Here is a 979168-nt window from a genome sequence, read left to right as displayed (position 1 = left end):
GAGTTTACATTCTAGTGGGAGGACCAGACAATGAATATTTTTTAATTGACATACAGATGATTTACAATGTTTCAGTTGTATAGTAAAGTGATTCCATTTTATAAATATTTAAATATTTATATTTATAAAACGGAATCATATATTTATAATCATATCTATATCTATACATATATATATTTACATTCTTTTTCAGATTCTTTTCCATTGTAGGTTATTACAAGCTGACAATCAATATTTTTAAGAGTCAAAATATGTAGTGTAGAAGATGGTAAATGATGGGGCTGGAAATAAAATGGGGAGGAGGTATAGGGAGGGCCAGAGAGTATGGAGTGGGGTTGGAGAGCTGGGGAAGGCCTCACTAAGAAGAGGCGAGGGAGCCTGTGGCTGTCTGGGGAAAAGCACTCCAGGCAGAATAAACAGCATGTGCAATGGCCCTGGGTGGGGGGGCTTATCTGTACTGTTCCCAGAGCAGCTGGGAGGCCAGGATGGCTGAAGCAAGGGGAGCGTGTGGAAAGCAGATGAGAGAGGTGGTGGGCAGGTCACCACCTGGGAGGCTGGTGTAGATGTGAGATAAGGAGCCACGGGAGGGTTTTGAGCAGAAGGGGGACAACACCTAATTTCTGCTTTGCTAGGACCATCTGGCTGCCGTGGGGGGCTTGGGTGGAAGCAGGGAAACAAGTGAGGAGGCTGTTGTCATCCAGGCAAGAGATGATGGGGGCTGGATTGGAGAGGGAAGAGCAGATGCTGTCAGACTGTGGTCATATTTTGCAAATAGGATTTCCTGGGGGGTTGGCAGTAGGTGTGAGGGGAGTCAAGGATGCCTGGGGTATGGGGCCAGCTGGTCAAGTGAGAAACCTCCTCACTCCCCACATTCCACCCATCAGCCAGTCTCCTCGGTTCTTCTCTCTTGAAACCTCTCAAATCCGCTCACTCCTCCACTCCAGCCACTGCCGGACTCTCCGCCATCACCTGGGCCGCTGCTGTGGGCTCCTGCCTGGCCTGCACCCCCCACTCCCCCACCCCACCAGTGCATTCTCCCCTGTGATCAGGCCCTTCACACCTGTAAGTGCCCCTGACTGACCGGAGCACTCCCCGCCTCACTCAGCACCAGCCATCAGGGAACTTTCCTTCTGCCTGAGAGTTACCAGGCCAAAGAGAATTCAGGGGGTGCCATCACCAACAGAGGGAGAATGATGCTGGGTCACTGAACGCCCCACAAGTGCATCACGCAGCCATACCCAACCACCAGGCCAGTTCCGTCACCAAGCGCCATTCAGAGGGTAGAGAATGGCAGCCCGGGAGTTGTCAGGGGAGGCTTTTTCGAGGTGGCGGCAGGGGCTGGGCCCTTGAAGGAGTCCAGAGCTTAGTGATTTCAAGTGGGGGCTCTGGCATCTCACAGATGTGGTTTGAATGCTTGCTCCACCACTTACACCATCTGGGTGACCTCAAGCAAGTCTCTTTACCTCTCTGAGCCTCAGTTTGCCTCATCTGCAAATTGGAACCAATAATTCCCAGGCTTTGCGATTTATGTAAGACCTGAGAGTTCCTTTAGGGTGTTAACTTAGGATAAGGTCTCCTAGGGTCTGATGGTCCCCTATAAAAGGAATAGGATCAAGCTCTGGAGTCAGACAAACTGGATTCCCCTCCCAGCTTAGCCACTTACCAGCCCGGGACCCACAGTGAAGCCCCCACCTCTCTGAGCCTCCACCCCTCTCTCCTGCAAAATGGAGCCCACCTCTCAACAAAAAAGCGGCTGTCCGTGCACCCAGCACATAGTAGGTGCCCAGCCAAAGTCCTGGAGCGTTTGGACTTCACCCTGGAGGCAGCTGGACCCACTGCCTGAACGCCCCCCCTTCCTGGGCGGGGGCAGCTGCAGCCCCCGCTGGAGTGTTTTTATCTCCAAGCCGCAGTGGGCCCCGCAGAGCTCGGCAGAGTCCCTGCGCGCAGACAAAGAGCTGTTGTTCCCGCAGATCTAAAATTGCCTCCCTCTGATTGCCGCTATACAAACCCAGGCGGCTGCTCGCTTCCCCCATCCAGTTGGGTCTATTTCAAGAACACGCTGATTAGCGCTGATTGCGCCTTGATTATGGCGAGCGCATCGCCCAGCCCCCTCCCCACGCTCCTCGGGGAGTCCATGCTCCTACTCCGACCGCGGCCTCGCCAGCACCTAGGGGCCCTGGACCCGTGAGGGGTGCGGCACAGCCAGCCTTGGGGAGGTCACGTCCCTCCTCTCCAGCCTCTGTTCCCTCCACTGCAAAATCCTGTGCTCAAGAAGGCAAGGAACAAAGTAGTGCCTAGGGAAGTGTGGCTTAAACAGTGGGCTCCCAGACTTTGTGATGGTGATTGGTCATGAGCAGAAGGATCATAGGCCAGGGGAAGACTTCATAACACCCTGTCTCTCTCTCTCTCTCTCTCTCCCTCCCCCCTCTCTCTCTATCCCTCTCTCTCTCTCTCTCCCTGTCTCTCCCTCTCTCTCTCTCTCTCTCTCTACACACACACACACTCAGGCACACATACAAACTCACAGAGATTGTTCTGCTCCTGCCTATACTTGAGGCTGCCCTTGGTGCGGTGGGATGAACTTTAATAAACAGAGCTGCTTTTTACTGAGCACATGCCAGGCGCCTGGGGCACATTACCTCGTGTGCAGATGCCTCGGTCATCTTTCGAGGCACCTATTTCATGCCCCATTCAGGTGAGGATCTTGAGGCTCCTAGAGGGGAGGTGACTTGCCCAGCACTGCCCGTCGAGGGAATGGTGAAGTCTGGATTTGAACCAAGGTCATTGTGAAGACGAAGCCTGTTGTTCCCAACACCCCAGAGCCTGCTCAGGGCTCTTGGCCGGGGTTAAGGGAAACCATGAATGAGAATAATGAATCAGACACCTAATGCTAGTTGTTTCTACTATACTAGCCCTGTGTGATCCTGGAAAAGTTTTTTTTTTTTTTTTTTCCCTCCAGGGGCCTGTTTCTTCTGCCTTAAAAATGGGAAGTCGACTCAGGGTATCCCAGATTCTACCCATTGCCCATGATGGATGGACTGATTCTTGGAATAATCTGAAAGTAGCTTTTTAAAATGTAGATTCTGGACCTCATCCTTAGAGATCTGAAATCAGTAGGCCTAGGTGGGCCCAGGAAGCAGTGTTTTAAGACACTCCAGGTACAAGTCAGTGGTTCTGTGTGACAGCAGTCAGTTCTGCCCCCCGACTCCTCATGCCCCTACCCCAGCCCCAGCCCCATCCATCCACAGGACCTATCTGTTCTACTCCCAAATGGGCCTCCAACCCACCTGGTTTTCTTCACCCCCATTACGCTCCCCTCCCCCCAGGCCAAGCCTCCATCATCACCTACCTAAAGCCCTGCAGCAGCCTCCTCCCTGGACTCCCTGCTGCCACTCTGACCCCTCTCATCCATCTTCTGCGCTGCAGATTGAAGGATCTTCTTAAAATGCAAATCCAAACATCAGCACTGCCTCCCAGCCTAAACTGTCAATGGCTCTGCATTGCTCCAGGGATAAAGACTTAATGAAGCCCCCACTTTGGTATACAGGACTCTACAGGGACAGGTGCCTGCCCAATCTCCAGCTTCATTTTACACCACCAACCCCTCCCTGCAGTGCCCTGGTCTTCTTTCAGATTTCAGACTTCGACCCACTATGTGACTGTCCACCAGAGGGCCTTTGCATCACTGTTTCTTCTTCTTAGAGCACCTCCTCTTCCTTCTTTTTCCAGTTAACTCCTGCCTGTTCATTAGGTGGAGCTAAGCCTTACTTCCCGGGACTATCCTGAGAGAGATTGGGCTGCCCTGGGGAGAGTAAGCTCCCCGTGCAGGGAGGAATGCAAGAAGATTCCGCGTATCCACTTGGAAGGAGGTCATAGAGGGGGTGTCTGCTTTGGGTCTGGGCCCTAGATCCATCTTCCCACCTAGGAGAGCCTGTGGACCTCTAGGACAAGGGAGCCCTGCCCTCGTGGGGTGTGGGGAGCAAGGGGGTGATGGAGACCTGGCCCTGATCCCCAGAATCCCAGGCAACCTAAGCAAAGGCCTGTTGGCAGCAGTGGGGGCTCCAGAGCTCTGGCAAAGAGACTGGAATTCTCATTCAATTTCCCGCTTGGCCCCTGGGTCCCAGGCAGCTCTGGGGAGGGGAACACTCTGCCGACTCCTGCCCTTCCAGCCCCGAGAGGTTTCTGGGGAGTGTGCAGCTCAGCTCTCCCCTCTCCTCTCTGCTCCCCCAAGGCCTTTCTCTCTCTTCTGCCACCCTCCCAACCTTTCCTCTACCTCCTTCCTCTTCTCTTCAGCATCTCTGCTCCTTCCCCCACTCCCATAGGCTTCTGCCTCTACTCTTCTCCCTCCTCTCCCCCACCCCATCTTTTCACACCCCTCCCTGTCTGAAGACCTTGTCCCTGGCTATCTGCCTCTGCAGATTCCTCCCACCCCCACCGACTGTGCTCCCATCTGTTTATGAAAAAAGGGACCTCTGTCCATCCTGCCCAGGGTCCTAAGGAGGGCTGCAAGTGCCAGGCCAGGCCAGGATGGACCCCAATGTCACCATCCTGAGGAGGGAGACGCAAGCCCTAAGTCCTCCCCAATGTCCTAAGCACCCGACTGACACACAGGGGTGCTCGGGAACTGTAATAGGTGGCTGGAGACTGACCTTGGTCCCAGGCTTGACCTCTGGGTAGGGGAATGAACATCTGAGCTGCTCTCTGAGTTTCTAGACGAGCCCTCATAGGAAGGAGGGTCTGGAGCGTTAAGATTCATAAAGCACCTTCACATCCATCATCTCTGTAACCCTCCCCGCGCCTCAGCCCGGGTGGGATGAGTCACCCCAGTGTCAGACATGAAGAAACCCATCTCAGGAAGGTGAGGCCACAAGCCCTAGGTCTACTGCAGGTCCAGCAAGACCAGGGCTTGAGCTCAGCTGCATGGCCCCTGGATACCTGTCTCCCTCCATTACCTGGTCCTGGGCCCCAGCTCTGGGGACCCTCACAGGGCTGGTTTGGGGTCTCCAAGGCCCATACTTGGGATGTGGGAGATAGGCAGACTGTTTGCCCAGATTCCAGGATTCTGCAAACCCCTCCAAGCCTCCCACCCCCTGTTGCTAGGCAACAGCTGCTCAAGACTGAGGGTACAAGCAGAGGTTGAGTAGAGGGAGGCTGAGCAGCTGGCTCTGTCCTTCACAAAGGGGCTGGTGGAAGCCGTTCCCAGGCCAGGTTCAGTGAGAACATGTGCCTCAGAGATGCGCAGGGACTTAAGCAAGGCCACTAGAGATGAGGGTTAACTCATCCTAGCACCAAAACGTCAGAGCTGGCAGGATCTTTAGAAAGTTGGCTCATAAAGAGCATGTGTGTTATGACCTTCAGTTCCTGAGCCAGGGCAGACATTGCTAGTGGATAACTGTACTCCTTCCCACCTAGTCCAGCCTTAGCTCAGAATTCTCAACACAGTGGTCAGGCAGTTGTAACAGCGGAGCAGAGTTGACATGAAAGATAAATCTATTTATTATCGCTTATCTGCTCCAATCCTCTCATTTACAGGTGTATAAACTGAGGCCCAGAGAAATGTGGCAGAATAAAACATGCATGGGGCTTGAAAGTCAGATAAGCTCAGATCTTAGCTGTGTGCCATCTTGCTGTGTGACCATGGGCAAGCCCCTTTACCTCTCTGAACCTCAGGCTCTCAGCTGTAGAATGGGTTTGGTGACAGCAAGCCCCCGCCTGTGGAAATTAAACCAGAGAGTGGGTGCAAGCACTCCTCAGTCACCAGGCACAGAGGTGGTGTTTGAGGAATTTTGCCTCAAACACCACCTTTCTTATTTGCCTCCTCCAGGGCTTGGTAGGAGCCAGGCTGAAACCCAGGCATCCCCCGTCCCCAGAACACACCTCCCTCAATTCCAGCTTTGCCAGCTGCTCCGTTCCTGGGGCAGATGTTTGCCCAGCAAATGGGCAAAGTGTGAAGGGTGTTAAGTGTGAAGGGTGAGGGAGGGGCCAGAACTGAGTGCATGGGTCTTGTTGTAGCTGGAGGAGGAAGGGAAAGATGGGGCTGGGGGACAGGGTTAGGATTAGGATTGCCTGGTGCTGGGATCCGCTTGAGTGTCTGGCTGGCTGCGCAGCTTCGAAGTCAGCAACTTACCTCCCTAAACTTCTTTTCTCTCCCATCCCCCAGACTCAGACCTCACCCCTGCTCTGCCTCATCACGGCTGCTGTGGGAAAAGCCAGCGCCACCTCCCCATCCACACCCCCCCCCCCCCACACACACATGCATACACACATATCACATTCACACAGCACGCGCACACACACACCTCCCATATACACACACCATACATACACACCACACCATACACACACACCACACCACACACCACATCCTCCACATACCACATACACACACACCACAAACCACACACACACATACCCTCCCCACACACATACATCTGAAATGAGGTTATTCATGACACAGGAAGAGTCACTGGCCCCAGAACCAGGCACTTTCCACTGGACCGCCTCATCTTGGCTCCTCTAATCCACGCAGGACACACTGGGCACCAACACACCACCAGTTCCAACCCCTGTGAGCCCGTCCCCCATCTGCCCTCAGCGTGGAAGGTAAGGGTGCCCATGAAACCCACCATCAGTCCCATCTCCACAGCCAGGCAGGGCTCCCTGAAGGCAGCTCTTGACGTAGACAGCGCGATGCACCCAGAGCACACAGCTGGTGCTTTTGCTGAGTGCACACAGTGGTGCTCAGCCAGCATGTGCTGAGTGTACACACGCGTGCACAAATGAATGAAGGGATGCATGAGTGAATGAACAGAAAGAGCTGTGTGCCTGCTGGACCGTAACCTTCCTGAAAGCAGGGCTGTGTGTTGGCTCAAGCACTAAACTGAGAGTCAGGGCACTAGGTTCTACCCCTGGGTGTGCCCCTCACTGTACGACCTTGGGCAAGTGCCTCCACTCCCTGACCCCAGTTTCTCGTCTGTCAAGTAAGGATCCAGAATAGATGCTTGGGTTCTGCAGTTCAGAGCATTCGTGAATGTGGTTTATAACTCCCAAGACCTGCCCTCTGTGTGCAGCTGGATTTGGAAGCAGCTGCTGTGGGGGAGGGGAGGGAGAGTTGCCCTACCCCAGTGCTGCGGTGTGTGGGTCCACCTGGGCCATCCTTTGCTAGGGACAGGCGTTCTCCCTGGATCAGGAGGGACATCGTGGCATTGTCTGCCCCGTGGACCAGGAGGTGAGATTTGAGAGAGGTGGTCAGAGGAGAGTCATGCTGGAGGGAGCTTCTTGTAAAGATTTTCTAACCAGGAGGGAGGACTTGAAATGAGAAGGTCTGGGGGAAGTGTGCCTGCATATGTGCATGTACCCACCACACACACACACACACACACACACACACACACTCCACACACCGCATCACACACCACATCATGAACACACACACATGCTGACTTTTCCTGCAGAGCTGCTTGGGTTTTTTCTCCTCCCAAGATGTTTCCATTCTCTTCTTGATCTTCTCAGCTCGCATGTGATCATTCTGACCCAGCCAGGGGACACTGGGGCCCCCACATTGGGCAGCAACCACCAGGGCCTCCACAGTGGGCTGAGGCTGGCAGCGCAGGTCCTGTGGATGTGGGGTGGCTGAGAGCAGGTGAGCGACCACAGGGAACAGGGCCTGGGGCCCCCGGTGGTCAGCTCTGCTCAGACCCAGGGCTTGGTGGGCTTGGCCCATCTGCAGGGAGGGACCCAAGGCCCTACTGGGTGATGGAGGGGCTCCCCAACCCTGGCCTGGTGGGTGTCTCTGCCCAGCCTCTCGCTCCGACTGCACTGGTTCTCATCGCTCCTAATTTGGGTGGAGGACTTTGTCACAGCCTTGGTGTGTCTGCTTTGATGGGCTTGGGGACTCTCACCAGCACCACGCTTGCCCAGATTTCTCTTTACGTTTTGTTAAAGTCATCTTTTCACTATGATTTTGTCAGTGCCGTTTATCTTCCGTTTTCAAAAGGTCCAGAAGTGGCAGTGAGCCAGGAGCAGGAGTGAAGACATTCAGCTAGAAGCAGAGGTTGGAGATCATCCATTAATTGTTCGTTAACTCACTAAATGAAACCTTGTTGAGCACCTACCACGAGCTAACCACCGCACTGGATGCGTGTTCTTGCTGCGTGGAGTATATACCTTAATAGAGCCACCTGTAAGTAAACAAAACAATGACAGTGATGTGAGCTAGGAAGGGGTCAGTGGCCTGAGACAGTGAGTCTTAAGGTTGGGCTTGGGTTGCTCCTGACAGTGGTCAGGAAAGACCTCTCTGAAGAAGACAGCAGTGGGAGGAGGAGCTAGCCAGGTGGGGTGGAGAGAACAGCATGATCAGGAAAGGAAAGAGCAAATGCAGATCCCCAGGCATGTGTGAATTACAGAGAGGCCGGAGTGACTGGACGGTGGTGAGGGAGGTGAGGTGGCACGACGAATGCTGGACAGGTGGGCAGGCCCTGCAGAGGGGACAGGTGTGGCAGCCGGGAGGCAGGGATGTCAGGGAGAAAACGGAATCAGGGACCAGTCGATTTCTGCCTTGGGCAAGTGATTTGTTGAGGGCCTACTGTGCCCCAGACCCAAATCCTTCATCAAGCTGGTGTAGCGGGGTCCATGGCTGCCCCCGAGCTAGGAGACTAAGTCCATGGGCTAGATGGAGCCCCAGGGGGCTATTCAGGTAGCAGCTGCGAAAACATCCCCTCCTTGCTGCCTTCACCTGACCCTCAGCTGCTCCAGACATGTAGGCCCCAGGTAGAGACGCTCATCTGAGGCCCGCCTGCTGGGGTTGAAACCTGAGCTTTCAAAAGGTCTGGCCCTCAGACAACAAATTCGCTCACGTTCCCTGGACTCCCGATCCAGCTGAATCAAACCAGGCGAAGGAAACCCTGTCCCCAGTTACTAGGGCCACCCCCTAGAACTCACCTTCCACATTCAGACAAATGCCTCCTTGAAGTGGGGCTTCCAGCCCTACCCGAAACTTCTAAAAACTCCAGCTTCCCAGAGCGCATCCCTGACCTGCCAGTTCAGAATTTTCTAGGGAATCCTGTATTTTTAACAAGTTTCTTTGTGACTGGGAACCACTGCTCTGGAGTGGGAAGTCTCAGGACAGAGGGGAAAGCTGGGGGCCCTGGAGGCAGAATTCCTGGAGATATGTCCCAGCAGACCTACTGTGTGACCCTGGACAAGTTGCTGAGCCTCTCTGAATCTCATTTTCCTCCTCTCTAATGGGAAAATTGAATTCAACTCAGGTCCCTCCATCCATTGCAGATTCTCTATGGGGTATGTCAAGTTCCTGGCACATAGTGGTGCTTCATCAAGGGCAGGAGTCTTCACCATTGCCTTTGAGGTGTGTCCTTCTTGTGGATGTTTAGAGAGAAACCGCTGGCTTGTAACGGCTGCCTGAATGATTCCCGGGGCCCGCTGAGCCAGCCCCTTGTTCCTGCTCAGATGGGCGTGCGGAAATCTCTCAGGCAGGTCTCCTTGGCACTGAGGGTACCAGGCACGTGCTTTCCCCAACAGAGTCAAAGAGGGAGGGGTCATCCCAATGTCCTGGCTCCCCTGGGGGTGGGGGCAAGCCCACTCACCCAGTCCCGATGGGCAGGGGAGGAGGGGCCTGAGCAAGGCTTGGAGAGAGGAAACAAGCCCCAAATTGGGTCAGCACTGCCCTGGACACTAACCCGTTTCCACTGCCTCCTGCCCGCAGGCCCGCCGGCCACAGGACTGTCATCTTGCATTCGTTCCTCTTCTGCCAGAGACTTTGACCCCATTTCCTACCCCTTGCCGGTGGAGGGAGAGGCCAGTTTGGACAACTGGAGCACAGCCCATGGGGGTTGCAGGGAGGGCCTTATGTTTTATGCTGGGTGTTATGCAAGGGCTTGTCACCCATGTGTCCCAGGTTTATTTGGAGCGGGGGTTACAGGGGGCAGTATGGTTGTCAAAATAATACAGGATTTAGGGCACCCAGATGTGGGCTCTAAACCCAGCTCTCCCACTTCTGGGCCCTCTGTGCTCTTGTAAGATTGGCTTTATTTCTTCTGAGCCTCTGTTTCCTCATCCATACAAAGGGCTATTGCAAAGGTTAAATGAGATGGTATCTATACACATCCTTACTCGGGGGCTTGTTGAGAAGCCCGTCCCTCAGACAGCAGCTGTGAGTCTTACTCTAGCGTAACAGAGGCTGGGGACCAGGCTTGGGAGCTGGCCAGACCTAGGCTGGAATCATGGCTCTGGCCCTCAGAGCAGTGTGACTCGAGACAAGTGACTTAACTTCTCTCAGCCTCCATTGTTTTATCTGTAAAATGGAGACCTGAGCCTCCCAGGCCTGTGAGGATCACGTGCAGTGATGTTGTAACAGAGCCTCGTGCAGAGTAAATTCTCAGCCAGTGATAGCTATTAATACTGATGATCGGGAACTGCATGTGAATCTATTCACTGCATGTTCATGGAGCATTTAACTGCATGCACGGCACTGGGATCTGGGCAGGAGGAAGACATCTGGCTCTGGGCCCCAGGGACAGAGCTTGCTGACAAATGGATGAACGATCCCAGTGCAAGTTATTACCCTGCTCCAACCTCTGTGACCCCAAGTGGGGAGACTTGGAGCGGCCCAATCTCTTTGCTCTCCAGAGAGGTCCAAGGGAGGATGATGGACCCCAAGTCAGCCAGCCAGAGTGGGAGACCAGGCGCTCCAGGACACCACACTGTCTCCCCGACCACCCCTGCTCTCCTTGATAAGCCGTGGCCCCTCCCTGGGTGGGAGAGCGGAGCTGGCCTTGAGCTGTGCATTCAGAAGCAATCACTAGGCACTTGTGGCTTGGAGAGCTTCCCAGCTGTCAACGACCCAGCAACTCTCCTGCCACGGCTGCTGGGAATCAAGCTGTGGAGGCCACTGGGTCTGGGTGGCTGTTTACTGACAGCTCTGTGCCCACACCTGCAGGATGTGAGATGAGGTTCTGTTGAGGCCCCGGTTGATGGCCAGAGACAGAGGAAAGACCCGGGTGAGGTCTGCAAAAGCAGTCCCAAGGGAAGCCTGTGCAGGGGTTAAAAAGATACTCCGAGGCTGAGCCCCATTCTCCCCAGAACCCCAGTGCTGGGGAGTTGCTCTGCCCAAAAGCCCTCCTCAGGAAGTAACCTGAGCCAGTGGATGGTCACGTGCTGCTGAGGTGGACATATTCCAAATATCCTTCTAGTGGGTCAGGCAACTTGGAATTTGAGGTATCATGGGCGAGTGATTAGAGACGCAGACTTCGGGGCCAAATTTATATCCAACTTTCACCACTTACTAGCTGGACCTCGGTTTCTCATCTGTAAAATGGAAAAAACAACAATAATAGTACTGAGCTTACAGGATGGTCCAGAAGTTTAAAAGAGTTCACAGATGCAAAGCGATGAGAACAGGACTTGGCACATAGCAAAGCTTAGTGAGTGTTATCTGGTATAAGGTCAGAGTGAACAGTCCTGCCAGGGCAAGGAGCACAGGCTGAGAAGTATCAAGAACACACCTAAAGGAAGCTGATGGAAATGGCAGATACATTTTGGTGCCTGGGATGATTCTGACTCACATGCTCTCCATCCCTCACCACCCGCACCCCCGAACCCCAGCCCTGATCTCAGCCATGGCTGTCTGTACAGGCTCCTTTTCACTTTGCTCAAGGACATGCCAGAGTCTTTACTTAAATGAGTGGGGTGCCCATGGAGCTCACGGGGACCTCACACACATGCAGCTCAGAGATTCTGGGGAATCAGCATCCCATCCCAGGCAACCCTTCACACATGAGGGAGGGGAGTCAATAGACAGTTCTGGGAGGACACAGTTCTTTTATTTTTTTTCTGGCTGTGCCATGCAGCTTGCGGGATCTCAGTTCCCTGAGCAGGGATTGAACCCAGGCCACAGCAGTGAAAGCCCAGAATCCTAACCACTAGGCCACCAGGGAACTCCCGTGGGAGGACAGAGTTCTGATGGACAACACCTCAGAAGATGCTGGCAGACTTGACTCCCATTTTCTGCTGAAGTCCCCTTTCTCCCTCATTCTTGTCCCTTTGGTGGCACTGGTCAGACTTTTGCGCTCTGCTCCCTGTGGGGGAAGTCAGTATTCCTGGAGGCCCCATCCTCGCCCTCCTCCGGATGCACCCACCCTCAGGGAAGGCAGCTAAGGTCATGCCAGCTCGCCTCCCAGCCTCTCAGAGGCAAAAATAAAGTGTGTAACTGTCAGAAGCATTATGGAACTGTCAAAGGTGTATGAAATCACTCCCGTGAATTATTAATAAGTCACGGGCCTAACTAATCGGTGACAGTATAAGATGACAAAAATATTTATCAAGAGATACAAAGAGTTTAAAAAAGAAAAGATATGAGCTGTGGGAATAGTTGTCCATGAGTTTCCAAAATCAGGAGTGAAGGCTTAGCAGAAACCATGAGCTCCAGCGCAGAGTGTTTCAGGACCATGGAAAGCGACGTGGATGAGGGGAAAGGGGACCTCCTGTCACCAAGGCTCCTCTGACCCTAGAGCAGCCGCCACAGCTGTGTGGACCTCCACTCTAGTGTCTGCTCCAACTGCATTGCCTTTGCCTAAACCACGGTCAGAGCTGGTGACCCTGCCGATTGTGGCCTCAACTTCCTAGACTGTTGAAATCATTGAGCCTGGTGCCCCCATAATGCAGGAGAGGCTGGGGGTGCAGCCTGATGGTAACTGTCTTTCTCCAAGCAATTCGAGTTAACTAATCAGCACCATGATGTTGGCAGCTGTGACTGCTAATGGAGTTAGAAGCTGTCAAAATGAAGGTAATAACTGTCTCCTTTATTTAAAAAAAAAACAGTTAATTAGCATAATCAGGGCATAAATGGGCCAATATTCCTAACCCAACATGGGAGGTGAATATGAATTATGGTGCCTTCAGGGTCTCTGGTAGAGTTATCAACACCAGCCAGGGGTCGGGGTCACCAGTTCAGAAGGTAGAGGAGAAGAGGGCAAGTGTGTGGTTAGCAGAGATGCTGTGTGACTGTCCCCAGGAGATGTTGTTTTATGTAAAAAAAACACCTCTGTTTTCAAGGCAGTGATGTTCATCTTGGCATTTTTCCAATTCATCCTTTCGTGTGTATTTACTGAGCACCTGCTGGGAAGGCAGCCAGGATACCTTCTTGGCAAAAAAAAAAAAAAAAAAAATTGAAGTTCACAAAGTTTGCTCCCCATCCCCCAAGCCCCTCATCTCCCTTCCCACTCCCAAAGAGCTTTGCTCTCTGCGTTGTCAGGGTAAGGTGACAGCTCATTCCAAGTTATACATGTCTGGTAAGGGTCCCCAAGGGGCTCTGGGAATTGAAAGAAATCAGCTCTCATATCTCTCAAAGTCATCTCACAAATCAATTGCTGCCTGAGTTGTGTGCCCTTCAGATGGAAGAGTGGGGACAGGCATGAAATGATCCTAGTAACACAAACCCTTATACAACAGTTCCTAAGTGCTGGGCATTGACCAAGACTATATACACACTTATTTAGGTGTGTACTGTTATCTCAGTGAGGTAGGTACCATTATCACCCCCATTTTACAGAGGGAGAAACTGAGGCTCAAGATGATTAAATAACTTGCCCAAAGTTACCCTGCTAGTGAGCTCCAGAGCCAGAATTTGAACACAGACAGCCTAAATCCCAGGTTAAGATACTTAGATCTCAAGATAAACAGGAGAGTGATGCTCTGAAGTCAAACTTCCATAATAAAGGGCAGGGCAGGAAGCAGAGGGAAGTAACATATACTGAGCACCTAGTATGTGGAAGGCACTGAGCTGGGTATGGAGTCCACCAAGGGAACCAAGACCCGGTCCCTATAACCAAGGTGCCTGCAGGCTGCAGCCGAGAGTGACCAACACATACAGTGCTAAACTCTTGAGCAGTCACTTCATGTACTGCGGGTTTGAATCCTGACTCCTCCACTTACCAGGCAGATGCCCTTGGGTAAAGGTCTACCCAAGGGCATCTGGGTAAAGGGTTCCTTTTGAAGCTGAGCCTGAAATGAGGATTCAAGTTTAAATAGTTCATTTGAGAGGTAAACACAGGAAACCTTGGTAGTGGAGTAAGGAAGTGTATTAGTTAACTATCGCCATAACCAATTACCCCAAAACTTAGCTGCATAAAACAAGTTTCCATTATCTAATGGTTTCTGAGGGTCAGGAGTCTGGAAGTTGCTCAGCTGAGTGGTTCAGGCTCAGCGTCTCTCATGAGGTTTCAGTCAGCTGTCAGCGAGGGCTGATGATTTGAAGGGTCGATTGAGGCTGAAGGATTCACTCCGGCTGCCTGTCATGGTTGTTGGCAGCCCTGATTCCTCACTGACTGCTGGCTGGGGACCTCAGCATCTCACAGTGTGGGCCTCTCCGTAGTGCTTCCCATGACATGGAAGCAGACTCTCCCCAGAGTGAGTAATGGTGGGCGGAGGATTGGGGGGTGGGGGGGGAGAAACAGAGATCACCAGACAGGAGCCACAGTGTCTTTTATAACCTAATACCAGAAGTGACATATCATTGCTTTTGTCATATTTTATTGGTCACACAGATCAACTGTGGTACAGTGTGGAAGGGACTACAATGGTGTGAATACCAGGAGGTGGGGATCATATGGGTCATCTTAGAGGTTGGTTGTGACAGAAGGTGAAACAGAGGAGGCAAAGGAAGCCAATAGAGGGTGTGTTATCAAACCAGATCTTGATAAGTGAGTTTCAGGGCTCAGTGCAAAATGAAAATGCCAATCCCCATGTTAAAAAAATATATATTAAGAATTTCAAGACAGTGACAGGAGAAAATTAAACCACATTACATGCCCATGAAGCCAACCTTGGTCCCTTGTTACAGATGAGGAAACTGAGGCACAGAGAGATAAGCACCTTATCTAAGGCAGTGGAGCTTACTTAACCCCACAGGAGACTCTGGAAGAGAGTGTAGAACATGCCTCAACATCATCCCAACCTCAAGGTGAGGACACAAGGGTATTTTTCCATCAAACTTTTGCCCATCACTGGTTGAGAGATGTTTCCATGGGCATCAGCTCCAGCATTTTCGGCTTGCCCTGTGCACAGGGCAAGCATAATGAGTGATGCCCTAATGGAATCTACTGCATTAATGACAATCTCTTGCCCTAAGATTCCTGGTGTGTAAATGAGTATGATAGAGTAACTGTGCAGTGGTTGTGCCTGGCAAATAGTAAGTGTTCAGTAAAGCCAGTGATGTGGCTACAGTGGTCATTCTGAGGGATGGTCGTGAGGATGAAATGAGATGGTTTCAACACTGCCCTTGTTAAATCCCTATTTCCTGACTCCGATTCCTATGCTCTTTCCAGCTCACCACATCGCAAACTCCAGACAGTAATATTTCAGATCTCTGTGCTCTGACACTTAGAGGAGCCCAAAGACAGACTGGGAGTGGAAATGGGTTATTTTAAAAGTTGTTGCCGACTTAAGCATCCAAGAGACGTGCGGGGACCAGGGAGCCCAGCGCCACATCAGCACCTCGGACAGCTCCCAAAGGCTGGGCCAGGCACAGGCTGCCTCACCGGGTTTCATCCGCCTTCCTGCTAGCAACACCTCTACAGTAGTTAGATATCTTGAGACTCTCCTGTAGGTCAGTAAAGTGGTTTGTCTGAAGGGCAGAGCCAGACTCAAAGCCCAGGTATAACTGCCTTAGGTAAGGTGCTTGTCTCTCTGTGCCTCCGTTTCCTCATCTGTGAAAAGGGACCAAGGTTGGCTTCATGGGCATGTAATGTGGTTTAATTTTCTTCTGTCACTGTCTTGAAATTCTTAATAATTTTTTTAACACGGGGATTGGCATTTTCATTTTGCACTGAGCCCTGAAACTCAGCCAGCCCTGGATGGAAATGGTAATCATAGCACCTCCCTCTACTGGAGTTCTGTTTTCCACTCTGGGCCTACTCTCCAGCCTTCTTCCCTGCCCTATGGCCCAGAAGGCTGGCCTATAAGGACTAACCCTCAGGTTCCCTTGTCCTCTGATGAGCAGTTGGGTTCAGACAATGGGACGCCCTGGCAGCAGATGGGTGGGCAGGAGGAGAGTGGGTGCTCAGGTCCAAGGGTGTGCTACCCATCCCCTAGTGGGGTGTTTTTCCTAGCTCCCTCTCTGCCAGGTCACTGTAGTTTGGCTACATTCCTCTATCAAAGCCACAGCCCCTGGCAGGCGGCCTCTCCTGAAGCTATGGCCACACTCTCTGTGTTCCAGTAACATCTCCTTCCCTTGGTCCCCTTAGGCCCGTAGTTGCTGACTTTAGGTGTGTCATCACCCTTTTTTGGTTTCCCTGCACCTTCTGTTAAACTCTCCTGATTTTCTCCATATCGTGTGCACCTTCCGTTTCCTGCCAGGCCCCTCATGGAGCACTCTCCCACGAAACTGCTGGGAAAGCTAAGAAAAGTCCCACATGTACACAATCAACAATGGTCCAGATGCACAGTACACACTGAATGAAAATTCACTATTACTATTGATTGTCTAGCTCCAAAGGCCTAAAGCTCTTAGCCATGACCCTACCCAGCCACGACCCTCCCAACACACACACACACACACACACACACACACACACCCCTACCTCTCTACTGAAAACAGTTCATTTGGTGGAGTGTAGACAATCAGAGAGAGCTGTGTCCAGAGGTTTCTGGCTTTGGGAGTGAAGCTTAGAATGTAAATTGCTCCCAAGGACCTCTTGTTTCCAGCTCATGGGCTCTAGGCTGCTCCCTGATCTCATCTTGGGAATCTCTCTCTCTCTCTCTCTCTCTCTCCCCCTTTCTCTTCCCTTCTCCCTCTAAGAAGATCCAGCCAGCTAGTTGTCCTGTGGAGACCTCACTACCCTCTAAGACTTGGGTCTCTGCAACCTTGATCCTCCTCTGGGACACATAGGCTCTGCATGAAAAGACAGAAGCCAGGGCTTGGTTTCTCTCTCTAGGTGTGTGAGCAAACCACCTCACAGCTGTACTGACTCTTCCCAGGAGTAATCAGGAGATCATAGAAGACCAAGGAGTGTAAAAAGACCAGTGTGGCCAAGATGGAGCCAGCACCATCGGCAAGGATGCAAATTGATCACTGCCACTGCCCAGAACCCTCAGAGGGACCCTCAGAGGGAAGGTTCAGCACCCTTCACTGGGGCCCAAATCCATTTGTCTCTCAAATTCATAGACATCCAAGCCATGGAGCGACCACAGATTTGGGGTGGCCTTGTTGGGTTAGGGTTTGAGTTAGGGTTAGAGCCACATCTCTCTTTTTTTTCTTTTTTTAAAATTTATTTATTTATTATTTTATTGGCTGTGTTGGGCCTTTTTTGTTGTGCACAGGCTTTCTTTTTAGTTGTGGTGAGTGGGGGCTACTCTTCGTTGTGGTGCACGGCCTCCTCACTGCCGTGGCTTCTCTTGTTGCGGAGCACGGGCTCTAGGCGCGTGGGCTTCAGTAGTTGTAGCACATGGGCTCAATAGTTGTGGCTCACGGGCTCTAAAGCGCAGGCTCAGTAGTCGTGGCATATGGGCTTACTTGCTCCACGGCATGTGGGATCTTCCTGGAGCAGGGATGGAACCCGTGTCCCCTTCATTGGCAGGCGGATTCTCAACCACTGCGCCACCTAGGAAGCCCTAGAGCCATATCACTCTTGTTCTCCACTGCATCCTTGGATCCTGACACATGGAGTGTGTAAATGTGTGTTGAGTGAATAAATGGGTGAACAGATGAATGAGCACTGAGTCCATAAGCTAGTACAAGAGCCAGCTGAGCTCTTCCTGTATTTTAGACCCAATTTATTTCAGACAAAGTCTCCCCTCCACGTTTGGCCTGAGACTGCTGTGGCATCTTCCTCCCAGTCACCTTCTAACTCAGCTGAATACACACTCGCCTGACCTGTGACAATCCTAGTTGGAGGGAAGATTTCTTCTTCCACCACTTTGATTAGTTCTTCCTCGCCCATGCAGCCCAGGTCCTGACTAGGAGCCCCATTGCAGGGACAGATGGAATTTCAAAGGAAAACTCCAATGGCACTTTAAAGAAAACCACAGAGACAACTGTTGGGGTGGAAAGGCCTGGCTGGGCTGGTAAAGGAGGGTTGCAAAGCACCCCATGAAGACCTCCCCATGGTCCCTCTCCCCAGAAACAGACCTGGAGACAAGGATTCGAATGGAAGCAGCTTATGAGGTGGTGACCCCAGGAAGCCCTAGTTGGGGAAGGTGGGAAGGGAAGGGAGTCATGAAACAGCTCACCGCTGGGTAGTTTCCCACCGTGGTCACTCACTTCAAGCCACCCCTGGAGGGGCAGGAAGCTGGGGTCCATTCTCCCATTCCTGTCCATCTTTGGCTAGGGCTGCTTCCGGGAGCACATCCAGCCTGCCCTGCAGGGCCAAGAGAAAGCAGTCCAGTAGAGGGGGCAGGGCCCACAGTGGGAACTACCTGCACCCCCTCCACCTGAAATGCACCCTCAGTCACCCTATGAGAGGGCAGAGCCTCCTGGGATGTGGGTCCTGGTCACGACTGTGTCCATGGGTTTGCAGGGCCACCATCTGTGCAGAGGTCTGCCCTTACATATCCTCAACCGGAGTCCTCACACAGCCCTGTGAGGTGGTGAGATTTTGGGAACACTCATCTGCACTTGACAGATGAGGAAACGGAGGCACAGAGATTACATAATTTTTGTAAGTTCAGACAGCTAGAAAGTGAACAAAATAAATGAAAATTCCTGCCCTGATGTCCCTTAAATTCTCAGAGAAGTAGATAGACACGCAAATGTGTAGGGCTTTAAAAGACAACAGGTAATGTGGAGAAAACTTAAGGAAATATATGTATATATACATGTGTATACATACACACACACACATATATGTAAAATAAAGGAGATTGGGAGTGCTGGGGGAGGGCTACAAAACAAAATGAAGTGATCAGAGAAAGATTCCAGAGACGGCAGCATTTAAGGACTTACAGGAGGTGGGGGCAGGAAGGATCCATGTGAGAGATCCAGGCCGAGGGAACAGTAAATGCAAACTGCTGAGGCCACAGCCTGCCATTGTGTGAACAGAAGCAGTCAGGAAGCCAGTGTGGCTGAGAGGAGGGGTGGGCTTCCCAGGGGAGGGGGCCACGGGGCCAGATCATGCCTCAAAGGCCATTGCAGGACTTTGATTTCTACTCTGAGGAAGGTGGCTATTTAACAGAATCCCTCTGCTACCCGGTTGAGAAGAGAAAAAGTAATGAATGAATGAGTGAGTGAGTGGGAATCCTTGTACCTCTTCACAGTTTAACCACTTACTTGATGGAGAGACAGGAGGCAGGAGAGGATGAGGAGCTGGTGGAAACCACACCGCACACTGAGTCTGGAATTCGGGCCCAGCAGACAGGCAGCTGGGCCTGGCAGGGGGCGGGTAGTCGTTGCTGTGATCTGGCTGCCCCGCCATGCCTGCGTTCTGCCGCCAGCACAGCCTCAGGGGGCTGGTGTGATCAGAGACATGAAAGCGAGCCCCATGCAGGGAGGGTGATCAGAAGCCTTGTGACAACTGTTTTCCCTCAGAACATGGCTTTCAAGAGGGCCCAGGCCATCTGGGTGGTCCTTCTCATCCTCTTCCAGCCCCTGGGCTGCCTGCCAGTCCCTTAAGCAGCAGGCTGAGGCTGTGACACTCCTACCCACCAGAAGAAACAGCCCACAGTTGCTGAAATACTAACACTCTGATGAAGGCAGCCCTGCTCTGATGCGAGGAGGCCCAGAGCTGCAGGTGAGGCTGATCAGAGTATGGCTGCAGATACCTGGCCCCCAGCAGAGCATCTGTCCTTTGAACTATCACTGTGTCCTCTCTCTCTCTCTCTCTCTCTCTGCGTTTGGGCTGTAAATTAGGAAAGTTGAGAGACAGGAGGGAAGAGATGGAGCTGAAAGGGGAGGAACATGAAGGAAGGCAGAGAGAGGAAGAACAGGAAAGAAGAAAAGGATTGGAAGACCCTGTGTGAACATCAACTCTCAGCTTTCTAGTCACTATTTATTTCACTTAGTCAACATGACAGCCCTATGAAGCAGGTCCTATCAATATGCCCATTTTGCAGAGGTGCAAATGTGGCTCAGAGAGGTTAAGTCACCTGTTCAAGGACACAAAGTGGGGAAGTGGCAGAGCTGGGGTTCTGTATCTTAATGCTGATACTGCCTGCATACAGCAGTCTAATGTGCAGCACATTCTGTGCCTGGTCCTTGGGCAGGGTCAGGACGGGCAGCCTGACATCCCTAGAGCCTGGGCTCCAGGCCAGGTGAGTCATGGAGCCAGAACAGGGAAGGATGCGGGGTGAAGTAGGGTCCAGCCACCAGGCCTCACTCAGCTCCAAGCACCCTTGCTTCTCCACTCAGCCAGCACCCATGGATCGGGCCGTGCTGGGGACTCAGAGAGGACTCGAACATCAGCCCTGCCCTCACTGGGCTACCAACCCAGGGGGCACACACGACCAAAACCCGGGGTAGAAGTTTTCAACTCCTCCCAAAGGACCTTCTTCAATCTTCAGTAGGGGTTTGACTAATTCTTTCCGTTCCCCACCATGCCCTGAGCTCCACTCTGTGACAGATGCGTGCCTGCCCCTGGAGCTACTGCGGTGAATGAGACAAGGTCCCTGCCCTCAAGGGGATCTTAGCCAGGCCACCATGGGAGGCAGATGGGTACACAAATAGATCCCGAGCAGGATTATAAATGCCTGTGAGGCAATCTTTCTTAAAAAGAACTTGTGCTCTCTCTCTCTTTTTAAACATTTTATTAGAGTATAGTTGCTTTACAATGTTGCGTGATTTTCTGGAGTACAGCAAAGTGACTCAGTTATACATATACATATATTCATTCTTTTTCAGATTCTTTACCATGTAGATTATTACAGAATATTGACTAGAGTTCCCTGTGCTGTACAGTAGGTCCTTTTTGGTGTCAATTTTATATATAGTGGTGTATGTATATTAATTCCAAGCTCCTAATGTATCCTGCCCCTCAACGTTTCCCCTTCGGTAACTGTAAGTTTGTTTTTGAAATCTGTGAGTCAGTTTCTGTTTTGCAAATAAGTTCATTTGTATCATTTTTTACATTAGATTCCACATATGAGTGACATCATATGATATTTGTCTTTGTCTGACTGACTTCACTTAGTATGATCATCTCTAGGCCCATGTATGTTGCTGCAAATGGCATCATTTTGTTCTTTTTATGGCTGAGTAATATTCCATTGTATATGTGTACCACATCTTCTTTATCTATTCCTCTGTTGATGGACATTTAGGTTGCTTCCATGTCTTGGCTATTGTAAATAGTGCTGCAGTGAACATTGCAGTGCGTGTGTATTTTTGGATTTGGTTTTCTCCATAGGTATACCCAGGAGTGGGATTGCTCCATCATACAGTAGTTCTGTTTGTAGTTTTATAAGGAACCTCCATGCTGTTCTCCATAGTGGTTGTACCAATTTACATTCCCACCAGCAGTGTAGGAAGTTTTCCTTTTCTCCACACCCTCGCCAGCATTTATTATTTGTAGACTTTTTGATGATGGCCATTCTGACCAGTATGAGGTGATACCTCATTGTAGGTTTAATTTGCATTTCTCTGATAATTAGTCATTTTGAGTATATTTTCAAGCGCTTTTTGGCCATCTGTATGTCTTCATTAGAGACGTCTATTTAGATCTGCCCATTTTTTGATTTTTTTGTTTTTATTTATTTATTTATTTATTTATTTATTGGCTGTGTTGGGTCTTCATTGCTGCACACGGGCTTGCTCTAGTTGTGGTGAGTGGGGGCTACTCTTCAATGTGGTGCGTGGGCTCCTCATTGCCGTGGCTTCTCTTGTTGTGGAGCATGGGCTCTAGGTGCGTGGGCTTCAGTAGTTGCAGTACACGGGCTCAATAGTTGTGGCTCACGGGATCTAAAGCTCAGGCTCAATAGCTGTGGTGCATGGGCTTAGTTGCTCTGCGGCATGTGGGATCTTCCTGACCAGGGCTCAAACCCGTGTCCCCTGCATTGGCAGGTGGATTCTTATCCACTGCGCCACCTAGGAAGTCCTGTTTGTTTGTTTTTGACATAGAGCTGTATGAGCTGTTTGTATATTTTGGAGATTAATCCCTTGCCAGTCGCTTTGTTTGCAAATATTTTCTTCCATTCTGTGGGTTGTCTTTTCATTTTCTTTATGGTTTCCTTTGCTGTGAAAAAGCTTTTAAGTTTAATTAGGTCCCATTTGTTTACTTTTGTTTTTATTTTCATTACTCTAGCAGGTGGATCACAAAAGATATTGCTGCAATTTATGTCAAAGAGTGTTCTGCCTGTGTTTTCCTCTAAGAGTTTTGTAGTGTCTGGCCTTACATTTAGGTCTTTAATCTATTTTGAGTTTATTTTTTGTGTGTGGTGTTAGGGAGTGTTCTAACTTCATTCTTTTACATGTAGCTGTCCAGTTTTCCCAGCACCACTACTGAAGAGACTGTCTTTTCTCCACTGTATATTCTTGCCTCCTTTGTCATAGATTAATTGACCATAGGTGCGTGGGTTTATTTCTGGGCTTTCTATCCTGTTCCATTGATCTATATTTCTGTTTTTGCACAAGCACCATACTATTTTGATGACTGTACCTTTGTAGTATAGTCTGAAGTCTGGGAACCTGATTCCTCCAGCTCCATTCTTCTTTCTCAAGATTGCTTTGGCTATTTTGGGGTCTTTAGTGTTCCCATACAAATTTAAAAATTTTTTCATTCTAGTTCTGTGAAAAATGCCATTGGTAATTTGATAGGGATTGCATTAAATCTGTAGATTGCCTTGGGTAGTATAGTCATCTTGACAATATTGATTATTCATCCAAAAACATGATATATCTTTCTGTTTGTGTCACCTTTGATTTCTTTCATCAGTGTTTTATAGTTTTCAGAGTGTAGGCATTTTGCCTCCTTAGTTAGATTTATTCCTAGGTATTTTATTCTTTTTGATGCAATGGTAAATGGGATTGTTTCCTTAATTTCACCTCTGAGGCAATCTTTTCAGAGTTGAGTGGAAACCCAAAAAGGGTTGATTGGAGAAGGTAGAGAGGGCTTTGAAGCATGATTAGGAGTTGTCTCGAACCAAGAAGAGAGGCCTGGGCATTCCAAGAGGAGGGAACAGCTCAAGCAAAGGCCCAGGGGTACAAAAGGTCACAGAGTGGCCAGGTATTGCCAAAAGGTCAAGACAGAATGAGAAACCAGAGTATGTCTCCATCTCCTCCTTCCTCTTCTCCCCACATAGTCTCTAAAAATCACCTTTACTGCTGGAACAATTCTTCTCTGCCCTCGATTTTCATCCCCAATCCCCCCAAAAGTACACAAGTATTCATGCAAATAAAACATCTCTCTTCCCAGGGAGGAAATGAGCTTCTGAGAGTATATGATTTTCAGCACACTGTTACCCAAGAGATGAGAGAGTGTATTTTCATTCAGCAGGAGGACAGGAGTGGAAGATGCCACCTACTATTCTAGCTGGGGAAGGTGAATGATTTGGCCTGGATGGGACTAGATTAGGAATCAGGGAAAAGTGATGGATGGAAAGGAAAGAGGCTGGATTCAGACTGAAGAGGCCAAGAACCCAGGCTGAGCTACTGAAATGCTGCAGGGGCAGAGAGTGCCATGGGCAGCTCAACTGACCTGGGCCCTGGGTGGCTCAGCCAGCGGCCACCCCAGGCTTGCTGGGGGTAAGCACAGAATTGGCCTTTGGAGCTGTCAGAAGTGATTAATTCATCAACAACAGCACACTGGAAAACTGGCTCTGACTCCATGGCTCGTTAATATGCGGACTCTGATCAGCTCGCAGATGCTAATTCAAGCCGCTCCAAAGAAAGGGCGGCCTCCTGAGAGCTCAACATTAACCCTCCCTCACTTCCCCTGCAGGATACACTTGGGGCCTGGTGGAGGTGAGCCTGGGGTGGGCTCTGGGCCACCCAATGTCCTCCCACGTGAGGACAGGCTCATGTTCAGCAACTCTGCAGGGCCAATGCCCAGGGGCTCTTAGAGACCATCAGGCCCAACCCCTGCCATCTCGCAGGTGGAAACGCTACGGTTCAGGGAGCCGCAGGGGCTTGCCCAAAGTCACAGAGCAAGAAAGAAACAGAGCTTGGACTTGACTCCAGGCCTGAGCCCTTCCCACCCCTCTCTTCTGTCTCTTAGCCCCTGATGCAGAGCCGTGTGCCAGCACTGAACCCCACAAGCAGTGGGAAAGAATGGAGCACGGCCATGGCCCTCAGCCTAACTACAGGCACATGGGTGGGGCATTTGGGAAGGGCAGGGATCTCTTATTCAACTCCACATCCTAGCCCCCAGCCCTGGGCCTGATACAGAGATGGTACTCGAAAAAATGTAGAACAAATTCATGACTGAGCGAACCCTAATTCATGCCCAATAGGAACAGGTGTTTTAATTAGGTACAAACTGCTCTGTGAGTTGGAGGGAAAAGAAATCAAGAAAGGCTTCCTGGAGGAAGGAGCATCAGAAATGGATCTTTAAGCAAAGAGGCACAGACTAGTCCTGCCTGGGCCTGCTCTGAGCATCTTCTCATTTCACCCTCACAACTACAACCCAACAATTATAGAATGATAATATCTACTACACAGATGAGGAAACTGAGGCACGATCAGGCTAAGTCCTTTACCCAAGTTTCCAGCCATGAAGCAAAGGAGTTTAATCCAGGTCTTTCTGTTGCAAAAACTCATATTCTCACCAGCATCTGAAGGCCCGGCTCAGATAGCCCTGCCAAGGGAAACCAAACTTCCGCAATATGTGGCCACTTGCTCTTTAGGACCCCCCAGATCCCTCCATCCCAAGATAATGCCGTGGGTTCTGTCAGCTGTGTCTATGGGCAGGGGGTCATCATGGCATCAGCCACACCCACACCCAGCACCGGCTTTGCAGGCTCGGAGCCACCCGTAGATATCTGCCGAGGGGACTTTAACCCATGTAACCTGAGACCTCAGAGGACTGCTGTGAGGATTCCACAAGCGGACTTGTAGGAAGAGGCTGCCTCAGTGCTGGGGGAGGCTGCTGTTGGGCTGTTTATTATTCTTCGTGTATATTCGACCAGCCTCCCATCCTGGATTCAAAGCAATTCCTGTCCCCAGGGAGGTGCAGACCAGAAAAGGTCACGTGGCCACATAAGGCCCAAAGCCAAGTTTCCTCATTCCCGCCTCCCCAAGAAGTGCTCCTTGACCCTCAGAAACTTACCCACTCAGCCTCACTTGAGTTCTGCATCCTTTGACAACAGAAAATCCCCTAATAAGGAAATAATTGAACCACAGCTCCATTACCAAACCACACATCTGTTCCCACCTTATCCTGCTTATCCCGTCCCCACTGCTCTCCCTGTCCCTGACCAGAGGTTGGAGGCACTGCTTGTCAGACTAGTCTGGAACGTGCTGGGGAGAGCATGTGAACCCAGGGAGTGGTGTGTGTGTGTGTGTGTGTGTGAGCCCTGCAGGAATGTGAGCATGTGTGTGTATAAGAAAAGACGCTCCCACGTGTGTTTCTCCTTTGCTCTCACACTATGACCACACTCACAACACTTTTGACTCCAGACACGTGGGTTTTCCACACATCAAGCAAGTTTGTGACCCCAGCTGGGTGTCTATAATTGAACTCAGTTCTGATGTTGTTTACCTGGATTTAGTGTCAGATCCCACACGTTAAGAGCTCAATCCCACAAGACTTCCCCTACTTCAGACACCAATCACATGTCCCAAGTTATCACCTGCACTTCTGACCAACCAGATATGTCAGTGACCCACTCCTTGGGTTTGATAATTTGCTGGAATGGCTCATAGAACCAGGGAAACACTTACTTAGGTTACCAGTTTATTATGTAACAAAGGATACGGATGAACAGCCAGGTGAAGAGGTACATACAGAATGGTCCCGAAGGGTCCTAAGTACAGGAGCTTCTATTCCTGTGGAGTTGGGGTGCACCACCAGCATGTGGATATGTTCCCCAACCCAGAAGCTCTCAGAGCCCCATACTTCAAGGTTTTCATGAAGCCTTCAACATACAGGCACAGCCAATCATTAACTCAAGGTCCAGCATCCTCTTCTCTTCCTGGAAGATAAGGGGTGGGACTGAAAGTTCCAAGCTTCTAATCATGGCTTGGTCTTTCTGGGGACCAGTCCCCCCCCCCCGAAGCCATCCAGGAGCCCACCAAGTGTCACGTCATTAGAAGGAAAAAAACACTCCTATTGTTCAGGAAATTCCAAGGGTTTCAGGAGCTCTGTGCCAGGAATCGGGGGCAGAGATCAATATATATATATTTTGTATTCTCTCACCATGTGTGTGTGAGCCCAGCGTGTGCATGTGTGTGTATGTGTGTGTGTATATTGTCTCTCTCAGCCAAGGCTGCACCCTGCTGCAGTAACAAGTGGTCCCCAGAGCACAGCAGCTCACAGCACTGGAGACTCACTTCTCAGCATCTACATTACGTTGAGAGTCACCTATGGCTCTGCTCCCTGTCAGTGGCACCCTGGGACCAGAGTAAATGGACAGCCTCTACCTGGAGTGCTGCTGGTCACCGCAGGAGAGGGAAAAGAGAGCCTGGAGGAACTGGGAGCTGGCTCTGGAGGCTCCCACCCAGAGCGACCCACAGCTCTTCCCCTCTGATTTCAAGGGATGGAGCTGGTCACGTGACTGAGTCTATCCTCACGGGAAGTGGCCCCTCCCTCAGGGAGAGCAAGACAGCGCTCCTGACCAGAGCCAGCCTACCCAACTCTGATTCAGGGGTGTGAGAAGCTGTGTGTCTCAGTGGGTCTTGGTTCGTGTGAGAAAGTTCAGCCACACAAATCTACCTGCTGGGGTACTTTGTGCTCTGGGTGTGGACAGGTGTAGTGCAGTGTTTATGGTTGTAAAAATAAGTGTAGGTGGTATGCACAAGAGCCTGTGGAAGAATGGACAAATGGGAATATGCGTGTGATGGGAAGAATGTGAGTCGGGGGTGTGAGCATGTGTGTGCAAGTACATGTGTGTGCATATGTGTATGTGAGTGTGTGCATGTGTGTGCAAGCGTGTGTAGACATGTGTGCCACATGCCCTAGCCATGGCACTGAGTCGGTCTGTACATACAGCAAACAACCCCCACACTTACACCCAAACATAGGCTCCCTTCCAAGGGAAGAAGCTTTCACAGATGGGAGGTGAGATGCTCAACTTCCCAGCTGGTGATTTAGCAGGTTCTTTCACCCCTCATTTGTGGCCATCTGTCACCTTCCACACAGCAGCTGGGCTGTCTCCACCTGGCCTGTGCACTGTGGCCACAGAGGAACTGTGGCAGGACAGCAGGTAGGGAGTCTGTCCTCAGCTCCCAGCTCCAGGGATGGAGGTCCCCTTCCAGTTCCAGGACCGACTCTCTCAGCGCTGCCCTGGGGGATGAGAGCCCAGGCGGGACAGACCCAGCCCTGAGCCATCCCCAAAGATAAGGCTCTACCAGAAGGGAATGAGGGGTCTCCAGCGTGCTTTAGATCTTCCCCAGACCTCCAGCAATGCTTCCCTACTCTCAGCTCGCCTCTCCTCCCCCTACAGGAACGTCCAGCCAGAACAAGCCAGCCTCTGATAGTCACCTCCTCCAGGTGCTGCTCCTGTGCCAGGCTCTGTGCTAAGTGCTTGACGGGCACTATCTCACATAGACCCAAGATGCAGGTGCTACCCTCTCCCTGTTCAACAGATAAGGAGACGGAGGCCCTGAGAGGTGCACACGTTCACACAGCCCACTGGGAGCAAAACCAAGTCTGTGCTAAGGTCTCCCTGTTCAAATGGGTCCAGGGCTGCTCCAGGTCACCTCTTCCAGGAAGCTGCCCAGCTAGCAGCCTGGAGGGGCCAGGCCTGGGCTGTGGCAGGACAGCAGCCCTGGAGGTCGATGCTGGGGGAGGCGGTGGAGCAGAGGATCCAGGTCACCCCATCTTCTTCTCTGGTGACCACCCTACCCCTTTCCAGTGGAGACACCTCCCCCCTTGGTCCTCCCTTCTGATTCCAACACATCCTTGAAAGGAGCCTTCTGAGCCCAGGGCTGCTTTTGTCATGACCCTGCTCAAGCTCCGTCCAGGCTTGGGATGAAGTCCAGCCTCCCTAATGGGCTGTAGCTGGCCCTGGCCTTGGCCTTGCCCCGCTGTCCAGCCTCACAGCCCCACCTCCCCTCCCCTCTTGCACTGTGTGCCTTACCCGCACTCCTTCACCTCTGATGCTTTCCACGTGCTGTTCCCTCCACCATTCTCCTTCACACTTTCCCAGCTCACTCCTGCCCACCCTGCCCTCCTCACGGCAGTCTTCCCTGCCCGCCAAGGTCACTGCAGACCCATCTGCGAGCTGCCCTCCCCTCCCCTTCCCTTCCCTTCGTGGGGCCTTTCACACCACACGAGGCTTGTGTCTCCCCCAACAAACTGTAAGTTCCCAGGGGCACATGCTTGGCAAATATTAGTGCCCTCCCACTGCCCCAGGCCAGGGACAGTTCTAGAGGCCAGAGATACAAGAAAACAGAAAGGAGGATGAGAGGGAGACTGACTAGGCTTGGGCAGCAGCTTTAAGATAGGTGGTGAGGGAAAGCTTCTTAGAGGCGATGACAAGCATGGCTGAGACCCCAGTGATGAGAAGAAACCAACAACACAAAGGTCTGAGAATCATGAACTCCTGGCTGAGAGAATGGCACATGCAAAGGCCTAGAGGCAGGAGGGGGTTTGGCATATTTGGGTTATGCCTGTGTGGCTGGAGTGTAGACAGCTGGAGGACAGGCGGGGTTCAGAGAGGTAGCAAAGCGTTTCCTGAACATTTGTGATTTTGTCTGAATGCTCCAGACTGCCTCCTCCAGAGAACCTTCTCTGACTGCACGTTCCTTATGCCTCTGAGCCCTCCCAGCTCTACCCCGGGTGACCTAAATCACCTCTCACCCCCCTTAAGAGGGATGAGTCTCAAACTCCTGCCTTGTCTTATTTGGACGATGTAAAAAGCATTTTACAAGTGGGCCTTCCTCTGGTCCTGGGTCCCGTGGCCAGGAGAGCATCTGTGGGATTTGGGCAGGGTCCTCATCAGGACAAGTGCCTCCATATCCACTCCAGCTCCAGTTAGCAGGTCGCTAGGGGAGACAGGCTGGACTGGCTGGGCTGTCAGGCTCGGTTATTTATGGAATTCAATTTCCCCGGCTCCCTGCAACTCCCAGGAGCGTCACAGGGAGCTGCAGAGAAGGATTTTGTCTGGGCCTACAAGGGGGATTCAACTGTCAAGTGAATCAAACACCCTCCGGAAGGGCACATGGACACTTCAGGGCAGTGTCTGGGGACAAAGACTCTAGGCTAGGTGTCAGAAAACCTGGGTTCTAGGCCTGGCTCTACCCCAATGTTAGACAAGCCGTTCTCTGGGCCCCAGTTTCCACTTTAATAAGAGGGGAGAGAGATTGATCTAGGTCAGGCATTGACATACGATTTTGTGAAAGTCTATATAAAAAACATGTTAGGCTTTGTGGGCTGTAGGGTCTCTGTCACAACTACTCAACTCTGCCTTGCAGTGCAGGAACAGCCATAGACAATATGTAAGCAAATGGGCACGGCTGTGTTCCAAAAAAACCTTATTTATGAAAAACAGGTGGTAGGCTGACCTTGGCCCATGGGCTGTAGATTGCTGACCCCTGATCTAGGTGACTGGTGTGTCAGTCAGAACACTTTAGGTCATAAGCAAAAGAATCCCAATGCATACTGGCTTACACTAAACATTGTTTAGGGGAGGAGGGCTTATTGGGTCACATAAAAAAAAAGTCACAGGGGGGCTTCAGGCACTGCTGGATCCAGGGGCTCAGAGGATATCATTAGGACTCATTATGACTGAGCATCACTCTCACTGCTCCTTGACTACATTTGCCTCTATTTTGGCCTTGATTTTAGGCAGGCACTCTTCATCAGCAGAAGTCTGGGATTCATTCTGATTGGGCCAGCTTTGGTCATGTGCTCCTGCTTGAACCAATCATTCCAGTGAGGGTGATGAAATTACTCAGATTGGCCAGTCTTGGGTCATGTGCCCATCTCTAGAGCCAAAGGTGAGTCCAGCTCCATGATATGACAAGCACCATCAGAGTGGCCCTGGGAGTGGACATTAGAAGATGTTCATGTGGCCCTCCCAGTGGACAGTTGGGGGTTCTTTGTGCAGGGATTGTCCTTAGGGTTTCTCCTTATAGTGTGTCATCATTCTTTCCTGGATAATTGCAGCCACCACCTGGATGCCTCTCAGTGCCCCCCTACACTCCCTCCACCCAGCCCACATACACACCATCACCAGATTAATCTTCCCAAGGCTTCCCAGTCACTCCCCTGCTCAAGAACCTTCCTTGGCTCCCCATTGCCATTAGGGCAGGATTCTCGTGCCTCAGTCTGGTACTCAAGGCCCCCGATAATCTCACCTTAGTTATTTCTCTCAGCCTTGTCTCTTCTACTCTTCTGTGCTGGACTAAAAGTCCAAAACTTGAGTTGGCACCACTGTTTACCAGCTGTGTGACCTTGAACACAATACAATATTGAAGAAGGACAAAGTTGGAGGATGACATTACTTGATTTCAAGACTTCCTATAAAGTTACAGTAATCAAGACAGTGTGCTCTTAGTGAAAGAACAGGCATATAGATCGGTGGAACAGAATGGAGAGCCCAGAAATAGATCCCGATAAATATAATCAACTGATCCTTCATAAAGGAGCAAACGCAATGAAATGCAGCAATGATAGTCTCTTCAACAAATGGTGCTGGAACAACCATAAGTCCACATGCAAAAAAATGAATCCAGGGGCTTCCCTGGTGGTGCAGTGGTTAAGAATCAGCCTGCCAATGCAGGGGACACGGGTTTGAGCCTTGGTCCAGGAAGATCCCACATGCCGCGGAGCAACTAAGCCCACGCACCACAACTACTGAGCCTGCACTCTAGGGTCCGCAAGCCACAACTACTGAGCCCATGTGCCATAACTATGGAAGCCTGTGCACTTAGAGCCTGTGCTCTGCAACAAGAGAAGCCACCACAGTGAGAAGCCCGCGCACTGCAACGAAGAGTAGCCCCTGCTCACCGCAACTAGAGAAAGCCCTCATGCAGCAAAAAAGATCCAGCACAGCCAAAAAATTAAAAATTAATTAATTAAGTAAAAAAAATGAATCCAGACACAGACCTTACACCCTTCACAAAAAGTAACTCACAATAGATGATAGATCTTAAATATAAAATGCAGAATGAGAAAACTATTAGAAGATAACATAGGAGAAAATCTATATAACTTTGGGTATGGTGATGACTTTTTAAATAACATCAAAGGAACAATCCATGAAAGAAGTAATTGATAGACTGGACTTCATTAAAATTAAAAATTTCTGCTCTGCAGAAGATGATGTGAAAAGAATGAGAAAGTAAGCCACAGACTGGGAGAAAATATTTGCAAAAGACATACCCAAAATGCACAAAGAACTCTTAAAACTCAACAACAAGAAAACAAACAACCCAATCTAAAAATCAAAAGATCTTAACAGACGCCTCATTGAAGAAGATATGCAGATAAAAAATTAGCATATGAAAAGACGTCCCACATCATATGTCATCAGGGAAATGCAAATTAAAACAACAATGAGATACCACTACACACCTATTAGAATGGCTAAAACCTGGACATCAAATGCTGGTAAGGGCTTAGAGCAACAGGAACTCTCATTCCTTGCTGGTGGGAGTGCAAAATGGTATGGCCACTTTGGAAGACATTTTGTTAGTTTCTTACAAAACTAAACATACTCTTAGAATGCTGTGCAGCGGTACCACTCATTGTTATTTATCCAAAGGGATTGAAAACTTATGTCCACAAAAAACCACACATAGACATTTATAGCAGCTTTATTCATACCTGCAAAAACTTGGAAGCAACCAAGATGTCCATTCAGCAGGTGAATGGAAACATAAATTGTGGTACATCCAGACAATGGAACATTATTCAGCACTGAAAAGAAATGAGCTATCAGGCCATAAAAAGACATATTAAATGCATATTACTAAGTGAAAGAAGACAGTCTGAGAAGGCTACATATTGTATGATTCCGACTTTATGACATCGTGGAAAACGCAAAACTATGGAGACAGTAAAAGATTAGTAGTTGTCCGAGGGTGGGGGTAGGGGAGGGATGAATAGGTGGAACACTGAGGATTTTTAGAGCCGTGGATACCATAATAATGGTTCATGTCATTATACATCTGTCCAGCCCCACAGAACGTGTAAAATAACACCAAGTGTGAACCCTCAACTGTGGACTTAGGGTGATAATGATGTGTCAATGTAAGCTCATCAATTGTAAAAAATGTACCACTTTGGGAGAGATGCTGATCATGGGGGAGGCTACACATGTGTGGGGACAGGAGGTATATGGGAAAAGTCTGTACCTTCCTCTTAATTTTGTGTGAATTAAAAACTTCTCTTTTATAAAAAGGTTTTGTTGTTTTTTGTTCTTGTTGTTGTTGTTTGTTTGTCTTTAAAGCAAGTAGCAGAATGACCACTAGAGTACAGTGCTATTTTTATAAAGTAAACACACAAACATACAAAAACCTGTTTACTAGATATATATAGATGTACGCAAATGGGAAGAAAAAAAGTCTGGAAGGACATGCTGTTCCTATTATATCTGCCAAGGGGAGGAGAAGTAAATGAGGGTTAAGTGGGAAGATGAAAAGGAACTTCTTTCTTAAATATTGTGATCATTTATAAGGTATAAATACCAGAAGTATTTGGGGAATTAGCAATATTTTTTAAAGACGAAAAATGAAGGAAAACAGAACAAGGAAAGAAAGAAGAGAGGGAGGGAGAGAAATGGAAGGTAAAAAGGGAAGTAAGCCAGAGGGTCAGAGAGAAAGGGAGGGAGAGGCAGGGCAGGGGGGAAGCAGAAGGGAGCAGAACCCCCTATGCCCCCTCTGCCCCCACCTGCCAAGATGTCTTCAGCCCACGTCCACCTGGGCAGGCAAGCTGCGACGCCAGGCCTCTGCCATGTTCTCTCCCATTAAGATGTCAACTCTCTCCTGGCTCCTGCCCGCCCCTAGCCCTGGCCTCCGGTGGAGTGCTTTATTCCCCTTACCAGTGAGAACCAGCAAGGACCATATCTCTGGACCCATGCCTGGCCCACTGATTGCAAATTGTTTCTGAAGGAGCATTTTGCAATGGGCTTTCCCTCTCCCGGGACTATTCTAGGAATGTCAATAGCTCCTGTTTGGAATAAAAATGCTGAATCCATTTCTCTCATAAATAACGATATTGTGATTAGCTGCCATTCTGATGGCAGATAATGAAAGTGGAGCCGGCATTTGCTGCTTCTGGATTTCCTAAGATAGAGATAGATGTATGGGTGCCAACGCCCTGATGGGGCATCCACTCCATGCCAGGGTTTGAGTGCCATGAACTCCTTCTTCCTCTCAACAGCTCTCCTGGGTAGTCTCACGGCTGCGCCTACGCAACAGAAGAAGAAATTGTGGCCCGGAGATGTCGCTCAGCTGCGGGGTCCTAGAATGAGCTAGGGACTCCTGAGTCTGAGATCAGGATTCGCTGCCCCTCACTCTTGGAAGGCAGAAATCCCAGTAAATGAATAAGGTTGAATAGACTCTGGATAATGCTCATTGCCTCAGCCCCATCAGGCATCCACTACCTTTGTAGTGCCCACCCTTCCCCACTGTAGGATACATAGGATGTCACCCATAACCCTGGACGTGACCTTTCACAGGCGCTCTGGCCAACTTCCCACTCTCTTACCTGCCATGCTGTGCCTGGTGGCATCCCTGCAACCCCAGAAGCCTGCTCTGCCAAGTGCCTTCTAGTGCAGAAATGCCAGGAAATTAGCATCCTTGGAGCAGTCTTCAGTCAAAGGCTGGCAAGGGTGGTGTATCGATACTCCAACTGCCTTTCGCCTCAGGTCGGGTAACTCTGAGGTGCATGTGCTACCCTATTTCCTAGAGTTCTGGGAATTAAGTGTCAGCTGCCCACCTGGTAGCGTGCTAGATCATGCACCCTACGCCGGCTGCCTGCCCTTCTCACACCCCACTTCCCTACTGTGATCCCTGTGCCTCCCAAATAATCCACTTGCACTCAAGTCTTTGTCCTCAGGTCAGCCTCTGGGGGAACCCAAAAAAGACCCCCTCGGAAACCAAGATCCAGACACCCTCTGAGTCTTAGTTTAATCTGTAAAATGGGTATAACACCACCCATCTTGTGGGGTCTTTGGGAGGGTGATCGTGATGATTCACACAGAGGGCTCTGGCACTAAATAGGAGCTCAACGAATACTCACGTAGTTACAGTACTTAGAATTTTAAAGGCATGAACTTGCCTGTGGTCACGCAGCTCCTGGCACGGGACTCAGTCTCCAAGCCTCAGGCCCATGTTCTTTCTGCAGCACCAACTGCCTTTTCGTGCCTTTCTTCCAGGCCTCTGGTTTCCCTCCAGCGTAGTCACCATGCTCCCCCCATCTCCTCCTGGGGGTCCTCAGTGCCCTGTGCACGGGAACCAGCCCGAGCTGGTTGTCAGATGCCCCCAGGTGACAGTGACATTCAGATCCGTCCTAAGAATGACTGTGAGGCTCGCCAGCAGGCAGGGTTTTCACTTCCAGGAGCCTGGCAGTGCTCAGGGGAGAAAAGGCCAGGATTTTGAGAACTCCGAGCCCTTCCCGCACCCTGTCTATCCAAGGGGCCAATGGGCAGGTACTCAAGAGCTTGCCACTTGAGTAAGACAGAAGCCCATGGTTTTCACGTGTGTGTTTCTCTCTTTAACAGATATTTGGGGAGCACTTCCTGTATGCCAAGCACTGGGCTGTGTATGCATTCCTGACCTCGCAGAGCTTAGAGTCAAGCAGAAGAGAGAGAGGATGAAACCAGTGTGTGCATTTCTATGATGGGGAAATATGCAGAGTGAATCCAACCAGGAAAATGGGCCAAGCCACGAGGGCAGGAGTTGTCCTACTGGCATCCAAGCTGAAACCTGCAGAGTAAAGGCAAGTCCATGAGAGAAGAGGATAAGGGAACAGTGTTCCTGGCAGAGGGAACAGCATATGCAAAGGCCCAGAGCGGGGAACATTTTGAGGAGCGCTGAAAGTAGTCTCAAACGGCTGCATGTCGGCAATGGGTATGGAAGGAACCCAAGAGCCCCGGGCTCTCTGCCCTGGGAGCAAATACAAAGTGTCAACAAGTATCGTGTGCAGTGTTCTGTTGCCCCTGCTGTGTGCAGGGCTCCAAGGAATAGCAGTCCCCATCCGCACTGAAGGGAGCGTGGTGAGTCCCTTTAAAGGGAAGCAGGTGAGAGAAAAACAAATATCGTATATTAACGCATGTATGTGGAATCCAGAAAAATGGTACAGTTGAACCGGTTTGCAAGGCAGAAATAAAGACACAGACATAGAGGACAAACATGGACACCAAGGGGGGAAAGGGGAGGCGTGGGATGCATTGGGAGATTGGGATTGACATATATACACTAATGTGCATAAAATAGATAACTGATGAGAACCTACTGTACAGCAGGGAACTCCACTTCACTGTACAGCAGAAACTAACACACACAACATTGTAAAACAACGATACCCCAATTAAAAATAAATAAATAAAGGGGAGCAGGAACGAGATCTATGTGGGAATTGGAGAGAAGAAGAAATCATGTGCAGTCGTGCAAAAGTCGGGCAAGGTCCTTGGAGGCGGTGACAGTTGAGATTGCCTTCAGCCCTCCGTTAGAATCTTGTTGAATCTGGGGGAAAGCAGCTTGCAGATGGCATCTGAATGATAAGCGTGTTTGAGCATTTACCGCGCACCAGAACCTGAGCTGGCTCTCTCCCAGCAACGTGGTCAGGGAGAAGTTACAATTCTTCTTCTTCTTCCCATCCTATAGATGAGGAAACTCTATAGGCCCAGGCAGGTAAGGTCACCTGTCCCACGTCTGCCTAGCTCCAAACCTGCACTTTACCCGCAAACTGTATGCTGCGGAGAAATGTTTACTGGGCCATCTCCTCGGGACAGGCTCCGTCTGCCCTGACACAGCCTGCTCCCCACCTTGTCGGGGGTCGCCTCTTTGGAAGCGGCAGTCGGTCAAGGTGTTGAAGTATTGAGCCCAGCATGGTATGACATGCAAAAAGATGTGAATATTCAGCAACGAGGCCACTGCCAGGGATCTGCCCCAGCGTGATTCGTGGACAGGATGACAAAATGATCTTATGTCCTATTATCCCCCGCCGGGTTTATTGTGGTTTTTCAAGTGGTTACGCACATTAATGTGGCAGGTCTTTTGCTAATGGGGGAATTTCTGGCATGGAGGGGGGTGTGGTTAAGGTAATAGCATCCCTTCTGAAAACAAAACACGAAGCCCTGTTTCCCTACAGGGGATGATTTCTTAGGACAAAGAGAAGCTTGTCAGTCTTACAAGAATTTGGGAGAAGCTGGATGATGGAATTGTGTTGTCTGTGGAGAAGAGTCTGCTGTGAGCAGCTGAAGGGTTCGGGGCTGGTGGCCTGGGCAAGGCATGGAGAGCAGACTCAGGCGTGGCCTTCCCCTTGACCCCCTCACCCAGCAGCCTGAGGACTTGGGATGGCAGAAGGAAAGTGCAATCTCTTTCATTTAAAGGTGAGGAAAATGGGGCTCAGAGAGGGAGAGGGACGTGCCAAAGCACACACAGAGGGCTGGTGACAGATCTGGGCACCCTGCCCCCAATCAAGTCGCTTCCCACAGCATCACCTGTGGCCTGATGAGAGGTTGCCTGGGGTGGCAGGAAAGCCCCAGGGGTGAGATTAATGAACTTAATGGCCCAGGGTGCCAGCTTTGGAGATAGCCAGGCCACAGTTGTGATCCCAGCCCTGTTTCTCTTCTACTGTGTGACTTCGGGCCAGTGACTCTCTTGGCCTCTGTTTCCCTACGCGTCAGAGATTAGCACGCACCAGGGCTCCAAAATACAGGTAGTGGTCACCACCTTCCTGGCTCTGCTACTAGGTAGCCATGTGCTCGCAGGCAAGTCACTGTGTCTCTCCAGGCCTCAATTTACCCATTTTAAAAAAGTATTTGACTAGGCAGTACCTCAGGGCCATCTCCAGTCTGATGCCCTGTAAGTCTATAACTCAGTGAACTACCCCAAGTCAAGGGGGAGGGACCACAAAAGTAATATTGACAGTAATAATTTCAGCCGTTTATTGAGTTCCCACTGTTAGATGCCACGTCACGCCTACACTATTACAGCAGCCCCCTACTTGTCTCCTGGCTTCCAGTCTTCTTCCCTTCAACCCACCTTGCATACCTGGCCAGTCTCAGCAATCTTAAACCCTATCTTACTGTTTCTGCTCCAGTACATTCAGTGGCTCCCCAGCGCCCCCAAGGTCAAGTCTGATTCTTCCATGTGGTGGTTAAGCCTTCCATGCTCAGGCCCTACCCTCTCTAATGGAATCTCCTACCAGCTGTGTTGTCTCTTTGTCAAGTCCTCCCCCGTGTCTCGTCTCAGAGGTGCTCAATGAACATTTGTTGAGTGAACGAACACATGGGTGAAATGTTTCTCTAAATTAGGCTACGCAAACTTTAGTCATTTGCAAACCAGCCGCAAGAGTTTTGCAAAAATCTGTGCATTGTGTCTATTTTTATTTACTTAAGTATTTTCCTCTTTTAGATTAAATAAATGTATCTGAAAAAGAAACTGTACATCATACTGTAACTAGAGGATCAGTATCACTTGCCAGAAATAGGTCTCCACTAAAATAGATCCAGGGACAGATGAGCAATGCATTCAATTCTAACCAGATACTGGTGTCTACCAGGGCTGCAGTCCTAGCGCTTATCTCTCTTAGCTAAGGAGGGATGGCTTAGTACTGTGAGAGGTGTTAAAGACAAATTAGCTCGACCTGAGACTTGCCCATGGACAGAAATCACCAGGATGATACAGCGAGATGAATATGGAAGAGCTTTTTCCGCGCCAAGTTATTCCACCCCACTGAAAATTATCCTAGATACCACCAGTGGTTGCCAGCCCACATTTTGGGAACTCTGCTAACAGAACCCATCCCTCTAGCCCATGAGGGATGCATGTGAGTTCTCTGGAGGACTTTATCTGGGCTTTTAGGAAGGACAACGGAGACTGTGCATCAGCTACCTCAACTTTATAGGATAGGGTGCCTTATCTGAAGCCTCCTCCTGCACAGAAGACAGTCCTCAGGACTCCACTGAGATAAGAGTTTGTTGTTTGAAACCATCTGCCTGGTGGAGTAATGAGTTCCCCATCACTGGAGATAGGCAGACAGATGCTAGACAGTCATGGGTGGGCGGGGAGGGGAGCGGGGAGCAGGGAATGTGTTGGAGATAATTCAAGATTAGATGGTCAGTCTATGAAACTGACCTGACAGCCAGACTTTGCTTTCGTATATAGGCAAAACAAATTTGGAGCAATGAAAACAGAGGGGAATTAACTTCTGATGAGGGATATGGAAAAAAGAGAGATGATTATCTTGAGCGAGGTTATCCAGGAGACTTGAAGGAAGAAAGGGGAGTGGAAATGATTATTATAATTTGTTTATATCAGTAATGCTTCCTACTTCTCAATCCAGCACTGGATTAATCAAGACTATTTTGGTTTTCATCAACATAAACTGAACTCAAACTTGCATGTGACAAAAAAGGGAACTTAATGAGACAAATAATAAAACTGTCTTCAGGCATGGCTGAGTCCAGGGACTCAAACAATACTCCTCAGCACTCTGTCCACTTTCCATCTCGCAATTCTGCCTTCCTCTATGTTGGCTTCATTTTCAGATATGATCTGCTCAAGGAATGACAAAGCCGGCTGCCAGCAGCTCCAGGCTTAGGAACCGTGGTAGAGATCAAACTTCTGTCTGACAATAGTTTTAGCAAAAGTCCCAGGAAGAGTTCTCATCAACCCGATATATGTCACATGTTCCTCCCTGAGATCAGGGTGATGTGCTCTGGCTGTGCCTGGGTCACACGTCCACCTCTGAAAGGAGGGAGCCCCTCCCAACCATATGAATGTGAGTGGAGGAGCGGAAATTCCCCCAAATCAAAATTGCAGTGCTATCACCTGAACAAGCTGAAATGAATGTCAGGCAAGAAAAGATAGCTTCCATTTTTGCTACTCTCATATCCTTGCTGAAGTCTGTGCCCCACATCTCCATCCAGACAGCATCTATTCATCCTTTAGCCATGAGCTCAAATGGCACTTCCCTGAGCAAATCCTTCCCAAACATCCCAACCTGACCGGATCGCCTGAAATGTGTGCTCCCGGCAGAGCTTGTCACCCTGGGCTTGTGTGACAGAAGCCTGTCTCCCACCCTGGACCAGGACCACCTTGGGGTCTGTGGCCTGTCTTGTTCACCATGGTGTCTCTGGAGCTCAGGACAGTGCCTGGCAAGTAGAAGGAGCTCCACAGATATTGAAGTACAGGTGGAGCTGGCGACAAGTGAGGGGGGAGGAATGGATAGGTTAAGGAAGATATCACGATTCCATGCTTGTGGGTGAGAGTGTGGGAAAGAGACAGGAGCAGTCAGGGTCACCTTGGGGAGCACTGTGTGCTGTGGGAAAGGGGGATGGCAAGTCTATCAGCAAATGCCAGCCCTGGGGACAGAGAGAGGGGGCAAAGAGTAGGTCAAGGCTATTGAGAAGGAAGTCTTTAAGTCTTTGGGGAACCCAGAAGGAAGGGCAGTCGTAGCCCTATTACCAGGAGTCTTTGTGAAAGGGGTCAGGGCTCAGGGCTTGGCAAGGGGCAGGGAGGGAGTCCTCTGGCACTGGGTGACCATTGGCTGGGAGAGAGGAGTCTCTGGGGCAATCCCTCAAACCTCAAGAACTGGAAGGAGGAGGGTATCTGGGTCAGGGGTGGGTTCTGCTGCCATCTCCGGGTGTTCCAGGCTGTGTTGCCCTTTTTAATCATCTGTTTATTCATCTGTCCATCCACACACACAGCCGCTCGTGTCTCCACCACCCACCCCAACCCATCCCTCCCCACCACAGGGACACATCCAGCCTGGGACCAAGAGGCTGGTCGCTCCAGCTCAGAAACTGTTCCCGGTGTAACAGGCAGGGGAAGGATGCCCCAAGGAGGGGAGCAGAGAGGGGGCAGGAGCCCACCCCCCACCCACACTGAGGGGGACCTCGTGACCCACACAGAGAGAAGAGGGTGACAGGGAAAGAGAAGCCAAAAAGACCCACACAAGGAGATCGGCAAGGCTGGAGAGAGAAAAGCCAAGAGAGAAATCCAGAGAAGGACTGGGATACAGAGACTCGGACAGACGGGCCAAGGCAGGGAAGGGGCCGCCAGAGGAAAGGTGAAGGAAGGAGAGAGTGAGAGGACGAGGGAGAGAGGGGAGCGGGCGAGGCGGATGGAGCGCGGGAGAGAAGAGCGAGGGGAGAAAAGGGGGGAGGCAGGGCAGAGGGACAGCTAGGAACTGGAAGCGGGAAACGGGAGCGAGAAGGAGGGAAGACGAGGAGTGGAAAGAAGGGAGCGGCGAAGGGACACCGCAGCAGCCGTGGGACCCGGGGCGCGCCGCGGGCAGGGGGCGCGCGGCGGCGGGCGGTGCGGCGGCACCCCTCCCCGGGCTGGGCGGGCTCCCGCGCTCCGGCCCCGCCCCCCGCCCGCGCGCCCTGCGCCCCGCCCTCCGCGCGCCCCGCCCCCCTCTTCCCCGCCTCCCTCCGCCCGCCCTCGAAAGGCCGAGCGGGCGGCGAGGGTGCGGGCGAGGAGCGCGGAGCTGAGGAGCCGAGGAGCCGGGGAGCGCGGCGCGGCCCGAGCCGGGAGCGGCCCCGCGGCCGGAGCGCACCGGAGCGGCCGAGCTGCCCGCGCAGCGCCCGCCGCGGGCAGCGCAGCCCCGGCCGCAGGTAGGAAGGGGCTGCCGGCGTCGGGGCGCGGGGCGCAGAGTCCGGGACGGCGGGACAGCGCGGCCCGGGTGGGATGGGGTCGGGCACGCTGAGTTTCCAGCCCCCGCGCCCCGCCGGGCCTCGGGCCACAGGAAGGAGCCTGAGGCGCCGCTCCGACAGCCGACGCGCACCTGGCCGTCCCCCCGGGGACGCGCAGGGGGCCGGGGGGCTTCCCGCGAGGGTCGTGAGAATCTCCTCCCCGTTCCGGGTCGCGGGCCCCTCGGCCCCTCAGGTGGCGCTGGATTCCGCTGGAGCCGTCGAAGCGCCGCGTGCATGCCCGGGGGATGGCGGGGGACCGGGAAGGAAGGATAACGTTTGGGGTGCCCTGCGCCACTTCTCCGTCTGGGGTCAGCTGCGCCGAGGTCGAGCTGTGCCCCTCTTCCAGTCCCTTCAGCTCTGGGGAGCAGGCGAGTGGGAATGGGAGTTTCTGTCCTGGGGCAGCTTAAGCTCTCAAGAAATGTTGGCTAGAAAGCACCACCGTTTGGGCTTGAGCTGAGCTCACAGAAGCTCCCGCCGCGCTCTCCCTATTCCTTTCTCTGAGGAATGTGGGGTGAGGGGGGGGTCCCCCAGAGGGTTTGAGGCCTGTGTCTCCTTGCTACCACGCGGGGACCATCCTCACCTTGCCTCACACGCTGGGATTTACTTTTCGGGGGTTGGAAAAAGGCGCGATTCTGCTCCCCGCGGTGAGCAGCGGGTCTCCATGCGTGGTCCCTTTGTACCCACAGATGCTGGATTCTAGCTTAGCTTGCTTTTCGGACAAGAAACTCAGACCCCAGCAGCCCCGCACTGAGGCTCTGAGCTAATCTCCTCCCCACGTAGACGGGAACCCCAAGGAGAAAATTGGGTTTTTAAAAGCCCAGTGATAATGCTCAGTGTCTTCCTGATGTGGGGCTTGAGCTCTCTCTCCCTTTCCTAGGAAGCTCAGCCTCATCTTCATGAAGAACTGGGGAGGGGGGGTCACTGCATAAAATGGCTCCCGAGCTTCGGTGACACCCCCGAATCAGAGATTGTGTCAGGCTAAGTGAGTGGACTTTGGGTTCAACCTTTATCTGTGACAGGCAAGGAAGGTGGGTGTTTGGTGAGAGAGAGGCTGTTGGGTGCTGGGTATTGTCTAGATTCTGTCTTTGGGAACTTTGGGGGAAATGGATTCATAAGCGAGTGTGAAAAGGGTACCCCAACTCCCAAATTCCAGAACAAAGGAGGTCAGTGGGAGCTACAGGCATCTGTACTCTGTCTCTTTCTCCTTGGAGTGCTCTCTCTGGAAAGGGTTGATCCAGCCCCTGCTATGGTCCTGGTTAGAGCAGCCTCAGACCCCCCACCCCCACCCCCACCCCAGGCAGAGGAGGGGGCAAGTCCATGGAGGAGTGAGAGGGATCTTTTCCCAGAGCAACGGGGCAAAATGGCTGAGCCTCTTGAGCCTCAGAGAGAAATTGTCAGGCAGGCGGCAAACAAAGAAAGCGCTCTCTTTCCAGCCAAGCGCTGGCTCCGTGGCCAGTCCTTAGAGGACAAACAGTGAGTCCCAGGCAGCGGGACGCAGCCCGGCTAGTCTGGCAGAGCATCTGGAGAGTGGGGCGGTCCCTAAGAATTACAGGAGAGGCGGCTGCTGTGGGAGAGACGCAGGGACCATCTCTGCTGATGTTCTACCCTTTCGTCCAGGGCTGGAGGCTGGATGAGAACTAGGTCCCCCAGGAACTCAGGATGGGGCTGGGAGGGGCGTCTAGAGGCCAAGGAGGAGGCAACTCAGAGGGTAAAGACAAGGAAAGAGTAGGCCCCTCAAAGCTGAAAGAAGCACAATAGCTCTGTCTTTCCCCGGATTTCACGTGCATGGCAACCAGGAGCGCCAAGTGCTATGACTGTGTTTACGTGTGGCCCAGCACCCAGCAGACACTCAGTAAATGTCTCAGAATAAAGCCTGCATGGATGGAAGGTGAGGACAGAGCTAGCATGGACCTCCCTGTGTCATTGAGCAGGAAGGCTACAAAATATGGCCTCTGAGACCACGGCCAGAAATGAGCCCTGGATGAATTGGCTTCGAGCTGGGCTGCTGCCGTTTTCTGCAGGTGACCTTGGGCAAGTTCTCATCCCCATGAGAAGGTAGGAATGGAGTACCCAAAGCTGCCAATATGCCCAGCTTATAATTCCTATAGTAATCTTGTGCCGCAGGTGCTATTCTAATCTGCTCCCCACCCCCGCTTCAGAGGTGAGGAAACTGCAGTGCAGAGAGGGAAAGTGACTTGCCCAAGGTCACACAGCCAGGAGGGGGCAGGGCAGAGATTTGAACCCTGCTCTTCTGATTTCCAGGCCAATGCTTTGCTCCTTGGTGGGTCTCTGGGCCTTGGTTTTCACCTCCATAAAGTGAGGTGGTGGGGCGATGGTCAGGCTTTGATGACTGCCGCCCAAGCAGTGGTTGCTCCCCTGCCCTCTCAGCAGATGCTAAGAGAAGCCTTAAATCAAGCACAGCGTCAGGCAGCTGCTTGCCTTCACATAGAGATACTGTTCCTACACTCGGCTGTGAGCTCAGTAGCTGAGATAGACGCCCCAAGCCACTTAGAATTTGGAGATGCTTTTTGCCCCTCTCTTGTGGCGTGTGGATCACAAGCTGAGCGTCAGCCCCAGTTGACTAAACCTTGCCTGCTGCCTCCAGCCCCCGACATCCCAAAGTCCCTCCCCTTTGTCCTTGGGAGCAGGTGGGGTGCCTGAGCCGCTCCCTGTCACCTGGCCTGAGACGTGCCTAGCACTTCCTTCCCTTTGATCACCTAAGCCCTCTCTCTCAGCCGCAGCTCCAACGCCAAACCCAGTTAGAAGTTCTTAATCACCCTGCTCCCCAAATGGAAGCAGAGATGCGTCGGCTGGCCTGACTTTGCCTGTGTCAGAACTGCCCCTTCCACTCAGACGGGCCAGGTTGCCCGAATGGTGGGCAGAACACACCTGCCATGATAAAAACAACCTTGAATCGACAACAACTGCAAAGAATGGCAGCCACCCCCCCACCCCCGCCCCCACCCCCAGTGAGGAGGTCATCGGGTGTTCGTCCACTGCTCTGTGGCTTTCCTTGGTGCCAGCTCCTCAGATGGGCCCAGCACTGGGGGGCCTTTCTGCTACTCCATTCTCTGCAGGTTGATGGAAGGTGGTGGGAAAGAGCGTGGTACTTGAGAGGGGGAAAGGCTGGGAGGCCCGATGGGGACCCCAAAATAGGGCTTTCCAGGAAATGTGCCTCTGTGAGCTTTACAAACATCCAGCATCTTCACTCCGAGCTCACCCGAGGGCCTCTGGAGCAGGGGAAGGGGATAGGAGCCAGCGGGAAGCCAGCTAATAGCAGAGATAGGGTTGCCTGGCGTAGACCGTAGGTGTGAACGCAAGCTGTGATATTTCAGCACAGACTTGGATTCAGTCATAAACAGGGAAACCCCCCCCCCACTAAATGTTGTTCTAAGGATAATATCATCAATAACAGTCATAACTAAGAGTTATTGCAAATTGGTGATCTGCCAGGGAGTGTGCTGTGTGCCTTCCTGATAGTACTGCATTTAATTTTCACAAAACCCCGTGAGCTACGTAGTGGAATTGTCCCTGTACAGATGAAGAAACTAAGAAGGAGAGAGGTTAAGGCACCTGCTGCAGGATCGCTGGGCTAGGAAATGGCCCTGGAGCCCAGACGCAGCCACGCTGTGCTGACAGCCCTGCCACGGAAAAGGCCCTGGCCTTATTCACTTGGCCAGGACCACGACGCCCTGTTTAAGGAACTGCGTATTAGAAAGCACTTCAAGTTCGTTCCATCAGTTGAGCTTTGCTACAGCTCAGAAGGCCGGTGGCGTGATAGCTGCTGTTTGCTAGGCTGGGGAGATTGAGGCAAAGAGATGAATTTGTACCCAAGGTCGCTCAGCTGCTAAGTTGCAGAACTGGGATTTGCACTCAGGTGGCCCCCTGTGCAGCGTATTTGTGACCTATGCTTTAGATTCATTTAAAGCTGGTGTCAACGTGGTGCACCCAGCCACCTTGCCCTGACTCTCCATGTCCCCCAATTTGTCAGCACCGTCTTGCTGCTCTGGAAGCCACCGAGAGCAGCTGAGGAAGCCATCAGCTCTGTGTACCGTGATCTGACATGACACGAAAGTGGCATCCAATTTGATGCGAGCTGCCTGCAGCGAATGACCTTCTATTTTTACATTTCTCACAAGTTGGAAATTACAAGCAGGCCATGTCTTGAGGAGCGATTGGCTGGAGCTCTGTGCATACAGGGGATGTACAGCTTGGTGGAACGGGCCACATTAGGGTGCCGGGGCCCTCGTGGCCACAAAAGGGGCCCCCAGCTTCTGGGGTCAGATGGGATCCTGGCGCACAGGCCAGGCTGGAGCATGCAGGAGTTAGTGGCTGCTTCAGACAGTGACCTGCCGCTCTGCCCACCTGTCAGCTGCACGGTGTCTGTAAGGTCAGTGTCACGTGCCAGCTCTGGAGATAACTGAGTTCTGGCCAGAGGGACATTCAAGGTCAAAGATGCCCCAAAAGACATTGACAGCAGGTTGCTTTCATGGCCTTATTGTTTGGTAAGGAGGTTCTGTGCAGGGAGAAGGCAGCAGCCACAAGGAGGTGAGGAATGACATTTGGTACCAGTATTGTGGTTTGCTGGAACTTAGTGCTGACAACAATTCTCCCAGTCATCAGAACAACACTTCACAGTTTACAAAAAAAAAAAAGCTCTTGAGGCTCTTCTTTCTCTTGCTCCTGAATGAGGTATTCCAGGGAGAGAAAATATGGTCCCTGATATTCTGGAGAAGAATGCTCTGTGAAACAAAAAGAGACATTTTCTGTAAATGACTTTTCTCAAAAAGCGGATATCAGAATGACCTTGACTCAAATGAGGCCTCCTTGCACACACGTGAAATATGCACACACCTAACGCTTTAGAATTTCACAAGGTGCTTTCCATTGAAGTGTGCAAGAGCCCTGGGAGCTCCAGGTGAAAGCAGTGTTATTATTATTAGTTATTATCTCTACCTTTTGGATGGCTGAACAGGGGCTCTGCAAGCCCTGAACACCCTCACCCCTGACCTCTGGTTTCCCAGCTGAGGGGAGTCACCTTTCTTAAGCCGAAATCCGAATTCACTAGTTAGCCCCTTGGAAGGAACCCAGAGGAGCCCCTTTCTGTAGGAGGCAGAACGCAGTACCAGGGTCGAGACTGCCAGACAGCGTGGAAAGGCACGGCGTGAGGTTTAGAGGAAAAAGTCCCAGATCTTGTTCTAGCCTCCCCTGAGCTCTGGCCGGCAGCTGACATGCCCTCCGTCGCGTCTAGTTTGGGGTCTGAGATGTGCTCATTTGGCCAGGGTGCACCAGTGGTGGCAGTGCCCGGGGAAAGGAAGGATGGTTGCTCTCAGATGCAGGAGCACACACACGTGTGTGTATCTAGATAGATTTGGATGAAAGTGAACACCAGGGGCCCCGTGAGATCATCTAGGAGATGTTAAGGGCCTTGGTAACCAGGAAAGGTGTGGAGAAGTGTCCTATGTGAGCCTTGGGTGGTTTGGGACCCACCGTGTGGCTCAGAGTCATGCCCACCCAAGAGGAAAGGGAAGGGCCGGGGGTATGGGATGGAAACCACGCACCCTGGCATCACCCCCTTCCCCTCTGCCCCTGGACTGCTTGCTGCCCATGCTAAAGACTGGAATATCACGAGGTCTGGGGGCTTCCTTCTGGGGGAGGCAGGGACACTTGAGGGTCTGACACATCCCCTGGCTGCGGGGCCAGCCTGGCCCTGACCACCGGGGCAGGAGCACCTCCTGGGCATCAGTTGTGGGCTGCCTGAGGCTGGTGAGAACAGCGCTGGGGGATCGGTGCCTCTGTCCCCATCGGCCGGAGGAGGACCCCGAGGCTGAGGGAGATAGAGTCGCTCCTCCTCCCCGGGTTACACAGCTGAGTTCAAACCCAGGTTTTGCTGATGCCAGGCCCCGTGCTTTCCCACCCAACCCGCTGCCTCTGCAGAGCACTGGAGTGAGAGTGTAGTCGGGGGAGATGGGCTTCAACTCAGTGAGGCAGAGAATAAACAACCCAAGACAAAAGTGGCCGCAGCCAGAGGCCACCGCTTCCCGTGCGCCGTGTGTGCTCCGTCCTGCGTCCAGCCCTTGCAGCGGCCCGAGCCTCTTGGTGCTCAGGTTGGCTATTTCCAGAGCCTGCAGTCAAGGACCCACCTACAATTTTTTATTTTTAAGTGGGCTTGGGGATGGGGAAGTAGTCTTACTGAAGGAATGCGAATGCACTCGTATTGCATGTACGCGCTTAACAGGTTGGTTCAGCGAGGTGACACCAAGTCATCAGACGTGTACAAGCCCCAGTTTTGAGCTCTGACTTTGACACAGGCACTGAGCCCAGCACTTTACAAGCCGTGTCCCAGGATCCTCAGTAGGAAACTGAGCCCAGGGCACTCTGGTCGTCGCCCAGGGTCACCCTGCTGACTGATGTGCGCTGGGAGACCTGAGGCCTGGGCTTGCAGACCCCAGGAAGTAGTGGGAGAGCTGTCTCCTGTGTGGGCTGCCCGTGAGCCGGGGGGACAGTGGGCCTGGTCCTTCCCTAATCTGGGCATCGCTTTCTTAATCCATAAAGCCAAGGGGTTTGGACTGGATGCCTCGATCGGCTGCTCCCTGTGCCCGGTGCCAGCTCTCCAAGCCGGGAGAGGGAGGCTGCACGCCCCACTTCCTCCTCCATTTCCCCCATAATAGCCTCCCCGAGACTAATGACTGGGAAACTAAGAGCCCTTTCTCCAAATGGCAGTGAATGCCACTAATGACAGAGCAGATGCAGCACTGTTAATTATGCCGCGGGTATTAAATGAAAACGCCAGCCCCGGAGGAGTTAAATAGCGCCACTGGGCTGGCAATGGCTGTGCCTAAAAGTGGTGCCGTCAGCCAGCACCAAGGCAGAACCGCCCCCTCCCCAACCTGGGAGCCAGCCAGGAGTCACAAAGCCTCGTTCGTACCGGCCCCCTCCCCGGCACGCGGTCCGCAGTGGCTGCTCTGGGAGATTTTCTTAGAGGCCTCTGGGGAGTCCAAGGCAAATGTGGGCCAACAACGGGACCAAATAAAACTCTGAGCACCTACTGTGTGCCAGGCCCCCCTGTGGGTCACAGAGATCCACCAGGAGCAGGAACGCCATGTCTTCTGGTGTGTCCGGTGCCTGGCATAGCCGGGGACGCACAGCAAGTACTTACCTCTTGCTTGTGATTGTCTGTGTGGCTCCTTAGGTGGGAGCCAGAGGCCACACAGGTGGGGGCCAGAGCAAGACCAGCTGTGGGCTGAATGGAGCAGAGGGACAGGCAGGGGGACTGGCTCACTTCCCTAGGCACCACCAGCCTGGCCTTTCTGGGAGCTGGATTTTTCACTTGCTGGTGCCCATGGGCCCCTTTGCCCTCCCTGAGCCTCAGTTTGCACATCTGCAAATTGGGTGCAGTGAGGGCTGTGACGGCTGCAGGCAAAACTGTGTCTCTGAACCAACCCTAGCTCTGATCGTGGCAGGTCACAGAGATTGCAGGAATGTCTGAAAAGTCACATTTTGGAGGCAGTTCAGCAGGAGAGAGCATGGTCACCAAAGGCAGCTTCTGATTCTTCTTGTGGATTTAAAATGTCACTCAAACCTTCAGTCTCTCCAATAGCTCTGGTTCCCTGCCTCCTGCTTCCTGGACCTCGAAATCTGTTTCTTAGGCTTTTCTAGGTCAGAGAATGTCACAAAGGCCACCCATTTTAGACACCTCTGTTACAGATGGGTAAACTGAGGCCTAGAGAGGAGGGGTCGGAGCCCGCAGGTGCTAGGACCCAGAGCTCCTAGCCCCTAACCCAGTGCTCTTTCCCCTGCCCCAAGCCAGCCCAGCTCCACTGTTGAGAAATTATTAAATAGAGTTAGTGGAAGGACTCTGGTTGCCATGACGACGGAGCCTGTGTCCTCGGGAGATAATGGCGTCGCACAAGGCAGAGTGATGTGTGTTGAATGCTGATTCGGGAGCTGCTAGAGCAAGCGAGTGAGTGGAGGGGACTGTGTGTCTAGGGCTTGAGCTTCCCCAAGAAAGAGGCTGGGGGTGGGGGCAGCTGTGGAGAAACTTGCTTTGTCTGGAAGCATCCTTGCTACAACCTCGCAGAAAGGGATAATTTCCTTCACTTCGCGGAGGCGCAGAGTGAGATGCAGAGGGGTGAACTGACTTCACCCAGGTCGCACACCGGGCAAGAGATGGAGCTGGGGTTCAAACCTCTAGGGGCTGTAGGGAGCCTAGGCTACGAAGGACCTGGAAGGCGGCACACCGAGGGGTAGGGTGGTTGATGAGTTGGGGATACAACGTACTCGGAACAAGTAGGTCTCTCTCAAGACTGTTGAGGAGAGTCTCAAACATGGAGATTCTGTTGGGCCAGGAGCAACCATTCCAGCCCAAGAAGAATGGGAAACAGTAAGTCCCAAGTCAAAGCCCACCCTCCCACTTCCTAGCTGTGTGACCCTGGGCAAGTCACTTCACCTCTCTGAGCCTCAGTGTCCTCATGTGCAAAATGGGGATAATAACAGACCTACCTCTAAGGATTGTTATGAGACAAATAAGGCAGGTAGGGCATCAAGCCCCACTGCTAAGCATCAGCAGTCACTGTTAGTACCCAGAGAGAAGAGGCTAGGAGAAGTGTCTGCTCCCAACCATGTGTACGCGTGTAAGGTGTGGTGCTGGAAGAGTGAAATTGGCTAAAACAAGTACAGGAGCAGTAAATAACAGGGATCTTCATTCCAGGCTAGTGAATATCAGCAGAACAAATGAACAGCCCCTATCACCAAAAATATGCATAAATGTTTTGTCTTTGGAAGCCGTAATGGGTGTACCTCACTGTAAATATACTGTCCTTAAAAGCCTGTTTGCAAACCACATCAGGGGAAACCGTGTTTGCTCTGTGCTGGCTATCCAGAGGACCCCGTGCTGCAGCCCTGTGGAAAATAAATACTCTCACCCCCCACTCTTCATCTCTCTATCCCTAACAGCAGGTGCAAGGTATTCACTTCCCTACTTGGGGATTGGGGAGCATGGAGTTAACACCCCGAGAAACCCCCAAGTACATCATTTGCATGCTGGCAAAGATGGGGTGCAAGCTGGCAGACAACCCCCCTCCATTCTGGAAGCAGAAAGAGGGTGCTGGACGCAGGCGTTTGGCTGTTTCAGAAGCAGTGGTGAGAGCTGGCATCCTGATCACGTAGAGGCCAGCAACCATTTTGTTCGTTACCACAAACCTGTCTGAGCACATCCACCCCCAGAGTGGCAGCCTGTTCCTGGATTCCTGGAGAGGGCGGGTCGTTCGTGTGCTGCTGCTCTTGGGGCCGGATGGCAGGGTGCCTGGGAAGCAGTGAGCCCAAGCCCCCCAGATTCTGACCCCTCCAACCTCGGCAGGCGGGAGAGAATTGGGGAGATTCATTCCGTGGACAGATGAAGACAGTTGACATTTAACGAGATTTGAGCAAATGTGCTAATTGCAGGGATAGGTACCCATGTCCACGTCAGGGACCATGTTTAATGAGCAGTTTGCTCGGAGCATTTGCTGTGATTGGCATGTGCCAGTGGCTCCCCCCGTTCCCTTTTGCTGATTGCCTGTGGGTTGAGATAGCTGTGGCATTCTGCCCGGGACTTTTTCCCCATAGCTATCTTTAAAAACAAACAAATAATACTAACCCTCATCAGGTGATTTATTATAATTGCTGCCAGGTAACAAGCATTTCCTATGTACCAGGCTCTGTATGTACCACTTTACATAGTCTCCTGTGTTATCCTCATAGTGGCCGTGAAAGTACACACTATCACCTTTGTCTTAGAGAGGTTTTGCCATCACGCAGCATCCGAACTGAGACCCCAAACCAGATTTTCTTGCCCTCAGGGCCAGTGCCCTTAACCACTGCCCTATTCTGTTCAGGCTCAGCATAAATAAACCTCTGAGTCCCCTTGACTTCCCAAGTGGAAGTTAACTCATGAATTTGTTCATTGTTCATGAGACTTAAGAACATTTACTCAATAAAAATCTCACTTTCGCAAACGGATAGGTTCTTCTCGCTGTATGGGATTTTTCACTTGACAAAGAAGGGGGGAATTCATGCTATAAAGATTCCTTTAGAAAGCTTGGTGAGTGAATCAAGAACAGATGCATTGGCTAAAGTGAGCATTCGGTTGAGTCTTTTAAAAACAAAAATTAGCTTTCTCTTGTAGGAAATATTTGAGACCCAGGAATCTGACCCTTAATCGACTCTGAAAATACACACCCTCCTCATTCTTGCAATGTATTCTAAAGCAGTGTCTCTCAACATTTTTTTAAATCCAACTGAGCTGTATTAAAAGAACAATAGGATTTGTTGTTTCCCAAATATAAACTCATTATGCTGAGTTTTAAGCACCTCCCCCAAATTTTGCATGTTTCCTAGGGAAGGGGCAACAGTAACCCCTTCCTTCTACCACTTTGAGAAAGAGCTCTCTGGAGTGACTCGAGTGTGCCCTATGTGTTAGGATTGCAAACTCAAAGGCCGTGGATGGCCAGGCAGGTCAAAGAAATGAGTAAAAAGTCAGGAACAATGTGACAGTCATGGTGGGACTTCCAGTAAACTGGAAAACACATACCCACTCCCCCTCCCCAAAGCACACATCCAAACACATATGTGGGACCTATTCGGCCCACGGGCCATCAGTTTGAGATCCCTGGTGGTTCTTATTGTGACTTTGTGTGATATTAGTCCAGACAGTTTGTCTCTGGGGCTTCCGTGTGTGCATCTCCAGGACGGGGAGAGAAAGCCTGATAAACTGTGAGAAAGCCCGCCATTGTCGAGAGGAGGAAATGGAGGCCCAGGTGTGGATGCTTGGTAAGAACCATGGAGCTGCCCAGGGCCACCGTCACCAAAGGACCGCTCTGTGTCACGGAGTCAGTTCTCCATTTGGGCTGCACGTCTGCCTGTGACTTGTTACAGATCACCATTTAGTTCAGCCAGTCCCTGCAGTATTATGTTTTTCCTTTTCCCAAATCTGGGTTCTTAAAGGGCCTTAATCCTAATGCCCTTCAGAGTCCTTCAAGCACATCTTAAACAGGAGAGAACGGTTATTTAACCCCCTGGTTTTCTAACAAGTGTGTATTAAAAGGCAAAGAGCGATGTGAAAGAATGCCGGGTGGGCATCATGTCACTCTTATTTCCGGATCTAAATTAATCCCTTCTGGCCAGTGGAGCGGGGTCTTTTCAGAGGCGTCCCCTGGAGCAGAGTCTCCAGAACTCCCCACACCAGGCAGAAGAAGGGAGGAAAAGAGACGTGAGCTGGAACAGGACTGCCAGGGTGCAGAGGCCGGCAGCCTTGGCTGTTCCACTGCGGATCCCCTTGTGCCGGCCCGGGTGCTCCTCAGGGGTACTGGAGCCCGCCCTGGCACAGCCAGTTAGGACAGCTGGAGGAAGCTGTGGGGGAGGGGGGGCCTGCGGCCTGGCTCTAATCACAGCTCTTCAGCCACTTGTGACCTTGGGCTCCGCTGGGGTTTCTGAACTGTAGGCTCCCTCGCTCCTTGGGGTGGTGGGCAGGTTCTGTGAGATCACAGAGCAGAGCCTCGTGCAGCACAGAGGACATCAGCAGCACACCTGCGTCTCCCTCCCTTCCTTCCTCTCCTTCCTCCCCTCGACCTGCTGCCCTTTCTCCCCATCACTCTGCTGCTGTCCTCCAGTCTGCCTCTCTCTTTCTGTCTCTCATCTTTAATGTCTAGGGCTTTCCTTACAGGAAACAAGCAAGAGTGTGCTCCTCTCTTCCCAATCCTGTGACCTCATGGTGGACCCTGACCCAGCTGTGGTGGGAACACGGATGTCACAAAAGTCAGCAGACGCCCCCATTTGGGCCTGTCACTTGTTTTCCAGAGAGCCCCTTGTTAAAGTTTACCAGCACACTGCTGCTTTGGAGACAGGTGCCACCTTGTCCAAAGCAGACATTTCTCAAGGACTTGTAATAACAACGTCCCCCGCCGCTGGGGTGGGCCTCAGGAGCGCACGTGTGCGTCTGGCACTTCCATGGGGGACGCAGAGCAAGTTGAAGACCCAGGTCCCATTGGTGCAGAGGGGACATTGGTGCTGGGGAGATAGGACAGAAGAATTAGTGACTCGTCAGGATAGAAGCCAAGTTGTGTAGAGTGACTGGGCCTTCCCCATAACCCGCCCACCACCATCCTAGTTCAGGCACTGTCCTTCCGTCCCCTTTCCCACCCCACACACAGCTGACAGGTTCTTACCAAGTCACCATCGGATCAAATCTCCCCTTCCCAGTGCTCGCCGAGGGGAGGGACAGCTAAAAGCATGGGCTTTGGCGTTGAGCAGCTGCCTCCAGATCTGCGACTGTGGGCAAGTTGCTGTCCTCCTTTGAGCCTCAGTCTCCATATCTGTGAGAATTAAACACGAGCACCCGTGAAACGCGCTGGACAGAGTAAGCACTGAATTAACCTTCGGCATGATCACTGTTCTTATTACAGGACACAGTGCACCCCCTTTTCCTGCATTCAGAGCCCTTCACTGCTACAGCCACCTCCCCAGCCGTGCTCCCTAAATGACGCCAGATTCTAGCCAACCAGAATCTGGCCAGGCATTTCCTCCTGTCCTCTCTGCCTGGGATGGACCAGAAGCCTGTTAGGCTCGAGGTTAGGAGCAAAGATTCCAGTCCTGCTTCTCTAGCTGTGATTATTAAAACAACGTCCCCACCTTCTGTCCCCTTTCCACCAGCCCAAATGCCATCATCTCTCAGTTTCTCGCCTGAACCTAGGCCCCCTGAGCAGGGCGCCATCCATCCTTCTCTGCGCTGTTAAAAAATTTACGGCGTGGATGTTGCTTATCCACACGGCCCACCAGCCAGCTGTGCCCAGCGCTCAGTGACAGCAGGACGCAGACTCTGACGGGCATCTTGATCCCTCTGCACGCAGCGTGGGACCTGGCTCCCTGGAGGTGTGAGGTCGATGGGGGTCAGATTGGATTGAAAATTGCCTCGACAAAGCGAGGTGCTCAGTCGGGCATTGCAGACAATTAGGGGACAGGACAGATGTCAGCAAGCTGCTGATTGTGTGACTGAGGCGGGCAGGCTGAGATGAGAGAGAGGATGGGAGTCGGGAGGGTGCCGCTGGCTAGAGTCGACTCCTCTCCTTGCACACGGAAGGAAACCGAGGCGCAGAGAGGGAAGGGGCCTGCTCAAGATCACACAGCCGGTCGTGTGTGGAGTGAGGATTCAGACCGGGGTCTGCAGGCTCCAGAGCCTCAAGCTAACTGCGCTTCCTCCTCTCCGGGCCCCTGCACAGGCCCTCTCCCTGCTGCAAGCACAGGCCATGTCTACAGGTGGAGGAGAGCTGGGGACTCCCAGAGGGGATTGCCACCCCTGGCTGCCTCCTTGGGGGGCTCTCAGTAGAGCCCCAGCCCCAGGGGCCTGGTGAGAGCTGCTCAGCCTGGATCCCATGTGCCCTCTTGTTGGCTCCTGGGACACCTGCAGGGTTTGCCCAGTATGACCACGGGGCAGGTTAGCCTTTCACAGAGCCAGACCTCAGAGGACATAGTGTCAGCACTCTCTCTTGGGTTTCTTATAAAGAGCAGCAGGCCTCGTCCTTGGCGTTTGCCCTGGAGGGAACTACCATTCTCCTACATCCTAAAGATGGGGCTCGGGGGTTCCCCAGGCACCCCACTGGAGACAGTGGCTGAGAGTGTGGACACAGGAGCCCAGCTGCCTGGGTTCCAGTCCTGGCCCCCCTAGTTTCTAGCTGGGTGACCTTTGGCAAGTTCCTTTCCCTCCCTCTGCCTTGGTTTACCCATCAGTAAAGTGTGGGGGAGGGGTGAGAGTGGCAAGTGCCATCCCCGAAGTGTTTAGGGCAGGCCCTGGCATGTTAATGAGTGCCCAGCTCACTTCCTTCTTCTACTCCAAGCTCTTCCTTCTCTCTCCTTCTTTGTTAATGGAAAGTTGGGGACGTTTTCCTGTGCGCAGCCACAGAGGAAAGGGCAGCAGGACTTCTTTCCCCTTTGAATGAGTCTAGGAAGCCTCCAGCAGTTATAAAGCTGATGTGTTTTCTCACTCTGGTCGTTGGGGTGGGGTGTTCTCTAACCTTTGCATACATTCTGGTTTGGGAGGCCCCCTAGAAAACCAGATTTTCAGGCTCTCTGAGGCTGCAGGGAGAAGGGAAGGGCTTGCACCTTGGTATCCTTGTCTGTCGTGGGCTGTGGGGCCAGGCAAACCCCTCTGCACGCCGTCACCTCTCTTCCTCCCCGGAACCCAGCAGGTGGACACTTCAGAGAATTTCACACAGGCCAGTATCTGGGAGGTACCCACTAGGTGAGCAGACGACCTGGTTAAATCCTGTGACCTTGTGCAGGTTTTTTGACCTCTCTGAGCCTCAGTACCGTCATCTGCAAAATAGGACTGATAGTCATGTTAGCATCACTGTATTTCGTACTTGCTGGGCCAGGCCCAGGGCTAGAAAATCTAAATCTAGCCCTGGGCCTGTGTAAAGTGGTTACCATTGGACCCATTTCCTGTTGAGGAAAAGATTTGAGAAAAGATGTAACTTACATGAAAGTCACACTGGGATGTGGAGAAGTGGCATTCAATACTTGCTCTTGAGAAATGCACCTGGGCTGCAGATTACCTCTCAGGATTGTTGAAGCAGCGGTGGGGTTTGCGCTAGATAAGCTTCTTTCCTTCGTCTCTTAAATAAGAGTGTGCAGGTGGCTGAGATTTGGGGTGGTGGGGTCTGTAAGGGTCATATGACCCGTGCTGTGTAACCTTAGACCAGCCACCAGCCCTCTCTGGGCCTTTTTTTTTCCATCTGTAGAGTGTTGCTATAGACCAGGTGTACCCATGTAGAACAGACTTGAACCAGGAAGGAGGCTGCCTGGTCCTGGCCTCAAGCCCCACTGGTCCAAGACTGAGGGCCTAACACCTGGACCTGCAGCCATCCGCTTTGCCTGCAGCTTGCACCTTGGCAAAGATTGATTCCTCACCCCAAGACTGGGCTCAGGCTTCTGTGGCCTAAGTCCTGAGGCCTTGGAGACCCTCTCCAACTGCCCCTTCTCCATCAGAGCACCTTCTCCAGGGCACCTTCCCTGACCTCCAGGGCAATCCGTGGTAAGGGCTACCCACAGCGCCTGCCCTCCCCCTGCACAATCCAGCCTCCCTCTACCCTTCTGCACCGGATCATCCACTATTAATTGGTCCTCACATTTGTATGGCGTTTTTCGATTACAAAGCACTTCCGCGGCCATTCATCCCTTGAATGGCAATCGAAGCTGCTGTTTATTGAGTGCTTCCTGTGTGCCAGGCCCTCGGCTTTCCCCGGCTTCATTCCATGTATTATCTCGCTCCAGAGTTTCCCAACAATCCTGTGAAGTATAGGGGTCTGTATTTGCAGAGAAGGAAACTGAGGCTCAAGCAAGCGAGATATTTAGCCCCTGGTCACGCAGGGATTTGAATCAAGCTCCGTGAAATAATTGGGATCACCCATAACCTACAGCCTCTGAAGCTGCTGTGGGCACCTGAATCCCTGCGACCTTGTGAAAATGCAGCTTCTGATCCCACGGGTCCGGAGTGGGGCCCAGGACTCTGCATTTCTGACAGGCTGCCAGTGATGCTGATGCTGTTTCTGTCCTCAGAGAACCACACTTTGAGTAGCAAGGCTCTGAATCACTGAGCCATTTGAGACTCCTTTACAGTAGCTCCAGGCTGGCAAGCCTCAGTTTCCTCATCTGTCAGATGGGTGAGATAGCCCTTGGCTTCTAGAGATGGGATGAGGACTGGATGACGTAGCACCTGTGAAATGCCTGGCACACAACAGGCACGAAATACATGCTGGCTGTTCTCCCTTAATAGGAGCTGGCATGGGTCTGGGTGCACAATAGCTGCTCAATAAAGCTTTGTCCAGTGGACTGAACCTAGCGTTTCTCCCTAAAGCAGAAAACAAACTGCGTTTCCCCTTGGCATGCTGCCAAACCCAATATTAATTTTTTCTTGAACCGCAGAGTTTCAAAAAGAAATAAAAGCAAGTAGAGTGATTGCAGTCTGAAGCAAGGCTCTGTAATTTCTGTAATTACAGAATGGGAGCAAAACAAAGCAGGCGTGCGCACAGCGTCATGGGAGGAAGAGGGCCCCCCTCCCGGCCCGCTGCGCCCCCTCCCCGCCTCTGGCTCTTCACAGCACCCCACTTGCTCCCAGTGGGTTCTGGGCCCAGCCCTGGCCCTAGACAATGACATCCTGAGACTTGGCCTTGGCCTTTCTGCCTCTGCCTACGTCCCCACCCCACGCAGCCACCCATCCCGCTGCTGCAGTGGGACAGAGGGAGATTGTCCAAGGCAGCTGCCACAGGCTCCCCTCCCCCCAGTCTGCCATCTGGCCCAGGGCTTGGCTGCTGACAGCCAATCCCCCAGCAAGGCCTGTGGGGCCCCACCTCCAAAATAGACCCCCACCTCCAAAATAGACCCCCGTCTACTCATCACCAGCTCTGGCCTGTTTGCCACCATTCAAGTCACCATCATCTCTCACCTGGACTCTTAGCTCTTAAGGAGTCCCCCTGCTTCCACCCTTGCTCCTCTGCAGCCTCTTCTGGGCAGCCAGGGTAAGACTCATAAATGTAAGTCAGGCCACCCCCACCACTTAAACCCTCCACTTTCTCCCTTCCCCTTTAGAATAAAATCTGAGCTCCTTGCCGTGGTTTCTGAGACCTTGTATGATCTGTCCCCTAACTGCCTCTAACTAGATCTGTCCCCTCCCACCCTGGACTCCTGCCTTCCGAGCCTCCATGCTGTCTCTCAAACATGCCAAACTTATTCCTGCCTTAGGGCCTTTGCACTTGCTCTTCCCTCTGGTTAAAATGCTGTATCCCAGAGCATCACATTTCTGGCTCCTAATTCAAACTGAAAAAAATTTTTGTTCAGGCCAGGTAAAACAAGCCCAAGGGCCGATTTCGACCCACTTGCCGCTCTTGATCTAGAGCTTCCAAACTCCACATGTTTTCTTTTCCTTACAGAGCATTTCCTCATTCAGGGATTGGCAGACATATTCTTCCTGCTTGATTTGGCCCCATTTTTATCGATGGCTTTAGGACTTGGTCACAGAGCACACATTGAAGGAGAATGGTGCATCATGGGACTATCTTTAGCACTTTCCTGTCTCGAATTTCTTTCTCTAACTCCATCTCCCCCAAAGCCTCCCTGAGTGAGTCTTCTACTATAATATGAATTTGATCACATTGTCACTCCTGTCCCATCCCTGCAATTGGTCCCTAAGTTCCTTAGTCTGGCTTTGGAGTACCTTCACAAACTGAGCTTCCTAGCTTCAAACCTCCCTACCTTTGTTCATGTGTTTCCCTCTACTTGGGTTGCCTTGTCTCTGTTTTTGAGCCTAATAAACATCTATACAACCTTCAAAGCCCAGCTCAAATGTCCCTTCATCTAGGATACCTTCTCTGGCTGAATTAAGTCATGCCTTCTAGGCCTGTCTGATTCATATACTTTTGTAGCACTTATCACACAGTATTATGAATAACTGTAGCAGAGCTATTTCTCTTTAAAGGCTGCGACCTTGTCAAGGTCAGGGACCTTGTCTTAGTAACCCTTGCCACCTGAGTGTCCAGCCCAGCTGCGCACACACATGAGGCCCTCAGTATACAGTTAACAAAATAGAATCTTTCTGCTGGCACCTGTTAGTTCACTGGTTCAGACTCTGGTGACCAGTGTGTAGTTCAGCATGCAAAATGCGTGCAACAACTGTCCAGTCGCCAGTTCAGCTCTTGGCATGTGCTCAGTAAAAGCTTGTTGAATGAGTGAAGGCATGAGGGAAGGGGTGAATGAGTACAGAGGACTTGTCACTTGTGGTTTCACATTAACTATACCCTTTTGAACGTTGCTTTGGTGGAGTTCAGTGAATGGTGGCAGTGAAGAACCTGGAAGAATGTGTAGCCGGATTCTTGGTCTGCAGAAAATTGCCTCCTGATGAGGAAGAACTGGGAGACTCTGGAAGAAGTCCTTGGAAAGATGTCCCAGAATTATGAGGTGGTGAGGTTTCTCCATCCGCTGACCCCGCCAGCAGATAAAGGAGAAGGAAGAAAGAGACCTGCAGAACCATCCTCTGGCTCCGAGCGGCCCCAGTGCTACAGAGCACAGGGTGCCCATTTCAAGAAAGAGGGAGTAACAGCGGTGAAAAGGTTGCCTCTGCTTCAGAGATCCGTTAATTTTTTAGAAAGACAGTGGCTTTCCTTGCTGTGAACGGGCACGTGCTTGTGCTTTCTGCGTGCCGTTCTTCACAAGGGGGTGGTGACAGGTGAAGCAGCCAGGTCAGGAAGTAAAGTTCCCCAAGCAGTGCACGAACAAGGCCGCTTCCTGGAGCTGCGCCGGGTTAGCACTGGGTCCCAGGCTTTTTCACTAATGGGGGCCCTTTATCGTTTTCCTCCCATCTCTGAGATGTTTTGGGTTTTATTTTCTTACCAGATTTTATTTAGTATGGAATAATTTTGCTTTTTCTTTTTTATTAACCAAACACAAAGGTACCACTGCTGGCTTCCGACTGGCCCAAGGTGATCCGCTAGACCCCTCTGAGCCAGTATAAAGACAGCCCAAAGCAAAGGGCTTGACATTTTCATCAGCTCACATTCCCCATGGCGACTAAAAGGTTGATTTCTATCCGGCTTCTGAAAATGCTGAACGTCGCTCCAGAGCCTGAATAATAAGCCCTCAATAAATGTTAGCTGCTTTTCTTATTACTGTTATTATTGTTCTGTCATCATCATGGTGGCCTTCAGGGAAGCTGAGAACACGAGATGAAGAGTTACAGTCTGGACACAGATGGCAGCAATCTCAGTGATGGTAATGGCCGAGAGTCCCCGCACCCTCGCTGTGAGCCGGGGATTCAAATTTCCCGTGCTTTACAGGCATGTCTCATTGAATCTTCCCCACCACCCTAGGAGGGAGGTATTATTTTCCCCCCATCTATAGATACGGATCAAAGAGGTGACGTAACTGGCCCAACGTAAGTGTCGGAGGGGGCTGAGGTCTGTGCGATTTAGCTCTGGGCTGAACCTTGCAAGAAAGACCTTCTCAGTCCGATTCCTCAAAGAAGCATCAGTGATATTAATTCCCAGCTTTACATTGTTGATGCTGGAAAACTCCGCATATGGTTACGTGGCTCCCCGCAGGGAAGTTGCAGACATTTGGCAGAATCTGAATCCTTTCCCCAGTTCTGGAAATCGCACATATGTCTTCCTCGTGCTGAGTTCTTTGCAGCAGCCACCCTCTTTGATCTCTCCGGGCTTGACACGAGGAGGGCTCTATATACTCATGGAGAAGGCCACGGAATAAACTTCCTGGTGAACTGGAGCTCTCCTCCCCCAGCCTTGAATGGTTCCCTCAAAGGATAGACACACCCATTCCACCCTGTTCAACTTGTCCTGCCATCTTTCTGCCTCTCTCCCCAAATGGTGTTGGATGATCTTGCGGCCCAGTGCACACACCAGTTTCCAAAGCCCAGTTGATTTTGGAGTTTGGTTTGATTTGAGTCTCTCTGATAATCAACAAGTAAAACCCAGAATGCAGGCCAGAAGTTGCTGTTCCTGCAGGATGCTGGGGTGTGTGTAGAGATTCAGGGTTGTAGCAGGAACCCCAGAGCCAACGTGAGCAAAAATGGGGAATATATTTTGCAGCCATGGGGATGCTTTGTCAACTCCAAGAGCAGGAATGTAGCCAGTCTAAAGAAAGCCTGGAACTGCAGAGTAGAATGCCTTGAAGCCTCTCTCTTTGTCTTTTGATCTCTGATTTCCTCCCGCCTCAGCAGACCAACTCTCTCTGCTGCTCTGAAGACAGGGTGGGCAAAAGATGGCTGCCTCCAAGTTCCCAAGTCGCTGGAGAAACTGCCGTCTTTCTCGACCCTGTGCCAAATTCCCAGGGAAGGAGCCCTGATTGACTTGCTAGGGTCAGGGGACCAGCCCTGATGCAACCTGGTTGGATCATTATGAACAAATATGGAGGCTGGTACCCACAAGGTTAAATCGTGGAGACAGTTAAGGGCATCATTGTCTTAACAGTTAATGATTGACCCTTCCTCCTTCCAAGAGGGTCTGCTTCGGCCTCTCCCCACTTTCCCGAGGCTGCTCCTGTCCCCAAGACTCCCTGGTCGACCACAGAATCGGCTGCCTCCTGCCACTCCTGATTTAGGAGGCCCTCACCCCACCAGAGTCTAGAGTTCCGTCTGACGTTGCCCTGCTCAGGCCAGGATCTGGAGGGGCATCCGAGACCATTCTTGAGACGAAGAAGCAGGGTTGGTCGTAAAGTTTGGATTCTCCGAAGGTGGTCTTGTTCTCCGTGAACTCTAGGAAGAGGCAGTGGTGTTTGGTAACAGGGACTGCATGTGGGAGCTGGGGGGAACTGCACAGCCAATGGGGTGCCCCCAGCGGGGCAGAGCTAAGGAGAGGGGCCCCTGGGGCGGGGGCAGGGCCAGGCCCACGCCACACGTTGCTTCGGCTCAGCGGCTACACCTGAGAGCCCACTGACCAGCGCTCCCTGCTCCTTTTGCTCTGAGGGTTCCGTAAGTTGATTTTGGTATTTTATTGTTTCTCAGTGTGGAACATTATATCAAGAGCAATCCAGAAAACCATGAAGAAGAAAACAAAACTCGCTTAGAAACTACTCCCTGTGAACATCTTAGGGTATATCCTTCTGGTATTTTAGTTTTTGTTTCTTTTTTTAATGAACAGTTTGGGGGGAGATGGGGGAGCAAAAATAGGGTCACCCTAAGCGCACTGTTTTGAAACCCACTTTCCCCCCTCTCTCCCATGTTTGTACATGGTCTTTTTGACAACATTTCTTCAAGTTTTGGATGGAGGACAGAGGAAAATATCCACTTCATCCTTTGGCTCCTCATGGGGCCCTGAGGTGCTGCAGCCCCTCTGTTGATTTCTCTTTTCCTTCTGATAAAATTACAGAACGTCGTCTTCACGCGCCCTCATGCCCACCCCCACCGCTATCCCGAGGCTGCAAGCCCACTCCTGCATGTTCCCGCACCTGCGGCCTGTCCACAGCACAGATGCTGGCAGGCTTCCTGCACCCCTGCTGCTCTCTGCCCAGGGCTGCCATCGGCCCTTCTGCCGGTTCAGTGTCCCTCCCGTCCTCTGTTTCACAGGCTCTCACCCAGGGGTTGCAGAGGGAGCTGCTCTGGAGCTGAGCCAGCACAGAAAGCCACCAGGTAATGTCAGCAACCAAGATCGAAACGACCACCTATGGAGTTCCGTTTGGGTGAAAAGCACCCTTACAGCCGTTAAAGTTCATTTTGGCCATAATTCTACCATCCACATAGGATTTTAATAGCTGGGGAAACTGAGGCCAAAGCAATCAAGAGTCGCACTTAGGGTCACTCTGCTGGTGAAAGGCGGACTGGGGATTTGAACCCAGAACTTGTCTGATCCAATGTCATACGCTGTTCTCTATCCCACGCTGCCTCTGCAAATAAAGAGGTGAGAAGGGTGCAGAGTGTAGGTTAGGGTTAGACCGAGGGTCAGAGAAGTCATCCAAACTGGTGGTCCTTTCTTGCCTGAGGGCTGGGCTGGGCTCCCGGCCTAAGAATCTCCTTTTCTGGGATTTGTTAAATAGATGCTGGACTATCTCCTAGAGATTCTTTTTTTTTTTTTTAAAGATTTTATGACTTTTAAGTTAATTTTTTTATTTACTTATTTATTTTTTATTTATTGGCTGCATTGGGTCTTCATTGCTGCTCGTGGGCTTTATGTAGTTGCAGAGAGTAGGGGCTACTCTTTGTTGTGGTGCACGGGCTTCTCATTGCGGTAGCTTCTCCTGTTGCAGAGCATGGGCTGTAGGGGCACAGACTTCAGTAGTTGCAGCACGTGGGCTCAGTAGTTGTGGCTCGTGGGCTTAGTTGCTCTCCGGCATGTGGGATCTTCCTGGACCAGGGCTCGAACCCGTATTCCCTGCATTGGCAGGCAGATTCTTGACCACTGTGCCACCAGGGAAGCCCTCTCCTAGAGATTCTGATGTGGCACACCTGGGGAGGGACCTGGGGACCCATGTCTTTGTAGAGCTTCCTAGATGACTTGGACACGCAGCCAGGCTTGAGGACTGCTGGTGAAATGCTAGCAGGTCCTCATTGTTTGCAGCCACCAGGTGCTCACAAAGTGAAGAACAGCAGCCCGATAAGGCCTGCACTGCAATCATTCTCAAAAGATAGGGAGAGCGAGGCCCAGAGAGGTGAAGAAGCTTACTTAAAGTCACACAGATCAAAGAGGGCTTTGATCGTGATCAGAGTGTGTGCTCACCTGCTGCCTTCACCCACCCCTGCAGCCAGGGTAACTCGCTCTTCAGCCTCACAGTAAGATCCTGCATCACTTACCCTGCCTTGGCTACGGTGGCCTCAGAGAATGAAAAACCTCCCAGGTGCATCCAGGAGGCAAAGATGAGGTGCACATAGTATTTCTGCTTGGAATTTTGGTTGCCTTGGGCCACTCTCTGCCACGAACACATAACAGAGAGCACGTGACACAGATGGCTAGCATTGACACTAGCCCAGGAGACATCAAGACCACATCCTCACATGCTGACCTTGAAAACAAAAGGCACCTTCCTTCCTCCTGGAGCAGGGGCTGGTGGGAAAAAGAGGGGAGCGCCTCTTCAGCCTCTGGTTTGTGGGTTATTTTTTTTGCTATTTTGGGATGGCTCCAGGATCTTAACACCTTCAGTTCCTGTCACCCTATCCCTCTGTTCTCCTAGGGTGACCTTGAACCGCAAAACTGCTGTCCACGTGGACCGGGGCTGACATCGCACGTCCGCCTGCCAGGACCCCTGCGTCCAAACTCCGAGACATGGCGACCAATGGCAGCAAGGTGGCCGATGGGCAGATCTCCACGGAGGTCAGCGAGGTCCCTGTGGCCAATGACAAGCCCAAAACCCTGGTGGTCAAGGTGCAGAAGAAGGGGGCGGACCTCCCAGACCGGGACACGTGGAAGGGCCGCTTCGACTTCCTCATGTCCTGCGTGGGCTACGCCATCGGCCTGGGCAACGTCTGGAGGTTCCCTTATCTCTGCGGGAAAAACGGCGGTGGTAGGTGCTGGCCTGGCGACCTTCTGCTGGGTCTGGAACCCCCCGCTCCCCGCAACGGAGAGTGTCCTGCTTTTTCTGGGGTGACCTTGGGGAGATCGGTCCCCTAAAGACTCCAAAGCGAGTGCCAGGCCCCACTTCCTTCTTGTCCTTTTCCAAAGGATTCCCAAAGGGCAATAGTCCTCTGTCAATGATACCAAAAAGCTCACCTCTTCACTTTGCAAAGTGCAGGGCATGGGTCTTGAGCAAAGGACGTCCTCGGGCCTTACTCTGGTTTTGGGTGCTGCTTTTGAGGCAGCATGTAAGGAAATCATGGCAGGGCCACCAGAACACCCGCTGTGAAGTTCTCTGTGACCAACCGGGTTTCTCAAAGCTCAAGGCCACGAGCGTCTCTCTTCTCGACCCCACAGGGGCCTTCCTGATCCCCTACTTCCTGACGCTCATCTTTGCGGGGGTCCCACTCTTCCTGCTGGAGTGCTCCCTGGGCCAGTACACGTCCATCGGGGGCCTGGGGGTGTGGAAGCTGGCCCCCATGTTCAAGGGTAAGTGTGCAGAGTGGGGCTGCGGGTCGTGGTCATGCTCCTGCCCACACCCCTGGCCCCTGGACAGAGGGAGCTGCTGGGTCACGTGTGGGCAGCGGGGAGCCCTTGCAGGGGCCATGTGTCCCATGGCGGTGCTGGTCAGAGGGGGACCCGATCCAGAGGCCCCGCACACATCAGCCCGCCCTGTCCTGTGAGCTCATCTCTCCAGCAGGGTGTGGGTGCGGCTGTCTTGGCTTCCTTGATCAGGGCCTGACGCACACTCAGGTGGATGCTGGAGGATCGTGCTTGCCTGGCAAGCCGAGACCCCAGCCCACCTGCGAGCAGCCTCGGCTGGGCACCAGACGCACGTCTTGGCTCCCTCACTTGCCATGTGTGTGTGACCTTAGCCAAGTCCCACTCTCTCCGAGGTCCAGTGACGTTGTAGATGTTATGGAAAAGGACAGCAGTGACAGAAGCTGGGACGGTTATTATTACCATGCTATTAAATGAATGTCATGATGGTGTGTCTGCTCCCAGGGGTGGGCCTTGCTGCTGCCGTGCTGTCGTTCTGGCTGAACATCTACTACATCGTCATCATCTCCTGGGCCATCTACTACCTGTACAACTCCTTCACCACGGTAAGTGGCCCCTTGGGCCCTCCCCAGAAGGAGCCAGACCCAGACCCCACCCTCCATCCACTGGGACCACTGTTCTGCCGACAGGGCATTCCTCCGGGTGGGGGGCCTGGTTGTCTTCAGCAGTCCTTGTCTCCTCACAAATTGTAGCGCCGTTCGCCCATTTTATATGGACCCAGACAGCCTGGGTTCAAATCCTGACCCTAGTATACACCAACTGTGCAGCTTCAGGAAGGAGACTTAACCTCTCTGAGCCACAGTGCCCTCCTTTGTAAAATGGGAGTTAAAGTAAAACCCACCTCATACGGTTGTGCGAGGATTAAGAAGTAAATGTGTGTAAAGTGCTTAGAACTGTACCCAGCAAAGAACAAGCGCTCTGTGTTCACTGTTAACTTCAATGTGCATGGGCTCAGATGGGTGAGGTCACTTACCCAAGGTCACGTATCTGGGAAGTGGCCTCAGGGCGGACACAGGAGACCTTGTGGTACAGCTTGGAGAGCTGGTTTTCAGAGTGAAAAGGTTGGGGTTCAGATTTTAGCTCTGACACTTAGAAGCTGTGTGATCTTGAGCAAGTTGCTGTCCTTCTCTGATCTTTAAAATGGGAATCACAACATGGCCGCATCCAGGAGCTGTTGGGAAGGGGAGGAGAGATAATGGCTGTGGGGAGGCTCCGGGGACCATGTGGATGCACAGGATGTGCTGGAATCACTACTGCCAGCCTCTGGGGGCTTATGGGGTTTGTCTGTGCCACTGTCTTTGTAGACGCTGCCATGGAAACAGTGTGACAACCCCTGGAACACAGACCGCTGCTTCTCCAACTACAGCATCGTCAACACCACCAACATGACCAGCGCTGTGGTGGAGTTCTGGGAGTGAGTGCAGGGCCGTCCACGGGGCGGTGGTGTATCACTCCGGGCCAGTGAGAACAGCAGTGAGCTATTCGCTGCAGGATTTTAAGCAGGAAAGTGACATGATCAGACATTAGAAGGATCCCTGGGGCTGGAGTGGGGCCAGAACAGAAGTGGAGGAAGTGGAGGCAGGGGTTCCTGCTGGGAGGCTGCTGCAGACATCCAGATGAGCAGCCACGGTGGCAGAACTACGGCACCGGCAGGTCCCTTGAGCAAATGGCACTTTCTCCCAGTTAGTGTCATGGGCCTCGCCGAGCTCTCAGAGCCCAGTGATCACAGCTGTCAGCACCATCACAGTGGAGGGTATCACCCGTGTCCATGCCCTGGGCACCCCCGGGTCACTCCAGCCTCCGGCAGCCCCACGTGACTTTGTCTCCCCTCCGATGTTCCACCAGGCGCAACATGCATCAGATGACAGATGGGCTGGATAAGCCAGGTCAGATCCGCTGGCCTCTGGCCATTACCCTGGCCATCGCCTGGATCCTTGTGTATTTCTGTATCTGGAAGGGTGTTGGCTGGACTGGAAAGGTAAGGGATGTGCACAGTGGGGGCCCGAGGGGGATGGGTCTTCAAAGGGATCTCTGTGCTGCGTGAGGAGTTAGTAGCTCCCAGGAAACCCATCCAGTTTTAACTTAAGCAGGTCGCTTCATCTTTCGGTGCCTTGGTTTCCTTTCCTGTAAAATGGTAATAATAACATTACCTACCTTCTGGGCAGTGGTAAGGATTAAAGGAAATAATGCAAGTCAGGCTCTTAGCACAGTGCCAGGCTCATGGTGAGTCCCTTGAGATTCCCCTGGGCTGGGCAGAGCCATTGCAAAGCAGAGGGCAAATGTGGCTTCTGGACCACTGCACAAACCATCCCTGAGATCTGCTCTGTTCCAAGCTTTGTTCTAGGTGTGGGCGATTCAGAGATGGGCGCAGTCACATCCTGGCCTTTGAGGGGCAGGAGAGATGGACTGGCCAGTGGTTAAATACTCAGGCCGTGTGTTCAAACAGTTCTGAGTTCAGATCCCGTGTCGGCCACTTACATGGCTGTGTAACCTGGGGCAAGTCACTTCTTGTCTCCGAAACTCAGAAGTTTCCTCTTCTGTAAAATGGGACCAATAGCTGCTTATCCATTGGTTTCTTATGCGAATCAAATGAACTGGTGATTTTGTTAAGAATTCAGCAGCTAGCAAGAGGAGTTGTTACTGTTTTGTTTTTATTAATGGCAAGGGCAGAGCCGTACCAAGCTGGGATATCCAGCCTGGGGACACCTGGGGATCAAACTGCCAATCCAATCAGAGGTGGGGGTGGGGACTGACCTCATCCCAGCCACTCTCTGCCTTCAAGCCCCAGCCCAGGACATGTCGGGGGACAGAAGATGGCCAAGTCTCTCACCAGCCTGGGCCTGCAGGAAACTCAGAAGGCAAGGGTCTTGTTTGAGGTCTTAGAGCAAGTAAGGGAAAGAAAAGAATTGAACTGAATCAGCCTCAGACAGGGAGGTCCGGACTACTCAAGAAGCTGAAACAAGCAAATCAGAACCTTAGTGAATTACACACTTGGGCATGGACACAGCTGACGAAAAGCTGCCCTATTGCAGTCAGATGGGACCTTTGGACCCACCAGGTTCTCAGAACCAAGGCTACTGTCAGACATCTTTGCTTTATCCCTAGGCTTGGTAAGAAGCAGAAGGGCACAGGTGTCTCCCAGCCCAACTTCAGGAAGCAGAAGAATGTAGGGCCAAAGGGCTTTGGAAGAGCTAGAGCTGGATTTGAATATCAGTCCACTAGGTCCTAACTGAGTGCACTTGGGCACGACATTTCACTTCTCTGAGCCTCAGTCTCCTCATCTGTTAAATGGTCACAATAATAGTACCTTACAGGGTCATCTCAAAGACTAAGGGGGGATAATCAGTCAATATAGCATTTAGAGCATATGCCTAGCACACAGTAGGCGCTTAATACATGACGTTTATTATTATTTGTGAGTGGTACCTAAAGTTCCTGCTACCTTAGGAGGCTGACTACTTCTTGGGGACACAGAGTAGGGCTCCTCTCACTGCATCTTTTGAAAGAGTCAACGAGTCTCTCAATAAGCATTAAGTGAGCACCTACTGTATACCTGGCACCATGCTGAAGACACATTGAAGAGCAAGACATAGATGACATGTACTAAACATGTTGTATGTCCTTGTACACCCAACCTTTCTGAGCAAAAAGGTTGATTGTACCCAGACAAGAAAAAGCTAGGTTCAGAGAGGATAAGAAATTGACCCAATGTCACACAGCTTGTAGGTGACACAGATGGTTTTAAATCCCCTGTTTATAATTCCAAGTACAGTGGTTTTTGTGCTGGATCGTGGCTGCCTTTCCTAACCCTGAAGAGTCTCAGAGTCAAGTCAAGGAGATGAGATTCACCCAGAGAACAATTCATGCTGACTGGGAAGCAGGGGCACATCAGACTTGGAGTTACAAAAGCCATTGAACTTGAAAATTGCTCTTTCACACTAGTGAGCAAAGAAATGCCATTTCAGACAGTGACATCAGTCTCTTGATTATCAATTAAAAATAATTTGTAAGATGATTATCCTCAGTGCTGGCCCCTTTGTGGGAAAGGCATTCTCTGTAGTGCTGGATGAAGTTCAATTTCTGGGAGGTAATTAGGCAATGTGGATCAAAAAGCCTTTGAGAAGTTTATTCCTTGTTAGTCACTAATTCCACTTCTAAGAATTTTTTTTGAGAATAGTGTGATAATATTGTAGACCAAGTTTTAGCTACAGGGTATCCAGTGTAGTATCATTGAGAGCCACGTGAAATTGGAAGTAACCTAAATGGATAACAGTAGGGGAAATTTTAAAAAGGATGATGGGACCTCCTGAGGGACTATTTTGTATAATTAAAAAATCAGTGTGGCTTCCTAGGTGGCGCAGTGGTTAAGAATCCGCCTGCCAATGCAGAGGTCACGGGTTCGATCCCAGCTCCAGGAAGATCCCACATGTCACGGAGCAACTAAGCCCGTGTGCCAAAAAAAAAAAAAAAAAAAAAAAAAAAAAAAAAAAAAAAAATCAGTGTTATGAGACAATACAACAGCGTTCAGTAGACAAAACAAGAAACAAAGCTGTCTGTACTGTGTGTTTTTTAACTTTAAACACATTAAATGAGAAAGCAGGTATATAATTTGAGCCTCATTTGTAAGAAAATGCAATCATATATGCAAAGGAAAGTCTGAAAAGAGGACATTAAAATATTAACATCTATGAAAACTTGTGTATTTGTCAGGCACTTACTGAGTGTTTACTATATACCATGGACTGTTCTAGGCACTAGGAAAACAGAGAAGTGAACATGACAAGCCCTGTCCCTCATGTAACTTGTATTCTATGCGCTGTTGAAAGGACCTTTAATTTGTGTGTGCATTCTTGTATAATTTAAAAATTTCCTTGTCACCACATGTATTACTTGAATACTTTAAATAAAAATTAAAAAATAGGAGGGGTAGGGAAAGGGGAAAAAACGGGTGCTGAGCTGGTTGATTCAGACACCAAGGAGCAGCTTCAGAAAAGTGGCCAAGCAGAGGAGGTTAGGAATCCAGGAAGGCTTCCTGGAGGGAGACAGCTGGAACCAAACCCAGAGGCACAACAGGTAGGGATGTAGGTAAAATGGAGGAGGGGAAAGCGTGGGTGCACTGGAAGGGGCGTGACCCTTCGCCCCCTTTCCTCCCAGGTGGTCTACTTCTCCGCCACGTATCCCTACATCATGCTGATCATCCTGTTCTTCCGCGGAGTGACGCTCCCCGGGGCCAAGGAGGGCATCCTCTTCTACATCACGCCCAACTTCCGCAAGCTGTCGGACTCTGAGGTGAGTGACCTCCCGGCCTGGTCCTGGAGGGCCCCCTCTGGGTTAAGAGCACACCTGAGTCCTGAGCCACCGTTTACCAGCTTTAGGATAAGTGACAGCGCCTCTCTGAGCCCCTCATGTAAACTGGGGTTGCTGCCTGGTAGAGCTGGTTAGCACGTGTAAGAGGCCCTGGGGTGCTCCAGGTTATCATTATAATTTTGAATTTTTTTTTTTTTTGAATCATTTTGCCTATAGGTGTGGCTGGATGCGGCTACCCAGATCTTCTTCTCCTATGGGCTGGGCCTGGGCTCCCTGATAGCTCTCGGGAGCTACAACTCTTTCCACAACAATGTCTACAGGTGCTTCCCCGCGGCCACCCCATCGAGGCCACGCCCCATCGAGGCCACGCCCCTGGTCGGTGAACTCCACCCATCTCTAAGCCAAAACCATCCGGCCACTCCTTCCGGTTCCGCCCCTTCCCTGGGGGTGGGCGTGCCGGTAGCTCGGCCCCCAGGCACCCTTCTCCGCCTGGGCCCTCGATAGCCACTGCCCACTAGCGCACCCTCCCGCCAGCCCCACCGCTCCTGACGCCGCCCCTCCCTCTCTGCAGGGACTCCATCATCGTCTGCTGCATCAATTCCTGCACCAGCATGTTTGCCGGATTTGTTATCTTCTCCATCGTGGGTTTCATGGCCCATGTCACCAAGAGGTCCATTGCTGATGTGGCGGCCTCAGGTCAGCACGGCACCGGGGAGGGCTGCGGGGAGGGGCTAACCACGCAGGCTTTGGCTCTTCATCGCCACCGCCGCCACCATCCCCATCACCACCGTGGCTTGCTGGCATCGAGTGTCCCTACCTACTGGCAGTGCCCTGAGCGTTTACGTGGACTGTGTCCCTGAACCCTTCCCAACACTATGGGTCGGCGCCCTTGTTATCCCCCTCTCACAGGTGAGGATACGGAGACTCACCAAGGTCACCTGCCCAAGTTCATGGAGCTCAAAGGTGGTGGAACTGAAGTTGACCCCAGACCTGACTGGTTGCAAAGCCGGGCCTTACTGGCACTTCCAGCATGATCCTGGACTTCTGGGGCGAGCAGACCCACTCTTGCCCCCTGGGATATCAACTTGGGTCCAACCCAGACATGCTCACCACCGTGACTCAAAGCACCCCCCTCGGGGGTGAGGGACCTCTGAGGCTCAGGGGGGCAAAGTGACTTGTCCCTTCCCTGTCGCGGAGGGCTAGGCCGGTCATGCAGAAAGGAACATTCTCCACCAAGGTCCTAATCCTCCCGGCACGGGCAGCCCACCATCTGATTTCTCCGGAACTTCCCAGCCACCCCCCTTTCCAGAGCCAGACCCCACAGAGGTTACAATCTCATTTCCCTCTTCCAAGGTTTTCCCTCATCTCTTGAATACCCACCCCCACCCCCGACACTCAAACACAGTGTCCCAAACTCCTCAAGCCTTCTACCCTGTGCTCCCATCACAGCAGAGGGTTCCAGTGTCCCGCGCCCAGGCCAGACCCCCGGCATCATCCTGGACCCTTCCTTTATCATCTCTCACCTTCCCTCGCAGACCAACCAAAACCAGGACCTGCCCATTCTGCCTCCTGAGTATCTCTCCGGCTGGCCCCCTCTCTGTGCCTGCTCTGTCCCCACCACTGGCCAGGCCACTGCAGTCCCTCATCTCATGTCACTGGTCCCCTTGCCTCTGAACCCAACTCTGTAGCCTCTTGCCTCCTCCCCCAACCCTCCTCCCATTGTTTCCTTGTGTGGAAAAGGAGGCTGACAACACACAGTGAAATGGTTACTCTGAAGATGAGGTTAAATAAAGCTTAGGAAGTGGGTGTGCTGGGGATGCCATAGGTGCTCAGTGCCTTGCATTTTTTCCTTTCCTGCCCTTCCTGCCACAGGCCCCGGGCTGGCGTTCCTGGCGTATCCGGAGGCGGTGACCCAGCTACCCATCTCTCCCCTCTGGGCCATCCTCTTCTTCTCCATGCTGCTTATGCTGGGCATTGACAGCCAGGTGAGGACGCCCTTCCTGGCACCTTGAGGAGTCCCCAGCCAGCCTCACTGGTCCAGCACCAAGCAGGGAGAGGAGAGGAGAGAGCCCATTGTCCTAGGTCCCCAAGAAGATGGCCAAGAGTTTCAGACCCCTAGAGAGACCCCACATGAGACTTCAGGGATCAGCTCAGCCATCTTCCCCATTTTCCAGGTGGGGAAACTGAAGCCCAGAGGGAAGGGACTCTCCTGAGGTCACAGAGGGAGACAGAGGCAGAGTCAGGCCTGGAACCCAGGAACCCTGCTGTCCCCAGAGGGTCAGGCTTTGGGTGGGTGGGGGCTGGGGCTGCCTGGAGTGGCTGACCCCTGCCCCCCCGCAGTTCTGCACGGTGGAGGGCTTCATCACCGCCCTGGTGGACGAGTACCCCCGGCTGCTCCGCAACCGCAGGGAGCTCTTCATCGCCGCCGTCTGCATCGTCTCCTACCTGATCGGCCTGTCTAACATCACCCAGGTGAGCGCAAGAGCACCTGGCACACCTCTGCCGCCACCCACCTGGGGCCCCTCCCAGGCCTTCTGTGCCCCAGCCTTGTCCCCTCCCACCTTTCGTGTGTTCTCTGAGCACCATCTCTGTGCCAGGTCCTGAGTGATGACTCAGACGGGGTCCCTGCCCTCAAGGGGTCCCGGGCTGGTGGGAGATGCAGACACTGAGCCGGAAATAGGATATAGCCCCCAGCCCCACACGGGGCCCCAGGGCTGCTTCCTGGAGGAGGGGACGCAGGGCTGAGCTTGGAAGACTCACAGAAGAAACTGGAGAGTCAGGTTGGAGTTGAGCCTTTGAAGCGGACGCTGCCTCTTCCTCTCATTCCCACTTTTCTTTTTCTATCCAGAGTAATAAGCAATGCTGTCATCATTCAAGGGCTTCCCAGTCTAGGTGCAAGACAGACACACAGCTGAGGAATTACACGATAAACATAAATGACCCTGAAGCCAAGAGCTCAGCCCTGTGGGTCTGATTTATGATCCACAAAACCATCCCTGGATCCAAATACAGTTAACCCCCAGGTTTATTGTTCCTTTACTCCTTCATTCTTTTTTTTTGTTTGTTTGTTTTTTATTTATTATTTTTTGGGGGTACATCAAGTTCTTTACTCCTTCATTCTTTATAGTTGTTTAACACCTACTGTGGGCCTAGCACGACACTGGAGATTCAGCAGTTAATGTGGCAGACACAGTATCTGCTCTCTTAGAGCTTACATTTTGGTGGACAAGATTGACATGCAAATTAGGTCATTAAATGCCCTGAAGAACAGATGATAGTGGGACAGAGAATGACCAACAGGGGTGGGAAGCACGATGACTTGGACAGAGTAGTCAGGGTAGTCCCTCTGAGGAAGTGACAGTTGAGCTGAAACTCACATGGTGAGGAATAGCCAGCCAGGGGAAGATCTAGCGAAGGAAGGAAAGCACAGCAGATGCAAAGGCCCTGGGGTGGGAATGGGCTTGGTGAGCTTGAGGGACAGAAAAAAGGCCAGTGTGGCGGTGACAAAGAGAGTGCAGGGGTAGGTAGTGGGTGCAGAACCAGATCATGCAGGACCTTCCAAGGCGGGCATTTGGGTTTTATTTTATTTTATTATCTCTTTACTTTTTTATGTGTTACATTATGGTCTTATTTAGGCTGTAGAAGAGCTTATTGTGAACAGGGGGCTCAGGTGACCAGCTCCTCAGCCTTCCCAGAAATGGGGTGTTTCCCTCCGCCACCTGGGCATTTTCTTCCCAATCCCCAAAGGTGCGTGCCCACATCCTAGCAGGGCCGCAAGCCCTCTGTGCTTCCTCTGATCTACTCTCAAGCCTTCTAGTTGCAGTGTGGCCTAATCCCAACCTACATAGCCTGTGTTGACTGTGAATTGAATGCACTGGTCCCCAGGGGAAGTGGACCCTTTCTCACCTCTTTTCTTCTTGCAGGGGGGCATTTATGTCTTCAAACTCTTTGATTACTACTCTGCCAGTGGCATGAGCCTGCTGTTCCTCGTGTTCTTTGAATGTGTGTCCATTTCCTGGTTTTATGGTAAGCACCAACCCCTCCCCGCTCATTCATTCATTCATTCATCCATCCCTTTCTTCAGTCATCATTCAGCAAATACAACTTGAACACCCAGCCCTTCCCATACATTAATTTTTTTGGTCCTCACAGCAACTCAAGGAAGTTGGCGCAGAACGTCCCATGTTCAGAAGATACCATAAGAAGAAGAGTTAAATGAACTCATTTAAAATGGGAGCCAACATTTCTTCATAAGTTTTGGGATAAAAGATTTGTTTGAGATTTTATCAAGAAAAAAACAGACTGCAAAAAAAGTTCTGAAGTTAAATATTTTTTTAAAGCTAGGCTATAATTAAAAGTATGCACTATCTTAGAACAAAGAATGTAGAACGTGATGATTTTTGTTTATTTTGTGGCCTAAGTTTCCAGACCCAACTGCGTGATAGTGAAAAGGCTGTCCTTCTGGGCACTTTGGTTGTCACAGCAAAATGCTGTTTTTGGAAGAAGTGTTCTCCAGGGTCCCTCTGGGTCCTTGGTATTCAGTGTATCTTGTTTGTAGTCCTGCTACCTCACCCTCCTCATCCTTTTCCCTTCTCACTGTCAGTGACTTTGCTGATAATCTGAGCAGCACCCAGCATCCCTCTCATGAACTTCAGAACATCTGCAGGGTTCTTTTTGCAAGATTGGCAGTTCTCCTTTGGACTCTCTCACCAGTCCCTTATGCATAAGATCAGGAGGAAAAACTGCCCTTACCCAGCAAAGCTTTGAAGGAATGGCTGGGAGAGATGTTGAGTGGGAGGGACAGTGAGAGTGATGGATGCTTTTTGTAAGTACATCCTTTTGTTGGTGGATGTTTTCACATTCGGGTGACTTGCTTTCCCATATAACCCGTTTGCTGGGGGATTTGGTTATTGAATACTTAGCTGACGAGGATGCCCCCCTACCCTGGAGCATTAGCCCTATGTTACAGATGAGGAAACTGAGGCTCAGCAAGGTTAGGTGACTTGGCCGTGGTCACACTGTGAGAAAACAGCAGGTCAGGGCCTTGAGTCTGCAGCCCCCACAGCTCGCTCATCCCTCCTGCTCTCTCTCCAACTGTCACAGGTGTCAACCGATTCTATGACAATATCCAAGAGATGGTCGGCTCCAGGCCCTGTATCTGGTGGAAGCTCTGCTGGTCCTTCTTCACCCCCATCATTGTGGCGGTAAGGGCAGGGCCAGACCGGACCCTGGGGTGACTCAGGTCCTGAGGAAACTTCTGGAGCCAAAGGCAGGTGGAAGAAGCCCCCAGACCTCTATTCCCTAGTACTACTATTCTCTCATTTGTGCTGAGCATCTACTCTGTTCCCGGCACGGTACCAGACATGCTGCAGCATCCCCACAGACCCCAGCACAGTCGGCATTATTGCCCCCACTCGCTGCTGCAGGACCAGGACTCACCAGCCAGCATCACCCAGTGGGCTGGGGCTGCACTCAAACCAGATTCTAAAGCCAAACCAGTCGCACAGGGAGGCCTCTCGTTCTCTCCTACAGAGAGAAGCCGAGGCAGGAGCAAGCCTGGGAGGGGCTGCCCAGCTCCTTGCAGTGGGGCTGGGCCAGTGCACGTGTTATGTCCTGCACAGGGACACCCAGCCAATGGCAGACTGGGGGCGACCTCCCACCCTTGTCCTGCTTGACAAACTGGTTAACTTGGAGGAAGGGGTGCCTTTTGCTGTTGGTCCTCCCAGAGGAGCCACTGTTGGACCTTCCAGAGAGGGTACCTTTTTCATATTGGCTCTCCCAGAAGGGATGCCCTTTTCTATTGGTTGTCACAGAGAAGAAGGCACCTTTCTCTCTTGGTCCTCCCAGAGACGGTGGCTTCTTCTATTATACACAAAGGCACCTTATGTCCTAGCCATGGCCTTGGGTGCAGGATTCCCAAGATGCTGGGCCCTTGTGAGGGTCAGCCCCAGGGCAGGGGTGGAGGGCAGTGGACCTATCAGCTGCAGAGTCTAGGGAGGGGCCTTGGCAGTCCCGTCTGGGTGACTGCCTGCCCCCTCTGCTTTCCTGCCCCTCCCCAGGGTGTGTTCATTTTCAGTGCTGTGCAGATGACCCCTCTCACCATGGGAAGCTACGTTTTCCCCAAGTGGGGCCAGGGCGTGGGCTGGCTCATGGCCCTGTCTTCCATGGTCCTCATCCCTGGGTACATGGCCTACATGTTCCTCACCTTAAAGGGCTCTCTGAAGCAGGTAAGTCCCTTCTTCACCCTTCGTGTCACTGGGCCCCTTCCCCACTGTGTTGGGTACCACCCCTACCCTTGTGGAGCACAGTCTAGTTGGGGAGACAGACAAGTCGATAGCCAATGACAGTCAAGTGACAGAGGTCACGATTGGGATGACCCAGGTAGATGGGTTAGCCCTGCCTGGGTTGGGGAGGGTTAGAGAAGGCTTCTGAAAGAGGGGACAGCAAAGAACAGGTCTAAGGACAAGCCAGACTTAAAAGTAGAAGCAGAAAAAAAAAAAAAGATGCAAATTAACCTATTTACAAAACAGAAATAGACCTACAGACATAGAAAACAAACTTACGGTTACCAAAGGGGGATAAATTAGGAGGTTGGGATTAACATATACACACTACTGTATATAAAATAAATAACAAGGACCTACTATATAGCACAGGGAACTATACTCAATATTTTGTAATAACCTATAGAGGAAAAGAATCTGAAAAAGAATACACACACACATATATATAACTGAGTCACTGTGCTGTACAGGTGAAACTAGCACAAAAGCAACATTACTTCAATAAAAAAAGAAAAAAGAAAAAAAAATAATAAAAGTAGAAGCAGAGAGAATGTTCCTGGAAGGAGATGGGAAGTGTGTGCAAAGGCCCAGGGGTATAAACTGAGCAGTGTGGCTGGGGGGTAGAGAGGGGAGGGGTGCAGGGAGGTGATAAGAGATGAGGCTGGGAATGTAAGAAAGGTTGGACCAGATCCTGAAAGAGTTTGAAAATCAGGACAAGAACTTGGACTTTATCCTGAGGGCAATGGTCAGCCATTGAGGTTTCAGAGCAGATGAAGGGCGGGATCAGATGTGTTAAGAGCGTGACTCTAGCCCTCATGTAAGGCACACTGCCCCAAGCAGGGGCCCACTGGCACATGCGAGGTCCACACCAGCACTTCATTAAATTATCTTGAATTCTTGAGTGAAACAAGGCAGTGCTGGAGGTCCAGGTGCTGAGACATTGATGGAGTAAGTAAAGGCTGGGGATATCACTGAGGAGGGGTGGAGCTGGTAGCACCTGGATCAGTGCCTCTAAACCTTATTTCCCACCAAGATGTACCTGCTAGACCCACTCAGAGCCAGAAGGAGGGACATAAGGTCTGCGGCACAGGGAAGATGGGTGGTGGGTTTACGCAGCCCCTGGAGTTGCTGGGGCCCTGAGTGGGGAAACCACTTCCCCGTCCCTTGCAGTCAAGTATTAGCAGAGCCAGGGCCTTACAGCCTTTTCTTCCAACTCTAGGTTCAACACTTTTGTTTATGATAATTTGCTGCTGAATCTCAAAATGTAGTCAGGTCTTAGAGTGGCAGAGAGGCAGAGGGGGTGCATTTGTGGAAGAGAGCACGGCCTGTGCAAAGGCCCAGCGGTGGGAAAGGAGAAGGCTCGTCTGAGGACAGTGAACGGTTAGGGCAGGACGGCAGGGGGTGTGTGCAGAGAAGCGGGGAGTGGTACACCGATTCAGCAGATGTGCACTGCACACCTGCTCTGTGCCAGACACTGTCGGCAGCACTGGGGACACAGCCATGAGCAAGAGTCCCCCCCTCACGGACCTTACATGCTAGGAAGGGAAGGTCAACAATTAACAAAAAATAAAATCACATTTGATGGGGGTGAGGAATATGGAGAAAGGGGGTGTAGGGGGTGCTGGGCAAGGCCTCGCTGAGGAGATGACACTGAGCCACGACCTAAGGAGACAGAGACTGAGCTCTGTCACTGTCTGAAAGGAAGGATGTGCCAGGCAGAGGGTACGGCAAGTGCAAAGGCCCTGGGGCAGGTGCTTGCTTGGTGCTAGTGAGGAGGCCAGTGTGGCTGCAGTGGAGTAAATGAGGGGGGTGGGGAGAACATTGAGGTCTGTGGTGGCGGGGACCAGATCCTATGGGGTTTTGTAGGACTTTGGTGAAATAGGAGCTGTTGTTGGGTCACGAGGAGCAGAGGGACATGATCTGACTTCAGTTTTCCCATAAGCCCTGCAGCGGGGATCTCGAGAATAGAATGAAGGGATGAGGGGCAGGAATGGAAGTGGAGGGCCGGGGGTATTTACTGCAATGACCCAGTGAGAGGAGGTGGGCGTGGCCCCGGGGAGCATCGAGGAGGGTGCGCAGGAGGGGGTCAGTGCCTGGGAGTACCTTGCAGGCAGAACAGACAGGAGAGACTTGAAAAGAGGGTGGGCCAATGAGAGGCCACCCTCCTCCCATCCCAGCCTGAGTCCTCCCATTGTCCACAGCGCATCCAGGTCATGGTCCGGCCCAGCGAAGACATTGTCCGCCCTGAGAATGGTCCGGAGCAGCCCCAGGCCAGCGGCTCAGCCAGCAAAGAGGCCTACATCTAGGGGTGCGGGGCGGCTCGCCCACCCACACTCTCACCCCCACCCTGGCTGCACACGACCACCACTTGATGTCTGAAGATACCGTCTATCTCAACCTACCTCGAGTGGCGAGTCCAGACACCATCACCACGCAAAGAGAGGGAGGTGGGGACAGTCACACCCCCAGGGATCCCGCCGTGGGTGAAGAAGATGCCCGATGGCTCCGGCGCCCGTGGGCTGGTGACCTTTTTAATCTGGGCCCCGTCAGCATCAAGCAGTCGGCCTGTGTGACCGCTGTGATAGATCATTTTTATCGTGCCAGCGAGTGTGACGCGGCCAGGTCGCACACTCCTGGCTTTTAGTTGTATTCCTGACTGTTCTCTTACTGCCGAAACCCATGACTGTTATCTCGGACTTGGCAGGAGTTCGGTTCAGTCGGAACGCTGCTCTGTGCACATGAAAAGGGCATTTTGTATAATGGGCATTTCCAGGGAGAGCTCGCTATTGAGAGCAGGGAGCCAGCAGGGCTCTTTCATTTTTTGGTTTTTTCCTTCCCTAGGCAGCTTGACAACAACCTCCCCCAGCCCCCAGCTCCCGTCAGTACTCCCAGAGCTGCTTTCTCAAGCAATCCACCCAGTGTCCTGTTTCCCTGCCACTCGGCTGAATGGGCATCTCTGCACTAAGCTGTCCTGCCCCCCACTCCTCACCAGGCCATTCTGATTGTGCCTGGCCCAACAGCCATCATTCCAGATGGGCCCTGCTCCTCGGAAAAATGCCACAAGCACAGTTGATTTGTTTATCACCATTCTGGGGACCTCAGATCCCGCTGGGGAAATTCCCTAATCAGGAGCCCCGGTTTCTCTTAGGCTACCCGGCTTTGCAGAGCACAGAACAGTTGTAGAGGAAATCCAGGTGAGGCTCTGTCCTTGAGGCAGAGTGGATCCAGTGATCTTTCTGTCTCCTTAAACCATCTCCTTCACTGCAGTCCCAGTCAAGGCTGTTGCCCTCTCCCCTTCTCCGAAATTCCCTAGTGGGAATCTCCTCACTGCCATTAAAATCTACCAACCCAGTAACCGAGGAGCTAGACCCTCCCCCAAGTCTTCCGAGATTAAAGCTGCTTCATCGGAAGGAAGTAGCGTTTGTTGCTTTCCAGGACTGGGCTCCGCGGTGGTGGTGGCAAGTCGGGTGAAGACAGTTACTTGCAGGCTCCAGCAACTCAGCGCTTCTCATCTGCCAGGAACATGGGTTCCCATGTAGCAAATTGTACGTTGTGCCCCGTACTCCTTAGCTAGTTAACTCACGAGCTGTGTGTTACGACTAATCCTTAATAACTATGCTAAATAACTGTGACTGTGGGTTTTTTTAATGTCATCCTCATCCAGAAGTGACCAGCATACCAGTTCTTGCAATAAGGTATTACCCTCAGAATATTAAGCACATTCTTGTAGAGAAAAAACAAGAAGTCTGTGTACACATATGTACATTCATCCTCACGTGTGGTACATAGGGTCTCATTTGATATCGTATAGGAAACCTAAGAGCTTTTCCTGAAGTCATCTGTAAAATAGTCTCATTTACTAAGGCATCCCAAATGCCAACTGGTGAATCCAGGATCAACATACATATGTATTGTTAAATTATAGGGTTTAGAACAAAAGGAACCCTTCGTTGTGTCTTATGGTCCCATCCCCCACTCTTTGTGTGCATTCCTTTAGAATAAGGGCAGGAAGACTTCTGACTTTCTCTTTGTTCTTCATGCTGAAACTAAGAACAAGTCTTTTGAAGACAAATGCAGCGTATTTAATGTTTGTAATCAAATCTAAGTGAGATGTTTGGCAAGAAATCCCTTAACTGATTTCCATCCAAACCTACTTATATAGCACAATATTACGTGTCGTACAATTACTGTGAGAACTGTGAATATGTGTAACTTTTTTTAGTGTTTGCCCTGGGGAGGGAAAGATATTGTATTATCATATATGCTTTTTTTTTTTGCAATAAGGATTTATTCTCAGAACACCAAGTAAATCTATCTCTATATTAAAAAAATATATGTAATATATACATATTCAAACTATATACAGAGCCTGTTTTAAAAAAAATTACAGTATTATTTAGTAAAATTATCTGTTCTATGGACCAAATGTAAAATATTTATAAATGAAGATGCATTTTAAATGTCTATAAATGGTGTTATAACTAGAGCACGGGCGTTATGTACGTTTCTAAGAATATAGAGGAAAAATAATAAAGGTTCTATGATATACAATGTCAGACCTTCTGTTCTTTGGGGTGGGGGCACAATAGCCTCTTTCATCAAAACAACAACAGATACACACAAAACTTTTTTCCCCAACAGAGAGAGATTTGGGCTCAAAATCTAGGGATGTGGAGCTGGACTTCCTCCAAAATCTTGGAATGAATGGATAGAAAATGATTCTGAGCTACATAAGGTAGGTGCTTTCACTGTCCTAAGAAACTTTAAGGCGGTCAACTAAATAAAGGTCTAAAACTAGGATGATGGGAGCAAATTTAGTTAACAACAACACTCATTCATTCCCTCATGGTTCATTCCTCAAAGTATCTAATTTAAAAATCTTATTTAAAATTTGAATTCTGCAGAGAAGTTGTAAGAATTGTTCAACAATCACCGAGTTTCACCAGCTTTTGACATGTTGCCACTTTAAGTCTGTCTGTCCATCAAGGTTCAGTCTGGGAAGCAGAGCCATTATGAGTATTATGGAATAAGGGCTTTATTATAGGAACAAGCTTTATACAGTTGTGGGAGAAGATAGGAAGCATGGGTCTGGAAGAGAGAGTTGGGAGATCAGAGGAAAGTCCCTAGCCAGGTGAGCAGAAGGAGCAGCAGCGGGCCTGGTACATATCAATGCTTAGATCAGGCCGTTCTGAGGACCGGCTTTCTGAGCCCCCAAGATAGCGCCAGCAGATTACTCCCCTCTCCGTCCTGGCAAACCATCCTGTTCATGATCTCGTAGAACCTCCTCCGGGACAGACCTCAGGCTCACTGAGCTGTTGTGGGGCTGCTTGGGGGAGCTGCCCCGTGGGCAGTGGGCAGGGTGGGTAGTAACCAAAAAAATGATGATAATGGATCCACTGTGGCTGCACTAAGCAGGGGGCCCTGCACCAATGCCTCCTGGGCATTTTCTCATGACTGTCAGGACATCCCCATGACACATAGGTGTTCTCCTGCTCGTGCCCTGGCCTCGCCCCCGCTCTTGTTCCCTTCCCGTTTCCATTTCTGAGCACACCAGCTCCCCGTGTGCCTTCATTCTGATATCCACCACCTCCTGTCTGTGCCACAAACATGGGTATTACCTTTAATAATGGGAAATACATAATAAACTGTATTTAAAGAAAAAACAACACAAAGCCACGTGGGCTTGCCAGTGCACAGGAGGACAATTTCCTGACAAGAACATCTCATCATGACGTGCATACAATTAAGGATGGTGCATATTTTGCTCTTGAAGGAAAGTCTTCTCATGCTAAAGGAAAGTGCTAATGGGGACGTGGAGAGGGGAGCCCAGCCATGATGGTGATGATAACATCATAACACCGACTAAGGAGAAATCAGGGGCTTGGGAGGCGTGCTCGCTGGGGGTGTCACCTGATGTTTTCAAGGGGATTTGTTGGTGTTTTCCTTGAGGTTTGGGTCAGTTCAGGGTTGAAAGAAGCAGACACCAAGACAATTAGAAGTGCAAGAGATTTGAGGGGAGGGGTAAGTGTCTTTAAATGGTACACGTGAGAAAGGACAAGGGCTGGCAGGGAGACACTCGGACATCTGTGCCAGCAGGGAGGGAAGGAAGAAGGCTTGGGTAGTAAGAGCCTCAGGCTGTGGGGCAGGGCTGGGACGGTGTCAGCCAGACCAAGGGACAGCCCCAGCACCACAGCTGTCATGAAAGGAGCCCCACCTGGAGAACTGTCCTGGCCATAACACTTCCACCATGCTGGGTCTTGACTGGGGTTTCCAGGGGAAGGTGGACTTGTGCAAACTCTGCAGCTGCAGCTGGAGGCCACTAGCCAGCTGCACGCCCCTCAGCAGTTCTCCAGGAGCGCAGGGACAAGGAAAGGACATCTACATTTCTGAAAGCCTTCTGCCTGCCCAGCACTTTCTCCTGGAATGCTTTTTACTCCCCACCACCAACCTGCAAAAAAGTGCAGGTTATTGTTTCCATTTATAGATGAGTCTGCTAAGGCTCAGAGAGGGACAGCAACTCTCCCAAGGCCACACAGCTCTAAGTCACGGGACTGTACACCACAGCAGCCTACTTGGGCAGAGACACACACATAGGGCACCGGCTCCATCTCAAACATTCTAATGCAGGAAATCTGGGCTGGGGCTCAGAAATTGCTTTCTAAAAAGCACTCCAAGCCTTTCTGACGGAGAACGTTGGCTGCCAATCACATCAAGAAACACTGTTTGAAAGAATCCAGGAACCCAAATTGAGGGACATTTTACAAAACAACCGGTCTATGCTCTTGAGAAATATCGAGGTCATAAAAGATAAAAGGAAGAATTTTTCAGATTAAGGAGACGTGACAACTAAGTGCAATGCCTGATCCTGAATTAGATGCTGGGCCAGAGGGGAAAAAAATTTTTTTTTCTTTTGCTATAAAGGGCATTAGTGGCACAATAAGTGAAATTTGAATTTAAGATATGTAGATTAGATAATAATACTGTATCAGCAATAATTTCCTGATTTGAATATTCAGGGGTGAAGGAATATCTTGTCTACAGTTTATTTTCAAATGACTGAGGAAAAATAATAACTTACACATATGTGGTATGTGTGTGTGCGTGCTATGTGTGTCGAGTGGGAGAGAGTGATGAAACAGGCAGATGTGGAGAAATAACACCTGAGGAAACTGGGTGACGCTTGTACAGAAACTCTTTATACTAGTTTTGCAACTTTTAAGCATGAAATTACTTAAACAATCTAGAAAGAGCCTGGGTGTCACCTTCATTTGATTAGAGCTAAACAGGGCTGTGGGGTGGGGGTTCCTGCTGGGGTGAGGGGGCGGAGCGATGGACACAGGCTTTGGTTTGGACCAGAACCACGCCTCCCTTGAGCACTCCCACCACTGTAATTGAAATCCCCTGCTTCAGGTCTCAGCCCAGAAGTCACCTCCTTATCCTATGAGGCTCACCACCACCCGGGCTGCCTGGGGGCCCCTCGGTGCTGTCAGAGCTGCGGGGCAGGGTCCTCCCCTCGCTGCTCGCTCACTGTCTCTCACGGGCCCACGAGCCTCTGGGGGTCGGAGGGGAGTGGCTGTGTCTCATGGGTCTTTGGGTCCCTAGGCCTGGCATGAAGTTTATCACCAAGGAGAGCCGATTTTGGTTTCTGATTCCCAAAATCCAGGATTTCACCATACACACTAGCTAACTAAGCCCTGCCTAACCTCTATCTCATTAGTACCCACAAAGCCTACAAGGTACCGACCCTTTCCAGTCCGGACCTCAGCGAGGGTCCCCCTGCCTGGTATTGTTCGAGCCAGTAGAACAAGAGCCAGTTCGGTTCAGAAGCAGAAGACAGCTTTATTCTTTGACCAAAGAATGGAGAGGTGGGAGCTCGCTCTAGAGCACATCCTCTTCCGGATAGATGGTGGGCGGGGCTTCTGTATAGGGGCCTCATTGGCGGGGGGAGGGGAGGAGGGGGCGGTCTCCCTGGCTCTCAGCTCCAGATTGTGGTGCCGGGCGCAGCGTCTCTGCACACGGCCCTCCGCCGCCGCCATCTTGGATTGAGGGCCTTGAGCTGCGCTTCTGCACGCGGCCCGGAGCTGAGGCGTCGTTGCCGCCGTTTTGCTCCAGGAACTCTGGTCTGAAGAGCCGGCTGCGAAGCCTCTGCACGCAGCACCCTCTGAGCAAGCGAAGCTAGACTAAGCACAAAGGAAAAAAAAAAAAAGGTTAGACTTGATTTTATTACCCAGATTCTATATTTATTTCCCGGACATTGTTAATGGGCTTTTCCGGTGACAGATCCCTCCTGTGTCTACCGCGAGGGGTGCCGGGGGCGCTGGTCCGCTTCTGTGACTATTGCTGCTGGTTTGGGGCGTCATAGCCCCGGGGGAGGAGCAGAGCTGCTCCCCGGCCGCCTTTAGGTACGTTTGGTCCCCGCCAGGCCTCGGCCCCGACGGTTCACATCCCTGAGCGACCCCCGTGTGTCTAACCGTTTGGGGACAGAGGACCCCAGACAGTTTAAGATCCGTGGCCCAGATATTAGCGAGAGAATAGTGGTCATGTGTCACGTTTTCCCTGAAAAGGCGTGTCTCTTAGTCTTTGGCCTGTGGGCGAGTGTGTCCAGACGTCGAGGCTCCACCGGGGCTGAATCCCTCTGGTCACTTTGGTTTCTGCTCGGATGAGAAGCTTCAGCTCAGAGAGAGGGTCCCACGAGCAGTAAAGGGCTCTTTGCCCCAGGTCACCTGTGCGGAGTTTGGGGCTTGGGGGTCTGGTCCCTCAAGTGCGAGGCATCCACGGAGTGATCCCTTTGACTTCCGGTCTGATGGGTGGTTAGGGTCACCCAGTGGGGTCCATTCGTCTCATAGGGGTGAGCTGGGCTTGCGGACCACCATTTTTCCAGGGTTTTAGGTGCCCTTGGTCTCCTGGCTGGATGGGCTGGGGGCCACTTGGGTGGGTGTGGGCAGCACCTGGTCACCATATTGCGTGAGAGCTTCCTGGTTTCTCCTACCTGGAGGGCACGCTTGGGTTGTTCCATTTCAAGGAGGTTGAGATGTCATGTCCCATCTCTTGGGCTTGGGGAATGGATCTACTGTACATGAGTTCAAATGCATTTAACTCTAACTCATCCCTTGGGGCTCATTGCACAAGTAGCAGGGCAATCAGAAGCAATTTACTCCAATTCCCTTGAGTTTCCTGACATGGCTTGGCTAAGGCCCATTTCAGGGTCTGATTGGGTCTCTCAGCTTTCTGCAAAGACTGAATGGAAGGTCCATTCTTTGCCCAGGACACTCGTTATCTATCCCCTTTGTCACTTCTGAAGCAAATGCTGGACCTTTGTAGGGATCCTGGGAGCCCAAACCTGGGGATTATTTCTTTTAATAATGCCTTAACCACTTCCGCTGCTATTTCAGTTCTAGGGGGAAATGCTTCTATCCACCCAGAAAATGTGTGTACTAGCACCAAGAGACCCCTGAAACTGCTCGGTACTCTCGGCCTGACAGTGAAATCCATCTGCCAGTCTTCCCCAGGATATGTTCCTCTGGTCTGAATGGGCCTTATCTGGGGGCGTCAGGGGGGTTGTTACTTTTCATGCCAGGAGTTACCACGGCCTCGACTAACCAATTATGTAGGGCTTCCCTCCCGTAGTGAGTTCCTTTTTTTTTTTTTAGTTATTTTATTTTTATTTATTTATGGCTGTGTTGGGTCTTTGTTGCTGCACACAGGCTTTCTCTAGTTGCGGTGAGCAGGGGCTACTCCTCGTTGCTATGAGGGGGCTTCTCAGTGCAGTGGCTTCTCTTGTTGTGGAGCACAGGCTCTAGGCGCGCAGACTTCAGTAGTTGTGGCGCTCGGTCTTAGTTGCTCCACGGCACGTGGGATCTTCCTGGCCCAGGAATCGAACCTGTGCCCCCAGAATTGGCAGGCAGATTCTTAATCACTGCACCACCAGGGAAGTCCTGTAGTGAGTCCTTGATGAGCCTCCATGATGGCTTGACAAGCTGCAGTTTGGGGAAAGAAGAATTGCCCATGTTCATTAACTGGCTGCCCTTAGATCTCTGTTGAAGCTCCATTTGGGGCTTTGTCTAATTCTTCCTTTGTGTAGATGGGAAATAATTGGATGGATCTGGGCTTCGAGGTATGAGGAGTGGTTGCCAAGTTACTGATTCTAGGGCCACGTTTTTGGTAGTCGCGGCCACCTTGTTGTCTCCCTTTATTAATTCTGCATCCCCTGTCGGTGACCCCTACAGTGAGTCACTGCCATGTGATTTTTGGAAGCTGTACTAGTTCTGAGAGCTTCAATATGCTTAAGCCAGGTTTCACTGTTTATTCTCCGCAGTAAGCATCCCTCTTTCCTTACAAATAGCCCCATGTGTCTGTAGGGTGGAATATGCATTTAAGATCTTCCCTGTCCTGAGCTCCAAGGGTGAGTGATATCAGCACAGCCTTTTGGGCAAAATCCCTGGGGGTGAGCTTCTCGCTTCTGTGACTTGGGTCTGGGAGGTCACTGCATAGCCCACCGGTTCTTTTCCTGTGCATAAAATTGCTCCCATCTGTGAACCATTCCTCTTTGGGATTTGGGAGAGGCTCACTTCCTAGGTCGGGGTGGCTGGAATAGATCGTGTCTGTGGTTTCTCTGCAGTCATGCTCCAGGGTCTCTGTTTTTGTGGGTAGCAGGGTGGCAGGATTTAGCGTGTGACAGGTTTTTGTGGTAGCCACTGGGTTGTCTAAAAGCATCGCTTGAACTTGAATAGACCTTCCGAGGGCTAGCCATTCTGTTCCCTTAGAACTTACTAAAAGCCTGCACTTGGTTCGAGGTCCATATAGTGATTGGCTGACCAAACATTAGCTTTTAACTAAAGCCCCCTTTAGCAGGGTTGTAGTAGCTGCTACTGCCCATAGGTAAGGAGGCCAACCCCTTAGTGGTCTGATCTGATGATTTAGAGAAATAAGCAACCACCTGAGCAAGGGATCCCAGTTTTTGAGCCAATACTCCAAGGGTGATTCCCCTTCTCTCACGAATGTAAGGGTCAAAGGTTTAGCTAAATCTGGGAGGGCCAGGGCAGAGGCCTGACGTAATTGCTTTTTCAGTTCTTAAAAGGCCCCTTTGCATTCTGAATTCCATTCAAAAAGTCATCATCCTTTCCTTTCAACTTTTCGTATAGAGGCCTAGCTATTAGACCATACTTAGGGACCCAGGTGTGGCAAAAGCCAGCCATCCCCAGGAAACCCCTAAGCTGTCTTCTAGTTTTAGGAGGGGTGAGGCTGCCAGTGGCATCTTTTCTTCCCTGGGATGGCTCCTCTGACCTCCTGTGAGAATGAAGCCTAGGTAGGTCACTCTGCTTTGTGATATTTCAGCCCTTTCTTGGACACCTTGTATGCTTTATCGGCTAGGTGATTCAGGGTGGATAAGGTATTTTTGTCAGAGTGTATCTTTTAGGTCTTTAGCTAAAGTTTCCCCAAAGATGGTGGGGGACTTTTTGAACCCTTGGGGCAGGACTGTCCAGCAGTATTGCTGTTTTTGTTGTGTGTTTGGGTCCTGCCACTCAAAAGCAAAAATTTCTCGTGGCTGTGGGGCTAATGGATAACGGAAGACGGCATCTTTTAAATCTAATACAGAATATCAGGTCCTGGTAGCAGTGGTCCCCAACCTTTTTGGCACCATGGACTGGTTTCGTGGAAGACAACTTTTCCACGCATGGGGGCAGGGGGTGATGGTTCGGGCAGTAACGCGAGCTACGGGGAGCGGCACGTGAAGCTTTGCTCTCTCACCCACTGCTCACCTCCTTCTGTGCAGCCCAGTTCCTAGCAGGGGGTTGGAGACCCCTGCTGTAGAGTGAACGGCAGGGTGTGGGGATTAAGGGCTACTGGATGTGTATTCTCAGTGGCTTCATTGACTACCCTGAGGTTCTGTACAGTCCGGTATTCCCCACTGGGTTTCTTTATGGGGAGAATGAGGGTATTTACTCCAGGGAGGTTGACTTGCTCTGTCCGGGAAGGTTCGTCCTCAGGCATTCACATTGTCATCTTGTGCCCCTTGTCTAAGGGGACAGCACTCTCCAGTTTGTCTCCCATTAGGTGGAGAGTAGCCCCCAATGTATGTAAGGTATCTCTCCCTAGCAGGGTGTTTAGGGCATCTGGGGACATACAGGAAGAAATGGATGAGAGTGTGTTCGTGCATTTTACATTCTAATGGCTCTATGAATGCCTGTTCTTGGGCCTTTTCTGCTACCCCGTTATTTTACAACTCGTGACTGAGTTTGCCTGATCTGGTGTTCAGAACCGAGTAAGTGGCACCAGTGTTGACTATTTGTGAGACAGCAGGCAAGGCTGCCGTCACTCCCTCTCACCCACAGGTCCCCACCTTCCCTGGGCAATTGGTACCACCGGAAGGCCAGCCAGAGGGAGTAGGCAGACAGACATGAGTTTCAGTCTCTGATCCCAGTGATGCCACAGTATGATCCCCTCAAGGGGGCACAGTCCAGATGACTCTGGGGGCTATACTGTGTGTGTACCACACTGGGTATTGGGTTGCTGGGCAGAGCGCCTCTGAATTCAGCAGAAGGCTGCTGCCATCCTACTCCATCAGTGTACTCAAATCAGAGGCAGTCATTCCCATGCGAACCTCCCAAAGCCTCTGCCATCCTTCTGCTGGAGCCGGGGCAAGTCCGGAGCCTAGTGCATAGGTGCAGGCAAAAGGCCATGGTCCATTCCATCTGGGTCATCAAAATTTATGACCAACCCTTCTGAGTCAGGCCCCAACGAGGGTCCTCCTGCCCAATGTCACGTGCGCCAATAGAATGAGGCTGAGTTCGGTTCAGAAGCAATGGAAAGTTTTATTCTTTGATCAAAGAATGGAGAGGTGTGAGCTTGGGCTCTAGAGCACACACTCTCCCCAAAATGCTGTCTGTGGGGCTGCTTTATAGGGTTCTTCTTGGCAGGGAGGGGGCAGAGTTCTTGCTGGTCAGGTGCAGCGGTGCTGCTCATGGCTTCAGATCCAAGTGCCAAGTGCAGCATCTCTGCACACCGCTTGCCGTCACCATCATGAATTGCAGAAGTGTCAGGTGCAGCCTGGTCACACTAGGAACTCTGGTCTGAAGAATCAGGTGCAAGACCTCTGCATGCAGCACTCTATGAGCAAGTTAAACTAGACTACGGGCAAAGGAAAATTTTTTTAAATGTTAGACTTTTTGTAATTACTCAGATTCCATTTATATTCCCCAGGAATTGTTCATGGGTTTTGCTGGTGACAGTAGACCTGATTACTCCCATTTGATGGATGAAAAAAAAACAATGCTTAGAAAAATGAAGTGGTTTGCTTTAAAAAAAAAATTTATTGAATAAATGAATAAGCAAATAAGGCAGGTCAGAGTGTTCTGTGACCCAAGAGGGGACAAAAGTGTGTGCATTAGGGATGGGTAGGAGACAGACTCCAGTTCAACTGAAGGAAGCATGTTCTCCTGGTTAGGACTCTCCAACAACAGAACAAGTTGCCTTGGTAGTGAGTGAGCTCCCCATCCCTGGAGGTATGCAGGCAGAGGGCTCCACCTTGACAGAGATGAAAGAAAGATGAGAGTTGGCTGCAAACCTGGGAGGGGCTGATTCTGTGATCCTCCTGGCAGCACATGGTTTCTGAGCTAGTCAAGTGGGAGAAGGACTTGAGACACCAGATACCTGAAGATAAGCATTTGCTATCTTTCCTCATTCCCCCAACCCCCACTCCAAGAATAACACTCCCCCAAGGGCTTTTTGCTGAGTCCTGGCCCATTAAAACATTAATTTAAAAAATTGGCCCTTGCACTTAGAGTATTTTTAAGCTGAAGCTTTGCAGCAAAACAATGGCCTCATTAGACTTCATTTGAAGCAAAGGAGCCGACCCCCAGTGAGACTAATAGGGTCGTGTGGGGCCAGCAGCTGGTCCCATCTGGGGCTTGAGAGCCAACTGGGACATTCAAAATTGCATCTTTTGAGCCTCAGCCAGAACTGGGCTCTCAGCCTCCACTCTACCCAGCTCTCCCACCCCAGACCCCACCAGCCCTTGATCTGGGAGTTTTCCCCGCTCCAAATACTAGCTTAGCTCAGACCTTTCCTCTCCTCTTCTCTTCCCCGTCTCATGATTCACCGGGCGGCCGCAGTGGTCACCTCGCTGGTCTCTGGCTTCCACTCTTGACTATCTAACCCACTGTCCACACCTAGAGAGCTCTTTCTAAAGCTTACACAGGTTGTGAGACTCACCTGCTGAAAACCCTCCAACAGCCTCCTGCTGTGCTGAGAAGCAAGTTCAAGCTGCTGTCTGTGTCCCGCAAGGCCCTGTCTGACCTGGTCTCCCACCTTCAGCCACATCCAGCTGCTCCTGGCCCTCTGCACACTCATCTGGCCTTGCTTGTGCCTGTCCTCTCCCAGGTGCGCCCTGTACCCCACTGTGCTCTGCTTTGTAAACTCCTGCTCATACTTAAAGAGCCTTCTGGGGCATCCTCTCCCCCCAGAATTCTTTTCTGAGCCAGACCCCTCACATGCTCTGGGTGCCTCCAGACCTGCCTGACTGTGCACAAATGCACTGTATTGATACATCCCCTCTGATTCCCCTTCCCCAGCTACACTGTCCGTCCCGTGAGGACAGGAACTGTTCTGCTACTGTTTCCTCAGCACCGAGCACATGCCTGTCAGGTTGTAAAGGTTGAGAAACCATGAACCCTGATTGAAATGGGGGAATGGATGAACCAGTGAGAAAACAGGAAGACAGATTAAACAGTATACCTGGCAGAAAAAAAACAGCAAAGATAAACAAACAAATAGAAACACAAATAAATGATTACATAGATGATTAACATAAATGTAAGTAAATACGTGACAGAACATTCCCCCAAATCATTTAAAGCAATGGTTCTCCATCCTGGCTACATGTTCGAACCACTTGGGGAGCTTTTAAAATATCCTGGCAGGCCCCATCTCAGCTCAATTAACTCAGAATCTCTAGTGAGGAGGCTGCGGCTTCAGATGTTTTAAAGCCCCTGGCGATTCTAACATGCAACCAGGGCTGAGCGATTCTCAAAATGCAGTCCCTGGACCAGCAGCATCAGCTTTACCTGGGGAGTCAGTGTTTCTCAAATCTGAGCATGGTAATCACCAGATTCCAGAGGCCTGGGGTGGGTCCCAGATGCTGCTGGTGCTGCTGGCTGTGGGGGGGGGGGGGGGGGGGGGTTGGAGGCCCAGAATGCTAGAAGCCCTTTCTCTCCAGTCCTTTACAGAGAAAGAGGGTTGGGAGGGGGTGACAGGTAATGTGTGCCAGTCTGGAAGCTACATAAAAATGGGACAGATATTGGTATATCAATTTATCTCCTTTTTCTTAACTTTCCCATTTTCATGGTGAGGAACCTGAGGCCTGGGGAGGATGAGTAATTTGCCCAAAGCCTAGAATCAAATCTTTTTAAAAATAGATTTAGTGGCATATTTATTGAGCACTTGCTGTGTGTGCCAGGCATGGTTCTGAACTGGAGAGCAGGGCTCTTAACTCAGACCTGCGCTCTTCCAAGTTGACACAAGCACCCCAAGGTTAGAACTGTAGACAAAGAATGTCACCTGCCATTTCAGCAAACAAAGGACATTGCAGCCACTAAGCCTTCAGCCACTGCAGTCACCCCGTTGGTACATCCTGAGGGGACCCAGAATGAAGAAAAGCAGGATACTAGGCCTAGATAGTTAGGGTGCATATCAAACAAATAGTTTCAATAAACCCAGACTCTTGCATCTTCCCATACATAGGAAAGCACTAAATTCATTAACTTGAGACATCTGGTTTTTCTTTACTTCGCAGTAGTCTTTCGATGTTTAACTACCAGGGTTTTTGTTTTGTTTTTTTAAACTTCTATATATCCTGACTTCTCACTTAACTCTTCAGAACAGTCCCTGAGAGCTATCTGAGAGGCTGTATCTTGGGCTTAGGTCCTCGGTAATGTCCCAAATGAAACAGAATTCTCAACTTTTAGGTTATGCATTTTTTTTCAGTCAACAGAACCTAAAGATAGGAGGTCCCTGATGGGGGCTCAGTTCCAACTTAGCTAGTTCCTGCTCCCCCAATACCCTGATGGAAGAAGTAGATCTATCCCCTGCTTCCTGGGCCTCCAAGGCCTACCAAGACCCAAGGGGGTTACAACCAGGAGTAAATGAGGCCAGGCAGCCAACTGGAGGCGTGCGGCCCTCAGCCTTATGGGATGCTCTCTTCCTGGGGGGATGCTCAGTTTCCACACAGCCTATTTTTCTGTCTGCCAAGGTGGTGTCTGGAGACAGTGAACCAACAGCCATTTCCCTCCTTCTTCCTCAGTACCAAACGCAGATCCTATTGGGGTATCAGGCAGCCTCAGAATACGAGAGAGATGGGGCTCCGCCCCAGTTCCATAGGGTAAATCTTGATTGGTTTATGTCAGTCATGTGATTCTATTCTCCTGGGCAGTGATTGGCAGAGTTGTAGGCATGGGGGCAGTTGTGGCCAATGAGGTGTGAGGAGCTGAGCCATGGGAGGGGTAGGGGAATTTTTTGGTTCTTGAAAATAGATGCTGGAAAAATTAAAAAAAAAAAAAAAGATGGATGAATGGGTTGTTGACGGATGGATTGATGGAGACATGATAAAACAAGTCTAATAAAATGTTAATGATAGAATCTAGGTGGTGGTATATAGGTGCTCACTATACTTTTCTTTCAGCTTTTCTGTGTTTGAAATTTTTCACAGTAAAATGTTTAAAAGAATGAAGCCTGTGTATCAACTAAAGCCGAATATATATGCATACTGTATGACCCAACCATTTTTATCCTAGGTAGACTAGAAAGGCATGCTTATGTTCACCCAAAGGAATATATAAGAATGTATAAGAATAGAAGCACTGTTTGTAACAGCCCAGGACTGAACTGATCAACTGTTCAGTCGCAAGTCACATTTTCAGGCTCCCACCGTCTCACTCTCTGCTTCCCCCAACCCCTGAGGCTCTTCTAACCTTCAGCCTTTGCACATGCTATTTGCTCTGCTGGGAATTCCCGCCTCCTTATGTCCAGCTGGCTAACTCCAACTTCACTTTCAAGTATTGGCTTTAGTGCCCTTCTCCCAGGCAGACTTCCTGGACTGTCAACACCACTTTTTGGAATATGACGCCCCTAAAGCAGTAAGAGAGGCAGTAAACTCTCACATGTGCCCAGCCCTCTGAATGAGGGAAACCCTCATTGATTTCTTCCAACAACCCTGCAAGATGGACAAGGCAGGCATTCTCAGCCCCGCTTGACAGATTAAGAAATTGGAGATCAGAGAGGACATGAGACCTACACAAAATCACACAGTGTTCTTTCCTTTAGCAGACAGGCCCTGAATTATGCCTGTGAAATTTGGCAGCAACAGCAACAAAGAAAATGATACTTGCTGAGGTTTATTTGATATTTATCAAGAAGAACTCTAGCAGGTTTATATGTATTAACTCATTTTATCTTCACAACAACCCTATGAAATAGACATTATTATTATCCCCAATTTACAGATAAGGGACCACAAGTGCAGAGAGATGAGATATTTGTTCTGTTAGCTACCAAACACTCAACATCAAATACCAAGATACTCATCTTTTCACCTAGTAACTGAAAAAGCATCTAGAGGTAATCTTACTCATCCATTAAATCTGCAAAACTTTTTAAAAACATCATACATGGCAGTATCCACAAGGATGCAGGGAAATAAACACATTTATAGATGTAGGACAGATACCTACATTGATTTCTTAAAATTTCCTGGACATAATTTGGTCATATAGTGAGAATACTCATTCCTTTTGAGTCAGCAATTCCACTTCTATGAATCTCTTAGAAAATACTCAGAAATGCTGGGAAAATTTTGTATTAAATGTTTTTCATTACAGTATTATATATCAACCACATAAGAAAGGAGTTCACCCATAAGTTCAGCAATAGGGTTGGTGGGATAAATGAGAGTACTCTGGGCCAATGAAACATGACCCAGCCTTTAAAAATGATGTGGTAAAAGAAAAGTCAATGTCACTTTTCTAAAAAGTGTCCAAAATTCAATCGTGAGTAAAAATAAATAGAATAGAAAATTATATATACATAGTTTCATTCAATCTGTATTCAGTTGGGTTGGGTTGTATTGTATTGTACTGAATTGTATTATATGCCTGGAAGGAAATCTCCCCAAAAGTTAACACTGTATGCAGCAATACTGGCTAGATTTATTGAGCAGGGCAAGGCAGGAAAGGCATTGACCTCATTCCTCCTCATAACGACCCCTGAGATGGCCACTTTTATGATTCCTATTCCACAGATGGGACCACTGAGGCACAAGAAATTAAGTCCCTTGTCAAGGCCAAGACTGACTCCAGAGCCCCATCTTCTACACTTGTTTCTGTACAGTCTTTTGGTGTGGCTAGAGACACAGTTAAAACTTTTTGTATGCATTTTAAAACTTATTTTCCAAGCTGTTTACAGTGAACATTTATCACTTATATAATCAAGAGGGGAAAGGCAATAAAATCATTTGTTTAGGCAAAGTGTCCAGAAAGTTCCGGTTGGCTGTACACATCCAGGTGTTTCCAACAATTATCTCCAGCTGGCGGGAGCACGAGAGCAGTCTAGGCTCTTTATCTCGCTCTGTTTTGTCATTTTTCTATAGAAAGTGAGCATAGGAGTTATTTAGAATTGGGATGTTTGGTGTCTGGGGCTTCCATCGGGTCTGCAGCGGCTGGAGGGGGCCTGCTCTGAGCGGTGGGGGTTGGTGCCTCCACACACCTGCTCGCCTTCTGCCCCCCGAAACCGAGGCATGGCTCTTCCTGCAGGAGAAATGCCAGCACCAGCTTGTGTCTCGCCTCCTTCCCTCCCAAGAGGGCCATGTCCTTGCTCATCTGTAACTTTCAATTAACCAGGCTCCAGGCTCCGGCTCAGAGGCTGAGCCAATGTTCCAAGCAGGCAAAGAAAAACCAGCCCAGCAACTCCGGGGAGGACATTTCCTTTTAATTAAACTGAGGATCAGGGTGGCTCTGAAATCCCTGGGTGCTGAAACGTGAAGTTGACTAGGGAGGGCAGGGCGGGCAAGGGGTGGAGGCCAGAGGGAGTAGAGGTGTGGGAAGGGAGCCACCTCCTACCCCTGCAGCTCCCTCCTGAGGCCCTGCAGGGCTGGGATCTTCTAATTGCAGTGAGGAAGGGTGGCTGCTCTCAGAACCCAGGACCTCATGAGAGGGCCCCTCCCTAGAGATGGGATTACTGTGAGTACTGGCAGTTAGAAGTGTAGGGGAGATGGGAGAATGCGGTGTGGGCCACGCCAGTAAACAGGGACTCTGGTTGCCCAGGCATCCTTGTTCCTTCTCCCGCTCCCTCTTGCCCCACTTGCCAGCCAGCCTGGCTTCTTGGGTTGTCTACTCAGACAAAATGAAGGGGAGGAAGGACACTTCTTGCTCACATTTGTCCCTTCTCTTTTTTTTTAAATTTATTTATTTTTATAAATTTATTTATGTATCTATTTAATTTATTTATTGGCTGCATTGGGTCTTTGTTGCTGCGCATGGGCTTTCTCTAGTTGCTGCTAGTGGGGGCTACTCTTCATTGTGGTGCGCAGGCTCCTCGTAGTGGCTTCTCTTGTAGTGGAGCACGGGCCCTAGGCGCGTGGGCTTCAATAGTTGCGGCACATGGGCTCAGTAGTTGTGGCTCACGGGCTCTAGAGCACAGGCTCAGTAGTTGTGGCGCACAGGCTTAGTTGCTCCGTAGCATGTGGAATCTTCCCAGGGCAGGGCTCAAACCTGTGTCCCCTGCATTGGCAGGCAGATTCTTTACCACTGCACCACCTAGGAAGTCCTGTCCCTTCTCTTGAGCCAACTTCTCAGAGGCCTGGCAGCAGGGCTGGAGGTTCAGGCGATGGTGGGTGATGGTGATGGTGGTGGTGGTGGTGGTGATGGCTGCAGTTGTTGTGGCTGACCATTATTGAACATGACTGTCCTTGGGGTTGCACCAAGGAGAGAGCGGACTGCAGAGCTCCGCCTCTGCTCTCCCTAGCTGTGTGACTGTGGGCAATGTGATCCACCTCTCTGGGCCTCAGTTTCCTTACCTGTAAAATAGGGATGATAGTGAGGCCTGTCTCACAAGGATGTTGTGAGAATGAAATTAGTAAATATGTGTAAAGTGTAAGAGCAGTGCCTGGTATGTGACCTGCACCCAATAAATGTTAACTGTTATTAAAACACTTAACATTTATACAAGTTAACTCATTGATCCATCCCAATATCCCAGCTGGTAGTCACTTTCATTATCCCTTTTGACAAATGAAAACACAGAGGCACAGAGAGGCTAGGTAACCTGCCAAAGGTCACACAGCTCTTCTAGTAAGAAGAGGAGCAGGATTCAGGGCCAGGCCTTGGGACTCCATAGCCCATGCACCTGGCTCTCAGTTTATTCTGCTTCTCAGTGGGGACGTGTAGATGCGGAAATGTAGGCATGGATTGTATTTTGTAGCAATTTTTTAAAAGATGATGACTGTTAAGGGAGTGGCATTCAGAGTTGAAAGGGCAGGGGCTTGGGGGTCGGGCAGGTGCATTCAAGCCTCTGTGGGGCTGCTTTCTCGGTGTGTGCCTTTGGCAACTCACTTGGCCTCTCTGTGCCTCCATTTCCTCTTCTGTGAAATGGGATCCCTCCCCTTCTCAAAGTGGCAATAGAGTAAGAGGCATTGCAAGAACAGCCCCTGTGCAGGATTGTGACATGGGATGGGGAGGGGATGGCCCCTGGAGGAAGGGCCTGTCCCCTGTGGGTCCTGGACTCCTGCCCCTGGACGGGGATCCTCCTCCCTCCTCTGCTCCCTGCCCCTCTCAGCAGCCCAGAGTCCACAGAGCAGCAGGAGCCAAAGCCATGGACCCCACAACCACCACCTAATGCCAAGTGATGAAACGTGAGGCCCCCATCACTTCCGGTCCCAGCAGGGGCACAGCCAGCTGGGCTTAGAGGAGGGAAGGGAGGCCTGCTGAGGGCAGCTGGGGCTTGGAGGCAGTGAGTGAGAATCCCACCACACCGGCCACTGCAGTCCTCTCACTTTCAGAGACACCAGGCAGCCTGAGACCCCCTCGTCAGGCTCTCCTCCACCTCCCTCCCCTAGTCCCGCTCCCTCCAATCCAGCCTCCACCTGCAGCAGAGGGATCTGTCTAGGATGCAGATCTGAGTTAATCTTGTCACTCTCTTGCCTAAAACCCTCCAAGGCTCCCCATCTCCCTCCCTCCATATGAAGCCCAAACTCTGTCATAACCCGCATCCACCTGGTTTGGGGCTGTGGTCCCTCTTCTACCCTTTTTGGTCACTTGCCTCCCCTATGACAACTGTTAACTCCGACCACACTGAACATTTGTTTGCTGTGCTCTCTCACCTCCACACTCGACCATGCAGTTCCCTCTGTAAGAAACTCCCTTCCTGCCCCTCTTCCACCCCACCACCTGAACACTGCTGCACTTATACACTACTTCCTTGGAGAAACACTCCTCAGCACTCCCCTAACTCCAAGCTGAGTTAGCTGCTCCTGCTAAGGATATCTACAACCTCCTAAGCTTCCCTCCTTGAGCATTTATCATTCTCCATGGTAATTGTTTAAAAATATGTCTCATCCATTGGACTTAGGGAAGTCCTTGAGGATAGGGACCAAACTGGGGCTGCTTGACATTAAAATAATGGTGCCTTGGAACAGAGAAGGTGCTTAAGATCTGATGGATGGGTAAATGAGTGGATAGGTGGATGGATGAATGGGTGGTTGGTGGATGGGTGGGTAGATGGGTTGCTGAGTGGGTGAATAGATGGGTAGATGGATGAATAGACAAGTAGCTGAGTGGCAAGAGGGAATGACATATTGGTGGATGAATAATAAGAGTATAGATAGATTAATCATAAACAGTGCATGAGTAGTTGAGTAGGTGGATAGATGAATGATTAGAAGGCTGGTGGACACATAGGCAGATGAATGGCTGCTGGTCCGCCCTCGATTATTAGAGGGAGAAAAGCTCTCGTCTTGGATTTCAAGGTTTGGAAGGCCACTGCACCTGTCCCCCAGCCTTATTTTTAATGGTCCCAATAGCAGTAACATATACTTAAATCAGACTTATTCTTTTTAATTGAAGTGAAATTACCATAAAATCAGCAATTCTATAGCAAACAATTCAGTGATATTTAGTCCATTCACAATGTTATACAACTACCACCACTATCTAGTTCCAAAACATTTTATCACTCCAAAATAAAACCCCATTCAACAGTTCCTCCTCATCCTCCCCTCCCGCAGGCCCTGGTAACCACTAACCTACCTTCTGTCTCTATTGATGTACCTTCTCTGGACATTTCATATAAATGGAACCATACCACATGTGAGCTTTTGTATCTAGTTCTTAAATCAGACTTCTTGTGGGCAATAAAAACTAGTTTCTGAGATTAGCAAGGAATCTGTAAAATGGGGATATGACAGCTCTTGCCTGGTCGCTCTTGCTTGGAAAGAAAAAGAACTTGTGGAAGCAGCTGGGGCTGAGAAGCAGGTGGAAGAGGCTCCAGAACCACAGGCTATAACGTGGTTTGGAGAACTGCTGACCTCTCATGGTGGCCAAGCGCCAGGCTCAGGGGCTGGCGGGCAGTGAGAACTTAGTGAGTAAGAACCAGAGTGACATTTAGTGAACGGCAGGGAGAGGAATAAATATTCCCTTCACCTCCTGGCTCTGCAGTGGTCACAGGTAGAAACTTTCTCTCCTCCACATCAAAAAACACAAATAAATGCCAACAAATAAGTAGCACTTGCTGTGTTTTCACTTTTCCTGACCACCCTGCAGAGGGTCTGTCAGGAGGCCTATTTTACAGATGCTGAAGTGGAGGCTCAAAGAGATGAAGATACTCACCCAACACCATACAGCAGAAAAGTGGCTGAGCTGGGCTTGAGCCCATATGTGTCCAGTGCCAACCCTTGCACTCTCCCCTACAATATGCTACCCCTCCCTCTCCTCTCGTCTGCCTCCTTAATGGGGCTGTCTGCACTGGATTCAAACTCTGAAGGACATAGGCCTCTGTATCCCACCCCCTGGAATCTTCTTCTTAACTACTTCCTGCTGCCCCTAGAGCCGCAGGCAGCCTCCCTCTTCTGCCAGCATCTCTGCTCCCCTGAACGCAGCAGCCAAAGGCCTCTTCATGTCAGGAGGCCGCCACCTGGTGTCTGTGTTGAGTGTAGCAGCCACAGAGAAAAACACAGACTGGAGTCTGAGAATTAATTCCCTGCCCAGGCTGTAGCACATCACAGCCCAGAAAGGAACGTGCAGGGGACGAGGCACATTTTATTAGGGCTCTTCCCCTGTGATAGGCCCTGTTCTAGGTTTACCTGCATTGATCTAATCCAACCCTCACTGTAACGCTGCAGGAACCACTTCCTGTGTATGCGGTTGGGGCTCAGAAATATATGTGACAAACAGATAAAAAGGTGATTCCTCTTATATGAGGTCCCTAGAGTATCCAAAATCATAGAGACAGAAAATAAAATGGTGGTTTCCGGGGCCTGGGGGTGGGGGATGGGAGTTAGTGTTTAATGGGGACAGAGTTTCAGTTTGGGAAGATGGGAAAGTCCTGGAGATGGATGGTGGTGATGGCTGCACAACAATGTGAACATAATGCACACTTGGAAATAGTTAAAATGGTAAATTTTGTTTTATATATGTTTTACCATGATTAAAAAAGAAATATATGTGAATGAATCAGCCAAGAGATGAGCAGATGAATAAATGCATAAGTGAACAAATGAAGACGTAATCACAGTGACAGTAATGTGTACTGAATATTTAGTGTCAACACAGAAGTATTTTTGTTTAGCCATACAATGTATCCAGCCCTGCAGGAGGCTCTTGGGATACAGCAGTGAATGAAGTCTTTACCGTGATAGAGGTGACAGTTTGTGGGAAAGATAGTGAACCAGGACTATTAAAATGTCACATGGTGGTACGTGCTATAATGAAAACAGCAAGGCAAAGTGAAAGGATAGAAATGACTCGGACGGAGAGGGGAGGGCTCTTTCAGATGCCGTAGTCTGGGAAGTCGTCTCTGGGGGTAGTATGTGGGCCTTGCCAGCTTGAGCCTCACCACACCCCATGAGCGAAGTGCTGTGATTATACCCTTTTGGACAGACGAGGCATCTGAGGCTCAGGGGTTGCTTGGAGTTCCACAGCTGGGAGACGGTCCAGCTAGGAACTGAAGCCAGGTCTGTCGGAGCCCAGCTCTGGAGCTCTTAACCATGCTGTGAATAAGTGTGGAATAATGGGGTCTCTTAGCTCATGTGCTGGAGGTACGTACATACGTCAGCTCTCTGAGGGCCTCAGGGCTAGGTCCCAGAGCTTACCTGGCCCTTCCCTACCTGCCACCAGACAGCAAGAGACATTAGAGGGATTTGTGTCCAGCAGGTGGCACTGCTGCCTGACTCAGAAGCCCCAACAGAGACAGCCCAGATCAGTCTCCACCCTGCAGATCAGTCTTTGCCAGGCTGGGAAGAGGAACCTGGGCAGTAGAACCAGCCTGGAGTGACAGTAGCCCTCCAGACGTGCCAGATAAAGATGCGAATCCTCGCACAGTATTGCTGTCACCCTGTGTGTGAGACAGACGGGCCAGCTTTAGAACGTCAGCCCTGTGGGGCGTACAGCTGAGTGACCTCGGCCAGATGCCGAGTGTCCGGTTCCTGCTCTGAAGATGGAACTAAACATCCCTTCCTCACAGATGGTTGGGATGATGCCAGGAGCTCATGGATTCATTCGTTCGAATGAATTTCTTGAGAACCTCCCATGTGCCAGGCCTTGGGGATTGACCAGGGATCAAAACCAACAAGAATCCCTGCCCCAGGGAGACCTCATTCCAGTGGGGAGAGAGAGAGTAAACAAGAGAAATAAGGTACGTGTTAAACCAGGGGAAGGTGATAAGGAAAAACAACAACGCAGATGCGAAGTGTGTAGTCAGGGGGTTAAACACTAGCCCAGGATCTCCTTGCTGAGAAAGTGATGTTCGAGCACAGGAGGTGAGATGGCAAATCGTGAGGCTACGCAGAGGAACAGCATCCAGGTAGAAGGAGCAGCAAAGGCGAAGGCAAAGGCCTGAGGTGGGAGCGTGGTTGGCGTGCTGGGGGAGTAGCCAGGAGGCCGGCAGGGCTCGAAGGAGAGCGGGAGGAGGGGAGGGCAGAGCAGGCCCCAGACGCTGAAGGGTCCTGGTGGAGAGGATCCGCCTTCCCCTCTGAATGAGACGGGAGGCCAAGAAGGTTTTCAACATGGAGAAGGTTTTCAACAGGACTCTTAAATAGTAACAGGGTCCTTCTAGGTATTTGATAAGGAAAGAGCCTGGCACATAGTAGATGCTCAATAAATGGCAGCTTTTTATACCAGTCAGGACAGCCTAACCCACATCTCAGTGGCTTAAAGCAACAAAGATGTATTTCTTCCTCATGCTACTTGTCCAACACAGGGTTGGCCCAGGTGGGTGAGGGGTCCTTCACTCAGGGATCCAGCTGATTGAGGGGCCACCCATTTATGACATCGAAGTTTCAACACAGGACCTCAGGGTGACTGAGCCAGGGGAAGTGAGTGGTAAAAAACTGAGAAGCAGCAGTAGCAACTAGATGCTTGTGGATAGAGATGACACAGCACTGCCTCGCACAGCCTAATTCATTGATCAGAATGAGTCACAGGCCCATGCCCCACTTCAAGGCTGCATTGGTCAGGGCTCTCTAGAGAAGCCAAACTAGTAGGAGATATACAGATATCTGTCTGCATCTATCTATCTATCTGTCTAAAGAGACTTATCATAATAATTGGCTCCTGCTATTGTGGAAGCTGAGAAGTTCCACCATCTCCTGTCTGCAAGCTGGAGCCCCAGGAAAGCTGATGGTGTATTTCTAGTCTGAGTCCGAAGTCCTGAGAACCAGGAGAGCCAATAGTATGAGACCCGGTCTGAGGGCAGAAGAACAAGGTCCCAGCTCCTGCAATCAGGCAGAGGGAGAGAATGCTCTCTTTCTCCCACTTTTTGTTCTGTTCAAGCCCTTCACAGCTTGGGTAATGGCCACCTGCATTGGGGAGGCCAGTCTTCTTCACTCAGTCTATCAACACAAATGCAGATCTCTTCTGGAAACACCCTCACAACTACCCAGAGGTAATGTTTAGCCAGATATCTTGGCACAGATATCTGGAAACACCCTCACAACTACCCAGAAATAATGTTTAGCCAGATATCTTGGCGCTGCATGGCCCAGACATGTTAATACATAAAATTAGTTGTCACGGGATGAGGGGACGTGTAATCCTCCAGATACTCAGAACAGGGGAAGTGGGGTTAGCAACGGACACCACACTGCTATTAGGATTCCTGTAATGAGCCTCAATTACTGACAGTTTTTTAATTATAAGGCTATATATAAAACCTCCTCTTCCTAATTGGAGGGCTGAGTAACTACCTCCACTTCCCAGGGAGAGCGTCTGTACTGAAATCATGTGGGGACCCTTAAGAAGAGGAGAATCAGCAGTTTCCCCATCCACCCAGCTTCCCACAACAGGAACCCCGGCATCACTGCAAACTCTTCTGAATGCTCTCTTTCCATGGCCAGTCATCACGTCCTTCTCAAGTGTATCCTTAACTCCCAGCCCCAACCACAGACCACTGCCTGGCTCTGATTATCACCACCTCACACCACGTGACAGCCACAGTTGTCCGCTGGTCTCTCCAGATGGCTGCTCTGAACATGTCACGTCCTTGCTCTCTCCCCAGGGCTCTGGATGCTGTCATACTAAAACCCAAGCTCTTTTCCTGGCATTCAGGCCCTTGGGGATCTAGCCTTCTCTTACTCTCCAGCCTCCGCTTGCTCCATTTCCAGCCACACCTTCCATTCTCCAGGCCCACCGGTTGCCTGGCTCTTCTCTCTGCTTTTCCATGCCTCTGTGCTTTTGCACATGCTGTTTCTTCCACCAGCAATCCCTTTCATTCTTCTTCAGCGGAAAAAATCCTGCTCATGGTTCAAGACCCAGCTCAAGTGTCACTTTCTGTGTGATGCCTCCCAGTGCCACCCTGGCAGAGGGACTGAGCTGTGCTGCCCGCCAGCATACCCCCCATAGCAACCAGCATGCAGCATTGACATTTATTTCCATGCCCCCAGCCCTTCAGTAGAAAATACATTTCACACTAAAATCCAATACCCACACCCACACGTACACTGGATGAAAAAGATTCCCAAACACTATTTTCCCTTGCTAACTGCTATGCACAATAATATTTTCTATTATAGCCTATTCTGTTTCGCTTTTTAAAATATGCTAGTGGATTCATTCAGTTCATCTTGCTACAGTCTGAAAAACACTACCTGGAACCTTCTTCAGGGCTGCAGAGATAGCATCCTTAATTCTCTCCTTATCTCCCAGAGCTTAAGACATTAATAAATGTCTTTAAATAAGAAGATAAAAAATGAGGGGATGATTATTTACATATGAATGGATGGATGAATAACTGAATGATTAAGCAGATGAACTGATGAGGAAATAAGTGAATGAACGCATTAATGAATGGGTGACGTGACTGATCACGTTGTGGGGACCAGCAGTATACGCCCGTGGGTTGCTCTGGGCCCCACACTAAGTGTGCAGGGTTTTTGCAGGTATGGTTCCAGGGGGGCATAGTAAGAATGCAGGTGCCCAGGACCCTCTCAGACCTGCTGAATCAGACATTCTGGGGGGAGGCACAGGAGTCTGCATTTTTGAAAGCTGCCAGCTGATTTTCAGGTGTGCTAAAGTTTGAAGATATTGCTCCAGCACCAAACCGAGCTGCTGTTGGAGGGGGCATAGTGAAACGAGCAGAGCAGAAGCAATAAAGACAGATAACAGTCGCCTCGAAACCTTTCCTGACAGCTTCAGAAGGGAAGGAAGGGAGGGACTTCCCGTGAGTCTGCTCCTCCGCCACACTCAGGCCCAGCAGTGATGGGGCGACAGAACCCCATCCCACAAACCTGACATACAAGCAGGAGGCAGTGGTTGCCATGGCAGCACATTCAGAGATGCGGAGACACCTTCAGTTTCAGCATTTGGAAAGGGTCAAGCTTTTGGGACATGGAGCTAGGAGGGAAATCACTCTCCCAGCATCCTCGTAACTAACAAAGCCACAGCACTGTGCCTGTTACAAAGCCCTTTCACAAGCATTACCTCACAAGGTACTCATAAGGAAGTTAGGAAGCAGTGTGCCCATTTTAGAGATCAGAAAACTGGGGCTGGAGTCATTTGCCAAGCCAGTCAGTGGCAGGACTGGTATTTGATTTCAAAGCTGTGCTCTTGTTCCTCTAATAGTTGCCCATCTTGGGGAACTGACAGACTCCCCGTGGGGGATTGGGGTTGGGGGGGTGGGCCACGCATTGACTTGGCACTATCTTTGACCCACTACACCTGGCACTTATCTACAAAAGTTCACACTTGCACGGACCAACAAGACGAAAAGCTTCCAGAATGTGCCCATGCATGCATGCATGTAGCACGTGTATACACATGCAAAGAAAATGTAGCATATGGAAGCAGGTTCACATGGACATACACCTGCAAACACGTAAGCAGGCACACACCTGTATATACACAGAATCACACATAGAATTGATTGCCTTAATGGTCCTGAGTTAGTGTCTCTCCCTGTATCAACCTCTTCTGACATGGGACTTTAAGAGGGGTATCTATTTCCCTACCACATGGAATCTGGGCTCAGCTGTGGGACTTGCTCTGGCCAATGGAATGTTAGCAGACACGATGCAAGTAGAGCCTTGAAAAAGTGCTGGTGTGGTTCTTCTCGCTCTTGATCTTTGCCTTCACTGTGAAAACATGCCTAGAATGTTAGAAGACACATAGTACAGGACCAGGTCACCCCATGGGTCGCAGCTGAATCCAGCATAGATCAGCGAACAATCACAAGTGGGGTTGTAAAACCAGAAGAGCAACCCAGCAGAGCACAGATGACTCATGAACCAAATAAGTATTTATTGTTACGTGCCACTGAGGTGTTGTGGTTGTGTTTTGGTTTGTTTTCACTGCACCACGTGGCATGCGGGATCTTAGTTCTCCAATCAGGGATCGAACTTGGACCCCCTGCAGTGAAAGTGCAGATTCTCAACCACTGGACTGCCAGGGAAATCCCTGTGGTTGTTTGTTCCACAGCATTACTGTACCAGTAGATAACCGATACATATATATACCACAGGAGAATTTATGGTGGTGTGCATTGGTCTTTTAAGAGACTTGGGAGGGCACTCTAGCATTCTGTTCACCTAATCATATGGTTTTGTAAAATTTGCAAAAGTAATCTTCCTTTTTAAATAACAGCTTAAGATATAACTCACAAACCAAAAGACTCAGCTGAAGTGTACAATTCAGTATTTTTTTTTAGCGTATTCAGAGTTGTATAACCATCACCACTATCTTATTCCAGAACTTTTTCATCATCCCAGAAAGAAACCGCATACCTATTAGCTGTCATTCTCCATTCCTCTCCTTCCAGCCCCTGGCAACCACTAATCTACTTTCTGAGTCAATGGATTTGCCTATTCCGGACATTTCATATCAATGGAATTATACAATATGTAGTTTTTTTGTGTTGGGCTTCTTTCACTGAGCATAATGTTTTCAGGTTTCATCCATGTTGACCATGTATCAGTACTTCTTTTCATGACCGAATAATATCCTGTTGTATGGATAGACCACATTTTCTCTATTCATTCATCAGTTGATGAGCATTAGGGAAAGGTAACACATTCTAACACAACTGGTTAAGACTGCTCTGCCGTCCCCTCGGCCACACTTCCCTCATGACAGCAGCATTTGGGGGAAGCGGAGTTGGGGGCACATGTAGTTTGGTTCATTTTCTCTCCCATAGACAGTTTATCATCAGCCATCCTGGCATAGCAATGGCCTCCAGGATCGCTCTGCTGCCCGGTGCCAACTCCCACTGCATCGGGACATGGAAGAGTGGGGCCTGCGGTTGCGCTGAGCTATCTCAGTATGTGCTCTGGTGCCTCCTGTGCCAGGAATGTGTGAGTAAAGGAAGCAAGGTTGGAGAGGTACAGAGTCAGAAATTAGTCTTGGAAATGGAAACGAAAGATTCTTCTAATCATCAGACATGTAGTATTATAGCTGGATTCAGTTCTCAGTGGCACCTAGTCAAAAAAAATTTTTTTTTCCATTTGGGCATATATTTGATAATTTAGCACATCCCCAAATCTGCAACATATATCACTGCAAGTACACAATGTGCTTTTCTTCTTTTGTAATAGGAAACATACAAAATAGAGTTGATCAGAATTCCTGTGTCCGTAGGGCCCAAATGCAAAGCCATGCTAAGCGGCAAATACCTGCATGAAGTCCTGTTTTATGCATCCTAACTGTTTAAAAAAATTTTTTTAATTGAAGTATAGTTGATTAACAATGTTGTATTAATTTCCACTGTACAGCAAAGTGATTCAGTTATACATATATGCACAGTCTTTTTAAAAATTCTTTTCCACTATGGTTTATCACAGGATATTGAATATAGTTCCCTGTGCTGTACACTAGGACCTTGTTGTTCATCCATTCTATACATAATGCTTTACATCTGCTAACCTCAACCTCCCACTCCATCCCTCCCCCACCCTACCTCCCCCTTGGCAACCAGAAGTTTGTTCTCTATGTCTGTGAGTCGATTTCATAGATATGTTCATTTGTGTTGCATTTCAGATTCCACATATAAGTGATATCATATGGTATTTGTTTTTCTCTTTCTTGACTTATTTCACTCAGTATGATAATCTCTAGGTCCATCCACGTTGCGGCAAATGGCATAATTTCATTTTTTCACGGTTGAGTAGTATTCCAGTGTATGTACCACATCATCTTTATCCATTCATCTGTTGCTGAACATTTAGGTTGTTTCCATGTCTTGGCTATTGTGAATAGTGCTGCCGTGAACATAGGGGTGCATGTGTCTTTTTGAATTACAGTTTTGTCTGGATATATGCCCAGGAGTGTGATTGCTGGATCCTATGGCAACTCTATTTTTAGTGTTTTTGAGGAAGCTGCATACTGTTTTCCTTCTTGGCTGCACCAATTTACATCTTAACTCTTAATAAAAGCAAATTGCAACCACCATGCCAGACAAAAGACTGGTTTATCTTTCTTTTCTCTCTATAGAAAATACAAAAATCCTGCACATGTGAAGAGGCTACCAAAGAGTTTACAGGTGCCCCCCATTGAAAAAAAGAGTAGAAAATGCATTTCCCATGGGAGTTAATAAAATATATGTGAATCTTGTAGCTTTTGTGATGTTTCTGGTATTTGTCAGTGTTTTTAAAATGTGACCTTTAAAAATTCTAAATACATGTGCACATGTGTACCTAAATTTATATGGATAATTTTGAAATCTTTGTCCTAAAGAGGGTCCCCCAAATTGTTTAAACTTTAAACTCCCCAAAACAAAATGTGGACACGTCCCTCACACACACTAGTGTACAGGACATATGCCTGCATGCACACGTGTGTAGATCTGGGTATCCACACGCCTGCATGTGGGACGGCGCTCTCCATGGTTGGGGAGGGGAAGAGGAATCGCAGCTCTGCTTTTAGGAGGCAAGTGACCCCAGGTCATATATGCAGTCCCGCCGTTCAGAAACCCCAGGGTGGCTCAGAGACACTCTCCAGCACAGGCTCATCTCTGATAAACACAATTGCTTTTGTTTACAGTGCTGCTTGCTTTCCCTCTCCGTTCTTCCAGGCTTCTGGAAATCTCTAGCAGCCTTGTCTCCTCCTGCAAGATCTCATCAGCTAACACACAGGCAGGGTGTAAGACGAGGGTGAGCAACCCTCCCCAAGGGAAACATTTGAAAGCAATGCTCATCCCAGAGGAACAGCCTCCAGATGGTAGAGTTTTGCCCTGGCAAAGGATGGCAAGCGGAATATTTGGGGAACTGCCGCCCTCCCGCACCACATCCCATGGGCAGGTGTCTCCTGTCCTCTCCAAGTTTTCTGGCTGTGTGTACTTTCACTTCCCTCACTCTTCTCTCTGCTTTTCTTTCTGACTGCATGTCTGCGTGGGCTCCACACCAGGGCCTGGCAGACTTTTACTGTAGAGGGCCTGATTGTGGATATTTCAGGTTTGGTGGGCCACATACAGTCCTTGTTGCAAATACTCCACACTGTCATTGGGTGAAAGCAGCCAAAAACAATACTCAAATGAATGAGCGTGGCTGTGTTCCAATAAAACTTTATTTACAAGAACAATCTATGGGCCAGAGTTGACCCACCAGTTAGAGTTTGCCAGACTCCAAGATTCACTAAGGCAGGGCCTGATTATTTTTCACCACCAAACCTCTAGGTCCTCCCAGCATGGCTGACGTGGAGTGAGATCTCAGCAGATATTAGTTGGCTTCGACTCTGTCTCTCAATCTGCCCTTTCATTTCCTTTTCTCCTATCTCCCTCTCTCCCTGAAACCTCAGCAGGCCTTGGCTTTTCAAAATCCCAGGGGAGTCAGGCAAAGAAAAACACCTCTCGCTCTGGCCATGAGCTAATTCTCCTAGCTCTTCCAGGGCACTCAGGCAGTGAAGGAAGCTTCACACTTAATTCAACCTCTTTCTCAAGGCTTAACTCAACCTGGGAGAAGCATTAAGACAGAGGGGCCAAGGAAACCTCAGGGGAGGTGGGGGCGACGGCAGCCGGCAGTCATGTCTCTGCTCCCGTCATGCACAGCCCTTTCTCTTTCCTGCCACGCGTAACGCACTAGTTCGATATTTCCTGAGCACCAGCACTGTACTGGGCACACAGGGTGCAGCGTGTGGTCCAGCAGGGGAGGCAGAAAATTGACATGAGCACGGTCATTGGCTCATGGAAAACAACCCCAGAATTGTTAATGAACAAATGATCAGTTGAACAAGAGTGTTGGAGGTGAGGCTTGCTTCTTCCAGCAGCAAACAGGCACATTTTCCTAAGGATGAGCACTCTGGGATGGAGGCCTCTAGGGGAGCAACTATGACCTCTGAGAAAGGGAGGACCAACTGGCTGACAGGACTGCTGTTCCAAAATGAAAGGTGCTAACAAAAAATCTGATTAAAAAAGGGGGGAGGGGGACTTCCCTGGTGGCGTAGTGGTTGAGACTCTGCGCTCCCAATGCAGGGGGCCCAGGTTCGATCCCTGGTCAGGAAACTAGATCCCATGTGCCTGCCGCAACTAAGAGTTCACAGGCCATAAGTGAGGACCCCGGGAGCCACAACTAAGGAGCCCATGGGCCACAATTAAGGAGCCCTCCTGTTGCAACTTAGGAGCTTGCCTGCCTCAACAAAGGAGCCCGTGTGCCATAACCAAGACTTGCACAACCAAATAAAATAAATATTTTTTAAAGTGGGCAGAGGATCTGAATAGACAGTTTCCCAAAGAAGATCTATGGATGGCCAACAGGTACATGAAAATGTGCTCAACATAACTCATCATCAGGAAAATGCAATTCAAAACCACGAGAGATCACTTCACACCTGTTAGCATGGCCATCACTCAAAAGACAAAAGTGTTGGTGAGGATGTAGAGAAAAGGGAACACTTGTGCGCTGTTGGTGGGAATGTAATTTGGTGCAGCCTCTATGGGAAACAGTAGGGAGGTCTCAAAAAATAAAAAAAAAAAAAGAACTACCCAACAATCCAGCAACTCCACAATTGGGTATTTATGTGAAGGAAACAAAAACATTAGTTTGAAAAGATATCTGCGCCCCGTGTTCCTTCCAGCATTACTTACAATAGCCAAGATTTAGAAACAATGTGTCCATAAATGAGTGAATGGATAAAGAAAATGTGATATCGATATGTGATATATAGTCACATTTTCTTTATTGACATCTCTCTCTCTCTCTCTCTCTCTCTCTCACACACACACACACACACACACACAAAATGGAATATTACTGAGCCATAAAAAGAAGGAAATCTTGCCATTTGCTACAACATGGATGGGCCTTAAGGGTATTACGCTAAGTGACACAAGCCAGAGAAAGATAAATACTGTGTGATCTCACTTACATGTGGAATCTAAACAGACAAAACTGAGCTCATGGATACAGAGAACAAATCAATGGTTGCCAGAGGCGCGTGCAGTGAGAGGTGGGAGAAATGAGTAAAGGGCATCCAAAGGTACAGACCTCTGGTTTGTACACTAAGCCAGTCACGGGATGTAATGTACTGCATGGTGAGTGTGTCACGGGATGTAATGTACTGCATGGTGAGTGTAGTTAACAACACTGTGTTGCACATTTGAAAGTTCCTAAGAGAGAAAATGTTAAAAGTTCTCATCACAAGAAAAAAGATTGTAACTGGTGATGGATGTTAACTAGATTTACTGTGGTACTCATTTCACAATATATACAAACACTGCATCATTATGTTGTACTCCTGAAGCTAATTAAATGTTATACGTCAATGATATCTCAGAAAGAGAGATAGAGACAGAGAGGGAGGGAGGGCAGGAGGGAGGCAGGGAAGGAAGGAAGGAGGGAGGGGGTGAGGGAAGGGAGGGAAGGAAGGAAGGAAGGAGGGGAGGAAGGAAAAATGTAGATGTTGAGAAATGCCCATACTTGTCCATAGGGAGCCTGGAACCAGCCTTGCCCAAGGCTCTGCCTTAGAGATGGGGACTTTGAGGCCCACTGGGGGAACTGACTGTCAGAAGTTTATCACCATGATGTCGGAAGTCAGCTCTAAAACGCTTCAGAGAAGATAATGTGATATGAACACGTGTTCTTCTTCAAGCTACAGCTCCAGAGGAGTTTTCAGTTGCTTAATCTGGAATTCACAGTCCAGCTGGCATCCTCTCCAGCAAAGCCTTGCTGGGTCCAGAAGCCACTCGGACAAGAGCTTTACCTTCAGTGTTGATCAACACCAGAGACTTTGCTGATTAGCATGATGACTATTAAAAATATGTGGATTTTCAGAGGTGAAATCAGTGGCTTCTTAGCCAGCTTTAATGGATTCTGGAAACAAGCACTTGTTGAAATTGATGACATATTGAGAGTATATAGCTCGGCTAAAAATTCTGCAGATGCTCTGTCCCCTGGTATGAAGAGGGTGTAAGACTCCATGAGCTCTCAGGATGGCACTCCAGGCTGCTTCCTCTGCATCTGCATCTGGCCACCAATGCAGGGTGATTCTGATTGCCTGACAGGGACTCTAATGGTCACAGAATATGGCTCTGGAATATTCTTACCTCTGTCTAAGATTTACTGAATTTAATAACATGTTGCATGAACTGTTTGGGGCCTGCGTGCTTATAATAGTTGCTTAATGAATGTCATTGTGGGGGCAGAATTCTTTCCATGACTTGCTTTCATTGTAGCCTGATAGCAAGACTGTGGGAAAGCTGCAAGTCTTCACATGATCCCACTAAAATGAACCTTGATTGCATCTTTCAGATTGGCTTAGGTTTCTTTGCAATAATGACCCTAGAAGTCGGTGAGCTTGGAACCAGGTCCCCTAACTTCCAGGCCATTGCTCTACCTCCGCCAGCTGGGAGGGGCCAAGATGCAGCTCTGCCACCTCCTTGAAGGCATCTTCCCTCCAGCCCCATGACTGGGGACTGGGCCGCTGGCCAGAAGCCATTCATCTAGCAAATAGGATGGCTGGCGGAAAGCAGTGCAAGGGTGGAAAATGCCTTGGGCTTCCTGTGTTCCATGAGAGAGATCTGTGTTTGAGATCTGCCTTCTTTGGGTTTCTGTGGTCACCAAGGGCTGTCCAGAGCTACCCCTGCATGACCCAAACCCCAGGCACAGGCCATCCTTTGTCCCCCTTAGCTTGTCTGGGAATTTCCTGGCTTCCAAAGCCTTTGAGGGTCAGGAAGAAAGGAAGTCCAGAGAGGAGGAGAAGGGAACAAATCTACTTCTCGCCAACACCCCCTATGCCCACTGGATCAATAGCAGACCCAGAGATCTGCTGGTGGAGACAGCGCTCCTTCTGGACTCTCTGAGAAGTGCAGCTTTGGGTGGGCGCCCAGAAGGAGCTGAGGCTTTGGAAAGACGTGCTGTTCCAGAAAACACTTCTACTCCAAGACTCAGAGGGGCTGGCAGAATGCCTGGGGCCCGGGTTTTAAATTTGGAGCTGTCCCTCCACCTGGCATACTCCCCAAGTCCGCTTCAGTCTCTACAGAAAATGTCACCTCCTGTATCCATCTCATCTGGGTCTGAACTCTGGTCCAGCCCGCACTGGGCTAGATGGCCACCCTTGGGTTCCTTCCATGGGAGGGACGTTGGGGAAGCTGGCTGGGCCTCCCACAAGGATGATGCTCCCTCCTCCCTTTGGGGAGACGCTGCCGGGAGCCCCTCTGCCCGCTCCTCAGGTGGTGACAGGAGAGCTAGCCCAGGTGCCTACAGTAATGGCCTTGATGACACCTCTTTATATTGGTTTCCCTCCTGCCCCACCTCACTTCCCTTCTCCCTCCTTGCTGCTCCCCAGGACCCCTTGCAGTCAAGACCCTGCCACAAGCTCTGCCCTCAGGGACTCGGGCAGAGACCTTCCTTACAGAGGCTTTCCTCAACCCCTCAGAGGGGGCTGGGTCACCCCCAGACACTGGCCACCCCCTGCATTTCCATGCAGGGCATTCATCATCCTCATGTTACTCAGTGCCCTCTGCCCGACACGTATAGAAGCCAACACTGGTGCCAGCTGCTGACTAAAGAGCTTTATTGTCAGGTCGACCAGCAAGGAGACAGGAGGCAAGGCTCTCAAAATTTGTCTCCCTGATTCTTGCTGAGTTAGGGGAATTTCAACTGCAAGCTGGTTGGCTAATCCATCTAAGCTACTCATGCTTCTGGAAGCCAGATTTTCCTTATGGAAGGACTTCTCACTTCGTAAAGTGCTCCAGTGGCAACATTTCTGTGCTTTGAGTTCTGCAGACAGAAGATTCCAATTTCTGGGGTCAGACTGGAGACATGGGTTCCCTTGGATATGCGCAGTGTTGTCTTTACAAAATAAGTCAAGTTTTGATCAATCAACAACCTATTTAAGGAGGCAAAACCAGTTTAAGTTGGTGCGGTTTCACTTGTGATTAAAAAACTCTTGTGTAATTATTTATTCACGTCTCTCTCCCAGCCAGACAATAAACTCCACAGGCCAAGATCAATCTCCTGTTAACCACTTTATGGCCAGAGCACATAATAAGTACTCAGTAAGTATTTGTTGAGTGAATGAATGATGGACAGAAAGCAGATGAAGAGGATACAGTTGTAGTCCCCCACCAGAGTCTCTCCCTGCTGAGTTTCCTCCCCTGCAAGGGAATAAGGCCTCACAGGCCTGTCCTGGGGGAAGGAGATCTTAAGCCCTTGGAACGTTGGAAGGGGCTAAGCAGAAGGAAATGATGACCATGACATCTGAAGAAATTCTGGGCCTTCTCAGACCTGCCTTGGAGATTTGGAGGCGCAGGAATTAGCACTTAGTGTGCATCTGCTGTGTGTCAAGCACTCAATGGACATTGTCAAGTGCAGGTGTTAACCTGTGTCCTGCCATACTCCCTGGAGCCTGGGGAGAGCTGTGACAGAGAAGGCCTGGCTCTAATCGTGCTAGTGGACTCACTGTTGGGTCAGAGAACTACACCAGGCCCATCTTCATCTTTAACAAAAAGAATAGAAGACACCCCTCACTCCGCACAAGGAAGGCACTCTCGTAACAAAGGTAAGGACCATTTTTATCCCCATTTGACAGATAGGGAAACCTAGGGTGGAGCTAAGTCACTTGCCTAAGGGCATGTGGTTTAAAATGAATGAGACAGATTCAAGCCCAGGTCTGTCTGACATCAAAGCCCAGAGGCCTTGCCTCTCCCTGAGCCCTGTTCCTGGACGGCCAGAGGAAGGCAAGGGAGCCAGAAATCACGATTGCTTCCTGGCACCCAGGGCCGCGGCTTCCTGTCCACGTGCAGAATGCGGACAAGAAGGGTGCAGCCTGAGCCTGAGAGCAGTAAACACACACCAGCATTCCCTTAATGGCCGGGAGTCATCCCAAAGCCCTGGGCCAAACTTCCACTCCCATGGCAACCCCAACACAAAGGCAAACCAGGAAGCCCCTGTCTGGGGGAGGCTAAGCCTGGGCTAGTAGCACACAGACATGGGCTCATATGGGTGGGCTGGGGGCTGGGCCCCGTGTGTCATCTCACCCTCAGGGGAAGCCTGCCAGGACAGCATAGCACCCCCATTTTCCAGAGGAGGAAAATGAGGCTCAGAGCGGGTACCCTTGCCCACTTTCACGTGGCTGGTCTATGACTGAATTAGGCTTTAACACACAGTCTGAACCCAAAGTCCACGTTCTTTCCAGTTGTCAACATTGCCCCTCCTGGAAAGAGAGTCATTTTAAAAATAAAAAAGAGGCCGCTGTAGCAGTACAGAATTCACTTGTGTTGCTGTAACTGATGAAAGCTCCAATATACTGCTGTGATTCGTAGATGGGGATTAAGAACAGTGAATCCTTAACCATTGTCATCCCACCCAGGTTGCGTCTGTGGCTACCATTCTAGAACCTCTGGTCAGCTTCAAATCGTTTTGTTTTTTTCACACCTGTTACCTTGTTGGTGCTACTCAATCACTCTATGAGGTGGTGGCGGGGGAGGGGTCTAGTCATAGCCCCATTTTACAGATGGGGAAATTGAAACCCAAAGAACTTAAGCGAGTTTCCCATGGTTACATGGCTAGGAAGTGTTGGAGACAGAATTCAAACACAGACTGAATCCCAGGCCCATTCTTTTAACCACTGTGCTTCACCAGGCTGTTAAAAAAAAAAATTCACCTGAGTAAATTTAAAGAGTTTATTGGCTTTATTCAATTATTCATGAATCAGGCAGCATCCCAACTAGCAAACAGAAAAGCGCTCCAAGGAGCTGTACAAAATGAAAGACTATTCTAGGCAGAAGAGAGTGGGGACAAGGAAGTTACACTAGTGAAAAGCTGTTTGTTTGGCAAGGTCACCTCTCTTGAGGGGTCAACAGGCTTCTATCAGGCAGATTGCCTCGCTCCTGCTAACCAGGTTATTCCAGTTGGCTGGTTTAAGACTCCATTCCTGGGGGAGCCTGAAAATGTAATTAAGTTAGGAATTAAGTCTTGGTTTGGTAACATGGAATTTAGCACAAGTGACTCCATTTCGGGTCTGCTGTCTCTTTTTTAACAGGGCTCTGTGTTAGGTGCTTTGCAGTCATTACATCACTTAATCCTGGTGATAATCTTGCAATATAGGGGGAATTATTTAATCCTACTTTACAGTTAAAGCAACAGAAACGGGGAGAGGAAGACACTTGCTCAAGTCAGCTGGCACGCAGCATCTGTCCACCAGGAAAGTCCCAGAGACATGCCCCTCGATTCTCCTGCAGAATGACAGCCATGTTCCTCCACCATGGTGCTGGGCCTGCCTACTTGTCCTGGAGCTGGACAGATGTGCATTGTGGGCAAATCTGTGGAAGCTGCCTGGCTTGCCATGGATCTGGGATGGGGACATGGGGAGGCTTCGGTAACTTAGCAGGTCATTTTGTTGGTGTGGCCTAGAGTCTTCTCAGCTGTTGACTATAGAAAGGGAAAAGGAACGCAGCCTGACCCATCACCTTTCTCCCATTCTCATATCACTTGATCCTCTAACCTTCCCAATAGGGATGACAGTGCCCATCTTGCAAAGGAAGAAATAGAGGCTCAAAGAGGGAAAATGACTCACCTAAGTCCGTACAGCTAGTTGAGCAAAAATCCCCAGCCAGGGCTGTCCAGCAGCTGGATTCCTCTCTCTGCTCCAACACCCCGAATCTTGAGGCCGCATTCACAAGGGTCTCCTAAGGCTCTGAAAAGTGAAAGAAAACATCAGTTACCTACTTGGGGTCTTTCTCTTCCTTTATTCTTACTGCTTGACCTTTACCAGACTCCGTGCCAGGCTGGGGCTCCACACCATGGCTGTCCTTGCCCAGCCCCGTGTCTTCCAGACAACGTGAGCTCTGCCGTTTTCCAAGCCTCTCTTCTACATGGGACCCTGGGGAAAGCAGAGAGGATAGACAAGGCCTGGCACCAGAGGCTTGAAAGGCTTACAGCTCTTGCCAAGGAAAATGTCAGACTTCATAGGGAGAAAATTGTCTTTCACACACTCCAGGCCAAATTCCCACTTCCTTGCCATTGCATGCCTAAAAGATGTGTCCGTTTAGGAAGTAAAAGTTTAATTTTTTCACATTCGTTTAGGAGATGTGGAGAGGAATTTAAGAAGAGCCTTGACTGGCCAGAGAAGGAGACTTGATTTGGATCTTAGTTGTGCCTTGACACAGCTGTGGGACCTTGGGCTAGTCACCTTACTTCTCTGGGCCTCAAGTACAAGATAAGAAAGTTGAAACAGATGATCTCTAAGGTTCCCTCCACTTAGCCCTGACGATTTGTTCATTGAAATTCAACATGACCTATGTCTGTTTTGCTCAAAATCAGTTGGCCCTTGTCCAACAACTGGAGACTGGGTGGATGTATTGAGGTCCAGTCATGTAGTGAAATACTATTCAGCAATAGAAGAGAATGGCTGCCAGTAAATGCAACATCATGGATGAATCTCAGAAACGTCATATCGAGTGAAAGAAACTAGACACTAAAGACTACAGGCTGTAAGAGTCCATTATACATAGTGAAAAACAGACTTAACAGTGGTGATAAAAGTCAGAGAGTGGTTGCTTTGTGTGTGTGGAGGGGGGTGATTGTTGCCTGTAAAGGAGCATGGGGAACTTTTGGGAGGGATGGAGGTGTTCTACACCTTTATCTGGGTGGAGGTTATAGCAGTATAAGCAGAGGTGAGAATTCATCAAGCTGTACACCTAAGATTTATGCATTTTCTGTACTTTAATAACAACTTAATAAAATACTGTTAATATATAATTATATAAATCCTAATACACATTATATATACACATTTATATGTATATATGACTATATATATATAGTCATATATGTGTATGTTGATTCTAGCACTCTTCACAGTAGAAACTACTAGAAGTGTCCAAATGCCAAGTTTTCACAAAACAATGAACAGAGTATATCCCTGGGTGTGCTCATGCTCTAAAAGGAAGACAAATGATCAGATCCTTTTCGATAAGAACTGTTCTCGGTGCGACCACGCTTTGGAAAATGCCACTCTAAGAGACAAGAGAAGAGAAAGCTTCAGGTTCAAGGAAGTCTGCTTAAGACTCAGGCAAGCCCACTCAGCGTGCCGTGGTAGGAACAAGGCCAGGAGATTTGTTTTCCATATGTTGCAGAATCACCACCAGGCCCTGACCGTCTTGGCACAGCCAAAAGTCTTTAAGGGAAAGTGATGTGTCTGGTCCACAATGTGTCTGGTCTGGGCCCTGTCCAGCTGCAGGCCAAGCCCCACCCTGGGTCCCAGTCAGCTGTCATATGAGAAATAACAGTGGCTGCCTCAATGGTGTCCTGGTGGCCGTTCTTTGCCCATTGTATGAGTCAGCTCGGGCTGCTGTGACAAAGTGCCACAGACTGGAGGGCTTAATGGACATAAATGTATTTCCTCATGGTTCTGCAGACTGGAAGTCCATGATCAAGGTGCTGGCAGGGTGGTTTCTTCTGAGGTCTCTCTCCTTCCTTGTACGTGACTGTCTTCTCCCTGTGTCTTCATATGGTCTTCCCTCTGTTGTGTGTGTGTGTGTGTGTGTGTGTGTGTGTGTGTGTCCAAATTTCCTCTTCTTATAAAGACACCAGAAATCTTAGATTAGGGCCCACCCATGTGACCTGATTTTAACTGAATTAGCTCTTTGAAAGCCCTATCTCCAAATGCAGGCACATTCTGAGGTCCTGGGGTTAGGACTTTAGCATATGGGTTTTGAGCGGACACGATTCAGCCTGTAACACCCATCAAGGACATTTTCTGTCCAGTTGCCAAAGGGAGATTTCCAAAGCACAAATGTGATCGTGTTGCTTCCCACTCAAAAGTATTCCATGTCTCCCCCCCGATCCTCAAGATACATGTCAAATTTCTCACCCTGACTCAAGGCCTCACTGTTGTCTGGCCCTGCCACCTGCCCCCTCCTCATCTCTCACTACTCTCCCTTGTTCTCTCCTCCCATCACTGCCTCCTTGCTGCGCCCCTCCTGCCCCAGGGCCTTTGCACAAGCAGCCCCTTTGTCTAATGTGCCTGTGGCAAAGTCTCTGCTTGAGGAACTCATCTCTGACTGATTCTCACCCCTCCGGATGACTCATTCCTCCTCTTCCAAACCCCTTTATAATTCTCAGTGTAGGTTCTGATACCTCCAGGAGCTTTTGTGTTTCAGAGCCTCAAACAGAACTTCCCAGTCCTATGGAAGGACCCTCACCTGAGCCAGACTTCAAATGGAGAGGGGTTGGTGATCTGTGGAGGGTGGCTGGGGCAGAGGCAGAGACCTAACTGGGGAGGAAGGGGTTGGAAGTGAAGAGAGGGTTTCTCAGGGTTGTTGGTTTTGCAAGGCAGGAAAACGGGCAGTATCCCTGCAGTTCCAGAATGCCTGGGGAGGCTGGAGATGCAGCCCTGAGAGCTTGAGACATGCAGACTTCCACAGCCAGGTGTGTGGCTGGTGGTGAGGGAAACTTTTGGAGTCAACACAGGCTGGTCGATGGAGCACAGAGAAGCAGAGCAAACAGCTGCCATCGGGAGCAGAAGAATAAATGACCGCAGTAGCCTCTCGGTGGATTGAGGGACAGACCCCATCGCTGTCTTCCCGTTGTCACAGAAAGCCCCCATCCTTGATCCTTGTTTGAACCTAAAACAGAGTAGCCCACAAAACCATGCCTGAGACTGAAGTGCTTGCCAATCTGGTGAGTGTGGGCAGAGGGACGCCCTTACATGATTGAGACAAATGAGATAATGTGACTTTTTGTGTGCCTATATGTTGTGGAGCAAATTGGTGCCTACCTGTGATGGTCAGTTTTATATATCAGTTTGGCTGGACCACAGATATTTGGTCAAACATTATTCTGGATGTTTCTGTAAAGGCATTTTTTGGATCAAGATTGACATTTAAATTGGTGGACTTTGACTAAAGCAGATTGCCCTCCCTAATGGGGGTGGGCCTCATCCAATCAGTTGAAGGTCTTACTAGAATAAAAACCGACTTCCACTAAGCAAGAAGGAATTCTGCCAGCAAATGGCCCTTGAACTCAAACTGCAGTTCTTCCCTGGACCTCTAGCCTGTGGGCCTGTTCTGCAGATTTGGGGATTATCAAGCTTGCACAATTGTGTGAATGAATTCCTTAAAATAAACCTCTTTATATACATGTGTACACGTTCTGTTTGTTGTGTTTCGTGGGAGAACCCTGACTAATACACCGCTATGTGCTTTCTAGTGTGCCCCAGGCCACACTGCTCATATTCTGGTTAATTCTGCTCATCCTTTTAGGTCTCTGCTTAGATGGCATTTCCTACAGGAAGTCTTCTGTGACCACCACCAGCCCCACCCCCCAAGTTGTGTTAGGTGCCTCCTCTGTGTTCCCATAGAAATCTGTATGCCATGCTCATCAAACTGAGCTTTAATTTTCCCATTACAAAGATTTTCAAACTGAGTCCCCAAGTAGATTGTGAGCAGAAACTGTGTTTTGCTAATAGGGCCTAGTATGAGGGTGAGTCAAAAATTATCCACACTCTGGCTGTAGAATTTATAGAAGTTTTAATATAACCAGAGTATGGATAATTTTTGGCTCACTCTTGTACATAGTTGCTGAACAATAACTGACTGACTGACTGAATGAATGAATGAATGAAAAGAATATGTGTGAATGCTTATCTGAGTTCCTGTTGCTGCTGTAACAAATGTTAAAAACCAAAATTCAACTGAGTAAATTTTAAAGATCTTACTTGCTTTATTCAACAATTCATGATTTGGGCAGTATCCCATCTAGCAAATAAAAGGGAGCTCCAAAGAGCTGTATGAGAGGAAAGATTTTATAGGCAGGAAAGGGTCAGACAAAGAAGTTACACTAACAAAAAGAGGACTGGTTATGGCAAGGTCATCTTCCTAGAGAGGATGGCAGGGTTTGGTCAAGCAGGTGACCTCATAGTGCTGATTAGGTACTTCCTGTTTGACTGGTTTGTTTCCATTCCTGGAAAAGGCTGGAACTATAATAAAGTTCGGTATTAAGTTTCAGTTTGATTATGTGGTGCTTAGTATAAGTGAATCCATTTGGAACCTGTTGTCTCTTTTTTAACAATTCTGCCCTTTGGGTCAAGCTCTCCGTCTAACTGAGAGATGGGATCAAAATTTAAGGCAAAATTAGCACGACTCCCAATTACCTCTCTGGAGTTCTCACCGTTTTTACTGACCCTCTGTGTGGTATTTACAGGTCATGACATCTTTTTGCTGGATCTCTGCGGTATTCACAGCTCACAATTTCAGTCATTCTCTTCACCCCTTCACCCCTTCGGTTAGTCACTCTCCTCACTCCTTTTCTGACATTCTAGTCTTAGGGAGATCATTTGTTTGGTGATTGGCAGTTGCAACCTTGAATTTAAAACTTTTGAGAGGATACAGTCCACCAGGGGAACTACTATGATTATCATACGTATGATAGTTCTCAATGTCTGGAGTGCAGTTCAAAGCCTTGTTCCCCAAGACCCAAACCAATCAGAATCAAATAAGTCAAAGAAATGAGTCAGTTTCTTAAGCCAAGTGCCTTGTTCAGTGATTTAATGTAGCTGAGTTTCAATTTCTCCAGAAGTGTTAATCCAGTTTCAGCAGGTGGTGTTGGCCATTGCACAAGCACCTCCTTGCTCAGCTAAAAGATAATCAAGGCTTAGCCTGTTTGCAAGAACAACTGTGGCCAGAAAATTTAAGGATTTTTGTGGGGCAGCTGTTGCTTTATCAGTGGATTCTGCAAAATCTTCACGAGTTAAGGAGAGGTTTCTGATTATAGCCCCATTTGCATTTACTCCTAGCAAGGAGAGGAGTGATCTACCAAAGAAAGCTAATTTTGAATCATGAATGCCTCCTGGTAATTCCCATTTGAGTCTGTGGCTCAGAACTAGAAAGGTGACAGTCATGAAGTTCAGTAAAATGTAAGGGTCTGTAGACCATACAGGTGGTTTTATTCTGATTACTCTTGCCCTATGTCCCTTTCCTTATACACAGCCTGGATGCAAGGTTCCCTGGGTTTGGGGTTGTTAACCAGAGACAAGGAAATGGACTTCCAGGGTCAGAGAGTCTGACACAATAGAGAGGGGGCTGAGTTTGCTTGAGAAACTGAGGTGTTGGAAATCAGGGAGAAGTTTGTGATGGGCAGAAAGAACTACAGGATCACCATCAAAGTCAATCCAATAGTCAGTTTATCCTCCTGTGCAATGGCCTGAGATATGTGAACAGTAATCTTTCCAGGCCAGAGCAAGGGAAAAGGTAGACAAAAGAATTGTAAAGACCTTCATGGTTAAGAATTAGAAAAAGAATGGTAAAAGGGAAGGAGGAATGGAAAGAACGTGCTTGACCCTCCTGATCTGATATTTTGGGAGGAAGTAGTCTACTTCAGTGTTGACCAGAAGTCAGATGGGGTCTTCTTCAGCTGTGAAATATGTCCCAAAGTTTCAACACCTTCTAATTTGGCTGTGTTGTCAGTGGTCAAGAATACTTGGTAGGGTCCTTTCCGTGAATCTCACTTTTGCAGAAGCATCAGAGTAGAACAATAACTGCCTGTAAATGACAAAAGACTTCAATAATGGCCATAGTTAAAGATCTGGTTAGAGTTCGTTATAATGCAATTGACAAAGAAATTTGTTTATTTCTGAGACATACAATGTTTTAAGATAATAACTAGAGTTATGACTGATAACATTATACCAGGACACATCAGAATTTTAGGAATTTCATATAATTTCTGGAACATTTATACCTTTATGAGTACAACATAAAGAAGGCTTGGTATTACTTTTTATTTAACAATGCTTCCCATAAAATTTAACATATCAAATAAGCCTAATTCGCTTAACATCTTCCTTTTCATAAGAATAGAGAACAAGTCTTCTGAGATGTTCCAGGGATCCTCTGGAAAAATCCCAGAGTTACTTCTAAGTCAAAAAGACTTCATTTAGAATTTGATTTGGTGATGTTTGTAAATAAATATGAAAAGTTTTTGACATTTGAGTAAATAAAGATCACAGATCACATGAAACAACACTTAGATATCTATTTAACCAAAGTGACAATGAAAAATTTCAAAGGCAAATACGAAAAAGGTTACATAGTTGTAAGCAAAACTTAGCTCTTTTACTCTTGAGAAGACTCAGTTTTCTTAAATATTCAAAGACCTGATTAAGACAATATGAAGCACAGGAAATTATTTTGGTGAGACATAAAATCTTTTCTTTCTAGGCAGACTACTCAAAAGGTAAAGAAGAACCTTTCACAATATCTTTCTTATCAAGAGCAAAACAAAACAAAACTTTGAGAAAACCAAGTTCTGATTTTGCGCCAGTATTCTTGTGATATAAGAACTCCCTTTTTACATTGGGATTGCTATATGTACATTATTAAGAAGAAAAAAAATATCAAATTGTACACTTCAAATATATGCAGTTTATTGTATGTCAATAAATAAATACAATAAATAAAAATAAAAACTCCCTTTTTAACTTAAATAAATTCATTCCAATCTTAGCTTGACCATGCATAAAAATCCTTTCCTAAGATTCCTTTTCCACAAACCTTACACAAATTTCCCTTTTTTTAATATCCCTTCAGATTTTTTCCTCTGTTTCTCCTCTTTCTCATCCTGGATCAATCATTTTGCTTTCTTTACCTAATTTTCATAAACACTTGTTTTCTTTCATCCTTATTATTTCTAAGTAGTTTTAATTACATATTTTATTAGAATTCTTAACCCTTAGAACCTTTAATTTCTAGTGAAAACTAAGAAGTTAGCAATTGTAGATTGTCTCTTATACTGGCATTCTTTAGATTGGCAAATGTATGCACACATGAATAACCTCTAGAAGCATATACTTTCTCACAGTACAATTTTTTAAAATGTAGAAGAAGGCATGTTTACTGGTAGACCCAAATAGCTTTAGTTCCTCTGATAAAAAGCTTAAAGTGGGTAACCCTATATTCAGTTATTTATGTTTTGGTATTTGGAAATGATCTAGAAATTCAATGAATTTCCTACATTTAACTTATCAAAACTTTAAAGTTTCAAGTTACAAAAAACATCTGGCAAACTATTTTTTAATAGACACACTTTTACATATATTTATTGCTGAAAGTTCACCTAAAGACTCTTATCTCACTTATATCTGTCTACATCACTTGTTTTTATCAATTATGTTTTAACTATCCACAAAAACTTCTTGAGACGTTGGACAAAGTCTGCTATCATCCCAAGCTATTTTTCTTGCTGACAAATTCTGTAACAAAGACAACACGAGCTTGTTTGACTTTAGTAAACTTAAGTAGAATAAAAGTTTTATCTTTAATGCTGATAATTCTAAAGACAGGCCTGTTTTCATTAAACCAAAAAATTTAAACTAGTTTTATTTACTAAAGATTTATCCTAAATCATGTTAAGTTGAAAAACATTTGGGTTAATTTCTGTATTTTTGAGAGGCTAGAAGCATTTATTTTCCTTTAAGAAATTAAATAAAGCTTTTTTTTGTTTATTACAAATTAATCTTAGCAATGCCACTCAAAGGTAGAGAAATATCACACATCTATAACATACATTCATAGACATACATAAACATTTAGACAAATGCAAGCAGAGATCTTATAGCTTTTTTTAAAACATTTTTAGGCACGAAATGGGTATCAAAATGCAAAACTCACTAGCTTATAAAAGAACAGTTGGATTCAAACTTTTTCTTCCTTCTTCTTTTTTTTTTTGGCAGTTGGAATAAGTTAAGTTAACCTGCTAGGGTAGCTAAAGGTTTTCCTATTAATATTTTTAGAGAAGACACTTAAGATTTGTGTTCATCCTTGGCAAGCAATCTTATGGAAGCTGTGGACTAGATTTTTGGGCAAGGGATCTTCTATGGCAGTTTGTATTTTTAGAAAGCCCCTTTCTCTCTCTCTCTCTTTTTTTTTTTCAGTCTTAGGAATTGGAGATGGTAAAGTTAGATGGACTTTGAATTGTTTCTAGAACCGCATTTCTGGTTTTACAAAAATTTGAAAGCCAAGGACAGTTGTTTTTAATTCCTCAAAGAATGGGTTGTACCTAAATGATATCTAGGGGTTGATCTACCCTTCCAACTGTATTATCTTCAATTTGCTTCTTTATATCAGGGAGAACTAAAATGGAAAATAAATGAGTTCTGTGTTCTGGATATAGGGCCGTTTGTCTTTGGAATGTTTTAGTAAATCTTGCCATAAGGGCTTCAGAAAGTTTTACTTTCCCTCTAGATACATTTAGTTTAAGATAAGAGACCTAAAAAGAGTTCCCATCAGGCTCTGAATGTTAGCTTCCAACTTCTGACAATAGAGCTACATTAAACATCCTTTCAAATATCTTGTCAGGCTTCATCTGGGACAAACAGTAAATATTTCTGGCAGTATTGAACAACCCCATGGACACAAGAGGCATCCCCAAGGAGGGTGCAAAAGATGATACCCTTCCAAGATCTAGAGCCACTCCCAAAGATAGCCAAAGGAAAGAAGGACTTAGACAATTCCCCAGAGGGCTGGCAATGGACCCTAGCCACAAATGGAGTTCAAACCACATTTCTGGCCATATTTTGAGGCCCCCCAGCTTGGCAATTACCAAGCTAAGCCATCAGGACACAAAACAAGACAAACAAGAAGTTTACAGCTGTCCCTGGGAGAGAAAGGACCAATAACGAATCAGTCTGGATTTAGAAAGGGACAGTGTGAAATTTTATTTTCCTTTCTCCACCGAGCACTACAGGCAGAGATTCAAGAGAGCTGATTTTGTTAAGAATTCTCACCCTTCACTGGCTTCTGCCAGTTTTCCCAGGATCCCATCTGCAGGCTCCAGTATCTACCAGAATTTGGCATGGTTTTCCATTAATTTTAATTTTCATTTCCCTTGGCTATTTAAGGGAATAGCATAGCAATTTACCAGAAAATCTTTCAGAGACCCTTCAACCCTGGGAGGGGCCCATTTGGGAGTCCTCCTTCAATGGTAGATATGGGGGCATTCAAGTTGGTGTGGAAAGATTTGCATAAAACCTTCGAGGAAAATCTTTTTCCACTGTCCCAGTTGATTGCAAATGAGACATTGACCCATGGGCCAGCATTGTGATGATGAACCCCTAGCAGGGTATGATGGAGGAGGCCAGGGTATTATTTTAGGTTTCTGGCCTTGGAGTGATTGCAGCTTGATGGACCTTTGTTTACAATTCTTTCAAAGTCCTTTCAAAGGACTCAGCTATAGTCACAAGTCTGGTCAGGCCAGTGGCCTCCCATCTATTTTCTGCCTTTTATCAAGCAACTAATCTCAAGAGATAATGCACTTACAAACAGGGCAGCTAGAGCAGGTTGGGTGACATCATTTATTGTATGGAGCCCAGAACGCAGTAGGAAGAAGGCTTCCAGATGGGCTTTAAAATCTGCTACAGGTTTATCTTCCTTTTGTTTGCATGTTTGAATAACAGACCAATCAGTGCAGGCAGGGAAGTCTCTAGAAATAGCTTTTAAAAAAGATTGGTTGCTATTTTGCAAGCTTTTCCTGATCCATAAGGGGACCATGTCAAAGACAGAGGATCTCAAATATCATCCTTGGAGTCATGCCATCCTGCTTCCCGCATCCATTTTGGGACATCACCAGGTCCTACCAGCAAGTACACAAGCTGATAAAGACCTGGCAGCCTGGAGTCATAGGCCTCAATAAGGACTCTACATTTTCCAGAAAACTTTTGGGGATCCTCCCTGGGTTTAGAAAATTCTTTAATCCTTAGCTCGGTCCTTGACCAAGAGGTGAAGAGGATCACCTGCCACAGGTGGTCTTATTTTATTTTTCTGTCATTTTAATGTAAGATTGAACAGACTGCTATAACAACACTTGAGGTTCCACAGAGAACTGCATGATTTTGCTATTAGAAGACATTTGTTGAAGCATTTGAACTTTACCGCTTTAAAAAAATGAATATGGCCCATCAACAACAGATGAATGAATAAAGAAGATGTAGTATATCTCTACTACTCAGCCGTAAACAAGAATGAAATTTTGCCATTTGCAACAATGTGGATGGACCTAGAGACTATTATGCTTAGTGAAATAAGTCAGACAAATACTGTATGTTACCACGTATATTTGGAATCTACAAAATAAAACAAATGAATGAATATAACAACACAATTTCACAGATACAGAGAACAAGCTAGTGGTTACCAGTGGGAAGAGGGAAGTGGGGAGGGACAAAATAGGGGTCGGAGATTAAGAGACAAAAAATCCTACGTATAAGATAAATAAGCTAGGGAATTCCCCGGCGGTCCAGTGGTTAGGACTCTGTGCTTTCACCCACGAGTGCCCAGGTTCACTCCCTAGTCGGGGAACTAAGATCCCACACGCCATGCAGCGTGGCCATAGATAGATAGATAGATAAATGAATAAATAAACTCAAAGGATATATTGCACAGCACTGGAAATATGGCCAATAATTCATAATAACTTGAAATGGAGTATAATATATAGAAATATTGAATCACTATGTTGTATACCTAAAACTAATATAGTAAATCAGCTATATTTCAATTTTTTTTAATGAACTGGAGGTTTCATGCAATTTTTTCAGCACACAAACATTCACAACAACCTTCTAGATACTTATTTTATACCTTTTCCAAAAAAGGTAATTTTCATTTACTAGAACCTCACCCACTGCTGAAGAATTAAAAGCTCCTACACTCAAAAGTGATCAAAACACACAGATACATATAATTAGTAGTCCAAAGCTTGGTTTCAATGTTTGAAGAACAGTAAATACCCAGTAATAAATACCAAACAGATTATCATTGTTTCTATGAGGTAATGACTCATAAACTAAAACCACCTATGTCTGAAATTTCCTGTACTCAGTGTCTATTGGTATAAAGCCTTCATTTTGAGTGCTTCTTATGGCATCAAAAGTTTTATAAATTAAACAATACATTTTTAGCATTCCACAGTAATCACCACTTTCAAAAACTCTATACATCTGCATGTTACACAAACATACAATTCTCTACAGAAGCATTTTGTCATATATCACCTCTTAGCCTCAGATAATACAAAAATCTATACAGAACAAAACACCACAGAACTTTGCATATTCTCTTTCTCCAGTTGTTAGCACGTAGCACTTTTTCAAAGAGATAGTGATGAAAAATCAGAAATTTTGCATCCATTGTTTGACTTCAACTTTTTACTTTCTTATCATTTCTAGTATCACCATATCCTGATGCTGTCCTGGATCATCTCTCTGAGCTTGAATATGTCAAAGAACTGCCTGTGCCTCCAAGAAGTGGTAAGCAGGGCTCTTCCACATGCTGGAGTGTGAGGGAGGGTGAGATGGGTGTTACCATGAGCCGGAGAAGGGTGTTGCTGTTCTATTGCTGCCAAATATTCTAAGATTCCTCCAGTTCCCAGACCAGTCCAGAACCCTGGTCCTGAGTGTTCATTTCCTTGCTCTCCTGTGCAGGCACTGCCGAAACCAGAAGTTTCACCATGTTGACCTGTGAACTCAGACTTGAAGCCTGCAGGAGAGGTCCTGCTGAGTTGGTGAATCTCTGATAATGATGGGAATACGGAGGGCACTCAGAATATGGTGGATGGGAACCTTGACCATCACTAAGGAACAATTTACAAACTCTGAAGGCACTAGCAAGCAGCACCACGGTGGTAATCTCTCCACTGATGCCACACGAATCTGGGGGGTACAACTTATTATAATAGTCAGTGAAAGAGTTAAAGCCATGGTTTTCCCTAGGTGATCTCAATTTCTTCAGGCCAAGTTCCATGTAATCTAAGTTATACTCCAAGCTACAGGAGCCTCTTAGGATATAACAGTCTTCAGAGGATTCATAGCTTTGACAGCTTGGCACAGTTTTTCCAAATTTGCACTCAATATCTAAACTGGTCTTACATTCCCACTGTACCTTGTAACAATCCCACCCTTGGTCCTGACACTGCATGAATTTGGGGGTATAAGCATCACATCCAGGTATGCCTCCAACACATGTCACTGTGTGATTGGAGTCAACCCACAGGAAGTGGTACAGTGGTCCTAGTGGAGGGTAAGAGCTTTTACATCCCACAACAATATTCTGTCTAAATCGTTCCAGCCCCAGACAGGGCCCACAATCCGCGGAAGTGAAGGCAGGCTGAGGAGAGGGCAGCGTCCGGCCACTTCCGGCCTGCCAGGCTTGGCCATGGTGCTCAGTGAAGATGGCACATAAAAGGGGATGGCGGGGAGTGGTATAAGTTACGTCAGGCTCATAGTATTTTGTCTTATGTGCATCTTATATCTTTAATTTTTCATTAGCCTTTGGTGATGACTCTTGTAATGAAGCTATTTTGGAGTTTTGAAGCCCTCTGGAGGCTTCTGCATGACAATTGAATTAGGGAACCTATTCTGTTTGTTTGATTTGGGAGCCCGTGCTTGCTTGCTTTTTTTTTTTCCCAAGAACTTTTATTGAGATACAATTGGCATGCAATAAACTGCATATATTTAAAGTATACAATTTGATGGGGTTTTTTTCTCATTAGTAATATATATATGGCAACCCCAATCTCTCAGTTCATCCCACCCCCCCCGCTTCCCCACTTGGTGTCCATATGTTTGTTCTCCACATCTGTGTCTCTATTTCTGCCTTGCAAACCGGTTGATCTGTACCATTTTTCTAGATTCCTCATATATGTGTAGTATATGATATTTGTTTTTCTCTTTGCTTCACTCTGTATGACAGTCTTTAGGGGCAGCCCTTGCTTTCAAGTGCATTTCTTAATTGATCTTGTCTTGGAACGTTCCTCATAAAGGCCATTATAATTCTAAGTTGTCTTAGTAAGATTCTGCCATTTTTGTACATATCCACAGCTCCTGGGACCACAGTTCTTAGACATAAACAAGCACTTGGTGTGCCAGAAGGTGTGCTTGGTTCTTGGAAACCTCAGGATCCCATTTCTTCAGCTAAGCCTTGGGTCTCTTAGAGCCAAATTAATACCTAAGAAGCATGTGCTGCTGGGTTGGGGACTGTGTGGTGTTTTACAGCGTACCTCTCTGCATGGACGTTTTCTTGAAGATGTTGAGTGACCTAGTGTCAATCTAACCCATTCTGTGATCAATTTATTCTAAGACAGGAGTCTTGGAATTAGATGATGAGTGCCCTAACAGCTTTGAAGTACTCAATCTATGTCCAGCAGTGTTGCAGCTTTTGGCTCCTGAGATTCCCATTAGAAATAGCCTTTCCCTTCCATGCACGTTAACACACCAGCAGTAACCAGGGAGTTGTTACTGTGGACTGCCCAAGAGAAGGCCTTGTGTGTACCACCAGCAATTCCAGTGTGGAACTGGGAACTGGGGAAAGTACTGAATCAGCACATCCCCAACAAATGTTTCCCAGTGTGGAACCCAGGGACTGAGGCAAGGGCTCAGGACTTGGGTTCCGTGCGGAACTGTCTGCTAACTCAAGCTGACCTGCCCTGGGCTGGAAAGCCAGTTATATCAGTGGCTCGATGCAAAGGGAATGGAGCTCTGAACCAAGGAGAGCTTACCCTCAGCCCTCGGAAATGGAAAGAAAGGCAGAGAACTAAAGGGTTTGCGGGCACCAATGCCTGTGTTTCTTGTTGCCCCCGAAGCTGTTGGTTGTTTCCTCCATCCCATGAATCAGGCCACATCCCATCCAGCAGATGGAAGGGAGCTCTGAGGAGCTATACAAAATGAAAGGCTTTTTTAGGAAGAAGGGAGCAGGACAAGGAAGTTATACTAGCACAAAACCATTGCATATGCAAGGTCATCTTCCTTTAGAGGGGGCTCAGGCTTCTATCAGGCAGGTTCAGTAGTGCTAACCATGTCATTCCTGACTGGTTTAAGATTCTATTCCTGGGAAAGTCTGAAATTGTAATTAAGTTAGGTATTAAGTCTCAGTTTGGTGACATGGAACTTAGTGTGACTCCATTTTGGGCCTGTTGTCTCTTTTTTAACTCAAGTTACTGTAAACTCGGTGGCTAAAAACAGCACAAATGAATTATCTGACAGTTCTGGAGGTTAGGAGTCTGACATCAGTCTCCCTGGACTAATATCAGTGTTTTGGCAGGGCTGCATTTCTTCCGGGAGGATGTAGGGGGATTTCATCCCCTTACCTTTCCCAGCTTCTAGAGGCTGCCCACATTCCTTGTTTCAAGGCCCCCTTCCTCCATCTTCAAGGTCAGCAATGTTGTGTCTCTCTGACCTAATTCTTAGGTTCTTTTAAACACTCATGTGATTAGGTTTGATCCACCCAAATATCTAGAAGAATCTCTTCATCTCAAAATCCTTAATTAAATCACACCCACAAAAGCCCTTTTGCCACGTAATGTAACTTATTCTCAGGTACAGGAATTAGGATGTGGACCTTGCGTCAAGATGTTGCTCTTCCTACCACAATGCTTCATTGTTACTTTAACAGAACTGCCCAAACTTCTTCAGGTTCTCCACCTCCACTGACCCATCTGATAGATGGGAAAACTGAGGCCCTGGGAGAAAGGGGCATTTATTAAGTGCCTACTGCATGCCAGGCCCTGTGCTAAGAGCCTCACATGGCTCGTTGCACTTGATTCTCCAAACAGCCAGAGAGGGATGTGTCATTGTACATACAATATGGCTGAAGGACTCTGCAATTACAAGGGACAGAAAATCTAACAAAAATTTGTTTTAGCAGAAAACGGTGATTAAAAACCCTGAGGTTGATCTTCAGGCCGAGCTGGATCAGGCATTCAAATGGTGTTATCAGGAACATTTCTCTCTCCACATCCTGGCTTTTGTGCTGGCTTCTTTCTCAATCATTCAATTACATTCTCTTCACATGGAGGCAAAACATCATGAGCAGCTCTGAGCAGAAACCCCAATCTCTCTGAAATCCCTGGAGAAAGAGACCTTCTGTTTCTCAGCTTCTAACAGAAGCCCTGGAATTGAGTATCAATGAGCCCTTGTGGGTCCAGCATCCATATCTAGACAGTAAAGGAGGGCGTGAGCGTGGAATGTGCTCATAGGCTGGGATGAAACACATGCCCAACTTGAAGGCTGGAGATCGGGGCCCACCTCTCCCAAACACATGGCCTGGGTGTGCAAGGGCCTTTCCCCAGCGAAAGCAGGTGCTGTTACAGAAGTGACAACGCACGTGTGTAAAGGAGTTAAAAACCCAGTGTTGGGGGAACATGCTCAATGTCATTATCATACCCACTTTATAGGAGTAGAAACTGAGGCACAAAGTGGTTCAGTAAAATGCCCTACATCACATAGCTTGTAAGTGGACATGGCAGGACTCGAACCCAGATCCCCACTCCTTGCATGTGACAGTCCCAGAACGCAGGGCAGGGCCCCTCCAAGCTTGGGTCTCTCTCTCTCACTTTCTCTGAATCCCCAGTCTCTGACAAAAGATACATTTTAGTTGTTAGCTACCCCAGGTCAGGCTGGGATACTGCTGTCTGTGCCCTGACATTTAAGACCTAGGAGTCCCTCCTCGTCTGCAGAGGCACCTCTAACATAGGGAGGAAACAGGTGCTCAGGCACCTGACCACTGGCCCCTTTCAAGTCCTCATCTGTGATGGCATCTTCCACGAGGGCTCCATATCATCTTATCAGGATTCCAAACAAAAGACACAGCTTCATGGCAAAGGTTCCATCTCAGCCAAACCATCTTTCCAAGGAAAGGCAGCCAGATGAGGGGACAAAGACAATGCTGACAAAAGAGATGAGTCTCCTGGGAGACGTAAGAAACAGCTGAGAGGAAATAATTGAGACTTTGTGGGGTAGTTCCTAGAACTGGGGTCAGAAACTGACAGGATGAGGGCCCCTTCCCAGAGGGTAAAGACATTCATTAGAGCAGAATGAGCTGGATCTTCTAGTGCAGGTGGTGATCCTAGGAAAACTGCTCCCCCAGGGATGACAGGATGGAAAATACATCATTCCAGAGGAGACAAGGGGCAAGGAGTAAATATTTATCAAGGGCTCACTATGTGCTGAGCACCTCACATGATGAGGCCCTTAGTCTTCCTAATCACCATTCTGAGCAAGCACATTAATGTATCCATTTTTTATAGAGGGGGAATCTGAGGCTCAGAAAGGTAAAGCAACTTGATCAAGAGCACACAGCCATCAAATGTCAGGGCTGGATTCAAACCCAGGTCTGTCTGACTCTAAAGTCAGTGTTCTTCCCTCCCACGATGTATGTTACTAGAGGAAATGTGGACGTCCCAGGAACATTTCTAACTCACTGTTTCTGGAAAGCCCCATCAAAAGCAGAGTCTTGGATTGGATGGACCAGGCGATGGTACCCAGTGGTCAATTCTCAAGTTCTTAGAAACACAAAATAGAGAAATGTTAAGGGGAGGAGTTGATACAGATGACAGAGGCTCACCTGTTTTAGGTAGGTGTGCATGAAGATCTTCCTGGTACGTGGAAGGAAGGCAGAATGATGTGGCAAGGTGGTAAGACCAGCTGGTAAGCAATCATTGCCCCAGGTCCCTAAAGGGTCCCCCAGCACTGCTCCAGCTACCTTCCTTGGGAACCTCAAACTTTCCTGTGATCCAGGAATGAAAGGGGGCCTTCAGGACGCAGATGCTCTGCCAACTTCTGGCTGTTGCGTTTCTTTTTTTGTCTGTTTGTTTTAATTTATTTTATTGAACTATAGTTAGTTTATAATGTGTGCGAATTTCTGCTGTAACAGCAAAGTGATTCATTTATACATATATATGTATACATGTATATATATACATTGTTTTTCATATTCTTTTCCATTGTGGTTTAACAGAGGATATTGAACACAGTTCCCTGTGCTATACAGTAGGATCAAGTTGTTTAGCCATTCTATATACAATAGTTTGCATCTGCTAAGTGTTTCTTTATATTGCTCATGCTTAGATGCATAAATATTGGGTTCTCACTCTGCCCTGATCCCTAGAAAATGTTGCCTCTGCAGTAGGCAGGGCACATGCGTTTATGGTACTAGGTATCCTTTCTCATTCAGCTACGAAATAGTTGTTTCTTCACTGCCTATTGTGTGAACTCACAAAAGTCCTGGGCAATGGGTATTTTACCCCTAGAGTAGTTGCTGTTGGGGTCTCAACACCAGGAGCTGTCCTTCACCAGGCCAGCGTGCTCTCCCTCCAGCACGTTGGCGTCTGAGAGCTCACAATCACGCCCGCCCCACCGCCATGAGAACTGCCCTCTTGGCAGGATCCTCATCAGGGGTTTATGTCCTTTCAAGAGCACCACAGACAATGCTGACACAGGGGTGCATCTAGAGTGGGTAACAACTTTGTGATGTGATTAATCCTACAGCCCCCAGTGGATCAGGCTAGGGCTGGACCTTACTTGTGGCCACTTTCCTGCCTTAGCTCCTCCACTCCGCTATCCTGTTTCCCTCAGCCCTTACAGATTTCTCCTAAGTGCTCTTCCTCAATAAATCACCCAATGCCCTAAGATACCTCCAACCTATTTTACAGAATAGGAAACTGAGGCTTAAATAGGATCTCCGTGCCACTCTGCCCCCCCCACCCCCCCGCCCTCCGCCGCCAGCTTTGTCTGTCCCCAGAGTTCAAGCCCTTTCTGGTCATTCACCCTTCCTGGATAGAATGGACAGCGCATAGCTCAGGAGCGGAAACCCCAGGTCCCCGCAGGGATGGCAGCCTTTCCTCCCCCCAGCTGCAGCCCAGGCCTCCTCAGGCAGAGCACGGCTCCTGTCTCCCTCCCCCGCACTGAGTCATCACCCATGCAGAGCAGTGAGAAATCACCGAGCAGGACTGGGCGGGAAGCAGGCACTTGAAATGAGATTTCTCAGAAGCCTCAGTGCAGCTCTGCTCAGGAAGGCAGGGCCTGTGGGGGAGGCTCCTCCCCACTCTTGGTCGCCGCAGGACTGGAGACAGGGAGACCCAGAGACTGCTCTGCGTCCAGCTGAGCCTCTCATTGGGACAGACTCTCCAAGGTGTTCCAGGAAGGATGGGGCAAATGGCAAAGCCCAGATACTGGAGCTCGGCTGACTCAGCCACCAAAGCTGCCATAGCAGGGGGAACGGGAGACAATGTCCCCAGGACACGTAGCAAAGGCTGAGCCACATACCCCTACATGTCCCCAGGGCTCAGAACATCAAAGGCAAACTCTTGAGCCCTGAATTCCTACCTCTTCTGATTTGGCTCCAGACACCCTCCCTCCAGTCGCCACTTCTGCCTCTCACCTTTTTCATTTCTTTTAATTGAAGTCAGATTTACATACACTGAAATGTACAAGTCTGGGGTGTACCAATAAGTGAATTTGGATAAATGTGTTCACCTATGTAAAGAGCACTGTTCTCAGCATATAGAACATTTCCATCACTCCAGAAGGTTTTTCCGTGTTCCTTTCTAATTAACCCCTGTAGGCAATCACTGTTCTGATTTCTGTCAGTGTTAATTAGATGTACCTGTTCTTGAATATCATATAAACAGAATCACACAGTATGTACTTTTAGGGTCTGGCTTCTTTCACTCAACATCTTATCTGTGAAATTCGTCCACGCTGAACAGGCAGCAGTTGTGACTCCTGTCTTTTACTGAGTGGTATTCCATTGTGTGAATACACCGCAATTATTCCTTCATTGTCCTGTTGAGGGACATTTGGGTTGTTTCTACTTTTTGACTATTATGAATAAGAGTGCCCTGAACATTCTTGAATAAGTCTGTGGACACAGGTTTTCATTTCTCGTGGATTAATAACTAGGAGTAGAATTGGTGGGTCATGAAATAGGTGTTGCTAACTTTACAAGAAGCTAACAAACTGTTCTCTAAAGTGGGCATATCATTCTGTACTCCTACCAGCAATGTCTGACATTTTGAGCTGCTTTATAGCCTCACTAACATTTAGCTTTTCAGTGCTTCTAATTTTAGAAATGGCATTTCCCTGTTGACTTATGAAGTCAAGCACTTCTGCACATGCTTATTGGCCATTGGTATATATTATTCTGTGAAGCATCTCTTCAAGTCTTTTGCCAATTTTTTTTTACGTGTGTTGATTATTTTTATTTTTGTGAACTATTTTTCCATTTGTAAATAGGAGAGAAATATTCCACAAATCACCCTTTCTTAGGAATAATTAGAAATTAACTCATTTGTGCTGTTGAGACACACGTAGGTAGTTCCAAAGGGTTCCCCTTATTCTGTAGCTAAGGTCTCTTACTAGTGGATGTCCAACTATTGGGAGATGGACCCTCTCAGGAGATTCTCTGGCAGTGAGAATGGAGGTCATGATGCATCCTTGGTTGGTACTATTACATCTTAAATCTCTGTAGAGAACACTGGATTCCACCTTGTCCATGCATTTCTTTCTAGCTCATTGATTGAATACATTAATATTAGGTTAATCAAATTTTTAAAAATTGAATCAGTCATATTCGGTTGCGATAACTTAATTAAGCTCCTGTCTTCCTATCAAGCATCCATTTTCCCTTCCTTCCTAATTCTTTTTTTTTAAAGAACTTTTATTGAGATACAGTTAACATACAATAAACTACACATATTTAGAGTGTACAATTTGGTATCCCAGTATCCAGTTCTTTCCCCCCCAACCCTCCCTGCTTTCCCCACTTGGTGTCCATATGTTTGTTCTCTACATCTGTCTCTATTTCCGCCTTGCAAACCGGTTGATTTATACCATTTTTCTATATTCCGCATATATGTGTTAATATACGATATTTGTTTTTCTCTTTCTGACTCACTTCACTCTGTATGACAGTCTCTAGGTCCATCCATGTCTCTAAAAATGTCCCAGTTTCATTGCTTTTTACAGCTGAGTAATATTCCATTGTATATATGTACCACATGTTTTTTATCCATTCATCTGTTGATAGACATTTAGGTTGCTTAATTCTTGCTTTGTTCAGAACCCACTCCTTCCCTACCCAGCCAATTGCTGCACCCCAAGATCCAGACTGGACCTCAGTGGTCTGAAAGTAATCCTATTCCTGTTTGCAGTGATTGCCTTAGGCTGAGCACATGAGCCAATTCTGACCGTGAGCTGTAAGGACATGTATGTTGGGGGCTTTGGGGGAAGTTTCCTCTTTCTTAAGAGAAAACTTAAGAAGATGAGCTCTCTTTTTTGCCTTGGATGTTGCTTTGTGATATGATGCCAGGAGTCACATGAGCTGTCTTACTACCAGCCTGAAGAAAATCTGACACTGAAGACTACAGAGTAGAGAGATGTTAAAAATCTGATTTAATGATACCAACATTCAGCTACTGGATCAATCTATCCTGAAGGCTCCTTCTGCCTCTGGACTCTAAGTTTCACAAGCCACTAAACTTTTTGATTACATTAGTGGAGGTTGTATTTCTGTTATCTGCAGCTAAAAGGGTCCTAATACAAGTGCTGGGTATGCATGCTATTCCTTTAATTGTTTTTATCAAACTATGTAACACAAAGTATGAACTCAACGTTTTCAGTATATTCACAAGGTTGTGCAACTATCCCCACTATTTAATTCCAGAACATTTTCATCATCCAAAAGGAAACCTGTACCCATTAGCAGTCCTTCCCAATTCCCCTCTCCCCACAGCTCCTGGCAACTATTAATCTACTTTCAGACTCTGAATTTGCGTATTCCGAAATATATACATAGATATATAAATAATATACATATAAAATCATACAGTAAGTGACCTTTTCTATCCATCTTCTTTTACTTGGCATAATATTTTCAAGATTCATCCATGCTGAGCATGTGTAAGTACTTCATTCCTTTTTATGACTGAATGGATATACAGCAGTTTATCATTCATCAGTTGGTGAACATTTGGGTTTTTTCTACTCTTTGGCTTTTTTGAATAATGCTGTTACAAACATTTGTGTACATATTTTTGTGTGAACATATATTTTCAGTTCTCTTGGGCATATACCTAGGAGTGAAATTCTGGGGTCATGTGGTAATTCTGTGTTCAACCTTTGGAGGAATTGCCAGTCTGTTTTCTATAGCAGCTGCACCATTTCCATTCTAACTAGAAATGTATAAGTGCTCCAGGTTCTCCACAGCCTTGTCAACACTTATTATTGCTGGTTTTTCCTCTTTTATTATAGTCATCATAATAGATGTGGAATGGTATCTCGTGGTTTTGATTTGCATTTCCCAAATGTTGAGCATTTGGGAAATGTGCTTACTAGTTGTTTGTATATTTTCTTTGGAGAAGTGTCTGTTCAATATTTTGTCCATTTTTAAATTGGGTTATTTGTCTTTTATTAGTTGAGTTTATTTGTTGAGTTGTTTTCTTTGTTGAGTTCTAAGAGTTTTTATGTATTTTGAACATTAGACCCTTTATTAGATATATGATTTGCAAATATTTTCTTCCTTTCTGTGCATTGTCTTTTCACTTCCTTGACTGTGTCCTTTGAAGCACAAAAGTGTTTAATTTTGATAAAGTCCAATTTATCTTTTTCGTTTATTGCTTGTGCTTTTTTTCATCATATGTAAAAACTCTTGTCCAATCCAAGGTCACTAAAATTAACACCTGTGTTCCCTTTAAGAGTTTTCCAGTTTTAGCTCTTACACTTGAGTCTATGATAAATTTTGCATGTGGATATCCAGTTCTCCTAGAACCTTTTGTTGAAAAGACTATTTTTCTCCTGTTGAATTATCTTGGCACTCTGTCAGAAATCAATTGATCATAAAGGCAGAGGTTTATTTTTGGACTCTCAATTCTATTCCAAATGTATGTCTAACCTTATGCCAGCACCACAGTCTTGATTACTTGATAGGTTTGAAGTAAGTTTTGAAATTAGGAAGTATGATTCGTCCCAACTTCGTTATTCTTTTCCAAGATTGTTTTGACTATTCTGGCTCTCTTGGCGTTTCCATACAAATTTTAGGATCAGCTCGTCAGTTTCTACAAAAAAAAAAAAAAAAAGGCAACTATAATTTTGATAGGGAATGCAATGAATCTATAGACAAATTTGGGCAGTATTGCCATCCTACCAATATTGTCTTCCAATCCATGAACAGAAATGTCTTTTTATTTATTTACAGCTTGGGTTGCTTTCAAAGGTGCTTTGTAGTTTTCAATGTAAAAGAATTCTTTTGCCTCTTTTGTTAAATTTAATTCTAAGTATTTTAATCTTTTGGTTGTAAATGGAATTGTTCTCTTAATTTCACTTTGGACCATTCATTGCTAGTCCACAGCAATAAAGTTGATTTTCATCTACAGATCTTGTGTCCTGCAACCTTCCTGAACTTAATTATTAGCTCTAATAATTCCTCCCTTCCTCTTTCCCTCTTCTTGCTTTCGGTTCAGTTGGCTCTTGTTTTTCTAGTTTCTTAAGGTGTAAAATTAGGTTATTGATTTGAGATCTTTCTCCTTTTTTGTAGGTATTTAGAGCTATGATGATTTCTAATTTTATTCCATTGTGGTCAGAGGACATGCTTTATATGATTTTCAATCTTTTAAAAGTGTATAAAGATTTGTTTTAAGGCCTACTATGATCCAACCAAATGCTGTCTTTTGAGATCCAAAGAAAAAATAGGTTGAAAATAAAAAGATGGGAAAAGATATATCATGCAAACTATAATCAAAACAGAGCTTGATGGCTGTTAATATGAGAAAAAAATAGACGAAGAAAAAACTGTTAGTAGAGACAAAGAAGGACATTTTATAATAATAAAAGGGTCAACACATCAAGAAGATATAATGAGGGACTTCCCTGGTGGCACAGTGGTTAAGACTCTGCGCTCTCAATGAAGGGTGTCTGGGTTTGATCTCTGGTCAGGGAACTATATCCCACATGCATGCTGCAACTAAGAGTTCACATGCCACAACTAAGGAGCCCGCCTGCTGCGACTAAGACCCAGTGCAAAGAGAGAGAGGAAGAGGGGGAGAGGGAGAAAGAAAGAGAGAGAGAGACAGAGAGAGAGAGAGAGAGAGAGAGAGAGAGAGAGAGAGAGAGAGAGAGAGAGAGAGAAAGAAAGAAAGAAAGAAAGAAAGAAAGAAAGAAAGAAAGAAAGAAAGAAAGAAAGAAAGAAAGAAAGAAAGAAAAGAAAGAAAGAAAGAAAGAAGAAAGGAGGAAGGAAGGAAGGAAGGGAGGGAGGGAGGGAGGAAGGAAGGAAGGAAGGATGGAAGGAAGGAAGGAAAGACATAATGATTATAAACATATGTGTACCTAACAAGAGAGTCCCAAAATACATGGAGCAAAAACTGAAAGAATTGAAGGAAGAAATAGACACCTCAATAATGTCAGAGACTTCAATACCACACTTTCAATAACTTACATTTACCTAATAACAAATGATGTGAAGCATCTTTTCGTGTGCTTATTTAACATCCGTCTTGGGCCTTTGCACCGGCTCTTGCCTCTGCCTGGGGAACTCTTCCTAGATATCTTCATGGCTCACTCCATCACTTCTCTGGGACTTCATTTAGATGCATCTTCTCTGTAAGGCCTCCTCTAGAAACATTTCAGCACCCTTTCCAAACCATTCCTATTTCTTTCCCTTTTTTCTCTTCAAACCTTAGCACCTTTCACAAGCATACAATGCCCTGGAATTGTACTACTCCTCTTGAATTTCTATCATCTCATTAGCTAACTCCAAATACAATCCCAATACAGCGTGTTATCAATACCGTCATGCTCCTCCTCACCACCTGCTATTCAGACCTGGTTTATAACCTGGCACACGGTGCTGTCATTACTCGCATGTCTGTTACATGCGACCGGGTGCTCTTCTGTTACATGCGACTGGGTGCTCTTCAAGGGCTGGGTGGGCCCAGGGCTGTCTGAGCTAAGGCCCCGCCGAGTGCCCAGGACAGGGTGTGACACAGCCAAGGACCCTCTGAGTGTCTGCTTCGTGAAGCCAGGAGGCCCTGTTCTGGCACCAATCATGGACCGTGAATTAGACAGCCAGACCAAAGCAAACCTGGAAGGTGAAAGCTTTCTGTGAACCCCTGGAACTGACATAGCTGCCGTAGGGGCAGAGAGAGGAAGGCTCTGATGGTTCCCCAGGCTCCCTGGTAAAGACCCAAGCAAAGATGTCAGGGCTGGAGGGGAGTGCAGGACAAAGATGCAGGGTCTGGGACTCAAGCACAGCTGTGTTTAAGTCCAGCTGTGACACGATCTCTGTGACTTTAGACAAGTCCTGTCATCTCCTTGAGCCTTGTTGTCTCATCTGTAAAGTGGGTACAACAACACTTACCTCAGAGAGTGGTTATGTTCATTGGGGTACCGCTATGGCACCCGACACAAAATAGATGCTGAACACATGACAATAATAACAGGTAAGGTTTACTGAGCACTTCTGGCATGCCAGGCATTACATACAGTTCTTTATAAGCACAATCTCATTTAACCATCACAATGTACTCCATTGTCATCCCCATTTTATAGATGAGGAAAACAAGGCTTAGGGAAGCAACATGATTTTGCCCAAAGTTACCCAGCTAATTAGTTCCAGAGAAAACTTGAAAAACAAACCTGTCCAGCTCAGAATTTGTGCTCTTAGCTGATGCTACATTGTTCACCTGGGCTCGCCTCTCTCTCCCCTTCCCCTTTCTCAGGGATCCCCTCTCCCCTCCTACCCCTCAAAGAGCAGGAAGCAGCATTACACAGAGGTCAGGAACCTGGGCACTGAAGATAAACAACTCTGTGTCCACATCCCAGTGCTGTCACTTATTGGCTGTGTGGTGTTGAGCAAGTCACTTGCCCATTCTGAGCCTTAGTTCTGTACTATTTTCCTACAGCTGCTGTAAGAAACCCACAAACTTGGTGGCTTACAACAACATAAATTTGTTATCTCACAGTCTGTAGCTCAGAAGTCCAGGGGGCTCAGCTGGCTCTTCTGCTTAGTCTTACAGGCTGAAAGAGGGGTGTCAGCCAGCCCAGGCCCTTCTTGGAGGCTCTGGGAAGGAACCCACTTCTAAGTAGAGTCAGGTTGTAGGCAGAATCCAGATACTGTGACTGTAGGACTGAGAGCCCTGTTTCCTTGCCAATGGTCAACTAGGAGCTAGTCTCTGCTCCTGGGGGCCGCACGCCTTCCTCCTCATGCAGGTCAAGTCTTTCTCGTGCTTCGAAACTCTGCAGCTTCTCCTGTGGCTCCTTTCCTACTCCAACCAGGGAAAGTTGTCTGTTTTTAACAGTTCACATAATTAGATCCAGTCTACCAGGATAATCCAGGATAATCTCCCTATTTTAGGATCTGTAAGTTTAATTACAAATGCGAAGTCCCTTTGCCATGTAACATAACATATTCACATATTCATAATGGAATTAGGCCATTGACATCTTTGGGTGGGATTGGGGTGGTGCATTCTGGAGACCACAGTTTCCTCTCCTTTGTTCATTCATTCAACAAGCGTTTATTAGCTTTGTAGCAGATACAATTTGTGCCTTCAGTATATGCCCACCCCAGCTTCCCACTGCCACTTCCTGCATCACCTGTGGGAGGGTTTCTTCAGCTGTCGGAGCAACTTTGCAGAGCCCATAGCAAAGGACAGAAGTGTGGGGAAATTCACACCTACCCAGGAGCAACCATCAACCTATAGCTGACGGGAGCGGGTGGATAAATACCCCAAGTCCACGACCCTTCAGATGCGGTAACTCTGCGTGTGTCTACGCTTGCTTCCAGCAGGCTTCATCTCCAGTTGCCCTCAATAGTCACTTAATTATTAAAGCACACTTTTTGGGCTACCTTCCTTTCCCCGCCTCATTCTCTACCTCTGGCCTCAGACCTCCCCCAAACTATACTTCTGCTGGTATCCTTGTCTCAGGAGATGCTTCTGGGGTAACCAAGTCCTTGCTACATGACAGGCACTACTCCAGGCACCATTATTACCTCTATTTTACAGATGGGGAAACTGAGGCAGGGAGCAACTATATAATTTGCCCACAAAGCTAGCATCTAGCAGGGTCAGGATTTGAACCTGAGCAGTCAGGTTCCAGGGCCCCTGCTCTTATAAACTGGACCATACCGGCTTTCTCTTTAGCCATAAGTTGGGAGCATATTCCCTGACTCATAGCGTCACTGAGAGGATTAAATGAGATAGTGCTTGTAAAGGCGTAGTTACCACACGGCATAGTGAACTCTCAGTAAATGGCAGCTCAGACCAACAATAACAATAATAACACGACTAACAGTAATAATAATAATTGTTCAAACCCAATGCTGAGGCCAAAGGGGGACCGGTCACTGCACGCAGATCCATTATCTGAGAGGGAATAAACATCCTGGCTAAGTGCAGAGGAAGGTGGCGCGTGTTGTTATAGCAACTGATGAGCCTTTTTGTGTCCTCACAGCCAAGTGGGCGGCAGAGCAGGGGAGGAAAATCTCCTCAAAGGAAACCAGCAGGAAGCACAGGGGGGCAGACCAATAGAAGCCCCTCTCCGTGCCCCACCCTGGCCTGCAAGCTGTGGCTTCCATTCGTTGCGCTGAGACTGGTGGGAGCCAGGCTTCCCTGCTGAGGCTGGGGTCACAGAGGTGCTCAGAGGCCAGGCAGAGGGGGAAGCACAGGGAGCCATAGCCCTCAGGCCCTCAGATCTGAGTAACCAGACAGTCAGCTTTGTGGACCAAGGAACCCAGGTCCCTCACCCAGGGCGAAGTGAGTGTTCGGAAGCACTATTCCAAGAACAGAATCTGGCAGCTCCAGAAAGGGATTGGTGTGACTCGTGGACCCCAACACAAGAGCCTGCTAATGGCTAAAGGCATAATCACCCAAGCGAAGAAACCAAGTCACCTCTCTTCTCTCTCTCCCTCTCTCTGCCTATGGTACTGATTCATATCTATGCATTGTCTTCCTCCATCAGTTGTGTCATCTCATCCATCCATCTATCCATCTACCCATCCATCCATCTACCCATCTACCATCCACCTACTCACCTTTCCTTCTATCCATCCATCCAGCTCTCCATCCACTCCTCCTTGCATACATGCATGCATATAGAGATCTCTACTGTACACCATGGACTGAGCTAGGCATGTGAGATTCAGCTGTAAACAAGAGAACCATGATCTTGGCCCTCTCAAAGCTCAGGGTCTTATGAGAGAGACAGACAGACAGACAGGCAGTGACTATACAGAGAGGGAAGCCCACGATGTAGGTGGTAGACAGAGGTTTCAAACCGGTGGCCTATGGGATGAATTCATTCCACAGATATATTTTGTTTGGCCTTCATAATTTTTTAAAAATAATGATATCTTACATACAATTTCTAATTTTCAGGTTCTCATGAAAAATCAGGAAATCTAGTGTTCTTGAGCTTCCATTCTCACATGGTGGCAGTCAATAGAACCTAAAAGCAGAGCTCCTCAAGCTCTCCCCAGTCCCCACTGCTCCATATTGTCCTACGTGTGACCTGGCCCCTCCAGGCAATTCCATCATCTGGCCCAGGAGTAGAGTCAGGAGGACTCAACCCTGCAAAAAAGAGCTGAACCTCAAAGGTCTATCCTCAGATTAGCTAACAAGCCTGAGCCATGGCGGAATCACAAGCCCTTGCTCTGCTGATGTCGTAGACAGGGATGTGTAAGTTGGAGGAGGTGGGAATGGGAGGTTGGGAGGGAAGTGTTTAGGGAACACCATCCTGAACACAGGCTTTAGGGACCATCAGGTGAAAACCACCAGGTATGTGGCCCTCGGGAACACGCATTGCCCCAGCCAAGCCTCTGACACGGGTATCCTGGCTGCCACACCCACTTCTCCAGCGTTGCCTGCATCAGGGCATTCTTCAAGCTCACTCTGCCCCCAAGATGGTTCTGGGCTATCCTAGTACCATGGATTTGTCTTGTCAGGATTTGGATGAAGTAATTAATTAGGCAATTTATTGCTGAAGGTCTGTGTTTCCGTTCAGTTTCTTACGGTGCAAGCAACAGAAACAGACTCAGGCTAAAGGAAGGCGGAGGGAATTTGGTGAATTCATACCAGAGGCTCAGAACTTCATGAAGGCTGGAGGACCTGCCTGGGATGTAGGATCCAAAGCAGTGTCAGCGCTGGATGCTGGGTCCTTGGAAGTGATTCCAGAGCAAGGGCTTTCTGGTCAGTACACCACCTCCTGCTGAGTAAAATCCAACCACTTTCATTTCTTTGTTTCTCTGTTAGTCTCAAATTCCAAAGAGGTATGACCAGTGGGCTAGTTGATGGACCATGGGTCAACCCTTTAGCTAGGAGTCCTTGGCTTCACTCCCATTAGCTGTAGCCAAAAAGTAGACGTAAATCCTCAAAAGGAAATTGTCAGGGATTGAACTTGGGCTTTGTGCCTTGTTTTGTAGATTTGACTTGGGAAACATTCAAATATTTTACACAATTATGAAACAAAATTAAAGTTAAAAATATCACTAAGTAAAAAATGAAATGTAACAAATAAACCTTTGCAAAAGTTGGTGAAATAACCACATAGAAAAGAATTATTTCTTAAAAACAGAGTCATTTGACTGTACCTCTCTGGTGGGATATACCTGAAGAGACCTAAGGACAAACATAACTGCAAAAAAGAAAAAAAAATGTAATAAGTATCTACCATGTGTCAGGTCTGTGTGAGGTGTTATGAAACACTGATGGACAAGGCTGACACCCCTGCTCTCATGGAATCTGTTTCGTGGCCTCCAGTATCCCTGTTCCTTTCTAATATCATCCCAGTTTCCTTAAAAATTTTTTTACTATGGAAAATTCAAACATACCCAAAAAGTAGACAGGATAGTATAATACAATCCATGTATCCGTCACCTAGCATCACCCATTACCAAGCTTGTTTCATTTTCCCCCACCTCCGTTCTTATCCCTCGTCCCGTGTCATTCTGAAGCAAATTCCGGACTTCATAAATATTTCAGTATGTCTCTCTAAAAGATAATGACTCTCTCAAAAAACTAAAGAGCCACAATATCATTATCACACCTAGAACAAATAACAACCCTTTAATAGCATCAAATATTCAGTGTTCAGATATCCAATTATTTCATAAACACTATGTATTGTTTGGAATTGGTTACCCATTATGATTGGTTGATATGTATGTCTCTGAAGACTCTATAGTTTATGAATTCCCTCTCCATTATTTTCCCCTCTTACAATGTATTTCTTCAAAGAAAAAAAGAAAGAAGCTGAGTTGCTTTTCCTATAGTTTTCCAGAAATTCAGTTTCTGGATTTTGCTGATTGCATCAGCATGGTGTTGTTTCACATGTTCCTTTGTACTCTGAATTTCCTGGAAACTGCTGGCTGATTTAGAGCTGCGTTGTCCGGGACGGCCACCACCAGCCATTGTGGCTACTGAGCACTTGAAACGGGCCCGTCTGAACTGAGAAGTGCTGTGTCAAATACACACCAGATTCAAAGACTAGCTATGAAAAAGAGTGGAAACTATTTCACTGGTAATTTTTTATATTGATTATATACTGAAAAGATAATATTTTGGGTATATTGGGATCAATGTACCCTAAATAAGATAAGATATTTTAATAAAATTAATTCCACCTGTTTTCTTTTACATTTTTTCAATGTGTTATCTAGAAATCTTAAATCACGTGTGATAAGTTGACTCACCTTCATGTGTATTTCATTGGATAGTGCTGGGCTAGGGGCTTGGTCAGATTTCCGTTTAGATTTTGGGCAGTCTCAGGGCCCTGCTGTGTTCTTCCACCACGAGGCACTCAGCGTCTGCTGGCCTCCCTTTGTGTGATGTTTGCCACCACTGATGCGCAAAGCCTGGATCCACTAGTAGGGGCTGCACAGTTATGATTTTCTCAATCTATTATTTCATCTTTATTCGCTGCCATTCTATAAAGAAAATTCTTAGGGTAATTGTCAGCCCCTCAAAGAGGTCTTCCCCGATGTTCCTGTATAAGGCGATTCACAGTAGATTCTTTCACTGCGATGTTATTTCCTCTGTGGCCTTATCGCCATTTGCCATTATCAATGTCTTTGCTTGCTTTCATATTGATTGCTGGGGTCTTCTACTACCGTGTAAGCCTGGGACAGGAGGGCTACTCTGGCTTAGTCAGCCATGAAGTCCCAGCGTCCCAGCCTGCAGGGGTGCTGGAGAAGTATTGGTGAAGAGACAGAGGGATTCAGAAATGGACAAAGCCCCCAACCGTAACACAGGAAGCCTGAGCTCTCATCTGGCTCTGCTGTGTGCTGAGGGTCAGTCCCACCTCTTGAGGAGTCTCTGCTTCCTCAAGTAGGGCAAGCAGGTGGGCAGTCTGGCCACTGAAGCATGATTTCAGCTCTCAGGGGCTCTCCCTCTGCAAGAATGGCCTCCCATTAGCTCATGCTTCTCAAGGCCTCTCTCCTGCCAGGGCTGAGCTGGGGCCAGGTGGCAGATGATTAAAGGGACACCCCACAGCTAAGAAATCCAAAAACTAATTAACCCCAGGCCAGCAGACTCGAGGGAAGCCAGTCTGGCCGGCACTCTGAGGGCAGGTGGCATTAATACCTAATGGTACATTCTAATTGCTGTCTTTCCCCGCGTCCCTCCTGGTTCCCACAGCACTTTCAATCAGGCAAAGAGCATCCAGAGAGTGCCTCTGAGCCCCGTCCCCTGGGGGAAAGAGGCCGTGAGACAGAAAGCCACCCCCAGGAGCTAACAAGTGAGCTCGCCAGACGAGATTTAACATTCAGAGAAGAGGAAAGAGCAGAGCAGGCCAGGGTGACGGAGTCTGCTGCACCCGCCTCCCAAAGTTTTCAGGAAAATTTGGGGATGTGATGTTCCTGGCCCTCTGCTGGGTGCGTCTAAATGCTCCTAATGAGTGTTGGTCCCACACAGTTCTGTAGGGTCATCTCGGTGAATAGGATTATCCCCACTGGGCCTTTTGGGAAACTGAGGCTCAGGATAAGAATGACTTGGGAAGGTCGTAGACCTGGAAAGCCAACCCACAGTGCTTTATTCATTCACTCAGAAATGTTTATCCATCCTGCTGTGCACGTCACGGTATGCCCCACATGAAGGGTGCACAGGTGTCTTAGGGCAGATTCCCGGGAAGGGGAGCCCATGTCAGGATGCTTGTGCCCGCGGGGTGGGCACTAGCTGAGGACGCCTGGCTCTGCAAGGCAGCACCACCGAGTCGGTCTCACCTTGAGGCGAGGGGGCAGGATTTTGCACCTGTATCCATCATTGGTCATGGGTTATCCCAGGTATGGAAGGCAAGGGGCTCCTACTTGGCCAAGGGCAACTCTCAGGAGAACCAGGAGGGGCAGCCAGAACACACACTGCAGCAGGTAAGAAAAAGAGTCAGGGCCCTACAGTTGTGGGGTAGATATCAAGGGAAACCCTCAAATACTCACTAAGACCTCCTGACAACACCGTATAAGGATACTTACACGTCTCATGGGAAGTAAAAAGGATGAACAGTCATACAGACAATTCTGTGAGAACTACTATGTGCTGAGCACTGTTCTAAGCACTTGAGATACAGCAGTGGAAGAAAGAAAAAGGCAGAGCTTATATTCCAGTGGGGAGCAGGGTCACCGGCTGTGCACCTCCAGGAGGTGATGTTGCCCTATCACAGTGTAATCTATGTAAATGGTGACCTCAGGAACCGGGCAGTGCACAGCCTGTGCAACAGGACACAGCTGTCTCAGTTGGGGGAGACAGATATAGGTGAGTACCGTATGTACATTAGATAATGAGAAATGCCGAGGAATACAAGGCAGAGAATACAGAGAGGGTGTGGGCCTGAGGGTGGGCGTGGCCAGGGGCAGGCTCGTTGAGAAGATGACTGCATTAGTCAGCATCCCAGCAGGGAATAGCTGGTACGACAAGGCGGTCACTGGAGGAGAGTTAGCAGAGGGACTGCTTACAACAATATGGGCAGGATGGAGGAAAACTACAGGGATAGTGGAATGGGGTTACCATTCCCTTGAGGCTGGAAAAAGAGACAAGACAGGACAAAGAGGAGGAAGGCTATGTGCACACAGCTCTCACAGTTCCCCTTCATGGGCCAAACCTGGTGGGAGGCAGGGGACAAAGGAGTCTATGGGTTTAGTCCCTACGGTCAGCAGCTGGGGGACAGGTTAGGGTAGCCATAGGTATTGAGTGGATCCAGGTGTGCAAAAAGACGATACACAGTGACATGTGAGCAGAGACCTAAAGGAAGCAAGGTCAAGTGGACATCTGGAGAAGAGTATTCCAGGCAGAGGACAGAGCGTGGGCAAAGGTCCTGTGGTGGGAGAGTGGCTGGCATGGCTACATAGCAGGAGAGAGAGAGAGAGAGAGAGGGCATGAAATCCCCAGGCAGTAGCCGACTGTGCAGGCTCTTGAATGTGATGAGCACATGAGCAGCCCTGGAAGGGGTGGCACAGAGGAGGGCATGCTCTGGCTTAGGTTTTGACAACATCCCTGTAGCTCAGTGCAGAGACCAGGCAGAGTGGGCAGAAATGGAGGCAGGGAGAGCAGGGAGGAGGCTGGGCAGTGGCCCAGGTGAGAGACATGGTTGCTGGGACAGGGGTGATGGGAACAGAACTGGTGACACGGGGTTGGATTCTGATTCTGTTTTGCAGGTGGTGGAGTGGAGTTCTCTGATGGATTGGTTGTGGGGGGTGGGAGAAAAAGAACTTGTTGCTCTTGTCTCTTATCCTTCAGCAACTTATTTATAGCCCATGAGTGCCCCTTCTAAGAGGTCACTTGGGGGAGAACCTATGGTATCTGCAAATTCTCTTTGAAGCCTCTGGGGGTTACTGCTGGCCGCGGGTAGGGGACAGGGTGTGATGATAGTGTTATGGTTCTGCTTAAAAGCGACATGTCTCTCAGAGTTACAGTCGGAAATACTTGTTACAGTGAAACGCTAAGAAGGCTGAGATTCACTGCGTAGTGACATGGGAGTGGGTGAAGCAATAGAGGAGACTCGATCGGCTCTAAATTGAGAGTTGCTGGAGTCCGGCAATGGTACATGGCTGTGCATACACTCCTCTACTCTGGTGTAGCTTTAGTTTTTCCAAAATAAAAGGTTTTTAAAATCCCTTTTGTGGATCCTTGTGATGGAACTGTTCTGTATTAGACTGTGGCAGTGGTCACATGAATCCAGGCATGGGATACCTTTGCAAAAAGCTGATTCTACACACACACACACACACACACACACACACACACACGAGTGTGTGTAAAAGTGGTGACATCTGAGTAAAGTCAGTGGATTGTATCCATGTCAATATCCTAGTCGTGATATTATGCTAAAGTTATGAAAGATCTCATCACTGGGGGGGGGATGAGTGAAGAGTATGTGGGACCTCCCCACCATATTTCTTACAATTGCATGTAAATTGATAATTATCTCAAAATTAAAAAAAAATTCAAGTCCCTAAAAAAGATCAGAGAAGAAAATAAGTATTGGTAAGGTTGTGGAGAAATTGGAATCCTTTTGCAAGTTTGGTGGAAATGTGAGATGGTGAAGACACTTTAAGAACAGTGAAGCAGTTCCTCAGAAACTTAAACACAGCATTACCATATGATCCAACAATTCCACTTCTGGGCGTATCCAAGTGAATTGAAAGTAGGAACTCGAAGAGGTAGTCATACACCCATGTTCACAGCAGCATTACTCACAATAGCCAAAGGGCGGAAACAACACAAATGTCCACTGACAGGCGAATGGGTAAATAAACTGTGGTAAATTCCTACCGTAGAATATTATTCAACCTTTAAAAGGAATGACATTCTGACACCTGCTACAACATGCATGAACCCTGAAGACATTATGCCAAGTGAAATAAGCCAGATACAATAGGACAAATATCATATGATTCCATTTATGTGAGGTCCCTAGAGAAGTTAAATTCATAGAGACAGAAGATAGAATGGTGGTTGCTGGGGGCTGGGCAAGGGTGTAATGGGGACTTAGTGTTTAATGGACACTGAGCTTCAGTTTGGGAAGATGAAAATGTCCTGGAGATGGGTGGCGGTGATGGTTACGCCACAGTGTGAACGTGCTTAATGCCGTGGAGCCGTACACTTAAACATGACTAAGGTGGTAAATGTCATGTTACGTGTTTTACAATAATAGAAGAGATTAGGGAAAAGCAGGTCCACCCATGTCTCAAAAAAGGCAAAAGTGGGTTATAATCCACGCTACCAGGTTCCCGTATTCTCCGTCCAGAATGACATCATCCAAGGCGGAGAGAAAGCCACGGACAGACTCCCTCTCAGTGCCTGCATTTCCTTTTAGGTGCCATCAGAAGACTCCCAGGCGGGGCTTTTTCAGACAACAGGGATATCCCCAATATGGGAGTCCCCCAGACAGCGAGAAATCAACCATCAAATGGGCAATGAACACCTGTGGTGACAGCCATCTAGGAGCCATCAACAGGTTCTGAGCAACTAGTTAACGCCTACACACCCTTCAGATCCAAGCTCTGAGTCCCTCTCTCAAGGAAGTCTTCCCTGACGTCCTGGACGAGATCACGTTTCTCTATTTCAGAATCACCATATATCCCCGTTTGCCCAGGATAGTCCCAGGTCACGCCAGTTGTCCGTTAGTAGCACTTGCTTTCATCTCAGAGGGGTCCAGGTTTCAAAGGTAAACCATAAGTTCACCCCACCTATTATAGATTCTCCAAGCATCTCTTCATTGTGACGAAGACATCATATAATGTCTGTCCCCCAGCTGTGGTGTAAAAGCTCCTGAGGGCAGGGACATGCTTGTCTCGTGCACTGTTATATCCACAGTGCCTAGCACCACGCTTTATGTTTAATGTGAACTCAACAAATATCGGTTAGGTAATGAATATTTTCATGACTTTGTAAGTGTCTGTGGTGGCCGTGGAGCTGCCGCTTGAAGATTCCCTCCTGGGAAGAGTGTATTTGGCCAGCAGCCTCCAGCTGCTGCCCCAGCTGCTCCCAGACAATGACAGCGCATGGTGGGGTACCAGAGCTGGGCCTGCCCCTCCCAGTGGGGGCTCCTCTAACAACCAGTCTTTGCTCCGGCCATCCCCCCTCAGCTCAGCGGGGGTTTTCTCAATGCCACCCTGCAGCCTGAGGCTCCTTCCGGCCAAGCCTCTTCTTCCTTCTTTCTTTTCACAGGTGTCCAACCACCACAGCAACCTGAGGCTCTCCTGTCTACTCCATGCCCTCTTTCCACTTATACTCCTCACAAAGAGCTCCCCGATAAATCCCTTGCACACCTCTTGTCTTGAGGAGAACCTGAACAGGTATTCCATCACAGTGAGACTGTGAAGTGGGAACCAGGGTCTAGTGTTCTCTCCCTGCCAAGACACGCCCCTTGCCTTGGAGGGAGGTGAGCCCCAGCCCACCCTGCTCTCCCATTGCTTATGGTCAGCAGCTGGCCAACATGACCTCGGGCCAGTTCTCTTGCTCTTTCACAGATTTTTCTTTGCCATTTCTCTACTTACTCTTGCCCAATTAGCTCAGGAAAATTTCTTCCTCTCCTTCTCTCCTCTCTGTCTCTCTGCGTCTCTGTCTCTCTCACTTTCTCTTCTTGCCTGTGGGCTTAACTGTTGATAGTTTCTCTCCAACTCTTTCTTTAACTGCTCCCTTCAAAAGTTAGCCCTTATGAACATGAGTTTTTCCTGTGACGAAACCTAAATCTAAAACAGCTGAGAGTAAAATAACACGCAACATAGAATGTGAAGCCCTTGAAAGTGTCCAGACATTGTCATCAGCATCTTCACAAATGTCACACCTCCTCTAATTAAATCTACTTTTCTCCAGCTGCAATATTCAAGATCAGTTAAATAGATAAAGGGCAGTGATTAAACAGCTCTAGCTCCGATGGTACACAAGCCTGGCTGCACATTAGAATCCCCCAGAAACTTCCTAAAAACAGCAATGCCCAGGCCCCACTGGTGAACAATTAAAATGCTGATGCCCAGGCCCCACTTCAAGAGGTTCAGATTTCGTTGTTCAAAAGTGGAGTCTGGGCACCTGCTTCCTGGGGGATTAGAATTTGCAGCCAGGGTTAAGATCCACTGATTCAAGAAGTGTCACGTGTGCTTCAGTTGATTTGGTCAGATGAGCAACACTGTTTCATTCTGCAAATGAGGCAACTGGGGCTCAGGGACCTGCAGAGAGTAGAAGCCAGGTGTTCTAGGTCTGTGTCTGGCACCTGGAGCAGAGACAGAGGAGGAGAGGAACTTCCTCTCCCTTCCCCAGTCCACCTCCACCCAGCAATGCACCAGCTGTCATTTATGGTGCCATTCTTTACATTAAGACTTGAGGTCCTGTTTTGTTCTGTTTTGCTTTTGAACATATGCAAACATCCTGGAACAGTTATTTATAGCAGCTCCTTCGGGGGTCAGAGTCTTATTGTCATGGATTTGACTGTAGAGCCAGCATAGAGCTTGGCCAAAATTCGAGGCTTCAAAAGTGATTGTTGAAGGATTGTTTAGATATATGCCAGACAGGACGAATGAACAGGTGGATAGACAGAGTGGCAGACATGAATGGAAGGTGATAAGCAGATAAATGGATACAAATGAATGGGTGGGCAGTAGTTGACTGGATGGATGGATGGATGGATGGATGGATGGTTGGTTGGATGGATGAGTGAAGGCAAGAATAAATGTCTACAACCTGCCCTGTGTTACAAAGGATTTGACATATTTAAAAGGATTTGACATACTTAAAAGGACTTGAGATACTTATAGTAAAATTTAAAAATAAAATTTTAGCACCCTCTCTGTACCTGGCTTTTCTCTAGGCATTAGAACACACCCATGAACAAGAGGAAAAGGTGCATCCTTTTGTGAACCTTACATATGAGCAGCATGAGACAGACCATAAACAATAAAAATAAGAAATGAGTAAATTATAGAGTAGGTTAGAAGGCTAAGAGCTATTGGTGAGAGAAGAGGACAGGGAAAGGGAGACTGGAAAAGCCAGAGAGGTAGGATTGGGATACAGTTCTAAATAGGGAGATCAAGGAAGGCCTCATGGAGGTGAACTCTGAGCAAAGACTTGTAGGAGGTGAAGGAGGGAGCCCTGCAGAGATCTAGGCGGAGAGCATCCTGGGTTGGGGATGGGCCTGTGCAAAGGCTCTGGGTGGCATTGTGCCTGTTGACTTTGAAGGGTAGTTTCAGAGACTAATCAGCTGGAGCAGAGGGAGTGACGGGGAGAGTACAAGGGGGTCAGAGGTCATGGGGTGGCCACACAGGGCCTTGTAGGTGATGGTGAGGACTTTGGCATTTTTGCTGAGTAACATGGGAGCCCTAGGATGGTGTTGGGCAGGGAAGGGCTGTGATCTGGCTTAGATTTTAAAAGGATCCCTCTGGCCACTCTGTTATAAATCAGCAGGCTTTAGGAGGTTAAGGTGGAAATAGAGCAGTGAGAAGTCATCCAGCTAAGTGGGGATGGGAGCTCACACCAGGGTGGCGGCAGCCAAACAGATGAGAAGTGGTTGGAGTCTGGATAGATTCTGAAGGTGGATCCAATAGGATTTCATGGCAGTTTGGATATGGGTGTGAGAGAAAGAGAGGAATCAAGTTTGATGCTGGGGTTTTGGCCTGAGTAACTGCAAGAAAGGAGTTGCCATCAAGCTAAATGGGGAAAGCTGGAGTCAGGTCAAGGTTTTGGCAAGCGGATCAACCAGGAGTTTGGTTTTGGACGTGAGGGTTTGCATGTGCATTAGATATCCAGTGGAGACAGCAAGTAGGCATTCGATGTTAGTTTGAATTCAGGAGAGGTCTTGGTTTGAGAGATAAATGTGGAGTCGCTTACATGTAAATAGTATTTAAAGTGCTGAGATCAGGGGGGATTACCAAGAAAGTGATACAGATAGAGAAGAGATGAGGATCAAGGACTGAGCCCCAGATCATCCCAACATTAAGAGGTTGGGAGAGAAGAGAACCAGTAGAGAAGAGTGAGAAGGAGAGACCAGTGAGGTAGGGGGACAGCTAGGAGAGCACGGGGTCCAGAAATCAAGGGAAGAAGGGAGCAGTCAAGCACACCAAGCCACACAGGAGACCAGGACTCAACTGACTGTGGATTTTGTCATGAGGAGGCCACTGGCAGCCTTTACAAAGGGGGCATCTGTGGAGCAGCAGCAGTGAACACCTGATTGGAATGGGTTTAAGAAAACTGGGAGGGAGGAATTGGAAAGATTGAGGATGGACAGCTCTTCTGCCAAGGGGAGTGAGGTAGTATGTTGCTGAGGGCTCTCAATGACTTTGTCTCTGGCTATTCAAGTCCTGGTGTAGCCCCTCCCCTTGGATCTAGGCTATCCCCATGACTGGCTTTAACCAGTAGAATGTGGCAGAAGCCACACTGTGCCAGTTCCAGGCCTATGCCTTAAGAAGGCCTGGCAGCTTTTGCACTTTGGAACCAGGCCACCATGCACTAAGAAGCCCAGGGCACACAGACAGGCCATGTGGAGGGGAGAATGGAGGCCCTGGGCTCAACAGGCCAAACCAAGCTCCAGCCAACAGCCAGCACCAACCACTGTGACATCCTAGCCTAGTGGAGCCTCCAGAAGCCTACAGCCCCAGCTGATACCACACGAAGCAGAATAACCATCCAGCTGAGCCCTGTCAACCCACCGAATTGAAGAGATAATAAAATGGTGATTGTTTGAAAGCCACCAAATTTGGGGTGGACTGTTACACAGCAATAACTAACCAAAATAGGGAGACATGAAGCAGCAGCTAGAGGTGGAAGAGGAGTCAAGAAGATTATTTTGTTGTTGTTGTTATTGTTTTAAAGATGGGAGAAATAATGGTGAGTTTGTATGCTTATGAGGATGATCCAGAGGCAGTGAAAAACGATGCTGTGGAAGAAGAGGGAGGGTTGCTGGAGAGATGTCCTTGAGCAGAGGAAGGGGGATGAGGTCCCACGCACAACACAGATGCAAAAGAGCGTGGTCTGCTCACCTGTGGCAACAGGTAGTAGGCTGAGTAGTGGGTGGAGATGCTGATGGGAGAGTCGGTGCATGGTGGGTCTGTGGATGTTCTGACTGCTTTGATTTGCTCAGTGAACAGTAACTAAGAGTGAGGGCTGGGGAGAAGGCAATAAGGATTTAAGGAGCAGAGGAGTGAAACAGTTGTGGAGCAGAGCTGCAGAGTGAGTGGATAAGGAGGTAGAGTCCAATTGCCAGGCAGCACTGAGGGCTCTCTTAACATTCAAGGTCACAAACTTAAAACGAGCACGGCCAGGGTGGTTGTGAGCTCTTCTCCAGCCTTGTCCAGGAGCAGCTGCATGTGATGGGGACAGGGGTGGCTGAGAGTGGGACACGACCAGAGCTGTGGCTTTGCCAAGTGAGTGTGGAAAACAGATATGATGAATGAAGAAATAAATGCCTGAGGAAATGCAACTCAGATTAAAAGCTCAGGACCAGGGGCAAAATGAGAAAGCAGACCATGGAGGGGGAGGGAGAGAAGAAAGAAAGAGAAGAAAGAAGAAAATATGGTCATGTTTTGGATCCATATTATTAGGCAGTTGCCCTGAAGTGTGGATGAGTTTCAGGTCCTGCACAGGGAACACGTTTTGATGGGAAGGGAGGGCAGGGAGCTACGAGGGTGCCGGGAGCCTGGGGCAGGCGTGGAGGTGACAGCTGACACACCTGCCCACACCACCACCCCTCGCCTCTGTCCCCACCCTACCCTTGACAAACAGGCTCCTTTTTAATTTGATTTCTTGGAAGCTTGGGTGGAGCTTCCTTCCCTTCCCCACTTCTCCCTCCAGCCCCCAAATCTCCGCTTTCTGGGTTTCTAAGGAGAAAGATTCTCAGAGGAGCTGGGCTGCCTCCCAGGAGACTTCTCTCCCAGAACATCCTTAACAGCCAAGTCCAGAGCACAGAGGCGAGAAGCTTTCCCAGCAACTTGGCAGCAGGAAAGCCAGCCTCTGGCTTCCAGACCAGAAAAAGCAAGGCGATCTGGCCACACAGAGCGCAGACCTAGTGATCCCTTGCCAGAGACACACCTCGGGATTCTGGGAAGAGAGCCAGACCCCGTCAGGAGATGGAGCCCCCAAGGTCCCACTCTTCTGTGTGTCTGCCAAGCAGTCAACTGCTCCCCTGTTCCCAGCAGAATCACCTGTTAAAAAATGCAGATGACAGGGCACCTACCCCAAGCTGGCAGTAGGATCTAGGGAAGCTTATTTGCCTCAAATTCCCCTGGTGATCCTAAGACACCTTCAAGGTGGGAAACTACCTATTCCTCTCTTTGGGCCTCAGTTTCCCGGTTTGTTATCAAAGTTAGTGCAAGAGTCTAGACAGAGGTTTATGGAGGTGAAGGGATGAACGGGTGACCTCATGGCTTTTCCAGTCCTCGATTTGAGGAGTCTAAGAGGATTCAAGTGGGCCAGAGGACTCTGCCTAGCGATGCTTGGGGCTGACTCAAGCTCTCACACATCCAGGAGGCTCTCAGGTGACTGGAGTGAATCCCAGGCAGCTGAGTGTCCAAGGGTGTCCTGCACACGCTGAGGGAGGTTCCCTCACGTCCGCGGCACCCTTTCCTTTCCCAACACAAACCACCCCCCTCCTCCCTGACCAGTTGTTGCCCTCTCTGTGATTTCTTTTGGAAACCTCCGCTGTCATCTCTACACGATCCCCTATTTCAGAGGCAATGGTTTCTGTACAACGTGGAGGCGGAGTGAGCTGGGAAATGGGGACAAGAAGATCTGGCTGAGTCATTTCATTTCAAGAAAGGGGTGGGGAGAGTAGTCCCGGCCAAAGATCGCTTCCTGTGCGTCTTTTCTCCTGACAATAGCCATGGCGAAGTTGTCGGCCAGGGGAGCCCCAAGACGGATTTTCACTTAAGAAAAGTCACTCTGCTCCTGCACCGATGAAGGGGATATGGACTGGAAGAAGCCAGCCGTGAGGTCTGCACACGACTGTAAAGCCTGAGCTCGTTCAGGTAACCGCAACCTAGGCTGGGGAGTGGGGAGGAGGAGGAGGGAGAGGTGACGGCCGCGGCGGCTGATTGGCTGGCGGCGTAAGGGGGCGGAGTCAAGGGCTCCCGAGTATTTGGCTTGAGAGCCTGGGTGTTTGATTGTACGTTCTGTTGGGGGAGATGGGAAAGCGGAGGAAAGAGACCATGTTATCTCCAGATTTAAGCCCCTAGTGCCAGGCACATGGCAGACCAGGTATAAAGGTGCAGAGGTGCTTCCATGTCCTCTTGGTGAGACCTCTGAGTGACTGTTTCTGTTTTCATAGCAGGAGAGTGACGAGGGCTGTGGCACCAGGGTTAAAGTCCCCACCAGACCCAAAGGAACCCTGGTATGAATTAGAATACGGTGACCCCCAGAGACTGGGAAAAAATATTTGCAAATCAAAGGTCTGATATGGGCCTAGTATCTAGAATATATAAAAAAATTCTTAAAGTCGATACTAAAAAGCAAACAACCCAACTAAAAAAAAATGGACAAAAGATCTTAATAGATATTTCTCCAAAGAAGATATACAGATGGCCAGTGAGCACATGCAAAGATGCTCAACATCATTAGTCATTAGGGAAATGCAAATAAAAACCAATGAGATATCATTTCACAGCCACTAGGATGGACATGTAAAAGGAAAAAAAAAAGATAAGTTGGCAAGGATGTGGAGACTTTGTAACCCTCGAACATTGCTAATGGACGTGTAGAATGGTGCAGCTACTGGAAAGCAATTTGGGGATTCCTCAAAACGTTAAGCATAGAATCACCATATGATCCAGCAATTCCATTCCCGGGTATATATATCTAAGAGAATAAAGAACATAGGTTCATGTAAAAACTCATACAAGAATGTTCACAGCAGCATTTTGCATAACAGCCAAAAAGATGTAACATCCCATGTGTCCACCAACTGCTGAATGAATACACAAAGTGTGGAATATGCACACAATGGAATGTATGCATCTATAAAAAAGAATGAAGTGCCTATATATGCTGCAACATAAACCTCGAAAACGTTATGCTAAGTGAAAGAAGACAGTCACATCAGAAAACATCATAGAGTTGATTCCATTTATATGAAAGTGCAGAGTAGGGAAACCTATAGAGACAGAAAGTAGATTAGTGGTTGTGTGGGAATGGGGGAAGAGGGAATTGGCAGATAGGGGTTTATTTTGGGGGGTGATGGAAATGTGCTGGAAATGGATAGTGGTTATGGTTGCACAAAATTGTGAATGTACTAAAGCCACCCAAGAAGCAACAGAAGCCCTTCTTCCCCTTTAGGCACATGGTTGACTTTGGCACCAGCTCCAAGATCTCTCACTCTGCACAGTCCTCCAGCTGAAATTCCACCAGTACAAATTCCCTAACCAAGCCTCTTTCACACACCCGGACTTTCTCGTTCTTGTCGCGCCAGCTATGCACACCCCGGGAGCCTCCTGGGGACTCACTCTGCCCCTTCAGAGCCTCCCGTACCCCCACCCTCTCCACCAAGCCTCCTCCCCGTTTCAGAACCCTGCTCCCTGCTCACCTCTTCCTGGAACCTCTCTTAAAGGAAGCCCACTGACCTCCCATCAACCATTTGCACTTGTAAAAACACCCAATTGCTGGGTTTTACCCTGGGCTCTGCCACTTAAAGCCTGTGTGACTTTGTGAGACTCATATAACTTCTCTGGGCCTCAGTGTCCCCATCTGTAAAATGCACATTTCCATGTGTCTTCGTCTGCTTGCACTGCCATAAAATACCACAGCCTGGGTGGCTTAAACAACATAAACTTATCCTCTCTCAGTTCTGGAAGCTGGAACCCGAGATCAGGGTGCCAGCATGGTTGGGTTCTGGTGAGAACCCTCTTGCTGGCTGGTGGCAGATAGCTGTCTTCTTGCTGTGTCCTCACGTGGGCTTCTCTCTGTGTGTGCACATGGAGAGAAAGAGAAAAAGCAAGCTCTCTGGCCCCACCCTCATAACCTCATCTAACCCTAGTTACCTCCCAAAGGCCCCACCTCCAAATATCATCCTGTTGGGGGTTAGGAGTGTGTGACACATGAAACTGGGAGTGGGGTAGGCACAAGCATGCAGTCCAGAACACTATGCTTCTCTGCCAGGTGGGATTCCGTGGAATTATGAATGTGTAAAGCTTTGTAAGTGCAAAGTGCCAGACCCCTATGAAGAGTTCTTATTTTTCATCATTCATGTACAGACGTGTATGTGTTTCCCTTCAGGGAAGTACCAAACACTCTTCGTAAGCATCTGACTTCTACTAGCCTGGTGCTCAAGGGCAGGGGATGTGTCTGCTGCTTTTGGAGGGGTCTCTCCACCTATGAGGCTTGACTACCAGATGCCAGAATCCAAGATTCTCTCCCTCCTGGGATCCTAGAGCCATATTTTGCCTTTGGTCATAAGTATTTGAGTTTCTGACTCTCAGGCCTGAACATAAAGTCCTTAAGGTCAGGGGTTCTGCAGGGAGAGACTTCACTGTTCTAAACCTCAGTTTTCTTGTCTATAACTGGGGACAATATGAGTACCTATCTCATAGCATTATTGGGGGAAGGGGTTAAATGAAAAACCATGTGGTAAAGCTCTCAATAAATGTTGGTGGTGAAGATAAAGATGATGAGTTAGTTATCTATTGCTGCATAACAAATCACCCTGACATGTAGTAACTCAAAACATCAATAATCACTTGTTCTCTCTCATGGTTTTTGTGGGTGAAGAATTCAGGAGCATCTGGGCTGAGCAGTTCTATCCCAAGTTCTGTCATGAGGCTGGGGCTTTAGTCATTTGACTTGGTGGAGGGATCCATTTCCAAGCAGCTCTTCACATGTCCCCCAGTTAGGGCTGGGGGCTTGGTTCCTCTCCAGGTGGGCCTCTCCACAGAGCTACTTGAGTGTCCTTACAACTTGGTTGCTGGCTTACCCAGCGAATGATCCGAGTCCAAAGGGGAAGCCGCAACTCTTTTTATGATCTAGACTCAGAAGTCTCACACTGTCGCCTCTGCAGTGTTCTGTGGGTCGTACAAGTCGGCCCTAATTTAATGTGGGCTACACAGGAACATGAATACCAGTAGGTGAGGGTCACTGAGGTCCATCTTGGAAACTAGCTACCACAGTATATTCTTCATGGGAGACCAAGTGTGTAGCAACCAGAAAGTGGCACATCCAGGATTTGAATTCAAGTCTGTCTAGCTCAGACTCCGAGATCTTAATGATTACCCTTTGCTCACACCCATGATCCCCATGTAAGCAATCACTTATTCATTCAACAAACCTTGTCTAAGCACCTACTGTACTATGAGTGTACTAGATGCTGGTTATGCCTTTGCCCTCGAGGAGACAGTCTGGAAGGTGTGTGGGTGGCAGAGCTAGATCCAGTTCCCAAGTCTCCTGCTTCTAATTCACTAATTTTTCTGTTCTGGGATGCTTGCATCCCAGGGGAAAATCACTGAAGCTTGGCAACTCTTTTGGCAAAGAGAGTTGGAGGGGAATTACAGAAAATGAACTGAACTTGGAACCATAATCCCTTGGTCTGTCTGTGACGATGATTTGCAGAATGCCTTTGACAAGTCCCTTCTCCTCTCTGGGCTCAACTTTCCCATTTGCAGTATTGCCTGTAAGGACCTTGACTGTGTGAATAGTTCATTCATTCAGTTATCATTTATCAGGCACCTACTATGGGCCTGGCACTGCGCTAAGTGCTGGAGACAGAGCTAGAACATGACAGAGTCCCTGTCTTCCAGCTGGTCACATCTAAATGGAGGCTGAGAGATAATAAACAAATCAGGAGAAAGACCACTACAGACAGCCAGAGAGCTATGAAGGGTGCAGCAACTGGCAGACCATGGCTTTACCCGGAAGCCTTCTCCAAAGAGCAGCAACTGAGCACAGACTGAATGATGATGAGGTGTCTGTGAGGGAGATGGGAGTATGAACATCCCAGGCAGAGGGAACAGCAAGCAAAGGCCCCAAGTCAGGACAGAAGTTTGCTGTGTTTGCTTACAACCGGGATGCCAGGGTGGCTGGAGGGCAGTGAGCCCAGGCACAAGGGTGGGAGATGAGGACAGAGGGGTGTAGGAGGTGTGTGGGCTGAATTCTAAGTGGGTTGGGAAGCCTTTGGAGGGTTTTCAATAAGAGTAGCTTGATGTGTGTCAAAAGCTGCTGTTGTGTGGGGAGTGGGAAGCAGAGGGCAAGGGTCTGGGTTCTTTTTGGCCAAGACCTCCAGACAGCCCAGACTGGGACGTGGAAGGCAGGGACACCCTGAATCACCAGTCCTTGAGCTCGCCAGCCATCCAGCTCTCGGAGGGCTGGTGGGGATGGAAGTTGGCTCCAGGGGAGCCAGTTGCCAGGAAAGGCAATCTGGAGCTTGGGCCCCAGAAGCCATTCCTTAAATTCTCTCTCTCTCTCTCTCTCTCTCTCTCTCTCTACCTATCATCTATCTATCTATCTATCTATCAATCATCTATCTATCTATCTATCTATCTTTGGCTGTGTTGGGTCTTTGTTGCTGCATGCAGGCTTTCTGTAGTTGTGGCAAGGGGGGGCTACTCTCTGTTGCGGTGCACAGGCTTCTCATTGTGGTGGCTTCTCTTGTTGTGGAGCACAGGCTCTAGGCACATGGGCTCAGTAGTTGTGGCTCATGGGCCTAGTTGCTCTGCGGCATGTGGGATCTTCCTGGACCAGGGCTTGAACCTGTGTCCCCTGCATTGGCAGATGGATTCTTAACCACTGCACCACCACAGAAGTCCCCATTCCTTAAATTCTCCATGAAGTTGTCCCAAACAGCCTTGGAACTTCCAGTGCCTTTTCTAGACAATAGGAATTGACCTGTGGTTGAATTAACCCAAACTCAGTCACCCTGGCATTCGAGGTCCTCCTGCTCTGGGCCCCAATCTCCCCTCCAGATTCATCTCCTATGATATCCAGGACATCTCAGCTCAGGACATCTCAGCTTCTCACCATCCCTGAATGTTCTCTTTACTTTCTCCCTCCAAGGGTTTGTTCACACCGTTCTTCCACCTGAAATACTTTGCCTCTCTGTACCAGATGTCATTCAGTTATCTTTCAAGCTCCGTCTCAAAATGCATGTCTTTCATAATGACATTTTATTTTTCCTTTACCTCAAGCCTATCTCTCTTTGCATAGTTTTAAAAGTTTTTATTAACTTTTTATTATAATAAAATATACATAACTTTAAATTTACCATTTATCTATTTTTAAGTGTAAAATTCACTGGCATTAAGTACATTCACAATTCACATCCCCACTATTCATTTCCATAAATTTAAATCATCCAAATAGATGCTCTATACCCATATAAAGGCTTTTAAGTGGAGCCTATATTCATTAGAACTCTTTCAGTTAGAAGTGACAAAAAGCCAACTCAAACAGTTATTCTAGAAATAGAATCCATTGGTTCACAAAGATGAAAAGTTCAGGTTAGTCTTCAGGCACAGCTGGATCTAGGAGCCCAAACAATATCATCAGGCACATAGTTCTCTTTCTTTTGGTATGGTTACTGCCTCTTCTGGGCTGTCACAGAGTGTTATGTGCTTACCTCTTCATGGCACCAAGAGTAGCATATTGTTTTTGAAATGGTAACCTCCATGTTCTTTAAGGAAAAGTTGATTTTTTAAACTGAGGTATAATTTGCATATGGTAAAATGCATAAATATTAAAAACTTTGCTTGTCTATGTATACCATGTTACCATCCCAAAGATCAAAGTCCAGAACTTTTCCAGCTCTCACTTCCAGTGCGCCTCCTAGGTCAATAACAGTCATCCTCCTTCTCCCCCAGAGGCAACCACTTATAAAACCATAGATTAGTTCTGCCAGTTACTGAACTGCCTGTAAGTATTGATAGAATTATATAGTATTTACTCTTTTGTGTTTGGTTTCTTTTACTCAGAATGATGACTTTGACTTTCATGTGTTGTGGACAGCAATAGTTCATCTAGTTTCATGGTTGTGTGGTATCCCATAGTATGAACTTTCCAAAATTTGTTTTTTCAAACTCCTGTTGATAGATATTTGGGTTGTTTCCAGTTTGGGCTATTACAAATAAAGCTGTTATGATTTATGTACAGTCTTTTGTAGGCATATGTTTTCATTTCTTTTGGAAATACATCTAGGAGTAGAATTTCTGGATCATAAGGTAGATCTGTGTTTATTAATGTTGCCAAGCAGTGTTGCAAAGTGCTTATACCATGTTGCATTCCCACCACCTGTATAGGAGAGTTCCAGTGGCTCCACATCCTGGCCAGCACTTGATGTTGTCAGTCTTCTTAATTTCAGCCATTCTGGGGTGGGATGGAGGAATTGAGGGAGCTCATTGGGTTGTTTTTCATTCTTGCTAATTTCTATTACCCAGAAGCCTTATATGCACCCCCTGCACCCACCATTAAAAACAAAAAATAGTAGGCTATTGTTTCAAGGCTGCTGTCCTTTTCTGGCCCTGCAGAAGAAGAGAAATCAGAATCGTTTCCTGGCTTTTGAGTTTCAAAAGTCTAAGGTCTCAGGGCAATAGGAAAAGGCTCTTGTGCATTGATGACATGATTGATATGGGAAAATGCAGCAGGTTTAAGAGCAAGGTTCTGCCTCCCTGAAACTAGACAAAAGTTTCTCGACAAGAGTGAGGAGAGAGCTGGAACATCAGCAAAGGGGTAGATGGATGGTGTAACCCCTGAGGAAAGGGACACTTGAATCTGCCTCTTCTATGGGCACAGCCTTGAACTTGGAGAGACCACAGAATCCCCAGATAAGTTCAAGGAAATTAAATGTAGAAAGGACCTGTGCTCTTCTCCTAGGCAGACTCTCTAGTGGAAAAATGGCTGTGTGTGGCTGGGCAGAAGAACCTCGTATGTCTAATAGAGTTCCCTGTGCCCCAGGGGCCATGGGAACTGAGCATTGGTTCCTATGCACTTGGAAGGGCCCCAGAAGCAGCTGAGAGAAGAGATGAGACTTCAGAACAAGGGACAACTTAGCAGTGGCCTGTGTGAGTGGGTGACCCCTCCTCAGATAGGAATAAAGATATCTCAACAGATGCCAGCATGGATAAATGACCATGCACCCCAGATGCTCCCCTACAAGTTCCCTAGAACTGAGACATCACCCCCAGAGAAATAAGAAAATCTCAGCTTACCTGAGATTAAGGTTTCTCACCCAGTATGGGAGATCATAGCAGAGACTGAGCTCATTTAACCAAAATAAAGTTACCTTTCTTGCTCACCTGAGTTCGTGGACTGAACTTGGACCACTGTTGTACTTTGCACGTGGTATCATGCTTGTCTCTTTATTTTCCTTTCCTCTCCTTGAGACTGTGAGCAATTGCAGATCAGGGATAAGGTCTGATTCATCCTGGAATTGGCGCCCTCCTGGCCCAGGACCTGGTACAGAGCAGGGGTTTGGTGAAAATTTGTTAAATATTGATTATAAGCTCCCTGAGGATACGGAGAGAAAGAGGGCTACACAGCTGAGCACCTACTATGGGTAAAGCCCCATGCTGTGTATCCACATTGGCTGCCCTAAGAGGTCAGACTATGATTATCCCAATTTGCAGATAAGCACAGTAAGAGCCAGCATTTACTGAGCACTCACCAGGCACTTTACAGATATTAACTCATGTAATCCTCACTACAACCTGATGAAGCTGACATGATTATTACCCCCATTTTACAGATGGGAAAATTGAGGCATAGAGCAGCGAAGTGATTGTGATGGGGTTTGAATCCAGGCTGCGTGATGCCAACACCCCTGTGCCCATTCCCAGCCCTGTTCCTCTGCTCCTTGCATGGTCCACTCTTCCTCCTTAATCCCTGCCCATCTCACTGGTGAACTTTTCACAACCTCCTCACCTACTCTGACTTCCTTGATGCTCAAGAATGGAAACTTCATTCTTCCCTCCTTCACTCCTTTGCTCCCATAACACTTTATTTTTAGGATTTGTATAAGTTAGGATCTAGTTTATCTGCATATAAGAGAAAATCCTAACTAATACTGGCATAAGAAAGAAGAAGTTTGTTTCCTTCTTGTGTAATATAAGAATAAAGATAGATAATCCAGGGCTGATAGAGCAGCTCCATGGTGTTGGTGACCAAGGCTATTTTATCTGTTTGATCGTCCTAGTACAGGGATCCCTTCACAAGGTAACAGCATAGGTCAAAAGGGTTACTAAAGCTCCAGCCATTGCATCTACATTCCAAGCAGCAGAAAAAAGGAAAGGAGATTTGCTGTTCCCTTTAAAAAGGCTTCCCAGGAACTCCCACAATATTTCCACTTACATCTCATGGACCAAGTTTTTGTCACATAACCTCCTACAGGGGGGCTGCGAAATACAATCTTTTAGTTGGAGGTTGATAGAATGGCTATTGAGAAGAAAACCAGGGTCTCTGCCACATCCTTACTTTAGCATTTATCACATCATACCTGGGATGCTTTATTTGAATATCTATCTCCACGGCTAGAATTTCTTGAGAGCAGATTCTTGTCATCTTCATCCTCACATCCCAAGTCTAGCACACATTGGAGACACCTGGAATGGGGGGAGAGCTAACTAGGTATTACATTTCTTTGCATGCCTGGAGGTCCCTTGTATGATTCTCTGCCCACAACAAACTTCCAATAATTGTTTTTTTGTTTTTTTGTTTTTTTTTAATTTTTTTATTTATTTATTATTTGGGGGGGGGGTACAGCAAGTTCAATCATCTGTTTTTATACACATATCCCCATATTCCCTCCCTTCCTTGACTCCCCCCGCCTCGAGTTCCCCCACCCTCCCCGCCCCTGTCCTCTAAGGCATCTTCCATCCTCGAGCTGGACTCCCTTTGTTATACAACAACTTCCCACTGGCTATCTATTTTACAGTTGGTAGTATATATATGTCTGTGCTACTCTCTCGCTTCGTCTCAGCTTCCCCTTCACCCCCTGCCCCCTCCCAAATCTCGAGTTCTCCAGTCCATTCTCTGTATCTGCATCCTTGTTCTTGTCACTGAGTTCATCAGTACCATTTTTAGATTCCGTATATGTGAGTTAGCATGCAATATTTGTCTTTCTCTTTCTGACTTACTTCACTCTGTATGACAGACTGTAGTTCTATCCACCTCATTACATATAGCTCCATCTCATCCCTTTTTATAGCTGAGTAATATTCCATTGTATATATATGCCACATCTTCTTTATCCATTCATTTGTTGATGGGCATTTAGGTTGCTTCCATGTCCTGGCTATTGTAAATAGTGCTGCAATAAACATTATGGTACATGTTTCTTTTGGGATTATGGTTTTCTTTGGGTATATGCCCAGGAGTGGGATGACTGGATCATATGGTAGTTCTATTTGTAGTTTTTGAAGGAACCTCCAAATTGTTTTCCATAGTGGCTGTACTAACTTACATTCCCACCAACAGTGCAGGAGGGTTCCCTTTTCTCCACACCCTCTCCATCTGTTGTTTCCAGATTTTGTGATGATGGCCATTCTGATCGGTGTGAGGTGATACCTCATTGTGGCTTTTACTTGCATTTCTCTGATGATGAGTGATGTTGAGCATCTTTTCATGTGTTTGTTGGCCATCTGTATGTCTTCTTTGGAGAAATGTCTATTTAGGTCTTCTGCCCATTTGTGGATTGGGTTATTTGCTTTTTTGGTATGAAGCTGCATGAGCTGCTTGTATATTTTGGAGGTTAATCCTTTGTCCGTTGTTTCATAGGCAATTATTTTTTCCCATTCTGAGGGTTGCCTTTTAGTCTTGTTTATGGTTTCTTTTGCTGTGCAAAAGCTTTTAAGTTTCATGAGGTCCCATTTGTTTATTCTTGATTTTATTTCCATGATTCTAGGAGGTGGGTCAAAAAGGATCTTGCTTTGATGGATGTCATAGAGTGTTCTGCCTATGTTTTCCTCTAGGAGTTTTATAGTGTCTGGCCTTACATGTAGGTCTTTAATCCATTTGGAGTTTATGTTTGTGTATGGTGTTAGGAAGTGTTCTAATTTCATTCTTTTACATGTAGCTGTCCAATTTTCCCAGCACCACTTATTGAAGAGGCTGTCTTTTTTCCATTGTATGTTCGTGCCTCCTTTGTCAAAGATAAGGTGCCCATATGTGTTTGGGCTTACTTCTGAGTTCTCTATTCTATTCCATTGATCTTCCTTTCTATTTTTGTGCCAGTACCATACTGTCTTGATCACTATGGCCTTGTAGTATAGTTTGAAGTCAGGAAGCCTGATTCCACCAACTCCATTTTTCCTTCTCAAGACTGCTTTGGCTATTCGGGGTCTTTTGCGTTTCCATACAAATCGTAAGATTTCTTGCTCTAGTTCTGTGAAAAATGCCATTGGTAATTTGATCGGGATTGCATTGAATCTGTAAATTGCTTTGGGTAGTACAGTCATTTTCACGATGTTGATTCTTCCAATCCAGGAACATGGTATGTCCCTCCATCTGTTCGTGTCGTCTTTGATTTCTTTCATCAGTGTCTTAAAGTTTTCTGCATACAGATCTTTTGCCTCCTTAGGCACTAATAATTGTTAAATTGAAATGAACTTACATGTTCTTGTCTTCAATTTCCTTGTTTTCAAAATGGGTATAAATGACCTCAAAAGTCAATGCCAGTTTGGACATGCTCAGTGTCCGTTGTATAAAATTGGAAATATTTATGTTAAAAAATATTTATGTTAAAAAATGAAAACCTCACCAGTTAGATGCTGTGTATATCTTTTGTTCTTTCTCTGTTTCTTCTGCATAAACACATATACCTGTTTTGCATATAAATAGAACCCACTGTACATACCATTCTATAACCTGCCATTTCACTTACTAACATGTGAAGGGACTTCTGCCCATGGCAAACTAGCTTGTAGAGATCAATCCTCTCAATAAAGAACTAGTAAACCTAGGTGAAGTTGTTGAAAAGAAAATTAAAATCTGATAGAAGGCATCAAAGAGCATCCAGGCATCCAGGAAGCCAGAACTTGAGGGATCAAGATCCCAGAGTAAGAGAAACATGTGGAGGTGAGCCTGATATTCCATGTGCTTTTCCATGAATTTGCCAGTTTCAAAGTAGCTGGATGGAGAGACTGAGCAGATGCTAAGACACAGAGAGGCCAAGCAGAGTTTTCCATAGTCTCACAGGGCTAGAAAGACAAAAATAATTTATGCTGAACACATTTCTGGGCCATTACATGTTCCCCTGAAGCATATGTGAACATCTATTGGATCTCACAGAACTTATTCATACTAGAATTTTTGCATTCAAAAGAACTCCAGAGATAAAGTAACCAAACACTTCATTTTGTGGATGTAGCAACTGAGGCCCAGAGATGCTGAATGACTTGCCCAGGGTCACACAGCAAATGGGTACAGCCTCCTGGTGCAGCCTTCCTGCACTGTGTTGCTCTGTAGTTGTTGCTGCTCTCCCAGCCTTCAGCTCCCCATTCCTCTCCACACCTCCTGGCGGTGGCCGGGGCGGGGGGCGGGGATGAGAGAGAGGGAGATAGAGAGAGATCAATTTAACCTCACTTCTTTTTTTTTTTTTAATTTTATTTATTTATTTATTATTTTTGGGGGGGACACCAAGTACAATCATCTGTTTTTATACACATATCCCTGTATAACCTCACTTCTGATTGTGATGTTCTAATAAATGAAAGTGCTTTTTAAAAAGGCAACCAACACAAACCTTTTCATAAAAATTATTGGGCATTTTTCCTAATTAACAAAGTAATACAAATTTATTAATGAAATGTTAGAAAATATACAGATAAGTGAAAACCAAAAGCCCCCACAAATTTTTCTCTCCTTCCCACCTATCCCTGATACAACCACTTTAGGATTTTTAATACATAAGTGGGTATATTTTTTCCCAGAATGAGTTTATGCATACCTAGTCACTTATCACTTGCTCTTTTAACATTCCTATTGTAATCAGTTTTGACATAATTCTATATTCTCTAATATGATTTTATCTGTATAATGGTCCACTCTATTGATATACCATAATTTAATTAACCAATCCTCTATGGTTAGACATTCAGATTATTTTCAATCTTTTACTATTATATGCAATCCTGCAATGAACATCTTTATGCATATCTTGGTGATATCCATGATTATTTTCTCAGGAAAAATTCTTAGAGTACGGAATAATAGTCTGAACATTTTTAAAACTCTCAACACCTGGCTCCAAATTACCCTCCAAGAAGCCTATAGCAATGTACACTCCCTGCAGCAGTGTATACACCAAACTGATGGGCTTTACTTGAGAGCGGAGGGAGGGAGGAGTCGTGTCATTCCAGCTTGATGTGTGCCATTCTTGCTCACCTTCCTTTGAACAGATAGCTTCACAGCATGCCAGTCTAACTAAATTTAGCATGGAGAAGTTAGACTACAGGCCCAAGGCCAGAAACTCTAGACCGAGTCAAGGGCCAAGTTGAAAGGGTCAATTTTGACAACTCTCAGTCACGTGCTTGCTACTTGGCCCACTTGGGCCCTGAAGGAGGCACATCTGCTCTCATAAACTGAGCAGGAAATTAAACAAGAGAAGGGCCTTCTCACCTACTTTGGGCAGCCGTAAGAAAAATGCCCACTTGAATCTCTCAGCCTCCAGAGTGCAGAGTCCCCAGAGGAAGTAGCCAAGTTTATAATGTGATGGCTGGGGAGCTGGACTGGCACTCTGCTCGTTCACAACTTGGTGCACAGTCTGGGAGCCCAATGTGAGTGGCATCATTTCCCCTGGGTCTTAAGTGCTTTGCAGTTTTCCAGTCTCCCCTGTGCAAAGGCGAAGACAGCTCCTTTGGTTAGTGGGGGAATCTAAAAGTTCTCAGCTAAGACTTTCACTGAGATTTGTTTCAGGTCAAAAGACAGATTCTGTGACTCATCGATGGGGTCCTGTGGCTGGCGGCTGGGTCACCTTGGGCAAGTCCCCTCCCTTCTCTGGACCTTCTTGGTTTCCCTATGTGAACAAGGAAGCAGTTGGCCTGGACTTGGTGGGATGTGTATCCTGTTTCTTAGAGGAGAGGAAAGAAGGGAGGGACGCAGTTCCTGAGCACCCACCAGAGCCAAACACATTGCACACACAGGCGTAGGTAACACACAACGGCTCTGTGAGGAAGCCGACCTCTGTACTTGTACAGCACTGATGCCCCTGATGCCGCGTTTTCCAGCAAATAGCACCCTGATTTTCTCTTACGAAATGACCCCTCACCCACTTCTAGCCCTTGTGACTGGGAGGGGCTGACACCCCCACGCCCCAGCCCTCGCTCCAGTTGCAGGCTTGTGACTCAGGTTTGGCCAATCAGAGCAACCATGATGGCTTCAGGGCTGGGCGTGTGGCCCAAGCCAGGCCAACGGGAGTCGACCCTAGGATTTTTGCTGGAGGTTTAGGGAAGGAAGTGACCTCTTGCCTTGAGGTTGCTTAATGGGCCATTTCTGCCTCCCTGTGGAGAGAACTAGCCTGCTAATGAAACAAATACAAAAGAAAACAGTCAAGAGATAGAGGGAGACAGATTCATGACAACTTCCCTTGAGCTTCTGGCATGGACTGTGTCTGAATTCAGAACGACTTCCTGCATTTTTCAGTTTAAAGCCCCTTTCGCCTGAAGCTAGTTATAATCGGGTTTAATGTACCCTGCAACCAAAAGATCATCACTAAAATCTTGGATGTGGTATAGGCATTATTATTCTCATTTTGCAGGTGAGGAAACTGAGGCTCAAAGAAGCAAAGTAAGCAGACAACTAACAAGTGGCAGAGCAGATATAATTTAAAAATTATAGTTAATTTACAATGTTCTATTAGTTTCGAGTGTACAGCAAAGTGATTCCGTGATACATATATTCTTTTTCAGATTCTTTTCCATTATAGGTTTTTACAAAATATTGCATATAGTTCCCTGTGCTATACAGTATGTCCTTGTCTTTTACCTATTTTATCTATAGTAGTGTGTATATGTTAATCCCAAACTTGTAATTTATCTCTACTTCTTTTTAATCCATACATCTAGTTTCTACTCAGGGGCTCAGATGTTCCCCCTTTTTAGTTTTCCTTCACAAACCACAGAAGTAAGAACAGACTTGTGGAGCCAGACTGATCCAGGTTCCAGACCTGGTTCAGCTTCTTCCTACCTGCCTGACCTTGAGGTGACTCAATGGCTATATTCTCTGAACAAGTCTCCTAATCTCTTTGTGCCTCAGTTTTCTCATCTGCAAAATGGGATGATAATAGTACCTACCTTATGGGGTTGTTGTGAATAGATAAATTAGATTATGTAACACTCTTAGAATAGCCTGATACACAGTAAGTGTGACACAAAGGCTATCTATTATTTTTCTTCTGCTGCTTGTAATTCTTAGTCAGTTGGCCACTCCCTCTCCAGCCCACATACCCAGGATATGGCCTGGGTCTCATGACACATCAGTTTCAGATGCCACAAGAAAACAACAGATACCCTGGTACCGGGGGCTTCAAATAATGTCTGACATGCTATTTTTCAAATGCGGATGTTTCAAAAAGTGCTATGGGCTTAGCAGGCCTAAAACCAGCCCAGGAAGTGAAACTTTGGAGAGGAATTCCAAATAATCAAGCCTTTGCTGAACTGCAGAAAGGAGAGAGGGGATGGACTTGAACCCAGCTATTTCTGAGGGTTTTATCCCCCTTCACTCCTATCATTCCTACAGCTGTAGAAAGCAGAAATGCGTTTCCTCTAGAGTTTACAACAGGTGCTACCAGAAGTGCTAACTCAGTTCCAAAGGGTGTATCAGTCTGGTAAAGTGTAAAATGGAGAGGCCCTGGAGAATCACCAGGGAGTGGGAGAGGGCTTGCTGTGGATTCAGGGTGAGTCTGGTTGTGGGGTTGTGCTGATGCACAGGGGGCTGGTCAGAGGCACAAATGGGGAATCCTTTGCCTCTCAGATTCACGACAGTCAGAGCTGGGGCCCAGGATAGTAATGTGGTCTGTCAGTTATCCAGAATCCAAAGTCTCCTATTTCTGGGCATTACCATCAGTCCTTTAGTCCCCACTTTGTAGACAGGCTCAGTGGTCTGTGTGCTACCATTAATAGAGCACTTGCTGAGTCCTTTACATAAATGACCTCATGGAAGTTTCCAGCATCCCCATCGAGATGAAGATTACACTGTAGTAATTACAATGTTGGATCTCATAGCCAGGCTACATAGGTTGGATTCCCAGGTCTCCTGTGTGACTTTGAGTAAGTTACTTAACCTCTCTGTACCCCAGCTTTCTTCTCTGCAAAATAGAAGTTCCTACTTATTCAGGGTGTTGTGAAGATGAAGTGAGTAAGCACCTGGAGCATTTAGAAAAGTGCATGGCACAGTGGCAGCTGTTTTTATTAACCCTCATTTTACAGATGTGCACCCTGAGGCCAGAAAAAGAGATCACTCTACCATACGCAGCTGGTGAAGCTGGGCCTCAAACTGGCTCTACACCATTTCACTACCACCACGGAGTAGAACTTCCCTCTACTCAGAGGAGGCTAAGATACCCATGAAATATTCCCAAACCCGGCCATCCCTCCCAGTTCCCTCCTTTTCTTTTTCTTTCTTTTTTTTTTTTTTTCTTTGCTAGGGCCATTCAGGATCTTAGCTCCCCCTGCAGAGGGAGCACGGAATCCTAACCACTGGACCGCCAGGGAATTCCCTTCCTCCTTCTCAAAAGCAGGGCTCTTCCACTGAGTTTGGGTGTTTCTGCTGGAGTGTTGAGATAACAGTTTCGCGGTTCCAATGGAGTTTTCCTGGCACTGAGGAGAGAGAGAAAACTGCTTCTCTCTCCCAGCTCTGAAAATGAAGGCAGCCAGTAAGTATTGTCAGGTTCCCAGAGTCAGGGGCAGAGGAGACCTGCAGAAGAACCACACCCCAATCCTTACCCTTCAGGATGCTAATTGGAACTCATTGAATTTTGAAAGGAGCTCATCTGAGTGGCTGGGGAGAAACACGTGAGGGGTGTGGAGTTCTAGACCTTGGGGGGATCTCTCTAGTTCCCCATGGAAGCTCTCGGGGTGGGGTCCCTATGCGTCAATCCTAGTCTTTCTCTGCCTGGCTTTGTCTGTCTTTTGCTAGTTTGGCCTCTGGCAGGGACACGGGGAAGTGGGGTGTCACTGGATGTCTTTGTCAGTCGAGCTGTGGTTCAGTGCCAAACATCGCATCTCTCTCTGCTTCTTTGACTTATCTATTTGTCAGCCCTCAGGTGTGCGTGGGGAGGGGGACGTTCTCGCCAAGGTATTGACCCTCTTTCGCCTCTCCCTCCAGACCCGAGGCCGGGACGCTCTGCGGGAGCAGCTGCGACCCTGGGGCGGGTGTGCGAGAAGAGGTACGAGCCGGAGGCGCCCCTCGCGCCCCATCCCGGCGCGGGGGCGGCCTAGGCGCGCGGCGCGGGAGGCCGGGGCGCTGCAGGCCGGGGGGCCTGGGTCTCCGCCTTCCTCCCTCCCTCCCTCTCTCCCTCCCTCGCGGCTGGCCCCCCGCGGCGCGGCTCCTCCTCCCGCGCCCCGCCTCCGGGTCTGCTCCCTCTCCGCCCCAGCCGCCGCCGAGCACCGAGCTGCCTGGCTGCCGCGGCCGCCGCGCCACCAAACTTTGCCCGGAGCCGGCGCCGGTGAGTCGGGGCAGAGCACGGGAGGGCGCTGGCAGGGCGCGGGGCAGGGGCCAGAGTGCGGCCGCGGCGGCGGGGCGAGGCTGTGCGCGGCCGGCCTTGGGTCCGGGCATCCCCGCCGAGCCGCCGGCGTGGGGTGGACGCGCTCGGGGGCCCTGGGGACGGTGGGCAGCGCGCATAGGATGCTGGAGCGAGGCCGGCTCCGCGGCGCCCTGTCTGATACCCAGCCCTGGCCCCCGCCCCGACGCGCAGGCACCTGTGGCTTCGCCGGGTTTCGCCGGGATGCGCGCCCCGGGCGGCTGCCTCCGACTCTGACAGGAGCGCGCGAGTCTCTAGTTTTCCCAGAGCTGCTCCAGACTCTGAGTTGGTTGCTCCGCGTAATCCCAGCCCATCTTTTGAGTGCACTGACTGTGCCAGGCATTGGTTATCCGTGATCTCCTTCGGTTCTCCCTGTAACTCGACGAACCGGTATCATTACACCCATTTTACAGAGGAGGAAAGGGGCTCAGAGAGGAAAGGTTGTGCCCAGGAGCACCACCGAGTCAAGGAGAGAGCCAGGATTTTAAGCCCGAGTCAGCCTGGCCCAAACCGCTTAATCGCATGCAGGCGAGACTCACGTTCATGGTCACTGGGGGGTGGGGGGGGGGTGGGAAGCGTGGAGACCACTGCCCACACTCTCCTACAGTCCGACTGCAAACCCAGGCGGGGCGGACCACCTCCTCCTCATTGTGTCTCACGGAGGATCCTTTGGAAAGATGGGTGGCCCTTACCGTCAGGGAGGGGATGCTGGTGGCAGAAGCCCGTTGGAGCTGCCCTTTCGGGTGAGAGGGGCTAAATTTCCAGAAGTTACTCTCGATTTTTCTGGAAGGAGCCAGGGAAGTCAGGAGCAGGAGCTGGAGATCAGCAGTCCTTCACCGAAGCCTCTTTCCCTTTCTGGGTGACTTTCCCACTCCCCCTGCCACCCAAAGAGACCCCACCCCAATCCCTTAATCTCTGTGAGGTGTCCGCTCTGCCTGGGAGCTGGTAGTGCAGGGATGCTCCAGGCAGGGTCGCTGTCCTCCAGCAGGGGGCTCACACGTCAGGCCTGGATTGGATGATGAGGGAACGGTGCTGGGAATAAGTACCGTGTGAACAAGGTCCCCTGGCGGGAAGGTGCTTGGGGAACTCATTCTGTGATGGGGACTAGGTCTCTGGGACGAGCACAGATGGAGTGTGTCTCCAGAGCATGAAGGTGAGGGGAGCTGGCAATCTGATAAGGAGGTCTTGAATGACCCAATTTTAGCTTTAATCTTGTTGGCAGGCAAGAACCAGCAGAGACTGGGGCGGGGGGGGGGGGGGGGGGGGGGGGGAGGGGCGGAGTATGGACCCCTCAGAGTATCATTATGCATTATCCCACTTAGTTTTCACAGCAGCCTTGCAGAGTAGGCACTCTTATTACTAGCCTCATTGAACAGATAGTGTGCTGAGGCTCAGAGAGGTTAAGTAACTTGCCTGAGTTTGCCCAGCTGGTCCGTGGCAGAGTTGGGATTGGAACACAGGTCTTCCCTGACTCCTTCCGGATTGTCAGCGACACTCAGGCTGTTGATGGGACCTTAGGTCCCTCCTGCTTGTGACTGGCAGCACCAAAGGTGAAAACAGAGAGATACCAGGCAGAAGGGTCCCTGATGCCCCTGCACTGCTCTCCTTTCTCTGTGATAGGTGCCGTGCAGGAGGCCTGCTGCTGAGTGGTTATCGCCCACAGGAATCCCTGATAGCCCCAAATAAATTCCCTAATATGACCCAGAGCTTGTCAGACCCTCACACAGAAGCCTGAGGCTGCCCCACTGTCTCAAGAGGTATTTTCTCTGGTGGGGGAAAGTCTGTAGGGAAGCCTGGTACCATTTTCAAAAGTGAGAGAGAATCCCTCCAGGGTGAAGGGTGGAGATGGCTCAGCACTGCCTGAACATGACTTCAGAGCTGGGTGGGGTCCAGAGCTGCCTCCAAGTCCCTGCAGCCCAGAGGAGCTTGGACACTGCTGGGCTGGGAGTGGTACATCCTGGCTGAGTGTCCAAGGTAGGAAGAACTCCTATCTGAACTTCCTTCCCTTGGACTCTCTCAGAAGTCCGTGTTCCTGTTCGCACTTTCCTTTTTACAATCAAGGAGTGCCTGGTGGAAGTGGTGTGGCCTTTCTGTAACAAGGAGGAGGCACGGCAGAGAGATCAAAAGCGTGGATTCTGGAGCTGGCTCGGATCCTGGCGCCATCACTTAAGAGCTCCGTGGCCTTGAGCAAGTTGCTACACCTCTGTTCCATTTTTAGGATGTGAGTATTCCTAGAGCATTTCTCCCTGGCTTGGCGAGAGAACTAATTGTGTTCATGCACATAAAGCAGCTGGAAAGAGTGCGCTATTATGAGGCAATACATAAAAGGGCTATTTAAATGTTAGCTGTCACTATTGTTGCTGTTAGGGTCAAACAGGCCCCGCTTAGCAGCTTGGCTCTGCTACCTGCGTGCTGTCTGACAAGACTCTTGCTTTCTCATCTGTAAAGTAATCTAGTGTTAGTTGTAATGTGAGAAGTCTTACTGCAGGCTCAAGCTTTAAATAGCCTAAAACCTCCTGTCCCAGTACAAACTTTTTTATAACTTTTGGTGCTCTATGAGGTACGCAGCAAACGCTGGGCGTTACCACAATTGCCACCGTTACAGTGAACCTCACTCCATGCTGCAGCTTGAACCTGGTGCTCTGGCATGTTTCTGAGGGGCATGGATTTGGGACAGTTTTCTGGCTTGTGGGGCAAGAGGAGGACTCATCTTTCTGCCCAGGTTCTCTCTTCATGGTCATTTCTCAGGGACAAGTGCGGGCCTCTTGGTGGCTGTGGGATGGCAGAGATTAGGCGTGAAGTTCACTTCATAAGGTCTGCCCTGTCCTCACCAAGGCGAAGATGTCAGCAGAACGCACCACCCCAGCTGCCTTTCAGGTTGATATCTTATGCACCTTCCAGATGGAGAAGACGTATCCAGAGTTCTGATTCTTTTCTCCCCCTTAAAGACAGAATGGTGTAGTAAAAAAAAAAAAGGTCAGGATTCGAACCCCAGCCCTGGCCCTTTAAGCTGAGTGATCTTGAGCATCAGTTTGCTTGTCTGCAAAATGGCCATTAATCATATCTTCCAGTGTCTGTTTCTCAGGGTTAATGCCAGGGTGGAAAAGAAGAGAAAAGAAGGAAAAAAGCAGATAGTATAAATGGCAAAGAATTACAAGCAATTGTAAGTAATTCTCATTAGCATTCAGGCTGGGCATTAGCTGTAATTGCTCCCGATCCAAGACGTTTTATCTGAAAGACGTACCTGGCAGCGGATCATTCAAGCCCAGTAACCTGCTGCCCTCCCTTTCACAGTGATGCTGAGCGTTTCTGAATCTCGGGATGTAATTATAATAAAGCTCCCATATCTTATTTATAAGTGACTCACTTCTGTCGTTAACGGTGGCCGAGGACTCAGGCACACACTCATCGGGAACAATGCCACTGATGCTGGGGGGAGGTGGGTACAGGATGCCTCTCCTCTTTTATGCATTCATCCTCCCTGCTGTAATTCTCCAGTGATAATGCATGAGGATCACATGGGCCAGGATCGAAGCTGACAGCTCTCAGTTTTTGCAGAAGCTTGGATGGCAAGACCCATTGAAACTTGTCGCTGCCAGCAGAGTGGAGGTTAGAAACCATTACATCACAACAGAATGGAGCAGAGGAAGTTGAGGAAGGCACTACAGGGGGTGGTTAAAAGCATGGATTCTCATGTCTGGCAGACCTGAGTTTGAATCTTGGTTCTGCCAGCTTGTGAGTTGTGGTATGATTTTTGTCTATCTTCTCACCTCGACTATCAATTCTAAAAGAACAGGGACCATGTCCATCTTACTCACCAGGGGATTCACAGTTCCTGGCACATAGAAGGGGCTCATGAATGTCTAATGAATGAATGGATATATGGATGACAAGTTGCTTGTTTGAGCCTCAGCTTTCTCATCTGTAAAATGGGTCTAACATAGCACCTACCTTATAGGTTGCTGTGAGGACCGGGTGAGGAAATGTTGTATATGGAATAAGCACTCAGCAATGCCTTTGATGACAAGTTGATGAGCAGAAGCAAAGACACAGCTGGCCTAATCTGGGAGAGAAAGCTTTTTCCCCACCCTCAGACTGACAGAGTGCAATAATGCTGGTCATAAGAATCCGTATATTTATACAACACTCTGGAAAGTGCTTTCTTTCCTTTTTTTTAAAGAATAGTTAATTTACAGTGTTTCAGGTGTACAGCTAAGTGATTCAGTTATATATATATATATATATATATATATATATATATATATATATACACACATATATATGTTATTACAGGTATTGAATATAGTTCCCTGTACAGTAGGTCCTTGTTAATTTATTTTATGTGTAGTAGTGTGTATTTGTTAATCCCCAATTCCCAGTTTTTCCTACCCCTCCCCCTAAAGTGCTATATTACCCATTGACTCCTTCCAACTAGACAGGAACGGCTATCCATGTTTTACAAGTGAGGAAACTGAGGTTCAGAGGGCTTGGCAAAACACCCAGAGTCACACATTTTAGAAGCAGCAAGAGGTAGAATATAAACTCAGGTTACTCTGATCTGCCAGGTGTTCCTGCTGAGCTCTCTGTTGCCTGTTGAGGGTGGAGGGTGCCGTATTTAGACTTCCACGAACATGGTATCTTTAGCATATAGTTTAGTTCCAGTTTCCTAATTTCCCCTCTGTGGCCTTGCACATTTTTGTTAGATATATTCCTAGTAATGTGATATTTTGTTTGCTACTATAAATGGCATATCTATCTATATCTATCCACACATATTTTTTAAAAAATTATGTTCTGTTGGTTACTTTTTAGAGAAATATTTTTGCATTTTGCATATTGATTTTGTATACAGAAATCTTGCTAAACTCTCTCACTAATTAAAAAAAAATTCGTAGATTATTTTGGAAACACTGTGTATAATTATAGGAGGTGCAAATAACTGTTTTGTTTCTTTCTTTCCAATCCTTTCTTTCCTTTTGGGTTTGGTTTTTTTGTTTGTTTTGGGTTTTTGTTTTTTTTTCTTTCTCTGTCATGGAGGAGCCCTCTACATTTGACAGTTAGGTATAATGTTTACTCTAGGGCTTTGGCAAATAATCTTGTGGAATCTTAGTTCTCCGACCAGGGACTGAACCTGGGCCCTGGCAGTGTAAGTGCTGAGTCCTAACCACTGGACCACCAGGGAATTCCCTTGGCAGATAATCTTTATCAGATTAAGGAAGCGCCTTTCTATTCTTAGTTTGTGGAGTGTTTCTTTCTTTTTTTTTTTTTAGCCATAAATGGCAGTAGGTGTTTTTCCTGCATCTGCTCAGATGGTCATGATTTTTCTGTTTCAATCTGTTAATATGGTAAACTACATTGATTGTTGCATTTCTGGACTAAACCCAACTTGGGTTGTCCTGTTGCATCTTTATTTCTGGGCTATTTCTTTTTTAAATTTTATTTATTATTTATTTTTTAAGCATTTTTTGGAATATAATTGCTTTATACTGGGTTGTGGCAGTTTTTGCTGTACAACAAAGTGAATCAGCTGCATCTGCACATATATCCCCATATCCCCTCCCTCCCGTGACTCCTTCCCACCTTCCCTATCCCAGCCCTCTAAGTCATCACCCATCATCGAGTTGATCTCCCTGTGTTATGCAGCAGCTTCCCACTAGCTATCTATTTTATATTTGGTAGTGTGTATATGTCAATGCTATTCTCTCACTTCATCCCAGCTTCCCCTTCGCTCCTACCCCCCCCACCCCACCCCCCGCCCCATGTCCTCAAGTCCGTTCTCTACATCTGCATCTTTATTCTTGCCCTGTCACTGGGTTCTTCAGTACCATTTTTTTAGATTCCATATATGTGAGTTAGCATACGGTATTTGTTTTTCTCTTTCTGGCTTACTTCACTCTGTATGACAGACTCTAGATCCATCCACCTCACCACAGAGAACTCAATTTCATTACTTTTTATGGCTGAGAAATATTCCATTGTGTATATGTGCCACATCTTCTTTATCCATTCATCTATTGATGGGCATTTAGGTTGCTTCCATGACCTGGCTATTGTAAACAGAGCTGCAATGAACACTGTGGTACATGTTTCTTTTTGGGTTGTGGTTTTCTCTGGGTATATGCCCAGGAGTGGGATTGCTGGGTCATATGGTAGTTCCATTTTTAGTTTTCTAAGGAACCTCCAAACTGGTTTCCATAGTGTCTGTACCAATTTACATTCCCACCAAGAGTGCAGGAGGGTTCGCTTTTTTCCACACCCTCTCCAGCATTTATTGTTTCTAGATTTTGTGATGATGGCCATTCTGACTGGTGTGAGGTGATACCTCATTGTGGCTTTGACTTGCATTTCTCTGATGATGAGTGATGTTGAGCATCTTTTCATGTGTTTGTTAGCCATCTGCATATCTTCTGTGGAGAACTGTCTATTTAGGTCTTCCGTGCTGGGCTATGTCTCCTCACCTTTTTGCTGAGGACTTTAATATTAAGAGTTCGTGGGTGAGATTTACTGGCGATTTTCCTCTCTGGTGTTTACTTGTCAGACTTTGGTTTCACTGTTCTGCTGGCCTCATAAAACAAGGTGGGCTGTGTTCCCACTTCGCCCTTTCTCTAGAAGAGATTGTGTAAGCTGGGTGGTGCTCTTGTTGCAAGTGAGAGTTCGGTGGAACCAGTGGGACTCCAAGTGGGTGGAGGCTAAGTGACGGGTGGGGAGGAGAGCTGGTTTTAGCTCAGTCCAAGGCAGAGCTTTCCGACAGGGAGAGGCTCGGGCTGCCTCAGGGAGAAGTGGACAGAATCTGTGAACCAAGCTGTCCTGAGTGCCATGGGGGGAGCCCGCCTTGGGCACTGGTTAGAGTTCTTCCAGCCAAGGATCCCAGATGAAGGAAGCTTAACCGAGGGTGGAAAGCCTGGTGCCCACCTCCTCCTGCTTCTAAAACTGCTGCGTCTGCAGACAGCATACTTGCTGTGAATGACTACTCTGCAGTGCCCGTGATGGAGGGACTTGACTTCATCCATGCACACGCAGTCTTTGCCTCTCTGTGATATCAGTTTGCCTGAAATCCCTAGGCTATGGCCTGGGGCCACACCCTTCCAACCTTTTCCCTCTGATCCCTTGGGTAGCTAGATTTGGGCAAGTTTCTCAGCCAAGTCAAATCGTCCCTCAACCCTCTTTTACTAAACCACCAGGCCTGTGCTAATTTGGATCCTCTCTCTTAACCCCCATAACAAGGCCATGAGGTAGCTACTATTACCTACCCGCCCCCCCCCCCATTATTCAGTCTAGGAAGACAAGATTTCTAGTTGTGAATTGTTTTAATAGTTTTATCTTTTACAGTAAATTATCACTGTCTAACCTGTCTGCGTTTTGGCGTAAGATGAACGTCTCACTCAGTTCTCCTTTCACATATTTCCCTAGTTGTCCCCATCCCGTCTGCGGGCTCTGTCTTCCTTTCCTTGCCTCTGCCACCTGCATCAGACCCTCCATTGTTCTATATCTTTAGAGGCACAGCTCCAAGGGGCACCGTTTGCGTGGTTTTCGATCACAGGGTTTGCAACCTGGACACCCCCTCCTCAGCAGCGGGTTTCCTGCCCAGCTGTGCCGGTGTTGAGCTTTCTGCTGATTCTGGTGGCCGAGCATCAGTCAAGGTCATGGCAGGACCAGGGTAGATGCCAGCTGGGCACCACGCAGGTGGAGGAAAGCAGTGTAGGTCTGTGCCGCGCTGCTCAGGGGATACTCTGTGGAACGCGAATGTTAACAGCTCCCAAAGGCATCTCCTTCCCCTTTCTTTTTCTCTTTTTTTTTCTTTCTTTCAAACTTTCTAGGCAGTTTTCACTCGGTTTATTCTTTCAGGAGAACTTCATTTATTTATTGGCTGGTTTTTCTCTGTCCCTAGAGAGAATCGTCACTAAATAAATCCAATCCGCGGGTCCTCTCTGCAAGCCCACGTGAAGCGCTGTTCCATCTCCAGCCCATACGTGTGACCTGGAGTGTCTGTCGATGTGACTGTTGACACTGGGCTCCCCATGGAAGCCTGTTTTCTTTCCTTTGTCTGCGGCATCTAACTGCTTGTATGGCTAACCCTCCCTGATGGGCCTAACATGGGCCCCTGATGGAGCTAGTTTCTGCCTCCCTGGAGGATGGTGGTCTGACTTGTCGAGCACCTCCCGAGGGCTCTCCACAGCAAATTTGGGGAAAACCATGAATTCTGCATTTAAATCCGACTATCTGAAAACAAGATCATGTAAGGTGGAAAGAGACAAAGAGACAAAATGTAATTGTCCATGTAAATTCAGCTGAGTAAATGATGCTTGTAAATTCAGTTTTCAGTGAAGAGCAGAGTCTCCAGTGCCAGATGATGTAGGTGTGTATCTGGACTTCACGGTTTTGGAGAGTGTGTCCCAGGCAGGCCATCCACCCTGTCTTTGCCTTGATTCCCTTGATTAGAAAGTGGGGTTAGGGAGTCTTACGTACAGGATCATTATGAGTATTAAATGGGTCATGAGGTTTGAAAGGATTAATATTTGAAAAGCATTGACAGCAGAGCCTGGCAACTCATAAGTGTTTATTAAACAAACCAATGAATAAATAACTATGTGATGTGGATTTCTTTTCCCCCAAGAAATTGGAGATCATTTTGTCAGGTTTCAAAATAAATCCCAGTGGATTTAAAAATTTTGAAACTGTATTAATCCTATACATTAATTTCTGACCCATCTTGTGTGATGAGTGTTTTTGTATAAAGATGTTTTCTCAAATCAGACTGGAGGCTCCTTGAGGGTGTGCTGCAGGCTACTCTGTTGAAGACCTCTGAGGTTAAGATTCTTTTTAAAAGTGCTAGAACCTAGAGGCAAGTGGGTTTGGTGGCAATAGTTGGGGTTTCAGAGTTTTGGCCTGGTGCCATAGTTACCTCTTTGGCCTCAGAGAACGTGTTTTAAGCTCCCTGGCCTCAGTTTCCACATCTGTAAAAGGGGAATCCTAATATTAACAATAATAGTACCACCACTCTCAGCGTTATTGAGAGCCTCTTCCTCCAGGTCTTGCAATGGCTGGCACCTTCCCGTCACTGAGGACTCAGATGTTCCCTCCTCAGAGAGCCCTTCCCTGACTACCCCGTCTTGACCCCCACCCAGTCCAGTCCCTGTCTGTTGATTTTCTAAATTGCTACCACCAGATTTCCAGTCCAGAAGTGTCAGGGTGTCATCTGCCTGGGTGACTGTTATGCCTGCAGTGCCTTCATTAATAGCACCTGGCACCTAGTAGGTGTGCAGTGAAAAGTTACTGGATGAAGGAAGTGAGTTCACAGCTAGATCCTTAAAGACAAGGGCATGCCCTGATCATGCAAATGGCAGTGAAGACCACCAAGTTGGTGAAAGTACCAGCACTTCATAGCATTCAAGTACCTGGAAATGCTTTTCAGGCATCTCAAAAAAGTGTAAGTGACACTGAGCAAAGATGAGTTCTTTTCACAGTTGTATCAGGAGCTCAGTAAGTACCTGTCGGTCACTTATTGGTTGGTTCTCACGGCACCCAGCACTGGGCTTGATGAGCGAGGCCCTGAGATGCTCCATTAACAAGTAAGGAACAGAGGGCAGGGTCTTCTCCCGCTGTTCAGTCCTGTTGGGGGGCAGGAGGGGCAGGGCAGGTAAACAGCACTCCTCTGCCCAGCCTGAGTTCTGGACCGAGTATTAAGACAAAAAGCAAGGTAGCCAGAGAACAAAATGTCACCATTATTACCAATCCGAGTGACACTGGAGCATGTGGGCTGGCTAATGCTGAAGGCTAGAGTCAGATGGGTTTCCCACCTGCCCCAGGGGCAGGCAGGACTGGGTGCCTGCAGAACCGAGGCCCTTCTCCTTCCCGGTAGAGTGCGCAGTCAGACGCAGCTTCCCAGCAGACAGGCTGGCTCCTAGAGCAGCCCAGAAGAGCCTATTTCATCCCTCACACTCTGTCTTATAAATACATGGCACCATGCATGGGCCCTGGAGAGCAAATGAGGACAGTGGGAGAGAGGCCAGGGCCTGCAGCTAGAAGAGCTCCCACTACACAGAAGGAGACTGTAGGCAGGAGACAGGCAAGAAGCCCTGTAGCTGGGGGAGAGAGGTCGAGAGAGGCAGGGAGGTGCAGAGGCTGCTGGTGCTAGCTTAGTATGTGCCAGCAGGAGAGTCCCTCACCTTTCTCATCCTTCCCAGCCAGCTGAAGGAGGAAAGGAACTGTCATCTATTGAGAAGGCATTCCCGGCCAGGGCTTTTGGTTCATTATGTCACGCCATCCTCTCCACAGCCCTGTGAGAGAAGGGTCAGTGTGCCCATTTTATTTTTATTTTTATTTATTTATGTTTTAAAATTTTTACTTTGTGGCTGAGCCACGCGGCATATGGGATCCTAGTTCTCCGACCAGGGATCGAACTCACACCCCCTGTGCTGGAAGCACAGAGTCTTAAGCACTGGACCACCAGGGAGGTCTCAAGTGTGCCCATTTTAGAGAAAAGAAAACTGAGGCTAGAGATGGGGACTAATTTATGTTACAGTGAAGCTGGGGAGACCAGGAGGGAGGCTATTACAGTCATCCAGGTGATAGAGGAGGGTCACTCAGACCAGCGACGGTGGCCCTGGAGGGAAATGGACAGACTGAGACTGTTTGGAGCAGGTGTGGTAGGACTGACAGGTGCCTGAGTGTGGTGGGGCTGGATGGGGTGGTACTGGAGGACAGTGTGAAAACAGTGCTGCTGGGTAACTGGTGGTGTTTTTGTTTCGTTTTTTGTGCCTTGGGTAGAATAGATGTGACCCTCCTGGGCAAAGACTATTCGGTGAATTAAGGATCCCACAGATACCACACCTGCGCTTGTCAGCAGAACTGAAACTGGTGATTGCTCACTCTTAGTTGGAAGTGCCAGCTGGGTGTGCTCAGGGAGGATCAGACACGTGGGGCTGGGGTGGGGGCGAGAGGGAAAGATGCTGGGTCTGTAAGAGGCTGATAAGCAGAGAGGGGGTCTCAGGACCCCTTCTCCCCCTTCCACAATCCCTGAGGGGTGCAGGGCTGCACCCTGCTGCTGGTCACGTTCCCAGAGCCCAGCCTCCCTCAGCGTCTTCCCTATCCCAGCCGGAGCTTAGGTCTGGTCCTCCCTCCCCAGGACCCCAGTACAGCTCCCCTGCCCCCAGGCCACCCCCTGCCTGTTTCCCAGGGAAGAATCTGATCAACTCACTTTCCTGCTCACATTCCAGTGATATCCTCCTTCTGCAGCCATTAAGTAGAATGGAGCCCGGGCTGCACCACTTGGAAGGTTGCCTGTGGTAAATTCATCATTAAATGAAACGCGGAAGTGTCAGAATCACACTGCAGCCAAGACGGCAGAGGGTAGTGATCAGAGGCCTGGGCTCTGGGGCTGCACTGAGTTGGAACCTGGGTCTGCCACTTAGTAGCTGTGTGGCCAGGAGACGTTCTTGACTTCTCTGTGCCTCAGATTCCTCATCTGGCAATGGGAGTGATACCAGTACTCTCTCCCATAGGGTTGTGCGGACTGAAAAGGAGTTAATATGTGTGCGGTGCTTAGCCCAATGCATGGCTCCTAGCAGCACTCCATAAATGTCAGCTGTTATTATAATTATATAGGTTCACCTACATTACTAGGCACCTCTCTCCATTTTCACCTCATTTGTCAGAACTCAGACGTCTCCTCTTCCAGGAAGGCTTCCCTGAACACACCCCACCAAGGCTGGGCTAGGATCCGTCTCTGGACTCACGTATACTACACACATATTACTGCTTATTGTGACTGTCTGTCTCCCCACGGCTGTAAGCAGCTTGAGGATATGGGCTGTGGCTTCCTCCTTATTCCCCGAGTGCCCATCACAGCGTCAGGGACACAGTAAGACCTCAGAAACACTTGTTGAATGAGTGTGAGCAGGACTTTGAAACATAAGGTTTCAAGGGGTAGAGATGTGCAGGAAGGACATTCCGGGCAGAGTTGGGAAGGCACATGTTCCAGGAAGAGCAGGTGGCCTCGTCAGGCCACATCATAGCATGTGATGGGGGAGGGTAACAGGAAGCAATTAAGGTGGGCAAGGTGGGCCGGCGGCGTGAGAGATGTCCTGTGTAGGGGAAGCAGATGTAACAGGGGCGGGCATGAGCAAGGAAGGGATCTGCAGAGCCTCCATCCCCTTCTCTTGTTTCTGCCCTGATCCCCCAGACTGGCTTAGGTGCTTCTGTGACACCATGCACGCATCATAATGTAAGATAAGTACCTGCTTTACCTGTCTCTTCCCATCACTAGATTTTAAACTCCCCGAGAGATGGAAATGGATGGTGTTTTCCCCCTCTTTTTTTTCTAAAACTCTTCTTGCCCACAAGGATAAGCTGTTTCCTCGTCCACTCCTGCTTTCTCTCTGCCAGTAGGGCTACAGACATAGATTGTGTTTTGTGTTCTGATACCGGGATCCTAGTTCTTGTGGGAGTAGATGATTTATAGCTTCTCCTCTTAAACCATTCACCTGACCCTGCTTCCTTTTGGAGTTCTTGAATCGAGCCAGAAACAAGAACAGCCTTGCAGTTCATTACTGGGTCAGACAACGATGTTGGCCTTTGACCAGTGGCCTCCAAAAGAAAAAATCCTCACTTAAGTTCTTGGGGCTGAACGGAATCCTTGCCAGACCCAAAGAGGCAGCGTCTGGGCAAGCAGCAGAGTCGTGGGAAGGTGGAGCTGGAGCAGGAGAGTTCGTAGGGATCGTGCCCCTGCTGTGCGCAGGGGACACTGCAGTGGACAGACAGACACAGCCATTGGCTTTGCAGAGCGATGAAGACAGCTGCTGGATGAATAACAACAGAGTGGGATGTGATGTGCTCAGATAGGGAAGCTTTGTGCTGACAGAGGCTCAGAGAGGCTAAGTGGCTGGCCCAAGGTCACACAGCTAGCTTAGCCGAGCTGGGGTTTGGACTGAGATACTCAGATACCTTTCCTCTGTGCTAGGAGCCCCTCACAGTGAGATGCTAATTGCCTGCTAAATGCAGTTGGAAATTACTCAGCCTTAGGTAATGCTTCGAGTTTTTCGCTTCCTACCTTATATTGCATTTGTGCATTCAGTCCATCCTATAAATATAAAAAGGGGGTGTTTCTAGGCGCTAGACCCTGTCCGTAGCCTTTTTCCTGAGTTCCAGGATATATAGGAATGTCACAAAACTAAGCCTTGGGTTTCCAATGTTGGATGCTCATTGATACCCAGAGATGTTGTTGTTTTCTCTCTGTTACAAGCGGAAAAAAACACACAGGTGAACAGGGAAGAAAAATCAAGTGAGCATTTGGCTGTGCAGATTGAAGGGAAAGCTTGAATGAGTTATGGGGATGGACACCACAGGCTCAGGCTGACGTGGGGCCCGGTTGCCGCATCAGTGCCAGTCTCCATAACATCAAACACACCATGCCAGTTCTGAACACCCAGGGCTTTCTCTGCATCCTTGGTCACTAAGGGAAACCAAGCATTTTTCTAGCGAATGCCTTTTAGTCCCTTTCCGCCCAGACACCGAGTTATGTGTCTATCCATGTGCTGTTACTTTGAAAACACAGCAGCTGGGAACGGGTCTCAGCTTCTGGGCTTGCTGGTTTACAGGAATGCCGTCGTGCATCTCACTGCCATCGTCTAACACGCGGCAGTGGTAGTGACGGCGCTAATGTGTGCGGGCGTCCTGCCGAGCTCTCTCTATTTGTTGCACCATGTGGCCCTCTAAGCAGCTGTGTCCGGTCGGGACTGTTGTCCCTGTCCTAGAGATGAGGAACCCAGGGTCACACAGCTAGAAAGTGGAGGACCCGGACTTCTAAGCTGGGTCTGGCTCCCAGCCCCGGGCTCCTTCCTTACCAAGTTTGTTTAGGGGAAGTTAGAGCTTCAAGGGACTTTGAGAGATGCTGGAGGGAGTCCCCTCTTTCAGAGGAGAAGCGAGGGGCCAGGAGAGGGAGGGTGACCTGCCTCAGGCTGTTACCTGTAACAGCAGAGCCTGCTCTAAAACTCAGCTCTCCTGACCTCTGCAGGCACCGCCGCTGGCTTTGGGCAGACCATTCTCCTTCCGAGGCGCATCACCGCGGATCTAGAGTTCTGTTCATAGGCTCTTTGCGCGCTGGCCCAGGGTATCTTTCACCCCCACCCCTGTACTCTCCATCTACCCATCCATGTGGGACACCTCGCCCTTGCCCAGTCACACCTCATGCTTCCTCATCACTGTGACTTTGCTGAGAACATACCCTTCTGCCTCCTCTGCCCACTCAAACCCTAAGTCCCCAAGAGTTTTATTCTGAGTTTTAAAAAATTATGATAAAATATGCATGGCAAAATAAGTGAATCTCATGGTATGTAAATTGTATCTCAATAAAGCTTTTTAAAAAAAAAGAAAGGGGGGACTTCCCTGGCCGTCCAGTGGTTAAGACTTCACCTTCTAAAGCAGGTGGTGCAGGTTTGATTCCTGGTTGGGGAGCTAAGATCCCACATGCCTCATGGCCAAAAAAACAGAACATAAAACAGAAGCGATACTGTAACAAATTCAATAAAGACTTTAAAAATGGTCCACATCGGGGTGAAGGGGAAACTGAGACGAAGCGAGAGAGTAGCACAGACATATATATACTACCAACTGTAAAACAGTCAGTGGGAAGTTGTTGTATAACAAAGGGAGTCCAGCTTGAGGATAGAAGATGCCTTGGAGGACTGGGGCAGGGAGGGTGGGGGGGACTCGAGGGGGGGGGTCGGGGAAGGGAGGGGGTACGGGGATGTGTGTATGGAAACAGATGATTGAATCTGGTGTACCCCCCCAAAAAAGAAAAAATTCAAATAAAGGTTTTAAGTGGGAAAAAAAAAAAAAAATGGTCCACATCAAAAAATCTTAAAAAAAAAAAAAAAAAGGAAAGAAAGAAAGGAAGGAAGACAAGGGGTCTGGGGATGCCTGTTCCAAGTTCCCTCTTCCATGATGCTTCTTCCAGGAAGGCCTCCCTGTTAGCATGTTGTTTGGGGTTGCAGGGACTAGAGATGTGTCCAGGTTAGCCTCGGTTAATGAGATTTACTGCCTGGATATAGGGGGAGATAACAAAGACAGAAAGCAGTGTCACCACCATACTGCCAAGCCCCACAGGGACTGGAGCCCATTTCCCTGTCTTCCCTGCAGCTGTGTCCTCTGCTTCCTGCTGATATGGGGGTCTCCACTCCTGGCCCTCCACTTTGGCTGTTCCTGCTTACACCCACTAACTTTCTCTTTTCTCCGATCCTCCTTTCATTCATTCAGCAAACATTTATTGAGCACCTATGTGTGCCAGGCCCTCCTCCAGGCCCTTGGAATTTTCTGCAGAAGAAAGCAAAGGGGAGCCTGCCCAGGGGGAGCCTATTTCTACCTCCGGGTTTCTGCTGGCCCATGACATCTGCTGTCTCGTGGTTTCTGTGGCTCCTGGTTTCTGCAGCCTCATGGCTTTTGATTTCTGCCCCTGATTCCTACCAACTGCTGCTGCTTTGTGTGTTTCACACTCAGCCTAAAGGGAATCTTATTAGTTCAGTTAGGCAGCACCTGGTTGTCCAAAAATTTTGCCCCAGGCCACCCCACAGTTAACCCATGAATGGGAGTCAGGGACTCTTCCCGGTGGTGAGGGACAGGGATGAACAAGATGGACAGTCCTGCCTTCCTAGAGATTTTGCTCTCGTGGAGAGCCAGGCAAGAAATACATCGGCAAATGAGTGTAAACTGCAGTGTTGAGCAGTCCGTGCTGAACAGGGTGGGAGAATGGGAGGGGTTGTTTACACAGGCTGGGAGGCATGGCCTCTGCATCACATGAGGAATTGAACTGTGCTCCTGTAGAGGGAGAAGCATTCTGGCCACAGGGAGCAGCAAGGCCCTGTGCTAGAGGTGGAAGGGTGAGGAAGCCTCAGTGGCTGGAGTAGAGTGAACAAGGGTGAGTGTAGGGGACAGGGTCACAGAGGTCGTGGGCCGGATGTCCCCTTGTCGGCCCGTATGAGGACCTGGCTTTTGTTCAGAAGACATTGGGAGCCACTGGAGGGTTTGGGGCCTCCGGTGACAGGATCAAATGTGTGGTGAGAAGCATCGCACAGCCTGCCGTGCGGACGAGCCACAGGGAAGGGGAGCAGTGGCCGCGCAACTCAGAGGGAGGCTTGCTGTCCTCCGAGCAGGGGCCGAGGTGGCCAGGCCAGCGGGTAACGTGGACGCAGTGGGAAGGGATCAGCTTCCAGGTCTGTTCTGAAGGTAGAACTGAGCATAACAGGTGTCTCTCTGAGGCACTTTCCCCCAGTCACCCAGGTCGATGCAAGCACCACCCCCTTTCTGCTCCTGGGGTGCTCGTGTGGGTGTCACCACTGGGTTTTCTGATCTATAACAAGAGAGTAAGCGTGTCTCCCTCCCAGGACCCTAGTGGGGCTCCTGGCACAAAGCGGGTGCCCTGTGGGCCAGCACTGTTATTGTCAGGAGCCCTGGGCCGGGGGCAGCACAGCAGGGGGGCTTCTGGGCCGGCTTCTCTCAGTGGATCCGGGCAGCTGTGTCTCTCCCAGGAACCCTGGGATGGGAGTCTCTCCAGCTGAAGATGGAGGAGCAGACTCCTTTACTGAACCCCAGCCAGGAGCTCAGGCTTCCCCCAACTCATTTCAGCTCCTCGGAGCAGTAGGACTCATTACCCCATTTTGCAGAGTCTCAGAGAGGCTAAAGGATTCACCTGAGAGCCTGCAGCACAGGGCAGAGCTCCGGCCTCAACAGCTGAGCCCTGGCCAAAGGCAGGAAGTGATTAAAGGCCTGGGCCTGGAACCACAGAAATCTAAGTTTGAATCCTGGTTCTGCCACAGACTGGCTGTGTGAGACCCTGGGCAGAGCCTTTCCCTCTCTGTGACTCAGTCTCCTTATCTGTAAAATGGGATAATAATAGGTTCCTTGCCTGGTTGGGGTAAGGAGTAAGGGAGGCGATGGAAGTGAAATCTTGGACAGGACCTGCTCAGAGTGGGCACTTAACAGATGAGAACTCCCTCCCCTCACCCCCAGGCCTGCATCTCTGTGGCTCCTGCCTGGCATCCCTGCCAGCATTTTGAAGTAGATGCCTCATTGCCAGATGCTGCCATGGAAACCAAGGGATGGGGGAATAGGAGAGGCCCAGAGGAGGTGTAGGGGAGGGGACATCCTTCCTGCTCTCACCCTCTGGCCCACCTCAGCTGGCTCATTATAGCAGCGATGGCTCAGAGAAACAGAGTGGGGGCGGGAATTGAGGCCGTGATGGAGACAAAGACCTATGGGCTCCCCTGGAGGCTTTGTTCCTGTAGGGAGTGTGGAATAGAGGGCCCCACCTGTGGGGCCACGTGCAGCCACCTCCCAGAGCAGGCTGGAGCGGGATGTGACTCATTCTAGAACCCCTTGTCCCTCTGCCCGTCCCTCTTCAAGAGGTGATGCATTCATTGTCTTTCCCTTTGAAGCAACCTCCCTACCCCATCTCCATCAGGTCAAAGCCAATGGCACTTCTGGCTACTTCTCTGAATAGATGTCCAAGTGAGGTGCTCACTGCTTTGCAGGCAGGAACAGCTCTGAGGATCTGGTCCCCCTCATCCTCGTGCCCTTCTACTCTTACTGCCTCCTCCTCTCCAGCATGTGACCATTGTCAGGCCTCCTCCTCCCCCATTTCAGATGCAAACCTCAAGCTTTGCAGCTTTGGGAACGCAGCAGAAGGGCCTCTGCGCTTGGTAACACCCAGAGCTGTGTTGGAATCCCCACATGCTTGGCCACTTAGGTGCTATTGACAGCTCACTGGTCCCTGTGAGTCTCAGTTTTCTTATCTGTTCAAGGGGATTGATAGCAGGACCTGCATCACAGGATTCAATGAGTTAACCCAGGTGAGGCACCTGCAAATTGCATTACTATTATCATGTCACACCTTTCTTTAAACTCAGGAACAAAGAAGGAAGCAGAAAACACACACGCACACATTTTGTTTATAAAATTAAATCATTTTGCTTTGAGATGGAAAGAATCTACTAAACTCTTCCCCTAGAGATGTTACCAGCTTTGGATCAGTTCGGCAAACATTTGTTGTGCACCTACTGTGCGCCAGGCTCTGTGCTAGGCACTGAGGAGACAGAGGGGACAAGGCATGATCCATGCCTTTGAACTTACAGCCTGGTGGAGAAGGCAGACCCAGACACAGGCAGTCCCCATATAAGATATGCATTACGGTCTAGATGTTCACAGGGGTTATGTGTGCAGAAACTGCGGTAGGGGTGGAGGGGTGGGGTGCTGATCTCAGCCTGAGGATGTGCCAACCAGGTTGTCAAAGATGAGTAGGTCTTAATTCAGCAAAGTAAGGTGAGAAGAGCTTTCCAGGCAGAAGATACAGCCTGCGTAGAGCAACGTAGCATCGAAAGTAGCGTGATGTGTGCAGGAGACTGTAAGGAATTAGGTTTTGGCAGAGCATAAAGTAAAGCTTAATGGTGGTGGTGGGGCGGGAGATGGACCCTCCTACTAAAGAGATAAGCCGAGATTTCCTCCCTCCCTGTGTTAGTCTAACCTGGAATATTTTATTTTATTTTTATTTGGCTGCTCTGCACAGCATGTGGGATTTTAGTTCCCCAATCAGTGATTGAACCTGGGCCCCCTGCATTGAAGTGCAAAGTCTTAACTACTGGACCACCAGGGAAGTCCCTGGACCTGGAATATTTTAATGGTAATGAGTGAACGTTTCAGGGTCACCACGGGACCAAGGGGTGTGGGAGGAATCTTGCTCTTTGCGGGGTGGTCCTAGGACCAGCAGTGCTGACATCACTTGGGAGATTGTTGGATATGCAGAATCTCAGGCCTCACCCAGACCTGCAGAATCAGAACCTGCATTTTAACAAGGTGACACGGATGCACCTTACAGATTGAGGTGCACGCGGTGCCAAGAAGCATTCAGACATCGCCCAGTCTCCTTCCAGCCCCCTGGTAAGGTGGCTTTTTGCTCCTAGAGCCATCCCGGACCCCTGAATAGGCATGTTCCATTGGTCTTAGGGGAGGACTAGAAGGGTTGCCCCAACTTTGGGACTACTCTAAAAGTGGAGATTCTGAACCCCTTTTATTACCTCCCTGGGGTCTCTTGTCTCCTCTGAAGCAGGGTCAAGTGGGACATCTACACACAAAACAGAACTCTCTTACTTATTCGGTCAAGGGAAAGCTTTTCTCTGCTCCTTGATAAAAACAGTCTCCAAATAAAAGATATTTGGGCAAGAGGTTCGGCAGGTGCTGCTTGGCTGCTTCTGCGAGATGGCTCATCTCCAAGGACAGGGCGCCCAGACCTTGTGAGTGTCACGTGCTTGACAGCCCCCATTTGTTCATCTACGTGTTCTCTTGAGAAAGGGAAAATGACTGCAAAGTCTCCCCCATTTCCAAAGACCTTGAAAATCAGGCGCAGTGTTCTAGACTTCTGCTGGGGCGCTGGGGAGCCGTAGAAGAGTTCTAAAGAGTGACAAGTTGAGTGTTGCCTGTTGAAAGACCACTCTGCCAGCAGCGAGGTGGTGGCGAGTAGGGTCTGGAGACATGAGTGCAGAGGCTGACATAAGGGCTTAAGTGAGAAAGACAAGGCCTGGGTTCAGCCAGTGGCCTTCTTTGGTCAAGTGCATTAGGCCTCAATGGCAGATCCTTTTTCCTGCTAAGTGGGCAGTGGCTCAAGGCTTCTGAGTTCATAACCTCTGTAGTCTGCTGGTGACTCAAACAGCAGCTAAGTTTGAAGCAGCAACTCAGAACTGTCTGGGAGTAAAATCTGTGGGTCATATGTAGCAGATGATGTCATCTGTTTTGATCTGGACAGTTTAGGAGCCGTCAGCTGGAATCCCAGCCTCTCCCAGTAACCCTTCCTAATTCTCACACCAGCCCCTGGAGAGAACACAGAGGGCCTGTTGAGGGACTCAGACCCGGGACCCAGCTGAGGAGGGGGAGATGGAAGAGGAGCAGAGCCTCAGAAGTCGTTTTGTTGCTTTTGGTGAATCTTCTGGGAACAGACTAGAGCAGTGTTTCCTAAAGTCGCTCTGTGGAACGGTAGGTGTGAGGAGGGTCCATGGCTGAAGAAATTTGGAAATGCTGTATATCGCATCCTCCTCTTAGGGATTCACAATACCCAGGTAAGAGTGGAGACTTTGGGTCGGACAGAACTTGACTTTGAATCTCAGCTGCACCGTTTACTGTGTGATCTTGGGCAATGAACTTCACTTCTTGGGTTGATTCAGCCACTCTGTCTGCAAAGTGGGGATAATGACAGTACTGGCGACATGAAGTTTTATGGGGATTCCTGAGATAATGCACATCACATGCCTTGCGCATTAGGAAGCACCAAATAAAAGGCAGCTGTAAAGTTATTATGTTTTTAATATGAGGATGAGTCAAAAATTATCCACACTCTGGCTGTAGAATTTATAGAAGTTTTAATATAACTGGAGTGTGGATAATTTTTGACTCACCCTCATATTATTAAATTATTAGTTATAAAAATTTATTTTAAATATGAAAATGATTATCTTATTTTACCTTAAAAGGCTCTGAGAAGCCATGCAGTAAAATCTGCTTGGCTTTGCTTATTCAGTGTTTCTGAAATGTATTTGATCTTGGAGTCTCCTTTTTCACATAACATATAGGATTTTCCTAAGGAACTCATGCTCTGTGGGACTCTGGGAAATACTGATTTTTGTGTTTTGGGGAAGTCTGGGGAAGCCAATGTCTCTGAACCAGGATCAAGTCCAAATATGGATCCTTCTGGGTGTAAAGAGTTTTGTTCCATCCTCAGTTTCTCCTCTGTCTCCTCTTCCCCCAAGATTGTCGCTCAGGAAGAAAAGCATGGGTTAACCATGCCAGGATTGTAGGATTTAGAAATAGGTGGTGAGGCTTGAGAGTCTAGCCCAGGCCCTGGAAAACTCCTGCTCATCCTTCAGTACCCCATTCCAATGTTAACTTTTCTCAGAAGCCTTCCCACCTTGCCCAGACAGAGTTAGTTGGCCATTCCCACGTAATAAGGCCAATGGCCTCTAGTGCATAGCTCACCCTCAGCACGGACCACATCAAAACCACAGTCACCTCTTACATGACTGTCCCTCCCAGCCAGACTGTGAATGTCTTCAGGGTGGGCATCATGTGTGTCATCTCAGTACTCTCAGACAGCAGTTGATCAAGACCATATTTCATCCATCACCTCCTAACGACTCCACCAAAGACAGGAGGAATGCAGAGGTAGCTCTGGGTCTTCTGAGGCTGGGAGGGGCCAGCTCAGACAACTCTGCTGGTTCCCATTGCCTTGAGGAAAAGAATCAATTCCCTCTGACTGCCAAATGCGTGGTTCAAGACCTTCCTGGGGTTCCTGAGTGCAGAGGCCCAGGGAGCAGGAGATGAACCCTGGGATTCCTGCTGTGGAAGGGCAGAGAGAACCACAGAGGAATGATGGTAAGAAAAGCCAGCTCCCTTGGCCTTCCCTGGTGGTCCAGTGGGTAAGACTCCATGCTCCCTATACAGGGAGCCCGGGTTCAATCCCCTGCACGCATGCTGCAACTAAGAGTCCACAGCTTAGAAGTCCACATGCTGCAACTAAAAAAAGATCCCGCATGCCACAACCAAGACCTGGCACAACAAAATAAATAAATAAATAATTAAATACATACATACATACATACATATTTTTCAAAAAAAGAAAGAAAAGAAAAGGCAGCTCCCAGCGCTCACTCCGGGGTTCACACACTATGACCTGTCATGTTGGTGGCTTGTTGAGTGCTAGGTGAGGGCCCTGCACGTGTGCATCCTTGGAAGGAGACAGCTCTGCAGGCCAGGGGCGGGCCTAGTGCAGAGGCCTGAACTGGAGGCTCAGAGGCCGGAGCTGGAACCGAGGGGCTGCTCCAGCGTGGAGATTCCGGGAGCTGCTGGGTGGCAGTCTGCTCCCGCATCACCACCCAGGGCAACATTCGATTGAGAGTGAGGCCTGATTCAGGCCTGCGTGAAGCAGGGTCCCAATGGGGGAGTCTTAGTTTCATGGTTCAGGCAGGTTAGGACCCCTCCCCTGATCCGTGTCTGGAGATCCAGGGTGCTGAGCCAGACTGGATTTGGGGGGTGTGTGGTGGGGAACGCGAAGGCCGGGTCACATCTCACGGTCCCAGCTGGGGAGGATTCTTTGGAGAAATAATAATAACAACAGCGATAATGGTGATAGCAGCTTCTATTATCACGGAGCACTTAATTGGTGTCTTTTTACAGTCAACCTCATTGAATTCCCACTACAACCCTCTGAGGGGGCATTTTGTCCCCATTTTGCAAATGAGGATGCTAAGAATTAGCAAGATTACCCATAGTCCCCAGGCCATGTATCTAGTAAGCAACAGCGCTGGGTTTCAAATTTCAGTCTTTCTGGCTCCCAGACCCTGGCTCTGATCCTTAAGCTGTGCTATCTGTCATCCCAAGGGAAATTGGATAGATTCCCAGTTGTCTGGACTGGGCCAGTGGGTCTGAATCCTTCAGTCTCAATGCTCCCTTTATAACAAATAGTCTGTGATGCCCTCTTTACGGTTCAGTTCATCTGTGCGTGAACTGAAATGCAGTTCATGCATAGATCTTATAATCTATCTACAAATTCTAAAAGTGGTAATAATAATACATTAATCACATGGGAATGGAGAAATGAAAGTCATGTATAGTAAAACAATAATATATATTCCACTACATAAATGCTTGGGCAGTTCCACACTTGAAGATTTTCCAAAGCAGTTAATGCCTGTAGTCACATCTAGAATTGGGTGAATGCACAGCTACCAATGCAGGTGGGTACAGGTGTGTTGAATTGGCAAACACCATAGAGTGATTCAATGGATGGGAAAGCTCCAAACAGAACTGTGTATCACTTTCTCTCAATTCACATTATCAGAGCAATCTTAGACAATGTAGAGCAGGTTAAAGCTGTGCAGTGAGTTTTTGTGTTCATGTGTAAATAGATAGGGAGTTTGGATTTAGATAATTATAAACAGGTTTTTCCACCTACATATCTTCCAGGGGGCATTTAGAAAGTGACAGGACAGAGGACAATGCTCCATGGTGTGGAAATCCACTGACCTCTGCCCGCTGATGCCAGTTCTGTCTTCCAAATCATTGTGATAACTCAGAATGCCCTCTCTGTTTCTGGATGCGCCACGGAAAGTGGTACCTCCCCCACCACTTCCCTGCTGAAAACTACTCTCCTAGGCTAGCGTGGTGGGGCACGGTGGCGTCTGAGGTTTAGAGAGGCCCATGGGGCACCCACCGTTCCCACCCTTCCAACACACCGTGAATTCCAGGCCCTCTCGCCACGTTTTCAGGTGCCACCTCCTGGTGAACCTGAACATGGTCAGTGTCTCAGGTAGGCCCAGGGACTGGGCAGGCTAAGCCTGTAACCAAATAAGAAAGGAGGAAAAAATTAGTGAAGAGTGTTTACTCTCAGCTGGTCCCAAGGTCATATGGTTAACGAGTGGTGAAGCCCGGATTCAAACAGGACTGACTCCAGATGGGATGATTTCTACCATACTTTAAAAAGTTGGGGGATTGATGGAATGGGAGTCTCAAGATAAACATATTATATTGTGTTCAGAGCACAACTTGGATTCAAGCACAACCCCAGTCCTACTCTTTATCAGCTGAGTGACTCTGAAATGGCATTCCTCTCATTCTTTCTCGTCAACTCCTCCTCATCCCTCAAAGCTCAACTCAAATTTCACCCCAGCTCCTCCAGGACGAGGGAGTATTGCCTCCTCTGGGCTCCTATGCTCTCATCCGTAACTCTCTCACCGTGACACTTAGCACGCCGTGTTGTGATTCCTGCTCTGTCTCCCCTACTTGATGACCTCCTACTTGATGATGACCTTATCTGATTCATTTTTAAGACCCCCAGCGCCTTCCTTTCATCCCCAATGTCCAACGTAATGCCAGCCAGGTACATCACAGGCATGAATAAGTGCAGAGTGAAGGAATGTTTGATTAAATCAACTCACTTGGGCTGCTAAGCTGCTCTCAGAGCAGGCCCTTCATACTGGGTGACTAAGTGGAACAAGGTCACAGTCACCTGGGATTTACCAGCTGTGGATGGCCTCTCTTTAAACACTGCATGTTCTCTGTTGGCACAGATAGAGACAGGAGTCAGTGTGTCCCTGCCTCAATCCAGCCTCCCTCTGAAGAGGTTTATCCAAAACATTTCCCTCCGTGAGGTTTCTTTCAAACTCATCTGCATCCTACAGTCGTCTCTGTTATCCACCCCCTAACCAGAGCTTTCAGCAGCCGATAAGAGGGGCTGGACTGTATTTAGCTCCAGGCCACAGAGGGAGGGGGTGCTGCCCACCTGACCCCGTTGTCACCCTACAGCATCCAACTCCCGCCTCATGGCTGCTTTTTCCTCTCCTGTCTTCCTTGGGATCCAGGTTCATATCCGTCTCCAGCCATTGGGCGGCGTCCTCCTTTTCCTCTAGCTCTGCTTGTCATCCTCACCCCTCACCCCTTCCCCAGCTCAGCCTATGGATGCATCCCTCTTGAAGAGGGTGAAGAGGTCATGGGCTTTGGGAGGCAGACCTGGGTGCAAGTCCCAGATCCCTTATTTCCTAGTTAGGTGCCTGGGGCAGATGGTGTTGGTGCTCCACCCAGAGCCCCTTGGATCCTTTGCAGTTTCTGGGGAACCTTCCTCCAACCCAGCTGTGCTTTTGCCTCCAAAGGCTTGCATGTGCAACCCTCCTCTGGAGGCAGCTGTTGGGCTATGAGCCATTTGTCCACAAGTGCAGAGATCCAGACATGCCTGGAACTGACACCTCCCATCCCCATCCCTGATGCCCTTTACCAAAGGCTGTTGAGTGCCAGAGCAGGAGAGCCCCTCTCCCTTGCCTCTCCAGGGCCAAACCTGGGGGTGACTCACACTGCAGGGTGGGCAGATGGGATGCCTACATGCTCTGCTCTCTACCCACCCACCCCTTTTCTGCTTCCTTCTCAGAGCCCTTCTTTCATGCATCTCTTGTCTCTGGGTCTGCTTCTGAGGAACCTGAATTAAGACAGTGACTTGGGCAGGTCGCTGCACATTTTGGAGCCTCGGTTTTCTCATCTGTGACTTGGGGTTAGTCGTGTCTACTTTTTAGGCTTGTTGGCAGGATTAGATAAGAGAGTATGCAACGTGCCTGGCGTGGGGCCAGTAGTGAGTGCACAGCTCCTTTTAGTGATCTCTCTTTTTAGAAAGTCATCCAGAGGGGCGTTGGCTTGGGAATGGGTGGCCTGACTCTTATTCTAAAACCACTGATCATCCTTTAGTAAATATCTTTGCCTCCCTAGGCCTCAGTTTCTTTCTTTCTTTCTTGGTTTTTTTTTTTAATGGCTTTATTAAGATGTAATTTGTGTAGTGTGCAATTCACCCATTTAATGTGCACAATTCAGAGGCCTCTAATTTGTTCACAGAGATATACTTGCCATCACTACAATCTAATTTTAGAATATTTTCATCACCCCAATAAGAAAGCCCCTACCCGTTACAGTTACCCCCCATTTCCTCCCGCTCCACCCTGAACCCATCACAACCACTGATCTACTTTCTGTGTCAACAGATTTCCCTATTCTGGACATTGCATATAAGTGTAGTTATATAATGCGTGGTCTTTGATGAGGGCTGGCTTCTTTCACTCAGCATAGTGTTTTCAAGAGTCATACATGTTGTATCACGTGTCAGTACTTCCTTCCTTTTCATGGTTGAATAATATTCCACTGTATGGATATACCACATTTTGTTTACCCATACACCTGTTGATGGATGTTTGGGTTGTTTCCACTTTTCGGCTATTGTTAATAGTGCTGCTGTTAACAGGTTTTTGTATGAACAAACGTTTTTATTTCTCTTGGACGTATATGTATATATTGAGGAGTAGGATTTCTGTGTTACACAGTAACTGTATTTTTTAACTTTTTGAGGGATTGCCTATTTTCCAAAGAGGCTGCGCCATTTTACAGTCTCATCAGCGTCTTTGAAAGTTCCAATTTCTCCACATCTTCTACAGCACCTATTATTGTCTTTTTGATTGTCACCACCCTGGTGGGTGTGAAGTGATATCTCACTGTGGTTTTAATTTGCATTTCCCTGATAGCTAGTGATGTTGAGCATCTTTTCATGTGCTTATTGGCCATTTATATCTCTTCTTTGGAGAAATGTCCATTCAGAGTCGTTGCTCATTGTGTAATAGGGTTATATGTATTTTTATTGTTGATTTGCGTGAGTTCTTTATATTTTCTGGATATTATTCCCTTATCAGCTACGTGATCCCTCAGTTCCCTTCTTCGTGACTTGCTATGCTCCCCAAATTAGACACAGAGTATGTAAGGTGCCTGACACATCCTGGGTAGCTGTTAGCTGTTATCCTTAATAGAACATTTTTTTAATTCACAGGGCCAGATACGCCTCCAGGTGTTATCTGATCCAACCGTCCCCTCTATCTACCCATTTCACAGATGAAGCAACTCAGGCCAGAGAGAGAAGGTACTTCCTGCTCTTGGCTTCAGAAATGGTGTAAAGTAGATCTGGAATGGAGCCTAGATCCCGTGGGCAGGTCACCTCCTCCCCTTGCACCTCAGTGATTTCAACTGTGAAATGGAGGTGAGGGAGGGGGTTACAGCTAGCCAGCACTGAGCATCTCATGTGTGCAAGCACTGTCTGAAAAATGTAATCTCACTCAGTCCTCCCAACTTCACTAAGTCATAGGTGTTCCTACCCGCTCCTTTCACAGATGTGGAAACCAATACGCAGAGAAGTGAAGTTGCTTGCCCAGGGGCTCACGTCTAGGAAGTGACAGCATCAGGAGTCAGTTCCAGGATTTTCCAACCCCAATGCCCGTCCTCTCTTTTGCTGTGCCTCCTGGGAAGTACTTTTCCCGTTTTCTTCCTTTTCTGATATTTACTGTTGTTATATCATAAACCCTCTAATAACCACAGAGGAAAAAGAAAATGCTTTTATCTCCTCTTAGATCTCCTGATCTGATACTTTCAAATGCAATCCAAGCCCAGCTGAGTCCCACCTTTTTAAAGTGATGGGCTGGGGAGGCTGGAAGTTTAACCATCGCCAAGGCCAACCCCAGCCTAGATGGTGCTGAGTTTGGGAGCAGAGATCCCTCGGGCCTCTTCTTCTAGAAGTCAGGCAAATCTGCTTCTTCACTGAGGGGGCAGGTGCTGTGTCTCTTTCTCTTCTGTATCACCAGTGCCCAGCATAGTAAACCATCATAGCTGGTTCTCAGGCAGCACTTGGTGAATGATAATAGCTGCTCAGAGAAGATACCTTCTGCTGGATTAAGTCTTAACTCTGGTCAGCCCCTGACTTTCCACCTGCAACTGGCATGTTAATATAATGAAAGCAAATAGTTATGTAAAATTTACTATATCTGATGGGCACTCTTCTAAGTCCTTTACATGTATTAACTCAGTTAATCCTCACGTAACCTGTAAGATAGATATTACTGTTATCCCCATTTTACAGGTGAAGAAACTGGAACACAGAGAGGTTAGGTCACTTGTCTGAAATTGCACAGCTCAGAAGTAATAGAGGCAGAATCTGAATACAAGTGGTCTGGCTCCATGCGCTTTACCACTGGATGATTTGCTTCCTCTCTTGAAAACTGCCAGTGAAGCACAGCCCGCCCGCCCTACCTTGTGTCTTGAAAGGAGGTCCCCTTTCCCCCAGACAGACAACGGAAGTTCCCAGAGCTCAGAGCCTCTCTCACGAGGTCAGGCATTAGCAGTGGGAGGGGAGGAAGCACTTTCCTAACATGCCCAGATAATGATTTCTGAGCACAAAGGAGAGAATCAGGCTCATGGTGACAGGCTAACTGGGCGTGGGCTTTGTCCCTGGGGCTTCTGGCTTTATTTTTCCATTGCGTTTAGAGTTTTTCTTAAAATGAACCACGTGCATGAAAGAAAAAAATATTGCCAATAGCTGCCCATTTGGCCGATTCCAAATACACATCCTTAGATAAAAAACTAGGGGGCTGAAAAAAAAAATGCAAGTGTTTGGGTGCTAGGTTTGCAATTTGGATTCAGAAGGTCTGAGGTGAAGCCTAGGAACGGGTATTTCTAACTAGCTTCCCTGGAAATTCTAAAGCTACCAGAGAGGGCAGAAGCCTAGGGAATAGCACTGGAGACCAGGAACCTGCATTTCCAGTCACTGAGGAGTAAACTCCTGGTCATCATGATGATGGAAGCATTATTTAAGTTCTGGCCTCCATGTTGCCTCCTCTGGGAAGTCCACCCTGATTCAGAGCAGCTAATCACTCCTTCCCTGTCCTCCCACAGCCCTTTATATACCCATTAGGCTTGTCATCATAGAATAGTTATTGTATTTGGTCCTTTTGAACAAGAGATGTGTCTTATATGCCTCTGTACACCGAGCACCTACTCCACTGCCAAATACGAAGTTAGTGCTTAATGAATGGTTGTTGAATAAGCAGATGACTAAACAGTCCACTGTGGCCCCTGTCCGGGACTCAGGCTTTCAAGCTGAAAAGACCTGATTTCTAACTTTGCCACTTGTTGTCGTTTTGACTTTGGCTACTCATGTGCCCTGAGTCTCAGTTTGCTCATCTGGACAATGGGAATAATATTAATCCCTCCATCTTGGAGGAGCTCAGATGATATAGGCAAACAGTGCGTGGTGCTTTGTAAACCCGAGGTGCAGTGCTGGTATGTATGGGGGCGGGTGGTATGGGGCTGTGTTGTTCCTGTTCTGAAATGTGGGTGCTCTGAGAGATGTTGTTCACATGACTTCTGGGCTCTGGGCCTGGCTTCCCCTGGGCTCGCAGCACTTGGTGAGAATGGGTGCGAGTTCCAAAAAGAAGCAGGTGATGCCTCTGGGAAACAGCACCACTGGGTCTTGGGTGTTGTGTGGAAGACTCCACCTCCAACCACCTTCCCAGCATTCCCACTCTGCCCTTCCTGCCCACCTTGCAGGGCTCCTCAAGGTTCCTGGGCCCCTGCTAAGTAGGATGGGGCCCTACACGAAGCCCTTTACCTTGGTGGCTCTGTGGTCAGAGCTGACTCTGCCCTCCTCTCTTCAGAGGACCTGGCCTTGTGAGGCCCATGTCCTTGGGGTGTGAGCAGCCAGACATTTAGACTGATGAACTAGCTGTCAGAAAGCTGCACAGCTTCAGCCCTGTTAAATCAGAACCCAAGTGATGGGCGTTACTTGCCTCAGAAGGAGAGAGGGTGGCTCTGTCATGTGCGGTGTCCTCTGTCATCATAACTGGGGCTTTTACTGTGGCATCTTTGTGCCGCATCGGATGATTGCATCCTCGAAACATGATGTAAGCGTTATTATTATTATTACCGTTTTGCAGATGGGAATCTGAGGCTCCAAGAAAGGAGCTGACTTACCCAAGGGCAAACTGCTTCACTTTTGAGAAAGCTGGGGTCCAGCTCAGAGCTGGCAGAGGCCACTCACGGCCTCTGAGTGAGTGAAGGGGAGGGAAAGGCTGTGTGTTATGCTTGTTTATCTCCCTGCTTTGGAGGATCAGGATCTGGGACCTCTTGGACCCCCCCCCACCCCACCCCAGAGCTAGGAGACCACCCAGTTATGGGAGATAGAGTGGCACAGGCTGGGAGACCTGGTTCTGGCCTCACCTACACTTCTAGGATGCTGTGATCATGTGTAAAAGTGGCTCCAGAATAAATAGGCAGACAGTTACACAGAACAGGAGTCCAGAAATAGACCCACATACATACGGGGGTTAGTATATATTAAAGGGGACATGGAAAATCACTGGAGAAAAGATGGATTACTCAATAAATGGTGTTGGAACAATTGGAGAGCCATCTGGAAAATATTAAGTTGGACTGCAGCTCACTCCTTTTACCAGAATTAATTCCCACATGGGGAGACTTTGGGAAACTCTTACAGATGTTGGTAGAAGGGTGTCACCCAGGTGGTATTTATCCAGGGGCCCAGGAACACCTACTTGTGCCCTGCAAGTCCCAAGGAGGAACGTAAGTGTCATTCTGCAACCGTAGCTCCAGCAACCCACCTGGACCCCAAATAAACACGACTGGACCAGACCAGGAGGCCTCTGCCCACTTCCCTGGTCCTCACTCAGGCCTGAACTCTTCCCACCCCAATAGTGAGAGGAGACCCGGCCGGCCATCACACGCTGCCCCAAGGCCAAGCTGACCCAGGTTGGTCACCTCAGGCCTCCTGAGGGCAGGGCAGTGGGCCAGCCACATGGAAGAAGAGCTGGTCTTGAAGTTTGCTGGTTTGGTAGGAGTTGTCCAAGCACAAATGTAAATAAATACGTAGGGTACTCCCATGGGTTGTAAAATGGGCCAGGCCCCAAATCTGGGCTCTTCGTGGGGGTCTTTTATGAAGGAGAGGAGTTTTCTAGAGGAGAGAGAGGGTGCAATGGTGCAGTTAGGGCATCTGGGAACCAAGGTAAGCAAATCTATGTTCAAATCCCAACCTTGGTGCTTTCTAATTGGTTGCATTTGGACAACTGCTCTCATTTCTCCAAGCCTCCATTTATCAACTCTAAAATAGGGATGATAATTCTTACCTGCTTGTTATAAGGACTAGAGATGACATAGGTACTTGTGAAATGGTGGCTGTCACGTCAGGACTCCTGGTCTGTACCAGGCTCCATGCGAGACGCTTGCCTACCCTTCATCTCAATGTTCTGCGAATTTCACAACTTTGGCCTTACTCGTATACTAACTGCACTGTTGCTTACTTAATTACTTTCTAAGTTAACTCACTTTTTTTTGCCAGTATATAATATTTTTTATTTTAGAAAATTAGATGGCAAACATTTTACACTCATAAGTTGCATGGTGGAATTCTCCAGTAATTTTTAAAAAATTTTGTTGAAGTATAGTTGATTTACAGTGTTATGTTAATTTCTGCTGTACAGCAGTGACTCAGTTATACACATATACATTCTTTTTTATAGTCTTTTCCATTATGGTTTATCACAGGATATTGAGTATGGTTCCCTATGCTCTACAGTGGGAACTTGTTTATCCTAAACTCGATTTAAGCCTCATCCTGAGCAATAGTAACCGTGAAATTCTGGGCTTGATGTGCTTTTTTTCCCTACTATGCCTTAAAATATATGCATAACCATTTAAACAATAATTTTCTTTGTGTGAGACAAGAAAGAATCACTGTGCTTACTGACATTTATCTGCACAGCACACTTTGAGACACCCCAAATGTCCATGTTTAATCTTCAAGACGTCCTGTCAAGAGAAGTACCCCCTGTTTGAGATAAAGATTTCCCGATTAACAAGAGAGCAACTTGGTAGCTTTCAGAGGTCACTTTAACATTCCTTCAAGACATTTTCTTTTTAAGAGGCATCTTTCAGGTCCCAAATCTACTTGCCTGTCATCAAAAAGCAGAACACTATAGCGAGTGGTTCCCAGAAGGTTGCTGTTCCTTTTGAAAAGATTCACATTCATCTCTGTCCCTTGTAAATCAAGCACAAACTTCCAGCATGAAGGGAAACTGTAAATAGCTTTAAACGGGGCTGGCTGGACAGAGCTGGAGGTGGGCCTTCGAAGCCTGTCTGTGCTTCTAGCCAGGACCGTATTTAGGCATATCTGCCATGTGGTCCCTCGACAGGCAGCCCCCGCACCCTCCCACTCCTGGGTTGGCTGGAAATACTGTCCACCTCAGTGCAGTGGGTGGGAAAGACCTCGTGTGTCCCTGCCAGACCCCAGGAATCTGCATGCATGCATCAGAACCTAGTGACTTTACAGTGGCATTGGCTCGAATTATGGGGTGTCTGGAAACTCTAATTCTGCGGCACTGCTGCAGCCTGTGTGGTGCTCTTGCACTTTTGAAAGCCTCAGTTCAAGTGTGCTGCTGAATTCTTTAGGACTCTGGGTTGCAAGGAGCAGAAACCACCTCAACCAAAGAACTCCTCATAAGTCTGCAGAGGCAGGGCTGCAGAGGAGCCTCAGGAAGGGCTGGAAGCAGGGCCCGAAATGGAGCAGAGCCCCCTTTCCTCCCTTGCAAGCCCTGTCTCTCCCAGCTACTTTCTGGGTGTCTGAGCAGACCGACTGTCCTCCTGCCAGCATCCGTGGGGCCAGAAGTGGCCATCCACAGCTTTAGAGTGTTCTGCCACCCAGAGAGAGACTGCAATGCTGTCTCCAGCAGGCCTGATCCCTCCCACGCTCCCAGGGAAGGAACTGCACACGCTCGCCCCTCCAGCCCATCCTCCTCCCTGCAGCCAGAGTGATCTTTTCAAAATGCAAATCTGATTATATTTTTCCTCCCCAGTAAGACACTTCAGGCACCCCTGGCACTCTTAGGATGAAGGCAAAACTCCTCATGAAGTCCTGCATGGTTGGGCCCTGCCTGACTGTCCAGCCTCATCCTTCACTCCCTCTGCCCAACCTTAGCCAGGTCACCTTGGTCCTCAGCCAGGCCTTTGCTGTGCTCTTCTCTCCTCCCAGAACCCCCACCCTCCCCAACTAGGTCATGCTTCCTATTACAGACACTCATAACCTTTGTCACAGATGCACGTTTACATTTGTCTGTATTATGAGTCTTTGATTTTTACTTGTCTACCCCCATTCAGCTTCTCATTCCTCCAGGATGGAGACCTGTCTGTTTACTCCCCTAGCACACAGTAGGTACACCTCAGCAGGTGCAGCTTGAGCCTAATCTTGTCATCTCTCCAAGCCATTCCGAGTACCTGCTCTTCAAACCCATGTAGTATGTTTAAGATGCTGCACTTTTGGAAACCACGTATGATGCAGTCACAGAGAATTATATCTCAAATCACAAGCAGCCATTCAGCTACTCAGACTGTGGTCCATGGACCAGCAGCATCAGCATCACCTGGGAGCTGGTTAAAAATGCAGAATCTTGGACCCGACCCCAGCCCTACTCATTGGGAATCTGTATTTTAACAAGTGATTCTTGTGCAATTAAAATTTCAGAAGCACTGGGTTAGGACAGTTCCTATAACGTCCTTTGATTTCTTTCCATTTATCACTGCTTCTTTAGTATTGGGCTTCTCTTCTACACTGTGAGCTTCCTGAAGCCTGGGACCCTGGAAGATCTCAGGACCGGGTACATGGTCTGGCATATATAGGCAAGGATTTTTTCCCCTAAAATTATCCCCCAGGAAAGGTCCATACAAAGCCTTTCATATCATAGGATGCTTTATAAATTGTTTTGAACAAAAAGTACTGTCTGGGAAAGGCACATTATCTAAAAATGACCTCATTGCTAGTTTGGATGTTTATAGCAGTCACCCAATGGATTCAATAAAAAAATAGGTAAAGAAATGCAACCCAATTTAGTCACCATTTCTTGTAAGCATGACTTCACAGTTGTAATTGCTGGGTATCACTGTACATGTACCCTTTGAAGATCATCTTTAAAAGTATTGCAGTATGTGGTTATGTTGTGGGGTTACAACCAGCGAAATTAATTTAGAAAAACAAAACTGCTCATTGAAGGCTTCCCTCCTATCTGCACAGCTTCTAACACTACAGCGTTAGTTCTTTGGGACAGAGCAAGGAGGACCACGTTCGGCAGGTCGTGACTGGAAAGTCCTCGCTCTGCCTTTACTTGCTGGTGATAGCAGGCGAGTTTTCAACTCCAGCCTTCGTTCTGTGCCTGGAAAATGGGGATGCTGCTCTCCGAGTCTGCTTGTCTTTTCGACATCGTTTATTCCACTGTAAGCCTTCGTTATCCAGCTACCCTCTGGGACCCTCAGTCATTACCCTCCTTCACTAGCTGTAGCTTCTTCTATCTGTAGCACAGAGGCACGTGGGGGACTCCAGGCCCAGCCTTCTGCAGAGCTGTAGATCATAAGAGCTGCAGTTGGTCCTCTGTGCCCTCACACTTCCTGTTCCTGCACAACCCTCCACCTCGCACACCTCCACCTCGCACACCTCCACCTTGCACACCCTCTACCTTGCACACCTCCACATTGCACACCCTCCACCTTGCACACCCCACCTTGCACGCCCCTCCACCTTCCACACCCTCCACCTCACACACCCCTCTACCTTGCACACCTCCACATTGCACACCCTCCACCTTGCACACCCCACCTTGCATGCCCCTCCACCTTCCACACCCTCCACCTCACACACCCCTCTACCTTGCACACCTCCACATTGCACACCCTCCACCTTGCACACCCCACCTTGCACGCCCCTCCACCTTCCACACCCTCCACCTCACACACCCCTCTACCTTGCACACCTCCACATTGCACACCCCTCCGCCTTGCACACCTCCACATTGCACACCCCTCCACCTTGCACACCTCCACATTGCACACCCCTCCGCCTTGCACACCTCCACATTGCACACCCCTCCGCCTTGCACACCCCTCTACTTTGCACCCCTCCACATTGCACACCCCTCCGCCTTGCACACCTCCACATTGCACACCCCTCCGCCTTGCACACCCCTCTACCTTGCACCCCTCCACATTGCACACCCCTCCGCCTTGCACACCTCCACATTGCACACCCCTCCGCCTTGCACACCCCTCTACCTTGCACCCCTCCACATTGCACACCCCTCTACCTTGCACCCCTCCACATTGCACACCCCTCCGCCTTGCACACCCCTCCACCTTGCACACCTCCACCTTGCACACCCCTCCGCCTTGCACACCTCCACATTGCACACCCCTCCGCCTTGCACACCCCTCCACCTTGCACACCTCCACCTTGCACACCCCTCCGCCTTGCACACCTCCACATTGCACACCCCTCCGCCTTGCACACCCCTCTACTTTGCACCCCTCCACATTGCACACCCCTCCGCCTTGCACACCTCCACATTGCACACCCCTCCGCCTTGCACACCCCTCTACCTTGCACCCCTCCACATTGCACACCCCTCCGCCTTGCACACCTCCACATTGCACACCCCTCCGCCTGGCACACCCCTCTACCTTGCACCCCTCCACATTGCACACCCCTCTACCTTGCACCCCTCCACATTGCACACCCCTCCGCCTGGCACACCCCTCCGCCTTGTATGTCCACAGTGCTTGCTCCCTGCCCTCCCCACAAAGTCCCACCCAAACCAGCTTCCATTCCCCACCTTCAGGTTCCAGTTCCCCACACTCCAAACTTTTCTCCTTCTGATCTAATTCCTATTTTGTCGGGTCTCTGCTGCTTGGATTTTGTTTAATGAAGGAACTGATGACAAAAGTACATGAATGACTTGGAGGCCCGTCTCTTATTGTAATAATAATTGCTGCTCTGTATTGGACACCTGGTTTTGCCTGACTTCCGGGTTGGATGTGCAGGTGGCTGGTGCTGCTACTCTCTGGGGTGGAGAAGAGGAGAGTGGGGGCTTCCTGCATGGCTGACTGAGCTTTCAAGGGAGGTGCCACCCTTGGGCCCACCCCTGATGGTTGTGGGGCCCAAGGCAAGAAAGAGTACAAATGGCCTAGTGGGGGCTGCAGGCATGGGTTTTGGGGGGAACGTGGGAGTTGAGGTTATTTGGAGCCAAATTGTAAGGGGTGTCAAGGACAGAGTTTATCCTGTGGAACATGGGGAGCCAGTGAGAAGTGAAGCAGGACGCTAGCATGATCTGATGGCATCCTAGGACAGTCCCTCTAATAACCACATAGAGAGAGGATCAGAGAGGACAAGACTGGAGAAGGGCAGACCAGTTAGGAGAGTGTCATAGCATTCCTGCCACCTGAACCAAGGCAGTGATGTGAAAATGGAAGGAAATTAATGTGTAAGAACTTTCCAGGGCAGACGTGAAAGAGGATGGTGAGGAAAGAGGATGATTGAGAATGACTTCCTGCTTTACAGGTCTGTGGCTGGTACAGACATAGGAGAAGGCTGGGAAATGCCAGGCTTGAGGTGCCCCTCCAAGAGGAGATGTCCTGGAGATGTTTAGGTATGTGGGCCTGGGCTTGGCAGATCTGGGCAGATTTGGCGGTGAGGCAGGGATACAGAAGGCTAGAGCTGCTATCCAGATGAGAGATGATGGTGGCCTGGCCTCAAAGCAAGATGATCTAGAAAAGTGGATAGAATTAAGAAACATTTAGGAGGTAGAATGGGCAGTACTTAGCGATGGTTGGAATGTGGGAGATGAGAAGGGGTAAAAATCAGAGTTGACTCCCTGCTTCCCGGATGCCACAGCATCTGAGAGGAGGGCAGCACAGTCCATGGGACAGGAAGCAGTTTCGGGGGAAAGAGGATGGCTTAGTTAGCGTTGTCTCCAAAGCAGACCTTTAGGCAAGGATTTGGAGGTAGGAGTTTATTAGGGAGGTGAGTGGGAAAGGAGGATACTGATGAAAGGTGTTCATGTACAGATTGCTCCTGCGGGCAGCGGAGCCTCAGCCCTCCTGGGGACCTGGAGACACAGTGGGCCATGCCTGGAGCTGGTTGAGCATCACTCTGGTTAACTCGCCAGCACTTCCAGCCTGCCCTGCAGCGGGGGGTGGAGAGAGAATGTCCCCAGGAGGAGAGTCCCCATCGGAATACATAGCCATCTCAGAGGAGACCAAGGTGCCTGCTAGGTTTGTGACAGGTGATGAGACTGCTCGGGTGGGTTGAGTTCCAGGCATCTGAGACTTCCAGCTGGGGATGTCCCTGAACAGACAGTGATGACACTGTAGTAGCTACCAACAAGCCTTGGACGCTGTGCCCCGGAAGGATGGGTGTTCATGCTTGTTTAGGGCCCTCACATGTCCATGGTCTGGTCAGACCTGGCGTGCGGACACATCTCCCGCCCCTGGGCTGGCTGCAGAGTCCAGGCTTCAGCACTGTTTCCTTCCGCAGAGTAGCCATCGGCTGTTGCCGCACCTCTGCCCTCCCTCCTTATGTATCAAGACTGCCACTTGTCAACACTTCCAAGAAACGGGGCCCATTAAGCAAAGAGGAAGCCAGGGGCCTGGGCGAAGATAGGTCCATTCGAGGACAATTTGCAGATGGAAAAACAAGAGAGCTGGGTGGGGGTGGGGAGTGCATCGCACCAGCGGTGCTGAGTGAGTTCCCAGGAGTCGGGGGAGAGGCTTGTGCACAGAGGAGCGGGAGTGAAAGAGCCCAGGGCAAGGAGTTGGTGCCGGGTCCCTGTCTCCAGGGCATCCTCTTCGCCGCAGACCAGGCAGGGTGCTGAATGGGCCTGCATTTCTGTTTCTTTATATTTGCAGTGGGATACCATGGCTAGCCCAGCACTATCTTTTAGAACTATACGCAAGCCACAAATGTAATTTAAATATCTAGTAGCCACACTTTAAAAAGTAAAGAGAAGCAAGTGTCATTCATTTTAATAATAATATATTTTATCTAACTCAATATATCCCCAATATTATCATTTCAGCAGGTAATCAACATAAACAATTTCAAATGAGATATTTTACATGGAGGGGGTGGAGAGACGAATTCTTCAAACTCTAGAGTGTGCTTTACACTTATAGCAGATCTCAATTCAGACCCACCACATTCAAGAGCTCACCAGTCACATGTGGCTGGTGGCCACATATCGGGTGATGCAAGCCCTGGCTGCCTGCCCTAGAGCCACAGGGGGGAGTTCAGCCCCCAGCTACCTCTGCTGGTCCGCTCTTCATTGTAGAGTCCAAGCCTCATAATGAGATAATTACGAAACTTGAGAATTTACACTGTGGTATGATCTTTATAGGCATGGTCTTATTTGAGCCTCACACCCACCCTGTGAGCTATGTATTATTTTCCCTGTTCTACAGGTGAAACAGTTCAGGCACTGAAAGTTTCAACAGCTCACCTATAGTCCTGTTCCCTATTAGTGGTGACTCCAGGAATCCAATGCAGATCTCTTTGACTCAGGTCTCATGTTTGTCCATGAAGCATACTGCCAGCCCCAGGAGAACCTCGCTCTTATTCACCTCAGGGCCTTTCCACATGCCCTTCCCTCTGCCTTCAGTGTCCCTGCCTTGTCTGGCTAACTCCCACTTTTCCTTCAGGTCATGGTTTGGACTATGCCGCCTCCAGGAAGCCTTCCCTGCATACATCCTCCCTGTCTTGGGCAGGGTGAGCCACCTCCCCAGCATCCCTGGCATCCCTGTTCCCCAGCCACAGCACTCATCATGCCATGTTGTAATTGCCTATTTTCCTGTCTGTCCCCCTCCTAGGGTATCTGTCTGGTCCATCACAGGAGACTGTCTGGTCTCCTCCCAGCACCTAGCACAGAGCCTGGCACATGGTAGGGACCTAGGCATATTTGTCACATACTATTATGGGTTCAAGACAGTGCCTGACTGAAGACATGCACAATTGACCACCATTGTTGGTTCTGTTGCAGATGTTCCCCAAATAAGGAACCTGAGAAACAGTCACTGTGGTTGATATGTGTACTAATCACAATTGGCAACCATCTCCCTGTTTCCTGGCAAATAGAACTCTCATTTTGTTTGGGTAACTACCCCTCTTGGAAGGCGACCCGGTTCTTAGCTTACCCAATGCCAGGAAATCTACCCCCATTGCTGGTGATTCACTCAATAGTGGGCTTGAGTCATTAAGGAGGTTGGTGAGGTTGGAATCTAGGTGTTTCTAGAAAAGGTCTCCTTGATCTCATAGAGCGGGATGTTGTCGTGTCTGGATGTGACCTCTGGGCTTGGGCAGCCATCTCGTGACCAGGAGGTAATCTGTTCTGAGGACATTCCTGACAGACACCAAGGATGGCAGAGCCAAAAGATGGAAAAGGAGTCCTTGATGACATCCTTGAGGAGCTAAATTAACCAACCCTGGAATTGCCCTAACTCAGGACTTCTCGTTAGAGGGAGAATACACTTCCTTATTATTTCAGCCAAGTGAGTTGGGGTTTTCTATTCCTTTTAGCCTAAATCATCCTAACAATTACACTATGCAGTGGAGAGAGAGTACAGTCTGAGACCAGGTGGGGAACAGAGGAGGGACGTGGACTCCAGCTCCAGCACTGCCAGCCTGGGGCCTCTTTGTGCAAATCTGGGATGCCACTTCTCCACAAAACCTTCCCAGAGGCCCACCAGGAGGTGCATCCTCCCTCCTCTGGGTTCCTCTGTCTGTGTGTCTCCATGACCCCCATTTGCGTCTTCTCGTCCTGTGGCTCGTGGGCTCTCTTAGAGCAGGGTCTCTGCACAGGTCACTTCTGTATCCCCATGGTGGTACCTTGCCCTTGAAAACTCGGGCATTCAGTGGGAGGGTGAGTAAATTAATGTTAATATTGCTACTTCCTAACTCATAAGAGAGAAGATACTTCCCCTAAGTATTCTGTCTGGCTGACTGATGAGTAATTGTTTCCTGGCTCTGAGGCTCAGCTTCTTCGTCTGTAAAATGGGAAGGTTGGACTAGATTTCCAGCTCAAAGACACTTCATGACTTGGTAGCATTATACACTAAAGGCCTGCTATGTGCCGGGCTGTACAATACAGGGGATTAGACACATTCCCATCCATCAAGATGCTTGGGGTCTAGGGTGGAGGTTCTTTACCTTTGAGGGGGGAACAGACCCCTTTGGTGGCCTCCCCCGAGAAAACTGCTCCTGCCCTCAAAATCCTATGGACAGTTTTAGGGGACCCATTCAGCTAGAAAAAGGCATCCCAAGGCTCACCCCTGCCTTCCAGCCCTGACTGAGCTGGAACAAGGGGAAACCAAGGAAGAATATCATCCTTCCAGAGGAGCCCTCGGTACAGAAGGGAAGGCAGCTGTCGAAGGAACCCATCACCTCCAGTTCCAGAGGGGCTGACAGAGGCAAGCCCTGGTGACTGTAGGAGAGGGACTGGAGCTGCCTGGGAATTCAGGGGAAGGTCCTGCTGCTCGTGTAGGAGTTCACCAGGTGCTCCAAGGGAGGAAGGCACACACCCTCAAGTTGGGGAGGCACCAGGCATTATGGAATGTGAGTAATTGTGCTGCTGGAACAAAGTGGGACAGGAGACTGGGGAAGTGGGCAGGGGAGGTGGTGGAGGGCAGAAGAAGGGATGGAATTCCATGTGAGAGAGGAGCCCAGAGGAGGGTCGTTTGGGGTGTTCCAAGAGTGGGGAGCAGGGTGAGAAATCTTTACAGAGGTTTATAAGGACCTAACATCAGACGTGGGCTTCCAAAAAACAGACTGAAAAATCAATGCGACCTCAGGCTCTGTCAGTCAAGGGTCGTCTGTAAATTCAAGGCGTCACCAGGCTATCACTGCCCCCCTGAGAGGGAACCACCCGGGGAAGAAAGCTCTCCTATCCGGGCTTTGTCCTGAGCCCGCTGAGCTGCCCACAGGAATCTTGTCCAGCTTGGAAAAATAAAAGCAGAAACCTTTCTGCTTTGTGTGATCACGTGGAGGCTCTTAATTCGGGCCCCTGTTCCCAGCCTCCAGGGGCTGTTCTTAACATTTCGGGAAGTTAAAGGAAATCATTTATCTGCTGCCCAGGCCTCCGCTTTTGCCGGAATTGCCTCGGCACTGTGGCCTCTCCGTGAGGCGCCCTCACACTGGCTGGGTGCCGGCGGATGGAACAGGATGCCTTTGAGTAATTCAAAGCTGGGAAAGTGGAGTCTCCCTCAATGCATGTACTTTTGCTGTGGATGAAATTATTTCATGCAGGAAAGATTAAAAGGAGCCTTTGTTGGGCTTCCTAGGTGGCGCAGTGGTTAAGAGTCCGCCTGCCAATGCAGGGGGCACGGGTTCGATCCCTGGTCCAGGAAGATCCCACATGCCGCGGAGCAACTAAGCCCGTGCGCCACAACTATTGAGCCCATGTGGTGCAACTACTGAAGCCCATGTGCCTAGAGCCCGTGCTCCACAACAAGAGAAGCCATGGCAATGAGGAGCCCATGCAGCACAACAAAGAGTAGCCCCCACTTGCAGCAACTAGAGAAAGCCCCGTGCACAGCAAAAAAAACACCCAACACAGCCAATAAAATAAATAAATAAATAAGTTTATTTTTTTTAAAAAAAGGATCCTTTGTTTGGGAACCAGTTAACTAGATCATTTCTAAGGTTCCTTCCAGCTTTTAGCATCCTGACCCTTTGCGGCGTCTTCCCCCCGCCTCCCCGCCTGTCTCCATCTGGGGCCAAGCTGCTCTTGGAGCTAGCTGCACTCCTGCTGCTGCGGCTTCTTCAGTCCAAAGGAATGGGGGGATGGGGCGATGGTCTGTCGGGGACCTACTGTGTGCCGAAAACCATTTCATCACTTCACGACACCACGAGGAGAGTGGGGTTATGATTCCCACTTGACAGGTGCGTTCACGGAGGCTCAGGGACACGTGCTCATCACCCATTAAACGAACATGAATTAAAGACCTGCTATGTGATGAGCCCGGAGCTGGGAGCTGGAGATACAACGGAGAAGAGAATAAAAGTGTTCCCTACGCTCATGGTGCTTCCTGTCTAGGAGGGGAGAGAGGGCCCTGATGAAATCACCCCCCAGATGAATGAAGGAGGTGATATTTGAGCCAAGATTGGAAGCGTGAGTAGGTATGAACCAGGCAGAAGGATGGGCCACGTGATCCAAGGAGAGGGAACAGCACTTGCAGAGCCCTTGAGGCAAGGAGGAGCTTAGAATTTTCCAAGGACTCAGAGGTGTGTGTGGTGAGGGGGTGATGTAAGGTGCCACTCACTGAGTCACTGACGAAGTAGGCAGGGATCAGCTCCGCACGACCTCCTGGGCCTTGAGTGCATAGGGAGGTCGCGGAGAAAGAGAACCCACTGTGTGCCAGGCCATCGTACATGTGACCCCATCTGCTCCCCAAGCCGCCCGTCCTGTTTCCACATGGGAGAACTGAGGCTCAGGGAGGGCAGGTGACTGCGGGTCACGCCGCTGGTCAGAGGCAGAGCTAGGCTTCACTGATCTACAGCCCGGGCCCTCCTCAGCTCCCCAGCTTGGGTCTGGACCCACCAGCTGCCAGCCCTCCCTCCCAGCACCTCCATCCTCCTTTTACAGGTGCGAGATTTCCTGCAGGGAGAGCCCAGCCAGGCTCTCCTCAGCCCCAGCTTTTGGCTTCTGGTCTGTCTGTGTGGCATCCGTGCTTGGAATCAGAGAGAGAAACTTGGGGTCTAGTAATTGTATTCCATTAAGCCTAATTAAGATGCAAATTTGTACAGTTAACGAAGAAGACAATTTGGAGGCAATTTCACCAGTGACACAAGACTCTTATCGCTGCCTCTCTGCGCTGTAGCTAGGTCTGAGGATAGGGGACACATACGCACTGCCACCCACCAAGCTGCACCTGGCTGGGCTCCAGGGGTAAATTCTTCCTGCTGGAGCAAGATAGCCCACCCCAGGCAGGACACATTGTGCAGAAACTGCTCGGATCACGTGACCTGTGATGTCGGGATCACCCAGTACTGGGCTCCTGCTACCTTGACCCACTCTGGGCCCCATGACTCCCACCTGCAGGCTCTACCCTGCCCTGGTCTCTTGATGTGGGCCAGGAGGAGTCAAAGCAGTTCTCTGGAACCAGACCACCTGGGTTTAAATCCCAGCTCTACTGCTTATTGGCTGTGTGTCTTTGGGCAAGTTTCTTAACTTCTCTGGGCCTCATTTCCTCCCCCATGAAATGAGACACTGATAGCATCACCGATAAGGCTGCTGTGAAGATGAAATGAGATAATGCATGGAAAGCACTTGGCAAGCACCTGGCCCATGAAAATTGGACATTTTCGTTAGCTCTGCTAGTTCCCCAGATTCTGTATGGTTAGTTCTACTCCCAAACCCTAGGCTCAGAGATTTCTTATTGCTGCTGTCACAGGCGCACTGTCCTAGAGTTAGACTTTCTCCAGGTCCTGGATGCCCTGTCCTTGTAGTCCATATGACTGTGAAGCTGGGGTACACCAAATACCTGCCCTTTTGCATGGATGGCCACCTGTTGGTTGGCTGTTTTCCCATTTTGGATGTCAAAATTGGCCTGCTGGCCTGGACTTACTTCTGGCACCCAACCCCACTTCCTCCCACCACCACCTCTATGGCTCCTCTACCTGAGGCCAGGTGTATTTATTTATAAATAAATTACTCACCTGACATCATTGTTATAGCTCATATTTGTGGAGTGTTCCCTGTGTCAAGCTCTTTACCTTTAATTATGTTATTGCATCCTCACAACAATTTACAGATGTAGAGACCGAGGCTCAGAGAGGTAGAATGGCTTGCCCAAGGTCACACAGCTGGTACAGGGTAGAACTGGAGCTCAAACCATGTCTGTTTGACTCCTAACCTCATTTGTAAGCCTGCTAGTCAAACTGTTCTGCAGTTCCCAAGTGCCTACTGTGTGCCAGGCCCTGAGCCCTGTGCCCAGAGCAGAGAGACAACCGTCTCTAACCTCAAGGAGCACAGAGACTTGTAGGAAGAGATAGATGGGGGACAGACAGTGACAGAGCCGGGCGGAAATGCGGTGGTGGAGGGAACGCGAGGGAGTGGCATGTGTGGGACTCTGGAGAGGACCTTTGTCTTCCAAGGGAGGAGTCAAGAAAGGAAGTGATCTCAGAGGAGAGAACACTTGGCCTGAGAGTTGAACAAGGGTAGAAGTCTCTGAGGTTTGCAGTGGAAAGGGTGTGGCTGGAGGAAAGAACAGCTGGTGCAGTGGCATCAAGGTGTGAGGTCCTGGGGTGCATTGAAGTTTATGGGCCGGGGATTGATTGGGGGGTGGGGGGCAGGGAGCCGCGGTGAGGAGGGAGGCAGGAAAAATAGGTAGAAACCAGGTCATGCTGAGCGCCAAAGGCCAGGCCAAGTCAGCACTGACTAGAGGTTCAGAGTGGTGGGTTTAGGAATCAGACAGATCTGGCCTGGAGTCTGAGCTTCTCCACTTACCTGCTGTGTGACCTTGGACAAGACGCTTTACCTCTCTGAGCCTTGGTTTCTTCATCTATAAAATGGAGGAGGAATAATCAAAAGGCCTCTCTCCTAGGGTAGTTGTGAGGAGGTACACAAAAACAGAGCACAGTCTCTATGGCATGAACCCTTAATCAGCACAAACTTCTTCCCCTTGCTGGGCGGGGTGGGGGGGTGCGTCAGGAGCCCCTGCGTGAGAGCTGGGTGCTATGAAGAAAAATCAAGCAGGCCAAGAGGTTAGCAATCACAAGAGAGAGGACTTGGGGAGGAGCATTGTTTAGACCAAACGGACAAGGAAGGTGGCATCTGAGCAGAGACCTGAACGAGATGGAGTGCACCATGGGAAGGTCTTAATTAGCAATTTTGGGCCCAAAGGAGGCAGCTAACAGGGCCCTCAAACCAACGTTGCCAAGGCACGAGGAAGGGGTGCAACCAGGCTCTGTATCTGGACTCCTACTCCAGTGAATTATACCAGTAGATGCCGAGCTTTTTTATTTCCAACTGTTATGGGAGTACCTATTGTCAACATGTAAATCTGACAAATTGAGAAAAGAAACAGTATTTCATAATCACAACTAGGCCTTTTTGTTATCTCTCATGATCACAGCAAGGTCTGGCACCCTCTCCGGTTATGGCTGCACCCAGGGCGGCTGCAAACCCCAGGTCTCAGGCTTTCCTGGGTAGGACTAGAGAGCAAACCCTGGGCAGCTCAAGTCAGCGGGATACACGCAGGGGATTTAAGATGAACATCAACAAGGGCTGGAATTTCAAGATTCTCTTCTGTTCTGACCTGCCCGGGAGGGTTCACAACCCTGCCTGGAGCCCACGTGTGCTTCTCATGGTCTGAGAAGGGACGGGGGACCCTTTGTCCTGTAGGCTTAGACGCAGAAAGATTGGGCTCTCGGCACTGTCTCTGTTGTTTGCGGCAGTGTTTCTTAGACAACCACCAACAGAATTATCTGGGACTCCTTATTAAAATAGCAGCTTCCAGGCCTTGTCCCCGACCTCCTGAGTGCAGGTCCCTGGAATCTGCATTTGACAAGCTCCCCAGTGGCTCTCATGCACGGCAAAGTTGGGGGACGGCGAGTGGGTGGGTGCCCCGATCAGAAGAATGTTTGCATCGGGATTGTCCTGGGACCACCAGGGCACGGGCTTGCTGTCCTGCTGGCAGGCGGCGCTTCCCAGGCAGGTTGGGGTTGGGGGGGGGAAGGCTGGCCACATCCCTGGGTCCATCTTTTACGTGTTCTTGCCTCGGAGAGAACTGCGACAGGAATAAAGGCAGGAATGTCAGAAGCTGATGTCGGTCGTGCTGTGAGGCAGTGCATGTGAGAAGGCTGTGCCACACTTCAGATGAGAGGAAACAAAGAAAAAGCTTGATATATATATTCTGGAGACAAATGTGTCACTTCCAGATGGATTCTTTCCAGCCTGGACACAATTCTTATTTCTCTCTGGTGAGTCATTGCAGAAGTTGCCTTTTTCTGGCTGCCTTTTATGAGCAAAGGACATATCTCAAGAAGAGGCTGAAACGTCCCCAGGGACAGGAATGGCACATTTGCCCTTTACCAAGTCCAGTTAGAGGATGCAGCGAGGCCATCACAGAGCCCCACCTGACCCCATGGTGTGGGGGAGCCACGGAGACGCCTGACCACCGAGGGGATGGTCATGCTCCCCTTAATGATCAGCCACGCTTGTTAGCTCAGCTCTCACCCTCTCTTGGCTTGTTTTCAGACTGTCTGGCTGCCATCCTGCTGGTTTTAATGAGAAAACATTCCCAAGTACCTTTTGACATTCATTCACGTATCCATCAGTTGTGTAGTGTAGTCATTAGAGCGTGGGTTCTGGGAGCCATCCTCCAGTAGCTTCCCATCTCACTCAAAGTCAGAGCCAAAGTCCCTCCCACATCTGCAAGGCCCTTTGTGATTTAATCCCTGTCACCTCTCTAACTTCATCTCCTTCTCATTCAGCTCCAGCCATGCTAACCTTTTTGCTATTTACTGAACACATCAAAGATGTATCCACCCCAGGACCTTTGCACAGGCTGTTTCCTCTTCCTGTGATGCTCTTTCTCCCAGATCTCTGCAAGACTGCTTCCCTCACTTCCTTTAGGTCTCTGCTCAGAAGTCACCACATTACCCTGACCATCCTCAATAAAATAGCACTTACCCCAGTCATCACTAACCCCCTGTTTTCCTTAGAGCATTTATCAACACCTCATATAGTATTTACTTACTTGTATTTTTTTTTTTATGATCTGTTTCTCCCCACCAGAATGATAGCTCCTTGTGGATGGGAACTTTGACTTGGTTACTGCTGTTTTCCCAACATCTGGAATATGTCAAGTGCGTTGTAGGCCCTTAATGAGTAACAATTGGTTGATTGAATGAATGAATGCCTGGCTCTGTTCCTTGCTAGCTATATGACCTGGAGCTCCTTAGCGTCTCTGAGCCTCAGTTTCCAAGCCTGTAAAATGAACATAGTTATGTGGGTTTGCACGTTAAATGAGACAGTGCATGTAAGTGCTTTGCATGGTGACCAGCACCCTCAAAGTCCTCTACCAGTGATGACTACCTTAGCCGACTGTTACTTAGACCAGTGAGATAAGACAGAATGTGCTAAAGAAAGTGAAAGTGGTTTGCAGAGGGCCGTTGTGTGGAGAGGTGGCAGCAGCTCCAACCAGGTGGCTGGAATCAGGAGAGGCTTCTCAGCGGGGAAGACATTTGGGCCTGGCCTCTGGGTTGGACAGGCTCTCAGAGGTCATACTGAGTCTGCAGAATGATGGTGCAAGAAGAAGGAGGAGTGTGAGGGAAGAGGCAGATGGGAGGAAGTTCCGGGACTGGTCAGGCATGCCTTCTGAGCTGCGGGGACTGCAAAGCATGGGAGGGAAAGCAGAATAAGGAGGTGGAAGCATTTTTTTCTCCTTGAAAGAAGAGAAACCAGCAAGCAATACAATAGGACTGAGAGAAAGTCTGGTTTTCAGTCCCCTTCTTGGGGCAGAGGGCTTTGCCGTCAGTAAAGCAATCCTTGGGCATCATTTTGTTGGCTCCTCTCAATCCTTCTTCCAGGAGGCAGGATTTATGAGGTGTTTGTATTTCCACTCTGGAGGTCACCTGCAAATAACCCTGAATGCGGTATCACATCCCTAAGAAACCTGTTGGTTATGGTGGGATTTCTGGGCATGGTGGTATCCTACTATCTTCTAAACTGGGAAGAAACTCAAAGCACAGGTATAAGGGGAAACCGAGAAGGAAGGTATGAGGCAGAAAGACTAAATGGTTAACTTTAGAAAGCAGGAGGACTGGCATTTGTCATTCATTCATTCATTCAATGAATTCATTCAGTGAACACTGAGCACGTACTATGTACAAGACAGTATACCCAGGCCAAGAGCCCAGTGGCCAAGACTTCAGCTACTTTATATATGTTTAATTTTCTACCTGACTGAAAAAAAAAAGGTTTCTGTAACTCAAGGGAAGTTGGGGAGGCAGCACAGGTTTCAACTCTCGTGTCAACTCCAATTGATTTATTATGGCTGCTCAGAGAGAGTTTCTGAGAGGACAGTGTGGACTCAGCAGGAAGGAATCTGGTGATTGATTAGTAATGTCTGCCATGGGTCGAAGCAGGAGAATAGTAGGTCAAATGCCTCTCATTTGCAGGAATGAGATGTGTATACAACCTATAATATGCTGACCTGAGGGTTTGCAACAGAAGAAAAGAAACTCTTGCGTCTGCACAGTTGGTGAAGGTGACATGGCTGACAGCAAAGGGGGAGGAATTGATGCCCCAGGACAGTAACTCAGAGAGGTAGGTCACCTCAAAGGGGTGGCATCCCCAGACTTTTACAGTTGTCTCTTCTACCCCTCAGAGGACACTTGCTTAATGCATCTTCCCCAAGCATTCAACTTTGTTCTCGTAGAAACATCTTTTTGCGCTCATATTTCACCTTCTTGTGTCATATGTAATGTGTTAATTGATATACAATAAATACAATCAGAACACACGAATTTGGAAACAGAGCTAACTCTTCATTATTGTACACCATAATGGTTGAGAGCAAAAGGTGTAGAACTAGAGGTGTTGGGTCACTGTTTTACAAGAGGCGGGGAGGGATTTTGGTTAATCCAGTGAATCAGTCAAGTGGAGATTAGTTAAGAGAGCTTCTCCTGTAAACAAATAGTGTCTTCTTTAAAAAAAAAAAAAAGGATTCATTCTTCATATTCTGCCTTCTTTTTCTTAACTTAAGCAAAGAGTAGAGGCATCTTTTTATGTCATCAGATACTCTCTCGCAACAGTATTATAGATGGCTACCTGGGATTCAGTGATAGGGATCTACCACGAAATTGATCCCTTTTTGTTGGACCTTTATGTAGTCTCCAGTTTGGGACTATTACAGGGATAGTAATAGTCTTTCAGTTTTCCCAGTGCGTAGCGGAGAGCTCTGAACAGTGAGGGTGGTGAAGAGCGGAGATGGACAGTGAAAGGGAACAGAGGATGGGAATGCAAAATGGTGCAGCCTCCGTGGAAAACAGTATGGCGGTTTCTCAAAAAATTAAACATAGAATCACCATATGACCAGCAAGTCTACTTCTGGGTATTTATCTGAAAGAATTGAAAGCAGTGTCTCAAAGAGATACTTGTACACCTGTGTTCATAGCAGCATTATTCACTGTAGCAAAGGTTGAAAACAACCCCATATCCAATGACAGATGAATGGATAAACAAAGTGTGGTCTGTACATACAGTGGAATATTGTTCAAACTTAAAAAGGAAGGATGTTCTGACACATGTGGCAACACGGGTTAAACCTGAAGACATTTTGTGAAGTGCAATAAGCCATTCACAAAAGGACAAATACTGTATGATTCCACTTATCTGAGGTCCCTAGAGCAGTGAGATTCCTAGAGACAGAAAGTAGAAGGGTGGTTGCCAGGTGCTGGGAGAAGAGGGGGATGGGGAGTTGTTGTTTAATGAGGACAGAGTTTTAGTTTTGCAAGATGAAGCGAGTTCTGGAGATTGGTTGTGAAACAATATGAATATACTTAACACTACTGGACTTTACACTTAAAGATGGTTAAGATGGTAAATTTTATGTTATGTGTATTTTACCACAATTTAAAAAAAATTTTTTAAAGGAAACATGTGAATAGATGTAGACATTAAGTATCCACAGCTGCTAAGATTTTTCCAAAAATGAGGCAAGCAGACATTGTGTATCCCCTCAAGAAGCACCTGAGTCCAATCCAGTCTCTGGAACCAGGTGCCAGTTTGCAGAGACAGAGGACAGAGGAGCCATTTAACTGGGCCCTGGTTGTGCACTTGGCAGCTCCAGACTGGGAGGTGCTGCAGACTCCCAGGCTCTTGCAGTGAACATGTGAAACGAAATTAAAAGGATGGATGAGGAACACATAAATTAAAAGAGATCTAAGGGACAGACTGAATTTTTCAGATGGACCAGAATGTAGTGTCCAGAGATGCACATTTGGGTAATAAAACAATGGGAAAAAAAAAAAAAGACGTAGAAAGTAATTCCTTACAAGTCAGGATAGTGGTTACCGTGGGGGCCGTGAGGGGGATGGGACATGTGCACAACCAGGGTTGGGGGCAAAGTGCTCTTTCTTTTCATTCTTTTCTGAGTGGGGTTTGCCTTATGATAATCTACTGATTCATACTCTAGATGTGTGGTTTTCTGTGTTTATGTTTTATTTTACAACCACCACCACCAAAAAAACAAAACAAAACAAAGACAAAAGAAACACCCTTTTTAAAAGGAAGGGAGGAGGTGTTGGATACAGACAGAGAGAGGAGTCACTGATCTGGATAAAACCCAAGTTCTGCCTCCTGTCAGCTCTATGACCTGTGGGGAGTTACTTACCCTCACAGTTTCCTCATCTGGAAAAGAAACTATAATAGTGCTGGCTCCTAGCACTGCACTGGCCTCTCAACAAGACACTGCATGCAATCCCCTAGCAGCACACCCGGCCCCGAGTAAGTGCTGTGAAGGTGAGTTGTTGCTCCTGGAAATAAGAAGCCCCGAGCGCCATCCTCACCTCCACCCCGACTTACTGTGTCATCCTGGTAAAGTTGCTTCTCTGCGGTTGGATGCCTCCTTCCCCTGATAATCCCCATCGCGTGTAAGATTGCTAATCGAGGTCGTGGGCTGCTTGCTGGAACCCGTGGAGCTCAGGGCCGAGCCTGCCCAAGCTTGTGTTTCCTCTAACAAAGCCTCAGTCACCCCAGGAAGCAGCAGGCGAGGAGAGGCGTGGAATTGTCAACGCTTCCCACGTCACCAGCAGGTGAAAATGCGCCCCAGACACAGGACCGAGACAGTAAATTGCTTTCTGTCGTCCTCTGCGGGGAGGATCATGCTGCTTTTATCCTTGTAGGCTTGGGCTGTCTCCTGTAAGCCTGGTTTGCCCTCTGCTGCCTTTCTGGGGCTGGCTGCACTTGAAGAACAGCTGAGTGGAGGGTGAGGACGGCAGCCTCGGGGGAGGGTCACCTGCCCGTCAGAGCCACGTTGGACAGAATCCTGCTTCCCTGGTAGCGCGAAAGGGACGACCAGTCCTTGATTGCTTAACTGAGATGACGGGGAAAATCAAGTCACAGAGAGTGCCTGGAGTCGCCACTCCCTGAAGTATCTGGACACAGGAATATGTTTGCAAGAAAATGTAATTTTATGTCTAACAGTTCATTGCACGCACTGGCATCTGCTAGACATTTGCACTCACCCTACCCTGGATTCCCAGGAAGATTCCCTCTAAAGATCCCCTTTAATTGGCAAATCCTTTCATGTTAGGAAACCCCCCCTCCCCATTCCATCTCAAATGCTGTAAGGAGCTGCCTCGTTTCTTATTTTTTTACTTACTTATTTACTTTATTTATTATCACGGTAAAATATACATAACATAAAATTTACTCTTTTCACCATTTTTAAAGTGTCCAGTGCAGTGGCATTAGTGTACAACCGTCACCACCATCCATCTCTAGAAATTTTTTTTATCTTGCAAAACTGAAACTCTGTACCCGTTAAACACTGACTCCCCATTCCCCCTACCCCAGCCCCTGGCAACCACCATTCCACTTTCTATCTCTATGAATTTGACTATTCTAGATATGAATAGAATCATGGACTTGTTTTTTTGTGACTGGCTTATGTCACTCAGAATAATGTTCTCAAGGTTCATCCATGTTGTAGCGGGTGTCAGGATTCCATTCCTTTTTTCAGGTTGAATAATATTCCATTGTGCGGATACCCATGTGTTGTTTATCCGTCCATCTGCTGATGGATACTTGTGTCAGTTCCACCCTTTGGCTATTGTGAATAATGCTGCTGTGAACGTGGGTGTATAAGTTTTTCCTTAAAATTGTTCATTAATCTTTTATTCCAATTATTGTGTAGTTGTGATTCTGTGGGGTATGAATAGGTACTCCTAGTTTGCTAACACCTCTATTTAACTCTTACACCCTGGGTTTAGGAACTGGAGAAATAGCAAGGTAGCAGGAGGCAGGGGCCAGGTGGGGGTGAGGGACAAAGGAACCAGAGCATGGGGTACATTCCCAGCTGGAACTTCCCTGGATTGGGAAGATTCTCTTGGCATATGAAAACGGTGATTATTTTCCATTTCACGGTGTCTGTGATTGTTTTCATAAGAAGCTAAGTGGTTTCCATGTGATTATAAATCCCAGGTGTTGTGTGGAATTGTCACTAAAATACCAAAATCTAAGGCTCTTTGCCTATTACTTATCTGTCTGTTCAACTTCCTCTGAGTTGACGGCACTACTTAAACTGCTTGTAACCCATGGAGGTTTTAGTGAGTTCTGGAAAACAAGAAGAGGGAAAGATTGGTGGAGAAAAGCGGGATTGAAGCAGATGCACATTTAAGAAAAAGACAGCAGGCTGCCAGGTAGGAACAGTAGTCCAAGTTGCCGACTGCTCATGTGCTGTGTGGCAGGCCAGCTGACATGGGTGTCAAGGCTGAGCAAGTGTCCCCTATATCCAGGGTGGTTTTGAGTCACTAGGAAGCATCCACCCTCCATCCTAAAACAACTCTCCCCCCCCCCCCATCAGGGTGCCTCCCTTTCCACCCTTCAAGCAGTAATAGTTGTCCAAATGTGTCAGAAAGAATTTTTCATTTTCTGAGCCACTGTCTTAAAATGCAGTTGTTCCATAAAGAGCAAACTGAATTTTCGAGCAAGAGGGACTTTTTGGGTTCATCTAGCTCGACTGTTATGAAACTGTGCTCTGAGGGGCTTCTGGGGAGTCTGGGGCAAAGAGAAAGGAAGAGCCCAGCAGATGGGACTCTGGGTCCCCTGCTTCTTCACTCCAGCCAGAGTGATCTGCTTTTATCTGTTTGATATAAATTTTAACAAGAACCAGTAGCTGCACTCCCAAGAAGGGGTGGGGGACAGTTTGAAAGCCTCTGATCTAGTGCAAACCCCTTGTTTGACAGAGGAGGTTCAGAGAAGCTAAGAGAAGGCTTCAAAGTCACACAGCAAATTCATTCAACAGATACTTACCGAGCACCTACTATGGCCAGATGCACAGTATACAAAGATGTGCGCACAAATCCAGTGACACGAAGAGCCAGCTCTTCTCTCCAGCATGGCTCCTCGGCAGCCTTGGGGGCCGTGTAGAGCTGTTGGTGAGGAAGGGGCCAGCCTCGCCCGCACCCTCACATGCCACACGAGTGAGGCCATCTCTCCCGGACACCAAAAGGGAACAGATGTGCCTTCTCTTTAGTATTTTGTCATTCCCCTCCCCTCCTCCCCACCATGTATTGTTTCATGTGATATGTGTACCTACTGTGTGCCAAGCAGTGCTAGCACAGGAGGCTTCAGGCTGGTTAAGACATGGCTCTGCTTCCAAGTAACTTCCAGCCTAAAGAGAGAAAAGCTCTACATAAATGATCACGTTGCAGAGTCAGCATTAAATGTCCTAAAGAGGCACGGATACCTTTGCAGTGTAGGCATTTGGCTGGGGGAGAGAAGAGACCCATCTAGCCAGGAGAGGTGGCATTGGAGCTGGGCCTCTCTTATCTTCCCAACTTTTAGGTTTGGAATTTGCATGTCAGAGTCAGGCAGCCCAGCTGGGTCATATAACCGCGTGGGTTTGGGCCAGAGATGGAGACAGAGTCTCAGCTGAAAAGTGTGGGTGAATAATAACAATTTCCACCTCAGGGGGAAGTTGTGAGGATGAAATGAGATGATGCATGTCCAACTCTTAGACTTAATAATGTGGCTCTTACTTCCAGGCTTTAGAAAATAAGGTGATGGTGGGAGAGAAGCACTGCAGACAAAGGCACGGCCCCGGCACAGAGTGGTGGGGGGCGGGGGGGAGCGGGCAGTGCTGAACAGAGCACTCCACCTGCTGGTACTGAGAGCCGAGGAAAGGAGATGCCTGGGAAATGCCTGGGGAAAGTGGATCCGGGCCGTAGAGGGGCCCCCCGATCCCAAACTGTGGACCCGGACCCCTGGAATTCATTTATTGGCTCTAATAGTTTTCTTGGAAATTCCTTAGGATTTTCTATGTGCAAGAGTATGTTATCTGCAAATAGAGACTTTTATATCTTCCTTTCAAGTTTCTCTGCCTTTATTTTATTTCCATGCCTAATTGCTGTGCTGCTTTTAACTCCTTTTATTTTTGACTGGGTAAGAACCAGATGTGGCTAGAGTCAGGCATCCCTAGCAGAAAGAACAGCATTTACAAAGGTATAGGGGTATGAAAGAGCCAGGCCTGTTTAGGGAAAGTGGAGTGTCAGAAGATGAGGCTACCCAGTACATTGGGTCCAGATGAAAAAGGCTCTTGTATGATAGGGTCAAAGGTTTTAAAATATAACCAGTCATTGCCTGGCCCTCTGCCTCAGTTTCCAGAGTAGGATCTGTTTTTGAATGTTTCCCTCTTGGGCTTTTGTTGTGCTGATTGCAGGAATGAATAAAGAAGAGAAGGCACTGGGAAAGCTAAGTGGATTTATGGTGCCCTTGAACAGGTCAGAGAGATTGGAGCAGAGCCCATGCAAGCTCAAGTTTTTTGGTGGGGGAAGGGAGGTTTGAGGGCAAGCAGCCGACACAGGAAGTGGCACTATGGCATGAGAGATGGGAGAAGAGGGTCTTTAGGTTGTTTTTGTTTGTTTTCCATCTGTTTGTTTTTTTCCTGGATGTTGGACTTGAGTTTCTTCTGAACGTAATACCGTGGTTGGACTGGACACAAGGCAGCCCAGGTTTATTTCAGTTACACTTGTATGATATGTAGGGGGCTTACCCTATGTTTCCTGTTAAATCCTGACAGTAGTGGCAAGTCACTAAATAGTTTCAAATACGAGGAAGAAGTGGTTGGACTAGTGGTTTTAGAAAGATTATATGGCTTCTTTGTGCAGGATGGGCTGAAGGGGCCATCAAGATCCTGGCCAAGCCCAGGGTCAGGATGGCCAGTTGGGAAGCTGTTAGGACCGTCGAGAGGAGATGCGTGTTATCAAAGTCTGCACGAGAGCAGGTAGCACTAATGGTTGCTAGCTCTGCCCCTCGGTAATCTGCAGTGCAAGATCTTAAAGCAGTGAGGGGCAGCAGCTGGGATGGTAAGTCCATTTACCTTGGAGTAATTAAGATCATAATTCTATCCTAAGGCCTTAGATTGTCTTTCTGTAAATACACACCCAGAAGGAAGTTTAGTTTAGCAGTACAGGACTTTGGTCTGCCTTTTGAGACTTGCTATTGTCTTCTGCAGGGTTTGGCAAAGTCTAGACAGAAACACTTTTTTTTGGTCTCTTGATTCACACCCTCCGGGAACCTTCTTGCTGGGAGTGACCAGAGTCTGTCCTCACATTTGCTGAAGAAAGCAGCCTGAAGTAAGGTTTGCTGTTAGTCACTAGAGAGGTGGTTGCTTTTGGGACCAGCCAATTAATCAGCAGGACAGAAAGTTCTTGGATGGACTAGGACCCAGCCCCAGTGTTCCCTAAGGTACATTGGAACAAGGGGGAGAAGTGGGTGTCTTAGTCACGTTTGCATCTCCAGCAGCTTGGCCTTGCGTAATGCCTGGTACTGCGTTATTGCTTAATTAGTAGTTCCTGAATATATTAATGAATTAGCATAACATGAAACCCTGAGAATGGTCATGCTGGGTCAGGACTCTGATGTGCTAAAGGCAGGCTTCATCCATTTATACTCATTCATCATTTACTGAGCTCCCTACCACTCGGCTTTGGGTTAGGACAATGGTTTGAAATCTTGGCTGCGTCTGGAGAGTTTTAAAAAATCCTAAGACCAGGACCACACTCCAGACCAATTAAATCAGAACCACGTCCAAGGGTGGGACCTAGGCATTAGTATTTGTTTAAAGCTTCCCATGTAATTCCAATGTGCAGCCAACGTGGAGAACCACTGGGCTAAGTGCTGATTTATAAATGAATATCATATTGCCTCTGCCCTTGTAAGGATCAGTCTAATGAAGGAGACCTGAATTCTTTCATTCATTCATTTGTTCATTCATTCAGCAGAATACAGAGATTTAAATGCCTTGATAGAGATATGGAAACAATACTGTGGGGTCTCAGAGGGAGGAATGTAAAAGGTGGCTAAAGGATATGGGAAAGCTTCAAAGAGGAAGGAACTTTTAAGATGGGTTTTGTACAATAACTAGAAGTTCATCAATAACTCCGTCCTTCCCTCCATCCCACCCTTCCTTCGTTCCCACCTTCCTCCTTTCCTTTCTATTTTCTTTCCATCTTCTTCACCAACCTGTCTCATCCTTCTCACTTACTTTGTTCCAGGCAGGCTCTGAAGTTGGCCCAGAAGGAGACAATAGTAAACAAAGAAGTGGTCCCAACTCTCAAAGCACATTCTCTTCCAGGAAGAGAGAGCACCATGTACAGAGCCCAAAGGCTGAAAGAACCTGGGGGTTTGGGGTCAGTAAACTCATTTTTACTGGAGTTGACATGGGTCAGACATGAAGGAAATGTCATGCCAGCAGCCTGAAGAATTTGCACTTTTCCTTAGAGGCCTTTAGGAGCAAAATAATTGTATGATGAGATTTAAAACAGTATTTGCTGCATTTTAGGTGATAGACCTGAAGTGACTCTAACTGATACTCAGATGTGGCATTAATTAACACTGACTCACATGGATTTTCAGTCCTGGTTACATCCAGGAGAGTCTCAGTTTGGTGCTGGTAGGTCTTTAACACCTATCTTACACTTGCTCTTTTGTTTTTTTTTTTTTAAACAAAGCAGACCCTTCCTCAAAATGTCTGGCTAGATTCAGTCACATTGTTTTGTTGTCACTCTACTTATTCTTATGAAAAGTTTCTATAGATGACAAAAAACACATGACTAGTTTTTCATTTGTAGTGAAATGAATTTAAACAAACAAACAAAAAAAAGATGGATCTGTTAGAAAATATACAAAGTAAATGATGGTATAAGAGACACGTAGATCCAGTGAAGATTATGATGGGGGTAGGTAAGTAGCTGAAGGAGAGAGCCAATTCAGTAGTTTTTCTTCTTATGGTTCATGCTTTTGGTGTCAAGTCTAAGAATTCTTTGCCTTGGCCTGGACCCTGAAGATTTTTCTCTAATGTGTTTTTCTTTTTTTATTATTATTATTAATTTATTTATGTGTTGGCTTCATTGGGTCTTCGTTGCTGCATGTGGGCTTTTCTCTAGTTACGAGAGGGAGCTACTCTTCGTTGTGGTGCATGAGCTTTTCATTGTGGTGGCTTTTATTCTAGAGCATGGGCTCTAGGCACACAGGCTTCAGTAGTTGTGGCATGTGGGCTCAGTAGTTGTGGCTCACAGGCTTAGTTGCTCCGTGGCACGTGGGATCTTTCCAGGCCAGGGATCGAACCCTTGTCCCCTGCATTGGCAGGCAGATTCTTAACCTCTGCACCACCATGGAAGTCCCTAATGTGTTTTTCTAAAACTTTCATCATTTTATGTTTTACCTTTATGTCTGTGAACCACTTTGAGTGAATTTTTTAATGACCTATGAGATTTCAGTTTTTGCCTATGCATGTCCAATTGCTCCAGCACTATTTGTTGAAAACACCCTTTCCTCAGTTAAACTGATCTTACGCCTTTTGTCAAAAATCTGTTGGGAATATTTGTGTGAGTCTATTTCTTGGTTCTCTATTCTGTTCCATTGTTCTCCACTAATACCACAGTCTGGATTACTGTAGCTATATATTAAGTCTTGAAATCACATAGGTGGATTTCTTCCATTTTATTTTTCTTGTTTAAGGTTATTTTAGCTATTTCTAGTTCCTTTGCCTTTCCATATAGATTTTAGAATAGTCTTGTCCTTCTCCATAAGACATCTTGCTGAGATCTGGATAGAAATTGCATTAAATGTGTACATCAATTTGAGGAGAACTTATTTACTATGCTTACTTATTTACTATAAATCTTCTAATCTGTGGACACTGTGTATCTCTCCATTTATTTAGATCTTTTATTTCTTTCATTAGTGTTCTGTAGTTTTCAGCATAAAAGTCCTGTACAAGTTCTTCATCTGAGAATGTATTGACTTCCCTTTATTCCTTAAGGATATTTTCATTGAGTATAAGTTTCTGGGTTGATAGTCCTTTTCTTTTAGCATCTGAGAAACATTGTGCTACTTCCTGTTCACCTCCATATTTTCTGATGAGAAATCTGCTGTTGTTCTTATTATGATAAGATATTATTTTTTCACTGGCTGCTTTCAAGAGTCTTTCATTTTCAGAATTATTATGTGTCTTGGTGTGGGTTTTTTTTTGCGGGGGGAGGGGAGGTTATCCTGTTTGAGGTTCACTTAGCTTCTTGATTCTGTGGGTTTATATCTCGTCCAATTTAGGAAGTTTTCAGCCACTATGTCTTCAAGTATCTTTTCATCCCCACCCTCTTTTTCATCATCTTCCAAGACCATGATTACAGGAATGTTAGCTCTTTTGTTACCATCCCACAGGTCCCTGGGACTCTGGTTGTTTTTTTATTGTTGTTGTTGTTTGGTTGGTTGGTTGGTTTTCCTGATCTCTTTTCCTTCTGATCTTCAGATTGGGTAATTTCTATTCTGTCTTCTTGTTCACTGATTCTTTCCACAGCTTCCTCTATCCTGATGGTGAACCCTTCCATTGAGGTTTTATTTTCAGTTATTAGATTTTTCAGTTTGAAAATTTCCACTTTATTCTTCTTTTTATCTTCTATTTCTTTGCTGACACTTGTTACATTTTCATTTGTTTCAGACATGTTCCCATTTGCACATGGAGCGTTTTTATTACGACTACTTTAAAATATTTGTCAGATGATTTTAATGTCTCTGTCATTTTGGCATTGGTATCTGTCAATTGCTTTTTTAAAATTCCATTTGAAATTTCCTCAGTTTTTTTTTATATGACAAGTGACTTTTATTTGAAGGGTGGACATTTTAGGTATTATGTTATGAGGCTCTGGATCATATTTAAGTCCCATTTTATCTGGCTTTGTGAGACACTGCTCCAGCAGAGGAAGCAGGGTTGGGGTGGGGGGGGGGCGGGGGGGGGGAGGCGGGGAGTGCAATGGGCTCATTACTTCCAAGTGGGAGGAGAAGTCCAGGATCCCCACTTGACTTGAAGGGGGCCCTCCCTTCAAGGAGGTCTTTGTTACTGACAAGCAGAGGGTGTAGTTCTGGCTCCCCACCAGGCCCCCCAGGGATAACTCCCTAGCTGGAAGGCATTGATGTGCCTCTACTGATGCTGGGTGTGGATGCAGGGCTTGCCTCCACGTGATGGGGATGCAGGTCCCTACTAGGGCCCAATAGGGATGTGAGGGGTCACCTTGTCATAGCCTGACAAGGTTGAAGTACTGGCTCCCCGCTCAGCCTTTGCTAATGAAGATAGGAGCAGGGGTCTTGTGTTTTCTGTGGTGTTTGGCTGCAGTACAGCAGTCACTGTCTAAAAGTTTTCTATTTTTCTGGCCTGTGCCTTTCCTGTGTTTTTGTCTAGACACAGCAAGCTTTTATTGTGCGTTTTTTCTTTCTGTGCCCTTTGGTGTTTTGAGTTGCCAACTTCTTCAGCACTGTCTCAGATATGTTTGGCCAAATGAAAACCCAGGGGACTCAATGCTGTGTTATTTTTTGGGTTCTGGCTTCCAAAGAATTCCAAAGAGTAACTGGTCTGCCTTTGCCTCTGCATTTTTCAGAGTCATCTTATGTTTGTTTAAAATATGATGTCCAGGGTTTTTTAATTGTACTTAATGGAAGAATAGGGAAAAGTATCTGTACACCATCTTCCTTGAAGCAGATGTCTTAATATGTTTTAAAAGCTCTCCAAGCCAAGGTTGAGGACCACTGGTATAGGCTGTAAGCTCCATGAGGACAGGGGTTGAGTTTATCCTTTTCCTGTCATAACATCTGTACCTCATCCCTCAATAAAGACTTTTTGGATGGATGGACGGATGGATGGATGGATGAATAAATAAATATCAGAATGGAACCAGCAGCCAGACTTATTCACACACACCTGTACCCCAGTACATACCTATCACTGACAAGTCTGGCCCCAGAAACAGCGGGAGGGCTTGGGTGCGGAAGAGCCCTGGTGTGGGGCTGGGGTGGCCATTGCACAGTCAGGCACTGGGTCACATGACTGAAGGAGACAGAGACATTAAAGAAAGTCCTGATTACCTAGGAACTCTCACTTACAAACATCGTGTCTGCCTCTCCTTTCTCCTCTGCCAGCTCTTTTATTTACGTCAATATCCTTTTTTTTTTCTTTTTCTTAAGAAGAGGACAATGTGCATAACTTTGGTCTTTGAGATTGCCTTTCTCACGGTTTAATCTCCAGGCATTTGGAACGGAAAGAAAACATTATTCATTGTGTCCAGGAATGATATGTGTGCATGCGCTGGGCCTGGGACCGTATTTGCTCTGTCCTTGACTAATGTTAGCATGAATGTTCATATTTCCAATTCCATGAAATCTTTATTTAAAACATGTATTCACTTTCCGCTCTTTCTCACTGTAGTGAAAAGGAGGATGAGTGGGGATGGGGAGGGGGTGTCTGCAACTCATTCAAGTGTCTTAGAAGGTGGGTATCACTTGGGCCTTTAAATGAAACTTGCTCTTCAGTCGCCTTTAGAGCTTAGTGCAGGGCAACCAATAAACTACAAAAGTCTGTTTCCACATCTCTAAAATGGGAGCAAGAATGATTCCTTTCTTGTGACGTTACCAGCACTGTGATGATTAAATGAAGAAACCCTCCCAGCCCAATGCAGGTATGCAGAAAGTCTTTGAAACATTACTTTTCTTTTTCTTCATTGCCTTCTAGGCCAGAGGATAAGAGAGAATGGAGCTGGGCTTTGTATACTTCTTTTCTTTGCCAGTAAGTGATGACTAGCCTTCCACTTCCCTTTCCTGTACCTAGTTTAAAAAATCCCATCCTGTCCTACCAGGGGTGGGGGATGGAAGGGGCAGACGACCAATCAAGCACGTCCAAGCTTCCAAACTCTGAAACCAAATGGTAAAAGGAAAGAAAATCACAGAGGTACAGGAGGAAAGTGTTGTTGTAGCTAAATCGTTTCTATATTTCCAATCCTGATGATGAACTAAGAAGTTATGTGTAGCATTTCACTCTGCTTCCTTTACAAGAAACCATGAGATACATTTTATCCAAAACTTAGTACCAGCTGAAGTGCCAGTCCTTCTGCTAAGCAAGTGGTTTGTTTTCATTTAAGTGACACTAGAATCTTGTAATTGATCCCGTTTTCCTCTTTGCTCTGGCTCCTGGGAAACTCAGAGTCAAAACTGTGGCCCAATGATGGTGGTTCTTTAGGACCCACCCTTAGTTTCATCTTTCTTCTAACACATCTTTATTTCCTTTTAAATAAAAAAATCTTATGGTAGGTATTTTGGGGAGCAACCCTAGTGTACCAAAATAGATTTTTAAAACCGACAGACAGGTCTGGAAACCCTGGCAGCTTCTTTCTTGGACCACTGAATTTCTTTTTAAACAGTTTTGTTGAGGTATAATTTACATGCCATGAAATTCACCCATTCTAAGTGAATCATACAATTCAATTATTGTTAGTAAATGTACAGAGTTAGTCATCATCGGAATGCAATTTTAGAACATTGCCAACACTTCCAAAGATTCCTTCCTGTTCCTACCCTTAATCAACCACTGATCATAAACCTCAGACAACTACTCGTCCACTTCCTATCTGTATGGATTTGCCTACTATGGACATTTCATATAAATGGAGTCATAAAATATATGGCTTTTTATGTCTGGATTCTTTCACTTAGTGTGAGGTCTTGCACTTCATCCATGTTACAGCATGGATCAGTATTTTGTTGCTTTTTACTGATGAAATACATGGATATACTGTATTTTGATTATCCACTCACCAGTTGATACACGTTTGGGTTGTTTTTACTTTTTAGCTGTTATGAATAGTGCTAGAAACACTCACACACAGTTACATAGACATGGGACTTCCCTGGTGGCACAGTGATTAAGAATCCGCCTGCCGATGCAGGGTACATGAGTTTGATCCCTGGTCCAGGAAGATCCCACATTCCGCGGAGCAACTAAGCCCATGAGCCACAGCTACTGAACCTGTGCTCTAGAGCCCATGAGCCACAACTACTGAGCCCACGTACTGCAACTACTGAAGCCCTTGTGCCTAGAGCTCGTGCTCTGTGACAAGAGAAACCTCAATGAGAAGCCCAAGCACTGCAACTAAGAGTAGTCCCCACTCCCCACAACTAGGGAAAGCTCATGCAGAACAATGAAGAACCAACGCAGTCAAAAATAAATTAAAAACTAAATAAATCTTTAAAAAACAAAACAAAAACAAATACATGGACATATTTATATCTTCAGTTCTCTTTGGCATATATCTAAATATGGAATTGCAGAATCATCTGCTAACTATGTTTGACTGTTCAGGAATTACCAGAGGTTTCCACAGTGGCTGTTCCATTTTACATTTCCAGCAACAGTATATGAGGCTTCTAATTTCTCTACATCCTCCTCAACATTTATTATTGTCTGTCTTTTAAAATTATAGCCACCCTGATGGGTGTGCAGTGGTATCCCATTGTGGTTTTGATTTGCATTTCCCTAATGGCTAACAATGTTGAGCATCTCTTCGTGTGCTTGTGAACCATTCCTATATCTTCTTTGGTGAAATGTCTATTCATATCCTTTTCTCATTTTTAAATTGGGTTATTTGCCTTCTTGTTATTGAGTTGGAAGTGTTCTTTATATATTCTGGATACATCAGATATATGATCTCTCAGATATATGATATACAAACATTTTCTCCCATTCTGTAGCTTTGCAGTTTCTTAGGGGTGCCTTTTGAAACACAGAAATCTTTAGTCATTATGAAGTCCAAGGTAGCAATTTTTTTCCTTTATTGGTTGTGCCTTTGGTGTTGTATCTAAGAAGTCTTTGTCCAACTCAAGGTCATAAAGATTTTCTTCTCTTTCTTCTAAGATTTTTAAGAGGTTTGGCTCTTATATTTAGGACTTTGGTCAATGTTGGGTTAATCTTTGTGTATGGTGGGAGGGCACGGTCTAAGTTCATCTCTGTACACAGAGATGTCAGCTGTTCCTGCATGTGCATCATTGCATTTGTCCGCTGTCTTCTGCCTGGAAGTGAGTAACACTGCCCCCCAGCGGCATCCTTAGCACTCACTTCCTTGTCACTTCAGTTCACGAGACCAACACGCTATCTTGACTGCACAACTCTGATTCCAGTTTTCCAGAAGAAGATTTGGATTGATTGGGCCATTTGGGATCAGGAGACAGCTTTTGGTCCAATCACGTGTGCCTAGGCGTCGAGTTTACACGGTGTGACTTTGGCTGCTGGGGCCCACCCCTAGGTGGGTGATGGTTCTAAGAGGAGACTTGGTGTGAGCTGGGCAAATACCCCAAAAGGTGTCTCTCCAAGGTCATTTTCTCGTATTCAGCACCCTGGATCCCCTGTGAACTAGATTCACATCTCCAGCTCAGGGCTCACAGGTCAGATCCCCCAAATTTGTTTTTGCTTGACCTATGTTTGTGTCCAAGAAAACAAATGAAACAACTGACTTATGGACAACATTTAAAAATTAAAAGATTCCATGGGAAAAAATCCAGCTTTTAGGCTTCATTTTAAAATTAGACAGATCTGGGCCTGCCGCAGTTGGTGGCACCTGAGTGGCAGCTGTCCTCTTCAAAGGCTCTCCTCTCCTGGTTGCCCCGGTCCCCACCATTCTGTCTTGCTCCACACACACAGTCCTCCATTCTTATTAACCTTTCCTCCCTGACTCTGTAGACATTTGAATGTGTACCTCCACCCCCAGAAAAATCTTGGGGACCACTGCCTACTCACAAGGTTGTCTGTCTCTTGTGTTTTACCCAGAGGCTGACTCTGAGCCCAGCGCTGCCCTAGATTCTGAGTCAGCCACATTCCCGCAGCACTGGGCTCGTAATGGAATTTTGCTCTTCGCGTTCAGCTCTCTGCACCATCACCAGTGGCATTGATAAACCTGGGTTTTATGGAAATGACGCCTGGGACAGACTCAATGAGAATATGCAGTACTTGGGGCCTGCTCATGCATGGCGCCTCTTTCTTAGAATTAGAGCAAGGAATTTAATGTTCTGCCTTCCTTGACCACAATCACCATCCAAAGCAAATGAGGCAGAGGGCAGAGCAGTTTGGAATGGGGCGCGGTGGGAGAGGCAGTTTAGAACGTAATCAAGAAAGGAATCCCAAACTCTCACTTTTTACTAAAGAAAATAAAAGATGTTTTAAGGGTGTGGGAGACATTAAAACATTTTTCCCCTATGGAATATATTTTATTTCATTTTTCAAAACGAGTGCAGTTAGTTCGTATTCTCCCTATTATAAAACTAAGATGTCTTCATTGTTGAAATCTTGGAAAATACTGAAAATAATAAATATCATTTACTACCCAGAGGAGACCACTGTTAACATAACATAGCAGAGATTCACGCTCTCTGTAAGCCTGTTAGTTAATAGAATTGACATCACCCTGTACAAAGGTCTGTTGTAAATTTAATTTCATCATAAGTATCTTCCTATATCATTCCTGGTGCTCCATAAATGTGATTATTGATGACGGTAGCTACCCCATAATATGTGTAGTTTCCAAATGTTAGATTATTTCCTTTTACTTCCTACCATAAATAGTGTTGCAGTAAGCATCTTTGTGCATAGACCTTTATTCATGTTTTGGATTACCAGGAAGGAAATTTCCAGAAGTTTCCGAGAAGATGTAGGACATTTCGCTGACAGGTATTAATATTCATCATTAGAACAAATCTTATCTCAAGTTTTTGTTGGTTTAAAGAGGCCTGTGAAAAATATGCCCACGCCGTCTGCATTTAGGTTCTTCCTCCTGAGTCTCCTGCTCCTGTTTATCTGTGTGTGTGTCTTTTTTTTTTTCAGAGCTCATCCAGTAAGCTTCTGCTGAGCATCTATCGTGTGCCAGCACAGGAGAATGGCAGTGAGGAAAAGGTGTGGCCTCTGCTGTCAAGGAGGGGGTGTCCCCTTTATGGCCCTGGGTGTCGACCTTCAGAAACAGAATTAGTGGGCACACTCCACGCCCTAGAGGTACCCCCTTGTAGTTGCGGAGAATCAAGTAAAGAAAGAATGATAAGATAGCTGATGCTTAGGGGAGTGTTGGAACTGTCCTGGAACACAGAAGGAGGAGCAGCTAAGAGCTTCAAGGCTAGAGGGTGCTCCAGGCAGGGAAAACAGCACAGACAAAGGCCTAGAGGGTAAAAGCAAATCTTCACACCTAGGTCCCAACCTGCATCTCCAGACTCCTCATTCTGTGCTCCAGTCACTTCCAACAATTCCCCCCCAACTCCTCGAACTCAGCTTTGTGCTTTTATTCTTTCTTTTACTCAACCTTAAACTCCTCTTCCTTCCTCCTTGCAAACTTCTATTCATCCTTCAAAGCCCAGTCACACATCACCCGTTCTCTGATGTCCTTCTTGGCATTCCCACTCTACCTTGGGAGAGGCTGTTCCTCCCTCCCCTGTCCTGCCACCTGCTTTGATCTTACCTCAGTTATCACTCTTGTCCCAGTTGCATTTTAGAATTTTTAATTTAATTTTTCTGATACAATTTGTTTATCTTTTGTTTTTCTTCTCATCCTAATTGACAAATTCCTTGAAGTTAGGGGCAGTGTATCAGGTAGGGTTTGGTTTGGGTGTGGGTGATAGAAAACCCAAGCTAATCCAGAGATGGTTCTGGCTGGAATGGCAGCTCCATGATCATCAGGGACCTCAGCTCCTCCCAAATTACTGCTTCATCTTCCTCATTTTGAGGCTCTACTTCATGGTCCCAAGATAGTTGCTTAAGCTCTATTCGTCCTGTCAACATTGGAGCCAGATGGAAGAATGAAGGGCCAAAGAAAAGAACATGTCCTCCCTTTAGGGCTGCTTTCTGAAAATTGCAAACAACATTTCCATTTCCATTTCACTGGAACTCAGTCACATGGTCATACCCAGTCATAAAGGAGCCTGAGAAATGTAGTTTCTATTACAGGCAGCCATGATTTCCGTTAAATAGCAGAAGTCTCTTCCTGAATAGAAGAGACCTGATATTGGGAAACTATTAGCAGTTTCTGCCATAGTAAAAAACAGGGAGAGGTCAAGGATGATTCCTCTGAACTTGACAGGGCTGGCCGTGGGGTTGGTGTGTCACTCACTAAGAAGCGGAAGAAAACACAACAGCCACTGTTAAATGAGCACTTCCTATATGTCAGGCTCTGTACTAGGTGTTTATGCCCATTTTAGAGATGAGGAATACTGAGACTTCATGAAGTGAAATATCTTACCCAGCTCATTAGGCAGAAGCAGGATGAGACCAGAGGTTAACTGATTTACAAAGCCTGGGTTCTTAACTGCTGTGCTATTCTACCACCCAAATGAGCTCCAAGCCTTCTGTGGACTAGCATTGCTGAAATGGGAGGGAAAGTGGAGAGCGTGAGGCCACGGGGAGCCTCATTTCATGTGTAGCATCTCTCCAAATCCTCCAGTTCCTCTTGCTTCCCCTTCCTGCCTGTCAACAGAAATTCCTGCCCATCAAACCCTTTATCTAAAATCAACAATTGCCAATGAGAAAGCAGGAGTATGTCTCACGTGGAGCCAGAGCCCCCTCTTCTTGGATGCCCCCTGTGATAAAGAGCTTAGTCTCTCTCAAGGCAAGTCACTGCTTTGTTAGATAGCATCTGTTTTTAGAAACTCCTTCCTTGCTTTGAGCTGAAAGCTGTTTTTGTTGGCATATTCTTCAGTTAGATCAGCGGTTCTCAACTATGGATCATTTCACCTCCCAGTGGATATCTGGAGATGTCTAGAGATATTTTTGATTGTCACGTCTGGGAATGGGGGCGAGGGTGCTACTGGCATCTAGTGCATAGAGACCAGGGAAGCTGCTAAACATGCAGCCACGCACAGGACACCGCTTGACAACAAAGAAATACCCAGCTCAAAATGCCAGTAGAATGAAGGTTGAGAAATTCTGAGTTAGACAGACCTAGTTGTGAATCTTGGCTTCACCACCTACTTTTAGCGGTGTGCCCTTGAGTAAGTTGCTTCACCCCTCGGAGCCTGAGCTCACCGTTTCCTCCTCTCTACCTTGGGGCTCATCAGAAGGCCTCCTTATGGGCTTGTGGTGGGCACTTAATAACTGATATCTGAAAAGCCCAGGGCTTGGCTTACCATTGTAGCTGTCCCAGGCAGCGCTGCCCGGGCTCTGGAGGGACTGTTGGCTACCTTTGTTTATCTTCTGGCACATGGACCTGATTGGATTAGACTTGTAATCACTCTAGTAAAAATTCCACTGCAGCTAATGAGTTTTTTGTTTTTTTGTTTTGTTTTTTGAATAAGCATAGTCTTTTTTTTTTTTTTTTAATTATTTACTTTTCTATCTGGCTGCACTGGGTCTCAGTTGCGGCACATGGGATCTGCGTTGCCGCATGCGGGATCTTCATTGCAGCATGCAGGATCTTTAGTTGTGGCATGCAGGATCTCTAGTTGCAGCATGCGGGATCTCTAGTTATAGTACATGGGATCTTTAGTTGCGGCACGTGGTATCTAGTTCCTTGACCAAGGATCAAACCCAAGCCCCCTGCATTGGGAGCACAGAATCTTAACCACCGGACCACCAGGGAAGTCCATGGTTTTGGAATGGAGCCATTGCCTTAACTCAAAAATGATGGCTAGCTTTTGTATGTGAGCTTCTTAGAGACAAAGGATCCGTTTCTGCTTGTCATCAAGTTGTCATTATGGGGTGTTAACAGAGCTCTCCTACTCCATTGTCTCAACTGAGCCTCCTGACAGCCCCGGGGAAGAAGGTGATGCTATTTTCCCTACTTTACAGGTGAGGAAATTGGAGACCTGGATGTTTTCCCAGGCTCTAGCAACCCATTGAGTGGCAGAGCCGGGTGAGAACTCTCTCTTCCAGGGCCTGCTCCCTGAGGGACATGGTGTTGTAAAGACTCGTTGGTGCCCTGGTTCTTTCTTCTCAGAATGCCCTGTCCCAAGTGCCTCCTTATGTTCGGTTCTCTCTGCCAGGGCACATCCTCTCTGCAGGCTTGACCTTACTCCAGAGAGGACACCTCAGAGCCCAGCGGGGTCTGGGCAGCCCGAGGGGAGCTTGGCATCCTGTGTAGCGTGGGGTGAAATGAGAATCTATGTCCCCAGATACCTCCCACTCTCTGCCGGAGCACCTGGCATCCTTTTGGCATTTAGAGAGGGAAAACCATTCACGGATATTCTCCGAGGAACGCAGATCCCCAAGGGAAGGAAAAGTGCCTGACATTAGCTGTGTCACGGAGTGGACCCTTTTCAGGGACTGGGTGAGAGAAGAGAGACCAGAATGACAGTCACACAGGCCCTGTGCTCAGGAGGGCCCCGTGCTTGGTTCAATGTTCTGCTGCCTCCCTCTTGAAATGATTAATAACCTTATAGTTTTTCATTTTGCACTGGGCCCCGCATATTATGCAGCGGGTCCTGAGTGGGAAGGGCAGGAGATACAGATGTGGCCGCCCCTGCTGCCTTTTTGGCTGCCCTCCCAGTGGGACCCGTTTTTCCCGGACCCAGTGCCTGGGGCTCGCGTTCCCTCAGGCTCCCCCCTCCTCCTGCCAGGCCCCCAGCAGCAACTCCACATGCTGCTGTAGCAGTGTGGGTGCTGTGCTTGCCCTTCCAGGAATCCTTCTTCTGAATCACATGGTTTCAGAGAACAAAAGTGGGGTTTCTTGCTCCTAAAACAGATCACTGAGCTGAAAAAGAAACTTTCACCAGTAAATATCTGTTGCATAAGTTCTGAGCTGTTTCAGAGCACCCTGCCTCTCGATCACTTATTTATTCATTTAAAATATATTTCTTGATCTTTTATCTGTTTTTATCTTTATGCAAAATAACATGCCCGAGCTGTGAAGGAGAAAATGTGGTGAAGAATGGCGCTTATGGTGATAGTTAAGTGAGGAAGATAACCTTATGCTGTATTAATTTTCACCAACATTTTTTCTTTTTTTTTTAAATTGAAGTATAGTTGGTTTACAACGTGTGCTAGTTTCTAATGTGTGGCAAAGTGATTCAGATATACATGTACATACCTATTCTTTTTCATATTCTTTTCCATTATGGTTTATTACACAATAGTGAATATAGTTCCCTGTGCTGTACAGTAGGACCTTGTCGTTTATATATATCTATTATATATTCTCCCACATTTTATTATGAAAAGTATCAATGAAATAGAAAAGTTAGAAGCATTGTACAATGAACACCCATATACCTACCACCCAGGTCATAAATTAACATTTTGCTCTTTTTGCTTTATCATATATCTATTCAGTTATCCATTCTCCTAACCAATCATTCATCCAGCTTTTTGATTCATTTTAAAGTAAGTTGCAGACACCAGTAGACTTCACCCCTAAACACTTAATTTCACACTAATTTTCATTCCAGTGATCTCAATTCAATCACGAAAACTTGTTTTTTAATCAAAAAGCAAAAAATACGTAGATTTTTATATAAAAAATCATTTTCTGTCAAATAGAATCGTGGAATGATAAATAGTATATAGACACAGTGAAAAAAATTGTTTTCCTCTGTGTGTATGAGGCAAAGAGAGAAAAGAGAAATAAGAAAAGAGAGGAATTTCCTCAAGGCAGTGAGGAAAGAGAGAAATGAGACATTCCTGTGGGAGCAGGAGGTGAGAGCTACCTGGGGAATGCCAAGCTGGAAGTATTTTAGGGAAGTGCCTCCTGCTTCCTCCCAACCAAAATAAAAAATAAAAATCCCTGAGGTGATATGGTCCTAGCCGTCTCTCCTCCTTCCTGAGGTGGCTGTGGACAGTTCCAAGCAATTGGACTTGGGCAGGGCTGCAGGTGAAGCTGTAAGTTACTGGGTGTTGGATGTAAGAGTGGAGAAAGGTACAGGCTGAAGCTGTAGATTCAGGGGTTGTCCTGACAGAGGTGATGGCTGGAGTGGAGTGGGGTGAGTGGCTGAGTGGGTGAGACCCCTGAGGCTGACAGCAGAGAGTGATGGGAGCAGAGGGCAGGACCAGATCACAGGAAGAGAAGTTGATGCTATTGAAGCAGTCAGAGAAGCCACGCTCAGAGGAGAAAGATGGCTGCCCTGGCTGTGGCAGTGCAGAGCCAGAGGAGAACTTGGACAGACACCTACAGCAAGATTCTAAAAAGGAGACCTGGAAAAGCCTTTAGAGATCACCTACCCCACCTCTCACATATGCCCCACGAGAAGATGCAGGCTGAGAGATCACTCAGAAAATTAGTGATAGAGCTCGGGCAAAATCAGTTCTATCCAAGTGGTGCTTTTACAACAAAGTAATTCACGGGGTTTGTTCCACAAGGATCAAATTGTCTTGAGGTCTTCCTTTTTTTTCTTTTTTAGTTGAAGTACATTTGATGTACGATATTCTATTAGTTACAGGTAAAAGTTACAGGCATACAACATAATGATTCAATATTTTTATAGGTTTATAGTTTTTATAAAATATTCTCTGTGTTGTACAATATATCTTTGTAGCTTATTTATTTTATACACAATAGTTTGTACCTCTGAATGCCCTACCCCTATCTTGTCTCTTTGCCCTTCTCTCTCATCACTGGTAACCACTACTTCTCTCTATCTGTGAGTCTGCTTCTTTTTCTGTTATATTCACTAGTTTGCTCTAGTTTTTAGATTCCACATATAAGTGATATCATACAGTATTTGTCTTTGTCTGACTTACTTCACTAAGCCTAATACCCTCCAAGTCCATCCATGAAGTTGCAAATGGCAACATTGTTCTTTTTTATGGCTGAGTAGTTTTCCATTTTATATACGTGGGTGAGTGAAAAATTATCTGCACTCTGGCTGTAGAATTTAATTAACTTTTAGAAAAGACAAATACATCATTTTTGACATAATCTCCCTGCTTTTCAATGCACTTTATCCATCTGTCAACAAGCTTTCGTATTCCCTCATTAAAAAATGTTTTAGGCTGAGCTGCAAGCCATGAATACACCTCTGTCTTCACTTCTTCATCAGAAGTGAATCTTCATCCTTGTGGGGAGACCAAACAGGTGAAAGTCCGATGGAGCAAGATCCGGACTATAGGGAGGATGCTTTAACACATCAAAATGAAGTTTTTGCAGAGCGTCGACAGTGTGGGCAGAAGTGTGCAGACGTGCATTGTGACGCAAGATCATACTGCCTTTGGATAGCAGTCCCCTGCATTTAATCCAAAGTTTAGGCTTCAGCTCTTCAATAAGCATCTCACTGTAATGAGCACTGTTGATTGTTAAATATTCTTCCTGATAATCTTCCAATACTGGCCCTTGAGAATCCCAGAAAACTATAAGCATCAATGTTCCAGGTGATGGTTGACTTTTGAACTTTTTCTTAGTTGGTGATTGAGGATGTTTCCATTCCACACTCTGCCGTTTACTCTCAAGCTCATAGTGATAAACCCATGTCTCATCACCAGTAATGATTCTCTTTAAGAAACTTTCACCTTCCTTAGAGTATTGGTCCAAATTTTGTTTGCAGATATCCAAACACTTCTGTTTATGCTCTTCTGTGAGTTGTTTCAGTACCCATCTCACACAAACTTTTTGAAACCTAAGTCTGCCATGGGTTACTTCATTTTGAGGTGTTAAAGCATCCTCCCTATAGTTCTGATCTTGCTCCATCAGACTTTCACCTGTTTGGTCCCCTGAAAGCAGCCCTACGAGGATGAAGATTCACTTCTGATGAAAAAGTGAAGACAGCAGTGCATTCGTGGCTTGAAACTCAGCCTAAAACATTTTTTAATGAGGGAATACGAAAATTTGTTGACAAGTGGACAAAGTGTATTGAAAAGCAAGGAGATTATGTTGAAAAATGATGTATTTGTCTTCTCTAAAAGTTAATTAAAGTAAATTCTACAGCCAGAGTGCAGGTAATTTTTGACTCTCCCTCAGATATGCCAGAATCTTCTTTATCTATTCATCTGTTAATGGACACTTAGGTTGCTTCCATATCTTGGCAATTGTAAATAATGCTGCTATGAACATTGGGGTATGTGTATCTTTCATATTAGTGGGTTTTTTTTTTTTTTTTCAGATATATACCCAGGTGTGGAATTGCTGGGTCATATGGTAGTTCTAGTTGTTTTTAAGGAACCTCCATACTGTTCTCCATACTGGTTGTACCAATTTACAACCATTCCCACCAACAATGTACAAGGGTTCCCATTTCTCCACATCCTCTCCAGGGTTTGTTATTTATGCTCTTTTTGATGATGACCATTCTGACAGGTGTGAGGTGATCTCTCCTTGTGGTTTTGACTTGCATTTCCCTGATGATTGAGCATCTTTTCATGTGCTTGCTGGTCATCTGCATGTCCTCTTTGAAAAAATGTCTGTTCAGGTCTTCTACTCATTTTTAAATCAGGTTCTTTGTTTTTCTGATGTTGAATTGTATGAGCTGTTTATGTATATTGGATATTAACCCCTTAGCAGTCATATCATTTGCAAATATTTTCTCCCATTCGGTAGGTTGTCTTTTCATTTTGTCCATGGTTCCCTTTGCTGTGCAAAAGCGTTTAAGTTTAATTAGGTCTATTTTGTTTATTTCGGGTCTTGCTTTTTATCTTTAAAAAATCATAAGAATTTAGCCTTCTGCTCAAGAATTAATCTGGCTTTGTCTTAATGTAAAAATAATGTTTTTGCTAAATTATTGAGACGTTTACACTCTGTTAGTATTTCTCAGTTTTCTTTAAACTCATACCACTTTTTGATTAATATAAAAACCTGACAACACCTTCTGGAAGTTTTAATACCTACCTCGACCTCCCACCCCAGTTGTGGATCACCTGTAGCAGCATCCAATCTGTTTTCAGTATAGTCCCACTAGCAAAGGTTTTGTTACATATTACATTGCATAGTTTATGTAATGAGAAAGATTTCAAATATAAAAGTGAAATAAAAAATTTGCTTCCTCAAACAATATAACCCTCTTCCCATTTGAGAGCCATTCATCTAAGGAGATTTTCTAGATTTATTCCATGCTTTGTGTGTCCTGATAACCTCCCCTATATTGGTTAGGAGTGCCTTCAGATGCAAGTAAAAACTCCCACAACAGTGACTCAAGCCAAAAAGATATTTAATTATTTCCGATAGTAACCAGCCTGGAGGATGACGATTCCAGGGTCAGTTCAGCAGCTCAGTAATAACAGGATTCTGGGTTGGTGTCTCAGTGGTGTTTCCCTGATGGCCCTAAGATGACTGCCATAGCCCCATGCATCACTTCCTGTCACCAAGAAGAGGGCGAGTGTGAAACACCATTTTACTGGTTTTGCTCATTTGTCAGAGAGGAAGAACTTTCCAGAACCCCATCTCTGCCATGACACTTCCCCATGGACTTCCTTGGCCACATTTGTATCTCAGACCTACTCCTAGACCAGCCACTGGCAAAGAGGAAGGAGGGCACCATATGCAGCTTAGACCAATCACGATGCAGCCCACCTCCCAGAACATGTGCGACATGGGACTTGTACAAACATCACCTTGTTTTTGACCACCCCTCCGCTCGCTAGAACGGGAGCCCCTGGAGGACAGAGGTTTTTGTTTTGTTCCCTGCCCTATTCCCAGTACCCAGAACACTGCCCAGGAATAGAAGAAATAGTCATCAAGTGAAGGAGGAAGGAATGGCTAGGAAGCAGGGGACATAGGCTGTAGGTACCAGCAGTGTCTGTCAGCCCTGGCAGCGCCACACAGCTTGATCACTGTGACAGCACTGAGTGACTCTGTGGTCACCGGGGCTCTGACCTGAATCCTTGTGTCTTTCCTCCCAGGGAGTGAGCCACCGCTGGAGGCGACTCGTGTGCCGATGACCCTTCCCAATTCCTCCTGCGTCTTGGAAGACAAGATGTGTGCGGGGAACAAGACCACCACGGCCAACCCCCAACTGATGCCCCTGGTGGTGGTCCTGGGCGCCATCTCCCTGGTCACAGTGGGGCTCAACCTGCTGGTCCTGTATGCTGTGCGCAGCGAGCGGAAGCTGCACACGGTGGGGAACCTGTACATCGTCAGCCTCTCGGTGGCCGATCTGATTGTGGGGGCCGTCGTCATGCCCATGAACATCCTCTACCTCCTCATGTCCAGGTGGTCCCTGGGGCGTCCCCTCTGCCTCTTTTGGCTTTCCATGGACTACGTGGCCAGCACAGCGTCCATTTTCAGCGTCTTCATCTTGTGCATCGATCGCTACCGCTCTGTGCAGCAGCCCCTCAGGTACCTGAGGTATCGTACCAAGACCCGAGCATCTGCCACCATCTTGGCAGCCTGGTTTCTCTCCTTCCTGTGGATTATTCCCATCCTGGGCTGGCGCCGCTTCATGTCAAAGACCTCAGGGCGCCGGGAGGACAAGTGCGAGACGGACTTCTACGATGTCACCTGGTTCAAGGTCATGACCGCCATCATCAACTTCTACCTGCCCACCTTGCTCATGCTCTGGTTCTATGCTAAGATCTACCTCGCTGTGCGGCAGCACTGTCAGCACCGGGAGCTCATCAATGGATCCCTCCCTTCCTTCTCTGAAGTGAAGCTGAAGCCAGAGAACCCCAAGGTGGGCACTAAGAAACCAGGAAAGGAGTCTCCCTGGGAGGTTCTGAAAAGGAAGCCGAAAGATGCCGGTGGTGGACCTGTCTTAAAGCCACCATCCCAGGACCCAAAGGAGATGAAGTCTCCAGGTGTCTTCAGCCAAGAGAAGGATGGAGAACTGGACAAATTTCATAGCTTCCCACTTAACATTGTTCAGACACAGACGGAGGCAGAGGGGAGTGACGGAGCCTATGCAGCCATCAACCAGAGCCAGAGCCAGCTCGAGATGGGTGAGCAGGGCCTGAACATGTGTGGGGCCAAGGAGGCATTAGAGGATCAGATCCTAGGTGACAGCCAGTCCTTCTCCCGGACAGACTCAGACACCCCCACAGAGCCAGCAGTGGAGAAAGGCAAATCGAGAAGTGAGTCTAGCATAGGACTGGATTATATCAAGTTCACTTGGAAGAGGCTCCGCTCTCATTCAAGACAGTATATGTCTGGGTTGCACATGAACCGAGAACGGAAGGCTGCCAAACAATTGGGTTTTATCATGATGGCCTTCATCGTTTGCTGGATTCCTTATTTCATCTTCTTCATGGTCATTGCCTTCTGCGAGAGCTGCTGTAACCAGCATGTGCACATGTTCACCATTTGGCTGGGCTACATCAACTCCACGCTGAACCCCCTCATCTACCCCTTGTGCAACGAGAACTTCAAGAAGACGTTCAAGAAAATTCTGCACATTCGCTCCTAAGGGAGACTACAAGGGGATGCAACCAAGTGACGCTTATGATGTCCCTGAAGGAAACAGAGGAGGAAGCCTGTGCATTGCCAGGCACCTGGGCTTTCTGGAGTCAAAAGAATAACCTTAGGGGCTGGGTAGTTTGGAAAGTTCATAGGCACCATCGGAAGAACAACAGATGGTGGTGGTCAGCAGAGAGACTGTACTCTGAGAGCAGAATATCTCCAAGAGAACTGGATCTGGATGAGCTCTCCTGCTCCTCAGGAAACATGGGTGCCTCGGACTCACATTGTAATTCAAGCTTTCAGACTCAAATTCATGGGCAACCGAAGGGACGCATGGATAGAGTTCCAGTGGAGAAGTAGACAGAACTCTGGAGCCTTCCTGGAATGGAGCTATATGACTGTGCAGAGACCTTATATTGATACACACAGATAGATGCTGTCCCCTGCCAAGGGTCACCTTGAGAGGCAGAACAGCTATTCCACTGTGACTGCCACTTCTCAGAACACCTCTCCTCTGAGCCTCTTTTTACAGCTTTCTCCAGACCCAGCATCTGAACCACCCTGGAAATTTCACCTTATTATTTCTCACTCATGCACATCTTAGAGTCGATAGGAAATTATGCAGTCTGCACGTCCATCATTTTCAAAACCAAATTCCTTTTTGCTATTAAAAAAAGGTTACATGCTGCCCTCAAAGAGAAAAGGAATATTTTTTAAATGATTGTACATTACAAACCAAAAAGGAGAGTGAGGAGAAGAAAGCCATATTTCTTGAGGGCTGTGCCAGGTTGATGTCATTTAAGCCCCACGACACCCCACAACAGGAGGGTGGTATTACTAGAGAAGCAAATTGAAGTGCAGCAAGATGAAATAAGGTGTCTGAGATCACACAGCTAGCTATAAGAGAGCTAGGATGAACGTCCTGTGGTTTCAGCTCATCGTAACACGTTTTCTCCTAAAGGCAAAAATGTGTTCTATTCAATACACACGCGCACACACACACACACACACACACACACACACACACACTTCCTGAGAGTGGTGGCAATTCTCAAGAGTATAGTGAGAGCAGGGAGAGCTAACATAGGAGAAGTCTGGCCACAGAGGTGATACGTTCGCAGGGACAGTGTGCATTTTCATCTGTGAGTTCTGCTGTGTTTATCCAAGAAGAGTCATCATGTTCTCCTCTTAAGTCAAAACTAGCAAAGGCATGGGAGCGGGCAGTTTTACTTGGTGTTTATGTTGCAATCTTGTGATTTATGTTTTAAAACTCAACGCTAAACTGTAATGTAAGTAGCCAGTGGGAGTACCTGTACAAGCTGGTATTTTATGTCGTGTGTTCCTGTTTGCATGATCTGTTAAAATGAGAGATTTTTACCTACCTAAAATATGATCTTTGAAACTATACTGTTAGAAGTTTGATTGATTTAATTCTACATTTCTGAGTCTCTTGGACTGAGAGGATGTATTGCAATGTAATGTCAAATGTTACAAGATCCGACTCAGGGCTTCTCTTTGCTTTTGTAAGGACATTTACATTCAAACTTGTGAATACCTTTAGAAAAGGATTTACTTTTATAACAAGCTTCACTTTCTACTTTGCATCTCTCAAAGCTCTTCTCCCTCAAAACTGGGGGAGCTAAGGAGACTTTTATCCTGGTTTAGGTTATCTTACAGCTGGTCTGTTTCCAGGTCAGAAACTGGGAAGAGTTGCTTCCCAGTACCCCTCAGGACCAAGGAGCACTTTTAAGTCTTTTTAAAGACCACCTCATGCAGACAAATGGCTACGTGCCTGTTATGGATGTTGATGGACAGTTGAGGCAACTAGTGAAGAGAAGTGGTTACGAGCCCTGCCTTCGGGTTAACTAGACTTGGATTTGAATCTGACAAGAACAGAAAATGGTCAATATCAATTGCCAGAGCATAAAAAACAAGGTCCATGCATTACTGTGTATGGTATTTATGGTGCTTGCAGAGGGAATGGTACCCAGTGGGGACTCAAGTAGTTTTGAAATATACTGAGCGTATACTTTTGTGCTTTACCACTGTTATCTAATCTAATCTTTACGGCAACCTCCTGAGGCAGATTTCTGTGTTTTTACAAATAGGCAAACTGAAGCAAAGAGGGATTAGTAAGGACCAGGTCCAAGATCTGATTCTGGAATGGGCTTCCTTTCCACAGTGTCAGCCTGCTCTTCCTACGCCTGTCTGTATGATTGAATTAATTTTTGAATTCATGAAAGGCTATGTATTGTGCCGATGTAACTCAGTCCTAGCCCACTCAGGAAAGAATCAGTGGCTGATGGCTTACACAAAATCCAGTTGAAACCAGGCTCTCTGCCCTAAATATGAAAATAAATACCTTCTTGGGAAAGGCTGTCAGAGACCGTGATTATAGATTAAAACTTGCAGACTCAGAAGCCCCTTCGGGTTTCTTTTTATGGACTTAAAGCTGATGAGCTTAAAGCCAATTCCTCCACTGACCAATCTGCAAATTTACCAAATGTTGGCTTCTTTTTAACTATTTACAAGGTTACAACAATGCATAATGGATAAGGTTTTTAAGAGCAGTTTTCTGCAATTGTTGTGAAATTAGAGTAACAGACTTTTGTTTTTCTTCACAGCCACATATTGAGGAAGGTTCCATATGCTTTGTCCCCAGATCACTGCTCTTTGCAGGGAAAGAGTGAGTTGCACATAGGGGAGAAATAGAGGTGAAGAGACTGCAGGTGAGAGAGGGGAAACAGGGGATAGAAATAAGAGGAAACTAGGGGAAGTGGGGGTGTTACCAAGTCCAAGCTCCTACTGCCTGCACGACAGGCCAATAAGTCAAGAGATGAGTTGTAGGAGCAAGGAATAGTGACTTTATTTGGAAAGCCAAAAAGAAGATGGACTAGTGTCCCAAAGAACCATCTTCCCTGAGTTAGAATTCACACTTCTTTTATACTAAAAGGGGAGGGGATAAAGTCCTGGTTCCAGCCAGCCTCCAGAGGGGATGTGTTCATTTCTTCCTTCCTGCAGCCATTCATAGATGGGCCTGGTCAGGATGTTTCCTGTGAGCTAAACAAAAGTATTTTAGCTTAACATTCATTATCTGGGAGGCAGGGTTCCCAGAGATGGGCCATTATGTATAATTTAAGCTAATAGGCAATATTCCTTTAGTGATTAACTTGTAATAGAATACAAAGGTTCTTCCCTATTATGGGGTGGGGGGGGGCGGTCAGAGAGAAGGAGCCTAAGGGGAAGGGATGGGGGACAGCAAGGAACAGAAGAGGGAGGAATGGGGAAATGACGTGTAGAAGGACAGAGATGGGGAGAGATTAAGGGGCAGAGAGATGGAGACGTTTAGAGGAAGACAACGTGAGAAACTGAGGAATGGGAAAGGAGACAGAAGAAGTGAAAAGCAGGATATAGAGCATAAACTGAGTGGCATGATATTAATACACTCAAGAAAATCTACATTCAAGAATATATTCTTCATTAATGTGTTCATAAGTTAAATATAGTCAAGGGAAGAATAAGCCACCCTTAGTTTTTGATAGAGGAAATTCTTTCAAATGCCTCTCTGAAGGCAACATGAAAACCATCAACTACAGCATCATGCAAATCTATAAAAGCTTGAAAAGCCATTCCATCCAGTAGAAATTGCCATAAACCTTAGACGTTGGTAGGTTAGTGTTACCCGAAAAGCTGGCTTTGCCTTTTGGTGGGTATTGAGCCAAAAGATACAACCAAGCCCAATAGCAGGAGAGGGAAGGATTTATTCCTTGCAGTAAGTAAGGAGAATACCAGGGATCTTTCCCAAAGCAGTGTCTCTCCAACAGCAAAATTGGGGGAAGTTTTAAGGTAGGGGTACATGCATATTTATGAAGGAGCTTGAGTGCTGCATGAAGTCACAAGTGTCATAAAAGGTCAATGTTATCATCCCTTAGGTTCCAGCTGATCTGGTGGTTAAGCACCTGAGGGTGGGGGCACATTCTGCAAAACAGCTCAAGAAAGTGCTTCAGGCTAGTCTTTGCCATTGAAACAGAACTGGGAGTCTTTACAACTGATTTATTATTTTTGCTATTGTTACTTCTCTTGCCCACTAACAGTCATTTGTTCCTGCATTTTTTTTTTGTTCTCTTAAGATTATTAATTACTGAGGCCTGTTCAAGGATAAGCACTGTGGCGGGGCTTAGATCACAAAATGGCTTAGGCCAAAAATGGCTTCTCTTATGTCAAGAAAGCCATGCCTGGTTCTCTTTCTCTGGGGACCCACTACCCTATCTGCTTACATTAGCAAGATGTCTTTTTAGAAAATCCATAAGTCTGCAGATTGGCCATTTGATAAATTGGTCATTTGATTACTTGGCTGGCAGGAAATAGCTTGTCTCTCTTTTGAAGATGGGTCTTCTAGGAGGTAGATTTAAGTATTAACAGCAGGGTGAAGAAGAAGCTGGACTCTCCCGGTTGTGACGCACTCTAAGTGCCGTAAAGAAATGATGCTGTTAAGACCTAATTTGCCAGCATATCATGCCACAATTTCTTGGGCTTTCAAAGCCTAGGTTGTGCAATGGTTCCCACTGCCGGGGGCAAGGGGGGTGGGGGGAAGGGGTGTGTCCTTCACTGAGCTGCAAGACAAGTAAGGAAGGTACATTGCCCTGGATCACTGTGGTCTTGAATAAGTGTCATGGGCCTCGTTGCCCTACTATGAGAATGTTCTCTGCCTTTTTATGGCTCCTGGTCTTGCATCTTTCTTGATGTGCCACCATCTTGGTGCCCTCAATGGTCTGTCTCCCCCATGCTGGGCACCAGGGGCAGATCTTCTGCTCTGAGCCTCACCCTAATTCCCTGCTAACACGGAGGCCACATGTGTGACCTAAGTGATCATCTACTTTGGATGCCCAGACCTCATCTAATAAGTTAACAAATACTTTTGAGCACTTCTTGGGCCAGTCCTTGGGGCCAGGCCTTAGGAGACAATGGAGGACGTGACAGACATGGCTCACACCCCATGGTCCTACTGCAGGGTTGCAAGTGACAGAAACCAGATTTGTGAATGGCTACCGGGGTGTTTTGTGGAATCCAGTTACACTTTGGATGACCTCACCTCTGAAAGGCTTGAGCCAAGTCAGCCACAGGAACCTCAACAACCAGAATCCGTGGAAGTTTCCACTAGAATGCTGCTGTTGACCTATTTTAATGAATAGGAATGAATAATTCCTATTCCCACTCGCTATGAGCATCAGCTCAAAAGTCCAAAGCTGAGGGTGAAGAATCGTCTTAAGCCCACCTCTGCTGCAGTCAGCTCTAAAGGGAGGTGGCGGCCAGTTGGCACTTGTGGTACAAACATGGCCGGAGGACCAACAGTTCCCAGAGAAGCAGCAATCATTGCGAGCTGGGTGGAAACTTCAAAAAAAAGTATTCATTACAAAGATCTCAAAGTCCAGCAGAGGAAACCTTACAAACAACTATCTTCAACTTAGCCTTGTAGATGCTTAATCGAGTGAAACTCAGGGATAGGCGGATGTCAGGCATGCCTTCACTTAGGAGGTGACATCCCCACTGTTTGTTTGTTTTTTTACACCAAGTTTATTACATTCAATATATACAATGAAATGCACCCATTTTAAATGTACAGGTCAATGAGTTTTCAGAAATGTGAACACTCATGTCACCCCTACCTCAGTGAAGATATAGAACATTTCTATCACCTCAGAAAGTTTCTTGGGTCACTTTGCAGACAGTGCTCCTCTTTATGCCCCAGGCAGCCACTGATCTGACTTCTATCACTATAGATTAGTTTTGCTGATTCTAGAACTTTCCATAAGCAGAATCATATAGTACGGACTCTATCCTTCAACATTTTGTCTAAGATTCACTCACATTTCAAAACTGTGTTTTGAAGACTAAGAGCGAGGATATTGCAGGGATGCAGATGTAAACTGCAGGATGAGCAGTGTGCTTTAAACACCAGAATTAGTTTAGCGTGACCCAAGTATGCAGTCCGAGGGGGCAGTGGCAGGAGAGGAGCCTGATAAAATGGAAAGAGTTGACAAAGTTGAATTCTATGTGAGTCCTGAACTCTTGAAAAACAATGATGGTGAAGAAATCCCCCCACTCTTTTGTGCTCCAGAAATGGTTTAATGCAAAGAAACATTCATTCGCATAGGACCTAGGTGAGATTCGGGGATGCTTCCCTTGTTTACCTGTGGGGGGCTAGACACAGTCCTGAATTCCTCTTCTTTAGCTTATAAATGATTTGCTGAACTACTGGTCTCCACCGGTCAATCAGAACAAAATGCTGCTCAACCAGATTTTAAACTTCTCTCATTTCCCCAGGCTCCTTAATTTTGACCCACCCTCAGCCTGAGCCAGCATATACCTCCTCCGGAGAACAGGCTGGCCTCAAAGTAAAACAGTCTCTGATTTACGATTATTGGACCAAGCTACGCTTTCTTCCCACTTTTCTACATCCAGTTCTTTCTAGCTTTCTTCACTCTTGATAAGAAGGAAAAATTCTTTTTGCATAACCCTTGAGACACCTGCTGAGACACTGGCAGAGCTTCTGGTTGGAGTGGTCTTCCCACTGCTGTCGTCTCTCCCCTTCCCCCTCCCCACCCTTTGCAATAATCCTTCTGAATAAAGTCTCCTTAATAAGGCTGGATTTGTTTTCTTATTTAACAAACAGGCTTCCTTTAGAATCCTAGCCCCAAAGCTCTTTAACCTTCGATAAGCCACAACTTTTCCTAGCCTCTGCTCTTTCATGTGTAAAATGGGAATAACCTTTACCTTGTAGGACCTTTGTGACCATTAGAGATGGGAAACCATGAAAATACAATGGGTAGTCAATAAACAGTTGTCTATAGAGTTACATCAGAGTCATGGCCTTATATGTCAGATTAGGTGTACACTCACTATTGTGTCTTCAATACCTGTCCAACGCTTCGCACGCAGTTCAGTAAACATAGTTCAGTAAACAATTCAGAACGAATGCCTTGATCCCACTGATAGAGGGGAGCTCTGGGAATGATACCTGGTTTAGAAAGAGCAGGTTGGTCGCTGTTGACGTTCATCCTGCCCTTAGGTATTAAAAAGGCCTGTCCCTCCACACCTGCCTCCCTAACGGTCCCTGTGATACATTCGATGCTGCCTCTCCTGGAAGATGGAAATGATAATTCCATCATCCTCTGAGATCTCTAGAAAGGAGGAATACTTTTTTTAACAGCCCGAGGGGCACATACACATTCCCACATCTGACAAGGTAAGGCCCCATCAGCTCTCTCAAGGGGGCCCGGCCCACCTCCTGAGGCCCCGCCTTCCCCACGGCCCAAGTCCCTCCCACTCAGCTGGGTGCTAGGGGCTCGTTTACCCGGCGCGCCCGCGTCTCCCTGTGCGCAGGCGCGCACCCACCCCCGCCCCCATCCGTGGCTGGCGGGGGCGGGGCCACATAGCGTCATCGGGGCGCGCGCTGCGGAAGGCGCCGCGGTTGCCGGAAGTTGGGCGGCGGTAAGTGAGCCGCGCTGGCGAGGGAGGAGTGGGGTCCTGCGAGGTCGGTTTTGGAGCCCTGGGGAGAAAGGGCGAGCTCAGCGGTGAGGGCGAGGGTCACGGCAGGTCTGAGGATCCTCCTCCGGGAGGCGGTCCTCCCTCCTCCAGGGAGTCACTGACTCGGGCTCTCGCCTCCTGTCTCCGATCACGTCCCCTCAGACTGGTTCAGCCCGGGGTCCTCTGACTGCGGAGCTGCTGCTGATTAACGAAGTCATCCCCGCCTGTCCCCTGGCAGTCGGTGCTCCGAAGCTCTCCTCTTGGCTTTGCCCGGTTTTGCCGTGTGACTGACTGGCGCGTCTTTTCTGGCCAACTCCTCTCTGCCCCTCAAGTGACAAGGTTTTGGAACCCTTTAAGGAGCTGAGTACAGGGCTCCTGTTCCACCACAGGGTTCTTTTTGTGTTCCCAGCCAGGTTCTCGTAGTAGAGAATAAACATAAATACTAATTGAGCTTCTGCTGCATGCCTGGCGCTGCTTGGCAAGCTGGGAATACCAGAATGAGTGAGTTACACATCCCTGTCCTCAAGGAGTTATTATTATTATTATTTTTAAGTCAAGGAGATAGCAGCACTATGGTATGAAGCTATTGTAGGAGGTTGTTGAAGGAGGACTTAGGGTGCTTGTAAGTCGGGCCGAGGCATCAGTAGGCTTCTGTGAGGAGGTGTTGCTTCAGTCAAGTCCTAAAGGATAAGCAGGATTAGTCAGGTGAAGAGGGCGGGGAGCGGGGACGATATCGCAGACACTGGGAATAGCATAAACAGGAGGCTATACGAGTGACCTGCAAGTGGTTCACCTGAGTTGCAGTGTCCAGTTGTAGAAGAGGTGCCTCCGGAAAGCCAGATCGTGAAGGATCTTGTGGGCGACTGCATGTGAGGAACTCAGGCTTTGGAAGTTCTGATACTTGTGGGCCATTTCTGGCTTTGCCACTGAGCTAGTTTTGTGACTTTGGGCAAGTGACACCCTTTCTTAGCTTCAGTTTCCTCATCTATATAAAGGGCAAACAGGGAGTTCCTTGGTGGCCTAGTGGTTAGGATTCCAGGCTTTCACTGCCACGGCCCGGATTCAATCCCTGCTTGGGAAACTGAGATCCCACAAGCCATGCAGCACGGCAAAAAACGAAATGAAACAAAACAACAACAAAAATAAAAAACAAAACAACAAAAAAAGGCAAACGTTAACCTACCTCCTGGGGTTGCTGTCAGAAGTGAATGAGATGATGTGTTTACCCATTTGGCACTAGTAGAGAGTAAAGAATAAGCTGCAGTTACTATTGCCATGTTAAGAAGCTTTATTTGAAAGAAGGAGTGTGGAGAGTAGAGCCCTGAGGAATTTTAAACAGGGGTGTGGCATGGCCTCATCTGTTTCAAATTACCCAGCAGTGATGTGCTGATTACACTGGATGGGGAAGGACCTGCAGGGAGACCAGTCAGAGCTCTGTTGCCTTGGTCCAGGTGACAGAGGAGGGAGGCCTGAACCGAGGCATCGGCTGTGGGGATGGAGAAAGGTGGGTGGATCTGAGAGACCAAGGAAGTGGGATTTGCTGGACTAGTATTGGATGATGCCTGGAGAGTCAGGAGTCAGGATATTGGGCATGGGGTGGGGAATGAATCCTCTATGTGGAAATAAGTAATAAGCTCTTTGATCAGTGGTCCCTGATTGGTTATTCCTGACCTCAGAGATTTTATTTGGAAGTCAGAATGGCTCTGTTCTCCACTTCTACCCATGGAAGTAAGGTTTGCTGACACCTTCTTGCTCTCTTTCTGTCTCCCGGTCCTCCCCGCTTTCTCCAGGGTGAGTAAGGCCCCACTGTGTTCAAGGGAGAATGAACAGGTGCTGCTCTGTTGCCAGGCAGACAGCATGCGTCTCCATGGTCTCAGCAGGCTGGGTGACAGCCTGTCCACCTGGTCTCGTTCCAGCCACAGGATGAGCACCTCTGGGATGTTCACACCTTCTTCTTTCTGGTTACCCTCCTTGGAACCTGTTCCTGTGTGTCAGTCTCCCTGTGAGTGTGTGACATAGAAAGCGAGTTCCTCCAGGGGTCTGGTCATGCAGAGCAGGCCTGTACTCTCCTTGCCATAACCTGAGGCCCGGCGCGGCTCCAGTGGGCTTCGTTGTAGACACTTCACGCTCTTGACACTGTCTGAGAGCCAGCCAGGCTCTCGGCACTGCCCGCGCAGCTTTCCTGGTCTCTCACGTGCTCACCCCTCTCCCGGCCTCCCCCCTTTCCTTCGACTTCACAAAGTTACAGCCCTCAGTCAAGGCTCTTCAGTCGTTACAAACGTATCTCCCGCTGACCCTATCGCTTTGCCTTTTATTCTAATTCTGTAGAAAAAAATGGTGTTTGTTTGAAGGTTACTTCCTTTGCTTACGCTGAGATCCTGTCTCCTCCTTTTTCTCAGGACCTGGTTCCATCATTTGTCCCATTTCTTTCCTGTTTAACTTTCCCGTCTAATTTGAATATCCTCTGTTTACTCTCATTTTTGAAAAAACAAAACACCCTCCCATTAACCTCTGCTGTACCCTGTCATGCCGCCTCTTCCCAGACACATTTCTCGGACAAGTTGCCACCTCTACTTCTTGAAGTCACCATTCACTGAAATTCTACTTCTGCATCACCCCTCCCCCAAACCCGCTCTTCTCAAAGTCGTCAGGCCTCAGTGTTGCCAGAACCCCTGAACTCTTTCTCTTCTTCCTCTTTGCATTCTCAGCACGTCGGACATTGCTGATATTCCTTCACTTGTAAAGACCACTCCTACTTGGAACTCTTTCTCAGGCAGTTGCCCCTCAGTTCCCATTGTGGGCGCTTTTCCTCCTTTTGTTCCTTAATTGCTAGTTTTTTCCAAGGCCCTGCCGTTTAGGCATTGCTCTTCTCACCCACAGCACGAACTCTCACTTCTGTGCCAGTGACCCCTACTCTGGATCGTGGGTCAAGATCTCTGCTGAGTGCCAGCCCTCAAACTCATTGAGTCCGCAACTGAGCTCACGATCTTCTCTCCAGCCCTGCCATTCTTTCTCCATTCTTTACTCTCCCTCATTCGCTCTCTGCATTTATTCATTCCATACAGAACCCTGGGAGTCATCTTAGACTTTTCCCTCTCATATCATCCCTCCCTTCCTCCTTCCCAGCCTGGCCTGTCATCTGTCCTTGGCATCTCCTGACACATTTTCCCCTCCATTTCCTCTCCCACTGCCTTAGCTCAGGCCCTTCTCACTTCCTGCCTGTATTCCTGCCCAGCTTCCAAGCTGGTTGCCCTGCCTCAGCAGTCTGGCCCTAACTGGTGCTGGAGTGCCCTTTGTACAATACAGATCTTTGCGAAAATACAAATCCATAGCGTTTCATGGAGGGCCTTTCGTGGTTTGGCGTTCGCCTACTTTCCTGGCGTGGTTTCCAGCTGCTCTTCCACAGGAACCTTCCCTTCTCGCCATACAGAACTCCTTGTGTTTTCTGAAACATACAACGCTGTTTCCTTTGTTCATAGATTCAGTGATCAGCAAGTGTTTTTTGGGCACCTGTGAGGTGCTAGGACTGAGTCAGGTGCTGGGAAAACAATGACGGATGGAGGAAAACGAGAAACTGACACAGTTCCTTTCTCAAAGAGCTTTTCTCCTAGTAGGGAAGACTGACATTCATCAGTATATATAAATTAACTGTGCGTGTGCTGTGAAGGGGAGGTAATGGTGCTCTTTGTGGGTGGGATACAGGGGAATTGAGCTAAGCAGGAGGTGAGGGAGTCAGGGAGGGCTTCCCTCTAGTGATGGTTGAGCTCAGATTTGATAGGAGAAGAGGAATTAAGTAGACAGTGGACATGTGGATGGACAAGAACATTCTAAGCTTGTGCAGAGGCCATGGGGGTGTTTCTAGAATTGGAGCTGAGACAGCTTCCTCCTTTTGCCTGGAGTGTCTCCGCTCCCCACTGACTTGGGCTGGTGCTGCCAACCACTCCCCTCTCCCAGCCATCCCAAGGACATTTGGAAGCATGTGGAGCTGTTGTATTTTGTGACATGACAGGGCGTTACTGCATTGAAGAGGGTACCAGGGGTGCTCGACATTCAGCAACGTGTGGGGCTAGCACCAAATGAAAAAGCATTCTCACCCAACGTGTCAAGTGGTGATCCTGTTGAGAATCTACTGCCGGTCTTTTGACGATCTGGGCCCAAGGATTTCAGTGGGAAACAGCCCGGCCTCTTCAGTCTAATTTCGCTGTCCTTCCTTCCTCCTCTCACAACACCCTGCGGAAACACCTACACCACACTGTACGGTGCTCATTTTACCCGCAGCTGGCTCTATTGTCATTCCTGATCTGTCTTACCCTCAAAACTGTTAGCTCCGTAAAGGCAGGGACCATGGCTTTTTGCCATTGAGTCCTGAAATATACAGCATAGGGACTAGTAGGTCATATAAATGTGTACTGAAGGAGTAATGGAGTGGAAACCCCAGTGGTTTGGGTGCGTGTTTTGTTGATGGTATTAGTTTTCCTTTTGAGTGCCTCCTGTGTGCCAGATACGTGCATTTTCTAGTCAAATCCTCTCAATAATTCTGTGCCACAGGTGGTATCCCATCTTACAGATGGGGAAAAAGGCTCAGGGGAGGTAGATGACTTGCCCAAGGCTGTGTGGCTGGAAGTAGCAGAGGTGGGATTTGAACCCAGGTCTCTCTGGCTCGTGAAGCTACACCCTTTTGTCTACCATACTGACTCCAGTGTATCAGACTTCATTGTCGTCCAGTTGCTTTTTTGGACTGAGATTTAAGACCCTAGATTTACCTCTATGAAAATTTTAATCTTGTTAAATAGGCCTGTCGTTCCAGCTGGTCAGAATCTTTTATTCTGAATTTTTGTCATCTGTTACAGTGCCTGTTCTGCTTACTTCATGTCATATGTAGAATTGATAAACAAACCTGTGTCGTTATACAAGTCACCAGTAAACTGTGGTTATAAGAATGTCTTACTGAATGTATTTATTTATGTGTCAGTTTCCCTGCTGTAACAAGGTTCAGCACACGTGAAATACTTGGTAAATATTGATGAATATTCATTCACATAGACAAGTAAAATAAAAACAAATTGGCTAAGAGCCAGGACATGGAAGCAACCTAAATGTCCATCAACAGATGAATGGATAAAAAAGATGTGGTACATGTATACAATGGACTATTACTCATCTATAAAAAGCAATGAAAGTGGGACATTTGTAGAGACATGGATGGACCTAGAGTCTGTCATACAGAGTGAAGTGAGTCAGAAAGAGAAAAACAAATATCGTATATTAACACATATATGTGGAATATAGAAAAATGGTACAGATCAACCGGTTTGCAAGGCAGAAATAGAGACACAGATGTAGAGAACAAACATATGGACACCAAGTGGGGAAAGCGGGGAGGGTTGGGGAGGGGATGAATTGGGAGATTGGGATACCAAATTGTACACTCTAAATATATGCAGTTTATTGTATGCTAACTATATCTCAATAAAAGTTCTTAAAAATAAATAAATTGGCAAAGCCCCAAGACTGAGCCAAAGACATCCCTGTTAGTTCCTTTCTTATTAACATCAGCTCATTTCTTAACCAACATCCTTCGAATAAGATTATTTTACCAGTTAAAATCCTTCTAATTATGTCAGTGTCCAATTCCTACATCATCTTGTCTACTAGGCTATCTGGAGAATCCTTGTCAGAGACCTTGCTGGGGTCCACATAACCCTATCTCCTTTGTCTATGGTACTTCCATAATCAAGGCCGAAATGCAGTAACTCTGTCATGACTTGTTCTTGGAGGAACAATAGTGGCCTTTTGTGAATGCTCAGGGTTGCTGCATACAGTTGTGCAGGTTGTACACTGCACAAGAGGCCACATCTAAGAGGGTTCCATTGAGATCATAGGTGTCATGGATGTATTTTTATAGTGACAATTTTCTGACAGATGAGGGCAAAGATGTCTTGAGGTAACTTAATATATTATGACAGTTTTCTCAGAAAAGGAGGTAAAAAGTCTTGAGGAAAATGTGTAATTTTCTTATTGTACAAAGACGCCATGTGAACCAGAATGGACTATATGACACCTTTCCTAGGAACAGATTCTCTGTCCAGTGGCCTACAGAATTCATCTCTATTCTTATCTTTGGAAATCAAATATTTTGAAAATCTGAAATCAAGTGTTTGGCCCAGTTTTTCAGCACCTCTCTCATTTTCCAGGACTCCTTAAAGATCACCAGAAATGAAAACCATAAAGACTGTAACTCAGAAGCAAGCCTTCATACTTCAGGGCAACTTTTAGGAAACCATCACAGATTTTAGTTGTTGGTTGACCTAAGGGCTCCTTAGTGACTCAGGTGAATCCTGGTGGCTGTCCCTCATGTACAGAATAGACCAAGTTGACACTCTTGATTGGTGGATGTAACACAGAGGACTCAGAAGTGGGCTTAGTGTTCTCCATCTTCCTTGTATGATCTCCTTCTCTCTCCTGCCCATGTTTTCTTAGCTCTCCCTCTCACTCTCTCATAGGCGTGCCACATCCCACAGTACCCGTATCCAGGGCATCCATTCTCCAAAACTGAGGCTGAATGTAAGAGTAGATTGTATGTGAAAGTTGAAGTTATTATAGCAGAGGGAAAACAAAATAAAGGAAAAGACAACTCCCAGCAGTAACTATCAAGAACGAAGATTGTATACAGTTTGAAGCCTGTGGAGGTGATTGCCGGTTTCCTGGTTGACCTCCTGAAGAAGCAGATAACGTGGATCGTGTTGGGGCAGAGGTGGCCCGTGGGGGTGAGGGAGACAACCCGTCCCTAAGAGCAATTATCCTGCCTGCTCATAGCAGCTGTTACCGCCTAACAGCACAGTCACCAAAAAAAGCCATTTTAGGGGACTTGGTGTCTTGCAGAGACATCAGTTTGGCTCAGGGGTGTCTTGACCCTAATGCAGTTTTTAAAAGGATTGAGGCTTCTTTACCCAGCTGGTTTCCCTGTAGGAGTCCTAAGTTTTCATCTTCTGGTAAAGCCTACTCTTCCTTCTAAGTTTGGAACTTTCCCCCCTCCTTTTGGAAGGGAAGTCTTTTTAAACCTTCTTTAGCAGCCTTGCAAATTACTTCCAAAACTCATAAAGTTGCAGAAGCAACATTACCCTGCAAAATGGGCATTGGCTCCATATGCCGGAGGGGCCCTCTCCCCACTCCTGGCGATCTCCACCCTCTTTTTACCCATCAGCAGCTAAGAACATATCCTGTTTGTCAGCGGGACTTGGTCATGTGGTTTGGTGCTTATTTTAATGACTGCCAGAGCTCGCAGCCCCGCAGCTGGGAAAATGAGAACAGAAGTCTGCTCTATGTGCCTCCATTTTGGCCCAGAGATGGTACTTCAGGGCCAAATTGCGGTCATTCTGGCACTTCTGCTAAGTGAGTGGCCCCATGTGGCCTCGGAGAAATTGAACACAGAGTGCTCCTATCCCCTGGATGACCTATAGCAAGAGACCATGCATTTCGTTTTAGTTAAACCTCTGCTGTGTCTGCAGTGCTCCTCTGAGGGAGGGGAGACTTAAATGGTGCCTGCTTAAGGCAGAGGAAGTTTCCGTGGTGAGTGTGGGGAAGGGCGACCACATTCTCAGGCTCTGTTGGCTAATGGGGGGTGGTATGGAGGGGCAAGGTGACAAGAAAGACTAAGAGCAGCTGCCGTGTATTGACTGCCCACCATAAACCAGGCACTGGGACAGGCATGTCACGCACTTTCTCATTTAGCCCTCCCAGCAACCTGGGGTTGGCTACAATTATCCTCATCTTACAGGAAATCGAAGCACAGGGGTTGAAGTTTCCTGCCCAAGGCTACTTAGCCAGGGAGAGGTGGAGCTGGAACTCAGAGGTGGGTTTATCTGACTGAAGACCAGGTTCCCAACTACCTTAGCTTTTTAGTATCCTTTCTCCGAGCCATTAAAAGCTCTTCTGCCCTCCCAAAGCAAGCAAACAGCCCAAGAACACACACATGAAAAATTACAGCGAGAGATGTTTCAGATAGTCGGTCTGGTCTGTTTTTCTATTTCCACCCCCAAGGGTCTAGTGTCCCTAAAGACAGATTTGTTTGTTTTTAGATCTCTATGATCGTTGCTTATGTTCTACCAATTTTACTTCTTCATTTCCAAAAATCCTATACCGGCTTGTTATTTGCTGCATCCAATCCCATCGGTGCCCCGCAGAGGGAGAGCGGTTGGACAGACTCACTCCAGGAAGCACTTATGCTCCATTTAATTTTATAAGCAGCAAAGCCAAAATACTTTCATCTTCAGCATCTTTAGTAACAAAATGCCAGAAAATTTATGGAAGTGATATTTCATTTCCACTCCTTATTTAGAGTGATGAATTTCTTTTCCATAAAGCTAGATTTAAATAGGTCATCTGTTAACTGTTGAATGAATACAGGAAGGTTCTTGGTGGGATTGAGATAGCTTGAATATAGGGTCTTCTTTTTTGTTTAGATATACATAAATTGCACTAATTGTAAATGTATAGCTCATGGATTTTTATATACATACACGGCTTGTAACCACCGCCCAGCTCGAGGTGTATAGAATATTTCCATCTCCGCCGGAGGCTTCCTCATGCCCCTTTCCAGTCAATAGCCCCACCCTGTCATTACTGTTCTAATTTCTATCACGTTGATTGGTTTTGCCTGTTGAATATAGAATAAGCTATGTCTGCGCAGGCACATGTTAATATTTTGTTTTGGAACATTTTCAAACTTAGAGAAACCTTACAAGAGTAAGACAAAGACCTTCCATATACTTTTCTCCCAGGGACTGCATTCCAGTTGTATCCCAGTAACATCCTTTGTAGCAGAGCGTCAAACCAGGATCACGAATTGCCCCCAGTCTTTCTAATCCCTGGAACAGTTCCTTAGTCTCCCCTAACTTTTAAGACCTTGACACTTTTGAAGATTATAAGCCAATCCCAGTCATTTTGTAGAATGTTTCTCAGTTTGGGTTTATCTGGTGTTTCTTCCTGATTAGACCCAGGTCATCTGTTCTCAGCTGAACACCACAGTTGTGTTCTTTTTGTTGCCTTTTATCAGATAGCACCCAGTGTCTGTTGGTCCCATCATTGTTGGTGTTAACTGCGATCCCTGCATTAAGAAGGTATCTGCCACACTTTGTCACTTTAGAGTCACTTTTTCTTTTTTGTAGTTAATAATTGTGAGTGTGTGTGTGTGTGTGTGTGTGTGTGTGTGTGTGTGAAGAGATACTCTGAGACTCTGAATGTAGGCTTTTAACTTATATAACCATAGGAAACCTTTCAGGGAGGCTTATCCTTTACTACTTTTATGTTTTATTTTTTATTTTTATTTTTGGCTGTGCTGCATGGCATGTGAGATCTTAGTTCCCCGACCAGGGATCGAGCCTGTGCCCCCTGCAGTGGAAGCACAGAGTCAACCACCGAACTGCCAGGGAAGTCCCTTCTTTACTATTTTTATATTTGGTTAAGTGAAGTTTCATTTAAATTGATTTGTATATGCACATTTCCTGTGGTCTAGGATCTTAGTCCTGGGAAGTCAGAGGTTTAGGGACCTTCTCTGTCACAGGGCACATGTCCATATGTTCTCCATCTTCCGTGGAGGCGATAAGCCTGGAGTTTGTCCTCCCAACCACAGAAGCCTGGGTTCCTTATTTCTCTTGTTTCTCTTGGAGGAGGTACCCATAAAAGGTTCCCAGAATTCATCTTAGTAACATTTGAGAGCCACTCTGAAAGGGAGTAGGGTATATTGAGAGGCGTTTGAACCAGGATCTGTGTTTGTGGATTTACAGTCAGGCTGATGGAGGCAGGCAGGTATGCAGAGTTGAACAACAATACTTGCTGGCGAGACGGCCGTGGGGTAGAAGTGGTTAACTGTGGCTGACAGGGGAGGCGCAGGGACGGGAGTAAGGAGTGAGGGGCAGCTCTGGGGAGGCTTTCTAGAGCAGGTCACCCCTGTGCTGGGATTTGGAGAGTGCCAGGCCGTCGGGGGGTGGGGGTGCCTTTCAGTCAGGGTTGCGGAGGCAGGACAGCAGGCGAGTTAGTGAAGCACCAAGCGGCTCAGTGTTTCTGCAGCATCAGGTGGGAGGTGAGGAGGGGCAGGCACCCCAGGGTGGCACTGGAGAAGGTGGGAGGCAGTAGCAGCGGTCCAGGGGAAAGCGTGAAGGAACTGCCCAGGGTGCGGTCGTGCGCCTGCCTGGGGCGCAGAGTGCTGCTGCCGCGGGCTTTCCCGCACGTGGTGAGCCTCGGTAGATGCCGGACGAGCTTCGTCTCGGCTTCGTGACGCTCATGTCTGTGTGAGGGTGTTCTGTGGAGACCACACGTGCCAGTCCATCAGGACAGATTTGCACCATAGATAGCAAACGTGGCCTCAAATCCGGTCTTGCAATCTCCTCCACCCTCAGCAGTCCTTGCAGATCTCTGCTGCCTTCTGAGAAGATTCTGTCAAAAAGGTCAGTCTCCCTAAAAACAAAATACGTTATTGGCACCTTCCAGGTATCAAAAAAACAACAGGTTCAGAAGATCATCCAGCCCGGGGTCAGCACATTATGACCTGTGGGGCACACTCTGCCCAAGGCCTTTTTTGTGCAGCCCATGAGCTGAGAATATTTGGGTTTTGTTTTTTTTTTTTTTTTACATTTTTTTAAGAGTGGAAAAAAGGAGAAGAAAACATGACAGAAACCGTTTTGGCCTGCAATGCCTAAAATATTTACTATTTGGCCCTTTTCAGAAAAAGCTTGCCAACCCATGTTCTCGTCTGACGGCTGATGCAGCAGTCCTCTGTGCAGTATTCCTTGGCGGATGAGAGCCTAAAGTATGCGTGAACACTAGGGAAGTTCATCATCTCTCTGGTCAGTCTACTTCCTATTTGGACAAGTCAGGCTATTAGTAATTTTTAAGCTCTGCTGAAATCATGTCTCACTGCAACATCCATCCTTTGACCCTTTTTGAGAGAATAAAGCTATTATTTGATGTCAACATTTACTGAGCTCCTAATCTTTTCTCGGCACTGTGCTGAGTGCTGAAGGAAGATGAATAAGATGAGGTTCTTGCATCAGGGTTTCCCAGGTGTTATTTCTAGGAACCAAAGCAGTTGAGCTGGTCATCTTACGTCTCTCTCATTCCCTCTCTTCTTGCCTTTGGGTTAGGGCTTTTTTCTTTCATTATTTTACTTCTTTCTGTGTTATTACTTCACATAGTATAAAATTCAAAAGGCAAAAGGTTATACAATGAAAATCAGTCTCTCCACACCCCTGTCTCCTGACCCCAGAGCTTCTTTCCTGGGAGGCAACCACTGCCCCACACTTCCTGTGGGGATGTGATGGTACAGGATAGCACTAGCACTATGGTCAGGCGCGTTTGGACAGGAACATCTGATGAGTGCCATACAGTGGCGGATTTTGAGCTCCTGTTTAAGTTAGGGAGCATGACTTAGTTTTATTTCCATAAAAGCCTGAAATTTACAAGTTTGGGTAATAGTCGCAGCCCCAGAGGGTTCCTATTGCTTCACATACACCTGCTATTTCAGTTAAATCCTAAGGGGATATTTTGGTTACTGCTGGGTTTCTTCTGCTGCTGGGGTTCTTGTTCATTACAAATTCAAATCCTCTTTCATCAGAAGTGACACAATCCCAGCTTGTGCAACGTTTGGGTTTCACATCCTGAATATAACGTTGAAGTGTGATAGAAATAATCTTTGAGTTTTCTAAGCTGAGCGGAGGCCGCACATCTCACCTGCACTGTTCAGGGTTATGTGGGCAAGCCTGACTTTTCAGGACACGGGTAATGTTTGGATCTAGGTTGGACGGATGACTTTGCACCTGGAACGCACTTCCTCTTCCACCAGAATTCCCATCTGATCATTACTTGCTAAGTCTTCCCTTCTAGTGTAAGGAAGGTGGCAATGTGACATAGATGTGTAGGTTCCTAAGTGATACCTTTATATTGAGTATCCTACTTAGATGTTTCCAGCAGATTCCTAATCACTTGTTGCTGCTGTTGCTGAAGACCTTTCTGTTGCCTTAGCCAGTCAGGCAACACTTCAGCAGATGGACACCAACCACATCCTCTTGTGAAATAGGCTCTTGGGTTCTGTTCAGAATTTCTCAAAGACCAAATATGTCAGAAAATGAAGGATGTACCTCTTATGCAGATTACTTTTTAGAAATGCTTGTTCATTCTCTTCTGTGGTCCTCCTGAGTCACTTTTTCCTAGCTGCTGAAGTGCTGTATGGAATAGAATTTTCTGTTTTGTCTCTGGCACTGGTAAAATTCCATCTTGATGACCTTAGCAGGACATCAAAATAATGATAAGTTACTGTTGACTTTTTTATTTTACTAAATTTATTTATTTATTTATTTATTTATTTTATTGGCTGTGCTGGGTCTTCGTTGCTGCACACGTGCTTTCTCTAGTTGCTGAGAGCGGGGGCTACTCTTCATTGTGGTGCGCAGGCTCCTCATTGTAGTGGCTTCTCTTGTTGTGGAGCACGGGCCCTAGGTGCATGGGCTTCAATAGTTGCGGCACATGGGCTCAGTAGTTGTGGCTCACGGGCTCTAGAGCACAGGCTCAATAGTTGTGGCTCATGGGCTTAGTTGCTCCGTGGCATGTGGAATCTTCCCAGGGCAGGGCTCGAACCCGTGTCCCCTGCATTGGCAGGTGGATTCTTGACCACTGCGCCACCTAGGAAGTCCTACTGTTGACTTTTAAGAGTAAGTTGTGGATGATTGAAATGTGTAGGGCCTGATGGCCCATTCCATGGGGGATTTCAGGTGAGATCTATTTGTACCACTGTCTGCTGCTGTGTTGATTCTCTCTCTGAACCTCAGTTTCTTCCTCTGTGAAATTGGAACTGTCACTTCTTAGGGCTTCGGGGAGCAGTAAATTCTGGCGCACACCCCTGCTGCCGTGCCTGCTCCAGGCCAGTACTCAGTAACTGCCACCTTCATCTCGTGCAAGAGGACTGTTGAAGGTTGAGCCTCTAGCATTTAGTGATTTATTGCATGTGAGAGAGAGAAAAATTGAAGATGACTTTGAGGTTTCTTCGTGGCTGTATGGTAGTGCTGTTTAGTAAACTAGGACATATAGGAAAATGGGCAGAATTTTAGTGAAAGGTACATTCAGTTTTGGATTTGGCAAACTCAAGATGTCTGAGAAATTCATGTCCTGGCTTTAGAAGACACTTAAATATATGGTTGGAGGTTAGGGCTAGGAATACAGTTTTGGGATTCATTGGCATGTAGATGGAAGTGGGTGTAGAAAATGAGTAATATTGCTTTGGGGAAAGCTTATAGGCTCAGCAGAGGACTAAGCATGGAAACTTTCAAAAACCAACAGTAGAAGGAGAATGCTAGCTGTGTTGTGGAGAGAGGGAGGAGAAGGGAGCAATGGAGGGCCCGTGAAACCAAGCAGGAGGCTGTTAGGGTGTTCTAGACCGGCGTTTCTCAAAGTGTGGGCCCCAGGCCACCTGCGCGAGGGTCCACTTCTCCCCTGGGCGCTGAAGCCACAGTGCTTAGGATCCAGAAACTTTTCCCGGGCCTATGAACGCAGGAGTGATCCCAAAAGATGAACATTTGAGAGTGCAGGATTATAAAGATCCTCTCAAACAAAAGCCAGAAATTATTTAATATGGGACAAGGGTGCATTTAAATATGTTTGAAATGATTTAGAGGAGGGGACTCCAGAAGTAAGAGTGACAACGGCCTGAAGGCTTAGAGATAGCATCAAACTCAAATCAGAATCACCTGGGTCACTAGTTCTGGCCATCCTTACCATCCTTTCCCTCTCGCCCCCCAGCAGGTGGAGCACAGGCATCTTCATTTTTAATAAGCCCTCAAGGTGGTGAGAGGTTGAAAATGCCTGATCGGGCACCGTGTGGAGCGTGATGCCGCCAGTCCGTACCGAGGCAGCCGAGGGTTTCAGCACAGCGATGTTCCCAGCCCCTGCACAGAGCCTTTCGCCCTGCTCTGGGCCACACTCGGCTCCTCTTTCTTGATTTTTCACACATTTATGGAGGGCTCACTTTTCATTTTACCACATAGTTACCATTGGACCAAAGCTCCTTGTGTCTAATTCTAATATCTAACAAGTTTAGAAAACTGAAAGGCATTTAATAATCTTGGCATAAAACTCATGCAAAACCTCTCTGAGTAAGTGTGAGCTGTCTTTTTTTTTTTTTTTTTTTAATCCTGTCTAGTGTGACTATTCATGCATTCTACTGCAGAAATATTCATCTGTCTTGGGGCGGTTGGACAGGATGGAAAGTGAAGTGACCTCATCAACTTGTGCCTTTGGAACTGCCAAGTTCCTCTAGTGTCGTACTTCTCCCCCTGGGGTCTGTGTACCCCTGAGAGTGTGCAGGGCACGTAGGGAGGTACAGTGTACACATGCCTGATTGCTGAAGCAGTCACATTTATTTGATGATTTGAGGGGGGTTATGAAATATTAAAATATGTATGGTAGAGTAAAATGCAAGTTTTCCGCATTTGAAAAATCATGAGATTTCGGAGAAATTCTGGTACTGTGGTTAGGGTGGGGGAAGCTTCTTCATCCTCCTTGACTGGGCGCTCAAGCACTGCCTCACTCAGAACCCTCACAGTTTGCATTGCTGTGCTGCTACCTGGCTGGACTCTGGGTTTTGTGCTTGTGAAGTTCCCTAGGACCACACAGCATGGCAGAAACTTCTGCGACTATGACCGTGTCGAAGAAAGAATAACACTGGTGCGTCAGTCAGACTGACATTGATGAGAAAGGGAGATGCACCAAAGTGGAGGCCTGGAAGGTCAGTTGTGTCGCAAGAAGGCTAAACTTGGCAACCTAGCCAGATTCCTCGGGTTGGTTTCCAAAGCTGCGTCTTCAGGCAGCCCCCCGCCTCTCGTTACTTTCTGCCCGTCTGTCTGTTTTGATTAAGCATGATTACAGATGTCCTTCCTCACCATGTTTTGTGCGATGTTGCTGTGTTCTGTTCTGGTTTTAGCAGGCAGTGAGTAATGGCGGCAGCTCTGGGGGATCCCGGACTCTCCAGATTGCAGTTTGCCCCCTTCAGCAGTGCCTTGGATGTTGGATTCTGGCACGAGTTGACCCAGAAGAAGCTGAACGAGTATCGGTTGGATGAAGCTCCCAAGGACATTAAGGGTTATTACTACAATGGTAGGCGATGGGGAACTCCATCTTCCGTCCTCTTATGTTACTTTCTCTGCCCAGTATAGGGTCAGCTTTCCTCCAGGAAGGGATGTCCTTTGTTTTAAATTAATTAATGTGTTTGGTTTCACTGGATCTTAGTTGTGGCAGGTGGGCTCCTTGGTTGCAGCATGCGAACTCTTAGTTGCGGCATGCATGTGGGCTAGTTCCCTGAGCAGGGCTCGAACCCGGGCCCCCTGCATTGGGAGCACAGAGTCTTAACCACTGTGCCACCAGGGAAGTCCCAGGAAGCGATGTCCTTGACTTTTATAATTAACGCTGTTCACTGGTTTCTATTTTACTTCCTGACTTTTGACCCAGGTTCCCTTTCACTTCTTTTCTCCTATTGCGAAAAGAAAGGGAGAACCTAATTTATTAATCCAAAGAATTAATACTGATTACTTAGTGTTGCTTGGGGAGGGGATTGGAAATGTTTATCCCAATGAGTCTTTTTTTATATTCTTGGCATATTCCTTGAATTCATAAAAGCTATCATCTTCTGCTGAGTCCCTGTTTAGTTTAGATGACCGGGAATTAGATGGGGCACTTTGGGCTCAACCAAAAGAGCAAAATTACTCACAAACATTTTTGTTATAAACGCCGCTGTTACTGACTTATAATTGAACGTGTGATAATGTTTCTGTCTAGGTGATTCTGCTGGGCTGCCAGCTCGCTTAACATTGGAGTTCAGTGCTTTTGACATGTGAGTATTTTTTGCTCAAAATCTAAAATAAAGAACACTGTTTTTTTGCAAGGAAGAAGTATTCTTAACCTTCATTGTAGGTGGGCCACGGGGGGAGCTATGGAAGCTTCTGGTGAGCAGGGCCAGCTTCTCACGATTCTCTTGTACCTCCCATGGCACCGAGACAAGTGCTACATGCTTAGGACTATCTGATTCATTTTTTCAGCAGATATTTATCAGAGCCTATTAGGTGCAGCAGTGGACATTTATTAGGCTACTTCTGTATACAATTCACTGTGTAAGGCGTTGTAGGGATATACAAAGAAACATGACATATCCCCTCAAAGAGATTTTTTTGACTAATTGGGGGCCATGGGGAGTTGCTGGAAAGAAGAGAGACATTTATTGACTTAATTATTGACTTATTTTCCATACGTACTCCTTTCTGACCTGCCAGGTGTGGTTTTCTGCTCTTTTACAGAGGAAACCATGGGTCCAAGGGTAAAATGACTTGCCTAAGGTCACATGTGGCTGAATTTAGGAGGGAAGAGGGAGAGAAAAGCAAACTGTGTTTCTGAGGCTACAGTCTGACTAGTTGGGAGCATTTCGTTGCCTTTTGTAGAAACCGAGGATGCAGTTTGGGGAGGGGGTGATTTTGGTTTAGAACATGTTGAGTTTGAGAGGACAGCATCCAGTTCCACTGTCCAGGAGGCACTGGCGTCCAGGAGGGAGGGTCGTCCATATAGAGGTCGCGAGGCTGTTAGAGAGGAAGGCACTGTAGCATGAGAAGAACGAAGGGCCTGAACAGTGAACGGACCTGATTAGGGAGGGCAAGGAAGTGCAGAATTCGTCAAAGGAACGGGACTTGTCGGAGAAGAAGAAGAACAGGAGAAGGTGTTTTCAGGAAGGAAAGACGGTCAACAGCGTTAAGGACAGAAAGTCAGAGTTCAGTGCTAGGGCCACTGGAATTGTTGACTGGGTTGTTTGAGAAACTAAATTCTGCACAAAAGGGTGGAGCAGAAACCATTGAGAGGCTGTAAGATAACGGAGAGTTGAAGGATTGATTAAAGGCTTCAGGGAGGAAGGGCAGCTTTTTCTGCTGTCTCGTGTGTTAGCTGTGTCAGGGTGGGGGATTTGGGGACAGTGAAGAGGTATTTGTTAAGAACCGCCTGAATGTGGCGGTAGTTAAAGGTTAGGGTATCTCAAATAAAGTCTCCTTAGAATTAGAAAATAAAAATCTCTTCAAAAGTCAATATGCTTTATTCCTCTATCGCAATCAAATTGCGACATTGAATTACACAACACGAATCCAAAAGGATGTTAGTCTTTATGTCTTTAAAAGGTATGTGCCGATGTTTCTTGTTCCCTTCAGAGCTTTCTTGCTCCATAATAAATCCTTGTGATTGCTTGTCAAAACAAATTAAATCCCGGTCATCTCTCTCCCTCGTTGGCAAAGACTAACTTAATTTTGGAGCAGTCACCGGAAAACGAGGAAAATACATTCCGTGTTCAGCCGTCAATTCTCGGGAGCTGGTAGAGGGGAATAGCAGCAGTGTGGTCTTAGCGTCGTCTGGAGGGGCCAACATGCCTCGCAAGCCAGCCTCCCTCCTGTCTATTCTGATACTAGATTGAAGGTTATCATTTTTTGCGTTTCAGTAATTTTATTCCTTGGGACAATTAATTATAGGAAAAAGCCATTCACAGACGTTAAGTTTGATCTTGCTGCAAAGGCTAAGTATCTTCAACCTTAGCCATCCGGATATTTTAGTTGAAGGAGATGAGAAAATTTGTGGTCCTGCAGCTATGGCTTTCACCTAAGTTGCTCAGTTTCCCTGGTCATAGTTTGTCTTTTGGCTGCGGAAGACTCACCCATGTGTGAGGCTCCATGAGGCGCTGGGGGAGATGAACGAGAATAAGACATGGGCGCCCTGGGTTGGAAGCTGGAGGGCCTGGTATCTGCCGCTGATTAACTGTGTTGCCTGGAATAAGTCCTTTTCATTTTCTCAGCTTCAGTTTCCTCATCTCTAACTCCCAGCGTCTACTGTTCCTTCCAGTTTTAAAAGTCTGCAGTTTTCTGAGTCCCCTTTTCTTAGGATGATTGATGCTGTGGTCTGAATGTTTGTGTCCTTCAAAAACGCATGTCTTGAAAACACAGTGCCCAAGGTTATCATCTGAGGAAGTGGGCCTTTGGGAGGTGGTGGGGGTGTGAGGGCAGGGCTCTCATGAGTGGGATTAGTGCCCTCGTAATAGAGACCCCGGAGAGCTAGCTCGCCCCCCCCCCCCCCCCCCACGAGGGCACAGCTGAAGCGGGCAGTCTGCGACTGGAAGCGGATCTTCACCAGAACCTGACTGTGCTGGCCCCTTGATCTTGGACTTCCAGCTTCCTTTTTTAACTGTGAGGGATAAATGTGTGTGGTGTCGTGTTACAGCCGCACAGGAGGACTGAGACAGTTAGGAAGTTTCATGAAAACAGTTGGAGCTCCTCAGAAGAAGCGAGGTCTTTGTATCCCAATTATTTTCGTTATTATTGTTCTTTCTTTGCTTTTATTGCTGAACATCTGCATGGGTTTGTAGGGAAAATCTTTATGAATATATTCATCACACGCCAAATGCTTCTTGTGTGCAGGATGCGTGGGTGTTAGGAATACAAAGACTTAAGAGACAGGGAACTCTGGAGGAGCTCTAGCGGGAGATAGAAGACAGGTATTCCATCCCAGTGTATGCGGTACTGGAATAAACGTGGCGAGCTAATAGTTGTTTCAGAAGAACGTATTGATTCCTTCCTCTGTGTCTTGATAATAGAATGTGCTGGGCCCTGGGCCTACAGAGAAGAATAAAATACAGTTGAAGAGCAAACAGTCCTAGCACGCATTTATAGATGCCAGGTCTACCTCAGCTTTGCACAGATGAGTCCCTTTCATTCTGAGTGCCCGGAAGGCGGATGCATTTGTGCCAGCAGTTAGCTTCACAGGGTCCCCTTCTCTACATTGTGTTAGGTCATTTATCAGTCAGGTCGTATTTTATCAGGCACCAACTGTCTTGCACTGGAGGGTGCTGTCTTAGGGTAGGGCGTACAGAGGAGCCAGACCCCAACATGGCCCAAACACAGAGGAAGTCTGTTTCTTACCCACTTAATAGTCCAGGGTGGGGGGTCATCATCCTGGAGGCCTTGCCTTCGTGTGCTGCTGAAAACCGGATTGTCTCTTTCTGGTAGCAACAGACAGGAGGCGGGAGAGAACCAGAGTGAACATCGGAAGAGACGCACCCGCTTGCAGGGTGGGGCCATGCGTCACGCCGCTCGGAGTCCATCAGGGAGAGCCCAGCTTGAGGCCTCACCTGTCTTGCAGGGGAGACTGGGAGGTGTGGTGCTGAGCTACAAGCGTCAGAGGATTATTTCTGTTTAAGGAGAAGAAATAGATTTTGGTGGACAATCTCTATATAAATTTGATGCTGGGGGAAAAAATCCTTTCCTTTGAGGAACACTTTCCTATTTGGTCATAAGAAATATTTTTCTTTTCTAAGCTGTAAGTTGGACTTAATAAGAGAAATAGAAGGCATACCCCTCGCCCTTGAAGAACTTAACAGTAGCTGAGGAAATGACTCATATGCAAAATCATCTGTGCAGGGCACACGCTCTCTTATCCTCTGCTGTCTTGCTAGCACCTAACTCGGGTCTGATGTGTCCTGGTTGCTCAGATAGTTGTCAATTACCAGCTGTCTGAGGGCCTGGCTGTCAAAACGGGATGTGGTGTGGTTGGTGGAAAGGCACCAATAGACTCTGTGAGAGGATGTGATGAACAGAAACTCAGAGATTGTTACAAAAAGCAGGAGATAATGCATTCCTGCCCCCAGACCGAGTGTGACTTAGGTTCCCAAAGCTCCCCACGGGCATGTGAAGCTGTGCACATGTAGCAAAGGTTTCTCCAGGTGTGAGAAATGACCTCTGTCCTTCTGGGGGATTTCTTCCATGCCAGCCACCCCCACTGCCCATCTGTTCTGGAGGCTCTGGCCACATGCCTGCCTTTGGCCAGGTGGTTCCAGAACAGCTGCAGTGCTTTCCTGAATGGTCACTGTGAGACTGAGAGACGTGAAGGCCAGGTGTCCAGGGGGAACGTCCCCAGGCAGGCCCAGGCTTCAGGCCTTTGTAGGATCCATTCTCTACCCGGTTAGTGTGTTCATCTTTGAGAGTTCACTGTTGGCGTTAGAATATGCGGAAGATTTCTAATTCTGGTTTTTCAAAGCAGCTTTATTGAGATATATTTTACATACCATCAAGTTTACCCTCTTAAAATGTGCAGCTCAGCACTTTTTAGTATATTCATGAGATTGTGCAACCACCACCGCTGTCTGATTCCAGAGCGTTTTCATCACCCCAGAGAGAAGCCTGTACCCCTTAGCAGTCACTCGCCATTCCTCCCTTCTCCCTTTCCCCAGCGCTAGGCAACCACAAAGCTACTTTCTGTCTCTGTGGAATTGACTGTTCTGGGTATTTTATAAAAATGGAATCATAGGAAACTAAACTCATAAGTGTCCAGGACCAGGATTTGGACTAAATTCTCTAATTTCCAAGTCTAGGGCTCTTTCCAGTCCTCATCTGAGCCATGTCTTTGTGGAACAAATGGAACTTGAACCTGGAGAAACTACTCTGGATGCTAGGAGGGAGGGTACCAGATTGAATCAGAGCATCCTTCCCTCTGTTTCAGCCATCATTTCATAAAGCCATGAATGTAGAAGGCCTAGTTTACCAACTGCTCTGCTTCCTTCTTCTTCCTTCTAGGCTTAATCTTGTCCTTTTGTGGTTTCCTTTTCTCCTCAAGACTATCTTTGATGTCCTCATCTCAGCCGAATGAAGAATATTCTTTCATTGGAGTAGAGTAGTGACAAGCAACCTATGATCTGCTGACTCATCAGCTCCCAAAGGAAGGCTCTGGCCTTTGCAAGTTACTTCTCTCCCAGGACTTGGCATTTCAGCCTTAGAGACAGCATTTGGCAGAACCTCCCCACCTGTTGTACCCTCCACACCTGTTCTAGGTTTAGATCTCTCCTTACAAACCCCCCTCTCCCTCCCAGAACCCAATTTTACTCAGGCTGCAAAGGAGGAAACACTAGGTCTTTTAAACCATACAGCTTCCATCAGTGTAATCAATCAAAATGCATCTTCTCTGCAGTAGTTGGGACCACAATATCCAGCTACTCATGAAATGAGTACTGTTTTCATTTAGGATTTGTAACCTCTGAAACACAAGCTAATCATTTCAGAGATGAGACCAGATTTTTCCACATCTGGGTTTGTGTTCAGAATCATCTCATCCTTCTCCTGCCCAGACCCTGATTACTCTGAGGCCTTCATGGACAGTGCAGATTGTGACACACGTGTGTCATGACACAGCCACACAGGTGGCCTGGGTGCCGTGTATCGCATTGTGTGGCTCGGAGGCCCACGAGGCGCGCTCTGCAGCAGCTCCATGCACAGCCTGTTTGCGGCAGCGAGGTCATGGCGTAGTCAGAAGAGGGAGGCGTGCCCCTGCCCTTGGGGAACTTACTATCCTCTGGGTGGGTGTGTGATTGTTGGTCTTGAAACCACTAAAATATTATGCTCGTTACCAGAGAGGGGAGACGGATGGCTTCCTGGAGGAGGAGGGTTTGCAACAGGGCCTTGAAGCCTAGGAGCGCTTGAGTGGGGAGTGGGCAACACAGTACCTTGGAGTCAACCAGTTCTGACTCGAGACCCCAGCTCTGCCTATTATGTGACCTTAGACAAGTTACTTAAACCTTTAAGTCAGAGAACAAATTTAAGAGAATTGAAACCTTGTATAGTTTTTGATACAGTGGAAGCTCAATAAATAATGTTTCCCTTTCAAGTTAAAGATGGGAAAGAATTTTTTAAAGTAGGAAAATAATGTATTTGGGGGGCAGTGGGAGAACAGCATGCCGAGAGATTAGGCGAAGGGGAACATAGAGGCTTTGAGGGGCTGTGGTGCCTGTTTTTACTCCTTAAGCAATGATATTCATGTTTTCCCAAAGAAGCAAGGCTCAGTCTTGTCTTTGCCCTGCAGCGCCGTCCTGCCTCCCACTGGCGTCTGCTTTGCCGGTCGTGCCCCGGCGAGCTGAGTCCCAGCTGTGCCTTGTAACCACGCTTCTCTCGTATCCAGGAGCGCTCCCACTCCAGCCCGCTGCTGCCCGGCCGTCGGCACGCTGCACAACACCAACACACTCGAGGCTTTCAAGGCTGCAGATAAGAAGCTACTTCTGGAACAAGCCGCCAACGAGGTTCGCTGGGAAACATGATGTACTTGTCGTATTTTCCAGAGGTCCCACAGGCATGCTGCTTCTGATCACGAGGTGCATGGGTCTGTCACGGAAGCTGGCATGTAGCCAGCGCTCAGGCTTCATCGTGGGCTCCTGTGCTGTTGGGAAGGCCAGGTAGGAGACAGCCAGGCTCTCGCCTGGAGACAGACCGTAAGGGCGAGTGGGGTGTGAAAGCTCTGCCGCTGATCTCCAGTTAGCATTTTGCAGCAGCTCCACCTCTCGCTGTGAGAGTTCCTTTCCTGTGTCTGAATGCACACGGTTCTCTGTTCTTTGTGCCCCTTGAAGAGGCTTTCTAGTCCTAAGCACTGTAATGCTGTCAGAGCTGATCATGTAGTCTCTCCAGAGTCAGGGCTGAATCTGAAAGCCTCCACCTGATGTACAGGGCCCCCCGCGGCCTGGCCCCCAGCCTCTCTGTCCCATCACTCTTCACCTTGCCGTCTCTGACGCGGTCACAGCAAATCACTTAGAGTTCCTTCCTTCACCACTTTTTGTTGTCTCCTGTCTCCTTGGGATGTGATGTTCTCTGTGCCTGGACTGCCTTCCCTGTACTTCTTCACTTCTGAGTCGGTGTGAGGGATAAATGGGGGACAGTTTATCCTGGTCCCCCAGCACCCACTTAATCGATGGTCTTCACACTAGTCTCACAAAACAAAAGAGGCTTATTTATGTGGGAGCCGTGGTCAGAGAGGAAAATCTCCTGCCTTTGTCCTGAGGAAGGCGTCCCTTCTGTCCCTCGTGATGGGTGACAATGGTTGCTTTCCTTGGCCTGTGGCTTGACTGCTCCTGGGCTCCTGCTTTGTCTGCACCTCTCAAAGGCCATCTGCAAATAGGTGGGTCAGGTCTTGGGCCATCATCGAAAAAAGCAGCTTGCTCCCCACAGGAATCCCAACTTCGTCTGGGGCTCAGCTTCCCGGTACCACCCCGCCCCCTGCCGCCCGCCTCCGGCAGTTCCCGCCCACCCCTCTCCATGTATTGGAAGCAAGGCCTGCTCTCCTGCGGCCCAGCTCCTCCAAGGTTATTATTTCAATAGCAGGAATTTCTGCTTGTTCCCTCTTCCACTCTCATGTGGGCAGTGGCTCTTACTGGCACAGCTGTTTGTCTTGCTCAGTGATACAGTCTTACCTACTAGAACATCCTGCCATCAGCAGCCGCTGACCCGGACCAGCTTCTGCCTCCAGTCACAGTCCTTGCTGAGCACCCACAAACTTGATTTTTTTTTTCTCTTCAGGGAAAGATAATCCCAAATAAGACATTTAAGAAACCCCTGTACACAGTTCAGATCACTGCCTTGGAAGGGCCCCCCTGCCCCGTGTCCTTCGCTGAGGCCAGGGCTCCTCCCGGGAAGTCTCCGCCCTCCCGTGCGAACACCTGCTGCCTGGTGGGGTGCCTGGCGCGCTCACACACTGTTAGCCTCCTGAGGGTGGGGACTGCGTCTCATTTCTGTAGCCCGGATGTGCCTGCTCTGCAGTCGACGATAAGTAAATATTTGTGGAAGGAAGTAAGGAAGGCATGAGCAGGCTGGTTGCATCCTCTGATGCTGACCTACCGAGAGGAGGCTTCTGGGTTCTCCGACGGTCCTCAGTCTCTGTGGGGAGTGGGGCTGGGGGAGAGGCGGTGTGAAGGGGGCAGAGTGAGTGGTGGCCGACATCACCGCCCGCGAAGAGTGGTGCTGCGCCTGCGGGCAGGGAGGGCTTGCTGCCGGGCAGCCCCGCGTGCGCCTGGGAGGGAGGACGGAGGAGACCCTGGGACCCGCCCTGATGCTTTTCCTTCTTCTGGCAGATCTGGGAATCCATCAGATCGGGGGCTGCGCTTGACAACCCTGTCCTCCTCAACAAGTTCCTCCTCTTGACGTTCGCGGTAAGTCCACGGACCCGGCGGCATCCAGACTGCTGCCTGCTCTGGCCAAGCCCGGTGCGCCCGTGGGACAGTCTGCTCTCTTCTCCCTGAAGCTGTTCCCTCGCGTTAGTCAGGTTTGGCCGTTACAGAAGTGCTGTGTTGGTTAGCGCCCCGATGGTGCTGGCACTTATCACGGATGCAAAATGAACCCACTCTTACCATACTGGCGGCTGTTGCCGGTTTATATGACGCGCCATTCAGGGCGTGGCGTCGTTGGGTTCCGGGAGCAGCAGTTTGCCGCTGCTAAGGTCCTTGTTAGATTCAGCGCTGCCGAGCTCAGTTGCTGGGTCCATCGACTCGGGGATCTTAGCCATTCCCAGCTGGCTTCTGGACGAGAGGGGATCACCCTACATGACTTGTCCACACAACTGTGTTGTTTTAAGAAAGATAAATGTTTTCTATAAGTGTCATCTAATTAAAATGAACCTTAAGGGGAGCCCTGAAAAGGAGAAAAAATCACATTAGGGTAACATCTGCTGCCTGGGGAAGCAGGGGGAAGGATCTGGTCTCGGTGATGGGGAAAGTGGAGGGAAGGTAAGGGCTGACTTAGCAGTGCCAGCTACACGCACACATGCACACACGAGTATGTGTATATATACACAAACACGCGTATGTGTGTGTGTCTCCATATATCTACATATAAAACCAATTTATCCTTTATAATTATGTTGACAATATAATCTGTCAAGTGTAAGTTCCACAGACTCCTGTACGTCTAGGTTGTTTTCAGTATTCACTAGGATAAAAAAGTGTTACAGTGAACAACGTCGGCCACACTGATTTTCTTTTCCTGTTTGTTTCTTTATAATACATTCCTTGGAGTGGGCGTGTAAACGTACTGGCATTGACATGTATTAAGCGTGTTGGTTGGTTGACCCCAGCTTCGTCAGCTTCAGATGTTAATCGTCTTCCCCACATTTTTCTTTTTTGTTGTTTGTTTGCCAAGTTATAGGTCTTGCCTTTCTGCCTCCCCCCATGAGCTAGTCCTCCATTTCTTCCTCATGCTGCCTCCCTGATGTACCGCAAAGGCAAGGGAGAGAGATAGGATTCAGACTGGAGGCCATACCCAAGGGGGGCCATCTACGAGGAGGACATTTTCCAACGAGTTAAATTGCTTTCTGTGTGATAGTGGCGAGATAGAGAAGACTCAAATTCTTCAGGGGATTAGTAGGCACAATTTGGCATTGATAATTTGTCTGTAAATTTGAGTAATTTTGTAAGCTCATTACTAAGATAAATATAAGCAGTGCTAATTAAAGGCTTGTTTTTTTTTACTTTAACATCAATACATTTTCTGTACCAAAAATTCTAGCTAGTGGAATCTAATTGACAATTTGCGTTTAATTGAGGAAACAGCATTAGCTCTCACTTAAAGTAGTTTTTAAAAAATTTTATTAATTTATTAATTTATTTTGTTTTTGGCTGCATTGGGTCTTCGTTGCTGTGCACCAGCTTTCTCTAGTTGTGGTGAGCAGGGGCTACTCTTTGTTGGAGTGCGCGGGCTTCTCAGTGCAGTGGCTTCTCTTCTAGAGCTCGGGCTCTAGGCACGCAGGCTTCAGTAGTTGTGGCGCATGGGCTTAGTTGCTCCGTGGCATGTGGGATCTTCCCAGGCCAGGACTCGACCCCTTGTCCCCTGCATTGGCAGGCGGATTCTTCACCACTGCGCCACCAGGGAAGCCCTCACTTAAAGTTTTAAGGCATTTCCCAGAGTCGTTGTGTACGTTGGCCGAGTTGCCCTTTCTGCTGAGCATTCTTAGTCTGCATTTAAAAAAAATTAAAAGTCTCTGTCTTTAAAAATTGTCAGACACAAAGGGCTATGTTTAATTTCATCGAGGTCCTTTGTGTCCCAAAAATAATCCTAAAAAATTCAAGCCTTTTGACTTTTGAAGATAACCAGATAAAGCTTCTTAGAAACGGTGAAGTCCTCCATCTTGAATTGTTTAACCTTTTACTAAAGATCAGTTATGACAAATCATTTCAGCACAAAGAAGAGAGAATAATCTCTGGAGGTGTTTTTGCTTTCCTTTCTGCTGTTTTTAGGACTCAAAGGTACAAACACTTCCTTAATTTCCATTTTGCAGTTTACTTTGCTGTTGTCAAAGGGAATTTGTTCTTAGTTGATCAGTTAGTGGCAGAATTAGAGACTGTGGAAACTATGATTACTAGACTTTTTCATCTGGACACACATTTATGTGTAAGTTTATATTTAAAAAGTCATCTAGTATAGTTCCATTTCTATGAAAAGTCCAGAACAGGCAAATCTATAGAGACAGAAAATAGACTAGGGGTTTCCAGGGGGTGAGAGTGAGGTGAATGGAGAGTTTCTGCGAATGGTATTTCTAAGTAATAAACTAATAGGGAATTTCTGCTGTTGGGGCTCTTTTTGGGCGATGAATCTGCTCTGAAATTGGTGGGGATGGTGGTACCACCTTGTCAGTATACGAGAAAACCACTCTCTTGTACGCTTTAACATGGTGACTTTTATGGTACATGAATTATATGTCAATGAAAAGTCATCAACCAGCCATCCCCTCTTTATTCTTAGCATGATTCAAGAGGAAATACTCAGTAGCCAAATAAACTGCATAGTGGTCAGTAGTAGCAGACTGGCGGGGAGGCTGTGAGTCCTCCGCACGTGAGTGATTCAGGCCACACCTGCTGCAGGAATTCAGAGGAGAGGAGAGAGGGTTCGACCTGAGTGGGAACAGCATCTAGAACAGCCTCACAAGTCACTGCCCCTGCATCGCCTCCCCTGGTCAGGAAGCAGTCACATGCACCCCTGAAGATATGACCTCTTATGTCATCGATGCTCCTTAGTTCACAGAACCTCTTCTGCGACTCATACAGCTGATTATGTACTTACTGTATCTCTGCTTCCTGCAGAGACTGAGCTGCCCGAGGGCTGGATTGGGTTCTATTCATCTTATTGTCAGAGCGTCTGACGTTGTGCCTTGTACACAGCAAACGCTTAGCTGTTGACTTGAATTTCACTGATGTGGCATTTCTGAAAACAGCATTATATTATCTCAAGCATATATAGGTTATGAATAGCACATTTTAATAACTTTAATGGCATGCTTAGTTCATTCAGTTGTGAAAAGAGTGGCAACAGTTTGGAGGTCGTACCTCCACAGATAGCAAACTGTACGTGTGCTACCATGGACGAGAGCCTGAGGATTGGAACTAGAATTCTGCTCTCCTCTCTGCCACTGAGTATCTTTGTTTTGTTCAAGCTTTTTCACCCCTCTCTAAGCTTCAGTTTTCTATCTATAAAATGGGATGATAATAGTTACCTCCCAGGGTACTTTTGTGTATTAAACAGTGATGACGACAGTGTCAATTACTTACTGAATACTTCCTGTTAGCAAGTGGCAGATGAAATGTGTTATGTGTATCATGATATATTAGTGTGTGGTGTGGGAATATTTCAGATAAACACAGAGGTTCTGTATTCTATGATGAGTTCTGTTGGAGATGAAAACTTCTGACAAGCTGGTTGTATCTTGTGTGCATTGGTTTCTCTGTCTTCTGTAGCCATTGGGAAGATGCATTAATTAATAGATGCATTTCACTTTAATCATTGGTGCTGTTCTGATGTGTCATTTTGTTTCTTCTAGGATCTAAAGAAGTACCACTTCTACTATTGGTTTTGCTCCCCTGCTCTCTGCCTTCCGGAGAGTATACCCCTCATTCAGGGTCCAGTGGGCTTGGATCAAAGGTTCTCACCAAAACAGGTATCAACAAATAAAACAAAATGCAGGTAAAACTGGGTTTAACGTGGATGGATAGTTTATCTAGCTCACTCTAAAGACAAACTGGCACTTGTCTGGATAAAGAGATTGACCCTGTGGAATCCTCCAAAGATGGTCTGGGAGCAGGCTTACTTGCACAATTTTTGTAAGTGCATTTTGAAGAGAAGTGAACAACACTTCCCCGGCTTCTCAGTGACCTTTGTTGAAATGCTAAGCTAATAGGGAGGAATTACAGAAACATTTTGAAAGACTGCAGAAATCTGCCAAAGTATGGACTCCACTCTCAGTGTGGGGGTCATGAGGCATTATACTTTGCGAAGAGAGTCTTTGAAACCAAATAGAAGACATCCTCCATCCTTTGTGCCAAGTTGCAGATCTTCTACGTTGAGAATGGGACATGCAGAGCTAGTCTTTGCCGTTGAAGAAAGATAATAAGGTCATTAGAGATGGTTCCCAGAAGAGCAATGAAAATAATCAGGTTGGTAGAACACAGACCCTCAACCCCCAGATTCTGATTATTGTTGAGGCAAAGATTGAGCGGCCAGATGACTTGAATTCATGAAGCGCACCGTTCACTAAAACCCTGAATTCCAAAGCCAGAAAGCAGCCCTTATTAATTAAAGAATAATCATAAGCTCATTTTCTAAGACAAATCAAAAGTTGTGGTTTTGTGAAATAATTTTCTAAGGAGAAATATAAGTGGAAGAAAAAGAGTATGCCTGGGGATTGACTGCTGATGGGTTTGAGGTGTCTCTTAATAGGGACAGAACGTTTTCAAATTATTGTGGCGATGGTTGCAAATTCCTGTGAATGTGCTAAAAATAGCATTGAATTGTGCCCTGTGAGTGGGTCAGTTGTATGGTAAATAAAGTAAGCACGTCTCAATAAAGCTGTCAAAGATGATAGAGAGGGTCAGGGGAAAATTCATCCGTGGTAGATTCGTGCTTGGCTATCACCGGAGAGAGAAAGTTTGGATACCTCTCTAAACCTTTGTGGTGACATCTTAGGGAACAGGGAAGCATCACGCTGGTCTGTACAACATCCCTTGTGCCCCTTCTGAGACACTTCACACCACGCACGTGGAAAGCATTATATAAAAGCGAGGTGGTGTGATTTGGGGCGCTCTTATGTTTACTGCAGAAGAGTAACAGGGCTGTGATCAGTCGTTTCCTGACTTCTGGCTTGAAAGCAGCTTTTGTTTTACGTTAAGTTTTAGCTCAGAACTAGGTGCGAGATTGTCTGCGTAATAACTCAGTGTTTTCTGCTTTCAGATTCAAGCGCTTGAGCGTGCATATGATGATCTTTGTCACGCAGAAGGAGTCCCAGCGCTGCCGTACTTCTTAATCAAGTATGACGAGAACACAGTGCTGGTTTCCTCTCTTAAACACTACAGTGATTTCTTCCGAGGTCAAAGGACGAAGGTCAGAGAAACTTTGAGTATGCTTTATTATCCTGCAAGAAAATCTGATATTCATGTTATGATAGACCACTTGCAGAGTCCCAAGCTCATTTAGATTTCTTAAGCTCTCCAAAGAACGTTTCAGAGCATTTCTTTATCTTCACCCTCTCCCAGCCCTGCAGTTCCCAAACCAGCTCCTCCTGCAGATTTTCCTAGCTCTGTGGCACCTCAGAGGAATTTTGGATTCCTCACTTCCTCTTACTGGTAAAGTTATCTCAGATTTTCTTCCTGATACCTTTTGTCTCTGTGTTTTCACTTATTGCCAGAGCTACCATGGTAGTTCAGGCCCTGGTCCTCTCAGCCCTGGACAGTGAGAGTCTTGCTTCCACACGGAAAGGGTCTCCTTTAGACCCTTCACGTTCCCTGTGTCATTCACTGATCAAGAGTTCACGGTGTCTTCCTTCTGCCTCCAGACCACCTTGCCTGCCTCATCGTCCACTATTTTCCTCATAAGCCATTGCTCCAGCTAAGCTTCTCTGCTTTTCAGCAGACAGTCCCCGTAAGCAAATAGACCTAGAACTTTTCCTGTATCTGTCTCTGTCCTCCTGTTCTACCATCTTCCTGAAATAGGCCCTGCCTGTGGGGATCCTAAGAAACTCTCTCCCCTTGTTGAAACCCTGCCTCCACGATGAGGCCCCCTCATGGTGTGGCAGGCGTGAGCTGTCCCCTCTGAACTCCTTGGCCTTGCCCCCGGACCCCCTGCCTGCTCCATGCACTCCCTTACATACTCTGCCTTTCGTGCTGTTGGATTGTAAGCTCCCAGAGGGCAGGGACCAAGTCTGACGTATCCTTATCAACGTGCTGGCCAGCCCTTGTCCCAGGCCCTCAGTAAAATTCTTCTAAATGAGGGAAAGTGTCCTATACGTGTCTTTTAGATGTGATGAGATACATTGTAAGCCATCGTAGCCATCTCAGACACGGAAAGGTAAAAGTAAAAAATTCACGATGAGTATTTTGCAGTCATGAAATTGTGGGAGAATGTCCGTCACCGTGTAGGTATATCGGAGCTGAGGAGAGACAGGCCTCTCACTGGTGCCCCGACTCTTCCTTAGCCTGAACTTCAGGTACCTTTTTTTAAGTACATTTTTTTCCTCAAACACATTAGCATTTTCCTTTTTAGAGGGAGCCCTTTCTAAGTTGGTGACTGAGGATTGGATTTTTATTAAAATTCACCCCTGCCACCCTCTCCCCTCCCCGCCCCAGGCAGGTTCACAGAACTGTAGCTAAATTAGTAGCACAGAGACCAGGCACTGATGATCTGAAGCCCAGTCGAGGGCGAGGCCCTGTTGTGACAGCAGGCAGGCAAAACAGCCTGGTTGTCAAAGCAGCTGGACTTCAGGTTGTATACGGTGAGCACTCGGACCTCCCCAGAGGGCATCTCTACCAAAATAACAATTTGCAGAGCACCTGACAGTTTAATAGGGGGCTTTCATGCACTCGATCATGTAAAAACTTGGTGAAATAGGTGTTCTTGGGATCTGCATTTTCTGTTTGACAAAAATGAGACTCAGAGCCACACAGGCGAATTGTCTGACTGCAAAGCCTGTGCCCTTTCTTCTGTTCCATTCTCATGTCACTGGGGGAGAGGCGGTCCCTGCTTGATGTTTGGAATCAAATAAGTCTGGCTTTGACACCCAGGATTGCCACCTCGTAGCTCTGTGACCTTGGGGAATTTGCACACCCTTTCCTCAGCCAGGTCTACCCGTGCCGTGGTGGTAACCCTGCCTCCTGCATGGCTGCTCCAGATGAAACGCGATGATGTGGGTAAAATGCCCAGCCTGCAGCAGGTGCCCAGTGTGTATCCACTTCCTTTCTTCCTCAGCAGCCGCCAGGTTTTAAAGACTGAACCATTCTCTGGAGTCTCCTTTGAAGCAGTCTGGGCAAGTTTGCCAGGGGCCTGCCCTGGAGGCCAACCACTGGCCAAGTCGGGCACAGCATCCTTTAGTTGACTAAGGTCTTATCTCAGGAAAGCCTAGCATGGCTCAGCACATGTACTGAGCACCTCCTATGAGCCAGAAATTATGAAATATGGTTATACCTGTGCTTGCGGAATCTGAGGCCTTCTAGGGGAGATGAGACATTGACTTGTGGACAGTTAACTAGAAATTTAAGTCACGGAAGAGACGTGCCAACAAAGTGATGCGGGTGACTGCTTTATCTGCACACCTATGCCCAGTCTTGTTCTAGAAAGGATCACCAGAAGCTGTGCAGATTGGTGGCCTCTCAGGACTTTCATGGCCTCCTGACAGACCTCCCTTCTGGGTCCCTAATGTCCTATCCATCCCCCACAGTGCTGCCCAAACACGTTTTTTAACACAGAAATTGCATTGTGTCGCTCTTCTACTTAAAACCCTTCTGTGGTTCTTGTTGACCTCAAGGTTCCTGTGGGACTTCCCTGGTGGTCCAGTGGTAAAGAATCTGCCTTCCAATGCTGGGGATGCGGGTTCTGTCCCTGGTCAGGGAACTAAGATCTCACATGCTGCGGCAACAACTACTGAGTTGAGTGCCTCAATTAGAGAGGCTGTGTGCTGCAAACTACAGAGCCCATGTGCCCTGGAGCCTGCGCACCACAACTAGAGAAGAGAAAACCTGCACACCGCAACTAGAGAGAAGCCTGTGTGCCGCAACAGAAGATCCCGCAGCTAAGACCCGACACAGCCAAAAATAAATAAATAAAAATTTTAAAAAATATACTAACGATAAAGACTAGAAGGGAACACACACACAAAATTTAAAAAAAAAAAAAAAAAAAAATATATATATATTTAGCATTCAAAGCCTCCTGAAACCCGACCCTGCCCCTCCCTCTAGCCTTACCTTCTGGTGCTCCCCAAGATGCATCCTATGATGTGGCTGCAGCCGTGCCCTCCAGACGCCCCTGCTCCCCCCATCCTCCCCCCATCTTCCTGCCTTCAGTCACACCTGTCCGTTGTCCTTCCTGCGCGTGACTAATGCCTCTCCGGTTCATCCCCCCGGGAAGTGCCGGTGGGTCCCTCTCCCCTGTGCTGGCAGCAGCCCCTCCCCTGGCACTGACTGGGCTCGCAGGTGACTGTCTGTCTGCTGCCTGTCTGCCTCACCTGTATCCCTGACCACCTGTGCGCAGCTTTAGCTCAGAGACCGTCTTCTACCCCACGGCGCACCCTCCTCATTTAGCATACTGCCGGACACTTAATGGGCACACGGTATGTGAATGTAGAGAGAGGAGAGTTACCTGTGGATGGGCAGATGGTGGGAGGCTTCAGGGGAAAGTAGAGCTTGAGCGGAGCCCTGAAGAAATGATTTCTGTGAAACCAACGTATCACGCCACTTGAGGTCGCTCCAGCTTTTATGGCATGAATCTCATTCACTTGCTTTCACATAATTCCAGTTTCTCTTTCGTGTTCCTTGAGTCATGAAGTTTCCTTGAAATTGTTTATCCTGTTCTTCCAGAAATAGACATTATTTTCAGTGTGAACTCCTGCAGTTGTGCTCTGGCTTCATATTTTACTCTATTTCCTGCCTCTTCCTCTTATCAGGACTTTGACCCCCCCGAGGTGCCACTGTTCCTCTGTGAGCCCTGGTGTCCTCACATATAAGATGCAGAACTATTGGGATCCCTCCAGGTTTCTCTCTTTTCAGTCTGCTTTCTCTTCTGAGGGAGTCTGGTGCCCTTGACCCTAGTGACCACCTTCTCCAGCCTGAACCTCCTCTGGACCCCAGACTGCATTATCCAACCCCTTGCTGCCTTCTCCGGCACCTGGAATTCAGTATCTCCAAGCTGATCTTTGCCCCAAGTCTGGTCCTCTTCTGGGCATCACCATCTTGCAGTGACACTGCCATCCATCCAGTCACGAGAGCCAGAAATCTGGGCAGCATGCTAGACGCCTCTCTGTCCTTTACCACCCCCATGTCGCGTAGATTTCGTGTCCTAAACTTCTCTGTCTGCCGCCTTTGCGTTTCTTCTGCCATCACCCCAATCTGAGCTTCGTGGTCTTTCATCTGCTTTCCTGAAGGTCCTCCTAACGGGTCTCCTTGTGCCTGCTCAGGCTCCCTCCAGTCCATCCCCATATCACCCCAGGCACGCCTCTGAAAAGCAGACCTGATCATGTCAGCCTGAAAACGAAGCACAGCAAAGCCTTGTGTCCTGTGCTCTAAGAATAATAACCGCAGTCCTTCATGTGGCATCCAGGACTCTGCATGGCCTGGGCCCTGTGCAGTTCCAGCCCCGAGCCCTTCCGTGTTCCCCTCACAGGGGCTGGGTGCCCTCCTGCTGCAGCGCTTTTGCACGTGCCTTTTGCCTGGAACTCCCATCTCCATTCTCTTACTCTGCCTTTTCTCTCCACACCTCTCCTTTGCCCAGTGAGGTGTTCACTCTTTCTTCAGATAGGAACTTACTCACGAGTCCTCCAGGAAACCCTCCCTGACCTCTGTAAAAAGGTTTATTCCACCCGCAAGGGGTTCTCATAGTGCTGTGTGGCTCCTCTTTGTTAGATGTAGCACAAGTGTAATTGTACACTTTCTTGGGTGATCTTTGATTCATATCTTCTTCTCTCCTGTCAGTGTAAGCTCCATGAGGGCAGGTGCCCTATTTTTGATTTCCCAGCACTGCATCTGCATCCTGTGGTATCACGTCTGGCATGTAAAATACAACGGGACTGAGGGCGTGAGGGCATGAGTTGTGACGATTGGAGCTCACATGCATGAAGCACCTGGGTCAGTGCCCCCCACGTAGGAGGCCTTCTCAGTAAGTGGCAGGTCACTGCTAGCATAGCTCATCATAAGTGTTCTCTTTCATGTGGTAGTCTGCTGTCTGATTAAGGCCAAGTTGCGTATAAAGGCTTTCCCAAATTACATATGCACCTAAAGTCAATATGCGGTGTGAGTTGTGGACGTGCTTAGTGGTCTGACAGGAGATGGAGTGTGGGGGAGGTATGTGATCTGCCATGGGCACTTTAGAGCAGCAGTTCTTAATCTGAGGTCAAATGTATAGCCTCTGATACTTGCCCACCAAAAATAAGCATCTACACATGGTTCTAATATCTAACGTTGAGGAATCCACAGGACACCGAAACCCATTCCTGGATCCTATTTGGATCCCTGGCTGAGAGGAAAATGAAGGGAAGGACAGGAGTTAGCCTGCGCTGGCACAGAGGGGGAGGCTGCGGGATTGCTGAGATCCGGAGGGCGGTAGCCTATCTCTGTTCCCAGCCAGAGTGGGACCTTTGCATCTGGAGGTACTGCTCGCTCAGGTCCGGAGCCCGGCTGGCTGTGAGGGAGTGGGGTGCCTGTCCCTGAAGAGGGGGCACTGTCCACTCAGCCAGCAGCGGCTGTGGCTACCACGTTCTGAGTTCTGACTGTGCGTCCAGCACAGAGCTGGTCACTCACACGTGGTATCAGTGACCCTTCCAACACCCTGCAGAGCGAGTAGTATTGTTCCCATTTTATAGGTAAGGAGAATGGAAATGAGGCTTGGGAATGGCGGCCCCTTCACATGTGAATTATCTTACCTCCTACAGTCAGGATGCTTCCCATGGTGGGAAGAAGAGCATCCAGGTTTTTCTTGATAGCTCACAGCATGACACGGTAGAGTAGGAAGGCCAGACATTGGGTCCAACTGCGACCTTGTTGGCTGAGCCCTCTTGAGTCGTAGCTTTCTCCTCATGTGCAAGCACACAGTAATAAGCCCCTCTTCCTCCCAGAAGGCTGTGATAATTCAGAGGTGATGGATGTAAACGGGCTTTAAATTTGATGCACATGTTATAATTGTCCTTGTATTTTCTTAGAATATGTTTGTCAGCTTTCATTTTCAAAGGGAAATGATTCTCTGTAGACTGACCTCCGTCTCCCACTATTCTATATAAATGGAATTTTGAGGCCCTGAGTCATGCAACCAACTTTGCCTTTACCAAAGAAAGGTACACTTTCTTACCTTTTTGGTTTTTAGAAAACCTGAAGGATTTAGAGTGGTCTGGTTGCAGGAGAAGCCCCTCCAGAAACTTGCAGGGTAATCAGTTGCAGAAGCTCCCAGAGCATCCAGGAAGGTTTGACCAGTTCATGAATGATGCTTTCTTTTAAGTAAAGCTCAATTGCAAATGCATCTTTGGTTGGTTTCTTCTTTCTGCGGTCATTAAAGGTGATAGCTTAATGCCACACTCCTTTGACTACTACTTATAGTTAAAAATACCTGTTACATTATGGTTCAACAATCATATTTATGTGTCTTTAGATGTATATGCACACACAGAAAACTGGAGCAAAACTTTCACAAAATACTACTTCACGAGGTGCTATGCACTGTTTTCTATCCTGGTCTATCTTTTTCAGAAATGCTAGCTGAGACGCACTGAGTGATGTAGGACTCACGAATAGCTCATCACCTGTAGTCTGGACAAGGGCCGTGTGCCCATTTCAAGAGCACTGGCAGGTGAATGAGCTGCACTTGGTGTGGTTCCATTCATTATTTTTATGTCCAGCTGTATCTTTCTGTTTTTAAAATCTCACAAACTCTTCAGTTAAGTTTTTGGATTTTTTTTAAGTAAACATTTTGTGTATTTCCCTCTCATCTGTGCATTTTTCTAAAGATGAAGATTCTACTATTTTCTGTTTTGTTTTAGCATTTTAGCATAATATTAAACTGTACATCAACATCCTTTTTAATAAATATGTATGATAATGTATCTATCAAGTTTTTGACATTTAGATTTCTCATAATTCTTCACTATTAGGAGCTTCTCTGTGCATAAAATCCCACTCCTCTCCCCTCCCCTTGTCTCTTGGATTATTTATTTCCTTAGGAGGAATTTCTAGATGTGGAGTTACTGGGTTAAGAGTTTGAACATTTTAAGGTTTATAATTGGTCGTGTGCTGGTAAACGTTTGACTGTGGGCTCTGGGGAGGTGGGGGTGCCCTGATTTTGTGCTTATTTCCGCAGCCTCAGCTCTCCCGCTGTGGCGTATTCGGGCTACCAGTGCCAAGTCACAGGCTGCGGAGCTGGGGAGGGGTTGGACCAGCTGGCTCTCCCAAGCCTGAGGGGCCAGCTCCAGCGCACAGCTGCTTGTATGAGGGCGAGTCAGAAATTATCCGCACTCCAGGTATATTCAAACTTCTATAAATTCTGCAGCCAGCGTGCGGAGAATTTTTGACTCACCCTCGTAGCCATTTCTGCCCACACACTGCAGATTTTCCCTGCTGCCAGCAGTGCACCCTTAGCAGCATTGAATGTTATATACATTTTCACACACTGGTTGGCTGAAAATGGGCCTTGTGTGAGTCCTGCCTTCCCTCTGTGAAATGGCTCCGCTGTCGGTCACGTGGCACTGCACTGTGGCAGCGGTTCTGATGATCACGCTGAAACAGCCCCTGTCTCTGTCCCATTGCCAGTCTTCAGGGAAAGCTTGCTTCATTGAGTTTTACTTCTTTCTTCAGAGCAGTTATTGCAGATTGAATGTTTGGGAAATGTTTGGTAATTTCAACAATATTAGCCTTTAATTCTAGGGCTGTGAAATCTTTGGACGAGAGCAATAGCAAAGCAGCAGTAATGGGTCTGCTGTTACAGGGCTCTTTCTTCACTTAGTGATCTCTGCATTCTGGCAGCCATCTGTGGCATCACCGAGCATTAGACATCTGAACTTTTCCCCTATACTTCTAAAGCACATGATCTCCCTTGTGCATTTTCCATTATATTGTGTTTGGGTGATAGGCAGCCATTTGTCAGACAAGCGTGTTTTATGGCCTCAGTGTGGAATTGTCTCCAGACCCTCAAGTTGACAATTTTGCCCTCTTTTCTTTGTCACGTTGTGCTTTTTCAGAAAATTGCTGGGTGGACTGTAGCCAGATCATTACTGAACAACTTCAATGAATTGTTTGCTCTCAGCCAAGGAGACGGGAGCGTTTATTTCATAAACCTTCTAAACAAAGGGGTTTTTTTGCAATTACATTTTGTTTCTTTCTGCTGATGTATTGTAAAAGGAAGTGATTTGCCCAAGTTCACACAATGAATTTGTGGCAAGGCTAGTTCTAGAATCCAGATCTCGTAGCCACTGGTTATTTCTGACTGCCATTTAAAAATCTGTTTACCCTGGTAGTTAAACTGGCTTACCCAGCCTGGTGCAGACTGATTCCTACAATGATCAAGGCTCCAGATTTGGTTCCTAAAGCACTTAAAGATTTGGAGTCACTTTTGAATCATCAAAGGAATATTAAAGGTCTGCCTAGTGTCCAGTGGCTTCTGTCATTTTCCTGTCCAGATCCATGCTCTTTGTACTCACGTGTGCTGCGTGTGCGTAGGAGAGTTACTTTAAAGCATTTTCAAGCCAATCTCCCTTTATGAGTGAGAAATTTCTCTTTAGTGGTTCACTCCTTCTCTATAGCTCATTTCAGGTCAGGTTGCTCTAAGAAACTTATTCCTGGTCTTCTCAAAAAAGATTTTTTTTTATTATTACCTTCCTGCCTCATTGCCTTTGTATTTAGTGTCAGACATATGCTCATATGAAATTAGGCATCTACTTGTAGTATCTAAAGTAACATTCTAATTTGTATAATTTAAATGTCATTTAGTCCCAGCTCTACCAAGGCAGATGATAAAACCTAGACCCAGAGAATATTTCATAAACTAGAACCTAGCCTCCTTTTTCTCTGCCAGTTAAGAAAAGATAACCTTGAAACTGAAGGTAGGTAACTATGTAAGAGTGATAGACTGAACTGAACAAAGACGTCGGTGGATTTACTACAGTAGAATTGATTTATGTTGTTGTTATAGTTACCGTTTGTTGAGTGCTTGCATTGTTCCCAGTCTCTGTGCTAAGTGTAGGTGACAGTGACCCTATAGATGAGAAAATTAGGCATAGAGAGGTGAGGTAAATTGCTGAAGGTCAAACGAGAGTAACTCGGGACATTTGATAAGAGCCCAGGTTTATGGAGTTATATTTGAAAACTGAAACTCAGCATTTCTATATGAATGCATTTTCTGGATTGATATTGTCTGGGTTCTTCCTAAATAAAAATTGAAGAGCCTTTAGACATCTGCTAAGATTGAGCCTTAATATGGTCTGTGTCGTTTTGTAACCTATATAGGATTTTTTTTCTCTTTAATGGTCTATAAAGCTCTGTAATTCTGGAGCTAGAAGGAATCCTTTGAGATGAAATGATTTTACCACTTCACTTTACAGGTTAGGGAAGACCTTCCCCAAGGTCTTAAAATCAATTAGCTGCAGGATTAGAACGCATGCCCACTGGTGCTCCAGCCAGTGCTTTATTCACTGTGTCAGGCCATTCTCCTCTCTAAGCTATTTCAGACGTTACAGCAGTACAAAGCCAGCTTCTCCCTTTTCCTCTCTTTCTTGCTGGATAACAGAGAGGTAGATGCCTTTGGTTTTTTAAAATGTGAAGTTGAAGCGATGATTACTTAATCATGTTGGCTGCCTGGCAGATGCCATCTGTCACTGTCGATAGAGGGGAACAAAATAAAAAGGTGCCCCACGTGGTGGTGGTGGCCAGTTGGACCAGAAGAGCTCCAGGGAGACAACGTCTTCATTCAGAGGGAGCCCTAGGTTGGAGACCTCATTCTCAGAGCTCTCTTGCTTCTCCAGGAAACTGTCTCTTAGACCATGCTCTCACCTTCTCCCCCAGGAGAATCCCAGGGTTAAAATATCACTGAATGGAGAACCTGTAATGTTGAGAAAGGATAGGTGGGGTGTGGGGGTGGGGGAGGAACTAGCCAGGATGCTGCATCAGGGATTTATAGGTTAAGTAAGCCTCAGGCCTGTGGGTCAGAGACTAACCTTTCCCCGTCCAGCTGCCTTCCAGGATGCCTGCCCAACGTGAGGGTGGGGTGGGGAAATTGACCACTTCTGTCGTTTATTCAACAGATATTTGCTGAGCTTCAGGTACCTTGCCAGGCACTAGGGATGCAAAGTTGATTACAACGGACACTATTCCTGCCCTCACACAGCTTATAGACCAAGAGAAACAAGAGCTGCATCCTGTATTTTTTCCCAAGTGCTTTTTTTTCACATTCTAATTTTTCTGAAGTCAGGAATTACTTACGATTATTGTGTATATTTAATGTGGTGATATTTTCCCCTTTTTTCTGCCCAATTTGAAAGTGCATTTTATAATCTGTGGTGCCTTTGAATCAAGAAAATACAGAGGCTCAACAAATAATCACAGTTACAGTAAGGAAAGATACAGGCGCAGTGGCCTCTATTTTAAGCAGGCACTGGTTTCCTCCTTCTTGGACTCGACGTGGCCACTGTTGAAATGATAGCGTACGTAGGAGTCACACAGGCACGTCACTGATCATGCAGGTGTTGGTACTTAGGGAGGTCTGGGATTGGGTCGGGGGTGGTGCAAGTTCAGAGAGCTTCCCAGCTAACTCTGATGCGGGTGGTCTGCGGTGCACCATACTTCGAGATACTGCTGCGGACTCTTGAGCTGTGATTTGCATCCTGGCTGCACGTGAGAATCACCTGAGGCGCTTTTAAGACAACTAACGCTCAAGCCACACCTCAGACTGATGAAATGAGATCCGCTGGAGGTGGGACCCAGGCGGCAGGATTTTTGAAAGCTTCCCAGGTGATTCCCATGTGCGTTCAGATTTGAGAACCAGGGAAGAGAGGGTTGCAGAGCTGAGCGGTGCCCCTCAAACTGCATTGGGCGTGCAGATCACCTGGGTTCTTGTTAAAATGCAGATTCAGATTCGGCAGGGCTGGGGGCTGATAGGCTCCCCGAAATGCTGGGGCTGCAGGGGCAGGGAGCACGTTTTGCGAAGCAAGGGGAGACATGGAGCCAATCCAGAGGTCTCAAGGGAACGAAAATAGCCCCACAGGCAGGTTTTTTCTTTTGTCTGCAAGGCCACCTTCTCTAGCGGTTCCCAAATTCAAGTCCGTGGACTGGACCAACTGTATGAGAACCACTTAGGCACTTTGTACAGATACAGATGGCCAGGTGAGCAACTGGAGATCCTGAGGCACTAGTAATGGTGTCAGGAGCGCTACACGTGTGCAGGGCTTTCCGTGTTCAGCACCATCTCATTCATCCTCATTGCAGCTCTATGAAGTAGGTACTATCATTTTCCCCATGACTCAGATTAGAAAACCTGAAGCCTGGAGGAGTTGACAGATTTGCCGTAGGCCACTCGCTGGGGAAGGGCAGGACTCAGGATAGTCTGTGAGTTCTGTTTTTAAAAAGTTCCCTGGATGCTGATGTTTTATCTCCCTCTAGAAAAGGAAATTTCAAAGCTACACTGTATTTCCTGAAACAATGTCGTACCTATGAATCTGTTTTGAATTAAATGTGCATCTGTTTGCATCTAAGACATGAAAATGCATCGAGGCAAAAAGCTTCAGAGCAGAGAAGGTAGCAAACATTTTTAAAGAATGTTTTTGAAATAATGCAATAATTATATGGTAAGACAATAGTAAAATGTGTTTTCAGAGACAAAGACTACTTAATTGTCCTTCAGCAGGAAATAGAAAAAATTGTGGTGCATGAATACAATGGGATGACATTCAGCCACTGCTGACAGTGGTTCTAGGATGACGTCTGTTGACATGGAAGAGAGTTCACAATAGAATAACAGATATAAAACAGTATTTATAGCATGGTCCCATCTTTGTTTAAAAGTTGTAATAGTGAAGATCTATTTATGTAAAGATTAAAGTTATGGGAGGTTATATACCAAGGTGTGAATAGTGGTTCTCTCTGGTGGTGTTACGGATGTTCTTCCTCCCTTCTTTCCTTCCCTCTCACCGAATGTGGGTTAAGCTCCTGCTTTGTCTAACACTGTACTGAGTGTTGCGGTGAATAACTGGAACTTTTTGGGCTGAGCCCGTCCTTATCGAACTCACCGATCTAGATTAACCAAAATTCTGCCATGTTTTTATTTAACTCACAACTACACCTGTAAAGGAAACCTGTGGGTTAACTTAGTGGTTTTCTGCCATCCATCTTCCCTCCCTCCCTGCTTCCACCCACCCATCCCCCCTTCCTCCTGTTCCTTCTCCCCTCTTCCCTCCCTCTCTTCCATCCACCCACCCATCTTTTCATCATTCAGCCTGCATTCACTCAGTGTGTGCTGTGTATCTGTGAACTGATCATGGAGACATGAAAGATACTCCCTGCTCTCTAGGTTTTCACTGTCTTCTTTTTTCTAATGAACTTTATTCTGGAATAATTTTAGATTTACAGAAAAGTTGAAATATAGTGCAGGGGATTTCCATCTACCCTCACCTGTTTCAGTTTTCTCTAATGCCATCACCTTGCATTACCACAGTACATTTGTCAAAAGTGAGAAACCAACGTCAGTACAAAGCTATTAACTCTCGACTTTATTCAGGTTTCACCAGTGTTTCCATTAACATCCTCCTTTGTGCCAGGATCCCATCCAGAAGACGACATTGCATTCTGTTGTCATGTCTCCTTTGTCAACTCTGATCTGTAACAGTTTCCCAGACTTTTGTTGTTTTTAGTGGCCTTGACCTTGGCAGTTTTGAAGAGTACTGGTTACGTTATTTTGGTCAAATGCCTCTTAATTTGGGTTTGTCTGATGTTTACTTATGATTAGATGGGGTTACTTTAGGGAAGAGTACCACTAAGGTGAAGTGCCCTTGTCATCACATCATATCCAAGCCACCTGATACTCACATGGCATCCCTGGTGGTGTTAAACTTGATCGCTGGTTTAAGATAGAACTTGCCAGCTTTTTCCACTGCAGATTTACTATTCTTTTCTTTGGGAGCGAGTCACTAGGTCAAACCCACACTCAGGGAGAAAAAGGATTAAGCTGTACTCCTGGAGCGGGTAGTATCTCCATATGTTGTTTGGACATCTTCTGTAAGGAAGACTTGTCCCTTCACCTTCATTTATTTATTTATCTCCTCATTTATTTATATCAGTATGGACTCATAGATATTTATTTTATACTTTAGGTTATAATCCAATGCTATGTTATTTTGTTGCTTCAGTTGTCCCAGCCTTGCCACTGGGAACTCTTTCAGGCGTGTCAGGAGCCCCCCTGACGTGTCCCCGCCCTTCTGTTTGAAGGATGGGGCACTTCCTTCCTTTCTGGTGTACAAGCTGCTCCAGGCTCATCTTGTGTTTTCCTTGCTGCAGCTCTGGAATTACCCATGTAGCCAAGGAGCCCCGATTCCTTTTACTGGAGAATGGTATTTAGAGATCAAGATCTCATTGTCTTTTGAGAAGACAGAGACAGAAAAAGTGAAAGATGTTGTGTGTAATGTACAGAGGGCTATGGAAGCAGAGAGGAAAGGGTGACAGCCTCCACCAGGGGCCATCTTCGCTGAAGAGATGGTGTTTGAAGTTCAGTCGAGTTTTTCCGGATGGAGATCAGGGTTGGGGGAGTTGGCGGAGGGAGGAGTGGGAGGAAATATATGTTGGCAATAGCAAAGGCCTCTGGCTTTTTAATTTGGTCTCACTATGGACTTACAACGGTAGCGACCCTCCTTTGATTTTCTTATTACATGAAAATTAGCAATTTTCACAGATTATGTCTCTTTGAGAAAGGATTTTCTCTGTGTGAGCCCTAACAATGGACTGCCCTCCCTCCCAGCCTCCGGGTCTTCCTTTCAGTCTTTCTTCTTTCTAAATATATCTAGTTCCTACTCTCTGCCACACCCAGTGAGAGGCGCAGGGGGTGCAGAGAAGAATATGAGAGCCCCTACCAAGAAGTTCTGACAAGAAGTTCTCTTGTGTGAGGTCCTTTTGCTTTCTTCTCTTCCCTCTAGCCCTTCACCAAGTGTCTAATTGTTGATGCTTTTGCAAAATAGCATACATAGGAAAGAGGAGGGATTAGCAGTGTTTGTGCTGTGAATCTGACATGATACTTGCCTCACTGAGAAAGTCTTTTCTGTTCACAGATGACTGTTGGTGTATATGACCCCTGTAACTTAGCCCAGTACCCTGGATGGCCTTTGAGGAATTTTTTGGTCCTAGCAGCCCACAGATGGTATTTACGTGTGTGTGTGTGTGTGTGTGTGTGTATGTGTGTATGTCTGTCTGTCTGTGTGTCTGTCTTTGTCTATATGTTTTTGACATTGTGTCTGACTATATCTATATTTCTGTTTTCCCAAGTGGATTTTTTTCATTGCTGGCCTAGAAACCAGGTAATAAATCAATAAATCAGTCATGACCCAATTCCCGTCAGTGGTGAGCCTCTAAGCAGATCTGTTATGGGACTTCAGACTCTGACAATACAGCCCTAAAGATATTTTAGAGTAGGGCAGGGCCAACAGCTGGAGGTCCCCATCCTGAAATTCTCTAGTCCTCCCTTCAGCTGACTGAGTCATATTCAGATAGGATTTGCTCACTGCTATCATCTGACCTTTTCCCCAACCCTAGACTAAATAAAACAGAGGGTAATATACATTTGAAAAGATGCTCAACATCATTAGTCATCAGGGAAATAAAATATAACCGGATACTAGTCATTAATAAAGATAATAAGATACCATTATGAAATACTACTACATACTCACCAGATAATGACATACTCACTAGAATGAGTTTAAAACGATGACAATACCAAGTGTTGACGAAGGTGTGGACGAATTGGAAGCCTCAGACACTGCTGGAAAACCATTTGGCAGTATCTACCAAAGTTAAAAATACCTACAGCTCAGCAGTTTCCCTCTCAGGTATATAAAGCACAGACATGCATACTCAGATACAAGCAAAACACATATACAGGAATGTTTATAGCAGCATTATTCTTAATAACCAAACACTGAGGATAACCCAGATGTCCTTGAACAATGACATGAATAATAAATTGTGGTGTATTCACTGCAATGGAATGCACTGTTGTAGTGAATCTGAATGAACTACTGATATACATATCAACATGGATGAATTTAAAAAACGTAAGATGAGTGAAAGAGCCTGGACCTGAGAGAAAAACGCTCCCTGGTTCCATGTATGTAAAGGTCAAAACAGGCAAAACCCCTGTCTGGATTTAGAAGTTAGGGTAGGAGCTACTTTTGAAGGGTCTGGTTAATGACTGGGAGGAGCCATGAGACAAGCTCCTTTATACTCAGGATTTGGATATTTACCTCTGTGTCTGCTTTACTTAAAGAACAATGTTCACTAAGCAGAGCTAGATTATAGCTCGTCCTGAGAGGGAGAGTGTCGCACTTGCTGGTCCTGGTGGTGAGTCTGTAGAGCTGTGGGCTTCCTCACCACTGCCCAAGCTGCTGTCTGGTCATAAAGTAGGTTCAGATGGGAGAATGGGGACCAGAGGAACCCATGTTTGTCTTGGAGTTTCTCTTGAATGTCTTGTGAGCTTTTTTCCCCCTGCATTTAAGATTCATTTGTCAGAATTATTTATGTGCAATATGAAGTTGTTATATAAAGCTTATCTAAAAAGAAATCACAGCCAGTTCAGCGCTCAGCCTCTAAATGCTTGGACAAAGGAAGCATACGTGGATGTGTTCAGAATCTCTCAGAGATTAAGGTCGTCCCCCGAGTGTGTCAGGGAGGCATAATTACAATGATTTGAATCCCCTCCACCTAGGTGTGCTGAAGCTCTTATGTGAGCTCTTTCTTTTCCTTCCTTAAAAAAAATAAAAAATAAAAATCCCGGGCCCTACATCAGGAGTAGCAGTTTCCAGTCTGTTGAAGTGCTCTGCTTCCGGGACCGCACCCTGCAGGGGCTGAGAGATGTCACCCACAGCATCATCTTCGAAGTGAAGCTTCCAGAAATGGCATTTAGCCCAGGTAATTTGCCGGTCTTTGAGAATGCATATAATTATCATTTATCAGAAACTAAATCAGGTTTAACTTTTCTTTCATCCCTTCACAATGGCAGTGGAGGTAAAGTACAGCTCCTGCCTCTTTGCCATTGGGAACACATCCCTGCAACAGAAGGTAAGCTCTGCTATTCACACAGGAACAAAGGCAGAGATTGTCGTCAGGAAATTTCCTCCAGGCAGTTTTTTCTGTCTTGAGAATTTTTTTCCCTCTATTTTTTGTTTTTGCTTAACATAAAATCTTTATTCCCTACCCTTCTTACAGGAAGAATGACATATTAATGCACCTGTGTATTTATTTGTTACAAAAGTTGTGTGTGATCTTATTCTCCATACAGTAAACCAGTGAGCAAAAGCACCGCTTCTTTCCACATTTATTATTCTTCATCTGATCCTGTGTGGTAGACGTCAGCTCTTCTCCTGTTTCATAAGTTAGGAAACGTGGGCTCACAGATATGTTATATATATATATGGGGGGTGGTGTAGATATACCTACCCACAATTATATATTTATATTTATGTGCATGTCACAAAGACAGAATAACATACTCAAATTTGAGTAAAATAAAGGTAATGATACCCACCTCATGGAGTACCCCTTATGAGGAATCTGACTCCTGTGTAAAAGACAGACATGGTGGTAGCATATTATAGTTGCTTAAGAGATGCTAATTTATGGTAATTTCCGATCTTACCAAAAGCCCAGAACTCTTTCCAAGATGACCCTTCAGATTCCTATGACTTACATGCTTCCCAGAGTACTTTCATATACTTACATGGTTTAATTTGCTCCTTACAGCACCGGCACTGCTCCAAGGCATATTGCTTCCTTTAATCCGTGGGTCATGTGTGTTTTGGGGGTCATGTGTGTTTTGGGGGTGAGGAGTATTAAAATCCCTGCTTGGTCCTGCAAAAGAGGAAGCTGTTTACTTGTTAGTTTAGAGCCTTAAGATACCTATCGCCTCTTTGCCGTCTTTAGATATTTACATTTGATTTAGCACCCTCTTCTGGCACATTCTAAAATAGCTTCCATGTGACGTTTCATTAAGCCGCCAGCCACTGGGAGGTAGCTCCAGGGGAATGAGGTGAGTGTGAACTGACCAACAATGCGGCCTGGTCTCCATCTGGCAGGCCCCTCGGGTGTTTCCACATGTCCCTTAATCCTGCCAAGCACCTTTTCGGGGAGGCACTTTTCTTTCCATTTTAAGATAAAGTCACTGAATTACTTTTACTCCCTGCTCCCAATGACATTACTGATGCTTGGTGAAGCTGACAAACCCTGGCAATGCCAGGAATTCCATTTGAAAGAGGCTTTCTGTAGCGCAGTAGCAGGCGTGCCCTCAAGTCTTTACACTTGATGTTGAGTGCAGATTATGTAGTTTAAGAAAGGCAAATGTTCCTCTTTTTTTCATGCAAATTAATGTTTTCCCTCTTAGCTGTAAAAAAAACTTTATAATAAATAAAACTTTATAAAGAGTTACTCTGTATGGTAATGTGAACCGAAGGTATTAGTATGGTAGTATCTTTTAATATTTCTAAGACATCCCATAGTTGCAATGACATTGTTATAAGAAACACAATTTTGAACATCCTGTGTCGTCTTCTGCTCTTGATGGTGCAGCAAAGCTCACTGTCCTTTGCTGATACAGAGGATTCTAGCAGCTGGCTGAGGGTGGAGGCAGACGCGGCTGAGAGTGGCGATCCCCTCCTTTTAACTCCTGTCCTTGATGTGCTTCTCCTCTCTGTTCAACTAGGGGAAAACAGGGCCTAATTTTCTCCGAAAAAATATTTTCTCATTAATTGAGGGTATGTCTTATGGATGTAGATTATATGGAAGCAGATATGATAGATTAAATATTATGCTCACCTATAGTATTTTTTTTAACTATCCTTAAGTTTAAAGTACCTCTTAACTTTCTTAAAATGGCTGTAACATCTTGAGTACAGAGATGTTTTAATTTGCAATGGCATTTTGTTTTTGTCTTATGATTTCTTATCAGTAATAGGAGAAAGCTTAGGCTGGAGTTATTAATTATAGTAGTGGACTGTGGTTCTGAAGTTCTTGTCAAATTTCTGTGCCATGTGTTAGAGAAGCATTTTTAAATTTAATGGAAGAAAGTAAGGAAATCAAAGTGTGAATTAGTAATAGATTTGAACTCCTTTTTTTTTTCCCCAGAAAAATAATTTTGGAGTTCTTATCCTCTTTAAGAACTCAAATCTATTATCTCAGTTTTAATTTTTTGTAAAAAAATTTTGAAAAGGACCACACCAGAGCACCCGAGTTAAAATAGGAAGGGACATTTGCTTTTCTGCTTCTTGCTGTGAAAGATGCCCCCAGTCAAGTAGCTTTTGAAGATAACTGGCCCCCTGGTTTCACATTGGTCATCCTATCCCAGAAATAAAAAATTGTGTAAAGGAAATCAACACCTCTAGGTTCCATAATTATATTGAGCAGTATTATTTTAAGAGACAAAGGTCAAAAGCTAAAAAGTTCCCAAGGAAAGGAAAATAGGGTATCGATAGAAATATAAAAGTAGAAGACTGTCCAAAGAAAACCAGTGTACAATTAGAGACAAACGTAAAACTCCTACCAATAATCCTGTACCTCTTAACCTTAAGTCAAGGAGCTCTCTTCCTTCAGAGACTGTTACTTAAAGCAGATATTAGAAGTGATGCTAGAAGGGTAGGTGGCTGAGTGAATTCCCTGCTAAAGAGTTGAGGCTTTATTGTGAATTTTGAGAATTCAGTGAGGAAGGGAAAGCAACGGAGGTCCAGAGATGTGGGGGGTGTTAAAGTGGGTGGCCCCCATTAGCAGGACTTTCAAGGCCAGCTTTCAAAACCAAGGAGGCCAGGTTTCCACCAAGGAAGCCAGGTTTCCATTAGGGTAAGGAGGTAGCAGAAGTATTATGCAAAAGAGCTGAGATTTTTAAGAGGCTTTTGCAACAGTGGACTAGAGCAGCATTACCCTGAATGTGTCCTGTGAGATTTTAATTGGTGTTACTGGGTGAGGGAGATACGGAGAGCCAGGTAATATCGGGAAGCTCGAAGCCGAATCAGACAGAGTGGCTCCTTTACCGGGAGGTTGCTCAGAGCTTTATCTCCCTCGTGTGCAATGTGACTGTCCAGGCTCGGGTGGGGGTGGGGCGCACGGAGAACACAGATAGGGGTACGCAAGCATTTCCCAGGCCCATCAGCCGCGGGATCTTCATCCTCTCAGAGCTTTGCATGGGGCACATCTTGAGAACGGCTGGATTGGAGTTACAGAGGCACCCATTGCAGAGGTTAAAAGAGGTCCGTGGAGAAGGGAAAAGTCAGGACAGAGGACAGTCTAAATGGATAAGGGCGGGCTTAATGGAGAGGGCAGCTTAACAGAAGAGCAGTTCCTTGGGCTGGGATCTACAGACAGGTAGGCGCACCGTGATGGAGCAGGGGGGCTGGGCGGAGGGGTAGCGCAGTAATGGGTAGCCAGAGGGGCGCACTGAACCGAGAGGTGCGGGTCTGGATGGCAGCTCAGCAGAAGGTGCGCTGCAGTCACACCAGCTTGTCTTCCTCAGATAGAGAGCCCTCCACAGGGCTTAGACCTACTCCAGATAGAGGCTTTCTTTTGAGCAACTTCCAGTAACTACAGAAGTTGAGGCAACTCTGTCCAGAGACTAGGGCTATTCAGAAGCCCCTCCACGGGAAGACTGCTTGGGTATGAGGGTCTCTAAACAAGATTCCGAGTGGCCCAGGAAAATGAGGAGGTAACTGAAGCAAGTTGATGCAAATTCTGGCCTGCAAACCTCCTTGGAAAAGAAGTGAACTAAAAACTTATCAATGTGTGAGCCATCTAGCTGCTTTGACTTATTTTTTATTCTTCCTTCCTTCACTAAACGTACTGTCTTATTTGCCTTAAGATTGTCCCAAGGCGGTTGGATGGGAAAAAAACCAGAAAGGAGGCATGGGACCAAGGATGGTGAACCTCAGCGAATGTATGGACCCTAAAAGGTATGATTTGGAAGCCGTTTTCCCCAGGGTGCCCGCCAGGCTCTGTCAGGCCATGAGCCTTGCCCGGGGCAGTCAGGGCTGCCTTCACACTGACGACGAGGGTTACCCCTCCCTCCGCTGCCTCTTGGTTTTGGTTCGGTTGTGAGCATCAGTGTGGATGATGGATACCCTGAAGGGCATGCAGTTCGTGTTTCTCTAGACCATTCTAAGTTCCGTTCTTGCTTCAAGCTCAGACTCAGACCTGTGTACGCACACCACCTTTTAGTCCTTTGTTACCCTTTAGTTTTGTCCCATTAGCCTACATTGACAGGCATTATGAGAAATATTTCACAGAAACCCAGGATTGCATTGAAGGCATGATGTAAGTACCCCCTTTACTGAGGGGACAGAAATTTCTGTTTTCAGTGTTAGGAAGAACTTTCCTCTTAAGCGGCTGGTGTGTTTTTATTCCTGGACACAGTAACTCCTGCAACCCGTCATGTTTCCTGGTTCACCTTGGCTGCTAGGAGCCCAGGGTCAGATCGGTGGCCCATCACCGTGCAGTTGCTGCAGATTACGGCGGCATGCATGCTGCGTGGTCACCTTTCTCCTCCTTGCTCACCCTCAAGCTTCGTTTTACTTTTCCTTTAATCCTAATTTCCGTAGTATTTGTTTCTTATTTTCTCATATAGCTACTTTCTATCTAAAAAGGATAAGATTGGGGCTTAAATGAGTGACTGGCTAAATAAATAAATGATTCTCGCATTTTCTAGGTTAGCAGAGTCATCAGTGGATCTAAATCTCAAACTGATGTGTTGGAGATTGGTCCCCACTTTGGACTTAGACAAGGTTGTGTCTGTCAAGTGTCTGCTGCTTGGAGCCGGCACCTTGGGTTGTAACGTAGCCAGGACGTTGATGGTAAGTTTGTGGGGTCGGATGGTACCTCTCAAGCGCTGGCTCCTCTTCTTATTTCACTGTGTGGTCCACCCTCTGTATCTGTGGGTTTCGCACCTGAGGATATGGAGGGCCTTGTATGTTATAAAGGGACTTGAGCATCTGTGGAGTTTGGTATCCCCAGGGGCCCCTGGAACCAATACCCCATGGATACCAAGGGACAACTGTACCTGAGTGCCTTCTCTCTCCCAGACTCCCTCTCTTCTCTCTCCTCCCTCCCTTTCCTCTTTCCTCCCTCTCCCTCCCTTTATTCTTTTCTCAGTATCTCTTTAAGTATAAAAGGAATACATGCTTTTATTATGAGGTAGAAACAGGAAATCTGCCTCCACTCCCATCCCAAGTCCCACTTCCTAGAATTAAGCAGACTTCGGAGATTATTATGCAGCGTTTTTCCCCGAAGTTTTCGTAAGCACGTGCAAATACAGAGAGAGACATTTGTCATCTTTGCTTTATTTACTTATTTATTTATTTATAAACATTGGCTCATAGGATACTGTCTATAGCAGATTTTTATGTTTACCCTAATAGAGTAATAATTGCGGTTCTCTTTCTATGTACTCCGTATGATGTATATGTAGGATTTCTATTATATGATTTGTCCTCAATTTATTTAATCAATTTCAGCATATTTTTCTTTTAGAGACACTGTTGAATGAATTTCTTGTACCTTTACGTGTCCATGGGATTATTTCTTTAGGAAAAAAGTCCTAGGAGTAGAATTACTACGTTAGAGAGAATGTAAAACAGAACTTTTTAATTTGCATTTCTTTAATTAGTGAGGGTTAGTCTTTATTTCTTTTGTGAATTTTATTTCTTCTATTCATGTCCTTTGCAATCTGTTTCTTATATATTGACTTGGAGTTCTCTTTTTAAGGGATATTAACCCCTTTTCTATAATATAATAGAAATATTTTTCTCAATTTATTTGTTACCTTTAGCTACATAAAGGTTTTTAAGAATTTGATGTTATTAAATGTCCATCTTTCTCTTTATAGTTTACAGAACTCTTGTTTTTATGTTTAGATCTTTATCAATGTGGAATTTCTTGTTGTTTTGTGATGAGAGTTAAAGATCTAACTTTTTTCCCACAGAGTGGGTAGTCATTTGTTTTAATGGCATTCATTCAATAATACAAGTCATCGTTTTTCCACCTTTATCAAATGCTAACCCCCGTTATGTACCTAAGTCTCTTTTTGGATTCTCTTTCGTTCCGTCATTCCATTTCTTAGTTCCTGCATTATTGCCCACAGCTTTAACTCAGATTACAATCAATTTATAGATAAATTGGGAAAGATTGATATCTTTACAATACTGGTCCTTAGTTCCAGAAGCATTGCATATCTCAAATTATTTAGATCATCTTTGTAGCATTTTCTTTCTTTAGGTCTCCCACATGCCTCATTTAGTTTATTTTCTCATATTTAATCTTTTTTTTTTTTCTTTTAAAGATATGTTCCTCCCACTAAATTTTCCAGTTGAATATTACTGGGATATATAAGAAAGATCATGAGTTTTGAATGTTTATCTTCTATCTGGCCATCTTTCTAAACTTTCTTAGTTATAGTAGTTATTTTGTTTGATTCTTTAGAACTTTCTAGGTTGATAAGTATTCCTCACCAACGTTTATATCTGTTTCTGGGATTGGCTAGGACTCCATGGTAACGCTGAGGAATAGTATTGAGAGTTGGCATCCTCGTTTTATTACAGACTTTAATGAGAAACGTCTTGTTTTTTCCTTTAATTTTGATATGTGATATTGGTTTCTGCTAATGCTCTTTTATAAGTTAAGGAGGCAGATTTTTATCTCGAGTTTACCTTGAGTTTACATCAGAAATGATTGTTGAGTTTTACCAAGCACATCTATCAGGATAAAAGTATTCTAATGTTGAGCATTGCTGGAAAAAACTCTATTTGTTCATGGTATCAATATGTTATTTTTCTAATGTATACTGTGGGATTCAGCTGGTAATGTTTTATTGCTAGGTTTTACATATGTATTCATAAGTCAAGTTGGTTTATAGTAATGTTTTTTCTTTGCTTTGTGGTGTCATTTTATAAAAGTTATGCTACTTTTATAAAATAAAACTTCCTGCCTTTCTCTATGCTCTAGGACAGCTTAAGGGTATGACTTATCAGTCCCTTGATGGTTTGGTAAAATTCAGTTGTGAATCCATCTGGGCCCAGTGCCTTTTGGAATTTTGTTGGTGGTTAGGGCAGGGAATCTTTGGGAACTTTTACAAATGTTTCTATAGTCATTGACCTTTTTAGATTTTACACCTCTTTTGAGTCAGTTTAGTCATGTTGTTTTCCTGGAAAATCATCCATTTCATCTAAATTTGAAAATTAATTGATAGAAAATACATGTGGTATTCTCGTACCATCTTTTAAATCTTCTCTTTATCTTCTCTTTAATCTCTCCTTATTCCTAATGTTGAACATTTTCCCCTTTTTTTCAGTTATTCAGCCTTGCCAGAGAACTAAATCCTCGAACTCTTTATTCTATAATTTTTGTTTTTGTTTTGTTTTGCTTTCAGATTCATTAATATCTACTTTTATCTTTATTAATTTCTTCCTGCTTTTTTTGTGGAATTTATTTCATTCTTTTCCTAACTTCCAGAGTTAGGTACTTAAATTTTCTTAGCATTTTTAAAATTATAAAGTCAGTGTAGACCCATTGTAGAAAGTCTTTAGAGTGTAAGAGTTATAAAGCAGGAAAAGAAGACCCATTTTTCGACTACCTTTTTCCACTTATTTCTTTTCATTGTTTGTTTAATGTACATTTTTAAACCTTATTTGATATGTAAAAGTGCCCCTTGCTTTTGTGGATTAACATTGACTTTCTCATGTGGTTGAAAAAGATACCTAAAAAACTTTCTTAATGGCTGTTTCCTCTCCTTTGATGAAACATGATTTACTGAGACTTCCCCTAATGTTAGATGTTAACATTGTTTCCAGTTTTTTACAACTGTCAATTATGTTACAGAGAAAGAACATCTTTGTGCTGCATTTTTGTCAGTATTTCAGATTATTTCCTAAAATAGATTGCTGAAAGTGGGTCAAAGGATACAAACTTTTAAAAAGTTGTAGAAACCTATTGCCAAGTTGCTTTCCAGAAGAATTATACCAGTTTGCATTCTCAATCAGTAAAATAGTTTTTTTTTTATCACCCCATCCTCACCAGCACTGAGTATTATAATTGTCTTTAATCTTTGCAGATGAGCTATTTAAACTATGTAACCTTTCAGGAACCTGCAATGTGACTAACCTGTGGCATGTATGTAATTGTGCAGCTTTCGTCCCACTGCCCAGCATGTTCCCAGACTGCCTTCCTTGCTCTCCACTCAGCATTGCTTTAAGGAATGCAGAAATACTCCTGAAATAAATATCCCCAAGCCAAGCACCAGTGACTTTTGGATTTCCCACACCTTTATTCCCCCTCCATAGTAGTTTGCTTACCTGGTGAAAGTCACTTATAAAACTGGGTGGGTAGACGAAAGTGGCCAGTGGGCTTCAAAACAAACAGCCGATCTAAACTATGCTTTCGAAAGGGTGGATTCTGGCCCATCATCCTCAACCCTGACAGTGAATCTCGAGTTGCTGTCGACTGTGCCCCTGGAAACATCTGAGTAACTGAATTTTAAAGTCCCTAATGGAAGGACATTGAGATAAGACAGAGATCAGACTCTTAGCTCTGCAGCCAGTCCTAGCAGGGCTTCTCTTAAATCACTGTGCTTGTTTATGATTTACTGAAACACACATACCCCACCTCACCCCCAGAAAGAGGGCATCTTGGTTTGGTTGCTGCTCTGGGGATCTCATTTCCTCCCCACCATTAACCAGATCTGTAACCTAAGATGAGTCACGTATCTTTTCTGGGCTTCAGTTTCTCTATCTGTAAAATATGTAATTGAACTAAAGATTTTAGAGAGCCTATTGAACTTTAAAATTGTGTGGCTGTGTAAGACTTTGTAGAAGATGTAATTGAAGTGTATGAAAACTATTTCTGAGAAAGTAGAATTTTCCCCTATATTCCAGAATATTAATAAGGCCTTTGCCTCTTGAAGAAATAGTACAAAATCTTCTATGATGTTACACAATTGGAAATAACTTATAAGGCACTTTTACGAGGAGCTAATCCAGGCTTTAAGTGAATTTTAGGAGGAGCTGTTACTTATACTTACGTATTCATTAAGGGAAAGCAAGGACATTGGGCAGCTCTTGCTAATCCTTTGAAGACAGAAACATGGACAGTTCTTACGGGACTCACCTCCAACGCTTCCTCTGGTGCCACTGTCAAAAATAATGAGTTATTAGTCAGACCCACAATGACATTTCTTAGTCTCATTACTGTAGGAAGCCAGGCACTGGGTATATAATTATTTTGTCTTTTAAAGGAAGGTGACACTCTGTTTGTCAAAAACTGAATTTGCACAGTTCAATTGCTGGAGTTTCCTGTATTTTGAAGTTCCCAAGCTCCTCCAAAACAACCCCCCTTTTAGGGATTTCAAGAGAGACACCCTGTAAAAAGTTCATCAGAAACACACCATGGTCTCCTGTTTCCACGCAGGGTTGGGGCGTCAGACACATCACATTTGTGGATAATGCCAGGATCTCCTATTCCAACCCCGTGAGACAGCCTCTGTATGAATTTGAAGATTGCCTGGCGGGGGGTAAGCCCAAGGCCCTGGCTGCAGCAGACCGGCTCCAGAAAATATTCCCCGGAGTGGTATGTTGATGCTGTTTGGGAACGTCAGAGGTTTTCTCCTGGATCTTTCAGTGTTTAAGTCTTGGGGAGTGAGGCCCTGTGGTATTGGTGAAACGCACAGACGTCTGTGCGTTACTACCAGGCCCTCATCACGTGGCCGAACCTCTCAGAGATGGGGGTTACAAGACAAAACCCTCACATATTATTATGAAAATAAAATGAAGAATACATAAAAAAAATGTTTTGCAAGTTGCAAAAGCGTTATCTGAGTTGAGGAATTTGGGGGTGTGCATGTTTTTAGCTACTGCCTTGTTCCACAGGGATTTATGGTAGCTCAGACACAGGATGCTACCTCCCTCATCACCAGAATACTTGAGAGTTAGCACAGGTTTATGAAATTAAACTGAATGTAAGTCTGCAGAAGAAAGATCTGGCTAAAAAAGATTGTCATTTACTTTAAAAACACCAGGTAATAAGAGGCAAGTCATTCAGCTCATTTGACTCGAGGTCTGGCCAGTGTTTTTGAGGTCATCCAGCAAAAGAGATTCTGTGTCTTGCATGCGTAATCAATTTATGTGACAAAGGTTAGATTAGGTGTCTCCGAAGCATCTACTTGTACGTAAAGTGCCACAAGAGGCTCTCAGCCCTGGCTTTACAAAGAAGCCTGCTTTCTCAGAGTTTCTCTGTGTAGTCATTCAGCATGAGACTCCATTTTAACAGTCTTTGCTTTAAAAGCAACTTTGACTGTTTTGTCCATTTCACCAGGGTACCAGAGGTGGGTTTAATTCAGCAGTATTGTACCCAGCGAGGTGCTGCATGCCAAAAGAGGTAAGAATAAGTTATAGCCCGTCACTGAGGAGGCATAGTTAGGTTTCTGCTGTGACGGTGTTGCACGTCACACACTCTCGGCACCTAAGTGGCTTACGGTCATAAACACTGATTTCATGCTCCTGGGCCTGCAGGTTAGCCGTGGCTTAGCTGCTGCTCAGCTGGACTCAGGCTTTGGTCAGGTTCCAGTCCACGTTAGATGTCATTATCTCAACATCTAGGCTCAGGGAACAACAGTCAGCTGGTCCTGCTCTTCTTATGGTAGAAGGTGGACATGTAAAGGGGTTGGTAAGGCTTCCCATACCTGTACCTCTTAAGGTCTCAGCTCAGTAATGGCACTGTGCAGTGTCCTGCATCTCCATTGCCACAGCAAGTCACAGGGCCCAGCCCTAAGTCAGTGGGGTTGGTCACTATAGCCTGCCTTCCTAGTGCGGGGTCCTGCAAAGTCATATGGCAAAGGGCATGGACATGGAATTCTATTAGAGGGAGGCAGTGCATAGTCAGGGAGAATGATCCATTCTGTCACCAAGTAGTATCGTGAACTCCCCTCTGGGCCCAGACAGACCTGGCTTTGAATCTGAGCTCTGCCTCCAATTTTTGCTTGCCCAAATCCTAGCCATGGTGTGTGACCCAGTGCAGTTCCCTCTATTTATTTGTTCAGTTCTCCTATGACTTACTTATTCCTCACATATTTATTTAAGGCCCACAGCGTGCTAGGGACTGGAGAACAAGGCAGACATGGTGCTCCATCCCTCTCATGGAACTTTGAGTCTAGTGGGGGACATGGTCCATAAGCGAATTTCCTAAACAGTTACACTAGTAATAAGTGCACAAAGCAGGACCTCAGCTGCCGTGAGGATGTTTAACAGGCAGGCCTGACCTAGACCAGATTTCCTTGCGGAAGCTAAGTCCTGAAGCACGGGTGGGAGTTCGCTAGACGTAGCGGGGCAGAGCTGTCTGTGCAGACGCCTGAGGTAGCAAGCAGCACGGTGCCTCTGTGGACTGAAAGGAAGTCGGGCTGGCTGAGGCACGAGGTCAAGAAAGACAGACTCCGAGCCAGGGCGTCAGCAAGGGCCAGGGCATGCTGGGCTTTAGAGATCAAGTTCAACTTTTCTTGAAAACATCAGCCCACGAGGATCAAGCCTCTTCCTCCACATTTACATTGTTAGTCCATTTTCCCTATTGGATTATGCAGTCCTTCCTGCTGGGAGCCAGATCTCATATACTTTTATCCTCCATGCCTTATAAGTAATACTAGGTACCACAGGACCCATCTAAGTACTAGTGTAATTCATCAAATTGGTGAAAAGTCCTTATGAAACTCTTTCACTTACCGGTTAGCCAGGCTTACATGAGTTTTCTGTGTGTTCAACTTAGTGGAGTTTTTTCATTCAACAAATATTTATCCATCACCTTCCTTACACCTGGCCGTGGAGAGAAGCCTAGTCCTAAGTGAAGAAGACATGAAAGAACTCCTCAGCTACAAATACCATGCCTAACTCTGGGGCTGAATTAATTGAGTAGAAAAAAAACTGACCTTTAATAAATCAAATAACTGTTTGAAGTCACCCTTTTTTTCCCTCCCAAAGGTAAGGTAATAAAACATAGAATTATGGAGCCACTCTTGGGTTTTAAAACCCAGCTCTGAACATCTGCTTCCAACCCTGATGAGTAACTGATAGACTAGCTCTGCTACCATTATGCACCTAGCCGTTCTGCACCTGAGTAAATTGTGTAAAATGATTCTTCGGGCACTGAACCGTAGGCAGTGAAAGACTGCAGTCCCAGAAAGAAATGTTTGTCCCAATTTATTGCATGGAGACACTTTTTAGCCCATGTCAGAGAGCCCATGGGGAACCCTAGCAGATACTGTTGGTCTTGGTGAGCTGAGGAAACAGAGACCAGAGTTCGGAGCAGCCGAGGTGGCTGGACCTCGCAGGACAACGTATCAGACACGTGGGAGCTGTGCAGGGAAGGAGTTCCAGAAAAACATCTCAGCAGCACCTTGAGGCGCGGACCAAAAATCAAACTGTACGTCCTCAGGGCAGGACTCTGTAATCTGGGCAGATAGCACCACGATTCTGCTGTGAGCAGAATGGGGATTCCAGAGCCCGCACAGGCTGAGAGGCACGGGATCCCAGCTGTCCAGAAGGGAGAGGCCTCACTGACTACTGTGCACTCTTCTGTGACACCCCAAGAAGGCCATAGAACTGAACATAAAAGCAAAAACTAGAAAGCTTCTAGGAGAAAGCAGCCTAGTGATCTTGTGATGGCAGAGGTTCTTAGGACCCTGGAAATACTGATCATACGTGAGAAAAATGGGTAAATTGGACTTCATCAAAATTTAAAATTTCTGCTTCTTGAAAGACACTGGTAAGAAAACAAAAAGGCTAGCCAAAACTGAAAGTACTCACAGAACATATATTTGGCAAACAGCTTGCATCCAGAATACATAAACAAGTCCTGCCACTCAGTAATAAGAAGACAGACAAGGCATTTTTTAAAGGGGCCAAGGACTTGGACCGGCACCGCTTCGTAGGAAAGGTCCGTGAGGGGCCAGTGAACACATGTAGTAGTTGCCAGGGGACTGTGACCTAGGACCATAAAGACATAAAGACACTACACACGCACTTAAATGGCTGCAACTAAAAGACCGACAGTGCTAAATGTTGGCAGGGTGAGGAGCAACCAGCACTCTCATGCTGTGTGGGGCGGGAGCAGGGGGATTGATGGGAAAGGGCTGCAGAGCTTGCTCTGGGCTGACAGTGTGTACCTTGAGAGGTGCGTGCAGTGGTTAATCCGCAGTTTGTCAGAACACAGTGGACTGGACGCTTAAGGTCTGTGGACATCACTTGATGTAAATTATCCCTCACCCTGGCTGCACATTTGAATTGTCTGGGGAGTTTCAGAAAATACTGATGGCTGGGCCCACTCTCAGAGATTCCAGCTGAAGTGGTCTGGGGAAAAGCCTCGGCATTAGGAACTTAAAAAACTCTCGAAGTTGTTCTGATGTGCAGCCAAAGTTGAAAACTACTGTGTTGAAACATGCTGAATTCCAGCCTCAGGCCTGTGGGCCTCAATGGTGGGCCAATCGCCAGTCCTCCGTAGGCTTACTGGCTGGAGCTTTAGCAAGCAGGGACTCACTTAGGTTAGCCAAGTAGATGTGGGTGAGGATTTGAATTATTCAGACGGTCAGAATTGGTATTGAGTAATTATGCTTTAATGTTGGTGTCATTAAAATACCCAAGTAATAGCTTTTTGGGTCGCGCACCCATCACTTAAAACATTTTGTCAATTGTAATAAGACAGTAAGGTATTATTATTATTACTGTGGTTGTTGCTTTTCTTACTGTTTATTACAGTATTTGGTACATGGTAGATGCACAATGCTTCCTTAATGAATGAACGAATTCATGAGGTTCTGAGAGTTGTCTTTTGTGGTGTCCTCGTTGTGAAAATGGACTTGTTTTGAACCTTCCTTCTTTCTGAAGTCCTTTCTGCCTGGCGTCCTTTCCTGCTTTGCTTGCCACTTTTTTTTCCTCCCTTCATTCTTTAAAGATTTTTGCTGTTGTTACAACTGTTCCTTTCTTGAATTCCAGATATAAGATTTAAAGTTGAAGAAAATAGCTACCATCTAAAAAATAGACTTTACTTTGTAAAAGGACCTACTTACTCTGTCCCTTTAGCTATTTTTTCTAGTAGGTGAGGGGTTTTGGCAAATGAATGAAAAAGCTGATGTTTTCACACACTTCCCTGTGGCTAGTGCTAGGCAGGGTATTAAGGGTGCAGTTTGTGATTCTAGAACCCTTTCTTTTCTGGGGAAAATTAACGTTCTTGGCTTCACTGGCACTCATATGTGACTCACGGTTCACCTGCCAAGACGTTGTGGAGCCAGCAGGGGACAAAGAGTAAATTACAGAGCTGTTCTGAAGCCCCCATGAGAAATCCTGAGTCCCCACACTCAAAGAGAACCCAGACTGTTGGGCAGCTCCTGCTTGGACAGGAAGTGAAGCTTCACTTTGGTACCACACTCTGCTGTCACCCGCTCCCCAAACAAACATCGACACACTCCTAAGTCAATTTTCTAGTTAAAGTTATTTAGCAAGTAGAGTTTTTCGGTTTTGAGGGTTTGTTTATTTTTAATGCATGTACCCCTAAGAAGATTAAGGCAAGACTAGCAGTCATTCTCATCGTATGTGAATTTATTAAATTATTTTTGTTCTAACATCCTGTCTGGAGGTGTTCTACACTAAGGAAATGGAGGGGAGGGCAGCTTGGGAACAAGGGGGAACAGGTAGCCTGGCTGAACAGAGAGACTTGGGCAGGCAGAGGGCATTTTAATGAAGTTTCTTGGCCTCGGATTGTAGGAAGGAGCCAGAGGTACACAGTTTTCTCCAGGGTTCACCTTGTCTCACATGGGAAGTGCCCCCTGCCCACTCTGGAACTAGAATCCATGTGTCTCTGTTTGCTGCTCTGTCCAGCCGCAGGGCCCCTGGGTGACAGGAGATGGTGGTCTAGGTTGCAGAGGTGAAGACGGTGGGGAGCACAGGCAGCAGGAGGCGAAGGCAGCGTGGTCATGACAGAGAGATTTCAGGTTGTAGGAGACCGTGCATGCGCGCTCGCGGCAATGGGGAGATGCGGCGTCTGAGATGCCGCCCGTCCCTTTGCTTCAGACCCCCCTCTCCCTGGGTGTGTCCCCAGAACGCCAGAGGGTTCAACATGAGCATCCCCATGCCGGGACACCCAGTGAACTTCTCCAGCGTCACCCTGGAGCAGGCCCGCAGGGACGTGGAACAGCTGGAGCAGCTCATCGAAGGCCATGACGTCGTGTTCCTGCTGATGGACACCCGGGAGAGCCGGTGGCTGCCTGCCGTCATCGCCGCAAGCAAGAGAAAGGTAGAGTGTGGATCCTCTGGTGGTGACGCGATGCACCATGTCCCCAGGGGGCAATGTCCCCAGTCTGCCTCCTCCAGAGCAGAGGGTGTTTTGTGTGGCCTAGTGACCCAGTGCCAGAGGGCTTCCTCCGCAGACTGTCTCTGTCTCACGCACCATCACCCAATGTAATTGTTACCCTTTACTGTTTAATTTTCATGACCACCCTGTGAGGTCCTGTATACTGGAAGGGACACTCTACTTGCAGTGGAATGTAAGCTCCAAGAGGGCAAAGATTTCGTCTTGTTCACTACCGTTGAGTCAGTGACAACTTCAAGGGCCAAAAGAATTGAATGCAGCTGGTCACAGTTACATCTTCAAACAGTTTTAATAGCGTGGAAAAGACCACATTATGTTAAATAAGCAAGATATAATATTGTGTATATTTTTTATCAATTACATTTATACGTATAAAACTATGTCTGTTTATCAAAGGATGGGGTGGCAAGAGAAGGGAGAAAGGGAGGAAGGGAAAGGGAGAGAAAGGGAGAAAACAACAGGGAAATACCTCAAACTATTAACGGTAATGGTTTGAGCTGTGAGATTGTGAGTGATTTTTGTTTTCCTTTCTGGTATGGTTTTCCTTGATTTTTCCAACTTTCTGTATAACCAGAAATTTGGAAGAATAAGTTAAATTACAACAAAGTTCTAATAGTATAAATGAAAAAAAAACTGTCCTTAAAAGCCTGTGTGGAGGGTGACATATAGTATGTGAATTATATCTCAATAAAGCCATTATGAAAAAAATCTCTGTAGAAATGACAGATGACATCGTAGCGGTGGAAAGAATGGGTTTGAGAGCAATCAAGAGTTACTTTTATACACCTACCTCTTACCAGCTAAGTGACCTTGGGCGTTATAGGAGTAACCTCTCTGACTTTCAGTGTCCTCATCGGTAAATAGGAAATGTTTGCTGGGAGTTTTAAATGAAACCAAATGAGGTAATTTATGTTAATAACTTATCAAGTCTTTTGCACTTAATAAGCCCTCAGTCTTGAGTAGCTTTTTACCAACATTAGCTTCTAGAATCTAATTACAGTCATATGTAAACACATAAAATAAATGTTTCAAGTGGACCAAATGTGAAGTCAGCCATGGCTTAAAACGTAAGTGTCTCTTAACTCTAGTCTCTTATTCCTTGAAACTCACAGCTGGTCATCAATGCTGCCTTGGGATTTGACACGTTTGTGGTCATGAGACATGGCCTGAAGAAGCCTAAGCAGCAGGGAGCCGGGGACTTGTGTCCCAGCAACCCCGTGGTACCTGCCGACCTCCTGGGCCCATCACTTTTTGCCAACATCCCTGGCTACAAACTTGGCTGCTATTTCTGCAATGATGTGGTAGCCCCAGGAGATGTAAGTGGATTTCTTTGTTATTCCAGATATTTCCTACAACTGTCTTGCCCACTGGGGTGGAGAGACCCAGTTCTTTCCTTTATGACTATTTAAATATCATCTTTTAACGAAGAGAAAAATTCTCCAGTTTGTGGGGGTGGCCTTATCCCTCTGTGAGCCTTGCCTGTCATCATCAACTGTGTACAGCCATTCCCTGTTCCCCAGTGTAAACGCAGCGACAAACCATTTTTATGGAAAGCTCAGCAAGGAAACCACAGGCTAGACTGGTCCCCGGCAGCACCCAGCACTGTGTCCTGTGTGTATCTGAGTGAAGAGGGCGTTAAATGAGGAGTCTGAAGACCCAGACTCCAGTCCAGGCTTGGACATTGCCTCACGGGATAATTCCAAATAAGGCTGTTAGGCTCCCTGTGCTTCTGCAGGATGGGACTCGGGCCCAGGAGGTTGTCAGACTCAGCATGTCAAAATACAGGATTCCCAGTTAACTCTGAATTTCAGGTAAATAACGAATAGTATTTTAGTATGAGTATGTCCCATGCAATATTCGCGATCTGTTTATACTAAAAAATTGTTTGTTACTTATTTAAAATTGAAGTTTAACCAGGAATCTTGTATTTTATCTGCCAGCCCCAGAAGGGGAGGGACAAATACTTTCCTTGAGTATTCACAGTGCAGGGTGGGTCAGATGTGGACGTGCTCTGACCAGCAAGCACTACACTGTTCCAGCGTAAGATTCTGTGGTCTTCATGCCGCCACGCAAGCAGGGCCAGCAGGAATGGGCTTTCATCAGAACAGGTGATCATTTCTAGTAAAACAAAGCAGAGGTGTGGTCTGTATCCTCCCCTCCATTTTCCCCTTCTATTAAAACTTGTTCCTTAGTAACATACACCTCTTTTCGATGACTGGCTTTTGTGTCTTTCCAGTATAAAGAAAAAAAATATCCTTTTATCTTCATCATGGGTTATAATATACAGCTGACCTGTTATTTCATTATTACCAACAAGTAGGATTAAGGATCAGCTGTAGTAAAGTTACATCTGTTCATAAGGCAAAAATTTCAAAGTTATTCCTAACAACCCCTTAAATTTGCCCAGAGTTGGAAGATTAGAATTTCTTAGGTGGACTAATGAAGGCTTGTGTTTGGAGCCACATTGTAGCAAAAGTACTTGTTCTTAAGCCCTGAGATCACGCTCAGGGCGACGAGATGCCTGCACTGTGAGGGGCACGGAGGAACTGAGGACAGCGGGGACAGCAAGTCATTGCTCCCATCTCCCGGGCACTCTGGTTTAGTGCAGTCACGATGGCAGGACCATTTGCTCTGTCCAGATGTTCTTCCTCTATGTGCCTCTGACTCAACTCACAAGCACCCTAGAGTCGAGTCAGTTAAAAGAACACATGATGCCATTTCATGTGTGAGGCAGGTAGGCCCCCAATCTTTGATTTGTTTATAACTGCTAATCCTTTTTAGCGTTATTACCTCATTTAGTTACCTAACTTGTATATTTTGTTTTTCTTGATACTTGCAAATAATGGTGTTATGTGAGGCTGACTGATCTTTGCCAACAGTGAGAGTCTGGTTATGTGATAGAGCTTTATCGTGGAGGAGTTCCGTGCTTCAGACAGCTAGCGTTGGGTGGAACAGAACTTTGCGTTCACGTCCATGACTGTTTCTCTGTAGTCAACCAGAGACCGGACCCTGGACCAGCAGTGCACTGTGAGTCGTCCGGGACTGGCCATGATTGCAGGAGCCCTGGCAGTGGAATTGATGGTTTCCGTGTTGCAGCATCCAGAAGGGTGAGTCTGCCGTTCAGAGGTGGGTGTTTAAACAGAGAAAGCTTTCATTATCTCCTCTGGCCTTTTCTCAGTCTGACTTTTCTGAGAATTGTATTGCTCATTCCATCCTCAAAAAAACAAGATTAAAAAAAACCTGGTCTGATTCTTTGGCCTGGAGAACTTGTCATGTGATCTTTGAAGCTGTATCTCTGCATCCTTCTGAAAGTGAACTCTCCTAGAGTTAATTGGTAATTGATAATAAGGAAGGATAAAAATTTTGGTCGGGGCCTTCGGCCCGTCATGCTTTCATTCCTTTAGTGTTGGGTTGGCCAAAAGGTTCGTTTGTTGTTTTTCTGTAAGATGGCTCTAGTAGCGCTTAGTTGTCTTAAATGTCATTCGAAACAGTTTCGTTAGATTGTATTGTGACAGCCGTCATATCAGCGTACATTTTTAAAAAAAATCAAAATTGGTAAATTTTTGTGTAGCTGTTTTACTATTGAAGATGGAAGAAAAAAAGCAACATTTTTGGCATAGTATGCTATGTTATTTCAAGAAAGGTAAAAACGCAACTAAAATGCAGTAAAAGGATTTCTGCAGTGTGTGGAGAAGGTGCTGTGAATAATCGAACATGTCGAAAGAGGTTTGCGAAGTTTCATGCTGGAGATTTCTCACTGGATGGTGCACCACAGTCAGGCTGACCAACTGAGGTTGATAGCAATCAAATCGAGACATTAATTGAGAACAATCAATGTTATGCAGGAGACAGCCGGCATGCTCAAAATTTCCAGATCAAGTGCTGAAAAATCATTTGTGCCAGCTTTGTCATGTTTTGTTTTATTTTGTTTTCTTTTTATGGCTGCATCAGGGCCTAGTTGTGGCATGAAGGCTTAGTTGCCCCGCGGCGTGTGGGATCTTAGTTCCCTGACCAGGGATTGAACCCACGTCCCCTGCATTGGAAGGTGGATTCTTTACCACTGGACCACCAGGGAAGTCCCTGCACCAGCTTGGTTATGTTAATCACTTTGATGTTTGGGTTCCACATAAGTTAATCAAAAAAAACCTTTCTGACTGTATTTCCGCATGCGATTCTCTACTTAAACGAAAACGTTTCGTTTTTAAAACAAATTGTGACAGGCGATGAAAAGTGGATACTGTACAATAGTGTGGAACAGAAGAGATCGTGGGGCAAGCAAAATGAGCCACCACCAACCACACCAAACGCTGGTCTTCATCCAAAGAAGGTGATGCTGTGTATATGCACAACATATTGCTGTGGGATTGGAAGGGAGTCCTCTATTATGAGCTCCTTCCAGAAAACGAAATGATTAATTCCAACAAGTACTGCTCCCAGTTAGATCAACCGAAAGCAGCACTCCACGAAAAGCGTCTGGAATTAGTCAACAGAAAACGCATAATCTTCCATCAGGATAACGCAAGACTGCATGCTTCTTTGATGACCAGGCAAAAACTGTTACAGCCGGGCTGGGAAGTTCTGATTCATCTGCTGTATTCACCAGACATTGTACCTTCAGAGTTCCATTTTTCTTTTTTGGTCTTTACAGAATTCTCTTAATGGAAAAAAACTTCAGTTTCCTGGAAGACGGTAAAAGTCACCTGATTCTGTATTTATTATTATCTACCTATTTCTGTATTTATTCTGACTGTGCTTCCTCATGCCTCTTGAATGCGTGGCTTGATGTTTTCCACCCACTGTGGAAGATTTTCATCCATTATCTCCTAAAACATTGCTTCTGCCCCTTTCTTGATTCTTTCCTCTTGAGTCCCCGATGGCATGTTAGAATCAGCTTGTACCCTTTTCTGTATGTCCCATCATTTTGTCTTTCCTTGCTTCATTCAGTCTGGCTATTTGCTTTTGGCTTATTTTCCAGTTTGCTAATTCTTTCTTCTTCTGTGTCTATGTACCATCCGTTGAGTTTTAAAATTCATTATTATATGTTTTAGTTTTAGAGTTTCCATCTGATCTTATTTTATACATTTCCTCTTCTCTGATGAAATTACAATTTTGGTCTTTTTCATTCTTGAACACATTGAATCATGTTTTTCTTTTAAGCCCTTATCAGATATGTCCATAGTGGGATCTCGTATGTGTCTGCTCCTATTGTCTATTATTTTTATTGACTTTTGGTTATGTATTGTCTCCTCATATACCTGGTTTTGAGGTCTTTTTTTTAAATGAAACCTTTTTATTACGGAAAATTCAAACACACATGAAAGAAGATATATGTTTTGTCTGTACACACCCCCCCACACACACACAATTTGTATGTATATAGAAACCCCCCTGTGTGCACCATCCAGTGTCAACACTTATCCTCACGTGGCTAGTCGTCATTTATATGTACTACTGTCCACGATTTTTCTCCTTCCACTGACTTATTTTAAAGCAAATTTAAGACGTAGCATTTCGTTCATAAAAATGCATCTTTTTAGTATGTATCTCTACTATTTTTACATATAAAAACAAAAGGCAATTCCCTAATATGGAATAGAGTCACATATCCAATCAGTATTTAAATTTCCTTAATTCCTTGCATCTGCTTGGCTATATTTGATTAAGGTATTGGACATTATATGTGAAAAGTTACAGAGATGTTGTGATTTAAATTTCTTTCTGGCAAACTGCTAGGCCAAGTGGATTACCATCCTAGAACATCTTATCCAATTAGGGCTTGCCTACTTCTAGTTCACCCTTAGTCTGAGGATGTAGCCCCCCCATGACCCCAGCCCAAAGCCTGGGATGTTTTCCGAGGTTCCTCCTTATTGGCAGACCTCAACTCTGGATTTTCCCATCAGCCTTGTGAGTCCGTCGCTATCACTGTTCAGCTTCTGATCCTGTGGTCTCTGCTTTTGGAGGTTGGCAGTCTCTTTATGGGGGAAAACTCCCCTTGCAAATGCCTGGTTTACTTCTGTGGGCTTCCCTCCTCTCATAGACCTTGGCTCTGTAAGTTTCTCCTACCGTGGTAGCTCTCTGATGCTTTCAAACAAAGGTTTTTATACTGTGTCTAGCTTTCCTATTTGTTCTCAGTGGGAGGGCTGGTCCTGACCACCTAGTCCACCAATACCACAACAGTTATAAAAATATTTTTTTAATTTATTAAGCACTCATAGGGTCAGGCTTGCATGTGAGAGGAAGGAAGGGAGTAGGCTGGTGTGTTTGTTTCAACTCAACCTTGGGCTTTTTGGTAGTCTCTATGTTTAACACATTGTATATATGTTATATTACAGATATAAATTACCACAATTGTGGTCTAGACACCCTATCTTCTCCAAGCAAGGAGAAGATCTCACTTTATGACTTATAAACAACAGAAGTAATTCATCTTGTAATAAATAAAAGTGAGATAAAAATTAAATTAATTTTAAAAATAGAGTCAGTAATTTAAAAAGAGAAAGAAGGAAGAAAAAGAAGAGAAAATGAAAGGAAAGGAAGAAAATGAAGAAAAGAGGAAAAAAGAAAAGTTAGTAAACAATTTAAGACTCTCAATATCTGCTAAAGACGGTGCTGTCAAGTGTCATATAGTGAAATCAGACTGGAGCCAAACAGATATTTACACCTGATTGTGTGACAAGCACGCTATGATTTATCTTATTTTCAACACTTACATAGTGCTTACATTGTGCTAGGCCTTATTCTAGGCACTTCACAAATAGTAACTCATTTAATCCTCATAGGAAACACATTAGGAAGGCACTCTTACCTGCCCCATTTTTGATGGGGAAGTAGAGGCATAGCAAAGATGACTAAGTTACTCGAATTCACGTAGCTGGTAAGTAGTAAAGCTGGGATTTAGCTCAGCTCAGTTTGGCTCCAGACTCTGTTTTTAATCACTCTGCTATGCTCTCTGCAATACAGGCAGGAAAGAATTGAATTTTTGAAAGATTTGTTTTTCCATTTCTCAGAAATCAATGTGAATATTCTATTTACTGTATAACTCAGAATCCTTCTATGCAGTTGAAAAGACAACCTCTGTACAATGTTGCTGGCATATATAACTAGTATAGATGCCTCAGAGTTAAATGAAAATAAGCAGCTTTTTTTTTTTTTGTCCTCCTCCCATTTTTGTCATCCCCTGGCACGTATGTTTATTGTGGCCCCCTGGCAGGAAGCAGTTGGAATAAAATTTTCCAGAGCTGACTCTGAGTCTTTGACACTGCCCCTCTGTCTGCCGCATTTGCCTTGGTCATAGGCTAAAGCCAAGGCCTGCGTTGCATCTCTTCTGTGACTTGGTAAACAGCGCAGTGCTGTTTGGAATAGAGTGCATTCGTTCTGGCCAATTAATTCCTCACTTTTCTTTCTCCTTGCTCCGTCGTGGTAGCATTTACATCACCTCCACAAGTTGAGGTTGGAAGTCTTTGTTTCAGAATTTCAGTTCAACAACGTGCTGTGGTGTTTTACAAAACTATCTCGGAGTAAGGGAACTAACGTTTATCGGCTTGTTGTGTGCCAGACATTGCACTTGGCAATTTATCTAACTTATTATTCCTAAATCATTTCTCACAACTGTCTTGTTCCTACTTTATAGATGATGAACCTGAAGCACAGAGAAATTAAGCAATAAGCAACTTGCCTGTAGTCACAAGCTCTGGTCTTTCTGACTCTAAAACACAGGTTTTTGTGTTTTTTGTTGTTGTTTTTAAACTAGTCTTCTGCCTTCCTCCCAGGGAAATTAGGGTTTTTTTTTTTTTCCTGGCTTCGGCTGCCTAGCCAGGGGTGTTTTGGTTATCCTTATAAATCTTACATGGACCTCCTCCAGGTCATCCTCACAGGAATTAAACATAAACTTTTATGAAATGAGCAGCTCTAATTGTTTCCTTTTCTCAGGGGCTACGCCATTGCCAGCAGCAGTGACGACCGCATGAATGAGCCTCCCACCTCTCTCGGGCTCGTGCCTCACCAGGTTAGTGACTGGAAATGAAATCACCATTCTGGACCCGAGTCCTGTGGTGCAGCGGGAAAGTAGTTGGGGTCACTTTACCATGCCATCATCCCAGCCCACCCCTTCTCCGCCCTCCTTACCCTCCCGCCTCCCTGGAATTTCAGTGGGAATTCTTTATGAGCACCTGGAGGGGATCCCATTCTGTGGGTTGGTGACGAGAAGAAATCCTGAACAAGCAGCATTACCCAGAGTCTTGATTTAGCATTTAGCATGTTGACTCAGAGCCTCATGATGGAGTAGAACAAGAGAGGACAGGCTTTGGAACCAACCAGACCGTGGCTTAAACCCCAGCCCTGCAGTCTGTTAAGATGGCCTTCCTTGGCCAAGTCACTAAACTTCTCTGAGCCTTAGTTTTCTCATCTATAAAATGGAGGCAAGAATCCCGACCTCAGCTGGTAGCAGCAGAGATGAGAGATGATATATAGAAACGGCTCCGCGACAGTGCCTGGTACTTCACAGCCCTCAGGAAATGATGCTGCTAGTTTTGCTGCTGCTGTTTGTTTTTATTACTCACAATTTAGCCAAAAAGAAGCCTTTCTAGGTGTACACGGGAAGACCGTTAGACGTGCACAGCGTCACTGGAAAGTGGGATGTCTTTTCAAAAATAGAATCTGAAGCGTCACCAGGAAGGAAGGTCCATCCCATAGGGAGTGAAAGAGAAAAAAAGCAGTGGGATGAAAATGTTAAATTTGTGTTGCCTCTTCACCAGTTTCTGTTACTATGCTTTTGGAGGTTTTCTGGTTTTACTCTCCAGAGATCATTTCTCTGGGTTCTGTGTGTGTATCTCAGTCTGCAGCAGGAAGGCCGTCTCGTGAGGGGAGCGGTGAGAGCGCCCGCCAGTGCCGTCTGGGTGTTCGTGAGGACAGACCCATAGACGGTGCGGAGAGCGGGTGACTCACACGGATCGCCTTCACCTCTCTCTCTGCCTCCCCATGCCTGCCCTGCCATTTTCTGGTTGAGGATCTGAATCAGAAGAGGGGAAGTTACTTGTCCGTGGTCATAGACGTAGTGGATATGCTGAAATCCAAACCTAAACTAGGCCCTCGGACCAGGGCTGCGTCTGAGGTTTTGTGAGTAGGACAGCCCCGGTCTGCACGTCGGGAGAGTTCGCTTCGAATCACTGCTCTGGGGCCCTTGCGCTACGTCACCCGTCGTCGTCTTGTGTTAGGTCACTTACCTCCCTGAGCCTCGGTTTCCTCATCAGTAAGAGCAGGTGCTTCACCTGGTGTCCAGAATTGTCTATGATAAGGCTTTGTAAACCATACACCACCATGCAAATGTGACTTTTCCAGCCAGCCTCACTCAAGGTGGCGTTTATTCGACATGGATGGGTTGCTCTTTTCTGCAGAAACACTTCAAGAAGGACCCAGCAGGCCCTGTAATAAGCCCCCGTCACGAGGAGGCTGTCCTCCAGAGCCGACCTGCGCTGTGGACGCGCTCCTCCGAATCCTCACCCTTGTCCCTTTTCACACGTCTCCTGCCCTTGCTTCTGACCTTGAGAGGTGCCCTCATCTCCTTTACAGACTTCATGCTGAGAAGGGCCTTAATGAAATGTTCCGTCATGCCCCGGCACTGGTTTCCTTCTTTAAGTCCTTTATGTTAAGCTACTGCAGTTGTAGCTTTCTCAGTGCTGAGGCCAGAGGGCAGAACCGTTTCTTTACAGAAGGGGTCCGGTGTCAAAATGCGTGTGCCCGTGTTTTGAAAGTACTATGGCAACCCGTCGCTCTCAGTGCTATTTATCCTCCTGCAGCCTTGCAATCCTTTGTCATTCACCCACTCTTCTAGTTCTTTCTCCTCGTTTTCAACTGTCTGAAGGATTATTTTGGTTGTTGGCCACCTCTTCTTTTGGCCTTTTCAAAGGCTGAAGAGGAACGCAGCCATATATGGGAAAAGCCCAGTGCGTGTGTGTGATTACTTGCTTACATTATTTCAAGTTTCAAGCCTTTATTTTTAGTTGCTTTCTAAAAAAGACAGTGAGGAAGGAACTTTAAAATTAATCAGGGTTGTGTGATCCCTATTTATGAGCTTTAAGTTTTTTCTTTTTTTTTTTCTTTTTGAAGTGGAGGGAGTCCATTTATGCAACTGTGTTTTGATCAGGAGACCATCGTTTCCACAAAAACACTGGGCTGTGTTGCAATGCAGACTCAGCACTTCCCTCCTCCTCTTCCTGGCTCTCCGAGACAAATGACTTCCTGTTGGAGAGGAACTCGGTAAACCCCTTTGTGTGCTTTGTGTACAGAGAAGGGCCAGTGACGTTCCCTGGGCTCGTTTTCCTCCGTTCCCCAGAGGAGAGTGTTTACTAATCGGCCCCTGTGGAATGAGATGTAGGAGAAAAGCGATAGTCCTTGGACGGAGTATCACGAGGCCCCCCCACCAGCAAGTCGTTGCGTGATGGGGGAAAGCTGCTCCGCTTCGCCTGTGCTCACCGTGCCTCTGCCCTCCCCTGTGTCGGACCTGGGAGGCCTGAGCGTCGCTTCGTCCATCTCCCCATGGGACCACAGGCAGAATTTGCCTCATCCAGAGATTGGCCAAGTGCAGAAAAAGGCTTGATTAGGCCCTGAAGTTCAGTGAAGTTCAGCCTGAGACAACCTCTTATTGCATTTGAAAACATTGAAAACACCATTTGAAGGTGAGAAGATAGGCTTACGGGTTTGTTCATTTTAAAAAGTCTCTGGCCCGTTGTGTGAGGATGGGGTTCTGCAAGCAGGCAGCAGTGAGTATGAGCCCCTCTGTCCATAAAGGGAGTGGCTTTCTAATTTGTCATTTTTATCCACACATAAAATACACATAATCACACAGATCATTAAGTAGACAACCTGGATTATCACAAAACGAACACCACGCGCGTACCCAGCACACAGATCAAAACGAAATGTTATCAAGCACCTCCACAGCCCCCTCACGTTCCTTCCAGTTATCATTGCCTCCTTCCCACACGGAGACGAGCATCTCTGACTCCGAACACCTTGGGAGACTTTTGTCTGATTTTGAACTTTCTGTAAATGAAATAATATATAGTACATGCTCTTTGGGGTCTGGCTTCTTTTGTAGAGAGAGCTTTTTCACTGTAGATCTTAGCATAAATACTATTATTCCCTCTGCTTCCCAGCAAGTGGGATCTTTTATTTTTATTTTTTTAAAAAGATTGTCTCTTCCTGGCTCCTGGGGTGGTGAATGAGTTCTTTGAGGCCAGAACCCCTTTTCTGATTCTTAGATGGGAGGCACAGTTCAGGAGTTATCAAATGTAGAGGCCACTCCTGGTGTCTCCAGGAAGTTGGTATGCAGGCTGGTGAGACAGAAATGTGACAGACGTTAACACCCAGTGTAGCTGCTCAGCACTTGAGGGGACATCCCTCAGAGGACGAAAAGCATCCTGACAATTCAGTAGTCGTCCGCACGCCACGGTCATGAATATAGCAGTCCTGCTTTTCTCCCACCATGGACCAAGCAGTTCATGTGTTTTGTCTTTGGGCAGATGTACTCTTGGTCCTCAGGTACTGCTGAATGAACACCCTGGATATGTACGCGCCTCCTAGGGGTTTGCCCTTGCCAACCCCGTGGTTCTCTTGGGCTTTTGAGTTCTCTGTTTTAGTTACTTCCAGAAAAGTACAGTAAAGCTTAGACTAGGGCAGGATGCCGGCAGGGACCAGCCTGGGAAATCTCCCAGTGCAATGACAGCTGAGCTAGAGCCGTGGTCTCCAGCCATGCCTCGGCCTGCTGTTGGTTTGGCCTGTCTGCACAGGCTGTGCCCCACAACTCCTCAGGCCTTTAGCTTTTAATACGGTCTCTCTACTGTGCTCCGAAACGCTGATCTCAGGGTGCCTGTAGGGGTGTGGGCGGACCGCGTGCTGAGGAAGGAAGTGAAGAAGATAAGCACGAAGAGCAGACGTCCTGAGACGCAGCCCGAGGAGGGGGATCTCCCCTCCCTCCGATGCTGCACGCTTCGCGTTGATGGCAGTGGAAGGGGCAGGAAGAACAGACAGTCCAGATGTCTGCTGTTTCGCCATTTCAGCTGTCGTGGTTTGTGACCTATTCACCCTCCTTCCCTGCCACCTTCCAGTCACCCCTGCAGCAGGTGGTTCCCAAACACTGACCCTGTGCCAAGCACCGTTAGGTTCAGAGAGGTTACGTGACCGGCCCACAGCACCAAGCGTATGGTTCCACTTGCTTTTGGAGCCTTCTAAGGCGGTGGATGAGCCCGAATCCACTCAGCTGTCATGGAGTCTCATTCCCATGAGGAGGCCCCTGGATACAGGAGGGATCTGGGTGCCAGATCCAACAAGGTCTGGGCTCCCTCTCGAGGCCTTAGAAGAAGAGATGGGCATTCCCCTCTCTTGGCACACAAAGTGGGGGGTAAATTACACACAGTGCCAGAGTTCAAAGCGTGTCACGTGGCATCTCTTGTCCCAAGAGGAGTTGGGCATAATTTTATCAGTCGAGGGATGTCACTTGTGCCCCACACAGTTTTGCTTCCCTGGTGAGGCTGTCCTGTTTGGGCGACGCATGTGGGAGAGGCCCGGAAGGCTCCGTGAGGTACAGACCCCATTAGAACCCCAGCTTTGCCTCTCAATTACATTTTCACCCGCTCATTTTTTAGCTCATTTGACAAAAGGGTTCGAGGCGGTTCTTGTCACTTGTCACTGTGTGACTTTGGGCAGGTTATGGGTCCTTTCTGAACTTCTTATTTTAAATTACTAAAATGGGCATAATAATATACTAAATAACTGGGATTCAGGTACAGATTACATTTTCTAAAAGTACTAGCACAGTTCTAGGTATAGAAGGGACACTCGTAAATGTTGTTTTTATCTTTCTCTTTCACTTTTAATTAAAATGGTAAAGTAGGGGCTTACCTGCCCTCCTGAAAGGAGAATTATAAGGACTCTCGTAAAACTCTGGAAGCAGTGAGTGTGTAGGGAGGAGCTGGAAGGATTAGCTCCATCCTGCACTGTTTTCCTAAGGATGACGCTGGCTCATTTCCGGCTTGCTGCTTCTGCCCCTTGGTGGCCCCTGTTTGATTGTGAGAGGTGGGTCAGTTGTGGTAGCGGAAGCTGTTGTCTGAAACAAAGACCTCTGTGGTGCATCTGGGGTTTTGCAATTGCTAAACTTTATTTTGACATTGAATTTGGTTAAGACTCTTTTCAACATCTGAGAGTGATGCGGAGTTTGGAGTTAGCTCTTACTTATGCAAACTCCAAGCTCTAGAAATACTGCCAGGCCCACTGGAAAGCAGTGTGAAGTTAAAGTAGCAGGTTCCCGCTGTGGCTGCAACTGTGCCGTCTCAGAGTGGCTGTTTGTTTCTGGGCATTGGGTCTTCGCTTTCCATCCAGGCCAGGCGGGCTTGGGGCTCAAGGTGCTTTCACTCAGCTTAGGTGTAAACACCACCAGGGGTGGCCCAGAATGGAAGGGACCCCCTTCTATTCCTGACCTATTTATTTTGTAGCCCACTGGCATAAATGACTGAAGATAATGTAATCCACTCAGACTCTGATGGCAGCTATCTTGATATTGAGTTTTTGGTTTTTGGGTGGTGTTTGTTTTTTAATTCTTCTGGTCTTCTCTTTCTTTCTTCCTTTCTTTTTACCTTATCCTGATTTCCAGCTTTTCCCGCTAGACTTTGGAAAGAAAGAACAGAACTCAGATTCCTGGCTTTACCACTTGATAGTTGTGCCATCTCAGGTGAGCCCAGCTACTTCCCTGAGGCTCCATTTTTTTATCTAGGATATGGGTGAGGGTCACATAGTGACCATAGTGATGGTAGTGAGGCCAACATGAGATGAGTATGTGAAAACACCCCGGAGAGCCAGACACGGGGATGGCACGTAGTGAATGTTGGTCCTCTGCTGAGTCCCCTAGACCACCATTTCCATGTGATGCCAGGACATGCCCCCCTGCACAGCTTCCAAGGTTGGGAAGGAGCCGTTGTGTCTGTGGAGGGAGAAGGGAGATGGGTAAGCACTTTAGGGGAGGCACAGGAGAGGCTGAGAAGGTGGGCGAGAAGCCATCGAAAAGTCGTAAGCAAAAAAAAAAAGAAAAGAAAAGGCATCAGCTGAGTTGTGATGTGATCAGGTTTGGCTGCTGTATGGAGAACGGACTGGAGGAAGTGTTAGAGGTTCTGGGCATAGAGTTGGAGTCCTTTGAGCCTTTCAGTGGAAGATAGCCCCGTCCAGGGGCTCCCACATCTGGTGCATCGGAACCACCTCGGGAGCTGTTCCAGAGACACACTTCCCAGCCCTGTTCCAGATGCACTGAATGACAACCTCCAGGGACGTCCAGCATCTGAGAACCACGACTTCAGTCTCTAAAAACGGCTTCTTGATGGCATTCCTGGGACAAAGTCTGTAACTCGTTGTCAGCACAGACCAAATCCTGCTCTTTGAACGTGGCTTTTGACTTCTGTGCTCCCAGCGACACTAGTTCTCTTTCCAAAAGGGCCCTTGACGCCTAGTCCCTAGCACACCCCCCACCCAAACAGGTGTTGCTGCCTTGGAACCTTTGGACGCTAATGAGATGCACACAGGTGTGCCTAAGGGATCCTGCGTGGTCCTCCTGGGAACCGCCCCCAGGGAGGAGGGAGGCCGGAGGAGCCTATATAGGCCCTGCTCTGAGGCTTTTTGCGTCATCTCTGCGCGCATCTTTACTCCTCCTGGTGAGGGGATTGCAAGGCCCTGTTAGCCAAACGCAAGGGCAACCAAGCGCCTCGCTGCTGTTTGAAGACTCAACTCGAGCTGTGTCTGCCCTTTGTGGGGCCTGGGGTGAAGAGAGGAAAGGGAGCCAGGAAACCGCAGGTAATTATCCTTCTCCCAGGTTCTGTCATTCCCAGGTGCGGCTTCTAAATATTCAGGGGTAGCAAAGAGACACATATTGTAGAGCTGGTTTATTCATAAAACATTTTATTTTGTGCTAGAAGCCTGTGGGAAGACATTCAGGAGTCTTTCTGAAACCTTGAAAATGTTAACGTATGTGGGCCGAGCGACGGGACGCAGAATGTCCTGCTTGAGCAGTGGAGGAGCTGAGGGTGCGGGGCGTGGAGACTATGGGGGCATAGGCAGAGGATTGGCCCTCTCTGGGGGCGCAGCCCCCTTCTCCCTGCATTCCTCATATCACCCTGTTTGGCCCTGGAGGATGGCTGGTTAGCCAGAGACGGGTAAGATTCCTCAGGGGAGGAACAACCTAAGACAGGCACAGTCGCAGAGGAGCCAACAGGGGTGGGGCACAGACCCCTAATCCTACTGAGAGAGGTCTCCTGCCCCCAGGGCTGCTTTGCTCTCCACGCCCAGCTCAAATCCGCACCCTGCTCAGATCCACATCTGCTCAAATCGGACCCAGGAGGTAAACAAAGATCATTGCCCCAGTCATGTGAGGCCTATGATTGTTTATGGGATTAACCTGGGAGTGTTAGACCCTTAGGCTATGCCGAGAACCATATAAAAGCAACGTGGGGCTTCCTAGGTGGCGCAGTGGTTAAGAATCCGCCTGCCAATGCAGGGGACACAGGTTCAAGCCCTGCTCCAGGAAGATCCCACATGCCGCGGAGCAACTAAGCCCGTGTGCCAAGAAAAACAAAACAAAAAAATAAAGCAACGTGGAATCAATCAGCAAGGCTCTTGATCCTAGAGGTCTTGAGGCCCCCCGTCCCATCTTTCTCTTCAGTCTGTGTCTGTGTTTTCTTCAAGCTTGCGGCACCCGTCACTCACCTCGAGTCTCGAGTCACTGAGCTGGTCTTGGCAGAAGCCCACACAGGAAACTGATGCTGGAGTTTTTTGTTTTTGAGGCAAAGGGATTGGGGGCAATAGGGGCTTTATGCTTTTCATTTTGTAGCTTTCTGTATTGTTTGGAAAATGTTACTAAGGTTATGAACTTTTTTTAGTCACTTTTTTTGAGGTATAAGTTATAGTCAAATGCATCCATTTAAATATGCATTTTAATGAGTTTAGACAAGTATATACACTTGTATGTGACCACTGCCACCACAAGCGAGATCTAGAGCATTTGCAGTCACCCCCAAAACTGACTTTGTGCCTTTTCCAGGTTAATAGCCTCACCCTCAGCCCCAGGCTACCACTGATTGGATTTTCATACAGGCCATTTTATATCTTCTTTATTCTTTTCAGCATTGAGGAAAAAAACCTTCCTCAGTGTAAATTTAGAAAATAAAATATGCAGGGAGGCAGGCAAAGTTTGGCAGCTCCAGTAGAGGTGTGCGCGTGTGTGCGTGCGTGTGTGTGTGTGTGTGTGTGTGAAATTGGCAATTTTTCCCCCTCTAGGGAGGGGAAAGATTGAGATGCCAATTGCTGTTTAAAAGGAAGTATTTAAATGTATATTTTTTTAAATGGAGTAAATATGCTATGGAAGTACGGGATTTTTTTTTGTTTGCTCTTTCATTTTCTGTCATATATTTATTTTTATAATAGGTTGAATTAAATTTTTTTTAAAAAAGCTGTTTAATACCTTCCTGTAGGGAAAGATTGACAGCAAATATTAGTAATCAAATAAGACTTTAAGCTTTGTGTAGTCCCCAAAGTCAGAAGACTGTACCTTGAGCAGTGTCAAGAGGCCTTACAGTGGATGGAGAAATCATTTTATAAAGCCTTGTCATGTCGATGTTAATGTAGATGGTAATTTAAATCAGCCAGGCGGGTATGGTGGTGCTATGCATAGAAAACATGGAAAGACGGAGCACTTGCTAACTGCTTCCATCAGCTTCCTGACATCCCACAGGTGATGTAGAGTGTGTAACGTAAACCATGGGATGGGTAAATGAGGTTGGTATCTGAAAGCATCTTGTTCCCAGTGCTTGCTTGATGAGAATCACCTGGGCTCTTGTTAAATATGCAAATGCTCTGGCCTTACCTCAGATCTTTTCAATCAAGTTCCAGGGGATTCTTCTGACCAGGCAGACCTAGAAGAACACCGAATGAGCATATTTCTTCATATTCTTTGCACACTTCTAAGCAGGAAGGTGATGGTGAATTTTTCTCCACCCAAGTAAGGGACAAATCTTCACCACTCCGTTGATTGTGAACTGGTGCCTCGCATCTCTAAATAAGTGGAATAAATTTATTAGGATTTTGCACCAGGTGCCTGGATTTTAGATTTGCTCTGGGATTTCTATGCATGTCTAAGGACAGTGTTAAAATTTTAAATAGCAACCTCTGCCCTTTAAATTTTGTGCATTTCTCGTAAGATTTTAGGGAACACAGAGCATTGTGGGAGCTCAGTGCATTTGTAATACAGGGCATTTAAAGTGGTTTTTGATGGGGAAAGGCTTCAAATTGCCTGGAAAATGTGAATGGTGGTAAGATGGAGTTTTCCCTGAGGTTTATTTGGGATGTGTTTTCTCTGAATACTTCAGATATGAATAATTTGGTTGTGTTTGGGATGTTTGTGTTTTTCTCATCCATTCATTTCACAATTGATAGTATTTGTTATGAGCAAATCACTGTGCTATGGACAGATGCAAATAGTTCAACCTGTATCTTGCTCTCTAAAAGCAAGAGAAATTATGTGTAACTGTATTACACAAGCTGATTCTAAAACTCATTTGTAAAGGCAAAGGACCCAGAATAGTTAAAATAATCTTGAAAAAGAACAAAGTTGGGAGACTCACACTTCCCAGTTTCAAAACTTACTACAAAGCTACTATAATCAAGACAGTGTAGTACCATCAGACATGTAGATCAATGAAATAGAATTGAGAGTCCAGAAATGAACCCTTACATTTGTGGTCATTTCCTTACAATTCAATGGGGCAAGAAGAGTTTTTTCAACAAAGTATTGAAATAACTGGATTTCCACATGAAAAATAGTGAATTTGGACCCTGACCTCACACTAGATACAAAAATCACCTCAAAATGGATCAAAGACCTGAATGTAAGAGCTAAAACTATTAAATAAGAAAACGTACTAAATCTTCTTGACCTTGGGTGAGAAATGGTCTGTTATACGTGATACCAAAAAGCCAAGCAACCAAAGGAAAAATAAATAGAACATCAAGAAAGTAAAGTTCTGGGACTTCCTAGGTGGCACAGTGGTTAAGAATCTGCCTGCCAGTGCAGGGGACACGGGTTTGATCCCTGCTCCAGGAAGATCCCACATGCCTCAGAGCAACTAAGCCCATGTGCCACAACTCTTGAGCCTGTGTGCCACAACTACCGAAGCCTGCACACCTAGCCCGTGCTCTGCAACAAAAGAAGCCACCGCAATGAGGAGCCTGCCCTCCCGGCAAGTAGAGAAAAGCCCGTGTGCCGCAACGAAGACCCAATGCAGCCAGTAAATAAATTAATTTAAAAAAAAAAGTAAAGTTCTGTGCTTCAAAGGACACCCATCAAGAAACTGAGAAGACAGCCCTGAGAGTGGGAGAAAATATTTGCAACATCATATGTTGGATAAGAAATTTGTATCCAGAATATATAAAGAACTCTTACATTCAACAAGAAGAAGAAAAGTAACCCAATTTAAAACTTGGCCAAGAATTTGAATCGACGTTGCTGCAAAGAAAGATAATATGAAGGGTCAAGAAGCACATGAAAAAAATGCTCAGCACTATTAGTCATTAGAGAAATGCAGGTCAACCACAGTGAGACACCACTTCACATTCATTAGGATGGGTATCCTCAAACAGAGACGAGAAGGTGGAGAAACTGGAACCCTCATATGTTGCTGGCAGGAAAGTAATATAGTGCAGTCACTTTGGTCCTCAAAATGCTACACATAGTTACTGTGTGACTCATTAATTCCACTCTGTGTACCCAAAAGAAGTGTTCATCAACTTAGGAATAAACAAAATATGGTATATCCATATAATTGAATAGTATTTAGCAATAAAAAGGAATGAAATACAGACAGATGATAGAATATGCTAAGTGAAGCCAGTCATGCATAATTTCGTTTGTAGTAAATAGGCAAATCAATAGAAAGTAGATTAGTAGTTGCCAGGGTCTGGGAAAAGTGGAGAATAGGGACTAATTTCTTAGGGGTTCTGAGTTTCTTTTGGGGGTGATGAGAAACATTCTGAAGTTAGATATTGGTGATGGTTACAAAATTCTGTAAATATACTAAAAGCTACTGAATTATATGCCCTAAAATAAGTTTATGGTACATGGATTTTATTTGAAACCTGTTATTTTTTTAAAGAAGTAACTATTTCATGAGTTATTTTGGTGATAAATACCAAAAAGAAGGATTTCACATAAGGCATTATCTCTAAGTCAAGCGATGGGTGGATTGGGTATTTATGAAAGAGGTGTGTTTGAGCTTGAGTGGCTGTTAAGGAAGATGTAGATTTGGATATATAGCTGGTTCCAAAAGGAAGAGTTCTGAGTCATAGAATTCAGTATGAGATGAGGTCAGCAACGTAGGAGTGTCTTTGGGAGGGAGATTGTACTTGAGCTTAGCAGTTGTATGAAGCCTGTGAAAAGAGTCAACCCAAGACATGAGCGGGAAGGCAACATGGGCCCAGTTTTGGCGGGACGTTGAATGCCAGCATGAGGAAGTCTCTGCTGTGCTTGGTCCGCTCTGCGAACCAGGTTAAAAGTGACGCGCCTCAGAGCAGTGTCTTAGGGTATCTAACCCACAGCAGCGTGTTGGGTTCCGTGGGAGCTGAGCGCGCTCACCTGTGGCGGTCCCTATTCGGAGTCTGTCGATCGGTATGAGAAGAGGCATACCTCGTAGATGTGCTAAAACTGGAATTAGTTCGGTGGCCTTCTGAGCCTTCTGGAGTTTGAAAGGCCTCACACAGATGTTATTCTACTCATTTCCTGGGAATATGAGTCAGTTTCCTGGTCCAGAGCTGTCTGGGGTGCTAGACAGTGGTGTGGGGGGCCCCTGCTTGGCCCCCCCCATTCACTTCGGCTCCTTTCTGTTGCTCACCACCTGTGTTTTTTGTTTATATTTTCTGTTTCCTTCCTTCCTCCCTCCCCCCTTCCCTCTCCTGCTTCCAACTAGGTCTGCTGTCTCTCTCCCCTTCGCCTTTACCTCTGCACATCCAATCGTGAATCAGTTTCGCAGAGACAATTACCAGTATTTCTTTGCACAATGTAACGTTTACTAGCTGTAGGAGAGAAAAGAGAACCAGGAAACCTTTTCACGAAGCATATATGGGACATTAACACGTAGGCCATGTCAGTGGACATTTTAATGGAAAACGTGCTATACATGATATTTTTCTAGGTAAGTTTAATACGAAAGCCATTGAGATACAAGGAGGCTCAGTATGAGAATTCTTTGGGCCTGTAACCTCCAGATCTCATGAGGATCTCGACATGCCCATTTGTGACCTGCCTTTATAGTCTTTTCTGCCGGTTTGCTGTCCCCTGTTTTGGTGACCTGGAGAGCAAACTTAGGACCCTGCTTGTGCCTTAAGTATTGTATTAGGAAATGGTCACCACCTTCCTGAGATACAGGGAACTAAAGATTGTCACATGTTCAAAGGTTCCCCGGGAGGCCAGCTAACTTATCCCAACTATCTCATTTATCATTTCTACTACTCTTTTGATCTCACATTACCTTGAAATCTCATAATATATAGATAACGACATTTAAAAGATTGCTATAGGCATTTCCTTTTTAAGGTTAGATTTTTCCAGTGATAAGTATGTAGATGCAACTAGACTGTTGGTTGCAGTGTGGGCTTAAAGGTGGAATTACCTACGCTGAGAAGCAAGCCCGTCTCTTTAGAGTTTGCCAGGTTTTGTTGGTTTTGTTCTGGGGGGGAGTGTTGGTAGGGTGGCTAAAGGCAACAAGGACTGGGAGTGGGGCGGGGTGGGCCTGGGGGGGGTTGGTTCTTCTGCTCTATTCAAGTGAGGCTGTTAAATGTGTAGTGAGCTCTCACATTGAAGACAAAACCTGTGCTGTCCTGAGAGGAAGCAGAGGGAGCCCAGGCTGGGGCCTCGCCAGGTTTGGAGTCAGGAACCCGCTTCTGAATCTTAGCTCTGTCACTTTCTGTTTGCCTGTGCCAAGATGCTTCACCCTTTTCAGCCTGAGTTTCATTAGTTGTCAAGAGCAAATAAATTAATTCATGAGAAGGTTGGTGTTGTTTGGCTTATTATAAATGGTGAGTCCTATGGAGACTTAGAGAATTCACCATACATATTTTTCATAATAATGTTTTAATGATAAATAAAACAGTTTAAACTCCCCTTGTGGTGTAAGTGTAGTTCTGGAAGTATAGTGTCTGAATTACTTTGTGAAACGTGCTTATAACCGATACGCTGTAAATGGAAATCAGTTGTAGTTTAGAGTTTTATGCTCAAGGTGGCGCTCTTTCCCCATAAATTTGGGAATGCATTGCATTTTTTTTCTTATCTGTACCAAGTTAGGCAAGTAACTGGACATATATTTAGGACCATTTCTGCCTTCTGTAGTCTTCAGGCCTTCTTACCTACTGAGCCCCCACCCAATACCACATCCTAAAAATGCACATTTATCCTATGTTCACTGTAACATACGTAAGAATTGTTAATGATAAACTAGTTGACCCGTTACATATTTGAAGACCTTTATTAAAACAATACTTTAGATTTTACAGCTTTCTTTTTATATTTTGGAGTCAATTTGTGTTTAGGTCTCATATGTGCAAAGCTTGTAGACTGGTTCTTAATGGAATAAAGGACGTAGTATAGTTCTTCCCCAAACTGATGATATAGTACAAGGGAAAATATCCACATTGAACTTCATTTTTGTTAGCACTCTGTGTCAAGAGCACTGTATTAATCGTTTCCCACTTGTCAGAAACTACACATGTACTTCACAGGTGTGTCATTCTGGGCTTGATGTGAGTTGTTTTGTTTGTTTTTAGATACGAGGATTTCTGTCACGATTTGATCATGTCCTTCCTGTCAGCCTGGCATTTGACAAATGTACAGCTTGTTCTTCCAAAGTAAGTTGTTCTACATTCGCGGGACTTGTTTTTTAAAATGAGCCCTTCAGCCTCAGCAGCCGGAGGCACCCAAGCCAATGGAGGGCTTCTTGTGGAGGAGGGGGAGGGCCTAAAAAAACCAAACCAGAAAGGATTTTGTTTTCATATATCTGTATTTATTCTCACAGAGAAACCAGCCTGAGAAAGTTTGGTTTATGGTGCAGAGAGAGGCACTGAGTTAGATTATTATAGCTCTGTGTCAGTACTTGTGCCACGATGGCAATTTTGACTCGAATTTGAACTTTCTACGACTTTGTTCCTCCCCAGTGGGCTCCTCGCTTGCACAGACCATCACAGAGCAAATTTTAAGTGTTACTTAGAGGACGAGGGACACCAGGCAGTCCTGGTGGTGTGTCTTTTGGAGATCTACATAATGGCAAAGAAAAAGTAAACAGAGATTAGGGGCCTGGATGGGGAGCCAGTAAAAGGGCCCATTCAGCTTTGATCTTTCCAGAGGCTCTAAAAATAGAGCTGGTATGTCCTCCATTGTAATGGGAAACGGCTGATGTATCTCAAAACTACAGTGATGGCATCTCATTTTTTAATAGGCTTTGAGATAGTCTGAGTTATTTTTACATGTACACTGTGTGTTATAGCTGATTTCCTTTTGGATGCCTCTTTAAGCCTTCTAATGCCCAGTGATTTAACCTGGGCTTTTAAAACTCATGATTCTTGATAAGACTTTCGTGTTCAAGTGTTATGCAAAATAGCGTTGTCATTAATCTCAAACTCTGGCCTCTCAGTTATTTGGGATTTGGGACTTTGCTGTGTAGCCTACATCTGGCAGTCTGAAAGGGGTTGAGTTCTAGGGAACGTCTCCCCACTCTGAAATGACAAGCTTTCTTTGAAAACTTTACTTGGGTTTTGTCTTATGAGAAGCACAATCCTAACCAGTTTCTCTAAAAAAGTTAACTCAGATTTGTCGAACAATGTTAATAAATTTGGTTAATTTTAGGTGCTCAAAAACTTAATTTTTTTTCTCTTTTCTTCAAAAGTAAACTAAGCTCCTGTTCTATCGTTACGCATCCCAAGTGTCTATGTTGAGATTGAACGCCTACCATTTGTTAGTAGTTATCCATGAGATCACTCTTCTGTAGGTTCTTTAAGGCATCTTATAAGATACCTGCTCAAGCCAAGGCCCCAAGGATGTCTATGTGCACTTTTTTCTTCAGAAATGCAGGTTTTAGGATCATGTGCTCTTCAGTGGAGCACATTTTTTTTCTTTGAATGGGTGAGCTAATTGGTCTCAAAATAACTTGGCAGTATTAATTTTCATATAGAAATTGTTTGGCACAGGTGCCAGAGGTTTTTCTATGGCTTTATGTAGATCTGGCTAGTCAATGAAATAAAGATAATTGGGTTCTCTAAGTGAAATGTAAACACTCATTTTTTCTTGTACTATTTCTAATTAAATTAGCCCTTGAGACATTGTTTATAAGAGGATCACAAGCATACCAGCTAGCTGAGGTCCCTTATATTTTTTGCAAGAGAATAGCTTTGCATTTCTCTTTCACACTTATTGTAAGCATTAAACTAAATATAGGTATTACTTTTTTGTTAGCAGAATTATTTCCTTAGTGGTCATTTTGAGAGTCCTGCTTTACATAAACATGCTGGACGATTTAATACAAACTGACTTGGATTTTAACAGCTGTGCTATTCCCATAGCGATCACTTTTCATGTGGTCTGGGTATTAAATTTCTTTTGTGCTGAAAAGGTTGCTTCATTGGTGCATGTATTTCCTTACAGTAGAAACAGCATTTACTTACTTGGCTAACGTATTTATTCGCTTAGGAGAATGTCATTCTGTATTATCTGCAAACCCGGCATTAATACTTTGAAATGACAAATCCAATTACATTTTCATCTCTGTGCATGCGGATTTTTCTAAATGCATACCTAGCATAATATTTTTTATACTGACTCATATCATAGTTATTGTTTCAAAAAGATTCTTTGGGTCTAAAAATGACTTTTAAAAATTTATCCTTTGACATCCATAAAGTAATTTTTTCCTTTGGTAGTTTTCAGTGTTTTTGCTTTTTTTTCCCCTAGGACTAAGGCCATACTTGAGTCTTGATTTAACCACAAAGACAGAAAGATTGGGGAGGTAGAATAAGCTGTGCTGAGTAATAAGGCCTTCATTACCTTATTTATATAAATAAAATATAGACCTTTTATGAGGCCTGAGGTGGGAAAGAGTACAGTTCTCTGGTTCTATGGCAGGGAAGGCTACACACAAATTGTTCCTTAACCCTGTTTGATTTTAGCTTGGCACGCAGCCAGGTGAATTGTTCCATTTTCCAGGAAAAATATTGAAGAATCTGGAGGGAGGAGGGTGGTGAGGAGTCGCTTTCACTCCAATTTCTATTTATTGCCTTGTAAGACTTTCCAAAATGATAGTATCTGTCACCAGAATTTCAAAAAAAACCTATTTGAAGGTATACGAGTCCTATTTCAGTTTTAAAAAGGAATTCAGAGCCAAATAGTTCTGTAGAATTGCTACCAAAGGGAAAAGTTTAATTTTGAAACCAACATTCTTGGAAGAATTTTTTATAATGCATTGAGTTAATTTGTTTTTAGATTTTCACCTAAATAATTTGGGGGAAGTTAGAGTATTTGGAGGGGTACTTTTCTACTTTGATAGCATTTTAAACTTAGAGACAAGTTGCAGGAATAGTACAAGGAATTCCTTTACCCAGATTCCCCAATTGTTTACATTTTTCCGTGTGTGTGTGTGTGTGTGTGTGTGTGTGTGTGTGTGTGTGTGTGTGTGTGTGTGTGTGTGTGTGTGTGTATGCTCTTCTCCCTCCCTGCCTCTCCTCTTTTTCTTGATACTTTGAGAGTGAGTTGGAGACCTCGTGATTGTTTATGGCTGAATACTTCAATGTACGTTTCCTAAGAAAAAGGTTCTTGTCTTACCTAAGCACAAAGCACTTACCAAATTCAGGCAATTTAATGTTTGCATAATACTGTTATCTAACACAGTCTATATTTCAGATTACTGGTTGCTTGTACCAGTGCTGCTCTTCATAAGTTTTTTCTCCAGACCAGAATCCAATTCAGGGTCGGGCATTTTGTTGTCATGTCTCTCTGGCTTCCCTCAATCTGGAGAAGTTCCTTAGCCTTTCTTTGTCTCTCTTAACTTCAACACTTTGACATTTTGCCAGTTATTTTGTAGAATTTCCCTCGATTTGAATTTCTCTAATGTTTCCTTATGATTAGATTCAGGTTATGAATTTTTGACAGGAATACCAAAGAAATGATGATGTATCCTCATGTCAGGAGGCAACTGTATTTTATCCCCTTTGGTGGTGTTAACTTCCCCCTTTCTGTATTTGTACCTACCTTCCCCAACAGTGAGAAACCTGGCTCTCCGGATCCTGCATATATTCACTTACTTGCTCAAGCCTGGCATAGAAACACAGAAAGTAGTTTTGAAATTGCTAGTCCACACTACTGCAGATAGTAAACCTGCTACCTAGAGTTTGATCATTGTGCATGGTTCTTTTTTCCTAGGCAAAATTTACATAGTGAAATGCACGAATCTTAACAATTCTGTAATTTTGACAAACACATACACCATGTAACCTACACATTTCAGTCAAGGCATAGAATGTTTCCATTACCCCAGGAAAGTTCCCTTACACCCCTTTCCAGTCAGTCTTGGGGGAGGGGAGCAGTATGTTGAGTATTGTGACAGGTCTCTTTCCCTAGAAGGAGTAAAACTAGGCCCCTCTGGTGTTTTATGTAATAGTAGCTTTGTTCCTGGGACCCAGGAGGTGACCGGAAACTTCTCTCTGCTGTGCAGAGTCGGGAGCTGGGCCGTGCCTGAGGAAACTGCAGGAGGAGGATTCTTGCTCTTGTTGCACGATTCTGTCCGTGCACAAGTGCTATTGCAGGAACAGCCTGTTATGAAGAAGCAGGCCCCAAACTTGGTTTTCACACCATCTGGGACTGCCTAGTGCACAGATGTAGCAAGATGTGCCCAGAAACCTGATCTTCAGATTTTAATTAGCCATTAGCAACCTAATGATGTACTCATTCTGGTGTTTACTATATGATGGGCTCTTCTGTTGATGCGTTATGATTAAACTTCCCAGAGTGACTTGTTATTAGCTTTTTACGTGCACCTGTGTATGTGTGTCTTGGAGTGCTAGGGAGAGGGTGGTGTAAGAAGAATAGGTGTCCGCTGGTATCATCATATGGTAAACTGTGCTTTCTTTTTAGCCTTTGTCATAGTCAGCCTGTCCATTTATCTTTTGGTATTATATAATCCTACCTTTTTCTTCTCATTTCTCTTTTCTTTGTTACTTGAGAAGCATGAAAACTCCAAAATTAAACTCAACTATTTAAACTTTTTTTTTTTTTATTATAACAAACCCGTATCACAAAGCAACATATTACCTAAAAGTTCTACAGATGCACCACTGAGGACAGAAAGACAAAGGGTAGATTTGGAAGGAGAGGTTAAATTCTCACTGTAGGTCTATTAGCAGACATACGTTTATTCAACTGACATTTGAGTCCCTGCTGTGTGCCAGAGATATGCAGGTGATTAAAATAGCCACTGCCTTGGAAGAATGCTATGGAGAGAGCGAGGGAGACATATAAACCAATGCTGATCTCCCTAACATTGTGATATGCTCTACAGTCAAGGTAAATCCTCTTGTTAAGGTGTCCTGGTACCAATTAGCTTCGTAAATGGGGAAGACAAGGCAAGGCCTTGCAAGGGACTTCTGAGTTGATGTTAAAGGATGGGTAGGAGTTTGTAGAGATGCATGGGAGAGAGGACAAGAGGGAAATATTCCAGGCGTGGGGGGAATCACAGAGGCAAGAAGACACGGCACGTTTATGAAGTTGTTCTGTGTAGCAGTTGTGACTGAGCCTGGGACACCTAATTCCCTGAAAATTGTCCTCTGGTCTTGGTGAGTGCCGTCTACGTTTCAGCTGTTCTTGAGTTGGACTCTGGCTGGACTTTGTCTAGCACTTGAGGCTCTTCCTCACCTAGCATCAGGCTTAGGGGGTTTCCTAGTTTAAGGAATCCAGCAGCTGCAGCCCGGCGGTGGGGGGCGGGGCACGCGGAGGACAGGAAGACAGGCGGGGGATTTCCAGGTCCTGGCTCTCCATCCCTTGCTCGCCGCAGAGGGACCACGAACAAGGTGCTCCCCCCTCTGCCCGCCTCCCTTTCTTCTTTTATTAAATGAGTCAGTCGGATGAGATAAGCTCTGGCTCTCTATTGACACTTGAAGTTGCTAGCTTTTATATTTGCTTTCCTTACTTTTATTTAATTCTTTACTCCCCAAGCAATGCATTTTCATTGCAGAAAAATCAGAAAATATGTTTGAGAATAAAGACATCATCAACTATATTCGAGCTACGCAGATCATTGTTAGGTGTTGGTATCTACCTTCGTGGCTTTGAAATAAAACCCAATGTTTTACGGGTATGTGCAGATAATTTTTCTCTCTGAACATTCCTATTGTAAGTTTGAAATTCGCTTTAGAGAGAGGGATTTATGGTGCTGCATCAAGCATACTTTCTGCTTCTCTGATTTGATAGGGTTTTAAATCTCAATCATTTACGAGGACTGGCCAGAGCCCAATCGGAAGAGCTCTCCAAAGCTTGTGCCAGGAATTTTTGCATACAGCTTCTCAGTGGCAAATATTACTCAAAACTGGGCTGCAGCCAGGTTTTCCTTCTCCTTTCCAAAAGGGACATAAATCTCTGATTTGGAAAATGATGAGTAACCCCCAGGTTCCCTTTTTCTATCTCATTTACCCAGTGAGGCCTCCAGTCTTCTGTTTTAACATGGGATAGATTCCATATGTATGGTTGTGTGGTGTAAACTGTATCCCACATCTTGTCCTTAGCAACTAGTGTTTCCCCAACCTCCAGAACAGCTAGAGGTTCCCAAAAGGAGATGGAATATCCAGCCAGAGCCAGTGTGGAGTATTTAGCTACAAGCCCTAACCTCAGAGCTCTTGGCTGTTCACCTCCTTGAAAAACCTTGGACACTTCTCCCTTTGCTTCAATTTCCTCATCCATAGAGTGGGGAAAATATTTTCTGTTTCCCAGGGAAATTGCAATGGCTGACGTGTGTCCAGTTCCCTGTGACCAAGTACCAAGGCCTTTGCCCACTCCTGGGACTGGTGTTGACATCAGAAATAAGAGGAAAACAAAGACCCCTGTGATTGCATTAGGTCTCCCGGAGGAGGGGGTGGGGTGTGGCACCCTTTCTGGTCTCACTGTTCCCAAGCAGGTACAATGAAAGGCCTGATTGAAAGTCAAGTCTGCCTTGGCTTCGAGAGGCTGCAGAAAACTTCCATCGTGGTTCATGACGACTATTACTGCCGAAAACTTGCCTGTGATTCCAGAGAACTCAGCCTTGGTGGTGACTTCCAGCCTGTGGTCTTCTGAGACCACCTGCTCTGTAGTTAAAGTTTGTGCCACTTTCTCCTTTCCATGTCACCTGAGGTCACGAAGACATGCCTTGCCTGTCCAAACACATTTGTTTTTTTTAAAACAGGATCTTTTTTAACATCCAGACCAGAAAATTTAGGGCTGTGTTCTCCTTATATGGTTGCACTGGCTGCCCGGCCCAAGCATAGTCTTCAGTTTATCGAAAAGCTGAGTTCCGTTTAGCTTGGAATTAATCTCATTGACTTTTAGCCTTTCCCTCAAGCCCAACGCTTGACAAAGGTTGCATATTATATATATATTTGAGTGTTTAATGACTATTGTCATAGCAGTTCAATTCAACAAACATTGAAGCTTCTGTTTCATGATATATTTTTGGTTGATAAAACAGTATATTTTGGGTGAGGGCAATAAAAAAGCCTGTCCAGTTTCTGATGACATCCTTCTGGACAAGATAGGAAAATTATACTACACGATTATATACCTCAAGCATATCAACTTATTTAAACATCTCTACCCAAGAAATGTTCCTAAGCTTGCAAGGGATAATTAGTTCCTAGAAAATGATAGGAACTGGTTAAATATGTTTTGAATGGCGAGAAAAATTGATGAGTGTGTTTGTCGATGAATAAATGAACAGCACAGGAGGAAGGCTGGGAAGACAGGCTGTGCCCTCTAGGAACTCAGTTGGGTGGGTAGGAAGCTAAGGTTCGGTAGCAGGTGCCCTTTGCCTACTCTTGAGGAGGCATGACTTATCGTGAAGCCGTAAGTGGTAGCTATAATTGAATGTTACATTTCAGTGCTCTGAATACTTGTTCAGCTGAGCTTCTTTCCAGCTTTTAGTATCTCATTTGCTTTAGTTGATGCTTTCGATGATTTGTTATTGTGTTGGAAGATCATTTCCAAAGTATATTAAAACAAGGAGCCTTTGGGATTCATCAGAAATGACTTAACATTTTATGAAAGGACACATTCTGGCAGTGAACTCTTTGCAGGGTTTTGCTTGCTCTCCTGTAAGATTTTTTTAAAGTCTCCATTTTATTTTTTCTAAAAGGCCTTCCAATATCCTGTCCAGGTATTTCTAAAAGTACTTATCACTACAGCCTTTTTTGCCAAAGAAGATTGAAAGAACTGTTTGAGAACACATTATTCCCAAAGTTATTGTTGTTATAACCTGTTTATATAACATCTTCTGTGATGACAGTGATCAATTTTAAAGTGTCTGGCCTTCCCTAGCTTTAAATAACTCTTCAGCATGAACGTTTTATTAGTCTTTTTTTTTTTTTTTTTTTTCTTAACAAGGAAGAAAAGACTATGTGTTTTCTATTTTCTGGAGTATCTAAGGAATGACTAAAGCACACACCAAAGTTAAACATCTCAAATTTGTAGCTATCAGAGTAAAGCTGGGAAAATATCTCCTTTGTGGTCCTGACAGGGCTGCGAGCGTGCCAAAGGCGAACAGTCAATGGGAGAACAGACAGAGCAAAATGTGTAAGTGAGAGGAAGTCAGTGCACACCCAGCGGCACTTCAGGAGCGCAGCATCCCGGGGGTGGTCGCCCTTCTCCCAGCAGCACTGCTCTGCAGGGTGTGTTGCAAGGCCCACAGTCAGAACCCCAGACAGCCTCGGCGTCTCGGCCGTCGACTCGAGTTACGGAAGCATCTGGGTATTTGTAGGGTCTTCATCAGCACTCCAACCTGGAACAGAAATCCACGCAAAAGTATATTTTTGTGTCGTTTGTAAAGGCAGAAGAGAAAAATGTGGGTTTTTCCCAGTTCTAAGTTGAACTTCACATTTCCCTTTCCTTTTTTTTTTTCCTTTAAATATTTATTTTTTTGTTTTTGTTTTTTTGGCCGCATCAGGTCTTAGTTGCGGCATGCAGGATCTTTTGTTGCGGTGCGTGGGTTTCTCTCTAGTTATGGTGTACGAGTTTTCTCTTCTCTAGTTGTAGCACATGGGCTCCAGGGTACGTGGGCTCTGTAGTTTGCGGCACGCAGGCTCTCTAGTTGCAGCGCACAGGCTCAGTAGTTGTGGCGTGGGCTTAGTTGACCCGCAGCATGTAGGATCTTAGTTCTTCCCTGACCAGGAATTGAACCTGTGTCCCCTGCATTGCAGGATAGATTCTTTACCACTGGGCCACCAGGAATGTCCCTCCCTTCCCTTTTATGTCAACTTTTTCACAAAGGACCCTGAAGGGTGATGATAAGAAAAGTGCGGATTGAAGCAAGTGTCAGTGACTCACTGTTGCATTAAAACCCCTCACACATCCCGAGCATGGACTGTGAGCTCCACGTCGCTCTCTTAAAGAAGAAAGCCTGACTAGAAACCATCCTTGGGATTGCTACTCTGCCCATATCTAGATTTTCTATTAGTTTAGTCTGGCTGGACAAACTTGACTTCAATCACAATGCAAGTGGATTTATAAAAAAACTAAATGAGGGCAAAATGACTTCCTGGTAGAATAACATAAGTAAGAAAGCAAAAACACATACGCACCACTTGGCTTTACTGGAGGAGTGAGAGTTTTATTTCACAACATCTGCTGTTCTTTGCTGAATCATTCACTGCTTCCTATTGAGAATGTTCCAATAGGCACTTAATACCTGAAATATGAGCCCTACATCACCTATCATGCGCTCTGCAAAAGCTCTGCAAGTCCCAAGAAATGGGCCCTTTCAGTGATCTCTGGGGTGGGGGGGCGCATTGGGGGGGGTTTGTCCTTGTTTCAGTTCTGCTGTGATAGCTCAAAACAGTTGACAAGTTCTTCTTGGGAAATTGCTTCAGATCTCACAATATTTTCCTCTTAGTAGCCTCAGCAGTGGTGACCTTTGAGGATGGGTTTGATTTTTTGGAAAGGCCAAAAGTAATTTGAAGCTGTGTGTTGTAAATAAAGGGAACGAGCCATTTGCAAGAAAAAGTTGTAAAAATTTTTTTAAAGAACTGCAGAAGCTTCAAATGGCTTGCAGGTCTGAACAAGCGGGAGCCCCAGCACCAGGGAACTCCAAGCATACCTGCCTTTGACTGCAAGCTGACAGAAAGGTGACAGGCCACTTAGACATGGTTCATGCGCTAGAACTGAGCACTGGCTTTTGAGACGATGCCACCTACTAACTATGTGACCTGTGACGAGTATCTTGAAGTTTCCGAGCTTCAGTTTCCTCAGGTGGAATGTAGTTACAATTCTTCTTTGGTGGCGATGAAGATTTGACGAGAGCTGGTCTGCCAAGCGTCACGGACGCAGCTCTCTGTAAATGTTTTCGCCTGCTCCTCTGTACGAGCAGGGATCAGGTGCCATTCCCATGTCCTTTTATAAATGCAGTCACTTTCTAATTTACATCCATAAAAAACTTTCCATCTTTAGAAGTTGACAAATAAGGAGGGGAATAAAAAAGGATGCGCATATATTCTTTTAAAAAGGGCATGGCCTCAGGAGGTCAGCAAATATTAAATGGACAGGCTGTTAGATTCTTTGTCTCTTTCCTTTTTTCTTTTCAGGTGTGCTGTTAATCTAGGGGGTTCATTACTAACCAAAAAGAAATGAGGTTGAATGTTCCCGGGAGTGTTCGCTCAGGGCAGGGGTGAATCCTCTTATTTCCTGAAGATCCGTGCAGGTATCTGTGGCCTGTGTTGGGCCGACAGCTTGATGTGAGCCTTGGGTAAGGACTTCTTGCCTGTGTTCCCTCTGAATTCTGAGTTTCTCTGTGCTCTTCGAGGCCGGGACGTGGGAGTCTGGATGGCAGTTCTGTGACAGCACCAGGCTGCTGCCTGTCCGTGCTGTCGTTCTGGTCCCTGCCCCACCCTGCTCCTCACAGGCCTGTCTCCAGCCTCGGCCATCTTGCTCCCTCTTGCTGGAGCTGCACCGTGAGTGGGCTGGAGGCCAGTGCAACACACGCAGAGAGCATTGGCTGCCTTGGCTGTGGCGTTTCTGCCTGCCTTTGGCATCATTTGATGGATGTTTCCCCGTCTCTCAAGCTTCCTGTGAAGGTGTTAGCAGGGGGCTTCCCAGTCTATCAGGTGGGGAGGTCACTAGGCTCAGAGAAGTCACATGAGAGTCCAGGATTCCCAGCTCCCAGTTCACTTACCTACCATATTAAACACCTCTCAGAAAACGAGGTGATAGGATTAATTCATACTCGGAGAATTCCAGTGTACTCATTGGGTGGGGCGGGGTGGGGCAGGGAGGTGGGTGGGCACGGATTCCACTTTAACTCTTTAGCCATTTCAAGAATGGATGAGTTAAGCTCCTTGGTGAACCAGCTGGTTGACTACTCTTGGGGGACTTGTCTTTTTAAAGGGGCATTCTGATACCCAGAGGAGTGTGTTTCTTAGGGTTGCGTCTTCAGACTGTATCATCAGGAACATCGCGTGGGCTAGAGCAACGTGTAGTGCCCCCCAACCAAGATGCAGGGCAGGGGGTGAAAGTTCCAAAGGTTTGCCTCCGGAAACTGTTTATGACAAACATAGTTCACTTTCAAATTTTGGTAAGTTTTTAGCTTAAATTTTTTAAAACATTTGGAGAGTAGGGACATACAGCTGTTAAGAATCCAAGACAAATGCTGTTTTGAAAGTACAGATGCTTCTGTTCTGCATTTACTTGAAGTGGGGTAGTTGCCTCTCATCTACTCCTTTGAATACAGATACTGTTTAAGTGACATCATTTCGAGTAGAGTACTGAGTCCAGGTGGTTTGGGGAAAATCATTGGAGGCAAAAAAAGAAAAAGGAAAAAAGTTTGGATATCTTGCATTCTCGGGGCCAAAAACAGAATGATGGTATTTTTGGCAGGCTCCCAGGCCCAGCAAAACCCACACCCCAGGGCTGTCTCTGTAGCTTCCTGTGGTTTTCCCACTGAAGAGAAACAGGCCTTTTCTTAGAGGGTCCAGGCTGGCAAGTTAGTACATCAGCTTGATCAGCGTGATGGGCCTGCTTTGAGGTTCTGTCCCAACAGGCTTCATTTGGGAAACTTGATGCACCACAATTGTTGCAAACTGAACTGAGCCGGTCTCAGTGTGCCCGACAGTGTAAATCTCTTTTGGTAGAAATCGGTAGCTTCTAATAATTAGAGGTTATCATGCTGCCATGTGGTCTGTAACAAAGTCAAGTCTCAGACTACATTTTGCCACACATGTGAACGTTTATTAGCAAGCAGGCACAAAAGTTATTCAACCTGTTTTTCTAGACAAAAGCCCCAACCCTTTTGCTTCTGCTGTGTAGCCCACATCAGTAGAGACAGGTGCAGACATATTCTCATTATAGGGCATATCTAACCTTTCCATTGGATCAGGTGATGGACTTCTCTGTTAAGTGTCGAGACCCAGGACCAGGGCCCCAGGCCCAGAGGCCACTGCAAAGAGTGTCAGGCTGCCTGCTTTGCCGATTCCTACAACCCACGTGTACACGCAAGGTTGGATGCTCCTGTACACTCATTCCAGCCAGCCCATATATATACTGAACACTTATTTTAATCAGAAAAATTACTTCCTCCCTCCTTTTCTCATTAGGAAACCCTCTAATGTAGATTTAGATGGCTGTAGTTGATACACTTGTGGTAGCCTGACTCTGAAGGTTGCACTTCTTCCAGTCTTTCAAATGTGAACCAACCACACCTGGAGTATGCATTTTATTTTATTTTTTTAAGGTACCTGAAATACTACCTACTTAGCCCTAGTAGTTAAGAGTGTGTGTACATCATATGTGAGCACACTATGTATACTGAAGTATTTTTAAAAAATAGTATAATAGTAGGTAGCTCTTGATTGGGCCCTGAAGTACTGTGCCTTGTGTAAAGTTGCCAGCCAGTGATTAGTGACCTGCATTATCCGTGGAGCACTGGCCTGTCAGGATGAATTAGCCAGAGCCATGGATGAGTGGTTCACCCATGGGGCAGAGAAAGGAGGGGAGAGAATTATAATTCTAGTTGGTTTTATAGGCTTTTTCAAGTTCTTTTGTGTTCCTTCATTTGATGTTCTGATACGTGTGGAAGTATTGTTTCCCTACCCAGTTTTGCAGACAAATCTTTGTCCAGGGCCATAGAGTGAATAAATTATAGGACTATAACTTTTTTTAAAAAAGCATAATTGATTTATAATACTGTGTTAGTTTCAGGTGTACAGCAAAGTGATTTAGTAATACATACATACATATGACTTATATATATAGCAAATAAACCTCAAGCCAGAAAGCACTGCTATGTATTACTGTTACTTTTTAATGATCAGTTTTAATTTACCAGGAAGATAGAATTCTAAATTTGTATGTACCTAATAACATGGCTGCAAAATATATAAAGCAGAATGTTACAGAACTGTAGGAGAAATAGACAATACATAATTACAGTGGAAAATTTTAACAAATCTTTCTCAGTAACTGAAAGAAGCATATGAAAAAATCTGTAAAGGTTATTGAAAATTTGATCAACATGATTAATGAACATATTCTAGTGAACACACTACACCACACTGAAGCACATATTCTTTTTAAGCAGGCACATAATATTTTACAAGGATTTATGATAGACTGGATTGTTAATCCTCAACAAATTCCAAAGATTGATGTAACGCCTAACATGTACTCTGATTCCAATGTAATTATGCTGGAAATCAGCAACAGATAATCATCTCCATATGTTTGGAAACTGAAGTATAGAACCCCAAATAACCAATGAGTTAAGATACAATGGAAATTAAGAAATATTTTAAATAAATGATAAAAGTATTTCTTATAAAATGTATAGCATATAGATAAACAGTACTTAATAGAAAGATGTGTAGCCTTAAAAGAAAAAAGGCCCCAAATTAACTAGCAAGTATTATCTCAAGAAGTCAAGAAAGCGACACGATAAATACAAACGAGTAGAAGGTGGAAACTACTAAAGACAGGAGCAGAAAGAAGATGAACAAAGCCAGGAGTTGGCTCTTTGGAAGGACCCAGAAAGTGAATAAACTTCTGCTGAGGTTGATCAAGAGGAAGAATAAGGCACATTAGCATGTGCCTTAGGAACATAGTATTGAATTTTTACATTCATTTACGAAAGAATTTATAAACGTGGCTTTTAGAAACAGGCAGAAGTAGGTGATATCGTTAGGAAAGCAGGTTTAGGTGAAAAACTTGTACAAGTCAGTGTTTACCTCAGAGGCAAGTAGGGTGTCATGATTGGGGGGTGGCTTTGTAGGGACTTCTGATGTGCTGATATTCTTGATTGGGTAGTAGTTATACAAAGGTTTACTCCACAGTATTTTAAGCTATGTATTCCATTTTACTTTTCTGTTTTATTACCCAAGAAAAAAGGTTAAAATAGGCATTCTGCATACCGATTTTTGCAGGCACACCTGTCATTTACACTGTTCTTTTTGCCACATAGGAAGGGTCTCAACCGGACACACTGCTTTTCAGAGAATGTTCATTTGCCTAAAAGTTTATAACATAAGAATTTCCAGAGAGTGGAGGTGGCCTACTGGTAGATCACACAACTCAACCTTAGAGACTGAGTGAGTCCGAAGGAACTACCTACACCACACTGAATTGAAGCCAGTTTATATGTCCTTTTTGAAATTGAGACTCTAGTGTCTGTTTCCTCTTAAGCCCCAGCATTCAAATATACACACCTACGGAGGCTAGGCCGATAAATAGAGTGGAGAGGACTAGGTTGAAGATAACAGTAAGTGAATGGGGACTGTGGCCAGCTAGAGCTTGAATTCTCTCTGAAGGGCAGCTGTGGCCCAACTCTGGCGGATTGTTTACTTGCAAAATTGGGAAAAATGTTGCCAGACTTATTTTTTTTTTTTTTAAGAGTAGGTGAAAATCTGAATTTTAATGTGGAAGCACCTGATTTTTAAGTGTTGGATCAAGCATAACTTCCCCCTCCCCCAGGTATTCCATGTGTGAAACCAAATCTGTGTCTGGGCTATTTCCATCCAATGGCTGTTAGTTTATGTCAGTGACCTCAAGGGCCATGCAGATGGAGATAGAGAATAATGTATGAAATAATTTAATATAATCAAGTACCTAATTTTTCTCAATGGAGGTTGCTTGCCAAATATTTGCTAATATAATTATCAGTCCCCAAATTAAGAGATTCGCTGAAACAAAATTCGCATATTACCACAGTCACTTGAGGTAATAAGTTTCTAAATGAAACCTGGCTCTCTCCCCAGGGGTACTAAAAACTTTTTACCATAAAGAATTTATTAAAGGGATTGACTAAAACTGCTAAATAGTAATATCACACAAAGTAGTTTCTTTCAGGAGGAACAGCTAAAGGTGAGTTTTTAAAGTTAATTTAAAGGGAACGTACATGCTTTTTCATGGGTTGAGTCTCGAGAGAATATGCTCCTGTTTGGAAATAGCAGGTGTTTTCAAAGGGACTCACAGCATCTGTGCCATCTGAGACCTCACTAGAAATGCAAATTCTTAGGCGCCACCCTAGACGTAATTAATCCCAGACTCTGGGGGTGGAACCCATCCCTGTGTTTGAGCAAGCCCTCCAGGGGATTCTGATGCGTGCTCCAGTCTGAGAATCACTGCTCTGTAGTTTCTGTACTTTGAGACTTATTTTGAAGAATGACTCAAGAAAGTTATACTTCATTATATTAAGGTTTCAAGTGTACTTTTTTAAGTCTTGGAATCCTCCAAGTGGTCCTTCAAAGAATATCTCCAGGATATTAGAGTCAGTTAAAAAAAATGATTTGGTTTGAAAAGATGACTGAGAAAGAAAAGTTGCATCCCTAAAAATTCCATTTTAAAGTGAGATTTGTATGACAATAGATGCAAGTATTTCCTCTTCTGCCTTTCTTGTCCGCTACTCGCTACTCGTATGCTGGAATAGAGAGACGCATTTTTCAAGGATATTTTTTTTACTGTTAAGGACATTAGGGGGCAGGTAGTAAGAGAGAGGTGATTGAGAGTTTTTGTTTGTTTGTTTGTTTTTTTAAATGGTAGGTATTTCTGCTTGTTTGTGTTCAGATGAAAATGTTGAGAAGGAGAGAGAGTTCTCTGATTCCTTCTGTTTAGATAACAGAGGATGAAACGAAGTCATTTAGGAAATAAAACTTGTACCTAACGTAAACTTTTTTTTTAAATTTATTTATTTATTGGCTGTGCTGGGTCTTCGCTGCTGCACACGGGCCTTCCCTAGTTGCTGTGAGCGGGGGCTCCTCTTCATTATGGTGCACGGGCTCCTCATTGTAGTGGCCTCTCCTGTTGTGGAGCACGGGCTCTAGGCACGTGGGCCTCAATAGTTGCGGCACACGGGCTCAACAGTTGTGGCTCACGGGCTCTAGAGCACAGGCTCCATAGTTGTGGTGCATGGGCTTAGTTGCTCCAGGGCATGTGGAATCTTCCCAGAGCAGGGCTCGAACCCGTGTCCCCTGCATTGGCAGACAGATTCCCAACCACTGTGCCACCTAGGAAGTCCCATAAACTTTTAACTTAATGTATTTTTAAATATTTTTTTCCACTTGTGAGTTACTTGCATTTAATTGGGGGGAAAATCTTCCTTTAATATGTTATTGTTAATTAATATTTATATAAGATAGCTTGGTTCCTTTTCCCTGACTTGATTTTCGAAATTAATGAGAGTGCTAATGAAATAGGAAAGAAAATAAAAAATAAAAACAAACCAACAAAACGTTAGTGTATAAGCAAACCTGAGACCAAAGAATGAAGTAAAAGTACAGCAATAGTTCTGTTTGCACTGTGTGTTAGTGGATGTTTGCTTATCTCCTTGACGAGAGATGGCACCACTGAACACCCCTGTTCATAGTAGCATTACTCACAGTAGCTAAAACATGCAAGCAAACCAAGTGCCCATCAACAGATAAATGAATAAACAAAATGTGGTCTATACACATAACAATATTATTCAGCCTTAAAAAGGATGGGAGGGCTTCTCTGGTGGCACAGTGGTTAAGAATCTGCCTGCCAAGGCAAGGGACACAGGTTCAAGCCCTGGTCTGGGAAGATCCCACATGCCACGGAAAACTAAGCCTGTGTTCCACAATTACTGAGTCTGCGATCTAGAGCCCACAAGCCATAACTTCTGAGCCCACATGCCACAACTACTGAAGCTCTCGTGCCTAGAGCCCGTGCTCTGCAACAAGAGAAGCCACCGCAATGAGAAGCCCCCACACTGCAATAAAGAGTAGCCCCCACTCTCCACAACTAGAGAAAGCCCGTGCACAGCAATGAAGACCCAATGTGGCCAATAAATAAAATAAATAAACTTTTTTTTAAAAAATGGGAATTCTGACACATGCTACAACATGGATAAAACTTGAGGATATTAGGCTAAGTGAAATAAGCCAGTCACAAAAAGACAAATACTGTATAACTCCACTTAAATAAGGTACTTAAATAAGGTACTGAGAGTAGCCCAACTCATAAAGTAGAATGGTGGTTGCCAGGGGCTGGTGAGGAGAGGGGAAATGGGGAGTTAAATGAATATAGAGTTTCAGTTTGGGAAGATGAAAAGAGTTCTGGAGATGGATGGTGGTGATGGTTGCACAGCAGTGTGAATGTGCTTATTACTACTGAACTGTACACTTAAAAATGGTTGAGATGGTAAATTTATGTTAGATACGTTTTAGCCCAATAAAAACATAGGGGAAAAAAAGGATCATACCCCTTGTACAGAAACATACTGGATTTCCAGAAGAAAGCTGTAACCTAGAACAGGTTCTCTGTAAATATTTGGATGAATGTATTGAGTGGTTTGGGCTGTCATTATTCTTGGAGTGGCTTCTTTGTATTTTTCCAATTTGCCTGTTTGTCAATTTCTATCACTATTTAAAAAGTCTTCCTCAAATTTATGACCTACAGTAAGTTTTAAAAGAGTAGATTAATTGGTCAGAGCATCCATTTGTAAATATTTTGGTCATTAGGTCATTATAATATCCTCTTCATTAACCAGCTCAGTTTTTTTTAACCTGCTCAATTTTAAGTCAAATTATTTGAGAAAATCTTATTTTGCTTTTATGTTAGAATTAAAAAGGGTTATTTTATAGATATGGATAAAGTTGCTCATGGCATATTTTCTTTTTTTTTTCCCCCTTTTTTTGGGGGGGGGAGGTGTTGCAGATTAGCTTTCCTACAAAAGATCTCCACTAGTTCTTTGATCTTCCATTTCACAAAAGTTGAAGGTTATGAAACCTCTCTGATAGAACTTACTCTTTCTTCTCTCCCTTTCTCTTCGCCATACATATTTCTTAATTTTCCCAAGAATCTTCAGAATTATTGTTCATCTTTTAAAGTGATAAACTAGACTGGTACTTATTTATCTCCAAAACACTCTGATTAGAAATTACACATTGTTGAGTAAGCATTCCCTAGCAGTCCACAGATGGATGGGGGCAGGCTTAAGTTCATCCCTTGGTCCCTCCCTCCCTCCAGCTATCCAGATAGTGTTTTTAATTACTCAGGCTGCTTTATAGACACCCTACATTGAATCCTAGCAGCTGATTGTAGGTCTTTTTTTTTTTTAATTAAGATAAAATTCATATACCATAAAATTCATCATTTTAAAGTGTAAAATTCATTGGTTTTTTTTAGTATATTCACAAGTTTGTGCAACCATCACGCTATCTAATTCCAGAATAATTTCACCCCCAAAACAAAGCTGTATCTGCATTCACAACGTTTCCCTAGACCTTGGCAAGCACTTTTGGATTTTCCTAGTCTAGACATCTTATATGAAGGGAATTATACATGTGGTCTTTTGTGAACGGCTTCTTTCACTTAGCATAATGCTTTCAGGGTTCATTTATGTTGTGGCATGTGTCAGCTCTTCTTTCCTTTTCGTGGGTGAATAATACTCCATTGTGCACATATAACATTTTTATCCATTCAGCAGTTGATGGATATTTGGCTGTTATGAATAATGCTTCTATAAACGTGTGTGCAAGTTTTTGTGTGAACAGATGTTCTCAATTCAGGCTATGTACCTAGGAATATAATTATTGGGTCACCTGGTAACTCTGTGTTTAACATTTTGTGAAACTGCCAAAAGTGTTTTCCACAACAACTGCACCATTTTAAATTCCCGTCAGCGGTGTAGGAGGGTTTTGGTTCTCTGTCGTCCTCGTCAATACTTGTTACTGTCTCCTTTTTATTATAAATATCCTACTGGGGATGAAGTGGTATCTCGTAGTGGTTTTGATTTGCATTTCTCTAAAGAGCAACAATGCTGACCATCTTTTCATGTGCTTGTTGGCTGTTTGTATGGAGAAATGTCTATTAAATTCCTCTGCCTATTTTTAAATTGAGTTTTTTGTCTTTCTATTGATAAGTTGTAAGATTTTTTGTTTACATTGGATATATTTTCTCACGTAGCTTGTCTTTTTGCTTTGTTAATGTATCCTTTGAAGCACAAAAGTTTTTAATTTTGAAGTCCTAATTTTTTTCCTTTGGTTGCCTATGATTTTGTTGTCATGGCTAAGAAACCTTTGTCCCACCCAACGTTATAAGATTTACTATGATTTTTTCTAAGAATGTAATTATTTTAGCTCTCACATTTAGATCTGTGATCCATTTTCAGTTAATTTTTGTATATGGTGTATGGTACGGGTCCAGCTTGATTCTTTTGCATGTAGATATGCAGTTGTTCCAGCACTATTTGCTGAAAAGACTGTTCTTTCTTCCATTAAATTATCTTGTCACTCTTGTTTTTTTTTTTTTTTTTTGGCACACGGGCTTAGTTGCTCCGTGGTATGTGGGATCTTCCTGGAGCTGGGATCGAACCCGTGACCTCTGCATTGTCAGGCGGATTCTTAACCACTGCGCCACCTAGGAAGCCCCTTTTTTTTAATTTTTTTTATTTATTTTTTTTTTTTGGGCACACGGGCTTAGTTGCTCCGCGGCATGTGGGATCTTCCTGGAGCAGGGATTGAACTCATGTCCTCTGCATTGGCAGGCGGATTCCCAACTACTGCGCCACCTAGGAAGCCCTGTCACTCTTGTTTAAAAAAAAAAAGTAAGGGTTTAGTTTTGGACTCTCAATTCTATTCCATTGATCTGTATGTCCTTATGCTAATATCACATAGTACTGTTTACTGTATCTTTTTAGTAAGTTTTGAAATCGTGAAGTGTGAGATCTCCAGCTGTGTTTTTTCAAGCTTATTTCGGCTATTCTAGGTCCCCTATATTTCTCTATGAATTTTAGGGTCAGTTTGTCAATATCTACCACTCCTACTAAAAGCTAGCTGGGATTGCATTGAATATTAGATCAGTCTGGGGAGTGTTGCCATCTTAACAGTGTTAAGTTTTGCAGTCCATGAACTTGGAATGTCTTTGTATTTATTTTGTTCTTCAATTTTTTTCAATGGAGTTTTGTAGTTTTTAGTGTACATGTATTACACTTATTTTGTTAAAGTTATTGCTAGATACTCTTTTTTGATGCTATTGAAAATAGTTTTCTTAATTTCTTCTTTGAATTGTTCATTGCTAGTGTGTAGAAAAACAATTGATTTTTGTATATGGCTCTTGTATCCTGCAGCCATGTTGTACTTATTTTATTCTAAGGGTTTTTGTGTATGTGGTTTCCTTTGGCTTTTCTGTCTATAAGATCATGTCATCTGCAAATAGTTTTACTTCTCCCTTTTGAATCCAGATTCATTGTTTTTTGGCCATGCTGTGAGCGTCTTACAGGATCTTAGTTCCCCTACCAGGGATTGAACGTGAACACAGACCACTGTAGTGAAAACACCGAGTCCTAACCACTGGACTGCCAGGAAATTACCCAGATTCAATCTAGATACATGCCTGTTACTCTTTTTCTTGCCCGGAGTCGAACATTGTCAAATAGCAGTGGTGAAACTGGGCATCGTTGTCTTGTTCTTGATATTAGTAGGAAAGCTTTGAGTCTTTCACCATGAAGTATAATATTGATGATTATTGATGCTTTTCAGCAGGTTGAGGAAATTCTCTTCTGTTCCTAGCTTGTTGTTTATTGTCATGAAAGGGTGTTGGAATTTGTTAAATGCTTTTTCTGTGTCTGTTGAGATGATCATGTGGTTTTTGTTCCTTACTCTATTAATATGCTGTATTTCATTGATTTATTTTCATGTATTGAACCAACCTTACTTTCCAGAGATAAATCCCACTTTCTCATGATGTATATAATTCTTCTTACGTTGTTGGATTCAGTTTGCTAGTACTTTACTGAGAATTTTTGCATTTATATTCATAAAGGACATTTTTTTTACGTGAATGCTACATTTTTTTTTTTTTAATTTTATTTATTTTTGGCTGAGTTGGGTCTTTGTTGCTGTGTGTGGGTTTTCTCTACTGTAGTTGCAGCGAGCAGGGGCTACTCTTGGTTGCAGTGAATGGGCTTCTTATTGTGGTGGCTTCTCTTGTTGCAGAGCACAGGCTATAGGCTTGTGGGCTTCAGTAGTTGCAGCTCACGGGCTTAGTTGCTCCCAGGCTTGAGGGATCTTCCTGAACCAAGGATTGAACCCATGTCCCCTGCATTGGCAGGTGGATTCTTAATCTCTGCGCCACCAAGGAAGTCCCATAAAGGACATTTCTTTGTGATGTCTTTTCTGGTTCTAATATCAGGATACTCCTGGCCTTGGAGAGTGAGTTGAGACATGTTTCTGTTTTTTTGGAAGTTTATGAAAGTTTTGTTAATCCTTCTTTACATGTCTAGTAGAATTCACCTGCAAAGTCATTTGGTCCTGCTTTTTCTTTGGTGGAAGTTTTTTGATTGCTCATTCTCTCCTTTTACTTTTCTTTCTTTTTTTTTTTTTTAAATATTTATTTATGTATTTATTTTGGCTGCGTTGGGTCATCATTGCTGTGCACTGGCTTTCTCTAGTTGTCACGAGCAGGGGCTAATCTCCGTTGTGATGCACAGTCTTCCATGTGGTGGCTTCTCTTGTTGCGGAGCACAGGCTCTAGGCACTCGGGCTTCAGTAGTTGTGGCATGTGGGCTCAGTAGTTGTGACTCACAGGCTCTAGAGCACAGGCTCAGTAGTTGTGGCACACGGCTTAGTTGCTCCGCGGCATGTGGGATCTTCCCAGACCAGGGATCGAACCCGTGTCCCCTGCGTTGGCAGGCAGATTCTTAACCATTGCACCACCCGGGAAGCCCTCCTTTTACTTTTCATAAGTCTGTTCGGGTTTTCTGTTTCTTTTTAAGTCAGTTTCAGTACTTGTGTCTTTCTAGAAATTTGTCCATTTCTTCTAGGTTATCTAGTTTTTTGGCATACAGTTCTTCATGGTATTGTAATCACTTTTATTTCTCTAAAGTTGATAGTATTGTCCCTTCTGTCACTCTTGATATTAGTAATTTGAGTCTTTTTTTTGGTCAGTCGAGATAAAGATTTGTCAATTTTGTTGATCTTTTCAAGAAACCAATGTTTTATTTATGCTTGGGTCTTTATATGTCTTTCCTTCTGCTTGCTTTGCATTTAGTTTGCTTTTTGCTTTGTTTTGTTCTTAGAGCGAGAGGTTAAGTTTTTGGTTTAAAATTGTCCTTTATTATAGACATTCAGATTATAAGTTTCTCTCTAAGCAGCATGTTTGTTGCATCTCATACATTTTGGTATGTTGTGTTTATTTTTTTTTTGTTCATCTCGAAGTATTTTCTAATTTCCCTTGTGATTTTTTTCTTTGATTCACTACTTTTAGAAGTATATTTTTTAATAACCGCATATTTGTGAATTTCCCAGATTTCTTTCTGTCATTGATATCTAATTTCATTCCATTGTAGTTAGAGAACATATAGTATATATGACTTCATTTTTTTATGGTCTAACACATGGTGTATCCTGGAGAATGCTTCATGTGCATTTGAGGAGAATATGTGTTCTGTTGTCACTGGATATAGTGTTCTATAGATGTCTGTTAGATCTAGTCGGTATATAGTTTTGTTCAAGTCTTCTATTTCCTTGCTTATCTTCTGTCTAGTTGTTATATTCATTATTGAAAATGCAGTATTGACGTCTGCAACTATTATTGTTTACTATTTTTCCTTCAATTCTGCCAATTCTTGCTTCATTTATGTTGGGGCTATTAGGTACATATGTGATTAAAATTATTATACATTTTTGATAGACTGACCCTTTTATCATTAGATAATATCCTTTGTTAACAATTTTGAAGTCTGTTTTGTCTGATATTAGTATAGCCACTCCAACTCTTTTATGGCTGCCATTCGCATGGAATATCTTTTTTTGAAAAAACAACTTTAGGGAATTCTCTGGTGGTCCAGTAGTTAGCACTTGGTGCTTTCACTGCTGGGCTGGGTTCGATCCCTGGTTGGGGAACTAAGATCCTGCAAGCCATGCTGCATGGTCAAAAAAACAAAAACAACTTTATTGAGATATTATTGATATATAAAAATTATATTTAAGGGATACAGATTAATGTTTTGATGTATATATATTGTGAAATGATCACCAGTCAAGCTAATTCACATATCCATCACCTTCAAAACCAGTAGTTACCATTGTGAATGTGTGTGTGTGGGGGGGGCAACAAGTTTAATTTCAGATGTGTCCTATTAGCACGTCTCAAGTATACAATATATTATTGTTAACTGTCATCACCATGCTGTACATTAATTCTCTAGAACTTACTCATCTTACATAATTGAAAGTGCATGGGATATCTTTTCCTTTTCCTTTTTTTTTTTTACTATCAATTTATTTATCTCTTTGAATCTAAAATGAATCTCAAGTAGACAGCATATAGTTGGGTCCTGCTTTTTTATGCATTTTGCTATGTCTGCCTTTTACTTGGAGTCTTTAATTCATTTACATTTAATGTAATTACTGATAAGATAGGATTTATATTTACAATGTTGCTATTTGTTTTCTATGTGTCATGTCTTTTTTCTTTCTGTATTTCTCTATTACCAGCTTTTGTGTTAAATAGATATTTTCTAAAACACCATTTTAATTCCCTTGTATTTCCTTTTTTTAATAATTTTATTTATTTTTAATTTATTGGCTGCATTGGGTCTTTGTTGCTGTGTGCGGGCTTTCTGCAGTTGCAGAGAGTGGGGGCTACTCTCCATTGTGGAGAACGGGGGCCTACTCTTCATTGTGGTGTGCAGGCTTATTGCAGTGGCTTCTCTTGTTGCAAAACATGGGCTCTAGGCACACGGGCTTCAGTAGTTGTGGTGCATGGGCTCAGTAGTTGTGGCTTACGGGCTCTAGAGCACAGGCTCAGTAGTTGTGGTGCATGGACTTAGTTGCTCTGCAGCATGTGGAATCTTCCTGGGCCAGGGATCGAACCCATGTCCCCTGCATTGGCAGGTGGATTCTTAACCACGGCGCCATCAGGGAAGCCCCTGTATTTTCTTTTCTTTTTTTTTTTTTTATTATTTTATTTTATTTTTTGGGGGGTACACCAGGTTCAATCAACTGTTTTTATACACATATCCCCATATTCCCTCCCTTCCTTGACGCCCCCCTCTTTTATAATATATTTTTTAGTTATTTTTCAGTGGCTGCCCTGGGAATCACAATTAAAATATGAATTTAAAACAATGTAGTTTGGTTTATCATCAACTTTATTTCATTAGTATACAAGAACTTTGCTCCTGTATAGATTTTTCTCTTCTTTTGTGCTTACTGTCACACAAAGTACATCTTTATATATTATTTGACAACACAGATTTACAGTTATTACTTAATGCATTTGTATTTTAAATCACATAGGAGAAAAAAATTTACAACAGAAATATATTTAGTCTTTTGTATTTATCTATGTAGTTAGCTTTACCTATGCTCTTTTCTTCATGTGGATTTGAGTTACTGCATAGTATCCTTTCATTTCAGCCTGAAGAACTCCCTTTAGTGTTTCTGACAGGGCAGATTTGCTAGTGATGTATTGTGTTTTCTGTTTATCTTGGAATGTGTTAATTTCTCCTTTGTTTGTGAAGGTTAGTTTTGCTGGACATGGAATTCTTGGTTAAGAGTCTTATTCTTTCACCACTTTGAGTATTTAACTTCACTACTTTTGGCCCCTATGGTTTCTGATAAGAAATTGGCTGTTAATGGTTCCCTTTACATGATAGGCTGTTTCTCTCTTGTGCTTTTATAAGATTTTCCCTTTGTCGTCTTGCAGTTTGATTATGTTGTATGTAGGTGTGGATCTCTTTCAGTTTATTCTACTTGCAGTTGAGCTTCTTGGATGTGTAGATTAATGTTTTTCATCAAGTTTGGAGAGTTTTCTTTCATTATTTCCTCAAGTATTCTTTCTGCCCCTTTCTGTCTCTCCTGTCTTCTGAAACTCCCATTATGCATATGTTGGTATGCTTGATGGGTATCTGAGGCTGTATTCATTTTCCTTCATTCTTTTTTCTTTCTGTTCTTCAGACTAGATAATCTCAATTGACCTATCTTCATGTTCAATAATTCTTCACCCTGCCCAAATCTACTGTTGAGTCTCTCTCATGAATTTTTCAGTTGTACTTTTTAACTCAAGAATGTCTCTTGGGTTCTTTTTTTAGCATTTCTCTTTATTGATATTCTGTATTTTGGTGACGTATCATTCTCATATTTTCTTTTAGTTGCTTGTTCATGTTTCAAAGTCTTCGTCTAGTGGGTTCCTCAGGGACAATTTCTGTAGACTGATTTTGGTTTTGTTTTGTTTGTGGGACTTACCTTCCTGTTTCTTTGCAGAGCTGGTAATTTTTTTTGTTGAGAACTGGACATTTTCAATAGTGCAGTAATTCTGGGAATCAGATTCTCCCCCCCTCCCCCCACTCTGGTTTGTTGTCATTCCTTGATGTTCCTGTTGTTTGTTATTTAGTGACTTCTCTAAACTAATTGAAGTCTGTATTCTTTGTCCTGTGTGGCCATGAAGTTTCTGCTCTGTTAGCTTAGTGGTCATCTGACAATGGGACGGATTTCCTTAAATGCATGGAACCAGTAAGTCCCCCAGACTTTGCTGGGGGGGGGGGGGGGTGGCGCTCTATGTGCATATTGGGGCATGCCTTCATTGCTCAGCTGGGCAGTTAAGAACTCTGCCTTACTCTTCATCTCCTACTTGCACAGATCCCCACAATCAGCTAGAGGTGAGAGCTTAGGGCCTCCTCAGATCCTTCCTGAGCATGTGCATGACATCAGGCATGTACGTAGCCCTGTGCCTGTGCATGGTCTTCTACGTTCCTAAGATTATGGAATCCCCCCAGATTTTCCTTTAAGCTTTTTGGTCGGCTTATTGTTGCTTCACCTGTTATTTGCCACCTCAGGAGATCACAGTATTAAGTAATTGCTCCTGATACTGTGCCGCAGCTGGTCCCAGGACAAAGCTTTCACACAGGGTGAGTTCTGAGTCAGGTCGAATACAGACAACAAGCAAGTGGGGTCTTCCTTCCAAACAGGTGACAGTTTTCTGAAGATGGGGTCAGAGCTCCCTCAGAACTCCAGATTGCCTCCTCCAGTGGCTGCCAGGCTGGTTTTCACTGTGATAGCGTGTTGGTTTTCAAGGCTACAGTCAAGCTGGAAGGGGAAAGGGATGGGAATGGGGCAAGTTAAAATGCCACAAACCTCATGGTTTTTACCACGATTCAGCTGCCTTTCTTAAATACATACTCATCAGATTTTGTCAGTGTTCTCTTTTCTTTTATGGAGGAGAGCATTTTCAGAGTTCCTTACTCCACCATATTCATTGATGTCACTATGTGTCATTTTGTTGTGTATTTTCTGTACTTATCAAGCCCTATTCAGTGATAGTAATTGTATTTTGAGTAATAAATGCAATAAAGGTAATAAATAAATAGCATTTCTATTGCCCTTTGTAAACCATTCTTTGTCAGTGATTGCAGTCATAACTTTTTTTTATCTAAGTGGGAAGATAGGCATGAAGTTGGATCCCCATTGCAGAGATGAGCAGACTCAGAAAGATGAAGTGTTTTGCCCAGTGTTGTCACATCGCTGCCTGTTGCATGTTGACCGCCAATTTTCAGTTTCTTTCCTTCTACTCAGTTAACCTCAGCAGATGTCTGATTTTAGTACCTGAAGATACCAAGATGTAACATTATTTGGCTTGTCTTTACTAAAGACAAGTACAGTTGTGTGTTGCAACATAAGAAGTTCAGTTAAAATACTAAAGTGTTGGAACTTTTATTCCACTGTCAGTTATCTCAATTTGAAAGCTATTCGATGTTTTGATTTAAAATCTCCCATATCCTCTAAAAATGTACACTATACAGTGACTTTAGGGAAGGAACATGAAACTTCTCTGTTCTATATTTTTGACATGCCAGTAATTATCCTGATTAATGCTATAGTTTTTGCCATACTACTATGTTTTTTTAACGTTGATCTTATTTTTATTTATATTTTGAAATTAGATCAATTTACAGGAAAGAACTAATTAACCTTAAAATCTCATTTAATATCTTTTCAGACTCACTTTTAGAAAAATTTTATACGGTTTTTGAAGGTTACACTCCATTTACAGTTATTGCAAAATATTGGCTCTATTCCCCGTGTCGTACAACACGTCCTCGTAATCTGTCTTATACCCAATAGTTTGTACCTCCCACTCCCTCACCCCTGTATTGCTCCTACTATTATATATCTTGAACTCAGAGCTGTCCTCCTTTTTTAAAGTTTGACCCTATAAATCCTGCTTCTGTCTAAATAGAGCAGGTTAACAGCAACTGATTTAGTTAGGATGATAGCTACATGTTTCCATATGAAGCTGTTTTCTCATCCATTATCTGCTTGTTATCACTGATGTATATAGAAATAGAAACAAAGTTACTGAACACCTGGTTGATATGTGAAAATGCCATCAACTCCTGATGACCAGGGACAGTGAGGCCGAGTGTTTCCTTCAGTCCCTCTGGCAACTCAGTGTGCCATGGAGAGTGGGGTCAGAGAGTACACAAGGGAAACAAGATCATAGGGAGTGGAATTAATCAAGGAAGACTTCTTGCAATTGATACTTGAGCTGAACTTTAATGGAAGTACAAGGCCTCATTTGATGGGAAAGACAAGAGACCATTCTAGGTAGGGCAGTACCAAGAGGTAATGAGAAGGGAGCTGACACTTTTCCAAGGTGATGGTCCCAGGGAGGAGCTGGGAGTAGTGAAGGTGGGACAGTTGTGTTGTAAGGGCTGCTGATATTAGAGCTTTTTTCCTCTTCTTTGATTCTTTTTTATGACGATGAGAGAAATCTCACGGCAACAAGAGACAGAAACTGATCAAGGGGCTTCCTGGTGTTACTAGCAATGCTTCCAGCTCATTATCCAAAGTGAGGGCTTCTCTATCCTGGAATGGCCCCTTCAGCAAAAGTACTGGAAAACAAAGGGTTTTCCCTCAACCTGAAGTAAAGTCTCTGCAGACAACTGGGTGACTGTCCCTCGGAAGGGAGTGTTTTAACTCTTTTGTGGATTCTCATAGGATGGAAACTAAGGGTCCTGGTGGCTTCTACTCTTTATAACCCTATCCGGAATATTGGGCAAGCTTTTCCTAAGTTTTTTTTAGAAATCATGACTCATGTATTTTTTTTAAATCATCAAGAGCAAATAAGTGCAATTTCTAAACAGCAAGGACTTTAACAGTTTTGCAGACACTGTTTCCTTCTCCTTTTGAAAATATATTAGCTTTTTTTTTTTTTTTTTTTTTTTTTTAGGTAGGGCACACAGTTCCTTGTGTCCTTGTTTAAGAATAACAGCAGTTGCAAACTGTGAATCCAATTCTGCTTCTCATGAAATGAAAGTCATTGCATTGGTGTAGTCGGGAGATCTTAGACTCTATGAAAGGCATTCGGTAGAGAGCCATCCAACACTGGAGGATTCTGGAGGGACTTAAATGCCTAGCTGGAGAGTATGGTTTTGATCTAGTAGCCACTAAAGAGTCTCAGCAAGAGAAGTGATACTCCTAAAATGGTTTTAAGAAGAGATTCTGCCGTCTTTGTCCAGGGGGACACAGTGGTATATATGTCATGAATAAAAATAATGTAGCCTTAAAAAAAAAAGAGAGAGAGAAAAAAAAAAAAAAGATAACCTAGCCTTAGAAAATAGTTAAGTAAGGAAAATTGTGTCCATCAGGAAAGGATCTGTGTCTTTATACTAAAGAGTCATTATTATTTCTGTACTTAGCAGACTCTCCTAGTACTTTTAAAATACTTACAACCTTCCAAAATGTAATGTGTACAAGACCATATATTATATAATTTACTTAAGAGGTGTTATATGTTTTATGTTTTATGACAGGTTGTTGCAGTGCTCAAATTCATTGTGATAGTATCTTTTTTTTTTTTTTGATAATTTAAAACACATTTTTCCCCTTTAAGAAGGTTAAGCTGTTTGTAAAGGAAAAAAAAAATCCTCCTACGTTTTATAAGCTGCTTACACTCGTAATACAGATTAACTTCCCAGCACATAAAGGGAATACTGGAAAACTCTTGCATGATTAAATATGCCCCAGAGGATTAAGTTTTTCCACATATTTTTCAAGCCAGAGCTATTAATAATGTTTTAGCATTAAACTTTCTGTACATCCTGATGGTGGGGAGGCCTTCACTCATTCTGCCCTTGCCATTAGTTTTTCCACTGTCCAGATTTGTAGCACTACAGAATTATCTGTGGAAACATAGGCTGGAAATCTCAAAGTATAATTAAGGTCCAACAGAGTGTCATCTCTGGAGTTACTCCAACTTTTCTTCCAAAGTTTTTGTCCATTTTTCACTCCCGTGTCTTTTTTTTTTTTTTTACCTTATTGGAATGGAAACCTGGCACAAAGTAGCTGTTTAATGAGTTTAATAGTTCACCCAGAAGTAAGTGATCACTGGATGGACCTAGAGATTATCATACTACGTGAAGTAAGACAGAAAGAGAAAGACAAATATCATATGATATCACTTACATGTGAAATCTAAAAAAATATGATACAAATGAACTTATTTACAAAACAGACCCACAGACAGAGAAAACAAGCTTATGGTTACCAAAGGGGAAAGGGGGAGGAGGGATAAATTAGGGGTTTGGAATTAAGATCTACACTCTACTATATATAAAATAGAATAACTAATAAGGACCTACCATATAGCACAGGGAACTCTACTCAATATTCTATAATAACCTATATGGGTAAAGAATCTGAAAAAGAATGAATATATGTATAACTTTGCTGTACACCTGAAACTAACACAACAGTGTAAATGAATTATACGTCAGTTAAAAAAATAAATTAAAAAAATGAAAACAGCAATATTAATATCGTGCCTCTTTAAAAAAAAAAGTGACCATTAAACACATAGCATTTAGCATTTTAAAAAAGATGGCTTAATTTCTATGCACATTTTCCCTGAGATAACATTCTAGTTTGTAAGGAATCTCATAATTACTGAGGAATTCAGTTATTAAGTGCCTTTTTATCCAGGCATTGGGTTGTCAGATTAATTCACTGTGGCTAATCAGCCAAAGACTGTACTTCGTTCATGTCTCGAGGAGTAACAGTCACCCCCTGTTGCTCCAGCTCTCCACGGTTCCGTCTCTCTGTCCTTCCAACCTGCAGGTCTTTCCTCACCAGCCTCGGCTCCCTTCATCGCTACTCACTAGCCCCTCAAGTTCTTTGACCCTTTCTGGCCTGTCCCCAAACTTTGATGGGTCCTTAACTAGCTTTTTCCCAAAACTTATATTTTCTGTTCTGAGCAGGGGCTTTTGACAGTTCAGTACTCATCATGAGCTGCTGATCAGCTGCCCTTCTTACATTCGCCACCCAGCTGTCCCAGACCGTCACCACCCTGCTTAAGCTCCATGGCCCACCCCATCCCCTTCTGTGGCAGCAGACGACCTTGCTGCCTGCTGTGCAGACCCAAGAGCTCCTCAGCCCCCAGTGCCCTACTCGCCTAACTTAACGTTCCAGCCACTTTGCTGGTCCCTACCTACATATTTCCTGTTCCCCTGGGTAGAACCGCCCCTCCTTTCTAGCTCCAGCTTCTTCATCAGGACTTTAAAGTTCTTCTTCCTCTTCTCCTGAGACCTTTCTCCAGCACTGAAGAAAAAAATAAAAACTACATTGCGATTTTAATATTATTTGAATAACTAATATGTGCACACGGTTTTAAAAATTCAAGTAGTGTAAAAGAATATACAGAGGCAATTACTTGATGTCAAGGGTGTGTGTGTATTCTTCCAGAGATGATATATGCAAAAACAAGCCTATGCATGTGTGCATTTTCCTTTTCCTCCTCTCTCCTCCTCCATTATTTTATTTTTTTATTGGAGTATAATTGCTTTAGAATGTTATGTTAGTTTCTGCTGTACAGTGAAGTGAATCAGCTGCATGTATACATATGTCCCCTCCCTTTTGGACCTCCCTCACCCCCCACCATCCCACCCATCTAAGTCATCACAGTGCACTAAGCTGAGCTCCCTGTGCTCTACAGCAGGTTCCCACTAGCTATCTATTTTACACATGGTAGTATATTTATGTCAAACCTAATCTCCCAGTTCATCCCACCCTACCCTTCCCTCACTGTGTCCACACATACCATTCCTGCCCTGCAAATAGGTTCATGTGTACCATTTTTCTAGATTCCACATATATGCGTTAATATACGATATTTGTTTTTCTCTTTCTGACTTCACTCTATATGACAGACTCTAGGTCTATTCACGGCTCTACAAGTGACCCAATTTCATTTCTTTTTATGGCTGAGTAATATTCCATTATATATATGTGCCACATCTTCTTTACCCATTTATCTGTTGATGGACATTTAGGTTGTTTCCATATCCTGGCTATTGTAAACAGTGCTGCAATGAACACTGGGGTACATGAGTCTCTTTGAATTATACTTTTCTCAGGGTATATGCCCAGTGATGGTATTGCTGGGTCATATGGTAGTCCTATTTTTACTTTTTTAAGGAACCTCCATACTGTTGTCCACAGTGGCTGTATCAATTTATAGCCCCACCAACAGTGGGAACATTAATACTAGACACATGGTCTGGACATTGCTTTTTAATATATCTCTGTCTTGGAAATCAGTTTATATCAGTACTATAGAATTGGCTCATTCTTTTAATGGATCCTGATTATGTTCTTTATTGTAAATATACCACAATTTAAACGGGTAGTTATTCCTAATCTTTTATTGCTGCAAACAGTGTTGCAGTGAGTGTCCATACAAATCAGTCTTTGTGACCATGCAAGTAGGGTATAAGCAGGCATGCTGCTCAAGAGTCAACATTCTCATTATCAGGTTTTCTTTAAAATGTTCACTTTGTAAACTAAAAGATTATTGAATATTGAAGAATATTGGGGGAAAAAAGGGGGAAATCACAATTCCCCAAGCCTCAACTACAACAAAAAGTCTTTGAAAAGTCTTTGAAGTGCAATTGCTGGATTAAAGGGTTTATACATTTCATTTCTGAATGGAGAAAAAATTTTTTTAATTCTTTTTTCTATATCTTGTGTTATTGCTTCTCCAACCTTTCTGTTTGTGTGTTGATTTCTTGGATTTATCTTCAATGTCTGCTACCTTTTTGAAATATTCATCTCTATTTACTCTGAGTTTTGAGAGAATTTTTGAAGGCATTCTGGTTCACTATTTACTTTCTGCAGTTCATAGTTCCTGGGACCATTGAATTCCTAAACATGACAATCATTTTGTTTGTTTGTTTGCTTTTAAGTAGTTGTATGTTCTTCTGTTCTCCTCAAGACTACTGGTCTCTTCTCTTTTGATCTTTTTGTTAAAGGACAACATATATGTGAAAATGTGATTGATAGTTTTTCACAAAGCATACCTTTGTAACCAGAACCCAGATAAAGGAACGAATGTTACCAGCACCTCAGAACCTCCCCTGTGCCCTGTTCCAGTTACAATCTTTTCTTGGATGACCACTCTGCTGACTTCTTACACCACAGATTGATTTTTTTTTTTTTTTACACATAATATCATTGTAACCCTGTAGTACACTCTCCTTCTCCCTGCTTTTGTTTAACATTATGTTTGTGAGAGTTATCTATATTGTTGCATGTAGTTGTCATTTGTTTTCATTTCTGTATGTCATTCCATTGGGTGAATAAACCACAGTTTGTTCATTCACTCTACTGCTGATGGACACTTGAGTAGGTACTAGTTTGGAGCTATGATCATGAGTAGTGCTGCTGTGGATACTTTTGTTCAGGTCTTCTGATGCACGTAGGTACACATTTTCTGTTGGGTATATATCTAGGCGCAGAGTTTCTTGATCACAGAGCATATAAATGTTAAGCCTCTAAAGCAGTTATCTCATGTTGCCTTCCCATGAGAATACTGGTTGTTCCACATCCTTGCCAGTACTTGGAATTTTCTGTCGTTTTCATTTTAGCCATTCTGGTGGGTATAAAGTAGTAGTTCACTGTGGTTTTAGTTGTCGTTTCCCTGATCACTTGTAATGTTGAGTGACTTTTCATATGTTTATTGACAATTTGGCTAACTTCTTTTGTGATATGCCTGGTGAAATTCATTTTTACATTAAAAAAAATTTTTTAATGCATTTGACTAGCTGGTAGGTCACAGTTCCCACCCTTTTGTCCCTCCCTTTCCCTTTATCCTTAAAAAATTTTTTTCTTGGCTCTTCTCTTACCTATTATTTTTCTCCTAAAAAGTGAACTTTAGAATCAGAAACCTCAACTCTTCTAGAATGTTTAGTGAATTTGCATGTAACTTACTTTCTTTGAGAAATACTGTCATCTGAATTAGAAGATATTGTAATTCTTTCTAAGAAAGAAAATAATAAATCCTAAGCCCTCACAGTTTTTTGCTTACTAAATTGATTTTTCCCGTATTTAATTTTTAATTCTAGTTTTAGTTCCATTTTGGACAGGTGATTATTAGAAGTGAAAATCTCTTAATATGCATTCAAAACCTACAGCCCCCCTTAAAACATACATATGTATAAATATCTTACAGGTTCTTGATCGCTATGAACGAGAAGGATTTCATTTCCTGGCGAAGGTGTTTAATTCTTCACATTCCTTCTTAGAGGACTTGACTGGTCTTACATTGCTGCATCAAGAGACCCAGGCTGCTGAGGTAAGACTAAAACAAGCATTTTGTTCAGAAGACTGATGTGTTTGAAACCTCTTTGATACTGACATTGATGGAAAAGGAAGGAAAGAGTTAATGAACAAAATCACTAAGTCTGCTGGTTATCAGAAAATGAACCTTCTACAGTTGCTGGATGCTGCTGTGTGCAGGTTATTGTCTGGTAGGTGCCAAATGCACAAAATTGCTGATAAAGCAAGTACAGGTTATTGATTTCCAAGCACCTCTGGTCCTTACTAAAGAACAGCATGCCTGTGGCCATGGGAGAGTTGGCTGTGACGTCCATACATCAAAATGCGAGTCAGGGAAGACACTGGCCCCTGGCCGTGTGCACAGAGAACATGCCTGGCCTTTATTTCACAATGAAATCCACTTTCTTAGGCCACTGCACCTCACCATGAAATGGCTTCCTTAGTTACAACCTAAGAGTTTTGTTTTGCTTGTCATTTAGAATACTTTGCAAATCATAATTTCCTGGGAGGATGCAATTGTGGGCTTTTTTTGTTTTTCGTTTTTTCTTGTTTTTTTTAAGAATGGGATTACAAAATAGATTATCGTTTTGCTTTTCCAAATGCTCACTGTTCTTAGAAAAGGGTATGCTGTGTAAGTGTGGCATTGCAGGGTCACTTAGCAAAACAGTTCCTCAAAATGGATGAATGAGATTAAATGAGATTAAATCAATCTCTCCCCCTACCATTCCCTCCCCTCCCCCCCCCCCCCCCCCCCCCGCCTCTGTTACCTGGGTAAAGAAGGTGTTAGGAAAAAATGTGACGTGTCATAGCATTTCCGCAAGCTGCATAAGGAAAACCTTGAGTGCCTGTGTCCTATGGGAGTGGAACACTTGCACAGCTGCCATCAGTCCCATAGTCCTGTTCACTGATGACCACCTGGGGTTGTGTACCCTCAACATTGAGGGAGGCCCCAGTGGTCAGTGAGTGATGGTCAAGCCCAGTACTGCACCCGCTGGTGGTGAAAAGGCTGCTGTTTGGAAGACTGGGAGCAGCACTGAGTATAGGAGAACCATGTAGAAATAGCAGAATGAGACCTTGTGAGGCTTGCAGCAGAGCAGAGTAAGAGTTCCGGCCACCCAGAGAGGCACGGTAGTGCTCCTCTAGGACTAGACTTAGAGCTGAAACTGATACTTCTTTGACTTGCTTCGGTGCCCTCTGGGCATTCAGCAGATGCAGTCTTCCACTTATGACCAATAGTTAGACCCACATAGAGTCCCTTAGCTTCATTTTCAAGAGATGAATGGCATCTCCGCAGGACTTTAAAAGACTTTGAGATTTTCCTCTGAGCTGTGACTGGCTTCCCAGACGAGGTTTGAATATTATGTTGGTTGTGACTGACATTTTGTATTTTCAGCAGCGCTGATGGTGAGAGGAAAATAACTTACAGGTCTTTTCAACCACAAGGTCGCTTGACTAGTTGGCTGGGGGAATTTTTCCACCTAGCTGGAAATCACATACTGCTCTTTAGTGGCCTAGAAGAATCGCAACTTGAAATTGACCGCATATTTCACTCTTTAAAACAGAGCAGATCTTAGGATAATGGACAGATTCCTTGATTACACCTGGCTTGTTTTGCGTCTTAGTTGGTCAGACATTACTAGCCTTTTCAAAGACCCAGAAGGAGAAGGGGAAGTTTAAGAGAGCAATAGCAGCTAGATGGTAGGGCGGGAGGGGGTATGATTTCATCTATAAGTCTGAGCTTTTCTTTTTGAAGTTTTCCTCCATTAAATTACATTTATAGTTTTGGAATCGTAAGCCACACATCAAATGTTAGGTTAGAGATGGTACGCTGGTTAGCCTGTGAGCCAGATATGGCTTACAGGTGTGTTTTGTTTGGCCTGCCCTATGTGCTAAATTCTGAATAAAGCCAACATTTAAAAATTATGAGTTTTACATAAAAATGTGAATTTTCCCATTTCCAACTTCTTCAAAAAATCAGATCTGGCAACTCCAGGTCTGCATTCCTTAATAGTGATGGTTAGCTGGAGCCAAGAAGCAAATTTTATAGATGAACAAGGCACTTGATACAAAGTTTTAGAGGCATAAAAATATTCTGCGTGGAAAGGAAACCTTCCTTCTACACCTGTCCCTGACCACCCAGTTCCCTTCCTGGAGACAAACACTCCCGTTAGTTTCTTGCCCAAAGATATTCCTTAGGTGACAATGCTCTGTTGAGGACCCTTATTGGTATTGGAATTTGAAGCGGCATATTAGGGGAGGATTATTCTTTTTCTTTTTTTTAAAGAATTGTTTTTAATTGGCCAAGTTTTTAGTTGTTATTTATTTGTTTTCATTTGGTTTTGGCTGCATTGGGTCTTTGTTGCTTCACAAGGGCTTTCTCTAGTTGTGGCGAGCAGGGGCTACTCTTCGTTATGGTACGTGGGCTTCTCTTGTGGTGGCTTCTCTTGTGGTGGCTTCTCTTGTCGCAGAGCACAGGCTTTAGGCACACGGGCTTCAGTAGTTGGAGCACATGAGCTCAGTAGTTGTGGCGCACAGGCTTAGTTGCTCAGCAGCATGTGGGATCTTCCCAGACCAGGGATCAAACCCATGTCCCCTGCATTGGCAGGCGGATTCTTTATCACTGCACCACCAGGGAAGTCCCAGGGTCATTCTTAAAAAGCTCTAAATAGGACTATGTTTTTAAAAGATAATGCTCACCAGCAGACCTCATAGCAACACGTTTCATTGTCGTGCCTATATTATTTTACTCTACTGTAAAAAATGTGTGTGAATAAACATGAATATCAAAAATATACACATGCCTGTGTAAAGGTAGTGTTTTGATTTGCATAGTTGATTCCTAGTGCATTTATAGATGTTCAGTAATAAAAATACAGAATTCTGCATTCCGTATAGAAAAGTCCCAACTTACTTATTTTAGCAATGCAATCAAGAATGCCCAATTAATTCTTATCTTGGGCTAACTGGCTTCATCCACCAACATTGGAATTGCAAAAGATTTAACCAGATAATTACATGTGACAGTATCATTTTATACATTGTTTATAAACTATGTATTTGTACAAATACTGATTTAAAAAAAAAACTTTACTGAACATCTTTTGAAAAGTTGGTAGCAAGGCACTGTGCTAGTGACTGAATACAGAAGTTAATGGGATGAGCTCACAGTCTAGTGTGCGAAGCAGAGACATAAGCAGTGAACTCTAGCATCATCAAAAATGTTTTAGTCATTTTATATTAGGTGCTGAGAGAGCAGTTACTCCTGCATGGGGGAGCAGGGATGTCAAGGAAAGCTTCCCAGGGAAGGGACCAAATATTCCAGTTAGTTCTAAAGGATGAGCAGGTACTCTCTAAAAATAAGAGTTGGATCTGGGCAGGGAAAGCATAGAGAAGGAGTTGACAGGAGAGGAGGGCCAGGGCATCCTAGGGATAAAAGTCTCAGAGGCCAGAGTCCTTAGTGTGTTACTCACATCGTGAGCATTTGGTTGGAGTTACCTGAGATCAGATGATGTACTTTTTAATATCAGGTTTATTGACTTATAACTCACATACTATGAAATCCACGCCTTTAGAGTGTACAATTCAGTGGCTTCTAGTACATTCAGAGTTGTTTTGCTACTATTACTGCTAAGTTTAGTACATTTTCATCCTTACAAAAAGGAACTCTGTGCCCATTGAGCCATCACTACTCATTCCCACCTCCCCCTTAGAGTCCTGGTAACCACTAATCTCCCGTCTGTCTTGATGGATTTGCCTATTCTGGACACGTCACATAAATGGAACCAAACACTGTATGACCTTTGTGTCTGATGTCTATAGCTTAGCATGGTGTTTGTCTTGGGGTGTGAGGATTTTGAGGTAGTGGAATAAATGAGTGAAGATGATGAGCTTGTACTAGAGATAGGATGGAGTTAGAACTAGGAGAAAAAGAACAGAACTGGTAGATGAATTTAGCAGATAAAATTATCTTGTTTCATTTAGTGCAATGAGGAGAAGCTATAGAGCTAGGATGCAATAAAAATACTTAAATGAGAAATATATGTGGTAGATTAATTTTATCTCAAGTTGTAGATTAAAAAGTTTAAATACCCACCTCATAAATGTTTTTGGTAATGTAACATTTCATAAGGAAGGGGTCTTGGACAGAGATATGTATTCTTTGTAGCCCAGCTAGCTGCCAAATTGTAGGTACGTTCTGCTCATGAGGTATTAAAAGGTCCCACTCAGCTTTTTACCCTCTTAAGATGTTGCTCTCTGAATAGGGAATTTTGCATGGAGTTCTGATCTTTATTTTCAAGACCCTTATTGAGAATGAGTTTGGATATTTGGAAATTGACCCCAGTTCCATATGGCTCCTAGATGGCTGTTTTTCCCAGCTGGAACCAAAGGAAATCTCATTAAAGTTGAGGAAACACAAGATATCCAAGTCACGAAGCTGTTGACGTGCTCACCAAATACTCTCTAAATTGCTGAATTTGTTGAAGAAAGGCTCAGTCTAAATCAAACATGTGAATGACTTAGCCGTCTTTTCATAAACTGTGCCATGACTTATCTTCTTACGGTTATTTTTCATCAAGTATCAGTTCACATGTACTGATTTAGTTCCAACTGAGTTCAACATTGTGCTGTGAGAAATGCCAAATAATTTTCAAATTCTAACTGGAGAGAAAACACTGAATATAAGAGTTAATGAAACAAGCTATGTTGGTATATCCTTGAGATACTCAAATTCCAAAATTCCAGAACCCAACTTTCCTGAAATATTTCATTCTCATTCTTGAAGCTTTGCAAGTTTCATGATTCCAACATTAATTTTAGGCTATGTTTTCTCTCCTTGACTATATTATAAATATTCGATGTTGTATCATAGTTATGTTTTTAGGATTGCAGTTACAGCATTCCCTTAAAAGAATTGTTTTTGCTAAGCAGAGCTTTCTTTCTGCAAAATTGGGGGTTAATGAATGATTATTGAAAAAGTAGGTTTAGCACACCAGCTATAACATAGGATGTAAAATCATAAGCAGACTAGAAATGAACAGGGCCAGGCCGATGGGTTGATGTTTGAATTAAAACTCAGATTCTACTCATCCACTACAGAATTCAGAATTCTAGACAATAAAATGCCCATTTCTCTCATAGCAGGAAAGTCATATGAAAAACATTATAGTCATGTGATATGACTTCATTGGCATGACAATTTACTATTCAGCAAAGTAAATAGCACAATTAACAAGTGTTTCTGCCGGGCCTTTTGCACTTACACCGAGTTTTTGGCCTCTCCCCGTCGCAGCTGGTTTTGATTTGGTTCCTGTGGAATATTTTTGTGTTGTTTTGTTTTGTATTTAACAACAGTCAGATATTTACGTACAGCTTCATCAAGAGCCTCCGATGACAAATACGCCTTCGGAGGCCAGTAGAAGCTGTGGGAAACCCCCGTGTCAGCACTTAAACCTGCTTCCAATGGAGAGAAATCACTCTGGGGGCTGACCTCGCCTGCTCGTGAATCCACTTCTCTTTTCCCAAGCCTTCTGCTAGCCCACTGCCAACCTGCCCTGGCCCATCCCACGGCTGTATCCTGCCTTGATTTTTCCTTGTGAAGCCATCCCTCAAGACACAGCTTCGCCTTCTTTCCTAAGTGAGGGGAGAAAGGCAGAAACAGCAGGCAGAAAGCCATTTAATTCTTAGATTGGAAACTACAGCCTGGCTTTTGAAATAAGGCCTGGCAGTATCCCTTCAGAGCTCACTTTATAAAGCGAGTCCCTTTTATTTGCTGTCAGAGCTATCTACATAGATGTGAGATGTTTAGATAAGTTGGTAGGAGGGAAAGATGCAGCCGGATGGACAGTGAAGCCTGGGCAGGGTTCCCCACTCTTCCGGAGAGACGTCTTGGATGGCACAGTCCGTTGGAGGGCTATGGGAGGGAGAGGGGAAGAACCGTAAATGCCAAACAGCTAATATTAAGCGTTCAAACAGATAATATGAAGAACTAGAACATGGAAACTGCATCCTCCTTAAATTTTAGTCCTTATTCTGCTAGTGTTCTCACGAGTACTGGAGTCAGCATTTTGTGCATCAGTTTCCCTTCTTAAAATAAGGAGGTTGAACCAAATGTGAAATCCTTTTTTGCTCTAGTAATTTAGTGATTTTGATTCACTATATCTGGTATGACCAAGAAGTAAAAAAATGGCCAATTTTTGTATCAAAATGTTTTCAAGTGTACCAAAGTGATTCCTTCTTATACATGATACAGATATTCTCTGGTGTCTTTCATATCCGGCTGCTGTTGCTAGAAAAAGTTCTGGTTGCATTCTTTTGAGACTTAGATCTACCTGTACTTTGAACCTTTTAATCACTTCTCATACTTTGTATTGGTTAGTGTGTGTATCAGTGTACATAAATCCAAAGGGGCGCAATCTGGCCAAATAACTTATCTCATTCTCCAGACTTCCATACCCAGGACTTTTGGCTTCTTCCTAAACTCAAGTCTCCTCTCACTGTGACTAAATACGTTTCTCAAACTCGCCACTCACTCCCTTTTCATACAGCTTCCAAAGACAGAGGCCAGGACCCCCTTGTTTTAAGTAATGGCATCATCCTTAGAATGCCAAATGTATAATATCTGAAGAGTTTGTTTAAAAATTGGCCATATTACACTATAACATTCATAGAGTGTATGAGTGTGTGAACCCTGGCCTGGTCAGAAGGCCTGAGTTCCTAGCCCGGCTCCAGCAAATGGCCAGGACTGCTCTGTTCACCCGTTGTTGTAGAGGGCAGGACCATGTGCAGTGGCCCTGTGTGAGAGCGTGGGGTGTTTACTTCATGGAGCTTCATTTTCCTTATTTGTAGACTGGGATCAATAATTTCTACTCCTCACAGTTACTGTGAGCATTAGAAAGGAAAGCACCTAACAAAAAAGACAGATTAATTGGGCTCCATCAAAATTTAAAACTTTGTGCTTCAAAGGATACTACCAAGACAGTGAAAAGACAGCCTACAGAATTAGAGAAAAAAGCAAAACAGAATTAGAGGAAAAAAGAGAAACAGAATTGGAGGAAAAAGTTTTTGCAATTCATTTATCTGATTAGGAGCTGGTATCCAGCATATATAGGCAACTCTTACAACTCAACAATAAAAAGACATTTAACCCAATTTAAAAATGAGCAATGCATTTAAATCTCCATATCTTCAAAGACACCCAAATGTCCAATAAGTCCGTGAGAAGATGCTCAGCATCGTTAGCTGTCAGAGATGCAGGTCACAACCACTGTGAGGTACCGCTGCACACCCACTAAGATGGCTGTGGCCAAAAAGATGACAGTAATAAGTGTTGGTGAGATGTGGAGAATTTGGAACCCTCCCACATGGTTGGTATGAGTGTAACATGGTGCAGTCACTTTGGAAAACAGTCTGGCAGTTCCTCAAAAATTAAATACAGTTACCATATGGCTCTGCTCTTCCACTTCTAGGTATATAAACAAGAGAAATGAAAACATATATTCACACAGAAACTTGTACACAAATGTTTATAACAGCATTATTTATCACAATAGCCAAAGGTCGAACCAACCCACAGGTCCATCAACTGGTAAATGAATCAATAAAATGTAGATATTACATTTGGAATCATAATGGAATATTATTTGGTAATAAAAAGGAAAGATGCTGCATCGTGGATGAACCTTGAAATTGTTATGCTAAGTGAAGGAAGCCAGTCACAAAAGGCCACATATTATTGTATTTCATTTATATGAAATGTCCAAAATTTGAAAATCCAGACAGCAGGTTAGTGGTTGCCAAGGAGTGGGGGTGGGGACTTCGAAGGAAAATGAGGAGTGACTACTTACAGATAAAGGTTTCTTTTTGAGGTGATGAAGTGTTCTAATCTTGGATTGTGATATTGGTTGCACACTGAATATACTAAAACCAATGAATTATACAGTTTAATGGGTAAATTGTGTGGTAATGTGAATTATTTCTTCATAAAGATATTTTAAAAAGAAGAAAAGAAAGAAAGCACATAGCCCCAGGGAAGATCGTTGGGGCTCTCTGTGCTTCTGCCTCCTCTCCTTTCTCTGTCTGGCTCCTGGTGGTAGCGGTGATTTTCTGTTGGTGACAATGAGCTCGTTGTTTGTAGGAATGAACTTGGTGTAGATGCAGCAATGATTTCTTACATTTTTATTGTGTCTCAGTTTTCAAAGCCTTAGTCTCTAAGCGCCTCATTTAATCCTTTGTTGCACCACCGGGAGCCAGTAAATACTTTGTTGGGGGTGGGATGCTAAAGGGGCCCACTGGCCAGGTGCCTCCCTTATAGATTTTCTGTGAGAAGAAAGTCAGAATGTCAGCCCCTGATGGAGGGGTGAGGGGAAGAGGAGGGTGCTCCGGTGTCTGTTGTTGTAAGTTGAAACAGGTGTTGGAAAGATCCAAATCCCAACCTGGCTCTGAATTTTTTTAATTTCCCTCTTTATCACAGGATTTTATTTTTTTCCAAGACTTTTTATTTTATAATTCTCAAATATACAGAAAAGTTTAAAGAAAAGTAAAATGAATACCCCAGTACCTTCCCCCTGGATTCCTCTGGAAACATTTTGCCACACCTAGTTTATCTCTTGCTCTTTCCTTCCTTTTTTTTTTTTTTTCTTTTTAATTAATTTATTCATTTATTTATTTTGGGTCTTCTGGTTCTTTTTTTTTTAACTTTTTATTTTTTTATTTTTTACAATAAACTGCATATATTTAGAGTGTACAATTTGGTATCCCAGTCTCCCAATTCGTTCCCCCCCCCCAACCCTCCCTACTTTCCCCACTTGGTGTCCATGTTTGTTCTCTACATCTGTGTCTCTATTTCTGCCTTGCAAACTGGTTGATTTGTACCATTTTTCTGTAGTCCACATATATGTGTTAATATACGATACTTGTTTTTCTCTTTCTGAGTCACTTCACTCTGTATGACAGTCTCTAGGTCCATCCATGTCTCTACAAATGTCCCAGTTTCATTGGTTTTTACAGCTGAGTAATATTCCGTTGTATGTATGTACCACATCTTCTTTATCCATTCATCTGTTGATGGACATTTAGGTTGCTTCCACGTCCTGGCTATTGTAAATAGTGCTGCCATGAACATTGGAGTGCATGTGTCTTTTTGAATGATGGTGTTCTCTGGGTATATGCCCAGGAGTGGGATTGCTGGGTCATATGGTAGTTCTATTTTCAGTTTTGCAAGGAACCTCCATACTGTTTTCCATAGTGGCTGTATCAATTTACATTCCCACCAGCAATGCAAGAGTGTTCCTTTTTCTCCACACCCTCTCCAGCATTTACTGTGTGTAGATTTTCTGATGATTCCCATTCTAACCGGTTTGAGGTGATACCTCATTGTAGTTTTAATTTGCATTTCTCTAATAATTAGTGATGTTGAGCAGCTTTTCATGTGCCTCTTGGCCATCTGTATGTCTTCTTTGGAGAAATGCCTATTTAGGTCTTCTGCCCATTTTTTGATTGGGTTGTTTTTTTGATATTGAGCTGGATGAACTGTTTATATATTTTGGAGATTAATCCTTTGTCTGTTGATTCATTTGCAAATATTTTTTCCCATTCTGAGGGTTGTCTTTTCATCTTGCTTATAGTTTCCTTTGCTGTGCAGAAGCTTTGAAGTTTCATTAGGTCCCACTTATTTATTTTTGTTTTTATTTCCATTATTCTAGGGGGTGGATCAAAAAAGATCTTGCTGTGATTTACGTCAAAGAGTGTTCTTCCTATGTTTTCCTCTAGGAGTTTTATAGTGACTGGCCTTACATTTAGGTCTTTTATCCATTTTGAGTTTATTTTTGTGTATGGTGTTAGAAGTGTTCTAATTTTATTCTTTTCCATGTAGCTGTCCAGTTTTCCCAGCACCACTTATTGAAGAGGCTGCCTTTTCTCCATTGTATATCCTTGCCTCCTTTGTCATAGATGAGTTGACCATAGTTTATCTCTGGGCTTTCTATCCTGTTCCATTGATCTATATTTCTGTTTCTGTGCCAGTACCATACTGTCTTGATCGCTGTAGCCTTGTAGCATAGCTTGAAGTCAGGTAGCCTGATTCCACCAGCTCCGTCTTTCCTTCTCAAGATTGCTTTGGCTATTCAGGGTCTTGTGCGTTTCCATACAAATCGTAAAATTTCTTGTTCTAGTTCTGTGAAAAATGCCATTGGCAATTTGATCGGGATTGCATTGAATCTGTAAATTGCTTTCGGTAAAATAGTCATTTTCATAATGTTGATTGTTCCAATCCAAGAACATGGTATGTCCCTCCGTCTGTTTGTGTCTTCTTCGATTTCTTTCATAAGTGTCTTATAGTTTTCTGAGTACAGGTCTTTTACCTCCTTGGTTAGGTTTATTCCTAGGTATTTTATTCTTTTTGTTGCAATGGTGAATGGGATTGTTTCCTTCATTTCTCTTTCTGATCTTTTATTGTTGGTGTATAGAAATGCAAGAGATTTCTGTGTTAATTTTGTATCCTGCAACTTTACCGAATTCGTTGATTAGCTCAAGTAGTTTTCTGGTGGCATCTTTAGAATTTTCTATGTATAGTATCATGTCATCTGTGAACAGTGACAGTTTTACTTCTTTTCCAACTTGGATTCCTTTTATTTCTTTTTCCTCTCTGATTGCTGTGGCAAGGACTTCCAAAACTATGTTGAATAGTAGTGGTGAGAGTGGACATCCTTGTCTTGTTCCTGATCTTAGAGGGAATGCTTCCAGTTGTTCACCATTGAGAATGATGTTTGCTGTGGGTTTGTCATATATGGCCTTTATTATGTTGAGGTAGGTTCCCTCTATGCCCACCTTCTGGAGAGTTTTTATCATCAATGGGTGTTGAATTTTGTCAAAAGCTTTTTCTGCATCTATTGAGGTGATCATGTGGTTTTTATCCTTCAGTCTGTTAATATGGTGTATCACATTGATTGATTTGCGTATATTGAAGAATCCTTGCATTCCAGGGATAAACCCCACTTGATCATGGTGGATGATCCTTTTAATGTGTTGTTGGATTCTGTTGGCTAGTATTTTGTTGAGGATTTTTGCATCTAAATTCATCAGTGATCTTGGTCTGTAGTTTTCTTTTTTTGTAGTATCTTTGTCTGGTTTTGGTATCAGGGTGATGGTGGCTTCATAAAGTGAGTTTGGGAGTGTTCCTTCCTCTGCAATGTTTTGGAAGAGTTTGAGAAGGATGGGTGTTAGCTCTTCTCTAAATGTTTGATAGAATTCACCTGTGAAGCTATCTGGTCCTGGACTTTGGTTTGTTGGGAGATTTTTAATCACACTTTCAATTTCATGACTTGTGATTGGTCTGTTCATATTTTCTATGTCTTCCTGATTCAGTCTTGGAAGCTTATACTTTTCTAAGAATCTGTCCATTTCATCCAGGTTGTCCATTTTATTGGCATATAGTTGCTTGTAGTAGTCTCTTATGGTGCTTTTTATTTCTGAGGTGTCCATTGTAACTTCTCCTGTTTCATTTCTAATTTTATTGATTTGAGTCCTCTCCCTCTTTTTCTTGATGAGTCTTGCTAGAGGTTTATCAATTTTATTTATCTTCTCAAAGAACCAGCTTTTAGTTTTATTGATTTTTGCTATTGTTTTCTTTGTCTCTATTTCATTGATTTCTGCTCTGATCTTTATGATTTCTCTCCATCTTCTCACTTTGGGTTTTGTTTGCTCTTCTTTCTCTGCTTTCTCTAGGTGTAAAGTTAGATTGTTTATTTGGGATTTTTCTTGTTTCTTGAGGTAGGATTGTATCGCTATAAACTTCCCTCTTAGAACTGCCTTTGCTGCATCCCATGGGTTTTGGATCATTGTGTTTTCATTGTCATTTGTCTCTAGGTATTTTTTGATTTCCTCTTTGATTTCTTCAGTGATCTGTTGGTTATTTAGTAGCGTATTGTTTAGCCTCCATGTGTTTGTGTTTTTACAGTTTTTTTCCTGTAATTGATTTCTAATCTCATAGCATTGTGTTCAGAAAAGATGCTTGATACAATTTCAATTTTCTTGAATTTACCAAGGCTTGATTTATGACCCAAAATGTGATCTATCCTGGAGAATGTTCCATGTACATTTCAGAAGAATGTGTAATCTGCTGGTTTTGGATGTAATGTCCAATAGATATCTATTAAATCCAGCTGATTTATTTGTCATTTAAAGTTTGTGTTTCCTTATTTTCTGTGTGGATGATCTGTCCATTGGTGTAAGTGGGGTGTTAAAGTCCCCCACTATGATTGTGTTACTGTCAATTTCCTCTTTCATAGTTGTTAGCATTTGCCTTATGTATTGAGGTGCTCCTATATTGGGTGCATATATATTTATAATTATCTCTTCTTCTTGAATTGATCCCTCAATTTTTATGTAGTGTCCTTTCTTGTCTCTTGTAACAGTTTTTAAAGTCTATTTTATCTGATATGAGTATTGCTACTCCAGCTTTCTTTTGATTTCCATTTACATGGAATATCTTTTTCCATCCCCTCACTTTCTGTCTGTATGTGTCCCTAGGTCTGAAGTGGGTCTCTTGGAGACAGCATATATATGGGTCTTGTTTTTGTATCCATTCAGCCAGTCTGTGTCTTTTGGTTGGTGCATTTAGTCCATTTACATTCAAGGTGATTATCGATATGTATGTTCCTATTACCATTTTCTTAATTGTTTTGTTGTTGTCTTTGTAGATCCCTTTCCTTCTCTTATGTTTCCTGCTTAGAGAAGTTCCTTTAGCATTTGTTGTAGGGCTGGTTTGGTGGTGCTGAATTCTCTTAGCTGTTGCTTGTCTGTAAAGCTTTTGATTTCTCCATCGAATCTGATTGAGATCCTTGCTGGGGAGAGTATTCTTGGTTGTAGGTTCTTCTCTGTCATCACTTTAAATATATCGTGCCACTCCCTTCTGGCTTGTAGAGTTTCTGCTGAGAAATCAGCTGTTAACCTTATGGGAGTTCCCTTGTATGTTCTTTGCCGTTTTTCCCTTGTTGCTTTTAATAACTTTTCTCTGTCTTTAATTTTTGTCAGTTTGACTACTATATGTCTTGGCATGTTTCTCCTTGGGTTTATCCTGCCTGGGACGCTCTGTGCTTCCTGCACTTCCGTAGCTATTTCCTTTCCCATGTTAGGGAAATTTTCAACTATAATCTCTTCCAATATTTTCTCAGGTCCTTTCCCTCTCTCTCTTCTCCTTCTGGGACCCCTACAATGTGAATGTTGGTGTGTTTAACATTGTCCCAGAGGTCTCTTAGGCTGTCTTCAGTTCTTTTCATTCTTTTTTCTTTATTCTTTTCCGCATCAGTGATGATCACCATTCTGTCTTCCAGGTCACTTATTTGTCCTTCTGCCTCAGTTAATCTGCTATTGGTTCCTTCTAGTGTATTGTTCATTTCCATTATTGTGTTGCATATCTCTGTTTGTTTGTTCTTTAATTCTTCTAGGTCCTTGGTAAACTTTTCTTTCAACTTTTTGATCTTTGCATCCAATCTTTTTTAAAGTCCTTGATCATCTTCACCATCATTATTCTGAATTCTTTTTCTGGAAGAGTGCCTATCTCCTCTTCATTTAGTTGTTTTTCTGGTGTTTTATCTTGTCCCTTCATCTGGTACAAAGTCTTTTGCCTTTTCATTTTCTCTCTCTTTCTGTGGCTGTGATTTTCAGTTCCACAAGATGAAATACTGCTGATACTGCTTGATACTGCTGTCTGCCCTCTTGTGGAGGAAGCTGTCTAGGAGACTTGTGGGTGCTTCCTGATGGGAGGGACTGATGGTGGGTTGGGCTGGGTGGGTGGAGCTCAGTAAACTTTAATCTGATTTGGTGGGTGGAGCTCAGTGAGACTTTAATCTGCTTGTCTGCCAATGGGTGGGGCTGTGTTCCCACCCTGGTGGTCATTTGGCCTGGGGCGACCCAGCACTGGAGCTTACAGGCTCTTTGGTGGAGCTAATGGTGGACTCTGGAAGGGCTCATGCCAATGAGCACTTCCCAGAACCCCTGCTGCCAGTGCCCCATCTCCTCAGTGAGCCACAGCTACCCCCCACCCCCACAGGCAACCCTCCAACACCAGCAGGTAGGTCTGGTTCAGTCTCCTATGGGGTCACTGCTCCTTCCCCCTGGGTCCTGGTGAGCACACTTTTTTGTGTGCCCTCCAAGAGTGGAGTCTGTTTCCCCCAGTCCTGTGGATGTCCTGCCATCAAATCCCGCTGGCTTTCAAAGTCTGATTCTCTGGGGATTCCTCCTCCTGTTGCTGGACCGCCAGGTTAGGAAGCCTGACGTTGGGCTCAGAACCCTCAGGACTTCTGTGGTATAACTGTTCTCCAGCTTGTGAGTCACCCACCCAGCATTTATGGGATTTGATTGTAACACTATTGAGCCCCTCCTACCATCTCATTGCGGCTTCTCCTTTGTCTCTGGATGTGGGTTGTTTTTTTGGTGAGTTCCAGTGTCTTTCTGTCGATGGTTGTTCAGCAGTTAGTTGTAATTCCGGTGCTCTTGCAAGAGGGAGTGAGCGCATGTTCCTACTCTGCCATCTTGATTCTTCCCTCTGCATTGGGTCTTCATTACTGCACACGGGTTTTCTCTAGTTGCAGCAAGCAGGGGCTTCTCTTGTTGTGGAGCATGGGCTCTAGGCATGTGGGCTTCCTCCCTTGCTCTTTCTTTCCACACACATATCATATACACATTCACACATTTTCTCTTTCCCTGAAACATTTGAAGGCAAGTTCTATATACAGTGACACCTCCTGCCTAAATTTTTAGCATGAATCTATTAATCATACAGACATTCTTCTACGTAAATAGAATACTATTATTGTCACAGAACAATGAACAATAATTCTGTAATACCAACCTAAAATCAAACAGGTGTTCAAAATTTCCCAATAGTCCACAGGATTTTAAAGGCACCTTTCAAGCCATTGTTTAAAAGTTACGTTTGTAACTTTATACGTAAACAGTTTTTAAATAATAAGCCTCAGTCACTTCATATATAAACTTGAGCACGTCTGTTAAGATCTCTTGGCCCCCTCATCTCTGCATGAGGAGACACAGTTCTTCTGTTAGGCAGATGCCCCAGCTGTCCTGCTGCCCCAGACAGGCCTTTTCCAGGTGAGATCTCCAGGTATTACTTGGGTATCCTGGTCTGATGGAGTCGGCCCTGCTAGCCAATCCACCCTGCACTGGGCTCCCAGTGCCTGAGCCTTTGAGGAGGTAGGAATGGGACTGTGGAGGTTATTTTTGATGTTTGGAAAAGCCAAACAGAAATGAAACATTTAAACCATGAGACTCCATTGACCAGCTAAACCATCAAGTTGTTCCTCCACCGCCATCCCTGCCCCCGAAATTCTGCTGTCTGAGTAGAATGGAATACTGAACAGCTTCACCCATCCTGAAGGTCTGCCTGACAGTTACGTGTGACTTTGATTAAAAAAAAAAAAAAAAAAAAAAAGATGAAATAGTGCATTTTGTTGGGTAGGAGGGGTTTTTCAGTCTGTGAGAGAAAGAGTGGGGATGAGAAAGCAGAGCGCCGCTGGCCCAGGGCACCGCCCGCCCGGACTTGCTGACGGCATCTGCCGTGGAGAGTCCTGGGGAGGTGTTCTTGCAGTTTGCCCTGTGACCCTGATTCTAGGGGCTGTATTTTTACAGCTGACCCTTCTCACTTGCAAACATAACAGCTGCTATGTGTTGAATTTGGGGGATTTCCATGTTTGGATACTGTAAAACTAAATTGATTCTTGGTTCTGAAATCTTAATTTTGATCTATCTCGCTTCTCACTTAGCTGTGGGAGAGCAGGGAGGAAAGGGCATATGAACTATTCTAAGGCGTATATGTTTAAAAATATTGTTCCTATTTAATCATGGCTTCCGTTGGTCAACAAATATTTATTGGCCCCTTTCCAATTTTGTGGTCAGCTGGGGATTCAAAAAGGTACAAGCCAGACCGTCAGGAGGCTGATGGTGCATAGCCTGGGGCGGGGGGGGTGTGTGCAGCATGACTGCGGGGCGCTGGGCACGCACAGGAGCCGAGCACATGGCGCGGCCAAACCTGCGGGATCTCAGGGCATCAGATGCAGAGGGAGGGCCCTGGACAAGAGTTGGATTTTGAGCTGAGCCCCGGCAGGTGAAACTCTAAGTGCAAAGGAGAATGAGAGAAGCCATTCCACAAGAGGCACAGTGATCACTACTGATTACATTAGCTATTATTTTCATGGCACTTCGGTACCTAGCCTTTTGATGCTCACAGCAATCTGCTGAGGTGGCTGTGACCCTGTTTTGTGGATGTGATGGTCAGGCTCAGAGAAGTGAATTGATTTGCTAACTTGACTGGACATAGTTAAACACTGAGCATAGCTAAGTTGATGTGCATCTTGAGGCTTACAGTACACTCACAAGCCTGGGAGCAGAGAGGAAGGTGCACTCGGAGTGACATGGATGTGCTCCTCTTTGTAGAGGGTACTGCTACTTCAATGCGGAGCAGCTTTGAAAAAGTAGTCTTGCTTTTTGTCTGTTTCCTTACAACTGTGTTCTTGGGTAGCATGATTTCTTTCACTGTACCATCCATCCCAGGGCCTAGGAAACCAGCGTCAGTGTTACATCTTACTTCTGAACAGTTTTTAAGAATAGGCTGGCTTTTCATAAACTCTGTGGGAATGAGGTATACACTCATTCATGTTGCCATCTCCAGACAGACCAGTGGGAAAGGGGCAGGTAAAAGAGAACCTCTTTCTTCCTGACCTTTAGTTTTTTCCTACATTGTAAAAGGAAATTAAGAGCTTGCCTTTATTTAGCTATCTGATGTAGAAAATCAGTGGTAAACTAGAAATGCTTATATCTTGTTGCAGAACAAAAGCATTGATTCCCAATTACAAATACAGTGAATTGCTGTGGGATAGCAGTCGTTTTCAATGCAAAGTCTTCAGTAGCCATCCAGACCCTGATGGTGGTGGCAGAAACCAAAAGCTCAGACTGGCTTTACCGTAAACAAGGCATTTATAACCAGACCATGGAATCCTGGCCCAAGGATTGTAGATTGGGGTGTTTCACGTCACGGCCACCTTTGTAATTTCTGCTTATCTCTGTTCTGTTTGTTGGCTTCATTCTCTCTCACTGCAAACCAGTTCTTTTTTTTTTTTCCCCTCCCATTTAGCAAAAGATATTTTGCTCCCATTTCTCCCGTGTAGGCCTCAGGCAGTTCCAAAATCTCATTCTTCCTTTAAGAGCATCTTCCCTAGTGGCTCGAAAAGAAAAACCCCAGACCCAGACTGTGAGTCACATGCCTTCTGTGAACCACCTGCAGCCGGTAGGCATGGGCTGCCGTGATTGGCCAGCTTGGGCCACAGACAGGGGCAGTAATTGGCAGCCTCCCTTAAAATCACGTGGTTAGGGTAAGAGGGGCACAGTGCCCCAGAGGAGGGGCTAATGTGAGTGGAGCAGTGCTGGGCATATGTACAGAAGTCCACTCTAAGTCCACCCTACTCTTTTTTTTTTTTTTTTTAATTGCTGCATTGGGTCTTCATTGCTGCACATGGGCTTTCTCTAGTTGTGGAGAGCAGGGGCTACTCTTCATTGTGGTGCATGAGCTCCTCATTGTGGTGGCTTCTATTGTGGGCTTCAGTAGTTGTGGCACATGAGCTCAATAGTTGTGGCTCACCAGCTCTACAGCTCAGGCTCAATAGTTGTGGTGCACGGGTAGTTGCTCCACAGCATGTGGGATCTTCCCAGAGCAGGGCTGGAACCCGTGTCCCCTGCATTGGCAGGCGGGTTCTTAACCACTGAGCCACCTAGGAAGTCCCCCACTCCACTCTTAGTTCTATGCCTAGGTTTGTTCTCATCCCTCCTAAACAGCTGTGCTTTTCTCTGAGGACTTTATTGTAAATCTGGAAATTCCAGTCACCAGATTTGCCCCCCAAACTTGACTTACTCTGCTTTCTAGAACTACACCATCTTCTCACCTAGCCACAGGGTCTGTGAAAGAGCTCTTTATTCATTGAGTCCTTCAGCAAACGAGCTGCTCAGTCTCCCTCACCACCACGCGCCCGAAGGAAGAAAGGGATTTCTCTGGGTTTGGAACATAGGACTTCTCCCTTATTCCACAGCACACAAATTTCTCACTGAAGGTTAAGGCTCGGCTATTGCTTCTTCCAAGCTTCCACACACCATCCTGAGGCCACCCCTCTTAGGGTGGGGAAGGGGAGTGCTCTGGCCATCTGTGCTGACCAAGTGTGGGACCAGAGGCCAGTGAGAGGCTTCATCTTTCAGGCCAGATGGTGATGGTCAGTACGTGTCGCTGCCTCAGGACATGTGCCTTCAGTCTCCACTGCAGTCTAAAAAATTACTTACCATGCTGAAACTTGTGGATAAACCCAGATCTGTAATTAGGAACATGAACAACACCATACAGGCCTCGCACAAATGAACAGTTGGGGAGTATTATGGGCCCCTGTGGATTATTTGACTGAAGAAAAGGAGGGGGGGAAAGCTAGTTGCTGTTGGACAAATTGCTAGCAGATGTAGATTTCAATAAACACCACACTGCTGTTCCCTTGCCCCAAGGTGCTGTGAATTTCTTGAGGCAACAGAGCAATCAGTAAACTGGCGACTGTCCCACTGTGCGTGGTCTCCTGGTGTCCCTGGCCCTGTGTGCTTGTCCACAGAGCGCAAGGCAGACCCCAGGGGCCTCTCCCCCTACCTGACATTTTAAAGGAGAGTACTGTACTTGCAATGCAGCAGCCAGATCGCGTGGAACCCAAAAGAAGTCTGGAACTGTGGTTTGCATGTCACAAAAAGGAAGTGTCCCTGGTGGGGAGCGGGGTAGATTCTTTAAGAGATTGGGATTCAGGGGTTTTTCTTACACATGCGAAATGTAATATCGCAGGATGAACCTACTTCAGTCAATGAATATTTGAGAGCCTCCTTGCGCGACATGAAGAAAGCCCACTTTCGTTCTCATTGAACTTATAGATGAGAAAAAGAGGGACATTAGAGCAGTAGTTACAAGTACATAATGGACAGCCTCTCGTGTCCTGTGAACTTGCCACAGGGAAGCTGCTTGTCTGCCTTCACCAGCTGCTGCCGTGGGCCGGCCAGCACCGCCTGGGAATCTGAGACGGAAAGGTCCCAGAGCCATCACGCAAGCTTGTTGTACCATGAAGGGAATGGAAGGAGAGGTTGAGAGAGGGAGGGCGAAGGAACGTGACTGATTTCAGTTTAGTTTGCGCACATGCTTCTCATGTTCCTTAGGACAGAGTGATTCTAGATGTAGAGATTTCCCTGACCCTCCTCTTGGCTGTGCCTCTCTAATAAAAAGGCAAGCACCAAATGGATGGTTGGCCTACGTCCAGCACATACGCTCGCATCACTGTCTGGTTCTCTAACCTTTTCTTCTCCGACGCTCAGCTTCTTGAAGGAAAGGACCACCTTTCCCATTCTCATCAACTAACAGGTGCTTTGCACATAAGTACTCAGAAAAGTATACATTGGATGAATGGCAAAAAAAAAAAAAATGTTTTACACAAAAAGCACGTCAACTACTGAGACCACATTTTTGTTTTGAATTATGTGTAAGAGTTTAGGGGCATGGAGCTAACTGGAAGTCCTGGAGTTGAAGTAAATTCAACAAGGTCAAGTTTGTATTTGGCCCTCAGTTGACAAATCTCTGCCAGTTGAGCTCTGGGGGGCTCCCCATCTCAAAGGGTGGTCTGTTCCTCCTTTGGACAGTGGTGATGTGATGGCTAACTTCTGAGAACTTGCTGTGTTCCAGATGTCACCCTAAGCATTTATTTGGGTTATCTCATTTCATCTTCACAACCATTTTATTTCACAGATGAGAACTTTAAGGTGCCTGGAGGCTAAGTTGCCTAAGTTTACGTAGCTAGTAAGTGTTGGAGCCAAGTAGTTAGGCGCCAAAGCTGGTGTTTTTAACTACTACCTTGTGATATCTCTATTTGTTGGGCCTGCCTAGGATTAGTTAAATTCCTCTTCTAAATGGCAGGCTTTTGTATGTTTGGCCATGGTTTTCACATTCCCCAAACCTCTGTTCTCCAGATTTGTGCTTTGGTAGATCATCAAGGTGCAGATGATTTGCTTTGGGTCAGAAACTCAATTTTGCCAGAGCATGAAGACTAACTCCCAATAGCCAAACTCATAATAGGTTGGTGTATAAACTAGGTTGTTAATTTGTTCTGTCTGCCACTCCCCATACATATATGTGGAGACAGTTGGTAGTTAGAAGGTTTCATGATCACCTCATGGGACAGTGATACCCCAGGAGCTGAAGGGATTTGCTTTCCAGTGAGAACATCTTGCTAATTTCTGGACAGAGGTAGAGACATTAACAAATTGTTGCAGAAATTCTGGGCTCCCTTTTTCAAACTCCATGTGGAACCTGATACCATCTACGAACAATCTTCTAGAGTGATGCAGGCTTTGCTTTCCTAGTTAAATGTGTCTTCTGAGATCACTGCTTTGTCACTTTGATTGAAGTTGGAAATTCCCCATCTCCTCAACTGCTTTTCTAGAGTCTCTTCAGATGACTACCTTCCACACCTGGCCAGTGTCCTCCAGTGCCTGTCCCCTCTACTAAATCCATTCTCCAAGGCTAACCTTACTTTCAAGATCTGCAGAGAGGCCTCAGTATACCCCTCACGTGTGCCGAGTCTAGTCATTATCGCAGGGAAACCTCTCAAATACCTTGTTGGAAGCCCGGGAGAAACATTTCCTTTGATTTTAATGGAAAGAAGAACAAACGGGGTGCATTTAGAAACAGACTAGGTAACTAATCGTTACCAAGGAGGGTGTCTTTTGAAAAGGACAGGTCAAGTGCAGGTGCTTCATCAGTGGGAGTAAAGGTGAACATTTGCAGGCCTGATCAGCACATGAGATGGAGACTGGGCAGCATCTACCCGATAGAGCTGAACCCAAAGCGAAATGATGAGCCTCTTGGCCTGGGCATCCCACCGGTACAAAGGGCCTCTGCCAGCTAATGTGAGTGTGCTCTCATGCCCAAGAGAAAATCCTGAGACGTCTGTGCTCGGCAAATGTTTATTGTTGCACCGTGAGCAACCAGAAGGCAGACACTAGATTTTACTCCCGTCTGGGATTCTGGCATTTGGCATGAGAGCTGGCATGCCACAGAAAGCGCAAATTTTATTTATTTATTTACTTACTTACTTATTTTTGCTCCGTTGGGTCTTTGTTGCTGCGTGCAGGCTTTCTCTAGTTGTGGCTAGAGGGGGCTACTCCTCCTTGCAGTGCGCGGGCTTCTCATTGCAGTGGCTTCTCTTGTTGCGGTGCGTAGGCTCTAGGTGTGCAGGCTTCAGTAGTTGTGGCACACAGGCTCTAGAGCACAGGCTCAGTAGTTGTGGCGCACAGGCTCTAGAGCACAGGCTCAGTAGTTGTGGCTCACAAGCTTAGTTGCTGTAAGGGGCATGTGGGATCTTCCCAGACCAGGGATCAAACCTGAATTAGCAGGCAGATTCTTAATCACTAAACCACCAGGGAAGCCCACAAGTTTTTTTTAATGGATGAGATTCCATTTATATGAAATATCCAGAATAAGCAAATCTGTAGAGACATAAAGTAGATTAGTGGTTGCCAGGAGCTGGTGGGGGTGGCGGTTAGAGGTGGAGGGAGAGTTGGGGAAGAATCGGGAGTGATTGCTAGTGGTACTGGGTTTCTTTGGAGATGATGCAAATGTCCTAGAATTAGATAGTGGTGGTGGTTGCACAGTTCTGTGAACATACTGAAACTGAAGAATTTTATACTTTAAACGTGTGAATTGTATGGTCTGTGAATTATATGGCATGTGAATTGTATCTCAATAAATTTAATTTTAAAACGAGAGTTTTTTTGCTGGTGGGAATGTAAAATAGCACAGCCATTTTGGAAGACAGTTGGGCAGCTTCTTACAAAACTAGTCATTATTCTTGGGACTTCCCTGGTGGTTAAGAATCCACCTGCCAATGCAGGGGACACGGGTTTGATCCCTGGTCCGGGAAGATCCCACATGCTGTGGAGCAACTAAGCCTGTGCACCACAACTACTGAGCCTGTGCTCTACAGCCCAGGAGCCAGAACTATTGAGGCCAAGTGCTACAACTTCTGAAGCCCATGCACCTAGAGCCCATGCTCCACAACAAAGAGGAGCCACTGCAATGAGGAGCCTGCACACCACAAAGAGGAGTAGCCCCACTGCACTGCCTGTGCACAGCAACGAAGACCGAATGCAGCCAAAAAATAAAGAAATAAATTTATTAAAAAACAAAAACAGAAAACTAGTCGTGTATTCTTACTCTGTGTTTCAGGATTGTGCTCCTAGGTGTTTACTCAAATGATTCGGGAACTAAGGTCCACACAAAAACCTACACGAGTGTTTAGGGGAGCTGTATAATATAATCACCCAAACTGGAAGGAACCAAGGTGCCCTTCAATAGGTGAATGGATTAAAAAAAAAAAAAAAAAAGCAAACAGTGATACATTCATACAGTGGAATATTATTCACCAGTAAAAAGAGATGAACTCAAACGACAAAAGGACATGGAGGAAATTTAAATGCATATTGCTAAGTGAAGGGATTCAGTCTGAAAAGGCTGCATACTGTATAATTCCAATTATGCGACATTCTGGAAAAAGCAAAACTACAGAAATAGTAAAAAGATCAGTGGTTGCCGGGGCCTCGGGAGGAAGAGGAAGGGATGAATAGGTGGAGCTAAGGAGGTTTTTGTGGCATATTCTGTGGGACACGGTAATGAGGGGTACCTGTCAAAACCCACAGAACTGTAGAACACAAAGCGTGACCCCTAATGTAAATTATGGACTTTAGTTAATAATAGTGTATCACGATTGTTTCATCAATTGTAACAAATGTACCGCACTAATGCAAGAGGTTAATAATTAGGAAACTGTGAGGGTTGAGCAGAGAAAACATATGGAATTCTTGAATTTCTGCTCAATTTTCTGTAAATCTAAAACTTCTCTTAAAAAATAGTCTAGTAATTAAAAAAAAGGTACAAAATCTAATATAGCAAACACTCATGTTCGTACCATGCAGTACTGATATTTGTATCACTTGCTTCCAGTTTTTCTTTTAAGTAAAAGAAATAAAATATTACAGGTGACACACCCTCCCCCACCCCTTGACATCCCACAGTTCTAGTCCCCTTCACCATCCCCAGAGGAAACCAGTATTCCTAGTGCATGTCCTCGCTTTTTTATTTTTATAGTGAATAAATTGTATTATTTTTCAGGTGTTTAAAAACAGTACATAAGTTGCATAAACTAGAACAGTGTTTTGCAGCTTGCATTTTTCATTCAGCCTGATGCTTTCAAGGTCTGTCCATGTTGCTAAATATAGATGTAATGATTTTATCTTTTATACAGATCTTTAACGGTAATATCACATTCTGTTGTATATATGTTACTTCATTTAATTTTTCCTTTCCTCTGTTGATGGATGTTTAGGTTATTTCTGATTTTATGTTATTACCACCAGTGCTGCAATGAAAAGTTTTTTGACATAAAGAGATAAAATGAATGAGAAGGTGAAACGAGTAAGAAGGCCCACCAGACATCAAGCAAATGATATGATAGGGTAAGACTAGGGTCGTTCCAAAAACCAGATTCATGAATGCTAATCTGATCTGCTGGAGTCCTGGGGTGTTAACCTTTGAGGAATAGAGAACCAGTGAACTAGCTTATGTTAACTAGTTACATAGGCTTGAGATCCATAATAAGGACGCTTTTAAAAGTTGAGTCACCTTAAGGCTGAAACTTTGTTAGGATGGGGGGACTGCAGTGTGTAGAGTAAAACAGAAGAGATGGACCCTTAGAACACAGATATTGCAGATATTAGTGTTCAGACCCATTCTCTTTAGTATTGTTTAAGCACAGTAACACCTCCAAGTTATCGACAAGATTCCACAATTCACCAACATTCACTGAGCATCTACTATGTGCTGGTAGCCAGCCCAAGGGAGGACCAGGTCTTATCTGCTGGAAGTGTCTGATCTCCTGGGCTCCAGCAAGCACAGCACCAGTCCAGTGGGGGACAGGCCCACGTACCGCTGAACTGAACAATCTCTTAAAACCCAGAAAGGATGTTGCAAACAAACAACTCTTCCTTTCTTACCAAGCATGGCCTGTCTACAGCTCTGCCCACCGTGCCTAGAGGGCTGCACTCAAACAGGAAGGTTCGTTGTGCAATTAAAGGAGCGGTGGTCAGTTTGACGTCGAGGGGCTGAGTGTTCTCTGGATTCCCGGGAGAAGAGAATGGATGGGGTCGTGGGCCTTCTTGCCATGTGGCCTGAGCACCGAATGTCCTTGAAGTGTGGAAAGTCCTATCCACAACTTTTATTAACTTTTTTCCCCACCTAGAAAGAAGCCAAGAAGTTTCGCAGTAATTCTCAGAATAATCCAGAATCATCTTCACAAAAGATAATACCAGAAAGCTCAGCGGGATGAAAAGATACCCTTGCTAAAAAGAATATTTCCCAGCCTCTGCTGGTGCTTTGAGCCAACAAAAGCAAAACCTCAGTCAGTGTTTAATGAGTGAGAGAGAACAGCTAGAAATGGGTGGAGAAGTAGGCAGAGGAGGCTATTTAAAAGACCCTAAAGTGCTGCAGCTGTTTTGGCTAATTTTTCTCATCTCAGCGATGTTCCAAGCTCTTTGTCCTCTATGTGGGGCGAATTCATTTGGCTCTCTCATGAGTCATCCTGCCCACAAATAATCTCTCTTAGAGTAGCCCTTATGAAAATAGACAGTTCATATTGCATTGTGTGAACTGGCAATTGTGTGTCCCTTCCCTGGGTGGGCTGTGCTGCATCTGCTCTGCCCGCGTCCACACATGTCAGGGCTCCTAAGATCTGAGCGCACCCTCAGCCTGCCGGGTTACAGGGACACCCAGACGGAGGCGTCTGGACTCTGAAGCTGGGGCAGGCGAGGGAGGCTGGAGGCAGCAGGCCCCCCTCCCCTGACAGCTCCCTCCTGAAGGTTTCTAGGTTTCATAGATGTCACCTTCGCCACAAGGGTTTTATGAGAATTAGCTATGAAAAAGTAGACATCAGAGGAAATTGTGTCAATAAATGTTACTAACATTTCAACCTGGATCTTGCCAAACGTGGCTTTTCCTTTTAAGTATTTTCTTCACTATCTGGCCAGCAGATCTGACCAACCAGCATTCTCATTTAAAATTTCCCTAGAGAGACACTGAGCTCTTTACAATAGAAACTAGAATGGGTGTATGTTTCTGCTGCCTCGCAAAATTTCCTCTTCCCTAATGATTACCTTCCTTGTACTCTGAGAGACCATCCTGGCCCTGGCTCTCAGAGGTGCTTTTGTGGTCGAGCTGGCTCCACCTTTGGCTCAGGGTTAGAGCGTGTCATTGAGGCCCAGGACAGTCAACACATCGTATGTCCCTGGTCGTAATGATTACCCAGCCATAGCCAGTGGGATCCGATGAGACTTTGGCCAGGAGGCTGGAATAGGACTCGGCTTTGCCAGCCTGAGCTCTGGGCTGGGGCAGCCTTCTAGAGCTTGTGAGTGGAGAGCCTGTTTGCACATGGAAACCACGCACAGAACAGAGCTGAGTCTAGCTGAGCTGAAGAGGGAGAGGGTGAGGACAGTCACGGCCTTATCCTCCAAGCCCCTGAACCAAGCTGCCCTGAAGGTACCATTATCCTGATCTTTCTTGGCCTGTGAGCCAAGTCCCCTTTTGGCTTGAGTAAAGAGCGGTTTGAGTTTTCTGTCGCTTGCAACCAGGAGTTCTAACTCATTCAGGGGCAGCGTTTCACTCCACCCCAGCATCTAGCAGAGTGCCTGGCATGTAGAAGTTCAGTGTGTGTTTATTGCATAAATCCTCATTCAGCTGAACAGATGTTTATTGAACACTCACGAGAAGCAAAATCTTGTTCTGGATCTTATAGGGCTGCACTGTCCAATACAGCAGCCGCTAGCCACATATGGCTCTTTAACTGTACATTTAAATTGGTGAAAATGAAATTAAAACTTCGGTTCCTAAGTCACACCACCCACATCTCTAGTGCTCAGTAGCCACAGGTGGCTGGTGGCCGCCATATTGGACACTACAGATACAGAGCATTTCCATCGTTGCAGGAAGTTCTGGAGGACAGCTCTACCGCAGAGAATACAAACACGCGTAAGACTCCAAGAAGCTATATTTTTTGCAGTTGTTTGCTTTGAAATTATAACCATAGAAAGCATAAATACAGAATGATAGTCTGACTTACTGAAAAGACTCATTTGTAAAAGGGCAGCTTTATTTTTCTCATGTATAATTATTTATGTATAAATTCTAACGGAGTAATTTAACATAAAAGGTGACTGCACAGGACCACCCACTGTACACAGTGAGGTACGCTTAAATGTTCTTTCATGCAAGAGGAACTGGACTTTACTGGGCCTGGAAACTGAGGATTTATAGAATAGAATGCCGTGTTGAGTTTTGGAGCTGTTTCAAGAAATAAGTCATTGATTTAATTTTAAGTCATTGGACTTTCACTTGAGTGGTCAAGTCCTAAAATTTCTCGCAGAGCTTGTTCCTTCTCTCTCATGAGGATGACGATTCTGGAACAGCAGAGGGATCTGCCTCTGGCAGGTGCTCCTGGGCGTCCTAGTGCTCCTCTTCGGCTCGGCTGTGCCCCACACCTGGCTCGCTATCGTCCCCCTCCTTCACAGCAGGGGGTCAGAAATGTTCTGATGTACTGGTTCTGGAGCGGGTGAAAGCCTCCCCACGGGCCCCTCCTCCAGGGGTGTCCATCTCTCCTGACAGCATGAGAGAAGCGGACCATGAGGCTGTCCGTCAGTGTGAGAGATTCTGCCCTCGCCAGGGGCCATCGTCAGCCCTTCAGATTTAGTCCATGCTGACCAGACTATATTTTCAGCCTTGTCCCCTGTGTTTTCCACTGAAGGCTCTCACCTTAACCACACTGGTTACTCATAGTCCTAGAGCATCTCTGTCCTTTGGCTCATACTGAGTCCTATCCATCTCCCCCACCTCCAGGTACTGATTTCTCCTCAAAACGTGGATCAAATACTCGTTGTTATGATGGTCTTTCAAACCATCCAAGCCAGAAATTCTGATCCGTCCTTTAAACTTTAATGTCATGGTCTGTGCTATTGGTTTTCTTGTAACAATTTATTTATTCATTTATTTATTTACTTATTTATTTATTTAGGCTGCGCTGGGTTTTAGTTCTGGCACGTGGGATCTCTGTTGCGGCACGCAGGATCTTTAAGTTGTGGCACACACGCCGTATTTAGTTCCCTGACCAGGGAATGAACCTGGGCCCCCCGCGTTGGGAGCGCAGTCTTACCCACTGGACCACCAGGGAAGTCCGTTTGTAACAGTTTTATTGAGATATAGTTCACATATCCTACAATTCACTCTTTTTAAATGTACAAGTCAGTGGGTTTTTTTTTTTAATGTAGTCCCAGAGTAGCAACCATCACTATGATCTGTTTAGAACGTTTTCATCACTCCTGCAGCCCTTATTTCCCCAAGCTCCACCTCCCTCCTCAAGCCCTAGGCAAGACTAATCTACTTTCTGTCTGTACGTTTGCCTAATTCTGAACATTTCATATAAATGAAATCCTATAATATGTGATCTTTAGTGACTAACTTGTAGTTAGCATAATATTTTTAAGGTTCATCCATTTTGCAGCGTGAATGAGTACTTCATTTCTTTCTAAGGCCGAGTAACATATCATCATGTGGCTACACCCCATTTTGTCAGTGCACTCATTAGTCAATGGGCATTTGCGTTGTTTCTGCTTCTTGGCTCTCATGAGCAGTGCTGCTGTGAACACTGCTGTGCAAGATGTGTAAATACACATTTTCAATTCCTTGGGGTATATACTTGGGAATGGAATTGCTGAGTCATATGGTAACTGTGTCTTGTACCATTCTTTAGGCACCATCAAATATTCCGATGTTTAAATCCCCTGATACTTACTTTATCACTACTACATCTTGTCTTCCTGAGCAGAGCTAAACCTTTGGGGGCAGGGAAAAAAAAGCCCATTTTTCTTTTTCCTCCACCCAGTACCTACTACCATGTCTGCCCAACCAGAAACACAACCACTATTTGGACGTGAAAATGTAACGGAAAGAGGTAGAGACTTGTGAAGTTCTCTTCCTTGTTTAACCCTGATTTTTGTCACCCTTTTCTCTCTGTGCTGCATCTGCTCTCTTTTCTAAAGGTGTCTGGCCTCCGAGGCCCAGGGAGTGAAGGAGGACCTATCTGCAAATGCAGGTCATTAGTATACACCTGCCCCAGGTCTGGGCATCCCGAGTGGGATGTACTTGGGGGCACAAAAGAGGGTCAGCTTCCCCCGTGTCTCCTTCCAGACAACACGGTGCAGTGCTGTGTGTTGCGGAGACAGGTCAGCTGTGGGGCATTAACAGACCTCTACCAGAGGGGCTTCACAGGGTCCTTGCTCCTTCATCATCACTGGTAATTAAAATGTTTAAAGACACAGGAAAAGCCATTAAGAGGAGAAGATGTCTTCCTGCTTTTTCTCCCTTGGTCAAACCCTAAGAAGACAGCTTAAACAAAGGAGAGGATTGATGCCAGGTTTATAAAATGGAGGCCCTGCGGCTGTCTTTGGGTCCACCTTGAGGCGAGATCAGACGTATTTTTCCCCCAAACTCTTGCCTGCAGAAAGAACTGCACTCAGCGGCATTGTCTGTAAGCGGTTCTTTTCTCAGGTGGTAAATCACGGGCATGATAAGCAGCTGCTTTGAAGTGAGTGCAGCCGCACCTCTGTTTGATTCTCCAGCAGCAGATGGCGGCTGTGGCTGTTGACATGGTCGTTCATGAGCTGTTTTCAAGGGTTCTCCCAGTACCTAGAAGAACTGTCCTTCCTAGTTTAATTAATGCTACATGAATGAAAGGATTTACTTTCTTCTTCGCTTTTGAATAGGGGGAAATCAGGGTTCTGGTAACTAAAATAAGAACTTCACATTGTGTAGCGTTTAATAGTCGCGCAGTGATTATAGTAGTTCAGGGGTAACAGGAGATTTCAGTTCGTGCCCCTCTTATCAGCTGCTCTTGGCCACTTGGAGGGTTGTTTTGGGAAGGATTTTTGAGGCCAGTTTCAGGGTCAGCAAGAACCATGGTCATCTAAGCAGGAAAGGCAGTGTCTGTCATGAGCACCTAAGATACTAAGGATGGCACATGTGTTGAATATTTGTCCTAGACCTTGAGCTCCGTGAAGACAAGGACATTTCTTAATGGCATATCCTCAGGACCCAGCCTGTATGCAGTAATTAACCATTAAGTATACGTTGGTTGAATGAGTGGTCTGATTTCCTAATTTTAGAATGGGCCCATGATTCTAAGTCAATGACACACAATAACGGCCTTAACAGTAAATGAGTTTTTGCAACAGAAATATTTCCCAGTGAACTTTGATTTTTTATGGAGCTATTGCCTTGATATTTTCAAAAAAAGCTCTTTATTTTGCTATAACAAAATAATATATTTCATGAACTCAACTTAAATTAGCTACTCCGAGTAAATTTTCTCCTTTTCTATTTCAGTGGGCTAGAAAGGAATCTTGGCATCTTAGAAAGAACCAGGCCTGAAAGTCATATTTGGTTTTACTTACAGCTCAACCATTAACACACTGTATGACCCTAAGGTAGTCACTTCTTCTGTCTGGGTCTCAGTGTCCTCTATAAAATGAGAGAATTGAAGTAGTGAACTCTTTGATTCTGTGAATCAGGATAGAGGATGAAAAAGAGACCTGGTTTCAACAATATACTCTGGCGTAGCTGATAGCTTCTCTGATTCCAGATTCATTTTCTGTCCAAGGAGGCCGCGATCCTGGGGTAAGGTGGCCGGGGGGCAGGGTGTGTGTGTGTGTGTGTGTGTGTGTGTGACATTTTTAACGATGACCACAACAGTACAATATCAACATAATGAAAGCCTTTTTTGGTATCTCTGCAGAATGTTACGTGAGATTTGCCCTGTATTCCAAGATGATTGTGGTATGTGTAATATATAAGTGCAATGTATCACCTCAAACACGTCTCAGCTGACATTCAGCATCAAGAATCTGACAACCATGTTTTTATATTTAGGTACGTTCTGCCTGATTCTAAAAAAAGATTTAAGATAGTTATAGTCAAAACCATAGACATAGTTAAATTTAAAAACCTTCTGAATGAGATTTAAAGGGCAAGAGCCAAGTTTTGTGTCTTTGAAGTCATTATTTTAGGAAACATAAACTAAGGAAAGCTTCCAAAGTTGAATGCGAAGTATAACTCCATGGTTCCCGGGCTGCCTCGTTTTAGTTGTTTGATAACAGCCAGGGTGATTGCCTTCGGGGAAAGAAAGAAAATGCAGGCCCAATTTGTTAGCCTGCCAGGCCTGTTCTAATAGCCTCTTACCAAGGAAATAGCCATCAGTTAATACTGAAACACGGAGTTGCAAAGAAGAGTGACAACATAGACCAAGGCTGATTTAATCGATAATGGCTATTTTACTACTTGTTTGTTAGACTTTAACCAGGCCACACATACTAATAGTAGCTGATGCTTACTTTTTAGTGCTTACGTGCTGTACACTGTTCTAAGCACCTTATTTATATTAACATATCAAATCCTTAAAACAGCTCTGTGAGATAGGAACAGTGTCCTGAGGCCTGTGGTCTTAACCACTGCACCATACTGCCTCTCCCATGTCTGAAGCCACGCAGAGATTTAGCTTACCACCAGTTACACAGCTCAGCTCCCTGGCCCTGAGCCATCCCAGGACAGAATGTGTCATTTAAAGCAGCAATTACACATTAAAAATTAGGCCGCTGCAGTGCCACCTAACTGGGTGGATCAGTTGTTTTCTCACTGAGTTAAGCAGTTCTTGCATCGTTTTAAGGCGGCATGTTGAGTTTTAAAGTAACAGTGTAGGCTCCGTCTAAGCATTCTCTCTCACACCTCACTGTTGGTGTGGCTGCGTCGTACATCCGCCGCCTGCCTTCTCGTCCCCAGATACCTTTCATCTACATCACGGGCGCTAATCAGCCAGCTCACTCGGGGTGAGGGGGTGGCTGCCTGGGAAACTGTGTTGAGAAGGGGTCTCAGGCCCGGTTCAGACGTGATGAGACAGTCTCATAGCTGAGTAGTAACGTCTGCCATGGGCAAGCACGAGCGCGTGTCTTTGCCAGACATGGTCTAGTTCAAGATCAGGGCTTCCCTCTACGTTGCATGGCTTCTGAGATTATTTTCCCTTCTAGAGGAGAACAGAATGTAGTGATTCACATGATTCATGAATTCATTCTACAAAAATATATTGAATTCTCACTTTGTACAAGACGCACAATAGAAAGATGAATAAGTCAAGGTCCCTCCAAAAGTCTTATTCTAGCCACAGACACATAAATTTTAACAAATCATTTCCATACAGTGAGGTAATAATTCTTCTTATAAAATGCTGTGACAAGGGCAGAAAGGCATCACAGAGACGCTGCCAGTGAGTCCAAACCCTGGTTCGGTCCCTGTGTATGGAGCCTATGAGAGAGTATGTTTTGACAGCCACCTGGCATGACCAGCGTCCCCAGGTTTTTTGGCAACTGTCATATTCACAGTATGTACAGCACCACCATTAGTAAGCTATCTCTTTGGGTCTTGATGCAGTTACACAGGAAGAGAGAATGAAATGAATCTATCATGATTGGTCAATATTTTTCAAGGTTGGCTATGAGTAAGAACTTCAGGGAGGATGGGGACTTCCTAGGTGGCGCAGTGGTTAAGAATCCGCCTGTCAATGCAGGGCACACGGGTTCAAGCCCTGCTCTGGGAAGATCCCACATGCCACAAAGCAACTAAGCCTGTGCACTGCAGCTATTGAGCCCATGTGCCACAACTACTGAAGCCCGCAGTGCCTAGAGCCCGTGCTCTACAACAAGAGAAGCCATCGCAGTGAGAAGCCCATACACCGCAATGAAGAGTAGCCCCCGCTCACCTCAACGAAAGCCTGTGCGCAGCAATGAAGACCCAATGCAGCCAATAAATAAATAAAAGTCATTGATTAATTAATTTAAAAAAACCACCCATGTGGATCAGTCCCGGGCAAGTGGAATCAGATGCTGAAAGGGAAAGTCAGAAATGCCAGAGATGAGCCAGCACTGGTGCTTCCGCCAAGGCCCGTTTTTTGTCCACTAGGAAATGTGTTCTCTCCAGACACGTGAGAACCACAGGAGACAGTGATTGGGGTCAGAAATGGCATCACTGGGGCCAAAAAACCCCAAATAAAGTCATTCTGGAGCTAACCTTTGATTTCAGAGAGAGATTTGCCCTAATCCTGTTTAGGATTTCCACAGAATATCTTCTTTTTTTGGGGGGGGGGGGGGATTTTTTTTTAACTTTTTATTTTATATTGGAGTGTAGTTGATTAACAATGTGTACAGGAAAATGATTGTTATACATATATCTATTCTTATTCAAATTATTTTCCCATTTAGGGTGTTACATAATATTGAGCAGAGTTCCCTGTGCTACACAGTAGGTCCGTGTTGGTTATCCATTTCAAATACAGCAGTGTGTACATGTTGATCCCAGACTCCCTAACTATCCCTCCCCACCCCTCCCCATCCACAGAATATTTTCTTAAGAGAAGTCAAGGGCTCTCCCTTTTCCCTTCTCACTGCCTTGTTAGACAGGCATCCAAAATGCCCACCTACAGGTGAGGAAATCAGATCTGTGGTCTGAGATCCCACAGTGAGTTGAACAAAGACTCACAAGGAGGCATTTAATCTCTCTTACTCCACATTAGCTCTTCAATTGAATGCTTAGAATGAGGAGAATTCTCAGTGCTTTTAAGAAAATAATAAAGCTTTATACTATACTTAATCACCAAGAAACAAAACGTTACAACCAAGAGGACACTTTGGAAATCATCTCATCCAGTGCTCTTGTTCTAAGATATGGAATCTGAATCCAAGGGACAGCTCCACATAACTCTAGAGGTCCAGGTGTTAAACCTACTCAGCCCTCATGGTTTCTTTTTCTAACTGGAAATGCCTCCAGGAATGGTTTAAGGGTCTCTCGTCATCCTTCTAGGACTCACTTTAAGACATCTGCTGGGGCCCTGGAAGGCCTCCCTGCCCTGAGTCTGCATCTGAGTTCTGAGCCTTTCCTTAGCCATTGTTAAGAGCCCTGGCTCCCCGTCCCCCACCCCTGTAGATTTCTGCCCATTCGTCAGACTCTCACCATTTCCCTAGCAACCACTGACTTCAGTTTGCAGCAGAAAATTCAGGCTTTGCAGTTCAAAAGGACTCAGATTGCTGAGCAAAAGCAGAAGAGGCCTTCCTTTAAGCTGTTATATACCAGTTCTGCTGTCCTTATCTGCTTCCAGATGAGCCAGCTTGCACTGAAGCATCTCTTTCTTGCCCTTTTTGTAACGTTGCAAGAAACAGACAGTGTCTCCAATAATTGGATGCTTCTGTAAGTCCCCTAAACCTTCAGCCTTGTTAAACCAGTTGTTTTACCACCTTGCAACAGCAATTGCGGGTGAATTTTTCCACCCTGGGTGGTATATTTCTCATCCTTTTCTGCATTTAAACTTGGTCACCTTCAACTCTCCATTGCTGGTACCACTTCTAAATTATTCAGAACACCGTTGGTTTCAAGTGGCACACCCCCAACTTGAATTATCAGAGGCAAATGGAAGTAATGGAGCACTGAACACAATTAAAAGAAAGGTAGATCAAGCAAACCTTGGGAAAAGCTGCCGTTTAGGAGTGACGGGAACAGGTGTTCTCCCTGGAGACGGGCTTCTTCCACAAGGCAGGAAGCATGGCTGCTGGCAGCTCCACAGCCTCTTGATTGATGGCTTCAGTCACCTGACGTGGCCTGGCCCACGACCCAGATTCGAAACTCAGGGCCCAGCTTGCGACTTTTGCTTATTTTGGGGTCAGTCAAGTTGGGCCAGAGAGGCAGGGTCTGTAAAGGAACGTGATTGGCATGAGGGGAAGAAGGTGTATGAAGGTATTTGCCATTACCGGGGATAGGAGGTGCTGGGCGAACAGAGCTAAAGGTGTCTGGTACAAACCTGAGTCAATTGGGAGAGGGATGGTTAAGTGATTTAAATAGCAAGAGGCATAACATGCTTTTGAAAAATAATGCATATTCAGTAACTCTTCCCCTCATTGACCCTCCTGGTAGATGAAGCCTGTACTCCCTGTTACAGCACGATCTGCTGCCCACGCAGCCTGCCCAGCAGGCTGGTTTCTAGGACACCTGCACGTTTCTGCTGCCACCAGTTAAGGCATACTCTTTTCCAAGAGTCATTCGTCTTTCTTGCCAGACCTGGAAATGCCAGATGGACTTATTGTTGTAATTACACCATTTAAGTAAACATCCCCCAAGTGAAAAAAAAAAATGCAAAAAAATTATTTCTATGAAAATGAAGTTTAGTTCAGGAAGTTGTGATGACAGTAGCTGGAAGCAATGGCTCTTCTGCAGTGGGGAGGGGGCTTTTACCTTTTATTCCAGAATAGGTTCTGGAGTCTAGTCCCCTGTATGCACATTCTAGCTCACCGCGGACCAGCTGTGTCCCCCTGGGCAAATGGGGGAATCTCCCCGAGATGTAGCCCCTTTACTGTAAAATGGAAATAATAACAACTTGGTTGGGGAATTCTGAGCGTTAAATAAGATGACGTGTGTATAGCACTTAACACAGTCCGGGGCACATAGGACGCACCGAAAAATGGGGCAACTGTCCTCCTCCTCCTCATTATAATGAAGTCGCAGTTTGAAGGGACACATATATATTTACACTGTTGTGCACCGCTCATGCTAAATGGTATAGTAAGAGGGTGTCATTTCCATTAAAGAACTTAATAAATGGATTTCTTTTAATAACAGAGAAGTAATTGGTTGACCACAGAGATAAATCATTTTTTACTTATATCAATTTCTGAAAACCTAAATGATTTTTAAGGTGAAAGGCTACTTCTGATTCACTCTGCTGTACAGCAGAAACTAACACAACATTGTAAATCATCTACTCTGCAATAACAATGTATAAATAAATAAATACATGAAAGGCTACCTCCATGAAAACATGGTTGACTAGGATGAGTGGGTAGTACCTCCTCCATCCCTAGTATGTTTGGCTTTTGCAAAAGTTACAGAGCCAAGGATCTGAAACAGGGGAGATTTGGAAAGTCTCCAGGTACCTTTAAGGAACCTCTAGGTGCATAAGAACCCCGTGTTGGCTCTATTCATAGCTTTGCTTTCTGGACCAGTATTCTAGAAGTTGCTACATTCTTTTCATTTGTGTCTTTCACAGAAGGCAGTAAAATTTAGTTCTAATTATATTTAGGGCATCTGGATTCTAGTCAGCGTTTCTGGCTCCGTTTTAGAACCTAAAGTCTGTGGTTTATTCCTAATGTGGAAAATGGAATAATCCCCCAGGCCTGAGAAGAAGAACTCCAACATTCAGGCTGCCGTTACTATAGCGAGAGGCTGCTTCAGACATCACAAGACTTGTTATACAAGGAAACATGATTACAGTGGATTAGAGAACGTTGCCAGGGCCTTGAAGGATTTATTACTTTTTGAATTCTGAATGAGACATAAAAATGTGCTTTTCCCCTTTTAATTTTGGACCCCATACGGAGAAGGTGAAAAAATTCTTCAGCAAATTCTAGGATGCTTAGCTGCTAGAGCTCAGTTGGGTGTTGTGTCCAAGTCATGTTGCAAAGGGCACACATACTTGCTTGGCAGAGACGCAAAACAGTCACTCCTTTCTGTCTGCACTGCCAAGATAGTTACTGCCGTGTCTCCCAGTGGGAGAAAAATGTAGCTCCTTGGGGAGTCTTCTAGAAGGCAGCATGGTGTCATGGAAAAAGCAATGCACTCAGAGGCATGAGGCCTGAATTGCAGCTTCCACGCTTATAAGCTGTGATTTTTCAACAGGTTATACTCTGAGACTTCGTGTCCTTTTATGAAATATAGGAATGGTAATTCCCATCTCAGAGGGTAGCTTTAAGGTTTAAAGTATGTTACATATCATGTATAGAAACTCAAATGTTAGTTGTATTAGCATCAAAATGGTACCTGTAGCACACTCCTTTATAAGAATTCATAGATCTCAGAATTTTGCTGATGTCCTGAAAGGAGGGACTTTTAACAAATAAAGGTAGGTTTCTCACCTTATCTATTCTCCAGATTCTTTGGTTTCTCTGGATGCTAAAGAGATAGCATAGGACAGTAGTTAGGAACAACAGTGGAATGAGATAACCTGAGTTTAAGTTCACTACTTACTAGCTGTGGAGCCTTGAACAATTTACCTACTTTCTGTTACCCTCAGTTTCCTCATCCGTATATTTTTATCTGGATATAAAAATAGTACCTCAAGCATCCTTTATCCCTTTACCCTGTTTTATTTTCTACGTGGGATTTATCACCCTCTGAAATTTGTGTTTACTTTCTGTCTCCCACTCCAGCCCCCACTCAGATGTAAACCCCATAAGGGCCAAGACTTTATAATGTCCTGTTTACTAGTTCATATGTCTTGCCGAAGATAGTGACTGGTCCATTACTGTTATTTATTCTTTTTGCCTTTGACTTCTATTTTTAAAAAATTCCCCTCCCCGTGTCACAGCTAAATTTATATACAGTAGCTGAGTTAGAAACCGGGCAGAGTTGTTTTCTGTTTGGAAATACCTGTGTTCTTACAGTTGAGTTTCTATTTCCTGAAGGTGCTTACTCAGCCTCTGAAGGCACAGTTTGACTTGTGACATCAGAAGATTGACAGGCAGAAGTCTGACTCAGGGATTCAGCTAGGAAAGAGCATGACTTTCAGCCCAGCTCGCCCTCTGAGGGATGGCTGGACAGGACTCAAAAAGGTCTTGGATTTCCATTTATCTAGGAAGGTATTTAGCAAATTATTTTTAACCATTTGGATTTGGTACAGCTCACCCGAGGAATGTACAGCCTCTGCATAAGTGAGGACTGAGAGTGGAAGGACTGAGAGGAGCTGAGGGTTGAACAGGCTTCCCCTCTGCTTCCCGGGGAAGCTGCCATCTTTCTCCGGGGCCTGAACCAGACTCGTCCTACTCTCCACCCCAGACCCCTCAGAGCATCCTCTTTGACTTTTCTCTACTCAGCACCTTGGAAACCACTAAGATTCCAAGGTTTTCCACAGCCACTCAGAGTTAGGCACTGCAGACAGATAAATGTTCAGGCTCTGGGTGTCACATCATTCATTAGCCCTGTCCCTGTGAGGAGGGTGGCGTTCATGGCAACGAAGTGTGTCACGGAGAAAATTGAGCCCCGAGAAGAGGAACTCTTGACTCTCCTACCGCATTCTTTCAAGCCGTATGAACTGGTTGTTCTAAATTCCTGTTGGACTAAGATGGGCTTAGGGGGTGGGGGGGGATGGTTCCTGAACACCCAGGGGGTGTATACAAAGCTTGCACGTTTGTGTTTTATGGGGGCAGGATTTGTGTCATTAAATCCTCATGAGATATCTTTGGTCTAAGATAGGTTTGGAACCACTGCCCTAAGTGGACCTAATATATTTTTACAGTGTTTACAAACTCTGCAGCTTTGCCCCTGGCACCCAAAGCTCTCTGTGGGTGGGTTGGAGATGGAAACACTGAAGCAGTGCACTGCTGCCCAGTCTTGCTGGGCTTTTGCGCTCATCTCTTACTGAGTTTACTGTTGGCACGAACAATTAAGCCAGGCCCATTGGTAACCAAGTCCTGACTTGTCAGCAGAGGGCCTGGTCGAAGAGGATAGTAAGAAATTCTGTGAACAAGCTATCTCTACAGATCTGACTGTAAGGATAAAATAAAGCCACATCACCAACAACCTATTAGTCTGGAGTTTCTTCCTTCAGTCACAAAGCACTCCCCAGCCATTCCCACACTCTTCGGCGAGGAACCTTGATGCACTTGACCTTTTCACCCAAGGAAGTGCAGGGTGAGAGCTGCGTTTCCACCTCCAGGAGCTCTAACAACCCTCTTCTTTGGGACCATTCACAGCAGACGGGAGTTCTTAGGGGCCTTCAGAGGTCGTGTGCTTAAATCATCAGTCCATGTGCTTTACCATGTAAAGTGCTTCTGCCTTGTTCTGACAACAACATTCTATTTCTGTAAGATCTGGAAATCCCTGGCAAGTGAGAAACCACTGCTTGGCTTGAGGGTGTCTTTGTGTCTTCATAGTGCATAGTGCAGTCTACTTCGTCTTCCATAGGAGTGTGGCAGCTTCCGCGTACCGAGTGTTTATCACATGCCAGGTTCTGTGCAGAGTGCTCTATGAAATTTGTCCTATTTAGGTCCTTATCCTGAGGTAAATGAGTCTTTACATTTTCAAGACAAGGAAGTTGAGGTTCAGAGAAATGTCGTGAGTGATCAGGTCTAAAATGCAGGTGTAGGATCCCGTGGCAAGGGGCACCCAATGAACTACCAGCAGATAAGGAGCTGGAGCCTTCCTGAGGCCGAGCCCTGTGGACAGATGGGATTGAGTGTGGGGAGAGAACTTAGGATGCAGGAGCTGAGATGGCACAAGCATTTATTACCCTCTCCTCCATGTTACTCTGACTCAGTCTTTGTCCTTCAAGATGCAGATAATTCCCTGGACCAGAGTTCTTAAGTCATCTGCACAGGATTCGTTTTCCGTGCTTTTTGAGTTAGGATTGTAGACTCTTACCTTCTATTCCAGTCTGGCTTTTCTCCATCCAGGTCTCCGTGCCATTTTCCATTGATGACCCAGTAAGTCCTGCCTTCAGTCTCTGTTCCCTCCAGTCCACCCTCCACAAAGGTCACCAGGCCTTTGGTGGCACACACAGTTGTTACTCAGGGACGCCAGGGGCTCAGCTTGGGTTCAGGATCAGATCAGCCCCTCAGAGGGCACTCACAGACGCCCTGGCAGCCCGGCTCCAGCCTGCCTCCCGCGTCACCGGTCCTCCTGCCCTGGACCTCCCACGCTTCCTGCCGCCCCTCTGCTCTTGCTCTCCCTCCTGGCAATGCATACTCATCCTTTCTGAAGGGTCCCTTCTCACACTTGTCACCCTGGATCATAATTATTCGTTAGCTTCCTGAGACGGAGAACTATGTCTTAATCATCTCTCTCCTCAGTACCTAGCATAATACCTGGCATATGTTCGGTACTTAGAACATTTTTGAAAAAACGTGTGAATGTTTGATGGGAGGTGGAGATGAAGGATCAGGGATGTAGTGAGTAGAAGGTCTCCGTCTGTCCACTTGTTTATATTCCATTTGTATTTGGTCAGATGGAGTTGCTGGCTCAAGGAACGTGGTTCCCCAGCGTCTCACATGTTCGGCTCTAACTTTTTTTTTCTTTTTTTTTTTTTTAAAGAGAACTCAGAGAAGTGCTTCACAGGCTTCCTTTTTAGATAAGTCCTTTAGGATTAAAGTCTACAAGATTACTTCCTGTATCAGTCACACTGTCTTGGTTGAAAATTGGACACTAACTCGAGGTTTAAGCAAACGTGGGGATTTGTTCAAGTAACAGAAAAATTCATGGATAGGTCTAGCTTTAGGTACCACTTAGATCCATGTTTTCAAAAACTGTTAATAGTGACCTTTCTGCCTTTTTCCCTTGCCTGGCTGTTCTCTGCACTGCTTCGTTCTCAGGCAGGCTCTCCTCATGAGAGCAAGTTGGCACTGGGAACCCTGGGCTTAGCGACTCCCATGGAAAGGGAGCCCTGTTCCCAATGCGTTGTCTCATGTCCTGCTTTACTAGTCACTGATGGCCCAGTCACAGTGGTGGGGCAGGGGGTAACTCTCGCTGGTCAGATCTGGGGTATGTTCCCATCACCAGTGGTGTATGGGGTGAATGACCCACCTAAATCACATGACCTGAGAGTCCGGGAGAAATTGGTGAGAAATGAGAAAACTGGTATGATTATCACAGGGCTGAGGATGCCCCAGTCTGAGCAGGCAGAGTGATAGCTGTCCACTGTGGCTACTTTTCCTTTCCTTTTTGTTGTGAATATTTCTCTTATTTCCAAGAGCCAAATGGTATGATGGACCCCAAGCAGGTGGCCTTGTCTTCTCCTTTTTTTTTTTTTGGTAAACATCTGTCCCCCAGGATTATTAAAAATAGCCAGTTTACTGCTTTCTTTGACTTTTCACCCTAGCCTTTGTGCTGGGTCCAGCAGCTCCAATGTTTGTGTCTGAGCCTTGGAATGCCAAGTAATGTGAACATAACAGTTTTTCATGATGACTTGTGTTTCTTGATAAGATCAAGGAATACTTAAATTCCCAGTGGTTTTTAAATTGGAATCCTGCCATGAGTTCTCTGATACTGTATAGATTTAAAGTAAATACTGTTTGGGAGTTCCCGGGCGATCCAGTGGTAAGGACTTGGTGCTTTCACTGCCATGGCCCTGGCTTCAACCCCTGGTCGGGGAACTAAGATCCCAGAAGCCAAGGTGTGGCCAATAATAATAATAATACTAATGAATAAAATTAAGTAAGTACTGTTCTCAGGAGCATACTTTGCTTTTACTTTCTTTTTATGGTTAACCAGTGATTTCTCATATTCAGTGACTTTCTGACTGATACTCAGCTCTGACTGCCACGTGTCACCGTGATCAAGCCATAAAATACGAATATTTGCAGATCCTTCTTACATGGGGAGTAATAACAAAACACCATAGCACTTCAGGCCATGTTTTGTGTCTTCCGACCGATGACGTGTTACTTTCCTGCCACTCTTCAGATACTTGTTTCCTGGCATGCTTTCTACCTCACTTTGGTTGCCACCTATTTAGTGCTTTCTGAGTTCCTACCACCTACTCAAATGGAAATTGTGATTTTTTTTGAGTACCTGCTCTCTGTTAAGTACATCCGTAGGCTGCCTTTTTTTCTCATAGCAACCCTTTGTGGGATGGATATCATTATCACTACTTAAAAGATGTGGAAATTAAGGTTAAGAAGGGGTAAATAATTTGACAAACATCCAAGAACTGGTAGAAGACCTTGGGATTCATTTCTGAGTCTGGTAACCTTCAAAGTTAATTCTCCACGAATTACGCTAGGAACACTAACATACTGGAAAAGTATAAGACACAATTTCTTACCTGAAGTGGAAGGAATAAGACTAACACGTTTGAAACAGTGAGAGTAAATTTAAGGTAGGATCATTTCTAAGTGCTGTGTGAGACAGTATAGTTTATGATGCTATTCACGTTCAGAACATGGTGAATTCTGCCTGCAGTTCCCACTCTCCTGCTATCTGAACCTGACTGGCATGTGTATAAATAGTAAATCAAGACTTTGTTTTCAGTGTAACCTTGGCCCCGGTTTCACAGTGTACTCATCCGCTGTTCTGTGTATCCTGTGCTGTGAATTTAGATATGTGTGTCTCCTCACACTTCTTTTGAACCTAGAAACATTGGGAAGCCCTAAATACCTTCACCCACATGTCCCCTGCCTCCTTGATAAGCACAGGTCTCAGTTAAGCACAGGGCCCTTCATTGTACACCTGACCTGGCAAGACAGTGGCCAGGGCTAGATTTTTGTCTGTGCCCTCGTTATCTGCCCCTTGGTTGAATGCAGGGCAGTTCAGTGTAGCTGCAGCTTGCTGAGTGGCAAGTGGCAGCCTGTGTGCAAGGCTGTGGGGGTGACAGCACGTTCATTCAATGCCTGCTGAGTGCTGGGCCCCTTCCAAACGCTGGGGATATGGTGGTTGTCAAGGCAGACAGGTCTCCATGTTTTCCCCGTGCTTACATCCCAGTTCCACAAACAAGCGAGAAAAGAAACTTTCCGCTAGTGACGAGCGCAAAGATGGAAACCAAGCAGGGTGCTGGGTTAGAGTGAACTGGGGCGGAGAGGGAAGAGGAGAGAATAGAGGTCAGGAGTTAGACAACTTCGACTGGTGGGTCGGTGACAGTCCCTGTGAGGAGGTGGCTTCCGAGCTAAGACCTGAATGCAGAGGGGGCGGCCAGACCAGTGAGCATCCAGGGCAGGAGCCTGGAGGCTGAGGGAACACCACTAATGCAGACAAAAAATCGGGGGCTTCTTTCTCTCCATTTTATTTGTTTATTTTTTATTACAGTATAGTTGATTTATAATGTGTTAATTTCTGCCGTGTACAGCAAAGTGATTCAGTTATACGTAAATAGACCTTCTTTTTCATGTTCTTCCATTATGGTTTATCACAGGACACTGAATATAATTCCCTGTGCTGTATAGTAGGACCTTGTTACTTATCCATTCTAAATAGACTAGCCTGCACCTGCTGATCCCAAACTCCCACTCCATCTCTCCTCCACCTCTCCTCCCCCTTGGCAACCACAAGTCTGTTCTCAATGTCTGTGAGTCTGTTTCTATTTCATAGATAAGTTTATTTCTGTCATATTTTAGATTCCATATATAAGTGATATCATATGGTATTTGTTTTTCTCTTTCTGACTTGTTTCACTTAGCATGATAATCTCTAGGTCCATCCATGTTGCTGCCAGTGGCATCATTTCGTTCTTTTTTATGGCTGAGTAATATTCCATTGTGTATATGTACCACGTCTTCTTTATCCATTCATCTGTTGATGGACATTTAGGTTGTTTCCATGTCTTGGCTATTGTGAATAGTGCTGCAGTTAACGTTGGGGTGCGTGTGTCTCTTTGAATTATATTTTTGTCCAGGTATATGCCCAGGAGTGCGATTGCTGGATCATATGGCAACTCTATTTTTAGTTTTTGTTTGTTTATTTGTTTGTTTTATTTAGGCTGCACCAGATCTTCATTGCAGCCTGAGGGATCTTTTATTTGTGGCATGTGGAATCTTTAGTTGCAGCCTGTGGGCTTCTTAGTTGCCCCATTCATACTCTTAGTTGCGGCATGCATGTGGGATCCAGTTCCCCGACCAGGGATTGAACCCAGGCCCCCTGCACTGGGAGCTTAGAGTCTTACCCACTAGGCCACCAGGGAAGTCCCCATATTTTTAGTTTTTTGAGGAACCTCCATACTGTTCCATAGTGGCTGCATCAACTTACATTCCCATCAACAGTGTAGGAAGGTTCGAAATTGGGAACTTTTTGAAGGAGAATTTAATACCCTTAACTTAGAATATCAGGAAAAGTCCTGATGTCATAATTGAAATCCCATACCTTCTGCTAGGTCAATTTTAAGCTGAAATGGTCTTGGGAAATCTGTCCTGACCTGTGTCCTCTACCCCAGGCAGGCAGGCTGGCGGGTTTTTCCTAATCCCATTTCCTAATGTTGGTTCATCTGTCTCTGCCACACACACCCCAGAACCTAACAGGCTGGGGCACCTCAAGAGCTCCAGAGCAGTTTCTTCTGTCCTGAATGTTCACCTTGAGACAAGAATAATCCCAGGTGTAGTTTGTTTCCCTCAGACTCTCAGGGTCTTTCCACAGCCCCAAGCCATCATCGTGATCTCCTGAGGGCTGGGGTGTTCTGTGGGCACCTAACTAGGGTCAGGTCCTGCTCCTTTATGCTAGGGTATTAAGAAAGCTGCTGGAGCCCTAATCTGGTCTATATCTATTTATATCTCTAGGAACTGTTTTGGTTTGGTTTTGCTTTTCCCTCTTATTCTTCCTTGAGAGGACTTATGTTGCTTTTAGTTTTCTCCCAGCAATCCCTCTAGCAAAATCTGGAGGCTCTGGTGTTTATTGTTGGCCAGGCTACATATTAGTTCGTAGAAAATGGCTGCAATTCTAGGAATTGCAGTCTTAATTTGTTAGCCAAATACTCCACGCATCAGCAGTGGCGGTAGCTGCCAGTTGATCTGAGTTTTATGTGGTGAGATTTTTGTTTTGTTTTTTTCCCCTCAGATGAGAACTACTGTTTGCTAGAGCTGAGATCATCAGAACCATTTCAATTAGGACTTTGTGTGAGAATGTAATTACACCTCCCAAAGATACAGGCCTGGCCTAGGAAAGTGAGGGTAAAAAATAGTAGGAGAATGGTTACTGGTACAAGGTAGCTCGAATGGCAGCGCCTGTATTTTCAATGATATTATACAAATCAAATAAAAATCCTATTCCCTTTTATTTTATTTTAGCTCAGTATTCTTGTCCAAAATGAAAATCAGATGTTTCTCCTTTTCCTTTTTTTCCAAAGCAAATGGTCATGAACACTTCCTTAATATAATTTACTGGAGCCTTTTTTTGTTTTTGTTCCTGAAAGAACATTTACGTTACTTCTCCTCTGCGTGCAGGAACTTTTGATCAAAACACGACTCCACTCCCTTGTTTAATGTTGAGCATCTGGATTAAAGGCTTCTTCTAATCTTAAATACAGATTACAGCTCTCTCTCCCTTTCAGCAAACCGCCATAAGACCCTGGCCCCTTTCCAGATTTCTTCATTAAAGCTCTCTTTATTATAGTGTTTGGGAATGGCAGTCATTAAATGATTGTGATGCACAATGGCCACTTGATTATAATTATTTAGCTGGCAATCGGTTATTGCAGCAATTTGGTGGTGTAATTAAAAGGGAGCGTGTTTGTACCTGCCAGCATCTCTGAGATGTTCAGCTCTGGATTAGGGGAAGAAGCAGAACCTACACATATGGACAGGAAGAATCAAGCACTCCCGTGAATGGAAGCTTTTCTTTTATTCTTCCCCATCCTGCTTCTTGGCCTCTCTTGTTCCACAAGGTAGATGAACAATGGTGACAAAATAAGATGCGGATAAGAATTATTGTGCTACAAACTCCTGAGTCAATAAATATGTTCAGTAATGAGTGTTTCCCCATGTGCTGAGAAATGCTCAATGGGGAGAAGTATATTAATATAATTCTGCCTTTTTTTTTTTTTAACACAAGAATTTTTCCCCCACTCTAATTTATAAGTTTCAGCATTTCTTTCCTGACATATAAATTGACATGAGATGCCACTAACAAAAAGTTGGTATAAAAGGTAATTGGCCTCTATTAACCGACAGCTGGGAAGCCATTAATCACTGAAGAACTCAGTAACAGTGTGATTCCCAGGTTAAGAAGGGCCCCACATCACTCAGAACTCTTTTAGTTGTAAGGTTGGTTAATCCTAACCAACATTAGCAAAGGAGAACTCCCCCGGCTTATGTAGCTGGAATGTTACTGGAACTGCTTATAGGATTAAAGGAAGAGCTGCAGGAACCAGGGGTCAGGGTTAGGAACTGGGATGCAGTCCCTCAGAGACTTTCTGTCCATCTCTCAGCGGAGCCTGCCTGTGCTTGGCCTCATTCTGAGGATGGGCTTCCAGCCTCTCCCTGAGGCAGGAATCATGGCCCTTAGTCGCCCCAGATTCCCACCTTCGTAGCTGAGCAAATCCAGTGGAAAGCAACACTGTGTCTTCCATCGTTCGTAAATCAGTCTCAGGGAAAGACTCATTGGTCCTACTTGGGTCGTACACCCACCCCCTGGACTAATTGCTATTGCCAAAGAAATGGCACTGTGTGATTGGCCAAGCCTGGATCCCATGTTCCCTTGGGTGTAAGGTAGGGAAGATGAAGTCCTGTGGTTAACAGTCCTGTCAGAGACAGTGATGTGTCCCCAGAGGTAGTACCCTAATGACTAAGAAAACCGACGATTATTTTAGAAAATGAATATGAAAATGTGAAGGATCCAAACTTAAAAAACACATTCTCTATGTGTTTCCCCAAAGTGTGGATCTCCATCTTTCTTTTAGAAATATTTGACTTTTGCTGGACTGAGTCGTAGAAGTGTCTGTCTCCAGTGATTGCCTAGGCTTACTTGTAGTCATTCTTGAGCCCCAAAGACCCCTTAATGGGGCGCTGAGGAGATGGGACAGGCACAAATAAAAGATGCCTGCTCCGGTATCACAGCCACCACCGCTGCGTTGTCACGAGCGACTCAGGATCTGGGATTCCAGGGAGCACTGATTTCAACTACTTTGGAGTATTCAACCATTTACCACAGTTCTGGATAATAAAATTTTCCATTTCTCTCCTGGTTTAGTTCTGTATTTGAATCTGTAAGTGCAAAGGCAAAACAGTCTGCAAAATAGCAGACTTAAATAGAAAAGAAACCTTTAAAGTAAAGGAAAACGTTAATTGAAAATTTAAAAGTGTCCCTGCTACCCTCCCCGCCCCCAGCCTGATCTAATCAGTCTTACTTGTGAGGGAAGTGTGAATCATCCTATTTATTAAGCAAATAAGGAAGATAATTGAAGTGGGCAAGTTCATGCTTGAATAAAAATAAATTCTCAATTTCCTATTTATCTTATTAATCAATGCACATTTATTTTTTGTTATTGATTTGTACAACTGTGATATTTAAGCTCAGGGTAACTTAAACCGCTAATAGGATACCACCTGAACTCGGAGGCGGGGCCGGGGTGGTGGTGTGCAGCTTCTTTCAGTCGAATGTGTATGTGTGTGTTTACACTCACGCTTTTTTAGTTTGTGGTTATTGGATGCTGCTAGAGGAGTTTCTTGGGAATCTAATCTTCTCAGTGGCAGGCTCTAGCATCACCTTTGCCAGTAGTTTAGTTCATATGGACTTGACGCCAATTTTCTTTTCACATATGTGAAATAACAGTTTGGCACATAGCAAACAAAACAGTGACAACATAGAGAAGACTGGTGCTTTTTAAGAAGTGAAATGGGCAGATTCAGAACTAATTTTTTTCTTCAGGTGAACCGAGTTTCAATTAAATTAAATGTTGCAAGAGATTACAGTGTGACTCTCAAGAAGTCAAAGGCTGTGGCGATAAAATATTTTCATTTTATAGAGTTTTTCTTGGAAAGGCTGCACACCGTATGACAGCAAAGTGCTTAAAATCCAGAGGCTGGTGCCAGCACAAAATCCAAACATCATAAAGTTACTTCTAAAGCCCAGATATTTATCGGTCCCTCTCTTGGAACAGAGCATCTCTTTACCAATCCAAGTCCGCCAGCTCAGAATCACCTTCCCAGCCCAGGGTTTTGACTATGAAACACTGGGTAAGGCATGTTCTCCAGGAAGCAAAGGAAAAGCTGTTGAATAACAATTGTCAGATGAGTCACAAACCACAGAGAGCAGATCCTAATGGATAATTTTTTCTTGAGCAAAACTTGTTTCGTTAATTATTCTTTAGCCAAAGAAAGTCAAAGGAGGCCAACCAGTGACACAGTGGCCATTGCTCTGTGTGTGCCTGCCAGGTGCCTTGGTCAGCTTTTGAAGACGCAGCTAACCTCCCTACAGCAAATAGCCTACCTCCAACCCTTTCCACTTAGAGCCGTGTGCCTTTACCAGATGAGGAAATTCGGAAGTGAAGGGGCCATGTGTTCAGGCTTTCCATGCTTCTGCAGTGCCAGAGTCAGTAAGAAGCCTTGTAATCCATGCTTCTCTGCTTTCCCAACTTCACCCAAAGGGGATTGGGAAGCCTTGCCTCCTCTCTAGGCTGTTTCTGTACAGAAGACCTCTGAAAGCTCTGCTCAAGGACTTGAAATGCAGGCTTCTCAGTGAATTTCCACCACAGGGTCACTGCCAAGTCACACAAACCTGCCAAAGGAGGCTTGCTGGGAGAGAACCGTGTCCCTGTCCACTAGGTGACAGCTCAGCAACTAGCCCCGAGTGCCAGCTGACCAGGCGTCTCTTCTCGCCCACCCCCATCATGAGATGTCAGCATCACCTGCTAGTACATCTAAAGAGAGCAGGAGATCTCGGTCACAATAGATGATTAGAGTTTATGCCAGAAGTGTAAACAAGTCGTAAATTACTCCTAATGCCTCTTGGCTACGATGCTCTTAGTCTTTAGTTTTGGGAAAATATATTCCCTTTAATCTCTTTTATTTATCTAATATAATAGTTGGTCTTCTTATATGCCTATAAATCTCACTCTTCTTCAACAAGCAGTTCCTAAGCATGTGCTCTGGGCAAAGCAGTGTGGAAGCCACTGCTTGAGGACAGATGATGAGAGTTTGTGTTTAAAGGGTGCAGAGTTTCAGTTTGGGATGATGAAAAAGTTCTGGAGATGGACAGCAGCAATGGTTGCACAGCAGTGTCAACGTACACTCACCACTGAACTGTCTACTTAACAAAGGCTAAAATGGGAGATTTTATTATATAGATGAAGGGGAGTCAGAAATCATCCACACTCTGGTGTAGAATTTAATTAACTTTTAGAAAAGACGAATACATCATTTTTCAACATCATCTCCTTATTTTTCAACACACTTTGTCTGTCTGTCAACAAGCTTTTGTATTCCCTCATTAAGAGATGTTTCAGGCTGAGCTGTGAGCCACAGATGCACCACTGTCTTCGCTTCTTCATCAGAAGTGAATCTTTGTCCTCATAGGGCTGCTTTCAGGGGACCAAACAGGTGAAAGTCTGATGGAGCAAGATCAGGACTATAGGGAGGATGCTTTAACACCTCAAAAGGAAGTTTTTGCAGAGAGTCGACAGTGTGGGCAGAAGTGTGCAGGTGCAAGATTACTACAGCCTTGGATAGCAGTCCTCTGCGTTTAATCCGTGGACATGGTCCAGCTCCTTCTTGATGGTTAACACCTATGCGACCTTCCTTGAATGTCTCTATCCATCCATACACACTTCTTCACAACAAAACACTGTCTCCATACTGTACACAAAGTCTTCGATAAATAATGACACCAGGTACACCCTCAGACCACAAAAAGCGAATCCCTGCACGATGCTTTTCATTCATGCAGATCGCAAGCGGGGCTTCCATTTTTGCGCACACCACAGTTACAAATGAACTGATGTAACACATTCACACCTGCACAGCAGTGACTGGGGAGACAGTAGCCTTGAACGGAAAGCGCTGATAAGACATGCGGGCAACAGAAGTTTTAGTTTAACCGGAGTGTGGATAATTGTTGACTCACCCTCATAGTTTACCATTATTAAAAAAATTAAGGTTCTTGCACTTTTAGTCAAGATTAATTATTTGCTATAAGTTATAAGTTTCTCATATATTCTGTATCAAAATATGTTTGTGACTCACCACAAAAACCTAGAATTCCATATTTCTTGTACATATTTCACATAGCAAGTTCTGAGGTCATAATGCTACGAATTTCTCCTATTATTAGAATAGTTTATAAGATCTTAGTTAACAAATAACTCTGTAACAGAAGTACAAACAGAGTCTCAACTAATGAAGTGTACAACGCACTCCTCAGACTTCATGTCCATACCACAGTTGCCCAAAAATGACTGGCACTTCACTGAGCCTGGAGAACAGAGGTTTAGACTCCGTGTTGAGGCTTGCTAAAGTGGACGAAATGGCAGTGAAGACGCCCACCTTGCAGGGTTGTCAGGCCAAACATACAAACATTTGTGAGCCTTTTGTGACAGTCCAGGGACCGTAACGCCAGGCTCCAGAGAGCCCTTCATCCTACACGTGTGGGAGCACGTGAGCTGCCTCCTGAAATCCTTTTCTCCCTCTCCTGGTACCCAAGTCCCCTTTCCAGTCGTTCTCTAGACCGTGTTCCCACTCTGCCTGGCCTTTGAATTGGACTGGGAGGTTTATGATATGAACATATTGCTGTTGTATGAGAGGGGAAACAGCCCACCCCTGAGCCCCCGGCCCGGTGCCAGTGGCAGCTGTGGAAACACAGAGGTGCTCGGTGTCTGATGTTTGGGGCTTTTGCTGTCTTAGGACCGCGGCCTCCCTGTCTCGCTTCTTAGGCCCACCACCTTTCCCTTGGTTTCCTTTGATTTGACCTCTTTGTCCCCCAGTCTAAAGCCAGCAGCAGAGGAAGGTACTGTTACCTCAGACCTGTCTTTTCGGCAGGCCGCTTGGCCCCAGTGGGCCCTTTGCCCCAAGGTCTGAGAAGCTGTGTCCGGTGACTGTCACCCTTCCTTCCTGTGGATCCATGCTGCCCCTCCTGGCTCCAGGGGACAGTCTGGCCTTGCATCAGGCCTCGCCAAGAGCTAGTATTCAGGTTTTTGGAAGATTACTTTGGTTGGTGATACACTTTATCAGCCTCCCAAGTTAATAATATTCCTCTGCATCTTGCAGACACCCGCCCATGAGTTAAAGGGGATAGCTAGTGTGGAGCTGCCAAGCCAGTGCTTCTCAACCCTTTTACTTTCTTTAACCTTTGTATTGTATAAATCTTAGGTGTACAACTCAATGAATTTTTATTGTCTATACCCGTGTGTAAATACCACCTGGGTTGAGATTCAGAACGTTTCTAGCTACTCCATAGCTTCTCTTGAACTCCTACAGTCAGTCCCCCGAAGATTACTAATCTGACTAGTCACCTTAGTTTGGGTTTTCAACTTCTTCCCACATATACCCACCCCTAAGTCCTGCTCTCCTTCCTACTTAATATCATTTGAGTTCAAAATGAATTATTGCCTGTTGTGACCAGAAAAAAAAGTAGCGATCATTTTAGAAATGCTCTTCCTGCCCTCTCCTCCCTCACACATTCCAATACACCCTCTGCCCGCCCCCCCCCCCCCCCCCCCATCCCAGACCCGTCCTCCTCCTTCCTGGACAGTCATGCTCAATCCCAGAAGCTGAGAGAGAAGAAAAACCGGCACCTTAGTGCTGTTTTCCTAGTGCCCAAACCTCACGGTGGAGTGTTTTCTAAGCTAAATAGGACTGTGGTTCTTAGAGTCATCTGGTATCCACGGAGCTTCCCGTGTGCACAGATCCCTGCTATCCATTTTCTGGTGAAGTAGGGTTTTTCTTTCCCCTGCTTTTGTTTTGTGTTTTCTTGGGGATGGGAAATGCATTTGAAGAGCGAGCACCAGCAACATTGCCCTCCCCTTTTAACATGTTACTGTTGACCGTCTTGAGGAATATGATGGGAAGATTATTTTACAGGAGGCACACAGAAGCCCCCATGTTGGCATGTACTGCCACGCTCAAATCCTTGTATTTAAAAGTGGAGCTTAGTCTGTTTATCCTACAGTAAAAATATCTACAAGAAGCTATTATTATATTGACATTGGAGCCAAACAGGAAATCAGAGGATTCACAGATGTTATCTGCTTTAATGCAACGGGTTTTCTACAAACTGACTTTGCAGCCAATCGGAATAGACTCTACAAAAGGATTGAAGGAACATGTTATTGACATAATGTTTATTCCTTGAGCTTTGCAGGCTAGATCGTGTTCCCAGAGTTTTGAGGGCTAAAGAGAGAGGGAGGCTTAGAGAGAGAAAGAGAAGATGAATCCAGCAAGAAAGACTTGAGGTAGATTCCATCATTACCATGAAAATATAATTATAATAGTCTTTGATATGGAGTAGAATTTGGTGTAATTCAGCAGTTTAATTATTTACAACATGACCAGTATTGCACAAAGCACGGCTCGCAGCCTAAAGGGAACGTGATGTGCCAAAAAGATTCCGTCCTCAAAACTGTCTTTTCCAGCATTTTTAACCATGATGCAGATTAGGACAAAACTGGTACATCGAGCAAGTTCAGGGGGATGCTAAGCCAGGAAAGAACAGTAAAAACAGGATCTGAAGATACCATGACAGACACGAGGCTGCACCTAAAAAGCTGGAATACAACAGGCACAAGTGTAAGTCCTTAGATCTTAAAGCAAACAACACAAACAAAAAAACAACAGTTTCCTGAGCATAGGATGGGGGAGACGTAATAAATAACAGCCACGAGAAGAGGTTTTTAGAGCTTGTGAGCGCAGCGCAAGTGAAGCAGTGTGAGAGGAGTAACAGGTAGCTTCTGCACCGGGAAGCTCCGTCTCTGGGAACCTAGTGCCAGCCCCCAGCCCTGGCAGGCTGACGTGGACCACCACACCTAAAGAAGCCAAGGACGTGGAGGCCTGGGATCCGGAACCGTGTTACCAGGAATGCCCTCGGATGACACAATGAGCAGTTAGGTGGAGGAAGAGGAAACCCAGGGGATGCCTTGTCTCGCCCTCAGACACCTGATCCATCTGTGGGGCATGTGCAGCTTGTGCCCTAGAAGGCCGAGGAGTAAGGGGACGTACAGAGAAGAGTGTCTGGTTCCGTTACCCGCCCTCGAAGTTGTCGGGCAGGATGGAGTAGGTGGGCTCGTGACCGTGTGGGTGTGGGGCACTCATGTTGTGGAGGACATCCCGCACGCCAGTCGTAGGGTTTGGAAGAAACGCTCTGCAAGACCTCATCCATCCCTGCTATTCCGTGGTCCAGGCTCTGGTACACTGGCTCTGGGCTGGAATGCCCGGGAAGGGGACAGGGATTGTCCTGGATCTTGACGTGTGGACAGAATTAAGGAGCACAAGGTGATTGAAGGCTTGGAGGAAGACATGCATGGGGGTGAGGTTGAGGGGCTGGGAAATAATGAGAGAGAAGGTGCGGTGAGAAGCAGCCCCGGGCTGGAGGTGCAGGTGGGTATGCTGCTGCTCACGGTTTTTATCTGGGGCGAGATGAGGGGCGTAATCCTAAGGGGAGAAGGGCACTGAAGTCCTCCGACACACGGGGCCTCACACAGGGGGACGGGTGGCAGAGCCCCTGGCCCCACAGCCTTGGTGAGTGACGGCAGCAGCTTTCTGTTGTGCTGGTTGATAGAGAGTAAGGTGCCGAGACCAAACCACTCAGTAGCCGCTTCTGCTGCAGAAGAGCCCCAGGCAGGTTCTGGAAGCCTCTGGGGGGAAGGCGCCTTGTTAGGACATGAGGAACTAGGCGTACTTTTCCACCTGCAGCCACGTGTGGGATCTGGGGTTTCTACTAACGCTGACTCTCTAAACTCTCCGCAGCTTTCAGTTGTCGTTCCTGGGGCCTGTCCTCCTAACGGCCATGGCTACCGAGTGTCTGTTTTGCCGTTGTCCATAAGTGTGGCTCTCGAGAACTCTTCGGTAGTTCAGGCCCCCAGCACACTTTATCTAGTTTAGTTTAACTTCCACATTCACCCTTTATTTTCCATGAATTTAACGGGCCACAGCAAGATGCAAAGTGCATACAGCAGACGTTGCACTGTAAGGACTTACACCGTGTGTGAGTCTAACCTTGTGCGAGTGCATCACACGTGTGCTTCCAGGCGTTTTGCACACAGCGGCCCTGAGATGTGCGTCAGTCAGGGCCTCCTCCCTGTCTGGTGGGCGAGACGGTGGCTGCGGGAGCAACTGAGTGATGGTGAGAGTGTTTTCACAAGAATGGAGAATAGCCCATTTCGTGAGAGCAGAGGCCATTGGAAGGAGGACGTTATCGCCCTTTAACTAAGGAAACATTCACAGAGAAAGGGTTTGGCATGGGCAAGGCCAAGTTAAACAGGATACAGCATTCTCTCTGAGCGTTTCCACCGCCGCACCCCTCTCCTCACACTGGTGCTTGCGGGTCACTTCCTAATCCATGAATGGGTTCGCTGACCTGCAAGCGGGGACAGGAGTAGAGATTTTGCTTGCACAGACTCCTGGAGGGAAGTCATTTTGCAAGTTTCCCAAGGATGAGAACATGTTTTCTCTTCCCCACCCCTCCTCCTCTGTAAAACCGCGACAGCCTCCCTCCTGCAGCAGAAGCTCAGCCGCAGCTGCATCGGGGGGCTGCCTGTGGCCATGTTTATCCGGGTCTTCTCTGGGGGCTGCTGGGGCTGTGTGCCCCCACTAGACCAGTGCTTCTGAAAAGACGTCTCGGGGCTATCAAAGAGACCAGAATATCCGGGGGCTATTTAAAAAGCCAGAGACCCGCTTCTGTGACTCATCACCAAGTCCTGACATTTAGTAATCCCATCACCATAGGGGGTCCCAAATACCGTCTCATTTGATCTCATACCCAGTTTTGAGGAAAGAATCAGGAGTGCTTTGTGGGCAAATTCTGTAAGACGCATTACCATTCCTCCTGGAGCTAGAAAGGACACAGAAAGTTATTGCTTGAATTAAAATAAAAATCCATAGGACTTTCCTAATGTCCTTTATTATGCGGCCTTTATTTCTTGTGTTCATAATTATTTTAAGTTCCAAGTTTTTCTGCCCCCTGATTTTCCCCCGATTTTCCACAGTCTTCACCCCATCGTACCTGGACGTTCCTTCTCTGTCTTAACGCAGGTTGTACAGAGCGTGTTTGTTCCCTCGAGACATAAAGCAGATCAGTGGCTTCATTTTTATTTTAAGTGTTGTCTGTGAGTCATCTTCATGGGGCAGCTTTGGTACACCAGGCTGATGACATTTGTTCCCCAGAAGGCGCTGCCAATATTCCGGTCTGTTGTATATAGTCACTGCTCTTACGGTAATAATAGTTTACAGGAGCCCAGATTATGATATTTCAATAATATAGAGTCCTTTGTTGATATAAATGCTTCGTGCAAATTGAAATGAAATAGTAAAAGCACAGTTTTGGCTCTAATTCTCAGTACACAAAGAGATGGAACCTCAGCCGTCAGGTGGATAGGAGCCCTCTTTGGCAATTTAGTGTTTCTTTGCATCTCTAGTCATAGAGCCCTCATTTAAAGAGTAAAGAAGCCAGGGCCTCGGCCCACTCTTTGGTGTGTTTGCGGTCAAATCGAGATTCAGCACCAAGTCTCTATCCAGTAGTTTTTTTTCTCTATTCCATGTTTACTCCTTCTTTTTATCTACTTTCCTAGAGGTAAGGCTATGATCTCCAAGTAGAATTTCTAAAAACTTGATTCCAGCGTACCCCCGTTAGAGAGAATCCTGAAACAGCCATTTTGTAAGCACACAGTCAAGAAATGTAATTCCTACAATCAGGAATGATAGTTTGGGGAGCTGTGCAGTGTGGTCCCCTGTGTCATGCTGCAGCTGAAGGAAGGGTTTGCCACCTGCTCTGAATTGCATCGGGCTTGGACTGTGTAGGAGAATTGCTTTTTCAGGTGATAGAATTTCCTACCTTATGGTCCCTCCAGTCCACCTGCTACCCCCACTAGCATTAATCTTCCTAAAACACTGGTTTTTACTGTATCACTCCTATGACCGGACTCCACCCCACTGTGCCCCCAGATCAAAGTTCCAAACTCCTCAGCTGCTCCTCCAAGGCCCCCGGCCAGACCAGTGTCTTCATTGTCTCCAGAACAGGCCATGTTCATTCCCACGCCTCTTTACTCTTGTAGAGGCCCCTCTCTTGTCTGTGTTCAGCCCTTACCACCCCCCAGTGGGCAGGCAGCTTCCACTTGTTGGACTCTGTCCTAAGCTGTGCTTCCTCCAGTCTAACTCCTGAAATGTCTGCTAATTCTGTGACTGTATAAGCCTAACTGTTCACATCCTGATTGCATCACTGGCATGACTTTTCGTCTCTGAAGCTCAGCTGTGAGCCACCAGAGTCCTCCTCCCAGTTTCTCAGTTCATGGTGCTCTTGGAGTCTCAAGAATTATTTCACGGAGCCCCTAGGCCAAAAGAAAAACATAACAGTTTCCATTTATTAAGTAGTTAGGATCAAACAACTTAACAGCTAAGTCTTAACAATTGAGTAACTATTTGAAAAAAATACTGCACATAAATTGAAAGAAAATGTCATTTTATTATGAAATAACCAGCTATTTACTAATAGGATGTATGCACCTGTTGGGCACTGCACAGCCTCCCAAACCTTGGAATCAGATGGGACATTGCCAAACTGCTTTGCTGTTCTGTGTTGATTTTCACATAATACTTGCTTTTATAAAACGACCGCTAAAAACCTAGGTTTGCAAAGATACGAGATCTTCAAAATGATTGTAGCACAAACAAATGTAGAAGCTGTAAACTGCTTTGATCTGGTATTTCGTGCAGGGTCTGACAGATGTTATGTATCATGTTTCAAAACTTTAAAATACCCCATGGTGGAAATTCACTGCAGGGCCCAAAGGCACACAGTTTGGGAACCCCAGCTCTAGAGCACAGGTGTAACATCATCCTTCTCTTGTGTGTCCTCAGAGCGCATTGGATAATGCAGTCCTTATGGTAGGTGGCCAGTGAATACAATCTTAATCCTTGATTGCCTCATGGAGGCCACACAAGCCACACCTTCAGCAATGTGCTGAGTTCTCTGGCGTGGCAATAATTCAAGTTAAATCCACTTGAACATCTTTTGGGGATGCTGTAAAGGAAATTCCTGTACTGAGTGGAGGTTCCCTTTAATTGCTAAGCTTCTTTAATTCGTTAGCAATGGCATGCCATATAAGACCAGGATGAGCACGATTGCATGACAGTGGTGAGGATGAAATGTCCTAAGCCCCCATGCCAAAAATATAAAAATATTTGACTTTTAACATGAATTTGATGTGGAGGAAGGAGGTAGAGACATAAAACTGCTGTTTCCTTAATAAGGTAGATTAGTTGATAAGTTTTCTTCTTTTCATTTGTCACAGAAATTGACCATATAGTAGGAAACTGAGAAAACCACAGTACATACCCAAAAAGGTACAAATAGCACAAAACCCGTATCTGATCACTATGTAATATAACTGAAAAATACACATTTAAAAAATTTAAAACAAAACATCACTGGGAAATTTTAAAATTCCCCTTGGGTCAGTGAGGAAATCAGAATCAAAACTGCAGACCCTCTAGAACATAATGTGAAAATTCTACACGTAAATACTTTTTTTGATACAGCTTAGGAAAATTCATCAATCTAGGTTCTTACATTAATAACAAAAATGAATGAAAATAAAGAAATTATGCACTAAATTTACAAAGTTACAGAAAGAACAAGAAAATTAACCCAGGGATGGCAGAAGAAAAATCTTTTAAAAGTGCCTGACACACAGTAAGCACTTGAAATGTTAGTTTTTATTATTGTTATCAAGAATATTGAGGAGTCTTTATTTGAATGGTATAGAAAAATCTCCAGGAGATAGTGCTGACTTTAAAAAGCAAGTTTCATTTTTGGGACAGGTGGGGAAGTTTGAATACAGACTCTATGTTAGGCGACATTATTGAATTAATGTTAATTTTCATAGGTGTGATCGTGTTATTATGGGTGTGCAGAAGGGAGCCCTTATTCTTAGAGGTTATATCCCAATGTATTCAGAAGATGAGTGTTGTAATACCTGCAGCATATGTTGCAGAAGTTCAGGGGTAAAATATATATTAAGACTGTGAGAAAATATTCATCAATATACTTAGGTCAGTAGTATAGAGGTGCTCATTCAAGTTTTCTCTAAGTTTGAAACTTTTTGAAACTTTCAAAATATTATTACAAAAAAACATGTATAGCATGCTCCTAAAATCACGTGTAGGTATGTGTGTGGTTTTGTGCTCACAGCCTTGTACGTGCATGAAGTGCCTCTAAAAGATATACTAGAAATTGAGAACAGTGGTTGCTGCTGGGGAGGGGAGCTGGTTGACTGGGGAAAACAACTGGAAGGAGACTTAGCTTTTGAATTTTGTACCATGTGGTTACATGGTACAAAATTTTCTATCTTTAAAAAAAAAAAAGCTAATAACAAATTTTTTAAAACATGTCAACTCCGTGTCCTGTGCTCAGTTCCACTGCGGTCCCATAAACGAGGTAAGAATGCCTGGGGGCTAGGGGTGCTGAAAACTGCTTAGGAAATGCCTTCTCTCAGGGCAGATTTCAGGGATGGTTTTCCTTTGGAGTCAGGACTCTGCTGCTGTGAGCAGCCTGTGTGCTTCCTGCTCCACCGCCCCGCCCCCGCCTGCAGGGAGCAGCCCTTTGGCCTTGGCTCCGTGGGGATTTCATGAAGGCGTTTTTACAGCTGGAGGAAGGTGGTGGGCACATGGGACGGTCCTCAGAAGAAAAAGGTGTGGGCTTCCTGTTTTCACTGTGACTCAGGCATGTGGGAGAGCCTTTCTGCGGAGTACTCTTAATAAATAACTTGTTTGCCCTGACACCAAGGAGACTCCCCAGTGTCAGAGTTAGAATTCAGGGCAAGAGGCACTGGTCCTTGAGGATCCCCCGTGGAGAAAACCACATCTTTTGGATGTGGCTTGCGGGGCGGGCGATTTCAGAGCTGGAGGGGACTGTCCTGAGGGGTCCAAACCGGTCGCTTTACAGATGAAGACACCAGGGTCAGGAGAGGTCTACTGACTTGGCTGAGCAACACAGCTAGTACCCACATGTCCCCTGAGCCACCTCCGGGCGCTTCTGTGACACTGCAGCGGCCTGAGAAGCGCACAGGGAGTCTGGGCTCCAGGGCCTCCTGCAGGCTTTAGACAGGTTGACACTGGACAGTCGGTGCCTCAGCTGATGTGCTTGTTTGCTTCCAGAAGAAAAGGGCGGAGTGTGGCTTACAGCTGAGGAGCAGGGAGGCAGCAGGGATGAGAAGGGAGGCAAGGTGCATGAAAAACCAGATTTTGCCCATGCAAGGCCTGGCAAGGAACCCGATTCCCCTCCTATCAAGAAAAGGCTGATAAACTCCTGGGGGATTTTATCCTTTGCCCTCAGTGCATTAAGATACCTAACAATGAAGATTTTTACGTAAAACACTTGAGAGCTTTTTCTTTTTCTTATTTTATTTTATTGGAGTCTAGTTGCTTTACATATTGTGTTAGTATATATTGCATAGCAAAGTGAATCAGCTATACGTTTACATGTATCCCGTCTTTTTTGGATTTCCTTCCCATTTAGGTCACCACAGAACATTGAGTAGAGTTCCCTGTGCTGTACAGTAGGTTCTCATTAGTTATCTATTTTATACATAGTATCATAGTGTATATATGTCAATCCCAAACTCCGAATTCATCCACCCTATCCTCAGTATCCATACCTTTGTTCTCTATGTCTCTGTTTCGGCTTTGTAAATATGACTGTCTATACCAGTTTTTTCAGATTCCACATATATGCGTTCATATACAATATTGGCTTTTCTCTTTCTGCCTTACTTCACTGTGTTTGACAGTCCATGCACGTCTCTACAGATGACCCAGTTTTGTTCCTGTTTATGGCTGGGTAATATTCCATTGTATATGTGTATCAGCTTTTTCTTAACCACTGACTTTGTTACGGAATGCTTCAGATGTGCAAAAGGACTTAGCGAAGAGCCTGAAAGCCTGCACACTGCCACTCAGCCACGGGGTGAAGGGAGGTGTTCAGTGGAGGCCCCACCCACCATGGCCCCCTCCCTCTCCCTCCCACCCCAAGGAGGCCCCACCCTGAATTTGGTGCTGACCGTTGCTGTCCTCGCTTCACACCCTAACCACACGTGTGCGCTCTCCTTAGACAATGCAGCACCTTGTTGTCCGTGTGTTTAAATTTTATATAGGCGGTGTCAGGTTGTACACATCCTTCCACAACTTTACTTTTCATTCAAGAGCGTAGTTTTTGAAATGTTTCCATGTTGCTGCATGTAGCTCCAGTTTAGCCATCTCCGCCACATGTATACACATTTGAAAATCCATCCGTTCTTCTACTGAAAAACACTGAGGTTGTTTCCAAGCTTTGGATAAAAATAACGCCCCAGCAAATATCCTTGTGCACACTGTACCTGTCCTTGAGGGCTGGAGCCTTTTCTCTTCTCACTGTCACTGTATCCTTCATTGATCAACATGCTGAATGAATGGTTTAGGTCTCTTTCTGTTCCAGAAACTCATGGTTCATGAAAATGGGAGTTTATCTGAGAGGTGACATGTTGGTTTACCTCGGGGTTTTAACTTAGAGTGGTACATTAAAGTCACCTGGGAGTTTTTTGCTTTTGTTTCTCCTTGAAAATATACTCAGGACTCTACCTCAGACCTAGAGAGGTTGACATTTCTTGGGGGGAAGAAGAGGTCCTGTTGGAGAAGCTCCTGCTGACAGGGGCCGTCCGCTGATTTACCACCGCAGCTGGACTCAGGCAGGCTGTTCTCTGCAAAGCTGAGGAGCCAAGTCATGTCTGTCCCTGACTCCGTCTCAGGAGCCTGGGGTCATAGCGCCCTAGAAAGCGGGCGTATCCCGTGAGAGGAGGTGGCCTTTCAGCAGAGTAACCGGTGTGAGCAGAGACACCACTGTGGTGTGGTCCTGGCCGGTTATGCCATTTGACTTCCGTCTCTGTCATCCCTTCTAGGTGCCTGAATTTAGGGCAGGTTGGATGATGTTTGTATTTCTTCCTTCTGTGTTGGAAAAGGCGTATCCACTTTCACCCCAAACACTAGGGCAATCACTTTATCCCAGTATCAGGCTGAATATAGAGGTTACAGCCTGCCTTCAGTGAGATTGTTTTGGTGCTAAAGACTGCATATATATACACTTATAACTGTAACACAAGAAATAATATAAAGGCAACTAGATGCCTATAAAGGAGAGGTATAGAGTGTCAAAGAGGGAATGATTCTAGTTTGGGGGATGGGGAAGACATCACAGAAGAGCCATAGTAGGATTTTAACAAAGAAGATGAACAATGAGAACAGCAGGTTCAAAGGCAGGTAACTGGAGAACAGGATGCATGGAGAGAGAATGCAGAGAGATGAACTTGAAAGATAGGAGGGTAGGCAGGTTGAGGCTAGGCTGAGAAGCATTTTGAATGGAAATTATCCTGAAGATGTGGGGGACTCATGAGAGACATGGTAGGGACTGTTAGAAAAATGCCTTTGGCAGCCAGGAAAGGCATTAATTGCAAAGGGAGAACTGGAGGCCTGATCAGGAGACAGGAGGAGGCAGTTAGCAATAGAAAAAAGCAAAGGAAGGGATGAATTTGAAGGCAGCTGCTTTGTCAGGGGTAAGCAAAATGCATATTGATAGGGGGCAGCTTTGGTTACTTATTCCTTTTCTGTTTCTACTCATTTTGTCAAACTGGGGACAGATGAAAGGTAAATAGCAGCAATATTTGTATCAATACTTAAGGATATGAAAACAAAAAGAATAATGTGGAAATAATTGCAAAGACATCTAAATAATGACAAGAGTTTGAGGCATATGAAAGAAATGAGCATCACTTAAACATGTTAAACAGCCATCCCATATGTCTTAACTTTTCATGTGTTGATTTCTGCACATGCTGAAGTCAGGCAACGAGAGAAGTCCTCTGCATTTGGAATCAGGGAGCCAGCATTTAGGTCCCTGCTCTGCCTCTTGACTGTGAGACCTTGTACAAGCCACTCGACCCTTCTACACTGCGGTCCCTTCCATCTTAAAACAGGGTCTGCCTGTTGCCCCGGGATCCCTTCCACACCTAACATCCTACAGACTCTGTTGACAGCACTTTAGGCCTCTCCCCAGGGGCATGTCTTTCTGGATACCACTCAGCTTTTCTTCTCCAAAAGGGGGAACTGCTTCCCGAATTTCTGTGAACTACTTCCGTGAGTCATAAGATTCTCAATCTGACCCCCTGACCCATATTGGATTAGGAGCAAGAAAGCTAAAGGATTCATGAAGCAGATGGTGGTATACTTGGCCTTATCTTTTGGCTAAGGAGCTAATATAAAAAGCTAGTGAGCTCTGAAGAGGGATTATGTTTCAATTGGCATTTAACTATGGAGGTGGGACAGAAGGAACATGACAAGACACCCTTAGATGTGCCTGCTTCAGCTGCTGCCCTGTCCTTGAAGAATACAGTTGTGTTCTACGCGTGATGAGATGGAGGTTTCTCAGGCTGCCAGCTAGCTGCTTAGCTTGGTTCCATCGGCATGGGTCAAGGTCTGAGTCTGAATTATGAAGGCCCAGAAACATGGTTTTTGCAGAGTACCCAGAGCTGATACTTATGAACTTCCTAGAGAAAAACAGAACTATGATAGTCTTTTCATCAGAATCCTTCCTTTGGTTGGTACATTCTACATGGAAAGCCAAGTTATAATCAAGTAATTTGCTGATCAAGGATCAGAGCAAGTTGGTTGATCTTAAGTGCCAGTGTTCCCTCTCCAGTGTAGAGATATAATTGCCAGAGAAGGCAATACATCTTCGACATGCCTAGACAGCAGAGCTCCTGGAGAAATGACTGTTTCTAGATCTAGAGTGATATCTTTCTATGCCAAGAAAACAAACTCTCAAAACGAACAGATCATGTCCAAAGGATATAGGCCCAGGGCAGTCAGGCAAGAAGAAGAAACAAAAGGTATCCATGTTGGAAAGGAAGAGTAAAACTATCTCTATTCATAATCTTATATTAGAATATCCTAAGGAATCCACAGAAGAAGTATTAGAATTAATAAACAAGTTCAGCAAAGTTGCAGGATACAGGGCAAATATACAAAAATCAAGTCTATGTCTATACACTTGCAATGAACAATCTAAAAATGAAATTTAAAAAGTAATTCCATATGCGATAGCATCAAAAAGAATGGAGTTGTGATGAATAAATTTAACAAAAGTAGTGTAAGGCTTGTATACTGAAAACTACAAAACATTATTTGAAGAACTGAAGACATAAATAAAGACATCTCATGTTCCTGGATTGGAATAATGAACATCATTAGGGTGGCAGTACCCCTTATTGATCTACAAATTTAGCACATTCCCTATCAAAATTCCAGTGGCCTTTTTTACAGAAATTGACACCGATCTTAAAAATCATGTAGAAATGCAAGGATTCAGAATGGCTAAAACAAAGTTAAAATTTCACACTTTCTCATTTCAAAACTTACTGCAAAGTGGTAGTAACCAACATAGGGTGGTTATACCAATAAACATGTAGATCATTGGATTCGAATTGAGTCCAGAAATAGAAGCCATGCATTTGTGATCAACTGATTTTTGATGGAAGTGTAAGACAATTCAGTGGATAAAGAATGCTCTCTTCAACAAATGATACTCAGACAACTGGATATCCCCATGCAAAAGGATGAAAGTTAGACCCCTACTTCATTACTGTATACAAAAATTAATGTCAAATGGATCATAAACCTAATGTAAGAGCTAAACTATAAAACTCTTAGAAGAAAACATAGGTGTAAATCATCATGACCTTGGATTAGGCAGTGATTTCTAGATACAACACCAAAGTACAAGAAACAACACAAAAATAAATGAATTGGACTTTATCAAAATTAAAACCTTTGTTCTTTGAAGGACATTATCAAGAAAGTGAAACGACAACCTGGAGGTGGGAAAAAATATTTGTAAATCATTGTCTGATAAGGGCCCCAAATCCATAATATATAAATCTTACAACTTATCGATGAAAAAAAACCCAAATAAAAAATAAGTAAAGGATTTGAACATACATTTTTCAAAGATACACAAATGGCCAATAAGCATCTGAAAAGATACCCGACATCATTAGTCGTTAGGGAAATGCAAATCAAAACTACAGTGAGAAACTACTTCACACCCATTAGAATGGCTAAAATAAAAGACAGACAGTAGCAATTGCTAGAGAGGATGTAGGGTAATTGGAACCCTCACGCATTACTTGTAGATTGTGAAATGATGCAGCCACTCAGGAAAATATCAGAATTTTAAACACATGGATTGTCCAAAAAAAAAAAAAAAGTGGATTGTTGCTGAATCCATTTATTCAGCTAACTTTTTATTGAGTCCCAACTATGCATCAGGTTTTGTGCCAGTTATTTGGAGTATAGGCATTTCTCAGTCTTCTCTAGAGAGAAGGTAGCCTTGAAGAAATCCCTTTAGTAAGTCTGCTTTCTTCACATCTGTCCCCTTGTTATACGTGTATACCCAAGTATAGCAGGAGGAGTAGGGGCTTTGTGGATCATATAAAGCTGAACCCCAGGCCTGACCACTGCTTAGGAGCTTTGTGGTCTTGGGCAAGTCCTGCACCTCTAAATCTCTATTTACTCATCTGTAAAATGAAGTTAATAATACCCACCTCTCAGAGTTGTTTGTAGGTTCAGTAAAGAAAGCCATATGTGTAAAGGATTTTGTCACTACCTGGCAAGATATGTGCTCATTAAATGGGAATTGCTGCTATTACAACAGAAAAAAATGCTTTTATAAATAGCACTTTTTAAAATTCATCTTCCTATTGTTTGTTGCCAGAATATAGAAGTACAATTAATTTTTGCACATTGACTTAGTAGCCAGTGATCTTTGCCAAATTCACTTCTATATTCCAATTATTTGTCCATTTTTTTTGGATTTCCAGTGTATGCAATTTGTCATCTGTGAATAAAGACTAATTTACTACTTTTCCAGTTTTTATACCTTTTAAGAAGTAGTTTTCTTGAGTATAATTTGCATACTGTAAAATTCATTTACGTATACAATTTGATGAATTTTGTGTCTTTAATTTCTTTCAACATTTTATACTTTTCAGTGTACAAGTCTTTCACTTCCTTGATTAAATTTATTCGTATTTTTTCTTTTTGATGATATTGTAAATGAAATTTCCTTAATTTCCTTTTCTTGGAGTATTCATTGTTAGGTTATTCTAAAAGGTTAATAATTCTATTTTGGGCTTTCTTGATTTTCTGTTATTTTTGTGTTCTCTCTCATTTCTGCGCTTATGTTTATTATCTTCTATTTTTTTTTAAATGTAGTTCTTTTTCTAGCTTCTTGTGTTAGAAGTTTAGATCACAGAATTTCAAACTTTCCTGTCTTCTACTATATGCTTTGCATATAAAGCTATAACGTTCCCTCTCAGTACTGCTTTGCTGGATCCCACAAGTTTTGACATAGCATATTTTCATTATTATCCATCTTGAAATGGATTCTGATTTCCATTGTGACTTCTTATTTAACCTATGGGTTTCTTAGAAGTGTATTGCTTAATTTCTAACCATTTGAAGATTTTCTGATCTTTCTGTTCTTACCCTTTAATTCATTCCTTTAATGCATTTAATTCACAATGGTCAGAAAACATTATGATTTTAATCTTTTGGAATTTGTTGAGATCTACTTTATGACTAAGAATATATTCTACTTTGGTAAATGTGCCATGTGCACTTGAAAAGAGTCTACATCCTGTTGTTGTTGCATATAGTATACTATGTATGTAAACTAGATCTCAAGTTTAGTAGTCATGTTCAAATCCTCTATATCCTTTCTGATTTTTTGTAAGCTTATTCTGTCGGTGACAGAGGTATGTTAACATCTCCAACTATGACTGTAGATTTGTCTATATCTTTTTCTTACTCTCAACTTTGTTTTATTTCTTTTAAAACTGTATTATTTGATGCATACATGTTTCAGATAGTGATATCTTTCTGTTGCATTGACCCTTTTATCACTGTGAAATGCCTCTAGTTATCTGTCATAATATTTCTTACTTTAACATCTGTTTACCTCATAGTATTATAATGACAAAACTTTTGTTGTCGTTGCATGATATGAATCATTTAGTTTCAAACTGTCTTTGTGTTTAAAGTATATTTCTTGTAAATAACATATAGTTGTGTTCCGTGTAAACTGCGAGTTACTAGGGGTTTTTTTAGTTGCGATTGTTCTGTTAAGGTCTGCTTTGGGCTTGTTAGGGAAGGTCTATTGTAGTGTTCCCCTTAAATCCTAAATATGGTTGATAATCTTATAGGAGATCTTTCTGAGTTCTAAATAAATGTTTGGTGTATTCACCTATATCTTCCAGTCTGATTTGGGCCAAAATCCAACATCTCTCCAGTACATTCAACATCTGGCATTTTCACTTTGTCTCAGCTTCCATGTACTTTCTCCCAGACTTTTAGGAGTCTCACCCTTTACTCTGCAGCCCAACAGTTAGCTAAGGATCCAAAGGCAATTTCCATGTACATTTCTGGGTTCCCTTTCTGTGTTTCACCCATCCCTACTACCTGCTCCCCAAATCCCAGCTTCCTTAGCAGCATCAAACTTTGATTTTTGCCTTGTCCCTCTATTAAAACCATTGTTCTCTGCTTGAGTTCCTGTGTTGGTTGCTCTCTGAGCCTGGTAACAGTTATTTTATGTGTTTGTTGAGTTTTTATTGTTGTTGTTGAGTTTTTATTATTGTTTATGGCAAGAAAGTAAGTCTGGTACCATCTATTTTATTGTAGTCAGAACTGGAAGTCAGCATTTTGCTGTCTTGGTTTCAGGTCCTTTTTTTTAATACTCATTTAAAAAGGCATAATTTGTGGATTATTTTGATTTTGATTTCATTTTACTTCATGGTAATTTTGTTATTCAGTAATGTTTCCCATTGTCATTTAGATGGAAAATGATGATTTTTTAGCATTAATATTTGAAGGTTTTAATTGGCCTATTTAGCTTTATTGCTCACTATATTAAGGGATAGCTTCTTTGGCATTTGATTGGTTTGAAATTGTCTATGGTTGAGAGTCCACTCTGGCTTGACTTTATTTTCCTGGTAAGCATAGTCCTGATAACAGCACATCTTGCCAAAACTGACCTGTTGTCTTAGGCAACTCTCGAAATGGCACTGCTAGAGTTTGAGTCCTTTGGCCTTAAGTTTTATCTCCTCTGATAGTTCAGTCACTTTGGGGAAGACTGGCAGAGTAGGCTGTATTAGTCGTTCACATAAGAACAATTTATCAGATCCTTTCTTGTGGAGCTAGTTTAATAATAGGTGAGAAGAAGCTTTTGTGGTCACTTCTAAGAGTCGGAGGCAGTGAACAGGGCCATAAAAGGTGGGAAAAGGAACATAAAGTGGAAGGAACTATAAAGATAAACTTTATCATTGTTCCAGTCCTCCCCAAGGAGCTAGGCTTCTCATATCTGTTTCCTCAAGAAGTTCTTAGTGCATTGTGAAAAGTACTTTAGTAATAAAGCAAAGTCTAAAATGATACAAATAGGCTGATAATACAGAGTAGGATCTAAAATGATAAAGGTAGGCTGGAAGGACATCAGAAACGGATAGCATTGTTTTCTTTCTAAAGGGGCTCTTGGATGGCTGGTCATTGAGGATGGGAAGGAGACATAATTATATATACTTTTTTCCTTCTGAAACTTGAACCATGTGAATATGCAAAAAATTTTGATTAAACATTTATTTATTATTCCTCGTCCTAAAATCACAGTAAAGGGAATATTTTTTAAAAGTAAGAATGGGAGAGCAAACAACAGCAACAAAAAAATTGGAATCTGGAAAGATGATGCTATAGACTGAATGTTCCACACCGCCCCCCCCCCCCCCCCCCCCCCCCCCCGCCCCAGAACTGATATGATGTAACCCAATCGCCAATGTGATAGTATTTATAGGTGGGGCCTTTGAGAGGCAATTAGGTCATGAGGGTGGGGCTTTCATGAATGGGATTAATCCCTTCTAAAAGGGACCCCAGAGAGGTCCCTTGCCGCTTCCACCATGTGAGGACAAAGTGAGAAGAGGGCCATCTATGAGCTAGGAAGTAGGCCATGACCAGACACCAAATCTGCTGGTACCTTGATCTCGGATATCCCAGCGTCCAGGTCTATGAGAAATAGAAGTTTGTTGGTTAAGCCACCGAATCTGTTATTTTTGACATAGCAGCCCAAAATGACCAAGAGAGATGGATGACAGAAAGGTTAAATTCTAAGCCAGCCAGTAGAGAAAGCCAATATTTTCCTCAGAACCACCTGAAGACTTGGGAATTGGGGACAGTAGATACATCTGAAAATGGGAGGTAAATATGAGACTTAAAACAGAAGGATTAGTTGAAAGTCTGTCTTAAGAAGCAATTAGATCCCCACCCTAGCTTTGCACAACTTTGGTTAAGAAACTGAAAGTTTACTCTCTGGTCAGAGTAAAACAGAGTTTCTAGACTAGGACACATCAGCCAAAGTTGAAAATAGGGTGTATCACTGAAAACATGGGATTAAATGAATGTTTACGTATCAAATACAGAGAGGTCAGACCTTCTCCTCATCCTGGGCTCCCAGTACATAGGTCTTCCAGCCTAAATACCTTCCAGACGGGAGAGTGGGCGATTCCCCTCCTGGGAATCTGACCAATGCTAAAGAGAAGAGTCATGGCAGCTTAGCCAGACTGCCCTACAGTGAGGTCCACGTGGACTTCAAATTGAGTACCTCCTTGAAGAGAAGCAGAAACCAAGTATTACTTGGTATCTGACTTGAAAGACAGAGAATAAACTAAATTTGAAGGAAATAGATTATGCCAGGAGATGAAAATTTTATGTATTCCTAAAAATTCCACTATAATTTGGGTTCTCAGTGAGATAAAAGAGATATTATATTCATGAAACAAGAATAAAAGGCTATAAAAATGTATATTCAGATAGTTAAAAAGAACTCTCAGAAACTAAAAATGTAAGTTTAAAATTCAATAGAATTTGACAGTGAAATTCAGAATATCTTCCAGAAATTAAAACAAAAGGGCAAAGAAATAGTAGATAGGGGAGAAAAGATAAGCAAATTAGTGGATCAGGCTAGGAGTGCCAATATCCAAGTAATAGAGGTTCCAGAAACAGAACCAGAAAAAATAAAGTAGGAATTAAATAAAATTTCTGAAAATTGATAAATACAGCTTCTAGATTGGAAGAGTCTACTGACTGCCTAGAACAGAGAATAACAATAGGCTCACACCAAGGCCCATCCTAGTGAAATTTCAGAACAGTGAGGTCAGAAAATACCTGCAGTTTAAAGGAAGAAAAGGTCATATATAAAGAATTTTTAAAATCTGAAGTGTTTGCCTTCTCAGTAACTACATTGGAAACCAGAGGTCAATGGAACAGTGCTTCCAAACCGTAAAGGAAAATTATTTCTAATCTACAGTTCTGTATCCAGCCAGACGGTTAATTGAGTGTGAAGGTAGAGCAAAGATATTTTCAGATACGTAAAATCTCAAAAAATATACCTTCTGTTCACCCTTTCTGAGGAAACCACTGCAGGATAACTCCAGAAAAACAAAAGAGTAAACCAAGAAAGAGGAAGACATGGAATATAGGAAGTGGGGAATGGCACCCAGGAGAGAGTCGGAGGAATCATCAGAATAATGGTGAAGGGATCGCGTGAGTCGCAGTTGCCTTCTTAGGTGTAAATAAATATAATGCTTCAAAGTGGATACGTTAAAAAAAAAAAAAAAGATGGTGAACGGAAAGCTCGGGATAGCAGTTGTGCCTGAAGCACTGAGGGCTATTAAAACAAATTGGATCAGGTCATAAGGCTCTAGCACAGATTTTGTTATGGAAATGAAATTGCTTGAATACCTAATGTGTCTGAGCATATATTTAGGAGATTTAGGCAATAGCAGAAAATTTGGGATTAAATTATGGATAAGTACTTAGGAATGAAGTAAAACAAACAAAAAAGACAGTTGTTAACTCCAGAGAAAGCAATGTTGTAGAAGGGGGAAAAAAGTAATCCCAGCATATTACACAGTTCACCTAGATATAGCAATTAGGTATTGATCTAACTGGAATTATAATTATGTTGTAAGGATGAGAGGAAAGGAAGGTAAGCGTTTGTGATCACAGGGGTAAGGGGGTGCCTAGCAGTGGAAGAGAGCTAAATCCTCATTTACCAAAAAGAGAAATAGATATATAATGCTTAAACCTGAAAAGAAAATCAAGAAGTCAAGAAGTAACAATACAGACATGAAAGATTTTGTACTCAGTTCCAATGTGGGGTGATGGTTTCCCCACACTAAGCAATTCTCCAACACCAGCTGGGTGTCCTACAGTTCAATTCCATTCTGACACTATTTACACAGGTTAAGGGCTCAGTCCCATAAGAGTGCCCTCTGATTCATATTCAAATGACAAGTCCAGGTTGTCACCTGTACTTCTGACTGACTGGCTATAGATCAGAGGTTCCCACAACCCCCTCCTTGGGTTCAATTAATTTGCTAGAGCAGCTCACAGGACATAAGAAACCAACTACTAGTGTACCAGTTTAATACAAAGGATATTAAAGGATATGAACCAACAGCCAGCTGAGGAGATACATAGAACGAGGTCCTCAACAAAAGAGCTTCTGTCCTTGTGGAGTTCGTGGCCCAGCATGCGGAGTCCGGGCCCCGGCATGCTGGCGCATGGAAGCGATCTGGTTTACCAACCACAGGAGCTCTCTGAGCCCCCTCCTTCTGGGTTTTTATGGAGGCTTCATTACATAGGCATGATTGATTGAATCGTTAGCCATTGGTGAATGATTCAGCCTCCAGCCCCTCCTCCTCTCCCTGGAAATCAGGGGGTGGACCTGAAAATGACAGCCCTCTATTCATGGTTAGTTCCCCCGGCAACCAGTCCCCTGCCCCCATCTTTAGGAGATTTCCAAAAGTCACCTTATTGACATGAACCCAGAATTCCCTGGCTGTCCAGTGGTTAGGACTCAGTGCTTTCACTGTAGTGGCCCAGGGTTTAGTCCCTGGGAGGGAACTAAGATCTTGCAGGCCATGTGGCATGGCCAAAAAAAAACATGAACCCAGAACCCAGTTATGGTGGAAAGGGGGCACTACTCTTCGATGTGGTGCATGGGTTTCTCATTGTGGTGGCTTCTCTTGTTGCAAAGCACGGGCTCTAGGTGTGTAGGCTTCAGTAGTTGCAGCATGCGGGCTCAGTAGTTGTGGCTCGCAGGTTCTAGAGTGCATGCTCAGTATTTGTGGCACACGGGCTTAGTTGCTCTGTGGCATGTGGGATCTTCCCGGCCCAGGGCTTGAACCCGTGTCCCCTGAATTGGCAGGCGGATTCTTAACCACTGCACCACCAGGGAAGCCCCAGTTGATCTTATCACTCAGGAAATTCCAAGGTTTTTGAGAGCTGTGAGCCAAGAACCATGGATGAAGACCAAATATGTATGAGAAATATATTTCAGTCATTGGAGTGACCAAATGCATATTTCTTATGCCACAATATTATAGACATATTATTTTAACGTAGAGGTAAATACTTAAATAGCATCAAGTAACTCACCATGGGAAGTAGAAGGTGGAGGCCCGCTATTTTTCATAACAAGTCTTGGAATTATTTGGCTTTTTAAACTTTGCTCATATGTAACTTAGAATCAAATGAAAACTTTTAAAAGAACAAAGTAAAATGGAATAAGTGATAATGAGAATGGACAGACTGGGTTTTTGAAGGATGAGTAGGAGTTCTATAGGCCTAGGGAATAGAGGGGTGTGCTGGCAGATGGAGAGACCCAAGAGTGGCAACAAGCAGGGTGGGTGTAGCCTGGCCTCCACATGGAAGCTTGAGATGTGGGATGTAGTTACACCTCAGTACTACTGGCTTTTCTCCTTTTGGTGTCTATGTTGCTTAGAATTTAAGACATGGCCCTTTTGTTAACTGATAAAATTATAAATTATTATTATGTTTAGTTGTTCTAAAATAACAGTGTTCTTTGAACTAATTTCAAAGGGAGGAAAATGAGCAGTCATTGAAATGACCCTTGCAGTAAGGTTTGCTGAAGAGGCAAGTCCAAGAATCATTTCCAAGTCGAAGGGTATTTTAACCACCGTTCCCAGCACTCAGAAGTCCTTGCAAGACAGTAGACTCCAAAGGAAATGGGCACTTTGCCAGGAATTTGGGACATTCAGATGCCTGCAGCATCCCAAAGCCCATAGGGCCAGAAAAGGACTTGGCAGCTGTGTGTGTCCTGGAGGCAAATGGACATCTCGGAGAGGGGTGGGGTGGCTTAGTGCTGGTTGTAGGTCTTTTGCAGCTGCTGGGTCACTTCAGACTGCCAACTGCCATCCAGGAGGCATTTGAAGTGCTGGAAAGCACAAGTTATGGTGGTAAGATCTGGAGTTGACTTCTGGCTCTACCATCTTTGTAACTTCTACAGAGTCGCAGTAATAAGCACAGGGTGATTAGAGGTAGCAGGTAAACTAATGTGCACGGGAATGCTTTGTAAGTAGAAAATTCCTATTATAAATTTTGGTTTCAGTTAGTCAGTTTCTTTACCTGTTGAGTTTGTGTCTTCAAATGTGTCTTCTATCCCTAGTATACTTATTATTTTTGACTCCAGGTAAGCTTGTGTATTAGTTAAGGTATAGGTTAAAGTACTGCAACAGAGAGACGTCAAAACATGGCGGTTCAAACCAGACAGAAATGTGTTTCTCTCTCATATAACAGTCTAGAGCTGTGTTAACCAGCATGCTAGCCACTAGGTACGTGTGGCTGTTTGCATTTAAATGAATTAAAATTAAATTTAAAATTTCATTCCTCAGTTGTACTGGTCTCATTTCAAATGCTCATTAGCCACTGGACTAGAGGCTGTTGTATTGAACAGCACATGTAGAACATTTCTGTCATCACAGAAAGTCCTTTAGGGCAGCCTGCTCTAGAGGAGTGGTCCAGACCTTGAAGGGTGGCTGTGCTGCACAAGGTCATCCATGGACCTGAGTTCCTTAGCACTCCTGCTCTACCACTCCCTGGGTAAGGCTTCATAACATTTTGTGTGTGCGATGGATCCCTTTGGCAGTGTGCCAAAGCCTACAGACCACTTCACAGAGTAATATTTTTAAAATGTGTGAGATAAAATACATAGAATTAGGAAGGAAAGTAATTATGCCAAAATACAATTGTCAAATTAATTTAAAAAATGAAGCAAGCTCATAATGTAGTGTTGCAGAAAAAAAAACTGATCCCACGAGAAACCAAGCACAACACTCGGAGAGTTGGAGAACTCAGGTTTATTGAGCCGGCGGACCCAGACAAGCTAACGCTCCAAAATTCTGGGGCCCCGTTTCAGGGGAGTCTTCTCCTTATATAGGTTAAAACATACAGCTATAATTGGTACAAACTGATTGGCTACAAATTACTATAGGTCACAGGCAGTTACAGAGCTCGGGAGTTGCCATGGGTTACACACATAGTAGGGGGTCCTAACAGGAACTTGTAGGAGCTGGACATTCCACTCCTATCAGGACTAAGGTCCCAATTTGCATTCTCATATTGGTTGCAGGTTGAAGTTAATGGTCACTTAACAAGTCTATGTGCAAAGGGTCTCAAACAAAGGCTTGGGGTGGGTGCCTAAGAGCAAGACAGTCTTCCCTTATCTGATCACTCTTAGTAATTCATTTTACTGTTTAACTGAGAGTGGCGAGCAGGCCTTTGCAAGATAGAGGAGAGTAAGCAATTACAAGTATGGAAGTTTCAATTTCCTCATCAGTAGTACTATATGCTTTATTAATACCTCAAATAATAATCTAGGGGCAAGTATAATGACTACTATAATTTCAAAATATTGATGAGTTTATATAATATTTCAAGACAACCCATAACAAGTATAATGTGATAGGAGAATATCCATAAATGTCTGCTGCTGACAGAGTCTTGGATACTGCTAATGCTGCTATAGTTTTTTCCCTACCTGATAACTGAGGAAAATGCTAAATTTCAGATAGAAGTTAGTGAAAATAAAGTTACATAGCTTTTTCCCCATCCAGGTTTATACACCAACATTCTATTTGTGGACCCCTTTGCAGTCTGTGGACTTCAGGATTAAGAAACCCTGGTGGGTGTTGTCAAAGCTGGCTTGGCAATGCCAAGTCCAAACTCCAGAATATGGAAAGGGGGAAAAGAGAGGAAGTTGAGGGCAAATGATTTCCCTTTTAAAGGGCATGACCTGGAAGTTGCTTGCCTCCCATTGGCCAGCAGTTAATCACATGACCATCTGTAGTATAAGGCAGGCTGGGAAATGTAGTCTCCAGGGCAGCCTATATCTTGCTAGTAAAAAACTGGGAGAAATTCTATCAGTGAAAGGAAGAAGGAAAGAATGGATATTAGGATAACTAGCAGTCTCTGACATAGCTTCGTTCATAATTATGAAACAAAAAGTGTTTCTTCCAAAAACATACTGCTTATTTTGTACACTTTCAGGTCTGAGTCAAAAATGCCAGGGAGAGTCTCACTCTAACTGTTGACAGGCCCCTAGTGTGGTACCAGTTCCGGGGGCATGCCGTGTCTAAGGATATAGCACATTTTGAGCTAATGTCCCCCCAGTTCTGTGCACATGCCTGTAGCTGCTGTCCACACTGTCATTAGCACAGAGACAACATTTCTGTTAGTGCCACAAGTGTGTCGTCCCTTGCTTAAAGCAAACTCATTAGGCCCTGATCTGCATTTATTGAGTAAATACAATTTAGGTGTCTGTTCCTGTCACCAATGACCAGTATTCTGTGTGCAAGGGAGCATCAAGTAGAAGGAGGCAGGCCTTTTCCAAACAAACAGATCCCCGAGCAAATGCCCTTTAAAGTTTATAATAACAGCCCGTTGGGTTGTGCAGGCCTTTACTTCTCAAAGAGCTTTAAGTACCTTAACTCTTCTTATTTATAAAGTGCCCAGATCATGTTTTTTCTTCTTTTTTTTTCTTCTCTTTTTTTTCTAGTTAGTTAAATAAATAGCAGTTATGACACAGCACCACATGGCCAGCAGCTTTTAACTTATAAACGGAGGGTTTGAAAAGGCATATTTAGGGGCAGACTTGGTCGGCTTCTCCTGGCAGGAAGGCGGCAGAGCTGCTCCAAGGCCAGATAGCACTTAAAGGGCCAGGCAACCCCTCGCACACCCCTTGTCATACGTGCGGCCCCCTGCACTGAAAGCGCAGCCTTAACCACTGGACCACCAGGGAAGTCCCCAGGGGCATGTTTTTCTGATGTAACATGAATATTTAGTGTCATTTTCTTTAAAGTCTCAGACTGAGCTCCCAACGGGGAGGCACTGGAGTCTTCAGAGCCCCCACAAAGCCTTGTCTGTCATAGGCGCTGGGCATATATTTACTGACAAGTTGTCTGTATTTTATGAGCATTTATAATCTCCTTTTAAGTAAGTGCCATTTTAAAGTTTGCTGAATGAAGGGTGGTTTTTATTTAGTCTTAGGGTCACCATTGTTTTGTTTGTTTGGCCACCCCTCCCCCAGTCCATCTCTGGTTTTAAAATGTGATTCACTAGGAAAATATGACTCCGTTAATTAATTCGTTTTAGAGCCAACTTTTCAGGAACATATCTATTTCTGTAAAGTGAGATCCACTTGCAAGTGTACCATTTGGTGCCAGCACTCAAAGTTTCCCTGACTCAGTTGCTCCAGTGGCGTTTCAGATATCTTCTCATAAATCAGGCAGCCAGCACCCCATGCTCGTGAGGATTATTTACTGGGTCTTGTGATTCAGCCCAGGACCCTGACAGTGATCTTGGACGGGTGATATAAATAGAGTAGGATTTGCCAATGGCTATTTTTGTAAAGGAAGCTTTCCAAGTTGATTTCTTTGAACCCAGAATGACTTCCTCCCTCTGGCTTCCCCTGTTTTCCTCCACCACTGGGGAGATCCTCTCTTCATTCTTCCTGCCTGTCCTTCCCCTCCCCCAGCCAGGTGGTGTCTGCAAAAATCAGAAGGAAGGTACTTGCCTGACACAGAGTTGCCTGAAACCATATACTTTCACCCCTTTCAAGATCATCTTTCTTTCATCAGGCCAAGAATGACACCTACCCCGCCCATCAGGCTACAGATCTCTGGCAGTGGCTGCCTTGTCTGAAATAGATACCCATGGGCTCTCAAGCCGAACAATTCCCTACTTCATACCTGAACATATATTTTACAGTATTACCTCTTGTTTGTCTGTGTAGGTTTGCCCCTGCCCCAAGTTTTTAAAAACTCCTAAGTAGAGTTACTGCTAATGAACCAAACTGTCTCCCTCGAGGTCCACTGCTTTTTTCCCTACCCCAGCCTCCTGTGCCCAGCCTCGCATGCCCTCCCCAAGTGATGCAGAGGCTGTGGTGACTGGTCAGGCCTTCCCGCAGGATGTCTCTTTGCCCCATCCCCAGGCCTCCAAAGCTCTCTTCCCTCCTTATGTACCCCCCGCCCCCACTCCCTTGTCCTGCCCACATCCACCACAGTAAGTATGCTGTCAGCTGGGAGAAGCTTGCCTTTCTTTGCATTGTTTTCCCAGGTTTTCATGCTGAAAACAGCACATTCTCAACATGAAACAAAAATTGATCCTGCTCTTTCTTTCACCTTGTGTTTCTGACCATGCTGTTCTTGGCAGTCAAACTTCCAGGCTTGGGGGTAGAATTGATAGCTTAAAGTGTAAATGTTAAATGGGTTGGCAAAATGCCATTTGGAGTCTTAACTCCCTTGGATAATTCACCAGCATCTGTGGCTTTACCGCCCAGTGGCCTTGAGTGTCTTCTTAAATCTACAACTGGCTTGCCTCTTGGAGCCCCCCACCCCCACCCCCTGACTTTTCCATCCCTCAGCTAGCTCTGAGTGTTGGACCCCTTCTCCCTTCCTGGGCCAAGTGTTGGAAGTAAAGAGACTGTTTTCAATTTCTGAGTTCCACCCCAGAGTTCAAGGGCCCCAGAGTCTGGCGCTGCGGTCTGGCCAAAGGCACCACAAAACCAAGTCACCAATGATGCTCTGAGCTTTGCTTCTGCCTTGGCATGGGATTAATGTTCCATCTCAGAATAACTATGACGATCAAATGAAATAATGTATTAATGCTTAAAATGCCTTATAAAAGGTAGAGCGCATAACAGCATCAAGAATAAACATAGTAGCTACTGTTTTATAAGCATCTGTTGTGTCCCAGGTACTGTGTTTAGTGCTTCATGGGCTCTATCTTATTTAATCTTGACAACTACTCTTTGAAAGTATTCGTATGCCTGTTTTACAGAAAGGAAAGTAAGGCTCAAAAAGATGAAGTTATTGGTCAGGATCCCATACCTAGGAAAAGTGATAGAATCAAAATGTGAGTCTGGCCAATGTGACTTTACAGCCCATGCTGTCAGCTGTTAAGCAGAATTTTTGCCTTCCCATTTAAGGATTGGTAAGGGAAGCATAATTAACTTTAAAGATAGGCATTTATAGTTCTTTTCCTTGGGATACCTATTTTACCTTCCATTTTTGGATCAACAAGCAGTTTCTTGTGCTCAATCCTTAATGCCTTCAGCAGAAGGAACTCGGTGATTTTCCCACTGGGAGAGGGACGCTCGAGATGCGACTGCCTGTTCCAGGAAACACCACCCGGTCTTGTCGCCTGCCCCGAGCCTCCTCGTGCACCTCAGCCAACCCAACGACGACTCTGTGGTGTAAGCCACTGGCTGTCAAAATGACTAAGGCTAGGAAAGACCCACTGCATTTCTGTTTCTGGGGTTGACGATGGACCAGGGAGGGCATTTAGAGCCACTCTGCTTTTAAGAGCCTTGGGGCAGGTGTGAGTTCATCAGGCCCCTGGCGTAGCATGTGGCCAGTCACACGGAGAGTCAGACACGGAGCCCATCTTACAGAAAAGACGGGCAGGCACCGCGACTCCTCCGGGTGTGTGTGTTCAGCAGCAAAGGACTAAGTGCCTCAACAGAGAATTCCGAGAGGGGAGAGGGTGATACGGGCTCTGGGGAGAGCTCGTGAAGGAGTTTGGTCTGGGCGCTGGCGTGTGTGGGTGGAGTGGTGCAGAGAGAAGGATGTTCCCAGTGAGAGAGACAGCCAAAGTGTCTCTAGTGAGTGTTCCTGAGAGGACTTGATAGAATTTGCATTTTAATCTTAATTCAAGAAGAGGCACATGATAAAACTTGCCATTTTTTAAGAGTGTTCATGTCTTAAGTGAGACATGGTACAGTTTTCTTCAACATCTTAACTGTGTAGTTGTTGGACTCGAAAGTGAGCACGATTGTGGTGCTGGTGGTTACGTAGATACGTGTGTGTTAACACTCCTGAAGTCATTCACCAAAAAGTCAGGTGTTTTTTTTTTTTTTCCCATATGCAAGTTTTAAAAATTATTTCTTTAAAGTGTGAAAGGTGGATCCTTCCCCACAAAGAGGTTATGGCTTCATGAGAGATCAGATAGTAAACTGCCTTGCGTAGTTAAATACAGTCTTTGCCACAAGAGAGGTTGAACAAAAGAATGTTGTTCTTTTGGGGGTCTTGAAGGCAGTGTGGAGCACTGCCGGCTGCGGGAAACCTCAGCTGTCGTGATGGCTAGGTGGCCTGTGCGGTGTGATCTTAAAGTGGAGAGTGGGCAGGATAAAGGCATGGGAGCAGTGGCGTGTGTTGAGACAGCTTGCGTTTCCTTCTTTTTTTTTTTTTAAACATAGGATGTACTTCCTGAGCGGATGTTGTTGAGCACTAGCTCTGTGCCAACCAGTGTCAGGTGATGGGGACTCTGAGATGAGTCCCCCCCTACACACACACCTAAGATACACAGATGGCAAATAAGCACATGAAAAGATGTTCCACATCACCTGTCATTGGAGAATTGTAAATTACAGCAATAAGGAGGTACCATGACGCACCTATCAGGATGGCCTGAATCCAAGACAGTGACAACACCAAATACTGGTGGGAATGCAAAATGGTACAGCCAGTTTGCAAGACAGTTTGGCAGTTTCTTACAAAACTAAACATGCCCTTACCATCCATCCAGCAGTCACACTCCTTGGTGTTTATCCAAATGAACTGAAAACTTACGTCCATACAAAAACCTGCACACAGGTATTTACAGGAGCTTTATTGAAAACTGCCAAAACTTGGAGGCACCAAGATGTCCTTCAGTAGGTGAATGGGTAAGCAACCTGTGTTACATCCAGATAATGGAATATTATTCAGTGCTAAAAAGGAATAAGCTATCAAGCCATGAAAAAGACATGGAGGAAACTTAAGTGCATGTTACTAAGTGAAAGAAGCTAATTTGAAAAGGCTGTGCAGCGTATGATTCCAACGATACTACAGTCTGGAACAGGCAAAACTATAGAGGCATTAAAAGCTCAGTGGTTGCCACGGGCCAAGGGGGAGAGAGGATAAATAAGTTGGCAGAGCACAGAGGATTTTTAGGGCACTGGAGGAAAAAAAAAGACTCATCCCTGTCCTTAAGGATGTCTCTCCAGCTGGGGAGACAGAGACAGTGCAGAGGGAGATAGAGGAACTATGGATTCTTCTTCTGTTCCTAAAAGAAGTCAAAGGAGGGAACTCACTGGACTTGGGGGCTTACCAGTGACTTCTAGGGGAAGAGACACATCTAAGATGTGACTAGAAAGAGCTGCAAACAGAAAGGAAGCAAGAAGACCATTTCAGGCCACAGAAATTGCACATGGGAAGGCCTAGACTAGGTGAAAGAGAGGAGGACAAACCGTATGTGACTTGGACAGCTTAGTAGAGCTAGGAGCCCGGGCAGGGAGGCTGAAGCCGGACGACTGGGCCATGCAGGGCTTGGTCAGCTACACGAGGACACGGGGACTTCATGTGGAGAGCTGTGGGGGGCTGGAGGGTTTTGAGCAGGATGACATGATCAGATCCCTGCTTCAGAAAGATGGCCCCAGAGTGCAGGACAGACTGGAGATGATGGGCTGGCCCAAGGGGAGCAGTGGCTAGGCTACGAGCAGGCCGGAAAGAAGTGGATGAAGTGATAGCATAGAATCTCCAACGCCCTGGTGACCAGTGGGGTGGGTTGTGAGGTGGTGGGACTTCCCTGGGTTCGAGGTCTCGCTCAGATAGATGGTGAGGGGTGAACAAAGAGGAGGGAGAAGATCGGGGAGAGGAAGGTGAGGGACTAAAGCCAGCAGGGTGGATTAGAGCTGCACTGTGACAGAGCTGAACGCTGGCTCAGAGACTTTGTATTAAAAATCCAGGGAAGGCACGGTCTTGCTGCAAATCACTGTTTTGTTACTACTCTTTTCTTTGACACATCAGACTTCAGCCAGAACCTGGAATATAGATGGACATCTGGGAATTGTTAGATTCTAGAATAAACATTTGACAGCCTTTGCATTCCCAAAGTGGCCCGTACCCAAGCTGACAATCAGGGCCTTGCCGAAGCATGGAGAGAAACTTGACGTGAGCCTCAAAGCCAATGCAGTTACTAAAAGAGAATAGCTTCTGTTGAATTCCAACAATTATTTCTTAAACTATTGAATTTAAACAGTAAGGTAAACAGGAGCAACAGTCTTAATCTCTCTTGACCCCAGTTTTCTCATCTGAAAAATGAAGGAAGACCTGTTGATCTCAGCATTCTCTACCAGCTCTGAAATTGTAGCCTAATAAAATTTTTCATCAAGATTAAAAAAAAAAAAAAGACGTGAATAAGCACAAAGAGTACATTGCTATCCCTTACTGAGCTTCAAACATTTTTTTAATCCAAAATTTTAATTTTGAGACTCCAACTTGCCAGATTTCCCAGAGTATAAATCCCCTGACCAGTGAAGTGTCATTAGTTGAAAATTCTGTGGCCTCTAAAGACGTGAGTTTACAAGGAAAGGAGAGAGGGAGGAAGGAAATGAAGTTCCACGTTTCCAGCGATGCACTTCCTGACACAACGCAAAGCTAACAACTACCTTATGTCATATAAGGAAACTGGGTACAATTATAACCTCCGTTTTATTAGTGCAGAAATATATAGACGAAGGTAATTATTTCAGGCTGTGTGCTTCCTTGGTGGAATATGTCTGGGTAGTGAATCTTACTCAGACTGTGTTCTGATGCTATTCTTAGAATTGACTTGAGAAGCAGTGCCCACGCCCTGCCCCAGCTGTCTCTCAGAGCAGAGGGAGACCTGGGTCCGCGCCGTCTTACGCTCAGGCTCACAACATCGTCTGCTGTCACCGTTGCAGTCCGTCAGTGAGAGGAGTTTTCCTACTACCTGAAACATTTTTGTTTCAATGAAATTATCTTCACCTTCTCCTTCCCACCCCCACTTTCAGATAATGATACTTTTGAGGGGCATTTTAAAAGGGAAATAGTTTGGGGGCCACGTTCATACAGCTTGAGGCTGCAGCCGGTCTTGCGGTGAGTAAGGGAAGGAGGGAGGCTGCCGGATGGCTGAATGGCGGCTCTGTGCTCGAGACGTCTACACGTGCATTCACGTGATTTTCGTAAGAATCTTGTGAGATCAGGAAACTGAGGCTCAGTGAAATGGAGTAAACTTACCCAGGATCACACGGCTGAAAGGGGGCAGAGCTGGGACTTGAACCCACGTCGGGAGGACCCCAGCACTCAACGTGCCGCTCCACCGCAATTCAGGGACCCTGGTTAGAATACTGCCTCCAGCAACGTCCCAGTAGAGAACGGGCATGTCTGAGACGCCACTGTCTTTCTAGTGTTCCCTCATTCAGTGAACAGGTGGAGATGATGTGTCCACCTCCCTCATTAGGACATTTTAAGGATTAAAGAGATATAACCCCTATAAGAGTTTTGGTTTATAGCTGGCCAGTAAATGCCTGCTCAGTGGTAGCTTTTATGGCTACGAACAGTGGCTGCTGTGCCAGGCACCGTACCAGCTGGGCTGGGGAAATGAGATTGAAGTGGACACATCCCTGCCCTGGAGTAGCTGCCAAAGGAGGAAATGGCTCCCAAACAAGTAACAAGCGTATAGCAAAAGCAGGACCTCAGCTCACAGCCTCTGTGCCCCTGAGGTCGTCCTCTTCCCTCGCAGCAGAGATGACATGGACCTGAGACGCTCGGTCACGGAAATCTCTCTGTGGATCTGGGCCTCTGTGTGTCCACGACCAGCAGTGTGTTTAAAAAGCCCTGAAACATGCAGCATTTAGCGGAAGCCCTCCCCCTCCTCTACCGCCCATCTTCCCTGCATCCCCCACCACCACTCCCAAGAAGTAGGCACAGTTGTTGTGCGTCCTCCGGGGGTTAACAGGCGGTGGGCAAGGGCGCGTTTCCCAGCGCTGGCGGCTGCTGCGTGAGCAGAAGGGGCGCGAGCCGCTGCTCCAGCCACACTGGGGGTGGGAGAGGGAGGGGAGGACAGCCTCTCGCGGCCTGCTGGCCGCAGCCTCTTCTGAACATGGGGGTGGTGGCAGAAATGCTTGCCTCACAGAGGTGCTGAGGGGCAGTCGATCGTGGGATAATAGGCGTCGTGCACGTGAGATCTTAGAGCCCTCGGCAGAGCCTGGTCACCGGTACTAATAATGAGTCAGGGGGCCTGCAGCACCGGAAGCGGCTCGGCCTAGGAGAGCGCTGGCTGTGCAGGCTGCAGGCTGGCCGTGCTAACAGAAGTCCAGTCGGGCTGGGACCAGCCGGGGAGAGGCCGGCGCAGAGAAGCGTTGGAGCGGTGGCGACTCGGCGGCTGAACGTGGGCGCGTGGTGGTGCGGGATCGGCAGATGGTCTGGGCGGCCAAGGCACGTGGATGGCAGGGAATGGGAGGGAGGGCGCTGAGTGGGGGGCATTGAAGACCCTCAGATGCCAGACTCGGCGCCCAAATGGTCTCTTTCGAATGCCTCCAGGGCCGGCCATGGGATGAACTTTGGTGGCCGTCCCAGGAAGCTTTGTGGGGAATTTCCCAGGCATCTAGTGGCTCGAGATGGCGGCTGCTGCCAACCGCGACGAAGTCGATGGCTATTTGAACGCCTCCTGGAGTTGTGCTAACTCTCCATGTCACTGGTCACGCCACTACCCCATGAGGGGCTGCCGTCATTACCCTGTTTTATAGAAAGGGACACTGAGGGACAAAGAGCTTGTGTGACTTGCCTCCGGGTCATTAGCTAGTAGGTGGCCAAGCCAGGGTTCCATTTAGATCTGTCTTTCCCCAGAACACAAGCCCTTAGCCCAGCAGTACAAGGTGGTTCTTAGGAGGAAGAGATTTTCGTGCCTCCCCAGGCTGCTCACCTGCTTCCATCTGGGTCTCCCCCGTGTGGGAACGTCTCCTCACCGGAGACGGGCATATGTCCCTGGTGGAACATCAGGGAGCCCTGACATCCTGAAGCCAAGAGTCACGTCTTTTGGGAACTTCCCACCTTCCCCTTTTGTGTCATCACTCCTTTTTCCTAACTAGAGGTGGCTTTACAGTAACATGGAAGATGATTCTGTGCTAGGAGACCCTGGGGGATTCCCGAATGAGGTCAGGACTTACTAATCAGTCAGACAAGCCCATGAGCCACAAGGCATCCACAGCTCCCCCACCCGGCCACGTGAGCCAGCAGGGGATGGGCGAGACCTCCTGGGTGGCTGCACGGGGCTGGGAACCGCTGGGAACAGAAGCAGTCATGCCCCAAGGTGATAGACATCATTCTTCATGGAATTTAGACTAGACTGTAGTGCTCTTTTATATCAAAATGTGGCAGCCAATTTTAATAGTGTTTACTGGGCAATTCCACGTGACTGGGAACTGTGGATTCAAACAAGCCACAGTCTTCGGAGTAGCCTGTTGAATGCCCACTGTGCATCCTCTTTGCCGAGCCTGACGTGCCTGCACTTAAGCGTGGCCGCGTCGTGGCAGGGCTGCCTGGAGACGTAGGAAGGCTGTGAATCCCCACACTGTTTTCATTCAGTGTTTGGAGGCGCCTTTTCACAAATTAATAGACATCTGTGGATCTACAGTCAAACAGAGCAGAGGTCCAGCCCTGTGGCCTCCAGCCACTTGCTTTTCCTCTCTCAGCTTTGTTTCCTCATCTGTAAAATGGACACACATTCAGGGCTTTTCAGAGGGGGTAATGAAATTGTGTGGCCACACTTTGGGAAGCACCTTGTAAATGTTGGCAGCAATTTTGTGTCGTATAGGAAATGCTTCCTCGGTGTTTGTAACACCCAACTCGAGTCCTTCCCGAGAGCATCCCCAAGTTGTAAGGATCAACCAGAAGTTGTGATAGTGGTTTTGTATGTGTTTGACCTGTAAAATAAAGTCAGCATCTTTCCCTTCTCATTTTTGGGGTGCGTGGTGATGGCTGTTCACTTCCGTTAAAATGATCTTCGGAAAATTCTTACCCAAAGATTATTTTACCCTCTATCCTGGTGACCCATCGCATATGAGGCACATCCATCTATCTGTCTCTAGGCCTAGAGAGAGGAAGGGGAGGATGCTTTTTAATTTTTACCATGTGCGTGACTCACTCCCAGTCCACCTTCAGGCAGAGGTGAGGGCTCTGGTGTTTGATTTCGAGTCATGGGGAAATCTGCTGCGCCATTCCTCGGGAGTCCTAGACGTTGTTTTGCCTTTGGGAAGGCGGGGGTTTCAGTGAAACCTGATTTACAGCATCACCCTGGTACTGATTTCCTTTCACATACGCTAAAGGAAGTGCTCTGGTGATATTGGCACTGAGCGTGTAACAAAGGGTTTAAAATGTCGGCTCTGGAAACAAAACTGCACCTTGTGATGTTAGGATGATTGAACCACACTTGATCTCTGATTACAGCTAAAACAACAGTTGCTAAATCCAGCTAACATGGAAAAACTAGAAAAGAAGAGGGAAAATCAGCCAAACCCATGGCCAGGGACGGAGAGAGGGGGCCGTGGTGGGACACAGTCTTGTGTTTCCACTTGCCGGGTTCGGCCCCAGGCAGCCACCGCGTGTGGACGCTGGCTGTGGGGACTCCATGATTTAAAGTCGGAGTTGAACTGCTTTTATCATTTCGAGTGTTCAGCCCCAGGCCAAAACAGACAAAGCAGTTTTTAACCGTCTCAGTTGAAAAGCCGCTTGAGACAGTCTTCCTTTTTCTCACATGAATGTCTCCATCAAAAGGAGCCCCAGGTCTCTGCACTGTCCTGCGTGCCCTTCCTCTGACGGTCTACCTGGCAGGCTCCCCCGGGTTCACTGACTAACCCAGTTAACTGCCCCCCTGGGTTAACCGTGGCTCAGTGAAGCTGAGTTTGAAGCATGTAAAATGAAGGGAGGCATTTCCTTCCAGCCACAGGCAGCACAGCCTGTTCCACTGCTGTCACCCCAGGGAAACCCGAGCTGGAGCGCTGCAAGTGAGGGTCCGGGGGTTCCCTGCAACTGTTACAGACTAGAAAAGCACCACGTAAAGTGGCGGCAGCTGCTCCACGTCTCAGAAAAATTCTAATGAAGAATGTGCGGTCTATTTTTAATGCTCCTAGTAAATACCGTGCATTCTGAGTCTCTAGCAGACCCCCCCCCCCCCCCCATTATCCTGCTGTCTTCCAGGCGAGGGTCTGTACCTCACAGATGATTAAGAACACGACTCTTTGTCAGTGAGCAGATACTTCAAACGACAACACAGAGACGAACGCCCTATGTTCTGCGTCTTCCCTCGCAGCTTCAGGACTGGGGTGGAATGTAGGGGCGTTTATCCCTCCGTCTGCTCATATCTCACATGAGTTATTTCCTGAGGAGGAGACAGTGTTTTCCTCTCCAGCCCGAGGGACGGACTTACTCATAGCGGGTCACAGGAAATCACTGATGGGTTTATTTTTACTCCCTTGTCCTGGTATTCAGCAGATACTCACTTGGTTTTTGGTGGATTGAGCATCTTTTATTCAGTCAGTATGAATATCCAGGTATAGCCATTGTTTTTAATCAGACGAGCAGGTACTGAGAAGTTTTGTAGCATATTTCCTCGTGTATAAAATAGAGATTCTACCTCTCTTACAAGACTGTTTTGAGGATCTAAAATGCTATTGTGATCACTGACTAGACCCAGTGAAAGGAAAAACTCCATTTCTCCCTACTGACAGAAAACTTCAGTACTCCAAATGTGTAGGTCTTTTTCCCACACCAAGTAATTCTCTAATTCTCTGCAGGCACCAGCTGGGTGTCCTACAGTTCAATTCCATTCTGACACCATCTACCTGGAGGTAGCGTCAGACCCCACAGGTTAAAGGCTCAGGCCTACAAGACTCTCCCTCTCCTACAAGACTCTCTCCTCAGGTGACCCACAACATCTGTCTGACTTGGCTACAAATTGAGAGCTCCCATGACCCCCTCCTCAGGTTCATAAGTTGGGAGAATGGCTCACAGAACCCAGGATACAAGGACACAACTCAAGAACAAAGGGAGTCCAACTCGAGGATGGAAGATGCCTTAGAGGACTGGGGCAGGGAGGGTGGTGGGGACTCGAGGGGGGGGAGTCAAGGAAGGGAGGGAATACAGGGATATGTGTATAAAAACAGATGATTGAACCTGGTGTACCGCCCCCCCAAAAAAAAATAGAAAAAAAAGAACAAGGTGGAAGAGATGCTTAGCGCAAGGGATGGGGAGGGGCACGGAGCCTCACGCCCTCTCCAGACACCCCCCTCTCCAGCACCTCCACGGTGTTCACCAACTCCAAAGATTTCCAAACTCGTACTTTAGGGGCTTTAATGGAGGCTTCATCATGTAGACGTGATCGATTGTTTTGTTTTGTTTTTGTTTTTTGGCTGCATTGGGTCTTCGTCGCTGCGTGTGGACTTTCTCTAGTTGTGGCGAGAGTGGAGGCTACTCTTTGTTGTGGTGCATGGGCTTCTCAGTGCGGTGGCTTCTCTCGCTGCAGAGCATGGGCTCTAGGCATGCGGGCTTCAGTAGTTTTGGCTCATGGGCTCAGTAGTTGTGGCTCACGGGCTTAGTTCCTCCACGGCATGTGGGATCTTCCCGGACCAGGGATGGAACCCATGTTCCCTGCATTGGCAGGCGGATTCTTAACCACTGAGCCACCAGGGGAGTCCCAACATGATCAATTATTAACTCAATCTCCAGCTCCTCTCCCTTCCCCAGAGGATGAGGGGCAAGGATGAAAGTTCCAAGCTTCTCATCATGGCTTGGTCTTTTTGGTGACCAACCCCCATCCTAAAATCATCCAGGAAAACACCAAGAGTCACCTCATTAGGACCAAAGGTGCTCCTGTCGCCCAGGGAATTCTGAAGGATTTAGGAGTTCTGGGTCAGGAACCTGGGTCAGGGACCAAATATATTAGAACAAAAGATACTCCTAGCACCTGTATCACTTAGGAAATTACAAAGGTTTTAGGAGCTTGGCCAGGAGCCAAGGACAAAGATAGAAAAATAGATTTCTTTCATCTTTGTTCATTTATTCACCCACTTGTTCATTTATGCATTAAAGAAGTATTTGCTGAACCCTTCTTTAGGCTAAACTCTGACTAGGCACTGAGGCCACAGATGAAAGAGAATTCTTGCCTTCAGGGAGTTTTCAGCCTAACCATCTCATTCACTTTTTTCCTTCTTTAATAAAGCTGTCAACTTTTATCCTCCAGTACTGTTTCCTTCTTGAGATTCTTCACTTTCTAGAGCAAGAAAGAGTCAACCCAAGTTTCCCTTTGTCCATAGGGCTTTCCCAGGCCAACCTGGGCTGTGTGTTTCACTTTCTCCAACTGTAAAATAAAGCCCAAAGGGAGCTAACAGTATTTCCAAAGATTGTTATGAGGTTAAAGCAGAAAAGAAAAAAAGACTGTATATCTTTAGGAAAAATATATTAAGTAGGTTACATTTTACTGTCAGTTCTAAGATTTATTTGCCTAGAGAAATTCTTTTTTGTCTTATTTTTTGTTGTTTTTAAATAACAGCTTTATTAAAATATAATTCATATGCCATACAGTTTACCCACTTATGGTGTACAATTCAGTGGTTTTTAGTAATATTTTCAGAGTCGTGCAACCATTTCCACAGTCAATTTTGGAACATTTCATCACCCCAAAAAGAAATCCCATACCTATTAGCAGTCTCTCAACTCTTCCTTCTTTCACTCGGTGTGTTTCTTGTTAAATCGCAGCATCACATCAGTATACTGTAAAGCACTATGCTGATATAAATGTGATTACTGCTGCTCTGATTCCCAGGTTCACGGGCAGAGTATGAAAGTCTCGGACCATAACCTGCACTCAGGCACCCTTGACATGGTGGAGTTTTGACTCTATTTTTGACCGTATTTTAAGTTGCTAACCTACAAACGATAGGATTGTTAATAACATCCCTGACTCTATTACGTTTTTTCAAATTGCTAATTATTATTGGTATATAACAAAGTTGATTTTCGTGTGTTGATTTCATATCTAACAACACTGTTGACCTATCTTATGAGTTTTAATAGTTTGAGAATTCTTTCAGATTTTCCATGTAGATCATCGTATCTTTTGCAAACAACAACAGTTCTCTTTCAATTTCTTTTCTTCCTCATTTCTCTTTCTTGTCCCCCCACCCCCACCTCTTTGGCTGAGGCTGGCAAAATAATGTTGAATTAAAGCACTAATAGGAGATTCCTTGAATTGTTCCTAACTTTACTGAGAATGCTTCTAAAATTTTACCATTTATCGTGATATTTGCTGTAGGTTTTATTAGGTTAAGGAAGCTCCTTTTGGTTATAAGATTTGCAGTTTTATTAAAATTTTGACTGAATGTTAGAAACATTTCCTCCATCTCTTGATGTTTATTTTTTTGTCCTTTGTAAAAACTAGTAGTGTGGTATATTAAATTACTAGATTTTTAAAAAAATGTTGAACCATCTTTGCATTTGTGAGATGATATTATCTTCCATCTGTCCCAGAGTGACTGTCTCCTGTAGGTAAGAATTTGCATTCCTGAGAAGTAACTCCCAGGATATTAATGAGACCAGCCTATTTTTCACATTACACCAGTGCCTTACCACATTCAGCAGGGGGTGTTAGGATTGTCGGGGAAGGGACACCGGGATTTGTGTTCAAGGCCGTGATTTTTACTGTGTACACCCCACGGTGTTTACTCAGGAAGCAAACATATCAAAGTTTGAGAAATTTCTATCCTACAAAGGACTTTAACTGCATAGGAAACAGGACACTGCCTTCACACTTTAGGATATACCACCCTTATCTACACAGAAGTGCAACAGTGAACTGGTTTGGGGTAACTCCTGTTTCCCTGCCTATTGGTTTGAATCATTAAATCTTGCCCATTGGTTGAAGACCACCCACACAATCATAATCATTTCTGCTTCAGCTGTGGGCTTTCTGTTATCACTGGGGTGGGGGGGGGGGCCATGGGAATATGCATGGCAAAGAAAACACACATATTAGTGAAGTAAGGTTCTGCTTACTTTTCTAGTTTGAAAGGTAATCGTTTCACAAGGCAAGGTTTTCTTTACTGAATCTTGTTTTCAGCCCATGAGAATGTTGACTTCATTCAACAGATATCTCCTGAGCTGCTGTTATTAAGTCAGCAGGTATCAGGCCCTGCTATTGTGTCCAGGTATATCGAGTTATAACAGCGCATACCTTACAAAAACACACATCACTGTCCTGCCTGCAGAGAGCTTACGGTCGGTCATTTAGTAGCCAATATGTAGGAAGTTGGATGGCTGTGTACTTCCTGTGTGGTGGCCACCACCAGAGACCTTGAGAGCACAGCAAAAAAGGCTCATCTCTGACCCCATGGCCCAGCGTCCAGTCCACCAGGAGAGACAGCACAGAGCACACGTGGAGAGTTAAAAACAACATTACAACAATAGCAATTCAAGTATACAAGAGCAGAGGAGTCATTAGTAAAATGTTGTCAGACTCACAGCCACATAACTCGGCAGACTGTCGGCGGGGATGAGAGAGGTAGGGGAAGGCTTTCTGGAAAATGGTTAGGAATTTTTTTTAATTTATTTATTGGCTGTGTTGGGTCTTCGTTGCTGCGCGCAGGCTTCCTCTAGTTGCAGAGCGCAGGGCTACTCTTTGTTGCAGTGCGCGGGCTTCTCATTGCCGTGGCTTCTCTTGTTGTCGAGCACAGGCTCTAGGCGCGTGGGCTTCCGTAGTTGTGGCACATGGGCTCAACAGTTGTGGCTCGTGGGCTCTGAAGCGCAGGCTCAGTAGCTGTGGCGCATGGGCTTAGTAGCTCCACGGCATGTGGGATCTTCCCGGACCAGGGATCGAATCCATGTCCCCTGCACTGGCAGGCAGATTCTTAACCACTGCACCCCAGGGAAGCCCTGGTTAAGAATTTTGAAGGTGGGCCTGGGGGACATTTCAGATAAGCGAAACACTGCATCAGAAGCACAGTTGGAAACAGGGAATGGCATGGGCAGGTGAGAGTGGCAACCAGCCAGTGTAGCTGGACAGAGGCCTGTGAAGAGGGATGGAAGGAAGGGCAAGGAGTTGAGAGCCGGCCTGGGTGCAGGTGTGTCCACCCGAGGGTGCTGGGGCCGGGCAGCCTGTGCAGGTCCGTCAGCCCCAGGCCAGTCTCTCTCCTGTTCTTCCCTCGCAGTGACCGTCCTTCACCATCCCCTCCCACCAATGTCCCTCCTGCTTAGTCCTTTTTAATTGGGAGGTGCTGGCCGGTGGGGGACCTTCTGGCCCCGGCTGGAGGGAGCAGGGCAGAGGCAGGCCTGAGGCCTGGATGACCCACGTGGACAGAGCTGGCCCAGGTGTGTTGTAATATCCTATCCGCGTCTGCAGACATGACAAAACACAGTCTGCTGTGAGCAATTCCTTCGTTTGTCAGAGCCGCTCACAGGGCGTGCGAGGCCCTTGCAAGCAGCAGCGTGTTCTCAGCAGGAAAAGTCCTGGCTGCGCAGCGGGCTTCCTTCTGCTGAATGGGTTGCCAGTCTATGAGTTGAACATCCTAAGATATACTTTTCAGTTTATAGAGTCATAATGACCTGAGCTGCATCTTGGCCAAGGAGTCGCTTCCAGACCTCCTTTCACTGGTTTTCTCAGAAACGTGGATGCTGAATTGTGAAGTAAAGATTTTCTTTAGTTGTAAACAGAAGTGCAAGAAAAACCCAAATTCTTTCCACTGGTACCCAACCTGGACCCCATCATGAAACATGCCCCCACCCTGAGATAGATCACCATTGCCCTCCCGATGGCCACCTCCATCTGTGACCTCATCTAGCCTCGGTCTTTGTCTCTCCAGTTCTCCTCCTACTCCTTTTTTTTTTTTTTTGGTTGCATTGGTCTTTGTTGCTATGTGCGGGCTTTCTCCAGCTGTGGAGAGTGGGGGCTACTCTTCATTGTGGTGCGTGGGCTTCTCATTGCGATGGCTTCTCTTGTTGCGGAGCACAGGCTCTCGGTGTGTGGGCCCAGTAGTTGTAGCACACAGACTCAGTAGTTGTGGTGCACGGGCTTAGTTGCTCCGTGGCATGTGGGATTTTCCTGGACCAGGGATCGAATCCATGTCCCCTGCATTGGCAGGTGGATTCTTAACCACTGTGCCACCAGGAAAGTCCCTCTGGTTCTTCTTAATAATGAACAGTACCTCTTCACATTTGTTTTATTCTTGAAAATGAGGACTGCCTTCCTCCCATGGTCCCAGGTGAGAGCCCCTTCACCGCAGGCCAGGGCAGGGCTGTGCAGCGCTCTCAGCTAGTAGGTTATAGTGCGTCAAGACTAAAATCTAGTCGACCTGGCCCAGGCCTGAACCCCTGGGAGTGGGGGGCTGTGCGAGGGGCCCCAGCTGATGCAGCGGGGTGAGGGGCAAGGAAGAACGCGAGGGTGGGGAGCTGGCACTCCCGTCCCATCAGCCTGAGAGGTGGGAGGAGCTTGCAGCAGGAGGGGCCTTACTCTCACTTGATGTTTGGTGCTTCCTCTCGGTGTGTGTGTCTGTCTCTGTGTGTGTGTGTGTGTGTGTGTGTACCATTGGGGTGCAGCCCGCCGGGGGAGGCACAGCCACACCTCCCCGGGACACCCACCTCCTTGCCCCAGTCCTTTGCTGGATGCCAGCAAGAGTGCCCATTCATTCGTCAGCATCCTCAAGCCCAAGAAAGAGACGGTCTACAAGCCTGTGTGTTGGCTTTCACTAGGTTCCACCCTGACAACAAAGCATTTTGAAGTTTATTAAATGGTTTAAAATGGTCTAATAATAACAGCAGCTAACATTTATCCAGTGTTTACTGCGTGCCAAACACACATATACTTTGTTGGCATCATTTAATCATCAAATTTAATTATTTAATCTTCCCCAGAATCATCACTTTATTTTTTTTTTAAGCTCTTTATTGGAGTATAATTGCTTTACATTCTTGTACCAGTTTTTGAGGTACACCAAAGTCGGTCAGCTGTATTTATACACATATCCCCATATTCCCTCCCTCCCGCGACTCCGCCCACCCTCCCTGTCCCGGCCCTCTAAGGCATCACCCATCATCGAGTTGATCTCCCTTTGTTATACAGCAACTTCCCACTGGCTATTTTACAGTTGGTAGTGTATCTATGTCTATGCTATGAGCGGGAGGTACAAGGATGGATGTGAGCTGGTTGTTAAGAACGGGCTTCTCTCCCAAGGTTAGTGATAGTCTCCCCATGGGGTGAGGAACCATCTAGATAATGTATGGCTTGTCTACCAACCAGGCCTGACGGGCAGTCAGCAGGCAGGAAGGTGTATCTACTTTGTTAAGAGTGTAAAAGGGCTTTGGAGGAGCCCCAAGTTAGTTCATTTGCCCGCACACCGTGCCCTGCCCCTGGTGTTGGCGTTGGCTCGCATACCTGGCTAGGTACCTGGCTACTAACCTGGAAGGTTTCTCAGAGGAGTGTGGAGGGGAGAACTGGAGGAGGGGGCCCGAGACAGGCACAGCCTGGAGGCAGAGCAGAGAGCGGGCTCTTCACCTGGAGCCCTGGACCCGGAATCGCAGCCTCCCCCAGGTCTGGGATCCGTTCAGCACCCAAGGTGTCACCTGCAGGGGCAGGTCGGGCTGGGCTGAGCTGAGCTGTTTACCCCCAGCCCTCATCCCCAGCGCCTCTCATTGTCGCGGTGCGTGTTCATTTAAACCCAGCAAGACCCATGCCAACAAAAACAAAGAAAATGATCTCTTAGCAGTTATTTATACTGTAAACCTCCTCTGGAGCGATTCCCCCCCCCCCGCCCCAGTCTAGCTTGCAATAATTTATTAAGAAAGATAAAGTGATTTTTAAGTGTGATTTTAAAGGAGTTAAGCCCATACATTAGCTTGCTTTCTGTTATTCTTCTGCTTGGGTTTGATGTTATTCCCAAAATGAACTTAGATTTACCTTCTTCTCCTGGTAGTTTGGGACCACTGAGAAAAATCCCCATTCTGTAAAAACAGCCATTACATAAACACACCGAGGCAGAAACTTTTCTGAGATGACTAAAAACTGTCACTACAAACTACTTTCTGAGACGAGAGCAGAGATGGGAGGGAATACACGAAGCTGATTCTTTGAAGATGTTATTTTTTGTAGCCGCAGTTGTTCTTGCTTCTCTGTTAACCAAAATGCGACTTTCTGAACGTAGTGCCTGCTGGCCATCATCGGACCAAGAAAGAGAGAAAGAGGAAAGAGGAAAGAGCCTAGAAGCAGAAAACTCCGAGAGGTTTATGAAGTGGGTTTTTTAAAAAAATATTACGAGAATGAACCTGTCTTTTCTTTTCGCTCTTAAACATTTAAGCTCTTTCAAGTTATGGCCAATTAGAAAAAACCTGGAGCGCATCTCGAGGCCCAGATTTCCCACCATCAGAAACACGCAGCCGCAAAGGAGAGGTGGAGAATTGTGGCACTTCTGGGCTGTCTGGGCTGGAAAAGTACTGACCGGAGGAAAGCCTCGAGCTGGGGCCCTGGGGCTCTGTGCCTCTCCAGCCTGGTGGAAAGCCGCACCTCCAGCCCGCCGGCGTGGCTGTGCCCCTCGGCCAGGCGGCCATCAGCTTCGCCTGCTGCTGAAGATGGTCAGGCTGGACCAGAGAGGAACTGGAGATGGCCGCGACCCCCAGTGGAAAGCTTCTAGAGTCTTAGCACTGAGCCCTTCTGCCGTGTGTCGGGCCGTGCTGTGCCGTGGCAGCAGGCAGATGCCCGTCCTGCACAGGCGTCTATATTTAGGTGTGGGCAGGACGCTGCCAAGGTAAAGAAAGGCATGGTCCGCGTCGCCTCGGCGCGCTGTTTGTCTTGGAACAGCGGCCCTCACCGCCTGTCCCCATGTCTTCTGCTCACAGGCAGGCCCTGTGTTGCCCCAAGGGTTAGGCACCCTCACCAAGGAGAAGGCATCTCCCCAGAGCCCAGAAGCTTGGAAGGCAGCAGCGCCCTTGCTGAATGGCTGTCCTTCATGCCGTGCCCGCCCGGCAGGGGCTGCACACCGAGGTCCCACGCGCGCCTCCTCAGCAGGCCGTGTGGTCGGGCCCCGAGTGACCCTGCACGTCCAGGGGCTCGTGACCTCTCCAAGGTAGTAGCCCTTTAACCCACAGCGGGCGGCTGCTCTCTTCCGGCTCCTGGGCCTGCTGACCACCTGGGGACAGAGCCCCAGTCGCTGCCATCGTGTACCTGGCCACCTCGGGACCCCCTGGGAACCCCCCACCCGTGGAAGGCCGGCCCGGTTCAGTGGGCCTGAGCTGACCGGCAGCCCAGAGGCTTCTCGCGGCCTCGAGTCCCAACCCCAGGAGCCTTCGCTGGCCTCCTGCCCTTCCTCCCTGGCAGGAGCCTGACTTCTGGCCTCCGGTCCTCGCCCCGCGCTCCTTGCCCAAGCGCCTGGCTGCCTGGCTTCACCCCAGCTGTGCCCCCAGCTCATGCCCCCGTTTGCCTGTGAATCCCCTCTTCCAGGAAGCCTTCTGCAAAGGGCCGATGGATTTCTTCCTGGGATTCCTTACGTGGGGGTCTCCCTCGAGGCCATGCTGGCATTCCTTCTGGAATGTTCCGTCCCTCAGGGCTTCGATCCAGATCCTGTGCAGAGCCTCAGCGGAGTGCCCGGGCCTCTGCCCCCTCAGCTCAGGCCACTCCCCGGGGCCGTGTGTCAGACGCCGTGCCTGCTGTGCCTCACCCTCCTGGCCAGACCGGAGGCCGCCCTTCGCCACCGTTCTGTCCCCAGAGGCGCCTAGCACAGCGCCCCAGTCCCTCAGGTGGCGCCCCAACTTCAGTCACCCTAAGACTCTCCCGCATAGGCCCCTCCCGCAGCTGGGGGAGGGGCGAGGGCGCAGCAGGGAGAGGCCGGCGCCGGCTCCCTCGGACGGGCTGGGGGAGGCGGTGATGGGACAGCGGCCCTGATGGCGGCTCTCAGGCCGTGGGCTGAGGGGACAGCTGTACACCCAGCAGGAGGAGGGCCCAGGTCTTCAGGTGGCTTTGGCGTTTGAGGCACGCGGGCTCCCTCCGAGGAGGGTCGGCCCGCTCAGTGTTCGGATTCGCAGGCGCAGGGTCCTCGGCACAGCCGTGGGGAGGCCGGAACGAGGCGCTGCTTGCTCTGACTCTGGGAGAGCCGTGCGGCCGCTCTGGAGCCGGCCTTCCCGGGGCCTGCACAGTGCCTCGGAACCCCCTGGAGCAGGGCTCCAGCTAGCCTCGCACCCTCGCTTTCAGGCTGTCCCTGAAGTTCATCTGTCCCTCTTAAAGAATTTCTGCTGATCCCACCAGAAAATGAGCCTGAAGCTTATGGTCTTCAGCAGAGCAGGAGCAGTTCCATGGGGGAGGGTGGAGCCCCCGAGCCCCAGCAGCCAAACTACCGGCCGCCCAGACTGGCCGCTGGGGATGAGGTGATCTCCCTCCACTGGCAGGTCAGCCAAGCCCTGGCGTCCCTGGGCCTCTCCGGGCTGGTGCTGGATCGAGGGAGTTTGGAAGGACCGTCCCCAGGGTCCAGGCGAGCAGGACTGGAGGGGACCTGAGGGCCTTCTGGCGAGTTGGAAGTGGCTCATTATGGACAAGCGAGGCAGCAAAAGAAATGTCTTTGCGCGCTGCTATCAGGGAGCACAGCCATCTCCTCACAAACCCTCAGGGAGGCACGCAGGCCCCACCCTGCCCGCACCCGGCTCCAGCAGCAGTGACCGTCCCCACGGACGCCCGGAGTTTTGTCCTGGCCACGCAGCCTGGGTTTCAGGGTGGGGTGTGCCTTCCCAGGAGCTTCACCGCGGACTGCAGAGGAAGAAAGCCAAACCCTCCATTTTGCAAGAGAGGTGCAGAGTTTCACGCGCACCTAGGGAGGATGTTTATGTTCTGCGGAGGTCGCTGCCCTTGTTTGCAGAGTAAACGTTTGTGCGCGCACCCAGGGAGAGCACACCCTCTCACCTCTCCTTCCGCTGGCGTGGATCGCACCTGGGGCTCTGACCTGGGACGGCACAGCTGAGGACCACCCTGGTGTCTAGTCTAGGGTTCCATACCCAGCTCCGCCTATGACCTTGCTTAGGCCATGTCCCTTCTCCGGGTCTTGGTTTCCCCCTTGTGTAACAGTGGAGGGGGGACATAGGATCAAGATAGCGGAGTGGCAGGACATGCACTCACTCCCTCTTACAGGAGCACCGGAGTTACAACTGACTGCTGGACAATCATTGACAGAGGGACACTGGAACTCACCGAAAAAGACACCCCACATCCAGAGACAAGGGAGAAGCCTCAATGAGATGGTAGGAGGGGGGCAATCGTGTTAAAATCAAATCCCATAAATGCTAGGTGGGTGACTCACAAACTGGAGAACAGTTACACTGCACAAGTCCACCCACTAAAGTGAGGGTTCTGAGCCCCACATCAGGCTTCCCAACCTGGGGGTCCAGCAACAGGAGGAGGAATCCCCAGAGAATCAGACTCTGAAAGCCAGTGGGATTTGATTGCAGCACCTCCACAGGACTGGGGGAAACAGAGACTCCACTCTTGGAGGGCACACAAAAAAATGTGTTCACCAGGACCAGGGGGACGGAGCAGTGACCCCATAGGAGACTGAACCAGACCTACCTGCTGGTGTTGGGGGGTTGCCTGCAGAGGTGGGGGGCAGCTGTGGCTCACCGAGGAGACGGGGGCACTGGCGGCAGGGGTTCTGAGAAGTGCTCATTGGCATGAGCCCTCCCAGAGTCTGCAGTTAGCCCCACCAAAGAGCCTGTGGGCCCCAGTGCTAGGTAGCCTCAGGCCAAACAACCAACAGGCTGGGAACACAGCCCCACCCATTGGCAGACAAGCAGATTAATGTTTTACTGAGCTCCGCCCACCAAATCAGATTAAAGTCTTACTGAGCTCCGCCCACCCAGCCCTACCCACTGTCAGTCCCTCCCATTAGGAAGCACCCAGGAGCCTCCTAGATAGCTTCCTCCACAAGAGGGCAGACAGCAGAATCAAGCAGTATCAGCAGTATTTTGTCTTGTGGAACTGAAAACCACAGCCACAGAAAGAGAGAGAAAATGAAAAAGCAGAGGACTTTGTACCAGATGAAGGGCTAGGATAAAACCCCAGAAAAACAACTAAATGAAGAAGAGATAGGCACCCTGCCAGAAAAAGAATTCAGAATAATGATGGTGAAGATGATCCAGGACTTTGAAAAAAGATTGGATGCAAAGATTGAAAAGTTTACCAAAGACCTAGAAGAATTAAAGGAACAAACAAACAGAGATATGCAACACAATAACTGAAATGAAAAATACACCAGAAGGAACCAATAGCAGATTAATTGAGGCAGAAGGGCGAATAGGTGACCTGGAAGACAGAATGGTGATCATCACTGATGTGGAAAAGAATCAGGAAAAAAGAATGAAAAGAACTGAAGACAGCCTAAGAGACCTCTGGGACAATGTTAAATGTGCCAACATTCACATTGTACGGGTCCCAGAAGGAGAAGAGAGAGAGAGAAAGGACCCGAGAAAGTATTGGAAGAGATTATAGTTGAAAACTTCCCTAACATGGGAAAGGAAATAGCTACCCAAGTCCAGGAAGCGCAGAGAGTCCCAGGCAGGATAAACCCAAGGAGAAACATGCCAAGACATATAGTAGTCAAATTGACAAAAATTAAAGACAGAGAAATGTTATTAAAAGCAACAAGGGAAAAATGACAAATAACATACAAGGGAACTCCCATAAGGTTAACAGCTGATTTCTCAGCAGAAACTCTGCAAGCCAGAAGGGAGTGGCACGATATATTTCAAGTGATGAAAGGGAAGAACCTACAGCCAAGAATACTCTACCCAGCAAGGATCTCATTCAGATTTGATGGAGAAATCAAAAGCTTTACAGACAAGCAACAGCTAAGAGAATTCAGCACCACCAAACCAGCCCTACAACAAATGCTAAAGGAACTTCTCTAAGCAGGAAACAGAAGAAAAGGACCTACAGAAACAAAAACAAAACAATTAGGAAAATGGTAATAGGAACATACATGTTGATAATTACCTTGAATGTAAATGGACTAAATGCACCAACCAAAAGACACAGACTGGCTGAATGGATGCAAAAACAAGACCCATATATATGCTGTCTTCATGAGACCCACTTCAGACCTAGGGACACATACAGACAGAAAGTGAGGGGATGGAAAGAGATATTCCATGCAAATGGAAATCAAAAGAAAGCTGGAGTAGCAATATGCATATCAGATCAAATAGACTTTAAACTAAAAAATGTTGCAAGAGACAAGAAAGGACATTACATAACGATCAAGGGATCCATCCAAGAAGAGGAGATAACAATTATAAATATACATGCACCCAGTGGGAGCACCTCAATGCATAAGGCAAATGCTAACAACTATGAAAGAGGAAATGCAAGGCAGAAATAGAGACACAGATGTAGAGAACAAACACATGGACACCAAGTGGGGAAAGCGGGGAGGGTTGGGGAGGGATGAATTGGGAGATTGGGATACCAAATTGTACACTCTAAATATATGCTGTTTATTGTCTGTTAACTGTATCTCAATAAAAATTCTTTTGAAAAAAAAACAAAACAGCGGAGGAGGAACTTGACATGTGTCTGACATTTCAGGATCCTAGATAGTTATGGTCAGCCTGCGGATTCTCCCTCCAGGAGAGACTTGGATATGGACACTGCTCTCTGTTTCTCCTGGCACTGTCCATGATCACGTTTCTTCAGTTCAGTGGCTTAGAATAGACCCAGGCTCCTCACCATGGACCCTCGCATCACAGACCCTCTGCCTTGAGCTTTTCCCACCCCAACCACATGCTTGGCCGTCAGTCCCTGGAGCACACGCGCCCTTTCCTGCCTTCAGATTTCTGCACCTGCCGCTCCCCACACCGAGAGCCACCCTCCCTCTGCTCTTTGATGGGCTGGCTCCTTCCCATCTTTTGGATCTCAGCTTAAATGTCGCCTCCAAGAGGCCTTACTGAAAATCCCTGTCTAAAGCAAGTGCTCCTGTTACTCCACCTCTTACTCCGTGTTTACTTCTTTCCCGGTGCTTAGATGTCTTGGATCTATTTTATTAGTTGCAGTTGTGTGTTAGTGTCCTGTTGCCTCCACTAGAATGTGAGCTTCCCACAAGTGGAGGCCTCCCGAGAGTGGGGGCCGTATCTGTCCCGATCGCTGCTGCACACCCAGAGCCTAGCATCGGGCCTGGAACCCGGGGGGTGTTCCGTAAGTGTTTGTCGAATGGATGAGTGGTTGGTTGGATGGATGGATACTTCCTCCGTAAAGAGCATCGTTTTTCTTCCTCGTCTCTCGGTCTCAGGCCCCATTCTCCCTCGCAGTCTGAATGTAGCAAATGTGAAACAAGTGTTCGTTACAAAGTCCTCAGCCAATAGCCAAGAGGGTTTATGCTCCTGTGGCCTCAGCACACCTGGACTCAGATGCATTTAACATTTCTCAAGGGCCTGCTTGATGCCAGGTTCTGGGTGAGTGCGTTCCATTCATATTTTATTTCCCCTTGACAACCTTTGTGAGGATGGTGGTGGAAACTGAGTCTCGGACAGATTAAGCAATCTTGCCTGAGATCACAGAGCTATGAAGTGGGAGAGCCCAGATCTGAACTTGGGAGCACGTCTCTCCATTCCTACCCGATGCCGCTGCCCTGAGCTGTGGCCGTGAACAGAGCAGGGGCCCGGGAAGGGTGTGTGTGACCTCAGATGGCCTCTTTCGTCCACCCTGCTCGGAGAAACCTGGAGCCCAGGGCTGACTGACCACGCTGAGCATCACAGGAACCTGATAGAAGGTCTCTGGCATTTCTAGCCCTGGTGTCATACAGAGCATGGGGGCTCTGACAGGAGGAGTGATAGCTGAGAGCCAAGGGGACGGGACCGGTGGTCCTACCCTCTCTGCCTGACCTGTTAGCTGCTTCAGGAAGGCCTTGCTGAGGCCAGCACAGACTCTGTCATACAGTTTCCCTTCAGAGGATAGTCCTTTCAGCAAGATACTCCCTGGTAGCCTCAAAGTAACCTATTGCCAGAAGCCGCGGTGGCGAGAGCGCATGAGGCATGGAAGCAGAGAGACCTGGGTTTGACTCTTGGTTCTGCTACTGACCAGCTGTGTGACCCTGGCCGAGTCACCGGTCCTCTGAGCCACCAGCTTTCTATCTGTAAAGACACCACGTGTGGTAGAGATTAAAGAGAGTCATATTTGAATGTGACACAGAATCGGCACTGGATAATGCTTGTGACTGAGCAGGGGAAGGAATGACATCTCAGACAGGAGGAAACAGCTTCGCGGTATTTTCAGCATTTTAATTAGGCCCTTCTGTGAGATCGATTACCCACAACTTCTACAAGCTCACCAAAAGATGTTCATGGTGTGAACAGCGATTTTTTTTCCCCCAAAGTTGTGTTCTCAATAATTTCAAACAAATAATAGCAAATACTGGGTACCCGATGTCAGGTACTATTCTGAGCATTTTATATCCTTTAACTCATTTAATTGTCACAAGAACCCTATGAGGGAGATGCTGTTTTTGTCTTTGTTTTTCAGATGAGAAAACAGAGGCACAGAGAGGTGAGGGGAATTGCCCAAGGTCACCCAGCTAGTAAGTGGCAGAGCAGGGATGCAGTCTGGGAAGTCTGGCTTCAGAGGCAGAGCTTGTTACCCCGGGCGAAACCACGGGGTGTTGATTGGCGACTAAAGGGGAGATCCTACCCAGGGTGAGAGAAGGCGTGCCGTCTGGCTGAGGAAGCAAGGACACTGGCCCGCAATGAGTCGATTCCGCTCAAAGCGGTTGGAAAATGACGTCCTGGGTAAAGCGGTTGGGCAGCACTTTGGGTGCTGAAAGGGCGGGCAGGGGCCCCACTAGGGGACTGCCCACCCTCTGCCTTCTTGCCCATTTTGGAAAAGCCACAGTATTCCTCTTATTTTGGCAGTTATTATAAATATGTATTTATATTCTGTGAACCCCGCCACCTTTCAGCTTTTTTTTTTCTTTTGCTGAATTTTAAAAAATCAAATTTATTGAGATGTAATTTACATACAGTAAAATATATGTAAAGGTGTACCTTTATGATTTTTGACAAACTCACACACCTGTGTAACTACCTGTGTCATACCACAGTCAAAATGTGGGCAATGTCTGTCACCCCAAAAGGTAAAGATTTCCTTGGGGCCCTTGACGCACAGACCCTCAACTACCCAGCCCCAGGCAATCAAGGGTCTGTTTTCTGCCATTACAGATTCCACTTGTATTTTCTAGGGTTTCCTATAAATCAACCATATTTTTCATTTTATTTGTATTTTTTAAATTTATTCTTATTGAGATATAATCGACATGAAGCATTGTGTAAGTTTAAGGTGTACAGCGTGTTGATTTGATACGTTTATTGTTGCAGTGTTAGTGTTAGCTAACCCCTCACCCCATCACATCCCATAATTATCATTTCTTTGTGTTGAGAACAGTGATGATCTATTCTCTTAGCAACCTTGACGTTTATAATTCAGTATTGTTTTGTATAATCACTAGGCTGTGGGTGAGCTCTTCAGGATTTATTCATCTACGAGTTCCAAGTCTGTACCCTTAAACAACGTCTCCCCAACTCCCCAACCCTTCAGCCTCTGGTAACAATCATTTCATTCTCCGTTTTTACAAGTTTGGCTTTTTTAGATTCCACCTGTGTGATATTATACAGTATTTGTCTTTCTCCGTGTGACATCTCACGTAGCATAATGCGCTCAAGGTTCATCCTTGTTGGAAATGGCAGCGTCCTTCTTTCTCGTGGCTGAATAGTATATATACAACACATCTTCTGTATGTGTTCATCTGTTGACAGACGTGTAGGTTGGCTGTTGTCAGTAATGCTGCAGTACACATAGGAGTACATGTATCGTTTTGGTATCCTGTTTTCATTTCCTTTGGATAGATACCCACGAGTGGACTCGCTGGATCATAAAGTACTTCTCTTCTTAAATTTTCCATAGTAACTGAACCAATTTGCCTTCCCACCAAGTGCATACAAGGGTTCCCTTTCTTCCACATCCTCACCAACATTTGTTACTTGTCTTTTTGATGCTAGCCATTCTAACAGGTATGAGGTGATGTCTCAGTGTGGTTTTGATTTGCATTTCTCTGATGATTAGGGATGTTAAGCATATTTTCATGTACCTGTTGGCCATCTGGATGTCCTTGGACAAATGTCTGTTTAATTCCTCTGCCCATTTTTTAAAAATATATTTATTTTATTTATTGGCTGCCCTGGGTCTTTGTTGCTGCGCGCAGGCTTTCTCTAGTTACACAACCAGGGCTACTCTTCGTTGCAGTGCACAGGCTTCTCATTGCAGTGTCTTGTCTTGTTGCAGAGCACAGGCTCTAGGCACGTGGGCTTCAGTAATTGTGGCACCTGGGCTCAACAGTTGTGGCTCTCAGGCTCCAGAGTGCAGGCTCAGTAGTTGTGGTGTGCAGGCTTAGTTGCTCCACGGCATGTGGGACCCTCCCAGACCAGGGATCGAACCCGTGTCCCCTGCATTGGCAGGTGGATTCTTAACCACTGCACCACCAGGGAAGTCCCCCTCTGCCCATTTTTAAATAAGATTGTTTGTTTCTGTTGTTGTAGTTGTTATTGAGTTGTATGAGTTCTTTATATATTTTGGATATTAACCCCTTATCTCATATATGATTTGCAGATATTGTCTTCCATTCTGTAGATTGCCTTTTTATTTGATAGTTTCTTTAGCTGTGCAGAAACTTTTTAGTTTGATGTAGTCCCACTTGTTGATTTTTGCTTTTGTTGCTTTGTGCTTCTGGTGTTATATAAAAAGAATCATTGCCAAGACAATGTCAAGGAGCTTCTTCCATATCAGGTTTTTAGTATCAGGTCTCATGTCTAAGTTTTTATTCCATTTTGAGTTAATTTTTGTTAGTGGTGTAAGATAGGGATTCAATCTCATTTTTCTGCCTGTGGCTGTCCAGTTTTCCTGACACCATTTATTGAAGAGAGTATCCTTTCCCCATTGAGTGTTCTTGGCTCCCTGGTCAAATAATAGTTGACCATAAATACAGGGGTTTATTTCTGAGTTCTCTGTTCTGTTTCATGGGTCTGTGTGTCTGTTTTTATGCCAGTAGCATACTGGTTTAATTACTGTAGTTTGTAGTATTGTTTGAAATCAGGAAGTGTGATGCCTCCAGCTTGGTTTTTCTTTCTCAAGGTTGCTTTGGCTATTTGGGGACTTTCGTGGTTCCATACAAATTTTAGGATTGTTTTTTGGAATCATATGCTGAGTACTCTTTTGTCTGGCTTCTTTTGTTGAGTAAATTTTTGAGATTGATCCATTTTGTTGCATGGGTCAGTAGTGTGTCCTTTTTTATTGCTGAATAGTATCCCATTGTGTGAGTTAATCATAATTGTTTATTCACTTGTCTATTGATGAGTATTTGTTTCCAGTCTGGGACTACTAAAAATAAAGCTCCAATGTGTGGTTGTTAAACAAGTCTTCATGTGGACACTTGTTTCCATTTCTCTGAGTGATTACCTAGGACTGGAATTGCCAGGTTATCATATAAGTGTATATTTAATTTTTCAGCAGCTGTTGAACCCTTTATGAAAGCGTTTGTACCGTCTCTTCCTATCAGCAGTGTGTGAGGGTTCTGGTTGTTGTGCGTCTTGGCCAACACTTAGAGCTGGCAGTCTTTTTAATTTTGGCCATTTGGGTGGGTATATGGTTTTTATTTCTGTATCCTGATGACAGTGGGTGTTGAACATCTTTTCATGTACTTATTTGCTGTCTGTATATCTTCTTTTGTGACATTTCTTTCAAATCTTTTGCCCATGTTTCCAGTCGGTTCTTTATCTTCTTATTATTGAGTTGCAAGAGTTCTTTATGTGCTCGAGACATAGGTCCTTTGTCAGATATATGCATTGCATGTATTTTCTCTATTTTTTGGCTTGCCTTTTCGTTTCCTTTATGTTGTCTTGAAAAGAGAAAAAGCTTTGAATCTTGATGAAACCCAGCTTATTTTTTATTTTATGGTCCATACTTTTGGTATTCTAAGAATTTTTTGCCTACCTCTGTCTCATTAATTTTTTTAATGTTCTTTTCTAGAAGTAGCTTTATGCTTTTTGCTTTTACATATATGTCCATGATTCATTTCAAATTAATTTCTACGTATGATTTGAGATAAAGGTTAAGGTTCATTTTTCTCCATGTGGATTTCTACCTGTTCGAGCACCACATGTTGAAACAACTCTACTTTCCCCATTAAGTCATCTTGGCACCTTTGTTGAAAGTCATTCTACCCATGTATTTGTGGGTCTGTTTCTCGCCCTCTGTTCTTTTCCACCCTTATCTCAGGACCGCACTCTCTGGTTCCCGTAGCTTTGTACAAAGCCCAGGGGGTCAGCTTTGGTCTCATGCCGAGGTCTCTGCTGGTCAGGCCCAGAGGCCGGGCCCGCAAGAGAAGGCCTTTCGGGGGCTGAACCTTGGCCCTCTGCTGACAGCCTGGGGCCCCTTCATTTGCATATTTAAAGTTTCCAAACCCTCTCTTGGCACCAAGTCCAGTCAGATCTGTGTGTGTTTAGATGCAGCGTTCACTTCATGCTGGAGCTCTGAGCTCTCATGCTTTCCTCCCTTCTGTCTCCTCCTCTCCAGCGTTGACCCCAAAAGCCCTTTGAGGTAGAGAACAAAAATGCCAAAGTGTCCGCCTTTTTATGGGGCATAATTTTTTTCTAAGGAACTGAAAAGAAGAACTACATAATGGAAACCATTTTGCAGCCTCCAGCACGGCCATTTATCTCAATAACCATTTCATTTAAAATGTGGGCCAAACATATAAATCATATCTCGAAAGAAAGTATGTTGGTGCCACAGAAATTGCCCTAAATTCTTACCACCTAATTTGAAAAATGTGTTTTGAAGCCAGGAAGAAAGCAAACAAGCCCAGGGCCTGGCCGCCCTTCTCCCACACGTCCCCTTCCTTCACATGGTCCCCAAAATAAATCCCTGCTACTCCCCAAACTGAGCGGAGAATCCACACCCTGTTGTTAGTCACTCACTGCTGCTGCTGCTATTTTAGAGCCTCTGTCCTTTGGGATGAGGGGTGAGAGCCCAAACCTGGCTGCTCCGCCCCATCCTTGGACTCCCCCACTGCAGAGCGCAGCCCCTCCGCCCCCACCTTTAGGCCGTAAACCCTGGTTAGAGCTCTTAGGTGATGGTGTTCATTTAAGGACATGCCCAGAGAGACGAGGCTACACACAGCAGGGCCCTGAGCCCCATGTGCCAGACCCATCACATGGGGAGGCGGTGGGCAGCCTGCACTGCGGGCTGGGGACTCCAGGGACTTCCATTTCAGCCTCACTGGGGGCCACGGTTAGATGGCGGCATTCCCCCCTTAGCGGGACGTTTCTTGTGTTGCTTCTCAGCACTTCCTGGGAGGGAAAAGCACAAGAAACCAACAGGCACTAAGCCCCTGTGCACGGAGCCGCGCCCTCACCTCCGCACTCCCTGGAGGGCGTCAGGATCCCCCCTGTTTACACCACCTTGTTTTTCTGATCACAGAAGTCCTAAGTGAGTGTTATAAAAAAAAATTCTAATTCTAAAATAAAAAACAAAACTCACACCCATGATTCCACCGCTCGGAGGCTATTGTTCTGATTTGCTTTTTATTTCTAGCCCTTTTTTTTTTTTCCCACCAAGCACCTATATCCCTGGGGTCAAACTGAGCATACAGTTTTATTTTCTCTTTTCATTTCAGACCATTCTGGTCATTTTCTCATATAATTAAAACTTGCTTGAAGACATATCAACGTCTGCTTAATGCTCCGTCTGGCGCATGGCCGAGCTCTCTCGCGCAGTGCCCCCACGGTGGTGTTGGGAGGACGAGGACACCAGCCCCAGCCACCAGTTTCTGTTCACTGGCCCAAGGAGCGGCTTGAGCCCCCTGTCCCCCCACGGGCTATGCCTTCTCCGCCTGCTGCCCCTGTCCCTCTGCCCTAGCCCGGAGGCCTGGGCAGCCCCAGGAAGGTGGAAACAAGCCTGGGTGCACTGTGGCCGGGAGGTGTCACCTGGGCCTGGTGGCTGCTCACAGCAGCCTTGTCTCCTCCGCTTCCCTCCTGTGCCTCCTTTAAGGTGATGACTGCCCGGCACCCCCTCCAGGGCATCCTCTGCCTGTGTCCCTCGTCAGCTGTGTTCTTGACGCCTGGAGCAGTGGAATGAGGACCAGCCGGGCGCCACCCAGCACTCCTGAGTGCCAGCCTGGCATGTTGGCCTGTCTTTTTCTCGGGATCTAGGTTCTGAGGCATGAGGCCATTTTCTTCAGTTTCCTCTCATCACTTGGAGCCCAGAGCATCTCTGCGGGCGGCGGGAGCAAGGAGGATGGGGGCAGAGGCCGGTGGTGTGCAGGCTACCCGTGTGCCCCGGCCCTGCCTCCTCCCCCCGTTTGCCTTGGATCAGCTGTGGGGGCTGCAGCCAGACGAGGGCATCCTCCCCGCACCGCAGGGAGAGGCCCTGCTGCTGCAGCCAACAGAAGGCATTGCCTTTCTCCTCTTCCTCCCTCCCCACTGGCCGCCCGCTGTGCCTGGTGTACGTCAGCATTTGCATCCCACCAGCTGCCTTGGCCACCAGTTTCTTCCCAGTGAAACCTTAACCTTGTTCCTGGAACCGTGTGGCCGTGGGGCAGTGCACAGAGCGCCCCTGGTCCGGCGCCTGTGGGGATGGGAAAGGAAAGGCTGGCGAGACGTGCTCCACCCGAAGACTCCAGTGCTGCCGCGCACGTTGCAGCTCTGCCTCCACCTTCTTCCCCTCCACTCGCCGTCCCTGTTTGCTGTCTGGAGGGCTGAGTACGGGGCCGGGACTCCCTGAGACGAGGGGGTGGGCCTTCATCCCTCTCCTAGATCTGGCGCCCAGCAGGGGCCAGGCTAGCGGAGCTCAAGCGTGTTCGGGGCACACGTGGCAGGTGGGTGTCTTTCAGAAGGGAGGGGCCACCGTGGTAGTGCATCAGAGGGGTGCGCAGACCCCTGAGGATGCCGTGGGGGGGGGGTCATCTCATCTCCACCGGAGGAGGGTGAAAGGCAGGTGGCTGGAGCGTGAACGGGGGGCCATGACGGAAGTCCCCTGCCCGCTGTGGGTGCTGTTCCCCGGGAGCCCATATCTGCCCCAGCTTCCTGGCGTCGACGCTCCGCCCCCTCTCTTCCCTGTGACAGCTGTCATCTCCCACCAGCCGGCTTGGGCAGTCCCCTTCAGTCACCCTTGTCTGAGACGCAGAAGGATCGTGAAGCGTTTGGATCCCGTGGTGCTTCCGTGGGCGCTGGGGCATGCACTCTGCCCTCTCAGCTGCTGCACTTACTGAGAGGGCGGGGCTGTCCCCGTGGTGTGACCGGAGCTCTGGGTGGGAATCTGGGCCTGGGCTCAGAACCTGCGCCTTTATCCAGAGGCCCCTCCTGCGACCCACCCCAGGCGCAGGTGACACGAACCGCCCCGGGGCAGACAGGTTAGCCTGAGAGGCCACCGTCGGGCAGCCCCGCAGCGGCTGCACAAACAGCAGGATCGCCGAGCAGCACAGATCCCACCCCGGGCCTCCGGGAGTCCAGAAGCGAGCACTGCCCACCACTCTGCACTTCTGGGGCCCCGTGTGCCATCCAGTGAGGGGGCCGGGGCCCAGGGACGAGAACATGGCGTCAGTGGTCTGGAGTCAAGGCCTCTGTGGCAGGTTGGCTCCACTGCCCATCTACCCGGCAGGAGGTGCCCACAGCCCTGCCCCCCTGTCCCGTGGGCGTGGAGGCCAAGGGCTTCAGCTGCTGGGGTCCCCAGCAAAGCAGGCGGGCTGAGGGGCCCCTTCTTTACTGCTCGGTTCTTCGGGGTTTTGTTCACCCCCCGAATTCCTGTGTTTCCACTGTGGAATCACTCAGAGCAGACAGTTCTGAATCATGGTTCACTCAAAAGCTACACATCGGGCCAGGCTCTGCACCACGGCTGGGGGCACTTGGTGACCAACAGATCGGGCCCCGCCCTCAGGCGGCTCACGGGCCTCTGGGGAGTCAGGTAGATGCACGAACTAAAACTCAGTGACAAACGACGGGAGGGGTCGGGAGGAACGGAACAGGCGGTCTGAGTCAGAGAGCAGGGGGTGCTGTTTGAGACGGGTGATCCGGGAAGATGCCCAGAGCAGGAGCCAGCCCTGCAGCGCAGCATCGGAAGGGAGGGGTCTCCCTTGCCCAGAGGAAGGGAGGAGCTTGAGAGCTGGGGTAGCTGGAATCTGGTGAGCTGGAGGGAGGGTTGTGGGAGGTGAGCTTGGAGAGGTGTGGGGCCTAGTGGCCCAGAAACGAGCACAGACTGCACTCTTCTTGTGTTAACAACACTAGAGGGTCTGTGGAGACCCAAAGAGAGCCCCCAGGGGCCAGTGATGCCCGCAGACTACAGGCCCTATTCTCTGGTGGGCATCTAGGGCAGCAAAGTGATCCTGGGAACAACCCTGCCTCTGACCACCTGGACAGGCAAGAAGCGCAGGCTCCCCTCCCCTCCTCCCATCTGGTGCCGCGCTGCCCGGCAAATGCTTCCCCGTGAGTGAACGTATGTGAGTGAACGGAGGAATGGCTATAGCACGACCCACTTGGCAACGTGACGGGACCTTCGTTCTTCCCCCAAGTGGACAGAGCCCTGGCTGGGAACTCTGCCGGGGGAGCCCAGCCCAGTGTCCTCACCTGGTCCCCAGCATGTGCCACCCCCGGACCCCTCTGTTCTCGGTCCTTCCCAGCAGAGAGAACCGTACCTGTGAGGATCCCAGCGAGGAGGCAGGTATGGGGAACAGGGCTGCTCAGAGGCCCAGAGAGATCTGGATATTTTTATCTTAAAAAATAAAGAAATGCTAAAACTAGGTTTCAAAAACTGTGGTATATTTTAAATGTTTACATTTAACAAATGAACACTTTTAACACACACACACACAATTGTGCCATTTACGGGATAATTAGTGTTTATAAAAGAAAAACCTTAGTCCATGGCAGGCTGCAGGCAGTGTGGTCCAGGAATGGGACACGAGTTTTAAAGCGAATGACGAACGGCTCCTCTGAAATGCGTCTGTCTCGTTGGGTGGGGTGGAACGTGAAACCTCGAGGCCCTCTGGGTGTGTGTGGTCCAGCGCGCGTGCCCCCTGACCCCTTAGGACGAGCCCCAGTGGCTGGGAGGCCGCCCTTCCCCGCACGCGCAGTGGTGGCCCCAGCCCCACTGACCGCACGCCTCCCTGGGCCTGGGGGTCGCAGCACGTCCTCTGGGTGGGCCCGTCACTGCTGCAGGGCGGCGGCTGGGGGAGAGGACGAGGGGCCTGGGTCAGAGGGGCAGGAGCTTAGGCTTAGCTCTCTGAACAGGGTTGGAGGACAGAGTAGGGGACCCACGTGCAAAGGAAGTTAGGTAACCTGTCAAGGAAGCCAAGCTAGTAAGGGGTACAGCAGAGGCGTTTTCTGCTTTATCTCACCATTCCCTTACTGTTGAGCACAATTCTTTCTAAAAGACGATGAAGGACAGAGGCCTGCTCCCTGGACCGACGTCCTGTTAGGCTGGCACACAGGGCGTGGCCCCAGGCCGGCTGGCCCGGCCTCTGCTGCCCAGGGTCAGCTGTGCTTCCTGTGTGTGCTGTCGGCCGTGGGCGTCCTCTACACTGGAGTTGCTCCCTTTGTAAAAGGGGACGGTCACACCAGCGTCCTCAGGCTCTTGAGAAGACAGAGCGCAGGCGGGTGTTTGACCAAATAATATTCCATTGTAGGGAGAGACCACAGTTTCCATTCATCACTTGGTGGACATTTGGGTTGTTTCCACTTTTTATAAATAGTGCTATGAATATTCATGTACAAGTTTTTATGTGCACAAGCGTTCTTACTTCCCTTGGGTATACACCCAGGACTGGAATTTCTGGGCCATTTGGTAATTTTAACTTTTTGATGAGCTGCCAGACTGCTTTCCAAAGTGGCTGCACCATTTTACATTTCCAGTTTCTCCAAATCTTCACCAACACTTGTTACCATCTGACGTTTGATTAAAGCCATCCTAATGGGTGCAAAGTGTAATCTCCTTGTGGTTCTGACTTGTACTGTCCTGATGCCTAATGAGGATCAAGTGTTTTTTTTATTTGCTCTTCAGCCATTATCTGTCTTTTCTGGAGAAACGTCAGTTCATCTCCTTTGCCCGTTTAAAAAAATGAGTTATTTGTCTTTTTGTTATTGAGTCATCAGTGGTCTAGATACAAGTTCCTTATCAGATACGTTGCAGTATTTTCTCTCACTGAGTTGTCTTTTCACTTTCTTTACAGTGTCCTTTGCACAAAAGTGTTTTATTTTGATGAAGCCCAATTTCTCTCTTGGTTTTGTTGCTGTGCTTTTGGTTATTTTCCTTTTTAGTTTTTTAAATACATGAAACATATACTTGACTCTAAAGTGAGCCTGTGTGCTCAGAGCAGCCTCACGTCCACTCCCCCCACCCCTCCCCCCATAGGTAGCCATTTACTTTAATTTCTGGCTTATTCCTGTTTATTTTTGCAAAGTTTATAAAGAATGAGCTTGTTGAGTCGAGAGTTAACACGTAAACAGTTCTGTTGGATGCTGCCACGTTTTCATCTGTGGGTCAAGACCACGTCTGTCCTAGCAGTGTTACAGGAGGGTACTGTTTTCTCACAACGCTTGTACTGTCAAGCTTTGGGGGTTTTGCCAATCCAGGAAGTGAAAAATGTTCTTTTTAAAAACTGTCAACTTTATTGAAGCACAATTTACATATAATACAACATGTACCCGTCCAAAGTTTATAGTTTGCTGAGTGTGGCAAATGATCTACTTTCTGTCACCACTGATGAGAGTGTCATCTAAGTGGATGGACACAGCATGGAGACTGTGTCCGACTCCCTGGACCCAGCATAGCGATGCTGAGATGTGTGCACACTGCTGTGCACCTTGCTGGCCAGCTGGTTCCTTTGATGGTGAGCAGTGTCCACTCTGTGCACCTCTGTTTGCCTGTCGAGGGGTATTTGGGTTGGGTCTAGTCTCTGCCTATTTTGAATAAAGCCGCCATGAGCAATCTTGCACAGTCCTTTTGCTGCCCTGTGTCTGCATTCCTTTGGGGTAAACGGGAGTGGAGTCGCTGGGGCGCATGTGATGTGTGTGTGGACTTGACCAGTCGCCAGGCCTTTCTCCTGAGCGGCTGTGCCATTTCCATGCCCGTGAGCAGCAGCAGGCGCGTTCCTGCCACTCCACATTCTCGCAGACCTGTGGTGCTGCTAGCCAGTTTCTCACGGGCCATTCTAGAAGGTGAGGTGTGCCATCTCTTTGTAGTTTATTTTTATCTTTTAAAATGTTCGTTGGCGTGTAGGTGATTTAGAATGTTGTGTTAGTTTCTGCTGTGCAGCAAAGTGAATCCGTTATACGTATACATATATCCACTCTTTTTAAGATTCTTTTCCCATATAGGTCATTACAGAGTATTGAGTAGAGTTCCTTATTAGATATGTTTTCTAGATAGTGTGTATATGTCAATCACAACCTCTCCGTTTATCCTTCCCCCCGCCCTTTCCCCCTAGTACTCATGTTTGTCTTCTACATCTGACTCTATTTGTGCCATTTTTTTTTTTAGATTCCCCCAAAAATATCATATGATATTTGTCTTTCTCTGACTGATTTCACTCACTGTAACAATCTCTAGGTCCATCCATGTCACTGCAAATAGCATTATTTTGTCCTTTTTTTATGGCTAATATTCCATTGTATATATGCACATCTTCTTTATCCACTCCTCTGTCGATGGACATTTAGGTGGCTTCCATGTCCTGGCTATTGTAGATAGTGCTGTAGTGAACATTGGGGTGCATGTGTCTCTTTGAATTATGGTTTTCTCCAGATAGTGGGATTGCTGGATCATAAGGTAGTTCTGTATTTAGTTTTTTAAGGACTCTGTACCATTCTCCATAGTGACTGTACTGATTTACACTCCCATCAGCTGTGTAGGAGGGTTCCTTTTTCTCCACATCCTCTCCAGCATTTACTGTTTGTAGACTTTTTCGCTGATGGCCACTCTGACCTGTGTGAGGTGGTACGTCACTGTGGTTTTGATTTGCATTTCTCTAATAATGAGTGACGTTTAACATCTTTTCACGTGCTCTTTGGCCATCTCTTTGTGGTGTATGCATTCCCCTGAAAACTAAGGATGCTGAGCGTCTTTTCAGGTTCTTATTACCATTGTATATCCTCTTTTGTGAAATGTTTGTTCAAATCTTTTGCCACTTTTTTAAAATCAGGTTATTTCTTAATTATTGAGCTGGAAGTGTTCTTTGTATCTTCTGGATTTGAGTCCTCTTTATGTACAGTGTGGATACCGTCTCCTAGTCTGTGGTTTGCCTTTTCATTTTCATAGTGGTGTCTTTCAGAGACCAGAAGTTTTGAATTTTGTGTCCTAAGAAATTTTAGCGTTTCTTTTATCCTAAGTAAGGTCGAACACCTTTTTCTTATGTATAAAAGCTACTTATCTTTTTTTGTAAACTGCCCATGTCTTTGGCCTGTTTGGTTGGTTGGTTGGTTTTATCAGTTTGTCTTTTTCTTCTTGATTTTAAGAGCTATTTATATGTGAGGGAGATAAGCCCTTCATGGTGTGTTGTGACGTTTTCACCCAGTGTGTCATTTGTCTTTTCAACTTTGCTTATATTGTTTTTTCCATGCAAAATTCCTTGCATGTGTCTTACATAATCCACTGTGTCTGTTTTTACTGTTTATAGATTTTCAATCACAGGCTCCCCGCTCCCAAGTTATAAAGAAATTCACCCATGTTTGTGTCTAGTATTTGAATGGTTTCATTTTTTTACATTTAAATCTCTGTTCCATGTGGAGTTGATTCTGAGACACAGTGAGGCATGGAATCAATTTTATCTTTTTGCAAAAGACTCTGCAGTTGTCCCTATGTCATTTGTTTAAAGGCTCATATTTTTCTAACGATTTGAGATCACATTCCCCAGACCTTTATTATTAAAATACTAAATTTCCTATGTATTTGGACATTATATCCTGTTCTGTTTCTCGACTCACTTGGTTCCCCTGGCCCATCTGTCTTTGTTGCTGCTGACACAACCCTCTAAATTACAGACTTTATGACATGTTTAAACACAGAGTAGGGGAACCGCCTCACTGCTCTCTTCATACTCAAAGATTTGCTTAGATATACTTGCTTATTTCTTTTTCCACATAAACTTTAAAACCAGCTTGTCGAGCTCCAGGAAAGATACTTGATTTTTTTTAAAAATTGAGATTGTGTTAAATTTATATGTTTACTTGGGAAAGCTGACATCTTTACTGATGTTGAATTGTCCCATGCAAAAACACAGGGTGTATCCCCATTTATCCCAGTTTACTTTTCATATAATTCTTGTGAGGACTATTACAGGACTGTTTCGAAGGATTTTCTCCATAAAGATGTACATTTCATGTTAGGTTTATTCCCTAGTAATTTATCTTTTTCATTGCTCTTATAATGGGTTCTTCTCTTTCATTATGTTTTCTAACTGGATGTCGTTTGTATACAAGAAGGCTATAATTTAGTGTGGTTAATTTCATATCTTGCTATCTTAATGAATACTCATTATTGTCTGTATTCATTTATTTTCTTGGGTTTTCTAGGATACACTTACATATCATCTGCAAAAAGATCATTTATCTCTTCCTTAGGGTACGAACATGTTTAAAGCTTTGTGTTACATATTGCCAAATCTCTTCTTTTACAAAATGTGGTACCAATGTATACTCCTCCCGGAAGTATCTCACCATACCCTTGCCAGCACTGAGTGGTAACACTTTTAAAATCTTTGCCAATGTATTACCACCTTTATTCACTAAGAGGACATTCATGGGCCCCCTCTTCCCCAGGTGGTGTGTGGAAAGGCTCCGGACCTAGCAGGGAACAGACTAACCTGGGAGTCCACAGTCTAGGAGGAGATGAGGCTTAAGTTTCCCCCCACCCCCAACTTTATTGAGGAATGGCTAACAAATTAAAACTGTGTACAGTTAGGTTGTACATGGGATTTTTTTTAAAGGTATATACAGTGTGATCATTTAATATACATACGCCTTGTGAAATGACCACAATCAAGTTAAAACGTCCTTCACCTCACGCCGTTTTCATTTGTGTAAGAACACTGAAGATCTACCCTCTTAGCAAATTAAACACACACACACACACACACATTTATTTATTATTTTGGCTGTGTTGGGTCTTCGTTGCGGCGCACAAGCTTTCTCTAGTTGCAGAGAGGAGGGACTACTCTTCATTGTGGTGCACGGGCTTCTCTTGTTGCAGAGCACAGGCTCTAGGTGTGTGGGCTTCAGTAATTGTGACCCATGGACTTAATAGTTGTGGCTCGTGGGCTCTGGAGCACAGGCTCAGTAGTTGTGGTGCACAGGCTTAGTTGCTCCATGGCATGTGGGATCTTCCCGGACCAGGGATCAAACCCATGTCCCCTGCATTGGCAGGAGGATCCTTAACCACTGTGCCACCTGGGAAGCCCTCTCTTAGCAAAGCCCTCAGTACTATAAACTATAGTCAGTAGGCTGTACACTAGATCCTCAGAATGTATGCTTCTTATAACTGAAAGCTTGTACCCTGTGACCATCTCCCCATTCCCTCCAGGCCGTAGCAACCATCCATCCCCTCTGTGGTTCTATGAGTTTGGCTCTTTTTAGATTCTCCATGTTAAGTGAAATCATACAGTATTTGTTGAGGCTGAAGTTTCTCAAGGTTTACAATTAAGACTGCTGCTGCCCTCCTGAGCCCAGCCAATGGCAAAAGGACTGGCTGCCCTAGCAGAGAAACCCCATCTCGGGCCCAGAGAAGACGTTCTGTAGAATGCATGGCCCTCCCTGTCACCCACCTTCTGTAGCCTCATCACGATAAGCCCTCTGGGTGTCTCCCTTGATGCCCTGTGCGGCCGAAGCAGTGCCAGGAGCAAGGAGGAGAGCCAGGAGCCCCCCCCGCTGCCCACACCCAGGCCAGCTCTCCCTCCACTGCTGCGTGCAGGGGACCCTTCCCCAGAGCTGACAGCCAGCAAGAAGGCTGGCAGAATGGACGGAGGCTCCTGAGTTTCCACGGAAGCCCTGCCCTGGGCCTGGCCCCCCAGGGTCCCATGAACCGTCCTGGCTGCCTGTTCACAGAGGGCATTGCTCACGGACACGGACTCTGCCCAGCCCTGGTGGGCGGCCCCCCTCCCCGGAGGCTGGGCAGGAGGACGTGGAGGGCTGTGGCCCACCGGGCTCACCCGCCTCGTCTTGGCCTGGCCCTGTCTCCTCCACGCGGCCCGCCCCAGCCCTGCCGCCCAGGTGGCCTTTTCATTCACATACCCTTTCCCTCTCACCTGTGCTCCCAGCGCTGTACCTCACTTGCTGTGTGATCCGTGGGCTAGCTGACTTCCCTCTCTGAGCCTGCTTCCATCTGCACCTCGCAGGTCTGCACAGCACGTGGCACAGGGAGGGGCTCCACAAGCATGTGTTTGTCGAACGAGAAGTGAAGGAATAAATGAGCTGCGCCAGCGAGCCCTCTGGTGGCTCCTTTCCCCACTCAGATGGGCAGAACCGGAGGGGTGTCGGGTGCGGCCTTCGTTGGACAGGCAAGCACCCCTGTGCCACCCACTCCCCCTGCCACCCGAGGGGGCAGGCCCAGGGGTCTGTTTCGAGCCTTGCTGAGGTGATCTGGTGGGGAGCCTGGCCGGGAGAAGGGCAGGGCCGCCGGGCCACCCTCAGGCCGCTGGGCCTCAGCCTCTCCGCACCGTCCCCACTCCTTCGGGCGTCTGGACCTTTGTGGTCTCATCCCAGTGTCCTTGGACAGCAGGGTGTGTGTAGAAGGGAGGGTGTGTGTGAGAGGCACACCCACCACCAGCCCTTGGCCCCAGGAGAGAGGAAATTTCCTTCTATCTTCCACATCCCTGACGCTGAAAGGCAAACTGGTATTGATATTTACCTTGGCCGGGCCTCCCCAGCTCCCCGGGCCAGCCTCGTGTAAACACAGTGTCCCTTCCCTCGGCTCTGCTAGCACTGAGGTGGCCTTTTGCAACCCGTTCTAGGAATTCTGCAAGTCTGCAGGCCTGAGTTCAGGGACCCACGCCCCTGGGTGCAAGGAGCCCCCAGGGCCTCTGGGCTGGCTTTGGGCTTTCTCCCGGGCGCTCACGCCAATGGCACAGAAAAGAGCTGGGGCTGTGGGGGCCAGCAGGCAGCGCCCCCTCCCCGTTGCTCAGGGCCGGCGGCGCGCGGGCGTAGCCTGGAGGCGTGGCGGCGGCCAGTGGGGACTGGGCGGGGCAGGGATGCTGCAGCGGCGCGAGGGTCCACGCAGCCTGGTCCAAATCCCAGCCCCGCCACTGGGCGGCTCGCTCACCAGGGAGGCCTTAGGCAAGTGACCACAGGGCCCTGAGACGCGGTTGTGTTGAACAAGAAATGGGGCTCAGTCCCTTAGCGACAAGGGGGCTGAGGCGCATAGCCGGTCACTGCAGGTGGCAGCCGTGTTCCTTCTGCCCGTTGCCACAGCTGCACGGCTCTGCGACGGCCTCACGGGACGCGTGAACACTCTGAATGTCTCCTCCCCTTCTCCACGCAGATCTGGGACATGAGCGACGACGAGACCGTCTGACACGCCCGCCCTCCCTGGCTGCCCGCCGAGGGGCTCAGTCTCTGGAACAGGACGCCGCCCCCAGGACCGCTGATTCTGGGCCCCGGGCCCCTCCGGCCTTTCCGGTCCCCTCGTCTCTATACCTTGAGGACTGGGGGCCCTCTCTCCGCTGTCCAGGAGCTTCTGGTGTTCTCCATTTCTTATGATTCATGATCCCACTGGTACTGAGCTAAATAATAACCTTGGCTTCGGCACTGCCAGTGATCTGGGACTCGGTTCCCTCCACGAGCGGTTCTTTCTTTGTGTCACCAGTGTTTGGTACTCAGGCTCCCGGGATCCTTCTGGCTGTGACCCCCGTGGGGTGGAAGGAGGACAGGGAGGAGCTGGCCCAACACAGACCAGGTGGGGAAGTGAGAAACAGCGCCTTCCAGCAGCCATCGGGCCCCAGGCAGCCGTGAGCGCTGGGGTTCTTGTCGGCGCTCGACAGCTCGGCCTGCTGGAGGGGGAGGCAGGAGAGCTGAGCCCTGTGCGGGACAGCAGGGACCACACTTGTCCCAGCGAACCCGGAACGCCACCGAGGACGGGGCTGCTGCCCAGACACTTGCTCCACCTCCGGGCCTGTCCTCAGCCGCAGACACAGCATCTGTGCCTCCCTGCTCAGGGGAGGAAAGAAGTTGCTGCTGCTGCTTTGAGCTGGTGGAAAGACGCAGGGACAGGTCCTCGAAGCTGTCTGGGTGGGGCCCCTCCTGCCCATGTGGACACCCAAGGCCCAGAGGAGGCCTCAGACCCCACACGAGAGCCTCCTGCAGCACGCGGGGAGCTACGTCTTCCCATGCCAGGGTCCTCCCTGGTGGTGGCTTGGAAGCCCCGACTCCACGGGGGGGTGGCGTCGGTGGTCAGGTGTCCATCAGGGCTGGTGAGAGGGTTCAGATGGGCTCTGCTGTGGGCCACTCAGGCTGATTTCCTCCACATCCTGGGTGTGCACGTCCATGACAGCCACAGAGCTGGGCATGGACACCAGGAGCGGGGCGCTTTACACACTTATGTTTGTGGTGTCATCTCTTGTCTTGGGCCTGGAACCAAAGTCAAAGCTGAATCTGAGGCTGACTCGTACAGGAGTTGGATTTCTGTAGCTTAGGCTTTAAATAATGCTTCTCACAGAGTTAAAATGAAAACATTGGAGGCCACTGCACACAGGGCAGGGCTGCTGAGCCCGCCCCATCCTCCCCGGGGCTTCCAGCGAAGGCCCCGCCCCGCCTGGCTCTGGCACTGCAGGACCCAAGGATCACACACGCAGGCTGTGGTTTAAGAGCACTTTATTATTGTTCTTAAGGCTACTTTTAAGTACAAAAAAAAGATGGCCTGCCAAACCTTTTTTTTTTTCTTCTTCTTCCAGGAAAAACAGGCCACAGAGAATGGTATATTACAGATTTACAAACATGGAGAGAATGGTCAGGACGCACTGCAGATGGCGTGGCTCTGTGGAGAACCTCTCTGTGCCCCCCGAGGCCAGGGAGTGTCTCTTCCTGGTGACCGTTTGGTTTCCTGCCTGAGGCCCCTCCCAGGTACCGCCTATCCCAGATAGGTCAGCGCACTGGGGACCTGGCCCTCAGCGCCACCGTCCCTCCCAAAGCGACGGCCTCGCTGGCGGACGTGGGCATGTGAGGAGCCCGTTCTGCACAGAGCCGCTGGCAGTGGGGTTGTTTTCCTGGGGCAACGCTCAGTAGCCTGTAGCAGTAACAAACTAGTGGCTATTAAGGCAGATGCAGTGTTCTCATAGAATAACTGTGTTCCTGCACTTTTACAGACAAATCTACGACAAAAAAAAGATCAACTTTTTTTTCCAAACAAAAAAAATATGAATGATTACAATAGGAAAGGGAAAAATTAAATAGCTACATATCATTAACAAATTAATTGTTCTTCAAAAAATACCTACAAATTTCTCTGTACATTCTTTACGCACAGCGTAATGATGGTCTTAAAGTTACCTATATAAAAAAAGTGTTCTCAACGATTTTTTCCTACAGAAAATATAGGGGCCTGAATGCAAAAGCCTGGAAGCCCAGTTAAGTGGGAGGGAAACGCGTGCGGGGTCCAGAGGGAGAGGCTTTCCTCCCGCGTTTTCAAAGACCTGCAGCCACCCCGTGGCTGCAAGAGCCCGTCCTCCTGCCTGTTCACCCAATGCCAATTTTCAAAATTAACCAGCTAACCTGTATTTTTTCCTCATACTGACAACCAGCCTCGAGAGCTCTGGTGAGTCGCAGGTGAGGTGGTCATGCCCGAGTCACCTGGCCAGGTGACTGCTCAAGCCCTCTGGTGGGCGAGGCTGGAAGGTAGCGCAGGGGAGGGACAGGGGCATAGAAACAGTTACCAGAACAAAGAGCAGCTGTCGAACATCCACAGCTGGGTCTGTCATGCTTTCTTCTTCACCTAATTTCTAGTTAGTGTAGCTATTACTATAGCAAACAATAATAAATGCAGTCCTAACTGTATAAAGTCAGAGGAATGTATACTGCCTTGGCCCCAGCGTACGAGGAGGCGTACAAAATACCACATCACAGATTGTCGGGATCTGCTGTTCAGCCAAGAGTTCCAAGGGAGCAGTTTCTGCATCAAGGGAAGCTGGAAGACACACGTCTCAGCTCCCCTGGGAGCGAGTAAGAAGCAGACAGGGATGCAAAAAACAACTGATGCTGTCAGCCTGCAGCCACGACTCCAGCATCCTACTCCGCGGCTGACCAGCCACTCGCCCGCCCGTGTCCAGGGCCTGCCAGGGGCCGGCTGGCCCCGCGCTACTTGGGAGTAACGTGAATATCAAATACAAATCTTAGAGTACAACTGTACCAGCAGTAAGTATATCTAGGACTGTAACTGACAAAAATAAACTGAATTCTGAAAAGAAGCTAGTAAGTATTAAGATTTTTGTTTACTGTCTATACAATTAATAGAAACCAGCTATTTTTACCCATTAAAAACATGCATCACGTTTAAAGCACTACAGAATCCTCCAACGTCAGCTCTAGTCTAACAAACTGCAGTGTTTAGAAAAGGTAAAATGCCCGTGATTGGTAGTCTGCAGTCCAGTTGCAAGCACCTGAAATCTAGACAGAGAAAGACCGATAACCTGCATGAGACTTCCCCTTCCAAAGCGGTTTTGTCTAAATTAAAACAACAAAAAACACACAAATGGTCAGAAGTGTCATCCTTAAACCCTCTGTTTTTCAGCAGTTTGCCCTCAGAGTACTAGCATCTCGCACAAAGCTGTCAGGCAGGCAACTTGAGTCCTTCTCCCATAGTGCAAATCAGACACGACAGTTCTGTTCTCTTCAAGTAGACGCACACACACAAGCACACACACACACACGCCGGCTGGAAGCTGAGCCGTACACGCCCCGGTCTCAAGAAGCAAATGAAAAAAAGCACAAAGCGTCTGGGTCACCAGTGGCCTGGCCTGTGACTGAGAAAGCGCGAGCCGTGGAGTCCGGGCCCTGCCGGGCAGCTGACCTGCATCGAGGCTTCTTTGGTAACCGAGGCAGGGAGTAGGGGCGACAGCGGACAGAGGTTCCACGCGCAGGTACGGCTATCACGTCTGAGGACCCCAGGTACCAATACCAAGCAAGTACAAACCTTAACAAAAATCCCGAGGACGTGGTTTTTGCGAATAAACCATCCCTCCCTCCCCCACCCCCATTTTTTTTTTCATTTTTCCATTATTTAAGCACTGACTGTTCGAAGCTCAGGCAAACCATGCAAATGGACGTGGCCTTGGAGGGCTGCGCTCCCTTCAGGAGACCACCGACGGGGAGTGGCTGTGGCTGACCATGTGGGCGGAGGGGCTGGCGGGCTGGCCCCTGCGTGAGGCCGACTCGGGGCTGCTGGACGCGCCGTCCTTGGCCGCCTTGATCTGGAGCCACGTGTCGCCCAGGGCTTTGGCGAAGTGGTCGTCCACGGAGCCGGTGATGGACACGGAGTTGGGCGCCGGCTCGGGCTCCTTGTAGTTTTTGCCCAGGCTCCTGCGGAAGTGCTCCTCCACCACGGGGTCGCAGGTGGTGGCGGCTGTGGGGAGCGGGATAGCGGTCAGGTGGGACCCGGGGACAGAGGTAGGCCCGGGGGGGGGGGGGGGGGGTCACGTCTCTGAACCACGGGGCGGCGTGCCCGCTGCCCTGGGCGGTGCACACGTTCAGAAAAGCGGCGGCAGCGGGTACCGGCAGAGCCCACGTGCCCCCCACATGCCGCTCCCCCCCGCCTCCCCCAGCCCAGCACAAGGCCGCGCGCACGTGGGCTCAGGGAACACCGCGTCAGCCTCGCTCAGCCACGGGCCCAGGGGCCAGCTGCCCGGGAGCGGGAGCGCGCGGAAGGGGCTCGCGGTCCTCCGCGGGTCCGCGCGGGGCACTCACAGCTCGGGGCCCTCCGGTAGCTGGCCGGGCCGGCCGCGCAGCCGCTGTGCGCGATGGGGCAGTGCGAGAGGTTGCAGTTGCGGGCGCTGGCCGAGGCGCACGTGATCACCGAGGGCCGGTTCTGCGGGAGGAGGGGGCTGGCGTCAGACAGGCTGGAGCGGTTCGGCTTCCCCACCCCAACGGGCGACCCCATCCTCCTATTCCTGCCCAGCTCCGGGGCAGGACGCCCTCCCCCCAGGCCGGGCACCCGTCCTGCCGGAGAACCAAGTGCCAGCGGCCTCCCTGGCACCTCCGCGCGGGGCCTGACCAGCACCCACGCTCTGCCGGAGTCCCGTCCCCCCCCCCCCCCCCCCCCCCCAGCCAGAGCCCTCCCGGCTCAAGGGCGGATCCGGTCAAGCCAGTCGGCCGCCTCCTGCTTCAGGCTGGGGGCCACACCGCGCAATGACGCGAATCCACAGTGAGCAAGCCTCGAGGGGGTGCGCTCGGCCCCCGCCCAAGCTGTCCCTTCTCTGAGCAGTGACCCTCGCTGGGGCTGTGTGAATTGGTGAGGGCGTGGGACAGAGGCTCGGCTGTTGGGAGCTATTCTGTCCCAACTCTCGGGTCTGAAATGAGACCGTCACGGAGTCAGCAGGCCAGCGTGTAGATGGCAGAGGGCTGCAAAGGGACCACAGCTCCTACCGTCACGGTCCCCAGGGCACCTGGCCCTGCCCTTCTCAGAGTGTGCCCCCAGACCCCAGGGCTTCTCTGAGCCATCCCAGGACCCTTCCGACAGACTCCCCGTTGTGCTTTAAGCCAAGCCAGCGCAAGTCTGTTTCTGTTACAACCATGCAAGTCGTGATGGACACAAACGCAGGAATCTATCCAAGGGCCTGAATTACACACGTACCACCCTCTCCCCATCCGCCTGCCCACACTCGCTCTCCTTGCCCAAAACCACCACCCTGTCTGCCTGGCAAACTCCACTCATCCTTTAAAACCCCGTTCAAATATCATCTCTGTTAAGCAGGACCCACCCCATCCCCCCGCCCCCCAGACATTCAGCAAGTAAACCAGCCCTTCCAGAGGCACCTGTCTCCTCCTGGACCACGCACACTTCAGGGCAGGGACCAGCGAGTGTCTGCATCTTCAGACCCAGACGGAAAACTGTGAACCAACTGAGCTCCCTCAGGTTCCAGCCAGGAAAGCTACCTCCTCATAACCCCAGGGATGAGACAGACGAGGACACGACAGCTAACAGGAGCTGGTCGAAGGGTCACCCCGAAGGCCCAATGATGGCAGCAGCATCAACAAGGGAAGAAGGCCCTGTCCACCCCCCGGACTTTCCCGCAAAGAGCTGGATCAGCAGCCAGTGTGCAGGCTGCACATCAAAGCTTCCAGCGATGGGACGTGAACAGGAACGATAACACATCTGGGATGAAGATCTAGATCCGCGCAGGTGCGCGTGGGTGTGCTCGGGTCTAACAAAAAATCCCGCACAGCCAGGCCGGGGGAAGATGTGCCTTCGCAGCAGCGTGTGAACAAAGAATCTGAGGCTTTATTAATAGTTCAACACATCAGCAATGGGATGGAGCCACCAAGAGAGTCCATGTGACACCTCACCGTGTGGACGAAAATGGTGGAGAGGAGAGAACACGGCTTTGAGGCCGAGCAGACCTGGGTGAACCAGCTCTGTACTCATTAGGCAGGACCTTCTCCCATCTAAGCTTGCATTTCTTCGAGGGTGGAACAAGAAGAATCGTGCCTGAGGGGCCTGGAGCGTCGCCTGAGATGGGTGTGGGGGCCCGGCCTGTGGTCACGCCCAGCGGTCATGCCCTGCAGGTGCTGGTCATGCCACACCTGAAGGACAGCCTGCCGTGTGCAGCCCACCTTTTGAAGGGTCTGTTTAAACCCCTGAGCCCATGATCTCCCCGCCTGCCCTCTGTTAGTGACAGGCCTTGTTCGTAAGTGGCCAGGCTGGAGATCTGACTCAGGCTGCAGTTCAGCTACTGCGGCCGACTCAGGAGGAAGTTCACGTTGAGCTCAGGCGCTGGGGGGCAGCCACGCCGAGGTGGCCACGTGATCCAGAAGCAGCGCGAGAAAAGGATGCAGAGACAGGCACGGGGCCAGGGGAGGAAGGAGGGTCCTGCCTCCTGTCCGGCTCACCCAGGCAAGGGCCGGCCCTTCCTTCCTGAGCCTGGCTGTACCCACGACCCTGGCTCTGGGAGACGCCCCGGGTCCTCCCAATATAACTTCCTTCCTTCCTGCAGCGCCAGGACCTGGGAGCACTGCTGAGTGTTCACTACATGGTAACTCACCCTGGTTCTCACCAATTGACACGTTCGTAGTTTAGTTATTTGATTACGTGTCTCCTCCAGACTCAAACTGTGAGCGCCCACATCTTGCCTGACTAGCTTCTAACACACTCCCTACACAAAGCAGGGGTCTACGCAGTTTTGTTACGTGAACGGAGGAAACAAATTGGGTCATGATTTTGAGCTCCAAGGTAGGAAGCGCAACTGCTCGGCAGCCGCACTGGGAACCACGGGCACCAGCTCAACCTCGCCCGACGCCCCCTCACAAGCAAGTGTCACAGCCTGGGTCAGAAGCTGGCTTGGGCAGGGGACGCGGCAGCAGCCTGGAGGCTGAGCCCGGCTCCAGCTGCCCCAGCACCTCCTCTGCTGGCCTTCCACGTCCAGGAGTCTTTAAGCCAACAGTGACAGAGACCCATCAGGTCACAGGCCCCAGAGGGTCAGAGGGAAGAGCCATGGGTTCATGCGGTGCTTCTGAACCTCAAGGCTAATGCCTTTTATTAGATCTTCCCCCAGGAACCCCATTTTTTAAAGTCTTTTTTTCCTACCAAGCAATCTGTATGTATTAAGTAATAATTTCCGTATCGTCCTTTAATAAAAAAAATCATCATCTGCCCATCACAGGTTTCTGACCAGCAGACGCTAATAGCCACTGTGACCACTGACGGCACAGGATTCCAGCAAAGCGACCTGACATTTTACTCCATCCATGTGGCCTTGTAATGGGGTTCATGTCGGATTCCCATCAGGATCGTTAAATTGATCTCGATAGAAACAGGGCTGCCAGGGAAGACTGCTAAAAGCACAGCGAGTCTAGACCAGCCCCACCTTGTGCAAAGAAACTAAACCCCAAAGACATTAAGTCTTGTCTAAGGCCATCAGTCCCCAGGGGCAAGGCCAGGCAGGCCCAGGTCGGAATTAAAACGCGGGGTGGCGTTGGGTAACGTCGTCCCCCTTGTTCCCAGTCCCGAGCCGAGGGTGGGGTTACTCCCCACTTCCCTCACTGCCCTCTTTGGCTCTGCCTGGTGCTTGCAGCCCGCCCTCTCTCCCCCAAGCCCCTGGACCCACTCCTGGCCGCCGGCTGAGCCCCACTGGACAAGGCATACCTGCTGCCGCTCCACCGGGGTCAGGGTGGGCGAGAGGCCAGCCGGCCTGCCGGCGTCCAGGCTGTTCTTGGTCAGTGCGAGGGGCTGCTCCAGGCTGAGGCTGGGGAGGGACGTGTACAGGTGGCTGCCGTGCAGGCTCATGGTGGGGGCCACGGCTCGCTCGATGGGGCTGCGGCTCCGTTCCCGCGGGTCTTTCCGGCAGTCCCCGTTGGCCGCCTTGTTCCTGAAAAAGAGGAGCGAGCGCTCAGACAGGCGTCCCCCCCAGACGAGGGGACCGAGACCACTGCCCCGCGAGCCGTGGCGCTGAGGCTGGCGTGGCGCGCGGAGAGCCCGGCGCACCGGCGAGGGGGCCCTGCCACAGGAGAGTCACCCACAGGCAGGTGCCAAGCAGGACCCAGATGAGCCCCAGCACCGGCCCCGCCTGCAACCCGATGGGTCTCGTCTAGGGGCAACGTCCCACTGCAGCTCTTCGAGGAGCGCAACAGTGATACCAGGCAGCAGTGGGGGCCCAGGAACCCGCGGCCCAGGTCCCCGCCCCACCCCAGGTTTCTCTGTGCCTCAGGTCTCGGCCCTTAAATCCAGCGTGTTCTCTGCGGCCAGAGCAGTCTTTTCTTCATAACAAAGGAGCAAGTGTTTTAACTAAAAATGTAATGATTTCTGTGACTTTTCTTTAAGAAATGCGGATCATTCTCAGTGTCCATGAGTGCTCTTCCTGCTGTATGCAGAGGAGCCCGGGCCCACGGGCCACATAAGGAACTTGGAGAAAGGAGGCAGCACGCCTGCCTCCCCAACCGGCTGAATAAGATGAAGTGCAATCTCATCTTTTATACACACACGTGTGTGTGAGAGAGACAAGGCACGCCTTATCAAACTCTAGATTCACATGCAGATGTCAGAAATAACACAGAGGGATCCCGTGTACCCCTACCCAGCTTCCCCAGTGGTGACATCTTGTAAAACCACAGCAGAAGGCATCAGGCTAGCAACACAGGCGACCCGGCAGCCTCGTCCAGGTTTCCTGTTTTACTTGTATTTGCTTCAGCACAGTCTTTATAAAGCAGATTCAATCTCATCAAGCCTTCAAGGTATCCTCTCAGCAGCTCAGCACATCCTCAGTGGCCTCTGAGGCCTGGGCCACTGCAGCCCTGACCAGCTGTCCACCCCGCCCAGGCATCCCACATGGGTCTGCTCATGCTTCCTCACCTGAGCCGCGCTGCGTGCACCTCCACGACTGTACATACACCTGTACCAGCTACATACACACCCACCCCCCACTGCCGGGCCCGGCTGCGGCTCTGACCCCAAAGCGCCCCATGCAGACCTTCAAGAGAGATGCCCTCACCCGCTAGTAACCCTGCCTTCATCTGTGCCCCAGCCCCCAGGGGCATCTGAGAGCCCGTTCACCCCGGCATCCTCGCTCCAGGCCCACGGCCACTGAGAAACCACACGTGGGCAACAGGTGAGGGAAGGAGAGCGCGATGATGTGGCCCAAGGAGCCAGCCCTCAGATGGAGTCTGTACCCATCAGGATGGCACTGGGGCTCAGGGGGAAAAGTCACGTGGCACGGCCGCCTCGCGAAGCCCCGGAGGCCAGCCTCATTCTGCCGCGACGGCCACTGAGCCAGGTGGTCGCAGGAGCCACCTAGGAGGGTCTCTGATGGGGACTGAACATTGTATAAAGAATTGTGCAGGCACAGTGCAGGGACCAGTGTACGTCAGTGGAACCAAATCAACTTGTAAGACGCTCAGCCCATCAGCTCCCGGGTAACAAACTGCTTAAGACGCAGCATTTAATTCAGGGGCGGCCCCACCACCACCCTGCTCTCTGGTCGACCACACAGAGTGGCTCAGAAGCAACTAGAGAACACATTTCCAGCCCATGAAGACAACCACGGGAGAGCACGTTCTGGTCAAACGAGCTAAATGAGATGATGTTATATACATGCCACCAAAAAAATGAAACAAAGCACTTAATTCTGAAACCAGCCTGTCCATCATTTAATCTTCCTGTGATGATTCAGACGACATTACAGGCCTTTACAGTGGAGGGCTCCACGGTCGTGACCACGAACACCGATGTCCCTGCAGAATGTCACAGGGCAGGGACGCCCCACGCGATGGGCTTCAGACCCATCAAGCCCACGATAAGCAGGCTTCTCCCTGCACGGGTATGTATTACTGTGTATACAGGTTATCAGTGTCTGAAAAGACGACATCATCGCAGACTCATGTTCAGCATCAGGTTTCCTGCTAAACGTGAATAAAATTTAATGTTTGACGAGCTATGTAAATTGCTCTCCCCCCTCCAAAATGAGGTTTCTAGAGGTCACTTCATGAACTGTGCAAACTCAGGGACTAGACACGTCCCTCAGAACACACCTCCGTCCAGCTCAGGCCCCACGACACTGAACCAGTGTGAACCGAGCCCCTATTTTGGGAGGTTCCAGGGAGGCACACAACAGCCCTGCTCACTGGCTCCCGGGCAGGGGTGACAGGCGCACCGGGAGGGACAGCAGAGCCGGAGGAGTGGGCACAAGGCTGGGGAGGCGCCCGGGGGGCGGGAAGGAGCAGCTAGGGTGGCCCCAGGGCTCACACCCAGCACCCCGGGGCACTGGCACTGCCACACTGCAGCAGGCACCGTTAAGCCACATTCCGGGGCGGGTCCCTGAGGAGGGGTACAGAGGGGACTGACCCAAGTCACCCCGCGGGGGCCCCACGGGAACACGGGACCCTGCAGGCAGGACGCCGTGGGCATCGAGGACCAGAAAAGACACCGAGACACCCAGAAACCGTCTGAAGAACTCGCTGGTTAATTTTAGTAAAATTATACATTACTCACATTTCCAGCTCATTTTCCCAGTTCCCGGAGCTTGAAGACAGACACTGCTTTCCTTCCCCAGTGACTCATACCCCCGGCTCTGCTGCTTCCCGGGGCGTCACGCGCTCCCAGACCCACACCGCACGCTTCCTCCCTGCGAGCCCCAGGGCACCTCCTTTCTCGTTAAAGAGCCCGGAGGGCTCGCAGGTGGCTGGATGCTAACACGAGGCTCGGGGTCCCCGGCCCTTCCTGGGGACCCGTCCTCACCCTGGGGAGGGCATTTCCACAGAGGAAGTGGGAACGGGCTCAAAAGTGAAGGTGAGGGGCTTCCTGGGTGGCGCAGTGGTTGAGAATCCGCCTGCCAATGCAGAGGTCACGGGTTCGATCCCAGCTCCAGGAAGATCCCACATGCCGCGGAGCAACGAAGCCCGTGTGCCAAAAAATAAAAAAAAGTGAAGGTGAGGCTTTCCTCCGGGGAACGGGCGCCACGTGCTGCCACTCTGCCCTCGGGGTCCGGGGAAAAGTAAACTCCACTCCAGGCAGTGAAACTGCGAGCAAAGGGCGTCCACGTGCATGCTCATTAACACGCGCTTTCCCCGCCCTTCAACTATATGGGGCTCAGGGTCGAAGGAAACCCTGGGGAAGAACTTCCTTGTCCTTCTCAGGCTTTGACTGAATTCCTTACCTCCTGACAGCAATTAACTAAACCAATGGGAGTCTGAATCCTTAGGACAGGGGAGGGATGTGGGGATGAGGCATTAGTTAGTGCTTTGGAGAAAGTGTTCTGGGGCCCTGGGGGGGTCCCCGTACTGCAGGCCCCTCAACCCAGTCCAGCCCCCTGCCCCCTGCCCAGGCCCAGGCTCCTGAAATTCACGCACATCCCTGAGGTGACAGGGTGGCCGTTGGGATGCAGAACAGTCCAAGCAGGAGTGGCCTGAAGGCCGGTGGCAACACCCGCTGTGCATGAGGGTGAAGTGTAGACAGAGGTTCACGGCCAAGACCAAGCCGAGTCCAAGTCACCCTCTGTCCCTCTCCTCTGTATCCCTTACACAAGCGTCCGCCCTCTGGGAACCTACCGGATGGTAACAAACCTTCACCTTCCCAGGCCAACAGTAATCAAAATAAAGTTCTTAAAGCATCCTTAATTTTAAAAAGCTTCCTCAGAGAATATACTTCATGGCATTGAACCATACACTTGAAACTGGCTAAAAGGGTATAATGTATGCACTACAATTAAAAATAATAGTAATTTTTAGGACTTCCTAGGTGGCGCAGTGGTTAAGAATCCACCTGCCAATGCAGGGGACACGGGTTCGATCCCTGCTCCAGGAAGATCCCACATGCCGCAGAGCAACTAAGCCCGTGCGCCACAACTATTGAGCCTGCGCTTTAGAGCCCGTGAGCCACAACTATTGAGCCTGTGTGCCGCAACTACTGAAGCCCACGCGCCTAGAACCCATGCTCCGCAACTAGAGAAGCCACGGCAATGAGGAGCCCGCGCACCACAACAAAGAGTAGCCCCATTCTCTGCAACTAGAGAAAACCCATGTGCAGCAACGAAGACCCAACACAGCCAATAAATAAATAAATTTTAAAATAAATAAATAAATCTTTAAAAATAATAGTAATTTTTAGAGACACAGATGTAGAGAACAAACTTATAGACACCAAGTGGGGAAAGCGGGGGAGGGGGCGGGGGTGGGATGAATTGGGAGATTGGGATTACCATATATACATTACTAATAAGAAAAAAATACACACTTCAAATATATGCAGTTTATTGTATGTCAATTGTATCTCAATATTAAGTTCTTAAAAAATATATAATTTTTTTTTTTTTTTTTTTGGCACACGGGCTTAGTTGCTCTGCGGCATGTGGGATCTTCCTGGAGCTAGGATCGAACCCGTGACCTCTGCATTGGCAGGCGGACTCTTAACCACTGCGCCACCTAGGAAGCCCTATAATAGTAATTTTAAAAATTAAAAAGTGTCTCCCCACTGCCATTACTTGCTGAGTTGCTGGGCTTGTATTGTGAATCAAGGGGATGGCACTGTCCCAGTTTCACAGAAAAGAGGCCCGAGGTGGAGAAGATAAACGCTTAGCCTGAGAGATGGAGGCAGGACGCGGAGCCACCCCGGCTGCTTGGCCTTCCTCACGCAGGCCCCCGCGTCACCCCCCGCTCCATCCCCAGCTTCCAGGAGGCCCTCCCTGACCCCCCAAACTGCCGGGCTGGAGCACCCGCTGGGGACCTGCGTGTGCATGAGGGGGGAATACCCTCCGAGGCACCCCAGGGATGTGGCAGCATGCCCTCCACGCTCTGCGCGCTCCCCGGTGCGAGGCACGGGGCTGAGCACGGAACGGGTGTTTTAACAACCATTCACTGAGTGAACAATTAAAGTACACATATCATGTGTGAGTCCAGTTAACAGAGTCTGTGGTGAATGAAAGGGAATTAAGGAAATTTCAGAGGAAATTCCCAGCAGGAAATACTCTTTTCTGGAAAAAAAAAAAAAAAAAAGGCAGAATTTAGGGAGCATTTAAACATCAGGCTTAGATGGCTGTGAAATGGTTTCTCCCTTTAACTACCTTCCCCATCTTTTGTTTCTCCTCCCCCTCCCCGATTCTAAATGTCTCCCAGGTCATCAAAATCTCACGCATCACCCCTCTTTCTCCTTATGAGCCCGAGAATTCACTGCTTCCCAACCAGGCAGGAGGGCACGTGGGTGTGTCCAGGACATCCCGGTCCCTGTCGTCACTCCACGGTGCCAATTTCAGACGGGAAGCGGAGGGGGCGAGACGGCCCGCCAGGGCGCACAGTGCAGAGGGAAGGCATCGGCATGCGGAGGGCGTGGAGGCGAGGCAGAGACGCCCTCCTGGGTACAAAATGGTGAGCTGGATGTCATGGGCTGGAAAAAGTTGAGAAATCCTGGCATTCAGAGCATCCCAAAGACAGAGAGGGACCGGGGTCTCTCTGCTGCAGTGCCCAGCACATCCTGCTCGGCAGTGACACAGGGCAGCCTGCCTGTGCCTTTGCCTGGGAGGAAGACTGTGTCCTATATGACACCTGCCACCGCTTAACATCACTTAATACTCAAGAAAAAAGCCACAGCCCCACCACATCCAAGGTTCAAGGGAATCTGCCCTGAGGATGGAGGACGGTGCGGCTGGTTAGTTCCATCTCTGCCCCGTCCGTCCTCCCGAGGAACACCCCCACCCCTGCCACTAACTCTCACAAAGGTAGCACCCCCCCCCCCCTTTCCACGAGTTCAGATTTCAAAACCCACTACCTGAAACTAAGCGACGCACTCCTCGCTGGCTCTGTCCCATGACATGTGTGTTGCAAAACCAGCACAGTACAAGGGTTCTATTTATATTTGACTGACTCCAAAGCCTCTCCTTTTCACCTTTCCTTCGGGAGGGGGGCGGGGGGAGGGGAGAGAGAGATGCAGAGACAACTGCAGAGACCCATGCACCCACCACCCAGAACTGACAGATGAAACCTCACCATCCTATTTGCTTCAGATCTTTCCTTCCCTCTTTGAGGATCAAAGCCGCAGAGCACGGCCCTCCTTCACGCTCCCCAGGCCCCTGCCCTTAGACGCACCCGCTGGCCGGTACTTGGAGATTCTTCGCATCCGAGCCTTTGTCCTCTGACTACCTGTGAACATATCTGTAAATCAGAGCAGCACATTTTACATTCCTATGGCGGTATGTACTTTACACCCGGGCTCCTTCCCCTCACGTGGTTCTGGCCTAGGGGTCCGGTCCATTCATGTCCTTCACCTGCCCTACAGGATTCCTGCACAGGAATCCACCCGTGTGTTGATCCACTGCTGCCCTGACAGGCGTCTGGCCACCTCGGGTCTTCCTAGTTATGCACAATCCCATGGTGTTTACATTCCTGCACCCGGATGCCACTCGGGTGCGTCTCCGGAAGGAATGCTGCCGGCTGCAGGGCGCCCGCCTTCAAGGCCAGCGGGTGCTGCCGGAGCCCTTCAGGACGCGGTGTCCACCGTGCTCCCTGCCACTCTGTCCTCGGGCACGTCCAGCACCGGCGCAACGGAGGGCCTCTTCATACATCTGTTAGCCATTCCACTTGCTTCTTTAAATTGCTTTTCATCAGTTATAGGTTGAAGTGTGTTGTTGCCCACCCCCGAAAGAGGCCAAAGACCCAACCTCAGTACCTGTGATTTTATCTGGAAACAGGGTCTTTGCAGAGATTCAAGTTAAGATGAGGGCATTAGGGTGGGCCCTCAGCCAATACAACTGGTGTCCCTCTAAAAAGGGGAAATTTAGACAAAGCGACAGACATGACACCAAGGAAAGATGACATGAGATGTGAAGACATAGGGATAATGCAATCTATAAGGCAAGGAACGCCCGAGGCCACCGGAAGCTGAGAGAGAGGCCTGGGACAAGCCGCCCTCAGAGCCCTCGCAAGGGGCAACCCTGTCCTCCGCTCCATCCCAGAACTGGAAGGAAACACACTTCTGTGGTTGAAGCCACCCACCCAGACTGTGTCCCTTGGTCATGGCAGCCCCAGAAACTAATACCGTTTCCATGGAGTTTCCCCTCATCGCTTTTTACTTCTTTAGATATTCTCCACAGTCATTTTTTCCTGCTTTATCTGTAATTCATGTCCCCCCCCCCCCCCCCAAATTTTTCTGAAGCTTCCTCTGGACATTTTCAAAGAGGCTCCTAAGATCCACCGGACCTGAGGTGTCCTTGTCATGCAGGCCTGTCGTCACGAGGACATTTAATCAGCACCAAGAGGTCACAAAGCATGTGAGGCCAGGCCTGCTGGTGAGAAGACGGAGGGTCACCTGCCCCCCCGGCCCCCACTGCTCCTCCAAGCACAATTCAGGCAGCCAGGGAAGGACACCCGCCTGCCCCAACACACAGGAAGGCAGACCCCCGTCAGCCGAGACCCCTGCAAGCCGACCGGCTCAGCACCACTGCGGGTGGAGGAGAGAAGGAACCTTCTCCCCAGTCCTGCGCGGAGAGGCCATCAATAACCAACCCCGAGGCCCGGCCCCGCCGGGCTCACCGCCCGCCTTCTCTCTCCAATGCCCGCGCCAGCCTCGGGCCTCGGGGTACCCGCACCTTTCCCGGGGCAGGAGGAGAGAGATGGAGCGTGCCCAGCGTGCAGGGCGGGCGGGGGCGGGGCGTGGCTCCCATCAGGCCGGGCTCCCTCTCCTGCCCTGACTGCTGCCCATTCCACGGTGCTGGAGGGAGGATGACCAGCTCTGGGTGTGGGGAGAGCACAGGGATTTCTGAGGGAGGCTTCGGCCATCCTGCCTGGACTCCGTCTCCGTAACTCAATCAAGGGTCCTCAATCGCCACCCTCAAGACTGAGCTCACAGCTCCACCGTCTCCTGCCCTGAGATGCGGCGGCAGCCCCGGCCTCCCGGGGGCCGGCCCCAGGGGACGTTTTGTGGTTGCTCCTTCTGCTCCCGTGCTTCTCTGTCCCCAAGACAGAAGCTCCACAGACCCGCTGCCCCGGCCCATGGTGGCCGTAAAGCTTCTAGATAACCGACACCCGACATGTAAGCCTCAAGACACAACACATTTTAGAACTACTGTAGTTAGAAACCCGTCTGAAACATCCCACCATGGGCTGCTTTTCTTTCTTGGTGACTCAGGATCATTACTATAAACGTTATTTTCAGGTGTGATGCCCCGAGGCGGGCCCGGCCGTCCTGTGCTAAGGCCCCCCGGGGGGCTCAGTGGCTTTGTCCCTGGGTCCGAGCCCTCCAGGTTTCGCTTTCCTCCCCATCATCCCGGCTCCCTGCCTGGCTGCTTCCTTTCTCCTACCCCCCACCCTCCCCCAACCCCGCCCCCGCCAGGTGGCCAGATGCTACAGCTCCAGCTCTGGGAACAGGGCTGGTGCTCAGAGACCTCCTTCCTCGGGGAGTCAGGGCTCCCCAAGCCCACTGCCCAGAGGGTGAGACCCGTGACTTTGGACCACTGCCCAGAGACCCTCTCCCAACATCTCAACTCTACGTAAATAAGGGACCAGTTTTCTTTGACTAGAATACTCTATGCAGGGACTTCCCTGGTGGCGCGGTGGTTAAGAATCTGCCTGCCAATGCTGGGGACACGGGTTCAAGCCCTGCTCCAGGAAGATCCCACATGCCGTGGAGCAACTAAGCCCACGTGCCACAACTACTGATGCCCGCACGCCTATAGCCCGTACTTTGCAAGAAGAGAAGCTATCGCAATGAGAAACCCTTGCATGGCAACAAAGCGTAGCCCCTGCTCGCCACAACTAGAGAAAGCCTGTGCACAGCAATGAAAACCCAACACAGCCATAAGTAAATAAATAAATATTAAAAAAAAAAATACTCTATGCAAGTTTTCCACCATTAGCTGAAACAAGAGGAAAAACTAAAGTTTTAGAAAAGAAGTGAAGCCTGCGAAGGTGACTGATAAAGCACTTCATCCCCCCACAACCCGGGTGGGTGCGCCACTGCCACCACGCGAGCAGCAGGCGTCCCCCGGCGGGCGGGCGGGCGGGCCCCGCGCAGGACCACGTGCAGCCTGAGCTCTGCTTATGGACGCAATGGCCACACGTGGACACTCATTCATTCAAATGGAGACGCTGCTGAGACTAACAAAATACAAGTTAACTTACCACTCCTACTGCGACTAAATGTGCAAGTCATTTTTGTCATTGCGTATCCTCTCAAGGAATGATATTTAAAAAATACAACCACTCTCACATTTCTGGCATCAGAGTCCTCGCACCAGAGACGGGATGGAACCATCATGTCCCTCCTTCTGCAATGCAGCTATAGTGTCTGCAACGCACAACACCTGGGGCAGGTCGTCTGTCCCTCTGCACAACAGCAGAGGTACTGCTCTGCCTGGCTATTCAGCTACTTGGGGCGGCTGGTCAAGGGAGAGAGAGAGGGCTGACGCTAAGGGATCTGCCACAGAGACGGTCCAGAGCAGCTTTTAAGTGGACAGTGCCTGCAGCAGCTTCGCTGGGGTCAAGCCAGCAGCTCCACACACCCTCAGTCTAATTCTAAGATCCCCTGGCAAAGCTTTCCTCGTGCCAGAACCATGGAGCAAGGAACCAGCCCCTCGGGCAGGAGGAAGACGGACGCACAACCCTCCCAGCCATCTGCCAGCCCAGGATTCAGAGGGGAGACATGGGTCCTCATGCACAGTGCCCTGCTCAGAAGCTCCCACAGGGTCAGCATCTAGAACAGTGCCTGACACACAGTATCTAATTCATGAATGAACCGACCAAAAAGCAAATGGATTTTTAGGAAAAACCAGCACCAACTGGTTTGCATAAGACAGGAACCCACGAAGCTCCAGGACGGCATCTGGCCCAGGGGTCACTAGAGAACCGATTCCGGCCCCTGCAAAGCCACCAGGAAGGAGTCGTCTGCAAACACCTTCAATGCCGTTTCTGCTCCCCTTCTTCTGGGTGGGGGCTGGGCCCTCTAATTCCATTCAAATTCTCTGGAAGGCTCCCTCTTAGCTTTTACTCTACATTTTGTGACCAATCACTGGAAGATACTACAAACTGTTGAATGAAAAGACTGGATGCTTTGTCCCACTCAGAGGAAGAGAGCTGCGCACTGGGATGGCCATGAACCAAGGTGAAGGGTGTGAACAGCAGCGTCCCTGCGGGAGGCCCCGCGGGCTACTTCTTGGACACTCCCAGGGTTGGGCACTTACTTCCTCTCCAGGCAATTTGCTCAACTCCTGGAAAACTTCAGTGAAAGGCCCTGACCTACAATGAACCAAACTGACATTCCAGTACGATTCTTTGATTGACGGTCTGCTCTTTGGAAAAACGCAAAGAAGTCTATTTCTTCTTCCCACTTTTGGAAAACTGCTCCTGCGTCAGCCCTGCCATGCCCAGAATTCTCTTCACCTAACAAGAATCCCTCCAAATGATCCAACACCATCCCAAGACCTTACCATCCTCTCACCCACCTCCGCGCACTCTCCACGTGAACACCCGTCTTTAAGTGTGGTACCCAGAACGAGATGTGATACTCCAGAGGAAAGCTAAAGAACAGGGCACACAAGAAAAGACAACACCCTTCAATTTACATAGCACAACTTGAACCAAAAATCGGTGCAGAAGAAGGTCTAATAAGAACCAAGGTCAAAAGAATAAAATCTCAAAATCAGGATGATTCCAAGACCTATTGTTAACTAGGACTCCACCTGTAACAACACAACCCAAGGTGCACTGGTTCCTCCAGCAGCCTGGCCCCACAGTAAGGTGTAGTCGCCTAAAATCCTCCTACCCTTTCTTTTCTTTAATTAACCCTGTATTGGCTAAAGAGAGAGAGAAATGAGTTACCGCACATGTCTGCATCTCCTCTGCGTGCCTGTCAAAGACAGACCAGCACATTTCCTCCCCGTGCTATTCGCCTGGCTGCAATTCCCTCCCGCCCTTCACACACCCACACACAGTCGCACTCCTACACCCGAACGCAAGCACCTTTCCAGCGTCCAGCCCTGATGCTGGTGGTAACCGGTTCCAAATTATTCCATGCGCTTTTTTTTTTTAATTTTAATATTATTGGAGTACAGGTGATTTACAACGTTGTGTTAGTTTCACGTGTACAGCAAACTGATTCAGTTAAACATATAAATATATTCATTCTTTTTCAGACTCTTTTCTCATATAGGTCATCCCAGAATACTGAGTAGAGTTCCCCATGCTGTACCGTAGCTCCTTCTTGGTTATCTATCTTATATATTAGTGTGTGTGTGTGTTCATCCCAAGCTCCTGACTTATCCACCCCCCCCCCCCCCCCCGCTGACGTTTCCCCTTTGGTAACCATAAGTTTGTTTTCAATATCTGTAAATCTGTTTCTGTTTTGTAAACGAGTTCATTTGTATCAGTTTTTTAAAAATCAGATTCTACATATGAGTAATATCATGTGTTTGTCTCTCTCTGTTTAGTATGATCATCTCTAGATCCATCCATGTTACTGCAAATGGCATTATTTCGTTCTTAATATTCCACTGTATATATGTACCACATCTTCTTTATTTGTTCATCTGTGAATGGACATTTTCGTTGCTTCTGCGTCTTGCCTACTGTAAACAGTGCTGCAATCAATGTTGGGGTGCGTGTGTCTTTTCAAATTGTGATTTCCTCCAGATATGTGCCCAGGTGTGGAACTGCTGGATCATATGGTGGTTCTATTTTTAGTTTTTTAAGGAATCCATATTGTTTTCCATAGTGGCTGTACCAATTTACATTCCCACCAACGGTGCAGGAGGGTTCCCTTTTCTCCACACCCTCTCCAGCATTTATCGTTTCAGACTTTTTAATGACTGACATTCTGACTGACGCGAGGTGGTACCTCATTGCAATTTTGGTAATTTCTCTGATAATCTGTGATATTGAGCATCTTTTCATGTGCTTTTTGGCCATCTGTATGTCTTCTGTAGAGAAATGTCTATTTAGATCTTCTGCCCATTTTTTGACTGGGTTGTTTGTTTTTTTGACAGAGCTGCATGAGCTGTTTCTATTCTAGAGCTGTGGACTTCTTGATAGTAGAGGACAGGCATATTCATTCAACACTAAACAAAAATTAGAAAGCCAGTTTTTCTTTTGAAATCACCCACCTACCCTGACTGACATCAGAAACTTTGCAGGCAAAATGAAATTACTGAATTAATTATAAAACTATACTAAAAAGTTTGAGAATTTAAATAGTGGGTAATAAGATGATTAAATATTCATTTAATAAAAGATCCTGAGGCATCTATCAAATATTCTTTAAAATAGTTATTACTGTTACTACTAAATTATTATTTTTATAATTATTAATTGTAAAATTATCACTATTAAAGGCCCTTCGGGATCTTCCACCTGAGAGCAAATTATGTAGTGCATTAATTCCAGGCATTTAGTTCCCTCTGAGCATCCAGGCGGTCTGGGCTGAACTCTGTCTTCCCAAAAACTAGAGGAAAAGGTTAGCGGACCTTTTTTTTCTTTACTTAGGTTGCAGGATAGGAACATGACTTGAATTTCTTAAAGATTATTTTGAGGACTCTCGGGTGCTTAGAAAGGCTACTAATACACTGACAATTGATAGGCAAACTACCAACCAATCTCTATTCTTGAAGCAAAGTTCCCAAGAGAGCGAAAACAACCCATAGAGATGGCTTACTTCATTTTCCAAGTTATAAAAAATGCATTTCTTGACAAATATTCTCATTTTCAAACTCTTCAGAGAATTCAGAACTGACTTTCCCTACAGTGTCTGCTTAGCTTTACTGTAACATCACGAACACCCGGGTTTTAAAATCATATTTAATCCCAAACCTGGGACCCGAAAGAGGAGCCCAGGGAAGCCTCACGACTCTGTTCAACACTGAAAGGGCACCTGCCCCGCAAACTCCTGAGCCAATGATTCTAAAAATGTCTTCGGAGGATCCAGGACTGCCACCCCCAAACGCCCCAAGCGACAGACCCCTCTCCTTTTCATTTGCACAAGGACCTCCCACACCAAATGGCAACAGTGACTCCCAACCAGCCTTTAAATTAAAATAACTACCCCCAGAGTCCTCACATTGCCTCTCCCCACCAGGAGGCCCCAAATGTCATGTCCCGGGAGCTGGACATCTGTCCTCCCAGCTCTCATCCCTCTCTACACACTCTTCATCCCAGCTGAGCACGGAATACAAAGGCCGAACACATCATAGATTCATTATTGTTTATTCAATTGAACTGAAATTAATCATTAGTCTTTGGAAGGCTTTTTAATCTTTTTCTAAAACTGCGGCAAAATACACATAAAATTCACCATGTTAGTCATCTTCAAGTATACAGTTCAGTGGCATTAAACACATTCACACTGTTGTGTGACCATCCCCGCCATCCACATCCAGAAATTTTTCATCTTTCCGAAGTCAAAATACGAACTCCCCATTCTCCCTCCCCCATCACCTGGCAAACACATTCTCTTTGCTGCTTCTATGAATGCAACTCTCACTTAAGAAGAATCAAACGCTATTTGTCCTTTCCGACCGACACATTTCGCTTTGCATAATGTCTTCAAGGTTCATCCACGCGGTGGCAGGTGCCAGAACCGTGATCCTTTTTTAAGGCTGAATAATATTCCATTGTATGGATCTAGTCATTCCTTGACAGGCACTGGGTTGCTTCCACCTTCCGGCTCCGTGAACCCAGGTGTACAGATACTGGTTTGAGGTCCCTGCCTGCACTTCTTTTGGGTCCATACACACGCATAGATTTGCTGGATCACACGATAATTCTGTGTTTAATTCTCAGTCCCTAGACATTTTAACAAATCACTGGTAGTAAAGGAGGCTGGAACTGCAGGATGCCTTTACCTCCACACGGTTGTCTCTCTCTACTAGAGAAAAATGATAGGTTTCCAAAAGGATAGGTCTGGCCCACAACAACAACACAAACACAAGTCTCTGTAAACACAGTCCAAGTGGTTCATGAGAGACATGTTGATGAATAATGTAAGCATGTGACATAAAACCTAAATAAACAAAGACCATCCATCACCAGCTCCCCCAGCCCGCAGCCCCAGGCACACACAGGGACTGCAGTCAGGGGTGTGTCGTCAGCGCCAGGGAGCACTTGGAGACTCACAAGCTACATATTTGTGGTTCTCATTTCTCACTGTGGGCCTTTAAACATGACTTCAAGGCATCCAAGGATGGCTAGTGTTAATAACAGTAATAGCTACCATTTGTGTAACATTAGTGTTACAGACTGCCCTGCACATGCTATCGCCAACAGATCTGCCTCAATCCGCAGCCCCGCCTCACTGCCCCACAAACGTGTTCCCCAAATGACCTGCCATGTGGACAGGTGAGGGCACCTGGACACCGGCTCCCAGGCCGGCGACCTCTCCATCTCCATCTGAACCTCAGCTTCCTTTCAGGGACAGGAGTGGGGAGGCTGCTTGTGGAGTTACATGGCAAGTTCCCGAGAGATGGGACAAGAGCCCTGTGCCCTGAGGCCTGTGGAGGGGCCTCCTCTCCAGTGGATCCTGTGCCCGAAAACAAGCCACAGAGGAGGGCCTCCAGCACCCTCTCCACGGAGGGAAGTGGTCACATAGCTGAGGTCAGAACCTCCAGACTTCAATTGTGGCCAAGTACTTTTATTTGCCTTGTAATTTTCTTTAAGAATAAATGTTAAACCAAAAACATAGCCCCTTTTGGAGGCGATCCTGGCGGCCCAACCTGGGAAGAAAAAGCACCCTGTCCTCCCCGAAGCAGTGGCCACACCAACTAGGCATCACTGCCTGTGGCCGGTCACGTGACGGCCGGCCTGGCAACAACATGTCAGCCGTCACCTGAAACCTGACCTCGTCCACCCCCTTAAGGCAACAATTACCCGTGTGCCTTAACCCTTCTTTGGCTCACAGTGGTGGGGCTTCGGCCCCTTTAAGAGCCCTGTCTCTCCAGGCCCCTCTCGGAAGAAACCGGACACGCCGGGGACCTGGTTGGGACAAGGGGCCGCTTGGTGAGGGGAGAGGGATGAGCAGGAAAGTCACGGCTGCCCTTCTGAGCAAAGGCAGCACCGCCTCTCCCAGCCTTGCTGCCTCGGAGTTTAAATTAATTACAGCTGAAAATACAGGGTTGCCATCTGGTTTGCAAAAGCAAGGATAAGGGAATAAAATGAAAGGGTTTTTCGTACTAACCTCACTTTAATCATTGCCAAAGAGCATGAAGACAGCCCAGCGTCCTCCCACAAGAAAGCCTTGGGCCTCCCAAACTTGGCAGGCGGTCCAGGCGCAAAACTGGATGGGCGGGAGGCCCGTCAGAATAAAAGTCCCCGCTGGGGGAGGCAGCAAGGTGAGGGCCGCTGCCGCGCACGAGGGCCAGGCTCCGGGGGGGCGTGCTCACAGAGGCTGTCCTGCCAGAAGGTTGCACGCATCATTACGGGCCCAGTTCGTGAGAAAAGAAATCTGTCGTGGGGATGACAGCATGCCATTTCCTCTTTCTTTGTCTCCCAGTCCTCCAGAACATCGGGCTTTTATAAAACTCTAAAATGAGGCTACACAGAACCCAGGAGAGGCCGGCGGGCGTCTGGGTGTGGGGTGGGGGTGGGCGGTCAGAGGAGCGGCGCAGCCCTGCACTGGCCCCTCTGAGCAGGAAGGTCAAAATGCTGCATGTTCCCTCCGCGGCAGCCACAGGCTCACTCGTGTTCTGTAGGAAGCGACTTCCTTCTGTAGAAGGCTCTGCTCTGCCAGGGCTCAGGCTGCAGGGAAATGGGGACAGTAAAGGTGCCGCCGCCGCCCTCCCCAGTCTGTCTCCGCAGGCCTGGGGTGGGTGCAAAAGATGCCACATCTGCAGCTTTCTTACCCCGCCCAGTGTCAGGGAGCCCTCAGAAGTCAGCCTCAGTCCCACTTCAGGCCAATTCAAACGTCCACCTGCCCGCTACCTGAGTTCTTTTCGACCCAGGTGAGTTTTACAAACAAAATCAAGATGTACCTGAAGCAGAGGGGTCCAGCTGCTTTCAAAGAGTACCAGCCACGGCGGCACAGTGGTGTTTATGGGAATAAATTCTGATCAACTGGTGACAGTCTTTTATAAACCAGAGAACCGTAACAGAGAAGATGAAAGCTGATGATGAAGACGGCATTTCTGTTCTGGGGGAAAACACATCTTCAGCCCCAAAATGATGCGAAAGTCGTCTTCCAAATCCTGCCCTGACCGAATCATTGTCTATAGCAACGGTGTCCATAACATTCGAAATCTCAGGAGTGTAACTTTCTAGTAAATGGTACATCTGTCAAACCACAGGAAACATCTGGTAAAATGGTTAAATAAAAACAGAATTTAAACGTTTGATTTCAGAGTTCGCTTATGGTACCCAACAAGAGACCATTAAAACAAACACCGAGAGCCCTCCGCCCACTCACGGAGCTCAGTGCGGCCGTGGAGAGTCCTTGAAGGGGCAGGGGAGGACAAGCAGACCAGCAGGAAACACTGGCCGGGATCTTGTTCTTCTGTGGGGGTGGCGGTGCCCCTGTTCCTGGGGCTCTGCCCTGCCATCACCACCCCCGAAACGTCCTCAGGCCCAGGGAGGAGGACTCCACGCACACCCACGTCCCTCCGCCAACAGCCACCAGCAAGGTGGGCGCCCAGGAAGTGCTAAGTGAACGAATGAAGTGACGTACAAACAACACACGTCTCTTTGTTCCACAACTAACATGCATTAAGCACCATTATCCCACCATCGACACACGCAGCCTAGGCATGAGTCAAAAGATACTAGCCAACACGTTTCAGTCCCTGAACACTTTAGAAGCCTTTTCCATTAAAGGAAAGGTTTGATTCCACCACTTCCAAACTAAAAACAAGAACAAAAACTGTATTTCAAAAACACAGTAAAGTTGAAAAGGAATTACAAATTAGGAAAATGGTTACTTTCCTAACTCATCCGATGGAAGGTCCTTAATAAGTAGAGATATAACATAGCAAAAGAAAGAAGAACACCCTAATTTTTTTTTTTAAAAGACGACAGAAACAGTCACAAAAAAAATCCGAATGGCCAATGAAAATATGACAAGATCATTCAAGTTTATAGTAGCAGAAAGAAGAAAAAAAAAGACGTTACCACAATGCTTCTCCTATGAAACTTGCAAGAATTAAATACACAGTAACAGTCACCGTCGTGATGCTGTGGGTGACGGGCACATGCGTACAGGTGCCTGTGGGGCTGTCAATCAGCGGGCTGCTCGGAAGCAGAAACCGGCGCCATCCAGCCCAGAAATTCCACCTCTAGAAACACGGGGAATACGAGATGTGAACAAAACCGGATGCACAGAGACAGCTCCAGAAGCACCACAAATAACAGCGAGACGCTGTGAACAGCCCCACTATCTGTACTTGTTAATAAGTTCCTTTGGTCATAAGCAACATAAAACAAGGCTTGTTAGCTTAGGCAAAGTTGGGGAATTTACTGGAAGGATGCTCTGCTTCATTTCTTGGAAACGAAAAAAGAGTCGAACAACCAGTGCTCAAAAAGGAAAAAGTAAAGCGGCCTGGGATCTGGGCAACAGGAGGAGGAAGGCGCCCCAACCCGGCCTGCCCCTCCCCCGCTGCGGCAAGATGCCCGCCTGGGGGACACTGCCGCCCACCCAGCCCACCCGGCGCTCCAAGTGCCGGGAGAAACCCCACAGTCACTGTCTATGTCTCACATCCTCACCCGCCTCCATCGCGGCACCACCAAGGAGTTCACATCAAGGCTCAGAAATGCTGAGGTCAGCCATTAGGCATCGACTGCGCTGCTAAAAATCAGAAGGATCCTCCCTCCACTCCCCCAAAGGCTACCAGTTTTCACAGTCAAGAGACTTCACCTGAGCTTCAAGGCACCTATATCCAAGACACCAGGGGTCTCACAGGAAAGCAGCCTATTAGGGTTTGGCGGGCTTAGGCAGGAGAAGGAGCAGGCAATGCCCCACCTCCGTCATGCACGAGGGCAGGCGCTGGGTTGTTGCTGCGTTTCCCCCCAAAGCAAAACTGTTGGCATTGTTGGCTAGAAACAGACAGGAGCCTTTGGGGCAGCAACAGAAATGTATAAAAAGCTGACGCGTTGTCTCAGACCAGGCAGGGACATTTACATCTGTTCCTTACGGCTCAGCCACATCCTCTTCCAACCCCTTCCCCTCCTCCTGCAGCTTGACTTCTCTCCCTCTGTCTTGTCCATTTCTGGACTCACACGTCCCCCCTCACATAACAACTCCACGCACATCCTGAACATGTGCTTTATTCATCACATACAACATCATCCCTCTCAGCGTGGAGAGACAGGCTCCTGCCGTTGGTCCGGCTGGTTCCCAAGGAGTGACATCCGGGGCCATCCCTGCCCGGGTCCCCGCTTCCCTCGGCCCCCAACCCTGCCACCATGCACCCCGCAACACGGGGAACGCTATCCTAGATCGAAGACCACTCGGAGGAACGAGGACAAAACGCAATGTGGGATTCCTAACTGCACCCTGAGTGTAAAAGAAAACATCTACGGGGGGCATTCTCGAATGTGAACACACAGTATGTGTTAGATCACATCACTGTCTACAACACACACAAAAGAGAGGGCAAACGCGGCAGAATATTCACAACTCGTGAAGCTAGTGAAGGATATATGGGTGCTCATGGTACTAGTTGTTTAATGTTCCCGTAGCCCTGAACTTTCTCCAAAATAAAATGCTGGGGAGAGGGTTGGGGAGGATGGCAAAGTCAGACACTCACCAAATTTGGTGACACGTTTACCACCATCAAAGTTAAAGCACAGGTGACCCGGGATGCTGGGAGCCCTGAGGCAGTGTGTGAAGAGGAAGCTGGGAGACGGCGAGGGCCACACCGCACACGTTAAGATGCCCTGGGCAGTGAAAATGCTGGTTTCAACGATCAGCCTCACCACGGAAGTTCCGAGGCAGGTGGGCAGCCCCGACTGCCCACTACGCGTCAGAGACAGTTGCTCCTCACACCTTGTGGAGCCTGCTCAAAGGTGTATAATAGCAGGGATTCAGATAACTCTTTAATAAAGCTACGGGGAAGGAGGCTTCTGAGTACTGATAGTCCAAGGAGGCCATCTATTGAGGATAATTCCGGGAAAGGGAGTTTAGGACAAATCACCAAAGTCCCTGAAGGTCACCCTAAAGAAACTGGATTTTATCTTACTGTCAAAAATAAGCCAGGGCCACGGCTCACCAGTAGATGCTGCCACGCCCTCCACGGAGGCTCTGAAGAAATACATGCTGATCACAGAGCCACGTGGCCATCAGCGCCTTTCAGCATCTCCATTGCCAAGGCTGATCCACGTTACATGGTTAGAACACGGAGCCTCTGCGTTACAGTCACTTGACATGACTTGCTCTAGAGCTGGGCCCCCAAAGTGGTCGCACACAAATGAAACAAACACCACAAGTCTATTATAAAAGAGTTGAAAACAAGTCTGGCTTTGAGAATGTTTTAGGTAGATCTGAAAAACTCCAGAAGTAGTAAACACTTGAGCAGAGATTTGTTGGCTTTCCTAGTACGGACAGAACTATTCTTTCCACCCAGAAGAGTCTGCCCATCCCTCTGATCTGTGAGATGCATCCACCTGAACTGGATTTCTCACTTCCATACACCTTACCTGAGGCTCATACTGGGATCAGAGCAACACATACAGGAAAAAGTATAAATAGAGGAGTGGGGAAAAATTTGTTTATGCAATAAACTCTGAAGGCTTATTACTCAGAGTCGACACTGGGATAAGATCTTCAAAACCAGTATCTCAAGCAGAGCCAGGGATTCAGATTATAAAGTGTGCACGTGCCCAGTTACTAGGGATTTGCATGTTTCTGTCTAGAGACGGGGCGGGGCGGAAGCAGAAGAAGGAGCGGTGGGATTCTCTCTTCCAGGGGTTCCCTACATGGAAAGTACAGTAAGTGGTGCCACTCAGGGCTCATTACATATTTGAAAGTGATTCTTACCACCCTTTCCAAAAGGAAGAGCATTGACAGCGCCCTCAGAGTGACACATTTTTCACGTAAACATTTACTTAGCACCTAGAGGGCATCGGGCACTGTGCTGAGTGCTGGTGGGACAGACACGCGTAAGGACAGCAAAGTGTCATCATTCTGTGTATATAAGTGTTCGCCTTGGAGCAGAAAGAACCGCCCTTTGCCAAGAGAAAGAGGCAAGAAAAGTGACCAAGGACAGCAGTGGGGAGGCACCTCAGCAGGCAGCACAGAAGCTCCTGCAGGCAGGGGTCTGCTCAGGCTTCCCTGGAGCTGACTGTGAGCTGTGGGAGAATTGCGGGCAGAGAGGATGACTTCAGAAACCTTCTTCTGCACTAAAGGGCCAAGACCAGTAAGGAGGGTGCTGCCGTGAGAATGCGGGCTAAGCCACAGCCGCGGCCAGGTGACTTCAGGGTAAGTGGAAAGATGGACAGCTGTTCCACCATGAAGATGGGGGACAGACCTGGGGAAGCGCTGGAAGAGAAAGGAGCCTGTAAAGTCAGCTCCGGTGGAGCAGCTCTGAACCCAAGGGGCACATTCACTACCGGGAAGACAGACAGCTCTGTGGGTGTGGAGGTTAGGCCTCAGCTGGACAGAAAGGTCTGGGAACCCTCCACCTCTAGTGGTACTTCAAGCTGTGAGCTGGTGTGTGGCTTCTTTCCAGGGGTCTGTGCAGCGAGAAGAATGGAGCCCTGGAGGATGGACTGATGACAAGCCTTTGAGAGATCCTGAGTGGAGGAGCCAGAGAACTAGGAGGGGAACCAACAAAAGGGGCCAAGGAAACCAAGGGACGAAAGGCTTCCACAGAAGAGAAAGTCAAAGAAGATAAGGAGCTGCAGGCTCCCCCTGGATCTGGTGATCCGCAGGGCACCAGTGAGGGAGGGAGAGAAGTTTCGTTAGCGTGGATGGTCAGGATCATGGCAATGACTGGGGAACGGATACAGAAGTGGAGAAGAAACAGCTCGGAGGGAAGGAGGGAGGTGGGGAAGGAAGGTGAGGGGCACACGATCGAGGGAGAACAGCGCCTGGGCGTCCTCAATCTCTTGTCTCAGGGAACTTCCCTGAAAGCCCCATGCGTGAAAGCTGGCACCCGCCAACCCCAATCCCAGGGACCACAGAACTGTCATCACAGACCTAAGCTGTACGGCACCAGAGCCTGGGGAGTGTGCACGTTTATAACAGAATTTTGAAACTAAATACAATGCTCATTTTGTTAGGCAAGTATGCTCCCTGGAACATTGCTAACAGGGCTCACGAGGACGGAACAGAGGACCCCACGGCGAATTACGTTGGAGAAACCCTGGGCTCAGCCACGTCTCTGCACCTCAGGCTCTCAGAGCCTCATTTGCACCAGCCACACGGGCCACCCCTGGAGATCGTGTTGGGCGCTTCCCAAACTCTGGCCAGGGAACACGCGCTGTCTGTCGAGCATCTTGAGGCAAGAAGGCCCTGAGACACTGGATCGGCAGTAGTGCCCTGCATCCCAGAGGTGGCACCTCGGCGGTCACGAGGAAGTGCCTTCCAATGACTTAGAAAAGCCCACAACCCTCCCTCAACGGGTTCAACGACAGGGACACGTTTGGGGGAGCAAAGAGGGTTCAGCTCAGACACACTTCTAGAGTGACCTGGTCGGCTAGGAGTCGGTTTGCTACTTCCACTTGGCCCTGATCCGGTTTCTCTGTGGATCCACTAGTTGTATTCTTAGGTCTCTTCAAGGAAAGGAAGGCGGGAGGCTGAGAAGTCAGAGGGGAGCCCGGTAGCGAAATCTGTTTCCCTCTAGCCTATGGTGCATGTTGCCTCTGCTGGGGCCGTGGCGGCTTGGATCCAGAATCCAGATCCCTTGTTTGGCAAGGTTTCTAGCTACTGCCAGACCCAGACCCTTACTGCAACACTCAGCTCTTTAATTATGCTTTGGAGACAATCTGTGGAGAAATTTCAAAGCGAAGATAGAGAATGTGTGCGTGTGTGTGTGTGTGTGTGTGTGTGTGTGTGTGTGTGTGTGTGTGTGTGTGTGTGTGTGTGTGTGTGTCCAAAGATTCAGCAAAGAAGATAAGAGACACCAAAGTACTGGCATTTATGAAACAAAAGCTACACCAAGCACAGAACGCACTAAACACATGGCCTGGACACCACCTTGCTGTGTGCCAGCCGCAGGCAGCACTGGAGACAATGCGTTTACAAGCAAGACCCTAGAGGAAAATCTACTGACACCCACATGAGGCACACTTCTGAGCAGTCCTCCTTGTGGTCCTCAGTCAGATCTACTGAAGTGACAGCACCTGATACGCTCTCAGGACAGGATGGCTCTGTACTGCAACGAGAAAAGGTGTGTGTGGTCGCAAAGCAACAAGACCACTCCTCTGTGTGTAAATATAGCTGTCGTTTGTGTTCCCAGCGCAGAAGTACCTTCATGGAAACAGCGCTCTAAAAAGGGCTGACGCTCCCAGAGAATCAGGGCAGGAGGGGGAACTGGCCAAACCCTGTGTGGTTCTGTTTCCTCAGCTTTTGAACAAATGCCTTTGACTTAATCCATCAACCTAAAAACACTCTTTTCTTTCTTTTTTTCTTTTCTATTTTAGTGTTGTCTTAAAAAGTGTCTTTACGCATGCTAATGAAAGTTCTCTGATAGATCCGCAAGGTTCTTTAATTCCTCTCTAGCAAAGAAGTCCTCTGTTTTCAAGGTTCTCGTCCCACTTTTATAAGCTCTGTGATACGGGAAGAGCCCAGAGGTCCCCAGAGCAGATGAGAACAGACACGCGATGACGGTCCTTTGTTCTGCTGCCTTGACTGCTGGCACGCTTGGTATTTCTTCACCCCGTGTGTCATTTGGCCAGAACAACGCCAGGACCAGGGCGGTTATCTGCCTTCCGCGCTCTCTGCAAAGACTCTTAAGGCAGAAATGGTGCCTGCTGGGAAAAGGCTGATGTCAGCTCTTAAGAGCACAGCTCCCTGCTCGGATAAGGAGGTCTTTGTTTTCGGCTGAACTGTGAAAATGAGAAAATGCCTCTAGCCTGACAAACAAGAAACCCACACAACACAGGTCAGGCCCATGACCTTTATTTAAAGGTACCACACTTCATTAGCAAAACACTCGCATGCAACACGCAGATGCGCCTTTAATGTCACACGGAGCAGCCAGCCATAAAAACCAGCTTCGCTTCCACCCCCATCAGGGCTGACCCACAGCCCCAGCTCCAGTGCAGGGCAAAGTCAGCCTCACATGAAAGCCCTTCTTACACTCTACCTCCCTCATGCAAAGCATTCATTAAAGACCTAGGCTCCCTTCTCATTTACTTTTCAAAATAAATACACATAATTTGCTGTACACTGGGGGGATTTAGAAAAAAAAAATTTAACAATATCTCAATTTCAGAGTTAGTTATTTAGGATAACTAAAATTAAGGCTATAAAATATCCTCTTAAATCCCAGAACACTTGTGGAAAGACTTACACGATAGTGTGTGAAAGCAGAGAAGAAGAAAGAATTTCGGAGATAAAACTTCCCAAGTTCAGATGATGCCAAGAAGGATATGGCAGAAAAGGAGAGAAAGCACATAGTCTGAGGGATTCTATTTCAAGAGTTCTTGATTTATGAAATCTGGAGGGGGGGAAAATGTCTTCATATATTTAAAGCAAACTTTTAAATGGCCCAGTCTGCATCCTTTAGACTAAGGTTACTACTGGCCTGTGCCACTAACTTAATATTGGGTCAGATATTTTGAACGAGAACACAATTTCAAAACCATGTTGCTGAGCATGAAGGATACCCTCCTCTGCTCGCACGGGGCTCTCACCTGCACAGAGACGCCTTTCCAGCCTCTTCGGGGGAAACTCAACAGCAGCTCTTCCTCCCATCGTCCCTGAAAGGAAATCTGGCTGTGCTGGACGGATGGACCTGCCTAGTGTTCTCAGAGCCTTCCGCACGCATGCCTTGCATCCCGTCACCGCGTGCTCCAGCGACCACTCTCCACCTGTCATCTCCAGAGCATCCTTCCAGCGTGTTGAGAATGCTCACACAGCAGACCGTCCAAAACCACAAGGCGTTCAGGTCCCATGTCACACAATTCACAGCAGCTGGATGCGTGCGCTGTTCAAGGTCAGTGTCACGTCGTTCCTGAGAGCACTGGCTCCGGGACAGCCAGCCTGGGTTTTGATTCCCGGCTCCATTACCAGCTAGCTAGCTCTGTGACCTTGAGCAGGTTACAAACCTCTCAGAGCCTCAGTTTTACCACCTGCAGAAGAGGGATAATCACAGGGCCCACCCCACAGGGTTGAGAGGACTCAAGGAGAGCACGCCCATGGAGCACTCAGCAAGTGCTTGGTACACAGTCAGGCTCAAGAGACAGTCGCGATCACGAATCAGCCCTGACACAAAGGCTCTCTGGATGATTCCCTGGGTGCTGGGAATCCTGACCTATCACAGCTCTCAGTGATGAAAAATGTGACCCTCTCTAAGGCTTATGTAGACATGGACACAGCAATATTGTGCTCTGCCTATAAATACGCATTACTGTTTACCTCATAAATACACATTACTGTTTACTTTTCTAAGTCCCAGTTGCTGATAGGTCAATGTACTAAAATAACCCCAATTTTTCAATTTCCTCTGGGCCTCGGTGGTTTTTTGTTTTTTGTTTTTTTAATTAAACTATAATTGATTTACAACACTATTAGTTTCAGGTGTACAGCAAAGTGATTTATTTATATGTGTGTGTATACACACACACACACACATATATATAAAGAACCATTTTCAGATTCTTTTCCATTATAGGTTATTACAAGATATTGAATACAGTTCCCTGTGCTATACAGTAAATCCTTGTTGTTTATCTACTTTGTATGTGATAGTGTATATCTATTAATCCCATACTCCTAAGTTATCCCTCTCCCCCCACCTTTCCCCTTTGGTAACCATAAGTTTGTTTTCAATGTCTGTGAGTCTGTTTCGATTTTCTAAGTTCATTTATATTATTTTTAGATTCCACATGTAAGTGCTATTATATATTTGTCTCTCTGTCTGACTTAATTCACTTAGAATGATGATCTCTAGGTCCATTCATGTTGTAGCAAATGGCATTATTTCATTCGTTTCTATGGTTGAGTAACATTCCACTGTATGTATGTACCACATCTTCTCTATCCACTCCTCTGTTGATGGACACTTGGTTTGTTTCCATGTCTTGGCTATTGTAAATAGTGCTCCTAAGAACAGAGGGGTGCATGTATCTTTTTGAATTAGAGATTTTGTCTTTCCTAGATATATGCTCAGGAGTGGGATTGTTGGATCATATGGTAGCTCTAGTTTTAGTTGTTTAAGGAACCTCCATACTGTTTTCCATAGTGGCTGTACCAACTTACATTCCCTCCAGGTCTAGTTTTAAACTGAAATGAGGAATTGCTTCTGCTACCTTGATGGAGTTTCTGGAATAAACAGTCCTTTGGTAAAGCACATCCATACACAATACCTACTAAAGCTATTAAAGAGATACAAGAAACGGAGACTCACCAAAGGGAGCATGATGGTATTACCAAGGATTATGCATGTGCTTTACAAACTAGATACTCTTGAACATCTGAGGTACCATCTATACAGTCAACTCCATTGCAAAAAAAAAAAAACCTAACACCCATTTTGGCCAGTAATCAATAAGTTTTTTTTTTTTTAAACCAAGTTTCCATTATACACCCAGCACCTGATTTCAAAGGCTCTCCAACCTTCTGTCAAGCTGCAAGAATTACTGGTTTGAGTCTGATGGGATCAAGAGGGAAGTGACTAAGGCCAAGGGAGAGAAAAAAAAGAGTAAGAATAGGAGGTTAAAGGAAGAAGAAAGCAAAGGAGAAAGAAGAAGGAAAAAGAGAAAGGGGAGGAGCAAAGGGAACAGAGGACCCAACCCTGGAGAACACACTCAAGGATATACCAGAACTGTCTCCATCAGACTTGAGAAAAACTTCAAAGGCATGACCACAGAAGCAAAGACAACATCAGGGGACACATTTCACACCAGGACAGGATTTCAAAGGAGCAGCACCAGGGAAAGGGGCTGTGTTTTCTTTAGCTGGACCATGCTTCTCTCAGCTTGGATTGCTAACAAGGTCTGGGGCGACCATTGCCGTTACAGCCCAAGGCCAGTGACCGTGGCTTTGATCTCAGTGTGAGCTTCTGGGTTTTGCCCTCTTCTGAGGCCAGGGGCAACCTATTTGCACATGTATATAGCACTGATCAAAAAGACGATGCCTCCTCCAACTGGGACATGAGCTCAAAGAGCACCTTCTCTGGATAGTGGGTCTAACTTTCAATTCAACACAGAAATTATTTAGTACCTGCCATGTGCCAGACATTAGAATGGTCAAGTGTTACCCTAAATATGTGATGCCCATCTTTAAGCTGCGTGTCATCCTGTCTCAGGTAAGATACAGCTGTGACATAATCACATGATCACTGGTTTTAGTGTCATAAACAGTAGGGTTAATCCCAGCTCCCTCACTTTGGACACATTATGCTCCCAATTTTTGCTTCTGTAATACACACACACACACACACACACCATCTTAGAGGGACACATTTATTGTGAGGGTTAAATGAGATAACACACAAAGTATCTGGCATAGGACCAGTATACAGTAAGCACTCAATATACATTGCCTTCCTCTCATAGGTAACTGAGTGAACGGTTCACCTGCACATCCATCACTCACACACAAAGGTGAAAAGTGAAAGTCATCTTAGACTGTACACTTCAGCACAGAACTCTCACCAGGTTCTACCAGCCGAGCAGCCTGGACTAAGTCTCAAAATCAGTATGAACTTAGCATGTTGTTATACTGTATCAATTGTTAGCTTTCAAGAGTTTTAAATTGTATTACAAATACACAAGATATTACAAACGCACAAGAATATCCACTGCAGCATTATTATTATAAAATATTGGAACTATGTAAATGTCTGAACAAATGGGGTTGGCACACACATGCAGTGGAGTACTATGCAGCTGTAAATGAGGAGGAGGAACCATTGTGAAGAGATTGCCAGGCTATATCACTGACTGAAAACACCTGAGCCCAAGTGAATATATAACCTATGGCATCTTGTGTGTAAAAAAGAAAGGGAATGAGGAAATAGTCATGTATCTGCTTACCTCAACAAAAAGAAACACAAGAAGGGTAATCACCTTCAGGGGCAGGGAACAAAAGCAGTGAAAGAGACGGGGAAGGGAATAATACTCCTTCAGTACTTTCAAATATAGTTTTGACTTTTTTTTTCTTTCAGTCTTATTAAGATATAATTGACAGACAGCATTGCGTAAGTTTAAGGTGTACAACGTAATGACTCACATATATGGCGATATGATTACACAGTCTTGACTTTTAGAAGCATGTTAATGCTTTACCTATTCAAAAAATGAAATCAACAAGGGTGGGGGGGAAAATCTCCAACTGAGTGCCTACAGAAATTAATTACTGACTGTAATGAACACAACACGGAAAGGGCTGAGGGGAGATACCTTCTGAAGCTGGTACTTCAAAAGAGGCTACTGTTACACCCTCCGCAGAGCGGGGAAAAACACCAACAAATCTTGAACTCTTTTTAGCAGGTTTGTTTTCCAGAGTGGTACGGGCATAGCAATTGTGAAACTCTTTCAAGTGTACCATAGGACGGAACACTAAGTAAATGGATTGACGTTGTTGGAATCAGGGAGACACAAACATGGAATAGGGAAGGGTGAGGAAGAACTCGGTGGGGCTGCACTAGAACTGGAGTATCAACATGAACTCATGATTCCCTAGCTCTGTCCGCAGAGTCTAGAAACCGTGCTGTTCAACAGAACCTCCTGTGATGGCAGAAATGTCCTATGTGTGTTCTGTTCCCACATGGTAGCTACAGCCACACGTGGCTACTGAACTGGAAATGTGGCTAGTGCCACGGAGGATGTGAGTTTTTAACTTTATTTCATGTTAAATGTGAACTGCCACATGCAGCTGTGTCTACTGTACTAGACAGCTCAAGTCTAGAGGCAGTGACACCACAGTAATACTTAGCACCCAGATCTTGGCTTCTAAACACTATTCCCCACTGGAAGGAATCAGAGTCCCTGAGAGAAATGGCGGGTTGCATGGCTGGGGCAGGGAGGTTACAAGATGAGCACCTATCTGCCAGACAGTAAGTGCTCAAAAACTGGGTGGGGCGGGGGGAGGGGGGTCATGTGAGAAGCACACATGAAGGGGCTCTTACTTGCCAAATCAGGGACAGCTGCAACTCCCCGAATGAAATAGGAATCCCCAAGTCCATATGACTGATAGGGGGAAGGGAGAGCTATTCCTCACCAGATCACACTTGAATACTAGGGACACAGGAAAAATTACTTACTGACATTTCCAAAAGACATGTCTACCCCTTGCCTAATACCTTAATTCATTTTCTTTCTAACTGGTAGACAATACTTTTCAGTTCCCAAATAAGACTTTCATGTCCTTAACACTTTTCTCAGGGAACAAAAAAGCAAAACAAAAAAATGAAACAAATTTCTCTGGGTCACCCTTTCAATAAGAAAATAAAGAGTTCAAATGACCCCAAAATTCTCAATTTCCAAGTTCTGGAGAAATCAGTAGGGAAATCTCTCTCCCCCTCCTCCCCGAATCAAATCAAATAAAAGTTAGTCATACTCTGTAGCGTCCTACCCTAGCTCAATCTCTCCATCTCTCTACCGGAAAATATCTCAAGATGATGGTTATAGTGAAATACGGCCAAAGCAGGCATCTTTGAGACCCTCTTCATATGAATCTGTAATTTAGTATAGAAAATTTCTTAGGTATCTTAAACAAAAAGGAGGGGACACAGTAGAGCTCAAATAGGAAACATTTCATCAAATCAAACAACACATTTACTACATACCCTAACCCATGAAGAAGTAAGAGGTGCAGCATTTTTTAAATCCGCCTGTGAAACTGGTCATTCAGTGCTTAGAAAACATACATGGAAACATCTGTAACATTACTGAGATGAGGAATTACCCTGCGGCAAACAAGTGACACTGCCCACCTTTCCTCTCTGAGTCCAGGGAGCTGGCCCAGGGGGCACTGCCATATCTCTTTTTGGAAACCATACGTGATGACATGAATTGTGAGTTGCACGTGAATGTCACAATTCTATTTCTATTACTTTTACTTTAAATTATTTACAGTGTCAACACAGATCTGTGCATCAAGGTCACATTTGTAACTACCCAAGGAGTTACAAAATCATTTTCTGAATGCTTTGACACTCTCATAATATTGATAATGATGAAAGCTCTGCTTACTATCTGCCAAGCACTGCACTAAGCACTTACCATCATCCTTCGAGGAAGGAACCACAATTACTCCCATCGAAAGATAAGGAAGCTGGGATGTGAACCCAGACGTTATGACTTTCAAACACTGCATTCACTGTAACAGTGCTCTTATTCCCTGTCATTACCAGTATCTGAATAATGGACTCATTAATAATAAAAGTAATAACTATCATCAACTGAGTACTGTACTGTGCCCAGCTCCTTGCATACGTCCACTCTACTGCTCACAATGGCTCTACACATGAACTATCAGCACTGCCATTTTACGGAGAAGGATATAGGGCCCAGATAAATTGAGTGAGTGTCCAAGGCCACACAGATGACAAGTGGCAGAACTGGGATTTAGACTAAGGCGTGTTTGAACACAAAACCTACTATCTTAGAGCCACCTCCCCCTTCCTTCCTTTAAAAAAAAGAAAAAAAAGGACCAAATGCCTCTTATTTGGGTTTGGGGAAAGAAAGAGATTCCCAGCAACAAAAGAAAACTCCAAACAGTTGGGCGCCCAGGTTCTAAATTATGAGCCTCTCCCTGTTTGCGAGAGGTCATTGTTTTGTAGAGCCTTGCTGCTGGATTCCTGATCGTAGCAAATTCCAGGGCTCCAGACTGCAGGCTCAGCCTCTGACTAACACTACAGTGATTTACTGAGGATAAATACCGCTGTCAGTGTGTCTCAGGACTGCGCACACAGTCCAGCGCGATGGAACGCCGGCAATGCCGAGGGCTGCTGGCGCCACCGGCCCCCTTGAACCGCGCAGGGTCCCCGCCTCCACGGAGGAGCCGGGACTCCGGGCTCCGCGTTTCTGCCAGAATCAGCAGCATCCTAGGAGGAACGCGGGAAGCCGAGCATCCTGAGCAATCACCACACATGAGCTCACGCGTGGGGAGGGGACCCGTTCTACCCAGGCGGACAGAGCTACTCCTTCCAGCAGTCAGAGCGGCCTCCCCACCGCTGCCGAGACCCCAGCCTCCGATCACAGCCAGCGGCCGCGCCACCGCCAGAGGAGCCTCCCCGCGCAGCCGCCTGCGGGCCTCCGAGGCCTGCAAACACGCCAAGAAGCATCCGCTCCCTCCGCGAGGTGTGCGTGTGAGAAACGCAGCAGGGAAGCCAAAATACAGCGTACGGACGCCCCCCGGGATTCAGATACAAACGTGGCCGTGTCGCACAGAGTCACACAACGTTCATCTCCACAAAGGCGGGCTCGGAGGTGCAGAGTTAAAGCGGCTCACGTGGAGACCGCAGGGCGCGGGCAGACGGGGGAGCAGCGGCGCCACCGGGGACCGCTTCTCCGGGGGGCGGGAGGAGGCTCCCTCACCCCCAACACAAAAAGCCATCCTCCCCCCGTGGGAAGGTCTCTGGGCTACGCCGTGAACACACAGGCGAGGCTGCATACCTACCTGTGCACAACGGGAGCTCCTGAGGCAACATTTCACAGCGCTGGCCCAGCGCTGGCCTCTGCGGCCGCTGCCCCAGCCCCTGAGGACACTCAGCGGGGATCAGTGTCCCCCCCCCCGCCCCCCCGTTCAACAAGCACCCGGCAGGGGCCAGGCAAGAGAGGCTACGGCTGCCAGGCAACACCCCCAAGCCGCTCCAGGGAGAGGTAACGCCTTGGGGGACACACGGGAGTGGGATGGAGAGCAGAGGTCGCCTCTCCTCGAGTGGTGACCACCGTACCATGCCCCTCCCGGCGGGGGAGGGCTGGGCATCCTTCCCCTTCAGAGCCAGCGGCGCCACAAAGCGGCAAGAGAGCCGTGGCCCCGGGCTGGCTGCAGAGAGGGGGCACTTACAGGTGGGGGGCGAAGATGCGACTCATCTTGGAAGCATGGTCGCTTTCACAGTCCAGGTTGTCCTCGCCAGGCTCCACGCTGAACTTCCTCTTGCTGGGACTGATGGGCGGGGGGCCCGTGCGGTGACTGGTGAGGGCCGAGGCCACGGGGAGGCTCTGCAGCCGGGGCTCCCCCCTGAGAGCAGCTTCACCTGCGCAGAGAGAGAGAGAGAGAGACGTGTCACCAAGCGGGAGAAACGCCCCCACCCCTGCCCGCCAGCCCCTCGCAAAACGACTCCAGGTGGAAAGTTTCTGGCAACGTGCCGGGCTGCCTGCCATTCTCAGAACCGGGCCGAGCCCCCGGTGAGCTGCCAAGCATGAGACATTCTACACAAACGCGGTTTCCCAGCACAATCACGGCTCTTTCCTCCCCCAGCTTTACTTAGATATAATTGACATATAACATTCTGTAAGTTTAAGGTGAACAACGTGTTGATTTGATACACTCATATACTGAAAAACATTACCACCTCCATCACCTCACATAACCACCATTTCTTCAGTAACTTTTTAGGGGAGAGTTTAAAATAAAAAGCTGCAATAAAGTAACTGCGGAGAGAGGGTGTATTTGACCATAAACCATCTCAAAAGTTAATTGAAAACATTAGAGGTCTTTTGATTTGTGGGTATTCAACTGCATACCTATAAGAGTATGACCTAACAGTGGGTTCATTAAACCACTAAACTCACTTTTCTTATGTGTTACATTTTTATTATGTTTTTGGTATGTTGTTTTTTTCTAAGAACGAGGGAAATATATGGGCTAATAGTTCACGTTTGCCCCCAACATTTTAAACAAACAAAAATGCACTGTTTAATGGGAAATAAATAGTTTTTTCTTACAATACACTACAAATGGCCTGTTAAAAATATTATGATTATCGTTAGCGCTAAGTTTCTGTGTATAATTTGTCACCAGCTTAAGGCACACGTGCAGTTCTCAAAATATTTCCAAAGTCAGACACACATCAGAGTTCACATTTTGATCTGATTCAACATCTTGCTGTTTTTCATTCCTGTTTTAGAAAGGTTTTGTGCGAAGAGATAACTTTGTGCCTTGTTATGAATTAAAGTAAGCATACCCTTTCATTACAAGAATGGCTATATACTTTCTAAAATTTATAAGCAAGAGTAATAGTTACTTTAAGAGAAAATATCAAGCTTTCTAAGTCATGGGCGGGGGTGAGAACCTAAAATTTTAATAATAACCTTTTTGTTGAGATTTTCATATTGGCCTCTAAGGTCTGACCAATTTTGGTTATACTTGGTCACAATTTGAGAGTCATATTAGGATAAAGCCGACGTCATCTGAGGCCTGTGGTACCTAAGAAAGGAAATCTTTGTTTGCCACCACTAATTTTCATCATCACAGATGTGTGGACAGTTTTAGCAGCCATTCGTTTCACACATATATGACAAATATGATTCTGTTGGGGAAAGGAGTGGGGGAAACCTTCTTAATGTTTACCAGGGAAAATAAAAACTTTGCCCATTTAGTCAGCAAGATATAAACTAGCAAATATACAGTCACCCATAATACACCTCCAGTCAGGATTTCTTTTAAGGATCTGGCCCCAAAGCAAACTGGAACTTTCCATTTTCAATGAATACCTAAAAAACAAGCCCTAGCCTGGCCTGCTACACTGAGAAATTCAGTAAGATTTTGGTTGACCTCTACTTTCTATTAAGTCATGTTTGGTTTAAACAAACAAACAAACAGCAGTGCTAATATTTGTACCTTAATAAATTAGAAAATATTCTTTCTAAATCTGCCCCTCCTTCTCACTCTCTCCTTCTCCACAAAGCATCAGTAGCCCTGGTGATACCCTGAGGAACTCAACAACTGCAAATCCAGCCTCAACCACAAGGCTCAGCGCCAGCGCGCCCTCCACCCAGTGTTTCTCCACATCCTTGGCAGGATAAGCAGGATGAGGAGTACTCTGTGTGGCCCTGTGTGGACCCCTGGGCTTTGGGAGACATTTCATCGGGTTCCAGCAGTTGCCATGGAAAACCGCCACCACGGCAACAAAGTCGAATCACTCCAAAAAAGGAAGAGTCACTCATTACACGAGCGTTCACTGTTACATGAAAAGCAAAACTCTTCGAGTAAGAACAACATTCCCACTCCACTCCCCAATTTCCATCCTCGTACAAGTTCTTGGGCTTGTTTGCATTTAAGTTCATCAAATGGAGGCATTGCTTATCTTAAGACTGAATCGCTGGTGTCTGACAGAGTCCACAGGAATCCTCTGAAAACACTGGAGATTGGTAACCTGGGGGGTAAAGGATCCACGAAGGAACCACAGGTGGTCCTCCTCCCAGGGGCTGGGGGCGTCCTCTAGAGATGAAGGGGACATGTGTGCTATTAGCACTGGACTCCCTCGTGTGACAGGGGGAGTGACCTACTCAGGGTCACTCATGAACAGGTTAACTGTAGCAAGAACCATGCCCTCTGCCTATCAGACTAACACCTCCTCCTAAACACTGTGCAAGCCCCACGCGAGGCTCAGTGCAAAGGAACCAGAGGTAGAAGGAAAAGAGCCACAGTGAGAAGGGCAGGCAGGTCTGGTCACTTACATGTCTTCATTCATCTCTGGGCCCCACCGGAGAGGACCCTGGCCCAACACCGGGTATCGTAAAGCAGATATGCTGTTGTCAAGTGTACGTAGCGAAACAAGGTTAAAATTATTTTAGTAAAATTGAGGAGTACATTTAATCTGGGAGTCAAGGCACCTGTAGGACACCCTCCTTTATTTACAAACAGGCAAATATGAGAGTGTACTTCCCCCCTCTGGGCCTCCATCCAAGCAGGGGATGGACGAGCTAATATCTCACATTCCTTTAGACCCAATTCTATGGTCCACAATCCTGTAATCAATTAAGTAACCAACCACCCAACATTTACTAAGAAATTATTACTTGTGAAATACTGAACTAAGACATCAAAACCCAAAGTATGTACATCAGATTTTATATGTAAAAAAAAAGAAAAAAGTGAATCCATGGTCACATAGATTGGGAAACCATGAGATTAAACAATCTTCCCAGGAGCACCTTCTTGTCTTCTAATGCATATGTCGGTTTCCAAGATAGAAATGCAGCAGTGCTGCCTTCAATCACCCCACCTCCAATTCATCCTACATCTTCCTGTACTCAGCCTTCCAAGGCTCTGTTGTGAGCACATCACCCCATCCTCACCCAAACAGCCAGGAGCTCGCCAGTCACTGATAAAACACTATCCGGACTGCTTCAGCATTCAAAGTCAACATCTGGTCCCAACTATGTTTCCGGTCTGTGTTCCTAGTAACTCTTCAAAGTTCTGAAAATTTCAGCCCTAAAAGTCAAACTAGTCACCATTCCATAGAGAACTCAAGATCTTTACTCAGGTTCTTCCCCCAATCTTCTTGTTTTGAAATCCCACACATCCTGTAAAAGGCCACTTAAAATGTCACCTCCTTCAGCTTGCCTTCCCCGATTGCTCAATCTGAAAGTCCTCTCTTTTCCTGAACACCCACAGAAATTTATCACTACGGCCCTTCCCGTCCCACTTTGTTTTGCACCCTTTGAAGTGAGGGACATTTTATTCATTTTCTATCCTCGGAACACAGAGCACAATATACTCCATGCAGCAGGTGGCCCGAGTACACTGACAAGGAGTAAATGGCGCGACGGGAGCCCAGGTTACAGAGTCTGGGGATATGCTAAAGATCAAAGATAATGTAGAACAAGGAATTTTTAAAGATCTATTTAAGGATATATTTATATAAAGAACTCTTACAACTCAACAACAGAAAGATAACCCAATTTTAAAAATAGGAAAGGATCTGAATAGAACTTTCTCCAAAGAAAGCCAGCAAATGGCCAAAAAGCTTAAGGAAAGATCTTCAACACTACTAGCCGTCAGGGAAACACCAAACAAAACCACAGTGACACCACCTCAAAGGCACCTGGGGGGAGGGTTAGGATGAAAAGACAGAGGACAGGTGTTGATGAGGACATGGAGAGGTAAAATGGTGCTGGTGCTGACGAAAGCCACTTGGGGCAGGTTAAACAAATGGTTAAACACAGACCCAGCAATTACCCTTCCAGGTACACGTGTAAGAGAAATGAAAACACATGTTCACACGAAACTTATACATGAATGTTCACAGCCGCATTATTCATCACAGCCCCAAACCCAAATATCCATTCACAAGGAACAGATACAAAAAACGTGGTATTTCCATATGATGGAATGTTATTCAGCTACGAGAAGGAATGAAGTCCTGGTTCTTGCTACGACAAGGGTGAACCTCGAAAACAGTATGCCGAGTGAAAGAAGCCAACACACATGGCCACGTGCCGTCTGGCTCCACTTTATGGAATGTGCAGAAAAGGCGCATGTGTAGACACAAAGTAGACTCATGGTTGTTGGGGGCTGGGAGAGGTGGGGTGTGGGACATGACTTCTACTAAGGGCAGGGTTTCTCTTGGGGATGAGTGAAAAACGGTCTAAACTTTATTAGTGTATTCACAACTCTGTGAATACACTAAAATCCACTGAACTGTATATTTTAAATGGGTGAATTGTATGGTAGTGTGAATTATAGTTCAATAAAGCTGTATTTTATAAGTAGATGAAAGACGATCCCAGTATTACAAAATACTTTTTCTCTCTCAGGTTTTTCCACCATTAACTGTTAAATAAGAACAGCATGCATTCGTTTTTCCTGAAATAAAAATAAACCTTTTGTTATTAGAGCTGTATCTCTCTACTATGTCACAGTCAGGTAATTTTCTAAATATTTATCGAGCTAAAAAAAAATCAAAGCAGAAGTGCTTGAGGTTATGTAGGCACTTGGATTCATCAGTCCTATTAGGCTCCAGCTCAGCTTTTAATCAGACTGTGTGTTTGAGTGTCTGTTACACGCCGAAGGCTGCGCGAAGTGCTGTCAGAAAAACAAACGATGAAATTTATACAGACCCTGACCACAAGCAGGGAAGGAAAAACATACACACCAAAAGGAACGTATCTTGGTGTATAAAAGACTTTTTTCTTTTTGTGCTAATGTGCATTCTAAATCTCACAATGGTTTGGTAACTGAAAATAAGGAGAAACGATCTTTCCTTGTCCAGCACAAACAAGAGGAGGGAGTCTGAGCTGTCTTAGGAACCCAGGATTTTAAGTTTCTCCAGCTGGCTTAGCTACAATTGTCAATTTACCTTTTTTTTTAAGTTACAATTATAACTAAAGAAGCTCAACTTTTATAATGTATTTGGCCTTTCAATTGGAAGAAAATGTTATCCAGGTATGTGTTACAGAAGAACAATGCCTAATGGATATAAAAAAATTACTTAATTGCTGTTTTTAGTCATGGTAGCAGTTCTAGTTTATGGATCAAAAATATTCCTTAAATATTTCTCCCAATTTTGAAGATAAGCAAGGATTCTGGCCCAAGATTTCACAAGAATCAGCATATATTAATTTCAATTTAAAAAAAAAGTTTAATAGAGAGAAAGAAAAAAGAAAACCACTTAGCTTTATGATGTGCTATATAATGATTCCAGTGAAATATTAGAAGGAAAATCCTGCTTTCAAAGTCAGAACGGAGATGGGGGAAGAGAGACCAAGGCAGAGGGATGAGACCCGGGAGTCTGCAGCCTTGTTTCAGAATCATGTTCTTGCCATATTTACAAACTTCCAAGACTCCTTATTTAACTACATTATAATACGGCTAAAACTGAAGTCTGTCTATTATCCATCGGCATTTTTTGATAGGAGAACTGTTTCTTTCTTTGGGGACATGACACAATGGTTCATCTTAGACTGGATCCAATACAGAACCTAACTCAAGAGCCTTCAAAACAGCACCTGTCTCTTCAGTCTTGGCTTCTTCATTTGTAAAATTCAGTGGTTCCATTAGCTCAGCTTGAAGGCCTACCTTCTGCTCTCAAATCTACATTCTACATAACGTGTATCTTCCAAAGGTGGTCGATGGAGAAATACTCAGCTTTCACAGGACACACCTGAAATGGTGGGAGAAAAAGCTGATTCAACTAAGACCCCTAACAGTTCACCTCATAACCAAAGGAAATTTAGTTAAAAACCCAATCAGTCCCAGTGTCCTGGCTTCACCTACTTATTCCAAAGTTGTTGTTAGGCAACTGAAGCCCAAGATAAATGCAATTCGGTCCACAAAATGCAGACTTGACATTTACAGACTGAATGGTGGAGGCAACGGATCCGGTTTCAGAGGCACGAATGGACCCCAGGACAAAGCAGGGGCCACATTAGAACCCGGGTCAACTCCCCCTCACGACACCCCCTCGCCAGCTCTGTGGGCCAAAGGCCAGGCAGGGGTTTGGGGCTGCATTTAAGACTGTGGCATGACTCAGGAGAAATTAATCAAAATAATAGCATCTACTGTGGCTTTACGGAGATCAGTCAGTCAGACAGCACAGTGCTGAGATGACAGCATCTGTGTTTGCAGGCAAGCGGAAGGGACTGCTGTACTAAGGAGACTCCTGCTACAACTTCTAAGGATTTTTCACAAAAATCTCTATGCCTTGCCCAACAGAGAGTTTTCTGCCACAATCTGAATCTCTGCTGTGTCCAAGATTTTATGTTCTACTCTCCTCCTCACGCCTTTTATTGTGTCTGAACCTAAATCAAAGAAGTAAAACCATGGCTCGGTCCCCCAAGCCAGCCGCCCGGCAATGGGATCTGTCTCCCGTCTGACCAAAGCCCACGGCGACAGACTGACATCACCCTGCTGGCAGGGGAGCACCTGATAAAACAAAAGCACTCTACATTTCACAACCCATCTCCCATCTCCCAAGCCCCAGCAGCTGGGGCTTATCCATTTTCTTTCAAAGAATACTTCTTTGTCTCCTGGACCAGCAGCTGGGGGGAAGACAGAGAAGTCAAGCTCTTTCAAATAGTTCAACTTGTGGCTATTCTTTTTTTTTTTTTTTCCTAAAAGGGAGGGCTGTTAGGCAACACGATGAAACCTGGGAGAGCCAGCAAAGATAAAAGACGTGACGTAGCGTCTGCCAGCCGTACAAGGAGTACATGTGACTCTACAACTCAGTGACGGAGCCCCTCCCCACGGGATGCCCCACCAAGTACCCTTCCCACTGTCTCTCTAGACTCACAGCTCTAAACCTGCAGCCTGATCGTACATCTGGAGGCCAAACCTCAGCTAAAGGTCACTCTTATCCAGTCAACCAGGGTCAGGGGAGGCTATGCCAGACCCCCAATGGAGCTTGGTTTAAGCAGCTCTTGCCTTTTCTTTAGCGCAACAATGAGATTGTGGGGAGGGGAAAACAAACAAACAAACAAACAAACAAAAACCCCACAACCTGTATGACTGACTGCTAATAATATCATTAAGGATAATAACACTACAGTAAAACTGTGGAGTTGAAACACACACCATTTTAATTAGGATTTCAAGTACTACAAATAATCCTACAGACAGTACACACTGCCAGAGCTTTCTTGTATCTTATATTAGTATATTTTATTTTAAAAGCATTTAAAAATCTGAGCTGGTATTCTGGGTATTCCTGACTATAGTTCTGTAAGGGAAAAGAGGAAGGATAACTCCCATCCTGCAGCCAAGGAAACCAGTGTTTTAAGAATGGGTGAACAGCTCAAGTCACAAAGCTGATTAACAGAAGAGCTGGAAGGAGAAACATGGCATTTAGATTTCCCAGTGTTCAAAATCTTTCTAGCTGTGCAGGATGCTTTACAGGTTTAAGGAAAAGAAGTGGGAAGAAGATAGCTGAAGGGAGGAAGTAGGAAAGAGAGGGGAGGTGAAGGGAAGGGAGGGCAGGAAGAGGGATGCAGGGTAAGGGTGGGAAGGGGGCCTTACGGGCTCAACTGTGTCCCCCCAAATCATATGCTGCAGTCCTAACCCCAGGACTCAGAATGTAACTGTGTGTAGAGACAGGGTCAGGTGGGTGGGCACCAATCCAACAGGACCAGTGTCCTTACAAGAGGATATCAGGACACAGACACACACAGAGGAAAGACCATGTGAACATGAAGACGGACATCTACAATCCAAGAGGACGAGCCTCAGGAGAAACCAACCTTGCTGACACTTTGATCTCAAAGTCCAGCCTCCAAAACTGTGAGAACAGATGTCTGCTGTTGTGTAAGCCCCCTAGTCTGGGGCACTTAGATCCCACAGCCTGAGCTAACTAATAGGAGGAGGGAAGAAAGGGACGAAGCAGAGGAGGCAGGGACAGGGCTGAAACCTGGTTTTGACACAAAGGATAAAGCTCTTCACTTTGGGACCAAACAGCTTCCACCACTTCGTCTATCTCAACTGACCTAACCTAGTGGGACTGGTCGAGATGGAAGCAATTTAACACCTAGAGGCTGCTTCCAGATTAGAACCTGCCCAGGAAGGGAGGAAACCAATGGGCTGGCACAGAGAGCAAGTGGGCTCCTTGGCTCGGTACCAGGAAAAGTGCAGAGAGACCCAAGATGTGTCTCAGGGAGAACAAATGCACAGCAGAGGCACAGGCTCTCTCTGGAAAGCACAGGTGATGGGGAAGGTCCCGGAGACCAGGTGGGGGTCTCACCTGGGCTGCTCCCAAACAGTGCACCAGGGGTGGACAGTGTAGACAGTTCCTAATGGTTTTAAACATCATAATTCTCCACTGGCAAGAGGAGAAAGGGTAAAAAGATAATCCCAAAGAAATGGTAAGATATCCATAATTCCCAATATCCATTCTAAATACACACTAAGGTGTGTTAATAAGGTAAAGAGAAAGGTTAATCTGATATCAAAAAAGCACTAACTGAAAATATTTTAAAATAAATTAAAAATTGTTATATTCACATCCATATGTTGCTATTCATTGAATTAGCAAGTTCTACATCATTTAAAGTAATTGTGGAGAGGAGAAAAGATGGCGGTGAAGTAAAGGGATGTGGAATGCATCCCTCTCCACAGATGCATTGGGAATGCACCAAAAGACGCAATAATTCCCACAGAGAACCAACTGAACACCAGCAGACAACCTTGGACACCAGACAGGACCATAAGGATCCCGACATAACCAGTAGGGAGGCATCTACGACAGCTCAAAGAGGGTGAAGTGGCTGAGCTGTGGCAGACGGGAGGGAGTGAGAAACACACGGTGGGTCCACACCACAGCTCAGCGTTCCCGGACTGAGACGTCAATTCACAGCTGAACAGAGGGTCCGGGAACGTGGGAACTGGAGAGCTGGTTCGGGGTAAGAAAAATTGTTGCCAGTAAGGTGACGGACCGAGAAGACAGGAGGGAAGAGGTCCACGACAAGGAGTGCCTGCCCCTGAGAGCTGCCCAGCCATGATGGCAGCTGCATGCTGCAGGCTCATGGGCGGGGGGGAGGAGCTGCGGGCATAGCCTCTCGCTCTCTTTCGGTGCCTGCAGTGGGCAGTGAAGAGACCCCTGTGGGCCACCTAAGGTACTCAGGGATAACAGGGACCCTCAGGCCCTCAGGTGGGGCTAGCATAAAGCCCCGGCAAGCAGCTGAGAGCAGGCTTGGAATGCCGGCAGCAGGGAGGCTGCCGAGAAAAAAAAAAAAATACCCAGAGAGAGGCCCAACTCTGAGACCTTCTGTTTACACCTGAGCCACCGGCGTCCCTCTGCAACAGGCACCTCCAAACCCAACTGAAACAGTGCGCCACTGCTCACTCACTCCCAGGGGAAGGAGCCACTATTGTACCCTCTCCCTCCCCACACACCAACACTTACAGACAAACAATAAAGGAAGCTCTGCTGGTCACAGAATAATACAAAAAACCCAAGGCGAGTAGAAGGACACTTACAGCTGAGACTCTAAGGAAACAGAAATATTAGTATCAATTCTATTGAACTGGTCCATTCTGGGATCAGTTCTGTTTTGTTTTTTTTTTTCCTTTATTAATTACAATCTTAGTCCTAAGGGATCTACAAGTTTTATAACATATTTTTTTTTCTATTTTTTATTCTATTTTTATTTTTTGCCTTTTTATACACTTCTATTTCTAGCTAATTTTTTGGTAGTACGGACTATATATCTCTCCTACCTTCCTTTCATCTCTATCTTTTATACATTTCTATTCCCTTCTTTTTATTTGCATATTTACAGTCATACTACGCTCTTCTGTTCCCGTCTTCCATCCATTTTTAGTTTATTTTATCTTAACATACTTATAAGCAACACTATCAATCTGCTCAGACTCTTGCTCTATTCTCCAGATGACACACCGTCTTGGTATTTAATATTAGGTTTTTGTCTTTATCTTAGTTCTTAGTACAATTGTCTAATTTCATTCTGAGAATCTCCATTCTGTCTGGTGCTACTCTAGCTCTTTTTTATGTTTGACACTAGCTTTCAATATCTCCCTGGATCTGTGTTTGTATGTGTAAGGTGTTATGTGTTTGTTTGTTTTTGCTTTTATTTATGTTTTGTTCTGTTTTGGTTTTCAATTTCTGTTGGTTTTCTCTTTGAATATCTGATAGCATACTGGGGTTCTTCTGTCAGGTCTTTCCAGAGCTTTATGTCCTAATGGATTCAGTAATTGTGTGTCTTATACATGTATGTGCTTCCTGGACTTAGTATTTGTTTAACCCAACACTCAAACATTAGTCTGGGGCTTGGACAGTCTTTTATAAACCCCTCTATCTCCGGGACAAGCAATCCCAGAAGTTTGGACTACCATAAGGAGACAAAGAAAAACCATGCAGGCAAAGGAGCAGGGAAAAAACCCACAAGACCAAATAAATGAAGAGGAAATAGGAAAAATGCCCGAAAAAGAATTCAGAGTAATGATAATAAAAATGATACAAAATCTCGATAACAAAATAGAGAAAGTACAAGAAACAGTTCAAAAGAACTTAGAAGAACTAAAGAACAAACAAACAGCAATGGATAACAAAATAACTGAAATTAAAAATACTCTAGATGGTATAACCAGCAGAATGACTGAGGCAGAAGAACAAATAAGTGAGTTGGAAGATAGAATGGGGGAAATAACTGCCACAGAGCAGGAAAGAGAAAAAAGAATAAAAAGAATAGAAGACAGTCTCAGAGACCTCAGTGATAACATTAAGCGTACCAACATTCGAATCATAGGCATCCCAGAAGAAGAAGAAGAAAAGAAAGGGTCTGAGAAAATATTTCAAGAGGTTATAGTGGAAATCTTCCCCAACAAGGGAAAGGAAATAATTAACCAAGTCCAAGAAGCACAGAGAATCGCATACAGAATAAACCTAAGGAGAAATATACTGAGGCACATATTAATCAAACTAACGAAAATTAAACACAAAGAAAAAATATTAAAAGCATCAAGAGAAAAGCAACAAACAACATATAAGGGAAAACCCATAAGGATAACAGCTGATCTTTCTACAGAAACTCTGCAGGCCTGAAGGGAATGGCAGGATATACTGAAAGTCCTGAAAGAGAAAAACCTACAGCCAAGAATACTCTACCCAGCAAGAATCTCATTCAGATTCTATGGAGAAATCAAAAGCTTTCCAGACAAGCAACAGCTAAGAGAATTCAGCACCACCAAACCAGCCTTACAACAAGTGCTAAAGGAACTTCTCTAAGTAGGAAACACAAGAAAAGGGAAACACCTACAAATACAAACCCAAAACAATTAAGAAAATGGTAATTGGAACACACATGTCAATAATCACTTTAAATGTAAATGGATTAAATGCTCCATCCAAAAGACACAGACTGGCTGAATGGATACAAAAACAAGACCCTTCTATATGCTGCCTACAAGAAACCCACTTCAGACCAAGGGACACATATAGACTGAAAGCAAAGGGATGGAAAAAGATATTCCATGCAAATGCAAGTCAAAAGAAAGCTGGAGTAGCAACACTCATATCAGACAAATTAGACTTTAAAGTAAAGACTATTACAAGAGACAAGGAAGGTCACTACATAATGATCAGGGATCCATCCAAGAAGAACATATCACAATGGTAAATATCTATGCACCCAACATAGGAGCACCTCAATACATAAGGCAAATGCTAACAGCCAAAAAAGGGGACATTGACAGTAACACAGTAACAGTGGGAGACTTGAACACCCCACTTACATCAATGGACAGATCATCCAAACAGAAAATAAATAAGGACACACAAGCTTTAAATGACACATTAGATCATCTCAACTTAATTGATATTTGTAGGACATTCCATCCAAAAACTACAGAATACACTTTCTTCTCAAGTGCACATGAAACATTTTCCAGGATAGATCACATCTTGGGTCACAAATCAAACCTCAGCAAATTCAAGAAAACTGAAATCATATCAAGCATCTTCTCAGATCACAACGCCATGAGACTAGATATCAATTACAGGAAAAAAACTGCAAAAAAGACAAACACATGGAGGCTAAACAATTCACTCTTAAACAACCAAGAAATCATTAAAGAAATCAAAGAGGAAATCAAAAAATACCTAGAAACAAATGACAATGAAAACACAACAACCCAAAACCTGTGAGATGCAGCAAAAGCAGTTCTAAGAGGGAAATTTATAGCAACACAGTCCTACCTTAAGAAACAAGAAAATTATCGAATAAACAACCTAACCTTACACCTAAAACAATTAGAAAAAGAAGAACAAAGAAACCCTAAAGTGAGCAGAAGGAAAGAAATCATAAAGATCAGAGCAGAAATAAATGAAAAAGAAAGGAAGGAAGCAATAGCAAAAATTAATAAAACTAAAAGCTGGTTCTTTGAGAAGATTAACAAAATTGATAAACCATTAACCAGACTCATCAGGAAAAAAAGGGAGAAGATGCAAATCAAGAGAATTAGAAATGAAAGAGGAGAAGTAACAACGGACACCTCAGAAATACAAAACATCATGAGAGACTACTACAAGCAACTATATGCCAATAAATTGGATAACCTGGAAGAAATGGATAAATTCTTAGAAAAATCTTCCAAGACTGAACCAGGAAGAAATAGAAACTATGAACTGATCAATCACAAGTACAGAAACTGAGGCAGTGATTAAAAATCTCCAAACACACAAAAGCCCAGGGCCAGATGGATTCATAGGCGAATTCTATCAAACATTTAGAGAAGAGCTAACACCTATCCTTCTCAAACTCTTCCAAATTATAGCAGAAGGAGGAACACTCCCAAACTCATTCTACGAGGCTACCATCACGCTGATACCAAAACCAGGCAAAGATGTCACAAAAAAAGAAAATTACAGACCAATATCACTGATGAATATAGATGCAAAAATCCTCAACAAAATACTAGCTAACAGAATCCAACAGCACATTAAAAAAATTATACACCATGATCAAGTGGGGTTTATCCCTGGGATGCAAGGATTCTTCAATATATGCAAATCAATCAATGTGATACAGCATATCAACAAAGTGAAGGATAAAAACCATATGATCATCTCAATAGATGCAGAAGAAGCTTTTGACAAAATTCAACATCCATTTACGATAAAAGCTCTCCAGAAAATGGGCACAGAAGGAAATTACCTCAACATCATAAAAGCCATATATGAGAAATCAAAAGCCAACATCATTCTAAATGGGGAAAGACTGAAAGAATTCCCTCTTAGAACAGGAACAAGACAAGGGTGTCCACTTTCACCATTATTATTCAACCTAGTTTTGGAAGTTTTAGCCACAGCAATCAGAGAAGCAAATGAAATAAAAGGAATCCAAATTGGAAAAGAAGAATTAAAACTGTCACTCTTTGCAGATGACATGATATTATACATAGAAAACCCTAAAGACTCGACCAGAAAACTGCTAGCACTAATTGATGAATTTAGTAAAGTAGCAGGATACAAAATTAATGCACAGAAATCTCTTGCATTCCTATACACTAACAACGGAAGAGCAGAAAGAGAAATTAAGGAAACTCTCCCATTCACCATTGCAACAAAAAGAATAAAATACCTAGGAATAAACCTGCCTAAGGAGGCAAAAGATCTGTATGCATAACACTTTAAGACACTGATGAAAGAAATCAAAGATGACACAAACAGGTGGAGGGACATACCATGTTCTTGGATTGGAAGAATCAACATCGTGAAAATGACTGTGCTACCCAAAGCAATTTACAGATTCAATGCAATCCCGATCAAATTACCAATGGCATTTTTCACAGAACTAGAGCAAGAAATTTTATGATTTGTATGGAAACGCAAAAGACCCCGAATAGCCAAAGCAATCTTGAGAAGGAAAAATGGAGTTGGTGGAATCAGGCTTCCTGACTTCAAACTATACTACAAGGACATAGTGATCAAAACAGTATGGTACTGGCACAAAAAGAGAAAGGAAGACCAATGGAATAGAATAGAGAACTCAGAAGTAAGCCCAAACACATATGGGCACCTTATCTTTGACAGAGGAGGCATGAATATACAACGGAAAAAAGACAGCCTCTTCAATAAGTGGTGCTGGGAAAATTGGACAGCTACATGTAAAAGAATGAAATTAGAACACTTCCTAACACCATACACAAAAAGAAACTCCAAATGGATTAAAGACCTACATGTAAGGCCAGACACTATAAAACTCCTAGAGGAAAACATAGGCAGAACACTCTATGACATCCATCAAAGCAAGATCCTTTTTGACCCACCTCCTAGAATCATGGAAATAAAATCAAGAATAAACAAATGGGACCTCATGAAACTTAAAAGCTTTTGCACAGCAAAAGAAACCATAAACAAGACTAGAAGGCAACCCTCAGAATGGGAAAAAAACAGTTGCCAACAAAAAAACGGACAAAGGATTAACCTCCAAAATATACAAGCAGCTCATGCAGCTTAATACCAAAAAAGCAAATAACCCAATCCACAAATGGATGGAAGACCTAAATAGACACTTCTCCAAAGAAGACATACAGATGGCCAACAAACACATGAAAAGATGTTCAACATCACCAATTATCAGAGAAATGCAAGTCAAAGCCACAATAAGGTATCACCTCACACCAGTCAGAATGGCCATCATCACAAAATCTGGAAACAACAAATGTTGGAGAGGGTGTGGAGAAAAGGGAACTCTCCTGCACTGTTGGTGGGAATGTAAGTTGGTACAGCCACTATGGAAAACAGTTTGGAGGTTCCTTAAAAAACTAAAAATAGAACTACCATATGATCTAGTAATCCCACTCCTGGACAAGTACCCAGAGAAAACCAGAATCCAAAAAGAAACATGTACCAGAATGTTCATTGCAGCACTATTTACAATAGCCAGGACATGGAAGCAAACTAAGTGTCCATCAACAAATGAATGGATAAAGAAGATGTGGCATATATATATATATATATATATATATATATATATATACACACACACAATGGAATATTACTCAGCTATAAAAAGGAATGAGATGGAGCTGTATGTAATGAGGTGGATAAACCTAGAGTCTGTCATACAGAGTGAAGTAAGTCAGAAAGAGAAAGACAAATATTATATGCTAACTCATATATACGGAATCTAAAAATGGTACTGATGAACTCAGTGACAAGACAAGAATAAGGATGCAGATGCAGAGAACGGACTGGAGAACTCGAGGTTTGCGGGGTGGGGGGGTGAAGGGGAAGCTGAGACGAAGTGAGAGAGTAGCATAGACATATATACTACCAACTGTAAAATAGATAGCCAGTGGGAAGTTGCTGTATAACAAAGGGAGTTCAACTTGATGATGGATGATGTCTTAGAGGACTGGGACGGGGCGGGGGGTGGGGGGGAGACAAGGGAGGGAGGGAATACAGGGATATATGTATAAATACAGGTGATTGACCTTGGTGTACCTCAAAATAAAAATAAAATAAAGTAACTGTGGGACTTCCTAGATGGCGCAGTGGTTAAGAATCTGCCTGCCAATGCAGATGACACAGGTTCAATCCCTGCCCCAGGAAGACACCACATGCCTTGGAGCAACTAAGCCCATGCACCACAACTATTAAGCCTGCACTCTAGAGCTGTGAGCCACAACTATTGAGGCCATATGCTGCAACTACTGAAGCCCACACGCCTAGAGCCCGTGCTCCACAACAAGAAAAGCCACCACAATGAGGAGCCCATGCACCACAATGAAAAGTAGCCCTAGCTTGCCACAACTAGCGAAAGCCCACGAGCAACAACAAAGACCCACATGCAGCCAATAAATAATTAATTAATTTAATGCCTTAGAGGACTGGGGCGGGGAGGGTGGGGGGGACTCGAGAGGGGGAAGTCAAGGAAGGGAGGGAATACAGGGATATGTGTATAAAAACAGATGATTGAACCTGGTGTATCCCCAAAAAAATAAAAAAAAAAATAATAATAATAATAAAAAAAAAATTGTGTTGTGCTCAGGGTTAAAAAAAAAGTCCGTGCAGTCTCATTTACCCTACTGAGTTCATTTATATCTAAATTGTATCTTCACAGATTATGTAATACTCATCTGGGTGAAATTATCACAAAGTAAGAGGACTCAAATTAATCTTACTGTACATAACATCTATAGATATATACCACATATGTATCATCTTAGCTTAAAGAAAAATTCAGTGACATAATCAGGCTGAAGAGCCACAGATCTCAGCGTTAGGCTGGGTTCTGGCTTCATAAATCATAAATGTAATTCAAAAAGATTGAACACCTGTTCGCATCCTTGGTTTCCTGAGCCAGAACTAGTAACCACACAGGCTTCTGTTCTTGGTCCTCAAACCCTAGACTGCGGCTCAGACAGGAGCTGCAGGGGGTTCAGAGCAAATCAGAGAAGCTGAGTCTCAAAGTACAAGCCCTGCTTTTTTCTGTACAGTGTCTGCCCGGAGATTAGAACGTCGGTACAATGAGTTGCACGCCCTCACTGTCCCCATCTGATCCCAGCACTGACACATGACCTATGAACCCCAAGGAGATAAGAGCAGTTCAAGAACCTTGGATGCCAAGTGCACAGAACCCTCCTTAATGGAAAAGGCTCTCTAAGCCCGCCAGGATTCTTCACTGTGTTTATGGTTACTCACGAATCCACTCCTGTAACATGTTACTGTTAATAAAAAGTTATTATGAAAGCAAAGTGTCTGCAGATGGTACTGGACTCAGGCACTTTTCCGGGGGCTCGACTTTCTTTCTAGCAGAGTTTATAGATATTAAAAAGGAATCATTGAATGAGGTGAAGCAAGAAAGAGGCTGTCTGAAGCTCTTCAATAGGAGAGCCACCTCCTTAGGGCCCCAGTGGCCGAGAAGCAGAGGCATTAAGCTGGGGGTGGGGGTGGTACCACCTCTGCAACATATAAATGGGTAAAAATACCCGAAGAAACTCTTCCAGCCCCTTGACCTGCAACAAGTTAAACATCTAAGGTAGCAGGCTAGCATCTGCATTGTCAAAACATTCTTAAATTTAAGGGAATTCTAGAGGGTATGACTGGGCCAGGGGCCCTGGCAGGGTTGAATCTTAGAATCAGTCACTGACCACCAGAGGAGGGAAAAAAGGGGAATGGAAGGAGAGATTGGAAAGCTAACCTCTCCTTCCTCTGGCCTCCCATCACACTGAGCCTCTAGAATGGACCCCTCACACCCTGGCTACTTGGGAGCTTGCCCAGGGCCCACTCCTCTTTGTCCCTCCTGTGTGTGGTCACAGTGTGGCCCTGTGACTTGCTTCTGTGTCTCCCACCACGCTAGCCCAGTGCAGAAAGACGTGCTGGGCTTTGGGACCAAAGGTGTGGTCTCGGCAAAGTGTCTTCATCTCTCTCGAGCCTCTATTTCTTCACCTAGCATGAGGGATTTGGGTGGGAAGCGGTGAAAACTTACAGGAAGTTCCCAGCCCAGAACGGGCCATTTGTGATTATACTATCTGTTCCGTCGCATCCTTCGATACGACTCCCACTTAGAGGATGAAATGATGGGGGCAAAGGAACTTCCCCAGGGTTGCTCCCACTGTTCATGAGAGGTTAGCACATACGCAGTTTCCACCGACTAATTAAAACTCAGAGTCAGTGCCAGAAGCACAGGTCGGTGACGTTCCAAACCAGCTCCACGAGGAGCCAGAAGGCCACCTCGGGGCGGCTACCTGACTTCCCGTGACTGCTTCCATGTGTGTGAAAAGGACCCTGCGAAGCCACACGGAGGCCCTGACTTATTTTAAGGATTAAACGAGAAACTTGGCACAGTACCCAGTGCTCTGGTGCCCCTCCCCCCACGCATTCTCCACTCATTTGCTTGTTTCCAGACACCTGCCCCTCCTCCCCAACTAGAACACATTCAGAATTCCTCGAGACCAATTCAGTCACCTCCACGTTCAAAACCCAACCCGAAGGCAGCCTGCTGCCCAAGGAACTCCTCTTCCGAGACCACCAGGCAGAGTCTGCCTGCCTCCAGCTCCCAAACTACAGATTTTTGAGCTGCTAGTACCATCGTGTCTGCTGCTGTCTCTCGTGAGACAAACGGGCAGTCCTGTTCTCTGCAAGATATTCTACTCTTCACCCAGAGGGATAAGACTCCAAGGAACCAATTCAGAACTCGTACATGGCCTGGCATGTGAGCTGCTGAAGGGCACAGCTGGGCCAGCCGACGTCACACGTGGAATCTCACATCAGCTCCAAACCCCTGCCAGAGCAGAGGCCGGCAGGTAGCTGGGGCGTGACAAACACGCGAAGTCCAACCTCTGCCGGCCCACGGGGAGCCAGCAGCCCACTGCATCCTTATGGCTGCTACACAGGCTGGTTTCAGAAGCCACAGAGTGCATTTCCCAAGGATTAAAACAGGACACAAAGTTCAAAGACTCCGCAATACTGAGAGTGAAAGCAGCACTGGGAACTCAGGCACGCACGTGATCCAAGCGCCTAGCCACCGTGAAGACTGGTCAAACGAGCACGTTAAAGTAGGACTGTGTCCGCTTTATCGCTGAAAGGGCCAAGCGCCCAAGCACATAATTTTATTTTTCCCAACTCTTTATGTCAAAAAAAATTTTAAGCTACTGAAAAGCTGAATTGATTCATTTTTTCTGTCTGCCTACATACACACACACACACACACACATTTTTTTTAAACTATAACTGCTATAATTTGTAAGGTAACTTGTAGACATATTACACCCCAAATACTTCAAAAGTGTCTTCAACGAGTGAAGGCCCTCTCCTTCATAAACACAAAACCATCACCACACCCAAGAAAGTTAAAACTCATACATCATCATGATCTAATATCCAAACCTGATTCAAATTTCCCCAACTGGACTATTTCTTTGTGGGGGACACAGGGAGTAAATCCAGGACCCAGTCAGGAATCACACCCTGGGCGACGGAGTTGCTGCGTCTCTTTAATCTCCTAAAGGAGCCTTTCTATCTTTCTCTCTCGTGACATGGGTGTATTTAAGTAATTCAAACCAATTAACTGTCCTACGATTTTTGGTGATCCGGTCATTTCCCCATAACTCGATTGGAGGTCGACATTTTCGGCGAGAAAACGAGAGGTGATGTGCACAGCACGTGGCATCACATCAAAGGCAGCTGATGCCACTGTGTCCCACTGCGGGTCCCACGACAGGTGACACTAAGCTTGAGTACTTGGTTACAGCGATGCCCACAGAATTCCTCTGTCCCCCAAAAGTAATCTTTTCCCTTTCATAGTAATATGAGGGTGAGCATCTTGTCACTCTCACTCAATCTCTTGCTCACTTATTAAGCACCTTTCATTTGCTCTGCAAGAGACTAGAGTTAAGCTGGATAAAACATGGTACCCCCTCCTCCCCCCCACAATTACAAATCAGCACAGGTCTGATATGGGACACCAGCATTGTTACATAAAAGACAGTGAGAGAGAAAAACAAGAAAACACCCAACACAATCAGGGACTAGCTTATGCTCTTCCTGGAATACGGTAGGCACTCAGTAAACATATGTTGCATTAGGAGCCTGTATCCTTCAGGCAAATAAAAGCTATTGGCACTAACTTCATTCTCTCAACTATCCCCCTCACATCACCTCAGACCTCAGCAGAAAGTCCTTCAGCATGGTTGCTCAGCCTCCCATCATGAGAGTGTAAAGTCCCTGATGGATCAGATTGTTGAAATAAAGTCTAAAACTTCTCAACCTGGTGGTGGAGACCTCCACGGCCCACCCCTCTAGCCTTTCCCCTCTCTTTCTGTCATACCTACTCCTCCCAGACTCCACCACTCACGCTGTTCACTCAGGCTGGGAATGCTCTTCTGTCTCCCCACCCCCTGGCAAGTTCGAGGGGCAAACCCTAGTGCACCATCCTTCACTCTGAAAGCTGCCAACCAAACTCTCTTCTTGAGGCGGTCCTCATCCCCAAATGGTACTTCAGCGAAACCTGCACCCCTACCCAGTTCCCCTAGAAATGGACACGCAGAGCCCTTATCTTAAAGGCTAACTGCTAACTGTTGAATCTAGCCCCTCCTAAAGAAGGTATGGGATTTAGAACTGGTAGAAAAAAAGAGCAAATGTGGTTCGTTCAAAGGCATTTTAGTGCCTGGTATGTTTGTAGCCCAGCACTACGGAAAACAGAAAGATGTCTGCAATCTGGTCTTTGCCTCAAGGAACCCTAGTTCTAGAAGGAGTGATACGTTATGGAGATAAGTAACTGTAAGGAAGAACATAAATGCCAAAACAAAAGAGATGCTCTTTAAACAGGTGAACTGATTGTATGGTATATGAATCATATCTCAATAAAGCTGTTATTAAAAAAAAATTACTGAGGACCGCAAAGAACTTTTGCTTACATAATTTCTACCTAATCAATAATTACCATACTAGGGACTAAAATGGAGAAAGTTTTCAAATGTTCATTTGAAGATGAAAATAAACTCATTATATGTAGAAAGAAAAACAGAGAATCTGTGGACATTTTATATGAGGAAGACATCAATTCTAGCTCTAATAATCTAGTCAGGAGTAGAACTGGGAAAAACAGGTAGGATTTGGACATTTGGAAATGGCGGGAATGGGCATTCCAGGTGGGGACAGCTGTCTGAGCAAAGGCAGAAAGCAGGAATGGGTCGTGTGTATGTGCTCGAGGCCAATCTAACTGGAACAAAGGGCTCGCTTCTTCTGCTGGTAAAGAGTTAAGGCTAAATAGCTCGATGGCTCAGATAGTAAAGGGCTCTGAGCACAGGCAGAGTTCAGACCTGATGGCAGACAACTGGACAGAGCCACTGTGAGTGCTGACACAGCTGAAGAGGAGCTTCAGAGAAGGGAGGTCTGATGGCACTCTGATGCTCGGATGGACACACCTGAGCCAGGGGACAGGGCAGCGATGGATGGTTGAGGGGGACCAATGTTCACATCCGTGAGGGGGAAGAAGAGGTCAGTCCAAAGGACATTTTAAGGGAAGATCAGAGAACTGAACAGTGTTTCAGCCTGTAACGTCACCTGATCCTTAAAAAAAAAAAAAAAAGCCACTCTCATCTTCTTCCTAGTCATTCCCTCAACACTGATGCTGATCTCTGCTTCTTTATAAATTAAGAAACTACAATGAATTGGAAAAGCCAGACAGCTACACTTTTTCCTGGCTTATCAATATAGAAGAGGGAAAATAAAGACTGAGTTAGATTATAGCTCCATATGTTAAGGTGTGCAGGCTGGTCTAACAAGGTTCAATTAACCTCCTACATCCACATTTCTGTTACTGTCCGTGGACACATTTAATATTCTAATAAGATTATTTTTATTGTTGGAGAAAAATATCAGTATAACAAATTTTCTTGATGTAAAATGATATTGATGTCCATTGTTTTACTGGCAGGGACTGTGCTGAGCTTCCAATTACCCATGATTAATCAATATTCACTCAATAGATATTTTCCGAGTAAGATCTGAGTTGTGAAGAACTATCAAACATCTCAAATAATAATGCATACTTATAAAAGAAAAATTTGGAACACTGATTTAAAACAGACTCATATGAAGCTTACCCTATGTTAAAATAAACCAATCCTAAAAAATTATAATATGCCATCATTCATTAAACTGATGCCAAGCTAATACACAGTTATGTTGGTTTTTTCACAGTACACAGTATATTTTGGAGTCCTTTTATGGACAAATTTATTTCAATAATTATAGTCTGCATAAGCTATTATTAAAAGATCTCTGCATTCCCCAGCTGAAAACTAAGAGACTATTGAAACTGAACTCTAAAAGTATACTGGCCGGCTACTAAAACACTGATTGGAGGTTTACTGGAGAGGCACACAGCTAATTTCATATATAGAAAAGAGTATTTACTATCAAAGCACACTTTTATTTCATGTTACGAAGAATGCATAGCCATGGTGTATAGCATAACCAAAGAATATGGGAATCTGTGAGCTGCTTTCTAAAGGGACTATTGCAGATCTGTCCCCTAGATTTTCATATTAATTGGAAACCTTTGATTTCCTTATAAAATCTTATAAGATCCTTAAAAAAAGTATACCCAACCAAGGAGCACTTGTATCCTCACCAAGTTTCAAGGAAAGAGACTGTTAGATACTAATCTAAAAAGTCATAAAAGTTAATCTGAAAACAAATATTCCACCAGCACGTAGCATTTAATGTGTTTCCAAAACCTGAACCGCCCACATGGTGCTGGGTGTGAAGGAGGGTGTCCCCCAAATGAAACAACTTCAAATGTCAGGGGAGGGGGTGTTGCTGACATTTTCCTTCTACTTTTCACTCCCCTCCCCACCCCCACTGCTCCTTTTAAGTTTACATTATCCTTATCCGGTGAGCGAATTTTATCAATGGGAGGCCAAGAAGGGCTGACTCCCTCGGGCATGTTTACTTAAGATATGAAGGTCAAACAACCATTGTGCTCATAAAAGTTGTGGCCTTTGGGGGCCGGACTTCAGGTCTCTCCTCACCTCCAAGTGACTCATTATGAAGTAAAAGAAAGAAGAAAATGGAGTGGATCAAAGGCTGGGCTGTCATTAAGTGAAAATGAAGGGAGATGAAAGGCCTGCCCTCCACTTCAAAGGGGCAGCTGAGCTCAGGTGCGCAAACAGTGAGAGGCCTGGCCCCCGAGGGCAGGCGGCTGCAAGGGACACGAGGTGGCCTCCCGGAGGGCCAGTTACGTGGGAGCCGGTTACCCAAAGTAGAGACCCAACAGCGAACACAAATTCAAATATTTTCCTCCCGCGTGTACAGGAGAATAGGTGACCCCAAAATATCGAGTGGCGTACATCAGGTCCGCACGTGCAAGGATGAAAAATTTTTAATGTCATGAGGTTCAAGGACTGCGGAAGAAGTTGGCACGTCTAAAGCCAACTTCTACAATTATATTTACACAGTTTTTCCTTATGCCCTGAGGTGTGTCCTGAAATAAATCTCAATTTTGAGAGATCTTGGCCACAGCAGGAAGTCTGGTTTCCCCAGGAGTTTGCGGCGGGATCCTTAGTGCGTCGAGGCAGAGAGCCTCCCAGGCTTGCTCAAGGCCCTCGGGCAGAAGCAGAGCTGGTCTAGGGCCACGACAGGCTACGAGGAAGCGCAGGGACACCAGGTCCATTTATGGCTCCACGACAGTCCCCTCAGTTCACCCCATCTGCTCCCTCTACCCACCCCCAGCACCTGGGCAGACAGGAGCTCCAGTGGGCAGGAAAGGTCTTATATTCTCAGAGGCCCTTGTCACTTAGCCTAATCTCCCTCCTCAGACAGACTCCCTGGAGTGACTATTAAAAGAGGTGACTGTGAACACCCCCACCTCCCGCTTTAACACAGGGAACAACCTTATCTGAATAGCTGTGGCCACACTGCAGCCTTTTCAGGAAATTTACAGGTTTTCCCCTGTCATTTACTGTTAGTAAAGGACACACACGCATGCTAGTGCCCAGGAAGCAGAGGAAGGAGCCTGCCACCCCCTCCACCAGAAATGAACAATCAGGAGGACGGGTTACCCTTCAGGAGTATTCACTTGGGGCCAAGAGGGATTCCAAAGGCTTTACACCAATTCCATTTCACCTTCCTAATTACCTGTGGAGTAGGTACCATTATTAGCCTCTTCTCTCCGAAGAGAAAATGGAAGCAAAATGTGGCCTGGCAGCTTGACCAAGTCACAGGCCTTTGCAGAGGCTTGACGGAGCCGACGGCACTCCAGCTGAGTGCTGAAGGACACGCAGGGGTTCGCCGGCAGGCACCGCGTGGTGGGAAACAGCGTGGCACACAGGGCCCAGGGGAAGTGCAGGCGGGACACGGCAGAGAAAAGAAGGCTCCTCGGACAGGGGTGTCGGGGCAGCTCGGGCTTTAGCGCCTCCCAGGCCCCCTCAAATCGAGGACCATGAGTAAAATCTTAGTTTGCTATGCACGCAGGTGCCAATCAAGTCTGTGGGACCTCCCTCTGCCCGCTTCTGATCAGACTGCCCCGACGGGAGCGGCCCAGCACGGAAGTTCTGCAGCAGCCTCTTCCTCTGGCCACGCTCAGGAAAGAGTGGACTTCATCCCAGAGGCCTTGGGGAGTACACGGCCAGGCTCGAGCTGGAAGGCACCTGCACACGGACACGCAGGCATCTGCACACCTGCCCTTGTCGACTGCTTCCCCTGGAATCCCGTCCCCTCCTCTCCTCACTCTGAGGCTCCAAACACCTGACCCCAACACACACAATTGATTCTCTGTAAAGATTCTCTTAATGTACAACATGCATGACGCTGATTTGTTTCTTATAAGATAGCTGGTAGTAATTATAAAGAAAGCACGATACTGTCAGCTCCTTGAGAAGGGCTGTGTCGTGTTCAGCAGGGAAGGTCCCTGAGCACCGGACACACGGCCAGGCACGCAGGCACCCGCTGAATGGGTACAGGTGGCATCAGAGAGGCTCACCACCGAGCCAATGGTGCTCCCCAAAAGACTTCCACGTGCGCAAATGCACGCACGTAGAACTTGGCTAAGAGTCAAGTGAGCGGGGTAACAGTAACAAACGACACTCTGTGCTTCAGATCCCCCAATCTTACAAGAGCGTGACCCAGACCATGAAGTTCACGCATTTAAAGCGCCCCCATTCAATGTGCTGTAGTGTATTCACTACACCGCATTGGAGAAACGTCTCTTCAAATCCTTTATTCATTTTTTTTAAAAGAATTTTTTGACGTGGACCATTTTTCCAGTCTTTATTGAATTTGTTCCAGTATTGCTTCGGCTTTACGTTTTTTGGTTTTTTGGCCACGAGGCATGTGGGATCCCAGCTCCCAGGGTTGTCCAACAACCACCACAACCTGACGGGGGAGTAGTTCATCCCCCCAGAAAGAAACTCGCACCCCTTAGCAATCACTCCTCAGGCTGTCCGCCGTCTCCAGGCTCTGGCCACCACTCACCTACTTGCTGTCTCTGGATCTGCCTATTTGGGACATATTTCATAGAAACGGGATGACAAGTGTAGCCTGGTGTGCAGACTTCTTTCACGTAGCATGATGTTTTCAAGGTTCACCCATGTTGTAATATATGTCAGTACTTTCACCATTCCTACTGCCAAACAATATTTCATTGTATGGGATATACCACCTTCTATCTACCCATGCATCAGGTGGTGGGCATTTGGACTGATTCTACTGTTTGGCTGTTATAAAGAATGCTGCTATGGATGTCTGTGGACAGATTTCTGTGAGGCCATGTTTTCAGTTCTCTTGGGTATACACCTAGGAACCGAATTGCTGGGTCAGATGGCAACTCTGTGTGTAACATTTCGAGGAAAAGCCAAACTGTTTTCCAAAGAGGCTTGCACCGTTTTAAATTCCTAACAGTAACGCAGGAGGGTTCCAACTTCTCCAGATCCTCACCAACACTTGTTGCTGTCTTTTTTATTTTAGCCTTTTTAGTCCATATGAAGTTGATCTCATTGTAGTTTTAACTGCAATTTCCTAATGACTAATGATGCTGAGCATCTTTTCATGTGTCTACTGGCCATCTGTATATCTTCTCTGGAGAAGTGTCTCTTTGAATCCTTTATTCATTTTTTTTAAAGATTTTTTTTGATGTGGACCATTTTTAGAGTCTTCATTGAATTTGTTACAGTATCGCTTCTGCTTTATCTTCTTTGGTTTTTTGGCCACGAGGCATGTGGGATCCCAGCTCCCAGACCAGGGATCGATCCTGCACCCCCTAAACTGGAAGGCCAAGTCTTAACCACTGAACTGCCAGGGAAGTCCCTCCTTTTATTCATTTTTTAATTGTTACCTATCTTCGTATTGTTAAGGTGTAAGATTTTTTTAATATATTCTACACACAATTCCCCTATTAGATATTTGATTTGTAAAACTGTCCTCCGATTCCTCTTTTTTTTTAACTGGGGTATAGTTGTTTTACAATGTTGTGCTGGTTTCTATAGTACAGTGGAGTTCCCTGTGCTATACAGCAGGTTCTTATTAGCAATCTGTTTTATATATATTAGTGTACATATGTCAATCCCAATCTCCCAATTCATCACCCCCACCCCCCGCCATCCTCCTATTCTTTTTATTCAAATCTATTTTTATACTTATCTATGGCTTTCAGGCATAGGAACAAAAATATGACCCTTATTCTTACCTCTTTTATAAGGTATGCAAATTTTATTACAAATGCTCTCCTAAAAGTCACTCTCTTTCCATCCTGTTTCTTGATATGCCAGCCCCCGGCCATGACTAAATACCCACCACACACACTGGGGTAGCAAACTCTGAAATAATAAATCACAGTGATATTCACCATATACATTCTGGCATGTCAGGAATTCAATCCATCTCCCAAAGCCTTATTTTCATGGTTTCACAAAACAAAGAAATACAATGTCATGCTATTAATAGATTTAAGAACCTACATGTGTTCTGCCAACTATTTTCTTTAAAACCATGCTGACAATAGTCATTAAAACTGTTCCCATGCTGGCATGCGTCTAAATTGTTTTTAGCCTTGACACAAGGTCAATGGGAATGAGACTCAGGAAGAAATAAAGCAACACTGAAACATTTTACTTTGGGGTCTACTAGATGATATTAACACCCAGCAAATTAAATGGATGAACCGTTTGCAGCCACTGACACTTGCGTCTCACTACTAGTTCTCCTCCAGGCTTCTCGTTCTCTCTGTGCCATCAGCCTTGAGGGTCTAGCTCTTTGTCAATCTCACTTTGACCATGCTTTCCAGGGATTACAGAACCAGTAATTCCACAGCACCCCGTGGCACAGACCCAGTCAAATCAGAGAGACAGATGTGAGCGCATGTAATAGAGAGGTTTCCATCTGCTGCCTTGAGAGCTGAGGCCTGACAGACTTGCATTTCCTTTCTTAGGCTCATTCACAGATGTTCAGTCTTTGATGGCCCATTTAACGTAAGCGCTCAGTATTTCAGCAAATAACTTCAACGGCTAACGCTTCAGCCTCTCTTACCAAAGGTGGATGGACATTCCCTGACGACTCTCACACTAGATCTGTCACGAATCCCAAAGGTGGCCGAAAGCCCAGAGGTGATAATCTGAGACAGAGAAAGGGACGCTACCAAATCCTTGCTTCCACATCCATCCGCACACTAACAGGGGACCCCACTGAGACTGCACATCGTGTACTGGGACACTGTCAAGGCACTGGAGACTTGCTCGGAAGGAATAAGAGGAAGGATCTATGAAGCAGAACCAGCAAACGATCTTATTTTGGTAAAGCGTTAAAAACAGGTGTTATATACTAAGGAGGAATTGTATTCTTTCTCTCGGGGTTTTCTGGAAAGTTCCTGATAGTGAATATTTATCAGGTGAAACTGACTTCATGTGACAAATGTACTCCTGAAAATTCGGAAGCAAATTAACTTTGGGTTAAGTCTGACCATGATCTACCAAGCTCTGACTTAAAGCAGAAGTGGTTCTCAGTTTCTTTTCATCAATCCGTGGGAATTTTCCTTATTGTCTCTTGTTCGATTGTGCCTACTCGCCACTTAGTACTGCACAATGTTTTTCAAAGTGTGGTGCCCAGACCACCTATATCAGAATCACCTGAGGTGCTTGTTTAAAATGCACATTCCTAGGCCGGAACCCAGCCCCAGGGAAACAGTTGTCCGGGAACCCTCAAAACCTGGCACTGAAGCATGCCTCCCAGACGTTCCCATGCACGCAGCGGGCATCTTGTGCCTCTTCCGCTTTCAAAACCGATCGATACTATGATGAACGAACATTCTGATCAATCAAACATTTCCAACTGTCTAAGGGGTGTCTAAGGGGCAGTGATGTGGCTGGTGGAAGGGAAAACTGATGACTGCGTATCTCAAGGCTCAAGCATCCGGTCAGGAAATGCCCGAAGAACCTGGGGGTACAGAAAGCAGGACAGGCTGTCCTGGTGCCTGCAGCCAACGGTAAAAAGTCAAATAGCTAAACACCACCTTTAGGAAACCCTGCTTTCAAACAACCATGTATTGACACTTCTCTACCTAATTATTTTAAATAGTCACCTCTTTAGAGGTCAGACCCTTAGCGAGGGGACCCTCACCAGTGCCTCAGTTTCCCCATAAGGAACATGGGCACACCATCGGCTGCTCCACATTCCCTATAATGCATTTACTGCCATAGACTTCCTACATGTCTTTTACATAATAAAACAACTCATTCCCCTTAAAGCTTTGAATTAGGACCGCAAGATGGTCACTAAAAGCTCTGCAGGTGGAGTCCACGGGTACCAATTTGTAAATTTCTCCAAGCCTAGAAATCTGAGAGGGCCAGGGAAGGGAGCAGAGAGGAACTTGCACGTTAACCGCAGACACTAGCCTCAACTTGCTGAGCCGGAGACTCTGCCAGTGTTTGCCCAGCTGGCTCCCCAAATCGAGGCGACAAAGCCTCAGTGCTCACCCTCAGGCAAGCTGTGCACGGAGTTAAGAACAGTCCCGGGTAAGTGGTGTCAGAGGAGGGAGATCAAAACGCCCTTTGCTGGATGTGCCTTTTAAGACATTTCATTCTGGGGATATTCATAAAATAAGAAATAAAATAATAAAATAATTTACAAAGAATGACATGCTAACATCTAAAGATTTCTCTCTCCAAAAATTTAGAAGTGCCAGAGGCTTGTTCTTATGTCCCAGGTTGCTTTTCAAACGCTACATGAAGTAGTCATGAAGACAGAGGGACGGTGCCTGGCCTGCAGCAGCACCTTTCTTTCTTTCTTCCTCTCTTTCTCCCTCTCTTTTTCCCAGAAGTCATACTTCATTGTACAACATAAAAACCACACGAGAGAAATCCTACAAGTAAAATGAATGTCAGAAAATTTCTGTCAGGGGAGCCATCGTTTAGACATTCAAAAGCTCACGAGTGAAAAATTCCTATCAGTACCCTGAGCATTCAGAAATCTTTTTATACCAGTTGCACTCAATTAGAACACTCTAAACAGGGATCATCACAGAGACTGCAATATTTATGGAAGGCTTTAACAAGAGGTGATGTTTCAGCAAATGTCAGATCACTGATAGAAAGTATAGAACCTTTTAGATATTTTAAATATCTGAAAGCTTTTTAACAAAAATTCAGAGAGAATCTGTACTGAGGGAAACACTTATTCTAGAAGTCATGTTGTGGAGATCTGATGACAACGTTACTGTTTTTCTTTTAAAGAAACCTGCAAATGTCTAGATATATGAATTTTTTAAAAAAAGCCCCAATAAATTGAATAACCAGGTGATATCATTAAACACAGTATGCAGGACTTACGTGTAAATGTCACTAGCACATTTCTTTTAACCTGTGAGTGGGCCTCCTGGTAGGACTGCTAGCATTCAGCAGCCTCTCTTATCTGACCCTGTGACAACTGAGAATAAAACTACAGAACACTTAGTTGGTAACCCATTACGGTTTAGGCTGGATGACATCTGGTTCTGCAGTCTATGAAAGCACCAAAGACCTTCCTTCTATCCTATCTATCTATCTATCTATCTGGGCATATATGTATAGATACATATTTTTTTTAAACTCCATACATAAGAGAAATGGTCTAAATATAGATATATGTGTATACATACATAAGAGAAATGGTCTAAATATAGATATATGTGTATACACCCATGTAAAACCAGAGGTCTAACAGAGAAAATCCAATTTCACTGCCATAAACACACACACACTCAGACGTATATATAAAAATCACCACGTCTAAAGTGCAAATTACTTGACAGCAAGGCATCTACCATCTTCCTCTAGAGCCATCTGTGTATCATATAAGTGAGTGAGCAAAAATGAACAGAATAAAGACAAAGGCAGAGATTGTCAGTCTACCTGTGAGCAGCAATTACGACTCAGATACTGAAAATAAACCATGCTACTGCTCCAGGGGCTTATTCCACAGGACTGGGACCGTGACATTTTGCTGGGGTTCAAGTGCAGATCAGCAAACAAAATGGCTTGTTTTTCTTCCGCTTTTCAGAGCTGCAAAAGACATCACAGTCCATATAACTGCTCAGCCCAACCTTGATCCAGGAGCTATTACCGCTTCTTAAAAAACACAATCTTTTGGATAGATAGAATGTGATCTATCCATACGAGGGACTATTCGTCAACCATAAAAAAGAATGAAGCCCTGACACCTGCTATAGCATAAGTGAGCCTTTCATTATGCTGAGTGCAAGGAGCCAGTCACAAAAGACCACATATTATAGGATTCCATTGTATGAAACATCCAGAACATACAGAGCTACAAAGACAAAGTAAACTAGTGGTCACCAGGGCCAGGGAGGAAGAGAAGAAATGGAGAGGGACTGCCAGGGAGTACAAGATTTCTTTCGAGGGTGATGAAAATGCTCTAATCTTAGGTCGTGGTGATGGCTGCACAACTCTGTGAATAGACTAAAAACCAATGAATTGTACATTTTAAACGGGCGAATTTTATGGTATGCAAATTATATCTCAGTAAAGCTGTTAAAAACACTAGATTTAAAAAAAAAAACCTATCATCTTTAGAAAGCTAGAGCAGAAACAGAGCCAACGTGGAGGGCAGTAAATACAGTGGCTCCTTATCTTTCCAAGATTCTCAATGAACCCTGGGCATTACGAGAATTAGTCAATCAACTGTCACAGCGGCAATGAAACCAAGGTGAGATGAATCAAACACAGAAGCAAAAAAGTTCTAAACCCAAGGAAATAAACTGCAAAACACATACACACACACACACCACAAAATCAAAACATGAGTCCCTGTATGGGTATATATGTGTCCCAGTGTCACTCATGTCACCAGAGTTTCTCTCATTCTCCTCTTGTTACTTAAAGATAAGCCCTGGGAGGGGCAGAAACTTTTTTTTTTCCGCCTCATGACACATAAGACCTAGCACAGCTGGAGATTTCATAACCTTTAAAGGCACTGATAAGTATTTTAAGGTGCCCCGAATACTCCCTTGAACTGCACTCCAGACCCCACTGTGGCCACTAGGAGCTGTGATTATCCCCCATCTGCAATAGGAATGGGAGTCATTCTACAGAAAACCCCTCACAGGCAAACTAGGTAGCATTCACATCTTCCATAAAGCGAGCTGAAGAACAGGTTGCCAGAACTTCAAAAGCATACAAATGAGTGAGCAAAGCGGAAGAGTACACACATAAAGCCAGAGACAGTCTACCTAGCGTAACAACCGAATTACCTCAGCCCTCTAAAATAAGGGCTCTGTGATCTCAGATCACCACGCACTCACTCAGTGCCTGCCATGGTCACAGTGAGATGCACTCGTAGCAGCGGGATACACAAAAAATGGTAGACTCCTTGCCTTGTGTATGTGTACACACACACACACACACACACACAATCAATAAAACTGAATTTTTAAAATTTTTGGTAAGCATGCCAAGGAATGTTGTCATTTTCAAGGCAGTCATTCTGGAATGACTTGAACCTATTTGTTCCAAAGAAAACTGTCACTGATTAAAAGATACTTTCAAACTCCACTTGCAGAACTAGCTTTAGAATGACATACAAAAAACCAGCTCATTGTTTTATAGACACACTTACATAGAATTGAGCTTGGCAGATAATAAGTCCTCCACAAGTGTCTAATACATAGATATTTAATTACTAGTGATTGTTTAAAATATTCAAAAGAATGTATCTCAGACCATGACTGCAACTTCTAAAACACGAGCACCGTTCTGGGAATGAGATCATCACAGTGTTAAGTGTGTAATTTTCCAGAGTAACTATCTGGAAGACAAGCTTCAACACCTTACTTATTTAGATGGAAGCTGTTAACATTTGTTTGCTTTCAATGTCATGCTGTATTTACATTAGATAACAAAATACAAGGTGACAACTGCTAAATGAATATTAAGACTGTAAACTCTACAGAAATCCAAAAGAAAAGGATATAAACATCGTCATGCATTGAAAGAGGACAAGGCATCTTGCCAAGGAATTGAGAATTTAACAGGTTACAGTACAATTCCCGCCTATAAAGTTGCAGGTAAAGTTTTATAAAAGGAAGCTGAAGGATACACAGAATTCATGTTGCTGGAAAGGAGCAGGGAGGGCATTGGGGGGGGGGGGGGGCCAAATTAAAAGAACCTAAAGAGGGAATGGTAGGTAAACCAGGAGCTAAATCAAACTGGAACTGAGACAGCTTAATCCCAGAGCTTTCTTTTAACAGGCCAGTGGGTGGAATGAATCATCACCCAACATGAACTAAAGCAAAGCAACACTACACTAAAGGAAAGTGTTCCCAAAAAAGAGTCCTCTGTGCCACGCTGGTGTTTGTTCACATCTCTCAATCTGGCTGCCTGCTGGTTTCCATGGCTTTGGATCTGCCCACTGGGAAAAACAACCCCTCCTTTGAACAATACCTAAATCACTACCTATGCCCTGAAATTAGACAACTAACATACATATTCCAGCCTCTAACTGAGACCATCAACTCATCAAAAGTAGAGACTATGTATTTTGGCACACTGAACCAATCAGCAGTGTCACAGCAGGTATTCCAATAAGTAATGGATTATAAGTTAACAGTAAAAACACCTTGATATTGTCCAATGATAAACAATGATAACCCCCCAACAGGGCTAAAATTTAAGACTGGCAACACCACATACTGGTGAGGACGCAGATGGTACAACCAGTTTGGAAAACAGTTGAGCAGTTTCTTAAAAGAAGTTAAGGTTATCCAGTGCCCCAACAATCCCACCCATGAGTATTTATCCAAGAGAAAGGAGCACATATGTCCACAAAAGGCTCGTATAAAAATGTTTGGAGACGGCACCACAAAGTGAACAGACTGAACATCACTGAACTGTATCCTAAAAATGGCTAAAATAACAACTTTTATGTTATATATACTTTTTACCACAGTAAAAAACCTGCTTAGAGCCTCTTTATTCATAATGGTTAAAACCTGGAAACAAGGCAAATGTCCATCAACCTGAGAACAGACGCAAATTGTGATATACTCGAATAACAGACTGCAGCAGGGCAACACAAAAGAACAAACTGCTGATCTGGGCAACGACGTGGATCAATCTCAGAAATACTATGCCGACCACAAGAAGCTGGAATCAAATGATTCTACTGACGTGAAAGCCCAAGAGCAGGCAAAACTAATTTATGACTGCCAAGTGAAAACAGTGGTTACCTCTCGGGGCTGGGTACCGCCTGGCCAGGAGGCATGAAGGGGACTTTCTGTGGTGATGGAGATGTTCTATGTCTTGATCTGGTGGTGGTGACAAAAGGTGTAAACATAGGGGAAAAATTCATGAAGCCACGCCCTTAAGACTTCATCATAATTGACTGTGTCTCAATGCAAACGAAAGAAAAAAGAAAACCAAACAGATGGGACACTCCAGTCCATTCACCATATTAAGTCCAAGACTGACCTTTTGTCTAGCCCTCACCAAATACTCTGTTATCACAAAATAAGAGCTCACAATAAAATTTCCTTTGGGGTATTGTAGGATCTATCCCAGAAAGGGCAATATCTTTTAAGGTCCAACTAGAGTAGTTTAAGAAAAACATACAACTAATCCATTCATTTCTTAGGCTTTCTTTTTTTTAATTCACTGAATTTTTAAATTCTAAATATACTGTATTCCTATCAGGACCCAAATTTGAGGGTTTTTTAGGTTGATGATACTGCAATAAACACTAGTTTCCTATATAACAAACAGGTACGACGGAGTGAGGCGGTCTGACTCTGACCACAGTTAATAAACCAAGTAGGAGATCCCACACTTCTAAGATTTCAAAGGAAATTTTTTTTCAAGTTTCCGACACAGACATTCAAGTCCTTCCCGAGACAATGAGGGGAATAAATCATCGACTCAGAGTTTGAAAATGGAAGCCGTCATTTTTTAAGAATGGATAAAACTATGGTAAACAGTAAGTCAGCGAAGAGACCGCAACCTGTAATAATAACATTTTTCATAATCTGTAATTATCTTCTTTATTTACATCTTCACTGTTGGCCTCACATCTTCACTGTTAAGCTCCAAAAACGCAGGGATCTTGCTGTCTGTTTTGTTCACAGCTATGTCCTCAGCACATACAACATGGCCTGGCGTGTACCAGGTATCAAATATTTTCCTCAAAATGATCAGTTCACTTCATAGACCAAAGTCGAGTCATTAGAAAACAAGATGAGCAGGGGCAGTTACTTCCAAGCAACCAGCCCACTTCAAAATATTTCACTACAGACACTGAGCCTCAAAGAGTCCCCCTCGCCCCGAACCTTCATTTCCCTCCTTTTCCTGGCCCTCTGGCCCCCCTCCAAGAAAACATTCTAAGAATTAACAAACGCACTTGTGTTACCAACTAAGTGAACATCCCTGGGCTCATCACACAATTCCAATGTTTCTTTATCTTTAATGAAAGGACAGTGGAGTCACTCACACCTAAGTAGACACCAGGGTGCTTGGTGCTAAGAACAAAGAGATGAAAGAGAAAGGCCTGGCCCTGCCGGCGCTTACAGCAAGGCAGACAGGTGAGTACACGTGCTCTGGCAGAAGCACGTGTGGCATGCCATGCAAACACAAACACAACACCTAAGCCCACCAAGAAGGTAGGGCTGAGGAGGGTCACTTTCCAGAAGAAGCCTCTGCCCGTGAGGGAGGGGGCTCACAGAGGTCACAAGAACGAGCGAATGGAATTTCAGGAAGAGGCAACGGCTCTCACTCGACAGGAGTCGGGTGTGTGTGGACCACAGGTGCGGGTGAAGGGGCAATGGGAGACAGGACGTGGGCGACGCAGTCGTGGAGGACAAGGCTGGAGCGGTACGTGAGGAATGACACTCCCGTGATGTTTCGGACCAAGGCCCAGAGGGAATGCGGGTAGTGGCGGGTCAGTGATGCAGTTATGTTAGTGACAATGAAGGAAACCCACGGAGACCCGACTGAGAGAGGAGCTCCTAGGACCTCTTGTTCCTAGGTGACCATCCTTATCCTCTATCTCAAATTATTATCTCTGGCAACGGCCACTCCTGTAAGCTCTAAACCCATATACTCAACTTTCTAACACTCATCTCTCCTTTGAAATTTCAAGGATCCTTCAAACGCAACATACCTGAAACGAAACTCATGAAACTCACAATCTCACCACAGAACCCCACCTTCTGCCCACGTTTCCCGTCTCTGCCAATGGCAGCAGCATCCCTCCACGGGGACAAGCTGGCGAGGCGGCAGCCTCACTGCCCCACATCCTCTGCCTCCCGCCCTGCTCTCACCCAGAACCACGCCCCTTCAGTCTTCCCTCCAAACATCTCTAAGATCTAGCCCCCTCTCCTTCTCCACAACCACCGCCGTGACTCAGGTTACCACCACCTCTTGCCCAAACTGTTGCAGGTTCACGTCCTCTCTTAGTTCTCCTATTTTCTTTCAATCTACTCTTGAGCTAAGAACAAATGTGTACCAGCCTGCCTCCCTCACATGCACCCTCCTACCCACCCCCAGGAGCATACAGGGCCCCCGCTGACGCTGAGTCCAGCGCCGCATTCTCAATGGAGCGGGGACCTGGTAAGCATTTGAACCAAGGGATGTAAGAATCTTAAGAATCTGGACGGAGTCAGCACCACAAGCACAAAGGCTCAACTGAGGACCAAAAAGTGTCCACTGAACGTGCCGTGAGGATATCATTTAGTGACCCTGTCCAGAACAATTTCAATGCAGTCGTGGGAACAGAAATCAGATGACAGGGGATTGAGGAGAGAATGGACAGAAGGTAAACAGAGAACACTGACTTTCTTCCGATAACCTGGATGGCAAGGAAAAGAGATCTAATAGTTAAAAAGGGAACACAAGGTTTAGGGATGGGTTAGTTTTTGGTTTAAAGTTGGGACAGACTTCTGCATAAGCACATGATGAAGAGAAAGACCCAGGTGAGAAAGAAAGGGGATCAGAAAAGAAACCATCACTGCTAAGACCCTGAGGCTAGAAGGGTAGGGAGTTGTGAGCATAAATAGAAGAAACAGCCTTTCACTGAGCCCACGGGAAAGGAAAGAAGGATGGAGTCAGATTCTGAAGAGCCTGCAGGCGGGAAAGCCAAGCAGATGTGGTGGTTCCTCTGTTTTCTCCTTCAGTAGTGTATAAGGATTCTTCCAACTCTACAAGAAGGCTCTCTCCCATTCTCTCTGTCGAACAAAATATAAAACCATGTACAGTATGCACACGTGTGTAGGTGTGTTATATATTTATATAAAATACACATACATATATATTATAGTTATATATTTTTATATATATGTATGTTTTATATATATATTTAATGTGTTGCATTTATTACTGGACACTAAGAGCAATATTTGACATCTGCCATTAGTCCTGGAATTCTGCTTCACTCTACCTCTTCCCCCTCTTTATTGATATAAAGCCCCTAACAGACAAGGGGCTCCACCATCATCTCCAGAAACTGGTGGTACTTGTTCCCAAATGGGAATCCAGCGGGGCAGTGCTAGGAAACTTTACACAGGTTTTATACTGAGAATGACTATTTTCCATCCCTTTTACCCTCCACTCAATAGAACTTCAAGGCTGGTACTACAGCTGCTATTACATACTCCTTTAAAAAGCTACCCGAATCACTCTCCGGGGTGACTTTAAGCACTGGCAAAGAAGTCAGAGCTTTTCAGCAGGGAAATAAAACAAGGGTTCTCTGCAGGGTCGGCCAAGGGTGTATCAGTTGCTCATCAGGAAAAAACAATAGTTTAAAAGGACACACATAGTAAGAAAGGGAGAAAATGGGTATAGGAGAAAGCTGCTGACAACAAAATAAAATTTTAAATTAATCCCTTGTCGCTTTAACAGGGCCGCCACATAATGGAAGATATGCTTGTTTTCAAAGGGGGGAAAACACCCAGGAATCTGCACTCATCACTCCCTCAAGTGTTATCAGGGAAGCGGCGCGGGCTCTGTCCAGCTGGATCTGGGGTAGTGTAAACACTCTGCTAAACTGCTTGGCAGAATGCGTCTGCATCGAGCCATTAAATTCTGGAATTCACTTTATTAAAATCAAATCATTAGCCAAGGAGAATTAACAGGCAACCAGTTTCATGCAAAACAGATATAAAATAAAAATCAAGAGCGAGACATATGGGTGATGCGTCTTCATTCATAATTTTAGATGGTGCGTGAGGCCGGCTATTGTTTCAGCTCTTTGTTGCTCTCCAACGGCCATCTCTATACAATGTGGAGGATTGTTTGGGTCCTGGAACAAGTTAAGCTTTTTCTGTATATCTAAAAGTCCCTGGATTACCATCCAAAGAAACCTGGCGCTGCGACAAAGTTGACTTGTAACAAGTCTCAGCCTTTAAGCAAATTGCTTATTAATGCAGAACTAAAGTTTCTGTTTGGATCCTAATTAAGCTACGTATCTCCAGAAGTGTCCCCTACTCCAGAAGTGCCCCCTACTCTCCGAAACTGGGCAGAATTTTTCTAACACACAATTTTCCATTACACATGGGTGCTGGAGGGCTTTTAACAGGTGGCGAAGACTGTGACCAAAATACTGACTGAAAAAAAAAAAAGTTCAGACCAAAGCGTCTCCAGGTCTGTTAACAGGGGAGCAGCAGGGGAGTGAGAAGGGAGGCTGGGACGTCCCGGAACATTCCAGGGCGAAGCCATCCCCACCCCCACCCCACCCCTCACCGGAGAAGCAGGCTTCATATGGAAAAGAAAACCTCTTAGGACATGGCCACTACTTCAAAAGACCTCATAAACAAGACACAAGAGAAGATTTGAAGGATAATTCCAATTATATAGGGCTTAAAAAAAAAAAAAAATCCCAGACAAAACTAAGCTAATTTGTCTAGAATGGCACACACAGGTGGTAAAGGTATAAAGAAAAGGATGTTACAACTGCAGTGACCTCGTGAGGTCAGGAGGAATTCTGATTGGGAGAGAATACTTGAAGGAGGCAGTTGACTACCTCTTCACCTGGTGATGATTACAAGGTTATTTTTTAACTATAAACTACACCTATGTTTTATGTACTTTTATGTATATATGATGTGTTTCATAATAAAAAATGTTGAGACGGAGAGACAGAAAGAGAGGGAGACAGATCAACCCAACACATTCCGTAGCAGAATAGAGGCATTCCATTTGTGTGTAAGAGAATGGACACTGGGTGACAAAAGCACAGTACTGAGGCTGCTCTGATCACTTACTAAATATATTTCAGTTTGTTATGTTTACAGACTTCTTTGCAAACAGATGGGTGAGATGTTAAGAGTTCAGAAAGACCATATAAATAGCCACAAACTAAAGACAACTTTAAGAATGGATCTTCTATTTTATTTAGCATAAATAAACATTCTTTCAACTAGCAGTGATTCACATTGTTAGGATTAAAACATATCCTGTATACAATACCCTGAAATTAAAACAATCTACAGAATTCTAAGAAAGAAAGAAAAGAATGCAGAAAAGGCAAGATAAGAAAGCAAACTGATGGAAGTAATCCCTCAGAATTTAGTAGAAAATGTAACATTCAGGAAGGCAGAGAGAAAGAGCAAAAGAAAATAAAATTTTCAGACTCTGCTTTTAAAATAAAGCCGTTGAAGTTTTTTTGGGGGGTGGGGGGCAGGTGAGGCTAATATACGAGTTCATTAAAAAATAAACGAGGGAGAAGGGACTATTTTGTAAGACAAACTGACGTTGCTGAGCAAGGCTGGAGTTCAGTATACACATAGATACCACTAAATATAAACAGTCACAGAATAAACGTTAACAGAGAGAGAAAACAGAAACAGTCAGAAACAATCCCTGGTAAGACTGGTTTTATATCTCTGTGTACACGCAAAAGTGCTAAATCTGGATCTAATTTCTTCACGACAAAACCCAGTTTTCTGCAACATCCTCACAATAAAGCAGAACCAAACTATTAAGGAGAGGTTTTGATTCTTCTTACATGCTGAGGGGGAATTTCTTCGTATCTTACGGCATTTAAAAAAAAAATCTTCCTGCTCAGCAACGAATGCAAACACCCTAGTAATTGAAGGCTGTGCAGACAATAGGGAAGGAAGGAGGAAGGAAGAGAAATCCGCCTTCCAAAACAAAGCTGGTGTAGGTTCCAAGAACCAGCCAAGTACAATAATCCTTCCAGAAGAGGGTAGAGAAGCAAGGGAGGGGAGTTGGAAGGAAGGAGGGGATAATCACACCTTCCCTCCCAAACTGTAATTAGAAGGAACACAAACTGGCCAGATCCTTGCAGGAGAGCTCCTGACTTCACCTGGGCTTTTTTTTATTACTCAAGCTCCTCCCAACCTCTCCCCCTCCTCCTCTCCCCCCTCTCTCTCTCTCTCATTCCCCCACCCTCTCTCTCCCCCCTCACTCCTGACCCTCTCCTACAAATTAAAAGCTACAGTAAAATGAATTTCCACAGCAAAACAGCTGCAGATGTTCGATCTAGGAACACACCCCTGGGTGAAGTGCTGGTCACTTGATATTCGGGGCTGGGGACAGAATACAGCCAGTAGAACAGCACGGCTCTGCTCTGTGTCCTTTTCAACTTGCTAACACCCGATGCTGCTAAGTTTCCTGATTCCTCTGAGCTCATTAAACAAAGAACAATGAAACCAGGACTCCACTCAACTGCTGCTGGTTAAACTGGCAGAAAACAAAAGAAATCCATCGCCCAGCCTTGGGCTGAGCTCACACCCCAAGCAGGGTCTCACTTGACTCAACCACCCTTGTTGTATACATTTTCCTTTCAATTCCAGAAAATTAAATGTAGCCTGTGATGCAACAAGCGATGATTCTGCTCTGAAACAATGAGCAGCTCTAATGCCCTTCCCTTTCATAAGATCTGAAGATACAATCTATTCTTACTTTCTCCCAATATAAATCACACCATTAAATTAAAAGGGGAGAATTCTTCTACCAAATTACACACTAATGGCTCTTAACCCATAATTAAAGTATCACTAACAGCAGCTTAAAGCCAAGGCCAACCATGAGCACATTTATTAGGACCTAAGTTTTCAGCACCAAGTAATTATGTAAATAGAACCATCAGCCATCTTGAGAAAAGGCCATGGTCGAACCAGCTCCCTGCTCCCTTGAGGAAACTCTTTGGGAACTGGCCTCCTCCTCTCCACAGTCAGAAAAAAGTAAAGCAAAGCTACGTGCCAGAGCAGCAAGGAGAGTGAATTACCACGACGCTTCTCACCTAGAGTCCTGATTACCACCTTCCCTGATCGTCACAGCCGTTTGGGAACCTAGACCAGCAACTGGTCTCAGGGCAAAGAAGAATCCAGCCCACACTCAACTGTGCACCGTGATCCAAGATACTGTCCCTGTGCTGTGGGCTGTGACGCTCCCCAGGAGAGAGCATGGTCCCTAACATCAAGGAGGTAATGATTAATAAAGGAGACAAGACATCAAATCATTTCGGGGAAGTGGTAGGGTACAGAAGAATCACACACTAGTCGAAACCACCAACTGGGTTTGCTCCTCAATTCAATTCTGTTACAATTTGGACAGCCAATTTTCCTCTCTGGGCCTTAGTTTCCTTGGCAAAAACAAGGCAAATGTATTAGTTATATCTAAGGCCCTGGACAGCTCTTCAATAATTAGATAATTAGAGAATATGAAACAGTATATAATTAAGTGCTAAATTGTACAGTAGCGACCACAACTGCTGACGGAGAGATTTCACTGATTTTTGAGTCCGCCACTTCCTGAGAGCCACACCAGGCACTGTGCTAGGACTCAGGGAGACAGTGACTGAGACAAAGCCCTGCCTTCATGAGGCTTTCAATCTATTACTGGCGCATTCTCAGGAGCTCAGAGGGAAAAAAAAAAAAAATAAAGGCTCCATTTCAAGGAGATTAGAGGCAAAACTGGGATTCAAGGGGGTATAATTTGAACACACAGTAGTAAAGGTGATGAATGATGAACTGGGTAACTGTTGAGAAATTCAGTAATAAAACAGAGATTTTTGAAAAGACACATTAATACCCAAGCAGAGTTCTGCTTATTGGCTCATCACCAATGATGGTAATGAGTTTCCACAAGTTATAGCCGAACGCAGATTCTCCCTGCCCTTCACCAATCATCTTCTATCCCAGCAGGCCCCCCACCCCAAATCTACTATTTGCGGTTCACTTTTTTCCTTAATTCTTTTTCATTTATGCTTGTAGATTTCCATGGTGAAAGTCAGGTGCCAAGGAGCAGACACCGAGTAGAGAGTCCATATCTAAGCCATCTGGAGTCCACCCTAAATGTGGGGTTTTAGGGAGACCTTGCATGCTATGAAATAATTGACTAAAAAAGACCTCATTGTGTACAAGTTGCTAAAGAGGTTGAGGAAAGATGGTGCAGACACATGGTTTATTTTGTGGAGCAGAAGTCTAATACAAATAAGGAAAATAGTACAACTAACCTAGAGAATAATTAACCATCAACATCTTACTTTTTGTAACTAAAAATTCAGAGAGTTCATTTGTCCCTTATTCTTAGGAGACATGAAATGCGACAGGGCCCTAAGTGAAATCAAACACTGCCCACCAACTGTACATTCCATTTTCCAAATAACTTTCCTGAAATGCTGGTGAGCTGACAGGTTTAATACGAATATTCTCAAAGTGCTGGATTTAAAAGGAACAATAACTGCTCCAACTTTTCTTACCCCTCCCCCCCCCCCAAAAAATCCCATCTAAGATTTATGCCCATCTTCTAAACACCCTTTTGAGTTCAGAGCAGATGTGCACAGTGTTTACACTGAGAAAACCACTAAGACATAAACAACCCACTATAAACACCACTCAGATTTTGCTGTTTTTCTTCATTTCCTGTGTATTTATTTTGGTGTTAAAATAATGTTAACTTTCATAATAAGGAAAATAGCAGCAGATGTTTAAACCAAACAGACTACAGCACATCTTCCCACACTTCTACTCAACTTTCAAAATCAAAGTTTCTTCCTCCCAATGAAGGAGGGAGCCTAAAAGACCACGCTCGTGTATGGTACGTACTAAACAACAGAGCAACCTGGACAAGCTTTCTGTAAGCTTTTCCTCACCACCTGCAGGCATAAAAAATTAATGTGATATCGATTTCCTAATAACCCCTATATTCCTCACAGTCTGATTATTATTCTTGGTTTTATTTTGAAAATATTTTAATACTCAATGACAAAGATAATCCAACAGAAAGTACCTTAAAAGTTTTGTTTCTTGTTCACTGAAAAAAAAAAAATTCTTTTAAACTTCCTGCAATATGTTAATTTCACAGGAAACAAGCCAGGTCACTTGCCGCTTAGACCACTCTAAAGAAGTCGGCCTTTTAAATGAGTGACTTTAGAAGCAGGATGATACCTAAAGCAGCAAGTTCAAAGAAAGCAATTCACCAAGATTCACATTCCTAGAACAAGCAGGATTTTTAAAAAAATGACAACTTTAAATATGAGATTCTTATCCATAGAGTTAAAAAAAAAAAAACTACAACAAGATCTTTTTTTTTCCTTGAAGGGGAAAGGGTAAGTTTTTGCTTAGGCAACGGGCCTAAAGTTTTTTACACGAGAAATATAAGTGGATTGGCTCACCCTCCCAAGTTTCTTCCATGTTTTCTTTTTCAAGAGAAATGTTCAGTTCACTATAGGCGAAAACATGGAAACGTCTCCTGCTGAATCAGAAGGGAGATGTCTCCTTGATTTGTATGTGGTTACAACAAAAAACACTTCCCCTGCCAAGCTGAATTCCCCCAGAGATGTCTCTCCGGCTACTCAGACTCAGACCATTACCACTTTTTCAAACTGCACGTAGATAATGTTCCAACAGATTAAGAAATCGCCTTTTCTCTTCTTACTACTAAGAGAGACAGCTTGAAATACTACAGGGCAGTGGGGAAATACCTCACCATTTAGTAGCAGGTAATAAACAATAAGAATTCAGAGCTGCTTTTTTTTTTTTTTCTTTTTAATTTAGCTTTCTGGTTGGTGCGTTGTGCAATCACTTCCACAAGGGACCGGAGTGTGGAGGGAACATCCTTCAATGTCAGAACTCTCCCAGAGCTGTACAGGAAATGGGAAATCAGACAAAGAGCCAGTCTGTGCTCTGTGACATGGGTGCCCTTCCAGGCCCCCAAACTGAATAGAAAAATTCTTCATTGTTTGGGACAATTGCTCTCACTCACTGTAACTTTCTGTTCCCCTCTACATGAAAATCCAAAGCTCTTGCTGGCTGTTGGAATACAACAGGAATACTGTATGTGGATGGTGTATGTTTAAAATAAGTATCAAGGCAAAAAAAAAAAAAAAGAGAGCGAGAGAACCGGACATGTTTAACTTTTTACTTGGGTCGTAGAAGTTCTTTCTCTAAAGAAAACACTAACAGAAGTCAAATAAAAGAAATACATTTTAAAGGAGTTACAAATGTGAGGAGTTAGTATGTTGCACGCGTAAAGCAAACTTTTAACAATGTGTGTTTCACGAACGCCTCTCCCCGCCCCCAGCTCTCTCCACTGTAACCCCTGAAGGCTAAGACACAAACAACAAACTTCGTGCTGAAAACGCCGCCTAAGAACCACTGGCCCTTCAAAGCACCATAAAGTCCCAAGAAAGAGAACAAAACGCACAAAAAGCGATCAGAACCGGAAAGGAGGAGTGGCCTTGACCAAAGCAACAGGGTAGCAGTTTCTAGAAGGGAAGGTCTACCTTCATAGCACAGAATGCCGATATTGTTGTTCATCTTGTCCAAGTACTGGTAGTTCAACAGGTCCATCTTCATAAATAGCATTTATTGGGCTAGCGCAGAAAACCAGCTCGTTGCTTTCGCCCCGAAAAAAGTATGCTTCCCAAATCAACTACTGCTGAGTAGCTCCTGGCTCTTCTCTTGAATTTCAAGAAGACGGAGGCCCGGCCTCGGATCAAAACAAAGTAAGTAAAAATTTAAAAAAAAAGGGGGGGGGGGGAGACACACGCACACAAAATAGAACTTGCAGAAAACCCTTCAAGAGTTCGTGCGCAGACGGTACACGTCCTGGATCCTCAAGCAAGCATTGAAAGAGCGTCTCCGAGGTCTTCAGGGGTCTTTCCTCGACGTAAGAAAGGCGCAAGGAAGGAGAGCCCGCAGCCCATCTCCTAGGACAAAGCCGCGCTCGCGCCGCTCACAGCCCGCTGCGAGCCCGTGCGCTGACACGCCGGCTATGCCTGGAATGACTCGAATGTGGACGCGCTTCCTCTTCCCAGCGGGAGGGCGCGCGGAGCATGCTCACTGCATCCCCGGGGCTCTTCAAATGTCAGGGATGTTTTCTGCACGAGATCAGGCTCTAAATGTAAGAAGTGTTTGAAAGCGGGAGAGAGAGGAGGTGGAGGGACTGCACGGAGGGGCCGGGGCAGAGCTGCTCTTGGCAGGAAGCAGCCCTGCTGCTGCTGCTGCTGCAAACCCGGAGGAGGGAAGGGCACATCCAGGAAGTCGCTTTTTCAGGAGCTTGAGTAAAAAGTCAGAAATCCATCATGGAAGCAAACGTCCATGGAATTTAACCCTGCTGTGGCGTCACTTCGGGGTTTCAGAGACCCAAAGCGCTTTGCTGTGGTATATATACCACACGTTTTTTTCCTTTTCTTTTCTTTTCTTTCCTTCCTTCTCTTCTGAAAGTTGTTTTACGATGTCCATTTACACGTTAACTGTAAATTTAAAATTTTGATATTCATGTTACATATAACTCCTCTCATAACAACATATGTAAACAGGGCATGGATGGTATCACCACTTTACAGCAGCGGAAACTGGAGCTCAGAGGGATTAAATAATGGTCTACGGCTCCCAAGATAGCTGGTAGAAATACTTTGAGTGTTTTACTCCCTAATATTATAACCTTCTAAAAAATAAGGAGGGGAGAGGAAGAGAGAAAGATAAGGAGAAAGAGAGAGAGAGTTTACGACTGTGTATCCCAAACAGAAAGCCTAGCTGACGTGCCGGGTGGGAGCACAGAGAAACGCTGTTCCATCTGTGTATTAGAGGCTAACAGAGCACCATGCCGCCATGTCATTCCTTGTTGCAAGGACCCGGGCCTTAAACGTCACATCTCCAATATCCAGCCCAAGTGGTGCCCAAAAGCTATTACTGAATCAGTAAATCACTGACTGTTCAGAATCTTCAGCACATGAGGAACACGCTACAAAAATAAAGGGAAAAAAATACTTTTCTCTTTGGAGATGGCAGCAAGCTTTTGGCACCATGAATAGACCAGTAATCTACCAGAGGAAGTATTTCTATACTACTATTATTGTATGCTATTTGGAGATCTAGAAAAAATCAAGGGGTGTGCTGTATTGTAGACCAAGACCTCACACTGTAATACTCTAAAATAAGAATTGGATAAATACTTTCAAGGGCTTATATGTAAAAAGATTAGCAACAGTTGCACTTTCGGCAACAGGCATGTTCATGCCAAGTTGTTCTAAGTGAATCTTATCTGGAGAGAAATACAACATCCAATACTGTTGCCAGCCCTGCTGCAATAGCAGTAACTGATATAGTAGCAGGTGACGCAGGCAACAGAAAAATCAAGATTTCACAAGCTTTAATTTACAAAGCTATTTATTAATGCTAGATTACATATTCTAGGATGTGAATAAGCTATACTGAAAGGTATGTACACCATCAATTGTAATTAAAATGCTTAATGGTACTTGACGGGGAGGGTCAGAAGAAAACTCTTATATAGCCTCTAATATACACCAACTAGTATATATTATTGTACTTAATATCCTTAAGTACAGATTCAAGTTAAACTGACAGTTTTGGTTCGAATTCAGCTATACAGATGGTTTTGGAGAACCATTACGGTGCTACATTCTTTGACATAAGTTCTCAGTCAGAAAATGTATGAGTCCCTAGCACACCCAATCTAGGAGAAAGCTGGCTGCACCTCAGAATCAGGGCGGAGCTTTTAAAAATCCTGGTGCTTAGGGTGCACCCCAGAATAATCTGATCCCAGCATTGGGATCAATTTTAGAGAGTCCCAGGCGACTCTAACATGCAGCCAAGGTTGAGAAACATTGCTTTTATCTCAGAGGAGAAAAAAAAATCACCTGCCTTCAGATGTTTTGTTTTCTACAACTTCTTTTGAGAAGAAAGGTTTTCTTTTTAAAGTGCACTGATTTAACCCGATTCAAACAATACAGTGGTAAAGATATAAGTAAAAATATTTAGTTACTTCCCTTTAATGACTCAGTGTCACTAACCATGTGGTTCTCAGTCTCCGAGAGGCAACCACCTGTGTGGATACAGGCCCACACGTACACCTTGACCTGTGTTTGGAATGAGTTGTGGGAAAATGAAATCCCCAGCCCTCACTGCGTCTTTCCCACTGATCTGGATGCCAGCGTGGTCCTACTCAGACAGAGATACAGAAGAGGAGAGTGAAGAGGTAGAAACTTTTATAGCAATTTGCCAGAGTCACCTTATGTCCTATAAATCTTCCAGGCAGACAGTCTGAGGAGCCCTGCACTGGAAGGTCGTGGCCACACCTGCTGATTCTGCAGGGCAGTCAGTCCCCTGCGGCTGGACCTGTCCTATCCCTGCTCCCCACATCTTCCACCTTCCAATTCAAGCACAGACCTGCCTACAGTTATTCTCGAAAACCACATTATTTCACGTCTCAGTGCACACGTTCCCTCTTCGTGCAAGGCTTTTCCAGCCCATCTACCAGCAAACACTTATTCTTCCCTCAAGACTTGGTACATGCCTCCTTTGTCCTGTGGGAGCCCCGTACTTCTGAGTCCTCACTCCCCACTCTGTGCCATCATTTGCCCACAGACATGCTTCCGTCCTAAGCACGTCTAGGCTTTAGGAGCCTTCTGCAGGGTTGGTCTGGCAAGCCATCAATAAACTCCTGTTGAGTAAAATCCCTAAGATGAAAACATCTCAAAGGCAGACTCCATCTCCCACCTCCCTGCTCCCAGCACACACCGAATTATCTAACTCAACATTTTTCCAACTGGATTCTGTCAACATCTTCTGGGGACACAAGTCCTCACATCTGAGGAACATGCATCTAGGTTCTGATCAGGCTTCAGGTTATAGTCAACACATCCATTAAGAAAAACCCAGTGCTAGAAAATGTCAGTGCTTCTCAAGTTCATTCACAGACTAATATTCTCATAATTAAAGTATCAATAGGATTGTTCTTAAGGAAACTGGAAGGATGGTTCTAAATTTTATCCACAAAAAAATAAAAACAAAAACAAAACCCTCAGGTAGAAAAGTTTGATTTTGTTCTTTTTTTTTGGAGGAAGAAATTTGATCAGATATTGAAAACATAAAGCTGCTGTATAGCATAGGAAACTATATTCAAAATTTAGTAATAACCTATATGCAAAAGAATCTGAAAAAGAATCATATATATACACATATATATACATACCGATATTGTCATAGAGTTTTTGCTGTAAAAACTATAAAACCTGTAAGAAAACGTTCAGACTATCTAATTTGGAACAGGGAAACATTTTCTAAGCCTGAAAAAAAAATAAATCGAAGAAAGAAGTCACGAAGGAAACTATTGGAGAATTTGCATATACAAATTTTATGTTTTTGTACATCTGAAAACACCAAAACCAAGTACAGAGACAAAACACAAAACAGAAGAATATATTTGTAACATACACCTTGGTGGAAGAAGGATGAATGTTCTTGTTACATAAAGAACATCTAAAAAGAGAAAAGAAGAAAAAACTTAATCTAAATTATTTTTAAACAAGCAAAGAACATGAGAAACAAATGGCCAATACAATTTTAAAAAGCCTGTTCAACCTCACTAAAAATAGAAAAAATACAAAGTGAAAAAAAGAAAAGAAAAAATCTCCATCTGCCAAATTAACAAAAAGAGAAGGCATTTCAATCTTATTTAATGCTGGTGGGGTGAGCTGCCATGGGAATTTCTGTCACTGCTAGTGAAAGTGTAAGCAGGCAGTGTCTTTCTACAAAGCAGTCCACATACACATCAGCTGTTTGTAGCGTTGAAAATGTTCACATCCTTTTCCTTGCACTGGACTCTACTTCTAGCACTCTGTCTTAAGAAAATAATAAGATTTGGTCAAAGAATACATAAAGATGCTCATCATGTTTCTATTTATAATAATGAAAACTTGAAAACCTAGAAGTCCAAAATAAGGAAATGCATGAAAACTGTGGTATATCAATGACAGAATAGTATGCAACCATTATAGTTCCTTCTAAAATACAAAATGATGGGAGGAAATGATATACTCAAAACACATGATAATAGTACTACTTATGTTAACTGAAAATAAGCAAATAAAAATAGAATATAAAACAGCATGTACACTAAACACCAATTTTCCTTATGCATCTACAAGTATACGGAAATACAGAAAAAAAAATACAAACACACGTATTTAAATATTGGAAAGCATACCAAAATGTTAGCAGTGCCTCTCTGGGAGGGGTGGGCATGTTTTATCTTTTTCTGTATTTCCAATTTACCTACAAAGACTATATTCCTTATATAATCAGAGTGAGGGTGAAGGAAGGTCCTCACTTCCTAAAAGGCAGGCACATGACGACAAAATATGCCCTGGTGAGGCATAAGCAGTGGGTCATTCATATCTAATTTTTGAACACTGTGATATGTCCTTTTGATTTAGATTTAATGACTAAAGATTTAAAAATTCCAAACATTTATTTAGAACTCTGTAAGATTTAAAGATATTTATGAGGAGGCATCTGTCCTAAAGAACAGCCTACAAGATGGTGGTGCATGTCAATTACATCTCAGTAAACCTGGGAGGCTGAGGAAAACAGTCTGCAAGGAGAAACTGTACTTTAAACTTCCAGAGACTGTAGACATATACGCATGTGCTTTTTTTTGGTCTTCTATCCTTTACTAAGTATTCCATGTGTTAGTATCGATTCCCCAAACCAGACCATAAGCTTTGGAGAAAAGGAAAACTAAGCTTCAGTTCTTGGTATAAAGCTCCCCACAGCATAAAATTAGGGCTCCATAAATGTTCATTACGGCTGCGTCTCAGTGTCTTTGTGGAATAATGATGGCAACATGATGACAAGGAAGCCTAGGCTAATTACTAGGTTAAATGGTTCTATTTGCTAGAGAGTTGACTACCAGTTTAGAACAGAATCAACAATACTGTGAGCTGCTTCATAAAAGCCAAATGATTGAAATCACTCTCCAGACACTTATTAAAAAATAAAATGCTTTCATTAGCACACCTGCCAAGCAGGGAACATTTTAATGTTCTGTCTAACAATTATTTCTTCACAGACACCAGGAAATGTTAATAACCCTACAGGGCTACTTGGTTCCCCCCACCCCTCCGCCCCCAGGGCAGATTCAATTGCTCTCCTCTTTCCAGGATTCTAAGTAACCAATATATTTAATGCTTTCATTTTAAAGTTTATTTTTCTCCTTACCACACATTTATTTTTTTAATCACTTTAACCTGATATGTGAATAATCATCAAAGAGACCCTACCAAAGGAAGAAAGTAAGTCTGACTCTAACTTGATCTACAGTATCAATTAACTAAAAAGTTGATGTGCAGAAATGCCATGTTAAGAGCATCTCTAGGCCCCACCGCAATCTACAGGCACATTCTTCAGTACAATACGAACACCAACAACAACAACAACAACAACGATGGTGATAATGACATTTGTTAAACACGTCACTGTTCAAGGCACTGTTACTTTTTTATGTTATCATCTTACTTACTAAGACAAGATTGTGACAAGGAAAGCATGGAAGAGGGTTTAAGTGAAAACAAACTTAGCACTGAGTGGTAAGAAAGAGGACTTAAGGAACCAAACTTTCTTTTCTTTTAAATACTGTTTAGAACGCAAAGTTCTGTGGCTCCTCAAAGGCTCAGCTAATAACCCCACCTTCCATAAGAACCCATTAGCTAGGATTAATCTCTTTATTCCACTGTATTTTAGGGTTATACTGCACTTAATTCTAAAACAAGCCAGATTACGAGATGATTTATATATCTCTTCTCTACTCGATTATAAAGACTCCTTTGTACACAGTAGGTCTTCAACAGTATAGCTGCTGAATTAAAGAAGACACCAAAACAAAACAATCTTCAAATGCCTCAAGTATCAAGGATTTGAACCTGAATATCTATTAAGTTCTCTGTGCTATTACATTTTCTCTCAAGGAAAGAATTCCTCGATACATCACAAAACATTGCTTATTTCTCTAACTTGGAGTTGCTCACACTGAAATGACAATGAAAAATAGTATTTTATCAAATTTTTCACAAAAGTAAATGCCATTAAGCTGTAATGTCTTGACTTTTATTGTTTATAAAAAATAGTACCATTTCTCAACCTCTATTAAGTATGACTAGATCATGTACTGTAATATAACGGGATTTTAATACAAATATATGTACTTTTTAAAAAACAAAATGGTTCGTCACAGCAAAGATTTAAACTTTCAATACAACAGCACCCTCTAGGGGTGAATTTTAAATTGCAAAGACAATTTTGGGAAAGCAAACTGTCTAATTTCTCACCTGACTTCAAACACAATAAGCCTCTTCTTTTATTTAACTTAAAAAGTCACAGTAAATATCTTTTGACAAACAGTGCCACTCTCACTAAACTTTGCAAAAATTAAAATAACATACTAACAAAACCAATTCTCTTGATATCAAGTGAGTGAATAGGAAATCTGCTTTATTGACATGAATTTAAAATAAAAATAGCATTCAAAAGTGCGGGCTCGGATTGCTGTTTTATATACATCAGAGTAAATCAGTACTTGGGAAGGGAATATAATTAGTATTTCCAAGAAAGGAGGAATCTCTTGCAAAACACCATAACTTGCTAGTTTAAACTAGTGCTTATGTGCTTGAAACAAATGTTTCCTTATGAACAAAAACAACTATTTTAGTGGTTTTCATTATTACAATTTAGTTCAGTAAATCCCATTCAAGAAAACTTCATAAATAAAATATTATTCTGATACTCATAGTCTCACAAATTCCCTGCCAGGTTGGGTAGAACTTACTTCCATGGTAAAAACAGGAGAAGTCCAATGGAGGAAAAGTCCTAAACATTTAACACCTGAAAACTAATGTCACTGACAGTCCCAGTTTCAGATACAATCTTCATCTAGCAATTCCATCTGCCTGCACAGCATTTCATTCATTAGGCACCATTTTTCTACCCCCAGAATCACCCTTTCAACCAATTAGGATCCAGTCCAGAAAACAGACACCGCACCTGTTTATTACTGGAGAGAATTTTAATGCTTCCTCCCAAGCTGTGTCCCCTTCCAGCAGCTATCCCCAAGAGGTAACAAATATCCTAACTTCTAAGAGCATTAGATTAGTTTGACCACTTAATACAAATAGAGTCATATGGTATATACTCTTGTGTGACTGGATTCTTGCACTCAACATTGTGTTTATGAATATTATCGTTATTTTTACATGTAGGTGAAATGTCATTCCTTTTCATGGCTGTATAGTATTTCATTGCTCTAACAGACCACGCTTCATTCTACAGCTGATGGACATTTAGGTAGTTTCTATCTGGAGGATATTATAAATAGTGCTGCTACACATATTCTAGTCCTTCTCTTTGGTGAGCACTGACTGCATTTCTGTTGCATAATATGTTAGGTCACAGAGTGAGCATATGTTCAGCTTAAGTAGAGACTGTCAAACAGTTCTTTCAAAGCATCTGTACCAGTTTATGCTCCTGCCAGCGGCGTATGGGATTTCAGGTTGCTCCACAGCCTTGCCAGCACTTTTTCATCCTTCCGTCCCCACTACGTGGGGCAGTGCGGAGCGGCTGTACTGTGGTTTTACTTTGCACTTCTCTGACCAAGAGTAAGAACATTTAAGTGCTCAAAAGAGGCAGAGCGATAGGATTCGCCACACAGCAGAGGTGCAAGGGTCTAGTTCAGTGGCTCTCAAACAGAACCATTTTGCTTCCCTCAACCCAGGGGACCTCTGGCAATGCCCGGTTGTCACAACTCCGCAGTTCCACTGGCATCTAGAGGATGTAGGCCAGGGAGGCTGCCACACACGCTCCAATGCACAGCACAGCCTCCCAGGTGGAAGAATTATCTGAATCAGAACGGCAGTAATGCTGCTGCTGAGAAGCCACGATCTAAGTGAACTGTTGTTAGAATCACTCTCCTTAGTCGTGTAATCAGTGCAATCAGTGGCTGGCATGGCGCACGAGGTCAGCTTCCTACTGTCTCCAATTCCCCAACCTGAAGGAACAGAAAGACAGAGGACACTTACTACGTGCTGGGTGTGGCACAGGGCAGAGTGCTAGGTTCTCTCACATATCTCGTTTGTTATTAAATCCTCACAACACTGCTGGGAGGTACCACCATCATTTTACAAATGAGGAAACAGATATCAGGCTGAGAAGCTTGTCCAAACTCACACAAAGAGTATCGAACTGGGATCCGAAGCTGTAATTTTCCACTCTACCCAGGGTCTTACTTTTAACCAAGAACGAGAAGAGTTTTTGAAGTCCACAATCACTGTTAACTTGCAAGGTGCGAGTTTCACACTAGATTTGCAAAAAGCAGCTGGATAAATACTAGATTTGGAAACTAGATCATTTACAATGTTAACATGCACCTGTAAGAAAACTGTACCTTGAAGTTTTTAAACAAATTTCATCTCCCTCACCACACTGTGATGTCTTTAAAGTTGGATCCGCGTCTTATTTTTCTGTTTATGCCCCAGTGCCTATAGCAGTAAACATTTGAAGTTTCCTGGATTAATTACTGACCTAAAAACATCAAAGAGGAAGAAAGGGTCTTCAAAAAGCAAGCAGATGGTTCAGATTTTTTTTTCACCAAGTCGACTATATTTTAGTAATATAAAATGAAATTAAGTGCTTTGTTTGAAGATATTCTATTAAATCAAATAAAGGTCAATACCATCAAATTCTTTTCACAATTCAATTGTTCCAAGGATGGATTTGCCAGCAAGGCCTTGTCATCATCCTTTGGATGTTACTTCCTGATGCTTCTGTTTGTTAGGACATTGCAGTCATAGGCCCACCAGAAATCCATCCCCTGGAAGAGTGGTTTTCAACCCTGGCTGTGCATTAGAATCACCCAGGAAGCCTTGAAAGCTAAGGATGCCAGGCCCCCGATCTGGCAGTTGACTGAGTAAATCAAGGTGGGGCCCAGAAAGACATATTTTGAATTTATACACAGGAAACAACTATACTCAGTGGGGTTTGAAAATAGCACCCTACGTAATTCTGACACACTCCCCACCCCTGAGGTTCAGGACCACTGCACCGGGGATTCTGCACTGAATTTTGTACCCACTGCCTTCCACACCTTCCAGAGCTCAAGGGCATCCCAATGAGCTACCCATGGGCAGGACCAGGGGGTGACGTGAGCCAACCTAAGAAACAGCTCAACTTCCTCCCCATGAGGAACTGATGCCCTCCTTCGAATCTGCATGGCTCCAGTCTTGCTCTACACGGAAGGGGTGAAGGTACCTCTCATTCTCAGCCTCTCTTTTAATTTTAACTACCAATGCTCTGTAGCCAGAACAGGATTAGAATTTTATAAACTATCAATACTCGACTGTACTAACAACAGAAATGTATGCACCAGGATTCCTGCTCATCCCCATGTGGTTAGGGATGTGTGGTGTACGGGGTCCTGGGAACGAGACAGAGTAGGGTTGCCAGTGCGTGTGTCTAGTTGGTGATGGTGAGTTTTTAGTGACTCGTGGCCCAGGAACCTGTCAGAGGGCTTAGCAACATGTGTGCTCCTCTGATTAATGCCCACCTGCCCCCTCAGCTCCTGTATCACTGCTTTCCCAGCACCTGACACAATGCCTGGCACCCAGTAGGTGATGAACGAAAAGATTTGCTGAAAGAACAAACGAGAAGGAAGAATTCTAGAACCTAAGCTGGGCACGGAGGAAAGCCAGGAGGGATGGGATGCCCCAAGTTCTGGATGGAGTTTAAGGGAGTCGGGGGGAGAGCAAGTGGACAGCTGGGGGACTCTGCAGAACTAGGTTTCTAAGCAGGCTTAGCAGATGGGCGACATTTCAGCCTCCCAAGGAAGCACCAACTACCCCAGTACAGGAACCACAGCCCTGGGGAGGGAGTCAGACCCTAGGGGAGGAGAGGAGGGCCTGGGACTAGTGGGAGCAGGAAAGGGCTGCAGGTGACTATGGCCACCTACAGGTGCAGCCAGCAGTGGCTCCCCTGCCCCAAAGGAGGAGAAAGAAGGTGGAAGCTGAGGGGGTGAGGAGCCCCAATTTCCTGAGCTCTCGGCACCCCATGCTGACTTCCCAGCTCAAGAGAGCACCAATCCAGAGTCAGAACCGCCAGGGTTCTATCCTGCAAGGACCCACAATCACGGGGTGGTGATCAAGGACGTCTAACTCCCGGCCTCGGTTTCCTCGTGTGCAGAAGGCGTAGATGGAACCTCCCCTGCCCAGCACACACCCGGCTGTCACAGAGGTCCATAACCACAAAGTGCACACAAACGTGGGGAATGACGGCCACCATTCTTCCTAAAGATGAGGCTCTCTCCGGATCCCACGAGGAGAAGCAAGGCCTGTTCAGACAAGGAGCCGGCCCCGCCCCGCCCCGCCCCAAGAACCTCAAACAGAAACGACAACCATAAAAAAGAAGCAGGAACAAAGGTTGTCTGATTGCTGGGTAGCCATTTCCTTAAGTTTACTGAGGCCTCAGTAAGTGGATTCTGAAAGGAGAGGCCAGCAGTCCCGCTGTATTTCAGTAATTCAAGCCAGCAGGGGACTGGTGAAGGAATCAGCACACACCTTTTTTTTTTTAAACTTTAAAAATATGATCATAATGCATGCTCAGTTAAATTCAGCATTCTTAAAATAAATAAATAAATTTAGCATTCTTACCCTACAAGCTGTCAAATATTCAAAAATCACACAGACTACTCATTCATCATTTAAATGAAACAAAAGCACGTCCTGAAGACGGCATTAAAAACAGGGTTTAGGGGGCTTCCCTGGTGGTCCAGTGGTTAAGGCTCCACGCTCCCAGTGCAGGGGGCCGGGGTTCAATCCCTGGCTGGGGAACTAGGATCCCACATACCACAACTAAGACTACGCCGCAACAAAGACCCGGTGCAGCCAAAATAAAAAATAAATAAAAATTTAAAAACATAAAATAAAAACAGGGTCTAGTACTCGACACAACAGTCTGCTGACGGCACACGAGATGCACCACACTTACCCACACATCCCCTAGGCCTCGCCTCCCCTCTCCCAGCCACCGTGCACCCCACTTCATAAACACACCCTTCTCTCTTCCACCTCTACAGTATCTGCATCGGCCCTAAAACTGTCAGGTTCTGGACAATTCTTCTCTTCCCTTTGCCCCTCACCCCCACACAACCACAGGCTTCCACTTTCATTTGCAATCTCAACAGAGCTTCATATTTTATATAATAAATGATGGTGATTATTATTTAGCGAGGGTTGCTTCTTGCTGAGCTAATGAGTTTCTCTTTGGTTTTTCTTACTGAAGGGATGTGGAGAGTGAATTCAAGAGCTGTATGTACCTCTAGGGCAAAAAAGAGCACACGCGCGCGCGCACTGGAGAGAGAGATTTTTTATCGCAACAATACCGTGATAAAGAATGAAGCAAAGAAAAAAGAAAAAAAAGAGTACATGGATAAGTTAAACAGCACATTAAACACAGCTGGAGATAAAATCAGTGGGTTAAGATAGATCCAAAAACATTGTCAGAATGCAGCATGGATATGCAGAGAGGGAAAATACGAAGGAAAAAAAAGTCAAACATAAGAGTAAAAGAAGTCTGATGTGTCTAACTACCGTATAGCACAGGGAACTCTACTCAATACTCTGTAATGGCCTATATGGGAAAAGAATCTAAAAAAAGAGTGGATATACGTATATGTATAACTGACTCACTTTGCTCTACACCTGAAACTAACACAACATTGTAAATCAACTATACTCCAATAAAATGTTTTAAAATTCAAAAAAAAAAAAAAAAAAAGAATGAAGCATATTGTGTCACTCACGTCCCTGGCGGTGCAAATTAACAGCCACAACAGTAACAGTGAGAGGCCTCCCAATGCCTGTTCTCCATTTCTTTGGGGAGAATGCTGAGGCTACCTAGGAGAAATCTGGCTTTTCTCTCCAGAAAAGAATGAAAAAAACTACAATTCCCGCTGTCTCTAGGTCTAGGTGAGGCTAGCTACCAGAGGATTAAGGAGCCTAACCACTTCACCCATAAAAGTTTCAGGTATAATCCTACTCCTTCTGAACGCCTCTCTCTCTGTGATGTTCTGGTTATTCAAGGATAACCACGACAGGACATCTGTGCCAAAGGCCCAAGAAGAAAGTTAGGACCCTCACTGCAGTAATGCCAATTTACGCTGCACCAAGCAAATGTTTCTTCCCGCTCTCTCTTCCCCATTTCCCCAGTAAAATAAGTTTTAAAAAGAGAAAGGGAAATGTGAGAAAGTACAGCACTGCACCTGCACACTTACTGGTGTCTACTCCCCACAGTGACAACCAAACGGCCACAGTTAATTTGCAGACGCGCTAAAGGCACAACAGCTTGGAGCACGGACTAAACCACTCCTAGTCTGACCTGCAACCACCAAGGACAGGTAACCGACACATTTCCCTCTGCAGGGCTGACACGCAAAACAGAAGCCTTCTTCCTCCTGTCGAAGTGAACCTTCCAATCATCTTCTGACGGCACCACAGCGTGTTTGCTGTTTTAATGTCATGATTAATGAAAGAATCACCTGCCAGTTTTAATAAGCTGGGAAGGCCAAAGAGGAAAAATAATACATGAACTCTTTCTGGACCTTTCCTCTTATTCATCTGGCACGTGGCCCACTATTCTTCATGAAAGAGAAAAATCATGCCCTCAATTCTCACTCGTAAATGCACTGAACAAAAAGAGCGTCTGAACAAGTTGCCCGATAGGCACTTATAAGTGTTTAAATGCCTACAGTGTACACTTAGCACATGAACGTGAAAATATTTTGGAGAGCCAAAAAGTGTTATTTGGCTGTGGACAGAAGCCACTACACAAAATGTACCACTCAGAATTTTTATTATTATTATTACTACTACTAATAATAATAAAGTTTTGCTGAGCCCCCGAGGCAGAGACATCTAGCAATGCTCTTCATACACACCTGACTGCTACCTGCAAGCCTTAGATACAAATTTATTCTGCCCAGAGTCAGGACAGAGGTAAAAATCTAGAAGTTCAACCAAACACAGATATAACTTTCATGCCTCCAAGAAGCACGCCCTTGTCTTCAGAACCCTAGACACATGGGAAGCAAGACGCCCAATAACCAGTATGGACAGGGGGCCAGAAAGAGTTCATGTATTCTTTTTCCTCTGTGGCCTTCACAGCTTATTAGGCCCAGTACCACATCACTGGCCAGAAGAGGATGGGGTCCAAAGATGAAGCCGACATGCTCCCTATCCTTGAAGAGCTCATAATTGAGGACATACCACAGGAATCACAAAAACAGGAGGCAGAGGGAGCGGAAAATCCTGTTTCTGAAGGGACTTAGGTGTGAGCTTCATGAAAAAAGTGGCATTTGGGCCCTGAAAAGAACAGAATTCCAAAGCAGGGTTGAGTACTTCATTAGATGCAAACAAAAGTAAATATCTGATACAACTCACCAATTATTCCAGAGGCATATGTAGTGAACTCTGATTATTATAGACAAAGGTAACTTAAATGATAAAAATACTTCAAATGTGCAATCCTGGAGGCCAGGAGTTAGTCAGAAGCAGGTCCCAACCTTGGTTCTGCTACGAACTAGCTCTGTGAGTGAGGCATATAACTTAACCCCTCTGGACTAGTTCTCCGTCTTAGGAAAATGGGGGTGACGATACCGCCCCCAAAAGGCGGGTCCTCTCCTTGGATGCCAGCACTCTCAGCAGAGAACAAAACACATCCTGCTCTGGTCTCCCATAGCTTTACCTCCCCTATAGACCAAGAGCTTCCTGGGGTGCTCTGCTTAGTCTGAAACACTCGGCACAGTGCTAGGACTAGCAGACACCCCATAAATGCCAAATTCTCCACCTTCTACTGAATTTCTATTGACGACGAAAACTTTCCTTTCTTCTTCAAATTGTGAAACATGCCAATTTCAAAATTTGAGTTTTACCTGGCACACGTCAGCACATCTCTATCCCACTAGAATTTTTTGTTTGATGAATGTTGCAGGTTTAAAATATATATATACTTCTTTGGGGACTTGGGTATACAAATGCCAGTAGAAAATCATTTGCATTTAGTTCTCAAAATTAAAAATCAAGTAACTGTGGTATCCTAAGAGAAGACGTTTAAGCATTATGTTAACTGAACTTTCACATCAGCTTTGCTCCCAACACATCAAGGAAAACGCAGAACCCCAAAGGGAGACGAAACTAGTCCACTGCACACTTCAGCTGCATCAGCCGTGGGACCAACAGCAAGATTATCATACACTAGAGTCTTCACAAAAATGGACACATACACCCTGCTTGTTTCTATTCAGACTCTAAGTGAAAAGGACCTGAGCACACTGATATTGCAGCCAATTCCTGCCATACAAGACAGAAGGACTCTCAGGATGGAGCACCGGTAAGAATGTATTCTGAGGCGGCTGCCTGTGCCCCCAGCATCCCCCAAACACAAACTGCTACCCCAGAAAGAACAATACCATTTAAAACTGAGAAATAATGAGAAAGGAGCCATAACTGAATGATGCAAGTAAAGTACAAGATAAAAGAAAGGACCGATACAAATAACAACCAGTTAAAGAAAACACACCAGAGAAGTTATGCTACAAAGAATTTGAAATTTATGAACCGACGTTTCTCTATGAGATTAAAAAAAAAAAAGTCTTACTGTTTCCTCTTTCAAATTAGAGCTCAAAGAGGAAACAGTAAGACAACAAGGGGAGATGAAGAGAGCTAGCAAAGTCCAGGGAAGACATAGAAAAGAAGAATCAGGCTACAATAGAAGTGGATACCATATTAAAAGCAATAAAAGAAACAGAGACACTGATGAAAACTCAATTCAGTCAACGAAGGAAAGGCTTCAGGAAACCCCAGGGGTTGGTTCAAGGATGAGCAGTCACCTTGCCCATGTTTTCTGTAGACTTTCTGGAAAGAAGCCTAGGAGAGCTATCAGAAGATAGCTTTTTCCCTCTGGTGAACATGGTGCAGCCATTGGTCAGCCAAGGACAAAGCCACATACCAAGAAAATCTCAGAGAAATGAAGCCAGAATCTGAAAATACCAGGATCCTTTGAATCAAACTGCACATGAAGCCCACCCGACCACCTTCACACTGTCCCACTATGTGAACTGATCAATTCCTTTCATCTTTAAACTCATTTTGATTGAGTTTTCCATTACCTATACTGAAAGCGTCTTCATATAAGATTTTTAAAACTACTAGAATCGAAAAAGGAAAATTTTTCATAATTTTTAACAAACCAAGAAAACAAAACAGAAACAGCTGAAAAATTATTCAAAACAACAGGAGAATACAGCAAAATTACGTGTTATAAAATCAACGTATGAAAATCCAATATAAAATTAACATTCTATGTGTGGTAGACACAATCTGGTGGCTAATTCAAAATACACTCCCAACTCCCTTCTTCCTTATTACCTCCACTGAAGGGACTGTGAAAACTAAATCCATACTCTGTGTACCAGAGTTTCTCGTAGCCAGGAGTAGCCATGCCACACAGACCTGGCCAATGATACATAAACAAAGTCTTCCTTGGGCTTCTGGGAAAGCTTTTGCTTTAAAACAAAACAAAACAAGCCAGATATGGCTAAGTTAGATATGGCTAACAACATTGTTTTTTTTTTCTCCCTTCCCTGACTTACTGTCCTAAATGCAAATGTGATGCCTGGAGATAAGGCAACCATTTTGTGACCATGAGTCAAAACCATTTTGACTGCAAAAGGCTGCAAAAGCAACTTAACAGTGGTTACTTCAGAAAAACTAGGACCTTGAGATGGGAGGGATTTTCTTCACTGACTGAATCTTTTTTTTTAAACATATTTTATAACAAAATGGTAAACAAATTTGGGTTTGGGGTTTGTTTTTTTATTTTTTTAAGAAATACAGAGGGAAAGGTTATTAGGGGTCACTCAGAGTACTTAGGAGGTTTTAAAGAGGGGACAAGTAAAGGTTGGGTAAGCAAAAGAGCAGAGGAAAAGGTGTTCTGGCAATAAAAATGACATGAGCTATGACTGAAGCAAAGGGTTCCACTGAGAGGAAAGTAATAGAATATATAACTGAAAAGATAAAGCCAGCCAGAGGTTGAGGACCAGGAATAAATCAGACAGAAATCAACTTGACTCTGCAGTAATGCACAGTAGTGAACAGTCTGATAGATTTCTTTTGGGGAAAGGGAGGGAGTAATATGATAAAAACAATGTTTGAAGATCAGTTCAAGATACAAAATAAGCTGGGAGAGAAGGAAGCAAAAGAAAAAGGAAGTGAAAATCACAACTAATTCATCCAAATCAATACTCAAGTTTCAAAATTAAATTAGCAGTACTTGATAAAAGGAATTCTGTTGCTGCATATGATAAAGAATTTGGACAGCTCTATTATTACTCACTATTTCTTTACACATTATTTCTGAGACCAGCAAAATGATGGATTTAATTTCTCAATGCTGAACCCTAATGTAAGAGAATACATTTGCCATTTCTTTTTCCATTTCATTTTAGGTATAAATTCCATCCAAACAGCTCCAAAAAGAATAGTAGTTTGACACAGACCATCCCCTAGAAGGAAAGCAGCCAGAGTCCAATTTACCACTTTTGCACAGTGAAATAATAAAGAGCATACAGTGGGGAGTCTGCAGACCTGGCTTCTAGTTTCAAGGCTGTGGTCCTGGGCAGTCACCTCCTCTTTCAGAAGCCCAGCACTTTCATCTACTAAGTAAAGGAGTTGGAGCAAAAGTGTCCTTTTCAAGTCTAAAACTCTGTGTCTAGTTTAACCTTGGAGCTGGCAGCAATGGCAGCAAAGAGAATCTGGGACCAGAGGTGGGGACCTGGGATTGCATAACTGAGACTATACAGTAACAGGTCACTCAGGACACCTGAGCACACAGCAACCTAATCGTGCCGCTTAAAACTTCCTGAATAGTTCAAAAGTCCTACACTTAGGAACCTGTACTACCCAACTTCATATTTACCTTGAATGGGGGGATCCTCAATAGCTAGAGTAACTATAAAATACATTATATACTATATATATACTCACAAGGGTGAGTCAAAAATTACCCGCATTCTGGTTATTATTAAAACTTCTGCTGGCCACACTGTCTTATCAGCACTTCCCATTCAAGGCTACTGTCTCTGCAGTTGCTGCTGTGCAGGTGTGAACATGTTACATCAGTTCATTTGTAACTATGGTGTGAGCAAAAATGGAAGCCCCACTTGTGATTTGTATGAAAGAAAAGCAGCGGGCAGTGATTCGTTTCTGTAGTCTGAGGGTGTGCACATCCGCACACTTCTGCCCACACTGTCGACACTGCAAAAACTTCGTTTTGAGGTGTTAAAGCTTTCACCTGTTTGGTCCCCTGAAAGCAGCCCTACGAGGATGAAGATTCCCTTTTTTTTTTTTTTTTTTTTTAAGATTCACTTTTGATGAAGAAGTGAAGACAGTGGTGCATTTGTGGCTCACAGCTCAGCCTAATATATTTTTTAATGAGGGATACAAAAGCTTGTTGACAGATGGACAAAGCGTATTGAAAAGCAAGGAGGTTATGTTGGAAAATGATGTCTTTGTCTAAAAGTTAATTAAAGTAAATTCTACAGCCAGAGTGTGGATAATTTTGACACACACACACACACACACACACACACACACACACACAGCTTTTGAAACATTGTATATAATTAGTAGCTTGATACACAAAGAGTAAAATTTCACCCAAAATACCATCGTCTTTTTTTTCATTCAGATCTTTATTGGAATATAATTGTTCTACAATGTTGTGCCAGTTTCTGCTGTACAACAAAGTGAATCAGCTGTATTTATACATATGTCCCCATATCCCCTCCCTCTTGAGCCTCCCTCCCACCTACCCTATCCCACCCCTCTAGGTCACCACAGATCACTGAGTTGATCTCCCTGTGCTATGTAGCAGCTTCCCACTAGCTATCTATTTTACATTTGGTGATGCATAAATATCAGTGCTGCTCTCTCACTTCATCCCAGCTTCCTCTTCCCCACTGTGTCCTCAAGTCCGTTCTCTACATCTGGGTCTTTATTCTTGCCCTGCCACCAGGTTCATCAGAACTGCTTTTTTAGATTCCATGTATATGCATTAGCATACAGTATTTCTTTTTCTCTTTCTGACTTACTTCACTCTGTATGACAGACTCTAGGTCTATCCACCTCACTACAAGTAACTCAATTTCGTTCCTTTTTATGGCTGAGTAATATTCCATTGTATATATGTGCCTCATCTTCTTTATCCATTCATTTGTTGATGGGCATTTAGGTTGCTTCCATGTCCTGGCTATTGTAAACAGTGCTGCAGTGAACATTGTGGTACATGTTTCTTTTTGGATTATGGTTTTCTCAGTGTATGTGCCCAAGAGTGGGATTGCTGGGTCATATGGTAGTTCCATTTTTAGTTTTTTAAGGAACCTCCAAACTGTTTCCCATAGTGGCTATACCAACTTACATTCCCACCAACAGTGCAGGAGAGTTCCCTTTTCTCTGCACCCTCCCCAACATTTATTGTTTCTAGATTTTTTGATGATAGCCATTCTGACTGGTGTGAGGTGATACCTCATTGTGGCTTTGACTTGCATTTCTCTAATGATTAGTGATGTTGAGCATCTTTTCGTGTGTTTGTTGGCCATCTGTATGTCTTCTTTGGAAAAATGTCTCTTTAGGTTTTCTGCCCATTTGTGGATTGCGGTATTTGCTTTTTTGGTATTAAGCTGCATGAGCTGCTTGTATATTTTGGAGATTAATCCTTTGTCCGTTGCTTGGTTGGCAAATATTTTTTCCCATTCTGAGGGTTGTCTTCTTGTCTTGTTTATGGTTTCTTTTGCTGTGCAAAAGCTTTTAGGCTTCATTAGGTCCCATTTGTTTATTTTTAATTTTATTTCCATTATTCTAGGTGGACGATCAAAAAGGATTTTGCCTTGCTTTGCTTTTAGAGTGTTCTGCCTATGTTTACCTCTAAGAGTTTTATAGTGTCTGGCCTTACATTTCGGTCTTTGATCCATTTTGAGTTTGTTTTTGTGTATAGTGTTAGGAAGAGTTGTTTCTTGAGGTAGGACTTACTGCTACAAACTTCCCTCTTAGCACTGCTTTTGCTGCATCCCGTAGATTTTTGGTTGTCGTGTTTTCATGTCATTTGTTCCTAGTTATTTTCTGATTTCTTCTTTGATTTCTTCAGTGATCTCTTGGCTGTTTAGTAGCATATTGTTTAGCCTCCAGGTGTTTGTATTTTTTACACTTTTTTTCCCCTGTAATTGATATTACTCTCATAGTGTTGTGGTCAGAAAAGATGCTTGATACAATTTCAATTTTCTTTAATATACCGAGGCTTAATTTGTGACCCAAGATGTGATCCTGGAGAATGTTCCATGTGCACTTGAGAAGAAAGTGTATTCTGTAGTTTTTGGATGGAATGTCCTATAAATATCAATGAAGTCCATCTGGTCTAATGTATCATTTAAAGCTTGTGTTTCCTTAGGATGATCTGTCCATTGATGTAAGTGGGGTGTTAAAGTCCCCTACTATTACTGTGTTACTGTTCATAACAGTAACGCATGTTACTGTTATGGCTGTTAGCATGTTATGGCTGTTAGCATTTGCCTTATGTATTGAGGTGCTCTTATGTTGGGTGCACAGATATTTACAATTGTTATATCTTCTTCTTGGATTGATCTCTTGATCGTTACATAGTGTCATTCCTTGTCTCTTGTAATAGTCTTTATTTTACAGTCTAATTTGTCTGATATGAGTATTGCTACTCCAGCTTTCTTTTGACTTCCATTTGCATGGAATATCTTTTTCCATCCCCTCACTTTCAGTTTGTCTGTGTCCCTTGGTCTGAAGTGGGTCTCTTGTAGACAGCACACATATGGCTCTTGTTTTTGTATCCACTCAGTCACTCTGTGTCTTTTGGTTGAAGCATTTAATCCATTCACATCTAAGCTAATTATTCATATGTATGTTCCTACTACCATTTTCTTAATTGCTTTGGGTTTGTTTTTGGAGGTCTTTTCTTTCTGTTGTGTTTCTTGCCTAGAGAAGTTCCTTTAGCATTTATTGTAAAGCTAGTTTGGTAATGCTGAATTTTCTTAACTTTTGCTTGTCTGTAAAGCTTTTGATTTCTCTGTCGAATCTGAATGAGATCCTTGCTGGGTCGAGTAATCTTGGTTGTAGGTTTTCCCCTTTAACCACTTTAAATATAACCGGCCACTCCCTTCTGGCCTGCGGAGTTTCTGCAGAAAGATCAGCTATTAACCTTACAGGGCGGGGCGGGGGGGGGGGGGGGGGTGGGTTCCCTTGTATATTATTTGTTGCTTTTCTCTTGCTGCTTTTAATATATTTTCTTTGTGTTTAATTTTTGTTACTTTGATTAATATGTGTCTTGGCATGTTTCTCCTTGTGTTTATCTTGTATGGGATTCTCTGTGCTTCCTGGACTTGATTGACTATTTCCTTTCCCAGGTTGGGGAAGTCTTCCCCTATAACCTCTTCAAATATTTTCTCAGACCTTTTCTTTTTTTGTTCTTCTGGGATGCCTATAATTCAAATGTTGGTGTGCTTTACGTTGTCCCCAAGGTCTCTGAGATTGTCTTCCATTCTTTTCACTCTTTTCTTTCTTTTCTTTATTCTGCTTCACAGCAGTTATTTCCACCATTCTATCTTCCAGTTCACTTACTCGTTCTTCTGCCTCAGTTATTCTGCTATTGATTCCATCTAGAGTATTTTTAATTTCAGTTATTAGGTTGTTCATTACTGTTTGTTTGCTCTTTAGTTCTTTTACGTCCTTATTAAATGCTTTTTGTATTTTCTCTATTCTGTTTTCAAGATTTTGGATCATCTTTACTATCATTACTCTGAATTCTTTTTCAGGTAATTTGCCTATTTCTTCTTCATTTATTTGGTCTTGTGGGTTTTTATCTTGCTCCTTTGCTCGCAGGATATTTCTCTGTCTTCTCATTTTGTCTAACTTATAGCATTTGAGGTCTCCTTTCCCTAGGCTGCAGGGTCATACTTCCTCTTGCTTCTGTCCTCTGCCCCCAGTGGTGGGGCTGGTCCAGTGTCTTGAGTAAGCTTCCTGCATTCTGGTGGGTGAAGCTGAGTCTTTTCCCTCTGATGAATGGGGCCATATCAGGTGATGTGTTTTAGGGTATATGTGAGCTCAGTATGACTTTAGGTAGTTTGTGTGCTTGTGGGTGGGCTTGTGTTCCTGTCTCATTTGTTGTCTGGTGTAAGGCATGCAGCGCTGGGAGCTGCAGGGAGTTGGGAGGAGCCGGGTCTTGGATTCTGACAGAGGCTTCCATGAGAGCTCTTGGTGATTAATCTTCCCTGTGGCTGGGAATTCTCTAGTGGTCCAGCATCCTGGACTTGGTGCTCCCACCCTAGAGTCTCAGGCCCAACTTATGGTCAAGGAATCAAGACCCCAAAGGTTGCCAGTTATGCAGAAATCCTTATAGTCCTTTCCAGTGTCCAAGGTCTTCTACTAATATTCAGCCAGTTTTCTGTGAGAATTGTTGTATCTATAAATGTATTCCTGACATATCCATGGGGAGAGATGAACTCCACATCCTTCTACTCTGCAGCCATCTTTCAACCTCACCATCATCTTAATGCATAAATGGTTTCCAGTTTTTACCCTAGTCAGTTCCCTTCTACTTCTCTCTACAGTAAGAAAATGTGGCACATACATGCAAATGAATATTATTCAGCCTTTTAAAAGGAAGAAATCCTGCCATATGTGACAGCACAGACGAACCTGGAGGATATTATGCTAAGTGAAGTAAGCCAGTCACAGGACAAAAACTGCATGATTCCACTTAGATGAGGAATCTAAGATAGCCAAGTTCACAGAAACAGAGAGTAGAATGGTGCTTGCCAGGGGCCGGGGGAAATGGGGAGCTGCTTTACGAAGTTTTAGCAACCCAAGAAGAGTAAGTCCTAGAGATCTGCTATACAATATTGTACCTATAGTTAATAACACTGTAGTATGCACTTAAAAATCTGTTAAGAGGGTAGATTCCATGTTCATTGTTCTTTCCAAAATTTAAAAACACCAATAATACATATTGAGGAACGTTATTCACTATCATAGTTTTTGTGTCTACACACATTGCTATGATGAATCACCTAGTAAATACAACTTTATCCCTTTAGGTGAATACAGTATTTGGATACATTAGAGAAATTATCTTCATTCAGCCTTTCAGTCAGCACTTTCTTTACATCATCAACTTCTTAGATATTAAGTGTGAATTTTCACTGTTACTGAAATTAATGCAACAATAGAATTCTTACATTGAGATATTCTCATTTGTAAATCTACATCTTCAGGTACCTTAATAAAGATTAAGATTTTTTTTAAGAAAAAGAAATTTTTGGATCGGAGAATGTTTACAACACTGGGACGCAACCGAGGCTAAAGTAAGTAATTGTGTCATTGCAGGAAGCAGCTGCAGAGCCACAAGAAGTTTCAATAGAAAAACATTAATTTTTTTAACAAATGACAGGAAATAGACGTTTATGACTAAGCACTTGGTCTGGGCATTTCACTAGCCAATGTATAAAACCCTAACATTTCAAAACTGGAAGGCACCTATGGGCTGTCTAAATCTCACCCCCTTACCAGAGTTCAAGAAATTGTTGTACAAAAGGCAAATGTGAATTTTTATGGCTTCAGCATTCTTTTTCTTGTGATATTACTATGTCTTGCTTTATTATTTTCTCTGAAGATATCAAATAAAATCATTTGATTTAAAAAAAAAAGATATAAAACACTTGGCTAGCCATTATATCTTGTTTTATAGAAAAGGACGGAAGTGGAAGAGTATTTACAAGTCAGCTCATCTTGAGGACACTAACGGTAAGCTGGGCTGAGGTGAAGATGGTTTATTGATTTATACGTAGTGGATACCTTGTCATCATAAAATTGAGACTGGCTGCCTTGAACAAAGCTTTCTTATTAGATTCTACTTTAAATATGATGATCAATTCATTTTTTTTTTTGGTCTAGCGAGACTGTATTTCTCTTTATATGTTTAGAATTTGAATTTCTCCATCAACACGTAATATTAAGTGTGCTACTACTTTCTGATCTTATTAACATCAGCTCAGTTGTCTGAATTAAAAAAAAGTCATTGCACAGAAGACCCATGGATGGTGGTCCCTTGCAGCTCCAGCTCTGGGCTCACTCTCTCATCTGGAAGCCTGTTATTCCATTGCTAGTCCACTCTTCACGTTAGACATTTCTTATTTTCAGGGGAATGAAATCAGCTCCTATAATTTCTGCCCACAGATCCTGGTGGGGATCCTCGTGAGGCAGGCTTTTCAGTGGAGCAGCACCAATAAGCCTAACCCTTCACCTAAAATGAGGAGATCTGTCATTTAGAAGCCGGCTCTTCTCTCAACTCTCTGAAGAAGGAAAACGATTTCACAGTCTTAACCCCCTATCATTCCATTCAACTTCTTTCTTCATGCAAATTTAGTCTGTTACTGACATTCTTTTAAAAATACTGCACAGGGCACCTCCCTGGTGGTGCAGGGATTAAGAATCCACGTGCCAATGCAGGGGTCACGGGTTCAATCCCTGGGCCAGAAGGATCCCATATGCCACAGAGCAACTAAGCCCATGTGCCACAACTACTGAGCCTGTGCTCTAGAGCCCACGAGCCACAACTACTGAAGCCCACCCACCCTAGAGCCCGTGCTCTGCAACAAGAGAAGCAACCACACTGAGAAGACTGCACGCCACAATGAAGAGCAGTCCCCGCTCGCAGCAACTAGAGAAAGCCTGCGTGTAGCAACAAAGAGACCCAACATGGCAAAAAAAAAAGAAAAAAAGTTAAATAAATTAATTAATTAACTTTTAAAAAAACAGTACACAATTGAACACAATATTTCTGGAGAGAACTGGCCAGCAGAATAGGATTACTGCACTCCCTCCTGCAAGAGCACTGGAATTACAACTAACTGCTGAACAATCATCGACAGAAAGACACTGGAACTCACCAAAAGAGACACCCCACATCCAGAGACAAAGGAGAAGCCACAATGAGATGGTAGGAGGGGCGCAGTGGCGTTAAATCAAATCCCATAAATGCTGGGTGGGTGACTCACAAACTGGAGAACAGTTATACTGCACAAGTCCAGCCACTAAAGTAAGGGTTTTGAGCCCCACATCAGGCTTCCCAACCTGGGAGTCCAGCAACAGGAGGAGAAATCCCCAGAGAATCAGACTCTGAAAGGCAGCGGGATTTGATTGCAGAACCTCCACAGGACTGGGGGAAACAGAGACTCCACTCTTGGAGGGCACACAAAAAAATGTGTTCACCAGGACCCAGGGGGAAGGAGCAGTGACCCCATAGGAGACTGAACCAGATCTGCCTGCTGGCGTTGGGGTTTTGCCTGCGGATGTGGGGGGTGCAGCTGTGGCTCACCAAGGAGAAAGGGGCACTGGCAGCAGGGGTTCTGGGAAGTGCTCATTGGTGTGAGCCCTCCCAGAGTCCACCATTAGCCCCACCAAAGAGCCTGTGGGCTCCAGGGCTAGGTAGCCTCAGGCCAAACAACCAACAAGGTGGGAACACAGCCCCACCCATTAGTAAACAAGCAGATTAAAGTCTTACTGAGCTCCACCCACCCAGTCCCTACCCACCATCAGTCCCTCCCATCAGGAAGCACCCAAGAGCCTCCTAGATAGCTTCTTCCACAAGAGGGCAGACAGCAGAATCAAGCAGTATCAGCAGTATTTCATCTTGTGGAACTGAAAACCACAGCCACAGAAAGAGAGAGAAAATGAAAAAGCAGAGGACTTTGTACCAGATGAAGGGCTAGGATAAAACCCCAGAAAGACAACTAAATGAAGAGGAGAGAGGCACTCTTCTAGAAAAAGAATTCAGAATAATGATGGTGAAGATGATCCAGGACTTTGAAAAAAGACTGGATGCAAAGATCAAAAAGTTTACCAAAGACCTAGAAGAATTAAAGAGCAAACAAACAGAGATATGCAACACAATAACTGAAATGAAAAATACACTAGAAGGAACCAATAGCAGATTAACTGAGGCAGAAGGATGAATAAGTGACCTGGAAGACAGAATGGTGATCATCACTGATGTGGAAAAGAATCAGGAAAAAAGAATGAAAAGAACTGAAGACAGCCTAAGAGACCTCTGGGACAATGTTAAATGCGCCAACATTCGCATTATAGGGGTCCCAGAAGGAGACGAGAGTGAGAAAGGACCCGAGAAAATATTAGAAGAGATTATAGTTGAAAACTTCCCTAACATGGGAAAGGAAATAGCTACCCAAGTCCAGGAAGCGCAGAGAGTTCCAGGCAGGATAAACCCAAGGAGAAACACGCCAAGACATATAGTAGTCAAATTGACAAAAATTAAAGACAGAGAAAAGTTATTAAAAGCAACAAGGGAAAAACAACTAATAACATACAAGGGAACTCCCATAAGGTTAACAGCTGATTTCTCAGCAGAAACTCTGCAAGCCAGAAGGGAGTGGCACAGTATTATTTCAAGTGATGAAAGGAAAGAAACTATAACCAAGAGTACTTTACCCAGCAAGGATCTCATTCAGATTCAACGGAGAAATCAAAAGCTTTACAGACAAGCAACAGCTAAGAGAATTGAGCACCACCAAACCAGCCCTACAACAAATGCTAAAGGAACTTCTCTAAGAGGGAAACAGAAGAGAAGAAAAAGACCTACAGAAACAAACCCAAAACAATTAAGAAAATGGTAATAGGAACATACATATCGATAATTACCTTGAATGTAAATGGACTAAATGCACCAACCAAAAGACACAGACTGGCTGAATGGATACAAAAACAAGACCCATATGTATGCTATCTACAAGAGACCCACTTCAGACCTAGGGACACATACAGACTGAAAGTGAGGGGATGGGAAAAAATATTGCATGCAAATGGAAATCAAAAGAGAGCTGGAGTAGCAATACTCATATCAGATCAAATAGACTTTAAACTAAAAAATGCTGCAAGAGACAAGAAAGGACATTACGTAACGATCAAGGGATCCATCCAAGAAGAAGAGATAACAATTATAAATATGTATGCACCCAATACAGGAGCACCTCAATACATAAGGCAAATGCTAACAACTATGAAAGAGGAAATGCAAGGCAGAAATAGAGACACAGGTGTAGAGAACAAACACATGGACACCAAGTGGGGAAAGCGGGGAGGGTTGCGGGGGGGGGGGGGGGAATGAATTGGGAGATTGGGATACCAAATTGTACACTCTAAATAAATGCTGTTTATTGTCTGTTATCTGTATCTCAATAAAAGTTCTTAAAAAAAATGGGATTACTACTTCCTGTGATCCTACACTTCTTTACTATTGATGCTTTACTCTTCTACTTCTTTCTTTCAAGATTACATCCCTTAATTCTCTCCTTTAGATTCCTTCATCCCTTGCTCCCAGGAGCAACTGAAGTAAACCAAAACAAAGCAAAAACAAAACAAACCAAAAAACCACATAGCATTGATACTATTCACTAGATAAGTTTCAAAGTATATTTGAGGAAAATTAGAACTGGTTGGACCTGTCTGAACAAAGAACTCATATGCATCAGAATCCAGAGAGTAAATTACCTGATAATCAAAATTCTGTTTGCTTGTGGAATTTTGCCAAGTAAATTTATGGCAGAATCATGTTTAGAAATAGATTCCTTAAAAATTAGTATTATTTCATCAAGATAAACATTTTAACTTCTTGTCAATTTAAATTACCTAGACATCTAAACTCAATGACACAGGCATACACAGACTTAAACTGTCCTGGGTAGTTTTAACATTAGAAGCAGGATTTCCCTGTTGGCACAGTGGTTGAGAATCCACCTGCCAATGCAGGGGACATGGATTCAATTCCTGGGCCAGGAAGATCCCACATGCCTGCGGAGCAACTAAGCCCGTATGCCACAACTACTGAGCCCACGTGCCACAACTACTGAAGCCTGCGGGCATAGAGCCTGTGCTCCACAACAAAAGAACCCACTGCAATGAGAAGCCCATGCACCACAACCAAGAGCAGCCCGCACCTGCCGCAATAAGAGAAAGCCTGCATGCAGCAATGAAGACCCAATGCAGCCAAATAAATATTAAAAAAATAAAATGATAATGTAGATCTATATTTAGTGATGTGGAAAAATGTTCACAATCATTCTAAGCAACAACAGCAGGCAATATCTATGGTATAACCCCAATTTTGTCTATATATGTGTGATTCATTTTTGTTTCATACACACAGTGTATATAATTGTATATCTAGGTAATGACATATAAATGTTATATTAAATATTATTCTATTTTTGTGATGTATTATATATTTGTATGGGAAAATGTTTGAAGCCTGCACACCAAAATTAGTAGTAAGTTATCTTGTGAGCAGGAGGGAGGACTTCAGGTTGTCTTTGTTGCTTTTTTTTTATATACCTTCTAATTTTTAATGAATGAGCAAGAAGTAAATGACAATAAACTTGTATCATATTTTCAGATCCCTAATGTTGGTTTCTTTTCTTTCATGTGTCTCTCGCCTAGAAGATACAGAAGTGTACTGTATTAAAATCTCTGAAGACATATACATGCACAGTGTCATTTGTAAAAACTCCTCCAGGAGTTTCTGACATGCCCAGAGGTGAAATGTTTCCCACATAAATGAGACAGTAGTCTAGACGTAGCAGAGGGAGACAGGCTTGTCAAGGGTTATTACAGGGGACAACTTCCTCACAGAGAACACAGTTCTCACCAGAAATAAGTGGAAGAGAACATTAATCCTTGAGGTTTTTCCAAAATGCGCTTCTTCTGTGTTCAATCTCTACAGCCACAGATCCCTGCAATCCGCAGAATTCTCTCTCAGAGAACAAAACTGACCCCAAACACAACAGAACAGTCACAGCCTCCATCAGCCAAAACACGTTCCCATTCTGTTATCCTCAAAGCGGGGCAGCCTCTTCCCGCATTTCTGTTAGGACGCAGACCTTTTGCAGCGACTACTGGAGGTTTCTTCAATGTTTCTCGGTACTTATTTACTACATTGTATTAATTCCAAAATAAAGTTCCAAACACTGCTTACCAAAATGAAAGAGATTTGAATGTCTTCATTTACTCTAAAAATTCCACCCGTATTCAAATCCCAACATGCCTTCATGCACCTATAACTTTGCCAAAGCCAATTTACAGCCTGCTGCCAGCCTGGGGCCTGGAGGATGAGTAACTTCTAAGCGGCAGGAAGCACTGGCTGAGCGGCCATGGAGGAGGGAGGAACTGAGGACGCTGCCCCAGAAAGCAGCCCCGTCCTGCTCATGCACATCCTGCCCACGCACGCAGGCGCCTAACCAAGCCCACCCCCAGCACCAGCAGTGCGGGGAGGAAGAGACGGCATTCCGGTAGTCAGCACGTGTCACTGATTGCCTACCACGGGCCGTGCGCTGTCCTAGGCCACTGGAGATTCTACAGGGAACAAAACAAGATGAAAATCCCTGCTCTCACTACCGACAAAAGCCAAGACATGGAAGTGGCTCGAGTGCCCATCAGCAGACAACTGGCTTAAGATGTGGTACACCTATACAATGGAGTATTACTCAGCCACAAGAAAGAATGAATACTGTCACTTGAAGCAGCATGGATGGACCTAGAGAATATTATGCTTAGCAAAATAAAGACAAATGCTATATCACTCATATGTGGAATCTAAAAAATAATACAGATGAATCTATATACAAAACAAACAGACTCACAGACATAGAAAACAAACTTATGGCTACCTAAGGGGAGAGGGAGAGGCAGAGGAACAAATTAGGAGTATGGGGTTAACAGATACAAACAACTATGCATAAAATAGATAAGCAACGAGGACTTACTGTACAGCACAGGAAATTATACCCAGTGTCTTGTACTAACCTATAATGGAATATAATCTGCAAAAACAGAACAAAAGAAAATGAATCACTATGCTGTACACCTGAAACTAACTCAATATTGTACATCAACTATACTTCAATGAAAACAGTAATGAAACACGAGGGATATTCCTCACACTGTTGAAACGAAAAATCCCTGTGCTCGTGGATCATACATTCTAGTGTATGTGAGAGACAAATCAGACAAATAAAAATACAGCATAAAAGTGCAGTCAGGTCATGGATGGAGGCCCGGGGGGGAGGTGGAGCACAAGAAAGGCTGTTTTGAGAAGATGCATCTGAGTGAAGGTATGAGGGAAGGGAGGATACAGTCCAGGAGGATATCTGAAGGAAGATCATTCTATGCTGGAGGACCAGCAAGTGCAAAGGCCCTGAGGCAGGAGACGGGGCAAGCTTCCCAGGAACAGTAAGGAAGAGGTTATATAGAAACATCAGTTCTTATCTCTGCATGAGATGGAAAGCCACTGGAAGGTTTCTGAACAGAGAAGTAATGTGATCAGATTTACATTTTTAGTCTATTATTTCATCTGATTTACTTCTTTAAAGGATCACTATTCTAATTAAGAATAGGCTGAAAGGGAACAAAGTTAGGAGTAGTGACAGCAGCTGGGAAGCTTCTGCAATAATCCAAGCAAGAAATGAGTGTTTCTCAAAAAACTAAAAACAGAACTACCATATGACCCAACAATTCCACTCCTGGGCATATATCTTAAAAAAAAACAAAAAACACTAATTCAAAAAGACACATGTACCCCAATATTCATAGCAGCATTATTTACAATTGCCAAGACATGAAAGCAACATAAGTGTCCATCAGTAGATGATGGATAAAGAAGTTGTGAGATACACACACACACACACACACACACACACACACACACATATACAGAGGAATACTACTTAGCCATGAAAAAGAGTGAAACGTTGCCATTTGCAACAATATGGATGGACCTGGAGGGTATAGGTAATGCTAAGTGAAATAAGCCAACAGAGAATGACAAATACTGTATGATATCACTTATATATGGAATCTAAAAAAATGATACAACCAACTACTGAATATAACCAAAAAGAAGCAGACTCACAGATGTAAAGAATAAACTAGTGGTTACCAGTGGGGAGGGGGAGGGGTGACATAGGGGCAGGGGAATAAGAGGTACAAACTATTAGGTATAAAATATGCTACAAGGATATACAGTACAACTACAGCCAATATTTTATAATAACGACAAATGAAATACAGCCTTTAAACGGTGTGAATCCCTATATTGTACGCCTGTAACATATATTGGTAATATTGTACACTTCAATTTAAAAAAATATGAGTGTCTGTGGCCTAGGGTGGTAGCAATAGTGGTAGTGAAATGCAGTCAGATTTGGGATTTATTAGAAGGCAGATCCAACAGAATTTGCTCGTAGACAGCTTGCAAGAGAAACAGAGTCCAAAGTGACTTCTGGGCTTCCATTTAAGATTTTCAAAAACATATCTTTGGGTATGACTACTACTCACATTGAAAACAGGCTTGGAGTCCAGAGCCAAGGAGACCTCGCAAGCTATAAAAGGTCATCAACAGGAACCTATAAACCTACAGTTTCTAAGGCTCCATAACAACAAACCTACAAAGAAATTCACCGCAGTACCAGTCACTTACAAGCTGTTAACGCTACTATACTTCTCCTTACTCCCACTCTATTCTTTGTAGAGATTCATATACATTTATGAGAAATGTATTTATTCTCATACATCACTAATAACATAGTCTTTGGTGCTCACTTTCTCCTTAACTTCTCTGTGCAGCAAAGACTGCTGACCCCCTCCTGGATGCTCTCCCGCGGTACCCCTGGCTTCCCAAGTCCTTCCCTGATTCCCCTTCCTCGCTCGACACCCCGATGCTCTTCTTTTCCAAAGGTCTATCCTCATCTGTCTTTTCCCGTCTCCACAGTCTTTCACTCAGTGACTGTAATCACGTCACGCAACCGTTCCTTCAAAGAGGAGGGCACACAAATGTACATCTCTCGCCTGATTTCTCTTTGGACCACAGTTTCCTACTTCACATTGCATCCCTAACAGGTCTACTTAGTATTCTGCATCCCCTCAAATTCACAGAGTCCTACAGTGAGCATCTAATCTTCACTGTTCTCTTTGGCTAAAGCCAGGGGAGTGAAGATTTTGAGTGACAGGCACCACATCTGGGGCTTCATTCAATGGCTAACAGGAGCCACATGAGATCAGTGAGTCTCCTGATCATCTTTCCTTATCTTTCCTCTGAATTGACATAACATGTTATCTGTCTTCTTTTCATGGTTCATGTCATTTCTGACCTGACACAAAGGTAAAAAGTGACAGATCCTATTTATGTATCTATATAACATGTACATACACACACACACACACACACAGAGTTTATCATTAATCTGATTACTTTATCTTCCATGCTGCGCTCAGGACCTACTGATTCACTTTCTATAACTTCTGCCTAGTACTGGTACACAAACTTTGCACACAGAAAGGCCACAATAAATAGTTGCTATTTCACAAACAAATGTATAGAAGACAATGGAAAGTGATCAAACATCGAAGCCAACTCAAAAAAAATTCCTTAAAAGTCACTTTCTTTAAAACTCTCTAAATATCATTATCACTTTGGTTGCATTTTCTCTATTCTGAAATTAGCAAAGGTTCCTTACAAATAGGGAATCTTCCTGACACATTTCATGAGGGTCTCAAATTCCTGTTCTTAAGCCACAGGACGCAATACATTTCTTCCAGATATATACAGACAGACAAACAAAAACGAGCAAACAAACCAAACTTAAGCATAGTTATTTTGAAGGGGGACAGGCTTTTAAGCATCAAAACAGCTGCACTCTCCTCTTCTAAATCCCAGAGTCAACCTCTTAGAGTAGCCACTGTTTCTAAGTGCACTGTGTTCACGATGGCTCCTGGAGACTTCCTTACTAAAACGACCCCCTCCGTTCTCCCCTTGCTCCTAAAAGTGAGGCTACAGGCAGCAACAGCACCACCTGGGAGCTTGTTAGAAATCCAAAAAAATGGGCCCTCCCCCAGACTGCTGCATCAGACCTACTCTTCAGGTAACCTTTTGAGGAGGACAGCTCTACCCCCTCTATCCCGCTGGCGGAGTTACATTTTGAAAACACACCTCAACACATCATATCCCTCAAAAAAAAAAACCTTCAATGGCCATAGGAAAAAGTCCAAACACCTTAGCAAAAAGTGAAGGATCTTCATAATTTAATTGCAACAATCTTCCCATTAAATCAATAAACACGTGTTGACCCCCTGCTATACACCAGGCACCCTGGTGAGTAGCAAGGATGCTCTCACACAGCTTATCTTCCAGTGGGGGAAGCTGCCCTCAGGACGCCACTCCCAACAAGGACCCCATCACCTGTGCGTTCTGGTCATACGACCTTAGCCAGCCTCCTCCAAATACACCCATGCATTGTGTTGACTTCACGCCAGGTACACGCAGTTTCCTTTACCTAGAATTCCTTCCCCACCTGGTCATTAACAAAGTCACTTCCTTGACTCAATACCAACCAGGCTCAAACAATCCCTCCTTTCTCTGGGCTTCCACTTATCCTCCAACACAGCAAGGGCTGCATCCCTCAATTGTGATCTGTATTTAAACATCTCTTTCTCCTTCACCATGCAGTGTGTACCTCAAGGGCAGGACCAAATATGATTCATCGTTGTAGCCTTGGCACCTATCACATGGCTTGGAATAAATGGGCATTTAATTAAACATTTTCTAAAAAGCAAATCAGAGACGGAATTTTCTTTGTTCAAAATGCTTCTTTGGAAATCCTTACTATGACTTTTTAATGTCATTTAAAAAATATTTATTTTATTTTCTTTTTTTAAATTTTTTTAAGGCTGCATCGGGTCTTCATTGTGGCATGCAGAATCTTCGCTGAGACATGTGGGATCTTCTGTTGTGATGCGAGGGCTCCTCACTAGCTGTGGTTCGCAGGATCCAGGGCACGTGGGCTCTGTAGTTTGCGGCACACAGGCTCTCTAGTTGAGGTGCGAGAGCTCAGTCATTGTGGCGCTCGAGATTAGTTGCCCTGGGGCATGTGGGATCTTAGTTCTCCAACCAGGGATCAAACCCACGTCCCCTGCATTGGAAGACGAATTCTTTACCACTGGACCACCAGGGAAGCCCCCTTTAATGGCATTCCTCTAAGTGATGGAAAATATCCTTTGAAGGTACAATTAGAATTTTAGGAAATACCTAATCATTAAATATAAGTGGTGTAAAATTTTATTTAATTAAATATATATATATATATATAGTGTGTGAATGAAAGGGATTGTTAAGATGGGTAATACAATTGCAATTGCAAAACAGAGCTTAAATATTAATAAAACTGATTATTTGGTACATTTTATAAACTCTTCCCCAAGGCAACTCCAAAAATGTCTTAAACAGTGACAGTATCACTGTAATATTTTCTATTCTACAGTAATGGTTAGAATAACATTCTTCTGAATATGGCAATTCTGGCATGCATCTTTAAAACTAAATAGGAAAATATAATCCCTCTTCCAGAAGGTAAGTCTGTTAAGGCGATCACATGGTTTCAGGAACGAACTGTGTGCAAGAGTGAGAGCCTCTTTGTTTCTAAAACAGATAAAAGTACTCAGATCAGAGACGGGTTAGCAGACACCCCTCTTGTGGCCCTTCCTCCTTCCATCCACACCCCTGGCATCTGAGTCACCGGCACAGAACCCCTAGGTTCCCTGGGAGACATTCAGAAGCCGAAAGAACAATGGAAAGAAAACTGAAGTATAGGTTGGAAAACTTCTGTCCTAGTCCCAAGTGTTATAACCTTAGGAAAGTACTTCTACAGTTTGGGTCTCAGTTTCTTTATATGAAAATAAGGAAAGGGACTTCCCTGGTGGTCCAGTGGCTAAGACTCCATGCTCCCAATGCAGAGGGCCTGGATATGATCCCTGGTCAGGGAACTAGATCCCACATGCATGTCGCAACTAAAGAGCCCGCATGCCGCAACAAATATCCCGTGCTGCAACTAAAGAGCCTGCACAGCCTAAAGACATAAATATTTTTAAAAAAAGAAAGAAAGAAAGAAAAGAAGGAAAGTCTGGGTTGCTTCCCATTTTAAAATGCTATCATTTTCAAATATTCTCAACTCTGTTAACAGAGAACATGCTAACTTACCTGAATTCCACGGGCCCTTCCAGGATGCAGACACATGGTTAATACCTGGATTTGACTTAATCAAGTGACCCATCATTAAAATTGTCCAATATTCATACCCCAGATATGTATATTCATTTTAAAAGTACATATAATATCATCAATATCTATATTACATATTAGTAAAGCTCACTCTCTTTTTCAGATAGATAAACAAATACAAATAAAACTTACTGTCTCTGGAGCCCCCTGACAGAGAGACCCTCATGGATATTCACAGGCCCCTCCCCTCGGGAGTAGAGATAATAAGTGTGCCAAGAGCCCCTGTCCTTAAGGAGGTTGCAGTCTGGCCTCAAGCACAAATGGTGTTTCTATGAAGTAATGAGACACTTACATGAACATATCAAACTTTTTTTTTGCAAGAAAACCACTGCAATACCATTTTGCCCGGTCAATTAAGAATATGTAAAAAAAAATTTTTTTAAGTGGTAATTAAGCAAGGTGATAGATGTGTTAATTAACTGAATCAGCGTCATTTCACAATGTATGCAGACAACAAATCATCACGCTGAACACTTTACCTACAGGCAATCTGGTATATGATATACCTCACGGCTTGGAAGAAAGAAAACTGTTGAGTTTCCTCTCCTGCTCCCCCCAAGAAGAAAGAAAATGTGGAAATAAAGAGAACATTTTACTCTGGTGTAGAGCTGTGCTTCTCAAATTTGAGCGCGCACAGGGCTCACAGGGAAGTGGTCACGATGTAGCCTCCCAGGCCGTAGCCCTGCTGTGAGGGCCGAGAGTCTGCATTTCTAACCAACTCCCAGCTGACACCATGGACCACGCTGGAGGAGCGAAGACAGAGAGAATATATTCTATGCAGCAACAAGCCTCCTACTAAAGAGTGCATTCTGAAAATATGTAATCTAAAATTTCACTTTTTTTTTTTTTTTTTTAACATCAACTGGGAAAATTCCACACAGCCAGACCCTGGCTCAAAGCCCAGGATCCCAGCCACACGCCTCTTAAAAATAGGTTTTCAAAATGCCTAGCATTTTTTTTTTAAAGAATAGGATATTTGCCTAAAATTCTAGCAAAGTTCTTGATACTCACCAATTCGATTATTATTTTTTTATTAACTCTATCACTTCCTGCTCTACCATGGCATTAAATTGTGTCACACAATTGCCACGTCCCTGTTCTTGTTTGCCAGGTATATGAAATCTCTTTTGCCATTTGCTTATCTCCTACAAAGCAGAGGAAGATTTCTTTCCTGGCAAGTTTTCTAAATCCTTTCATGTATTTATTTCTGTTTCAACTTTACTGAGGTACAACTGACATATTAAGTTGTAAGACACTGAAAGTGTACACCGCGAAACGACCGGCCCCCCAATCCAGCTAATTAACACACCCATCACTTCACTTTTTTTTTTTTTTTGATGAGGACATTTAAGTTCTACTCTCTTAGCAAATGTTGATTACACCATACAGAGTTATCAAGTAGTTACCACGCTTCACATGAGATGCTCAGACCTTATTCATCTTATAGCTGAAAGCTGGAACCCTTTGACCAGCCTCTTCCCTACTGCTCTAAATTCCTTCAGTTTCCCAATGGCACACAGTATCACGCAGCAGTTATGGAATCAAGAAACCAACAAGAACTTCTGTACTTTCTCAAAGTTTGTGATTGTGTCAAATTGTCATCCTATGGAAAGGTCCTGTTTGCTAAGCAAAAATGCTACTTAACTACAAAACTAGAATTTAAGTTAGACGGTCAACATCAAAGGCATTTAGGATGCAAAGATCTTTCAGGCATCCAGGCAATAAGTTGATTTTCTAAAACTGTACTCAGCATTAAAATAGCTCAAGAAGAAAACATATGCTTCTACTTAGTGGTTTTTTTCTTCCTGTTGTAAATTTTACTGTCCTATCATTTTCTTATTTTTAAAAACATCTTCATTCTCATTCAATATTCTGGCAAATTATTCTTATTTCCCCATGAGTCTTCCAGCACAGCCGTGGATTTCCAAGTCACAGTTTGTACAAACATCACCTGTCAAAATTCTGCAAAGAAATGACATCTGCATCCTGACCTCTATCATCATTCCCTTGCTGAGGTGGTGCTAAATTTCTTAGCAGCACAAGACCTTTGCAAACAGCCTCCTGCACCCCTTCCTTTTACAGGTGAGACCAGAGAACCAAACAGGTTCAAAGCTACACTGCTATTGAAACCAAGTCCCCCAGCATCTTCATTTGTGCATTTTCAAATAATCCACAGGCCTGCAATTATAAGAAATAAAAGCTATTTATAAACATTTACCTAAGAAGTTACCGATAAAAAAAATTCTATAAAAGGAATAAGAAGAGAAAGCAGAGATCTTTATCTTAATGGAAAAAGAAAGGGCAAACATCATAGTGAACTCTCAGGCCACTACTCATAGAACTGAACTTATAGCAGCAAATACTTCCTCATCTATTCTACAAAGCCAGGTTTCACAGCAAATCTCCACTGTTCACAAGAGGGAGGAAATCCTTTATTGAGTAACACTGACCCAAGCAGGACAAAAAAAAAAAGGAAAAACAAATCAATGAAGGATCATTCATAAGTCAAAGAATTAAAGCTTAATTTTTCAGAAAAATTTATAGCATGCAATTAACTTTTTAAAATATGAACAAAGACCAGTATACTTCAGTCAGGATTTTCATGGATTGTTTCATTATATACTTTTATGTTATACTGGAGGCAATTGAAAAAGGCATCCCATATGGAAGTCAGTCCATGTAACTCCATGAGGGCAAGGTTTGGGGTGTATGCTGTTATGTCCCGGTGTCCAAAAGAGTGCCAAGCACAGGACTGGTGCTCAACACATTTGTTGAATGAATGACTCAAAAGGGAATAGGAAAAAAAGAGAAGGCAGTCGCGGCACATGGACACACACCCTGAACACACTAGGATGGCTGTGTATGGGGAATGGATGGAAAATGGGGATTAAGTGTGATAAACAGGTTAATCAGAGCTGAGCTTTGTGTGGATCAATGACAGATAATAGCCATGGCTTGAGGTTTAACCAAGGGAAAGAGAAAAAGCCCTGGGGGAGAAAGGAAAAGGTTGGGATGGAGAAGAATGATTAGTTTCAAGCATTAGCAACTGACTCCTCCATCTTCCAGGTCTGAAAAAAAACCAAGCTGAGGACCAACACCTGCCTTTAGGCTCCCCGTTCCTGCTTACTGACCAGTATTTATCAGTAAGTGTCACTCAACAGGGAGTTCACTTCCAAATTATAATTATTAGTTTGGAATCTCAGAATCTCATTTACCTATATCCCATTTTTTTTTTATTATTTTATTTTATTTTTTTGGGGGTACACCAGGTTCAATCAACTGTTTTTATACACATATCCCCATATTCCCTCCCTTCCTTGACGCCCCCCCCCCTCGAGTCCCCCCCACCCTCCCTGCCCCAGTCCTCTAAGGCATCTTCCATCCTTGAGTTGGACTCCCTTTGTTATACAACAACTTCCCACTGACTATTTTACAGTTGGTAGTATATATATGTCTGTGCTACTCTCTCGCTTCTTCTCAGTTTCCCCTTCACCCCCCGCCCCCTCCCATACCTCGAGTTCTCCAGTCCATTCTCTGTATCTGCTTCCCTGTTCTTGTCACTGAGTTCATCAGTACCATTTTTAGATTCCGTATATGTGAGTTAGCATACAATATTTGTCCTTCTCTTTCTGACTTACTTCACTCTGTATGACAGATTGTAGTTCTATCCACCTCATTACATATAGCTCCATCTCATCCATTTTTATAGCTGAGTAGTATTCCATTGTATATATATGCCACATCTTCTGTATCCATTCATTTGTTGATGGGCATTTAGGTTGCTTCCATGTCCTGGCTATTGTAAAGAGTGCTGCAGTAAACATTATGGTACACGTTTCTTTTGGGATTATGGTTTTCTTTGGGTATATGCCCAGGAGTGGGATGACTGGATCATATGGTCGTTCTATTTGTAGTTTTTTAAGGAACCTCCAAATTGTTTTCCATAGTGGCTGTACCAACTTACAGCCCCACCAACAGTGCAGGAGAGTTCCCTTTTCTCCACACCCTCTCCAACATTTGTTGTTTCCAGACTTTGTGATGATGGCCCATTTTTTTTTAAAAGCACACATTTTCAAGTTCGTGTGAATTAGAGCAGCATGGCACGGGCTCCTTAGCCAGCTGTCACTAAGTTAACTACACAAATTTGGTCACTTAAGAATTTTTTTAAAACACCCAGAACATGAACATCATATTCTCTACCTACGTCGTATTATCACCTTCCTAATACTGTATTATCAAAACAGTCCCTCCATCGCCTGCCCCAGTCCCCAGAGAGACGGCTGCTACTCATGAACTCAGCTTGTCCATTACTTGCTCTAACTGCCTTCAAGGCTATTCTATTACCATGAACAATGCCAACTTTCCAAAGTTAAGGGCTTGAAAATTAGTCAACAAACTTGTTTCTAATTTTTAAATGTCCTGCGTTATAACAGCACTGTATACTTTTCAAAGCACTTTCACAAGATCAACTCATGGGAAATGGGCAGAGCAGGTATTTGTTCCACTAAGAAAAAGAGAATACAAAAAAGGTTAAGTAAATAACACAGTTATTGCCAGAGCCAAGAAGTGAAACAGGTCTCTGAAATATATTTAGTCCAAAACTCCATCATTAGTTCAATGTTTTTCTACTTCAGCAAGCAGCCTCACAATCAGTGACAAAAGGTGCTAGTACGAGAGGGGTTTGGAAAGGGAAGGAAGCCCATACAAGCCTTCCGAGTGGAACTCCACACGACAACATGCACTGTTGGGCGCCTCCACAGACCAGGCGCTGTTCTAGATGCCGGGGCTCGGCAGGGAACAAAGTCCCAGCCCTTCTGGAGCTACTAGCATTCCAGTGAGGGGCAGAGACGGTGCACAAGTACATAAGATAATATCAGAAAGAAATAAGGGTTCTAAAAAGAAATGCAGGTTTCACTATATGTGGAATCTAAAACAGGCGAACTCATAAAAACAGTAAAATAGTGGTTACCAGGGGTTGGGTGAGGGGATAGGAGAGATGCTGTTTCGGGGTACAAACCTGCAACAAGTAGATGATACGTCCTAGAGGTCTGACGCACAGCACAGTGAATACAGACAATATGGTATCATAATCACACGTGCTAAGAGGCTAGGTCTTAATTATTCCCATCACAAAAAAAGAAATGGTATTTACGTGATGTGGTAGAGGTGCTGTCACTACAACAGCAATCATATCATAATACATAAATGTATCAAACATGTAGAACACTTTAAATTTACAATGTTATACGTTAAATATATTTCAATTTTAAAAAAGAAAAAAGTATATTTATACAAAGCTACAAATATACTACCCTGGGAACATTCTAACAGCACTGAAGTATACACTTTAAATTGGTCAACTGTATGGTACATCGATCTCAACATCTCAATAAAGCTGTCTTTAAAAATGCAGAGTAAAGGAATAGCAAACAAGGGGTCGGGTATAAAACGTCACAGTTTTGTGCTACCTTGAGCACCTAGCCAAGTTTAGATGGCAGGATGATTACACATCTCCCTCTTGGCTCCCAGGATGCCAGCAGCCAGACTCCTAAACTCCGGGAAGCTCTGAGAAATGACCAGCCCAAGATGAAAGACCCACGATACTGAGACTGGAGGTTCTCCTGACAGACAGGTGGTCCCCAGAGAACCCTCTACAGTGGGGCTCAGAGTACAAGTTCCCCGCCTTTTATTTAACTCTGTAATTTTTTCTCTGAACTTAACCATGAGTAGACATGCACATATTTTAGAAAAGCCACTGAAGTGGAAGATAGAGGTCAAATCAAATCCTCAAAGCAACCCAAGGACACGAAGATTATGCAAGAAGGAAAACTTTTTAAAATACTCTATCAACTGCCTCATAGATACAGCAGCCCTGAAAGAGGCTGTGATCTTTCAAAAGAGCTCTAGAAACTAAAAACATGATAGCAGAAGTTTTAAAAATCACAAAAGAATTGGAAAATAAAGCTGAGAAAAGTCTTCCAGAATGTAAAATAAAAAGAAGGAAAAATGGGAGAAAGGGGGTAGAAAAATGAGAAGACCAGTCCAGGATGCCCAACATTTGAAAAATGAAAATACCAGACGGGAGGGGAAAAAAAAAGACACAGAGATAAGAAGAATTACCAATGAAATTATTTAAGAAATTTCCCCAGGAATGAGTTTCCAGACACAAGAGGCTTACTGCATCTCCAATATTATGGATCAAAAGATAGCTACAGCTAAAACTGACGTGAGTTTTTCCCTACATGAGACACATTTCTGGCAGAATTAGTCATACCACATGTGTAGTTAAATACTTAGGTTCTTTTCGATATCCTGCAATACCACTATAAGCTTCACTGTGCAAGCCTCAGGTTATTTTCTTAGGATAAATTCCTAGAAGCAGAACTACTGAGTCAATAAGTATGAACAGTCTGTTAATTTGTACTCCCATTAGTGACTATGAATATGATTTGTTAGATTCAAAAAAAAAGTAGACTACAATTTTTTTTAGTGCTATAATGAGTAGGCTATATGTGAACACAAATGAGAGAATACACAGGTGGTAATTTTTTAGAATTTCATTTAATGTTGAAGCCATATTGTTTACAATTTAAATGAACAATTCTATGCGCTTGCTTCAATGAACGCCATTGTTCTCAGGTGGTAGTTGTCAAGAATAGAGGCTCCTTAAAGAGCCACATCGAATAAATGCCTCAGAGCCATAGCTAAATCCTTAAAGTCATGGTATTTTTCCCTCCGAAGATACAATGCCATTCGCACTGGCAACGCTCCTTTCCTTTTAAATCAGCTTTTGTTTAGCCGTGATCCTCAACATCTCATCCTCACCTGGCTGAAGGGAATAAGAGTCCATTATGATGTTCCACCTACTTGTCTATGCTGAAAATTTTTCATAACAAAAAACTTTAAGTATTATTCATTAAAAAAAAAAAAAATCACAGCCAAGGGATGTTCCTAAGAAATGCCATCTCATTTTTAAGTATCCCCTACTACGACAACCATGTGCTATTTTCTACAGAAGTATGATGATCACATATCCCAAAACACCACCAAATTTATACCTACTAAGAGAAACAATAACATTCAACTTAAAATTTTATTTTGCTCAAAGTATTACATAGAGATACTCCAGGAGATCAAGATGCCTGGGGAGACGGCAGACTGACGTGGTGACAAGCCTGATGCAAGGCAGACTACACCAAAATGTGGGTCCCGTAATATTCTAAGACCAATCTCAGAAGGGCAATGGCGGGGGGACAGTGGCAAGACAACACAGACTTGGTGGATACCATTTAGCCAATTTTTTTCCTCACCCGCAGCACTTTTCTCACCCACACCAAGCTCCTTAACAGAATTCTAAATATAACTTGCATGATGAACTCCAAAGAGGCAATTTAATAACGTCCACCTACACTGAAACCGCCTGGTGGAAAGGACACGCACTATGGAATCCGTCAAATCTGGTTTCTCACCCTGTCTCTCCCCATCTTTGCCAGATGGAGATGATAACTCCCCATCTCACTACTCAGCATGACATCGGACACGCCATAAGCTTTCAATACATGTTTGATGGATGGATGGATGGATGGATGGATGGATGGACGGACGGACGGACGGACGGACGGACGGACGGACGGATGGATGGGAATTAAACATGGAAATGCTCATACCATTATAGCAGGGATTCAGTAGAGGGCAGCAGCCCTCCTGCCCTCCCTAGGGCTCGGTGCCCTGCCTTGTTCTCATCTGCTATGCTTTTCCCTCCTTCAGAGATGATCCATTCCCATGGAGTTGATTATTACTCTTTCTAGAATAAATCCCAAATTCATGTGTCTAGAACTGACAATCTGATCTGATAGCAATAAAGCTGTGTCATCTTTCCCCAGAATTAGGTCCCCTTCTAAAATTCTCTTTTTCTCAACCATTCAACCAAAACTAAGTACCCACTATGAATTCTATACTCTGCTAGGCATGATGAAAAATTGAGAATATAAAAATCCTACCTTCAAAAGTACATATCTACTTGGAAATAATGAACTAAAACACGTGAAACAACAAACTGTAAATAGCAAACTATTAATTCCACTTGTCAAAGGGTTATTTAACTGAAAAATTAATTCAGCTGTGTGTGATAAAGATAGGAACCAGAGAAAAGTTTCAAAAAAAAGAGAAAAAGATCCCAGGACAGCCAGATTAGAAGTAGTGATAATAGTATATACACATTCTTGGACCTAGTAATTCTTGTCTGGGAACTCACCACAAAGAAACAACCCTTAAAAAGAAGAAAGGGGATGAAGAAGCAGCCTGAATAAAAAATGTCCACTGAAGTATTACGTATAAAAGGGAAAAATTAGAAATAACTTTAAACTCCAATAAAAGAGCATTTGTTTTGGCCCATGAACTGGATGGTATATTATACAACCATTAAAGTATTTGGGAACATTTCCTCACATTAGAAAGTGCTTAATTATGTTAAGTGGAAAAGGATATTAAAGAGTTTATCCAGCATCTAACAGTGATCGCATGAAATGAGCAAGCAGGCTCAAAAAAGTGATGAGAACAAAGCAGATGAGTCATGTGATGTTCTGAATGGTGGGATTATGAGTTCTCTCTTCCTACTTCTCTGAATTTATCAGACTTTCCCCAATGAGCAGGTGTTACTTAAAAAATGAAAACAATACGAGTTGAAACATTTTAAGAATATACAATTCTCATGTACTTTGGTCAGAGTAGAATTCTTTGCTTGGAGCCCAGTGTATCTTCATTCATTCATGAGCGTGGTTCTGCTCTAGACACTGAGGATACAGAGGTAAATATACTATGTACCATAGTATCATGTGGCAGAGCAGGGGGCGCCCATGAGAACTGTTTGTTTTCAAAATCACAAGGAAAAAATAAACATTAGGTTGAAGAAAATGTTTTAATGTATAATGCCAATATATTGATCTTTATACCAAAGCAGCTGTAAAATATAATTTTTTTTTAACTTTTTTGATGAAGGCAGGCAACTACAAAAGCAAAAGTGCCTCAGGCTCATGAAAGTCAAACTGTGGCCCTGGGGACCTTCAAGCTAAGGATTGTCTGTGAAGGAGGAGCCAGCAACTCAGATTTGGGAGAAGAGTATTCCAAGCAGGGAGAGCGGCTGGTGGAAAGGTCCTAAAATATGGTCATAGTATATACGGAAAATGTAGTGTCATGACAAAGGCCTGGTCTGAACCACATTTAAAAAGAATAAACACAAGCTGGAACACAATTAAGAATGATAAGGGATTCAGAAATTTAACCAAGGAGGCAAAATATCTGTACACTGAAAACTGTAAGACATTGATAAAAGAAACTGACAACACAAATAAATGGAAAGGTATCTCATGTTCATGGACTGGAAGAATTAATATTATCAAAATGTCCATACTATCCAGAGCAATCCATACAATCAAAGCAATCTCTACAAAATTCCACTGGCATTTTTCACAGAAATGGAACAAACAATCCTATAAATTTGTATGGAACCACAAAAGACCCTGAAGAGACAAAACAATCTTGAGAAAGAATAAAGTTGAAGGCATCACACGTCCTAGTTTCAAACTATATTACAAAGCTAGAATAATCAAAACAGTAAAGTACTGGCATAAAAACAGACACAAGGACCAGTGGAACAGAATCAAGAACCCAGAAATAAACCCGTGCATATACAGTTCAACTAATCTATTACAAGGGGGCCAAAGATACACAATGGGGAAGGGATAGTCTCTTCAATAACAATGATGCGAAAACTGGATATCCACATTCAGAAGAAGGAAACTGGGAACTTCCCTGGTGGTCCAGTGATTAAGACTCCATGCTTCCACTGCAGGGGGGGCACAGGTTCAATCCCTGGTCTGGGAACTAAGATCCTGCTTGCCACATGGTGCAGCAAAAAAAAAAAGAATGGACCTTATACCATACACAAAAATCAACTCAAAATGGACTAAAGACTTAAGATCTGAAACCATACAATTCCTAGAAGAAAACACAGAGGATAAGCCCCTTGACATTGGTCTTGGCAATGATTTTTTTGGATATGACACCAAAAGCACATGCAACAAAAGCAAAAACAACTGAGTCTACATCAAACTAAAAAGCTTCTGCAGAACAAAGGAAACAATCAACAAAATAAAAATGCAACCCATGAAACAGACAAAAGAATTGCAAACTATATATCTGATCAGGGGTTAATACTATGAGTTAATATTGGGGGTTAATATTATATAACTCCCTTTATATAAAGGGGTTAATATTTAGTATTATGACACTCAATAGCAACAAACAAACAAAAAACCCAACAACAAAAAAGAAAACAAGTTTAAAATGAACAAAAGACCTGAATAGACATTTTTCCAAAGAAGACATGCAAATGATCAACATGTATATAAAAAGGTACACTTTTTTATCATCAGGGAAATGCAAATCAAAACCTAAAGGGATGTCACCTGTTAGGATGACTATCATCAAAAAAGGTGAGATAACAAGAAAATGTGATGTGTGTGTGTGTATATATATATATATCTCATATATGTGTATACCACATATATATGTCCATATATGTATGATATATGTATACCATATACTATATATACTATACACATACGATATATAATGTATATTATATGATATATGATATTAATGTGAAAATGTAAAATATATACATTAATATACACTACATATTTATATATATTACTGTGAGACATATATAGTGAGAAAATATATGAGTATATATTAAGGTAGGAAAATAGATATTATACAGTACATATTTATATAAATATACGTATGAATATTATTCAGCCACAAGAAAAAAGGAAATCCTGCCATTTGCAACAACATGGAAGAATCTGGAGGGCATTATGCTAACTGACATAAACCAGACAGCAAGGAAACACAAATACTATACGATCTCACTCATATGTGAAATCTAAACTACAAAGCAAATGAACAAACATAAAACAGAAAAAGAGTCACAGATACAGAGAACAAACACGTGACTGCCAGGGGGCATGGAGAATGAGAGAAATAGGTGAGGGAAATTAAGAGGTACAAACTATGTATAAGATAAATAAGCTATAAGGATATATTGTACAACACAGGGAATATAGTTAATGTTTTATAATAACCATAAATGGAGTATAAACTTTAAAAATTGTGAATCATTATGTTGTACACCTGAAACATATTATACATCAACTATAACTCAATCAAAAAAAGGAGGTACACACGTACTTTCAGTTACAAAATAAATAAGTCACAGGCATGAAACTGGAAAGAACAGTCAATAAAAATGTTTTATCTTTGTAAGGTGACAGATGGTAACTAGAATTATCATGGTGGTCATTTTGTAACGTATAGAAATATCAAATTACTACGCTGTACACCAGGAACTAACATGGTGTTATAGGTCAATTATACGTCAAAAACAAACAAACTCATAGAAGGAGAGATCAGATTTGTGATTGGCGGAGGCAGAGGCGGGGGCAGGAGGAACTGGATGAAGCTGGTCAAAAGGCACAAGCTCCCAACTATGAGACAGATAAATACCAGCGAGGTAACGCACAACATGATAAATATAATTAACACTGCTGTGTGTTACATATGAAAGTTGTTAAAAGAGTAAATCCGAAGTTCTCATCACAAGGAAAAAAATTTTTTTCTTTTGTATCTACATGAGATGATGGATGCTTACTAAACTTAGGTGATAATCATTTCACGATGTATGAGAGTCAGATTTTCATGCTGTACACCTTAAACTTATATGGTGCTATATGTCAATTATACCTCAATAAAACCAGAAAATAAATAAATACGTAAATAACAAAAAATTTAAAAGTTGAACAAACAGAAACAAAAAACAGAAAAGCAGATGCCAGGGGTTGGGGTTAGGGAATGGGGAAATGTTGGTCAAAGGGTACAAATTTCAGTTACAAAGATGAGTAAGTTCTGTGGATCTAACGTATCAATACAACATGGGGACTAAAGTTAGTAATACTATGTTATATACTTGAAATTTTCTAACAGTAGATCTTGAGTGTTCACACACACACACACAAAAATGCTAACAATGTGAGGTGACCTGGTAATCATTTCACAATGTATACGTATGTCAAACCATGATGCTGTACACCTCAACTAGATACAACTTTTATTTGTCAATCATACCTCAATAAAGCTGGAGGGAGGAGAAAAAACACATTATTTAAGAAATAAGTGAGAAAGGAGGCATCTCAGGATTAGAGAGAAAAGTTAGAGGGAACGTGATAACTTTCTTCAAATATATCAAGGATGGAAACTGGAACAATTCCAAGGATTAAATGTTCTGAGTAGCTGGGAGTAGAAACACATCCAAGGAGTGAAAGTTATAGCGATGCAGATTTCCACTCAATAATAAAACTGTCCTAACTCCTTGAAGTGTTTAACAACTGACAGGGTAGTGAAGTAATAAACTCTCTCTTACATCCAAGCAGAGGACAGAGAGGCAAACATGGGGAACACTGCTAGGGTTCCCCTCTGCATTAGAGGGGTGACTGCACAAGAGGATAATCAAAGTCCTATCTATATATATTTAAAAAAAAAAAAAAAAAAAAGTCTTGTGGTCCTAAATTAGCATCTGTTTGCACAAAAGTCCTCAGAGGGAAGTAGAGGGCAGCTGCAAGGTGAGCTCCCCAGAAAGCAGACTGAGGAGAGAGTGTGCAGGAACTTTGCTGGGGAGTCCTCCCAGGATTATCCTCGTGGGGGAAGGAAGGAGACAGGAGCAGAGAGGGAAGTTGGGTTGCCGTGCAGTCACAAGGGGCACAGCAACCTTCAAAGTCAGGGCAAGAGGGCTGGCAGAACCTTTACATCCCTAACCCATCAGTCATTGCCTGCAGGCTGCACTGGGGAAGGGGCGTAACCTTGGGAGGGAGGCTCCCATTGGCTGAGAGCTGCCGAGGGCACACAACCAGCATCATGGCATCTATTACAAAGTATTATGCAAAATTTCTGTGCATCAATTATTTCAGTAGGATAACAGACGTCAAATGCCAAAACCAGATGGTGGCACTTCACAACACTGTGCTGTAAAATATTTAGTAGCTCACTGGTTTCGCTTGAAAACATCATCGCACATAAATATCATTATATTTATAAACAAATCTAATAAAAGAAAAACCAAGTTTCATTCTTATTACAGAAATATCCCATCCCAATCTCCACAGGCAAAATTTAGGGGGTTGAGAATCTTCACCTAGGACATTATGGTTGTGTAAATTTTGAGGTTCAACAATAGCCAAAATTAACCAATAATATTCAAATTAAATGTAGAACCAAAATTTTTAAAACCCTTCCCTCTCCTCCAAGATGTAAACAATTCCTTCACTCATTATCTTCTAACTGATAAGCTTACACTATGCTATTCCTTCATGCTATTAATATGAGGACAATTTATAAAATTATCTGCACCATACATATGAAATGGGAATACCAAATAACACGACTTCCATACATCTCAACTGAAATTCAAGTTCAATACCATGGAAAAAAACTAAATCCATAGAAGAAAACAAAATCTGACTCACTATCTAAATATGCTTATGCATTTACTTCAAGGACAATTCAAAATTATTTTATATTTTAATTCCTCCATACTCCTGAAAAATGGGTGAATAACATCTAGTCTTCTACAGTTAGAGCAGCTGGGTCGTCAACAAGTCTCAAGAATAATTTACTGTGTTTGGTTAAAATGCTGCTGATGGAGCATATACTCAGTTGTGATACAAATATTAACAAGGTTTTCCTTTTGTTCATGAAGTGTGTATTTACACAACACACAAAAAAGTGATGTGGACACAGGCAAGCAGGGCCTGCCCTCAGACTGAATTATCTAAAAGGCCACCTCTTCAATAACCAGACTGACCCATTTTTAGAGGAAAAAATTTTTTAATTTAGCACAGAATCTTTTTTAACGGTCTATTCACACAAAGCTGATTTAGCACTGTGATTTAGCGCTGAATTTCAAATTCTTCTGAAAACTTAGAGAGAAGGAAAATAATAAGGAAAAGTAGACCTACAGTACCAGTCAAAACAAAAATTGCTTAATTCAGGAAGATTTAGAGAAACCAAATTAAGATCAATGGAACAATAAAATAAACAGGTGGTTTTGAGCTGCTAAGTTTGCAGTGATTGTTACAGTAGCAAGTGAAAACTAACACAGCTGTTTATTACCATCTATCTCTCCTTAGCTGTCAAGCAAATGCTGTGTCTTACACATTTTAATGTGTCCTATTCAAACCGAGCATGGTTCTCTGTACAAACCTGGCCCTCAATAATATTTTCTGAAAGAATGAAATCTTGTAAATCCCCTCACTGCTTTCACCGGAGGAAGAATTATACTAGAACAGTCTATAACAAATAAAGAGCTGGGCTTTTTATCACAGAGCCCAGAAACTTACAGATCCTTCACATTTTTTGAATTTTATTGTTCACTGATCTTAGTTTGACTTCTCTAAATGTTTCTGGAATACATCAATTTCTACAAGGTTGTTTCTTTTAAAGGATGACTAGTTTTCTAATAACAACATATTCACAGCATATAACTGAATCACTTTGCTGTACCCTTACACAACATTGTAAATAAACTGTACTTCAATGGAAAAAGAAAAACAGTTTGGGGTTTTACCGTTTGGGCTTGCTGGTTTGTTTTCATTTTCATTTATAAAGATAAAAGCAGACATCAATTTGTCTTTCTACTTCGGTTATTATTATATTATTGTTGTTATTGTTTTGGTTGTCCCACGACTCATTTCCTATTTTCCTAATAAATGCGGCCTCTTCTCTTTTTTTAATATTTATTTACTTATTATTTATTTATTTATTTATTTAGGCTGTGCTGGGTCCTGGTTGTGGCACGCAGGATCTTCAGTTGTGAAATGTGGGATCTTTTAGTTGCAGCAAGCTAACTCTTAGGTGCGGCACGAACGTGGGATCTAGTTTCCTGACCAGGATCGAACCTGGGCCCCGTGCATTGGAAGCACGGAGTCTTATCCACTGGACCACCAGGGAAATCCCTACATCCTCTTCTCAATACTGCTTTGGCCTCATCCCATCAGAACGTCAATCTGGCAGATGTATAAGATCGTAATATCTTTGTAAAAATTCTGCAATATTTTGTTGCCTATCTTCCAGACCCTGATTTTGTTTTTAATCATATCCATTTGATTCTCAAGCTGATCTTCTTAGTCTTTTAAATTCAATAATCATAGCTTTAATTTCCATAAACTTTGTTGTTCTAAATGATTTTTGTTTCATCACAGGCTACTTTTATTTAATACATTCACACTCTCAAATCTCTATGACGATCTAATGTGTCTTTACTTCTCCTATATTCCTCAAAGTCTGAAGACTCACAGTCTTTTCTTTCAGTCTATTTGTTTTCCTCAAATGTCTGATGATCCCTTGATATTCATTCATACTTAAGAATAAAAGACCAGGGGACTTCCCTGGTGGCACAGTGACTGGGACTCCATGCTCCCAATGCAGGAGGCCCGGGTTCAATCCCTAGTCAGGGAGCTGCATCCCACATGCCACAACTGAGAAGCCCTTGAGCTACAACTAAGGAGCCGGCAAGCTGCAACTAAGGAGCCCGCCTGCCACAACTGAGACTCGGCACAACCAATTAAATAAATAAATATTTCTAAAAAAAGAATAAAAGATTGGGTCAATCCACAAGGGCACCTAATGCATGTTTCCTCTCTAGTATGAGGTCTCTCCTTGGGGAGGCTCAACTGCAGGGCTCTACGTCAGAATACAGGCTGCGTCTGATGATGGACTCTGCTTCAGGGTACAGAAGTGAAGAACGGCAGCAGGCAGGCTGGGAGACAAACACACAAACCCACCTAAATGAGAAAGTCTGAACTCTAGTCACTAAGTTCTGCTTTTAATTCAGTTTTGCACCTGTGTTTTGGGTTATGATTTTTTATATTTGTTTTTGTTTTCTTTTGTCAATCTAATCCCATCTGTTTTCAGTTTTCCAGGAATTCTTTATAATTTCTGGTCTAAGGACGGTAGGTACCCTTGCTAGTTTTTCAGCAGCGTTACAGATTTTTTTAAATGTATACTATACTTTCTTATTTTAAAGGATTTTTGTTAAGAGGGGAGCCTGATGCATGTGTTCAGGCTGCCATTTTACTCCAAAAATCCCTTTTGTCCTTCTGAATTCCTAAAGGAAACATTCCTTTGTAATTTAAAGTGTTTTATTCAAAGCACCCTAAGCTAGCACTTTGCTGAGGAACTGAAAAGATCATTCTTCTCAACCCCTGCTTACTGGTGAACAAAACAGATTTCTGCCTTGCCTAGTTCATTTAAAAGGTGACTACAGCCCAGTTAAACAAGGTAAGTTCCATGAGAAGAAGGGACATTTAAGCAGTATTTTTCAGAGGCAGGAAAAAAAACACATGTATGTAAAGTTTGATGAGAAAGGCAGTCCTAGAGAAAGAAATGGTAACTTCCCCCGATTTCAAATGGAAAGATTTACTCATTTCATTTACAAGGAATCAAGAGTTTGATCCAATAAAAAGCTGTTACAATAAACTGAAAAGCCACTGAGGAAGTAACAGTTTGATTTTTCAAACTGGATTCAATTTCTCTAAAAGTGTAATCCCACACAGTACTCCTTCTACAGATTATATCCACATGAAATGCCAAGTCAACAAGCATTTCATAAGTGTGTAACAAAATCTTTAAGAAAACAAAAGAAGATGAAGAAAAGATGCAGCCTTTTGTCTTCTAAAAATAAAAAATCTGAATGAGAAGGAGAAATACACACACACCCAGACCCATGTCCACACTGAGGTCAAGATAGATACTAGGAGACATTTTAATATTAAATATCACCTTTCTCAGCTCTTAAAGAATTGCTATGGGAATTCACAACTACAAAGGGGGAAAGGAGAGAAGCTCATGGAAGTTGTTTTTTTAAAAAATTTGTTCTTTTAGGTTGTATTACTAGAAGTATTGGTACTAGACCAGAAAGCACACACTAGATAGATACTAACATGTTCCATCTTGGCAAGGGAACTACAATTGGCCTCACATGGACTTTTACTTTTAATTTTTTTAAAGGTATCACATATTCTTTTTTTATTATTATTATTCATTTATTTTTGGCTGCGCTGCATCTTGGTTGCTGCACGCAGGCTTTACTTGAGGCGAGCAGAGGCTTCTCTTGTTGCAGAACACAGGCTCTAGACACGTGAGCTTCAGTAGTTGTGGCATGTGGGCTCAGCAGTTGTGGCTCGAGGGCTCTAGGGCACAGGCTCAGTCGTTGTGGTACACGGGCTTAGCTGCTCTGCGGCTTGTGGGATCTTCCCGGACCAGGGATCGAACCCGTGTCCCCTACATTGGCAGGCAGACTCCCAACCACTGCCCTACCAGGGAAGTCCCTGGAATTTTAAATACCTAGAAATTTTATGTAAAATTCCAGGCTTCAGCTTGTCCTGAACAATAAGAGCTCCATGTTCGCATGTAAAAGTAGTCAGCTGGAGCCAGGGGTAACAACTGGCTCTGTAGGGAGAAAAATGAAAAAACCATGAGCTGGTGTAAATACTTCCACCATGGCTGATTTTAAGCTCCCAACGCGACATCCGAGGTTGGCAGGAAACCCACACAGGCGGCTCCCTTGAGCCAGCTCTGGCACAGCACTGGCTGGAGCCGGGTGGGGGCTGCCCCCTGAAAAGGAGGAAGAGCTTCTGTTCGCCAGAGGTCCCATGCGCCCTACAGTCTCACACTTGGCTGCTTCAGGCACCTGTCACTAATCCACCCAGCTCCCTTCTGTCCCTTCACCCCCAAGAAGTCATGACTAAGTGACTCAGGACTAACTCAAAGTTGGTGGTGGTCCTGGTACACTGCACCCTGATCACACAAACAAATCGCTGTTTAGGTCTGAATGATCCATCTTACAGGAGGACACTGACGAGCCAGGGTGGGTGGAGAAGAGAGTGTCTTTAAGTGATGGCTTGGAAGATGTCCAGCAAAGAAGGGGTGCTTGCACTGGGGGCGTTTGGACAAGATACTGATTGCAGAAAGGATTCTCAAGATGCAGGGAGGGGAAGGCAGGATGGGGAGGGAGGAACATGGAGGAAGTACTTCAGCCAAGGATTCTCGTCTCTGATATTTTAAATTGAATTGCAAATGACATTAAAAGAGCTCAAAACATTTTTATGTGTATTAAAGGAAAGCAAGGATTTCTAAAGACTGAAAAATATTCATTTAAAGGAAACATAATAGACCATCCTCAAGTGTCTAAAAAGCTATTCAGTGGAAGAATCTATTTCCAACATCCATTATGCTAATTAACAAGCCATTATTTTCACCAGTGAGATCCATTTATAGCATTTAATATACCAATTTGATCTGATATGAAACTATAAAAATAGCAGAGACATTTGTAGTAGCTGTCTCTGGAGGGTAGCCATTCTGATTAAATGCCAGGTGCCTACTCTGGGAAGCAAACGGTGATTAAAGCACCTGACCACACACCTAGAGAGGGTCTTAAATAAGCACATAATACTATCCTGCCTTATGTTTTATGAACCTTTTTAAAGTAAAATGGGCTGCTGGGCAGTGATCTTTTCAATGCCATTGCTCATGAAAGGTATATAACTGAATGCAGAAAACATTTTATTAGTGACTCCAACCTTTAGAAAAGGCAGTAAATTCAGTCTCCTTAGTTTGAAAATCAAAAGGAGGCTTGGGAACATGAAGCCAGAGAAGAGAGCTCCCCAAGACCTATGGTCTCCTCCCCCGAAGGGCTCTGCACCACCAGCAGCAGCTGACACCCAGTTGTTACCTGCTACTCTGAGGACAGCAGCCCGTGGTGGCACATGAACCTACTGGGGTGGGTAGGGGGACGCGCCGCAATCTTTTTTCTTTAACTTTAATCTTGACTTAGGCATCCAAAGTCTTAAAGCTTCATTTTTTCTCTGACACCTCCCGCTCAGCCTACTGCAAAGGTTCTTGTTATAAGAATCAAATGAAAATGTTTTGCAAACGATGAAGTATTATCAAGAGGGAATCAGTACTCCTTTGAATTTGTATGTTATTAGTAGTAACAGTGAGAATTAGAGTGAGTCATTTTTGCTAGTGTTCAATAAATTAATTCCCCAGAGAGGAGCCTTTCACTCCAGTGGTTACTGTATTGCCTACAGACGTTGATTAAAGGCTGATCGTATGCACCCAATGGTCCGTGCATGGAGTACGAAGCAGAACAGAGCAGAATCCTTGCCCCAAACAGGTCTGGGGTCTAACACAGACCCACAGAGCCTTAGGTCCTCAAGTCCAGCCACCCACCCAATGCGTATTCCCTTCCTCAATGCCTCTGAGCAGTGGTCCCCTCATCTCTACCTGGGCACTTTGGCATTGAGGGATCCTGTTACTCTGCAAGCAGCCCGTGTCATCGGAGCCGAGACCCTCTCCTTGTGGTGACTGAGGTCCTTACAGGAAAAGAAAGCTCCGCGTAAAGAGAAGCTCTGGGGCGGCAGGCAGCCAAGCCTTCGGCATGTGCGCTGCCACCTGGCCTCCTGGGTGGCTGATTACAGCTACTTCATACCGAGGAAATGCTGTTTCACTGGTTGCGGAAAAACCTCTTCCAGGTGAAAACCTTTTCCAGATGAAAACCTCTTTGCTGGCTTATTAGTGGAGGGGGCAAACACAGTTTTGTTCGTTTGTTTTTAGTCTGCAGCCACGTCTTCAATGCCCTCCACCTGAGGACGCACAGAGCAGAGGAGAGAGCGCTTAGGCTTTGGAGTCAGGCTGTCGAGTTCCAACCCCAGCACCGCCACAACCAGCTAAGCATCCTCAGGCAAATTATGTAAGCATTGTACGCCTCTGTTTCCGTGTCCCTAACATGGCACGGATTATGGGACCTCCTGAATAGGGCTGTTGGGAGAACTGAATGAGATTACACAGTAACCCTTAAACTGAGGTCCACGGGCAAATGCTGAGGGGTCTGGGAGGAGTTTTCACTTGCACTGTTATATCACTGAGAACCTTTTAAAAAAAATCTGACCTAAGCACATGCTGAACCAGACACCGACTATAGCTACAACCAAGTGTTGGCACGTGACTGTGGTCACTGCGTTTGCCTTTTTTTTCCTGGTCTAATGAGAAAAGGACAGAAACAAACCTAGTATGAAATTGAGGTATCTGCACTAAAAGAAAACCAGTTTATGTCACCTTAATGCATGCAATGAAATATTTTACAAGAGTTTTGTACTGACAAAATGGTCAGGAAGGTGTGTCAAAGGACACATGGCAGTACAGGCGTGATGACGTTAAAAGAATCAAGCCCAGCACGGCAGAGGTGGGCCCCACACGCTAAGGAGACAGGATTTAGCCGTGGCAGACTGTCATCTACTGGATCATGGCTAACTTTTATGGGCTACATTTAAATTATAAGTTCATGTTCTGGCTGTGAAGTTGTAAAAGAACTATAAGCATAAAGATTTTATGCCCAGTTTTATGCTTATACATACTTAAGTAACATTGTAATAAAGATAACCAAATCGTGGTTATGCAAGAGAATGTTCTTATTCTCAGGAAATGTACACACGTAAGTATTTAGGAGTAAAGAGGCATGATACCTTCCATTCACTCTCAAATGTTTCAGTAAAAATAATCCACATAGGGCGGGACAGGGAGACTCAAGAGGGAGGGGATATGGGGATATATGTATACACACAGCGGATTCACTTTGTTGTACAGCAGAAACTGGCACAACACTGTAAAGTAATTATACTCCAATAAAGATGTATTAAAAAATAATAAATAAAAAAAATCCACATATATACGTGTGTATACACATGTACATACACATACCCTATATACACACACATACATACATAAGAAGAGACAAAGAGAAGGAGATAGGACAAAATATAAACAACTGGTGAACCTGGTGAAAGGACTGATTGCCAAACAATCACGGCATCTCACACCTAGAAGGATCTAGCCCCTCCTTGTTAAAGATACAGATCCAGAACCCCCCAAGGAGTATTATTAGACCAGTGACTCAGGAACTCACATCTGGGGGAAGGGACCCAACATCAGAATCACCTGGGTAGGCATCTGCAAAATGCTTACGAATACTCCTTCCTCCTCTCTCTGGGAATCGCTGCCACAGTGGGCCCCTGTCTTGGATACACGGTATCTCTACAGGTCTTAGGACACAGAGGATAAAAATCGCAAAGGCAGTGATCAGAGCCATCAAATTAGGCTGCAAAGGCTCTAATCACTGTACTTTCCAACAGTGTCTGTTAGGCAGTCTCGACGGATCACACCTTTAGGAACAAGAGGGACCTAAGTAGGTTGAACGAAAGGGCAGTGACCAGTTTCTTGAGCACTGACTTTAAAAATCAGAAACAATACAGGCTTAGGTTAGACAGGAACTGCCTCTAAAGGGGCAGTCCTGTCTGCTGGCAGTGGGCGTGCCAAGTCCTCCAGCGCTCTCGACCGAGAACAATGTGATGACGTCACCCCTGTCCAGCCACCAATGGATTCCAGCTCATCTGAATACCCTGGCTCACTGTACCTTCATGCCCCACGGGTTAGTCAAATCTTCCCGGTACATAAATGGAGCAGCCAGAAGCAAGTTTACCCAACAAAGGACATATAAACCAAATCATGTTTTCTCACCTGCAGGTCCCAATTCATTTGCAGATCCTAAAGTCAACTTTAGGAGTCATGACCCAACTTTTATTTAGACAAAGTAAAATACAAAGAAATATAGGCAAATCAGGCTACACTGTGCAAAGTCAGGGTAAGAACTGTTTCATGAAACGTCTGTATCAATTATGTCAGTATGAGTACAAAGGTCACAAGGGAAATGCTTTTCTACTCTGGGCGCCGGCCAAAATGTTCGAAAGCCACAGCGTCAGATGCTGAGAGGAAAGGCAAGAGGATGAGAGGAAAGGAGAGAAAGAAAAAAAAAAATAACAGGAGCTACCCCAGCTGGTGTGGTCAGAGGAAAGTGCTGGCTAAAGCACTGTAACCTGTACACACGGTGACTTGATCGACAAGGAGGCTAGTGGGCAGTGAGAGCAATCTAGGAGGACACAAGTCCATCTGAGAAGACAGTGTGTGAGCACAGCTCACCTTTACGTTATAGTTAATCAGATAGGTTTCTTTTTTTCCCTTTTTGAGGCAACACAGAATACAACCTATATAGGTGAAAATATTCCACACATCTGGGGCATCGGTCCCCGCAATAACAAAAGCCTGTGCTCCTGGGAATGCTTTCCCTGGAAGGATGATGGTAATTCATGCTTCATCAATTAGTCAACATTCAGTGACCTTCACCAAACAAGGAGTAAGTGAATTTCTAAGAGCAGATGCAACAGCAACACTGCCAAAGCCGCCTTCTTCCCCTCCTGCTCTCTCTGCGTCTTACCCAGCTTGTTCTGGTAATATCATACACATATTCATTAGACTAGATCAAAAGTACTACCCCTTCCACCAAAATCCTTAAAAACAAAGCTACATGTCCCCTCCATCGGCAGGCCAACTCCCAACCACTGCGCCACCAGGGAAGTCCCACATTATATTTATTTCTGTATCTATTTATCTGTGTGCATATATATAGAAAACATAAGTAAATATATTATACAAAATGAGAGCCGTGTGTGTGTGTATACATACATATTCATACAGATATGTCCAACTCCAATCCAATACCACAGGGTTCACTTTTTTATAATCTTTTTCTTAATGAGAAAGAAACAGCTCTCATTTTCTACAAAATATTTACTTTTTTTTTTAAGAACTTTTATTGAGATATAGTTAACATACAATAAACTGCATATATTTAGAGTGTACAATTTGGTATCCCAAGCTCCCAATTCATTCCCCCCCAACCCTCCCAACTTTTCCTACTTGGTGTCCATATATTTGTTCTCTACATCTGTGTCTCTGCCTTGCAAACCCGTTGATTTGTACCATTTTTCTATATTCCACATATATGTGCTAATATACGATATTTGTTTTTCTCTTTCTGACTCACTTCACTCTGTATGACAGTCTCTAGGTCCATCCATGTCTCTACAAATGTCCCAGTTTCATTGTTACTTATTTTTTTAATCATAGTAGAGGCAGAAAATAGTTTCACAATTACTAACCCATACCTCTATGAGAAACAAATCTACTAATTACAATACAGTATTCTGTACAATGCTCTTCTGTGTTTGGCTTTTAATTATCCACTCACTCTTTGTGGTATACAGTTAAAAGTCTTTTGAGAAATGCATAGTCCTTAATCCACCATTACAACTGTGATACAAAACAGTTTTATTGCCTCCCCCAAACTCTCCCATGCTACCGCTTTGTTGTCAGCACGTCCCCTCATTCCTTTACCGTGGCAACTACAGATCTGTTTTCCATCCCTATAATTTTGTTTTTCAATAATACCATATATATGGGATCAAGCAATATGAGTATTTTGAGTTTGGCTTCTTTTCAGCAAAATGTATTTAATATTTATCTATACTGTATAAATAAGAGTTCTTTATATTGCTAAATAAATATTTCATTTTATGGTTGTAAAAAAAACAAAACAAAACAAAGCTACCTGTTTCTTAAGACTATTTCAGCCTAAGTGAGGAAGTCAGCCAATACAAGAACTTATCATCAGAAGATATAAGAACAAAACCACCAAAGACAACCATTTTGTACGCATCATAATGAAGTGCAGTGTCATGTTAAAGACACACCTGGGTGTTGTTATAAACACTGGTGCCTACGTGTCCAGTCCTCAAATTCTGACTCCTAAAAAACAGACCTGGAAAAAGATTAAGGTCTTTCCAGCACCAGTATTAATGATCCGTGAAAGGAGAGATTCCTCAAGCACATGGAAAATTGGCCATCTCATGTTGTATTTTCATTAAGTACCTTCCAGGATTACCCGGGATGCTGATTAAATCAATGTCTCATGAGCAATGGGATGATTATTTTAAGTAAGCGTATTCCTTCTAGGCCATCCAGATAAGTGGCTATTACGTTACTACAAAACCACCATTTCACTATTGACTTTAGCTCTGCAGTGTACTATTGAGATATTTCTTTGATTCTTCGCTGGTAGACATAATGAAGTCTTAAGGCTATCAGGTATTAAATACTCAACTCCTAACAGACACTGTTCTCCTCCAAATGCTAAAACAATAACATCTTCAAAAATGCCTCAGTTTCTGGTTCTCCAAGAGCAAAAGAAAAGAGAACCATTTAGGTCACCCACACAAGCTGGAAAACTGATCTTAAGTAGTAGAACATTTTTCTGTTTGTAATAAGACACCCAAATCAGATTACATACACAAGACTTTTTTTTAAAGTTGAGGAGAATGTGAAGTTTAAGAGCAATCTACAGCAACAGCTAACATAGACGTAATCTAGGGCAGAGCCAGCTGAATCAGGCTGAACAAGCACAAATAGGTCTGAAGAAATCTACCAAAAGGCTGTGAACTTAATGTTCAACTTTTTCTATAAACGGCCTGAATTTTCACATTCTTCCATTGCCAGGTAATAGAAAATATGGTTCCTGGGCTCTGCTCTCTTGTGGGTGGTACACAGAGCACCACAGTAAAACATTTTCTCAAAAACATTGCCTCCATTTTAATAAAAATGATTACAAACATCTTTGGGCTTTTTTTTTTTTTTTACTTTTCTTTCAATGTAAAAAATGATCCTGAGATGCTGAAACCATGACAGAGGGATTTCACAATTATGCCAGCCCATTCCTAAGCCAACTGGAGTCACCGGAGCCCAACGAGGAACATTCCAGGATAAAGTCTACCCTGCGATCATTTCGACCTTACATATGTATATATCCTTCCTCTGTAAAACACTAATACTGTGTTCAGTGAAGGAGAAAAGTCAGAATTCCTCTCTCCCTTGGCAGTATCGTTCTGTTTCTACAAAAACAGCTCTCCCAAATTGTAGGCTCCACGGAAGCCCTGTTATCTACGTCACAAGTACACCCAGTATCCCCTGCTATACATTTTACAGCTGTGAGGGTAGATGCATAAATAAGTTCACAAGCTCCATGAAGGCAGAACTGCCACTTGCCCACCCCGAGATGCCCCTGTATCCATAAGCCTTCTCTCACTGCTTGCTGAACTGGTAACTATGCAGGCCTCCAACCTGAGCAGAGTGACCCTGAAGCTGGGCTCCAGGAGAGAACCTCAGGAGGCAGCAGAAAAAGAGAAGAAACTTTTACTCTCTACACTCAGGACATAAAAACCCACCCTGAGGTCATTAGTTTTTTGTTTGTTTGTTTTTTCATTTATACAAACACGATTTTGTTTTACTGATCCTAATTAAATGTGGGCATCATAAAATAGAAATTCAAAACACTGTCTTACATAAAAAACTTCTAGATTAGCTATATTAATGTTTAATGAAATCTGGAACTAGCTATTCAAGTCAGTAACACTTATTGCAATCTTAGAGGCATAAAGGAGTTTTCTGTTGTTTTGATAAAAGCCTACAACCTGAGCGGCCTCTCCCAAGCTCAATGTCCTTGGGAATGACACCTAACATCCCTGAGCTTCAGTTTCCTCGGGAAGGGATAATTATACCTCCCAACAATCAAAAGCTAAATAAACGTAAATGACATAAGAGGTTGGGGGAAAAAAGAAACTTCAATGGCTAGTTCATCCAATCACTGTCTAAAGGTGATCTTGTGTGAGCAGTGGTAGTGGAGGAGGGGAGGAAGACACAGACACAGTGATAACATGAAGGACTAGAGAGCGTCCCATCAGGGGGCTTCCCTGGTGGTGCAGTGGTTAAGACTCCGCGCTCCCAATGCAGGGGGCCTGGGTTCAATCCCTGTTCAGGGAACTAGATCCCAGACGCATGCTGCAGCTAGGAATTTGCATGCCACAACTAAGGAGCTGGTGAGCCACAGCTAAGACCCAGCACAACCAAAAAAAAAAAAACCCAGTCTTATCAGAGGGCCAACAAGATGCCAACGCAAGGCAGTTGCCCCAGGAGTTGAGAGCTAACGTAAGCACCATATACTCAATAGCCAGTTAATCTTCATAAATACTTTGTAAGTAGCTATTGTTATTTCGGTTACTAATAAGGAAACTGAGGCTTAAACAAATAAAAGTCCTACCAGCTAGTAAAAAAGCAGAACTTACATCCTGAGGAACATGCACTTCAGCTGCCAATCTATCAAGAACTAAACTGGAAAGTTGGTCATCTTCAAGAACGTATCATGTATAAAAGCTCAATCTCACCAAATTTTTTGTTAGTAGCATTCTAGTGCTTAGAAAAAGAACATTTGACCTTGTTCCACAGAAAAGTCATTCTTGCAAACATCAACTGTGAACAGTAACAATTAAAAACAAAGGTACCAGAATGGAGGTTCCTCAAAAAAACTAAAAACAGCTATCATACGATCCAGCAATCCCACTGCTGGTCATATACCCTGAGATAAACATAATTCAAAAAGACACATGCACCACAATGTTCACTGCAGCACTATTTACAATAGCCAGGACATGGAAGCAACCTGAATGTCCATCAACAGATGAATGGATAAAGAAGATGTGGCACATATATACAATGCAATATTACTCAGCCACACGAAGGGACAAAATTGAGTTATTTGAAGGGAGGTGGATGGATCTAGAGTCTGTCATACAGAGTGAAGAAAATCAGAAGGAGAAAAACAAAAACCATATGCTAACGCATATACATGGAATCTAAAAAACGTTACTGATGAACCTAGTGGCAGGGCAAGAATAAAGACACAGACACAGAGAACGGGACTTGAGGACATGGCAGGGAAGGGGAAACTGGGATGAAGTGAGAGCAGCATCGACATATTTACACAACCAAATGTAAAATGTATGGCTAGTGGGAAGCTGCTGCATAGCCCAGGGAGATCAACTCAGTGCTTGGTGATGACCTAGGGGATGGGATAGGAAATGCGGGAGGGAGGCTCAAGAGGGAGAGGTTATGGGGATATATGTATACATACAGCTGATTCACTTTGTTGTACAGCAGAAACTGGCACAACATTGTAAAGCAAAAAGTAAAAGCAAAAAGAAAAACAAATGTACTTAAAGATGAGCGAGAAAATCACTTGTACACGACAGCAAATGGCCTTCCGCTGTCGGTGTTCTCTCTCCTTTTGACCCTGCCCCGCGGCACTGGCGCACACGTCCCCCCAGTGTTTGTTCTCTGTCAGCTAGGCAAGTGGAATCTGAACGACTATTTCCCATCATACGCGTACCTCCAATGACAAGAATGATCTTGGATGATTCTTCACATCTCTAGTTCTCTGCTAGTCAATTAGTCTATCAACAAACACCTATTTATCGAAACTTCTATAGCCACGTCAGGAGTATCTCCACTCCAGATTCCACTAGAGTCAGTGGCGGGGGAAAGAACTTCCTGAGTTAACAGCTCAAGCCCCAGCATCCAAAGATAACACTTACAAGACATACATGTTCTAGCACTTGAAAACAAAAACAACCATGCCAAGCTGTTATCTCTGAAGAAAACAACCAAAATTTACCGCACATAGCCACAAAACCACGTGGAGCAACGTGATTTTATTATGCCGCAGGACACAAGGAGGTATAGGTGAAAAGCACTTAAATCGGACTCCTGACTTACGTTTTTCGTCATCGGCATGTACCAGGGATGCTGCCCTTGACAAGACATCCAACGGTGTCTCCATTCCTGGTTGGAGCCTAGAAGGAAAAAAAGAGAGGGAGAAAAAAGGAGTTTAAAAGGAATTCAAAAGACTCTTTTAGAATTCTGGTACTTTACCATTGGAATGATTCCCCCACCAAATACAGATCACAATTCTGAAGATGAAACTCTTCCCAGCCTGTGATGAAATTCATCGGACGTGGTTCAGGAACAGACAGAGAAAGGGGTTAAATTCCATTCTGTCCGCTAAGCCAAACCTTGCCAATTCCAGGAAGCAGCTCATGTCAGAACTAAAAGAAGGGATATGGTGACTATTCCTGCCCATGTTATTCATGCTTATAAATGTTTATGTGCATATATTACAACATGCCCGTCCAAACATACCCAGTAAAAAAACAGTTCTCAGAACAAAGGCTACTCTATGAACACAGCATTATGGAGTCTGAGATTTTTGTTGTGGTGGTAGTTCTTGTTGGTTTATTAGTTTTAACAAAAATTACTAAGATTGAACTATTGTGTCCTTTTGCCTCCTTAGCTGAGAGACACTCTGCAAAACTGTGTAGCATAAAATAGGCAATGTACTCATGAAAAGTGTGTGAATTCCACTGGTGAGTTAAATGGTATTTAAAGTCCGATAGGAATCTTTTAAATTTTAAAATGTCATGTTTTGTAGCTATCACCACTACCACCTATCACCAATTTTTTTTTTAATAGAACCTGGATTTTTATTTTTAATTCTGTTTTCTTAAATTACAGCACACCTATAAAAGCAAACACTGGAAAAGGGTTAAAGATGGCGGAAAACCTAGAAAATCTGGCTACTTTTACCAGTTTTCCTTTTCTGGATTATTTAAATACACACACACACGCATGCACACACACACACGCATGCACACACATACAGTTAGTAGGAAAGCAGACACACCCTATTAGTTCAACAACCGAAAAAAAAAAAAATACCTTCTTAAGTGCACCCTTTAGAGATGCTCAGCACTTATTCAGGGTTCTTCAGCCTTTCCTGAGTACCTACTATGTATGTGCCAGTTACAAGACATAGCAAACCAGCTTTATTTCACAGTACTGGTACTTCAGGCCTCCAAAAAAAAATCAGCTTTTGATCTTGCAATGTGATTTCATTCAATAAACATTATCTACTATGTACTAAGGCAGGAAAAATAAACAGAGCCCAACAGTTGCCTTCAAAGAGCTTTCAATTTATACAGCAGACATGCCTACAAGAAATCTAGTTTAAGGCAGCGTTTTCCTCAAGTGTTGCACTGGATATTCATATTTTGTAAGAAAAGGATTTTTCTATGATAAATAAGTTTGGGAAACGCTGGAATAAATCAAATTAAGCAGTTTCTTTTCCTTCCTGTGCTTCTTGATAGTCCGCGATGCCTTCTTCAGGGGGCACAGGCAGTGGGGAGGCAGCTGTAAATACTTGACCTCTCAAATTTCACCGCCCATTCTTCTAAACTGAAACATCTCTTTAGGGGACACTTAGGGAAATCATGGATTAAGGCAGAAAGCGCTAAGTGCCAAAACAGCGCTATAAACAAAATCCTACAGAAATAGCAATGAATTCTGAAAGGCGTTGTGAAGGAAACAAAGGTGAGTTGAGCCTCTGAAGCACAGAAAGGAAGGACAGAAGCAGAATTCATTCAAGAACAAGCTGCCCAAATCAGCTAGAAGGTGAGTAACGTGGGGATAGAAAGTAAATGCCAAGGATGGAAGTTTGGACTGGTGTCACATCACAGGAGGACTGAGGGCTGAAACGGGATCTGAGCCGGATTAAGGAGCCACTGAAATCTCTGAACCGAGCAATAACTTGGCCATGGATGTGTTCCAGGAAAGTTATCTCAGTAGCGCCCTGTAGTCGCAGCCTACAGAAGAGGAAGCCAAAGGCAGGGGATAACCTGAAAGATACAGGGATGCAGCAGCAGGAGGTAAAGAGGGGCCTGGGTCAAGGGCAGCAAGGATAAGAGAAAACTGCTGACGGAAGTGATGCAACTTGGAAGGTCTCAAGGTGTCAGAGCAGGGTCCAAGAGGACTCTGAGTGACAGGGAGGGCAGTGCGGTCGTAAACCAAACAGTAAATTTCTTCTTTTTTCAGAGACAAGGAAGGAATAAGTAAAATCAGAGGCACACGAGAGAAAAATAAATGACATTCATAGTCATCATGCTCCTTGTAAGATATAAAAGATTACCTCCTGAGAGTTAGGATTTGGCAACTTGTTCAAAGGCAGGGAAGACAAACGTGTGGGACAGACTGAACTCCCAAGAACTCAGTTACATTCTCTTCACCCAAGCCAGTTTCCTATTCAGGCAAGATCTGCGTTTAAAGTCTTTTATTTTAAGTAAATGCTGATAAGCATTCTACTCTATAAAGCAGTATTTAGACTCACAATTCCTTAAATTAATTGCCTCGCTGAGCTGAAGGACAATGCTTTCAAAATTCTAAACCCAAAAAGATACATGTTAACATGTGCCTCTTATGTAAAGTATGTGCATAGATGCAAAATCTCAAAGTATAAAAATACCAAGTGACACAAAGACGCAGACCCAGAATTCCAGCAAGCGGGAGATCAGGTCTTTAAGTTTATTCACTCCAAGCAACCTAGGTTCAAAGTAGGTACATAAGAGATTAGTGTTTAATGTTCACCTACAAGGCACCTGCCAACTGCTGCAACCCTATGAATGTAACCAATCATTTTTCACTACACAATTATGGAGTTCAGCAAAGTATTTGAGTTCACAGAGAAATAGAAGATATGATCCCTGCTTTTAAGGAATTATGGCCTTGTTTGTGAACCTAATGTATATGGAATAGGACAACAATAGACACATTTAAGAGCATAAGAGAAGACAAAATATAATTTCACGCTGAAATGCCTAGTGTGTGTTAAAAGAGCGATCAGTGTCAGCGGAAGTGTTTACCCCATAAACACGTATCTTTTGTCAGTTTACGTGTGCGCGCGTGCATGCGGGCACGAGAGTGTGTGTGTTTTAAAAAGCCACTTCAAAGGTTTCCTTCCCACTCCTCTCCCCTGGGCAGCCTCTCCTCTCTGACCCCTCCTACTCACCTGGATCACATGGTCTAAATATTTCCTGGGTGCAACTACCCTGTTGATTCCTGCATGTACAGTCCTGTTGGATCCACAGCCTGAGGGAACGCACAGAGCAGGAATGAGAACCGGGGAGGAAGACTGAGACCAGCCCAGTCAGGACTGAGGATCCCTGCCGAGGAACAGCAGCAGCTAAGTTTGGGGAGCACGAAATGGGTGGACTCAGGAGAGAGCCAAGGCTGGCCAGACCGTGTCCACTTACTGGAGTAGGCACTGGGCAGTGCTGAGTCCCTGAGCAGGCTGGGGAGGTGGTGTCAAGGATGTTTTAGTTTAGCAGGTGTGGGGAAGATGGTTTGACCTGAAGGGATGAAGTCTGGAGTCACTGGCAGATCGGTTAGGAGGTTTCCATAGGAAGCAGGTGTGAGATTAAGGACCACAGAAGCAGGCACCGTGATACAGGTGGGAGATGATGACCAGGAATTAGGCATTATCGAGCCACAAAAGGCAAATAAAGGTGGAAGATAACAGTAGAAAGAAAAAAAAAATGAGTTCTGAATTTTACATCTTGTACAATATCCAGTCTAAAAAACCCAATAAAACATGTGAGTAACGTAGGGGAAAAAACTACGGTCACAGTATTAGATAGAGGGTCACACTCCATTGAGAGGGAAATGAGCATCGAGGTGATTTGCGGGGGGGGGGGGGGGGGGGGGGGAGTGTCTCTGGACACTAACCGTGTGAGTTTGAATGGGCTCAGCCACGTTCCACCTGTGTGGCCTGGGAAGTGACTTTATGTCTGTGTGTCTGTTTCCTCACCTGTAAAATGAGGATGTTGATATCACCTCCCTCACAGGGTGTTGGGAGAAGTGAATGGGCTTTATGTGTATTAAAATAATTATTTGTCAAAACATATGTGAACGTATTAAATAAACTGAAAGTGATGGTAAACGTACCGGAAAAAAGGCACTGGCCACTACTTGAGCTACAGTAACCTGGGAAGATTTCTCTGAGATGAGAGGCCTAAAGGATGAGAGGAATTACGCTTGTGAAGGGGAGGAGGGAGACAGACCAAGCTGGCTCTGTGGACACGGGGTTGCAGGGGGGTTGGCTGCCGTGACCACAGCAAGAGGACAGGGTGAGGCGGGGAGGTGAGCCCAGGCCAGGTCACACATTCTCTTCTCTGCAGAGCATGACAAAGCTGAGATCTTATTCTTAGTGAAAAGTCCCTGAATGGTGTGAATGGTTTTAAACAGGGCAGAGACATGTCTGGTTTATTTTATATTCTTCATGAACCATAAATCATCTACGAGCTTTCGCAAAAGATTACGCGGTATCCAGAAAATAAACCTAAGTACATGCCATTGATGTGTTCCCATGTTCGTGGTAGTTTTTACAATATCATTACCACCAAAAACATAATCACTTGAAATGCTGACAGCTGGAATATAATAAACCATTAAAGGGTGAGGAATGTGCTTCTGGAAAAAGACATCAAGTCCATCTGTAAGGGTTCTACTGCACTGCAACCCATTTCTGGTCTATCCATTCATCTTTTTTCCATGGTTGTTGTCAACTATGAACATAACTCATCATGAAGAGAACATATAATTTGTTTTGTTGGGTTTCTTTTTTCCAGGCAATGGTCAGGATTTTCTCTGCCATTCTATATTGTTTTCCTGAGACTCCCTTATCCCTAATAATACATTCTCCGAATAGCTTCAGGTTGAGAATTAGGGAATAATAGGTATCAATAATAAAGCTACTGAAATTTAGGGATAATCGGTGCTAATGAAAAGCTCAGCTCAAAATTTGAACACCATTATTCTGGGCTTCCACAAAGGACTGTGTTGTTTTGGTTTTTAATCAACAAGAGGATAGAACCCCTAACTGGGGAATAGAATTATGGGGTGTATTAGTTTTGTTTTGTTTTTTTTCAGGCAAGGGAACAGAATTTCAGGATACGTCATGGAAGTGTTCCAAGGAGATTTCCAAGGTGAAAGCTACAGCACCAGGCTTGGCTCACTGCACAGCTCCTCCAGTAACAGTGGCCCAACTACAGTGCAATTTAGGAAAGCGTGAGTCTTGGCTAAAGGCTGAAACCGGTGGAGAGAGGGAGAGGCACATTCAAACCTCCAGATATTCCTGCCACACTATCACTTGGCCAAAAACCCAAAATAGGAACACATCACTATCCTCGGATCCTGATGGCACACCCAGCTCCCAGACGCACACCTCAGCATCCCCAATTCCTGCTGGCCCTGCTCCATCACTCTATCGGGACCACTTCCTGAGCTAATCTAACTCAGCCTCAGCTAAGATATACAACTGTAGAACAAGTCTACAGCACGAAGTATCTCACCATGGCAGGGGTGTGCAGCCTCTGGGGCCATCAAGAATTCAGAGGCTTTCATCGGGTATCTCCTATGCCTGGTAAATACTATACAGAGACCTTACAGAGAAGGAAACATGAGCCCCCTGCTGTAGCAGCAACTTACACCAAATGTGGATCCTTCTGTGGCCGACGTGGCTGTGCGTCTCAGTGAGCATAACTGAAATGAAATTTCAGACCGAAGGGTCGCCAGATTCTGGTGACCACATGCAGGCACAGGCTCAGGCATGTCAAGGAGACGTGAATTAACCTCCCGGCTGTTTCTTCTCCACGGCGTGTCCAACTGATGCCCCACTAACTTCTGGCAACACACACATTGTCTCTGTTAACACCCAATTCTCAGATCATCCCTCTCTGTTCGTCTTGCTAAAAAACTTCTCTTGTTTGTGTAACCCTTTTTTCTTCCCTCACTTTACCGTTTGTTAAATCAGCAGAGTTGGGACTTCAACATCAGAAAACCTAAGTCTGAGCCCTACTTTAATATATTTACTCATTCAATCAATCATCAACTGAAAGCCTATGATGTTCTAGACTTTGCTCTACATGCCTAACACGAATTATGGGGGGCATTTAACCTCTCCATGCCCAAGTTCCCTCATCTAAAGAAAATGGTACCAACGTTGCCTATTTCATATGGTCACAAACTCGGCATGTGGATGAAATGATACAACGTTAACTAAAAACATCCACTAAAGACAAGTGAGAAATACATTTACATTCTGCCACCGCTGCCACCTTATGGCTGTGCAGCATATACTTTTCATAACACACTTGCATACGTTACCTTACTGATTCTCACTGTGAGCTGGCCAGAGAGGATTATTATAGTTTCCTACGGATGAAAAACCAAGGTGCCAACAATATGTGACTCCCTGAAGAAGCTAACTCTAGAATCCAAGTCTCCTAGCTTACCACCTGGTGCTATTTTAACTATTTCTCAGCTGATTTTCATAAAGACCTTTTGAAGAAAAGCAGTTTTTCAGCTTAAGTTATCTGGAAAAACAAAACAAAACCAAAAATAAACAATACCTTCCAGCAAGACTTCTAGTCCTGTGCTCTTTCCCCTATACCTTGAGATACATATGAGGCAATAATCTGATAATTTCTAAAGACAGCAAAGGAAGACAAGCCCTCCCCTCCTGGGAACATGAAAGCCAGGACATATTTCACTTTCTCTGAATAGAGAGGCACAGAGTCACATGAACAGTAACCAAGGCAGGAAGGTTCTCACAGCACCTCGGCTGGGGAGACTGGGGCAGACAACACTGGCAGCGATGCCAAAGGATCCCTGGGGCCCCAGCTGCACAGTAATTAATATAAGCCCTGAGGACTTCCAGCTCCAAGGACAGGTTCAGTATCAGGAAGGATGGTTTCTACTCAGTCATGCTCAAGACAACCTGCTATTAAACTCCAAGGGGTAACTCTTAAGGTTCAGTGAACGATATGTGAAAACTTTCACTGCATTGCTTGTATTTCTCACAACCTTAAATTGTATGCCACACTCCTAAATAGAAACCAGTCCTTATTCAAAATACTCCTTCAATGTCATACTAGCAAAGAAAGAGCATAAACAGATGGACCCAGGTTTCCTTACCGAGGCATGTCCCAGACATAAATTATGGACCTGTCTTGCCATAATGTGAAGCATCCTACCAGGTACAATGTCAGAAGGACGTGCCTAACTTCCTCTTGTATCCAATTCCTTACTTCTACACATTATCATTTCTGAAAATTCATTTGAGGGTCAAATGTCTGAAATGTGAACAACACATCTACATGTTCTACACTTATTTCCAGAGAATTAAAAATATATTTGTGTAAAACCCCTAGTTAGGCTTCTTTCAGGTGCTTGCCAACCTCAAGCATAAGCCCCAGGATAAAAGCCAGCTCTGCTGGCAGTTCTCCCCTTGTTCAAGAAAAATTTAAAGATTCAGTAAGTTAGTACAAGCGTGTACCCTTTCTGTAAGGGTTTAAAGCTCCTCCCCGTCCCATGAAACCTCAATAAGGCAGGTCTATAAGCTGGGCAGCCACAAAAATCTCTTCCCCCAGGTGGGACATGTCAGGTATCAGTAGCTAGGCGACCTCAGGTGCCTGCCATCAACTGAGCTCTGTCTTTTGCTTATCTCCCCCTCCCATCACATCAACACAGAGGAAGCTGGGCTGAATGAGGGTACCACTCTGGATGGAAATCCTTGCATAAATGCTCCACTCAACCACCTTAGCTTTTCTGATGCTAAAATGGCCCAAGGCTTGACTCTATGGGCCTCCTCAGCAAACTTCTGCCCACCCCGGGATGGGGGTGGGGGGGAGCTGTCAGGATGTGATATTCAGTCATCTTGAAGACCCTGGCAACAGGAGCTGCCCAGTGGTGCTACCATAAAATAACTAAAACCCTTAACTACTATCATACATGTTGGCATCAGTGTCAGCTGTGCAAACATATGGCCTGTATGAAAGCAATCATGTGCCTGTTGAAGGCCACCTATATAGACAAAGCTGCAAAACCAAACTCAGGTTATAGCATACTTCCCGCACTTTATGTGAGGCTGCCCAGTGCTGGTGCAGAATTCTTACTGCTGGCTGAAGTTCATCCATCTCCCTAAAGTGCCCCCTGCAAAGTGCCTGTATGGGGGGCCCACACTGACACCACCACTCTGTGCAAGGAGGAAAAATAAAATTCAAATCTGGACTTTTGAGTAACTACCAATTGCCACAATTTTTCAACAAGGTTGTCAAATAACAAACTATCCTTTCTTTTTCCTCATATTTAGACTATCATGAACCTGTCTCTTCATTTTTAACACCTCAGCCTCCTACAGCACCTCATAGGAAATAAAAGAAACTCTTTGGCATTTTTAGTTCACTCTGGATATACTTGCTCTTGCCATTTATTTTGCTCAGATACTTAGAATCTCCTATTCAGAAGTACTGAGGTGCCAGGTCCTCTCAGGGACCTGTCACCCCCAAGAATGAGAGACGTGGACCTACATTACAGCCCAAGTTGGCAAACTCCCCATAATACCCAGGTCAAGCCTCCCACTGTGCCAAAATCTCAACTCCCAGCCTATCAGTAGCCTAGAGAAGTCTTCCAACCCATGGCATACTGCATCTTTAGGAAGCTCTTTCGTTACTGGCGTCATTAAAGATGGCCAATTCTCATCATTCACAGTTGCTATGTTCTATAAGATCTCTGAGAACTCTAAATTAGTGAATACTGAACCACTGTGCCCAGGATGAAACTGCCTCAAGAACTGATTTGGGGATACAAATAATTTTAGAGAGGAGACAAATTCACAAATACAGGAATCCATGAATAATGAGGGTTGACAGTATCTGGTTATCAGACCTGAGGCCTGAGACATAGAAAGCACGTTCTACAAGGGTTTCCTCCTTTGCAAAAGAACTACTACCTTGTAGCCCAGATAGAAAGAATTTTTCTGATGTCAGCACCTCCTGCATACACTCCTTCCTTCCCCCTACCTTGGCAGTTTATACTATCAAGATTTGGCAGTCTGATTTCTAAGTTGCTGTGGTTTTTGTTTGTTGTTTTACTGTGGACAGACCCTAAATGGCTAAAGGCTGAGCAGGAGCATCCCTTTTTCTCTTCTCTTAAGCTCCCACATATAGACTTGATTAACTTCAGAGAGGCTCCCTAAAAGAATCACAAACAAGCCTCAGTCAACATACTTGCAGAAACTTCTTAACCAAAAAAAAAAAAAAAACACACACACACACCAAACCTCTCTTCCACCAGGTTCTCAGAGCTGAACAGCTTGTCTAACACAAGAAATGAAGAGAACTTGCTATGTTAAAACTGCCAGACAGTATCAATATTTTAGTTACATTAGAATTTTCCTAATGTATTTGACATTTACCTCCTAAATTTGAGGACTCCTTATTTTATTAAATCACACTCAAAGTTGCAAAACAACTTTTATTATGGTTATTTTACTTACTATTTTCATTAAGGCAAACTAAAAGTTTCACAGCAAAACTATCCAGGAGAGACACCTGGAAGAAACACAAAGCAAAATCTTCCTTCAGATTTGTTTTGGCGACCACCAGAGGCTGATGACACGGCCGACTCCCTAACCGACTCCCTAAGGAGTTAAAAGGAATCACCCACTACAGAACTCTTACCAAACCGACCACTTGAAAGGGAAAGTTTTCATTTCATAATTATCATTTTGTAAGAAGTGTTAAAATCTTAAGGTAAAGTCATAGTTCTAAATCGGCTGGGGGAAGGGGCAACAACTGTGTTTATGAAGCTCTTTCAAGTCTTCAAAGATTTTATAAATAGCATAACACAAAACACTTTTCAAAGCACACTATTCTCTGTAATTCCTGAAACTCTGTGATGTATGGGAACAGATTTTATCACCCTCTTACAAAGGAAAAGAAAGCACAAATGTTAACTAGCAGTAACTTTTTCTGGTCACAAACTTAGTAGGTGACAGGGTTAGGACTTGAATTCAAGTGTCCAGAAATAAGCCAGAGCTGTTTTTACTACAACATTCACAGTTTTGGAATGTAGTTCATGGGTTATTTATAGCAGAATTATCTTCTTAATTGTATTGTGTTTTGGTCAACATAAAAATTAGTTTGCATTCCCTTGCAAATGGAAAGCCAAAGGCAGGCTGCCCAGAAGTGTGAAAAAACAGTGGCGGGGGAAATCAGGCTGGGATTAAAATGTTGCCAAAGTCAAACAACAAATTTAGGGGTTTACATCATTTCTACCAGGAGGGAGATGACTTTTCAGCCAGATTCATCAGGAAACACACAGAAAACGAACACACACACACACACACACACACACACACACACACACACACACACCTGTCTTGAGCCCAAGACAACAAACCTTTAAGTATTTCTAAGCCCATCATTTAAATGAGCACTGAGATTGAGAGATACCTTGTTCCAAGACTGCGCCCCCAGCACAGCCTTGAGGCGCTGACCCCTCAGGGCTCTCTAAACCACCCGCACTACTCCCCTCACGCTCATGCGCAGATTTCATGAGCTGCAAGCAGAAAACAATGAACATTACAAGTTTGTGGACTCAGAGGCTGCAGCAAAGAGTTAAAAGTTTGGTATGCTAAAATGGAACGCAAAACTGACCTTCAAATACTAAAAGGAAAATTAACATTTGTTGCTTTTGCCTTTGAATGTTCAGAGAAAACAAATACGAGCCTTCATTTTCGTAAGGTAGGCTTGGGTTTGGGAAAAAAGATAGTCAAACTCTACAGGCCAGGAGACAGTACCTTTCAAATAGGAGGGGCAACCAGCTGCTGCTAAAAACTAGAAGAGCCGCCTCCACCCCCGCCCCCCAGGCTGCTGGTTCTTATTAACTGCAAGAGGAGGAAATAAAACTCCCAAACACACAGCGCCAGTGATCAAAGTGAAACCGATTTCTGAAAATCACCTGGCTTCGACAAACACATGCCACTAAAGCGCATAAAGATGAACAGCCCCAGCAAGTACTGTCATCCTTACCTAAGAGATTTAAAGGTGTGATGAATAAAAGGAGACTTGAAGCGAAACCAAAAAGGAAAAAACCTTTGCTTTGCGGTGAGGCCTGCCCTCGCTGCAGGAAGAGTGTGCTGTTTTGTTTTGGGGAGGGGGCAGGAAGTATACAGAGAGGAAAGAGCCGGTGCCAGCTGCCCATCCTCTGCCACGGCCCGCGGTCCCGCACCACAGCCGTCCTCTGCCGCCGGCCACGACCAAGGCGCTGCTGCAGGGCGCGGCCCCCCGCCCCTCCGCCCCCGGCCGGCCCCTCGCCGCCGACTCCCAGGACACCTTCCACCCCAGACGTTAGACCTCTCCCCCCGGGAGCCCTGGCGCTTCGGTTCCCACTGGGAGCCTCAAGTTGCCCCGCAGGAACAAGCCGCCCCGTCCTCCCAGGAGGACGCCCCCGTCCCGCTCCGAGTCAGTCCACCCCTGAGCTCCCCGCAGGCCAGCCCGCCCCAGGCCCGGCTCTCCAGCACTCACCGCCCGGCGGCTCTGGGCGCGCCCGCCTCGGGCCGGCCGGGCCCCGCTGGGCACAGAGGCGGGGGCGGGACCGCGGGGCGCGCGGGGACCGGCGCACTCCGGGGGCGCGCCGACGCGCAGGCGCCCTCGCGCCCGCACCGACCCCCGCCGCTCCGCGCACACACACACACACGCGCGGGCTGCGCGCGCCGAGCCGGCACCGCGGCGGACGCGAGCGCGGGAGCGCGAGGAATCCCTGGAATGAGGCGCCGCCCGCCCTCGCCCGGGCTCCGCCGGGCCCCCCCGGGCCCGCCAAGGCCACGCCCCTGGGCCCGCCCCTCCCGCCCAGCAGGTGGGGGCCCGGCTCAGGTGAGCCGGCGGCGCGGCGGGGGCGGGGCCTCGCGCGCCCGGGAGAGGCTCGTTTCCCCTCCCCCGCCCGCGGCGCGCCCGGCGGCAGCTCGCGCCTCCCCGGCGGGTGCCCACGCGCTCGGGCTGCGCTCGACCTCGGGGCGCGCGGGGGACCCGACGCACACGGTGTGGATCAGCCTCGGACACACACCGGACCGCAAAGGCCCAGGCGACGGGAACACAGTTTCGGGGAACACGTACGAACACGAACCACTCGTGCGCGCCCAAGTGCCCAGCGCGCCTCCCGCCCCCGCACACAGTAGGCGCTCGCAGCCCGTGCACACAGCACTCGTGACCGCGACGGCCGCAGTCGAGACCGACTCCGCGCCCGCTGTCCTTTAACCTCCCCGCCCCTTAACCGCCGCGCGGCCGGCCAAGTGCCCGCGCATTCGAGCCGGGCTTGCGGCACCCCCGCCGCCCCCCGCCCCAGACCCGCCCGCGTCCCCGCCGCTCACGCCCACCTGCACGCGAAGCGGCCTCGGGAAGGACGCCCGGGGGTCGGCGTCCACACCCGCTCAGCCGCCGGATCGCCGCGCACGCCGGCGCCTCCCGCCTCCCGGGCTCCACGCTGCACGGGCCGCCGACCTGGGGCCCTGCCTTGCCCGCTCGTTACCCGCACACACCCAGCCGCTTTGCCCGGACAGGCCGGCGGCCACACGTACCTGGAGGGACAGGTCGCACTTGCCTGGGAAGGTGTGGGCTCAGGTGCCACCGCGATCAGAACGACCGCTGCAGTCCAGGGCACTCCGACGCCGCTCGGCTGCCGCCCATCAGAGCATTTTACACCCGGCACCCCACACCCCACACACGCACAGACAGCACACCCCAGGCGCTCGGCAGCGGCTTTCCTCCCCCTCCCTCGCCCGGAGGAGGAAGTCCTGGTAAATCAAAACTGTGGAAGGGGAGGGCACCGAGGAGGAAGGGAGAGAGGTCCGAGTGGAAAGAGTCCCCCTCCAGCGGCTCACACGCCAGTGTTTGCTGTGTTTGGCAAACTCCCGGAGTCCACAACCCGGTCTGCTCCGAAGCGTGCCCGGGGAGGGGCGGAGAGGAGGAGGTGAAACATTTCTAATTGGTGCAGTTCTTATTACAGCAGCAGCGTAGGCATGTGACCACGAAAAGAAAAGCCCTGTCTTTCATTTTTTCCTGTCATTCCCTGGAGATTTCGGGGTGGGGGTAGGAGGGGTGGAGGCCTGATCCTCCCCGGTCCCCGGCAGCCCCTTGCCCCATTGTTTTCTCATACTGCCACCATTAAGAAAACATTTGCTTAACGTATCCAGCCGCTAACTTCATAAAATAAATAGTCAGGGACTGGACTTCCTCTGGTTTGCTTTAAATGGCTTCACGTTGCTTGCCTTCTGGCTGTTCTCAAACCTCAGTCATTATTAGGAGCTCCCACTACAGGGCTTACCCTGGGAGAGGGCTCTGCTGAGAGGGGATAACAAAAACAAATACAGGCTTACATTAATGCTGGGGGAAAAGGCTTTGCAGGTTTCGAACTGTTTTCCCATCTATTACCTCATCCAGTTATACCGGGTCACAGCCTGTTATCTCATTTGATTTTAGCCCGCATTGGGGAGCAGGACAGGTATCCATAGTTCCATTTTACAGTGAGATTGGGTTTACCTAAACCACATAGAGGCATTGCCTGAACCAGAGCCACGGTCTCACGGCCCCATGTGAAATGCACTCTCCTCCCGTCCACACAGGGCTAACCAAGAGAGAGGATGACCCAGGCGACAAATTGACCCAAGCATAGCTGCACCTGTTTTCCTGCTTCCCAGATTAGAATGCACAGATTAAAGCTTGGGAAGGCTCGCAGTCTTCCCAAAGACATTTTTACTTAGACTCCATTTTAGTTCATCAATAGTCTCAGACTGGGAAAAAAAAAATATCCTGAGAAAGATCATAAAGAGAAGGTTTTCATCCTGCCAAATTAGGACGTGGAATGAGGAACGTGTGTGGACTGCTGGGGCAGATTTCGAGAAGCTGACAATAAAGGGCTTTGGATTTGGACAGACCTGGATTTGAATCCAGACCCCACCTCTGTCAGTTATAGGACTTGGGGCATGTTATCAAGCCCAGTTTTCTTACCTGTAGAACAGAGACAGTTCTGAATCTGAAGAGCTGCTGCAGGGACTAAAGACCAGCAGAATGTTGGGTGAAACTTCCCATCTCACCCCTTCTCTCTTCCTCCCTCACATCCAGTCTCGCTGGGGCACCATATGAACAGACAGCCACTGAAATCATGGAGGGGTGGGAAAATGATTTGTCTAGACGATGCAAATGAATAATGATAACAGTCACAACGCAGCTGCTCTGGACTTTACAAAGTGTCCCCACACATCATCATCTCCTTTGATCTGTATGATAACTCTGCCATTTGTGTGCTGTGAAATGATTTCCATTTTGGGTCAGTGTGGAGGTCCTAAAGTGCCTCTTTAATTTCCATCACTGCTTAGAGTGAGCCTTACTCTGTAGATAAATCATGGGGACAGAGTGCGTTTTCTCATGGATGTGACCAGTCTTCAACCTTTCCAAGGATTAACTCAGTGCTTCCCTTACATCAGCATTAGTGTGACTTCGCCCTGGCCACATCTTAGCTGGGTGGATTCAGTCAGAATGTCTTGGCCCTGCAGATGAGAGACATACACAAGCTACCATAAGAAAAAGGTGTGCTGTCAAGTTAGAAGTGCGCTGGAGGTGGAACGTGTCAGACACGGACTATCCACACAAGGGGAAGCAGACAGCAGCCTACACGAGTGACTTACAGTGGCCTGCAGCAATAGGAATCTTGACAACAGTGAGTGAAAAAAGCAAGTCCCCAAAGATTACATGCAGCATAACATCCTATCTGTAATGTTACAAATAGCATGAAAAATAATTGTAGTAGTACATACACCTGCAATAAAACTATGTAAAAAAAAAACAAGCAAAGGAAGGATGATGAGAATTCAGAATGATGGTTACCTGGGGGAGGGGAACTGTACAGGGTGGGTGGATGGGAGGAAACCATTGGTTAGATGTCAAAGTCTTCGTTTTTGGTTGGTGGTTGCACAGGTTCACTATTAAAATTAACTACTAGGACTTCCCAGGTGGCACAGTGGTTGGGAATCTGCCTGCCAATGCAGGGGACGCAGGTTCGATCCCTGGCCCAGGAAGATCCCACATGCCCCAGAGCAACTAAGCCCACGTGCCACAACTACTGAAGCCCATGCACCACAACTACTGAAGCCTGTGCACTTAGAGTCCAGTGCTCTGCAACAAGAGAAGCCACTGCACTGAGAAGCTTGCACACAGCAACAAAGAGTAGTGTCTGCTCGCCAAAACTAAAAACATCCCCACGCAGCAACAAAGACGCAACGCAGCCAAAAAATAAATTAAATTAACTACTGAAGTGATATTTGCACGACAATGTGAATGCCACTGAACTATACACTTAAAATGGTTAAAACAGTAAAATTTTATGTATATGTTACCACAATAAAAAAATATATAAGGAGGTAAAAAGAAAAAAACTGGGCAAATTTCTAAAAACAAAACAAAACAAAAACTACTTAAGTAAATTAAGGCAGGCTGTGCATGGACCAAAGACAAGACTGTTTCAAAGCAAGATTTTATAAATGCTCCAGAAGTTTATTAAAAATAAATAAAAATAATCAAGAAGGTGAGTGAGTGGAGATAGACAACAAGATGGGCCCTGAGTTGATCATGGTTGAAGCTGAGTGATGGGTATGGGGTGCGGGGTGTTATACTGTTTTGTCTACTCTTTTTTTTTTTAAAGCCAGGCAGCATGCAGGATCTTAGTTACCCGACCAGGGATCAAACCCACACTGCCTGCAGGGGAATTGCAGAGTCTTAACCACTGGACCACCAGGGAAGTCCCTGTTCTGTCTACTCTTGCCTATATTTAAAATTTTCCATATTAAGGGATTAAAAAATTAAAAGGAAAAGATAGTGCAGCAAAAGGATGCTCTGCGTCCTCCACGGGCCACACAGTCGTTACCAAGACTCCCTCGCTGCTCCTCTGTGCATCCTCCCTTCTTAATCCTTCCTTACCCACCTACCACGGAGCTTCCTCATCACTTTGGCTCCCTTATAACTGTCTTTACTACCTCTTTTGGCTTCTGCCCCCACCAGTAACTCATTCCTTTCATATCTTCATCGTTCAAATTGTTCAAAGAGAGAATCTGATGCTCGTCTTTCTACCAATCCATAAAAACGGCCACAATCTGATCTACCTTGAAGTCGTGTGTCTCCAATGGTTTGTGAAGTCAAGCACGGTCCAGTGATGAGAAATGAGAGGGGAGAGAGGCAGAATTACAGGGTGGAGCACACGGCTGCCATATCAAGACTGATGTAACCCACGCAACACGTGGGAAGGCCCTCAGCAGTTCAATTCAGTGGGAATAAAGTCTCTGCCTTTCCATTTGCTCCTTTCCATTTTTTAAGGCTCCCCGGTTAGTACTGTAAAGACAGTTTTCTTTTCCAAACCACATTCCAGATAAGTAGGTCATTTTTCAGTGTGTCCTCCCACGTCATACTCCACGGGGGTAACATGGGAAATCCCAGTGGCTGCCAATCTGAAATGGTCGTAGTGCACAGGGACTCTTATTGTTCTTCCAGATGCACTAAACTGTCTACGAAGAAAGTCCTTCTCAATCATGTCCCTTTGCTTCTAAAGTGCTCTTGCGAATCTCTCCTGGTCTTCCTTTATTTCTTCACTCCAACTCGCTCTGCAAAGAGCAGTGTGGGTTCTAGTTCACACTCAACCTCCAGGTGACAGTGTGAGCCCTTGGAAGTCAGTTTGCAGCCTCGAGGCTAAGCCTCCAGGCTGGAGGAGCTTAGACCAGATCACTTTCAGCAGACAGGTTTCATCTTGAGCACCAGAGCCCTCCCTGAAGAAGGCCTCTGAAGCCATTGTTGAGGTTTGATGAAAAAACAATGTCAAGACTGATTAGTAATGTCTGCTGTGGGTGGGAAATAGGAACTGGTGAATCAGATGTTTGCTATTTTTGATGTAGAAGCACTCTACAAACCCCTTTGAGCAATAACTTCTCTCTTTTCTCATAGAAAACAGGTGAATTTCTACTTTTCTGGGGGCTGAAGTACCCAGTGGAAAAACTCAAGGTCTTATTTCAATGAGAGAGTATAGCATAAGAAATAATCTAAAATAATAATGAGACCTAACACTTAATGAGCACTGACTATGGCCCAACCACTGCTCTAAGTGCCTGAAGACAATTATCTAATTTAAGCCTCACAACAGCCCTGTGAGATAAGGGCTGTAAATACCCCCCATGAAACAAATAAACTGAAGCACCGAGAGGTTAACTAACTTGTCCGAGGTCTTGAAGATAATAAGGGTGCAACTAGAATTGAACCCTAGCAGTCTGATTCTGGAGTCCACGTGATTAGCCTGTCAGCAGACACCCCCTGGGAGCTTGCTAGTAATACAGATTCTCAGGCCCTCTCAGGCCCACTCAGGCCTAGTGAGCTAGAATCTGCACTTCCATAAGCCCCCCAGATGATTCATATTCACATGATGCTTTGAGCAGCACTGGTCTACATCATACTGTCTCCTAGAAGGATATTAGCTACCATTATTACATTTCACAGTATGCATGCACCGTGCTAAACATTATGCCTATACAACTGCATTTAACCCACATAAAAATCCTAGAAGGGAAGCCCTACAAGATCAATGGCTTGACCAATGTCAATATCCTGGTTGTGATATTGTGCTACAGTGTTGCAAGATATAACCACTGGGTAGAAAGGCTACATGGGACCTCTCTGTATTATTTCTTAACAATTGCATATGAATCTGCGACAGTCTCACAATTTAAAATATAATTAGGGAGTTCCCTGGTCACCTAGTGGTTAGGCTTCCAAGCTCTCACTGCTGTGGCCTAGGTTCAATCCGTGGTCATGGAACTGAGATCCCACAAGCCATGTGGCATGGAAGGGAAGGAAGGAAGGAAGGGAGGGAGGAAGGAAGGGAGGGAGGGAGGGAGGGAGGAAGGAAGGAAGGAAGGAAGGAAGGAAGGAAGGAAGAATAATTTTTTAAAAATCCTATGATCTACGTTTTACTTTTCCTACTCTCATTGTTGAGGAAACAGAAGCTTTAAAAAGGCTACACAAGCAGCCTAGGAGTAATTCAACTTAACAAATAAGTACTGAGGCCCTCCTCAGTGCAAGGAGGCACGGTTGTAAGCACTGGGGCTATAGTAGTGAACAAATTGCCCTCATTGAGCTATCACTCCAGTGCTGGCAGTCAGAATTCAAACCCGGAGCTGCTTGCCAAGTCCTCAGAGATACGGTCACAGGATCAGAACATGGTAAATAACAGAGCTGTGAATGGTCACAACCTTTGCAAAATTTCTAGGCAAATGTATACGAAAGCCTCTAACAGTGCCAGGCGTGCAATAAGCACTCAATCCCCTTTCTTCATTTCCATCTCAGAGCCTAGAAGTAAGCCTCACCTCCATGACCCCGCAGGGATTTTACCCCACACGCACCTGGATGGAGTCCAGTGGTGGGGTCGTTGTAAGGGGCAGCAACCTGCGCCTCGAGCCCCATGCCTAATTCGAAGGAGAGCCATGCTCGAGGGCCATGTTCCAAGGTCTGGGGAGGTACCATTTGAAACCTGTCACGGAGTCCATGGTGAGCTTTTTTCTGAATGTCAGCTCTTTTCACCGCACAGACCTGAATGAGTCCCCTTAAGCAAGACCAGATTTATGGCCAGAACAATTGCTCAGACCTCGGATCGCTGAGTGATGTTTAACACTGATCCAAAGATTGGATTTGTCCTCACACAAGGAATTTTCCTTCAAATACTATAAGAACAATTCCACTTGGCAATCTATTCTTGCTGTTTCTCTTAGAGACAGACTTTTGTGGGCTGGGGAAGGTGATAATAAGAGCCATTTTCGGTAGAGAAGAATGTTGCAGATGGTGGATTCGAGCTAGAGTTTGGCCACAGTTAACCACCTACCTCTCGGATAGAGAATGGTTTGAGTTGGGGAACTTAACAAAAATAAGCATGGGTTTTCCTTCTGAGCGTGGATGCACTCAGACATCACCTTAGAGAAAAATTCTTCCAATCAAGTTTGCCACGTCTCTCGTGGCTCCAGCTTCTTTTTTTGCTTTCAACACTTACAAGCACGTGCTGTACACAGGCAAGAAGAAAGTAAACAGGGAAAGATCGGCATTACCGTGTGCCACCTACGTGCAAGGCACTGTGCTGAGCGGAGCACTCGGGTCTACTGCGGCGGGATCCTGTGAGGGAGCGCTCATGACCGCATCCAGCACAGGAGGAGACGGGGGGCTGGGGGCAGGTAGAACATTTGCCTTAGTGCAGCTGCCTGTGTAGCGCCAAGCCAGGATTCAAACCCCTGGCCTGACTCCTTGTTCAACACTCTTTCAACAATGTCACGAAGTTCACCCAGAAAAGACCCCTTTGATAATCTCTAAATAAATCATCGAACCTGCTCTCCTAGACCGGCACTTCAATTCTGAAGGGAAACATCTCCTCCCAGTTGCCTAATTCCCTGTGGGCTACCATGTGGCACTGGAGTTTACTAGGGTCTTAACGGCATTTTTGACATTGTTTGTCAGAGGATGGAGAAGCCCTTGGAACATGGGAATTACTGAGATTTCGGCATCAGACAGACCAGAGTCCAAACCTTGGTTCCACCATCTTCTAGCTGCGTGACACTGGGCATAAACACGGACCCTGCTCACACTTTGATTTTCTCACCTACGTAACAGAGATGATGCCTACTTAGGCGCTTGTAAGATGAATACTGACAGAGACAGACAGAGGAAGACAAATATTACATGATTCCCCCTTATACGTGGAATCTAAAAAAAAAAAAAGAAAAGAAAGAGAAACCAAACTCATAGAAAGGAGATCAGATGTGTGGTTACAGACGTTGTGGGGAGGGGTGGGAGGTGGGGAGGCGGAATTGAATGAAAGTGGTCAAGGGGCTTCGTAGGTGGCGCAGTGGTTAAGAATCCGCCGCCAATGCGGGGGACAAGGGTTCGATCCCTGCTCCAGGAAGATCCCATATGTCGCGGGGCAACTGAGCCCATGCACCACGACTGTTAAGCCTGTGCTTTAAAGCCCGTGAGACACAACTATTGAGCCCATGTGCTGCAACTACTGAAGCCCACACGCCTAGAGCCTGTGCTCCGCAACAAGAGAAGCCAAGGCAATGAGGAGCCAGTGCACCACAACTAGAGAAAGCCTGCATGCAGCAACAAAGACCCAACACAGCCAATAAATAAATAAATAAATAAATTTATTTATTTAAAAAAAAAAAAGAAAGTGGTCAAAAAGTGCAGACCTCCAGTTATAAGATACGTGAGTACTAGGGATGTAACGCACAGCAGGATGAGTGTAATGAACGCTGCTGTATGGTGTATTTGAAAGGTGTCAAGAGTGTAAATCCTGAGTTCTAATCATGAGTCCAAAAAAGCATTTTTTTTTCCTTTTTAAAAATCTATTTGAGATGATGGATGTTAACTAAACTTATTGTGGTAATCATTTCACAATGTATGTAAGTCAAGTCATGCTGCTGTACACCTGAAACTTATTCAGTGCTGTATGTCAACTACATCTCAGTAAAACTGGGAAGAAAAAAAAAAGAAGAAGAAAAAGAAAAAGCCCTAACTGGAAAAAAAAAAAAAAGAGTCAGGGTTTTTTAAATTATTAAGTACTTTTAAAAGTATTAAAATTCTTTAAAGGCTGGTTTTTTTCCTACTTCATTGTTCATCTGGTTGACCCTACAATTGATTACTTAGGACAGCTTTAAAATCCAAGTCAGCCTTGCTTAGGCTGATGAATTCGTATTAGCTTGTATTTTTTTTAAGTGTTTGTGTACATTGGAACCGTCACATGATTAATAAAAGTGGGTCCCATTTCAAAGTCCAGTGTGTCCCCACTGCATGTAGCCCTGGAATACCCAATAAGCAGACTGTTAGTATCTAGGGCACCGCAATGTACAAAACTATTTTTGAAGAATTTGAGATATATTAATAAATAACTAGTTATCTTGGACAAACCACGTCTTCTTTACACTATAGTTTCAGCTTTCTATTCTTACAAATCACACATACGAGGAGGCACTATAACCTTTCCAGTGCTTATTGGCAGCAGGGGAAGTGGGTTTGGGTCCAAAATAGATGAGGTTTCTGTGCAAAGAGAAAAAAGAAGGGCAAAGGGTTTTTTGGGTTTTTTTTTTCCTTCCAAAGTGGGAGAAAGCTTCCCAAGAACAGGAAGCTGATGGCTGGGGTGGTAGGTGATGCCATTTCAGTATCTTTGAGGCTGCTTTGGAAGGGCTGCCCAGCCCACCTTCCATCTGCCTTTCCCCAGCCCACTCCTCCTCTCCAGCAACTTTGTGCGGATCCTGGCGTTGCATTGTGAGGGTCCCTGATCTGATTAGGGCAATTCTTCCTCTCTCCCTTCTATCCTCCCCCGCTTCTTTCTTCCTTCCCTCCCTTTCTTGTTTCTGCCTAGAGCACCTTCTGTTTGTCATTTACTGTTCTAGATATTGAAGATTCAATTGCCAATAACTCAGACAAGGTCCTGCTCCCGTGGAGCTAATACTTTAATGGGGAGGTGTTGGGGAGGAGGTGGGGAGAGACACAATTAGCCAGGAAACATGGTTTCAGTCATGTAGGTTAACTTAAAAGAGGTCATTTAAAATAGTGATGAGATAATGAGGGAAATAAAACAGGGAAGTTGATAGAGAATGGGCTGTTGTGGCAGCAGAATGGCATCAATCGGACAGTGTGATCAGGGAGGACTTCCATGAAGAGGTGACATTTGAGTTGAGGCATGAATGATGACAAGGAGCCAGTCATGCCACAATCTGGGGGAGAGACTTCCAAACAGAAGGAATGGCAAGTGCAAAAGCTCTGGGGCAGGAGCAATTCTGCCATGTTTGGAGAACTGAGTGAGGGGAGAAGAGATGTTTGAGATAAAGTTGAGGAAGTGGACAGACTGTGGTAAGGAGTTCAGACTTTATATGCAAAGGGAAGCTATGTGATGGGGTGACATGATTAGGTTCTTAAAAGCTCTCTCTGATGGCTGTATGGAGAGTAGACTATTGCGGGGGTGATGGGGGGCAGGGTGTCTTAGTCCTTTCGGGCTGCTATAACAAAAATACCATAGACTGGGTGGCTTAAACGGCAAACGTTTATTTCTCACAGTTCCTGAGCCTGGCAAGTCCAAGGTCAAGGCACTGGCATATTTGGTGTCTGGTGAGGCCTGGCTTCTTAGTTCTCAGATGGGCATCTTTTTGCTGTACCCTCACATGGAAGGAGGGGCAGGGGAGCTCTCCAGGATCTCATATAAGAGCACTAATCCCATTAATGAAGGCTCCGCTCTCATGACCTAACCAACTCTCAAAGGCCCCACCTCCCAATGCCATCACACTGCGGAGTAGGTCTCCACAGAAGAACTGGGGGAGGGGGGCACAAACATACAGTCTGTAGCCAGCAGGGACAGAAGCAAGGAGATAGGTTAGGAGGCTTCTGCAATCTTTCTGATGAGAGAGGATGGAGATTCCAAATAAAATAAGAGATTAATGAAGATAAGTAGACAGATTTGAGAGATAGTTTGGAGATAGATGTACTAGTTAAGGTAATGCCAGCTACTGAACCAAATGACCATGAAAACTTGGTGGTTTTTGACATAACAGTGAGCAGTTATAGACAAGCAAGTGGCTCTCCTCCAAGTGGTGACTCAGGGACCCAGAATCCTCATCTTGTGACTCTGACAACCCCAGGGGTCCCAGAATCCTTTGAGGATCCTCTTCATCCAGCAGATAGATGGAGAAGGATGCGTGGGCCTAGCTGTGGCACACAGATCATTCCACTTATGTCCTCTGATGAGAGCTAGTCACATGACCTCAACCAAATGATGGAGCTAGGAAATGTAATCCCTGTGTGGGCAGCCACTTCCCATCAATGGTCCTACACTGTGAAAAGGGAACACAGATTTGAGGCCAGCTGGCCATTTCTGTCGTGGCGGAGTTGGCAGACTTTTTGGTGGATTGCACATAGAGGTTGGAGGAAAGCAAGGTACCCAAGATGACTCCTTGGCTTTTGGCCTGAGCAAGGGGAAAGGTGGCCATTAAGTGAAATGGGAAGTTCAGGAAGGAGCAGATTTATACCGAGAGCAGGAAGAACCAAGAATTCCGCTTTGGATGTATGTAGTGTGAGCTGCCTCTGAGACATCCACAGGGGACTGCGGGAGAGGCAGTTGGGTGTAGAGCCAGGACTGCAGAGGAGGCGTCCAGAGTGCAGATTTAAATGCTGCATTTCCCCTTTACCCAGTGGCTTCTGATCCTGGTGTGGGCCTCTCATTGCCGCTTGATCCTCAGTGCATTAACTACATCCGCATAAATTCACTCCTCCTTAGAGATAATGCTTATAATTCTGCTACTCATGAAATGATAGCTTTAACTGTTAGGGCATTCACCCATCCAACAAGTTTATTGAATGTCTACTATGTGCTGACCGCTAGTGATAAGCAAGGAAGACGTAGTCTCTGCCTCATGAAGATTGATTCTAGCAGGAAAAGCTAGATAATAAACAAATAAAGAAGTAAGTGTGAAGTGTCAGGCACGATGCAGAGAAACAGGGCAGGGTAAGTGAGAAAATATCAGGCTGGAATTATGAGAAGCAGGAAGACTTCTATAGTAAGAAACATTTGATCAAAAACTGGAAGGAAGTTAAGGGAGCAAATCACGGGTCTCTGTAGGGTGAGGATGTGCCAGGCAAGGACCAAGCTGGTACAGAGACCCAGAAGTGGAAGAGTGCCTGGCATGTTCCAAAAGCAGCCAGGAGGCCACTGTGGCCAGATTGGTATAGGAGGGGAAGACTGGTGGAGATGAGGCCAGAGAGGTGGGCAGGGGACAGGTCATGTAGTAGCCAAAACGGGATTTTTTCCCCCCAACACCTTCATGCAACTGGAGAAGAAGGGAGAAAAACACTCCTATTTCCGGGTGCAGAAATCTTTGCAAAGAAAGTAACAGAAAATCAAGGACTTCCTGTGCAGTTCCCCAAATGAAACACCTTCAAAGTGGAGGATTTGTAACCAAAATGAGAAAGGGTCACAGTTTCCTACTGTGAAGTACAGGATGCACCATCTCTCCTGCAGTAGGTTTGCTGCACAGTTAATTGCAGCCACATGTGAAGTGCTGCAGGGGAGCGTTTGAAGCCAGCGCCATCAGAGACCCAGACAAACCTGCCTCAGCGCTCCTGCTCTCAGCCAAACCAACTGTGTGATCAGCCCAGGAGGATGGGAACAGAAAAGTGCTGCGATGATAAATACTACAGTTTTCTGAATTTCAGCTCCAAAATCTGAGCTAGAGGCCTTTTATTGGCTTGTTTTTATAAACATCAGAAGAAGCTGGTTTAAATGAAAACAACCTTTTTTTTTCCAGGAAGACACAGTGTCTCTGTTCAATTACTGTGCATGGTTCCCTCCTGATCTGCCCACTGCAGTGAGGCTGTGAAACCAAAATAGCCACAGTGGAGGCTGGGCGTCTTATCTCTGCTCTTGATCGCGGTGGACCTGGCCGGATGCTGCCGGCAGTAACTGCGAACATGTGGGCAGGGCTTTGTAGCTGATGCTCCTGAGGTTCTCTTACGTAATGCTGACGTCCCTGGAACTGGGCCTGTTTTCTCTGGTCTGTAGGGGAGTGTGTATACTGGACTGGGTTTTGGCTCCCCAGCATCTAGAGGTGTAGCCTATTTGGGGGAAGCTCTCCATTGGCTGGGTCTACAGAGCCAAAGGGAGCCACATGGTCCCTTCCTGGCAGCCAGAAGGCAGGGAATGAGCAAGGCTCAGCCAACTGGATGTTCCTGCCTGGGATCTTCACTTATGAGAAAGTGATTTGAAGGCTTGGTGGTGGTAGCTGTGTCAAGAGTCCTAGGACAGCAGTACCTGGGCCAAAGTGGTGAACACGGTACCAGGGCTTCTTCCCCTCCCAAGCTCCTGACCACCTTCTGAGTCTGAGCCTCCCTTCTCTTCTTTGGCCACCCAAGACCCATCCAATAACCTCTCTTTCTGCTTATATTAACCAGAGACCTTTTCTCTTGACTATAACCCAGAACCTTGCCCTAGTCTCAAGTCATCTGTAGACCCCCATTCATGAACAGAAATTCCCCTGGACTCCCAGAGTTGACTGACACTGTTTTGGTTCTCATGTCACTCAAATATGGACACCATAAAATGAAACATAAGTCCCTTAGAGGCCTGCAGCTTTTTTTTTCTTCCAGTCTTATTGAGATACCATTGACCTGCGTGTATAAGTTTAAGGTGCACAGCACATGGGGGGGGGCTTGGGGGGAGGGAGTCAAGGAAGGGAGGGAAGATGGGGATATGTGTATAAAAACGGATGATTGAACCTGGTGTACCCCCCCAAAAAATAAATAAATAAAAAAAAAAAAAAAAAAAAAAGGTGCACAGCACAGATTTGACTTACATACATCATGAATTGATGACCACAGTATGTTTCGTGAACACCCATTATCTCATATAGATACAACATTAAAGAAATAGGAAAAAAACTTTTTCCTCCTGATGAGAACTCTTAGGATTTGTAACTTTTAAAAAGGCTTGTAACATTGTGTTTTGTTTTGTTTTGTTTTCCTAGCTGAGCTGTGCAGCTTGTTAGTTCACCGACCAGGAATTGAACCCAGGCCCTCACAGTGAAAGCACTAAGTCCTAAGCACTGGACTGCCAGGCAATTCCCTGGCTTGTAGCTTTTAAGCAACTATAAAACACAAACATATTTGCAAGCTAAATACATGCAATGCAACAAAATCAGCAATGTTGAAATTAACAGCATTAACTTACTACAACAGACAATGTCCTTCTGTGAAACTAAATAGCTGTTAGCAGTGTGAATATGGAACTCACCGCTGGGCTCACGTGTTTGTATTTTCATACTGCCGGGGGCCCCTTGGCGACTCAACTCTTCTGCCATTTCGCCATTCAAACCAAGGTGAACACTTCATTCATCCCACTCGTCTTGGAGTCCTTGGCTCTTTATTTTGCATGGGCACCTAATTCACCACTGAGGACCACTGAAGTTCTTTTGGCATTTGGCTGGGACTATTACAATGATTCTACTCCACTTAAATGCCATTGTAAATACACACGCAAACACAGGGCCTGAAATCAGCTAGAAAGCTCATCCGGATGACCTAGTATTTGCTTATATCAAATTTTTAAAGATTAACATAAAAAATACTAGATTTTTAAAATTCTCATAGGAAACTTATAACTTCCTAAGGCGACATTTGTAAACTCCAGTTTCAGAAATCATGACAAAGTAGTTATGAGCACAAGCTTTAGAGTTAAAAAAAAAATTCCAGTTTTAGGGGCTTCCCTGGTGGTGCAGTGGTTAAGAATCCACCTGCCAATGCAGGGGACACGGGTTCGATCCCTGGTCTGGGAAGATCCCAGATGCCGTGGAGCAACTAAACCCACACGCCTAGAGCTCATGCTCTGCAACTAGAGAAGCCACTGCAATGAGAAGCCCGCGCACCACAAGGAAGAGTAGCCCCCACTCACCACTAGAGGAAGCCATCGCATAGCAACAAAGACCCAACACAACCCAAAAAATAAAAATAAATAAATTTTAGAAACTAAAAACAAATTTAAAAAATTTAAAAAATCCTAGTTTTTAATCCTAACCCCACCATTTAATAGTCTTGAAATCTTGGGCAAGTTAACTCCTTTGAGTCTTAATTTTCTCACCTGTAAAAGGGAACAATAATACCTATCTTTTAGAACAGCTGTATTTAACAAGATGATTATATAACTATTCAATAAATGGTAGTAATTGTCATTGGTGTCCTAATTGACATTCAAATTGGTTAACATATGTGCCCCAGTTCAGACAGCCAGCTAGTCACAGAGACAAACTGGAACCCAAATGTTCTTAACACCTAGCCCTTTGCTTTTAATACCGTCTGTGTGGGTCAGTGTTACGCCCCCAAGGGCAGCTGCGTACCTGTTTTGGGCTGTGCTCATAGGAGCTGCTGTATGGGAGGAAATCTCTGCAGGAAATCTCTCAGTCCCCAGGTGAATTCCATTGAAGATCCTGAAAAAACCGATCTCATTATTCCCCTGCTTGAAGAAAACTGCTATCCATCTCCTATTCGTTACACCTGTGGTTCCCCAAATGGGGTCCCATCAGCAGCAGGCACAAACGCAAACTCTCGGCAGACTCGGTCAGAAACTCTGGCAGTGGGGCCCAGCAATCTGCGTTTTAACAAGCCCCCGGTTATCCTGAAGCAGGCTAAGGTCTGAGAACTACTGCTTTATGGAACCAAGTCCAGACTTCTCAGCATGGCATTCAAGGCTCTTCCTGTTCCAGTCCCAGCCCATTTTTCTAGGCTTTTCTCCTAACACTCCTAAATCACTCTTATGCCCCAACACCACTGGACTTTCCCCTCTGTCTCAAACGTGACAGGTGCTTTTAGGCCTTGGTACCTGCAATGCGGTTCCCTCTGCAAGCACTTCTTCAAAAGATCTCTTTCTCTGTGAAGCCTTCCCTGATGGCGTCAAGGCTGGATGTGCAGTTCTGCAGCCTACGTGTCATGCTTCTGTCACACACATGGGCTGCTACCATGAGTTAGTTGTCACTAACTAGTTACACGCTTGCCTCCCCACCTAGAATACAAGATCTTTGTGTTTGAGACTGCTAGTTACCAATCATCCATTCTCTCCTTGCCCCAGCAAGAGAATCCTGATTTCCCAGCTCCCTTCCAGACAGGAGTGGTGGGTGAGATGTGAACGGAAGCTGACGGGTGCAGTTCCGAGGTGGTGGGTGCGGTTCCCCGAGAGGGCTGGGGACCTTGCTGATTCAGCTGCTCATCCTTCCTGGAGACATGTGCCAAGGATGGTGGAACGAAAAGAGAGCAGGAGCTTGGGACATGGGTGATGTTATGAGGCTACGGCACCCTCTCTGGACCTTTGTTCCCAGCCTTCAGGTTACATAATTCTCAAATAAGTCCCTTTCTTCTTGGAGCCATTGTTTTGTTCCCCAGGGTCTAACAATGCAGTCTCTCAAAGGCAGGACTGTCTTACTCATCACCGAATCTGTAGAGCCTGGCTCAATGCCTGACCCTTAGGAAACGCTTAATAAATGCTTGTGGAAAGAGTAGGGGAATGAATCCTTATTATTTTTGCTGGATGAGGGATCAGAACTCACATATTGGGCCTAAGATTGCCTTTTTGGAAACTCTGGGAAACCACAGCAGGTTTTTTGCTTGTTTGTTTGTTTGTTTGAAAGATCTTTTTAAATTTTATTTTAAAGTAAAATGTCACAGTTGTAACTTAAACCAGGACATTATCCTAACATTGGACAGAAAGTAGGTGCTAAATGAAGACATGTCACTGCTGCTTAGAATTCCTCAATAGTTCCCCACGGCTCTTAAAATAAACTAGCAAACGCTTAGCATTTTCTGGCTTCCCACTGCGTTTTTTTTCCTTAATGTTTTTATAGTGATAATTGTAAGTCACATGAAGTTGTAACAATTATTCACAGAGACCCCATGTACCCTTTGCCCAGTTTCGTCCAATGCTAACATCTTTTTAATTTATTTATTTTATTGGTTGTGTTGGGTCTTTTTTGCTGTGCGCAGGCTTTCTTTTAGTTGCAGTGAGTGGAGGCTACTCTTCATTGTGGTGTGAGAGCTCCTCATTGCCGTGGCTTCTCATTATGGAGCACGGGCTCTAGGCGCCTGGGCTTCAGTAGTTGCAGCACACGGGCTCAACAGTTGTGGCTCACGGGCTCTAAAGCGCAGGCTCAATAGTTGTGGCGCATGGGCTTACTTGCTCAGTGGCATGTGGGATCTACCTGGAGCAGGGATTGAACCTGTGTCCCCTGCATTGTCAGCGGATTCTTAACCACTGTGCAACCTAGGAAGCCCCCAATGCTAACATCTTATAAAACTGTAGCACAATAGTGTAACCAGGATACCAGCATCGATACAATCCACCCATCTCATCCAGAGTTCCCACTTTTCCCTGCACGCATTTGTGTGTGTGTGTGCGTGTATATAGTTCTGTAACATTTTATCATGTGTGTAGGTCCATGCAACCACCTCTGCAGTCAAGATACAGAACATTCTATCCATCATTATAACCACACCCACCTCCTTCCACTGTGCCCTCTTGCCCCGTCCATCCCTGACCCTGGCAATCACCAATCTGCTTTCTATGTCTAAAATTTTGTCATTTCAAAATGTTATATCAATGGGATAACACAGCGTGCAACCCTTGGGGACTGGCTTCTTTCACGCGGCACCATTCCCTGGAGACCCATCCAAGCTGTTGTGTGTATTAATAGCCCAGCCCTTTTATTGTGGAGGAATACTCCATGGTGTGGATGGACCATTGCTTGTTTAACCATTCACTTGTTGAAGGACATCTGGAATCTCTCCAGTTACTGGCTGTCACAAAGTTGCTGTGAACATTTTTGTACAAGTGTTTCTGTGACATGCCCACTGCCTTTTGAACTCTTTCTGTGATTGGGGAATTCCCTCCTTTAGAGTCCTGCCCACTGAAGGCAGAGCTGGAAAAACTCATTTTCCCAACTTGCATCTGGGGAGCTTAGGGTCTGTCCATCAGACAGAGGTTTTGTTCACAAGTGAGTGGTGTGATGAAGCAGGCACTTCAGGGAATCATGTTAAGACAAGGATGAGACGGGAGCCAACCCGCTTTGGGGGCAGCACTGGTGAGAGCTGGTATCCGTGTCACCGCAGCCAGTGAGCTTGGGTGACTATACCAGCAGGGCAGTGGCAGTGGGGTCTTTGCTAAAAGTCTCATGGGGTGATCTGGGCATTGTTTCGGTCCCATGGCCTCCAAGCCCCACTCTCTGGTCCTCTTGAAACTTTCTAATATTCTTTTGCAAATTTATTTGCTGCTTAAATAAGGTTGAGTGGATTCTTTTGTTTGGAACTAAGAACTGTAAGCAATTTCCCTCCCTAGCCTCATCGCTAGCCACCCCTAGGCTTAGTGCTGCAGCTCTACTAAACTCCCTCCAGTTTCCTACATGTTCAGAGCAGCATGTACTTCCCCTATTACAGTGCTCGTCACATTGTACTAACGTCGCCTGTTTACTTACCTCTCTCCCTCCAGGAACTGTAAACCAGTATCTCCAGCCTGTGTCACACGTCTACTGCCCTTAGTATATGTTCAGTCAATCTCCAAATGATTATTCAAATGACAGCTCATCTTTATCTTTGATGAGATAAGAACAATGCCTGTGACCAGTACTATTATGCTCACTTTGCCACTCTTAACTAAAGCTTCCTCATCTATAAAATGGAATAACACCACTAACAGAAAGACAGTTGAAAAGTTAGTGGCAACAGCAACAGAAAGCCAACATCCCGATTTTAAAAATTGGCCAAGGACTCGAATAGATATTTCTCCAGAGAAGATATACAAGTGGTCAATGAGCACATGAAAAAAATGCTCAACATTACTAATCATTAAGGAAATGTAAATCAAAAAAAGCTAAAACCTCACACCATTAGGATGGCTGTTGTTTAACAAAGAAGAAAAAGCCCAGAAAACAGAAGACAAGTGTTGCTGAGGATGTGGAGAAATTGGAACCCTTGTTCACTGACAGTAGGAATGTAAAATGGTGCAGCCTCTATGGAAAACAGCATGGTGAGTCCTCAAAATTTTAAAATAGAACTACCATCTGATCCTGCAATACCACTTTCGGATATTTACCTGAAGGAATTGAAAGGAAGGCAATTCTGACACATGCTGCAACATGGAGAAATCTTGAGGACATTACGCTAAGTGAAATATGTCAGTCACAAAAGGACAAACACCATACAATTCCACTATACAAGGCACCTAGAGTACTAGTCAAATTCATAAAGACAGAAAGTAAACTGGTAGCTGCCAAGGGCTGGGGGATGGGGGGACGAGGAGATAGTATTTAATGGGGACAGAGTTTCAGTTTTGCACGATGAAAAGAGTTCTGGAGGTGGATGGTGGTGACGGTTGCACAACAGTGTGAATGTATCTAATGCCACTGAACTGCGCACTTAATGGTTAAGATGGTAACCTTTATGTTATATGTATTTTCCATATACAAACGTTTAAAAAGGTTACTAACAAACCGCAGTGACGTACCACTTCATTTCCACTAGAAGGGCTGAAACAGTATCAAGTGCTGGCCGAGACTGTAAAGCAACTAGAACGCTCATATGCTGCTGGACACTTTTTATAAACATTTAAAAATGTAAACATATACTTATCACATGACTCCACGATTCCACAGCTAGATAGCTACGCAAGAGAAATGCAATGTTACGAAATGACCGGCACACAAACCTCAGAGCAGCTTTACTTATGATAGTAAACTGGAAACAAATTAAATGTCCCTCAATAAATAAATAAACAAATTGTGATTGATTGACACAATAGATTACTTCTTAGGAATAAAAGGAATGACCCACAGGTACATGCAACAATGGGATGAATCTCAAAAACATTATGGTGATAAAAAGAAACCAGATATAAAAGACTACATGTGTGATTTCACCTCTATGAAATTCTAGAAAAGACACATCTAATCTATGGTGATGGAGATGCGGTCGCGGTTATCTGGGATAGGGCTGAGGAGGGGTTGAGTGCAAAGAGGCATGACGGAACTTTCTGGAGCGGTGGAAATCATTTATACTTTTATGCTTGGATCAGTGGTTACATATGTGCATACATTTGTCAAAAGTCCTTGAGCTGTGCACCTAAAACAGATCTAAATTATAAGTCAATAAAGTTGAAAGAATGTTAGCGGGACACAGACGAGAAAGTGTACTCAGTATTGACATTTCAAACATTAGATCTCATTCTTCAGCCTCAAAGTAATTAGAATGTCTCATATTAATGTTATGGATGTTTTGGGTACTCATATGAAGCAGTAAAATGACAGAGAAAGAAAAGAAGCAGAAACTGACTCTTTCAAGAGTTTTCTCTTCGAAGAGGGAGAAGAGGATCCGGAGCGGTCATCTGGAGGGTATGAGATTTGAGAGCCTGAGATTTGAAACTGTGACCATTATTTTGCTACCATGAAAAGTCTGAGAGCCCACAAGGGGCCTGCTGGGCACCTTCACATGGTACCTACTACCATTTGATCCTCAGTACCCAAGAAGTAGATTTGACTGCACTTATGTTTGCAGTTGTTAAATAACTTCCTTGTGGTAGAACGAGGGCTTGAACTTAAGTCTGTCTCCAAAGTCCATACTCTTTTGACCACAAACCTGAAGCTGGAATCCTGTGATCACGTGCTGTGGGTCCTGTCACCAAAGCCTGTTTCCTTTGCTTTACAATAATGAGTGTCCCCAGGAGAGCCCCTGAATTCTGTGCAACTCCAACCTACGAAGGACAGACAGTTCACTGTAACTACAGTTGGTCAGGACCTGCTGGTAGACTGTCTTTCTCTTTCAGCCATTTATTTCTTTTCATTTAGAGTGGTGTTCAATGCAAATCAATTCCATAACATGAGACGTTACTGTGAATCAAAGCACAGACACACAATGTACAATCTAAAACAGAGGTACAGCTTTCGGGCTGTGAAGCAAAAGGGAATGTTCATTCACACCCACCGTAGCTTGAGACCTGTTGGTTCTGCTTGTCCCCATGTTGGTTTCTAAAGATGGCAAGACGTGACTTTGGTTGTGAGGACTACTGAGGCTGTCCTGGATCCTGGAATATCCTTTTTTTTTTTTTTTTTTTTTGGCCACACTGTGTGGCATATGTGGGATCTTAGTTCCCCAATCATGGATCAAACCCATGCCCCCTGCAGTGAAAGCACAGAGTCTTAACCACTGGACCACCAGGGAAGTCCCTGGATCCTAGAACATCTTGGTGTTTGTGTGTGACCACAAGACGAAAGACTTCATGGAGTGTCTATTTCTAAATAGCTTTCTCTGTATCAATTGTAAAAGATCTACTTCTCAGAATCAGGCTCACGTTAGGCTTCCAACCCTCTGAGACCCAGGTTCTAACCCTCTAAAGATATGGACAGATTGTGATGGTGCTGACTGCAGCCTGCGGCTTGGATTTCCATCCTGCTTCGTAAAACCTGTTGGAGGGTCTGCACATCAACAAACTAAAGCCTGGTTCAGTGTCAGCTCAGCACACGCGCAGGCTGACATCCTGGTGGGATCAGGCAGGTTCCTTCTCGTGTACTAAGTCGTGGAACTGAAGCTTCAGAGGGGAGGGCTCCAGACAGGGCCTGATTTCTCCCTCCCTCAGCGCTCCCTCCCCGGGGGACCTAGTTTATCTGTAGGCTCCAAAGCCCTGCTTCTGGGGCAGTGAAATGGCTACTGCAGGTCTGGGTCACTCACTCTCATACCACAACATCCAGGGGAAGAGAAAGAGTCTTTTCCAGGAATTTCCACAAGAGACTTACTCAGGAGCCCGAGCAAGCATCCTCTTGGATGTCCTTGGCTGCGTCCAGCCTTGAGCTGAACACTATGAGAGGCAAGCCCATCACCATGACCAGTAAGTGCCTGCTCTGGGGGAGAGAGGAGGTCAGACCCTCTAAACCTCTTGGCTGGTAGGAGAAGATGGGAGTACATTTCCTCCTGAGCAGCTTCCTCCATACTTTGAACTGACTGGCTTAACCCCAAAGCATGTCAATCTAGACATTGTTCAGTCCTTAGATCCATGAAACTCCCTGTTGCATTTGGCACTGTTGATCCTTCTTGAAATTTCTTACTCTACAGGTTCCCGACCTGGCTGTCAGCAGAATACATCAAATGGAGAATTTTACACTTACCCATGCCCAGGGGACTCAGATTGCATGGGTATGAGGTTGGGGCAGGGGACAGGTATCTGCACGTTTACAAAACTTCATGGGTGACTTTGATGCAAGCAGCCCTGATGGAGAACCAATGCCCTAGGCTGCTGTGACATCACCCCTCCTGGTCTGTTCATTCTCCCTGCAGGTATTTACTGAGTGTGCACTAGGTGCCAGGCACTCAGGTAGGTGCTGAGCATACAGAGACGAACAAGGCAGACAAGCTCCTGTCCTTACAAAGCTTATGTCTTAATGGAGGATGGGGAAAGAGACAAATAAGGAACGGTTGCAGAGATTTCAGATGGTGCTATGAGCTAGAAAGGAAATAACTCAGGATGAACTGATAGGAATAAAAAGGATGACCTAAGACAGGACGGTCGAGAGGCGCTGCCCTGCCTGATTCACAGCAGCCATGGAAGCAACCTAAGGGTCCACCAATGGATGAACGGATAAAGATGTGGTATGTATATACAATGGAATATTGTTCAGCCTTAAAAAAGGAAATCCTACCTTTTGTGCCAAGATGCATGGACCTAGAGGACACTATGCTAAGTGAGATAAGCCAGACAAAGAAAGGCAAATAATGACGATTCCAGTGATGTAAGGAATCTGAAATAGTCAAACTCATTGAAGGAGAAAGTAGAATGGTGGTTACCAGGGGCTGATGGGGAGGAAAATGAGGGGATGGTCAAAGGGTACAGACTGCAGTTAGGCAGAATAAATAATTTCTGGCAATCTTTTACACAGCATGGTGCCTGGAGCTAATGCTATTGTATTGTATACCTAAAATTTGCTAAGAGGGTAGATCTTATGTTCAGTGTTCTTAACACACGTGCAAACACACACACACACACACACACACACACACACAAAGTAATAATAATAACTAAGGGGGTGGAGGAACACAATAATAATAATGGGGAGGTGATAGATATGTTTATGGCCTTGATGGGGGATGGTTTCACAGGTGTATACTTATCCCTAAACCCATCAAGTTGTATATATTAAATACGCACAGCTTTTTACGTGTCAGTCATACCTCAATAAAATAAAAAAAAAACCCAAGACAGGCATGAGCTTGGTGTGCTGGAGGAAAGAGGAAGGTCTGGTGTGCATCCAAGAAAGGTGGGGCAAGAGGCAGGAGATCAAGGAGGTGGGGCCCTGTAGGCAGCAGTGAGGAGATCTGTATGCAGAAAACTATAAGACACTGATGAAAGAAATCAAAGACGATACAAACAGATGGAGAGATGTACCATGTTCTTGAATTGGAAGAATCAACACTGTGAAAATGACTATACTACCCAAAGCAATCTACAGATTCAATGCAATCTCTATCAAATTACCAATGACATTTTTCATAGAACTAGAATAAGAAATTTTAAAATTTGTATGGAAACACAAAAGACCTCGAATAGCCAATGCAATCTTGAGAAAGAAAAACGGAGCTGGAGGAATCCGGCTCCCTGATTTCAGACTATATTACAAAGCTACAGTAATCAAGAAAGTATGGTACTAGCACAAAAACAGAAATATAGATCAATAGAACAGGATAGAAAGCCCAGAGGTAAACCCACGCACATATGGTCACCTTATCTTTGACAAAGGAGGCAAGAATATACAATGGAGAAAGGAGAGCCTCTTCAATAAGTGGTGCTGGGAAAATTGGACAGCAACATGTAAAAGAATGAAATTAGAACACTTCCTAACACCACACACAAAAATAAACTCAAAATGGATTAAAGATGTAAATACAAGGCCAGACACTATAAAACTCTATGACATAAATCACACCAAGATCCTTTTAGACTCACCTCCTAGAGTAATGGAAATAAAAACAAAAATAAACAAATGGGACCTAATGAAACTTAAAAGCTTTTGCACAGCAAAAGAAACCATAAACAAGACAAAAAGACAACCTTCAAAATGGGAGAAAATATTTGCCAATGAAGTGACTGACAAAGGATTAATCTCCAAAATATACAAGCAGCTCATGCAGCTCAATATCAAAAAACAAACAACCCAGTCAAAAAATGGGCAGGAGACCTAAACAGACATTTCTCCAAAGAAGACACAGAGATGGCCAACAAACACAAGAAAAGATGCTCAACATCACAATCATTAGAGAAATGCAAATCAAAACCACAGTGAGGTATCACCTCACACTGGTCAGAATGGCCTTCATCAAAAAATCTAGAAACAATAAATGCTGGAGAGGGTGCGGAGAAAAGGGAATCCTCCTGCACTGTTGGTGGGAGTATATATTGATACAGCCACTATGGAGAACAGTATAGAGGTTCTTCAAAAAAGAAAAAATGGAACTTCCATATGACCCAGCAATCCCACTACTGGGCATATACCCTGAGAAAACCATAATCCAAAAAGAAACATGTACCACAATGTTCATTGCAGCACTATTTACAATAGCCAGGACATGGTAGCAACCTAAAAGTCCATTGACAGAGGAATGGATAAAGAAGATGTGGCACATATATACAATGGAATATTATTCAGCCACACAAAAGAACAAAACTGAGTTATTTGTGGTGAGGTGGATGGACCTAGAGTTTGTCATACAGAGTGAAGTAAGTCAGAAAGAGAAAAACAAATACCGTATGCTAACGCATATATATGGAATCTAAAAAAATGGTACTGATGAACTCAGTGGCAGGGCAGGAATAAAGACACAGACACAGAGAATGGACTTGAGAACACAGTAGGGGAAGGGGAGGCTGGGACAAAGTGAGAGAGTAGCATTGACATATACACACTACCAAAGATGTATATAAATGGCAAGTGGGAAGCTGCTGCATAGCACAGGGAGATCAACTTGATGCTTGGTGACAACCTAGAGGCGTGGAATAGGGAGGGTGGGAGGGAGGCTCAAGAGAGAGGGGATATGGGGATATATGTACACATATAGCTGATTCACTTTGTTGTACAGCTGAAACTAACACAACATTGTAAAGCAATTGTACTCTGATAAAGATCTGAAAAAAATAAAATAAAAAATAAAAAGGAGTTCAGATTTACTCTCAACGCAACGGGAAGCCTCACATCCTCCCAGTACTCTTGTGTGTCTCTGGGTTTTCTGAGAGCTGCTTTTTCTCCACCTGCCCCTTTAAGCACTGCTGTTCTCCCAGCTTCTCTCCCTGCCCCTTGTTTTTCTCATTCTACCCAAAGAAGTGGGTGGGGGGGTCTTGATTGCCCTCGGCCATCAAGACCTCTCTCCTAGGTCAGGCAGTCATGTATCAGATGCAGCTGGACCCCCTTCAATCAGCTCCACCCCCGTCTGTCCAGCACAGGTAGCAACACTCCCTGCTACCCACACATCCACCTAGAAACCTGAGTGTCCTGGTGAGTCCCTCCCTCTCTCTCACCTCCCACAGCCAGTCAATTACCGATTTATCCTAACCTCCTAAATATGTCTCAGATCTCTCTTTTCCTCACTAGCCTGTCTAATGATCATCCTAAACCAGATGATCACAGCTCTCCCTGGGCAGCTAAGGTCAGCCCGCATCGTCCCACTACCCCAGTCCTGTCCCCTCAACTAAGTTCTTCACTGTGAACTTGCTAAAGTGTAAGTCGGCCTGGGATGAATCTGGAAAAGTCCGAATTCTTCCCAGTGGGGTGGTGGGATCCACTTTTTCTCCCCCTCCCCCCCAAGTCCTGTTCTTCTTGACCTTGGCAGGTGCCTAACCCAGGATAATAAAAGGAAGCCTTGGGGATGGGATTAAAAGTAGAGGGAGAGACTCAGCGTAACACAGAGACTCAAGATAGGCAAAGAGGGCCACTATCTGGGTTTTGAGGACACAGGTGGGTCAAGGAGATTGGAAAAGCCATCTGGACCAGGACAGGCACCGAAGGACCCTGAGTGCTCTGGGTACAGTCAGGTGGGAAGGTTCAGCTTGAATCTGAAGAGAAGGACCAGTTCGCGTGGCCCTGTGACCGACATGCCCTCGCTGGCCTGCACCATGGCTGCTGGATCCTGCGCCCTCCTCTCACTGTGAAGGGGTCACCGCCACGCAGGACCCTCCACGGCTGCCCTGCTCCCACACACCTCTCCCACCTTCCTGGAAAGGACTCGGACCCTCCTGTGAGCCTCTGTGGCTCCTGCGTCTCCCGTGTTCTCATGCTGCAGTAACTTCACCCCCGCCCATCTCCCGGCTGTGCTCTGCCCAACCTTACGACTGCCACTCCACGTCTGAGTAGCACGTAAGGGGCAGGACAGCCACGTTCGGGTATCACACAGTCCTGGATTAGAGCTCCAGCTATACTGTTTACTCGCTGTGAGACCTCAGCAAACATTTTGTCTGTCTTTTTACCAGGAAACTAGGCAATCCCTTATTTGTGGGTCTTTCTGAGGCTCAAATGGACTTATTTAAAGTGGCTGACACATAGTAGGTACTCAATAAATGTTCGCTCTCTTTCTTGCCCTCGAGTTGGTCCTAATTCTAGAGTCACCAAACAGCTAGTTTGTGCTATGCTACCTGCAGTGTCTGATAACATTGCCTTTCCCTTCTTCCTTGACCTCCCTTTATAGGTTAACATGAGTGCAACTCTCATTTATTATATATTGGAAAGGATGCATTTTCCATGCAGAGTAACAGGCAGTATCACTTACTGGGTGTCTACTCTGCGTCTGACCTTCACCAGGTGTTTTCTAGACAGTCTCTCAGTTAATATTCACAATGACTGCTGGGGGTCAGTAGTATTAACCTCTATCCTACTACGACCAAGTTGAGGCTCTAAGTTAAATAATTTCCCTGAAGTCACAAAGCCAGTAAGTGATAGAGTCAAGATAGAAAACCAGTTTTCTGGATTCCAAAGCCCATGTCCTTATAAATAGACCACATTTCCTCTCATGAAAAATACAATATAATAGGAATAGAAATAGTTAACATTTAGTGATTACCTATTTGCTGGAATTTCTTATAACTCTGTACATGTATTAATTTAAGTAACTCCTACAAACACCCTATGAACTATGATTATCCTGTTTTTCAGAGAAGAACTGAGCATAGGACATGAAATGACTTGCGCAGGTCGGAATCCATTTGTATATACAACATGTGGAATATGGCACTCTTTTCAATCTATCTTTTTGCTTCAAGGAGCAAAAGACCCACAATCAAATGAGTGAGGGAATAAGCAGGTACGTTTTACACACCGTGATGTTAGCTATTAAGTTAAAATTCAAGGGAGGGGGAATTCTGAGTGTGCTCAGGGATTGAAAGCCCATGTGCGGAAGCACAGTCTCCCCGGAACTCTGCGTGTGCAGTGGAGGCCACCACCCCAGAAGGGCGGGCTAGATCCGGAGGGTCACAAGGAGGCGAAGGAACCGGGAGACTGAAGTTTGTCACCCATCCCTGGAGACCCCCACAGAGTCAGAAGCCGTACAAAGATGATGAGCAGCCCAAGAGAGCAAGGACAGACTCTTCCAACCAACGCACGGAGAAGCCAACTTGCACAGTCCCTTGGGAGTGTGTCACCATGATGTCACCTTGTTTATTCGCTGCATGGGAATCGGGCCCCTCTGGGGCTTGATTAACTAACTGCCAGCCGCGCAGAGCAAAATGACAATGCTTTTGAACTTATTCTTCAGACCATCAGGAGCTGCCCAGCTAAAAGTCACTCAAAAGTAAATCACAGGGTTGTTGAATCTTTGCTCTGATTCTGCGATTTAGAAGCAATTCTGTGTCACTTCCCTTCACTCACTGGGTGTGTCACCACTTCGGTGTGGTGTGAAAATCATTCACGCAGACAAACACGAGAAGGTGCTCCGGAGATGCTGGTGAATAAGCTTGGGACAGTGGGCTGGGAACTGAGTCAGGCTGGGAGGGGGACATTTAAGAAACAGAGTTGTATTAGGAGTTTTTAAAGGAGGTGAACAGAGAGCCCTGAGCGCCCACAACACAAATCTCAACTCAGTCTTGGGAGGACAGAGGATCCTTCCCTGCAGAGTTGATGTTTAACCGAGGCTGGGGGTAGAGAAGGAGCAAGGCAGGTAAAAGAAGGAAAGAACAGTGTGTACAAAGGCAGGAGTCAGAAAGTCCAAGGAACACAGACAATTCCAGTTGCCTGAAGGGTATAGAGCCAGAAGGAGGGTGCTGCAAGCTGAGGAGGAGGCCCAGTTGGGGCAGATCGTTCGGGACTCTTTTAAGGCACGGACAGTTTCAGGGCTTTTCACTTTTTAAGGGTGATGGAGACCTTCAAGGATTTTAAGCAGGGAGTGATGACCCGCTTGGGGTCTCTGTGGTGTGGGGATGGACAGAAGGGTGAAGAGCGCAGCCAGGTGAGAGCCTCTGCGCTGTGGAGGTGGGGAACCAAGATGTCACGGCTGGGATGGAGGTGGTGAGGGTGGAGAGGAGTGAAGGGTTTGAGAGAGATTTAAGAGCAAGGATTAGCAGGATTTGGTGAGTTTAAAGCGTGTAATGATGGAAAAGCAACTACTTTTCATCTTATAAAAGATATTCATCAGGGATTCACCGGCCTGTGCTTGGTATTAATCAACTCCTGTCTGTACTATTCAGCGGAAGGACTGATCGCCCGTTTAGGAGCTTATGGGTTGATCAATGGGGCTTCCATTCTTTGGGCCAACACTTATTAGGCATCTTTCATGTGCCAAACACTGGGCTAGGCACCAGGATACAAACAAAAATGTGACACAGTCTCTATTTTGAAGTGGAAAGAGCATCGGTAGACATGGTTTCAAACCCCCGCCTCACCACCTCCTGGCCTCCAGGGAAAATTTGATTGAAGTCCTTTAACCGTTTGGAGCCTCCGTTTGTAACATAGGGATCAAAACATTCAACTTCCCAAGTTGGTGTGTAGATTAACGAGAAACTATATGGAAAACAAAGGCAGTGCGTGACTCAATAAATGTTCACTCCGGCCCCGCCCCCAGCTCCTCCTCTCTCCAGGGTTAAGTAGCTAGACTAAAACTAAATTCTATAAAGCAGGTTTAAGAAAACGTTCCTCAGTAGAAAACCCACAAGATGATAGACCTCATAATAATATTTCCGTAACACACAATTGCAGTCATTCCTGATGGGCGAGTTGCCGCCCTCCCAGGAAGCTTTCCGATGTAAGGAAATATATTTTGTTTGGCTCTGTGTCTTCGTGTTGATTTTCCTTATAGACTTTGGGATTCTGGTTTGCAAGCTCATTCTGAGGCCACATGGCCCCTCCTGACCGCCCCCCCCCCCCACCCCGGTCCCTCTGCTTTAGTCCTTCCTTCTTCCCTGTGCAGGTTTCTGGTGGCCTCCATCCAGCCCCTTGGGCTCCGAGTTCAGAATCAAGTATCGTGTGGGTGCCGTGGGTGTCCATATTGGCTCCCACCCACACAGGGGAATGCAAATCCAGGCACAGTCACTGGAAAGGCTGGCCCAGGCCTTGGCCCTTCTGTCTCCCGGGGAACAAACCTTCACAAGCTACACATCCCAAGAGCTGCGGATTTCCCGGGTGTGTGTGTGCACATGCGTGAACAAAGAGGACACCCTTCCCCGGGGGGCCTGAGCCTGGCCTTTCCTCTGGCTTGGTGTCCGGGCCTCTCCTGTCACTACACAAAAGGCCAGTTCCTGGTCACCTCCGCCCACTTCGCCACTCAGAGCCCCGCCAGCCCATGTATCACTCACTGTGCTCCATCTACCCTCCACAGAGACATTTATTACATCTTTTAGTGTGGCTGTGTTTTTTCTCTCTTTTCATACTTTATCTGTCATTTCATATATTTGGAGCAGGGGAAAGCCTCAAAGCATGACCTTAGGACACCACCTTGAGCAGAGGCCTCCCAGGTCCTCTGCACACACCTCTGTTAGCCCGCCGGCTACCTGGTAGTAAAAGTGCTGACACGGCTGACTCCACCGCTTGCCCAAAGCCATAGGTCAAGTAGCAGAGCCAGGATTTGAACTTCAGTCAACTGACTCCAAGCCCTCTTGTCTAGAACACGGAGGAATAAACAACGGGCACAAAACAGGGGTTCAGTTAATGTTTGCTGAGTGACTTAACGTTAGACTCCCGTTGCTGTCTTGTAGCTTTATCATAATCCTCCTTTGTTTTTCTTCCCTGAGCTAACACTGTATCCCTCTCCTTAGACATGCAAGGTCAGAGAACATGTAACTCTTACCTGTCCTGCCCCTCTTGTGCCCAGAGCAGATATTACAATGGGTCAGATTCTCTCTTACTGCCCAGCCCTGGCCGCATGACCCCTCCTCACCTAGCACTCCAGACACTCACTATTAGCTGATGGGCATTTGCTCTCCCAGTGCAGGTCTTTTTCTTTTACCAACTGAAGGTCCTAAATCTCTTGAAAAATAAAACAGGATAATTTTTCACATTAGGTTCATGCAGTGGTCTCCTTCTGCTGTCCTGGAGTTTTTACTTCACATGCTAATTTTGGCCTAAAACCTGAAAAGCAAACACATATAGAAATTCTGCGGTCCTGATTACCTGTAAACAGCCCACAACTGAGAACATTCGCTATAATTTCCTATAATGTTGCTTATATTTGAATAAGATTCAATTTCTCTTACTTAATTTCACACCAAACCAGTGAGGTGAGTATTATTATTCATTTATTACCAATGAGGAAACTGAAGCTCAGAGAGGTTAAGTGACTTGGCTAAAGCTGCACAGAAGGTAAGTGGCAGAACTTATAGCGCAACCCAGATCTTTTCGTATCTAATCTTTGCATTGCCTAGCATATCAGTGCATTTCTACTGTTCTATTGTTTTTGAAAAACAGTACTTTTCAAGTGCTAGAATATTACCTTCATAATCAATTTTGTTTCAACATTATCTTCGACTAATAAGATAAAACATTCACAGAATCACTGATTTTTATTTGGTAAAGATTTGTTTTTGTGTGTTTTCTGGTTTTTTTTTTTTTTGATGGTGACAGTTATGCAAAATTATGAATTTTTGAAAAAATTTTATTGAAGTACAGTTTATTTACAATATGATATTAGTTTCAGGTATACAACATAGTGATTCAAGATATTTATAGATTATATTCCACTTAAGGTTATTATAAAATATTGAGTACATTCCCTGGGCTGTATGTATACCCTTGTAGCTTATTTATTTTATACACAGTTTGTACCTCTGGCTCCCCTACCCCTGCCTTGCCCCTCCCTGGCTTCCTCGCCCCACTGGTAACCACTGGTTTGTTCCCTGTATCTGTGAGTCTGTTTCTGTTTTGTTATATTCATTCCTTTGCTTCAATTCCATGAACTTTATAATTTTAAGATGGTTTTTCACAATTATATCATCATTAGGTCCCTCTTTTTGAGCCTTACAGAATTTATTTTCATGTATGGAGTGAGGTATTAAGTAATGAGTGAGGCATTAAAATAGTTTAGTCATTTTCTGTATGCAAACCACTTGTCCAACACCATTTGCTGAATACTCTAGATATTTGGAAGGCCTAATCCCTACCTCCTTCTTTTTCAGAACTTTTTTGTCTTTAAGAACTTTTATTGAGATACAATTGATATACAATAAACTGCATATATTTAAAGTGTACAATGTGATATTTTTTTCTTATTAGTATGTATGTTTTGTGTTGTTTTGTTTTGCTTTCTTGCCGTTTGTCTTTCACATTTTATATGTGTGGTACTCAGTGCTCAGTGGGGTGCCAGCCCCTGGCACATGTCTGCAGAGCTGTCCCAAACTGATCCCAAAGGTGACACACAACCTTAAAGCTCAGGCTTGCCAACGAGGTCCCAAAGCCCATCTTACTCTTTTCGATAAAGATGACTGAGTAAATGTATAACCGCATTTGCTTTAAGTTGTACGCAAGACTTTTCATAGATCAGATATCACAAATCACAGAGACTTTTAAAAACAGCTTTTAAAGAACAGGTATCCTGTGTTTTAGCAACGAAAAATATAGTCATTGTCAGATCATGATTTGTATGATATACCACCGGCTGACCTCAGGATGCAAAACTTAACTGCCTCCACCCCTCCTGTGCTTTTTCCACTGTTTTTGTAGCTTTCGTTTAAAATAATGTTAGCTGGAGCCTCCAATATAACCAGGCCACTGTTCTCCTGCTTCAACTGTTCCTCCAACACAGCTGACAATAGAAGCCATCCCTCCGGCTCTGGTTAAGTACAAAGCCATTGTCAAGTGGACCCAAGGACCTACTGGGCTCAAGGATTTTATCATCAGACCCAATGACCCACAAATGTCCATCAGGGACAACAGTGTGTAAATCACCATCCTGGGTAGTGTCATCATCATAATAACATCCTTACTATGGGGCACGTACCCTACTGAGCCTTTTACATGAATTAGTTATTCATGTAATTTTAACCTTCACAAGACCTCGAAGGAGTGGATACTGCAATTTTCTTTACACAGATAATGAAATCAACACTCAAGTTAAGAAATATATGCGAAACCACAGAGCTACAAGAGGTAAAGACAAGATTCTAAACCAGGTCACCTCTGGGTTTCAAATCCTCATGATATCCTACATTAAATATTAAGTATGTACCCCCCCCCACACACACACAAAGAAGTATATGAGCCAAATTGAGTTAGAGCCGACTGTTTGATGTAAGATCATAGTTTGTAGACATTTAAACATTTGTCAATGATTTTGTGGCTTTCTTTTCACCTTTTGGAGTCAATAAACATTTTTGGTGCATCCAACACTTTGGTCAGCTCTTGGAAAATTCACAGTGTCAATGAATTAGGCCAGTGGTTTCAAACAAGTAAAAGAGGTCATCAAATAGCAATATCATTTAAAGAACAGGGACATGCTATTCCTGAGAAATTCTTATTTTGGGAGGAGTGGAACAGGAAAGAGATCGAGTATGTTTTTAAATGAAACTTTGTATTTTCAGATCACTAGATTCCATGCAGTTGTAACAAATAAAAGAGAGCGATCCCATGTATCTTTTACCCAGTTTCTCCCAGGGGTAACATCTTGCAAAACTACAGTACAAACTAGAACAAATAATTTTAAAATTTGTATGGAAACACAAAAGACCCCAAATAGCCAAAACAATCTGGAGAAAGAATAAGAGGGCTGGAAGAATCATGCTTCTTGACTTCAGACTATAGTTCAAAGCTACATTGATCAATAGTATGGCACTGCCACAAAAACAGACATAGATGAATGGAACAGGATAGAAACCCCATAAATAAACCCACACACTTATGGTCAAATAATCTACGACAAAGGAGACAACAATATACAATAGAGAAAAGACAATCTCTTCAATAAGCAATGCTGGAAAAACTGGATGGCTACATGTAAAAGAATGAAATCAGAACATTCTCTTACACCATATACAAAAATAAACTCAAAATGGATTAAAGACCCCAAAGTAAGACCAGAAACCATGAAACTCCTAGAGGAAAACACAGGCAGAACACTCTTTAACATAAATCATAGCAGTATTTTTTTTATTTGTCTCCTAAAGCAAAGGAAATAAAAGGAAAAATAAACAAATGGGACCTAATTAAACTTAAAAGCTTTTGTACAGCAAAGGAAACCATCTACAAAATGAAAAGATACTCTACAGAATGGGAGAAAATATTGGCAAATGATGTGACTGATAAGGGGTTAATATCCAAAAATATATAAACAGCTCATACAACCCGACATCAAAAACAAAACAAACAGCCTGATTAAAAAATGGGCAAAAGACCTGAACAGACATTTTTCCAAAGAGGAGGTGCAGATGGCCAACAGACACATGAAAAGATGCTCAACATCACTAACCATGAAGAAAATGCAAATCAAAACCACAGTGAGAGATCACCTTACATCAGTCAGAATAGTTATCATCAAAAAGAACAAAATAAATGTTGCCGAGGATGTGGAGAAAAGGGAACGCTCCTACACTATTAGAGGTACATTAAATCGATGCAGTCCCTGTGGAAACAGTATGAATGTTTCTCAGAAAATTAAAAGTAGAACTACCCAGTAATTCCACTCCTGGATATATATCCGAAGGAAATAAAAACACTAAATTGAAAAAAATACATGCACCCCAATGTTCATAGCAGCATTATTTACAATTGCCAAGATATGGAAACAACCTAAGTGTCCATCAACAGATGAATGGATGGAGAAGATGTGAGATACACATGTGAGCGCGCACACACACACACACACACACTGTATGTAATATTAGCCATAAGAAAGAAGGAAATCTTGCCATTTGCAACAGCATGGATGGACTTGGATGGTATTATGCTAAGTAAAATAAGTCAGACAGAGAACAGACAAATACTGTATAATATCACTTAATCTAAAAAGTACAACAGTGAATATAATAAAAAAGAGATAGACTCACAGATATATAGAGAACAAATTAGTGGTTACTAGTGAGGAGAGGGAAGCAGGGAGGAGCAACATGAGTAGGGGATTCAGAGGTACAAACTATTATGTATAAAATTAGGGACTACCCTGGCGGTCCAGTGGTCAGGACTCTGCGATCCCACTGCAGGGGGCATGGGTTTGATCCCTGCTTGGGAAGCTAAGATCCCACCTGCCTCGGGGCAACTAAGCCCGCGCCACAACTACTGAGCCCGCGCACCTCAACTAGAGAAGAGAAAACCTGCATGCCACAAGTAGGAGAAGCCCATGTGCCACAACTACAGAGAAGCCTGCATGCCACAAATAGAGAGAAGCCTGTGGGCCACAGTGAAGAGCCCATGCGCCACAACAAAAGATCCCACATGCTGCAACAAAGATCCTGAGTGCCGCAACTAAGACCTGATGCAGCCAAAAATATAAATAAATAAATAAATAAATAAATAAATAAATAAATAAATAAAATCTCTAAAAAATAAAATAAAGTAAAATAAAATAAGCTACAAGGATATAGTACAATGAAAAAATTATAGTACAATTTGGATATGGAATTGGATATTGAATTGATAGAATTCACCAATTTTAGCTCTATTCAATGTAGAGTTCTTAAAACACACACACATGCAGTTATAATCCACTACCATAAAATAAGCCCATTTAAAGTGTACAGCTCAAGAAATAAAAAAATTTTAAAAAATAAAGTGTGCAGTTCAGTTATTTTAGTATATTCACAAAGTGGCACAACTATCACCATTATCTGATCCCAGAGTGTCTTTATCAACCGAAAAAGAAATTCCCTGCCCACTAGCAGTTACTGCTCATCTCTTCCGCCACATCCCCACTAAACCTGGGCTACAGCTAACCCACTTTCTGTCTCCATGGTTTGCCTATTTTGGACATTTCATATAAATGCAATCATACACTAGGTGGCCTTTTGTGATTGGTTTCTTTTACTTAGCACAAAGTTTCAAGGGTCATCCATCTCATAGCACACACTAAAATTTCATTCCTCTTTAAGGCTGAATAATATTTCATTGCATGGGATAGAACACATTTTATCCATTTATCAGTCGATGGACATTTATATTGTTTCTGCTTCTTTGCGATTATGAATCTGCTGTGAATACTACTGTGCGTCTTTTTTGTGTTGCTGGGTCATTTGGTAACTGGGTCATTTGGTAACTCGATGGAACTGCCAAACTGTTTTCTACAGCATCTGTACCATGTTTTATTCCCACCAGCAGTGTGCGAGGGTTCCAATTACTCCACACCCTTACCCACACTTACCTGTCTTTTTGGTTATGGCCATCTGAGTGGGTGTGAAGCATCTCACTGCAGTTTTGATTTGCATTTTCTTAATGATTGATAATATTAAGCATCTTTTCATGTGCTTATTGGCCATTTGTATATCTTTGGGTGGAAACAGACTACTTTTCAAAGTCCTGAGGGTACTTGATGATAAAGGGAATGTAACAATGTATTTGATGCATCTTGATGTTAGAAGAAAAAAATATATGTATTTACACACTCACTATTAAGACCTTTTCTGAGCACCTATGATATTCCAGCTACGAGGGGGTATAGAGATAAGAAAAAACCCTACAGGCAATCATGAGAGGTGGCATGGATAAGATGTTGCAGTCGGCTTCCCGGCACTTTTATAGAGGTCTGTTTCTGACTTAACAAATCATCCAGATGATTCATCTTCATTCCTGGCAGGGGCAGAAAGGCAATGAGACAAGGTTCCTGATCTCTAGTAGCTCACTGTCTAGTGGGGGAAGACAAACACATAAACACATCATTGCCATCCCATATGGTCAGTACAATGGCGGTGGCCTGTCCAAAGAGCTCTGGCAGCACAGGGCAGGGAGCAGTTCATTCTGCTAAGCATCTAGGAAGGGTGCATAGGGGAGACGACATTTGAATGTGGTGTTAAAGGAGGTCTAGAGGCTTGACAGATGGACAAAGCAGAAGGGTGTTCTGGGCTGGACAAAGGCATGACATCAGAGCTGATCACCAGCAGAGGCAGGGGGTGTTAAGTCGAGATGGAGGGGAGTGAGGGCCAGGCTGTTTAGAGCCACACGAAGGGCTACACAGTGTGCATTTGGAGATTTTGTTTGTTTGTTTAAGCAAAAAAATGCTGTGATTGGATCGGAGTTTTAAGAGATCAGTGTGGGGCAGCCAGGCAGATGATTCAAGAGGTTGGCAAACGCTCTAAAGCATCAAATAGTAAACAATGATCTTCACCCCAGCTTCTCAACTCCTCTGTTGTAGCAGGAAAGCAGCCACGGATAATACTTAAATGTTTAAGCCTGGCTGTGTCTGAATACAGGTTTATTTACAAAACCAGGCAGAGTCCATTTGTTTGGAGGGCCATGGTTTACTGACTGCTAGATTAGACCAAGGGAAGAATGAAAGCAAGTATTGATAGATCTCTGACTATCCAGAAGTTCTCTTGTTAGTGGTGAAAATCACAACCAAACAAGGGAAGTTTTAACTGAGGCAGAGGTTCCAGAGGAGTCAGGTCCTCAACATGGGCTGGGCTAGAAAGTGGAATTCTGCCTCCCGCCCCCATGCATCCCCCAGCCAGCATTTGGTACAAGGCAAGGCAGAACCCCAAGGCTCTGCTGAAGCACGTCATTCCTTCAGGCCACTGGAGTTCTCTGCCAGCTCCTGTGTTAGCCACATGGGAGAGGCGGAGCCTAAACCAGGGACAGTCCTGCCAAGGAACCCACAGCCATGGAAGGAGGAGCACGGATAACAAGGTAGGAAGTCTTGGCAAAGCATAACTTGGTCTGGGAAAGGAAGGCTTGATTCCAGGTAATTTAGAGAAGCATTTGTTCAGGGCACCCCCTGGAACCCAGAGGTGGGACGCACAGCTGGTCCTGGACCAGAGCCGGGAGCTGCACAGTTGGAAGCAGGTGTCTTTCTCGGTGTCCGCTGCAGGCTTTGCAAGCTGGCTGTCCACGTCGGTGTGTGGAGGGCTCATCCGTCAGCATGGGGTGGAGACACCAGAGCAGGTTTGTAAATGGCCCTATAAAAATATGCAGGCTTTTCAAAAGCCATTTAAAAGGCTCAGCCTCTTGACAAAAACTGTCAAGCTTCTTTGCTCTTGGCTGGGATGAAGTCAACCCAAGGTAGTAACACTGGAATCACACACTCATCAGCCTCTCTGATTGGCTGCTGGTGACATAATAGAAGTTCAGGAAGGTGACAGGCGGGTCAGCTGCTGCTGCTGAGTCCTGAACCGAGAAAAGGAAAGGGGGCAGGCGGGGGCGGGGCACCAACCAACATCTTTTAAAGCATCGGGTTCCTATTTTAAATAATAAAGATGGTGTTCAAGATAGTGATGTCTTTGTAATGTCCCTAAGGTGCACCTGGGTTCCTTTGTGTTGCTTCTGCCTCCCCGCTCCCAGGTGTGTGTGTGTGTCTCTCTCTGTCTCCCTGGAGACTCAGAGGCAAGTGCCGACAGGTCTCCTTCCACTCCCAGTCCCCCTCTCTCTGCCCAAACCTGCTCTCTGCAGCCCTGAGGAGGGGCAGCCCGGACAGCTAAGCCCCCAGGGCCTTCCCTGCTCCAGCGGCCACTGGCAGCATCTCAAGCTGTGCCCTGGTGCTGCGGCAGGCAGGCTCCTTGGCAAATTCTCCAAACAGAGCAAAGCCGCGGCAGCAGGAAAAAACATGATAAGAAGCACGAACTTGCGGGCGCAGCCAGGAGAGGAGTGTTTTCTTTAACAGAAACAGTCACCAGGCGCTGGGGCTGGGCTCACCTGGGGAGTCACTGCACATCCTCTGCCCTGGGCAGGTGGCCAGAGGAGCAGAGAGTGGCCAGAGGAGAAGAGAGCAGTGGCCTCAAGGGACAGCATGGGGCATTTCAGAAAGGCTCTGGGTTTGCAGAAGGGAACAGCACAACGTGGCAGGGAAGCTGTTGAGGTTGGGATTCTACACCCGATGCTCTGCAAACTTGCTGTGTGATTTTTGGGCTCCTCTCTGAGTCTCTGTTGCCTCCCCTGTGGGATGGAGGATACAAGTCATTCTTCTCAAGGCCTTTTCTAGCTCAGTCTGTCCCTCCTAATGGAACTCTGGTGCTCTAGGAGCTGAACAAAGCGTTCCCATGCCCATAGTATTAACAATACCTGGCATTTATTAAGTCTCCTACTCTGGGGCAGGAAGTGTGCTGGAGGCTTTACCAGACACTGGTGCAAATCTTGAGAAAATTCCTGCAAAGTAGGTATTATCTCCATTTTAAAGAAGAGGAAGCAGCTTCCAAGAGATTGACTAACTTGCCCACTGTCCCACAGCTAATACTCTTGATTTAAACCCAGGTCTTTCTTGACTGCAAAGTCCCCCAATTAGGACTTTTTTTCTTTTCAATTTGCTAAAAGGAAAAAAAAAAGCTAATGACTAGTACTTAGTCAATTTTAAGTTTTTCTCCCAACATTTTTCTTTGATGATTACTGTCAAATACTAGCAGAACATCCAAACCTCTTGGCAAATGTGTACTGCAAATGAAATGAATGTACTGGAGACTCTTGGAAACTGGATCCTGAGGAAACCTGTCTGGAGCCTCAGCAGCTTGTCTCCTCGACAAGCCAGTCTGCTTGAGGCTGAGGTTTTGTTATTTCACATCAATGTGCACGTTTAATCAAGCGGAACATTTCTAGCCCAACTAGATGCTAAGTACATCAACGTATTCTGCGCTAAATCATGGTTCGTATGAGACATAGAAATGCAGGTGTTTCATCATCTTGTGCAGAGGAAGCTGACTTTCAGGTGCTCTGCCACCGAAAACAGGTTTGAGCGCCCTGGTTCTGACTCCATGAAGGCACAACTTACGGGCAGGAAAACTTCCTGGACAAACAGAGCGAGGGGGCGTTCTCTTAGCACCTTAGAAATCCCAGCCCTGGGAGGTGTCTGCTTCTCTTCCCTGGGAGTCAGAAGATGTTCTTTCCCTTTAAACATGCACCTGGGAAGTTCTCCGTCAAACCAGGCTGACACCAGCAGGCCCTCCACCCTGCCAACAAGAGCAGTAATTGGGTTCCACGGTGGCTGTTGACAAGCTAGCCAGGTTAGCACAAGATGGACTAGCTGGGCCATGGACAGAAAGGGGGGACACTTGCCATGAAGGAACCACTTGCCACAGGCCCAGGGGTGGAGTCTGCGATCTCCTGACACCCACGCTGCCCTCGGACCTCACCTCTCTCCCTCTGAGGCTCAGGCCATGAGCCAGAACACTTTTCGCCTTGCTGTCTCCGAAAGAGCGCTGACATTCGCTGCAGCCTTCGGAGCCCTGCTCACCGTCCTCCCCAGGGTTGCGTTTCCTGCCGCTGTCCTGGCGATTTCTGACATCTATGTGCACAACTCACCCTTCAGCTATGTTTTTTAGGACAGCGTTGCCATTTCGGCAAGGTGGCCAGGATCTGGCTGTTCTGCAGTCCCATCTGCACTGTGTAAACTACTACAAATTTTAAAATACGTGTGTGCTGGAAAGTTTTAAAATAAAGTCAAGGCAGTGTGCTGGTGCAGGAATCTTAACACAGATCCAGATGTTTACTGAACTCCTGCTGAAAGCGAGGTGTTAGGATGCATATTACCCACTGGAGCCTAAAGGTAACCATTTGAACTTTTACTTTTGTATTTATAGTTAATCGAGCTCTAAAAAGGCTTTGGGCAAAAAGTAGCTGAGGTGCTACCATGTGATGTCAGGATTAATATCACTACAGTTTAACAGATTAAAAAAAAAAAACCCTGAGACTTAGAATAAATGTTATCCCTAAGGTCACATAGTAATTGGTATAATGGAAACTTGACCTTAAATCTAAGAGGTATAGTGAGAAGAACAGAGTGCGCAAAATGGGAATACGAACACCCACCTGGCAGGGTTATTATAGGAAAATGACACAATCTACTTAAAGGGCAGGAGAGCAGAAGCAATGTTGCCTTCCTTCCGCTCCATCTCCAGAGTCCAAGCTCTTTCATTACACCACTCTGCCTCATCACTGCAGTTCGTCAGAGGATAGTATATTGCCCTTCAGCTTTACAATGGATAAAACATCACCACAGTCATTTAATTTGAGCCCCATACCAACCCTTGAAAGGAGGCATTATCCCCGCTGTCCAGAAGGGGAAAGCCAAGTTCTCAGAGGATAAATGACCTCCCAGGGCCACTCAGCTGACAAGCAGCAGGGTTGGGATTTGAACCCCAGTCTAACGGCCCCCGAGGTCACACCCTTCCCGTTAAACTGTGCTGCCACTTTCTGAGTTGATAATGAAGCGTCTAACAGCAATAAGCATCGAAAGAACATGTATTTCCTCTAGATAAATGAAGACTATGTGCAAATATCATGTGGGCATTGGAAAGTAGAAATGCTTTCTCTTCTGTTCTGTGAGTAAAAAGGAAAGAGAAAACTGAGAAGAGTGTTAGCTACATAATCATATGTATGTATGTAATTGTGTAAAATAATCATGTAGTTTAAGGTTCACACACAAACCTGATGGAAACATCATTAAAATATATATAAAAATAAAGCATAGGGCTTCCTAGGTGGCGCAGTGGTTGAGACTCCGCCTGCCAATGCAGGGCACACGGGTTCAATCCCTGCTCCAGGCAGATCCCACCTGCTGTGGAGCAACTAAGCCCATGTGCCACAACTATTGAGCCTGCGCTTTAGAGCCTGTGAGCCACAACTATTGAGCCCATGTGCTGCAACTACTGAAGCCCACGCACCTAGAGCCCATGCTCTGTAACAAGAGAAGCCATGGCAATGAGGAGCCCGCGCACCACAATGAAGAGTAGCCCCCACTCACCGCAACTAAAGAAAGCCCGCACACAGCAAAAAAAAGACCCAACACAGCCAATAAAATTAATTAATTAACTAATTAAAAAAATAAAGCATTAAAAATATTCTGATGGAAACATAAAATATGCTTACTGCATATTTGAAAAATAAATGTATTTTATGTTTATAAATGAAGTAAACATTTCTAAAACTCTCATTCTTTTATTGGAAAAAACTCTGCTTTTTTTTGTCTTGAATAAAAATATCTGGAAGACATATGTTTGTTGTTCTAGTTAAATAAAACCACTGACAGCTCTACATTTGTGCTGGCTCTTGCTGTACTCCTAATAAAAAATAGTGAAAATATTACCCAAACCCCTCCCTGACCTGCTGAATTGGAAATAGGTCACCTCCCAGTGCATTCACTGTTATGTGCTTCGATTAGCTTCAGATTCTGGAAGAGCTCCAAAATTTGAAAAACAAACTGCTTTCAGCATCTGGTGCTCCCAAAAAGGAAACCTTAAAATCATCTCTGAGTTATGAAGGATGCATAATAAGGTTATATTAAACAACTAGAGTGTAGTTACAAAAGGAAAACTGAAATGGAATCTCCTGTACTAGGGATGGAATCAAGTCTAAATAAATATTTAAATCACAATGTAAATGTACTTGCTGAAAATTTTCAATCAAGTCTTTTGGACTAAAAGATAGATTGGAACCTTACTCATTTGGTTTCAATCAAGTTTTCAATATAAAAATATGTAATTGGCCAAGGAATAGGGGGTTGAAACCTCAAATCCCACAGGGCCAGGCAGGTAATATAAACCAGAGTTTGGAGAGATGAGTTCCTTCACCTGCAAAATGAGGATAATAAAAATATACGTCTCACAGCAGTGTCACGGGGCTTAAGTTAGATAATGCCCGCGAAAAAGCATTCAGAGACATGCTTATAGATGTTAAGACACTGCACAAATAGTGGCCATTGTGTTTGTATAATCTTTGCCCAGTTGCTTTCTTTGAACATCACAACGTCCTAATAAGCTACTCTTTCTTTTCCACACTCTCGACATACCCTCTGTCTTTCTTCTTTCCCATCTGTGATAAAGCTGATAAACAAGATGGTCCAGTAGCATCTAAAAGAGGGAAGTCAAATAAAGTGGGATGTTCCTGTGTCATCATTTTCCTCAACGGACTTTTGTAAGAGCTTCTCACGGGCAAGGCATGGGCGACAAGAAGAAATGAATAGAGTTCTTACCAGTCATCCCATGAAGACAGAACAGCCTTCATCCCACTTCAGAAAGAAACCAGGCTACAGACGTCTGAAAAGGTCCAGGGGAACACTGCCCCGTGGAGACATCGTGAGAGCCACCCATAATTTTAAACTGTTTAGTGACACATTAAAAAAAAGGTAAAAAGCAACAGGTGAAATTGGTGTTAATACTAGCATTATGATATATTTAGCCAAGGTATCCAAAATATTATCATCTCAATATACAATCAATACTAAAAATTATTCATGAGACATGGTACATTATTTTTTTTTAATTATTTATTTTATTTATTTTGGTTGCACCAGGTCTTCGTTGCAGCCGGCAGGCTCCTTAGTTGTGGCATGCAAACTCTTAGTTGCGGCTTGCACGTGGGTTCTAGTTCCCCGACCAGGGATCAAATCCATGTCCCCTGCATCGGAAGGCAGATTCTTAACCACTGCGCCACCAGGGAAGTCCCTGTACATTCTTTTCTTCATGCTAAGTCTTGGTGTGAATTCTACACTCACATCACATCTCACTTTAAAGCAGTCATATGTCAAGGGCTCTATGGCCACGTGTCTAGGGGCCACCATGCTGGGCTACACAGGTCTGTGAGATATTTGGAGAAAAGTACTAAAGAAAAGTGTTAACGTATAAACATTCAATATTTGAATGTTTGTTCTGTATTAATGCGGGTTCTGAGGTTTTACAGCTGAAAGGTCCGGAAGGCTCTTCTGACTTCACCACCATTCATATCTCCCTCCAGAAACATTCCTCCAGCTGCCAGGACTGTTGACTGTTCATAGCTGAGTCTTTCTGTGGGACTTGCCACTGGCCGAACAAAGTCACCTCGCCGAAAGATGGCCACACGTCCAGTGAAAAGTTGTTGCCTTGAAACACAGACTGGGTTCCTGGGCTCCAACTTGGGAGCACTCTGCAAGGCCACGCAGCCCCAGAGCTTCCCTGGAGGACCAGCTGAGGCCTCTACTGCTGCTGCATCCCAGCCCAGCTCCTCCCTCTGCCTGTCCCCACTGCCCCGCTTTCTTCCAGGGGCTGTTCCTGACAGCACTCCCCGATAAACCTCCTGCAGGCGGATCCCCTTCTCAGAGTCTGTTTCCCAGGGAACCTGCCTGGGACTTACATCCCCAGTGTTATGCTGTCCTTCTCGAAGGAAGTGGCTCTGTCAACAGACAGACACTTTCATCTGTCATACTTGCCCAAGGACACGGAGGTCTGTGGGCCTCTTGCAGAATTAGCTACATATCTGCAGCAACCAAGGAAAATACGTCATCACTGCAAATTCCCTCTTAAAAGTCCGTCCAGCCTCAGGAATCATAGTTGCTTCTCCAATTTCTATAAGAAATTGGTGAGAAACTTGCCACTCAGTACACAAATGCAGTAAGATTGGATGTCACTGGATATCAAAATGGACCCACCATTTTGGCCCTGCTTCCTCACGTGGTGAGAAATGTAGATACTCAAGTCAACAGTCCCAGCAGCCTCTCCAAGAGCATCACTGGCTCTGGGGCAGGCTGAGGAATCCGACCTTCAAGCAGAGGGCTGGAAGCAATGTGGCTCTTCTCCAGGTATTGCGTGGCATCGCACTGGAGAGCAACCAAATGGAGCAGGACCTCCTTTGAGTTGTCTCTGTGCCCTAAAATCTAGCTTGGCTTAGAGATGAGAGGCAGCTCTGGTTTGAGACCCTAAAACTCAACTCTAAATTCTCAGGCAAAAAAATCAAAGGCCTGCCTGCTGTTTCGTGTCAACTCCTTAACTCTTCCAGCCTTTCTGCGCTTTCTCGCTTGTTCTGTCTCCACTTAATGCCTACCATTCCTCTGAGGCTGTCTCAAGAGACTTCTCCTCCATGAGAGCTTTCTTCCTTTAATTTTTAAAAGCTCTATTGAGACATAATTCACATACCAAACAAATCACTATTAAATGAGCCTAAACCACTGAATGTAACTATAATTCAATGGTTTTCAGTGTATTCACCACGTTGTGCAACCATCACCACGATCAACTTTAGAACATTTTCAATAACCTGAAAAGAAACCCTCGTCTCTTAGCTGCCACTCCCCCATTACCCACCTCCAGCCCCAGGTAACCACTCACTTACTTTCTGTCTCTATACACTTGTCTGTTCTGGGCATTCAGTAGACTCGGAATCATACAATGTGTGGTCTTTCATGTGTGGCTTCTTTCACTGCGCGTAACCTGTTCGAGGTTCATCCACGTCGTAGCATGTGTCCGCATGTCACTCTCTGCTACTGCTGCGTACTGTTCCGCTGTAAGGGATACCCCACATTCTACAGATCCACTCTCACGATGGACACTGGGGTGTTTCCGCTTCTTGGCTCTTGTGGGTCATGGTGCTGTGAGTATTCACGAACATGTTCTTGTGTGGGCATCTGTTTTCATTTCTCTTGGATGTGTAGCTTGAAAGGAATAGAGTTGCTGGATGATGTAGTAACTCTGTGTTTAACCATCTGAGGACCTGCCAGATGGTTTTCCACAGCAGCTGCACTCTCACGCTCCCACAAGCAGCGGACGAGGGGTCCAATTCTCTGTCTTTACCAGCGTTTGCTATTTCCTGTCTTTTTGATCAGGGCCACCCTGGTGGGTGTAAAGTGGTATCTCATTGTGGGTTGATTTGCATTTTCCTGATGACTAATGATGTTGAGCATCTTTTTCATGTGCTTGTTGGCTATTTGTTTATCTTCTTTGGAAAAATGTCTATTCAGATCCTTTGCCCATTTTAAAATATGGTTTTCTTTTTATTATTGAATTGTTCTTTATATATCCTAGCTACAAGGGCCTTCTCCAATATATGATATGCAAATATTTTCTCCCATTCTGTGGGCTGTCTTTTCACGTTCTTGATGGTGTCTGCTGAAGCACAAAAGTTTTAAATTTTTACTATGTCTAGTATATTTTTTTCTTTTGTTATGTGTGCTTTTGGTTTCAGGTCTAAGAAACCTTTGACTAATCCAAAGTTACAAGGATTTACGCATATTTTAGTCTAAGAGTTACATATTGGTAACTGTTACACTTAGGCTTTGATCCATTTGAGTTATTTTTGGTACAGTGTGAGGTAGGGTTCAGCTTTTTTGACCCTCCCAATTGTATGTGACTTTCCCACTTTGTCAGTCCGGATAGCTACGGCAGTAACAAGTGTTTCCCAAATCACAGAGGCTGCAACCACAAATGTTTGTTTTCCACTTGTGCTAAGAGTGCATCGCAGGTCAGCTGTGGCTCTGCTCCACGTTTTCTTCACTCTGGGACCAAGGCTGATGGCGTTGCCTCTCCCTGGAACACTGCCAGTCCTGTGGCCCGGGGAAACGAGACAGGACACACTCTGGGTTGACTCCTTAAGTTCCTGCTCAGAAGTGACGTGTCTCTCTTACATTCTCACTCCATTGGCCAAAACAAGCCACAAGGCCAAATCTGATGTCTATTGGGGAAGAAAATGAATCCTCCCACAGGGCAGGCCCTGCAAGGAGGAAACACTGATCAGTCAGGGGAACAGGAATACAATCTAACGCTTCCTCACGACCCCCTGTGTGACTTGATGCCTTGTCCTCCTGGTCCTCCTCCCAAACTCAAAATGCCCAGACCTGAATTTATCAGCGTCCTCATGCCACCCCCAAATCTGCTCCTCCTCCTCAACCTTGGCTTGGGAAACAGCACCCCATTCTCCTGGTTGCCCCAGCCAGAACCTTGACGCCACCTTCTCCGTATTCAACCATCACGTTGTACTGAGTCTAATTCCCAAACATCAGTTGAATTTGTCCCTCTGAGTCCATTCGTGGTAATTGTGCCCTAGACCACCATTCTCTCTCCACTGGACAGTCAGCGTCCTGCCCTTTCTAATTCATTCTCCATGTGGAGGCCATAATCATTTTCATAAAATGCAAATCCAGTTTTCTACTCTCCAGCTCAAAATCTCTGCTGGCTCCGCATTGCTCTGGGGAGAATAATTAATACACTAACAGCCCTCATAAGACCTTTCACAGTCTGGCTTCAGTCACCTCTCCAGCCTCACTTCTGTATGGCATCTGCCTGGCATGTTATTGCTTGTGAGCTAACTTTAGTTCCCTAGACACACGGTGATGACTTCACTCCGGGCTTTTATCCCCATGTGTGGGATACTGTGCCTCCTCTTCTGGGTAACTCGGACTGGTTCTTAAAGTAACAGGCTAGACATCACGTGCTCCCTCCTTCAGACTAGGTGAACACTAACTAATGGGAAGATGGTCCAGCTAAGAGGTTAGGAGGGAGGGCTCTGGAACCCTGGCTGTCATCCACGAGCTGTGAAACAGTGTGCAAGGTGTCGCTTCCCTGGACCTCCATTTCCTCAGGCATAAAATAGGGGATAATGAGTCCCTAATACGTAAGGCTGTGGGGAGGAGTAAATGAAGAAATACAGGGAGGATGCTGAGAATGGTGCCTGACACACTGGGAGGGTTCAACCAACACTTGCCTTTACTTTGATGTATCTCCACAGCAGCCCATAACGATGCCTGTAACTCAGCATTTATCAGACAAGTGCAATCCACCGTTTACTGACCTAACCACTTTTCTGCATTGTAAGATCCTTAGAATTGAGGCAACGTCTTATTCATCATTAGTGCTCCAGGTGACAGGTAGTTAGCATTTATTAAATATTTAAGTACTAAATCAATTAATCAATGAATTTCACTTCATGGCATTGATCCCTTCTCATCTTGTATAATATTATGATGTGAGGGTGAACCCTGCCCTCCCTACTTGCTAAACACACGGAGGGTGGATCCTATCTCCCCCTAACCCCACATTGCTAAGCAGCATTGAATTACTACCAGTTGAATTCAATTCTCCTGAGAGTCTTTAGCCTTTTCCTGCTTTTCCACTTGCTACAACCCCTGATGTATAATACTTTCACGTAAAACCATGGTAGCCTGGAATTTCAGGGAAAGACATTCTTTTATCTGTAGCCCAAGAGTTACAGTTGGTCAGTCATCTAGGAGGGGGTTGAGGATAATGAAACTCAAGTTAGAGTTGGGAGTTATGTTTAGGTGGGGTATCCTGTAATTTCTGAAAAGAATACAAGCCTAGAGATCGATCTCATAAAAGCTGCTGAACCCCTAGGCACTGTTACAATTGACCTACCTGCTGGGTGGGTAGAATAGCAGGCTGCAGTGAAAGGGGGATTAAGGAGAATGTAAAAGCTGCAGGTATTAGTCCAGGCTGTCAAAAAATACATGTGACCTTGGAAGTCACAATCTGTCTGGGACTGACTTACCCCACCTGGAAAGTGAAGGAGGGTAAATGGTCCCTGGGTTCTCCAGCTCAAGTCTGAGAGTTCATGCCTCAACTCTCCAGAAGGAGCTCATTCTAGGAAGGAATTTTTTTTTTTATCATTCCACTTGATCTCAGAAGAAATGGAAGAAACAGAAATAGTGTAGGAGAAACTACACCAGGTGACTTTAGCCCCATGGCTAGTGACGGCTGAAAATAATCACAGGAGATCATCTGGATGAACTTGGAGACAGTTACCCACCTCTTACAGGCAAGGCCCAAAGTGGGGGTGTGATACAGAACAGCAAGTGGACTTTTGAGTCGGACAGATCTGAATTCAAACCCCAGCCTTGCCACATACTAGCTGTGGGGCAGCGGGCCCACTGTGGAATCTCTTTAATCCTGAGTTTCCTTGGTTGTAAAAAAAAAAAAAAAAAAAAAGGCAGAATCATATCAGCACTTTTGAAGCAGGGTGAGGACTAAAGGAAGCAGTTTATGTACGACCCCTGGTGTTCATAGGACTTCGGTAAATGTTGGGTCACTTTCCCTGTTCCGTTCCGTCCTCCACTAGTTTAAAGGACTTGCACAGACATTCACTGGTGCCCATGCCACTGGACCCATCCGCTCCCCAGCACAGACTAGCAGTGGGCATTTCTGCGGGTTAGATGAGCTTGCGAATCTTTTGGTCAGGACAAGACAGAGAGGGCCTGGGGTGATGAGCATCTTCCCTTAGAGATGGTGTGTCTGCTCAAATTCACACTCCTGCTTCTTACTGTTCACTGACGGTGTTTTGGTAGTCACAGGGACCACCCGCTCCGGTGGTCCTGGAAGGCAGGGCTCAGGGGGAGACACACGGCCACACAGTCCCTCAAAAGAGTAGGAACCCATGATTGAGCTGGAGCCGCAGTCCAGCACTGTGGCCATGGAGATGCCTGAGGAAAAACAGGCTCACCTCTTACTCCTGACAAGTTCTGCTCACGTGGCAGAGCCTGAGAGACCTCTCAGCGCATGGCTCTTCTGACACGCACCTGGGGATCACGTGGGCACACATTTGTGGGCAGAGGCAGCCCTCCAGCACTGCGCTGTCTTATATTTCTGTTCTTGCCCTTTTTTCTCCAGTCTCCCAAAGGCTGCTCCTCTTGGAGCCACATGTGGAAGCTCAGCCATCTCCTCCCTCAGGGAGGCCCAGTGTCTCCTGGCTGGTCTGGGGCAGAGCTGACCTGGGATTTCCTCATAAGTCTTGGGTCACCAAGTCCAAAACTTTTCCGAGGTTGCCTGGCTGATAAAGAGACATGTTATGATTGGGGGCCATGACTCAATAGCAGGGAAGCTCTGTTTTGGGAATCAGGCTTTGCATGAGACATTCTCAAACAGTGGTTTAAGGAATTCTGGCCAGAAATCAGGGAGATTTCTTTATTTAGGCTTTATTTAGTCAACTGGTCATTTTTATAGGGCAGTAAGGAAAAGATTCTCCAAGAGTCAACAATCAGTCAAATGGAAGCAACATCAAAAATAACAGCTGCCTTTGGCTCTGTACCCTCTGTGGGCCCAGCTGTGGATGAGCGCAGCGCTTACAGGCACAGACACTGGATTCAGACTATTCAAACGCATGCGTGTGGATCTCGGCGCTACCACTTAACTAGCTGTGCGACTTTGGGCAAATTACTTAACCTCTCTGAGCCTCAGTTTCCTCATTCGTAGGATAATAATAGCACCTACCTTATAGGGTTGCTGCCAGGGTAAAGGGGTCAATACAAGAAACACTCCTTAGCACAGTCAGCACTATCAAATTCTTACTACTCGACACATGAAACTTAGAGAGTTAATAAAAGACTAGAGGGACCCAATAAAGACAGGACCACTAGGGACACTGGTCCTGCGGGAATGAAGATCTGGGTCACCCCAACAGGTAAGGAACTCTGACCAGCTGAAACGCAGGCTCAGGATAGTAGAAACACGGAATGGGTGATGGAAGAAAGATGCTGGACATGTCTACTGTGATGTCCTGACCAGCTCAGAAAAATGAGGTGGGTGTATTTCCTTTTCAGCTTGATAATCTGTACGTACACACACGCACTCACTGACAGGCTCATATTTAACTACTTTCATTCTCCTCTGTTCTTTTCTATAAGAAGCATCAGTGGTGGTGAACTTCGCAGGTTAGTGTCTAGGTTACATGCTAGTCAGGTGAGACTGATTGCGAGAGGAATTAGCTCCACTCAGGGATGGATAGACTGCCCTTTTCTGCCGGAAAGCGAGAGCATTTTCTTTTGTACCAAGGATAGTGCCTGGCGCTGGGTGGAGCTGGGGGTTGCTGCTATTACCGTCGGAAGCTGACGTACGGATTAAAGGGTGTGTGTGCCGATGCCCTGTCACCGGAGTGGACGTGGCAGTTTTTATCCGGTGGGTCTCAGCCACACACCTGTTCTTTAAACTCCGCTCTGGGCTATAAACTACCTTTCTCAGGCTTTCTTACCTGGTGACTTTCTATCAGGCTTTGCCAGTTGGAGACAGTGGTGGGAGGTCAGAGGTTGAGGGGAGAGGGAAGTCCCGGGTTTGCCTCCAACAGCAGCAGCAGCTGTTGTTCGCGGTCCCGTGACATCTGGGCGGTGGTGGGACCGCTTTAGCAGCTCCCGTACTGGCAGGGGCACTGGGCCAATTATCTAATGCTGCATAACAAATCTCCCCCAAGCTTAGTAACTTCTAACAACAGCCATTTTGTGATTCCCCCTCAGAGTTCTGGTGGTCCCGGCTTGGGGGCTCACGCTTGGCTGCGGTCACTCACTCACGCGTCCGGTGGAGGCGCTGTCAGCTGGAGCAGTTACATGCCCTCTCCGTGTGGCCTGGGCTTCCTCACAACATGGCAGCTGGGCTCTAAGAGCGAGTGTCCTGAGAGCCAGGGGGAAGGTGTGAGACGTTTTAGGACCTCACCTTGTAAGTCAGGGTGTCTCATCCGCTGCATTCTATCTGTTAGAAACAAGTCACTGAGGCCAGCCCATATGCAAGGAAAGAGAATTAAGAGTCCACCTACTGATGGGAAGATGGCCAAAGAATGTGCAAACATGTTTTGAAACCACCACAGGCAGCCTCTCTGCATCACAGCAAACAGCTCAGCTTGGAGGTTCCAGCCCAGGGATGTTACCTGCTTCCTGATCCCTGCGACTCATCCCTTCCTTCTTCTCCCTTTTGTAACTAATTCCCTTGATTAAATCCCCTCTATCTGATATACCCAGGACTGTTTCTCTTTTCCTGAAGGATATGCATGGGCTATCCCTAGCTATCCAAACTCACCATCTGAATTAATAGAGTGACTTATAGAAACATGAACTATTACCACGTGCCAAGAACCACACTAGATGCTCTACACGTTTCCTCATTTAATTCTAATACCAGCCCTGCCAGAGAGGTATGAGTATAACTACCTCACAGCACTGAAACGGAAGCTCAGAGAGGTTAAATAACCTGCCCAAGAACACAGCTGGAAGGAAGTTTGACTCTCCAGTACATTTACATTTTGGGTCTTCCGGAGTTTGAGAAGAGCTACTTCCTGCCAAAGAATTCTTTTTCCTTAGAGGAAGTCTTAGCTCTCATTCTTATATACCTGTTTGATGAATCCCAACTCAGATACCTACACTTAAAAATGCATCGAGGAAAAGGAAGATAAGAACATATCTAGAAGAACAGGAAGACAAACACTCAAGCAGTCATCAATTCTGAAAGCTACGGGGTGTGAGGGAAAAGGCACCAGAGCAGGGAGTCTGCAGGCCTGGGTCAAGTCTCAGCCACGATGCTTAGGTGCGTCCTGACCCTCGGCTGTCACTTCCTCCCCTGGGGCCTCAGGTATCCCCACTAGAAAACGGCCCTAATGTTCTGTGCTCTACCGAGTATCTGCTATGCAAACTAAAAAACTATATTAGACACAGGCAGGACAAGCTAAAGTTAAAATAAAGCCAGCTTATATGTCTTGAATAGGCTTGTTACGGACTGAAGGTTGTGTCCCACAATCTGATGATGTTCAGAGGCGGGGCCTTTGGGAGGTAATATGATCACGAGGGTGGAACCCTCATGAATGGGATTAGCATCCTTATAAGAAGAGACATGCAGCTTGCTGTGGCTCTGCTGGCTCCACCATGAGAGGAGACACTGGGAAAACAGGCCTCTGCAACCAGGAAGAAGCTCTCTCCAGAAACCGGCCATACCAGCAACCCTGGTCTCAGACATTCAGGCTCCAGAACTGTGAAAAATCAATTTCTGTTGTTTATAAGCCAACCAATGTGTGGTATCTGTTATGGCAGCCAAAACTGACTAAGGCTGATGAGAAATAGTTATTTTATCCCCTAAGCAATGGGGAATCATTTTAGCTTCTTGAGGAAGTACCTGACCCAAAGAAACAAAAAGCCTTGCAGAAGAAAACAGTAACAAAAACCATAATACAAAATAGTGACAGAAGTGATATTTATTGATTGCTACCAGGCAGTGTCCTAGTACATAGGACACTTAGCTTGCAGGACCCTCACTACAGTGCAAGGAGGTTTGTATCGTTATTCCCTTTCCAGAGATGGTAAAACTGTTCAGAGACGCTAAATAACTTGCCCGGAGTCACACAGCTAGTCATCAGTGGAGTGCAGATACGACCCAGCTTGGTCATATCTTAAGCCTGAGCTCTTCTGGGCTGGAATGAGCTGAACCCAAAGGCAGAGAAAAATAAGCAGACATCTATTGTTCAAATTTTCAAAAGAACCTAAGAATGCGCACTAGAGCCCTGGGCAATGGAAACAGGGTGAGGTGGAGACAATCTTAGAAAAGAAAGACACAACTTGTTTGGACTGAAGAGATGACGTGCCAGACAAGAGGACAGCCTCCCAACACTCCCGCTCCGTTTCCACCTGGCCGGCCGCTCCTCCTAGAGCCCATGAGCTGGAGCAGAGGCAGACTCATCGGCGGGGCAAGAGCTCAGGCCCAAGCTCCTCAGCCTGGCTCCCCCTCGGCCGTTCTTGGCAAGTTACCCATTAGGGTCCAGGAATCCAGACAGAGGATTATTGGGGGCTGCTGGAGTTTCCTTGCTTTTCTAAGAGGGCTTCTGAAAGGAACCCCCTCTGTCTCCCCAAATGTGGATGGGGGTGCACAGGGCCCTTGAGGTTGTTGTCAGGGGTCTCAGAGCTGGCCTTAGTGTGATGCCAACACGGCAAAGGATGGAGAAAGGAGGAGACTGGTCTGTTAACCCGCTGAAGCAAACCGACTCTGAAGGCCACCAAGCTCTGACATTCCACTTCTTTGAGCTAATGAGTCCTTCGTAGTTTCCTGCTCCCCAAACACTCCTGTTATGTGGGGAAAGCTCTGCACCGGTCTGTTGCAGGCTCCTCACTTGAGTCACTGCCACACACCCTCATGGAGAACAAGGAGAAATGTTAAACACCCGGATCCAGGAAGATGTTGACGGGGAGCTCTCACTGGAGGAAACCGAATAAGTGGGATGGAGCCAAGGCAGCCAGAGCCAAAGCTCTCGCCCTACGCGGGGCTGCCGGTCCACAGCACACGCACCACCTCAGGCCTCCACCCCTCGCATGCCTAAGAGACCACAGCTGAAGCTCTCAGGAAAGCAGGGCTCAGATGGTACTGTGTGTAAAGGGGACTCTTCTCATGCTGAGTCCTCAAATGCATTGGGTCCCCCCGGGATAAATGTCTGACGCACACATTTCCAAAATCCAGCACAGTATCATGCAAACCAAGACATCTTCAAATTCAAGCAACGGGCCAAAGTAACAGACACTGTTCTGTCAAAAAGGATCATTTTATTCAGCTACACATGACAAAGATAAAAGCAAACAAAATCAGGATGTTTTTCTTAGCCATCCTTTCCACATTTTATGCAGTTTTAGTGAACTATAAATCACTGATTTCTTCAGGCCTAAAAGAGAAAAGAAGAGAGGGTGAGAATACTGAGGCTTGCAGAGTGGGTGCACAGTGGAGGCCCCGTGGTATTCGGATCAGACTTGTCTTTGGCACAGAGCAGCAACGGGCTGACTGAGGGCTCCAGGCGACCCCGGGGGCCACCGTGATCAACGGAAGGGAAAAGACTGATCGCTGAAGCAGTGATATGGGTGCCAAAGACACCCAAGCTTCTGGGCTAAGGGAGTCCTTTCAGGTAAGAACATGTTGCAACCTTTGAATTTAGCAGCTCTTTCAAAAGGAGAAAGGAAGACAAAGACAAGACTCTGTATGTAAGTGGGCATCCTTGGCCCCCTTTCTAGCCCTCAATGCTTCCCAACCACCCCCAGCGCACTGCTGCTGTGTCCCTGCATGTGACACGGGTCTGCCCAAGGTGAAAGGCATTCCCATCATGCTCTGCCTGGTAGATGCTGAGGCCAGTGCCTGACTCCGCAGCCAATTCTGGCACTCCTCCTGGTCCCACAGTGCCTGTGCTGATGCCCAGCTCAGCAGCTGCCACACTGCACGGTGCTCATCTGTCCCTCCACCTAGTCCAGGAGCTCCTCAAGGACAGGGACCTCGTCCTATTCTTCCCAGTGTCCCCATCACCTAGTGCGGCACCCGGCACTCAGCAGATGCTCAGGAAACACTTGTAGTGACGAAACAGACGCGGCTCATTCAGACACCTGCCCTTCCAGCACCCCATATACTGAATCACAAGTGCCTGATGAAACCGGAGGAGAAGCTCTCTGGGGGTTTACAGGAGAAAAGCCACGGACTAAGCAGGGAGCTGCTGTGTGTCAGCTCTCATAGGATCCTATTGCAGACGGTGTTACGGGCCCGACCTCCTCTGTGTCGAGGATGAGATCATTCAGTCTGTGTTTCAGGGTGTGGCTCAAGGATCCAAACAGTCTTTTTCACACCTGGGATCCAGACCATGGTCTGTGCTGCAGGTGTGACATGCAGTGTGGGCACTGCAGACGAGGTAACAGGACCGGTTCCGGAGACTCCGAGCACTGGCATGTGAGCGCTCATGAAAATACCTGGCCACGTTACCCGTAGGCTGCCTCATGCACTTAGGACCTTTTATGAGGCTACTGCAGGCAGTGACAGCTAAAAAGGCAGGGTACTGGTAAAATCATCAGTGAATGCTTCTAGAAACTCTGGCCTTGCTTGTCCACTGAATGACTACTGCAAACCGATAGCCTCATCAGGAAACTCAGAGCTCCTTTCCCTGCCTCCACCCCTTTTAATTTTCTCCCTGGAGCAACCACTCTGATAAACCTCACCCACTCGAGTACTGGGACTGGAAACTTATTACGTAAGGTGCTTTTTAAAATTCCAGCCAGAACCAATCAAGACACCAAGGTAGCTGCACACAGTAAGGCTCAATGCAGCAACCCCAGGGCCCTGAGTTACGGCTACAGGAAGAGGCATCGACCACGATAAGTCCCAGCTCAGCTTCGCAAACCTTCCTCACAGACTCCTGGGAGCTTGACGTTTAAGGTAAACACACCACAGTCCACGAGCGGCACCATGGAGCCATTCTCTGCCGCTAGTGGAGAGAAACCTCCCTTAATTAATAAGTCTCTCCATTCAACGGCTCCGCCAGACACACATTCTGAGGACAACCACAGCAGGGCACTGAGTTGGAAAGGGCACTGGAACGGGAGTCAGGAGACCTGGATGTCAGTCCCAGCTGGGCACGGGGTGAGTCCCCCTCTCTGGGCATCGACTTCCTCATCTGCAAAGTGACAGGGTTGGACTAGGTCAGGGGTTCTCCAACGAGGGGCCCACAGACAGGCTTCGACGTCAGTCTGAGAGCTCCCTGAAAGCACATATGGGTGCGTCTGTGCCGACCGCCCAGAGTTTTAGTCAGAGACCACAGGGAGCCGGGATTTGCAAAAGGCTAAGAACCAAGACATCAGAAGGAAGGATCCTGCCTTAATACTCTAGGTGCAACAAAGGTGCACTTCATGAACTTGGAGTAGTCAATATTTCCTAAACAGGACACAAAAAGCTGCTAACCCTACAGGACAAAACTGATAAACTGGACTAAGTAAGATTAAGAACTTTTCATCAAAAGACACCACTAAGAGAGTGAGACGACAAGCCCCAGAGCAGGGGAGTTTCAAATTCCACATGTCCAACAAAGGACCCGTATCCAGACTATACGGAGAATTCAGTGTTAAAAAAAAAAAAAAAAAAAAAGGCAGACAATTCAACAGAAAAATGAGCAAAAGTAGAAAGTAGAACAGACACGTCACAAAAGAGGATATCCACACAAGCATGTGAACAAATGCTCAATTTTTTGGGCCACCAGGAAAATGTACGTTAAAACTCCAATATGACACCTCTACTCACCTACCAGAGGGCCTAAAATGGAAAAGACATGCTATCAAGCACTGGCCACGGAGGTGCTGCAGCAGGAACTCTGCTGCTGGGAGTGCAACCTGGACGCTTGTTAGGCACTGTCTACCACAGCTGGACGCTCACACACTTTATGATCCAGTAATTCCACCCATACCTAGAAACCTAACAGAAACGCATACCTACGCTCACCTAAAGAGAGGTACCAAACCATGCATAGGAGGACTCCTGGAAACAGCCCCAAGCTGGACACAACCCGAGAAGCCACCAGCAGCAGAATGGGTGAACTGTGGTCTGTTCAGACGACGGCTGAGCTGCAGTGAGAGTGAGGGACTCCCCCCAACACCACGAGAATCTCACTGCTGCCGTAAGGAGTGAAAGACACGAGAGAGTGCGTATTTACATAAAGTTCAAAAATGGGCAACACAGAAGCATGACACTAGAAGTGAGGACAGTAGATACTCTCGGGGGGCAGCGACTGGACGGGGCACAGTGGGGTTCTGGGGGGACTGGCCCTGTTCTAGTCCTTCATCTGGGCACTGGGTTCACGCGTCTCTTCACTGTGTGAAAATTCACCATATTTACGATTTGTGTGCTTTTCTGTATATTTGGAGATTTTCCCTACTATCAGAAAATTCAGAATCTTCCATTCAGTCACTGAAATACACTGAATGAGCATTTCTGGGGCACCGGCACCGACATATACGAGACACAGAGCTTGTTGTTGGGGCCACGGGTATGAACAACAGTCCTGGTCTCTTCCCTCACAGAGTTTATACTCCAGACTTCTACTTGGCCTATGCTGAGCTTTCGTGTGTTTTCTGCTTCCTTTCTAAAGAACAGGATGGTGATTTAGGAAGTCTGCATTTAGAATGCATCTTGAAGGAAGATGGCCTGCTCAGAGAGAACCTGTACTCTAAGAACCATCATCGTCGACTCTGCTCCTTCCCCAGTGGATAAGGATGAAACATCTCCTTAGTTACATCCTCTTTAAGCAGATCCTTATTTACCTAGAGCTGGTTGCTAGGAATGCTGATCAGTATCCAAAGTCAGGATTTTGTTTTGGAAGCAAACGGAAATCTACTCCAATATATGGCTCCTGAGGTTCTTCTTCTGTTGATTTCCAGCTTGTTTCATGTGACCTACAGCAAAGTCACATGTGGAAGACTATGAATTCCCTGTGTGACCTTAAACTGATGGGTCCAGCGACAGACAAAATTTTCCAGGAAACAATGTGAGGCAGAGATGAGACCAGGTTGTGAGAGGTCTCTACCTCCCACAATTCTGTTTCAGATCATTAGGAGAGGAAATCACTAACCCCCCAACATTCTTCCAATTAATTTCCAACCACAGTTAGCTGTATCAACAAAGAAAATCTCATCTGAGGTGGTTTTATTTTTAAAACTTTCAGGTTTAAATGATAAATACATCACCAGAAGAATCCTTATTATTATGTGTTCTTCTTATTGAAACTTGTAGGTACCCAAAAATGGGGATAAAATGTTCTAGTTAGAAGAGATGAGAAGGAGAGGAGAGTCAGTGATCCATTCTACCATGTTCAGGAAAGGGCTGGTAAGGACCGACTGAGGCATGCCAGAATCTTTTTAGGAACAAGACTAGATCTGTCTTGTTAAAGTTGAATCTTTTGAAGCCAGAGAGGTAAATAGGTATTTGACCCCAAAGTTAATTCTGATTGACCAGAAAGTCAGGTGAGGTAAAATAAAGCGAGATTTCAAAAATTAAACTTGTCACCCTCCCCCACGTTCCCCCACCTCCAGGAAGGGCACCACTGTCTCCCGCTTCCCACGCCAGAAACCTGGGAGCATCTCTGACTCCTCTCTCCTTCACTGCCCGTATCGCTCCCAACAGCAAGACCTCGGGATGTGCTTTTCAAGTGCTGCCCGCATCTCTCCTCTGCTTGTCCTGCAGAGCCCTGAGTCGGTGCAGCCAGGCCTCCTCACCTGGTTAGCGGCAGCGGTAGCTGGTCAGTTTTCCGAGCAACAGCTGCATCTCCCTGCAAGCTGATCTCTATTCTCTCCCTACAGCAGTCTTTTGACAATCCTTCAGCAGCTTCCCTCTGCCCTCAATGAAACCCTGGATTCCCTTTCAGGCTTTTAAGGGCCTTCCCCTGTCTGGCTCCTGCTTGCTTCAGCCTAATTCTAACCCCTCGACTCATTTCTCTCCAAGGTCCCTCCACCCTCCGAAGATGCAAACAGTTCCACCTAACCAGAACGTGACAGTTACTTGGCTGGGCTTCTGCTACCACCTTGAGCTGTGATGCCATCTGCTGCTGCCGTGAAGGGAAGCACAAGCAAGGACTAGGAGACTAAACAGTCTTCCGCTCTCCTGAGCTCGCTGGCTGCGGCTGCTGCCCGGACACCCTGATGACAACCAGGCCACTCCACTAACAGCACAGTCTAAGAAGTTGGTATTGTTTTCCCAATAACCAACTCCCAGGCTAAAGGGGAAAAGCAGTGTTTGGTTTTGGAAGTAGTTCTGTGCTCAACTTGGAACATGGGTGTATCTGACTGCACAGCAATTTCAGGGAACTAATACAGAGTCTCAGACCACCTGACCTGCTGTGTCACCCAATACAGCTCAATAGAAAGGGCAACCCTCTGGGCTGTCGTAGATGCCTGGCTTCCATCTCTTCTACGACGGTCACTCAAGTTTATACAGCACCTACTAGGTACCAGGTACATACTGGACACCCCCAGAACACGTAGCAAGTTGGGTATTAGTATCCCCTCCATTTCAAGGACGAAGGGCTAGTTAACATGCCAAGGTTATAGGGCAAAGATGTGAACTACAACTTCAAGCCAAGACCTTCTGATCACAATCTTAGCTTAGCTCTCCCTGAATTTAACAATATTTGAAAATAAGAGTTATTCACTAGCTAAGAACCCTGCTTTTTAACCCCACTATGAGTGGGTATGAGTGATAATGGCTACAAAGGAGGAAAAGCGCAACCAAATAACCTGGGGTTTCCTCACCCTGAAGGTTATAGATACATCAGCTGGCTTAAAAACTGAACAGAGACAGAACTTCAGAGTTTTTAGGAAGAGGCACCCAGCAAAAGCCAGGCAGAACAGCAGCAATCATGACCATGGCAAGAGAACTTCTAAAGAGCAGTGCGCAGGAGGAGAGAGGTTCTGAAGCTTGCTGTGAGGTTAGAGGACAGAAAAAGAGTAAACCAGTCACTCAGGGCTTATGGTTGCTAGTTTACTCCAGCTGGAGACCTGGTGACTGGGCTACTGCTAGTTGAACAGGACAGGGCAAGGAAACACGTTCTAAAGAGAGGTCATGAAACTTTTAGGTAATGATACCAAAGAGGAAAGACCAGGCACAGCGCTGGATGCTTTTATATATCTTAAGATATAATTTTCACAACCCAGTGAGGCAGGCATAATTATCCCTATGAAATTAAAACTCAGAAAAATGAGGTAACTTACCCAAGTCATGGTAATGAGGCTGGAGTTTGAACCCTAGTCTCTCGGTTTCACAAAGCCCTGCTCCTGCCTGGACTGCCTGCATCATAGCCCTCAATCGTCATACACCAGAGAAGCTAGAGCACAGGGCAAACAAACCCAGGGAATCTGAAGCAGTGCGCATCACGGTCCACAGTCCCCGCAACCTCAGTGCAGGCTGCAGGCCTTCTGTCACTCTGGCTCCACAGTCCAATGAGGTATCTTTAGAGGGGGAGGGAGGCAAGCAGCGAGCACTCGGGAAGCAGCACTGGGCACTCCACGGCGACAAGGAAATCTGGGCTGCAGGTTCCGTGGTGATACCCACTGCCCTCTGCTGGTGACGAGGAAGAAGAGGAGGAAAGAGGACCAAAGATCCATTTCAGGTGGACGTCAAGAGATGATGATAATGGATTTTTTAAAAACCATGAATTAGAGATAAATGCAAGCTCAAACAATAACAGCATAATATGTTCCCATGTATCTTCACCAGCTTCAACAATGCATCAACTCACGGCCAATCTTGTGTCATCCCCCCTTACACTTCCCTCCGACATGTTTTCTTTTGAAGCAAATCTCAGACATCCTGTCATTTCATCTGTAAATATTTCACTATGTATTTCTACAAGAAAATGATTTTTTAACCCCATAACACCACCATTATCACAACTAAAAAGAAACTGATAACTCTAGTAGTTGCTTACAGCACAGGAAGCCAAAAACAAAAACAAAAAACACCCAAAAAGAGCCAAAGCATCCAGCCTCACCCAAGGAGGATTATGGTAAGGGAGCTGCAATCATGCAAAACACAGATTAATAGCCTGAGCCACCCAAGCAAAAAAAAAGTACCTCATCTTCAGCCTTGCCAGGATAAATCAGCAAGAAAATAGGTTAAATAAATATCTTAATTGGAAATGCAAAGCCATGAACTCCAAGTGGTAGGACAATCTTCAGCTGAGTGGATTTGGCACACGTGCTACTAAACCTTTGTTGAGGGGCTGAATCTGTCCAAAGATTCAGGAGGGCAACAGTTGGCTGTGTCCCCAGGCAGCCGGGCGAGGCGTTAAGAGGTGTGATTGCACAGTTGCATGGCAACAACCTCAGCCAGGGATCAGAGTCAGGCTGAAAGATCACTCCCTTCTTCAGGCAGCCTCTGTGCCACGTATCCCCTGCACTGCAAACTTCTGTGTATGTGCCTGTCTCCCCTTCTAGATGATGAAGCCCCTGAAGGCAGGGGGGTATCACGTTCACCTTGTATCCCTGGCGAGCACCTGAGAAGCACTCATTAGACGGCTGCATAAAGAGAGAATGAACTAGAAAACTCCGTCATCTGACAATACCAAGTGTTTGAAAGAATGGGGAGAAACGAGAACTTTCATTTACCGCTAGTGGGATGATAAATTGATAAACTACTTTGGCACTCTGGCAATATCCAAAAATATGTTCAAATGCTTAAGCCCATAAAACAAGAACAGGATGTTTTAAATTTTGAAAAAAATAATATTTGGAGAACAAAAAAAGAAAAAAAAAGAGCTCCTAGAAATTAAAATAGCAAAAATAAAACAACTCAACAGAAGAGCTGGAAACTAAAGTTGAGAAAGCAAAGCAAAAGGACAAAGAGATCAAAAAGGGGCACAAAAGAAAGAAAACCAAAGGACTACTTCAGGAGGTCCAATATTTGCATAGGAGTTCCAGAAAGAGAAGAGAGAAAACAGATGGGAAGAAAGAATACAATAAATTTTTCCTATGTTCTTATACTCTCCCCTTCTAAACTGAAGGGCAACGAGTATCCAGTATAACAGATAAAAACAGACTCATATCAAAACACACCAACTCTGAGAAACTTCAGAGCCCTGGGGGAAAAAGAAGACCTAAAAGGCTTCCAGAAAGAACATACACAAAGGATTAAGGATGAGAACGGCTTTGGACTTCAACAGCAATCCAAGAAGCGAGAAGATAATGGGAGCAATGGTATCAAAATTCTAAAGGGCAATTATTTCCAATCTACCTCCAGCCTAAGTCTCAGTCAGGCGTGAGAGTGGACTAAAGATACGCTTGGCCACACATGGGCTCCAAATCCGGCTCTCCTGCACCCCTTCCCAGGAAGCTCCTGGATGGTGTGCTTCACCAAAATGAGGCTTTGCACCACAAAAATCAAAGACGCCAGATACGGGAAACAGGGTCCCTCACACAAGACAGTTGACGACAACCTCTGTGGGAAAAGAAAGTTGTGCAGGGAAGGAAAAGTATATCACATGGCTCAGCTATGAATCACAATAACACAGTCAGACAATGGAAACTCAAGACTGACTTCGCCAAAGCTACAACACAACCATATTTGGAGCACAGAGGGATGGTGTGTGTGTGCGTGTGTATATGGTGTGTGTGGTGGGGCGGGGCAGTTGAACTCTAATCTGCTAGAGTGAGAAGTCATAGATGATGCCTAAAATTAAAAAAGAGAGAAGCAGCAACAAAAACTCATTATCCAGAGAACCAGCAGTGAAAAAAAAAATAACCCACCAGGAGAGGCAGCAGCGGTTGTCTCTGCAGAGGAACAGTGCGGCAGGGGAGGGCAAGATACTGCTGTTGTTCCAACAATATCGTGTGTAACTTTTTAAAAAAAAATTTTTTTTTTTCTCCTTTTGGCTGCATTGGGTCTTCATTGCTGCATGCGGGCTTCCTCAAGTTGTGGCAAGCAGGGGCTACTCTTTGTTGCAGTGTACAGGCTTATCAGCACGGTGGTTTCTCTTGTTGCAGAGCAGTGGCTCTAGGTGCACGTGCTTCAGTAGCTGAGGCTCGAGGGCTCAGTAGTTGTGGCACATGGACTTAGTTGCTCCGTGGCATGTGGCATCTTCCCGGACCAGAGACTGAACCCATATCCCGTGCATTGGCAGGCTGATTCTTAACCACTGTGCCACCAGGGAAGTCCATGTGTAACTTGTCACAGATATAAAAACTCAAGGGGAAACCTGCACATAAGGAGTAACTGGGAAAACGCAGAGGGGCAGCAAAGCCTTCTAGCAGCACCTTAGATGCCTGAATTACAGTGCCATCTGCCTGTCTTACATTACTGCCATGTCCACCTAAATTATGACTACCTAAATTCAGCATTTCAGGAGTACTTGCGGGATACAGATAAAGCTTTACAGTTTAACCAGGAACACTGAGGCTGCTCAATCCAGCAGGTAGATTAAGTGTGGATTTTTAAAAATTCTTACCAGCAGTGAAAATGCCTTTGGCGCTCTGTCTCATACTGGAAGGTCTCACGATTGCTGAGAGCCCTATGAGAAAAAAACCAACAACGATGCCAAAAAAGCCAGATGTTAGTCATCTTAACACTTTTAAAACTTGAAACTAAATATTCTTTCCAGTTATCCAATAACACCAGCAAATCTATCTCTGTTCTGGTGTCAGAGTGACAGTGAAAAGGGTATCAGGATGGAGAGCCAGGAGACTGGAGCTGCCAGATGGGTCACCGACAAGCTGTGTGAACACAAGCAAATGACCCGCCCGGCTCTGGGCCTGGGCCACTTCATCTTATAACAGGGTGGGTTAGGTGACCCTCTAAGGTCATTTTTTCCCTTTAAATCTGCTTAAGTCTGCTGGTCCTCAATTCCAAGATGTGAAAAGGTTGAGAAAAAAAAACCACACACCAAATGTTTCTGACTAGGAGGAAAACTCATTCTGAAATCACTCGGAGGACTCCTCAGTAAGGACAGAGGGAAAGTCCTTCAGGCCCTCAGAAAGGCAGCGGAGCTCACCATGACCAGAATCATGTTAAAATGAAAAACAACTGAAGCCACGCCTCCAGGTGTATCTTCAGAAGAGGTACCCTGCACCCTAAGCACACGCTCCACTCTGCCCACTGGCGGGTCTCTCCGTGCAGCACCGTCACCGTGACCCGAATCCTGCTGGGCAGCCACGCTTCTCCCTGGGGAAGCTCAGCAAGTATCTACTCAACAGGAGAGGGTGCATTCATCTGAGGGAGGGCAACATTTTCAATTTCATACTGACTGACCTTGTAAATTACCTGTAACACCTCAAAAGGCAGCAAGTCTCTGAAGATCAGGCTCAGATTTTTGGTCCACATTGGGGAGGATTTTGGTACACGTGGAGGATAACGTGCAGAACAGGGGCCATGTGGGAGCAGACCTACTGCCTGTACAAGAGACACACCGAGAGGGCATCGGCCGAGGAGAGCGGTGTTCTTGATGTTATAAAAGCATTAAAAAATGTCACCAGTCTCCTTCCTCCTCAGACCACCATGAAGAACAAAGGCATGTCTTTGAAATAACTTCTAAAAGTTATGCTCTTGGGACCCAAAGCATCACTTTTTCCCTCTCTGACAGTGATTTAGGACCCAGGGATCTGAAAATAGAAGTACTTTCAGCACCCTACTTAAACAAATGAGAATTCAGCTTGGGAAAAACCCGATTGTTAGTTAGTGCTTTCTTCTTCCTAGGGGCAATCTCTCTCTCCATCTCACTAGGCAAGAAAGAATAAAGAACCCATCTCAACCACAAACAAATCTGCGCCCTCCCCACCCTCTCCAGCCAGCACTTCGTCACCGTCAGATTCACACCCGTACCTAGACGCACCACGTCTCCACAGTCGGGGTCGTGAGCAACTTGTAATAAAGTTTCTTCCACATCTCTGTTTTTTCCAGGAGGGTCCATAATATGATTTATTTGTTGCTGTAAGGTTTTGGGCAATGTCATTAGCTGAGTGAATTGTCCTTCTGGGCTTTTGTCAATCTAAGGAAAAAAAAAAAAAGATGATGTCTATGGAAAGTGCTTTGAATTCTATAAATATTCAAAGACACATGGCTTCTCTTTAAAACCACACAAACATATATGAACTCACATCCTAGACTAGGCAGCATGCTAAGGAGACTTTCTCCTTTCCGAAACTGAATGCCTGGTGTTAAGGATTCTAAGTTCCTTCAAATAGGTCAATTCTTTTCCTGTAACATTCTATTTGTCACGGCTTTCTCTTGAGGAAAAGAATGCACTGGAGTTTTTGCTTGAGAGCACATGTTTAAAGACAAAATATTAGGTGACATGTTCAAATAAATTGCAAAATTTGAATTATCTTACTCTTTTATTCTCATTAAAAGATGAAAGTGAAAGCATTCAGCTGAATTATGAGTCAAATTGCATTTTAAAAGCAGATATGGAAAAGACCACATGTTCTATGATTCCATTTACAGGAAGAGTCTAGAATAGGCAAGTCCATGAAGTCAGAAAGAAGATTAGTGCCTGCCTGGGGGGAGGGGAAGCTAGCGACTGCTAATGGGAATGGGATTTCTTTTTGGAGTGATGAAAATGTTCTAAAATTAGATTGTGATGATGGTTGCACAACTCTGTAAACAGACTAAAAACCACCACATTTTTTGGTATGTAAATTATATCTCAATAAGGCTGATGTTTTAAAAAAGCAGATACGGTCATATGATAGTGGATGCTGTGTTGCACCAACCAGATCCTGGCTTTGGGGGCAAGGTACTCATTCCACTAGCTGCTGGGAAAGTTGGCTGACTCCCTCTCTCAGTTCCTCCCAGAACTGTCCTCAGGAAAAGGGAGCTGTCCGTATCCAAAGACTGCAAAACGCAGGAGCCTGCCCTCTTTGCCTCAAGTGAGGAGAGCTAGGAAGGGCCACTGAGCTCCACGGTGCCACCACAAGATCAGATGAAGTCTCTGTTTCTAACCTCCCCAATCCTGATCCTACACAATTGGTACCAAGAGCAGTCCTAGAAAGCACACTCTCAGACGGCATTCTGGAGCTGTTATAGTGTAAAAGGCCAAGTGGAAACCTCTGAAGCTGCCATTCTCACCCCCTGGCCAAAAGAGTAATGAAAAAACAAAACCACACTACAGGAGGAATGGCAGAGACTAGTGGCACCTACAGACCTAAAGGATGCAAGGGTGTGATGTTTAATTTTGTGTGTCAAGTTGGCTGAGCTATAGGGCCCACTTGCTTGGTCAAACTTTAGTCCAGATGTTACTGTAAAGGTAACTTTGTAGATGGAATTAACATTTAAGTCAGTAGACTCTGAGTAGCAGATGACCCTCTTTGATGTGTACAGGCCTTATCCAGCCAGTTGAAGGCCTTGTGAAAAAAAGAGTGAAGTTTCCTGAGGAAGTAGGACGTCTGCCTCCAGAACGCCCTTGGACTCAAGAGTACAACATACTCTTCCCTGGGTCTCTGGCTTGCTGGCTCACCCTGTAGATTTCAAACTTGCCAATCCTCACAACTCTGCTAGCTAATTCCTTAAAATAAATCTTTCTCTATATATCCTATTGGTCCTGTGTCTCTGAGAGCCCCAACTAATATTAGAGCTGATTGTTCCATAATAACTCCATTGAGTCTGGCCCTCACAAAAATCCAAATGGATTCTGGCAGATTGCAGCAGACCACCACAACCTCAACCAAGCAGGAGCCCCAGCTGCATCGGCTGTGCCAGATGTGGTATATCTGCGGAAGCATATCAACAGACCCACAGGCATCTGGGTGGGGCCACAGACCTGGCGATTGCATTCTTTACCATTCCCATGAGGAAGGAGGTTCAGAAGCAGCTCATATTCACAAGGGACAGACAAGAGTACACCTTATGATTTGCCTCACGGCTGTGTTAACGCCGCCATCCTCTGTCGTAAGGTATTCAAAGGAAACCAGACTACTTGGATATTCTGTATAATCTCATTGGTTCACTACATCAATGACATGTTGCTACTGTCACTTGGTGAGTAATAAGGGCAAGTATACTGGAGGCTTTGGTAGCTAGATGCACCCCAGAGGGTAAAGGACAAACCCTGTGAAGTCTGAGGAACCCACTGCATCAGGGAAGTTCTTAGGGGTCAAGCGATCTGCAGCATGCTGGGACTTCCTCTCCAAAATAAAGATCAACTTACGGCATCTTGTACCTCTCACCACTAAGAAAGAAGCACAAGGTCTGATAGGCCTTTTCAGGTTCTGGAGGCAGCATATTCCACACTTGTGAATAATGCTTAGAGCCATTTACCAAGTGATAGAAAAGGATGCCAGGTCTGTGAGGGGCCAGAGTAGAAACGAGCTCTGCAACAGATCCAGGCAGCAGGGTAAGCAGTCCTCCCATGCGGGTCATAACAGCCTATAAACTGTGGTATTAAAGGTATCCTCCGTGTACACAGAAGTCATGGGAAGTGATGGTAGGCTCCCAGAGGAGTTCACAATGTAGACTGCTAGAGTTCTGCAGCAAGACCACGCCATCTGTAGTGAAGAACCCCACACCATTTGAAATCGGCTCTGAGATGCTACACCCTGGAGAGACGGAGCTTCTCACCATGAGACATCAAATGACCATGTACCGAGAACTGCCCACTACGAGCAGGGACCTGCCAGATTCACCAAGTCATGAGGTCAGGAAGCTCAACAGCAACCCACTATAGGATGGAAGCGATACACCAGCACTGGATGTGAGCAAGGCCAGAGGCCATAAGTCAGCTGCAGAAACAGGGAACCCAGATGGCCCCAGTGTCCACTGTTGCACCAGCACATACGGTTCTACTTCCCTGGCTCATGCACATGGCTACAAGGAGGCTTCTGGAGGAGGATAAAGGATGAGCTTGCTTCAGGGATGATCTGGCTTGTTGCATGTGAGGGGTGAACATGATACGTCACAGCTACCCCGAGAGCCGGCCCTGGGGGACCCTGCTGAGGGGCTAGCAGCCCAAGCAGCACGCCGCGGGCGCCGCCCCCCGTCACCCACTTTATATGGAAACAGTGGCCCAAGATGAGAATATATAAAGACTCAAAGAGTGGATAATAATTCACTGGTTGGTTAGGGGCCTTAAAGGAAAAAGACTGGAAGACAGAAGACAGGATTTGGGGGAAGAGGCATGTGGATGGCCCTATGGGAGGGTGCACAAAATACGAAGATCTTTGTATTGCACGTTAATGTGCTTCAGAGAGCAGCCACCACAGAAGAAGCAACGACAACCAAAAGAACAATTCAGCCAGTAGACTCAACGGGCTCTGTCATCCCAGTGCCGGCACAAGGGCTTGTAGCAGGAGTAGTGGGTGGCGGGGACAGAGCTGCTGCCTACATCCAACATCATGGCCTTCTACGCACCAAGGCTGACTCGCCACTGCTGATGATGAGAGTCTATCCTGACAGCAACAGAGACCAACACTAAGATCCTGATAACACGACCATCTCTTGAGACTAATCAGCCCCTTGGTGATAAGCGGACTCTACTGGATCCCTTCCACCTGGGCAGCAACTCATCTTGCCTGGAAGTGACTCATATTCTGAGCATGGGTTGGCCTTTCCTTCCCACAGGACTCAGCCAATACCACTGCACAGGGCTCACAGAACATGTGATGCACCAGCATGGCTGTACCATGCAACATACTTGTGGGACCCACGTTAGAGCAAAGGAGGTGCAGGGGTGCAGGACGGGCACAGAATCACAGCTCCACAGTTCCTACCACACACTATGCCAGAGCTGCCAGCCTGGTAGAGCAGTAGTTCTCAAAAAGGGGACATTTTTGGCCCCCACAACAAAGAATTACTCAGCCTAAAATGTCAGTAGTGTCCCTGCTGAGAAACCCAATGAAAGAGCAATGGGGAACAGCTGAGCGCCAGCGTGGAGATGCTACCCTGTGACAGTGGCACACAGGATATGCCCTGAATTCATGGCCAATACAGACTAGAATACATGAGTTCCACATACTCTAAGTGGTGGAATACATGAGTCTGGAAACCAAGGGGTAAAAGGAGAAACAGCTTTGCTTACTGTCATTCCCGGTGACCCACCTGGGAAATCTGTGTTTTCCATCACCACTTTAGGACCGTGGGTCTAGAGATCCTAGTTCCCAGAGAAAGAATGCTTCTCCCAGAGGATAGAGTAAGCATCCTATTAAACTTAAAGCTATAACAGCCATCCAATCACTTTAGAATCCCAGGCAGACAAGAAGTCCAGCAGACAAAGAAATGAATCACCGTAGAGGCAGAAATAATTAACCCGGGGCTTCCCTGGTGGCACAGTGGTTAAGAATCCGCCTGCCAATGCAGGCGACACGGGTTCAAGCCCTGGGCCAGGAAGTTCCCACATGCCATGGAGCAACTAAGCCCGTGAGCCACAACTACTGAGCCCACGTGATGCAGCTACTGAAGCCCGCGCATCTATAGCCTGTGCTCCGCAACAAGAGAAGCCACCGCAGTAAGAAGCCCGTGCGCTGAAATGAAGAGTAGCCCCCGCTCTTCCCAACTACAGGAAGCCCGCGCACAGCAACGAAGACCCAATGCAGCCCATAAACAAATAAATAAATTTTAAAAAATTGAAAAAAAAAAAAGGAAAAAAGAAATAATGAACTCTGACCATCAGGAGGTAGGGCTGCTGTTACACATCTCTTACTATCTCCTGCCCTTCAACAGTAAATGGAAAGTGTAGCAGCCACAGTCCGAGATGGGCGTGGTGACCAGGGTCTCGGACTCCTCAGGGGTGAGGGTCTGGGCCACCTCACCTAGACCAGCCGAAATGCTAGAAAGGGTGAGGGGGATTTGGAAGGGGCAGCAGAGGAGGGAGAAGGTGGGTATCAATGGTAGCTTTAAGCCTGGATGCAGCTCTGGGAACTGTAGCTCAGTCCACTAACTTTATTTTTGTGTGTTTCCTCAGGATAAGAAGCCAATTAGAACCTAGATCATCCAGGCTTTCACAGAGGCCACACAGAGGGATTTGGAAGTTTATTTTCATAGTTAAAGGAAATTCCCAGCCCTTTTCCCTTGCTCAGTTTCTAAAAGTTGGCAGCTAGGCACATTATCCTTCCCTATCCTCTAACCAGAGAGTAGATGATATCTCTCTGGAGAAATTCTACAGATACTGAAACTTGGGGTCCAAAATGAAACAGTCAGGTCCTTGTCCCAAATCCTATAGTGAAGCTCCCAGCTGACAAGCTCTATCCATCACAAAGAACTCCCAGTCTGCATTTTGTAAAGTGCCTTGCCCTTTAAAAGACAGGCCACAATGAAAGAAGACATACAGATGGCCAACAAACACATGAAAAGATGCTCAACATCACTAATCATCAGAGAAATGCAAGTCAAAGCCACAATGAGGTATCACCTCACACCAATCAGAATGGCCATCATCACAAAGTCTGGAAACAACAAATGTTGGAGAGGGTGTGGAGAAAAGGGAACTCTCCTGCACTGTTGGTGGGACTGTAAGTTGGTACAGCCACTATGGAAAACAATTTGGAGGTTCCTTCAAAAACTACAAATAGAACTACCATATGATCCAGTCATCCCACTCCTGGGCATATACCCAAAGAAAACCATAATCCCAAAAGAAACTTGTACCATAATGTTTATTGCAGCACTCTTTACAATAGCCAGGACATGGAAGCAACCTAAATGCCCATCAACAAATGAATGGATACAGAAGATGTGGCATATATATACAATGGAATATTACTCAGCTATAAAAAGGGATGAGATGGAGCTATATGTAATGAGGTGGATAGAACTACAATCTGTCATACAGAGTGAAGTAAGTCAGAAAGAGAAGGACAAATATTGTATGCTAACTCACATACACGGAATCTAAAAATGGTACTGATGAACTCAGTGACAAGAACAAGGACGCAGATACAGAGAATGGACTGGAGAACTCGAGGTATGGGAGGGGGCGGGGGGTGAAGGGGAAACTGAGAAGAAGCGAGAGAGTAGCACAGACATATATATACTACCAACTGTAAAATAGTCAGTGGGAAGTTGTTGTATAACAAAGGGAGTCCAACTCAAGGATGGAAGATGCCTTAGAGGACTGGGGCAGGGAGGGTGGGGGGGACTCGAGGGGGGGGCGTCAAGGAAGGGAGGGAATATGGGGATATGTGTATAAAAACAGTTGATTGAACCTGGTGTACCCCCCCAAAAAAAAAAAAAAAAAAAGACAGGCCACAATGGATGTCCAAACATTTGAGGAAAGCTTCTAACACAACAGATGAGAGTGAATCCATAGAAAAAAAGGAACTAGGAGAAACAGAGACAATATAGAGGGGAAGAAAAAACTTCAAAAATTATAATAAAGATCATTAAAGAGATGAGGAAAGATAACACATTCAAACAATAAGAACAGGGTGCTATGAAAGAGAGCGTTCAGAGGAAATTATAACTTCGCAGAAATGTCAGGAGAGCAATTTGAAAAATTCTTTTGGAAAGCAGAACAAAAAACTCAAAGAAACAGGAACAAGGGTAAAAAAACAAACAAGGAGGTCCCACAACCAACAGGAATTCTAGAAAGAAGGAAGTAAGAAAATGGATATGAAGAAATGATAAAAGAAAACTTCATTACAGAACTGATAAAAGAAAATTTCCCAGAATTGAAGCTCTGAATTTCCAAAACAGGCTCATGAAATGCCAGAGTGATAAATGAAAAACATGGGAATTCCCTGGAGTTTCAGTGGTTAGGACTCCTTGCTTCCAGTGCAGCGGGCAAAGGTTCGATCCTTGGTCAAGGAACTAAGATCCCACAAGCTGTGTGGTGCGGCCAATAATAATAATAATTTAAAAAAAATAAATGAAAAAATATACACACAAAAACAAAGGCAAATCGTCATGAAATTTAAGAATACTGGAAAAAAGGAAAAGATCCTAAATACTGTCAGATAAAAAAGGTCACATTCAAAGGACAGGGAATCTGAGTAGTGTTGGACTTTATAACGCAACACTAGAAACTAGGAGAAATGAAGCTATAACTTAAAACTTCTGAGGGAAAATTATTTCCAGCCTAGAATTTGACATCTAGCCCAAACTATCAATCAGTGTGAGGGTAGAATTTTCTGAAGTACATGGTCTTAAAAAATTTACCTCCTTCACAACCTATGTTAGGAAGTACTAAAAGGTATACTTCATCAAAATTAAAGTGTAAACTGTGAAAGAGGAAAAGATCCAGAAAACCAAAAACTAGAAAAAGAGAGGGGAAGAAACCCTCAGGTGTAATGAAAGAAAGTTCCAGCCCTGAAAGGAACAGGGGACGCAAGGCTCCAGGAAGAACGTCCCCAAGAAAAGCGAGAAACAGAGAAAACATCAGATGTGTCTGTCTACAATGGGAGATGTTTTACAGAGTTTGAGGGTGAATTAGTTATAAGTATGTAGAAATTAAGCAAGTGAAAAAATGAGATAATGCTTAACTCCAAGAAAAACAAAGTTGTACAGGAAAGGAAATTTCATAGTAGTACACCTCAGCAATGAAGAAAGTCAGCTGTCATAATAAAGTAAATATTGACTATTAATCTAACCCCAAATTACATAATAACTATACGTGAAGCATCAGTGGCAGGGGAAGGGGAGGGGGGGTAGAGAGAGCGAGAGAGTGAGTGAGTTGAGTGAGAGAGAGTGTGTGTGTTGATGGGGGTGCATAAGAGAGTAAAAAAACCCCTCATTTTCCATATAAGGATGACAAAAATAAAGTATAAAATTGGAAAAAGTCAAGAAATAGTCAAATCATATTACTTAGAAACATGGAGGTAAACATCAGAAGAATCAGCGAAGAAGATGAAAATAGTTGCTCTGGGAAGTAGCACAGACAAGTAGGAAGGTGTACAGCAGGGAACTGCTGCTTTTTGTTATAAACTTTGGGGTACCACTTGTTTTGTTTGGTTTTGGGGGGGTGTTTTTTTTTTAACCACTTGGTTTTTAAATAATATGCATGCATTACTTTGAGAAAAGTAAAAATTAAGAACAAAAAACTTCTATCTAAAGCAAACATGGCAAAATCTGTTAACCTGATTGGTGGGTATTCTGGGCAGATATGTTATTCTCCAATATTACATTTAAAATAATTCCTATTTTTTAAAGTTCCCTTTCAGTTCTAGAAATTCCACTCATTTGTTATTCAACATACTATTAATTGCCCCTATTATATGGAAGAGGAAGAACATTAAGAAAGTAAAATAGTGTTCTTTATCTTAAAGATTAAAAAAACTGTGAAGTCTATTGCTTAAAAAAATCTTAAATCCACATGACTTTTCTCAAAGGAAAGTTTCTTTAATTTTCAAAAAACTTAATCTTCTTTTGAAGAACGCCTTGAAAGGAAGTTTTGTTTGATATACCAAAAGAAAAGTTCCAAGACACGATGCATATCACAAGCAGGAAAAAAACAAGCTTCAGAATAACACGTATGAACACATTTACGTAAAATAAAACCAAACAAAAAAGACCAAACCATTTCATAAACGTGTATAGGTACAAATACAGACAAAAGTGCAGGCAGCAAGATCTGAAAGAAAACACGCAAGCTGTTAATAAGGCTACCTCTGAGGAGGCATATCAGCTTGGGGATGGAAAGAAAGTAATCTCAATTTATTTTCACTTGTTTTTAATTAATAATTAATACACATAGTAAGAACTTCAAATGGCAAAAAAGACACACATGGTGAAGACCAGTCCCCACCCCCCCACCTCATGTCAGCCCTTGGTCCCCTTCTCCAAAGGCAGCCTCTTATCACTAGTCACTTGTGTTACTTATTAGCCTTATTTCAAATATTTGGAAGAACACATTTACACATAAAACTTACTTTTAAAAAAAGGTTATCACACTAGGCATACTGCTCATCCCTACTTTTCCCCTTAAAATAGCTCCTGCCTTAGAAATAATCCACGGGATTTCCCACAGACAGTTTACCTCCAGGCTGCCTTGCTGGATTTTATATACCACTTGGGGATTCTCCTGTAGAATGCTGCCATAGAGCTCACGAAAGTGGGCTATGTTGGGCTTCACAAGATTCAACACTTTTGCCTTATCCTCTCCAACCACCATCCGAAAGTCACCTGGTTAAAACAAATAGAAAAATGAATTTTCTACTGCAAATCCACATTCTGACCTGTGAACTACAGCCCCCCACTGACACTGCACTAGTTCAACCTGGCAGGATCTCTCCTTCAAAACACTTGCTTTTCCACCTTAAAACCATGAACGCAGTACCCCCAAAATGCAGGCACTTGTCTGGGGGAAAGAGAGCCTCTCAAATCACAAAGCCCTTTGGCCAGTTAAAATACAGTTACCTAGGTACAAAAGGTAGTCACCATTGGGAGGTTAATATGTGTTTGTTTTTCCAATGCAGAAGCTTCTGTATGTATAAACGTTCATCTTGTGAACAAAACTGCCTGTGACCAACCACAGAGATGGGAATTGCGTGTATTACCATAGCCATTTCTTTGGTACTGCTTACTCAGCTTGGCCCTGCTTGCTGTGTTTGCATGAGGGCTTTTGAGGTGCTTTATGAATATAGATAACCTTATTATGTTTGAGAAGGGCAAGGTTTACATTTAGAATAAACTTTAAAGTAGATATAATTTAACTTGGTGTACCCCCAAAAAAATAATAAATAAATAAAATTAAAAAAAAAAAAAGTAGATATAATTTTAAAAATTACAAGTGGTGAACTTACCAATCTTCTAAAGAAGCAAGAGGCAATTGGGATGCCTCCTGGGGACACAGATGCTAATGACAGCCATTCTAAGGAGCTCATTCTACCATGAGGAGACTGGTGCTGGGAAGTGTCATCTTGGAGTCCTCTGTCTCACCTATTAGCACCAGGCCCGCACACTTGTGGGTCAGAACCAGTCCCAGGCCCTACAGTGAATCACCCTTGGGCAAGCCCTGACCACCAGCAGACCAGTAGCCACCACACAAGCAGGGCCTGGTAGCCAACCTGGCCAGGGACCAGCCCTGCCTATGAGCATGCCCACAGAAGTCAGTCCCACCACAAAAGAAGGGCCCATGTGGCCCATACAGGGGGCACCCCTAGAGCATATAGCCCTGGTGACCAGAAGGGGGAGTGCTGCTGGGCCCCAGAGGGCATCTCCTACATAAGGCCACTCCTCCAAGATTAAGAAACATCCAACATCACCCTGATGCCAAACCAAACTAGCAGGCAGCACTGCCCTGATACCAAAACCAGACAAAGATGCCACAAAAAGAAAGAAAGAAAGAAAAGAAAAATACAGGCCAATATCATTGATAAATATAGATGTAAAAATTCTCAATAAAATATCACCAAATTGAATTTAACAATATACTAAAAGGATCACACACCATGATCAAGTGGGATTTATCCTAGGGATGCAAGGATGGTTCAATATCTGCAAATTAATTGATGTGATATACCAAATTAACAAATTGAAAAATAAAAATCATATGATCATCTCAATAGATGCAGAAAAAGCTTTTGATAAAATTCAACATCCATTTATCATCAAAACTCTCAACAAAGTAAGTATAGAGGAAACATACTCAACATAACAAAGGCCATATATGATAAACATACAGCCAACATAATACTCAATGGTGAAAAGCTGAAAGGATTTCCTCTAAGATCAGGAACAAGACAAGAATGCCCATATTCGCCACTTTGATTTAACATGGTACTGGAAGTCCAAGCCAAAGCAACCAGACAAGAAAAAGAGGTAAAGGGAATCCAAATTGGAAAGGAAGAAGTAAAACTGTCACTGTTTGCAGATGACATGATACTACACATAGAAAATCCTAAAGATGCCACCAAAAAAACTATTAGAACAAATGAACTGAGTAAAGTTTCAGGATACAAAATTAACACACAGAAATCTGTTGCATTTCTATACACTAACAATGAAATATCAGAAAGGTAAACTAAGAAAACAATCCCATTTACACTTTCATCACAAAGAATAAAATACCTAGGAATAAATCTAAACAAGGAGGTAAAGGACTTGTACTCAGAAAACTATTAGACATTGATGAGATAAACTGAAGACTGTACAGACAAATGGAAAAATATACCATGCTCCTGTATTGGAAGAGTTAATATTGTTAAAATGACCATACTACCCAAGGCAACCTACAGATTCAATGCAATCTGTATCAAAATACCAATGGCATTTTCCACAGAATTTGAAAGAATAATTCTAAAATTTATATGGAAACACAAAGACCCCAAAAAGCCAAAGCAATCTTGCAAAAGAAAACAAAGCTGGAGGTATCATGCGCCCTGATTTCCAACTACACTACAAATCTATAGAAATTAAAACAGTATGTCACTGGCACAAAAACAGACACACAGATCAAAGGAACAGAATAGACAGTCCAGAAATAGACCCACACTTATACAGTCAATTAATCTATGACAAAGAAGGCAAGAATATACCATGGGGAAAAGACAGTCTCTTCAATAAACAGTATTGGAACACTGGACAGCTACATGCAAAAGAATGAAACTGGCTTTCTTTCTCATACCACATACAAAAATAAACTCCAAATGCATTAAAAACTTAAAAATAAGACCTGAAACCATAAAACTCTGGCAGTATGAGCTGTAATATCAGGCTTAGCAATATTTTTGGGGGAAATCTGTCACCTCAGGCAAGGGACATAAAGTAAAAAAAAACAAACAGGACTATATCAAACTAAAAAGCTTTTGTACATCAAAGGAAATCATCAACAAAAATGGCAGCCTACTTAATGGGAGAAGATACTTGCAAATGATATATCTGATAAGAGGTTAATATCCAAAATATACAAAGAACTCATACATAACCCAACAAAAAAACCCAAACAACTTGATTAAAAAATGGGCAGAGGATCTGAACAGACATTTTTCCAAAGAAGTTTTATACAGATGGCCAACAGACACATGAAAAGATGCTCAAATCACTAATCATTAGGGAAATGCAAAAAATATAAAATACACACAAACAGATATACACAAAATGGAACATTAGCCATTAAAAAAGAATGAAATCTTGCCATTTGCAACAACATGGATGGACCTACAGGGCATTATGCTAACCAAAATAAGTCAGACAGAGAAAGACAAATACTGTATGATTTCACTTATACGTGGAAACTAAAAAAACAAAAACAAACAACAAAACTGAAACAGACTCACAGATACAGAGAACAAACAGATGGTTCCGAGAGGAGATGGGGGTAGAGAGATGAGTGAAACAGGTGAGGGAGATTACGAGGTATAAACTTCTGCTTATAAAATAGATAAGTCACAGGGCTGTAACGTACAGCATGGGGAATACAGTCAGTAACACTGTAGTAACTCTGTGTGGTGACAGATGGTCACTAGACTTCTCATGGTGGTCATTTTGTAATGTATAAAAACATAACATTTTTTCAACTTACACCTGAAACTAACACATAATATTGTAAGTCAATTATACTTCAATTTAAAAAAAAACCATCAAAAGGCTGCCTCTAAATGATGCCAAAGCATCTGAAAAAAAAGTATGAAATTCAGTTAAAAAAAAAGATTACGCTCAGTTTAAAGTTAAAAAAAATTGCAAATGGTGAGAAACAAGGAACTTTACATTTGCCTGGGGGATGAACTGAGCTGCAAAAAAATAATTCCAAAGGACAAAGAGCAACTTTTGAAACAAACCCCTGCCCTGCCCACGCCATCGGCGACCGTCAGCAAGATATGGGGGCAAAAGAGTAGGCAAGCGGGAAAACCTGAGTGGATGCCTACTGGGCTAATGTTAACTCGGAAGAGGCTGGGCACATGTGAGGACCTCTGGGGAAGCTCTGAGAAAGCTGTATGGCTGAAGCCTTTCCTGGGCAGACAGAAAGTCAACCAGGGGAGAAGTGAGGGGGAAAGAGCAGGCAGATACCGCAGCTGCTGAGGAATCCCCTGGGGCGAGGGTGACAATGTAATTTATCATCCCAACAAGGTCACTTTTGAGGGTGAAGGGGGCGCTAGGAGTAATCACACTAGGACAAGTAGAAACTGGGCAAATCAGGACATGTGGTTACCCTCGCTGATTTCTTTTCTCCGAAGCAGGGAAGGGAATCATCAAAATTATGACCCTCCACAATAGATTTTCGTAGGGCAAACTGTTGGCTTGTCTGGAAAAATAAAAAGACACCCAACAGTAAACATGTACTTTAGTAAGGAATAAAATACACTGGGTTTTTAAGCTTCAAAGGACCAACTTACACTACAATTTGATAGAAAGCTTGTGCAGACTATAAGCTTTGGAAAAAGACTTACAGCCTCTTGAACCTGACCTTTGTGAGATGAGGTTGGGACCGGTTAGGGCAGTGAGCTCAGGTGAGTCCTGTCCTAACAAGCTACTCAAATACAGACGATACTGTTTTTTCACTATTATTTTAAAGGGAAAGGGAGTTATATAGGTAAAAGCCTAGGACGATTGCTAGGGAGGGTATACAGAAATTGGTTCTTTCACATAATGCTTTTGACTTCAAAACTGCAAAAATCCTTCTAGAAGCTGTGAATGAGGAAACCTCATCTCCTAAGAGCAAGCCCAAAGCAACAAATCCAAACTCAGGTTAGGAGGAAAAGTTTGCTGAGCATCTGCTTCGTCATATTACCTCATTTGTCCACACAGCTGCCCTCTCAGGTGGGTACTGCTCTATTCCCATCTAGCATGAAGGCAACAGAAACACAGGGATGATGGAACCCGCCTGAGGTTTCCCAGGAAGCAAGTGAATACACTCCACACATACAACTGTTCACTGAAGCACTATTTATAACACTGAAATCCTGGCAGCAACCAAATGCCCCACAGCAGGGGAACGGTGCACTCACACCTACCACGGAGCAGGGTACAACCACTAAAAATTACAGGAACCACACATGGTGAGATGGAAAATGACCATGTAATAATGTGCAGTTAAGAAACCAGGAAACAAAAGTACAAGAAGGAAACAACTCTGTAAAAAAACAGGAAAAACAAGACAAAAGGACTATTTTAAAATGGTTATGTTTGCTCTAATAAGATACACATTTATCCTGGGCTTTTTAGTGGTGTGTGCTTCACACTGGCTGTGTCGTTTAGTCCTGGTAAAGCCTCATAAAGAAGGTTTATTCTCAATTTCACAGACGAGGAGATGGAGTTGCAAAGACAGCCTGCCCAAGGCCCAGCCGCCTCTTGGTACCGGGTAGCGATGTGTAGGGTACTAGCTTTACTTCACTTTGTAATTTTCCTCCATTTCCCTCACTTCTGTAATGCTGGCACACTACTTCTAGCATTTTAAAATAAGTTCACAGATGCACAGACATGATGTCTCGGTGAATGTGAATGGAGAGGAAGCTGGGTTCACTTTCCATTGCGTAAATCCTCATGCCTTTATTCAGAGCCTATAAATGTTTTCTATTAATCTCTGAAGGGATGAAATGTCATCATCTCTGAATCTAACATGGCTGGCTCAGAAGTGAAAGATCAATTTGTATCACTGTTGAGTTCTAAATATTTGTGCCATTTCCTCTCTCCTGTATATTCAGCAAACAAAAAGCTCTTATGTTTTAGATAGTAACTTTCTGAGAGAGGGACTGTATTTTACCAAAATGTAAGGGCAAACAAATCCAAATCCTCTGCAAAGAACAACTGCAGGCTGTGAAGAAAGGAGCTGGAAAATACTTTCTGAGAACAAGGACTGGAGCTTATTTGTCCCCGTACCCCCAGCTCCTCACGCGCTGCCTGGCACATGAAGGCACATCAATAAGTGTCTGCTGAACTGAATTTCTCCAACTGCTGTGCAGCAGAACTAGCTCAGCCACGGGGAAGGGCGAGCAAATGGGCTTATTTCCCGCTGCTTCAGACCGAAATGAATAAAACCGTGGGCACAGCATGAACCAGCATCTGATCGTAAGAATCAATTTTTCTTACCTCCACAGATATGCTTACAACAAAATACTGGGATTGAGAAAAACTGCTGACTTTTATTTTATGCCTCTCCTGGTGGGTTTAACTCTTAACTGCTCAAGCCAGGGAACTGCCAGTCTAATTCAATGCATAACCGAAAGGGTACTCTCTCCTTGATCTGAAGTAAAACAAACTCAGAGGCTTGTAACCCATCTGTAGCTGGCCTGCTCTATGATTACAGCGATGTCCACAGTGGTCAGAGACCTTATCACAAACATAGGGATGGGAGTGGAAAGGCCCTGGCTCTCAAGTTTGGCGATGTCCCAGGATGCCCACTGGGGCTGTTACTTAATCCTTCTGAATCAGTTTCCTTCTCAGAAAAATGTCTGTAACAGTCATACTAACCTCACAAAATTCCTTTTAGGTTCAAATGATTAAGGTATTAGAGAATGCTCTGTAAACAGTGAAGCAGATATTATTGTTATTATGATGTGTATACGGGAAGGGCAGGATACAGGGTGCAGGAAGCCCTGAGTTTTTAAGATACTGACTGGCTAACTTTCCCTTCTTAGACTAACTGCCATACTGCTGTCATCTCAGTTCAATAAATATTTGGGTGGCTTCTAAGTGCCAGGAGCCTTGCTGGACTCGGGATACAAAGATACAGGCTCTGCCTCAGGTGGCAAGTGACATGAAAACAGAGCATTTCAGTGCAGGTTATAGCGTGGGACTCCCGACGTGGAAGTGTTCAGGAACAGGAGACCAAACTGCAAGTCAATGTGGCAAGGCAATATTCATTTTAGGCTTATTTTTTCGAGATATAATTCACATACCATATAATTCATCTATGTAAAGTACAGAATTCCATGTTTTTTAATATATTTACAGGGCTTTGCAATCATCTAATTTTAGACCATTTCAGCCTCCCTAAAAGAAACCCTGTACCATTAGCAGTTACTCTCCCTTCACTCTTCCACCCCCAGCCCCAGGCAAAGACTAATGTGCTTTCTGTCTCTACAGATTTGCCTACCCTGGACATCTCATATAAGCGGAAGTGCACAACACACATGATTAGCATAATGTTTTCAAAGTTCATCCTGTTGTAACACTCATCAGTACTTACACTTGTTTACAGCTAAATAATATCCCACTGGACGGATGTATCTTATTTTATTTATTCATCTCTCAGTTTATGGGCATTTGGGTTCTTTTTACTTCTTGGCCATTTTTTATGAATAATGCTGCTATGAACATTTGTGTATGCCTGTTTTGTGTGAATATATGTTTTCATTTCTCTCAGGTAGATACCCAGGAGTAGAACTGTCGGGTCCTATAGTTACTCTAATATTTTGAGGGACTGCCAAACTGTTTTTCCAAAGCAGCTGTATCATTTTACATTCCTACCAGCAATATATGAGGGTTTCAATTTCTCCACATCCTCGTCAGCACCTGTTCTCATCTGTCATTTGATTATAGACAGCCATTGTAGTGGGTATCAAACAGGGTCTCTGTGGTTTTGATTGATGTTTCCCTAATGACGAATGACACTGAGCATCTTTTCATGTGCTTATTTGTTATTTATATACTTTTTTTGAAAAAATGTCTATTCAAATCCTTTGCCCATTCTTACATTGGGTTATTTGTCTTTTTACTGCATTAGAAGAATCCTTTATATAGTCCAGATACTAGTCCCTTATCAGATATATGATTTGTAAGTATTTTCTCCCATTTTTTGGTAGCATTTTCACTTTGACAGTACCGTTTGCAGCACAAAAGTTTAATTTCCATATAGTCCCATTTACCTATTTCTGTTGTTGCTTGTGCTTTTGGTGTATACCTAAGAAACCACTGCATAACCCAAAGTGACTCTTCTATAAGTCTTATGGTTTTAGCTCTTATATCCATGATTCATTTTGAGTTAATTTTGTGTAGCGTGTATGTTACGGGTCCAACTTCATTCTTCTGAAGGTTGACAAAATAATTCTTATTTTACCAAAGATGACTAAGGCAGTATTTCTAGGAGGCAGACTAACACATCATTCAAAATACATCCTCAAAAATACCTCCATGGCTGCAGAAAACATAACATCATTGCACTAACTCACACGTGGAAGAGAATGAGATAAGAACAAATAGCTGATGCACTTGGTGATATAAATTTGAATCACATACAAATTTTTCTCTTCCTTTAGAGAACACCTTTAGAGTAGTATAGGGAGGGATGGGGAGGAATCAGGTTTATGATATGGGTTCAGGAAGGATCCAATGTCACAACAATACCAATGCTCCATCCATTCATTCACCAAGTATTTACTGAGCACCTAGTATGTGTCAGGTACCACTGTAAGCACTGGAGGACAGTGAGCAAAGCAAGACAAAAACGCCCTCTGCATCCTAGTGGAACAAAGACCAGAGACAAGAAACCCAACAAATAAACAGTATTTCAGATAGCGGAAAGTGCAATGAAGAAAACACAAGCAGAGAAAGATGACAGGGAATGGGGAGCGAGACACAAGGGGCCCTGGGGGAAGTGTCCCAGGTGTGAACCAGGAACGACACATGCCACACAGACGCTTTGTAGAATAGTGAAGGGCTAAGAGTGAGGGTTCTAGAACCAGAGTGCCTGGGTTCAAATCTGAGCTCAGGACTTAGAAGCTACATGACCCAGGACAAGCTACTTACTTCTCTGGGCTTTGGTACCCTCAAATGTAAAATGGAAGCAGTAATAGTAGCTAATTTACAAGTTTCCAGGATTAAATGAGTTAATACACGTAAAACACTTAGAACAATACCTGACACACAGTAAGTAATCCAGAAACGTTAGATATGATTGGTGATTAATATCCCTTCAGGAGTGTTACATGCTAAGAAATTAGCAAGTGACTGAGTAAAAAGGATTCCAAGTGAGGCTTCAGCAAAAGCTCAAGCTTGCCAAGCCTAGAGAAATATGCTTCCAAATTACTGAAAGAGTCAATCCCCAATACGCAAGTCATCCAATGACACTGCTTGCAAGGTCACAGATGGTGTGACTGCCATGGAATAAATCTTAATAGCTCTCACCCCAGAGAAAATGTTTCTTTACTGGCTTTTACCAGGATCCAGAAATGGGGATGTTTACTCACACTTTAGAGTTCTGGCACTCATTTCTAATTTTTTTCTCCAAGAATCACTCAACGGGCACTTCCTCACTGTTTTGTCTTATTCCTAGAAGTAGCTGAGCCTGTGTTCAGACAATCTGGCATTGAAAGAAACCCATTCTCTCTCTTACCGACAGTGCTTGAAGGTGTTTTTTGTTTCTCAAGGACGGTAAAGGGCCAAGTGAATCCACCTGATTTAAGTATTCTGCTAACTTTGACAGGCATTATTTGTCAACATGTAACAAGTTTTGTGATTATTATAACAGACAACATAATTCCAGTTTGGAGAGGAAGTTAGTGTCCCCCTCTGCCCCCTGCCATACCAAAGAAATTTGGCCAAAGTGATTCACAGCAGTGTCATTAATAAAACAGTGATGGATGGAGGCAGCCTTAGTGTCCAACAATCACTGATGATTGAGCGAATAAAGGTGTCTCAGCCTGAGGAAAATCTCTGTAGCCAGCAATAATACACAATAACAGCAAAAAATAATAATAGCAGCCATTTTCTGAGTACCAACCATCAATGAGGCATGATGCTGGGGGCTTTTATAAATATTAGCTCATTGAAAACCTTTCTATGAGATAGGTATTTCCATTTTACAAAGAAGAAAATGAGCTCGGAAAGGTTCCAGCACCTCCACAAGGCTAGCGTTCAAACTCAGGCTGACTGCAGTCGTGCCCTTTCTGTCATCTGTAGCAAGCGGCTGTGTTAATACAAGCAAACATGTATCTAAAATTATAAGGGCTAATGTTTACTGAGCGTTTACTATGTGCCAGGCACTGTGCTAAGCACTTTACGGGTATGATTTAATTTGTATATAAACCTTCTTTAGAGAGAAAGAAATTGAGTCACAAAGAGACAGAAAGTTAATTAAGGTTACAGCTAAGATGTGAACCCAGGAGTCCCTTCCATGAAGTAACGTTATGATTTAAAAAAAAAAAAGCAAAGTACTAAATAGAATACCTAACTGAAGTAGTTAAGGGTTTGACGTTGATTATTTTCACCTGACGTTGTTCACATCCCTGAGGCACTGCCCTAGTTCGAGCCCTTGTCGCCACCCGGACTTGCTGGGGTCTGTCCATCCCCCGAACACACATGCACAGATGCCTGTCAGGAGCCACAGCAGAGCTCCGGAGGCTGAGGATACAGGGTGACCCAACACAGACTCAGTCCTAACTATCCTCCCCGCAGGCTCCTCTCTGCCTGATCAGCTCTCACCCTGGCTCTCCTCACGGGGCCTCAAATGCAGGTGCTCAGTTCCAATGTCACTTTGGGAGAGGCCTTCCCTGGTTACACTAATGTTCGCCTCTTTCCCCTATCTGCGCTGCTACATGTTTGCTGTCTGACTTTTCAACTACAAAGAAAGGCCCATGAGGGCAGGGACTGTGTCTGCCTTGTTTATTTCCTCCATCCCCAGAGCTCAGAAGAGCACCCGGCAGAGGAGACTCTCACAATTATGTGCTGAATGAAAAAACTTCCCCGTTTTTAGTATCTCTCCCTCCTGCATACTGCTGGCAAAGCGATCTTTCGACAACAACAGATCTTGGACCAACTTGCAATGCTTGAAAACTTCTGTAGCTCTTAGTTGTGTATTGGTTGTCAAACTCCCTCCTCTTCACTTTACAGTCAATGCCCTGACCAAACCGTGTCTAACCTCTTCTCCAAAACACCAAAGAGGTAGTGAATTTAAATGTTTAAGAGTGTGGGCTAAGATTCCAGCTCCACCACCTACTAATCTACCAGACAACTGACCGGAGGCAGATTTGGGCCTTGGTTTTCTCATCTGTTAAGTGGGGGCAATAATATAGCACCCAATCAAAGGGTTGTGGTGAGGATTAAGCTAGTTATTAGATCAAAAGCATTGAAAGTCACTCCTAGCACACTAAAAAATGCAACTTTCTCCTGCCATAAGCCATGGTCCTCAGTCACGTCAATCTGCTCCTTCTTCCCTAAGCGAGCCATGCTCTTTATACTCCCCTGCCTTTCCCACATGGGCTGTTTTTTAAGTCCACCACTGACTCACTATGACTGCATATGTTTATTAATGTGCAGTTCCTTAGAGCAGAAATGATATCTTTAATTCTTTATAAGGTATGGGACGCTGATTCGCTTGATAAATGTCAAACCAGGATCACTACCTAAAATTAGTCATTTTAATAGTTTGTACTTTCATAAGACTATTCAAGGTGGCCTTCTAAGATTCATTTGGTTTTAATTTTCTGTTTACTTAAATGCTGACTTCTAAGAATAACTGAAGGATTAGAAAGCTTTATCCTCCCCAATTTTGCAGGCTCTCATCTTCCACCTACTCCTTTCTCACCATCATTTATAACAATAACGCCATAAATACTGACCCCGGGGCAGTTAAAATGAACCTTAAATACTACATAAAATATAGGGGTTATTATTACAAGTAATACTGACAGATCTCGCCTCTGCTAGTAATTACTGGCAGGAATTTGTCCAATAACATGGAGACACTGTTTTCTCTGTGTCCCCCTGACCCCGCCAGGGAGAAATGTTGAACTTCACAGGTTAGGAACAACATATTCTCTCTCTCAACTGGAAACAGGTGGAAAATAAATGTCCAAGTTGTAAATAAAAATGTGATTCATGGGCAATTTGAAGTCTGGAATATTCTGAGGGCTTGGGAGGGTTGGGTAGTTTGCCCAAGGGATAGAATCTGATCAATTCAAGGATACTGGGTTCTCAGAGGCCTACGAAAGATAGGCAGGAAAGCTTGCCTTTCAACATATCGCCTGGGGCAAGTCTCTTACCTATGAAGGACACCTGCCTGCAGGGCCTAGATCCTCCCCCATCCACACTATTCTAGTCTAGTTCCAACATCTTAGGAACAACCATCATGTGCTATGTTGTTTCGATGGGAAAATACGCTCCCAGACTAAACAACTGGCTTACAGAAGACTTTTGGGAAAAGGTCTCATTCACAAGGTAGCGACTACACAGAGTTGGAATTAGTCCCCCTGGAGAGGATTTGCCAAGCATTGTGTCCTAAGTTTTGCAGGAAAAAGAAGCCAACCTCTTTGAAATGAGTAATGTAGGCTACCTGGCCAAATACTCAGATCCAAATCTGGGTTAAGCAATTACAAATATAATGGCAAGAAAACAAGAGGAGGCGAGATGAGAAAAGGGTGCGACCGGAGGCTGAGGGGCTGGGGTCAGACACAGGAAGGTGTGAACCCGGCTCTGGGGAGCAACCCGCTTCCTCTGCCAGCTCTTCCCCCAATAGCCCAGGGCCAGCTCCTTGTCACTATTTCCACCTACGGTCGATATCACCACCTCAGAGGGCCTTCCCGGACTACCCACTGTGAGGCAGTCTTACCCTCATCCCGATGTATTTTCTTCTCTTCATGGCACTTACCACGATCTGAAACTGCCTTATTGCTTCTTTACTGTCTGTCTCTCCCTAAAAGAACCTAAACCCCACGTGGAGTTTCACTCACGTCACGCCTGCTAGTGTGTACCTGGACCTAGCACAGCGTGTAGCACAGGGTAGACACATAGCACGACACACATCTGTTGAACAAACAGGGCTGTAGTACAAGGATTCAGTGATGGAATAAAGCAATAAGTGATTCATCCACCTACCAACATATCTATCCACCTACCTTACTTACTGACCTGCTTATCTGTGTCTGAAACAGCATCGCTGCACAGCAGCCCTTAATAAATATTATAGAAGAAGCGAAACGGGATGATACTGCCATGAATCAGCAAGTGTTTACTGAACAACAGGAGAAACCAGGAGTATAAGACATGGTCCTTCTAGGAAGCAGAGCAAAATTCAGCTCAAGATTGAGAGCAGCTTGAATGCTTACTTAAAGTCTGCAAATGGTGAGAGCAATTTGTGATTTGATAAACGTCTTTAGTCAATGTTGAGAATTTATAGAGAACTCCTGGAACCCACCTAACACTATGCTGATGTTGACAATGTGGGCAGAGCAAAGAACGGCTCTGCATCTTCTCCCATAAAGTCGACAAAAGGCTTCCAGTCCACCCTGCCTCACAGGGGAGCGTGGAGAGTACCCAGACAGAGGCCCCCTCCCCACACGTTCATCCCGGACGCAGCCACGCCACTCTGGCCCCTCCGCCTTTGCTGAAAGGCAGGGAGGCCACTGTGAGAAGCTGGAAACAACCGAGACCAAGGTTATTTCACCTCCTCTCTCACCCACGTTGCAATGACAGCTGTGGTCATGGCAGACACATTTTGGGGAGAAGACCAAAGAACAAGACCTTTCAGGTCTCTTTCAGCATTGCATTTTCATGAAATCTTATCTGTACAGGGATTCAGAAAATGAGTCAACTGCCTTTGCATATTTTGAGCATAGAGTTCTTTGACTCATACTTAAAAGTTGGGAAAGAGGATATTTATTTAAGATAGTGGTTTTCAAACTATTTTTTAAGTAGCAGACTACTTTTTTGTACATGAAGTTTTACGTGGATCCCTAACACATGGAACAGACCCGCGGGGCGCTCCTAGGGCTGCAGCCAGGGGCCGGGCTCCGCCCTCTCAGCCTCCCCCTCGCCCTGACATTTTTGAGGAGCACAACTGGTTTAAGGGAAAGGAAGTTAATATTTAGATAAATAAACTGATGAAAGGGGAAGGAGGGAAAGCTTTCCTTAATGTGAGGAAAGTTGGAGTGGGCAAGTCTCCACTCGGTACCCACCACAGTAAAGACTGATCTGAGCAAGAATCATCAATGGAAACCCCCCCTTGGAGGGACAGTTTGGTAAGAAGCAGGATATTTGCCTGACCTGCAACCGTCTCCCCAGGGTCTGCTTAGAAGGGAGAAAACACTGCTTGTCGGGGCACCCACATCACTGTTCCGTAGACTTCAAATACGTGAATGTCATGCAAGACACAGAAAGGCTGAGGACACATCACAAACTGCAAGGTAAAAGAGACATGGCATCTAAATACAATCTACAATCCTTGACTGGATCATGTACTTGAGGGAAAAAGATACTATAAAGGACATTATTGGGACAACAGACAAGATTTGGAATAAGGATCATCAATTTGATAGAAGTACTCTATTGGTGCTAAATTTCCTGAATTTGGTGACTGTACTGTGGTTACATGAGAGAATGTGCTTGTTCTTAGGAAACACGTACTGAAGTATGTGGCCTAAAGGGGATGTGATACGTGTGGCCTACCTTCTAAGAGTTCAGAAAAAAATATATAATAAGGCATATTTACTTGCACAGAGGGAGCAGTGGTTCTCAAACTGGGATCCCGGGAGGAGCATCAGCACCACCAAGAACTTGCTAGAAATGCCCCACCCCAGCCCTCCCAAATCAGCTGTCCTGTCTGTTCTAACAAGCCCTCCAGGGGATTCTGCTGCTCACTAACTCTCGGAAACCACTGATACAGAGAGAATGATAAAACAAGTGTTGTGAAACATTTCTGGGGAAAGGGCACAGGGCAGTTTTCTGGATGATTATTGAAACTTCTCTGTATGTTTGAAATTGTTTCCAAATAAAAATTAACAATAACAACAACAAAAACATTACTTAAGTAGAGATGTGGAAAGGAAGAAACCCTGGGGGCAAGAAGGCAAATCACAGAGCTGCTGCAGTGACTTTCACAGAGATGGTGGGGTTAGAACCTTAGCTGCCGCAGCTCCAGTACAGGGCAGGGGGTGGGGCTGTCTGGCCTGCATGGTCTTCCAACAACGCATCTCCTTCCTGCAGAAAGTACAGGCATGAAACCACTAACCTGAGTAGGAGAGTCTGGCAATCTCTATAAACAGGTCTTCTTCAGAAAAGCTTTCGGGAAGCATGAGGAAAGCAGCAGTTACAGCACTCTTCAGGTTTTTATCCAGGGCTGACCTGAGAGCCACATTCTCATTCATTGCTACGATTTTCACCTGGAAAAAGCAGAAAATTTCAGAAGAAAAATTCCAGGAGTGGAGTATTGCTCAATCTATGTATTTATACACACACTGGAACTGTCCTAAACTCTTAGCCCTGAAGAGCTTTGAGTAGTAGGCCAGTTAACGTGAAATAATTATTATTCTAATGAGCAGTTTCAGTCTCCTGTTTCAAGCCCAAATCAGACAACTCATGACACAGGAAAGAAGACAAAATAAATATTTTTCTTAAATGAGGAAACTCCACATGAGTTCTGAAAAAAGAAGTCAATACAAAATGGAATAAATGATCTTTGGGAAATTTAGTATTTTTTTTTTTAATATTGGTCTTCACTTAATTTTATGGTGGCCAAAGGCATTTTACCTCTTTATTTAGAACTCACCTCTATTCTAATCCATACATAACCAGAGCAGGTCATGCTCTATTTTGAACTGATTTTGAACTTGACTAAGGGGAAAGGAAATTAGCTACAGCAGAAGCTGCTGTCTTTGACTCCCCCCACAACCCATCAAGATACACATTGCTCCAGTGTGTTCTGCCTGGTTTTAAAGACTGCACTGTAGTTAAGAGAATGTGTTCAAGTCCCAGCCCTGTCTCTTATTAGCTCTGTGACTATGGGTATCATTCCTTATCGGTAAAACAGGGTTCATAACTGAACTGAGCTTATAGGGTTGCTGGGAAGATCAGATGAGATGCTACCTCTGAACCCGCAGCTGGAGTGAGCTTCCGTGTGTGTTTCCTGGTGCACAGTGCTAGCGTTTCTCTCTGCCCAGGGTTCTCACCTTTAGTAGCATCAGAAGCTCCTGGAGGCTTGTTACGACATGTGCTATTAGGCCCATCCCCCCAGCGTTTCTGACTCAGCAGGCCTGGGTGAGGCCTGAAAACGTACATTTCTAACAGGTTCCCAGGGAATGCTGATGCTGCTGGTGCGGGGACCACATTTTGAGAACCACTGCTCTAGGGTATACACTCAGACCCAGAACTGCCAAATTGCTCCTTGTAGAGATTGTGCCAATTTGCACTCCCGACATAATCTTAAACCATCATGCTGCCTCTGATTGATTTTCTAAACAAGCAATGGATCTAGAAATCCCTCATGAAAACACCCATGTATCTGAAACGTAACCACCATTTCTAAACCATTTAGTGCTGTAACCAAATTTTTCTCTAGTTCTAGAAAGTAGGGTGTAAATTGCCTTTTATTTATCAAATACAGATAATTTCTGACAAAATTCAGATGGCACATAAAAGGCACATACAGTATGAGAAATTCCAAATTAAAATTTTACTAGATAGCAAGGAAAGATGGGAATGATGCGTATTCCAAAGTATAGTTTCTTCTCTATTTTTTTTTTTTTTTTACTAATTGTGAAAAGCAATATTAGAAAACATAATTATTTTTAAATCAGGCTTAAGAATGTAAATTCTATCTTTTACCTTTTGTCCCTACTTTTTTTTTAAGGGAATATTTATTACATACAAATCTCTCCTATGGTAGGTAAGCCACTTAATTCCACACTACCGCCTCCTCCCTCGTAATTACAAGGACTTAATGGCCCTGAATTAAGCCTTGCAGCACTTGTGTGAGTTCAGTATTACTGCAAACATCTGCAAAAAGCCAAAGCAAGGAGCAGCCCAGGAGCATGGATCTGCCCAGGGTTGCATAATGAGTTGATGGCAAAAATCATGGCAACACCCTTGTACTTGGCAAATTCAGCTCTAAAAATTCTGAGTTATCCTCATGCATTCTGTTCTGGGTAACTTTTAATCTTGAAAGATGATTAAAATAAAATTTAAGGTCCTATAATAACTCCTATGTCTATTCCTTGAATAACTTTCCCAAGCTTTATATTCCATACAGAATCAGGGATCTAGGCGGGCAACCTCCTCATCTCACAAATGGGGAAACAGACCCAGAGAGTTAAAAGGAGGAACAGTGGCACACCGTACCAGGACCCAGGACTCATCAGTGAGCCTATGAAGCCTCTTTACTTCCAAATTCCTATTCTTCATCCTCATTTACCAGGTCCTGCTCAATAATTCTACATTCTCTTTTTTTTTTTGGAGGGCAGGGGATTGGACTTTTACAGAAACAATGAAAATAGAAGCTATTTTGAGATACGAACAAAATCAAAGCTGCAAAGGAAGGAGTAAGTAAAGTTTAGGGAAATTTTCCCATTGAATGAAATACCATTGTTCTCTAAGAAAGTTTCTACTCAGGTTGTGAAAAAAAAAAAGGCAATCTGTTTGCTACTTAAGGTTAAGAGAGTGAAATTAAAAGCATCCTTACTCAAAGGAAAAATGTCAATTCAGAAGACTGCTACTGTGCTGATCCCGTTCTCCAGTGTAAGGTGAACTAGGAACTTGTCTCAGCAGCACTGTTATTTGTTGTTCAGAGTGAAAAGCCAGTGAACTCTTGGGACACTGCCAGAGAGGCCTGGGAAAAAAAAGAAAGTCCTCAGATTTGTGAATAGCTGTTTGTATCTTACTGGGAATGCCCCGACCTGAACCACAGATATAGCATTAGCACTACTGCCAAGGGGAAAATCTTTACTGGAGAGAGGAAGGGGCAACACTTGAAGGGATTTTCAAAAGCCCAACTTGAGAGATTTGTGAGTACCTTTCAAGATGGAAAAAAAGAGAAAGTCACATGTGGTCTCCTCTATAATAGTCACACGGAGACAGAGCTTGAATTGCAAAGAGTGAAGTTATAGTCACAAAGAACACAGCCCTACCTCGTGTTCAAACACTCGACCATTAATCAAATGATACTTCCCATAGTAGTTGTCCATTTGAAGTGAACAGAAAGGCAAATTTTTCTAAATGGACTTTCTTGAGGACCAAAGAGAAATAGTGAACATTTGAGCTGGATTAAAAAAACCTTATTATCTACCTGTTGGACTGTGGGCTCTTGAGACTAGCAATGTAGTGGTTTTTTAAAAAAAAATTCTTTTGGCACACACAGAGAAAAAACTTACTTGTCTTTTGAATAAGTAAATGAATGACTCAATCTTTTCATTTCAAAAGCTAGAGGTCCAAAGATTTGCTCTCAGCTGGGCAGAGCAAAGACTAGTTGGTAAGCCAGGCTTTCCAAGTCCCATTCAAGCACCTTCTGTACCACTGGGATTTTTCTATGTACAAAAAAGTAAATTTCAATAAAGTTACAATATGGTGAACTGGCCGAGAGACTGACATACAGAGTGAAGTAAGTCAGAAAGAGGAAAACAAATATAGTATATTAACGCATATATGTGGGAATTAGAAAAATGGTACAGATAATCTTATTTGCAAAGTACGTATAGACATACAGATATAGAGAACAAACGTATGGATACCAAGGGGGAAAGGGGGGGGATGGTGGGATGAACTGGGAGATTGGGATTGACATATATACACTACTGATACTATGTATAAAATAGACAACCAATGAAAACCTACTGTACAGCACAGGGAACTCTACTCAGTGCTCTGTGGTGACCTAAATGGGAAGGAAATCCAAAACAGAGGGGATATATGTATCTGTATAGCTGATTCACTTTGCTGTACAGCAGAAACTAACACAACATTGTAAAGCAACTATACTCCAATAAAATTTTAAAAAACCCAATATGGTGATGCTTACAAATTGTGAATATACTAAAAACCACTGAATTGTACATTTTAAAGGGCTGAATTGTACGGCATGTGATTATATCTCATAGAGTAGTTACAAAAAAGCTATATGACTAGCAAATAAGAGAAAATATATTGGAATGAATACATTAAAGTAAATTATAATCCTCTTAACAAGGTGGCAAAATACTGTTTGTCAATATGAATGCTTTAAAAATTCAAGCCATGTTATCTATACATTAAAAACAATATCAAATACAAAAACCCAACTTACATTAAATTAGGGAAATGAATATTAGTATTACTTTAGACTTCTGATTTAAAAAAAGATTGGCCACAACAAGGGTCTATTAAATACTTCTCAAGTTTCTGGACTTGGAAAATGGCTTGGTAAAGAACTCAAACTGCACTAGAAATAAAAATGCATTATCTCCTCAATTATGAGGTAAGGTAATGGCAAAGAATGAAAGAAATTCAATTTGCACCCAACTTTTTCCAGAAATACCCATCTTTTTAAGCAAAGTACTCCTTTATGTTTTTTTTTTTAAATAATAAACTTTATTTTTTAGAGCAGGTTTAGGTTCACAGCAAAACCAAATGGAAAGTACAGAGAGCTTCCATATACCCCCTACATATTCCTTTTAAAGATTTAAATTGCTAGTCATGGAGAAATTCTACACTATTTGCAATGTGGAAGATAATTTTAGAGCTTCAGACAATATAATTTAATATAACTCCTTTCAAAACACATAAAAACAAAAAATTCACACTCATTCTCACAATTCTTTCTTAAGATAGTCACCCATTATTTCTGTCCAAAAAGCTACCAGCCCTTTCTTGCCATCTGATTTGTTCGTTTGATTAATATTTGCTGCCACCTAGAGGTAAAAATAGTTTAAAGATAGTTATCCTAAGAGTTCTCCAGTTAACAGTGACTTCTGCAGTAAAGGGAAAGTGTAGGCAGGAGTGGGTGAAAGAGTTAACTCACCCATTTATGATTTTTGATTTCTTTAAATCATGCATTATGTTCAACACCTCAAATAGTTTTTAAAATAGTTTAATCTTCCTGTGCTAGAAGCTTCTTGATAAGCCTGAGGGGCAGTCACTGTTATCAAGAACGTTTTCTTCTGCAAGTCAGCTGAGAAATGCAGGTTTATATGATACGAGCATAGCTGTCTACTTGCCTTGAATTGATGTTTTATTTTTTCAGAATACATGACATTTAGATGCAATGTGAAGTCATTTCCAGTGCTTACATTCTGAGATTTCACAGCACTGCAGTTTTCTACAGCCTATTTTGTTTAAAAACTTGAAATATTCTAAGCACAAATAAATAAATTAAAAAAAAAAAAAAAAGAAAGAAAAAAAAAAACATAGTACAGAGAATAATACAACATTTTCACATTCAAGATCTCATTTTATCTCAAAATAACTCTGAGACAGGCGAGGACAGAGAGAAGGGAAAGATCATTTCCTGAGTGTCTACTGGGGAACTGCTGGGCATTTTGGTTCTAGGTGCTGCTCAAATGCCTTCTGAGGTGGTGTCATCAGCCTCATTCACCGGTGAGGGTGTCCCAAGGCCCAGGGAGAGTAAGTCACTTGTGCACGGTCACACAGCTGGGGAGTGTCAGAGCTGGGACCCAAACCCCAGATCTGTCTGATTCTAAAACAGCTGTGTGAAGAAAGAGTGTGGCAAAGTAGAAGGACGTGGAATGCATCCTTCTCCACAGATGCATCAAGAATACATCAAAAGGTGCAATAATTCCCACAGAGAACCAGCTGAACACCAGCAGACGACCTTGGACACCAGAAAGGATGGCAAAGATCCCGACATAACTCGGTAGGACAGAGGGGGAAAAAAAGGAGAAAGAGGAGAAGAAAGGAAAGGGACGGGTCCCACACCCTGGGGCGGGGGGATCTGAAACAAAGGGGAGATTGCCGAATTCAGGGAAACGTCCCTTATCTGACAGGGAAACCCCTTCTCCAACGGGGAATTTCCCTGGGTCAGAAGGGAGGCATTTGGGACTGTTCAGAGAGGGTAAAGCGGCTGAGCTGTGGCAGACGGGAAAGAGTGAGAAACACACAGAGAGTCCACACCACGGCTCAGCGTGTCCGGACTGGACATGGGTTCACATCTGAACAGGGGGTCTGGGAGCTGGAACGTGGGAACCGGAGAACTGGTTCAGGGTGACAAACATTGTTGGCAGTGGGGAGACAGACTGAGAGGACCGGAGGGAAAAAATCCGCAGCGGAGAACGCCTAACGCAGAAAGCTGGGCGGCCACGGAGGCTCAATAACTGCTGACTCATAAGCAGTGGGGAGGAGCCGCGGGTGTAGCCTCTCTCTCGATGCCTGGCCTGCGATGGACAAAGGAAGGACCCCTCTGGGCCTGGCTAATGCACTCAGGGATAACAAAGGCTCCCGGGTGGGGCTGGCCGAGAGTGCCTGCGGCCTAGAGCACCTGCAGCCGAGAGCCAAAAGCCTGCAGAGCGGCCCAGCTCTGGAGACTTTCTGTTTACACCTAAGCCGCTGGTGTCCCTCTGCAACAGGCACTGCCATGGCCGACTGAGCCGCCGTGACCCAGGCAGGGCGCCCTGGCAGAGTCATAGCAGTGGGGAGGAGCCATGGTTTTAGTCGCTCTTTCAGCCTGAGCTGCCCAAGCCGCCGTGACCCAGGCAGGGCGCCACTGCTCACTCCCTCCCAGGGGAAGGAGCCACTATTGTACCCTCACTCTCCCCACACACTGGCGCTTACAGACAAGCAATGAAGGAAGCTCTGCTGGTCGCAGACTAACACTAAAAGCCCATGGTGGGTAGAAGGACACTTAACAGCTGTGACCGCAAGGAAACAGAAATATTATTATTAATTCTATTGCTCTGGTCCATACTGGGGTCAGTTCTAGCTTTTTTTTTTTTCCAATAATTACGATCTTAGTCCTAAGGGATCTACACGTTTTATAACATTTTTTATTCTAATTTTTATTCTATTTTTATTTTTAGCCTTTTTATATTTTTTTATTTCTAGCTAAGTTTTTTGTAGTACTGACTGTATCTCTCCTACCGTCTTTTCATTTCTTTTATACATTTCTATTTTTTTCTTCTTCTTTTCATATTTCTAGTCACACTATGCTCTTCTGTTGCCCTGCCTTCTATCCTTTTTTAGTTTCTTTTATCTTAATATACTTATAATCAATATTATTGCTTGGCTCTGTTTCCTTGCTTTATTCTCCAGATGACACACTGCTTTGCTTTTTATTATTAGGTTTGGTCTTTATCTTAGTTCTAATTATAATTGTCTGATTTTGTTTTGGGAATCTTTAGTCTGTCTGATTGTACTCTCACTCTTTATTATATTTGATCCTAGCTTTCAAAATTTCTCTGGCTATGTGTTTGTGTGTGTGTGGTTTTTTTTTTTTAATTAATTATGGTCTTAGTCCTAAGGGATCTACACATATTATAACATATTTTTTTATTCTCTTATTCCATTTTTTCTTCTATTTTTATATTTAGACTTTTTACATATTTCTATTTCTAGCTAAGTTTTTTGTAGTGCTAACTTAATTCTCCTACCTTCTTTCCTTCTCTTTTACACATTTCTATTTTTTTCTCTCTTTTTTCTTTTCATATTTCCAGTCACATTACGCTCTTCTGTTGCCCTATCTTCTATTCTTTTTTAGTTTATTTTATCTTAATATACTTATAAGCAATATTATCGATCTGCTCTGCTTCCTAGCTTTATTCTCCAAATGACACACTGCTTTGGTTTTTATTATTAGGTTTTGTCTTTATCTTAGTTCTAAGTATAACTGTCTGATTTCATTCTGAGAATCTTCAGTCTGTCTGGCGGTACTCTTGCTCTTTATTATATTTGATCCTAGCTTTCAAAATCTCCCTGGATTTGTGTTTGTGTGGTGCTTTTTTTTTTTCTTTTGGTTCTGAATTTCTGTTGGTTTTCTCTTTGTCTGATTGCATACTGGGGTTCTTCTGTCAAGTCTTTCTAGTGCCTTATGTTCTATTGGATTCAGTATTTGTGTGTCTTAAACATGCATGTGTTTCCTTGATTTACTATTTGTTTGACTCAACACTCTGCCATTAGTCTGGAGCTTGGACAGTCTTCTTTAAACTCCTTTATTGCCAGGACAAGCAACCGCTGAAGTCTGGACTACTCTATCTGAAGTCAAGTAGGAGGCTCTGGGGAGGGAGCACTGAATCCAGGATGCCAGACTCCTAGGGAGTCCTCAGACACAGGGAAGATTAACTGCAGAGAACTCTCACAGAGCCCTGTATCAGAATCTAAGACCTGGCTTCGTCCAACTGTCTGCAACTGCCAGTGCTGGACACCTCACACCAAACTGCAAATAAGACAGGAGCACAAACCCACCCATCAGCACACAGACTACCTATAGCTATATTAACCTCACAGATACCCTAAAACACACCACCTGACATGGCCCTGCTCATCAGAGAGAAGAGACACAGAGCCATACACCAGAAAGCAGACACCAGACACCCCCACCAGGAAGCCTACTCAAGACACTGGACAAACCCCACCCCAGGGGTCAGAGGGCAGAAACAAGAGGAATTACTACTAGGCAGCATAGGGAAAGGAGACAGCAAATACTATAAATCAGACAAAATGAGAAACAAAGAAATACCATGCAGGCAAAGGAGCAGGGAAAAAACCCACAAGACCAAATAAATGAAGAGGAAATAGGAATACTGCCTGAAAAAGAACTCAGAGTAATGATAGTAAAGATGATCCAAAATCTCGACAATAAAATAGAGAAAATACAAGAAATAGTTAATAAGGGCTCAGAAGAACTAAAAAGCAAACAAACAGTAATGGACAACAAAATAACTGAAATTAAAAATACTCTAGATGCTATAAACAGAAGAATAACTGAGGCAGAAGAATGAATAACTGAGTTGGAAGATAAAATGGGGGAAATAACTGCCACAGAGCAGGAAAGAGAAAAAAGAATAAAAAGAATGGAAGACAATCTCAGAGACCTTGGTGACAACATTAAGCACACCAATATTCGAAGCATAGGCATCCCAGAAGAAGAAGAAAAGAAAGGGTCTGAGAAAATATTTGAAGAGGGTATAGTGGAAAACTTCCCTAACATGGGAAAGGAAATAATTCATCAAGTCCAAGAAGTACAGAAAGTCCCATACAGACTAAACCCAAGGAGAAATACACCGAGGCACATATTAATCAAACTAACAAAAATTAAACACAAAGAAAAAATATTAAAAGCAGCAAGAGAAAAGCAACAAATAACACATAAGGGAAAACCTATAAGGATAACAGCTGATCTTTCTGCAGAAACTCTGCAGGCCAGAAGGGAGTGGCAGGATATACTGAAAGTCCTGAAAGAGAAAAACCTACAGCCAAGAATACTCTACCCAGCAAGAATCTCAATGAGATTCGATGGAGTAATCAAAAGCTTTACAGACAAGCAAAAGTTAAGAGAATTCAGCACCACCAAACCAGCCTTACAACAATTGCTTAAGAAACTTTTCTAAGTAGGAAACACAAGAAAAGGAAAAGACCTACAAAAACAAACCCAAAACAATTAAGAAAATGGTAATCGGAACACACATGTCAATAATCACCTTAAATGGATTACATGCTCCAACCAAAAGACACAGACGGGCTGAATGGATACAAAAACAAGACCCTTCTATATGCTGTCTACAAGAAACCCACTTCAGACCAAGGGACACATATAGACTGAAAGCAAAGGGATGGAAAAAGATATTCCATGCAAATGGAAGTCAAAAGAAAGCTGGAGTAGCAACACTCATATCAGACAAATTAGACTTTAAAGTAAAGACTATTACAAGAGACAAGGAAGAACACTACATAATGATCAAGGGATCCATCCAAGAAGAACATATAACAATTGTAAATATCTATGCACCCAACATAGGAACACCTCAATACATAAGGCAAATGCTAACAGCTGTAAAAGGGGACATCGAAAGTAACACAATAATAGTAGGAGACTTTAACACCCCACTTACATCAATGGATAGATCATCCAAACAGAAAATAAATAAGGATACACAAGCTTTAAATGACACATTAGACCATCTCAACTTAATTGATATTTGTAGGACATTCCATCCAAAAACAATACACTTTCTTCTCAAGTGCACATGGAACATTCTCCAGGATAGATCACATCTTGGGTCACAAATCAAGCTTTGGTAAATTCAAGAAAATTTAAATTACATCAAGCATATTCTCTGACCACAATGCCATGAGACTAGATATCAATTACAGGAAAAAAACTGTAACAAATACAACCACATGGAGGCTAAACAATATGCTATTAAACAACCAAGAAATCACTAAAGAAATCAAAGAGGAAATCAAAAAATACCTAGAAACAAATGACAATGAAAACACAACAACCCAAAACCTATGGGATGCAGCAAAAGCAGTTCTAGGAGGGAAGTTTATAGGAATACAGCCCTACCTCAAGAAACAAGAAAAATATGGAATTAACAACCTAACCTTACACCTCAAACAATTAGAGAAAGAAGAACAAAAAACCCCAAAGTGAGCAGGAGGAAAGAAATCATAAAGATCAGATTAGAAATAAATGAAAAAGAAATGAAGGAAACAATAGCAAAGATCAATGAAACTAAAAGCTGGTTCTTTGAAAAGACAGACAAAATTGATAAATCATTAGCCAGACTCAACAGGAAAAAAAAGTGAGAAGATGCAAATCAACAGAATTAGAAATGAAAAAGAAGTAGCAACTGACACTGCAGAAATACAAAAGATCATGAGAGACTACTACAAGCAACTATATGCCAATAAATTGGATAACCTGGAAGAAATGGATAAATTCTTAGAAAAGTACAATCTTCCAAGAATGAATCAGGAAGAAATAGAAAATATGAACAGACCAATCACGAGTATGGAAATTGAGACTGTGATTAAAAATCTCCCAACAAACAAAAGCCCAGGGCCATTTGGCTTCACAGGTGAATTCTATCAAACATTTAGAGAAGAGCTAACACCTATCCTTCTCAAACTCTTCCAAAATATAGCAGAAGGAGGAACACTCCCAAACTCATTCTATGAGGCCACCATTACCCTGATACCAAAACCAGGCAAAGAGGTCACAAAAAAAGAAAATTACAGGCCAATATCACTGATGAATATAGATGCAAAAATGCTCAACAAAATACTAGCCAACAGAATCCAACAGCACATTGAAAAGATCATATACTATGATCAAATGGGATTTATCCCTGGGATGCAAGGATTCTTCAATATATGCAAATCAATGTGATACAGCATATTAACAAATTGAAGGATAAAAACCATATGATCATCTCAATAGATGCAGAAGAAGCTTTTGACAAAATTCAACATCCATTTATGATAAAAACTCTCCAGAAAATGGGCATAGAAGGAAATTACCTCAACATAATAAAAACCATATATGAGAAACCAAAAGCCAACATCGTTCTAAATGGTGAAAAATTGAAAGAATTTCCTCTAAGAACAGGAACAAGACAAGGGTGCCCACTCTCACCATTATTATTCAACCCTGTTTTGGAAGTTTTAGCCACAGCAATCAGAGAAGAAAATGAAATAAAAGGAATCCAAATTGGAAAAGAAGAAGTAAAACTGTCACTCTTTGCAGATGACATGATATTATATATAGAAAACCCTAAAGATTCTACCAGAAAACTGTTAGCACTAATCGATGAATTTAGTAAAGTAGCAGGATACAAAAGTAATGCACAGAAATCTCTTGCATTCCTACACACTAACAACGAAAGAGCAGAAAGAGAAATTAAGGAAACACTCCTATTTACCACTGCAACAAAAAGAATAAAATATCTAGGAATAAACCTGCCTAAGGAGGCAAGAGACCTGTACGCAGAAAACTCTAAGACACTGATGAAAGAAACCAAAGACGATACAAACAGTTGGAGGGACATACCATGTTCTTAGATTGGAAGAATCAATATTGTGAAAATGACTATACTACCTAAAGCAATTTGCAGACTCAACGCAATCCCTATCAAATTACCAATGGCATTTTTCACAGAACTAGAACAAAAAACTTAACAATTTGTATGGAAACGCAAAAGACCCCAAATAGCCAAAGCAATCTTGAGAAGGAAAGACGGAGTTGGTGGAATCAGGCTTCCTGACTTCAAGCTATACTACAAGGCCATAATGATCAAGACAGTATGGTACTGGCACAAAAATAGAAAAGAAGATCAATGGAACAGAATAGAGAGCCCAGAGATAAACCCATGCACATATGGGCACCTTATCTTTGACAAAGCAGGCAAGAATATACAATGGAGAAAAGACAGCCTCTTCAATAAGTGGTGCTTGGAAAATTGGACAGCAACATGTAAAAGAATGAAATTAGAACACTTCCTAATACCATACACAAAAATAAACTCAAAATGGATTAAAGACCTAAAGGTAAGGCCAGACACTATAAAACTCCTAGAGGAAAACATAGGCAGAACACTCTATGACATCCATCAAAGCAAGATCCTTTTTGACCCACCTCCTAGAATCAGGGAAATCAAATCAAGAATAAACAAATGGGACCTCATGAAACAAAAGCTTTTGCACAGCCAAAGACACCATAAACAAGACAAGAAGGCAATGCTCAGAATGGGAGAAAATATTTGCCAACGAAGCAACAGACAAAGGATTAATCTCCAAAATATACAAGCAGCTCATGCAGCTTAATACCAAAAAAGCAAATACCCCAATCCACAAATGGGTGGAAGACCTAAATAGACATTTCTCCAAAGAAGACATACAGATAGTCAACAAACATGAAAAGATGCTCAACATCACTAATCACTAGAGAAATGCAAGTCAAAGCCACAATGAGGTATCATCTCACACCAATCAGAATGCCCATCATAAAAAATCTAGAAACAATAAATGTTGGAGAGGGTGTGCAGAAAAGGGAACTCTCCTGCACTTGTTGGTGGGAATGTAAGTTGGTACAGCCACTATGGAAGACAGTTTGGAGGTTCCTTAAAAAACTAAAAATAGAACTACCATATGATCCAGTAATCCCACCCCAGGCATATACCCAGAGAAAACCATAATCCAAAAAGAAACATGTACCACAATGTTCACTGCAGCACTATTTACAATAGCCAGGACATGGAAGCACTAAATGCCCATCAACAGAGGAATGGATAAAGAAGATGTAGCACATATATGCAGTGGAATATTAGCCATAAAAAGGAATGAAATGGAGCTACATGTAATGAGGTGGATAGACCTAGAGTCTGTCATACAGAGTGAAGTAAGCCAGAAAGAGAAAAGCAAATACTGTATGCTAAGTCATATATGCGGAATCTAAAAAAAAAAAAAAAAAAAAAATATATATATATATATATATATATATGGTACTGATGAACCCAGTGGCAGGGCAAGAATGAGGATGCAGATGCAGAGAATGAACTGGAGGACATGGGGTGGCGGGGGGCGGGGGGGCGAAGGGGAAGCTGGGATGAAGTGAGAGAGTAGCATAGACATATATACACTACCAACTGTAAAACAGATAGCTAGTGGGAAGTTGCTGTATAACAAAGGGAGATCAGCTCGATGATGGGTGATGCCATAGAGGGCCAGGACAGGGAGGGTGGGGGGGAGTCACAGGAGGGAGGGGATATGGGGATATATGTATAAATACAGCTGATTCACTTCGGTGTACCTCAAAAGCTGGTACAAAAGTGTAAAGCAATTATATTACAATAAAGAGCTAAAAATGAATGAATGAATGAATGAATAAAACACCTGTGTTCTCTCTAGCATTACCACTGTGCTTCCACTTTTCAACACCTCTGTGAAGGAGGTAGGGCAAGGATTGCTATCCCCACTCTACAGATAAATTACCTGAGGTTCATAAAGAAAAAAAAGTTGCCTAAGATCACATAAACAGCTAATAAGGAGCAGAACTGAATAAGCCCCAAAGATTCTAATTCCATGTTCATTAATCTTCCCAAACTACATATTTTGTATATTTAAAAAGAAATTTGGAAAGGAATATTTACAAATTTGCAACGTTATGTATTTGCTTAATTATGAGGTTTACTAGTTATCCAGCCTAGAAATGAGAAATTCATCTATACAGATATGAAATTAAATCAGTAAGCCTATTGTTCTGGACTTAAAACATGTTCTTACTGAAGTAAAAATTATATACAGTAAAGCAAACAAATCTAACCAGCACAGCTTGACAAATTTTTACATATGGATGTACCCATGTAACTATTGCCCTGATCAAATATTTCTGGACATTTTAATGAGCTACACCGTTAAATTTTAAGCCTAGATGCAAAGCAAGAGAATCCAGACCTCCCACATATATCAACAGTGATTTTATGACATAATCAAATAAGCTAAGATTGTAGAAATCTCTCTAATTTCTTGTCATTTCTGACAAAAAAGGAGCAGTATAGTCACGCATGAGAAGCATTTGAGAACAGTCCTTGAACTCTCTTTGGGGTCTAAGACCTTTTGACAGCACAGAGAAAATTCTCCCTTGCTGGGAGATGAGCAACTGCGACATCTTCGCATAGTTCTTAAACTATGAAAATACTCCTTCACAGAAAACAGACTGTACATCTGCAAAAAAGAAGAAAGCTGATATTTGAGAATGTGTCAAAAGTTTAAGTCCTCTCTACTTTTTTTCCTGTTTTCTGCTTGTTTCCATTTCTAGTAAAGCCCAGGGAGAAGCCTGTCCCTAAAGCCTCCTCCAGCAACGTCTCAAGGAGGAGAATAAAGGGGATCAGAGTCCACTCGCCTCAAAATGACAACCCAGCTCATTCATTTATTCAACAAATATTTGCTGAATGTGTACTATGTGCCAGGCGTTGTCCCAGGCACTGTTGGGACACCTCAATGGACAAGTAGCGCCCAGTGGTACTTGCATTCGAGAAGAGATGGCAATCTGAGGAGGCTGACAGAGGCCCCAGCGAGGCACTGGGCATCTCTTCTGCCACCCTCCCCAGCTAAATGGACTGACTATGAACCTGTTCCATTGAGACAACTGGAGAATCTTGAGAGAGAGGAAAGGAGCAGTGTGGGTACTGGATACTGTTTAGCAACGAACTCTGTAGAGAGGAAAAGGAGTCTGAAACTCATTTCTAAGTCACCACAATCACAAAGATCAATGTAAGGTCAGGTTCAGAGAGGAGAGACATCCCTAATAAAACACTCACCGGTTTCTGGAGTCGTCCAGCAATGTATAAGTTATTCCAGTTGAGGAGATCTTCAATCAAAACACTAGTGCTAATAACTCCGTATTTGATAAGCTGGAAAAGAAAAGAAATGGGCGTGAGAAAGAGCAAAATACCATAGTGACACTTACACAAGTGCAAAATATATAGAAATAAATTTCTGACCAGAGCAGAAGCTTGATTTCCAAAGCCACTCAAACCACCTACCCTGTGAAAACACTCATCTCCGCAAAATCTTTTGCAAAGGATCAGTTTCCAAGACTGTTTGTTTCCTCAGGTATTCGAGGTGAAGTGACCACTATTTTATCTCAGGCTCTTGTGATGTTAGAGGCAGAATGCCTCTGAGAGGCTGTCTGGTATTGGTCCTCAATGGACTAGAAATAAAAAGCTGGTCCTTCACCAGACACTTCGAGAAGTGATTATATAGTTCATGCTTCTCATCTGAGAAATAAGAAACCTGAAGCTCAGAGAGAATAAATGACATGCCCAAGGTGGCACCACGAGTAGCAGAGTTAAACTAGGTCCCTGAATTTCAGCCTGGGCTTCCAATGTTTGTTTCATCACAAAGTACAAGAAATTTTCCTTAAAGTTTTCACTGACATCCTTTACATGGTGAATTTCTCTTTCACTATAGACTATTTCAAGCACTTTTATGATTACAAAGCAACACTGAAAAACAAAAACCTCTTTATCAATGCTGAACACATGGAATTATGGTCAAACTCATTTCAACAGTAATTCGCACAAACCCTGAATGCAGTTGTTTCAGGTTACAAAATCCCATTTGCTTCAACAAATATCTTCAGGCTCACTTCACTGAACTTCAGTATCCAAACAGCCTTCTCAGGCTGCAAATGCCTAAAAAGTAGCTAAAGAATTTCAATTAAAAAGTACAGTCCCTCTGGCACATAATTATGCCCAAATATTTGGTTACTGGAGCTTGTAATATTGTTTGAAATAACTAATTAGAGATCGGCTCAGCATAATATTAATAATGGAGAAAGAACAAAGCTATGTGTCTGGCATGACTAGAGTGGATGTGTGAGGCTGGGCTGAATAACGTTCTTCCCTCCACTCTGGCCACAGTATTACAGACAGCCCTTCTTGTGCAGGTGTGTAACAGCTGAGAGGTAATGGGAACATCACGGGGGCCTTTCACCTTAGGGAGGTCATTTCCTCTCTCTGAACCCTGGTTTCCTCACCTGCAAAATGCAGGTGGCGTAGGATTGGACCTCAACCAGAAAAGTAAATGTATGGCCCAAAGGCTATGCGGACATCACCAATCAATCACAGCACTCATTCCTGCCACGTTCACATAGGTCTTCAAAATCCTTCTCAACTCAGTACTCCAACCTCCTGCCCTTCAAAGTATGGTCCACTGACCGACAGCATCAGCATCACCAGATGCAGAATCTCAGGCTCAGTTCCAGACCAGCGGAATCAGAATCTCCATTTCATAAAGATCCTCAGGTGACTCATCTGCATATCAAAGGATGACTGCTCTAAGCCATCAGCAGTGTGGAGCAGAGCTGGCAAGGCAGAGTCATCCTTAGCCCAGCTAACCCTAGGAGGCATCTCACTCAGTTCCCCACTGGTCCTCTCAGGCTGGGGTCCCGCCTAGTTCCTGGGCCCTTCATCTGAAAGACAGCTGGGCAGGGTTCCTGCTGTCAGGCAACCCTCTGCTGGGATCTGGGGTCCTCACCTTCTCTTCAACGCCCATCATCAAATTCCGCCCACCCGATGGCAACAAGAGGTTCCTATCACTGGGCACCACACGCTCCCACTACTTACGATACACTCTTCACTTCCAACTTCTTCCTGGGAGTGTCTGCCCCTCCATATAGATAAGACTAATTTCCACTTTGATCCACAATGGGGCTGCCTATTCCTCCCACTGACCAAACCAGTGGTTCTCAAAGCTCGTTTCAGACCAGCAGCGTCAGCATCATCTGAAAGCTTGTTAGAAATGCAAATCCTTGTTGCTAAGAGAGTAAAGCTTAAAAGTTCTCATCACCAGAAAAAAAAATTGTAACTATGTGTGGTGATGGATGTTAACTAGACTTATTGTGGTAAACACCTCTCAATATATATATATATATCAAATCATTACGTTGCACACCTAAAGCTATTACAACGTTATATGATAATTACCTCTCAATTTTTAAAAAATGCATATCCTCAAACCCTACCCCAGACCTACTGAATCAGGAACTCTGGGGGTGAGACCCAGCAATCTGTGTCCAATAGGCACTCCAGGTGATTCTGATGCACACTAAAATTTGAGAACCAAAAAAAATTTGGCCAAAGGCAAAAAATATAAAGTCACATTCACCACCTTCATCCAGCAAAAGTGAGAACATTTCCTGACTATAAGAACACACACATTTAGCTGGTATTCTAATAACAAAGGTTAACAACCATCCAAGTTAAGACAAAGGCCGGAAGTTACTTACCCTCCCATCACATGTGATCAACGGGTTGTAGTAAACCCCGGCGCCATAGTTATTCTGGACAGTGGTGATAAACCTGGGCCCCAAAACCTTTAGGAAAGAGTAATGGTTCCAATTTTTCTTCAGGTTTTTTGAATGCCACGCAACAGGGTCATCGACTGTGAACACGAAGTCCAGCATGGCATTCTGGGAGGTGAAGAAAAGAGAATGGTTTTAGTTTTAATTCCTAGAAAGGCACCTAGACAGAGTGGAAAGCTCTAAGACTCTATGCCACTGTGATTAACAGCAGACCCGGGATTGTCACCAGAAACTTAAGCAAGTCTCCGCAACCAATCTGAGCTTCATTTTTGTCAACTCACATGATAACAGTAATACTTGCTGATGTTCCAGCCCTCTTTTAAATACTATACATATTACACATATAGTAACTTTTTATCCTCAAAACAATCCTACAAAGTAGGTACTGTTATTATCCCATTTTTATAGGAAAGGAAACCAACGCACAGAGTAAGTTCCTTGCCCAAGGACACATGGCTAATGAGTGACAGACACAATCTGGTTCCAAATTCTGTGCTGGACCACTTTGCAACACGTCTTTCATCTAAATCTAGTTAAACGTGCTCTACTTTTCTTCCAGATCAAATAACACCATATGGACAAGCTCTATAAAGCATTACATAAAGGGAAATAAGTTATTTTAACCCTCACCTCATTCGCCAACCACTCACTGAGCACCTATGATGAGCTCTGATAAGTCCTGGGGTAGAGGTAAAGAGCTCAAAGTCTACCTGGGAGAACAGACAGATTATTGGCAAAAGGACTTAATGGGGAACACAAAATGCACCACTTTCACTCAGGATGGGATCAGGGAGGAAGGAGGAATTTTCCTATGAAATGACATTCTTCAAGACTCCAATAAGTCTGAGTCTTAGAGAATGTGCAAGAGTTACGCGGGCTTGGTGAAGTATTAGCAGAGGCGTGAGGCAGAGAGGGAGGCCTGTTAGAGGAAAACACCCTTGTGGAGATGAGAGTTGGGCACGTTCTGGGTGCTGCATCTAGCTCGGTAGGACTGGAATGGGACGCAGGCAGGGGAGTGGTGGGAGATGGGGCCAGAGAGGGAGGCTGGCTGCGGTGCTAAGAAGTGTTCCTGCAGTAGAAAGGGAGGAGGAGAGAGTAAAGGATGGAACACCACAGCTGAGGCTAACTGCCACTGACTAAGGCACTGAGGGCAGGGACTCATCCGGGAGAGACTTCGGTGCTGGACTCTACTTGTTAACTTGTAGGGAGTGAGGGTGAGGGAAAAAGAAGGACCTTTTCTTGGAGGGAATTCCAGGCCTGCTCAAAAGAAAATCTTCATGGGGAAATGAAGAGGTAGCTATAGAATCAGGGGGCCAAGTCTGAGTTTCCTACGATGTAATCCACAAACTGGTGCAGATACATAAGATTTGGGGTGGACGTGTTTTTAAAAAATTTATGTTAATATATGTTAAAAAAAACAAACTCTATTACAACCTACAATTACATTGCCCAATCTATATGCCCCAAATTTATAATTTCTCATATGCTGTCAATTTAAAGAAAAGTATTACTTAAATAGTAATATAGGTGGGAAACAGGAAATCCAAGCAACTGTACAGATGGCCTCACCAGGAAGTGAACAGGCAAAGGTTAACTGAAAGACAGATTACAGCCAGGTGTCCAAATCCATGAGATCCTATTGCAAATTGCACACTACCGTTTCCTTCGTTTATTAAAGAAACCCAGTCCACAACACGAGTTGCACTTACAGAAAACATCTCTATCTAGACTCCTGCTCCTTTTACATTAATTCAGCAAGAGCTCAAAAACCATGCCAAAGTCACTTAAAAGCCTCATTTAAATGGAAAATATTTGCCTGCCACTCTTCTGCAATGTCTTGAATCTTGACTCCACCTTGGAAGCAAACTTTTTTTCCATTTACAGAAAAACAAAAGACAACCTGCAATCACAAGGAAAACTGTACCCTAACTGTTGTGCCCGGCCAACCGTGAAGAGTAAGAATGTCTAGCCCTAAAAAGACTCCTGTTAAATGCCCTGAGCAGGCGCCAATATACTGGCCTCCCACTAAGTTTTGCTGTTAGTTAACGACGTCACTGCACCTTCCCTAACCCTACAATCAGTGTAGAGTCCCCAAGTCAGGAGAATCATTCTGTATTTTCTCCTACAGCCAGACGTGATCCTCAAGCTTGGCAGCGCAGCAGAATCACCTGGGAAGTTTTTTTAAATTCCTGCATCCCAGGCTCATCCAAGACCAATTAAATCTGAATCTCCGCAGTTGGAGCCCAGATATCAGTATTTTGTTTTAAGCTTCCCAGAAAACTCCAATGTTCAGCCATGGCTGAGAACACTGAACTAGCACCTGGCAAACATTTCTTTCCTTCCGCCCTGTGCCGGCATCAGCTCTTCCCTCCGCATAACGGCATCTCCCGCTCTAGACCGAAGCGGACTCCTACATATCCTTCAAAACGCAGCTCACGCTGCCGTTCTACTCAGAGCATTTTTGTACGGTTTGTACTTTGCCAGCTGATACGGGGAATGCGCGGGGCAGGCAGGCAGCTCCAGGGCTCCGGAGGGACCAAAGGCAAAGCTGACTCGTGAGAACGTTCCCGGCGTGGGGCTGGCCCGGGCTCACCTTCTGGTCTGAGCTGGGCCCCGCCTGGCGGTACACCCCCGAGCCGTAGGCGAAAGCCAGGCTCAGCTCCTCAGGGAAGTGAGACAGGATCTTGCGGAAGGCCACCCCCGAGCTCTGCAGCGCCTGCAGCGCCATGGGGCCGGGGCTCAGACGGACCCTGGGAGGACAGCGGGCGGGGAACGGGTACCGCCTCAGGGTGGGAGATGGAAGCCGGGACCGGCCCGGAGAGGAGAAGGGTAAGCGGGGAGCGCAGGGTCGGGCAAGGGCTCGGGGCGGCAGGCCAGTGAGACACGAGGCCGGGGGGCACCCAGTAGAGAACCAGGTGGGCGGCGGTCGGGCCGGTAAAGTGGCCACGCCGGGCCACGCCTCCCGCACGCACACGTGCTCTGAAGGTGCAAGATCAAGATAGGCGCTCGCCCGCGAGCGGGGACGCAAGGCCTTCGCAGAGACGCCTGGTGGTCGGAGGAGCGCGCTGCAGGCTGGCAGCCTGGGATTGTGACTTGAACCTCAGTGGGGGAAGAGTGACAACTGATTGAACTGCTTAAAACTGATTGAAATGCCTTAAAAAAAAAAAAAAAGGACAACTGGTTGAACTGCCTTAAAAGTCTTTTCTTGTTCTCGCCTCAAACCACATTTTAAAAATGAAATCATGCGTGTAGTATTGCAGAAGGTCTTTTTGATGAGGTGGAATTTATATAACATGAAATTGTATGCCTTACAATTCAGTGGCATTCACTACATTCACAGTGTTGTGCAACCATTGTCTCTATTCAGCTCCAAAACTGCAGAAGATTTTGAAGGTTTAGGAAAACAAAAATAAGATTAAAATCACGCCCAATTCCACTATCCAGAGATTATCACTGTTAAGATTTTGCTTTGCTTTCTTCCCATTAAAGCCCTTTCCAAATCCTATGACAGGTAGGAAAGTGACACATAAATGGTAAAACAAACAACTGCACCATGGTTCTTTGATGTTTGTGTGTAATCTTAAGGGTGAGAAGGAGTTTTGCCCCTTTGCCATGTGGATTGGGCTCACAAAAGGGCACATTAAATGCAGTTTCTGATGGAAACAGGACTGCCAGGTGAGAGCTCACCTCTTTGTGTATCACTAGAGAAACTTGCTTCAGATCACAGGGCCATGCAGGATATAGTTTGAATTCCCTGACAGAAACTTTTCAGATACTCTTTCCTTCTCCCCTGACAAGCACAGCCTCTCAACAATAACAAAGTAGTTTGTGAACCTAGAGACAGGGCAGGAATAAAGACGCAGACATAGAGAACGGATTTGAGGCTGGGAAGTAGTGAAACAGTAGCATTGACATATATACACTACCAAATGTAAAATAGATGGCTAGTGGAAGCTGCTGCATAGCACAGGGAGATCAGCTTGGTATTTCGTGACGACCTAGAGGGGTGGAACAGGGAGGGCAGGAGGGAGGTTCAAGAGGGAGGGGATATAGGGATATATGTATAAATATAGCTGATTCACTTCGTTGTACAGCAGAAACTAATACAACATTGTAAAGCAATTATACTCCAATAAAGATGTATTAAGAAAAAGAATAAGAAAGTAGTATAGCTAAATTTGCGTAACGTTGATGCATTTCATATGCATTTTTCACTGAGTTCCATCTATTGCCTTGTGGGAGGAGGTGATTGCCTTCATTTTACAGATGAAGCAGCTAAGAGTTAGAGAAAGCAGTGTACTTGGGATCACATCAGCCTGTGGCAAAACTGCAATGAAAAATCTAGTTCCATGTCCCACAATCCTACTCTGTCCTTGAGGGGTTTTGAGCAGGGACCTGTCAGGCTCAAATGTTAGCCTGGATCAGAGTGGGGATAGCAGAGGCAGGGAGACCAGTTAAGAAGCTGTTACCATAGTTTCACTGTGAATTAAGCTTCCTGGCCTGGGGTGGTAGAGGCAGGGAGGGGATTAATTCAATTTGAAATATGATTATTGAAATTAAAACTCTGGGCCTGGTGCTGAGGATTTGAGACAACTAGAACAGGGCTGCTGCTTTGCAGGAACTCAGGGTGTATGGAGGAGACAAACAAATCCAGAATATAACGTGCAGTGGTGAAGCTGGGTACCCAGTGCCCTGCAAGAGCTGTAGTAAAGGAGCATCAATCAGTTTCAGATGTGGAAAGAAAGACTAGATGAGATTTTGCAGTGATGGCTCTGAGCCAGGCCTTGAAGAATAGGTAGGAGTTTATCAAGCAGAAGACAGATGGGAGATTCTACCAAGGAAGGATGGATAGGACAATGATAATAGGTGACAATTGTTTATTTTCTATTCCCAAGCACTGTCTATACTTTTCATTCCAAAGACCCCTGAGGCACGTTCTCTTAGACTGTCATTTTTCACAAGAGGAAATAGACCACCTAAGAAGAGGAGCAAATTTCCCCAAGCCCCACAGTTAGGAGTGTGGCAAAGCCAGGATTTGAACCCAGGGCTCCTCAACTCCAAAGGCCAGGCTCTTTACTACCTTGTTTCAGTGCCTTCTAAAGTGGGCAGCTTGTGAGGCAAGGGAAGGAAATGGGAAACCAGCCTGTTTTACTCCATCAGCCAAGGTTGGGAGCAGCAGCCGTGGCCACCATGAGGCCAGAAAGAGGGCAGAGAAGGGAGACACAGTGGGCTCAGGCTCCCTGTGGGAACACAGGCATTTTGGTTTATTCGGACTAAATACTGCCCTTGCCTCGATGGCCAGGATCTGCGATGCACTCACCCGGGAATTATGCTGAAACCTTTCACCTAAAGACAGTGAATAAATCTCTGCTAGCATGTTTCTTTTATCTTTTTTTTTTTCTTCCCTTGAGGAAATAAGTCAGCTTTGTTTTTCCCCCCTCTCTGTGCAAAAGTAATCCATACTCCTAAAAATGTAAACATTACAAAAATATGTACACCACCCCCCAGAGATCGCCACTGGTAATCTTTGCTACGTTTCTCCACATATTTTCCTATGAATATATTAACATTAAAAACACTTTAAAATGGAAGCATATGACAGATACTCTTTTGCAATTTGCTTTTTTTTCACTTAAAATATCAGGGGCATCTTTCCATATCAGAATATATAGATCTATCTCATTCCATTTATTAGCAAAGTTTTCTAAAATGTGGATATGCCATCATTTGTTTACACATTGTCATGTTGACGAATACAGATTATTTCCATTTTTTGTACGTGCCGACAATGTTACAGTGAATATCCTTTTACATACAGCTTTGGTATATATATAGGTATTGCTAAAAAGTAGATTCCTAGAAGGGGACTTGCTGGGTCAAAGTGTCAGGACATTGCTAAAGTCCCCTCCAAAAAATTGTACCAATTCACACTCCCACCAACAGAGTTCAGCCCTGGATATAAATAAAGATTCTGCAGTGTTTCTCCATTTTTCTCCCTTGCAGGCCTTCACACATAATTATCAGTAATTTTCATTTTTATAAACATTTGCCTTTCTGATAATGCAAAAGCACCAGCTGGAAAGTTCCATCACGTTCCTGTGTGCATTTCGCCTCTTCCCAGAAAGAGGCAGAAGCAATGTAGCAAGAACACATTTGTATTCTTCAGCAGAAATCTCCCTGCTCCTAGCAGCTCATCCACTTCCTTTTAAATTACAGTGGCTTGCTAAGTTAGGAGCTGTGAAAAAGCCCTAGTGTTCTATATAATCGCTTTAGGGTTCTATTGGAATTCTTATAACAATGAAATAAAAGTGTTAGAGAGCCATTTTAAAATATAGATAAATGCCACTTGATTTGACTGAAGGTTGGACCTCATTTCTCTGATTTATCCAGCTGTGGCTTTGTACTCCATAACAATAACCCTGTCAGGCTCGGTTTCACCAGGAGAATGTTCGCCTATTCCATTTTCTAAAGAGCCCTGTGAAATCTCCATGATGTTTATGTCTTGGTTTTTCTTCTAATCAGTGTTTAAATAAAGGACATAAAATGTTTGGGAAAACAAAATCCAAGTTATATGATTCTTATAATTAACCATATTTTCAGGTGATCTGCTAATGGAGGTAAAGGAGAGGGGTCTTGATCTCTGTCTCATCAGAGGTGGCTCACCCTGCCACATCTGTCCATTCTCAGCTGACTCATGTGTTATAACTGGGCCACACTGAAAGCATCTTTAATACATCTTTAGTCTCTGATCAGGGGCACGGAGGTACCACCTGGGTTTGAATCTGGGCCCCAGGAGTTAATAGCTGTGTGACCTTGAGCAAAACAACTGAAGCTCTCTGTGCCTTCTTTTCCTCATTTGTAGCACAGGCATATGAATAATACCTACCTTATAGGATTGCTGGGACAGGCAATGATATAGTATCCAGAAAGTACAGAGAATGGTGTCTGCCACAGAGCAAGCTCTCAGAAAATGTTCTCCATCATATTGGATTCTTAAGAGACAATGCACAAGAGGAATTAAGACATATTAGTGTACCTAACATCTTTACGGCACTTAGCATTTCACACAAAGAACTTTTCCAGACATGGTTTTATTTAATTCTTAAAATAAATCCTGGGAAATGAATGGTTACTAGTCCAATTTTACAGATGGATAAACTGAAGTGTGTAAAAGTGAAGTGATTTGCTCGAAGTCACAGGACTAATGCCAGCCCCTGCCAATACAGTGCCAAGTCTAATTATTCTCCTCTTGCACCATAAAAATAACACACACATTTATTTTCCCAAAGGATTCATTCATTCATTCACTCTCCCACTGAAATCTTCCTCTTCCTTTACCCTCGGCTCAAGTATCACCCCCTTCTAATCAGAAGTAATTGTTCTGTCCTCCATGGCCACGCACAACCCTTTGCTTATAGCTCTCCAGCCCTGGTCTTAAATATCAGATGTGTCCATCTAGAACAGTTATAAAAAGCTTGGGGCCTCTCCGAGGTCAGGGACCATATCTCGTTCATATTTCTATCCTTCAGTGCCTAGCACAGTGCCTGAAACAAAATTTCTGCAACTGAGAACATCATAGACACATATACAAAGCAATTACAGTAACATCCAGAGATGGACTGTACCATACCTGCGGTAAGACAGCTCTTCAAGTTTTCTGGGACAGTTTCTTGGCACTGTGTTTTCCAGTGAAGTTCTGGAAGATCACAACAGACTCATAGTATCAGCACTAAAGAAATGAATGAATAATAGTCGAATTTCAGGGAAAAGAGTGGGTGTCTCATCTGAGGGTAATATAGTTGAGTGGTCAAGAATATGGACTCTGGATCCAGACCACCTGGTTTGAATCTTAGCCACTTATTATCTGTGTGACCTTGGGCAAGTACCTCTGCGTCTCATTTCCCACATGTATAAAACGAGGATAATAGTAGTGCTTACACTCCAGGGTTGTCACGATGACTAACTGGTTAACATACATGAAGTGCTTAGAAAAATACTTGACATGTGGTGACTACTACATACACACTTGCCATTCTCATCATCACCGTCATCTACTGTACCTGAATTGCCAACAAGTCAGCAACTGGTCTATTTATCTCTTTGTAAAACTGCCCCTGAATTTGGGGAGGAATTGAATTGGCAAAGAACCCAATTAAAGAAAGAATTAATTACTGTATATCTCGTCTATCTCTAGCCACTGAAGTCTGCAATCAGGATTTGGCGTAGAGTAGCATGTCTCAAAGTGGATTTCATTGAATTATTATCTGGAGTTATGTGAAAAAAAATTCCATGGTCACCTAAGTTTGGGAAATCAGATTAAATAGAGGCAAATAGATTTCTTTGCTGTGGTTTTTCTCAGAGCATTAATGTATAAATATGCATTGTGTAGCCAAGACATAGAAACAACCTAAATGTCCATTGACAGATAAATGGATAAAGAAGATGTGGTACAGATATACAATAGATTACTACTCAGCCATAACAAAGAATGAAATAATGCCATGTGCAGCAACATGGGTGGACTGAGAGATTATCAGTCCACATATCCTGAAACACGTTAGAAAGAGAAACACAAATACCATACGGTAGTGCTTATATGGGGAATCTTAAAAAATGATACAAATGAACTTATTTACAAAACAGAAATAGGCTCACCGACATTCAAAACAAATTTAATGGTTACCAAAGGGGGGGGGGAGGGATAAATTAGCAATTTGGAGTTAAAACATACACACTGCTATATATAAGATAGATAAACAACAAGGACCTACTGTACAGCACAGGGAACTCTATTCAACATCTTATAATAACCTATAATGGAAAAGAATGTGAAAAAGACGGATATATAATTTTCCCAGCACCGATTGTTGAAAAGATTGTCATTTCTCTATCGAGTTGCCTTTGCACTTTTGTGAAAAATCAACTGGTTATATTTTATGTGTATTTCTGGACACTCTTTTTTGTTCCATTGATCTATATGTCTGTTCCTTCTCTAGTACCACTAAAAAGTTGTCTTGATTAATGGAGATTTACAATATTTTAAAACTGGTGACTTCCCTGGAGGTCCAATGGTTAAGACTTCGCGCTTCCACTGCAGGGGGCATGGGTGTGATCCCTGTTGGGGAGCTAAGATCCTGCATGCCGCACAGTGTGGCCAAAAAATAAAATAAAATTAAATTAAATTAAAATCAGGTAGTGTGATTCCTTCAATTTTATTCTTCTTTTTAAAAACGGTTTTGTACTCTAATTCCTTTGACTTTTCCTATATTTTAGAATCAGATTGTCTTCTTTTTTCCTTCAAAAATCCCATGGGGGGTTTTACTGGAATTATGTTAAATCTATAGATCAATATGGGAAGAATTCACTTCTTTATTATGTTAGATCTTCTGATCTGTGAACATGGTATGCCAGTCTCTCTGTTCATTCAGTTTTCTTTTGTAGTTTCTTTCCTTAAACACTGTAAATGTTTTCTGGCCCTTCGCCAGAAAGCTGCAGATTTATTTATCCTGTTCTACTGCCCATATTTAGGACCAAGAAAGAGAAAAATAAAGTTTGCCCTACCTCTTTGAGACCACTTCTGCTTTAATCAGAGAAGAATTTCCCCCTCTCTGAGTTTTATGCACGTGTGAGTCCCTTTTAATACTGCTGTCACTGCCACTGCCATGCAATTTCTTGGGGACTAGTGCACAGGAGCTGAGAAAAGGGAAAAAAAAAAAAAAGAAGAAGAAAGAAAAAACCCCAGGGGATTTCCCCTACTTTCTCTGAACATCAGGACACCCTCATCCTGCTTCCAGAACCATAACTAGAGGACTTCTCTCTGTCCAAGTGGATATCCACTTGCATGTTGAGGCTGTATCGAGTCCAGGTTGGGAGATATTGGAGTTTTTTTTAAAAAGTGATACTTTAGTTTAGTGGTACTTTGAATTCTAGTCTTCTTTCCTAATTTTACTGCTAGTATTTTCTTTTCATGAACCTCAAATATCTGTGCCAAGCATCCTGCCTAGGTTTTACAGCTGCATTTGGTGGGTGAGAGAGGGTAGAGTGTCCCAACTCCAACTTACCCAGAACGAAAGCTCCTCTGATATTATTTAGATGGTGAACTTGGGGCCTGAGACATTAAGGAAGCATCTCTGAAGTTACACAGAAAGTGATGAAGCCAGGATTTGAAAGCAAGTCTGTGTGAATTCAGTCTATACAAACAGTCTACATGCTACATTTTTTTAAAACCAGGTTTACTAAAGCATGATACAATTATACTAAAAGTCACTTTTTTTAGGTGTACTGTTGAGTTGTGATAAATATATGATTGTGTCACCACCACTGCAAATAATACATAGAATATTTCCATCACTCCAAAAAGCTCCACCATGCTCCTTTCTAGTTAATTTCCTACATGTATCCCCAGCTCTTGGCAATGACTGATATGACTTCTGTCTCTACAGTTTTGCCTTTTTGAAAATGTTACATAATGCTGGAAACCAGAATCATATGGAATGTAGTTTTTGGTCTCTTGCTTCTTTCATTCAGCATTAATGCTTTTGAGATTCATCCACATTGTGTGTGTATGAATATTTTCTTCCTTTTTATTGCTGACTAGTATCCTGTTACATAGCTGTACCACAATTTGTTTATCCACTCATCTGCTGATGGAATTTGGATTAGATTAGTTCCGGTTTTAGAAAATTATGAATAAAGGCTACAGTCTTAATCACTATACTATACCTCCTAGAACAACAACATAATTAAATTTAAGAGGAACCTTCAAGATGAACTGGCTTAGTTGACTCCGATAATCTTAATGTCAATTTTCATTTATTTACTAGATGCCGGATTCTGTGCTAGACATTTTGCCTACAGTCTTATTTAACCTAAAGCATACAATGTCTCCATGTTTACAATGGTTAAATAACTTCCCAAACTTCTCATCACTAAAGACCCATTTTTACAAGTTTCTTGTGATGTATTCATTCACCACATATCTTATGAGAGTGTGTGTGTACGCCAAGCACTGGCAGGACACTGGGTTTAAAACAGCAAAAAAAAAAAAACAGAGAGAGAGAGACATGGTCTCTGCCTTCTTAAAATTCATAATGTACTATAGCCAAACCTTGTGGAAACTTGAAACAATTTCTATCACAAACTGCATTTATTAAGTGTAACTCCATTTCTTTATCTGCAGTACCCTTGGGGTAAGAGTATGGCCACAGGATTAGCAAACAAACAATTACTGCTCCTCTCCTCATGCTTCAAGAGGTGTACCCATTTGGCTTCTTTCTCTACACATAACAGGTCTGGATACAAAGTAACTTAAAATAAATTCAGGAGTTAAGCAGGTTTCAGATATAGAACAGGGCTCTAGTTCCATTTTTCTCTCTTCTCTAGGTTCTAGCCTCCTCTAGCTTGACTTCTTGGTTTCAAGTTGGTTGCTGGTATCAACTGGACCAGGATGCTTGCTCGCTCCACCTCTGGTGGGACAGATCAAAACTCTCTGCACCATCCTTATTCCTTTCAGTCTGACTGGGTCACATGCCTGCTTCTGGACCAATAACGGATGATGAGAGAAAAACATGCACTGATTGGCTTGAGTCTGGGTACCTGAACCGATCATTGGCAAGGTGGATTGTCTCATCTCCTGGGTGGTCTCCTAGAGCTGAAGGTGGTATCAGCTTCCTCCTTCCCCAGAGGAGAAGTAAATCCCTTAGATAGAAACAAGGTCTCTAGTAAGGATCCAGCAATTCCATTTCTGGGTATACACCAGAGAAAACTAAAACAGGATATTGAAGAGGTAGATGCACTTCTATGTTTATTGCAGCTTTATTCACAATAGCCAAGATATGAAAATGGCTTGTGTCTGTCAATAGATGAATGGTGATGCTGTTTATATATATCCCCCACAATGTAAAATTATTCAGTTACGAGAAAGAAGGAAATCCTGCCATTTACAACAACACAGATGGACTTTGAGGACATTATGCTAAGTAAGATAAGTGAAACAGAGAAAGACAAATACTGTATGATATCACTTATATGTGGAATCTAAAAAAGCCAAACTCATAAAAACAGAGAGTGGTTACCTGGAGCTGAGGGGTGGGGGAATAGGAGAACTATTACTTAAGTGTACATACTTGCAACGAGTAGTAAATAACTCATAGAGATCTAATGCACAGTTCAGTGAATACTATATACAGTAATATTGTATGATACTCATCAGACTTGCTAAGAGGCTAGATCTTAATTATTCCAAACACAAAAAGAAATGACAATTATATGACACAATAGTGGGGCTTAACTATCACTGCAGTGGCAATTACACTACAACATATAAATGTATCAAATTGACATGTTATACACCTTAAATTTAGTTATTACTGTAGCATGGCCTATCCTGATCAATACAGTAGGGCAGTGGTTTTCAAAGCGTGGTCCTCAAACCAGTGGCTTCAGCATCACCTTGTTAGATGCAAATTCTCTGGCCCCCACCCCAGGTCTATTGAAATAAAATATCTAGGGGGCCGAACCTAGCACCCTGTGCTTTAACAAGCCTTGCAGTTTATTCTGCCACACACTACAGCTTGAGAACCACTAATTTAGGGAATCAACAGTGTCAGGAATGGCTGTGTGGTCTTCTCAGCGGACATGTAGCGAGTGCCATGTTCCTCCTCTCCTCCCCCATCTGCTGAGACTGACTCCAGTGGTCCTAGAACCTGAAGGCAGTACTGCTTCAATTGATGATGTTTTTGTCTGTTGTGCGTACCTGTGCTCATTCAGGTGTGACGTCCTTCTCTCCTTCTCCAGCTACAGTGATGTGGCCATTGCTCAAAATGCTGCGTCCATTCCTGGCTCCGAAGTACCTCTCCAGGTAGCCTCCACATGGCAGTCTCCTCCCTCACACCAGTAGCAGCTGTTACCTAAGTAGCTTGAATCCAACCTTTCTTCCTCTATAAAAATTATAACTCCTAGAAGTCCATCCCGAAGTTCTATAATCCCAGTCTAGTCCGCAGGAGGGAAGCCTGATGATTTTTGTTGAGCTGGGCAGGCTTTTGGAAGGTAAAAGAATAGTTTTATTAGGTTTTACTTGGAAATATTGAACATAAGCAGGGGATCTTTTTAAAATTACAACTTTTGGAGCTCACAGGCCAAGCTGGTATTTTAAGATGAAGACACAAGGTCCAGGGAGATGCATGGGCCTCACTAGTGCCTCCAAATTTACTATCAGTGGCTTTCATGGTGTTTTGAACTTTAGTGATCAACACACTATCTTTTTTATTTTTAGCAAAATATGTTTAGGCAACTATAAACATTGTTTTTCATTATTGTGGTAGAATATACATAACATATAATTTACCATTTTAACCATTTTTACGTGTGTAGTTCGGTGGCAGTAAGTGCATTTACCCTGTTGTATATCCATCACCACCGTCCATTCCCCAGAATGTTCTCATCTTTCTAAACTGGAACTCTGTAGCCATTAAACACTAACTCCCCACTCCTTCCTCCCCCAGCCCCTGGAAACCACGGCGCTATATTCTGTCTCTGTGAATTTTATTGCTCTAGGAGCCTCATGTAAGTGGGATCAAAAGAATTTTTCCTTTTGTGACCAGTTTATTTCACCTAGTGTCGTGTCCTCAAGCTTCATCCATATTGTACCATGCATCACAATTTCCTCTTTTTTTTTAAAGGCTGAATAATATTCCATTGTACACATATACCACACTTTGTTTATCCATTCATCTGTCAATGGACACTTGGGTTGCTTCCTCCTACTATCTGGCTATTGTAAATCATGCTGCTATGAGCATGGCCGTACAAATATCTGTCTGAGTCCTTCTTTCATTTCTTTTGGGAATAAACCCAGGAGTAAGGTTGCTGGGTCATACAGAAATTCCACGTTTAATTTTTTGAGGAACTGCCATACTTATTACTTGATGTTTTGATTATAGCCACCCTAGAGGGTGTGAGGCAGAGACTGAAGGAGATACTGAGATTGAGAGGAGGGGTGGGGCCGAGGGAGAAATCATCAAGGAAGTGCAGGCAGCTCAGTACTGCGGAGTAACTGGAGGAAGGGGTGAGAGATGAGTCTGGAGAGACAGCAGAAACTAGATCGTGAGCGGCTTCTTAAAGCAGACTAAGCCATCTTCCTTGTTTCTGGGATCAGGACTCTATTACCTTGTCCTCATGTGCCCCCCACTCTAACAGGGCCTCTAGCTGACAATGTCAGCTCAAACCCTGTGTTCAACAGTCCTCAAATTATCTGTGTATTTACCTTTCCCCAGAGAACTGTCACCAGAGTAGATGGCTGCAGGTCCCTTTAGGGAAGGGCTTGGGGATCGTAACTCGGTGTGCAGGCCATGGTGCTGAAAGGGTCCTTCCTCCAGGGGAACCCCTGCTCTTCAGTCAATGAATTCCAGGTCCAGAAACTAGCTTAGGTCTGGAACTGGACAAGGGATCAGACTATTTCTTAAGACAACTGTCCTAAGCCTCTGGACCATCCCTCCCTGATTTCTTCTGATGGTTCAAGCTGCCCATCTCTTTTGTCCTAGGACGTTGTGCACTGTTAATGAGCTCTGCGGGTCAGGCCCCTGGGCTGCCACTCCACCCCTGCTGTGCACTATGATAATTGCATCCACCTGGCTTCTGCCGATTAAGTGCCATCACCTGGCCTCTATTGCGCAGCCCTATCAATTCGCCAAAGTCCTACCAGCCTTTCCTACTGTCAGTGACGGTGTCCTCACTGATGAGTGATTTTGCTCCAAACCCTCATCTGTCACCTGCTTTCTGAGACCTCTCCTGATACCAGCTGTCACAGATGGGGCTCTGTAAGCAGTGCTGAGATGGGGTTTGGGAGGCAGGGTATTTCTTAGGGGTAACTAGCTGTGGAAGGGAAAGGGAGGAAGACAGATTGGGTGTGTGTGTGATGCAAACGTGATGCGGCCGTGGCAGACCCATTGGAGCTGCGTCACGGTGAGCTCAACGGATGTGCCCCTCAGAACCCCACTGCAATCAGTCTTTGGGCGAGGACATGCCCTGAAGCCGAGTCTGCAGGAGCTGACAGCTGGAGAAACAGGTCCTTCATTTAAGGGGCATCTGGGCAGCTCATGTCTGTGTTCACTGCCTCAGCAGAAAGAGGAAAGCAAGTCTTATCCTCACGAACAGATGAGGAACCTGAGGCTGAAAAGGGCTAAGTAAGCAGCCCACTGATAGTAACTAGCAGAATCAGATTATGAAACTCCGAGAAAGAAGAAAACGAAGGTTGAGGGCGACTATGCGCCCAGCACTTTAGGAAATGTTGCATTTATTTTCTCGTTGGTTCCTTATAACAACCTCAAAAGGCATTCATTACGTTCTCTGATTTTAGAGAGAAGGAAACTAGAGCCCAGAGGAGTTAAGTATTTTGCCCAAAGTCGAGAGCCGGTAAGACATAGAAATAGCTAGAATTTGAACCTAGGTCTGGGTGATTCCATAATTCTTTAAGAAGCCCGGAGGGAGCATTGCCTCTTAGGTCTTATAGGTAAAATTCCAGAGAGAAGCATACCATAATTAGCTCGGATGCAACTATTGTGGAAGGCAGTGTGTTTCTAGTCTTTACTTAGAACAACAGGACTGCAGGTGAATCTGAATCAGAGACATCATCTGGCAGCCTTGCAGAAGGCTCCTTGTTGGAAAGTCTGGTTGCGTCTTGGATGCTGTGGAATGGGATGAGTGGTTACTCACAACATGGGACAGAAAACAAGACTACTTTAGTGGAAAAAGTGAGAAAAAAGGGGCTTAGGGAAAATAAAAACAAAAACAAAAAAACACCGACAGTTTGTGCTGAGAGAATCCTGGTGTTGGAGTCAAAAAGCCTCCTGACTTTTAAAAATATTTTTCTTTCCAATTACAAAAGTAATTTATGTTTATTGTATAATAATAAACAGCAAATAGAAGAAAATTACAATCATTTAGATGCCTACCACACAGAGCTAATCATTGCTGACATTTTATGCCAGTCTTCTAGTCTTTTATGAATAACTATCACTGTATCTATTTATGTAAAATATATATGTGCATTTATATATAATTATATGTCTTACAGGTTTTATTTTACCAATAAGGGACCATAGTGTACAAATTGGTTTTTTTTTTTAAAGAGCAACTCTTTTTCTGATTAAAAAGCAACACATGTTCATGGAGAGATGTGGAAAATATAGAAAATTAGAAAGAAGAAAATAAACGTCATCTGTGATGCTGCTTTCCATATGATTGCCTGTTTTGTAACCTGGTATTTTTAAGACAGTGTTTAAATGGAACTCTCGAATATTTACATGACCCTCAACATTTTTTACTGCAATATAATTGACAAATAACATTGTATTAGTTTTAGATGTACAACATAATGATTTCATATATGTGTATATTGCAAAATGATTACCAGAGAAGTTTAGTTGACATCCATCACCACACAAAGTTACACCATTTTTTTTCTTGTGATGAGGACCATTAAGATCTACTCTCAGCAACTTTCAGATATAATACACAGTATTATTAACTGTAGTCACTGTGCTGTACATTACATCCCCAGGGCTTATTTATCTTATAACTAGAAGTTTGTACCTTTTGATCGCCTTCATTCATTCTGTTCATCCCCACCCACAAGATCCCAAAGTTGATCCCCCCCCCCCACTTCTCATATAACCAAAGGCAAATTCTTAATCCTCTCTCTAAGCCTCAGTTTCCTTATCTGGATAATGGGAATTACCAGCATGCCTACCTTACAAGGTTGTTGTGAGCAAGGCAGATAAAGCACTTGTTTTAGTGCTTGCTACGTCGTAAGCAGTCAAATATGTTAGTCGTTACAAATACAACTACGCGTCATTATTACAAGAGGAGAACATATTTAAAATAATAAGTGCTTTGGTTCCCCTTAGTATTGTCAATTCCTCCTTGACCCCTTCCCAACCCACTTTGCCTCACCACCGAGCCATCAGCTAAGCAATACTTTTCAAACTGTATCTCGTGTCAGCATCCCCTAGAGGGCTGGTTACAGCAGATGGCTGAGCTGTACCCCCAAGATTCCCACTTGTGGGTCAGGGGTGGAGCCCCAGAACTTGTACCTGTAACAAGTTTCCTAATGGTGTGTTTACTGCTTGTCCCGTTGAGAACCAGTGGGTTAGATGATCCTGGGACAGATTATCCCAGGGAGGAGATACACTGGCAGAGGAAAGGGCATTTTGAGTTCCTGGCTTTTGAGCTCCCGAAGCCTAGACTTTCCAGGGAACGAAAAGAACTCAGGGCATATTCACTACATTTGAGAGAAAAATTTGAGCACTCTGATCAAGGCCTCTTGTCCTGAAAACTACAGAATGACTGTGTGCTAGAGAGGAGAAGGAGAGAGACGGTGGGGGTGAGGAGGTGGAGAGGTTGTGGGTTTGGGGCTGAAAGGACCCTGTGAAGAGGAGCCGAGCCAGCTTCTGCCCACCATCCAGCTTCTTTCTACCTGCGTGAACGCAGCCCCTCACCCCCCAGCCGGAGCACTGGGGCTTCCCAGCCTCTGTTTCAAGAGCTCTGCTGTCTTGCTAGTGAGGAGTGAGGACCTCCTTCAACAGCACCCAGCAGGGTGCTTGAACCTTGAGTAGACAGTGGGGCCATTACTGAGCTGAACAAGGGGGTGGGGATGGAGTTTGAGGTGCCTGTGGGGCCCATGGGTGTTCATGTAGGTGACATATATCTTGATGCTCAGGAGGGTGATGGGGGTATAGGGATACCACAGACATCGGAGGCGATGATCAAGGACCCTTGTGAGGAGCGAGAGGCAAAGAAGACCAAGACTAGAATCCCAAGAGGCACGGACTCTAAGGGACACCCTGAAGTCAAGGACGGGAGACTGAGGAGAGTGACCCCCTTGTCCTCTTCTTGTGCCTTGTGGGTTGCCAAGTTTGGCTTTGGCCAAAGTAGACTGGGGTTGCGTGATCTGCGAGCTCTTAAAATATTCATCACTGCACCCAACTATTGGCATACAGCCTGGAAAATAGAGGTATTCATCTGATGTTGGTTGAAAAAAATGATTGAGTGAATAAATGAAGAAGTGTGACTATAAAGCACCAAGACTAAAACCAACATACTGGTGTTTAGGCATTCAAAACCATGTTGTTCCCTGCAAAGCAATCTCCTTAATGAATATTTACCTCCATGTAGGAAGAGGCTTTTAAGGTACACCAGCAAAGGGACTTGCCTGGTGGTATAATGGTTAGGCTTCAGTGCTATCATTGCCATGGCCTGGGTTTGATCCCTGGTCGGGAACTGAGATTCCGCAAGCCGTGTGGCACAGCCAAAATATGAAAGAAAGAAAAAAAGTATACCAGCAAAGACAAATACCACACAGAAAGAGATCTATACATTTGACTACATGAAAGTAAAAAACGAGATTTTAAAAAAAGATTGAAAGGCAAGTGACAAACTAGGAAAAGCGACAAGACACAAAAAGGGTTGGCTTCCTTACTATAGAAGCATTCCTTTTTTTTCTTTTTTCTTTTTTTTGTCACACCGCCCAGCATGTGGAATCTTAGTTCCCTGACCAGTGATTGAACTCTTGCCCCCTGCATTGGAGGGCAGAGTCTTAACCACTGGACCACTGGGGAAGTCCCAGCATTTCTTACAGAAAAGAAAAAAGAAAAAGCTAAGTATTTCAATATGAAAATAAGCCAAAGTTATAAACAGGCAACACACAAAAGAACAAATAGAAATAAACCTATTAAAAAATTCCATCTTATTAATAATTAAAACATTCACATTAAAATAAGATAACATTTTCACTTACCAACTTGGCAATGAATTTTGAAAGTTAAAAAAATATGCATATTCTTTGATCCAAAGATTCTGCATCTAAAAATCTGTATTAAGGAAATAATCAGAGATGTGCCAAAAATAGATGAATAGGAGAATATTGTTGCATCATAATTTTAATAGCAACAAAATTGGAAACAACAAAACAATAACAGGACATTACAAATAATTTATGTTTTTGTTTTTAATCTTTTCTATTTTCTACTTTCTATAGTAAAGATAAATGGCCTTTGCAATTCAAAAAACAAACTTTGCTTTTTTGAAAAGAGATAAAAGTCACCTTGACTACATTCTTTTGGAAGGCTGCCACTGCTCAAAATCTTTCAGAGCCCCTACTCTAGCAGTCTTAAGAGCTAGTTTCTGAGACACAGAGGAAATTGATTATATTACTTTATAGTCATCATTTCATTTTGGATCAAAAAAAAAAAAAAGCCGTGATTCAGTTCCATCACCCACCTAATTCATCTGCCTCTATATCAAATGACTTTAGGGTCTGGTGAAAAATCATGCTCCCAAAGTTTGAAACTTTTCCCTTCTTGAAGAAATTGCAAAGGAATGTTGTTTGGGCTTTTGCAATATATGTATTTTAGAATATATATATGCTTATCACAGAGCTCAGCATATGGAGCTCGATAAATTGTAGCAGTTGTTATCCCCATTTTCTTATTTGGTTTTATTTATTTCCGCAGTTCTCTAGGAGGCCAGATTGCTGAGGCCAGATGGGTGAATTCTCCAGCCAATGCTTTTGATAAAATACTGACTCATTCCATCAGTTTTTTTGGGGGTGGACATTCTGTAGCCTCCCACCTTAAAATGTTAAGATTCCAGGACCCAGAGAAGCAAGTGAATAATGTCCAATTAACTGCCTTAACAACACCCATGGACTGTGAGAATGGACATTGTAATTCCTCAATACACGTTAATATGTGGTCTTTAAGATAAAAGGCTGGATTTGGGGCTGAGCCTTGATCTGCCCTCCACTGCCGCCTAGGGGTGGAATGGGGAAGTGCTGCCTCTCCTGCCTGGTGGTACCTTCTGGAGAAGACGGTGGATTGCATAGTGTCACATCTAGAGGGAGCTCAAGCTTGTCTTCCCCGACTCCAAAGCCGGATCTGGGTGGAGATGAGAAGTGAATCAAAATACAGACCTCGGAGTGCGACAGAGCTCCTTCCTATTCAAGGTCTATCACTCACAGCTGCGTGACTTCAAGCAGTCGCTCTTTGTCTCTAAGTTTCACCCTCCATTAAAATGGGGATATAATAATGGCTATTTCATAGGGGTGTTTTGAATTGAGACAGCAAAAATAACCACGGAAAATAAGGTGTAATACGCTGCAGGTGCTCCACAGATGGCATCTCTAGATTCAAAGCATGTGATTAGTACATACTGCTGGGGGCGGGGGGGGGGGGTTGTTGAGAGATCATTAAAAGAACTGGTTATGGGGGAAACACCCTTAGATTTTTCTTTCCTTGAAATTTCAGGATTGCACTTCTCTATCTTCTTTCCAGGGAATCCAGTGCTGGGCTGCCTCCCCTGCAGGCAGGCTCAGGCCCCTTGTAAGACCTATCCATGTTGGAGAGAGTGGAAAAGAGGGGTTGGAGTGGATGACTCAGGACTGCAGCTTTGCACAGAGTCAGAAGCGCTAGGATCAGAGTGTGGGGCTGGAAAAAGAGAACCAGAGATAGCAAATAGTTTTCATTTTGCACAGCCAGTCTGATTTTGGGAGTAGGTGAAAGTGCTGAGAAGGAGCCTGGGATTGCATTCAAGAACGAGTGTTGTGATCAATTAGCAATGTCTGCCATGGTTGTGGGACAGGGGACTGAGAGCATGTATGCCACATATTTGCCCTTCAGTGTTCTGACAATTGGTATTTAACCACAGTCCTTGGACCAGGGCTGATCTGTGGGCTGTTTGAAACTGGTCTGTGATAAGGTAAGAACTGAAATTGAGAGTAAGTGTTCAAAAGAAGTTTGTAGCAATTTGACAGGATAATTTTATTGAATCTATTGAATTTATTGAATCCAATAATAAAACATTCAGGCTTTTGTTTGCATGATTTTTTCTTGTTTTTTTTCTGGTAATTCACTTTTATTGTATTTTATAAAATTATCTGTCCATGACAGATTGGAGGAAGTGGTCCTTCACCAAGGAGATTTTGAGAAGCACTTGCTGAGAGCTTCAGGCAAAAAGGGGCAAAAGGAGTCCTTTCTGCTCCTGTATCGACCACCATGCTTATTGGAAGAGGAGACCACAAGGTAACGAGGAGCGGGTACTGCTTAGGTTTCCGCAGCCCTCCCTCAGGAACCTGCAGCAGTAAGCGGTTGGCGGAGAGTTCAGAAGTTTGGGGTCCTGGCTGCCTTTGCCTCAGAGAATGGTCCAGAAACCAAATACTCCTATTTGCTTTTTGACCTTTTGTCCTCCCAAAGGGTGATTGCTTTTGGGAAAACTGAGGCAGCTCAAAAAATACAACATAGGTTCTCACAAAAAGTTTCCAAGGTGGAATTGTTGACATGTATACGAGCTCCCATAGAGACTCTGGGAAGGGCATGCACACACGTGGGGTTGTTTGCAGGCCTCCTGCGTGGCGGGCTCAGGGATGCACCCCAAGTGCATGACACGGTGCATGTGCAGAGAGCTGCCTGCTGGCTCAGCCCTGGGTCCTTAGAGCTAAGGGTACGCTTACCTCCTCTGTTCAACCTAACTATAGATTTGGGCAATCTGATTTCTGTAGCAGCTGAGTGCTGTAGTGAATGACAATTCCCAGGAAATCATTTACATGGAAATCGTGACATAAGAAGCCTATGGTAGGGGAAAGCAGAGAAAAGCCGAAGGCTCAGCAGAAGACTGTAATCATGTAGGCAGCCGATGCACAGGAAGGGTGAGTGGGTGGCTGACAGCCCTGCCCCTCACCTGGGAGCTCTTTCCCTCACCCAGAAGCAAGAGCATCTTCCCTGCAGCCGAGGCTTTGCACATCAGCTCCAGAGACTCCACGCTCAGGGGGTGTGGGACCCATGTTAGTAGAGGCCGCCCACTGTGGTGCTCCAGAGCCTGGGAGGGAGTCGGATAGATCTGGGTTCAAACCCTGATCACTGCTTACTAACTGTGCCATCCTGACAGTTTGCCTCACCTTTGAGCCGCACAGTTTTCCCATCTTTCATGCAGGATGGTATTGGGATCTTCTTAGGGTACTTGGGATCTGAGCCAAGAAACACTGAGGGACAAATACTGAGGGCCCACCAGGGCAGTTTCCTAGCACATTCTCATCGGGCGGGCTCCGAAGAGCTGAGCTGAGTTGAATGGAAGAGGCCCTTTGGTCCAGCTCTCTTACGTTTTCAGAGGGGGGCACTGAGGCCCAGAGAGGGGCTTGGAATTGCCTGAGATTAATTTGCCAATTACTGCCAGGATTGGGTCCAGGCCCAGGTTTTTTGACTTGCCAGCTTTCTAAAGAAAATTGAAAACTGCTTTGTCATCCAAGCTCAAAAGTGCTCTAAAGCCAAAATGGTTTCCTAGCTTTTAGCTTATTTACGTGAGTAGCCCGGGTTCCAGCTCAGGCCTGCGTGGGGATCCAGATCAGAATCCTGGCTCACTTGAACACCAGCGCCTCCTGGGAAAAGCACATCCTAAGGGGAGGGGGCACCTAGCATAAGGAGCTTGGCTGGCCAACAAATTCCAGTCCTCAGATGGGGCCGTGTGCGTGCGTGGTGGTTCCCACTTGGCTCTGGCTCAGCCCCAGACACCTGTGTCAAGGTCCTTGCAAAGGAGAGGATTGTAAGTGGCCTGTTTTACTAACAATTCTATAATGTTTTGAGCATGATGAGTACTACTCTGTGACAATTCTAGCAGAGGGTAGCAGGAAAGGAGGCGAGAAGTATTCGCTCCACTTGGCTGCTACACACAGGGCAGCTTGACCACCTGCAGGCTTAAGTTGTGGCAGCAGAGGGGACACAGGGAGAAAGGGCAGGCGGAAGCCTGTCACCATGAGGGTGAGTCTATTTGAGTTGTAATTGACACAGCTAGTTGTCTGTTCAATACCATTTCCTCTTTGCCAACTGAACTACCATCTTGTTCAAAGAGGCAATAAATCTGGCCCAGACGGTGGATTTCTAATAATTCTATACCTACTTTCCCAGGCTCCCTTGAAGTTAAGCAATGACCATGTGCCCTAGTTCTGGTCAATGAGCCCTAAGGAGCAATCCGCTCTGGATATTTCTAAAAAAGTATTCAGGATATAAACATGGGGAACCCTGGTCCCTTTCCTTTTACTTCCTGCCTGGAATGCTATCTGATGGCTGGAGCTGCAGCAGCCATTTATTTAGAATCTCTGTTAGATGGTTCAGGCAAAACAAAAGAAAACAAAACACTCTCCTATTTGTTTATGCCATAAAGGTAGGGTTTTCTCTCCTTTGGGGCAGAAAGCATTCCTAACTTGATGAGTGAACACAAGAAAAGAATACCTGCTGTGGGGTCCCAGGAATGTTGGACTTGGGAGGAAAGCAGGTTCTACAGAGAGCTCTGTTGTTCTGCATAGTGATTTGGGTTCTAGCATAACACTTAGGTAATGAGCTCTGAAGCAAGAAAGATTAATAAGAGGCATAGTTATTGGAAAGGAAGCAACAAATGTGTCATAATTTATAGATATTATAATTGCATATGTGAAAAATTCTAAAGAATCTACACAAAAGGATTAAATCAGTAAGTGAATTTAGCAAGGTCACTGGATATAAGATCAATGTACAAAACTAATTTTATTCCTAAATGCTAGCAACAAACAAATCAAAAAGAAAATTTTTAAAATCTATTTATAATGGCATAAAAGACATCAAATACCTAGGAATAAATTGAATGAAAGATGTATAATACCTTAAACCCTACAAAACACTATTGAGAGAAAAAAAAATTTTTTTAAATGAAGGGATATTTCATTCAGAAGACTCAAAATTGTGAAGATGACAATTGTCACTGCATTTATTTGTAATTTTAATGCAACGCCAACAACAAAAGAAAAAAAATCCAACAAAAAGCTAAGAATAGCCAAAACCATTCTGAGTAAGAATAAAGCTGTCTTAATTATTGTAGCTTTTTGTCACTATCAGATGTGAAGATGCAACAAAAAAACTATAGTAATTAGGACAGTGCGGTACTGGCCCAAGGAGAGACAGACTGACAGAATGGGTAGAGAGGCAAGTACCTGGAGGAATCTCACAATTATGAGGAATGAAAGAAGATAAACATGAAAGGTTACACACTGTATACTTATATGAGGTTCAAAAACGGGCAAAGTGAGTCATGGTATTAAATCAGTATAATAGTTACCTCAGGTGGTGGGAAGGGAATGGAACTGAGCAGGAAGGCACTTCTGGGGTCTGGTCATATTCTGTTTCTTGATCTATGTCTGTTATCCTTCTACAAGATGGTCACAATTTAAAATATTAAAGAGTGTGGGCTCTGACATCAGACTGGTTGGCCTCTTATTGTCTGTGTCCTTAGAGAAGCTACCTAATGTCTGTGTCTCAGTTTCTTCACATGTAAATTGGGATGAAAAGAGGCACATGAGTAAATACCTATAAAACCTTTAAAACCATCTCTGGCAAATAGGAAGTACTCTATCAAGATTGGCTATTATTATTGCATAACAATGACAGTGAAACCCAAGCCTGCTGATAGCTAGGGAAAGAACTGGTGAAGGATGTAAGTTTGGGTTTTGTAGCCAAAATGATAAAAAAATTAAGATGGTCCCTCAAATTATTTGCTTGCATGCTTGCTAGCTAAAGAGTTTCCAAACCAAGATGAATCCGAGCCAGCAAAAGAGCTTGAAATCCACCATGAAGTCCAGTTATTCCCCAGCTTCTTCGCTAGCTCTGAACTTCGAAGGAAGAGGTTTCCTCATCAGCGTGCAAGGTAAAAAAGAAAGGAAGAAAAGAAAGAGAATTCAAATTCTTTACTCACTGATTTGTCAGCTAGCTAAAAGCCGAGGATTGAAGACTGCTCCCAGCTTTCTGCTTACGGTTGCCCTCCCAAGACATTCCTGCTGGTGAGTTGCCAAAGGGCCTGACTCCTGATGATTCTAGGTCTCTGCTGGCAGAGAGGCTGGAGAGCCCCTACCTTGCCTTGCTCCTGGCATCTGCCTGTAAGCCTGGTCTCTAACTATGGCAGAAAAGCTTTTGTCCTCCTGTGAAAGGGTTTTCGGGCTTCAGAGATCAGATGGGGAGGTAGATAACGCTGTATCCGGGGAATCACCTTGGTGGAGGACAGAGAACCATGGTATGCCCTGCGGTGGAGAGCATAAAATAAGACTAGTAACAATTCTGCTCTTTAGAACCAAAATCTGCCAGCTGGTTCCAAATGTCACCTGATCCTTTTTTTTTTTTCTTTTAGATGGGAAATTAAATGACCACACCTGTAGTTGTTTCTACATGAAGGCTTTAGAACAGAGAGCTTGTCTTTCCAGATCCCTGGGGCAAATTAAAACAGCAGAAAGCTCTGATGAAAAACTAAAGACAAGGGCTCAGAACAACCTCACTCTCTCTATTACTGGCGCCCTTCAAAGCTGAGCATATTCATCCGTTTCTCCCTTTGGGGCCCTGCAGGATCGCAAAGCTAGTCCCTTTCCTTGCTGGAGAGCAGGCACCTGGAGAGATGGATGTGGGTACGAAGAACAGCTGGGTTCTGTGTCTCCTTGGCTTAGTGGAGATGGATAATTATTACGCTGCAGAGCAAGAGAAAGAATATTTATTTATTTGTTTAAAGGCCAAAGTAGGCAGTGATCTATGAGGCTCAGCTACACAGAGTGAGAAGGAAAATATAAAGTGGGTAAGAGCTAGGGTGGGGTTGAAACCTTCAAACCATAGTTCTGTCACTTACTAGCTGTGTGACCTTGGGGATTGTGAACTGGAATCTCCTCATCTATTCAGAGGGTCCAAAAGTACCTATTTCGTAGGGTAGTGGTGAGGATTAAATGAGATAATGCGTGGAGAGTACCTAGCCTGGAGTTCGGTGCACGGCAGGCCCTCGATAAATGATAGCCTTTATTTGTTGTTATTCACGTCAAGTGGTGCCACTCACAGCTTCTGATATTACAGTCAGTCTCTTTTGACATCCCATCTCTGTTTGAGTCTTCCAAATGAATTTTGTGGTTGGAATGTTTGTCTCCAGTGGTCTGGTGTTCTAGTTAATCAGGCCACGGACATCTGTCCCTTGGAGACGATTCACTGGGATAATTGGTAAGAAATTGAGTTAGGGGCTGCTGCCCTTTTCTCAAGGCTGGCCAATCGTGCCTCTCATTTCGGGGCCAGGGCGGCCTGGCTTTTGTCTCCCTCTTCAAAAAGCTGTCAGCGTGGGTGTGAGGTGAGCTCAGGCCTCAGCAGCTGCTCATACCATTTGGAGGGTTGCCAGCAAGAGAGGGGGTGGCCCACGCCTACATTTGCCTGCTTTTGTCTGCCTGCAGCTGGGAGAGTCAAGGCAGGGAGCTCGCTCCTAGACTGTATGCTGCGCACACGGGTGGCCTGGCCCACTTGGTGCGGGCCAATTCCAGATTCTGACCCAGCCTTATGCTACCATTTTGTGCCTTATTTCTAGGGTCCCCCCCATAACAATAACATTAGTAATAATATCAGTTACCATTTTGTACACTCTTCTCACAAGGTACTTGGCTTGCATTTGCAGCAACATGGATGGACCTAGAGATGATCATACTAAGTGAAGTAAGTCAGAAAGAGAAAGACAAATACCGTATGATACCACTTTGATGTGGAATCTAAAATATGACACAAATGAACATGTCTACGGAACAGAAACAGACTCACAGGCATAGAGAACAGACCTGTGGTTGCCAAGGAGGAGGGGTGTGGGGAAGGGAAGGATTGGGAGTTTGGGATTAGCGGATGCAAACTATTATATACAGGATGGATAAACAACAAGGTCCTACTGTGTAGCGCAGGGAACTACATTTAATATCCTGTGATAAACCATAATGGAAAAGAATATAAAAAAGAATGCATATATGTAGAACTGAATTACTTTGCTGTGCAGCAGAAATTAACACAACATTGTAAATCAACTATACTTCAATTAAAAAAGAAAGAAAAAAAGGTACTTGGCTTGGCCACTTATTAGCTCTATGAACTGAAACTATATGACTTTAACCTAAACCGGTGGTTCTCAAACTTTGCTATAGAGTAGAATCATCTGGGGAGGTTTTAAATATTCCAATGCCCAGGCCACACCTCTACTAATTATGTCAGAATCTGGGGGGCAGGACCTAGGCATCAGCATTTTTAGTTGACACCAAAGAGCAGCTGCCTGAGGACCAGTGAGCTCACTCTCCAGGCTCACCCTTCCACTCAGGGTGGTCCTCAGACTGCGGTGTGGACATCGCCCGGGAGCTTGCCAGCACTCCTGGACCTCAGGCCCCAGCCCAGGCCTACTGAGTCAGAGTCCCTGGGTGATTCTCCTGCACATTAAAATGCTTGGGAGATGCACTGGTCCAAGACTCGCTTTTCTTACGAGTAAAGTAATAATAACACCCACTGTGTTTCTCAAACTTACCTGCTTACAAGAGTCCCTGGGACACCTGATGAAAATACAGAATCATTAGACCTTACCTCAGTCCCAATGGATCAGAATGTCCAGGGCGAGAGTTTACGAATCTATAATTAGACCACGTTCCCTTCAGGTGATTCTTATAACTAGGCATGTTTGGGAAACGCTGAGTTCTTATCCTCAAGGGATTATCATCAGGCTTAAGTGACAAAATAAAGCTCTATTCCTGTTATGGTCATATATCGAGGGTAACTACTGTGTGACACAATACTAGCTGTTTTGTGTACACTCAATATCTACATTTTACAGAGAAAGAAAGTTATACTTTTCAGCTATTTTGAAACATTTGTTTCTCGGTTGGTCAAAGTTCACTGGGACCTCTCTCCAACCCCGAGGGCAGTGTCCTCAACATGCAGATGCTCACGACCTAGGCTACTTCAGTTTTGTGGCTCTACCATCTCAACCCAAGACCCCTGCACTGACCACGGTGAGGGGGAGAGAAGCAAAGAGGACTCACATCTGCTCTTGAGTGAGTCACCTCTGCTGAAGCCTGCTGGCCAGAACTAGCCACATGGCCCTATATGGTTGCAAGAGTGTACACTCCCTCCGCACTCAGAAAGAGGAAAATGAAAACCAGACCCTGGTGAGCACAAGTGATGTCTATCCCAGGCCGGCTTATAATTTGGCATCCCTTCCAACCATTACTCTTCAAATATTTGCTAAAAGGGTATTTAGAGAAGAGGCTGAACGTTGTTGGGTGTTAAGAATGAAAACAAATAGGAGTCCTCTTGGCAGTATTTAGTCTCTCTGTTGTCCAAGCAAAACAGCTCTGGATTCAAAATCACATCTCCATTCAGCAGAACAAAGGCCAGCATTAATGTGAACCTCCTTCATAAAAGGTGAGTTAGGGACTCATAATCATTGGACCATGCTTCTTGGGTGTGTTATTGTCTACCTAAGTGGTTCATCGGAGATTCCTTCCCAGCCATGCACAGTACTCTCCTTGGAAGGAATTCTGAGGATTGAACAGTAGAGATGGTTAACTACCTACCCAACATCCAATCTCGTTTTCTTCTTTTTGAAGATAGAATAGGGGCTTCCCTGGTAGCACAGTGGTTAAGAATCCTCCTGCCAACTCAGGGAACATGGGTTCGATCCCTGGTCTGAGAAGATCCCACATGACGTGGAGCAAAGTCTGTGTGCTGCAACTACTGAAGCCCACGCACCTAGAGCCCGCGCTCCGCAACAAGAGAAGCCACTGCAATGAGAAGCCCGCGCACCGCAATGAAGAGTAGCCTCTGCTTGCCGCAAGTACAGAAAGCCAGCGTGCAGCAACGAAGACCCAATGCAGCCAATAAATAAAAATTAATTAATTAATTAAAACAAAAAGATAGGATAGCAGTGAGAGCTAACTACTTACCCAGTTAAAATTTTCCTTCTATTTCCTTAATAACAGGACTCTGTTGGGAGTAATAATGTGGCCACATGAAAAACTATATTTCTCAGTCTCCCCTGAAGATAAGAATGGCTAGATGACAGTACTTAGGTGGGACTTCAGGAAAGCTCTTTCAAGGATGTGGATTGTGCTGAGTCAACAAGGTTACCTCTTGTAAACTTGCCCCTTCCTACTACTTAGAACACAGATGTGATGGCCAGAAATGTAGCATCACTCTTGTCACCATGAAGTGATTTTTGATGGTGAAAGCCATTAGATAAGGAACAGAACTTGATGGTGGAGCTATCACACCTGCCCTGAACTACCCATTTCTAGACTTCTCTTATGTAAAAGAAAGAGAAGAGAAAATAAAAATGTGTTTACGCCACTGGAGTTGGGTCTCTGATATAGCTGATGTTGTAGTCTGTTCTCAGCTCCAGGCTTGTCACAGGGGGAAAGAGGTGGAGAAGGAGAAATGGAGATAAAAGGTGGCAAGAATGGATAAAGAGGAGACAAGGACCTGTATCCTAGGAACACAGGGAAGAGTTAGATTATGAAGGGGCGGGGAAGGGGTGTAGGAGGGGAGGAAATTAGAGATGATGGATGAAGGCTGGTTAGGGGTTAGAAGTGCTGATTCAGACTCAGTGCTGAGGTTAAATCCTGTCTTCACTCATTACTAGCTCATGACCTTGGGCTCACAGCAGGTGTTCAATATGATATAATAATATTAATAGTAGTGTTATGTCACACATTTGATCTGATATGTCAGGTGCTCTTCTAGGTGCTTTGCATATATTAACTCCTTGAATCCTCACAACCCTGAAAGGTACACATTATTATTATCCCCATTTCCTAAATGAGCAAACTGTGGCACAGAGACTTTAGGTCACTTGGCCAAGGTCACAGCTGATAAATGTCAGAGCCATGATTTCAACAATCTCTGCTCAAAACTATGTGCAGCAAACTGAGTGGGTCCTCAGAGTCGGCTCCTAAATCCACTTGCTTTAATCCTAAGTGACACGTACAAGTGACTGCTCTGTTGACAGAGCAGAGCTGATGACTTTCTGCCTTGGCATATGCTTGCCCTACTTCATAACAATGCAAGATTTTAGGCTGAGATTTCAATAGTTGTTGAGCTTCCGTATTATGACAATAATTACTATTATTTGCATTAATTGAGCACGTACTAAGCGTCTGATACCACCCAAGAAGTTTTCACTTATGTTGTTATGTAAAATTCACAAATTAGTCCTATGAAATAAGCACTACTATTTCATTTAGCAGATGAAGAATTGGGGACCCAGAAAGTTAAGCAACTTGCTCAAGTTGGGTAGTTAAGTGGTGGAATGAGGACTCGGACTCAGGAGTAGCTGAAGGCACAGCTGGCGGGCTTCCACTGGGTGATACTCTGCTGGGGGTGGCAGGTGGGAAAGCCTGGGTGGAGAGTGTGAGGAGGGAGGGCAGAGGACAGAGGAGGCAGGAGGAGGCGGAGAGGCTCTGACAGTCAGGAGAGTGCCTGACTCAACATTGCTCGAAATGTGGGAAATAGGCCTTTCATGCTGTGCTTCCCCAACCTCCACTCGCCTCTCCCTCAGCGTAACTGTCACTGTGTAGTGTAACTGTGAAGTTTCATTTATAAACTTCCTGATCTTTAGCAGCAAGTTGATGTAGTAGAAAAATCAGAGGGTTTGAAGTCTGGATACCTGCCTTCTTTCTTCAGTGTTATCAACCATTTGCTATGTGTCCTTGAAAGTCATTTTACTTCTGATCTTCACTTTCTCTTAAAACAAAGGTAAGATTATCCAGGGCAAGGTGTTGGGAGGATCAAATGAGGCAATGTATTTGGTTTCTATACATAGTCTATTTGTTTAATTAAATGTTGCGCTTATTATAAATGCAATATTTTTCAATAGTGGAAAAATTAGGAGACACAGAGAAGCAAGAAGAAAAAAATGTAGCTATCCCTCGTGGTAGGCACCATTGGCTGGCTAACCCCATGCCAACTGGCCCGCAGGTTTTCCCAGCCTCCCTTGCAGCTGCGGTGGCCACGTGACCTGGTTCTGGCCAATGAGATGAAAGTGTAAGGCTTTTGCTTCTCTGGCTCAGAGGAACAGATGGGGCTCGTGCCATTCCTTCCCCCTTGAATGTGGGATATGATGTGTGGTGTTGCAGCCATCTTGGGACCACGGAGAAAGGCCAAGGGAACTGCACAGATGCTGGCCCTGACAGTGCTGTGCTGCTGAGCCAGTGCCAGCAGCCGCCCACCTCCAGACTTCTTATTTTGTGAGGAGAATAAACCCTTCTTATTTTAAGCCACTGTTAGTTGGGTTTTCTGTAACTTCCATCATAACTATTACATTAATATACTCTCATCATCCAGGGATCATAAATGATGACACCTCAGTTTGTATCTTTTCAGATCTTTTCTGATGCATTTGCAGCAGGAAAATAATTTGAGATATTAAGATGTCATTTCCTCCTAACACATGCCACCTTGTACCTTGTGTTCTACACCCACCATTTGGACATTTTCCAGGCGCTACCCACGAGGGACAATAAACAGTTTAGAAAAACAAAAAGCCAAATTCTTGGCTACTCCTAGGGTGACTTGAAAACTTACAGCAGGGACCAAAGTTTGGAAGTCAGAGTAATTCTGATTAACAAAAGCCAGGATTTTGACAGAAAGCAAAAAGTTTATCTTCAAATTTGCAATAGCCTGACTTTGTATATAAAAGAGCAAACCTGGGAGCCTTAGAGCACAGTGCTTGGAAGATAAACCCCAAAATGAAGAACAATGCACGTCTGAAGAAAGAGATAAGAGTTGGAATATCTGTAGAGAAAAGGGAACATTGGAAGGATGAGATCAGAGCTGACACATTACCTCGGTTCTGAGAAGGGGCTCAGAGGTCTGCCCCACACCTGAGACTGGGAGTGGGCCTTAGGAATCCTAAATAAGTTTAGTGAGAACAGGAAAACAGGAGGCACTCCAGCCTCTCTTCTTAGGATGTAGATCCATTAAAGTCACTCCATGTCAAATCTGGTACCTTGAGGGGAAAAGCAGTCATTGCTTGGGTGGGGCTGCTGAGGCTGAGGGCATCCTTTCAGATGCACGAAAGCATCTAAGAACTCCCCCCAAGGGCCCCTGAGAAGGGTACCAAACGGGCTGAGAATAAATTGGGACCAGGTAGACCAGGAGTGCATAGATTTCTCAACTAACAGTCAGGACAAGACCACAGACATTAGTAGCAGAGGCCAGAGCTTGATAATGGGGACCAGAAAAGATGAACTGCAGAGGCCATGGGAAGAACAGAGGGTAGCATGGGACCAGATGCCACTCCTCTGGATTCCAGGAGAATGCATCTGTCCGTGGAAGGACTAGAGAAGCAGGGGAGGAAGAAGAAAGGGGAAGGATCTTGAACCGACCACCTTCAATTGGGAAATGTCTGAGTTACTTTGAACTGCAAGATTAAGTTTTCTATAATCAGCAAGAATGTGGGATAGTAGGCTAAGTTGAGTTTACAGAAATAAAGTTTGTGGGTTTTTCTCAGGGTGGGGGGCACCCAAGTCTGTATTCTGTAAATTTCAGCTCACCACCATGCATACATACATTTATAACATATATGTAATTTTTCCCCATATGGAAGAATATTGAACATGCTCTTTTGTCAATTTCTAGTCCCCCAATACATTGTGAACATTTTTCCATGTCTACAAATATTAATTTGAAATAGTGATGCTTAAACTCGTTTTCAAAGCTTTGAGAATCTGAAAAGAATTATGTACTCAGGAAAATGCATATGTGCGTCCTCACAAAATGTCTGTATGTATTTAAGGGTACTTGTTTAAGAACACAAGTTCAAGAATCCCTGCTTGCAATATAATCTTTAATAACTGAATAGTATATATTACCTAGCCATTCCGCAATCGACTTCATCAACCTTCTATTGCTGCACATTGAGACTCCAGTCTTCCTCTATTATGGAGGATCTTTATGATAAATTCCTAGAAGCAGCATTTCTAGTTATATTAGGAATGTTTCTACTGCAGGTAACAATACTCAAATAACAGTGGTTTGTTTTTCTCACATCATAAAAGATTCAGAGGAAGCAGCCTGGTGCAGACTCAATAATGCCATCAAGGACCCATACTTTTGCTCTATTTCTGCTCTGCTCTGCTTAGCTTTTGGTCTTGTCACCTAATAGTTACAGAATCGCTGCTGCAGCACCCGTTATCATGTTCTTGTTTAAGGCAGGATGAAGAGGGGGAAAGACAATACTTTTTATCAGGAAAGCTAACTTTCGCTTAAGTCTCAAGAGCCAGAACTAGATCACATGTCTGTAGGTCTCTAAGGGAGGCTGAAAATGTAAATACTCCATTTTTTCAGATTTTTTTAGTGGGAGGCAGTTAAGGGAGAAGAGTGTTGATGGTTAGTTTTAGTTTAATCAGTATGCCATACAGGGCCTAAGTTTCTGAACATTTTAAAGGAAGTTGATCTACAGAGGCAACATACTTGAAAGGGTTTTATAAACCAACCAAATATTCTGTACAAATGTGAGGTATATAATTTGTTAGAACTGATGCTGTGTTTCCTCAGCAGATTGAATATGTAGTATTATTGCTAATCTCTGGGCAATTGCCTTGCTAATTGGCCACCTCTGTTCAGAAATACATTGTGAAAAAGCTCTTTTTTACAGAAACAGCCTTTCCATACCCAGTGACCAAATTGCTTGTTTATACCCTGTTTTCACGTTTCAGTCACTTCCTACTGGGGTGTCAGGGAAACTACATTAGGCATGGGGTCCAAAGACCTGAGTTTATTTCTTAGCTCTGCCACCTGACCACAAGGAAGACATTTCTCCAGGCCTTAGATTCCTTACTTATAGGACGTGAATAATAATTTCTACTTCACAGCATTGCTAGAGGGGCAAGATGAGGTTTTGGGCGAGGAAGTGCCGTGAAGTGGAATATAAATGGCGGTTGTCATTGTTGTTTAGTACTCATTCTTACTGGCCATTTTCAGATCTGTTGAATCAAGACCAGGGCCTGTGGTTTGCTGATAAACAAACTCTCCAAGGGGAAAAAATTAACTTGATTTGTAGTGTTTGGTGATATCCATGGTATAAATACTCTCACCATGGCCAATTTCAAACTACCAGTGGTTTAACAACCAGCGGCAAAATTCCCAAGTTATTTAACAAATCCTCTTGTTAGCTGGTACAAGGCAACTGCAGCACACAGCTGGCCCAGAGCACAGAATCAGCAACTTTGTAGCCAAGTGTGCTGGCTGGGCCACAATCAACATTTGGGTCCAGCTGGCAGGTGTAGTTGCCCGTCAGCTCTCATTTTATCTCCTCATCATCTCCAATATGTCTTCTCACACATGCCCCTGGATTTGTGAAAGGTGTTTGTAAACTCCAAAGGGAGTTTACATGCAAGTTGTTTGATGAATTGATTTTTAGTAGTAAATAGTTATAGGCCTGCAAAGAAAGGATGAAAGTTACACATGGAGAGAAGTTATTGAGAATGGCACATATCAATCCTGTATGTGCCATTCCTTTGGTTGATAAGTGACAGAACCCCAAGTCAAACTGATTTTAAAAATGAGGAAAGTTTATTGGCTCACATCAACATGATGTTCAGTGTTGTGCTGGCTTCAGGTAAGGCTAAATCCAGGTGCTCCAACAATGTAACCAGGCTCTCGGGCAGACTTTCCCCAGGTGGTGGCAAAATGGCCATTAGAAGTTTGAGTTTAGCAATCCTGGTGAAAAGAGAGCACTTCTTTCCTGACAGAGCCTGTCAAACTCCCAGACATTGCTAGAGGGGAAAGATTTGCCCAGCTGGGGTCATGTATTAGTCTCTGAGCCAGCCACAGTTAATCGGAGAATGTAGACGTCTCAGTGGCAGGCCTGAGCCATGAGCTCATTCCTGGAGCTGGAGATGTGGTCTGCCCATCTAAACCAGATGGGCTGGGAATGTTGGAGGGTGGTTCCCCAAAAGAACAGTGGAATTCTCTTACCAGAAGAAGAAGGGTCAGTGCTTGGCAGATCAAAATAGCAAATGCCCACTACAAATCTGGTGTGCTTCCTATTATCAGGGAGATCTGTGTGGCATGAAAGATGGACATTCCAAATATAGCTCAGATCTCTGGGCTTCATTCCCGAGGAGGTTTATTAACATTAATACTCATATTTTTTTCATTAAAAAAAAAAACCCTGCTTTTAAAGGTAGCCTCTATGATACTTCAGAAAGTCCCTCTGGGGTATATTCATGTAGCCTCACAAATTGGCCTGGGCTGCTGCTCCAGCAAAGCTGCCCAGCCAATGCCCCACAGTTCACGGGTACACTCCAGGGCCACAAAGATGAAAAGGCGTGGGCCCTGCTCCCTGAGCCCCAGCCCAGCGGGGAATCAAGGTGAACAGCAAGCATTGTATACGGGACACGCACTATAGACCAGGCATTTTACATGTCTTTTCTCCTTTAATCCTCTCCACAATGCTTTGAGGTATGTATTACAACCTGCCCTTGATGATAAAACTGGTGGCTAAAAGCCGTGTCCAGACTAACTCAGCTAGTAAGGGGGGGAGCCAGAATTGGATAATCAGGTCATCTGATTTTTAGTCTTGCATTCTTTCTCATCTTCCTATTTATTTCTGGCCAGAATTAAATCTAACTCAATTTGCTATCACCTCCAACCCTAAAGCATTGCTTCCCTCACAAGAGATGCTCAATTAAAGTTGAACGAATATAAGAACCTGTACTTGTTCCTCAGAGGCCCCTGGTAGGAAGGGGTGAGTTCATTGGTGTGGGGCAGGGTTATGGGCGGAGTTGCACCCTCCAAGATTCATGTGTTGAAGTCCTGACTCCCAGGCCTCAGAAAGTGATGACTGTATTTCGAGTTAGGATCTTTGAAGAGGTAATTAAATTAAAATCAGGTCACATGGGTGGACCCTAATCTAATATGACTAGTGTCCTTATAAGAAGAAATTAGGACCCAGACATGCACAGAGGGAAGACCATGTGAGGACAAAGGGAGAAGACAGCCATCTACAAGCTAAGTGGAACAGCTTTAGGAGAAACCAACCCTGCAGACATCTTGATCTTGCAATTTTAGCCTCCAGAATTATCAGGAAATATATTTCTATTGTTTAAGGCACCCAGTCTTTGCTACTTTGTGATGGCAGCCTAGCAAACTAATACAGCCAGGAATTCTTTGAAGAAGAGGAGTCAGAATTAAACACCATTGAGATGGAGGAATATGTTTTTTCTCTAATCTAAAACAAATTGTCTAGGTAATAACACATGCACGTGCAAAAGGCATAAAGTCTCCCGCCTACCTCTGCCCCTCCCATAACCTACCTGCTTTCCCTCCTGGGAAGCAAATGGTTACCAGTCTCTCATGTTTCCTCCCAGAGTTATTCTTTCCCTCACCACAAACAGACACAAATGTATATGTAAGTAATTTTTCTCACCTTATATACACTGTTTTGCACCTTGGTTTTTTGTTTAATAAAACATCCTAAAGACCCTGCAAGAATGACTTTAACAAAGCGTGTTTGGAAAATCAGAGAACTACCCTGGTGAGTCACCAACATGACTAAAAACTAAAAGCAATGCATTAAAACTGCGCTGCCGCCCTGCCAGATATTTTAAGCCTGTTGTCTTCTGCGGAGCAGGGAGAGAGGCCCCAGAGCCTCTGAGGGGGCCCTGGCTGAACCATTAGCAGCTCAGGATGAGCCTGGCTTCTTGGGAGGGCAAACCTTTGGTTATTCGTCCCCCCTTAGGCCTCCTCTCTGCCCTTCTCTCCCCACCACACAAAGTAGGTCAGCTTGAGAGATGCAGCCTTGAGCGGGCGGGAGAATGGTCCTGCTGAGTGGGAGGCCACAGCTCTGGACCCATATTGGGATGCCATCTGTAATTGTAGATGCTCAGAGCTGCAAGTGATCTTAAAGATCATCTTGTCTAATTCCTTCAGTTTACAGATGGGAAAGCTGAGCCTAGAGCAAAAAAAAAAAAAAAAGAAGGAATTTTGCTAAGGTCACTAGCTAGGTGGGGACAGAGCAGAGGACAGAACGTGTTGATGTCCTGCCTCCTCAGGCCAGTGCTCTCTTCGTGTTGCCACAATGCCCTGTTGGATCTGTCACCTTTGTCTAGATATCCAGATTTTACTGTATCTTATTTGTCATGCCCTGAGTATCTCCCCTCTGCGATTAAAAATAAAAGACCAGGGACTTCCTTGGTGGTGCAGTGGTTGAGAAAATGCCAGTGCAGGGGACATGGCTTCGATCCCCGGTCCAGGAAGATCCCACACACCATGGAGCAACTAAGCCCGTGTGCCACAACTACTGAGCCTGTGTTCTAGGGTCCAGGAGCCACAAATACTGAGCCTGTGTGCCACAACTACTGAAGCCTACGTCACAGAGCCTGTGCTCCATAATGAGAGAAGCCACCACAATGAGAAGCCCACCCATCACAACCAAGAGTAGCCCCTGCTCGCCACAACTAGAGAAAGCCCGCATGCAGCAACAAACACCCAATGTAGCCAATAAATAAATAAATAAACTTATTAAAAAAAAAAAAGTGAGAGACCAGGGAATTCCCTGGTGGTCCAGTGGTTGGGACTCCACATTTTCACTGCCGAGGGCCCAGGTTCGATCCCTATTTGAGGAACTAAGATCCCACAAGCCACATGGCCAAAAAATAAAATTAAAAAAATAAGAGACCAGATCCTGAAGTCAGACTGCTTGGGTTTCAATAGCGGTTCCACTAGCCAGCCAGGTGTTATGGGGCAAGTTAATTAGCATTTTTGTGCCTCGATTTCTTCTTCTATCAGAGTATCTACCCCTGAGGGTTGTTGACAGGGTGGCCTTGTCGCATGGCTCCCAGAAGCACCATTGACAGCACAGTCCATAAGGTGGATGGTATATGAACGGTACTCCCTGGAGGGTGTGCAGTGCACAGACTGGGCAGCCGGACACAGGACGTGGCAGTGAAGAGTTAAATGAAATCGTGTTTGCCATTGCTTTCGCTCACTAAGAGAAAATTAAATGTTGGCTGTTATTGTCATCATTATAATTTTTATTGTCCTCATGAGGAACCAATTGTCTTGTCTTTAAAAGCAGAAAGGAATGGGAGAACTGCAGAGAAAAGTCATCTTTTCATGTTTCATTTCTATTATGAAGGTAATAAGCATTCAGAACAGAAAACCTGGAAAACACATAAAAACAAACCAAACAACAAAAATAAAATAATTCCACCATCCAGAAATAACCTCTTTTGACATATGGTGTATGTTTTTTCCAGATCTTTTCTTTCCCACCTGCCTTTTCACTTACTGATACACTGAGGGAACAATTTCCCATGTCAATAAATGTTTATCTACAACGTCACCTTCAATGACAGAACTATAGCCTAGTGGTTAAGAACATGGATTCTGGATCTAGGTGACCTGTATTCAAATGTCAGCTCTACCTCTTACTAGCTGTGTGAACTTGGGCAAGATAATTAACCTCTCTGTGTTTGAGTTTCTTCATCCATAAAGTGGAGATAATGATAATAACATCTACCTTGTGCAGAGAGTTTGTCATATTACTTTTTTTAGATCAGTCTATTTTGTGAAAACACTATAACTTGCAAAGCCAGTCCCCTATTGTTGACCCTTTAGATGGTTTCCAATTTTTCCCTGTCATAAATAATATGGCCACAATTATTCTCAACCATGTAGCATGTAGCACATCTATTGTTATTTTATTAAATTCCTAGAAATGGAATTGCCAATGTATAGAGGGTATACTTGCCAAATTATCCAGAGTTTGTACCAATTTACCCTCTGGCAGCCTTTGGAAGGAGTGGAGAGCAGCATGAATCCCTGGGGTCCTGGAAACAGAACAGGGGACTGTGGGGACACAACTCAGGACAAGGACATGTGCTTCAATTGTCAGTAGATCCATGCAGTTCCCTGGAGAAGTCACATTTGCCCATGCAGCCTGATACCATGTTTCCTACCTTTGTGATTTCTTCCATATCAAAGAACTGTATATACCATAATATGTTTAATATTTTTTTAAAAAGAGACTTACTTAAAAAAATACATTTTCTTTAAAAGAGAACTTTAAACCATGACTAGAAATGTACAACCAAAATCACTCAAGTAAAAAGAAAGTAACTGTAAAAATAAGTATAACAGAAGCAACATATTATTAAATTCTAGTTAGACGCTGTTGCCTGGGAAGGCTCTGGGCTCCAGGCCCTGCACTTTGCATTGTTGGAGGGGGATTAGCAAATTAGCAGGAGCCAGAGAAGTGTTATTAAGGCTTACTAACCAAGCTGACACTTTCTCTTTGGTATTCTCAGAAGGATCAAGAGAGCATCGAAAAGTGATTTTAGTGGGAGTGGAGGGGACATGTGATTTTATGTTGAAGGACCTGTGAATTTACCTTCTAAAATTGCCCTATAACCATTTTTCTTCATTTAAGGAAACATAAGCCAGAATTGCCTCACTGAGGGTCAGCTTCCCAGGTGTGAAAGAACTCTTACTGCACATACCCACGTAATCTTCCCAATAACCCCATCAACAGGGTGCTGTAATTTTCACCTCCATTTTACAGATGATGAAACTGAGACATAGAAAGGTTAAGTAACATACCCAAGATTGCTATAGCTAATCCGCAGTAGGGCTGGAGTTTGGAACTCAGGTGTTTCGACTCCAGAGTTTAAGCTCCCAAATAATATTTTACACTGGCAATGGATGGTCCTTTGACTAGTTATCAGCTGCATCCCTGGTTGCATCTCATTCTCAGAGCTGGAAAGGTATATTTAGACAATAGGACTCACCTTGGACCTCTTTAACCCTACCTGTAACTGGCTTCTCACTCTGCTAGATTGACCCTGCTTTGACTTTGATTTGACCTTGACCTTTCCCTGTTACCTGGACTGGTGACTGAGACTCTGCAACCCTTTGCTGGCACTGATGGCTGTAGGCCCTTTTGCACCAGGGATGTGTGGGTCTAGAGGTGAGTATTATGTTGGCATGAGCTTTATGGGGGCTACAGTGCAGAGGGGGGTGGTTTTGCCAAGGGTGGCAGAGTGAGTTACTGGCAAAGCCTGGACTAGAACCCAGATGTGCTGAGTCCTGCTTGGTCCACCACATCCTGCAACTTTCTTAATTACATACACAATGTGTCCTCATAACAACTGTCTTACTTGCTTTTCTCAGCAATCTTGGGAGAGAGGTAGGTTGTGAATGATTTATAAAGGAGGAAACAGGCTGTGCCCAAGTCATACAGCTAATCGGTGGCAGAGCCAGTTTTGTACATCCGAGGAAATTCTATCAGAAAGGGGCATGACTAGGACTAGAACCCAGTCCTGTCTGGCTTTAAGTCCAGATCTCTTTCTACAAAATGCCTCATATCCATTTCTGCCTCTTCGGTTTCCCAGGTCTTGTCCCTCATTTCCTAAGACTTTTAATCTCGTCTTTTTCTCATAGGGATGGTGGTGCCAAGTATGCGTGATTCATACTCAAGTGTGAATGACTATACTAGGGTCGTATGTTTCTCCATCTGGGTGTGTTTGCACTTAGAGAGATTGCTCTCTACTGCAAATGAGGGTTTCATTCCTACATTTGTAATCTATTGCTATGTAACAAATCATCCTAAGACCTGGTGGCTTGCTGCCACAACAATCATTTATTATCTCTCACAAGCTCTGTGAGTCAGGAACCCAGAGAGGGCAGAAAGGAGAAGTCTTGACTCTATTCCATGATGTCTTGGTCCTCAGCTGCAAGACTCAAAGGCTGGGGGCAGAGCGAAGAATCACTCACTCACTCACCCGTCTGGGGGTTGGAGCCGGCTGTCAGCTGGAACACCCCCTCATGGCCTCTCCATGTGGCCTGAACTTCCTCATAACATGGTAACTGAGTTCCCAGGCCATATAACCCAAAAGAGAGCCAGACAGAACTCATTGCCTTTTATGATCTAGTCTTGGAGTTTGTGCAGTTTTGAGGCAGTACCAAAGGTCCACCCACGTCTCAATGTGGGAATGTCAATGTCACATTATAAGAAGAACATGTGGGATGGACATGTACTGGTGTAGCTGTCTTTGGAAAGTATAATCTAGCACAACTTTCTATTGGTGGGCTCTCACACACAGGTCAGGTAGGTCTGTGTTAACAGATCTTGGGTCGGGGTGGGGGGGGAGTCCTCTCTTTGTGGCTTCCATCAGATCTCATTGCTTCCTGGGGTCTTTGTCCTCTAGCTTCATGCATTTGTAATTCTGCTTTTCTCTGCTCTACATTTACATTGCAGTTAGTTTGTGATCCATTTTTCTCAAAAGGTTCAGACAGCCCTCACCACTGATAGGCAGGGGCATGAACCTGCCTGCAAAGAGGACCTGACATTGAAAATAAATAGGAATAAAAAGTGCTGGTCTGCTTCTGTGCCATTGGATGGAGGCCAGCCAACAATGACTAGAAAATTTCCTACTTTGAGGTAGGCCTTCCCTGATCCCACGGAGGAAAGTAAAAGCTGAAGGTGGGCTGAGCACGGGGTGAGGGACTGTGTGTATTGAGGGGCGGGGATTATCTAGTCTGTCCAGCAAAGTGGTGGCAGTTCCAGAATTCCTATATGCCGGGGGGGTGCTTTATGGGCAGCAATCTGGTTGGCAGAAGGGATTGGAAGTTCCATTTGCATTATGTTGTACGAATGTTTGAGAAAGCATTTGTTGTCTATTTCAAAGATTTGGGTGGGGGAGCTGTCTTAGTTTGGATTTGACCACAAGCAGACCCTGAGATAAAGATGCAAGAATGAAGAAGTGAAACAAACAAGTGGAGACAGGCAGTAAAGGGCACGTTATCAAGCCGGCTACCATTGTGGGTGAATGGAGCTGATCTTGCTGGGGAAACCATGGGAGCAAGTGTAAAACTCTCACCTTCAGAGGTATCCCACCCAAGAGATGACAGAGCCGGGGTACTGATATTCCCATTGCCATCAGGGCTGCTCTTGTAGGGCAGGGTTTAATTCGGTCCTACTGTTGTGAGCAAACCAGACTTCCAAGGCTTTAGAGAAAGCCCTTAGACAAGAGATGCAGGAACTGGCAGTGGAAAGGCAGCTGGTACACACCCAAGTGGTAAGGGTTACAGGCATGACACTGACAATATATTCTACAGGTAAGGTGAACACTCAGAATTAAGGAGGGTCCTGGGATGTGGGACTTTCAGCATTAAGCTAGCAAGGTCCCAGACAAACCAGGATAAGGGGGTCACCCTGGCTACAGAGGCAAAGCAAAATGAGGAACTACAGCACACCCATCACCCAAAACTACTATCTGGAGAGAACGGATCAAAAAAGAATTTACAGATGATAAAAATGTTCTGGAATTAGATAGTAGTTGCATGATTTTGTGAATATACTAAAACCCACTGAATTGTACACAGGGTGAATTTCATGGTATGGCCAAGCCAGGAAACCCCTTTGAGCCGCTGTGTTCTCATTTATGAGAAAGGAATGACAATAATACCTATCTCAGGGGATAGGTATTCAATGAGGATTGAATGAGGATTCAATGAGATCCTGCTTCAAACGCTACGGTTGTGAGTCTTTCTGAATTCGTTACTCCGCTTGTTGGCGTAGACAAGCCCAAGGGAAAACCAGATGATAGGGCTGAGCTGACCTAGAATTTCTCAAAAGGCAGCAGCAGCAGTTTGGGGAGAAGAGCTTATTTCAATGAGCCTCTCTAGGCTGGAGGAAGGGCAATTTTGGCCAAATGTCAAGCATTCTCTCACTCTCTCAGCACACTCAGAGCCTGCCTCCTGGGTGGAATCCTGTACCACTGTAATCGTGGGTCTGGCTTCCTGCCTCAAATCCTTCTCATATCCACAGCTGAGATCTCCATCACCCCCTGCAGCCTCAGCACCACTCCCCTTCAGCCAGAATCCACGGAGCCCAAGGACAGAGCAGCAGCAGCATCACTGCCAATGTAACAGCATTTTCATGGCTTACATTTACTGTGTATTTGCTATAAACCAGGTACTATGCTTAGAACTTCACACGTGTGATCTCATTTAGTCCCCCCCAGTAAACTTACAAGGAGGTACTACTATGATCCTCATTTTACTGATGAAGAAACTGAAGTCCCAGAAAGTTATGTACCTTGCCAAAGTCCCCTATGCCTTAGCTGTCTGGATCAGGACTGGACAGCTGATTTAAGCTGGGTGACTCAGATTCTCTCTCCCAGAAACTTAGGGATAGGATTTGGATGCTTGATGGTCTCCACTGGTCACTCAAAATGAAGACACGAAAACGAGGGAGCGAGGGGGATGGTCCTTAATGGTCACATACACACAAAGGCAGAAAAGAATGAGGCAGACACAGAGGAAGATACAGAGATGAATGGGCCTTTGCAGAAAGAGAAAGTGAGAAAGAGAATGACTTCCTGGATTCCCCAGCTATTCTTCTTGCCTGTGTTAGTTAGGACTCTAGGAAGTCAGTGACAGAGCTCTGACTCCTATTGACCTAAATGAAATCCATTGGCTCTAGGAATAACACTGGCTTCGGGCACAGCTGCATTGGGGGATTTTCGTTTCTTTTGCTGATCTTTATTTCTTATAAAGAAACTGCACTTACGTATGCATTAAAGGGAAGACATGGAAAAGAAATCAATGGTACTGTAAGGAGCTCAGGAAAATAAGGAGGTATTTTAAAACATAATAAAACATAATAAATATTTTAACTTTTGATGAGTAAAATATATGTACACTTTTCTGTTGAATAGTTTCTTGGGTGTGGGCCGTGCTTAATTATTACAAAGTTTTGAGCTGCTAGAATCCAACTTTATTCCCAAGAAGACAATAAAATGTGATATTTTCCCACCCCCTCGTTAATTAAAGAACCAATCATGTTATAATGCTGACCAGGTGTGACATACTGATTTCTCTTTAAAAATACTTTCAAGGGAGCTGATTATGAAAACACAAGGAGGATAATGTGCTTCTTTCAATACTGAACCCAATTAATTTCAGTGACTCATAAATGCTAGGGTGAAAAATTAGAATATTAAAGCTCCATTTGTTTAAGAAAGGAACTATTTTCCTTCTTTTCAACAGACTTCCAATTGTTTTGGACATAGATTTCTCTCTGAAGTTAGGTTAGAGAATTCACTAAAACTAAAGGAAAGTTCATCCCCAAGCTTTATTGAAAGAATATCCAACTATCAGGTGACAGGCTGCTGACTGAGGAAGAATTGATCACCCTTTAAGGAGAGGCAATGATTATAATAACTAATATTTATCGAGCCCTTTCATATACCACACAATTTGATGAATTTCTCACAATACTCTGAGGTAGTTGCTTTTAATTCCCATTATATAGATGGGGAAAATAAGGCTTAGCAAGATGTAGTGACTTGTCAAGTTCTCCTAGATGGTAAGTGACAGACATGACACCCTAATCTAGGTCTGACTATTTGTAGAGCCACGATCCTTAAAAACCTTAAAGAATCCTTAAAAATCCTTAAAAACCTTAAAAATTCTAGCATGTCAAGCAGAGATTGTAAGACACAATCTCTAGTGCTTACATATGAGAAAAGCAAAGTTCGGATGATTCCTGGTCCAGTGTGGTTTCTAAAGCACCAACTGCCTTACTGAAATGGACCCAAATCTATAAAGTTGGTGAAATTGATCTGTTTATAATGCATAGGTGGTTCCCTACTGGTATGACTTTGAGAGCCCTGGGAAGACTTTGCTTTCCCCAGGAGACGATTCCCCTCCCCATTAGATGACCTTTGAAGTTCTACCATTAAGTACTAATTCCTCTCACTTAAGCATTCTCAAATTTTTATTGCAATGCAGTTGCTCAAGCATTCCCATGTGGATGTGTGCACCCTTTCCTGAGAGCAGATTTTGATTGGAGAGAGGGAACCAGGAGAGAGAATAGGAGCAGACTGACATGAGTCTTGGGGCAAGAGCAAGAGGAATAAGGAAAAATATGAACAAAGGGGTGGCATGCGGTCTGAGGATCTAGATGACAAATCTCTCTAACTACTTTGCTGAAGAACTGATTTAGACTAAAGGGGACACTCGGGGTTCATGATAAATGTTTGTTTTGAGCGGGGATAAAGACGGCACGGAGCAGGCCTGAGCTGTCTTACAAAGATCACTACAGATGCAACGCGCATGTGGAGCATAGCTACAAAGAGCCTGAATTGGACACTTCCTTGTTCTTGTGACCCTGAGCAGGTTGCCCCACCCCCACTCTCACCTGGCTTTACTTTTAAGAGTTGCTGTCAGGGCATGTGAGGAAGGGTCAGAACTAAGAATTGATTTGGCTGCTGAGTGTTGCAATTGATTTGCAACACTCTGAATTTCTCCTAGCATTAAATCCTTCTACAGCTCCTCCATGCTGGACAGGTTTCAAAGAAGGTTGAGATTAAACACCCTTCTAGAGACTTTTCAGTCCCCAGTGGCTTCTCTGGTTCTTATCCCTCTCCTGCTTGTGATCATTAGTGCAGTAGGCTCTGTTTTCCTTCTTCAAATTCTTGTTTGGCCAGAGAAGTCTCTACCAAGGTCCTTCTCCTGGAAGGGTCCTTTCTCACCTCTGCAAGAAGCAGAAGGAGAAAGAAACAGTTTATGTAATGGTGTGATTGTACGGATGCCTCAACCTCATTTTTTTTCTCCAATTACCACATTTTCTGACAGCTAGTGTGGAAATTGTTACCAAAAAAATTTTTTTCCAGCCAGAGAGCTTTTAGTTATAGATCCAAGTTTATCAGAGCATAACTTTAAAGAACACATTGAAAGAGAATTTCAGGTTTTAAAACAGAGATAATAAGTGCTTTTTTCACCGATGACACAGATAGAGAAGAGGGTGACTGAGGAAACTAGTAAAAGATGTCAATGTTTGGGAATTTCCCCCAATTAATCCCACGGTGAAATCCTTCTTCACACAGTTACCTTAGGATGTGACTCGGTTTGGAAAGCAGGGACACACCTTTTCATGAGCTGCTCCCAGCCAGGTGGCGAGTGTGTCATGAATGCTAAGGCAGACCCATTCCTGGAAAACCAGGATCCCTTGATGACTGATTTGGGCTTGAGGACTTTCCAACAGCTTAGCACATCTTCCTTGGATGGTTCTAGGTGCATGGTGGTCTCAGATGCTATCTTCACCTGGACTCAGACTTGCACTGCACTCTGATAACCTTCCCAGTCTTCCCTGGCTCCTTTCCCCTCTTCTCTCATTGGTAACTTGCCTAATAAACTCCTTGAACATTTAATCCTGTTCTAGTGTCTGCTTCTCGGAGGACTGGATGAACAGACTCCTTCAAGAGAGCCTGCCATGGGGAGCAAGAGTGACTGAAAGGCCTTGCTGTGCACCTCTGGACCCACAAGAGCATTCTGCTGAGGCCACGTTTCCCCCAGACTGTTTCCAGGCAATAATGGAGCAGGTGGGGGTCTAAGGCTGGTCCACGCCTCTGCTGGGCAACTTTGGCTTGTGACTCACCATAGGCCTGGCCCAGACTTTCTTAGAACTGTGCTGTTGTTGCCGACTTTCCTAACCAATCCTCTTTCCTTCCCTCTCTCCTTTCATAGGAGTCAGACCTCCACTGCAGTCCAGGCTCTCCCTGCCCTTCTGCTGCTCACTCCCCTTTCTCCTTCACAGGTGTTTCCCTAAGAAATCTCTTCTATGTCTCATCCCGCTTGGTACATGCTTTTCAGAAGACTTGAACTAACACAAGTAAATAAAAAGGGTTTGGGTAAGTCTTGCGTTTCACCTTAGAGCTTCTACCACCATAAAAACTAGTTATTATTCTTTAATCCAGTTTATTATTATTATTTTTTAATCTCCCAGAGAAGGACTAGTTGGCTTGGCCTGAGTCAGGTAAACCAATTAACTGTAGTCAAGAGAGTCAGTCGTGAAAACATGGCAGCCGTGTGAATGGATTTTGGGGGAAAATTCCCAAGAAAAGGTTGTGGAAGAGGATGCCAGATGATAATACAATAAAAATTTCCACATGGGACTTCCCTGGTGGTCCAGTGCTAAGAATCTGTCCTGCAATGCAGCGGACTTGGGTTCGATCCCTGGTCAGGGAACTAAGATCCTGCATGGTGCAGGGCAACTAAGTCCATGCGCCACAACTACTGAGCCCACGCGCCTCAACTGGAGAGCCCGAGTGCTGCAAACTACAGAGTCCACTCACCCTGTAGCCAGGGTGCCACAACTAGAGAAGAGGAAATCTGCATGCCACAACTAGAGAGAAGCCCACCTGCTGCCTAAGATCTGATGCAGCCAAGAATGAAAACAAATAAATATTAAAAGAATTTTTTTCCACAGTGTCTTGGAGGCATTGCAGGTTTTCAGAACTCTTTGGGAAATCCATGGCAAAAGGGGTTGGGAAGAATCATTCTTAAACCTTATCAGCTGGTGTCTTAAGGGTACTGATGATTGTCAACTCAGAGAGAAGCTTTATGGAAAGTGCCCAGAAGAGAATAGCATCATTAAGTCTGGGTCAAGGGCCCTGGAATGGAAGTGGGAAGGAATTAGAGGCAAACTTGTATCCTCTTCCCAATTCTGCCATCCTTATCTGGGTTCCCCTTAATGGGGGAACAAAGATACAGTTCTTAACTACAATAATGCCTATGCCAATTAAAAATAATTTAGGAGCCCTGAGGTCTAAATGTCAGGGGAGCCATAAGATACAAAAATCTAGCAGGGGCCAGAGGCAGGGATACAATCTGGGAATGGAGCCAGGGGTTCAGACCTGGGAGGCAGATTGATTGGGGAGGGTTGGGATCAGAGAGCAGTGGGGATGGACTGGTATGATGGGATTGCCTGACGTATCAGCCACCATTTATAGCTTGCTTTTAAGGTCTGGCAGGAACACGATGAGTGGGTAGGATGGTCTTATTGAAAAGTCCTGAGGTGGAACAGCCAAGGCACAGTGCAAAATGCACATTGAAATCTTACCATGAGCTGAACTGAGCCACAATTATAGATTAGTATATCTGGAGCCTTAATGGAATTTTCCAGGAGAACTCCGGGCCAGAGAGTCCTCTATATGTCAACAGAAATCTGTCATTCTTGGGTATCAGAGGCGTTGGGAAATAAAGAAAATAACTACAGAAGAGGATCTGGGGTATTTGTTTTTTATGAATCTTCTGAGATAAAAGGAGGTGACTTTGTGACAATTAGTGGAGTGCAGACACAGCCTGACAGGGGACTGTGTCAAGGGGGTCAGAGATCTAGGACTCTGTATCCTGTGCAGCCACTAAACTGTCCCACCCACTCTCTCCTGAGCATATGCAAGGTGCCCTTCATGCATTTACCGTACATCAGACATTGCCCTAAGCGTTTCTTGTGCATCTCCTCTTTGAAGCTCAGAAAAATCTACGATTGTTCCCATTTCACAGATAAGAAAATTGAGGGTCATAGAATGAAGTCCATTGCCAAAGTCACACAGCTAGCACAAAACAGATCTGGAACTTGAACACCAAACCTTGTATGATTGATCACCCACTATACTCCCCCACCCTTGCTTTTAATTTTAACCTTCTCAGTTATCACCTTTATTACTTGTTTTCCCACATATGCTTTTGATGCCCACAGTGGTCCTTTCAGCTAGTACCCAGAATCTTATTGATTATTATTTTAAAATAGTTTTTTTTTTTTAGCTTGGGTGCTTTAAACAAACAAACAACTGGGTAATACAGCCAAATGGTACAAAATTTAGAGATACACAAGAGCGTATAGGCATTTACCCGTTACCCAGTCTCTTATTATGATGAGGTTTAGAAGTCACTTGTATTTTCTTTCTTCCATGTCTATTATCTATTTTGCTACAGAACTGTTTTTTTTTTTCCTTATTGATAAGTAGAAGCTTTTAATATATTAAGGGAATAAGTCCTATGCCTGTGGTATGAATTGCCAGTATTTTTCCCAGTTTGTCGTCTGCCTTTTGAAAATAAGAAGGTTTTTTCCATGGAGAAACATTACAGCAGTCAAATTTGTCAATTTTTATATTTTATGACTGGGATATTTCATTCTTAGACAGCTATTCCTCACCTCAAGATTATAAAACAAAATTCCCTTCCTTCATTTTCTTCTATTATTGTTCTGAGTCTGATCCATCTGAAAATTTTTTGTTGTAATGAGTGAGATATGGATCCAATTTGTTTTTCCCATAATAACGAACCAGTTATTTCAACAATGTTTAATGAATAATCTTGTTCCTCACTGATTTGAAATGCCACATTTATTCTATGCTAGATCTCTTGCTATATTTAGGCTTATGTCTGAGCTTTATGTTATTGATCTGTTTGTCTTTTGATGCACAAATACCACACTGTTTAAATTACTGCAACTTAATACTTGTTTTAATATCTGGGAGAGTCAATCCCCCTCTTTCTACTCTTCCTTTTCAGAATCCTTCCAGCTATTCCTGATTGTTTATATTTCCACGTGAATTTCAGAATCTGTTTGTCTAGTTCCCCCCACCCCCCGACACCCCAAAATCTGTTGGTATTTTTTCTATTGGAATTGCATTAAATTTACAGATTAATTTAGGGAGAAACGACATCTTTATGAATTGTCTTCCTACTGAAGAAAAAGATATACTTTTTTCAAGTGTTCTTTGATGTCCCTCAGTAATGTTAATTTTTTTTGCAAATAGAATTTGCATGCATCATTAGGTTTACTGATGAATAATCTATCTTTTTTATTGCTGTTATAAACATTTTTTCCCCTTCCCTCATATTTCCTAACTGGATGTTGTCTTGGCAACAATTGTAAATCTCCACTCTGGCAGTATTGCCTGGAAGTATCTTGGGAAACTTCACATTTGACTTGACTTGGGTTCCATTTCCTGCCATCAGCCTGCAGGCAAGACCCAGACCCCTTGGGACAAAGATGGCGTCTGTGGGTTCTGGCAGGAAGAATGCCCTATCCATACAGCTAAGTGTCTCTAGGATGGGTGCCATGTATACTAAAATAGGTTGATGATGTTATGCATCATAAACAACTACAAATCTGTATGAATCCAATGCCTTTTCATCCTCTGTGAGGTGTCCATCTACACCAGGGCAGAAGATGGCCAAGTAAAGCTTATGTTGCTTCAGTTTGAGACTCTTTGGATAGACTTATTTTTGGTGTCCTGACAGTTGATACTTTCTAAAGATGCGACACTATTTCCTCCTCAAATCACAAAAGGCAATAGGGTGTCAGGCGTCCTCCCAGGAAAATTGAATCTTGGGCTGGTATTGGAATTCATCAATGTTCATTAGCATTCTTGACATCACTAACATCTAATGAGCACCTATTATCTATGTGCTATCCTGTGCTAGGAGGTGAGGACACAGAAATGAATAAAGTCACAAGTCCTGCCCTAAAGGAGCCTACCATCCAGTGGGGAAGATAGGCAGAAAGTCACTATAATGAATAAGAACAAATATTCAATAGACCTGTGTTCAACATGCCATGGAAATGCAGAGGCGGGGGCTGTGGAATTTATTTGGGATTAGAGGTATTGGCTTTTAAGCTAGGCCTTAAAAGATAAGGGGTAGTTAGATAGTTTAGCAGGGGTAGCAGAGGATACTTATACCCTGAAAGGTTCTACTTGAGAGTTAGCACTGTTGGTGGGATAGGCCTGGCTCTTGCACCAGGCAGGATGCCAGAGGTGGGGGAGGGGTGGTGGTGTTAGTTTCTCCTCCCAGGAGCAGTACTCAACCAACCTGGAATGGGATTTGGTGGATAAATGCCTTAGTTTCTCACCCATTGATAGGACAGCTCCAAGGTGTGTTCTACAATATCTGCCAGTGTTGCTCAGTGGGACAGGGCCCCAGCTGCTCAAAGGGATAGCTTGCTCCCTAATGCCCATTTTCCTGGCTTCCTTCCCTTCCTGGTCCCACCTGTCCATGTCCCCATGGGTGCTTCCTGGGATCACCTCTTAAGCAAACTATTTGTGCTCAAATCCTAGTCTCAGGGTCTGCTTCTGGGAAACTGATCCCAGACAGCAAAGCATGGGCAGAGTGCATTCCTGGAAGAGGAACAGCAACAGCAAAGGCACAGAGGTATGACAGGGCATGCCTTATTTGGGGACCAGAAAGCTGAATCTGGCTGAAGAGCCATTCAAGGAAGACCAGGAGAGGAGCCAGTCAGGCGGTGTGGAGACTCATGGATGCCTGGCTACCAACCAGGTGGCTTGACCCTTTGTGGAGAAAGGGTGGTGGGATTAGAATGGAATTTTTTATGTCCCCCCGATGATTTGGTGGTGGGCAGGGGCACTGTCTGGGAAGCAGGGAGGAAGAAGCCCCTCCACTCCTCTCCTCTCCCTGATGCTTTTGCCCAAGGGTTGGGACTTCCAGCTCCAGCTCTGGGGCTCAGCACACTCCACCCCTGCCCGCCACCAGGGGCGAGCCTCCCGCCTTCCTGGTGAGATGGTAGCTGCCTCCCCCCCCTGCGGGGCTGAGCAGTCGCCAGGGCTGCGGCCGCCGGTGCCGGAGGTGGGCGGGGCGCGGCCCGCAGCCCGCACGCGCTGTTACCAGGCCTGGGACCGCTGTTGGTCCCCAGTGGCGGCACAGACGGAATTTTCCTTTCTGCAGCTGCGCCTTCCCACCGTCTCCACTCTCAATGCGGGGCTTATTGGAGGCCTCCTACTCAGGCGATCATTGATATGCTCATCCTGTTGTTGGCTCCTATCTATGGAGGAATTCGGAGGCTTTTGCAGAGGAGGCTGGGGGTACCAGGTGCCTTTCCTGTCTGCCTGGATACAGAGACAAGGCATTTTGGGGGAGCAGGTTGTCATATGCAGCCTTGTGCCTTGTTTCTTTTCCTTTTCTCTTTCCTTTTATTCTTTCCTTTTTCTTTTTCCCTTCCTTCCTCCTGCCAGGCCCTGGCCTAGGCATTCAGCATTCAGAAATGACTCAGTTGAGGTCTTTGCCCTCAGAAAGATCCCAGTCTAACAAGGGAAACAGAACATGATGACCCAATAATTATAGCATTGTGTGCTGAGTCCTATGATTGACTTATTCATGTATTTCAAATATTTGTTGAATGAAGAAAGAAAGGAAAATGAATGGATGTTAGGGCACGGAGGAGGGAGGTGCAGTCAGGGAGGGCTTCGCAGAGATGGTGGTGCCTGAGCTCACTGGGAAGGGCTGGTCATAATCACTAGCACTGCTAAGTGCCAGGTACCATGCTAGGCCCTTTTAGCTCAAATCCACATGACAACACTATGAGGTAGACAGCCCTACTTTACAGAGGAAGAAAACCATAGAGAGATTGGATAAACTGTCTGAGATCATAAAGCCTCAAGTAGTACAGGCAGGATTCCAAAACAGCTCTGTCTACTGCAAAGCCTGGTGTTGTTCCACCGCACCAGGCTGCAAGGCATGAAGGAGCAGCTTGAGCAAAGGCTTGGGGGCACACTAGAGATGACACAGGGGCTGATTTTCTGGAACCCTTGGCGGCCATGCTCTCTAAACTCCAGCACTTTGCAAAGTACTCACTATGGCCTGTAGGAAACGCAAGTCGCGAGTGAGTATTCAACCACTTCCTCCTAGAGTTAGGAATCAGAGTTTCAATCTCAGCTCTTCTGTGACAAGCTGTATGACCTTGGGGGATATCTCTTCCCCTCTCTGAGCCTCTGTTTCCTCATTTGTTTAAATGAGCATGTGATTCCTACCCCACAGAGTTGTTGTAAGAATTCAAGGCAACATGTGAAGCATTGAATTACAATTGATCTGTTCAAGGTGCCTCTAGGATACCCAGGACTGGCTCTTGATGGAGGGGCTGGCTGAACACCAGGGAAGGGGACTTTTAGATAATTGGATGGGGGATGCCTTCCATCTTCCAAGAAATGAGGGTGCTGGCAGACAGCCTACTGCTAGCCTGCTTCAAATGGACCAGATGCTATTTCGGAGATGAGGAAAGACATTCTCTTGACAGCGGCAGTGTGGGGAGAAGATAAAAGCCAAGAAATAGGAATACTGACTCACTCCTGATCAGGACCAGGAGACAGGCAAGCCAGCCAGGTGTCTTCAGCTCTCAAGAGGGCCTCTAGTGCTGGCAGAGTCTTGCAGGTGTGCAGGGTGAAGGGGAAGAGATGGAGAGAGAATGCTGATGGGCTTTCAGGCTGAATCACACTCATTAAAACGACAGTGAAGTGTTTGACCTTGGACTATGACTCTGTTTTTCCTCCAATCCCTGGAGCTGGCTGTCTTCAAGGGAAGAAGAAATGGGGCCATCAGCTCAGAGCTGGCCCTGGCACTGAGGAACTTTTCCCTGGGGACAGCCATGCAGGAACTCATACAAGGTGGTGTCAGGTTGGGGGTGGGAAAGGTTCTTCTCAATGTACAGATATTTACATTAAGGAGTAATGCCAATAATGCCTCATGCCATTTCACCAATAAAGAAGAGGATCCCTTTTCCTTTGTAGCCCAAATCCTCAGGTTCCCAGCAGAGATATTATAACCATATCTTCTAAATAAAATCTTCGCATAGAGTCTGAGTCTATGAATTTTATCCTGACCTCTTCAGGAAATGGGACTCAAAAAAAAACTGACTGCAGAATATTACATAGCTCTTAAGCTATTAAGTGGTGAGCCACGGATTCAAGTATTAGTCTGTGTCCAAGTCATACATAAGTTTCATTACATTTTTTTAAAAAAAATAATCGCTATCATGAATATGTGCTTACCATGTGCCAGACACTGTATTGGGCACTGTTTATACATGATCTCATTTAATTTTCTTCAATAACTTTGCAAAGAATGATTAACCCCACTTTACAGATAAATAAACTGTCTCATTAAAGAAATTGCAAGACACTGCCTTGCTAATAGGTGGCTGAGGCAGAGGATAAACCCACGTGAGTCTGACACTAAAGATCTAATTGATCCACAGTCTGGGAGTGGTCGAGCAGAATGAGCAGTCAAGGGCTGCCTACTGTGTCTGTAAATAGAGCATTTACTGGCATCTTGTAAATATATCTTCCTACCACCTGGAAGGCACCTCAGTGAAGAGGAACACCAGAGCTAGAGGGAGGGGGTTGCCTTCTGCACTGACTTGGTACAGAAGGCTTAGCTCTGTCCCTGGGGTGGGGTTAAATGCTAAGTGGAAGGGATGCTCTTTTACTTACCTGTAAAGTGTTGCGCAGATGCTGCTAGAAAACAACCTCCGATGCATCCTCTAAGTTTCCCAGGCGGGGGAAACCCACTCTGTGCTGCTCCTGCGTGCATGACAGAAATGTCCCTCTATCACCATGGCAACAGCCAATATACCCACATCCCACAAGAGGCCAGAGCTGCTCTGTGGGGAGCTGTGGTCCAAGCCTGGTGGGAGTAGGGGTGGGGTGTATGGGGGAAGGGGTGTCTCATCAGCTAGAGTCTTCTTGCTTGAGGCCAGCTTGTTCCTGGGGCAGGATTCCAAGCCTCCTATGTCTGCAGGAATTTGGGCAAAGGGGGATGGCAGGGAAGCTGAGAAGTTTCCAGGGGGTATATTATTTTTCATATGGCTTCCAATAAATGTGCTTATCGGGCAAGCTGCTGATGGATGGCGCCTTTCTAAGGGGCCTGTCAATATACCCTAATGCAGAATCTCATGGGCTTTGCAGGCAATCAGACCTGACTGATAGCTCTGTAACTTTTTAGTTCTAAGATCTCCTATTAGTTGATGTACCTTCTCCGCAATCTAATTGCTTCATTGGTAAAAGGGGGATATTTAACACCTCCCTTGTGGGAGATTAAATGAGATGACACAGGGGGCAGTTTCTGGCATCTGGTCAACATTTAGTCCGTTATTATGTCCCCAATACTGTCAGGGAAATGGAGACTTGGCAAGGGGACCATCTCTGACTCCCTTAACTCAGGGGCAGGCTTGGAATTAAAATTCATGCCACCTGTGTTTCTTCTGGGTGTTCCGGCTTCTCTCTCTTCTTAAAGCCATCTGCCAGTGTTCAGTGTTTGCCCCTGTGTTCCCTGGCTCAGCCTGGTGACGTCAGGTGCTTATTTTCCCCTGTGGGGCCCCACCCAGAGAATCTCACAACACCAGACCTTGGGGATCACCCAGCTTAGCTCCTCTTCCCTCATGTGTCCAGGCCAGGAAAAAGAAGCCTGGAGAGAGAGGTGACATGGCTTGTTCAAGGTCATCCAGAGAGGTAGAAGCCATTAGTTGAAGTGGTTGTTGCATTTATTTTGGGCAGGTATGACTAAGCCTGGGAGTAGCTGCAGAGGGTTGACCTCGTGCCTCCTATGAATTCTCTTGGGTGTGCAACGTGAAGATACGTATGTATGAGGAGAGTCCTTTTTTTGTGTATTTTAGTTGTGCTACTGGCAAGTTCTGTGATTCCCCTGGTATCACAAATATTAATAGCTAACATTTGCACAGTGCTTTGCGGCTGATAGAATATACTCATATACTTGATCTCATTTAGTCTTGGAAGTAGTCCTTCAAGGTCGTTATGATAATTATCGCCATTCTTTTACAGATCAGGAAACTGAGGCTGAAAGTGGCTTGTTCAGAGTGACACAGTTACCACGATGCAGACTTAGGAGTTGAACTTATATCTGTGTGATTCCAGCTGATGTGGCCACCTTTGGAGAATTCAAAGTTGGGGGCACAGCGGTCCTCTATGCAGAGGGGGAGGAGGAGGGCATCCCCAGGGCTGATGGTCACAAAGGCCCAACTGAATGGAGATGACAAACTCTCAATTCAGTCAGGTTCTCCAAAAGGCAGGTAACAAGATAGTATGGGAGGCAATAATCATGCCTCTTCCAGTAAAGCTGTGTCACCAAGTGTTCCCATATCATTTCATGAGAGGCCCGAGGAAGAACTATTCCTCGCGGTTTACATAAGAGGCCCAGGGAGCTGAGCAACTTGTTGAAAACCGCAAAGCCAATGAGTGATAGCGCCAGAACGAGAACCCACAGTCTCTGAATCCCGAACTCTTTCTACTTCTCTTTAGGGCAGCTGGGTCTGAATGGAGTCCCTGATCCCCAGGCTTGAGAAAGGGGCAAGGGTAGCATGTTGCAGCACACTTCCTTGTTTGGGAGGAGCCAAGACAATGTGCTGAGGTTTTCCTTTAAGCTCTGTTTCTGAGCTCCGCCTGCAGAAGGCACTTCAATGGCTCCTCCGACCTGCACCCAGCCTGGCTTCCTGTGAGCCTTCTCTGCTGTGCTGTTGCTCAAGGGGATGAGAGAAATCAGAGAGGCAGTAAAGCATTTCAATTTGTTCCTGATTTTAGCAGGATTCTTTCATCTGCAGCCACCAGATGTTTACTTGTGTTTACAATTCAGTGGGAAGATAAAGATTGCACAAGGAAGAACCTCAGAGAGTCCCAGGCTTCCAGACCTGGAAGAGACCTCCGAGATTCTGACAGTTGGCCTAGTGGGTCCCTTCATGATGAAGAAAGATGGGAGAGATCGCAACCCCCACCCCCACCCCCCACCAAACTTCCTCACTGATGGCTCTGGGAGAAATGCCTCCTGCCTGGAGATGGGGAATGGCTGGTTGGTCTCAGAGGGAGATAGGGAGGAAAGGCCCTAACTGCACCAGAATTTTATATTTTATAGCATTTCCTACTCCTGCTCCCCCTTCAATTCCAGAGAAAAGGCAGGACATAAGATAGATGAAGAGTGTTATATTCTCCCTGCATCTGGAACCTAGATCCACAGGTAAGGATAAGGGACAGATTTTCATTACAGCTCATTAACAAGCCAAGCGCATTTATAATACAGTGTCTTTGCAAGCTGCCAAGACACTTCTTGGCAAGGGCTCAGTGGAACATGGAGGATATTGGTTTAAGTGGATGTGATTTACAGTTGTGCCAACTAATGAAAATCTTCTGATCATATTCAACTGATTAATAACCTCTCATGCCCAAGCATGAGAAAATAGTCTGTTCTTCCGTAAGAGTCATATTCTTATTAAAACCTAGCAGAAAATAATTATAAATTAAAGGGCTATTTGATAAATATTGTTAATGGTCTTGTGGGCCTCCATTTTAACAGTGAAGGAATCTATAGGTAGGTAAGCAGTTCTCTGGGAACATTCTGATCTAGCATCCAAGACTGGGATACATCCTGTGTGTTGGATGTTATATCAGGCTTTGCAGATCATTCTGAGAGAAGCAGAAGGCAGAATTCTTCGCTGTGAGGAGCTTGCCATCTAAAAAAATAGCTGGATATTGTTGGATAGATATCAACAAAATAAACATACACACAAGTACAGCCTTTCAGAGCCCCTGTTATAATTATTTAAGTGCATTCTACATGCCACGTGCTATTCTAAGGCTTAAGGAATATAGGGATAATACAGCCAAGGTCTTTGCCTTCAAGGAATAGATCGATACATTCTTACAACTTATCCAGTCCAGCTTCCTTGATTTTGCTCTTGCCATCTCCTCTGTCTTGGCTGTCTCTTCACTCTGTCCTGGTTATCTGAATTTCACCCATTTTACAAGGCCTGGGCTCTACCTCCCTTGTGAAGTCTCCTCCTACCCCATAGATCTTTTCTTCTTCTGGCTCCTTTAACACTCACTGCCTGCTCCACTTTCTGGTCACAGACAGACTGCTCTGCTATTGCTAGTTATGTGTTCACCTGTTCCTGAGTTGTCTTCTTATGAGCTGAACTTGGATTTTCTTCATTCTTGAATCTCCTTTACCCTCCAGTGCCTAGCATAATGCCTTGTGTGTATTAGGTACTCAAAACATGTTTGTTAATTGGTTGATTTTTAAATATTGTATGTGCACTACAGGCTTAATGGTTGGGGGAATTACTTAATGAAATTAAAAAAAAAGATAAGCCACTCATCTAAAAAAATTGAAGTGATACAGTGTCTGAAATCCCATCATTAGAGATTCGTGCTTTTGGAAACAATTCCTCTCATTTTCTAAAAAATACTTCTAGGAAGGGCAATATATTAATCTGAGTTTATTTACTTATTAGTGACTTCTCAGTTTTATTCTCTAATAGACACAAGAACTAAGTTGGGTACAGTTGGATTCTCAAACAGCAGAGTCCTTGCTATGTATAAGGCACTGTGCTCAATGCTGGGGTCCAAAGATGACTAAGACACAATCCTATCCTTGAGATGCTTACATTCTAGTCACCAGAATATTTTATCATTTCTTCAGGGGTTATGACAAAACCAAGCACAGGCAATGAAACATTTGGCTTACCCTGGTGACTGAGGAAAGGTTTTCTGGAGGACTCCTCAAGAAGCATTCCTCCAGGCCTTCTCTGTCTGAGTGCTTTCCCCACTTCTCTGCTGGTAAACTCTTACAGCTGCCTCAAGACCCATCTCAAACATCACCTCCTCTGAGAAGTCGTCCCTAAGCCTCACAGACAGAGTGGATCCTTTGCTGTATTACAGCATTTCTCACATCTTATTGGGGTGATTGTTCCTGTGTCTGTCCTCCCTACTGTCCCCTCTAGCTCACATGGACAGTGAACTCACAAACAGGGGCCACTTCCTATTCATGTCATTCTATCCAGCTCTAACCACACCTGGCACACAGGAGATGGGAGGACCACTATATTAGTGTAGTTGACTGAAGACCTCTCGGACATCACTGGATCTCTGGCTCAGGGCTGGACTGTGCATCTGCAGCTCCCAAGCTGAGTGCCAGCTGAGATGTAGGAAACAAGGACTGCCTGCCAACATTAGTGGCAAGCTGCTCATTGATTCCATTCAGCCCAGTAAATACTTACTGAGAACTAGTTCAAATAAGAATCCTGTCACCACTACTAGAATACCTACTGTGTGCCAGGAGGTTTACAGACATGATCTCACTTACTCTGTGTAACAACTTGGAAAAGCTGAGGAAAAGAGACTCAGAGGAAAAGAGGCTCAGATTTGTACAAGGTCACACATCACCCAGAGTGGTCTGAATGTAAAGCATATCTGTTGCATCCTGCTCCAGTTCAACACAGGGATTTTACATCTCCTGAGAGGTGAAAATAAAGGTCCAGAGGGCACACAAGATTTAGGGAGCACTCATGGGAAGGTGATAATCAGGAAGCCTTCATGGAGGTCGAGGCACATCTGGCCAATGAATGAACTGGAGAAAACAAATAGAAAGATCTTGAAGAGGTGACCTTCTTGGTGCTACATAGGATGCACCAATGCCAGTTAGAAAGGGTGAAGGAGCCTTAGATATCCCACTTGCGAGGTCCTGCAGGGGGGGATCTCCAGCCTTACACGTGTTTCCTCTCTCTGTGGAAGAGAAGGGGGGAGGAGCACGTGCTCTGAGGTGAGTCCTCCCTAAGGTGCAGGCGCTGAAAATGCATCCCACACATTCTTCCAAGGCGGGTGGAGAGGGTCTGTTCTCCACCCCTTTTCTCCCCCAAAGTAGAGGAGGTGTTCCTTGGCTTCCCCACTAGGTCTTGTCTTGACACCTTAGGGTGGGGGGATGTCTTTCTCTCCCAGCATTGAGGAAGGGATAGTTCTTTTTCATGCCACCATAGGGTGTGTGTGTGTGTGTGTGTGTGTGTGTGTGTGTGTTAGTGGGGGCGGATTATTCCTTCCTCCCTCACCTGGGGGATGGGGAGATAGCACCTCTTTCTCAGCTTTGGTAAAGGAGGGGGTTCTTTTCTTTCTCACTACAGCGTGTGTGTGTGTGTGTGTGTGTGTGTGTCTGCGTGCGCGCTCGCGCGAGGGGAACGGCTCCTTTCTCACCTCAGGGTGGGGAGGCTGACACTTCTCTTCCCTCCAAAGGGACTGGGGACAGTTTCCCTCGCCTCCATTTCGGGTGGGACACGGCTCTTCTCCCCCAAGCAAAAAGGTGGTAGGGGCTCTCGGCTCCCTTTTCCTTGTTCTTGGGGAGCAGGACTGGCTTCCACGCCCTCCCCACAGAGCCACGCCCAGGTTTTGGGGGGCCTGGCCCTCCCGAGACCGCGAGTCCCCAGACCCCGCAAGTCTGCGGCTCCTGGTAGCTGCGCAGGCGGCGAGTCGGGGGCGGTGCCAGCTCTGCGACGCGGGGCGGGGCGACCCTGGCCCCGCCTCAGGCCCCGCCCCACCGGGCACTGAGCCTCGCGCCGCCCCGCCCTCCCCGCCCAGTCCGCCGAGGTTGTCGGCTGGGCTGGCGCGCCGCGGACGGAGCGTCAGTCGCCTCAGTCGCCTCAGCCCCCCGCCACCGCCTCCGCCTCACCCTCCGCGCCGCCCGGCCCCGCCGCCCCGCGCGCCCCCAGCCCCTCAGGCCAGATGATGAACTTCCTGCGGCGCCGGCTGTCGGACAGCAGCTTCATCGCCAACCTGCCCAATGGCTACATGACTGACCTGCAGCGGCCGGAGCCCCAGCAGCCGCCGCCTCCGCCCCCCGGCCCGGGCGCGGCCTCGGCCTCGTCGGCGACCCCGGCCGCCTCGCCGGGCCCCGAGCGGAGGCCGCCGCCCTCCCAGGCGCCCGCACCGCAGCCCGCGCCGCAGCCGGCCCCGGCGCCGTCGGTGGGCAGCAGCTTCTTCAGCTCGCTGTCCCAGGCGGTGAAGCAGACGGCAGCCTCGGCCGGGCTGGTGGACGCGCCCGCACCCGCGCCCGCCGCCGCCAGGAAGGCCAAGGTGCTGCTGGTGGTGGACGAGCCGCACACAGACTGGTAGGTGCCCGGCCGCCGCCGCCGCCCGGGGTCCGGGGCTCGGGGAGCGGGGGCCGCGCAGAGGACGCAGCGGAAAGGAGGGGCTGGGGTCCCACCGCGAGGAGAGGGGGTCCAGCGAGGGTGTGTGTGACGAGAGCGGGGGGAGGCGCTGATCCGCCTGCAGAGGTGAAGCCTGAGGTAGAATCGCCCCTCAGTTGACTCCAGTCCCTCAAACACTTAAGTGCTGGAGCTACCTTATCCAACAGAAGAGTCTTAAGACATAGTCTTTTTTTCCTTGGGGGCGGGGGGGGGAGGGGCGCTGAGGAGTCAGACTTTCCTGCCTCCATACATAAAAAGCTGAGGTGAAATGGGTCCCAGATCCCCGGAGGGACCCTTACGGCCAATAAAAAAGGTTTTGCTTTAGGAGGCCCGGGGCGAATCAGGGATAGAAATGGAAATGTGGTGGCGGCGGGGAGAGGGCGAGGGGGTATTTTTTCACGAGTCCGGTGGAGGCTGATGTCAGCGTTGACATCAAGGTTGATCAGATCACAGATGTGGGAGCCCAGGTGTGCATGGACTCGTTCCCGTGCAGCATGGTGAAGTCGTTTAAGAATAATACAGGTCTTGTATTTTATGCAGTCCCAGGTGAATGGTGGTGGTGGTGGTGGTGGGGAATTTGTGGATTAAAACATTGGGGGCGGGGGGGTAATGTGTTTTGGGGTGGAAGTGGTGGTGGCTTTTTCCAGCCGGAAGGATGATGACCAAGATAAAATATTCTGGGTCGTTAAAGGGACACAAATAAAATGAGATCTGCCTTAATGCACTAGACAGGGAACTTTAATTCTTCTTTTTGTTTTGTTTTTGTTTTTTAGCGATATTCCAATTTGGAATGGTGAAGGCTGGGGGAATATGTGAACTCTAGTTGATAAAAGCATGAATGAGGTCTATTTAAGACAAATTAGTTAAAAGAGCTTCTATTTTATGTAGGAGGAAGTTGACCCAGGGGATGGTTGGGATGGGAGGTGGTAGTGAAATTGACTGGTGAGAGGCTCGAAGAGGTGAGGAAAAGGGATTGCTTTTTTGTCTGGAACGTGGCAAGGGTTTTTTTGTTTTGTTTTGTTTTTTGTTTTCATTTTTTGTTTGTTTTTTTCCCCTTCCCTCACAAGAGCTGGGGTTGGAGACTAGCCCTAAGTCTTTCCTCCCAAGAGGGAGGCACAGAGGGACCACAGAGCTAACTATCTCCATTTCCTCTTCTGGCTGCTTCCCTGGTTTTCTCTCTGTATCATTTTCTCACCAGGAGACCCAGAGAGAGAGAGAGTGCTGGCGTGGGTGTGATGAAAGTGAGATGTAGATGTGGAGATGCCCTCCTGCTGGTCCCTAATATGACCATTCTGAATCGTCATTTGGATGACTTCTGTAGTTGGTTTTTTCTTAGGACAGCAGAGTAGAAAATCTGAAGGGACCTTTGTAAGGAAATGACAAAGGCACAAGCAAGAGTGTAATGGGGAAAGTAAGAGTATATGATGGTGTCATTGACAGTCCTCTAGGAGAATTACTCTCAGTTCAGATCAACAGGTGCTTATTAAGTGGGAAGGGAAGGGAAGGTAGCTAAGCTTTACTGAGCATTCGTTACATGCCAAACCCTGTACTAGATGCTCTAATATATATCTTGTTAAATTTTCACCACCAAACTGAGGCTTGAAGAAAGTAAGTAATGTGTTCACAGTCAAATGGTAGAACCAGAATTTGAACTTAGGCCTGTTTGACTTCACTTTTGCTACTCCATTATGTTATATTGCCTCACTATTATTATTATGTTATTAACAGTATTATTAATTAGCTCCCTCTAGGGGCTAGGCAGTGTACAGGCCTTATAGAGATCTCACACAGATTTGGGAGACAAAATGAAAACATGAAACAGTTAACAAAAAGGAATCTAGAATAATTAGTTGAGACTAGTGTTTCATGCATTCAATAAATGGATTTATTAGTGAGAGAGTTATTGGAGAAAGCTTCACAAAGGATGTCTTGAAGAAAGGCCAGAAAAAGGAGGGGAGAAATGAGAATGAAATTCATTTTTTATGCAAGAATCTGACCCTCTTATACCTGGTCCTGATCTCCTATCCTGTTGAAGGCATTTGTTTTGGGTCTAATTAGTAGTTAGGTACCCACAGATAGGAAGATACTCATTTTTATGGGTATGTGTTTATAACTGCTTCAGTGGCTTGAGATTTGAAACTCTCCTTGGATAGTATTATTCTTTAGGAAGACTGCTTGCTTGGCATGAACCACAGAATTTGCCTTGCCCTGGAGACTAGACTTCTGATAGAAGTAATAGAAACCACTTTCCTATGGGCTGATTCCCAACTGCTTTCTGATTTTCTCTGAAGCAATAACATTGATTTATTAAAACTCATAAACCCAGTTTGTCTAGTGCTTGACAGCAGTTCTGTGCTTCTGTGTTTCTGTGCATAGTAGCAGCTCTCAGAATTGCAGTCTATCTTTTTTTAAGGTGTTTATATTTGTTAAAAACATCTCAGTTAAATATTGGTGAGTGGTTTTATTGAAAGGTTTCTATGAGTTAAGGAGCAGATGCCTGTTTTTGACAAGCTCAGTGACTTAAAAAGATGCTTGTTGCTCTAAAGACTGATTTTAGTAAATTTGTTTCACAGTTTAAGCTACCTGGATAGTATTCAGTGGGCAGGTGTCATACATGCTCTATATTATTTTCCTGGTGCCTGAATAGGGAGTCAGAGTATAGCCTCCCAGTAAAACTTAAGAATACTGGTCCCATTTGAATTATGGAATGCTAAAATAAAGAGGGTTTTCACAAATATTTAAATAACTAGAGATTTAAAGGAGGGCTTAAAATAGGCAGCCTCTCAGAGCAGCCTTGATATACAGCAGATTCTTTTGGATTTCTATAGGGTAATGGTGGGCAATGGAATTTGGGGATCTTCTCATTGACCAGGTTGATGGGAAAATTGGAGGGTGTTTCTTTCTTTTGCTTGAAATGTGTTTTCATTGGTCGCCTGAGAGCTTTAGGTTAATTGCACATTAAAGGATCACTGAAAAATGTTTCTGTTCCACTAAGCAGTGATATCAAGCTCATTATATACCTTTTTAGTTAATTACTAGCTTTAAAAATACACACACACACACACATATATATATATATGCCTGAAAATGCGTGTCTTCTTTCAAGGTTTGTACCTACATTTGAAGTGCAGTTAAGATTGCATTTTAATGATCTTAGTGCTTAAACAAGGAACAAGTGTCCATTTGTACATGTTGTTTTTTCTCTGTATTACATACTCACTGGTTAAGTTTTCTCTCAGATTCTCCCCTGCCTCTGTTACAGTGATTCCAATTCCAGTGACAAAGTGAGCTTTTTCAACCTTGAATGTTTGAATTTGAAAATCAGTATAGTACAGGCATTCTAGGAATTATCTAGAGTGTCTAGAGACTGCAGATTTGATAAATCTACAGATGTTTATTGAACACCTCTTTAAGGGTATATATGGTAAGAAAAATGACACATAGTATCTGTCTTCTAAGACTTTCTGTCTGGGTGGATAGACGAGATAAATACATTGAAAAAAAAGTTTACTAAAAACTTTCCCTTGTATTTGAACTATGGTCCTTGGATGAACAGAATTGGCATCAACCAGAGCTTTTTGAACTGCAGATTATCAGGTCCCACCTGACGCCTACTGAATCATAATTTGCATTTGAATAAGATCTCCAGGTGACTCACATGGGCATTAAATTTAAGATGCAGTGAACTAAAGGTTTTGTGATTAGTGCTAAAGGTGTGGCAACAACACCAACTATCATTTTTTGAGTAACTGCTATATGTGACATGTGGTATCAAATTCTTTGCAAATATCACTTAATCCCCACCACAGCAATGTATTGTACTGTAGACATTTAAAAGAGGGAGAGATGGATGTGGGTTAGAGTGGGATGGGAAATGCTTCATGGAAATAGTGAGATTAGAACTGAGCCTTGAAGAATTTAAATCAGAAGAGAGAGGTTGGCTCAGTCCAGATAGTGGATGGTATAAGGAAAGTGCCGTGGTAGAAAAGAGGAAGGCAACCAAGAGACTGGATTGATGTATTATCTGGGAAGTACCTGTTTCCATTCTTTTCCGGTCAGTCTTTGGGGATTTCATTAAGAATAGGGGAATTCAAAGTACAGTAGTCTGGACCAGTGCTCATGTGTAATTCTAGAAAAATATTTGAATTGAAACTTGGGGGGCGGGAAGCTCAAGTGAGGTTTAAAGCTTCTCTGCCAAATATTTTATCTCTATGTCCTGTTTCTGCCTAACACAAACATACTGATTCCATTGAACTTCATTGTTCATAGCAATAGAAGCCTATAGCTCAGAATTCTAGGTTATTAGAGTTGGAAGATCATCTGGGTTACTTTATAAATGGGGTAATCTTGATCTGAAGAGGGAAAGTGGCTTGTTCAAGTTTACTTAGAACTAGGATCTAGAACTTCAGTTTTTTTTTTCCTAGGCCCACAGAAATGGAATGATTTGTCCAAGGTCAAACAGGAAGATGGTGAGAGAATGGAGAATAGAATTTGCATCTTCTAACTCTTAAGTCACTCTATGAGTAGATTCATGAAATTTAACCTTTTTTCTCCTTGAAAATTCTGTTTGTGTATGCTCCTTTTAAAGAGTCATTGTGGAGTTGTAAATGCTTAAAAAAGAACCACATGAGCGTATCGCACTATATCCCCACCATCAGTTTCACTGTCTCGTGTTATTGCTGTTATTGCTGTTTCAGCAGAGGTCATTGTAAAATGATTGAAGGAGACTTTTAGAGACCCAGTCATCAAACTCCAACAATGTAATAAAATTAGTAGGACTGTGGTACTATGATGACTTTGCTTTCAGGGATGCATTTTTTTTTTTTTACCTTAGAGTCCCTATCTGCCTAAGATTGCTTACTGTCTTTCAGTACCCAAGTTCAGATCTATGGTAACATTAGCCTTTTCAATATCTTGCTAAGCAAAAAGAAATGGAGGCCTACATTTAAAGCGATAACAAGACTAATCTATGCCATGTTTTATTCCATGACATACAGATGAGATATGTAATGTATATCTTCAACAAAAAAAAAAAGCAAAATGAGCAGATTTTAATTAAAATTAAAAAAATTTGAAACAATATGTTCTTTTGCTTTCTACCAAACATAGGCTATCACAAATGAAAATAAAAACAAGCAATAGCTATTTGTTTGGTAGGAATATGAATAGCTCAGCCATGATCCTTACTATAAAAATTCACTTGAGTTTTGATTGGTCAACCTCAAACTGTGGTTTTAAGAATGTTTCAGAGTCTGGATCAGCTGGTTTGTGAGCCTTACTTATTTCGTCTTTCTTCAGTGTTGATTATAAACCCTTGCATGGCATCCTTGACTCTTGCTTTCACAGGACAAACTTGTGGTCATTGTGCTGGTCCCACTCAGCTTTCAAGCAATCCCTCTTGTTTGACTTAATGGAAGCCAAAATAGCATGATGTTTCTGATGGCTGCGTTGGATTCTTTCCAGATGATGCTCAGCCCCTTGGCCTTTGGGAGGCTTGGCTCTCTGAAAACAAATAGCAACTATCACTTTTGATAGACCCAGAATCAACTGAATGTTTTCAATTAATCATGACCTCCACCAACACTCATATTAAACAAAACTTGGTATATAAAACTAATACATTCTGCTACAACTGCAAACAACTTAAGTGCCTAAGATGTAGCTTGTTTGATTCTTTGAACCTATACCTAAGATGTCATCACATCAGTCTCAAATATTTCTCAAGTGCCATTTAAATAAAAGTTCATGGAATTATAAAGTTAAAAACTTGAACAGGACTCCAGAGATTATCTAGTCAAGTCAGAGACATTAAGTTGTTTGCTCAAAGTGCTTTAAATAGTTAGGGCAGACCTGGATAGAACAAGAATTAGAGGTCTTATAATTCCTGACCTTGATCTTGCCACCCGTTCTCCCACATTGTTTCTCAGGGGTAGACAACATAGTTAAAGACATCAAAATTCTTTCAATTAGGAGACTACTATCAAAGTATAAGGATATATCAATATATAACAAGTTGTGACAATGAGAAACCCTTTACTAAGGAGTAAGTCAGGAAGATAGAAAGGGAGGGGAGGGAAAGAAAGAAAAGAAAAGAAAAAAAACCAAAAACCAAAAAAACCCCTAGTGGTAGAACTTTTTTCCTATTTCTGTTGTGTCCATAAGTGTATTGCAAGAGCTGTGCTCCTGACATTTTGGTGTAAATTGAATTTCTGTAAATATGTTCATTTTGCACAAACTTCCACCAAAAAGTTGGAAATGCATACACCATTGTGAATACATATTGACACATTTAATAAAATCATATGGGCTATTAAAAAAAAAAGTAATGGAGGCCTAAATAGCAAGTTTTCCAGAATTTCATACCTTCCCCTCAAATTTACAAAACAGTTTTAACTGCGATATGTTTAATGCGGTTGAACATCTAAACACAAGCCAGGTGCTGGGGATATAAGGTTAAGTCGGGCATAGGCCTTGTCCACTGGGATCTTCCAGTCCAGTAGGGGAGAGGACAGGCATTTAAATAGGATTTTAGTACAGTATGGTAATTAGTATGCATAGGATGCTGTGGGAACATAGAGGAATGAAGATGTGGTTAGAAATGTTTGTACCGTTAAAACTATGCCACTCTGTATTCTTAGGTAAACCACTTTGCCTCTTTGGAGATTGATTTTCTAAACTCTGTCAAATGAGAGGATGGAAAGACCCTTTACAGCACTACATTATTTTCATATTACAGTTTTTGTGCCATTTTCTTTCAAAAACGTTAGCTCTATGATTTATTCTATATGGTAATATGGTAATGCTTGTAAATCTTTGGAAGAAGAGGCATAGGTCAGTACATGGCTAAACATGTCCTTGGATGAAAAGCTCATCTTGGAGTACTCTCCATTTAGTAACCTTTTCTTACAGTATTGCTACCATGTGGTATCTTGAAAAAAGGGGGCTTAGTCCTGAAATGGCCTCTGTGTGTGTTTCCTCCTCAATAATGGGAATTGTGGACTTGTGGTTGAATTCCTCTCTCCCTGATAGGTCTAAGAACTTTTGTATACATATGTTGAAGTGTTGGCTAACAGCATTTATTTCTTGCACTGGGTTGTACAGTTTACACAACCATTCATACCCATACTCATTTTATCTTCATAGTGATTCTGAGCAGTAGATGGAATATCCATTTCGTAGTTGAGTAAACTGGCTCATAAAAGTAGTCACTTGCCAACTATTAAATAACTGTTAAGCTCTCCAGCTCACCCTTTTCTGATGTGCATGAACACCCCATGCTTGCTCTTCCTTCCTTTCTGGAGAACAGGTATTGTGCTCTCTGCTTCATCTCCTCGGTCAGGCTAGGCACTAAGATGTCTGTTTACTTGAGCCTTTCTCAGATTTTAGAGTCTGTTCTTTTTCTCTTTCTGTCTAGGACCATTTGTTCATTCCACTTCTCCCAAGTACAGCTATAATCCTTTTCCGGGATATATACCTCTTATCTATTTCTCCATTCAAGGAACCTAACAACTTTATGAAGTAACTTTAGCCTGATTTAATACTACAGAAAGAGGCTTGGGCTTTGTGACAGGAAATTGAAGTCCCCTTTCTCTATTGTGGACTTGAATCCTTGGTGGGCCCTAACGTTAATAATAATAACACAGCTGAAGACTGTGTTTTCAGTGATATAGAATGAGTCTTTTGTTGTTGTTGTTGTTGCTGGACCCTGTGATGTGACTCTAGAGACACATATGTATATAATTCCCTCTTCAGTCCCTAGCACCCCCGGATGAATAGCTGATGATGAGAATTTAAGTGCTATAGAGTCCTATATTTACTAACATTTTAACTGCTGGGTTAAAGGGCACCAATGAAAGATTGATCTGCTAATCAATTAGCAAAGAGCTATTAATACCAGTGTGTTAGCTTCCATGAAGGCTACAAAATAAGTGAAATACTTGGAATCAGACAATTATATAATACATGCTCTCGCTTTTGAGAATTTGTACAGAATCTCAAGGAAGACAAAATTAGGATTGTATAGTGGAAAGAGCATTGCAAACATTTAAAATATCTGGATTCAAACCTCTACTCCACCATGTAACTTTTTGTGTCACCTCAGCTTCTATTTCAGAAATCAGGGATTTGAGCTACATCATTTATCTTCAAATGATTTCTAAAAGTTAGATTGTTTGACAGTATAAAGAGTTGTTCAGAGAAGGAAGAAATCACTGTAGGTTGGTGAAGTCAGAAAATATTTCACAGAAGGAGTAGATCTGAGCTGGGCTTTGAAGGCTGAGTGAGATTTAGATTAGTGAGGAAGGAAGAGGGGCATTTCAGTCAAAAGAAGAGAAGAAGCAAAATCATGGCAGCAATGAGTAAAATGTGTGTAAGGAGGCTTTGGGCTAGTCAGGATATAGGTTTCAGGGCAGAGAAAAGAGGGAGAGAGGCTTGAATAAACGGTGTGGGAGAAATGATAAGAATATCTAATGTATCAGGTATACAATGTGGTGATAGGTGGGTATTCTAAGTAGATGTATTAATTCATTTACTAAGTTATGAAGTAGATTACTATAGTTAACCTAATTTTACAAATGAGGAAACTCAAAGTGAATTCAGGATTTGAACCCAGGTAGTCCAGCTCCGAGACCATGCTCTTAACCACCATGCTCTGAAATCGCTAGATAACAATGTTCCAGATTTCTCCTTGCCACTAAACACCTTGGTATTTCTTTCCCTCAATGACACAAACACACATTTTACTTTGAGCAATTTCTTGTTCTCTGTGAACTTCAGTTTCTTCATCTAGAAAGAGGAAATAAAATATATCTCAGAGGGTTCTTTTGAGAATCAATTGACATAAACTCTGAAAATGTCTAACGTAACTGGGAAATGTTCAATACATGTTCCACCATGACAAGCAGATTTTCATAGCAGCTTTGAGGCAACAGCTTACCATATGAGTATTTATAGGAGCCTTCAAGTCAAGTAAAATCATTTGTAGACAGGTTTCTATGACACTAAAAATAATTTTGAAAAATAGGACAAACCTAAATGACTGTTCCTTCATTTTGTTTGGACTAGTTTGTTGCATGTACTTTAGAAAAAACTGATTACTAATGTTTTGAAAAAGTCTTGGGGAAAGATATTTTTGAGATGACTTATTTGTAGAAATTTTATACTTTGAACACTGTCACATCCATTGTCTCATTTAATCCTCCATACAGTAGTATTTGTGGGGCAGTAATTAACGTTATTTTCATTTTACATATGAAGGAATTAACACGGGGAGGTTACCCAAGGTCACAAAGCCAGGAAGTGATAGAGTCAGGACTGCCACCCAGGTCTCTGCCTTTGGATCTTGTGTATTTTTCTATGGGCTTCCTAGACTGAGTTGTAGGTGCCATAGAGCTAGATGGTTAGCTAATTTAGTTGGAAACTTGTATTAAGTGAGCAATAATATTAGTTCTTTCAGCCATTTATTAAACTTTGTTTTCCGTGAGTATTTAACTTAATGATTTCCCTTTAGTGCTACCTTGGGATTCTCTTGCAGAAACTGCTAGATTCTGACACAAAAAGCCAGTGAACAGTGCCCAAAAGGTGGTCACAGAGAAGGTTGGGACTGGTATTTATCTTCCCTGGCAAGACTGGAGTCGAAAGACCTCAAGAAGCATCATGGTGTTCTGGACAACATAGGAGATTTGAAGTCAGAAGGTCTGGGTTTAATTCAACCATAGCAAGCTTCTATTCTTCTCTGAATCTCAGTTTTCTCATCCTTAAAATTGGAGTAAGAAAACCGGCCCTGCATTCTTCATAGGATTTACTGTGAGGTCAGATTGCAAACTGTAACACACACAACAGATTTAAATATAGATAGACTGAAACTGTAGCAACAGGTGGGACTGAAAGTAGATATGAGGAAGAATTCCCCACTTAATTCCCTCTTAAATATTGTCATGGGCAGTTTTTCTAGTTAATTTGGAATAAGAATTTAGGGGAGAAAGTAGGTTGTTTCCTAGTATTGGGGCTGCTGATTCTGGTCAGAACTGTAGAAATGGTGAATTGCGTTTTTTCACTTTTCAATGCCTTGTCCCCGCACTGATGCCTTTCATTCTGTGTCCATGTACTTCTGTGACCTGGGACCCATTTCAAAGTTGAACATATTTTCTAAAACAAAATTGGGACTTGAGGTCTTGTTTTTCAATGTAAGAAATAGTCTGAGAGAATTTTAGATGCTGACATATGGGAATTGGGGGGAAATTTTGGTGGTTAAAGACAGTGGTGGTTGGTGGTTGGAACCTCCTTGAAATCCAGAGGTTCCTGAGAATTATAGGCCAAATTGTTGTTTGCATCCTTATTTCCTAGCTTTTCATTTTCAGCAGGCTGAGTTAATCTTTGCTCAGTATGAGTTGTTAATGGCTATTGTCAATCCCTTTTCACAGGTTTTTGTATTTTCATAGAAAGAGCTGGAAAATAGAAAATCTTCTCTAACCCTAAGTAATGAATAGTGCAATTTTAGCATTAAGATTGGGGGGAAAAGAGAATCATTCTTTATTGCCACCCATCCACATGAAAAGTAAAAGAAAAAAATTATCAGCTGACTTAGCAAAGTGGGATGAGATTGATTTTCCTGTAGCCACCAGATGACTTATACAGTCAGATCAGGTTGAAAAATGCACTGAACTTAACTTTCACCCTGGAAGTAAACTGTAGCATTTGTGATTTTGTAATAAGGTCATATGTTTAAGTAAAAGTTTATAATTTATTATATACTTTGACTTGCATGTATCATCTCATTTAATTGTCACCTTAAGCTTGTGAGGTAAATTGGTGTAGTTGCCTGTTTTGATTAGGAAACCAAGGCTCTGAGAGAGTGTGGTTTGTTTAAAGATACAACATGAAATAGGTAGAGCTGTATCTAAAATCTAGATTCTTCTTTCTCTGTACCCTTTTCTCCTTACTCAGTGCCCCTTTTCTCTATGCAGCTAAACTTTCTGAGCTCTGCATTAGTCAATTATGATGCTTTTGCCTCAAAGCACCAAGGACGGATAAAAAATTGCTTAAGCTGGAAAAAGCCTGTATGGTCTGTGACAGGTGCTGCGTAGGTTGGTTGAAAAATAACTTAAAGATTGTCTCCTTTCCCTATGTGTTTTTTGTTAATGCTTATAATACTCTGATGACTTGGAGTCCTTCTGGTGCCTGTGGTATGTTTCAGATTGATTTAAGTTGTCAGGAAAGGGGATTTTCACTCCAGAGCTCAATTCCTTTAAAGCTTCTTATTTCCTTTTGCACCTGGAAACTTATTTCTTAGCCAGAGCTCAGGGTGGCATCAGACTTAAGTTCCCACTAAAAAAGACTGTTCCCCGCTGATCTATTTTTTTCTGCCTTTTTTTTTTCCCTCATAGCCTGTCCCTCTCACTACACTTTCTTCCCTCCTCCCCTTAATTCCAGCTATAGTTATATGCAAAGTTCTGGGAGTCGAAGGGCAGTGAGTTTTGGGGTAGAGAAAGAATATGAAGCTCCTGTCCCTTCTGACTCCATGTGTTCCCTGAAAATCCTGGAAGCACCCTGCTGCTCTACATAGCAGAACCCTGTGCATTTCTCTAGACCCTTCAAACGCAAAGGTCTGGGCCGTGGCCTTGAGGGAAGAAAGACTTCCCACAGATTCTTCAGTGAGTTGATTTGGTTCCCATATTTAGAGCTTAAAAACAGGCATAGAAATCAGCCTTTTATTTGTTTTTGTTTTTTGGCCACACGCTTGTGGGATCTTAGTCTCCTGACCAGGGATTGAACCCCTGACCCTTGGTGGTGAAAGTATGAAGTCCTAACCACTGGGCATACAGGGAATTCCTACCGTTTGTTTTTTGTTTGTTTGTTTTGTTTTGCGCAGCACCACACAGCAAGTGGAATTCTAGTTCCCAGGGATCAAACCTGCTCCTCCTGCAGTGGAAGCATGGAGCCCCAACCACTGGACTGACAGGGAATTCCAACCCTCTTTAAAAATATATTTATTTATTTATTTACTTATTTATTTATTATTTTTGGCTGCACTGGGTCTTAGTTGCAGCATGTGGGATCTTTGGTGCAGCATGAGGGCTTCTTAGTTGCAGCATGCATGCAGAATCTATTTCCTCGACCAGAGATCGAACCCAGGACCCCTGCCTTGGGAGCGTGGAGTCTTAGCCACTGGACCACCAGGGAAGTCCTCTTTAGTTTGTTTTTAATGATCCACTTTCTGTCCCCTTCTTAGGGATTATTTTGAAACTTCAAAATAATTTATTTCATTAATTCCTTCATGAAACATTCCATAGAAACTAGTGCTGTAATGCTGAGCACAAGAGGCATTGTCCTGTCTTCACAAAGCTTATAGTTTATTTGGGAAGATAGTCAATTAAACAAGCAGTATAATAAAGTATGATTTATTATTATATCAACATGATTAAACGAAGTTTTAAATAGAACGTTTCTCTCATAATTTCACCATAGCAATAGAGCAGCTGCTGTCACATTTTTATATTCTCTTCCAATATGTGTCCAAATGCAAGCACATTTTTACATAATTGTGATTGTTGTCTAACTGTAATTTCATATTTTTTTACTTATAAATAATTTTTATATATTGTCACATAGTCTTAATAATTATATATATTTTAACAACTGTTGCACCATGATTTATTCAATTGTTTCTATTAGAGAACTGTGTTGACTTCCAATTTTTAAACATTATTACATAGTAATACCATAGGCATTCTCAGTTTTCAGGAAATGAACTATTTGATCAAAGATTATGATGATATAACTTTTAGTGTTGGATCTCTTGGCTCAAACGCCAATGCAGAATGCAGCTAGTTGCCAGAATTAATGCGAATTGCAGAACACATTGATCACTGACACTTCAAATGCCCTTGGGGCCCCGGGAATATGCCTTTCTGAGCATTGGCTAAAAAATAAGATTATGATGATATATGTAGCTTTTGATAGATATTGCTATATTGCTTCCCTATAAAAGGTTTTTCCAGTTTGCAGTCCATCAACTATATTCACCTCACTTTTCAGCACACAGTATTATCCTTTTAAGTATTAATATTGTAGGTATAAGAGTAGTATTTGACCATTTTACTGTGTATTTCTTGAATACAGATGAGTTGAATGTTTTCCCTAATGTTTGTTTATAAATATGTTATGTGAAACAATTGCTCTGGTTTTTTGGCATTTTACTGGTTGATTTGCTAACTTGGCAGTTTGATTTTGAATGGGACAGTCATTGTCAATGAACAGGAGTGGATGACAGTGGGTAGAATGTCTTCTTGGGGATATTTAAAGTCAGATTCTCTGAGCTAGAGTCAGTACTCTGTGTAGACTGACACCTGTGGGGTCTACACTGGGCTGTGAGTGTCTTCAGGGCAAAGGCCATGTTTTATTCTTTGCCTCAGCATTTAGCAGCCTGGCCAATAGTAGGCCTTGAAAAATTGTTGAAGGAATATGAATTTCTTAGGATAGTCTCCTTCTCTAAATATCATTCTCACATCTTCACCATTTAAAATTCATCCTTTGAATCACAAAGACTTTCTAATCTTGGAGGCCTCTAGGAATTTATAAATACCTAGAGGAAGATGAGTGTGGTGGTCTCAGGCAACATGTTGGAGGTTATAGCCACAATCCAAGAGCAACACTCTATAGAGGTGGAATAAAAAATAGGTATCTGGTGATGGAGGAGTGGAGAGGGGGTGAGAGAGATGCTCAGAAGAATAGTAGGAAGTTGTCAGGAATAAACCTCATCAACTGCAGAGAATCTCAGGAATATGAGAACAGGAATGTAATCTTAGTGATCACCTGAGCTTTGGTGTCCTTGTATGTGTGTAAATGTGGACGAGAATGCATATTTTCCAGGGTTGTTGTGAGACTTTATTTAAATAAAGTAGGTTAGAAAAGTGCTTTGTAAACTCAAAAGTGCTGTGTGAATAAAAATCGTCCTTATCATCACTATCTTGTAGGGAACAGGGGAGCAGAAGGATAAAATTACTTTTATTTTTTGTCAAGAGCTAGATTTAGTCTTCATATTTCATAGCCAATCTTTATCATTTGACAATGAAATGGAAGTTTCTATTATTTTACCCCCAAGGAAATAGTGAGGAAGGATGGAGGATGGTGTTGGGTAGTTTTAGGGATTGAATAGACTTTGGTAAGCTTTTTATCACTTTACCACATGATTAGTTTATTTCTGCCCAAGTCCTTTTCCTAGAGAATGAAGCATAGCAAGAAGAGGAGGATAAAACAACATGAGCATGGCAAAGCGTGGGCCATGTTTAGAGGGAGTAAGTGATTTGATTGAGGCAGTGGATTAAGATATGGAGGAATCATGAGCTGATCCTGGAATAGTAGATTAGGATCCAACAAGGAGAACCTTGAATGCAAAGCTCAGAGGTACTCAGTGGGGAATATTGAAGATTTTGGAGCAGGGGAGTGATTCAGTCAGTGCTGTGCTTAGGAAGGTTTATCTGGGGACAGTGTAGAAAATGGGGAGGAGGAAGAACTTGTGCGGGGCTGGAGACCAATTTAGAAGTATGTTTTTGTTGTCCTTCTATGAGATACTGGAGGCTTCTAATAGGACCGTGGCAGTGGTGTGGATACAGGGATGTCAGAGAGTATAGATAGTCCCAGGCTGAATGAGCTCTGGGACCTTTTGACCTTTGATCTCTTATCTCTCCCAGAGGTTTGTTTTCCCTGTGAACTTTTTAAAAATTGAAGTATAAAAGTGCACAAATAATAATAGTTCAATGAGTTTTTACAAAGTAAAATTTTCTTCACTATATGTTAATTTTGCCTGGTTTTGAGCTTTCTGTAAATGGAATCATGGAGTACAGACTCTTTTGTGTCTGGCTTCTTTTGTTTAACATCATGTTTATGAGATTTTTCTATTTTCTGGTGTGGGACATTAGTTCATTCTTTTTCAGTGCTCATTTGTATTTCATTGTATGAATATATCACAACTTATTTATCCATTCTGCTGTTGATGGATACTTAAGTTATTCCCAGTTTGGGGCTATTATGAATAATATTGCTATGAACAATTCCTTTACATGTCTTCTGGTGAATATAAGCTCTTGTTTCCTACCCAGGAGTGGAATCTGCTGGGTTATAGGGCATATGCAAGTTCAGCTTTAGTAGATACTACCAATACTTAAGAGTTTTACAGAGTTTACCAGTTTATACTGCTGTTAGCAGTGTGTAAGAGTTCTTCACCAACATTTATGTCTTAGCTTGGGCTGCTGTAATAAATACCATAGGCTGGATCACTTAATGAACAGTTACTTATTTCTCACAGTTCTGGAAGCTAGAAGTCCCAGATCAGGGTGCCAGCATGATCAAGTTCTTTTGAAAGTTCTCTTTCTGGCTGTAGATGCCACCTTCTTGCTTTATCCTCCCATGGCAGAGAAAGAGAGAGAGCCCTGGTCTCTTCAACTCCTTATGAGGGCACCATTTCCATCAGAAGGGCTCCTCACCCTTATGAGCTCATCTAAACCTAATTACCTCCCAAACTCCCCATCTACAGATACCATCACACTGGGGATTAGGACTTCAACATATGGATTTTGGCAAGGGACGCAAATATTCAGTCCATAATAACTCAATATTGTAGTGTTTGAAATGTCAAAGGCTTTTCTGTTATAAGAAACTTGAACAGAGAGGCTATATCTAGCACAAAGGAAGAAAGAAGTCTTCTCTCTGTATCCTCAGGGGATTGGTTCTAGGATCATCCCCCCACCCCCCAACGAAATCCACAGATGCTCAAATCCCTCGTATAAAATGGCAAAATATTTGCATACAACCTGTGCACATCCTTCTGTATACCTTAAATTATCTCTAGATTACCTATAAAACCTAATACAATGTAAATGTTATATAAATAGCTGCTGCATGGCAAATTCAAGTTTTGCTTTTTGGAACTTTCTGGAACCTTTTTCCCAAATATTTTTGATCCATGGTTGGTTGAATCTGCAGATGCATAATCTCAGATGCAGAAGGCCGACTGTACTGCTTATTAAAGGCGTGCCACATACCAGATACTGCCTAAGTGCTTTTACTTATATTATCTCATTTAATCAAGATAATACTCATGTAAACTGTGTCATCAGTATTGCATTGATTTTACAGGCCAGAAAACTGAGACTCACAGGTTAGGCAGCTCATAGTTACTATCTAGAATCCAACCTAGAGAATCCAAACAATCATATCAGATAAAACTGCAGTTTGTCAGTGAGATGTTTTTGGCTTTTTGGTGGATAGAGGGGGCTCTTCTTGATGACCCTGAAGTCCCATCATATAGGTAGCCGCCTTCTGAGATTTAGTACTTAGTTGACCCTGTAAACAGCAGCCTCCCAGCCAGGCACCTCCCCTGCCTGTGCCCTCTCTGCTTCCCCACTGAATCTCTTAGCAGCCGGTCATTAAGACTGTCTCAAGGTAGATATTATACTGGCACATCCTCTGCTCCAGCTGGAAGAAGCTCCCATGGAATTTTAAATGCTAGCCAAGCCTCTTATTTTTCTCTCTCACCAGTGTTCTTCATGTAGCTTCCCGGCCCGCCCCCAGCAGGAGACCTAGGTCCTAACCCTGGTACTACATTGTATGCTCTTGACCCAGGTTTTCTAATTTATAGAAAGAGGAGATTGAATTGGGGTTAGTGGTTACATGGACCAGCCTCAGGGCTTACTGTGGAAAGACTCAAGCAGAAGATACTTGAATCCTCTGTATATTATTGCAAACAGAGCAGCCCTGGTTTTATGTGCTGTGTATGTATTGAGTTTCCTCCTGAGATTTTAGTTAAAGTGAAAGATTATATGACAAGTACATGCTTGAAATCCACTAGTCTAGATGATATCTACTAAGTCAATGTTATCACTTTGTGAAAGCTTTATAAAAGATTGAGTGGCAAAACCGAAATGAGCAAAATTTTCACCCTTTATTTTTTTTTTTAAATATATATACAAGGCTTCATGCTATCCTCTGACCACTGTGAGGGAATGGAGAGGATATAATGAATTTTGCCTAGGGTAGGCGGTTGGGAAAGGATTAACCAAAAAGGAGGCATCTGAGCTGGACTTAAAGGAAGAGTAGAGTTTCACTAGGTGGATTAGGAGATTCGGGAGAGAAGGCATTTCAAGTAGAGAAATGAGGCAGGAAGGCATGAAAAAACATTGCTATTTTGGAAATATTGTGTTCTTGGTGTAGATATTGTATATGATGGAAAGGGGAAGAAGGAGGGAAGCTAGGCATGAGGCCTCTTTGTAAAGGCACTTGAACATTTGAGGACTAATGAAGAAGTGTAAGTATTGTTTGAATTAGCACTGCTTCATTCATTTGGAGCTCCTTTAGATTCAGGATCCCTGATCCACACAGCAGTGTTTTTGCATAGTAGCCATGGCAATGGTGATGTTCACATACTCAGAAGTGACTTTGATTAGAGGGAGCCTTGGTCACCTGCGTCTACATTAATGTCTTCTTCTTAATCGGCTCGGAGTACTGGATATGTATGTGTAATACTCATGTAAAACAAAAGGGTAGAGGGGTGGGGGAGGCTCTGCTGATGGACAGCGACTTTCCACACGGTAATAAACTCAGTGGTGTCCTTACCATTTAAACTCATCATCAGGGGTGGAAATGGCAAGGTTGTAATTTTACCAACTGTGTGAAAAATTAGAGTCAGGCTTGTGGCTTAGACTTCCCAGCTCTTCTCCATAATGGATCTCCTCATTTTGTCCCTGAAAACATATGTTTATTTGTCATGCATTCCATTTGTGGTAATTGGAGCAGCGTGCCTTTTCATTCTCCTGTCAAACACCCGTCTCCCTGCCTAGAGAGCCTCAGAGCCTGATATAATGAGCCTATGAATTGCATTAGGTTGGGAATCAGGTTCCCAATTAAACATGTGTGAAGGGGGTCTCACCCATTTGCCCCCTTTTTCTCATTTGTGACTTTGAGATGTCCCTAGATCCCATGAATCCTATCCTGGTTGAGGACAAGTTTCAGATTGGGACACAGTATTTGCCCATTTGAGGCTAATGTCAGCTTCATCCATTTTACAAAACAGTGAGAAGGAGTGAGCTGGCATTGGCTGAAAAGTTACTATGAGCAGGCATTTTACATACTTTATCTCGACTCCTTATACCTTAAAAGAGGTATTGTCACCACTTTACATATGAGCAGATGGTTAAGTAACTTCCTCAAAGTTACATATAGCTGGAAAGTGGTAAATGAGGATTTGAATCTTTGTCTGAATTCAGAACTCATTTTTTTTTTCTATTTCATGACTCTGAAAGCAGAACATTTGTGCTAATAGAGTCGTAGCAATTTTGTAGCTCGATGGAAAAATTTGGGGTGGGGGGGGAGGTTACTTTAGGCATTAGAGCCAGAGAAGAGGCTTTGGATAATCAACACTAAAAGCTAATCAGAAGAGTACCCTTTATAAAGTATAGAGAGTAAAGAGTTATAAGCAATTCCAGCACTTTCCTCACTTTGGGAATGAAACACATGATGCTGTGGTCAGTAGTAAGTTTAAATAATATCCCAGTATGAGGCAGAGTAGGGAGTAAGAGACTGATATGCTATGTAGTTGGGGCTTTTTTTCCCAAAACTGAGGCATAATTTGCGCACCATAAAATTCACCTTTCTAAAGTGTACAATTCATGGGTTTTAGTATACTTGTGAGATGGTGTAACCATCCCCACCATCTGTCTCTGGGTTGTCTTCGTCACTCTGAAGAGAAACCCGTGCCTGTTAGCCATTCCCTATGCCTCCTTCTCCCACCCCAGGCAACTCATTACCTACTTTTTGTCTCTATGGATTTTCCTGTTTTAGACACTTGATATAAATGGAATTATACAATATGTGACTTTTTCTTCTTCTGTGTCCAGATTCTTTCACTTAACACAGTGTTTTCAAGGTTTATCCACATTATAGCATGGACATAAAAAGGAACTAAGTAAATAGCACTTAGTAGTACTTAGTTCCTTTTAATGAAATTTTATTCCTCTATTCCTTTCTGTAATATTGCATTGTATGGATGTACCACATTTTATTTATCCATTTATCAATTGATGGATATTTGGGTTGTTTCCACTCTGTGCTGTTATGAATAACACTGCTGTGAACATTTGTGTACAGGTTGTTATGTGAACGTGTTTTCAGTTTTCTTATGTATATACCCAGGAGTGGAATAGAGTTACTATGTTTAACTTTTGAAGGGACTGCCAAACTGTTTTCCAAAGCTGCTGTACCATGACACATTCCCACCAGTAATGTATGATGGTTCCATTTTTTTCCATAACCTCGACAACATTGTTATTGTACTTTTAAAAATTATTATTCTAGCCATCTTAGTGTATGTAAAGTGGTATCTCGTAGTTTTTTGTTCTTTTTTAAAAATTTGTAACCATTTATTATTTTGGTGGCGGGGGTGGGCATTGGATCTTCATTGCTGTTTGCAGGCTTTCTTTAGTTGGCGGTGAGCAGCGGCTACTCTTCATTGCAGTGGCTTCTCTTGTTGTGGAGCATGGGCTCCAGACGCAGGAGCTACAGTAGTTGCAGCACGAGGGCCCCAGAGTGCATGGGCTTCGGTAGCTGAGGTGTGTGGGCTCAGTAGTTGTGCTTGCAGGCTCTAGAGTGCAGGCTCAGTAGTTCTGGCGCATGGGCTTAGTTACTCTGCAGCATGTGGAATCTTCCTGGACCAGGGATCAACCCTGCTTTGGCAGGCGGATTCTCAACCACTGCGCCACCAGGGACGTCCCTTATTGTGTTTTTTTTATTTCCTTAATGATTAGTGATGCTGAGCATCTTTTCACGTGATTATTGACTATTTGTATATCTTATTTGGAGAAATGTCTGTTCAAATATTTTCTCATTTTTAGTTCAGTTAGTTGGGTTGGTTTGAGTCTTTTTTGTTGGTGAGTTGTAAGAGTTTTCTTTTTATATTTTAGTTATAAGTACCGTACCAGAATATGATTTGCAAATATTTTCTCCCACTTAGTGGGTTATCTCTTTACTTTTGATAGTGTTTTTTGAAGCATAAGCAAAACTTTAAAATTTTGATGAAGTCCAGTTTATCTGTTTTTCTTTTGTTGCTTCTGCTTTTGGTATATATCTAGGAAATCATTGCCTAATTCAAAATTACCTGTTTTCTTCTAAGAATTTTGTAGTTTTGTCTCTTACGTTTAGGTCTTTGATACATTTTGAATTAATTTTTGCATATGGTATAAGGAAGGAGTCCCACTTCATTCTTATCCAAGCCAATATCTATTTTTCCCAGCTCATTCATTGAAAGGACTCTTCTCTCCCCATTGAATTGTTTTGGCACTCATTGAAAAATTTAGAATTATGGATTCATTTTTGGATTTTCAGTTCTATTCCATTGATGAGATGGATTCCAGTGATCTACTGTCTATCCTTATACCACTACCACACTGTCTTCATTACTGTAGCTTTGTAGTAAGCTTTGAAATTGGAAAGTGTGAGTCCTCTAATTTTGTTCTTTTCTAAGATTTTTGGCTATTCTTGGTCCATTGAATTTTGTTATGGACTTTAGGATCAGGTTGTCAGTTCGTTCATTCGTTCTTTTTTCTTTCTTTCTTTCTTTCTTTCTTTCTTTCTTTCTTTCTTTCTTTCTTTCTTTCTTTCTCTCTCTCTCTCTCTCTCTCTCTCTCTCCCTCCCTCCCTCCCTCCCTCCCTCCCTCCCTTCCTTCCTTCCTTCCTTCCTTCCTTCCTTCCTTCCTTCCTTCCTTTTCCTTTTCCTTCTGGCCACACCATGGGGCTTGTGGGATCTTAGTACCCTGACCAGGGATTGAACCAGGGCTCCAGCAATGAAAGCGCTAAGCCCTAATCACTAGACTGCCAGGGAATTCCCTGTTAATTTCTTTTAAAAAGGGAATTGGGTTTTTTATAGGGATTGCATTGAATCTGTAGATTAATTGGAAAAATATTGACATTTCATAAGTCTTCCAATCCATGAACATTGTTGTCTTTCCATTTGTTTTGATCTTTAATTTCTTTCAATAATGTTTTTAGTTTTCAGTGTATAAATCTTGCGCTTCCTTTTAAACATTTGTTACCAATGATTGTATTCTTTTGATGCTATTATAAATGGAATTATTTTCTTAATTTAATTTTTAATTACTCATTACTAGTATATGAAAATATAACTGATTTTTTACATTGTGTATCATGAGACCTTGCTGAACTTATTTATTAACTCTAATAGAATGTGTGTGTATATGTGTATATCCTTAGAATTTTTATATATATATGTATATAATCTTATAAATGCAAGATTATATCATCTACAGATAATAGTAGTTTTACCTCTTCCTTTCCAATATGGATGTCTTTTATTTATTTTTCTTGCCTAACTGTCCTGGCTAGAATCTCTACTACAATGCTAAGTAAAAGTGGAGAGAGCAGACATCTTTGTCTTATTCCTGATCTTTGGGGGAAAACTTTCAGTCTTTCACCATTAGTATAATGTTAACTGTGGTTTTTTTCATAGATGCCTTTTATCAGGTTGAGGAATTTCCTTTTGGTTCCTAGGTTGCTGAGTGTTTTTTATGATGAAAAGGTAATTGGGTTTTGTTAAATGCTTTGTCTGTGTGTATGATCATGTGGTTTTTGTCCTTTATTAATATTATGTATTATATTGATATTTATATGTTGAACCAAGTTTGCATTGCTGGAATAAATCTCACTTAATCATCGTATATAATCCTTTTTATCCCCCTTAGGTTTTATTTTTTATTGAGGTCTAGTTGTTGTACAGTGTTATATAAATTTCAGATATACAACATAGCAATTCACAATTTTTAAGTTATATTCCATTTATAGTTATTATAAAATATTGGCTATGTATATAATTCTCTTATATATTGCTAGATTTGGTTTGTTTGTATCTGGAGCTTTTTGCAAAGTGATTTTAGTAGATCTGACTTTATACAGAGAGAAATAGAAGGTGCCTCACATTTAACCAACTGCTGTGTGCTGCTACCATGCTAAAGGCCTTACATATGCTCTCATTTAAACTTCTAGGTAGTGGTGTTTTGCAGATGAGAAAACAAAGAGGCAAAAAAAAAATTTTTTTTTTTTTGGTTCAGCACTTCTCTTAAATATGGATTTATACTGCAAGGAAAAGAAGTAAGAGCCAAATAGGCAAATAAAGCAGCAGATTTTTTGAAGGTGTGTCAAGTTAAAAAGCTAGTTTTACGTATGTAATAACAGAACCGGACCTGTTGTGGGTATAATCACAGGCCAGAGATCTTATATAAGGTGAAGGGTTGGAGATAGAAAGATAACAAGTTTTTCTTGGTTGTATGGCCACACGTTTTGGATATCAGATAGGATCAGGCCTTAACCTGTAAATCAAAACCATGTTTAAGCCTCAGACTTAAAGAAGACATGTTTCCTGCCCTTAAGTAATTAGTGTTCTAGTGTGGATGACATGTAAGCTGCACAGTGAGGTTCTGGGCCTCCGGCAATGCCCACATTAACCAGGTGGGTATTGGTGTTGGGGGAGCCTGGAATAGTTACTGTGTACTTAGTTACTAATAGTAAAGTATGGAATGACTAAGTATAAAGTATGCCGACTTGGGACATAGGTTGGTGATTTGGGAGATTTGTGCCGGTGTTTGGGGAGGAGAGATCCCCTGGGTGTTGAACAGCTGGAGTACCATGAATTAGAATTTCGTGGGGATTCAGCTTCCAAAGATGATTGGAATTTGATGAGAGATTTCCTGACAAGTGTGTAGTTGCAGACAGAAAGGACAGTGAAAATAGACTTTAGAGTGGAAAAGCAGGAGGTCTTTGGATTGGCAAATTAATCTAATTCTGGTAAATAGGAGAGAAGAATGGTAAACACAAAATTCTGCATAGTGATTACTTCCTATGGAAGCCAGGGTGAGGCAGGAGGGTATGGTAGAGAGCTTTAATGGTATTGCTAAGTTCTATTTCTTAAAATGAGTGGTAGATCCATGAATGTTCTTCTTATTAGTAGGCTTTATAACTTCTCTGTACATCACATTTTAAAATATATCCAATGTTTCTTTCAAAAAAGGGGGAGATGAAAGAAAAAAATTTGGAAAAATAATAAAGGAAGAGAATCAAGTCCCAACAAGGGACTAACGCCAGGCAGCCTTTGTTTAATATATGTCATATTATAGTCATCTTGGAGTTATTGGGGAATATGTGTTTCTCTCTTCTTTTCCACGACTTATAACTGAAAGGTAATTTCTTAGAGCCAAGCTTTGGGAAGAGGAGAAGAAAATGAAGCTTTGAAACAGATTTTGTTTCTGCTTCTCAGGGGAGAAAGTGGTGGGTGTGGGAGTGGGATCTCATGTGTCCAGGCACCAAACTTGGCAGACAGCTCCCTCAGAGCAGATGGAGTGAGGATTTCATCGCCTGACAGACTGACTCAGACCTGCCTCCCTACAGCCAGCCACTACTGGGTATGACTTGAATCTCTGTCAAAAGCTGCAGTATCATATTATTTCTCCTTTGACTCTAACAGTGGCAAACTCTAACCTTCCTGGATGAAGAGGTGCCCAGGACTCAGGCAGACAAAGTGCTCGAGCAAGAAGCTGATGTATTTGAGCTCTGTTGTTTGCAGGGACAGTGGCTTTGGTGGAATGGGTGTTTCTTAGACTGAAGTGTTTAAGTAGAGGCTGTAACTCCCAGTGGATGACTCCCCTAGTCCATGTTGCTTTAGGGAGGATTTTTACATTGAATTGGATTGCCTGTGTGTCCTCCAAGCTTCTTTTCTGCCCGGAGATTATGAGAAATGTGAAGTGGAAGCTCCCGTATAGTCCATGATTGCTTTAGTGAGGTCAGCATAGGGGAAAAAATCCTGGGAAAGACTTAGAATTATTGCCTAAGAAATAAGCAGCTTTCCGGAAATGACAGATCTTGCTGCCAGTCACGATTTTAGCAACCAGTGAAGATGAGCATGTGCTGGATTAGGGCCACAGCCTTTTAGTTGGTGTCCTTGCCTTCAGTCTCTCCCCTGCCAGTTTAGACTGCACATGCTGCCACAATTTTTCCCTGAAAGCCTGCTTTCGTCATGGCATTCTCCATTCAGGTAGCTCCAGTAGCTGCCACTATGCCTCAAGTCTAGGCATACCATCTAGCTTTGAAATGTGTTATATCTGGCCTTCTTCTCTAGCTAAAACCTACCTACCTGTCCTGTAAGTCTTAGCTCAATTTCTTTCCCCTTCACACTAGCATTGATCACCATCTTTTGTGCTCTATCAAACATATGTAGTAATTTCTCAATAGTGTGATAAATTATTTCATAATGTTTATTTGCATATCAGTGTTGGACTGTGAGCCCTTTGAAGTTATGGACCATGTTTCCTACTCTTCCCCATGGAATTTAAGATGGCACCTGGCACATATCAGTACATTTTGTTAAATTATTAAACACAGAAAGTTTTGTAAGTGATAACTAATACTTTGTATATTATTTTAGAGTTCACAGATGCTTTCACATTTATTATCTCACTTAATTCTTCCAGAAATTCTGTGATATTTCCATTTAAAGATGAAGAAATTGACTCTTAAAGAGTTGATATAATTTGTGCAAGGTCTCACAGTTGCTAACTGGTAGACAGAACCGGAGTCCAGGTTTTTAGGTCTGTTGAAAATGCTGACTTGCCTCAGGTTTTCTTAAAATCCCAGTTTTCTTTAAGGGATTTGTAGACTTTGTTATTCATTACCATGGAAATATGCTGGGAATGCAGTCAAAAAGTACTGTCTTCCTGTGAACTAGACAGTTATAAAAGATGTTAGGAATGTTTCAGACTCAGATGGATCTGAAGAAGGAAGGTGCAGAGGGTTGAATAGTGTCCCTCTAAAATGATACCCACCACCACCTCAGAATGTGACCTTTTTTGGAAATGAGGTCTTTGCAGAAGTGATGAGTTAAGGATCTTGAGATGAAATCATCCTAGATTTAGAGTGGCTCTAAATTCAATGACTGATGTCCTTATAAGAAGAGAGGACACAGAGAGGAACAGGGAGGAAAAGGACATGTGAAGATAGAGGCAGAGATTGGAGCTAGGTAGCTATACACTGGGGAACAGCATGGATTGCTGATAGCCACTAGAATCTGGAAGAAGCAAGGAACCAATGGTCCTCTACAGCTTTCAGAAGGAATATAGCCCTACCAACACCTTGATTTCAGACTTCTAGCCTCCAAAACTGTGAGAGAATAAATTTTCCTTGTTTTAAACCATGATTTTTGTGCTAATTTGTTACAGCAGCCTTAGGAAACTAATACATAAGGGAAGAAAAAATAATATTATGTAAGTCTCTTATATACCGGGCTAGTTCTAGGTACTATAATATGTTATTTTACTTTATCGCTCAACAACTTTATGTCGGTGGGGGTTATTTATCCATATTTTATGGTCAGAAAAATAAGACTCAGAAAGGTCAAATAGAAAACTCATGTTTTAAAAATTTTCTATCAGTCTGTTTTCAGCTGTATACTTTCTTCTTCTATTGATTGCCTGAGGAATGTATTTCATGGTCCTCACAGTGATTGAGCACTGAATTGTGATGGTTTATCCCTACTAGATTGGTTAAAGATACAAATGGTGGATTAGTCAAAAGAGGGCTGGAAGTCTCATATGCCCTGTCTTCTGGACCTGACTTTCAGCCTCTTTCCCCCAGCACTCTCACCTACATATTCACGCAGCCTTCATGAAACTCTCCTAGATTCCTCTTTACTTAATATTCTCTGTTTCTCTCTCTCTCTTTATCTCTCTTTTTCATCTGATCCTCCATAGCAGTTTATCTATTGAATTTCATTACACTTAACATAGTCTATCTTTTATTATGCGATTTCTGCCTATGTCTTACCTCCCAGGTACATTGTTGGCTTCTTGAGGATAAGGATCTTGTCTTGTTCATTTTTATATCTTCCATATTACCTACTTGGAAATCCTTACTTATAACATGCTAATTATTGGTTAGTTGAATTTCTGTCTTCCTCTTCTCCAGTTTTCAGGTTCCAGTGCCAGCCTTTGGAAGGCAAAGTTCATCTTTGGTTTCTTACTAAATTCCTTTTCAGTGACATTACTATCCTTTGTGCACCCCATACCCTCTCTGGGCCTTGTTGTCCACTGACTTTCATTTAATTCTGTTCTGAAGTGTTGCTGTGCTATATTCCAAATCACTATAAGAGGTCTGTCATGGCACTTTCACAATGTTATAATCATGTTACATGTCTGCCTTCCAAACTGCAAACTCCTCAAAAGGAAGGGTTTTTCTTGCTCATTCATTAGAATGACCCAAAATACCTAGCTTTTTGCTTCACATTCATTAAATGTTGGTTGAGTGAGTAAATTAAAGGTGTTTTACTTCCTACGTTGTCTGTATTTTTCTAGGAAAACTGGTAGCCTGATAGGCCTTCTAAATCCTATTGAATATGGTAGTAGAATTTTTTAAAATATTAACAAGTGTTGAGGGTAGAGGTCTGGGTTGGGAGCCTTTTGATTCCCCTAATATTCAACCTTATAGGTTACCCTCTATTTTATATGGCTGGTCCTACCAGGTATAGATACCAAGTAGATCATAAGGCCAAGATCATCTTGAAAAGTGGTGCTGAAACTCTCCATATGGAGCAGAATTATTTCCTGGAGAGTTTCGTGAAGCTGTCTTTTCATGAAAATAGCTTTTAAGAAGCAAAGCAAAACATTTTAAGCTTCAGATAATTCAAGGCTTAGAGATGAGTGAGATCCTCTTTTACAGTTTCTTCCTCCAGGGGAGTAGCATAGTGTGAGAGAAAGAACACTGAATTGGGAATCATAATGCAGGTTCTGGTCCCAGATATGACTCTAATTAGTTATGTGATTATAGTGGATTTCTGTTGTTTTTGCTTTCCGGTGTCCATTTCCCCTTCTTTTTTAATACCAATGTCCAGATTTTGCTCTGGGGAGCTGTCTTCTCCTTAGAACTCAGGCCTTGTGCTTTGGACAGAGGCCACTTCACCCCTGGCCACAAGGTTGGACATGTGATTCATGCCTTGCAGATCATCTTTCCAATCATGGAGATTAATTTAGGAATATGGGCAGCAATCTCAGTTTGGATCTATGACTGCCTTCGGATCAATTTTTTTAGAGAAGGTATGAGTTCTTTTTATATTGGATGTGAACCTGGGAAGATGTAAGACTGGGTTTCTCAGGAGCAGTTCTGCCTGGGAATGAAGCCAAAACAGAGATGAAGAGCAACCAGGTCCTTTGAACTCCTAAAATCTGTTTAACTCAAAACCTGTACTCTTCATATATGTAAATTAGTAAAATTTTTTTTGCCTAGTTTACTTTTGCAAGTCATCTGAAAAGATGACTTTTTTTTGTTTTGTGTTTTGTTTGTTTTTTAAAGCTCTTCATTAGAATATAATTGCTTTTACTATTGTGCCAGTTTTGTGGTACACCAAAGTGAATCAGCTGTATGTATACATATATCCCCATATCCCCTCCCTCCTGCTACTCCCTCCCACCCTCCCTATCCTGGCCCTCTGAGTCATCACCCATCATCGAGTTTATCTCCCTATGTTATGCAGCAACTTCCAACTAGCTATCTATTTTACATTTGGTAGTGTATATATGTCAATGCTACTCTCTCACTTCATCCCAGCTTCCCCTTCACCCCCCACCCCGTGTCCTCAAGTCCGTTCTCGACATATGCATCTTTATTCTTGCCCTGTCACTGGGTTCATCAGTACCACTTTTTTAGATTTCATACATATGAGTTAGCATACGGTATATGTTTTTCTCTTTCCGGCTTACTTCACTCTGTATGACAGACTCTGGGTCTATCCACCTCATTACAAATAACTCAATTTCATTCTTTTTTATGACTGAGTAATATTCCATTATATATATGTGCCACATCTTCTTTATCCAGTCATCTGTTGATGGGCATTTAGGTTGCTTCCACATCCTGGCTATTGTAAATAGTGCTGCAATGAACATTATAGTACATGTTTCTTTTTGGATTATGGTTTTCTCTGGGTATATGCCCAGGAGTGGGATTGCTGGGTCATATGGTAGTTCCATTTTTAGTTTTTTAAGGAACCTCCAAACTGTCTTCCATAGTGGCTATACCAACTCACATTCCCACCAACAGTGCACGAAGGTTCCCTTTTCTCCATGCCCTCTCCAGCATTTATTGTTTCTAGATTTTTTGGTGATGGCCATTCTGACCGGTATGAGGTGATACCTCATTGTGGCTTTGACTTGCATTTCTCTGATGATTAGTGATGTTGAGCATCTTTTTGTGTGTTTGTTAGCCATCTGCATGTCTTCTTTGGAGAAGTGTCTATTTAGATCTTCCACCCATTTGTGGATTGGGGTATTTGCTTTTTTGGTACTAAGCTGCATGAGCTGCTTGTATATTTTGGAGATTAATCCTTTGTCTGTTGCTTCGTTGGCAAATATTTTCTCCCATTCTGAGGGCTGTCTTCTTGTCTTAAACAAGCTTTTCTGAGCCTTTATTTTAGTATCTTTAAAATGAGTACAGGGGCTTCCCTGGTGGTGCAGTGGTTAAGAATCCGCCTGCCAATGCAAGGGACATGGGTTCAATCCCTGCTCCAGGAAGATCCCACGTGCCGCAGAGCAACTAAGTCCGTGCGCCACAAATACTGAGCCTGTGCTCTAGAGCCTGCGAGCCACAACTGTTGAGCCCACATGCCACAACTACTGAAGCCCATGCACCTAGAGCCCATGCTCCACAACAAGAGAAGCCATCACAATGAGCAGCGCATGCACCGCAACGAATAGTAGCCCCTGCTGGCTGCAACTAGAGAAAGCCCGTGCAGCAAAGAAGACCCAACGCAGCTAATAAATGAATGAATAAATAAATAAATAAATAAATAAATTTATTTTTTAAAAAATGAGTACACTAAGCTCATTAAGAGGTAGATTTATGTTGATACGTGTTTAAAATAAACTAGATTTTTTTTTTCATTGGAATACTCCAGATTGATGGTCTAGATGTTCTTGGTGCTACTAAAGTGTGTTTCCCTGTGGTTAAATCTAACCACTGATATTTCAGTGAATTTATAAAATCATAGTACTGTCACTTATCAGATCTGTAAACTTGACCACATCTCTTAGCCTCTGAGTTTGTTTCCTCTTTTAGGATGCTGATGCTGATTACTAGCTTGTTCAATTCACAGAGTCAAATGGTGGAATGAAATCAGAGGGTCAGAAGAGAAGTATAATTTTGACTGCAAAGGATAGGTAGGATTCAGATGAGGAGAGGAGAGGTAAGGCATGAATATGAAGGACATGAACAAAGGGCAAAAAAAGAATGAGTACTCTTCTGTAAGTCACACTTATGCAGATTCCTGGTGGAATATCATTTCATTCTGTCTTTCCCACTGTGTGAATAACTAGGACACTGAAAAATTTGAAATAAGACCTTTGTGGGAAAATAAAGAGTTCCAGAAATATGACTGAGAGCTTAGTAACTGTGTTTCTTGCTCTATGGATGAAACAATTTTGAGCAACTGTTTTCCATTCTTTCAGAGGAGAGAACTAGGGGAATTGGTATGAGATATTTGCAATCTAACAAAGACATTTGGTTAAACATTAGAACCCCTCAGAATAAGAGAACTCTATCTTGAGTCATGATCATCTAGTTTTATAGAAATATGTGGAAGCACTGGGGTTTCTAGATGAGCAGTTGGCATCCCTTTTAACTATGGGTCTACCTGGTCATGCTTCTTGTTGTGAACTGCGGATATTTCTGCTATTTGGGAATAAGAACAATAACTATAAATAAGTTCTCTATACTTTATTTTACTCTATGGCATTAGGCTTATAGAATTCATAGGACTTTAGAGCTGGAAGAGATAGTAAGAATGATAGAGCAAATATTTACTGAGTATTAGTTGTGTGCTATCCACTATGCTAATTTCTTTACATATATTACAGATCTTTCTCAACTTATGATGAGGTTACATCTCAATAAACCTATGGTAAGTTGAAAGTATTGTAAGCTGAGAATGCATTTAATACACAACCTACTGAACATCACAGCTTAGCCTAGCCTACCTTAAATGTGCTCAGAACATTTCCATTAGCCTACAGTTGGGAAAAATCATCTCACACAAAGTCTATTTTATAATAAAGTGTTGAATATCTCATGTAATTGAATACTGTACTGAAAATGAAAAACAGAATGGTTTCTAGGTACAGAATGGTTGTAAGTGCATCATTTGTTTACCCTCGTGTTCGTGTGGCTGACTGGTTTTGGGAGCTATGGCTTGTTGCTGCTGTCCAGCATCATGGGAGAGTATCCTACCACATGTCACTAGCCAGGGAAAAGATCAAAATTCAAAATTCGACGTATGGTTTTACTAAAAGGGTATGACTCTTGCACCATCATAAAATTAAAAAATTGTAAGTCACACCATCGTAATTTGGGGACCATCTGTGTTTAATTCTCACAGTTACCTATAAAATAGGTACAATTATCATTCCTATTTTTTAAAATTGAACTATAGTTGATTTACAATGTTTCAAGTGTATAAATAATTCCTATTTTATGAGTGAGGAGATTGAAGATTAACAGGTTAAGAAATGTACCCCCAGGTCATGCAGCTAAGAAGTGTCAGACCCAGAATAATTAAAAATCTGTAAGTGTATGCCTTAAAGGTTATGTGATCTGGGGGTTCCCAGCCTCAGCTCCTGATGTTTAGTAATCTAGAGTCATAGTCTCTTTTCCATCCAGTGTCATTCCACTGTACCACCACCAGGGGCTGTACTTGTGGTGTAATAAAAATCTGTACTAAAAATGAAATTTAGAGGGAGTTTACTATGTTTAGTAGTTTTTTTTTTTTTTAGTTTCAGTGACTGCTTAGTGACTGAGATATGATTATAATAAATTAGGATTGTCAGCCTTATAAGATTTTTCTGATGCAATAAAAGAGAGTAGATAAAAAGCAAAATACATATATTAATTTTCCCTTTGTTGCAAATAAGTGTTTTGTATTTAAAGTGATTTAAAATGAGATGCTAAGAATGAATGAGGAGAAATATATTTCAGGTTTTTTTCCTCAGTTAAATAAGTGGCTATACTGTTTTTCTGTTTGAATGGGCGGGGTTTTTTGTTTGTTTTTGTTTTTTTGACCTTGGACGATTACATTGCTTAGAGAGACCACCACCACTAATAACAATCACTTGAGTAATGTTTTACATTTTACAGAGTACTTTCACTTACGTTATTGCCCAGACAACATTAGTCTTTGCATCTTTTGTGTTCCCATAGTCCTCTGCACAGAGTCCTGCACTGGATTGTAACATTTTTTGTATGTTATTTACTCCCCACCCAACTCTCCAGAAAAGTGCTCCTAGTGAACTGATTTGTGAGCCCTGTGGAATTAGTACTGCTGTATTGAGTGGCGGGGAGCTCAGAGCTGCCTCCCAGAACTATGTAAGCTTTGAATTTGTTGGAGTTAAAAAAAAAAAAAGTTAAAATCAGTTTGCTTAGAAATAAAAATGAAGCTTCTATTTATACCATAGTGTAGCAGGAAAAAAGCATAGAATTGGGAGTCAGAAGATCTGGATTTGATTTCCTTCCCCTATTTACCACACATTCATTCATTCTCAGAGCACCCTTGTACTTCTCCTCAGTAGTATTTATTGCCATTGTAATTAAATAATTATTTGTTTAATGATTGTATTTTCCACTACTATGTAAATATAATCAAGAAAGAGACTATCAGTATTCTTCACAGTTATATTCTCTACACCTAGCCTAGCAACTGATACAGTTTAGATGCTTAATAAATATTTATTGAGTAAATAAGTGAATGAATGTCTGGTAAATTGGGACATGGGGGATTAAAGTTGGCTTGACTGAATCTGAGGAGTTGGGACAATTTTTACTGAGGATATTACATTTAAATTGAGACTTGAAGGGTGAATGGGAGTTGGCTAGGGAAATAATGAGGAAAACGTTCTGAGGGAAAAAAACATCTGGGAAGGTAAAGAGCCTCGTTAGTTTGTAGAAACACATCTCTGTGTGACTGGAATGCAGGGGGGGGGAGTGATGTGAAATGAGACTGGAGTAAACAGAGGCTAGATCATGCAGAGGCTTATAGGCTTTGCTAAGGCTTTTGCACTTGATTCTGATAGAAATGGGATGCTGTGAGAGTTTTGATAGAGGAGAGCCATGATTAGAGACTGTTCCTTTTGAAATGACTGTCCTAGCTGCTGTCTAGTGGAGACTGGATTGGAGGAGGGGAAATGTGGATGCTGGGAAACCATTAAGAGGCTATTGCAGAAGCCCAAGTGGCTTGGACAAAGATAGTGGCAGTAGAGATGGAGAGAGGTGGAATAATATAAGAAATATTTGCTAGATAAGATTGTCAGGTCTTGATGATTAATTAGGCGTGAGATGAAGGAGAGGGGGATAGCAAAGTATGTCTAACAGGTTTTTGATTGGGCACCTGAGTGGATGGGAGTGCCATTTACAGGGATGAGGAACACTGGAGGAATCTGAAGGAACAGATTTTAGAGTGAGAGGATGAGTGTTATTTTAGATATGTTTTTAACATGTGTTTCAAGTGCCTATGAGACATCCTACTAGAGGATGACTATGGGCAGTTGGGTATATGGATTTGAACTTCAGGAAAGCATATGGTATTCTGTGACTATGAGGACAGAAAGAACCACCTTATTCTTTTTTTTCATGACTGCATATATAAATACTAAGGTACCAATTATGTGGCATAATTAACCTAAGGAAAAGGTAAATAATATGGAGAGAGAAGAGTAATTTCTTTTGCCCATATATTTTTTTAAATTGAAGTATAGTTGATTTACAATGTTGTGTTAGTTTTAGGTGTACAGCAAAGTGATTGTTATAAATATACATACATATATATATATATTCTTTTCCAGATTATTTTCCATTATAGGTTATTACAAGATTTTGAATATAGTTCCACCCTGAAGGTGCCCACCCAATCTTGTCTGATCTTGGAAACTCAGCGGAGTCGGGCCTGATTAGGATAGAAGAGTAATTTATAAATGTGAGTTTCTTTTAAGAGAAAGGGGAAATGAGATTCAGCTAACAGGTGGTTTTGGTCTTAGATTAGAGGAGGACCACCTGATTTATTATTTTAACAGAAGGGATGGAGAAGAGTATACAGAGGGACGGAGGTGAAGATACAGAAAGTTGTGTAGGTTGAATGGTGGGAAGTTGAGGATGTATCCATCTGGTGGATTCTATTTTCTTTGTTTGGTAGAAGGCTAGGTCATCTCTGAGAAGGAAGAAGGAAGGGGTGCTAGTTGAAGGGAATGAATAAGATTTGAAATCACCATCGTCTTTTGACCAAACGCATGATTTATTGACAGTCGAAGGCCTTGTTGAGGTGCCTTTCTGCCTTGTTGTGTGTATGTTTTGGCATTCCTCAGCAACTTGGGGACATATTTGGAGAAGGTGTGTAATTGAGCTTATCCAGGGTTTTTGAGGTTTTACCAGGTGGAGAGGATGAAAAGCAAAGGAAATATAGGTTATTGAAATACTAGGTCATGGAATCCAAATTGGATAGAGAGTCAGAAGCAGATAGGAAAGGAGCAATGGACTGAAATAGTGGTTCTCAAACTTTAGTGTACATCAGAGTCATTTGGAGGATTCGTTAAGACACAGATTGCTTTCATTTGTAAAACAGGAGGATAAGTTCTGATGCCTTTCTCATTTGATTGTTGTAGGATATTGAGGCAGCATGTGAATTTTTTTTTTTATTTGAAGAGAACTATTAACATGCTTTTTGTGGTAAGGCATTCAGATTTAAGGTGGTTTAATAAATTAGCAAGTAACTCTTGGTATAAGAATACTTTAGTTTCCTAGGTACCTGATTACATACAGGTTACATACTTTGTGTGTTCCAGCCTTATGCTCCTGAGTTACAGGCAAAATGCCCGTTATTTGTCTCTAGCAGATTGAACATTTTCTGTGATCCCAAGTGAAAGATTTAGCCTCTTTGTTCCTTTTTAAAATGAGGCAATCAATATTTGCATTGTTTTACTTTCCCATGAGGATAGTATAAGATTTCATTATTTTTTTAACTACAATTTTTTTTGCATTCTTTTGAGACTTTCACATATAACAGAAGTCTTCATTTTAGTTATAGAATCTGGAAATTTATTATAAAAATAATGATGATCACTAACATTTATTGAGCATTAACTGTGTGCCAGGCATTGTGCCAGTTACACAGTAAATAGGACAATCTAAGGAAGTGCCTACTCAGTGTTTTAATATAGTATTTCATTCAATCCTTTCAGCAGTCTTATGAGGGTACAAACTATATTTCCCCTGTTTTACAGATAAGTTAAGTAAGGGTTAGGTAAGTAATATGCCCAAATTATGCAGCTTTTAAGTGATAGCTGGGGTTCAAATCCAAAGTTGTCCAGTTCCATACCCCTGTTCGTAATCACTATACTAGAATTGCAGCAATCAACACAGTAGTGTCTACTTTTAGTCATTAAGTCAGCTGGTTTATTAATTTTTCAATCACATGCAGACTTAAGCCCTGGGAGCTAGTGTGTCAGTCTTTTGAGTTCTATGTAAGATGGGATTGTCAGGGTTTATGAATATGCAGATGAGACTGGAGGCACTTGAAGTTTAGAAATGTTCATGGTCCCATTTTTTTCATTCATTCAATAAAAGCTTGTTGAAAACTTAGGGTATGGCAGGACATTGAGCTAGGTGTATGGTAAGTAAGACAGTCTGAATTCTTACTGGTTTATCATAACTTTGGGATATTTAATATTGGGGTTTAAAAGAGAAGCAGAGAGGAATTGTGAGATGAACATTAGATTGAAGCTTGAGAAATCTGGGTTCTAGTCCAGTACCAGAGTGCTATAGATGGTTTGGGAGATATACAGGAAATGGTACAGTACTTCCTGTAAAGTGGCTAGAGCGTGTTGAATGCAAACTATGGTTTGGAACTAATCTTGTTTTGCAGTCCTGTGATGTTTTCTGTTATGAAATTCTTCTCTTTTGCTTATTCACATATCTGTTGGGCAGTGCATATGTTTGTCCACACCTCTGCCTGGGTTGTTGATAGATTTGGAAACATGCCTGTGTCCAAACGAGTGGAAGGGCAGATACCATCCAGAGATGGAATCAGCACCCTGGAGAGCTCCAAGCGGGCGCGAGATTTGAACAACACAAACCAATCCTTAGGCTGTCAATGATTTATAATTCTCTGTAGGAATCTTAGAACGTTAGCAGATCTTGAAGTTATTCCCTTCATTTAGTGTAGATTCCTTGACAATGATGATCTAGTTTGGGCTGATTTCATAGGTTTGTAGACTTGGAAAGATCTTTGGGGTCATCTCATCTAATGTCTTCATTTTAAATGTAGAGAAAACAGACCCAGAACGAGAATAGCAAAAGCACAAGTGCCTTGTCAAAGAGAGCACAGCAAGTCATTAGAAAAGTCTGGACGAGAATCCAAGTCTTTTAACTCACAGGCCAGTGCTTCGTGTGTGATGATGGATCTACCAGTCTTTAAGTGTTCTCTTAATAAAAGCCGCTCAGATTATACAAGGGTGAGTGAAAAATTATCCACACTCTTTGTTGTGGTGCGCGGGCTTATCATTGCCGTGGCTTCTCTCGTTGCGGAGTATGGGCACTAGGTGCATGGGCTTCAGAAGTTGCAGCATGTGGGCTCAATAGTTGTGGCTCACGGGCTCTAAAGCACAGGCTCAATAGTTGTGGCACACGGGCTTAGTTGCTCCGTAGCATGTGGGATCTTCTTGGAGCAGGGATCGAACCCGTGTCTCCTGCATTGGCAGGTGGATTCTTAACCACTGCACCACCTAGGAAGCTCCTCTGGTAATTTCTTTTCCAGAGCTGTTGGTCTAGTTTTGGGTGGTGGTTGTCTGTTCTTCACATAGCTGCTGCCCCAGTAAGTTTTCTAAGTACAAATAAATACACAAATGTCAGAGCTTAAGGGTTTTGCCTTTGGCCTATCTCCTTTATTTTATGAAGTACTTTTAGTTCTGAGCTATTCTCCAACATTAAGTGTGTTTCAGGGCTCTGCAGCTGAACACTCGAGCTTGTTTTTGCATTAATTAGCCCACATGGAAATGGCTTACCAGAGATTTTCTCTGGATCAGAGAGAATATACCTTAAATGGGTCAATTGCAGAGAACATCCTTTGAAGCACACTTTGGAGTAGCATCTGGCCTGATGTGTTAGGATCTCACTTCTTCAGGCAAAAACTTTCTCAGGTTTCTTATTCAGCTTCTCCAACAAAGAAACTTTTTGGAGGCCAGAGATCTTATTAAATACACTATATATTTCCCATCTGGGTTACTGCTTCTGGGCTGGCTTTCTGCTAGTTTCCTCTTCTATTCTGTTTCTTTATGTTGTACTTTTTAATGATGATAATTCTTTGCCTTTGACCGGTGTTTTGGTTTTAAAATTGTTGACATATCCTTATTTAATCCTCCCACCAATCATATGAGATAGATATGGTACACATTTTAGTATTCAGATTTAGCAAACATTTATGAATGCTAGCTACATGCTAGAAGTTGTGCTAGACTCTCATACATATCATTTTTTAAAAGTCTCTGTAAAGTATTATCCACATTTTGGGGAAGAGAAACTAGAAGCTTAAAGAGGTTAAGTAACTTTTATTCCATTCATTTTTGTTCTTTTATACCTACCACCTGATTAGAACTGCCATTAGCACTTAGGAGAAGTAAAAGACATATTTGCTGTTCTCCAGAACTCATGCAGTGTCTGAGGGAGTCAAGATTTGTAAAGACAGCATAGATTTTAATCAAGTGCTAGGAGTTAATTGTTGGTTGTATTTCCAAGAAAAAAAATTAAGTTGAACTGTTAGAAGAGGCCAAGAAAAATCAGAGTGGACCAAAGAAACAAATACAATTTTATGAAGAGAACATAGAACCTAAATTGAGGGATCTGGAGCCATTATAGTTCCCTGATCTGTGGATAAGATGATAAAGAGTTGGGTTAGGAATGTTAAGCTAGCTAGAGAGATTAGTGGGAAGAGAGATTAGAGGCCAGAAAACAAGCTAGGAGATTGTTTTAGTCTAGATTACCCATAGAAGCCAGGCCTGGTCATGTCTTTCTGCTTCTAAGGGAAAAAGAGAATTTTTTTAATGCAAAGGATCATAGCATTCTTGAAATTCTTAGCTTTGCCCCTGCAGTTTCACCTTCAAAGAAGTGGTAGGTTAGGGAATTTGGACTCATATCCCTCTTCTCTTCCTTTGACCCCAAAATACTGCTTTGAACCTGCTGCTGGTTCCCAGGCCTCTTCTGAAAGATGACCTTTCTGTTTTTCAGCATCTTCCATAGACATTGTTTTGTTTTACTTTTACAACAGTTGTGCTGCAAAAGGCATCACAGATGTTTTCCATTTGTTAAATGAAGAGACTGAGACCAAAGTAAGTTAGACAACTTATACAAGACCACACACGGAGCTGGGAATAGAGTTCTGATGAGTGATCATTCTTTCCCATTACCGGGTAGAGGATAACTTCTCTCTCACACTCTCCTCTGCTCTCCATCCATCAAGTTTAATTATTCCACAATTTGTACTTATATCAGTGATCAGTGTTTACATTATTATAATTATGTAAATTTTGTTTTCTGCAGAGCTAGATGGTATATTGTACTCTGATTGTAACGCTTACCTTACACAACTTTTTTTTTCTAGAGTTAACAATATTCTGATGTTTTTCCTGAGGTAATTTTTATAAATCTAAGTTTTAAATTTTCATACTGTTTCACCAGAATTCATCATACACCTGTAACTTGGTCCATGTTCCCTAGTAAACAGAGCTTGAAGCAAGCATTAAATGCTGATTAAGAGGTGCAATCCCTGGGCAGCAAGAGCGAGGGTAAAGGGAAGTGAGGCAGGGAGAATGGGAAGCAAATGCAAGGTGATGCATTACTGCACTGGCCACTGCTTAATGACAAGCCACCATGAAGAGATAACAGCTGGTCATTTGGCAGGTTCACCTACTTACCCATTCAGGACATTTCCATATGTACTGTACTGAAAATTGTTAGAATAGTCTGTTAGAAAGAGGGAAAGAGATTTTGCCTGTTGGCTTCCCTCTGTTTTCTGTTTCCCATTAGTTATAATTTTCCCCATGAAGAATAACTGCCCCTCTCCTGGTTGCATCATCAGATGTGTCTTTGGCAATTTGGAGGGAAGCAAAGTCCTACCTTCTATACTGTGACACCTTGTCTGAATCTGAAAGTTGTGGGAGGAGCCAGAGACTCAGGGCATGTAGCTGTTGGCCTCAGATATGTGTGTAATGCAATCAATTACTAACAATATCTGAAAAATCTACTGATACTCTCCTCTTCCGTCTCCTGTCTTGAGATCTCCCTCCCAGAACCTTCTATTCTGTTTCAATCTGTACTATTTGCTATCTAGGCCTATTGCATCCTGGGAAATTTTTTTTTTTTTTTTTTTTTTTTACTACTCTCCTGGAGATTAGCTAATGTTTCATGGATCCCACTTTTTTCTTTATGCTTTACTTTTATTCCCTCTTTCTACAGGAGCACATCTTCCAGCAGGTTTTTAAGAAAGTGCCTAAGAGATGAATGTTCTGAGAATTCCATGTTCAAAAATGTTATTCTACTCATACATTTGATTTACAGTTTAATAGAATACAGAATTCTAGATTGAAAATAGTAATTTTTCCCCAAAATTTAGAAAATTATTGCTTCTGTCTTCTGGCATCTCAAATTACTTTGAGAAGTTTAATATTGTTGGGTTAAGAAGGCAGAATTCAAAATTAAAAAGCTTGATGCTTGAACTTTTGGTTATGTAGATTTTTATTTCAAACAACTTAAGGATATACATGGAACACTTTTAAAAGTTAATATGAACAAGTCAGAACACATTAACAGATTTCAGAAATAGAAATTATAAAGAATGATCTTTGACAATACAATGAAATTAGAAGTTAATACAAAGAGATAAATTGTTAAAATTCCCCATGTACTTTGAAATTTTGAAAGCATGCTGCTAACCTACTGTATAGCACAGGGTACTCTGTAATAACCTAAATGGGAAAAGAATTTGAAAAAGGATATATGTATATGTATAACTGAATTACTTTGCTGTACACCTGAAACTAACACAACGTTGTTAATCAACTATAGTCCAAGGTAAAATAAAAATTTTAAAACAAGCATACTGCTAAATAAGTAACACAAATATAAGATACCTAGAACTGAATGATAATGAACACATTACATAGTACTATTTGAGGAATAAAGCAAAGGTAGAGTTTTGAAGAAAATTTATATTTTAAATACATTAATTAGGTGAGAAAACTTTAAAATGAATGAGCTAAGTGTCCATTTTATGAAGTTAGGAAATGAAGAGAATAAAATGAGAAGAAAAAAGAAATACACAAAAAAGAATGGATTTTCATATACACAGAAAAGACTTGCTGGGATTTTGTGATTATGTTGACTCTGTGGACCATATTGGGAGAAATGACATCTTTGCAATTATGAATCTTCTAGTCCTTAAAACATGATGCGTCCCACCATTTATTTGTTGCTTCTGTAATTTCTCTAAATTTCATTTTGTGGTTTTTCAGGTGGAAGTGTTTCACAGATTTCATTGCCTTTATTCCTGGGTGTTTGGTGGTTCTTTTGATGCTATTGTAACTGGCATCATTCTTTGAATTTAATTTTTTATTTGCTGGTTGCTGGCACATAGAAACAAGTAAATTTTTGCAAAAAAAAAAAAAAAGACAAAATTAGAATATTATCATTTTGCAACTCCTAGTGAATTAATGTATCTAGGCATTGACCACCAACAGCTGTTAACATCACAAAAAGAGCTCCTGAGAAAAGAACATAAAGGGACCTAACATGAGTCTGATCAAGCCTCTGGATCCAGCTGCCAATTTGTAGGGAACACAGAGGCCCAAGGAACATGTTGATCTTCCTCTCAGAAAATTCTGCATATGGGTCCAATGCTCGAAGTTCTTCAGCAGAGCAGCCATAAGGGGAAAAAAACAGATGAAGGAAACCTGTGGACTAAAAGGGATTTAGAAGACACATACAGGTTTTTTTGTTTTGTTTTGTTTTGGGGGGTGGGCGGGACTGGGGTTTTTTTTATGGGCAACTCTAAACTATAGTGTCTAAGAATATATACTTGGGTGCAGACATAATGGAGCAATCATAAAAGAGATTACTTTTAGGGAAAGGGAGGAGTTTAACTTTGGGACAGGGTACTGGGGGAGCTGCTAGGATAGCAGGCAAAATTCTGTTTCATAACCTGGATGGTGAATACATGGGTGTTTACCTTATAAAAACTCATTAAACTTATTAAGCAATACATTTTTTGGTGTGACTTTGTGTGCCTTTGTTTTATTTTACAATATAAAGTTTGAAGAAAAGAATGTTTTCTGTGGTCTGAACTAATGAACAAGAGGATTAGTGGGCACAGAGAAGAAAAGAAGAGAGCTTTATAAAAAAAATTTTTTTAACTACTCTATGCTGGGCTCTGTGCTAGGGCATTTCACAGATAATATCTTAATATTAAAACTGACTATCCCTGTTTTTACCGAGTCTTATAGAGGTTAAATAACTTGCTCATGGTAGTGAGTAGCAGAGTAGAAATTAAAGTCCAAACTTGACTTGATTCCCAAGTACAGATTACTTCTTCTTTCCTCATTGACTGATGTTGGCAAGCCGAAGTGTGGGTGGTACACTGATTTCTCTCTAAATTCAGTGTCTATAGTATCTATCCTTCAATTAGTCACCCTTCTGAAAAGTTGTGTTTCGTGTATATGAAAAATTTTATGGAAACATGTATGTTAAATTTTCTTTCTCCAGCTGATCTACTATATAGAAAGACCAGTTATATTATTCATTCTAACAGAAAAAAAAAAGATAGTTCTAAGAAGGTAACATAAGATATGAAAATACAGTGATACCTTTAAATCTGTTTTTAGGGGAATTGTTTTTCTAGTGAAACATGAAAAAAAGATATTTGAAATTTGGAATGAGTTTCAAATATAGTCCAGCAACTGAACACTACCAGAACAATCTTAAACATATAGAAATATGTGTATTAGGAGAGATTTTTTAAAAATATTTTGTGTTAGTTTTAGCCCTGAACACCATATAAACTTGAATTAGACTTGCCTGTAGATTGACCAAGATTCAAACTGTAATTTTTCTGGCTGTAGCTTGATTTTAGAAAGTTTGTAGTATATTTAATTTATAATTTGACTTAGATTTATTTCTCTTAGCATTTTATCTGTTGATAACTTTATTTGTACTCTTAGTTTATAGGAAACTGATCTCTTCTACTCTCTGCTGTTCTGCTTTTCCATTCCCTTGGCATGCCTTTATTGTTACTATAAGACAATCAGGGAAAATTTTATGAAAATACTTAAAATAAGCATGTAAATTGAGTTGGTTCTGTAATTTTAAAAGTGTTAAAACTAAAAATAACTATATAAATATACTTGAAATATATTGCTAGCTTTGATCATTTTAGAGCATGGTTTCTCCAAGTGTGGTACTCTGACTACCTGCATCGAAAAGAGCTAGGATGCTTATTTCTTTAAAAGCATACTCCATAGGTCCCACTGCAACCTTTCTCAGTCAGAATTTCTGCATTTATAAACAACTGCACATGCCTAGAATTTGATCCTCATCCTTTTTTCAATTTCCGCATTTATTTCTTGTCTATAATGTCTTTAATGACATGTAGATATCAATAGACCATCTGGAGGTTGATTTGGTAGATCATTTGGATGTTTTTGAAACAATAGATTTGTGATGTAAGTAGATCTTGACAGCATAAATACATTCTCTTTTCAACAAATTAATGATCTCTAATGATAGTATGTGATTTCCGAATGATTCCCAGCTGCATTATCAAAGACATTAAATTAAAATATCGTTATGCTGTGTGTATATATAGACTAAAAAAGGAATCAAGACTCAGAATTTCTTTTTCCAGAACAAGTGTCAGTTATTCCAGTCATTATTAACCTTTGTATGTTTGTGTGGCTTAAGATAACAGTAATTTACTTCTTTTCTTGACAAGCAGTTGTTCCCTTTCTGTTTAAATATGCCTGTGGCAGGAAACTCTCTCCTGAAGCAAACCGTTCCTTGCAATGATGGACCATTTGGCTCTATTATTTCCACTTATTCTAGTATCAGCCCTTCTGATAACAATTAAGCTCTAGCATGTCAAAGTGGACCCAGTGAATGAGTCAGTATAAAAGTATTGGAGCAGGAAATACAAAGGCAGTGCTGAAACAGGAAGAGAGGCATGGGAAGAGAAAAACCCAGAAAGGAGCATGGGTGTTGGAGATCTATTTGATAATTTCACTCTCCCTGACCTAAAAAGATTCTGTTGGACTGTCTTAAGGTGCTGAGAATGGCTTCTAAAAGGAGCACTCACCTTTATCATTCCCCAGCCCACCCCTTGTCCTGAGAGTGCCTTCTCATTTCAGTTCCATGCTGGTTCCAGCTACTTTCTCACTGTATAAAACGATCCTCTAATGGTTGCACTTGAGCCCCTACATCACCATCAATTTGAATGAGGGAGCCTTAGTTTTTGGCAAAGAGCTGGAGCCCACCACTAAGGCATATATAAATCTACCTCTCTGGTTACATGCATCTCAAGTATTATATTGCCTAGGTGATTCCTCAAGAGACCAATTGATTAAACCATATGGATGAAAATGCAAGCAGCAGGTGTTGGTTCCTGCATACAAAGAGCTCAGAAGTCATCACTCCCATCCTTACACAAGAAACAGCTCAGCAAAATGAAAATTGGTAACTTTCCTTGGACAGTAAGAAATCAGTAATAAGCAAGTTTTCTTATCAGAGAGCTGAGATTGCTGCCCCAAAATATGGAGAGACAGGTGAATCCAGAAAGTCACAGTTGAGATCTGCCTACTTGGAGCAGAAGCTGCTGGAGTCATGAACTGGTAGGAACATTTAGGTGGTAGTTTTGATGAGTTTTTGGAGGCTGAGTGTGGACTAGCTTGAGAGTGAGAAACTCCTGGGGCCACAATCTTAGAGATGTCCCACATTTTCTTGGGTTTTACATCCAGGAATCTTACCAGGTTCTCACTGTGAAGAGCCAAGAAAGACCCCATCTTGATTCTGGCAGGAAGAGAAGAGTAACCATTATGAAATATACTTAGAGCCTTCTCCATAACAAAGGTCTGCTCTCCAGGGGAAAAGACTTTACCAGAGCCTTATTCCACCTGGGGAAAGGATGCTTCTCTGACTCCAGCCCCTCGAGTTGTACTGTCTCATCTAAGTCAGGAGAGGGGAAGGAAGCTGAGAAATACTTGTGAAGGTCACAGCCCAGAGACACAAGCCCATTAAAAGACTGAGATGCAGTTCTAAGACTATAGAATGCTTCCTTCCCCCCACATCTTAGCACTGTATTAACAGGGCTCTGATATAATAACTGGATTACAGTCAACTGTCTAGAATTAGATAGTTGGTGATGTTTGCACAACCTTCTGAATACACGAGAACTCTCTGAATTTTACATTTTAAAAGGGTGAATTTTATGATATGTGAATTATATCTCAATAAACTAATAAAAAAAACTAAAGAAATCTGAATAAAGTGTACTTTAGTTAATAATAATGAATGAAAGTGATTTATTAATTATGACAAGTGTATCATACTAATGTAAGACGTTAATAGGGGAAGCTGTGTTTAAGGGTTGTGAGAACTCTCAATCTAAAGTTGTCCTAAAAAATAAAGTCAGTTTTAAAAAAGGAAAGCAGCTGTTTCAATATCAGAAGTGAAAACAATATCTCACTTATGAAATCAGGAATAGTTGGAGTCAGTTGTTTTAGGAAAAAAAAAGATTCAGAGGGAGAGAAAAAAATCTAATCACACTGCAAAGGATGGATTGAACATGTTCACCAAAACTCTTGGAGACATTGGTAGAAAATCTGGCTGATTCTTATGCAAACTGGATATCTTATTTGCATAACTACTGAGTTTTTCAGCCCAAATATTTCCCTCTCTCCTCCTTAACAACATTTGTATACTTATATCAGAATGTTTATAACATGCAGGATATGGAAATAAATATGCTGGAGCCCTGACATCACAGGGTCACATGATAGTTACGTTCATTCTGTTTTATAACCTCTTCACCAGCTTTGTGAAATTCTGTTTCATGTGTCCCTAGGGCAGAAAGGACAGATGCAAATTTTAGCAAGGGAAGAGAAACAGTATGAACCCATGTTAAGATTTAACTCAAGTCATGTTCAGTGATAAAAAAAAAAAAAGGGAATGTTTTTCCTTTATTGTTTTGACTCTGTCTGATCTTATCTTTCCTTGTGAAATCCTTTCCATCCTCCAAGACCATGTCTTCTGTGAAACCTCTGTTTCTCTCTAGTCCATATTACGACTCTTTGTTGAATTGCTCTAACTATAATTGACATCACTACTTTGGCCCTTAAATAAGTCTGTCAGAATATATATTATAATTATTATTTGGGAAATCACATATATATATGACATTTCTTTTTTATGAGAATCTGTGGGAGAACTTCCTTTTAGTTCTTACTGTGAGGTGTAGTTAGGCCACTCCCAACTAAGAGGTTTGTTTTCATTTAATGATCCTACAAGTCATTGGTTTTCCCTTGTTGCTTTATTTTACAGAAACAGAGTGCCAAGTTTATTGTCCATGACTCGCAACTGTATGTAGGATCTTAGGGCATGCATCTGAACCGTTCTTCCTCCTGGCTTCATTGTTTTCTGCAGCTGCTGTTTTCCTTGCCTTAACACCATCAATAATTTATTTTTTATTCTTCTCCATTGTATGTATGTTAGGAAGCACTCTTAAATCCTAAAAGGATTTAAACATTAAAATTACTTGTAAGTGTGTGGTTATAGCTGGTATGATAAGAACAGTAATTAGAAAGTCAGCAGACTTGGGTTCTCATGTGATCTTGGACATTAACTAGGCATTGCATTTCCTACATGATTTCTAAGGACATTTCCTGATATAAAATAAGTATGTATGTCAGTCTCATCCCACCACATTAAAGTCTCTGACAGCAGAAATTGTCCTTTGTCTCATATCTTGCAGAGCATCTTACACAAGGCTGAATAACTGTTAGGATATTAATAATTTTTTTTTGAATTAAACATTTCTCCAGGCACTGTTCCTGTGTGTGGAGTCATTGTTATTTATATTTTCAAGTTGATATAACACTCATTTTTACGAAAAGATGAGAGGGCACATTTATTTCACGTAACAGAAGTGTGCAGACTTTTCTATGGTTGCAGGCATTGTGAGCTGTTTGCACATATCCTGGGACTTTCTGTAGAGCCTTGGCAAGTAGGTGGCTGAGCTTGTACCAATATCATTGATGTTCTGTTTGGCCCATTTGTCAACTGAGTTACTGTAACCTCTGTAGTATACATTGGTGTAGTAATATAGGATTGTCAGGCATTCAGGAAGGAGATAGCAAGTGTACAAAGGTGTTATTGATGAAAGGCAGATAGTAGGAAATGTAAGACAATCGAACTTAAAGTTCTAAGTTCTGGTTCTGGCTCTGGCTCTGATTTTTATTTTTGAAACAATAAAGTTGTTTTTTAAAGCTAATCCCAACATTACTGGTCCCAAATCATTTTACACAGAATTTTTTTCCCCTTATTTTAACCTTAGGAAAATACTATACCTCTCAGTTCTTTAGATTCTTCATCTTCACACTAAGGAGTTGGACAAGATGATTCTTGCAAGTCCTTTCCAGAGCTAACATTCCAGAGCTTGTATGGCTTAAGTATTTGGTTGAAGGTGATAGGCTTTGCTTGGGGTGATAAAAGTTTCAAGAATCACAATCACATTCATAGCTTGAGCCTAGAGCACTGAGAGAATCAAGATTTTCTCCCAGATAATTTGTAAATATTGCCTCTAGTGCTTTAGGCACTATCAGCAGTATTACCTCCCAGATAGATTCACTTTAAGGTCTTTACAGCTGTACACGGGAAGGTTTATATGAAGTCATACATGTCCAGCTTAATGATCTGATTGCAGTTGGTGCTGATATATTCAGAGAATTGTCAGAGATTTGGAGGGTATCTACTTAGCTCCTTTGGAAGCTTTCGGCTGCTATAAAAGAGACATCATAGAGCTGATGGAGGGGGCATTCCAAGTAGCATCAGTTTCTTCCTCTTTACTGAATCATTTCCATCAGCATATAAAAGCTCTAGACTCATCTTAAAAAAACAAAAACTTCCTTGACTCCCATACTCCATATAGCTACTACGCAATTTCCTTGTTCCTTTCCTAAAAAAAAATCCTCAAAGTCACTCATTCTGTCTTCATGTCTTCACCTCTCAAGCAGTCGTTAAATTTTTTAAATTAAAGTTTGAATGAACTCAAGTGTAATAAGCTTTTTGGCATGTACTTTCTCTCTTTATGGAAACATTTAAAGTTCTACCTTTCATGTCTGAAAATATCTTTATACTACCCCTTTTACTTAATTGATAGTTAGCTGGCTTTAGAATTTTAGATTGAAAGTCATTTTCCCTTAGAATGTTGAAGGCATTGCTCATTTATCTTCTGGATTCCAGTATTGTTCCTGGGAAGTTCAAAGCCACTTTGATTCTGGATCTTTTGTATGTGATCTGTTCCCACCCACTTCCCTGAAAGTTTTAAGAGTTTTCTCTTTGGCTTGCTCTTTTGAAATTTATAATAATGAACCTTCCTGTGAGAATCTATTTTCATTCATTGTGCTGGGCTCTCTGGAGCACTTTAAATCTGGAAATCTGTGACATTTTCTTGAATTATTTCATTGTTCATTTCCAACCCATATTTTTCTGGTCTCTCTCTCTGTAACTACTGTTATTTGGACTTTCTGAACCAATCAACTGATTTTCTTAATTTTTTTTCTCTTCTATTTTCCGTCTCTGAGTTTTTTAAAATGTATTTTTAGGAAGATTTCCTCAACTTTTCTTCCAACCTTCCTGTCTTTTTTTCAGTGATACTGTTTTTCTTTTCTCAATAAAAAACTCCCCATTTAAATTGTACATTTCGGTGGTTTCTAGTACGTCCACAGCATGGTGCAGCCATCACCATAATCAGTTTTAGAATATTTTCATCACCCCTAAAAGAAATTCTGTACCCATTAGCAGCCATCCTATCTCCCCTCACCTTCTCAGCTATAGGCAGCCACTAATGTAGTAAGAAGCTCAAGTCACATAACTAGGTGGTTGTAGAGCCAGAACTAGAATACGTCTGACACTCCGAAGTTCATGCTTTTCTCATTATGCTATGCTGCGTTCCAAGGTGAAAAAAATCAGGCTCATAAGGAGGCTAATCAAGTAATACCAGTGTGAGGTGATAAGTGCCTGTGTTACCATAGCTTTTGAATTTTCTCAGTACTGATTTCAAAGTCTCCTTGTCCCATGAGCCGTGAAAGTGTTGGGCAAAATCCAGTATTTGGGCATGTAAAATATATTTCTCAGATTGCTTTTTGAAACTAGAAGTAATATTTTTTATCCGACCATGTGTACCAATTTTTAATTATAATAACATGATCACCATGAGGAGTGGGACTGAAGGAAAAAATAATTTGAAGGGAATAATGCTAATGGTCATTACTAGGTACCAGACACTATGCCAAGTGTTTTACTTATATTGATTAATCTTCACAACAATCCTATTGGGTAAGTATTATTTCCTGCCAAGGCTAAGAAAGGTTTAGTAACTTGCCTCCTATCACATGGTTCCTTAGTAGAAGAGCTGTATTTTGGACCTATATCTGTGTCATTACAAAGTCCTCGAACCTCCCTTTACACTGCTCTGGAAACAAACTGGCATCACCTTTATAGCCCAGGGAGAGATGAATTCAACTCCAGGAAAATTCATGTAAGAATAACCTCCAAACCTGGCTACAAATTTCAAACAAAATTGGCATAAAATGTTTTAGGGTTTTTGCTATCCTAATTGTGGTGGAAGAAAAATGTTCAACTATAAGAATTTGAAGACTGATAGTTTAGAGGAAAGATAATTAAATTGTTAAATAGTATGAAGAAAGTAAATAGCATCATCTGTTAGTGTATTTTCTCTGATGAGAGGATTTATCACAGCTGGATTTTAGAGTATTTGTAGACAGCAAACAACAAAGTTTAGTCACAGGTTAATCTGCACTGTTAGCCCGGTAGTACTTGGCATATAAATGCTTGATGAATGCTCATTGAATAAACAAGTGAAAAGCAGTCTTTTTTTTTAAGCACACACAATTGTGTTTTATAACGCAATGCTGTAAGCATGTCCATAATATCAAATCATAAAAAGAACTACTTGAAAGGAAAATGGAATATGTAATATTACCTTCTGTTGGTTTCTGAAGGAATGAGCTATTGTTCCAGATATTTTGCATTTCTACAATAAAAACGTAGCTGAAAGATGATTTGTTTTTTTAGCATTCCTTATTTTAGTGCATATTATCAAATTGTTCATTTTAGATATTTGAGCTTTTAGCTTTCTTAATTTACCTTTTTATGTTACCAATGCAAATCACAAATGTACTGAAAGAATACTTGAGAAGACAATTTAATAGTGATTGTCCTTTGTAATAGACCCAAAGAATGTGTTCTGTACATTTCTGGTTTAGAAAATATTCTGCAATTGAATTGATAATTTCTAACAGTGCTCGAGAATTAGAGAATGAGAATCTCAGATGTATTTTTCTCAGTAGCCATCTCACTTATCCTTCTGCCACCAAATATGCCCCCTCCCCCACCAATCCCCAGCTTTATCCCATGTCGAAGTGCTTGCCTGACTATCTGACTGGATTGGTTTCTAATTTCTTTTCTGCCTATCTATATGCCACTCTTTCTTCAAGGCCCAATACAAGTATTATTTCCTCTAATGAGCTTTCCTATAGCGCACGCTGTTCTTTCTTTGTATGCTTCCTGGTTTGTCATTAACTTTAGCATTTGTTCTAAGGTGTAGAATTGAAGGACCAATGGACAGAAACTAAGGAAGGGATAATTAGGCTCAGTCTGTGTGGCATAGGTCCCCAAGACCATCCCCAGGTTTGGTGATTTTCTAGGAGGGAAGATTCTCAGGCCTCAGCATATAGTCATACAGCTAAGATTTATTATAGCAAAAGGATACAAAGCAATATCAGTTACGGGAAAAGGTGCACGAGATGAAGTCTGGAGGAAACTATGTGCAAGCTTCCAAGAGTCCTCCTGGGTAGAGTCACACAGGGTATGCTTAATTCCTCCAGCACAAGTTGTGACAAGTATGAAATGTTGTCTTCTAAGAAAGCGTATTAGAGACTCAGTGCCCAAAGTTGTACTGGGACTGGTCACATAAGCACCCTCTGCTTAGCACATACATAATTCTAGGCCCCTAGAAGGAAAGCAGGTGTTCGGCATAAACCACATTGTTTGTACAAACAATTTAGGCATAGTGAGCCATTCTTATGAATTCTAAGAAATGTTGATATCCTCCTGAAATCCAGGTTCCTAGGTGCCAGCCAGGGGCCACACTTGCAAGCAGGCATTTTTAAGGATAGCGGTCTCAGACCTGCTGTGTTAACTCTTTTCTGCATGGTATTAGGAAGACTTTTAAAAAGCGCTGTCAGAAGGTAAAATAGACTAACTTAGGAGATAAATATTACCTTGCTACTGAAAGATATTTACAAATAAATTGGATAAAAACCTGCAGGAGACATTTTAGAGGAGATACATCCATTGTTGCTGTACAATTCTAGGATTTTTATAGTCCCATAATATATGTAATTTTGTAGGTTCTTTGTTCCATGTGTTAGTTCCTTATTATACTGGAGAATGGCACTGGATTAGAAATCCAAAGACCTGAGTTTTGACTGACTTAGTGCTTGACTTACACTTGACTTGTCTCCCTAATTTTTCTTATCTGTTTAGAAAGGACTTGAAGTTTTTGATCTCGAAGTTTCTGCCTGGCTCTAATATCTCTGCTACCTTGAGAGAATCTGTTGCATTACTTTGATCGTTAAAACGTTCCTGATGACAACAAAAGGTCCCGCATGCCTCAACGAAGATCCTGTGTGCCGCAACTAAGACCTGACACAGCCTAAATAAATAAATAGGAAAACAAACAAACAAACAAACAAACCAAACACGTTCTTGATGGTACTGAGGTAAAAATCTACTTACATATAATGTCTAACCATTCCTGTTGTTCTTAATTATGTCTTTTAGACAAATCTCCATTTTTTACCTAGAATCCTTGTGACCAAGAGTCTTACCACTCTTACTATTGGTGCTAACAAATCTTGCAAACTTAAGTTTGAGTTTAGCATCTTACCCCAGGTTGGTGAAACTGGGACGTTGAGGAATGGGAAAACTCAAGGGGAGAGCTAAGGACAATAAAAATGTTTACTTTTTGCCCCCACAATTCCCCCTTAGACTTGGAAAGTCTTCAGGTTTAGGAAAACACTCAGAAAATGCTAGAAGTGCTTGTATTTTTCTGGAATTCTTTATGTCCCTATAACTTCTGTTTCTGTGAACTGTTGTGACTCTCCCTGAGCACAAAGAGCCTACACGTGGGCTGCTGCTCCCACTGAAGATGGCCCTTCATCATCTGTTCCACCTGTGGTCTCTGGTGAGGATGGCGCAGAGCCCAACCATCTGCTAGTTTTAATCTGTCTGGAAGCAAGAGCCCATCGGGGTTGAGGAAACCCTAGCCCCTCCATCGACCTAGCAGAATTACAACAACATCTGAATTTTACTTGGTAGAGTACTGGCAATTTTACATGTTGCCAGTACTCTACCAAGTAGAAAATGGCCAAAGCTAGGGAGCAAGAAATCCGTAGAGGCTGTGTAATGTCTTTCATGGTTTGGAGTGGGGGAGAGGAGAACACTGGGATTGTCCTTTGTCCAGAGATGTCTCTCTTCATTGATATAATTCAGAAATCCTATTTATGGCATCCCTATTATGTAATCATCAGGTTTTAATGAAAACCACTCCTTGATCAGGAGTTTATTTCTGCCCCTTGAGGTAATCCATTGGGTCACCTTGGGTTTTTTTGTTTGTTTTTAGGGGCTTTTTTGGTTTGTTTGTTTTTGGTTTATTTGTTTTTGTTTTGAGGGTTTTTTTTTTTTTTGGCCGCGCTGGAAAGCTTGTGGGATCTTAGTTCCCCCACCAGGGACCAAACCCAGGCCCTTGGCAGTGAAAGTGCAGAGTCCTAACCACTGGACTGCCACAGAATTCCCCACTGGGTCACTTTGAATATTATTTATAATGTTAAGGTAAATGCTGCTTCCCTATAATATCTTATAATTTCTCATTTTCCTAATTATATCTCTTGATGTCATTCAGACTACTCCATTATTTTCTGAAGGGCCTTTCATAATTTTAAAGAGTTTTATTCTCTCTTTTTTTAATATAAATTTATTTATTTATTTATTGGCTGTGTTGGGTGTTCGTTGCTGTGTGCAGGCTTTCTTTAGTTGCAGTGAGTGGGGACTACTTTTTACTCTTTGTTGCAGGGCACAGGCTTCTTATTGTGGTGGCTTCTTTTGTTGCAGAGCCCAGACTCTAGGCTTGCCGGCTTCGGTAGTTGTGGCTCGCGGGCTTAGCTGCTCCTCAGCATGTGGGATCTTCCTGGCCCAGGGATCCAACCCATGTCCCCTGCATTGGCAGGTGGATTCTTAACCACTGGGCCACCAGGAAGCCCCTCTCTTTTTGTTAATTGCTATTCTCTTGTACTCTGCATATGCCTCTGGGAAGTGTAATGCATTTAATCCATATGCAGATTAGTTAATCAGATTCTTTCCTCCTAGACAGTGAATCAGATCAGAATCTAGAAGGGATCATAGATTTTAGAGCAGTCCTGGGTGAATTGTGTTGTAGCAGCCTGTAGGACGTCTAAGGGCATTAAGTGTCTAGGAGAATTAGGGGGAAATAGTTGGAGAGTGGTTGAGGGTGTAGAAAGGTAGACAGGGTGTTCTAAGAGTTGCTTGTTACCTGAAGATGAGTGGAGGACAGGAGGGAATCCTGGGTTTGATTCAAGAGTGCTAGATTTTGCCTTTGTTCCTGACAAGCTCTGTAATTCTGGGCAGTAACTTCTGGTGCTTAGTTTTCTTATCTATAGTGTGAGGTAATTAGGTTAGAGAATTTAATAAGCACTAGGAGCCTAAAAGCACTATAGACTATGATTACCAGGAAATAGACCAACTGCATTTAAAGAAAATCCCTGCCTAGATGTCTGACTTGGCCTTCAGGGGCCATATATCTTTGACACTAGCAAATGTAATCCTGAACTTTTTTTTTTTTCCTTTTGACGGGCCCCTTGGGCCTTATTGGTTATAAAATCAACAGCTCCTTAAGAGGTCTTTACCCAGAACTGATGAAGAAAGGAAGTCTCTGGCTGTGGCCTTCAGAAAACTTAAGCCATTTTACTGCAAATATGTTGTTATTTATAAAGGACCATGAGAAAACTCTAACTTGTCTCTGGATAGCTAGGCAGCACTTGCCAGATTTGGGGTAGATTTTATGACCACGTAAATGAAACAAGACATACCCAAGGTCCCATGGAAGCATTAAGTACAAATAGTGAGTTAATGTGAGTTAGAGAATTCAAAAAGAGAGATGACGCAATGGGGCAAAAAGAATATTGAATTGAGAGTCTGAAGACATACGTTTAAGTCCTGGCTCTGTCACATACTTATCAATAAATACTTGAGTTTATTTCTCTATGCCTCAGGATCTTCAGCTGTGAAATAAGAGAGTTGGACTAACTTTCAAGTTTTATTAACTGCAACTTAGCAACTCAGAAGTAAGGGACTAGAGCTGGAAGCCCCTGGACAGAAGGTCATGTGGGATGACAGCAGGGATAGTAGGATGTTCCTGGCCAAGAGCCTGAAAATGGAGCTTTACTTCCAATTGTATTTTGGCCTAGTTGAAGTCAAGGTGCTGTATCTGATTGCACCCCTGACCAGCTGGCTAGGTAGTGCTTTTCTGACTTTTCCTGCATGGGTATCTGACATGCCAGAGGAAGATGAACCTCAAGGTTTTGTGGGAGAAGGGAACAGTATAGCACTAAACAATTTACTTCAAGTTGAGTGATAGATTTTTATTTTAAATGTTATATTAAGACAAGCTCAAGTAAAATTTTAAAAATCTATTCCATAGTATATTTCTGTTTGTTTTTTAAATATCAACATTGTGTCTTAAATTATTTTTAGGGAAAAGAAAATTAAAAACTTATTTCTTCTGTCTATTCCCCTTATAATCTTGGTAGATAGAAAGGTTAAGTTTGGAATAATGTTGAACATTAAACTGTTTTTAGTAGTTTATCTTCAGAGGAGACATTGAAGAGGACTTCCATTTAAGTTTATGTTTTTATATTGAACTTATATTACCAGTATACGCTCAGAAAAAGTAGGATTTTAAAAAATAACCACCTTTCTGCCCCAAAATCATTGCATAAAATTGGTACTACAGGAAGAATTTCTATTCACATGCTGTGGAGATATGTACTTTTTGACACGTTACTCCAATTTAAGGAGCATGGGGCTAGGAGAAGGAGATAACAACTTTGCCCTAATCTTCCTTCAGTAATATTTTGACAGTTTATAGGCTATGATAACTTTTAATGTTAATGTTTCTGAAACTTTTTGCTGTGACATGGGCAAGTTTGATTATTTCAACTGGGTGGGTATGGAGAGGAGATATGATAATTACAGTATTTTTGAGATGCAGCATGATATAACAGGGAAATTACTGGATTTTAGGTTTAAAAAACTATCTTTCTCTATGCAAAAACCGAAAGCAAAACAACTTGAGTTCTATTTATGTGTTATGAGGCCTTGGCAAGATATCTAACTTCTCTGAACTTCCATGGCTTTATTCAGAGATGATCCCTACCCTCTTTTACGGTTGTTGTGAAAATTAAGTAAGATATATATAAGTACCCAGCATAGCACATAGCGCATAGCACTTAGCACTTGGCATTTAAATACTTAAATTTTTTTTCCCTTGCTTCTTTCTTCTTGTTAAGGAAACACTTTATTCCTTTCAAAGAGCTTTCATATTCAAGGTCTGTTTTGTGATCCTCGCAACTCAAGTGATCTCATCCTTATTTTGTAAGTGAGACCCTACACAAGGAAGGTGACTTATCTGAGATCACTTCCCATGTAAGCAGAACTGGGACTTGAAGCCATGCCTTTTGACTCATCACAGGGCTCTTATTTTGTACTTAATTTGGGGGAATTTTTTAAAAACTTAAATTGGATTATGGGTATTATTTATGCTATATATTTACTTCTTTCAAAATAATGAAACCTCAAGACTCAGTGGAAACTTAACAGTGGTCTAGCCTCTATACTTTGCCCATGACTGAACATCTCTGCTTGCTGATTACTAGAATAGAGGGCTTGACCATCCAATAAATGTAAGGCAGCAGCTTATGGGAGATAGGGAAAGGGATTGTTGAGCAAGGATTTGAGGTGACTTCAGAATAATCTTTTATGTTTCTTCATCAGTACCAAAGAACCGCTGGAGTTCTGAGAGTAGCTCTGTAATATTTTTCCTTTTCCCGCATTTTCATTACTATTCTTAACAGGGGCCCTATGTGACTCTCCTTCTCCAGGGTCTGTTGGCCATCCCGATGACCTTCTCTCCTGCAGGGTCCCTTTGACCTTGACCTTATCACTTATCCCCTTTGGGCCCCTGTGTCTTCATCAGTAAAATAAAACCAAAGTAATCTTTAAGTTTCTTTCTAGCTCTAATATTCTATGATGCCATTGTCCAGAAGCTCTGCTAAATGGTGGAACAAATTATGTATCACTTTTCATTGTCATAGAAGCCAAATTGGTTTATTGAACAGGCTCTGGAGAATTAAAACTTCTTAATCCGAGCCCCAGATGTAATGGTTATATTAGTATTGGTGGTCTCTGTGGGGTTTTATCCAAGGAAACTTTGGACATAGGAATGGTGATGTTTGTTGGTGTCAACTGAGAGATGCAAGCTAGGAAAAGGTGATTGACGTCATTAGACTCATTTTGACAGTGTAATGTTATTCTCAAAGCACACCCCAGCATGTGAGTTATTTTTATCTCATGTGGGTCAGAGTCCAGGGCTTGTTCCTACTCTCTGGGAAGGCGGGTAGACAGTTTAATGATGGCTTTGCCTGCCAGGACATTTGGTCTTAATAATGGGCTCAAGTTTTCCTTTGTTCCATTGGGAACTTAAATTGTTTCAAGTAAACTTAGTAGTAAAAATACTTCAATGTGGGGAAAAATAAGTACCTTTCGCTGAAATCAGTTTGCTCTCATCATTGACCCTGAGCATGTTATTCTCATTTCTACATCAGTATCTTTTTTTTCCTGAATATCCTGCCCCTCTTTGCTGATAGCTTTACTATATATCCTAACTGTGCCCCTCTTTGCTGATAGCTTTACTATATATCCTAACTGTTCTAATAGACCTTTCCAAAAGCCAACGGCCATCCCCTTCCCCCAAGCCCCCTTTCTCCTTTCTCTGAAATGTTATTATAAGAAGTCTCTGCAGACTTCCTAGGTGGTGCAGTGGTTAAGAATCCACCTGCCAATGCAGGGGACACAGGTTCGATCCCTGCTCCAGGAAGATCCCACATGCCGCAGAGCAACTAAGCCCATGTGCCACAACTATTGAGCCTGCACTCTAGAGCCCATGAGCCACAACTATTGAGCCTGTGTGCTGCAACTACTGAAGCCCACATGCCTACAGCCCGTGCTCTGCAACAAGAGAAGCCACTGCAATAAGGAGCCTCTGCACCACAATGAAGAGTAGCCCCCACTCACCACAACTAGAGAAAGCCCGTGTGCAGTATCGAAGACCCAACACAGCCAATAATTAATTAATTAATTAATGTAAAAAAAGTAAAAAAAAAGAAGCCTCTGCTATGTACTATAATGCTTAGTTATCTACTGTCTTGTTATCTCATTGTTTTATGTGTGTTCATTTTATCTCCTTAAATTATTTGCTTCTTGGAAGCATGGAGCAATCTTTGTTTATCTCTGTAATCCTATCATTGCTGAATTGGCCCCAGGGGGAAAAAAAGTATAGAGGAAGGAGTAAAAGACTGTAAAGGAACTTAACATGTATTGAATTGATAACCAGTACTAGGTATATGTACCTTATAGTTTATTTAAAATTTTTTACAGTAGCCTAAAGATGGGAAATATTAGGTCCATTTTACTCTTGAAGAGACTTGGCCTCAGAGAGGTTGAGTAGTAGGGGTCAGAAGTAGTGTGGAGTCAGAGTATTTAATATTAAATCATTCCTCTGCCATTTACTTTTTGTGTTATCACAGTAAGTTACCTAACCTTTCTGAGCTTCAGTTTCAAGATCGGGATAATACCTACCCTACTGGGTATTTGTGAACCTTAATTAGAAAGATAATTTAGAGCCTTTGGATGTTTGGCCCATAGTCTATAAATGAGACATATCTGCAGGTAGAATAAACAGGACTTCCTATTGGATTGGTTGTGGTACACAGGGAGAGAAAAAAATGAAGCATGACTCCCAGGTGTCTGTCTTGACCTACTGAGAAGATAATGATATAATTTACGGAGAATCTGGCACACTGGAAGGAAAACAGGTGTGGAAGGGGAATACAGAGTTTAATTTTGAGATCTTGAATAGGCAATTGAATATGCAATTCTAGAGCTCGGAGGAGAGATCTGAGACAAAGATAGAGTATAATATCTGGGAGTTACTGGCCTACATGTGGTAACTGAAGCCCTTAGGTGGAAGAGAGAGAACAGAATTAGATGACCTAAATTCTGAACAACTTCAATATTTAAAGGTAAGTAGAGGATAACCCAGCAAGAAATTTGTCTGTACGTGATGTTTTCTCTTTCTCACCTTCCATTTACTATTTAACTCAGTACAGTCTGGCTTCTGCACCACCCCCTTCAATTGCACTGAAATGACTCCTTTAAAAGGACCAGCTCTCCTAACTGGACAAATTTAGTGGGCATTTCTCTCTCCTCATTGAACTTGTCCTGTCAGTAGCATTCAACACAGCTGGCCATTCCCTCTTTCTCCCCACTACCTCAGTGGCTGTTCTTTTTGAGTACCTTTCCTGCTTATTCCCCTTCTACCTGATCCCTAAATGTTGGGATTCCTTATGGCTCAGGACCAAGCCCTTATCTCTTCTCTCTTTGTAAATTATTTTCTTAGGTTTTCTCAACCAATGCTATAGATTTTATACTATCTTGATCTTTATAGCTTCCAAATTTTTTTTATCTCTGGTAAGACCTGTCCTTTGAATTTCCATTTGGTGCATGACACCTCCACTTACATGTGTTATATTCATGTCCAAAATAGAGCTCTTAAATATTTTCCCCAAGAAACCTGTCTCCTCAACACTTTTTTTCCTGCCTTAATAAATTATACCACCATCTAACCATTCAAACTAAAACTTTGGGATGAGCTTTGACACCTTCTCTCTCATTCTTTTTTTTTTTAAGATCTTTATTGGAATATAATTGTTTTACACTGTTGTGCCAGTTTTTGAGGTACACCAAAGTGAATCAGCTATATTTATACATATATCCCCATATCCCCTCCCTCCCGCTACTCCCTCCCACCCTCCCTATCCTGGTCCTCTGAGTCATCACCCATCATCGAGTTTATCTCCCTGTGTTATGCAGCACTTCCTACTAGCTATCTATTTTACAGTTGGTAGTGTATATATGTCAATGCTACTCTCTCACTTCATCCCAGCTTCCCCTTCACCCCCCTCCACCCCATGTCCTCAAGTCCGTTCTCGACATATGCATCTTTATTCTTGCCCTGTCACTGGGTTCATCAGTACCACTTTTTTAGATTTCATACGTATGAGTTAGCATACAGTATATGTTTTTCTCTTTCCGGCTTACTTCACTCTGTATGACAGACTCTAGGTCCATCCACCTCACTACAAATAACTCACTTTCATTCCTTTTTATGGCTGAGTAATATTCCATTGTATATATGTGCCACATCTTCTTTATCTAGTCATCTGTTGATGGGCATTTAGGTTGCTTCCACATCCTGGCTATTGTAAATAGTGCTGCAATGAACATTATAGTACATGTTTCTTTTTGGATTATGGTTTTCTCTGGGTATATGCCCAGGAGTGGGATTGCTGGGTCATATGGTAGTTCCATTTTTAGTTTTTTAAGGAACCTCCAAACTGTCTTCCATAGTGGCTGTACCAACTTACATTCCCACCAACAGTGCAGGAGGGTTCCCTTTTCTGCACACCCTCTCCAGCATTTATTGTTTCTAGATTTTTTTGGCGATGGCCATTCTGACTGGTGTGAGGTGATAGATACCTCATTGTGGCTTTGACTTGCATTTCTCTAATGATTAGTGATGTTGAGCATCTTTTTTGTGTGTTTGTTAGCCATCTGCATGTCTTCTTTGGAGAAATGTCTATTTAGGTCTTCCACCCATTTGTGGATTGGGTTATTTGCTTTTTTGGTATTAAGCTGCGTGAGCTGCTTGTATATTTGGATTGGAGATTAATCCTTTGTCTGTTGCTTTGTTGGCAAGTATTTTCTCCCATTCTGAAGGTTGTCTCCTTGTCTTGTTTATGGTGTCTTTGGCTGTGCAAAAGCTTTTAAGTTTCATTAGGTCCCAATTTGTTTCTCTCTGATTTTATTTCCATTATTCTAGGAGGTGAGTCAAAAAGGATCTTGCTTTTATTTATGTCATGGAGTGTTCTGCCTATGTTTTCCTGTAGGAGTTTTATAGTGTCTGGCCTTACCTTTAGGTCTTTAATCCATTTTGAGTTTATTTTTGTGTATGGTCTTAGGAAATGTTCTAATTTCATTCGTTTACATGTAGCTGTCCAATTTTGCGAGCACCACTTATTGAAGAGGCTGTCTTTTCTCCATTGTATATTCTTGCCTGCTTTGTCAAAGATAAGGTGCCCATATGTGCATGGGTTTATCTCTGGGCTCTCTATTCTGTTCCATTGATCTATATTTCTGTGTTTGTGTTAGTACCATACTCTCTTGATCACTGTAGCCTTGTAGTATAGCTTGAAGTCAGGAAGCCTGATTCCACCAACTCCATCTTTCCTTCTCAAGATTGTTTTGGCTATTTGGGGTCTTTTGCATTTCCATACAAATTGTAAAGTTTTTTGTTCTAGTTCTGTGAAAAATGCCATTGGTAACTTGATAGGAATTGCGTTGAATCTGTAAATTGCTTTAGGTAGTATAGTCATTTTCACAATATTGATTCTTCCAACCTAAGAACATGGTATGTCCCTCCATCTGTTTGTATCGTCTTTGGTTTCTTTCATCAGTGTCTTATAGTTTTCTGCGTACAGGTCTGTTGCCTCCTTAGGCAGGTTTATTCCTAGGTATTTTATTCTTTTTGTTGCAGTGGTAAATAGGAATATTTCCTTAATTTCTCTTTCTGCTCTTTTGTTGTTAGTGTGTAGGAATGCAAGAGATTCCTGTGCATTAACTTTCTATCCTGCTACTTTACTAAATTCATCGATTAGTGCTAACAGTTTTCTGGTAGAATCTTTAGGGTTTTCTATGTATAATATCATGTCATCTACAAAGAGTGACAATTTTACTTCTTCTTTTCCAATTTGGACTCCTCTTATTTCATTTTCTTCTCTGATTGCTGTGGCTAAAACTTCCAAAACTAGGTTGAATAATAATGGTGAGAGTGGGCACTCTTGTCTTGTTCCTGTCCTTAGAGGGAACGCTTTCAGTTTTTCAGCATTGAAAATGATGTTGGCTGTTGGTTTGTCATATATGGTTTTTATTATGTTGAGGTAATTTCCTTCTATGCCCATTTTCTGGAGAGTTTTTATCATAAATGGATGTTGAATTTTGTCAGAAGATTTTTCTGTGTCTGTTGAGATGATCATGTGGTTTTTATCCTTCAGTTTGTTAATATGACGTATCACATTGATTGATTTGCATATACTGAAGAATCCTTGCATTCCAGGGATAAACCCCACTTGATCATGGTATATGATCTTTTCAATGTGCTGTTGGATTCTGTTAGCTAGTATTTTGTTGAGGATTTTTGCATCTATATTCATCAGTGATATTGGCTTGTAGTTTTCTTTTTTTCTCCCTCATTCTTGACATCTAATCTAACACCAAATCAAGTATATCCTGTCTTCAGAATTTCTCACATCACCTCATTTCACTTTGCTCCAGGTCACCATCAGTTTTCACCTAGACTCTTGAGGTAGCCTCCTATCTACTCTCCCTACTTCCTACTTGTCTTCTTGTAATGCTTTCTCCATATAGCAGGGAAAGAGAGCTCTTAAAAATATAAATTTGATAGAGCACAGATGAGTTTAAGATGAAATTAATCACTTTCACATTAAAGGTCAGATTCTTTTTGGCTCCTTCAGAATTCTACAGCAGGTCAGAGGGTGGCTTGGAAGAGAACCCAGGTGTCCAGAGAGCCATTCCAGAGCACCAGAAGGACATAGTCACTAATCTGATTCCAAGTGACATTTTCTCAAAGTTAATTTAAAAAAAAGTACATAGCTTTTCTGTTTATTTTGTTAATTATAAGACTTCCACTATTAGATTTGTATTATAAAATTCACTTGTGATCATCAGCTTCTGTTTATGTCTGAGGGCTCAGTGCCTTTGATGAGATTAGTTCTTATTAAGTGGAGTGATAACTTCTTTACTGAGAATCAATTCAACAAACATTTTCTCAATACCTCCTCTGTATTAGATTTTAAGTATACAAAGATGAATGAGGATTAGTATCTGTCCTGAAAGGTTTGCAGTCTAGTAAAGGAGACAGGATACATTAAATATTACCTATGATAGATGCATGTAAAGAGGGCTATAGGAGAAGGGGCAGGAATGATTGATTTGGTTCATGGTGAGATGGAGTGAGGAGGACCTAACCAAGCAGTTGATATTTGAACTAGATCATAAAGAATAAATCAGAGTTTGCCATAACAGGAAGAGGGTATTTAGGAAGAGAACATGACCATAGGTGTAAGAATACATCAGAGGATGACATGGAAATGAACTGTCTCATAAAAGTGCACAGTGACTCTAGATCTAAGAGGAAATAAATTGTGCACCAGAAGATAGAGACTCTGAGGAAACAGGATTAAAGAAAGGTTAAAAGTGGGTCAAGTTAAGAAGAATTGCCTAAGTTAGGAAGGAAGTTAAGAGTTGCCTCAGTGAGCATGGCGGAGTAAAGAGCTCTGACAATCCTGTCCATAAGAGCAATGAGAATACTGGCAAAAATTGTCAGAATCAACTTTGTCAGAACTATGGAAATTAACTAAAGGCCTGCAGCAATTCAGAGAGCATGTAAGAAATGGCTAAATCTCAATATTACAGAAAGCCTTGTTGTGTTGTAACTTGCCCTATTCCAATCCTCACTCCCCAGCTTGACTGTAGCCTTAAAAACCAATAGCCTAACGAAGATCCAATACAACAAATTAATTAATTAAGTACAAACTTAAAAAAAGGAAAAACCAGTACCCTGCAGTCACCATTAAAACCAGCAAACTGGCAACTACTGGATGGGCAGAATGAAGATGGAGTTCCTTCAAAGCCCCATTCCTAGAGAATTGCCATTATTTGACTTGTCTTATGGTTCCTGGTAAGATTTCACTTGCAAGCCTTACCTGACTGGAAAATTGCCCAGAGAGAAAAGCTTTTTCCCTGGGGGCATTTTTAAAAGGCAATCAGTGGCAATTGTTTAACATCATGGCTGCCTGAGGTGAAAACTTAAAAGGAAAAGTTAAACTTAAAAAAGAAAAGTTAGGGATTGAGATGTCCATAAAGGACTTCTAAATGCTCTGACACATTTCTGGGAATCTAGAAGGCCATGCATGCAGTGGTGCATGCGTGTACCAGAAATACCTGAGAAGGCCCTAATCTCTCACTTCTGGCTCACATGAGGCTTAGTACAAGCAGGATGTGTAGGCTAGATCAGAGTTGTAAACTGCCTGGCTGAGTTTTGAAGTCTTTCCCCACCACACACAGACCCTCAGCAAAGACTAGGAGACTTATTGGTTCCAGGCACTTAAGGAAATCTCTGATCATTAGGAGACCACTAAGCCAACCAAGCAGTGACTTCACTGGCCACACAAAACAAAGAGTATAGACGTTCATCAAAATCACTAAACAAACAGAAAAAAACAGCAGCAACAACAACTAACCCTGCAGACATGAGAGATTCTGATTTCCACAGTTGCCACTTAAATGTCTGCTTTTCAAAAAAGAAGTTGCAAGACATGCAAATAAGCAGAAAAGTATAGCCCATACACAGGGGGAGGAAAAAAGCACTCAATAGAAACTGTCCCAAGGAACACCAGTTGTAGGACATTGGATAGACAAACACTTCAGTCAGCTATTTTAAATATGTTTAAATAACCAAAGCTAATGATGTATAAAGAATTAAAGGAAAATATGAGGATAATGACTCCCCAAATAGAGAATAATAAAAAATAGAAAATGTGTGTGCATACATGTATAAAGAAATTCTGCAGTTTAAAAGTACAAGAACGGAAATGGAAAATTCACTAGAGAGGTTCAGTAGCAGATTTAAGCAGGCATAAATCAACTTGAAGATTGGTCAATTGAAATTATACAGTCTGGGGAATAGAAATAAAAAAGAAAGAAAATGAACAGAGCCTCAGAGTCTTGTGGAGCATCAACAAGCATACCAGCATAAACATAATGGGAGTTCTTAAAGGTGAGAGAAAAAGGAACAGAAGGAATATTTGAAGAAATAAAGCCAGAAAACTTCTCAAATTTGATGAAATACACGAATTTATACATTCAAGTAGCTCAAAAAATTCCGAGTAGGATAAACTCAAAAGAGATCCACACTTAGACATCATAATCCAATTGTGGAAAGCCAAACCCAAAGACAAACTTGAAAGTGGCAAAAGAGAAGTGACTCATTGTTTATAAGCCATCTTTAAAAAGATTAACAGCTTATTTTTCATAAGAAATGATGAACATCAGAAGGCAGTGGAATGACACATTCACAATACTAAAAGAAAGACTGTCAATCAAAAACTCAATATCCAACAATATTATTCTTCAAAAATGGAGAAAATAGGATATTCGGAGATAAACAAAAATGAGAGAATTCATTGCTAGCAATAGTTATAAATCTGTGTTGATGAGCATATAATGTATAAAGATATACTTTGTATGGTAACAGCACAAAGGATTGGGGGAAGAGAATGGAGATGTATAGGAGCAAAGTTTCTATATACTATTGTAATTAAGTTGATATTAATCCAAACAGGATTTACAAGATGTTAATTGTAAACCCCTGGGCAATGACTAAGAAAATATTTTTTTTTTAAGTAAAAGAAATGACAAGGGTATTAAAATGGTACAGTAGAAAGTACCTACTTTGCATAAGAGAAGATAATAATGAAGGAATAAAGGGACAAAAATACAAAAGATACAGAGAAAACAGTAAGAAAATGGCAGATGCAAATCCTATTTTAACATTGTGTTAATAGGTCAAACACTCCATTAAAAGGCAGATAATTTCAGAATGAATTAACAAAGACAGCCATGATCCAACTATATGCCATCTACAAGAGACACCCATTAGATTCAAAGTCACAAATAGGTTAAAAGTAAAACCATGAGAGTAGAAAGATGGTGTGAAGTAGAAGGACGTGGAATGCATACCTCTCCACAGATGCATCAGGAATACATCAAAAGATGCAGTAATTCCCACAGAAAACCAGCTGAACACCAGCAGAAGACCTTGAACACCAGAAAGGACTACAAAGATCCCAACATAACTGGCGACCACTGAAGTCTGGATTACTCGACCGGAAGTCAAGTTGGAGACTCTGGAGAGGGAGCACCGAATCCAGGATGCTAGACCATTAGAGAGTCCTCAGCCACAGGGAAGATTAACTGCAGAGAATTCTCACAGAGCCCTCTATCAGAGTCTAAGACCTGGCTTTACCTGACTGTCTGCAACTGCCAGTGCTGGATACCTCACACCAAACTACAAACAAGACAGGAACACATACCCACCCATCAGCACACAGACTACCTATAGCCATGTTAAGCTCACAGATACCCTAAAACACACCACCTGACATGGCCCTGCTCATCAGAGAGAAAAGACTCAGATCCGCACACCAGAAAGCAGGCACCAGACCCCCCCACCAGGAAGCCTACTCAAGACACTGGTCTAACCGCAACACAGGGGGCAGAGAGCAGAAACAAGAGAAATTACTACTAGGCAGCATAGGGAAAGGAGACAGCAAATACTATAAAATAGACAAAATGAGAAAACAAAGAAACACCTTGCAGGCAAAGGAGCAAGATAAAAACCCACAAGACCCAATAAATGAAGAGGAAATAGGAAAATTGCCCAAAAAAGAATTCAGAGCAATGATAGTAAAGATGATCCAAAACCTCAAAAACAAAATAGAAAAAATACAAGAAACATTTAACAAGGACCTAGAAGAACTAAAGAGCAAACAAACAGTGATGAACAAAACAATATCTGAAGTTAAATATACTCTAGATGGTATAAACAGCAGAATAACTGAGGCAGAAGAACAAGTAAGTGAGTTGGAAGATAGAATGGTGGAAAAAACTGCCACAGAGCAGGAAAAGGAAAAAAGAGTGAAAAGAATGGAAGACAGTCTCAGAGACCTTGGTGACAACATTAAGTGCACCAACATTCAAATCATAGGCATCCCAGAAGAAGAAGAAAAAAAGAAAGGGCCAAGAAGCACAGAGAGTCCCATACAGAATAAACCCAAGGAGAAATACACCGAGGCACGTATTAATCAAACTAACAAAAATTAAACACAAAGAAAAAATATTAAAAGCAGCAAGAGAAAAGCAATAAATAACATATAAGGGAAAACCCCTAAGGATAACAGCTGATCTTTCTGCAGAAACTCTGCAGGCCAGAAGGGAGTGGCAGGATATACTGAAAGTCCTGAAAGAGAAAAAGCTACAGCCAAAAATACTCTACCCAGCAAGAATCTCATTCAGATTTGACAGAAAAATCAAAAGCTTTACAGACAAGCAAAAGTTAAGAGAATTCAGCACCACCAAACCAGCCTTACAGCAATTGCTAAAGGAACTTTTCTAAGCAGGAAACACAAGAGAAGGAAAAGACCTACAAAAACAAACCCAAAACAATTAAGAAAATGGTAATAGGAACATACATGTCAGTGATTACCTTAAATGTAAGTAGATTAAATGCTCCAACCAAAAGACACAGACTGGCTGAATGGATACAAAAACAAGACCCTTCTATATGCTGCCTACAAGAAACCCACTTCAGACCAAGGGACACACACAGACTGAAAGTAAGAGGATGGAAAAAGATATTCCATGCAAATGGAAGTCAAAAGAAAGCTGGAGTTGCCATACTCATATCAGACAAATTAGACTTTAAAGTAAAGACTATTACAAGAGACAAGGAAGAACACTACATAATGATTAAGGGATCAATCCAAGAAGAACATATAACAATTGTAAATATCTATGCACCCAACATAGGAGCACCTCAATACATAAGGCAAATGCTAACAGCTGTAAAAGGGGACATCAACAGTAACACAATAATAGTAGGAGACTTTAACACCCCACTTACATCAATGGACAGATCATCCAAACAGAAAATAAATAAGGACACACAAGCTTTAAATGACACATTAGGCTGTCTTGACTTAATTGATATTTATAGGACAGTCCATCCAAAATCTACAGAATACACTTTCTTCTCAAGTGCACATGGAACATTCTCCAGGATAGAGCACATCTTGGGTCACAAATCAATCTTTGGTAAATTCAAGAAAATTGAACTCATGTCAAGCATCTTCTCCAACCACAATGCCATGAGACTAGATATCAGTTATATGAAAAATCTGTAAAAAGTACAACCACATGGAGGCTAAACCATACGCTATTAAACAACCAAGAAATCACTAAAGAAATCAAAGAGGAAATCAAAAAATACCTAGAAACAAATGACAATGAAAACACAACAACCCAAAACCTATGGGAGGCAGCAAAAGCAGTTCTAAGAGGGAAGTTTATAGCAATACAGTCCTACCTCAAGAAACAAGAAAAATATCGAATAAACAACCTAAACTTACACCTACAACAATTAGAGAAAGAAGAACAAAAAAACCCCAGAGTGAGCAGAAGGAAATATATCATAAAGATCAGATCAGAAATAAATGAAAAAGAAATGAAAGAAACAACAGCAAAGATCAATGAAACTAAAAGCTGGTTCTTTGAGAAGATAAACAAAATTGATAAACCATTAGCCAGACTCATCAGGAAAAAAAGGGAGAAGAAGCAAATCAAGAGAATTAGAAATGAAAAAGGAGAAGTAACAGCTGATACCGCAGAAATACAAAAGATCATGAGAGACCACTACAAGCAACTATATGCCAATAAACTGGATAACCTGGAAGAAATGGATAAATTCTTAGAAAAGTACAATCTTCCAAGACTGAACCAGAAGAAGAAATAGAAAATATGAACAGACCAATCAGAAGTACGGAAATTGAGACTGTGACTAAAAGTCTCCTGAGATACAAAAGCCCAGGGCCAGATGGCTTCACAGGCAAATTCTATCAAACATTTAGAGAAGAGCTAACATCTATCCTTCTCAAACTCTTCCAAAACATAGCAGAAGGAGGAACACTCCCAAACTCATTCTATGAGGCCACCATCACCCTGATACCAAAACCAGGCAAAGATGTCACAAAAAAAGAACATTACATGGCTAAGAGACACGTGAAAAGCTGCTCAACATCACTAATTATTAGAAAAATGCAAATCAAAACTACAATGAGGTATCACCTCACACCGGTTGGAATGGACATCATCAGAAAATCTACAAACAGTAAATGCTGGAGAGGGTGTGAAGAAAAGGGAACCCTCTTGCACTGTTGCTGGGAATGTCAATTGATACAGCCACTATGGAGAACAGTATGGAGGTTCCTTGAAAAACTAAAAATAGAATTAACATATGACCTAGCAATCCCACTGCTGGGCATATACCCAGAGAACACCATAATTCAAAAAGACACATGCACCCCAATGTTCATTGCAGCACTATTTACAATAGCCAGGTCATGGAAGCAACCTAAAAGTCCTTCACCAGATGAATGGATAAAGAAGATATGGTACACATACACAAAGGAATATTACTCAGCCGAAAAAAGGAACGAAATTGGGACATTTGTAGGGACATGGATGGACCTAGTGACTGTCATACAGAGTGAAGTAAGTCAGAAAGAGAAAAACAAATATCATATATTGCATATATGCAGAATCTAGAAAAATGGTACAGATCAACCAGTTTGCAAGGCAGAAATGGAGACAGATGTAGAGAACAAACATATGGACACCAAGTGGGGAAAGTGGGGGGGGTTGGGGTGTGATGTACTGGGAGATTGCAATTGCCATATATACATTACTAATAAGAAAAAATATCAAATTGTACACTTTATGCATTTTGTTGTATGCCAATTATATCTCAATAAAATGTCTTTAAAAATATAAAATAAATTATTAGACCTGGGTACTAAAAAAAAAAAGATTTAAGTCATACAAAGTATGTTCTCCAGCTGCAGTGAAATGAAATTAGAAATCAGTAGCAGAAGGAAATCTAAGAAATTCACAAATATGTAGAAAGTGAACAACATTTTAAAGTAAACAATGAGTTAAAGCAGAAATGACAACAGAAATTAGAAATTATTATAAGATTTATGAAAACAAAAACACAGCATACTAAAACTTATGGGATGTAGTAAAAACAGTGCTTAGAGGGAAATTTATGGCTGCACACACCTATATTTAAAAAGGATGATTTTAAATCAACAACCTAACCCTTGACTTTAAAAAACTAGAAGAAAAGAGCAAACTAAATCCAAAGCAAGCAGAAGGAAGAAAATGAAGATTAGAGTGGAAAGAAATGAAATAGAGAATAAAAAAACAGTAGAGAAAAATTATTGAACCCAGAAGTTGACGACTCTTTACCTAGACTGACCAAGAAAAACAAAAGATAGAAGATTCAAGTGAGTAAAATCAAGAATGAAAGAGGGGGCATTACTGTTGATCTAAGGGAAATAAAAAGTTATGAGGGAATACTATGAACTCTTATATGCCAATATAATAGATAACCTAGTTAAAAATGGACAGATTCCAAGAAAGACACAGAGTGCTGAAACTGACTCAAGAAGAAATAAAATATCTAAAGAGACCCGGGAAACCAGAGATTGCATTAATAATATTAATTTCAAATCCCACGAAAGCCAGGACCAATTGCTTCTTGGCCTTTTGGCTAAGATCAAGTGAAAAGCCAGGACCAGATGACTTCACTGGTCATTTCTAGCAGACATTTAAAAAAGAATTAACATTGATTCTTCACAAACTCTTTCAAAAAATTTGAGAAGGGAACATTTTCTAACTCAATCCATGAGGTCAATATTACCCTGTTACCAAACCCAGGTAACACATTACAAGAAAAGAAAACTACAGACCAGTATTCCTAATCAATGTATATATACACACAAGCATCGTCAGCAAAATAATAGCAAATTGAATTCAGCACTATATAAAAAGGATTATACATCTTGACCAAGTGGGATATATCCCAGGAATATAAGGTTGGTTCAACGTTAAAAAAAATCAGTCAATGTAATATACCGCATTAATAGAATAAAAGAAAAAAACCCACATGATTATCTCAGTAGACACAGAAAGAGCATTTGACAAAATCCAACACCTTTTCATGATAAAAACACTCAACAACCTAGGAATCAAAGGGAATTTCTTCAACCTGGTAAAGGGAATCTATTTTTAAAAAAAACCACAGCTAACCTCATACTAATGGTGAAGGAATGAAAGCTTTCCTTCTAAGATCAGGAACACAATAAGGATGTCCGTTCTCACCATTTTCTACTCAACTTTTTACTCGGATTTCTACCTGGGGCCATTAGGCAAGAAAAATAAAGAAAAGGTATCCAGTTTGGAAAGAAGAAATTCAGTTGTATTTTTATGTGCTAGCAATGAATAATCTGAAAATGAAGTTTAGAGAACAGTTTCATTTTTAATAACATCAGAAGTGATAAAATACTTAGGAATAAATTTAGCAAAAGTGCAAGACTCAAACAATGAAAACTACAAAACACTGTTGAAAGAAATTAAAGATCTAAATAAATGGAAATTCATTACATGCTCATGGATCGAAAGATATGGCATTACTCCTCATATCAGTCTTTGGATTCAGTGCAGTCCATATCCAAATTCCATCTGGTTTCTTAAAAGGAATTAATAAGCTGATTTTAATATCATATGGAAATTCAAGGGACCCAGAATAGCCAAAATAATTTTTAAAAGGACAATCGGAGGAATCACAATTCCTGATTTCAAAAGTTGCTACCAAGCTTGATTAAAAAGCTACTGAGATCACAACAGTGTGGAACTGACATTAGATAGACATATAGATGAATGAAATAGAATTGCTTGTCCAGAAATTAAACCCATACATCTATGGTCAATTGATTTTTACCAAGGTTGCCAAGACAATCAATGAGGGGAAGAAGAGTATGGTCAGTAAATGGTGCTAGCCCAATTAAATATTCACATGCAAAAGAACTAGATTGGACCTCTGCCTCACACTGTATGAAAAACTAACTCAAAATGGTCAGAGACTCAAGTATAACAGCTAAAAACTGTAAGAACTTTAGAAGAAAAGTATAGGTGTTAGCCTTTGTGACCTTGGATTGGACAATGGTTTTTGTTCTTTTTTTTTTTTTCCAGATACAACACAAAAAGCACAAGCAATAAAAGAAAAAAAATGATAAATTTTTATCAAGATTAAAACCATTTGTGCTTCACAGGACACTATCAATAAAGTGAAAAAACAATCCACAGAATGGGAGAAAGTATTTACAAATAATTTATCTGATAAATGTCTAATAAATAGAATATGAAAAGAACTTTTAAAATTCAAAAATGAAAAGACAACCCAATGAAGAAAATGGTCAAAGGATTTGAATTTATGTCTCTCTAAAGAACATAAACACATGACCAACAGGTAGATGAAGTCTCATGAGGACATTGTGCTGAAGGAGTAAATAGCATTGAGGGAACAGGGGAGATTTTAGATGGCCCATAAAATGGGATAAAATGAAGCCATAAAGAAGATGAGGAAGCTCTTTATGTACTGATATGGAACAATTTCTAAGATCTTTTTAAGTTAAAGAGATAAAGTACAAAGAGTGTATACAGTCTGTTACCATTTGTGTAAAAAGAGGAAAAATTATAAATGCAATTACTGACATAAGCATAGAATATCTCTGAAAAGAGGCAAAGAAGCTGAAAACATTTGTTGCCTTTGGGGATAGGACCTGGATAGATGGGACAGTGGTGGGGGATGTGGAAGACTTTTTACTGTATTAACTATCAGCATGGTATAGCATATTTTAAAGATTCTTCCCATTATATAACTAGGTCCTTGATAACCTACAGTTAAAATATCATTTTTAATCATTGCTAGGCCCTCAAAAATATAAAGGAAGTCTGTAAACTCCCCTCCTGCATATCCCTCCATGAATTTAAAAAAAAAAAAAGAAAAAAAGAAAAATAAAGTGAGTGCAAACTGAATTGGGAAAAAGAAAAGGAGCAGTGGAATGAAATTAGAAATTAGCCACAAGAAGAAAACTGGAAATACCACAAATCTGTGGAGACTGAAAAACATGCTATTGAATACCTCCTGGGTGAACGAAGAAACCAAAGGAGAAATTAAAAAATTACCTGAAGACAAATGAAAATATTACATACCAAAATCTCATAAAGTGAATATAGAAGGGATGTACTCATACCTCAACATAATAAAAGCCAAATATGACAAACCCACAACTAACATCATACTCAATGGTGAAGTACTGAAAGCTATCCCTCTAAGATCAGGAACAAGACAAGGATGTTCACTCTCACTACTCCTGTTCAACATAGTAATGGAGGCCCTAGACAGAGTAATTGTGCAAGAAAAAGAAATGAAAAGCATCCAAGTTGGAAAGGAAGAAGTAAAAATTTTTACTGTTTACAGATGACATGATTTTATATACAGAAAACCCTCAAGATTCAACCAAAAAAACTATTAGAAATAAGTGAATAATGTTGCTGAATACAAAATCAATATACAAAACTTGTTGCATTTCTAAGAAATCAATCCCACTTACAACTGCAACAAAAAGAATAAAACACCTAGGAGTAAATTTAATCAAGGAAGTGAAAGACCAGTACACTGAAAACTATAAGACATTGTTGAAAGAAATTGAAGAAGACACATATAAATGTAAAGATATTTTATGCCCATGGATTGAAAGAGTTAGCATTGTCAAAATATCCTTATTACCTAAAGCAATCTACAGATTTAATGCAATCACTATCAAAATCCCAAAGATATTTTCAGAGAAATAGAACAAAAAATTCTAAAGTATATATGGAACTACAAAGACCCCAAATATCCAAAGCAGTCCTGAGGGGTAAAAGGAACAAAGCTTGAGGTATTAAATGCCCTGATATCAAACTATACTGCAAAACTGTAGTAATCAAATAGCATGGTACCAGCAGAAACAGATACATTTCGATGGAACAGAATTGAGAGCCCAGAAATAAACTCATGCATATATGGGCAAATAATTTACTACAAAGGAGCAAAGAACAGACAATTGAGAAAGTATAGACTCTTCAATAAATGGCATTGGGAAAACTGGACAGTCACATGCAAAGAAAGAAAGAATGGAAGGGAGGGAGGGAGGGAGGAAAGGAAGGAAGGAGACCAATATCTCATACCATACACAACAGTTAACTCAAAATGGATCAAAGATTTGAATCTAAGACCTGAAATCATAAAACTCCTAAAAGAAAACGTAGGCAGTAAGCTTTTTGACATTGGTCTTAGCAGTATCTTTCTAGATGTGTCTGCTCAGGCAAGGGAAACAAAAGCAAAAATAAACAAATGGGATTATATCAAACTGAAAAGCTTCTGCACAGCAAAGAAAACCATCAGTAAAAGACAGAGTTGCAAACTGGAGAAGATAAATGATATATCTGATAAGAGATTAATACCTCAAAAATATAAAGAATTCATACAACTCAACAACAAAAAACAACCCAATTTTAAAATGGGCAGAAGAGCTGAATAGACATTTTTCCAAAGAAGATATACAGATCACCAACAGGTACATGAAGAGATATTAAACATCACTAAGTATTAGGAAAATTCAAATCAAAACAACAAGATATCACCTCATACCTGTCAGAATGGCTGTTATCAAAAAGGCAATAAATAAGTGTTGTTGAGGATGTGGAGAAAAAGAATCTTCATACACTGTTGGTGGGAATGTAAATCAGTGCAGCCACAATGGAAGACAATGTGGACATTCCTCAAAAAATTAAGAATCTGACTACCATATGATCCAGCTATCCCACTTCTGGGTATTTATCCAAAAACTATGAATACACTAATACAAAAAGATATCTGCACCCCCATGTTCATCAGTGGCATTATTTACGATATGCAAGATATAAGAACCTAAATGTCCATTGACAGATGAATGGATAAAGAAGATGTCATACACACACACACACACACACACACACACACACACACTCGAATACTATTCAGCCATAAGAAAGATGAAATCTTGCTATTTGTGGCAACATGGATGGACCTTAAAGTATTATGCTGAGTGAAATAAGTCAAATGGAGAAAGACAAAAAACTTCATGATTTCTCTCACATATAGAATATAAAAAACCAAAAAAAGAAAAGAGAAGAAAACAAATGAACAAACCAAATCAACAAAAGCACGTAGATACAGAGAATAGGGTAGTGGTTACCAGAGTGGAAGGGTGGGGGGAAGGGCATAATGGGTAACTGTGTGGTGACAGATGGAAAATAAATTTTTAGTGCTGAGCACGCTGTAGGTATACAGAAGTAGAAATATAATGCTGTATACATGAAACACATAGTGTTATAAATCAGTGTTATGTCAATTAAAAAATAATTTTTAAAAATTGAAAGAAAAAATTTAAAAGTGACTGCAAACTGAATTTGAGTACAAGCAATAAATGAACCTAAAAGTTGGACTAGCTTTGGGAAAAATGCTACTATCAACACTGGGATGCACAGATTAAACCTTCTGTCCTCTGAAAGGTGGATGCTGACCCTGAAATTTTACTGCTGACTTGCATTAAGACAGTATCTCAGGGATTTTCCTGGTGATGCAGTGGTTAAGACTCTGCGCTTCCAATGCAGGGGGCCTGGGTTCGATCCCTGGTCAAGGAACTAGATCCCACGTGCATGCCACAACTAAGAGTTTGCATGCCACAACTAAGGAGCCTGCTTGCCATAACTAAGACCCAGCATAACCAAATAAATTAAAAAATTAATTTTTAAAAAAAGATAGTGACTTCCCAGGTGGCACAGTGGTTAAGAATCTGCCTGCCAGTGCAGGGGACATGGGTTCAATCCCTGGTCTGGGAAGATTCCACATGCTGTGGAGCAACTAGGCCCGTGTGCCACGACTACAGAGCCTACGCTCTAGAGCCCACAAGCCACAACTACTGAGCCAGCAAGCCACAACTACTGAAGCCTGTGCACCTAGAGCCCATGCTCTGCAACAAGAGAAGCCACCACAGTGAGAAGCCTGTGCACTGCAACAAAGAGTAGCCCCCTCTTTCTGCAACTAGAGAAAGCCTGCACACAGCAACGAAGGCCCAATGCAGCCAAAAATAAAAATAAATAAATTTATTTTTTAAAAAAGATAGCATCTCAAAGGAAACTAAAATAAGATTGGTCATATACTCCCCTCCTCCTTCCCAACTCCTGAAAGCTATAAATGTAGAGCCTCTTCTGGAGGAAAACATCCTTAATTTAGGTTTTCAGGATTTCCACAGATTAAGTTCAACCAAATATGAGCTCACATTCAAAGTTAACCAAACATATGAGGAAGCAAGGCACCATGAGTGAGACAATCATAAATAACAAACATTCAATTTAGACTCCCAAGGATTTTAGATATTAAAACTTTCAAGTAAAGAAAGTAAAATCTTTGTGAAAGACATGTTTAAGGAAATATAATAAGAAATTACCTGAAAGATTTGAAAAAAAAAAATCCAAATAGAACTTTTAGAATTTATTATCACTGAAAAAAGAAACTCAATAGATTGGATTGATCCATCGGCAGATGAATGGATAAAGAAGACGTGGTACATATATACAATGGAATATTACTTAGCTATAAAAAAGAATGAAATAATGCCATTTGCGGCAACATGGGTGGATCTAGAGATAACAGCTGTGGAGAAAATTAATGATTTAGAATGTTGACCTAAAGAAATTGTCTAAAATAAAGGACACAGACAAGGAGATGAAAAATATGAAAGAGAAGTTATGTTATACAGAGAACAGAATTAAAGATCTAAAATACATCTAGGGACCTCCCTGGTGGCACAGTAGTTAAGAATCTGCCTGTCAATGCAGGGAACATGGGTTCAATCCTTGGTCTGAGAAGATCCCTCATGCTGCGGAGCAACTAAGTCCATGTGCCACAACTACTGAGCCTGTGTGCTGCAACTACTAAAGCCCCCTCACCTAGAGCCAGTGCTCTGCAACAAGAGAAGACACCGCAGTGAGAAGCCAGCACACTGCAACGAAGAGTAGCCCCCACTTTCCACAACTAGAGAAAGCCCACATGCAGCAACAAAGACCCAATGTAGCCAAAAATAAAAATAAATTTAAAAAATAAAATAAATAAATATATCTAAATTGATGTCCCAGAGATGAAGAAATAAAACAGAAGCATTATCCAAAAAGATAATAGTAAGAATTTGAGCTGATAAAGAAATCTGCAGAGGAGTCACAAAACAGAATTTCTTAAAATAATAAGAAACAAAACAAAACAAAACCCAAATCTTATACCTATACACATTGTAGTGAAACTAGAATACTAAAGAAAAAGAGAATATCTTTGAAACAATCAGAATTTAAGTGATCATCTATAAAAGAACTACAGTTAGATTTGTAGTCAGCAGCATCATTGCAAATACTTCATTTCTTTCTTTGGGTCATACCGTAGCATTGCAGTTCTCTATTCCTTGAAGTTGTGTGTGGCATGTGACTTTCTTTGATGAATGAAATATGAATAAAAATGTCACTCCCCAGGGGACCTGTATGTGAGTCAGCACTTCCGTTTTTCCTGTCTAAGCTACTATGGAAGCATGTGTCAAGACAGAGCTTTTAAAAACCTGAATCCCTGGGTGACTGTGAGAGAAAGGACCTTCTGTGACTTGTGTAGAAAATGTAGTGTGAGCAAGAAGTAAACTTTTGTTGTGTTAAACCACAGAGCTTGGAGGATTGCTTATTACCGAAGCAAAACCTAGCCTATCCTAATTGATACAGATAATAGACTTCTCAGAAGTGATCATAAGAGCCAGCAGAATTGAAATGATATTTCCAAAGTGATGCGAGAATATAACTGACAATTTAGAATTATGTACAAATAATGACTGATACTGATTTAGAATTTACAATGTGTGAAATACAGTTGTAAGAGCTTTATATTAATTCCGTGAATCCTTGCAACAACCCTCTGAGGTAGATGGTATTTTTATCCTCATTTTACAGATAAGGAAACTGAGGACCGGAGAAGTGAGGTGAATTTCCTTAAGTCTACAATTAGTAACAGAACAGAGATCCAAACTAAGGTAGTCTGTTTTACAAGAATGAGAGTGAACCAGGGGAGAGCTTTGTTTAAGGAACTTTAGCAATAAAGCAAATATCCCAGAAGGAAAGTCTGAGATGTAAGAGAGGTGAGCAAAGAAATGGTAAACTTTTCTCTGTAAGTCTAAATGAACAGTGTATGAAAATGATGTATTATTTTGGAATCTTAAAAAGACAATTAAAATCCCAGAAAACAATAGCATGTCAGTCTAAAGGGGGACAACTGAAGTAAAGTATTCTAAGGTTGTGTTTCTCGATAGTATTGCATCGCTTAGGAGCTTAGAAATGCAGAGTGCAAGGCTTACCTCAGACTTACTGAATTGAAATCTGCATTTTAGCACTCCCCAGATGATTCACATGTATGCTAAAGACTGATAAGCACTTTTCTAACATCCATGAATTGTTGGGATGGAGTTTATGATATCAATTAAATTCAAATGTAGTTAAAGTCAACAGTGTAATTTCAAGAATAATCACTCTAAGAAAAGGATTAGCATGTATATAACTTTCAAATCAACACAGGACTCAGAAAACTTGACTCAGAAAATTTACAAATTAAGAAAGAAGGAGGCAGGAAAGAGAAAGAAGATGTACAGGGCAAATGAAAACCACAGTTGAGTTGAAGCATAACAGTAATTCCAATAAATGTGAGTGGCCAACATTAACCAGTTAAAAGAGAGAGCTTATCAAATGGGATTTTAAAATAATTCAACTATATGCTTTTTACAGGAAACACCCAAAACATAAGGTCATAGAAGTGAAAATATCAAAAAAATGTTCCAGACAAACACTAAAGATAAGAATGCTAGGGGAGCAATAATACCTCAATAAAACTGTTTAGACAAAAAAAAAAATGTTAGTGTATCCATATTAATTTCAGACAAAACATATTTTAAGGCAAAAAAGGTTCAACTAAGAAGATTTAATAATTCTAAAATGGCCTCGAAATATATAAAGCAAAATTGATAGAACCACAGGGAGAAATTTACAACGCAGTATATTTGCTGGTAGGTTTTAATACATCTTAATTATTTGAAGGTCAAGCATCAAAAAAGCAGTAAAAATACAGAACACTTGAACAACATATTTGCATGATCTCATAGGCACATATACAGATCCTGGACCCAACAATCAGAGAATATACAGTTGACCCTTGAACAACACGAGTTTGAACTATGCAGGTCCACTTACACACAGATTTTTTTCAATAAACGCTTAATACAGTACTACACAAGTACTACCGTGTTTGGTTGAATCCTCATATGTGGAACCTTGGATTCGGTTTGGAGGGCTGACCGTATTTTTTGCAGTTTCCACTGAGCTGGGGAGTGGGAGGATTGGTGGCCCTAACCCCCACGTTGTTCCAGAGTCAACTATACATCCTTCTTAAGCACATGTGAAACATTTTTCAAAACAAAACTTAAAACAACCAAAAAGGAAGGGATTGGTGATACAGGTAAGGGTAGTATAGATAAGATGGGCTTCAAAAGATTTTCCTTTTAAATCGTTTATTTTGAGCATTGCTAGCACTAAGTGAGCACAATACATGTAATCACTGTTTCTGGAGCCTTGATCATCCCTGTGAAACTCATCTATATTTAAAAATTTCAAGCCCTGCCATGAATTGAGAGGGAACTGCTTGTGTCTTTGACAACATAATTGAATTGTATGAGCAATCTGATTTCATCTGTTCATCAGGTTTAAATTAGGAGAATGCCAGCTCATGTAGCAGCCACAGTGTTAGACAAGGGCTTTGCATCCAGTCACTAGAATGAGAGAAATAGAGATTTTGGAATTCTGGAGCAGAGCCCTTCCTTCAGATTCTTGACTCCTAAATTTCGACTTCTTTATATATGCAAAAGCCTAGTAAAGTAATTTTTGGCCTTTCCAATATACCCCACTCCCTTATAGCCAGAGGTAACCTCCACCTCCTCTGAGTCACTGCAGTCTTTTATCTGTGACAGTGTTTGGCACAAAGTGGTCACCTAACAGATATTTGAATGAGAAAATAGAAGGAAAAGAGGGAGAAAGAAGATCCATGCTTTCCAGGGGGGTTTGTCCTAGGTAGCCCAGGAAAGGAAAGAAAACCTGACTTATCAGAAAACGGCCTTGCTCTATTACCATATCTGGTGCTTCATGAAGAAGGAAAGCATCAGAAGCTTCCCATGAAACAATTCGTAGTATTTTCAAAGACCTTTAGCTGTAGAATTCATATAGCCACACTTGAAAATTTTCTCTCAAGATTTCTAGAGAACACATGGACTCTGTTACGTAGTACAGGGAGACTTTTCTAGCCTGGCTTGAAGGGATGCTATATGCTATTCCAGGCCTACCTTGCCACCTTAGCAGACACTCTGAACTCAATTCCTATGGTAATGGTTTGTTGTGATAGTTTTCTATTGCTGCATCATCCATTTATTAGCTCACAGTTCTAAGTACTGACGGGATAGCTAGATTCTCTGCTTAGAGCATTATAGGGTCAAAATCAAGGTGTCGGCTGTGTTGAGTTCTCATCTGGAGAAATCTGCTTCCAGTCTTATCCTTGTTGGCAGAATTCAGTTCCTTGCAGTTGTAGGACTGAGAGATTCCTGTTTCCTTGCTAGCTGTGAGCCAGGGGCCACTTGCATTCCTTAACATGTGGCCTTGTCAATCTTCAACCCAGCAGTGGCACATCAGATCTTAATTGTGCTTCAAATCTGTGACTACTTCTACTGCCACCAGCTGGAGAAAACTGCTTATTTTAAAGGGCTTGTGTGATTAGGTTAGGCCCACCTGACTAAACTCTCTGTGTTGAAGTCTGCTATGCCATACAATAACCTATTCCTGGGAATAAAATCCATCATGTTCAACAATCCTGGGATTTGGGGGTGGGAATGGGGCCATCTTAGAATTCTGCCTATCGCATTTGTATGTATGTTTTATCTCATTTACTAAGTCCTAAGAGTCTTAAAGGACAGGTTAATGCCTGCACATATTAGTAAATACTGATATTTACATCATCAATGACTAAAAATTAATGTTAGAAGTTATATATGAGATTTTTTTAACAGTCATGTTTAAATCCCTAGTATCTGACATAGTGTATGATTTATACTATAGTTTTAGCAAATATTTAGATATATTAATGAAAGAATGAATAACTAATTGTATAATTCAGAGCTATGAACACTTTTCTGATTATTATGTAGCATTGTCTATTTTTTCTAAAATTGTGTGTAGCTCAGTTTGTAATTTTTTTGTAGTTTTAATAAAATGATAGAGTACAGATAGAGTCTCCTAGTTATTTTTTAATTGCTGCTTTAAAAGCAAAATTTTGCAAATTGCTTTTTCACGTAAATATCTTCTATATTTTTTCCCGGTATAAAGAGATGAGCACTAGAATAGGAAATGAAAGTTAGATTTACATTTTCACCCTACCACTAACTAGCTAGAAGGGTGTGTGTGTGTGTGTGTGTGTGTGTGTGTGTTTGTGTGTGTATGTGTGTTTTAGGGGTGAGGACACGATGGATTAGATAAGCTTTTACATTCCAGTGTCCAGTGCTACTGTTATATATACTATTCAAGTATTCAAACATACTATTTCACTTAACTCTGTGCCTTATACATTTTGATTCCAGATATCCAGCAGAAGTATTCCAAGTAAAGAAAGAAGTACTTGAAGTTAGGTATCAGAGGGATTAACCATTTCCTCCTGGCATCCAGATGGATGCCAATGATAGGTTCCAAGACAAGTTTACCTTTGGAATTGAAAGTCTGTTACCCTGGGATTATCTAATGTTAATGTTTTCCTTCCTGCTTGAGTAGCTTTTTAACCTGTAGTTTTGAGTGATAGGTATTATTGTTGCAATTTAATGACATTTGCTCAGCCCTTATTAAAAATCTGTTCAAAAAAATAGATTAGTGGATACTTATAGCATCAGAGAGCTTGTCTGTGTAATGATGTCACTGTAATCAGACTGGGTAATATAATTTTCTGCTTAGCTCGGTTGCTAATGGCCATCCAGAGAGGTCATTCCCATTTGAGATGACTCATGTGGAGGCTTCTGGAATACAATACTTTTTTTTTTTTTTTTTTCAAAGAATACTGTGTAAGGAGGAACAATATGACTTATTCATCATCTCTGACTTTTTCAGTGCAGGACAGGTTTTAACTCAACATTTCCTAAAATCATTTGACTACAGAAGCCCTGCCACTGAACACCCAATAAATTTCATGGAACATAGTTTGGGAAAGGGTGATTTTTTATAACCTAAGAAACTAAGACCAACTCTAAGGAGCATTATAGAGTACTTTTATTACAAGTAGCTTTAGACATCATTTGGTTGAACTACAATGTTACAACTGGAGAATTTGAGGCTCTGGAGAATTGAAGAGACTTAACCAAGATAGTGAGTTGGTGGCAAAGCTTGGATGAAAACAATTCAGATGTCTTGTCTCCTGCTTCTGTGCTTTTCTTACTGTAATGCAGTTCTTAACAAACTGATAAGCTCACCTAGCAGCTGTAAGCCGTAAACTCTTTTTTTTGCTAAAGATGACCATACCTTTAACATTGACTGGGCTTAAGTTTGGGGGTAGGAGTGGGAAGAGGGCTTTGACTTAAAGAGTATACTGGAGTTTCTTTTAAAAGAATGTCACAAAATAGCCCTTTTCAACTCCAGTTCCATTCTTTTTGTGTGCAGAGTCCTTGTTTTAAGTAAAGGCTTCTTATCTTCCCTTCTCCCTTCAGTAGTAAAAACTTATTAAGTTATCAGACTCTAGCCATCTTCTTTTCTAACGTCTGCACAATAGAAATGCATGTTACAAGTGGGGACTTGGATTCTTCATATGTTAGTGGATTTGTTTGTTTTACTTTTTTGTTTGTTTGATTGTTTATTAAGATATAATCCATTTAGGAGCCAATTTTCCCAGAGCTTTTCCTGACCATCTACTTAAAAGAGAAAGAGGGAGTAAATAGATGGAAAGTGTGGCGGAGAGAGATTATATGGAGAAAACTCAAATACCTATTCCTAATATTGGGCTTTTCAACTGAAAAAAGCCATAAAGACTCAATAAGGTTTGCGGGTTGCTCCCACTTATAGCCTGTAATTCCATCCCTAAATACCTATTTCTTTACATGTTGAAGATTTTTCATCCTTGCTTTTCTCTTATCAGATTATCAGAAATTAAGGGGAGTAATTTATAGGATTGGAATAGAGTGGAGGCAGGATGGGAACACGATTGGGGGTCTGGGGACATGGAGAAGTGTAAGGCAGGAAATAAACACAGAAGATGCAGCTGCCAGAGGCACAGCAGTGAAAAGTATCTGGACTTTGAAGTCACCACACTTCCTGGTTTTGAGCTATGCCATCTTGAATAAGGTATTTAATCTCTTTAGGCTTGTTTATCTGATCTCTAAAATGAAGATAATGCTACCTATCTTCAGGATTATGAAGATTACAGAAATCAAAGTACAAGTGTTTATTATGTTTTATTATGTTCATCAAACCAATTTGAATTTGCCTTTGTGAAATGAGGTTGAGCTTTTTACTTTCTGCATTTTATTTGAAATTTCTATGATAATTATGTGGTATCAGAAAACCAGTAAAGATATTTTGCATGTAAAAGGAAATACATGAAGTGTTTGACATTTGCTAAGTGGTCAGTTAGTTCTCTTTTCATCTCTCCTTTCCTTCCTTCCCCACTGCAAAACTTCTTGATTTTTTTTCCCCTAATGTCAGCTCTTTTCTCTTAGGGAAGAGAATAAAACCAACTATACAGACAAGTCCCCTCAAGGGTTTGAGGTAAATATAGGATAAGAAGAGGGAACTCTGCCTATCTAGGCTTTCTGTAAGAGGCCATAGAATATATAAAGACTTAAGCCTGGGAGAAATTCAGATATGAATTTCTATCCTGGCTGCTATCATTTACTAGCTGAGTAAGCTAAGGCAAGTTATTTTGATGAAACTTCTGGTTTTTTCCTTTTTAAAATGGCAATATTTATAACACTTACCCAGTGAGTTGTGGTGTGTATATGCCTCGCCTAGTACTGGGCACATTGCGATGCTCAATCAGTGTTAGTTGCCATTGTTGTTGTTATTATCACCATCCATACAGATCTCCTTCAGGTCCTTAGACAACCCTAAAGGAACTTTTAAAGAGCTGGCAGTTCCTGAGCAGTCCTGTAGAATAGCTCAGAGAAAGTGGTCTTCATCTTTTAGGAGGTCTTCCCTTTTAGATCTTCCTCTTCTTTATCTTAAATGGGACTTCTGACTCAAAGCTTTGCATTTGCTTTTGGTGTCAATAAATTTGCCCACTCTACCAACCTACCAAATGATCCTAGTTAGTGGGCTTTTTTTAAGGAAGAGAAATCTGGAACTCTTTAGTCATCAGTTCACTGCATTGAGCCATTCATCTCTGAGGATATTGACTACAGGTCCCTGTTGAAGAATCAGAGAATCCTTAACATTCACAGTGTTGTGCAGTCATCCCCACTATCTAACTCCAGAACATTTCCCCCACCCCAAAAGGAAACTCTGTAGCCACTGAGCCTTTACTCTCCATTTCCCCATTTCCTAACCCTGGCAACCATTAATCTGCTTTCTGTTTCTGTGGATTTGCTTATTCTGTATATTTAATATAAACGAAACCCTCCAATGTGGTCTTTTGTGTCTGATTTCTTTCACTTAGCATGTTTTCAAGGTTCATTTATGTTGTAGTTATGTATCGGTACTTCATTCTTTTTTATGGCTGAATAATATTCCATTGTATGGATATACCACATTTTGTTCATTCATTGGTTGTTGAACTTTTGGGCTGTTTCCATCTTTTTCCTGTTGGAAATAGTATTGCTATGAACATTCATGTAAAAGATTTGTTTGAACATCTGTTTTCAGTTCTTTTGGGTATATACCAAGTAGTGGAATTAACTGAGTCATATGGTAACTCTGTGTTCAATTTTGTGAGGAACTGCCAAACTGTTTTCCAAAGTGGCAGCACCATTTTACATTCCCATCAGCAATACATGAGAGTTTCCATTTCTCCACATGCTTGTTAACACTTGTTATTGTCTATCTTTTTTATTACAGCCATCCTAGTGGGTATGAAGAGATAGCTCATTATGTTTTTGATTTGCATTCCTCTAATGATTAATGATGTTAAGCATCTTTTCATATGCTTGTTGGCCATTTATATGTGTTCTTTGGAGAAATGTCTGTTCAAGTCCTTTGCCCATTTAAAAGAATGGGTTGTGTAAGTTCTTTACATAATCCGGTACTAGACTCTTATCAGATATATGATTTGCAGATATTCTCTTTCATTCCGTGAGTGGTCTTTTCACTTCCTTGATGGTGTCCCTTGATGCACAAAAGTTCTTCTTGAAGTCCTGTTTATTTTTTCTTTGGTTACTATGCTTTTGGTACATATCTAAAAACTATTGCCTAATCCAGAGTCATGAAGATTTATCCCTATGTTTTCTTGTAACAGTTTTATAGTTTTATATCTTTCTTAAGGCCGTGATCCATTTTGAGTTAATTTTGTATACAGTATGAGGTAAGGGTCCAACTTTACTCTTTTACATGTGGATATCCAATTGTCTCAGCACCATTTATTGAAAAGGTTGTTCTTTCCCCATTGACTACTCTAGTCTGAAATCAATTAGCCATAAATATTTGGGTTTATTTCTGGACTGTCCATTTTATTGCATTGATCTACATGTCTATCCTTATGCCAGTATCACACTGTCTTGACTACTGTGGCTTTGTAGTAAGTTGGAGTGTGAGTCCTCCACTTTTGTTCTTCTTTTGCAATAATATTTTAGCTATCTGTGGTCCCTTGAAATTCCATATGAATATTTGGATCAGCTTTTACATTTCCGACAAAAGGCCATTAGGTTTTCATTAGGAATTATGTTGAATCTGTAGAACACTTTGGAGAGTATTGTCATCTTAATATTATGTCTTTCCATTTATGTAGGTCATCTTTAATTTCTCTTAGCAATATTTTGTAGTTTTCAGAGGTACAAGTCTTGTACCTCCTTGGTTAAATTTACCCCTAAGTATTTTGTTTTTCTTGATGCTTTTGTAAATGGAATTTTCTTAATTTCCGTTTCAGAATGTTCATTGCCAGTGTTTAGAAATACAACTGATTTTGCATGTTGATCTTATATCCTTCAACTTTGCTGAACTCATTTATTACCTCTAATTTTTTGGTGGATTCTTTAGAGTTTCTAATATATAAGATCTAATAGATCATCTGTGAATTACTCCCCTTCCTGTTTTTAAAAAAATATCACCCATTGCATTATACTGTTTCACTTCACTGGGAGCATACATTATCCCGGTGTGAGAAACAATCTAACATATTTCTTTTGTTTTTACAAAAGAAATTTGCAAAGTACTTTTACATCTAATTTGGTCTTTTAATAACAATGTGGCTAGTAATATCTCATATTATAGATAAGGACACTGAGGCTCTTAGAAAGGTAATAGTTTACTGAAGGCTCACATAACTTTAATTAGAGCTGAGCTCTTTTCCCTAGAGGTCCAACACTCTTTTCATTGAACTCCATTTCCTTCATATTTTTCCTGTAGTTATTAGAACTTTTGGGACACAATAGTTTTCTTATGAACTTGAGAGGCCTTTCTTATGACCTTGAAAATTCTGTGATTAGGGTCAGTATGCAGTAAAACAAACAATGAAACCAACATATGTTCTCAAGAAAAAAAAAGAAAAGGCAACTTATACCAGAATATTGATAGCATCTTTATTCATAGAGCTCCAAACTGGAAACATCCCATTTAAGAAGACCAGACAAACTCTTATATTCATATATTGGAATAGTACTCAGCAACAAAAATGAACAAACTATTCATGCATAGAGCAACACGAATAATCTTTAAAAGATTACGCTGAGTGAAAAGAAGGCTTACTATATGATTTCATTTATATGAAGTTCTAGAAGAGACAAAACTAATATAGTAAGGAAAAAATCATATCACTGATAGCCTCCAGGAGTGTTTGGGTGGGAATTGACAGAAAGAGAGTATGAAGAGGTTTTCTGGGGTGATAGTAATATTCTATATGCTTGTAGGGGTTTGGGTTACAGAGGGATGTGCTCTTATAAAAACTCAGCAAATGCACTATATACTTGGGCATTTCATTGTTTGTAAATTTTATATCAAAAGAAAGAAAAGAATCAAATATTAAACTTAGTTAATGATATGCATGCTGAAGTATTTAGGAGGTAGTGTACAGGTGTTTGAATTTACTTTGACATTGATCAAAAAAAATACGATGGATTAATGGATGCGTAGAGATATAGACAGGCAGATATGTCATAAAGCAAGTATGGTATAATGTAAATGGTAGAGTTCTCTGTAAAATTCTTTCAATGCTCAATTTTGCTGTATGTTTGAAATTCTTCATAATAAAAAGTTTAGGAAAGGGAGGAAACCAAATTTGGAAATCTGCTAGTCTGTCTTCGAGCCCCATCTCCTACCCAACTTCTCTTCAGCTTCATAAGATGGCATGATGAAATAAAGGCAAATGCAGGGTGAGATGAATGTAGCAGGAACTCACTCTCCAGGCTCCAAGCTAGCAAGACAATTTTCTGTTTACCCTAACTCTGTGTCAGCCTGTGACTCTTTCTGTGTTGTCACCCAGAGTCTCTCCTCTACATATGCCCTGAAGAAATTTGCCCTTCAGTCTCCAATTTTATCTCTAATTATTGAATTTATTTCTGTTGGAGAAAAGTCTTATTGCCTTGAAAAGATCTCGCTTTACCATTCTAAGGAAATTTCTAATTTTCATCTGAACAAAGTCATTTTTGCAGAAAGAACAATCAATTAGGAGGCAGAAGACTTGTATTCTAGAGTAGACTCAGTCAGGTAAATAACTGGTGCAAGGTCAAACAGCTGATAAATGGTAGAGCCAGAATTTGGATCCAGGAGGGCCTGATTCCAGTTTATCATACCGCTGCTCTTTGGGACCTAAAGGAAGGTGTGGTGGAGTTTCAGAAAGCAAGGGCATGTTTCACCCTTTAAATCCCGCTGTATGGACAGCTGCCTCCCTTAGAACCTAGCCCTGGAAGTGAAATCAACTTGTGAGGGAAGAAAGCCCATAGTGAATTCTCAGTGGCAGCATACGAAGTCTCAAACTTCATATCCTTCAATTGTTTTTCTCCTTTACCTACCAAAAGCACTCCAAGAAAATCATCTGTGAAAAACATAAATTTTTGTGCCATATGTCAGATGAAACCTTCCAGGGTTCAGGAATCCCAAGTGTTAAAGATGTCTTTAATCCTTATGCTTCTTAACCAGTTCCTGGGGAAAGATGTGCAAAGCACCTGGAGTTCCAGTTTACATAGGAGCTTTAATCCTGAGTGCTTCTGGCTTAAGAGTCTTTGATGTTTGCTTCCCTAATTTTACATTAAGGTGAGAGATTATGTTTGAGGATATTATTTTGCTCCCTGGAATATCACTCTTTTTCCCCTGGCACATAATACAGTAAATAGTATATAGTAAGCATTCTGTGAGATTTTGATGAATTGAGTAATTGTTGGCTTCCTGAGAGGAGGGTCTGGACTTGCTCGTCTCTATATGCCCATCTCCTAGTACAATATCTACTAGCATAAAATAAATGTTCAATAATTTTCTTTAAAGAATTAATTGAATTGAGTTGTTACTTCACTGTAAGAGGACTGCCTGTCCTTTTAGCTACAAATTTCTGAGACAGGAGTGTCAGGGCCCTAAATGAATTATGGAGTCAATCAGAGGGTAAATGATAGCCTAGAAAAGATAGACTGAGCTTATTTGCTGATTTGTGGAGCTACACGTCAGTGCTTTTTTGGAGAGGTAGCCTATGTAAATAAAAGACCAGCAATAATGAACCCATAGCCCCCAGACAGCAAATATTGTGGATTTTCCTGAACTGCTAGGAAAAGTGTGAAAAACTCCTCCTTAATCAGATTTCTGCGCTTGAAACTAGGGATTTTTGTGAGGATGCTGTGTTTCTGATTGCCAGCATGAAAAAGGGGAGTGTGGTCAGAGAAAGGTTGGGAGAAGAGGGGAAGAGAATGAGGACATAGCTGGGAGAGGAGAAGGGGAAAAGGTATCTGGTAATGCAGAGGGAGAGAAAGATGAAAAAATAGCGGCTGTGGCCTGACCCTGGTTTTGTGATTGATCGGTGGCAAAGGAATTTTTGCTAGAGAGCCATGTTCTCTGCATGGCCAGGATATCCACTGCCTTAGTTCTGACTTCAGTAGTTATCATCTTTCCAACCCTTTTCTAGATCTTGTTGGACCTTGGTATCTAGAGTGAGCTTTACAGCTTTTGTGGAGAAAGAGGGGAGGAGGCATTAAATAACAGCTGACCTCCACAGTAAAGTTTCTCAGAGCAGTTCCTGACATTTTAGAAAGGTTCCCTCTTGTTGATTAGAAATATTACTGTAAACTTCAGAGTCTAGGGCATTCTTGATTGGAATTTAGCCTCGAATTCCAATCAAGTGGGACACAAAAGTCATTGCAGTTTCAGTATCACCCAAGAATTTTCTATAGAATAAATATATTGCATGAAAGTTACATGAAGTCAGTGCAATTAGTTACAATCACATGCCCCTTTCCCCACCTTCATGGATGTGTAAAAGGACTCACTTAAAATATACCATCACCATGATTTCTCTTTGTTCACAAGATTCCAAATACAGCATCACTAGACTTATTTTTTATTCCTAAAGAAAACTACAAAGCAGATTCTTTCAGTAATGACTACTGAGATATTCAGCATTTATTTTTTGAGTGATAGCTTTGCTAGGTGCTTTGGATTCAGTGTTGAGAAAGAAGGATTTAGTGTCTAAATTATATCTTACAAAGGTGCAATCTTTAGGGAAAGGAATATCCTATTTTGTTTAAGTCTAGTCTCAAAATTTACAAAGAAATGCTGGAAATTACTAAAGGTATACTTCTCTGGATTTTGTACCATTCAGTGCTGGCTCATATAAGATCTCATTATTCATTGTTTATAAAGCCCTTGGAGACAGAGAACTAAGTATATCCCAGCCCACCCTCCCAAATAACATCGGGAACTGGAATCAACAGCACTCTGGATGGTATGAGAGGATAGTGCCAGAATCTGTAATATAACCTGCTAAAAATTCTGCTTTGAGGTTGCAGTTAGAGTTGTCAAGCTTTAAGTCCTCTCCTACTTATCTATGTTTTCTGCCTTTTGCCCTTCTGTAAAAGGATAAAACTTCTGGTCCAGAAGTCAATAGCATCTTCCCCAGAGGCAGGAGTCAGCCTTCCTGGAGTTGGAAAATAGGAATTCCCAGATCTTCTTATCTTGGCCCTCTGTGCCACATTTTACTTAGTCTTAATTCTGAGTTCCTACTGGTGATGGGTATTAGATGATATATGGTGGCTTCAGAGATGAATATGGCATGGATATTGCATTTAGAGAATTTAATCTGGTTAAGGAGATGGGACATATACAAGAATAGTTAAGTAGATAGCAAGAGCAGCAAGTGTCAGACAAGTGAAGTTTGTGCAGTGAGAGGTAGCATAAAGTAATGGAGAGAGCAATGACCTTATAGTTAGAAGACCCAAGTTCAAAGGCTCAGTTTTATGTGCATGGGCAAATGAACCCTTTTTTTTTTTTTTGCCTTACTTTACTCATCTATAAAGTAGAAAGAACGATCTTTACCCTGTCTAAATCTCAAGGTTGTAATAAGGGTCAAGTGAAATATTGTATGAGATACTTTGGGAAACACAAGTTAAAATACAAACACAAGTGGAAAGTGATCTTAGCTAATTTTACAGTAGAGGAAACAGGCATAGAGATGAGAAACCTTGCTGAAAGTCTCACATGCTTGCTATGAAACAGCCCTCCAGTATTTAAGCACAAAATACTATTTTTTTCATTTTTCTCCCTCCTTCATAGACCTTGTCCACTGCAAGACATTTAAGTAGCCTGTATGCTATTGGCACCATATGAAGTGTGTTTTGGTAGAGTGTGAGGAAGTTCAGGGGTCCGTATTTTATCCTAAAGATATTAGTTAAAAGAATATGCTGTCACCTTATTCATTGGGCATGGCAAAGGTTTAACACAGCACTATGCAGTAGAAATATAATGCAAATTGCAAATGTGAGCCTTATGTGAAATTTTAAATTTTCTAGCAGCCACAGTTAAAAAAAAAAAGTTGAAATTAATAATATATTTTATTTAACACAAAATAACCAAAATATTCTCATTTCAACATGTGATATACATAAAACAAATCATTAAGGTGATATTTACATTCTTTTTTTCATATTAAATCTGCAAAACTGGATGTGTATTTTGCCTCACAGCACATCTCGGTTTCCCCTAGCCACGTTTCAGGTGCTCAGTAGCTGCATGTGGCTGGTAACTGCTCTATCAGACAATGCAGCCTTCCACAATCTCCATTCTTTCCAGCATTCAGTTCTGGCTTTCTCACCTTCATTCCTGTCTTCATTATTTCCTTTTAATGGATATGTGTATTTTTCCCTTCCTTGGTCCCTCAAGAAGCAAGCTTCTTTTCTAAGTGCCAAGGATCCTTCTTTGTTCAGGTAAGAAAATACCTTCCCTTCTAGCTATTATTTGAAATCAGCTAGTGTTCCTTGAACTGTGCCTTTCCTTCTCTGTGAACATTCAGTTATTTTGAACTGAGCTTCCCATCTCATCTTTTTGTTTGTCCCTTCTAAATTTTGTACTCCTTGAGGAAAAAGATAGTGTTTTATTCATTTCTGTAATCCCAGCAACCTAGCACAGTTCTGGCCCATAGCAGAAATTTGATAAATTTTAAATAATTGAACAAATAAATGAGCCTTTCCTGGATACCTCACCAGCTCTTTCTTCCTCCTCAACAGTGATTTTTCTCTCTAACAATAGTTTTTGTTAGAGAACCACAGGCTGTGGCACCTATAGACAACATTTGTTATTTGGGGTTTTTATTATTTGGAGGAAAACAAATTTTAAATTTTAGACCATATTCCAGTTCTTTCCAAAAGCCCTATCTTTGTTCACTTTTCAGGTTACCTGATTTTACCTGCCAGGAAAGACTTTGCTATCTATTAGGCTTGGCCCTTTAACTGCCTACTTCTTGATTCCTAATGTTGCTCCCAGGTTCATTTCCTCTCCTTCTCACCTTCTCATCTGCCTTTGTGCTCTCAGTCTGGACCTTCCCTTCACCATGAATTTTTTATGCAATCTCAGCCCCAATTGATGTTAAGGTGGAAGCTCCCTAACAGCAACTTATCATGAAACCACAAATTCATAGACCTCTGAAGTTAAGAAGGGTCTTAAAGATTCAAATGCAAGGGTCTTATATTTTCTTAACTAGTTGAATTTTCTTTTTCAAACAAAGCTTTAGGCAGAATTCATTATGTATAAAACTGAGTAAAATACAGCTGCTTTAGCTGAAATGGGTTTAGGGTTCCCAGAGATAGTCTGGGGCTCCATAGAACTCTACTAGTCTAGTTCAACTACTTCACAATACAGATGGGGAAACAGAGACCCAGAGAAGTAAAACAACTTGCTTAATCCAATCAGCAAGCTAGTGACAGAATCTGGACTAGAAACCAGGTTTCCTTTCAAGGTCAGTGCTCCCTCAACCACAATTTACTGTTTAGAGCCTCATTTCACAAGGAGAGAAAACAGTAACAATGAGTCTTTTATTATATTCTCCTTGATGAGACCTGACAGGGTCCACCTCTTCTTCTCCACTAGTAAATCAGGTTGGTACTCCCCACCGCCCTTGTTATTATTTTTCTCTAGAACCCAGGCTGGGGCTTGCCTTAGCCTTTGTTCTGTTCCCAGTTTTTGTAGAGCCAAGAAGGATAGGGGAGAGAGCGGATTCAGGCAGGTCATGGTGGCACAGATGTTTCCTGTCCCTTGGCTAGTCTGGCTGTGTCTTTCAGAGGCAGCTGAATGCCATGGCCAGGTGTGTCTTTCAGGGCCTTCCAAGCCTTTGGAGGTGGTAGGTGTTTATAACCGCAATTTCCTGATTAGCTTCTGTTTTTCACAGGCCTCTAGCCACTACCTGAGGGAATACATCTAAGCCTCTACTCTGGGAGTCATCAGTCATTCAAAGCTCTTTGTAATCTGGCCATAACCTACCTCTGTATTCTTATATCCCAGTGTCACTTTCATTCATACTATGTTTTCTCCCAGAGTACTGTTTTCTCCCCTTCCTCCTCATCTTCACCTATTAAAATAATATTCATCTCTCCAGATCAAGCGTAAACGCCACTTCAAGGAGCCTTTTTCAACTTCCAACCTTATGCTCTCTCCCTCTGTTGTAGTATTATAAATTTTTTAGCCCCGTCTCCCATCATTCTCTGCCTCATATTTTATATACTGCAACTTAGCACCATGTTATTTCTCACTTCCATAACTTTGCTAATGCTGTCCATTTGCCCAGAATCCCTGCCTTAATTTTTATTTCACTTTTGCCTAGCTAAGCCCTATTTAAATTTAGGATGGGCTCAGGCATCACTTCTTCCAAGATGACTTCCCTGATGCCTCCAAGCTGAGTTAGGCTACTCACATAATAGAATATACCTATCTTGATCTGTGTACTTACATGCTATATTTTATCTATTTGTACCTGACTCCCACACCAGACAGTGTTCCAAGGGAGATATATATGCTTTATGTTTTCTATTTCTGGCAGCTAGCAACTTTTCACTAACAGTAGATGCTTAATAAATGTTTGTGGAATAGATGAATAAATAACTTTTTATTCTATTATAATGATTTGAGTTATAGTGTTTTTTGGTAACTATTTGTCTATCACTAGACTATATGTTATATGAGGGCAGGGAAAGGGATTGAATCTTAGTAAGTATATCAGTTAGGTTTCTCCAGAGAAACAGAACCAATAGGAGATATATAGATATATAGATTTATTTTAAGGAGTTGGTTCATGTGATTGTGGGGGCTGGCAAAGCACAATCTATAGGGCAAGGTACAGGCTAGGAACTCGGGCAAGAGTTGATATTGCAGACTTGAGTTTGAAATCTGTAGGGCAGGCCAGCAGGCTAGAAACTCAGGCAGGATTTTTATGTTAGTCTTGAGGCAGAATTCCTTCTTTTCTGGGAAACCTCAGTTTTTGCTTTTAAGGCTTTTAACTGATTGGATGAGGTCCACACACATTATCAAGTATAATCTCCTTTGCTTAAAGTCAACTGATTGTGTATATTAATCGCAGCTACCTAATACCTTCATAGCAACTCCTAAACTAGTGTCTAACCAAACAGCAGGACACTATAGCGTAGCCAAGTTGATGCATAAAAATTTAATCATCACAATAAGTGACCGGTAAATGTTTGTTGAATTGAAGTATGCTTTTGAGCTTCTTATCTGAAGCTCAGAAAAGAGAACAATCTTACTTCTCTTTCCAGCAGTAATCTGGACTCAATAACTAAAAATCTTCCACCACTGAACTCGTAACAGCTCTGAATAAAAAGTAACAACATTCTAATACATAACTGAACTTGCAAGAAAGTAAGGGACTCTCCAGAGGCTGAAAATAAAGACAGATCGAGTACTAAGTCTGTAAGATGATGTATCAGGCCTCTTGGGATATCTGTCTTGGTAACCTTGGGACTTGGATTTAAATCCCCACACAGGAAGAGAAAATGAAGACTTGAGTCTTCACAAGACAGACATTAAAGCTGAAACCCACAAGTGAGGTGGAACTTTCAGTAACAGGATGGTTAGAGAAGAAAATGTGCTCATTAATACACGGGATAGAAGAAAGTTGTCTTTCTCAGCCTAGTCTCTGGAAGGAAAAAAGTCTCTCTCTCAGAATTCAAAATGATAGGTCTATCTTCAGTTTGGTTCGGAGTTTAGATTTCTACTACCTATGTGGTCTGAGGTCCTGCAAGTTGATTAACATAGAAAGTATACCCAGCCAGTGATACCCTGAGGTGCCTAGCAGAAGAAACCACAAAACCCTCTTAAGATCATAAAAGATCTAAAACTATGAGATGATTTTTAAAATCTGTAAAATTAATATATTTAAATGATTAAGAGCAAATAAAGAATTAAAAACATGAGTTTAGAACTGGATACCATGAATAATATAAGGTAGATATGACAAATAGAGTTTTCAGAAATAAAAAAAACATAGTCATTAAAATTAAAAAACATAATGGACTATTTAAACAGGAGATTAGACACTGCTGAAGAGAAAAACTGGTGAACTGGGAGATAAGGCAGAAATGACCCAGGATGCCTCTCAAGGAGACAGAGAAGAAAAATATAAAAGCAAAGTTAAGAGACATGGAGGATAAAATAAGAAGATATAAAACATGCTTAATAATAGTTCTAGAAGGAGAGAATAGAAAGAATGGAAAAGAGACAATACTCAGAGATAATGCTTGAAATTTTTCCAAAATTGGTGAAAGACCTCAATTAGGAAGCACATTGAGTTCTAAAGGATAAATTAAGACAAAGCCACTTTATCTTAGACATATATCTTAGACATATACAACAGACATATTATAGTGAAACTGCATAGCAGCAAAGATTAAAAGTAGGTCTTAAAAGCATCCAAAGATAAAAGAGATACCCTGTAAGAAATTAAACCAAGAACAGTGGCAAAATAAAAGAATAATGCCCTCAAAAGCTAAGAGAAAAAAAGAAATCCCACCCAATCCAGAATTTTGCACCTAAGTAAACCTTTATTCAAGAGTGAGGGTAAAACAGAGGCAATTTTAGACAGATAAAGGTATCAAATTTACATCTCAGAGATCATTTCTGAAAGGGCTACTAAAAATGGATATTCTTCAAGAAGCAGGAAATTCAATCCAGAAGGAAGTAGTGACATGAAAAAAGCAATAGAGACTAGAGAAATTGATAAACATGTGAGTAAATCTAAAACAAACAAAAACAGAAAAAAACTTGACTGTAAAGAATAACAACAAAAATAATGATTAATTTAGGAAGTATAAAAACAAGGTGAAATTAAGATACCGGGCAATACCTGACATGGCAAGGGAGTAAAGAGAAAAGAGGAATGATCAGTCTTAAAATATACTAAAACTTTGGCAAACAGTGGAGCTGAATTTATACTTGATAAGTAAAGTGTGCATGTTTTAACAAAAGATTAATGGTAACCATACCAAGGATAGAAATAAAATGTGTAACTACCAGACAAAGGAAAAAGACTTGCATAAAGGATCCCATACAAGAAAGATCAACTCTGCATAATTTAGAATAACCTGTGTCCATCATTGGGAGAAAAGATAAATAAAGTGTGACATAGTCAAATGAAAATAAATGAGCCAGGGTATTATGTATTATCTTGAATACATGTCAAAATTATAACATTGACTGGAAAAAGGCAGCTTATAGGCAGATATAGAATAACACAACTTATATAAAGCCCTCAAACAAATTTTGTCCCATCAGCTGTCTGAAAATGAAAAAAACAAAAAGCAAAAAACCTGATAAATAGTAATTTTTCTGATGACCCCTTTTTATGAACATTATAGTGTAGATTCTTGCATTGGGATGGAAGGTGGGATTTGATGACCTAGTTTTAAGTTTCCTGCACATAAACGATCGAGAGACAGACTATTAAGTCTTTAAGCCATTCAGATGAACATAGACACACATTGGAATTGTTGACACAATGGGGGATGCTACTTTTGGCCTCAGGATTTCAGCTTTATCTTAGAAAAAATCCCCAAAGTACAAAATTGGGAAGTAAAAACATTCAAGTAGAAATCTCTCTCTCGAGAGAGAGAGTATTTAAGGTTTCTGTTTCATCATTCCCAAGATTCCAAATTGTTAGCTTCCCAGGACTTCAGAGGCCCCTCTCCTGGTTATTGGCAAACCAGGAAGCAAGGAACTGGCTCTATCCTACCTTTCAACCTTATCCTCACTGCCCTTCTGCTATATGCATATCCTATGTTATACCATAACTGCACCACCTCTTAGCAGGGCTTTGTGAATTACACTTTCATGCTGCAATGCTTTTGTTTAAGCCACTTTTCTTTTTGAAGTGTCCTTTCCACATCACATATTGAAATCCTATTAATTGTTTTAACTCCCAGACAGAACCTAAAAATGACTTTAGAAACCACTTGGTTAAGGGAGGGGCAAGATAAAGGGGATTAAGAGGTACAAACTGCGAGGTGTAAAATAAATAAAATACAGAGGTGTAACGTACAGCACAGGAATATAAGCAATATTTTATAAAGGCTTTAAATAGAGTATAAACTATAAAATTATTGAATCACTATGTTGTATACTTGAAATTAATATAACATTGTAAGTCATCAATTAAAAAAAGAAAGAAACCATGTGGTTAAATTTTATCAATTGCCTATGAAGAAAATGAGGTTCAGATGAATTCCTAAGCTATACAAAATTTCTATTATTCACCTTATAATCAAAATTTATCACTCCTTTCTCTGTACTCTAATACAAACAGAAAATCATATATGTAGAATGTCTGGAACCTTATCTGTTCTAAGTTAACAATATCTTTGAAGTTTAAGTATTCTAACTCTAAAAGAGCACAAGAAATTTTTATTTTTAATTGTAAAATACATATAACATAAAATTTACCGTCTTAACCATTTGTAATGCTCAGTAATGTTAGCAGCCAATCTCCAGAAGTCTTTTCATCTTGCAAAACTGAATCTATAGATCTATCAAACAAATCCCCATTGAGCACAAGGAATTGTAAAGAGATGTTTTATCATGTGAGGCGTGATAAAAGAAATAAAGAAATTTTTAAAAGTATGTATGTCAACTAAAAAGAAACTGAAAACTTTAATTTCAGGAGTTGGAGAGTCATTTAGGAGCCTGGCGAAGGAAAGATTTTTCTCTTGAAAGCCACTATGGGAAAAAAGAAGAGAATATTTATACTGGTTGATTATTAGTCTCTCTGTGCCTTTAGTTATCTTATCTGTAAGATTAGGAGATAATGCTGACTGGCTTATATGACTGATGTGAAGGTTAATTGAATAAGGTGTATAAGGTAAGAACAGTAAATAGTGCTTGCTAAGTACTTAATAAATATTAGCTATTACCAATTTTACTGTAGTTGATAAAATTCTGATACCTGAACTCTGGGATAAATAATCTCCTGTACTTCTGTTAACATTATTTTTATTCTTTGTGGCAGAGCTGGATGAGGTCTGTAGTCTTCCCTTCTCTTACCCTCCATCCAGTGCTTTGCATACTGCTGGAAAAAGAGTAGGTACCTAGTCTAATGAACCTTTGTTGAATGAATAAATGATGAGAATATTTTTAAAAGTTTATAGAATATATTTCATTATAAAAACACTAGATAGTAAACTCTATTTCAAAGGAATGTATGGAGACATTAAGGATAAAATTAACCAGGTTTTCAGGCAAATCAGTTTGGGTTGGTTTTTAAAACTATTCTTCGGACTTCTTGAATGTGAGGACCATGTATCCTCAGAGGCTCATTACAGGTGGTTGAGAGGATGGACAAATTCACTGAGAAGAAGAGAGCCGGGGCAGTACCATATATCTTTGTAATTCAGTTCTAAGGCATGAGCTTGTATCCAGATCTACTCTGAACTAAACTTGGTGTAACAAAAAGAGCACTGTTGAGAAGAGATCACTGTTCCCCCAGGGTTCCCACCTCATGACCTTGGGCCACTTTTCCCCTTAAGCCTCAGTTTTTTCTCCTATAAAAATGAGAGTATAGCATCTAAGGTCCGTTTTTCTGTTCAGAACACATTTGGTTCTACATTGCTAAACTTGGGTGCCTCTGGGAGCCTGTGGCATGTCTTTTCCAGGACAGTGCCAGTTCTTCTCCCAGCCTGCCAAAATTCAGTTGTTAGTGCCTATTCTGGTGAATAATATCTTCCCCTGAATTGGTGCCAGTTGGAAAATTATAGAATGGAATGTGCCACCTGGGTTTGGATTTGGAAATCCAAAGTGTTGTTGCCTTGAGGTACAAGGATGTTTTTGCCCAGCCATGGTGGTGAGTAGGCTGATAATACCAGTCATGGCAGTTTGCACTTGGACTGGGAAAAGAGGGTCACATCTCCTTTGCTAATGAGAGCAGAGTGAGGGGAAAGCTCTTTTCTTATCTCCTTCCAGCAATTTGCTGTATGAACCATGCCCTGGTGATGCAGTATCACAAACAGAATCAATGCATCAGCAAAGTGATAAAAATAAAAAAATTTCTTATGCTTCTATAATGCTTAGCTGCTTATATTCTTTATCATACTTGATCTCACAAGCACTCCAAATGGAAATCACATCCTATAATATCATTTAGGGATCTCTGTTGAATTCCACTGTTCTTCGATTTTTGGAAGACTTGCCGTTCTTGCTCTAAGGAGGCAGCATGGTGTAATGCACCTGCCTCTGACTAGGTGTTTGGCCTCGAACTAGTCAAGTGTCTCCTCTCTCTGGGGCTCTGTTCCTCATAAATAAAAGACCTCTGAGCAAAATCTTCCCTCTCAGAAGGCTGAGGGAGTATTATGTTATTAACATCTCATGTGAGACTAGAATCTATAAGCACTTCAATAACTGATATGTTGATTTGTTCCTAAAATAGAACATTAAGATGGAGAATGGTCTCGTTGAACATGGGAGTAAATGAGCATATTTCTGTCTACATTTATAAATGCCTGGTCAGCATCCAGTGAATTCATTTTGTTGAAATGCTCTCCATTTCAAAGGACTCACACAGGATAAGGTAATTTTAAAATAAAGATAATATCTATGAAGATTATATAAAGAGAATGATTGGGAGAGGTGGGGACTACCTAGCTCAGGTAGTCAGAAAAAACATCGCTGAGGAAGTAATGTGTGAGCTGAGACTCAAATAGTGAGAAGGAGCAGGACATGCAAAGATCAAGGGGAAGGAAGTATCTGACAGCAAGTGCAAAAATCCAGAAGAGATATGGTGAGTTGAGCATGTTTGAGAAGTATGGTAAAGGAAGCATCATTTAAATCTAACAAACTTTAGAAATAGGTATTATCCTTGTCTTATAGATGAAAATATAGAGAAGTAAAGAGCCCAGGTTTAGGTATTAAGTTGGTGACCTGAGATTTAAACCCAGGTTAGTCTGACCCTAAAATCCGTGCTCTTTCCACTGTGCCATGCCACTCAGCAGTTAATTAAAATGCAGTTTCTGAGTTGGCCTGAATAACTGACTCATTTCTAAGTGACTTGGTGAAAAAGATTCTCTTTCTTCCTTTTGATTCAGGGAGTGTATACCCCACTTGAAAGGAAGTCAATGGCTGTTTGTTTTTGGCATTTGAGGACCACATACTATTGTGTATTCTTGTGATACTCTTTTATGCATTGTGGTTCCTCATTCCCTCAAGTCCCCGGTTGAGTGGGTATCCTCTGCCATGGGTCTTTAATAATGGTGTTGTTATGGGATGAGTGTTTGTGTGTCTCCACACTGCCCCCCCGCCTCCCACCAATTCATATGTTGAAACTTTACAATGTGATGGTATTTGGAGGTAGGGCCTTTGGGAGGTAATTAGGTTTAGATGAGGTCATGAGGGTAGGAACCCAGTGATGGAATTAGTGTTCTTATAAGAAGAGGAAGAGAGACCAAAGAAGGTGGCGATCCACAAGCCAGGAAGAGTCTTATCAGGAATCAAATAGGCCAGCACCTTGATCTGGACTGGTCAGCCTCTAGAATTGTGAGAAATAAATGTCTGTTGTTTAAGCATCCAATCTATGGTTATTTTGTTACAGCAGTCAAGGAGATATATATCCCTATCTATCTGTCTATTTATCTATCTATTATCTATATATAGATAACACATAGATAATATAAATAACATAGATAATATTCTTTCTATATATATCTATTTATATATGTGTGTATATATATAGAGAGAGAGATAGGAAGAATATAGGTATATATAGAAAGGGGTGGGGTGGGGTGGAGATTTATCATAAGGAATTGGCTCATGCATTTTTAGAGGCTGAGAAGTCTTAAGATCTGTTGGCCAACTGGAGACCCAGGAGAGCCGAAGGTATAGTTGCAGCCCAAGTCTGAAGGCCTAAGGACCAGGAATGCTGAGACCAAAGGTGGAAGACTGATGTCTCAGCTCAAAGACAGTCAGAGAGAGTAAATTTTCCCTTACTCCACCTCTTTGTTCTAGTCAGACCTTCAGTGGATTTGATGAGGCGCACTCACCTTGGGGAGGGCAATCTGCTTTACTCAGTCCTGATTCAAATGTTAATCTCATCCAGAAGCACCTCCACAGACACACCCAGAATAATGTTTAGGCAAACATTTGGACACCTGTGGCCCTGTCAAGCTGACACATAGAATTAACTATCCTGGGTGTGCTTTGTATAAGGCAGTGGTGAGTGTGAGAGTGGGTGGCTGGGGACTAGGAAGGAGGTGTAAGGCAGTGTGCACCCTCAGAGGGTGATACAGTAGGGAGGAAGAGGCATAAATAAATAAAATCAACAGATGATACTAAGCTGAGTCTATTTAAAATGACAGGCGAGTAGGTTTCAGACTAAACTTTCAGAGGAAGGAGAAACCACCACAGAGGGGAGGACAGGGAAGATTTCAAAAGGGAGGCAGAACTTGTGTGGAACCTTTTTTTTTATTATTCTCTTTTTTTTTTTTTCTTTTGTGTGTGTGTGTGTGTGGAACCTTTAGAAATGAGAGGTGATTTCTTTTTTATTTTTATTTTTTTTAAAGATTTTTTTAAAAATTTATTTATTTTGGCTGCATTGGGTCTTTGTTGCTGTGCGTGGACTTTTCTCTCTAGTTGTGGCGAGCAGGGGCTACTTTTCATCGCAGTGCACTGGCTTCTCATTGCAGTGGCTTCTCTTGTTGCGGAGCACGGGCTCTAGGCATGCAGGCTTCAGTAGTTGTGGCTTGCTGGCTCAGTATTTGAGGCTTGCAGGCTCTAGAGCGCAGGCTCAGTAGTTGTGGCTCACGGGCTTAGTTGCTCCACGGCATGTGGGATCTTCCTGCACCAGGGATCAAACCCGTGTCCCCTGCATTGGAGGCGGATTCTTAACCACTGTGCCACCAGGGAAGTCCCTTCTTTTTTAGCTATTACTTTAATAAGCTTTAGGATACATGCTAAAATAATTCATAAATTTTGTACCAGAAAAGAAAATGGAAGACTCTCCATCCAGTTTTCTTGAGGCTAGAATAACCTTGACAATAATTTGGATAAGAGCAATGACAAAATATTTGTCCCAGTGCTCTTAAAAATCTAGATGCTTTCATTCTTTGTCACATATTAACTCATAGAATCCAATTAGGTTTTAAAAAGCACATTATATGATTAAGTAAGATTTATTCCTGGACCCAAAGTAGAAAATTTATGGTTGCTTCACAGATGAACTCTCCCATACATTTATAGTAGAGAGAATACAAGTTCCACAAAAATTCTTACTTCCCAACGTCTTCTGTGAAGCCAAAATTATTATTACTCTGACACCAAACCAAAGACACCACAAGAATAGAAAACCACAAACCAAAATCCCCAATAAACATAATTGCAAAATTCTTAATGGCATTTTAGCAAATTGGATCCCATGATATATAAAAAGGATCATGCGTCATAACCCGGTGGAGTTTATCCCAGGAACTCAAGTTTCATGTAACATTTGAATATCAATCACTGTGATTCACCACACCAGCAAATGTAATAAGAAAAACAAAGCCTTTGAGATTACCTTTTTCTTCTTCTTCTCCTTCCCCTTCTTCTTTGGCAAGAACTCTTAGCAAATTTCAAGCTTACAGTACAGTATTGTTAACTAACATGCCGCACATCAGATCTCCAAAACTCATTCATCTTGCATAACTGAAACTTTGGATTCTTTGATCAACATCTCTTCATTTCCCCCCCTCTAGCCCCTGACAACCACCATTGTATTCTCTGCTTCTGAGTTTGACTGTTTTCGATTCCACATATGAGGTCATGCAGTGTTTATCTTTCTATGTCTGCCTTATTTCAATTAGCATAATGTCCTCCAGGTTGATCCATGTTGCTACAAATGGCAGTATTTCCCTTTTTTTATGGCCTAACAATATTCTGTCATATGTATGTATCACATTTTCTTTATCCATTTGTTCATCAATGGACATTTAGGTTGTTTCCGTATATTGGATGTTGTGAGAAAAGGGTGATTTCTAAATGGACCAACACATAGAAGCAGTAGTTTGACAAGAGGTAGTTGGGAAACAGTATCTGATTGGCACTTTGACCTAGTAGTACCATTCACTGTCTGAACACAGTATCTAAATGGTAGTAGGACAGGGCACCTGCATATGCTTGTTCAGGTTGTTCACCGCACAAGGGCATTTGACTGAGGAGAGAAGTAGGAGTGAAATGCAGCCCCACATGCTGTTTGCCAAGCCAAGTACCCTGGTACAGGAGTGTCCACCTGGAAGAAGAAATGCCTTTTTCTAATTCACACAGACTCTGCAGGAGGGAAACAGTGGGAGATGAGTTTAGAATCGAAGGATGGGGCCAGATCATAGAGGACGCTTCTGTGTATCTGGAGATGAGAGGCTTTGATGGTAGTGGTGATTGTGGGCATGATTTGTGACCTGCCACTGGAATTAAACCTGGGCATTTGTCAATGTTAGGGTCCCTGTTTTTATGGTATAAAAGAAATCCATATCTCTCAAAAATTATATTTGCTTGATGTTTCTCCAAAGCAAACTTTAATACTGACCTACTTTAATATCAGATCAGCCTGATTTAATTTTATAAGCCAGTCATGGCAAGTGAATCTGTCCCATGAGGCCGAAGCATTCTGTTCTGTAGCTCCACTATAATTACAGACAAATGCATCTAATCTTCCCATCATGTGTTCTGCTGAGTTACAGGATTCTTTTTTTTTCCCCTGTGTTTGATAATCTTGTTATCTTGTGATACTGCATCATTTAATTATTCCCCAAAATAGAGATCTTCAGAAAATCTGCTCAGAAAAAGTGATTTGCTGTTCCCAACTGTAGTCACAGCTGGTGTGTTTACTCAGAAATTAGTCATTTTCAGAACTTTGAGATTGCTGTTTTTCTTAAGGGGTCTCCCCTGCCATCTAAGTCTGTTGAAGCCCTCCTGCAGATCACTTGAGGGAATTTTATACTCCAGAGAAGGACTAAGTAGGTATCCTCAGAGATCTACAAGCCCAGGACTCTATCAGATTGAGCATGGTTACTCTCTCTGATATTAACCTCCAAATGTCTAGCTGTATTCATTTTAATGACTCCATAAATATTTAGTGAGTATCTATCGTGTGTCGAAGAGTGGGACAGGCATTGAGGCTACAAAAATGAGTAGAGCACAGTTCCCATCTAAAGAAATATACAATTTCTAAACTTGATCATCAGAAGTGCTAAAATTTTACTAACTCTGCCACCTACTAACTGCTACTTTTAAGCAAATCACTTGATTTACCTGAGCTTCATTTTCCTATAAAACCAGTGATATTGAAATGACATTTCTGTAAGGCATGAAATATTGTGAGATTAATTTGGTTTTCTGGGATGAATGATGTGTATAGTATGTAGTCTCTCAAGTTCTCTTTCTCTCCTTTACACCCTTCTGTCCCCTTTGGATCTTTACTTCTGCAGCCTGAAAAAGACTCATTATATCAGCCTTTCCTAAAAATCAGAGCCTTTTCATTTTGTTCCGTTTTTCTCTGGGCCGTTTCTACTTTCATCATGTAATTTGTGTCTAGACAAGTGGACGTGATATGCTGTATCACAAATGTGAAAGTACTATGACTTGTACAGGATGAGGTCAGAGTGTAAGAAATCCTTTATGTTGAGTTTCCAATAAACTTTCTGATGATAACATTATTTTTCACCTTTCACTCTCTCAATCTTTTTGTGTTTTTCTGTTACATCTCACAGGAGTAATGTCTTAAGGAAACAATTTTCTGTTATTTCAGGTTTTTTTGGATTGTAGTTGAACACTCATGATCCCCTGATAAAATCATTTCCCATTGAATATCAATATGTTTTCACTTAGTCACATTAAAACTCCTCTGCCACTTTTCTGCCCACGTCTACATCTTCTTTCACTTTATCCCTAATCAACTTGGCATTTTAATCCCTGGAAGAGCCGAATGCCATCTGCAAACATGGAAATTTCCCCATGCAATCTTTTCCAGATCAGCTATATGAATGTTAACTAAGAGACCATGCAGCTTGCTTTCTCTGTAAGAAGTTGCAGAGAATTTGATTTAACTACTCAATCACTGAATTAATAATATGAAGGACCAGTCACAGAACATTGCCTTTATCCAGAAAACTGTTCACTTCTTCCTATTCTTTGTTTCTTATTCCTAAACCAATTATCTATAACATTTCTCCATGTACTAAAAGAAAGTTTTGTGGTTTATGAATTAGATTCCAAGTCCAAATGTGAGTTAAGAACCCCTTTACCAATGTAAGGCCTGCCTATTTTACGTCTCATTTATGTCTTTGTTCCAGAACATCTATATGAAGTGTCTGTCCTATACTACTTTCTGTCACTTAAATCCAATTTTTTAATATCACTGTCACTTCCTAGCCTGCTTCTAAGTTCCTAGGCCTAATCAATCAGATGATCAATTGAGTCACCTGATAAGTATTGTGCAGTACTATTGGTTTGCCATGTACCAGGAAAACAGCGAGTCCTGAAGTCTAATTACTGTACCAGCTTCCCAGATGATCTCAAGCCCTGGTAGGCTCCCTCCTGTCTCTTCTGCATTCCAGACAGCATGGCCTCTCAGATCTTAGACACATCTGATCATGTCACCTCTCTGCTTAAAATCTTTGACAGTGTTTTGGGAGACAGTTGGGAAAGCTTGAATATAGACTCAGTAAAGATGTTTTAAATTATTATTAATTATTAAATAATAATTATTATTAAAAAGTTATTACCCTGGGATAGACAAACCCATAAAGAGAAAGTAAATTAGAGGTTACCAGGGACTGGGGGGTGAAGGTGGGGGGAAGGATGGGCAGTTACTGCCTAATGACTACAGAGTTTCTGTTTTTGATGATGAAAAAGTTTTGGAAATAGTGATATTGGTTGTACAACATTGTGAATGCACTAAATGCTACTGAATTGTATACTTGAAAATGGTTAAAATGGCAAATTTTGTTATATATATTTTGCCACAGTAAAAAAAATTTAAGGCATTACCAGTTAGAGATATTACTTAAAATTTTACAAGAGAAAAAACATGGTATTTTGGATTTGCTTTAAAACACTCAAACAATAGTCCCAGCAACAACAGTGAGGGTTGATAAATGAAAAAGATTGGAAAAATGTTGATTACTGAAGATAAAATTTTTCCTAATAAAAAGATTTAAAAAATCTTTTGGAGGCTAGCCTTTAGGTCCCAGTTACTCAGCCTGATCTTTGAAGTTCTTTCATAGTCCGTTCCTTCCCTTTCTCAGGAGCCTCAGCTCTTGCTGCTAAGCCTCCGTGCCCTTCCTGCAGTCAGCTGGGCTGCTGCAGTGCTCTGTGCTTTTGCAGCCTCTGTGCCTTTCAATTCTGCTCTCTCCTTCTTGTGTGGCAAATCCCTCTTCATTCTTTAAGACTCAGCTGTGTCCCTGGAGCCTTCCCAGACTCCTCCGGTGCCTTGTCCACACCCCTGCTTACAGCTTATACCCTGTATTATGAAGTTTTATTTATGCTTGTGTTCTCCACTAACCTGTGAGCTTCATGAAGGTAGAGGAAACTTACTTTTCACTGTATATCTTTCTGAGCTGTATGAAACTTTTGTTGCTGTTGCTTTAGTTGTATGCCTTAATTTTTTTTTTAAAGGAAAGGATTGAAAGGTGGGAGTGTGAATATTAGTTATAAATCTTAAGAGTTGAAAGGGTCCTTACCAATTTGTCTCCCTTTCTAGACTGTGCTTTCTCTACTTGACAACTACTAATGCATTTTACATTTCCAGCGTCTACCACTGGGTGTTCAGTAAACTGTTGCTGGATTTACTGACAAATCACATCCTTTCTTTCTACAGATGGCAGAAAGCCAACTGTCTAGCTTGGGGTGTGTGGACACACACTTTTTAGAAGAAACAGTGAATTTTTAGGCATGGTTTGTCAGAGCAGCAAATAAGCACCTGGAGGGCTATCACTGGGCCAGTAGAGTCAGCTCAGTGGGTAGGTGAGCTGGGACTATGGCATATCTGCAGTACACATCCTGCCAGGGGGTGGCGGCAGGCGCTCACAAACTCTCCAAGACCAGCAGGCCTGATTTGCCCTTTGAGTGTAGTGTGGGAAAGAGATTCCTCTACTATTTCTAGTTTATTTTCTAACTTCTTGATGACTTGAGATGCTTGATCAAAAGAATAGGGCCTGAGTTACAGACAATAAGAGCCAGAAACTAAGCACCTTGTTAGAGATAAGTGTCCAGACCAGTGCTGGACACTAACCAGGTGCATCATTAGTGCTATCATCTTCTAGCTTGAGGTTGTGATCCCTGTGTGAGCCTCAGGCACCCAGGAAGGATTTACACTCTAGGATGTTTTTAGGTCCTTTAGTTCCAGTGTGGATGGAAATTGAGAACAGATTTTCATGTGGGGAAGAAGAGGGAATAAAGAACATGACACCCTGGGACATGCACCTGCAAGCAGAAAAGAGAAGATGGCTGGGCCTGAAGAGACACGCTCAGTCCACTCAGTCCTGAGGGCGGCCTTTTTTGCTTTTCTACATCTGTCAAGCCAACACCATCACTCCTGACATCTCCAGTCAATAAGCAAGTCCTGATTGTGAATAAATAAGTACACAGCTCAGGGAAGGAGTTAAACATTTATAGATATGATGATTATATTTGTACAGGCCTTAGCTCAGCGCATATGCCAATAGGACATAATCAACATTTAAAATTCAAAATGATGGAAAATCCAGGGCTCATATGGATAGTCCTTTGTCTGAAGTATTGTTACATAATCTAGTGGTCTGAGGCTGGGGTGGGGGAGAGCTATCACAGATTATTAGACAACTGATTTTGAAAGGTGATAACAGATGATGATGCTATGAGCCAAATATCATGAGTAGATAATAAATGGGATGCAAGTTCAGAAGAGGAAGAAGACTTGTTGGCTGTGATAATAGTAAAACAGCAATAATACCTGGTACATGAATGTTTGTTGCATTTTGCTAATAGTACTTTACATTTTCATAACATTTCAGAGTTTCCAAAATACTTTCATGTCATTTATTCTCATCTGGCTTCATTGTCTTCACAACAGCCTGTGAGTCAGGTATTATTAAATGAGTTAAAATACATAGAGTACTTAGGATAGTGGTTAGTATATAGTGAATGTTTGCTGTTGTTACTAAAATCATTAGCCCTGTTTTATACATGACAAAACTGAGGCTCAGAGACGCTGTTACTTGCCCAAAGTCACAGAGCTGAGAAGTGATAGAACTAGGCCTAAACTCAGCTCCCCTGGCTCCTATTTCTAGACTTTTCCCCATTTTCCTATGCATAAAGAGGGAGTACTTAAGCTGAGCTTGCCAAAGTTGGGCCAGGTTTTGAGGCGGCCTTAGCAGAGAAGTCTCTGATGATGTCTCCTCAGCCCCATGAGCCCTAGTTGGCAGGTGGATGGGAATTCCTCAGGGTATTCTGTGCCTTGAGTAAGAAGAGTTAAATCTGGAAGCCTCTACTCATTTTAGCAGTAAGGGGAGATGGTTCATTGCCTGGTCCATCAAGGAAGCTGCAAGCCATTAAACTCACATAGATCCTCAGCTGGTAGGCTTGTTAAGAAAATGTTACAATAGGGGGAAATTGACAACACAGGCACCATAGATATTTTTAGTCTGTGCTTTAAGGATGTACATCTTGGTTTCTGTTTAGATTGAGCACAGGGGGTGAATTTGGGTTGATTTGACAAGACTGGCAGTCAGAAAGTCCTTACTGAGCACCTTCTCTGTACCCAGTTTAAGCAAGGGACTGTGGGGAGTAACTAAGGGAGGTGAAGTAACTTTCCCAAACTTTCAGACGCTGGGGAGAGTAATGTAATCTTTTTCTTGAGTCGGGGGCAGTGTGCTGATATCAGTAAAAGCTTGCTGTCTATTCCCTGCACCAGCAATTCTGCAATAAATTATTATCCTTCTAATGTACAATGTGGTGACTATAGTTGATGATACTGTATTGTATACTTGAAATTTACTAAGAGAGTAGATATGAAGTGTTCTCAACCCACACCCACAGACACAAAAGGTAAAAATGTAAGGTGATGGGTGTGGTAATTAACCTGATCGTGGTTATCCCATTTCACAAAGTATACCTATACCAAATCATCGTGGTGTACACTCAAAATATTACAGTTTTATTTGTCAATTATACTGTAGTAAAGCTGGAAAAAATAATTTATCTTATGAATATATTGTTAAATGTAAGCCATTGTAGCTCTGTTTGTAATAGCAAAAACAACCCAAACACTGAAAATCTAAATGCTCACCAGTAAATATTGGTTAAGTTACTGTATGACCTTCAAATGGAATTTCATGCAGCTATTACAAAGAAAAAGGTCTTATCAGTATGTGCTGAAAGCATATCACTAAGATGTATTTTTTTAAATTGAAGTAGAGCTAACTTACAATATTATATTAGTCTCATGCATACAACATAGTAATTCAATATTTTTATACATTATACTCTTTCAGTTATTATAAAATAGTAAATGCAAAGATACCCTATGTTCATGGATTGGAAGAATTAATATTTTAAAATGTCCATACTACCCAAAGGACTGATATATTTTTAAGTGTAATAAAAAATTAAGGTTCAAAAAAGAAGAGTTTATAAAGCATGATGCCATGTGTATGTTTGAAGCATATATGTATGCAGATATATGCACACATTTTCCCCACACTGGAAGGATATGCTTGCAACTGATAATGGGGAGTATGTGTGATGAAAGAGGAATGGGAAGGGAAAAACATATTTTTCATCTTATCCTTTTACGTGCTTTTGAAGATAGATTTATTGGTTTAACCATATGACATGCCTTTTTTTATTTGTTTGTTTTTAATTTAAGGCACTTGCCTGTGGTAACACGACCAAAAAAAGTGTATAGCTGGGATTCCCACCCAGAATGTGATTCCAGAGCCCTGTGATCCAGAACCCCTCTGGATTCTACCACACTGCTTCCTAACAGTGGTCTTTAATGATCAGGAAGTAATCTTGTCAGTTGCTTATAAGTTGCAAAAATTTTTCATGAAAATACGTGGGAGAATGTGCTTATTCCCCAGAAGAAGCCTCTATGCTCCGTTGACTGCCATCTTGGCTCTTTTTCTATAAGATTGTGGTTCAGCCAAGAGAGGTCAGTGACCTGGAGCCAGGAAACACAAACTAAGGTTTCCAACAGGACAAATTACCTTAAGGAAAAGGCATTAAGTTAATTGGAGAGGTGGGGGTGGGGAGAAGGCATGAAAACAGTATCATTAGTCAACTTGGTCAACAGGCAGGTGCAGGAAGTGGCAGATAAACGCAGCCAGAATCTATAATTATACTTCAATATCAGTGTTCAAAACCCACAAAATAAATGAGTGAATTAAAAAACTTGGCAGTATCTAAGTACCTAGGTATAAACTCTTAATTCTAAGCTTAACTCCTATGAACGTCTCTGTGATTTGAGCATATTATTTAGCTGCTCTGGGTTTCTTTCCCCATTGGTCAATTGGACAGCACTGTCTATCTTGGCTGCTTCACAGAGTTGTAAGGAACAAATAAGGCAAGGAATGTGCTTTGAAAGTGCAAGGCTTCATATCAAATGAGAGGTTATTGTTAATGCCTCTGAGACTTAACCTCACAGAAGGAGAGCTATTTTGAGACAGGAAGATGGGAGGAAGCATCAGAAAAGCCTTGCTGGTATCAAGGTAGACACACTTCACCAACACAAGGAAGGAACCTCATGGGATCATTTACTCCAGTTCCTTCTGTTTATAGTTGTGGACAAAGACCTATGGAGTCCTCAAGATCTGCAGAGCAGTGATAGTGCCATACATAGACTATTGTTTAAACCCATAAATAAGATGGAACAGTAAAAGGGATGGGATGTGCTATAGGCCCCTTGCCCGAGGGGCTTGCCTAAGCTGTGAATGTTGAACAGGGTTCTGGAAGCAAGCTGATGAAGCTTAGTAAGGAACTGGGTCAGAGGTAGGGGGATGGACTTTAGTGATCCAGCTCCAGGATGGCTGAGTGCCTCTGAGGAGCAATTTGAGGGTAGCCAGGGACTTGGATAGGACAAATGACAACTTCCTAGAACAGACTGTTCCAGAACCAGAGAGGAAAGGAAATAGCCTGGCCTCGTCCTGGGTAGTTCACAGGAACTGGGGTAGGAAGTATTTGTAGTGGACCTAGTGCTCATGACATCAAGTCCTTTTTGAGCAGAAGAAGGAAAATGGGAAAAGAAACATGCAACACAGCATACGTGACAGGTCAGTTTTTGTAAGAGTGGGATTGAAGATGGTGAGAATGAATGAGCAGAGGGAGACTGCTATGCAGCGCCAACGACTGTGGACTCAGACTTGGGTGTGAATATTGGTTCTGTCACTAACTTGCCAAATGGCCTTGAATATGCCACTTTCATCCTCTGAGTCTTGGTTTCCTCATCTCAAAAATGAATATCTTTCTCCCTATCTCATAAGTTGTTATGAGGATTAAATGAGATGTTCTTTAAAGCAACCAGTACATAATTCCTAAAACATGATGCCCAATAAATGTTAGTTTGTCCCTTTGTTTTGGAGAGAGACTTTTAGAAAACCTCTAGTGAAACATGTTAATTTGAAATTTCAAGCACTGGGAAGGCAAGCCCAACCTAGAGCATATGGAGAGGCCCTTTTTACAGATGGAGAAACAGCCTAAAAAGGCAGATAAGAAACTCTTATAAGAGAGGAGGGGTAGATGAAGGGCAGAGTAGCAACGGCTATAAATATAAGCATAAACCCAGTCCCCTTACCAGCAGCTGTAATGTGAGGTTCCTCCAGCTCTGTCACAAAATGGGAAGATAATAAGTACAGTACATCTAGGCTTGACTCATTCTCTTGACTATTCAGAAATATAATATAGGTTCTGTGTTCAATGATAATAGCTTTCCTCAGCCTCTCCTCACTGCCCCCCCCCCCCCCACTTTTTTCCTGGTGGAAACTCTCCTTCATTCATTGATTGTCCTTTAACCCTTGTTTTGTTGGTTGTATTTGCTTTTTAAATTACTAATTGCCTCAAATCCTTTTTGGAAGTATGGATTTGAAGAAGTAAAATAATAACAGCTTTTTTAGAAACTAAAATTCCAAGGGTGGAAACCAATTAGAAAATCAGAGTGAAACACAGAATGGGAAAAGATAAAGAAACTATAGGGATGTATAATATTAACCTCGTCTTTACCAGGAGTAACATTAGGGAAATTTCTACTTCTAGACTTCTTTTGTAGCGGAAACACCAAGGATGTTATCATAAAATCACAAAGCCTGAAAGTGAAGGGCCTTTTGGTTTATTTTATAGAAAAAGGGGAGGCCGTGGTTTGCGTGAGGCTCTCTCACGGTGATCCAATAGCAGACTTAGGGTCTAACCCTGACTCAGGTCTCTTGACACTCATTCTGGGATTCTGTCTGCCGTGATCCTCATCTTTGTGAGAGTGAATTTCTGACCACAAACACCTGAACAAAACTAATTTGTGTGGGTTTTTTGTTTTGTTTTTTTTTTCCTTTTTTCCAGGGCCAAGTGCTTTCGGGGAAAAAAAGTCCTTGGAGATTATGATATCAAAGTGGAACAGGTAATGAGCCTGGACCCCAGGGTTGTGTCTGCATCATCATTGGTCCCTCTTGACATTCCAGAGTGAAGCATCTAGTTCTGCCAAGTGGAGATCAGTGTCCATCACTAGCTTCTAGGTTCTCCATCTCCTCCCCCACCTCTTCCAGGACTTTTCTCTCTATGAGACATGGTCCTGAAGGCTGCATCTTTCAACTTCCCTGACTTCTCTTCATGGCTCTGGTATCTGTAGAGAGGCAAGCAGTGTGGCTCTTAGGGCCCTTTGGGGGAGCAGGGTTCTCAGGCTGAGGAACACTTCAGAGGAATGTCTTCTGAGGACATGGCCACACCTCCATATTGCTGGTGGCATGGTCTTGCTGGGTAGGCACACGTCTGCCATTCAAGTGTGTGTCCTCCAGTGGTGCCTCCTCTGTACCTGAAGCTACACTTCAGAGAGAACTTAGAAAAGAACACCTCCTGGTTTTAATGCAGTGAGGTCCTGAAAGGCTCATTTTTTATATTCCTGTACCTTTTGTTTCATGATAAATAGAGATTAGGTCCATTCGAGTGGAGAGGGGGATGTCCAGTTTAAACAATGCAGGTATTTTCTATGTAATGAAGTTACTCATCATTCCTTACACGGTGTGCTGTGATTTACAGAGTACTTTTCCTATCCATTGTTGCATTCAGTTCCTAAAATAACTTGTTAGATAGGCAAGGTTTATAAAAAATTATTCCCATTCTATAGATGGGAGAAACTGTCCACCCAGAGAGAGCAAGTAACTTGCCTGAACATCTTATGCATCTAGTTGGGCTAGAGCAGAGCTAACGCCCAGTTGCCTAAACTAAAACTTCGTGCTTTTATGTTGAAATTGATAAAGGGCATGTTTGCCCCAGTTTGCATTCCCACTCTGTAGAGAGGCAGCACAAAGGATACTGGGGAGAGGGGGGAGTCTGAAGATCTGATTTTGCTCCTGTCTCTGCCAACAATAAGTTTTGTTTGTCCAGAAAAGTCACTTAATTGCTACCTAACTATCTCTGCCCCTCCTGCCTCATAGAGTAGGTATGAGAGTTAGATGAGATCAGTTTGTGAAAATGCTTTGCAAGCTGTAAATAAATATTTGGTGGAAGGGATCCTGCTGCTGCTGTGTGGAGGGCCTTGCAGAGTCAGGAGACTGTGGGCTTACTCCCCTACTGTTATTTTTATTTATTTATTTATTTATTATCATAGTAAAGACCACATAACATGAAATCTACACTCTTAACCAGCTCCTGTTATTTTCCAGGCGGAATTTTCAGAGCTCAACCTGGTGGCCCATGCAGATGGGACCTATGCCGTGGATATGCAGGTGCTCCGGAACGGCACAAAGGTTGTCCGGTAAGGTCCTTTCTGTCCCCGGGGTCATTGTCACTATCTCCAGAGTTACCATCTCTGGCTTGCAGTAGGATAGCATTGCTGTGTATAGTGTATAGAACTTGATGATGTGTGCTGTGTGGAAGTAGAAGAAGGCAGAGAAAGCCAGCTCCTGCCCTTAGAGAGGTCTTAGTCCAAAGGTAGAGAAAACTTCATGGACTCAGAGCTCACTTAGCTGTAACTTCCTGTCAGAGGTATTCCAGGACTCCAGCCCCATCTCAACCAGTGCAGCTCTGGGCTTTTATCTCTGAATATATTTCCCCTGCTTTAAAAAAAAAAATTTTTTTTTTTGAAAACCTCTGCTCTGGTTCAGCCTTGTATTTTACATTGATTTGCTTAGATTCACTCAGTAAGTTGGTAGCTGTGTTCTGTGTGAATTCTCTTAACTCTCAGCCCTGTGTTCTTTCTGTATTCCAAATTCCTGGGAACTCATAAGTCTGATAGGAAAGCCTGGGGTTGGAAGGGACATGGTGGGTGGAAGAAAATTTGCAATTACAAAACACTTACATTCCAGGTGGGGTGCTGGGTGACTTACAGACGTCATCAATTGTAATACAATTCTGTGCAGGGAGGTGATGAGGATTCCAGATGAGGGAGAATGTTATTCTTCCCTGGGGCTGAGTGTGGCTTCAGGTTTTCAGACATCAGGGTCTTGCTCCAGGAAGAGTCTTCACGTCACCTTTTCCCTACCTCAATCTATGCTACCCTGACACTGAGGCCACCAGTGTCCAACAGGACCTGAGTTCATGACAGGGAAGGCAGAACTCAGGTGTCTGGAGCCTAATGTCAGGAAATGTGAGCTCATCCATCCTGGAGACTGGGGAAGACAGAAAAAGAGATGTCTGTCCACGTGGGGTGAGCTCAGGAAGCTCCTTCTAGAGAGAATGGTGGGCTCCTCCACCTGCAGATGGAGTGAGTCATGGGGGTACATGACCCAAACAGGTGGTGACAGGAAGGCCCATATCAGGATGCTGGGAGGGATCTGGCAAAAATAAGGCAGACCCTTCCAGTTACCAGTGTGGGGATTCAGAAGCTGACTGCAAGCCTAGAGCTCAGTGCCCATAAATGGGATATAAGGTTTGGTCTCAGGCATACAGCCGGAGCCAGTTTCCCAGAACTGGGGCACAAGAATGTCAGAGTACATGCTGCCTGACTTGATATGACTCTCCCCTGAGGGACTGAGGAGAAGTCCTTCCTCCCCAACTTTAAAAGACTGATCTCTGAGCCCGGGTGGGGCTGGAGAATTAGGTGGGAATTAGAAGGGTGCCTGGGCAGAGAACTGGGTAGGTCATTGCACGTGTGTGAAATGGCCAAGGCCTAGAGCCTTGAGGGCAGATGCTGCCACAGAATTGACTCTGTGGGAAGGTGGGGTTCCTCTGGAGTCAGGGCATGAAGATGGGGGCTCTGACCCTGGGGAGCCCCTGGGCCTGGGAGCTCTGCTGGCTAGAGGTGAAAAGCAGGGAGCCTTCCCATGCATGGGAACACTCTGTACTCTCAGTGCTTCTGTAACCAGTTGTTCAACCTCAGTTCTGCGAAAAATATTTGCACCCCTCCCTAGCGTCCGCTTTGGAAGAATAACATGGGGAAGTCTGGCATCTGTTCTCAGTGTGGACCCCTGCTCACCCAGGGACCTGATGAGGGCACTGCCTATTTTAAGAAGCAGCTTTAAGGAGTCAGAGCAGGACGCTGAGATCAGGGATCTACATGGCAGGGTGGTGAAGTCAGCCAAGTGTGTTGTCTTCACAGTCTGCTGGGAAGTACCAACTCTGGAGCCACAGGAGCTTCAGCTCTCACATGCCCCATGGGGACAGGGAACATTCTTGTTGACTTAAGATGTGAGGGTCTAAACGTATTTCTTCCCTCCTGAGGGCCTTTGCACCTTAGAAAAAGGCAATGCTTAACCCAGAGGGATAAGAGAATTTCAGAAATCTGTTCTTCAAATCTCCTTTGAGGAGTGCCATACGCAATACCTCATTTCCTAGTCCATAAAAGAATAGTAATGATAAAATAAGGGGCTTAGCACAGGTAACCCCTAAGACCCCTTCCCTGTCTTGGGCTTTGGAGATGGGGGACAAGAGGATGTATAACCTGAGGTGCTGGTTGACGGCAGACTTGCTTCTATGTTCTTACCAGGTCCTTGCGGCCAGACTTTGTGCTCATCCGGCAGCATGCTTTCGGCATGGCGGAGAATGAGGACTTCCGCCACCTAATCATTGGCATGCAGTACGCAGGCCTCCCCAGCATCAACTCCCTGGAATCCATTTACAACTTCTGTGACAAGCCGTGGGTGGTGAGTGCGGTCCCCTTCCCCCAGGTAAAAGGGTAGGACCCAGGTGCTTTCTCTTCCAGTTCCCCAGGAGGCACCACGGGTGATCCGGATGCAGTAGGCACCAGCTGAGAGGATGTGGGAGAAGCTTCAGCTGGGACAAGGGGTAGGGTAGGCTCTCACAGTAGGGCATTGTCATCATGGGCTGGGCCGCCTTTCTGCGGAGTGGATCTTAGGCCTTACAGTGAGGTCACACAAAGATTCTGTGAAGAAGCCCTTACAGGTCTATAGACTCTGCCCTTAGCCATAGGATACAAGAATAAAAATACCTGTTTTTTGTCTCTGAAAGGTCTAACCATTGGAAGGGCCTGAGGCCAGAGGGGATCAAGGGGATTGTCCACCTCAGAGGGATGTTAGTGTCAGAGTCCTACCAAGGTTTCAACAAGCTTAAAATGAGATTCATCCATACACTTATCAATCAGATGCTTACATGTGCTGGAAGTGCCCTTAGAGATCATTAGCTCTCACCCCTTCATGGCAGAGGTGTGAAAATTAAAGAAGGAAGGTAAGGAGTATAAAACCACTTACTATGCGATGCCGTCTTCTGAGATTTTCCCACATTAGCTTCACGTAATCCTCACAAGACACTTACAAGGAAGATATTACTGTTATCATTATTATCACTTTTTACAGAGAAATGAGGCCCAGAAAGGGTTAAGAAACTTACCAAAGTTACAGAACCAAGATTTCTCTAGATCACACTTTCTCTAGCATAAATTGGGTTTCCACGTGAGGAAGAAGCTGGTCTGGTGTTCTCTTCCTTGGGCAGTCTGGAAATCTTGGAGGTGGTGGAAACTTTTTGAGCAGAGAGAAGAGTGGAGCTGGGAGGGCAAGTGGCCTGTGATGTTCCTGGGCTGCTCTGGCGTCCCCAGCTGAGAGGATCCAATTCCTATAACTTTACTGCTCCCGGCTGGTCCTCTTGGAAGGAAACACCTGCTCCTAATCACATCCTCCTCTTGTTTTTCAAAAATCATTTCAGCTCTCACATACTGGCTTGCCACGGGTCATAGCACCAGTGGCTGGTTGTGAAGTTCTCAGACCCCAAGCCTCTACACCACTTAGGGAGCTGGAGGGGGTGCTTTTTTTAAACTAAATGGATCCATCACCTCTGCTCTTACACCTGAACTCAGGTTTCCTGTTCCCTTGGAAGCCAGGGAGACCTGACAGTGTGAGAGAAAGACCAATGAGCAAGGAGTGGAAAGATCTGGGAGCTGCTATAGTTGCCACTTGCTCAGCCTTTCCCTCTGTCTGGCCTAAGGATCTGGAGTCCTAAAGTTTTGCAGAAACAGGCTACAGGAATTGTGTCATTTGAATGAGTTGCTAATCACAGATGAGCACATATGAGGCCTTCACCAAGTTTCCCCTTAGTCACATGACCTTTCCTACTGCACTCATGTCCTAGCCTTTTCCTCCCTCACTCCTTCAATACCTGTTAGAATTTGGCTCCCTTGTAGCCACACGTAGTGATTCTGCTATTATGAGCTTTTCTCTGAGCGCTCTCACTAATCAGCCTTCTGACTAAACCTCTCTGTGCCCCAGTTTCTTTGTCTGTAAACTGGGAATAATTGTAGTACCTGCCACCAATTTGCCAGCCTGGTGTTATAGTCCCCTAGTAGTAGGGATTTTAAAGAAACTAATTCCCTGCTTTATGTTCCAAAACTATGCCAGAGGCCAGGGAGAGGCGGATCAGAGAGCCTGTGCCTGGGGCTTAGCCCCTTCTGGGATCTGGGATCTGGTGAGGGTTCACATTCTCACCCGTCCACAATCCCAGCACATTGCTGTTGGCATCGCATGAGAACAGCAGGGCTCCCTGGCCAGACACCAAGTTCTCCCTTCATTTTCACTAAGCAGCTGCCACACTAATGGCATTTTTTATATTGTTCTCTGCCTGTTAATGGGAATGAACAAATTTGGTGACTGTGAGGGAAGGGTTCCTCTGAGATGATGACTTTGATGCATATTTTCTAAATTTCTTTACTGTGGCTGCTCTTGGTGTGAGGAGAGGCCTCAGCTGAGTTGGGAAAGGCTCTAGCTTATATCACCATGTCTCTGAGCATATCCACTATCTCATAAATTGGTCAGGGCAGGCACACTGGGATTTTGGAGCAGAAGTAGACCTATCAATGAAAGTAGCATTCCAGAGAGCAAGAATGCCACCATCCAATATTGCTGCAAATTTATCTGAAAGTCCTGTCACTCCTTCTGAGTTTTTTTTAGAGACAGATACCTAAGAGTGGAATTAAAGCATTTTATTTCTGGGAGGGATACGGATAACATATTAAATTCAGACTGATCTTGAAATCCCATTTCATCCAAGAAATTTTTCCTGATACATTGGATAAGTGGTTATACTGAACATTGTCTTCCTATTCATTGCCAACAGCACCCTCAGCTCCCAAATCTATTCTTTTGTCTACGCATAGAGGAAATAACCCTTATCAGATATTACTTTTGTTTAATTGGTGACTGTGTGCTTGTGATTGAATTTCAGTTTCCTAGGAGGCAGGGGTTAGATGCCAAGCCCAGAACTTTGAGCAGAAGGGACTACAAGAGGTGGAGGAGGGTAGCGTGAGCTCCCAGCGACCCAACTAGTGCCTGGGAACTAGCTGCCATTTTAGTTGTGGCTCTGCCAGGACTCTGGGAGCCCGCCGTGGGCCTTCCTGGCATCGGTGTAGTATCTGTGTAACTCTCCCACATGCTGGGAAGATAGGGCCCCACATGCCTTGGTGCCATGCCAGGGTGTGGGCTGCAGCAGGACAGAGGTTGTGAGGCAGGGCTGGCATCAACTCTCTGGGGAAGCTGGAGAGCCTTGGGAGCTCAGGCAGGTATCCAGACGCAGAGCAGGAGCCCAGCCAGGCTGAGATGTGCAGGCAGGACTTAAAGGTCAGATGAGGTGGTGGAGAGAATCAGAGAAGGCAAGAAAGGTCTCAGGGGTGGTCTTGACAGTCAGAGAAAGTTGAAGAACCAGAGAATGGCGAGGACAGCAGGGTACAATGGCGAATGCACAGGGCAGGAAGAGACCTGGGCGCTGTCCCAGTGCAGCCCCAACTCCAGGCGTGATGTGGGAACCTGCGCTTTCCCTTGCTTCTCTAGCCTCAAAGTGAGATGTCTGGTATAGAGACTCTCTAAAGTCTCTTCCAATAATAAAATCTTAGGGGCTTGAGTGTCCATCAATCATACTTGCAGCCCTAGAGGAGGCCTTGGAGATCTAGAGTCACCAGCTGCGTGTCACTAAGGGAAGTGACCCAGAAATTCCAATGTTTTTCAGCATTTCAAAAATAACAGATTCTGTGTCTACTCACAAAAGGACCGTAGCAGATGATCCCTTAAACAACAGTTTGATTATGGAGTTTGAGAGGAAATGTAATAAAAGGGTTCTTTTGTGGTAAAAAGTTTGAGGAACTGATCAAATTCAGTTCTCTCATTTTATATATGAAGAAAATGAGGCCTGGAGAGGAGAAATCATTTGGCCAGGGACACCTAGCAAGTTCAAGGCAGAACAAGAATCAGAAGACTCCAGTTTTCTAACAACCCAGTTCTGGCTTTTAGTGTCTCCCCGCACTGGCTCATGTGCTAATAACATCCCTGATAGAAAATAGGACCCGAGCTTTTGAAAAATGTTCTAGCTTTCCTTTCTCTAATAAATAGAAGGTAGGTTTGATCTGGCAGCTTTTCCTTCTAGCAGTTCCAGGTATTAGTGGCTTAGAGCGTGAACCCAGTGGCACTAGAGAGAAGAAGCTGGATTACCCCTGCTGCCCCACTGGGGGATCACCCCTGATCACCCCACTGGGGGTGGGGGTGTGTGTGAGTGGATTGAACTGGAAAGTTTCCTGTGGGAAGAGCATGGTCTCTTTAGAGCCCTACTCCTGCTACGTGAAGGAGTAGGAAGAGTTATGGGTTAGGAATAAAGTGGCCTGGCTATGAATCTGGCTCAACTACTGTGTGACCTTCAGTGAGTGACCTCTCTGGACCTCAGTTTCTTCACTTATAAAATGTGGGGGGCAGGGGATACTAGGGGGTGCTACATGTTTGCCAAAGGCAAACTCTGACACTTAAGTATGTGTACTTCACCCGTTCCCCATGGAGCTGTTCTGGCTTCTCATAGGTGAGGTGTCCAGTGAGTTCAGTTCTTAGATGAGTAGTAAGTCCCAGACGACTGGATCTATCTTTCCTGCATTCCATGACTCCATTCTCCCTACAGGAAAAAGCTACCATTCCTTTGCTTGGCATTTGAACTTCCAAGACTGGGCCCCATGTTACCTATCCAAGTAATGAAGATGGCTTCATCACTTGCCATCTCTAGAGATGAAGGTGTTTAGAGTTAGAGACCCAAATGTCAATCCCAGCTTTACCTCTTTGCAGCTCTGTGACTTTAGGCAAGTTTCCTACCCTTCCTGAGCCTCATACATAAAATGAAGATGATAAAAAAGCTAGTTCATCAATTTGATAAGAGGATTAAATGAAATATTAATATTGAGTAGGCACTGAATAAATGTTAACTCACTCTCTCCCTTCCCCAGTTAAAGCATGTGTTCCTGGAGAATAAGGATAGGACACCTCTTTTATATCCTCAGAGCACTTTACACAAAGCCCTCAGTGGAGCAAATGCTCAATAAATATTTGTTCCGTGGATTAGCATTTTGTCTGTCTGTTCCAGAAGCTGTTTAGGTAAACCGAAACCTTTGCTTCTCTTTTGCAGTTTGCCCAGCTGGTGGCCATCTACAAGACACTGGGAGGAGAAAAGTTCCCACTCATTGAGCAGACATACTACCCCAACCACAAAGAAATGGTAGGTGATTGAGTGGGGTTTCAGTCTCTGTGCTGTTCACACTCTGAGCTTAGCCATGTGGTTACTACGAGGCTCTGAAGAAGGCCTCAGCCTCTCAACCCCAGACACTCTGTTGAGGTTGAACTGTAGACCTACTTTGTGAGGCCAGGGTGGCTGGGTTTTAGCTGACAGCTCCTTGTCTCCAAAACCTGGAGACAGAATAGGAAAGAGCAAAAACAAGGGCAGTTTATCAAGCTAAGAGAGTAGCAAACGTATGGCTCAACAATCAGAAGGTCCCGCTGCTTGGGGTTCTAGCCCTCGCCCCGCCACAAGCCATGGACTGTTACGTTCCCTCCCTGCGTATCAGTTTCCCACTCTGAAAGGCAAGTGGGCCTAATTCTTTCTAACTAGGACATCTAATATGGTACTTGCATAATTCAGGTGAGATTCTGTAAGTAATAGTCTGTGAAAAGTGGGAAGGACTCCTCAGATGTAAGATGTTGTTCCTGTTACCATTCACCAGACCCTTCCATTCCCTTGGCTTCCTCAAAATTTTGATAAGACTAGGGTTGCACTATGCCTTCTCTGAGGCCATCCTAGGATGGCAGAAGGAGCAGATATGGGATGGATGGTTGGTACAGAGGCTATTACTGATGTTTTTCCTCTATGGTGACCTGGAGCTTAACCCCATTCTTCTTCTCTGGTCCCACATCCTCTGCCCCAGGCCTACATGGTCAGTTGGTGATCCTATTAACCCACCAGTGGAGCTTTCTGCCACAGCTTTCCAGGTCTTGTATTCTGGGACAGAGACCTCCAGAAGGAATCTCCATTTGCACCATTTCTGTGAATGAGGAGCCTTCTTCTGGCATTTTGTGCAGGGTCAGCTTCTCAGCAAGCCACACACAGAGGATGAATAACAACCTTGGGCCTCGAAAAGAACTACCTCCTTTTATCTTTGCCAGAGCTTCCCCAAGAGAGGCCCTGGAACTTTAAGTGCTTGTCCTTAAATCCTTGAGACCCACATCAAGGCTTTCTCTTTTAGGACAAGTCCAGAAGCCTTGTAGAGGCTGAGGAACCCTACGGGTCTGTGCTTGGGAGATATCGGGAAGTCCAAGAGATTGAGCTGAAGGCTAGAGGGGCTCTCAAAGCTGGCTTTATCCTGCTGTAGCATCTTGCCAGGCTAATGAAAAAAAAAACGCAACACTTGCAAAGTGTATTCCTCATCTACCATCCTCTTCCCCCAAGGGCTCTTGTGTTATTTTTCTCCTGTCCTCTATGCTGAAATTTGCCCTCAAGAGAGGACACCCTAAGATCTCTCCGAGGTGTCAAAAGCTAAGGGGGAGTTTCACCCCTATAAGAGAAAGGCTTTTTTTTAGCTTAAAAAAATTTTTTTGAAGTAGGAATGAAAACATTAGTAGTCTAGGAGAGAAGGATTTTCTAAAAGAGACAGAGGAGAAGCCTTTTGGCTGTTAGTTGAGGGCATTAATTCTAGTTAATCTGGAGAGACAATAACCAAGACTCTTCTTGTCTTGCTAACTGGGCCAGGCCCTCTGCCAGGAATGGTATAGAGGGGATTACAGCACATGGAGGGAGGTTAGGCCATTGTAGGCTTCACATTGAATGATTCCTTGTCCCCCCAGTCACTCCCCAAACAGATGAAAGTGTATCAGAGGATCAGAATGAGTTGAGACAGGAGGAGCAGAGAAAATACAGCCAAAGGATGTTGTTCTTTTCATTTCTCAAAATCAACCTGTTTACGATACCCATCTTCTGGTCTTGTACATCACAAGGCCACACCAGCTTGTGTATAATAGTCACCATTTCTCCCCTGTCAGATCAGTTAAGATAAAAGAAAACATTTATCTGGGGAGAAAAAGGAATAGTCCTAGCTTTGGAAAAGAAACTAAGCCAGAATCAGCAACAAATACCCGCTCAACTAAAAGGGTTTTGGAGGCAGGAATGAAGGGCTGAGGGCAGGAGAGAAAAGTCATGCTACTTTCCCTAGCCCTTGACAGGTTCTGGACTGGGGTCTTGGACACAAGCTGTAATATGCCCCATCCCTGCCCTAATGCTGGCCAGACCATCCACTTGGTACTTCCCATTGTCTGGCAGCAATGAGGCAGGTGGTAACAACCAGAGCTCAGCAGGGAAGGAAAATGGCTTGGCCTTCAGGACTCTTGAAGGTATGTGGTGATCCCTCCTAGGGCTGAATGATGTCAACAAACTCCTTCCTGAGGGGCAGGCGTCCCTGGTACCAGCTGCAGGTGCCATCAACATGCTTCATGCAAACATAATGCTGGGCCTGGTACCCATAGAGCTTCCGTTCCAACAGCCAGTCTGTCCAGAGGCACTCATTGGGAGCCGAGATGGTACAGGGCACCGTATAGCAGGTGGTGATCTAGAGCCATAGCCACACAACATTAAAGTGAGTAGGGTGTCCTTTTTCCATTACTGCCTTTCAGACTGCTACATGTTCCTACAGCCTAGCTCAAATGCCCCCTCCCTAATGAAGCCTTTCCTCGTCTCCAAATTTCTCCCTTAGTTCTCCTTCCCCTGTGCTCTCCGCATATAGTATTGCCTCCTTAATGGCATCTCTGGAGTCAGTGGCCTGAGGGTCCTTACTCTACCACTGACCTTAAGCAAGTCACTTCACTTCCTACAGCATGAATTTCTTCACCTTAAAATGGAAATCTTAATTCTTCATAAATTTGTTTTAAGGACTAAATTAAATATTTTAAATAAATTAACCATTGTCCTGGAAAAAAAGAGTAGACTCTCTTTAAATGGTAGTGTGTTATCCCAGTCTGCCTCATATGATGGCTGCCTTCCCAGCCAAAATGTGAGTACTTTGAGATCAGGCACTATGGGCCATCTTGCTCCCCCACTCCCAACTTTGTACAATGCCTGGTCCATCGCAAATCTCAAGTATGGTACAGCAAGTGAATAGATCATGCATGCAGGAAGGAAAGAATACATGAAGGGTGAGGCTGCACGGCCCTTCCCCCACCCCCAAAAGACGTTGGAAATGGACATTCCTTACTTGGCAGCCACAGTTCAGATGGTAGTGGTGATTCAGACTTTCTCTCTGCAGAAAAGATAGGTTCTCCCAGGGTTCAATGTAGTTGCACAGATGGATGAAGACTTTCCCATCATTGAGGACCTGACCTTTAAGGGGAGATGGAGAAGAGCCTAGCATGAGGAATCTGCTTGTGGAGCTCCAGGAGCCTGGGTTCTTGAAGGAGCCCCAAATCACAGTCTCTTCAATATCTTTTGGTGGCAGTGGTAACATGGGGCTCAGTGAAGAAACCAGAAATACCTCTATTGTCTATATCAAAGCTGTTACCAGATGATGTCTGTTTGAGGGAGCGTTGTGGGGTGAAGGCCTTTACATTAGTGTGGTGGGCTTTAAGTCAGAATCTTGGTGGAACCCCCTTCTTTTCTACCATTTACTAGGGTGTGACCTTAAGAAAGTCACTTAACTTCTCAGCTGAAAGATGAGACTAATAAAGTTGTCGTCAGGATTAAAAGAGAGTATGTCTGTAAAGTTCCCAGCACAGCTGTGGGCCCACAGAAGATGTTCAATAGATAGTAGGTCTTTCTTCCTTTCCAGCCCTTCCCAATATCTACACAGGCCAATCTCCTGCTCCAGTGATACCTATCTTAGCGAGTCTTTGCCCTTTTCCTTCTTTACTTATCAAACTCTTTCCTATCTTCCAAAGACAACTTTTTAGTATGACCTTGTCAATAAAGCCATCCCTGACCTTGCTAGCCCATGCCTCTCTTAGAACTTCAGTCACTCAATCATTTACTGACTGAGCAAATACTATGACCTGGTACCAGGAATACAGAAATAAATATGACAGGATCTCTGCCCCAATGGAGCTTAAAAACTAGTAGGGAAGACAGATAAGTAGGCAAAAATGACACTGTTGTGTGATTATATACAAGATGTGGTATAAGAACAAAGGAAAGCACAATTATCTCCGTCTGTGGAAGGGGTGGGGGCAGGAAGGGTATCTAAGAGCAGATGATGCTTGCATTGAGCTTTGAAGGGATGGGTAGGACTTCACCTGCCAGACAAGTTGGGGGAGGACTTCTGGACAATGGGACAGAGGAGCACACACCAGCAGTATACCTTCTGCAACTGCAAGTAGTTTAACTCTAGTTTAGTTCAGCTCTAGGGGAAATGAGGGCCTGGAAATGGTCACTGACAAGTGGCAGGAGGCAAGGCTGGAGAGGTCAGCAGGGTCTGGTCACAGAGGGCACTCAATATTGAGCAGAAGAGCTTGTGCCTTCTCCTGCAGAGCATGGGCACCACTGATGACTTTTCAGTATGCCTGTGCTTTGTCATCTGACCTCACATTCATTTCGGCTTCACCTCTGTGAGGGCAGCCAGCATGATTCCTGCTTCCTCGATGCACCACAGCACCTAGCAGAGGGCTAGGCATGCAGAGTGTAGGTGCTCAGGAAGGAGGTGGCCTCGTTGGCTAGTCCTGGGACCCGGACAGCTCAGAGGCATGCCCTGCCTCTGCCTCTCCCAACCAAGGCACCCAGGTCATCACAGTTCCACATCCTCAGAGCTGGCGGCCCCTTGCCAGTGTGGCCTCCAATGCCTGTGGCTTCTCAAAAGTTTGAACTGGGAAGTCTTTGAGGATTGTGACTTGTTACTCAGTCTCCACTCTCCTGCCCCAGGCCAGGCAGTGAGTAGGTGGTCATTCACTGCTGAAAGGATGGACAGATAGTGGAATTCCTCTTCCTGTCTTTCCCACCTGCTGTGTTTTTCTTTTCCTGGCCTTCTTTCTAAATATTTTTCATCCTTTAGGGCCAATTTAGATCCCACTCACACAGTGAAGCTTTCCTAATTGTTTACAACCACACAAATACCTTTCCCTGAACTACAAAGTCATTCAGTATTCCATTCATTCACTTATGGATTGTATTCTTGTGAGGTTCTTTAACTATTCTATCCCAGCCAGTTTAGTATAAGGACATCTGCCTGGGCCCAAGGTCATGGAGACAGAATCATGTTAGAGTCAAGGCTTCTGTGCTTTACTGCAGAATAGAGCCTCAGGTGTGAGTCAGCCACGAGCCAAGAGCATGACCCATTGTGGCCATCTAAAGCTAATGCCATTGTAGGCTACAGTGACTATTAAAACTAAGGCCTCCCCTGCAGTGTGGTGTCTAGTCTGGGGTCCTATGCTGGGGAGGGACAGAGACAGGTTATATCCCATTGAACAAGGCCAGGACTGGAAGGGGTCTGGGAAACACGGCCATCAGACCTGGAGCTAGAGTGCATGTATCTGTCATCCTCAGGCCTCTGAAGGGTCGTCATGGAACAGAGGGCAAGGCAGATTTTGGCTCAAGATACCAAAAATCTTATACCAGTTAAAGCTGTTTGGAAATGGAACCAGCTGCCCTAGGCTGGGAGAGCAACCTGCAAACTAGCAAGGCCGTGGCAGTGAGGACTCTTGCACTGAAAGGGAGGTTACCAAGGCTCCTCCTGACTCAGGCTGCCTCTTAGTAACATAGCTCTGTTTTATGCCCAAGAAAGTGCCACCTGGGGGCTCAGCTCGCTGCCCAGGGTCAGCCCTGGCTCCTCCTTGACTGCCTTCCTTAGGTTAGAGACTCTTAGGGCCACTTGCTGGTCTTTAACTTACCAGTCAGGAGATACTGCTTCTGGCTGTTAGCTTCTAGTTTCACCCCACAGAGGGAGGAGTCAAAAGGTGTATAGATGTACTGAATATCGTTGACTTTCTCAAACCCTTTGAACATCTGAAAGGCATTTACAAAAGAGCAGTATTAGGTCAGTGAGTGTACTTTATATCTTAAGAGGAAAAACTTTGTTTCTTCATCTAAAAAAATTAAGTGAAAGTCTAGTTCAGGATTTGTTGCACACAGCTGGCCCAACTGAAAAAATCTAAGCCTTGGTTTATTCCAGTGAGAAGGGAGGTGCTTCTAGCAGCCCCATGCATAAGCACTGAGGGCCTCTCCTGCACTGTCCCTTGGCTCCTGTGGGCCTGGTTCCGTATATGTCATTCACGTCACTTGAGCACCTATACCCCAGCATCACTGAGCTGGGCCACCCAACCTACCAGCCCTACTCCTCCCAGATCACAGACCCTGCTCCTCCTAACAGCCCAAGGGGGTAAACGCCCTGGCCTGTCCCCATGTACCTTTATCTGTTTGATTTCATACCGGATCATTTTTTGAGTGTCAGCAGGGTCTGCACTGGCAGGAACTACCTTCTCACTGGAGATTTTGGCCCGGATCGCTGCATAGGAAGAGAAAAGAGGGAACCTTCGTCAACCTGTGCGAGCAGTACCTCTGGGGTCTGGATGGTGCGGGGCCCCTGGAGGATTTTGCGGGGGTGCTGGGCTTAGGTCTTGGTGGGTTATGAGGAGGGTGCTGCATGTGGGGAACTACTCCTCTGCAGCTGCTGCAAATTCCAAACCCCTTGGGCCTATTAGGTCCTCGAGTCTTTACCCTTTACCTGCTGGTTTGGGGAGTCTAGTTCTCCACAGCCCAGGGTGCAGTGGGGTGGAGGTGAGCGGCAGGCAGAGGAGGGCGGAGGAGCCACTGGAGGGCAGTCGGTGTGTGGTCATCTACTGCTGTAGCCCAAGGCTTCAGAGAGAGCCTGACCAGAGTTGATATTGGTAAATGTTTATTGAATTAATAAATGTTCTAACCCTGCACAGAAGTAGTTCATCTCTTGCCATTTGGGTATTAATCAAAACCTGTTTATGTAGTTCTTCCTCTGTGCCTGGCCTAACACTGGGTACTAGACCCGCAGACATGATTAAGAGAGGGTCTCCACCCTGCAGAACTCTTGGTCTAGTGGAGAACACACAAAGACCAACAGCACAGAATGGTAGGAGCACAGAGATGTTGGAGATGCTGTGGTAGCACCAGTAGCACCAAGGAGTCAGGAAGCCTTCAGAGAAGAGGAGACACCTGAGTCTTGAAGGATGAATAGGAATTTGCCACGAATTTAAGAGTTTCGAGGAAGGGCATTCCAGGCAGACGGAGAGAAGGGGGAAAAGGTGTGTGTTGGGCTGGGAGCATGATGACAACCTTAGTTATAGGCTTGGACACAGAGGGATGTTTATAATGAAAGCCCAACCCCCTGGCCCCTGGCTCCCCCTCCCCCCCATCCAGTAGGTCAGAGTTATCACTGGATTGTTCCAGAGACTTGTTGTTCAGTGACACCCCATAATTGCAGTAGGCAGGGGAGAGGGGGTCGCTGCGGAGGCCCTTTACACAGTCTTTATTCCCTTGCAAGTCAGCGGGTCTCTGCGCTTGCAAGGTTGCTATGGCGCCGGCCCTGCCCGACCCATCGGCCCCAGCAGGAGGCAGCTGGCGCGGGATTTGAGCTCCTCCCCTTCCCTCTAGACTCTAGGTCAGCTACCCGGCCCCACCTCGACACCACCCAACCACCCCCTGCTGTGTACCTTGAGGGTTCCCCCGGACTCACCTAGCGCTGAGTGGCAGACGTGCTGCTGGGGGTGCGCGGGGGCGCAGCTGCACGCCTCGCCCAGCCCCGGCGGCCGAAGCAGCGCCAGCAACCGCAGCAACAGCGCCCAGCTCGGCGCCATCCGGGGGCTCCGGGGCATGTCACTGCAGAGTCTCGACTGAGCCGATGGGGACTGTCGGACCAAACAGCCACTCCAGGGCTCCTCCAGAACTCGTCGCTCCCCTCGCCCCTGGCTTTATGAGGTGGACCTAGGGCCAATCCCGCCCCGATGGGCTCCGCCCTCCTTTGGCTGTAGGCCACCGGCGGCTGCGGGACCAGCGGCCCTCCTGGCCGGCAGGCTCAGTAAGATGAAGAGGGAAGCCAGGAGAGTCCCCAGCCTCTATTTCCTTGCCTGAGGCTTCTGGAAGTAGAGGGAAGGCACTGTGAAAGGGGATGGTGTCAGGACTGAAAGGGCAACAAAGACAAATGCGTGGGGGGCGGGGCAGGGTGCACAGAGACCAAGGGACTGAGATTCAGGCAGAAAGAACAAGAGTGCAGAGAGGCACAAACAGAAAGAGTGAGACAGGCAGAGTCAGAGAGAGGCAGACGGAATTACAACAGGCAAAAGAGACAGTGACAGAGAAGGACGGACCTCTTGCTGAGCTGCACACTGGGAATGAGACAAGCTACTCAGGGCTTCTTTCAGCTGCAGGAAGTGTTTTCAATGCCCTATTTATGAGGCTCCAAAGCAACAGCAAACAGTAATGGAATAGGACAGAGAAAGTTGGGGTGTGTGTGTGTGTGTCTTGGCTCTGTCAGCTGGGGGGTGGGGAGAGATGTCCGAGAAAGCAGCCAGTGCTTTAGAAACCCTTTCCCGTGCCCAGAGCTCAAACTCTGCAGATGGCTGAGGACAGTGCTCTTGTTGGGGGTTCAAAGCACAGGGTAGCCTATCACTTGGGGCAAACCTGGGATCTCAAAGCCCTCTCTAGACCCTAGGCTGCCCTGATTCCTATCTCAGGTCCCTACTCAGCCGAGAGACTATGTCTTGTTATAGAGGGTGGGGCAGCTCAGAAAACAAAGAAGCAAGGCACTTGGGGCCATGGACTTGAGCTGTGTCCACTGTTCGACAGAAAGCATAGTGCTCCAAGGCTCTAAATAGAAAGAAACATGGGATTATTGTCATAGGTTATTTCCACACAGTGTTCCACCAGAAGGTAAGAGGCTGCGTACTGATTCCGTCACTAGGTAGCTTTGCAACCTTTGCCTCTCTGGGCCTCACTTCCTTCTCCATAAAGTAGGGTTGAGCTACATGATTTCCAAGCCCTTTTGAAGCTCTTTGCCCCAGCCTCAACTGGCCTCAGCCAGGAATACTGAAATCCTGAGGTAGGGTACTCCCAGTATCTGGGCACACTCAGGATTGCCATGGGAATCTGACTTTTCATCAAAGTCAGCATTATTTCCTTTGAAAGGTGACTTTTCGTCTTGATGTGGTGGTGATGTTTGAAAAGAAGGAAACTGAAAGAGAGCTGAGCCTGACTGAGAAGGATGAGATTTGGTGTCCAGGTTGGTTCTTCATGCAACACCTGACCAAGATAGAGTCTGATGTGTTACTAGATGGGATCTTGAAAGCATCCAGTCCAGCCTCTTCACTTAGCAGATGTGGAGGCTGAGGACCAGAGAGGTAAAGGGACTTTCAGAAAGACTGGGATGTCCCCAAAAAATAAAAATAAAAAAAAAAAGACTGGGATGCTAGTCTCCTGATGTCTAGTCTAGCGATCCTTTCCCTCCACCATGTTATTTCTTCTGTCACCATTTTGTAACAGCTTGAAATCCTGCCTTTGGAGGGTAGTTCCTCTTTTTTTTATCGTTCCTTTGTTAAAATATGGCTACCTCAAGGTAGTGCTTAAGGATCTCTTCTGAGTGATAAACATGTTGAATTCTTATGTCAGCTGTATTCCAAACCCCAATCTGGGCGGAAATAGGCCTTTGCCTACTAAGCTGTGTTTGGCGGTGAGTTTGGGGTGTTGGTGAGCAAGCAAGAGAGTGTGAAAGAGGGGAGAAGAGCCAGGTCAGCACAGGAGCGCTGGACACGTGAGGGTTGAAGCAATGACTTTAAAAGATGTAGAAAGTAAACAAATAGGAGAGTGGGGTCCTTATAGCTCTACCACTGATATGCTGTGACCTTAGGCAAGTCACTGTCACCCTATGGGCCTCAGTTTTTTTAATTTGTGAAGCATAGGTTGCACCCATTCTTTAAAGAGCCCTTCCAAGGGTGTTCCCAAGGAAAATATTTGTAAGATTCCACAGAGAGACAGGTACGCTCTGTTGAATTCATTCCTTTCTCCTCTGCTTTCAGCTGACTCTGCCCACGTTCCCTGTGGTGGTGAAGATTGGCCATGCTCACTCAGGCATGGGCAAGGTAAGGCTGGGCCGCGGTGCTCTGGGGTTGAGGCCAAGAAGGGCACTTTTCAGAGAGCCTGGTTGTGAACTGTTCTTTTGCCTCTGTTGCTGATGAATTCTTTCCAAGGAGAAGATGATTTGGCCCCTCTGAAGCTGTGAGTGTTATCCATACAGGCCTCTTGCAGCAAGCAGAGTGCAGGCCACCTGACAGGTCCCTGTGCTTTTTTGCAGCAAACGTGGCTCCTAAGCCCTGAGAAGGGAAGCTCAAGAGTAGGGACTTCCTAGGGAGATGTGGCACCCAGGTTTGCATCTGTATGGAAACATTTGATGAGTTTGGGGGCTCAGGGCTCTTGTGACTCTCAGTGTGTGTGTGTCTGTCTCCCTTTCTCCCTCTCTGCCTTCCTCCAACATTAGGTCAAAGTGGAAAACCACTACGACTTCCAGGACATTGCCAGCGTGGTGGCCCTCACCCAGACCTATGCCACAGCAGAGCCTTTCGTTGATGCCAAGTATGACATCCGGGTCCAGAAGATAGGCAACAACTACAAGGCTTACATGTGAGTGGGGCTGGGGTCCCCACAGATGCTCTTCCCTGTCTCCTCAGCTCCGGGGAGACTCTTAGCCTCCAGGTAGCAGTCAGCTCTCAGTTTGGCCTTCTCTGGATCACAAGGCAGAGAACAGAGAGAGGGCACCATTCAAGTCAGGGAGTCTTAGCCTGGCATCCTTTCAAGGCAGAGGAGGGGTTCCTGAAGTAAGATGAGAAATAAAATGAGTATTTATTTTCACTAGCCTCTAAGTGAAATCTGACATTCTCCTCAGTTGTGAGCAGACTAGAGTAGCAGCAGAAGCACGTGTGATTTGTCACTAATGGTCATCACAGAGGTTTTTGTATCACACACTCGTGACGGATGTCTCTAAATACCAATTACTTTTATCACTACTTAAGAATCATGGAACTTAGACTTGCCACTACATTCACACATGTAAATACATTTGTTATTTACAAAGAAATATATTTTTTGCTAATCAGAGATTTGTTTATTATTTTTGATAACTCTTGATAATTATTTTAAATAATTGAGTTCCTTTGTTGTCCTGTGTACTTTATTTTACACTTATACATCTTACATATTTTGTACATTGAAAGGAATCCGTAGGCTTCACTAGGCTGCCAGAGCACAGAAAAAGTTAAGAAACTCCTAATGTACATATATAGACCTGCAAACACTACAGAACATTAAAAACCTAGTGGTTATGAGAATGGATGACTTCTCCATGTAACTGTGTGCATTTGCCACAATGGAAAGGTAAAGGTTTCCTCCAATATATTTTAGAAAAAGAAAGGATTTCAAGACTACCTGATCTTCCATAATACACATAAAAATGCAAATGGCTTACAAGTCCAATTTTGGAAATACTAACTTCAACTACAAAAAAAAATGTTAAGGTAGTATTTCTCTTTACATAGAGAACATTACAATATATGAGTTTGACCTTTGCCATTTAGGACGTGAGCAGACGTTAGGGTTGAGCAGCTTTCCTCTCCCTTACATCTATTTTTATTTTTCTTCTCTCATCTTTCTTTTTAGTGTTTATACTCCCCACCCCTGGAGTTAGTTAGGAGCCTCTTCCCTGCACTCACTTATAACCCTTCGCACACCACTAGTTGAGCGCTTTTCACACATGGGCGTTGATACCACGCTCCTCTGAGTTCTCTGGATGGAAACGGCGTCATCTCTGCAGCCCTGCTTCCTTGTACAGCAACAGTCGCGTAGTAGGCCCCCAATAAGTATGCGGGGAAGAGCCCTTGTGAAGAACTGAGGCACAGAATCTTTTTTACCTTTATTGACCAGATTCCTACTTTTTTTCAGTTTAGAAGATTTTATTTAAAGCCTTTCTGCTTCAGAAAGGAATTTAGGGTTGCTTTAAAATTATGTACAATGTAAGACAGTATAATTTAAAAGACCATTATAAAAACTAGCTAAAAGAAGCAGAGAAATTGATGACTTCAGCACCTAGGACAGATTTCCTATCCTTTAATTTTATTTTTTTACTTTTTTATTTTTTTTAATTTTTTTAAAATTTTTTATTTTTTTGGGGGTACACCAGCTTCAATCATCCTATCCTTTAATTTTAAAATCTCCTAAATAAACTCAAAATATTTATGACAGTGGAGCAGGAGTATCTTGATCGTTAAAAGGAGACACCACATTTTTAAAGGTTGGGGTTTCCAAAAACAGTTTAAATGAAACATAAGAAAAGAGAATCAGGGACTTACTTGGCAGTGCAGTGGTTAAGACTCCATGCTTCCACTGCAGGGGGCAGCGATTCAGTCCCCTGGTGAGGGAACTAAGATCGCACATGCCGTGTGGCGCAGCCAAAATAAATAAAAATAAATAGATAAAAATGGCCAAAATCAACATTAAGAAAAAAAAAAGAACCCCCAACCATTGATGAGGTGTGGGCGACTGGAGCAGCTTTAGAAAACATTTACTTACTTTTTATTTGCAAGGGATTGTCAGTTATTTGGGGGAATGTTTAGGCCCTCTCAGCTCCTCTTCCCCCAAACTTTTGGCCATCCTCTTGCTCTCAGAAGAAGCAATTAACTTGGCAATTGTCAAGATAAGGTTTGAGATTCTTCCCTTCTCCCCCCAGCCCTCACCCTAGAGACCTAGAGATAGCCACGTTGGTGGGAAGAACGCGCTGCTTCTGCTCCACTGTCAGCAGGCAATAACATGGTCCCTCTGTGAAGGTCGGATGACCTGTGAGTCCTGAGAGGCAGTTGAGCCGTCCCTGAGTGGCTTCTCGGTTTCCCCTCTGCTCCCACTTACCCCAGGTAGCCTGCGTGGATCTGTGCCCTGCATCCCCTTGTTAGAGAAAGGTGTAAAGCCTAAGGGACATTATTATTACTCAAAGTTTCTGAGACCCTGTTACGTACCATGGCCTTATGCTGGGGACATGGAAGTGAGGGACTCTGTGCCCCTGTCCTTGAGGAGCCCAGCCTGGTCACAAGAACACACCTGTGAACCACCAGTGTTAGGAAGACAGTGTTATTTTTACTGTGATCTATCTTTGTGTTTCTATTCATATTTTGCAAGCAACTTGGCTGTCAGTTGTTTGTCTTTTCTGAACTAGGTAGTGGGGTTTGGGAAAAGCACAGCACAATGAAGGAACCTAGAGTCCTGAGTTTTTATCTTGTATCTAGTTTGACTAGATACACAATCTTGGACGAGTCATCTAACCTTTCTGAGTCTTAATCTCTTTGTCTATAAAGTGGAGGCAAGAATCGCAGCCTACTCACAACAGGGGGTTTGCAGTGAGGCTCTGCTAGGGAATTTGGGAAGGAAGAACCTTGGAAGGTAGTACCGTACAAATGTGAGGAGTTGTTACTACCATATTGGTCGGCTCACAGGGCTGGCTCAGGGCTCTGAAGAACCAGATGTGCATCTCGGTTTCTAATGTCAGATCTCTAGGGAGGATGCTCCTGAGAGCTGTTGAGCGGAGAAGCACCTCATCCAGTCTTCAGCTGTAGTGAGTGATGAGGACATCACGTGAAGGGCTGTGTCAGTGGTTGAGCAGGGCTTTTCTGTCCCCTGGGCCATCCTCTTCCTCTTGACTGTGTCTGAGTGAAGGCTAATAATTTAAAAGACATATTTTTGGTGTTTTACAATTTATTTAAAACTGTAACAGTTGGTCCTCATGACAACCCTGTGTTTACATAGGAAGAGGGAAGCTCAGAGAGGTGAAGTGATTCACCCAAGGTCATCCAGCCAGTCAAGAGTAAATCCAGAACCATAAGCCAGGTCACCCACCTCCCATTTAGTCCAAGGCTGGTTGACGCTAACACATGCTGTTGGATGGAGGGTGCAAAGGGCACGGAAGGGGTTGGAGACTTGATTCCATCAGCTCCATGTGATGGATGAGGCAGCTTAAGCCTGAAGAGGTTAACTGACTTGTCCAGAGTCACGTTACTGATACTATAGGCCCTCAGAATAAACTATTGAATAGGTGAGCTGGTAAGGAAGCCATGGAGAGATAGTCACAAGAACCCTGAGGGTATTTCCAGGATCAATAGAATTCAGTTCGTATATACCAACTCAGTCCAGATACCAAGTGGGTGGGCTGCTGCGAATACAAGACACAATATATACCCTCAAGTGCCTAATACACTTGTGGACAGAAGACTTATTTCAAATAACTAAAATAAAAAATAGACCTAGGATTTTAAGTGAGGTGCAGGCAAAGTCCTGTAGGTATTCTAAGGAGAGCAAGTGCTCATCTAGTTGAAAAGATCAGGGAAGGCTTCATGGAGCCAGAGCAGTCTGGGCGGTACTCTTGTAGAAAGGAGGAAAGCATTGCAGGTGGCGGGTTGGCAGAGGCAGCCAGGTTCTAGGCTCAGCAGACAGGCCCCTGGGCTATTTGTGGGAGAAGCAGGTGGGGAAAGCAGCAGTGAGCCCTCCTCTGGCTGGCGTGGCTCACTGTCTGCCCTATCCTGGCGGGACCTTGTTGTAGGAGGACATCGATCTCAGGGAACTGGAAGACGAACACTGGCTCTGCAATGCTGGAGCAGATCGCCATGTCAGACAGGTGAGTGAGGGGAGGTGTCCAGCCCCCTGCCTGGTGACGGGGAGGCTTCTGTAGATGAGGAGGTGTAAGAAGTGAAAGCTGCCCAAAGGGAGCCTCTAATCAGGCTGGACAGATGGAACACAAAGTCCCAAGCACTCAGTTAACAAGATCAGGCAGGACTGGGTTAGGTGCTGAATTCTGGAGATAAAGACTGAGCATGCCATAGAAGCTCCAGGTAAGGAGTTACTGTGGGCTGGAATAGACAAGGAAGGCCACCTGGAGTAGGTGAGACCTGCTCTGAGCTTGGAAAGGCAGGTGGGATCTGGAGAGCAAAGCGGGAGGGCACTGTAGACAAGGCAGTGTGCTTGATGGGGGTGGAGGGCAGGAGGGATGGGGCGGAGGCTGGGAGAGATGGAGGCAGCAAGGAGAGCATAGGAGCTAATGCCCCAGCCTCGGGACACCTTCCGCTCCCCTCCAGGTACAAGCTGTGGGTGGACACCTGCTCTGAGATGTTTGGTGGCCTGGACATCTGTGCTGTCAAAGCTGTACATGGCAAAGATGGGAAAGACTACATTTTTGAGGTAAGTCTGGCCCAAAGAGTAAATATCTCAGTAAGAGACAACCCCTAAGGCTGGAGGCCAAGCTTTTGGCTTGAGACCTACATGGGTAGCACGGACGGCATTTAGGTCAGAGTCTCCTGAGCCATGGGAAGGTTCCCAGATGACATAACCAAGGGATATGGAATAGCAAAACACACCTGCTAGTGGGAGCTGTTATTTCTAACCAGCGAGGCTGACCCACACCATTGGTAAGAGATGCCAGACCTAGGTTCCTGGGTCCTAGCCTGCCACTCCTCTGGGAAGATTTTAGTGGTTTTGCCATTCTTGGTCAGGAAGGTGGCCTTGGGAGTCATGCAGTCCAATCTGCTCATTTTGCCAGTGAGAAAACTGAGGCCTAAGGCCATGAGCATATGCCCAAGGCCATACAGTGAATTGGTGTCTCAGCCTGGACTAGAACTCAGGTCTCCTGGATGCAGGAGAGTCTCCTTAGCCCTTCTCTGAGCCTGCTGCAGAAATCAGTCCCACAAGAAACCAAGCACCACACTCGGAGGGTTGGAGAACTCAGGTTTATTGAGCCGGCGGCACCAGACGAGCTAACGCTCCAAAATTCTGGGCTCCGTTGTAGGTGAATTCTCTCCTTATATAGGTTAAAACCCATAGCTACAATTGGCATTAATTGATTGGCTACAGTTGGCATTAATTGATTGGCTACTCATTTTTCATAGGTTACAGGTGATTACAGAGCGCGGGAGTTGCTAGGGGTTACATGCGAAGGGTTTTCAAACAAAGGCGAGCAGGCATAGAGCTGTGAACTCTAAATTTTTCCTCATCAAGCCTTGGAGACACTTGATTCAGCCTGGGCCTCTGGCACAATTTTGCTGACTGTTTTCCCATATTGGAGGGAGAGTCAGTGGCCATATGGGTCTTTCTCAGACATTCCTGTCCAGTCTTCCCGGGAGCAGGAGAGGCTCCTTGCCAGGAGTTGGTGGTATTTGCAGAGCATTCATGTTAGGAGCTGAAAGTGGGCTTCGGAATCTACTCCGTGGTCTGCTTGGCAGGTAACTTCTGGATGGTCATGCCTCCCCCCTTTCGGTGGGCCTCAGTTTTCTCATCCATAAATGAGAGAGTTGGACCGCACAGTCTATGATCCTGGGCAAGCAGACACTTCCTAAACGGGGGAAACATTGATCTGGACCTTGAGGTACAGGAAAAATTGGATTGGTGGTGAAAAGAGAAGGTATCCCAGGTCATGAGCGAGTGTAGGAATCTAGTCGTTTAATGGGCAGAATATGCGTGTGGACAAAGATTGTGTGGGGGAAAAGTTACAGAGGTGAAAACTGCCTACTCCTGATCAGTTAAGGGAATGGCCTTCCTGTGTCCCTGAGCCCCTGCCTGCAAGCCTCAGAGCCCGGGACTGGACTCTCTCCTTGCTCTCTCCCTCTCCTCAACACCTTCACTGAACCCTGGCCTGGGTGAAGGCTGAGGGAGGCCCAAGGCAAAGGCTTGCGGGAGAAGGAGACAAAGGCCTACTAATACAAAGGAGCATGCTTCCAGCTGAAGACAATAGCACCAGCTTCACCCCAACCTATCTCTGCTGGCTTAAGTCCTGCTCATTCTGAAAGATTGTACTAGGCCTTGGATGTTTCCAGGCCCTTTCCTAACCTGGGCCACTTCCTCCACCAGGTCATGGACTGTAGTATGCCACTGATCGGGGAACACCAGGTGGAGGACAGACAACTCATCACTGAACTGGTCATCAGCAAGATGAACCAGCTGCTGTCCAGGACCCCTGTCCTATCTCCTCAGAGACCCTTAACTACCCAGCAGCCACAGGTAAGCAGGGAAGAGACACAGGAGAGCCAAGAACCATTGCCAAGCCCACTGCTCTAGACTGTGGTGGCTCTAGGATGGAGCAGAGGTCAGATACCCACTGGTGTGAAGGGGCTCTGTGGAGTCTTTTCCTTCTCTCTCTCTTTCCCTTCTCTCCCCTCTGGACACCACATTATCTTCCACCACCCCTTATAGAAACTTCATTAGTAATCTGCAGGATCAGCTATAGAACTGTCCAAAGATGGAGTACTGGATCCCTTCCCTCTGAACTTGAAGACTCCAGGGAACCAGAACCTGTTTCCCCTGGGACTTTTTTTTTATATATATAAATTTATTTATTTATTTATTTATGTTTGGCTGCGTTGGTTCTTTGTTGCTATGCGCGGGCTCTAGTTGCAGCGAGCGGGGGCCACCCTTTGCTTTGATGAGTGGGCTTCTTGTTGTGGTAGCCTCTCCTGTTGCAGAGCACGGGCTCCAGATGCACAGGCTTCAGTAATTGTGGCACGCAGACTCAGTAGTTGTGGCACGTGGGCCTAGCTGCTCTGCAGCATGTGGGATTTCCCGGACCAGGGATAGTACCTGTGTCCCCTGCATTGGCAGGTGGATTCTTAACCACTGCGCCAACCAGGGAAGCCCCTCCCCTAGGACTTTTAAACTGCGAGGTTTCTGAGGAAGGGCTGGGTCAACTCTTTCATTAGCTGTTCACTGCCTGAGAGGTCTGCTGCACTTATAGAGAAAGAAGGGTGTTTCTGAGAAACTTGCTAGTCTGGAGAGGGGAGAGTCAGGTCCCTCATTCTGGGAGAGGATGATAAGGTGAAACTCAAATTAGAATTCTGCTTCCCTTCCTTTGGGAGAGGAGGCAGCGTTCTTCAGCTGACTGTGGTGTATGACTCAGGGCAGTCACATTCACAGTGATAGTATTCCAGCTGCAGGTCTGGTGGGAAATCCACACTGAAGTTTTTGTGGAACCTCAGGCCCTCTGGCTCTAGAATGGGCCAAAGAAAGTTAGGGACCCTGGGCCTGAGGACCTTTAGTCCCATCTAGGAGGTAGCTCATTTTTCAAAAATATCCCTAGACTCTTCTCTCTACTGTATAATAGAGTGGTAAGTACTTGGGACAATGAATCCAAGAACTGAGTCCTAGTCTAGCTTTTCCCCTAAACAGCTGTGTGACTTTGGGGGGAAGTTACTACCCTTTCTGGGACTCAAGTTTTTTCCCTTATAAAGGAAAATCTCTCAGCAATCTTGCTTTCAAGATCCTACTTCAAAGAGTAAGGGAGGTGAAATAGAATAGTGATTCAGAATGTGGGCTTTGAAGCAAGAACTATCCAAGTTTGAATCCTGGACCCTCCATTTACTGGCTTTGTGACCTTGAACAAGGACTGTATCCCTGGCTCAGGAGAGATCTGAACAACAGCACCTATTTTCTAGGGTTGTTACAAGGATCAAGTGAAGTGAAGAACCTGAAATATGGCATAGCACATCGTAAATGCTCAATAAAGGTTACCTGTGTTGTTACGTAAGTGAGTAGCCTCTGGGTGTGAGTTCCCTACAGCCTTAGGCTTTGAGATTGTCACTCCCTTTTCTAAAGATAAGTGCCTCACTGGGATTACACTGCAATAGGAAGCCAAGTAATTGGTTTCTTGAAACCTTTCAGTAAGAAAGAAGAAAAGAAGGGGGAGGGGGGAAAAAACCAGTATAAAATAGTCTGGATTATTTAGTATAGACGCAAATTACCCCACATTTATCTTCTCAGCATTTGAACACCGTAGAATCATAGCATAGAAATGTAGTTGACACTCACAACAATGGGCCTGAACCCTCAGGAAAGTGTTACATTTTAGTCAGTATTCTATATTCAGTTTGAGAAAGCCAGAACATAATGTGTAGGAAGTATTTCTGTAGAAAATGACTAGAATAAAACAATACGAACATTGGTAAGTCAATACCCTCTCTGAATCTGTTTCTCCCCTTATAATACAAGATGATATCTAAATACCCTTTGAGCTTTAAAAATCTCTTTGAGTAGAATTCTCTGTCCATCCTGACTGGTAAATGGGAGCTTCTGGACTAACAGATGTCTGCGCTCTCTTTGGGTATCCAAGTTGAGATTGGCCCCACGTGGTGGGATGTTACCATAGATAAGCTCTTGTGTGTGTTTCACACCTTCTCTAGGTGGCTCACGCTGTGGGACCTCTGACCAAGTGCAAGAATCTGTTCCTGTACCTCAGGAACGTAGTCACTAGATAATTACAAGTAGGGTAGTTAGGAGAACACCCCTTAGTTGCTTCTTAGAAATACAAGCCCATTATTTAAATATTGTACTTAACTTGAGGTGATAAAAAGATTTTCCTGGTTAAAATAATATCAGGCCTGCAGTAGATTCTGTGATTTTGTAAATCTGATGGAATTAAGGTGTTTGAGTTCCAGTCTTGCCTTTTAGTCCACACTGTCTCAGTAATGGGATTGGCAGATTGTTGCTCATTCTTGCTCTAGAAGAAGAGTGACAAGAGTCCCCTTTCCTCCCCTTACCCCTGGAGAAGTACAGAGAATATCTGGTAGCTGCTTAAAGAATTTATGACAGAGTAAGAGAGTCTGATGCTGCAAGATAAACAAAAATGGGCTGCTCTGGGATTCTGTGAGGGTCCCTTAAGTACGTTTATAAGTGTGTGCAGCACTCTCTCGGCCTCCTACAGAGAAATCATTCTGACTACAATGAAGCCTACGCTGAGAGTCAGCAGACCTGAGTTCAGCCTGTCCTTCCAACTGACTCACCAGGTCATCTTGGTTAGATTTCTTCCTATTTCTCTGCCTCAGCATCTTTGTGTGTAAAATGAAGGTTTGAACCAAAAAAAATCACTAAGATCTCTTTTAGCAATAAAATTTAGATTGTATGAAAATTATAAAAGCTCAGTAACAGTTTACCAAAAAAAGTGTTTCCACCCAGTGAAAGCATTGATTCTTCTTTCATATAAGTCCCTTACTCTGTAAACATTAAATATTTCAGCTTAAATATTTTTTAAGAGAAATCTGTCAGAGTCAAGGCAGGAAACCTGGTAGGGAATGAGCTTCCCTAAATATAGGGAAATATATGCAAAAATTCCTTGTTGCAAAGCCAGTCTGGCTTCAGGATGAGTTTTTCTCTTCTGAGCCTCACATTTGAAGTTACAACAGGATATTGTGGAAAGCACACTGTGCTGGGAGTCAAGACATTATGTGACCGTGAGTAAGTCACTTCCCATCTCTAGACCTGTTTCCTCACATATAAAATGGAATTGGGTTAGATGATCTTTAGAGCCCTTTCAATCCTAAGGTCACATGAAACCTGGAGTCAGCCCAACTGCACAGTCTGAAGGCAAGTCCTCCACAAGACTACCCTCCCTCCTGACACCAGCAGAAAGTTCAGATAGTTCCCCAAACCACCCTCAGGTGTGATAATTCTCTGAAGGACTCACAGAACTTCCTGAAAGCTATTATTCTCACAGGTGTATTATGGGAAAGGATACAGATCAAAAACAAGCCAAAGAAGGTTGCATAGGGCAGAGCCTGGGAGGGTTCCCAACACAAAGCTTCTTTTATCCTTAGGATGCATTATCCTCTGGCATCCATAAGGCACACGGAGTGTTACCAACCAGGGAAGCTCACCTGAATTTCAGTGTTCAGGGTTTTTGTTGGGGTTTCATTTCGTAGGCTTGCTTGCTTCCTTGATCACCTCCTTGAACTGAGTCTCCAGCTGTCCCCTCCTTGGAGGCCAGTCTAATACCACAGGGCCTGAGGGACCTACCATGAGTCACCTCATTATCATGCACCATCAGATGTGGTCTGAGGGGCCCCCACCTTGAATAACAAAGACACTCCTGTCACTCAGAAAATTCCAAGAGTTTAGAGGCTACTTCCCAGGGAGAGAGTGGGGTGTGACTAAAGACCAGATCTCTCTTCGGGCAAGGCCAAATTCTTTACTACATACATAATTAAATTAATTTAGCAAATATCTCTCAAGTACTTTCAAGCCTTATCTGTGTTTTCATTGACTAGCACAGGCCTAGCCCAGAGTATATGCTTAAAGTTAGTTAATAGACTTAGGGCCACAGTGGTAAATGCGATGCCCTCATACCATCCCAGCTCAGGCTCTCTGCGCCCTCACCACACTGGTAAGGGCCTTTGCATTAGCTGTGTCCTCTCTCTGAAGTGTTCTTCCTGTATTTTTGCATGGCTGGCTCTTTCATGATTGTATAACGTATTTCCTCAACCATCCAATCCAAAGTCGCCACCTAGTCGCTGGCTACCACTCCTCCCTTCTTTAATTTTCTGCACAGCATTTGCTATCAGCTGCAGTCATTCTCATCTGTGTTTCTTTGTCTCTTCCACTAGAATGTCAACTCCTGAAGAGTAGGGCTTGTTCACTGCTGTGTCTCTCAGGTCTGGCAGAGTAGCCAGCCCCTGGCAGCCATTGGATGTACCCTGGGTACACTAAGGAGGGGTGGAGGCACGGTCTGCCCAGGTACAGTCAGTCATGGGTAGAAAAGTCCAACAACAATAACAAAACTAAGTCTCTGCTTTTTATTATCACCATGAGATAGCAATTCTATATAAATGACAGTGATAAACCACTGCCACCTACCCCTCCCTAGATCTGCCATTACAGTACCTGTTTGTTGGATGAGTTCCCAGTTGGAGTAAGTGTCTTTAACAGCCCTAGCAGCATATTGGAGTTGGTGTTGGGATTCTATGAACGATTTTGGTAGAGTGCATATGGAAGAGATGTAAACCAAAGCATGTTACCTGGGTCCCCGCCAGGACTTTGAATGGCGAACTGAGCCCTTAGGTGCTACCACTAACTCACGTTCCACTCCTCACAGTCAGGCCCCTCTTTCTGGTCTCTTTCTTCTGTGGCTCTGGCAGCTCAGGCTGAGAGAGCTTTTGGCCTGAGTCACAAGCCCTAGATGTTGCTTCTTGCCCACTATTCTAGGTCAAGACCAGGACGGACTTATAACTAGCCATTTGTCTACCTTTCTCTCTTTCTCCCTCTCTGTCCTTGCCTGCAGCTCCCCCATTAGAGCTTTCATTTCCTTGACTCTAAAAGAGAGCCTAAAGGAGGTTAGGGACAGGGGAGGTGAGCAGAGGGCCTCCCTTACCTTGTTGTCAGCCAGCCACCTAGAGTTAAGTGGATTAATTATAGAAAACAAAGAGCAGAATCATGGGGCAGTCCCAGGCCAGCTGCTGTGCCCAGTTCAGAAGAATAGGGGCCAGGGTATAAGAAGCACTAAGTCACTGAGAGCAGGGGGTAAGTGGCAAAGTCTTATCTGGCTGATGACTGCTTGGCCTCAACCTGGCTGGCCTGCCGGCTTTAGGGCTGCTCTGAGAGATGGCCAAGGGAAGGGACCCTCTACTTGGGAGTGCTTTAGGGATACTGTTCTCAAGGTGGCAGTGACACCTGGTGGCCAATGGTGGCCAAAGCCTCCAGGCTGTGTACCTATAGAACCTCCTCCCTGTAGGCCTGCTCTCCCCTCCCCGTCGCACTCACTGATCCTGGGGTCTGTCTTCTGGGATCTGAGAGCTGGGCCTTACATCCTGGGGCTCTGGAGAGGTGCTGCTCCTGCGGCTGCTGGGAACCAGGGAGAGAACCAACCGTAGGTGGACAGAGCTTTCAGGTCCTGCCCGCAGAGGTGGTGTCCTGGAGCTCTTCTTCGTGTCTCTGATCTGTTTGCATTTCCCATTACATGGCTCCCCCTTTTATTTTCCTGTAAAATCTTCCAGAGCCAAAGGGCTGAATTGCTAATGAAGGGGTTTCAGACACACGTGGGCTTTCTGTTTGGCTGTGGGTTAGACCCATGAGGAGTGATTCTAAGATTCAGCCTTTGGAAACATTAACACACATTATGTGTCCAGGAGGAAGATGAGGCTCGTCCCCAATCTTGAGCTGATCAGAGCACACCTCCAATATTGTTTCCAGTCTGAGGGTCACAGCATAACAAGGATGAACTCTAACTGGAAGGTGCTCAGAGGAGAAAGACCTAGAGGTGGGGACATTTCACAGGTCTGTTCTATGAGTAAAAGTTAAAGGGGCTGCCTTGGAGCAGCAGTCGTCTCAAGGAGCCAGCTCTTTGACAACTGTCATGGGGCAGAACTGGTGCCAAAGGCAAACCCACTGGAAGACGTGAGTAAAGTCTCTGATGCTGAGAGAGGAAATGGCTGCTTGGGAAAGCAGTATGTGGCTGCCACGTCACCGCTGATGTCCAAGCCGCTTGTCAGGCACATTGTGAAAGGCTGGGCTGGGGGCTAGGGCTGTTGGAACAGGCAACTTTTAAAAATCTCCTTCTAGATCTAAGATGCTGTGATCCAGGCTGTGTACTAGCCACAGACCTGGGAAAGGCAGTGATGAGTGTTCCGAACTGAAGTACTGAGGCCTGATAACCTCTGGCCTCTGGTCTCTGGTGGGGCATTATGCAAGTCCTTTTTCAGTGGCTCTCTGGTCTAAAGAGATACTCAAAAACATTTCCAGTCAGGTCTTTCCAGCTACAAAGGACTCAGAAAGATGAAGTCTCTTGAGTACAAGGAGAGCAAGATTGAGAAAGGGTTTCATTGGAGTCTAAAGGGCCATGCAGTTAGGGAGAAGACACAACTCAGACCCCAAACATGGGCTAAGAGGGCTTCATTCAGTTTAGAAGAAGTAAATTTCAGACAAAGAAAGCCTTCCTGATTCCCACAGCTGGACTGCTTTGGGGAATTTGTTCCCCCATGAGTATAAGCTGAAAATGTGAGATTTGAGGCAAGTTCAGATAAAGTCACTAGTGACCAGATCCCTTAACAGACTGTTAAGGGAAACTGACTATTTTGGGGCTGTCTTAACTTTTAAGGGACATCTTTAATCACTTGTAGCTGACATTCTGACCTCGGGTGACCTGGCCCTTAGGGCCCCCACAGGTCTCATGGACCGCCCCACGGGTCTTTCTTGTGTCCTTAGGAAATCACTGATTGTGGGAGGGCTCCAATCCAGGAGGTGAGCTCTGCCCTCGGAGCAGCAGTTCCCCTCACAAAAGGAGGAGGAGGAGCTCATCCTTGGGTGCCTTTTGTAACCTTTCAGAAGAAGGAAGGTGGGCACTGGGGACTGCAGGAGTGATCCCAGAAAGGTCCCAAGGTGCCTGAAAACATGCTGTCCCCTTTGCTCTGGCTGAACCTACAACCTCCCGACCACATTCCTTCCTGCTGCCTCATTCCCCCTGGGGTCCTGAACCGGGGGAGCGGGGCCTAGGGAGCTGATCAGAATAGCTCTGTGGCGTGTCCAGCGAAGAGCTTGGCCTGGCCTCTTTCCTGGGGCCAGACCCTGAGACCCTTTCCCAATTTCCTGTCTCAGATATGCTGAGCAAGCACAGGCTTTCCTCCGTGGTGGGGGCAGCTGGACTCAGGCCAGCGACTGTCAAGAGTTGAGTCACTCAACTTCTTTCCTTCCTTAGCTTTCCAGCCTGCTGGGCCTCAGATAGGAGCTCCTCTCTCCCAGTTGGTCTGCTGAAAGCCACAGGGTGGCAAATTAAAGGTAACCTTTGGCAAAAACCCACAGACCCTCATCCATGGACTTGGTTTCTCTCCCAGACCAGTGATTTTCTTTCCAGTCAGCTCAAGAGCTAACATTTACTGTTTTTGAAATGACTTTTCTGCATCTTCAGGGACCTTGCTGGAACAAGTCAGTGACATACAGAGGGCACGGCATAGCCCAGCCCAGAGTCTACACCCAACCCGGCCCACCCTGAACTACTGTGCACCAGGTGACAAGAAACCACCCAACAATATCTTCTCCACTGATGCATGAAATCCTACCATTAAAGCTTCATTCCTTTGGATTGATATTTATTATCACTCAAATAACAGTAATGATGCTTGTATCATTACTTTACCTGGCACTTTATGGTTTACAAAGCACAGACATTATTTTGAGCCTCACAACCTTTATGTGAAGTGGTTTGAGCTGGTATTTCTCTCTCTGTTTTACATATCAACAAAGAGAATCCAAATGATTTGTCCAAGGTCTCACAGCTTCTAAGCAGGAAAGCTAGATCTTCTGGCCCCCAGTTCCAAGAATGCTCTACAATACCCTGCGCTGTGCCCTTTTGATGCTCCACCAGAGCATAGGGATGGTAAGAATGGAGAGAGCTGGCCCTTGTGACCCTGTGTGGGGGGAATCCTTGCCCTCCACCTCCTACAGCCTCACGCTGAACCTCCCAACCTGGAGGCGCCCACACTTCACCTGCTCTCCTCTCCCTGGCTTCTCTGGTCACTAATGCCGGTGGCCTCAGCATAGTGGGACCCGAGCCCAGTCAGTTTGGATGAGGAGCAGCAACAAACTGTCCTCAAAGCCTGTGCCTGCAGGACACTTCCCTGGGTTCTTGCTGGGCTCCAGACTCCACAGCTAAGAAGGGCTTGTCTCGTACCTCAGACACCTAAAGAACTGAAAAATGTATGAAGGACTTAATGGAAGGTCAGAGCCAGAAGAGCCTGTAGAAGTCGCCTGCCTGCGGCTGCGTGAGCCCATCCACAGCATCTCTGACAGAGTTTGTCCAGGCCCTGCTTAAACACTAATGTCAGGAGGCTCACTACAACCCACACCAGTTCTTGACCTTGATCAAATTTAACATTTGACTAACTTTTATCTTCACTCAGTCCCGGGGGTTTCCCCAGTTACCTCTTTTAATCCTTAGACTTGGCTCATTTGGGAAACTGAGATGCAGAGATTAAATAACTTACCCAAAGTTCCATGGGGCAAGACGTGATTTCACACTTCTCACCACCCTATCTGCTCCATGTACGCATTTTATTCAATTGGTGTCCATCTTAGCAGAGGTACCCAGACCAGGTGATGACAGTGCTCTCTTGTGAGGCTTATCGGCCAAAAGAGCAGTGGACCTGTGACCTCCCCGACTTGGGACACTGATGCACCTCCAGCTGCATCCAATTGTTGGCAGCAGTATTACATGCCAACACCCTCTGAGCTTGTTTTCTTTCTCTAAGCCCAGGGTTGCTTGGGGGGTTTCCTTATGCTGCTATACGGCCATTTATTCTCTTTTTTGTGTGTATGCAGCTGGGCATAAGCATTGGACCTCACATTCTTACCTGTTTGAGTCAACCCAGCTTCCTGAGGGAAACGCTGCAGCTCAGTCTGGCCCTGAGTTCCTGCTGTGGGCTGGCTACGGGCCAGACTTTGGCAGTGACGCCAGAGTGGCCAGACTTCTGTGGAATTCGGCATCCCAGGCGGCTCTTGGTGACTGGAGACAAATTCCATGGTAGCCAAACCCCACAGGGAATAGGCCCTCAGCCCCAGCAGACAGAAGGCTCATAAGCAGGGCCAGAGAGTCTCAGCCTGGCAAGGCACAGTCCTGGGGGACTCTCCTCCTGCCTCCCATAACCCCTGGGAAGTCTTTGGTCCACAAGCTCCAAGGGGTGGGGGCAGGAGAAGCTCCCTAGGCGCCAGACAAGGGTGGCCAAGGCACATTCCTAGGCTCGGGTGCAGAGGAAGCTTCTGGGAGCCCTTCCCCTGAAGCTTTTGGAACTTTTGGCTCAGTTCATCCTTGGGTGTCTCATTCGTATATTTCTGAGGCTGAGGAGAGCCAGGGCCAGGCTTGGTGGTATGATTACCCCTAGCAGCTCATGCTGTAGGTTTCACCACCAGAGCTTAATCCGTGGGATTTTTAAAGTTTTTCCTAGAATCATAGGTTCTCAGAGTTGGAAGATGAACCATAGTGTTCATCTAATTTATCTCATATTTAATAAAGGTATATTCCCTACTGTGTCTTTGTCAGGTAATTCTCTAGCCTCTGCATGAACATACCCATCTCCCAAGACAGCCTCTTCCCCTGTTTTTACTATACGAAGTTCTTCCTGTAAATGAAAGTCTACCTTTAGGAGCTTTTGCCCACTGGCTCTGGTTCTGCCTTGTGCCCTGGGGTCTTCCGTAACCATCTCTGAAAATAACAATTCTCAGAGGAGAGCATCTTAAGCTGCTCTTGACCAATGTCTGAGGTGATTCATGGGCAGCTGTCAGTGGTACAAGGTGAGGCCCTGGGGGAGGGGACTGGCAAGTGCCCCTAGTGGCTCCACAAACTATATGAGGGGGTATTCCATTATAAGAGTGAGACCTAAGAAACAACAAAGCTTCAGAGGAAAAGGCCCCAACAGTATCATCATTACCGTCATCTCTTGTATCTTTTGTACCACCTGCCAGGAACAGCTACTTATAGATATCTCAATAGATAGGTAGGTAGGTAGGCAGATAGATAATCTCACTTCATATCATAGAAACCATATGAAGAAAGGCAGGTGCAGAGGAGGGAGATAACTTGCCCAAGGTCACAAAACTAGTGAGTGGGAGATTTAGATTTAACCCACTGTCTTCCTAACCCCACAGCCCAAATTCCTCAATAACCCTGCTGCGCAGTCTTAAAGGTTTACTGTTGGAGACCCAACTGCAGAGTGTATGTGTGTGTGTGTGTGTGTGTGTGTTGGGGGTGGGGTTGATACCCAGCTTGGGCAGTAAGTCAGCTCTGGTATCCTGTGTGCCCATTACCAAACACCATCCTGCAGACTTCTCTTCCAGTTGGCAGCCAGGCCAAGAGAAAGAAGAGCTCACAATGGGAAAGAACTCTTGGGCCTGTAGTGTCCCTAACGTGACTGGATTATGCTGTCTTTTTTTTTTTAATAAATTTATTTATTTTATTGGCTGTATTGGGTCTTTGTTGCTGTGTGCAGGCTTTCTTTTAGTTGCGGTGAATAGGGGCTGCTCTTCGTTGTGGTGCATGGGCTCCTCATTGCCGTGGCTTCTCTTGTTGCAGAGCACGAGCTCTAGGCATGTGGGCTTCAGTAGTTGCAGCACATGGGCTCAATAGTTGTGGCTCATGGGCTCTAAAGCACAGGCTCAATAGTTGTGGTGCACGGGCTTAGTTGTTTCGTGGCATGTAGGATCTTCCTGAAGCAGGGATCGAACCCGTGACCCCTGTACTGGCAGGTGGATTCTTAACCACTGCACCACCTAGGAAGCCCTGGATTATGCAGTCTTGATGGAAACAATTTCTGCTTCTCCGAGGCTTGTTTTTGTTACTGAGTCCAAGCTCGTTCTGCTCGCTGCACACCGGGCCAATGAATGGGAGACGAGGTTTTGAGGCAAGGAATACGACTTTATTCAGAAAGCCAGCAAACTGAGAAGATGGCAGACTAATGTCTCCTAAAAAACCATCTTATTGGGGTCTGGATGCCAGTTTGTTTTATAGAACCAGAGAGGGAGAGGCTGTAAGGAAGTAAAGTTAAAGGGCCATCAGTCTTACAGAAGATCTCTGGGACTAACCAGCCTCAGTGAGAGGATATGTTAACTTCACCCATTCACACAGGTGGGCGGGCAGATTGTCTGCCTGTGAGCTGAACAGAGGCACTTTAGTTCAACATTCAGGTAGAGGGGCAGTGTTCCCTGAGGCAGGCCATCACGTATGATTACAATAACAAAAGCAACAAAAAGCAAAGGTTAAAGTCAAAGAAACAGATCTAACAAGGAGTCCAATTTAGCTCCAGGAGGTAACAAGACTTTCTCCCTTCTGCGCCTAATATGTAGGCACATGTAGCAGGCCTCATGTTTAATTCTCTAACCTGAGCATTTTTAGAGCTGCTAATCAGAGTTGATGCCAAATACAGTGTGGTTTAACATCTGTGGTTTAACAACATTTTTCCCTTAAAAGACTTCGACTCTACTCCATTTTGGACTTCACTGTTGTTGCATGGTCATTTATCGAATAAGCATTTATTAAGGACCTCTTATGTGCTCAGTCCTGTGCTTGATGGCATTGGTAAAATGGTGATAGTCTTAAATTTTTCAAAATACTCCTAATTTTAAGTATTTTTACCTTTTTAATACATAGTCACCATATCAGGCCCTATATCCCAATTTCTCTTTTTAAAAAAACGGGCGCTGTAATTGTTAGGAATTCATGAAAAGATGAAGACACGTAATCTGTGCCCTCAAAGATCTGGCAACCTTCCTAGAAGCATCATTCCAGTCTTCAGGATAACAAGACAGTCTATTAAGTGCTATTATAGGATTTCAGAGAGGAGATCAGAATTGAAAGGGGCAATCAGAGAACAGATTTCATGAATGAGGTAGAATTTGACTTAGACCTCCAGGATGTGTTGGGTTGGATTGGTAGAAAAGGAGAAAAGGTATTTCTGGAAGGTACTCAGCATAAACACTAGAGTGGCCTAGACTAGAGAATAAACAGTGAAGGGTCACGTACGTTTAGAACATGAGGGGGAGAGGCTAGAAGGGCCAGTCCAGCCATGCTGAAGCAAGTTTCTGGTGTCAGCCTGAAGAATGTGGACGTCATCCTGTGGGCAACGGGAAGAGAAGAGCCCACTGCCTGGGCTCACATGCCAGCTGCCTCTGTATGGCCCTGGGCAAATTACCTACCTTAGTTGGGCCTCAGTTTCCTTACCTAACAATTAGGGATGTTGGTACCTCATAGAGCTGTTGTGAGGTTTAAGGGAAATACTTCATAAAATTGTCCACCATGTTACCTGGCATGTATATAGTGTTAGCTATAATTTATTTAGAGCAGTAAAGTGATACAATTAGAGAAGGAGTTTAGGAGGATCATAGGTATCCAGAAGGTGGATTGGAGAAGAGACTAAAGAATTGAGAGACTATTCTAGTAGTCTAAACAAGACACAATATAGGCCTGACCAGAGTAGGTCAAGAGGAGATGGTGAATCTTAGATGCCAAGATGGAAAAGCTGGTGGGTCTTGATGGCTGACTGGAGAGTGTGGGCTCCAGCTGGCTTATTGGGTTTGGTATTTCATTGCTGGGGTTCAGACCCACTTGTGGATCCCGTGAAAGTCCTTGGAAGACGGGTAAAGGAAGTGTGGGTGTTCTTGCTGTGATCTATGAGAGGTTGGGATTGTAGACAGAATGGGCACCCTCTGATGCGGTGGCACCAAAGAAATTTCAAAGGCCCCCTACCTCCTGCTATCTGAAATCCTCCTGGTAGAACAGTTTTAGGCAATTCTGTCATTAACAGACCATGATACTGGAGAGGGTAGCACTTCTGCTCTCCAGTAGTGGAGCTGAAAATGGGCCTGAAGGCCAGATCGGAGGCCCATGGGAATGGGGAACAGTTTTAATGTGGGAGTAGGGCTGGGGGAGCCTGTCACAAGAGAGAGGAGCACTGAAAGAGGAAGTGGGAGGTGCTGAGGACACACTGAGCCTCTCGTAGCCTTGCCTCTGAAGCTGCCTCTTTGACATCACCATTGGCACACTTGGCAGCCCCCGGCCTTCACAGAGCATTTCCCCTGTGCCGAATTCAAGCTCCAAGTGCTCACTGCCTTTAGTGCGAATGCTAGACAAACTGAAGTCGCATGCATCTTTGATCCTGTCAAGGCATAATCAGAATCACAGCTGGGAGGAGAGGAAGCCTGGGAGTGGAGCCATGTTGCTGGGTAAAATGCAATTATGCTGTTTGAGAGTGAAAAACAGCTTGGCCTTGAGCACTTACAAACATTAATGTCTTACTCCTTCCCTCTGGGTAAGGGGGGTCCTGGGAAACAAAAGACTGTCCCCTCCTTCAAGTCCCTCCCTGTGGGAGTTCCAGCCCAGCCCAAAGAATAGATCTGACCCCCAAGTCAGCCCCAGAGCTGATCCCACCCCAGAGTTAACTCCACAGGAGAAGTGAGCCAAGTCTAGGCGAATCACCTGGCTGGCTCTCCAGCCACTCTTGGGAGTTTGGTGTTGATCCTTCCTCAGGAAGCTGGGCCTGTGAGTACCAGGGGAGCTGGACCTCAGGTAGTCCCCAAGAAGAAACCAGATGCTGTTGGAAGACTCAAAGCTTCTAGAAAGAGTGCCTACAGGGGAGTAAAATGAAAAGGGGGTTAGGTCTCGGACACTGCCCCATACTGCCTACACCAAGGCCCCGGCAATACCCCAGAGGCTGAGAATCCCTTTGAGGCATTTCCAGAACAGCACGAGCCCCTGGGCCAGATCTCACTGAATCCCACCGGATCCCTCTGCAGACCGTGCCACAGAGCCACAGGGTTTCTCTTTGGAATCTGCTTGGAGTTTTGTTTTTATCTCTTTTGCTTTTTTGTCTTCCAGAGTGGAACACTTAAGGATCCGGACTCGAGCAAGACCCCACCTCAGCGGCCAGCCCCCCAAGGTTGTTTACAGTATATTCTCGACTGTAATGGCATTGCAGTAGGGCCAAAACAAGTCCAAGCTTCTTAAAGTGATTGGTAGTTAATTTTTCAAAGCAGAAATTTTAAGCCAAAAAACAAACAAGGAAAGAAAGGAAAGCGGGGAGGGGAGCAACAGACCCCCCCCATTGGTGCCGTTTCTGCGTTCTTTCAGTGCTGACTGGACTGTGTTTTTCCTATGCAGTGTCAGCGCCTCTGTCTGGTTGTTTACCTGTTCCTGTTCGTGCTTGTAATGCTCACTTTTGTTTCTCTGTATAACTTGTGATTCCAGGGCTGTTTGTCAACAGTGTACAAAAGAATTGTGCCTCTCCCAAGTTCAATGTGACTATCTTCTGGGTGGTTTAATAGTATATTTTAATTACATAATGTGGGGTGAAATAGGACTGGGGGGTGGACAGGGGAGATACAAAGACCACAAAGATAAAACCCAACTCCCCTCCCCCCAGATTCAGATAAACCGCCCTCCACCCCCTGCTTACCTCCATGAGTGTGCTTGGGATCTTCAATGAACTGTGCTTTTTGCTTCCTTTCTGCATGACTAGGGTAAATAGATAGAAGTTTAAGAGATTTTCAAGGTCTAATTTCCATAGCTTCATCTATTGAATCTGAAGGCATTTTTTTCTCCATTTGCTAAAATTTGGTGCATTTGAGTTTATGTGAATAGGCTGGCTATGCCTGTAGAGCTCTTGTGTTTTTAGTGATGACATGAAATATAAAGAACAAGCTATTTCCAGGAATGTGTTTTGTGTTTGACATCCCAGTGTACCCTTCGTTTTATTATTAACTAATTAGCTATGAGATTAGACAAAAAAAAAAAAATGGGGCCGCTGATGTGCAATATCAAAGTGAACTTGTGAGTATTTTCATCTTAGTCCCCCTAAGTTGTTCCTACTTTGTTGCTGTTTCTGAATTGGCCATCTGTACGCTTCTGTGGAACTGAGGCTGCTTCGTTTTCCCCAAAGCTCGTACAGAGATAATTCTTTAGCAATTTGGGACATAGACTGCAGGGAGCTACTGATAGTCTGGGAAGGATTCAACCGTTCTTCTCTTGGCCTCTCCCGAGGCGTCACGACACGGAAGTGAATAAAAATTGTCCCATTTCCCTCGAGTGGGTACACTGCCTCCAGAACTCTGACGTGGGCGCCTGCTGAATTTTCAGCTGTTCCAAGAGCTCTCCAGAGTCCAGAGAATGAAGAGCTTTATCTTTCCTGAGAAGGACTGTTTCAGATTTTAGCTTGTGTGTGTTTGGGGCCATGGCTCCACAGCTGTGGCTTTCAAAGAGCCCTCACCCATTTGTCCTCTTTCCTCTGACACGCAGCTCCTGGGCAGGGATGAGGCAGTTACTAAACCAGGCCTCGGGTCAGTGCCTCATCTTGCCATCTCCTGGCCAGGCCGGGATCAGGCACCAAGTGGCCTCCTCTAGCACCTTGGGCTGTGAGAGTTCATGCCAGCAGTTTGCCTTTTAGAAGAAGTGCTTCTAGCTCTACTTTTACATTCCCTCTCACTCTGTACTGACATGTCACCTTTCTGGATTGCTAGGTTTGAGGAATAACTGGTGTTGGTCGTGTGTAACATGATTTCTGTGTCAAGGGGCACGTGCCCCGGTTTCTCTTTCGGTTGCTGGCAAATTCTGAGCTACAGGGAAATGCACTGAGTGTGAATGTTCTTGTCTGCGATTCCTCCCTTAGATGATGTAGATGCTGATGGTACTCGATCTGTTGTAAATATATACATATATATGCAGTTACGCACTTCCCGGTGGGTTGCATAAGAATCAGGTCCTTAAATACCTCCCAGTCTAATGAAATGAAAGAAAAGAATAAAGAAACATTTCCCAGAATGGAGGAATACATTTTATTTTTTTAATTTATTTTTGTCCAAGCGGTGAGCTGATGGTGGTGTTGCTTCTTTGCATGTGATCAGTGTGAACATTCAGGTGCTTTTCATGTGACATTTGTGAGCCACAAATACAAAGTTACCATTTGAATTCAGTCAGGCTCCCGGGTGGTGTCAGCTACAGTCTGTCAGGTGGGGGAGAAACAGACCAGGGCTCCCTCCCACTGCCAAACACAAGGAGACAGCACACCCTGACTGTCCTGTGCCCTCAGGCAGCATGCTAAGGACAACTCTGTGGCCTGGGGCATCCGTGTCACAGTATAGGATTGCCGTTGAGGTGTTTTGTACCCATTTCTTTTCTGATGTTGTCCCCTTTTTTTGTACCGATCCAGCTGGGAGAACCTCAGCCAATGCTGAAAGTGTGATTGAAGTACCTCTCTTTTGTGACTCTTGTACAGCTTAATGTGCAATAAAGGAAAAGTTATATCTGTCTTCACTGTTAAGTTGTAAAGTTTCTGGCTATTCAAGTATCTCTGTACAGGTGGGAAAGCACTCAGGTTTCTGGTACAAGAGGCTGAGCTGTCAACCTGCAATACTTTACAAGAAAATGCTGATCCAAATGATGCCGAACTTTGGGAAAGGCAAAGGCTGGTTAATGTGAAACGATCTGCTAATGTGTCATTTTCACTAGTTATCTGATTCAAACTTAGAATTTCTTCAACATGCAAACTTCCATTTATTTATTTATTTACTTATTTATGTGTAACTAACCCTGGTATTAATTGGTCATTGATGATAAGGTGGAGTCCATGCCGTGTAGAGAGGAAACTGGCTTACAATCATGGATGTACAATGGTATAAACATACAGTTCTGCCTTTCCAGAGGGTACAGGTGTCCTGGTGTTTCTAGAAAACTAAGTTACAATATAGCTCTTATCTGTCGTTGAGTTTCTATAAGCCCACTCCTTCCAGTCGACTCTGGGATTGAGACTGAGAAATGAGATCTCCAGGTCGCCAGATAGATTTATGTCTCATGCTGGGAGAAGGGGATCCTGATCCTTTTTGGGGGGCCTCTTTGCCAAATGGTGCTCCCAACATCTCCAGGGGAGAATGGGACTTTGATTTCTGGACAGTTTCATCACATACACCTGGGAGGGAGTGGAGTCCCTGAGGATGGTACTAAGAGGTAAAAGAGTGCCTGGACATGAACGGTCCTAGTCATGGGCACAAGTTAATGCTAAAAGGAAGCCATGCTAGGGGTACGACAATCAGACATGCAGGCGTGGAGCGGGACGGGCTAAGACCAACTCCAAAAAAACAATTTAAGTCAGTGATTATCGATGATCATAAGGCACAGAATACTTTCTGAAGAACTTTCTTGTCCACTGTCATCTTTGAAGCACTACTATCTTGAAAGATTACTAGGACTAGGTCTTAATTTTTAACAGTTTCATGATTGGAAACACCAACGTCCAAAGAAGTCTGCTGACTTGCTGTGGGAGTAGCTGATAGACTGTGTCTTAGGTTTTCTGAACCCCCGACCAGGACTCTTTCCACCACCCTGCACTGTGTCTGCCGTGTGGAACTTGAGACCTCCTAGTACACAGTGGGCCAACTTGGCCTGCACCTGAGGAACCTCTGGGGGAGAGGGGTGGTCCCTGTGGTCTAGGGACCTTCTGTAAGAGAGCTCGCCTCTGATGGGGGCTGCTCATCCCATGATTTCTTCCCTGTGCTCTGACATGCTGTGGCTGTGACTCTGAGGAGGAACGTGTAGCAGCGATGTCTGACGGTAACCAGAAACTTGCTCTGGAGCCCTTCAGAGCCTTGGGTGGCTTCTTGTAATAGAGCTTATCCTTTGGTAATTAAATAACCACACCCTTTGAGACATAGATTATAATAAGGAAACCCTTTGATATGGTTAAATTATGAAGTTTTTCTTGTACTGAACCTAGGGGGCCCTGGGCAACCCCAAGGAATGCAACCCCCAGGCAAGGTGCTGCCTCCACGCCGGCTCCCCCCTGGACCATCACTGCCACCTTCCTCTTCTTCCTCCTCCTCCTCTTCTTCCTCCTTCTTGGCTCCTCAGCGGCCGGGCGGCCCCACCACCCACGGAGATGCACCCTCCAGCAGCAGCTCCCTGGCAGAGGCCCAGCCACCCCCGGCTGCTCCACCACAGAAGCCCCAGCCTCACCCACAGCTCAAGTAAGAGACAACTCAGCAGCTCCTTCCCCTCCCCTCTTCCTGCCCCTCCTCTCAGGCCTTGGGCTCCAGAGCTGCTAGGAAGCACCTTCAATCAGACATCCTCCTACAGATATTTTTTGGGGGTTTTTGGGGGGTTTGGGTTTTGGTGGGTTTTTTTGTTTTTTTTGTGTGTGTTTTTTTTGGGGGGGGGGCATGGTTGGGTTGATTGGGGAGGGTAAGAAAGAGGGAAGTGAAAGTCTAAGGTCTGGCTAGAAGCTCAAACCCTCCCCTTTCTTCCTGGGGAGTGGCAATAAGGCAGTTACTACCCCCTCTACCATTCTTGTACTAGCTTAGGGTTTGGGTTTTTTTTTTAAATCCTCTCTCCCACTCTTTTTTCCATTCCTTTTCTCTGTGTGTATATGTGTCTCTCTCTTTCTAAAAAAAAAAAATTAATTCTCTTTTCTGCCTCTGACTCACAGTTTAGGGTGTGCCAATCAGCAAGGCTGCCCAGAAGGAAAAGGGGGAAGTAGTTAAATCCATTTCAACTTTTTTACCTTTGTCAGAAGAAGGTCAGTTTCTGGTGTGGTCATCAGAGGAGAAGGCCCAGATAGAGACCCAGAGGAACTCCATCCTCTTGGGTTCCCTCATTCCCAACAGTAACCCTAGAGATCCCTGTCACACTGTCCTGTTCCAGAGGACAGAACTGAGGGCCCCTAGGAAACAGTACAGCTGCACTTGGGAGGGACAGCACCTCAGTGCTCAGCTCCACCCTCCCCCAGAACCAGAGCCAGCTCTCCTCAGCATCCCCAAACACAGACCTCTGTCATCACTGTCAGCATAGACAGCCGCAGCCTGTGGGAGTGAAAGCAGTCCATGAGCACATCTCAGTAAAGGGATGAGACTCTCAGAGATGGAGAACAGTGGCTGTAAAGTTTGGAGCCCAGATGAGCCACTCAGAGGTCATTTAGTCACTGCACAGATGAGAAAACACTGCTCAGGGAGATCTGATTTTCTTTGTCAAAGCCCTTCTGCTAGTTATTGGCAGAGCCAGGGCTTGGGTGGTCTGGATGACCAATTTCTCTGGGTCTCCCAATCCTGTATGATGGGAGGGCCATCCCCCAGCCCTGCTCCCCATCTCTGGCCAGGGGCACATTTCATGTCTTGCCTGCCTCACAACTTCCCCTCAGCCCAGTCATTTTCTGCAAGCCGACTTTTTAATCTCACCTACCTTCTCTCTGGCCCCAGTCTGAGGGCAGATCTTTGGGTTGTCCCTGCCTCTGAGCTGAAGCTGTTGAATTGAACCAGCCTCTGACAGCACGCTGGAGGCTTGTACCAGTGCCCTCAGCCTGTGCGTGCGGAGGTATCCCTGCTCCCCAGGCCAGCGTGTTGGGGCTCATCCCAGGCCCAGGGAGAGGCAGGGCACCTGTTCAGTCACTGCGGGACAAGAGACGCACTCATGCTCCTGTAGAAGGCAGTTACGGGGGCTGGCCCAAGTCCAGAGGAGGGCTGGGAGCGCTGGGACCGGGAGAGGAGTTCTGAAGCCAGAAACCAGCAGGAAAAACACAAGCAGAAGTCAAGAAGGAGAGAAGACGGCCATGGAGACGCCAGACCACGTGTCCTCTCCTGCATTGCTGGGCCTGGCCTCCCCTCCACCTTCTTGCCTTCACAGTCTTTCTCTCTGAATCACTAGTGTCTCAAGGAAAAAATTGGTCCCTAAGATGTGTGCAATTTGGATTTTTTGATTAGAAAACTACCCAATAACCTTGTGTAGGCCTGATATGTACCTCTGTTGCCCCTGGACACCCTAAACCTCACAGACCTCACATTAGGTTCCTCTGAGGAAGCCCGAGAGGGCGATTACTCCCATCGTAAGGACAGTAAATGGAGGCGTTAGAGTTTGTGCCGAGCCAAAAGGTTCTTTTGGAATCAGAAAAAAGCAAAATAGAAGAGCTGACAAGGCCTAGAGATCATTTTACCAGACATCTACATAACACAATTAATAAACCAAACAAGAAACCGAGTCTTAGAGAGGCACGTGGCTTTCTAAGGTCAAGAGTGAGTGAGGGATGGAACCAAGACTCTGACCCAGGTCTTCTGATGCTGGCTCTACTACTGGACAGTTGATGGGGAAGAGAGCACAAGAGTCCACGGTCCCCTGGTCGCTATTTCATCTGAGGGGAAGGGTGCGAGATTCCTGGATTAGTACTTACCAAGTTGGGGCTCTGAAATTTAGGCTGCAGGCCCTTTAGCATTAAGTAAAAGAAAAAGCCTTGAGCCACCCATTCTTCCTCTTTTCCTTCTCCTTCCTTCTCTTCTCTCTTTCCTCTTTCTCCCTCTCTCCCATGCTGCCCCCATCCTTTCCTGTTTGAGCAGCACTGCAGGTGGAGAAAAGAGCACAGGGACCTCCCAGGGGCCTGGTAGCACACCCCAGGCTGGCTGTCTCCTCTGTCACCCCATCCCCCTGGGGTGGGAGTGGGGGTTCCAGTTGTGTATCCTCGTGTCACCGTCCTTCCCTGCCTCACTGGGAACACCACCCTCTCACGTTCTCTCTGGTTTTTATCTTCAAGCAAGTCGCAGTCCCTGACAAATGCCTTCAGCTTCTCTGAGTCCTCCTTCTTCCGGTCTTCAGCCAATGAGGATGAAGCCAAGGCAGAGACCATCCGGAGCTTGAGGAAGTCCTTTGCCAGCCTCTTTTCAGATTAGCTCTCCAGACACACAGGGGCACCCGGCCCAACCAGGAAAGGCATCCAAGACATTTGCCAACAACAGTCAGCCACACTTGGTGGTGATGTCCCGTGACCTTGACGTGTGTGGCCCCCTCCTCTGCTCTTTTGTGCTCAGTGATGTGGTGCAGCTCAGAAAGGACCAGGTGAAGGTCTCAGAGCAGGTGCCTACCCAGCGAGGGACACCTGACATCAGAGAGGATAGAGCCACTTTCCTGTAGTCATGGGAGCTTCCTCTGAGGTCCTTGTTTGCTGTGACTTTAGTGGCCTTATTGTGATAGCGCCATCATGTCTTATTCTTCCTTGTGAAACCAGGATTCCCTTCATTGAGGACACCTGGTTGCTTAACCAAGCTCAGATGCAGTGCTAAGCATGCCCCCCTGTAGTCAGTGCTGCCTGTTTGGGGAGAATATACTTAACCCCAAAATACTCTCAGCTCTGCGTGTTAGGGACTCTCCCACACCTGGATCCCTTGTCACATCTGTTTAGCTGTTGAAAACATACCTGCCCAGCACATGCGATTCCTCGACTGCTATGGTGGTGAAGCACCTGTAGTCTGCTGACTGGAGAGATCAAGGACCTGCAGTCCCCCTGCCCCCGCCCCCCCCCCCCCCCCCAGCGCGGTTCTCCTGTGCGGGCGGCAGTGATCTTGAGCTCCTCCGAAGCTGTGCTGTCGAGAATGCATGCCAGTATGCCCAGTTTTGTGTTCCTCTCCAAATAAATGTTAAGACCTTTGGTGTAATAAAAGCAGCAGCATTAACCAGCATTCGATTCAGCCATGAGGTCTTCCCTAGGCCACCCTTTTGACTGAGAGAGTGTGTGTGAGGCACGGGCATGTGTGAGAGAGTGTAGGGAAGGGAAAGGCCCAGGAGGGTGAAGCTGTTTGTGTCAGGGTGTGTGTGACTGTCTTTGCAAGTGGTTGAGAATATGGCTGTCCTTTAGATGCCCCCTAGGCTGCGCTTCCTGACACCTCCCCTGTGAATCTGTTTCTTCCAGGATAGCTGGACTTCCTTCAGTAACTCAGCAGTTCTACCAGTCGGACTGAATGTGGAGCCTTGCTAATAAGCCTAGCACCCTTGCTTCCGTAGTGGCCCAGTTGGAGCTACTTGTCTGGCCCATCAGTCTCCTCAGCCAAAACCCACACAGAAGTGCCAGTGAGGCAGGACCAGCCTGCTCTCATGAATGGGGTCCCCCAATCCCCTGGCATCCTGAAGAAGTCTGCAACTAAGGGCAGGCTCTGAGGGGATTCACTCTGGCTTCTTCATGACTCTCAGTACTCAGGGGTATATTCCCCAAACCACAGATGCTGTGAGGATGCATGCCTCATCTGCACTGATACGAACATCTTATCTAAATAATTTCCTACACATGATACCCATCCTACTAACAACAAAGTAACTCCCATCCTAATGCCACTGTCTTGCTAACTTCTCACAAGCAGTAGGTACTGAGAGGTCAGAGAATGAAGTTCTCTGGTAACGTGGTCTCCCTTCTAACTCAGCCCATGCTTCCAGGGTTCGAGGATCTAGAACTGCACCTTCTTCTTACACTTAAAAAACAGTAAGTAGAACCTCCATTGAGTGACACCTGGGAGGCAGCCCTTCTCCCACCACAATGCACATGACTAGGGAACAAGCAACTAACAAAACAAAAGGGTGGGGGGGCAGCTAATACCTGTGCTCAAGGGAATTGATCTTTATGGTTCCTTCCATTTCCACTTGTAGTCACTTCTATCCCCCATTTCCACATGTTTTAATAGAACGAATTCGTTTCATCAAAAAGCATTTATTATCACATTTATTACAATGTGAGCATAAACATTGTGATGGATTCAAGGAAATATCTACTAATATTTCCATAGTGCCTACTAAGTTCCCAGCACAATCCTAAGTGCTCAACATGTATCAATTCATTCATTCCTCACAACACCCCTACATTATAGGCACTATTATTGTTTTACAAATGAGGAAATGGAAGCAAATCAAGAGTCAGTAACTTGCCCAAGGTCACCCAACTGGTATGTGGTGGAGCTGGGATTTGAACCCAAGCAGCAGAGCCCCATGGCCTTACCTACTTTGCTGTATTGCTTTTATTTAATCTAGCAGAGGCAACAAGATAATTTTATTAAACTGTACATAATGTGATAAAATTAGAGATGTATGCAAAAATTCTTCACATCCATACTCCCTCCTTCCTTTGCCTTCTCTCTATCCCTTGACCCCAGGGAAAGGAGGGGTGGGAGAAGGTTGGGGTACTTGTTACCAGTGTTGACCCCTTGTCCTAGAACCGTGAGTAACATACACAGTGTATCTTATTCTGATCAAATATAACTCTGGTTCTTAAAAAATTACTCATTCTTCCACATGTGATGTCAGACCAAAAGCCACAAGTGGCTTATTTAGAAAATGAGTCAGCCTGGAACTGCTGGGGTGTCAAAAGGGGGAGGCATTTATCATAGGTCATGCAGCTTCCTAGTCCAAAGGACACATTGATTCTATCCAACCCTTAGTAATGGGATGGGGCCAGAGGTGGGGCAGTTCCATTGGGAAACAGCATTCTTGGTATATAAAAAGGCCCCAGAGACTGGGAAATTTGCCACTCCCAACAATCAATAAATAGTTGATGAATACCATGATCAAAAATTATCTAAAGCTAGGATCTGAAGGTTGGAGATAGTCCTCTATAGATCTTGAAACCTTTGGTCTGTCAGCCAGTTCTGATCACTGTGCAGCTATCACTGCAGGTGATGGGGATTCCCTACCCACATCCTCACCCCAGATGAATAGACATAGATGCCTCATTCCTGCCCTTATGGAATTCCCTTCTCCTTGGGTCAAGATAAATTCGGTCTGCTCATTATTTATTCACAACTCTCTGTTGTGTACTTACTAAGCTCAGTAAATCCTGTGGGATGAATATGAAGCGTTAGGCAAGGATTCTGCCCTCACAAAGTTTACATCCCGGTTGAGTAGGTAGCATATAAACAAATATAAAGTAGAAAGCACTAAGTGCCATAAGGCAAATGCATTCAGAATGTTAGTTTGGAAAAATGTGAAGCTTGATAGGATTGGTGAGGATGTGAGAAACAGAACTCTTGCACATTGCAAGTGGGAACGTTTGTTGGTACTGGAATTTCAGGTAACAATTTGGTAATACCCAATACACAAACCTTATGACTCAGCAATTCCATTTCGAGACGTTCATTCTAGAGAATCTCTTGCACATGTACTCAAGGAAGCAACTAAATGAATGTTAGTCTCAGCACTGTTAGTGAAAGATGGAAACAACCACTGTCTCTCATGGAGGAATTAAATCATAAATTGGTGTATTCATACACTGGAGTACTATATAGGAGTTAAAGGAGTAAGCAAAATATTTGAGGAATTCAGATAAGATACGGAAGTTAAAATGGAAAAGATGAGCCAGGTAAGTGTAAAATGGACAGCAGCCGTGCATATGGTTGGCGTGGAGCATCCTCTAGCTAGGTGGTCAGAGAAGGCGGTACACTGTGAGGAGCTGTGAGCAGCCCACAGAACTGGGAGGCCTGCCAGCTGCCTGGAATGGAGTGAGTGCACAGAATTCAGTCACTGAATTTTTCAGCTGGAAGTTTCATCTAGTTCTATCCTCTATTTTACAGATGAGAAAACCCAGACAACATACGGAGCTTGCCAAGGTCAGGAAGGAAGTTAGTAATAGAAGTAAATGAGGCTTAGTCCCAGGTGTCTGATGGGCCGGACTTTCGGGACACTGTCCTTGGTGAGATAAGTGAATGGCTTTCATTTCCAGGGGCCTCCAGGGAGGGTGGAGCTCCCGGGAGCATTTCCCAGAGGCTGGGAAGAAATGGAAGTCAGTGTTGGGCAACAGACGGAGCCTGGGCTCTGAAATCAAATCTGAGTTTAAATCCTTGCTTGGCTAATTGTTGGCTAATTGACTTTGATTATACGTTGTTTAGCTTTTCTGTGTCTCAGTTTTCTCATCTACAAGAATAATACTATCTTTCTGAGGAGGCTGAGAGTTAAATGAGCGAATTCACCTAAAGTCTGTTTTGAACAGTGGTTGGCAGGTGAGAGGATCACAAGATATCCCCTCCATCTCATAAAGAGAACAGCAGTGGAGGCTCCAAAGCTCCTTGGCCAGGACTTCTCCGAGAGCAGCTACACGAGTGCCAATCGTGCCTTTCTTCCTTTCCTGTAACCAGGCGGGCCTCAAGGGCAATTTCAGCTATCTGATGCCTTTTCCTAGGGCTGTGGCTCTTTCAGGTTGAGTTGGTTAAATTGAGTTGAGGGTAGACATCTGGGGAGGCAAATGCTGCTGCCTAAACATTCCGCTAGCAATGAACACACACACACACACACACACACACACACACACACACACGCACGCGCGCGCGTGCCAAGAACCACTGCAGCTGTAGAAATGACAACACACGCCTCATATGACTCTAATGGACTAATTTTTAAACATTCATACCATATCATCATTCCTACAGTGGTGTGGTTTCCTTCAACCAATTCCTTTGGGAGGCTAAACCTTTATTCCAACAAACCTGCTGCTTATGCTCAGAAAATAATTGCCCTTAGATCTGTAGCCCTCAAATTTGAATTTCTATAACTCTTGGAAGATCAAGAGTCCTTTACCTTGGGATCTAGAAATTCCCATGCACACTGTTCTGTGCATTGTGCATTTGGCAGGTCCTCAACACACACACACACACACACACACACACACACACACACACACACACAAAGACAAAGAACCATTGCTTTAGAGAGTGAATTTTGATTTTTAAAAAAACACTTAAAATTCTTTTGGAGTCAGCTCTAATGATTAAGCTAGATAATATGTAAGGTTCAAAACAATGTGACTATAAATTAATAAGATAATTTTGTGTGGCTTCTAAGCTGGTTCTGAAGGAAATTAATCCCAGAAAAGGAGTCTCATGTGTTTTGAATAGTTTCTCTTGGAAATAAATGTCAAGCCCTATCAAGATTATTGGTTCTGAAAGAGAGAAGATACATTTCAACAGGCAAATTCTGTTGTTTGTTTAAAATAACTTCTTGCTGTCTAATTTTCCAGTCACAGACTACATTCAGAATGTTTTCCTCCTCAAATAATCATTATCATTCTCCCTTATATTTGTGTAATATTTTACAGCTTATATAGCACCTGGCAGTTTAGAGGTACTTTACAGTTTATAAAGCACTCATCTCTCAATTTGTTAGGTTCTCACAATAGCCCCCTGAGCCTAGCCCTCATTATACGTGACTTCTGAGTGTCTGAGCTTTGGGCTCATACTTGAATAGTACTCTTCCTCCTACAAATCTCCTTGGACTTCAAAGCCTGTAGGTTGTAAACATGTGGGAAAATAATGCAATTATTCATTCCCTCTCGTAGACCCTCCTGTTATTCAACACCCTAGCACTGTCTGAGAACTTGCTTTCCATCTTGGCTATTGATACAGTCTCTCTCTCTCTCTCTCTCTCTCACACACACACACACACACACACACACTCACACACACACACATATTTGTGCTTGTCCACTGGTCTATATTTTCAGGAGTCTTTTCTTCTCTAGTTTCGTGGTCTGTACTCCCCAGCTTGTCACCTTATCAGGGAAATAGCTGGAGAGAGAGAGGGGAGGAGGAAACACCAGAAAGCTGTTTCAGGGACCCCACCACACATGTAAACAAATGCTCCCCAGGGAACACCACCTCGCTGGGAATTTTCATCCACCTCCATATCCACTCACATCTCTTTTGATAAGAATTTCCACCCTTCAGCTAACTCCTCCAGGCAGCTCATAGCAGAAAGCCACAGCCATCCCAGTGGATCAGGTTAAGTGACAACTTAACAAACCCTAGTTGCTCTAGATCCAGCGCTTAGGGAAGGGAGATTAGCTCTATCAGATTACTGATGGACAACTGGGTTTCGACCTCTTGGATCCATTCTGGAGCTCATCAGTAGTGATAGAGAATTGCAAGACTAGCCCAAAGGGGCAGCTCAGACAAGCCTGACCTATCAACACTCTGAAGACCCTCAAACCATCCCTGAGGCCTGATTGGCTTGGCAAGTGGACTGGAATGACATTTGGGCTGCTTATTTGTCCTTGGAGTCTCACTGGGCTGATAAAACATTTGGGATCTAAAGATACACTTAATTTGAATATTTAATACCAAAACAGTGAATTTCTCAATATATTTCAGTATAATATTAGTAGGAAGAGGTCAGTACATTATTTCTTCTTAAAGACTATTCCTTTATTCAGTTTCCATAGCAGTTATTCTGGATTAGGGCTTTTATTCACAACCTATTGTGACAGCTCTGTAGTTGGGCTTCCTAGCTTCAATCTCTTGCATATTTCTGCTAATTTTCTTTTTAAAAATCCCTGATCATCAGAAATCTTTCAGTGGATCTCCAGGCTTGGGGGTAGAGGTGAAACTTCTCACCTTGGTATTTAAGGCCCCCTAGAGTCTAGCCTCACTTTACCAGGGAGGCAGTACATCTAGTGGTTAGGTGTTTGGGCTTTGGGGTCAGACAAACCCGGTTCTACTGGCTGTTAGCTGTGACCTTGGGCAAATGACTATATACTTCTCTAAACCTTAGTTTCCTTACTAGCAACTATTGCGATTGTAATTACTTCATATGTTTGTTGTGAGGATTAAATAAGACAATACATGGAAAGTGCTGTGTGCAGGCACCTCAAATATATAAGGGAAACCCTAATACACTGTATTTCTCATCATTGCTGCTTTACAGCCTTCTCTTTCCCTGTTTAGTTGCAGCTAAGACGATGTGAAATTCACTGTCCTTGCTTGTTTTCTTGTCCCATACATATGCTCACTTTATCATTTCAGCTGTCCTCAGCCCCTTACAGATTCCTTTTCTTAAACTCATCACCCAACCAAATTATGCATAACCTTCAAGTCCCTGCTAAAATATCACCTACTCCTTGAAGCACCTTCTGCCTGTGTTGGTAGTCCCCCATGCTTGCTCTCTCTCTCCTCTAAACTCTTACCACACACGTATTGCTTCTACTACTTACACAATTTTTTTTTGCAAGTTCACACGATTCTATTAAAATGTATACATCTATTTTGTCTCTTTGTTTTATTTCTAATCTTGAACTCTTGTTGATGACTTTTATGTTGAATTACTTTCTTCAGCTTTTTTTCCGACCAAAATCCATGTTGTAGGCTATTCTGAACCCCACATTTTCCCCATCTTATTATGAAAAACTTTTAACTACATAGAAAGTTGAAGTAACTGTACAGTGAACATCCTTACACTCACTACCTCTATTCTGCAATTAACATTGTATTATGCTTGGTTTATCCCATATCTGTCCATCCCTTTATGCATCCAACAATCCATCTTATGTTTGTAACTCATTTCATAGCAAGTAGCAGACATCAGTGCACTTCACAAATCATGATACAAACTAGTTCCATCCGATAAGGACTTTGAGGATGATTTAATTTATCCACTTATTTTATAGATGAAAAAACTAAAACCCTAAGATACTAAGCAGTTAGTCTAACATTGGTCAGTGGGTCAACAAACATATACTGGCCATCTACTATGTACCTGGTATTCTACTAGGTCCTGGGAATGTAGTGCTGAATAAAACAGATAAAGGCTTTGCCGTCATGGAACTTACAGCATAATAGGGAAGGTAGATGTTGAACAGGTTGTTGCAAATGGTTAATAAAGTACATGGGGATCCAACTAAGTGGTGGGTTAGAAGAAGGATTCTGAGAGGAGTCATTCCTTACTGTTCTTCTCTTTAGACCCTCACTGTTGCTGATTTCCAAAGGCTTTCACGTATAATAATAGTCCTTTTTTTCCCCTACGTGAATAAGTGATTATAGTGTAAAATTATTATTATAAAAATAAGAGACACCTCACAAATTCCTGCAGAAGAGATCAGATGCTATAGGCAGTTGAAGGTGAAGCCTCTGTGGAAGAAAAGACTCTCAGGACCATGGAGATGTCAGCATGAGCCCACTCAGTAAAGCTACGAGATAGAAACATTGGCCTCTTGGGAGCTACAGCAGAGATGCTCAGGTCAGACTGCAGGAAACATATGAATCCTAGACTCTCAGGAAGCCCCATATAGGGTGGGATCAAAGAATTACAGATACAAGGATTTCAAAATGGCCTCCCAAGCTGGACTTGGTACCTATTTCTAGAGTTGTAACTTCCTAGTAGACTGTGTGGATGAAACATGACTTTTCCTTAAGAAATTTCTTGAAGTCTCTCTGCTATTGAATGGTTTTAAGGATTTCAGTTTCTCTTCCACATTTGTTCTGTTGGGATATATTTTACTGTTGTAAGGTAAAGAAATGGGTCCATGCTTTGTCTCAAGACAAGGGAGTAGGTCAGAGATTTATCAAGGCTTGGTGTCTCATCTTTACACTTTTGAAGTCAGTTTGGCCCTAAGCTACGTTCATAGATTAACTGAGGACATTCCCAACAGGATCCTTTTCCCTAAAACTGCCATTTTAAAGAACATCATTGTATCTGGAGGGACTTGCTTTCTTGTCTTTTGTTTCTTGTCTTTTTTTTTTTTTTTTTTTTTATATTTGTAAGTGGACCATCTGCAGATAACCCTGAGAACTTGCTGAGTGAATGGCTATCATCAACAGGGAGGACGGCGAGTACCTTGTATTGTTGTTCTCAATTATTATTTATTAGTGTCCCCTTACCCCAGGGTGATCTCTGAATTCCTTCCATGGAACACCCAGTGTCTAAAAAACCAGTTTATCACCGGCCTAGTCCAACGCTGCTATCCAGTCTACAACATCTCTGATGACTGTTCACCCAGCCTGTCTTCAAATATAAGATTTTAGACTTCCTGTTTAGCTAAATCTGAGCTAGGGTTTTATTATAACCATCATCAAGAAAAGGAGTAGATGCTGCTTAAATCAAGATCCCCCTGCGATGCACAGGTCAGGAACCTTCAACCAACAGTCAGTGTGCACGTGGGCCAAAGCACTCAGAGTCACAAGGGGAGAGATGTAATGTCAACCTCTGGGTCAGAGCCAATTGCCTCCAGCCCAGAGAAGGCAGGCGGGAGGAGTCCCACAGAGCCTACCTTGGAAAATGGGGTTGGGCTCTTTGGCAGTATCTTTATTCCTTACAATTGCTTTAAGCCTTGGGCTGCTGGCTATTTGAAATATCATTTTAATTAAAACATTCACCCTAAGTGACAGGATCAATCTAATGAAAGGTTGCAAACACTAAGCACAGGGAATATTAAAAATGTGTTTCGTATTGCCGTTTTGTCACAAACGCCCTCTCAGTTCTCTTTCTTCTGTTTTGAAGTCCAAGGCTTCAGTAGATGGGATCTTCCTGGATCACATAATACATGTATTTTTCCTTCTGGAAAAGGGAGCGTCTTAACAACCAATAAACTTTAGAGATGGCATTATGGGAAGAGGGATTCCTCATGCCAGATTCCACTTCCAGATGAACTGAGGAAAACTACTATGTGGCAAGTGATCATGGATAAGCACAAATGGGAAGCTTGACTTCCTACTGGTGGTTGTCCACAGCCTCTTGGTGTAGTCACAGGAGGGCTAAGCGAGCGTTCCCCCTCCCACCCCTGAGTTAGGTGTTATGTTCTAGTAAATACCTAACAAATCCTCAAAGCCCAGGCTTGTGAGAGAAAAGGGTGGAGAGAAAGGCATAACTCTATATAAAAGGAAGTGATTCATTTTTAAATATACTGTATTTAAATACAATATTAAAGTGAGCATAGGATTCCACACTCTACTGTGAGGAAAGGTGTGGCTGCTAGAAACCAAACTGGGAAGAAACAAAGCAACCAAAGTTGGATTTTGGTAGACTTGTACCAGCCCATGAGTAAAATGCCAGCAAGGTGCCAGCTGGGAGCGTGTATATCAAAGAGCACAAAATAGAGCAGTGTGTCTGAGAAAACACCTGGTGAACCCTCAGAACATAAAACTCAGGCGATCAAACAGAACCCTGAAACATAACATAAAACCTAGCAATCAATCTCTTTGCTTCTTCTGAATTATGCTGACAGTGGCGGCATTCTTCCAAATACTGATGGTTGGTTATTGAATAGTAGCAGCAAGGTGCTGGCATGGGTGGTTTCAGGTTGTCAGTGTATGAATAGGAGTCAGTTGGGTCCTTGTTACATAATTCCCGTTGCTGGAGATAAATCATATGTGCAATTTCTGTCCCCAACAGAACACAATGTGAAGTGTGTTGAGTGGGATGAAGGGACACTGGTGGTGGTCCTGAAAGCAGAGGGCTCTGGTTGGTAACAGTCAGAACTGTATTCCATTTCCTGCACCTTTGCTACTTCCACTTTATTCAAAACTCATCTCCTTCAGTCAGTCTAGATGTGAGGCACAGAATGAGGACATTTGCTTTCTGTTTGAGCCATAAAATCTTTCAGAGAGAAATATCCACTTCTCTCTGAAAAAAAAATAAAAAAGAATTTTTAATTTACATGTACATATAGAATAATTGAATCTTAAAATTGGAAGGAATTTCAGAGGGCATCTAGCCCAAACTCACCTATCATAAACCTGGCATGGAGCAATGCATGAGGCTTGCAAAGCACAAACAGATAAAGACAGAGACAGAGATAGAAATAGACTAGAGATATCCCAGTCCCCAGGCTATCATCTTATTTAATGGCAAACACCAAAGGCACACCTACTAAAGTCAGGGTGAATACAATCACCTTTATTATTTAACCTGGTATTGGAGATGTTAGTCAATGCTGTTAGATAAGAGAAATCAACCAAAGGCATAACAATTGGAAAAGAAGCATAAAATTATCTCTTTGGGAGGAAATTCAAGAGACTTGATGAAAAACTACAAATATTTAGAGAGCTTAGTTAAGTAGCAGGAAATTAGGTCTTTTCTCCCCACTTAATTAACATGCCACACTTCTGTTTACTCTTTGTTTTATTCCGTTAGTCTATTTTTTAATTTGTAGACCAGTGTCACACCGTTTCAATTACTATAACTTTACAATATGTTTTGATGGTGTTAGGAAAATGCCAGCCTTTTCTTACTTTTCAAAGTCATCTGTATTATTTTCTCTTGCATTTTTTCCTGTTCAATATGAAACAGGGCTAAATTGTCAAGTTCCATTAAAAAGTCTTTTGATGTTGTGATTGGGAAGGCCTTGAATTTGCATATTTATTTGTGGAAGAACTGACATCCCTATAAGATTTCCCATTGTGTATCATACACTGTCCCTCTAAGCAAGGCCTTCCCTGACCACCCTATTTTAAATTGCATCCCCTCTTTTTTTTTTAACTGTATTAAAGCATAGTTGATTTACAATGTTGTGTTAATTTCTTCTGTACAGCAAAATGTCTCAGTTTTATATATATATGTGTGTGTGTATATATATATTCTTTTTCATATTTTTTTCCATTACGGTTTGTCACAGGATATTGGTAATAGATCCCTGTGCTAGACAGTGGGACCTTGTTGTTTATCCATCCTATACATCAGCGGTCCCCAACTTTTTTGGCACCAGGGACCAGTTTTGTGGAAGACAATTTTTCCACAGGCAAGGGTGGGGGATGGTTCAGGCAGTAATGTGAGCAAGGGAGAGCGATGGGGAGCGGCAGATGAAGCTTTGCTTGCTTGCCTGCTGCTCACCTCCTGCTGTGTGGCCTGGTTCCTAACAGGCCGTGGACCAGTACTGGTCCATAGCCCAGAGGCTGGGGATCCCTGCCACATATAATAGTTTGCCTCAGCTAATCCCAAACTTCCACTCCATCCCTGACCTAACACTGCC

The 979168-nt window shown here is 44.6% G+C and overlaps 7 protein-coding genes, 1 long non-coding RNA gene and 1 pseudogene across 42 annotated transcripts; 4 read left to right on the top strand and 5 right to left on the bottom strand.

The window, feature by feature from the left end:
* Positions 1-36417: 36417 nt before the first annotated feature.
* SLC6A1 (solute carrier family 6 member 1) lies at positions 36418-80689 on the top strand. 6 transcript variants are annotated; one of them, XM_057706534.1, is made up of 18 exons: positions 40676-40830; positions 59637-59700; positions 61448-61535; positions 62009-62071; positions 63607-63936; positions 64344-64475; positions 64992-65092; positions 65852-65961; positions 66393-66525; positions 69702-69836; positions 70071-70174; positions 70426-70550; positions 71727-71839; positions 72195-72326; positions 73778-73880; positions 74958-75058; positions 75914-76081; positions 78340-80689. In XM_057706534.1, the coding sequence occupies exons 5-18, from the start codon at positions 63699-63701 to the stop codon at positions 78442-78444; spliced, it is 1800 nt and encodes a 599-aa protein (XP_057562517.1). In that variant the 5' UTR covers positions 40676-40830; positions 59637-59700; positions 61448-61535; positions 62009-62071; positions 63607-63698; the 3' UTR covers positions 78445-80689. The 6 variants fall into 6 exon arrangements, with proteins under 6 accessions (XP_057562518.1, XP_057562517.1, XP_057562515.1 ...); XM_057706532.1 differs by lacking the exon at positions 59637-59700; XM_057706533.1 differs by lacking the exon at positions 59637-59700 and having other exon boundaries at positions 61448-61548.
* A 46755-nt stretch (positions 80690-127444) lies between these two features.
* Positions 127445-128460, bottom strand: LOC130834402 (store-operated calcium entry-associated regulatory factor-like; annotated as a pseudogene).
* A 28410-nt stretch (positions 128461-156870) lies between these two features.
* ATG7 (autophagy related 7) lies at positions 156871-487507 on the top strand. 10 transcript variants are annotated; one of them, XM_057705408.1, is made up of 21 exons: positions 255658-255706; positions 266466-266586; positions 270386-270515; positions 270714-270883; positions 271562-271616; positions 277748-277865; positions 279684-279761; positions 283418-283534; positions 284824-284973; positions 298865-298953; positions 300598-300719; positions 304648-304738; positions 305491-305635; positions 310239-310397; positions 315906-316100; positions 317288-317491; positions 319167-319282; positions 324105-324180; positions 338019-338099; positions 371422-371544; positions 487236-487507. In XM_057705408.1, the coding sequence occupies exons 4-21, from the start codon at positions 270724-270726 to the stop codon at positions 487266-487268; spliced, it is 2112 nt and encodes a 703-aa protein (XP_057561391.1). In that variant the 5' UTR covers positions 255658-255706; positions 266466-266586; positions 270386-270515; positions 270714-270723; the 3' UTR covers positions 487269-487507. The 10 variants fall into 10 exon arrangements, with proteins under 10 accessions (XP_057561390.1, XP_057561391.1, XP_057561388.1 ...); XM_057705405.1 differs by having other exon boundaries at positions 270711-270883; XM_057705403.1 differs by lacking the exon at positions 270386-270515 and adding an exon at positions 269531-269883 and having other exon boundaries at positions 270711-270883.
* On the top strand, positions 156880-248903 carry HRH1 (histamine receptor H1). 10 transcript variants are annotated; one of them, XM_057705414.1, is made up of 5 exons: positions 156912-157009; positions 209456-209543; positions 237607-237657; positions 237811-237879; positions 246724-248903. In XM_057705414.1, exon 5 carries the CDS (start codon positions 246759-246761, stop codon positions 248220-248222), a length of 1464 nt encoding a protein of 487 aa, XP_057561397.1. In that variant the 5' UTR covers positions 156912-157009; positions 209456-209543; positions 237607-237657; positions 237811-237879; positions 246724-246758; the 3' UTR covers positions 248223-248903. The 10 variants fall into 10 exon arrangements, with proteins under 10 accessions (XP_057561398.1, XP_057561396.1, XP_057561397.1 ...); XM_057705420.1 differs by lacking the exons at positions 156912-157009; positions 209456-209543; positions 237607-237657; positions 237811-237879 and adding exons at positions 173550-173610; positions 175747-175906; positions 221069-221216; XM_057705417.1 differs by lacking the exons at positions 156912-157009; positions 209456-209543; positions 237607-237657 and adding exons at positions 221186-221216; positions 233677-233730.
* A 1039-nt stretch (positions 487508-488546) lies between the features above and the next one.
* Positions 488547-645890, bottom strand: VGLL4 (vestigial like family member 4). Of its 6 annotated transcripts, XM_057705428.1 has the most exons (7): positions 556677-556784; positions 526461-526650; positions 511324-511642; positions 510531-511090; positions 495042-495264; positions 491648-491768; positions 488547-491306 (listed from the first exon to the last, which is right to left on the bottom strand). In XM_057705428.1, exons 4-7 carry the CDS (start codon positions 510542-510544, stop codon positions 491035-491037), a joined length of 630 nt encoding a protein of 209 aa, XP_057561411.1. In that variant the 5' UTR covers positions 510545-511090; positions 511324-511642; positions 526461-526650; positions 556677-556784; the 3' UTR covers positions 488547-491034. The 6 variants fall into 6 exon arrangements, with proteins under 6 accessions (XP_057561411.1, XP_057561407.1, XP_057561409.1 ...); XM_057705424.1 differs by lacking the exons at positions 510531-511090; positions 511324-511642; positions 556677-556784 and adding exons at positions 632996-633072; positions 645525-645890; XM_057705426.1 differs by lacking the exons at positions 510531-511090; positions 511324-511642; positions 556677-556784 and adding exons at positions 632996-633072; positions 645548-645890.
* Positions 645891-689857: 43967 nt separating this feature from the next.
* On the bottom strand, positions 689858-753115 carry TAMM41 (TAM41 mitochondrial translocator assembly and maintenance homolog). 6 transcript variants are annotated; one of them, XR_009048789.1, is made up of 9 exons: positions 752767-753112; positions 750099-750281; positions 747628-747720; positions 732624-732774; positions 717780-717925; positions 708701-708866; positions 708131-708271; positions 704101-707393; positions 698123-698258 (listed from the first exon to the last, which is right to left on the bottom strand). XR_009048789.1 is itself a non-coding variant. In XM_057705800.1 (8 exons), exons 1-8 carry the CDS (start codon positions 752899-752901, stop codon positions 690454-690456), a joined length of 1047 nt encoding a protein of 348 aa, XP_057561783.1. In that variant the 5' UTR covers positions 752902-753112; the 3' UTR covers positions 689858-690453. The 6 variants fall into 6 exon arrangements, 4 of the variants coding, with proteins under 4 accessions (XP_057561783.1, XP_057561786.1, XP_057561784.1 ...); XR_009048788.1 differs by having other exon boundaries at positions 707331-707393; XM_057705800.1 differs by lacking the exons at positions 698123-698258; positions 708131-708271 and adding an exon at positions 689858-690563 and having other exon boundaries at positions 707331-707393.
* Positions 753116-810118: 57003 nt separating this feature from the next.
* On the top strand, positions 810119-968135 carry SYN2 (synapsin II). The gene is made up of 13 exons (XM_057705271.1): positions 810119-810530; positions 921075-921132; positions 922394-922485; positions 924655-924811; positions 929547-929636; positions 939422-939484; positions 939880-940022; positions 943978-944052; positions 944510-944612; positions 946275-946424; positions 960538-960598; positions 964424-964673; positions 967220-968135. Exons 1-13 carry the CDS (start codon positions 810145-810147, stop codon positions 967353-967355), a joined length of 1764 nt encoding a protein of 587 aa, XP_057561254.1. The 5' UTR covers positions 810119-810144; the 3' UTR covers positions 967356-968135.
* On the bottom strand, positions 931335-937755 carry TIMP4 (TIMP metallopeptidase inhibitor 4). Its single transcript, XM_057705295.1, has 6 exons — positions 937718-937755; positions 937087-937486; positions 935789-935886; positions 935273-935387; positions 932656-932780; positions 931335-932013 (listed from the first exon to the last, which is right to left on the bottom strand). Exons 2-6 carry the CDS (start codon positions 937223-937225, stop codon positions 931816-931818), a joined length of 675 nt encoding a protein of 224 aa, XP_057561278.1. The 5' UTR covers positions 937226-937486; positions 937718-937755; the 3' UTR covers positions 931335-931815.
* Positions 957653-966019, bottom strand: LOC130834708 (uncharacterized). 2 transcript variants are annotated; one of them, XR_009048740.1, is made up of 3 exons: positions 965881-966019; positions 961115-961173; positions 957653-960287 (listed from the first exon to the last, which is right to left on the bottom strand). It is a non-coding gene; the product is annotated as an uncharacterized LOC130834708 (long non-coding RNA). The 2 variants fall into 2 exon arrangements; XR_009048739.1 differs by lacking the exon at positions 965881-966019 and adding an exon at positions 965207-965344.
* Positions 968136-979168: the final 11033 nt, after the last annotated feature.

The sequence above is a fragment of the Hippopotamus amphibius genome, chromosome 13 (assembly GCF_030028045.1).
Source record: "Hippopotamus amphibius kiboko isolate mHipAmp2 chromosome 13, mHipAmp2.hap2, whole genome shotgun sequence".
NCBI lineage: Eukaryota > Metazoa > Chordata > Mammalia > Artiodactyla > Hippopotamidae > Hippopotamus > Hippopotamus amphibius.
Note: the sequence above shows the minus strand (reverse complement) of the source record. Positions and strands in the feature narration are given on the sequence as shown.

Coding starts and splice junctions, on each gene's coding strand:
- SLC6A1 (XM_057706535.1), top strand. CDS start 63,699: ATGGCGACCAATGGCAGCAAGGTGGCCGATGGGCAGATCTCCACGGAG. Junction 73,881..74,957: donor GTCCATTTCCTGGTTTTATG/GTAAGCACCAAC, acceptor CAACTGTCACAG/GTGTCAACCGATTCTATGAC. Junction 76,082..78,339: donor TAAAGGGCTCTCTGAAGCAG/GTAAGTCCCTTC, acceptor CATTGTCCACAG/CGCATCCAGGTCATGGTCCG.
- ATG7 (XM_057705407.1), top strand. CDS start 270,724: ATGGCGGCAGCTCTGGGGGATCCCGGACTCTCCAGATTGCAGTTTGCC. Junction 316,101..317,287: donor TCGCCGCAAGCAAGAGAAAG/GTAGAGTGTGGA, acceptor TGAAACTCACAG/CTGGTCATCAATGCTGCCTT. Junction 324,181..338,018: donor TCGGGCTCGTGCCTCACCAG/GTTAGTGACTGG, acceptor GTTTGTTTTTAG/ATACGAGGATTTCTGTCACG.
- TAMM41 (XM_057705800.1), bottom strand. CDS start 752,901: ATGGCGCTGCAGGCGCTGCAGAGCTCGGGGGTGGCCTTCCGCAAGATC. Junction 732,775..747,627: donor CTGGACGACTCCAGAAACCG/GTGAGTGTTTTA, acceptor TGCTTTTTCCAG/GTGAAAATCGTAGCAATGAA. Junction 707,394..708,700: donor TGGAGACGTGGTGCGTCTAG/GTACGGGTGTGA, acceptor TTTTTCTCATAG/GGCTCTCAGCAATCGTGAGA.
- SYN2 (XM_057705271.1), top strand. CDS start 810,145: ATGATGAACTTCCTGCGGCGCCGGCTGTCGGACAGCAGCTTCATCGCC. Junction 929,637..939,421: donor ACCCCAACCACAAAGAAATG/GTAGGTGATTGA, acceptor CTCTGCTTTCAG/CTGACTCTGCCCACGTTCCC. Junction 944,613..946,274: donor GGAAAGACTACATTTTTGAG/GTAAGTCTGGCC, acceptor TTCCTCCACCAG/GTCATGGACTGTAGTATGCC.
- TIMP4 (XM_057705295.1), bottom strand. CDS start 937,225: ATGCCCCGGAGCCCCCGGATGGCGCCGAGCTGGGCGCTGTTGCTGCGG. Junction 935,887..937,086: donor CGTCTGCCACTCAGCGCTAG/GTGAGTCCGGGG, acceptor CTTCCTATGCAG/CGATCCGGGCCAAAATCTCC. Junction 932,014..932,655: donor ATCTGAACTGTGGCTGCCAA/GTAAGGAATGTC, acceptor CTATGGCTCTAG/ATCACCACCTGCTATACGGT.
- VGLL4 (XM_057705423.1), bottom strand. CDS start 570,598: ATGCTATTTATGAAGATGGACCTGTTGAACTACCAGTACTTGGACAAG. Junction 495,265..526,460: donor CGCATCTTCGCCCCCCACCT/GTAAGTGCCCCC, acceptor CCTCTTTTTCAG/GAACAAGGCGGCCAACGGGG. Junction 491,769..495,041: donor CCCCGGTGGAGCGGCAGCAG/GTATGCCTTGTC, acceptor CTCCTCCCGCAG/AACCGGCCCTCGGTGATCAC.